Genomic DNA, 1,153,433 nt, shown 5'->3' with positions numbered 1-1,153,433 from the left:
ATCAAAAAATATATATATATCAATAAGCTCTACCTTATTTAATTTGTAAGACTTACATGGGAAGAAATTTCTTAAGGCTAAATTTAAAAGACTACAATATGTACATTATTTTCTTTATTTTTTAGTCTTTGACCAAGAGTTTTAAAACCGTAAAGAGACATCATATGAGCAACATCTGAGTAAAGCACATGTGGCTTTTGATTTTAATCTCCTTGGGAGCACTGAATATGCCACAGACATATGAAGAAAGAAGAGAGCTGTGTGCAAAGCAAATTTTCTTTCTATATGCACACCTTGAGAGTAATAAAGCAACTATCAAAAGTAAAAATTTAAGGACCTTTAGATCATTTAAAAAAATGTGACAATAACAAACATCTTTTTAATATCCCTGAGAAGTTAAAGGCATTATTTCAAAATCAACTTTATTAACATTTTAGTAGTATTGATTTTGTGTTATGTGCACACACTTTGCACTTGTTCATGATGTTGAGCAATTTTTGTGAAACTGTCTCATTTACTTGTCCACCAGTTGCTTGCAAATATGAACTGAGGAGTTTCATAAACATCTGAACTCTACATTCAGGGAAAAGAAACATCTGTTTAAAAGAAAAAGAAAAGTTTCACAAATGTTTCAAGGGACTTACGATTAGATTGTCTTATGGTATTTTGCAGACTCAGCAGTTAAAATATATGTGTATGAATGCGGAATATTATTTATACGTTCTTAATGTCATAGAAGGAGAGGGTGGGGTGGGAGAGAGAGAGGAAGAGAGAGACATAGAGAGTACTCTCATAAAAAAAAGGAAAACCACTATATTTGTTTGTTATTAATAAAGCATGATAATTGGGAAGCACTGAGACATAAAAAGAGTACTGAGATTTCTAGAATTAGCCAATTACTATAAATTATTTAGCTAAGAACTCAGATGTATGTAGAAATTTTAATGGTATTAATTCACCAAGGAACAGTCTCTCAATAATTTTGATTATGCTGAGAATTTAGGCTGCGTATATGAAACATGTACTTTTTCCAAGAAATTCTTGCCCAGGAGGATTCGACTGTAACTTCATTGCTTACTTTGGGAACTTCCTGAAAAGTGTCAATTTATCTGACTCTTCAAATAGTCACATTCTCAGAGCAACAATTTGATGGTGCAGACAGATAAAACACTGCTAGCAACAACAGGCTACTTACTGGGCAAACCATTGACTTCTCAAGAACAATTTACTTAAACAAGAGTCACGGGACTTCCCTGGTGGCACAGTTGTTAAGAATCCGCCTGCCAATGCAGGGGACATGGGTTCAAGCCCTGGTCCGGGAAGATCCCACATACCGCGGAGCAACTAAGCCCGTGCGCCACACTACTGAAGCCCGCATGCCTAGAGCCTATGTTCCACAACAAAGAGAAGCCACCACAATGAGAGGCCCGTGCACCACAATGAAGGGCAGCCGCCGCTCACCGCGACTAGAGAAAGCCCGTGCGCAGCAAGAAGACCCAATGCAGCCAAACAAAACAAAGCAAACAAACAAAATAGTCACTTTTAAGCCCTCTACATCACTGTGTCCAGCAGCCCTAAATTCTTAGGAGAGGCTGCCTCCTAGGCTATAGTCCTCAGTAAGGTCCCTGAATAAAGCTTAACTCACAACTTCTATGTTGTGTGTTTTTATTTCATTCAACAATAGCAAAGTCTTTAATCACAATCACAGCCCCATATTAAAATAACAAGACTAAAAGCACCTGTACACAGAACCTAAAACCCTGTACTGCAAACTGCTGATATTCCCCTTCAGACTCACCATACCACTCTGTCAAGTTGATGGTCTTCCATACAGCAGGAGGTAAACTCAGTTTTTCTGATCAACATGTTATTCTTCTCATCTGTCAGGGAATTAACAGTTGAGAAAGTGGAGGTGGTATTTGCACAGTAGTGTAGTATTTATACATATTTGTCTCTATGCTCTTGAAACACACTATAAGATTATCAGTTATGCATCACTGAATCATCTGTTTCTAATGGGAAAATCTGGGAATGAATTCCCCTTACTCATGATAGACTTCAAAATTGTGACAATCACTCATGCAACTGCCTTATGTTCAGGAAAAATATTACCTAAGTTTAAGCACAATTAGGACTAAGAAACTCTTACCAAAAAGTCAAATGAAAGTCTTTTGTGGATTATGACCCATTTTAGGTTATATGGGAAACTATGACCTTCCTCTGTAGTATGGGGAAACTGCAACTCACGCCTAGATTTTGGGAAACACATGGAGGTCCAGAAATCATAAAGCAAAAAGGAATAAAAAAGTGTGAATACATAGAAAATGAAGGTACCTTCAAGGAAAATACACTTTAGGGAAGCAACTTGGTATGTGTAAATGACTGTATGTAATGTTTGAATGTAGCAATTTGAACTTAAAACATGTGTTAACAAAGTCAGACTATAGAATCCTCTACTACCTCTGAGCAGGACCACAGCAACCTTAAAGTTCCTCTTAACTAAACTTTAGATAGGTTTCTTCCTGACTATCAGCCTGACTTCCTTTCCTTAGAGCACTTACTTCAAATAACTTGCAGTTGGAATTTTTTTCTTTGTGCCTTTGAGAAATAAATCTCCTTCCAGCCCCACATCCGTTTTAAAACCCTTGTCTTCCTCAGTGGTCTGGGAGTCATCCCTTTTAAGTGTAATCATCAAGGAAGGAAGCTCCCCAATCTTCTAGTTTCTATGGGAGGGTAAGACCCTAACATCCATAAGCCACAATTTGCGGATATGGATGGCTTAGTCACAGAGGAAAACATTTGCAAACTCAGGAATAATAGCAAGATTAACGGCAAGTCAGTGTTTTTATTTTGTTGAGTTGATAAAATTCTACAAGAGGAAATTTTCTAAAATAAATACAACCTGTAGAAAACCAAGGCTCTGCAAGGCATGGTAAACATTCAAAAGAAACCCAAACTAACATCCAAAATATTCTAAAAAAATTAAGATTACTCAGTCAATGCATCCCAAGGAGACAGTAGATGAAGGAGTTGGATTGTGTAACATTTCTTACAAGTTCGCTGTAAATACATTGCCATCTTTCCCATTTTCCCCTGGAAATTCTTTTTCTTAAAAACTGTCCCAATTCTCCCCTTCCTGGCTCTCTTTCCAACTCCTGTACCCTCACCCTCAGTTCATTAGAAATAATTACTTACAGAGCACAAAATGCTTTCTTATGTAAATTTAAGAATGTGCTGCTTTGCCTTTCCTTTATTCTACTGATGAGGCCAACATGGTGCAAGACTAAAACACGTTAAATATCTACCTTGGAAGACTCTGGACTCACAACACTGTGAATAATTGTTCTTAATAGTTATTACTGTATCAGATGAATAATTTCTCCTTATTGAGTGTTCACTGAAAAGGTTCTTATAAATAGCATTATTCACATTTATGGTACTAAAGTTGATTAATGGATTACAGTATTAACATCTCTTTCTTTGACAGTATAGTGAAAATAAGGAGATACCAAAATTAGGGAGAAATTCTGGCTGTAAGTAAGATTATAATTAAAAAGACTATGAGGAAATAAATATGGATAAGGCTGTATGTTACATATCTTAATCAGTTTAGATCTTCATTTACCATAACTGTGAGTAACCTAGTGATCTCAGGCACACAAATCTTTCTTCATTGCAAGACATCTCCTGGACTCCTGACAGTGATGTTTACTAAGCAACACAGATACCAAGATTTTTAATTAAAAAAAAAAAGTTATGATGCATCAAGATGACAGAATGCTATATTTTAAAATTCACATTTAACAGAATATTTATTAGCAGGAAATATGGTGCTAATATAAATCACATAACTAAAAAAAGCAAGATAACAATAGCAGATTTAGTACTATGACATTTTGCAACGTAAGAAAAGTCTATAAATATACACAAAAATAAATAGCAGTTACCTTTGTTTAGCAATATTTTGAGTGATATTTATGTTACTCTTTATTCTTAAATGGGCTTTCATTTTTTTTATAGTGATCATATCTTTTATGACCAGAAACTTCCTTTTCACAGGCAATCAAAATCTCAGTACACACTATTAAAATGAAGCAACACAAAAGCAAACCAACAACAAACCAAACCAAACCAAACAAAAATTTTGGTGACAATAAGAAAACAAATATTAAAACATCAATGCTTTTAAAAGCTTGTTAGAAATTCTCGTATTCATACAGAATGTTTACGTCTAAATTACAGGTTTTATAACCCACACATGGCATTGGATATAAATGGGGCCATATCAAAAATAGTTGTGTGTGTATATGTTGTGGAAATAAAGACAACCAAAATGAGAAAAACAAACAAGCTATGTGTATAGAATTTGCTTTAGTAAGGTAGCCAGCCATAGCCACTGTCACTTGAGCTTGGCAAAGACTCAAAGACAGGCAGGAGGTGGAACAGCTTTACAAAGAATAGATTAAAGAAGAAATAGCTTCAGATATGTTCTGATAGGAGATTGTTGGCCTGGGGAAGCCAGAGGTGGCTAACTATGTGATTAGTTTGAAGAGCCTATTTGGATTTTTCTGGTTGGTCCTGAGTTGGAAGCAGGGGCAAAATTAAGCAAGTTGGCAATCATTGACCAAATCCTCACCATTTCAGTCATTTGCTACAGAGGTAGTGGGTTAGAGTTCTATTGTCATATATCATCTGCCATTGGCTGTTTGTATATTCAATCTCTCCGTCCCCCCCCTTTAGGTCATTCACTGTCTTATGAGATGTTTCTTGAGATCCAGATCTTTGCTACTTGGGAATTGTTCAGCTGTCATCATAGTCAACTGTATTACCAATCTTATTGTTATTGTTATTATGCCACCATGACAATCATCTGATGAAAGAGTGGATGAAAGAGGCACAGAAGCATTTAAAATTCTGGACTGAATGAACAGATGAGTATCATGATCACTATGATAAAAAGAAGAACAACTAAGCCTCTGTAAGATGCCTCAAAACCAGGAACCCTATTTTCCCAACCTAGGTGTACAGAATAAATCCCATAGTCCATGAAGATCAACCTTAGAGAGCCAATTATCTTTGTCCTTAAGGTAATATATAGCCTGTTCCACCTGCCTGTTGCATTGATCCAAGTACGGAAAGAAGTATTAACAACGACACAGACACCACGACTAGCCAACAAGAAATACACAGCAATGTGATCGTCCTTTACTACTCATGCCAATGAATTAAGACTGATTTGTGTTCCATCTATGGCAGAAATGGTATTGTTAATAAATTCATCTAAAATTAGTGATAAGTTTCTTACAGTCTTTTCTATTTATATTATTCCCACTAATGGGAACATCCTTCTTACTGTTACCAGTAATTCCTCTGGTAGAGTGCATGAATAAGGGTAGCTTCATCTGGGACTTGTGTCTGAATTGGACGTTCTAGCTTTGGTGATTTATAAACTTAGGGCTACTGTGTAAAGAAAAGTCTTTAAATACTATCTGCAAACTGCACGATGTATCCATCTGAGGCAAACAGGACCATGCATCCTGGCCACAAAGAAAACAGTACTGGTAGAGGTAAATGGAAATTCAGGGGAAAAAGGAATTGTTCAGGACACAAGGTGGAAATCAAGGCCTTGAATTAGCTAGGTTACATATTGGGATCTATATTTGTAGTTTTTACATTGCAAATGTTTGACCCATCATCCTGTGAAGGTTGTTGAATGAAAATTTAGAATTATTTAGGGTTTGATTAATAGATTGTAATGATTGGTTCTTTCTCTGATAGAGAACACAGGCTTATTTGTTTGAGGTCATTTGCCCATGCAGGTGCAAATGGAAACTCCACTGCTTATAATTCCCTATAGTCTCATTTGATGAAATTAGACTTACCCAGAGGTTTTTATCAGAGGATCTAGCGATGGATGGCATATCCAGCCATCAGTAAAAATAGAGCAGCGGCTACTGTTTGGGATAATCTAAGAATGTGTTAGAATGAGAATGTTCTGAAATAACAATTATGAGAAGGAGTAAAAAGGGCCATTTATAGATGGACAAAAACAAGGAGTTTATAGGAAATGAAAATTATTATTATAACAAGCAGTTAAAAAACAAAATGAGTATTAGGCAGGAGTCTTGGTTCTACATCTTGGGCAGAAGCCGTCTCCTTAGGCCATCCACCTGTTCCAAAGATCCTAAGGCAGTTGCCTGCTTCTATGAATCGGCTGCTTCTAGAGGAATTCTGAGAATTCTCAATTTAAGGTTCTCCACTGGAGTAACCTTTTAATTGTGCAGAATTCTAAGTTACTTCTTTAGTTCCAAAACAAGGACCCAAGGGGTGGCTCCCTGAAATTTCACTGCTAAATTAGCTGTCATCAGTACCTGATAAAGTCCCTTACAGTGAATTTCAAGAGCAGATTTTTTTTTGTTTTTTTAGTGTCACTTTAATAGACAGAATTTTGCTATTTAGGAATATGTTTTGAGAAGAAAGCTTTATTCTGTTTGTGGTTAGACTGAGTATATGAGTCCCTTGCGATATTTTGCCACATCTGCATGAATGCAGGGTCTAGTATTGGAGATGAAACCTATAAGCACGTGGACTTCTACTTAACAAAATTTCACGGAGGGGCAACCAATGTTTCCCTGAGGGAGCAGACCATGTGGCCATAAGTCCTAGTGGAAGAACCTTTGGCCAAGGGAGTTGATGGGTTTCTGAACATGTTGATAATTTTAATTTTATGATGACATCGATTCTTTCATCCTTTTTAGAAGACTGGGGTGGCAAGAACAGTGTAGTTTTTAAGTGGTGAAGCCTTACAGAATTCTTTATAATGGTTCCTGGCCATTTCCCACCTTTACAGTTTTTCCAGGATTGTGTTGTTGACAAGGGACACATGACCCTAAAATAACTTCAGATGTCTTTTTAAAAGTTCCCTCACCAATGTTGATTTAAGACAATAATCAATTTGTATATACTACAATAAGTAGTGTCATGAAGAAAGTTAGATAACATACATTTGAAATCTACTGGTGCCACCAAAAAGCCATCTTGGGAGTGCCAGAAGTTACCTGAATGAAGGGTTCAACTAGATCTTTTCCATTCTTCCTTCTCAAAATCTGGGGATAAGCATTGATATTTTTTAATGATACCTTTGAATTCTTTCAAAGGTTATCCTTTTAGGGCTTAAATAGGATCATAATGTTGGTTTAAGTTACTTGTTTGGCATAATTATCTTCTAGAACCTTTTTGTTTTTGGCATGGCTCTCAATCTTCATAATAGCTACCTTTTGGTGTTATGTTTAGTATTGCATCTGAAAGTTTCTTAGCTTGTCCAATATTGATGGGGGTTCCTGCAGAGGTGAGAAACCTCCTGTGTTTCCAAAGCATTCCAAAGTTCTGTAATCCTCCAAAAGTGTACCTGACATCTGTATATATTGGTCTTCTAGGGCTACCGTAACAAAATACCATGGACTGGGTGATTTAAACAACAGAAATTAATTTTCTCATAGGTTTAGCGGCTGGGAATCCCTTCAAGGTGTCAGCATGGTTGGTTTCTCCTAAGACTTCTGTCTTTGGCTTGTAGATGGCTGTCTTCTCACTGTGTCCTCATATGATCTCTCTTCCCTGTGCTGTATTCCCTGCTGGAAGAACTGGTGTGTCTTCCCCATCATATAAGAACACCAGTTCTATTAGGTTAGGGCTCCACTCTTATAACCTTAGCTAACCTTAATTAACTCCGACGTAGCCCTGTCGCCCAACACAGTTACACTGAAGGTTAGTTTTAGCATAGCAATGGAGGGGGGCACATTTCAGTCTGTAACACTGTATTTATGATTACTCTGTAGTCTTCAGCTGGTTGACAATCTCTGGTAAATGCAATAAATTCTTCCATCTGGGCTGACCTTCCCTCAGATAGAAGACTATATTCTAAGGGAGAGCTGGAATGAGCCTGTCCTGCTTGATAACCTCCAGTTTCAGTTTTAAGGAAGGATGCATCAATAAATAACACTAGATCAAGTTTCTCATGAGAGTCTCTAGTAAAACTGAGCGCAGTGCAGAAAAATCCCTGAGGTCAGAGAATCATAAAGTTCCCCCTCTCCTGGTGGGGGAGGGTAGTGGCAAGATTTAGGGTGTTATGATTGCGAATGGTAGTGAGAGGGAGGAAGCAGCAATCTCATAAGAGGTTAATTAGCTGGCTGAAAATTGTTAAAGCTTCTCGTCAGTAGTAATGTCTGTACTAAAGAGAAACCATGAGGTCAAGCAGGGAACCTAGAACTAGTTCACCAGAAGTATCAATAATTTCTACAGCAGCACTTCTTGCCCGAAGACAAGGGGGCTAAGCCTTTGAACCCAGGTGAGGTTGAGGCTATAGCAAGTGAAGGATATTTTATGGTTTAGTTGAAATTGAGTTAAAACTCCAAGGCTTGCCAAGATTTCTCATGCACGAATATACAAAAGGACTTTTTGTCATGTGGACAGGGTACTAAAGGAGGCTATATAACATTTTTCTTTGGGTTATAGAAGCTCTGGTCCTGTTTGGGCTCCCAGAGGAGAGAGAGTCTTCCTGAGGACTAGTCAAATCATAAAGTAGTGATGCTGTCTCAGAAAAACTTGACATCTATTGTCTGTAATATTCAGTTAAACCCAGAAATCGTACTGATTGGTGTGTTGTAAGGGATCTGGGATAAATTTGGATGGGCTTTAGTCTTTCAGGAGAGAGGGTTTTTCTTTCCTTGGATAAGTCACACACTAAATAATGGACTGTCTTGGAAAAATTGTCATTTTTCTTTTGAGATTTATGTCCTTTTTCTGCTAAGGCTGAGAAGCAAGTAAACAGATTCCTTTTTATAGGCTTCCTTGTTCTTTGAACAAAGTAGGAGATGGTGTACATGTTATATCAGAACTGAATTCCCCCACAATTTAGATTTTTCATTTTTGATATGGGACCTAGGAAAAATAAGAGGATATTTCAGTGAACCCTTGGGTCCTGACTGTCCAGGTGTATTGCTGTCCTTCCCAGGTGAAGACAACAAAGTATTGGCTGTCCTGTTCTAGAGGCACACTGAAAAATCCTGAGCAAAAATTCATGAGTGAAGCAAATAGCTTCAGGTAGAATGGACATTAGGATGGTGCTTGGGTTAAGTAGTACAAGTGAGCAAGAGATTATGGGTTTTTTGATGGCCCTGAGGTCTTGAAAAATAATTAACATCCTTGTGTGTTTGGTTTCTTTCCTAGAAGGACAGGAGTGTAACAAATCCTAACACTAGATATGAGAATATCTTTGAATATAATGCCTTCAGCTGTAGGTTTGATCCCTTCCTTTGCTTCTGACTTCAAGAGATATTAGGAAGGTTTGGATAATTGCTTGGTAGGATTCATCTGACCTTTAATAAATTCTGCTTAAATTATTTTTCCCATGTCAATGACTTTTAAACAATAATTTATTTTCTTAGAGCACCTTCAGGTTTACAACAAAACTGAGAGGAAGGGACAGATTTTCCGATATCCCCCTGCTTCCACACACGTATGGCTTGCCCCCTTATCAACATTACTCACCAGAATGGTACAATTTACCAACAATGAACTATATTGACATCTTAAACACCTAAAGTGCATAGTCAACCTTAGGGTTTCACCTTTCTGTTGTATATTCTATATGGGTTTGGACAAAAGTATAATGACATATACCCACCATTATAACATAGAGTGTTTTCACTACCCTAAAAATTCTCTGTGTTCTGCCTATCCATGTCCCCCACACCCCAAACCTTGGCGTGTGGGTGATCTTTCTACTGTCTCCATAGTTTTACCTTTTCATAAAGGTAATGTCATATAGTTGGAATCATACAATATGTAACCTTTTCAGATTGGCTTCTTTCACTTAGCAATATGCATTTCAGTTTTCTCCATGTCTTTTCATGGCTTGATAAATAATTTATTTTTATGATTGAATAATATTCAATTGTCTGGGTGTACCACAGTTTATTTATCAATTCACCATTTTGACATTTTGAAAGACATCTTTGTTGCTTCTGAGTTTTGACAATTAAAAATGAAGCTGCTATAAACATCTATGTGCAGCTTTTTGTGTGGAAATAAGTTTCTAATTCCTTTGGGTAAATATCAAGGAGCAAGATGGCTGAATCATATGACAAGAGTATGTTTCATTGTGTAAGAATCCATCAAATTGTTTTCCAACTGAACTGTCTTCCATTTTGCATTTCAGCAAGCATTGTAAGAGACTTCCTGTTGGTCTACAACCTCACCAGCATTTGGTGTTGTCAGTGTTCCAGGCTCTGGACATTCCAATAGGTATGTAGAGGTATGTTATTGTTGTTTCAATTTGCATTTCCCTGATAACATGTGATATGGAGCATCTTTTCATATGCTTATTTGACAATTGTATGTCTTCTTTGGTGAGGTATCTGTTAAGATCTTTAGCCCATTTTTTAAACAATTTTGCTTATTTTCTTATAGTTGAGTTTTAAGAGTTCTTTGTGTATTTTGGATAACAGTCCTTTATCAGATGAGTATTTCTCTCAGTCTGTGGCTTATCTTCCAATCTTTTTGACATTGTCTTTTGCATAGCAGACCTTTTTAATTGTAATGAAGTCCAGTTTATCAATTATTTCTTTCATAGATCATGTCTTTTGTGTTGTATCTAAAAAGGCATCACCACATGCAAGGTCATCTGGGTTTTCTCCATGTTATCTTCTAGGAGTTTTACAGTTTTGTGCATTTCATTTTCATGATCCATTTTGAGTTAATTTTTGTAAAAGGTGTAAGGTCAGGATCTAGTTTTTTCCTTCTTTCCTTCCTTCCTTTCTTTTTTTTTTTTTCTGCATGTGGATGTCTAGTTGCTCAAGCACCATTTGTTGAAGACACATATTTATTGCATTGTATTGCTTTTGTACTTTATCAAAGATCAGTTGACTATATTTAGAAGGGTCTATATCTGGGCTTTCTTTTCTGTTCCATTGATCTATTTGTCTATTATTTCACCAAAACTACACTGTTTTGACTATTGTGCCTTTACAGTAAATCTTAAAGTCAGGCAGCACCAGTCCTCAAACTTTGTTCTTCTCTTTCAACATTGTGTTGGCTATTCTGAGTTTTTGTCAGTAGTTTTTTTAGTCCATAGAATGTCAGGTACATTGTCAACTTTATCTAGACTGTGCATCAATTATAATGGAGAAGGCAGTGATGTATCCAAGGGAGACACAACTGGGTTAGGAAGAGAGGAATTACTTGGAATCTCAAAAAATTGTTCCACTGCTGTGCATTTAATATTACAATTCCACTTGCAAAGTAAGTCTCCCTCTATTAAATTTTCAGCGGTGATAACACAAGCAGGAAGAAATGTATTTTTGCCAAGACCTCAAGCATTTCAATTAAGGGCTGTGAGAGAGGGAAACTCTGAGCTATTTAAAATACCTAAGACCTGTAGGGTATGTTTACTCTGAGTACAAGGTTAAGCAAAGGTGGCACTGTAAAGTATGGCCAGTAGCACCCATATCTACTGATAAGTGATGAGGTTGCCTTTCTACATTTATAGCTAATTTACCTTGTGTGTTTAAAAGTTAGGCAGGGTATTGGGCTTTTATTTTCCCTTCCTTGCATCACCCTCATTGATTTTAATTGAGGCATTTTTCTTTGTTTCTTTTTTTTTTTTAAGATGGGCAATATTTTTTGAAGTGCCCCTTCTCCTTACAATGTCTCTGAGAGTCTTTGCCAATAGGTGGTTGTTAAGAAGTGCAACACCTGGCTATTGGATCAGCAGGACCACAGTCTGTTTAGAGCCATGTTTGATTTTCTTTTAAAGTTCTTTTAAAATGTCATGCCAATTGATGTGGTTCAGGTAAAGAGCTATTTCTCATTCTAATTCTGTTTGTGAATTAGGGAAACTATTGAGAAAATAAGATGAAAGTACTACTGTTACAGTAGTACTTCCTTTAACTTCCAAATATCATTGGAAAGTATTTTCCAGTCTATCTTGAAAATCTTTAATTTTGACTTTTCTGTTTGCATAATTGAATTAATTGGTTCAATCTACTGTCAGTGAAAATCAATTAACTTGAGATGTCTATGGAATTATAGACTGGGACTCTAATAAGAGCTACACTTATATCCTTAAATATTATGTACTACATGTGGGTTTTCAGGAGTTAGTTTTCGAGTTGTAACTCCAGAATCAATTTATGTTTCTGTTGAGAAATCACACAAAGATGTACATGTCTATTATATCTCCCATGAAACTTCTCCCTTAAATAAAGACCTTCTGGATTTGACGCCAAAACATAAAATTCTCTCCTCTGTTAGACTGAAAACTAAGTTTTGATTTATAAAGACAGAAATAAGAAATTCCTTGGAGATGTCTCTTGAATAAGTTAATTTTAGTGAATTTCTCCTATCAAGGATACAGGGAAATAAAAGCTACACAATCCTGATCATACTTTTTATGCTTAATCGATCTAATATGAAATGAAATAATGGTCTGGTAAAATTTTACAAATTGGAAAAAAAAGTCGGCAGGGGTGCTAGAATCTTGCAATAGACTGTTTCACTAAGGAAAGGAAGAATGAACAACCACTTTTTTGTAGGAATTACTAATCAGATATGGATACCCTCCAAAAAGGGTTTATAGCTACTCCTTTTTCTTTCAGTATGCTGTTTGGGGTCAGGAGGATGTATGTCATTTTCCCTTTCCATCTTTCTGCTCTCGAGTTTAAAGAATACTCTTCTCCATGTTTGACGCAAAAAATTCAAACTCTTCTTTACAGGTTCCATAAGACTGATATGTAGGCATAATATATGACAACACTGAAAATAGCAAGGAGGAATGGGAAAGAGGAGAGATTAAAATGAGTCCTTTTCGTGATCCCCCAACCCCACATCCATCACATGCTTCAGTCTCTTGACAACATTTTTTGCTCAGTGACTTACATTTGTTACTACGCAGGTATTTACAAAGAATTCATTGATACACTCTAGCTACTCTCTAAAATGTAGATGAATTGTGCCTTTTTAAGTATACCCAAATGCACTATGATTACCATTTAGACATTTCCCTTTAGAGTCCAAAATAAATAAAAGAGAAGCAAAGAGGAATATGAGAGTGAACAGATTTGCTGTCTGTGCATCATATCCACAGCCCTGATCTCTTTCATAAGTTTCAGTGGCCCGTGTGCAACTACTCTATCTGACATCTTCATCCCATTGGCTAAAAGGTTTCTCAAAATCTACATGCCTCAAATCTAAATCTTTATTTTCCTAAAGGAATACTTAGTTCAATTTTTCCCTTCCCACGAAATGCCTGGACACAGTACACAAGCTAAAAGTTGAAAATCATAATTGGCTTCTCCTTTTGTTTCCTCCTCTCTATGCAGAGATGTTTAGTACAAATGGCAAGGACACCTTAGAGAAAGGATGCTGGACTTTCTGATGATTAAGACACTAATGCTTCCTTGATGAAATATAGAGACATCTGGAGCGTTCTGGAGGAGAGAGTATGAGCGGAGGCACTTAGGAAGCTAAAGACGGTGATTATATACGAGCTGGTATAGATGTACTTTACTGTTTAAAAAAAGCAACATAATTCTGGTGATAAGTAAGGGGTGAATGCATGTTATTGCTAAGTGTCATTTATCTAAAGCCCTTCTGCCCTTACCTGTACAGTACATTGTGAATCTCTACTGCTCTCCACCATTATGGACACCACCCTGGCCAACCCCATTCTTCTCTGTCACTGCTGCAATCCTTGTCTACCACATGGATAGTTACTACAGAGTACCAAGAAGAGTCTCCTCAATGAACAAATCGGATCACGCCGTTCTCCTGATCAAAACCTTACTATGGCTTTCCTTTGAAATCAAAGTGAAATGCAAACTTTCACCTTTGCCAACAAATTCCTACATTATTTCAACATTGTTATGTTCCACACTTCACATTCTACCACCCCCGCTGCCTTGTTCATTATTACTTAATCACACTAACCTTATTTCTCTTTCTAGACCAAACCAAATCCACTCTTACTTCATGACCTTCTACACTTCCTCAGGCCCTTTAATGAGCCAGCTGTTCTCTACTTTGTAGTCTTACCTAAAATGTCGCTGCCCTAAAGGACATATTTCTGACCAACTCATGAGGTATTTTCTATCACATTAAGCTGTTTATTTCATTCTTGGCATTTATCAAAATTTGATTTCTTTTTTAGTTTTGTATTTTCATTTTTATTGTCTGTGTTTTTCAAGAACACATAGACAAATTTATGTGAGGGAACTTGCTTTATTTTCATAGCTGGTGACTGGTCATACTGGTGACTACTCCCAGTATCAACACACAGTAGAACCTCAATAAACTCTTGCTTAATAATAAAATAATCACTGCTGCCAACAGTATGACAAACAAATCTTCTCACAATCAAATGATATAATAATGACATATTACCAGACAGTAAAAATTGCTATCTTCATTATTTTTATTTTTGTTAGAAATTCTAGCAAGTTTCTCTTTGTAATAAAGTTAACTTTTGAGAAACAAATGAATATTCGCAGGAAGAAGTGAGATGAAAATTAGGACCCCTGAAATCTATACACAACATTGATTTTTAAATGGTGCCTAAACTACAGCAATTCTCCTTCACAGGATAATTATTCAGACTGAGTGATTGTCATTGAATCAAAGTCTTTTCACCTGTTCTGAACTCACTGACTTTAGAAATGAGTTTGAATGTAGTTACTGAGAGTTATGGGGAGAAAGAAAGATTTCTCTCATAATGTTCAAAGCACTTGTAGCTCTACCTTTGCCCTGCCCCTGCCTGTGCTGGATTTAAAAGGAAAAGAAAAAGGATTCACCAGGTTAGAAATAAACATTTTCATTACTCTACAGCAACCAACTGAAACATTTAAAAATCAATTTTGGTTGATTTTTTTCTGCATAAAAGAAGTTGATAAATTTTATAGATTGATTTTTGTATTGCTTTTGAATAATTTGCAAACGCAACATGTGGTAGAGCTACCATATATTTAGGACTTACTTTGGACCACTATATTTTCTCATTTAATCCTAACAATTATTTAATGACATTGATTAGAATAATCAGTTTTACAAATGAGACCCTTAAGTATAAAAAATTTAGGCAACTCATTCAAGTTTATATAGCTCTGAGTAATAGTGATGGAACTTATTCCTAGGTTTGTCTGACTATAAAGCCTCTGACTTATCCATAAGCAGCTGTCTCATATTTTTCCATCTACAGATACAGGGTAACAAAAAGACCCTTTAGGACTTATTTATCGACTCCTTTTCTCTTTTTAATATTAAGCATTACTATCATATTCTATTATTTTGAGAGGTTATTATAGTTGTTTCTCAAGTATTTATTTTAGAATAAAAAATGTTAGAGTTGAAAATGGACCTTCAAAATAGTCTCATTACAGTCTATTGATGGGAGTATACATTGGTAGGATCTATCTGGAGAACAATATATTTTAAAAGACATCACAATATATCTACTTCTAGAAATGTAATCTTAAAGAAAAAACCTTAGGGAAAATTAAATCTAATTTTATTATCTCTCTCTTTATGAAAGAATTATGAAAACCTAAGTACAATCAAGTAATTAATAGAAGATAAGTTAAGTAAATGATGGAACATTATGTAGCCATGAAAACTGTGCTATGAAGAGTAACATTTACATGGAAAAAAAGTTAACCTAATATTTGATTAAATAGGAATACAAAAATTGAACATAGGTTAAAGTCCCAATTTCAGCACTATATATGGAACTATGCATTAGAATGGAGAGAAATAAACAACATATGTCTGTTAAAGATGAATTTTTTTAATCCAAAAGAAGAGTCTAAAGTGGTGGGTATTTTTTGTGTTTGTTTCCCAGATGAATGAACCTTTATACAGAATCACAGATTGATGGAATTTGAAAAAAAAAAACACAAAGAAACAAATATAGGTAGGCTCTAATGTTGCCTTGAGTATACTGAGATAAAGTGAGAAAGACTTGGGGCAGGCCCTCAGCCAAAGAGAAGAGTTGAGTTACTAATTCTATACTAAGCAGATTCTAGTACTTTCTAACGGCTGAGACAGAGGATGGGGTATTGTTGCTATTTGAGTAACATGGGCATGTTTAGAATGATAAATTCTCTCTCTCTGGTTAAATCAAGGACAGGTACTCCACTGGAAGTATCAGTAGCAAAGTCTGCTCTAGATAAAAGGGAAAGGTATTGTGTCCTCATCTCATTCTCACTCTTTCCCAAACACAGAAAAAACAAACTAAATGGGCAAACTGAGTGTACTCTTATCCTTTCCACAATATCAAGGAATTTGGCAGTAGACATCTTAATCTTATAGAGGGTGACCATTTCCACACACACACACATACACACATGACAGGGGCTGTGTCATTATCTCAGTGTTTGTTGGGTTCTGATGATGACAGGACATAACACAATGATCCCAAGATAGATGAAAGGCAGAATTTTTTATTATCGAATACTTACAGGTTTGGAGGGGGAGAAGGCTGCCACACAGGGCCAGGCAGTGGGTAATCCCAAAGAAAGGATTAACAGCAAGCTGTAACTGTAGGAGTTAGTTTATCTATGGCAAGCTGGCTTCCATGTATGGCAAGCTGGCTTCCATGTATGGCAAGCTGCACTGGTTATTTTGAATATTTCCATAGGTTTAAGAAAGAAGTACCTACCCCTAGATTTTTGGCATCTGGCATTTCTGGCAGCTGGGGGTGCATGCTATAATTTAGGAGTTAGTGTCCAGTAAGGGAAGTGGTCGGAGTTCAGGTTTAGCAAACCTGCTAAGCAGAATGAGAGTTTTAGCTATGATCTCAAAACTGTGTCAAGACAGCACCTGTGAAATGTGACATTACAACCTCTCCAGGAGAACATATATTTTAAAACACAGTCTATAATATATTAAACATAGCTTAGATTCCTAAGTTCAAATTGAAACTGTAGCACTGCAAGAAAGTTGATCTGTAGATCTGCAGATGTGTGTGTCTGTGTGTGAGATCCTTCAGTGTTTAACTGCTTTAGAGGCAGTTACCAAAAGGAAGCACTTTGTTTTCCAAAGAAGCTATTGGGAAGAAATAGGCAATGCCCCCCAAAATGGATTATCTCAAAGCCTCTTTAAGAAGACATTCACTGATATTGTAAAAATGTTACTATTGGCTATCTTGAATGGTTTTTGTTTCCTTTTTTATACATACTTATTTTTATGAAGTTTCCTGTAATGTACATGTTTATTTTTTATAATATGCCAAAATAATCATTGTAGCTAATATCAGCCAATTTAAAACATTATGATATTCAGATATACTCTAGATAAAGAATGTACTAAATATTAGCTTCCTATCACATTAAAATGTTAATGTTTTTGTCCTCAATGGTGAAAAACTGAAACCATTTCCACTAAGATCAGGAACAAGACAAGGCTGCCCACTCTCACCACTCTTATTCAACATAGTTTTGGAAGTTTTAGCCACAGCAATCAGAGAAGAAAAGGAAATAAAAGGAATCCAAATTGGAAAAGAAGAAGTAAAGCTGTCACCGTTTGCAGATGACATGATACTATACATAGAGAATCCTAAAGATGCTACCGAAAAACTACTAGAGCTAATCAATGAATTTGGTAAAGTAGCAGGATACAAAATTAATGTACAGAAATCTCTGGCATTCCTGTACACTAGTGATGAAAAATCTGAAAATGAAATCAAGAAAACACTCCCATTTACCATTGCAACAAAAAGAATAAAATATCTAGGAATAAACCTACCTAAGGAGACAAAAGACCTGTATGCAGAAAATTATAAGACACTGATGAAAGAAATTAAAGATGATACAAATAGATGGAGAGATATACCATGCTCCTGGATTGGAAGAATCAATATTGTGAAAATGACTCTACTACCCAAAGCAATCTACAGATTCAATGCAATCCCTATCAAACTACCACTGGCATTTTTCACAGAACTAGAACAAAAAATTGCAAAATTTGTTTGGAAAAACAAAAGACCCCTAATAGCCAAAGCAATCTTGAGAACGAAAAACGGAGCTGGAGAAATCAGGCTCCCTGACTTCAGACTATACTACAAAGCTACAGTAATTAAGACAGTGTGGTACTGGCATAAAAACAGAAAGATAGATCAGTGGATCAGGATAGAAAGCCCAGAGATAAACCCACGCACATATGGCCAACTTATCTTTGATAAAGGAGGCGGGAATGTACAGTGGAGAAAGGACAGCCTCTTCAATAAGTGGTGCTGGGAAAACTGGACAGGGACATGTAGAAGTTTGAGATTAGATCATTCCCTAACACCATACACAAAAATAAGCTCAAAATGGATTAAAGACCTAAATGTAAGGCCAGAAAGTATCAAACTCTTAGAGGAAAACATAGGTAGAACACTCTATGACATAAATCACAGCAAGATCCTTTTGGACCCACCTCCTAGAGAAATGGAAATAAAAACAAAGATAAACAAATGGGACCTAATGAAACTTCAAAGCTTTTGCACAGCAAAGGAAACCATAAACAAGACCAAAAGACAACCCTCAGAATGGGAGAAAATATTTGCAAATGAAGCAACTGACAAAGGATTAATCTCCAAAATTTATAAGCAGCTCATGCAGCTCAATAGCAAAAAAACAAACAACCCAATCCAAAAATGGGCAGAAGACTTAAATAGGCATTTCTCCAAAGAAGATATACAGACTGCCAACAAACACATGAAAGAATGCTCAACATCATTAATCATTAGAGAAATGCAAATCAAAACTACAATGAGATATCATCTCACACCAGTCAGAATGGCCATCATCAAGAAATCTAGAAACAATAAATGCTGGAGAGGGTGTGGAGAAAAGGGAACACTCTTGCACTGCTGGTGGGAATGTGAATTGGTACAGCCACTATGGAGAACAGTATGGAGGTTCCTTAAAAAACTACAAATAGAACTACCATATGACCCAGCAATCCCACTACTGGGCATATACCCTGAGAAAACCATAATTCAAAAAGAGACATGTACCAAAATGTTCATTGCAGCTCTATTCACAATAGCCCGGAGCTGGAAACAACCTAAGTGTCCATCATCGGATGAATGGATAAAGAAGATGTGGCACATATATACAATGGAATATTACTCAGCCATAAAAAGAAACGAAACTGAGCTATTTATAATGAGGTGGATAGACCTAGAGTCTGTCATACAGAGTGAAGTAAGTCAGAAAGAGAAAGACAAATACCGTATGCTAACACATATATATGGAATTAAAAAAAAAAAAATGTCAGGAAGAACCTAGGGGTAAAACGGGAATAAAGACACAGACCTACTTGAGAATGGACTTGAGGATATGGGGAGGGGGAAGGGTAAGCTGTGACAAAGCGAAAGAGAGGCATGGACATATATACACTACGAAACGTAAGGTAGATAGATAGTGGGAAGTAGCCGCAGAGCACAGGGGGATCAGCTCAGTGCTTTGTGACCACCTGGAGGGGTGGGATGGGGAGGGTGGGAGGGAGGGAGATGCATGAGGGAGGGGATGTGGGAACAGATGTATATGTATGACTGATTCACTTTGTTATAAAGCAGAAACTAATAAAAAAAGAAAAGCAAGAAAAAAAAAAAGACCTTCCTCAACCCAAAATTTACTTGAATGCCAAAGTTAAAGAATATGTTTCTAGTATAAGTAATCCAGCAAGTTTCCATATTCAGCTTGCCAAGACTGAAAATGTAATCGTGAGCCTAGCGGATGCTCTAAATGCAAGAAGAGCCAATACAGTGAAAGAGAGAAAATCAGTCAAACCTGTGGTGGGAGATCTTGTAGTTGCAGAATACTCTGGTGACAATGCCATTTACAGAGAAAATTTTAAGAAAATTTTACCAGGAAATTCTTTTGAAGTGGAATTTATTGACTATGGTAACATTGTAGTAGTAAACACATCAAAAATTTATGAAATTAAGAAGGAATTCTTAACTATTCCTCAGCTAGGAGTTCATTCTTTCTTTAGTGGAGTAAAGTGGAACGAGCCTGATGAAATATGGTACAGCAAAACTGTGGATTATTTTGCTTCAAGAGTAAGTAATAAAACAGTTTCTTGTGAGTTTTTGAAAAAGCATGAACAGAAATGGGAAATAAATATAATTTGTGATGAAAAAAAAATGTTAATGTTTTCTGAAAGACTGTGCTCATTTTTATAGATTTGACATTTCAATCACCCTCATTATCATATGCTTTATTAAATATTTTCTACTGTCATAAACCCTGTTCATGTGGACAGAAAGTAAAAAAAACTTTTTGGAGCTCACTTTCAAAGAGCTTTGACCTTCCTTTTTTATGAAAGTTTTTATTTATCATTTGGACTTTTCATGTGTTACTTTTCAGTTGATCTGAATGTGTGATGACCTTTAAGATTTTGTTGATTATAAATCCTAGCTCCTAACTGTTTTTTATGTTTCATTTCCTTGGAGAAGCACAGATATAAGTAAGGCAATAGGATATAGGGAGAATAGTGGGGTTTTACCACTCCTCAGTAAATAGGGAAGAATATATAAAATCAGTAGGTTGTTTTTTGTCAAAATTAGGCAACTTTAGGTTCAGCATAAAAAAAATGCTGACAATTTGAAAATCTGAAACAGAATGGATTGACTTGCAAAGTGTTAAGTTCTTCCATACACACACACAAAAAAGTGGAAGTTGGATGATTATCTTTCAGGTATATTTCATAAGAAATTCTTATATTGAGAGAGAAGAATCAGATGATTTTTAAAATTCCAATTATGCAATTTTATAATTTTAAGAGTTTAGAAAGTTAAAATGTTTATCCTTTGAAAATAGTGACTTTCACCAAGACATAAGCAATGATTTAGCTAATTAGGCCTTTAGTTTTTAAATGTTTCTACGCTGATGATAATGGCAATGATTTGATCTATGCAAAGATCCAATCCCTCTGTGGGCACTGTGGGGCAGCTCAGACTCTGACCTGGCCCAACTCCTGCGTGTATTTGTCCCCAAAGTCCAAAGTTGCTAGAGCTAGACCACTTTCAGTTCTGGGAACACTCATCGTCCATTCAGATATTCCATAAATGCAGGGTTTACCAAGCCAATTGTCCTCTTCAATAAGTGGTGCTGGGACAACTCGACAGCTACATGTAAAAGGATGAAATTAGAACATTCTCTAACACCAAACACAAAAATAAACTCAAAATGGATGAAAGACCTAAATGTAAGGCCAGACCCTATAAAACTCTTAGAGGAGGGCTTCCCTGGTGGCGCAGTGGTTGAGAGTCCACCTGCCGATGCAGGGGACACGGGTTCATCTCCGGTCCAGGAAGATCCCACATGCCGCGGAGCGGCTAGGACCGAGAGCCATGGCCGCTGAGCCTGTGTGTCCGGAGCCTGTGCTCCGCAACGGGAGAGGCCACAAGAGTGAAAAAACAAAACAAAACAAAAAACAACCTCTTAGAGGAAAACACAGGCAGAACACTCCTTAACATAAATCGCAGCAAGATCTTTTTTGACCCACCTCCTAGAGTAATGATAATAAAGACAAAAATAAACAAATGGAACCTAATTATACTTAAAAGCTTTTGCACAGCAAAAGAAACCATAAACAAGGCCAAAAGACAACCCTCAGAATGGGAGAAAATATTTGCAAATGAAGCAACTGACAAAGGATTGATCTCCAAAATATATAAACAGTCCATGCAGCTCAGTAACAAAAAAACAAACAACCTAATCAAAAAATGGGCCGAAGACCTAAATAGACATTTTTCTGAAGAAGACATACAGATGGTCAACACACACACGAAAAAATGCTCAACATCACTAATTATTAGAGAAATGCAAATCAAAACTACAGTGAGGTATCACCTCACAACGGTCAGAATGGCCATAATCATAAAATCTACAAACAATAAATGCTGGAGAGGGTGTGGATAAAGGGAACCCTTTTACACTGTCGGTGGGAATGTAACTTGATACAGCCCCCTATGGAGAACAGTTTGGAGATTCCTTATAAAACTAAAAATAGAACTACTATGTGACCCAGGAATCTCACTACTGGACATATATCCAGAGAAAACCATAAATCAAAAAGACACATGCACCCCAATGTTCACTGCAGCACTATTTACAATAGCCAGGACATGGAAGCAACCTAAATGTCCATCAACAGAAGAATGGATAAAGAAGATGTGGTACATATATACAATGGAATATTACTCAGCCATAAAAAGGAATGAAATTGGGTCATCTGTAGAGACATGGATGGACCTGGAGACTGTCATATAGAGTAAAATAGGTCAGAAAGAGAAAAATAAACATCATATATTAGCGCATATATATGGAACCTGAAAAAATTGGTATAGATGATCTTACTTATAAAGCAGAAATAAAGACACAGATGTCGAGAACAAAGGTATGGATACCAAGGGGGAAATGGGAGGGTGGGATGAATTGGGAGATTGGGATTGACATATATACACTATTGACATTATGTATAAAATCGATAACAAATGACAACCTACTGTATAGCACGGGGAACTCTGCTCAATGCTTTGTGGTGACCTAAATGGGAAGGAAATCCAAAAAAGAGAGGATATTGTATACGTATAGCTGATTCACTTTGCTGTACAGTAAAAACTAACACAACAATGTAAAGCAACTATAGTCCAATAAAAATTAAAAAAAAAAATATATATATATATATATATTTAGGCTTCCTGGAATCTTGTCCTTTCCCTGTAGGGAATTCCTCATTCCCTGAATTTTATTGGTGGCAACGTTGAGCTATACTTATAAGAGCTAAAATACTGCTTTGTGGGCTCTTGTGATGCAAGTGAATCAGTACACATTGTACACTCCTTTTGTCAGGTGGGCTTTGGCTCTTGATCAAGTGACTCGAGGGAAAGGATAGGAAGTTCTCTTTTTCTCCAGCTCAACCAGCACTGGCTGTGGTTACAAGGTCAAGATGTGTTTACAAGGTGCAACCACTGTTGTGGCAATGATAAAATTTAAATCAAGTTCAACTGAGCAAACTGTCCTTTACAATTCTTTATAATGGCATTATAAGTTTCCACCTCATACCAGGCTATGAAAGATAGAGGAAGTTGTTTATGAGGAGACCCTGATGTACTGAAGAAGGACTTGGAATGCATATTCTCCCACCAAGGCCAATTTCAAGCTGCCATAGTGATGTCACTGAACACGGAGTTGGCAAGGTATACTAACGTTTGGCTCTCAAAAGTGAAGGCATCTCCAACATACACACACACAGTAGAATCTGGGTTACCTTTTACATTAATTCTTGCTTGCATTTTAAAATTATTATGTCTATGGGGGGTAGAGAGGTGTATATCTTTCTTATTCTTATTGCTTTTTTCTGGCTATTAATCACTTGTTAATTATGTGTTTCCACATTTTTTTCTTTCTCAGTCTGTGACTATTACAGTGTCTTCTGGCTCACAAAAGTGTTTTTTTTTTAATTCACATTTTTCTTAAGATGTGTTTTATGCCATGTTTAAGAAAGTTTTTTCTGCTCCAAAAGTCATAAAGATACTCTCTAATATATTCTAAAACTTTTTTTAAAACTATTTTTTGCATCTAGGGCTTTGAACCAAGTAGAATTGACCTCTGGATGTGAAGGAAAAGGACATTTATTTTTCAATATGGATAACCAGTTGTATTATTTATTGAGTTGTCTATCCATGTACTCTTACCTGCAATGACATGTCTATAGTATATCAGGTTTCCATAAGAGCATATGCTAATTTCTGAGTTCCCATTTTGTTCTATTAGACCATTTATTACATCTATTCTAATACGAGACTGTGTTATTTTTCATAATAAATGTTGAAATCTGATAAGACAGTTTGCTCACTTTTTATTTTTCAAAAATAAAAGTGACTATATTTGTCTCTATGCTTTTTCATGTAAAGTTTACACTATTTTCTCAAGTCCTACAAAAAAGCCTTCTAGAATTTGTCCAAAATTACAAGAAGTTTCAGATCAATTTGAAAAGAATGAACATTTTTATGTGTCATGGTATCCATAGCCATTATATTTCTTCTCATTTTGAGGAGTCCTCTTTAATGCCTTAATAAGATATGTTTTTTCTCTATAAAGGTAATGTAGATATATTCCTCAGAAAATTATAGGCTTTGCTGCTATTTCCATTTTTTTCCCATTTATCTTCTGATGGACACTTAGGTTGCTTCCATATCTTGGCAATTATAAATAATGCTGCTATGAACATTAGGGTTCATATATCTTTTCAAATTAGTGTTTTGTTTTTTTAGGATATATACCAAAGAGTGGAATAGCTGGTTATATGTCAGTACTGTTAAAACGACCACACTACCCAAGGCACTTCCAATATCTATCAAAATACCAATGGCATTTTTCACAGAACTAGAACAAATAATTTAAAAATTTATATGGAAATACAAAAGAAACCAAACAGCCAAAATATTGAGGAAGAAGAACAGAGCTGGAGGAATCATGCTCCCTGACTTCAGTCTATACTACAAAGCTATTGTAATCAAAACAGTATGATACTGGCACACACACACACACACACACACACACATACACACACATGATACACAGGTCAACAGAACAGGAAAGAGAGCCCAGAAATAAACACATGCACTTATAGTCAATTAATTTATGACCAAGGGGGCAAGAATGTACAATGGAGAAAAGACAGTCTCTTCAATAAGCGGTGCTGAGAAAACTGGACAATTACATGTAAAAGAATGCAATCAGAACATTCTCTAACACCATTTATAAAAATAAACTCAAAATGGATTAAAGGCCTAAATGCAAGACCAGAAACCATAAAACTCCTAGAGGAAAACATAGGCAGAACACACTGACATAAGTTACAGCAATAACTTTTAGGATCCGTCTCCTAAAGTTAAGGAAATAAAAGCAAAAATGATCAAATGGGACCTAATTAAACTTAAAAGCTTTTGCACAGCAAAGGATACCATCGGCAAAACAAAAAGACAACTTACTGAATGGTAGAAAATATTTGCAAATGACATGACCAATAAGGGATTAATCTCCAACATATGTAAACAGCTCATATAACTCAACATCAGAAAAACAAACAACCCAATTTAAAAATGGGCAGAAGACTGAATAGACATTTTTCCAAAGGAAATGCAGATAGCCAACAGGCACATGAAAATTTGCTCAACACTGATAATCATCAGCGGAATGTAAATCAAAACCGCAAAGAAATATCACCTCACATCTGTCAGAATGGCTATCAACAAGAACACAAATTACAAATGTTGGTAAGGATGTAGAGAATGTATATTGTTGGTGGGAATGTATATTGGTGTTGCCACTGTGAAAAACAGTATGGAGGTTTCTCAAAAAACTAAAAATAGAGCTACTGTATCTTTCTCTTTATTCTTTTGTGAATGCAAAATTGCTCTAAAAAAATTTTTTTTTAAATAGGGGCTTATACACGGTGTGTACAGTGGGGGGCAGGAGTCTGGGAGCCTTTTTAGAATTCTTTTATCATATTATTTTTTCCCAAATTAGTATCATCCTTTTCAATCTTTGGTTTACTAAGACACTGCATTTTAAATATATTTATCCTTATACCTATTCCAAAAGAATTAAGACTCAGTCTCAAAGTAAATCTTAAAATCCGGTAGCATAAGCTCTTTCCAATCTGAATGCCTTTTTTTTTTTTTTTTTCATTTTCCCACCTAATATACTGTTTAGGTTTTCCAAATGTTGAATAGGAGAAGTCAGAGCAAAAACCTTTATCTCTTTCACAATCCCAGAGGAAAAATAAAATTCGACCTTTCACTGTTGAAGAAGTTACCTGTAGGTTTTTCACAGATTCTCTTCACTGGAATTTCCCTTCTGTTCCTAGCTTATGAGAGTTTTTAACATGTATGGTGTAGGTAGGAATTATTGCATTATTGCATCTATTTGGGGGAGGAATATTTGACTGTAGTTGGCTCATAATTTCCTGTCTGGTCATGTAATACTGTCATCAGATGACTAGGAAGTATTCATTCCTCTTACATTTACTGAAAGAGTTTGTATTGAATGGTTATTATTTCCTTTTTAAATATTTGTTAAAAATTTCCAGTGCAGTCATCTAGGCTTGATGATTTATTTAGAGGAACATGACACCAAACTTGGAATGTAGAAAAGAATTTAGTTCAGTTTTACTGTGGATATTGACATATTCGTTGCAAGGTAGTAATCATTTACTGAGGATTCTAATGGCTACATGGCACTTGGCAGAGTGCCAGGCTAATGAAAGAAGCAGTCCTTTTTCTTCAGGTTTGATAGAGGCATAAAGAAGATAAAAGTCAGATGAACAGTGATAATAGAGGGTGAGGATTATTGGGAGAGGAATAACCAATGTTTTAAGTAAGAAAGCACGGAGAATACATAGAAGATGGAAAGGAAATAGTCTCTAGGAGTGATGAGTTCTTAAAGACAGTAATTACTACATATAGTCAAATATTTGAGTATCATGTTAAATAAATTGCCATATTTTCATAACAACTGTATCAAAAATCTATAGTTTTCATTAATCAGCCAATTTTTACTTACATAAATTACATATACCATACACATATATAGTTTCTTTATGTGTATATATATGTATATGTGTGTATAAAAATGTTTATCGGATCATCACCTTGTGACACGCACCACCAGTGACACTACCAATGTCATCTTTATGACACATTGTGAAATGCTAATGATGGTTATTAGTGAGAAAAAAATCTGAACTCATTACAATTATAATATAGGCAACTTTAAGTATCATACTAAAGAATTTGTTCTTATTTCTGAAACCCATGTAGGTTCACAGAACTTTCTCAACTGGAAATTGCCATAATCAGAAGTTTGTTTTAAAAGGGGTGATCTTGAAAGAATACATCAGAAGAATAACTGGATGGTGAGAACACAGTCGTCCCTCAGTATTCAAGGATTGGTTTTAGGACCCCCTATCCAGGGATGATCAAGTCTCTTATTTTAAAAATCAGTAGTGTTTGCATAAACAAGCATATCTTGAGATATTTCAGGTTCAGTTTCAGACCATCACCATAAAGTGAATATCGCAATAAAGTGAGTCACAATTTTTTTGGTTTCCCAGTGCATTTAAAAGTTATGTTTACTTTAATAAACATAAATAATAACAGTAGTCTATTAACATAGTTAATAGACTACTATAATGTGGTCTATTACCTTTGCAATAGCATTTAACTAAAAAAATACATATCTCAATTAAAAATATTTTATTGCTAAAAAGTGCTGACCATCATCTAACAATGCAGGGTTGCTACAAACCATCAATTTGTTAAAAAAAGAAAATGCAGTATCTTTGAAGCACAGTAAAGCAAAGCTCAATAAAACAAGGTCTGCCTGTAACCCATGCACCTCCTACTGTGTACCTTAAATCATCTCTAGATTATTTATAATGCCTAATACGATGTAAATGCTAATAAATTAAAAATGATGATTTTCCCTTCCTTCTTTCTCTTGGAAAATTCCTCATTTTCCAACCACATGGGCTACCCAGCAATGTATTCAGAATTTGCACATAGACAAAGCTATTGACAGGCTCTCATTTAGAAAGGACTTAAAGAGTATGTTCAGAGTCTCAAACACATTAATCAGAAATATCCTGATGTATTCTAGGAATGAAATAAAATAAAGTTGGCCAAAATATATCACTTGTTTCTCTAAATGATTATCATATAGCAAGACAATTAATGATGCCACTTTTAAAATGCATAATTATGGAATATTTTAAATGATCACTGTATACATTTTCAAAGCAGAAAATTGGATGCCCATAGATAATTTGCTAAGTTAGTAACAGAATGAGTCTCTGAAAGCAAGGCATTGCTTCAAAGAGTGCTCCTGGAGAATATGTAAAATATGTTTTCATTTGGGAAAGGAGAAGAGATGTTAAATTTTCAAAATAATGGTAGTAAAGTGAAGCACAAAAATTTAAACAGTTGCTCAAAGAAATAATATAAAGAACCTCATATGTATCAAACAAAGGGAAGTTTAGATACTTTAATTTAGCATGAAATATAATGGGTTTTTTTAAAGGCATAACTTTCTTTTCTCATAAGCATCTCTACTCAGTTTATACAACTCCATGGAGCTCAAATCACTCATAAAATCTTAATTAAGCCTATTCATTTTATCAAAAAGGAGATAAATATGTAGGAGAAAACATTGACAGAGCTAATTTTTTTTTACAATTATTAGTGCCTCATAGTCCAATTACAAGACTGACCAAAAAATCTCAGTTCAATTTATTTAAAGAAATAGTTGGAGTCCAGACATTTTGAATAAATGCTAGTTTTTGTAAACCTGTTTTATACAAAAGTCCTTGACCCCATTTATTTAGCTATAGCTAGTGAAGAATTTAGTTGCTCAGACCAATAACTTATGAGTGAAAATACCAGTAATGTGTTTTGGTTGAGCAAAATTTGGGCTGCAAACTAATACAAGGCTTGACAAGATATCTCAGAGAGTTTAACCACATTTTCTGTACATTTTCTCTACTGAAGGATTTTTCTCTTTTCTGCCCTTATGATATTTGACTTTTCAATCCTTCTCATATGGTGGATTATATTATTTATTTTGTATCAATTAATTATAAATTACAGGTCAGTAAATTATAGGTCAGATGTACATGTCCCTACCCTTCTGCTACCAGATTTTTAGCAGTGAAAAAATAGTGAGGGTTATCAACATATTATTCAAACATATATAACTCAGTGCTTGTTGAATTCTTAGTTTTGACCCATGGTGAAAAGGTCAGTCCTAATACATACTAATGATATGTGCTCTTGCCATTAAAAGTATTATAACCAAATGAGCCATATCCATGGAGATCAATATTATTTTGACATGTTAAACAACTTCGTTCTAGAAATTGTGGACCTAAAACAAATAGTCTGCCAGTTATTTCTCCAGAAAAAATAATTTAAAAATTTTATTCAGGATCAGCAGAGAATTGCAACTTGGGGTCTGAAATCATGGCAAGCCACATGCAGGTCTCTCCATGGTAAGGGAAGGAGAATGCTTTTATAGAGGGTAAAAGGAAGGCTATATGAACAAAGAGTCCATGCCTTTTCATTGGCCGAGTCCTTGCCAAGAGAGAGGAGGAGTCTTTCTTCTTCCTGTTGGGCTCCGCTGTCATCACAGGGTGTGAGAGTTCTCCCCTTCTGGTCACCCAACTCTATTTGAGCTTTCTGATTATTATTATTATTATTTTTTATAAACTGGTTATATTGAGTTTCCTATATGAAAAGCATCTCAATTGCAAATCAAAACTTGCATGTTCAAGAATCTGTATAAGCTACATTCAATCTCAGACTCATCACTATTCTTGCTCCACACTTTCTTAGTACATATGGCATGAATTTCTCATTTGGAAGTCAAGCAGATCTTGCACTCCTGTGGTGCTGCACTGAAACTGTTTAGAGAATGATTCTCTGTTTTTTCAAGTGCCCCCAGGGTGTCCAGAAGGAATTTTTGCAAGTCACTTAATCTATTCTAATTTATATTTAAACCAAATTAATACAAATATTCACAAATATTGTGCTACCATTTTCCTGCATTCTCAACCTCTCTTAAAGAGAATTCTGTATTTTTGAGATGTTCCCACAAACTATGCAATGAATATATATAATTTATATGATATAAAATATTGAAAGTCACACCAATTCAAATATATACTACTATCCTGAAAATACTTCCTTAATTTCACCTTCCTGGAGAATGAGTACCTATTTCTAAGAGATATTTTCCAAGAGACCCAAAGTGAATTTTGTAACTATCACATGGCCTATATTTTAAGAAAAATATTCCTAAAACTTAACCTTCGAGATGGTTTAAAATGCATCCAGTTATTTGCATGTAATGTGGACAGAAAGTTAATTTTATTCATCTAACAATAAGTTTTATTTTAGATAATTGTTTAAATTGGGAGATTAATTTTAAAAGGAGTAGAGGGACTTCCCCGGTGGCGCAATGGTTGAGAGTCTGCCTGCCGATGCAGGGGACACGGGTTCGTGCCCCGGTCCAGGATGGTCCCACATGCAGCGGAGCAGCTGGGTCCGTGAGCCATGGCCGCTGAGCCTGCGCATCCGGAGCCTGTGCTCCGCAACGGGAGAGGCCACAACAGTGAGAGGCCTCTGTATTGCAAAAAAATAAAAAATAAAAAATAAAAAAATAAAAGGAATAGAAACTCCTCACATTACCTAAGGAGATGAGGTTACATTATAAGAACACACAGGACTTCCTTATTTTTAAAGGCTGAATAATATTCCACATATATAGCACATTTTCTTTACACATTCAGTCTATGGACATTTGGGTTGTCTTAGTATCTTGGCTATTGTGAATAACACTTCAATGAACATATAAATGCAGATATCTCTTTGCGATCTAGATTATCCTGTCATTTGAGACAACATTGATGATCCCAGAGTACATTATGCTAAGGGAAATAAACCAGTCACAGAAGGATAAATATTGCATGAGATATCCACTTATATGAGATATCTAAAATAGTCAAACTCATATAAGAAAAAAATAGAATAGTGGTTACCAGGGGCTGGGAGGAGGTAAAAATAGAGAGTTGTTAAATTGGTAAAAAGTTTCAGTTATGCAAGATGAGTAAGTTCTAGGGATCTGTACAGCATCGTGCCTATTATTTACTTTCTTTTATAATGTTTTTTTCAGAATGTCATATAGTTAGAATCATACAGGATGTAGCCTTTTCAGATTGGCTTCACTCACTTAACAATATGTCCTTAAACATCCTCCATGCCTTTTTATGTTTTGATAGCTCACTTATTTTTATTGCTCAATAATATTTCATTTTATGAATATGCCACAGTCTGTTTATCCATCATCTATTGAAATACATCTTGGTTTCTTCCAAATTTTGGCAATTATGAATAAAGGTACCAAAATATTTGTGTACAGGTTTTTGTGAGGATGTAAATTTTCAACTCATTTGTAACCTAATACCTAGGAGCATAATTGCTGAATTGCATGGTAGGCGTATGTTTAGCTTTGTAAGAAACTGTCAAACTGTCTTCCAAATAGATATATCAATTTGCATTCTAATCAGCAATGATTGAGAGTTCATGTCGCTCCACACCCATGTCAGAATTTGTTGCTTGTCAGTGTTTTGGATTTTAGTCTTTGTAATAGGTGGATAGCATTATTTCATTGTGTTAATTTTCAATCCCCTATATTATATACGATAATGAGCATATTATCAGTAGAGCAGTCTTATTTTCTATCGGCATGTCTTTTTTGATGAGATATGTTATCTTTTACCTATTTTAAATTTGATTTTTTTATTGTTGAATTTTAAGATTTCTTTGTCTATTCTGGATACCAGTTCTTTATCAAATATGTGTTTTACAAAGGATTTCTATCAGTCTGTCTTTGATTTTATTCTCTTAACAGTGATCTTTGCAGAGTAAAAGTTTTTCATTTTAATAGATTCCAACTTATCAGTTCTTTCTTTCATGGATCATGCTTTTGGAGTTTTATCAAAAAAGTCATCATCAAATCCAAAGTCCCCTAAACCTTCTCCTATGTTATCTTCCAGACATTTTATAATTTTACATTTAGGTCTGTGATCCTGTTTAAAAATATTTGTGCTAAAACATATATAACATTTTTTTTTGAGATTTTAGTCATTGTAAGAGTACTTTTCAGTGTCATTGATTACATTCACAATGTTGTTCAGCCATCACCAGTACTTCCAAAAACACTTTTACTCTCAACATTCCAAATGGAAACTCTGTACTCATTAAGGAATAACTCCCTATTTCCCCTGCTCCCAGTCCTAGACACTCTCTAATCTACTTCACGTCTCTATCTATACTAGATATTTCACATATGTGGAATCATAAAATATTTGTCCTTTTGTGTCTAGCTTATTTCACTTAGCATAATATTTTCAAGGTCCATCAATGTTGTCACATGTATCAGAATGAACTTCATTCCTTTTTGAAACTGAATAATATCCCATTGCATGTTTATATCACATTATGTTTATCCCTTCATCTAATGGAGACTTGGGTTGCATCCACCAAAAGTTGAATAATGCTTCAATAAACATTTTTATATAAGTTTAAGTGCCTGTTTTCAATTTTTGGGGGTATATACCTAGGAGTGGAATTACTGGTAATTCCATTTTAGCTTTTTGAGGAAGCAACAAACTGTTTTCAGTAATGGCTACACTATTTTAAATTTTCACCAGCAATTTAAGAGTGTTCTAATTTCTCTACATTCTTATTAATATTTGGTATTTTCCATCTCTTGATTATAACCATCCTATTATCTCAGGATGTTGATTCACATTTACCTGTTAGCTAATAACTGTTCAGCATTTTTAATATACATATTGACCATTTGTATATTGTCTTCAGAGACATGTCTATTTAACTCCTTTGTCCATTTTTAATTGGAGTTTAGTTTTTGTACTTTATAAGTTCTTTATATATATCATCAGATATATGACTGGCAAATACTTTCTCTCATTGTATAGGTTGTCTTTTCATTTTCTTGTTAATGTCAAGAAATACACAATTTAATTTTAATAAAGTCAAATTTATATATTTTTATTCTTGTTGTTCCTGGTTATATGTTTTATCTAAGAATTCTTTGCCACATCTAAAGTCATGAAGATTCATTCCAATATTTTCTTCTGAGAGTTTTATGGTATTTAGCTCTCATACTTAGATCACTGATCCATGTTAAGTTGATTTCTATGTATGATGTGAAGTAGCACTCCATCGTCATTTTTTTCCAGGTGAATATCCAATCATCCCACATTCTTTCCTAAAGAGACTATCCTTTCACCCTTGAATGGACTTGGTACATTTGTCAAAAATCAATTGACTAGAGCTGTGTGGGTTTATTTCTGGACTCTCAATTTTTTACTATTGGCCCATATATCTATTGCTTTGCTATTACTACACTGTTTTGATCACTGCAGCTTTGTGGTAAATTTTGAACTGAGGAAGTGTGAGTTTTCTGCTTGTTCTTATTCTTCAATATTCTTTTGGTTATTCAAAGCCCCTTAAATTCCATATGAATTTAAGGGTCAACTTTTTTATTCCTGGAAATCGTTGTTGGAGTTTTAATATAAACTGTGTTGAAGATGCAGAATGCTTTGAATAGTGCTGTCATTTTAATAATACTAAGTATTCTTATCCATGAATATGAATAATTTTTCCATTTATTTAGGGCTTCTTAAATTAGTTTTAGAATTGTTTTGTAGTTTTCAGTATGACTTTCACATCCTTGGTTAAATTTATCTCTAAATATTTTACTCTTTTTGCTGCTATTGTAAATGGGAGTTCTTTCTTATCTTTCTTGTCAATGAGTTCAATGCTAGTGTATAGAAACTCAACTGATTTCCCGATATGAATCTTGTACCCTGCAATTTTTCTGAATTTTTTTATTAGCTCTAGTACCTTTCTTGTGGATTCTTTGGACTTATCTCTGTATAGGATATTTTTCGTCTTCAAATAGAGATAGTTTACTTCTTACTTTCCAATTTGGATACCTTTTATTTCTTTTTCTTGTCTAATTCCTATGACTAGAACTTCTAGTACAATGTTGAATCACTATGGTAAAAGTAGGCATCCTGTACCTGATGTTAGGGGATGACTTTCAGTCTTTCACCATTGAGTATGATGTTAGCTGTGGGCTTTTTATAAATGCTCTTTATCATACTAAGGAAGCTCCCTTCTATTCCTAGTTGTCTGAGTGTTTTTTTTATCATAAGCAGATGTTGGATTTTTTAAATGCTTATTCTGTGTCAATTGTTGCAGAGATAATCATGTGCACTGCCACTCCCCACCATTCATTCTATTAATGTGGTGTCTTACACTGATTGATTTTCTTATGTTGATCTATCCTTACTTTCCTGGGATAAATCATTTGGTCATGGTGTATAATCATTCCTCATGTTTCTTTGAGGATCATTTCACCTATAGTCATAAGGGATACTGGTCTGTAATTTTCTTTCCTTGTGATGTCTTCAATTGCCTTTGGCTTCAGGGTAATAATGGCCTGATAAAATGAATTAGGAATGTCCTGTTTCTTGAAAGCTTTAGTGTTGATTTTTTAATTTTTTCATACATTTCACCAGCAAAGCAATCTGGTCCTAGACTTTTCTTTCTTGGAAGTTTTTGACTACTGATGTAATCTTTTTACTTGTTATAGATCTGTTAAGATTTTCTATTTACTTGAATTGGTTTAGATCATTTTTGTGTGTTTCTAGAAATTTGTTTATTTCATCTAAGTTATCTAATTTGTTGGTATACAATTCTTCATCAAATTTATTAATAATTGGGCTTCCTTGGTGGCGCAGTGGTTGAGAGTCCACCTGCCGATGCAGGGGACATGGGTTTGTGCCCCGGTCCAGGAAGATCCCACATGCCGCAGAGCGGCTGGGCCCGTGAGCCATGGCTGCTGAGCCTGCGCATCCGGAGCCTGTGCTCTGCAACGGGAGAGGCCACAACAGTGAGAGGCCCGCGTACACCAAAAAAAAAATTACTAATAATCTTTTATTATTTCTGTATGGTTGCTAATAATGTTTTCACTTTTCATTTCTGATTGTAGTTGTTTGTGTCTTCACTTTTTGCTTTGTCAGTCCAGCTAAAGGTTTGATCATTTTGTTCACCTTTTCAAAGAATCAACTTCTGGTTTGATTGAGTCTCTCTATTGTTTTTCTATTCATTATTGTATTTATCTACATTCTATGCTTTATTATTTCTTTCCTTCTGCTAGCTTTGAGATTATTTTGCTTTTTTCCCCTACTTCCTGAAGGTTATGGATTTGAGATATTTCTTCTTTTTTGACCTAAGTGTTTATGGCTATAAATTTTCCTTTAAGCACTACCTTTAATTCATAGTTATAATATGTTGTGCTGTAATTTTCATTTGTCTCTAAATGTGCTTTAATGTCCTTGTGATTTCTTTGGCTCACTGGTTGTATAAGAGTACGTTGTTCAATTTCCACGTATTTGTGGATTTTTTTTTTTTACTTTTCTTTCTATTATTATCTCCAGCTTCATTCCACTGTGATTAGAAAGATACCTGATATGATTTCAATCTTTTAAAAATTATTGAGAGCTGTTTTCTGATCTACCATATGGTCTAACCTGGAGAATCTTCCATGTGCACTTGAGAAGAAGGTATTTTCTACCTTGGGGTGTTGAGTGTTCTATATTTGTCTATTATATCTACTTGATTTATACTGTTGTTCACTGTTTCCTTATATATTTTCTGTCTAGCTATTCTATCCATTATCAAAAGTATTTTATTGAAGTGCCCAATTATTACTGTAGAAGTGAATATTTCTCCCTTCAATTCTGTCAATGTTTTCTTCATATACTTGGGACTCTTTTTGTTGGTACATGTATGATTATAAATTTTATGTCTTCTTGATGAATTATTCCTGTATCAGTGTATAATGCCACTTTGTCTCTTGTAACGGATTCTGGCTTAAAATATATTTTGTCTGATATTAATATAGCCACTATTTCTCTCTTTTGGTTATTATTAGCATAAAATAACTTCTTTCATTCTTTCAATTTCTACTTGATTTTGTCTTTAGATTAAAAACGTGTCTCTAGTAGACAGCATATATTTGGACCATTTTTAAAAATCCATTCTGCCAATCTCTGTTTTTTGATTGAAGAAATTTTGTCTATTTATATTAATGTAATTATTGATAAGAAGGAACTTCTGCCATTTTTTTAATGTATTATACTGTTTTTGATTTTCATTTCTTCCATGGCAGTCTTCTTTCATGATCACTTGAATTATTTTTCAGTAAACTGTTTGGTTTCCCTTTTCATATCTTTTTTGTATATATTTTAAAAAATTTTTATGGCATAATGGAGACTGTATGATTATATTTAACACCCTAAATTTACAAAATCTAGTTTGAATTGGTACTGCCTTGACTTCATTAACATACAAAATCTCTGCTGCTAGACAGCTCCACACCATTTTCATGTCTATTGTGTACAGCAGAGTAACTAAAGTCTCAGGTTACTCCACGGAAGACAGTTGGGTCATCTCCAGGCCACAGGTCTTCTCAGACCATAAATTTTCAGAGTCATTGTCTATGATGACTTGTACATGAGTTCAATTATCTAGGTAGAATTTACCCTTATAACTTAGTGGATGATTAGGCTATAACCTCTTTACAGATTTCACTGACTCCAATTGTTATTTTCATTTTAGATAAGAAATCTTAATCAGCTTTCTTTATATTTATGCTTTTATATTTGATTTTCTGTTTGTTTTAACTTTGTTCTGAGGAAACAACATTTTTAAGGCTACAATATATTAATTCATGGATCTTAAAATGTCATAAATTTATTAACTAATTTTTCCTGCTATGGTGACAATCAAACCAAATAACTCAGGAAAAACAACATGCTTTGATTAAACGATGTGAATGTTGCCAGGTCTTTACCATGTAGCAAATAAAAAGTTATCTATATAGTACTTCTAGTTGCTTTAAGAAATATCTCCTAAAATCAAGAAGAGGAATGTATCAAAAGTAAAATCTATCTCTTTGGTCTTTGCAAGCAAACTAAATATTAGCATTCAATAGAACTTAAAGTTAGGATAAATATTCAGCATTTACTGCATCCAGCTCATGATGGAACTGTTAAGTATTGCTCCTGTCCATCATTGCTAGAGTAGGTGGCTAGCACTGAACATGTATGTTCCAAAATCAGTTGGCAAGAGCAGGACATTGTCAGTTAAATACATTTTTAGTGGCTTTTCTATCATGATTCAAGTCAAGCATGTCTTTTTTTCTCACTTTTTACATTTTCATGAATTTGAATGACTTGTACATATTGCATTTCTATAAAGAACTTGTATTTCTTTGATCACATTTGATTTTACATATGCTGCACACAGACACACACATACCACCACCACCACCACCTTCAAAACCAGGGAAAAAAAAAAAGAAATCCAAATAATTCTTTTTTATGTTTGAGTTTTTATAATTTGAACTTTTCTATTATTTAATAATTAAATATTTACTACTTACCTATGAAATACTTTAAATAAGTTGTATTCTTGTTCATATTCAAGGGTTTTACTCAAGCCAACTTTGAATAAAATGATTGAATCAAATCTCTTGAATACTTATAATTATAGAACAATAGTATGCTCTATCTCTTTTTGATATAGCTAGTATCTAAATATATTCCTCAAAAAGGGGATTCTTAAGTATACCTGAAAACAATTTCTATTTCATAAATTGAGGAAATGAAAGATATTGAGGAAATGAAAGGTACGTTTCAACAGTAATCTATTTCATAACTATACTAAGATGTACCTGACTCTAATATATCTAATATAAATATATTAACTCTAAACATCAGCACAAACATCCCAAATGCCATCACCTAAATCAGGCATAGATAATTCTCTGAGCATGATCTATCCCAGTGCAATTTTTTCTCCATCTGTGGAACTGATAAACTAGAACACAAGTTACCTGCTTCCAAAATACAATTGTGGGACAGGCACAGATATCCCTGTTTCTCCCAAAAGGAGAAAATGGAAGGAAGAAAAGAGTAACTGATCTCAAGTGACTTTAAACTCTAGCAGGGGAAATTTCATTAGGTTGCAAGGCCTGCAAATAATCCTCCTTGGCCTGATGTTCTGCCCTTTGGGCTCAAGGGGGATAAGAAGAGCAGGCTGTACAGAGAGCAGATCCCACTGAGGATTTGAAAGAAATCTCAAAACATATATAACCCCAAAAGAAAATTCTGGAGAACTGAAAAAATATCCTTAAAAACATACTGGATACTCTTGAATTGTCTTATCAGGGAAAATGCCAATAAAGCACACAAGGAGTAGAAAGTCTTTCAAACATAGATCTATCCAGTAATTCATACATATGGGCAATTCAGAAACTAGCCTTATATTGTGTCTTATTTTACTTACATGTTTTTGTAAATTAACAGTGCATTTGTAACAGTAAATTTAATATACACATTTAAAATTTTAAGTAAAACGTTTTAGTTTCTTGACTACTTATTCAGTCTAGAATTTTTGAATAAGACTCCTCAAAGAAAGAAAAATAAGTTTTACTATACAACTATAAAAGATCAACATTTCCTAAAATCACGACTTTCTTTAAAATTCATAACACGGTCTGTTTGAGTCTTTTGTATAACAAAAAATAGTCTTGACCCTCTATTTAAAATCCATTTTTATATATGTACTATTTAAGTGACAAGCAGAGTCTTGTGCCACGAAAAGAAGTTAAGCTACCAAACAATGTGTCAAACAATACTTTTCTTGTAACTTTGTATTTGCAAAACTGCCTGGTTAATGATTTGGAAAAAAAAAAAAATCATGTTCCACTGTCCCATTTGAGGCCAGGTGAAATGAAGCAATATTGTCATCCTTCACTGCATATAGGCCCAACAGCATATCAAATTCTTTTGAGATAAACTGCAAACCATCAACTGATCTTTTTTTTCCCCTGGAAAACCTTATTTTGGCAACAATTTCCTGATATCTCCAACTCTTCTCACAGAAGGAAGACAAAATTTTTCACAACAAAATAATTCTGGGAGCATAGATATAACACTGTGATTTTATAGCATATGTTTATTTTTATTTGTTTTGTTTATTTTTCTAGTATCTAATGATACCAAGAGCTTCAATTTATTTAGCACTACTGGGTACAAGGACCTAGGCTACATATTTGAATTTCACAATTATAAGGAAAGCAATATCTTCCTTTTTCAGATAAAGAAACTGAAGCTGAGAAAATTAATTTTCAAAGGGCCTACATGCCACTAATGGCAGAGTAAAAATGAAATATTACGTTTCTCTGTCTGCAACATCTATGATCATTCCATTGTAATCCATAGCCTTTGTGACAATAGATAAACATGAAAAGAGACTTTATTTCCATTTCCACCCCCATTTCTTGCCATGAGCAGTATAGAATTGGCCCAACAGTAAAATTCTTTGAGGGGTAAATGGAAGAGCCTTCTTTTGGATCTTTTTGCATAACTGGAAATCTAAAGCCTTTGTCTTTGAGCACAACAAGGTTATTAAAGCAGACATAATAAGTTGCAGTCTTGTGGCTCTCCTGTCCGTGAACATGAAACTAATCCAACTCCCTGAAAAGGCGCTGGTGGGAAGATGAATGAAAAATCTCCTTAAGGACTGAAAGACCTCAATCGTAGACTGATCCAGAACGTTTTTGTACTGGAACAGATGACACCGTGGCTGACTAACTTCACTGTTTCTAAACGTCATGGGCTTCCTTCCAGCTACCATTTGCAACTCCTACTACGTGGATGACCAGGGAAACTGTTCCATTGCCCTGTCCTTCTTGGACATTACACATCTTCCTAAGAGGTTAATGACATACTGTTTTATGCATGTGGGAACATACTGATTCTCTCTGGTCAGCTGGCTGAATCTGGGGTAGAGGACTTAATGCCCAATGGTTAGGTAGAACAATTTACCACATCCATCCCCAAATTAACCCAGGATATGCAGCCTTTTGGTCTCCTCACCTCCCTGAGTTAATTTCTACACTCACACATTCTAACTTTCTTCAACCCCTTGTTAGATTGCCTTTAAATTGGCTTTTTAGGCCATATATGACAAACCCACAGCTAACATAATACTCAACAGTGAAAAGCTGAGACTGTTTTCTCTAAGATCAGGAACAAGACAAGGATGTCCATGCTTGCCACTTTTATTCAACATAAATTTGGAAGTCCTAGTCACGGCAATGAGAAAAGAAAAAGAAATAAAAGGAACACAAATTGGAAAAGAAGAAGTAAAACTGTCACTGTTTGCAGATGACATGATACTATATACAGAAAATCCTAAAGATGTTACCAGAAAACTACTAGGGATAATCAGTGAATTCGTAAAGTTGCAGGATACAAAATTAATACACAGAAATTGCCTGCATTTCTATACACTAACAACAAAACATCAGAAAGAGAAATTAAGGAAGCAACCTCCTTTACCATCTCAACATAAAGAATAAAATATCTAGGAATAAACAGACCTAAGGAGGCAAAAAACCTGTACTCCAAAAACTATAAGATGTTGATGAAAGATATCGAAGATGACACAAATAGATGGAGATATACCATGTTCTTAGACTGGAAAAATCAATATTGTCAAAATGACTATACTACCCAAGGTAATCTACAGATTCAATGCAATTCCTATCAAATTACCAATGACATTTTTTACAGATCTAGGACAAAAATTCTTACAATCTGTACGGAGACACAAAAGACCCAAAATAGCCAAAACAATTTTGAGAAAGAAACACAGAGCTGGAGGAATCAGGCTCCTTGATGTCAGACTATACTATAAAGCTACAGTAATCAAAACAGTATGATACTGGCACAAAGACAGACTTATAGATCAATGGAACAGGATAGAAAGCCCAGAAATAAGCCCATGCTCCTATGGTCAGTTAATCTACAACAAAGGAAGTAAGAATATACAATGGAGAAAAGACAGCCTCTTCAATAAGTGGTGCTGGGAAAAACTGGACAGCTACATGTAAAAGAATGAAATTAGAAAATTGTCTAACAGCATACACAAAAATAAACTGAAATGGATTAAAGGCCTAATAAGACCAGAAACCAAAAAACTCCTAGAGGCAAACATAGGCAGAACCCTCTCGGACATAAATCACAGCAATTTTCTGGATCTGTCTCCTAAAGTAAAGGAAATAAAAGCAAAAATAAACAAATGGAACCTAATAAAACTTATAAGCTTTTCACAGCAAAGAAAACCATCGAGGAAACAAAAAGACAATCTATTGAATGGGAGAAAATATTTGCAAATGATGTGACCAACAAGGAATTAATCTGCAAAGTAAACAAATAACTCCTGCAGCTCAATATCAAAAAAACAAGCAACCCAGTCAAAAAATGGGTGGAAGATCTAAATAGACATTTCTCCAAAGAAGACATACAGATGGCCAAAAAGCACATTAAAAGATGCTCAACATTGCTAATTATTAGAGAAATGCAAATCAAAACTACAATGAGGTATCACTTCACACCAGTCAGAATGGCTATCATCAAGAAGTCTACAAAAGATAAATGCTGGAGAGAGTGTGGCAAAAGGGGAACCCTCCTACACTGTTGGTGGGAATGTAAATTGGTGCAGCCTATGGAGAAAAGTATGGAGTTTCCTTTAAAAACTAAAAAGAGAGCTAACATATGATCCAGGATTCCCACTTCTGAGCATATATCTGGAGAAAACCATAATTTGAAAAGATACATGCACTCCAATGTTCATTGCAGCACTATTGACCAGAGCCAAAACATGGAAATATCCTAAATGTCCATCAACAGATGAATGGATTAGGGAGATGTGGTACATATAAATATATACAATGGAGTATTACTCAGCCATAGAAAAGAACCATATAATGTCATGTGCAGCAACACGGATTGACCTTGAGATTGTCATACTGAGTGAAGTCAGACAGAGAAAGGTAATATAATATGATACCACTTATACGTGGAATCTAAAAAAATGATACAAATGAACTTTTTTACAAAACAGAAACAGACTTATAGACTTAGAAAACAAACTTATGGTTACCAAAGGGGAAAGGTGGGGGAGAGGGATAAATTAGGAGCTTGGGATTAACATATACACACTACTATATATAAAATAGATAATCAACAAGGACCTACTATATAGGATAGGGAACTCTACTCAATACTCTGTAATAAATTATAGGGGAAAAGTATCTGAAAAATAATAGATATATGTATATGTGAAACTAAATCACTTTGCTGGACACCTGAAACTAACAACACTGTAAATCAACTATACTCCAATATAAAATAAAATTTTTTTTTTAAATTCAGGAAAAATATATAATTAAAAAATGTTTTTGAAACAATTGAAAATAAATAAATAAATAGGCTTTTTAAAATTAGTCATTTCTCATTGTTTTGTGGCTTGCCCCATGTATGAAACAAATCTAATATGCTAGTTTTACATAAAAGATAGACATAGAACAAGGAAAAGAGCCTGTTGGAAATATAGTTGACTGGTCAAATTTTATAAAGAAATATTCAGTATAATAAAATTTTGACAACAAAGGGGGGTTTTGTTGGGTTTTTTGTTTTTATTTTTTGATTTCTTTGTGTGTGTGTGTGTGTGTGTGCATTTTAACTATATGCAAGAATAGTATTTATTTCACTGGGTTATTTGAAATTTAAATGATACAATTTTTAAAAATCCCCATATTTAAAATAAGACACTAAAATAGATATCATCATTATATACAGATTATGTTAATAACTATGTCAGCATTATGGAAGTTAAAACCACATATAGATATTCTTTTGGCAAGAAATAAGTCTTCACGTAGATAATGACAGCCTCTCAAGAAACTCATTAATCTATTCCATAACTTTTATTTTGGTTCACAGAAATCAGTAGCAACATCTGTAAAGCTTTTCAACATGTACTTATGTTTTCCAGATCAAGATATTTCATTCTTGAAGTTCTTGTCTTCAACTTCCATTTTATGAATCTATTGGCAGCAAAACAACTTGGAGATCTGCCGATTGCATTATCATCTGTTCTGTGGAAATATTTCCTATTTTACATTATTTTACATCAAATCATTCAGTCAGTTGCTGCCAAACACAGCAGTTACCTCATTCCAATCAAGGGAGGTAGTTTCTCTTATTCCAGTGACCAAGCACATATGCTTTATTCAAATCTGCTATTATTGAAACAGTTGGAGGGATAAAAAAAAAAACTATCAAAATTTTTCTGACTTTAAAAATAACACAATAGCCTGGTTGAAAAATTTAGAAAATCATACATGTACAAAATAAATAATCTGTAATCATGATAGCCAGTTTTCACATTTTTATGTATTTCTTCCTGGGTATATTTTCATGCATACTTAAACAATTTTTTTCTGTCATCAAACTCTAACTATGGTAATTCAAAATGGTTTACTAAGTATAAGTCTAACTTTTTAAAGAATAGGTGTATTTTTAAGGATGATTATCCATCTCCACTGAAAAGAAATGGTTTCATAGGCTACTGAAAGAATAAAAAAGTAAAATATGACAAATTTGGCAACATTTTTAATGTTCAATTTTGAATCTTCAAGCTGTTGATTATTGAGAAACTTCACCCAAATAACTTAGAGTATCTATAAATGGAGAAGTGAGCCAACATAAATAGTGAAAGTATACGAAAATAAAAGCATTCTATATAATATAGTTGGTAGAATTATGAGCTCGTAAAGCTGAGCTGCAAATTTCAGTTCCACCTGTCACTTGCTTAATTATCATGGCTAAACTGCTTTGCTTCTTTGAGCATCCGTTTCCCTACTGTGAAACAGGTGCAATAATAGTATCTAACTAAATGGAATTTTATAAGGCTTGTGAGATAATCTATGCATATACTCAGTAAATGTTAATTTTGTTATTATTATTATTATATTTGGATGCTATAGGATGATTTACTTATTTAAAATAAATAAACTGAACAGTTTTTCTGTAGGCTACAAGTTCAAATTAACTAGAAAGTTTGAAGCTAAAAAAACTGAAACAAAAATACAGAACAAATAAACAAAAAAACCCTGCCATTAGCCATGATATAGATTTATTGTTTAATATTTTTCATATTTTCAGGTGGGGACTTTTATTTCCATATAATATGAATTTCATTTGCTTCATATTTTATGTCAAATCAGCAAGTTAAATGTGTTGAGTATTATGTGCTCAGAAAGTATTTGCATGTTATTAAATGTTTTGAAACAGCTGTATGTTTTGAAATACTTGAGTGTGCCCCAGCTATTTCTCAACATAGAAATATTTTGTTCAATATACTGAATATAATAAATTTTAAAACAAAAGAATCAAACTCTTTGGAGCATAACAATTTTATATGCGATCTTAAATTTTCATCTTGAAGAAAATATTTTAAATATTCTCAGATCAGTTGTCATATATATTTGCAAAAAAAAAGAATTTTTTCTTCATGGAAATAATCCTCTATTTTATTGAGAAATAATTACATTCATCAGAATATATCAGGATGTTTTAAATGTTGTAATTAACCTACTTTTGGCACCATACAAAAATAAAGGGTTCCTGAAGACCACCTAGTAGTAAAAGCTACCAAGTGTTTTATTTAACATTAAAAAGCCAACAAATTTGGCTTAGGTGTCAGCCAATATACAAAGCAACCCAGAAATTTTATCAGTTGTTTCAAAGGTTCCTTCTAGAATCAGAGATCTTAAAAATACCATTATGATAAACTAAGGAGGAAGCCCTGAGGAATAGAAGTGGGGCTGCAACATTATTTAGGTTCCAGAATCTCTACCAAGTTGACCTTCTGAAGCTCTGTTTGTTCAGTCTACCACTATAGTTGGAGTTATCATCACCTTATCTACAGAGAAACTGAAAATTAATCCTGTTCTTTAGGTATCTCCTAAGACTACACTAATGTGGGGGGAAACAACCTCTTCTGAAATGAAAAACTTCATCTATACAACGAGAAGGTCTCGAATTTCAAGCAACTTTATGTATACCATAAAAATGAATACTAGATAAGACCAAAAGATAAATGCAGTTCTTTTCTAGGCATATGCAGTTTCAAAACCAACACACACACACACACACATACGCACACATCCCAAAGCAAAACAAAATAACAAAAATCTCTGCCTTAAAGTGATTGGAGAGTTGAGTTATACCTAAAACAAAATTGGTTATTTTAGTTCCAGAGTTGTAAGCAAGGTCATATAGGTGACAAGAGACAATTTAGGCGACAACAACAATAAAAACAACAAAGTGATTCTGTTTTCAAATAAACAGGAAAACTTAAATGTATTAGATTTTTTTAAAAAATTATATCATCAGAACAAGGTATTTTTTAATAATGTTTATTTGATATAGACTGAAACTAGTTTGGCATAATATTCTTGTTTCTTTTATTCTATTTCCAAAATTAGAAACATCATCAATCACCTTGTCAGTTTCCTTTCTATAAATGAAACAGTCATCATTGTACTTATTCTCTGTTTTGTCAATTTTAATGATATCCATCTTAAATCTACTTTAAACTAAAAATGAATAAATTTCCTATTAGCTCTTTATAGGATCTCTTTGACCACTACACTGCTTCAAATAGAATGTAATTTACTGTGGCTCTGCTGAACAATTCAATCCAATAGATTCATGAATATGTCAGTTATTTAGTGCTTGCTTAGAAGGTAGAAAATTCATATGTGTGTGTGTGTGTGTGTGTGTGTGTTTATATATTGGTTTGCAAACTTGAAGTCCATGTCTTATTACATTTTTCAGATAATCCCATTTCTATTCACATAACACAGTTCTAGTTTCAAAATTTGGTCATTTATTTTGGTTGTATATGATCAAATCACATGCTTCTGAAGGGAAATTATTCATCTGCTTCAATTTGTTTTCTTTTCATGATACAAAATGAAGTATCAGATTGATTATTATGGTCAGCATTATAGCTGCAGTATGAATCCCAGGCCTGTCCAATCAACAGCTGCTTTCATAACTCAGCAAAATGTGATGATATTATTATTGTTATTATTATTAATGGATGTGCAGATCTCTTTGCTAAGTATGGTGTATTTTCAGCAGAATATGTTATTGGTTCATTTATTTCTCTTAGTTTGCAACTTGTTTTCTCCTCATATCTGTTTCCTATTTTTGCTTACATCTTATTTACTATATTATCTCTGGGCACTGCATTTTTAAAAAGTCTATCAATTATTTTCTAGTGAAAATACTGGATAAGTGAGTTTCTATTTGTATTTCAAAAGGAACAAAATATAAGATACAAACCCATTTCATATGGATGTTTAATTTCTTTTTCATTTATTAAAAGGACCTCTTTTCCTAATATCTCAAAAAGCTTTGGTGCTTGATAGTAAAAACTACATGCTTTACTTTTAGAGTAGACACTGTCATTTCTTACCCTCATGAAAGTCTAAGAAAAACAAAAGATCATGTCTTCTTTTAATTTTAGAGTCAAAATAAAATTGATATCCTGATTGAAAACAAATTAAGACAATGAGACAAACTATGGTTGGTTTTCAAGCCACATTTTAATTTATCTAGACTTTAATATTATTGAAAATGATTTTGAGGTACTTGTGTTATTTTTATAAGTTAAAGACATGAACTAAATTGAGGTTTCAAACTCTACTACTGTAGTCTAAGATAGGAGAACAAACACAAGCCAGCTTTATACAGCTTACCCTCACTCACAGCACAAAATCCAGTGTCCTAAATATGGTAGATGCTTCAGTAATAAACTTTAAATTTAATAGATTACAACTTCATCATAGCATTAAACTACCAAATTAAAAGATGCCTCCCTGGAAGTTTGTAGTTGAAAGGAACATATTTATATTAATATTTCAGAAAGCTAATTATTGTATTTATTTTTCATCCCCACATGCAAATCACACTAAAGAAATAGTTTAATGTCTCTGCTGTTCCCTTAGTGTTTTGTAAATCTTTACTAATTTTAAGAATTACATAATCAAGTAGTCATAATAGTCTCTGATATAAATATTATTCTGACAAATGTGAAAAAATATCTAAACAATAATATGTAAAGGATTTTTTATGTTCAAGTGAAGAGCACCTTCTTAGGGAGAAAAACAAGACACCAATTCCTTACTAGCTAAGAAGCAATATACGGGATTAGAGAGGAAATAAATTAGCCTGGGAGTCAAAAGTCTGGGTTCTGGGAATCTCTAACAACTTAGGAATGCATTTAAGAGCTGTAGATAATATATCCTAAGCTATGAAATGATTAGATTATGATTGCCTAAACTCAGTCAAAGTCTCAATATCTACAGGTCTAAATACAAGACAGGTGAGACTGTTTTGACAAGTGCCTAACCCCATGAGAAGAGAGCTAATAATTGACCTGTTTACAAAGTGTCTGACATATGGTAAGTACTCAACGAGCAAATAAGTCCACTGAATATGAGTTAGCAACCGAATACGACTGCAAAAGAAAGTTTAATAGTACTGAGATGATATAAAACTACATCATAAGAGAGGATTCTTCTACTCTGCATTCTCCATTCTCCTATAACCGTGTGTCCATTTGGACTGATGCCCTTTAAAAGGATCTAGGGAAAATAGATACCAAAGGTGGCAATCAGACAAATCCGAGTTTGTTTCAAACCACACATTTTAATTATTTGTTTTTATGTTATTGGAGATCAAAGTGATGACAGACAGAACATATATCTCATTTAACATTTAGAGATAAAATTTAGAATTGCATGCACGTGGGTTAAAACTCACCAGCTATGTCATCATGGGCCAGAAGACAAGTTATCAACAAGCTTGTTGGTCGATTATTTATGCTTAATAAGTAAATCCCCTATCTCTAAAATGAAAATATAATACCTATTTCATAGATATATTTTAATAATTAATGATGTAAAACATAAATGCTTAGCACTATATCTACCAGATAGAAGGTTCTCAATAAATGCACATTTCAGTCACGCTTTAATTACTTTCTTAAAACACATGAGACTTTTGATACAGAGGACAATTGTGAAGCATAAATTAATCTATTTGATTCTAGAAATTCCTATCAAAGAATAGGAAACATCATGTATTTGGTTAAAGTTAAGTTATGCATTATTTCAATTCTTCCTCATCTTTTGTCTTAACCTTTTATCTATCAATATTGTAATCTAGGAATAGGATTCTAATACATTTTCTGTCTCAGCCCACAATGTAATCTATTCAACTAATCTGAATTTTTCATAGATTTCAAATTGTCCTGCCATTTCCTACCTCTCTTCTTTCATGCCTGCTTTTTGTCCTGATGAGATTGCACCATCACTGCCAGACTTCCAAGTTTGCATTTGCCACTTAAAACTAAGTTCTAATACCACCTCTTTATTGACTCTTGACTTCACTAAGAGAGCTGGTAATTGTGAACTAAACATCCCTCTTGATCACAAATTTAAAATATCTATTTTAGCAATTATTGCCTCCTAATTACTTACTTTCTTATCTATTTCTCTTACTAAGCTGAGAGATTATTAACAAAATTGCTGAACATTACTTCTTATAACAATGAATTTTTCAGCAAGGTTGACACAGTCAAAACTATTTATTGGAGATATTAAAAAAATGAATGAATGATAGTTTATTAGCATTTGGTTTTATTGCTTTCTCATATAAATAGCTACATATTGATGACAACATTTATATTCAAAACACTCTTATTTGACAACTTCCACACACACACACACACAAAGTTAAAATGACATTACATACCAGGCAACCTTGAGCTTTGGAATAGAATAGTCAGTAATGGTTTTTAAGGGTTTGGTTTACCCATTGAGGTGTCCTAATATTTGCTTAACTTACATGAGTAATTGCAGATATTTAGTTGGCACAAAAGCCGCTGTCACTACATATTAAGAAACTATGTATAGATGAGACAATATTAACATGTAGAACCATGGATTTTTGCTAAGGTGATAGATAAAACTGATCATTGATCTGACAGGGGATTTAATAAGGTAAAACTTCGTGATCAAGTTATTATTTGCATAGACTAGATGCATTCCAACTTGGATGTGCATATTTTGTAAAATAGAATACATATTACTTACTAAAGCAGAACAAATATAGAATATGTAACGAAATGTTTTTGAGACTATATTTCAGGTTAAAATTAACTCTAAAATTTATTTGATTTTCTTAGTTCACAAAAATGTATAGCTGCATAAATCCTAATTTAGATAATAATTTTTAGAATATTAAGGCATGGAACTCTGAAGATAATATATTAACAATGTTTTTAATGTAAAGCATTCTATTTTTATGATAGATAAATAAATGATAGATGTATGGATTCATTCTCTTCTTGTCCTATAATAATAAGTTATCTTGAGGAAGCTAGACTTTTGTAATTCAAGTTTACAGTCTATACCTTAAACTGAAAAGCCACTGTGGAAATTAAGTAGTTTCAAATAATATTACAAATAATAATTTATAAGTTGAAAAATATTAATGTGTGAAGATAACGCAAAACATTGTTGAGAAAGCAGCTTGTCCTACTTTTCAAATGTTGCTTTAAATCTTTAATTTTGGAATGTTTCAATTAACAATGGGAACACAGATAGTTCAATGTCTTTTTAGCTAAAAGATGATACATCATACTTGATTTAGTTGTAGCGATAATAGTCAACCTTTTGGTAATGAGTACTGTATATCTTGGGATGAGTACGGTATACATATCTTGTTTGTTAATAACATGACAATTAGTTCATATAAAGTTTGATAAATTAAGGTATTCTATATTTATTCAAACAATATAAAAAGCCACATGGTATCGTTCATAGTATATTAAAATTTTGAAAAAGTATTTCCATATTTTAATATAAATCTCCCTCGGAGCATGGTCTTAGAACACGCAGATCTTACAGGTTGTTTAGGTATCCTCATCTCTAGCACGGCTATGTGAATATAGCCCTTTAAAGAGCAGCCCGTGCTCTTTGTAGACCTTCCTTGTTCACTTTATTGGAACTAATCTCACCTATATTTGCTGCAACCTTTACAGAGAAAAGTCTGAAAAATTAATAAAATAAAAAAATCCTTACTGAAAATGTTATTGAATCAGGAGACCTCTTCAGTGGAAGGAGAGAGAAAAATATGAAGAATAAAATGAAAAACTGCTATTGAAAAATACCTTAAGTAATATTTCAGTAGGAAAATTCAATAAACCATAATGTTTTGACTAAAACTTCAGGTTGCAAATAGTCTTGATATTCTGAGATAATGTGTCCTTGTTTAGGATCAAACTGAAGGATTACTTTGCTGTAGGGTTCAAAGATGCCCCAGAGCACAGCATTTTTGGCAGAAGGAAATGAATAATTTTCTTTTAGACTCAGGATTTAAACTTTTGTTTTTCCCTTCCTACAAGGCCTTTGTAAAATATGCATAGTATCTTAAGTGATTACTTTATATACATTTATTATGTATGCATAATTCTTAGAAATTGGAATATTCCTTTGTACTTCAATGCATTTAAATACAAAAATATACACTAAAATGCATAGAGCATGAAATGATTTTCTACATTTAGAGTGTTGGTAACATTCCATTGTTCAATATAATAAAAGTCTTTTCTATCAGAAAAAGGGAATATTAAAGCAATTATTGTTTGACACTCAAGTATGAACTGACTGTTGCAGTTAGTGTCAGGAGTTTAAGAAAATCAATACACTAAACCTTTAATTTTTTAACACTGACTTTCATAGTGACCCATATACTCCTCCTTGTTCTTTTCCCCTCCTCCTCTTTCCTCTCCCTCCTCCTCCTACTCCTTTCTTATCAACTTAATCTAGATGCAATTTGCATATGAAATAATGAATTTTAATATTTAATAGTACAGTTTAGTACATTTTACAAAGTGAATACATCTGTGTAACTGACACCAAAATCTAGATATAAAATACTTTCATTAGCCCCCGAAGTTCCCTCATGTCCTTTTGGTGCCATATCCACAAAATTGGTCCAATAGATTTATTTGCATATTTTAGAATTTTATAGGGATGAAATCATATAGTGTGTACAATTTTGTGACTTTCACTTAATACAATGGTTTTGAAATTTATCCATGGTTTAGTGTGTATTATTCTTATTGCTAAGTAATATTTCATTAAATGGATATACCTCAGTGTGTATCTATCCACTTGTTGATGGACATTTGGGTTGTTCCTTTTTGCATTTTTTGAAAAAGCTCCTAAGAACTTGTGAGTGGATAAGAAACTGCCACACTGTCTTACAAAAGTGGTGTTATCATAGTACATTTCCTATAGCAGTGGATATGTGTTCTGATTTCCCCCCTCATCCTTGTAAAATTTGGTGTTTTCACCATTCCATTTAACCATTCTAGTTGATGTATAATAGTATCACATTGTGGTTTGAATTTAAGTTTCCTGATAATTAATTATATGGAGTTTCCTTTCATGTGTTTATTTGCCATTCATATATCTTATACATGTTTTTTTGTGAACTATTTTAGTCTACTTTAACTATTTTTAATTGAGTTGTTACCTTATTATTATTTCCTCAATATATTCACATACTTAGGAGGAATGCTGAATTTACAACTAGAATAGTTCATTTGTCTACTCATAATTTCAGTTCAATTAGAATGGGCCTCAAGTGTTTTGATGATCTGTTACAGGTGGAAACATATTGACAGTTTCCACCACTTTTGAAAAGTTGACCCTTTATCATTATGAAATGCTCCCTGTCATGAGTTGAATTGTGTACTTCCAAGAAGATATATTGAAGTTGTAATTCCCAGAACCTCAGAATGTACCCTTATTTGGAAACAGGGTCTTTACAGGAGTTATCACATTAAAAGGAGGTAATTAGGGCAGGTCTTAATCCAATAGGACTAATCATCCTTACAAAAAGGTGAAATTTGTACATAGAAAGAGACACATACAGAGGAAGATGATATGGAGGCATTGAGAGAATGTCATTTGAAGACGAGCATTATGCTATCACAAGTCAAGGGGTGCCAAAAATTGGCAGCGAACTGCCAGAAACTAGGAGAGAGTCATGGAACACATTTTCCCTCACATCCCTCCAAAGGAACCAATTCTGCTGAAACCTGGATTTCAGACTTCTAGATTCCCAAACTGTGAAACAACAGATGTCTGTTGGGCTTCCCTGGTGATGCAGTGGTTCAGAGTCCACCTGCCGATGCAGGCGACACGGGTTCGTGCCCCGGTCCGGGAAGATCCCACATGCCGCGGAGTGGCTGGGCCCGTGAGCCATGGCTGCTGAGCCTGTGTTTCCAGAGCCTGTGCTCCGCAACGGGAGAGCCCACAACAGTGAGAGGCCCACGTACCGCAAAAAGAAAAAAAAAAAAATAGATGTCTGTTGTTTAAGCCATCTAGTGTGCGGTATTTTGTTAGGAACTCTTAGGAAACTAACAAACCTTCTATATATCTGGCAGCATTCTTTGTTCTGAATTCTCTTTTGTCTTATATTAATATAATAACTCTAGTGTGAGATTATTTTTGCATAGAATATCTTTGCCCATCCGTTTACTTTAAGATCTGTTTCCCTATATTTATTTATTTTTCTTATGGATAACATAGAGATATGTTTTACTTATTTGAGCAGACTGCAATTTTCTGCCTTTGAGTGTTGAAATAATTTACATTTAATACAATTTCGATATGGTTTCAGTTAAGCCTGCCACATTGCTTTTTTGTTTTCTATTTGTCCTATCCTTTGTCTCTCTTTTTCATTTCTTTTCATATCTTATTTTGGACTCATTTTATTTGTATTTCACTTTATCTCCATTATTTGATTATTAACTCACTCAATTTTGACTACGGTCATGTATATACATTTTTTTATTTATCACACCCAATCTTCATACAATATTATAGCACCCTGTATAGAATGCAATGAATGTAAAACTTATCATGTCCTGGACTCCTTTTATCCTCTGTTCTCCAACCACACTGAACTTGTTGAGTCCCTTTAATGTACAGGGCTTCTTCCCACATAAGTGCATTCATGTGTGTTGTACTCTTTGCCTGCATACATCTCTCCTGCACACATATATAGTTAACGCTTGAATTAATTTATGTTTACTGATACTGTTACCCAGAATATTTCAGTTAGAGGTGATGATGATACATGTGTATTTGTTGTTGTTATTGTTTTTTTCATTCCTTGGAATTATATTAACATGCCAAAAGAAAAACCAGTAACTGTTTTATTGAAGGACATATCTAAACTTTTCTTCTTTCTACTGAATAAGAACATGTTTTTAAATATTAGAGTGGATTTAACTAACCCACCAAAATTTTGAGAGCAATTTAAATTAATAGCTCTTAGATAGGATCCCTGTAAATATCTATCAACTATCTTCCAAGAATGTGTGTGTGTGTGTGTGTGTGTGTGTGTGTGTGTGTTTCAGGTAGCCTCTAAATTACATTTATTCCCAACCTAGGTGACCACATCCTGGAGTATCTATGTTTTTTTTCTTTTCATTTTCATAAAGACTGTGTAAGCGAGTGGTTTCTTCTTCATGACCTACCATTTCTTTTCCTGAGGTAAAGGTTTAAGAGAAGAGGAAAAAATACCTAAAGAAACTCTATTTTCCAAAGTATATTATTTTCCTTTAATTTTCATAAATACTGGACCATAAGAAACTGATACATACTGAGGATATTTAGTATTTTACTATGTGATTGGAATTTTGTGATATATAATTATTGCTCTTAATTGTTTATAATGGATAAATGTGTGACGTATTCTAACATGTGCCAAAAATGTTTCTCTATATAAATATCTTTAAAACATTGAATTTTTAAATTAAAAAAAGGAGTTTGACAGAGACTCCTACTAATCTTTCATCCTTCATTCTTCCCTGCACTTGCTCATTTTACAATACAACCCCCTTCAAAATTAATTAGGTTACATGGACACCAAAATTGAGACTACATTTCACTAGCAGGTAAATAAGGCCAAATGACTAATTTATGGCCAATGGATTGTGAAAGGATTTGAAGAATGTAATTTCTCAATCATGCCCTTAAAATGATTTGATGTCTGCTTCTTTCACTTTCTTTATGCTTCCCATGGGCTGGAATACAGCAATAGAATGTCAAAATTTGTGGTGCAAAGGAAAACTATAACTTAGTGGCTGCCAGTACAAAAATATACGGGCCCATGGATGATGTCGTGGAACTAAGCCACCAACCTCCCTGAGCTCCTGATCTTCATCTAGTTCATTACATAAGAGAGCAAGATTTGTGATTTCACCATGTAATGGTGGTTACCTTTATTACTACAGATGTGCCTATTCTATTACTTATCTCATATTCGACTTTTCATTTGTAAAAAGCTGGAAATCAAAATGCCAACTACTCAATATTTCAAACACCAGATGAACATATCTTTCATACAGACAAATCACTTCTTTTCATTCCTTAGTTTGCTATTTTAGTATATATTTTGTCAAACCCTTCTTGCTGCAACTGCTAAAAAGTATAGGTAAAACATAATAGTATAGTTCAGTATTCATTTTTACATTAAAATAATTATTATAGTAAATATTTTACTCTTCTGAGATTTTTTTCTTAGTGAGAAGTGAGGTGTACTTTTTGTTATTTTTGTTATTTTATTTCTGTACTTCTGACTATAATTATAAACTAAAACTGTCAGGATGAATTATGAATTAGATTTGGTTGCTCCAAAAGCTATTTTTTAAAAAGAAAAGTTAAATAATTGTACTTTATTTGTGGGCAGAGAATTTATAATTAAATTTAATTTATACATTTAAGAGTCACCACCAATATGATTTAAGCATTTTGCAAGTATATTTTATTACAAATATAAATTTATATTTTGTTTTGTCAAAAGATAAAATTACATATAGTCATACACATATCTAAATTTTTCCTCTGTATATATTGATCAATGTTAATATTTTATAAAAATAAAAGTTTAAAATATGATATATTTTCCATTTAAGCACACTGCTCTTAAAAATATGTCATAGAGTTGAAGGAACCTGAGATTTGTAAGTAGTCCCAGCGTATTGTTTTCTATTATTTTGTCAATCAGTAAAAACTTTTATTGTAAAATGGTAATATCATGATATAAATTTATTTGTGAAATAAAGTACCTATTTCATTATCTCTTTTACCTTTCCTTTCTTGCCACGGTCATATAGCATGCCTCTGAAGACAGCTACATCCACAGAAGCTGTAATTCAAGTAATTTAATGCTGGTTTTATCAGCCCCTACCTCACATATTTTCACAAGGATTAATAAAAGCATGCTCATTCCTCAAAGGGTGATAAAATCTGCGTCTCTTATAATGATTTATATTTTCATGGAGAACACAAACGTAGCTTTAGAAAAACATAGCGATCAATGTAGAAGTTGGTTTTTAATAAGATAATAAGTATAAATGTCACCAGTTCATCTGGCTTGATTGAGCAACTGCATAAAACACATCTAGCCATTTTTCTTTTCATGTTTATTCAGTTAAAAAATATTGTCTGCATGTTTTATCAACTGGGAAACTAAATGACCATATAAAGCATGGAAGTTGCAGTCCTTCTATTGTCCTCAATAATGTGGAGTTTTCTTGTATTTTTTTTCTAATATTCATATAAATAAACTTTTCAAGTTAAAAATTGAATTAATTAACGTGAGAACATTTAATAAGCTGTAAAGCATGTAATACATAATTTTGTGATGACTGATACAAATTATCTCCCTTCTAATTTCTGTACATTATACTGCAGCTCTATAATGTATAACTGAAATATTAAACATGGAGTATAATACATATTTTCCCAAGCTACTCAAACTTAAGAGATATAAAGTTCTAATAAAGGTAAAAATACTATTTTTAACTCAACCTTCTCCAGTGTAGTTTTAGAAATCTAATTCCCACCTCAAGTTCTTTTCATGTTGCTAACAAAATCCTTTCTGTCTCTTAAAAAGAGAGTTTATTTTATTAGGTCTATCAGTTTTATTAAAATGAATTTACAGGCAGTCTTTTCTGTATGTAATTCAGACATCTTGCATGTATTTACATTTTTTATGTGTTGAAATCTCAGAACCCCATTCCAAAACACTAATACATGAAAAATTGACTCTGACATTTTCTTGAATGTACACAAAAATAAGCAGAGCCAAATTCTTAATTTTCCACCTTAGTAAATAAGGCTTTTCTCACAGTCTAACAAGTCTCAGTAAATAGCAACTTATTTCTTCTCTGTTACCCCCAAAAGAAACAACAACTAACACAAATCCCACAAAGTTGGACTCATTCTTGTTTCCTCTCTATGTTTCATTCAAAGGATCAACAACTACTCCTAGCCGCACCTCTTTCAAAATATCTCCTCTGACTCATTTCCACTTTGCAATGTCTACCCTGGAATAGTTACTGCAAGAGTTTTCTGACAGGTCTCTCCTTTTCCAACTTTGCCCCACCAGTTTCTCTTTAATGTGGAAGCAAGGATAGATCTTTGTCTAAATGTTGAAAGCCATCACTCCTGATCAAAACATACAGTAGTCTGAGCCTCTACAATGGCTTTGCATCTCTTTCAGAGTAAAACCTAAAGTTCCTAAAAGCCTTAAAAATCTAGGCTTTTCATTACTCCAGGGACTTTCCTTTCCCTCTCACAGCAAACATGCTTTCACCCGAGGGCCTTAGCATTTTGCTCTTTTTAGAATTCTTTTCCTCTAAAGATCTTTATAACTCATGCCTCAACTTTCTTCAGGTCCTGCTCAAATATAAGCTTTCCAGATAATTTTCTCATAAAACTCATAAGCAATATTCCACTCCTTATATCCCCTTATCCTACTTTACCTATTTTCATAGCACATCTCATCACCTCATTTTATACAGATATAATACATATGATTTAATATTATATAATTATATATTACCATTTGTCTCCCAGATACCAGAATGCAATCTTTACAAGAATTAGGACTTTGTTCACATAGATTTTATTTCTTATGAATTCCTAGAGCCTTGAATGCTGCTTAGAACAAACAGGAATTTGATAAACATCAGTTGAATATATTAACTACAGAAAAATAGTCTTTACTTGAACCGTCTTCAAAATTATCACCTTATCTCTCTTCTGAGGATGTATATACAGCACACTTTTGAGAATAGGTACATGTGTGACTGAGTCAAAATTAACACAGTAGCTAAAACCTGTATCTCTCCTCTTTTAAACATATTTCTACTTTCCATTTGCTTCCTCTATTCCTGTGACTCCCAGTAACTCATTAACTTACAATTGCAGTTCAAAAAAAAATCCTCTTCAACACACATCAACTGCTGTTGCCAAGATTGCAAATATTTCATTCTTGCTAAATTCAATAAATATTTCAGTTCTTACTTGACTTGCTGGTGACATTCAATGCTATTAACCACAACATTCACATAACACCAAACTCTCTTTTTCCCCCTTCTGCCCTTTTTTGGCTTATACTTGTCAGTACCCTTTGAAAGTTCTCCTTCTGTTCTCTGGCTTTATATTTTATTCTGAAGTAGATAATGCGCTGTATATTTATATTTCAAAATAAATTTTTGAATAGTTTGAATGTTGAAGAAAAAAAGTAGCATGTATTTTTCTTTGAATCACTATTTGCTATAGAAGAGAATATTATTTATAAATGTCAAATACTATTTTATTAGAAAATATGAAGAATGTAATATTTTTGAAGAACCTTTAACTGTATATATATATATATAAACACATATATATATATATATATTGCTATAACTGGAAGAATGTATAGAATCTAATCAGAAGTATTGGGTTGGCCAAAAAGTGCCTTTGGTTTTTAAGTAAAAATAAAGGACACGTTTTTCATTTTCACCAAGAACTTTATTGAACAACATATTCACCCTTTTGTTCCACGACCTTTTGCTCCACGACCTTTTGCCATTTTTCAGGCAACTTCATAATTCTATCTTCCCAAAACTTTTAATCTTTTTGAGCAAAGAACTGTTCTAGGTGCCTTTTACAGTCCTCCAGGGAATTGAAATTTTTTTCCATTAAGAGAATTTTGTAAAGACCGAAATCAATGGAAATCCAAAGGTGTAATGTCTGGTGAATACAGTGGATGAATCAGAACTTCCCAGCCTAGTTGTAAGTTATATGCAGTCCTGCGTTATCCTGATGGAAGATTAATGTGTTTTCTGTTGACATATTCCAGATGCTTTTCATCAAGTGCTGCTTTCAGTTGGTCTAATTGGAGCAGTACTTGTTGGAATTGTTTGGTTTTCCAGAAGGAGCTCATAATAGAGGACTCCCTTCCAATCCCACCATATACACAACATCACCTGCTTTGGATGAAGACCAGCCTTTGGTGTGGTTGGTGGTGGCTCATTTCACTTGCCCCACGATCTATTCCATTCCACATTATTGTACAGTATTCACTTTTCATCACCCATCACAATTTGTTTTAAAAATGGAATGTTTTCAGTGCGTTTCAGTAGAGAATCACACGTGGAAATATGGTCAAGAAGGTTTTCTTCGCTTAACTTATGTGGAACCCAAACATCAAAAAGATTCACATAGCCAAGCTGGTGCAAATGATTTTCAATGCTTGATTTGGATATTTTGAGTGTGTTGGCTATCTCCTGCGTGGTATAATGTTGGCTGTTCTCAATGAAGGTCTCGATTTGATTGCTATCAACTTCAACTGGTCTACCTGACCATGGAGCATTGTCCAGAGAGAAATTTCCAGCACGAAACTTCGCAAACCACTTTTGACACGTTCAATCAGTCACAACACCTTCTCCATACACCTCACAAATCTGTTTTTTGCGTTTCAGTTGCGTTTTTACCTTTCTTGAAACAATAAAGAATAGGCTGAAAATGTTGCTTTTTTTCTTCTATCTTCAATATTAAGATGGCTACACAAATCATCACCAATTCTGATAAGTCTTTTTTCAAATGCATGCTGATATGACAGCTACCACATACAATCTAACGAAATTGTTTTGAATGAAGTTAAAGACAATTAAGTGCTACTAGAGCCATCTTACAGAAAAAAACAAACGAACCTTTTGGCCAACCCAATACATAACAGTATTATTTACCAAAATAACAACATAATTTCATATGAAAACTGTCAGTGGTTAAAAATAATGTTAAATCTAACATAAGGATGTTGGTTTAATGAAATCAAATGTAAGTTCCATAATCATGTAAAACATGAGCAATTAAAAATATCTGGTAGCAAAATATGTTATTGCTACATTAATAAAGAAAAACAATCATAACTTTCTAAAATTTGATATTTGAAAAATCTTGAAAAACATATTTTTTTTACCAAAATGCAAATGATGAACAGCATAAATGTAAGTCTTTCTGTGGAGTAAATATTTGGGGCCTCGATTGTTTTTTCATATTATAATCTAATTATTTGATACTTTATATTAATATTTGCTCCCCATATATAAGGATATCTGGGATGGTAGTTGGAAGAATAAATTGCATGAAAAATGGATGCCTTCTAAAAATAGAAATCTACACATTTTTGTGCATGAAAACATGTCAGTTTCATTCTTTGAAGGATAACTATTTGACCACTTACCTCCAATAAAATGTCAAAATTAACTAAAGTTTGGCTTTTCCTGAATAAACACCCATAATAGAAAATCTTTATAGGAGGTTCTCCCCTTCATTTCTCTTGTACAAAACTCCAAATTCTGGCATCACTTTCAGTTCATTATGAGTCCCAGAATTCTTACTTCATGAACAAAAACTTTCCTATATCTGAAACAACTTACTGAATATTCCCCATATTTTCATGTCTTAATTAAAAATGTGGCCCAGCTATAACGTGACATTATCTTTTGCAGTTCGTTTAGATATAAAATATTTATTCTTACTGATCCTCTATATGAAGGGAAGTAAACTTAGCATCTTTTTAATGCATCAATTTTACCTCCAGACAATAATTATCTCACTATTTAAAACATTACTCGTCATTTTAGTTCATTTTTTCTATAGTGCTCTCTACCACTCCTCATTGCTATATTCTATAAATTGACCAAACACACATTTTCATTCATTGATATCTGGCTCTTGACTCACAGTCTCTCTATGCTGACCAGTCATATAACAATCTGTCCTCTCAGCTCTCTAGTCAAGATTCCGTGATTAAGATTCAAAGAGTCAAAAGTCCTCTTCTGCACTCTTTATTTGTTGCCATCCCCATGGTCACACCCCAGAATTTACCACTGATCAATACTAAGCTCTGATATCTTTAAGGCAGCTGTCACACTGTCTGAGCAGAACCTGCCATCCCTCCTGCTTCCATACTTAACTATCCCCATGTGAACTGAACTTCCAAGTTAATGCATTGTTCCTCTGATCTCATTCAGCTAAGGATCCACAGTCAGCCTGAACGTATCCTTTGATGACCTACTAAATGTCCTTAGCCCTATATCTTTTTACTACTCCTACAAAGCAAAACTCTAATCCTAGATCAGTATTCCTGGTTTTCCTGATTCTTTTTTTTTTTAATTGAAGTATAGTTGATTTACAATGTTGTGTTAGTTTCAGGTGTACAGCAAAGTGATTCGGTTATACATATATATCTATATTCTTTTTTAGATTCTTTTCCCTTATAGATTATTACAAGATATTGAGTATAGTTCCCTGTGCTATACAGTAGGTCCTTGTTGGTTATCTATTTTACATATAGTAGTGTGCATATGTTAACCCCAAACTCCTAATTTATCCTTCCCCCAGCCCTTTGCCCTTTGGTAACCAAAAGCTTGTTTTCTATGTCTGTGAGCCTCTGTTTTGTAAACGAGTTCATTATTTCCCTATTCTATTTTGAACTTCCTACACTCCTAACCAAACATTTGACATCCTTATTTTCTCTCCAATCTCAGCTGATGATCTCCTTATCTAGTTAATATTAAGGAAAATAAAGTCAGGAAGAAGGCATTAGGACAGAACCCCTTTAACTTTCTACCACCAAGTAAACAAACTACAAGTAATTGCACTGATCTTTTCTTACTTCTCCTTTAAGTCAATTCTACTGGGTAAGATTACAATAGAGTTTCCTGAATTTCTTCATCATCTTGGGTAATGCCCTTTAATTTTTCTCTGCAGGCTTCCTTTTCTATCCAGCCATTATTCGTTTGAGTTCTTCAGTAATCTCTTATGTGTATATTCTCTTCTCACTTTATATGTCATCTTCAGGTGACTGTTTTGACTCCTGTGACCCCAGTTGTCTCTAGCCTTGACCACCCTTTTCACCCTCAGATTTATATACGTGACTTGCACCCAGATATCTCAACTTGGGTCACCATTGAGCATCTCATATTTACCAGATTCATAAATGATATAAACGTCTCTTTCCCAAATTTGCTCATTTCTTAGTCTTCCCTATCTCAGTGCACAGTACAACTAACCATCTTTATTCCAAAAAGCAAAGAAAAAAAAAAGCAGCCACATTTTTCAAAATCTAATTCTTTCTAAATCCAAGTAGTCAATCAGTCTCTAAACTTGATCCGTCCAACTCTACATATATGTCACTTGCTTCTCTCATTCTCTCTATTCCCACTGTCACTACTGCAGTCCGTGTCAGAACCGTCCTTTTTACCTATAGACTATTGAAGTAAGTTTCTTTCCGGTCTCTCGACTCAATTATTTACCAATGTCAACAGTTTTACACTAAAACTAGAGGGACATCATTTTAAAAGTCAAATTATATCATTGCACTCTATTACTTAAATGTGTTTTGTTTCATGTGATTCTTAGGATGGTGTTCAGACTCTTTACAACAATCCATAATACCCTGCATGATTTTGTACATTTGTTGATGCCCGGTCTTATCTGTAGCCGCAATTCCTCAAGCTGTTTTCACTTTAGCAATATGAAACTACGTTTGGTTTTTGAAGATTATTCCCTGTCCTGCTTTAGAACCCTCACGACACTACTTTTGCTCTCTTTCTTCTCCTTCATTATGTTACCTAATTCCTATTAGTCTTTTATGTCTCATCTAAATGCTGCTGCTCCAGACCAGGCTCATTCGCTCATTTAGTTGCTGCACGTCTCTCTGCATCTCTCTTTTTTTTATGCTTATTGTGCTTAAGTTATTTGTTTTTCTTACAGATGGCAAATACCTTTCTGGGCAGGAATGTGCTTGCCTTATTCATATCACTATCTCTGGCATCGGTTACAGTATAATATTGTTGTCTATTGTGTCTCTTGAAATAATGCCTAATTTTGCTTGTCTGCTTGCATTTTATATTTTTGTGGGATGTGTGTGTGTGTGTGTGTGTGTAGTTTAGTTGTATGTGGATATTATTTCATTTTCCTTTTTCCCTTGTACTGGAATTTTAGCAAATGGTGGTCTATTTAGCTCCCTGGGTAAGGCCATGTATATCCTCTTGTTTCTAATAATTTTCCTATGATTTACATTCATGGGGAAAGCATTTAAACCACCCATTTGAAATGTATATTGTTTGAAGTAAATTCTTAGTAAGAACTTCATCCTCATCTTTCTTTGTGTTGACTTAAACATACCAGGTGCTAAATAAATTTAATTTGTAAATAATTCAGTAATTAGGATATTATCTTGACTGGTTTGCTAAACTATATTTCCTCTGCCTCTGTAGGCCTACAGATAAATATACATATACACTGATATTAAGAAAATGAAATGTTGACATAAATTCTGTGGCACTAAAACCGAGCAGGACCCTGCGGGGCTCCAGCGCATGGAAGCTTTTGGGTCTCCAGTTTCTTCTTTTTTTTTTTTTTTTTTTTTTTTTTGACAGGGAGTTATGACTTTATTTTGTTTCTAGATTCATCAAAATACTACACAAGTAATCATGGAAGCCAACATCACACAGTAACGAAGTTTCTGGTCTTTGGAGCTAGACAATGAAAGTTCAAATCTCTGCCTCCTTACTTACTATATGTATCTTTTTCTTTTTAACATCTTTATTGGAGTATAATTGCTTTACAATGGTGTGTTAGTTTCTGCTTTATAACAAAGTGAATCAGTTATACATATACATATGTTCCCATATCTCTTCCCTCTTGCGTCTCCCTCCCTCCCACCCCTCCAGGCGGTCACAAAGCACCGAGCTGATCTCCCTGTGCTATGTGGCTGCTTCCCACTAGCTATCTACCTAGTGTATATATGTCCATGCCTCTCTCTCGCTTTGTCACAGCTTACCCTTCCCCCTCCCCATATCCTCAAGTCCATTCTCTAGTAGGTCTGTGTCTTTATTCCTGTCTTACCCCCAGGCTCTTCATGACATTTTTTTTATTCTTAAATTCCATATATATGTGTTAGCATATGGTATTTGTTTTTCTCTTTTGGACTTACTTCACTCTGTATGACAGACTCTAGGTCTATCCACCTCATTACAAATAGCTCAATTTCGTTTCTTTTTATGGCTGAGTAATATTCCATTGTATATATGTGTCACATCTTCTTTATCCATTCATCCGATGATGGACACTTAGGCTGTTTCCATCTCCGGGCTACTATAAATAGAGCTGCAATGAACATTTTGGTACATGACTCTTTTTGAATTACGGTTTTCTCAGGGTATATGCCCAGTAGTGGGATTGCTGGGTCATACAGTTTCTTGTTTGTAGGGAAAAGACTCCAGCCTCCTGACCTTCCCTGAGTTCAAAGGGCCTATTCAAACAGTTACTAATCAGGGAAGGGATAGGTGCAGAAACAAGGGAGGAGCAGCCAGGAAACAACAGTGAAGCCTTGGGGCAGAGTCCTGGTTTCACCTGAAGGGACACATGTAACAATATTTTTGAGCTCTTTATAGAATTAAACCCCCAACAAATGGAAGATGTTAGCATTCTTCATTCCAGAGAAGATCACAGTTTGATGACCTCCAGAAGCTCATCAGGAGACCACCTGATGCCAGATTAAAGGAGTGCTGGCCCTGCACACACCCTGATCCTTATCAGCAACCCCACCCTTGACCTATTGCTATAAAACTCCTCACCAAATCCTCCTGTGTTGGGACACACCGTTTTGAGAGGCATGAGCCTGCTGTGTCCCCCTTTGCCTGGAAAAGCAATAAAACTAGTCTTTTCTACTTCACCCAAAACTCTATCTCCAAAATTCAATTTGGCACTGAGGCTGAGTTTTCAGCATCAATTTGCACAGAGGCTGAGTTTTCAGCATCAACATGATCTGCACTAAATTGCACGTAACAGCAAAATTTGGTGATCTTTAATTCACCTGTAGTTTGTCCTGATAATATGTGTGTGGCCAGGACAATACATTTGACCTCATGTTAGGTGGAACAGCTACATTAATAAGCTCCTATGAAGCAAATGGACCAACTATTTCCCACTTATTTAAGTCATCTTTAAATAGATATAACTATGTTGTTCCTTTATGTTGTTCCTTTAGATATTGTTGTTCCTTTAGATATTATGAATTCTTTTAAGGGTGACCTACAGAACCATTTAAACTATTATATATTTTCTTATACAAAGAATAATAATTTGTATTCTTACAGCATTGCTAATTCCTTAAACTTTAAATTATTAAATTAATTAAATAGCAAATCCAAAACAAATGATTGGTTTTAATTCTCCTCATTTTATATGTGAAAATGACTGAGCCTAAAAATTATTATTTACATACTTTTCTAACCAAGTTTTTAATTAAAATAAGTTTTATGAATTTACAGTATGAAGTTAAGTATATTAAAATGTGATATTTTAATGTAAAATTTAACTATAACCTGTGCTCATAAGACAAATGCAAGATATTTAGAACAAAATATAATTTGAGTTTAGCTACTGAGCTACCAATGAATAAAACGTGAATTTCATTGCTGGTGTGCTGTCCTAACTGGATAAGTTAATGCATCTTTTAAGTCAGCAGAATGCTAGTACCTGTTATGCTGTAGCAGAACATCTGACCTTGCTCAGCTGCAGGCAACAAGACACTTTCAGATTCAGAGTCAGTCCTGCCCAGTCACTGAATATTCTGTTTCAAGCACTCACTAGTTAGTGGAATATGACATTTTTGTTATTCACTGAAGCCCAATATCTGATGTGAGATAAGAACTGAGAACTCCTTGCCATGAAGCCAAATTCTTGTTCACACTTCTGCATTATTTTCCTAATCCACAGGAATAGGTTTCAGTCTTTGTTTCTTGATTTTTAATTTTTTTCTTAAGGTAATCCACTTACGGTATCTCCTCTGAATCACTTTTTAGCTGGCTATAACCTTTCTACCTACGACCTGTACATTCTTCTCTTTGTGAATATATTCCAAAGTATTAGGACCATCTGGAATGAAGATAGTGCTTCTGGATTAATTCTGAATATAAGTGCTTCCTAAAGCCCTTCTGGCCAAGAGTGGCAAACTCCACACCATTTCCCTTTCCTTCTGAATCTATAGCTAATTGATATTTCCCAGCCTTACTATGGCAGGTAATATAGTTCTAGTCAATGGATATGGGTGTATGTGATATACATCTTTGTAGTCTGGGTACAGAAAAATTCCTATGTAGTGACCACTCTCTTCCACATGCACTGGCTAGATGTCAACACACACAGTAACCTTGGATTTTACGTAAGAAATATCAAGCCTGTCATTTTATGTTATTGTGATTTCAGTTCTAGGTATTTTCGCCGTAAGATTCTTTGCCACAAGCAGTTTCTCTGCAAGCAGTTTTGCCACACAACTAATTGTAAGATAATTTTGCCCTAAAAGATAAAATAATGAAAATAAAAGAGGTACATTGGAAAGGACATACAGAAACAAGAAAGATTTAAAATTTTTAAAGATTTTTATTGTGGAAAATGAAAATGCACGAAGTATTTGAACACATTTAAAATGTGTGTAGAATTTGTGCCAAATCGAATCTTGGAGACAGAGTTTTGGGTGAAGTAGAAAAGAATAGCTCTATTGCTTTGCCAGGCAAAGAGGGACACACTGGGCTCCTGCCCTCAAAAACTATATGTCCCAACCCCGGAGGATGTGATGAGGAGTTTTACAGCAATAGTTCAAGGGTGAGGTTGCTGACAAGATTAGGATGTGTGCAGGGTCTCCTAATTTTGATGAGCTTCTCTGGTCCATTTAATCTTGCCTCAGGTGGTTTTTTGGCTGCTCCTCCCTTGATTAGCTACTGTTCACATCTGCCCTTTGGAACTCAGGAAAGGTCATGGAGGCTGGAGTCTTGGGTACAAGAAATGGGGGACAAAAAGGCTTCAATGCCCAGGAGCCCCACAGTGTCCTTCATGGCAATAATTCCCAAATAACTGATTTTATTCTGTGGATTGTACCTAAGCACTATCTTTAGAGACTTTACTTCATAATATTATACTTTTTTTTTTTTTGCTTTTTGTTTCCTCTCCTCATTCGGTGTTGCACTTTTTCCTTTGTGCTAAAATTCCTTTCTTCATTAAGGCAAGTATCAGTTTCCAAACACTAGGATGCATATCCGTACCTGAGCTTTGTATTGTGCAGTGAAAGTCTTCTACACTGCTGTGTGTTCTAGGCATACTGTCACATGTCCACTGACAGCTGTTCCAAAGCTGTGTGGGGAGTGTGGGTTCAACTCTCTGGACAGAGCCCTTGGTTTTTTCTCCTCCAATGTAGTGTGTTTCAAAGTGAGAAACTAACACTTGGGGCAAATCATCCTCATCTGTCAGATGGATAAAGCCATCAATAAAGTTGCTGACTGGAAGAAACGCTAAAACATTTCTTGTAATGCATTTAATTTTTGTGTTTGATAGCCCAACTTCTGTCCAGTATCAATGATTTTGTGGTAAATATTTTTTGCCATATGAAACAAACAGCCAGTTAGAGTTGTATTTGGATATAGCTTAGAGAAAGTGATGATACTCTTTTTCTCAAAGTTGATCATTGAGGATTCAGATCTCATGCTGGACATAAGTTCTTTATTTAAAAAAACCCCACAAATCTGGGGTAAATCTCTTCACATTTCCCTGGAAGCAAAACAAACTAACGAGGGATGCTGCTATTTCTTATCAATATATGTAACATATATAACTGGTAGAACATATCTGGACTACCTTTTAAATGTTCCATCACATGCCCAGTCTTTATATGTCACCAAATCATCTAAGCCAGATTCTGTGCCAAATACCAAAATTCTGTCTACATCACGTTCTCCAGTATCAAACAGCAAAAGATTTTCATCATTTTCAAGAAACTTATACTCTTCAGGAATCACTGAACTGTTTCTTTGTTGGGAATAGAAGGAGCTTAATTCTTCTTTTGCCTCCAGCTGCTAATATTGAGTGATAGATTAGGTAAAGACAGCACTGGAGAGAAAACTGTTGTTATCGAAATTTGCTAAGGAATTAATAATGAATGCTCTCAAAGACTGTTGTGAATTTTATATTTGCCATAGCTTGGTCAGCTTTGGGTTTTGATGGGTGGAAGGGAATGACTGTAATCACCAGAGGATTTGCAAACTGATATGTTATCATTTCCTAGTACAGTGTGCACTCTGGCTTTACACTCCCTAATTTCATACTTCCAGTAAGTTTTCTTATCACCTTACCTTCTAACAAATTGATATACATAGTTGTTATCATGCACTATTTCAAGAATGCATGTCTACTCATCACTGTATAGACCACTAAGATTTATATAATGCAAAAATGGGAATATTTCATCAACAAAGAAATGAAGCCAGTGTCAACCAATTGAAACCAAACTGTCAAGCCAAACTCTCAATTACTTATTTTATTTTTAAGGCAATATTGCCTGGTGGCTGACTAGTTGTGCAGCAAACTGTTTGTGGTGAAAACAGTTTCCAATGGAAAACATTGTGACAAAATGTTTCCTGTGAAAACACTAGACCCCGTGATGTTAAGGTGCTGTCTGTTACAGCAACTAGGGTTATCTTAAGGAATACATCCATCCACCATTTAGTTTTCTTCATTGGAAATTTTTTGCTTGAGCTCATCTTTTTTTTTTTTTTTTTTTTTTTTTGCGGTACGTGGGCCTCTCACTGTTGTGGCCGCTCCCGTTGCGGAGCGCAGGCTCCAGACGCGCAGGCTCAGCAGCCATGGCTCACAGGCCCAGCCGCTCCGCGGCATGTGGGATCCTCCCGGACCGGGTCACGAACCCGCATCCCCTGCATCGGCAGGCGGACCCTCAACCACTGTGCCACCAGGGAAGCCCTGAGCTCATCTTTTTGTTTGGTGATGGTATGCTGCTAAACATTGCTTGCATCAGCTTTGTCTGGACCATGCTCAGGTCCAGATTAATGCCCTTTGCTTTACCAGCAAGCAGGTCAATTCTCAGCATACCTTGAAGCTGAGCCTATTCAAGATATGATGAAATGTAATTTAACATATTTCCTTTCAGAAAATCTTAATAATTAATCACTGACATAAAATTATTTGCACTGAGATTTAAGAATTGAACAAAGCAGGTGAGTTTTACTTTATGATTACTAATGACTAACATCTGTTTGGTAGTTACCATGTGCTAGGCATTGTTTTAGAACACTTATTTTACGATGATTTCATATTATATAAAACTAAGACTGTGAAGAAAATTGAAAAGTGAAATTTCCTTCATTATAAGCCAACTATTGTAGTGTATCTCCAGATACTCTAATTTTTCATTTTTTTCCTTTGTTTCTAAAAACCCTATTATGATTCTCTCTCATATATTTCTCATTCACTCAATTTTGGTGCCCATGGATTCGCTAGACATTCCAATTCTAATCCTGCAGTGCAAGATGAATAAATCAACTTATTGACAGTCAGCTCCCACAGCCAATGTGGTTGTAACTTGCACTTGAAAATAACTGTCATTATTTTGTACCAGAGGAATATATGCTAGTACTTTGAAACACAGCTGTCATTTGAATTGGAAAATTCAGTTCACAAATGTAAATTGCCACAAGCCCTTAGATTTAGAACTAGTATAATCAGATACATTGTGTGAGATAATTTTCACACATTGGAAGACTGTCATTACACATTGAGGTAACCATTCTAAATAACAGAAGAATATGATGAATGCATTAAGCAAAAGTGAAATAAAACATTTACCAGAACATAAGTATTGACATGCCTAAGAAATATACCAAAACAAACTTTAAATTAGTTATAGCATAGTTTTTATATGCAATCAGATTTTTCATACACAAAAACACAGTCATATAACTGAATAAATCTGAGCAAAGAATTGGAAAAATAGGGAGAGGTTTACCTTTTACTGATAAGAAGCCAAGAGATAGACCTCATGGAGTCATGGGGTCATGAGGTATCCCCAGTATTGAATCCTGTGAACCCATCAGATTATATGTGAAGGAAAAATTATTTATGCAACCACAGAAATAAATTCAGAAATTTTCTTTCCTAGAACTACCTTTATTAAATCTCTCTCCCTCCCTTCCTTACTTTTTTTTCCCTCCTTTCTATCCTTTCTTCCTTTGTCTATTTTTCCCTACCTTTCCTACAGAAGATTTTATGAGTACCTATATGAAAAGGCAAAGTCCAAATATTGACATACAAATTCACATAAATACATGCTACTAAAAAATAAATTTATCTTACACAAACTGATATGGAAGAAAAAAACATGCTTAGGTGCAGGCTTGTACCTGGGAAGGAAGCACCATGATTTATAGATAGCTATAACCACATAGATTATAATATAAATTGCCCAAAGAAGGGCTTCCCTGGTGGCGCAGTGGTTGAGAGTCCGCCTGCCGATGCAGGGGACACGGGTTTGTGCCCCGGTCCGGGAAGATCCCACATGCCGCGGAGCAGCTGGGCCCGTGAGCCATGGCCGCTGAGTCTGCGTGTCCAGAGCCTGTGCTCCGCAACGGGAGAGACCACAACAGTGAGAGGCCCATGTACCGCAAAAAAAAAAAAAAAAAAAAAAAATTGCCCAAAGGAAAGGGAAGACATACATTACAAGAAGAATCAAAAGTGAAAGTTCACTTGAATATATAAAAAAAAAAACTAAATATACCTGCTGAATTTATTTTACTCTCTTACTGTGCAATATGTATTCATCCCATTTCACATGTAAGTTCTATTCAATTGCAATAATGTTTACTTCTAATCTAATACAATGTTTGTACCTGCAATGGAAATTATATCTAACCTTTCCCAAAGAATGGCAGGCACATTTTTACAAGGCACCAAGTTCTTTAACACAGTCTTTCTGTTTTGATGCAAGTTGTGATTTCTGATTGGCATGTCACCCTGAGGATGAATGATAACTTCACCTTACCCAAAGCACCCAAACATAATGGCAGAGTGAAACAAAATACCCCTCCTTTGGAAAAAGAATGAAGTTGGGGGGAAAATAATTTATAGCATAATCTCTATTGAAGTCTGGAGAAAAAGAACAACAACAAAACAAAACATTCCCTGCCCAATAGAATAGTATGTGCTTAGGTCAGTGAATTTAGCTGTCTCCAGATTTGTTTACTGGGATTATATCTCTTGAATGTTTACCTTTGATGAGGAAGAGATATTAGAGACTATCTTAGTCTGCTCTGGCTGCTGCAACAAAATCCTGGTAGCTCATAAACAACATACACTTATTTTTCATAGTTCTGCAGACTGGGAAATACAAGAGCAAGTTGCCAGCATGATCATGTTCCAGTGAAGACCCTCTTCCGTGTTTGTAGCTGGCGCCCTCTTCCTGCATTCTTACTGGGTAGAAGGGGGAGGGATCTCTATGCAGTCTAATAAGAGCAATAAGCCTATTCTCAAGGCTCCACACTCATGATCCAAGTATTCCCCAAAGATTCCACTTCCTAATACTATCACCCTGGGCATTAGGATTTCAACATGTAAATTTTGAGAGGATGCAAACATTCAGACTATAGCAGGGGCAGATTTTTGATGGTTTTGAGGTTTCTCCCACAAGGCACCTCCTTTAGAATCTCAACTAGATCTCTTTTAAGTACTAGGAATTATTTTTTAGTAACCAACACCAGAAACCTAATGATGGACTTTGTGGTTTTCATCTTTAATTATCAGACTTCATAGCTCTTTTGTCCTTTCAATCCTTGGCTTATTGGCTTCTGTTTAGGTCCAGAACTAAAGTGAATTGACATATGTCCTTAGAGACCATGATATAACCCACTTGATCGTAATTTAAAATGGAACCAATGTTTAGTGATTTTAGAGATTTTCAGCGGAAGATATGAAATTCCATATTGTTCAATCTGATATTTAGGAAAATCTAGAGTAGTGCTGTAAAGGAGAAATATAATGTCAACCACAAACATGAGCCATATATATATATATATATATATATAAGTTTAAGTATTCTAGTAGCATAGTTTCAAAAAAGTAAAAAAATAATGGTGATATTAAATATCTTTTATTTAAACCAATATATCTAAAAGTCCAAAATATTATCATTTCAAAATGTAACTAATGCAAAACATATTTTACTTTGTTTACACAAAGTTTTTAAACTCTAGTGTGTTTTATACACTTAGAGCACATTTCAAGTGCTCAATAGCTCCGGCAGTATGGTATTTCACGGTGCAGAGACATCAAATTTTCCATTTCTTTGGATCCTATTTTTTCCCCTCACTCTCATTCATGATACACACTCTGTTTTGCTGTCACTAACTTTATCGTGGAGCAGAAAGATCAATTCTATTTCACATAATTATTTGGCACCCATTCCAGATTTTTGGCTTATAAACAAAAAAAAAGGGATGCTATTGTGTGTTTTGATGTGTTTTCAAAAAGACCAATTTATATTGCAACTGCAAGAAGTATTCAACCAACTACAACATTTTCACATATTTCTCCAGTGTTCTAAATCTCAGTCCTCAGTCACCACTATACCCCAAATTAAATCCATAATATGTTTTAAGTCTGTCACTTGTCACATTCTGTGCTCATGTACCTATTTTCTATATTACATATGGTGTTTTCTGTTCAAAGTGAAAAATCCACCCCTGACTCTGGTCAGTAAAGGATGTGCTATGGAACTAATAACCAGAGTGCCCAAACATAGGGTGAGCTGAGCTAAGACTAGATTCCAGAACACAAAATGACTAAAGTCCGGCCTTTCTCTCTACCTCTTGGGTCTGCGTATCTCTGTCAGTATTCTTTGTAGAAATGCTCTGTGTCAGGACAAATAAAATGTTGAGACCTGTGCTTCACAGCTTCCCTGATGCTATGAAATAGAGTTTGTCTTCCGAGCATCCAAATATCAGTCTGATCCTATCCCTACTTAGTTGCTTGTGCACCAAGTCATACGCATTGAATGTGGCATCTCCAAAGTGGTCCGACAAGTATAGGAAACAAACAGACACGAAAACCAAAAACTATTATAGTCTGATAAAAAGAGGTTTTCTCCTTGCGATTTAGGCTTCTACATTATCTACTTGACTTAATCAGTCAAGACAAAGTATCTCGGGAGAATCCTTTTCTATTATACCAACTCAGAACAATCCTAATGAACTATTTTTTTCCTACCTGCAATACATATGGTAAGATTATATTTTTAATATTTAATATTAACCAATGTGTTCTTTCTGAGTGTTTTATTAATTTTTGTTAACTTACCCTTGCCCTGAGCCTTGAGCCAGCTATATGAATATATGCCACATATTATGTTAGGCAAAGATTATCAGACTAGAGCTAGAGGTCAAAAAGCATACATTTTTTTGTCTTTTTTTTGGTTTCCAAATTTCAAAGCTGTGGTCCAAGTACAAAATGGACAATAGTTTACAATAGATCCAGGTCATCTTTCTCTGCCTTGAGGCTAGATGAAGATTCCATGGGCTTCAAAATGGCCTCAAAGGAAGTACTAGGCTGTGTGGTGTGATAATCATGAAGGAAGTCAGAGCTCCACGTTAGCAAGCATTGATTTTCACCAGGGAGCATCGTAGAAGCCAATATCTAAAAACCACCAGTCTCCATCCTTGAGCTCAGGGTAGCTTACCTTTGCCAAAGGTTTCTTAGTTCTAGATGTTCCTGCCTTGTGTATGACTTTTCTCAACAGAAGTTTGTATGTCACTCATTAGTGAAGCCTGTCCTTGTCCTGAGATCTGTCTCAGCCAATGTTTCTGTTTTCCTGTGTTGACTAAATATTTTTCAGTGACCCAGGAGAACATGTATAAGATGCCCAGAACAGAGGGTGAAACTTTGAACCCCTAGGAATTTAGTCATAGTGGAATAATGGGAAAAGAGGAGGCCTCCCCGTAACAAAGAGTGAAACTTCTTCACTATTTCCCATCCAACCTGAACAGTAATGAATCAGAGCCTCCATCACACATATATGTAGTGAAGGACCCTGAGAGATTTGGAGGTAAAGTGGCATGAATCTCAAGCAGGACAACTTTCAGGTAGATCTAAAACCAACTTCTTTTTTAACAGGGCTGCTGATGTAACCATCAGGCTTAAAATACAATGTTAATATAACAAGAGCCTGGGATTAAATTATTTTTGTTATTAAAAAAGTTCATATCATCCTGAGAATTTCAGTATCCATGGTGATTACATAACAAAAGTCACACAACTCAATAGCAAAACAAACAAACAAAAAAAAAACAATTCAGTTTAAAAAATGGGCAAAAGATTTGAATAACATTCTTCCAAAGAAGACATACAGATGGCCAACAGGTACATGAAAAGATGTTCAGCATCACTCATCATTAGGGAAATGCAAACCAAAACTACAATGAAATATCACTTCACACCTATCGGAATGGCTATTATCAAAAAGACAATACATAACAAATACTGGTGAGGATGTGGAGAAAAGGGAACTCTTGTGAACTGTTGGTGGGAATGTAAATTGGTACAGCCACTATGGAAAACAGTATGGAGATTCTTCAAGAAATTTAAAAAAGAACTACCAGATGATACAGCAATTCCACTTATGGGTATTTATTCAAAGAAAACAAAAACACTATCTCAAAAAGATATATGCACCCCCATGTTCTTTGCAGCGTTATTTGTAATAGCCAAGATATGGAAACACCTAAGTGGCCATCTATAGTTGAACGGTTAAGGAAAATCTAATACACACACAAACACACACCCACACGCACACACACACATACACATATATATGAATATTATTCAGCCATAAAAAAGAATGAAATCTTTCCATTTGCAACAACATGGATGGACCTTGAGGGAATTACGCTAAGTGAAAAAAACAAACAAATAACTTAGATACAGGGAACAGACTGGTGGCTGCCAAAGGGAAGGGGGGTGAGTAAAATAGGTGAGGTGGGTCAGAAGGTACAGAATTCCAGGTATAAAATTAATCCTGGGGATGTAATGTGCAGCATGGTGACTACAGTTAATAATACTGTATTGCATAGTTGAAAGTTGCTAGGAGAGTAGATCTTAAAAGTTCACGAGAAAAAAAGAATTGTAACTATGTATGGTGATGGATATGAACTAGACTTAACTGTGGTGACCATATCATAATGTATATAAATATCCAATCATAACGTTATACACCTGAAACTAGTATAATGTTATATGTCAATTATATCTCAATTAAAAATAAAAAGACCACTCAGTGGTCATCCCTACCTATCGGAGGCCTGAACAGTGGAAGCTGTGGACCCGTCTTCAGGGCCGGCTGAGGGCTCCAGTCTCAGAAAGGAACCGCTGAAAAGGCACAGAGGGCCCCTGCCGACTTCAGACCAGTCCCGACCTCAGGTTAGGTAGCGGCAAACTCAGGAGCTGTAGCAGGAGCTTCGTAACGGCAGCCAGCTCTTCCTTTACAACCTCCGCAGCGCCTTCACAGGAGGAGCGCTGAGGCGTGACCTCCAGCGGGTGCTCATGGGAGAGGGGGGTCACGCATGCGCAGAACTCCTAGGCACGCCCCCTCGGCCGAGAGAGAGCTCCGTCGTGCTAACCCTGGTGGCAGTGTCCACACAGCCCAAAGGAGAGACTGTGTTACCAGAGTACTATAGGCAGGTTCACAGAAAATGCCTCGCATGCTGGTGGTCAGCCTCGGGATCCATCACCACCGGAATTCACGGCTCCTGAAAGACTGCCCGGCTCTGCTGAGTGAGGTTCCAGGAGCGAGGTGACCAGTAGTAGGAGTGGTGCCCGTTGCAGCAGCAGACTTAAGCACAGCTCGCTGGATGGTCTTCCTAGAGGATTTCCAATGGTAAAGTAACAACGGGGCGACCTGCCAGCAGAAGTTTCCCCCAGGTTCTCTTCAGATTTTTTTTTTTTTTTTTTTTTTTTTTGCGGTACGCGGGCCTCTCACTGTTGTGGCCTCTTCCGTTGAGGAGCACAGGCTCCAGACGCGCAGGCTCAGCGGCCATGGCTCACAGGCCTAGCTGCTCCGCGGCATGTGGGATCTTCCCGGACCAGGGCATGAACCCGCGTCCCCTGCCTCGGCAGGCGGACTCCCAACCACTGCGCCACCAGGGAAGCCCTCTCTTCAGATTTAAAGGTACCACCATCACTTTTCCTTCTGTAGATGTTCTGTTCTATTTGGAAGTCCAGGCTGATGCCAGCAAAGCGGGTTCCTGCTACAAGGAAGTTGAGGACATCCTCCTTCACTTGCATGACATCAAGGGCTCGGGACATTATGAAAGTTTCCCTTTTAGTCTTGATGGGAACCCAGAACAATGATATATGACCCCTCTCCGGGCAGCAAAGAAAGGCTTGCTTCGTGGCATTGATCTTGAGAGGCTTGGTTGTGGCCGTTATTGTAATTGTTTATCAATAGTCACTTGTCTTCTTCTGAAACAGAAGAGGATTGTATTTATTCAGCATCTTAGTGTTAGATGTAGCCTATACAAAAAGATAGTAAAATTAAATAGCTTAAAATAAGGGTAAAATCTTTTTTTTCTTGAGTCTTTATTTTTCTTTCTATTCCTTTAGAGACTTTAATGTTTGTCATATTTATTCTGAAAACTTAACAATATTCCAATTTCTGAATACAAGGACAATGATTTTCTAACTTCCTTATTCTCATAGTTTGTCATCATCAGTATCTCCAAATCTTGTCACCTCTTTTTCTCCTAATGTCTCTCCTTAACCTTTTTCTTTCCCAAAGTAGCCTAGATCACACTTTTCAACCCTCCCTCTGTATTATCATTAGCTCTTTTGCTCTCTATTCAGTAAACATATCTCCCCAAACAAACCCCAAGCCTCCTAAAGATCTACCACATGGAAATTAACTTCTATGGGAAATCCTACTGAAGAAATACATAAACACACCCATACACCCACACTTATACCTACTAAAATTCACCTCCACCACCCGCTCCCAAACACAGGCACAGTCCAATGAAGTGATACATTGAATTCATTTTTCCTAACCTGCATCATCACTTAGCACTTCTTAATATAACACTCCTCAGTTATCCATACCATGTTCCAAAAAGTCATTCCAAGTATTTAATACTCTCTCCTCAATTCTTCTATCATACCATCACTCCATCATTCTCAAATGCATCACCACTTCATCAAAAACAAACAAAAAACAAGCAAACAAACCAGTCAATTAATTGGAGCTTCACTTAAGTTATTCTCTTCCACCTACCAAACAAATTTCTATTCTCTCTGATCCTTCTCACCTGCCCTCCAATTTTATCAGTGGTTAATACTTCCATCTTCCTTCTAAATTACATGATGTCCTGCATATATTCTTAAATTTCTCCAATTTAAAACAAAACAAAAAATACTCAGCTCTATGTCCCCCTTTAGAAAGGACATTCCAGTTGGACTGCTGCAATTAAATTTAAGATACAACTGGAAATAGTTATCTCCAAAGTCTAGTGGGTAACCTGGAGGAACTTCGAGTAGTTTGGATAAGCCGGGCTAGGTGCCTTTAGCAATAAATCATTTTACTTGGGTTTCATAAGACTCCTCAGGTTCTGTAAACATGCTCTATGGTGTGCATGATGACATCCAGGAGAAATCGTGCCAAAGTGATCAAGGAAAGACTATGAAGTTTGGAAACTTAACCTTTGCAGCCAGCTGCAAAGAGCACTACTATTGATGATAGACAAGAGCCCCAGCCATGGAGCTGCTAGAAAATTTATATTCCAGCTGTCAATAAAAATCTGTGGTCCAAGGTAGCAGCAGGTCTGTGTGGAAAGGCAAGGTAAATAATTTCAAGTTCATGATCTACATTTCTTGATCAGGAATTGAATTTACTCATTTAAGAAGAAAATACAGTGCTAAAAATATGTTTGTGTAAGCAATCTCACATTTTTCACTTCCTAAAATTAAATACTGAAATGATTTCATTGGCACATTTGACCCAAGTACAATTTTCAATACTTTTCCTAATAAGTTATATTTCATTGTTCTGAAGATAATTGTGTGATGTAAAGAAAACATGATTGATATTTTTTAACAAGCTCCCTACATATGTCCCTAAATTCCCACATTTAGAGGATGTGTTCTTAAATTCCCCCACAGTTTTCTGCAGTGTGCCATGCAAATAGTATCACTTTTATTGAATGCTGTGATGCGAAAAAGTTGGGAAACATTACTCCAGTACCTCATCTCTCACCTTCCCTTCTTAGCTGAGCTTTTCAGAAGAGAATCTTGACAGTCAATACATTTACTTCATCACCTGCAATTCGATACTAAGCCCACATAACTATTCATTAATAACCATTACTTCATTACAAAACAATTTGGGGTTATCAATAATCTCCTGGTGGCCAATGCAGCAGACAATTCTTTGAATTAATATATGCACTCTCCCCTGAATTTTTGGCACCATTTACAACTCACATCTGTTTCAAAAATTGTAGTCTTGACTTTTGTGACACCGTTTTTAACCCCTAAACTATTTGCTGTTCCTTATGCCACTCCATTGTGAACCTATTTTCCTTCATTTGACATTAGAATGATGGGATTCACCAGGGTTTCCCTTCAGTCATCTTGTTATGTGCTACGTGCTCATATCTAAATATCACCTATGTGCTCATGATTATATAATCTCTCTCTCCAACCCAAACTTCTTTCTTAAGTTTCAGACCTGTGAAAACTGCTTCCTCTTTGACATAGTAACCTGTGTAGGTACCACCAGCTCAAAGTATGGGAATGAGAATTTGTCATATTTTATTTCTGATTACATGTTCTCCTATTTTGCATCCTCTGGCAGTCAAACCACAACCTTGGATTCCTCCTTGACTCCTTATTTCCTTTACCTTTAATATTCAAATTCAACCAAGTTACCAATTCTACTACCTTACTGTTTCCAAATCCCTTTGGTCTCCTATAAAATAATCATTTTTCAATAATTTCCTCTTATTAATCTCAAAGCCTCAGAATCTATTTGTCATATTGCTGCTCAAATGTTCTTTATACAACTCAAACTGTGTTGTGTAACTCTTCTCATATTTCTTCATGAAATCTTTATTCTCTAATTTATCTAACCTCCTAAACATAGTATATAAGATCACTTATAGACTAATGAGCAAACTCTTTGATCTCCAATATGAATGATTTATCCTCAGAATTCATGTTGTCACCATGCGAAACTAATTGATGGAAAGCAAATGCATGCGTAAACCTCTCATGTCTCTGGGCTGTCACTCCTCCTGGACCGACCTTAGTGATTTACCTCACTCTTTGCTTTATCTAGTTATCGCCTCTGCTATAAAACTTCAGTTTAGAAGTCACCTCTTGTGACTTGTGGAAATTAAGCCTTCACTATTCACACAACCTTTCTTCTTTGTATGCTTGATGCTTTCCTAATCATTCTGCATTATATGACTTTATTTTCATTAGTTTCTTGAAGTCAATCATTTTTGGATTTCATCTAGATATTTTCAGCAAAAGCATATGACATAAAGTAAAATAATAAAGTATTATTTATTGGAGAAAAATGAAAGAGGATATCCTGTTCCAGCTAGAGTCTGGTACATCACTTAATCAGGTGATCTTCCTTCGGCAGAGTTTTGCTGATGTTCTCATTGTTTTACTTTTGTTATCATTATTTTATGTCATCATAATAAGAAATATACATTTGAAAGAGCAATGAACCATAAATATATTAGAAAATGTATAGATAAAACATCACCAATTAAGATAAAATACCTTTTGACATGTAGAATTCTAGATTTTGTTCATTTTAATATATTATTTATTTTTACATTTTATCCAGTGACAAACCTTGGATTTTTTTTTAATTGGCTTAAATTTGGTACTTAGATAACACAGCTTAAATTTTATAGCTATAAGGAAATGAAAAAATTTAAAACTTGTAATGGTTATTTATTTAACATTACTCAATTTAATAACACACACTTAAAAACGGTCATTACATAAGAGGGAGACAAGCTGCTTGCTTTGCTAAAGGGAATTGGCAAAAAAACTAACCACATAATTCTCATCCTTCTTTGTACATATTATGCCAGGAGAAAATGCTTATAAGGCTATTTCACTTACTTGAATATTTTAATGTGCAATCAATTATGAATGGTAATGTAGCCATGGCTTCCTTATAATAATGACTATAATAATAACAATTAATAACGTTTACAGTTAACAAAACAGATTCAGTTCCTCATTAGATTATTTTAGTTAAATACGTAGAAGTTAAATAACAACAGTTATGTTATATAGTAAATGCACTACGACATTTTCAGTAACATTTATAGTTGTTCATAATAATGAAGAAAAATTAATGCTTTCTAGTGAAATTTGATATGAGTCATAAAGTGAAAACAACAAAAAAATACATGTAATTAAAATGCCTTATACATTGGTAAGTATTTCAGAGAAAAGTATATCAGTTCCAAATCTTCACCCTGACTTCCTTAATAGGACAAAGAAGTTTTAAAGTCTACACTAGGTTAATTAATATTGAAATACTCATTTGATCTTTGGAGCTCTCTGAAGTAAAAACCAGAGGAGAAAATAAATTTCTAAATATTTCTAATATTGATCAAGCTCACATGTCTAATGTATAAAAGCAGAGAATCAATTGTTCTTTGGTTACAGTGCAATGGGTTCTTACTCCTTCTTTTCCACTTGTAATCAAATGACTTTTTCTATCTTGCTACAAGGACAATTTCTTGTAAATTCATGTTCGTGTTTCTACAGAATTGACTTTGGATGGCATTTGTGGCCGTGATAAGGAAAAGGATACAGGTAGGAACAACACTTAGGTAGGATCTAATGGCAGAGGGTTCCTGGAACTTTAGGGTTATATCTCCTGCTTTGGAGACTGAGGAAAGTGGATATGAAATCAGAAAGAAGAATGAAATATGTGTAGAGTTCTGACTTGTTTTTTTCATATTTTAATGATACAATAGAGAGCAATTGTGTCCTTAGACGTGACTGTGCTCTATAATCACCTTTTCTTGATTTGCTCATCAAAACTGATCTTTTGCACATGAACTGCTCTTTCTTGTGCTTGTCACTGCCTAATATGGAAGTTTGTTTTCTGGTTAGCACATCTAGGGTATTGTGCACAGGAGAGTTTGTTTTCTTTTGCATATTGACCTATGATGGACAGAACCTGTGGGTGAAAACTCTCATGGGCCCTTGAAACTTGAGACCAAGTTCTTCTAGAAAGGGTGAGGTGGTGGATGTGAGGGGAGGAAGAGTAGAAATGGGTGGAGATTGTAATAGGGGCGGGGCAGGCGTGAACCTACCCCCGTCCCTGCCTCGGCGACCTAATGGCAGCAGCAGTCCCCATGGGTCGTGGTGCACAGAGGCCTCAGCACCTGCAGTACACGGACACTGTCGTCCAGGTAAGAGCTTCAAGCGGCTTCAGACTCTCTGCTCAAGTTTCAAAACTTGGTCCAGCTTTGATCAGTTGTCCACCCCAGGAAGAGGCCAGAGGTCAAGGTTCAGCTGCGAGGACTTTGCACATCATTACTTCAGGTCCGCCTCTGCGGTTGGGCTGTTCTCGTCAAAGGGCAGTTGTTGGCAGCTGGGAATTCACCTGACTGGTATTTGCTACAAATGATTCTCTCCAGTTTAAAGGAAAAGCCTGAGGGCCGGCAGGGTCCTGGGCGCCTGGCTCCCTCAGTGATGAAGGCTGGGCAGGGTCTGGGGACCTGGCCTGGAGGGCACCGCCACCTGAGATCTGCTTCTTCAAGCAGGCCTGGGCACTGGTGGGAGAACCCAGACTGGTTGATGGACGGACACTCCCGGGCAGGGTAACCAGCCTGCACACAGACCCCCTCCTCTTGGCCAGGACCTGGACTCTGGAGAGCAAGAGTTGAGCCTTGGGACCTTGCCCTTTCTTGTCAGTGCAGAGAGTAACATTTGTTTTGGTGGAGGCTTACAGGAACATCGTGACCTGACCATGACCTGACCTCAAGAAAAAAGGATCTGACCTTAGAAGTTTGAAGCAACTAACCACACCTCTCTCTTACCTTTCCCATGAAAGGGCTTTGCTGAAAGCTTTTGGGGAGTTCAGGGTTTTCTAAGGCATGAGCCGCCCATCTCCTCACATGGCCCTGCAGTAAACCTTTCTCTGCTCCAATGCTCCAAACTCGACATGTTGGTATTGTTTGGCCTCACTGTTTGTCAGGCACATGGACTTGCGTTCAGCAACAGGATGATATTTCAGTGAAGAATAGAACCTCTTTTTATTCTCAACGTGTTACCTTTGTCCATCTTCACCCTGAAATGTGCACTATCAACTGTATTTGGGGGGGCAGATCATTTTCTCCCATATAAATTATTTTCTTAATGAGAAAGTAAATTGTGTGCCTGAGATTCAACTTCGGAAATAAAATGTTTACTCTGAAGAGCCAAACTTGTCCTTGGAAACACACTTTCTAGACAACAGCAGTTGGACCCATCCTGTGCAGAGTCCAGTTCATTCTGAAAGTTCTGTTGTGACCTGTCACTATGGTAATATGATAATGCACATCTTGGCATTCCATTCCAACTGCCAGTCTGTGAACTGAGAGGTTCACATACGGTGACAGATGAGAAGCTCTCACTTTCACCCCTTGAGACTTTGAAAATGGACAGCCTGAATTGTTCTGGAGGTAGGTTCATATTCATCCTCTGAAGGCTGTTCCTTCAAATGTGCTGGTTAACTTTTACTGATATATGTTCCTCATCTTTTTTGTTTTCTTTTTTGATTTCTACCACATTTATCTACAGTTATAAATATATTTTATAGTTTGTTATATTACTTAAGTTATATTTTTGATTCTTCTATCAAGCCAGCTGCCTTAAATATTTTCCTAAATTTAGAAGAACATACTATCTCCAAATGCCAATTTTGTACACACTCTACCAGAGAACAGATAAAGGGAACTCACTCATTATGCTTTTACTGAAGCAGGAGAATCTTCATATCTCCTCAGCAATGGTCATTATAGGAGGAAAGGGGAATTACAGCTCAGCTCTTCTAAATGTAGCTGTCAATCTGAAACCAAATATTCAAGGTCTAAATCCAGAGAGTTTTATAAAGGAAAGAACCTGGGATTCACTGGTTGGATTTCCATGGGTTGCTGTGGACAAGATCACTGGCTGTTTGGCGGCTGCCAGGGAGTTTGGTGAGAAGGGCCAGTGCCATCACATTAGTGGAATGAACATTTGGTCACTGAGGGAAGGAGGGTCTGTCTGGTGATTCTCAAGGAGAATCCTGGGGTGGGGTCTCCAGCCTCTGAGTATGGAGATGACTTTCAAAAAGAATGTGGGATTCTATTGCCTTCCACTACAGGGTCTAGAAAATGATGAGTTTATAGAGCCGAAATATTAGTGAGGAAAGACTTGAACGCTTGCCCATTCTTAGCAAGCCCTTGGTCCAGGCTGCTCGAATGGGTGCTCAGATCAATTGTCAGTGAGACTTTGAGCATCACAGACTTAACTAAGCCACCAAAGCCCAGCAGAGATGGCCACCTCCCCAGTTAATTCATGATAACTATTCATCCAAACTTGGTCAATTGAAGGGAAGTTGATTCTTGGTAGAGCCATCATGTGGCCTTTTGCTTAGAGGTTTTGAGCTCTGAGGCAACCTAGGAATGTAACAGACCACTGGTCACTCAGCATGGTGAGCTGGTCATTGTGAAGGATGCTTGTGAGATAGTTGATGGTATGAAGAGGCTGGGGAGAACGGACACAGTTGGAATTCCTGTGGTCCTTCGGGAGAGCTTTGTTCGTAAGAAACTGATGTATTTTGAATGAGGGATAGAAATATAGAGACGAAAAGTAGGGTAAGGATTTGGGTTCTTTTCTAGGCTCAGGCAGCTCCTCCAGGGCATCAGCTCTCACCCACAGAAAACTTGGGGCAGGAGAATTTGAGAGAGAGAGTGAGGGGAACTCCTGGCTCAGGGGTCCAGGGGTCTGTCCTGTCCCAGATCCATCATTCATCATGGTTGTGACTCTTGGACAGTCACTTATCTCTAAATTTCCACACCCTCCACCATAACATATGGGTTACAGCCCCCACTTTGCCCTCCCCTTCACCCCCAACAGGGCTGGGTGTCAGACATGATAATGGATATTCTCCATGAGCTGTAAAGCATTGTTCCCATGAAAAAGCTGAAGAGTAAGCTTGAATCCCCCCTTTACTTGGAGCCGTCAAATCCCTTCTCTGCTTTCCACAGCTACGAAATGTCCAGCTTCTTCTTGCCATCATTCAGGATTGAACACTTATAGCGCATTTGTGAAGCACCGGTCCTTTATTTTTCAAACATTTTACCTATATTCAATCATTTTTGGACACATGACATAATGCTAAACTTAGGCCATATTAACATTCCTACATCTCAGAACAGGGAACTGAGGCAAAGAGGGATCTACATATCTTTCCCAAGTACATGCTTCTAAACGGGATTTGAATCCAGTCCATCAGTCATGGTCCCAATGGTTTGCTGAGTTTCTAGACATTCTCAGTTGAATAAAGATATTTGCCCACAAAACCTGTCTGTTGGGTGTTTTCACTGCATACCAAGCTGCGAGATCTTCCTAAGTCCAACTTTGATTCAGGAGGCTCTGCTGGGCAGCTGGTGAGGAAAGGGACCAAAGGATTGAACTGTGAATAAATTATTGCTAATTTCCCCATGGTCTTCTGCCAGCAAGATGTCAATAGTTGTCTCTATTGTAATGCATTTCCCAGGATGCTGCTCCCAGAATGCGAGAAGAAGAAACACTCATCAGAGGTCAAGAATATCAACTCCAGGCTGGCTGAAAAAGATCCGCATCCGGCCACGTTTTAGGGTGCACCCTATAAATGACCCAGCTGAAGGTACTGTGGAAAATGTCTCATTAGGTTCACTCAAGAATAATTATTCTAGTTGATTCGGTGCCTCATATTTAAGAAAAAGCTATGAAATATTAAGCAGTATTCTTCTTTTTTTCCATGTGTTCAAATTGAAACTTACTAAGCCAGCTGGTACTGTTTTAACCATGGAAGTAAACATGCATTTAAAATTCAACATTTGGTTCATGTTTAAGAGGGAAGATGGTCTCTAGTTATGGTTTAGACATTAGCTGATTTTTGAACGTTAGCAACAACGAATCCCTCCTTGAAACCATGTTTTGAGATTTCTTTAAATTATTAGACATTATTTAGAACAGGATTATATTGACATAAAAGTTGTACATGCAATACAGAAAATTCCTGTATCCTATCACTCCAGTTTCAGCTATTAATAATATATAGCATAGGTGAAGTACATTTGTTACAATTAGTGAAACAATGTAAGTATATTTTTACTAATGAAAAGTCCATAGTTCACCTAAGAGTCACACCTTGTGTTGTTATATTCAATGATATTTGAAATATGTACAATATTATTTGTCACCATTATGGTGCCATACAGAAATGTGTACAGTAATGTTCATAGTAGCATTATTCTTAGTAGCCAAAAGATAGAAACAATCCAAAGTCCATGAGGTGGTGAATGGATAAATAAAATGTGATATATACACAGAATGGAATAATTTTCAACCATAAAAAGGAATTAAAGATTGACTTATGCTACAAAATGAATGATGCAAATAATATAAAAAATATATTATTGTTAGTGAAATAAGGCAGGCTCAGAAAGACAAATATTATATGATTCCACTTGTTTGAGGTACCTAGTGTAGGCAAACTCACAGACACCGGAAGTAGAAATTACCAAGGTCAGGAGGCAGGAGTCAGGTGGATTATGATTTAATGGGTACAGAGGTTACGTTGAAATGATGAAAAAGATTAAGATGTAGATTGTGTTGATGGGTACACAGCATTGTGAAAGTAAGAAATGCTAGTGAACTGTATACTTAAAAATTATGAAAAGCATAAATATGTATATTTCATCACAATAAAATAAGTCAAAAATGCAACAGAATGGACGATGAATGAAGGAGCAACATATTTGATTAGAAGGAAGCTGAAATAGTCTTGTAACATTTCAAGAAGAAGGGGGATTTGGAGGGACTTTCAAATGGGCAGAGGGGCCGTGGGACTCTATACTGAAACATAGTGCAATGTTAGTGTTTAAGCTTTTTCAGACTGACACTTTCAAATTGATTAGGTTCCCTACAGCTAGAAAGCTAAAGGCTGTCTTCCTCATTTCTGAAATGTTCCTCCCCTTTGCCTTCCTCCACCCACCTGGGAGCTTTGTCCAACAGAACCTCAGTCCACACACATTAACCACCTGCATCCATACACTCCCACCCTGTGTCCACATTAACGAGGGGCTCTCTGAGTAATTCCTGAGCAGCATCACCAGTGTCCTGACACTTACTCTGTGTCCTCCTAGAGCCCCCTGAGGACCGGTTGGAGGAACTGCCCTATGTGAGGGCAGTTGAAGAGGCTCCTTCTACCTGCAGGGTAAGCTCCTCTTATTTATCAGAGATTGAAAGTTTGCTTCATTCCTTTCTTTTCCAATTGATTTCAGATCTGAAGATCTACAATGTTCAAGACAGCTGATGTATACCATTTTGCTTGGTTGGATGAATGCTGATTGAAGGTCTTTCCCAACAGATAACTCATTCAAAAGGCCACTTAAAAAATGGCAACATCAGTTAGAAACTGTATAGTCAGACACACTTTCCTGAGCAGAAAATTTCCCTCCTTGAAATAGACTTTTGTATTTGCTTCTCAAAGTGGACCTGAGAGTTCTTCCAGGCAAAGCTCCAGCCTTTCCCACAGCTGTCTTCTCTGGTTTCTTTTGGGGCCATTGACTCAACAACAGTTTCCCATTTGGTTTTCTGAGGACAAAAAAAAGAGATGAAACACCTGTGTCCACAGAGCACAGGATGCTGAGATCCTTACACTGTTTTCTCTTCTCTAATCACAGGTGGATTGGACAGCAAACAAAAACGGTATGTATTCAGAGTTCACCCCTGTGCTGAGGAACAATCTAGATGATGAAGAAGGTGGGACTCTCTTGCTGGCTTTGCTTGGAGAGACACCCTGATTCAGGGTCCCTACAGGGATGAGGGCTGGGGGTGTAGAGCTAGAGAGTGATTTCCCAGTAAAGAGCCATGCCCAAGTTCCATGGTCCTGGAAGTAACTGCATCATTTAGATGATGTGGGTTTGTGTGTATCAGGGTTGCGGTGGGGTCCATGTGTGAGCCTATGTGGTGTGATTGTGAACCTGCATGCGTGAGCATGTGTGTGTTTCCTGAGGAGATATTTCCCTCTTACACAGCACAATTCACCTGTCAACAAAGCTCATCACCACTGCACACTGTACACTACCTTGTTCTTCCCTCAACACAGCTGTTGCCCAGATTTGGTTAATATTCCTTTTTCTCAGAAGGAGATGGTGCAGAGATAAATGTTCTAAGCTCTTGACCTCCTAAGTGGAAAAGCCAAACTGAGAACCCAGGGGTGGGTCCCAATGTGGGTGCTCTGGATCCCTGACCTGCACTTACCACTCAGCCAAGGGATCCTCAGTCATGGAGCAAGGGAGTCCCTGCATCCGTATCCTTGGCTGGAAGTCCTAGCATCTCCAAAGGTCCAGACCTTGCCCATCAGGTGGCCTTAGTGGTCACAGAATCCAGGGCAGCTATGGGTGGACTTATCAGTTGACTTTGGCACAGTCATTAATGTGAAATTCACCTCAGGACCTGCATTCTCCTGGTCAGCTCACAGATTCTGAGAGGTGTGAGACCCCATGTATACAGTACAGGTCATATCTGTCAGTGCTGGTGTCATTGCTTAAACAAGGCCAAAAGCAGATAAGAATCAGGGAGCTATTTTATTGTATTGGATAACATTACCATAAGCCTTAGAATTGGTCAATTCCTGTAGCCCACACCCAAGGACTCAAAGTGGAACCTGACTGTTAGACTGTACACTTCTCCTGCACAGCTGGGTTAGAGACAGGCTGTGCTCAGTCTGGGCTCCCTCTTCATAACGAAGTGTCCCACTTATGGAACAGCTCCCTAGAGTATGGGCAGACCATGACTCAGTGGGCATACGTACATTGTATAGAAAACAAAGACTGGGAGAAAAATATGATACGATTGATAGTGGCTGTATCTAAATGGTAGGATTTCAGTTTTGTCAAATCTTGTGTATTTGATTTTCTTTAAGACAAGTGATTAGTGAATAAATATAGCATATTTTGTCTAGGATTGAATTCACTCCTTTCATAGAGGTTGCTGTTAATCAAGTATAATATATTATATAATAGAAGACATGACAAATGCAGTAGCTGGCATTGAGGATGCTGGGGAAAGAGTGATCTGGGAAAAATCAAGAGACAGTGGCAATTTAGCAGAAGCTCAAAAGAGGCAGGATGGGTCATGGGTCTGTGTCATTGAAACAGAGCATGCATTTTAGTGTTTACCATTTTTTAGATCGACCCTTCCCTTCTGATTAGGCTCCCCTTAGCTAGAAAGCCAAAGCTCTGTTTTCATTTCCTTCCTCTTGTCCTTTGCCTTCCTTCATCCCCCAAAGAGGATGGCCCAACACCAGCTCAGCCCACACTTACTAACCTCCCACATCCATACACACCACCCCATGTCCTCATCGAGAAGAAAGCCCTTGAGTAATTCCTGAGCAGCATCACCAGTGTCCTGACAGTTACTCTGTTTCCCTCCAGCGCTCCCTGAGGATGTGGCGGATGACCTGCACGGTGATAGGACAGAAGAAAAGCCTCCGTGGAGCCCCAAGGTAAGCTGGATTTTTTCTGGTCTGAGATAGAAATATTGCTTTATTTCTCTTTCAATAGAATTAAGTTATGAATATTTGAGGGTATTCCTTCTAGATACATAAAATTCCCTTGGTTGGGAGAATGTGGAGTGAGAGTCTATTAGCAACTGATGGTGCCTGATTCCACAGGACATTACAATTGACAGCATCCATTACAGCCTGTAGAGTATGGAGCTCTCTCTCCTGCAGCGATTTTTCCTCTAGGAAAAGAATTCTGTAATTTCCAACCTAAATGGACTTGGAAGTTCCATCCTCCCCGCAAAGTTCTTGCCTTTCAGCCTGAGTAGGTTTGCTCTGATAACCCTTGCTGGGTTCCCTGGACCACTGTTTCTTATGAGGTTTTCTACTGTCAGCAAATGAACAAAAGACCTGAGCATCACTGTGATCTTATCCTCATAGTGTTTTCTCTTCTGTAATTGCAGGTGGCCTTCCCAGAACGTGAAAATGGTATGTATTCTGGAATCAGTCACTTGGGGAGGAAGAACTTTAAAGATGAGAAAGTGGGACATTCTTGCTGGTTTTAGTGCAGAGGGCAAACTGATTCCAAATTTGTGCTGGGAATGAGAGTAGGGGTCCTTGTGATAGAAAGTGATTTACAAGTAATGTGACCAATTACTATAGTCCCAGGAAGAAGCTGTATTACGGTTAGGTGGTGTAGGTTTGTGTGCATGAGACTGGGTGTGTCTGTATGTGAAATCAGTGGTGTGATTCTGTGTGTGTATGTGAACTTTTTGTGTTGTGTTTCCCTTGATGTATGTTCCCCTAAACAACACTGTTACTGGTGCCAACTTTCTAGAAAATATTTTCATCACCACTGCATCATGAATGGGTATGGATATAAAAGTAAATAAACTGTACACTTTCAGTGTGTGCATTGATTTTATACCAAGTGAGCCTCAATTACCCTGGAAAACAAATCCTATCACCACCCAGGCAAATGTTTACTGGATTCTTTTTTTTTTCTTTTGGCTGTGTTGGGTCTTCGTTGCACTGCGCGGGCTTCTCATTTCGGTGGCTTCTGTTGTTCCAGAGCACGGGCTCTAGGTGCATGGGCTTCAATAGTTGTGGCATGTGGGCTTAGTAGTTGTGACTAGCGGGCTCTAGAGCACAGGCTTAGTAGTTGTGGTGCACGGACGTAGTTGCTCCATGGCTGGATTCTTAGTGAACAAAACTGGGTTTCAGAATCCCTACTACTGGTTCAATTACAACTTCATTTAATAAGAAATCTCATCTCTTAGTACGTCTCATAGCATTCTGAATGGTTATGATACACCTCTCTGCCACGTCCCTCATTCTAAGTGTTTCCTATTAGAGCCTCGGGATGAGTCCTTCCCCCTTACCTGAAGCACCTAGTGCTAGGCAGACCTCCTTCTTTTTGCAGGGAGCCCATGCTTGTACCCACATGCCACAGCCAGTTCTGGAGGAGCCCGAGAAAGGAGGGGCGTCCAGGAGTAGATGGAGGAAATTCACTCCACCTTTCTCCTTTGAGGGTAATATTCACTATCGGATTCTGTGCTAAGGAAACGAAATGTCCTTCTCCTGTGGAAAGTCTGTCTTCCATCACTTGTGCCGGCCCTGTTTCTGTGAGCTGGGCAAGAAACACTGCATACAGTGAAGACAGAACCAAGAGATCTACCCCAGGGATTGAGCTCAGGGTGGGCACTCGCTCCCTTCCCAGGAGGGCGGAGAGGAGGTTGTGCTTTGCCAGGTGGGATAGAGAAACCAAGCAGTGTGACAAGAGCATCTCCACTCATGTTGCTGTGCAAACTGCCCGATGAAGTAGGTTCTTGGTATTTTCTGAAGGCTTTTGCAAGCAAACCAGTCTGGGAGTAAAGTCAATTAAAACATGGAAAGTTATATTTAAAAATTTTTTTCGATAGTGAGTCCTTTGAGAAATACATACTTTAATAGAATATGATTGCCTTATATGTGTCAATATTTTCCCCACCAAAGAAAAAACTGAAAATGCTTGATTGTAAAATGTCACTTGTTTACCCAAGAGACTGTGTATGAGTAAAGTTGTTCTAGATATCCTGAATCCCTAGGTCGTAGTTTCCTGATGGTGCTGAGGGGAACCCTGGTGTGCGATTCAGTGCCTGCTACTCACAGGCAGGCTGTTAAGAACTCAGAGACCGGCGCAGTGGACCCCACGTGTGAGGACAGGATTGGAGCCTCGGGCTAGACTTGAAGAGGGAAATGCTTTAGAGAAGTGGAAGCAGATACAGGAAGGGCACCTGAGCCATGGGGAGTCATGGGTGATTCGTTTAGGGATCAAGGAAATGTGTACACCTGATCACAGCCTGGGCCACACTTAGGATGCTATTGGCACTTCTGGTTGAATGGGGAAGAGAAAGGACATCCCCCTCTTGCTGGAGTGAACTCTGCAGAAATGTCTTCTTTAAAGCCTGGGGAGAGGAGCTTCTCTCTCATTATCTCCTGATACGTGTGTACATTCAAGACCCTTCCTGCTTTCTTCTTTCCCTCTGTTGACTCCCTTTCCTTATTTTTCTTCTTTTTTCCCCTTTTTCCACTTTGTATTTATTTTACATATGTACATTTTATTGTTGTAAAAGTACACATACAATGAAATCCAACGTCTTAACAAGTTTTGAAATGTCCAGTCAGTCCTGTTGACTACATGCACCTTGTTGTACAGCATGTGTCTAGAACTGTTCCATTTTGCAAATAACACATGCTAACAATTGAACAGAGACTTCCCTTATCAACCTCCTGCCAGCTCTTGGAACCACCCTTCTACTCTCTGCTTCTCGGAGTTTTCTTTCAGTTTTTGACCTTCTGTGACTGGCTTATTTCACTCTTACAAATGTCCTCCAAGTTCTTTTGTGTTGCTGCAAATGGCCGGATTTCCTTCTTTTTCAAAGACTGAATGACATTCCACTGTATGTATATACCACATTTTCTTTATTTAATTCATCTTCCCATGGACATTAGGCAGTTTTCCTATGTTGTGTATTGTGTATAATGCTGCAATGGACATGAGATTGTAGATATCTCTTGGACATTCTTGTTTTATCTCCTTTGTATATAAACCTAAATGAGTGATTGCTGGATTTTATTATAGTTGTCTTAATAATTTTGAGGGGACCTCCATTCTATTTTCCATAATGGCTACACCATTTTACATTACTCCAGGGTACAAAACAGGGTACAGATGTTCCACTTCTTCACATCTTTGCCAGCATCCATTAATTTTCTTTCTTTTTCTTTTTTTTTTTTTTTTTTTGCGGTACACGGGCCTCTCATTGTTGTGGGCTCTCCCGTTGCGGAGCACAGGCTCCAAACGCACAGGCTCAGCGGCCATGGCTCATGGGCCCAGCCACTCAGTGGCATGTGGGATCCTCCCAGACCGGGGCACGAACACGTGTCCCCTGCATCGGCAGGCGGACTCTCAACCACTGTGCCACCAGGGAAGCCCTAATTGTCTTTTTATAATACACATCCTAACAGGTGTGAGTGATATCTCCTTGTGGCTTGATATCCATTTCCCTGATGCTTAGCGATGTTGAGCAAATTTTCATATGTAGATTGACCACTTGCATGTCTTTATGGAGAAATGTCTAGTGAAGCTTTTTACCCATTTTTAAACTCAGTTATTTGCCCGCTGTTTTTCTGAAATTGACTTGTAGTAGTTTCTTATATATTCTGGATATTGGTCCCTTATTCAGATACAAGGTTTACACATATTTCCTCCCATCCTATAGGTTGCCTTTTCATTCTGTTGATTATTGAAGAGATTATCATTTCTTCACTTGGTAATCTTAGAAGCTTGGCCAAGATCTGTTGGCCATATATATGTGTGTTTATTTGGGGTCTCTCTATTATATTTCATTGGTCTATCTCACTGTCTTGATGCCAGTAGCAGACTGTTTTGACTACTGTGGCATTGTTATGTGTTTTGAGTTCAGGAAGTGTTAATCTCCATCATTGCTCTTTGCTCTCAAGATTGTTTTATCTACTTGTGGGGGTTCCATATGTATTTTAGGATTCTGTCCACTTTTATAATAATGACATGGAATTTTGTGGGTTGTTGCGATATATGTGTACATCACTTTATGTAGTATAGAAATGCCAACAGTATTTAATAATCCAGTCTATGAACATGGTATGTCATTCCCTTTACTTCTCTCTTCTTTAATTTCTTTCCGCAATATCCTGTAGTTTTCAGTATACAAATTTTTCACCTCCTACGGGGCCTTTTCCACTGCCTTCCTCAGGTCTTCTAGAGTCAGGGGTGAGAAGGATGGACTCATGGAGAGAGTGAAATCCCTCCCTCCCCTCTGCACCTACTCTCTGATTATGTCTAATACAGGTGTACTGGGCCATGCCCTTCACCTCTGTCTACAAGTGGGGCCCTTGCTGGGAATTCCTCTTGGATCTGAGTGTTGACTGTACTATTTCAGTGTCCACAAGGACTCTCCCAATGCCTGGCGTGGGTCCAAGAGCCCAAGATATACCTACATACTAATGATCAGATCAGGCCATCAAATTTTCTGCAGTAAAGAACAACCAGGGGAAGGGTGGCTGGTTCCCTCTTTCTCATCTTTGGATTTCTTAGAGCTGCGCTTTCCAGTGTGGTAGCCACTAACCAAATGTGTATATTTATAATTCATTTAGTTCAAACAATAATTAACTCATTCTTTTAAAAAATGCAAAAAACACACAATTGCTTGGTCACACTAGCCATGTTTCAAGTGTGTCTGGAACATCTGGAATTTCAGGTTGGTAAGGTTGACCGTGAAAGCTATAAATGGGTCTATAGAAGTGAGGGGTCGAAAGGTGATTTTCTCAGCATCTCTCCCTCATTTGAAATTTTCAACTGTGATCAAGATCTTATTGAAGGACTCTGTCTGCACAGAGCACAGGGGAGGTCTGAGAACCTGGAGGGAAGACCAGGGTGATGCTGTGTGAGCCAGCAAGTCGAGTAGGAGAAATGGGTGGGTCAACTTGTATAATAACTTTATGCTCATGGTTGTGTTTGTACCGAATGGATTGTGGAGAGCATACATAACAGGGATGCTGATGACGATTCACGTAGGGAACAACTCTCAGGTAGGATCTAAAGCGAGACAATTCCTAGAACACTTGGGTTCCACCCGGTTCTTTAGAAACTAAGGAAGGTGAATATGAAATCAGGAAGAAGAAGGAAATATGTGTAGAATTCTGATTTGTTCTTTCCAAATTAATGATATAATAGAGTTATTGTGTCCATGTCCTTTGACTGTACTGTGCTTATAGTCATCTTTTCTTGCTTTGCCATTCAGAAATTTTCTTTCTCACAAGGCTACTCTTTCATTGCTTTTTCACTGCCAAACATGAAAGGTTCGTTTCTGTTTGGTATCTGGAGGGTATTTTGCACCAGGGATTTTGGTTTCCTTTTTACATTCACGTATGATGGCCATATCCTAGTGGGAACAAACCTCCCATAATCACTTGACACTGGAGAACAAGTTCTTATAGTGAGTGTCAGGTGGTGGATGAGACTTGAACTCTCTCCCTCTATACTTTCAGGACTTGTAGCTTCATCTTACTTTTGTCCTCACTGTTGATTCCTCATGGAAAATGCGCTCCCTGAGGTGGATGAGTCACAGAACACATGCTTTGGGATCACTGCATGTGCTCAGTCTCCTCATTTCAGCCTCAGCACCTCCCAATTCTGATGTGCTGAGATGCTTCCAACTGAGAGGGCTCCACGTCCAACTGCCCCTTAATACCCTTCATGGCCGGAAGGAATTCTAGGGGACTGTGTGAAGGGGCTGCTAGGCTTCTTCACACACTGGCTCTCACAGCCCTGCTAACCTGGTCTCCTGGAATTGACCAGGCCCAGGACAGAGACTCAGGGCAGCAGGACCCAGGGTCACTCCTCTTCTTACAGCCCACTGCTCCATCCGGCCAGCCCTGCCCCTGCTCCCCACACTCCAGTCCTGCCTACCCTCTGACCTTTCCTTAAGCCTGCCTTGGTCTTATCCTTCCCAATTCTTCCAATGCTGGGGTAAACCCTGGCAGGTGCTGTGTGTTTATGAGGCTTCCTCTGCTGTAGAGTTTTGTTTCAGTATTCCAGACTAAGGGAATTGGGACAAGTTACTTTTAACTCTAATATTGCTTTCATCCACTCTAAGGGGCTAAGAGACTTACGGAGTTGTTTTGAAGTACCTAAGGTTAGCTCAGGCACAGGACACTTACTTGTTTTGTGAAGTTGGTTGCATATCTAGGCTATTTTGGAGAATGCTGCAATGAATCTAAGTTCATCTCATTGTGATAATGATTTAATTTCCTTTGGATATATACCCAGAACTGTGATTGCTGAATCATATGATATTTCTGTTTATAATTTTATAAGGAAGCCCCATACTCTTTTTCATAATAGCTGCACCATTTTACATTCCCACCAGCAGTGTACAATGTTTCCAATTCCCCACATCTTGGCATTGACCTGCGGGCTCTAGAGCACAGGCTTAGTAGTTGTGGTGCACGGACTTAGTTGCTCCATGGCTAGATTCTTAATGAACAAAACTGCATTTCAGAATCCCTACTACTGGGTCAATTACAAGTTCATTTAATAAGAAATCTCATCTCTTAGTAGGTCTCATAGCATTCTGAATGGTTATGATACATCTCTCTGCCACTTCCCTCATTCTAACTGTTTCCAATTAGAGCATCGGGATGAGACTTCCCCCCTTACCTGAAGCACCTAGTGCTTGCAGGCCTCCTTCTTTTTGCAGGGAGCCCATGCTTGTACCCACATGCCACACCCAGTTCTGAAGGAGTCCGAGAAAGAAGGAGCCTCCAGGAGTAGATGGAGGAAATTCACTCCACCTTTCTCCTTTGAGGCTAATATTCACTATCAGATTCTGTGCTAAGGAAACGAAATGTCCTTCTCCTGTGGAAAGTCTGTCTTCCATCACTTGTGCCGGCCCTGTTTCTGTGAGCTGGGCAAGAAACACTGCATACAGTGAAGACAGAACCAAGAGATCTACCCCAGGGATTGAGCTCAGGGTGGGCACTCGCTCCCTTCACAGGAGGGCAGAGAGGAGTTTGTGCTTTGCAAGGTGGGACAGAGAAACCAAGCAGTGTGACAAGAGGATCTCCACTCATGTTGCTGTGCAAACTGCCCGATGAAGTAGGTTCTTGGTATTTTCTGAAGGCTTTTGCAAGCAAACAAGTCTGGGAGTAAAGTCAATTAAAACATGGAAAGTTATACTTAAAAAATTTTTTTCGATAGTGAGTCCTTTGAGAAATACATACTTTAATAGAATATGATTGCCTTATATGTGTCAATATTTTCCCCACCAAAGAAAAAACTGAAAATGCTTGATTGTAAAATGTCACTTGTTTACCCAAGAGACTGTGTATGAGTAAAGTTGTTCTAGAAATCCTGAATCCCTAGGTCGTAGTTTCCTGATGGTGCTGAGGGGAACCATGGTGTGCGATTCAGTGCCTGCTACTCACAGGGAGGCTCTTAAGAACTCAGAGACCCACCCAGTGGACCCCACGTGTGAGGACAGGATTGGAGCTTCGGGCTGGACTTGAAGAGGGAAATGCTTTAGAGAAGTGGAAGGAGATAGAGGAAGGACACCAGAGCCATGGGGAGTCAGGGGTGGTTGGTTTAGAGATCAAGGAAAAGTGTACACCTGAGCACAGCCTGGGCCACACTTAGGATGCTATTGGCACTTCTGGTTGAATGGGGAAGAGAAAGGACATCCCCCTCTTGCTGGAGTGAACTCTGCAGAGATGTCTTCTTTAAAGCCTGGGGAAGGAGCTTCTCTCCCATTATCTCCTGATATCTGTGTACATTCGAGACCCTTCCTGCTTTCTTCTTCCCCTCTGTTGACTCCCTTTCCTTATTTTTCCTCTTTTTTCCCCTTTTTCCACTTTGTATTTATTTTACATATGTATATTTTATTGTTGTAAAAGTACACATACGATGAAATCCAGCGTCTTAACAAGTTTTGAAATGTCCAGTCAGTCCTGTTGACTACATGCACCTTGTTGTACAGCATGTGTCTAGAACTGTTCCATTTTGAAATAACACATTCTAACCATTGAACAGAGACTTCCCATGTCAACCTCCTGCCAGCTCTTGGAACAACCCTTCTACTCTCTGCTTCTCGGAGTTTTCTTTCAGTTTTTGACCTTCGGTGACTGGCTTATTTCACTCTTACAAATGTCCTCCAAGTTCTTTTGTGTTGCTGCAAATGGCAGGATTTCCTTCTTTTTCAAAGACTGAATGACATTCCACTGTATGTATACACCACATTTTCTTTATTAATTCATCTTCCCATGGACACTAGGCAGTTTTCCTATGTTGTGTATTGTGTATAATGTTGCCATGGACATGAGATTGTAGATATCTCTTGGACATTCTTGTTTTATCTCCTTTGTATATAAATCTAAATGAGTGACTGCTGGATTTTATGATAGTTCTCTTAATAAATTTTGAGGGACATCCATTCTGTTTTCCATAATGGCTACACCATTTTACATTACTACAGGGTACAAAACAGGGTACAGATGTTCCACTTCTTCACATCTTTGCCAGCATCCATTAATTTTCTTTCTTTCTTTTTCTTTTTTTTTTTTTTTGCAGTACAGAGGCCTCTCATTGTTGTGAGCTCTCCCGTTGTGAAGCACAGGCTCCAAACGCACAGGCTCAGCGGCCATGGCTCATGGGCCCAGCCCCTCAGCGGCATATGGGACCCTCCCAGACCGGGGCACGAACACGTGTCCCCTGCATCGGCAGGCGGACTCTCAACCACTGTGCCACCAGGGAAGCCCTAATTGTCTTTTTATAATACACATCCTAACAGGTGTGAGTGATATCTCCTTGTGGCTTGATTTCCATTTCCCTGATGCTTAGCGATGTTGAGCAAATTTTCATATGTAGATTGACCACTTGTATGTCTTTATGGAGAAATGTCTAGTGAAGCTTTTTACCCATTTTTAAACTCAGTTATTTGCCCGCTGTTTTTCTGAAATTGACTTGTAGTAGTTTCTTATATATTCTGGATATTGGTCCCTTATTCAGATACAAGGTTTACACATATTTCCTCCCATCCTATAGGTTGCCTTTTCATTCTGTTGATTGTTGAAGAGACTATCCTTTCTTCACTTGGTAATCTTAGAACCTTGGCAAAGATCAGTTGGCCATATATATGTGCGTTTATTTGAGGTCTCTCTATTAATTTCATTGGTCTATCTCACTGTCTTGATTCCAGTTGCAGACTGTTTTGACTACTGTGGCATTGTTATGTGTTTTGAGTTCAGGAAGTGTTAATCTCCATCATTGCTCTTTGCTCTCAAGATTGTTTTATCTACTTGTGGGGGTTCCATATGTATTTTAGGATTCTGTCCACTTCTATAATAATGACATGGAATTTTGTGGGTTGTTGCGATATATGTGTACATCACTTTATGTAGTATAGAAATGCCAACAGTATTTCATAATCCAGTCTATGAACATGGTATGTCATTCCAATTACTTGTCTCTTCTGTAATTTCTTTCCGCAATATCCTGTAGTTTTCAGTATACAAATTTTTCACCTCCTACGGGGCCTTATCCACTGCCTAGAGTCAGGGGTGAGAAGGATGGACTCATGGAGAGAGTGAAATCCCTCCCTCCCCTCTGCACCTACTCTCTGATTATGTCTAATACAGGTGTACTGGGCCATGCCCTTCACCTCTGTCTACAAGTGGGCCCCTTGCTGGGAATTCCTCTTGGATCTGAGTGTTGACTGTACTATTTCAGTGTCCACAAGGACTCTCCCAATGCCTGGCGTGGGTCCAAGAGACCAAGATATACCTATATTCGAATGATCAGATCAGACCATCAAATTTTCTGCAGTAAGGAACAACCATGGGAGGGGTGGCTGGTTGCCTCTTTCTCATTTTTCGATTTCTTGTAGTTGAGCTTTCCAGGGTCGTTGCCACTAACCAAATGTGTCTATTTATAACTCATTTATTTCAAACAGTAATTAACTCATTCTATTAAAAAATGCAAAAAACACACAATTGCTTGGTCACACTAGCCATGTTTCAAGTGTGTCTGGAACATCTGGAATTTCAGGTTGGTAAGGTTGACAGTGAAAGCTATAAATGGGTCTATAGAAGTGAGGGGTCGAAAGGTGATTTTCTCAGCATCTCTCTCTCATTTGAAATTTTCAACTGTGATCAAGATCTTATTGAAGGACTCTGTCTGCACAGAGCACAGGGGAGGTCTGAGAACCTGGAGGGAAGACCAGGGTGATGCTGTGTGAGCCAGCAAGTCGAGTAGGAGAAATGGGTGGGTCAACTTGTATAATAACTTAATGCTCATGGTTGTGTTTGTACAGAATGCATTTTGGAGAGCATATATAGCAGTTATGCTGATGACAATTCACGTAGGGAACAACTCTCAGGTAGGATCTAAAGCAAGACAATTCCTAGAAAACTTGGGTTTCACCCGGTTCTTTAAAAACTAAGGAAGGTGAATATGAAATCAGGAAGAAGAAGGAAATATGTCTAGAATTCTGATTTGCTCTTTCCAAATTTTAATGATATATTAGACTTATTGTGTCCATGTCCTTTGTCTGTACTGTGCTTATAGTCATCTTTTCTTGCTTTGCCATTCAGAAATTTTCTTTCTCACAAGACTACTCTTTCATTGCTTTTTCACTGCCAAATATGAAAGGTTCGTTTCCGTTTGGTACCTGGAGGGTATTTTGCACCAAGGATTTTGGTTTCCTTTTTACATTCACGTATGATGGCCATATCCTATTGGGAACAAAACTCTCATAGTCATTTGACACTGGAGAACAAGTTCTTATAGTGAGTGTCAGGTGGTGGATGAGACTTGAACTCTCTCCCTCTACACTTTCAGGACTTGTAGCTTCACCTTACTTTTGTCCTCACTGTTTATTCCTCAAGGAAACTGCGCTCCCAGAGGTGGATGAGTCACAGAACACATGCTTTGGGATCACTGCATGTGCTCAGTCTCCTCATTTCAGCCTCAGCACCTCCCAAGGCTGATGTGCTGACATGCTTCCATTTGAGAGGGCTCCACGTCCTGCTGCCCCTAAAGACCCTTCATGGCCTGCAGGAATTCTAGAGGACTGTGTGAAGGGGCTGCTGGGCTCACTTCACACACTGGCTCTCACAGCCCTGCTAACCTGGTCTCCTGGAATTGACCAGGCCCAGGACAGAGACTCAGGGCAGCAGGACCCAGGGTCACTGCTCTTCTTACAACCCTCTGCTCCTTCCAGAAAGCCCTGCCCCTGCTCCCCACACTCCAGTCCTGCCTACCCTCTGACCTTTCCTCAGGTCTGCCTTGGTCTTATCCTTCCCAGTTTTTCCAAGGCTGGGGTAAACCCATGGCAGGTGCTGTGTGTTTATGAGGATTCCTCTGCTGTAGAATTTTGTTTCAGTATTCCAGATAACGGAATTGGGACAAATTACTTTTAACTCTAATATTTCTTTCATCCTCTCTAAGGGGCTAAGAGACTTATGGAGTTGTTTTGAAGTACCTAAGTTTAGCTCAGGCATAGGACACTTACTTGTTTTGTGAAGTTGGTTGCATATCTAGGCTATTGTGGAAAATGCTGCAATGAACCTAAGTTCATCTCATTGTGATACTGATTTAATTTCCTTTGGATATATACCCAGAACTGTGATTGTTGAATCATATGATAATTCTGTTTATAATTTTATAAGGAACCCCCATACTCTTTTTCCTAATAGGTGTACCATTTTACATTCCCACCAGCAGTGTACAAAGTTTCAAATTCCCCACATCTTTGACTTAAACTGTTAATGTTTTTCTTCATAATACACAGCCTAACAGGTATGAGGTGTTGATTTGCATTGCCCTGATGATTAGTGAGGTTGAGAACATTTTCCTATATTTGTTAGCCATTTGTATGTCTTTTTCAGGAAATGTCTTATTTAAGTCTTTGCACATTTCTGAACCCAGTTATTTATCCTTTTTAATTTCTTACCTTATTTTGCATTTGAGTTCTAGTGTTTTTCTTAGATGTTTTGGACATTAGCTCCTTTTCTGATATATGTTTGTAATCTTTCTGTAATTATATTTTCATGCTATTGACTGTTGAAAAATCTATACTTTCCCTATTTGTTGTCTTAGAAGGTTGGTGAATTTCATTTGGCCATGTATCTATGAGTTCTCTTGGGGTTTATTTATTCTGGTGTTTAGGCCTATGTATCTGTTTTTATGTCAGTACCATACAGTTTTGAGTCCTGTGGCTTTGTAATGTGTTTTGAAGTCAGGAAGTGAGAAGCCTCCATCTATGTTCTTTGTTCTCAGGATTGTTTTGTCTGTTTGGAGTCCTTAGTGGTTCCATATGTATTTTAGGATCTTTTTTTTTTTCTATTTATTTGAAAATGACATTGGGATTTTGATAGGTATTACAATGAATTTATACTTACCTTTGGGTAGTGTAGAAATGTCAACAATAATAAGTCTCCAGTCTATGAATATGATATGTCATTTCAATTCTTCGTTCCTTGTTAAATTCTTTCAGCAGCGGTTTGTAGTTTACGGTGTACAGGCCATTTACCTTCTGAGGGCATATTGTCTCTTCCTTCCCTGGATTTTTCAGAGGCAGTGGTGAGAAGGATGGCCTCATGAAGTGAGTGAATGTCCCTCCCTCCCTTCTGCACCTGCTCACTGATTATGCCTAGCACAGGTGCACTGGGCCATGCTCATTACCACTCCCCTCAAGTGGAACACCTGTCGGGAATTCCTCTAGGATCTGGGTGTTGACATTACTGTTTCAGTGTCCCCAAGGTCTCATGAGTGCCTGGCAAGTGTGCATGAGTCTAGTAAACCGCTACAAATGAATCATCAAATCTGGCCAGCAAACTGCCCTGCAGATGGTGTTGGGCTGCACCTCTCACGCCTGTAAGCCCTGTACTTCCTCAGCCTCAGGGCTAAAGAAAGAGCCCGGAGTCAGGGACAGAGACATTCATGGTTTAATAGATGGGAGATCTTTCACGTCAGAAGCAAAGTGGTCCTGGAGAGACATCCCACTCTAGATAGCCGATGGCAGGCAGAAGGCAGCAGCAGCAGTAGCAGCATTCTTCACTCTGGGCGGAATAGGGAGGCTACCAGTTAAAGGGGGAATTGACAGCAGATGGGCTCATCAGTTACCAGGGAAACCAGCAGAGGGACACATACCTCTTACCACCTTGGGCTAAGTACCTTCACGGGGCAGAGGTTTTCCTTTGGTAAACCATAACCAAACAGCCATCTTGAATGGGTAGACCATACAGAAGGGAATAACCAGGGGAGTGGTGGTAACATCCTCCATATACTTTATATATATATACATATATATATATATATATATATATATATATATATATATGGAGAGAGAGAGAGAGAGAGAGGGATGTGTATTACAGTGTGGTAGCCACTAGCTAGATGTGCCTGTTATAATTTATTTAATTCAATCAATGATTAACTCAATGTATTAAAATAAAACAAAATAAAATATCCAATTACTCAGTCACATTAGTCACATTTTAAGTGTATCCATAAGTCTTGTAAATTCATTTTCGTGTTTCTACAGAATCGACTTTGGATAGCATTTTTGGCCATGATGAGGAAGAGGATACAGGTAGGAACAACACTTAGGTAGGATCTAATGGCAGAGGGTTCCTGGAACTTTAGGGTTATATCTCCTGCTTTGGAGACTGAGGAAGTTGGATATGAAATCAGAAAGAAGAATAAAATATGTGTAGAGTTCTGACTTGTTTTTTTCATATTTTAATGATATAATAGAGAGAAACTGTGTCCTTAGACATGACTGTGCTCTATAATCACCTTTTCTTGATTTGCTCATCAAAAATGATCTTTTCCCCATGAGCTGATCTTTCTTGTGCTTGTCACTGCCTAATATGGAAGTTTGTTTTCTGGTTAGCAAATCTAAGGTATTGTGCACAGGAGAGTTTGTTTTCTTTTGCATATTGACCTATGATGGACAGAACCTGTGGGTGAAAACTCTCATGGGCCCTTGAAACTTGAGACCAAGTTCTTCTAGAAAGGGTGAGGTGGTGGATGAGAAGTGAACTGTCTCCGTCTGCACTTTCAGGACTTGTGGCTTCACCTCATGTTTTGTGCTCAGTGTTTGTTCCTCTTGTAAAGGACAGTCCCAGAGATGGATGAGTCACAGAACACGTGCTCTGGGATCACTGCATGTTCTCAGTCTCCTTGAGCTCATCTCAGCCTCTGCAGTTCCCCAAGGCTGATGTGCTGACATGCTTCCATTTGAGAGGGGTCCACGTTCAGCTGCCCCTAGAGACCCTCCATGGGCGGCAGAAATTCTAGAGGGCTGTGTGAAGGGGCTGCTGGGCTTCTTCACACACTTGCTTTCACAGCCCTGCTGACCTGGTCTCCTGGGGTTGACCAGGCCCAGGACAGAGACTCAGGGCAGCAGGACCCAGGGTCACTGCTCTTCTTACAACCCACTGCTCCATCCGGACAGCCCTGCCCCTGCTCCCCACACCCCAGTCCTGCCTACCCTCTGACCTTTCCTCAGGCCTGCCTTGGTCTTATCCTTCCCAGTTCTTCCAAGGCTGGGGTAAACCCTGGCAGGTACTGTGTGTTTAGGCGGCTTCCTCTGCTGTAGAATTTTGTTTCAGTATTCCAGACTAAGGGAATTGGGACAAGTTACTTTTAACTCTAATATTGCTTTCATCCTCTCTAAGGGGCTAAGAGACTTATGGAGTTGTTTTGAAGTACCTAAGATAGCTCTGGCACGTGACCCTTACTTGTTTTGTGAAGTTGGTTGCATATCTCTGCTATTGTGGAAAATGCTAAAATGAACCTAAGTTCATCTCATTGTGATACTTATTTAATTTCCTTTGGATATATACCCAGAACTGTGATTGCTGAGTCATATGATATTTCTGTTTATAATTTTATAAGGAACCCCTATACTCTTTTTCATAATAGCTGCACCATTTTACATTCCCACCAGCAGTGTACAAAGTTTCCAATTCCCCACATCTTGGCCTTAAACTGTTATTTTTTTTTTCTTTAAAATACACAGCCTAACAGGTATGAGGTGTTGATTTGCATTGCCCTGATGATTAGTGAGGTTGAGAACCTTTTCCTATATTTGTTCGCCAGTTGTATGTCTTTTTCAGGAAATGTCTTATTTAAGTCTGTGCACATTTCTGAACCCAGTTATTTACCCTTTTTACTTTTTTAACTTATTTCGCATTTGAGTTGTAGTGTTTTTCTTATATATTTTGGACATTAGCTGCTTTTCTGATATATGTTTGTAATCTTTCTGTAAGTTATATTTTCATCCTATTGACTTTTGAAAAAACTATACTTTCTGGGCTTCCCTGTTGGCGCAGTGGTTGAGAGTCCGCCTGCCGATGCAGGGGACGCAGGTTCGTGCCCCGGTCTGGGAAGATCCCAATGCCGCGGAGCGGCTGGAACTATGTGCCATGGCGGCTGAGCCTGCACGTCCAGAGCCTGTGCTCCGCAGCGGGAGAGGCCACAACAGTGAGAGGCCCGCATACCGCAGAAACAAACAAACAAACAAAAAAATAACTCTACTTTCCCTATTTGTTGTCTTAGAAGCTTGGTGAATTTCATTTGGCTATGTGTGTATGAGTTTTCTTGGGTGTTATTTATTCTGGTCTTTAGGGCTATGTATCTGTTTCTATGTCAGTACCATACAGTTTTGATTCCTGTGGCTTTGTAATGTGTTTTGAAGTCAGGAAGTGAGAAGCCTCCATCTATGTTCTTTGTTCTCAGGATTGTTTTGTCTGTTTGGAGTCCTTAGTGGTTCCCTATGTATTTTAGGATCTTTTTTTTTTTTCTATTTATTTGAAAATGACATTGGGATTTTGATAGGTATTACAATGAATTTATACTTACCTTTGGGTAGTGTAGAAATGTCAACAATAATAAGTCTGCATTCTAAGAATATGATATGTCATTTCAATTGTTTGTTCCTTGTTTAATTCTTTCAGCAGTGTTTTGTAGTTTTCAGTGTACAGGCCATTTACCTTCTAAGGGCATATTGTCCCTTCCTTCCCTGGATTTTTCAGAGGCAGTGGTGAGAAGGATGGCCTCATGAAGTGAGTGAATGTCCCTCCCTCCCTTCTGCACCTGCTCGCTGATTATGTCTAGCACAGGTGCACTGGGCCATACTCATTACCTCTCCCCTCAAGTGGAACACCTTTTGGGAATTCCTCTAGGATCTGGGTGTTGACATTACTGTTTCAGTGTCCCCAAGGTCTCATGAGTGCCTGGCAAGTGTGAATGAGCCTAGGAAACCCCTACAAATGAATCATCAAATCTGGCCAGCAAACTGCCCTGCAGAAGGTGTTGGGCTACTGCTCTCACGCCAGCAAGCCCCGCCTTGCTCAGCCTCAGGGCTAAAGAAAGAGCCCGGAGTCAGGGACAGAGACATTAATGGTTTAATAGATGGGAGATCTTTCACGTCAGAAGCAAAGCAGTCCTGGAGAGACATCCCCCTGTAGATAGCCGATGGCAGGCAGAACGCAGCAGCTGCAATAGCAGCATTCTTCACTCTGGGTGGAATAGGGAGGCTACCAGTTAAAGGGGAAATTGACAGCAGATGGGCTCATCAGTTACCAGGGAAACCAGCAGAGGGTCACATCCCTCTTATCCCCTTGGGCTAAGTACCTTCACGGGGCAGAGGTTTTCCTTTGGTAAACCATCAACAAACAGCCATCTTGAATGTGTAGACCATACAGAAGGGAATAACCAGGGGAGCCGTGGTAACATCCTCCATATATTTTATATATATATATATATACATATATATGGAGAGAGAGAAAGAGAGAGAGAGAGTGATGTGTATTACAGTGTGGTAGCCACTAGATAGATGTGCCTGTTATAATTTATTTAATTCAATCAATGATTAACTCAATGTATTAAAATAAAACAAAATAAAATATCCAATTACTCAGTCACATTAGTCACATTTTAAGTGTATCCATAAGTCTTGTAATTTCATGTTCGTGTTTCTACATATTCGATTTTGGATATCATTTTTGGCTGTGTTTTCGAAGAGGGTACAGGTAGGAACAACACTTAGGTAGGATCTAATGGCAGAGGTTTCCTGGAACTTTAGGGTTATATCTCCTGCTTTGGATACTGAGGAAGGTGAATATGAAATCAGAAAGAAGAATAAAATATGTGTAGATTTCTGAATTGTTTTTTTCATATTTTAATGATACAATAGAGAGAAATTGTGTCCTTAGACGTGACTGTGCTCTATAATCACCTTTTCTTGATTTGCTCATCAAAAGTTATCTTTTCCACATGAGCTGCTCTTTCTTGCACTTGTCACTGCCTAATGTGGAAGTTTATTTTATTGTTAGCACATCTAGGGTATTGTGCACAGGGGAGTAGGAAAGTTGAGGGCGGCAACCTTATGTTGGAGGTCAGAGACCCACTTCTTCATTGCAGAGGTGGTGCCATTGAGGCCCTGGGAGGTCGTGGAGATGAGAACACAGGCATCTCAAGGTCACATCCCAACTCTGAATCTTCTCTTTCCTTTCCCATGGCCACCCCAACATGGCTGCTGCCCTTGGACACCACAATTCTACATGACAGATGACGACGTTTCTGACAAAGAGAGCAACATGCAGATGGTAATTTATTTCCTCTTGCAAGTCTTTTTCTAAATTTTCTTTTTCAGATCCATAGACTCTTCCTTGTAACCCTACCCCGTCTCCTCTTTCCCTCTTTTTATCATTGTCATTCTGGAGGACCTGGTCTCATCCAGGCTCCGGGAGTCCTGGGATCTTATATTAGATCTGTGAACTCTCTCTGCAGGCCTCCTCCCACACTTTCTTAGCATGTCCCTGGCTCCTGACCAGAGGTATGCACCATTGAATCTCTCTTTGTCACCATGAGTGGCCTGAGCAGGAGATGGGGCTCGAGTCAGCAGGTCTGGGCCCCCCCCCAGCCTTAGGGGCCCACGGTGGAGTCCGGCTCTGCTGTGAGCTACCCCATATGGTTGTTTTCCTGCCCTGGGTGGCCGTGGACCTGGCTGACTGTTCTCTTCCTTCCAGATGTCAAGATATTCTCTGTTCCCCTTCTTGAGAGAAGTTTTTGAGGAATTCCTTTCTGATGAAGAGGAAGACCAGGAAGAGGAAGCATGAACGTGGAGGGCTGGTGGTGAAAAGGTGGGGCAGACAAGTGCACGTGTTCTCCATCCGTAAGTCCCCAGCTTACATTTTGGTGCTTCAGAAACACCAGCCAAAACAGTGGGGACTGTTGTTGAGTGTGACCACAAAGGTGGTGACAAGAGGATGGTAATAAACCCTGCAGACAAGTGGAGGATGCCAGGAGCACATCTCCCCAGGGCACATGTACCCATCCACACAAGCCCCCATGTTTGCTGGGCTGCGTCCTCCGGCAGCTGTTACATCTACAGGGGAGGCTGTAGGGCACTGCTGGGCCACCATGTGCATCACTCTAGGAGGTGCTGTTCCAGCGTGTTCCCTTTGAAGAGCCCCACTGGAAAGTTCATCACCTCTCTCTGCGAGACCGAGCCCTGCCCTCCCAACCGCCCTAAAGGCAGCAGGGAGCATCCCCAGTTAATCGCTAGCTGTGGTGAGAGGTTGGGGGGTCCTCGACCTCCCCAGTCCCAGCACTCCTGGGAAAAGTGTGAAGAAGACACAGGCGCCCAGTGCTCTTGCAAGCAGAGAGCTCACCTGGCCCAGCTCTGCATCCCTGTGGGTGCTTCACAGTCCTGGCATCAGGTAGGGCCACTGCAGGATTCCAGCCTGCCTGGAGGTGCCCAAGCCCTGGGGGTCCCTCACCCTCTGTGGGGCCCCTGGGGGGCCTGGGTCACTTCACGGCACCATTTCTCAACCTGAGGTTGGAGGTTCTGTAGATTCTTTTGTGTATGTGTTCAAGTTAAGGAAAACCAGAAAGCAGTTCAGTGCAATGCTTATTTGGGATGAGTTAAAGGGGCAGGATTCAAGTTACTCATGTTCTTTTTATTTGTTTTTCCAACTCTGTCATTAAATAACATAAATATAACTTGTCTTATTACAGTTTGAAAAGCAGTGTCTTCTGTCCACTTTTAAAGTTGCAATATGCTAAACAGATAAAACGTGTGTTTTCATTACAGCAGCATAATAACATTTTAAAATTATAAACCTCAGGAGAGTTTGGCTGGGGGTTAGAAAGAATTATAAGGGAAAATAGAAACTCCAGGTGTCTCCATTTCCAGTGTGCAGGTCTTATGAGCAGTTACACTGAGTGTAGGGTGGAGGGGCATGTTCACCCACCCCCTGTGTCATCAGACCTCCGGCTCCTCACAGGGCCCAGGGTGGTTGGGAATCAGCCTTTTCGTCCCGGATCCCTGAGCCCCCCTGCTTTCCTCTGCCTCAGTCTCACTGTCCAGGGACCCGTCAGTTGAAGGCTGCCCGGCCAAAAGCCCAGGTATAATCGGTCCTGTAGGACATTTCTAGACACTCCCTGCTAGCAGACCACACGTTCAGCAAAGAGCAGCAAACAGACCCCAGTGCCCTGTGGATCTGACCCCTGGGGACATGAGGGCCCAAGGCCAAGTCCAGGGCCCGAGGAGCCTTCCAGATCCTGCTCACCCTCCCCAGGGAGCCCTCTTCCATCTGACTGTACACCTCCTCAGTGACTCCATTGCCTATGTTTGTGCTGCAGGTTCTGGTCTCACTCCTGTAAAGGCCTGGACCTGGAGCCCAGGAGCGTCATCTGAACCAAGATCGGGAGCGACGTCACTTCTAGTCTCCTGAGGCCTCTTCATTTAATACAAGCTCGGTTGTTTCATTGTGCAGATTTAGTATTAGTTTTAGCTACAGTTTTATCTATTATTTATATATCTATGTTCTATATGTTCAATATGTATCTATATATTTGATATTTATATGTTTTTTAATTAAATTATATTATCTATCTAGTTGCTTTTAAAATAATTTTCTATACAATAAAACACGTGTATAGAAAAGCACCCTCAACAGAGGTAGAACTTAATGAATTGTTGTAAGGTAGTCACCCTGGTATCTACCACCAAGATTGCGCTCTCTCTCTCACACAATCCTTATTCAGTCTAAGTTGAGTAAGGAACTGCAAATTTTCTATTTACCATCTGTCCTTATGTCACTTTCTAAGGATTCTGTTTTCTGAAGTCTGTTCATTCCATTGTTCATGGGAACAATATTACCCTAGATCTTTCATGATTTGATGTCAGGACTTTCGATATTCAGTCTGCTTGGCTGGTAAAAATTTCATGATTCATCATTTCTCTCCTTGCCTATCTTAAATATGTTTCTCTATTATCTTCTGACACAGAGAATTTCTCTCCGAAAAGGCTCTTAAAATTCTAATTTTTATTCCCTTCTCTTTTTCCTGTGCTTTTATTCTAGCTGCCCAAAGTATTTTTATTTTTAAAGCCTAGTAATTTTTCCATAGTATTATTTGCTATTGGTCATTGCAATTGAATGCTCATTGTTCATTTTAATAAACAATTTCAAAGCCTTTTTTGTTTCAGAAAACTTTGTATCAGAATGTTTAATATTTGCTTTGTATCTTTGCTTTGATTTTACTCTTTCAGGGACCTCAACATTCATATATCAGATCTCTTATGATGATCTTCCACTTTTAACACATTGATCAAATATTTTACAATTTCTTGCTTAATTCATTTTTGCCAGGAGTGTTTTTTTTTAATCTAATTGAAGTATATTTTTAATTTAGTTGAACTACAACACAGAGTTCCAGGTGCACAATAGAGTGATTTGATATTTCTATACATTACAAAATGATCACCACGATAACTCTAAATACCATCTGTAACCAAATTATTATAATATCATTGACTATATTCTCCATGGTGCCCATTTTGTCCCCAGGATGCATTTATTTTGTAACTGGAAGTTTGTAAGTCTTGCTCCGCAGCATGTGGGATCTTCCCGGACCGGGGCACGAACCCATGTCCCCTGCATCGGCAGGCGGACTCTCAACCACTGCACCACCAGGGAAGCCCAGTTTGTAAGTCTTAATCTCTCTCAGCTATTTCTCTCAACACAGCACCCTTCTCCCCTCTGGCAACCACTTCATTGTTCTCTGTATCTATGACTGCCTTACTATTTTGTTACGTTGGTTAACTTTTTTGTTGCCATGAATAAGTGACATCATACTGTAATTGTCTTTGTCTGACTTATTTCACTTAGCATTAATACCCTCTAGGTCCATCCTTGTTGTCACAAATGATAAGATTTCATTCTTCTTTATGCCTGAGTAATATCTCATATATATGGAATATTATCCATATGTATATGCATATATATATACATACACACACACACACACACACACACCCCACATCTTCTTATCCATTCATCACTTGATAAGATGCTTTGAAAAACCCATAAGTGGAATTGCTGGATCATATGGTATTTCTATATTTTTAGGGAAAACTCCATACTTAATGTGTACTGCTTAAGATATTACCTAGTAATGCATCTTACTACATTTTACCTAATGCTGCAGAATTAAAAATTTATAATAAAAATAGTCCTGGGCTTCCCTGGTGGAACAGTGGTTGAGAGTCCGCCTGCCAATGCAGGGGACATGGGTTCGTGCCCCGGTCCGGGAAGATCCCACATGCCAGGGAGCGGCTTGGCCCGTGAGCCATGGCTGCTGAGCCTGCGCGTCCGGAGCCTGTGCTCCGCAACAGGAGAGGCCACAACAGTGAGAGGCCCGCGTACCACAAAAAAAAAAAAAAAAAATAGTCCTTTTACATCAGAATTGAAAAACTTAGAATTTAAGTTTCATAGCAATCTATTTTAGGAGTCTGAAAACTAACCTGTGGGTCAAATCTGGTCTGTCACCTGCTTATTGTTTAATAAAGTTTTATTGTAACACAGACTTGCACATTTGTTTCCATATGTCTACATATCATCTGTGGCTGCTTTTGTGCTACAAATGCTGAGTTTAGTAGTTGTCACAAAGACTGTACCATCTACAAAGCCAAAACTATTTACTATTTGACCCTATAAACAAAGTTTGTTGACTTCTGCATTTATTTGAAAAGTACATATCATTCTATCTTCAGTTTGAATACAGTATCTTCTAAGATTTTTTCACGCAATTTCTCCTGCCTACACTGTTCTTCCCTTCTGTAGATTGTTGTTAAAATTATAGATATATCCATACGATTCACTGCTTGCTTTTTCTGTTTTTCTTACAAGTATCTTCCTAGCACTATAAAGTTGAAACTATACTTATTTGATATTCTTTATTACAGAGCCCATTTTAAATACCATTTCACTGAAATATATTTTTCTCTATACATTAGTATCCACTTATACAAGCAAGCATATGACAAATCAGACAACATCATCAATTCATAAAAAGTGTCATTAGATGAAAGCATCATTTTTAATTTTTCCATATATTCTCCAATAATAGTGTTTGTCATTTGTTTCCATTAACTGACATCAAAAGACATAATGGCTATAAACATAAACTCTGCATTATTACTGATACATTAACCAACTAATGTCTTGACAACTTCTCCATTAGAGATACTAAAACTCCCATTCTTGAAAAACTGAATTAATGCACAACAGTCTGCAAGCAAAGAGTTAACATCTTGATTTTATTGATAAACTTGAAGAAAAACAATGTTATAAACTATGAAAAGGATAATATATAGTTTTTGAGAAGGTAATGCATGCTCAATAGTAAAATTCAAACAATAAATAAAGTACAAGCAGAAAGAAATTCCACAAACTTGGTAATTAAGTAACCATTGTCAATATTTGATGAGACTCATTCAATCAGAAAACTACATAATCCAAAATATTACAGCATGTTGAAGTTTCACAAAATCAACCCATCTTTGCATCAACACCACTCAGATGCAGAAACGAACATCACCACACCTCAAAAGACCCTTAATGTCTCCTACCAGTCAATATGTCCCAAGCACAACCACAATCCTGAATTCTCCCAACATAGACTTGTTTTGTCTATATTGGAACTTTGTGTAATGGGATCATAAAGAATATAGTTTTTTGTCTTTGGCTTCTTTCACTCAACACTGTGTTTTTGAGATTTATCCATATGGTTGCTAATATACTAAGTGTATAAAATCTCCTTGCTGTATAGTGTTCCATTATTCAAATAAACTATAACTGGTTTATTTTTCTACTCATGAGAAGCATTTAGATAGTTTCCAGTCACTAACTGTTACAGATAATGCTCCTATAGGCATATACACATATTTATTCTAGATAATTATATTACAGATGTGCATATGTTTAATATGGTAGATAATACCAAACTTTTCCAAAGGTGTTCTACCAGTTTACACTCCAAACAGTAATATATATGAACTCCAGTTGTTAAACACATTCATCACATTTTGGTATTTTTTCTTTTACATTTTAGCCATCCTGTTGAGTATGTAATGAATCCTAACTTTGCTTTAATATACATTTTTCCTGATGACTAATAATGGTATGCATATAAGTTTTGGGTCATCCCTTTCTTTTGCCAACTCTTGTGGGGTTATTTGCCTTTTATTATTAATACATTGGAATTCCTTATATTTGGGGATATGAGTCTTTTCTTAGAAAAATATATATTTTAAATAACTTTATCCATACTTTGGCCTGTGTATTTACTCTTATAAAATGCCTTTTATGAGCAGAAGTTCTTATTCTTAATATAGTCCAATCTCTTATCTTTTCCTGTATGGTTATTGCTTTTCAAGGCCGGGTTAAGAAATAATTCCTACTCCAAGATTTTGAAGATATTTCCCTATGTTTTATCTTGTAAGAGAGAACTATTTTTACTCACATTTAAATCTATAACCTACCTGGAATATATTTTGGTGTTTAGTGTGAGGTAGGGGTCACATTTTTGTTTTCCTGTGTACCTATTTAAATGAAACCGCAGTATTTCTAAAAAATACTACATTTCACTGCAGTGGAAGATTTGTCACACATGAGCTAACCATGTAAAGTATATGTCTGTCTGGCTTCTCTTTTATTCTATTTTACTGGCCTTTTTTTTCTTTTTTCTATTATTACACTAATGCTTCACTGTCTTATTTACCAATGCTTTATAAGAGCTTTGCTACCTGGTGGTAAATGATGATGATACCAGCAATTGTGATACAAAACATCTTTGCTTTATGCAATTTTTCTTATGTTGTTCAGTGGAAGAAATACTTTATCTTCCCACTGAACATTTTGTCATTAAATCGGGGCTCTCTACCTCACTAGTAAACTTTTTGCTGTAAAGCTAATTTTACCTTTGCTGATTCTGTTTCCCAGTCTGATACCAATAACTAATAGATCTCAACTTGAGGGTAAGAGAGTTATTTGAGTGCAGACTTTACTGAAAATACAGTGCCATGGGCCACAATACGAAAACAGTTCATATGCAGGCGTGGTGACCGAGCATCCCAGATCTGTCCACTTACATTTGCCATCTTGTGATGCTATCTTCAGAACATTACCTATGGGATTTCTGTAATATCTAGATCTATAAGAGAAAAACTCAATGCTACTGTTGTACTGCTTGGTAACAAAGGCATCAATATGTCTTTTGTTTCCCATCTTTGAGAAATTTTTCCCATACTTGGGGAGTAAGGTAAAAGAAAGCTCTGGGTTGTTTCTTTACTTATAGTTGTAAAGGATACTAGATATCTTGATTACATCAGGAATTCTTTAAATGTATGCTGAAAACTTGTTCAATATGTCATAATTAGTGTACATGCATATTTTATTGGGTTAAAATATCAACATTACTATAGACAAGGAGACATTACATTAAGATTAAATGAGAGACTGTGTCTATATCACTTTTAGAGTTAAACATTGACAATAAGAGTATATAACAATAATTTCAAGGTTCTCACCTTTTTCATATTAGTCACCAAGTTCTGTCAATTTTGCATGTAATTACACATTTTCCATTCATATAACTTAGCTCACTCTAACATTTCATCCTCACTTTCACCACATTTTTTTACATATTGTAAACACAAGTTACTTGTACTGCATAGCAAATAATGACTAAGTCATCATTATCCAAGACCTGTGTATGAGTTGATTTTTGGTTTGCAATGTCTATCACACCACCTTCACATGAAATTCTTTGTTACACTTCAAGAATCAGCTTGTGCTTCACTCTTATTATCCTCACATTTACCTTCCACCTCGTCCTCCATGGCACTAAAAGTAATTTCAACATAAACCAAGTGTCCCTTTCCATGGAATTTTGGATTCTGTTGTCAGATTGTGGGATTGGTCTTAGTCTTTATGTTCTACTACTACTAATGGGAAAATAATTTAACTTCTCAATTTTCAACTGTGTAACAGGGATGGTAAATGCATTGTGATGATTAAATTAGGTAATGATTAAGCTTAGGAACATTAGAAGGTCTGATGACTACTGTTAATAGTGTTATACATCTATTTAGTTTATTGTAATATGATTATTGATTTTTCCTGTCTTCCACTTCTGAGACATTGTGAGCTCATTAAGGAAGATTCTGAGTTGTTCATGACTTGTTAGGGTCAGGCCAGTTTTCACGTAGTCTAAACCTAAGGCAATGCCTAGTGCTAAAATTGTGTTTACTAATCTTTATAATAAATAGACTCTACCTAATCAGATGGTTATACTGAAGGCTCAGATAGTGTTAATATTTTAGCAGAATACAAAATGTTATACAAATGTGTATATATACATATAATACCAAAATTTACTTTGCAGTTTTCCTCTCCAATCTCTAAAAAGAAGGAAAAAAAATGATATTTTTCTTTCTTCATGAAAATTGGATGAGTAATGCTGGCAAATTTAAGACAAATTCTGAAGAACTTTAGAAATGAGCTCTCTGGAGAAAATGTGCAAAAACCACCGTATGTTCTGCTGTTTTTACCTTTCATGCTTCATGAGTCCAGAGGTAGTCGTTACAGACATAAACTCCGTATGAAACTAGACAGATTATTTATTTTCAATAAGAAAAATGGTTAGTGCCTCACGTTAGCAGCTTTTAGGGCATTGAGGAAATGTTTCCTGAACTCTATTCTCCCCAGTACGTATACTCACCTGTGATATTATAAGAAAAACATTTTAGGGCTTCTCTGGTGGCGCAGTGGTTGAGAGTCCGCCTGCCGATGCAGGGGACACGGGTTTGTGACCCGGTCCGGGAAGATCCCACATGCCGCGGAGCGGCTGGGCCCGTGAGCCATGGCCGCTGAGCCTGCGCGTCCGGAGCCTGTGCTCCGCAACGGGAGAGGCCACAGCAGTGAGAGGCCCGCGTACTGAAAAAAAAAAAAATTAATAATACCATACTAAATACTCACAAATATTTGATAATTATAAAAGTCACATACATATTTAAGTATCCTAATAATATAGTCACAATTTTCAAACAGATTGAAGGTACTTACATATAACTGCTTATAAGCATTAAATATACTTTTATGTACCAAGAAAATTATATGAGTAAAAAATGTAATGACTATATTTGACTAATATATTTGAAGATATCCAGGGTGGCACAGCTGCCTAGAATATATAAAGTAGAGTTTTGTGCCAAATTCTTAATATTCTAAGGAACTACTGCTCAAAAAAGAGAAAGAAATTGTGAGCAGGTGGTATTTTTACTGTTTATTATATTATTCTCTGGTTTCTTCCCTTTGGCTACCATTTCCTACCAGATGTGCTTTTGATCTTTACTTTTAATTTAACATACACTTTAATGTGATCTATATCTTTACTTGGCTTCATACCCCAGAAGAAAATGTAAGCTTATATACTATTTAATAACCATGATAAGAAAATATTGTAGAGTTAAAGGAAATAATAATAAGTTAGTGAAACATGTAGAAAATAATTCTTCAATAAAGATTGGATACATTGGATATTGTTTTAAAAAGAAAAAAATTGGAACCACAAAACCACTTTTAAATTTCAGGTTACAACATATTTAATAGTCAACATATTTCTAATAGTCAATAAAATACAATTATGTCACAGTATATCAGCCTTCCGATGGTAGATGGAATACATTTTCAACATTAAAATGGTCTCAGTATCTGTACATGATATGCCTCTAAAATATGTAGACTTAGTAATTTTATTCTCTTTTGGAATTAGTTTCATGACAGAATCATAAATTAATTATTTCTCTTAAATAGGGGAAGATTGAGGAAAAATCTTCTTAAAGAAGTCACAGCCCTTAACAGGGTTTATTTTCTATTTAGATTAAATGTAGATAAGTTAGCCATTATTTTAATCATACTTTTTAATGCAAATATTCATAAATTAGAAAGCCAAATATAAAAGCATATAGTGAATGTAACAGTGGCCAACTGTGTTAGATCCCATAACTATCCAGAAATAAACAACCATTCCTTGGCCACAGGGGACATGGAGCAGAGGTAAATAGAAGGAAGGATTCCATATCTAAAGCTTGAATAGAATGATGACAAATGTAGTGTCTGAGTGTTACTGAGCCCTAAATAAAAATGTGACCCAAACTAAAGGAATAAAGGAAAATATCCCATAGAAAATAAGAATGGTTTTTATCTTGAAACTTGAGAAATATTTTTTCAATATAAATTAATGGAAGGGAGTGATTTATGAGGGAGTTCTGGGACGGGGCATTCCTAGAAGTTGAAGGATCTCTTATTGTTTAAAGGTGTGGCAAGAATAGGAAACACAGAAGCTGCTAAAATTACAATATGTTTTCTAACTCCTACACACACACAGAGACACACATACACACATATACACATACACACACACACTCCCGTTTTTTATACTGTGACCAAAATAAATGAACAATTGAATAGAGATAAGGAAGAAAATCTTTTTGTCATTTAGACATGGGGCTATATAACGAGATGAACACCATGATTAGATGCTTATCTATTTCCGTGTAACAGGTGCGATTTTAGACTAAACACACACGCACATGTCCTTCAAAACAATAAAAAGCATAGTTCTCCTTGCACTGGAGATGCAATATTGGTTCCTAAAATGCTCAAAGAGCATGAAAATCAGGGTGAAAAACCACTTCTATCATAGCACAATACTTTTGCAGAGCCTGCAATCCTGTCTTGTTGCACAGTCTCAACTTCTCCTTCTATATCCACCCACTCCTTTAAATTTAGAAACACCGACTGCCTAGAGCTGTCCTGACATTGCAGTGAGGGTGCATGGACCCATGCATCCCATATAGTGCATTTATGAGGGAGTTCTGGGACAGGGCATTCCTAGAAGTTGAAGGATCTCAGTATGGAGGTTCCTGAAAAAACTAAAAATAGAACTACCATATGACCCAGCAATCCCACTACTGGGCATATACCCAGAGAAAAACATAATTCAAAAAGAAACGTGCACCTCAGTGTTCACTGCAGCACTATTTACAATAGCCAAGACATGGAAACAACCTAAATGCCCATCAATAGAGGAATGCATAAAGAAGATGTGGTACATATATGCAATGGAATATTACTCAGACATAAAAATGAACAAAATTGGGTCATTTGTAGAGACGTGGGTGGATCTAGAGACTGTCATACAGAGTGAAGTAAGTCAGAAAGAGAAAAACAAATATCATATATTAACGCATGTATGTGGAACCTAGAAAAATGGTACAGATGAACCGGTTTGCAGGGCAGAAGTTGAGACACAGATGTAGAGAACAAACGTATGGACACCAAGGGGGGAAAGCCGTGGAGGGGTGGTGGTGGGATGAATTGGGAGATTGGGATTGACGCATATACACTATTGATACTATGCATAAAATAGATAACTAATGAAAACCTGTATAGCACAGGGAACTCTACTCAGTGCTCTGTGATGATCTAAATGGGAAGGAAATCCAAAACAGAGGGGATATATGAATACGTATAGCTGATTCACTTTGCTGTACAGTAGAAACTAATGCAACATTGTAAAGCAACTATACTCCAATAAAAATTAATTTTAAAAAAACAGGCATTCTTGGGAAAGACCCTACTTAAGCTTTCAGCTATCATTAGTGTTCACCTGATAATTGTATTCAAGTATCCATGAATTCTGATCTGTTTGTTTAACAGTAAGTACTACCTAGTCAAATTTTACCTTATCTTAGAACTAAGAAAAACAAGGAGCAGACTTGTGACATTTGTTTATAAAGTCTCACAGCAAATTGGAATGCATTATTGAGACAATAAAAATTTATAAGTAAATTGATACAATTTTTTAACATTAAGCATTGTAGATAAACTGAAAAACTCCTACATTAACAGTTAAAACTTATATTCAAATTTAAGTAACTGTGTTATAATTTTTTAACCTGATTATTTCTTACCTAGTACTGTACCCTGTGATTGGATTACTCCCATCAGATAAGTCAGTTTTAAGAAAACATAATTTGATAACAAACTGGAGTATGTAATGGCTGCTTCTATGTATTGATACTATTTTACTAAGACCTTTAAATATCTCTGGGAGGAAAATCTACTTTATCAAAATAATAGCTCGATGGTGCATAAATTTCGTTTACTCTTTGTCTGCAACGTCAGTTATGCTGACTTTGCTATTAACATAAATCTCCATTACTTACAACAGTGCTCAGTCTACGCAAAACAAATTACATATTCTGCTACCTCATTATCCTAAACGAATGTCAGCCTTGAATACTCCTGAATAACAACCTTTAACTGTGTTAGGCAAATTAGGTAAGATAGCAAGCAATAAATAATAGCCTGTTTTATTTGGTTGGGCTATGTGATTTAAAAAAGAAAAGGTTTAGAAACACCCCATAAAGCAGTTATTTTCTGCATTATACTGATGTTCTGAAATAAAGGTTTAGTCAGTACGTTTTCAGAAGAGGGAATATAAGCAAGACTTCCACTTAAAGGTGACAGATTAAATACATTAATTTGGCTCCACTTACCCCCAAATTCAAATGTAATGAACATAATGTAATTTTTTAATGCATAAACTTATAAGAACAAAAAGCACGGAAGGGATAAAAATAACCAAAGGAGCAACAGCAAAAATGATCCCAGGTGGAAAGCAGGACTAGTGACAGTTACTAGCTCATTATGTGTTTTCTAAGTGGGAATGAGCATTCTCCAATTCTTATGTTTCTTTCTATGAAAATGAGATATCTTGTTTTAAAATCTGCTCTTTGATACATGCCTTACTCCTTTTCAGAGATCTAAAGTGCTTTGCATCATTTCTCAATCAGGGCCCTTGGTGTCTCTTTCTCTCACCTGGACAAGTGTGAGTCCTGACCTTTTACAAGGTCTATATAGACACAGGAATCTTACAGAAAAATATACTCTAGCTTTGTAGAGAGGCACAAGTGATACTCTGTTCTTCTACTTGGTCACACTTTTGTCTTATTTCAGAACTTGGTTCAGATCCTGAGTGATCAACAGAAGTGCTATTTTATTTTGCCTTTTCAGTTACTTTATTTTTCATCATAAAAATGAATTTAATTATACTTGTAAAGTTAATTCTGTATTATTTCTTCTTTATATTTTCTCTTGTGTACAGGAATAATAATAACTACTTTTACAGCTGTTAGATGTACCAGCGGTTTTAAGCACACACACATAATTTACTCTTCACAACTCTGTGAAATAGATGTTATTATTTCCCAGATTAGGAAGATAACATCTAAAAAGTATAACTAACCATTCCTAGGTTACAGACCAAATAAATGATAAAATAGGGATTCACACTCAAGCAGCCTAATTTCAGAGTTCATGTTTTTAAATTTACTTTATATATCACATAAAGTTTTTACTAAAGTCTTCATTAAAATTGTATACAATATAAAATAAAACAAAATAATTTTTTTCAAACTACTGATGTTGTACTTACTTTTTATTAAAAGCCAAGAGTCAAAGTTAAGTGATTTTTCACAATATAAAGCAAGTTCAGAAAAGGACATTAAGTATGTAATAATATATAGGAAGTATTTTGTTTTGTATTTTATTAACTGTATTTTATGTGCACATAATAACTACCTTTATACAAATATATTAAAAAAGTAAAATAAATATATTAAAAACCTGTCAACAAATCACATGATTAACAATAAAGTCCCCTGAAGTACTGAACTACTTATTAATTATAACTGCAAGAGAGAAAGAGTGGGGGAATTGATTTCTGAATTAATATACTAATTAAATTTATGAACTAGACTTCTGCTTCTGGCAATATCAAATAAAATAGCCAGACTTAACCTCCACCACAAACAAGTGGAGAATAGGGAAAAAAACACAAACAAAAACAAACAAACAAAAATAGACCTTGGACAATTGACAGCACAGGCCTGGGATTCCCCAAAGTGAGAAAAGAAGTAGTGTGAGAAATAAAATTGTCTAGAGACACATTATGAACCACAAGGCAGAGAAAGAGATCCCAAGTAGAGCACAGTAATATCACTGAGCTAAGCATAAAGAGATTGAAGTTCAGGAGCACTGAGGTAGTTATAAGTTGTAAGGCATAGTTCGACATAGGAGGAACCTATATAGAAAAAGAGCACCAAAACCCTGAAGAGCAATTGCACTGAGTCTTTGCAGAATACTAAACTGCATATGTGGACAATGCAATGAAAGTTTATGAGATTAGGAAAAATGACAGGATGATGGTAAACACTAGAAAATTCTCAGAGATTACATGGGGTGCAGAGATATGAAAGATCCAACCAACATCACTGGAGAATCAATTGTCATAACCTAGGACATTTTGTAAAGTTCCCAGAAGGTTAATATTTTAGTAGTAAAATAATTACAGTAGTAAGCCTAATATTTCTAGCCTAGAAATAAGACTACTAGTAGTAATAAGCCTAAATTTGCTCCAGCGTAAAACCTATTTTACCCTCAAATTAGCAATGCTTCAAAATAAGTCTTGAGAAAAACCAACCTGATATGTGAATAATTTAATTGCCTTCTAGAAAAAAAGTCAGCACTCTTTAAAGGAGGAAAACTAATTTTAGACATTCAGCAATGTAGTAGTTATACTGTCCTGCATCCAATTAAGAAAATTCCTAGACATGCCAAGAATCAGGAAAATGTGACTTATAAGCAGGAGAATAATAGTCAATAGAAGAACTAGAATTGGAAGAAATGATGAAAGTACCAAAGAAGGACTTTGTGTATTTGTGTGTTGTAGGACTCAAGAAACTAAAGGCAAATTAGAATGATGACAAGTAGCTATAAGGGAGATATTATCGAAAAGAAGTTATAAGATGATATGAAAAGATTAACACACTTGAAGAATATCAGTAGGGTTTATCCAAAATAGAGTATAGAGACAAAAAATAGATTAGTGGTTACCAGTAGGGAGGAGAGGGAATAGTGGGAAGAGACTGCTAAAGGGTACTAAGTTGCTTTTGGTGTTGAAGAAAATGTTTTGAAATTAAGTAGTGGTAATATTTGCACAACTTTGTAGATACAGATGACCCTTGAATAACACAGGTTGGAAATGTACAGGTTCATTTATATATGGATCTTTTTTCAATAGTAAATACTACAGTACCACACGGTCCATGGTTGGTGGGATCCGTGGATGCAGAGGAACCCTGGATACAGAGGACTGACTATAAATTATACGCAGATCAACCCCTCGTTGTTCAAGGGTCAACTGTATGCTAAAAACCGCTGGATTGTACATTTAAAAAGGGTGAATTTTATGGTATGTCAAATTATCTCAATATAAAAGTAACCAAAAAAGACATTAAAAAATACTACCTAACAAAACTCTTCTTGAACTTAGCCACAAAAATCCTTAACGACATATTAGAAAATTAAATCCAGCAATACATAAATGTATTAATTCCCCATGAAAAGATAAGTTTATTTCCAAGAATGCAAGGTTGGTTTCACTTTTGAAAATCAATCAATGCGATTTTCATAGTAATCAGACTAAAAGCGCCAATCATACTGTCATCTCTGTGGAAACAGATAAGGCATCTGACAAGATGTAACACAAATTTGTCATAAAAATCTTCAGCAAATTAGGAATAGATGATGGAGTTGCATATTGTCCCTCCAAAATCATGTCTACCCTAAGCCTCAGAATGTGACCATATCTGGAAATAGGGTCTATATTGATATAATTAGTTGAGATATGGTCATACTAGATTAGGGAGGGCCCTAAATCCAAGTACTCATGTCTTTATAAGAAGAGAAGGGGATGCACAGTGACAACACACACGCAGGGGACAGCATTGTGTGAAGACGGAGGTAGACATAAAAGAGATGCATGAACCAGCCAAGGAAGAGCAAGAATTGTCTACAAGGGGCTTCCCTGGTGGTGCAGTGGTTAAGCATCTGCCTGCCAATGCAAGGGACATGGGTTCGAGCTCTGGTCTGGAAGATCACACATGCCACGGAGCAACTAAGCCCTTGCGCCACAATTACTGAGTCTGTGCTCTAGAGACCGCGGGCCACAACGAATGAAGCCCAAGTGCCTAGAGCCTGTGCTCTGCAACAAGAGAAGCCACCGCAATGAGAAGCCTGCGCACCGCCATGAAGACTAGCTCCCGCTCGCTGCAACTAGAGAAAAGCCCGCACGCAGCAACGAAGACCCAATGCAGCCAAAAATAAATATATTAAATAAATAAATTTTTTTAAAAATAAAAAAAAAGAATTGTCTACAACCACCAGAAGGCAGGAAAGAGTCAGCCATGAGATGATTTCTCCCTCAGCACCACACAGGGAGCCAACCTTATATTCATCTTGATTTTTGACTTAGCCTCCAGAACTGTGAGGGAATACATTTCTGTTGTTTTAAGATACCCAGTTTGTGCTACTTTGCAAGAGCGCCTCTAATAAACTAATACAGAAGGAACTTCCTCAGCTTAATAAAGCACATCTTCATCAAGACATCCAAGTATATCATTTTGGAATTCCAACAAGGATAGAGACAAAATCCTAAAAGTTTTCTGAGAAATTAAATAAAATCGATCACACACTAAATCAGAAATTATAAATACAGCATTATCAACCGAATCCATGGAACTAGAATACAGTGTAACAATGCTTTCAATTTTCTGGAAAAAAATATTGAATTACAGAGTAGAATTCTGTATAAGATAAAATATCTTTCAAGTGTTAAAGTAGAAAAAAAAATTTTAATTATATAAAGTCTCAAATATTGTACTTCCTTGCAGTTTTTCCTCAGGGCAACTACTTTAGACTATGCTCTCACAAAACAGGTGAGTAAAGTATGGAAAAAGAAGACATAGGATGTTGTTAACAGTGTACCGGCCTCAGGAGAAAATGCTGAAAAGAATTGAAAGTGCTATCTTTTGAGCAGAAAGATGTGCGAATGCTGCTTGTCATTAAAATTCTGTAGTAAAATTTGACTCTTATAAGGGTCTGGACACATTGTGTTTTACAAAAATTTATATAAAGTTAGAAATAAAATCAAGGATCGCAGATTTGAAGATAAAATTGTGTTTTATTATAGATTCCAATGTTATTTATTTTAATGTCTAGTAAATAGCTTCCACATTTAAAGCATTGTTTTAGTATGTATGGAAGAAATAAAATTTAAAAGAGATAATATATACAAGCTCATGATATATTACTGGATTCAAAGGTATATTACTAGGTTTTATTTGGGATAAGTAGTAGCTGGATTTGGATACCAAAGTGAGAAGGGAGAATTTAGAACCTATAGGTACAGTGGAATTGAAGCAAAGAACTCCATATATAGTTCTCAGGTTAAGAGTCAATAGAGATAAAGAGAGAATTGATGTGAAACTGACACACTATGACAAAACTGTCTAAATATTATGTCATTGGTCAATAGGCAAAACTTGTTGTGGTTTAACGAAACAAAGTTGTACAAGATATCGGAGATAAAGAAGTTGTAAAAGAAAAGAAAACCATATTTCAGTAATGCTAACAAACATGGTTGAAGAGAGTATTGGAAAGTAGAAAATGCACTCTAAATCTCTGTGCTTGATGAAAAGTTTGAGTAGTGTATGATTATCTATCTATCTGGAAAATAATGTGTGATGGGCAAAATTAAGTCTTGGGTGATAATAATGTCTATGAGAAGGGCAAGTTACCAAGGTACTAATGAAAATTCTACCAAACATGCCACTGGACTACTAATGATTACTTCTATATTGAAGAGACATTATTATGGCATCAAATTAAAATATGTTTCTGATAAAAAAACAGTGTATGATTATAACTGATCAATACTTTCTGCAGTTAAATGCATAACTCACACAATTTATATAAGTTGCCATGAGGATGTATTTTTAGAATAGGTACACATTTAGTTAGGTTTCAAGTAACAGGAGTGAATAAAAATCTCTGTTACTCACAACAAGGTGAATGAGCTCTGATCATACACTAGCTTTTGCATTATAATTAGCTTACACTTTAATAGTTTTCATTTACTGCCTGAGCTGAGTGTATGCATCAGTGGATTTATCACAGTAAATGACCTTAATGTCAAGGAGACTTCCGTATATAATATAGCTACATTTTTAAAGATTTAATTAAATGTAAATACAGCATAGGTAGCTTTACTCTGTGGAATAGAAACAGTACCAGAGATTATACACATATATTACTATTAATTATCATTTTATTATTTTGATTTCATTACACAGACATGCAAATAACTTTAAAAACAGTCTTTATTTATTATGGTACCTATACATAGAAGGAGGTAAAAATGAAGATTTGGAGGAAGTCAACATTATTTGTCAAAAACAAAGGAAGTTTTGTCATAAATTCTCCAGGGAATCACCAGATGACAGAGAACTAAAATTATTGTTTAATTGCATGCATTTTTATACAGTATTTCTAGATTTCCCAGAATTACTCACTTATATCATAGAGACAGTCTTACAGAAGGCTTCTAATAGCATTAGCCTATGTGCAAATAAATGGAAAATTTTGATAATTTTCATAAGCACCACAAAATATATATTGTGTATATTAAAACCAAAAGAATCAAATACTCAGGAGAGATAAAAACCCATTAAAATAATGCAATTATTGAAATTGATAGGCTAAGCTTCAGCCCTTTTCCCAGGTACTTTGCCAAAAGCTTGGGTATTAATCAAACCAAGGATAAAAGGTGTGTGGAGATCAGCCAGATAATTTATTAGCTCTTCAATTGAGACATCAGTCTGTTCAAAGGCTAATTAGACCAATCTGTGAATGTATCAATCCCATAACTACTCAAGACTAATTATATTAATCACCTAAAATATGTTCATGAGAAACTGCTAATGTCTAACCTTGTGGTTTTGCAATGACCTTAGTTCAACAAGGAAATGGAATCCATGTATGTTGCAGGGAGAATAGGTTATGATAAGTAGACAGAATAGGATTTTTTAAAGCAGATGTATAGATAAGCAGACATGATATTGGTGAGATAAAGTGATTTTTTAAATATTTAATTATCAGGGATTGGCCCAAAGAAAGAGTATTAGACACAGCTTCATATGGAGATAATGAATGAAGAGGGTATTACTTGGCGATTTCTTTCTTCAGGGCTCTGTGTACATGAATGTTCTCATGTGTGCACGTGTGTGTGTATATGTGTGTGTGCACGTGTGCATATGGGAAGTCTGCATATGTACATGGATAATTACTATTACCAGAAATATATATTAAATTCAGATGAATTCAATACATTTATTTAAAATGCCTGTTGTACACCAGGCATTAACGTTAGATGATGGTAAACTACGGGTAAAAATGTAGCATCCTTTTCACTAAAGGAGTGTCTGCTTGAGAACAGGAACAGGACAATAGGTAATAATAATAGTAAAATGCAAAATAATTTAAATATCATATTTCTACTCACATATAAAAGCAATATTCATTGAGATCCAGAGAATGTTCATCACCGGGCTGAAACTTAATGTCTACAGGCAATGGTCAGAATGGGAAGACCATAGCAGACTGGAAGCCAAGGGGCACCAGCTGAAACTGCTCTGCTGCTTAAGCCATATCAGCCAACAGATCTAATGGTGCTTGAAACATCATTGGCATATAGAGATGTTGTTGAGTGCCATTGGCAGGTCCCTATAGGTGAATCACATCTCCCACCCTTAGGGTTTTGGAACAAAGCCCAGACATCATCTGTGGATAACTAGTGTCTTTCTAAACAACGGCTTTTGTCTTGCTACTGGGTCTCAGCAAAGACTAAAGCTTAATCATAGACCATTGAGTTACCATGCACCCTGAGCTGTCCATCATGAAGCAGGATTTTCTGACCTACCAAGGCACAAAGGTAGGCATGTATGACTGTGCTCCATTATCAAATGGAAGTGCTATGGATGAGACGGGGCTTGAGCAGGTACTGAAGGAAAAAGTGGATTGCATGAAAAAGCAGCTCCAATGCCCATAGCTCGTACTCTTCATATATTTCAGTCTTAAGCCCAGTAAAGACAGTACTGCATGATATAAAGAGACCACCCAAAAGCTGACAGCTGTGGCAACATAGTTTCTTTGTGGGGGCATCTCTAAAGGACAGGGTGAAGGGTGATTCTCCCAGTAGGCAGAACTTCAACCAGTGAAACTGTTTATTTTTGCCTTGAAGGAGAGATGCCAAATGACCAAATCTATGTCAATTAATGAAATGTGGCCAATGGTTTGGTTGAATATCAGGGACACCATTGTAAAATTCATGAAAATAGAGTCTTGAGGAAGGTATGTGGATAGACCTCTTTGGAAACAGGTATGAAGACATTTGTGTCCCATGTGAATTATTAAAAAAAAGGGGGGGGATTTTAATAATCAAGTAACTAAGATGACCTATTTAATGAATGTCTGTCAGCATCTTCCCCAACCATCTCTGTCATTGCCCAGTGACTCATGAACAAAGTAGCCATGGTGACAAGGATGGGAGTTCAGCATGAACTTAGCAACACTGAATTCTGTTCACAAAGGCTGGCCTGGCTACAGCCACTGTTGAATGTCCAGTAAGCCAACAATAGAGACTGACTCTGATGTGAGAATCAGGGTTCAGTTCTGATGTGGTACCATTCTCTGAGGTGATCAGCCAGCTACTCGGTGGCAGGTTGACTACCTTAAAGCACTTTCTTTATGGAATTGGATGACATCTTGTTTATACTGGAATATAACACTTACTCAGGAAATGGTTTTGCCTTCCTTGCCCACAATGCTTCCACCCAGACTACCATGACTGCCATATCCACTGTCATGGTATCCCACACAGCATTACTTCTGAACTAAATATTCCAGAATTCCCTTTCTAGTATGCTTCTACACAGGGTAGGCTACAAGAGCTACACTCCTGTGAAAATTCAAGGAGGCCATAAAAGAGTTATTTTACAGTGCACACACACCTCCCAAAGACTCAGTTACACGTTCATCTATGTATTTCAGTGTAGGAATTTTGCAGCTGTAATTAAAGTTCCTAATCAGTTGACTTTATTAAGAGATATATCATCCTGGGTGGGCCTGATTTAATTAATCAAAAGGCCTTTAAAAGAGGGTAGGCCCTATCTATGCCCAGAGAGTCCAAGCTTCAGTTCATGATAGTGAGTTTCCAGTCATGATTCTTTCTTCCTGACTATATGCCTTGCCAGCTTCCTCTTGTTTAACCAGCTACCACAAATGTGTGAACAAATCCCTTGTAATAAATATTGAATTTCTTTTATCGAAATTTTGTGCACAAAAGTAACACATGATATTAGAGATTATCTCTGACACCACAGAAAGCATTTTTTATTAATTACATTTTTATTTTTTATTAATTACAATTTTTACAATCGATGAACCAATGTTGTCACATGATTATTAAGTAAGCACCATAATTTATGTTAGGGTTCACTCTTTGTGTTGTACAGTTCTATGGGTTTTGACAAATGCATAATGCCATGTGTCCACCAGTATAATATTGTGTGGATAGTTGCATCACCCTAAAGACTCCCTGTGTCCCACTTATTTATCCCTGTTTCCCCTCCCCTTCCAACAAACTTCTGGCAATCCCTGATCATTTTAACATCTGTAGAGCTTTGTCTTTTCCAGAAGGTCATATAGGTGAAAGCATATATTTATCCAGGCTTTTGAGAACGACTTCTTTCACTTTGCAATATCTATTTAAAGCTTCTCCATGTCTTTTCAAGGCTCAATAACTCGTTTCTTTTTATTGCTGAATAATAGCCTACGGTATGGATGTATCACAGTTTACTCACCTATTGAAGGACATCTTGATTACTTCAAATTTTTGGCAATTATGAATAAAGCTGCTCTAAAAATCTGTGTATAGGCTTTCATGTTTTGCATTTGGATAATTAACTAGGAGTGTGACTGCTGGATTGTATGATAGGTAAGCCTATATTTAGCTTCATAAGAAATTTACAAAGTGCTTGTACCATTTTGCATTCCAACAGCAATTAACGAGCCTTCCTGTTGCTCTATATCTTCACCAATATTTGGTGTTTTCCATGTTTTGGAGTTTAGCCATTCTGATAAGTGCTTAGTGGTTTTTCGTGAAATGAAGTTTTCTTTTTTTAAATAAATTTATTTTATTTTTGGCTGCGGTGGGTCTTTGTTGCTGCGCACGGGCTTTAGTTGCGGTGAGCTCGGGCTACTCTTCATTGCGGTGCACGGGCTTCTCGTCGCGGTGGCTTCTCTTGTTGCGGAGCTCGGGCTCTAGGCGCGCGGGCTTCAGTAGCTGTGGCACGTGGGCTCAGTAGGTGAGGCTCACAGGCCCTAGAGCGCAGGCTCAGTAGTTTTGGCGCACGAGCTTAGTTGCTCTGTGGCATGTGAGATCTTCCCAGACCAGGGCTCGAACCCATGTCCCCTGCATTGGCAGGTGGATTCTTAACCACTGCGCCACCAGGGAAGCCCAGAAATGGAATTGTATTAATTCTTTTTTACTTTAATTTGGATGCAGACCCTATTTATTTATTTAGTAATGTAGCTATAGTCTAGTACCTGAAAACGTTTATCCTAGAACCAGATTGTCTAGATTCAAATTCTAACACTACATTTTGCTCCTTGTGAGACATAGGCTAACTACTTAGCATGTGCTTCAGTAGCCTTATAGATAAGATGGAGATAATAATACCATCTACCTCACAGAATTGTTAAAATTCAGTTAGATTATCATGGAACATATAAATAACAATAAGAGTATCTGGCCTATAGTAAACTCTTTTACCTTTAATTGTATATAATAATTTCATTCTTTTATTTTATCAAGGGGAAGGAATTTAGAATGTAATTCCAAATATTGATAGAACTAGGGTAATTATTTTAATTTTAAATTAATTTAAAAAACTCAGTTACATAAAGATAGAATTCCTCTATTTCTGCATCATTACCATATTTAGCTTTCAGCACAGTATTTAAATTTCAATTCAGTAACTTCACAGTTGTACATCTTTTTACAAACTTTCAATATTGAGAACAGTGGCCTGAAGAATTTTTAAGCTGGTTTTTTTTTTTTTTTTTTTTTTTGGTGGGAGGGAGAAGAAGGATAAGTTTTAACCCCACTATTTTGTAATTTAGTTTGGTCATGACTCTGATTTGATGAAACTGAGATCAGTATGATAAATGAAATTGCAAAGTTCAAGACTTTGCTCCACTGTTTATTGTTAACTATTCAAATCAACTGAATTCTTAAAATTTCAGTTGTTTCCAGAACATGCCGCTTCTGAAGCATCTTAATCTCAATGTGTAAGCAGATTGTTATTGTTCATCTAATCCATCAACCATAACTGCATTGCCATGGTCTGGCCCTAGGAGGGCACAAAGTTCATAGACTTAATTATTACAAACAGTATGTCTTCTATTTTACTTTTCTAGTGGAGGGTAACTCTGGGTCAGTCATGCAAGGAACTGACTTAAGTTCCATGTCTTTGAAAAATGTTGCCACCTCAGTTTAAATTAATGGTCCAACAGCTTTGACCATTTGGGGAGCACTCTCAGTAGTCATATGTCCTAAATTTGACTAGTTTCATATTAGCATTGTTAAGACATTATGGGAATTCCCTGGCAGTCCAGTGGTTAGGACTCCACGCTTTCACTACTGAGGACCTGCGTTCAATCCCTGGTTGGGGAACTAAGATCCCACAAGCCATGCAGTGTGCCAAAAGAAAAAAAAAAGACTTAATTAAACCCCAGAACACAGTCGTGCTTGTCATGGGCATCATGCTTAAGAGTTCTTCTGTCACATCAAGATTTTCTTTGACACCACCAAATGATAGATCTAATTGGATGGTAATATATATACATATATGTAGCTGAGCTCTCTTCCACTGCAATAGAAACGCCATAAATGATTTAACTTTTTCATAGAATTTGTCCTGTGAATTCTCAGCCTTATCTTCATTACACTGAATAATGGTGTTTGCCTTTGATAATGCTATTTTTGGTTATGGAGTGTGGGGCATGATTTTTCTCCTGCATTCAAGAGATAATCCTTTATAAACTCTCCATTCCTAAAAAAAGTTTTAATGGAGAAAGGGTATTTTTCAATTCCTATGTGATTGGATTTTGCAGCATAATCATTTATTATACATTTAATATTAATGTTTTATAAATCTGGGGAATTTCCAACTCTGCTGAGAAATTCCACTGGAAAAAAGAAAAGAAAAAGAATAATAAAATAAAATGTCCCTGTACTACTCAGTGCTCCTTTCTTGGTAGTGGAAAACACATTTCTAAGAAAAGTGGAAACTTTAACAACTCAAATATCTTCAAGATAAATATTGCCCTAAAACTTGCCTTATCATAAAACCATACAAAAATTAGACAGATTTTAAAAAAGGGAGTCAGAATTGTTTATCTAATTGATCAGAGCCAAAGGGCCAGTGATTCTTTTTTAATATTGAACTAATATAAAAAATAAGGTGAAACATACCTTGTGGTCCATAAGTCAAAGGGATTCCTTAAAAGATATTGTATTTATCATAACTAAATTTAAAAACTCTAGTTTGCAAACAATATTGAAAGCAGAGAGATTAAGAAAAATTACCAATTTTTGAAACCTTTTGGACATTTTTTAAAAAATGATAACAAATGGTATTTTATTAAATTTTAATAAACTGTGTACAACATAGAAATACTTGCCATATACACCATTCTTGGGCATTTTTTTACAATTGTAAATATTCAGAGCGCTTTACTATATTCCACAACGGCATTTTTTAAGGTTTATATTTCATAAAGGAACAACTGTGTAAAAGATCAAGCAGCATCAATTTTCTGTTTCATTGCCCTCCAAGGCAATCTGTGGAATTAAATAATTGCAATTTTGACCTCTACTGCAAATGATCGATCAGCTGAGGCTTCTACTAAAAGTCCTTAATATGACAAAGACAAAAGAAGAAGATACAATTGTCAGATGAAGTGGCCAGAGATTTACTGATCTTATTTTTTAAAGTCTTTATTTGCACAGTAACAAATATACATATTTGATTATTTCATTAAGTTTATCCAGTGAGTATTTATTTATCAGCTAAGAGGCCCTAGGCACTAATCTAGTCATTTGGGATCTAGAAGTAAATAAAACATAAAGAGACCCCTTTACCTTATGGTACAAGAATTCTTTTGAGAAGACAGATATTTATGGGGGAAAAAAAGTAAACATATTGTGTGTTAGATTGTGATGAAAGTTAGAGGGACAAACATAAGTTAGGGTAACAGTCCCTGTGGTGAGATGTGGTGAGCTATTTTAATAGACTAATGTAGGGTGACTTCTCTAATAAAGCTACCTTTGAAAAGGCATTGGAAGAAATTAAATGAACAAACCAAGCCTCCAGGATAAACTTGGCAGGCAGAGCGGATACCTAAAGCAAAGGTCCTGAACCTTCCTGCTGGTCCTGTGGTAAAGAATCTGCCTTCCAATGCAGGGGACACACGTTCGATCCCTGGTCGAGGAGCTAAGATCCCACACGCTGCGGGGCAACTAAGCCCGCGCACCTCAAATACTGAGCTTGCGTGCTTCAACTAGAGAGCCTGAGGGCCGCAAACTACAGACCCCATGAACCCTGGTGCCCGTGAGCCACAACTAGAGAGAAGCCCACACTCCACAACGAAAAGATCATGCGTGCTGCAACTAGGACCTGACGCAGCCAAAAAAAAAATACGGGAACTAAATAAATAAATAAGTAAATAGACAAATAAATAAAGAGAAGACCTAAGATAGATAAATAAATAAATGAATAGAAGGCCTAAGATAGATAAATAAAGAGAAGGCCTTAGATAGATAAATAAATAAGTAAATAAGTAAAGAGAAGGCGTAAGATAGATAGGTAAATAAAGAGAAGGCCTAAGATAGATAGATAAATAAACAAATAAATAAATAGATTAAATCAATCAATCAATCAATAAAGTAAAGGCCCCAAGGGGCATTGTGTGTGCCTGGAAGTGTGAGGAAGTCAATGTAGTGGATGAAGACAAAGTAAGGTGGTAGGCAGTGAAGTTGGAGGGGTCACCAAAAGGACAACTGGCAGTGACTTAATTTGCTGTGTGTATATGTATTTACCTTGAACCAGGAACTCTGCGTTCAGGCCACACACCTCAACTCTCCATCCCTAAGTGATATTTTAGAATTTTTTTTTAATGAGAGAGAGGGAAGAGAAATAACAAGTGTGTATCTATTTGCGTGTGTGTGTTTATTCTTTCCTAAAAACAGTACTAAATTCTTTGATTTTATTATTTAAAAGAACTGTTAGGAATTTTTATTTCTATTTTACAGTTGAAGAAATGGTCCACAAATTCTGTTTTTTTCTGCTTCCTAAACATATCCTCTTGCTACCTGCCCAAACAGTCATTCTGGGATCCCAGGGTGGCCAACAAAAAGTGCTAATGTATGCCTTCAAAGAAACACAAGGTAGAAATGACTTGGAAGTTGGCCCCAGATTTATCTGGGTTTGAATTCTAGTACTGCTACTCCTTGGCTAGGTTAACACTTGTTAACATAGTCATGCAAATATCCCAGGCACTTATTAGTTTCATTTGCCTGTAAAATGAGTATAATAATATCATGTATGTAAAGATTAACATATATAAGGAAGCTAGCCTAGAATCCCCAGATGAAAATAATAAATATTAGTTCCCGTCTTCTCCCTTCCTTCAATTAGGAGATGGAGATCAAGTGGGGATTCAACCTGGTTTGGGGAAATTGATGGACAGAAAGAAAGCATGCGCAGGACCTGCCTTGTGAGGCAAAGCTCACTTCCCAGTGGAGAGTGGAGGTGTGTGGTCTGATCCCTTGAAGAGTTCCTGGTTCAAGGCCTGAAAAGAACTGAGGTAAGGAAAGGGTGAGAAAGAGGGAAAGGGAAGTAGCAGCTGTGTATCTATTAAAATAATTAACAGCTAACGCTATTAAAATAATTCAGGGGAGGGCTTCCCTGGTGGCACAGTGGTTGAGAGTCCGCCTGCCGATGCAGGGGACACGGGTTCGTGCCCCGGTCCGGGATCCCACATGCTGCGGTGCGGCTGGGCCCATGAGCTATGGCCGCTGAGCCTGCGCGTCCGGAGCCTGTGCTCCGCAACGGGAGAGGCCACAGCAGTGAGAGGCCCGCGTACCGCAAAATAAATAAATAAATAAAAATAATTCAGGGGAGATTTGAATTTAGAATTGGTAGAGGTGGAGGTGGAGATGGTGGTGATATTCTGATGGTTGAACTAGCAGATGTGAAATAGGAAGTGAAAGAAAGTGAGGGGTTAATCATGATTATCAGCTTTTTGCCAAAAAAACCCCCCAAAAACTGTAAGGCGTCTGTGGGACTATGGAGTGAAGCAAATTGGGGCAGAGAAAGATCCCTTCTGTTGAGTAGACAACACAATTGAATATGACTCAAAAGTTTGAAGGAGAAGATTCAGGAACACAAACAAATTGGTATGTAAATCTGTGAGACCAAAAAAAAAAAAAAGAAACAAACAAAAAAAAACGCATTAATTGCTTATACAATAAGATGAAATCATTTTTCATTTTATATTTACTCACTCAAATATTGTCCGAATTTAAGAAATGCTAAGGGTTTATCCATTTTGAAATTTTCCATTTAAAGAAAAAAATAATATTCTCACAGACATATTCATCAAGAACAAGATGACCAGAACTTGAGGAAAGTAAAAATAATAATAATGTTTTGTGAATTTTATGCAAGTGAACTTTCTCGAGATGCTTTTGACTATTAATTTATCTTCCTATTTTCTCTGCCCTTAGATTTGTTTCATGAACCACTGCTGAGAATGAGCTTAATGAGTAGTTTATTGGAGTTGGAAGTCACAAGAAAAACATACCAGGAGAAAATAAGATTTATGAATATGTACATCATTGCACTCTAGATTATTTCACTTATTAGTCAATACAATCTATTATAATTATAAACTATAATAATAACTAAGGAAATTTAGATTCAAAGAGGTCATGTAAAATGTTTTAAGGTCTTGTCTTAGTTTGCTAGGGCTGCCATCACAAAATACCACAGACTAAGCTGTTCAAAAGACAGAACTCTTATTTTCTCTGGAGGCTGAAGTACAAGATTGAGTTGGTTTCTCCTGAGCCCTCTGTCCTTGGCTTGGAGAGGGCTGCCTTCTCACTGGGTTCTCTAATGGCTTTTTCTCTGTGCAGGTACATCCCTAGTGACTCTTCTTCTTCTTATAAGGACACCAGTCACATTGCATTAGGGCCCACCCATATAACCTCATTGAATCTTAATTTTCTCTTTAAAGGCCCTATCGAGAAATACAGTCACATTGTAAGCTATTAGGAATTAAGACTTCAACAAAAAAATTTAGGAGGACAATATTAAGTTCATAACACTCACATGGCTATTAAAAAAATAAAACTGAGATTTTCATACTCTCAGACTCCAAAATCCACCCTCTTTCCAATATACTGTGCACTGTTTGACATTAGACCTAAGCCTGAGACTAAAGATAGAGGTAGGAACACAGAGCTGATAGGGAGCAGAGATCATTCGAAGAGGCTTATGTAGTGGAGTTATATAAATTTTGATACTTCAGTTATTGCTCACTCTACCTGGAGTCAAATTACCTGTATGCCATTTAGAGCTTTTTGGTTTATTTTTTAATTAATTAATTAATTTTTATTGAAGTATAGTTGATTTACAATGTTGTGTTAGTTTTAGGTATACAGCAAAGTGATTCAGTTATACATACATATATACCTATTTTTTTTCAGATTCTTTTCCCTTATAAGTTATTAAAAATTATTGAGTATAGTTCTCTGTGGTATATAGTAGGGCCTTGTTAGTTGTATAATTTATATATGGTGGTGTGTATATTTTAATCCCCAACTCCTAATTTATTCCCTCCTTCTTTCCCCTTTTGTAACCATAAGTTTGTTTTCCATGTCTGTGGGTCTGTTTCTGTTTCATATATAAGTTCATTTGTATCTTCTTTTTTTTGATTCCACATATAAGCAATATCTTATACTTGTCTTTCTCTGTCTGGCTTCACTTAGTATGACAACCTCTAGGTCCATCCATGTTGCTCCAAAATACAGCTGGATTAAAATCTCAACAAGGCTATTTGTTAATCGCTTACCAAAGGTAGTCTCCTTGACTTTTAATTTACAGTTCTTCATCTCTAACTGGGAAAATCCTGTTTACTTTTCAGAGCTATTGTGATGTGTAAATGAAGTGGTAGGCTGCAGCAGGGTAGCTTTTCAGTAAATGCTACCTTATCCTGTCACTAGAGATTCTAGAAATGTTTAACCCTTGGGTCAAGCGTCTCAGTGTCTTTCATGACTACAAATATACTTTGAGTGGCCCCAACACAAACTATCAAATAATAAGGTATCTTAAACATGTTACAAGTTTGTTTAATATAGTGTTTGAGATTGGAACAAAAGAACAGTTTCAATATGGAACCATCTGTAGAAGTGAAAGGAAGTTTGTGCCAAAAATATTTCCTCTGGCTAAGTGATGAATGCTTTGATCTAGAAGTTGACTTAATATAAAATTGCCTAATTTGTTTGCTGAGAGAGAGAGAGGAGGTACAGAGCACTGTTAGAGAAGTGTTAGATTTTCCTGAGTTTAGTGTTTTATCAATTGATGCAATTAATTGCTTCTAGTCTATGTGTGTATATATATGTATTTTATGTATATATATATATATGTTTCTAGTCTATGTATATATACACATGTACATCATAGGACTATATATAAATACATATTTTGTAGTATATATAAAATATATAAAAATATATATAAGGAAATATAACATTTTCTTATTGAAAAGGGGGAAATTAGTAAAGACAATTATTGTATAGTTAAACTTATGTAATATATGAGTATGCCCTAGAAAAAAGATAAATTCATATTTGTCTGATATATACATATGTATAAGACAGTTATTACTTGTCCTATATAGAAAGAAAACTTACTACATTTGAGATAGTATTTAACATGTTTGGAATGACTCCAAAAATGATTTGAAATAACGTGGATATTAGATGAAAATTGCCCTTTGAACATATTACCTACTGTGTGTAATTGTTACTACTGTAAGAAACTTATCACTAGTATTATAAGCATCCTTAATTGTAAATTATTGTTTTAAACCCAATTTTACATAACGCATTGCAGTGCATGTTGGTGTCAGTCCTAATGATTTCAGACAGATCTTGAGTGCAGATGGGGACTGAGGAATGAGTTGAGGAGACAGAGCTGAGAATTCAGAGAAACCAAGACTAGAATTCATAGGTCAGAGGAACAGTGACAGGGCTGCACAGAGAGAGAATTCCAGATGGCAGCAGAGTGCTCCCCTCCAGCATTTGGCTAAGTGCTGATCAGGGTATGTGTCTGAGGTTAGGGAAAACCACCTCAAGGATTGGGTGTAACAAGGCATGGCATTCACACAAAGACAGTCATAGTGCATGTTCTCACCCCACCTTCCCGACTGGAAAACCTCAAAGTTTACAGGGTGCTGTACACAGAAGGGTTTTGCCTCAGTAGTGGGAAAAAATTAGCCTAAAACAAAACTGCAAAAGTTCCAAATAACAAATCTTATAAACCAGATCCAGAGGATCAAAACATTCCTAAGGAATTTTAATAAATCTCAAAATTAAGCAAAGGAATGTTTATAGAAATAAATATATCTAACACTCACTATGTAAAATTCACAGTGTTAGAAAACCAATGAAAAGTTACCAAGGAAGTGTTAGAAGTAGTAAGCACTGATATTAAAACAATTATTATACCTGTACTGCCTATGTCCAAAAGGAAGTAGAAACAAAGAAGATAAAAAGTAATGCAAAACAGACTTTCAAATTTCTAGAGATGAAAATTACAATGTCCAAGATGAAAATAAATTGGATGTAATTAAAGACAAACTAAATATGGTCAAAAAAAGTTTAATGAACAATAAGCAAAGGGGTAAATAAACTGTACTATATTCATAAAAAGTAATAAAATGACAAAAAGGAATGAATTATTGACATACACACCATGAATAAATCTCACATATGCTGACAGAAAGAAGACAGACAAAAAGGGTATATATGGTGGAATTGAACATATACGAAATGCTAGAAAAATGCAAATTATTGCATGGTGACAACAGATTAGTTGTTGCCCGGGATTAGAGGGGTAGGTAGAGTTGGAAAGAATACATTAAAAAGACCACGAGGAAACTTTTTTGTCAACAGATCTGTTTATTATTTTGATTGTGGTGATAGTTTCATGGTTTTATACATACATCAAAACTCATCAAATTGCATACTATAATATGTGCATTTTATTATATACACAACTTAATAAGGCTGTTTTAATATTAATTTACATGAAAGTATGAAAGAGCATGTAATGGATTTTCCTATCTCTTCAAACTTGTGTTTTAAAGACTTGAAATTACCACTGTAATGTTCAAAGGAGCAGTTTTACAGGGTTCACCACTGTAAAAATTTATATAACCTCATTTTTCTTCAAATTAAAAAAATAACATTGATTTAATGGCAAGAATGAGATTTCATTTTTTATTATCTATAAAATTGCAACCACGTGTGGTAAAAAAAATCTCTCTGGGTCTCTTACGTATTTTCTGACCTTGAGAGTAGAGGCAGTGACTTCTAATTTTCCAGATTATCTTTTCAAAGACTCACCATTCAGTCTAAGAACTGAACATGACTCTTACCTTGATATCACTTGCATGACTCTGGTGACCTTTCCTCTTTTCTGATCCCCTCAGAGGTAACCACTATCTTCAGTTTTGCATTTAAAATTTGTTTGCTATGAATTTAAGCTTTACCAAATAAATTGAGAGAATTTATGGGTTATTTTTCTGTTTTTTGGACATATCTCCTAGTGTTAAATATGCAAGAACAGTTAGGCAAACAACTAATAACAATGTCTGCATCATAGTGTGATATTTTCAGTTTTTAAAAATTCGATTGTGCCAAATTATTTTCTTGGGGCTTCCCTGGTGGCGCAGTGGTTGAGAGTCCGCCTGCCGATGCAGGGGACACGGGTTCGTGCCCCGGTCCGGGAAGATCGCGCGTGCCGCAGAGCGGCTGGGCCCGTCCGGAGCCTGTGCTCCGCAATGGGAGAGGCCACAACAGTGAGAGGCCCGCGTACTGCAATAAATAAATAAATAAATAAATAAATAAATAAATAAATAAATAAATAAAATAAAAAAGGCTCTGCTTTCCCCCATTTAAAAAAAAAAAAATTATTTTCTTAATCTCTTGGATCACCATATTCACCCAACAGAACACTAATATGCGTAACAGTTGCGCTACTTCCCTGCCATCTCTTAGTGATATCTCTCTGTGCTTTCAATTTGTACGTTCCTTATCATTAGTGACACTAATCACTTTTTCATATGGTAATGATTCTTTAAATTTTTCCCCCTAAATCCCTGATTTTTTCCCCATATTTTTCTATTTTTAATTAAAAAAAATTTAATGGAATATAGTTGCTTTACACTCTTGTGTTAGTTTCAGGTGTACAGCAAAGTGAATCAGCTATACCTATACATATATCCCCTCTATTTTGGATTTCCTTCCCATTTAGGTCACCACAGAGAACTGAGTAGAGTTCCCTGTGCTATACAGTAGGTCCTCATTAGTTATCTATTTTATACATAGTATCAATAGTATATGTATGTCAATCCCAATCTCCCAATTCGTCTCACTCCCTGCTTCTGCCTTGGTATCCATATATTTTTTCTCTATGTCTGTGTTTCTATTTCTCCTTTGCAAATAAGATCATCTATATCATTTTTTTAGATTCCACATACATGTGTTAGTATACAATATTTGTTTTTCTCTTTCTCACTTACTTCACTCTGTATGACACACTCTAGGTCCATCCATGTCTCTACAAATGACCCATTTTCGTTCCATTTTATGGGTGAGTAATATTCTATTGTATATATGTACCACTTCTTCTTTATCCATTCCTCTGTTGATGGACACTTAGTTTGCTTCCGTGTCCTGGCTATTGTAAGTAGTGCTGCAGTGAACATTGGGGTGCATGCATCTTTTTGAATTATGGTTTTCTCTGGGTATATGCCCAATAGTGGGATTGTTGGGTAATATAGTAGTTCTATTTTTAGTTTTTTAGGAACCTCCATACTGTTCTCCATAGCGGCTGTATCAATTTACATTCCCACCAACAGTGCAAGAGGGATCCCTTTTCTCCACACCCTCTCCAGTATTTATTGTTTGTACATTTTGTGATGATGACCATTCTGACTAATGTGAGGTGATACCTCATTGTAGTTTTGATTTGCATTTCTCTAATGGGAAAATGAAATGTTTTATCTGGGCATTTTTTTTTTTTTTCTTTTTTTTGCGGTACGCGGGCCTCTCACTGTTGTGGCCTCTCCTGTTGCAGAGCACAGGCTCCGGACGTGCAGGCTCAGTGGCCATGGCTCACGGGACCAGCCGCTCCGCGGCATGTGGGATCTTCCCAGACCAGGGCATGAACCCGTGTCCCCTGCATCGGCAGGCGGACTCTCAACCACTGCGCCACCAGGGAAGCCCGCGGAAAAGCTTTGATGACTAAAAATGTCTTCTCATCTACTAACTGATGGTTGGCACTCAACTCTCATTCTTTTATCTCGGAATCTCATCCCTTTAGCTTAAATCTTTTTTTCCCATTAAAATTCAAATACTGGTTGTGCTTTAAGATCGTAGTCATTTTTACCTCAGCCTGAATGATCCAAAAGCAAGTTTTGATGATGTGCAAGGGGGAAGAGAACTTGAGGGCATAAGTGTTCTGCAGAGGGTATTAGGGAATAGAGAAGACAGAGCAATAAATAGACTCACAGGGGAAACTCAGAAAGTGGAGCTTGATGAAACAAGCAAACATCACGGTTTTGCTAAGGTCTATTCTAATTAGTTGTTATTCGTGTGTAAAAGTTTGCCTAAAAAGCATAACTTTTGAGTGATTTGTGCCCCTGCATATTACGGATGTATAATAAAATTCAAACAGTGCAAGGAACACACAGATGACCACATGGCCTCAGCCATGCTCCATTTTGTAGTCTGCCCACTTTGAGCATCAGAAAATGGATTGTAGAAATCTGGTTCATCTTATTTTAAACTTCTCATTCCCCAAATTTGAAATAGTATTTATTTAAAAACCAGGCTCTTTATAAAGATCGCAAAAACACTATAAAGTATTCATTGAAAAGAATCTAACATTTACTACTGTAGTACATTATATACAATTTATTGACTATTTCTACTGAATATACATTTATGTATTACATAATCTAACATTTATATTAAGTATAACTATAATATGATTTTTTTTTAATTTATTTTATTTATTTTTGGCTGTGTTGGGTCTTCGTTGTTGCGTGCGGGCTTCCTCTAGTTGTAGCGAGCAAGGGCTACTCTTCGTTGCAGTGCGCGGGCCTCTCACTGCGGTGGCTTCTCCTGTTGCGGAGCACGGGCTCTAGGCACACGGGCTTCAGCAGTTGTGGCACGTGGGCTCAGTAGTTGTGGCTTGCGGGCTCTAGGGCGCAGGCTCAGCAGTTGTGGCGCACGGGCTTAGTTGCTCCGCGGCATGTGGGATCTTCCCGGACCAGGGCTCGAACCCGTGTCCCCTGCATCGGCAGGCGGACTCTCAACCACTGCGCCACCAGGGAAGCCCCTATAATATGATTCTTGTGTCAACCCTGACAAAGCTGGTGAAATCCTTTGCTACAAAAATATGCCTCTGCCTTATAGTTTTGTTTCAGTATTAGTTTCCACATTTGCCAGCAAGATACTTTTCATCCTACTAAACTAATAGGCCACTTAGTTGAATACTGGATAAAATACAAATGGCAGAGAATTCTCCATTTCTGTTTATAATTTTAAAAATTTCAACTAAAAGGGCAAAGCTTTTATCAATTTCTGTAGCTTGCTCTCTTCCTAAACCTACTTGCTTCCGCCATCAATATTTAAGTTTCTGGTTTTAAATAACTGTGACTCTCCTTTAATGTGTTCTCTGTTAAAGGCTTTCTCTCCCTTTAGAATTGTTAGTAGGAGAAGTGGTATTTTTGTGGGAAGAAAACTGCATCTTCTCTACTACCCAGCTGTCAGGACTATAGAGCTACATCCTCAGTTGTATAATCAGAAACCTGGCCTGGCATCAACTAGTGGGATTAATAACCACTTTTTCAATTCCTTGCAATTAAAATATTTACATCAACTTCTCTTTGTTTTAACAATAGCATATAGAACCCAGTGTGGGTGTGGCTCATGATTCTGCTTCTCTGACTCATGATCTTAGACTTCTTGCTTCCAACTTCCTAATGAATGTGCCCTTTAGCAATTGCTGGGGGCCAGGTTTGTTTACTGCTACTCCTTTCCAACAGTTCAAGGCCACGAGGCATCTCTTGAATGTATTTCTTTGCTACAAAGTATTTCTCTCCCCTGCCCTCACCCCACTCTCAGGTTCTGTTGCTTATTTAAGATTTGCATCTGTAAAGAGTCCTTTGGGTTTGTTTCCTTGGTGGACTGGCTGTCTTCCAAGATTTTGTTGTTAATCTTGTCTGACATTTTAAAGATGACCTTTTGGTGTTTTTATAAAACTTCTCAAGAAAAGGAAAACAGAAGTGCTCATCTAACCCTCTTCTAAAGACTATGCAAAAAAGCCAGTTGTTTTAAAACATTATGGCTGGTGATATAAATGGCTGCAGCATATTATATCCACACCTGCATGTTTTTAACTTCCAGAAACTAAAAATCAGCTCTGCAACATGCAATCAGCCATGAAGAAAGAAACAAACAAAAACCCAGTATTGAAAATTTTCTGCCTGATACCTGAATGTATTGGTGAACAAGCCTGCTACTTCTAGTATTTACATAAAGACAGTAGTCAAATAACCAATGCACTAAAACAAACAATTCTTCTGTGAGAAAAAAGAATGATGCTACTTAGAGTTGACGGACATGAACTTTAGGAATTTTAGAGCTGAAAATAATCTTGGAGGCCTCCTTTTATAGATGAGGAATATGAGGTCTATGGTGGTTAAGTGAATTGTCCAAGCCAGAGATGGGACTAGGGTCAAAGTTGAGGTCTTCTGCCAGGATGTTGAGCTTACTCTTTGAACTTGCTGGGTGTTTACATATTGCATCAACAGAGCCCATATGTACTGGATTTTCTTCCATTTACTAATAGAAGCAAGTTAGTGCCTTTACAGGTATTGTAGTATAAAATCAGCCCATTCAGTCAAACTAGTCAAAAATTAGTCCATCTAGGAGTCCCAAAGAGACAATGCTTTGCAGGCTTTTTCTTTTCTTTTCTTTTTTTTTTCCACTGGAAATGGGAATTAGATAGATAATGCATGTTTGTGTCTATGTATGTATACATATATATATATATATATATATATATATATACTTATATCTTGTTCAAATTTAAAAGAATACAATTTTTTATAGTCTATGTATGACATAAAAATAGAACGTCGTTAATCAAATACATTTGCAGTATTTATTTTTGTAAGTAACTTCCTTTCTTTATGTATCTATACAGTTTTAAAGATAATGGGACAACACAGAAATATTATTCATTTTCAAGCTAACACTGATAAATAATGTTTTGTAAGTGCCCTAAATTATGTAAAGACTAAAAGTTCCATTGTTCTATCTATTCTATGGAAAGTGGTTGATGTTTAGCTATGAAATAATGTATCAATCTCAGGAAACAATTCTTAGGTTAAAAAACTCATTTTCCCCGTGATGTCTTTTCACAAAGATTTAATTCAAAGAATTTGCCTTTGTAAGATCTCCATCACTTTTCACCATTGTTCCCATGCATGTTCCTGTTAAGAGTGCCTGATTCTGTTGCTAAGCAACCTTGCAGTCTTGTTGGGTCATGATGATGAACTAATAATTATTTAAAATGTGTCTGTTTGGATAGGGTCTTTTAAAGAATAGCGTGATACTTTTGTGTAAGAGGCTGGGTAAGAGGGTTCTTCATTTCAACTTACAGTTCGACAGGAATATAAGTGATAGAATGATGTTTTCCAGAAGAGTTGGAAGAATGCCAAGAGTACACTAAAAAGCACTAGGTCTTACTTCCGCCCGGTATGCTTTTTTTCTAGAAAAGGGTAAAAGTCAGTCAGATGACAAGTCAAGAAATTTACCAAAGGACTTCAAAGAAATATGAGGAACATCAATATTCCTTTTATTGACTAGATTAAATTATTATGTTTTTCCTTCTCATCCCAAATTCTTAAGAAAAATTGTCAAGCCATATTATGTTGAAAAATAAGTCCCACGTAAGCGAGAAATGGGTATTTGAATTTTATCAGGCTTCCAGAGAAAACTAAATTGTTGATTAAATCCTCATCCTGCTTGCTCTTGTCCCAGACATCCCTCTCCAGTTCAGGAATATCCTCCTTTAAATAGCTTATTTAACCATATGGGACTGATGCCAGTAGCCTTAATATTTTCTGTACGGTATACTGTGATATATAAGGGGACTACCATCATATCTCTAGCATGTAGTGAGAGTTAGTAAATAGCATTCCCAGTGTGTATCTGGAAAAACAAAAAGGTTGTTCCTTTAAACCATCTTTTTTGGTGATAAAGCAAAGAATCAAAGGTATTTCATTACTAAAGAATCCGAGAATGTCCTAACTCTAAGAGAAGAGCACTTCTAATGTCATCTCAAAATCCATCCAATCCAGAAGCAGAGCTGATGGTGCTACCAAGAGACAGAGTCTCCTTGTGGTGACACCACCTTCAAAAGTTTTGGAACATTTGGAACATTTGGAACATTTGGAACAAAAAACATCACCAGTTTTCTTTACAACCTTGCTTGTCTCTAGTATTTAAAGACACATCTGATACTTATTGATTCTATTTATATTTTGAGGGTGATCCCTTCTTAGGGATATCATCTCATATGCAAAGTTGAAAGTATTGATCATTTTTCTCTCCTAAACTTAAACTATTATAATTTATGTTTAAGGCAGCCAAATTTAACAGCTTTGGGGCCATAAAGGTGAGTGTTTAAATCTTGGTTCACTGTTCTGTAGGTGGTATATGGCCACTCCAGGTATCAGTTTTCTTACTTATAAAATAGGGTTTGCAGTGCTTTCTTCGCAGATAAAGGATTAAATTTGATATGCTAACATAGTGTCTACCATATAGTGTACATTAAATGTGAGCCCTCTTTCCTATCTCCACTGGGTGTGGCCAACTTCTAGTTTTCTAGGATTTACTAGAAAATTTCATACCTTCTAGGAATATATGGCTTCTGATCATATTCCCCTACCATCTTCATTTTACTAAACTAAAGGCTCTTAATTTTTTTGTAATTCCCACATTCTTATTTCCTATCTCAGCTACTTTTCTGTTAATTTTTTAGAATTCAGTTTATTTTAGCAGGCATTAATTGAGGTAAGGGGAATTACAGTAGGTCCTGTGGTTACAAATGTAAACAGGATCCCTGTTCTCAGGTACCTTACAGTCTAGTGTCAAGAGTAGTAAACAGACAAAAAATTGCAATTTGACCTGATAAATTCTGTGATATTGGTAAGCCTGTGACAACACAAGGGAAATATCTAAATCAGATTAGGGAGGATGGGAGATTAAAGGTAAAGGAGCTTGCCGTACTTGTAGGCTTTTCTCTAGAGTTGGCAAACATCTTTACCTGTGTTCAAGGTTTAGATTGACCAAGACAGCCTTAACATTCCTTTCAGCTTAATAAAACTTTAGACAGGTTTCTTCCTGACTTATAGGTCCTTGACCTCCCCTTATTTAGAACATTTACTCTAAAAAACATGCAAATTCTTTTTTCACCCCTTTGACACGTAAATCTTCTTCTAGTAATCTTGCCAGATTTACAACCCAGGAATGTCTTTCTCAGGGACATGGGAGCCATTTTTCGAAATGTAATCATCAAGAAAGATAGCACCGCATTCTCTGTGGGAGGGCAAGAGTCTAACTTCAATAAGTGCTGATTAGCAAACACAGATGGCCTAATCACATTAACCAGTCTCCTCCTAATGTCCTCCAGTACCAGTCCACTAGCTCACTCCAGAATTGATAAACTGTCCCACCTTTTGTTTCAGCAGAGTTTAGTCCGATCTCTCTCTCCAATTGCAATCGTTTTCAATAAACTTTCCCTTGCCTGTTTAAGTCTGTCCTTGGACAGGATGCATCCAGGTTTTGTACAAGGGGGAAAAACTGATTTTTGCCCAATAATCTACTCACTGATGCCTGGCACTTGGTCAACTTTTGTAATTGCTGATTAAAATAAGTCCATCATGTCAATGTCTAGGGGGAAATGTTTTCAATGGCTCTAAACACTTTGAGCAGTGATAAATGAAATCTCTGAGTTCACCATCTTCTAACTGGAACTAGAATTATTTTTCCAAAAATATATTTCTTTACACTTATGCACAAAATGAGCCTCTGCCTCAAAGAGACTGTGAGTAGGCTCAAGTAGCCACTCGTCCTAATAGCTTTATACTCGTTCTTTTGGTATTTCAATTATCTCAAGTGTTCAGAATCATGAATAAAGTTGGGAGCAATTCATGATGATGTTAATCAACTATAAATTACTCAACAAGGGCTCCCCTTATTATACTCTCCATGAAGCTCCCTAGAGGATCAGCTCAGGTACTGGCCTCATGCACAGTCTACATTGAGAGGATTTCCAATAATTGATGGTTTTAGCCAAAATTTTGAATTCTAAAAATGGATGGAAATTTGGAAATTCTAAATCAATCATAGCAAATTACAAATTATCATCAAGAAAGACTGCATAATAAAAATTTCTAAAGGTTACTGTAGAAATTAAGCTTAAATTCAAATTTAATTCTAAGGTAAATAAAAATATGTACTCCATTTTCTTTTTTTCATTATAAAATTTATAAAACCAGAATTTTCCTTCTAATGTGCACATTTGGTGTACTTGCTTTCTCTTTCCAAAAAAAGTTTCACTAACTTAAGGACATATACAACATATGGCACCTTAGAATTAAGGAAATATGGGAGAATGATTTTGATTACCTCCTCATGCTACATGAAAATTCATTACTTCAAACTTTCTTGAACAGTTTTTTAAAAGATGCCAGTTATCTAACTCATACAAACACCCATATACATATGTACATCTTTCTTGTTGGGGAACAGACTTATATTAGTGTAAATAAGTGGTCATTAAAGTTAATGTGTTCATTTTATATAGTTATAATTTAAGATATAGTAGAAATTGGTTTGAACATGATATATACCTTTTTAAAATATATTAGAGACTTATAGAACCACCTCACAGTGACTGTATTTGTCCAGTATGAGGTTTAGAATATACTTTACTACTTAAATGAGTTGAGTATGATATTTTATCATTATACCTTTGCTTTTATCATATATTGTGGATGTAGAGTCTTTGGTCAGAAACACCCTCTATATTATAAAAACATCATTATAGAAAAATGCAGTATTCTTTTAATATATAATTTAACATGAAACTAGGACAGATTTTCAGCAAAAGAAGGGAGCTGCATATATTTGGCTTTTACTGGCAGGCCTGTTTCTGCCCAGTAATTACCCAGTCTTTACATACATGTTACAGTTCAGTACTTTTAAGGAAATCCAGCTTTCTTTGCTCTCTGATCTTTTCTTCTCACAAAATACTTAGCAAACACATAGCTATTAGCTCCATAGGAAGTGGTTGTATATATCAGGTATTTTTCACAAGCCCACTTAACCAAGGTACCAAGTAATTTGACTAGAATCCAAACCAAATCAGTTGAAGAGCTAAGTGTGCAAAAAATCCTGTAACACACTAGATTCCAATGAGCCACAGTTTTATTAACACTGCATCACTTAGCAAACTCAGATGGGGTCTTTGGGTCTTTATGTTGAGTTTCTTTAATTGGCAAATGCTTAAGAGCACACTTTATTTATTGATTGATTGATTTATTAAAGAATCATCTTTTTTTTAATTTATTTATTTTTGGCTGTGTTGGGTCTTCGTTGCTGCACGTGGACTTTCTCTAGTTGCGGGGAGTGGGGGCTACTGTTCGTTGTGGTGCGCGGGCTTCTCATTGCGGTGCCTTCTCTTGTTGCAGAGCACGGGCTCTAGGCACGTGGGCTTCAAGTTGTGGCACACGGGCTCAGCAGTTGTGGTGCATGGGCTTAGTTGCTCCGCGGCATGTGGGATCCTCCCGGACCAGGGCTCGAACCTGTGTCCCCCGCATTGACAGGTGGATTCTTTTTTTTTTTTTTTTTTTTTTTGCTGTACGTGGGCCTCTCACTGCTGTGGCCTCTCCCGTTGTGGAGCACAGGCTCCGGACGCGCAGGCTCAGCAGCCATGGCTCACGGGCCCAGCCGCTCCCCGGCATGTGGGATCTTCCCAGACCGGGGCACGAACCCGTGTCCCCTGCATAGGCAGGCGGACTCTCAACCACTGTGCCACCAGGGAAGCCCCGACAGGTGGATTCTTAACCACTGCGCAACCAGGGAAGTCCCTAAGAGCCCACTTTAAATGCAGTTACACAATGACATCATGATAAGAAATGCTATAGGAATATAGGCATAGAAAAAAAAATTATCATCACTCACATATGCCCTGAGCATTTTCTGCTGAAGAGAGAATCTGAACTCCATAATGAGGGCACTAATATATTACATGCTTCTGATAGTAAGTTCTTATCACTTGAGAAATATCATTAAACATTATATCTCTGCAGCTTAATCCTTCTTAACCTGAAATATACCTTTAGAAATAATATTTTAACAGTTTGAGAAAATTCAGCTATTACATAGCTATTTATCTAAATATTTACGTGAGATAATTATGAAGGCATTCTATTAATAATTTTGTGAAGACATTGTAATAACAATTTAGTCTTAGAATTTTAGAAAAAAAAATAAACCAATAAAAAGGTACTTCTTCTGGTTCAAACTGTACAAATGAAAATTCTGAAGCTAAGTAAATTGGGCAAAGTATGTTGCTGTTTCATAAGTTAATGAAAGTAAATTTATTTATTAAATTTTTATTTATTTATAGTTTCATGGGTTTATAACACATAAGGTTCCTGTGTATAATATTATATTTTGACATTTATATAAACTACAGTGTGCTCACCACCAAAAGGTTAGTTGTCAACTGTCATCATATTGTTGACCCCCTTTACCCATCTTGCCCTCCCTCCACCCCCTTCTCCTCTGCTAAACACTACTCTGTTCTCTGTATCTATTTGTTTCAGTTTGGTTTCTTCATTCATTTTGTTTTGCTTGTTTTTATATGCCACATATGAGTTAAATCATATGGTATTGGTCTTTCTCCATCTGGTTTATTTCACTTAACATAATACCCACAAGGTCCATCCATGTTGTCCCAAATGCCAAGATTTCATCTTTTTATGGCTATTATTCCATTGTAAGTGTGTGTGTATCTTCTTTATCCATTCATCCATCAGTGAACACTTAGGTTGTCTCCACATCTTGTCTATTCTAAATAATGCTGTGATGAACACAGGGGTGCATATATCTTTTCAGATTAGTGTTTTTGTATTCCTTGGATAAACACCCACAAGTGGAATAGCTACATCATATGATAGTTCTAGTCTTAATTTTTTGAGGAATCTCCATGTGATTTACCATAGTGGCTGCACTAATTTACATTCCCACCAAAAGTGCACAAGGGTTCCCTTTTCTTCACTTCCTCTCCAGCACTTATTTCTTGTCTTTTTGATAATAGCCATTCTAATGGGTGTGAAGTGATATCTCCCTGTGGTTTTGATTTACATTTCCCTGATAATTAGTGATGTTGAACATTTTTCACATGCTTGTGGGCCATCTATATACCTTCTTTGGAAAAATATCTATTCAGTTTCTCTGCTCGTTTTTTAATTGGATTGTTAGCTTTTTTGTTGTTGAGTTGCTTGAATTCTTTATCTATTTTGGATATTAGATACATGATTTGCAAATATCTTCTCCCATTTGGTAGGTTTTCATTTTGTTGATGTTTCCTTTGTTGTACAGAAGCTTTTTAGTTTGATAATAGTCCCATTTGTTTAGTTACGCTTTTGTCTCCTTGCCTGAGGAGGCATATGCAGAAAGATATTGCTAAAACCAAAGTCAAAGCGAATACTGCCTATGTTTTCTTCTAGGAGTTTTATTGTTTCAGATCTTACATTGGAGTCTCTAATCCATTTTGAGTTGATATCTATGTATGGTATAAGATAGTGGTCTAGTCTCATTCTTTTGCATGTGGCTATCCAGAAAAACTAAATTTAGATGCTCTCCATCCTTTCATCAAATTTTCAACCCATTCAGATTAATCTGCAAAACTTCATCAAGAGGTTTGAAGGTAGAGAACTCTTTACTGTCTAGCTGATTTCTAAGAGTGATTACGGCAGAGTTATAAATCAAATTACTGCAAAAAACGTTCTGGCTAGTCCATGTCAGTCACTTTCCTAAATTTCAAGGTTATTGACTGCTCAACTTATCTTATGACTTTAAATTTGAAAGCCTCAAATTAGCAACAAGTTCTCATAGGATTCAAAGCAGTAGGGGTTTTACAGAATGATTCTGTTAAATTAATCTTTTCCTCATTTGAAACATAGATGATTAAGATACATATTAATTTATTCAGAAAAGTCATACATTTTTTCAATGGAAAAAGTCTTCCCTTCTGTGCTCCCTAGGGCTATTTGTGTGCAAAATTTAACAAATATTGGTTCAACTCTTTTTTTTTTTCTGATTCAAAACTTCAGCATGAGTGATGATTAGTTGGATGGCTAACGAGACAGTAATCTCCTCAAACATCTTTTAACCCACTTGTACATTCTACATGAAGCAGCAGCTCAGTAAATGTTGAATGAACGAGTGGACAGATCCCACTTACCCAGAAGACTGAATTCTTCTTTAAGAATCTGAGGTTTAATTTTGTGGTCAAATGTTTAGAAATGGAAACAGAACTCAAAGTTCCACTTGACTTATAACGTGACTTCTGTCCTCAGCAGATGGTTAAAAAGGTTAGTTCTACCAGTGGCTTCAGAAAACATACAAAAGGTGTTAGCAGAACCATGATATTCACGGTATATATTTGATTGTTTCAAGAACTGAGTGAACAGGTATTACTTGTAAGGGCAATCAGGTGCCAGTTTCAATGATAAGGCCTGAACTGCAGGGGTCTCACACTCAGCCCTGCTACTTGTTAATTCTGGCTTAACTCATTATGCTTCCTGATGCTGTCACACAGCTCCTTATTTTGAGGTAATAGGTGATTTGACTATGCTTTTTTGTTTGTTTGTTTTTCTAACGCTACACAGAAAGCTAGAGTCAAAAATTTGTGTGTAGTCTGAGAATGATACTTTGGATATATTGCTGTTTATGATAAGCCCAGATTTACATGTTTACCTCGAACTGGAAAAAAATTGCTAACTAGAATTTCCCCCGTAAAAGTAATTACTGACAATGTCTCCTCCTTAACCACATGGACCTATATCAAGGCTGCTTATCTGTGCAAGATACCAAAGTTGTTACCACAGGACTATGCTATCACAAGCAGATTTTCTGCCAGTGGGCTGGGCCAGCTTTTGCAAACTACAGGAAACCTGGGTTCCTAAAATAACCTAAGGGACACTCCTGATCTAAACTCAAACAGAATGGGGTTAATACATAAATCCTTGCAGGAAGTTTGGACACTGAAAAGATCTGCCACTGAGGATGGCAATTCAGCTTAACAAATGAGGCAATGAGACTGATGGAATACGCCCTTTCCAAAGAAGTTACAATGATTTCCGTTGATACTATCAGTATTTCCACAGTCCTGTTTCCAGGAGGTTATATATAGTATCACAGAAGAACCCTGAGAACAGATAATCAAGCCTTTATAAAGAATCAGAGAAATATATTAAATGTCTCTTAACAAGGAGAATTGAACTTTTTTACTAACAATAACCATTATTATCATTATAGAATTATTATATTGTTCTTAATATTTTATTATTAAATAAATATTATCTGCAGGGAAGGCAGATTGGCATCACATAAGTGTTACGTCACTGAAAACTAATCAATACACACACAAAATAATGTGCTAAGGCTACACTAGGGAGTCTCACTTCTGATCTCAAGGTTATGCCAGTTTATCCCAATTTCTCAACAAAACTCTTTATCAAACTTATTGTATCTTATCCCGCACTACATCGGAACTGTTTTAAAAGGGATCTTGTTAGTCATTTTCCTTAAAAAAAAAAAAAAGAGAAATCCAAGTCATGCCCTTTCTATGAAATCTTTGGAGGTTGCTATGACAATGTTATTTGTAGCTCAGCCCACAATTCATATTCTTCAGCTTTTACCCAAAGTAACCTGGTTCTGCTTGCTAGGTATCATCTTCTAAGACTCCAAGAGATATTGCCAAAGCTTTCTCCAGAGACTAGGATTGGAAAAATGATGGCATTATTAAATGCTGAACTTTACAAAAATCATTTCTATTTTGAGCACCCTAACATAGTTATCTTCATTTTGCATAATCCTTTTTTTTTTAAACAAGGATGTACATTTTTACATGGTTGCAATTACAGCAAACACAGGGTTTTGTGTTATTCTTTCACCATTTCCAATAACAAAAGCATTTTTCATATATTACAATTGGGGGATTATTTTAATGTTAAAGAATACATGATATTTAATGGATACAATCTATATTTAATTTAATCAGATTCCTATTACTAGCTATTTGTCTTCATTTTTTTCCTTATTACAGATAGATTCACAAATAATATTATTATGAATATTTTTTTCCTCTACAGAATTGTTTCTTTGAATGAGACAGGGGTTATGGTTTGTTTGGCTTGTATCGACAGTATTTATAAAAGTGTAAATCTGAATGTGTTTAGGTGAGGCAAGTACAGTAACCTGTATTCCCATTGCCTTCCCCCAGGCCAACATTGTACATTTAGATGACCTGCTTGACCCTGAAAGCATTTGAATTTTTGACTCCTGGATTACTGGGTCAAAGGCGTAAGTATCTTTATGACTTTCAATAACAATGATCATTTAACTCTTCTAAACCAGTTATACATGTATTTCAATGTCACCAACTTTCATTTATTTGAGTACTTTCCAAACATTAGGTGCTGTATACGCATTGGGGACACAATGAGCAAGTAAGACAATGAACAGGGAGTTACAATGCAGTCTGAATTAATAGAACTTAGAATAGGGTACTAAGGGAACCCATAAGAGAAGCAGAAACAAGTCTTCTCCAAATCGGGTCATTACATGGGGAAGTGGTAGCAAGTAGAAGAACGGAGGAAGGAGAGAAGTCCAGGCAAAGAGAGCACCACATGCAATGGCCTGGAAAACATAAAGCAAGCATATTTTAAGTATTATGAGAATGGAGAGGGTGAGGTTAGTGTTGAAAGACATGAATATATATGAAAAAGCATATATATATGATTTTATAATGTAGTCATCATTAGGTATCATTTAATAATTTTTTGTCAAATTTACTAACTATATAAGCATGTTATACATGTAAAGTAGATTTAATATGCATCACATCTAAGAAAATCCAATTCCTGACATAATCAGCAGAATGAAAAGTGACACAGAGATTAGAAAACTCCCCAGCACTTGAGAGAAGAGAGGTTTGTGCAGTTTGATGGCAGCACAGGCCCATGTGTAGGAGAAGGGGAGGTGATGGAGCAGCAGGGATAGGTTAGAACAGTTGGAGTGCCTGGAGGGCCAGGCCAAGGAGTTCACTTTGTATTAACTCAATGGTCAATGAAATTACATAGCCATTTTAGAGGAAACAAAATTATAATTAAAACTGTAGAGGAAACACTCATTCCTTTCACTAAAGCAAAATTCAGAACATCCTGGTGTCAGCACTGGAAAACAATCTCCAGGTAATTGAAGCAGGAAAACCACATCCATTTAGGGGTTCTCTCATTTTCATTATGACTGCTACCACCATAGCAGCCTCTAGGCTTCCATTCTAACACTTTTGTCCAGCTATGGAGCAATCAAAAACATCTTGCTTTGTTTCACTTTAGTACAAATGATATAGAAAAGACATCAAAAGAATTTATTAAGTGATAAGAGAGAATAACTGGGAAACAAAGCGTGTGTATGAAATATATAAACAGTCTAGTTTACAAAGAACTACTTTATTCTTTAGAGAACATTGTTAGCCCATAGTCCATGTTATTCTACATTGGACACCAAGTATCTGTTAACCCTATGAAATAATATGTAAGACATTATGTGCATTTATATAGTCTTTGTATACAGGATGTGATGGAAGAGGACCTCTACCAATAGATAGAAAAGAAATTCTTGTAACTGTGTGTTATGCAAGCCAAAAGCGGATGGGGTAATTTGCCAGAAATACTACTATAAGGGATATAAGTAATTTGGTCCAAGTACACCACTCTCTGGGTTGCATTATTCAAGAGTAAATTTTAGAATGTCTGGAAGCAGAGGTCTTACCCAGTGTTCGAGACATATGAGGTCTCTGAGCATTTCTCTGAAATCACACTGAACATCTTGTGTACATGTATGTGTGTGTGTATATCTCCTGGGAAGTCTTTAAAAGGCTCATAAGCTCTTTTATGGCACTTCTTCAATTCACTTCTGTGCTGGACCTCCCCATTTATGAAAGCAGAAGTTTCAGCCTCTGAGACTTTGGGCACAAGTCAGCAGGTGGTGACAGCTTTCTCTTCCAACACTGCATCTTTTAAGCATTCTTAAGAAAGCAAGCAGCCATCAGTTATGAACATCATTCAGGTGATGTTCTGTATGTATGAACTGTATTTGAGATTAAAAGACGGGGAAGAGATGGGAAGTGAGTAGACATGAGACTATTATAGGGCTCAGGAGAAAAGTGGCAGAGTCTAATTACGATGGGATGAGTGGGAATACAGAAATGAGGATGGGCAGAGGATGCACATCTTGGTATTTGGTATATACCGCAGGGTTTTTTTCACCAAGTTGTCATTCTGTGTTTGGAAAACAAAACTGGGGGGAAAATGAAATCAAAGAGTAAGTCAGTGCTTGGCATATAATAGGAATGTAATAAATTTTGGAAAGACTCACACTACCATGGTGAAACTTTTAGTATTAAACATATATTTAGTATTAAACATATATTCATTTGCAGAACAGACAGAAGTTGGACTTTTATATTACTAATGCTTACAATATTTCAACTTCTGGTTATCTTATACAAGTTCATTAGACCACTGATCGTTGTTGCAATGGAGTTCTGAAAGTTTAATTTTGAGATGTGAATGAGAAATGAGGTCATGGCATAGGTGAAGACAGGCAATGAAACTATAAAATTGGTAAGCTTGGTCTATGAGAACCTATATGAGCAAAGAATCTGAAAAAGAATAGATATATGGATATGTATAACTGAATCACTTTGCTGTACACCTAAAACTAACACACTGTAAATCAACTATACTTCAATAAAGTTAATTTTTAAAAAATTAATTAGTTAAAATTAAAAAACATTAAGCTTGGTGAAGTGTAGTTGACCTCATTCAGGAAAGTAGAAGTAGGCACTGGTTCTGGAGGATACAGGAGTGGTTTGAATAGAGAGAGGGCCAACTTTACTTCCTAACAGTAAGTTAAAATTAGGGGAACACAGAGATTATAGAATAATAATCAGAAAGTGGCCTAAATGTAAGAAGCGGGCTGGCTCTTCTTATACTAGAGAAAGAGAAAGCTAAATTTGTGGTGGAGATGGTAGGGGAATCATTTGAAACAATCCAGATTTCAATTGAAGTGAAGAGGTCAGAAAATATTAAGGATAAATAAAGCTTAGTTTATTCATTAGGAACATGGAAATTAGGAACATGGAAGTTAGAGTTAGTAAAAACCAGTCTCAAAATGATAATTCTCTAATTTGATAATTCTGAACTAATCAGAAAAAAATATGAACTATAGTGCACATTAAGTCAATGTTGAGGAAAATGATGTATTTATCTGAGTACAATTCAGTTGTTATTTTACAATGCTTTAACAAAAGTACACACTAAATACATAGAATTTATATATACTATAGTATAAGTATACTTTTTAGCATAGAAAATTACAAAATTATCTAATCACTTAAAAGAAAATAGCATTATCCTTCTCACAAAGTTCTGAAATTAAAGAAAAAAATTATGAAGATATAAACTATTCACTGAAGTTTCTGAAATAATCAGAAAGCTTGAATCAAAGAGAGATTGCATTTAAGGAGGATGTGTTATTGTTTAATTCAATGGTTAAAGAAACAGAAAAATTAAATGGGAACACTTTTCTGTTAAACTTTCCCCTCGGGCAGCTGGTATAAATAAGGGAGCTAGTATGGACCCTCCATTTCCCTTGAACAGGTGTTAACTTCTTCCTGTTTAGAGGGTTTCACTTCATGGTTAAGAGCATGGCCTCTGGGCTCAAATCTTTTGTGCCTGAATCCTAGACATGTCACTTGTTAAGTGTGCAACTTTTGGCAAGTTTCTTACTTTCTCTAAGCCTCAATATTTAACTGTGTAATGTGGATAATATTTGTGAGGGTTAAATGCCACTGACAAACGGTAACTGGTATACATTTAAACGCTCAATAATTTTGTCTATCAGGAGGAGTTTGGACATAGAGGGAGATGGTAGATAGATTCAGAAGGGAAATGTGAGAATTCGTTTAGAGTGAACAGTTTCGAGGAAGATAACAACTGAAAGGGGGGTCCTCCTTCCCATTCAGCTGCTAGAAAAAGAGGTGTGTTTAACAGAACAGAGAAAACAGGCTGAAAACTGGTGGCCCTGTGGGCATTGGAGGAGGGGAAGCATGTTAGAAGTGTTTCACACACAGACCGAAGAAGCTAAATACTACACATCCAACAGAGCTGCGGATATCTATTTAAGTATGTCTGTGGGTCTATCTGTACAATGTTTCTCTTGAAAAGTCAGCAAGTGCTGTGAAGATAGAGCTCCAATCCTCTCTGACACTTGTTTAGGGGAGGGGCAGCAGCAGAGAAATCTCAGGGTGGAAGACAATCTACAAATACCTGCAGGGACATACATGACTACTTTCCACTTTCCTCCTGGTATCAGAAGGCAAACATGCTAGCACCTCTGTCTTGGACTTCCCAGCCTCCAGAACTGTGAGCAATAATTGCTGTTGTTATAATCTACCCAGTTGGTGGTATTTTGTTATAGCAACATGATTGGAGTAAGATAGCATCTTTCTACCTTAGAGGAATAATTCCTAGACTAATTACCTAGTAAAATTTGTGCATTACCTCAACATACACCAAGTGATGCTGGATGAGGTAAAATCCAGAAACAAGGTTGCTGAAGAGTTCTGTCATGATCTACTCTCACATACTATCACATACCTCAGAGATACTACATATTTACTTGTGTTAGGAGCTTCACATGGCAGTGTGAACACCAGCATCACTGCTACTTGCTACTCCTAAAGGAGCCTGAATGCCTCACTCCTCTTCCTTGAGAGCTATTCCAGTTTTCACTTGGCTAATCTTCAAGCTACTTATCATAAGTGTCCATTCTCTTGATTTTCAGGAACACTCATTACTATTATATCCCTCAGGGCAATTTTAGAAGTTTAAAGCAATGAAGAGTAGCTTCTTACGATAAGAAAAAAGAATAAGGTGGGTTGTTGTTCATTTATTGATCATTTATGAGTAGCTGTCATATGCCAGGCATTGGGGCATTGTGCTTTTGACGTCAGAAGCAGTCCCTGCTTTCAAGTGGTCTCTGGTAAAGCTGGGAGGAGTTTCAACTGGACAGAATAGTATAACATAATGAGTAGATAAGTGCCAGGAGAGGGTGCCAGGGTGGGAAGGAGGACACAGAGAAAGAATGAGTTCATCATGAAATATTTTTGAAGAACAGGACACCTGATTTGTGTTTTGAAGGAAATGTAGAAGTGTGAAAGACAACAAAAAAGTTTCAGAAGTGAACATTCTAGGCAGAGGCTACAGCAAGATTTAAAAAGCAAGAGGGCACAAACCACAGAGCTGATCTCCCTGTGCTACGTGGCTGCTTCCCACTAGCTATCTATTTCACATTTGGTAGTGAGTGGATATATGTCCTGTGACCACCTAGAGGCGTGGGATAGGGAGGGTGGGAGGGAGACGCAAGAGGGACGAGATATGGGGATATATGTACATGTATAGCTGATTCACTTTGTTATAAAGCAGAAACTAACACACCATTGTAAAGCAATTATACTCCAATAAAGATGTTAAAAATTAAATTTTAAAAAAGACACGAGGGCATACAGAGCAATGGTGGTCCTAAAGAACTGCCAGTAGGTACGTATGACTGGAGTGTAAGATCATTTGAGCAAGTAATGCAAAGGATACCAAAATGTGCAGTGGATAATCTAAGGTAAGGATATATCACCTTTCTTTTTTTCACCCTAGAAATATTTACTGAGTGACTCTTATGTGCCAATGATTGTTGTAGGTTCTGCAGTGAAAAAATCATGACGCTACCTGCACGGAATTTGCATTCTACCTAGGGAAGAGACCGAAAATAAACCAATACCAAAATATTGATATATTGTTTGGCAGACGGGAACAAACATATGGAGAAAACTATATCAGAGATGGAATGGAGCATGTGTAGGTTAATGTGTGCACCTGCGTGGGGATGCATAACAGCTGTTTTTTATAGGATGATCAAGGTCTCACTGATGTGGTGACATTTGACCAGAGACTTGAAGGTAGTCATATCCTATCTATTATCATAACCTCTAGTATCATATTCTATTTATATGTGTATGGATTACTTTTCTAGAACATTTCCAGAAGATGAAATCGTAAATGCAATGGCCTTTGGATGGGAGAACGTTGAGTGTTGAAAGTACAAACTAAGAGGTTGGTGTTCCTGGTGTGGAAAGAGTGAGAAGAGCAGTGGATAAACTGGAGAGCTGGTGGTGGCGAAGGGGGTGCAGAAAAGATAGGGCTTTTTAGAGTCTCTTTAAGTACTTGTTCCCTTGTGGCTCCCCACCTCTTAGACAGAATCAAGGAACTGTCTAGCCACAGGCAGTGGAGAATAGGCATTTGATAGTTTTTGCTAAAGAGTTAAGCTTAAAAGCCTAAAATCTTTATGGACAAAGAGAAATTTTGCTAAATTTCTTCTTTACTACATCAGAGTAATAGATGGATAAATCCAAAGAATTTTCCACAAAGGGAAAGCACCATCAGGATTTGCGTATTTTTTGTTTTGTCTTGTTTTTTAACAAGAGGGAAGGGAAATTACCGTTACTATTTTTAATCTAGAAAGACTGGGGTAAAGAGAGGTTAAATGGCTCATTCACTGCAAACCTGGGCTTAAGAGGACAGTCAAGAGTGTTCAACATGATGCCCTCGGGCAATCACTTACTCAGAGGAGGGCCAATTACTTTTTAAATTAAATTAAATTAATTTATTTATTTATACAGCAAGTTCTTATTAGTTATCTATTTTATACATATTAGTGTATACATGTCAATCCCAATCTCCCAATTCATCCCACCACCACCACCCTTGCCCCGCTTTCCCCCCGTGGTGTCCATACGTTTCTTCTCTACATCTACGTCTCTATTTCTGCCTTGCAAACCGGTTCATCTGTACCATTTTTCTAGATTCTACATATATGTGTTAATATACGATATTTGTTTTTCTCTTTCTGACTTACTTCACTCTGTATGACAAGTCTCTAGGTCCATCCACGTCTCTACAAATGACCCAAGTTCATTCCATTTTATGTACGTACTACGTCTTTTTTATCCATTTGTCTGTCAATGGGCATTTAGGTTGCTTCCATGACCTGGCTATTGTAAATAGTGATGCAATGAACATTGGGGTGCATGTGTCTTTTTGAATTATGGTTTTCTCTGGGTATGTGCCGGTAGTGGGATTGCTGGGTCATATGGTAATTCTATTTTTAGTTTTCTAAGGAACCTCCATACTGTTCTCCATAGTGGTTGTATCAATTTACATTCCCACCAACAGTGCAAGAGGGTTCCCTTTTCTCCACACCCTCTCCAGCATTTGTTGCTTGTAGATTTTCTGATGATGCCCATTCTAATCGGTGTGACTTTCAATACGCTTCCCTGGGGCAGTAGTGATTATCTTCCCAATAGCTTGGGCAGCTTGGTGAAGAAGATCAGAAGCTGACTCCAGCTTTTCATAGCTCTCCATCTTTCTACTTCCTAAATTCCCATTCCTTTTACTTGAGCAGTGGTTCATCAAATATGTAACAGCAGCAGAAGCTTCTCCTAGAAACTTGTTAGAAATGCAAATTCCCAGCTGAGGCTCCGGAAATCATTGTTTTGACAAGCCTTCTGATTCTAGCGAAAGCTTGAGACCCATTGCTCTTCTTCTGATCTGAGAGAGAGGGGGCGGGGCGGGGGGAGAAAGCCCAGGAAAGAATGCTGGAAAGTCAATTCAGAGAGCTTGTGATATGGGGCTTGTACTGTGGTAACTTACAAATGGTTGAAAAACACCCACAAATTGAAACATGTAGCTACTTTAAGGACTCTTTAGCAGAAATCAATCTTATTCCCGATCTATTACTTAATAGGTCATTTCCTCATACGGATGACTAACAGCAATTCAACAGAAAATGCTTTTTATATTTAAATAACACTTTCTGTTCCAAGATGTCAAAATGTTTGACAAGTGGTCAAAATGCAGCTCACTAATATTCTCAACCCCATGGTAGTAAATAACCCACATCTACCATCACTGCTGTTTACTGGTGATTGCTTTTCTGGGAAAGTTGAAGCGCCTTTGCTATCTCTGTAGAAAGTCAATGACGAAAGGAGGAAACGTCCTTCATCTTGGTTCCCATAGGAAACCAAATTGATAAATCACTCACTGACTTCTATTATTGCATCTCAAGGATAGTTAACAATGCTCATCAAGGAAAAATCCCAAAGAACACTCTTGCCCTATCTCTGATTAAACCTGATTTTGGAAAATCATCTGGCTCAATCTACATTTAATTACAATATGAATGCTACTTAATTCCCTATTACTTCTGGTTACACAGGATCAATGCCACTTCAAGAGTAAGAAGCAAAGGTTCACTACATTGGGGTCTCCTTGACAGCCAAGCCTGTGCCTTAGTCATTTTGACTCCCTAGTGACCAGCTTGGTATCTGGAATAGTATATGCGATCAGTAATTATTTCTTGAATGTATGATGTATGAATGAGTCAAGATATTTTGAGAGTTGGAGTCATGGGTCAAGAGGAGAAAATGTGGTTTAAAAAAAACCACTGAATTCTCAGAAGCCGGTGCTGCAATGAATGCTAATAACAACTTGACAATGTCCTCTGTCATTACAAATAATGTGATACCAACATCTACTAATCAATCAAAAAAAGACTTTCAGAATTCAAATTTGGATAGGATTTTGAGCTGGGGATTCCTCTCACCCACCTTTTCTTAGGATAAAACTTGGAACTGTAGTGTCAATAGATAATATGCCAGGTTTTCACTTAAAATTGGAAAATTTAATCTAATTTCGGAGGCATGAAATAAAACTGATGGGCAAATATTAGAATTTCCATCAATAAAAAGCTTAATTTCTAAAATGCTGAAGGTTAGTTTATCAAAATACTGAAACTGCCTCATATCATAAGTCAAAGCACCCTCTCCTTACTAAATAAGGAGCTACAATGTTGTACAATTACTGTCAATAATTTTTTTACTTGGTTTGAAAAAAGGTTGCTTGTTTTAAATAAAACAAAGTTCAACTGAAGTGACTATAATATCATCAGTCTTGTAAAACTCCTTGTGTTAGATTTCTTCTATCCCCAAGATGCCAACCATGCATATTAAACGGACTCTTGTTTTTTGCGTATGATTTCTGTACATCTTTCCTATATGCATTTTCATGTTAAGTACCCTTTCTTAGAGTGTGGATTGTAACCACTCTGTTTAAAACTCTATCACCAGTACCTAGAACAGTGCCTGCCACATAAGAAACACTTAATAAAATTTCTAAATCATCTTGATTAAAATCCATACTCATCCTAGCTTTAAGCACATGAAGACAGAAATAGGTTCCAACTGCATAAGAACACGTGACTAATCCAGAGTAAATGTTAACTATAAGTACAAATTATCTGTTGATTAAAATACAGAACATGTCTGAGATTTGGAATTCCTTCCTAATAACCCTGAGTCAGAGCTGTGGTAAAGGCTTACTGGGGGCATGTTACCATTTTCTGAGTACACACTCAGAAGAGGAAGAAGTTGATGAGACAGCATGCAAGATTTTCCAGGCTCAAAATGGAACTTGACTCATCTGCATGGAACCATCCAGCGAAACACAGAAGAGCTCACTCTTCTGCTGGATTAAGCTCACCCTGGTGGAACGGAATGGAACAGAAACAAGAGACTGAGGTCTAGGTTTTGAGGATCTTCACTCCACTTACCTGCTTTCACAGGACCAGGCAACGGACAAGAAGAAATGTGGAACTGTTGCTGTGTACCTCTAAACAAATACAGTCACCCTATGTAATAGAATGTGTCATAAATCTGACCAATTAGAATAATTCCTCCATTCTTGGTGGAGTAGCTCTGATAGAAATGGACAGAGCTGGGCTCGGGGTGGGAAGGGGGTGGTTTCCTTCTGTTACAAGCTCTAAACTTTCTTCAAGTTTCCTATGATTTAAGCCTAACTAAAATTTATGGACTTTTGAAAAAGAGTAGGTACTAAAATTAAATAAGCTGAGAGTGTTGAGGGTGAAAAAAATGATAACAAATTTAAGGAAATGTAGAATTATTACTATGAGAATTAACAGAACTGTGTTTGTTCCAAATATGAGCCTGCTATAGCATTTTAATTATGAATAGAATTAAACAGAAATTCACTTGCTGTCACCATCTGATAATATTACCAGAGACTTCCCTTAAGGAAATTTAAAATTATTTATTCTACGTAAATCTCTACAAGTCCTTAATTTCAACCTTATTATAAGAAATAACACACAGTAGCAACAAGCTGGCAGAATTTTGACAATTCTCCTGCCTCCCTCCATTCCGCCTTCTTTTCCTCTTTCCCTCCCTCCCTTTCCCTCCTCTTCCCTCACTCCCTTTCTTTCCACAAAGCGAGTAAATGGGTACATAGAAAATAGTAGGGGTCACACGCTTTCATTACAGGGGTTGGGAATGTGGACTCTCACAAAAACAGACTTGATTTTAAATACTGTATCTGTGCCTTACTAGCTGTGTGACCATGAATAATTTAATCATTCTGTGCCTCAGTTTGTCCGGCTGTAAAATAGGTGCAAACAGTACCTACCTCTTAGGATTGTTGTCAGGGGGGATTCCAACTGGTTTTAAAATAGTATTTAGCACAGAGGAAGCATAATAATTATGATTTTTCACTTCTCTGAATATATAAAACATTTACTATTGGGATTCATAGTCTCAAAATCTAACACTCACTGATGTGAATATCTGATTGGCTAAATGGAGAAAAACATTGTTATAGTAATTATTTCTTTAGTTTCTCATTTTGTTTTTTTAACTGAAAACCAGAATCACAATTTCTTGGTATTATCTGTTATCAATGAACAGTATAAGACTATAATATTATTTTTGACAAGGCACTGAATATTTGAAATGAAGAAAACTAAGAAATAGTAGTAAATAAAACTTTTCTTGTACTAATCCCAAGTGAAAGATGAAATTAATGATGATATATATGTGAAAACACTGGAGAAGTCATACAGAAAGAACCTCAAGTACTTGAGGCACACTTGAAATTCAAATGACATTAAATGACTAATTCTTAAATCAAGGACCCTTCACTAAAATTAAAAACACAAATGCTTTCTTTTTCTTGATTTCTTGTAGGAAGTGAAAGAGTACTCGGTAGGTGTCAGACTATTTTAAAAAGCAGGTCATAGAGATGATATTTCAGGAGCATAAAAATACTAAGGCGGATCTCATAAATGAATGGTATATTATTTAATTCAGGTTAGCATCAGAATTGTCAATGTTTGTTTCCTAAGCAATGCAATCCCTTAGGTAGGAAGCATGGTTCTTTGGAGAAGTTGAGAGACACAAGATACACAAACTGGAATATGGTGAAAAAAGACAGTATCGATTTTTTAAAATTAAACCTAGGAATTATTTAACATGGCCATTTCTTTGGGTTGAAGAAAGAAATTCATATAGATTTTCCTGGTTCAGGCTCCAGTGAGGTCTATAGGCAAATTTGCAACTAGAGCAAGATTCAGACCTATTTCCATTTTTGTGCTTACCTCTTAAATATGTCCAGTTCCTACAGCATAGAGGAAAGCACTAGATTGGCCATGGCATGAATGGCCAGGTTAGGATTCTGGCCCTGCCACTTAATAACTGTGTACGGCTTAAATAGGCAATTTGCTAAACTTCATGAATTTCAATTCCCACTCTCCAACCCCCACCCTGGGCAAAATGAGTAGAATCCTTTTTCTACCAACTCTAGAGAGTTAGGATGGTCTGAGGAGAAAATGTACATAAAAATGCTTTGAAAATTATTTAATGCTTTAAAAATATTATTTATCATTATTATTTCAAGATGAGGGAAAACTCCCCCTCCGCTAATATATTCAGCTTTTTATGGCCACCTAGATCTTCCAGAAAGCTACATAAAAACTGAACATTCTAACAATACTCGGCAATGTTTAGATGTTAAAAAAAAAATTATCCAAACTGGCACATTTCTTCTTAAACAGTTCTAAAAGTAATACATACATAGTGCAATGAATTTGGAAATACAGAATGAGAACGGGAGGAAGTAAAGGTCACCCTGACTCTCTTATTTCTTGAGTTAACCATTGATAAATAATTTTTACATTTTCTTTGGGTCTTTTTTCTCTATGTGTGTGATATTCAAAACCAAGTGGTGAATATGCTGTATTTATTATTTAACATTCTTCTCTTCTCACTCACTTGACATTTTACAAAAAACAATTTTAATTTGTTAACTTCTGTATTGTTTCCGATTCTAAGCATCATAAAATACTTAATAGTGAAGGTTACCTATGAGCTATTATGTAAAAAAAAGTTCAGCATATATAACCTAAATAAATATATTAGAAATTCATATGCTTTAAAGCAGTGATCCCCAACTGTTTTGGAGCTAGGGACCGGTTTCGTGGAAGACAATTTTTCCACCAACAGGGTGGGTGGGGGGAGGATAGTTGGTTCAGGCTGTAATGCGAGCGATGGCGAGCCATGGGGAGCAGCAGATGAAACTTCCTCGCTCGCTCGCTGGCCGCCCACCTCCTGCTGGGCGGCCCATTTCCTCACACAGCCAGGGGGTTGGGGACCCCTGCTTTAAAGGATATCCCTATGTTTTTATGTGATTGACCATTTCAAAAGTTTCATAGACAATTCCACTATTTATATTTAATTAAAGACCATGAAACTTGTTTTTAGTATTTTTAAATAAAAGATAGTTAAAGATGACTTCATTTAAAAGCTGATAACAAACCTCTAGAACACTTCCTTCTACTTAACTGAGGTGTTAGATAAAAAAAGCACTATAGAAATATAGATTATACTTGACTTTAAATAAAAATCTGAATAAATACTATAGAATTGTTATCTCCCCTTTATTCTGTTAATAATTGCTAATAGGAATATTATGGAGAATGGTTGAAGCTTAATAGTCATATGTCAATTGCCAAGATCACATTTGTGTGGTACAATGAATTTGCAAAGGTAGACTATCAAATATATTTTATTGTCAAAGGTGGTCTGCCAACCGGCAAGTCATTTCGTAAGTTATGCTCTAAAATATATCATTTACCGATACCCAAGAGACATCTCGGTATGTCATTAATAGTGCAGAAACTCTAAGCCAGGGATATTTTTGTCTTTATAATTAATTTGAGACAGCAGCTAATAAAAACCAGAATAATAACACTAATAACCTTCAAATTAATTTTGACCCTAAGCTATAGCAATTTCAACAGAAGTTAGTATATTTACATACCAAATTAAGATTCCTAAACTTGTATTACAATTGATGCAATGTTTTTATGAAATACTACCTATATAATATTTCATTAAAATAATAAAATGAGAACAATATAGAAATGTCATAAATGTTTGTGTCCTAGAAAGGATTTAGAGGGAATTTCTGGTAGTATAAATTAATACATGATTAATCATATTACTTTTATTTATAAAGCATCCAAACATACACATCTGTAATCTTATATGTCTTTACCATCAAGAGAAATATATTCCAGAATTAATTTTAAAAACACTGCTTTTACTGTGCTTATGTTTTCTAGTTGAGAAGTCTGGACTTTAAGCATTTTTAAATTATAGAACTCATCAGAAAGCAGGAGGAAACCAACAATACAACTGATGGCATTTGTTAATATAAACCTTTGTGTAAAAATGTTATGAAACTAAGAATGGAAAAAGAATAGAATTATTAAGCAACAAATGGCTGTTTAAAAAAATCTAGCTAATAGTATATACTACCTGGGTTATTCTTTTACTTGAAAAAATTACAGTATATTAGGTTGTCCTAATTTGGAACTATGTAACTGCCCCTCTCATGTTTCTAGTTTTACTAGAAGAGTGCATTTTTTTGGTATAAGCGTAAGAAAAAAAAAAAAAAACTGGAACGTTCCATACTGCAGTTTTCTTCCTCCCTTTCCCCAACAGAAAAAATAAGAAATACTGTACCTAACCAACAGATCTGATGATTCCAAAAGGGACAAGTCTCTATTCTGAAACACTATTCAAGTCAGAACATTCCAAATTATGATTTTGTGAGACACTGGAAAATTATGGCATGAAAAATAGAAGAATATTTCTAATGCACTATAAAATGTATTCCTCAAAGCAAAAGAGCTAATGGAAGGCCAGAGCACTTAATGGATAAAATATAATCAAATGAAACAGAAGCATGTTCCAAGCTGAAAGGCAACAATCTCACTATTCTCACATAATTGGATAGTAGACATAACCCAGTAAGATCAGGTTTAAAAACATTTAAATATATATAAATACACATATGTATAAATAACATATATAGCACCTGAATTAAATACATATTCATATTCATATATTAAAGAATCACTTTAAAATTTAAAAATATTTTTTTAACTATTGAAAAATAAACAGCTAGTGAAAAAATAAGTGTTCTTTGCAAAACTTGACTCTGGAAACAAAGATTCTTCAAATGCTTCTCCAAGAACTTGTCTGTTTATTTTAAATATAACCAAATAAAAAAAAATAAAAAGTAAATAAATATAATCAAATATTTGAAATAGAAGGCAAATGTTCATGAAGGCAGACATATATACATGCATATATACGCATATATACACATAATTGGATAATATAATGAATATATATAATACACATAAAATACAGATCTTCCTTAACTTACTATGGCATTGCATCCTGATAAACCCATCATCAATTGAAAATATCATAAATTGTAAATGCTTATACTACACCCAATCTACCAACCGTCATAGTTTAGCCTAGTCTACCTTAAATGTGCTCAGAACACTCACATTAGCCTAAAGTTGGGCAAAATCATCTAACACAAAGCCTATTTTATAATAATCTGTTGAATATCTCATTTGTTTTATTGAATACTGTACTGAAGGTGAAAACCAGAACGGTTGTGTGTCAGTTGTGATCGAGTCGCTGAGTGGGAGGAGTGGCTTGCTGCTGCTGCCCAGCATCACAAGAGAGCATCATGCTGCATATCAGGAGTCTGGGAAAAGTATAGTTTCTACTCTAAATTCAAAGTATACTTTGAAAAAGTGAAAAAATTCAAACTATAGTTTCTACTAAACGAGTATCACTTTCGCACCATGGTAAAGTTGAAAAATCGGTAAGTCGAACCATTGTAATTCGGGGAATGTCTGTATATAAATTTTTGTATAATATATGTGTATATGTGTTTGCACGTGTATATTTAAAACTGGAATTTAGACTGTTTGCTACATCTCATCTTAGAAGCAGACTATGCCCAAAATCTATGCCTCAAGCCTTTGGTGAATAGCTAATGAATTCAGTATTCAAACAGGGATTAAAAATATTGACTTGGAAATTCAGGACAAACTTACTACTAAAAATGTTTTACACTTTTTACTTAAAAGAACATAGTTAGGTACACATGATTAGACTCTACCAACTAAAATAAATTATTGCCCATTTGGCTAGAGTTGTTGATCACCACAAAATTCTCTCTTGCGGACAACTATGGCTTACATATTAAATGGAAGGCTTTAGGCAGTTTTTGTACTTGTTTCCTTAGACCTAAATGGTCCACATAATGATAAAAAGTCAAATAAGAAAAAAATGTAAAATGATGTGCTTTTCAAGCCCAACAAAATTGTTATCATACTAAAGCTCGCCTGTGTACTAACAGTGCAGTTTTTATAGGCAGGTGTTTCTGCTACTAAAGTTTTCACGTTAATTGAGGCTCTATTTTTGATTTCAGTTTAAAGGTGTTGCTAGTGATTGAATCTACTCAGTAGTGCACTTTTATGAATAAGACTCTGAATATTAAAATTCTTACATGTACTCTCTAAATTCATTGAGATTCAGTCAAATAGAAAGCTATCATATACCAAGAAGATTCCTTTGTATATGATGTACAATCGAGTAACAGATTAATTTTCCTTTTTGGACAACTTAATGATATTGATTAACATTAAAAAACTTCAACAGTTACATATTAAAAAAAAAGACTGGGGTACAAGGCAGATAATTAGTAGTATTACCTTTAAAGGCTTTTGTTAGAGGAAGTGAATGTTAACAGCTCTTTATAAATTAAAGTTGCCCTCTCCCAGGAACTTCAATACTGTATCAGAAAAAAATAAAATAAAATTGTCAACTATTGCTTTTAAGAAAGGGAACAATTCCCATTTTCTATAACATTACTTCTGAAATCAACACCCTTGATATCATTTCTGATAATGAGTCAGTGAAAAGAGTGATTAGACAAATGGTACAATTCAGAAAGAAAATAAGATGCAGAAAGAAATTCAGAAAGAAAATAAGATGCCAACTGAGTTTTCCCAGGTCATCCAATCAACTCCTTGCAGAGTTAAAAATAGAAGCTAAGACTAATTCCCACAGCTACTGCCAGATCAGAGCCTGACAACTTTGCATTGTGGTAGCTTCAACCTCTCCTGCTACTGGGATTCCCTGCATTGAGACATCTTCCTATGAGGTTCAGTCATTTCAAGGTTTGCTTTAAAATGGAGAGGGGTAGGAAAAGGTTCATAATTTTAGGGAAAATCTGTGGTAATGAGATCTCATTGTAAACTGCTCACGAGAATTAGAAAGATAAAAACTGGAAATATTTACTAACCCTTACTATGTCTCAAACACTGCAGTAAGTTCCCTTTTATGTTATCTTCTCTAATCTTCACAACAACCCTGTGATTTTCCTGTTTTAAATATCCAGAAACAATTCACAGTGGTTAAGTAACTTACCCTAAGTCATAGAGATAGAAAACAATAGAGGTAGGATTCAAACTAGGTGAGGTTCAAAGTTCAAATTCACTTCCTGAAAAACATGATTAGAACATAAATGGTAGCCAAAACTCCCCAAAATAAATTTAAAAATTAAAAGAAAGAGAGAAAGGAGGGGAGGAGGGCCTAGTGATCTGCATACCTTAAAAATAATGTTTAGAACTTTTTGATTGATCTTAAAAATGACCAAAAGCTAGCTGCCTGAGAGCTCTAAGAATAAAATTATTAACAAACTAAACAAAAAATATTGATTTTTATACTCACTCACTTTGAGATCACCCAATTGCTTTCCTTTCATAACACTCTACTGCCATTTTATTTCATTTTCTATTATATTTATTAAGGGATAATTTAAAGACAAGTATTTTGCCTAACAGGTTAATGATTTTTTTTTCTTCTAAACGATGACCAAGATGCCAATCCTCCTCCCCTTATTCAATGGACTAATTAGTGTCAGATCATTTTAGTGTCAGATTTAATTTCTGTGGTGAAATAGTGATTTCACAAACCCTGTGAAGATGTTACACATCCACTATAACATGCATGCAGGTGGAAAAAATTTTCAACTGATGTAGATTTTGCTTTCTCTATGATTGTATTCTTCACAATCAATGAGATAGAAAAAGACACAGAGATAAGAGAACTGTTGACTAATATTTTCTTATTAAAATGTGTATCTTGGGCTTCCCTGGTGGTGCAGCAGTTAAGAATCCGCCTGCCAATGCAGGAGACACGGGTTCGAATCCTAGTCTGGGAAGATCCCACATGCCGCAAAGCAACTAAGCCCATGCGCCACAACAACTGAGCCTGCGCTCTAGAGCCCGCGAGCCACAACTACTGAGCCCATGCGCTGCAACTACTGAAGCCGGCGTGCCCTAGAGCTCGTGCTCTGCAACAAGAGAAGCCACCGCAATCAGAGGCCCGTGCGCCACAACGAAGAGTAGTCCCCACTCCCCGCAACTAGACAAAGCCCAGGCACGGCAACAAAGAACCAACGCTGCCAGAAATAAATAAATTACTTAAGAAAATAAATAAAATCTGTATCTTGCATTTTCAATTTTCTAAAAGTTCAAATCCATGGTGGTTGAAAAAAGAAGACTAATGTCATATGTTTTCTTGTCCTGGGTAAATGGATTGTGCTTGGTTGAGTGTCTTTTTTTTTGGTTTTGCCAAAATTTCTTTTTTATTATTTTTATATCTACTATTACTTATTTGAATTCTACTCATTGTTTTTTGTTTTCTCATCTTTATTGGAATACAATTGCTTTACAATGGTGTGTTAGTTTCTGCTTTATAACAAAGTCAATCAGTTATACATATACATATGTTCCTATATCTCTTCCCTCTTGCGTCTCCCTCCCTCCCACCCTCCTTTTCCCACCCTTCTAGGTGGTCACAAAGCACCGAGCTGATCTCCCTGTGCTATGTGGCTGCTTCCCACTAGCTATCTATTTTACGTTTGGTAGTGTATATATGTCCATGCCACTCTCTCACTTTGTCACAGCTTACCCTTCCCCCTCCCCATATCCTCAAGCCCATTCTCTAGTAGGTCTGTGTCTTTATTCCCATCTTACCCCTAGGTTCTTCATGACCTTTTTTTTTTCTTAGATTCCATGTATATGTGTTAGCATACGGTATTTGTCTTTCTCTTTCTGACTTACTGGTTGAGTGTCTTGAACTGCTCAAACTTTAAGGTCCATCATCTCTAATTTCCACCTTACCAAAACCTCAGACAAGAAACAGGAAAAAGGGTAGTGCCATCCATAATTCATTCCCACCACACCTACAAAAATAATCACAAGGAACTTGTGTAGAATACCAATTCTTTTGTATTAGGAAGGCAGTTTTCAAAATTAAATGGTATTGGTTCATTTGGTTGTTTAATAAATATCTTGCAGATGCCTATAATAAAACCAAATACCAAACTGACCATTTAAGTTGCAGAAATTTTTACGGTCTTGATATTTTACTATTTTAAAGTAACAGTTTACATTTGAGTGCTTACCACAATATATAATACCAATAAGCTCCCTAGAAATCTAAACATTTATAAAATACACCAAATGCTACTGTCTCATGCCTTGCTTTGCAATCCTGGATTGCTTTCTACTATGGAGATGATGTAAGAAATATAAGCTAGATATCTCTTCTATGGGATCACCAGCCATGTCTCAACTAACTTTTATCAGTGGAGACTCTCAGTACATACATATTTATTTATTATAAAACTCTTCGGTACTGATCATTAGGTAATTCTGGTAAATGTGGGCGCGTAATAATAGTTAAGAATGTCAGCCACATTTCATTTCAGCTTGATCCACTGCAGGAAAGCACAAATTAGATGAAAGCAATTTCCCCAAGAACAACTCACTTCCTTGAGATGAGACATAAACTTGGGTGAACAATGATTTGTCACAATTTATTTTTGAGGGTAGTGGTTTAAAAAAAGTGCTAATGTAATCTTTTCAGAATGAATCCTTTTAAAAATGCATTAATTCTCCAGTGAATACAGCTTATAATTAAAAACCTATACATGTAATTTTACTTTTCTAAATTTTTACATATGACCATATATAATAAATATTGAAATCTTAAAATCTTCATTATCTTTAAAATTTGATGGCCTTTAAATCTGAATTTGGATTTGGTGAGTCTGACGGATTATTCTTAGTGACTCTATTGGGTACCACCAATTCAGATTCAACATTATTTCTGCAAGTCTCAGAAGCATTAAGTTTTGTGAATGGATAGAGGGTATTAACATCCTGGTTGTTTTTCACTACATTGAGATGACCAGAGAACCTGAGTGTGAAAGATCATGGAGAGGAGTGTAAGAAATGGCACTAAAGGTATCACTGACTTCTCTCTATTTACTCAGATTCTGCAGTATACAACAGAAGGAACAAAGCAGGTTGTGTTGCTGCTACTGTTGCAATGACCAAGGATCCTCAGTCTCATAGCCATTGCAGTCCATTGTTTAAGATGTGAGCTTGTTGTTGCTTATTCAGGCAAAAGTCAGAATGCTTATTTGTTTTATGTCTGTTTTTTAATGAGGGTTTGATTCGACAGCAATAAAGACAAAAGTAAATAGGAGAAATGTTTATTAATAGGTCCCTCCATCCCTATCAACCAAAGAAAAGGCATACCTTAAAATACTGTAGTGAAATGTCTAGGGTGTGTCTGTCTGTGTTCTTGCCACCCTTCACCTTTAAGTAGCTTTTCAAAAATATGTTATAAACATGTTGCTTCATCCTTGCCCTTTTAGCCTGTTAATGTCTAACTTAAGTAAAGCAGGATGCAATCCCCAGCAAGTTATCTGTTTCTCCTTTCTTGGACCATGCAAATCAAAACAGTCTTCTTCTAAGGAGGGTGGTGAAAAGTTGTGCCAATTGTGTTCATACTTCAGCTATTCCAACGTTCTTTAGTTTATCTTAAATGAGACATTCTCATCTTTGGGCTTTAATTATTCCGTTTAAAAATAAATTTTAAAAGATACTCTGAAGAGAAACTAAGAAAAAAAACAACAAAATAAAAGATTTACTGTAATGCAGGTACATAAATATGAACTAAAAATACTTTTAAATTAAAAATTAATCTTTTTTTATTTTAAAAATTAATCTAATTAAAATTACAGATTAGGCTGGATAGAATTGATCCATTGCTGAAGCTTAAAAACAAACTAGCTATAAATGTTACTAGTTTTCTACACTGTTGTTACAAGACTTGACTGACATCCGTGATGTACTCTGTAATATTTTTGAAATGATGAAATGTGTGATCCAGAGACTTGAAATATTTCGATACTTGTGTATAGGAATTTTCTTCCATGAACTAGAAATGAAAAAAGTGAGAATGTTTCCTTGCTCAAATCACATTAAGTGGATTCCCTTACATTACTTGCATTCATTTTTAAGATAGTCATAAATGGTTACATAAAATACAGGAATATTATCTGTTGAAGAAGTTGATGGTTTTTATAGTCAATGTATGTATTCAAATGATAAATGTTTCTGCATAACCTCTGACCCAACAATACCATTCCATGCCACTCCAAGAATTCTTCCATCAAAAGTAAAAGCTCCAGGACATAAAGACATGAACCTCTATGTCCATTACCACATTTCTTGAAATCATAAAACTGTCTGGAACTTAATAAATGTTTATCAATGGGTTTTGACTGAATGAAATTATGGCTCACTCATAGTACACATTACTGGGCATCTACTAAAGGTAATATGGTAGTGATATATGCTAGATATCATTAATATAATAGAAACACAATGTACTAAAAGTGTTTTGCAACTAAAAATCACTATACATTGTATGGCTTTAAAAAGGAATGAAATGCTGCTACATGCTATAACATGGATAAACTTTGAAAACGTTATGTTAAGTGAAAGAAGCCAGACACAAAAGGACAACTATTATATGATTCCACTTATATGAGGTAGTTAGAATAGGCAAATTATAAACCCAGAAAATAGAATAGAGTTAACCAGAGGCTAAGGGGAGGGGAGAAATAAGGGGTTATTGTTTAGTGAGTACAGTTTCTGTTGGGGATAACAAGAAAGGTCTTAAAATGGATAATGGTAATGGTTGCTCAACATTGTGAATGTACTTAATACCAATAAATGATACACTTAAAAATGGTTAAAATGGTAAATTTTACATTATGGGACATTTTACCAAAATAAAAAATTAAAATATACTATAAAATAAAGTAAAAATTTACCTCATACTAGGCATACTATGAAGTTTGCATAAAATTGCACTTATTTTAGGAGCTGATATGGTTATTATCATATTTGGGGACATGTAAAGAAAGCAACAGCTTAAGTAGTCCTCTTGAGTTCTTTCTCTCCATCTTTCCAACCTGGTGTTTTCTAGATTAATGGTTTTGTCACGCCTCTCTTTGAATACTAGCATCAGTAGGAATGCTAGCTAGTACTGGTTTCCTTAAGTATCAGCTAAAAGGTTTAATGTATTTTTATGCTGGTAATTGTTTTAGAGCCTGGGAGGGATGTCATTGTTTTCTTAACTTGCCAAAAGCAAATATAGTACTGTAGACAGCATTACTAGAAAGAAATAGTAACTTTGAAGTAGTCCATCCTAAGCAAACTGAATATATTTCAAAGTAGACCACACCACTCAACTGCTGGCAATGTTCTTCCACATACTTGGCAGTATAGTACTCGAAGTCTGAGAACTGTTTCTTTTTTGTAAAAATGATTTTGATTGGAAAACCCTGAATAAATCCTTTGGAATGTGTAACGTTTAGAGCTCCTTCTGGGATTCCTTTTCCATGAATCAAGGTTCTTTGATTCACTATCCTCCTTGGCACTTGCTTCCTAGTCATCTCAGCAGCCTTTGTGCCAGTGCTAATGAAGAGCTCCCAGTTTAGGTCCTAAAGCAGGGAGAACAATAAAAGGAGAACCTCATTTCAAGTACCAGAAATGTCTGGGCTATAAAGGACCCTCATATTGTCAAAGTAAGCCCAGAGTGGGGTGACATCACCAAGGTCATTCCTGGCTCCACGTTCCCCACAGGAGGAACAACTAACGATTATTTGGAAACAGGACACTATTTGAGAGAATCCTAGAACATGGAGGTGAGGCTGAAGCACCCCCCGTGCACCACAGAGACCAAGACACACTGCATTAGAAGGGTGAGAAAAGGAGCTACACGTTGACCACACTGCCCCTCCCCCAAGCCAGTGGAGCACCATGGGTGAGGTCTCCCCTGAACCTCTGGTTCCTCCAGTAGGAGAAGAGAACTGGGGGACAGCAAGCACCACCACTAGCATTGGGGTTGCTTTGTGGGAGCCACTGCTCTAATCTGCTCCACTGGGATTGCAGGGGAATCTGCAGGGTTTGACCACTAAAAGTTGGACTGTGATGAAGGGGGAAGGGGCATGCAACAGCCAGCACATGGATTGTGACCGATGGAATTCATACCTGCAGTGCCCAAGTAGTGATCACAACTGGCACCTTTGCTTATCTACAGAGCCAGGTTGGTGGGACACTACAACCGGGGAACTCAGCAGGGTACAGATCCACCTGATACGCATCTGGCCCTTGAACCTGGTTTGCCCATACCCAGGGAAAGAGCAGAGTCACAGCCCACCCACTGTGGAGAGTGTCTTCTGGCCATCTGACCAAAAGGGCTGGCAATAAATCCTGGAAGCTATTTGGCCCAGTCGTGCTCCAGCCAAGAGGCAGGCAGCCAGAGCTCATCACTGGCTCTGGTACAAAGCACAGCCAGTATCAGATGTGGAGGGATCCTGTACCATGCACAGGCAGGGAGATTAATTCATATCCAAGGCTGAGAGGAGCTCCCAGCTCCTCCCAACTGGGGAGCCTGTTTGAGAAATTAAGAGTCGCCTGGAGTGGTCCCTCCTCATCCCACCCAGGCAAAGGAACTGGGACTAGCCCCATCCCATCTGCTGTGGAGAGTGTCTTCCTGGCCCATCTGACTAGAAGGATTGGTGACAACTCCTAGAAACTGTGCGGCCCAGCAGTGCTCAAGCCTAGAGAAGGGTAGACAGAGCTGATAGTCTGCAAAGCAAAGCCAGTGGCCTTGTTCAGCCACAGAACGTGGAGTGTGGATCAGCTTGAGTTAAGACAACAAAGAGCTTTACTGGCTTTAGAGCTGCTTCTCCTGCTGCACCCAGGCAGGAAATCTAATTCATAGCCCTACTCATCACTGAATACAGCCTTCAGCATGTCCAACTGGGGAACCTAACCAGAGAACATGGGAAGCTGTACAGCCCATTAAACAGCCCTAGATACAGTGGCACTTGAACAGACAGCACAGCCTGTGGCCTCCCCCTTCTGCAGGACAAAACCAGTGCCCTCACCTGACCAGAGAATTAAGTGCACACTCTGGCCTGATTTGGGTTCCCAAACAATGAACTATACAGGCTCTGGGTCCTGTCCAGAGCCAGGTCCTATACAAGCTCTGATTCTCTGCCAGGAAACTAATTCATAGCCCCATGTACTACTACTACTGAATATAATACCCAGTTAAGTCTGGAGGAAGAGCCCAATTATTCAGATATGCAGATACCAATGTAAGGAATCAAGGATCACAAAAATTAGGCAAATAGGACACCACCAAAGGAAAGTAATAAAACTCCAATAACTGACCTTAAAAAAATGAAGATCTGGGCTTCCCTGGTGGCGCAGTGGTTGAGAGTCCGCCTGCCGATGCAGGGGATGCGGGTTCGTGCCCCGGTCCGGGAGGATCCCACATGCCGCAGAGCAGGCAGGGCCCATGAGGCATGGCTGCTGAGCCTGCACGTCCGGAGCCTGTGCTCCGCAACGGGAGAGGCCACAACAGTGAGAGGCCCACACACCGCAAAAAAAAAAGAATATCTACGAACTGTCGAAGAATTCAGAATAATCCTCCTACGGAAGTTTAGTGAACTACAAGAAAGCACAGACAGCTAAGTGAAATTAGGAAAACAATGCATGAACAAGACAAGAAGTTTGACAAGGAAATAGCAACATCAAAGAAACAGGAACACTAGATTTTAAAAATACAATAACTGAACTGAAGAATTCAATAGAAAGTTTCAAAGGTAGATTCGACCATGCAGAAGAAAGAATCAGCAAACTGGAGGACAGGACTTTAGAAATTACCCAGTGAAAGGAACAAAAAGGAAAAGAATAAAAAGAGTGAAGAAAGCCTATGGAAATTATAGGACACAATAAAGTAAACAATGTTCATGTATGGGAATTCCAGAAGAAGAAAAGAGAGAGAGAAAGGGAAAAAAAGTATATTTAAAGCAATAATGGATGAAACCTTCCCAAACCTAGGATGAGAAATGGACATCCATATCCATGAAGTCCAAACAAGCCCAGATAGGTTGAACTCAAATAGGGCTACTCTGAGACACATTGCAATTAAATCATCAAAAGTCAAAAACAAAGAAAGAATTTTAAGACCAGCAAGAGAAAAGAGAGAAGTTACATACAAGGGAACCCTGGGATAATTGGATATTCACATGTAAAAGAATGAAATTGGACCAATATCTTATACCACTCACAAAACTAACTTGAATTGGATTAAAGACTCAAATGTAAGACCTGAAACTATGCAACTGCCAGAAGAAAACATAGGAATAAAGCTCATTACATGGGTTTGATAATGACTTTTTGGATATGACACTGAAAACACAAATGACAAAATAAAAAATAAACAAATGGAACTACATCAAACTAAAAAGCTTCTGCACAGCAAACAAAAACAAATCAACAAAGTGATTGAAAAGACAACCTATAGAATGCGAAAAACATATTTGTAAACCATATATCTGATAAGGGTTAATATCCAAAATAAATTAAAAATTCATACAAATCAATAGCAAAAAAAAAAAAAAAAAATTACCCAATTAAAAAAATGAGCAAAGGACCCGAATAGACATTCCTCCAAAGAAGACACACGAAAAGCCAACAGGTACATGAAAAGATGCTCAATACCACTAGTCATTAGGGAAATGCACATTAAAACCACATTGAGATATTACCTCACACCTGTTAGAACAGTCATCCTCAAAAATGTCAAGAGATAACAAATGCTCGTGAGGATGTGGAGAAAAGGGAAGCCTTGTGCTGTTGGTGGGATTGTAAATTGGCAAAGCCAGTATGGAAAACAGTATGGAGGATCCTCAAAAATTAAGACTAGAACTACATATATCTAGCAACTCCACTTCTGGGAATATATCCAAAGAAAATGAAAACACTAACTCAAAAAGATATCTGCACCCCCATGTTCATAGCAGCATTATTTATAATAGCCAAGACATGGAAACAATCTAAGTGCCCATTGATGGACAAATGGGTAAAGAGGTTGTTTTATATATTTATAGATATATACATATTTTATGTATACACACACACTCACACTGAAATATCATTCATCTGTAAGAAAACAAAGGAATGCTACCATTTGAGACAACAGAAATGGACCTTGAAGGCTTTATGCTAAGTTAAATAAGTCAGAGAAAGAAAGGCAAACACTATATGATCTCACTTATATGTGGAACCTAAAAAAAAAGAAAACAATCATAGAAAAAGAGATCAGACCTGTGGTTACAGGAGACAGAGGGTCAGGGGAGGGGAAATTGGAGGAAGATGGTCAAAGGTACAAGCTTCCAATTGTAAGATAAATACATACTATGGACATAATGTACAACATGATGACTACAGCTAACACTGACGTGTGATATATAGAAAAATCGTTAAGAATAAATTCTAAGCATTCTCTTCACAGAAAAGTATTATTTGATCTCATTTATATAAATTTGTGTGTTTGTGTGAGAGAGAAGGACAGAACGCAAAAAGAAAAGTTGTAAAGTACGAAGCTGCTTAGGTTTATATCTCAACTATAACAGATAACAATTTGTTTAATTTTAATAGGTACAAAAATAAATATTAAGCATAGAACAAGCAAAAAGAAAAACTGAGCCCAGCGTAGATGTCCTTAAAGCATTTGCAAAGGAGGGTTTTATTAGGTCCACGAACACCTGCAATTACAGGCAAAATTCTATGTGTGTGTGTTGTGTATGTACTTGGGGAGTGGACGCATAGCCTTTATTGAATTATTAAAGGGGATGTTAAGACCCAAAAGTTTAAAAAGCACTGGAAAGCCTGACCACAAAACCATTTTAAACTACTCTGATTATGTTTTTATAGTTTTCCTTCACTCGTTAACACTTCAAAGAACAGCACGTGAATGTGGAAAGAATCTCTGCCATTTAGGTAAGATCTCTGAGTCTCAGTGTAAAATTAGCATATAGTAGAAGGATGAAATTATACACCATAGATGAAAGTACCTAGCAGAGCGCTTTAAGACTAGTACTTATTTATGCAAGACATCTTCCCCTGCTTACTTCTTTTCAGTAGAATGAAAGCATACTGAAAGCTGGTACAATGTCTTCTTTAAAGTTTTCTTTTGTAATGCTTACTATGCTTTTTGATACGGATGAGCCAATATCCACTTAAGGGCATGTAAGCTCACAATAACTTTTGTTGAATATAACTGTTTGAATGTACTTTCACTATATTATTATATAGGGATTTTAAACTAAAATGTACCTGCACACACTATTTAGAGCCTAACTTGGATATTAGAGTAGGTGGATATACACCCCTGGAAAATAATAGCTACTTTCTTCACTAAAATCAAATTGCTGAACATCTACTTTGCATATACATAGCTAGGCACTGTATTATGAGTTTCAGGTAAGAAAAAGTTGTTAGTCAAAGACTCTGCTCCCTAGGGTTATTTTACAACAGCAAATCATGTTCAAACTAAAGGATAGACCAAAATAGAAAGTGCCACAGGCATTTAGACAAGGGAGAAACACATCTGAAATGAGAAGGAAGGTGGGTATGGGGAAGGGTTCATGGAAGAGGCAGTGTATGCTGTGAGCAAGGTTTCAACGTGTAGCAGGGTGAGTGAAAGGAACAAATGAAGACATAGTCGTGATATCATGAGGCACAAACTAGAAATAAACAGCACTTGTTCTAGGCTGGTCATGAGGTAATTTAAGGGGATTAGTGAGAAACTAGATAAAGAGATATCTCTTTATGTATTACTTATTAATAATACTTTTGAACACAAGTATTTAATTTTTAAAAAAGGAACAATATAGGGATAGGAGACTAGGAGGTACAAACTATTATTATAAAATGAGCTATAAGGATATACTGCATAGCACAGAAAATATAGCCAATATTTTATAACTATAAATGGAGTATAACCTTTAAGAATTGTGAGTCACTAAATTTTACACCTGTAACTTACATAATATTACACATCAACTATACTTCAATTAAAAATGCTATTTTAGTGAATAAAACACTAAGCAGTAAAATTTTTAAAAAAGAACTTAGAAGAGAACTTAAAAATAAAGACATAAAGAGCAGGTTAAAACAGCGCAGAAATCTGGCAATTAAGAGGCCATTGATAACTTTCAAAATAGCACTTTTTCTACCCATTCTCAGTGGAGGCAAAGCCTTATTAATCCTACTATTTCTTTTTCTGGTTTTCAAAATCTCAGGATAAGTCTATTTCAGTTGTAGCTAATGGCAGTAATGCGGCACCAGAAAATGCCTTTTGTAAAGAGAGGGCAACTTTGTGAATCCTAAGTGGGTACTCAAGTCTTAAATTACTGATAACACTGACCACCCACCAGACTACATGGTTTTTTTTACGTGATTGGAAAGCAACAGATTGATTTCAATTCTATCTTGTCACATCTACAAAAAAGTTCCTACAGTTCATTTAGCAACTAATAGAATACATCCTTCTATTTGGTATTACTCCTCCTTAACACGGGGCAATTAATTTTTCCTTTCTCTGGGAAACGTTTTTAACAAAGGAAATAGAGTCATAAATTAGTTTCGGTTAGGAAATCATACAACTATTGCTACCTAGGGCTTTGAATTTAGAAACTTTCCTCAGAAATTGTTTAAATATAACGAAGTCCAAATTCAGAAATACCTTAAATTTAATTATCTTAGTTGCACTAAAATAACAAATTCTATTTTCTATCTTGTTTTCTTTCTTCCCCAGAAGGCTTCTCCAACCCTAATCCATAACTTAATGCATTCATCTCACCTATACAATCACTGGCAGGTATGATGCCGGCTTTGGCGGCTCCAGTCCCCTAATCCTGACCCATTTCTTGCCAAAGAACTCAGTTTCTTCAGAAACCAAGTAACAGACATTTCAATTTCTAACCATCATTAGCATATTTTCATGTACTAATACTCAACATAAAAACACCTTTCAAAATTACAGAAATTTTTACTGTACTTAAGATCAATTGCACTAACCTGTATTTCATAAACCTTGGGCTACTTTCTAAAAAATGAATTATTATTTTAATATGTTTTTCACTTATTATTCAGAATAATTATTCATATAATTAAATATTTTACAATTAGGTAAGAAAGGTGGAAAATAGTTTTGCTATTCTTGTTCTTTGTTCTCTCTTCTAGTTGGTGTGCCTGAGTCAAAATTTTAGAATATTGAAAATTTAATATTTCAAACCCAAACCACATTTAAAGATAATAATAACAACCAGCCAAAACAATATCGGTCCAGAGGTTTGCATGGTCCGGGGAACAGTTCTCTGAGGGGGCCATTTGGAGTGGGATTTGCCCACCCCCCTCCACTCCTTCTGCCTCATATACTGAAGATAGAGACAAAGAAACCAACTCAAATCTTTCCAAAGTGTATTTATAAATAGAGAATTTGTAATCAGAAAAACAACAACAATATATAATAGAAGTAACATGATTTTTCAGAACCAGTATCTTGTTCTAAAGCAATATTTAAAAAAGAAGGTAAGAAGGTTAGCTATAAACCCTGGACCTCTTTTTCATTGATCTCCTATTTTAATTTGTTAAAATAAAATCCATGGCCTTTTGAGTCAAACTGTCTCTTTAATTTCAGATTTAAAGATAACAAATCTCTTTTTAAATGGAATATTGGCACACAGACACCACACAGTCTGGCTTATTGCAACTGTTCTCTGTTGGTGAAGTGGCACGTTTGTAATCCCCACCATAGCAATCTTCACCATTTCACAGAATATCATTCAATTGTACATCCCTAGGTGGGCAACAAGAATGGGCACTTGAGCTCAGCAGCAAAGCGTTTGTGGGGAAATCCTAGGTCAGAACCCCTAAAAGGGGAGACTAACTTGAGGATGCCCAAATAACCTGAGGTTTACCTTGGCCACCTCCCCTGGCTTTCTGACTGCCTGTGGGAAAAGCCTCTCTGGAAACTCTTTTGAGGTTACTGGGGGAATCCTAGGACAAACACACTGCTTGCTTTTGCAGGAGGACTTGCCCCATACCCTACCCAGCTAGGTGTCTCACAACCTAGCTGGACTAAAAAAGCTTCAAGAAAAACGGGACAGACTGACATTTGCATTTCTACTTCCACCTATTCTTATGCACGTGGAGCAAAATATGTAGGTATAGCCCTCTTTCTCACACCCCAACAGATTCTGCTGTCCTTGAAACCCATCTGGTAGCTGCAGGGACTACAATGAAGGGAGTTATCTGAAACCATGTTGGTACTGGGTGTAAAGGATTTTTCATGCCATGCATTTTGGGGAAGGACACAGATAATAGTCCAAACATGGTATAAGGCAATGCCCTTTCTGGGTCCTTGAAAAATCAGTCACGGAACAGAGGTGGTGGACAGGAGCTGACAAGGGCTGGCTTGTTAATGAGCACAGCATCCCCGGGGTGGGGGGTGGGGGGATCAATGCAATGATTGACCAGAGAAGATGGTAAATGAAGGGAGAAGTGGGGACAAGTGCTGCTCAACCCAAGCTGAACTCCAGGAGGTAAGTTTCTCCTCTAATTTGAGATTCTTTCTAAAGGTTCAGTATTGAAGTGGGTGTTTGACGTTGAAATGTGCAGACCCATTCTAATAACTGGAAAGGGAGAAGACTGAGGAAGGCAAAAGGAGAGGGAAGATTTCCGATTACTTCTCCAGGCTGCTGACAAGAACCTGCTGCTCGCAAACCAAAAATTAACCAAGCGAAGGTTGAAGGTAGCAACGTAAAAGTGCAACTCAAATTATTTTACATTCTGAATCCTCTTCAATATCGAAGCGAGTGTGGCACAGCAATAGTTGATTATCTTAAGATTACAGAGGCTGACCGCCTTCTTTGTTTGCCCAGTAACACCGCTCCTCCAATAATCTCAAGCACTTGGCTGATTAATATTTCAATTCCAGTTGCTGCTCCTTTTCCCATTGCAGAAGGCGGCAGGGATATTCCCCTTCTTCCCTCTGTATTACAAACCCCATTACTAACCAAGCAGAAAGCACCGCGCAGTGTGGCCGAGGCTAATAATAGCCGGGCTGCTTACCTTCTCCGGAGGGATCGAATCAGCGCATGTCCCCGCGCCGGCTGCCCCGGGGCCGCAGTGCCGCCGCGCCGGCTCTGTGCTTGGTCAGTTCGGCCGGCCCCCCACCCCACCTGCCAGCTGCAGCAGCTGCTCCCGCCGCTCCCGCCGCCGAGCTCCGGCCGCAGGAAGTCATCCCCCGCGCCGGGCCGGATCGCCACATTCCGCGCCAGCCGCGGGGGGAGAGGGGCCTCTCCCTGCTGCGGGGACCGGCTCCTGGAAACTGCGCTCAAAGATCGCTACCCTTCCCGGTTGTAGGGTTATTTTCTAGGAATGCTTTTACAGAAGAAGCGTCGCCGGCTGGTGGACCGAGAGAGAAGAGCCAGAGTGACTTTCTCTGCAGAGCGCCTTACCTCTGAGCGCTCCCCTGTCACTCCCGCGGCATGGACAGCTCCATTCCGCTGTGTGGGTTTTCCACCCTCTTCATCTTCCTTATCTGTATTGTTCATTTCGCTGAATTTGAGAGTGGGATTAGCTTTGAAGATATCATTCAAACACTCCGAAAATATTTTAAATTGGCGACTAGTTTTTCTAAGCCCCTGTAGCAAGCTCCACTTTCCCTCAACACACACACACACACACACAGTTACTCGCACGTACACACCCAGCCAAACCACTCACAATTAGGAAAGCTGGGACCTCTCGCCCTCTTGCCTACGTAATGGAACAGGAAACTCCCACAGGAGTGGGGAAGTAGGACCGGCTAGCGAAAGCACTCGAGGAAAGAGAGAGGGGTCGCCCCAAGATTTTGTTGCTGTTTAGTAGTGTCCTTAGTGGACAGATGTTCCCCCTCTAACCCCCTGGCCCCGCCCCAAGTGGAATGGCTGGTCTGGTGACCGCTGTAACATTTGGAAACAAAGAAGCTGAAGCCACATTAACAGGTGGCTGCATCTCTTTCTTTCCCGAAGGATTTATCAGAATTGGCTTTAGGAATAATATTAGCATATACGTATATAATAAACCCTTTCCTTCTCTCTTTAAATTGGCACCAGCTATTAACAGGTTTCTCTCTCTCTCTCATTTTCCTCCCTCCCTCCTTCCCTCCCTCCCTCTCCTAAGCTGACCAGATCATCAGTTTCCGGACTTAAGGGGGAAAAAAGGCCAAGGATGTGCTCTCTTTACAGCTGAACCAGGGCTTATTTTCCCGGTGTTGAGCCATTCCCAAGTAGAGAGGCTCTTTGACACTAGGGTTCTCTGTGAGTGAACTTCTCACATTCAGCTTGCTTTTGGAATTGCCCATCACTAGGTCCAGGCCAGTTTTATCCTTGGATTTGTCCAGCAACCTAAACAGTATAATTGCACAAGGCCAAGGCAGTACTTTTAATCTAGGAAGAGTTCCCAACTCTCTGTTTAGCAGTTCCAAAATTAGGAGGTAGTGTAGCAAACAGTTTCAACAAGGCTCAGTAAGAATTCTTGACCCTAGAATGTGGGCTTTTTAAAAGCTGGAACAACCTAATTCATCTCTCTGAGTTTCACTTTCATAAAATTAGACCTCACCAAAGAGCAGGGGATTCTTAATATGTATCAAAGTGTATGTGGAATCTGGATGGGAATATTACATCTTTAATTTCACTAACCTCTAGCTGCAATTTAGTATTTAGCATGTCCTTTAAATCTAAATGCAGACAACAAACCACAGTAATATTAGGAGTACCTGTGACTATATCCCCAGCAGATACCACAGACAATTTCCTAAGGCAGTTTTTATAGATATCTCAAAGTATCACTAGTCTGATGTTACAATCAAATCATCATTACCTTTTTTGTTTTATCTAATAGACTATATCTATTTTAGGATGGTTTTAGATATACAGAAACATTAAGGGGATAATACAGAGTTCTTATATATCTCATTCCCAATTTTGTCGATTATTGACACCGTACACTAGTGTGGTACCTTTTTTACAATTAATGAGCCAATATTAATACAATAATATTAACCAGAGTCTGTACTTTATTCAGATTTCCTTGGCTTTTGCCTAGTGTCCTTAATTCCATTTCAGGCTTCCATCCAGGACACCACATTACATTTAGTTATCAAGCCCCCTTAGGCTCCTCTGGGCTGTGGTAGTTTCTCAGGCTTTTCTTGTTTTTGATAACCTTGACAGTTTCTTTTTTAAATTTATTTATTTTATTTATTTATTTTTGGCTGTGTTGGGTGTTCGTTGCTACGCGCGGGCGTTCTCTAGTTGCGGAGAGCGGGGGTTACTCTTCGTTGCAGTGCGCCAGCCTCTCATTGCAGTGGCCTCTCTCGTTGTGGAGCGCGGGCTGTAGGCGCGTGGGCCTCCGTAGTTGCAGCATATGGACTCAGTATTTGTGGCTCACGGGCTTAGTTGCTCCCTGGCATGTGGGATCTTCCCAGGCCAGGGCTCAAACCCGTGTCCCCTGCATTGGCAGGCGGACTCTCAACCACTGTGCCACCAGGGAAGCCCCAACCTTGACGGTTTTGAGGAGCAGTGATCAATTGTTTTGTAGCATACCTCACTAATGTAAACTGTCCAATGCTTTTCTCATGGTAAGACTGGGATTATGGTTTATTGGGAGGACAACCAGAAAAAGTGCCTTTTTTATAACATCTTATCAAGGGTACATGCTATCAACGTGATTTGCCTGTTGATGTTGACATTTGCCTGTTGATGTTGACCTTGATAACCTGGCTGAGGTAGTGTCTCAGATTTCTCCACTGTAAAGTTACTCCTCCACCCCTTCCACACTACACTTGTTGGAAGGAAGTCACTATGTGAAGCACAAACCCAAAGAGTGGAGAGTTATGATCCACCTCCTTGAGGACAGAGTATGTACATAAAGTATTTGGAATTCTTCCACACAGATTTGTCTATTTTCCCCTAAACATTAATTTATTCAATTATTGATATTTATTTATATCAGTATAGACTCATGGATATCTATTTTATCCTTTGGGTTATAATCCAATACCACTTTATTTTGTTGTTTGAATTGTTCCAGCTTTGGCCATTGGGAGCTTTTGCTTTTGGTGCCTGTGCTGCTTTGACATACTCCCTTTGGGGTGTGTGAGTTTGTGTGTGTCTGTGTATCTGTGTTTAGCATGCATGTTTGTGTGTGTGTTTAACACTTCCTGACTTTCTGGTACCACAAGATGCTCCAGGCTCATTTTGTGTATTTCCTGCCCCAGTCCTAGAATCAGTCATTTCTCTGAGGAGCCCTGATTCCTTTTATTGGAGAGTAGTAACAGAAACCAAGATCTGGGCTCTAGATGTGCTGTTGCTAATGGGCTATTATTTGATTAGGCTCTCTTAACTGAGAGAACAAAGAAATATATATGTATACTAACCCATGTATATACACATATCAGTAAATATTTCTATATATAACTATCTATATCTATATTGAGCTGAGTGTATACTGATGTCTGCAACTATAATCCATTAACTCTGAGATTAGTTTAGCCTTCTCCTCTTGTTTATCTGTAAATTCATACTTCAATATTGAGAAATGTGGCTACCACCATCCACCATCTATTTATTTAATTGTTCAATTTCAGTACACATGTATCAGAGTTGTGAACCCATCTCCCCAACATCACTATTTTTAAGTATAGTAGTTAATAGAGTCTCTGTTATATCTTGTTATTTAATGAGTTTAAATACCCATTCGTTTCTATGTCACAAATTTGGTTTTTAAAATATTCTAATGACTGCATTTAAAACATAGTAACTAGTTTCTTTTGAGATTCTATGTATTATATTTTATGAATTTAAAAGTGTTATTTTAAGACTATTTAAATGGGCTACTGCATATTGTCAAAGGGATCCACAGTAAAAAGAAGGTTAGGACCCCAACCTCACAAAGATTATTGTCAGTTTATAATGAGATGATGTGAAATTGTGTGGTGCAAATGTTGGGAGCTCATGCTTGGTAAGTGTTAGCTTTGTCCACTTGGGCAGGCTTCTTTCTCCTTTAAAGTTCTAAATACCTTGGAAGAGAGAACATGCTAAACCTTATGGTTAATAATTTATAATGTAGTGGAAGGATTTGCTAGGTATCAGTGTTGGAGGTAAAGGTCCATATAAGGTTGACAGAGGATGAGTGATTCCACTGCAGAAGTTTGTACTTGATATCAATTAATATAAGTGCAAGCAATGTATTTTAAGTTCATTCTAGAGGAGTAGTTCAGAATAGCTTCATAGAGGAGAAGACCTGAGCTATCTTGGGAGATGTTTAAACAGATGAGGAGTGGAGCCGGAGTTGGGAAGGCAAAGGCAGTGTAGCCTTAGAATGCAAATGTTCACAGACATGATCTTGTGGCTTATTCACCATCCTTACCAACCTAATAAGGACACCTGCTGGTAGCTTCATCATCATCATCATCACCATCAACATCATCACCATCATGTTAATAAAGAATGGATATATTTGCCAGGTAGTCAGACAAGCTCTTTGCATGTAGCACCTAGATGTTTTCTACGATCCGCCTTATGAGTTCAATCACTGTAATTATTCTCATTTTTCACATACAAAAATGAAGACTTAGAGAGATTAAGTAATTTGTTCAAATCTTGGTGTGTGCCCTCTCAACTCCATGCTCTTTACCTCTGTGCTTAACAGGCTAGGATGATTTGCCCATATTAAGGGCTCAAATATTGGTTGATAAGTATAATAATCTCATAAAAGGAAAAGTGAAGTAATCTACTTTGATGTTTATGATGCAGTTTGGTGAATGCACTTAAGTGCCAATAGATGAATAATAAAAGTTAGAAACACACAAAAATAGAGAATAAAAATTCATATGTGTATGTCAGCTGGGAACAAAAAATCCTCCTGAATGTCTAACTTCTTAATAAATATCAGGATATCACATACACATCATTAGGCAGCATCAATGGAGGATCCTCTGTACCCTGCAAGAGGGCACTGTTATAGATGCACAGAAAGAAAATTCATATTTCCTGTACATTATAAATAAGGACATACTATGATCACTCTTTAAGAATGAAGTAATTTGAGTTTTTAAATTTGCCTTATCAATTGGTGTATATGAATCATGTTAGGTGAAGAATTATTGGTTGATTGGACATTTTATGTTTTAATTCTTTACAGAAAACAGTAAACAAATCCTTTTAGGCTTAAAATATCACATTCAGCAAATGAGTTATTATACTGAAGAAAGTGATGAATTCAGTAAAGTGTCTGGAATCTAAAATAAGAAGTAATTGAAGGAACTGGGAATAGATGACATGAAGCAAGACCAGGAGAGAAGTAGGTGGTCGCTCTAAACTATTTTAGGAGTTGTCCTATGAAAAAGGGTTTAGACTGTCCCACACTGAAGATTTTAGACCAAGTAGACAGGTTTAGGTTGATAAAAGGATGAATATTTTGACAAGTAGAACCTTTCAACTAGAAAATGGACCGACTGCATTTTAAACTCAAGAACTCCCTGTTACTGAAGTGCTTTAACAGAGGTTGAAGTTAAGCAGTTGGAAAAGTAAGAGCCTTTACAGTGAGAAAATTCTATGATTCTATGGTTTTCAACTCATAAATTTGTGTAGTTCATCCATTTTACTCCTTGTATACACTTAAGTATATTGTTCCTTGAAATGGCCATTCAAAGTTGTTTCCTGTGCCACACACTATGACTGTTAGGGTTGGTCCTGTGTAAATCTTACCCCCATTGAATTAGTATTAACCCTAAACAAGCAGCTTTCTTACATAAGGAAACAAAAAAAGAGGTTCAGAAATGTCCAAACTAAGTTTTTATAAAACTGTGTTATCAAATCTAATTTATCAAAAAACTTCAAACAGGGGCTTCCCTGGTGGCGCAGTGGTTGAGAGTCCACCTGCCGATGCAGGGGACACGGGTTCGTGCCCCAGTCCGGGAACATCCCACATGCCGTGGAGCGGCTGGGCCCGTGAGCCACGGCCGCTGAGCCTGCGCCTCTGGAGCCTGTGCTCCACAACGGGAGAGGCCACAACGGTGAGAGGCCCACGTACCGCAAAAAAATAAAAATAAAATGAAGATGCAGACCTGTATGTTTCCGGAGTTTCTCACCAAATCCCCACACAATTTCTTTACTATTCCAGCCAAGTATGGCCTAGCCCTACCCTCATCCCTGTTTTTCTTGGTTTAGTAATAAAGAAAGAGATGGAAATAAAGAAGAGATATCACGTAGAAAGATATAAAATAGTGGGGGAAATAATATAAGTGAAGTCAAGTACCATCATCATTTACTAGAAGTGAACTTTCAGCACCAGCATTAATATTTTTTCCTGTTATATCTGTAAATGATAATAACTAATATGTACATAACAATTTCCAATTTAAACAAATCTCATTTTTATAACTAACTACTTCGCAACAAGTAACATGCTAAGGCAACATCAATAGTTGAAAAACGGTAGTCCCTGGCCCCAAGGAACGTTGCCCAGGAGAACACAGATATATGTAAACAACACAATCACAATACAGTGTAGCGAGTGCAACAATCAGGCATGCAGAAGTGCAAGGGTAGCAAAAAGGAGCATGTGATCACAACACTAAAAAGAAGACTGCACAAAAGACATAATATGTAAACTGAGGTTTGAAAAGTGAAGTGGGTTTCCCAGGTGCCCCATAGGGACAAAGGAATTCTTGGAGGAGGGAAAAGCATAAATGAAGACAGTGAATTGTTCATATAATCCAGAAGTGGAGTAGGCAATGGCAGGAGAAATGATTGGACACAGGCGTCATGAATACTTGCATGTCTGCATTTTAGCAAGTCCATTCTAAAGGAAACTTTGAGGATCAACTCGGGGGTGGGGGGCCGCGGGGGGCACAGAACTAGTCATTGCTGCCAGAAACACGGGAACCACTTTCTACCAACCCACCAAAATAACGACTTCAAAGGCAACATGGTATGACAGAAAAGGTTTGTTTTTTTGTTTGTTTGTTTTTAGTTCATTAGGTCTCACTTAAAATTCTGATTCCACAATGCACTTGCTTTGGGATCTTGAACAACACTCATAACCTCTGCAAGTTTCAGTGTAGTAAGTTTATGTGATTACCTTCATCTGTAATATCCCTGCGTTGCAATCTTAATGGAAACTCAAGTTCAGGTCAAAGACAAGTTTCTCTGTGACTTCTCCTCTGAATTGATTCAAAAGCTGTCTCTCCCATCCTCATTTGGCTTCTCTTATGGAATCTCATAAAAACTTCTGTGACCTCTTTCGGGTTTTTTTGCTGTTGTTGTTGTCTGTTTGTTTGTTTTTTAATTTAAATATAGTTGATTTACAATGTTGTGTTACTTTCAGGTGTACAGCACAGTGATTCCTTTTTCACATTCTTTTCCCTTATAAGTTATTACAAAATATTGAGTAGAGTTCCCTGTGCCAATAAGGAGATCCTTGTTGCATCTATTCTATGCCTTATTTGAATGACCGTAGCACTCGTTGTCTGTATCATTTTTATGTCTCTGGTTGCTTTGTGACTGAAAATGAAAAATTTCTATTTGTTCATTTCCTGGCCCTTCCTTAAAAATGTGTTCATTTATGTATTTCATATTTATTGACTACATCTTAGACACCGTGTTAACTGCTGGTTCTAGATGTTAGTAAAATATAGACCTTCCTGCTCAAAAGGTCACAGTATTTGTGGGAAAACAAAAAAATGAACAACCTATATCTCAAAGACCTTTGTACTTCCCAAAGAGAACACACCTAGTAGGTACAATAAATACATGTATCATACATAAATGTATAAATAGTTAATGGGATTAAAAACTAGAGATAACTGCTTTTCGATTCTGAGGAAATGATGATTATATTTCACCAGGAGCTCAATACCACTCTGAGAATGAGGGCTTAACCCCCGTCCTGACTCACTGCATTGCTTTTCTGTATAAAAATACACAAGTCTGTATATACGCTCTAGAAAAAGGCTTATCTGGCATGAATTTCAGAGAGCAAGAAGAAAACTTCAAGAAGTTCAGAGAAGCATCCAGAAGCTCAGATGATTGCCACTAATACAACTTGCTTGACAGGAAAATTGAGCTGTAAATCTCACAAAATTAGATGATCTTTGAAGAATTTCAAAACCTCCTGCTATTAATTGGAAATCCTACAAGAACCGCTTCTTTTAAAGCATACTGATAGTATGCTTTACAGCTTAATATTCAGAAGCCTATGTTTTGGCTAAGTGAGCTTCAGGAAAGAAGGAAACTTGTGGTTCAGTTCCATCTACTCTGCAACCTCTGGTCAAGACATCTACTTCTGTGCTCAGCCATCTTATCATCTGTAAAATGGAGGCAACTCTAAGAAAACATAGTTACAGAGATGTTGCACAGTTTCATGTGTCATTGTCTTCATTTGTTTCAGAAAACCAATAACATCTAAGCTACTACTGCAAAGAGTGCAATGTTACTTGGGGTCATCTAGTGCAGCTCTGTCAAAGTAAAGAAAAGGAAAGGGGCCTAGAATAACTATAATTTTCCCAAGAGGACACTATTATTTTATGGTAAATCTGGGACAAGAACCCTGATCTCTTTGATGCCATTCCATTGTTCTTTCATTGGGTTCTGAACAACCCAGAGAAAGAAAGAGAAATGAAACTCCTATGTGCTGTGTCACTGGTACAGGACGTGGCAAGATTGGAATTGGAGCACTACATATTAACAGGTATTTGGGGAATTCTTCAAACTAATTAAGATATATACCAGGTCCATAAAAAACAGTATGTTTTCTGAAGATGATTCTGTGGCATGAACAGAACTGGTAACTGAAGGTGTCTGTGTGCTGCAGTTCCAAACAGGATGGATGAATGCTTGTTTTCTGGCACCTTGAAGACTCCATCCCAACACACACATTAAAATAAAATTAACATTTCAACTGGGTCATATTTAATTATGCATGCTCTTGTAAGTCAGCAAAATATTCCATATATCATTTAAGTTGTCACTCACTTTCTTTTTTTTTTTCTTTGTGGTACGCGGGCCTCTCACTGTTGTGGCCTCTCCCGTTGCGGAGCAGAGGCTCTGGACGCGCAGACTCAGCGGCCATGGCTCACGGGCCCAGCCGCTCCGCAGCATTTGGGATCTTCCCGGTCCGGGGCACGAACCCGTGTCCCCTGCATCGGCAGGCGGACTCTCAACCACTGCGCCACCAGGGAAGCCCCATATCTGCTTTTCGTATTAGGACTCTTCTAATTTTTTATATACATTGGAAAATAACTGATGTCTTTCTAAGGTGTATATCTTTGATTATGTTTTCTATTTTCATAAAGCTTCTTGTATTCTCTACTCAAAACAGGAGTAAATAATGGCTGCATATAACTAATCATAATCAGCCATTTTGTCCAGATTTTTAGATGTGTTGGTATAAAGCTACCATAGTATTCTTTTGTAATTAAAAAAAAAATTCTCTCTGTTTTATAGCTAGTCCCATCGCTATCATATTTGCCAAATATTGCTTATTTTATTGGTGTTTGTAAAGAGCAAGCTTTTGGTTTTCTTTGTCACGTTTACTGCGTTTCTTCTCTATTTTTGACTTTTCTCTTGATTAATTTTGTCCTTCCACTCTTTGGCATTTACCTTGCTCTTTTTCTATGTCTACTGTCCATTTCCTGTAGCTTCAAGAGCCATTTTCCACAACTCAATGAGCTCTGGCGGCTGTGTCATGGCCACTTCATCAAATGCCATTAAAACTTAATCTCATACACTGGGTGAAGACTCGGCAGTCTTATTTTGGTTTCAAAATTGTTCTATAAGGGCCTCCCTGGTGGCGCAGTGGTTGAGAGTCCACCTGCCGATGCAGGGGATACGGGTTCGTGCCCCGGTCCGGGAGGATCCCATATGCCACGGAGCGGCTGGGCCCGTGAGCCATGGCCGCTGAGCCTGCGCATCCGGAGCCTGTGCTCCGCAACGGGAGAGGCCACAACAGTGAGAAGCCCGCGTACCGCAAAAAAAAAAAAAAAAAAAAAAAAAAATTGTTCTATAGCCTTGGATCCTTCTTCTTCTCCTAAATTAGCACTATCATCAGGGAAAATCCTAGTGGGCCTAGAATTCTAGGCTTGCCTTTCCTGCAGTTTCATAATCAAAGAAAAAAACATTTCCACCCTTTTTTTGACGTTGATCGAAAATTTAGCAACACTTCTTTGCACTGTATTCAAATCCCAAAATATAAGCAAGCCTTCATGCACACAGGCTCACTGAAATGTCATAACTTTAAACTATGTATGACCTTGAACAATGACCTTTCCAAATACTCCACACTCTTTCTAGGTGTTCAGACTTTTTCATTCCTACAACATCTTTTACATATGGTCGATTTGTGTCATAAGTTCTTCCTCACTCCCACTTCTGAGTATATATCCAAAGGAAATATCATCATAATTTGAAGAGATATCTGTACTCCCATGTTTATTGTAGCATTATGCACAAGAGCCAAGGTATGGAAACCACCTAAGTGTCCATAGTAGATTAATGGATAAAGGAAATATGGTATATATATAGAATAGAATATTATTCAACCTTAAAAAAGAAGAAAATCCTATCATTTAAGTCAACATGGATAAAACTGGAGGCCACTATGCTAAGTGAAATAAGACAAAGACAAATAGTGCGTGATGTCACTTATATGTGGACTCTAAAAAAATAATGAAATAAATCAACTCTTCCCTCCCTGGACATTTTCCTCAGCAGAATCTAGCAGCCTCTACTATGAGTCTTATCTCTTTTCTTTTTATTGTTTGTACCAGATCACAACCCCAGGGAACCTATGTATTTACCGATGTATATCTACACTATAGTTTACCATTGTTCTTTTCCTTTGTAATTCATTCCTTCCACTTCTGGCCTCAGAACCTCATTTTTACTTTGGAGAAGTCCTTGTGATTCAGGTAGGCTGTGTGTCTCCTTCCTAGGCTGTGTGACTTGGGGCTGGCTAGACACAGTGTTTCACATATACTCTATATGTCTTAAGTACTTATTCCTCTGTTTTCCATCATTTTCCCTCCAAATTTTTGTGTAGTTATTTTTTAATTGACATTTGTATTCCTTTCTTTTGTTTGACTAAGGTACTGTTCAACCAATCTTCTGAGTGCTTCATTTCAACTTTTTTAATTCTAGAAGTTTCTTTTGGTTGCATTTCACAGATAATTTTTGCTTAAATTGTACATGTTGCCCTTCTTTTAATACATTAATCACAATTTTAAATAATAGTTTCATTGAGATATAATTTACTTTCCATATTATTTAAAGTGTACAATTTAATGTGTTATGCATCTACCACCACAATCAATTTTAGAACTTTCATCCACCCCTCAAAAGAAAAAGAATCTATTATAGGTCACTCACTCCCCCATTTCTCCAAACCCTAGGCAGCCACTAATATACTTTGTCTCTACAGATTTGTCTAGACTGGACAGTGCATGCAAATGGAATCATACAATTACTTAGCATGTTTTCAAGGTTCATCCATGTTGTAGCATGCATCAGTACTTGATGTCTTTTTATGGCTGAATAATATTCCATGGTGTGGATATTACTATGTTTCATTTATCCATTCACAGTAAATGGCCATTTGGTTATTTCCACTTTGGGGCTCTTATGAATAATGCTGCTGTGGTTGGATTTACGTGCAAGTTATGTATGCAGGTCTAGATTTGTTTTTTCAATTAACAGACTATTTCGGAGCAGTTTCTGGTTTACAGAAAAATTAAGCAGAAAGGACAGAGTTCTCATACCTCCTTAGCTCTCTACCCAGTTTCCCCTATTATTAACATCTTACATTAGCATAAGATGTTTGTTATAGTTAATGAACCCATATTGATACATTATTACTAACTAATGTCCATGGTTTACATTAGACTTCACTCTTTGTTTTGTACATTATATGATTTTTGACAAATGTGCAATAACCTGTATCCACCATTACAGAACCATACACAGGAAGTCTCTTTGCCTTTAAAATTCCGCGCTTCACCCATCCTTTTCTCCCTCCCCGCAACCTCTGGCAACCATTGATCTTTTGACTGTCTCCACACTTTTGCCTTTTCCTAAATTTCATATAGCTGCAATCATATAATATGCATGGAGCCTTTGCAGATTGGCTTTTTTTCACTTACCAATATGCATTTAAGCTTCTTCCATGTCTTTTCATGGCTTCACAGCCTTTTCTCTTTATTGCTGAATGCTATTCCTTTGTACGGATATACCATAGTTTGTTCATCCATTCACCTATTGAAAAACATCTTGGTTGATTTCAAGTTTTGGCAATTATGAAAGAAACTGTTATAAACATCCATGTGCAGGTTTTTATGTGGACATAACTTTTCAGTTCCCATGGGTAAATACCAAAGAGCATGATTACTAGATCACTGTATGGTAAAAGTATGTTTAGTTTTGTAAGAAAGTGCCAAGTACCCTGCTAGCAGCAAATGAGAATTTCAGTTGTTCTGCATCATCAACAACTTTGGTATTTCATTATTTGGATTTAACTGTTTGAATAGGTGTGTAGTGGTATCTCGTTATTCTAATTTAAAATTCCCTGATGACATGGAATGTGTAGCATCTTTTCATATGCTTATTTGCCATGTGTCTATTTTCTTTGTTTAATCATAGTTGTTTTGTTTTGTTTTTTAACCAATGCCTACTAACTCTTGTCCTCCTGTGTCTATTTATATTGTCTTTTTTCTTTCTTTCTTTCTTTCTTTTTTGAGCTTTTGATCATTTAGTTTTTTTTCCTGGTATGTCCGATTATTTTTTATATTAAAATTGGGCTTAACTTATTTTAGGAAACTATAAAGATGCCTCCATATTCTGGATGTTGTTATCGTTCTCTTGAAAAGATGTCCTTTTGCCCATGGCAGACAGTTACCATAGGGACTGGAAACCTTAGTCCATTCTCAGTTTGAGCTCATTAAAAGCCTTTTTTTCCGTCTGTGTGAAGGGTGCTCTATTTCTGTCTTGTCCTTCCTCTACAGGTGTTGCCCTTTGGGATTACCATGTGAAAGTTTGGATTCTCCCTATTCCCAACTACCCTTGTATTTGTTAGGCTTTAAATGTAATGGTTCCCTCAGCCCTGTGAGACTAAGGATACGTGTAGCTTGTCATTCCATTAGTTGTTGCTTTTAGCTTCAGCTCTTGCCGTTTAGCTTCTGTGGTTACAGTCTTTTGAACACCTTGGCTTTTCAGCTCCTAGGCTGTAACATTTGAATCAGCAAATGCCTCAAGGAGAAAAGCTGCACCAAATGTCACGCTTGCATCTGTGTTTCCCTTCTCTCCAGAACTTGGCCCACACGTCTTGGTGTCTCTCTAACATTCGGGTGCTGGCGAACACATGTTTTCTTACTGTATCCAGGTTTTCTAAAATTTCTTTAGACTTCACCTGATCTTATGTTATTATTGAAGTATCATCTCAATTAGCCCTAGGAAGAAAATTTACAATTTTATGTTTTTTTTAATTTTCTATATTAACTCAGTTTCTGTAGAGACCTTTTACCTGATTGTTCAGTCTAGTTCCTGTGTTACCAGTAAGATGGAGATAGGTGGAGTCTAAGAATATTGGGGGGAAAATCACTGATGAATGATATGGCTCGTTCTTTTTGTTTTTCCTCGCCTTATTTACTCTGGCAGCCTACATTTGCCCTTCTTGATTTGACCCAGTTGCCCAGATAAGCAACCCACTCTGGCAAAGACATGACTTTACTCTCATAAATGTCTGCATGTTAGGATAAGTTAGATGATGAACACCATGCCAAAGTTCTTTCTGTGACCAGTCAGAATGGACATCATCAAAAAATCTACAAACAATAAATGCTGGAGAGGGTGTGGAGAAAAGGGAACCCTCTTGCACTGTTGGTGGGAATGTACATTGATACAGCCACTACTGAGTACAGTATGGAGGTTCCCTAAAAAACTAAAAATAGAACTACCGTACGACCCAGCAATCCCACTACTGGGCATATACCCTAATAAAACCATAATTCGAAAACAGACATGTACCACCATGTTCATTGTGGCAGTATTTACAATCGCCAGGACATGGAAACAACCTAAGTGTCCATCGACAGATGAATGATAAAGAAGATGTGGCACATATATACAGTAGAATATTACTCAGCCATAAAAAGAAATGAAATTGAGTTATTTGCAGTGAGGTGGATGGACCTAGAGACTGTCATACAGAATGAAGTAAGTCAGAAAGAGAAAAACAAATACCGTATGCTAACACAGATATATGGAATCTGAAAAAAAAATTCTTCTGAAGAACCTAGGGGCAGGACAGGAATAAAGACGCAGACGTAGAGAATGGACTTGAGGACACGGGGAGGGGGAAGGCTAAGGTGGGATGAAGTAACAGAGTGGCTTGGACATATATACACTCCCAAATGTAAAACACAAACTAGTGGGAAGCAGCCACATAGCACAGGGAGATCAGCTCGGTGCTTTGTGACCACCTAGAGGGGTGGGGTAGGGAGGGTGGGAGGGAGACACAAGAGGGAGGAGATATGGGGATATATGCATATGTATAGCTGATTCACTTTGTTATAAAGCAGAAACTAACACAGCATTGTAAAGCAATTCTACTCCAATAAAGATGTTAAAAAAACAAAAAGTTAGAGAGTAAAAAAGTTCAAAAGAATTGGCCACACTCCTCCAATAGATTCTCTAACATTTAGCAGAACAGAATTCACACTGAATCTGGTTTATGAGTAAAAGACAAGTCAACTTTAAAGTGGATCAGAGATGACAACATTTCTTTTCCATGTGGCTGCTTTGGAGCCATATTTCTGCTGACCACTCAAAACCTTCCTCTTGAGTATTGTGTGATATATTAGAACCAGGAATAAGGGGTGTTAGTGCTGGAAGGGTCAGACAGTGGTCTGCGATTTAATTCACATATCCTTTCTGCACCAGACTCTTTAAGATCATTGAGTTATCCTAAGAATTTTGAAGCTGTAGAATTCAAGACAGTACATTACAATATGCCAATATTACTATTCTCCTGCTCTGACATTCTCCACTGATGGACAGATGAAGGAGAAGGAAGGGCAGTCAGCAGTAACTGAGAGTAAATGAAACTGGAATATTATAATTCAGTATCATTTGAGTGACTGAATTGGCTGGCAGAGTGTTCTCCAGTTAAGGGTGAGGGAAGATTAATTCTGCACATGACACCACTACGGTATTTATACAAGTCTACTGGGACAGTTGTTTGCCTTGATTTGTTTTCTTCATTCATTTCAGTCAGACAGTTGTGTTGACTGATTTGCCTTTTTGATGTATGAAATGACTGTTTGACTGAATTTACCATTTACTTTACACTAATGCACTGGAAAAATGATACATTAGTCAAATTGGATTGGCAGGTATGAAAATGTTTACCCCAGAACTAGACAGAAATATAATATTGCCTTCTACAGAAATGTAAGTCATATGCCCTGGATTTTGAGGAAATGTTCCAATTTTAACTATTTTGCCAAATTTCAAAAATGTAGGGTAACTGATCCCATAGTAAAAATAAGAAGATCTGTGAAGTCCAGATAAAAATAGTTTGGTGTGACTCTGACAATCACATAACACAAAAGAAAAAAGTATTATGAGATAAATTTTAGTGATTTTCATACTTATTAAGAGGTGTTTCTATGTTAAACTTTTGAGTCTTATTCTAGAAGTTCTGTAGGAACAAGCACTTCAAATATATTCATAGAAAACCCTCTTTATTTATAATTCCATTCTTCCAATATTTATAGTTACTATGACAGGCCATTTCTCCACATCCCATCCCATGATTCTCTGCTCCTATTGAACATTTGGAAATTGGTGGCATGAGCAGGAAAGTGAAGCAGTTTTTGAGATTACTGAATAATGCTGATTTTATAAAGACTGCTTTCTTCCATTGTTGACAAACTTATTATGGTACTGATGGTTGGATACTACTCTTAGAGATGAAAAAGGTCTTAAGGAATCTTCCATATTCCATTCACCAATCTGTGTTCTTGTTCAAAGCAAAATTAATTCCTTTCAAAATTAACATATTAGCTTAATAATAATTTTTAATCTTAAAATAATCTATCTGGGAGAATGGGAATTTTTGGTGGGAAAAAGTGACAGAAGATGGGACGAAAAGAGAATTCATAGAAAGACAAAACAGCATTTTTTAAATGGTGGGTACGAACTTCTGTTTCCAACTATATCAGTTTACCTTAGGAAAACATACTAGAAAGGCCAGATAAATCATAAGCAACATTGGACTGTGAGCGTTAGAAAGCTACTGAGGTAGCCATGACCTAGAAAAGTAAAATAGAGAAAGAAACTCACTGAAGTGAGAACAATATTCTGCACATGCTTTTCTAGCCCAGTCATTTAGAAACTACTGATGAAGAGCAAAAGGCTGAGAAACCAAATGTGGCTCCTAAGAGGTAGAAAAGCCAGTAGATCTTAGGACAATGTCATAGGACTAAGGAAACCAGAATTGGAATTGAGAAATAACAAGGCAGCTAGAATTTTAAGGACCAAAATCACAGAGAGAGTAAAGATTCAGAGAACGGAGCTGGATTCAACAACAGTGTTCCCTTGCAGTATTTTCCATGTATAATAGGTAGACAAGGCAAGATGCTAAGAAGTCAAATAAAAGCTAACTGAAGTCAAAGCAAAGACTTAGTTGGTTCATAATGCTGAAGAGACAAAATTGGGGTTCAGAACCTATGAAAGATTTGTGGCCCAATGGTAAACTAATTATATGAATTAGGACATTGAAATCTCTACATATGTGTGAGTGTGTGTCTGTGTTTGTGTGTGTGTGTGTGTGTGTGTGTGTGTTAGGAAGGTTGAGGCAACATCTACATTGAACCTTATAAAGAAGGAAAATGAGTATGAAGTTGGTCCAGTGACTGAGGTGATCTTCCCCTCTGCTCCCTACCTAAGAATAGGAAATTCTCTCCTCAAGAAAATACAGTTGACCCTTGAACAATGTAGGGGTTAGAGACACTGACTCCCTGTGCAGTCAAAAATCCACATATAACTTTATGGTCGGCCCGTCTTATCTGTGGTTCTGAATCTGAGGAGTCAACCAACCACACATCATGTAGTACTGTATTACTTATTGAAAAAAAATCCACGTATAAGTGCATCTGTGCAGTTCAAACCCAGGTTGTTCAAAGGGCAACTGTAATGTCATTCAGAGTCTATACAACTTGTCATATCCCAAGTCTGGTATTCACTGAAGAGCCACCAAGACTACCAAGAAAAGGAGAATTAGAATAAAAAACAAAACAGAATCAGAATCATAGATGACCTAAACATTAAAGTTCATACATATTTTGGTAACTATTATCAAGTTCAAGAAAATAGATGACAAGGTGGAGAACTTAACTTGACGACTAGAAACTATAAACTGATTGAAGTTGAACTGATAGAATTAAAAACTATACGAAATTTAAAACTCGGTACTGGATTGGACACAGGTAAAGAGAGGTACGTGAACTGGAAGATAGAGTAGTAACAATATTAAGACTAAAGCATGGGAAACGAAAAGAATAAAAAGTAGACAAAAGTGCATTTGAGACACATGGGCCACAGTAAATATTTTTTATCATATGTGTAAACCAGAGTCCAAGGAAAAAAGGAGAGAGAGATTGGGATGAAAACAATATTTCAGAAATATTAACAGCTGAGAGTTCTCTAAAACTAAAAAGAATATATGGAGCCATAAATTCAATAAGCACTAAAAAATGCAACAAGAACAAATCCAAAGAAAACCACACCTGAGATCACCACAGTACAACTCATGAATAGCAAAGAAAAACATGACATCTTAAAAGCTGCCCGACGAAAAAGAGAGAGATTACTTTCAAAGGAACAGTAGGATTAAGATTACAGCTTTCTTCTCAACGAAACTGACTGGATACTAGAAAATAATGGAATAACATTTTAAAGTGCTAAAGAAAAGAGCTGCCCATTGGGAATTCTAGAGGCAGAGAAAATGTTGTTTGGAAGGAAAGATGAAATAAGGAAATTTGCAGACAAACAAAATTTAGAAAATACGTTCTCATCAGAACTGACTGAATTAAATTATAAAGGGAGACCCGCAGGCTGAAGGAAGATTATCATAGACGAAAATAAGGACTTTATAAAGAATTATGTAGAGAAATACAGCTACACGTGGGACAACTCCTACAGAACACCTACTGAATGCTGGCAGAAGACCCCAGACCTCCCAAAAGGCAAGAAACTCCCCACATACTTGGGTAGGGCAAAGCGGAGAGATTCCCGCACAGAGGATCGGTGCCGAGCGGCACTCACCAGCCCGAGAGGCTTGTCTGCTCGCCCGCCGGGGCGGGCGGCGCTGGAAGCTGAGGCTCGGGCTTCGGTCAGAGCGCAGGGAGAGGACTGGGGCTGGCGGCGAGAACTCAGCCTGAAGGGGCCTAATGTGCCACAGCTAGCCGGGAGGGAGTCCGGGAAAACTCTGGAGCTGCCGAAGAGGCAAGAGACTTTTTCTTCCCTCTTGGTTTCCTGGTGCGCGAGGAGAGGGGATTAAGAGCGCTGCTTAAAGGGGTTCCACAGACGGGCGCGAGTCGCGGCTGAAAGCGCGGAGCCCAGTGACGGGCGTGGGACGCTGGGGCTGCTGCTGCCGCCGCCAAGAGGCCTGTGTGCGAGCACAGGTCACTGTCCACACCGCCCTTCCGGGAGCCTGTGCAGCCCGCCACTGCCGGGGTCCCGGGATCCAGGGGCGGCTTCCCTGGGAGAACGCACGGCGCGCCTCGGGCTGGTGCAACGTCACGCCGACCTCTGCCGCTGCAGGCTCGCCCCGCACTCCGTGCCCCTCCCTCCCGCCCGGCCTGAGTGAGCCAGAGTTCCCGAAGAGGCTGCTCCTTTAACCCTGTCCTGTCTGAGCGAAGAACAGACGCCCTCCGGCGACCTACACGCAGAGGCGGGGCCAAATCCAAAGCTGAGACCCAGGAGCTGTGAGAACAAAGAAGAGAAAGGGAAACCTCTCCCAGCAGCCTCAGAAGCAGCGGATTAAAGCTCCACAATCAACTTGATGTACCCTGCATCTGTGGAATACATGAATAGGCAACAAATCATCCCAAATTGAGGAGCCAGGAGTCAGTGCTGTGCCTCTGAGGTGGGAGAGCCAACTTCAGGACACTGGTCCACAAGAGACCTCCCAGCTCCACATAATATCAAACGGCGAAAATCTTCCAGAGATCTCCATCTCAACTCCAGCACCCAGCTTCACTCAACGACCAGCAAGCTACAGTGCTGGTCACCCTATGCCAAGCAACTAGCAAGGCAGGAACACAACCCCACCCATTAGCAGAGAGGTGGCCTAAAATCATAAAAAGTCCACAGACACCCCAAAACACACCACCAGACGTGGACCTGCCCACCAGAAAGACAAGATCCAGCCTCATCCACCAGAACACAGGCACTAGTCCCCTCCACCAGGAAGCCTACACAACCCACTAAACCAACATTAGCCACTAGGGACAGACAACAAAAACAACGGGAACTACGAACCTGCAGCCTGCAAAAAGGAGACCCCAAACACAGTAACATAAGCACAATGAGAAGACAGAAAAACACACAGCAGGAGAAGGAGCAAGATAAAAACCCACCAGACCTAACAAATGAAGAGGGAATAGGCAGTCTACCTGAAAAAGAATTCAGAATAATGATGGTAAAGATGATCCAAGATTCTATTTCCCAGATCCAAAATCTTGGAAATAGAATAGACAAAATGCAAGAAACAGTTAACAAGGACCTAGAAGAACTAAAGATGAATCAAGCATCGATTAAAAACACAATAAATGAAATAAAAAATACTCTAGATGGGATCAATAGCAGAATAACTGAGGCAGAAGAACGGATAAGTGAGGTGGAAGATAAAATAGTGGAAATAACTGATGCAGAGCAAAATAAAGAAAAAAGAATGAAAAGAACAGAGGACAGTCTCAGAGACCTCTGGGACAACATTAAACGCACCAACATTCGAATTATAGGGGTTCCAGAAGAAGAAGAGAAAAAGAAAGGGACTGAGAAAATATTTGAAGAGATTATAGTTGAAAACTTCCCTAATATGGGAAAGGAAATAGTTAATCAAGTCCAGGAGGCACAGAGAGTCCCATACAGAATAAATCCAAGGAGAGACACGCCAAGACACATATTAATCAAACTGTCAAAAATTAAACACAAAGAAATCATATTAAAAGCAGCAAGGCAAAAACAACAAATAACACACAAGGGAATCCCCATCAGGATAACAGTTGATCTCTCAGCAGAAACTCTACAAGCCAGAAGGGAGTGGCAGGACATAATTAAAGTGGTGAAGGACAAAAACCTGCAACCAAGATTACTCTACCCAGCAAGGATCTCATTCAGATTTGATGGAGAAATTAAAACATTTACAGACAAGCAAAAGCTGAGAGAGTTCAGCACCACCAAACCAGCTTTACAACAAATGCTAAAGGAACTTCTCTAGGCAAGAAACACAACAGAAGGAAAAGACCTACAATAACGAACCCAAAACAATTAAGAAAATGGGAATAGGAACGTACATATCGATAATTACCTTAAATGTAAATGGACTAAATGCTCCCACCAAAAGACACAGATTGGCTGAATGCATACAAAAACAAGACCCATATATATGCTGTCTACAAGAGACCCACTTCAGACCTAGAGACACATAGAGACTGAAAATAAGGGGATGGAAAAAGATATTCCATGCAAATGGAAATCAAAAGAAAGCTGGAGTAGCAATTCTCATATCAGACAAAATAGACATGAAAATAAAGACTACTAGAAGAGACAAAGAAGGACACTACATAATGATCAAGGAATCAATCCAAGAAGAAGAAATAACAATTGTAAATATTTATGCACCCAACATAGGAGCACATCAATACATAAGGCAAGTACTAACAGCCATAAAAGGAGAAATCGACAGTAACACAATCATAGTAGGGGACTTTAACATCCCACTTTCACCAATGGACAGATCATCCAAAATGAAAATAAATAAGGAAACACAAGCTTTAAATGATACATTAAACAAGATGGACTTAATTGATATTTATAGGACATTCCATCAAAAACAACAGAATACACATTTTTCTCAAGTGCTCATGGAACATTCTCCAGGATAGATCATATCTTGGGGCACAAATCAAGCCTTGATAAATTTAAGAAAATTGAAATTGTATCAAGTATCTTTTCCGACCACAATGCTATGAGACTAGATATCAATTACAGGAAAAGATCTGTAAAAAATACAAACACATGGAGGCTAAACAATGCACTACTTAATAACGAAGTGATCACTGAAGAAAGCAAAGAGGAAATTAAAAAATACCTAGAAACAAATGACAATGTAGACACGAGGACCCAAAACCTATGGGATGCAGCAAAAGCAGTTCTAAGTGGGAAGTTTATAGCAATACAATCCCACCTTAAGAAACAGGAAACATCTAGAATAAAAAACCTAACCTTGCACCTAAAGCAATTAGAGAAAGAAGAACAAAAACATCCCAAAGTTAGCAGAAGGAAAGAAATCATAAAAATCAGATCAGAAATAAATGAAAAAGAAATGAAGGAAATGATAGCAAAGATCAATAAAACTAAAAGCTGGTTCTTTGAGAAGATAAACAAAATTGACAAACCATTAGCCAGACTCATCAAGAAAAAAACGGAGAAGACTCAAATCAATAGAATTAGAAATGAAAAAGGAGAAGTAACAACTGACACTGCAGAAATACAAAAGATCATGAGAGATTACTATAAGCAACTCTATGCCAATAAAATGGACAACCTGGAAGAAATGGACAAATTCTTAGAAATGCACAACCTGCCAAGACTGAATCAGGGAGAAATAGAAAATATGAACAGACCAATCACAAGCACTGAAATTGAAACTGTGATAAAAAATCTTCGAACAAACAAAAGCCCAGGACCAGATGGCTTCACAGGCGAATTCTGTCAAGCATTTAGAGAAGAGCTAACACCTATCCTTCTCAAACTCTTCCAAAATATAGCAGAGGGAGGAACACTCCCAAACTCATTCTACGAGGCCACCATCACCTTGATACCAAAACTAGGCAAGGATGTCACAAAGAAAGAAAACTACAGACCAATATCACTGATGAACATAGATGCAAAAATCCTCAACAAAATACTAGCAAACAGAATCCAACAGCACATTAAAAGGATCATACACCATGATCAAGTGGGGTTTATTCCAGGAATGCAAGGATTCTTCAATATACGCAAATCAATCAACGTGATACACCATATTAACAAGTTGAAGGAGAAAAACCATATGATCATCTCAATAGATGCAGAGAAAGCTTTCGACAAAATTCAACACCCATTTATGATAAAAACCCTGCAGAAAGTAGGCATAGAGGGAACTTTCCTCAACATAATAAAGGCCATATATGAAAAACCCACAGCCAACATTGTCCTCAATGGTGAAAAATTGAAACCATTTCCACTAAGATCAGGAACAAGACAAGGCTGCCCACTCTCACCACTCTTATTCAACCTAGTTTTGGAAGTTCTAGCCACAGCAATCAGAGGAGAAAAGGAAATAAAAGGAATCCAAATTGGAAAAGAAGAAGTAAAGCTGTCACTGTTTGCAGATGACATGATACTATTCATAGAGAATCCTAAAGATGCTACCGAAAAACTACTAGAGCTAATCAATGAATTTGGTAAAGTAGCAGGATACAAAATTAATGCACAGAAATCTCTGGCAATCCTGTACACTAATGATGAAAAATCTGAAAATGAAATCAAGAAAACACTCCCATTTACCATTGCAACAAAAAGAATAAAATATCTAGGAATAAACCTACCTAAGGAGACAAAAGACCTGTATGCAGAAAATTATAAGACACTGATGAAAGAAATTAAAGATGATACAAATAGATGGAGAGATATACCATGCTCCTGGATTGGAAGAATCAATATTGTGAAAACGACTCTGCTACCCAAAGCAATCTACAGATTCAATGCAATCCCTATCAAACTACCACTGGCATTTTTCACAGAACTAGAACAAAAAATTGCAAAATTTGTTTGGAAAAACAAAAGACTCCGAATAGCCAAAGCAATCTTGAGCACGAAAAACGGAGCTGGAGGAATCAGGCTCCCTGACTTCAGACTATACTACAAAGCTACAGTAATGAAGACAGTGTGGTACTGGCATAAAAACAGAAAGATAGATCAATGGAACAGGATAGAAAGCCCAGAGATAAACCCACGCACATATGGTCAACTTATCTTTGATAAAGGAGGCAGGAATGTACAGTGGAGAAAGGACAGCCTCTTCAATAAGTGGTGCTGGGAAAACTGGACAGGGACATGTAAAAGTATGAGATTCGATCATTCCCTAACACCATACACAAAAATAAGCTCAAAGTGGATTAAAGACCTAAATGTAAGGCCAGAATCTATCAAACTCTTAGAGGAAAACATAGGTAGAACACTCTATGACATCAATCACAGCAAGATCCTTTTGGACCCACCTCCTAGAGAAATGGAAATACAAACAAAGATAAACAAATGGGACCTAATGAAACTTCAAAGCTTTTGCACAGCAAAGGAAACCATAAACAAGACCAAAAGAGAACCCTCAGAATGGGAGAAAATATTTGCAAATGAAGCCACTGACAAAGGATTAATCTCCAAAATTTATAAACAGCTCATGCAGCTCAATAGCAAAAAAACAAACAACCCAATCCAAAAATGGGCAGAAGACTTAAATAGGCATTTCTCCAAAGAAGATATACAGACTGCCAACAAACACATGAAAGAATGCTCAACATCATTAATCATTAGAGAAATGCAAAGCAAAACTACAATGAGATATCATCTCACACCAGTCAGAATGGCCATCATCAAGAAATCTAGAAACAATAAATGCTGGAGAGGGTGTGGAGAAAAGGGAACACTCTTGCACTGCTGGTGGGAATGTGAACTGGTACAGCCACTATGGAGAACAGTATGGAGGTTCCTTAAAAAACTACAAATAGAACTACCATATGATCCAGCAATCCCACTACTAGGCATATACCCTGAGAAAACCATAATTCAAAAAGAGACATGTACCAAAATGTTCATTGCAGCTCTATTCACAATAGCCCGGAGCTGAAAACAACCTAAGTGTCCATCATCGGATGAATGGATAAAGAAGATGTGGCACATATATACAATGGAATATTACTCAGCCATAAAAAGAAACGAAACTGAGCTATTTGTAATGAGGTGGATAGACCTAGAGTCTGTCATACAGAGTGAAGTAAGTCAGAAAGAGAAAGATAAATACCGTATGCTAACACATATATATGGAATTAAAAAAAAAATGTCATGAAGTACCTAGGGGTAAAACGGGAATAAAGACACAGACCTACTTGAGAATGGACTTGAGGATATGCGGAGGGGGAAGTGTAAGCTGTGACAAAGCGAAAGAGAGGCATGGACATGTATACACTACCAAACGTGAGGTAGATAGATAGTGGGAAGCAGCCGCAGAGCACAGGGAGATCAGCTCGGTACTTTGTGACCGCCTGGAGGGGTGGGATGGGGAGGGTGGGAGGGAGGGAGATGCATGAGGGAAGGGATGTGGGAACGGATGTATATGTATGACTGATTCACGTTGTTATAAAGCAGAAACTAATAAAAAAATAAAATAAAAATAAAAATAAAAATAAAAACTATTACAGGGGTCCTACAGGAGCCAGGCTATATATTTATACTTAAGTATTTCTGAAATGAATTTAACCTTTTGACTGACAGCAGCAGCAGGTTCCAAGGGATCCCACCACACACCTGAGGCAAAAGCAGCCTAATACAAAGCAGTGACAGTAGCAGGTCACTGCCCCACACTTGGGGTAGAGGGGGACTTGATCTACTGTAGCAGCAGCATAGCCTGAATGGGAACCCATCCTCCTGTGGCACTAGTCCCATCAACATTAGTCTAATCTGCTAGCACCTGCTGCGCCAACAGGCCCAACATATACAAACCCTCCAACTCAGCAGCATTAAGTGAGCCAGACTCAGTGTTTCCTGAAACTCATATCCAATGGCACTGGAAAGCTCAGATATCACCTAATGTTATGAAAACATAAAAAAAACAATAACAGAAGACTGGGAACTTCAGAAAGGAAAGGGGAACAATGGAATGGGTGAAAACAAATGGGGTAAATATAAGAGACGATCATTAGCCTCATGAGTTTCTTAAATACTATCTGATGGTCAAAGCAAATATTATGACACCATCTGATGTGGTTCTCAATGTAGAGAAAGGAAATACTACAGAAAATCATACTTTAAAACTGGGGAATATTAAGAGACTAAATGGAAGTAAAATTTTGAAACTTCACTTGAAGTAATAAAACATTGATTCCAGTAGGCTATGGTAAGTTACATATGTATACTGTGATGCCAAAAGCAACCACTAAGAAAACTATACAAACAGTATACACAAATGATTATAAATAAATTAAATTAAAATGGACTTATTAAAAAATGTTTAAGTAACCCACAAGAAGGCAAAATAACAGAAACACAAGATTGAGAAACTAAGGTAAAAGACAAAACAAAAAATAAAATGGTAGACCTAATCTTTAACATAGCAATAATTACATTAACTGTAAATGATCTAAATAACCAAGTCAAAGACAGAGATTGGAAGAGTAGATTAAAAATTCACAAGCATGATCCAACTATATACTGTCTATAAGAAGTTTACTTTAAACATCATGATATAGGTAGTTCAAAGTAAAAGGAAGATAATGATATATCATGTGAACGTTAATCAGAAAAAGTAGGAATGGCTATATTAATATCAGATAAAGTAGCCTTCAGAGAAAAGGAAATTATTAGGGGCAAACAGGGTCATTACATAAAGATAACAGGAATAATCCACCTAGATGACCTAATGATACTAAACGTGTATGCACCAAACAACAGAATTTCAAAATACATGAAGCAAACACTGAAAAAAGTAGTAAAAGGAGAAAATTTTAAATCCACAATTATTATTTGAGACTTCAGCACAGCAATTTATAGAACTACCAGAGAGAAAAATCAGCAAGAATATGGAAGAAATGAAAACATCATCAATCAATAGGATATAACTGACATTTAAAGAACACACTCAGTAACAGCAGAATACATATTCAAGTGTCCATGGAATATTCACTCATATACTATATACTGGGCAATAAAAAGAACCTTAGCAGATTTAAATTGTAATGTGCCTAAGTGTTGGATGCTAAGACTCAGAGGTTTTCTTATTTCTTTCATTTATATATTCATAAAAAAATTAGCAGATTTAAAAGAATTAAAATCATAGGGCCTCCCTGGTGGCGCAGTGGTTGAGAGTCCGCCTGCCGATGCAGGGGATACGGGTTCGTGCCCCGGTCTGGGAGGATCCCATGTGCCGCGGAGCGGCTGGGCCCGTGAGCCATGGCTGCTGAGCCTGCGCGTCCGGAGCCTGTGCTCCGCAGCGGGAGAGGCCACAACAGTGAGAGGCCCGCATACCACAAAAAAAAAAAAAAAAAAAAAAAAAAAAAAAAGAATTAAAATCATAGAGTATGTTCTCTAGCCATAATGGAATCAGACTAGAAATCAATAACAGAAAGACAACAGGAAAGTCTTCAATCACGTGAAAACTAAACATCACAATTCCAAATAACTCATGGGTAAAAAAGACAGCATCAAGGAAATATTTTTTAATGCATAGAATAAAAGAAAATGGAGATATAACAGATCAAAGTTTGCAGAATGAAGTGAAAGCAATGCTGAAAGGGAAGTTTATAGCACTAAATTGGGAAAGAAAGTATTTCAAAGCAATAATCTAATTTTCTATATTACAACAGTAAAAAAGGAAGAGGAAAAAACACTAAACAAGCAGAAAGAAGGAAATAATAAAGATGAAATAGAAATCCATGAAACTGAAAACAGGAAAATAGGGGGGAAAAATCAATGAAACAAAAGGCTGGTTTTTGGAAATAAACAACCTAATCAATAAAGATCTAGCAAGACTGATAAAGATAAAAAGATGGATGGCACAAATCACAGATATCAGAAATGCAACCAGGGATACCATGACATATCCTGCAGGTTAATAAGGGACAAGTTGTTATGAACAAGTCTACACTATAAATTCAAAAATGTAGATGAAATGGGCCAATGCTTCTACACTCAAAACTACCAAAACTCAGCCAAGATGAAATAGATAATCTCAATTTTCCTGTAACCATTAGAAACACTGATTTTTCATTTAAAAACTCCCAAAAGGAATATTCAGGCTTAGATGTTTCACTTTTACCCAAGACATAAAGAATTAACACCAATTTTACATGATTTGATAAGAAAGAGAAGTAGAAGGAACAGTTCCTAATTAAATTTATGAAGCCAGTATTACCTTGATACCAAAACCGGACAGGGATAGGATAGAAAGAAGAAAACTACAGACCAATATTTTTTATGAAATGGGCTGTAAAAATCCTCTGCCAAATGTTAGCAAATTAAATCCAGAAATATATAAAAAGAATAATATACCATGACCAAGTGGCATTTATTCTAGTTATGCAAAGTTGGTTAAATATTTGAAAATCAAACAATGTTATCCACCATATCCAATAGATTAAAGGGAAAAGTCATGTGATCCTATCCAATAATGCAGAGAAAGCACTTGACAAAATCCAATCCCATTCATGATTGTAAAAAAAGAAGAAAAAAGAACTCCAAGCAAACTAGGAATACAAAAGGAACATACTGAAACTCATAAAGATGATCTATAAACAACCTATACCCACATTATATTTAACTGTGAAAGACTGAATGCTTTCTCTGTAAGATCAGAAACAAGGCACGGATATCTACTCTCACCACTTTTATTAAATATATTACTGGAGGTTCTAGTAAGAAAATAAAGCAAAAATAAATAAATACATAAATTTAAAAGTTAAATTTTTAAAAAGTTCATTTAAAAGATAAAAGGACTATTCCTACTATGTTGAATAGGAAGGAATATATCCTACTGAATGTTGAATAGTAATATATCCTATTATATTGCCTAAGGAAAAGTAAAACTGTCTGTGTCTGAAGATGAGATGATAATCTAAATGGAGAAAATACCAAGGAATCCACAAAAAGCTTGAGAAATAATATTAGTTTGTAAATGTTTTAGAGTACAAGATCAACACAATTTTATCACATTATATATTAATAACAAATGTGTAGAAGCTTAAATTAAAATATGTGATGCCATTTACAACTGACCTAAATAAATACTTAAATACAAGCCCACTAAGACATTTATAGGACCTCTATACTGAAAATTACAAAATGCTGATGAAGAAAAATTTTAAAGTCCCAAACAAATAGGGAGACATACCTTGTTCATGGATTAGAAAACACAACATAATAAAGATGTCAATTCTCCCCAAGAGGCTTAACACAATTACTCTTAAAATGCCCTCAAGGTTTTTGCGGATATAGACAAGCTTTTTCTAAGATTTATATGGTAAGAAGAGGCTGAAGAATAGCTAAAACAATTTGTAAAGGAAGATTAAAATGGGAGGAATTAATCCACCCAATTTCAAGACTTTGCAGTAATTTTGGACGGTAGATACATAGATCAATGGAATGGAATAGAGAACCCAGAAATAGACTGACATAAATACATTTAACCTGTTTTTGACAGCAGTGCAAAAGCTATCAAGGAAGAATAGACATTTCAAAAAATGGTACTGAAACAGTTGGACATCCCTCGACAAAAACAAACAAAAAATGAACCTTAACCTAAACCTCCACACCTTACACAAAAATTAAATCAAAGTGGATCATAATCTGAAATGTAAAAGCAGGACATTTTTAGAAAAAGAAATAGGAGAAAATCTTTGGCATCTAGAACTAGGTGAATAATTCTTAGACTTGACACCGAAAGTATGATCAATAAAAGCAAAAACTGATCAATTGGATCTCATCAAAATGAGTTAAAAATGCTTCATAGAAGATCCTTTTAAGTGGATGAAAACTCAAATTACACAGTGGGAAAACATATTTGAAAATCCCATATGAGACAGATGACTTGTATCTATAATATACAAAGAACTCTCCAAACAACTTAAAAAAATCCAACTAGAAAATAGGCAGAAGACAGGAACAGACATTTCATGGAAGAGAATATACACATGGCAAAGAAGCACATGAAAAGATGCTCAACATCATTAGCATTAGGGAAATGCAAATTAAGACCATAATGAGATATCAGAGAATAACTAAAATTATAGTGACAACATCAAATGCTGGCGAGTACGTAGAAAAGTTATATCACCTCACTGGTGGGAAAATAAAATGGTTTAGCCACTCTGAGAAACAGCTTGACAGTCTCTTTTAATCCTAAAAGTAGATTCACCCTACAATGCAGTACTTGTACTCTTGAGCATTTATCCAAAAGAAACAAAAACTTAATTAAGTTCCCACAGAAACTTACACATAAATGTTCATAGCAGTTTTATTTATAATAGCCAAAAACTGGCAACTACCCAAATGTCTTTCAATGGATGAATGTTGAAACAAATTGTGATAAAATCTTATGATAGAATACTACAGAGCAACGAAAAGGAACAAATTATTAATATATGCAAAAATTAAAATGAACTTCAAGGGAATGATGCTGAAGAAAAAATTTTTAAAAGCCAATCTCCGAAGATTAAGTAATTCATGATTATGTTTACATATTATTCTTAAAATAACAAAACTGTGGAGATGGAGAACAGATTAGAAGTTGCCAAGGGTTAGAGATGGGGGTAGAAGGTACAGTGGGGAAACTTTGTGAGGTTTTTGTGGTCCCAGTACAAATAATACAGCACTCTTGGTTTTAATCCCTAAAGATGTTTAAAAACAATTCCTAATAAGAGTTGTCCAGATATTTAGCAATGGCAGCAGATTACAGGTATAGCTCCCCAACATGACAACTTCAAAAGAGATTGTACTAATTCAATGCATATGTTAATTTTAAAAAGGCCAGTCACAGTACTTAAATGGTATATATCTTAACGATATTATTCTAAGTGTCTAGCTATACCAGATGGACTAGCAGGATTTTCTGTACATTCAATCTTATTTAAGACAGTAAATCTTATAATAAGAGAGTTAAAAAAAGAAAAAGAAAAAACAACAAACCTCAACTACAGTTGGATATTCTCATAGGAAGATGAGGTGAAAATATGTAGCAGTGGTTCAAAAGCTTAAGCAGTGGCACCTAAATTTGGCTGCATATTAGAATCATCTGAAGCACTTTTTAAAAACCCTCACACTGACTGTTGGTCATCCTAGACCAATGAAATAATTTTAAATCTCCTCAGATGATGCCAGTGTCTAGCCAGAACTGAGAACCAGCGGACTAAGCAGCAGGGGATATTTCTACAAAGATTTCTTAACAATAAGTCCTTTCACCCAATCAGATTTACCTTCCCACAAAGGGGTAAAGAAGGCTAGATGCTGTCCATACTTGCTTAGCTTTAATTAGCACTTGTGACTTGCCCAAATCCTAGATCATGTTTCCCCTAAATTTCATGTTATTCCCTAAGTTTTTCAAATCCAGGGCTAAGGGGTTTGCCAGGATGAGATTTTAAGTGTTCACACAGGGGAAGTCCCTGGCAAACCAGGACAGCGGTCACTACATTGAAATGTAAAGCATCCTAAATAACCCTGCCACTGCTCCCAGATACTAGTCTGTGCCAACCAGTGGAGAAAAGGCATTCTCCATTACTACCACGGCAAATGCTGCTGTACTTGCCTTGGCTACTCCCTATCTTTTCCAGGCGTCACTCCCCTTCACCTGCTGGTGGACGCTTTGGCCAGCTGACAATGCAGATATTTTCAAACTTTAAGGTGAATAAAAATCATATGGAGGGCCTCTGTTATAACAGAGATCACTGAGCCCTACTAGAGTTGCTGATTCCATAGGGCTGGGATAGGGCCCTAAAACTTGAATATCTGACACATTATCAGGGGACGCTGGTAAAGCTGGTCAGCTTGTTACCGAATGCAGGTTCGTGTGTCTGAAGCACAGTGAGGCCAAACAAACCTAAAGGTTGGAGTCTGGAGAAGAGAAAGGTTTATTGCAGGATCGAGCAAGGAGAGGGGTGGTCCGTGTTCCAAAACCCCTGAAATCTCCAAAGGATTTCAGCAAAGCATTTTTAAAGGCCAGGTGAGGGAGGGACATCCCAGGGCATGTGATCAGCTCGTGCACAATCCTCTGATTGGCTGATGTTGAGGCCACAAGGCAGGTAACATTATCCATCCTTAGGTGCCAGAAGGTCTGGGGGCTACGTGCTCATGATCATCAAGGAGTTCATTTCTTCCATTGGGTGGTGGTTTTTAGCATCTGAAAACTCAAGAAATATGCCTGAGATACTATTATCTGAGTACTTCAGAGAGAAACTACAGTAGAGGATATGGGGGATGGGTCTGTCCTAGGAAGGCCCCATAGGGTACTGCTTGGTTACAAGGTGACCATACTTTGAGAACCACTGCTCTAGTGGCTTGGAATGTTAAGAAAGTAATGGAAGAATCCCTTCCCAGACCTAGATTCTAGTATCACCAGCTATTTTGGTGGGAGGAAGGGTAAGTTTTGTCCTTGCTTGGACTTCTTGTTCATTTATATCAAAGCCTATTTGAGGCAGTGCGTTCGGCAGTCCTGCAGATCTGTCTTTTGCTTCAACAGTGTTTGGAATGAACAGACCCAGGGACGCTCCTTGCTCCAGCCCCCGACCACCCTCCAACCTTTCTTCCTTTCACAACCTTTGGAATCAGACACTCAGCTATCCTCAGCCTCCAGGACAGGCCAACACCATTTTTTGAGCTTAGCTCCTTATCACTGATCAACCACGAGTTCCCAGGTTCATCAGAATTATTCCACCGAGGTGGAGGCCACCGTCCACCGCCTGTTCAACATGCATCTGTGGGCACTTACCTCTCTCTGAGCATCTATTTCGACAGCAACAATAGGACTCTGGACAGTATGGGCCACATTTTTCGCCAACTGGCTGAGGAGAAGTGTGAGGGCGCCCAGCGCCTCTTGAAAATGCAAAACCAGTGCTGCGGCCGCGCCCTCTTCCAGGATGCGCGGAAGCCTTCTCAGGATGAGTGGGGTAAAACCCAGGATGCTGTGGAAGCCGCCATTCTTAGGGAGAAGAATCGGAACCAGGCACTATCGGATCTGCGCGCCCTGGGTCCTGCCCGTGCAGACTCCCAGCTCTGTGACTTCCTGGAGAGCCGCTTCCTGGAGGAGCAGGTGAAACTCATCCAGAAGATGGGCGACCACCTGACCAACCTCCGCAGGCTGGCTGGTCCGCAGGCTGTGCTGGGCGAGTATCTCTTTGAAAGGCTCACCCTCGAGCCAAACAGGAGTCTCTGAAGTCCAGCCGCGTCTGAGGAGACCCTCTGGCGTCAGAGCTTCTGCCTGAAGCCCCGCTCTGCAGCCACTAGGCAGCTTTGTAACCGCCCTGGAGCCCTCTCCCAAGCCTTGGACCAAATGGAAACAATAACGCTTTGTGCAGAAGGAAAAAAAAAAGCCTATTTGAAATACAAACAGAATAAAGCGAAAAAAAGAAATATATACATATATTCACGTTCTTTTAACATATGAATTGCCCCACTTTATCTGTGTGAAGTAAGTTTGTTCCCATTATTGGGCTGGTTCTCAAGCTTTGCTGCTCGTTTGAATTACCTAAAGAGCTTTGAAGAAAAACATTGGTGTCTGGGTCCCAGCCCCAGAGATTTTGATTCAGTAGGTCTAGGCAGGAGCCTGGGCACAGGGAGGTCTCAGAGTTCCCCAGGTGATTCTAATGTGCAGCAACTTTGTGAACCACCTCTTGGCTTCAATGCAGCTAGTCATCAGATATTAAATCTAAGACACATGGACTACTAGTGCGTGAGCTCTGTCGCTAGGTGTATTCCATTTTCTTCCTCCTGGAAGATTCGTGCCAGGGAAAATGATTGATAGTTGTGTTACTTCTCTGAAATGGATGGAAATTTCCAATTAGCGTGAACAGGGGAGGGTGAATGGGTGAATGCAATAAGGTGTATCATTTACGTATTGCCCTATGTGTATGGCTAGAAGCTTTTGCAACTGAGGTCTGCCCTACTTTTCATGCTAATGGTAATGCTTGTCCTCCTAATGCAGCTGTAAACTTTATAAGCCCATAGGTAGACAGCATCACAAAATATTTACCCCTCCCCACTGGCCCGCTCTCAAGCTTCACTCCCCTTCCGCAATACACAAATGTACATCAATGCACTTGAGACCAATATCAACATACTGACCTTCAATTCTTCTACTTTGCAGCTTCCCTCTTATCAGGAGATGTCAGCATTTAGTGCAAGGACAAATGCTTGCCTCTTGAGGAGTAATGTAGACAAAGCCTCCAAGAGACAAATAGCCCTCAGGGAGGGGGAAAAAGTCTTTCAAAAAGGTTGATGCCCACAGGAGGCATTTTCAGTCATCTCAGCTTAGAGGTCAAATATCCAAAATTAAAAAGGTTAAAAAAAAGAAGAAGAAAGCAAGGAAGAAAAGAAGGAAACAATTTTCTTATCTCATAGTAATAAGGCAGTTTTCCTTAAAAAAAAAAAAAAGACTTAAGCCTTAAATTCTCTTTCCTAATCAAAATGTGCTTTTCCATCTTTAGACTATTCCTCTTATATCCTGTATTATTCATGATGTTTAATTCTTGAAATGGCACATGGCTGAAAACAGAAGCTAACCTCTTGTTCACTATGAATTAAATCTTCTTTTCCTAGGACCCGTCTACAATGCACAATTTGGGGTTGGCCAACATAATTATTTTCTCTGAAATACGTTACAGCATTTTGCCTTTTCAATATATAGTTATACAATACATTGTTAACACAACATATTTTATATACTCAATATAGTAAATACAACTATAACACACATGATATGATGCCACTTTGGTGATTTTCTTCATCCATGTAAGTCTGAAATTTGACAGTATAGTTTTCATATTCTAATGAGCTGAGTATTACCTTTGCAAGGATAGAAAAATAAAATAAATTCATAATATTCTTGTGTGGTTTGCCCCTGGGGTGGATTACCATAATGGGGGGATATTTGAGCCTTTCCCCAAGTCATTAAAAATCCTCCAGCGAGCAGCTCCTTGTCCTCTCCAGGGAGTGGGGGGAAAGGATCTTTAATCATAATAATCTTGGGGGGAGAAATCTCGGAAATAAGACATCTGCTTCTGTGCCTTGTTGTTTTGCAGAATAGCAATGATTGCCTTAGCAGCTTCTATTGCCGTATGTATACAATAAGTAAATGAACATAAAATTGAATGAACGCATAAAAGAAGGATAAACCCACCCAGCTTAACAAACCCACTCTCTCACCTGCTGTGCCCCGATACATGAAAAAAAGAATCACGGGATCATAAGGATTAATAAAATAACAGTCTCTGTTAACAATATTGACAGGAGGTATAAGGATAATTTGTCTGATGTGGGACCAACAGCTTAACTAACTGCTTAATTCTTTTTTTTTTAAAGGGTAATTCATTCATTTATTGTTTAAAGATTGCAAAACAACATCTGAATTTTTGTAGCACAATTTAAATGTTTTTTTTTTTTGTTTTTTTTTTTTAGTTTCTGCTTTATAACAAAGTGAATCAGTCATACATATACATCTGTTCCCACATCCCCTCCCTCATGCATCTCCCTCCCTCCCACCCTCCCCATCCCACCCCTCCAGGCGGTCACAAAGCACCGAGCTGATCTCCCTGTGCTCTGCGGCTGCTTCCCACTATCTATCTACCTTACGTTTGGTAGTGTATATATGTCCATGCCTCTCTTTCCCTTTGTCACAGCTTACCCTTCCCCTTCCCCATATCCTCAAGTCCATTCTCAAGTAGGTCTGTGTCTTTATTCCCGTTTTACCCCTAGGTTCTTCATGACATTTTTTTTTTTTAATTCCATATATATGTGTTAGCATACGGTATTTATCTTTCTCTTTCTGACTTACTTCACTCTGTATGACAGACTCTAGGTCTATCCACCTCATTACAAATAGCTCAGTTTCGTTTCTTTTTATGGCTGAGTAATATTCCATTGTATATATGTGCCACATCTTCTTTATCCATTCATCCGATGATGGACACTTAGGTTGTTTCCAGCTCCGGGCTATTGTGAATAGAGCTGCAATGAACATTTTGGTACATGTCTCTTTTTGAATTATGGTTTTCTCAGGGTATATGCCTAGTAGTGGGATTGCTGGGTCATATGGTAGTTCTATTTGTAGTTTTTTAAGGAACCTCCATACTGTTCTCCATAGTGGCTCTACCAATTCACATTCCCACCAGCAGTGCAAGAGTGTTCCCTTTTCTCCACACCCTCTCCAGCATTTATTGTTTCTAGATTTCTTGATGATGGCCATTCTGACTGGTGTGAGATGATATCTCATTGTAGTTTTGATTTGCATTTCTCTAATGATTAATGATGTTGAGCATTCTTTCATGTGTTTGTTGGCAGTCTGTATATCTTCTTTGGAGAAATGCCTATTTAAGTCTTCTGCCCATTTTTGGATTGGGTTGTTTGTTTTTTCGCTATTGAGCTGCATGAGCTGTTTATAAATTTTGGAGATTAATCCTTTGTCAGTTGCTTCATTTGCAAATATTTTCTCCCATTCTGAGGGTTGTCTTTTGGTCTTCTTTATGGTTTCCTTTGCTGTGCAAAAGCTTTGAAGTTTCATTAGGTCCCATTTGTTTATCTTTGTTTTCAGTTCCATTTCTCTAGGAGGTGGGTCCAAAAGGATCTTGCTGTGATTTATGTCATAGAGTGTTCTACCTATGTTTTCCTCTAAGAGTTTGATAGTTTCTGGCCTTACATTTAGGTCTTTAATCCATTTTGAGCTTATTTTTGTGTATGGTGTTAGGGAATGATCTAATCTCATACTTTTACATGTCCCTGTCCAGTTTTCCCAGCACCACTTATTGAAGAGGCTGTCCTTTCTCCACTGTACATTCCTGCCTCCTTTATCAAAGATAAGTTGGCCATATGTGCGTGGGTTTATCTCTGGGCTTTCTATCCTGATCCACTGATCTATCTTTCTGTTTTTATGCCAGTACCACACTGTGTTAATTACTGTAGCTTTGTAGTATAGTCTGAAGTCAGGCAGGCTGATTCCTCCAGCTCCGTTTTTCGTTCTCAAGATTGCTTTGGCTATTCGGGGTCTTTTGTTTTTCCAAACAAATTTTGAAATTTTTTGTTCTACTTCTGTGAAAAATGCCAGTGGTAGTTTGATAGGGATTGCATTGAATCTGTAGATTGCTTTGGGTAGTAGAGTCATTTTCACAATATTGATTCTTCCAATCCAGGAGCATGGTATATCTCTCCATCTATTTATATCATCTTTAATTTCTTTCATCAGTGTCTTATAATTTTCTGCATACAGGTCTTTTGTCTCCTTAGGTAGGTTTATTCCTAGATATTTTATTCTTTTTGTTGCAATGGTAAATGGGAGTGTTTTCTTGATTTCATTTTCAGATTTTTCATCATTAGTGTACAGGAATGCCAGAGATTTCTGTGCATTAATTTTGTATCCTGCTACTTTACCAAATTCATTGATTAGCTCTAGTAGTTTTTCGGTAGCATCTTTAGGATTCTCTATGTATAGTATCATGTCATCTGCAAACAGTGACAGCTTTACTTCTTCTTTTCCAATTTGGATTCCTTTTATTTCCTTTTCTTCTCTGATTGCTGTGGCTAGAACTTCCAAAACTATGTTGAATAAGAGTGGTGAGAGTGGGCAGCCTTGTCTTGTTCCTGATCTTAGTGGAAATGGTTTCAGTTTTTCACCATTGAGGACAATGTTGGCTGTGGGTTTGTCATATATGGCCTTTATTATGTTGAGGAAAGTTCCCTCTATGCCTACTTTCTGCAGGGTTTTTATCATAAATGGGTGTTGAATTTTGTCAAAAGCTTTCTCTGCATCTATTGAGATGATCATATGGTTTTTCTCCTTCAACTTGTTAATATGGTGTATCACATTGATTGATTTGCGTATATTGAAGAATCCTTGCATTCCTGGAATAAACCCCACTTGATCATGGTGTATGATCCTTTTAATGTGCTGTTGGATTCTGTTTGCTAGTATTTTGTTGAGGATTTTTGCATCTATGTTCATCAGTGATATTGGCCTGTAGTTTTCTTTCTTTGTGACATCCTTGCCTGGTTTTGGTATCAAGGTGATGGTGGCCTCGTAGAATGAGTTTGGGAGTGTTCCTTCCTCTGATATTGTTTGGAAGAGTTTGAGAAGGATGGGTGTTAGCTCTTCTCTAAATGTTTGATAGAATTTGCCTGTGAAGCCATCTGGTCCTGGGCTTTTGTTTGATGGAAGATTTTTAATCACAGTTTCAATTTCAGTGCTTGTGATTGGTCTATTCATATTTTCTATTTCTTCCTGAGTCAGTCTTGGTAGGTTGTGCATTTCTAAGAATTTGTCCATTTCTTCCAGGTTGTCCATTTTATTGGCATAGAGTTGCTTATAGTAATCTCTCATGATCTTTTGTATTTCTGCAGTGTCAGTTGTTACTTCTCCTTTTTCATTTCTAATTCTACTGATTTGAGTCTTCTCCCTTCTTTTCTTGATGAGTCTGGCTAATGGTTTGTCAATTTTGTTTATCTTCTCAAAGAACCAGCTTTTAGTTTGGTTGATCTTTGCTATCGTTTCCTTCATTTCTTTTTCATTTATTTCTGATCTGATCTTTATGATTTCTTTCCTTCTGCTAACTTTGGGGGTTTTTTGTTCTTCTTTCTCTAATTGCTTTAGGTGCAGGGTCAGGTTGTTTACTCGAAATGTTTCCTGTTTCTTAAGGTGGGATTGTATTGCTATAAACTTCCCCCTTAGAACTGCTTTTGCTGCGTCCCATAGGTTTTGGGTCGTCGTGTCTCCATTGTCATTTGTTTCTAAGTATTTCTTAATTTCCTCTTTGATTTCTTCAGTGATCACTTCATTATTGAGTAGTGTATTGTTTAGCCTCCATGTGTTTGTATTTTTTACAGATCTTTTCCTGTAATTGATGTCTAGTCTCATAGCATTGTGGTCGGAAAAGATACTTGATACAATTTCAATTTTCTTAAATTTACCAAGGCTTGATTTGTGACCCAAGATATGATCTATCCTGGAGAATGTTCCATGAGCACTTGAGAAAAATGTGTATTCTGTTGTTTTTGGGTGGAATGTCCTATAAATATCAATTAAGTCCATCTTGTTTAATGTATCATTTAAAGCTTGTGTTTCCTTATTTATTTTCATTTTGGATGATCTGTCCATTGGTGAAAGTGGGGTGTTAAAGTCCCCTACTATGATTGTGTTACTGTCGATTTCTCCTTTTATGGCTGTTAGTATCTGCCTTATGTATTGAGGTGCTCCTATGTTGGGTGCATAAATATTTACAATTGTTATATCTTCTTCTTGGATGGATCCCTTTATCGTTATGTAGTGTCCTTCTTTGTCTCTTCTAATAGTCTTTATTTTAAAGTCTATTTTGTCTGATATAAGAATTGCTACTCCAGCTTTCTTTTGATTTCCATTTGCATGGAATATCTTTTTCCATCCCCTTACTTTCAATCTGTATGTGTCTCTAGGTCTGAAGTGGGTCTCTTGTAGACAGCATATATATGGGTCTTGTTTTTGTATCCATTCAGCCACTCTGTGTCTTTTGGTGGGAGCATTTAGTCCATTTACATTTAAGGTAATTATTGATATGTATGTTCCTATTCCCATTTCCTTAATGGCTTTGGGTTCGTTATTGTAGGTATAGTCCTTCTGTTGTGTTTCTTGCCTAGAGAAGTTCCTTTAGCATTTGTTGTAAAGCTGGTTTGGTGGTGCTGAACTCTCTCAGCTTTTGCTTGTCTGTAAACGTTTTAATTTCTCCATCAAATCTGAATGAGATCCTTGCTGGGTAGAGTAATCTTGGTTGCAGGTTTCTCTCCTTCATCACTTTAATTATGTCCTGCCACTCCCTTCTGGCTTGTAGAGTTTCTGCTGAGAGATCAGCTGTTAACCTGATGGGGATTCCCTTGTGTGTTATTTGTTGTTTTTCCCTTGCTGCTTTTAATAGGATTTCTTTGTGTTTAATTTTTGACAGTTTGATTAATATGTGTCTTGGCGTATTTCTTCTTGGATTTATTCTGTATGGGACTCTCTGTGCCTCCTGGACTTGATTAACTATTTCCTTTCCCATATTAGGGAAGTTTTCAACTATAATCTCTTCAAATATTTTCTCAGTCCCTTTCTTTTTCTCTTCTTCTTCTGGAACCCCTATAATTCGAATGTTGGTGCGTTTAATGTTGTCCCAGAGGTCTCTGAGACTGTCCTCTGTTCTTTTCATTCTTTTTTCTTTATTTTGCTCTGCAGCAGTTATTTCCACTATTTTATCTTCCACCTCACTTATCCGTTCTTCTGCCTCAGTTATTCTGCTATTGATCCCATCTAGAGTATTTTTCATTTCATTTATTGTGTTTTTAATCGATGCTTGATTCATCTTTAGTTCTTCTAGGTCCTTGTTAACTGTTTCTTGCATATTGTCTATTCTATTTCCAAGATTTTGGATCTGGGAAATAGAATCTTGGATCAGCTTTACTATCATTATTCTGAATTCTTTTTCAGGTAGACTGCCTATTACCTCTTCATTTGTTAGGTCTGGTAGGTTTTTATCTTGCTCCTTCACCTGCTGTGTGTTTTTCTGCTTTCTCATTTTGCTTATGTTACTGTGTTTGGGGTCTCCTTTTTGCAGGCTGCAGATTCGTAGTTCCCGTTGTTTTTGGTGTCTGTCCCCCGTGGCTAAGGTTGTTTCAGTAGGTTGTGTAGGCTTCCTGGTGGGGGGGACTAATGCCTGTGTTCTGGTGGTTGAAGCTCGATCTTGTCTTTCTGGTGGACAGGTCCACGTCTGGTGGTGTGTTTTGGGGTGCCTGTGGCCTTATTATGTTTTTAGGTATCCTCTCTGCTAATGGGTGGGGTTGTGTTCCTGCCTTGCTAGTTGCTTGGCATAGGGTGACCAGCACTGTATCTTGCTGGTCGTTGACTGAAGCTGGGTGCTGGTGTTGAGATGGAGATCCCTGGGAGATTTTCGCTGCTTGATATTATGTGGAGCTGGGAGGTCTCTTGTGGACCCGTGTCCTGAAGTTGGCTCTCCCACTTCAGAGGCACAGCACTAACTCCTGGCTGCAGCACCAAGAGCCTTTCATCCACCCGGCTCAGAATAACAGTGAGAAAAAGTAGAAAGAAATAATTAGTAGAAGAAAGAAAGAGAGATTGAAAGAAAGGAAGAAGGGAAGGAAGGAAGGAAGAAAGAAAGAAAGGAGGGAGGGAGGAAGGATGGAAAGAAAGGAAAGAAAGGAGGGAGGGAGGGAGGAATGAAAGCAAAAGGAAGAGTGAATGGAAGAAGAGAGGGAGGGAGGGAGGAAGGAAAGAAAGAAAGAAAGACAGGAGGGAGGGAGGGAGGGAGGAAGGAAAGAAAAAGAAAGTGGAAAGAAGAAGGGTGGGAGGGAGGGAGGTATGGAGGAAAGAAAAAGAAAGAAGGAAAGGAGGAGCGGAGGGAGGGAGGGAGGAAGGGAAGGGAGGAAAAAAAGAAAGAGCAGGTAAAGTAAAATAGAATAAAGTATGAAATATAGTAGCGTTATTAAAATTAAAAAGTAATTATTGAAAAAAAACACGGACCGAAAGAACCCTGGGACATATGGTGGAAGCAAAGCTATACAGAGAGAATCTTACACAGAAGATTACACATACACATTCACAAAAAGAGAGCAGGGGGAAAAATCAAAAATCTTGCTCTCCAAGTCCACCTCCTCGATTTGGGATAATTCGTTGTAAAAAGAGGAAAAGGGCGAAAAGTCTGAAATCTTGCTAAGTCCACCTCCTTAATTTGAGATAATTCGTTGCAAAAAGAGGAAAAAAAAAGGGGGGGGGGAAAGTCTTAAATCTTGTCCTCAAGGTCCACTTCCTCAATTTGGGATGATTCGCTGTCCATTCATGCACTCCACAGACGCAGGGCACATCAAATGGACCGTGGAGCTTTAATCCGCTGCCTCGGAGGCTGCACAGAGAGATTTCCCTGTCTCTGCTCTCACAGCTCCCGGGTCTCAGCCTTGGACCTGGCCCCGCCTCTGCGCGTAGGTCGCCGGAGGGCGTCCGTTCTTCGCTCAGACAGGACGGGTTCAAAGGAGCCGCTGATTCTGGGGCTCTGGCTCACTCAGGCAGAGGGGAGGGAGGGGAATGCCCTCTCCTCGCGCACCAGGCAACAAAAGGGAAAAAAGTCTCTTGCCCCTCCGGTAGCTCCAGACCCTTTCCCCGGACTCCCTCCGGGCTAGCACTAACCCCTTCAGGCTCTCTTCCTGCCGCCAGCCCCAGACCTCTCCCTGCGCTCCGACTGAAAGCCGATACCCGAGCCTCAGCTCCCAGCCCCGCCCGCCCTGGCGGCCGAGCAGACAAGTCTCTCGGGCTGGTGTGTGCCTGAGGGCACCGATCCTCTGTGCCAAAATCTCTCTGCTTTGCCCTCCACACCCCTGTTGCTGTGCTCTCCTCCGCTACTCCGAAGCTTTCCCCCTCCGCCACCTGCAGTCTCCGCCCTCGAAGGGGCTTGTAGTGTGTAGAAACCTTCCCTCCTTCACGGCTCCCTCCCACTGGTGCAGGTCCCGTCCATATCCTATTGTCTCTGTTTATTCTTTTTTTCTTTTGACCTACCCAGGTATGTGGGGAGTTTCTTGCCTTTTGGGGGGTCTGAGGTCTTCTGTCAGCGTTCAGTAGGTGTTCTGTTGGAGTTGTTCCACGTGTAGATGAATTTCTGATGTATCTGTGGGGAGGAAGGTGATCTCCGCGTCTTACTCTTCCGCCATCTTCCTCCGGCTCTCAAATGTTTTACTTTTTTTGATAAAGCAGAGTATAATAGCAAAAACAATTAGTTTCCAGTAATATCTATATCTCTATTCAGAATTAAGTCTTCCACAGACATGTAACCTGGAAACAAAAGCCTGTTACAATAAGCAAAGCTTCAACGGAGTGGCTACTTTTCGGGCCAGGGAAAGGTTCATCCCTATAGGAGGATGATGTGCTATGTAAAATGGCTGCAAGGTCACAGCCTTGAGGGCGTTGGAAGTCTAGTATCCTATTCCACATTAAGTAGTTCGGGGAACTTCAAACGTCCGTTCATCTGCAACCAAGCTGGCAACCTTTAACTGATATTTCAAGCAGGTAAGAAATAAATGAAAAGAAATCCCTACATTGATGTTCCTTGATTTACACTGTTAAATGGTTCATTAACATGTAATTCTGGCTAAGAATTACATTTGACACTCCTTGCTCAGATTTTGGTTAACAGTACACATCTTTCAGAAATTCATGTTTTTATTAATCAATAATTTGTCAGCTAGGATACGTTCAGCCATCAGCTGCAACTTCAAAATAGGTGCACTGCCTCAGCGCTTTGGAAAGACATAATCTAAAACACTAATAGCAGACAAGATATCTGTTACTAGACAGCATATGTGCAGTACAGCAAGACAAAAACATATTCATATGTGCCACGGACCAGCCTCAGAAAGAGGATTTCACCGCCCAGGGTCAGAAGGGACGGGGTAAGGAACTGAAGTAGCACCGTCGAATGGGGTCAGAAGGACCAAGACAACTGATGGTTGCAAGGCAAGTTTTATTATGCTACAGTTGCAGATTATATAGACTAGAAAAGGGAAGGTTGCCAGACGGTGGTTTACATTATCTAATGACTGTCTCGGCTCAAGGTTAACTTCCCTGGGAGAAAACCCATAAACCCAGAATCATCCAAAATAACCTGCACGTGCAGGGTGGAGACAGATTGGCTTGTCTCATTTTACATTCTTTCTGATTTCTGGGCCCTGGTGATTTATCTCCCATGGAATGGAACAAGGAGGGGAACAAGTAGGGACAGTCCCTTCGAGCAGCGGCGGCATGCCTGGCATGTCTGTAGCCTGCTCTCAAGGCTGACTGCTTCCCACAGGTCCCCCTTTTTTATTTTTTAATTTTTGCTGCAAAACAATTCCATGAAGCTTAGTGCCGAGAGTAGTATACTGTTGCATGAGGATATGAAACAGACATGAGAAGATTATTATCAATAATAGGCAAATTATGGCCAGGGTAATAAATCCTGACAACCCTCTAGTAATCCACGACTAAGGGTTTAACCACTTTAAATGATCCAGTAAAGTTTGAATTACATCTTCTGGTGAAATATCATCAAGATGTGCATTTTGTATATCCTGAATTTCAGCATTTAATTTCTTAAGATCAAGACTAATATTATTATCTGACCAAACACTCAGCAGATGCATTTTTACTTTTTCCCATTCCCAAAATACAGTCATTGTACTTGTAAGGAATAACACAAATCCACGTATACTTTGCATGACAAGCTAAACGCATCCTCAATTTTAATGCTGCCATCTGATCTCCAATCCTCAAAATTGCGTTTTTAAATTCATCTAACTTGTTATTCATCTGTAAATCTGTGTGACTTTGTAAAGACTAAGCAAGACTGGTATTTTGAGATAATTGATTAGCAAAGTGAGCATGATTAATACTCTGTGAAAGAGCAAGACGGGCAGTAGCCGCGGTAGCAGACAGAGCAGCCAAGGCAAGTAAACTTACTATTAGCCACCCAATAAAGCGTCTCCTTCTCTGCAAGGCTTTAGAGAGTTCCACCCATGCCTGTACTCCAGTATCTTCATACCAAGGTTCTCTCAGATGTACAGGCACCATAACATATAGGGGTTGCCTTAGTATAAGCACAGATTGTGTTCCTGCAGAAGGGAACATACAACTGCTAAAAATACAATGAACACAGCTAATATTATATCCTCCTTTGGAAGAATTACCAATGTTAATAGAACCAATCAAAAGTGTATATGGAGGAGCAACACAAGTTATAACAGGTGTATTGTAATAAGTTAGAGCTAGTTTCCATATATCCCAGTTCTTTTGAAATGTGATAAACCTATCTATGATGGGAATAGAAGAGATAAGAATTGACCCCTTGGTATGATCTGTAGTACACCATATTTGGTTATTATTCCAAGATGCATTGCAACATTCAAAATTGGATCCAGCAAAGTTAATGGTCATAAAAGGAGGAAATTGAGTTTTTGATTTTCTATTAAGAATAGTAACCTTATGTCCAACTATAAGTATCCCTTGTCCTCCAAGTAAATGCTTCATACAGAAATAATTTCCTGAATCTTCACCTGGAACCTTGGCTATAGTAATAGCGGAATCCCAAAGTGGTGAGGCATATGAGATTCGACCTCTAATATTAATAGCTTGCCCATTTTTATACCAAATGATGGTATCCTTAAGATCCTCTCGTCGGCTGGTAGCCGGGCCTGTAAGAGTAATGTTGGTTCCTGTAAAATGAAGGTTCATGAAAGTAAAACAGTGTAATAAATGAGTGATAACACGTTTAGTAGCTTCTCGGGTCTGTGCTGTAGCACAGAGGAAACCAGAATAAGTATCAATAGTGACATGAACAAATTGTAATTTCCCAAAAGACGGGATATGAGTAACATCCATTTGCCATAAATGACTAGGTAATAATCCACGAGGATTAACACCATAATGTGGAACAGGAAGGTGAGGTAAGCACTGTGGGCATTGCTTAACAATTTGTCGGGCGGCTTCACGAGTAAGGGAAAATTCTTTGCGTAACGTAGCCGCCGACTGATGGTGTAAAGCATGCGATTGCTGTGCTGCTTGTGAAGCAGTTTGATCATAACTTACCATAATATGAGGGTGTCCAGGACATGGACCATGAGTATCAACAGTATGAAGATAATGAATGCAATACCTTAGCCATTCTTGACAGCATGACGAACGGAAAGGAGGAGGACGGTAATTTGGGATATGTCCTGCTTTAGGGAAAAGAGATTGAGGAGGAAGAGTAACTTTAACTTTATTTTTGGGAGGAAAACGCACAGGATAAAGATCACGTTTAGATCGAGTTAAAACATCTGCAGTCGCATTAAGTTTAGACAATGGACCAGGCAAGTTAGAATGAGCACGGATATGCAGAGCTGCAACACGACCATCGTGGGAACGAATAAGCTGTTGAAGCAAACGAAAAGAGGATGATAATTCAGCGTCATTAGTATGTCCGCTGGTCGCAGTCTCCAGAAGAAATAATAAGCTGATAAGATATTTACTATCAGAAAACAAATTAAAAGATATAGAAGGCAAATGTTTAAAAGCCATAATGACAGCATACAGTTCAACACGTTGAGCTGAAGTCAAGGAAGTTTGTTCAATGAGTTTGGTTCCGTCGTCAATGATTACAGTAGCCACTCCTGAAGAAGAACCGTCTGTAAAAACCAAAGGTACATGAGGAATGGGCTGTGGCCTAATTATAGAAGGAAAGATATAACAGTTAAGTTTGTCGAATTGGATCAATTTATCAGCAGGGTAATGGCATTCCAAGGCACCTGAAAATCCTGCAAGAGCAAGACCCCATTCATTACTATGTTGAAAAAGCCAATTTTGTTGACTAACTGAATAAGGGATAATAATTTGAGAAGTTTCTATACCCAGAAGTTGTAAGCATCTAGTTCTACCTTGCATTATTAGCTTACTAATAAGTTCAAAATAAGGGTAATAACCTTAGAGGATGTAGTTTTCATATGAATCCATTCAATAATTCCAACAGTTTGCCGTAAGATGGCAGTAGGCACATGAGGTGTTGGACAAGCAATTAAAGAAATTGGCAGGTGAGTATGCATTCGAGTTAATTGTGCAGAGCTGATAGCTCTATTAACTATTTGTAAAGCTTGAAGTGCTTCTGGAGTCATAGAGCGTGAAGTAGAAGGATCTGAGTCACCTTTAAGAATATCAAACAAAGGCTCTAATTGAGCAGTAGTAAGTTTTAAGGAAGGCCTTGGCCAATTAATATCTCCAAGTAATTTTTGAAAATCCTTTAATGTTTTTAAATTATCAACTCGAATTTGCAGTTTTTGAGGCCTAATGGTAGTGTTATCAATATATTTTCCCAAATAGAAAAATGGAGATTGTCTTTGAATTTTTTCTGAGGCAATCACCAAGCCAAATGATTGTAAGGATTGTTGTAAAAATTGAAAAGCAGTCTCTAATAAAGAAATATTATCAGTGGCTAAAAGTATATCATCCATATAATGTATGAGATATAACGTTGGAAACCTTTTTCTCACAGGAGTTAAGGCCTGAGCCACATATTTTTGGCATAATGTAGGACTATTTGCCATGCCCTGAGGCAATACTTTCCATTGAAATCTCCTCAGGGGTTCCTTAAAATTTAAGGAAGGCAAGCTAAAAGCAAAATGTTTTCTATCTTCAGGAAACAAAGGAATAGTGAAAAAAACAATCTTTTAAATCTATAACTAAAAGCTGATAATTGTGTGGTATGGCTGTTGGAGAGGGTAGGCCTGCTTGAAGAGCTCCCATTATTAGCATAGTTTTATTAACAGCTCTTAGATCCTGTAATAACCTATATTTTCCAGATTTTTTCTTGGTAATAAAAATAGGAGTATTCCAAGGACTATTGGAAATTTCTAAATGCCCTAATTGTTCCAGTACTAATTGTTCTGCAGCTTCTAATTTCTCCTTTGTGAGGGGCCATTGGTCCACCCATACAGGGTCATCACTCAGCCAAGTAATTGGATCAGCAGTGAGTGGAGGAGAATCCAAGGCCCCTAAGAAAAACCCAAACCTTGTCTATCATTTTTTATTTTCACATCAATAGGATAGACAGTTCCTTGTTGATTTGTTCCCAGCCCTTTTGTGGGAAGAAATCCTTGATCCAACATCATATTAGAGACTTGAGAATTTGGACTATAAAGTAACACTCCCATTTCTTTTAATATATCTCGGCCCCAGAGGTTTAAAGGCAGCCTAGGCAAAACATAAGGCTGGAAGTATCCTGAATGGCCCTCACTATCTTGCCATAATAATAACTGACTACTTTGCATAGGAGAAGAACTCTGTCCTATTCCTTGAAGTTCTGTAATAGTAGGACTAACGGGCCAATGTTTATGCCAGTGAATCTGTGTCATAACAGAGACATCAGCTCCAGTGTCTAACAAACCTGAAAAAACCTTTCCATTAATGGTTCATTTCATTTCTGGACGTTCTTTCCCTATCTTCTGAATCCAGTAGGCAGCATTAGATGATCCAAAAGCCTTTGTGTCTCTCTTTTGATGCTGTAAAATTTGTCCATGAGGTACAAAGGGCAAAAGTAGCAATTGTGCAATTTTATCCCCAGGAGAAATCATTATTATATTTTTAATAGTTTGTGCCATGATTTTTATTTCTCCTTCGTAGTCAGAATCTATGACTCCTGGCATAATAGTTAAACCCTTCATGGTGACACTACTTCTTCCCAATAATAGTCCCATCAAACCCTTGGGTAAAGGTCCATAGATGCCCGTAGAGAAGGCCTGAGGACCCATTTCAGGAGTTAATACATATCGGGCGGAGGTACTGTGGTCCAGTCCTGCGCTTCCTGCTGTTTCTCTGGAGAGCAAAGATATTGTATGTTTTGGTTTTTGGTTAATGTCTGATTGATAGTTTGAGGAGGATACACAGACATTGCCCCTATTATCTGTTGGGGCCGGGGAAGGCCCCGGGAGGAGTTTCCCGACAGTGGTGTTCCATCCTTGTGGGACACTGAGCGACAATCTCGTGCCCAACATTTTCCCCTATTGCATTTAGGGCATAAACCAGGGATTTTCTGACCATCTGGAGGGTTTTGAGTAGGGAAGGAAGGACCAGGGTTACAATGAAAAGATCTACATTCTCCAGCAAAATGACCTGCCTTTCCGCATTTAAAACTAGTCTTTGTTCTCTTTGGATTGTTTTTAAACCCCACTTTAGTTAATGCTGCAGCCATAGCAGCACCCTGTATATAAGCAGGCCCAATGTCTGCACAAAGGCGAATATAATCCTCCAATGTTCCCCGTTTTCTCCAAGGTCGAATCGCAGCCTGACATTCATTATTAGCGTTTCAAAAGCAAGTTGCTTAACTACAATTGTACCAGTGAGTCCATCCACAATGAGTATCCCCACCGGCTGTAACAATCTATCTACAAAATCAGCATATGGTTCATTAGGTCCCTGTCTAATTTTTGAAAGATGCTCAGTTTTGTGTGTAGAAGATAATTTCCTCCAGGCTTGTAATGCCAAATGATTTATTTGAGGATAAGCAACAAAGGGATAAGTTAATCGATCTTGTAAAGAAATAGATTGTCCTTCCCCAATCAGCATATGATAATCAACTGGAATATCATGGGTAGCATTCTTTTCTGCTTGTTCAGCAGCCCGTTCATAAAAATCAAACTTCCATATTAAATAATCTCCACCATTTAAACAAGCCCGTGCAATAGACTGCCAATCAGCAGGGGGAAGAGCTTCTCCTGTAATAGTGTCAACCATAGCAGTAGTAAAAGGAGCAGTGGGCCCATATTGAGCACAAGCAGATTTTAAATCTTTCAAAACTTTAAAAGGAAGAGCCTGATGCTCCCTAATAGCCTGTTGAGGATTATTAGGATCAGGTCTTTCCGTGACAGGACAACAGAAAATAGGATCTTCTCCTCGTTTTATTGCTGCTTGTACAGCACGTTGCAAGGGACTGAGCAGTTTTACAGATGGAGAATTTTGAGGAAGACAGTCCTTACTAATTTGAAGCTTTTTCACTGACTTATCTATTATAGCCATTAGAAAATCATCCTCAGGATATTTCTCCCTTTTATGTTTAAAAGCCTCATCTGTTAAGTCAAAATGTTCCTCTTCATCTGAAATATTTAAATTAATTAGCTCTTTCGGTTTAGGAAGTGGCGACACAGTAGCTGACAATACAGTCTTTTCTTCTGTCAGAGGCTTATGTTTTTCTGACTTTACATTCAAATCAACACTATCATGAGAAGAACCTAAACATATTTTTATCAGATTCCACAAACTAAATGTAACAACGGCAGTATGACTAGGCCCTCGAGACTCATAATAATTTTTTAAATCTTCTCCAACTTTCTGCCAGATTTCTGTGTCACAGAGCCACCATCAGGAAACCAGGGAGATACATCATGGATATGCTGCAAAAATTCAGTCAACTGTGAGGTAGAAACTTTATTACCCCGAGCTTTAAGCATCAAAAGTAAAACCAGAGCAAATAATTCACGCTCCTTTGAGCCCTTTTACCCCATCTTATTTTACTTCTGACTGTTGCCTTATGCCTCTATTAGTTTCACTTTTACTCGTGTCCACACATATTTTGCATAAGGGTTCTCTTACCTGCACTTTCTTTTTCTTTTCATTGGCTTCACGCTTCAGCTCCCTGTTCGGGCGCCACTTGCCGCGGACCAGCCTCAGAAAGAGGATTTCACCGCCCAGGGTCAGAAGGGACGGGGTAAGGAACTGAAGTAGCACCGACGAATGGGGTCAGAAGGACCAAGACAACTGATGGTTGCAAGGCAAGTTTTATTATGCTACAGTTGCAGATTATATAGACTAGAAAAGGGAAGGTTGCCAGATGGTGGTTTACATTATCTAATGACTGTCTCGGCTCAAGGTTAACTTCCCTGGGAGAAAACCCATAAACCCAGAATCATCCAAAATAACCTGCACGTGCAGGGTGGAGACAGATTGGCTTGTCTCATTTTACATTCTTTCTGATTTCTGGGCCCTGGTGATTTATCTCCCATGGAATGGAACAAGGAGGGTAACAAGTAGGGACGGTCCCTTCGAGCAGCGGCGGCATGCCTGGCATGTCCGTAGCCTGCTCTCAAGGCTGACTGCTTCCCACACATATGTTGGCTTGTTTAAGCCTCAAGCCCTCGATCCTTTGTTGAAATACAATAATCTTATTCCTGTGGTTTTCAATACCAAAAACTCAACCTCCAGGAGGGCTAAAGTCTAATTTGTACTCCAAACCAAGTAGCAGTGCAGTCCGCTACTACTGAGGCTGAATCCATAAAGACTTCAAGACCACGACCAGAAGACAAGTTATTATATATAATACCCTAGAAGGCCTGAAACATAATTATCATATACATAGCTGGTCCTTCAGAGCTTTTTACCTATAACATGTTTTTTGATGAAAGTTATTTAATGTACTGGAGATAACTGTGACTTACTGATCAAATATTTGAATACTTATACTTACCTGGGATTTCATTTCTGCTGAAAGAAAAAGGAAGAACAGGACTCACCTAAAAAAAAACAAACTTTAGAAATGAAAGTAAAAATCTTATCACACACTCTCACTTTTGGAAGCAGCATAGAGGGGCAGTCAACGGTAAAACACTGGTGAAATAGGTCAAAACTCTAGGCCAAAAATCCATTATTATTATCGTCAGTGACAGTACCACAACTGTGCCCTTCATAATTAATAAGAACTCCTAAGAATCTTCATTTGGCACCAGATGATGTGTTGAAGAGAAACACTCTGGGAGGTTTTGAATCACACTTGGTATTTAGTTAGCCACGTTACAGGAGAATTTTTAAAGTGGGGGGAAGGGAAGAAGGAAACGGACCAGAAAAAGAATTGAGGCCATCATCTACAAACCAACAAAGCACTGAGAGTTCCAAACGTTATGTCAGACACTAAAGGGACTGATATAGGCTCAAGTGGTTTATAAAACCTATAAAAAGACTACACCAGCAAAGTCCCCATTTATCTGTAGAGTTCAGAAACTAAAACAAGGAATATTTTAGCTTAAAACCTTATCTCAAGAGAAGCATATACACTTCACATGAATAAAAATACCTGAAACCAAACATTTTTAAAAGCTCCAATACCCAAAATATAAAGAAAAAAATTAATTCAGAAGACTCAGTCAATCCATGATAATCACAAAACGGCTGGGCAATCTCTATCTCCCTTGCACACTAACCATCCATCCCCCTGGAAGACCAAGGGAGATCAGACCTTCCAGACTTACCTTCCAGACTTACCTTCCAGAGCTTCCAGACACCTGGCTGTTGCAAAATTCGATGGAGACTCCTTGTGGAACAGCAGTTTCGCATCTCTTGGGTCTCTCCCTATCGTGATCATGCAGGAAGCAAGTCTGGCTGTGCTATTTCTTATCATTGTCTGTCACCCATCTGCACCATGATATTGAAAAAGTAGTTCCCTTTCCCACAGAAGGTTGAGGCTCAGCTACAGGGGTAATTCTCCTGGGCACACAGTCATTATTTAGGCCGACTCAGCGACTTCAACAGGCTTAATCATGTGATCAGGTTTGTTGCCAGCTGCATAATGCTCCCACATCTGTAGATAGAGCCGCTCTAGTTCCATTGTGTATTGTTTGGTGTTGAACAGAGGGCTAGATGTTCTCTGCTTCCAGACTTTGCCACGAATTTTCTTCAGGTAATCGAGATCAGTTCCCAGTTTCACAGCTATCTCTTCATATTCTTGCCTAGTTTTAGCAATCAGCTCAAGACAGCCTAAACAAGTGAGCTGGGAACCTGCAACTCGGGAAGCAAGAGTCTCTCCTGGCATAGTCACCATGGGGGTCCCTGCCCAAAGGACATCCATCCCTGTGGTGTGGCCATTACAGAGTGGAGTGTCCAAGCAGACATCAGCCAGCTGGCCTCTCCGAACATGTTCCTCTTTAGGAGCAACAGGTGAAAAAATGATACGGCTCGGGGGAAGGCCCATATTTTGTGTGTACTGTTGAATATTAGCTTCTCCTGCTGCTGGAAAACGCAACAGCCACAGTACACTATTGGGAACACGCTTCAGAATATTTGCCCACATCTGCAAAGTAGATGGGTCAATTTTGTATAACTGATTAAAGTTACAGTACACAATGGCATCTTCCGGTAACCCGTACTGAGAACGTGTGGTTACAATAATGGTACGGGGAACCTCCTCTCCAGTGGCAGCCTTATTGTTGATCAGGGTAGTTGCCAGTCCATTGCTAATACTGAATCCATTCATTGTAATCTGAATTTGTCCTCTGTTAATCATTTCAATAACTGCTTCTGCAACAGTATTCATAGGAATGACAGGCATATTAAGAGCTGTATTACTGCTGTCTGCGTTGTCTTCTCCATCAGGACATTTCATCTTGACTATTTGCACATCTGATAGACTATCAAGAAATGCTTGGAGGTCGATGCCATTCAGCACAATCCGATTGTCATAAAGGTGCCCATTGGACTTAAAATCGATGATGGCTTTTTTCTTCAGGTGAGGGAACATATTAGCATGATCACCAATAAAGAATGTATAGGGCATATAAGCCAGTTTCTCAGAATACTGCTCAGCAACTTCAGCAGGTGACGTTTCCTGATCAGTGATGATATAATCCATGAAAAGCGTGCCACTAGTCCCAGGGTACCCCAGCCACATTGCCTGAATAGGAGCTGGCCTGAGAGCAAAGAGTTCATTTCGAGCACCCCTGGTATAACCGTTCATATTTACAAGGATGTGTATACCATCTTGATGGATGCGATCAGCTGCTTTCCCATTGCATGGAATCTGAGAAAGATCAGTGAAATGATTGGCTTCTGCCATCACCTTCGCTCGGAAGTTTGTGCCATCATGTGGGCTCAGGGCATAACAGAATATCTCAAATTTATCAGGATTGTGCATGCCTGGAATAGACTGCATAAGGTGAGAAGTAGGATGATTCCCAAAGTCAGAACTCACGTATCCTACACGCAGTCGACCATCACTGAGCTTCAAGTCTTTTGGATGTTCATACGGTGGTTTATGAAGGACACTTACATTAGCCAAGCAGAGGTTCCCATGCCTCTCAGCAATAGCCTTCCTGAAGCCATGAGGAAGAGGATAGAGCATACTATGATGAGGCTGCACAGAAGGCAACCTATTCTTCTCCAACTGGTCAGCCACAATGCTGACCAACTTCTTAATTCGCTCATCATAGTCTGTCCAATCACAGACAACCTGCAGGCAATGAGCCAAATTACAATAAGCGTCAGGAAAATCAGGTTGAAGCTTCAGAACAGTGCGATAAGAAGCAATTGCTTCTGGAATATTCCCTGAATCCTGGTGAATGGAAGCCAGATTGCTGTGGGCATCCGCAAATGCAGGGTTGATCTGAACGGCACGAGTATAACACTGCAAGGCTCCCTGAACATCCTGCATCTCCCATAGAGTGTTTCCCATATTACAGTACGCATCAGCAAAGGTAGGACTGATTCGAATAGCCTCCGTATAATGCATCAGAGCTTCGTGCAGTTTTCCCTGCTGCTTCAATACACTTGCTAAATTTGAATGGGCATCAGCAAAGTCTGGGCAGAGCTCTAATGCTTTACGATACAAGCGAACTGCCTCTTCACTGTTTCCCTGTTCTCCTTTGATATTGGCTAGGTTATTCAGAGAGTCTGCATGGGTGGGACACAGCCGGAGAGCTGTATGATAACAATCTTCTGCTTCAGCAACACTGCCTTTCTCTTTGAGAGCGTTGGCTAGGTTGCAGTAAGCATCAGGGAAATGTGGTTGCAATTCAATAGCTCGCCTGTAGGTGTCTATTGCCAGATCCATCAGGCCTTGCTCATAGTATACACAAGCCAGGTTGCCATGTACCACTGCATGATTTGGACTCAAGCTTAGGGCACGAAGGTAAGCTGCCACAGCTCTGTCAAAAATCCGTGCCTCATTGAAGACATTTCCTAAATTGATATAAGCATCCAGAAAACTGGGGTCAAGGGTGACAGCCTTTTCAAAGTGATGAATTGCAAGCCAAATCTCCCCTTGTGCATTGAAAACACAGCCAAGATTACTCCAAGCTACTGCAAAGTTCGGTTGCATCTCAATTGCTTTCAAATAACATGCCTTGGCTTCTTCTAAGCCACCCAGGGCTTTGAGCAGGTTCCCCAGGTCACTGCGAACACAGTACAAATAAGGATTATACTGAAGAGCAGAGACGTAAGCTTGTACTGCCCCTTCCATGTCGCCTGCTGCTACCAAAGCGGCTGCCAGGTTAATATAACCATCGATGAAATCTGGTTTGAGACGCAATGCATGCCGGTAATGCTCAGTTGCTTCCTGCAACTGCCCTCTTTCCTTGTACACATTCCCCAAATTCGAATAGGCTTCTGCTAGAAGAGGGTTCTGTTTAATTGCCAGAGTACTAAAGTGGGCAGATCTGTCCAGCCTTTGACACTGGAAGTGTATAGATGAAAGTAATAAAAGTACACCAGTATTGCCTGGCTCTTGTCTCCAGAGCTGCATGCAGTGTCTCTCAGCTGTCTCAAAATCTCCTGCCTGATATTCTCGATGTGCCAGCTCAGCTAACCCTTGGAAGGAAAGCATACGTTTCGTTGGTTCTGTGCTGTCGGCCACGCTGCCCACGGAAGACGCCATCTGGAGCTTCTGGAGAGAGTGAAAAAAGGGGGTAATGGAGTCCCGCTGCCGCCACTACTGGCAAGAATGTTTCTAGTGGTAGCAAACACGAGCGCAGCAGCCGTACCACTGCTTTGGCACGCTTAAGCGGCGGCAACAGTTACAGGCACCGAACCTTAGGAACTATGGTTGGCCATCTACCTCTCATGCTCTTGAAATCTTAATTCTTAACCCTGCCCTCTTCCACCATTTTTCTCCTAATCAGGGAATAAAAATTACCTATCCATTTGCCTTAGAAGAAATCAAAAGTCAGTAGGCCAAACACTTTTTAAAATATTGTTTTCTGTCCAGTTGGAAATGAAATACATGATTGACTTTTCTTCATCATTCACATAGTCAACGTGGAAAACATTAGGGCCGTGAACTTCAATACAGTAAGATGAGAAAATTTTAAATTGGCCTTCCCAAACCACTAATAAGTAACCGATGTTGTATACAATGCTAAAATCTTAGAGACTGAGTTTGATATTTTAAAAGTTCTGCAAACATTTGCTAATTTCTCCTCATCAAATTTCTCATGCCTCAAACCTGAGTATTACTTTTTAAAAGATAAATTTATTTATTTTTATTTATTTATTTGTATCTTGGCTGCATTGGGTCTTCAGTGCTGCGTGCAGGTTTTCTCCAGTTGCGGCGAGCGGGGGCTACTCTTTGTTGCGGTGCCCGGGCTTCTCATCACAGTAGCTTCTATTGTTGTTCCACAACTCTATGGGTTCCTTTTTAGGTCCTATGAAGAACCCTAGAAATTAGTTCATGTCATTATAGGTTTTTGCAAAATTGTCAAAAGTGAGATATTTTAATTTCCATCAGGTAAGTCCAGCGTCTATTTCTTTGTCAATGTTCCTTCTATCATATTCTGCTATGTTGGATCATATTGGATTGGTCACAGGCTTTTTTGAAATCTGGCTAAGGAGATGTTTTAAGTGAGGCTATTATGTGATTTTCAGACACCACCATATGTAATGGACTATATAATATCCCATTACAGGAATAACTTCCAGTACTCTTACTGACTACTCTACTGACTTAACTAGCACAAGACACAGAAGCGTAAGGACAAAAACCACCTTACAATATAGCCATGTCTTGCACTTCACAGCTCTCAAAGCATGTGCGTTTGAAGAAGAAAAAAAGAACTGAAAAGTATAAAACCAGAAGTTATTCTGTGGAAAATTATTTCAATCATCAGGCATGTGAAAGATAAGTCAAAGATTCAGTTTTCTTCAATGCTTAGTCAAAACAGAAATTTCCTTCTGTCAAGAATATACTCCAGGGCTTCCCTGGTGGTGCAGTGGTTGAGAGTCTGCCTGCCAATGCAGGGGACACGGGTTCGTGCCCCAGTCCGGGAAGATCCCAAATGCCGCATAGCGGCTAGGCCTGTGAGCCATGGCCACTGAGCCTGCATGTCCGGAGCCTGTGCCCCACAACGGGGAGAGGCCACAACAGTGAGAGGCCAGCATACCGCAAAAAAAAAACAAAAACAACCCAATATACTCCAGGGGCTTCCCTGATGGCACAGTGGTTAGGAAGCCACCTGCCAATGCAGGGGACACGGGTTTGAGCCCTGGTCCGGGAAGATCCCACATGCCGTGGAGCAAATAAGACCGTGTGCCACGACTATGGAACCTTCGCTCTAGAGCCCGTGAGCCACAACTACTGAGCCTGCGAGCCACAACTACTGAAGCTTGTGTGCCTAGAGCCTGTGCTTTGCAACAAGAGAAGCCACCACAATAAGAAGCCTGCACACCGCAACAAAGAGTATCCCCCAGTCGCTGCAACTAGAGAAAGCCTGTGCACAGCAACGAAGACACAACACAGTCAAAAATAAATAAATAAGTAAGTAAAAGAATATACCCCATCAATAATGTGTGTAATGGAATGGTGTGAATGAGTATTTTATCAGAATTCCTGTAATGCACAAACCTATAGCAGTACTGAAATCAGTAATGCATTTAAAATAGTAAATATTTATGAGGAAGTAATCCATAGAGGTTTTCTCAAAGTTAACAATGAACATTAATGCGACATTATCAATAATAAATTGTGACGCTGAAATAAACTTTTCTAAACTATTAATAACTAAAAGCAAACTCTAATCAACCATGTGAAAAGAAATCTATGTCTATAAACTACAAAGTTTATTTCTTAAAATTTTATTTCTAAAACACATAAACTGTCATATGAGGAGGCAGTTAAAGAATATATAGCTACAAGAGTGGGGAAAATGTTTTATACAGACACATCTGGCAGTAGTTAATTTTCAAATGTCATTTTTCTAGATTTTGTGACACCTATAGTATTGATATTTGAAAGCATTTAAAAAATTGTAATTTGAAGATTCGCTACTTCCAGGTAGAGTAAAATATTTTGAAGTAAAACAACATTTCCACTGAGAAAAATTTTAAAAGCCAAATAAAATAGTCAGCATTCAATCAAAAAGTTCTAGACATACCAAGAGATAGAATCATATGACTAAAATTCTAAGAAAAGAACAGATAATACAAAAATATTTATATGAGATATTGTGTATAATTATCAGGAAAAGTCTTTATCAAGAAAAGACTTTAAAATCATCAGAATTAATATTATATTTTACTTATTTGTATATTTTATTTATATATAGATATTTATATATTTATATAAAGAACTTAAAGATAAAGCTCTAGTTAAGGCAGTGACAAAAGCAGTAGCAGTGGCAGTGAAAAGAAATGGTTATATTCAAGGATATTTTGTCAGTAAAAGTCCAAGATCAAATGTCTGACTGCATACATGGGATGGATAGACGGAGTGGGAAAGATCAAAGTTAACTATAGAGGTTCTAGTGAAGATGGGGTTGCCATCACCCAACCCAAGGGGTTGCGATCATCCCCAAGGTCTAGGAGACTCAAAGGGAAGGTCATGGTCGAGGAAAAGTTAATTGCTGGGAAAATAAGACTCCCAGTCTCTCCATCTCCTTACACTAGTTTTTTTTTAAACATCTTTATTGGAGTATAATTGCTTTACAATGGTGTGTTAGTTTCCACTTTATAACAAAGTAAATCAGTTATACATATACATATGTCCCCATATCTCTTCCCTCTTGCATCTCCCTCCCTCCCACCCTCCCTATCTCACCCCTCTAGGTGGTCACAAAGCACAGAGCTGATCTTCCTGTGCTATGCGGCTGCTTCCCACTAGCTATCTATTCCTTATAGCAGTTTTGTTTTTCTGCTCATATACGTAGCAGCATTTCATTCAAGGGGAAAGTCATTGATCTGACTGGTCAAATTAAACACCATAGTTCAAGGCACATTTACAGTGGTTAGTTCCTCCACAATTTAGAAAGTAACGTTCACAATTTCCCTCTTCCTACACCGCGGAACACATTGGCCATTCCTCCAAAGTTTCCACTCCATAGAGTGGACCAGAGATGACGTTAGCCCAGAACTGAGAGCTTGGCATGAGATGGTGTCAGCCCCACCTAGAGCTCTGGCATAAGTTATGACCCAACCCAGCTCTACAGAGAGTTCTGCATGGAATCTTGTCTCAGCCATAATAATGTGATTCTGTTTTTCATTTGGTTTTCTTCTTTGCTTAACTTTCCCTGGCCACTCTGACAAACAAAATTTCAGGAAATCCTGGGCCACTCACTAACTTTATTCCATCTAATGTTATCCAGATTCCCAAGAAAATTACTAACAATAAAGGGGGAAATTTGGAACATGGTGAGTTTTAGGTGCCTGAAATATACAGGTAACTGAATCCAGTTAAGTAGCAAATTATTTGGATCTCAAATATGCCAGTAGAAGACCAGACTAAGCTCAATTTAATGTACTCTTACTGGAGACACATGTAAATTCTGGGTCAGTTTTGAAAATGTTAAAAGCACATAGCTGAGATTAAAAGAAAGAAAGGAACACCTGCATGTTTCAGAAAGTAACACAGAAATTAAATCCAGAGAAATAAGAGCAGACTGATGTGTATGGGTTCCATTCCTTAGTATAGGCCTTACGTAAATAGGGCCTGGAGCTAGAAATCTAACATTACCTTGAGGCCAGGAATTTAGACTCAGGATGGAACAATATGGAGAAGTTAGTACAGATATCCTACAGAACTTTCATGAGGAACTGCTTAGTCCATTAAGAGGGCCAAGGGAGGTGGTGAGGAAGATTGATATCTCTTGAAAACCTTCAGGTACAGAAAACATCAACACCTCTGAAAAGTAGGCCTGTCCTTCCCAGAGTTGTGATGGCCAGGTTGTCACTAACCTGTAAGGCCCTGTATGAATCAGAAACTGCAAGGAGAGTAATTCAAAGAAAACCAGATGCAGGATGGGTGTGGCAATAAATCCTAGGACCCTATCAGAAACAAAATTAAAAACACACTAGAGGGAAATTTTAACAAACCAGGGCAGAGAGTATCCTAACCAGAATAAAATAATAATTCTGAGGAAGTTACTTTACTTATTTAAGTAAGATTCAATGCATTGCCATGGCCAGGCCCTTTTGAAGAATTCTAAAACATATACAAACAATTCATTTACATCTTATATATCCCACCATCCAGAGCAAAATTCACTTAAGAACTGTACTGGTGGAAATTGGGCAGTACTAAGGAGAAAATACAATGTGTTTACCATCAAAAAACATGAAGGTAAGAAAGATAATGTCTAATTTTTTAATTATCCTGTGGTTTCTTTAAATCTTTTGGAAACCCAAACTAGAGAAACCTAGGAGGAAATGAAGATTTAAATATTTAGAGATTTATCAACTCATCTATAAAAGCTTTATTAATCTCTTCTTTTAATAACATTCCTGAGAGGTATAAATGTGTCCAGTGATAGGGTTGAATAAGCCTGAGAGAATTTCAATTGTTTACTATTCTTGGTCAGCTCTTAAGACCTTTCAGGAGCATTTTGATTTTCATGGCCTCATCCAACAAAAGCAGGATATTTTACAAAAAGTCCTGGTCCACTTTTCGGCTTGCTTTTGTGTTTATGTTTTTGGTTTTTTCACATCGGGCGGTACTTAGGCTACCTATTGCATACTCCCTCATTCATGCATGCATTCATTCAAACAATATTGACTGAATTGAGACATTTAATTAACACTCAATAAATGATGTTTAGATGAATGAATGCACTTTCTATCAAAGTAAGTGTAAGTACTGAGAAAAATTACAGAATGTATGATCCCAGCCCCACAAAAGCTTATAACTGTGTTGAGGATATAACATATGCTGATGAAATAACTAATATATCATATTGGACAGTGTCTAAGTTCAAAAATGAGTTTTTATAAATAATCAGAGCCTAAGGAGCACAAAGAAGGGACAGTTCATTATGGGTTGAATCTATCAATAAATGTACATTTCAGATGAGATTTGAGATTGACCTCAAAGAAGAGGACTTAGATATATGAACAGAGAACAAAAAAGGCATAGTGATAGCATGTGCATAGATAGTGTGGCCAATATTTATGTTCTTCATTAAAGACAGTCAGAGATAACCCAAATGTAACTGTTTCCATGGGTCCATTCTCAGTATCCAAAGAAAACGGCAAATCCTATCTTAGTAAAACTAATGAAAAACACAGTCTTTAACAAAGAGATTGTGAAGGAAAGGGGGAGAGAAAGGCTTGCATCCCACACCACGCAACAAAACTTATTGAATTCTTTGTTTAATTGTCTCCCTCTGAAAATTTCCTCTCCCTCTCTCTGTACGTGTCTCTTCTCCCACATCTGGCCACACTCTACCAGCCATCTTTCCAGATCTTTCCAGAACTCTCCATCCTAGTTTCATTAGGCCACAATTTGAACATCTCACAGGTCTCCAGGATGCATCCCCATCACTTATTCCACAAAGACAAACAAAGGACACTTCTCAGGATCACGTTTCTTTGGAGGAAGAGGTCATGAGGAGTGATTATAAATAATAAAAGGTGGAGAGCAGTGACTTAAAATACCATTTTTCACCTTAGAATGTGAATACAGGGAACTTTGGGAAACTAGAAAATCTAGAAAGGATTCACTGATAATTATTTATGTTCAATGAATAAAATAAAATGTAATGATACGGCTAAACTCTGACAGATTCACTTTTTCAAAAGTTGCTTTCACACACCTTCACTATTGGGATGTTTGATAAACACACCTTTCCTTCTTTACTTTCTTCTTTCTTTGCAGATACTGGCACCAAACTTTCAAACAATAAGAACCTTCCCATAAGTCCCTTGCCAGGCAAGATTAAGGTATAACAATCCAAACAAAGTTTTGAAGAAGATAACTGCTTGAAAGCACAGGAAAAGAGCTGGGTTTCTCTTATTCAACAGTCACATAATGAGTAATGTGCGAATTGGTTTAAAAAGTCTCTCTGCATGAGGGGCTAAGGTTAAGATTAGAACTTCTGAGGCCAGAAGAGCAAAATGACTACAACAATCCACATATTTTCAAGAGCTGCCCTTTGGATGTGAGGGATTGATTTTTCCCACTATTTTTTCAGCAACCCAACTGGTGTCTTTATTAAACGACATAAGAGAATACAGTGTGGCCAAGAAGGCTTAGATTTCCTTAGCCCCAAGTCAGATATTCTCCAGTGACTGTCCACTCAAATGAAAAAGAGAGATTTACAAGAGGAAAAGGGATACCACTGAGTGTACTTTAATTTTACCTGAATTATTTGTTTTGTTTTCAATTCTCCGCTGAAGTGCCTCCATTAATATATTTTTAAGAACATTTCCTTAAGTTGAAGTATTCATTCAGTATATTCATTTACTATAATTTAGAAAAGCCAAATGATTTAGGCAAATTCATTTCTATATTGCCACAGCAGTGTACTGTGAACTAAATGACACCTGGCAGTTCTTTACTCAGATACTAACTCAATTAGAAGGCAGAACAAGGATACCTACCCATTCAGGGAAGGAAAGGTCACTTAGCCTCTGTAGCTCTCTTAGGTCTCTTATCATCACAGTAACAAATTGAAGACTAAAAACCATATGATCATCTCAATAGATGAAGAAAAAGCTTTTGAAAAAAATTCAATATCCATTCATGGTAAAAACTCTCCAGAAAGTGGGCATAGAGGGAACATACCTCAACATAATAAAGGCCATATACGACAAGCTCATAGCTAACATACTCAATGGTGAAAAGCTGAAAGCATTTCCCCTAAGGTCACGAACAAGACAAGGATGCCCACTCTCACCACTTTTATTGAAGGTACTTTTGGAAGTCCTAGCCACAGCAATCAGACAAGAAAAGTCAATAAATAAAAGGACTCCAAAATGGAAAGGAAAAAGTAAAACTGTCACTGTTTGCAGATGGCATGATACATAGAAAATCTGAAAGACACCATCAAAAAATTATTAGAGCTCAAAAATGAACTTGGTAAATTTGCAGGATACAAAATTTATATATAGAAATCTACTGTATTTCTATACACTAACAGTGAACTATCAGAAAGAGAAATTAAGGAAACAATCCCATTTACAATCGCGTAAAAAAGAATAAAATACAGAAGAATAAATCTGCCTAAGGAGGTAAAAGACCTGCACCCAGGGAACTATATGACACTGATACAAGAAATTAAAGATGACACAAACAGCTGGAAAGATATACCATGGTCACGGATTGGAAGAATTAATATAATTAAAGTGACCATCATACACAAGGTAATCGACGGATTCAATGCAGTCTGTATCAACATATCAAGGGCATTTTCCACAGACCTAGAACAAATAATTTTAAAGTCTGTATGGAAACACAAAAGATCCTGAATAGTTAAAACAGTCTTGAGAAAGAAGAACACAACTGGAGGAATCATGCTCCCTGGCTTCAGACTGTGCTACAAACCTACAGTAATCAAAACAGTATGGTACTGGCACAAAAACATCCATCACTGGAACAGAATAGAGAGCCCAGAAAGAAACCCATGCACTTATGGTCAATGAATCTATGACAAAGGAGGCAAGAATATACAGTGAAGAAATGTCTGGGCTTCCTTAGGGATGGTTTCATCAATTAATTTGTTTTCTTAAATGGACCATACTTTTCCATGTCTTTGTATACCTTGTGACTTTTTTGGTTGAAAATTTGTCTTTCAAATATTATAATGTGGTACCTATGGAAATCAGATTCTCCCACTTTCCCAGGGTTTCCTGGGCTTTTGATTGTTGGAGGCTGTAGTAGTCTGTTTGTTTAGGGACCTTTCCAAACTATTTTTGCAATGACTGTTTTCCTTATCGTATGTACGCACTGAAGTCTCTGTTCCTTTAGTTCATGTTTAGCTAATGTTTTGACAGAGATTTCCTTGAATTCCTGCACCTAAAACAAACAAAAATAAATACACACAAGCACATCCATATGCACACTCAAAACCACACACCTCTGCCCATTGTGCAGATTGCTGGATCACTCCTTCAACATTTAGCTGACCTGCATTGAGTTCAGGGCTCAGCCCATGGTAAAAGCTTAGAGACTCCTCTGGTGTGTTCAGAACATGCATCTTATCTCGAGTATGCATGTGGCATTCCTAAGTTCTCTGGACACATGTGTACTTTTTGTAGGTTCTAATTTTCCAAAGAATCTCCCCCAACTTTGGCTCCTGCATCTTATGTGGTCTATTGTATTTCAATGCACAGTCTTCTGCCCCAGCCATCTGTGCTTTGTTAGTTCACCTTGCACTTTTTTTGAGCAATGACCGCTGCTTTTCCAGACTGTGTTCCAAGTTAGCTAAGACAGAGATAAGCATCTTGTGTCAGTCCTTCAAGTAGCTCCCAGAACAGATAGGTTAGAACAGATACACATAATAATCTGAGAGTACGGTCTCTTCTGCTCCCTCCTGAAGCAGGATTGAGGGTCCCATACTAGGAATGGCCTGCTGCTACTTTAAGACTATCACTGCATTAAGACTCCACCACTTTAACACCATCACTACACTAACAGTGGATGGGGCAAGGGCAAGTAAAAATGCCACAAAGCTTTCCTGCCATTTTCAAATTGCCTCTTCCCTGGTTCAGTATGTGTTTGGTTGCTATAAATCTTTGGCTGATTTCAGGACTAAGAGAAACTCAAAGAACCCCACAGCAAAAAACAGTATAATCAAACTCTCAGAAGCCAAACGACACAGAAAGAATCTTTTCTCCCAAAGGAGAAAGAAAAAAGAAATTTGTTACAAAGCAGGGATCCTCAAAAAGATTAGAGCTAATTTCCTATATGAAACCACGGAAGCAAGAGGCCAGACATATTTAAAGTGCTGAAAGAAAAAAAATTGTCCACCAAGAATTCTATATTTGGCCAAACTGGTTTCAAAACTTAGGGAGAAATTAATGCACTCCCAGGTGAACAAAGGCTGAGGGCATTTATTTTACAACTTCCTACCACTGCCCTATGAGAAATGCTAAATTGAACCTTCAGGTTGAAATGAAAGGACACTAGACAGCATCTCAAAGCTGTAGAAAGAAATAGAAATCTCCAGTAAAGATAAATACATGGGCAAATACTAAAGCCAGTATTGTGTTATTGGCTTGTAGCTCTACTTTTTATTTCTTACATGATTGAAAAAACAAATGTATAAAATAATCATAAATCCATGTTATTGGGCTCACAAAGTATAAAGGTGTAATTTGTGACAATAATAATGTAAAGAGGAGGAACGGAACTGTAGAGGAACAGAGTTTCTGTGTGCTACTGAAGTTGGTTTCAATTGAAATTATATTGTTTTAACTTTAGAATGGTAAATGTCATCTTCTTGATAACCACAAAGAAAATATCAATAGACTATATGCAAAAAGAAATGAAAAGGGAATCAAGAGTTCACCACAAGAAAATCGGCTAAGCACAGAAGTCAGTAATGAAGTAAATGAGGGGCAAAAAATGCATAAGACATACAGAAAACAAGCAGGAAATAGACAGAATTAAGTTCTTCCTCATCAGTAATTTTTGAAAAAGTAAGTGGATTAAGCTCTCCAATAAAAAGATAAACATTGGCAGAATGGACTTTAAAAACAACCATAATCCAAGTATATGCTGTCTGCAAAAAACTCACTTGATTTCAAAAGACACAAGTTGCTTGAACGTTAAAGCATAGAATAAAATATCCCATGCAAATAGTAACAAAAAAGAAGGAAAGAGAGACAGAAAAAGAAAGGAAGGAAGGAAGGAAGGAAGGAAGATAGATCTGGGATGGCTATGTTACTATCACACAAAATAAACTTTAAATCAAAAACTATCACAAGAGGAAAAGGAGGCCACTATATGTTGATAACAAGTTCAATCTATCAAGAAGATAGAACAACTATAAACATATATGTACCAAACAACCCCCAAATATGTGAAGCAAACATTGACAGAATTAAAGGAAGAAATAGATAGTTCTAAAATAATAGTTGGAGATCAATACCTTGCTTTCAATAATGGAAAACACATCTAGACAGTCAGTAGGGAGGTAGGGGGACTGAATAACACATTTAGCCAACTAAACCTAACAGCCGTATATAGATCATTCCTCTCAACAACAACAGAATACACATTTTTCTCAAGTACACATGGAACACTCTCCGGGAAACACCATATGTTAGGCCACAATACAAGTACCAATACATTTTTAAGAAATTGAAATCATACAAAGTATCTTCTTTAGCCACAGTGAAATGAAGGTAGAAATCAATAACAGAACCATTGATAGCCATTTCCCATCATGCCTGCCACACATGATATAAAGCAATGAAGGGAAAAACATAATTTACCATTTAGAAAAGTGGGAAAGAGGACATACCATTGACACAGAGTGTGTGCTGTTTCCCGTTGTCAGGGATAGAAATAAATTAGCATCATTTATTCATTAGTGTGTTAATTTCTTGGTCAATCATTGGGCAGCCAGTGTTTCTGCCTGATGGGAAGATTTCCTATACTCAGTGTTGAGTGGAGCCAACCTTGAAAGGGACATTTTAAAGGATTATACGGTGATGGGCTTCGCAGTACCCTTCCTCCTATGCCAGTATTTAGGCTGGGGTATTTCCATGGAGTGTGTACAGTCGTAGGCCCCAGTTCACCAGAATTTAGTTTGACTAGTTCTGTTAATACATTCCCTCAGTACTTTGTCTTTTGTATCCTTTTGCATTTACTTCATTCTTTATTATCACTGCGAAACAACTTTGTTTCCTGTTCAGATGCCAAAAAGTGGATATCAATACCTCCTGAGTTTTACACATCACAGATCAGTTTTGGATATCAGGGACAGAGACAACAGCTATTTCCAAGGACTTTGAGACATACTTTGAACATGTGATTAACATGTTGAGTGTTGAAATGTGTGTCGAGCTCATTATACGTGCTCTAAAAGGTTTCAAACTGCAAATATTTAAAAATTTCTATCTTTGAATAGTTTTCCTGTGCTGTCCCTTTGTGTCAGACTGTTAATGTGCAGTCTGGCACCTTCAAATAATGTGGCTTTGTAACCAATTATTTACATGTTGTTTTATCCACAGAGAATCTTTTTTTTAAATAAATTTATTTATTTTTTGGCCGTGTTGGGTCTTTGTTGCTGCACACAGGCTGTCTCTGGTTGGGGCGAGTGGGGGCTACTCTTCGTTGCGGTGTGCGGGCTCCTCATTGCTGTGGCTTCTCTTGTTGCGGAGCATGGGCTCTAGGCGCTGGGGCTTCAGTAGTTGTGGCACGCGGGCTTCAGTAGTTGTGGCTCATGGGCCCTAGAGCACAGGCTCAGTAGTTGTGGCACACGGGCTTATTTGCTCCGCGGCATGTGGGATCTTCCCGGACCAGGGCTCGAACCCATGTCCCCTGCACTGGCAGGCGGATTCCCAACCACTGTGCCACCAGGGAAGTCCCCACACAGAGAATCTTAAGGTCAAAACATACAACTCGATTAACTACACTTCCTCCTGTTCACATTTCCCTCATCTTTTCTTCATCTTCTGTCTATGTTTCCTTGGCCCTGTTTATATTAAGTGCTTTTGCCATTATATTTGATTGTTTGTATTCCGGTGAGTTACCACAATGCTTTATGAGACACGCTAGGATATAAATGCATTTCAGTAATATATATATATATATATATATATATATATATATATATATATATACACACACACACACACATATATATGTAGTTTGCTTGAGTGCAGTGTTTTTTGTTTTCTGCACTGAATTCATTAGCATGGGTCGGTATAATATTTAGCATAGGTCGATATGTAATTTGTAAACTAATAAAGTCTTAAAAGTGAGGAAATAAGTCTTTCAAATTTAATTATTTATTTTAAAGAGCAGAATAGCATACATAAACAGGTGCCTAATGAAAACTTGTATTCTAATTTGGAACTCTCATGAACACCTATTCTTTTGTTCTTCTAATGGTATGATCATAGGCCATTTGATTATTTTTATTTTTATGGCTTTAACTTTAGAATAATGAAATATTCGTAAATTTTAAAAAGTATTTTTCTTTATTTGATGGGGGTGGGATACTGGAGAAATGAAAGGTCAAACACCTATTGAGGAATCCATACTTGTCTATATAGTGTGTACTTTTATTTCAATAACTGATTTAAAATTCCTAAAAGGATGCTATAATAAGTTATTATGCCATTTTACAGACTGAATTAAGTGAATTTCAGGGAGGTATGAAACTTGCCTAAGGCTATCCAGCTGCCAAGTGGTAGAAGTGAGAATTAAATCCAGGTATACCTATCGCCAAAGTTTCTGCTCATCTCTTTACATCATCCACTTTGAATAGCCAATGCTTTTCTGCTTACAAATATGACTGAGGTTTCCAGACAGTCAACATTGCTTTTTAATCAGATAGAAAAATTACTGTTGCTTCTCTAAAGACATATTCCTTTTCCATTAAGTGACTTTAGCTGTTCAGATAATACTTCCAGACAGTAGTCATCATACAGTTGGACACTAAGAACAGAACTCAGGGATGTGTCTAGCGCTCAGTAAAGACCAACTGGGCTCACTGATGGTACTTACGGTCATTTCCTCTAGACTAACATAATCTTATTAATAAGACCCTAATAATTCACAGTACTGCCCTTGCCTGATTGTTTGTTCTTCTCCCTCTATCACTCTCTCTTTCCCCATATGATTATTATTTTTCACAATTTTTGGTGAATTAAATTCAGGGATTAGTATTCAGGAGTGCTAGTCACAAAAGCAGAGAATCTTAGCTCACACCAAAGGAAGAAAATAGAGAAAAAGTATAAATTATATGAATACACACATATCACACATGTACCAACTATATGCTGCACTCCTCCAACATCTATTCGGTATCTGCACATTTATTGTATATTAGCAGTAAGACAAGAAATGAGCGTAACGCTCTGTTTACAAGATACAGAAAACAGACCCAAATATGGAAATTACTAGCGATGAGAATGGGGAAGAAAGACTACAACAAGGAATGTAGATGATATTTTTGTTTCTTAGCTATGATGCCAAATATTGAACTTTCAACTTGAGACAAGGAGGCCATAAAAAGTTGTATTAGTTTCCTAGAGCTGCCATGACAAAGTCCCAGAGACTGAGGAGGCTAAACAACAGAAATTTACTCACTCACGGGTGTAGAGGCTAGAAATCTGAGATAAGGTGTCAACAGGATTGATTTCTTCTGAGGTATCTCTTCTTGGTTTGTAGATGCCATGTTTTCCTTTGGTCTTCACATGGTCTTCTCTCTGTGCATGTCTGTGTCCTAATATTTTCTTTTTATAAGGACACCAGTCATATTGAATTAGAGTCCACCCATTTGACCTCATTTGACCTCAGTTACCTATTTAAGGGCCTTATCTCCAAATACAGTCAGATTACGAGGTATTGGGGGTTAAGACTTCCACATATTAACTTGAGCAGGACACAGGTCAGGTGATAATAGAAGATAAGAGTAATTTAAGCAAGTAAGTAACTATTGTTTACAGTGAGTTGCTTAAGGATATGTATTTACTCAAGAAAAACAAGAAGAAATTACATAACACTCTGTGTTATACAAAGATATTAAATTAATCATCATAACATCCTGTGAGATGGGCATTAAATTAGTCTAAGCAAGAGTAAGCAACTTATCCAGAATTGTATAGTTGGTACTTTCCAGAATTTAAACCAGGTATTTTCCCAGTTCCACTCTACGTTATATATTCATTTCATTATTTGAAATGAATTTTGAGTCTTCATTTTGCTTAGTTCCTGAAGTTATATGGAGATAGAAGGGACTTGGATATTTTCAGTGACATTCACACATGGGGAAGGAAATTGAGTCCAGAAGCTTCAGCAATGTTTCCATGGAGAACGCTAACAACAGAACCAGAAACACCATTATCCTTTTGGTTCAGTGATCTTTCCTATAGCACTACAAGAATCAATTTTAAGAAGCCCAATGTTTTCCAAACTTTCACCAATGGGCTCTGTAGGGTCCTCTAACAATATCTAAGAGACTAACTAGTTTCACATTCCAAGCCACTTAAGACAAGGAGTTCTGATTGTTCTCTGTGAAGAAATCAAGTGACAATCATAGCTGGTAATTTAGGATAGTTTCTTCAGGGCCCAGGCAAAACCTAATACACAAGTGATAACCATTGTTAAGTGCATCTTTGACAAGGATTCATCAAGTATCAAAGAGGTCTATAAATTGGGAGAAATTATGATCAAAGACAAACATAGACCACAGATATTTAAGTAATGCTCAATTATTTATGAGTTTAACTTTGGTTAACCTCATTTTCCTTCTTCTAGACAATTTCCAATTCATCTCCACAAAGAGACCAGAATACTTACCTTCCAAAACAAGATTTATTGTGTTCCTTTAATTCAAAGCATACAGTGACTTCTACATTCACTCCACCAAGTTTTGCTAGGAGAGAAAAGGAGACATTATATTTTGTCTTGAATTACATATGCCACCATACTTGACTTAGCTCATCCTACTGGAAGCACTTTGACGGCAGATTCTACAGTCTTGTCTTACATCCTCTATGGAATCAAGCCAAGGGAATCACACATAGTTACAGCTGGAAAAACGTTTGTTCTGGGTTGATACTTTTAGCCTTTACCACCAAGACTTTATCACCAAGATCTATCTTGACAGCCTCTAAACAGGAGAACTTCTTGCCTTCCATTTTCATATTGACAAGGAAGGTAAAGGGAAGAACTGAGAAGTACCCAAAGTCAGCTAGCAGCCAGAACAGATAAATCATCTGTGGAGATATTGTTTCTTTCAAAAGATATAAACATAAGAGGAAGTCCTAGTGTTTGAAACAATTGTGCATAATAAAATTCCATGAAAACCTAGAAATCCAGATGCAGATCAGTAACATATTGGCTAAATAAGCTGTTATGTTCATGCAATGGACAAGTGTACAGACATTAAGAAGAATGAGATACTCTTTTCTATGAGATTCTCTTTCACTGAACTCATCAGTGCTGCAAAAACAATGTTACATAATACTTTTTCTTTAACATTATATCAGGCATCCTCATCTTGTCCTGCATTTATTGCCAGTGTTACTAAAGTTTATCATTTACCTCTTTCTCTTTTAGACATATAATTTCTCCTTATTTTGGAAGCATTCATCAATCCCTATTTTACTCTTTCTTTTAAATTACAAATGAATATTGAATTTTATAAACTATCTTTTGCGGGATATTTCAAGTGATTGTATAGTATTGCTCTCCTTGGACCCTGTTATATGGTAAATTATATTTTGTTATTTTACATATGCTATTTATTATATTTCGTATTATGTTTACTAATTACATTTATTATATTATAATTACATTATAACTAAGGTAGCATTTTGTTTTAGATAGGCAAAACAACCAGTGGAATAGGAAGCATCTTAAAATTAGATGCAAGAGCATAAGGGAATTGAGTTTAAAATAAAATTCACATTTTGGATCAGTAGCAAAAATTATTCAACAAAAGGGGGAAAATATGGCTATCATTACTAAATTCTAGATACAGCAAGTAGTTAAAAGTTAAAAAATAATGAAACTGTAAAAGTATCAGAAACCTGGGAGACATGAAATAAAGTATTCATGAGGAATACCTTTCTCAGATACAAAGAAAAAAGGATACATTTAATTATATAAGAAATAAAATTTGCCTCATGGCAAAATGCACTACAAAGGTCAGAAAACAAGCAAAAGAAATTGGGAAATATATTAAGAAATGGATATGCTTTCTTTACAACTTTGGAGGAAGCACATGTTTCTTTTTCCTTTAACCTGTTATGGGGGTATTAATCTATAATGTAAGTGCATGGTTCCTTTCCTTTAACCTGTAATGTGAGACTTAATCTATATGGTAAGTGCATGGTTCCTTTCCTTTCATCTGTAATGTGAGTGTCAACATGGGGCACTGTTTCCAAGCACAGACTTTGGATGTTCCTGTACTGGTCCCATCACTGACCATCCACAAAATCTTACAAATGTTGCTTCACTTTCCTGGGGGTTAGAGTCTTAGCTAAGAAATGGAAGCAAAATAGAACTTTCCCACAGGGATGATAGAAGGTTTAAAGGAGTAAATATGTAAGTGACTTAGCACAGTGCCTAGTACAAGAGAGATCAATTATCATTTTTTAAAGAGACAGATGAAAGAAATAAAATGTGGTGTTTTCAATCTATTGATATATATCCTTGACATTAAACTACCTTTTCATTCATTGGATTACCTAACTTGCTCATGCTTTTTCTTACTCTAGTGAACTTGGGTAGCTAATATCATAGTTTAACATTTTTGCTTTTATATTTACAAGTAAATTTGACCTGTAAGTTTCTTTTTCCTTACAGTCCTAATCTATTTTCAGTATTAGGATTATATAGACTTCATAAGATGAATAAAGGAGAATTCTTCCTTCGCTATCTCTAGAAGTCTTTCTTTGTTCATATTGATGTTATCTGTTTAATAGAAGTTCCATAGAATTCACCTCCCAAATGATCTGGCTGGGTCTGGTATTTTCTTGGTGAAAGATTGTAAACTATTGACATAATTCCTTTACTGGTGAAAGAACTCCAGCTATAAATTTCCTCTTGTGTCAGTTTTGGTAAACTTTAGGAGCTAGGAAATTGTCCACTTTACAGAAATGTTCAAATTTACTGGCATTTCATATATTCTCTGCTCTAACATTGTCCTGATTCTTTCTGTATATGATTTACTTATGTTTTTGTTTTGCTTAATCAAAGTGTGTTTTTTAAATCTTTTCAAAGAATATTCTTTTGACTTACTAAATCACCTCAATTTTATACTTTTTTTCTGTTTTATTAAGTTCTGCTCACATATTTATTATCTATTTTTCTATGTTCTCAGGGTTTATTGTTTTACTCTTCTGATGTCAATTGAAACACTTGGTTATTAATTTTAGAAATCTTTTTAGTTATAGATAGTGGAACTTTTTGAAGATTCCAGCTTAGTTGTAAGTATCTAAGGGTCAGCTCGTCCACACTGTTGCTAGCCTAAGGCTTAGTTCACCCTACTGCAATGTATATATTGACATTTTTTCCCCTCGACTTTCTGTGTTTTGCTACTTCTCACTTTTCTTTGGAGAGAAGCCCTTTGAAATAACCTTAACTTATTTTACAGCCAAAAAATCTTTAAAATAACATGTATTTTTAAAAGATAAATCTACTTATATAATTAGGCAGAAAATCTGACCTGCCATATTTTTAAAAACAGCATAAATTCACACTTCTCCATGATTAATCTGCTATATTACACAACCTTCGAGTTTTTAGCTTTATCAAAGACATGTACTTGAAAAATGTTTTAAAGATCCTACCCAGTCTTTTAAAACATCCTTGTTCCTTGTTTCAGTTCTAGTTTTATGTATATTTTCTGCCTTGCACCTGATTATTCCAACATCTGATGGATGGCCTTGGGAATATAATTCTGGTATTGATTGTTTTTGGCTGATTCTCTCCACTTCTAGCTGATTTCTTCATTATTGTGTAAATTTAGATCATGAGCTCATGTTTAGCTAAACTTTATCTGTGGGAATGCTATAGGCCTGTGTTGAAGGTCTACCTCTCCAGAAAGGGTTTAGTTTTGTGTTTGGAATACCACCGATTTGGGAGCATTTTAAGTTAATTTCTTAGCTTCTGTTTGCAAGACCGCACATAAATTTGCAACCCAAACACTGGGAACACAGATCTGGGGTTCAGAATTCTCAAGATTTCCTACCTGTTTCCTACCCAGAGCAGAGGCCAAGAGAATTTGGTCTTAGTCTCCCTTTGCCAGCAGATATTTTTTCTCCTGGCACACCCTTTCATTGAAGGTGAAGCAAGGGATAGATAGGTTTAGTTCTATCTTCCCATCTAGTAGGGATGGAGTCTTACCTCCTGCCTCTCACGTGGTTATGGCCATTTATAAACAAGTCTCTATGTCAGTTGTGTCATTAAACTATGGCCTGTATTACAATTCCAGACAGATGCCTATTTCTATGGCCTGTGAGCTATGAATAATTTTCACATTTTAACTGGTAACATTTTAAATGGTTACCTAAGTACCTAAATAATATCCTCAATTTTGCTCTTTGGTCTACAAAGCCTAAAATATTTGCCACTTGGCTCCATGAAAACAGGATTTCCAGCTTCTGTTCTAAGCCATCAAGATCTTCAATCCACTCCTAATATAGCTATAACTCTCACACATGTACCACCCTTCTTTCATGGGTCCTGGAAATTTCTACTGCATACTTCAAAAATCAACCACGCACTTAAAAATAAGTTGTGTACATTTAACCTAGCATACCTAACCGTTTTCCTTCAGGAGAGTTTTTCAAGTAATCTTGCCCACCGTATTCTTTAGAGCTTCATTAATAATGGCAAAAAATTAAAACAACTTAACATTCAACAAATGGGAATTGTTCCTAACAATTATAGAAGCACATACAGTAGAAAACTATAAACTCTTATTGAAACAGTGAGACATAACTAGTTTTATTCTTAGAGAACTCTTTATTTAGGTCCCTTTTGTTTAAAGAAGTATATTTCTGGGTATGTATGTATATAGTCATGTATTTATATACACATACATTATTTGTATGATATAGTTATATAAACATATGAAATACATACCTATACACATACCTTTGATTTATATTTGTATACATACACAGGAATATAATTATATATATTATATAGTTATATACATTGAACTGAAAACTGGCAGTATACATATATATCGTGTATAAATGTGTGTCGTCTATGTGCATGTGTAGAAAAGCAGGTTGTGAGATATGGAAGCATGAGTTAGACAGGGTTCATGATTATAAAAGTAGTTATGTGTAGGTAGTGAGGTAAAGGCCCATTTGATTGAAAATATTGCATATTTTTACATCAATTGTTAGGATGAACAGATTCCTATGTAAATAAAATTATAAATAGCTATACATACTTGTATGTGTAATGTATAATTAAAATATATATAGTTTTTTAGATGTATTATATTTATATTACATAATATAATTGTCTTATACTAATACATTACGTATTGTGTTATATAGAATATATTAACTATAGTGTATTATATCAGATAATAATAATTATATATTTATAATATATATAAATATATATATTTATAATTTATATATTATGATATAATTGTTCTATAATCAATTTTACAGGATATATCATATTAATATTATGAACATATTAACCATATAAATACATTTCATTACCCATATATTTTGTATATAATATACGCTAGGCAAAAATATATATTAATATAATACATAATTGTTATACATTAATATAAATATTAGTATATTAAATTTATATATCAATATAATATTTAATATTGGTATATTTATATTATATTTAATATATACATAGCTAATGCTCTTTAAAGCCATCTGCTACAAGTAGAAAAAGACCAGGAGTATGGCCAAAGCAAATTCTAAAAATATTAGATTACTTATATTCATTTATATGTCATTTTCCTGGAATCTGCATCTGGCTATTAGAGAGGACACACAGCAAAATCAACAAAGAGTGCCCAGGAGGACATAGGATCCTTTATTTATCGGAACCTCAAAGGAAACACAGTGCTATCCAGTCCCCCATCAAAGAGCCAAGAGCAAACCTTGAAGCACCCAGTAAAAGCCCATTCAAACAAAAAAGCTTTCCCACTTAAACTGGAAAAAGTTAAGTTCCCAAGAGACCCCCTACACCAACCACCGAAGCTCATTTGGCAGTAAAAACAAAAATGTTCACCGAACAACAAGAAACCCAAAACAATAGTTGTTTTAGCACAAACAAAAAAAAAGCAGCTAATTAGTGTCTCTCCTGTTTGAAAGAAGGGGGTGGGAAGTGGGCAGAAGACCTGAAAGGAAAGATAAAAAGAAAAGGAAAAGGAAAATAAGTTTCCAGTTTGACACTCAAGCTGTCTTCTGCATCCATTTTGTCAAGACCACCAAGTCAATGTGGAGGCTTTTTCCTCTTTCCCTTTTCTTTTCATGAGACTGATCACAACCAGCACTGCAGATTCCATCGAATTAAGGAATGCTGTTGCCTACATGTGTGAATGAGCTGTGAGTAAAGTACTGAAGTAGAGGACACCTAAAGTGAAACGTCTTCATGAATGTCCATGTGGCTGAGCAGGAAGTTAACCTTTCACAGATGTGCTAAAGAAGAAGAGTTGGCTTTTATTTTATTTACTTTTCCCCGCACTGTGTTGAATGACTATCATCTACAAGTTCAGGCTACTTTTTGCTGAGGATTAATGCACTGGGAAGGCTGAGAGAAAACTGAACGGGAGAGCTGAGAGAAAACTGAACAGTAGAGCTGTCTTTTTCTTGACCAGTTCACCTTACTTTCCCAAACTCTAAGTCTTTCCCTAATTCTTTCTCCTTTTTATTGTAGTAAAATGAACAGAACACAAAATTCACCATTTTGATCATTTTACAATTCACTGTACCATTCAGTGGAATTTAGTACTGTCACAATGTTGTGCAACTATCACTGCTGTCCAGCTGAAAAACATTTTCATCACCCCAAGAGGAAACCTACATCCATTTTAAGGAGTCATTCCCTATTTCCCTCTGTTCCAAACCCCTGGCAACCACTAATGTATAATATTTGCCATGTGTATGGATCTGCCACTGCTGGACATCTCGCATAAATGGAACCATACCATATGTAGGCTTTCGTGCCTGATGAGAAGTTGTGCAGTGGTAGGAAAAACTAAAATGCGATGTACTGTATGATGTATGTTTTACTGAAGTGGCTTGGTCAGATTATAATGATTTATGATAAAATCACGTAAAGCAAGCATCACAATTCTCCAGGAATGTTCTGAAGAATGCTAATGTTAATTATGAATATGTGAATCCCAAATCTTTCATTTGTATTGACCTTATCTCATTAATTCTTCTCCCAACACTGCTATAACTAGAGTTGAGTTCTAAAATGTACCTTCCTCTTTTCCCATAGAAATTGTCCCACAATTTCAAAAAGTTCTCAAAGGTGAAAAAGTGCACACGACGTTTATCACGTTTGCAAATGCCAATGGAAATGCGAAGCTAACACTGTCCAAAATGCAATATTCTTCTGTGAGAGCACCCAACTTTAAACAAATACACATATTCTAAATACAGCTTAGATCTGTGACATGTTTTGGCCACTGAAGTATGAGCAGACATGATGGCCTTAAATGAGCAGAAGAGGCCTTAAATGGGCTTGTGCAGTTGGGCTCACCTCTTATGTTTCAGTGAACTTTTAGAGAAGACAGGACCTGGGAGCTGCGGCCTCACAGTTGGGCTCCAGACGAAGAGGTGTGTGACAGACCTCAAACTGACCCAAAACACGGAGCAAAACTAGCCATCTAGAGGTCTAAAAGAGAGCCACTGCAGCTAGCCCATAGGTCCAAGAGAAATAAATTCTTGTTTATGTAACTGACTTTGGTGTGATTTGTTCCAAAGCATTATCACAGCAAGAGCTGACTAACACAGCATCCTCCAAATCATTGTTATGTAAGTGGATGCCACCATGCCAACATTTAAGGCAACTGTGTACTCAAATTGTGAGAATTCTCGAACTCTTGGTGCCTCTCCAACACAATGTACATGGCTAAATTTCCACAAATAAGTTCACTAATATACCACAAAGATCTCTCTAAACTTTTATTAAATGTAATGCAAAGTTCTTTCTTTTCATTTTCTGCTTCTACATAGTTAAAATGCTGTTTATCAATGTAAAACGGTTCTTGCCGTTTGGCTTCTGTCGTTAGAGTCTTTTGAACTCTTTGGCTTTTCAGCTCCTAGGCTGTAACATTTGAATCAGCAAATGCCCCAAGGAGAAAAGCTGCACCAAGTGTCAAGCTTGCGTCTGTGTTTCCCTTCTCTCCACAACTTGGCCCACATGTCTTGGTGTCTCTCTAACATTCAGACGCCAGCGAACAGAAGTTTTCCTACTCTATCCAGCTTTTCTAAAATTTCTTTAGACTTCGCCTGATCTTAAGTTATTATTCAACTATCATCTCAATTATCCCTAGGAAGAAAATTTACAATTTTTAGAGAAAATGGAACCCTGGTACACTGTTGGTAGGGATGTAAACTGGTGCAACCACTGTGGACAACAGTATGGAGGGTTCTCAAAAACTAAAAATAGAACTACCATATGACCTTGCAACTCCACTCCTGGGTATAAATCCAAAAAGAACAAAAACACGTGTTTTCAAAGACATGTATTTGAAAAGATACATGCACCCCAATGTTCGGAGCATCAGTATTTACAATTACCAAGATATGGAAGCAACCTAAGTGTCATCAACTGATGAATGGATAAAGAAGATGCGGTACATATAACCAATGGCATACTACTCAGCCTTAAAAAAGAAAGAAATTTTGCCATTTGCGGCAACATAGATGGACTTGGAGGACATTGTGGTAAGTGAAATAAGTCAAACAAAAACAAACACTGTAGGATATCACCTATATATGGAATCTAAAAAAATACAGCAATCTACCGAATATAACAAAAGGAAGGGGAGACACAGATATAGAGAACAAACTAACGGTTGCCAGTGCGGAGGGGGAGGAGGGGGCAATACAGGGTGGGGAAGTGAGAGATGTAAACTACTGGGTGTACGATAGGCTCAAAGATGTATTGTACAACACAGGGGATATAGCCAATATTTTGTAATAACAGTAAATGTAAAGTGACCTTTAGAAAGTATATAAAAATGTTTTAAAACAGAAATCATACTGAAAATTGGAAACAATTTAAATGTCCATCAACAGGAAAATGCACATATAAATTATTGTACTTCCCTACATGGGAATCCTACATAGTGAGGAAAGTACATCAACTAGACAGATCTTTACGTGTCAGCATGGATGAACCTAGCAAAGATAACACTAAAAAAAGCAAGTAAGAAGAGAAAACATAGTAGAATACTATATGAGGTTGAAGAATACTTAAAAATGTAGCGTAAATAGAAAGACATCCATGCAGTGATGGAGACCAAGTTCAGAAGAGTGGTTACCCAGGGTCAGCTGGGGAGTGGCTGTGTTTGGGAAAGTGGTCACAGCAGGCTCTTCAACAGGAATGGTAATGTTTCAGTTCACACGCTGGCTGGAGGACGGAGGAGTGTCTGCGATATTATAATGTGAGCATGCTGCATGTGAAAGCCATTGCTGACCACATCTAGGGGATCCGATACGCGGGAGCTGGTAGTGGGTGGAGGCATCCAGAAGGTGGTGGTAGAAGAGGAACGTTGTATGCATAACGCCTAAGGCCTGACCAGAGGACGACCACTGTTCTAGAAACTGGACACAAATCCAACTTCTACGACCAATGTTAAAAGACAAACTGAGGCATATTGAAAATAAGACTTTACGTGAGCAAAAATAGATTCAATTCAGGCACCACCAAAGCGGAAGCGGTGAGGAGCACTCCAGCCACAGGAGCTGCAGAGATGTTTATTTTAAAAGGGCAGAAGCAAAGCAAGGAAATGACTGACTTGCTATAACTTTAAAGCCTAGGTGGTGGTTTGTGACTGGTTGTCCTCAGCAGTGTTCGCCACCCTGAGGCGTTGACAGGCTTAGATTTTTGTTGGTTTACATAGGCGGCCGCATCACTAGAGCCACCGCAGGCTAACGGCCTCCTTGCAGGGTTAATTTACTAACACCAGTTGTCTGAGTCCTTACTCTTACTCAGTCACTTCACTTCCTACGCCTCAGTTTCTCTTCTGGAAACTGGATATTCAGTAGTAAATTCTCTGTGGAGTTGTCAGTACCAAACAAAGTGATTATTAGTAACCACGATCATGTCCTGAATGCATGGAACACGTCACCATTTGCCAACTACCGTGTCAAGTTAGCAGAAACTACAGAAATTAAGGGCTCTCCACATAAATTCACACACCTGTGCACCAGGTAAGGGACCACAGGCAGACGTTCACTCAGCCTTTCGTGTGTCCCTCACGGAGTGCACGCTCTCTCCTGGGTGGGGGGAGCACAGACACTTACGGGAGTTTACTTTTAAAATGCGTTGATACAACCAGGTCTCAGTTTTGTTTGGATGAGTCAGCAAACGCTTTTTGGAAAGCCCAAAGTCTCCACACCTCGTACGTTTCGCGCTGCCTTAGTCTCAGAGCTCAAGCCCCTACTCTTCAGGACGCGTCACCGTGGGAGACAGGGCTGCGTGCGGACGCACGGCGAACGTGCAGACATCCTCGAGCCCCGCCCCAACGGTCCCGCCCGCTGACGTAAACCCCAGCCCCGCGGCGTGGAGGGCCTAGATGCCTGCGCCAACACCAGGCCACGCGGGGTCTCCGGAGCGCGGCATGGGGGGGGTTGGCGTAGCTGGGGCCCGTGGCCCTATGTCTTCTGGCTGCGACGCCGGTCCTGCGCACGCTGCGGGTCCGCAGCCGCCAGGCGGTGGGCGCCCGAGGGGCCGGGGCCCCCAGGCGGGTGTGGCCATCGTGTCCGCAGCCAGCGTCCCCGAGGCCGTGCTCGGGCCATGATCACTCGGTGAAGCTGCGCCGGGACAGCGTGGCCGACTTCTTTCCGCGCTCTGAGGACCTGTGCGCGCTGCAGGACTTGGTGCCTCTGCCCTCCGTGCGCGCTTCCCTGCGGGACGCCCCGCTGGACTTAAGGCCGACCGCCTCCGCGGGGTGCCCTGGGCGCCGCTCCTGAGCACCCGCTGCCCCTGATCTGTATCCAGAGCTTCTTCCAGCCACGGCTTGTCGAGACAGGTTTGTACTTCCCGCTTCCAGGGCCCCTCGTGTTGGCGCTGAGAAGCGGGGTTTTCGATGGTGCCAGGTGGAGGGTGGGCACTAGAACCAGTGCCCAGTGCCCGGGTGTGCGTGCACTAGACGGGGCGTGCGGCCTAGGACTCCTGCCGGCTCGGTGACCCCGGCCGAGTGCCTTAAGGCTTCTAGGTCTCAGTGTTCTCATCTGTAGCGTGGGCTTAACAGGTCCCAGTCTCTGTGGTGGTTACAAGGATGCACTGTGTTAATGCTTCTAGACTCTACAAAGTAGAACACTTAGCACAGTTTGGAGCATCATTCGTTGTTGCACAGATGTTACCTGGTCTGTTGAATGACTTTGCCTGGTACACACCAAAGCGATTAGGAAATGGATATATCCCAGCTTCATTTCCTTTCCATTCAAACAGGGTTCAGGAAAAAAAATTTTTTTTCAATACTCATATCATATAGTGCAAAGATCACCGGTGTGAAGGCAGCTTAGGGTTTGAATTCCAGGGCTTATGCTGTCTGTGGCCTGGGCAGGTTTCTTTTGGACTACAATCCCCACACTTGTAAAATGACATTAATAACCACTCTTTCTGTGGGTTCTTAGAAGTAATTAAGCAGGTTATGTGTGTAAAGTAGCCTGGCACTTGAATGAGTTGTCAGAACCAAGGGCTGCTGGAGACGATGCTTCTGCCCTAGGTAATCTCCCCTTCTACTGGGCGGCAGGTAAACACAAGCACAGTAGTCAGTGCTCTGGAAGAAGTGAGTTCTGGTGCTACAGAGCACAGAATCTTTTTTTAAAATTTAATTATTATTTTATATTGGAGGTTACTTGATGTACAATATTGTGTTAGTTTCAGGTGTACAGCAAAGTGGTTTAGTTATTCATGTATCCATTCTTTTTCAGATTCTTTTCCCGTACAGTTTGTTACAGGCTATGGAGTAGAGTTCCCTGTGCTATGCAGTAGGTCCTTGTTGATTATCTATTTGATACAGAGTCGTGTGTATATGTTAATGCCAAACTCCTAATGGATCCCTCCCCCCGATCTTTCCCCTTTGCAGAGCACAGAATCTTGGAAGGGAAAGTTCAGGGTAGGCTTCTTGGAGGAGGTGCCATCCTTTCTAAGGATATGTAGAAGGTCCTGGGGTGGCAGGAGGGAGCAGTGTGTGTCAAAGTTTGAGAACTATAAGAAAATATGGCAAAACTAAGGTATAGGACTGGAACTCAGGGTTTGGGAAAGAAATGAGAGTTGATACTGGAAACCTAGTGGGGCCCAAGAGAAGGGGGCCTTGTTTGTCCTGTCAGAAGTTTGGGTGTTTATCCTGAAGGCTGTGGGAAACACCAAAGAAGAGATGGACTTGTGGTTTAGAGACTCACTCGGACCTCCATGTGGAAGGCAGTTGATTTGGTGCAGGCTGAGTTGTAATCTGAGGGTCCCACTTAAGTTATAAAAGGTGGGACTGGATTTTGCAGATCTGAGAGAGAATGGGTGGGGCCTGGTGACCAGTTAGAAAAGGGAGGACAGCAAGCGTGGGTGACAGTTTACAGCTGCATCTTTTTGAGAGATACAGAGCACAGTAGGAAGGTATTGGGGGTGGCGAGAGGATCTTACTTCATCTTCAGTGCTTTAGAGGGGCCTGGTAGACGGGTCTGGACCCAAGGTACAGATCTGGGCTTTTTGGGAGGACAGGTGTTTGAAGGCATGGTAGAGACTTAGGTTACCCACAAGAAGATCCAAAGAATCATAGGTCTGAGAGATTTTTAAGTGGGTATATTTGAGGATGTTTATAAGCTGTGAGAAAGTAACCAGCAGAGTAAGGGTGTGAAGATGTAGGAGAGGAAATGATTGTTCATTTGTTTTCAAAAAGCTGAATACTCATCGTGTGCCTTGACCTTTTCCAGGATCTGGGGTTCACACCATCTGTTATCTCTTCTGCAAGGATAGTTCAACTCATCCCCTGGTGAAGAGAAGTCAGATTATTCTTTGCATCCCATTCAGGTACAAGAACTGTTCTGTACCTCTGAAGGGACTTTACTTAACCAGAGTAATAAGTTAGAAATCAAAAGAAATTAGAGCTGGAAGGGACCTTAAAGGCCACTGTACTTAATTTTGCCTAATATTTTACATTGAATGTAAGAAAAATTTATTGTAGAGCCCATTCTCTTCAGAGTTCCTTCACTGAACTTTCTTTATGTCTTGCATCCAGTGGGTCTATCTTGTAAATTTTGGCCTCCTCCTAAATTTGCTTCTTCATCCATATTACATTTGGCCCAGACTATGGCAGAAACTCCTGGGTGGTTCACGGCCCCTGGATTCAGTTCCTCTAAGTTCATCCGCCTGCTCGGGTTAAGTGATCTTCTAACATAAAAAGATGTGCTTAAAATAATGCTGCTAATGGCTTGCCCACACAGAGTTACTGCATACTAGCCGCCCAGCGTGTGCTCTGCACGGAGGCGTGTAGTCTGAACTGTGTTCGGCCAAGCCTCATAGGGCTCTTTGCCCTGAGGAAGGGGAGCTTTTTGTGATCACTCCCTTTATCTAGTCGGTCCTTCAGCAGCGGGGAGCCTTTTTCTAATCAGCGGAGGCACCCTTACTCAGCCAGTGGTAGCCCCAGGTCTCACCACCTGTGGGATACAAGTCATGCTTTCTCCCAGGCTTGCTTGGGCCAACATCTCTTTCATTTCTGTGTCTTCTCACACTTGGACCCCTGGCCTTTAGTCATCCCCACCTGCAGTATTTACAGTGCCCAGCAGGAGTCAGGCTTGAGTGTCTTTTCACAATGTTCCCTCTGCAGTTAATGCACCTCCTACTCCAACTCTGCATAGCCTCATCTTTCTAGATTCTGCTTCAGGGTTATCATGAAGCCATCACTTGGATATAACATTCTGCCTCCAAAGGAACCTCTGTGCATAAAGGTTATGTTTCTTTCTCTCATGTGATTGAAATTTTGAGTTTACACATGTCCCTCCTTAATGAAGGCTTTAAGGGCAGGAGTCGTTTCTAATCCTTAGCACAGAGCAGATGCTTTTTTTAATGCTTTTTAATGATGATAAAATGTGTGTTTTAAATCACTTATTTTACAATAATTTTGCTTTAGCTTCTGGCAGAAATAAAGTTTACAGAAGTCGTGTTCCTGCGAAAAGAAATAAAGATGTGACCTTCCAATTGTGTAAAGCTCTTAAACGCTGTGTAAGTGCATCGGGTGCGCTAAGGAACATGGAGCTAAGTGGGCTAGTTGTGAGAGAGAGAGGCTTAACTATGTTAACAAAGGTAAGCCTTCATTGTGTCCTGCCAACATTTGATAGTTGCTTTTGGGGCAAATTAAACCAGTAAAATTTTAAACTCTTCCTCCATATTAAAGGGATTGAATAAATTGGCCACTTTGGTGCACCTGTGTCTTGCGAATTGTCCAGTTGGAGATGGAGGTTTAGAAAGTGAGTTTCAGTCTTGTTTATGTCTCTTCCCATCAGACTGGTCTCGTGATTTCCTACACACCATGTTACTTCCTGTCTACCTTTTCTTGGTGTTGTTCATGCCTGGATTGTCTCCTGTACCTGCTCAAACCTTGGTCCATTCTCATTTGTACCATGAAATTTTGACATTCTGGATACTGTCAGAACTAATTTTACTTAACTTTGTGTTAAGCCACAAACCACACATTTTGTATATTTTCTGTGTTTTGTGTTTGTCTATATTTTTATGGTTTCTCTTCAAGAAATATTATGGGAAGGGAAATAGCAAGATGTAAAGAGCAAAAAAGTCATCATTCTCTTTAAATTGTTAGAACATCTATCTGCAATCATAATTATGATGCACTGTGGTATGTGTTAAAATAGTAAATACATGTAACGTCCCGTAGGAGCAGCAAACTCAGTTGTGTTGGTGAGGGTGTGTCATGGAAGTAATCACAAAGCAGGTGACTGTTGGTTGGGGTCCTGAAACATTAGTGTGTGTTCCCTGTGTCCAGTAGTGGTCTGAAGGGGTAAGGAAGCCTGCCTTTCAATTTGAGGGAACAGAGGGTTTGAGGTCCTCTCTCTTCTATTGCTCTGGTACACTGCATAGCAGCTAATAAAATACTGGGTTTACAGTTGACATTTAAATCGTGATTGATCATCAAGATTGGCATGTATCATTGGAAATGAAAATCGGAAGAGTCTTATGCTTTTTAGGTTTTTCTTTTTTTTTTTTTCCCTTTGTCTCAAAAGTATGTAGTACTTTACTGAGTGGTTGGGAAGAAAGTTTGCAGTATTCAGTGTATTCAGTTTTAGTACCTAAATAGAATTAAACTGTTGCTGTAAACTGGTATAACACTTTGTTACTGACAAATTTTAGAGTGCATCAGTTCATCAATCACCTGTTTGGGAAGATTGTAGTTAATGATTTTAAGAATGTGGCTGTAAACCCCCAATTGACTCAAGAAAAGCAGATAAGTCAAGATTGACAAATGTATAGGCTCTTCATCTTACTGTGTGTGTGGGTTTTTTGTTTCCTTTTAGTTACTTGTCAAGGTGTAAAGAACTCTATCACTCTTAAGACAGTAAACTTCACGGGGTATAATCTGACATGGTAGGGAGCAGAGTACATGCCCAAGATCTTAAAGGTGATTTTATGTTTAAACTTTCATAAAAACATATGTGATTGAAACACATTCATACATTGACACAGATGGCAGTTAATTTTTTCTTTTGATATCTGTGAGTGCATCTTTCGTTTTGTTGAAAGAATAAGACCAGTTTTCAGTTTGGGATTCTACCATTTAGTAAAGATAGTCCACTTAATTTTAGAAATAAGAGATTTAATATATAATACATAATAATACTTCTGTGTATTTTTAGTTACTGAAAACATTGATTTTGATGCTGTGAAGAAACTCTGCCATTATAGTCTTCAATCTTTAAATGAATCAAGTGTCTATTAGCTACTGTAGTTTGTAAACTAATAAAAATCACTACCTCGGCAACTTGTAAATAGAGTTTTTAAACCAGTGCCTTCACAACTTTACAGTGGTTATAATTACTGTATTTAGGCCTAAATTATTTAATAATTTGACATGAAGCCTTTTTAATAGTTCGATGGTGCAGACCAGGGATAGGTAAACTATGGCTGGTGGACCAGATCAAGCCCGTCGTCTGATTTTGTAAAGAAAGTTTTTTTGGAACATAGTGGCACCATTGTTTACATGGTAGCTATGGCTACTTTCAGCCTACGCCAGTGGGGTTGAGTAGTTGCAACAGAAACTGTATAGCTCACAGAGCTGGAAATGTTTAAATTTAGATTTTGGAAATTGAAAAATTCTTTGAGCCTATACAGGGCAAGTCCATTGACCCCTGGGGTAGAGAACAGTCAAGAACTTGGGTGCCGAAGCCAAATGGCTTAGGTTCAAATTCCCTTTCTCCCTTTTCATAGCTAGTGACCATGGACAAATCACTTAACGTCTATGCCTCATTGTGAGGTTTAAATGAACTCATTTGTATAAATAGTGTTTGGCACATACTAAGCACTGTGTAAGTGGTTGCTGTTATTTCTGCTTGGAGCTTTTATAAGCTATTGTTAATGGGAAAATGACACTAATGATTTTCCTTTTAGAGTGTCAAAGGCACTTTGAGTCTTTTATGTTTTCAAAAATGTAACAAGACATTTTTCATTTAAAGTCAGTGTTCCCTCTTACCAAAATTGATTTTATGAATATAAAGAATTGAATGTCTTTAAGACAAGACTTGTGGTTAAATGTCAAACCATTATCTTCCCAAGGCACATCAAACTGGCTGTGCATAGTCCAGGCCTCTAAAGTTTGTGTGCATACCCTAGGTAGCATGTGAGATCCATTTTGTAAATATAGTTTTAAAAATAATGCCTGGGACTTCCCTGGCAGTCCAGCAGTTAACACTCTGTGCCCCCAATGCAGGGGGCCTGGGTTCGATCCCTGCTCAAGGAACTAGATCCCACATGCAATAACTAAAAGATCAGGCAGGCCAAAACTAAAGACCCGGCACAGCCAAACAAACAAACAAATAAATAAATAAATATTTTAAAAAAATAAATAAAATAAAAGAATGCCTTAGAAGTTAGGAAAAGAAAATATTAGAACCTATTTAGCTTTGTATCATTTAAAAATATCTATGTATCTTATAATGTACATAAGTTATATGTATAGAACTTTGTGTATATAATTTGTGAAAAAATAAGATGCGTATTAAAAAGTTTTCTTAGCGGTTGCCCAGTCAGGTGTTTGGAGGCCATTGGAGGACAGAAGGATGAAATTTAGAGCCTCAGCAATGATAGAATTTAGAACCAATTCCCTGACTTAGAAGATAAGGAAATAATTCTTAGACTGTAATTGAGTTGTCCAACTTTACATAAGTGTTCATAAACAGGTCATCCAGTGGCTGGAATCTAATCACTGACCGACTAGAATGTGGGTCACTGGACTCGTAAAGCAGAACTGACTATTTAATTTCTCAGCTTGGCTCTCCTGGCATATATGCTTGATATGTGTGTGTGTAAATCTCTGACATAATAAGCCATACTCAGTAGGCACACCCTGTTTCCTTATTGAAACATCCTAATTTCGTCCCGTTAAATCTTTGCAGTATCAGACTATCAGAAGGCATGAAGCAACCTGGGCTGAGAGTGTTCGTTCCAGGAGACCTGATCTTGACTGTATGCCTGGTTTGAGGCGCTTCACTCTGAACTGCAACAAGCTCATTGGTGACCTGGGTGCTCGTGCTTTTGCAGAATCTCTTAGTGAGGATTTATGGCTTGGAGGTAAATTCTAAAATGGAAAATATTGAATTTTTAATATAATATATGCTTAGCTTTTGGCATGATACTGTTGTGATAGGATTTTTTTAAGGCCTCATTTTTCTGATCGTTTTTATGTTGCTTTTAAACTTTCTCTAAGAGTTACATATATACTTTACAGAAAATACAGAGTAACAAGAGAACAATTACCTATACATTTAATACCCAGACATAAATCACTGTTCATTTTGGTGTATATATTCTCAGTCTTTTTATTGTTTTCTATAAATATATTTGTACACTTAGGGATTACAAAAATAGAATTGTAGTATACTTGCTATTTCATATTCCTGCTTTTTTCACTTAATGAGGCATCATGTAGTATTCCATCCTATTGATGTCCCATAGTTTAATCAATTATTTGCAATTAGATTTAGACAGTTTGCTTTTCCCTGTCACAAACAATGTGAATACATTGTATATACGTCTCTGTGTCCATCGGGATTGCTTCTGTAGAATAAGGTACTACAAGTGGAATGACTAAGTGTGACATATTTTTAAGACTTTTGATACACATGGCCAAATTACCACCCAAAAAGTCTATGCCAATTTGTAGTCCACCCCAAGAGTAGATGTGAAGCCTGCCTCTCACAAACACTGGCTGGTAGCACTTTTAAAAAACTGTAAGACTACAAAAATGAGTACCTCTCCCTTTTTTATGCAAGTGGGATTAATCCAAATTTTATAACTTTTTTCAGTTAATTCAGTATGACCATCTTAGCAAGTCAGTAAATTTGCATCTACTGCATCATTTTATTTTCTTTTTTTTTGCGGTACGCGGGTGTCTCACTGTTGTGGCCTCTCCCGTTGCGGAGCACAGGCTTCGGACGCGCAGGCTCAGCGGCCATGGCTCACGGGCCCAGCCGCTCTGTGGCACGTGGGATCTTCCCGGACTGGGGCACGAACGTGTGTCCCCTGCATCAGCAGGCGGACTCTCAACCACTGCGCCACCAGGGAAGCCTTACTGCATCATTTTTTTGGTGACCCTTCAGTGTTCCATTATATGAATATGCCACAGTACACATAGCTTACCCAATCTTGTATAAAAGGTATGTCCAGTTTTTCAGTTACAAATAGTACTCTGATATATATCCTTACCTATATCTCTGACTATTTCTTTTGGTTAAATTCGTAGAAAGAGAGTTGTTGGATCAAAAGAGTATAGACATTTTAAAGACTTTTCGTACACAATCTTGGCTTAATCTGATAGGAGAATAACCACATTTTGTTTTGTTTTGTATTCGTTTGATTTACTGGTGAGGTTTACTGGCTGTTTGTATTAATTTGGCTAGTTGGTTAATTACACCGTGTGTCCATTCTTCTGTAGTGAGAGTTTGTAAGGGTTGTATCATATCCTGTCAGATCCATACGTCTGACTTGCTATTTCTGTATGTCATGGGGTGTTGAAAGACCCCAGTTATTTTAATGGGATGGTCCACTCAACACTTCAGTAAATGACTCATGATAGTTTCCTTTCATGTAATATTTTTTAATACCTGTGCTTTTGCGATGACCCCTTTTGTTTAAATGAGTAGGTTGTTCAGCCCCAGAACTACTAGAATTCATGATCATTTGTTCTGGTTTTTGTCTGACCTTTTACTGTGAGAGTTCTTGACCATCATAATTTCATGATAGGTTTTTAGTATGTATTCTCTATTCACACATTGTTTGAATTTGTTATTATTTGTATCCTAGAAAACGGTACTTTTCTAAAGTTGTACTTCCCTTATGGTTTTAGCAGATAATTTTCTAATTAAAGTGATTTATACCTGTAAATTTTTCTTATCTCTACTGTGAATAGAGGTGAACCTAGATACTAAGCCTGCTTCCACCAAGAGCATTATTTCCTTCTTGTGCAACCTCTGAATTCTTGAAAGGAGCACTTTATTCATTTGTCAGTTTCACAAGTAATTTTTTTAATACCTCTGTGTGCCAGATGCAGATTTAGGCACTACGGATAAAGCAGTGAACCAGACAGACAAAAGTCTTGCCCTCATGGAGCTTACATTCTAGTGAAGGAGTTCAGCTAGAAATGAGTAAACAGATAAGTAATATAATTTTAGAGAGTAGGAAGTGCAAAAATATCTTAATGTAAGGAGAGTGAGTGGGGGCAGGTAGGACTCCATTGGACAGGTATGTTAAGGGACAGCTTCACTGGAGAAGTGGCATTTGAACGGAGACCTGAATGAAGAGAGCGGCAAGCCATGGAAGAGCTGGTGTAAGCACATTCCAGGACAAGGGGGCAATGAGTATGTGGGCATGTAGATGGGTGGAGTATTTAAGGAAAAGCAAGGAGGCCAATCTGGGCAGAGTACTGAGTGAAGAAGAGTGTGGTATGACATGAGGTCAAGGAGCTAGCCAGGGGTCTGCTCTTGTAAAGTCTTGAAGGCCAGAGTAAAGATGTGGATTATTCTAAATGAGTAGAGGGTTTGAACTGGAAAAGGCATGATCTAAGTCATATCTGAATAAGGTGACCTGGTATAGAGAAGGGACTTGGGAGTATAAAGAAGAGGAACAGGGAGGCCAGTTAGGAGACTATCACAGTGCTCCAAATAAGAGATGTTTATGGCCTAGGTTAGGTTGAAGTTTGCAGCAAGTGAAAAGTGGTTGAATTCAGGTTGTGTTTTGAGGGTGTAGCTATTACACATTAGATGTGATGTGAGGTATGAAGTAAATAGTAACAAGGAGACAAGTCGTTGATGATTATGTGTGCAACTGGGTGGTATCACTTAGAAAAAGGGGGCTGATGGGAGGAGCAGCTTTTGAGAGAATATCAGGACTTTGGTTTGTTATCTTAGATGCCCTGGTTTGATATCTTAGATGCCTTTAGGTATCTAAGTGTCTGGACAGTGCTCAGACTGTACTTTCTATCCAAAGGTATCCAAAGCCACTTTAGATGCAAAATGTTTAAAGTTGACCTTGCTGCTGCCAAAATAGTAGCCACTGTGGGCAGTCTGCAAGATGGTATCTTAGGTTTCTGAGGAAGAAATTAGAATACACAAAGGGGGAAATAAGTGTATAATTACATAATGTAGATTTCATATTTAAATTTATGGGAAAAGCAATAATTATTTGGCTTTTGGTTTGAAATGGAAATAGCTACTCATTGGGAAATAATTACTCTAATTTCAATTCATTTTACTTTAGATCATTCTGTGATGAAAACAGTTACCAGAAAAGTTCTCCAGATGGAAGGAGTGCCAAGTCAGAGGTATATAACATGTTTCAGTTCTCTTGGAAGAATTTCTCTTTAATGGTTTGTTTTTCTTTCTTTCTTAAAAGAAAATTATCAAGGTACTTTCTGCCATCTTAAAACTAAGTTTTTAGTCAAATCAAATGGCTTTTCTGTTTTTGAAAATGTTGTGTGATGATTTAATTTAGGTTCCCAGATAGGCAGATTGAAAACCTTTTAACTTTTTATTTTCTGGAACATATAATCGTTAGTCACAAATAGTCTTTTTTTATTTTTGGTGATAAGAATGAATAGCAGGAGCACCATTTGTGCAACCAAATCTAATATGAAACTGTTTCTTGTGAGTAAATTTGAATTTTGAAACAGCAAAACAATAAGGTTTAATATAAAGCAAAATAAATTTTTTATGTTTATGATCTGCCAATTTCCCAGAAAGAGTTTTGTGGTGAGTTTAGTTATATACTAGATACATTAAAATCACCAACGGACAACAGATCTTTTATTCAGGTGCCCTCTGAAAGTTTTAAAAATTTGTTGACTTCATATCACTAAACGGTCCACTTTAAAATGGTTAAAATGATAAATTTTCTGTTTTGTGTAGTTTACCACAATTTAAAAAAAATGTGTTGTTTGAAGATTTGTGGGTTTTATAAAGGTATTGTATTAGCATAAAAATGAAAAATGTAAAAGACCACCTCTAATCCCATTATCCTATCAAGCAATATTTACATTTTTATTTTCTCTTCCTGCTGTCTATAAACATAATTCCACATAGCTTCAATATAATTTGCCATTCTTATCTTTTCACACTAAATTTAAATTCTATGATTCCTAGTTATACTTTTTAACATTGTATTCACAAGGTTTCATTGAGTTGGTCAATTTTTTAAATTGGTGAAAAATTGGAAATAGTGTATTAAATAAGTTGTTAAGAGTGTTTATGAAGTCAAAAAAAAGCTTATGATTGTCTGCCAATTGTTATTTCAAGAGAGTGATATTTTAAGAATCAAATAGTACATACAAAGAAGTTAAGATTTGTGATATCACACTAATTAGATATTATTATTAAAAATTTATATCATATGTAAAGCGTTCTTAAAATAGCTAAGTTGACTTTTGCTATGATATTCGAAATGGAAATATATATAAATAAAACATGTATATGTAAAACATATTAGGAATTCTGTAAAATTAGTACAGAATAATAGGGCATCATGGAATGAGAAGAAAACAGTCAAACATTTTTTTATCTTTAGCATGATTAAACAAAGTGGAAATGTAACTGAAGTATACAAGCTCATTGAGTTATTTTAAGAGTAATTTTATTTCTTGGGCTTTTTTTTTTGTGTTTGCCTCAGTTATTTGGAGACATAGAGGTAAGCCTAATCAGTATCTGGGTATATACCTAGATCCAGGTGAGTATACGGGTGAAATAATGGTGTGAATTGTGTCACATTTATATTGTAATTATGTATGCCTAAAAAGAGATGGGAACTTTTATTAGAAATTTTTTTATCTCCTAACAAGAAAAGTGTAATTAAAAAAAATTTTAATACAAATGTATTTGCATTAGTTTCTGAAAGTAAAGGAAGGGTATACACATACAAACCACATGCATACAAACATTTTTTGATGGTAATTAAGTTAAAAAACACAATGAAATAGCACAAAATGAACTGAGCTCCTATATTTTTTTAAGAGGCATGTAAATCACACAGGATCATGTGGTGATTGTCAATAAGGTACTCTCTATGAAATATTTGTCCTATATTACTGCATACACTCCATTTTACCCTGCATCCTAATGCTGCTAAAATATAGTAGAAAGCAGCAGCATAGCACAGGGAGATCAGTTTGGTGCTTTGCGGTAACCTAGAGGGGTGGGAGGGAGGCTCAAGAGGGAGGGGATATGGGGACATGTGTATGCATATGGCTGATTCGCTTTGTTGTGTAACAGAAACTAACACAGAATTGTGAAGCAATTATACTCCAATCAAGATCTATTAAAATAAATAAATAAAATAACATAAAATATAGTAGCTTTGAAGGATAAATATAACCATTTTAACCTATGATGTTTGTTTTCAGTAAATTCAAATTAAATATTTAAATGTGAATTTTAATATATGGCTTGTTCTAAGTAAAATATGAACACGTAGGTCTAGTTTTTGCAACCAAATGTTTCATATAAAGATACTTGCCTCTGTACCACTGAAATATAGGATAAGTCTCCACATTTCACTCTTTTATCCAGTGGGTTTCATTTGTTTTTTTGTGTGTTTTCTATATGAAATCAAAGGAGCAATGAAGGTTGACAGGCTTATAGGAGGGTAACATTGACTCACCTACCCCCCAGCAACTTGCAGCCTTATAACTTGTATTGTTTTTACATAGAAAAATTCATCTTAAATTTAAATTTTGGCCTACTTTTGAAGATTCTGTTTGGCAGAAGTCATGGGTGTATCTGTGTTTCTGTGTCCTTGAGATTCAGAAATGCCAAAGGTGTTCTAAGATTCAGTAAACTTGAGTGTTTCTGCATGACACATAAAAGGTATCATACTTTGGGATTTTTAAAAAAATATATTTTTCATTTCTGCACATCTCAATACTTTTTAGTTAAAATAACTTGTTACTGTAGAGAACTTATATTTTGTAAAAATGCTGGCTTATGTAAAACCTTTGTACAAAATGATCCTCTTTTTAGTGGGCTTGGCATCATTGCCAAGTGCCTGTTTGATTCCTTTCAAAGTGTACACGTGTGACAGTTGCTCTGGAGACCTTTGGTGCATCTTGATTCCTTCTTTTCATGCTTTGTCAAACACAGGCTTGGCCACAAGGCAACCTGCAAGTAATGGAAGGAAACACTCTGCTGGTAAAGAATGTTAGGGTCCTGAACCTCTACCACCTGGTGTGCCTGGTTTCCGGCCATGGCTACTGCAGAACGTGCAAAAAGCAACAGGTAACCTGCTTGCATTCCCTGTCTTTTTCAGTCATTCAGAGTTCTTTATTTTGGAACTTCTATTATGTGGGTGCTCTCTGGTGCTTTCTATAGAGGAAAAACGGTAACTCACACATGGTTTCTGCCTAATGAGCCCTCTGAGGAAGAAAAACAAAAAGTAATTGGGAGTTTCAAGTTGTTTCTCAAGTGTCACAACAGAGGTAACCCCGTGGGAGTCTTGAGGAGACTAAAATTATCACCAATTGTGCATGTGAGAAAAGTTTCATTAAAGGCAGGTGTAGTTGAGCGAAGCCCTACAGCACAGAAGTAGGCATTTCGATATGTACGAATGGGAAAAAAGACATTGTAGGCATGGGAAATAGTTTAATGCAGAATGGATGAAAAATATGCATTAGACCAATTCTAAATCAACTGGCTTATTAACTCAGTAAATCAGATTTAGTGAGTCAAACTAGCTGTACCTGATTTCTTATCCAGGGGATAGCTGTTCGTAGTAATTTTTGTCACAGAACAGTAAATAAAATGGTTGAACTATAGCTTTAGGCTTGCTAAGTGAAATAGATTGCTCTAGATGATGTTCAGGTGACTTACTTGGTAGTATTCACGAAATTGGGGATTAACAATTGCTTAAGAAAACAAAGAGAATTGATTTTAAATAGTACTTGAAGTAGTTACTGTGTAAAATATCTGTTCAGTTGCTCATGTTAAATGGATGTTTATAATCCCCATTGGACAACTGACTAATTTTTTGCAAATGATAATGTGAATTGCTGTTGCATAAACTACAGTGTTGAATCTCCAGTCTCTGCACTTGAGTTTAACAGCTCTGTGGTTTCCTATCTTCTTCCTGAGACACTTAATCACAGGTCCACCCTCGTCACACAGGGTGGTAAATTAGAGAACAATTAATATCACCATTTAAAGAAGTGAGACTGAAATCTCAACCATCCTGAACATAGGAACTGAAGGGGTCTCTCAGCAGTTCAGAGAGTTAGTACTGAGCCAGTCGGCTGAATACTGTTCTGTTTTCTCCGTAGCAGAGCCCTCCAGGTCCTTGTTTTGAGCCTATTTATTTTTATACACAATTCTGTATGGATACCGTACATAATACTAAATAGTTGTATTAACTGGGTTTAACTGGTGATGTATTTACATGAAGATCTAACTTCGTTTTGTTGATATCTTTTTAGGGGCTTTCCATTCATCAAAGCTCGTGATGTATGTAATCAGTTGCTGGTGTTTAGCTGTCATATTTATGATATATAGGGCTTGAATTGGGAAAGGTGGACGGTCATTCTTCTTGCTTTTTAAACTGACTGAGCCTTACAAGAAGCATTTTCCTCTCAGAAATAAATCCATGTAAAACACGTTTGGTCGATCTCCCAATGCAACTGTGTAGTTGTGTGGATTTGGCACACAACTGGCAGCCTTGTGGTTATGTCTGTAAACAAGGAAGCCTGTTTTCCAGTCTGCAAATCAGCTGTTACCCAGTGAAACGAACTTGACTGCCATTTCTGACCCCTCACATGGAGCTGTCATACTCAAGAATGTTCACATGTTTTCAGGAAACGTTGTTTGCAGGCTATATGTACAAATTCCTGATCTGAAAGCCAATATAAAGCAACATCTCCCAAACCTCTGCTCCCTCACCAAGGCCACACACATTCCCTCGCTTATGGCCTCATGGCAAGCTAATACTGTCAGTATCAGATTCTCCTTCCCAGTGGTACTGGGAGACTGCATAGTTGCTCTGTGAAAGGCACCACTGCTGAGGTTGAGAGAAGAGCATCTTGGGTGTCAGTCCTGCCCTCGTATGCCCAGAGAGAGGGGTATGCACCTCATTGTCCTGTTAGGGTATTCCTATGCTGCAGGGTTTGCTGCTTGTTGTCAAAATGATGTCCTAGTGACTTGTTTTCTGCGTGGTTATATAATCCCAGCACGCTTCTTTATGATCTGTAGACTTTTATGGGGTTGTGGCCAGATCCATTTAAAAATGTTTGGAAATGTCCTATTGAACAACATTGCAGTGGCAGTGAAGCTTGATGGGAGAATTGTATTACTGTTACCCTAGTTTTGGCTTAAGGGTGGTGAGAAGATGAAATTTTTGATGGGTCAGTTTTAGTTCTGTATGTGTATGTGGTTTAGTTTTTCAAATTCTAATGTCTATTATTCACAGCTTAGATATGTTGACTTTCTGATTATTCATCAGTCCCTTAACTGATGTATTTTCCTATGAAAAGCTACATTTTCTTCCAGACTGTTTTTGTCTGATGGTGAAGAATAAATTTTTCATTTGCAGTATAAAGTTGATCTGAGAAAAAATGTTTACCTTGGATCGTCACTTGGCTTCTGTGAAAGAAACTTAATAAAATAATATGGGCAATTCCCATTTCTAATCCTAACCATGTACAACAGAGGTCTGTAGAGTAACACAGCAAAAATAAGTTCCTGTACTTTTACTTAGTCATTGCCTGTTTTAGACTAAGGAGCAGTGAGAGACATTTATAAATAATGATATCTCAGATCACTTTTGTTAAATGTCCTCTAATATTTGGATATTCTGTATCTGGCTTGTGTTATCTTTTATACAATCTTGTTTTCTTTCTTTGCGCTTTAACAACTCTGTCGTCTCCTGTCTTCTTCTTGTGACACTCATGTCCATCAGAATTTCCTGTGACTTGTGACAGTAGAGAGTCCTTCCTCCTCAGAAATCAAAGAGGTCGATGATTCCTCAGAAAGTGTTCAGGAAGAGCCAGAGAAAATCCGTTTGAAACAAGAGCATTGCAGGTACAAAGTTATCACTTTAAAGCTATAGAGAAGATTACTTTTCAAATGGAAGCCTGATTGCAACACTGCACAGCTTGTGTGAGGTTTCTGTTTTCCCCTCCCATCTGCATTGTATCCCCTTGAATGGTTCCTTAAGCTTAGACCAAGGTGAATGGTGGACATTTGAACTCTAAGAAATAAAAATCAAAACATGTCGTTAGTAATATATTTTCCTTTCCCTAGAACCTTAGTGTATTAGATTTAGGGAGAACCTTAGTGATCATAAGATAAGGAAATTGAGTTCTGAATGAATATAGTCAGCTGATTCAGTGCTCTTGTTTTACAGATGAGAAAATTGACAGTTCTAGTTGAACTCTCTTTTTATAAGAGGAAAATATGGCCTTATTTTAAATAAAAGTAAAGTTGAAAAATGTTTTGATGTTGATATTCTCCTTTCCTAAAATAAAAAATATCAAGAAGCTACATTATATTACCAAATAAACCTGACCTCTAATGTCATTCCATACTTTTGTTTGTATGGACAGAAAAGAAAAATTGATTTTCATAAGAAATTTTTGCACCTCAAAAATAATATATTTATTTTATTTCAACTTTACTGCAGAGCTGAACATTTCTAGTAAATAAAGGAACACCATTTGGGGGGGACCTTGTCTTTGTGCTACAAAGTCCATGTTTAATTTTTAAAAATTATTTAATATGATTTTCTTTTCATATGAAACATGAAACTTGACAGGTTTCAGAACTAATTATCCCATTATTGTAGGACTACGGGAATTACTCTTTGATTTTCAAAAGAGAAAGTTAGATTTTTATTTTTTAATGAAAATTAATGATAATATAGAGAAATTTTAAGAAAAGAACTTAGAAAATTATGAAATGTTAGAGTAGGACAAATCTATAGTTCATGTAGTCTTACCCCCTTTTGTTTTATAAATGAGCACCTACAATTTGTAGCACGTAAGTGGTTTATTAGTAAATGGCAGAGTCTGACAAGACCCTAGAGCATCTAACCTGCATTCCTTGTCATTTTAGATGTGGTGTATTCATTTCCTTCACGAGTAGACCAGGAGATTGTATTTCTAAAGGCAATGATAGACACAGGGGAAGACCAAGAAGTTTAAACACTGGGATCACAGAATAGCAGATTCAGAATGCACTGAGAACCCTTTTAGCTCTTCTGCGTTTTGACAGGACACTACAATGATGGTATCAAAGTGTTTTAAGTATATAAGGCCACAACAATCAAGAGATTTCAACATAGTTTTGAAAGACGGAAGACAGGTGGGAGAGTGTGAAACTGAAGCAGTAGAACAGAGGAAAAGCATCACCTAGAATAGGCACAGGGACCACCTGCAACTGAGGAGGATTCTGACCCCACCTGCAGAAGTAGCCCCATGCTTAGGTGCGCATGTAGGAGAGAGGGTGGAGTTAGTTAAAAGTGTGACTGAAATAGGGGAGCTCATTGAAGGGTTGTGTTTGGAGGAGTGGACTCCCAGCCCCGCCCTCACACTCCTGAAATGAGATGATTTCATTTTGGAAACAGTGAAACTGGCGAGATCTAGGGCAGCTAGTGTGAGTTTTTACACCCTAGAAAATTGTGTTTGGGGGGGATCCTGTTACAGTTACTCCCCGCTTTTTCCTGCATAAGAAGCCAATCAATCGTTGACTTCAGGGAGCTTTCTGCACTCATTCTTAAATAGAAAATAACTGTCAGTTGCCTGATAGTTGAGTAAAGCTTACAACATTAGAGAGGGGGAAAAAGAGTGAAAACATATCCTAGTAGGACCAGGGACAATTTAGGGAACAAAATAATTTAAGAAAAAACCCTAATTAGTATCCTGAGAGAGGTTTAAAAAGAGCTAGCAACTATAAAATAAGACTAGGGTGTTAATGAAAAAGAGAATGGTCCGAAAGCAAGAGAGGTCTCCTGGAAATGGAAATATGGTTGCTGAAATAAATTCAGTAGGAATTTAAAAAATTTCGCAGTATATAACAAAGAAACACACAATGGAAAATGTGATAGAAATATGTTAGAGAGGCTGCATCTGGGAGATCCCACATGTTACTATTAGAAACTCCAGACCTAGAAAAAAAATGGAGGGAAGCTGTCAAAGGGCAACAAAATTCCCCACAGCTGAAAGTAGACATCAGGTTTCAGATTGAAAATAGTTATGCAAGATGAGCAAGAATAGACTCATACCTAGGCACCCTTCATTGTGAAACTTTAAAATACTGAAAAAATAAAATAGAATAAAATACTGAGATGATACATCCATTCCAGAGAGAAACCTACTGGTCACCTAAAAAAAAAAAACTTAAGGGCTTCCCTGGTGGCGCAGTGGTTCAGAGTCCGCCTGCCGACGCAGGGGACACGGGTTCGTGCCCTGGTCCGGGAAGATACCACATGCCGCGCTGCAGCTGGGCCCGTGAGCCATGGCCACTGAGCCTGCGCATCCGGAGCCTGTGCTCTGCAACGGGAGAGGCCACAACAGTGAGAGGCCCGCGTACCGCAAAAAAAAAAAAAAAGTTAATATCTGACTTTATCATACTTGTCAACAGCACCATGGATCCTGGAAGGCATTAGAAAGATACCTCCAAAGTTTTTCAGGCACATAATTTTCACCCTAGGGGTTTGTATCCAGCCAAACTATCAGTCGTAAGTGGAGGCTGAAGAAGATATTCTGTACACAAAGAAATTTGAAAATTTTACCTCCTGTGCTACACCTTAAGTTATTTATAAAAATAATCCAGCAAAATGAGGCAATAAACCAAGAAGGAAGGTAATAGGGGATTCAGTGCAGATTGCAGCTAGTCTAGGGTGGAGAGGCTTCTATTGATTGTCTGATTGAGAGCTTAGAAACACCTTGAGGCATATTGTACTTACTAGGTATTAGGCACTGTTGGAAGGGAGGAGGGGGAGGAAGAGGAGAAGGAACTTGAACTCCAGAGGAGAAAAGGCTATACGGACATAAACCTGAAGCAAACTAAACTATGGTTGATTTTTAACCTACTATTGGTGAGGAAGGGAAGAATCCACTTAAACTTGACACTATAGATGTCCCCCTTTTCAGTGACACACAGGGGGTAATGACCACCTATCTAATTTGTTGTCCAAACCAGAACTTGTCCAAACTCCTTACACTTCAGTAGTGTAAGGAGGCGCTCTAATGCTGTAACATCAGGACAACAGGTATAAACTGGAACAGCCCAAGGCGGCTTGGGGTATGTGGTCACCCTGCACAAGGGCAGTGACACCTGCCCAGTATGGAACGAGGTATAGTCTATACACAGAGACACAGTACATCTGCAGTGGGCAATATTAATTTAATTGTAATAATGGCAATACTGTCTTGGTTTGCAGCTTTTATTGTCAACTTGCATGTAACCACAAATAACTAAAGTAAGCTCTACTTAGTGTGTATTAGTATTAACTTGGTATGTACTGAAATGTATTGTGTACTAGTACGTATTTAGTATATATTAGGCTCTAAGTGTTTCTGCATATATTAACTCATTGAATCCTCTGAATAGCCTTATGAGGTTGGTGCTAATATCATTCCTACTTTTGAGAACAGGAAGCTAAGACAGGGAAGGAGCTTGCCTTAGGTTGTGCCTAATTTAAGGTTGGATCGAGGCTTTGAGTTTAGGCTCTCTGCCTGTTCTCTTAAACCTTACTCTGTACTGACTCTCAAATAACAGAAGACTTAACTGCACATAGAATATAAATTTCAACTTTGACAACGTAAAAGCTAGGTTTGGAAGGTAGACAGGAGGTAGAAAAAAGGGAAGATGGTATGAATGTCCTCATTTTACAAAGCGTGACATTGAGAGAGTTTCTAGTTGATCAACAATGTAGGTTTTTAAGTGTATCACTACAAGTGAAAGAGATCATGAGCAGTGGAATAACTCATGATGACATAACTTTACTGAGCAGTGTGGATGTAGGAAAGAGTGTAGAGGAACTAAACCCTTACTTGTTAGTAACTCAGAAAGTGAACAGATAATGCCTCCGATTTAGTGAGAAAATAGTCATGTGAGAGTATTACTTGGAAATGGAGAAGAATTCAAAATGACAATAGTTGGACCTCCCTGGTGGCGCAGTGGTTGAGAAACTGCCTGTCAAGGCAGTGGACACGGGTTCGAGTCCTGGTCCGGGAAGATCCCACATGCCGCGGAGCAGCGAAGCCCGTGCGCCACAACTACGGAGCCTGCGCTCTAGAGCCTGCGAACCACAACTACTGATCCCACGTGCCACAACTACTGAAGCCCACGTGCCTAGATCCTGTGCTCCGTAACAAGACAAGCCACCACAATGAAGAGTAGCCCCCGCTCGCCGCAACCAGAGAAAGCCTGCATGCAGCAACGAAGACCCAACACAGCCAAAAATAAATAAATAATAATAAATAATAATAATAAAATAACAATAGTTGACGTAAACCTCATAAAAAAGGAAATCCATACAGCCAGTAAACACAGAAAAGTGTACGACTTCATTAAGTAATAAGAGAAAAGTGAGTCAAAACCAAGGAAACTACATGCCAATCAGATTGACAAATACATAAATAAAGTCTGGTAGTATCAGGTATTGTAGACCTGAAGTACTATGGGAATCTTCTACCCTGTTTATACTGGAGTATAAATCGACACAACTACTTTGGAAAGAATTTAGCACTCTCCATCAACTGAAGGTATATAAATAGCCTGTGAGCCAGTAGCCCTCACCCCCGCCCTGTGTAAATGCACCAGAATAACGGGTACAGCAGGATCCCTGTCTATGATTTGCATTAGCACAAACTGAAAACAAACCAAATGTCCATTAAGAGTCAAAAATTAAATAAATGATGTGTATTCGTACAGTGGGAAAACTATCCAGCAATAAAATTGAATGAACTAGAGCTACAGGCAGCAATGTGGATGAATTTTTTAAACCAATGTTGAGAGGAAGAAATAAGATAGAAAAGACTTCATATACTATGATCCTCTACATAAAGTTAGATGTTGACACAACTAAACTCTTTTGTTAGGGATGCATACAGGTTAAAGGAAATGATTGTCAAGAAGTGAGGATGGTGTTTAACTGGGAAGAGGGAAGGAGCTTGTGATAAGAAAAGGATATGGGGGGGTTTTTGCGATGCTGAAAAGTATCAATAGTTTCAGATTCGAGTACTGTTTATGTAAGTATACTCTTTTTATTTGTCACATTGACAGTTTTGTTCTGTGCACTTCTCAGTACACATACCGTATTTTACAATTAAAAACCTGCGTAAAGAATCGGTCGCTTCTTGAGTGCTGGATGTGGGAGTGGGATGAGACCATTTCATTTTAAGCCCTTCACTACTGTTTGCATTTGCATGTTCATTCATTCAGCATTAATTGCACATATTCTATGTACCAAGCACTCTTCTAATTTTATATGTGTTTTAACTCATGTAATCCTCACAAGAGCTCTGTCATATGGGAGCTTATCTCCATTTTATAGATGAGGAAGTTGAGGCCTAGAGTTATAGAACTTGTCCAAGGTTATATAGCTAATGGGTAGTGCCAGGCCCATTTGCCTCAGAGAATCTGAATTTTTACAATATAATCTAAAAGAGAAATTTAATGACTAATTATAAGCAAAAAACATGCACATTAAAGAAGATGACAAGTTTTCATCTGTCCAGCTAGAGAAAAACACACAGTCTGTCTTTCACTCACGTACATCTTGTATTGGCAGGGATTTTCCTTATTAAGCAATTATTTATTGACCGTCTGCGTTGTGCTAGGTACAGGTGCTGGGGATAAACACTTAATAAAATACACCCCCTATCTTCAAATAACTTGCACTCTAAGTGAGGAAGGGAGCCAACAGTTATAGTAGAGGTTATATACCAAGTGATACATCGCTGATGGCAGTGTAAAATCTCAGAAATCTTTTGGAAAGAAGTTTGGAGATTGGTACCTCAGAGCCTTAAAAATGTTCATTTGCTTTGATCTCAAACTCATTTTTATGGATTTATTGTAAGAACGTTATTCTCAATATGGAAAAAAGCCTTCATGCATAAAAACGGTTATTTTGTCTGATAATATTGAAAAGTTGGAAAGAATTTAAACGTGTAAAATGCTTAACCAGTAAACCCACTCAGTGGAATATTTTGTAGTCCACACAAAAAAATCAAGGTTATGAATCCCCTGATTCTATGAGAAATGATTGATTTCAATGTTAAATGGAGAAAAGTTGAACATAAAATTTGATATCCAATATGATGGGAGCTTTGTCCCAGAAAAATCACCCTAGCCGGTGTACAGAAGGGAGGAAGGAGAGCAGATGACAGGAAGGAAAATTATTCCAAAGCCTTATCATTAGTCTTGTTTAAGTAATAGAATATCAAGCAATTTTACTTTCTAACTTTTTTGGTTCCATATTTCCATGTAAGGGACATGAATTCTGAATACTTTGTAGGAGGAGGGTACACTTTTTCACGAAAATTTAACACTGTGTTCTAATTCCCTCCATTAGAGGGAGAAACTATTCCATGTAATTGCACTTTGATGTGCTATTTAGAACCAGTCAGGAATTTTAGTCTACTTTCCTCTGACCGTGGTGAGGGTTTTTTGTTTGTTTGCTTATTTGTTTAGAATTTCTTTGAAATCAGTTTTAGAAGATTGATTAAACCATTATAGTAAAAGTAGAGGAATTTTGCCATTTTTTCCCCTTTTTCCCCATTGAAAACTTGACTGGCTTTAGTAATGAAACATGAAAGAATTTGAAGTTCTTAGACTCTCAATTTTTCAAACATGTTCTGAATATAAAAATATATGTTCATTGAGCAAATGTTTGAAAACAATGAACAAGTTCTTGAATGAAGTAAAAGCCACCTCTGCATGTACACACACCTAATCTGCTCTTTTGTCTTAAAAATGTATCAGAAATATTTTGCCATGTCACTAAATACTCTTCTACATCAGAGAATTTGATTAAGCTTATGCATCATCTCCCAGGAAAAACGCACAGATATATTTTGAATGTAGAACTCCTGAAGCCCATTCATTAACTCTGGTTGAGACCTCTTGTCATTCTTTTCTTAGTGGCTTCATAGCACATTCCTTCAGACGGTGAGCTGTTTTTATTTAAACCAGTCCCAATTTGGAGGCTCTTAGCTTTCTTCTAGGGTTTGGTTATAAACAATCTTATGACATCATGTTGGTAGATACATCTTTGCCCACATCTTTGATTTTCTTAGGGTAAACTCCTGATGTAGGATTGTTGTTAGGTACCAAGAGCTACTCTCCAGAAAGTGATACCAGTTGCTCTCCCAATGATGGCACATAATAGAGTTCCTCATTCTTTAAGTGATTGTTCAAAGCAGTTGAAAGGTATAAATATACCGTACTGCTTTCATAAGTATAGGAATTCTGATTGTTTATCGCTGCATAAGAAACCACCCCGAAACAGTGGCCTAAAACAATCACAGTCATTTATTTTGTTCATGAACCTGGAGGTTGAGTAGGATATTGATTCTTTTACTACACTCTTACTGACTGAGAACAATACCTATTTGACTAGCTCACAGTTCTGCAGGTCAGAAGTCCAGGCACAGCATGACTGGGTTCCTGCTCAGATACACACGGGAACATGTGAGTTCCCTCCTGAGAGTGTTAAAGCACATGAAATTTAAGTGTAAGACATTGAGCCCCAAAAGTTGGATGTTCACCATAGTTTGTGTGGGTCACAGAGCTGAAATCAAGATGTCAGTCTGGCTGTGTTAGCATCCAGAGGGTCTGGGAAAGAATGCCTCCAGGCTTCTTCGGCTTGTTGGCATAATTCAGATTCTGCAGTTGCAGGACAGAGGTCCCCATTTCCTTGCTGGCTGTCAGTCGGGGGACAGTCTCACCTCCTAAAGGCCTCTCACTTGCCTTCCCTGGCACAGCATTGGACTTCTTCAGAGCCGGCAATGGAGAGTCTCCCTCTTGTCCCTTTTGTACTTCAATTCAGGAAGAGTTCAGGTCCTTTTCATGGGGTGCCTGAGTAGGTCCCATCCACCTAGAATAATCTCCCTATCTTAAAAAAAATCAACTGATTTTGAACCTTAATTCCGTCTGCAAAATCCCTTCACTGCAGCACCTAGATTTAGAGTTTGGATAAGTGGAAGGTTTGTGTACTTCAGTAAGTAGGAGTGTTAGGGGCTCTGTTAGAATTCTGCCTATTGCAAGCAGTGTCCCCACTTCAAGGACCAAAGTGTTTTAGTTCCTAAAACTCCTAAGAGAGTTTATCAGTGTTCATTTTATTTTATTGGCCTTGGTGGATGGGAAGACTACCACCTCCGTGAGCAGGAATGGCAGCCAGCTTCGTGGCTCTGCTACTTAGTGGTGTGACCTTGGCTGTGCTGCTCTACGTACTCTACTTCTCTGCCTCTGTTTCCCTCATCTGTAAAATAACGTGGAGTTAGTGATTGTTCTTTCCTCTTACGTTTTTTTTTATAAATTTATTTTATTTATCTATCTTTGGCTGCCCTGGGTGTTTGATACTGCTCAGGGCTTTCTCTACTTGCATCGAGCGGGGGATACTCTTCGTAGTGGTGTGTGGGCTTCTCATTGCGGTGGTTTCTCTTGTTGCGGAGCACGGGTTCTAGGCGCGCAGGCTTCAGTAGTTCTGGTACGCGGGCTCAGTAGTTGTGACTCGGGGGCTCTAGAGCGTAGGCTCAGTAGTCGTGGCGCATGGGCTTAGTTGCTCCGAGGCACGTGGGATCTCTCCGGACCAAGGCTCGAACCCGTGTCCCCTGCACTGGCAGGCGGATTCTTAACCACTGCACCAACAGGGAAGCCCCCTCTTAGGGTTTTGATGATTAGATTTATTTAATGCCCAGGGAACTCCAGGAACAGTGCTTGACTGTAAATTGCTTTAAATGTGATTACTTTTGGGGCTTTCCTGGTGGCGCAGTGGTTGAGAGTCTGCCTGGCTGCCGATGCAGGGGACATGGGTTCGTGCCCCGGTCCGGGGAAGATCCCACATGCTGCGGAGTGGCTGGGCCCGTGAGCCATGGCCGCTGAGCCTGCGCATCCGGAGCCTGTGCTTCGCAACAGGAGAGGCCACAACAGTGAGAGGCCTGCGTACCGCAAAAAAAAAAAAAAAAAAAAAAAGTGATTACTTCTTAAAACACTGCTTTTGAGTCTGCAATTATGCAATTTTGGTATGTTAAGCATGTTCATTAATAGGACTTCCTACTATAAAGAGACCCACAAATAAAAATAGAACTTTTCTTTCTTGGTCTTAACTATTTATTTCTGATTTGCTATGTTATACGCATATGCCTTTTATGGTGGGCTGCCACAAATTTATGCTGGAAAAAGTGGAATTTAAATAAATCTTTACTATGCTAATTTGATAGATTTTGATAATACATTTCACTAGCATGGTATGATATCACCAGTAGCAGACTAAAATCTGAGTTCACTTCTGGCTCTGCCCCTAAAACCTGACGAGGCCTATAGCTGGAAAGGCTTTTGGATATTATACTATGAATTAGTTATAACATTTACTCTGTTTGTTTAGGAAAAACTGGAGGAGTGCCTAAAGCAGTTAAAGCAGGAAAGAGTAATAAGACTTAAAGCTGATAAATGAGTCAATGAAGTAAACAATTTCTTATACTTTCCAGAGTGTTTTGGTTTTATTTCGATTTGATTTTAAGCCATATACACATAGTTTGTAAACTTTAAAACTGTAATATGTTGCAAATTGGTTGTATCATACGGACTTTTGCATTTGCTGGTATTTAGTGATCATATGATCTATATTCCAGAAAGCATGTTTTTAAAAATGTGAAAATCTAATTTTGTGTGTGTGTGTGTGTGTGTGTGCTTTCTTATGACATTAGCTTATTTTCTGTTCATAATTCTTTGATTCAAGAATTCACTTTTTGTGCATATACTGTGTATACAGTAGCATAAAAGACACGATGAGACTCTCCCTGCAATGAATTAGGAAAGTGAATCATTTAAATAAATTTAAGATATTGGAAAACTTCTAAGAATGCAATGAAAGATAAAAATATATACTCTAAGAATTACATTAGGTAATGTGCATGAAAGCAGAGCATAATCTAAACAGGTCTATCTAAGTATACTTTATCAGAGGTTGAGCGTAGGGAGGAATTTTTCAAAGTGCATCCACTGGATTGGCGGACACTCATTCAATAAATGGTGAGCACCTGCTTATATAAGGCAAAAGGGGCATCATGAACATAACAGCCTTTCTGAGAAATACTGGAGTTGAGCTTATAGGGGGTTTTAAGTGCATAGGTGATGAGCTGAAGGGAAGAGTGCATGGGAGTGAATATTTTGAAGGAGCCAAAGAAAATATTGGTGATCGTACATTTAATAAATTGGGTTGGTTATGATTTAGGCCTTTTGTATTTCTTTTTTTTTTTTTTTTTTTTGTGGTACGCGGGCCTCTCACTTTTGTGGCCTCTCCCGTTGCAGAGCACAGGCTCCAGACGCGCAGATCCCGCGGCCATGGCTCACGGGCCCATCCACTCGGCGGCATGTGGGATCCTCCGGGACCGGGGCACGGACCCGTGTCCCCCTGCATCAGCAGGCAGACTCTCAAGCACTGCGCTACCAAGGAAGCCCGATTTAGGACTTTTTAACATAAGCATTAGATATTTTGCTCACTAAAGTTAATTGTTAACATTCAGCAGAGTTGTAATATGTTTTGTTCCAATCAGATTCTATAATTCACTTTCTAATTTAAGGGAAACTTAAAGCAGGTAATTTTCTAATGTGGAATGAGGCTCCATTATGAATTGAACCAGTTAGAAATGTGATCTTTTGTGAAAGATCATTAATAAAATGATAACTTTGGTTTATTTATATACCACCTAAGCGTTATATAGGAAACTTTGTTGGGTGCCTGGGGGTTTTGATTATTATGTGATATGGTCTCTGTCTTTACTGGTGGAGAGTTAGGTTAATTACAGATTAATTACATTTTGAGTGTTTTAGCTTTGTTCCTTGAAGCTAGACAAGACTACTTTTGACGACAATGAGAAAAAATCATGTCAGACATTTTCAGTCTTCTTTTATAGCTGGAACGTGAAAATGCCCAGTTAAGAAATACAACTTTCTCTTTGTCTGAAGCCCTTCATGCCCACTCATTGACAAGCATGATCCTGGATGATGAAGGTGTTTGGAGCAGCACTGAGAATTCTTTTCAGAAGTTCCATGCTTTCCTGGTTTTCCTTAAAGATGCTGGGTTAGTTCATTTCTCTTCATGGCATTCTTCTCTTTGCGACTCTAATGGTAGTTTGCTGAGGAACTGGAGCAATTTTCACCACTTACGTGGCCATATTTAGCCAAATTTAGTGTAATTATAGGTAATATAGTTGACGTTTTAAAATGAGGAATTAAATTTTTTAAGAAATGCAAATAGGGGAGCCTGCTTTGGTAGAGTGGGGAGCCCATTATAAAAGAGTAACCTGTAGACAGAGTAATTAGTACATACAGTTTTTTGTAAAGACTAAATTGAAGACAGTTTTTCATTGAAAATATTCGGGAATGGATAAATTTTCCTTTCATTTATTTTGCTTGTTTGATAAGTTTGAATTAAAGTTATTTTTGTCTTAGACATAAAAATTATTATTAATCTGCAGGGAAGATATAGGTCAGTGGTTCTCAACCACGAGCAATTTTGCTGAAAGAGGGAAGTGGAGATTGATAGTTGATGGAGTGGGGTTTTGTTAGTGAATGAGCTGGTGTTGGGAAGGGAGGAACAAACACATTCTTGGAAACTGGAGGAAAGGTGATAAAGAAGTGTGGGAATGGAGGTGTGACAGGCAGTGGATGGGGTGCATGGTACATGTTGAAGCTGCTAGTGAGACAGTGGGATGTCTCCTAGAGGATGAATCTGGAAAGGGCTGAGAAGTTGGGGGAGAGAGAGGCTTGTAGTCTGGAGTAGGATGTTGGCTTTTAAGATTTTAGAAGTATTTTATAATTGTAGCTCTGGGGGAATCTTAATTGCTCTTCTTTGATTATAATAACCTTTGTCTTTTCTCCTTTCCTCCTCTGGTCCAGGCTTGGGCAGCTGGCTACAATGGCTGGTATAGATCAGTCAGATTTTCATTTACTAGGTCGTCCCCAGATGAATTCTACTGTTAGTAGTCCACCTAAAGAAGAAAAGAAGGCACTTGAAGAAGAGAAATCAGAATCAAAGCAGAGTGCCCCAGGACCAATGCAAAATCTCCAAGTAAGCGGAGAGGGCAGCACTTAATGATTCTAAGAGTGATTAGCAAAAAGGAAATGACCAAGTCACAGAGAAAATAATAATGGTCAGTCTCTAATAGTTCACATGCTCGCGAGCTAGAAGACTCTGGAGTCCTCTCCAAATCTGAGATTAGTAAATGTGGGCCCATTTCATGATACTGTATTGTTGTACATAAGAAAACTGGAAGTTCTTTAGAAAATGTATGAGTTACAGCAAACTCTCCTTAATGAAGAAAGAAAACATTACAGAAAATATTCCAAATTTTAAATTGTATAAATGTCTGTTCTATTCATATTTTATCTAGGTTTCTATTTGTATGCAGTTAGCTTACAATGAAGGAACACTAATGAAGGTACACGTACTGATATAATTTTTATAATAAGTAATCTTGACATAGCTGATACGTAAGATCTTATACTGACTCACCTGGTCATGGGAATGGGAGGGGAAACCTGTGAGCTTTTCCTCCAGCCTCACTTGGTGTCCCCTTTGCCCAGCTCAGCCAATCTCAGACTGGTCTTGTGAACTGACAGCTTGAGAACACAGTCTGGTCACAAACTATATACTGTTTACTTGTGCCTGGAGGATAGCAAAGAAATTAATTTTCTTACAGAGTAGGGTTTCATTTTAGTGAGGGAAAGGAAATGGGTAATAACTACCCCAATCAGCAAAGTCTGAAAATGTAGCGGACATAGCCTTGGATATAGCTAGGTTAAGCTGAGAATCACTTGGCAAGATATAATTAGAAAAAAACTGGCTCTGAAATCTTCTGAATAATCAATTGACTGTGTTAATAATAAGATCACAGAGTAACATTGAAGTTTTGAACTCTACTTTTTAATGGTTGGCTTTGTTCATCACTGAATTTTTGTCTTGTCTTTTGTCTTTCCCTCCAGTTTCAGAAAATTACAGGTGATGCTGGGATTCCTTTGCCTGTCGACTCCTTCCATGTCCCAGTCTCTACTCAGGAGGCCTTAGAAACTTCCAAAGACAACCTGGGGGTCGTAGTCCCAGAGCAGCGGCAGGAGTCTTTTGAAGATTTCAATGCTAGAACGTGTTCTTCTTCAGCAGACGTCATTTCTGCAACTGAAAGTCAAAGAAAAGAAGAGGAATTACCTAGAAATAGCAGGTCTTCTTCAGAGAAAATGACCAAAGCATAATATACCAAAAACGACTCTGCTAAGAAACAACCTGGGAAGGACCTGCATTCCTGCTCTGACTCACCTGTAAAGCAGAAAAGCAAAGGAATTGGGCAAAATAATTCTTTGCTTACTGAACCAATTAGAAGTGAGTCTTCGAAAAAACACATTTCTGTTAAGAAATTTCTGTACAATAGTGACTGTTTCATCAAAGACAACTAAAAGTAAACTCAGTCTACTAGAACATTCTGAAAGTGAGACTCTTGGATCTGATTGTGAATTTCCAGAAAGCATCCATATTCCATCACGCCTAACATAGGTCTAAATCTTTTAAAATCTTTTAAAATTATGTTTTTGCCTTCAAATTTTAATAAATTACTTATGTTTTTATTATAGCATATGGTGTTTTAAAATACTTGACTGGAAGCCTTTAGAGAAAGATTTATCTATACTTTTTTATTATAATGAAAGTTTTGGTGTATTTTTCCTTGTGACAGTTTGCACCATTCATTCAGCTAGTGTTTACTGAGGGCTTCATATGTACAGTAGTTTTCTGGGTGCTATTGCTTTCAGCAGTGAACAAAATAAAGCCTTTACTCTCCTGGAACTAACACTCTGTAGTGGGAGAATACGTAAACAACAAAACAGGGTAAGGGGTAAAAAGAGGTGGGAATAATAAATGGAATCGTTTTACCATTTGGTTAACTGTCAAACTATTATAAATCGTATGGCCAGAAGCCATTGACATATTTTAATTCACAATAACCAGAGAGCATCAAACATTTACCAAAGCACTTAACCGTGTTTATGGATTACAGCGACACTATGAGGTAGAGAAATATTACCATCCCAATTTTATAGATGAGGAGTCTGAGGAGACATTATGTGAGTTGCCCAGAATTACACAGCTGTAACCAAGTGGGAAGCTGGGATGTGACCAGAACCCATGCTCTTTTTTTTTTCTAATGTATGGAGTTTATTATGTTTCATTTGTTTCTGATTTATGTGATTTTTTAAAAGATTTTTTTTGATGTCGACTACTTTTAAAGTCTTTATGGAATTTGTTACAGTATTGCTTCTGTTTTATGTTTTGGATTTTTGGCTGCAAGGCATGTGGGATCTTAGCTCCCTGACCAGGAATCGAACCCTCACCCCCTCCATTGGAAGGCGAAGTCATAACCACTGGACCACCAGGGAAGTCCCCCTTATGTGATGATTTTTATGGCAGTTTTTTTAAATTGTATTTTTTATTGACGTATAGTAGAATTACAGTGTTGTGTTAATTACTGCTGCACAGGAAAGTGACTCAGTTATACATTTATATACATTCTTTTTCATATTCTTTTCCATTATGGTTTATCACAGGATATTGAATATAGTTCCCTGTTCTATACAGTAGGACCTTTTGGTGTTTTTTTTAATACATCCACTTTTTTTTCATAAATGTATTTATTTATTTTATTTTTGGCTGCGTTGGGTCTTCGTTGCTACACACGGGCTTTCTGTAGTTGCGGTGAGCGGGGGCTACTCTTTGTGGTGTGCAGGCTTCTCATTGGTGGCTTCTCGTTGCAGAGCACGGGCTCTAGGTGCATGGACTTCAGTAGTTGTGGCTCACAGGCTTCAGTAGTTGTGACTCACAGGCTGTAGAGCACAGGCTCAGTAGTTGTGGCGCACGGGCTTAGCTGTTCCGCGGCATGTGGGATCTTCCTGGACCAGGGCTCGAACCCATGTCCCCTGCGTTGGCATGCATATTCTTATTCACTGCACCACCAGGGAAGTCCCGTGTGGGACCTTTTTGTTTATCCATCCTGTATATATACCACTTTGCATCTGCTAATCCTAAACTCCCAGTCCTACCCTCTCCCACCCCCTCCCCCTTGGCAACCACCAGTCTATTCTCTATTTCCTTGATTGTGCTTCAGTTTCACAGATAGGCAGAACCCAGGCTCTTAATCACTTTGTTGTTCTGTTTCCTTGTTGTTAAAAGAAGGGTTTAAGGAAGGCACTGAGAGAGAAGCCAGTGAGCACTGGCAGTGCAAAACAGTGGGGCTGTCAGAGAGCACACCTGTCTCCTTCCCCCATCTGAGCAGAATTTTTAAACAGCAGAGTATGTAAGAGTATGTGCTGACACATCTCTGGATTAAATTATGTCTCCCTGGTAAAATATGCACAGATAAGTCTTTAGTTCAGTCAGACTGAAAGGTGAGATCAGAGAAAAGCTGGAGTGTCAGATTTCTTCTCAAAGGTCCTGCCTGATTGTTACTAAGAGGACTACTAGAGTACTAGTTAGTTCATTAGTCATGGATTGTGTGTTAGAGGAGTGAAACAATGAGCAAGATGTAGCGTTGGCCCTTTAGCAGTGGAGTGAGAGGGGAAGACGCACAGCAGATGTCTCATCCTGCACGTGACATGCTATGACGGGCATATTCAGGGCGTTTAGTCATTGTTTGTGGAAGAAGAGAGGGAGCTGTGAGGCAAAGAAAAGTTATCGAAAGAGGCAATCCCTAAGCTAAGTCTTAAAGGACTCGTGAAAAACTGGTGAGTCAGCCGGTGAAAGGCAAGGATACTCAAGGTAGAGTGGACAGCGGAAGTCCAGAGCCGTGAGTGTGCGAGGGTTGTGTTACGGAGCCACAGGCATAGGCTCTGGAGGATCAGTGCAGTGTCCCCAGGCAGCGGCAAGTGCCCCTAAAGGAGGCAGCGAGGAGGAGGAGAGCGGGTCTTAACCATCCATGTGCGTGGAGCTGGTTTCCTCAGAAAATAGCTAAGAATGGAAAGGAAAAGTTCAGGTGGCATTTTAGACCACTGACATCAGTATGGATGAGGAATCTGAAGAAGCCTGGAGATAATAATGCCCCACTCTTCTGAGGAGCAGTGTTTTTTATTTTCGAGTGGGACTTTCACACTGCCACCTCCTCTCCTGTCCCTACTGAAAGGTTTATAGGTCGGCAGAAGGGAGAACCTGGCTTAAGTAAAGTTGAGGAGGTTTCTTTACTGTACAGCTTCTCGGGGCTGCTGTAGGCTAATGTTCATTCTGGATCGTCACAGCAGGCATATGGTACACAGCCATCCGCAAATCTATTTGTCTGTAGAGTCCTCTTTTAGTAGAAGTGTCTACCAACTGGTTCCACCAAACAGCAATTTGGTAACTTCTAGACCAGGTAATAGAAAGGGGTCTGAAATAAGGTATAGATGAAGGGAGGAAATAAGTTCTAATTTTATTTAGGAAATTACAAGCAAGACTTGATCTTGGGAAGTAAGGAAGAAGTAGGAGGCGGAGGCTGAACCCCCATCCGTGTGACTAAGGTTGGGTGGTGGTATCATTGACTTTGGACGTAGGGGATAAATAACTGAATTGGGGAAAAGACTTTAGTTCTGGACATGTAGAATTTGAAAGCACCTGTAGAATTCAGGAGACAAACAGGTAGGTAACTCGACATACACGTGAAGACATGGAAAGATAAAAATTTGAATGTCACCAGCACTTTGCAGTCATTACAATCATGAAAATGGATGAAATTTCAGAGAATTGTGAGTACTGACAACATTTAAGTAATAAGCAGAGAAAGAATTCTGGGAAGGAGAGAGGTGATAGAGTTTCAAGAAGGAGGAAGTAGATGACAGCATCATACTTCAGAGAATGTGAGTGTCCATTGGATTTGGGCAGTTAGGTTCCCAGTGACTTTAAAACAGTTCAGTGAAGTGATGGACAAGAAAGCCAGACTGCAATAAATTGAGGGCATAGGGCTGCCTGTGGGGGCCAGGCGGGCCTAGTGAAGACAGTGGGAATAGGCTGCTCTGAAGGAGTTTGGATGAAAAGAGAAAATAATTAGCAGAAAAGAATTGTTTAGAATGAGAAGGACTTCTATTTTATATGTTGAAATGGAGGAACTGATAAAGGAGATACTGAAGATGTAGACAATAATTTAGAGAATTGGGGAAACATGGACATATGAATAAGAAAAAAACCTTGCACAGTACATAAAAATCACTTGTATCCTTCAAGTTGGATGGATACTGGTAAGTTTGGGAGGAAATAAAGGTAAGAAGAGATAGAGGTAAATGAGTTTACACTGATAGCCCCAGTTTTCTTTGACCCAGATTTTTCAGACACATACATACACATACATAATTATAGTTTTAAAATTCTTTCGTAGTTACATGTTTTATTAATCACGTCTGAGAAAAGTCATTGATTTTCATTCTCTACAGCATTATCTTGTAAGGACAAGATACAGTGACAACTTCCAAGCTTTTTGCCTATCAGAGCTGAAACAAAGTATCTCCATAATTGAATGTTCACTTCTTATTTGTAATAAGTTTATCCTTAGGAGGATACTTCATAGTGTTTGATCACAGATGAGTTTGGGCATTGCTATCACTCAATAATGCTAAGCATCTGTCAGGTTCTCTCCTACGCTATATATTAATTTTTTCTCCATTAAGCAAATATTTATTGGCGGCCTGTGGGAATAAGATACACCTAGGTCCTCTTTCCTTGGTTTATTCACAAAAGCCTCTGAAACTAAATTTCCAAGTCAGGCCATAGTAAGGCCTGGCATAATACGTCTTCATCGTTAACAGTTTTTTTGTGTTTGTGGTTTTCTTTTCTTTCTTTCTTTCTTTTTTGAAGCAAGGATAAGATAACTCAGTAGTTGTCCATTGATTAATAAGTCAAAGAAGACATTGATGGAGCGTGGTATTTTGAATATCCTTTCCACAGAATAGGTAATGGGCCATCCTGAAACTCTGGTGAGATGCTTATCATTTTCAGATTTTGCAGTGGCAGAGAAAACCCTATTACACCTTGAATTATCACTAGGAACATGAATTCAGCCAAACAAAAACAGTGCCTCTGCCTACTGAGGTTGTCAATTTCCATCTTAACAAAAGTGAACATTTCTCCTTTAGATTAAAGTCAAGAAAATCCCCTCTGTCCAGGATGCGATAATGGGGTGCCAGAAAGAGGAAAACTGAAGGTATTCCCTCTTTACACCTGAACAGTGAATTCATTCTGATATCAAATATTTGTTAAGATTCTGCTATGACCAGGTGCTTTATTGTGTTTAGAGATCAAGTTACTGTTCATTCTTGGTAAGTAAGAAAAATCCATGTTTTAGGACTCTGAATAGTAACTTTATATATTATATATATATATATTAAAATAAATATATATATATTATATATAATATATATTCCACCTATTCAACAAAATTGTAATTTTCATCATCTCTTACAAACGATGAACTGTATTTACTCTTTGGAAAGGACTTATAGGGAATTCAAGTCTCCATGTACTTTTTTATATAAGACCATGGAAACCAAATTCTCAACTGGGAGCAAACTTAGGTTTTGCTATGAAGGTTTATGCTTGCCTGGCCTTAGAGTGGTAGGCCAGGAACTCAAGGTGGAGTTTTTTTCCTCTAAGTTACTTTCATTGATGCCACCCTGAAAAAATTTGGAGGGAGTATTTTTTGAAATAGCTTTATCTCAGTAACCCTTTAAAAATGCTTCAGGGTATGGGGAACATAACTGTCAAAATGTTCAAGCAACTCTTGTTGATTTAAGTATAATTGATCAGGAGCAATACAGGAAAGAGCTGGGTACAAAAGACAAAAGGCGCGAGGCTATTTCATGTGTTGTTTTTGGCTTATTGTACAGAACAGAGAAAGTCTCATACACTCACGCAGCCTAGGTCCCCTACTGTTCTCTCCTTTTAGTAGAAATAAAAGAGAGCTAGTTTCTCAATAGCATCATTCTATCCTTAAGTGGGTACACAGTGATATTCTAATGGTCTCTGGATCAGAGAATAATTCCGTGGCAGCTCTGACCTCCAGTCACCGGGTTCTCTGTAACTTAGTCTTTCATGGCCAAGGACTATAATCATTATTTCGATTTATATTTAGCATCTCAAAATTGAAAGTATTCCATGGACAACAAAACAGGAAGTGATTTCATGAAGTGTTTTAGTATGGATGAAATAATAAAGTATAAAAATACAAATCGTCAGTAAAGCTTTTTCTTTCCAGAGAAGTATATTCAGAAATTAATGTAAGCATCTAAGGTGCGCATGTGTGTTTTTTCACCCATGATCGTGTGTGTGTGTGTGTGTGCATTCCACTGCTACAGGAGACGTGCAAAATAATATCAGATTTGCTACTATATGAAGTACTGGTTTCTCCCAAGAACTGTGTGCTCGCAGGGTTCGTTCAGGAAGCTGAGTGCCCTACCACCACATCGCAGTCGTATCTCATCACCTTCGGCGGGAATAACTTACACTTTAACCTTACATGCAGGCGTATTAAATTAGTATTACTCATCAGAACTTGCTTATTAATAAAACAAGCTGAATTAGCCACTGCAGAATCATATTTGGAAATTCAATGACAATTTTACATTTTTAATAAAGGCTCAGAAATATTATTGCAGAGCAGGTGGTACAGAAAACTGTGGTCAAATTTGACATTCATTAATCATTGAAGTGTGGAACGTGACAGGTGAAAATTGATATTGATTTCTTTCCTCTAATATTTGGAAGAGTTCTAACAGGTAAATAAAATGAGACAACAAGACATAGCAAGTCTCACTGATTTCTCTGATCACCTCCTCCCCACATATCACTCCTTCGCCTGCCATGTTTTGAATAATTCAATGCCCATAGTCTTTCCACTTCAGTGCATTATAAAACACACTCAAGCTGGGTTTCAATCATATTAGACTGAAAGCTGAACTTTTTATGGAGAATTATTTAAAACAAAATGCGACTTGAGCCCAACAGCCTTTGAAACCAAACAATCCTGGGAGTTCAGTAAGGAAACATCAACACTGTGGAGAACTTTTGGATTCAGAAAATTCAGTAATCCTATTTGATGTATGTTAACCGTATCAAATTAACAACCTTCTGCTTGATTTCAGCACCGACTTGAGAGCTGAATTAATACTGGTCTTGTATTTTAACTAGTTATGAAAGCACTGAGAGAGTTGTTCTTGGGTTGAACTTGACCTGCCCCTGGGAATGCTCTCTGTACTATGCATCTTGAAAAGTTTATTCAAGTGCATTTCTCTGCCTTCCTTCTTCTCATCTGCACCCCTTGGGAAAACGAAAGATGCTCAAATATAGATGTGAACTCTGCAGACGCTCTGTTTGACAATGGTGTCTTTCAGCTTCCCAATAAAAAATTACATTGCTGACCACCCATTTGACTGAAAAGTGACTCACTTTACTGACAGATATCTGGCTTGAGATGCCAAAAGAAATAGGTCATTTCAAATTTCCTTTTTAATTTTGTCATAACTTTGTGTTGCCACACTACTTGTTCAAAAGTTAGCTCATGAAGATTCCTTCCTTTGACCTCCAAATAATTAATCAAAATATTCTTCAATAAGCTATATAAAAAGCAAGCAGAATATTCCAATTATCAATCTTTCTCTTGAGTCATATAGTTCTTGTAATTTCAAGGAAGAGAAACTCAAATGTAAAGCGTTACAATAGCCAAACCTATCAGCACTGTTATCTAACCATTCAGCAATTTTCTCTGCCAAGTCACTCTGAACCTTAGACTACTGAGAATGTGTTTTTAATTAATTTTTAATGTTCTCCTCTTTTGTGTTAAAAAATGATCACAATTTTTATAAGTAAAATTAAAGAAAAAACACAAAATAGAACATCTGAGATATTTCCATTAGGCATTATATATATATAAACATATATATATATATACATAATTTTAATATATATACATATATAAAGGCACTGGGATAAATCTCCATCTTCTGTGTCAGTCGGACATAGGTCCATTTTCTTAGGAATAGGGAACTCCTTTCACAATGGAAGTTGGGAAATTGGCTCGACCATCCTTCTTGAATATAATTCCATGAAGCCACTGTTTAAGGTCGTCTGGATCTTGGTTCCTTCTAGCAATCTACTACTCCAAGAGTGTGTAGTTCATCAAATTCAGGTCTTTCTGAAGCCAGGCTAGAAATACAAAGTGAGGTGGATGACTAAAGTAACTGACCAAAAAGGAGGAGGAAGAGGAGCAAAACAATTTCCCAATTTCATTTTTTTCCATATTCTCTGTGCTTGACAAGGGAAAAAATATTCGGGTCTGAGTTCCTCTCATTCTTAGCCATTGTTGTTTGAAAGTCTGAGAGGAAAAAAAAAAAAAAGGTAAAAACGAAAATATGGAGTCCAGAATTCCGTTAGCTCTCTTGCATGCAATAACACAACTTAAAAGTCCTTCCAAAATGAAGGGATAAACTTCTAAAAATATAGCCCAATCTTTTCAAACTAAACAATAAAAAGTAAAAATACATTTTAGAAATCCAACAAACACACTAACCACAGTCAAAGCAAAGGAAGGCTTATGGCTTACCAAATGACAGTGGCTGTCTACAAGAGAGAGAAAGAGAATACTCCAAAATTCTATCTGACCTAGCAGAGCTCAGCACAGCTACTATTCTTCTTTCCTAAAATCAAGGCATAAAGAAATTGAATAAAACTTGCCAAAATGTCACCCGGTGCCTCCAAAAGCAGATTAAAGAAGGAAGTGTCCAGAAATCAGGATGAAGAAAACTACTTAGAGAAGCCCCTTCTCCTATCAGTGGGTCACCAGGGTTTATTTGGGTAATAAAATGATAATAGACATTTTTGTCATCTTCTTTTCATAATTTATACATTTAAATTTCAGTTAACATTAAAAAAATATCCAATCAGAATGACAGGCATTTCCAGAAGTATCAGTTTTTTTAATCCTCACCCTTTTACAAATGTGAAAACTGAGGCTCAGTATAGCTGTCAAGGAATTTTGCTAAATCATTGAAGCTGTAAATTTGGGACTTAAGTCTAAATCATTTTCTCATTTTATCTTGGCTACCTTCTTAAAATTCTGTTTAAGGACATAGGGAGGGGGAAGGGTAATCTGGGACGAAGTGAGAGAGTGGCATAGACATATATACACTACCAAATGTAAAATAGCTAGCAAGTGGGAAGCAGCCAAATGGCACAGGGAGATCAGCTCGGGGCTTTGTGACCACCTAGACGGGTGGGATAGGGAGGGTGTGAGGGAGACACAAAAAGGAGGGGATATGGGGATGTATATACACGTATAGTTGATGCACTGTTATACAGCAGAAACTAACACAACATTGTAAAGCAATTATACTGTAATAAAGATGTTAAAAATATATATAAGAAAGCTATACTATACAATAGATACAGTGATAATATATCTGAGAGGTGAAATTATGGCTGCTTTTTAATCTATTTTTGCATTATTTGATTACATGATTTCTCTATAAAGAATATGAATGCCTTATATAATAAAACTTACTCAAAACCAAAAAAAAAATCCAATTCTGTTTAGGAAGAGAGGATAGAATGAAGGTTTGAGCATAGAAATCATCTAGAAATCACTGAAGATACTGGGCCTGTAGTGCAGTTTCATTTGTAGTGGGTTTCGCTTACATTTTTTTTTTTTTTTTTTTTAGTTTCTGCTTTATAACAAAGTGAATCAGTCATACATATACACCTGTTCCCACATCCCTTCCCTCATGCATCTCCCTCCCTCCCACCCTCCCCATCCCATCCCTCCAGGCGGTCACAAAGCACCGAGCTGATCTCCCTGTGCTCTGCGGCTGCTTCCCACTATCTATCTACCTTACGTTTGGTAGTGTATATATGTCCATGCCTCTCTTTCGCTTTCTCACAGCTTACACTTCCCCCTCCCCATATCTCAAGTCCATTCTCAAGTAGGTCTGTGTCTTCATTCCCGTTTTACCCCTAGGTTCTTCATGACATTTTTTTTTTAAATTCCATATATATGTGTTAGCATATGGTATTTGTCTTTCTCTTTCTGACTTACTTCACTCTGTATGACAGACTCTAGGTCTATCCACCTCATTACAAATAGCTCAGTTTCGTTTCTTTTTATGGCTGAGTAATATTCCATTGTATATATGTGCCATATCTTCTTTATCCATTCATCCGATGATGGACACTTAGGTTGTTTCCAGCTCCGGGCTATTGTGAATAGAGCTGCAATGAACATTTTGGTACATGTCTCTTTTTGAATTATGGTTTTCTCAGGGTATATGCCTAGTAGTGGGATTGCTGGGTCATATGGTAGTTCTATTTGTATTTTTTTAAGGAACCTCCATACTGTTCTCCATAGTGGCTGTACCAATTCACATTCCCACCAGCAGTGCAAGAGTGTTCCCTTTTCTCCACACCCTCTCCAGCATTTATTGTTTCTAGATTTCTTGATGATGGCCATTCTGACTGGTGTGAGATGATATCTCATTGTAGTTTTGATTTGCATTTCTCTAATGATTAATGATGTTGAGCATTCTTTCATGTGTTTGTTGGCAGCCTGTATATCTTCTTTGGAGAAATGCCTATTTAAGTCTTCTGCCCATTTTTGGATTGGGTTGTTTGTTTTATTGTTATTGAGCTGCATGAGCTGTTTATAAATTTTTGAGATTAATCCTTTGTCAGTTGCTTCATTTGCAAATATTTTCTCCCATTCTGAGGGTTGTCTTTTGGTCTTGTTTATGGTTTCCTTTGCTGTGCAAAAACTTTGAAGTTTCATTAGGTCCCATTTGTTTATCTTTGTTTTTATTTCCATTTCTCGAGGAGGTGCGTCCAAAAGGATCTTGCTGTGATTTATGTCATAGAGTGTTCTACCTATGTTTTCCTCTAAGAGTTTGATAGTTTCTGGCCTTACATTTAGGTCTTTAATCCATTTTGAGCTTATTTTTGTGTATGGTGTTAGGGAATGATTTAATCTCATACTTTTACATGTCCCTGTCCAGTTTTTCCAGCACCACTTATTGAAGAGGCTGTCCTTTCTCCACTGTACATTCCTGCCTCCTTTATCAAAGATAAGTTGGCCATATGTGCGTGGGTTTATCTCTGGGCTTTCTATCCTGATCCACTGATCTATCTTTCTGCTTTTATGCCAGTACCACACTGTCGTAATTACTGTAGCTTTGTAGTATAGTCTGAAGTCAGGGAGCCTGATTCCTCCAGCTCCATTTTTCGTTCTCAAGATTGCTTTGGCTATTCAGGGTCTCTTGTTTTTCCAAACAAATTTTGAAATTTTTTGTTCTAGTTCTGTGAAAAATGCCAGTGGTAGTTTGATAGGGATTGCATTGAATCTGTAGATTGCTTTGGGTAGTAGAGTCATTTTCACAATATTGATTCTTCCAATCCAGGAGCATGGTATATCTCTCCATCTATTTGTATCATCTTTAATTTCTTTCATCAGTGTCTTATAATTTTCTGCATACAGGTCTTTTGTCTCCTTAGGTAGGTTTATTCCTAGACATTTTTTTCTTTTTGTTGCAATGGTAAATGGGAGTGTTTTCTTGATTTCATTTTCAGATTTTTCATCATTAGTGTACAGGATTGCCAGAGATTTCTGTGCATTAATTTTGTATCCTGCTACTTTACCAAATTCATTGATTAGCTCTAGTAGTTTTTCGGTAGCATCTTTAGGATTCTCTATGTATAGTATCATGTAATCTGCAAACAGTGACAGCTTTACTTCTTCTTTTCCAATTTGGATTCCTTTTATTTCCTTTTCTTCTCTGATTGCTGTGGCTAGAACTTCCAAAACTAGATTGAATAAGAGTGGTGAGAGTGGGCAGCCTTGTCTTGTTCCTGATCTTAGTGGAAATGGTTTCAGTTTTTCACCATTGAGGACAATGTTGGCTGTGGGTTTGTCATATATGGCCTTTATTATGTTGAGGAAAGTTCCCTCTATGCCTACTTTCTGCAGGGTTTTTCTCATAAATGGGTGTTGAATTTTGTCGAAAGCTTTCTCTGCATCTATTGAGATGATCATATGGTTTTTCTCCTTCAACTTGTTAATATGGTGTATCACATTGATTGATTTGCGTATATTGAAGAATCCTTGCATTCCTGGAATAAACCCCGCTTGATCATGGTGTATGATCCTTTTAATGTGCTGTTGGATTCTGTTTGCTAGTATTTTGTTGAGGATTTTTGCATCTATGTTCATCAGTGATATTGGCCTGTAGTTTTCTTTCTTTGTGACATCCTTGCCTGGTTTTGGTATCAAGGTGATGGTGGCCTCGTAGAATGAGATTGGGAGTGTTTCTTCCTCTGATATTGTTTGGAAGAGTTTGAGAAGGATGGGTGTTAGCTCTTCTCTAAATGTTTGATAGAATTCGCCTGTGAAGCCATCTGGTCCTGGGCTTTTGTTTGATGGAAGATTTTTAATCACAGTTTCAATTTCAGTGCTTGTGATTGGTCTATTCATATTTTCTATTTCTTCCTGAGTCAGTCTTGGCAGGTTGTGCATTTCTAAGAATTTGTCCATTTCTTCCAGGTTGTCCATTTTATTGGCATAGAGTTGCTTATAGTAATCTCTCATGATCTTTTGTATTTCTGCAGTGTCAGTTGTTACTTCTCCTTTTTCATTTCTAATTCTATTGATTTGAGTCTTCTCCCTTCTTTTCTTGATGAGTCTGGCTAATGGTTTGTCAATTTTGTTTATCTTCTCAAAGAACCAGCTTTTAGTTTGGTTGATCTTTGCTATCGTTTCTTTCATTTCTTTTTCATTTATTTCTGATCTGATCTTTATGATTTCTTTCCTTCTGCTAACTTTGGGGATTTTTTGTTCTTCTTTCTCTAATTGCTTTAGGTGCAGGGTCAGGTTGTTTACTTGAAATGTTTCCTGTTTCTTAAGGTGGGATTGTATTGCTATAAACTTCCCCCTTAGAACTGCTTTTGCTGCGTCCCATAGGTTTTGGGTCGTCGTGTCTCCATTGTCATTTGTTTCTAGGTATTTTTTTATTTCCCCTTTGATTTCTTCAGTGATCACTTCGTTATTGAGTAGTGTATTGTTTAGCCTCCGTGTGTTTGTATTTTTTACAGATCTTTTCCTGTAATTGACGTCTAGTCTCATAGCATTGTGGTCAGAAAAGATACTTGATACAATTTCAATTTTCTTAAATTTACCAAGGCTTGATTTGTGACCCAAGATATGATCTATCCTGGAGAATGTTCCATGAGCACTTGAGAAAAATGTGTATTCTGTTGTTTTTGGATGGAATGTCCTATAAATATCAACTAAGTCCATCTTGTTTAATGTATCATTTAAAGCTTGTGTTTCCTTATTTATTTTCATTTTGGATGATCTGTCCATTGGTGAAAGTGGGGTGTTAAAGTCCCCTACTATGATTGTGTTACTGTCGATTTCCCCTTTTATGGCTGTTAGTATTTGCCTTATGTATTGAGGTGCTCCTATGTTGGGTGCATAAATATTTACAATTGTTATATCTTCTTCTTGGATGGATCCCTTTATCGTTATGTAGTGTCCTTCTTTGTCTCTTCTAATAGTCTTTATTTTAAAGTCTATTTTGTCTGATATAAGAATTGCTACTCCAGCTTTCTTTTGATTTCCATTTGCATGGAATATCTTTTTCCATCCCCTTACTTTCAATCTGTATGTGTCTCTAGGTCTGAAGTGGGTCTCTTGTAGACAGCATATATATGGGTCTTGTTTTTGTATCCATTCAGCCACTCTATGTCTTTTGGTGGGAGCATTTAGTCCATTTACATTTAAGGTAGTTATTGATATGTATGTTCCTATTCCCATTTCCTTAATTGCTTTGGGTTCGTTATTGTAGGTATATTCCTTCTGTTGTGTTTCTTGCCTAGAGAAGTTCCTTTAGCACTTGTTGTAAAGCTGGTTTGGTGGTGCTGAACTCTCTCAGCTTTTGCTTGTCTGTAAAGGTTTTAATTTCTCCATCAAATCTGAATGAGATCCTTGCTGGGTAGAGTAATCTTGGTTGCATGTTTTTGTCCTTCACCACTTTAATTATGTCCTGCCACTCCCTTCTGGCTTGTAGAGTTTCTGCTGAGAGATCAGCTGTTAACCTGATGGGGATTCCCTTGTGTGTTATTTGTTGTTTTTGCCTTGCTGCTTTTAATATGATTTCTTTGTGTTTAATTTTTGACAGTTTGATTAATATGTGTCTTGGCGTATTTCTCCTTGGATTTATTCTGTATGGGACTCTCTGTGCCTCCTGGACTTGATTAACTATTTCCTTTCCCATATTAGGGAAGTTTTCAACTATAATCTCTTCAAATATTTTCTCAGTCCCTTTCTTTTTCTCTTCTTCTTCTGGAACCCCTATAATTCGAATGTTGGTGCGTTTAATGTTGTCCCAGAGGTCTCTGAGACTGTCCTCTGTTCTTTTCATTCTTTTTTCTTTATTTTGCTCTGCATCAGTTATTTCCACTATTTTATCTTCCACCTCACTTATCCGTTCTTCTGCCTCAGTTATTCTGCTATTGATCCCATCTAGAGTATTTTTCATTTCATTTATTGTGTTTTTAATCGATGCTTGATTCATCTTTAGTTCTTCTAGGTCCTTGTTAACTGTTTCTTGCATTTTGTCTATTCTATTTCCAAGATTATGGATCTTGGAAATAGAATCTTGGATCAGCTTTACTATCATTATTCTGAATTCTTTTTCAGGTAGACTGCCTATTACCTCTTCATTTGTTAGGTCTGGTAGGTTTTTATCTTGCTCCTTCACCTGCTGTGTGTTTTTCTGTCTTCTCATTTTGCTTATGTTACTGTGTTTGGGGTCTCCTTTTTGCAGGCTGCAGATTTGTAGTTCCCGTTGTTTTTGGTGTCTGTCCCCAGTGGCTAAGGTTGTTTCAGTGGGTTGTGTAGGCTTCCTGGTGGGGGGGACTAATGCCTGTGTTCTGGTGGTTGAGGCTCGATCTTGTCTTTCTGGTGGACAGGTCCACGTCTGGTGGTGTGTTTTCGGGTGCCTATGGCTTTATTATGTTTTTAGGTAGCCTCTCTGCTAATGGGTGGGGTTGTGTTCCTGCCTTGCTAGTTGCTTGGCATAGGGTGACCAGCACTGTAGCTTGGTGGTCGTTGACTGAAGCTGGGTGCTGTTGTTGAGATGGAGATCTCTGGGAGATTTTCGCTGCTTGATATTATGTGGAGCTGGGAGGTCTCTTGTGGACCCGTGTCCTGAAGTTGGCTCTCCCACTTCAGAGGCACAGCACTGACTCCTGGCTGCAGCACCAAGAGCCTTTCATCCACCCGGCTCAGAATAACAGGGAGAAAAAGTAGAAAGAAAGAATTAGTAGAAGAAAGAAAGAGAGAGGAAAGAAAGGAAGAAGGGAAGAAAGGAAGGAAGGCAGGAAGGAAGAAAGAAAGAAAGGAGGGAGGGAGGGAGGGAGGATGGAAAGAAAGAAGGAAAGAAAGGAGGGAGGGAGGAATGAAAGCAAAAGGAAGAGTGAATGGAAGAAGGGAGGGAGGGAGGGAGGAAGGAAAGAAAGAAAGAAAGACAGGAGGGAGGGAGGAAGGAAAGAAAAAGAAAGTGGAAAGAAGAAGGGTGGGAGGGAGGGAGGGAGGAAAGAAAAAGAAAGAAGGAAAGGAGGAGTGGAGGGAGGGAGGGAGGGAGGGAAGTTAGGAAAAAAAGAAAGAGCAGGTAAAGTAAAATAGAACAAAGTATGAAATATAGTAGCGTTATTAAAATTATAAAGTAATTATTGAAAAAAAAACACGGACCGATAGAACCCTGGGACATATGGTGGAAGCAAAGCTATACAGAGAGAATCTTACACAGAAGATTACACATACACATTCACAAAAAGAGAGCAGGGGGAATAATCAAAAATCTTGCTCTCCAAGTCCACCTCCTCAATTTGGGATAATTCGTTGTAAAAATAGGAAAAGGGCGAGAAGTCTGAAATCTTGCTAAGTCCACCTCCTTAATTTGGGATAATTCGTTGTAAAAAGAGGAAAAAGGGGGGAAAGTCTTAAATCTTGTCCTCAAAGTCCACTTCCTCAATTTGGGATGATTCGCTGTCCATTCATGCACTCCACAGACGCAGGGCACATCAAATGGACCGTGGAGCTTTAATCCGCTGCCTCCGAGGCTGCACCCTGTCTCTGTTCTCACAACTCCCGGGTCTCAGCCTTGGACCTGGCCCCGCCTCTGTGCGTAGGTCGCCCGGGGGCGTCCGTTCTTCGCTCAGACAGGACAGGTTTAAAGGAGCCGCTGATTCGGGGGCTCTGGCTCACTCAGGCAGAGGGGAGGGAGGGCCGCGCAGTGTGGGGTGGGCCTGCGGCGGCAGAGGCCGGCGTGACGTTGCAGCAGCCCGTGGCGCTCCGTGCGCTTTCCCGGGAAAGCCGTCCCCGGGTCCCGGGACCCCGGCAGTGTCGGGGTGCACAGGCCCCCCGGAAGGCGGGGCGGACAGTGACCCACGCTGGCACACAGGCCCCGCGGCAGCGGCGGTGGCGGCGGTGGCGGCGGCAGCAGCAGCAGCCCCAACGTCCCACGCCCGTCTCCGAGGTCCGCACCTTACCCGCGGCTCGCGCCTGTCTCCGGCGCTTCCCCAAGCAGCCCTCTTAATGCCCTCTCCTCGCGCACCAGGAAACAAAAGGGAAAAAAGTCTCTTGCCTCTTCGGTAGCTCCAGACCCTTTCCCCGGACTCCCTCCGGGCTAGCCGTGGTGCACTAACCCCTTCAGGCTCTCTTCCTGCCGCCAGCCCCAGTCCTCTCCCTGCGATCCGACTGAAAGCCGATGCCCGAGCCTCATCTCCCAGCCCTGCCCGCCCCGGCGGCCGAGCAGACAAGCCTCTCGGGCTGGTGTGTGCCTGAGGGCACCAATCCTCTGTGCCAGAATCTCTCCGCTTTGCCCTCCGCACCCCTGTTGCTGTGCTCTCCTCCGCTACTCCGAAGCTTTCCCCCTCCGCCACCTGCAGTCTCCGCCCGCGAAGGGGCTTGTAGTGTGTAGAAACCTTCCCTCCTTCACGGCTCCCTCCCACTGGTGCAGGTCCCGTCCCTATCCTATTGTCTCTGTTTATTCTTTTTTTCTTTTGCCCTACCCAGGTATGTGGGGAGTTTCTTGCCTTTTGGGGGGTCTGAGGTCTTCTGTCAGCGTTCAGTAGGTGTTCTGTAGGAGTTGTTCCACGTGTAGATGAATTTCTGATGTATCTGTGGGGAGGAAGGTGATCTCCGCGTCTTACTCTTCCGCCATCTTCCTCCGGGTCTCCGCTTACATTCTTATATTTAGTTTTATTTCTATACAACTATCAAAGGAGGAGAAAGAAGTTGGGTAATATTTGCATTTGCAACTAATCAAAGCAGAATTGCTTTTAGCTTTAAGAAAAAGATCGTTCTGTGATCTCAGATTAACATCTTTATTCTTAAATGGAGCATAAATAACATGTATTGGCTAAGATTATTTGCAATAAACAAGACTGTTCACTGTTTACCACCTAGCAGATGACTATTTGTAAGTCTCACTGAGTATGCTAAAACCTTATACTGAGCTCTCATTTTACCAGAGTGAATTTAAATTAACTGCAGCCGCCAGAATTAATGAAACCGGGTAAATGATGCAAAGATATTCCACAGGGTATTCTGTTTTAATTAAGAGATAGAAAATGTGAGTCATTAGAGGTTTTTAAAAATGTTGCATTCTATTACTTTCTTGTATTTTAAATCTTGGAATATAGATGAAAACTAAAACATGTTAGCCACCTTAGTTCAGTTTTTAATGTATATCAGCTCTGAATTTATATTGAGTGAATAGTTAAGAGTCTGAATGAAGAACATAATCTGGAGGCATTCAGGTACAAGTCATAAATTTTATTAGAAATTGAGTATCTGTTAATTAGCAGGCAGCTATATAACTTAACTATAAAGCCACTACAATTCAAACATTGTAGCATTACTACATGAATGAACACGTATACAAATTAAACAGAAAAGAATATCAACAAATATATCTAAGTATGTCTGGGAAGTTTGATTGTGATAAAGTCAAGTTATAATCTTTAAAATTCATGCCTAGAAAACTACACACCCACTGAAAACTAAAGTCTGTACCTCACACTACATACCACAATAAATTACACCATTTGCACATGTAAAAAGCTTGCAAGTTGCCACTTTACCCTAACAAGATGCGTCTTTTACAAATGTTTTCTCCCACTCTGTGGCTTGTCTTTTCATTATCTTGATAGTGATTTTCACAGAGCAGAAATTTTCTATTTTAATGAAGTCTAGCTTATCAATTCTTTCTTTCATGGATTGTGCCTTTGGTGTTATATTTTAAAAGTCATTGCCATACCCAAGGTCATCTAGGTTTTCTCCTATGTTATCTTCTGGGAGTTTTACAGTTTTGTGTTTTACACTTAGGTCTGTGGTTCATTTTGAGTTGATTTTTATGAAAGATATAAAGTCTGTGTCTAGATTACTTTTTTTTTTTTTTTTTTTTTTTTACTATGGACATCCAGTTGTTTCAGCACTATTTGATGAAAAGACTATCTTTGCTCCATTGTATTGTCTTTGTTCTCTTGCCAAATATCAGTTGATTTTATTTATGTGGGTCTATTTTGGGGCTCTTTATTCTGTTACATTGATCTATTTCTTCTTTCACCAATACCACCCTGTCTTGATTACTGCACCTTCGTAATAAGTCTTCAAGCTGGGTAGTGTCATTCCTTCAACTGTGTCCTTCAATGAGGTGATAGCTATTCTGGGTCTCTTGCCTCTTCATATGGACTTTAGAATCAGTTTGCCAATATCCATAAAATAACTTGCTGATATTTTGATTGGGATCGCACTGAATTTCTATAGATTAAGTTGGAAAGAACTGACATTTTGATAATACTGAGTCTTCCTATTCATGAACATGCAATATCTCTCCATTTATTTAGTTATTCTTTGACTTCATTCATCATGGTTTTGTAGTTTTCCTCCTATAGATGTTGTACATATTTTATTAGATTTATACTGAAGTATTACACTTTTGGCAATGCTAATGTAAATAGTGTGTGCTTTTTTTTAACCTATTCCACTTGTTCATTATTGGTATATAGGAAAGCAATTGCCTTTTGTATATTAACCTTGGATCCTGCAACCTTGCTATAATCACTTATTAGTTACAGGAGTTTTGGGTCAACTCTTTAAGATTTTCTACATAGATGATCATGTCATCTGTGAACAAAGACAGCTTTATGTCTCCCTTCTCAATATGTACACCTTTTATTTCCTTTTCTTGCCTTATTGCATTAGCAAGGACTTGCAGCACAATATTGAAAAGTGATAATAAAGGAGGACATCCTTGCCTTCTGCTTAATCTTAGTGGGAAAACACTGAGTCTATCTCAAGTAAGTATGATGTTAGCTATTTTTTTTTTTTGTAGATCATATTTATCAAGTTAAGAAAGTCCCTCTCTATTCCTAGTTTACTGAGAGTTTTTCTCATGAGTGCACGCTGGATTTTGTCAAATGCTTCTTCCGCATGTATTTATATGTTTTTTTCCCCTTTTTTTGTCTTGGTTGGATTTTATTAATTAATTTTCAAATGTTGAACCAGCCTTACATACCTGACACAAATCCCATTTGGTCATGGTCTATAATTGTTTTTTTACTTTTTTGGCTTCAATTTGCTAACATTTTGTTGAGAATCTCTGACACAATTTTTATCACATTTCTACTATAAAAGGTTTGGGATTCTAACGAATTTAAGCTATTAATTAGTCTTATCAAATTGTGCTTTTTATTCAAAGATACACAATAGCAGAACCCTGAGGGAATGGATGGTGAATGGTAAGGCCTGAATTTACACTTCTTTTATTCTTTATACCCTGAACCCGTCTCTCAACAAGTATTTACGGTTGATGTTTATTTTTTTGGAAATTAGACATAACTCACTCCATTAATTCAACAGATTCTACAGCAGAAGGGAGGCTTCTAAGGAGGTAGGGTGTATTAGTGGGGCTGCAGGTTATTACAGGGAATCCAAGCAAGGCCTCATAATGGAGACGGTGATATTTGAGAAAAGACCTAAAAAAGTGAGTGGATGAGTACTGTAGATAATAAAGACAACAGCAATTCAGGTAAAGGGAACAGCAAGTGAAAATGTCTTCCTACTATACTTGTTGAACATCAAGGACTAAAGAGTGTAAGGTGTTTGGAAAAGAGTGAGCAAGGAGTAGAGGTGGAGGAGATGAGATTAAATATATAATGTGGAGGGTAATCATGTAGCAACTTTCCAGCATTTAAAGAACTTCAGCTTCAACTATGATGAAGGGGAAGACACTGAAGTCACATAATTCTTCTGACTTAGATTCTCAAATATTCTCCAGCCACTGTGTTAAGGACACCTTTCAGAGGGATAATAATTAAGATGACAGACAACGAAATCTTAATCCTGAGTCGTAATAGTGGGAAAATTGAGAAACTGTCAAATTCTTGTTCAATCTCAAAGATAGGGCTGACACATTTTGCTTCTGTGTTGGATGTGAAAGGAGAGAGAAAGAAAAACGTCAAAGATGAATCACATTTTGTAACTGAGCACCAGGAAGAATGGAGCTGTGCTTTTCAGTTTTGGAAAGTCTACAGGAAAAGCATGAGTGACTATGTGTGTATTTGATTGCAAGGTATATTAAGTTTGGGATGTCTATTAAATGACAAAACAGAGATATTCTGTTAGTAACCAGTCTTGTTAGGTGGACTCAGTCTGTAAAGGACGACCTATCTAATCTGCTCAATTTGAAGACCCATGAAGGATTTTGGGGCATTAGTGTGAAGAGGGCTTCCTTTTGCATTTGTATGTATGTGTGTTATTTGCTTTGACACTGTGGTTAGGCTAAATTAGCGCTATTCTGTGCTTTCATCTTTGGCAACTTTTTTCTAACCAAGAAGCTTTTTTATTGGGTTGAGGGCAAATGAGTATTTGCATGATTTTTTCAGTCCTGATTCTTTAACTATTTTCCTAGTTTGGACAGCCACAATTTGGTGAGTATTTGTTAATTTCACCCTTCAATATGGACACACTTGAAGCGAAGTGAACTCCCACTACACTGATGGTAGACTCCACCTGAGCATGTTCAAGAGAGCACAGAAGGTTGTCCATGGGGAGGGTACAATCAGATGCTGATTGACAGTATCTGTGTTGTAGACCAACTTAAGGGCAAACACACACGGTTCTTACCCTTTGCTGCTGCTGATAATAGGCAATGGCAGGCTCTGGATCACAATGTTTGAACCCAGCAGGAATAGTTTTGCACTCTATGTGGCATGACTAGCATAAGGGGTATATGTATCTTATCTAGCTTGTATCTTCTTTTCTATGCTACACAAATACAAGGCTGTCACTTTCTGAGACAATAAACTTTCTCTGACTGTGACAGATTCAAAGCAGATGCCAAGTTAGAAACATTTCTGAATTAGGTGATTTGGGTTCCTTGACCAGGTTAAAAAAACAAAACAAAACTGTTTTTTTCTTGATTTCACATTTAAACAATGTATGTTAGTCTAAACTATATGACCAAAAAATAGAACTACTAAAATTACAGGCCCTTATCATTACTATTTTGATATAATAAATAATAGAGGGATATTGTTTTACTAATAATTACCAGCATTTAGTAATGACAAGCCAAACATTAAGCCTTTAGGAAACTTGTGAACTCCTTCATTTCTTACAATAACTCTGTCAGATTGGTACCAGTATTTATCACCATTGATGAAGAAACTCAGTTTCAGAGGAAGACACTGAGGCACAGAGAGGTTAAATGTAACTTGTCTATAATTGCCCTAGCTGCTATGCTAGTCTGCTTCATCAACCACTATCACCACTATCACATTTCTTTAATTGGACTTTAGATTCAGATAAACAATTTTTCCTGGTTGCAAGGAAATCATTTTACAAGCCCAGATTGCAATGCTTGAAATGCAAGTCTGAGCCCAAATCTGAGAACCTAAACCATGTGATCATTAAAAATACTGAGTATCAATTCTGAGCCTTATGAGTTTGCATTTAAAATAACAGGTCCTATTAGGAATAAGTGTACAAATGGCATTCTAGGAGGGAATATATCCAACAGGTGTTTTCAATTCCTTTAGTGGCAGTGAGAACGTATGAAGGCATTGCCTGCAATATTAAATGAGCTGATTTGCTTTTGGTGGGTGAACACTGAACTTTGTTTACAAAACTTAACCTGAAAGCATTTTCTAAGTATCCTGCTATTACTCTACTCAAACTTAGCCTTGTTATCTCCTTTAACAAACAAGAATGGTAAGACAGAGTCTCAATTAGTATAGTATGGATAAATCATTTTCGGTGTTGGGTAAACTTGTACCTTAACGAGTGTCTTCAATTTGGGGAAGACATGAATTCAGAATTGCCGTTCTCTAAGCACATTATTGCCGTATAAACTAATTCCAGCAAGACAAAGCTATAGTTTGGTAGATCCTTTCATAAAATGATGCAGCCACTCAGGAATACTTTATAACCTAAAATGACTGGACAGTCAGTAACCAATGAATTATCCTAATGCTGATTCATCTGAGAGGTCCTTTATTCCAATGATTTTTGCTGCTATCCTTCTTTTTTCCTTTTGGGATTAAGAACTATGCATAAAGTCTTACTTACTCTAAGGTTCACCTTGTACCTCTCCTGTCATACAACTCGTCATTTTCCCCATCATATGCCACCAAATGCCAAAAAAAAATCTGAGTACTCTGCGGTCATGGCACAGGTATTTGTAAAGAGATGAACACCTGTTCAAAAATCACTAATCCGAGAATAAATATATGGGGAAATGAACTGGGGACATGTCTGGAGTCAACTGAAACTGTGAGAGACCAGCAGGGCAGATATGTGTGTCTGTATGTGCCTTAAAGAATAATGTTCTCTATGAGAAAAAATGCTTTATTGCCCCAAACCTTAATCCAATTAATATCTGGGAATATATTTCAAGACCTCTTGTATATATGTGTATGTACATAATGTTAGCATTGTATATTAGTTGGGTTATGTTCTCCCTTCTATTCATGGGAATATGTTGCCTTTAAAATTTAACCTTTCTTGTCGATTTTGTACATGGATGAAGGTTCACGCAGTAAGATAAGTTCAAGGGTTTCTTTCTCCAATACCATTGATATGAATTCCTATTACTTAATTTCTTTTTGATAGATTTGCAGATGACAGTCCAAGATAGTTCTGTCAATGGAAATCACAGGACTACCAAATATGGAAAAGACTTTGGAACACTTACAGTGTGTTTTCATGGTCTGCATCAGAATTCTACAGAAGGCTTTTGGCTGAATTGGCAGTGAAATGAGAATGGAAAGTTAGTGTATCAGTTACTTTTCAGTGTGGTATTTTTTTCTTTTCTACTATTCTACTATGTATTAGAAATCATGTAAAAATCAGAAGAGAAATTGTTAAGAAAAAATATAATCTGTCATGTTAAAGATATTCAGCACTTACCTAGACTCACAGGTACCATGAGAGAACATGAAAGCTGGGTTGTGAGAGCTAACCTTGTTCCATTTCCCTCACTGTCTTGATGAAAAGCTTTGAGGCTCAAAGAAGGAAGCGACCCTGCCAGGTGCATACCATGAATCAGTGATGAAAGGGAGACTCCTTGGCTTCTGTAGAGCCATGCCTCTGTGCACAAGGTATTAAAGAAGCATTAATTAAATGCCCCTATACCTAACAACGTGGAGCTTAATCATAGGGTTTGGGCTTCTTGTCTCTTCTTTTCTTTTGCTTTCTCTTTTACATCCTTGGGGGCTTTAGGTTTTAGTTGCTCTCTTGAACTGGATTTACAAGATATTTATTTTCACTAGCCCTTATATTTTTGGATTGTAGGCTGAATTTTTAAGAAGTTGGGGAAGGATATTGAACTGCCAAAAGTTAACAGATTATTGGCAAAGATATAAAAATAATTATAATGCCAATTTCCCTGGGTATTCCCTGTGTACTTTAGGGGTAGAAATAGTATTTGTAAAGTGATTTCAAAACGTGCAAATATTACCTGTGGGACATAACCTACTAGTTAAGAGCAATAACTCTGAAATTAATTTGCCTGGATCTTTTTTTCCCCAGTTTTACCACTTATTAGTGGTGGGACTTCAGGAGTGTTTCTTCTTTGTGTTTCACTTCCTCTTTGAAAAACAAGGGGTTAATAACCTCACCCATTTTACAGAGCTGTGGCATGGAGTTAATACGTGTTGAGTGTTTAGGAATCCATGCCACTCTTAAGTCTTTTAAAGTCAACCTTACTATTGTTGTTACTACTATTATTATTTCGATAGCTGTCCTTGAAAAAGTTTGCCAGCAGTACTCACTTGCTTTTCTTTTTGTTGTATATTCTCTACATCCCACTTAAGCATTCTACCAAACCCTAATAGTCTCTTTTCATATATTTTACACCTCTTTACTTGTTTGCCACAGCAAAAGTAAAAGGAGTGTGGCTCCCCTTGATCAAACAAACCAGAACTTTGGTTTTCTCCCATTCATACACATTGGTGAACAGATGTGAAAAAGCGACTCCATGGGGCTTTCAGTCTGGAGCCAAACATCCAGGCTCTGTGTAACTCGACAGTATTATGCACACATATTGGTCCCTTAGGGCCCAAAAGAATCTCAACTAAGCCCATCATTATTTCAGGAATATGAAGAATGCTTTTTGTGAAGTAGTTGAACATAACAGAAATAAAAGAAAAGGCAGAGGTGTTTCGTATCACAAATTTTTGAGAAATACTCAGAGCTCTAAGATGTAGCTGACAATTCCCCCATCAGCTAATGCTTTCAAAGTTACCATAAATTTCACAATAAATATATTTTTTTCAGCAATGGCAATAATGCGATGACTATACTGCTCAATTCCTCACAGTGTCAACATTAAATACATTAAAAGGGTAAGTTAAAATATCTGTCTGATTGCTTCTGACATAACCCTGAGATCTCTTTTATTTCTGTACTCCATCAATTATAATGTGGAACATTAAGACAAATTATTTCTAAACACCAACAAGCAATGTAGCAATAAGTGGCAGACAATCAAGGGGAATTTTGCCATAGCATGGTGTTTATTTTGGTACAAGCAGGAATGCAAATCCAAAGGATGTAATTTAGAGGAAACTCTGTCCTCTCTATTCTCTAGGAACTAGAACAAGGAGACTCAGAGAAGATGATTGAGGGTAAATCAAACCGTTTTCTCCTAATTATAGCTGAATAATAGCGAGCAAACTCCCATGGAAGGTTTTGATCTGCTTGAAGAAAGCTACGAGGTTGCCCTGGTTAGGGTCTTACATATACAGTTATTCAAGCTCAGACTTGATCATCTGTCTGGGACGCTACAGTAGGGAGAGTTTTGCTGTAGCTGTGAGACTCAGCAACATCACTTCCAACTCTAAAACCTACAGTTTTAATTTAATCACCAACACCAGCCATCATTAAGCACGACCTCAAAGAACTCCAAATCTGTTCATCTACTCACATATTCTTTACACAGTCAACAGACCTCGAGTGATTACTACATGCCAGACACAGTTCTAAGACACAGAATAAGGGATAAGAAAGGTAACAACCTCTGTCACTGTGGGGCTTGTGTTCTTTGGAAAGAAGTTCATCTAAATACAAAGAGACACCAAAGATAATATTTGTTTTTATTATTATTCTGTGAAAGAAGTAAGGTAATCTGATAAATTGGGACTGAGTTAGGCTCGTAAGACAATCAAGGAAAAAGTATCTTTAAGAGATGAGTGCCAAAGAATAGAAAGGAATCATTTATGGACAATTTTTCTGTAAATAATATTTCCAAGACATGGGAACAGCAAATACAAAGGCCCTGAGGCAAGATGAAGCTTAACTACAATCAAGGAATAAAAAAGAAGCTAAAAGGTTAGGTCAGGAGATAACCACACAAATTTACACCAGCTGGTCCCTAACATCAAGTCTACGTGGATATATTCTTGAGGTGAGTTAGACATATATATCATCCAAAAAACAAAAACAAGTTGACTCCAAAATTACCCTGGAAATTCTGAGTGAGCATCTTTACCAAGGCACAACCATATTAAAGATCACAGCCATCATTCTTCAAACTCCACTCTGGCCATCACTTGCAGGCATTTAACACAGGTGGTTTAATATCCTCTCTAAAACATTGGGCAGGAAGAACAAACATCCTGGCATGTCTGCACCGTGCACCTCGTGTCTCACAATTGAAAAGTAGCTGGAACTCACCCTGCTGATGGCTTTGCTCTTTTTTAACCTTTTATTAAGAGTCCCATCTCTTTTAAGAACTGGGATATATTTTTTGAGGGAAATAAACTATAGGAAAATTCAACTGACAGAGATCATACAGTAGTTGACTTTTCTGTTCTTTGCTACATTTATTTGTTGAGACAAACGTCTGTTCTTAGCCTTTTTTTAATGGCTCTGTTAAATAGAACAGACACACAGTACACTGCACATACTTAAAGACCACAATTTAAGTTCTGAAATATGCATATACCCATGGAACTGCCAACACAAATCAAGAAAAGAAACATATCCATCACTTGCAAGTGTTTCTATGCCTCATTCGTAAAGCCCCTTTTTTTCCCTCACATTCCACCCCTCCACATCCCGAAGTGACGACTGATATGGTGTCTATCGTTATAGATGTGTTTGAGTTTTTCTAGAAATTTATATAAAGGGATTCACACAGTGAGGACTCTTTTATCTGGCTTCTTTCACACAATGTAATTATTTTGAGAGTAATTCATGTTTTTGTGGGTGTCAATAGTTTATCACTTTGCTTTGCTGAGTAGTGTTTCACTGTATGAGTATACCACAGTATGTTTATTCATTCGCCTGTTGATGGGTGCTCGAGGTTGTTACAATTCTATTAAAAATAAAGATGCTATGATGATCCATGTACAAGTCTTTGTACGAACATATGCTTTCATTTTTCTTGCATAAATATCTAGGTGCAGAAACACTGGATCATACGGTAGGTGTATGTTCAACTTATAAAGAAACAGCCAAACTGTTGACTGAAGTGACTGTGCAATTTTCCTTCCCACTAGCAGTGTAAAAGACTTCCAGTTCCTACACTGCCTCACCAATACTTGGTGTGGTTGGACTTTTCTAATTTTAGCCATTCAATAGGTGTGTAGTGGTATCTCCTGGGGCTTTCATGTTCATTTAGCTAATAATTGATTACACTGAGCAACTTCCTGTGCTTATTTGCATCCGTACACCTCCTTGGCAGGATCTCTTTTTAAATATTTTTACCCATATTGTTAATTTTTAACAATTTTTCTAATTACTGAGTTTTGAGAGTTCTATACATGTTAGAGACACAAGTCTTTTCAGGTATATAATTTGTAAATACTTTCTTTCAACCTGTGGCTTTTCTTTTATTAATAATGGCTTCCAAAGATGAAACCCAATTTATCACTTCTTTTCTTTTATGGATCTTGTTTGTGGTGTCATCTCTAGGAGATCTTTGCTTAACCCAAGGTCAAAAAGATTTTGTCCAAGTTTTAGAGATTTATGTTTTGAACTACATTTAGTTAATTCTTTATATGGTGTGAAGTAGGGATCAAAGGTCATACTTTTGCATATGTCTATCTATGCACAATATCCGTGTGCTATATGCTTCCAGCACCATTTGTCAAGAAGACTATCCTTTCTCCTCAAAATTGGCTTTGCAGCTCTGTTGTAAAATCAATTGTCCTAATATGTGTGGATATGCTTCTGGGATCTACATTCTATTTGATTGACGTATTATATCTGACTCTTGGTTATAATATATTCTTTCACGGATGTCTTTTCACTTGCTCATGTAAATAGTCTCCCAGTAATATAGGCTTACCATTTTACTGGACGTACCTAGGTATACCTGAAATGCATTTGATAAATCGATGGAACTTGCACTCAAACTAGGGTTACTTTCCAAAAACTCTTAAAATGTTGAGGTGTAATAACTATGTACTCTACAGCCTTCCTGCCTCAACCAAGTGTATGTTAACACATCCTCACAAGCTATTTTGCATGTGTATGGGGCTGTAGAGTCTGGGGGGTATGAGAGTGGTATGTGCTCTCTATCCGAAAAGATCATCATAGGACGCAAAGGAAACATTAAGGAAATAGATAGGAATAGTCAAATGCCAAATGTTAAAATATTTCTCATGCGTTTTTAATATTTACATTGAGATAAATAAGCAAATTATTATAAAATAAAATACAAAAATTTAGAGAATATTTCAAAATGCTCTTTTTTGCTAGATGCACTCTGGAGGCCGTCGCAGACCCTCAGGTCCCACGTGAGGAGACAGCCCACTAGAAACACAGCAGGCGGCCCTCCTCCCAGATCTCACCTGGGTCAGCCTCCCCGGCACCCAGCCTCCTCTGCATAGCACGGGGCAGGCTCACAGAGGGAAGAGCGGCCCAAACCCAAAGGTCACACCAAACCCCACGGGAGAAGAGTAAAGCAAGGTGATGAGGGGAGAGGGGAGGGGTCTCTCAGGAAGCTGGCCACTCAGGATTTCCAGCCTCTTCCACAGGAAGCCAGCTCACGAAGCACCAAGACCCGTCCTGGGTCACACTCAGAGGACTTGACCCCGTGACCCCACAGCCCCGCTTCCCAAGCCTCCTGGATGCTGATGATGCTGACGCGGATCAGCACGGAGGAATGGGGGAGCGCATGGCTGGGGGGCTGCTGGGAACTCAGGACTGGCCCACCCCGAGGCCCCGCCCCAGCAGGCGCCACACTCACCGGATGGTCTCGATGATTTTGTGAGCAGCATCGTGGGGTTTGTCCTGAAAGACAACGGGACAGGGTTCAGAGCCGTCCCTCCCCGCTCCGGTGATGCAGGCGACCAGAGGAGGCAGGTGCTGCAGCTCCCGGGAGTCCCGGCCTCATTTCCCCACCCGCGGGTCCTACCAGAGAGCTCCACCTGCAGCGCTGGGGCCATGTCCTGCCACGGGGGACACGCTGGCTCCGGGAGCGCCTGTTCCTGCAGCGCCCTGCCGCCCAGCGGGCTGCGGGGAAGGGACCGGGACGGACTCAAAGCCCCTGACCCTCCTTCCCCAGGACTTCCCCCGGGCACTCGGGCAGCCTGGAAGCCACAGGCCTGCCTCTGAGTCCCTGAACGGCCTCAGGCCTCGGTCCCCATCTGTAAAATGGGGAAACACCACTCCTGCAACCCGGAGCGGGAGAGCAGCGGTCCTCCCTCCCGGCCACAGCGGCGCTCTCCTGACCTCACTGCGCCGGGCGGGCTGGCCTCGCCGCTTTCCCCAAGGAGCACGTCGGGAGTCGCTCTGGCCTTTCGCCGGGGTCTTGGCGGCCAAGACCCCACAGAAACCAAGTGAGGACGACGCATCGTGTGGACGGTCTGTAACTCTAGACCGCACCTCCGCCCCGCCGGTGAAGGTTCCTATCGCGGTGAGGAGGGGCCTCGAAGAGGATGCACAGCGAGAGGAGGGGCCACGAAGAGCACGGGCTGAAGCCCGAGGTGAGATGGTCAGGCCCAGAGCTGCCAGCTCTGCCCCGGGACGGCGACTGCCCTTCTCAGCCCAGGCCACCATTTCCACGCTTCACAGTGGAGGACGGCAACGCGGGCAGAGCCCCTACGGGCCAGGGCACCGATGCCCGGAAGGTCCCAGGACAGGGCCCCCCACGGCACAGCGGTCCTAACAGGTCAAACAACTCCGGAAACACCCTTTGTGTCCTAAGCCTCATCTTTGCAACAGCAGCCCTACTGAGCTATAATTCACACAGAATGGGCCCCCACTTCAAGTATACAGTTCAGTGGGTTTTAATGCATTCAGAGCTGGGCAACCATCCCCTCTATGTAGTTCCAGAACATCCCATCACCCCATTAGCAGACACGCCCCAATCCCCTCCCCAGCCCCTGACAACACTAATACACTCTCTGTTTCTGTGGATTTACCCATTCTGGACATTTGTAAATAGAATTACGATATGTGACCTTTTGCCCAGAATCTTATTTTTTAAGGCAAAGGAAAAAAAATCTTCTATCGTTAATAATATCCTCCAACTTACCAAGGACGGAGCAGTAAATATCCATTGAACTCATATTACATAGACAAGGCCGGGGGTGGGAGATGGAGCACGTGCGGTCCAGCACAGGACAGCCCTGCAGACCAGTGGTTCCCGACATGGGGGAAACGACCCGCAGCATCAGCGCCACTGCTGACCCAGAAACCCTGGGGAAGAACCACTGATGGGAACAATCGGCCCCAAGGCCTCCTGGAAAACGGCAGAAAACAGTGAGGACAGCTGGGTTTGGAAAACGGTCTGGCAGCTCCTCAAAGTTTAAACAGTTAGCAAATGACCCAGCAATTCCTCTCCTGGGTGTCTGCCCAAGAGAAATGAGAATATTCGTCCACACAAAACCCTGAACATTGGGCTTCCCTGGTGGCGCAGTGGTTAAGAATCCGCCTACCAAGGCAGGGGACACAGGTTCGAGCCCTGGTCCGGGAAGATCCCACAGGCCACGGAGCAATGAAGCCCGTGCGCCACAACTACAGAGGCCGCGTGCTGCAACTACTGAAGCCCGCATGCCTAGACCCTGTGCTCCGCAACAAGAGAAGCCACCGCAATGAGAAGCCCGCGCACTGCAACAAAGACTAGACCCCACTCACCACAACTAGAGAAAGCCCGCGCGTAGCAACGAAGACCCAATGCAGCCAAAAAAAAAAAACCACACCAAAAACCCAAACATTAATGTTCACAGAGGCGTGATTCATAACCGCCAAAAGGTGGAAACCACCCAAATGTCCATCAACAGATGAACGAATGAACAAATGCGTCCCTCCACACACTGAAATGTTATCCATCCACGAAAAAGAGTGAAGCACTGACTCTCGCTACAACGTGGATAGACCGTGAGAACACTGTGCTCAGTGAGAGAAGCCAGACGGAGAAGGACCCACAGGGTGTGATTCCATTGATGGGAAACGTCCAGAACAGGCAAGTGCACAGAGACAGAGAGTGGGTTCCTGGTTGTCAGGGGCTCGGGAGGGGGATGGGAGGGATGCTAATGGGGATGGGGTTTCCTCTCGGGATGATGGAATGTTCTAAAATTGGTAGTAGTGATGACTGCACTCAATGAATACAAAGCACGGAATGGCACACTTTAGGTGGATGTTGTGAAAAGTGTGGGAATTACACCTCAAAACAGCTATCAACAACAACAACAAGACTAAGAGGGACTTCCCTGGCGGCCCAGTGGTCAGGACTCTGCGCTTTCACTGCCGAGGGCCCGGGTTCAATCCCTGGTTGGGGAACTAAGATCCCACGAGCTGCACGGTGTGGCGAAAACAAACAAAAAACCACAACAAAATCTACAGGAGGAAATGCGAGGTATTGTTAAAAGCACCTCCACCTCAGTAGGAAAGCACTGAGCATCTAAGACACTCACGTGGCCGACGGACTCTGTTGCTGGTCCACAACATTCAGTGAGTCCAGACAGACAGTCCTGGCAGCCCTGAATTCCCTGGGCTCCTGTACCCACTGAAAGCAGAGAAGACGTCATGCTGTCCCGCAGGGTCTGCTCAGAGAAAAACGCACACAGCACAGTGTACAAGGTGCTGAGGTAGTCACAGGATGAGGAGGAGGGTCTAGAACTTTCCACCAACGCTCTCCCGCGTCACACTCCTCCTGAGGGGAGCCGGCCCCCGTGCAATGTGGAGCCTCAGCAGGCCTGTGGGCCCCACGTGCAGAGGAGCCACAGGAGGGGTCTCCTGGAAGCCAGGCATCCCGCCCGGTCCGGCCTTCGGATGGGGCAGCCCTGGCTGAAGCCCCTACTGCAGCCTCCTGAGGGACCCTTGGGCGGAATCCCCTGGACCGCCTGCTCTGAATCCCTGCCCTCAGAAACCACGGGAGGTCATCAGTGTGCGTCTTCTCAAGCTGCTAAATTCATGTCTGCGTTTAGGCCCATAGGCTACCCTGCGAGCGCGGCCCGTAAGAACAAGTCTTAGAGCCACGGGAGGACGTGACAGTACCCAGGAGAGTCTCATTCCGGTCACCACTGTGGAGTTACAAAACAGCGTGCGTGCTGTGAAAGGACCCCGTGAGCACGCGCGTATGCCTGAGCATGCGCCGCGTGGCAGCCCCGTGCCGGCTGGGACTGCGCTCCCTCCCTCGGCCCCCTCAGGAGGCTGGACGTGCCCCAGAGACGCTCCTCCTGCGTTTTCTGTGTTCTTAATAGGCTCGCATCTGGGGCCTTACTGACTGGGGAAAGACTGCCCCTCCCAGGGCTAGCCAATTCCTAGAGACAGATTGGTGGTTGCCAGAGGAGGGGGGAGATGGAGGTCAAATGGGTGAAGGGAGTCAAAAGGTATAAACTCCCAGGTATAAAATAAATAAGTTATGAAATATACTGCATGGCAACTATAGTTTATCATTATATTGTATTGCATATTTGAAAACTGCTGAGAAAGTAAATTTTTAAAGTTCTTATGACAAATAATTTGTAACTATGTATAGTGATGAATGATAACTAGACTTGTGGTAATCATTTCACAGTATGTATAAATATCAAATCATTATATTGTATACCTGAAACTAATAAAATGTTTATCAATTATACCTCATTTTTAAAAAAAAGAAAGAAAGAAATTTGCTTAGGTTGAAAGTTAAATAAAACTGCATATGTATAGCTTTACAGACATAATATGCCTAAATGAGCTAACATGAATTCTGTGAGATGAATATTTTTCTTGTCACAAAGGTAGGAAGTCTATAATCGCATAGAAATGGGGTGATTTAACCATGCCCTTATGTTTAAGATTGACATAATATTGCCTACCTCTTCAGTATCACAGCATTGCTAGACAGATCCAGTGATTAAAAGAACATGGAAAATGTTTCCTGTGGTTCATATCAAATTGCATTGTGATTCAGTATCAAATTTTTCTTCAGATTTTATTCATTTATTTACTCATTCATTTACTAATTCTTAAAATACAGCAATACTTACTAAAGGATGACCAGCTTCCAGGCTGAAGTGTTAGATGCTGAAATTTTAGCATTGAACAAGTCATGGCATCTTATAATTGGATTGGAAAGTTCTACACTGAGTGAGTTATTGTAAGAATGGTGTGTATTACTAAGAAAATAGGGCATTAAGGAAGCATAAAGCAGGTGGTCCTAACTTAACTAAGAGGGTTCAGAAACCCTGAACCCTCTTTTTGGATAAACTTTAAGGTACTCTGTTATGTTAGTAACACAATGTTTAAAATTCTTTTTTACCTCTAATCCTTGTTTTGAACTGGCTTTCATTGGTTTTCATATTCCTACCCAATTATTCTATCCTGCTAGCTTTTCTTTCATGAATCCAATTTTCACTGGCTTTATTCCATTTCCCTTAGACATAATTTCTCCTCTCACAGAGCCAGGTTTCTTTGCTGTCTTTCATTATGCCATATACATTCCTTTCCTACCTTTCTTTTGCCATAAATATTTTGTTTTTTTCATGAATTTTCCCAGGATTCTGATTTTTCTCTATTTACTTCTTTCATTATTTTCTGGGTTTTCATGTCTCCCTTTGTATCTCCTTCATATTAACTTGTTTGTTTGCTTTTACATTTTGAGCACGTATAAATATTTTCCTATTTTCTACCTCTGCCCTATGCCTTATTTTATATATTCAAATAAACTGATAGCAGTTCCACAGGAAGAGAAAACACCAAGTCTGCCATCATTTGAGCCTACTTAGAAAGCACTGAGCTTTGGTAACCAGTGATTTCCAAGTCATTTTCACATTGAACAATTTATGTTTCAATATTATATGTATTTATTCATCTATATATGTATGCATAAATAATAAACACTTTCAAACACCTATTATGTAGTAGGAAATTTATAGATTTTCTCTTATCCTTTCTCTCTGTTAATACTCACAACAGGATCTGAGGTACATAATCATTCCCCTCACAAGAATTAGAGCACAGAGGGATTAAAGAAAGTTCCCAAGAACAGCAATCTCTTAAGCGGCAAAGCCTTTATGTCCACGTATCTTTTTACCTCTGTTCCTGTTCCTTATATTGTTATTGGCATCAGGTAATATATGAGGAAAAGCTTTATATAAGTTTAAAAAATGCTAAATAAATACTAGCAATAACTTCCTGAAGGAAAATTAATTCTTATTTGACTTATAATTGATGTTATGAATGTAAAGCATGTGTGTGTGGGAGACGAACAAGCATGCAGAAGGCTGAGGGTCCCCTCTAAGCCTACATATGCCTGTATCTCCTCACTGTTCATCAAAGGGAACATGAAGAAGAAAGACAACAGTAACTTTGAGTGTAACTCATCCTTTTGTTTCTCTTTCTGAACATCTCTGTAGATGGGGGCCTCAGGCATAATGAGGCAGAAGTCATGTGTTTAGTGCACATGCGTTTTGTATCTTTTAGATACTGCACCCTCTAGTTCTGGACTAAGGTCTTTCTTCAATATACTTTTTGGCTCCCTATCCCTTAGAGTGGACATACTATCTTCGCACATGAATTTTATTTGCTGTTCCTCCTCTTCTACTACTTAAATCAACTGTACTTTCCCCCTGGAATATCTTCTAAGACTGACACACCTCCAATTCTTATCTTAGTTTGGTTCCAGGAAGTTGCCATGACAGCAAGAAATGTGGTAGAAAATAGGTGGATATTGAAGATTTTTGAGAGTATTAAGTCATAAATCACATCATCACAATCATAGTTAATTCTTTTGAGGCAGCTAATTTGTATCGGTTACCTATATTATCTTGTATCCTTCCTATACAAATGAAACATGGGTATTATTAAACAGCTGATGAATGAGAAAACTGAGTTTAAATATCATGCCCAAGTCAACCTGGTCCATGGTAGAACTGAGATTCAAACTGCTCAGGATGCAATCCATGAGTAAGATCGGTCCCCTTGTCTCCATCCAAGTGGCTCAGTCCTTCCCCATCACACCCACCAATCCCTTCTCCTTTGTTCCATCAGAAGTCCAAGACTCAGGTCATATATCATTACTTGGACACCCCACCTGTCCACACACATGTGTAATTTCCCTAATCTGACCATATCTTTCATACTTTCTAGTCTCCCAAAGTTTTCCTTGGTGCCTTATGAAACTCCCCAATATCCTCAAACTCTTCTACAAAATTTCTGTTCACTTTCTTGTACTAACCAAAACTTATTGTCCCCTGAGACAGGGTAAACAGACTTAGGATTGTCTAGTTTGAATGATAACAGTTGGCTCTAGAGGGTAGAACTGTCCCATGATGTCTGGTACCTGGCCCTATCGTGATTAGAGCCGGGGACTAGTGGCCTGGAGTATAAGAGCCAGAGTGAGGGGTGGGGGAGCAGCCCCACTGGACGTGTTGGTTTGCATAGGAAAGACACATCTCTGGGCAAGTTATTCTCTATCTCTAAGAATTGGCTAGCCCTGGGAGGGGCAGTCTTTCCCCAGTCAGTAAAGCCCCAGATGTTAGCCTATTAAGAACACAGAAAATAAGAAAATATAGTTAATACAACGCTCCCAAATATTTCAGGGTCTGGAGGTGCACTAGGCTTTCCTTGCTTCTCATTACTGTTTCTAAACCATTTCTCCTTCATTCCTCAAAACCTCCAGATGTTTTGAAACACAGGTGATCAGAAGTTTCCATCCATTACTCCTCTTAGTGTTATCATTTGTCAACCTCTTGGTTACTTGCCCTCAGTATTTGTGAGTTTCAAGATGTGACTATCTTTCTTTCCACTGCTACTATTTCTCTCATAATTCTTGTTGTCTTTAAAGTCTAAAGAGATTTATCTTTTACCCTGGTTTTTCTGTCCATATCCTCCTTTGCTCCAATAATCTTTTCTCTCACTCCACCCTAGCCACCCACTCACATTGTCACACCCTAGATGTGGTTATCATCTTGTAATGTGGCCCTGTGACTTTCTACCTACGTGACTTGAACAAGTTAATGTTTTGTTCTGCAGTTTCTTCTGCAAAATGGGCATATCTGTGATTCTTAACTCAGAAAACTGTTGTACAGTTTGAATGAGTTCATGACTATAAACCTCCTAGTATTTTGCCTGGCACAGTGTTAGTAAGCAATAACAGTTACTATTATTATTATTGTTACCACTTGTAATATCCCCACTTTAAATATCTCATATGTGAACATCACTTTCCACTCATTCTATAACAAAACTTCACCCACATTGAGTCCTTCAGTTCATTCACTCTACCATTTCCCACTGTTTATCACTCTGCACATGTCCTTCTTCCCCTCCTTACCAAGCTTAGCTTCCATGATCAGTTCAAAAACCACTTCCTCACAGACCTCATTTTTTCTGCTCATCCTCTTTCCCACAGTCACACTTGCATGGAATTTCCTAACTTCTACTTACTTCTGTTTCAGAGCAACTGAAACAGTCTGAGAAAAGTCACACACTCAGGTTAGCTGGATCCATTGCAAATTTAAGACCACAAACATGAAACAGGCACTCAGCAAAGTCATACAATCCTTCCATGCTGCCCTAGTCACTTCTCTTTTCTGTTACACTAATTTATATTTCCAACAACAGTGCACAAGAGTTCCCTTTCTCCACAACCTTGCTAATACCTGTTATTTCTTTTCTTTTTGGTGCTGGCCATTCTGACAGATGTGAGGTGATATCTCATTGTGGTTTTTGTTTGCATTTCCCTGATGATTAGTGATGTTGAGCATTTTTTCATGTAGCTATTGGGCATCTGTGTGTCCTCTTTGGAAAAATGTCTGTTCAAATCCTCTGCCCATTTTTAATTGGATTATTTGATTTTTTGCTATAGAGTTGTGGGAGTTCCTTAAATATTTTGGATATTAACCCCTTATCAGATATATGATATTTTTTCAGATATATGATTTGCAAATATTTTTTTTTCCATTCAGTAGGTTGCTTTTTCATTTGGTTGATGCTTTTCTTTGCTGTGCGGAAGCTTTTTAGTTTGATGTATTCCCACTCTAAGCAAATTTCTTATCAGCTTCTCATAATTGATTTATCACTTTCTAAATTTAGTTTGAGGTCAGGTCTGGTATGTTACCTTCCAAGCAGTGCACTAAATAAGAGAAGGCTGAACTTTCAGAAATCATGAAGAATCCTGAGGAACTTTCACATTGATACAAAGGGCCAAGTTGTAAGAGACTCAAATTTATCAACTGAAGTTTCTTTGAACAAGAATGGAGAAAAAAACATTGAAGGGATCAATAAGAGCTATTGTTACTACCCAAACTAGGCAGCCAATTTTATTGGCTATATATCTTGGCAGATGCTAGAATTTTCAGTCATAAAAATCTGCGTATCTGGTAGAAATTATCTAATGGCTCCCTCACTGCCTGTAATAAAATTCTTAGCACAGTTTACAGATCTTTTCCAGTCTCTCTAGAACCCACATTACCATTCTCATAATCAGCCAATCCCTTCAAAGTATACTGGACGCTGATCATGCCAGATCAACATAACATTCATTTATCCATTCTGGATCTTTGCAAGAGCTCTTCATTCTTCCTAGAAGTTTCTTCTTGTGACACTCTGTTTTTATTAGTTTGCTCAGTCTTCCATACAGAATATCACAGACCAAGTGGCTTTAAAACAGACATTTATTTTCTCACAATTCTGGAGGTTAGAAGCCCAAGATCGAGGTACTGTCAGGGTTGGTTTCTAGTGAGATCTCTCTTCTCAGCTTGCAGAAGGAATCTTCTCTATACCTATACCTCTATGTCTTCACATGGTTTTTCCTCTATGCATGTGCAAAGAGAGGTCTCTAGTATCTCTTCCTCTTACTTTCAAATTAGGTTCCTACCCTTTGATCTCATTTAATCTTAATCACCTCCCTAAAGACCCTATTTTTCATACAGTCACACTGAAGGTTAAGGCTTCAGCATGTGAATTGGCTAGTGGTCCGGGGTTGGGTGGAGGCAGGGAACAACACAATTCAGTTCATAATTCTGTATTCTAGAGAAACTCTTACTCATTCTTTAAGATGCACAGTGAATATTTAGGTGCTGAGAAAATAATAATTCTAGGACTGTTGGATAGGGGAAATTTTTAATTGGTTTATAAAACATGTGACATATTGTCAAGGAGAAGAGAAGGTATTTTAGAGGAATAATCAATAGAGCAATGAGACAAGAATCAGTAAGTACCATGAAGAAAAACGAAAAAGTTTATAGCAGAGGAGTAACAACAGAGCGAATGCTCAACTAAAGAGGTATTTTAGCTTAGTCTCCAGACTTCTTAACAAACAGACAAAATGAAAAAGACTAAACCCACCAGGGAAAGACATACCTTAAATATGGATCTTTCTTGGCTCTCTGAACTTTCTTAGTAAATTCTTGAGTAACTCAACAGTACCAAAGCCAGTGGACTTTCAGTGAAAAAGTCTTGCCCTTATTCCCTGGAAAGTTAATTACAACTTTCTAACATGGAGATAATGACTAGTAATACTGAATCACCAAGCACATACATATCTCTGGGTTTAAATTAAAAGATGCTAGATTATTCCTTAGAAATGCATAACAACTTCTGAGAACAGATGAGTGATGCCTTCACACACTCCTTGCTGCTCCCTGGCCAATTGCCATCCCCTTAGTGGATTCAGGAGTCAGTCCTGTGGGTTGAAAGTTTTGGCAAAAGCTTGACTGAGAAAGATTAACATTAGACATGGACTGCTAGTTGTCATATACTGAGCAGCAGATCCCCTATTTACAAGGCTAAAATGAATTAGGTTCACAAGATTAGAAAATTCTCTGAGTGAACAAGTAAAGCAATTTCCAGAAGAAAGATGGTATCTAGGAGAAAGTGTTTCTTCCTTTTTGGAAGGTTTTCTATCCTTAGGACAAACATACAAGAAAAGCTTCACTTGATGGTGTCTTGAATAAAACAAACAAAACCCAAAAATAACTTTAAAAGACAAAATTTCCATTCCATTTTTCCATACAGGTTTTTACTAAAAATATTGATCATGGAGGCACCAGCCTTGGTTTTCTAAACTTCAGAATCTAAAATAAACAACTATCTGTCTCCTCTCTGTCTCTCTTTTTATCTTTCTTACTAAAGAAAGTTAAATAGTACATTTTCCCCACTAAACCAGAAGCAATATAACACAGAAACTTACTGATAAAAAAATGAATTACTGGATACAAAAATAACAATAAGAGTCCTACAGTTTAGCCAACCAATCAAATGTCTTGCATGATTAAAATACAGCCATGACCAAATCCTATACTTAAAATAAATAATATTTAGATGCTATTAGAATTTCCATTCTGTAAAGAAATTCCAGTGAACTAGCTGTTCCTAAGAAATAGCAACTGAATCTTTTCTCTACAGCTGATTACATATCTGTGTAGGGTCAGGCTTTCATCATTTCATGCCTAAAATATTGCCTTTTTATTCCATTCTGGAGCCTTGCCTCCAACCATTCTTCACTTTCATTCTTAATCAGATAAGTCAACACTGAACAATGGCTACTTACTTTGAATTGCATCAAATCAAATGCACTCCTATGCATTATACTCACTCCTATGCTATTGGACACCTTCACTCCTCTTGCCAGTCCCTATACCATGTTCTTCCACATATCCAGGACACACCCACATGCACACTCTTGCTCATGCCTTTCCTTGAACCACCAATGCTGTAAGGTGTAGCCCTGCATTGTCTCTTCCCAGAGCCTTTTCTAAGAAACAGATCTGGTTCTGATGGCTCCTTTCCCTTACTTATTTTGCATTTGTTATTTATCCTTTTCTCTTATAATTTACTCAATGTCAATATGTTTTTCTGTGTTCTGGTAATTTTCTCTGTTCCGGTCATTTACATGTTTGTCATCCTAGTTGGGTTTTAAGAGCCCTGTTGATTTCAAAATAGTTTTTTTTTCTCCAGTTCTAAGTATATAATATACACTCTAAATGTCAATTTGTTGATTGAATCTCATTCAGCTGAGATCTATAAAAGCCCTTATTTTTCCACTATTCTCAAATTTCTCTGAGCAATAGCAAATAAAAATAGACCGTGGACAAAACAAGTCACCTGCCATATCAGTAAACAAAGGATGTTGTGACCATCAAGCCATCAACCACTGCAGCCACCCCCAGTGGTGCACCCTGAGTGGATTTGGGATGGAGAAAAACAAAATACTGGTCCTAGATAGTTAAGGTGCATATCAAAGGAGTGATTTCATTAAGCCCAGACTCTTGCATCTTCCTACATATAGAAAAGTGCTAAATGCGTTAACCTGAGATGTCTGGTTTTTCTTTAATTAGCAGTAATCTTTTGATGTTCAACTATCTGAGTTAGAGGGTTTTTTTTGCAAAAACTCTTATATGTGCTGGCTCCTCCCTTACCTCTTCAGAACAGTCCCCCAGAGCTATCTTAGAGGCTGTCTCCTGGGCTTAAGTCCACCAAATAAAACATAATTCTCAACTTTTAGGGTGTACATATTGTTTTCAGTTGATAAGACTAATCTAATTTTTTAACCTCTCTTTCCCTATAATTTTCTAAAACATCTTTAATAAGACAATTCAGCTGGAAAGAGAACATAAAAGTGCACAATAGAAATATTGAGGAGATGAACTGTATGTTCAGGATAATTCTGGGTTAAATTAATTCATGAATGCAGAGATATAGCAACAGATCTTAGTCTTTAGAACACTTTCCATGTTGTAATCTTTTGAAGTAGAAATCCCACCTCCAACAGCTCTGTGGTAGTTTCCATAATTACACACCCTCACTTCACCTTTTTTCTCTGTTTCATTCCTCCATTTGCTTTCCATCTGCACCCCTATATTATGATTGCTGATCTGTAGACATCTGCTGCACATGACACTCTTCTGTTGCTTGTTCAGGAACTCCACCTCCAGCATTCTCTAATCTCTCAGGGCTTCTAAGGAATTACAGAAATGCCTCCTCACACAGAGAGCAGGCACAAGGGCGTTTGAAGGATTATTCTCACTGTAGGATTGAAAGAAAGTCAACCATGGTGCCAACCACCAGTGTGCTAAGCAACTCTACATAGTCAACTGTGATAATTTTGATAAAGGAGAACTTACTGGATCTAGATTTTCCAATTTATCTCTGGATAACTTGGATGACATCAGAATATTGTGTCAACATCAACTTGACTTTGGCTGGAATCACAGCATTATCTTGTTTACAGAGATATTTTAATCCAATAGCGAATCTCACTGTCTTTCTTCAAATCACATCAATTCTCCTATTAATTTGCAGTCTATACTATTTAATTTATGTACAAATACCATCTTGAAGTCACCATGATTTCACACCTTCACCACTAGGTTCTTAATTCTTATGGAAAACTGAAGGAAGAGAGAACATCTTCTCGGAGAACAATCTTCTCTCACATGCTCTCCTTGGTCCTCCAAAAACCTACACTATAGGACCTATGTACAAGCCACTGTTTAACCAACTTTTATTCCAAGCTTGCTTTAGCACTTCCTTTCATCTTCCAAACAGCTTCTGAATCCAAACCTCTGGGAAATTTTCAGGCTAAATAAAAATATGTAATACTTGCTCTCATGTAATTTATTACAGACTGAATGTTTGGGTCCCCCCCCCCCAGATTCAAATGTTGAAATCCAATCCCCAATATGAAAGTATTTGGAAGTGGGGTCTTTGGGAAGTGATTAAGTCATGAGGGAGGAGCCCTCATTAGTGGAATTGTGCCATATAGAGTCCAGAAAACTCCCTTGCCCCTTCTGCCATGTGAGGACACAGTGAAAAGACAGCTGCCTGTGAACCAAGGAACAAATCCTCACCAGACACTGAATCTGCCAGCACCTTGATCTTTGAACTTCCTGCCTCCAGACCTGTGAGAAGTAACTTTCTGGTGTTCACAAGCTACCTAGTCTGTGGTATCCTGCTATAGCAGCCAAAACACAAGACACAATTTCATTCTGTCTCAATATGTTTTAGCCTTTCTTCTTTTTTCTTCCCATAAAATCTTTTGTTTAGATATAATTTAAGTGTAGGGTTTTTTATTTTGCTTGGTGATCTGTTCATAGAGATCATAGTGGTCTCATCTGTTTCCATACCAGTGCCTTGTCTTAAGTTACCATATCTCCATAGCTGGAAGAGATGATATAACATATCTTGGAAAACTAAGTGCCAGGCACTGTGCTAGGTGCTCTTCCATGCATTATTACCTTAGTTTCCACTGAATGGGATTATATTCATTTTTCTTTACACTGTGCCATATCCAGTAAATCATGGATAGATTTGTACTCAGTCATCCTGTGGAGTAGAAAGAGGATGATGTGGTTGGGATGATGAAACATTTTATTAAAGCAGAACTACCAACAACAGCGACCAAAACACAGCAAGAGATGATATATCTTCTTTGGAAATATCATGCCTCCTAGAAAGGAGAAAGCATCTTCCTAGAGGGGGAAAAATTCTTTTAAGTCACTTAAAGCTGTGAATGTCTTCAAGGCACATCATTCTCTTGTGACACAGAAAGGCTGACAGAAGTGCTGAGCCCTCACATTTTTCTGTACTCCTCACTGCCTTGAGTAAAAGACTGAAAGGAGAATGAAAAGGGCAATTGGCCTCAACTCCACAGGGGTCAGTACCCTTGGGGCCCTCTGTCTCTGTGTTTCAAGGTTAACAGAGAAATAGTTTCCCCCCAAATCCTTCTAAGCAGAGTTATTTACAGCTTTTTCACCTTCAGCATGTTTTCTTCCCCTTTGCTTCTGCCTCCTCCCCCACTACCCTATTCACTCCTCTTTCTAAAGTTGGTTTAGGGTTGGAGTCAAAACAACCCCAAACACAGCAGGCAATCTCCAAGACTGTCTATTTCCAAGGGGAAGCTGTCAGAAGCAAGGCTGCCTCTGTGTAGATACCAGTGCATGCAGGGAAGTGACATATTTCAGAACTGGAGAGGAAACAGTGCTGGTTCCTCTGTGATGGATGATGAGATTCCACAGCCCGGTAAACAACAGAGAGCCAGGTGGAGCTGCACTCTGCTGCTTGGAGATGGTACTTTGCACATTTTGGTTGGACTTTTGTTCTTCCCTTCTGTAGTTACCAAAGCCAGGGATTAACGGTGAGATCCAGGAATTAGGAATTTGAAGGTGCTCTGTGGTCTCTAAGGAAACTAGTGCCAATTCAAGTAAGGCCATTATGTGATACTGAGACTATTAGGCACTTGTAACTGAGCTAGCTTTTGGGGGGAGAAAAGACAAAAGAAGCAAGTGATGTCAACTCTAACTTTAAGGGGTGCTGTGCAGATTAGAGATAGTATATTTACATTTCATGCTATATAGCAGGCTCTCAGTAAAAGAGAGCTTTGAGAATCTGAAAAGCGTGTGTGTGTGGGTATGTGTGTGTGAACTAGGCTTATTCACTCTCTAGATATGGGTGGAAATATTACCACATGCCTTAAAAAATATATACATAGAAAAAGGAATAAAAAGATAAAAAAATAAGTTTCCTTTCCAAAGCATGGGCTGTGTGATCATATGTAACCTTTAAAAAAAAAAAAAAAACTTATTCCAGATAATCCAGTGGGTAGTGTGAATGAAAAATGTTGCCTGTCATATCAGTAAACAAAGGATGTTGCAGCCATCAAGCCACTACAGCTGCCCCCAGTGGTGAGCCCTGAGGGGACTCAGGATGGAGACAAATGGGCTGTCCCTTGCTAAATCCTCAGCCAATGCAACCACCCCCAAGGGGGAATACTGAGGGTGAAACCAAGCAGGCCCCTGTGGGGCTACTGGCCTTAAAAGCCTTTCTGTGCCCCCCATTTCTTGTTTGTATGAAATAGGCTTCATTCAGCCTCCATGACAGGCCCTGAGTTCCAAAGTGCAGGCTCAAAGTGTTGCTAATCAGGGAAGGGAGGGGATGTGGAGACAAGGGAGGAGCAGTCAAGAAACAATAGTGCAGCTTTAGGGCAAGGTCCTTGGTACCTCCTTAAGGGATATACGTAACAATATCCTTGAACTCTTTAGTTCTGCAGAACTAAACCCCCCACCAAATGGAGAATGTTAACTACTTGATGAAGCATTTTTATTTCTAGAGAGAAGGTCACAGTTCCATACCACCTGAAGCCAGATGATCTCTGGATTGAAGGAATTCAGGCCCTGTACACACCCTGATCCTTATTAGCGACCCTGACCCTTGACTATAAGACTCCTCACAAATCCCCCTGGGTTGGGACACACAGTTTTCAGGGATGGGACACAGAGTTTTCACGGCATTAGCCAGCTGTGGCTCCCTTTGCCTGGCAAAGTAATAAGGCTACTCCTTTCTAATTTAACCAAAACTCTGTCTCTGAGATTCAGTTTGGTGCTGGTGCACAGAGGTTGTGTTTCAGCACTGAGGGGACTCAGGATGGGAAAGAACGGGATGCAGGGCCTAGATAGCTAAGGTGCATATCGAAAGAATGATTTCAATGAACCCAACCTCTCGCATATTCCCACACATAGAAAAGCACTAAATTTATTAACTTGAGATATCTGGTTTTCTTTAATTAACAGTAATCTTTCGATGTTCTGACTACCTGGTCTTTGTTGCAAAAACTCCTATATATCCTGGCTCTGAGAGGCTGCTTCCTGTGCTTGATGTCCTCAGAAAGTCCGCCAAATAAAATATAATTCTCAACTTTTAGGTTTAGCATTTTTTTTTTCAGTTAACAGTAGATAACAGGCAAGTTGGGGAGGAGACATGATAGAAATGCTTGCAGCCAACTGGAATAGTCAGTATCCTCAGTTTGGGAATTAAACAGAACTGGCTTCTTGACTGTCAAGTGAAAAAAAAAAAAGCACAACCTAAAAGTTGAAATTTAATTAAAGAAAACCAGACATCTCAAGTTAATGAATTTAGCTCTTTTCTATGTATGTGAAGATACAAAATTCTGGGCTCACTGAAATCATTCCTTTGATATGCACCTCTGCTATCTAGGGCCAGTATCCTGAGTCTCCTCAGCATGCACCTTTTGGGGTGGCTGCAGTGGCTGACTGCTTGATGGCCGGTATCCTGTTTCCATCCTGAGTTCACTGAGGGCTCACCATGGCTGGCGGGGGGGCGGAGGTGGGGGGTGGGGGTGGGGCGGGGCGGGGGTTGTAATGGCTGATGGCTTTATGGCAGCAACATCCTTTACTGATATAGCAGGTAGCATTCTTAGTCCACAAGTCCCAACACTTCTTTGAGGCTCAGATTGCTCATCTGTGAAAGAAGAAATAACAGTACCTCAGAGTGCTGTGTTGAGAATTTAAATGAAAGAAAGGCTGCCAGGGTAGTGATGCTGTGATTGCTCTGGCAGTGAAACAGCTCAGGGGTGAAACAAAGTGGAGAAAAGACCAGTAGAAGACGCAATAAATAGAAAAATGAAGAGATCTGTGTTCAAGAGCTCAAAAGGACACCAGCTCATTGGGTGGTTTGTACAATTGACTTCTCTCTGGGGTCAGTTTCCCCTTCTAAAATGGTAGAATTAGCCCACATGTTAGTATCCTTTTCAGCTCCAATGTTCTGAGATTCTTCAAGTTGATGTCACATTTCCTGGAATTTTCCTCTCCAGCCAGGTGTAGATGGAGGTACTGGGGAAAATAATTTGAAAGCTTCAAATTTTCACTGAATGAATAAAATTTCACTGAATCTAATGAGAATTTTGCTCTGTTTTCCTGAGGGGAAGAAAAATCTAGAAACTTTCCTAATCTCACATTCTGCTGTGTGGCCAGGCATGTATTATTATTATTATTACTGTTATTATTATTATTATTAGTAGTAGTAGTAGTATTTCCTTTCTCTACATGTTATTAAATTGATGGCAAGTTCAACTTGGCATTTCAAAAAAAAAGTTTTATAAATGCAGACTGCTTTGGAATGTAAAATTTTTATGCAAGTAGAAAACATTAAAATATTTCAAAGCGTAGAGCACTTCAGTCACCAGGAGAGAAAGGAGCTTATTTTTAGATGCTCAATTCGTTGCTTACTTAATAAATATTTAATAGTTATGAGGCAGATTCTTTAACCTCTTACTTTCTGTATAACAGGAGGGAGGTAAGTACCAACTCTGAAACAGTCTTCCTGAGATCCAGGGGGTAAAGGAAGATAGAATTAGCTTTTCCACCACCTACTTGTGAGGTAGTTTCCACTTCATGGCTCCAAGACAAAACTAATTATGGACTGTAGTGGATGAGGCCCCTAAACTCTGTGTTCCAACCATGGTAACTGCATAAAGTCTTCTTTTCTTCTTTCCCATCAACTCTATGGAATAGCTTATTGATTTATGTTACCAAACTAACCCTCAAAAATGTAGCAATTTGCTTTCCATGGATAAGTAAAGGAAGAGTTCAGAAACCTAAAAAAAAAATTTTTTCCCCCTTCAGTTGTGTAGGAGGAATACAGCAAAAACTGTTGAGAGAAAACACCCCATCTTTGCCATATTTGGCAGGTTCCCTCTGCTGGGACTGCTGTCCCCTCCTCCCAAATGGCTCCCAAAGAGAGAGGCCAGCCCTCCACACCAGAATGCTGCAGCAATTGCAGCCCAGCCACAATAGGAGGGTGCACACAGCCCACATAGGGAACATTCCTGGAGCACCTGGCTTTGGCAACCAGAGTGGACCATGCTACTGGGCCCCACAGGACACCTTCTACATAAAGCCACTCCTTCAAGGCCAGAAGATGTAGTTGATCTACTTAATACACAGAAACAGAGAGTTAGGCAAAATGGGGAGACAAAGGAATACATTCCAAATGAAAGAACAAGACAAAACCTCAGAAAAAGAACTAAATGAAATGGAGACAGGCAAGGTTCCATATGAAGAGTTCAAATTAATGGTCATAAAGATACTCACCAAAGTCAGGAGAAGAATGGAGGAGCACAATAACATTTTCAACAAGGAGATAGAAAATATAAAAGACAATCAATCAGAGCCAAAGAATACAATAACTGAAATGAAAAATACACTAGAGGGAACCAAGAGTAGATTTGATGATGCAGAAGAACTGATCAACAATCTGAAAGAAAGGCTAGTGTAAATCACCCAATCAGAATAACAAAAAAGAAGCAAACAAACAAACAAATTAGGATAGCTTAAGGGACTTCTGAGACAGTATCAGGTATACTAACATTCACATTATAGAGGTCCCAGAAGGAGGAGAAAGAGACAGAAAACCTATTTGAAGATAATGGCTGAAAACTAACCTGGTAAAGGAAACAGACATCCAAGTCAGAAGCACAGAAAGTCCCAAAGAAGATGAACACAAAGAGACATTATAATTAAAATGTCAAAATTTAAAGATAAAGAGAGAATTGTAAAAGCAACAAGAGAAAAGCAACTAGTTACATATAAAGGAGCTCCCACAAGACTGTCAGCTGACCTTTCAGCAGAAATTTTATGGGCCAGAAGAGAGTGGCTTGATGTGTTCAAAATGCTAAAAGAAAAAAAATTACAACCAAGAATACTCTAACCAGTAGGTTAGAATTCTTTTAGAATTAAAGGAGAAAGCAAGATTTTTCATTCAGAATTAAAGGAGAGATAAAGAGTTTCCCAGACAAGAAAAGTAAGGGGTTTATCACCACTAAACCAACCCACCAGAAACGTTAGACTTCTTCAAAGAAAAGAAAATGCCATAACTAGAAATACAAAAATCCTGAAATTAAATCTCACTGGTAAAGGTAAACATACAGTAAAGGTAGTGGATCATCACCTACAAACCTAGTATGAAGGTTAAAAGAAGTAGTAAAATTGTTTATACCTACAATAATTAAGGAATGCACAAAAAAAGATGCAAAATATCATGTCAAAAACATAAAAATGGAGGCAGTTTGCTTAAGTTTAAGTTTATGATGCAGAAGAACTGATCAACAATCTGAAAGAAAGGCTAGTGTAAATCACCCAATCAGAATTACAAAAGAGAAACAAACAGACAAAAAAACTTAAGTAACCATCAAGTTAAAATAGACGTAGTTTGTTATGTAGGAATTTCATGCTCACAAACCAAAAAAATCTTTAAAAAGGAATACAAACTTAATAATAAAGTCACCAGAAAACAAGGGAAGAGAGCAAGAGAAGGACAAAGGAACACAGAAGAAAACCAGAAAACAATCAATAAAATGGCAATTAAGTACATACCTATCAATAATTACTTTAAATGTAAATGTAAATAACTGCAAGGATGTGGAGAAAAGGGAACCCTTGTGCACTGTTGGTGAAAATATAAATTGGTATAACCATTGTAGAAAATAGAATGGAGGTTCCTCAAAAAATTAAAAATAGAACTGCCATATGACCTAGCAATTCCACTACTGGCTATCTATTCAAAGAAAATGAAAACACTAATTCAAAAAGATATAAGAACCACAATGTACATTGCAGCATTATCAACAATAACCAAGATATGGAAGCAACCTAAGCGTTCATCAATAGAGGAATGGATAAAGAAAATGTGATACACACACACACAATGGAATATTACTCAGCCATAAAAAAGATTGAAATCTTACTATTTGAAACAGTGTGGTTCAGCCTAGAGTGTATTATGCTAAGTGAAATAGGTCAGAGAGAGAAAGACAAATACTGTATATTATCACTTATATGTGGGATCTAAAAAACAAAACAGACAAACAAATATAACAAAACAGAGAAGAAATGGTCTCCAGAGGGGAGGAGGGTGAGGGGTTGGGCAAAATAGGTGAAGGGCATTAAAAAGTACAAACTTCTAGTTATAAAATAAAAAAGACCCAGGATGTAATTTACAGCATAAGGAATATAGTCAATGATACTGTTACAATTTCATATGGTGATAGATATTTACTAGACTTATTGCAGAGGTCATACTATAATGTATTTAAATGTCAAATCACGGTGTCATATACTTGAAACTAACATAACATTGTAGATCAACTATACTTCAATTTTTAAGAAAGTAATCAAACAGTAAAAGAAAATTGAGGGAAAACAGGAAATTTCTTTTGCTTCTGAGACACTCCCAATACATTACATTGGCATTACTGATGTGTGTGTGTGTGTGTGTGTGTGTGTGTGTGTGTGTTTACTTGAAGGGCTCTTGAGAGGAATTTTTCTTAAACTCTGAAAATTGGGTTTGGCTTTCAGTTAAGTCCAGGTATAATGTATCTTGGAGAAACCGGTAATCAGGGACTCATGTTCTCATGTAATGTGAACAGATTATTTTAAAATAGTGTTTATTAATATATTTACTGCTTAAAATAATACATGTTCATTCTAGAGATTTTGGATAAAATATAAAAGAAAAAGACACTGAGTAATCACAACATCTTGAAACACATTGTTTGGATGGACTTCTGCCATAAAATATACATATATTTCAGATTGTAGTTAAATAATAGTTAAATAGAATATGTGTACTTAATATTTCTTTCTTTCCTTTTTTCTTTCTTTCTTTCTCTCTCTTCCTTTTTTCCTTTTTTTCTTCCTTCCTTTCTTCTTCTCTGATAGTTCATCAGTAATTTATACAATTAATTATTGAATAATACATAATTTTTCTGCTGATTAGAAATGTCACCTTGGTCATTTAACACAATATTAAATATACATAGATTTGTTTCTGAACTAACTGTGCCATTCCTTTAATTTCTGCCTATATTTGAATCAAATATTGAATATTATTTTCATAATTATGGCTTTATTATGTCTTTAAATACATACCAATCTTCCATTTTTTAAGTTGTCTTCATTATCTTCAGGAATTTTATTGTTCTAGGATTTGGGGAAAATTAACTTTAAAAAGCCAGTCAGAATATTATAGTACTAGTTGTATTAATTTATAGATTGATTAGGGAAGAACCAACGTATTTCCAATATTAATTCATCCCATCTAGTACATAGCATGTCTCTTAATTTATTAAAGTCATCTTTCAATCCCTTAGTATTGCTTTGTGCTATTTCTAAAAGTTTCATATATTTTTATTAAATTTATTCATAAGAATTTTGTATGTCTTGTTATTATTATGAATTGCATCACCTTCTCTTATACTTCCTATTTTCTTATTGTAGCAGATTTTTTAAAAGACACTGAGATTTTTGTATACTTTTTGTAATTAGTCAGGTTTCCAAACTCTCTATTATTTGTTATAATGGTATTTCAGCTGATTTTTCTTGCTTACATTTCACCTCCTTTTATATATGAATATTTTCATTTTTTCTCATTGTATTATAGACTGCTTTCAGAAAAATGTTAAAGCATAGTAGCAAAAATTATTATATTCTTCCTTATGTATTTAGATCACCTCCATTGTTTTTTACATTTAATAAGAGATTACCTATTATTTGATACAGGTAGGCTTATCTTGTTAAGAAAATATTCTTCTGTTCATGGTTTATGAAGAGATATTGTTAAATTATAAAATGATATTAAATTTTATCGAAGAATGTTTGCCATCCTTCAAAGTGAGCATGAGGTTTGTCTGTTTGACTTATTGATGTAATGAAAATTAGTAATATATTTATATTGAGCTATCATTGCATCTTTATTAAATTATACTTGCATTATTCTTTTATTATAGTATTTAATTCAGATGTTTGCATCTATGTTTATAAATAATGTATAATTCTTAAAATTGGAATAAAATTAAAATGTCTTTTTCTTCTACTATATTAGATGCAAGAAAAGCAGGTTGCAAAATTATATATATATATAGTATGACCTTATTTTCATTTTCAGTACCCTGATACATGCATATATTTACATACATATGGAAAGATGTATATTAAACCACTAGTTTTGCTTATGTGAGCGGTAAGAGAGAAGAATTAGAAAGAAAGGGGAGTCTCTTAGGTGTACTCTATATACTTCTATATTGCTTGATTTGAATATATGATATTTGAACCACATATGTAATAAATAAGTATAATATATTTAAGAAGGATAAAATTATATAAAATACTCATGACAACTTCATTTTTGCCCCCTGATCAGTTATATTCTGGCACTTTTTACCAAGGAAACATTAGAAATAGAACATCTTTTCCATTAATCCAAATATCTGAGATATGTGGTATTATCACCACTTTACAGGTGAAAAAAAATGAATTGTGTACTCTAGTTGTTGTCTCATTTTCATACAGGGTTTTCCCATTCCAAATCCACTTTCTGCCACCCCGCACCACCTAGACATTCTTGCTGTGTTTCTCTCTTTCATGCATAAGTAAGATTTTTCCAACTTTCTATGTCCTCCTATTCTATAATATATATCTCTATACAGTTGTCAAGTGGTTTTCAATCAAACAATTATACCAAGCACTACTTTATGGATAGAAGACAGAAAATTAGTCATTTTGCCTTCAGAACACATATAGAGGATATCTACTCAAATAATAATAACTAAATTATAAAGGTTTTTTATTCCTCCTTCTTTACCTATCCCGGTTCTCTGATTCAGGAGGGGTAACTCTCAAATATGAAGGATTTACGTTCTTAACCCTTTACCCCCTGCTCACTCTCTCCCCTGCCCAACAACTCCCAAACCTTTCAGTGTGGCCCTCTTTAATTGTTATAACCTCACAACAGCCCTCATTTTTTCTCCAGAGTATGGCCTTAGATCTGTAGGTCACTTTGATTACTTCTACATCTGGAATTAGTCTCGTATTTGTGTTAACCATGACCATGTGCGGAATTACCCAGCTGGATTTAGGGGATACTCAGTCAGAAAAATCATCCCTACTAAGAACAACATCTGGAGAGAATTAAGAGAAGGTATTTTCCATTGAGAATCCTTTGGAAGTATATTTAATGTGTAGAGACAGACAGTAGCACACAGGCATAAGTGGATGCTGCTCTTTTTCTCCTGAGGGCTAAGGAAGGCCCCTACCTCTTCAGAAGACTCCCAAATTAATTATGCACCATAAATGCAAATGCATGGCAACTTCCCCAGATGAACAAGGGATTTTCCCATAATGTCTTTTCTTAGAACCAGGCATTATCTCCAATAGAAATGTCTCCGTTGACCTTTCTGTTACCACGTATGTGAACAAACAAAGATTTTATGAAAAGGAGAGGGGAAGTGGGCCACATTTTCCTGAGTTGTATTGTTGAACATCTCCAACTCTTTTTCTAAAGCTTTGGGGTTGGCAAAAGCCAAAATTGACTTTGCCAAGCATTTCCCCCGTAATTTTTAAATCCATGTGCATTAAGGGAAATTTAATCGTAGGTTTCTAATTCATTTACATTTAACTCATCAAAATATTGTTTTGTAGGAGTTATTTGGTTCTTAGTAGGGCTTAGGAGCCCTCTTAGCAGCACACAAATATTCACTCACACAAGCGTGGGATCACAAGAGTACCTACACACATCCTTGGTTCCTTAGAATCGAGTCATTGTCTCTCCCTAAACCCACATCCAAATAAATGGCTTTGTCTTGGTAAATCATGGGCATTTAATTGTGTTTTTGGCTACAGAAAGATTTACTTTAGACTCTGCTGAGTATATATGGAATAAATCATTTTAGGTGTTTATTATGGCTCTGGATGAGTAGCTCCTTTAAGGAGCTGATATTAGGCAATCTTAGGCTTCCCTGTGTTCCTTTAGTACAATATATAATAAAAAGTGCATAATTTTTCAAAAGTGGATTACAATGACTTGGGAGGAGATCCATGATGATGATGAAGATTTAGGGAAATGTGGACATGAGTACCTCTATGGAGACTGGGGTTGAGGAAAGCCAGGTAACATACATGAAGTTACAGAATTTGAGGAAGCTATGCTAACATTTCCTTTTTTATCTTCCCAATGCTGGAGCAGGAAGAAGTTATTTACTTGAAGCCCCAGATCATGGTAAATACTTCAGAAAAATTCCTGATATTAGAAGCTGGAAACTATTAGAATGTATTCTTAAGAGAAGTTGTGAAATATGTGAGGCCACCTAACAATATGTGTCAAAGCGGTAGGACAAATTCCAGGACATCTGAAGGCATATGAAATCCTCATCTGATACATGTTTTTAATAAGCCTATTCTCCTATGTGGCAGATGGGGATTTGAAGTGGTAGTTAAGGAGGCAAAAGAGGGCTCAGCTGGTTTGTTAGAGGGAGAATGATTTCCATTTCTTTTCCCAAGGCAACCATTAGAGATTTGGTGAGTTCAATTGTCATGTTTTGCAAATCTACACTGGAAGAAACAGGCTATTTGGTAAAACATGTCTCTGACAAAGTGATCTGTCTTTCCTCTTGTTAAAGTGACATCATTTGTTTTCCCTCACTTCTTCACAACTAATGTTTTTCTCTTCTCGGGGAGACATCTATTGTTTAATTGTATTTTCCCAGTTTGACAACAGGTAGTCTTTCTTCCTGAAGCTCCTATTTTGCTATGGACAATTTTGTCAGACTATAATAGATTTTACCTTTTTGAATATTGAAATTTTCCAAATATTTATTTCCAAATGAAATTACGCTGGTTTAATTTTGCTTAATATTAAATACTATTTATAGTTTCCTTCCAAAACTTTGAAATAAAGTGTCACATAATGGGTTTTATAAAAAGAATATGTTTAATAGCCAATTCAATTAACTATCAAATCTGTTTCAGGGATAAAAAGAATCTGGTAATGGTTTGATTTCATCAAACCACTTTGTATATTTTTATCTTCTGAAAAAGAAATCCTATTTCCTGAAGTTTAAGCTCTTCAAGGATTTTTTCCTCACTTAATTGAAACCACAATTTTCAAGGGAAATGGAATTGAAGGAAGATGATATTTTCTCACTCAATAAAAACTTCTGTCATGTGAATGATAAATTCTCCATTGACATAATTCTACTTTTTGTTTTTTTTGAGTGTGAAAATTTTAAACTATAGCACCCCAGAAATTCTACTCTTCTTAAAGCAATTACAGTAAAAAATTTAAAACACTCAAACATTTTTCTGATCTCCCACTTTCACTCTTCTCCAAACCTGGGCAGTATTTTCCCTATTCTTGTGTACCTTATCTCTTCAAGCCATGTGGCTAGGCATCCTGAAACTGCAATGCCTTCCTCTCTTTTTCACCTGCAGGTCTCTGCTGAGCCCAGGAAACATGGTTCAAAAGGTCACACAAGGGGTTCTTTTCTCACTTTTCAGAACAGTTCACTTGTTCTCTGATCTTTTTTTTTTTTAACATCTTTATTGGAGTATACTTGCTTTACAATGGTGTGTTAGTTTCTGCTTTATAACAAAGTGAATCAGTTATACATATACATATGTTCCCATATCTCTTCCCTCTTGTGTCTCCCTCCCTCCCACCCTCCCTATCTCACCCCTCTAGGTGGTCACAAAGCACCGAGCTGACCTCCCTGTGCTATGCGGCTGCTTCCCACTAGCTATCTATTTTATATTTGGTAGTGTATATATGTCCATGCCACTCTCTCACTTTGTCACAGCTTACACTTCCCCCTCCCCATATCCTCAAGTCCATTCTCTAGTAGGTCTGGGGTAAGACGGGAATAAAGACACAGACCTACTGTTCTCTGTTCTTTTTTTTTTATTAGTTTCTGCTTTATAACAAAGTGAATCAGTTATACATATACATCTGTTCCCCCATCCCTTCCCTCTTGCATCTCCCTCCCTCCCACCCTCCCTATCCCACCCCTCCAGGCGGTCACAAAGCACCGAGCTGATCTCCCTGTGCTATGTGGCTGCTTCCCACTATCTATCTACCTTACGTTTGGTACTGTATATATGTCCATGACACTCTCTCACTTTGTCACAGTTTACACTTCCCCCTCCCCATATCCTTAAGTCCATTCTCTAGTAGGTCTGGGGTAAGATGGGAATAAAGACACAGACCTACTGTTCTCTGTTCTTAAACCATTATAATATCAGCTACATTTCACTGAGTGCTCAGCATATGCCAGCACCTTATGTCACTGACCAGGTTAATGCTCACTCCCTAATGGGCAAACACTACATGTTTGTTGAATAAATTAAAAATAGAATAGTTTGTGTCTAGATTTGTTTACCTATAAAATATTAGAGTTAGATATCAATATAAAGGTGATAACAATGAAGTTTAGACATATTTTTACAAAGTGAGAAAATTCAATCAAGGCCTTGACAGGTTGATATAACTTCACACATCTACAGTATAAGTTCTATAAACATAGTTGTTTCATTGAAGAATTTATTCATATTTTTTCATGGCTCAGTCATTCATTCAGTAAATATTAGTTGAGTACCTACTAAGTGCCAGGCACGGTTTTAGGTCTGTATCTTAAGGATACAGTAGAGAACAGAGCAGAAAAATTGAGAAGATCATGTAGAAATTAAATGAGGAGAAGAGATGAGGTTAAGTCCAAGTTCAGTGTAAGTTTATTCACTAATTTTCATGTTTTCAATGATATATTTACTTTCCTTACCAAAGCATATAAAGCTCTTAGATTAAGATTCAAAGTACCTCAATTCTACATATTTTAAATATTAGATAGCAAAAATAGGAAATTGAAAGAACTTAGAATTTATAAAAGGAATCATGAAGAATGAAACATGAAATAAAAAACAAGTGTTAAGGCCCTTTGTAGAAGAGAGGGAAAACTAGGTAAGAGAGGGAGGAACAGCAGCATATTGGCAGCAAAGATCCAGATGATTTCATTTATAGTGTACTATCATAGTAATTTTTTAAAAATTTGACTACACCACAGGGGAATATTTTACTTTATCTTAATTTTCTTCAAAGTAAGTCTTTTTAACATCTAGTCAGGGCACAGACCATGGACAGAGGCACATACTTCAAGAATAAAGGTATATTCCTGCTACTTTGAAGGAATGAAAGCCACTTTTAAAAAACACCAAGGAAGACAATACACCTAGAGAAATATATATTTTTTATTTCTGCTTCCTCTCTTTAAAAATTTTTATTAGAGTGAAAATCTTCATGCTTTGGGTTTTAATTCCTGCCACACCAATAATAGGAAGTTAAATGGTAATTAGAATTGAAAGGACCTTCTCAGTTGTAGCTCTTCTGAGTGAGAGCATGAATACATAAAGTTTGCAGAGGTGATATGTCAAAGTAATTGATTTTTAATGGGCACCTAATGGGATTCTAACTATAATCCTACTTCACCTACTTCAGGGATAAAATTAAGCTGCATCTAATTATATATTCAAAATAAATGTATCTAAGCTCCTATCCTGTTATCCTGAGAATGCCTTTCTTCCTCTTAAGAGCCCCACCTTGCCATGATCGTCAGAACAAAAGCCTTATGGATAATTCTCAGTCCAGAAAGATCAGTCCTAGATATTACCCGCTTTATCAGAGCAACGGTGGTGTTTTTTATTGTTGTAGCTGTTGCTGTCACACAGTCTTGCTGTTGAAAACATCTCTGGCAGTCTGGTGGAGTCATTGTCCCCTGGGTGAGCCTATATGTGACCTAACTGCAATGCCATCAAAATTTAGCAACCCAAAGATACAAAGGACTGAATACAGCTGGAAGCAGTGGACCTAGACCTTCACTGTTGGGTCAGCTATAATTTCTCAGCATGTAAATGATCAAGAAGCCCCTTCCTGTTTTTTTTTATTGAAAAATTAAAAAAAAAATTATTGAATGAAAGATTCTTTGTATTCTATTACTGCTTCAGAATTTTGAAAAGCTTCACATAGAGGAGAAGACCTTAAAGATGGCAGAAGAGTAAGACGTGGCGATTCCTTCCTCCCCACACATACATCAGAAATACATCTACATGTGGAACAACTCCTACAGAACACCTACAGACCGCTGGCAGAAGACCTCTGACTTCCCAAAAGAGTGAAGAACAGATGCCCTCAGGCAACCTACTGTCAGAGGTGGGGTCAAATCCAAAGCTGAACCCCAGGAGCTGTGCTAACAAAGAAGAGAAAGGGAAATCTCTCCCAGCAGCATCAGGAGCAGCAGATTAAATCTCCACAATCAACATGATGTACCCTGCATCTGTGGAATACCTGAATAGACAACGAATCATCCCCAAATTGAAGTGGTGGACTTTGGGAGCAACCATATATATATATTTTTCCTTTTTCTTGATTTGAGAGTATGTATCTGTATACTGCTTTGTGTGATATTGTCTGTACAGCTTTCCTTTTACTATTTGTCTTAGGGTTCTGCCTGTTCTTTTTTTTTTTTAAGTATATTTTAGTGCTTGTTATCATTGGTGGATTTGTTTTTTGGTTTGGTTCTCTCTTCTTTTAATTAATTACCTTTTTTAAAATTACCTTTTAATTTTAATAATTTTTGAATTTTTTATTTTAATAACTTTATTTTATTTTATTTTTTCTTTCTTTCTTTCTTCTTTTCTCCCTTTCCTTCTGAGCCATGTGGCTGACAGGCTCTTGGTGCTCCAGCCGGGTGTCAGGCCTGTGCCTCCGAGGTGGGAGAGGCGAGTTCAGGACATTGGTCCACAAAAGACCTCCTGGCTCCACATAATATCAAATGGTGAAAGCTCTCCCAGAGATCTCTATCTCAATGTTAAGACGCAGCTCAACTCAACGACCATCAAGCTACAGTGCACGACACCCTATGCCAAAGAACTAACAAGACAGGAACACAACCCCACCCATTAGCAGAGAGGTTGCCTAAAATCATAATAAAGTCACAGACACTCCAAAGCACACCACCGGATGTGGTCCTGCCCACCAGAAAGACAAGATCCAGCTTCATCCACAGAACACAGGCACTAGTCCCATCCACCAGGAAGCCTACACAACCCACTGAAACAAATTTAGCCACTAGGGGCAGACAGCAAAAACAATGGAAACTATGAACCTGCAGCCTGCCAAAAGGAGACCCCAAACACAGTAAGTTAAGCAAAATGAGAAGACAGAGAAGCACACAGCAGATAAAGGAGCAAGGTAAAAACCCAACAGACCAAACAAATGAAGAGGAAATAGGCAGTCTACCTGAAAAAGAATTCAGAGTAATGATACTAAAGATGATATAAATCTTGGAAATACAATGGAGAAAATACAGGAAAAGTTTAACAAGGACCTAGAAGAACTAAAGAACAAGCAAACAATGATGAACACAATAAATGAAATTAAAAATTCTCTAGAAGGAATCAATAGCAGAATAACTGAGGTAGAACAATGGATAAGTGACCTGGAAGGTAAAATAGTGGAAATAATGACTGCAGAGCAGAATAAAGAAAAAAGAACAAAAAGAATTGAGGACAGTCCAGAGACCTCTGGAACAACATTAAATGCACCAACATTGGAATTATAGGGCTCCCAGAAGAAGAAAAGAAAAAGAAAGAGCCGGAGAAAATATTTGAAGAGATTATAGTCAAAAACTTCCCTAATATTGGAAAGGAAATAATTAATCAAGACCAGGAAGCACAGAGAGTCCCATACAGGATAAATCTGAGGAGAAACACACCAAGACACATGTTAATCAAACTATCAAAAATTAAACACAAAGAAAAAATATTAAAAGCAGCAAGGGAAAATTAAACACAAAGAAAAAATATTAAAAGCAGCAAGGGAAAAACAACAAAAAACATACAGGGGAATCCCTAGAAGGTTAACAGCTGATCTTTCAGTAGAAGCTCTGCAAGCCAGAAGGGAGTGGCAGGACATATTGAAAGTGGTGAAAGGGAAAAACCTACAACCAAGATTACTATACCCAGCAAGGTTCTCATTCAGATTCGACAGAGAAATTAAAATCTTTAAAGAGAAGCAAAAGTTAAGAGAATTCAGCACCACCAAACCAGCTTTACAACAAATGCTAAAGGAACTTCTCTAGGCAGGAAACACAAGGGAAGGAAATGATCTACAATAGCAAAGCCAAAACAATTAAGAAAATGGTAATAGGAACATACATATTGACAATTACCTTAAATGTAAATGATTAAATTTTCCTATGAAAAGACATAGACTGGCTGAATGGATACAAAAACAAGACCCATATATATGCTGTCTACAAGAGACTCACTTCAGACCAAGGGACACATACAGACTGAAAGTGAGGGGATGGAAAAAAATATTCCATGCAAATGGAAATCAAAAGAAAGCTGGAGTAGCAATTCTCATATCAGAAAAAATAGACTTCAAAACAAAGATATTACAAGAGACAAAGAAGGACACTACATAATGATCAAGGGATCAATCCAAGAAGAAGATATAACAATTATAAATATTTATGCACCCAACACAGGAGCACCTCAATACATAAGGCAAATGCTAACAGCAATAAAAAGGGAAATCGACAGTAACACGACCATAGTAGGGGACTTTAAGAACCCACTTTCACCATGGACAGATCATCCAAAATGAAAATAAAAAAGGAAACACAAGCTTTAAATGATACATTAAACAACATGGACTTAATTGATATTTATAGGACATTCCATGCAAAAACAACAGAATACAGTTTCTTATCATGTGCTCATGGAACATTCTTCAGGATAGATCATATCTTAGGTCACAAATCAAGCCTTGGTAAATTTAAGAAAATTGACATCATATCAAGTATCTTTTCTGACCACACCTATATGAGACTAGATAACAAATACAGGAAAAAAATCTGTAAAAAATACAAACACATGGAGGCTAAATAATACACTACTAAATAACAAAGAGATCACTGTAGAAATCAAAGAGGAAATCCAAAAATACCTAGAAACAAATGACAATGAAAGCAAGACAACCAAAAACATATGGGATGCAGCAAAATTAATTCTAAGAGGGAAATTTACAATAGAATCCTACCTCAAGAAACAAGAAACATCTCAAATAAACAACCTAAGCTTACACCTAAAGCAATTAGAGAAAGAAGAACAACAACAAAAAAAAAAACCCAAAGTTAGCAAAAGGAAAGAAGTTATAAAGATCAGATCAGAAATAAAGGAAAGAGAAATGAAGGAAATGATAGCAAAGATCAATAAAACTAAAGTCTGGTTCTTTGAGAAACTAAACAAAATTGATAAACCATTAGCCAGACTCATCAAGAAAAAAAGGAACACTCGGGCTTCCCTGGTGGCACGGTGGTTGGGGGTCCGCCTGCCGATGCAGGGGACACGGGTTCATGCCCCGGTCTGGGAGGATCCCACGTGCCGTGGAGTGGCTGGGCCCATGAGCCATGGTTGCTGGGCCTGCACATCTGGAGCCTGTGCTCCACAACGGGAGAGGCCATGGCGGTGAGAGGCCCGCATATCACACACACAAAAAAATAATAAAAATAAATAAATAAATAAAATAATGGCTGGAGGAGTGGCCAAGAGGGCCACTGAGCTCAACTCCTCCCACAGGCACACCTAAATTACAACTATCTACAGAGCAACTACTGATGAGAAAGACCTGAAGACTAGCAGAAAAGATCTTATACAACTTTATAGAGAAGAAACCACAAGACTGGTAGGAGAGGCAGGGACACAGTATAGTCAAGACCTATACCCAAGTGTGGGCAACCCACAAGTCATAGGATACTTACAATTGCAGAGGTTGTCCCCAAGAAGTAAGGGATCTGTATCCCACGTTGGACTCTGCACTGGGAAGATAAGCCTCTGGAACATTTGGCTGTGAAGGCCAACAGGACTTACTTTGGGGAGAGCCAGCATGCTATAGAAAATAGAGACTCCACTCCTAAGGGTGCACGTAAAATCTCATACCCTCCAAGCCCAGGGCAGAAGCAATAATTTGAAAGGAGCCTGAGCCAGAACTGCCTGCTGGTCTTGGAGAGCCTTCCAGAGAGGCAGGAGGCAACTAGAGCTCACACTGGGGACATAGACTCTGTGTCAGCCATTTCAGGGAACTCTTCTACAAGGAGGACACTGGTGTTAGAAAGCACCATTTTGGAGTCTGCTGTCTAATTTATTAGCAATGAGACCTGACCCCACCCATTAGGCTGTGGACAATGGTACTGGGATACCCCTGACCAAGCAGCTAGTTGCTTGTGGACACAGCCCCACCACCCACAGGCTGACTGCCACTAGAGAGCCCAGGACCCAGTCCTGCCCACCAATATGGAGAACTAGCCCCTGGACACCCTGGGTCCTGCAGTCAGAGAACCAGGGACCCAGCTCCACCCACCAGTGGGTAGGCACCAGCCCTGGGACTACCTGGGCCCTAGTGACCCACACACTAGAGAGATGGCACTAGTCCCAGGACCCCTAGGACCTTGCAGCCAGAGACCCTCGGACCCTGCTCCATCCATCAGAGAGCCCAGGACCCAACCTCACCCAGCAGTGGGGAAGGCACCAGGGTCCCCAGGATCCTATAGCCAGAGACCATGGCACTAGCCTCAGGACCATCTGTGGCCATACCTCACTCACCAGTAGGCTGACATCACAAAAAAAAAAAAAAAAAAAAAAAAGGAACACTCAAATCAATAGAATTAGAAATGAAAAAGGAGAAGTAACAACTGACACTGCAGAAATACAAAGGATCATGAGAGATTACTACAAGCAACTATATGCCCATGAAATGGACAAATTCCCAGAAAAGCACAACCTTCCACGACTGAACAAGGAAGAAATAGAAAATGCACACAGACCAATCAGAGGCACTGAAATTGAAACTCTGATTAAAAATCTTCCAACAAACAAAAGCCCAGGACCAGATGGCTTCACAGGAAAATTCTATCAAACATTTAGAGAAGAGCTAACACCTATCTTTCTAAACTCTTCCAAAATATAGCAGAGGGAAGAATACACCCAAGCTCATTCTACGAGGCCACCATTACCCTGATACCCAAACCAGACAAAGATGTCATAAAAAAAAAGAAAACTACAGGCCAATATCACTGATGAACATGGATGCAATTATTCTCAACAAAATACTAGCAAACAATCCAACAGCACATTAAAAGGTTCATATAACATGATCAAGTGGGGTTTATCCCAGAAATGCAAGGATTCTTCAATATATGCAAATTAACCAATGTGATAAACCATATTAACAAATTGAAGGAGAAAAATCATATGATAATGTCAATAGATGCAGAAAACACTTTCAACAAAATTCAACACCCATTTATGATAAAAACCCTCCAGAAAATAGGCATAGAGGGAATGTACCTCAACATAATAAAGGCAATTTATGACAAACCCACGGCCAAGATCGTTCTCGATGGTGAAAAACTGAAATCATTTCCACTAAGATCAGGAACAAGACAAGGTTGCCCCCTCTCACCAGTATTATTCAACATAGTTTTGGAAGTTTTAGCCACAGCAATCAGAGAAGAAAAAAATAATAAATGGAATTCAAATCAGAAAAGAAGAAGTAAAACTGTCACTGTTTGCAGATGACATGATACTGTACATAGAGAATCCTAAAGATGCTACCAGGAAACTACTAGAGCTAATCAATGAATTTAGTAAAGTAACAGGATACAAAATTAATGCACAGAAGTCTCTTGCATTCCTATACACTAATGATGAAAAATCTTAAAGAGAAATTAAGGAAACACTCCTGTTTACCATTGTAACAAAAAGAATAAAATACCTAGGGATAAACCTACTTAAGGAGACAAAAGACCTGTATGCAGAAAATTATAAGACACTGATGAAAGAAATTAAAGATGATACAAATAGATGGAATGATATACCATGTTCTTGGGTTGGAAGAATCAACACTGTGAAAACGGCTATACTACCCAAAGCAATCTACAGATTCAATGCAATCCCTATCAAACTACCAATAGCATTTCCCACAGAACTAGAACAAAAAATTTCCCAATTTGTATGGAAACACAAAAGACCCAGAATAGCCAAAGCAATCTTGAGAAAGAAAAACGGAACTGGAGGAATCAGACTCCTGGACTTCAGACTATACTACAAAGCTACAGTAATCAAGACAGTATGGTACTGGCACAAAAACAGAAATATATGTCAATGGAAAAGGATAGAAAGCCCAGAGATAAAGTCATGTACATATAGTCACCTTATTTTTGATAAAGGAGGCAAGAATATACAATGGAGAAAAGACAGCCTCTTCAATAAGTGGTGCTGGGAAAACTGGACAGCTACATGTAAAAGAATGAAATTAGAACACTCCCTAACACCATACACAAAAATAAACTCAAAATGGATTAAAGACCTAAATATAAGGCCAGACACTATAAAAGTCTTAGAGGAAAACATAGGCAGAACACTCTATGACATAAATCACAGCCAGATCCTTTTTGACCCACCTCCTAGAGAAATGGAAATAAAAACATAAATAAACAAATGCGACCTAATGAAACTTAAAAGCTTTTGCACAGCAAAGGAAACCATAAACAAGACCAAAAGAAAACCCTCAGAATAGGAGAAAATATTTGCAAATGAAGCAACTGACAAAGGATTAATCTCCAAAATTTATAAGCAGCTTATGCAGCTCAATATGAAAAAAACAAATAAAGTAATCCAAAAATGGGCAGAAGACCTAAATAGACATTTCTCCAAAGAAGATATACAGATTGCCCACAAACACATGGAAGAATGCTCAACATCACTAATCATTAGAGAAATGCAAATCAAAACTACACAGAGGTATCACCTTACACTAGTCAGAATGGCCATCACCAAAAAGTCTACAAACAATAAATGCTGGAGAGGGTGTGGAGAAAAGGGAACACTCTTGTACTGTTGTTGGGAATGTAAACTGATACAGCCACTATGGAGATCAGTAAGGAGGTTCCTTAAAAAACCAAAAATAGAACTACCACATGACCCAGAAGTTCCACTACTGGGCATATACCTTGAGAAAACCATAATTCAAAAAGAGTTATGTACTACAATGTTCATTGCAGCTCTATTTACAATAGCCAGGACATGGAAGCAACCTAAGTATCCATCGACAGATGAATGAATAAAGAAGACGTGGCATATATATACAATGAAATATTACTCAGCCATAAAAAGAAATGAAACTGAGTTATTTGTAGTGAGGTGGATGGACCTAGAGTCTGTCATACAGTGTGAAGTAAGTCAGAAAGAGAAAGACAAATACCGTATGCCAACACATATATATGGAATCTTAAAAAAAACAAAAAAGTTATGAAGAACCTAAGGACAGAGTGGCAGGACAGGAATAAAGATGCAGATGTAGAGAATGGACTTAGGGACAGGGGGAAGGGGAAGGGGAAGTTGGGACAAAGTGAAAGAGTGGCATGGACTTATATATACGACCAAATGTAAAACCGATAGCTAGTGGGAAGCAGCCCCATAGCACAGGGAGATCAGCTCAGTGCTTTGTGACCACCTAGAGTGGTGGAATATGGAGGGTGGGAGGGAGATGCAAGAGGGACGAGATATGGGGATATATGTACATGTATAGCTGATTCACTTTGTTATAAAGCAGAAACTAACACACCATTGTAAAGCAATTATACTCCAATAAAGATGTTAAAAGAGAAGTTTCACACAGATAATTTCATATAATCCTATAATAACCCCTTTTCGTCCCCTACCCCTATATTCCCCCTCCCCCTTCCCTCTCCCCACTTGTAACCACTATTTTTTTCTCTGTATCTGTGAGTCTGCTTCATTTTTGTTGTATTCACTAGTTTGTTGGCAACAGGCTGTCTTTGACACCCATGGTTTCAGATCACACACCTCTTTGAACATACAGGCTTCACAGTCATCCACAAGGAACCACCCCAAGTCAGGTAGTTGACCAGAGCCCAGAGTCAGCCTCTCTCATGAAGAAACATCCTGGTTTGAGATGAGAGAAAATTTCTCCTTCTCCTGATCCCAGGCCTGCCAGTTTCCTGCCTTGACGTTTCTTTCCACAGCAAGCAGCCCACCATTAAACAACAAATAACTTGTGAGCAGTGGCAGTGCCACAGCTTAATGAGTCTGGGCATCCACCTCCAGCCCCTTTCTGCACATCACCACCTACCCCTCCTTTGTTACACACTTATGAACATGTTCTAAGTTATTTGCTCAGTGTCTTTTTGAATCACGTTGCCCCTAGAAGCCTCACTCTAACTCATTTAGAGTAGGGTTTTCTGACTCAGACAAGGGCTCTATGCCATGGTTAGGGTTCTTAGATGTCATGGGGATTCAGAGGAGTTCTTCTAGAAATTATGAGCTGCAAACTGAATAATGTCATAAGTCTTTTAGAATGACTAAAAAAATCAGCCTGCAAAGCAATTTAAGGCCCAACCATACTTACTGACTGGGCCTTGTAATTTTTTAATTTAAATCTTCGGGGTTCACTGAGCTTCCTGAGTGCTGGGCTTAGGTCAGAAAAATACCTAAAGTGCCGTCCTATTTGGCAATCGTATTGCATGGCAAGAAACCACCCAAGGCTTGTAAAAGGTTGAAGTGTTTGTGATACTCAAAGGCCAAGCAATCATGTCATGTTGAAAGTTGCTCTCTGCTCAGAAAACTGGAGATGTGGAGTGAGTAAGGATTTCTTTGCTTGTCTTTTCTCTTCTAACATAGTCTCCAGCTGCAAATTATGACACCCTAAAGGAAAACACGTGTGGTGATTATTTCGCTGTATATTTACATCAAAGCATCATGTCGTACAACTAAAACTAATCCAATGTTATACGTCATTCATATCTCACAAGAAATAAAACTGGGGAAAAAGGTTCAAATCTTAAAAATAATTCACACACATATGCTAATTGATTAATAAATAAAATTTAAAACTCTATTAAGGCAGAGGTTTATTTTTTTCTTTTACTTGTCTTCAATTTATGGATAATAATAAGTTTATTATTATTTATTTTAACAATATTAATTAACAGTATTATTTATATTTAGTAATAGTATGATATTATTACCCCATAATTACCCCTTAATCTTCTCTGACTGTTATGATGTGCTGGGCTATTATAGCCTAGCTGGAAATCCTAGAGATAAATCCTAGACAAAGGATTTATCTCTACTAACTTTTATTATAAGAATTTGGGCAACTCAGTAAGTCACTGAACCTCTCAATTTCATCAGCCATAAGTATCATATTACTTACTTTTCAAGGTTTCTGGGAAGACGGTGATGTTTGCAGCAGTTTGTATAAGACTTGCCATATGGTATCATGTAAAATATTATTTTTATCAATAAACACATACTATCCCATGCACATTTTCCTTTCTCTGTCCCTCTTTTCCTTGTGAAGTGATTGCCTGGACTCATGTCTCTGAGTCCATAGTCACTTAAGTTGTCTGATCATAGAAAGGTATAACAAATATTGAGTAACCTTCATAATTTTCCATTCCTTACCTTTTAACTTTATTGCACTGACTCCATCAGTCTGTAGGCTTACAATATCTGTACAACAGTTCCATCACAATTCACTTGAACAGAGCTGGCTCCTTTAGCTAGCTTAGAAATATCAATTGACCACTAGATGTCAGACTTGCTCACAAACTACATTTATTTCTTCACCTTTTTACGAAGTTTTCAGTGACTTTGACAACCGTTTCATGAAGGTCACATTTCCATCAAGGATCAATTTTATTTGAGTTTGCGAGTTTATGTTTCATGCCAGTATAATTTGTTTTCTTCAAAGATAAAACTTAAGCACAGATTCTGCTATCTTTGCACCCCACGTGATGGAGTGGCTGACACACACTTGTCCATGGACCCAAGTTACACTGAGGAATAAAGACAACTGCAAAGCCCTAAATAAATCAAATGGCGATGAAAGACCAGACTCAGAGAGCGGTCTGATGACAGTGACAGTTAGAAGCTACATCTAAAAGAAAATATCTATTATGATATGAAAGAGAAAGGTCATCAAAAAAAGTCATCAAAAGACATCAAGCCTTTTGGAATAAAATGTCTCTTCTTTTTCTTTAATTGCACTGGGATCATGAACCAGAGCAGTGGGCATGTGAGTTTGCAATCATGGAGGGGCTGTTTAAAGAACTGGCTCACAGGATAGCCTACATAAGTGCTTAGCGACTTTAGTGCTTAGTTCAAAAAGTCATCTAAATGTTGTCTGAACATAGCAATAGACATAAGCTATAACAAGACTGAGGAAAGAGAAAAAGGAGAATGAACTATAGAGGAGAGACCTCTGTGGCAAGAATAAATGTACCAAGGCACACAGAACATTATTTTTTATAAATTAAGTTCCTAGGGTCTAAAAGAGTGTATAGCAAGAAAAAAAATAAATTTGATGTGAAATTTATTCATTTTACTTCATTTTTTCCCCTACATAGTTTTATAATCTGTGAATTAAAAATATATCTTACTTTTATTTTTGGACAGTCATACCCAAATTAATAGTCCAGAGCTAACCATTATGCTATGAAACCCCTCATAGTACATTTCAAAGCATCTATAACGTTGTCTCTTAAAAGGCAATATTATTCTGATGATTCTATCTTCATATTTGACCCTTGTTCTCAAAACTCCAGAAAGTAATCCTAGGAAACACTTTTCTTGTGTTCTGATGAAAGAATCTTAAAAAGTATCTATTTCAATTACCTACATTTTCAGAAGAAAGAAATACATACTTGTAGGTAATTAACTGCTCAAGATCCTATGTCTAGTCAGGGCAAGATAATTTTGGGGGTCCCTTTATGTCTTATGAACAATTTGATCAGAGAAGACAAGCATTCTTCAATGTTTTGCAAAGCAGGCAGGAAAGGGAGACTTTCCTGGTATGATATAGCACAATATATCTTAATCACAATGGCCAAGGGGACATCCTCAGAATTTGAAAACAGTTGGCAGACTTAATTCCCCAAGACCATGCTCTCACTCAAAGGTTAGTTCCTTCACTGGTGACAAAGGAGGCTCTTAACTTTATACCTTCTCAAAGTCACTCAAGCAAAAGTTTGTAGGTTAGTGGAATAAACACAGGGCTTGGAATAGATGGCTTGGGTTAAAATCCTACCTGACTTGTCAATTAGCCTTGAGCTAATTCTCTGAGTGTCAGGCAAGTCAATTGTTAAGGTCAAAACTGCCCATTTAACCTCCTATTATAATGGTCAGAATTAAAGGTAGTTTCCTGAGAATCTGGAAGGGAAAAATAGACCTGAACACAACTCATGCAGTATAAAACGTGGCAACACAGATAATTTGGGGAATCACGTTCTGTTTTTTCAAGGACAGTCTCACATTTCAGGTAACAAAATGTATTAAATGAGTAACTTTATGTAAAGTATTATTACACCTCTGTAAGATTTCTTTTGTATGTAGATTAATTTTTATTTATACAAACCTCATTTCCTAAGGGATTTGAAATGGCTTATAGGAGCAAGTCACTAGTAAAATAAAATTAACTGTATTAGTCAGCATGTATTTGCATATAAACACATTTATATGCTGGAGAAATTTCTGGATTATGTTTTATTTCTAAAAATATACTCATTATATGTCTAAGAGTAGAAGAACAAAAATGTGCTTTAGTGTTCTGAGGAGGAAATGATTATTTCAGTGAAGGAAATCAAGAAGGGCTCCATGGAGCCAGCAGAGCTGGGCCTGCACTAAATGATGTAAATGGGTGAGGATTTCAGGGAGCCTGGAGGCGTCCTCATAAACACCTGTGGGCCACTTCCCACCACCACCCGCCCCCGCCAGATCGCTCCCTATGGAGAAGGTCTGGGAGATGCCCTATGTGGATACCATGGTGATTCTTGCTTGTCCTACTTAGATTCTTCCTTGGGGGAGCAGCAATATTAGTATTCCTACATGGCATCTTCATAATGTCAGTGATATAAATGCAGTTATATAAATCTCTCTGTTCTCCTGCCCTTCCCGCCTTTTCCTCCTCTCCCCTTTCCACTTCTCTTTCCCTCTCCTCCCCTGCTCTTTCCTTTCCTTTTCTCATTTCCTTTTCAGTTTTCAATTTTTTCTTTTCCTTCTTTTCCCCCCATACCTACCTCCCCCACACTTTGAGGTTTGATTTGTTAATGACCAATGAAAACAGCAAATACCAGGGAAAGTATAAATGGATCAAAAGTCCTCAAACTAATTATCCATTACTTGAACTAATTACCCTAATGATATATTGAAACAAAAAGTGGGTTCAACTCAGCCACTCATACCCTCTTCCCCAAATCTCTATAAAAGGCTTGTGGAAGATCTGTTTTGCCCATTGGTGGATAAAAATATCATCTCTGATGAGCTTCAAACTGATGCCAAAATGCAAGTTCTCTCCTTGTTTCTTGTTGGAATAAAGTTACACAGATTTTTATTTTTTTGTGCACTAAGCACTGTTACTGAAAATCCACTAGATTTAGATAATCATACTGGTTGAGTTGAGAGTTTTGTTTATATTTACCTCTTGGCAATCCTACAAACCTCTGCTTCACTATGCACCATTTCCTATGAGATCCTGCAATATTCAGGACAAAGATATGGTTTATCAGTGTCCCAGTCACTTTTGGCTTTTTGTTATTCTTTTATTAATTTCATAATTATTAATTTAGTTAATTTCATCGTTACTAATTTAGTTTGGAATATGCTCTTCATTAACCCTATGCATAATAATGCACATTTAGATCTACATGATTTCTGACCCTAATTGTCTAATAAATAAACTTTAAACTGGTATACATTGCAGCTCAAAGAGACACTAACCATGATATACCCAAATACTAGGTTGTTGATACAGCTAGTATTTTTAATTCCATTCCCCTACCCATTTACTTAAACAATGACATTTCAATGCTTATAGGCTGCTTATGAATTTGAGTTATATAAATAAATTTCAATATTCTGTCAAAGTAACTATAGTCAGATTACTGTATGTTTATTTATTGCTTTGCCATCTGTGATGGTTAATTTTAGGTGTCAATTTGATTGGACCATGGAGTGCCCAGATATTTGGTTAAACATTATTTGGGGTGTTTCTGAAAGGATGTTTTTGGATGAGATTAACATTTTAATTGGTAGACTAAATAAATCAGATGACCACTCCCTAATGTGGCCTCAACCAATCTGTTGAAGGCCTGAATAGAACAAAAAGTCTGACCCTTCCCCAAGTAAGAGAATTCTTTCCTGACTGAATACCAGCCACCAGCACACCATTTTTCCCCTGTCTTCAAACTTGAACTGAAACATCAACTGAAACATCTGTTCTTCTTGAGTCTTGAGCCTCCTCGCCTTTACACTGGAACTAAACCATCACCTCTCTGGGTCTCCAGCTTGCTGATGTATGCTGTAGGTCTTGGGATTAGCCACTACCCTCCACCAATTCCTTATAATCTCTCTCTCTCTCTCTTCCCATATATACATATATATATACATATATATATATATATATATATATATATGTATGTATGTATGTACATATAAGATGATAGATAGATAGATAGATAGATAGATTTCCTATTGGTTCTATTTCTCTGGAGAACTAATACACCATCCAACATTTAGTTTTCCTTCTTAACAGCATCCCAGTCTCCCTCCTTGGGAATTATTTCCCTCACAATGCATACACATTACATACACAGTGTTTCACAGTGGGACTTTAGGTGCCTGCAATTCTATTAACAAGAATAAGCTGGATACCTTATTCACTAGACAATAATAAAGATAAAAATTGACAAGATGATAAAGATAATATTGACAAGATTAATAATCATGCCTACAAAGCCCTTACTCTGTGCCAGATCCTGCTCTGATTGTATTATGTGTATAAACTCTTTTAATCACACAGCAACTCTTATGTCCATTTCACAGACAATGAAAGTGAGGTACAGAAAGTGAGATGGTGACTGGTGGAAACTGGATTTGAGCCATAGACATTCTGACTCCAGAGACTATGAAGAGCCAGATAAAAGGTTTGGATTTTTATTCAGAAGGCAACTAAAAGCCAGAAAGAGGTTTTTCTTAGTAAAGTCATATAGTCAGATCAGGTGTTTCTTGAAGTCTCCCACCCACACTTATTCAGCTATGTCAATCAGAGGAGATGACCCAGAAGCAGTATGGGGGGCCCAGCTGGGGAAGAGTTGGGGAAGCCTTGACTGATTGGTACAAGAGCTTCAACTGGGCCACTCACTCCAGGGGATTTAGCGTTTCCAAAAAACGCTAATCCAAGCCTATTACCCCAAAGAAGTACTTCTTCTCAGTAGCCCCCAAATTGTCACCCAGAAATCTTGTGACTTCCACTCAAGCAACTGGAAATTTTCCACCAGGATCATGACTCAGAGGGGCAGAGAATTGGAAAATGGTTAGAGTTCTCTCATTGTCCTGTGGGCCCAAGCTGCATGGCCAAGGTTCCCACTTCCAGGTATCTTCATTTCCAAGCCTGATGCTCCAGCTTCCCACCAGCTTGTGTAAGTCCCAACAGGCCTCCAGAATCTCCTTTTTTAGCTTGTTAACTAAACTGGGTTTCTGTTGCTTGCAAATGAAGAATCTGAACTGATGTTCTAAGTTACTTGAAATTTTAGGACCTTGTTTAAATATAACAATAAATGTAAGTTCATATTATTTCATGCACATTACTAAGTGATTCATATATATATATATATATATTACTGTGTTTTCTCTGTTTTAGACAGAAAATTACTCTGAATATCAACCTCGATTTCAGCTAGCATAATGGGGGAGGTGTTCCCTCCCAATACTCCCCAATATTCCAAAATTCCTATCTACTGAAATGAACGGAAATTAAATTTTATTGTCAAAGTATATTTAAATTGTGTTTCCTCCATCATTTTAGAAAGTAAAACTCTCAAAAGTCTGTATCATCTTATGAAGAGATATATCATTAACATGGGTAAGTAATGATAATAATATAACTACCAATTCCTTACAGCATTTTAATAAAATGTGTCCTGATATTCTAACACTAGTATAGTGTAAAAAGGGACAGAAAGAATTTCCATATTCTAACTTTTCAATATTCCATAATGGGCTGTATTTTAACATTCAAGTGGATGAGATTAAGATGTACTTTTTTTTTTTTTTTTTTTTTTTTTTTTGCGGTACGCGGGCCTCTCACTGCTGTGGCCTCTCCCGTTGCGGAGCACAGGCTCCGGACGCGCAGGCTCAGCGGCCATGGCTCACGGGCCCAGCGTTCCACGGCACCCAGGACCCTCCTGGACCAGGGCAAGAACCCGCGTCCCCCGCATCGGCAGGCGGACCCCCAACCACTGTGCCACCAGGGAAGCCCCTGAGTTTTTAAAACATTAAATAGTTGTACATATTATTTAAGAGCTTACTTGTTTATTCAACCATATTTTTGAGAGCTATCTATATTGATAAAGGCAAATATAATTCATTCTCATAACAACTAAATAATAATCCATGATATTTCATTTCACTTCATTTAATTCCCCTATTGCATCATGTGGATACTTTCTTTTACTTTTCTATAATTAAGTGGGTGCAGTACTTACCTTTGTATCTATCTCCTTGTCCATATATATTTATTTAACCCAGAGACCTGAAAGTAGAATTGTGGAGAAATTGGGTATGTACATTTTCATATTTAATAGATGCATCAAATTGCCTTCCAGAATGGTTGTAATTATTTTTACTTCCATCAGTGATGTGTCTGAGAACTTGTTTTTCATACAGTCATCAATATGCAATACTGTTAGATCCTAAAATTTTGGCCTATCTGATAGATGAAAAATAATGTCATTATTTTAATTTACACTTTCCTAATAATGGGTGATTTTTACCATCTTTTCGTATGTTTGTTGGCTGTTTGGATTCCACAAATTGTCTATTGATGCATTTTGCACACATTTTCTGTTGTCTTCTTAAATTTTGGAGTTCTCTTGGTTACATAGCTTTAAAAATAATTCTTGGTTTTATGTGTTCTTCTACTTACATGTTGTTTGTCTTATCCTTGTAAATGTTATTTCTCATTAAGAAGAAGTTTAAAATTCTGATTATAGCCACATTTGTTAATGTTTTTCTGTTCTATGTGTGTTATTGGGATAATTTAATTAATATCTTTCTAACCTAAGGTCATAAAGTTAGTCTTCTTTTTGACTCAAATAGTTCAGTTTTAAAAATATTTATGTTTCTGATCCATCTGGACTTTATTTTGTATTTCACAATTTTATTATTTACATAGAGCTATGTAATTGTTTCAGCAAGATGTGTTAAATAGTCCAAATTCTCCCCCACTGATTCATGATGCCTCCCCATCATACAATTATTCTGTGTATGCTTCTAAGGGGGCTCTTTTCTATTGCATTTATCTATAGATTTATTCCTGGGCCAATTTCACTATTCTAAAACTACTATAACTTTATAGAATTCTTGCTAAATTGTAGATTAAGTGGCCTTACCTTGTTCATTTTATTTTTTGCCTCATTTATTCTTGCTCATTTATGCTTCTGTATAAATGTATAATTAATTTAAAAAGTTCCACAAATAGTTCTATTTATATTTGATTGAGACTGCACTGAATTTCTAAATTATTTGAAAAAATCGATATGTGTGTAATATTATTGAAAATTCTCATTCTCCATTTTTTAAATGTCTTATGTTCTTCAACAAAATGTATTATTTTCTTTATGAGGTTCATCCACTTTGTTAAAATTATTCTTAACTGCTTTTTATTTAAAAATTATTTTGAATGGAGTATTTCACCTCATTTTTTCTTATTAGTCATTACTCTTATTTAGAATATGCTGTGTTTCACATGTGGATCCTTCCATCAGCAATGTATCTAACGTACATATGAGAAACTTGCTGAAATCTATTATGATAATTTGTTCATCGACATTTTTGAATGTTCTTATGCTTACAATCTTATGCTAACCCTATATTGTATTTCTACTTTCTTTTTCCTCTGAGGATAATCTACCTTCTTGTGAACTTAGTTATGCATTTAAAATAATTTTTTAAAATGTTGTCCAGTATTTTTAGGTGCTCCATTATAGGAGAGTTTGGTATTATATGACCTACCTGAATGCTCTAAATTATATTCTAGAAATTTATCCACTTCATCCAGATGTTAGAGTAAAGTTACTCAGGGTTTTCCCATATTTTTCTAAAAGTGAAATAAAACATTTATCTCTATTTGAAACAATTATCTTTAAACTTTTTCTTTTTATTTTTGAAGCAACTTCAAACTGTTGCAAATAAGTACAAAAAATTTTCCCCCCACAAGAATAATTTGATAGTAAGGTACTGACATAAGGCCCCATCACCCCCAAATCCTTATTTATTTATTTTTTATTGGAGTTAATAGTTTCTGCTGTACAACGAAGTGAATCAGCTATATGTATACCTATATCCCCTCCCTCTTGGACCTCCCTTCCATGCCCCGCCCCCATCCCATGCATCTAGGTCATCACAGAGCACCAAGCTGAGCTTCCTGTGCTTTATAACCTGTTCCCTCTAGCTATCTGTTTTATGAGTGGTAGTGTATATATGTCAGTCTTAATCTTCCAATTCGTCTGACCCTCCCCTTCCCCCACTGTGTCCACACATCCATTGTCTACATCTACATCTCTATTCCTGCCCTGCAAATAGGTTCATCTGTATCATTTTTCTAGATTCCACATATATGCATTAATATACGATATTTGTTTTTCTCTTTCTGGCTTACTTCACTCAGTGTGACAGACTCTAGGTCCACACCCACATCTCTACAAATGACCCAATTTCATTCTTTTTATGGCTGAGTAATATCCCATTGTATATATGTACCACATCTTCTTTATCCATTCATCCAATGATGGACACTTAGGTTGTTTCCATGTTCTGGCTATTGTAAAAAGTGCTGCAATGAACATTGGGGGTACATGTGTCCTTTTGAATTATGCTTTTCTCAGGGTATATGCCCAGCAGTGGGATTGCTAAGTCATATGGTAGTTCTATTTTTAGTTTTTCAAGGAACCTCCATACTGTTCTCCACAGTGGCTGTAGCAATTTACATTCCCACCAACAGTTCAAGAGGGTTTCCTTTTCTCCACACCCTCGCCAGCATTTATTGTTTGCAGATTTTTTGATGATGGCCATTCTAACCAGTGCGAGGTGATAGCTCACTGTAGTTTTGATTTGCATTTCTCTAATAATTAGTGATGTTGAGCGTCTTTTCATGGGCCTCTTGACCATCTGTATGTCTTCTTTGGTGAAATGTCTATTTAGGTCTTCTGCCCATTTTTTAATTGGGTTGTTTGTTTTTTTGATATTGAGCTCCATGAGCTGTTAGCATATTTTGGAGATTAATACTTTGTTGCTTCTTTTGCAAATATTTTCTCCCATTCTGAGGGTTGTATTTTCATCTTGTTTATGGTTTCCTTTGCTGTGTAAAAGCTTTTAAGTTTCATTAGGTGCCATTTGTTTATTTTTGTTTTTATTCTTATTACTCTAGGAAGTGGGTCAAAAAAGGTCTTGCTGTGATTTATGTTGAAAAGCGTTCTGCCCATGTTTTTCTCTAAAAGCTTTATAGTGTCTGGCCTTACATTTAGGTCTTTAATCCATTTTGACTGTATTTTTATTTATGGTGTCAGGGAGTGTTCTAATTGCATTCTTTTACATATAGCTGTACAGTTTTCCCAGCACCACATATTGAAGAGGCTGTCTTTGCTCCACTGTGTGTTCTTGCCTCCTTGTCATAAATTAGGTGACCATATGTGCATGGGTTTATCTCTGGGCTTTCTATCCTCTACCATTTATCTATATTGCTGTTTTTGTGCCAGTACCACACTGTTTTGATTACTGTAGCTTTGTAATATAGTTTGAAGTCAGGGAGCCTGATTCCACCAGCTCTATTTTTCTTTCTCATGATTTCTTTGGCTATTCAGGGCCTTTAGTGTTTCCATACAAATTGTACAATTTTTTGTTCTAATTCTGTGAAGAATGTCACTGGTAATTTGATAGGGATTGCATTGAATCTGTAGATTGCTTTGGGTAGTAGAGTCATTTTCACAATATTGATTCTTCCAGTCCAAGAACATGGGATATCTTTCCATCTGTTTTTGTCACCTTTGATTTCTTTCATCAGTATCTTATAGTTTTCTGGGTTCAGGTCTTCTGCCTCCTTGTGTAGGTTTGTTTCTAGGTATTTTATTCTTTTTGATGGGATGATAAATGGGATTGTTTCCTTAATTTCTCTTTCTGATCTTTTTTTGTTAATGAATAGGAATGCAAGAGATTTCTGTGTGTTATTTTGTATCTTGCAACTTTTCCAAATTAATTGATGAGCTCTAGTAGTTTCTGGTAACATCTTTAGGATTTTCTTTTTATAGCATCATGTCATCTACAGACACTGACAGTTTTATAACTTCTTTTCCAATTTGGATTCCATTTATTTCTTTTCTTCGCTGATTGCCTTGGCTAGGACTTCCAAACCATGTTAAATAAAACTGGTGAGAGTGGACATCCTTGTTTTGTTCCTGATCTTAGAGGAAATGCTTTCAGTTTTTCACCACTGAGAATGATGTTAGCTGTGGGTTTGTCATATATGGCCTTTATTATGTTGAAGTATGTTTCCTCTATGCTCACTTTCTGAAGAATTTTTATCATAAATTGGTGTTGAATTTTGTCAAAAGCTTTTTCTGCATCTATTGAGATGATAATATGGTTTTTATTCCTTAATTCTTTTGTTAATATGGTGTATCACATTGATTGATTTGCGTATATTGAAGAATCCTGGGACTTCCCTAGTGGTGCAGTTGTTAAGTATCCACCTGCTAATGCACAGGACACAGGTTCAAGCCCTGGTTCAGGAAGATCCCACATGCTGTGAAGCAACTACCTCATGTGCCACAACTACTGAGCCTGTACTCTAGAGCCTGTGAGCCACAACTACTGAGCCTGCATGCCACAACTACTGAAGCCCGTGCACCTAGAGCCCATGCTCCACAACAAGAGAAGCCACTGCAGTGAGAAGCCTGCGCACTGCAATGAAGAATAACTCCCTCTCGCCTCAACTAGAGAAAGCCCGTGCACAGCAACAAAGGCCCAACGCAGCCATAAATAAATAAATAAATAAATAAATAAACTTAAAATAAAGAATCCTTGCATAAATCTCACTTCATCATGGTGTATGATCCTTTCAACGTGTTATTGGATTCTGTTTGCTAGTATTTTGTTGAGGATTTTTGCTTGTATGTTCTTCAGTGATATTGGTCTGTAATTTTCTTTTCTGGTGATATATTTGTCTGGTTTCCATATCAGGGTGATGGTGGCCTTGTAGAACGAATTTGGGAGAGTTCCTCCCTCTGCAATTTTTTGGGAAGAGTTTGAGAAGGATAATTATTAGCTCTTTTCTAAATGTTTGATAGACATTTTGGAGATTAATACTTTGTTGCTTCTTTTGCAAATATTTTCTCCCATTCTGAGGGTTGTATTTTCATCTTGTTTATGGTTTCCTTTGCTGTGTAAAAGCTTTTAAGTTCCATTAGGTGCCATTTGTTTATTTTTGTTTTTATTATTATTACTCTAGGAAGTGGGTCAAAAAAGGTTTGATAGAATTCACCTGTGAAGCCATCTGGTCCTGGACTTTTGTTTGTTGGAAGATTTTTAATTACAGTTTCAACTTCAGTATTTATAATTGGTCTGTTTATTTTTTCTAATTCTTCTTGGTTCAGTCTTGGAAAGTTGTAACTTTCCAAGAATTTGTCCCTTTCTTTCAGGTTGTCCATTTTGTTGGCATATAGTTGCTTGTAGTCGTCACTTATGATCCTATGTATTTCTGTGGAGTCAGTTGTAATTTCTCCATTTTTATTCCTAATTTTAGTGATTTGAATTCTCTGCCTTTTTTCTTCATGAGTCTCTCTAAAGGTTTATCAATTTTGTTTATCTTCTCAGAGAACCAGTTTTTAGTTGTATTGATGTTTGCTACTGTTGTTTTCATTTCTATTTCATTTATTTTTGCTCTGATATTTATGATTTCTTTCCTTCTACTAAATTTGGGTTCTGTTTGTTCTTCTCTGTCTAGTTGCTTTACATGTAAGGTTAGATTGTTTGAGATTTTTCTTGTTTCTTGAGGTGAGATTGAATTGCTATAAACTTCCCTCGTGGAACTACTGTTGCTGCATCCCATAGGTTTTGTGTCATTGTGTTTTCATTGTCATTTGTTTCTATGTATTTCTTTTTCCTCTTTGATATCTTCAGTGATCTCTTGTTTATTTAGTAGCACACTGTTTAGATTCCATGTATTTGTGTTTTTTACAGTTTTTTTCCTGTAATTGCTTTCTAATCTCATAACATTGTGGTGAGAAAAGATGCTTGATATGATTTCAATTTTCTTTAATTTTCTGAGGCTTGATTTGCGACCCAAGATGTGATCTGTCCTGGAGAATGTTCCGTGTGCACTTGAGAAGGAAGTGTATTCTGCCACTTTCAGGTGGAATGTCCTATAAATATCAACTAAATACATCTGGTCTATTGTGTCATTTAAAGATTGTGTTTCCTTATTTATTTTCTGTTTGGATGATCTGTCCATTGGTGTAAGTGTGGTGTTAAAGTCCCTCACTATTATTGTGTTACTATCAATTTCCCCTTTTATGGTTGTTAGCATTTGTCTTATGTATTGAGGTGCTCCTATGTTAGATGCATAAATATTTATAATTGTTATATCTTCTTCTTGGATTGATCCCTTGATTATTATGTAGTGTCCTTCTTTGTCTCTTGTAACAGTCTTTATTTTAAAGTCTCTTTTATCTGATACAAGTATTGCTACTTCAGCTTTCTTTTGATATTCGCATGGAATATCTTTTTCCATCCCTTCACTTTCAGGTCTGAAGTGGGTCTCTTGTAAGTGGGTCTCTTGTAGACAGCACATATATGGGTCTTGTTTTTGTATCCATTCAGCCAGTCTGTGTCATTTGGTTGGAATATTTAATCCATTTACATTCAAGGTAATTATCAATATGTATGTTCCTATTACCATTTTCTTAATTGTTTTGGGTTTGTTTTTGTGTGTCTTTTTCTTCTGTGTGTTTCCTGCCTAGAGAATTCCTTTAGCATTTGTTGTAAAGTTGGTTTGGTGGTACTGAATTCTGTTAGCTTTTGCTTGTCTTTAAAGCTTTTGATTTCTCTGTTGAATATGAATGAGAACCTTGCTGGGTGGAGTAATCTCGGTTGTAGTTTTTTCCCTTTTGTCACTTTAAGTATGTCCTGCCAGAGGAATCAGCTTCCCTTGTATGTTATTTTTTGTTTTTCCCTGCTGCTTTTATTTTTTTTCTCTGAATTTAATTTTTGTTAGTTTGATTAATATGTGTCTTGGTGTGTTTCTCCTAGGGTTTATCCTGTATGGGACTTTCTGTGCTTCCTGGGCTTGGGTGGCTGTTTCCTTTCCCATGTTAGGGAAGTTTTGACTCTAATCTCTTTGAATATTTTCTCATACCCTTTCTTTTTCTCATCTTCTTCTGGGACCCCTATAATTCGAATGTTGGTGCATTTTGTGTTGTCCCAGAGGTCTCTGAAATTGTCTACAATTCTTTTCATTCTTCTTTCTTTATTCTGCTCCTTGACAGCTATTTCCACCATTCTGTCTTCTAGCTCACTTATTCATTCTTCTGCCTCAGTTATTCTGTTATTGATTCCTTCTAGTGTATTTTTCATTTCAGTTATTGTGTAGTTCATCTCTGTTTGTTTGTTCTTTACTTCTTCTAGATCTTTGTTAAACATTTCTTGTAATTTTGAAATCCATGTTTCCATTCTATTTCCAAGATTTTGTATCATCTTTACTATCATTACTCTGAGTTCCTTTTTAGGTAGTTTGCCTATTTCCTCTTCATTTATTTGGCCTTGTAGGGTTTTACCCCATATCCCTTCCCTCTTGTGCCTCCCTTCCACACTCTCTATCATACCCCTTTAGGTGGTCACAAAGCACCAAGCTGATTTCCCTGTGCTATGCAGCTGCTTCCCACTAGCTATCTATTTTACATTTAGTAGTGTATATATGTCAGTGTTATTCTCTCACTTCGTCCCAGCTTACCCTTCCCCCTCCCTGTATCCTCAAGTCCATTCTCTATGTCTGCATCTTTATTCTTGTCCTGCCCTTACTTCATCAGAACCATATTTTTTTAGATTCCATATATATGTGTTAGCATACGGTTGTGTTCCTATCTTCCTGTTTGGCCTGAGGCTTCTAGCACTGGAGTTTGTAGGCTATTAGGCAGAGCTGGTTCTTGGTGCCGAGATGAGCACTCTGGGACACCTCACACTGACGAATATTCCCTGGGGTCTGAGGTTCTCTGTTAGTCCAGTGGTTTGGTCTTGGATCTCCCATCAAAGGAACTCAGGCCTGACCTCTGGTTCATGAACCAAAATCCCACAAGCTGCATGGGGTGGCAAAAAAAAAAAAAAAAAAAAGAAAGAAAGAAAGAAAGAAAGAGAAAGGAGCAGGACAATAAGAAAGAGTAAACAGTAAAATAAGATTAGAAAACTAACAGATATATTAGAAAAAATAAAATATATGTGAAACTATGACTGTAAGGTATAACAGAACCACAATAGCAAAAAAGAGGAAAAAAAAAAAAAGCTGGAAAAGGCCTTGGCTGTGGGAGGCAGGACTTAGGCAGGGACATGGTTTAGGTGGGGTCCAGGACCTAGGCTTAGGACCCATGAAGCTGGAAAGGGCCCACTGTGGGGGTCGGGCAGGGTGGAGCTTAGGCTCAGTGCAGCTGGTGCAGCCCAGGAGTGTCTGTGGCCTTAGAGGGTGGAGGACAAGGCCTGGGACCCCAGAAGGCTCCCCAGGGCCTGAGTTGTCAGGGGAAATATTAAGTGTGTTCCCCCTGATCCCCTGATCCTGGAGGGTCCTTCCCTGTTCACCTCTCCTCTTCTTCCCCCTCACCAGGACCCTGGGACCCATATGGACAGAGGGGGCCCCAGAAAGCAGGGGACAAGGCCTGGAAGCCCAGCAGGCTTCCTGGGGCTTGAGCAGGTGGGAAACTAGCCACATCTCCCCTGATACACTGATCCCAGAGTCTCCTCCCCCCACTGTCTGTCTCTACTACTCTTCTCCCCTCCTCCTCCCCTCCTACGCCCCTAGGACCTATGCAGCCAGAGGGGGCCTTGGAGGGCAGAAGACCAGGCCTGGGAGCCCAGCAGGCTCCCTGTGGCCCAGGTGGACAGGGGAAAGGGTAGGCACATTCCCCCTGATCCTCCAATCCCAGAGGGCCCCTCACCATCCACTTCTCCTCTTCTCCCCCTCATCCCTCCCTTCTACGCCCCTAGGACCCACATGACCAGAGGAGGCCATGGAAGGTGGAGGACCTGGTCTGGAAGTCCAGCAGGCTTCTCAGGGCTCAAGTGGGTGGGGGAAATGCCAGCTGCACTTCCCCTGATCTTCCGGTCCTGGAAGGTCACCCTGTCCGCCTCTCCTCCTCTTCCTCTCTCCTTCCTATGCCCTTAGGACCCATGCAGCCATAGGGGCCCTCAGAGGGCAGAGGACCAGCCCTGGGAGCCCAGCAGACACTCCATGGCCGAGTGGGCAGGGGAAACACTAGGCATGTTCCCCCCTGATCCTCCGATCCTGGAGGACCCTTCCCCATCCACCTCTCCTCTTCTCGCCCCCCTTCCCTCCTAAGCCCCTAGGACCAGTCTGGTCAAAGGGGGCCTTGGAAGGCCGAGGATCCAGCTTGGGTCCCCAGCAGGCTCCCCAGGGCCGAGTGGGGAGGGGAAACGCTAGGCGTGTTCCCCCTTGATCCTCTAAGCCCCTGAGGGTCCCTCCAGGTGTGGAAACCCCTCCCCTCTCCCAGCCACCCCTTAGGGGCACTGGTCCTGTCTGGCCTCCACTTCTCTTCCCCTCTCACTCCCCCCCATGTCCTACCTGGTTGCTCGGGGATTCCTCCCGTCTCCTTGGGTGTCGAGGTCCCCCACCAGCATCTGGTAGGTACCCTAGTCATGGGGAGACATGAACTCCGTGTCCTCCCACTCCACCATCTTGACACCCCCCAAATCCTTAGTGTGTATTTCCTACAAACAAGAACATTCTTCTATATATCAACAATCCAACTATCAACATTAGGAAATTATCACTGACTTATTACTGCAGTCTATTCGACAAAGCCAGTTCAAGCTTTGGCAATTGCCCATAAAAATGCTTTATAGCAAAAGGATCCAGTCCAGAGCCATGCATTGCATTTAGTTGCTATGTTGCTTTAGTCTTCTTCCATTTGGAATACTTTCTAAGTCCCATCTTGACTTATTGGGTTTTTTTTTTTTTTTTTTTTTTTTGCTGTACACGGACCTCTCACTGTTGTGGCCTCTCCCGTTGTGGAGCACAGGCTCCGGACGCGCAGGCTCAGTGGCCATGGCTCATGGGCCCATCCGCTCCACGGCATGTGGGATCTTCCCAGACCGGGGCACAAACCCGTGTCCCCTGCATCAGCAGGCGGACTCTCAACCACTGTGCCACCAGGGAAGCCCCCACCTTGACTTTTTTTTTGATGTTGACAGTTTTGAACATTATGTCAGTAATTTGCAGAATGTTCCTCAATTTGAGTTTGATGTTTCCACATGATTAAAGTTGTGCATCTTTGGCAGGAATATCACTGAAATGATGCTTATTCTTCTCATTGCATCCTTGAAAGTGGGTGCTTAATTTGGATTTGTCCCATTACTGGGACTTGATTAACGTGGTGCCTTCCAGGCTTCTCCCTTGTAAAGTTACTCATTCCTCTTTTGTAATTGATATGATTTATGGGGAGCTACTCTGAAACTATGTAAATACCCCATCCTAATCAAATATTCAGTTCATTCATTCACTCATTCATTCATTTGTATTAATAATTTAGATTCAGTGATTACTATTTTATTCACTAGATTATTATTTAATCATTAGATAATCTGTTAATTTCATTACTTATTTTGATACTCAAACTGGCCAGTGAGAGCTCCTTCAAGTTGACTTCTATGTCCTTTAGATGTTTCCCCATCAGTCTCTGTGTACTTCCTTAGTTTCGGGTGTTTTATCCAGACATTTTATCCTCATATATTGCTATCCCTGCCCCAGTCCTGGAATTTTCTGTTTTCTCCAAGAAGCTACGGTTCCTTTTGCCCAGAAGCATCACTTAGAAGCTGTGATCTGGGAGCTTGGATTGTTTCTAGTCATTGAGATGCAGCTGCTCCTAGGCTCTCTCAGTGGACATAGGGAATTTGTTTGACCTATGTGTATGTATGAACACATTACATCTATTTATTTGACCTATGTGTATGTATGTATGTACACATTATATCTGTATCCATTGCTATATAATGAAAACAAGTTCACAGTGGCATCTCTAATGCTAATCAAATATCTTAGGGTTCTTTCTAGTTGTTTCCCTTTTCATATTTCTAAACCCCTTCTCCAACAGTTATAAAGCTGGCTGCCATTATTCCTCTCTTGACTGCCATTGCCTTTTTCCTCCTTACCTCCTCTCCCATACTTGGTACTGTGTAAGAATGCCTTCTTGCCTGGAGGGGTGGGATGGGGAGGGTGGGAGGGAGGGAGATGCATGAGGGAGGGGATGTGGGAACAGATGTATATGTATGACTGATTCACTTTGTTATAAAGCAGAAACTAATAAAAAAAAAAAAAAGGAAAAAAAAAAAAAAAAAGAATGCCTTCTTTACCTCTTTTGGGCTCCAACATTGCACCTACCTCTCCCCCTTCCAATTGAATGCCCTATTCATCCTCCTTGGGCTGAGTCACTCCCTGCATGGTAGCCCTCTTCTATCCTTTTGGGCCCTGACATGCTGAACCAGTCCACTCACCATGTGGATCATAATATGCTTAAGCCTCTGGATTCTGTGCTGAGCCTTCCTTCTAGATAGACACATTCTCAACTTTTTCTGGCTCTGACATCTTGTGCTGGCCTCCTGTGAACATCCTCCTTACCTTGCTCAGGTTCCAATGCCCTGCTCTTGGCTGCTGCTGCTGCCCTCTCTATGCAAGGATTCCTTCCTCAGCATATGGCAGACCTAACATCCCATGCTGCTGAGCCAACTACCCTCTACCCCACAGGTGGATGCCCTCTGGCGTCCTGTGGACCCCACTCTGGATGTCCCCCTATATAGAGGTCCTCTTCCCTCTTCTCAATCTCCAAAAACCTATACCCTCAGGCCTGGGGATGCCCCCCTCACTTTGCTTGGTTTCTGATATCCTGGTTTTCCCTGGGCTGTTGCTGTGTGTGCTTTCCTTATGAATGCTCTCTTCACCCTGCCCAGTCTTTCATAGGCCATATTAGGTTGCCTTCCCTGTGAGGACCACCTCATCTCCCTGCTTGGTCTCTGTCTCCTTATGTTGAGCCTCTATGACTCTCCCCAAGCACCCACATTGCATAGCCACTCACCTTGTTAAGCCCCACCTAATGATGTGTGCTTTGAATAGTTGGAGAAGGAAAGGAAAAAAAAGAGGGAGAAGAAAAGAATATTGAAGATGCTAATTTGAATATTATTAGTTTTGCTACATCTTTTATTTTCATGGTTAATCTGGAGATCTTATCATTTTATTTGTTTTTTTAGAATAACAGCTTTAGTTTCTTGATCAGATAGATCTATTTTCCCAGTATTATTTAGATTTCCTTTTTAATTCAAGAATATTGTAGTTTGCTATTCATATTCTACTTGTATTAAAGAAAGTTTATCTGTTTATCATTTTATTGTTGATTTCTATTTTTATTGTATCTTAGCAAATAATACAAATAATTTATTGAGCCTATTTCAATAATTTATTGAGCCTATTTTGCACATAATATCTGGTCAGTATTTCTAAATGTATTGAGAGTGTTGGAAAACAAAGTCAGTACCCTCTCTGTTGTGTGTGTTTGTCTGTGTGTGCAAATGAATGTTTGTTAGTTATATTACTCAAATATTCTATGTCTTTAATAACTGTTACACTTAGTTTTTGCAAGCAGTATTTTAGTTTCCCACTATGATTATATATTTGTCCAATTTGACAGTTTTGTTTAAATTTTGAGGCTGTATTATTAGGTGAATGTAGGTTTATGATTGTTTTAAATTCTTTATGGATTATTTATTATTTATCCATATGAATGTACCTCTTGATCTCAGTTAATGCTTTTCACATTGAATTGTTTTTTTGGATAGATACATATTCTCAAAATTTTTATGTTCCATTTTTGGGGTTAGTATTTCTTTCACTGACACATAATTGACTTATAATATATTAGTTTCGGATGTACAACATAGTGATTTGATATTTTTATACATTAGTTATCACCACAAAAAGTCTAGTAATCATACAAAGTTATTAAAATATTATTGAGTATATTCCCTATGCTACACATTACATCTCCATGACATATATTTTACAATTGGAAGTTTGCAACCCTTAATGCCCTTCACCTATTTTAACCATCCCTCCTTGGAGGGAACCATACTCCTCCCCTCTGGTGAACACTAGTTTGTTCTCTGTATCTATTGGTCTGTTTCTGTTTTGTTTGTTCATTTGTTTTGTTTTTTAGACTTCACACATATAAGTGAAATCACATGGTATTTGTCTTTCTCTGACTTACTGCACTTAGTATAATATCCTTTAGATCTATCTATGTTGTCACAGATGGCAATATTTAATTCTTTGTATGGCTGAGTAATATTCCATTATAAATATATACCACATCTTCTCTATCCATTCATATATTGATAGACAGGTTGCTTCCATTTCTTGGCTATTTTAAATAATGCTGCAATAAACACTGGGGTGCATATATCTTTTCAAATTAGTGTTTTTATTTTCTTCAGGTAAATACCCAGAGTGGAACTGCTGGATCATATAGTAGTTCTATTATTAACTTTTTGAGGAAACTCCATACTATTTTTCATAGTGGCTGTAACAATTCCCACAGCAGTGCACTGGGGTTCCCTTTTCTCTACATCCTTGTCAACACTTGATATTTGTTATCTTTTTGATATAGCCTGACAGATGTGAGGTGATATCTCACTGTGGTTTTAATTTGCATTTCCCTGTTAATTAGAGATGTTGAGCATCTTTTCATGTGCCTGTTGGCTATCTCTCTGTCTTCTTTGGAAAAATGTCTATTCAGGTTCTCTATTTTTAAAAGATCAGTTTTTTTTGTTTTTGTTTTGTTTTTGCTTTTTTCGAGACAGTTGTGTGAGCTGTTTAAATGTTTTGGATATTAACCCATTTGTTGTACCATTTGCAAATAGTTTCTGTATATATCTATTAATTCTATCTGATCTAACATGTTGTTTAAGGCCAATATTTCCTTATTGACTTTCTGTCTGGATGATCTGTCCCTTGATGTAAGTGGGTGTTAGTCCCCTCTTATTATTATATTGCTGTCAATTTCTCCCTTTATATCTGTTTATATTTGCTTTATATATTTATGTGCTTCTATTGTTGGGTGCTAAATATTTATGAATGTTATGTCTTCTTGCATTATGTAATGGCCAACTTTTTCTTTTGTTAGAGTTTTTATTTTAAAGTCTATTTTGTCTAATATACACATTGCTATCCCTGCTTTCTCTTTCCATTTGCATATAATATCTTTTTTCCATCCCTTTACTTTCAGTCTGTGTGTCTTTAGATATGTCTTTTTATTGAAGCATTTAGTCCATTTACATTTAGACCAAATATTAATAAGTATGTACTTATTGCAATTTTGTTACTTGTTTTCTGTTTTTGTTTTTTTTTTTTGTAGTTCTTTTCTGTTCCTTTCTTCTTTTCTTGATCTCTTCTCTTGTGGCTTGATGATTTTCTTTAGTGCCATGCTTGAGTCCTTTCTTTTTTTCCCCCTGTATCTAATGTAGGTTTTTGGTTTGTGATTACCATAAGGTTCATATATATTGTCCTATATGTATAGTGGCTTATTTTAAGCTGATAGTTGCTTAGGTTCCAGCACATTTTAAAAGCACTACATTTTTAATCCCTTACTGTCTACATTTTATGTTTTTGATGTTATATTTTACATTTAAAAATTTTGTGTATCCCTTAACTACTTTTTGTAGTTATAGTTATTTTTGCCTTTTAGCCTTCATACTAGCCTTTAAAGTGGCTTATCGACTGCCTTTACCAATGCGACTTTTCTTTTTTATATTTTCTTACCTCTAGTCATGGCCTTTTCTTTTCTCCTTAAAGAAGACACTTTAATGTTTATTATAAGGCTGGTTTAGTGGTGATGAAGTCCTTTAGCTTTTGCTTGTCTGAGAAACTATCTCTCCTTCAATTCTGAGTGATAACCTTACTGAGTAGAGTATTCTTGGGTGTAAGTTTTTTTATTTTTCGTACTTTAAATATATCATGCCACTCTCTTCTGGCCTGAAAAGTTTCTGCTGAAAAATTAGCTGATAGTCTTATGGAGGTTTCCTTGTATGTGACTGTTGTTCTCTTGCTTCCTTTAAGATTTTCTCTTTATCTTTCACTTTTTCCATTTTAATTATGACATGTCTTCCTGTGGCTCTCTTTGGGTTCATCTTGTGTGGGACTCTCTGTGTTTCCTGGACCTAGATATGTTTTCTTTTCCAGGTTGGGGAATTTTTCAGCTATTATTTCTTCAAATATTTTTTTCTGCCCCATTTTATCTCTCTTCTCCTTCTGGGACTGCTATAATGCAAATGTTAGTATGTTTAATGTTGTCCTAAAGATTCCTTAAACTGTTTTCATTTTTTAAATTTGTTTTTCTTTTTGCTGTTCTGATTTCATGATTTCCACTATTCTGTCCTCCAGATCACTGGTTTTCTGCTGTATCATCTAATCCACTGTTTATTCCCTCTAGTATATTTTTCATTTTAGTTTTTGTGTTCTTCAGCTCTGATTGTTCTTTCTCATATTTTCTCTTTGTTGACGTTCTCACTCTCACTGTGATTCTCCATTCTTCTGAGTTCAGTGAGCATCTTCATGACCATTACTTTTCACTCGGTATGTGGTAAATTGCTTATTTTGTTTCATTAGGTTTTTTTCTTTTTTTTCCCCCTGGGGTTTTATCTTGTTCTTTTGTTTGGAACATATTCCTCTGATCTCCTGTGTAGACTTCATGTACTGAGTGGCTTTGGCAGGCCATCTGCAGCTGAAGTGGGCATGGGCCGGGGGGTGGAGGCACTGGGGCATGCCATGCAGGAGCTGCCTTGGCGGACAACTGGAGCAGGCATGGGCCAGGGGGTGTCCTGGGGCATGCTGCACCAAGACCACTTTGGTGGGACAGCTGGAGCTGGAGTGCATACAGTCAGGGGAACCTGAGATGCAGTGCACCAGCACTGCCTTGGGGGGATGGCTTGAGATAGTGTGGACTGGGGTCTGGGGCACACTGAGCTGGCCTTGGCAGGCTGACTTAGAGCCCTGGATCATGTTCCCACCTGTGATATCAAGGTGAAAAGGGAATACAAAAAATCATGCTGTCTTGCACCTCTGACCTTGGAGAGAGTTTCAGCAGTGTCCTTCCCGTTTGGCAGAAGTTCTAGGGTTGGTAAATGAATTTCCTTCACATATAGTCTAGGTGTCCTTTAAACCAGTGTTTTTCCATTGTGCCCCAGGGCAAGCAAGTCTATGCACCTGCCCTTCAGTGATATGCTTCCCTACTGCATGTCACAGTGTTGGGGGTGGGGTTCCTATCAATACCGTGTTAGGAGGTTTGAAATGGAAGTAGACTTGTTCAGGCTTCAGAGGCAACATTAGGCCTCTAACTGATTAGTGACCTTGCCTGGACTACGTGCCTGCTTGTGAGCTGCCGCCAGCAAGTCTGGAGGCACTTAAGATAAAGAAGGGGGACTTCCCTGGTGGCACAGTGGTTGGGAATCTGCCTGCCAATGCAGGAGACACGGGTTCAATCCCTGGTTTGGGAATATCCCACATGCCTCAGAGCAACTGATCCCATGTGCCACAACTACTGAGTGCCACAACTCCTGAAGCCCGCATGCCTAGAGCCCGTGCTCTGCAACAAGAGAAGCGACCACAATGAGAAGCATGCACTCTGCAATGAAGAGTAGCCCCCACTCTCCAAAACTAGAGAAAGCCTGCACAGCAATGAAGACCCAAAGCAGCCAAAAAAAAGAAAAAGATGGGAGTGGATCATGGAATTTCTTGAGCCTCGGGGACCTGGCAAGTTCCTGGGGGTCTAGAACTTCTTATAATACACAAAATGAGATAAACAGCGTTGCTGAAGAAACCCAGAGCTGCACATTTGCACGCAAACTGATAATATCACTTTGCAGCCTGGTATTATAAGCGGGACTCCTCTAAACTGCAATTTGAAGTCTCACCTGCAGAGTGGACACACTGCCTGGGACTTTTCCCAACTGGGACTCCAGATTACTGTTCTTGGGACTTCCCAGCTCTGTTGGAGTCTGGGTGTAGGTGTTGGCCCAATTTGGTGGTGTACATGCTTTTACTTTTCTTTCCCTTTTCATTTCTATTTCTTTATTTTTAATGATTTTCTATTAAAATTAAGTTGAAATTGTCATTTATGTGACGAGTGGTGTCTTTTTGTTAACGAATCCTTCAAACCTAAAACGAAAGTAAAACTTTTGGCAAAACATACTGTGTCTCCATTTCTCTTACCCATCTCTATGGGTACCCTCCTCCTACAAACGTCTCTATCATTTTCGTTGCACAGATGCTGTTCAATTAGCTGTCAGTTCTTCTTCAGGAGGAATTTCTTTACATGCAGATGTTGATATGTTGCATCCATGCGAAAAGGTGAGTTCACAATCTTCCCACACTGCCACCTTGGATTAGAACTTTGGGTAGTATTGTTTTAGGTGTCTGTTATAAACTATGTCCAGATGCACTTTTAGTCTAATCTGAAAATTTCTAAGAGATGATTTTAAATAATCTCCTGCATTTTAATTACTAATACATTTGAATGTATTTCTTCCACGTTATTTTGTGTTTGCCATTTAATATGCTCTTACTTCCCTTCCCCTTTCATATTTCCAACTATATAGATCTAGTTTTATTTTTTCGTCATTTCCCTATCATATATTTTAGAAGTGGTATTTTTCATTTCAATGTTCATATTGTATATTGTATAAGTACATAGTTAAAATTTTAAATGTATTTTTTCTAGCGAAATATAAAGCTATTCTGTACTTCATTTCTCAAAAATAAGACAAAGTTAAAATATTTTGTTTCCTTCTACTCCCTTCTACGTTTCAACTTCCAAGTTTACTTCTTGATAGAGAATGGTCTCTATCAAGAGAAAAAAAAGAAGTTTGAAGAATATATGCAAAAAAGAAGAATTAATGGGAAGCAAATAAATTATTAAAAAATTAGTTAACTAAATGTGTATTTTCTATAAAATAATAATAACAAAACTGAATATTTTAGTTACTAAATACCCACTTCCCTGTGTTATCCCAGGAGACCTCTGGAAATTTAGAGTGTGAGAGAGGGAGAAGTTTTTATTCTTGTACTTTGGGGCCAAAGATTACTTTGAATACCCTGAACTGGGAAAGATAGGTAATTTAATCTCTGCTACATTATAATAACCATCAACCACCTCTAGCTCATACTGGCTAGGTTCCCGCAAAAGTTTCTTTTCTATACACAGGTGAGGTCATTGATGCTCTCTGAAAAGTCCCATTTCTATATTGCAGAGCTATAATTTCCAGAATCCACTTGTTTAAGACATAGTCTCCTTGACTTATCAATTTCAGTTTTTGGTCACCCATTTGGTCCTAATTCTTCATTGACTTTATCTGGTTGGTTCTCAACCCACCATCACACCTGACTGTTCTCTATACCTTTCCCTTGGTCTCTGGTATCCTGATTCAGCAGTTGGCTTTGGTCTCCTGTCCAGCTAGGAGCAATAGTCACAGGGAATAGTAAAACCATGGAATATTTCAATGTGCTCTTTCAAGTATGTATCTAAGAACACAAAAATCATATGTGAGATGATCAGTGCATGTAGCTGGACTAAATTCATGCTAGTAGCCAAGAGTTGCCTTTCCCCATAGACCAAAATTATTAATAAACCATCGTATATCTACAAAGAGAAGTGAGAACTTTACTCTTAAGTAGCAAGATCAACTCACATACTTGCAATAATGAAGAGGGAAGGTTTCTACCTTCATTTATTTTCCTGGCATCTGACAGGAGACGGCTTAGTTAAGGTTGCTGACTACTTTTCTATTACTCTGATTCAAGTAGAAATTCCTTTGGAGATCCACCAAAAACATTACTGTAACATACATGGCAAAGGAAAGAAGTCGATGCAATTTAGAGGCTATATTACATAGTTTTGCAGTGTAAGTGTAGGAACTCTGGGTCACTGCTTTGTTGAATAACTTTTTAAATTGCTTTAAGGTAGAAAAAGACTTCTTAGAAACATTTTATTCATTAGAAACTAGAGAGATTTTTATTCTATGCCTTATAGATAAAACTGTCCCAAGGTGGGGTGGGAGACAGTTGCCCCATGCTTATTTGAGTTAGGTGCAAGGAATTCCATAACTTTTCCAAGTGCTTTTCCTGAAATACCACTGTTTTGCATCCTGAGTCTTGTCTAAACCATATTAAAATGAGTCACTAGGCCACTTAAAACTTTTATGTACTTGAACCTAGAAATTGACTCACAATTTTACTGGGAGCTCCTGACTTAGGGATACTTGCCTGAGGGTTTCACTCCTTTGCCTTCTATTGTCATTCATACGTCTTTCATTTCTGTATAAATCCAATTCCATGATTTGGAATTAGTAAGAATGGCTTTTGAAAAATAGTCTCCAAAATGACCAATCATATTTGTGCAAGGCTTATTGTTTATGCATCATGTTCTTCTAAAAGGGTTATTGTTTTCTTTCAAACAATGTTTCCTTTAGGTAGGGCTTCAATTTAGCTTCAGTGCTCAAAGCTGTCCTGACTTAAGTGTTTTTAAGGGAGAACATCTATAAACATAGGTTTATTTGCATTTTATGTGTTGTTCTTAAAAAGCCATATGGGCATATAATTAAATCTTTCTTAAATTATTCGCAGTGTTCAGATTATAGCTTATATATAAGTCTCTTCCATCTTGCAGCAGTTTATAAAGTAGCCAACAAACTCCACTATTTATTTTGCATCAACATTGGTAAACTTTTTTGGAATTTAAATTTACTCACAGTAATTAATAGCCATTAATAATGCGATCTCTTTTTCTTTTTTAAATAACCAGATTCTGCAATCCTTTGGTGGATTCAAAAGCAAACAGATTAGGCCTGTCTCTTGGCTGGGTGACCTTCTGTGTCACTGATCCAACCCTTAAAGGCAGTCAGGTTTCTTACCTGGGGTCCTTGGATGAATTTCAGAGGGTATTCTATGAATGTCTTAAAATTCAGTGCAAATATTTCCTATGTGAGAGTGTGTATGGATTTTCACTTAACTTTTACCAAAAGAATTTGTGTGGTATAGTGGATCAGCGTAGTACAGTGGGCTCTAGAGTCCATCTTCTGGATTTGTTTCCCAACCCATCATTAGGCTGTGTGACTCTGAACAAGTTATTTAAACTTTCTCTGCTTCAATATTCTCAAAGTTGCAGAAACAATCTTATAGGCCTGCTGTGTGGATTAAATGTGAGGATTTTATGGGCATGTGAAGCCCATAATACAGTGGTAGGTACTTAGTAAGCGCTCACTAAATGTTAGTAATTACCATCATGTTCTCAAAGGAATTTGTAACCACCAGAGTTAAGAGCCACCGATCTAGGCATTTTAGAATTATACTTAAAGAAAAGAATCTGTTCCTGAGTTGAAAAGTCACACTAAAACATAATTCTAATAAAATATGCATTTGTAAAACATAGAGATGCATATTCATAATTAGAAAGACCTCATTAATAGCTCTGAAAATGTGGAAGGCCAATTTGTGTTGTTTTCCAGGGGAGTAAAAGCATCTACCTGATCCTGGGTGAGCTCCCAGATGAATCACTTTCAGTCTGCTCCTGGCTGCTGCACCATCCAAGCTTGTCTTGAAACCCTGAAATAAACTTCCAGGGTGAGAGCTTACATTGTGACTGCATTTGTTGATGCTTTCTCAGCATTTTCATTTTCAATTAGCACAGAAGTCAAAAGTTACAAAAGCAACGAGATTATGCATCTTTTAATGAAAGATAAAACAACAATATAAACATTCACAAATTTACAGAGAAGGGATCAACTTTAATACATTTGGAGTAAAAGGTGTTTCATTTAAATATGGTATAAAAATAAATGCGAGAAACATTAACCAAGAATATACAGACAACAGACAAAGACATAAGCTTGTTTCTGACTGTGATATATTGGTGAAATGAAACTTTCTGTGCTAATTTATTTAATAAATGTGAAGCTGTATGTATACTTATTGATATATGCTTTTTTTCCTTTTACAATCCTTCCAGTTTGTGACTGAATTTTTAGTGAACTGTGTGTCTAGAAGAAGCTTTAAGATAGAGAGAAAGGGGGGGAAAAGATTTACTTCACTTGAATTGTTAAAAAAGGAAAAGACACAGATCCAGCTTAGTACAAGGAGGAAGTTAGCAGACATTTTGAAATGGAGGCATCGAGATGGTAGAGTCCCTTGGAGATGGCAGTGCCTTAATGTACACAAAGAAAGAACAATTCAGGTCCTTTGCTCATGCAACATCTTGGTCTAATGTCCTCTGCTGCAGGTAACAACAAAGAACTACAAAGTATATTCAATGACTCCAGTTCACTTTCATGCTACAAGATGATCCTTTTAATAGGACTGAACGAGGCTTGTTAACCTCTTTGACGTGAGAGATTTCCCCTGAGGAAAAATATAAACAAGAAAAAAAAACAATATGATCACTGAAAACCTGCTTATGAGTAGCATCTATTTATTGCAGCTGATTTTGTGCAAGGGTCAAAATGGAACCCTTTAGGTGCATCTTAGTTCAAACTTCATGACCAAGTTCCCTCCCTCCCTCCACCAACACATCAAACAAAATGATCCTCCCTTCTTCCATCCTCCCACCCCTCCCACCCACTTCCTCCCCACTGCAAACAGACTGATGGGTTCACAGCACAAATCAGCAAATCATAAAACATGTCCAAAATGTTCCACTGAGGCTTAGCGATGATGCAACACCTAGGTTTGCAACTGGTTATAAACATGTTACAACAAACCTTAGGAAGCTTCTCTGCAATGTGAATGCATTCTTGTTCCACTGCTGAAATTAGTGTTGCATTTATAAATATCTAGGTATGCAGAGGGTATGATTTAATTAAATAAAATGATTTTTGAGGGGGAGATTGCTCAAGATTGAGTCTATCCCCTATACTATATTGTAATGGAAAAACAAACAACCAGTGCCAATTATACATCTAAAGTTAAAAGTTTATTTGTTCTGTACTTCAAACTGTAGACACTTTCCTTTTCCACTTGATTTCTTCCAACCCCAATCCCAGAAAAATCCCATATATTCTGATTCTACATTTTATGCTAATACCTAATATACATATTCATTTTTTGAAAACCTTGATAACCAAAACTGTCCCTGTAAATTACAAATACTCTAGAGAGGTAGGAAATTTTAAATTTCTGATCAGAATAGCAGATCATTAATTGGTTATTTCTGTTTTATCCCTCATTGTATGTTCTAGTATAAAAATAGATGGAATTTGTACTTCTCAGAGGATAAAATAATAATGGAAAATCAAAAGATTTTTTAAGAAATATAATACTTAGTAATAACTTAGTCATAGCAATAGTCTTGATTTACCACCTAATGTGGCTCAGAGTTTGATAAATGGGTGGTGTGGTTTGGGGAGAGAAATCATCATTCATGACCATATTTTGGGAAAAGAATGATATATTTAAGAAATTATTAATAATTCCATAATCAAACTTTCTTTACATACTGTACAGTAACTGACAAGGCCTTTTTGTATACTTGAACAGCAGTGATGAAAACGAAGCATCATTCTCTTTTAATTGGAGAAAGGGTTCAAAACTTAGTTTTTAGCAACTGATAGTAAAAGATCCAAAGTTTAGCAAAGATCTTTCCCACTTAGCTATGCTCTAATCACTCTATGGGAAGAAAAATATGAAAGAAAACACAGATTTTTAACAGGATACCCTACTTTACATTGGCCTTATAAACAAAATATGCTTTGTTTCTTCTTGCCATCACTTCTGTGCCTGTTTCCTCATTCATAAAATGGGGATAATAGTAGTATCTATTTTTAAAGCTTGTTGTGAAGAATAATACAAGTAAATTACTTAAAACTGTTCTCAGAACATTCTGTGTACTCAGTTTTTGTTACCTATTACCTTATTATATTATTACTATTATTATTATTATTATTCTTTCTCATTAGGACACTGAGACCCAAAGTCACAATTCTGACTCTGAGAAGAGCAGAAAATTTCTCATGAATTGGAAGCTGACATTATACTACTTTTAACACTCCATACCTGAGCAATAGGTTAATCAAATAATGTTGGAATAGAAAAACTACTTTTCTATACTTGAAGACTATATTATTTCATATATTTACTACTGTTTTATGTTATTAACATGTGTGCATATATATTCATTCTGAGGCTAACGTATTTTTAAAAAGCACTTACTGTTTCTAATGCCATTTGTGAGATGGAGAGAACCATATACTGGTTGAAGCATAAGAGTGAATTCTTATACAGTTGAGGAGGAGGATAAAGATGTTAATATAAAACTATTTATTTTAAAACTACAGATTAATGTAATTTGTTTCAAACTATTGGAAAGATGAATAGCATAGTTACATTGAAATAGGAAACCATTTGCAACTCAGAGTCATTTTTCATTTGGATGGGTGGAAACTGTGTCATCTTTGTAAATGTAACAAATAGTAACATTGTTCTCTTTCTACTTTTTTCCCCCAAATATCCTTGAAGCTATTAGTATTTGTCCTGGTATAGGCTTCATTAAAAGGGGGGGAGGTAAAAGTTTAGCTTGGTAAGCTGTTGTCCCAGGAGATAATTTAAAAACACTCATTCATGGAATGAGGCCTAAACCTCAGGTTTGTGACAATAGGAAAACAGATGAACAGAAATGGGAGAACACATGTATACATCTTAACATAGCCACACAATGAAACACTTGTGAGATATGGACTCACCAAATATGTAATAAGGGTATTTGTTTTGTGTATTGAGACAATTAAAAGGCAAATTTGGGTGTAACTAATAGTAAAAAGAACTTAAGTGCCCCACTCAGGGGTCGAAGTAAATAGCATGGACACCCAAGTGAGCCATCTAGATTTGAAGACCTAGATTACTTGGATCTATCTGTAAGCCCTGTGCAAATCTTGCCTTTTTCACATACTGGAAAGAAAAATACCTAGGTGCTCTCTAGTGCACAAAGAAATACCAGTTGCTCACTCTACTGGAAAATCTTAAAAAGAACACTAATCCTTTCTTGTGGGTAGGAAAGATATACTTGCACATCAGATATTTTGTAACAATCCTTTTCAGTGTGTTTCCTTGGAGGCTGTATGAAATCACCTTAAAAGATAATCTTGCTAATTATCTTTTCATAACTTTTCTAAGTTGAAGAATCTGGGAAATTTTCTGGTTTGTTTTTTTTTTGGAAATTTTCATAGTTAAGTTCTAAAATCTTAATTCTAGAAACTAAAAGGGCTAAAAATCCCTTACCAATAACAGTTTTTACCAAATTGCTTACAACTGAATTCCATATGAATAATAATTATTTTTAACCAAATGACTACATTTGTGTTATATGATTTATACTCTTTCTTATTAGATTCTAAAGGAAAAGAATTTGAAAAAGAATAGATACATGTAATGTATAACTGAATCACTTTGCTGTACACCTGAGACTAACAGAACATTGTTAATCAACTATACTCCAATATAAAATAAAAATTAAAAAAATAAAGGAAATAGATTATATTGTAAATGGAAATCCATAGAGAAAGACAAAGACAGAAACTCAAAACAAAACAGAATAAAAACTCAAGATCCTATGAGATTTTGTAATATCTGATTAATGGACAGTATGCTACCAAAAGAAGCACATGATCAATTTCAGGACAAAATTAACCTGACTTTAACTGGCACTTAAGTGAAGACAGAGCCTCTGGCTAATCTACAATACAGCTACCACATAAACAAAGAAGGTTTTCTAGTGTCTCAATAAAATTTCATCTCCACCAAACTAATTCCTTCCTATCTTAAATGTTGCATAGAGATTTTGTTATAATTAGGAAAATAAAACTCCCCCAAACAAAACTACCTATTGCTGGTTCTTCGCCTTCTCAAGTTAACTATCAAAAGTTATGAATTTCACCTGATTTTTTAACATCTTTCTTGGTCTTAAAGTGATAACATAAAGTTGACAAAGAGCTGTGAGCCAGTAGAAATGGACATGAAGGTCAGGCTCTTAGCTCCAGTCTGAGAACCTTGAGATGGAGGCAAATTTCCACACTCCTTTCCTTTAGACATTAATCCATAAAGGAAGTAGAGAGAAGCTATATTTGCTTGAGTGACCAACAATTTGTTTTATTACTGTCATAAAAACATACAGCAGTCTTTCTGAGTCTACAGGACACTAAACAAACCAACAATAAATGAAGGGATGGATTTTTAGAAGATAGGCATGGAAGAGCTTAAAGAGAAGAATAGGAAATTATCAGCATCTTTTTGATTAAAAAAAATGTCAACATCTTAACTCTTATAATTCCTACTTGTGTGTTTCTTATCATTGCCTCCTAGTCTTTCCCATATGTTGCTGTAGACTTAGAAGTATATTCTATAATGCCATGTAGGCTCCAGAGGACACAGTGAGAGTCTGGGACCAAGAGAGGGAAAATCTTGTCATTGACTTACTACTGGTGTATATGACCCAGTTGTCTAACCTGTGCTCAGCCCCACAGCTGTGTAATAAAAAGAGCTGACTCTTTGGTGGTAATGAGATGTTGTTGGACTACAGATAGGACATGTATGCTCTTAAAACAGGTTGAACTAAAGGATGTTTTCTGTTTACTCTTTTACTCTCATACTGAAAATTGCCCTGGTTTCACTTAAAAAATATAAATGTCTTTGCCTGGGTTTCAAAATCCTTCATAACCTGGTTTCCCTGGCCTTTCAAACTACCTACTGTCACTCCACAGAATGGTTCTTTGGCTGGCTTTTGCACCTGTTACTCTCTCAGCTCAGGTTCTACTCACTCTTCAGTTGAACTTCTTACTCAGGTTTTGGCTGAAGTCTTCTAATTGCCCCTTAAGTTCTTCTGCAGTTTCCCTCTCTGGACTCTTTGCCAGTACTTGTACATTTTTTGTACATGCTATTTTGTACAATTCTCTAAGATACCTGGCTTGGTGAAGCAATTGATACCTGTTAAACAATATTAATATTATAGAAGTCCCCAAATATGTGCTTGCTTTGCATGAGCTGAGTTCCTTGGCTGGAAATCACATTTTAAGAATAAGCTTCTAGAAACCAGGGTAATGAGATTCAAATGTATTGGGACAAGTAACTTTTACCTTGGGGAAGGAGAGGCAAGGTAGGATGAGAAATGGGAGCACTTGGTCACACCCTATTAAATAATTAACTGATGGAATTTGGGTCTTTTCAACTCTTATTTTGCCCTGGTTGTTCATATCAATGAAACTAACCGGGAATGTGTTAAGAAGGAATTGAACTAGGCTAGGGGTTTAGAAAGACCTTCCCTGCTTTAAATGAAACCAAGCCTCCTAGGTTAATCTGCAGGTGAGTTTACTGAATCACCGTGAATAATTTTAGCAAAACTGAAAAGTGTGAGTTTCTAGACAATTAAAGAAAGCTCAATTATTGAGATTTAAGAAAGAAAGGAAAAAAGAAAGAAAAAGGGAGGAAGGAAAGGAGGAAGAAAGAAAGGAAGGGGATTCTGTAGCTAGTTTGGGGGCTGGTATACTTAATGTTGAATGCTGGAAAAAATTCTGTTATTATGTACTTAAAAGAGATGGTTTATGAATACATTTATATGTAAGCACTTATTACTAGCTCCCTGTGTGGTTTGAGATAGAAAAAGTAAAGCCAAATACTTTCATTTCCTTAGTTAAGAATATTTTCCTGAAATAGAAAGTGTATATCCATTAGAGAAAATGAGGAAAACATAGAAAAATATAAAGAGAAATAAACTTTACCCAAAATACAGTTATTTACATGCTAATATATCATTTTACTTTTTATACAAAAATGTTATTTTATTTTTTTACAAAACTGATATTATACTGTGCATAGTATTATGGCTTATTATGAGCAACATGCTTATTAAAATTATCCTATTTTGATCAATTACCCATGTAACATATATTTCTTCTAAAACAATGTTTTGTTGAAATTCATGACATTAGTGGGAAAGGAAATCAATTTAGAAAGATGCTACCAACATTAAGAAAAAAATTGCATATCACAGAATAGATCAAAATATATCAGGGTGTGTTGCACATAATAAGGGAATGTATTGTTTCTGAAATGTTATTTTAGTCCTACACACATATAAATGGACACAAGTACAGTTTATATATACATACACACACAAACACTCACAAACATATATGTATTACTATGTCATATGTGGGTGGCAAAAAAGATGAAAGTCAATGCTCTGAAATCTAATTTTTAATAGCTGCATCAGGTTGATATATCTTGATGCATTTAAGGAATTCACTATTGTTGTATATACAGATTGTGTCATTTTTGGCAGTTACATGATGCAATGAATATTCTTGTTTGTGTGTAAACATCAGAGTTTTGTTAGAATTAAATTATTAGAAGTTGAATTACTGATTGAAAGCAAGAGAAGATTTTTGAAGGGTTTGACATGTTCTGTAAAGTTCTATTCGAGAAAGTGATTAGCAATTCATATTCCTATTAACAATGTATGAAATCACCAATTTTCTTATCCTAGATATGATTATTTTAAAAACTAAACTATTTGAAGGAAAAAGTGTTTTTTTGCTTTTTGAATTAAACTTGGTTATTATATGGATTTTCTTTTTGATTTCTTATGTATTTATTGACTATTTGTATTTCCTCTGTTAAAACTGTTCAAGACCTTTGCTCATTTTTCTAATGACGTACTGCTCTTCTGATTATTTTTTTTGCTAAGAACTCCCCAGATAAACCATATTAGATCTTTCTCATGTACACGCTCATTTACTCATTTTTAAAAAGAGTTTACCAGACTTGAGGACAGGAAGTTGCTTTAAACAAAGGTTTTTGGACTAAGTAAGGCATTTAGCAGTCTTTCATGGTATCTCTGTGGATGACACAGAAAAAGGTGAGGTTCATAACTAAATAAACAACTACCTTCAAGGTGTGCTAATTTTTGGAGTAGTGGAACTCTGTCTTCCTCTCTGTACTTTATGGCATTTTAATCAATAATTTGCATGATTAAACTGATGGAATTCTGCTAAAGCAAATGTATGATGTCAATTTGCTAATCTTAGTTAAAAGACAGGGTAACAAAGAGATACTCCAAAAAATTATGTAAGGCTATAACTTACAAGATAAAACTTAATGGAAAGAAGGATAAAGAACCAAACTTACATGAAAATTAATAAACAAACAATAAACCAATCTAGCAGCAAAGGAGAGGATTGGGGAGACATAATCTGAGCTCACAAGAAAAGAAATTCTAGATTAAAAAAAAAATTTAAGCCCCAAATGACCCTACAATTTGATATGGCTGCTGTGACTGGGAGCTGGGGTGGGGAAGCTGATACAATGCTCGGACTGGATTGTAAAATTTATATATGTTCTTTCTTTCCTGTTGGGCAGATGATATTTCCAATCTATGCTGGTTCTGTTACTTCTCAAGTATTGTGTTCAGTTATCAGTTTTGGAGGACTACTGATTAACTGGGGTGGATATAGGAGGTGAGCAATTAAGGTGGTGAAAGAACATGAGATTATTGAATGAGAAAACATTAGAAGCCCACTTTCCCAATGCAAGGCTCACTCAGATTTAATTTGATGGCAATTTTAAGGCAAGTTTATTGTCTTGTTAAGTGTTCAGCTTAGTTTTCATAGAAATATCTTTTTCTTTTCACACTCAAATTTCAGCAGCTTATATGACATTTAAATAAATTATGTAATTACTATAAGTTCAATTATGGTAAACAGCTATGGGAACAAACACAATTAACTCATCCATGTAATTCAAATGCTGCTTGCAAAAATGTGTGAGCACAACTGGAGAGTAGCCTCTCAGATGTGACACTAAGTATTCCCTTGGCACCTATCAGTGGGGAGAGTGGAGGGAATCTGTTAGGCTAGGGCAGTGGTTTTCAAAGTGTGGTCTCCAAACTGGTAGTATCAGTATCATTTGAGAATTATTAAAAAATTAAAATTCTTGGACCCTACCAGAAAACTACTTAATTAGCCTTTCTGAGAGGTGAGGTCTAGCTATCTGTGTCATGAGAAGTTCTCCAAATGATTCTGCTGCAGCTAAAGTGAGGAAGTGAGAACCACTGACCTTTGGTAAGAAGTCCGGCTGCTACCTAGATCATGGTTCTTAAACTGAATTCTGAAGCGCTTGTAAACAGTGAGAGAGAGAGAGAGAGAGAGAGATTCTAACCCAGTTTATCTGGGATAAGGTCAAGGAATCTGCATTTTCCAAGCCCCTAGTTATTTTGAGATATGGGATATGGATAGTTGAACCATACAGAAAAACGGTGAAGTAGATTTTAACTAATGGAAATAAAAACAAAACTTGAGAGGAGATATAATTACACCTTCAAGTAACTCAACAGATGGCTAGATCTACTGGAATGTTTGTATTATTCTGCCTAGCTCCAGGAGACAGAACTAGGATCAATACTCCGAAGTTAAAAAAAGGAGATTATTCTGAAAACAAGGAATGAAATTCTAAAAAATGGAATTGACTACCCCTGCGTTCTAAAGGTACCACATCTCTGGAACTTATAGGCCAGCAAATGCTGGATGCATACTTGTCTCTGAGTCTACAGAGGAGATTCATGCATGGCTGGGGATTGGACCTGGGGAAATTGATGCCTCTAAATCCCTTTTCAATTTTGAGACTCCAAAAATTCATCATTTTCAATGTCTCCCAAAAGTCCTTTGAAGACATTTAGAATTAGAAAAGATAAAGACTTCCCAATAGTCCTTTCTGGTGTTGGAAGTATGTTCCTCCTAGATATTAATATGTATATTTCAAGTGAACAATCTTGATAATGGGTGCTTGCTATCCCTGTTTACATCAGCCATGTCTATCGAGTAATTTTTCTATTGCTTATGAAATAGAAAGAAAAATCTTTAATACCAAAATAAGTAAATTGGAATAAATTGATGAACCAAAAAAATGACGGCTGATCTTTTATTCTCCAGAAATAATAGCCAGTGCAATTTAGAAATGGTGTTTTAAACTTCCAATAATGACCACAAGCTTATTTTAATAATGGTAACTTCTGGACGTTGGAAAACAACAGTGACAAAAACAGCAATCAAAATGTGATGCACAATGCAGAGGATATGGGATTTTGCCCAATCTGGGCTTGCCTTATGGTACCTGCCAAACACTTAAGAAAACACAGCAGGGTGTTTGTTTATAAACAAAATATATCTGAGTCTATAAACATGTATGCAATTTAGATAAAGATGTCTATTTTCTAGCTATTTTAAATCACCTATTTTAGAGTTATTGCCTCCAAGTACTAGCATAAATTATGGAAAAGTAAAATTCACACCCATGGCTGGTCATAAATATAAAAATGGCTTTCTTTTCTGAAAAGTGTTTCATAAAGGAATGCTAATGAACACATACAATGGGACATGTGGCTTTAGAATGGATAACAGCAAATGAGATGGCTTGATGATGATATGGGGCTGCTTAGTAAGTGACTTCATATCTAGATATAATTAAACATATGAATGTATTTTTAGTGGAAATTAAATTTAAACATAATCCCAATCTTTATCAATTTAAGTTCCATTTATATTTTTCCTAGATATGTAAAACACATTTATAAAAAGAATATGCAAACGTATTGTCCTCAGGCTATTGATGAAATTCTATTTAAATGTATGTAATTCTATTAAATTCTATTTAACCCAGGGAGGTCATTGAGATCAATACTGAGACTGATAGTTGACTGTCTTCAAGTACTTGACAAATATTGTAATGTACACAAGCATACACAAATATTCCCCATCATCTTGCTTTACTCAGCTACAATTTTTTGTCATAGTTGAGTAAAACTTCCATTTCATAAACTGTCAAATAAAATAGAAGTGATAATGTAAAATAATTTATTAACTATTATATAACTCTTTCAATTCCTAATTGAGACAGTCTGAAGTTTATTTTTCTACTATCAACTCTTCCAGTAAACTTAGCTCAAAAATACTGTAGCCTATATGTAAATATACTGGTGCTAAAAGTTGTACTCTTCCTCCTTTACTTCTTCTGTCTCATTGCCCAAGTTCTTGGCATTATCATCAAATATGAATTAATATAGTAGCTACTGATCCTATCATGTCCTCTTATCTCTAGGTTCTCTTAACTTGCCTTCCAACTTCATCTTCTGCATATATAAAATGGCCCATTGTTTGGATCCAGATTATGAGCTATCTTTTTGATTACCTTATTCTGTGCTATATTTCTCTAACTGGAAATCTCCATGGCAGTCTTGCCTGGAACACAACTCAATTTGTTAAGTCCTTAGACCCTCTTTCTGGTTCTACCTTTGTTCTCTCTCTCCTTCAGGGCTGCTTACCCCAACTATTTAGTAATCAGATCTCTTGCTTAAGCTTATCTCTTCTTCCTGCCTACTCTGTGTTGCTTTAAGGAAAACTTTCATGATTTACATGAAATAAGCTAATGGGAAGCTGGTAGGAAACTAGTTCTGTTCATTGAACAGTTACCTTTCATGAGAAGAATGAACCGACTAAGGTATACATGTTAGTGACTATTATTTCTTATTTTTAACTATTATTATTATTTATATTTGTCATTACTACTAGTATTAACTTATTATTATTACCTACTAGCTTCCTATTATTTTTTATTATTTATGTATTCTTAACTAGGGAGAAGGAGCCTGACCCACAATAGGAGCTCAATAAGTATTTTTTGTTGTTGTTGGATAAAAGAATCCAATAATGCTTGGACACATGGGTACTACTAGGTTATAAAATTGTTAAATAGAGCCCCCAGGGTGGTCTCCAATTATGCAGGTAGCTGGGGCCTCATGATCACTGACTTCAACCCAAGGCCTTTGGTACATCAGAGCAGTGCTTTGGGAAATACTACTGAAACTTCTGCCTCTGGCATATATAGCAGCGAAGGGGGAAGTTTACCACTGGGGGTTGTCTACTCAGCAGCCTCAAAACATTCCTTAGGAACCTCCAGAGTTGTACTGGATGCTCTTTGACCAAAAACCACTATACAATTTATAGTTTGTAGAACTTGAGTGGCAACTTAAGAACTAATGATGCCACTAGAGGAAAATAAAGATATATTGGCCAAACTAAACAGCCTACATAGTTTGATACATTTCACACCAATCAATTTACATCATGCTGCAGGGAACCTAAAACTGCTTTCTCAGGCAAGTTATCACCACAAAGCAGTTTCAATAAAAGAAGATGGATAGCCATATATGCCAACTACAAAATGATAAATGAGATGAGTTTCAGGTCCACTAGAGAAGAAAGAGGAGAATGTAGTTCATTCTTGACCAGACTCACTTTACGTGTTTAATATCTATGGTAGGGAAACCCAATGCCAAGTTTATAAATTATATTTACTTAGGGTGCTCTAGGAGTTTTCTAACATAGTTTTCTATATGAATATACTTATAACCTCAAGCAATAACTATAGCACTCAATCAGAAAAGAATATGCACAAAGTTCTCCTTTGAGTAAATTCACAGGTGCACAAATATAAAATCAAAACCTTCCCTCTCACAGCTTCTAAAGGGCTTTTATATCATGATGGATGTTTATGTGAAGCAGATCATCTGCTTCATTATGAGGGATGTTTATGTGAATCGAGGATCTCATTAACTCCATGGAGGTCTAACTATAGTGCAACTTCATTAGTATAAATACAATCTAGAGCATGCCCTTTCTGACTTCATTGTGGTAGAAATTGATATCAAGGGAAGTGAAAGTAAGAACAGGATGTCTTTCTAACCACAAAGGAGTAGCACATAACCTGTGTAGGGGAGCAAGATTTGCCACCCCAAAATGTCTCTTTGGCATGTGGATTATTTCAAACTGAAAATAACCAAGGCCCAAAACACTCAGGAAGAAATTTTGACCTTCCCCCTGACTGCCTAAAGAATGTAGATAGAGAACCTGTTCCAGGAAGGGAGCAATCACCATAGATAACTATAATATGAACTAGGCAAGGAGATAGGGAGAAACCTAGGAAAGTCTGTTAAAATTCCTCTATGTGTCCCATTGTTTCTGCATGTCCTACCAAACATTTGCTTTCCCATCTCCATGTCAGTTGCCTTCTTCTCCTTGGAGGTGCCAAACCACTACCCTCAACATCCTCTTTTGTCTTTAGCTGAAGATAGTATTTAAGTTAAAAGTCTCAGACATTTTGATGAGTTAGTTTTCCTGGGTCTCTCCCATGTATACATATTATTAAACTTTTGATTTTTCTCTTATTAATCTGTCTCATGTCAATTTAATTCTTAGACCAGCCAGAAGAACGTAGAAGGGTAGAAGAAAATTTCTTCTTCCCTGACACCTGTCATATAGTCAAAACTCAATATATGTTGAATGAATAATCTAGGAACTAGTGACATAATATATAAAAACAATGATAAAAATGTAGCATATGAGTGGAACATAGATCACCAGGTCAGTCAATTTTCTATATTGGTATTATTCATGGTGAACAAACCCAGTGACAAGTTTATAAATTTTATTTTTAGGGGCTCTAGGATCCTTTTCCAACAGCTTATCTACACTAATGTGCCCATATAGCAAAGTCTAGAGCACTCAACCAGGAATGCCATGTTTCAATCCTAAGGAGAACCAATGTCCAGCTCAACTGCACAGTTGAGGGGTCTGCATGAGTAGATTTGACATGGCATTGCACTCTTGTAGTATTGCTCCATAGCTGGTGTGAGGCTGTATTTCCAAAACCTGGAATCTGTATTATTCATAGGGTTATACTGGGTGGAGAGGGCAGTCTCAGTGTACAATCACAGTGATTGTTAGGGAAGTTTCACGCTAGATTTCACATTTAATAAAACCAAATTAAAAATCATTTGACCAGGGACTAGAAATAATCCATAGTGTTTTTGACAGCATCTTGAAAAAAAGTGTAAGGCTCCCAGAAAACACTATAATTCTTCAGAGATTGAGGACTAATTGATAAGGAAGACCATTATTAATGTGTAACACAAGTGGTTTTGGAAATCAAGAATATGACCTCTGATTTCTGTCTTCTGTGATAAGTTATTTTTCCCTCTAGTGTATCTTTTGCATTAGGACAAAAGTAAAGATAAGAGAGAGAAAAATAAATAGACATCTCTTCTTTCATAATTTTGCATTCCATTTAACCAAGCAGCTCAATTTTTTATGAGTATGAGAAAAAAATCAATATTTAACTTGAAGAATGTTTACCACACTTTGAGCTATAATGACAATGAATAAAGAAAGAAGTAAATAAGGAACAACATAAATGTCCACCAATAGAGGAATGGAAAAATGCATTATAGGTATATCCATTCAGAAGAATTTCAAGCAGTCAATAAATATAATCGTGTAGAAGAATATGAAATGAACTGGAAGATATTTCTGATGTAATTTAAGTAAATAAAGCATGTTTCAAAAGCATAATTAAAGTATTTCTCGTTTATTTTATTTATTTATTTATTTATTTATTTTGCACAAGTACTGATTAGAGCTATTTCTGGCTAGAGAAATTGTAGATGAAGAAATTAAGGTTCAGCAGTTTAACAGATTTCTAAAAATTCATACAGCAAGAAAAGTGTAAGACTGGGTTTTAAACCTAATATTAACGTCAGGCTTCCAGGTCTGGGCTTTTTTTTAAACCACATTTTGCTGCTTGTATAAAATCTGCATAAGGTGTATTAACTAGGAACTCCATGATGGGCTTAGAAAAAGAATTTACCTAGATTTAAACAAAAAGAACATTCTAAAAGAACTAAGCATATTGTATCTTTCTCACTTTTAACACTCCAAACAAGTTATAGGATTTATATTTACATTTGTTCTTATCAGTACGTATACTAATGATTTATAGTTAAATACAGATTTGATTGCAAAAAATCAACTGATTTCAGAGCCAACTCAGTCCTTTTGTTAAAATTCTCTCACACAGTTTTCAAAACTTCTGGTAATTTGTTTCAGTCTTGAGAGGGTACCTTACAAGCCCAACGCACTAGCATCAGTGCACTGGAGGAGAGGGGGTGGGAGAGCAAAGTGGTCATTATATCTTGTATGTTGATTCTTTTAAGGCTCTGCAGTAAATTGTCTTCATTGAGATAGGGTAAAATTTTTCTCCAAAAGAGGTTAGATTAGGTGAGTTCCTGGAAGTTCAACATTAACATTCTCTAGTTCTCATTTCTACTTCTGTAGCCCAAAGGCAAATTAAGGAGAAGAGGTAATAGGTAATACAGTTGGCTTTTGGCACTTGATTTGTGAATTTTGATTGAAGGTGTAGATGATCAATCCTCCTACTTTGTTTCTCCCCATATTTCCTATCTGTTCTCCCTTAAGGTTTATATAGCAGACAGATGCTTTGACAATTTAATGGTTGGAAAGAAAACAACCGTTACATGAACTTTGTCAAAAGAGAATGAAATCAACTTAATAAGAATAACATTTAAAGGCATGAGAGGACACAGCAACCCTTGAAAGACCTGAAGAAAATTCTCTGATGGCAAGGAAAATAATAAAAAAGTAAATGATAAGAAATGAGATTTCTTGGACAACAAGCCAAGGTGAAGGTATTATACAAATGTGAGATATTTTTATCCCTCCAGTGTTGGGTATAATGAGAAGAAAATGAGTAGTCTGTAAAGTAATGAATTTAAAGTCAGAAAACATTGCTTCTAGGCCTGGCCCTAACACTCAACAATTGATTAATATTGGTGAAATGACTTCACCTCACTAGTCCTCAGTTTGCTTATCTGTGAAATGATGGTAACACCTACCTGACCACCTCCCAAGATAGTGGTGTTTGTAAAGAACAACAACAAAAATACAAACAAAAAGTAATGAGTGTCCTTGGAACACTGTAAAATGCTATGCAGCTGTTAGCTGTTTACTATAATTATTCTCTAAAGTGCCTGCAAGAATTTATTAACCTCAGTAAACAATGGGATTTCCAATGGTATTAGGAAGAGCTGTCGTTTTTGGCTCTTGTGTGAAAGAAAACAGTGATGACATTTTTATAATCCAGGTTATAAAAATAGTTATGCTGAAATGTAAATAAACTTCTACAAATAAACACTAACAGAAATGGACTCAGACTCCAGAGGAGGTTATCATCAAGTGGAAAGATTTATCTGTCTTCTACCGTTGGAAGAGCAAGGTGATCAGTGTAGAAAGAAAGAATTTGGGAACAAAATAAATTTGGGGTTAGCGCTAGCTCCTTAACTAACTCTATGATTCTGGGAAAATTAAGTAACTCCTCTGAACTTTCAGCGTTCTCACCTGTAAAATGGGTAAAATAATGGGTATTATATTATCTAACTTGTAGGTTCAGATTAAATTAAATTAGATAATATAAAGTGCCTAGTACAGAGCCTGGCACATGGAAGGCACTCAGTGAATGTGAGTTATTATCATTATCTCACTTTTCCTAGTTCATTTTACAGTCTACACACTTATTTACCTGTAATTCCCCAAGTCCATTTCTTCCTTGGATAGTCTATGTTGTAGCCTCCCCGTATTTACCAGAGCAACCTGAACATAGAACTCTTTTAAAATGTTTATTTAAACTGTGTCTTTCCTCCATTGTGTCTATCTGATAATAAAATCACTCATTCTTTATCTTGTGTTAAAATCATTTTATTGATCCTATAAAGGTATTCCATAAAATGTATTATGTTAAGTACTTAGGATGGCTAACACAACTTCTGACCCTAAAAGTAATCATATTATGGAGGAACACTGAACCAAGGGGAAATAAAAAAATAAATGAAAATAGAAAGTTAAAGGGAACTTTAAATAGAAATTAACCATCATAAGACTTAATGATATACAGTATAATATTTTAAATTTTTGTATATAAATAATTTTCAGGATAGAAATTTATTTCTCATAACTAATTAAATGTTATCATTCATAATCTATTGAGGAAATCAGAGAGTCTTTCTAATTTTCTTACTCCATTTCTTTAGAGTACTACCAAAACAAAATATTCAATAAAAATATTACTTTTTATTTTCCTGGATGGAAAAGGATTAACCCTAAACAATTGTGTCTGAAGGTTATCTGAAATTTATCAGTATGTTGTGTCTATATATGTGTTATGGTATGAATGTTACTCAACTTCTCTTTCTTCAGTAATCCCAGCCTTTTTTCCCCCTTCTTCTTAAAAGGATGGTTGCCTTTCATGGCCTAATGAAATCCTATTTATCCAGTTAAATGTAACTTCTTCTGGGAATTCTCACATTACCCATGGATCCTCCCTATCCACCCTAATACAAGTTGAAATAGTTTATCTTTCTCTTGTACAACATAACATTTTGTCTATATCATTATGTACCTTAGCAGTTAAGGTCTTTTTCCTAAGACATAGCAATGTCTGCAGTATAGTTGGCACTTGGCGTATAAATTTTGGTTGAAGGTGTAAATGATTAATTCTCTCTTTCTTTATTTCCTACTGATCCTTTCTTAAAGTTTGCAATGAGTTACAATGTGGTACTACTTTAAGAATTGGGGAAGTTGGTGAGATTTGGGGATGGTGTTGGAGGAAAGACAGCCATTTTGCTTCCCCTTTCCATATTCCTTAATTTGCATTATATGTTTTTAATTATATTACAGAAATTTCCAATCCAATCTCAAAAACAATATTCTGTCAGCATTATGTTAGAAAAGAATGAATTTGAAACAATTCTTAAACAATACACAGAACACTGTGCAACATCCTGTGGTGACTTCCTCCAGCAAAATCTTGAGGCATTTCTTTAGCATTGTCTTTATCTTCCCATGGTGACTTATGAGGCATGCTTAAGAAAATTTTATATTAAAGGTTAGAGATTCCAAAAGATCCAGCCAAAATTTTGGGAGGTTTATAGTGTGATTAATTCCTGGAGTCCTTCATTCTCCAGCCCTTTAATTTGTGCAATCACATTGAGTGTTCAAAGTATACACTGTTTTTTAAAATCTTTCAAATACTATGGACACAGCCACAACTAGGAATTCATAAAAAGCACTGATTAACATTCCCCACCGAAAGGATCCTTGAAGGAAACTAAAAACAAAAAACATATTTTTGCTGAATCCAATTTGCTTACATTTCAACACACATAACTCCACTTAACTGGCCATCACAGCAAAAGCCACAATACACACCCACAGCAGCAGCAGCATGGAGCTGACCACACAACTCAACAGACAATGCAGACAAACTTGAGTATAAACCAAGATTTTTCTACCTCTTTTCATAACAGGTTAGTGCTGGCCCTCAGTGTTGGTGTACAGTTTTTATGGCATGGGAAAATAGGGATGTTTCTGCCCTATAAAAATAAATGTGTTGAAGGCTTTAGTTTGAGCTTACATAATGTTAGAAAGTTCCAAAGGCACTGGCACAATATCAAAAAAAAGAAAAAAAAAAAAAAAAGAATCCCACAAACAAATATATCACTTAAGCACAAGGAAAGATGCTAAGAAAACACTGGTAGGGAAACTACTCGTTTTCTGGATGATTTATGCAATAGTTTTCAATACCTTCCTGAAAAATAAAGAATAAGAAAGGCATGCTAGTGGGTCTTTAGTGGGGTATATATTGTCGCCGACCCCCATTCATACTGAGTCTGGCTTTAAACTGTTCAATAAGTCATTTTCTCCCTGCAAAAGTAGAAAGAACAGAACCCTCATTGTTCTTAATCTTTTAAGCCTTAGGAAGAGCTAAGGGAAAGAGTACAGAAATGCATGCACTATCTTTAATAAAGAAAGAGATACATAGAATAAAAATTAAAATATAAAGAACAGTTTCTTCATTTTATGTATCATAATACACATTTCTTTCCAAGCCTTAGTTTGATACATATAGATTTTCACGTGTGATATCTTATCTACTCCAGAAAGTGCTGGGACAGAAAGATAAGTAGGAAGCAGGAAATTCTGAATTTGAATAAAGGCAATAAATACCTTTGCTGTTACATCAAAGGATGCAAGGTGGAAGATGGGGCTTGAAACTTGGAATGTTTCCCAATTGGACTTAATGATTTGTAATTCCTTAAAAATTAAAACTTACCACATTCTGTGCAAAGTTTTCAAAAGATGTTCTGCGATCCATTGAATATTCCGACTTACATGTGTGGGGTTGGGTGGGGCAAAGGAACAAAGAAAGAGAGAGAAGAAAGAAAGAAAGAAAGAAAGAAAGAAAGAAAGAAAGAAAGGAAGAAAGGAAGGAAGAAAGAAAGGAAGAAAGGAAGGAAGGAAGGAAAAGAGAGAGAAAGGAAGAAAGAAAAGAAAGAATGAAAGAAATAGAGGAAGGAAGGAAGGAAGGAAGAAAAAGGAAGAAAGGAAGGAAGGAAGGAAAAGAGAGAGAGAAAGGAAGAAAGAAAAGAAAAAATGAAAGAAATAGAGGAAGGAAGGAAGAAAGAAAGAAAGAAAGAAAGAAAAAAGAAAAGAACAAAAGAAAGAAAGAAAGAAAGAAAGGAAAAGTCAGAAAGAAAAACAGCAGAAAAAGACAGGATGATGAAATGATGCAACACCAAATTCATGTTCTAAATCATAGGGATCAGGAAGACAGGAGAGTTGCCACAGAAGGTCTCTTGACACAGGACCTGGGCTCTGTTTGCATTAGTGCTTTTACTTTTAACACCAAAACTCTTCTTGTGCAAACAAAATAGTGTGATTTCAAGCAAAATCAAATTACACTAAAATGAAGTAGGTATGTTAAGGTTTTATGCCAACATTTTCAAAGCCTAAATGTTTGAAAATCTAGTGGCTTAACTTCAGAATTTCCTCATAATTTTCTACTGGTATTAAATTTCTGTTGATAACATCATTAATTCTGTAGAGCACTGCTGTCCAGTAGAACTTTCTGAAAGCATGGAAATTTCATTCTATACTAACTAATATTTCAGAAGTCTTTAGCTGTGGCCACTGAGCACTAGAAATTTGAGTAGAATTTTATGTAACCTTAACTAATTTAAATTTAAATTTAAACAGCTCCATGTGGCTAGTGGTTGCTGTACTGGACAGCGCAACTACAGAGTATCTATTTCCCATTGCAAAGTCAGTGGACTTTGAAAAATACCATTAACTTAAATGATGATCATGAATTACACAAAATTATAATTTCATCTCAGAATTTCAAAAAGGTACGGACTATTTTAACATTACAAAATAATGAATGATGTTGATGTTTCATCCAGATTTTCCATTCCCTGTTATACTGGTTATATAAGGTGTTATTTACAGTGAGACTTTGATTATAAACATTAATTGAATAATGTAGCCTATTGCAGCTCTTTGAAAATGTGCTTGGCTATCATCTTAGGTATGAAACCTCATTGTAGGAATACTAAATGACTCAGAATAAATGCCAGATGAAAATATGTGGAAGCAAACATTACTGCATTTTGGCAACTATCATTGAAAACAATGAGTTATGGAGCGTATGGCCCGAAACATACATTCTAGCTTACGGGACAAGGAAAACCCTCTTTAAATTTTTGATCTGATGACATTGTTCTTTTCCTTTCTTTATTGTAATTTTTTACTTCCTTAAGCTGGCATACAGAAGACTAACATGAAACATGAAAACGGTGTCTAAACAACTTTGTAAAGCATGAACATCTGCAGAAACAAACAAACAAAGAAGAAAATAAGCAATCAACAAACAGAAACCCATAAAACTTAAATGGCCCTTAAAAAATGCAAAGGTTTGGGGGAGGGTCTTGGAGTATATTCACTTACCATTTGTCCAACACTGTGGGCCCAGCAGAGGTAACTACTCCAAATAACTACAACTGAGAACTAGGTCAAAAAAGTTCACAAATAACCAATACCTTTTTCTTTGCCTGTAGAAGCTCTTGATAGGCACTGGATCTTATAAAACGTGGGTATGAATCACTTTTCATCAGTTTGTAAATGTGCTCCTAAAAAGAAATAATGGTTGAGGTGCCTCCTTATTATTTCTCAGGAAAAATCAAGTACTGTGATAAGAATACAATATTTGGTTCAAAAACAAATCTGGAAGCAGCTAAAAATAATAATGATAATGCTGATGAGAATACCTTATGTGCTTATAGAACATTTAGACTTTCAAATTTATTATTTTATTCAAGGATCAATGTTTAAACTGGTTTGGGAGCTATGGAGGAGGTAAACCATATCCAGTCCTTAAAAAAAAAAAAAGGAATTTAGTTAGCTGATTGTCATGAAGTAATTTCAAATCAAGTTGTTGATTTACATAGATCATTTAAGAATATAAATAAATCTACTGTCTCTTAAGATTACTCCAGGCCAAAAGAGAATGATGTGAAGTCAAGATTCAATAATCATTCTAGAAACGTTTGGCATTTATATGTAGTTGGAGGGTGCAGACTTCCCAAATGAATCATCTCTTTGGTGAAAACTGTCATCTACATCCACTTTAGGCCAGAGCACAAGTCCAAAAATAAATTTTGTGATATTTAATTGCTAAACCTCTCAATTTGTGTGCATGTTTTGACTTATTCAGAGATAGTTTAGGTAAATATTTGATAATCCTAATCAGTCTGCAATGTTCTGTTTTGATGATGAATATTGGTAGACAAAGAAGAAAAAAATGTATCCATCCAATTCAGTGTTGGCCCAATCTAGGGAGATTCTGCTTTGGCTTATTGCACTCTAGGGGAGCATAAATGCTTCTTGTTCATTCCAGTCTGTTAGACATAGAGTTTTGAACCATTTGAGCATAGCCAGAAAGTCCCAGTCTCTTCTTGTTTGGAGAAAATATATATTTTAAGAAATGACTCAGTTTCCCTTGTCTTAAATACACCAGCGATAATTCGTAGTTACTGTGAATCCACTTAAAGATGTTCTGGATTAAGTCTCAATATCTAGTCTAAGGTTCATCTCCAAAAGTATGGTACATTTGGAACTGTATCAGAATTTCTTGTTGGAAAAGTGAGGCAATGTCTTATTTAGAAGTCAATCATTTTGGGATTCAGATGTTATCTTGCTCAAGATCTACCACTTACAAAATGTAAATTTTGACCACCTTATTCATTTCTCTGAGTCTAAATTTTCTAATCTATAAAATAGAGTTATTGTCAGGATTAAAGGAATGATAAATGTTTAGCAAAGTATAAGGGTATGCATAGTAAGTGCTCAAATATGCTTGAGTATATGCCAGGTACACTTCTAAGTGCTTGTCTATATTAGTTAATTATATCCTCACAAAACCTCAACAAGGTTCGTAACCATTTTTATATCTATTTTAAGTATGAAGAAACTGAAGCATGAAAAGTGAATTACTTGCAATAGGTCACAGAGCAAAGCTCAGACTAAAACCCAGGCAATTTGGCTCCATAATCTGCTTTCTTATTACATTGCATCTCTTCTTAAACAGCAGCAGGAAATTCTATTATTATATTTTTGAATATATGGTTTAAAAGCCTACAAAAAACTGGAATTAAATATCTGAGGTTGATTGAAAAAAGAAGCCTATGGTCAGGTAGTAGTGTTTTCTATAGAAAATCATGCCTTTTCCTTTTATTGAAGACCCAATAAGCAAGAATATTCTTCAATGACACAGATAACAAAGAAATGTTCTTTTTAATATTAAGATTTGGGGAAGGTAATTTCAAATATTTTACACGCTGTTGGCTCCAGAAAAATGCTTGAAAGTTTATCTTGAACTGCAAGAAAGAAAAACCAGCAGAGAAACAAGCAACAGAGCCAGAATTTTCATCCTGCTCTCTCTCATGTGTCTCCATAGAATGTAATTATTTCCACATAGAAGACCATGGCAGAGCCAGGGTGAATGAATGGGTTTTTGGTTGGCTGTTTCAACTTGTGTTAGTTTTCTGCACAGTGGCTCATTTCCTTTTAAACCAAAGCCAAGGATAAATATATTTTCTACCGAGAGTAAAAATAAGAAAGGAAATTTGTGTACCTTATTCTTCATCTTCTATAGTTTGTTTTAGTAATGTAGTTATTTAAAAAACAAGATATTTCTAGAGCTAACATTCTTCTCTAAAAGAGGTTTTAAGAAATTATGAAGCATGCATGTTCTGGTTTAAAAGCCAATTTCAACACATCATTAGGAAATAATATCCTCTCATTTCATGTTTATTTTTCCTATTGAGCACAATATATTTTTAGAAAAAGTAGAAATTCAAACTGCTTCTAAGGAGGCAATTATACCCAGTTTGAGAAAAAAAGAAAAAACACATAAAAATTTGCCTTAGGATGTTAATATTAATATCAATTTCCTTTTTTCTTCTTTTTGTAGACTAAAAAATTAACTTGGAAAAATAATAAATGTCTAAATTTACTATTTCATTTTATCATCAGAGACAAAAGTGGTTTGAGTTTTACATAACTTCATGCTAATTTAGTTTAGTTCTGACTATCCATAATAATAAATTATTGAGGAATGTCAGAATCTTAGAATCTCCTCATTGGAAGACAAGTTAAAGAGTTCAAATACATGTTACTGAGGTGACAAAGTAGAAAATAAAGTAAGTTTTCAAGTATTTAAAATATTTCCCTTCAAGAAATTTTCATGTAAAAACATTCAAATTTACAAAAATTTCCAGGCTTTAAAAACTCATTTTAAAGCATCTCTGTTCTCTTATAGATCAATTGGTTATTTTACATACAGTTACCTAAATTGAAAATATTAGATATAGCCACCAATTACAATGAAAATAAAACAAAAATATCCCAACTTTCAACTTCTCAGGAGAACATTTGTGACGCAATGTGAGGCCCATCCATGTACCAACCTGAGCATCTTCGAATGTGTATCGCCCGGGCTCCTTCACATTCTGTGTGGTTTTGTCATAGCTCTTAGAATCCAAGTTAATAGCACTGGGGGCTCCTGGAGCCAGAAATTCTTGCCATATTTCCTGAACTCGAGAGGGGACTTCTCTAATAGGCCTTTTCTTCAAGTCCTCCACTGCTAGCCAGAATCTATGCAAAATGTGACACCAAGCATTTACTCCAATGCCTCATAATCTGAAAATTCTTAAAATATTGACCTATCATACAATTCACAATGAAGCATAATAATGAACTCATTTTCTCTGAGGTTTTCCAGAAACAGGCCTTTACTGATTTTTTTTTTTAATTAGTTGTATTCAAAGATATAACATTTGGGGAAGGGAAATCTTGAAAACTATCTCTTTTAGATGTTCTCTGTTAAAAACAGATCTGCCAGGGTCCTGAGTCTATACAACCTTAAATTTTACTGAAACAAAGGAGCACTGCTAAAGAACCATTTATTAGAAAGGAACAGGAGTTTGAAGGGCATTAAGGTGAGTGACGCAGATCATCTGATTGTGGGGGGATAAAGTATGCCACATACTCTATCTTTTGGATCTTTTGTCCATTTGAGCAATGAGGGTTAGTATGGAGAGGATTTTCTGCTTTACCAGGTAAGGGAATTACAGTGAAGCTTTACTGGAATTAAAAGAGGCCTGGACACAGATTAGAAAATGCCCTAGCTGGAGAAATCAGGGCAAGTAACTAATTTTAGGTGATTTAATTCAGGGAGTTATGAAATGACAGAAGCATCAAGCTTTCACATGTAATTGTTCAAAAGGCTTAAATTTGCAGAGGCATTATAACAATTCAGAAGTTCTGGAAAAAATAATACTTACTCACTGCTAAATATAAAAATATATTTTAAAAGCTTCTGTATAGAATATAGTATATTCTGAAAGGAAAGAACACCAGAACATGTTTTGCTTGATAAAAGCAAATAACAAAGTCTAATAAGAAGTCACATTCTATTAATGGGTTTCATTTTTTAAAATTTTGCTCTATATTATGTCTTTTGGGTTAGACCTAGAAATGATGACAAAATGAATATGTATATAACACATCATATAGTGTTTTTAAATTAAAAAAAGATACTTGAAAAAGGAAGTAGTAGATCTATGTTATCCTCAACAGGGGCCAGATGTGATCATGAGATGGAAAAGATGACCACAGAGGTGAAGGTCACTACAGGCTACAGAGGCTTAAGAAATGTAGAAGGGGATAAGCAGTACCTTCATAACTATTACGTTTTAACTTGTGGATTAATGAAAGTTCAAAAATAAGTAATAAAGTAGTTGAGCTACAATTAGAATATCAAATATTACTCAACCTAGTAATTTTCCAGTTTCTAGATACTATTTTCCTGTAGATAGATAACAGTAGATAATCCAACATGAACAATGCTTTAAACATGAAACTACCATGGGTTGCTTTCAGAAGGGAAAAGTCAAGACCATTTCCTTTTAAAATACAGATTCTGCCATTCTGAGGGTTTTCTTTTCATCTTGTTTATGGTTTCCCTTGCTGTGCAAAACCTTTTAAGTTTCATTAGGTCCCATTTGTTTATTTTTGTTTTTATTTCCATTTCTCTAGGAGGTTGGTCAAAAAGAATCTTGCTGTGATTTATGTCACAGAGTGTTCTGCCTATGTTTTCCTCTAAGAGTATGATAGTTTCTGGCCTTACATTTAGGTCTTTAATCCATTTTGAGCTTATTTTTGTGTATGGTGTTAGGGAGTGTTCTAATCTCATACTTTTACATGTACCTGTCCAGTTTTCCCAGCACCTCTTATTGAAGAAGCTGTCCTTTCTCCACTGTACATTCCTGCCTCCTTTATCAAAGATAAGGTGACCATATGTGCGTGGGTTTAACTCTAGGCTTTCTATCCTGTTCCATTGACCTATCTTTCTGTTTTTGTGCCAGTACCATACTGTCTTGATTAATGTAGCTTTGTAGTATAGTCTGAGGTCAGGGAACCTGATTCCTCCAGCTCCATTTTTCGTTCTCCAGATTGTTCTGGCTATTCGGGGTCTTTTGTGTTTCCATACAAATTGTGAAATTTTTTATTCTAGTTCTGGGAAAAATGCCAGTGGTAGTTTGATAGGGATTGCATTGAATCTGTAGATTGCTTTGGGTAGTAGAGTCATTTTCACAATGTTGATTCTTCCAATCCAAGAACATGGAATGAAGCAACTGACAAAGGATTAATCTCCAAAATTTATAAGCAGCTCATGCAGCTCAATAACAAAAAAACAAACAACCCAATCTAAAAATGGGCAGAAGACCTAAATGGACATTTCTCCAAAGAAGATATACAGATTGCTGACAAACACATGAAAGAATGCTCAACATCATTAATCATTAGAGAAATGCAAATCAAAACTACAGTGAGATATCATCTCACACCAGTCAGAATGGCCATTATTAAAAAATCTAGAAACAATAAATGCTGGAGAGGCTGTGGAGAAAAGGGAACCCTGTTGCACTGCTGGTGGGAATGTGAATTGGTACAGCCACTATGGAGAACAGTATGGAGGTTCCTTAAAAAACTACAAATAGAAATACCATATGACCCAGCAATCCCACTACTGGGCATATACCCTGAGAAAACCATAATTCAAAAAGAGACATGTACCAAAATGTTCATTGCAGCTCTATTCACAATAGCCCGGAGATGGAAACAACCTAAGTGTCCATCATTGGATGAATGGATAAAGAAGATGTGGCACATATATACAATGGAATATTACTCAGCCATAAAAAGAAACGAAATTGAGCTGTTTGTAGTGAGGTGGATGGACCTAGAATCTGTCATACAGAATGAAGTAAGTTGGAAAGAGAAAGACAAATACCGTATGCTAACACATATATATGGAATTTAAGAAAAAAAATGTCATGAAGAACCTAAGGGTAAGACAGGAATAAAGACACAGACCTACTAGAGAATGGACTTGAGGATATGGGGAGGGGGAAGGGTAAGCTGTGACAAAGTGAGAGAGTAGCATGGACATATATACACTACCAAATGTAAAATAGATAGCTAGTGGGAAGCAGCTGCAAAGCACAGGGAGATCAGCTCGGTGCTTTGTGACCACCTAGAGGGGTGGGATAGGGAGGATGGGAGGAAGGGAGATGCAAGAGGGAAGAGATACGGGAGCATATGTATATGTATAACTGATTCACTTTGTTATAAAGCAGAAACTAACACACCGTTGTAAAGCAATTATTCTCCAATAAAGATGTAAAAAAAATACAGATTTTGAAACTGTGCAATCTAATAGAAATGCTAGGTGTAATCTGAGGGAGCATAAGTGTTATAATTCATGCTCATTCAGGTTCATTTCAGCACTCTTTGAACACATAGATAAAAAGAATGTCTTTGTCCTTGAACTATCAAAGATACACCATTCAAATGGCCATAATACAAGGAAGCACATGAGAGATTCTCAAGAAATAGCACAAACCAGACAGTCTAGAAATGCAGAGCAGGAAGGAGCCCCTCTGCTGGGGCAAGTACTGGGTTGGAAAAGGGAGTTCTAGGAAGGCTGTACAGATGCAGTGACATCTTAAATAGACTTGAAATTACGGATGAAATATCAAAGTGTTGAGGAGGTATTACTAACAGCATCTACACGGATAAGTAAGTGCAGGCACTATTCTAAGTGATTTAGCTATATTAATTCATGCAATCCCTACAACTTTATAGAGTATGTGTTAATATTTCCCCCACTTTAGAGAAAACTGAAGATATGAAGGATAAGTCACTTATTTAAGTTACCCACTGTGAGTGCCACAGCTATGGTTTGCCCCCAGACCTGCAGCAGATGACATGCTCAAAACCACTCTCTTGAATGCCTCCTTAAAAGTATCACTGCCTTTCTTATCCTCAGCATAGTCATTGTAATAATTTAGTAGAATGTAAAGGGCACTGGCTATTTATTATAGTCCCTTATTATATGGTAGCTGGACTATGAGGAATTATCTTAATGTCTTTGAGCCTTGATTTTGTCATCAGTAAAATGGAATGTTAATGCCTATCTCACTGGGTTTCCATTAGATTAAATGAGATAAATTATGTAAAGGGCACTTTTGAAGTGCTTGACATATTTTTAGGCACTCATATAACATTCACATTGTTACATTTACTTAGTACTTACTCTGCTTTACCTGAAAAAGGAATGAGCGTAAATACACCAAGGGAGAGCAGAAGTTATATTTGAGGAATAAGTACTTATCAATAAGCAGTTTTTCTTGACTATTGTTTCTGTCTCAGTACTAGAAGAAAATGCTCATATGAGTGCCACACTTTCCTAAATAACAGATGCTAAATAAGATGCATTGAGACTTATTTAGGTGTAATTAGCCCTGCTGGCTAATTTGACTGTTTTGTCTCCCTCGGTCTGTGACACCAGATACCTAGGCAGAAGCAGGGGGTTCAGGTTGGGGGCGCAGTGGACAGTAGCTTGGTTTTGGATTATAGAGAGCCTAGGATGCCAATTATTAGTAATCTGATTCTGAAAGATGCTTAACTTCTTCCAGTCATATTTTGCTTGCCTGTAGAATGGGGCAAGAATATTTACATTTCATTTTTGAAGTTATGATTAGATGAATGGTAATCAGAAATAATAAATACAAAATACAGCATGGCATACTTATAAAAGTAGTGAATATAAAGCATATTATGGCGTATAGAAGGTATTCAAGAATTATATCTATATTTATCAATCCTTAGTATGGAAACATATAACAAGCTTATGGTATATACTCAAGAAATATATATGTGACTCTATATGAAATATACAATATTTCATTTTTAATTTTACTTTGTTTTTATTTCAACATAACATGCAGTAAAAAAAAAAAATTAACAGGATTTATTAGCATTTACAATGCTTACAAAGAAAAAGGCTCTAAAAGCAATTTAGTTCAGATTTAAGAAATTGCTCTAATTAAACACTTATCATAAATCTATTTCCAAATGATCAGTTTAGCCCAAAATTTAAGATAACATTTGGTAGATATTTATGTCTGCTGTCTATTTGCAATATTTTTATATAACCTCTGATTCTTGGGATATCCAGCCCCTCTTTTCCTAACACAGCAGGAAAGGATATATACATGTGACCATTTAAATTAAAGGAAGAAATGGAGTAAGGGAGATCCTAGACTGCAAAAATATATGCAAGCATTTACCTTTTCCAGAACTAAACGTTTCTTCCATAAAAATATTAAATATCCAAGCCCTATAGAACTAGGGCCGGGACTACTTCAAATTAACTATTCTGTATTTTTAAAATATAGGACAGAAAGCCTTTTGGATGATATTTATACATTTTCACACAATGAAATATGTAATATTTCTTATATGTAATTACTTATCAGGCAATCTAGTGTGGCATAGAATTACTGAGATAAGAAATAGTTAAGGCACGGATTAAGAAAACAGCAGTGATTCAATTTCATTCATGAAACAGAGTTTGCACACGCTATTCCTTTTACCCCAAACTTCTTCCCTCTTCCTTTTTTGCCTGGTTATCTCCTTGTCATCCAAGCCTAGAAGCTATTTCCCTTAGGATGCCTTTACTGATCTCCACCTCTGGGTTTGCCATTCCTCTGTATTTCTCAGATCTAATACCCATGATTTTGTGTTGTGATCTGTTTTCTTCTCTGTATTCACCACTAAGCTGTACTTTTAATAAGAGCAGGAAGGATGTTTATTTGATTAGGTGATACTGGTGGGGCACTGCTTATTTATTTCATCATGAAACCCATGATGTCAGCATTTTTTCAAAAACTTAGAGAATTAGAGGAAACTCCACCTCCCCATCCACTAAAAGGCTAAAAATAGACTTTATCTCTGCTTTATTTTTATGCATTCTTGTACTCAATAATTCAGAATGTGACCTCAGGATAGAAAATGTTAATTATTAGGTCCAATAAAAATCCTTAGCAACTGCAGACCTTGTGAAAGCCCTGTCAACAAGTGTTCTCATAAACTTGAAAGAGAATAGGAAGCTGCATCCCAACAATCCATGACAGGCATGCACATATAATTAAATTCCTCCAGACTCTGTATGTGGTCAACTTGCTTAATCCATGGGACATCTGTCAAAATATTATATATTTCTAAATGGTTTGGTATTGGTATCTGTTAAATCTCCTGAAAAGAATGTGACATTTCTGGAGCTGCTTAGTTCCAGTGAAAATAAATGAATGCTGATGTCTTTCTGTAAATGAATTTCACAGGACTGCATAAGTCATGGGAAAGTAAATTAGGGTGTTAAGTTTCAAAAGAATAATGAATGAAAGAGCTTGTAGAAAAACCACTTTATGTAGTGGAAAGTTATCACTCACTTCAGTGATCTTAGAGCCATTAATATCTATTCCAATGTCTCACATTTAAAAATTCAATTTCCAGGTGCCTCAAGTCAGAAAAGTTTCAAAAATATGTAAGGATGCTGTTTACAACAGATGGGAAGGATGCGTATCCCTCCAGCAGGGCTCAGTGAGGTGCTGCTCTCAACTGCCCTGAGGCTGTATTTAAGTGTACAAAGTAAATGTACTCCATAGTTTTGTTTCAAGTTTTATAGAAGCACTCAATCTCTTTTTCTAGATCTTACTTGAGATGCAATATACAAAGAAGACCAATATTGATAAATAGGTGATATTTTAATTAAACTGCATAAATATTATCAATGATCCCACACTTTGCCAAATACTAGTCTAAGTGTTACACTTCTTTATGCAGGCCCTTTCAAATGCATCAGATTTACATAGTTAAAAGATCAGGAGACAGTGTAAAATAAACCTTTATGAGGAAGTGATAATGTTGGACAAAGTGCTTTGCCTTCATTACCTTTTCTTCTTCCATTAGGAGGCAGAAAGTCAATGGGCCCATATCATCATCATGATGTTGGTGGGATAGTAACTGGTCTATCAAGTGCAAAATAACCAGACTCATCACAGGTAGGTCTCTCTTGCATATAGTATAAGATTCAAACAACATGGTTTACCTTAAGTTTTCTGAGCTGAATTCTGACTCTAGAAATTTAAGGAACTGTTCTCTCCCAACTGGATCTTTCAGTGCTTCATCCATGCCAAAACCCCATCGTTTTACCCTCTGCTGGCTTGGTTCTTTGCTATAGAAGATAAAACAAATCCAAATATATTCCTTTCATTACAAATTCTATATTCTGCTATTATATTTCCCCTCAAAATCATATATGATTTTAATTTCCCATCTTTAACATATTTTTCAGAAAAAAAAATCTCTGATTCATGGATCTGCATGAAATTATCATGAGATGAAAGTTAGGCATTAATAATAAAATCTAACATTTATTAAGCATTAGATGCAAAGAGATGGATTCTCTCTCTTAGATTTTTTTCAGCAACTTTATGAGACAGATCTTGTTATAATTCTTATTTTAGAAATGAAGAAATCGAGGCAGAAAGAGGGTTATAACTTGCCAATGTTGAACAGGTAATATTCCACACATTCTGACCCCAGAGCTCAATTTCTTAACCACTACACAATGAAGTCTCATGGTGGCAAGTTGTATTGGAGGAAAATACATTGAGACTCAAAAGACTTAAATCCTGGTTTATGACTCTGCTGTTGATTAAATGTGTCAGCTAGTCCTGGTTGAGTCACAACATCTTGGGGTTCCAACTTTCACATGTATAAAATCTAGAACTTAACGGATGAAGAGATCTGTACTTGTCAAGCATTTAAGAACCACTGGATGGAAGAGAAGGTCCATAAATGCAATCTAGAGGAGTGCTGCAGAATACTAAATCCTCACTCTGTGAAGGGGTATGCAATGATCTTTTTATGACTCCATCAAGATTGATGATATAATTCTTCCCTTATATAGCTGATGAAAGAAACCAGGGAGTCTTAAACTGTGCTTTGGTTTTCTTAAGAAGTCAGTCTCTTGTCAGTTTCTCTTAGAGTGTTTATGGTAAATTCATTTTGTTTTAAAATTGAATTTATAAAGGCATACTTGTATTGGGCTTAAGTAACTATGGGTGTAGCATTCATTTTACGTGAATAGATGGGCTTTTGTGGCTATGCAGATTTTCAAGGAAGCTAAAAACAATGAGCTAAATTTTAAGAACAAAAGACCCTAACTCTGACTAGTTTTCCTTGAAACGCTTGCACCTCTAATTTTTTGTGCCATTCTTTCTGGAAATGCAAATCTAATATAAATGCAAATATCTAACGTTCAAAAACCATTACCTTGAACAAGAGCTTTATATCATGGCTAATGTAGACACAGAGTAAAATTACTTTTACAATTAGTCAGCCATAAGATTCTTCCTATTTCACTCAAACCCTGAAATAAGTGAAATATTTGGAAGGAAGAGAAAATGTCAATTACCTTGCTTCAAGTTCCCAGAAGGTAGTATCATCAGACAACCATGGGTTAGAAGGGTCAGGTGGCACAAGAAATGGGTCATATTCTACATACTGTTCCGTGTAACTTAGCAGACTCGAGAGAAAGAAACATTTTCATTTTCCTTAGTTTTCTGGCTGAGGTTTTATCTGATCTTTGTAAGGGACACAATATAAAAACATCTGGCCAAGGAATCCTTGCTTGCTTATAGAATGAAATCCAATAGCAGTTTTCATGTTTCAATAACTTTAATGCATCAACTTATTGTGCTTCTTGGAAGACAAATATGGCTAAGGATTCCATCTCTCCCCATGCCTAAGCAATATGAATTAATATCCCACCATTAAAATGAGACAAAATGGAAGAGGTCACTGTGTAAAAGGAAGTGCTAAAGGTCAGTTCCAATCCTTGGTCAACTAGCCCACCCACAGCACAACAGAGAAGTTTAGCTCAACTTGGAGAAGGGGTTAAACGGAAATTTTTTGTCAAAAGTATTTACAGGAATTAGGTAAAGGGGGAATCACTGACTACAAGTTTTTGAAAAAAAAAATCTGTATCTAAAAAAAAACTAAAGGGAAAAAGGAGAGGAAAAAAGTTGGAGAGGTAAGATTTGGCAATGCCCCAAAGTGAAGAACATGAATGCCTTAAAAACAGATTTAAATGAAAAATAGGAAAATATATAAAATCTGAGTTTAATTCAAATTCTGAAGTCATAAAATAACTGAGTAGTGTGAATGTTAAGATGAATTTACAGAGAGCTTCTAAGTTGCCAAAAGGTAACTTAATAAATTGAAAGTTTCATTTCTCCTAGCAGGAGTGAAAAGATTCAACTCCTTGGAATTATCTTCTGTATTTGATTCTGGTTGCACAAAGACTGGACCTCTAGAGACCTAAGATAATAATGATTATTCTGTCATTTGAAGTACAACAAAAGAGCTCTTTGAAAGTTTTCCATGTTCAAAAAGGAAAAGGAAAATAATATTTCTTACAGGGCTCCAATTATTTATAACAATTCTCCTCCCACCAGTTCTCTTACCATATTGAGCACATTTAATTGTCATATGAAAATTTTTTTATTTATATGGGTGTCTTGCAATACTTACCTATCAGCAACTTTTGACATTTTTAACCGATGTCTATCTAACTGTATTTGCCAATACTTTATCTGAAAAAAGAGATAAAGAAGTAGCTACATTCTCACAATTTTCAACTCTAAATTCTGATAGACTGAGCAATTCTAAACAAGAATATGTTCTCAACCAGTAAAATTTCAAGGTCTGTAGAAAAAATCAAACATGAGGGCTTTAAAAGAGTTAACAAAAAGTTAAACTCTGTTTGAGTGTAAACATAACCCGTATTGCTTTAGAACGGCAGAAAATTTGAACATTCTGCCTGCTTTAACAAAATGTAACTTTATTTTTAAAATGTTGTAGAAATTTTAGCATTTATCCAAATCAGAATCATTTCTCCCTCAAACATTAAATTCAGAAAATAAATGTCTTTGTTATTTGTTACTATAATTTCAAAATAAACCCTACTTCCTAATACTAACCCAACAAAAGCATCAGTGATATTTGTTTTAAGAATAATTTTATCAACATTTCAGGACAAATTCTCACATGGACATAATAACACGTGGAAAATTTAAAACTCTCTGAATTACTTTTCCTTCATGGTGACTATAAATATAGCAGAAAAAGTATGTATTACACAATTGATAAACCATGTTACAATAAAATATTAGGGGAAAATAAGCAAAAGGAGAAAAAGTCCCATGACTTAACTAACCCAGGGATTTAAGTATGATTTGATATGAGACCCTTGGTGTTCGCTTTTAAATATTACTTGGAGCCAACGCTATTGATCAATGTATGAAACAAGAAACAATATATACCATGACTGTTTGTCAGGGCTAATGAGGGAAAACTTCAAGAGGCTTATAGATATCAGTACTGCAGAAACAAGATTAAGCACTCTTTTGTGAAGATCATGTCACATGACTGGGGGTGGAAAACACATGACCTAATGTCACCAACCTCTTGTCTTCTCATTCTTTAAGACAGAGTTCTAGAGTATAAAATAACTCTTAATAATGGAGACACCTATAAATCATTGTGTGTAATTTAAAAAAATTGGTTAGAGGAAAAAGGATTTGGGGAATTAAAGAGTGAAGAGTTTTGAAAACTATCTCCATATACTGATAAATTTTCAAGTGACTACATATCTTAAAATCACCTTTTCACTACAAATCTATATGAAACAGTCAATCCTAAAAATCAGTTTTTAAAATACCTACTATTAACATCAACATCTGGTCTTCATGCCTGCTACTCTGTAACCCATGTACCCTGTAAACCATTATTATAGGTTGACTCACCTGTTGTTGTAACTCATCTTCTGTTGGAGGTTTAGTTTCTGGTGTGGGTGTGTGGGTAGGACTGTGACTTCTAATATCATTTTGAAGACCATAGACAGACTATATCAAAATAAAAAACAAAATATGTTAGGACAAAGTACCATTTATAGTCACAGACTTTCTAAAAGGTAGTTTTGTGTTATATATACTGTAAGGTAACTCAAAGCTTTGCTGCATATTGGATTAAGCTTCTTATCAAAATTCAAAAGGCACTGCTATCATAAATGCTATCACAAATACGGATGTAAAATAGAAGCACAGCTTTTTGAAAAAAATACGTGGTTAGATTAACTGACAGAATAATTGATTATATGAAAAAAAACTAGCTTAGTGTGATAAAGTGTGGGAGTGGGCTGAGAGTACTAAGTTGGGGAATGACAACATAACACAACATCTAATACATATTGATTTCAGAATAAAATAGAGGTGGATATAGAATAGAATAAAAATGTAATAAGCCAAAAAAGCGTAAAAATAATCTGAGTTGTTTTACATAGGAAAGGAATGGAGTACTAAGGAGAGAAACTAAGTTAAGAATTCCATTGCTGATTTGGTCTCTGATGGTATGATAAAGACACTCCAGAGTGCTCCTACTTTCCCATCTCAGAATTGGGTTATTTACCCTACAATACTGGCCTTGTCATTTGGTTCCATTGGGTGCCATTTTCAAACATCAATGACCCCTAAGGTTTTGCACATCTTTGAAATTCTTAATGTCCCAGTGCTTCTTTACTATTTTGTCAAAAGGTCAAACCTGCTATTTAGGAACGCTCTATTTTGAGAAAGACCCATAGTATATATAAATAAAGATCTGGGGACTTAAAGGGACAAAAATTCATTCCCAACTGAAGGTGAGACATCTCACATGTCAACTCAAGGAAGAGGCCAAATTAATTTTTGTTTAAATTCAAAGTATTATTACTTTAAAATAAAGAACTTAATGTAGCTACTGAGCACTTTTTCTTTGGACATGAGGATGAAGGATGAGGACATGATAAAGTTTCATGAGCCCCACAGAATTAAAGTTACCAAACAGTGGAAAGAAACTATTGAAATCAGCAGAGGGTAGATGCTTAACCAAGCCAATTTTCAGGCCCATCACCAACCTTACCAGTAACTCTAAATTCAAATGTGCTTTGTTAACTGACCTGTTTTCACTTGGACTCCACCTCTTCTTAATGTTAACCTTTTGGCTCTATACCTGGGCCCTTTTTCCTTGTGACTCCCTGTTATTTTGCTCTTAGCCCATCTTTAACATATTTGACTTGGTTTTCAGACTATCTTTGGTAGGTCCTTCAATCTTCCCTCTTTTGCCATAGTCCCAGTCTCTTGAAACTCAATTCTTGTTACTGGGCATACATTTCAACCCAAGGAGTAGCACATATGCTGTGAATTAATTATTAACAGGACTGAACTAAATGGATTGGACTGTTTCTTTTTCTTTCCTTTTGGCATTTATTCAACGTTTATTGAACACCTACTATATGCTGGATATAATGCTAAGCATTAGGGATATAGACATAAACAAAAATAGGTATGCTTCCTCTTTCATTGGACTCACAACCTAAAGGTTACACAAGAATCACACAAATAAACATGATTAAAACTGTGATAAGTATCATGAAAGAAAAGAATGACAAAAGCATAGTGTCTAGAACAAAAGGAGACTTAATTTCCACTGAAGAAACAGAAAAGCCCTGCATGAACTACTACTACTTGCTTTTGAGACTGATTAAATAACATAACCCTCTGAACTCTGAAATAACGGCTGAGGTGGCTATTTAAAAATTAGGCAAGTGGGGCTTCCCTGGTGGCGCAGTGGTTGAGAGTCCACCTGCCGATGCAGGGGACGCGGGTTTGTGCTCCGGTCCGGGAAGATCCCACATGCCTCAGAGCGGCTGGGCCCGTGAGCCATGGCCGCTGGGCCTGTGCGTCCAGAGCCTGTGCTCCGCAACGGGAGAGACCACAGCAGTGAGAGGCCCACGTACCACAAACAAAAAAACAAACAAACAAAATTAGGCAAGTGAAAGATCACTAATAATGAAACAATCGTACTTTCCAATGTCTGCTATTTTTTCAGTTGTCTCCCGCTAATTTTTGATAAAGAAAATAAAAAAGATTCTAAGGTGTGAACTTTCCATTCTTGTTTACATTGTTTTAATTACTTAAAGTTCTTTGATAAGAATCTCTAGTTCATGTAAAAAAATGCTTTTAAGACAAGATAGCTGACAGTTCTAACAGAAAGTTTTTTGGTTAAAATTTAAAATAATTTAAAAGATTTCTAGAAAAATTCTAGAACATTTCTAGAAAATTTTCTAGAAAAAAACCCACAATTTATGGTGTCATAGAAGTAAAATGATCCTTAAATTATCTTCTAGTTCTACATTTCTATGATTATTTCCATATGCATGCATTTCATATCGTCTTCATGAAGTTCTATATAAGACCCAAGCCATTGGGCAGTGTTGTTTCAAGTAGTCTACCAGCAGCCTGGCCACTGGCTCTGAGGTTACTGGGAAGTTTCCTTTTTAGTATTACATGTAAGTAAACATCATGAATTCTACCTTTCATGATTTCAGCAACCAGTGATAGCTGGACCCAGATAGCTTCATTTTCTGGGGACCAGTGATAGCTTTTAACTTTGATTCTTGGCTAGAGTGAAAATAGCCACAAATAATGCAATTTTATGTTCAGGGCTTAATTTATGGGTAAATATTGATCCTATTTTGGCTGACAAGTTATGAGGATCATTTGCAATGTAAGAGGATTTGCATTTTTTAGAAAAATGAAATGTATTAGAAATCTTGGCACAGGGTGGGTAAGGCTAGAGAGAAAGATAAATAAAATTTTCTCAGTGTCTTAATATTTGCAGATGGGGGAAAATCAAATTAACTAATTGGGATCCAGTTTGAATTTTAATAGCAAAGATAATTACTAAACCAAGATGCTTTGACTTGATTAACACAGCCTTTTTTCCCCAGGGTCCCTGGATCAGCACTTTCCATATGTAGTATCATCCAAATGAATACTGAATACGTTATTCATTAAAGGAAACAGATTTGACTTTCTACTTAAATCTGTTCATATGTGATTTTACTTTACATTTCAGAAGAGATCTAAGAAAATTCTCTCCTACTTTTTTTTTTTTTTTTTTGGTCAAGGGGAGGGGACTTTAAAATAAGAATTAAAGAGTGCAGGAAGCTTTTATGCCTTTCTATGTGGAGTGGAATTTCTGGGATTTTTCTAACTGGTGATGAGGGAGGGAATATTTCTCTTTCCTTTGGATTCTCAGCTCAACTGGAGAATGATTGTGACCATGTCTGATGCCATGTGGAGGAAGCCAGTGCAGATGGAGGGCAGAGAAAGGAGACTAGAGAAGAATGAGAGAGAGCTTTGCCTGTGTCTGAGTCCCTGTGTCCAGTAATATCCAGGGCTAACTCTGCCCTGGTCTAATCCCAAGGTTTTAGACTATTCCACTCCTTTATCTATTTTGAGCAGAGTTTCTCTTGCCTGCAAGTTTATTGTATTTCTTACTTAAAACACTTTTGTGCTGCTCTAAGATATGAATAATTTACCCCATTTTATAACACATTAAAATTTAAATTTCCACATTTTGCATATGAAAGTAAAGAAATACCAATATTTTCATGTACAAACAGCTATAAACACTGCAAACTAATGCTTCCCAAATTTTCAAAAAGAATGATGCAATGTGTTGCACTGGTAAGATATCATCACTGAGTATAGTGCTAAAGGGAGAGTGTAAACAATTACTTTATTAATCTTTAAGTTCTATCTCATCAATCCATATGCTTTTTCTTCTGAATCAGAGCATATCTCACTTGGTGTCTGTTGGAGGAAACTTGACACAAAGTAATGTACTCTGAACTCTTCAAAATTCAGAAAGTGGAGAGAAGTGGCTTAATGTACTTTGGGAGAGCTGATAGATTTTTGAATTTGGTTCCACAAAGCTCGCCCCGGTACACTCAGGCCATGCTGTGAGCAGAGGATGAGAGGAACTGAGTAGGGCTGATCATAAGAGAGAGGGGTCAATAGGCTTGTTTTGGTCTGGCTTTGCCTCTTTTTCTCAGAGATATGCTAGGGGCAAAAGCTTTTGAGCACCTCATCTGAATGGATTTTATGGCACTTTTCCTGTGGCTTCTTTATCCTAACATCAAGATAAACTGTCTTACAAGAAAGAAAAGGTACTTGGACCGTATTGGGGCCTTTGAACATAATGGTATGTTTCTAGGGATGGAAGAAGAAGACATTAAGAAATAAAACTACAAAAAAAAAATGTTTAGTACCTGCTGCTGGGACACATATCCTGGAAACTGCTGCTTAAGTAAAAAGCTATGGAAGAGAAGGTCTTGAAGTTGTGGGATGCTTTGATCTAGTGGCACTGACCTTCGGAGTGATTGCTATAGGCCAGACATTCTTACGTGCATCAACCATTTTTTATGGAATAAATAAAAATGTCTTCTACATGTATATGTTACTTTAAAAAAATGTAGATACTTCTGCTATGTGTTTTCAAGCAGTTATATTAAATGTCATTGAATTCAGAATAGCACTTTGTTTTTGTTATATACTTCCTCACATAAGAGATCCTGAACCTATAACTGCTACTCTATAGTTGTGTCACTATAAATTAAATTCTGATGTTAAAACATGGTCCTCATACGATATCTATAATTAAACATCTTTATGATGATGTCTTTTTTTCTTTATATTTTTCTTTAACAAGGCCCTTCTCTCATGAGTACCACTTTTTCTCAGATAATCTCTACCTACTTTTGCTCATTTCCTGAGCTCTGAAAGAGATACATTTTTCTGTTAATGGCTCTTCTCTCAGCATCCTTTTCCTTTCACAGCCACCCCCCCCCCCCACTTTGGGACCTTGGTACACTTGAGAATCAGGATGGAGGCTATTTCCTGGGGACAGAGGAACTGACAGAAGTACAGGGCTTGAACTTCCAGATTTTCTTCCAGTCAAGCAACAAGGAAGAGCAGGGAAGATACTAGAAGTTACTCATGAAATGGAATAAAAATTTTTTGTGTGTGTTTGACATCCTCTAAACAGTCCAACACATTACCAAGATCAGCACAACAAACGTCAATTTTACCTTTCGTGTTTTGTGTGGATTTCTCATTCTGGATGACTTCTTAATGTCCACTTCAGTGGTATTTACGCATCCAGGCTAGAAATGGAAAACAGAAAGACAAAGGAATCTTTGGGTGTAAAGTTTTTGATCAGTTCACTCACTCTCCAGAACCTGAGCAAATGCTGTGATGACACAAGTCCCTGGCCGCCCTTTTCAAATGGCCACAGCCACTTCTCTCAGCAGTAGCCAGTGATGAAATGCTTTGCACTCTTTTACTCCTCAAGTTTAAAAGCCTTCAGATACCATTCTAGAATAACTCCCAGAGAAACAGGAAAAAGAAATACAAGAGATTTGCATGTGAAAGTGGGTGTTAGTATTATTAGTAGCTGCTAACCCAACAGATTTAAAGCAAGGGTGTCCAGAGACTAAATTGGGTGATACCCCCAGCTGATAGCTGCATTCAACTTCACTGAGAGTGTACCCTCTCTAATGACGAAGACACTGATGGTTGCTTGCTTCTCCTAAGTTAGAAATACAATGGCATTCAGTTGAACCAGCTCATATCCCAGAGTAATTTTTCTACAATGATTCATGAAATCCAGTGACTTGGAATATTTGTTTTCTATAGACAGAATGTGCAATGGAGTTAATGGTTAAAATGAGGAAGATGAAGAAAGCAAATGGGAATCAATATACCATGCTTCTCAGGAATTCCTGACTTTCTTTTTTGTTTCCCACAGGCAGGTGAACCCCTTTAAAACAGGGTGGATTGGAGGAAAAGGGTGGACAGCCTGCTCCTTGTTTTTTTGACAATCACAGAAGTGTCACTTTGCCAGATTTATCATTCTGTTGCAAAGAAAAAAAGAGCTGTAAAGCTTCTTTTTTATTTGGAGAAGAAGAGAGGAAGAGGGAGGGAGGAAGAAAAGAGAAAGAGAGAGAAAAAGGAAGAGGGAGGAGGAGAAAGGAAGAGGAATAGAAAGAGAGAGGAGGTAGGGGAGAGAAAATATGAATCAAGAAACAGAAGTAAGGAGACTTAAAAATACTTGGGATCTTAAATCTAGAAAGGTCCTCAGATATCACTTATCCTTTAGAAGTGATTGGAAGTTAGCAGTTACATGGTTGTGTTTCCTTTACTTTCAAGTTTAGATACTGGATGTAGGGATCTCCGGTACTAGTAAAATTTATTACATTGCACACCTCTGCTCAATTTCTCTATTTTTTCCCCCACAGATTGAAAGATCATTAAAACATCAGTTATCCTTGAAAGTGACTCCAGAGAAATATGAATGTGGAAAAAATCCTTTTGAGGAGTTGGGATGGGGTGGAGGGAAAGGCAAAAGGCAGCACTGATGTGATTAGGGAAATAAGTTCTCCACAAGCACTGGTAAGCAATAGGGATTAGCTCTTTGTATAATAAGGACATAGGACATTTTCCTTAAAGAACTCTCCCCTGATAGTACAACTATTGTGACAAAACTCCACCATGATGTGTAAGGGATAAAGAAGTAAATGAAGAAATCATTTTTTTCTTTGTAGGTTATATATGAAATATATAGACTATAATACACTGCCCTATAAACATTAAATAAACTATAAATTTGGTTTGCATATCTATTTAAAACTAGAAATAGCTGGTTTAGCACCGTGGTCTGCTTGGAAGTGTAGGAGGAAGGAAGAGCACCCTCCTGGGTGAGACTTATTACTAACTGACACTGAGAAATTCACTTAAACTTTATCAGGATGAGGCTGATCAATAATATATGATATTCCGATTTAATTTTCTGTGGCTGGTCTAGGCATAAGTATGTTTTAGCCTCCCCACCAACTGCTCCCCACCCGGTGATTTTAATATGCAGTCAGGAGTCATAACCATTGGTCTAGAAGTAACAAAGATAATGTTTTAAAACATGAACAATGTGTGTTCATTTCCTATTCAATTTCCATTTCCTTGCAGCCTTCCACCCCGAAGCTCATTAGGGAAGTGTGGGCAGTGAAATTCTTTAAGCTCTCATCGATATATCAAGAGCCAAGCATGGCAAGATAGATCATAGAGATTTTCTTCTATACATTAAGGAGTGGGATAAATGAGGATATGATATACAGGAGAAGGAAGGCATGTCCCTCTGTGACCAGGGGAAAAAGAGAAATAAAGGGAAGAGGCAGCACTCAACAGGTGTCCTCGTTTTCCTCCTCTAGAGAAGAAACCCCAGGGGGAAAGAAAAGAGTGATAGAAATCGTCAGACGATTATGAGGGAGCCTGTAACGTGTGGGTGGTATAGGTAGTCCCATTTATATACCTAGAAGAATCACCACATGTCATCACAGCCAACATGAATCTTTACAATTGGAGTTGGCAAGAGAGATGAGCCTGAAATAGTGTTTCCTGAGGCTTGCATACAGCAGGCAAGAGACCCAGAGTTTGCTGCATGCCTCAGTACTAAAGGAGGCAGATGTTCTGACAAGATTAACAGATGGATGGGAGCCTAAGGTTGAGACCAAGGCCGAGGTGTGCAGGGGTTTTACACTGGGAGCAAATGTCTGGAACACAAACTCCAGCAGTGAGTGCCCAGAGATGAGATGGTACCCCCATGATAGCAGTCCTAGGAATAGACTCCACTGACCTGGCTAAAGCGGATATCAGAAAGAAGCCAGAAGATCATATAAAAATAAAACATTTGTACCCCAAACTGCTATCAAAAACAACCTTGCATAGCAGCAGGGAGAGGTGGAAAAAAAAAATTAAAAGTGTGATCACTTATCCAAAAGTTTCCTAGCAGATGATTTAAATGATTGTATCATGCAGAGCACACACGTTGAAAACTATCTTTCAAATGGGTTTCTGAGAAAAATTGGCCAATTATAAAAAATACAGAAAATATATTTTCTTTATGCACATGAGGAGTCTGAACTAATAGAACTTGAAAACTCCTTCTGTTATAAGCTAGAATTCTAAATCAATCATACTTCATACCAAGTCATAACAAATGGGTATTGACAAATGGCCCCAGAAATTGTGTCAACTACTGAAGGCACGAAAAAGAAAGATATTTTTCCCTTGCATAAGAATGTATCTGACTGCAGTCTCAAAAAGAATTAGAATTTTCATTTTCAGAGTTAAAAGAGTATGGCCTTTCAAATTTAGTTAATGATACCAAGCGTAAGGTGGATGGCTGGTAGGGGGTGGCCGCGTGGCACAGGGAGATCAGCTCGGTGCTTTGTGACCACCTGGAGGGGTGGGATGGGGAGGGTGGGAGGGAGGGAGATGCAGGAGGGAAGAGATATGGGAACATGTGTATATGTATAACTGATTCACTTTGTTATGGAGCAGAGGCTAACACACTGCTGTGGAGCAATTATACTCCAGTGGAGATGTAAAAAAAAAAACTTAGTTAATGAGCCATTAGCAGACATCTAAAATTCTATTTGAACCAATTCTTAACACCATTAATCAGCAAATGAATAAGAAGGCATTGATCCTAAAAGTAAACATTATTAGAAGACTGAACTCTGAGGTAATGTCCCATAACTCTGCTCCCATTCCAGGCTAATGAAATATGCCAGTTCAGGGTTTCCCTGGTGGCGCAGTGGTTGAGAGTCCGCCTGCCGATGCAGGGGACGCGGGTTCGTACCCCGGTCTGGGAAGATCTCACATGCCGCGGAGCGTCTGGGCCCGTGGGCCATGGCCGCTGAGCCTGCGCGTCCGGAGCCTGTGCTCCGCAACGGGAGAGGCCACAACAGTGAGAGGCCCGTGTACCACAAAAAAAAAAAAAAAAAAAAGAAATATGCCAGTTCAAAATTTTTTGCTACTGGCAAAATGGTTAAAATAATAAACTGGACCTGGGATGCATGTCTCAGTGACCTTCCAGCTTCCTTTCATTTCTAAAGAGCCTCTTAGGACAGCTAATGCTTAGACAGATCTCTGGTACCTAAGTTAAATAGGGGATCCTTGAATATTAAAAAAGCTTAGATGCCCACAGTCGTCTAGTGTATTTCTGAATAATTAAGGTCATGACCTAGTGTTGATACTTGCAAAATAACTGCTTTCAGAAATCAGGCACTGTGGTGAATGAAATACAGCAATACATTTTTGGGGGGAATTTAAAAATAATTTTAAGAAAATTTATTTCTATATCTAATTGTCAGATCTCGTGATAAATGGTAAGATATAAAAATGAAGGTATGTGGCTTCCCTGGTGGCGCAGTGGTTGGGAGTCCACCTGCCGATGCAGGGGACACGGGTTTGTGCCCTGGTCCAGGAGGATCCCACATGCCACGGAGCGTCTGGGCCCGTGAGCCATGGACGCTGAGCCTGCGCGTCCGGAGCCTGTGCTCTGCAACGGGAGAGGCCACAACAGTGAGAGGCCCGCGTACCGCAAAAAATAAATAAATAAATAAATAAATAAATAAATAAAAATGAAGGTATGACCATACCTCAATATTCTGTTAATATAATAAAAATGCCAGACAGATGTATCATTGCAATGTAGGAGCATAAGGACTGGACAGAAGTTGGCAGAGGGCATTACACAACAACAGAACATTTCAGACGTCCATTCTTATGTATATTCTGTTTGTCCTCACCAATATGGCAGATAAATATTTTTTAAAATTTTGCCTTTAAGCAGTTTTAATCCCAATAAGACCTTGTTGGCCTTGGTATTTTAAAAAGGCAGTTATCTTTTTGAAGCATACATAATATATACCACTAGCTGCCAGCAGATCCGCTTGAAATGCTATGCATAAATTGTTTTTCTGAACTACAAAACATATCTTCCCAATAAGATATAAATAACGTTACCATTATCGAGTAGGCACTCAGTAAAAATGTTCAAATATGTACTATTTTACATATATAATATTAAGTACACAGTATTGTTGGATTTAAGGAATAATAAAGTTGTATTTACATTGGCCTAGAAAAGAAGCATACATTATTTCTAGTAATTCAAGGATGAATTTATTTTAAACAGAACTAAGCTGTGCTGTAACATTACTATAATACTATTTATTGAAAGTAGAATTTAATGTCTTGGAATCCAATCCTGAAGGGGCAAAATGATCATAATATTGAGAAATATTACTGCCATAGCATTCATTTAAGTGTCTTAATGAGTTGCAAAACAGAAGCTGGGATTCTTGCTTTCATTATTGATATTTTATTTAAAAGCATCTAAAAATCATTTATTTCCTCTCGACATAATGCATTTTTATTAGTTGTAGTGGAAGGCACACTTGTTTTCAGGATAACTTAGGATATCTTAAGGATCCTTGGTGAAGAGCAGCACTATTAATAGTAATGGAGAACAACTCTCTAAATTCAATCAGCTTTAGCTGATGTGTAACTGGGCAAAACAACGTCCTAAGTGGAGATTTAAGAATGAGGTGGCATATAGAGCTGACAGTAAGGGATACACATATTCCTGGAAATTTAAAAATCAGACATGACTCCGGGAAAATTAAAATTTTGAATATATTTAATTATTGGTTCATATACAATTAAATTATTGAAAATGATTTGTCCTTCTGTAACACTGTACCAGTTTTAAAAATTCAATTTGCAATGTATTGTACCTCAATTAAAATTATCCCTTACTCTCATACAAAATAATTCTAGATTTTTGAAGTGTTCAACCTCAGGATATTTTTTAAAGAGCTAATTCAAGCTTTTTTTTTCTGTTTTGGGCACTTGCCAATTGATTTAGCCTCTAATTCTTTCAGCCTTGCTGACCCACCCATTTACTAAATGCTAAACACAAACTGAAAGAAGTTGTTTGTGGCAATTACCCTGGAATTCCTTCCATTCATGTTCCTCTATAATATTTACTCATTTGATTCCTACTCAATCTTATTTGTTGGCTATAGATTCTTAATTAAGTAATCCTAATTCAATGTATTTCATGAATGAATTCCACATGTCAAGAGGCATGAGGGAGTCTGCTGTAGCAGAGGGGAGGGAAATGTACCATGACACTTTGGAGTTGTGGAAAGTGGTTAAGTTAGGTAGAAATTATAGACCATGATAAAATCTTTGGTTCAGTTCCAAACACAAGTGGAAGTCATTGGAGGGTCTTAAACATGAAAGTGCCTTGGTATGCTTTAGATTTTTAAAAGCTCACTCAAGCTTTATGTCTTTCAAAAAAATGGACCTAAATGTAAAATGCTAAACTATAAAACTCCTAGAAGATAACATAGAAGAAAATCTAGGTTATGTTTGGTTTGGTGATGACTTTATAAATATAACAGCAAAGGCACAATCCATGAAAGAAATAATAGATCAATTGAACTTTAATAAAATTAAAATTTTCTGGGGGTGCAGTTAAGATGGCAGAGTAGGAGTATGTGGAGTTTGCATCTCCTCACAACTAGGGCACCTACCAGGTACTGGTTGGGGACCTTGGACACCTAAGGGGACAAGAGGAACCTCCAAGTGACCAGGTAGGACATGAGGGAGAGCAAGGGGGAAGGAGACGTGGAGGTGGAATGAGAATGGTACCCTGAGGGGTGGCTGGGGAAGGGGAGGCGCTCCCACACTCAGAGGGGCCCACTCACCATGAGGGAATCAACAGGGATGGAGAGAAAACCTTGGGGGATCAGAGGATTGGAAGGGAATGTGGCCAGTGTTTCCCCTGCCCAATTGTGCCCCATGGAGCCTGCTTGGGTACTGGGCCTGATCCTCCACACTCTGAGGCCCCCATGGCCGAGTGAGCCTAAAATCTACCACCCAACACCCCCAGGGCATTTTCGGGGTCCTGAGTCTAGGCCTGCCGCCCCCCAGACTAAGCCCCTCCCTGCCCCAGCCCCACCCCCAGGGTACTTTCCAACTGTGAGTGTCCTGAGCCTAGGCCTCTCCCCTGCCTAAGCCCCACCCCCCACAGCCAAGGCCTTTTCTGGCTTCTTTTTTTCTATTGTGGCTCTGTTTTACCTTGTTGTTGTTTCATTTATATATTTTTTTCTAATATATTTTTTACTTTATTAGTTTTATTTTTTATTCTTTGTTACTGTTATACTCCTTTTTTTTTTGGCTGTGCCACGTGGCTTGTGGGATCATGGTTCACAAGCTGGGGGTCGAGCTGGAGCTCCTGTGGTGGGAGCACCAAGTCCAAACCACTGGACTAACAAAGAACCTCAGACCCCAGGGAATATTAATCAAAGTGAGGTCACTTGGAAATCATCATCTCAGCACCAAGACCAGTCTGTACCCAACTGCCAGTAAACTCCAGTGCTGGAAGCCTCAGGCCAAGCAACCAATAAGACAGGAACACAGCCCCGCCCATCAAAGAAAATGAAATGACAAAAACATATGTTACAGGTGAAAAAGCAAGGTAAAAACCCAAAAGACCAAATAAATGAAGAGGAAATAGACAAGCTACCTGAAAAAGAATTCAGAGTAATGATAGTAAAGATGATCCAAAAATCTCGGAAATAGAATGAAGGCACAGATCGAGAAAATATAAGAAATGTTGACAAAGATCTAGAAGAACTAAATAACAAACAAACAGAGATGAACAACACAATAACTGAGATGAAAAGTACACTAGAAGGAATCAATATTAGAATAACTGAGGCAGAAGAACGAATAAGTGAGCCAGAAGATACACTGGTGAAATAACTGCTGAGGAACAGAATAAAGAAAAAAGAAGGAAAAGAATTGAGGACAGTCTCAGAGACATGTGGGACAACATTAAACATCAACATTCAAATTATAGGGGTCCCAGAAGAAGAAGAGAAAGAGAAAGGGCATGAAAAAATATTTGAAGAAGTCATAGTTGAAAAATTCCCTAACTTGGGAAAGGAAATAGCCACCCAAGTCCAAGAAGTGCAGAGAGTCCCATACAGGATAAACCCAAGGAGAACCACACCAAGACACATAGTAATCAAACTAACAAAAATTAAATTCAAAGAAAAAAATATTAAAAGCAGCAAGGGAAAAGCAACAAATAACAAACAAGGGAAATCCCCATAAGGTTATCAGCCGATCTTTCAGCAGAAACTCTGTAGGCCAGAAGGGAGTGGCAGGGTATATTTAAAGTGTTGAAAGGGAAAAACCTACATCAAAAATTACTCTATCCAGCAAGGATCTCATTCATATACAACAGAAAGATCAAAAGATTCACAGAGAAGCAAAAGCTAAGAGAATTCAGCACCAAGAAACCAGCTCTACAACAAATGCTAAAGGAACTTCTCTAGGCAGGAAACACTAGAGAAGGAAAAGACCTACAATAACAAACCCAAAACAATTAAGAAAATGGTAATAGGAACATACATATTGATAATTACCCTGAATGTAAATGGAGTAAATGCTCCAACCAAAAGACACAGACTAGCTGAATGGATACAAAAACAAGGCCCATATATATGCTGTCTACAAGAGACCCACTTCAGACCTAGGGACACATAAGAGTGAAAGCAAAGGGATGGAAAAAGATATTTCATGAAAATGGAAATCAAAAGAAAGCTGGAGTAGCAATACTCATATCAGATAAAGTACACTTTAAAATAAAATCTGTTACAAGAGATAAGGAAGGGCACTATGTAATGATCAAGGAATCAATCCTAGAAGAAGTTATAACAGTTATAAATGTTTATGCACCCAAAATAGGAGCACCTCAATACATAAGGCAAATGCTAACAACCATAAAAGGGGAAATCAACAGTAACACAATAATAGTGGGGGACTTTAATACCACAATTACACCAATGGACAGATCATCTAGATGGTAAATAAATAAGGAAACACAAGCTTTAAGTGACACAATAGGGACTTCCCTCATGGCACAGTGGTTAAGAATCCACTGGTTTGAGCCCTGGTCTGGGAAAATCCCACATGCCACGGAGCAACTAAGCTTGTGCGCCACAACTACTGAGCCTCTGCTCTAGAGCTCATGAGCCACAACTACTGAGACCATGTGCCACAACTACTGAAGTATGTGTGCCTAGAGCCCATGCTCTGCAACAAGAGAAGCCACCTAGAGCCTGTGTACCGCAACGAAGAGTAGCCCCAACTTGCCGCAACTAGAGAAAGCCCGCACGCAGCAACGCAGCCAAAAAATAAAAAAATAAATAATTAAGTTTATTAAAACAAATAAATGATGCAATAAACCAGACAGATTTAATTGATAGTCATAGGACATATCACCAGAAGGAGGAAGAATACACTTTCTTCTCACATGCATACAGAACATTCTCCAGGACAGATCACATCTTGGGTCACAAATCAAGCTTCAGAAAATTTAAGAAATTTGAAATTATATCAAACATTTTTTCTGACCACATGCTATGGAATTAGAAATCAATTACAGGAAAAAAAATTGTAAAAAACTCAAACACATGGAGGTTAAACAGTGCACTGGTAAATAACCAAGAGATCACTGAAGAAATCAAAGAGGAAATTAAAAAATACATAGAAACAAATGATAATAAAAATATTGTGACCCAAAACCTATGGGATGCAGCAAGAGCAGGTCTAAGAGGGAAGTTAACAGCAATACAATATCACTTCAAGAAACAAGAAAAATCTCAAATAAACAATCTAACCTTACATGTAAAGCAACTAGAGAAAGAAGAAAGAAAACACAAAGTTAGTAAAACGAAAGAAACAATAAAGATCAAAGCAGAAATAAATGAGATAGAAACGAGGAAAACAATAGCAAAGATCAATAAAACTAAAAGTTGGTTCGTTGAGAAGAAAAACAAAATTGATAAACCTTTAGCCAGACTCATCAAGAAAAAAAAGGGAGAGGACTCAAATCAATAAAATTAGAAATGAAAAACGAGAAATTACAACTGACTTCACAGAAATACAAAGGATCAAAAGAGACTACTACAACAACTATATGCCAATAAAATGGACAACCTGGTAGAAATGGACAAATTCTTGGAAAGGTATAACATTCCAAGACTGAACCAGGAGAATTAGAAATATAAACAGATCAATTATAAGTAATGAAATTGAAACTGTAATTAAAAATCTTCCAACAAACAAAAGTCCAGGACCAGATGGCTTCCCAGGTGAATTCTATCAAATATTTAGAGAAGAGCTAATACCTATACTTCTCAAACTCTTCCAAAAACTTGCAGATGGAGGAATACTCCCAAATTCATTCTATGAGGCCACCATCACCCTGATATGAAAACCAAAGATATCACACACAAAAATTACAGACCAATATCCCTGATGAACATAGAAGCAAATATCCTCAACAAAATACTAGCAAACTGAATCCAACAACACATTAAAAGGACTATACAGGGCTTCCCTGGTGGCGCAGTGGTTGAGAGTCCGCCTGCCGATGCAGGGGAAACGGGTTCGTGCCCCGGTCTGGGAAGATCCCACATGCCGCGGAGCGGCTGGGCCCGTGAGCCATGGCCGCTGGGCCTGTGCGTCCGGAGCCTGTGCTCCGCAACGGGAGAGGCCACAACAGTGAGAGGCCCACATACCACAAAAAAAAAAAAAAAAAGGACTATACAACATGATCAAGTGGGATTTTGTCCCAGGAATGCAAGGATTCTTCAATATATGCAAATCAATCAATGTGATACACCATATTAACAAACTAAAGAATAAAAACCATATGATCATCTAAATAGATGCAGAAAAAGCTTTTGACAAAATTCAACACGAATTTATGAGAATAACTCTCCAGAAAGTGGGCATAGAGGGAACCTACCTCAACATAATAAAGTCTGTAAAGGACAAACCCACAGCAAAAATCATTCTCAATGGTGAAAAACTGAAAGCATTTCCTCTAAGATCAGGAACAGGACAAGGATGTCCACTCTCACCACTCTTATGCAACGTAGTTTTGGAGGTGCTAGTCATAGCAATCAGAGAAGAAACAGAAATAAAAGGAATCCAAATTGGAAAAGAAGAAGTAAAACTGTCACTATTTGCAGATGACATGATACTATACATAGAAAATACTAAAGATGCCACCAGAAAAATACTAGTGCTAATCAATGAATTTGGAAAGTTGCAGGATACAAAATTAATGCAGAGAAATCTCTTGCATTCCCATTCACTAACAACAAAAGATCAGAAACAGAAATTAAGGAAACAGTCCCATTTCCTATTGCAACAATAACAACAAAAAGACGTAGGAATAAACCTACCTAATGGAGAAAAGACAGCCTCTTCAACAAATGGTACTGGAAGAACTGGACAGCTACATGTAAAAGAATGAAATTAGAACACTTCCTAACACCATACACAAAAATAAACTGAAAATGGATTAAAGACATAAATGTAAGGCCAGACATTATAAAACTCTTAGAGGAAAACAGGCAGAATGCTCTTTGCCATAAACCACAGCAAGATCTTTCTTGACCCACTTCCTAGAGTAATGAGAATAAAAACAAAAATAATCAAATGGGACCTAATTAAACTTAAAAGCTTTTGCACAGCAAAAGAAACCATAAACAAGATGAAAAGACAACCCTCAGAATGGGAGAAAATATATGCAAATGAATCAATGGAGAAAGGATTAATCTCCAAAATATACAAACAGCTCATGCAGCTCAATATCAAAAAAACAAACAACTCAATCAAAAAAATGGGCAGAAGACTTAAATAGACATTTCTCCAAAGAAGACATACAGATGGCCCCAAAACACATGAAAAGATGCTCAACATCACTAATTATTAGAGAAATACGAATCAAAACTACAATGAGGTATCACCTTACACAGGTCAGAATGGCCATCATCACAAAATGTACAAATAATAAATGCTGGAGAGGGTGTGGAGAAAAGGGAACCCTCTTGCACTGTTGGTGGGAACTTAGATTGATACAGCCACTATGGAGAACAGTATGGAGGTTCCTTAAAGAACTAAAAGTAGAACTACCATGTGACCCAGAAATCCCACTACCTAGAGAAAAGCATAATTCAAAAATACACATGCACCCCAGTGTTCATTGCAGCAATATTTACAATAGCCAGGACACGGAAACAACCTAAATGTCCATCATCAGAGGAATGGATAAAGATGTGGTACATATATACAATGGAATATTAGTCAGCCATAAAAGGGAACGAAATTGGGTTATTTGTAGAGACGTGGATGGACCTAGAGACTGTCATACAGAGTGAAGTAAGTCAGAAAGAGAAAAACAAGTATCATATATTAATGTATATATGTGGAATCTGAAAAAAATTGGTATAGACGACCTTAGTTACAAAGCAGAAATAGAGACACAGATGTAGAGAACAAACATGTGGATACCAAGGAGGGGGGTGGCATGAATTGGGAGATTGGGACTGATACATATACACTATTGATACTATGTATAAAATAGATAACTAATGAGAACCTACTGTATAGCACAGGGAACTCTACTCAGTGCTCTGTGGTGACCTAAATGGGAAGGAAATCCAAAAAATAGGGTATATATGTATATGTATATCTGATTCACTTTGTTGTACAGTAGAAACTAACACAATATTGTAAAGCAACTATACTCCAATAAAAATTTTAAAAACAAGATGTCCTTCAGTAGCTGAATGTGGTACAGGTACGCAATGGAATATTTTTTAGCACTAAAAAGAAATGAGCTATTAAACATAAAAAGACATGAAGAAACTGATACGCATCTTACTTAGTGAAAGAAGCCAATCTGAAAAGTCTACATATTGTATGGTTCCAACTATGTGACATTCTGGAAAAGGCATAACTAAGGAGAGAGTAAAAAAATCAGTGGTTGCCAGGGGTTGGGGAGAGGGAGGGAAGAATTGGTGGAGCACAGAGGATTTTGGGGAGGAGTGAAACTACTCTGTATCATACTATAATGGTGGATACATGTCATTATACATTTATTCAAACCCATAAAATGTACAATACCAAGAGTGAACCCTAGTGTAAACTATGGATTCTGGGTGACAATGATATTTCAATGTAGGTTCATCAGTTATAACAAATGTACCACTCTGGTGATGTTGATAATGGGGGTGGCTGTGTGGGGGGGGAGCAGGGGGGGGATATGGGAAGTATCCATACTTTCTGCTCAATTTTGCTGTGGACCTAGAACTGCTCTAAGAAATAAAGTTTATTTTAAAAAAAACTCACTCAGGAGTCGTGATTACTTTGGGAATGGTTTATTGGGATGAGGTCAGGGCAAAAGTGGAAGCAAGCAGTTACAGGGTTATTGCAATAATTTAGGTAAGAGATCATGGTGATGGCATCTGCACATCTGCGTTAAAACTTGCTGATGGGTTGGGTCAGGAATCTAAGGGGAAGAGAATAGTCAGTGATGACTCCTAGATTTTGGCAACTGGGAAGAGAAAGCCTGGGAGAGATGAGGAAGCCTGGGAGAGAAATAAATGTAAGTGAAAACAGGAATCAAGCATGACTCCGGGATTGTATTTACAGACAATTTTAATATTTACTGAATTCTCCAATTGGAATGCAGCTCTTTGTGCAGTCCCAATCAAGATTCATGACTCAGATCATTTCCAGCATAAATGTTTGTACAATAATCTGTCTCTGGTCCACCCTTTTGGGTCTTTGCCTTTTTGCATCATCATTGGCAATATGAATGTGCAAGGTTATTATCTACTGGTCAATTACCAAGAGGGTGGTAGAGCAGCCTCCTATTACTCAGAGCCTCTGCTGTACTTCCCTAAATTATTCTTCACATTCTCCTAATCTGCTTTGGTTGAAATCAGACCACTTCCATTTAACATCTGTGAACTGTCTGTTCATCCTTCAGTGATATTTCTCTTTTATACACTAGCTGTTGTGGTGTAGGCACAGACTGTCACAGTTCTCAATAAGCTACCAAGAGGAGTCTGACAAGCAAGTTTGCTTTTGTGATCACTGGCATGACTCATGTTTCAGGTTCAGTTTTAAAATACTGAAAATATTCCCAGCTAGAATCATTTAGGAATAAAAAAAAATATCACAGAGTAGAGGCTGAGTTGTTATACTTACCTTGAATAAAATATGAGCTCCTTGAAGAGACAAAGGCCTGAGGCAGACGTGCATGGACCCTTCTGTTCTGTTGCACTTGGCCTGCCATGTACACAAGTGACAGATCTCCAGCACTTTCTATGATTTTTTCCTTACACAAATCTACTTGCAATTTGGGGACATGCAAAGATCTTCAAATGGGAGACTAAAAAGACCCCTCTTGGATTTAAAACACAAGCTCCAACTTGCCATAAACTGAGGAGTTCTGGATCGGCTTCTAGGGCACTTCTGTAACCATCAGTGAAGTGGCATTTTGGTTCACATTGTGTTGTTGTTTCTCTGGGATCTCATTCAAGAAGGGTGAGCAGCAACACAGAATTTTAGAATCCCTGGTCCTTAGGCTTAATATCATCAAATGAGTTAAAAAGTTTGACTTTAACTCTTAAGGTGCTTATTGAATGTAAGAATGAAGAAATGAAACCTAGGCTAGCTCTCTGATGGCAACAACAAATTTCTACACCATAAAAATTAAGAGCCCAAAAGGAGGGAAATGAATTAACTACTGAATTGGTGAAAACAATTTTTAATTTTGTAAATATTACTATTGCTAGTACTGGTGATGTAATGGTGTTATGTAGGGGGTGAAGAAGAACCAAACAAAATTTTGTTAGTATAAATAACACACAGTAAGTTCAAAAGGCTTACAATAATTGTTACAATAGATAACAATGAGACAACTAGAAAATGACAAGTAAGTTCACAGAAATCTTCATATACTGGAATATATGATGAATTACATACATTGAATGTAATAGTGCCTTGAATTACAAAAGTGGCCTTGAATTCAATAGTCTTGAATCCCAAAGGATATGAGAGTCTCCTAAGTCATATGTTCCACATGGAGAGGTGTACCTCCCTTTACAGGCAAGGCACACAGAGAAAGGCTGCATGTAACAGAAATCTCAGCTAGCAAGACCTCTGTAGAAAGGAAGATAGATTTCAGAAACACATTTTATTGCCTTAAACTTGATTTCCAAAAGTAGAAAAAGATAAGTACTTTATTTGGTTTTGTCAGAAAAGAGGGTTTCAAATAAAGTTATTTTCCAGATTACATACTTATCACTAAATACCAAAATTTTATTTTATTTTCACCTTTAGGACAAATTTTTTAAAAATAATTCCCATACGTCCCCTGAATTCTTACATAATTGCATTCAAAGCAATGCAAAATTTCTTGTTGATTCAAGGTCATTAGTGTGAACAAGACTTATTTTGCTGTCCTTAAGACAACAATGCCTATGAGGTGAGGTGGCCCTAATTCTCAATGTCTTTTGAGATTTTATCTCATTTTATGCCATTTCAGAGTGCCTCTGCCTTCTCCCTGTCAGTCATCACTTTTGCTGCTCTCAGTATCCTTGCCTCCAGCAACACCCCATCACTTAATTTGTTACTTGGGGTCTGACAGGGGTCAGGAAATCCGACAAATACTACTTTAACATAATGCCTCACATTTTAGCAAATGAACCTATCAAAGCACATGAGTTAAAGTGTGGGAGTTTTAACAAGTCTTAAAAAAAGTTAAGACTTCTAGAGTTTAATTCTTGGCTGTGTTTTGGATAGAGTTTGATTTTTGGATATGTGAGGTAGCAAGTATAACAACTGTGGCAAATGAAATGTTGATGAATTCTCATGATACCTTTTGGAAAACTTAGGACATAAATATGATACACACTGATTAAGTGGATTAGAGTAGATGACATCAAACATTTGCTTGGAGTTCTAAGACAGGGGATGACAGGAAGAACAGGAGCTGGAAATTCATTCTGTGCTCTGAGAGGTGGGAAGAAAAACAAACTGAAGTGGGTGACTGGCCAGCATTTTAAGGAAGCAGCTCTGCCAAATCCTGAAAGTGGATAATAAGGCACTCTGTTCTACACCCAGCCTTTTGTGGGAAAAGCTTTCCAGACACAGTACTAACCTTAGTTAAGTTTCCTGAAAAGGGAAAACAATGTCCAAACCAGAACTCTTAATTTCTCTGACCTCCAGCCTACTCCTTTTTAGTTCTCCTTTTAGTAGATGCCACCACCATTGATGCATCAGGATATTCAAGCCATGACCTAGGAGTCATCACTGACTCCTCTCTTTTCCTTACTTCCCACAGGTGATTCATCAAATTGTGAACTTTACCTCCAAACACATCTTGAATCTATCTGCTTCTCTCCATCTTCACTGTTCTCACCCTGGTCCAAGATGCCATTATCTCCCATCTGGACTATTGCAGAAGCCTTCTGATTTGTCTTCATCATTCCCTTCCAACTTTCTTCACTCTGTCCTCAAGCTATTCTCTGTACAGTAGCCAGAGTGACCTTTTGAAACTAATGCCATATCATCACTCTCCTCTTCTAAGCTCTTATCATCATACTTAGGATCCATGGTAAATTCTGTGCCATGTTCCTTGAGGTGCTATATAAACAGCCTCAGTTTACCTTTCCAACCCCACTTGGTACCTCTTTGCCTTTGCTAACTTCACTCCAATCTCACTGCCCTTCTTTCTGTTCTTCATATTTACCAGGTTCTTTCCTCTGTACTAGATGCTCCCTCCCCTTGCCATTTGGGTCTCAGAGAGGCCTTACTTGACTACTTGAATTAAAGTCCCCCCTCCAATCCCTTCCAATCGTGTCACCTTTTAAAATTTTTATCATAATACTTACCTCCACCTGGAACACTCTTGTATATTACATTTGTTTGTTAACTCTGTCTTTCTCCATGGAAAAGTAAGCTCCTCAAATATCGGGACTTTGCCTGTCTTAATATCTGTCATTAGAGACTGAAATTTCCTAATAACTGGTAGGTGTTAAAAGTACAAAATGGGTTTTATTTAATGTTTTTTGGTGCGTGTGAATGAGTGTGTGTGTATGCACTTAAGAACACTGGTATCTAGACTTTGGATCAATATGGCTAGTAGGAGGATATGGAACTCACCTCCCACCACAAACACAGCAAAATTATGTCTACATGTGGAACAATTCTTACTGAAAACGAACGTGAAACTGGCAGAAAGACTACTATACAACCAAGGCTGTAAGAAAGATCCACATGCAATTGGGTAGGAAGGGAACAGAAATTATCAAGTAGGGACCTGTGCCCCAAGAGGGGACTCAGAGGAAAAGGAAGAACACAAGGGTGGAGATCCACCCTGGGGAGTGAGCATTTTGAGTCACATATTGGGCATCCCAGTCCTGGGGTCTGACATAAGGAAGATGAGCCCCCTTGGCTGGTTGGAGGGCCACTGGGACTAACAAGAGGGTTGCGGGAAGCCTGGACTCTGCTCGTGAGTAGCACTTGCTTGCTTGCTTACAAGGGTAGATTAAGGACTGCTCCAGCGGCTGCCCAGTTTCCCACCACTACACTGGCCTGTTCTCCAGCCTGAACCGAGCGAACACTCAGCCCAGCTTAATTCACCAAGCAGCTCCACTCTGGAATGAGAGCAACCATGCCCAGGGACAGAGCTCAATCTTGGGATGCAGAGACTACTCGGACCTGGAGTGGCGCCTGAGTGTGGTAGGGGTGGCCATTCATGGTGCTTACTTAGGCAGGTCATCAGGAGCAGCCCCAGTCTCTGATGGCAGCAGGACTGCCACAGCCTGCACCCTGAAACACGTACCCACAAAGGTCCCACCTATGCTGTAGTGCAGCACCACAATAGGGCAGGGCTGGCGGAGGCTGGGGTAGTGGCCAGATGTGAAAGACAAAGGAGACTTAGAAATAGCAAAGGCTGTCATCACTGCCAATTGCACAGATGGCATATTAAACCTCTTTCTGTGAGAAACCTACTGAAACCTGTGCCTCATCCTGAGCTGAAAGCCCATAGGGGCCCCTTGTGATCCAGAACTGCTCTACTCTGGGGCAAGGTTGCAGGTGCTGGGAGAAGAGAGAGCACACACTTAAAGGGAATAGAGCTAGCTTGGACCTGACGCCCAGGACTTCTGCTCCATCAGCTTGGGAACTGACCCTGACCCTGATAGGGCAGTGATGGCCACTGAGAAAAGGAGAAGCTCTGCCTCACACCTAGCTCAGGCCCTACCCCCTTCATCTCCAGGCGCGCCTCCTACCAAGGTGATAGCTGCCAGCACGTAGCAGAGAAGAACAAACCTGACTCCACATTAGATCTATTCCTTTAGCTCTAACGTCTGTGCTCTGTTGCTTGTGCTTATTCATGCTGCCTCTTCACCTTTCTCTTGTCATTCGGTAAAAGGATGTTGCATATAGCCTGAAATATACACAAAAGCTCTGCTTCCCAGGCTTGACCATTAAAGCCAGAACACTTTTCATTCATATAGAGATTAAAACTTTGCAAACTAGAAAATAACATTTGTCTTATTGGAGGTTTACAGGGACATTATGACCAGGCCTACGTGGACAGCTGCAAGAACAAAAGATTATCTCATCCCCTTTGGAGTCTGGTTGTCACCAAGAAGTCTGCAACAACCAGCCAAACTCCCTCCTCTTTTAGTATAAAAGAAGCCTGAATTCTAACTCCAGTAAGATGGTTCTTTGGGAGACTACTCTGCCATCTTTTCAGTCTGCTGGCTTTCCAAATAAAGTCACTATTCCTTGCCCCAACAACTCATCTCTCAATTTATCGGCCTGTCACACAATGAGTGGTATGAGCTTGGACTTGGTAACAAGTACGCCCTGAGAAAGAGGTGACTTCTGTTTATATCAAATCCAGCTCTTGCACCAAAGGCAGTAGGCACATGCAGACTGTAGAGGGATGCTCCCACATAAGGACACCACTTCAAGACCATAATAGGTAATGGTTTCTCCTAAATTTATAGAGACAGATAAGTTAAACAAAATGAAAAGACAGAGGAACTGATATCAATTGAAAGAGCAAGGGAAAAGTCCTGAAAAAAATAATGAAACAGAAACAAACAATTTGCCAGATAAAGAATTCAAAGTTTTAGTCATAAGAATGCTAACTGAATTAGGGAAAAGCATAGATGGACACAGTGAGGATTTTTAACAAGGAACTATAAAATATAAAAAAACACCCAATCAGAAATGAAGAGTTCAATAACTGAAATGAAAACACGCTAGAAGGAATGAATAGCAGACTGGGTGATGCAGAAGAATGCACAAGTGATCTGGAAGACAGAATAATGGAAATCACACAATCAGAACAGCAAAATGAAAAACAAATAAAAAACAATGAGGACAGTTTAAGAAAGCTCTGCAGTAACATCAATAGTACCAACATTTGCATTATAGGGGTCACAGAAGGAGAAAAGAGAGAAAAGGGTCAAAATGTATTTGATGAAATCATGGCTGAAAACTTCCCAGACCTGAAGAAGGAAACAGATATTCAATAACAGGAAGCAAAGAGGGTCCCAAGCAAGATGAACACAAATAGACCCACGCCAAGATATATAATTAAAATGGTAAAAGTTAAACAGAGAATTCTAAAAGAAGCAAGAGAAAAACAGAGTCATTTAAAAAGGAACTGAGCTGAGATCCCAGTTCTGAAAGCTGAAAGCTGAAAGCCATAAGGCTATCAGCTGATTTTTCAGCAGAAACTTTGTGGGCTAGAAGGGAGTGGCATGATATTCAAAGTGCTGAAAGGGAGAAACCTGTGATCTAGGATACTCTACCCAGCAAGGTTTAGAATCAAAGGAGAGATAAATAACTTCTCAGACAAGTAAAAACTGAAAGAGTTCATCAATACTAAACCTACCTTAAATTAACTTTTAAAAGATCTCCTCTAGGTGAAAAAGAAAAGGCTATACTAAGGACTCAGAAGTTACTATTGTATAAAAAGCAGTATTAATATTCTGTCATGTTTATTATGATATCCTTTGTTTGCATCATATCTTGTAGGCTATTCTGTTGCACTTTGTTCTCAACATTGTTTCTGACTCTATTAATATAGTTATGAATTGCTCACTCTTTATTAAAAAAAAAGAAAAGGCTTTAATAGGGAAGTATATATAGGAAAGGAAAAACCCTACTAGGAATAAATAGTAAGGGCTGAGGTTCAACCAGCTAAATAAGCCATTATGAAGATAAAAAGACAAAAAATTGTCTGGTCAAATATAACTGCAATAAAAAGGGAAGGGATAAACATAAAAATGTAAAATATGATATCAAAAACACAAAGTATGGGGGGGGTAAAAAGGTAGATCTTTTAGAATAAGTTTGAACTTAAATGACTACCAGTTTAAAACAAGTATCGATACATATTGTTATAGGTCAACAAATATGAAACCTGTGTTAACCACAAATCAAATCTACACAAAAACTAGAAAGAAAGGAACATAACCATACTACTAAGGGGAAAAGGCAGGGCAGGATAAATTGGGAGATTGGGATTGACACATACACATTACTATATATAAAATAGATAACTAATAAGAACCTATTGAATAGCACAGGGAACTGTATTCAATACTCTGTAATGACCTATATGGGAAAATATATATTCCCACTCCTGGGCATATATCTGGAGAAAACCATAATTTGAAAGGATACATGCATCCCAGTGTTCATTGCAGCATTATTTACAATAGCCAGGACATGGAAGCAACCTAAATGTCCATCAAAAGAGGAATGGATAAAGAATATGTGATACATATATACAGTGGAATATTACTCAGCCATAAAAAAGAATGAAATAATGTCATTTGCAGCAACATGGATGGACCTAGGGATTATCATAATAAGTGAAGTAAGTCAGAGAGAGAGAGAAAGACAAGTATCATATGATATCACTTACATGTGGAATCTAAAAAAAAAGATACCAATGAACTTATTTACAAAACAGAAAGAAACTCACAGACGTAGAAAACAAACTTATGGTTTCCAAAGGGAAAAGGTGGGGAGGGATAAATTGGCAGTTTGGGATTAACATATACACACTACTATATATAAAATAGCTAATCAACAAGGACCTACTGTATAGCACAGGGAACTCTACTGTAATAACCTATATGGGAAAAGAATCTGAAAAAGAATGGATATATATATATATACACACACACACACACACACACACACACACATATATATATATTCAGTTATATATATATAACTGAATCACTTTGCTGTACACCTGAAGCTAACAACATTGTAAATGAACTATACTCCAATATAAAATAAAAATTAAATCAAAAAAATAAAGAAAAACATAAAACCCCCAAAATAATTGAAATCAGAAACTCAAAGAGATATTAACAATCCAATGTTCATAATTGCCAAAGTGTGGAAACAACCTAAGTATCCATTGGCAAAAGAATACATAAATAAATTGTTGTGTCCATTGACAGAAGAAGAGATAAATAAAGCATGGTATACTCATACAATGGGATATTATTCAGCTTAAAAAAAGAAGGGAATCCTGCAACATGTGACAACACAGATGAACCCTGAGAACACTATGCTATGTGAAGTAAACCTGTCACAGGAAGACAAATACTACATGATTCCACTTTTATGAGGTATCTAAAAATTGTCCAATTCACATAATCAAAAGGTTGTTTCCAGGAGCTGGGGGGAAGGAGAAATAGGGAGTTGCTAATCAATGAACATAACACTTGAGTTAAGGAAGATGAATAAGCTCTAAAAAGCTGCTGTACAACATTATACCTGTGGTCAACAATAATGTATTGTACACTTAAAATTTTTTATGAGGCTAGATCTCAGGTTAAGGTTTTTTTACTACAATAAAAAATACATAAAATGTGAGTTGTAGACCTAGAGTAAAAGAGCTAAATTTCCAAAAGACTCATTGTGGTATCATTGTTCCCCACTGCTCTTTATTAAGAAATTAAACATTAAGACCCCCAATGAAAAGAATCATTCATTGTAGAATGTAGAAAATCTTTGAATAAGTCACTTATTTAAAGGGTTATGCCACTTTTAAAAATGATACTAATATATAAAAAGAACAAAACAACACAACTACCAAAGAGTTAAGATCATGGGGTATATAGTCTCAAAAGAGTTAAGCAACCTCTCCAAGTCTTGGAGTCTCCACCTACACAGAGACAGCAATAGTAACAGCACCAAATTCAATGCTGCATGAAATAGTGTGGAATGGGTTCATCATGGCTCCTGACACAGAGCTCAGGAAGCACATTAGCTGTTATTATTATTAGCAGTATATCTTGACATAAAGAAAACAATCATATAGCAAAGGATTGAGTCTTTCTCCCATGCTTTCAGAGAGTTATTAGGATCTGAGAAAACTGCTAATTAAAAACAAACCAGTTGAACTCTACTGAAAAGCAACAAACAAACTTTAGCAAGTTAAAGGCCAGATATCATATTTAATAAATAGATGAGTAAGTACTATTGGGGGACTTATTATATGGTGGGGATGGAGACAAGGGTGTAGAACTATGTTCAGTTCAAAATTCTTCAGATACATCAAGTCAGGCACCAGATTAATACCTTTGAATTTCATTTCCTTAATGGTAGTTTCAATTTTTCATTTCTCAAGGGCTAACTGCTACATTTGAAAATATGCAATGATAGGGACCCTGGGAAGATGGCGGAAGAGTAAGACGCGGAGATCACCTTCCTCCCCACAGATACATCAGAAATTCATCTACACGTGGAACAACTCCTACAGAACACCTACTGAACGCTGACAGAAGACCTCAGACCCCCCAAAAGGCAAGAAACTCCCCACATACCTGGATAGGGCAAAAGAAAAAAGAATAAACAGAGACAATAGGATAGGGATGGGACCTGCACCAGTGGGAGGGAGCCGTGAAGGAGGAAAGGTTTCCAAACACTACAAGCCCCTTCGCGGACGGAGACTGCGGGTGGCGGAGGGGGAAAGCTTCGGAGTAGCGGAGGAGAGCACAGCAACAGGGGTGTGGAGGGCAAAGCGGAGAGATTTGGGCACAGAGGATCGGTGCCCTCAGGCACACACCAGCCCGAGAGGCTTGTCTGCTTGGCCGCGGGGCGGGCGGGGCTGGGAGCTGAGGCTCGGGTATTGGCTTTCAGTCGGAGCGCAGGGAGAGGACTGGGGCTGGTGGCAGGAAGAGAGCCTGAAGGGGTTAGTGCACCACGGCTAGCCCGGAGGGAGTCCGGGGAAAGGGTCTGGAGCTGCCGAAGAGGCAAGAGACTTTTTCTTCCCTTTTGTTTCCTGGTGCGCGAGGAGAGGGCATTAAGAGGGCTGCTTTGGGAAGCGCCGGAGACGGGCGCGAGCTGCGGCTAAAGGTGCGGACCCCGGAGACGGGTGTGGGACGCTGGGGCTGCTGCTGCTGCCGCCGCCGCGAGGCCTGTGTGCGAGCGCGGGTCACTGTCCGCCCCGCCTTCCGGGGGGCCTGTGCACCCCGCCACTGCCGGGGTCCCGGAACCCGGGGACGGCTTTCCCGGGAAAGCGCACGGAGCGCCTCGGTCTGGTGCAACGTCACGCCGGCCTCTGCCGCCGCAGGCCCGCCCCACACTGCGCGCCCCTCCCTCCCCTCTGCCTGAGTGAGCCAGAGCCCCCGCATCAGCGGCTCCTTTAAACCCGTCCTGTCTGAGCGAAGAACGGACGCCCTCCGGCGATCTACGCGCAGAGGCGGGGCCGGTCCAAGGCTGAGACCCGGGAGCTGTGAGAGCAGAGAAGAGACAGGGAAATCTCTCTGTGCAGCCTCGGAGGCAGCGGATTAAAGCTCCACAGTCCACTTGATGTGCCCTGCGTCTGTGGAGTGCATGAATAGACAGCGAATCATCCCAAATTGAGGAAGTGGACTTTGAGGACAAGATTTAAGACTTTCCCCCCTTTTCCTCTTTTTACAACGAATTATCCCAAATTAAGGAGGTGGACTTAGCAAGATTTCAGACTTCTCGCCCTTTTCCTCTTTTTACAACGAAGTAACCCAAATTGAGGAGGTGGACTTGGAGAGCAAGATTTTTGATTTTTCCCCTTGCTCTCTTTTTGTGAATGTGTATGTGTATTCTTCTGTGTAAGATTCTCTCTGTATAGCTTTGCTTCCACCATATGTCCCAGGGTTCTATCGGTCCATTTTTTTTTTAATAATTACTTTAAAATTTTAATAACGCTACTATATTTCATACTTTATTCTATTTTACTTTACATGCTCTTTCTTTTTTTCCTACCTTCCCTTCCCCCCTCCCTCCCTCCGCCCCTCCTTTCCTCCTTTCTCTCTTTCTTTCCTTCCTCCCTCCCTCCCTTCTTCCTTTCACTCATTCTTTTTCTTTCCTTCCTCCCTCCCTCCCACCCCTCTTCCTTTCACTTTCTTTTTCTTTCCTTCCTCCCTCCCTCCCTCCTGTCTTTCTTTCTTTCTTTCCTTCCTCCCTCCCTCCCTCCCTTCTTCCATTCACTCTTCCTTTTGCTTTCATTCCTCTCTCTCTCCCTCCTTTCTTTCTTTCCATCCTTCCTCCCTCCCTCCCTCCTTTCTTCCTTTCTTCCTTCCTTCCTTTCTTTCCTTCTTCCTTTCTTTCTCTCTCTCTTTCTTTCTTCTACTAATTCTTTCTTTCTACTTTTTCTCCCTTTTATTCTGAGCCGGGTAGATGAAAGGCTCTTGGTGCTGCAGCCAGGAGTCAGTGCTGTGCCTCTGAAGTGGGAGAGCCAACTTCAGGACACAGGTCCACAAGAGATCTCCCAGCTCCACATAATATCAAGCAGCGAAAATCTCCCAGAGATCTCCATCTCAACACCAGCACCCAGCTTCAGTCAACGACCAGCAAGCTACAGTGCTGGTCACCCTATGCCAAGCAACTAGCAAGGCAGGAACACAACCCCACCCATTAACAGAGAGGCTGCCTAAAAACATAAAAAGGCCACAGGCACCCCAAAACACACCACCAGACGTGGACCTGTCCACCAGAAAGACAAGATCGAGCCTCAACCACCAGAACACAAGCTCTAGTCCTCCCCGCCAGGAAGCCTACACAACCTACTGAAACAACCTTGGCCACTGGGGACAGACACCAAAAACAACAGGAACTACGAATCTGCAGCCTGCAAAAAGGAGACCCCAAACACAGTAACATAAACAAAATGAGAAGACAGAAAAACACACAGCAGGTGAAGGAGCAAGATAAAAACCTACCAGACCTAACAAATGAAGAGGTAATAGGCAGTCTACCTGAAAAAGAATTCAGAATAATGATAGTAAAGCTGATCCAAGATTCTATTTCCAAGATCCAAAATCTTGGAAATAGAATAGACAAAATGCAAGAAACAGTTAAAAGGACCTAGAAGAACTAAAGATGAATCAAGCATCGATTAGAAACACAATAAATGAAATGAAAAATACTCTAGATGGGATCAATAGCAGAATAACTGAGGCAGAAGAACGGATAAGTGAGGTGGAAGATAAAATAGTGGAAATAACCGATGCAGAGCAAATAAAGAAAAAAGAATGAAAAGAACAGAGGACAGTCTCAGAGACCTCTGGGACAACATTAAACGCACCAACATTCGAATTATAGGGGTTCCAGAAGAAGAAGAGAAAAAGAAAGGGACTGAGAAAATATTTGAAGAGATTATAGTTGAAAACTTCCCTAATATGGGAAAGGAAATAGTTAATCAAGTCCAGGAGGCACAGAGAGTCCCATACAGAATAAATCCAAGGAGAAATATGCCAAGACACATATTAATCAAACTGTCAAAAATTAAACACAAAGAAATCCTATTAAAAGCAGCAAGGGAAAAACAACAAATAACACACAAGGGAATCCCCATCAGGTTAACAGCTGATCTCTCAGCAGAAACTCTACAAGCCAGAAGGGAGTGGCAGGACATAATTAAAGTGGTGAAGGACAAAAACCTGCAACCAAGATTACTCTACCCAGCAAGGATCTCATTCAGATTTGATGGAGAAATTAAAACCTTTACAGACAAGCAAAATCTGAGAGAGTTCAGCACCACCAAACCAGCTTTACAACAAATGCTAAAGGAACTTCTCTAGGCAAGAAACACAACAGAAGGAATATACCTACAATAACGAACCCAAAGTAATTAAGGAAATGGGAATAGGAACATACATATCAATAATTACCTTAAATGTAAATGGACTAAATGCTCCCACCAAAAGACACAGAGTGGCTGAATGGATACAAAAACAAGACCCATATATATGCTGTCTACAAGAGACCCACTTCAGACCTAGAGACACATACAGATTGAAAGTAAGGGGATGGAAAAAGATATTCCATGCAAATGGAAATCAAAAGAAAGCTGGAGTAGCAATTCTTATATCAGACAAAATAGACTTTAAAATAAAGACTATTAGAAGAGACAAAGAAGGACACTACATAATGATAAGGGGATCGATCCAAGAAGAAGATATAACAATTGTAAATATTTATGCACCCAACATAGGAGCACCTCAATACATAAGGCAAATACTAACAGCCATAAAAGGGGAAATCGACAGTAACACAATCATAGTAGGGGACTTTAACACCCCACTTTCACCAATGGACAGATCATCCAAAATGAAAATAAATAAGGAAACACAAACTTTAAATGATACATTAAACAAGATGGACTTAATTGATATTTATAGGACATTCCATCCAAAAACAACAGAATACACATTTTTCTCAAGTGCTCATGGAACATTCTCCAGGATAGATCATATCTTGGGTCACAAATCAAGCCTTGGTAAATTTAAGAAAATTGAAATTGTATCAAGTATCTTTTCCGACCACAGTGGCATGAGACTAGACATCAATTACAGGAAAAGATCTGTAAAAATTACAAACACATGGAGGTTAAACAATACACTACTCAATAACGAAGTGATCACTGAAGAAATCAAAGAGGAAATTAAAAAATACCTAGAAACAAATGACAATGGAGACACGATGACCCAAAACCTATGGGATGCAGCAAAAGCAGTTCTAAGGGGGAAGTTTATAGCAATACAATCCCACCTTAAGAAACAGGAAACATCTCGAGCAAACAACTTGACCCTGCACCTAAAGAAATTAGAGAAAGAAGAACAAAAAAACCCCAAAGTTAGCAGAAGGAAAGAAATCATAAAGATCAGATCAGAAATAAATGAAAAAGAAATGAAGGAAACGATAGCAAAGATCAATAAAACTAAAAGCTGGTTCTTTGTGAAGATAAACAAAATAGACAAACCATTAGCCAGACTCATCAAGAAAAAAAGGGAGAAGACTCAAATCAATAGAATTAGAAATGAAAAAGGAGAAGTAACAACTGACACTGCAGAAATACAAAAGATCATGAGAGATTACTACAAGCAACTCTATGCCAATAAAATGGACAACCTGGAAGAAATGGACAAATTCTTAGAAATGCACAACCTGCCAAGACTGAATCAGGAATAAATAGAAAATATGAATAGACCAATCACAAGCACTGAAATTGAAACTGTGGTTAAAAATCTTCCAACAAACAAAAGCCCAGGACCAGATGGCTTCACAGGCGAATTCCATCAAACATTTAGAGAAGAGCTACCACCCATCCTTCTCAAACTCTTCCAAACAATTTCAGAGGAAGGAACACTCCCAAACTCATTCTATAAGGCCACCATCACCTTGATACCAAAACCAGGCAAGGATGTCACAAAGAAAGAAAACTACAGACCAATATCACTGATGAACATAGATGCAAAAATCCTCAACAAAATACTAGCAAACAGAATCCAACAGCACATTAAAAGGATCATACATCATGATCAAATGGGGTTTATTCCAGGAATGCAAGGATTCTTCAATATACACAAATCAATCAATGTGATACACCATATTAACAAGTTGAAGGAGAAAAACCATATGATCATCTCAATAGATGCAGAGAAAGCTTTCGACAAAATTCAACACCCATTTATGATAAAAACCCTGCAGAAAGTAGGCATAGAGGGAACTTTCCTCAACATAATAAAGGCCATATATGACAAACCCACAGCCAACACTGTCCTCAATGGGGAAAAACTGAAACCATTTCCACTAAGATCAGGAACAAGACAAGGCTGCCCACTCTCACCACTCTTATTCAACTTAGTTTTGGAAGTTTTAGCCACAGCAATCAGAGAAGAAAAGGAAATAAAAGGAATCCAAATTGGAAAAGAAGAAGTAAAGCTGTCACTGTTTGCAGATGACATGATACTATACAGAGAGAATCCTAAAGATGCTACCAGAAAACTACTAGAGCTAATCAATGAATTCGGTAAAGTAGCAGGATACAAAATTAATGCACAGAAATCTCTGGCATTCCTGTACACTAATGATGAAAAATCTGAAAATGAAATCAAGAAAACACTCCCATTTACCATTGCAACAAAAAGAATAAAATATCTAGGAATAAACCTACCTAAGGAGACAAAAGACCTGTATGCAGAAAATTATAAGACACTGATGAAAGAAATTAAAGATGATACAAATAGATGGAGAGATATACCATGCTCCTGGATTGGAAGAATCAATATTGTGAAAATGACTCTACTACCCAAAGCAATCTACAGATTCAATGCAATCCCTATCAAACTACCACTGGCATTTTTCACAGAAGTAGAACAAAAAATTTCAAAATTTGTTTGGAAAAACAGAAGACCCTGAATAGCCAAAGCAATCTTGAGAACGAAAAACGGAGCTGGAGGAATCAGGCTCCCTGACTTCAGACTATACTACAAAGCTACAGTAATCAAGACAGTGTGGTAGTGGCACAAAAACAGAAAGATAGATCAATGGAATAGGATAGAAAGCCCAGAGATAAACCCACGCACATATGGCCAACTTATCTTTGATAAAGGAGGCAGGAATGTACAGTGGAGAAAGGACAGCCTCTTCAATAAGTGGTGCTGGGAAAACTGGACAGGGACATGTAAAAGTATGAGATTAGATCATTCCCTAACACCATACACAAAAATAAGCTCAAAATGGATTAAAGACCTAAATGTAAGGCCAGAAACTATCAAACTCTTAGAGGAAAACATAGGCAGAACACTCTATGACATCAATCACAGCAAGATCCTTTTGGACCCACCTCCTAGAGAAATGGAAATAAAAACAAAGATAAACAAATGGGACCTAATGAAACTTCAAAGCTTTTGCACAGCAAAGGAAACCATAAACAAGACCAAAAGACAACCCTCAGAATGGGAGAAAATATTTGCAAATGAAGCAACTGACAAAGGATTAATCTCCAAAATTTATAAACAGCTCATGCAGCTCAATAACAATAAAACAAACAACCCAATCCAAAATTGGGCAGAAGACTTAAATAGGCATTTCTCCAAAGAAGATATACAGACTGCCAACAAACACATGAAAGAATGCTCAACATCATTAATCATTAGAGAAATGCAAATCAAAACTACAATGAGATATCCTCTCACACCAGTCAGAATGGCCATTATTAAAATATCTAGAAACAATAAATGCTGGAGAGGCTGTGGAGAAAAGGGAACCCTGTTGCACTGCTGGTGGGAATGTGAATTGGTACAGCCACTATGGAGAACAGTATGGAGGTTCCTTAAAAAACTACAAATAGAAATACCATATGACCCAGCAATCCCACTACTGGGCATATACCCTGAGAAAACCATAATTCAAAAAGAGACATGTACCAAAATGTTCATTGCAGCTCTATTCACAATAGCCCAGAGATGGAAACAACCTAAGTGTCCATCATTGGATGAATGGATAAAGAAGATGTGGCACATATATACAATGGAATATTACTCAGCCATAAAAAGAAACGAAACTGAGCTATTTGTAATGAGGTGGATAGACCTAGAGTCTGTCATACAGAGTGAAGTAAGTCAGAAAGAGAAAGACAAATACCGTATGCCAACACATATATATGGAATTTAAAAAAAAAATGTCATGAAGAACCTAGGGGTAAAACGGGAATAAAGACACAGACCTACTTGAGAATGGACTTGAGGATATGGGGAGGGGGAAGGGTAAGCTGTGACAAAGTGAAAGAGAGGCATGGACATATATAAACTACCAAATGTAAGGTTGATAGCTAGTGGGAAGCAGCCGCAGAGCACAGGGAGATCAGCTCGGTGCTTTGTGACCGCCTGGAGGGGTGGGATAGGGAGGGTGGGAGGGAGGGAGATGCATGAGGGAAGGGATGTGGGAACAGATGTATATGTATGACTGATTCACTTTGGTATAAAGCAGAAACTAATAAAAAAAAAAATCAATTACTAAAGGAGAGACAGTTCCAAGGCAATCAGCGAGAGCTCTCCCAGAGATCTCCATCACAACACTAAGACCCAGCTCCACCCAACGGCCAGCAAGCCATATGTACGTATATATATCTATACATACAGCCGATTCACTTTGTTACACGACAGAAACTAACACAACACTGTAAAGCAATTATACTCCAATAAAGATGTTTAAAAAAATAAAGTAAAAACTAAAACCTAAAAAAAAAAAAAAAAGAAAAAGAAAATATGCAATGATAAATGTCTTTATGTTGGAGTTTATGATAATGAAATTTAATTCGTTTTGAAAATCCAGTTTTTGACTGTGAGGAAACGTATACAATTGTAAAAAGGGAAAACAGCAGAGTAGGGGAGAATTTTCTAGGACTTTCTGGGTGTTAAAGAGGATTTACTCTTTTTCTTATGAATTTAGATTGTTTAAAATTTTAATTTAATTATTTGTCTCAAGAAAAAGTTCATTTGAAACAGATACTTGCTGTCAGTTTAGGAGAACACAGCCTTTCTTTTCTTTTTTTTCAGTACAATTTGTGTATCTGGGGAAAAGTAAATGAAAAGAACAAAACAGAGCCTAAATAATAAGTTCTCTCTCTGACATCAGAACTCATATTGGCGCTGTCAGGATATTGGCAGATTGAGCCCATTTGTTTGCCCAGTCATCCCCTTACAGACTCTGTACACTTGTGTGTGTGTATGTGTGTGTGTCTGTATGCACATTTTAACTTTCATATGATTTTAAACCTACTGAAAGAACTTCCAGAATGGTTCAAAGGACTATATTGACTCTTTTTTTATATTCTTCAGTTGTTAACATTTTGCCTGATTTATTCTCTTTCTCTCTATATACTTACAGGATTACTTATTGAACCTTTCCCACTGGCAAACTGAATTTTATTTCAGCTATAGTAGGAATAGTCCAAGAGGCTGGCTTCCCAGTTGCTCATTGGAGCTAGAGGTTGTCCTTCCCTCCTGACACTTGACAAGGATACATACTATCAGTACTTGAGATCAATGCTATACTCTTCCCACCTCTTTGAGAGTTGGCTGCTGGTCCTCAGGGCTTTGCTCTAAGCATCACTCCAACAATTATCCACATTCTCACCATTTCAGAGGACATAGGTCAGAAATCTAGGCACAATATTTTGAAAAGTTGTCAACCCACTGGCTATAGAAGGACTGACTTAATAATAGGGAAAGCAGTTTTTATTCTACGCTTGGCTCATGTAAAAAGCATCAGATATTACATAATGATAGGACACTGTATCTCCAAGTCTATTTCAGGATGGAAAGAGCAAACAGAGGATAAAAGATATAACTAGGGAGCAAAAAAGAATAATTTCATTCATAGAGGCTCATGATAGCCACATTGTCAAAATATTTTTCAATCCAAAGATACAGGTTAGGGTAAGAGAGAGAAACACTATTATTTTTTTCATAGCACAAAGGAAAGAGTTAAATTTGGATTTTCTAAAACAGTTAAAAGAATCAGTAACAAGATCACAGACTATTGATAGAGAAGGCAGCATCAGGAACATGGGCTGATTTGAGGATTAAGGACAGAAAATTGCATCATTCTTAATGACTTTGACATAATTTGCTTCTCATGGACACCACAAAACTGACAATGCCAAAAGTTGCAATAGGATTATCACTGATACCTTTCAAGGGAGATATTAGGAAATATATTAAAGTTCTGCTACTGTTTAAGTATCAAATGAACACATTAAATTATGCATGTAAATTATATGTGGTACAAAATTAAAAGTCATCTCCCTTACAATCTATAGAATACTACACCTGCTGGTTCCAGCCCAGAATCAGACCTGGGGGTTTCTAGGTTTTATACCTGTTGTACTTATAAGGCACATTCCATGTTGTGGCTTTTTCCCCAGCAGCCTAGTATGGCTGATAATATTTAGCTTCCTCTCAGAGGTGCTGTGACAATGGACATATACTACCCTATGCCTTCCTCAGAGAGCAAGCAGACATGCAAGACACATTAGACCACCAAACAAATGAAAAGCTCAATTAATCATTTCCTTCATATAAAATAAAAACTAGTTAATGTGCACAAAGATGACCCCCATGCAATAAAATATCCTGATATATACTATGAATTGACAAAGAAAGATTACATACTATTTAATAGTGATTACATGGAGTTTTGGAGCAAATGCCCATCTTTTAGTCATAAGTAAAGATTGAGACTTAGCTGTATGATCGTCAACAAAACTCCTCAGAGTTTTGCTTCCCTTGTTTGTAAATTAAGGACAATAATTACCCACCCTACAAGGTCCCTGTAAAGTATGAGTGACATAATGAATGCAAAAAGCTTTTGTACCCAGATGCTTCCATAAAGGTACTAATCAATATTCTTATCATCATCAACAGAAATCCACATGTATTATTATACTCTTATGTCCATGTGGTACACATTAAACATGTGTTTCAGTTGAAAAACATACATCTGAACAGAGGCACAGCTTGAACAGCTAAGTACCTTTAGTGCATGGCCAATGCCAGAAATCATTGAGGTTTGTGATAGCTGACAAAATTCTGTTGACTTGGACCTGACCATCGATGCCTTGATTGGCTCAAATAGAGCCCTGTGACAGAAAAAAACCTGTGTGCCTTTTAAACTATGCCAGTGAGTGTCATTCAAAAGATGTGTGCAGGGAAGAGAGAGAGCAGGTATTATTAATTCACTGGTGAATCCAAAATATATCTATGATACAACATTAGGTTGCTATATGTCTGGAAGTGGCTGAATATAGTTAGGGGCAAGCAGACTATATGTGTTAGGACTCTATCTTCTTATAGGGGATGATTACCACCTCATGCCTGTCACTCGACTTTCAAAGCTTGCTTTGCTCAATATTGTGAGAGAGATTATAGCTCTGCTTAGAAAATGTGGAAATTAAAATTGAGAACATATACATACCTTGCCTAAAGGTTAATATGGGTAGCAAGAGGCATTCTTTAGTTTAGGAATTACTCTTTCATGTTCTTCCTCTGGCTGTTTGGCAAGGAAATCACTTTGTTCAACTGGGAGAAGTGTGTAGGGTTAGCCCTTCTCCATTGATCCAGGGCTCTGTTGTCTCCACCTCTTGCTTAGAGGTTACCGTAAGATAGCTCCATCAGCATCTGCATGGGTCACTCACGTCAAGGAAAGGGATGTTGTTCATGTTAGGGTCTGACCTAGTTTTCTATTTTCCTCCCAGTTTTGTTCCTTTCCGTTGCCCAAATTCTACTGTGATACTCACCCTCCAAGGTGGTTCCTAATGACCTCCTCCTCCTGGTATCTACACCCTGTATAGTCCTCATGTTGTACCAGAGTTAGTCTGTGTGAACAAATAGACCATTGTGCAAGTGATGGTACGATACTTCTGAGATTAGTTCAGATGAAGTTTCTGACTTTGGGCTCTTTCTGTCTTGGGGTGTCATGGGGAAGCCATGTCTTGAGTATCCTTATGTAGAGGTCTATGTTATCAGGAACTGAAGCACCTCCTCCCACCCACCATTTGAGTGAAGCAGATTCTCCAGTCCCTTCAGATGACTGAAGCCCAGGCCAACAACTTGACTGCAATCTCATGAGAGACCTTAAGCCAGAACTACCCAGGAAAACAACTCCCAGATTCCTGACCCTCAGAACAAACAAAAAAACCAAACAATTTGTTATTTTATGCTGTGAAGTTTGGGGGCAATCTTTTATGTGACAATAGATACTAATACATTTACTCAAGCTTCAAACCTTAATTTCAGCTTTCCTGATCCCCAAAAGTCTTCCCTGATTATACCAGGTCAAAGGTATAATGCCAACTATTCTACACTCATTTACTCCTGCATTTTTTGTCTCCCTTTAAAAGCATGGTTGCTAAAAAAACTTCAACCACCAATTATTAAACAATGACTATGTGCCAGGTACATAAAAGTAATTTACACACATTATTTCAGTGTGTTCTCACTGGACCTATGAGGTAGGTATTATTATCCACATTTAACAAATGAGGAGCCTGAGACTTGAAGACATTTAGTAAAATCACACACTTAGGCAGTAAGCTGGTATTTGAGCTATGTCTTTTTTAGCTGCTGTTACTCTTTTGATGCACTACATCGAACTTTGTGGCTGCATTAGCTTCCCCCTAGTCCTTAGCATTTGAGAGAGGGGAAAATATAAATGAAGAGAAGCCACAGTGTGTAGAGCTTATGCATGGTTGGAGGATTGGAAACAGAAGTGAGCAAAATGTTTCTTTCTGTCAAGCTTTGTGTAATCCATCATTTGGGCTCCTGATAAAATGCTGCTTTACCCTACCTCGCATCATAGATATCTACATTAGAGAAATTACATAATTCTGTATTAGGCTTTCCTGAAACATGGAAATATTAATGCCAAAATTAATACCATTGTGATACTTTACAGTAAATATTTCATTACAGAAATAAAAACTAATACTAGCCAATTTTACTTTTGAATGTCCATGAAAAAGTCCTAAATAGATAAAACAAAAAAATTCAGTATCACATTAAGAAAACAACACATTAAGAAAATTCACATGTTATTAATAGATATAAGGAGAAAAAAGAATCCGCCGGCCAATGCAGGGGACACGGGTTTGAGCCCTGGCCTGGGAAGATCCCACATGCCACAGAGCACTTAAGCCCATGCACCACAACTACTGATCCAGCGTCCTAGAGGCCAGCAGCCACAGCTACTGAGCCCATGTGCCACAACTACTGAAGCCCACATGCCTAGAGCCTGTGCTCTGCAGCAAAAGAAGCCACTGCAATGAGAAGCCCACACACCGCAACAAAGAGTAGACCCCACTCACCACAAATAGAGAAAAGCTGATGCTCAGCAATGAAGACCCAACACAGCCAAAAATTTTAAAAAATAAATAAATTTATAAAAAAACAAAAACAACAACACTCTACACCAGCAGTCTTCTTTCAAGGGTGTTGCAAGGTCAAAATTATTATCATAAAAATACTATGACATTACGTGTCTTTCTCACTGTCATTCTCTCAAGAGTGTACAGTAGAGTGTTCCAGAGATTATATGACATGTGACATAGCAATGGATTGACTGAAGAAGCAGACATGAGAATACAGCTGTCTTCTATTTAGCCAAAGATGAAAATGATTTGCAAAAGTTTAAAATAGTGCCGCTCTTCTCACTAATTTTCCTGTGGTATTTAAAATATGCCAATTTTTTCATTAAAATTGTGCTAATAATTTATTATGCAATTGGCTTCTTGTTTTTTAAATGAGTCAACAAATACATATTTTAAAAATTCCTCAGTTTTAATTTTTAATGTAGTAAATACCAATAGATAAAAATCATATAAACAAATCTCTTTGGGATACACAATAGTTTTTAGGAGTGAAAAGGAGTAATAAGACAAAAATGTTTGAAAATCTCACCTATATATGATACCAGTTAATGCACACTTTCTTAATTATATACATAGTTTTTTTTTAAAAAGAACAATAGAAAAGAAAACCTCATTTATAACAACAACAAAAAGATTTTAAAAAATAAAAAGAACGTTTTGGTGATATCAGCATCATGGTGGCATGAAATGTTCCCTTTGTCTCTCCCCTTAAATCTACCACCAGCAAAACATGCATAGCACAACAAATGTTCCTCTTCCCAACATATCAAGACACCAGAGAGTTCATACATCTGTACATCAAAAGGTGGGTAGACTGGAACACATAGAGGAGGCAGAACATGAGGAACAGCAGAAGAGGTGCTGATGCAGGACCCCTGACCACAGAGGCTGACCTGCAACTCCAGAGAACCTACTAGTAGCAGGGGAGGTGGTGCACAGCTTCCTGTACAACCTAGCCACAGCTGTACAGGTAATCAAGAAGCAGCAGCAGGAGGGCCTGAGACCCCATCCCTCTAGCAGTGGAGGTGCCTGTGACTCTGACCCCCACCCTCCCTGCAGCAGCAGAGCTGACAACCCAGGCGACACTGGACATGGTGGAGGTGCCTGCCATTCGAGAGCCCCAGTAAGCAACACCAGTGACAGTAGCAACAACAGCAGCAGCAAGGTGCCAGTGACCCTGAAGGCATAAGCAGTGACAACAAGGCCACCAGGGAACATGTCTGGCAGAGACTGTATAGGGTGGAAAGTGCCTACTCCATAACCAGAGGCAGTTCAGGCAACAGAAACTTAAACCTTGTGCTATAGTGCCACCTACTGAAAAACCAAAGAAAGGCCTCCAATTACTGATCTGTTAAGTTAAAATCAAGTTAAAAAAAAAAAAAAGCTTTACCTAAAGAAGAAAGGTTTCACTAGCTCAAATATGCTAACAGAGGAACAACTCATTGAACACCATGAAGAACCATGGTAACACAATATCATAAAAAGAAAATGACAATTCTCCAGAAACCAAACTTAAAGTAACTGATAGAGAATTCAACTAACTGTCATGCTCCGTGCTCTCACTGCCGAGAGCCCAGGTTCAGTCCCTGGTCGGGAACTAAGATCCTGCAAGCTGCACAGTGTGGCCAAAAAAAATAGCTGTCATGAAGAAACTCAGTGAGCTACAAGAACACTCAGAAAGGCATTGCAATGTGGTCATGAATAAAATTAATGAACTGAAGCAACACTTTACCAAAGAGATTGAAACCCTAAAACAGAACCAAACAGAAATTCTGTAGCTGAAGAATTCAATAAATGAGATAAAAATGCATTAGAAAGCATTGGAAACAGAACAAACCATATGTAAGAGAGAATTAGTAAGGTCTAAGAAAGAAATCTACAAAAGATACAGGTAGAAAAGAAGAGAGAGCTACGATCTAAAAAAAAAATGAAGAAATTCTATGAGAGCTATCCGATTCCATTAGGAAGGGCAACATAAGGATAATGTGTACCTCAGAAGGAGAAGGGAGGAGTAGGGAATGGAGAGTTTATTTAAAGAAATAACAGCTGAGAACTTCCCAAATGTGGGAAAGGAACTGGATATACTAATCCATAAAGCAAAGAGAATACCTAAGAGAATACCTAACTACCTCACCACAAAAAGACTTTCTCCAATACTAAATTGCCAAGTCAATGACAAAAAAGAATTTTAAAGGCAACCAGGGAAAAAGGACAGTAACCTACAAAGGAACCCTGATTAGGTTATTAGGTTTCTGCAGATTTATCAGCAGAAATTCTACAGGCCAGGAGACAGTGAAATAACATACTCAAAATATTGAAAGATTAGGGCTCCCCTGGTGGCGCAGTGGTTGAGAGTCCACCTGTCAATGCAGGGGACACGGGTTTGTGCCCTGGTCTGGGAAGATCCCACATGCCATGGAGTGGCTGGGCCCGTAAGCCATGGCCGCTGAGCCTGCGCTTCCGGAGCCTGTGCTCCACAACGGGAGAGGTCACAATAGTGAGAGGTCCGCATACAGCAAAAAAAAAAAAAAAAAAAAGAAAAAAAAAGAAAAAAAAATTGAAAGATTAAAAGCTGTCATCCAAAAATCTGGCAAATTTACCCTTCAGATATGAAGTAAAACTAAAGGCTTTCCCAGATAAACAAAAGCTGAGGGAGTTCACTACCACTAGACCTGGCTTACAAGAAATGCTGAAAACAACTGCAGTCTACCTGAAATGAAAGGTAAAAGTACACAAAACATTGAGTAAGCTGAAAAATAAAATCAGAAAATTGCAACTCTATACAGGAATAGGCTGTTAAACACTTAATTAAAGCATAAATGTTAAAGGGGAAAAAAGCAGTAAAAATAACTATAGCTACTTCAATTTGGTAATGAACTTACAACATAACAAGGGATATTTTGAGACAACAAAAACATAAAAGAGGAAGATGAAAAGAATGGAACCCATATAGGCAAATGAAGATAAGATGAAAGAGAAAGGGCTATTTTATTTATGAGATGCTTTATACAAACATCATGACAACCACAAAACATAAATCCAGAGCAGAAACATGACACATAAAAAAAGAGGAAACTGAGAAAAATATCATAGAAAACTACCAAACCAAAATGACAGATAGCAACACAAGGCAAAAGAAATAATGGAGATATAGAGCAACCATAAAACAAAAGCTAAAATAGCAGTACTAAATCCTCCTATATCAATAATCACCCAAAATGTAAACAGATTGAATTTACCAATCAAAAAGTAGAGTGGCTGGAAGGATTAAAAAATAAGACTCAACTATATGCTGCCTCCAGGAGACTCATCTCAGCTCTAAAGGCAAATATAGGCTCAAAGTGAAGGATGGACAATAAGACAAGCAAATGGCAGCCAAAAGAAAGTGGGTGTAGCCATACTCATATCAGACAAAATAGGCTTCAAGTCAGAAAAGGTAACAAGAGACAAAACTGAATGGTATATAATAATAAAGGAGACAATTCATCAAGAAGACATAATAGTTATTAATATATATGAACCTATCAAAAGAGCACCAAAATATATAAAGCAATTATTAACAGACCGCAAGGGGGAAACTGACAGCAACACAATAATATTAGGGGACTTTAAAACCTCACTTATACCAGTGGATAGGTCATCCAGACAGAAAGTCAACAAAGAAACAGCAGCTTTAAATGGAACATTAGATCAAAAGATTTATACAGAGGATTCCATCCAAGTGCAGCAGAATACACATTCTTCTCAAGTGCACATGGATATTCTCAAGGATAGACCATATGTTGGGACATAAAACAAATCTCGATAAATGTAAGAAGACTGAAATCCTATCAAGCCTCTTTTCTGACCACAGTGGTATGAAACTAGAAATCAACCAAAAGAAGAAAGCTGGGAAAGTCACAAATATGTGGAGACAAAACAATATACTACTGAATAACTATTTGGGTCAAAGAAGAAATCAAAAAAGAAAATAAAAAAATATGTGAAGACAAATGAAAATGAAAATACAACATAGCAATATGTATGTGATGCAGCAAAAGCAATACTAAGAGGGAAGTGTATAGCAATACATGCCAACCTCAAGAAAAAAGAAAAATCTCAAATAAACAATCTTATTTTATATCTAAAGAAGCTATAAAAAGAAGAATAAATGAAGTCCAAATGAAGCCTCAGTAGGATGAAGGAAATAAAAAAAGGAATTGGAGTGGAAATAAATTAAAAAGAGATTAAAAAGACAATAGAAAAAGATAAATGAAACTAAGCTGGTTCTTTGAAAAGATAAACTGACCAACTTTTAGTTAGACTCACTAAAACATAAAAAAAAAAGAGAGAGAGAAAGTTCAGATGAATAAAATCAGAAATGAAAGAGGAGGGACTTCCCTGGTGCACAGTGGTTAAGAATCCACCTGCCAATGCAGGGGACACGGGTTTGATCCCTGGTCCGGGAAGATACCATGGATCTACTAATAAGCCTGCATGCCACAGTTGCTGAGCCTGCATTCTAGAGCCATGCACCACAACTACTGAGCCCACATGACACAACTACTGAGCCCACATGATGCAACTACTGAAGACCACGCACCTGGAGCCCGTGCTCTGCAACAAGAAGCCCGCGTACCACAATGAAGAGTAGCTCCCACTTGCCACAACTTGAGAAAGCCCACACACAGCAATGAAGACCCAACACAGCCCCAAAAAATAAATAAATAAATAAAAGAAATGAAAGAGGAGAATTAATAGATATCAAATAAATACACAGGATTATAAGAAAATATTAGATTGGCCAAAAAGTTCGTTCAGGTAAGATGTTACGAAAAAACCCAAATGAACTTTTTGGCCAACACAATACTATGGACAGCTATATGCCAATAAATTAGACAACCCAGAAGAAATAGAAATTTTTAACCTCATACAACCTTCCAAGACTGAATCATGAGGAAAGAGAAAATCTGAGTAAACTGATCACTAGTAAGGAGATTGAATCAGTAATCAAAGATATTCCAAGAAACAAAAGCCCAGGACCAGATGGCTTCACAGGTGAATTCTAGCAAATATTCAAAGATTTAATACTTATCCTTCTAAAATTCTTCCAGAAAAATGGAAGAGGAAGGAATACTTCATAACATTTTACAAGGCCAACATTACCCTGATACCAAACCCAGGCAAAGGACAACAAAAAGAAAGAAAATTACAGGACAATATGTCTGATGAACACAGTTGCAAAAGTCCTCAATATATTAGCAAAGAAACACAACAGTAAATTAAAAGGATCACACACCATGATCAAGTGGGATTCATCCCAGCAATGAAAGAATGAATCAATATCTCCAAATCAATCAATGTTAAATACCACGTTAACAAAATGAAAGATAAAAATCATTTGATCATCTCAATAGATGTAGAAAAAGCATTTGACAACCATTTATGATAAAAAACTCTGAATAAAATGGGGGTAGAAGGAACTTTCCTAAACATAATAAAGACCATATATGATGAACCCATAGCTAACTTTATACTCAGTGGTGAAAAACTGAAAACTATCCCTCTAAGGTCAGGAACAAGACAAGGATGCCCACTCTTACCACTCTTATTCAACACAGTAATAGAAGTCCTAGACAGAGCACTTAGGCACAAAAATAAATAAATAAATAGATGATAGATAGATAGATAGATAGATAGATAAATAAATAGCATCCAAATTGGAAAGGAAGAAGTAAACTTTCACTATTTGTGGATGACATGATTTTAGATACAGAAAACCCTAGAGAATCTACCACAAACCTAATAGAAACAATAAACAAGTATTTCTGGGTGCAAAATCAATACACAAAGTCTGCTGCACTTCTATACACTAACAACTAACAAGCAGAAAGAGAAATTAAGAAAACAATCTTATTCACAGTAGCAGCAAAAAGAACAAAATACCTAGGAATAAATTTAATCAAGGAGACCTCTACACTGAAAACTAAAAGACCATTGCTGAAAGAAATTTAAGACACAAAGAAATGGAAAAATATTCCATGCTTATGGGTTAGAAGAATTAGCATTTTTAAAATGTCCATATTACCTAAAGCAATCTACAGATTCAATGTAAATGCTATCAAAATCCCAATGACAATTCTTCACAGAAAAAGAACCAAAAAATTCTTAAAATTTACATGGAATTACAAAAACTTCCCAATAGCCAGAGCAATCCTGAGTAAAGCTATAGGTATCACACACCTTGATTTCAAATTATATTACAAAGCCATAGTAATCAAAACAGCATGGTACTGGCAGAAAAATGGACACACAAATCAATGAGACAGAATCAAGAACACAGAAATAAACCCACACATATATGAACAGTTAATTCACAACAAAGGAGCAAAGAACATACAATGGAGAAAGGCCAGTCTCTTTAATAATGGTGTTGGGAAAACTGGACAGCCACAGGCAAGAGAATGAAAGTAGACTATTCTCTTACACTATGCACAAAAATCAATTGAAAATTGATGAAATACTTGAAAGTAGGACATGAAAGTATAAAACTCCTGGAAGAAAACATTTGACTTAGAAACTTTTCTACATATGTCCCCTCAGGCAAGGTAAACAATAGCAAAAATAAAAAATGAAACTACATCAAATTAAAAAGTTTCTGTACAGCAAAGTAAACCATCAACCAAACAAGAAGACAACCTACCAAGTGGGAGATGATATTTGCAAATTATATATCCAATAAGAAGTTAATATTCAAAATATACAAAGAGCTCATACAATTCAACATCAAAAAACCCCAAAAAACCTAACAACTTGATTAAAAAATGGACAGAGGATTTGAATAGACATTTTTTCCAAAGAAGACATACAGATGGACAACAGGTTCATGAAAGGATATTCAACATCACTCATTATTAGGGAAATGCAAATCAAAACCACAATAGGATATCACCTCACACCCATTAGAATATTTATTATAGAGAAGGCAAAAAATAACAAGTGTTGAAGAGCATGTGGAGAAAATAAAACCCTCACACATTATTGGTGGGAATGTAAATTGGTGCAGCCACTATGGAAACCATCATGGAGATTCCTCAAAAAATTCAGAATAGAACTGCCATATGGTCTAGCTATTCTACCTCTGTGTATTTATCCAAAGAATATGAAAACAGTAATTCGAAAAGAAATTTGCCCCCCAGTGCTTATTGCAGCATTATTTAAAATAGCTAAGATATGGAAATAAGCCAAGTACCCATGAATGAATGAATGAAGAAGCCATAGAAAAGATTAAAAATCTTGCCGTTAGAGACAACATGGATTGATCTTGAAAGTATTATGCTAAGTGAAATAAGGCCAACAGAGAAAGACAAATACCGTACGACTTCACTCATGTAGCATCTAAAACACAAAACAACAACAACAAAAAAACAAAATAAATGAACAAACCAAACCAATTAAAAACAAACATGTAGCTACAGTGAACAGAATAGCAGGTATTAGAGGGGAAGGGGCGGGGGGAGGGCAAAATGCTGAAATATAATGTTGTACACATGAAACTTATATAATGTTACATCAATAAAACATTTAAAATTAAAAACAAAATAAAAAGAAAGAAACCTAACAAGAAATGTGTAAAAGGCCGCATGAGGAAAATTAAAGATGTTCCTGAAAGACACAAAAGTAAATATGTCAAATGGATAGGATAACTTAACTTCATAAAGAAGTCAATTCTCTCAAGTTTTACATAAATTTAGCAAATCCAATTAAAACGTCAAGAAGTTTTTTTGTTTTTCTGATGTTAGACAATTGCTTCCAAAATTCAAATGGAAAAATAACTAGGAAAAACCTAAAATGAAGAGCACTGAGTGAGAAGCACAATCGGGGTAGGGGAGATGAGACTTACTAGATATTAAAACATACTAAAATCAAAACATCCTGGTGTAGAAGGTGAGATCTCCAACCTGGATGATGCCTTTGCCCCATTTTTAAAATCTGTGTTATCTCATCATCCATTTCCTTGCTGTGCTGGAACTCTCTAGTATCCAAAGATAATACTCCTTATTTTCTCTCTTCTCCTGCACTCTAGATTTTGTCAGTATAATTGTACTCGGTGGTGTGAGGTTTCTAGACAGGCATGTCTCTTTAAAAGATTTAATCTACTTTGCCTTTAATAAAGATTGTTTCATTGAAAAAGTTATACCTTTCCTTCTCCTTGGTTTATTATAAGCCCTAACTCACCCTAATTGCTTTCCTTCAGGAACTGTCATGTTAGCCTCAGGGCCTGGCTTTGAGCTCGTGTTTTTTTTTTGTTTTTTTTTTTTTGCGGTATGCGGGCCTCTCACCGTTGTGGCCTCTCCCGTTGCGGAGGACATGGCTCAGAGGCCTAGCTGCTCTGCGGCATGTGGGATCTTCCCGGACCGGGGCACGAACCCATGTCCCCCGCATCGGCAGGCGGACTCCCAACCACTGCGCCATCAGGGAAGCCCAGGGCCTGGCTTTGAGAGGCAGCCGAGTTAGGGGAAGAAGCACTGGAATGTAACTCAGAAGACCAAGGTTCATTCCTGGCTCCTCCTAAAGGAGAACATGTCCCAGGGGAAAACAAAAGAAAACTCAGTATCTGAACTTCAGTTGTCTTATCTATGAAATGGGGCTAAAAATTAATGCCAACCTAAAGGAGTGAAGGATAGTAGGACAGGCCACCCCAAAATATGTTGCTTTGGCATATTGATTATTTTGAGCTATAGCATTTAAAGCAGCTTTCTCTCAACTCGCCTTATTTGTCTAAAGACAGATCCTCCAAAAGAAATTCAATTGCCATTAATCCTCTCCCTGGGATTCAACTGAGGAAGATTGATTCTTATGAGAGAAGAGACTAGAAGTCAACACCACACCCAGACAAACTCTGTCATACCTCCCCCATCTGTTCTTCTAAGGGACCAGTCATCTTTCCTAAAAACCATTGATTCTTGTTTCACAGGCCTACATCCCTCTCCCCTTTCCCTATTAAGATGGTATTTAATCCTGAATTCTAAGCCACCTCTATGTAACTCATGGGAGCTGCACATTTTCCCTGGGTATCTTCCATGTATATATGAGGTACACATGTTAATAGATTTCTGCTTGTTTTTTTCTCCTTGTTAATCTGTCTTTTAATAGAGGGTTCAGCTACGAACTCAGAGAGTACAGAGAAAATTATTCTTCCTCCCCTACAAGAGTAATATAAGGATTAAAAAGAAAATTTATAAGCAATCGTATTACATGCCAATACTAGCTTTGTAGAGGGGCCCTTTGTCAGGTGTAGTGATGAAGAGCATGAGCCCTGGAGCAAGATCACCTGTTCAATACTGGCTCCCCACTTACCACTTGTGGGACTTTGTGCAACTTAAGTGTTTTGTGCCTGAGAGTCCTCATTGGCAAAGAGAAAATAACAATGCTTCCTGTGGTTGTTGTGAAGGCTGGGTGAACAAATTTATATCAAGTACTGAGAACAGTGCCTGACACCCAGTGAATGCTCTCTGGGTGCTGTTATTATCTATAGCCATCTTCTTTCCCAACATTGGGAAGACTGAGGTATTGGTTCTCCCAGTGCTGCCTGTGCGTGTGTGTGTGGGTGACGGGGGCACTGCCTAAGTATGCAGGACCTCACTCTCCTTCCTCACAGTCAAAGGAAGCTAAAGAACCAACCAAGACAAAAAAGGGTATCATCAATGTAAACATCACCTTCTCCTGTCTCTAAGGCACACAAAAAATCATTCGGTCTTAGGGATCTCTGGGGGCTTTTGTTGCTTTCAGTGGCACTTTTCAGGAACTTGAGATCTGATGAAGGAAAAGAGACCAATTTTAGGTTACCTAGATTATAAGTAGTTACCCTTGTAAGTGTGGTTAAATATCAAACATTAGTGAAGTTTGCTGAGAGTAACCTCACCATCACATAAATTTTTTAGCATGATTTTAGGTATTTTAAAAAGAGATAAAATGTAAGACATCATATGAATAAATAAGATAATATAACAACTTGTATGTTTTAAGAGGTTCTAGACCAGGATTTCTCAGAAAAATGATACTAAGTATATTTTCTCTGGAGAAAATATTGTCTGCCTTGGAGAATGTATCTGTATCCAATTTGCCATCACTTCTCTTAATGTAGCAAATAAAAAATAGTCTCATCAGAAATTACTATGGTGGAATAGAGACATTTTTAGAGGATTGTTTTCCTCAAGATAGCCAAACATGAAATAATTATAACAAAAACTGTATTATTTTTATGATGAAAACACTCTCTCAAACACAAGATGCAACTTCTTGGTCCACATTATACTAAAATTATCAACATCCCCACTATCTAAGTTAATGAAGCCAATGATGGGAATTATTTGAAAATTTAACACCACTCCTCACAGCCAGAAAAACAGTATGTTTGCAAAAATCAATTCCATTTTTTTTTTTTTTTTTGCTATATGCGGGCCTCTCAGTGTTGTGGCCTCTCCTGTTGTGGAGCACGGGCTCTGGACGCGCAGGCTCAGCGGCCATGGCTCACGGGCCCAGCCGCTCCACGGCATGTGGGATCTTCCCAGACCAGGGCACGAACCCGTGTCCCCTGCATCGGCAGGCGGACTCCCAACCACTGCGCCACCAGGGAAGCCCAATCAATTCCATTTTTAAACTGATAGGAAAAGGGAGCAGTCTCTTAATGTACATCAAATTTCAAAGCACTTTATCTATTTTAGAAATGGAAAATATGTGACAATCCATGCTCATTATGGAGTATATTAAAAAATTCAATCATATTCTCTGTGGGAATGCATCTAACCTTCTTTCTGGAGTTACTTCAAAGAAACATCACATCTCCATCTTTGAGGTTAAACAGAATAGAGACAGTTTAGATGACTGCTTTCACATGGGTGAAAATCACACCCTGGTCTTAACTAAATTCCAAATCATGGGCTAAAAGAATATCAGATACTAATTTCACATGCAAAATAACAGACTTTGGTCATGGGCGAAATGTGCAATCAATGATCAATCACTGTTGATAATACAACAACAAGAATTTAAACCTCAAGCTCTTTTCCTCTCTCTTGCTCCTTTATTCTTAGTGAGCTTACTATCATATATAATCTATGTCAAATTTAAAATCTGAATTGATGAAAGAACATTATATTCTGTCTCTTTTCATTACGTTTATTGGAATGTGATGCTTTCCAATTTCAGTCTGAAGTCCTTTCATCAATAACTCTCCCATTGCACCTTCTCCTAATGAGGAGCACTGAATCTTAGGCATGGAGGCCCAAGCAGTGACCCAGGAGGGGTGACCCTTATGCCACAACCCTGGACTATTCAAAAGACAGAGACCTTTCTGCTCTGTGATGTCATCATGGGACAATTAAACAGATGGGAACATTCTTCATTCCGACAGAATCTGCCTCCTTTATCCAAATCACAGTAAGACAATGCCACACCTTTTTCTGATAACAGCTGCTCAAACACTTGAAAACAGATGAGTAATAGCATCTAGCTTCTCTGTCCTAAGCTAAAGTTCTCAGATCCTCTCACTTATTCTCATACATCTTATCACCGCGCCTTATCCCTTACCCTCATTTTTCTGCTCACCCTGCTCAAAAGATAGTCAGCATTTCTACACATTACGCTTGAGAATGCAGTGTCTGGGACGGAATACCATACTCCAGGTGTGTTTTGGCCATTTCAGAGCATGGCAGAAACATGCCTTCCTTTCACCTGGATGATAAGGGTCAGTTAACAGGGTCTAAGAATATTTTATCTTTTATAATTTTTCAGAGTATAAATGTGACACACTCCCTGTAGAAATTAAAATTTTCTATGATATCAAATATCCCAGAATAACTACAATCAATATTTGGAATATTCTTTCTCTACCTGTTTCTCTAGGTGTCTATTTTTTAACAAAATTGGGATCATATTACGTATAATTTTATATACAGAGAATTTCATTTCATATTTCAGCATAGGCTTTTTCCACATCTTTAAAACTCTTTGAAACTCTCATTGTGAACAGTTATATATCTTACCTTGTGGGCACGTCTTATTTAACCATCCCTTCTTGTTAAATATTTATTATAACATAAGTGTAATATTTATAGTTTAGATTTTTATCTATCCTTGTATGTTTAACCACTCCACTTTCTCTGCATGACTTCAGATAACTTACTTGTGCAAAATATTTTAACTTTGTATTCATATTGTTGAATTATTTTCAGAAGGTAACACCAATGCACCCATCTACCACAACTTTAGGAGCACTTATCTCCCTACTACTTTTGCCAGGATTACATATGATTTATTTTAAAATTTTTAAATGAAATGGATTGAAGACAAGTGGCACCTCTTTGTTTTAATTTGCATTTTTATGACTAGAAATGTTAAACTTAAAAAAAAATCTTTAATGGCCAGTTATATATTTTCTATTGTAAATTGTCAGGTTAAGCCTGAATTGTATAGTTATTTTATACATTGCTAATACTGATAGTTTTCAAAGATTGTCTATTTTCCTTTTAATTATATTTTTAAACATAAAAACTAATTTTTAAGTTAAATGTATTTGACACTTATCTTCATGATTTCTTCTGCTGTCTTTAGGCATGAAACATTTCCCCTATCCTAACATTAGCTAAATGTAAACCTCTATTTTTGCTCTTTCTTTTGTTTGTTTTTTGTTTTTTTGGGTTTTTTTTGGCTGTGTTGGGTCTTCATTGCTGCACACGGGCTTTCTCCCTAGTTGCGGTGAGCAGGGGCTACTCTTCATTGTGGTGCGTGGGCTTCTCATTGCGGTGGCTTCTCTTGTGGTGGAGCATGGGCTCTAGGCATGTGGGCTTCAGTAGTTGCAGCACAAGGGCTTAGTAGTTGTGGCACGTGGGCTCTAGAGCACAGGCTCAGTAGTTGTGGCACACGGGCTTAGGTGCACAGCGGTATGTGGGATCTTCCTGGACCAGGGATCGTACCGGCATCTCCTGCAGTGGCAGGCAGATTCTCAACCACTGTGCCACCAAGGAAGTCCCTAAACCTCTATTTTTGAATAGGATATTTTCTTTTTTTCTATAGATTTCTTACTTTTCTTCTTTGCCCTTTCTAAAAAAGAATTGCTTTTAAATCAATTTTCAATGTGTTTGAATGTGGAGAATAGGGCAAGAAATTGTTTTTTCCTCAGAATAACTTCTTTTGAGAGCATTTGTTGACTAATCTATCTCATCCTCACTAATGTGTGATGTTTTCTACCAAAAGCTTTTATTATATACCAAGAACATAAATATATCTCTATTCATTTCAGAGCTATCTATTCTACCACTATCATGAGGTTTTATTTATTGCATAGTTAATAAAACTGTAAATGATTTCCATTGTTTACCACCAGTCTTTTGGATCATGACTTTTACATATTTTACTTATTTATTGGATTTACCTTTCGTCAGCTGGAGGAAGTTCTCAAGTAAGATTCTTTTTTTCCCTAATAAAGTGATTTGGGTAATAGAGTAATAGTTTAATTTATACCTGAGAGTTTCTATATTTCCACTGTACATGGAAGACAAGTTGCCTAAGTACAGTCTCTACTCCCTTAAATTATATACATGCTGTTTCATTGTCTTGTGGCATAGACTAAATTTTGATTGCATGTAGCTAAGCTTTTTTTTCCCTGCCTGGATAATACACATGATATACGTTTTTGTGTATTTATAGAATATAGCTATAGTTTACTTTTTTTTTTTTTTTTTGTGGTACGTGGGCCTATCACTGTTGTGGCCTCTCCCATTGCGGAGCACAGGCTCAGCAGCCATGGCTCACGGGCCTAGCCACTCCGCGGCATGTGGGATCTTCCCGGACCAGGGCATGAACCTGTGTCCCCTGCATCGGCAGGTGGACTCTCAACCACTGCGCCACCAGGGAAGCCCTAGTTTACTTTTTTAATTTGCAGAATTAATGAAAGCAAAATTTTAACTTGATTTAAATAGATAGATATGCTCTCAGTAACTTCCAAATGTAGTAGGATTTTGAAAGTGGAAGTTTCAGCTAAGTCACATTTTATGCAAGTGATAGAAAATACAAATAGAAGGCCAAGAAGCAGACAATCCTTAACCCTCTCACTGATCTGTGAAAATCCTTCTGCCAGCATCATAGTTGATGGTAGAACAGTAAATAAACCCTTTACTCCTGAGAATAAGAATAAGGCAAGCTTGTCTGTTCTCACCAGTTCTATCAACATTGGACTGGAGGTACTAAGTAGTGCAATAGATGCTTCTTAAATCCCTTGCTGACTCTGGGGTTGAGTGGGCAGAATCAGGAGTCAGAGATGAGGAGGGAACTATAGGAGAGAAGTCTTCTGTAAGCTTTGCTCCCTCTCTGTCCAAGCCAGGAGAGAAGGGCTTTTAATGATGTGACTCCTTCACTGTGAGGGACACAGTTAATTGGTCACGGCACCATATCAAGACAAGGAACGCAAGTGGCTGATGAATGAGCCTGTAGCAGCAAAATAGAGAGCGAAGTTTGGGAAGTGAATTACTCCTAGGGCTCGCTGGGACAACGAATATAGGCTTCTAGAGGGCCAGTTGTAATCCAGATGAGAGTTAGCTGGCATGGGCCTTCTCAGGTTCCTTTCCAAGAGGGCTTCCGGGAGGGGTGAAGCGACAGCAAAGAAAAGCAATAGATATTACTGGATCCCTAGGGGATGAGGAAAAATTATGTAACTAGCCAAACCAGAGATCCATTCTCCCTAATCAAAGACAGCTTCAAGGGAGAAATTCCCAGAGATAGGGATGTGGTCAGCCAAGGGCCTACAAAAGCACCCACAAGAGAATGGTGGCTTCATGCTTCTGCCCAACCCAGGGAGCACCAAAGCTCAATTATCATAGCAGGTAAGAAGACTGCTGGTCCCAACTTCTCCAGCCCCTTCCATTCTCTGGACATATCAGAAACCATGGTTAGTGAGATGGGAACAAGGAATAAATATGCTAGATGGGAAAAGACAGAAGAAACCAACAACTGCTCACTTTTCCATGTGTGGAACCTTGGAAAAAAGAAGCCTCACTCTTAAATGAGGTATGCAGTTTGATTATGCCTTGCAACTGCATATTTAATCAATACTATGTTTGGGGGTATACTGTACTTATAGAGTGTTTCACAAGAGAGTGACCAAAGAAATCATGGGCCTATAGAGGTTTGTGACCAGGTCTGTGGGAAGAACTAGCATCACAGAGTGAATTTAAAGCAGAAAATGGGAGCCTAAAATAAAGTTACTTTATAATCACTGGCATATACCATACCGTTTTCATTCAGCATATTTAGGTCAACCCTGCCCCCTATATTTGACAGGCTTTCATATATAAGAAAAAGATTCCTGTTCCCTTAAGTCTTTTTTTCTAGGGATAATCATAACTAATTACTCCAGTCATTCCTGTACTCCAGTACTTTCCAGGCCACTGTATTCATAGCTCTATTATAAATCTCATCATAGTATCTACATGATAATTGTCCATCTAAGTCTCCATTCATTCATCCCCAGGCTAGGGTTCCTCAATCAAAGTGACAGTGTTTTATTCATCTTTGTGTTTTTAGCTTTTAGTGTAGCACACTTCTATAAATGTTAATTAAAAGATATACTAAATTAATGAGTCAATAAAGAAACATATTTTTTCAATGAAAATCAAAGAAATTTAATGTTTTTATTTTATTACATTTTTTCTTGCTAAACTACTCTCCTATTACTAGTATATTTAGAAAAATGTATTCCACAGGGGCAATGAAATCTTATGGTGTACTTGTTTGTTTAAGGTGCACACTTAATGTATGGTCATGTCTCAAAATAACATGTGAGGTGTACCTATTACAGTAGTACATCTAATCCTTGAGAAACAGAATTTTGAATTTTTCTCAGTCTCTGAAATAGTATTTTGAATGTATTTATTCCCATCCAGGAGAAACCATTGGCAGAACTTCCCAACACGATAGTATTGGGAGAAAAATATGTCTCATATGCAGCATTAGCTTGGTCCTTCAAAGAGATTTAAAAAAAAATGTCTGCAAGCCATTTTTGGGGACTCTGCTTTTTACCATTCTGTGTCAATAATGTATCTACCACAAAAAGGAAAACAAAAACAAGCACACTGAATAAAACAGAAGACCAATAAGTAGGCTTCATTATATTCTATTTCAAGGTCATGACTATAGAGTGTACAAAGACACACAATGAAAGGACCTGCAAATTTTCTGCAAGGATGGACCTGGTTGATATTATGCAAATAAAATTTATTTTTATCTGCTGATACCATATGACACTGGTGTGTCCTTGCGGTCAGAAATTTTGTTGGGCTCATTACTCTTCCTGTGATATGCTCTCTGTTTCACTTTTTTAAAAATCTAAGCTTTTTAAAAAAATAGACTTCTTTGAGCAGTTTTAAGTTTACAGAAAAATTGGACAGGAAGTACAGAGAATTGTCCCACCTCTAGTTTCCCCTATTAGTAACATCTTACATCAGTGTAGCACAGTTGTTATAACTGATGAGCCAATATTGATACATTATTATTAACTAAAGTACATAGTTAACATTAGGGTTTACTTTTTGTGTTGTAAATTCTATGAGCTTTGACATATGTATAGTGATATGTATCTACCATTACAGTATCCTATAGAATAGTTTCACTGCCCCTAAAATGTCCTATGCTCTACCTTGCCTCTCTCTCAAAATCTAAAAGCCACTGATATTTTTCCTGTCTCTATAATTTTGCCTTTTCTAGGATGTCATAGATTGGAATTGTATAGCCTTTTCAGATTGGCTTCTTTAGCTTTGCACTATGAATTTAAGGTTCTTCCATGTCTTTTTGTGGCTTGATAGCTCATTTCTTTTTATTGCTGAAAAATATTTAACTGTATAAATGTAGCACAGTTTACTATTGAAGAACATCTTGGTTGCTTCTAAGTCTTGACAATTATGAATGAAGCTTCTATAAGCAAAATGTGCAGGTTTGTGTATAGACAATAGTTTTCAACTCATTTGGGTAAATACCATGGTGTATGAATGCTGTATCACATGGTAAGAGTATGTTTAGTTTTGTAGGAAACTGCTAAACTGTCTTCCGAAGTGGCTATACCAGTTTGCATTCCCACCAGCAATGAATGAGAGTTCCTTTTTTTTTTTTTTTTTTTTTTTTGCGGTACGTGGGCCTCTCACTGTTGTGGCATTTTCCGTTGTAGAGCACAGGCTCTGGACGCGCAGGCTCAGCGGCCATGGCTCATGGGCCCAGCCGCTCTGTGGCATGTGGGATCTTCCCGGACTGGGGCACGAACCCACGTCCCCTGCATCGGCAGGCGGACTCTCAACCACTGCACCACGAGGGAAGCCCGAGAGTTCCTTTTGCTCCACATTCTCACAAGCATTTGGTGTTGTTTGTGTTTTGGATTTTGACTGTTCTAATAGGCGGGCTGTGGTATCTTCATTGTTTTACTTTGAAATGTCCTAATGATATATGATGTTGAACATCTTTTCATATACTTATTTGTCATCTGTATATCTTCTTTGGTGAGATGTCTATTTTTTTTTTTTTTTTTTTGTGGTACGCGGGCCTCTCACTGTTGTGGCCTCTCCCGTTGCAGAGCACAGGCTCAGCAGCCATGGCTCACGGGCCTAGACGCTCCGCGGCATGTGGGATCTTCTCGGACTGGGGCACAAACCCGCGTCCCCTGCATTGGCAGGCGGACTCTCAACCACTGTGCCACCAGGGAAGCACCTTTTGTCCATTCTTAATTGGTTGTTTCTCATTGTTGAGCTTTAAGAATTCCTTGTGTATTCTGGATACTAGTCCACTTTCAGTTATTTGTTTGTTTTGATATGCTCCCAGTCTGTGGTTTGCCTTCTCATTTTCCTAACAGTGTCTTTCACAGAGCCAAAAGTTTTAATTTTAATAAACTGACATCACTTTTTTCTTTCATGCCTTTGGTGTTGAATCTAAAAACATATCACCAAACCAAAGGTCATCTAGATTTTCTCCTATGTTATTTTCTAAGAATTTTGAGTTTAACATTTTACATTTAGGTGAATGATCCATTTTGAGGTAATATTTTTAAAAGGTGTAAGGTCTGTGTCTAGGTTCATTTTCTTCCCATTTTTTTGAATGTGGATCTTCAGTTGTTCCAGCACTATTTGTTGGGAAGACTATCCTTTCTCCATTGAGTTGTTTTGCTCCTTTGTCAAATATAAGTTGACTATATTTGTGTGGGTCTATTCCTGGGCTCTCTATTCAACTGATGTATTTGCCTATTTTCTTAACAGCACTATACTGTTTTGATTACAGTAGCTTTTATAGTAAGTCTTGAAGTCAGATAGTATTAGTCCTCTTACTTTGATGTTCTCTTCAGTATTGTGTTATTCTGAGCATTTGTCCTTTCCATAAACTTTAGAATTAGTTTGTCAATATCCACAAAATAATTTGCTGGGATTTTGATTTGGATTGTGTTAAATCTATAGATCTAATATTGAAGAACTAACATCTTGACAATATTAAGTCTTCCTATCTCTATTCATGGAATATCCCTCCATTTATTTTGATTTTTTAAATTTCTTTCAGCAAATATTGAAATTCTTTCAGTATTTTCCCCCATATAAATCTTGTGCATATTTTGTTAGACTTATATCTATATCTAACAGCATTTAACATTTTGTTAAACGTTAATGAAATGGTATTGTGTTTTTAAATTCAAATTCCAATTGTTCATTGCTAATATATAAGAAATCAGTTGACTTTTGTGTATTAACCTTATATCCTGCAACTTTATTATTATTACTTATTAATTCTAGGAGTTTTGTTGCTGTGGTTGTTGATTCCTTGGGATTTTCTACATAGACCATCATGTCATCTGTGAACAAAGACAGTTTTATTTCTTCCTTCCCAATCTATGTATGTTCAGTTTCCTTTTCTTGTCATTATATTAGCTAGGACCTTCAGTAAGATGTTGAATAGGAGTGGTGAGAGGGAACATCTTGCCTTGCTCCTGAACTCAGAGGGAAATCATATAGTATTTCACCATTAAGTATGATGTTAGCTGTAGGGTTTTTTATACCCTACAGTTTTATCAAGTTGAGGAAGTTCCCCTCTATTCCTAGTTTGCTGAAAATTTTTATCTTTGAATGGGTGTTGGATTTTGTCAAATTGATATGAGCATATGATTTTTAGCCTGTTGCCTATAGAATGTTGAACTAGCCTTGTATACCTGGAATAAATCTCACTTGGTTGTGGCATATACTTCTTTTCATACATTGTTGGATGTGATATACTCATACTTCACTTAAAATTTTTGCACCTATGTTCATGAGAGAAATTGTTTGCCTTTCTTGCAATGACTTTGTTAGGTTTGAGTATTAAGGTAATGCTGAATTCCTAGATTGAGTTAGGAAGTAGCCCCTCTGCTATTTTCAGGAAAAATTGTAAAGAATTGGTATAATTTCTCCTGTAAATGTTTGCTAGAGTTCATCAGTGAACTAATCTGGGCTGTTGCTTTCTATTTTGGAAGTTTATTTCTTATAGATTCAATTTCTTTAGTTGAATAGACTTATTTTTAATAATAGATACAGGCTTATTCATTTATACATGTAGGCATATTTATATTAACTGTTTTCTTGGTGAGTTTTGGTAGATTGTGCCTTTCAAAAAGTTTGTCCATTTCATGTATGTTTTCATATTTGTGGGCATAGAGTTGTTTACAATACTCCTTTCTTATTTTAATGTCCATGGGATCAGTAGTAATGGTCCCTCTTTTATTTCTGATATTAGTAATTTGTATCTGCTCTGTGACTAGAGGCTCATCAACTTTACTGATTTTTTCCAACAACCAGCTCTCTATCAGATTGTATTTCTCTATCAGTTTTCTGTTTTCAATTTCATTAATTTCTGCTCTAATTCTTATTTCTTTTCTTCTGCTTAATTGGATTTAATTTGCTGTTGTTTATCTAGTTTTCTAATGTAAAAGTTTAGATGATTGATTTTAGATTTTTCTAACATATGCATCAATGCATATATGTATAAGTTTCCAAGCACAGCTTTCACTGCATCCACAAATTTAGATAACATGTATTTTTATTTAGTTTGAAATATTTTAAAATTATTCTTGAAACTTCTTTTTGACCCATATGTTATTTAGAAGTGTGCTGCTTAACGCTAAGTATTTTGTGGTTTTCCATCTATGTTTCTGTTATTGATATCTAGTTTAATTCCACTGTGGTCTGGGAATACTTCATATAATTTCTATTAAAAACCTTTTAAATTTAGTAAGGTGTGTTTTGTGGCCCAGAATGTGGTCTCTCTTAGTGTGTTCCATGGGAATTTGAGGAGAAGGTGTATTCCGCTGTTATTGGGTGCAGTATTTTATGATATCAATTAAATCTAGTTGATTGATGGTGCTCTTCAGTTCAATTATGTCCTTACTGATTTTCTGCCTGCTAGATTGGTCAACTGCTGACAGAGGTGTGTTGAAGACTACAACTGTAATGGTGTATTCATCAATGTCTCCTTGCAGTTCTTATCAGTTTTTGTCTCATATTTTGATGTTCTGTTGTGCACACACATTACATCATAATTTGACATTATGTCTTCACGAATGATTGATCTCTTTATCATTACATAATGTTGCTCCTCATCTCTGATAATTCTCCTCACTCTAGAGCTGGCTTCATCTGAAATTAATATAGCTACTCCACCTATCTTTTGACTAGTGTTAGCATCCCTTTACTTTCTCCATTGCTTTACTTTACTTTTAGTCTGTACTTCTGTCTTTATATTTAAGGTGAGTCTCTTAATATATAATTAGGTCTTTTTTATTCACTCTGACAATCTCTGCCTTTTAACTGGTATATTTAGGCCACTGCTGTTTAAAGTGATAGTTTTTATAGCTGGATTAATATCTACCATATTTTTTATTGTTTTCTATTGATATTTGTCACCATTGCTCAGTTTCTTTTTCTTTTCTTTAATTTTCTGCCCTCTATGTTTTTGATTGAGAATTTTTACAATTCCATTTTTTTCCTCCTCTCTTAACATATCAATTCTACTTCATTTTAAACTTTTCTAAGTAGTTGCCCTTGGGTTTGCAATATACATTTACATCTAATCCAACTACTCTTTCAAATCACACAATACTACTCCATTCAAGTACCTTATAATAGATTATTCCCAATTCCTTCTCCCTTCTGTACCTTATAACACTGCTGTCATTCATTCCACTTACCCTTAATCTATAATCATAGAATACACTGTTGCTATTATCATTTGAACCATTTTTAATTAAGAATAAAAAATAGATCTGAGTTTCTGACTTATTTCTTTCTTTCTGAAGACATTCTTTCTGCATTTCTTACAAGATAAGTCTCCTGATGACAAATTCCCTCATTTTTTGTTTGTCTGAGAAAGCCTTCATTTCTCCTGCACTTATAGAGGATAATTTTGCTGGATATAGAATTCTAAGTTTTTTTTTTTTTTTCTTTCAACACAAAATATTTCACTCTTCTCTCTTGCTTGCATAATTTCTAGAGAAGTCTGATGCAATTGTTAATCTTGCTCCTCTGGCTTCTTTCAAGATTTTCACTTTGTCTTCATTTTCTGCAGTTTGAATGTGATATGCTTAGGTTTAGATTTTTTGATATTTACTCTGGTTGGTACTCTCTGAGCTTCCAGTTCTCAGTTTGGTATTAATTTTTGGAAACTATTGGTCATCACTGCTTCAGATATTTCTTCTCTTCCTTTCTCTTTCTGGTATTCCTATTACATGCATGTTACACCTTTAGTAATTATTTTACAGCTCTTGGATATTCTATCTTTTTCACTGTCTTTTTCCTCCTTGCACTTGAGTTCTGGAAATTTCTATTGACATTTCTTCAAGCTCACTGATCATCTGCTTGTCTGTGTCCAGTCTATTGATGAGCGCATCAAAGGCATTCTTCATTTATGTTATGGTATTTTTTTATTCTAACATTTCCGTTTGATTCTTTCTTAGAGTTTCTGTGCTTATGCTTATAGTGTACCTCTATTCTTTATTCTTTTATGCTTTTCACTTCCTCCATTAGCACATTCATCATACTTACTTGTTTCAAGTTCTTGGTTTGATAATTTCAGCATTTCTGCCATATTTGAGTCCAATTCTGATGTTTAATGTGTCTCTGAGCTGTTTTTATTTTCTTTTACTGTATGTGCAATTTTTTATTGAAATCAAGACATGACGTACTGGGTAAAAGAAACTGAGATAAATAGGTGTTTATTGTGTGGTTTTATGTATATCTGGCTAGGGGTAAAGTGTAATTATTGTTTTCTTTTGCTGTATCAGAGGCTAAACTTTCATCTGGTTTCCTTGTTTTTGTCTTCCCAGTTGTCTTTGGGTTTCCCTGAGGCTTCTTAAATAAGGCCTGAGATGTGCAGTTCTTTCCTTTGCAATTCCCTGTTGTTATTTAGGCTCTGTTAATGTTGTGGTAAGGTGTAGGGGGAGGGGAAGCATCCTATAGTCCTGTGATTAGGTCTCAATCTTTTAGTGAGCCTGTGCCCCAGGGCTATGACCTTTACAAATTCCTCTCAGATTTTTTCCCCCTCATTTTGGTAAGACCAGGATTGAAGTTGGGTATTTCCCTTCCCTCATGTTGTGGCTCTGGTACAACCCTGATCAGTTTCTCTTAAAGGCAGGTCTTGTTAAGAAGAAGAGAATATCCTGAGTGTATTTCAAAATAGTTTCTCTTCCCCTTCCCCTGAGAGATGTACAAAGGGATTTTTCTTCAAACTTCATTGTGAGAATCTGGTAGAGTTCCTGGAGGTAAAACTCACAAAAATGTGTGTTGTCCCCTTAAGACTCAGCTCAAGTCTGTCTAGTCTGAACTTCCAGCAATTTGTCGCTTACAGTTTAGGATTTCTTACCCCAGCATTGGTTCCTCAGAGGTTTCTGCTCTTGGGCTTCTGTTCTGGTAAGTTGTATTTGCCTGTCTGTCTCTCCAGTTTGGGGACTAACAGTATTTTGCCCAGTGACCTCATTCTGAGATGAATCTAAGAAAAATTGTTGATTTTCACTTTATTCAGCTTTTTTTCTTATTATGAGAACAGGAGTGACAACTTCTAAGTTCTTTATATGCTAGACTGGAAGTCCTGATTCACTTTTTAAAACTATTATTGATTTTTCTTGCTGTATATCTAAACATTCATTAAATTTTAATTTTAAAACAGATTAGCAAAAGAAAATCAACAGAATTTCAACACTCATAAATAACTATTGTTGATATTTGTGTATATATCTTTTCAGTCTTTTTTCTACACATGTCTGCCTGTCCCTCTATCTTTCTATCATCTATCTATCTATCTATCATCTATCTATCTACCTATCTATCTATCTATCTATCTATCTTTCATCTATCTATCTGTCATCTATCTATCTACCCATCTATCATCTATCTATCTATCCAGTTACCTACCTATCTACTTACTTATGTCTCTCTCAACAAACAAAGAATTAAAATGGGCCTTTGGACCTAAGATGGTAAGATTGTATGCAAATATATGGTTATGATATTACCTTTTAAAAATTCTTTGCAAACTTAATAGGTAAAAATATAAATGTTTTCCATTACATTTTTTACTTCTTTGACATTTTCTCATTGATGTATGAGTTCTATATATAACAAAATATTACTCTTTTATTATATATAATACCATATGATACACTATCATTCACCTTGTTTTTCTATTTTATTTTGAGGTCTGCTTTGCTTTTGAACCTAAATTAAAGAGATTGAGTTGATGGTTTTGTGTGATAAACAAAAGTCTGGAGTAACTTAAGTTGAATCATGAACATAACAAGTTAGTGAAAATAATAAATTGAATATCAAAATTATGGATAAAATAATGGAGTAGTAACACTGTGGACGTTAATTTAACATCAGTATATAATGAAATCCTCTACTCTCACATAATAGAATACTAATACAGTAATGAGAATAAACAAACTACAACTACATGCAATAATATGAAAGAATCTCAAAAGAAGAGGTTGAATATAAAAAGAGTGATATTAATAATTCCATTTATATACAGATTAAAAGTAGGCAAATTTATCTATGGTATGAGAAGTTACCATTGACCTAGGGAGTAGTGACTGGAATGGTCACTAGTGATCAAATCCTGGTGATTTGGCTGTGTTCATTTCATGAAAATTCATTGTGCACTTATGCTTTGTGTAGTTTTCTGTATGTATGTTATACTTTAAAAAATTATTGTTGAGCAGGACTTCCCTGGTGGTGCAGTGGTTAAGAATTCACCTGCCAATGCAGGGGACACGGGTTTGATCCCTGGTCCAGGAAGATCCCATATACTGCTGAGTAACTAAGCCCATGTGCCACAACTACTGAAGCCTGTGTGCCACAACTACTGAAGCCCGTGTGCTGCAACTATTGAAGCCCACGTGCCTAGAGTCTGTGCTCCGCAACAACAGAAGCCACTGCAATGAAAAGCCCATGCACTACAATGAAGAGTAGTCCCCGCTCACCACAACTAGAGAGAAAAAGCCCGTGCACAGCAACAAAGACCCAAAATAAAATCTAAAAATTAAAAAAAATTATTTTTGAGATATAATTGACATATAACATTATTTTCATTTCAGATGTACAATATAATGACTCAATACTTGTATATATTGTAAAATGATCACCACAATAAGTCTAGATAACATCCATCACGACACAGTTATAAATTTTTTTTCTTGTGATGCATATTTTTTAAATTGACTGTCTTAGCAACTGTCCAATATACACTTCGGTATTATTAACTATAGTCAACATTCTGTACATTACATCCCCAGGACTTACTTCTTTTATAACTGGAAGTCTGTACCTTTTCACCCCCTTCACACTATTTCTCCCACCCTCCCAACCCCCTGGCTCTGGCAACCACAAATCAGTTTGTATGAGTTTGTTTGTTTCTGTATCTATGAGTTTGTTTTTCAGATTCTACATATAAGTGAACTCATACGGTATTTGTCATACTCTAACTTATTTCACTTAGCATTATGTCCTCAAGTTCCACCTACGTTGTCACAGATGGCAAGATTTCATTCGTTTTATAGCTGAATAATATTCCATTATATATGTGTATATGTATGTACAAATATATACACAAACACATACATACGTACATACAGGCACACCTCATTTTATCCACTTTTCTTTATTGTGCTTTGCAGATATTGCATCATTTTACAAATTGAAGGGATTTGTGGCTACCCAAGTAAGTCGGTCAGCTCCATTCTTCCAGCAGCATTTGCTCCCTCTGTGTCTCTGAGTCACAGTTTGGTAATTCTCACAATATTTCAAACTTTTTCGTTATTATTATATTTGTTATGGTGATCTGTGATCTTTGATGTTATTACTATGACTTGCTGAAGGTTCTGATGATGGTTAGCATTTTTTAGCAACAAAGTATTTTAAAATTAAGGCATTGTTTTTTAGATGTAATGCTGCTGGACACTTAATAGACTACAGTATCATGTAAACACAACTTTTATATATACCACCAAAATTTTGTAGGTGTTCAGGAACTGAACCTACAATATTGCTGAGGTATGCCTGTGTCCCACGTTTTTTTAATTCACTCATCCATCAATGGACACTTAGGTCACATCTATGTCTTGGCTATTGTAAATAATGTTGCATTGAACATGAGGGTGCATATATCTTTTGAAGTTCGTGTTTTTATTTACTTTGGATAAATACCCAGAAGTGGAATTCTATTTTTAATTTTTTGTTCGTTTGTTTGTTTTTTGTGGTACATGGGCCTCTCACTGTTGTGGTCTCTCCCATTGCGGAGCACAGGCTCCGGACGCACAGGCTCAGCGGCCATGGCTCACGGGTCCAGCCGCTCTGCGGCATGTGGGATCTTCCCAGACCGGGGCACGAACCTGTGTCCCCTGCATCGGCAGGTGGACTCCCAACCACTGCGCCACCAGGGAAGCCCTATTTTTAATTTTTTGAGAAACCTCCATACTGTTTCCATAGTGGTTGTACCAATTTACATTCCCACCAAGAATTCCCAGTGCACAAGAATTACTTTTGCTTCACATCCTCACCAACAGTTGTTACTTCTTCTCTTTTTAGAACAGCCATTATAACCGGTGTGAGGTGCTATTTCATTGTGATTTTGGTTTGCATTTCTAGTATGTATGTTATACCTCAATAAAAATTTTAAAAAGACCTGTACCTTGACCAAATACCAGGTTCCCTCCAACCCCCAATAAAAATGTGTCAAGGTGGTGCCTGTCATAGTGTATCTGCAAGAATATTTATAATTGTGGTCTTGTGCTTTATAGTTTGTGGTATAAATAATGTACCCCCACAGTACTGTCTCAAAGTACTGTCTCAGTGATCCCACCAGGTCACTGTGGATTTCCAAGGTGAGAGGAAAGGTGATTCATTCTATATTGACTCCACCTTGCAGTGCACACATCTGAATGTGCCCAGAATTAAATTGGCCTAAATTCCCTACACTACATCTCTTTAGATCAACTCTCAGTCAGTGTTAACTCAATGGTGGGAAACCTTTCACAATGAATACGTATAAAAAATCACCATATTGTACAATTTAAATATCTTACAATTTAGTTTGTCAATTACACCTCAATAAAGCTAAAAAAAATGTAACAGACAAACAAAACAAAAACAAAGTCTGTGCAAAGGATATAAACTGGCTCCATAGTAGGGCTGTGTGGAACAAATTTGGTTGCTTTTCACCCCTCGGACCCAGAGCATCAGCACCATTCTATTTTGAAAGGCCAGTTCACTGGACTTCTTTTTTTTGCTCCATGATGATAGTATTTTAAGAATCTCATTGCTCCTTTCTATTATTGGGCTTCAGAATCACTCTGATATAACTCAATAGGTTACAAAAACTTTGAATCTTATGGAACTCCTTAAACTTCTTATGCAAATCTATAACCTCTTCTTCAGACACTTTTAAACTCCAAATTTTAATGTATTTTTGTGTGCATGTGCCCACACACACAACACACACACACACACTTCACCAGACTGCTCCAAACTAATTTATTCAAAGAAAAAAGATTTACAGAAATGTATTTAAAATTTCAGACAAACTCCTGCTCTTCAAAAGACCATGATCTGATATTATTAAAACAAGTACTAGGAAGTTAGCATCAATGAAACCCTTCAGCAGTGTGACAAACAGAATTTTTACTTCAATTTAACTAGTTGCTCAAATTCAATTAATATAGACCAAGAATCCATTAGCCCTTGAAGAGGCTTCATAAAAGTATCAAAACACTAAATACACAAGTTAACCCAAATCCCAAATTATCTTTGACATTTGCTATAATTTGGGGTATTTCCCCTACTATCATCTTGAGTAGTTAGTGTGTGGCAATTCTGTCTTGAGTCCTTGATAACTGAAGAGTCCTTTTCAGTGTTATGACCTTAATTTTTTTTTTCTGGAGTAAACACGGACATGCTTAAAGAAGCTAAATTTATTTCATAAAGGTATTAAATGCAATAAAATGAGTATACTGTGTTAAGTGACGTCATTTAAAAATACTAAATCACACTGCATATATTTTCTACATCTCTAAGTTCATGTAATATAATATTTTACATTAAATTTAAGTATACTTTAAAGATTCTGAGCTTGTTTTTGAGATTTCCTCTTCCCTACTACACTTCTGGCTAATAGTTTCCAACCTATTTTAACTAAATAAATGGCAGCATCAAGCCAGATCAAATCAAAGCAAACCAAACAAAATGCAATGTAGCACATCACCTTTACTTGAATTAGTAAAAGCTTTATAAGGATTAATTGCTCTCTGCTACATTTTTTGGAAAGGTTTAACAGTAGGGTTATGCAAGAAGAAATAAAATGAAAAAAAATTCAACGAATAGTACTGATAGGATAACTTCATTTCTGTTTTTTGAAAATAAAGATACTTTATATAGTAATAAAGCTAAAGCAGTCCAGGAAAATATAAATTGTGTTATGAATCTATTAAATCTGAGTAGAGATTTTTATTCTAATGAGAATATTAATTTCTACACTTTAAAAACTTGTAGTAGTGTGTTCATATTTTCGTAATAAGAGTTTTTCAAAACCAAAATAAAAATAAGGACACTTTTTGGAGGTATGGTTATCTTAGAAAGCTCTTCTTATCATTGCTTAGTTAACACTACAGCCAATGAATAGAGATATAGCTTATGCATTTTGCTGGGGAAATAGCCATTAAAAGCTCTCATAGCGTCTTGCTGCTAATGTCCCTGCCAGCATCATCTCTGTATTAATTCTCACTAAGGACCCAGAACTCTAAAAACCAGATACGAGGCAGGACCTGTGTGTCTGACATGGCCTCCAGACAAGTGTCATCACTTCACATGCACCTGGGACCACTGCAAAAAATTTTTTTTCTTTTTAAATGGGATACAGAGTTGTAATGTAAAAAATAAATAGTTGAAGGTAGGGTTGGATTAGGTGCATTCCATTCTCAGAGGCATACAGATAGCCCAAAGCTCTATTTTTTTCCCTCTAGAAAATAAACAATAACCAAGTATTGCATAACATGTTCATTTTAAGTGATATAAAGCCCCTCATAAGCATCCACAAATTGAATAAGGGACATGGAACTAATGGCTTCAGGGTGGTTTCTACCTCCAGGTGCTCCTTGGGATGACTTTCTAATTGAAAGCTTAATGAGGGGTACAGCAGGGGACCCCTTGGAGAGCACTCTTATGTGCTCCTTGCTCTGTGGAGACACAGAGGTCTGGAGCCTGACTTACACTGGTTAGAGCAAAAAACAACTGTGAACATGTTCTGCTTCCAACAGGGCACATAGAAGGCAAGGGACTGGCTGGGTAATTCTTGGGGGATGGAGCAGGGAAGTGTGTTGAGGTGAGATCAATCGACATGCTGGGAGAACATGAGTTTTCGCTGTAGAATGGATGCCCACATCCATTCTAGGGGAGCCGGCATGGAGTGAGTCCTCTTGGGTTGCCAGGAGGATATAGGCCATCAAAGTTAAACTAGGCTAGAGATGGGCCACCAGATGTCCAGGGGCATAAAGTGGAGAAACATGAGAACATAATGTATTAACCAGTTTCTAGAGATGGCTTAAAACAAACAAACAAGCAAGGAAAAATCCTACTTCATATCCTTGCAATACTTATGCATGTGGCCTCACAATGCATAATGTAGATCATAAGCCATGCAAAACTGCTTTGTTGCAGTCTTCTTTCTTTCAAGTGTATGAAAGTATCAAGCACCTCAAAAGCAAAGAATGAGCAAGCAAGTAATGTCATGTTAGAAAAATGTATAGTTTTAAAAAATATTATACTATTATTGAACTTTAGTCATCTTACACAAAAATTCTTAAATAATTCACCAAGACTTTGGGACAAGTGATGGAGTTACTGCATTCTGCATTCTTCCTTTACTTTCCAAAGGCTGAGATTATGAAGTTAGACAACGTTGGTGCGCTTGCTTACCACGGGTCTGTGTACGTCCCAGAATGCTCTCTCCTGACTATCAAGGATCTTTCTTTCAATCTTGTCTCTCTTCTTGTCCACTCTGTTAATATCATAACAATGAATAATAAGTAGTGTTAATTGTAGTGCCTCTCTGGACAGAAGGCCACAACTTGGACAAATCTTCCAAAAGACTCACAAGGACTCACTTTGCTTGTGCTTCTGCTTGCATAAAAATGAACTCCCACTTCCGAGCAAATGCCCTCTGCAGCCTGGCCAAGCTCTCCTGAAAAATATACCACAGTGAAGACATTCTGGTGCTCAGCTTTACTACTCCCTTCTATTTTATCTACCATATGTACTTACCAAAAAAACAAATCAGAATCTCTAAAGGAGTAAGTGTACTTGGAATGATAAGTCATGCTCACTGAATGCAGCTAATACTCATATTAACAGTCACAGAGGACACAGGAAAACCTATTATGAATATTAATATTGGAGAATATAACTAAAAATCAAAAATACTAAACTCACCTAATATAAAAAAGTGCTCAAGACTAATCCATTGGATTTTCCTGTGCTCAGTTTACTAAGGATCAGTAAAGCAATACTCTCTACTACTGATTCAATCAGTCTATCCAGTTCCTGAGAAAAATGTAAACCCTCAGCCCCCTACTACCCACTTGTAGACAGTGCTTCAAATTTAGTAAATCAGAACATAGCAAACATCTGAACAAACTACATGAGATTAATTTAATCTGCTGATGGTGACCAACATAAAGGTTTTGCAAAAACCATTTTCCCAGTGTAAATGCTCTATAATTCTCTAAGTTTGGATATCTTCATTATATACAGCATATATATACATATATATAAGTTTTTACATTTAAGTCAATTTTAGCAAATAAGATATGCTTCCTCCTTCTTCTCTGAGTTTGTGTATTTAGAATTTCACCATGCTCAGTGTGAATGATGAGAGGAAGTAAGCAAGTAAGGGATATGTTAAATCATTATGCTGCCCTTCCCTGGAAATCTGATCCCTAAGATCCATGAATGTAGAAAGTTAAGAGTGCCCAGAAATGACTGTAGGGCTTATTCTTGCTCATTTTATACCTTTCTTTGTCAGGAAGTCCTTGGTACTTACAGCTTCATAGTCGGCTAGCTCCAGCCTTGCTTTGTTTTGCATTGTTCTTTTGCAGAGGTAAACCGCTGTAAGGGAAAAAAAATCAATCATCTCTCACCTGCTTATTTACATTGAGACACTAAAAATAAAAATAGAGCATATAAACCAAGACATGTTGGTCTTTGTCATTTTTCCCCAAGTTGTAATTTTCTCTTTTTATCTTTTTTTTGGACAAAATAAATAATCTGTAACATCATTACTGAAATTCAAACATAGCGGTAATATAAACAGGTGTTATAAGAAAATAGATATGTTTAGAAACTTGGTAACCATTTCCTTTATTTCATTAAATAGTTGTCACAATTTTAGTTTCCTCAAAATATAAGGGGAAAAAATAAAGCCTTTTCAATAAAAGATCAAATGAATGTTAAAATCTGGATATACAAATAACATGATTTTTTAAAAAAGAATTGCATGAAGAGGGAATCACTATTTGCATATTCAATTATTTCTGTATTCTACTGTCAACTGAAATAATTTATTAATGTAAACTGAAGGCTTCTTAGCATCTTCTTTGTTGCATTCCACAAGGATCAATCATCAATCAGTCATTTTGTCACTAGGAGATAGGAGAGTATAACATCTGACCTAACTATAATCCAATAACCTTTTAATTCAATTTTCCTTGAGGACTCTGTTTTCTCCATTACCAGGCAAAGTCCATCTGGGAAGAAGATTTACAGGAAAAATGACAGACAGAAAGAGGACGTTGACAGCAGCTTTGCCATCAAACAGTCAAATTTCTTCAGTGATTTCAGGAATATTAGTGACTCTCATGTTAATATCAAGACACTCAGAAAGGAGGAGATGAGATGTCGAAGTAGAAGGACTGGAGCTCTCTCACAAAATACCAAAATCACAACTATCTGCAGAACAACCACTGACAATAAAGACTGTAACCTACAAAAGAAGATATTCTACATCCAAAGACAAACAGGAAGCCATGATGAGAAGGGGCGTTTTCACAATATAATCAAATCTCATACCCACCAGGTGGGCAACCCACAAACTGGAAAACAAGTATATCTCAGAAGTTCTCCCACAGTAGTGAGACTTCTGAGCCAGATATCAGGCTCTCCAGTCTGAGGGTCTGGCATCAGGAGGAGGAACCACCAGAGAATTGGGCTTTGAAGGCCAGGGGACTTGAGTGCAGGAGCTCCACAGGACTGGGGGAAACAGACACGCCACTCTTGAAGGGTGCACACAAGGTTTCATGTACCCTGGCGTCCAGGACAAAGCAGTGACTCCACAGGAGCCTGGGCCAGATCTACCTGCAAGTCTTAGAGGGTCTCCTGGGGAGGCATGGGTGGGCTGTGGCACATGGTGAGGACAAGGACACTGGTAGCAGAGGGCCAGGGAATATTCATCAGTGTGAGCTCTCAAGGAGGCTGCCATTTTGGCACTGAGACCCAACCCCACCCAACAGCCTGCTGACTCCAGTGCTGGGACGCCTCAGGCCAAACAACCAACAAGGTGAGAACACAGCCCCACCCATCAGCAGACAGGCTGCCAAAAGTCGTCCTGAGCTCACAGCCTCCTCTTAACACACCTGTTGACATGGCCCTGCCCACAAGAGGGACAACACCCAGCTCCCCCCACCAGTGGGCAGGCCCCAGTCTCTCCTACCAGGAAGCCTGCACAAGTCCCTGGAAGAACCTAACCACCAGGGGGCAAACACCAGGAGCAAGAGGAAGTACAATCCTGCAGCCTGCAGAAGAGAGACCACAAACAGAAAGTTAGGCAAAATGAGATGGCAGAGAAATATGTTCCAGATGAAGGAACAAGATAAAACCCCAGAAGAACAACTAGGTGAAGTGTAGATAGGCAATCTACCTGAAAAAGAATTTGGAGTAATGATCATAAAGATGACCCAAGATCTCAGAAAAAGAATGAAGGCACAGACCAGGAAGATAAAACAAATGTTTAAAAAAGAGGTAGATAATTCAAAGAACAAAAAACAGAGAGGAACAATAAAATAACTGAAATGAAAAATATACTAGAAGGAATAATTAGCAGAATAAATGAGGCATAAGAACAGACATGTGAGCTGGAAGACAGATTGGGGGAAATCACTGCCATGGAACAGAATAAAAAAAAAAGATTGAAAATGAATGAAGACTGTCACAGAGAGCTCTGGGACAACATTAAATGTACCAACATTTGCATTATAGGGGTCTCAGAAGGAGAAGAGAGAGAGTAAAGGACCTGGGGAAATATTTGAACAGATATTAGGAGAAAACTTCCTTAACATGGAAAAGGAAACACTCACTCAAGTCCAGGAAGCACAGAGAGTCCCATACAGGATAAAACCAAGGAGGAATATGCAGAGACACATATTAACCAAACTAACAAAAATTAAAGGCAAAGAGAAAATACTAAAAGCAACAAGGGAAAAGCAACAAATAACATGCAAGGGAATCCCAATAAGGCTATCAGCTGATTTTTCAGCAGAAACTCTACAGGCCAGAAGGGAGTGACATGATATATTTAAATGATGAAAGGAAAAAAACTATAACTAAGAATACTCTACCCAGCAAGGCTCTCATTCAGACTTGAGGAGAAATGTAAAGCTTTACTGACAAGCAAAAGTTAAGAGAATTCAGCACCACCAAACCAGCTTTACAACAAATGCTAAAGGAATTTCTCTAGGCAGAAAAGAAGAGGCAACAACTAGAAAGAAAGAAACAAACAAAATTACGAATGGGAAAGTTCACCAGTAAAGGCAAACATACAGTAAAGGTTGGAAATCATCCACATGCAAATATGATATTAAAACCAGCAATCATGAGGAGAACACAAATCCAGGATGTTGGATATGCATTTGAAGAGACCTGCAATTTGAAAAAATCATATATATATATATACACATATATACATATATATGTGTATATATATATGAATATATATATATATATAGCTAAATAAAAACCACATGGGAACCTCACTCAAAAATCTACAATAGATACACACACACAAAAGAAAAAACATAATAAAACACAACACTAAAGATACTCATCAAATCACAAGAGAAGAGAATAAAATAGGAAGGGAAGAAAAAAGACCTACCTAAAGAAATCAAAAACAATTAACAAAATACCAATAAGAACATACATATTGATAATTACCTTAAATGTAAATGGATAAAATACTACAAAGAAAGGCATAGACTGGCTGAATGGATACAAAAACAAGACCTGCATATATGCTGTGTAAAAGTGACCCATTTCAGATCTAGGGACACATATAGACTGAAAGTGAGGGGGTGGAAAAAGATATTCTATGCAAATGGAATTAAAAAAACAAAGCTGGAGTAGCAATACTCATATCAGACAAAATAGACGTAAAAATAAAGACTGTTACAAGAGGCAAAGAAGGACACTACATAATGATCAAGGGATGAATCCAAGAAGATGACAAAACAATTGCAAATTTATGTTCACCCAACATAGGAGGATCTCAACATATAAGGCAAATGCTAACAGTATTAAAGGAAAAATCAACAGTAAAAGAATAATAGTGGGGGACTTTAACACCTCACTTACATCAATGGAGAGAACACTCAGACAGAAAATCAATAAGGAAACACAATAAGGCCTTAAATGACACATTAGACTAGATGGCCTTAATTGATATTTATAAAACATTCCATCCCAAAGCAGCAGAATACACATTCTTCTTAAGTACACATGGAACATTCTCTAAGATAGAACACATGTTGGACCACAAAGCAAGCCTCTATAAATTTAAGAAAATTGAAATCATATCAAATATCTTTTCTGACCACATTGCTATGACATTAGAAATCAACCACAAGAAAAAAAACACAAACACGTGGAGGTGAAATATTATGTCACTAAACAATCAATGGATCACTGAAGAAATCAAAGAGAAAATTAAAAAATACTTAGAGACAAATGACAAGGAAAACATGACAATCCAAAACCTATGGGGTGCAGCAAAAGCAGTTCTAAAAGGGAAGTTTATAGCAATACAGTCTTACCTCAGGAAACAAGGGAAATCTTAAATAAACAACTTAAACCTACACCTAAATCAACTAGAGAAAGAAGAACAAACAAAACCCAAAGTTAGTAGAAGAAAGAAAACATAAAGATGGGAGCAGAAATAAATTAAATACAGACTAAGAAAACAATAGAAAACATCTATGAAACTAAAAGATGGTTCTTTGAAAAGATAAACAAAACTGATAAACCTTTAGCCAGACTCATCAAGAAAAAAAGGGAGAGGACTGAAATCAATAACATTAGAAATGAAAAAGGCAAAGTTACAACAGACACCACAGAAATACAAAGGACCATAAGACAGTACTACAAGCAACTATACACCAATAAAATGGACAACCTAAAAGAAAAGGACAATTTTGTAGAAAGTACAATCTCCCAAGACTGAATCAGGAAGAAATGGAAAATATGAAGAGACCCAATCACAAGCACTGAAATTGAAACTGTGAATCACAACAAACAAAAGGCCAGGAACAAATGGCTTCACAGGCAAATTCTATCAAACATTTAGAGAAGGGTTAACATCTATCCTTCTGAAACTATTCCAAAAAATTGCAGAGGAAGGAAAACACCCAAACTCATTCTATGAGGCCACCATCACCCTGATACCAACACCAGACAAAGATATCACAAAAAAAGAAAACTACAGGCCAATATCACTGATGAACATACACACAAAAATCCTCAACAAAACACTAGCCATCTGAATCCAACAATACCTTATAAGGACCATAAACCATGATCAAATAGGATTTATTTCAGATGTGCAAGGATATTTTAATATCCACAAATCAATCAGTGTGATACAGCACCTTAATAATTTGAAGAACAAACATCATATGATCATCTCAATAGATGCAGAAAAAGCTTTTGACAAAATTCAACACCCATTTATGATAAAAACTCTCCAGAAAGTGGGCACAGAGGGAACATACCTCAGCATAATAAAGGAGGTATATGACAAACTTACAGGTAACATCATATTCAATGGTGAAAAGCTGAAAGCATTTCCTCTAAGATCAGGAACAAGACAAGGATTTCCTCTCACCACTTTTAGTCAACATAGTTTTGGAAGTCCTAGCCATGGCAATCAGAGAAGAAAAAGAAATGAAAGGAATCCAAGTTGGAAAAGAATAAGGAAAATTGTCACTGTTTGCAGGTGACATGATACTATACATAGAAAATCTAAAGATGCTACCAGAAAACTGCTAGAGATAATCAATGAATTCAGTAAAGTTGCAGGATACAAAATTAATACACAGAAATCTGTTCCACTTTTATACAACAACAAAAGATCAGAAAGATAAATTAAAGAAACAATCGCATTTACCATTTCATGAAAAATAATCAAATACTTAGGAATAAACTTACCTAAGAAGACAAAATACCTGTACTCCCCGAACTATGAGATGCTGATGAAAGAAACTGAAGATGACACAAACAGATGTAAAGATATACCATGTTCTTGAATTGGAAGAATCAGTATTGTCAAAATGACTGTACTACACAAGGTAATTTACAGATTCAATCAATCCCTGTCAAATTACCAATGGCATTTTCCACAGAACTAGAACAAAAAAATCATAAAATTTGTATGGCAACACAAAAGACCCTGAATAGCCAAAGCAATCTTGAGAAAGAAAAACGGAGCTGGAGGAATCAAGATCCCTGACTTCTGACTATACTGCAAAGCTAGAGCAATCAAAACAGTATGGTACTGGCACTAAAACAGAAATATAGATCAATGAAACAGGATAGCAAGCCCAGAAATAAACCCATGCACCTATGGTCAATTAATCTATGACAAAGGAGGAAAGAACATACAATGGAGAAAAGACAGTCTCTTCAATAAGTGGTGCTGGAAAAACTAGACAGCTACATGTGAAAAGAGAAATGAGAAATTTCTTTAACACCATACAAAAAACAAACTCAAAATGGATTAAAGACCTAAATGTAAGACTGAATACTATAAAACTATTAGAGGAAAACATAGGTAGAACACTCTGACATAAATCACAGAAATATCTTTTCTGAGCCATCTCCTAGAGTAATGGCAATAAAACCAAAAATAAACAAATGATCATCTCAACAGATGCAGAAAATTATTTTGACAAAATTCAACACCCATTTATGATAAAAACTCTCAAGAAAGTGGGCATAGAGGGAACGTGCCTCAACAAAATAAAGGCCATATATGACAAACCTACAGGTAACGTCATACTCAATGGTGAAAAACTGAAAGCATTTCCTCTAAGATCAGGAACAAGACAAAGATTTCCACACTTTTATTCAACATAGTTTTGGAAGTCTGAGCCACAGCAATCAGAGAAGAAAAAGAAATAAGAGGAATCCAAGACACCAATCCATTAGAGATCTAAATGGAATACTGAATACTATAAAACTCCTAGAGGAAGTAATAGGTAGGACAATTTTTGACATAAATCGCAGCAATATCTTTTTGGATCCACCTCTTAGAGTAATGAAAATAAAAACAAAAATAAACAAAGGGGACCTAATAATCTTATAAGCTTTTGCACAGCAAAGGAAACCATAAACAAAACAAAAAGACAACCCAGAGGATGGGAAACAATATTTGCAAATGAAGTGATGGACAATGGGTTAATCTCCAAAATATACAAACAGCTCATGCAACTCAATATCAAAAAAACAAAGAACACAATCAAAAAATGGGCAGAAGACCTAAACAGACATTTCTCCAAAGAAGACATATAGATGGCCAAAAAACACATGAAAAAATGCTCAACATCACTAATTATTAGAGAAGTGCAAATCAAAACTATAACAAGGTATCACCTCACAGTATTCAGAATAGCCATCATCAAAAAATCTACAAACAGTAAATGCTGGAGATGGTGTAGAGTAAACGGAGCCCTCTTGCACTGTTGGTGGGAATGTAAATTGATACAGCCACTATGTAGAACAGTGTGGAGGTTCCTTAAAAAAACTAAAAATAGAACTACCATATGATCCAGCAATCCCACTACTGGGCATATACCCTGAGAAAACCATAATTCAAAAAGAGTCATGTACCAAAATGTTCATTGCAGCTCTATTTACAATAGCCCGGAGATGGAAACAACCTAAGTGTCCATCATCGGATGAATGGATAAAGAAGATGTGGCACATATATACAATGGAATATTACTCAGCCATAAAAAGAAATGAAATTGAGCTATTTGTAATGAGGTGGATAGACCTAGAATCTGTCATACAGAGTGAAGTAAGTCAGAAAGAGAAAGACAAATACCGTATGCTAACACATATATATGGAATTTAAGAAAAAAAAATGTCATGAAGAACCTAGGGGTAAAACAGGAATAAAGACACAGACCTACTAAAGAATGGACTTGAGGATATGGGGAGGGGGAAGGGTAAGCTGTGACAAAGCAAGAGAGAGGCATGGACATATATACACTACCAAATGTAAAATAGATAGCTAGTGGGATGCAGCCGCATAGCACAGGGAGATCAGTTCGGTGCTTTGTGACCACCTAGAGGGGTGGGATAGGGAGGGTGGGAGGGAGGGAGATGCAAGAGGGAAGAGCTATGGAAACATATGTATATGTATAACTGATTCACTTTGTTACAAAGCAGAAACTAACACACCATTGTAAAGCAATTATACTCCAATAAAGATGTAAAAAAAAAGAGATTATCATACTAAGTGAAATAAGTCATACAGAGGAAGACAAATATCACGATACCACTTATATGTGGAATCAAAAAAAATGATACAAATGAACTTATTTACAAAACAAACTCACAGACTTTGAAAACAAACTTATGGTTACCAGGGGGAAAGGTGGTGGGGAGGGATAAACTAGGAGTTTGGGATTAACATATACACACTACTATATATAAAATAGATAATCAACAAGGGCCTACTGTATAGCCAGGGAACTCTATTCAATATTCTGTAATAACCTATATGGGAAAAGAATCTGAAAAAGAATGGATATTTGTATGTGTATAACTGAATCACTTTGCTGTACACCTGAAACTAAGGCAATATTGTAAATCAACTGTACTCCAATATACAATAAAAGTTAAATTAAAATAAACAAAATATGACCAACCAAAAACAAAAAAAGTTATTCAGAGCCCTCTGGAAAATCTCATTTCCATAATATTTTTGTAATTTTCCATAACATATGGTATTTGAGTCTCATAAAATTCAAGATAAACTCTATCAATTCTATGGTACAGCCACTATGGAGAACAGTATGGAGGTTCCTTAAAAAACTACAAATAGAACTACCATATGACCCAGCAATCCCACTACTAGGCATATACCCTGAGAAAACCATAATTCAAAAAGAGACATGTACCAAAATGTTCATTGCAGCTCTATTCACAATAGCCCGGAGATGGAAACAACCTAAGTGTCCATCATCAGATGAATGGATAAAGAAGATGTGGCACATATATACAATGGAATATTACTCAGCCATAAAAAGAAATGAAACTGAGCTATTTGTAATGAGGTGGATAGACCTAGAGTGTGTCATACAGAGTGAAGTAAGTCAGAAAGAGAAAGACAAATACCGTATGCTAACACATTATATATGGAATTTAAAAAAAAATGTCATGAAGAACCTAGGGGTAAAACGGGAATAAAGACACAGACCTACTTGAGAATGGACTTGAGGATATGGGGAGGGGGAAGGGTAAGCTGTGACAAAGCGAAAGAGAGGCATGGACATATATACACTACCAAACGTAAGGTAGATAGATAGTGGGAAGCAGCCGCAGAGCACAGGGAGATCAGCTCGGTGCTTTGTGACCGCCTGGAGGGGTGGGATGGGGAGGGTGGGAGGGAGGGAGATGCATGAGGGAAGGGATGTGGGAACAGATGTATATGTATGACTGATTCACTTTGTTATAAAGAAGAAACTAATAAAAAAAAAACTATCAATTCTAGATGCCAAATAAATCCATTGGATAAAGAGTGTCAAATATCATTTTTTGTAAGGCTAGCCCTGGAGGATCTCTTATAAATACAACTTTTGCACTAATCTGTGCCACCTTCAGTTTTTGATAATGAAATCCAGCTGATATCAGTGAGGAAATAACTTATGCAAAAAATCTGAGGCCACTGAAAACACTGATGCTATTTACTCAATTTCTGGCCTCTAAGATTTCCTGTATGAAAGTCATGGCAAAGGAGAGACCAACCTTGGGATGATGCTAATATTACTACAAACACTAAAAACCTAGGATAGATTTTAGAGCACATCTTTCTATAATCTACTATGGTAATTTTATTTGTCTATTAATATTACTAATTTTCATATGTAGATTTACAAAATTACTGATTTTTAAAATTATTAATTTTCAAAATGTACAAAATTGAAAATTGAAAAACAAAATTGATATGATGTAATTTCCTAATTGGATATAATTTACACTCTCTCCTGAAGAAACTCTTAATGTACAGGCCATTGTGATTTTAACAAAATATCTAAAATGTTTTCAGCAGTTGGTGAAAGAGATTGTAATGTATGTACAACATTCCTGAGGGTATCTCTGCATGAGAGAAAGATTGAATTTTCTTAAATACCTAATTAAATAATTTCAGATTTCCTATGGAATCACTTTTAATCAAATTTCAAGCCCCATCAGTCAGCTCTCCTCTATATATATGCAGAAGGCTGAATCAGCCTCTACTTGTTTTATTGATTGTGGTCATCTAAACTTTGTTCTTTTCAAAATATGACCCCTGTTGGAAAACATATTTCTAACCTCATTAGGTAAACTAATGAATAAAGCAGGAGCAGAGTGATATTTTTAAGATGAATGTTCACTAAGAATTTACACATCCTTTATTACAGGTAAATGCAATTTTCTTTAATTGTCTAGGAAACAAAATGAAGGTATGGACAGGCACTGCCAGTTATAGAGTAGATGTTTCATATGTATTTGTTGAATGAGTGAATGAATGAATAAATGAATGTACAGGATATTTTCAGAAGGAGCTATTGAGAAGTTGAATTAATTCAAGTAATTTCTACTAGACTCTTTGGTAAAGAGAAAGAAGAGAAAAGATGAAGGCTGTATTAGCAGAGTAGGGAACACTCTGAAATTCTGTTGAAAATAGACCAAATATGGTCGTGACTGGAATGGCCCAAACCACACCAATCTAGTCTAGACACAGTACAGCATGTTGACAGGAACAGATGACACTTTTATTCTTTATCAGCAGAGAGTATCAGCATTGGGCTGATATGGATGAGGAAGGAGGATCAAGCAGATGAAAAAGAGTTTCAAATTAATTCAATTTATCAAAGATTGAAAAAATGGGAGTACTTGGGCATAGTCAAAACTATGGCTCAGTTCAATTCTTTTTGTACTGACCTCTAATTATTTAGGCACTAAAAGTGCCCTATGATGTTATGTACGGACCTAGGCCCTGGTACAACATATGAATACTTTTTAATATAATGCTTGAATTTTTCTCTGTACTGCCAAATTATTAAAAATACAATGAAAAAACCCATTTCTGCAGTTCTGTTTAAGATGTTTCCCATTATCAAGGGTTTAACTTCAATTTAAAATGTAAATATATCTCTTTGCTGTAGTTTTCTGGGAGACTATAATGAGATAATTTTGAGGATTTAAAGGGTCAACAAACAAGTAGTTTAATAGGAAGCTCTGCCACTAAGTGGAAGAAAGTTTGAGAAGTGTTACTCTGGCTAAAATAGTTGTGTAGTAAAGGCATAGAATTTGGCTTAAATACAACTTAGAATTTAGATGGAAAAGTCGAAGTTTCTGGATCACATGTCTAATTGAATAGAAAGTAAAATCTGGCATTAGTTTTTCCATTTAATTTCATAAAGCTCTAAATGTAGAGTAGCCTGTTGAGCAAACACTGATACTCATGACAAAAGGGTACAGAATTGTATCACAGAGGTCAATGAGAAAATCACTGAGATCCTAATATCTAAATATGGACAGGACATAAATATAATTCATAAAGACTAGAAATACAATTGCCAAGTAAATATTGGAAAAATATCCAACTTTCAACCAAAGTAATAAAAATGTAACACATTGTGTCATAATGCAACTCTTTTTTATCTTTTAAAGTCTACTTTGTGGTATAATAATAAAAATTCAGGCAAGTTTCACAGTCTTGCTTGTCACTCTTGGGTAATTCAAAAAGTCTCAGTTTATTAATAAGAATGTGCATCCAAGTAATAGTCGAAACTCCAAGCTTGGTTTAAGGTCTTGAAGGCTTCCCCTTTCCCCCAGCTTCTGTGAAATAAGTGTGAGTGCCTTCTTTCTCCACCTTGTTATTCTGTGTCTGCCTCAGAGCGGAAAGGAGAGTGCTGACATTCTTACCCTACTGGTACCACTGTGATGATCTAGTGTTGCCATTCTCTGGACTTGGCAGAGGTTTAAAATTTACTGTATTTCTCAGGTACTTTTGTGGATGCTTTGGAGGACCTCTCCCCTGCGAGATCTCCTGTGGGGATCTCTCACCTGCAGCACACTTTTGCTGGGGCTGGCAAATGCCATAGCCCTTGATTTGTACCTTTAGCTTCTCTTTGCAATGCTGTTTGCCCCTCCAGCCTGCCTTCTAAGACAGGACTACCTCTCACACATGGCTTAGAAACATTCATGCACTCTTTGCCCTGAAAGTAGGCCACAGAACATAGCCACCTCCTTTTCAATGCCCCATCCATAGCTAGATGGCCTGTCTCTTGCCCTTTGTAATTCTGAGGCCTGGAAGTTCATGGTCCAGTGTGTCTCCTGGGGTAGGTGACTGCTGTCAAGCACTCTCAGAAGCCCATTGAACTCTGTCACTGGGCCTGAAGTGGAGGCACTCCCCACCCACTCCTCCCACTTGGGCTGGTGGGGGCAATGACTTCCAGCACCTAACAGCCACGAAATGAGCCTCAAGCCAATGTCTTAGCCTTAAATAACCTCAGTGTGAGTTGATGGCAACTACTGTGGTACTCTGTGTGTCAGTGTTGCATGGTGCGTTCACGTCTGTTCTTGATCTACTTCACACTTAAGCTGGATTTCCCTTTTAACATCCCGTTACAAAAATCACTCTACACATCGAAACAAAGACAGATGCAGAGTGAGAATAAACTATTCTGGCAACAGAAGAGTGAAACAGCACTGTTGGTCAGCATGTAAACAGGGAAAATCTGCTTGGAAAGGTTTTTTTTTTTTTTTTTTTTTTGCGGTACGCGGGCCTCTCACTGTTGTGGCTTCTCCCGTTGCAGAGCACAGGCTCCGGACGCGCAGGCTCAGCGGCCATGGTTCATGGGCCCAGCCACTCCGCAGCATGTGAGATCTTCCCGGAGCGGAGCACAAACCCGTGTCCTCTGCATCGGCAGGCGGACTCTCAACCACTGCGCCACCAGGGAAGCCCTTGGAAAGGGTTTTGACAATGAGTAATAAAGCCTTAAAACATTCATGGCCATTGTTCCAGTACTTGCTCTTCTGAGACTATAACCCAAGGAAATAACACAAGAGGCACAGAGACTTAAGCATCCACGCTGTGGATACAGGAACGACAATGGGGAATAGGCAAAGAAAGCACGCATATTTGTTCCATGAGATATTATATTGCCTTTCAAAGTGTGTGCAAATTGTTTTACCTCAAAGTTGAAGTAGTTTAAAATTTAAAATCCTTAATCCCTCATTGTAAAAGTTCAGAAAATGTAGAAAAAATATAAATATTAAAGTAAAAAATCATTGTCAAATATAATCTCACTGCCACTATTTTGGTGTATATTCTGGGTTTTCTTCTATATACATCCACTAATATACACATGAATATGTATATTTATATAAAAATCTATCTGCATATATTTATTTACAATGTACTCAAACTGTACTACAAATGCTGTCTTAGAAACTTTTTTCTTTAATATTATATTGTGGCTAAATTTTCATATCAATAAGTGTTCCTCTTTATATTAAAAAAAATTATTTCACGACAGTCCTGTGTTGAGATGTACTATAATTTTTTTTAAAGATTTTTTTGATGTGGACCATTTTTAAAGTCTTTATTGAATTTGTTACAATAATGCTTCTGTTTTATGTTTTGGTTTTTTGGCCTTGAGGCATGTGGGATCTTAGCTCCCCAACCAGGGATCGAACCTGCACCCCCTGCATTGAAAGGCGAAGTCTTAACCACTGGACCACCAGGGAAGTCCCAAGATGTACTGTAATTTATTTAAATGATCCCTTATTGCTGGGCACTTGGGTTATATCCATAGTTTTGCTATTATATACTAATATTTCTGCATGTATGTATACATGCATGTGTTTTACTTTTTAGAAATTGTTTATTTCCTGAAAGTGTTATTGCTGATTAGGGACTATGCACCTTTCAAGCATTTTGATCCTTAAAAACAAATTCTGTAAAGTTTAGACATGAGTGTGACTCATACCCTCTCTAACTCTGGAGAGTCTATTTTCAGCAAAGCAATCAGAATTATTCTGTTAAAATAAATCAGACTGCCACTGTGTTGAAACTCTCCATTTTTCCAACTGCTTCCCATCTCATCTCACTCTAAAAGCCAAAGTCCTTGCTTCTCCATTAAGTTGTCCTCTGACCTCCTTTCCTGCTGCTCTCTAGCTGTGCTTGAGCTGCATAACAGACATTCCGCTTCTGACCTTTGCTCCTTTCCCTATTTCTGGAAAGCTTGGGCTCTGCCCTCAGGGCTGAACTGGTATTCTCTCAGCAACATCTCCCCTCCCCACCCCTTACTAGCCCCTTTCCCATTGCCTTCCTCCGCTCAACATTTTACCTCCTAATATACAATTTATGTATTCATTTATGTAGTTTGCTTATTAGCTTATTAGCTTAATTTTCCCCCCTACTGCCCTCACTAGAATGTCAGCTCCAAGAGGACAGAGATTTTTGCTTGTTTTGTTTTCCCAAGTATCCCCCTGCCTACAATAGTACTTGGCAAATAGTAGATGTTCAAAACAGATTTGTTGAGCGAAAACATCAATGAATGTTTACTGACTATTTGAGTACTTTTTCTTTTTGTGAGTTAGCTATTCATGACTTTGCTAGTTTTTCTATTGGAGGATTTGAATGTTTATTTATTAGACCTATGACCCATATATATATTATATATATATATATATTCCCCCCTGCCCCAGGCTTTTGGAGAGAAGTTTAATAAAAACTTTAATAAAAACTTCTTTTGGAGAGAAGTTTAATAATGATACAGACATATGGCATCTGTAGTACACGTTCAGAAACCTGCTTTTTTTTTTTTAACTCAGCATAACATCATTGAGATCTACTCAGGCTGTTTTCTATAGATATAGCTTGTTTCTCTTGACTGCTGTAGTCTATCCTATGACTGTAGCACATATTATTTAGCCATATCCGTATATTTAAATATTTAGATGTTTTCTAGTTTTTCTCTTTCTTTCTTTTTTCTAAAGCTATTACAGGGGACTTCCCTGGTGGTCCAGTGGTTAAGACTTTGCCTTCCAATGCAGCAGGTGAGGGTTCAATCCCTGGTTGGGGATCTAAGATCCTACATGGCTCATGGCCAAAAAACCAAAACATAAAACAGAAGCATTATAGTAACAAATTCAATACAGACTTTAAAATTGGTCCACGTCATAAAAAAATCTTAAAAAAAATAAAGCTATTATAAATAATTATCCAGTGAATTATTATAGCATATACTCCTGGAATTGGTAACAGGGGTTTGAGGGACGGGCACATTTTGAATTTTATAAGACACTGCCAAATTTCTACTCATTATACCTTTTCAGCAATATGCTAATATCCTCTCCTAAATGCCAGACTTGAATTTTTGCCATCCTGGCTTGAAAGAGGTATGTTAAGTGCAACACTTTCATCATGTTTCTCTATGTGTTTTCTTATATTTCCAACAGCTTTCATATCATAGATTTTAATATAAAAATTTTTATGGATTGTTTTCTTCACTGATTTGGCTCCATTTAATACTTTGTACCTTAAACTATTTTTCATTTCGTGTATATTGCAACCCCTAATTTCATTTTACACTGTTATTTTCACCATTTATGCTAACTGAAAGTGTCAGTTTGTTTCACTTGTGTTCCTTGTAGAAAGATATTGTTGGATTTTATTCATGACCTAACATAAAGATATTTGTTCTTTTAATAGACAAATATTTATATTCATTTGTGTAAGTTAATGTGTGTTATTCCTTTTCTTATGTCATCATCTCCCTCTCTCTCTCTCTGACTGAAATTCTGTTTTCTGCCTTTTGTTACATGGAGTGTTCTCTAACTCCTACTTTAATAATTTAGAAGTAATAAAACTTGTTACTGTTCCTTTAGTGGCACTCATATATTTAAATAAATGCTTAAATACATATTTCTTGAAAGTTAATCTCAGAAATTAAACACTAATGTTTACCTTCATAAATGATAAATAAATTAACCTATCTTCACTTCCTCCTATATTCCTAATTCTTTTAGTGACCAGAATTTATCGTATGCTCTGTTATAGTTTTTTAAAATTACTTACAGTATTCACATTCCATTTGTAAACTATTTTTAATCACAGTTATTGAATCCTGGAGGCCAGGAAGAGAAAGCTATTGTCTTGGATAATTGAAGAAAGGAAGTTTTGTTTTTGCACAACTTTTTAAAAATCTAAATTTGATGGGATGTGTATTTACCCAGGAAAGGAGAGATATCACCCGTTATGGTGACCCTTCTTATTTCTGGTTTCTTTTGGTGTTTGCTCACTCATTTTGGAGTGAAGCCACTAACGAAGGTGAGCTGGAAAAGATGTTGATAATCCTGGGTTCTCTGTGGTAGCTGTTGGCCAGCAGCAACTACCCTTCAAGGTACTTCATTGTTCTTCTCTCAGTCTCTCCCCTCTACTCTTTAGCTTGCTTCCCAAATGTCTGAGAGAACCTGAGATGCTTTATGAAATCTAGGTCAGGGACAAAACATCAGGCAATGCTGTCTTTTCCAATGCTGTGTTTAAGCCTAAGAAACCTTGATCCAAGATGGAGCAAGTCTTTCTCTGCCATCCAAGACTTACACCCCTAGCTCTCATGTATAGATACTGGAAATCATTAATGGGTTGGTCAGAATTTCATCCAATTTCATTCTGTAAAGCTGCCCTAAGTTCTTGAGAAAAGAAATGATATCACCATCTTCCTGTCTTGACTAAATTCTATTGATTTCAGAAAAGAGATACATCTTTCAAGTGAGTGATGTGTGGCATCATTCTCTAATTTTCACTGTTCTAATGATACATTCTAGTCTAGATTTGCTATCTTTGTTTTTTATTCCATTCAGGGGTGAGGGGGAGCAATATGGGAAAATTTCTGGGAAGTATGCTGTGTCAGTTAGTTCTTCTTACACCTACCCAAAGTTACAAATATATTTTGTAATTATATCTGTGCTGAATGGACATATATTTAAAACCTCAATAATTTTTGGACCTTTAAAAAACAAACTGAAATTAATCTTAATTTCACTCTGAAAAAAGAGATAATTATCTTCTTTAAAAACATAATTTCCAAAATAATTCCTTGGAAGTACTTTAAATTTGATGTTAATACAGTACTATAAAATCTAAGAATCATTTTACTATTTAGTCATTAGGAATGCACTTAGAGGAATGAAAAGGTAAGAAATAACAGTAATTAAGGTAATTTTATTTTTTTAAATTTATAATTCTACAGCAACTCAAACATTAACAGCAAGATAAATTAAATCTTAAAAGAAAACTAACTAGGAGAATATATTATACAAATTATTTTTAAATTATTTAATTTTCTGACTATGTTAATAATGAAGACTATGTTATTATAAAATAGAAGTATGAATTCGTTACTGTATGGGATCAAATGCCTTTATTAGAGAAGATTTATCAAGATAAAAACCCAGAAGAAAAACTAAGCGAAGTGAAGATAGGCAGTCTACTCGAGAAAGAGTTCAGAATAATGATCGTAAACATGATAAAAAAAACTCAGGAAAATAATGTATGCACAGAGCGAGAAGTTAGAAGTTTTTAACAAAGAGTTAGAAAATTTAAAGAACAACCAAACAGAGATGAAGAATACACTAGAAGGAATCAATAGTAGACTAAATGATTCAGAAGAAGGGATCAGTGAGCTGGAAGACAGGGTAATGGAAATCACCGCTGCTACAGAAAAAAGAAAAAATAATTAAAAGAAATGAGTGGGCTTCCCTGGTGGCGCAGTGGTTGAGAGTCTGCCTGCCGATGCAGGGGACACGGGTTCGTGCCCCGGTCCGGGAAGATCCCACATGCCGCGGAGCGGCTGGGCCCGTGAGCCATGGCTGCTGGGCCTGCGCGTCCGGAGTCTGTGCTCCGCAACGGGAGAGGCCACAACAATGAGAGGCCCACGTACCACCAAAAAAAAAAAAAAAAAAAAAAAAAAAGAAATGAGGACAGTTTAAGAGACCTCTGGGACAACATCAGTTGCACTAATACTCACATTATAGGGGTCCTAGAAGGAGATGAGAGACAGAAAGGGACCTAGAAAATATTTGAAGAATAATAGCTGAAAACCTCCCTAACTTGGGAAACGAGACAGTCACCCAAGTCCAGGAAGCCCAGAGAGTCCCATGCAGGATTACCCAAAGAGGAACACACCAAAAGACACTGTAATCAAAATGACAAAAATTAAAGATAGAGAATATTAAAAGCAGCAAGGGGAAAGCAGCAAATAACATAAAAAGTAACTCCCATAAGGCTGTCAGGTGATTTTCAGCAGAAACTCTGCAGCCCAGAAGGGAGTGGCATGATATATTTAAAGTGATGAAAGGGAAAAACTTACAACCAAAATACTCTACTCAACATGGTTCTCATTCAGATTTGATGGAAAAATCAAAAGCTTTACAAACGAGCAGAAGCTAAAATAATTCAGCAAAACCAGCTTTACAGCAATCTTAAAGGAACTTCTCTAGGCAAAAAATAAAAGGCCAGAACTAGAAACAAACAAAAAAAATATGGCATGAAAAAGCTCACTGGTAAAGGCAAACATAGATTAAAGGAATGAAATCATCCACAAACAAAGCTAGTAGGGAGGTTAAAAGACAAAAGTAATGAAATCATCCACCTCAGCAATAAGCAGTTAAGGGGTACACAAAACAATTAAATATAAAATATGCTATCAAAAACTAATTGTGGGGGGCTTCCCTGGTGGTGCAGTGGTTGAGAGTCTGCCTGCCAATGCAGGGGACATGGGTTCATGCCCCAGTCCAGAAGGATCCCACATGCCACGGAGTGGCTAGGCCCGTGAGCCATGGCCACTGAGCCTGCGTGTCCGGAGCCTGTGCTCCACAACGGGAAAGGCCACAACAGTGAGAGGCCCACATACCGCAAAAACAAACAAACAAACAAACAAAAACTAATTGTGGGGGAGAAGCAATCAAGGTGGTGGAAGAGTAGGATGTGAAGTTCACTTCCTCCCACAAATACATCAAAAATGCATCCACAGGTGGAACGATTCTCACATAGTATCTGAACTCTGGCAGAAGAACTCAGACTTCTGAAAAGTCAAGAAAATCTCCATGTAACTGGGTAGGACAAAAGAAAAAAGAAAAAAAAAAGAAAGTGAGAAAGGAATCTGCACAGGACCTGTGCCCCTGGGAGGAAGCAACCTGGGAAGTCCCCTCACTAGCAGGGAAATCAGTCAGGACAGAAGGGGGAGCTTCATAGCCTTGGAGGAGATTGCAGTAACCGGTTTGCAGCAGGTAGAACAGAGAGAGACCTGAACAGATGGTCAGTGCCACTGCCCTGCACTCCACAGACTGAGATGAGTGTCTGCTGGTGTGGGCATGGGCTGGGTGCTGAAGCTGGGCTTTGGAGATCAAACCCAGGGAGAAGACTGGTATGGGATTAGTGGAAACAGACTGAAGGGGCTGGAGTCTGGTGCAACTGCCATTGAGGGTGTATGCAGGGGAAGCCCAGCCCACCTTAGAGACCAGGTGCCATTGTTTGGGGGGTGCATGAGGGCACTGGGGAGACCCGCCATTGAAGGCTTTTCCCTTGCATGCACTCTCAGGTGGCAGGACACCACCTACACGAGGTACAGGAGTGATCACTAGCCACTGCTGAAACACCCCCTCAGGCTACAGCAGTGGTTGCAAGCCAGCACTGCCACCCTTATGGAATCCAGGAGCAGTTGCAAGCTCCCACCACCACCCCATCACCCCTCGCCCTGGGCTTAAGGAATAGTCACAAGCCCCACCCTCCACCACACCCCTGGGCTTCAGGATCAGTCAGAAGCCATCACCACTGCCCTTTAGGGCTCCGGGAATGGTCGTGAGCCACCTCTGCTCCCATCCTGTGCTCCAGGGGTGCACATGAGCTGCCACCACTGCTGAGAATCCCAGGACTGGGCTTCAGCCACTCCATTTGCACAACCCCTAACAAGGGGATAATGGCCAGCATACAGTGAGGAAAGAGGTGACAGGCATCCATTCTAAAAACATACCTTGCACCAAAAATATTAAACCCTCACCAAGCTACACAGGGATGCTCCCACATCTAAATAGCCCTCCAAGACAACAGTAGATAATTGTTTCTCCTAAACTCACAGAATAAGAGAAATATAAGTAAAATGAAGAAGCAGAGGAACCACTCCCAATTAAAAGACCAAGAGAATTATCCTGAAAGGACAAACAATGAAATAGACCTCTTCAATCTAATAGACACCAATTTCAAAAAGGAGACAATGAAAATACTGAAGGAATTAAGAAAGGCTATTGACAGAAATGCAGAGTAATATAAAACTGAATTAGAAACTATAAAGAGGAACCAAGAAAAATTAGAAAACTCATTTGCTGAGATGAAAGCTGAGCAATGAATAGCAGAATGAATAATGCAGAAGAGTGAATAAGTGATCTGGAAGATAGAATAATGGAAATCACCCAATCAAGACAGCAGACAGAAAGCCAAATGAAAAAATTGAAAGCAATATAAGAGACTATGGGATAATATAAAGCATGCCAATCTATGCATAACAGGGAGTCCAGAAGGGGAAGAAAGAGAGAAGGGGATCAAAAACGTATTTGAAGAAATTATGGCTGAAAATTTCCCAAACCTAAAGAAGTTAAAAGATATCCAGGTACAGGAAGCACAGAGAGTCCCAAACAAGATAAACCCAACAGACCTATACCAAGATGTATTATAATAAAAATGGCAAAAGTTAAAGGTAAAGAGAGGATTCTAAAGGCAGCAAGAGATAAACAAAGAGTAAATAATAAGGGAACCCCCATAAGGCTATCATCTAGTTTCTCTACAGAAATGTTCCAGCCAGAAGGGGTGGTGAGATATATTCAAAGTCCTGAAAGGGAAAAATCTGCAACCTAGGATATTCTACCCAGCAAGATCATCATTTAGAATAGAGGGAGAGGTAAAGAATACCTCAGACAAGCAAAAACTAAAAGAATACAGCAATACTAAACCTATCCTAAAGGAAATATTGAAAGGTCTTCTCTAAATAGAAAAGAGGTAAGAATCTATAGAAAAGAGAAAATCACAATTGGAAAGGAAGTCACCTAAATAAGTCAGTATGCACATTAAAAAAAATTTTTTTTTGTGATAACCACAATGAAGAGCAAAAGGATGAACATGAAGATGTAAAAGAGGACATAAAAATCATAAAATGTGGGGAACCAGAGTAAGAAAATGTAGATTTTTTTTTCATTTCCTAGAATGTGTTTGAGCTTATATGACTACCAGTCTAAGGCAAGTAGATATAGGAAGGGGTTAACATACTTGTAAAACAGGGTAACTACAGATAAAAAATATGCAATAGTTTCACCAAAAATTAAAAAAGAGAACATAAGGATAATACAAAAGAAAATCTTCAAACCACAGAAGGAAAAACAGAAAGAAAAAGAAAGGGACAAAGAAGGAATATAAAATCAAGAGGAAAACAAGGTTTAAAATGGCAATAAATACATACCTATCAATAATTACCTTAAATGTCAATGGGCTAAATGCACCAGACAAAAGACAGAGTGGTAGATTGGATAGAAAAACAAGAGCCTACAATATGCTGCCTACAAGAGACCTACTTTAGGGCAAAGGACACACATAGATTAGAAGTGAGGGGATGGAAAAAGATGTTTCATACAAATGGAAATGATAGGAAAACAGGGGTTGAAATACTCCTATCAGGCAAAACAGACTTTAGAACAAAGGCCATAAAGAAAGATAAAGGACACTATACGATGGTAAAAGTATCAATACAAGAAGAGGGTTTCACACTCATCAACATATAAGCACCTAATATACAGCACCCAAATACATAAAACAAATACTAACAGACATAAAGGGAGAAATTGACAGAAAAACAATAATAGTAGGAGACTTTAACACCCCACTCACAACAATGGACAGATCATACAAATAGAAAATCAATAAGGCAACAGTGATTTTAAATGATACAGTAGACCAGTTGGACTTAATAGATATCTAAAGGACACTCCATCCAAAAACAGCAAAATACACATTATTTTCAAATGAACAAGATTCTCCAGGATAGATCACATGTTAGGTCACAAAACAAGTCTCAACACATTTAAGAGATAGGCATTATATCAAGCATTTTTATCCAATCACAACAGTATGAAACTAGAAATTAATTACAGGAAAAAAATGGGAAAAGCAGAAAGATGTGGACACTAAACAAGATTCTACTAAAAAACCAAATGGGTCAACAATGAAATCAAAGAGGAAATTTAAAAATACCTTAAGACGAATGACAATAAAAACACAACTATACAAAATCTGTGGGATACAGTGAAAGCTGTTCTCAGGGGAAGTTCATAGCAATACAGATTTCCTCAAAAAAACAAGAAAAACCTTAAATAAACAACCTAACCTATCACCAAAAAGAATTAGGGAAAGAAGAATAAGCAAAACTTAAAGTCAGTAGAAGCAAGGAAATAATAAAGATCAGAGAGGAATTAATAAAAGAGAAATTAAAAAACAATAGAAAAGATCAATAAAACCAAGAGCTTGTTCTTTGAAAGGGTAAAGAAGATTGACAAACCTCTGGTTAGGCTTACCAAAAAGAAAAGAGAGAGAACCCAAATAAACAAAATAAGAAATGAAAAAGGAGTTGTAACAACTGATACCACAGAAATCCAAAAAAAAAAAAAAAAAAACCAAAAAAAAAAAATAAACAAGGGAATACTATGAAAAATTATATGCCAACAAGTTCAACAACCTTGAAGGAATGGACAAGTTTTTAGAAACATACAGCCCACCAAAATGAATCAAGAAGAAATAGATAATTTGAACAAACTGATCACTAAAAGTGAAATAGAATCTGTAATTTAAAAACTCCCTATGAACAAAAGTCTAGGACCACATGGCTTCACAGGCAAAACATATAAAGAAGAACTTATACTGATCCTTCTCAAGCTCTTCCAAAAAATTGAATAGGAGGCAACACTCCCAAATACATTCTATTAAGCCAATATCACTGATGAACATAGACACAAAAATCTTTAACATAATAACCAACAATATATTAAAAGGATCATACACCATGATCAAGTGGGATCTGTCCCAGGGATACAAAGATTTTTCAATATCTACAAATCAACCAGTGTGATACACCACATTACCAATCGAAGAATAAAAACCATATGATCATCTTAACAGATGCATAAATCTTTTGAAAAAATTCAACACATATTTATGATAAAACTCTCCAAAATGTGGGCTTAGAGGAAACCTACATCAACATAATAAAGGCTATATATGACAAACCTACAGCTAACATCATACTCAATGGTGAAAAGCTGAAAGCATTTCCTCTAAGATCAGGAAGAAGACAAGGAGGCCCACTCTTGCCACTTTTATTCAACATAGTTTTGGAGGTGTTAGCCACAGCAATCAGACAAGAAAAAGAAATAAAAGGAATCCAAATTGGATAGGAAGAACTAAGACTGTCACTGTTCACAGATTACATGATACTATACAGAGAAAATCCTAAAGATGTCACCAAAAAATACTAGAGCTCATCAATGAATTTGGCAAAGTTTCAGGGTACAAGATTAATATGCAGAAATCTGTTGCATTTCTATACACTAACATATCAGAAAGAGAAATTAGGGAAACAAACCCATTTACCATTGCATAAAAAAGAATAAAATACCAAGGTTAAACCTACCTAAGGAGGCAAAAGACCTGTACTCGGAAAACTTTAAGATCTGATGAAAGAAATTGAAGATGACATAAACTGATTGAAAGATATACCATGTTCTTGGATTAGAAGAATCAATATTGAAAAAATGACTATACTACCCAAGGCAAGCTACAGAATCAATGCAATCCCTATTAAATTACCCATGACATTTTTTACAGAACTAAACAAATAATCCAAAAATTTAAATGGAACCATGAAAGACCCAGAATTGCCAAAGCAATCCTGAGGAAAAAGAACAAAGCTGGAGGCATAACCCTCCCTGCCTTCACACTAAACTAAAAAGCTACAGTCATCAAAACAGTATTGTACTGGCACAAAAACAGAAATATAGATGAATGGAACATGATAGAAAACCCAGAAATAAACCCACGCACCTATGGTCAATTTATCTATGACAAAGGAGGCAAGAATATACAATGGCAAATAGACAGTTTCTTCAATAAGTGCTGCTGGGAAAACTGGAAAGTCCCATGTAAAAGAATGAAATTAGAACATTCTCTAATATCACACACAAAAATAAACTCAAAATGGATCAAAGACCTAAATGGAAGACCGGATACTATAAAAACCCTAGAGGAAAACATAGGCAGGACACTCTTTGACGTAAATTGCAATATCTTTTTGGATCCATCTCCTAGAATAATGAAATAAAAATAAATGAATGGGACCTAATTAAACTTAAAAACTTTTGCATAGCAAAGGAACCATCAACAAAACTAAAAGAAAACCCACAGAACGGGAGAAAACATTTGCAAACGAAGCGACTGACAAGGGATTAATCTCCAAAGTATACAAACAGCTCATGCAGCTCAATATCAAAAACACAAACAACCCAATTAAAAAATGGGTGGAAGCCCTAAACAGACATTTCTCCAAAGAAGACACACAGATGGCCAAGAGGCACATGAAAAGAAGCTCAACATCACTCATTATTATAGAAATGCAAATCAAAACTACAATGAGATATCACTTCTCACCAGTCAGAATGGCCATCATCAAAAAGTCCACAAGCAATAAATGCTGGAGAGGGTGTGAGGAAAAGGGAAACCTCCTACACTGTTGGTGGGAATGTAAACTGGTACGGCCACTGTGGAGAACAATATGGAGGTTCCTCAAAAAAACTGAAAATAGAGTTACCATATGATCCTGCAGTCCCACTCCTGGGCTTATATCTGGAGAAAACCATAATTCGAAAGGACACATGCACCCCAATGTTCTTTGTAGCACTATTTACAGTAGCTAGGACATGGAAGCAACCTAAATGTCCATTGTCAGGTGAGTGTATAAAAAAGATGTGGTATATATATATATATATATATATATATATACACACAATGGAATGTTAGCCATTAAAAGAATGAAAAATGTCAATAATATCAATATAAGCATGGATTAGAGATTACCATACTAAGTGAAGTAAGTCAGACAGAGAAAAACAAATATCATATGGTATCACTTATATGTGGAATCTAAAACAATGATGCAAATGAACTTATTTACAGAACAGAAACAGACTCACCGACATAGATAATAACTTATGGTTACCAAAGGGGAAAGGAGAGGGTAGATAAATTAGGGATTTGAGATTAAAAGATACACACTACCATATGTAAAATAGGTAAACAACAAGGACCTATTGTATAGCACATGTAACTATATTCAATATCTTGTAATAACCTATAATGGAAAAGAATGTGAAAAAGAATATATATATATATATATATATTTGAATCATTTTGCCATACACATGAAACACTGTAAATCAACTATACTTCTATTTAAAATAGGGAGATCTGCTATGGTAATTGAACAATTGAACTTTTAAAATCTTCAAATACTTACCTTGAAGGTCTAGTTTTAAGGAGACAGAATTCCTTTAGGACATCTCTGGAATAAAAGCCAAGAACTATAAATATGAAAATAATTAAAGCTGTGGACTTCTGTCTCCTCCTTAAGGAAAAGGAAATGTCATCTAATCATGCTTCCATGGCATTTACATGTATTATCTTATCCAGACCCTTAAATCAACTGTCTCAGAAAGGAGGTACTGATGGTAATAGTGAAACCCAAAGAGCCTAAGTCCACTCCCAGGGCCATAAAAATTATAAGTAGGTGAGTCAGAGAGTTCTTGGGCCATCTGACACTTAATAACCAGACAATATGCTCTGGTTACTCATATTGTGACACAGATTTCAGTAGGGAAGTCATCTATGTCTATGTTAACTACAGTGGCCTAAGGCATAGAAATGCTAGATGGAGACCAGGACCTCTAAGCAAATTTCTATAAAGTTCACCCAAGGCTGTGCCAGTCACTTTGGAAAGAGGCTGTGGAACTATTCACTTTGATAACTTCTCATGTAACTGTGCCCTAGACAGGCTGCCAGGTATATCATTAAAAGTCCTCTCAGGGTACTGTACCGCCTTTGGGCAGGATTTAACCTTCAAAAAGCACTCAGCAATTGCTAAGTCATGTCCCAGTGATTCCATTTTGTGAAGTCACTCTTGACACATTTTAACTCCAAGGCATTTCATTTGGTGGTTTGAATTGAATAGTCAGTCAGAAGAATTCTAGTTCCTTCCTATAAATTAAGCGGAGATATTGTTTTTCCCCAGCTGGTAAACTATAGCTAAAACAGAAATATGTTTAAGATGGCTTTGCAGTTCTTGCCCTTTGCCTCTCCCTCCAGGAAATCAGCCTGATGAATAGTACAAGAACTTGACAAATCACACGGTAATCTGGGAGTACAGTGTGTTATCACTGTTACTTTTATTATAATAGCTGGGAGCTGGCCAAACTTTACAAAGAAACCAGGAAGCAACAGTAGGAGACTGGGCAGCCTTAGGATAATATTTCTAGGCTTGCAGAGAAACTTAACAAGAACCTGACACCTCAAACTTAGCATGAAAGCATAGCCCAGGTCAGTCACAGAAAACTTATCTTGCCAAAATTTGTTCCATAACAATGATAGAAATGTAAAGGCATAGCACATTTGGTATATGTCCTTAATAGCCTGAGAAAAGTAGCAACTATTCAATAAGTTATTGAAAGTCTTTATTGAATGCTCTGTTAAGTAAGAATTCAGCAGTCTTCTACTCATCTAACTTTTAGTGTGTTCTAAACTTGGCCAATAACTTGTGACATTGGCTTGGCAAATCCTGTCACTCTCTGGAACTCAGATGCCTCCTCTTTAGCTGAGATGGTCGAATTGGATGATCTCAGGTTCCCTGCAGCTCTGAAATTCCATTACTGGGGAAAGTCATGGTTTAACCCTGACATTGACATTCTGAGGCAAGGAAGAGTTGTAGCGCATGCAATTGCTATGCCAACAGAAAATTCAGAACCTAGCCAGGTGCTCAAGTTTACTCTCTTGCTTCACTTTCTCCATGGTTCCCATGAGGACCTATTTCTAGTGTGATTTAAAACAACCTAAATCTCCCTTCTATTAAGAGAATGTAGAAACAAAATATTAAGTCCCCCTACCCTCTCCTTGCTCAAGGAAAATATGAAATCAGATATGCAAATTTCCCTTTAAGCAGGTTTTAATTAAAGAAAACAATTTTTGGGGGGAAAATCACTTGGACTTAGAAGTAGTCTTATTTCAGCTTTATGCCACAAAAATTTCTGTTACCTAACCAGAGAGTCATAGGATATAGAATATTTACCATTCAGGGTGTGAAGGTTCTATCTCTAACTTCCTAGGCTGAGAAAATTTCAAGGACCAAAAACTGAGTGAACAGTAGTCTGCATGCCCCCAGCCACTCTATATTAAAACAATGAAAAAATAATGCCTCTCTTGTTGATATGTGTATTCACTAAGACTTTTTTTCAGCTTTAATTGCTAGACTTGAGATAACTGAGTCTTCATGAAATAGTATTGCTAATTTGTAAAATGCATTGCCTATTAGTATTTATTTAAATTATAAATGATCTCACCAATGATCTTTGTTATTTTTAAATTTTCCCTTCCATTCTTTGATCTTCAAAAAAGTCTCCATAAGGAGTGTGAATTTGTTGTTTTTTTCCTCATGGTTACCATGATTAACTATTTTTCTTTAGTAAAACTTTAAATGAAATAATGTGCTTCCTGTAATTATTAAGCCTAAGCAAAATGGGAAGTTTTGCTTGTACACTGATACTGTCAAAGCCAGTTACCCCCTTTTGATTCCAACCCCACCAGGTAAAAACTCCACCTAAGCCAGAATATTTCTATCCTGATCCAGGTCCCAAATAAATCACAGTTACAATTTTTAATACATGAAATTATAATTACAAAATTGTAATTACAAAATTGTAATTACAATAACCAAATAACCAGTGAATAACAACAACTACAATTTTCTAAGTACTTCCACTGTATTGTCACTTGAAGAAAGGCACCTGATTAAGTGATTCAATTAATTCACAACAAAGTTAGAAGTCGTACTTGGTATATCCAAGGAACTGGTACTGGGAGAGCTTGTTAATCCAAACAAATCCCCAAATCCATGATTCTCAAAACTAGGCCCACAGCCCACTGCTCTAAGGCTCTTTCTGAAGGGCTGTGAAATGACCCAATGCTATAAGTGTTTCCTTCAGTCTGCATCAGGATATGACAAGCAAAAAGGTTACACTAAAATTTGAAATTCATAAACTAAAATTAGCCCGTTAATAGAATTTACTGTGGTCTCTAATTCAGATTTTCCTGGGAAGTCTTACTGTCACATGACACTTGGCAATGTCACAAAGTTTTGAACACATGTATCCATGGATCATTGGGATTCCAGTCATTTTTGAAGAGGATATTATAGCATCTGCAGTGTTGTTCTGAGTTGGTCATGATTTTCAGTGACTTTAAATTGAAAATTAATGTTTATTTTATATTATCACCACTATTTAGATTGTTATAAATTACTTAGTTAATCCCACGGTGTGTCATGATGTATATTTACATCAATGGCATTCCAAGACAATAGGTTTCCAATAATTTCACAAAAACATGCATACATTACAGTTCACATATGAGTTATCCATATTCCTTTTTCTGAAACAAACATATCTATTCCACAGTTTTTCCTATACAGTGCCATTTTATTGTTATTGAGGGTTTTTTTCCTACCTAAAACTTACTTAGGGTAAGATAATGGGGCCATAGAGTCTTTTACCCTACTAAAATGTGCCATAATCAGTTTGAAATTCAGTTCTAAATGATAGCACGGATGGATGGGAAATTATTATTCCAAAGGGTATTGCCTGTTAAGAATCAGCACACTAGAGAGAGGAAGAAGTGCTAGATTCTGGGCTGAATTAGGAATCCTCTGCTCTTTCTTACTGTATCCTGGGCAAACATCTGTAGAAGATGCATTGTTCATCCTACTTTTTCTAATCTCTATCCTTTCATTAAAACATCCCTTTATTTTCCAAATAAATCCATCTTTCTTCCATATTGAATGACATACCACTAACCCTGCATCATCATTTCCATCTACTGAGCAAGCTTGCTTTTTCCGTTTTTTTCTCTCTCATTCATTCATTCATCCATCCACCCATCCATCCTTTTCTATCTTTTCACTTCATTGCCAAATATTTGGGAAAACAGTTGGAGCTTATCAGCTTATTACTGCCTTTGTTTCCTAACTTCCCATCCCTTCACAAATCTGATCTCCACATCTCTTACTCATTCTCTTTTGCTGGTTCCTGTTCTGGTAATTTGTCTGTAAATGTTGATATAATCTAGGTTTCAACCTGGGTCCTCTATTTGACTCACTGTGCAGGTCCTTCCTGAATTATCTTGTGCATAACAATGCCTTTAACTATCATATCATTGCATAGGCAGCTGCATATTGGCCACATGTAGCTAAACACCCAGCTAGCTATAAGTCTTATAAATGCCACCATGGTATGGCGTAACTGAGAAACACCCATGCCCAGTGGATCATGAAAGAAAGGCAAGTACAGTAGAATGGGAATAGCATAAAACTCAGTCAGAAGTCCTGAGTTCCAATCCTGGCTCTGTCGTTTTTAGCAGCAGGGTAGATTCTTTACCTCTCTAGTTCTTTGTTTTTTCTTGGTTTTGTTTTTTTGTTTGTTTTGTTTTGTTTTTTTCATCTGTAGAGTATGGCTAATAATACTCTGAAGACTTCCTGAGAGGGATTAAAGCAAATAATGTATGTAAAGTTATGATATAAGCTGTTAAGTGTTATTCAAATTTCTGATATACCATTATTTAAAATGTAGTTGAACAACAGTTCCCTCTGGGATAATCACCCATTGGGGTCCTGACTGCTGTGCCATTCAGGGGTGCTGGGAGCTGCTGCCAGGAGGGGAGGGTGTGGGGTATGCACCCAGCATTGTAGCTCCCAGACACAGGCTGGACAGTGCCCTGGGGTCCCTGACAGGTACCAGTGCACTACAATAAATGCAGCTCATGAAAAAAAAAAAAAATGTAGTTGAACAAACAGGAATGATCATTCAAAATGAGAGAAAATGTAGAGACACCAGAAATACAAATATCAAGTTAATCAGACTTGGTAAACTAAATAAATAATGATTGCCCGTTTTTCAAACTATAGTGTACATCTGGAAGAGCTAATTAATAATGCTAATTCTCAGGTTGAAGTTTCGGATTCAATTGGTCATGAAAGAGACCAGGAATCTGCATTTTAAAATCATCACAGCTGATGCAGACAAATCAGGGCCACACTTCAAGAAACAGTGAGGGCTTCCCTGGTGGCGCAGTGGTTGAGAGTCCACCTGCCGATGCAGGGGACACGGGTTCGTGCCCCGGTCCGGAAAGATCCCACATGCCGCGGAGCAGCTAGGCCCGTGAGCCATGGTCGCTGAGCCTGCGCGTCTGGAGCCTGTGCTCCGCAACGGGAGAGGCTACAACAGTGAGAGGCCCACGTACCGCAAAAAAAAAAAAAAAAAAGAAAAGAAAAAAGAAACAGTGAAATATAAAGCACTTGAGAGATAGCAGGTCCTAAAAATTCCATTCTCGTGACTTGCAAAGACACAGAATTAGTTCCTTGTTGGGAATTATGTTGCTGATTTTGCTTATTTAAAATTGTAATGTATTTCAATCCTTCCAAAATTGGTCTTTCCATACAAAAAAAATCATCCCTCATCCACCTGCAATACACATACACAAACATGAACACAATATATTTACATATGTATATCATACATAGCACAGTTAATGGAAGATTTTCCCTGCTTAATATATGAATAAATAATAATGTAAAGATACAAAATAACAATGCTGACATTAGGCAGTTAAGAATTGAATACATTTTGCTATAAAATATCAAATATGTCAAATATGTTTCTCTTTTTTCATATCATTATTGGTAGCTGACAGGAAGAAAAGACTCATAAGGAAATGTAAGGATGGAGCCAAACCAGAAACCAATAAGTAGCACAACTCATGAGGTATGAATCTTCTCAATAGGCTTGTTTCACCACTTGGAGAGATAAGCAACATGATACTTCCAAGCTGGTGGCTTGGTTAACTGCAGTTATTTTCAGTACAACAGACAGCATTTCTAGAGATTGAGCTTATAAACTAGGCTGGTATTTCAAAGATATTAATATAGCCTTAATTTTATTTTGTAGATTCTATGTTTAGGACTTATTTTAATTTTCCATCTGGATAACTATATGTGTATTTTATGTAGGCATGATGCAAGTATACATTTGTAAACAAAAAGAACAAAGAGTGTCATTCATTATCCCCTTACACAAAGGGTTAAGTGGCAACCCACTGCAGTTGCCCACAGACAGTGTGCCCTGAGGGGAATTCAAGATGGAAAAATAGGATGAAGCATTCTGTGCTTTGAACATACAGGCTCCTAGATGGTTAAGATGCATGTCTAAGGAAGAATTTCAATGACCCCAGATTCTTGCATCTTCCTGTACATAGAAAAGCACTAAAATAATTAACTTGAGATATCTGCTTTTTGGGATTAGCAGTAATCATTTTATGCTTGACTACATGCATTTCCCAGCCAGAAATTCATATATATATTGGCTCCTCCCCTACCTCAGAGTAGTTTCTCAGAGCTATCTGAGAGGCTGTCTCCTGGGCTCTAGTCCTCAGTAAGGTCCATGGATAAAACTGAAACTCATTGCTCTTACATTGTGTGTTTTTTATTTCAGTTGACACATACAATACATTTAAATGTTTGTGCAGGATAGAAAGCCCAGAGATAAACCCATGAACATATGGTCACCTTATATTTGATAAAGGAGGCAAGAATATACAATTGAGAAAAGACAGCCTCTTCAATAAGTGGTGCTGGGAAAACTGGACAGCTACATGTAAAAGAATGAAATTAGAACACTTCCTAACACCATACACAAAAATAAACTCAAAATGGATTAAAGACCTAAATGTAAGACCAGACACTATAAAACTCTTAGAGGAAAACATAGGAAGAACACTCTGACATAAAACACAGCAAGATTCTTTTTGATCCACCTCCTAGAGATATGGAAATAAAAACAAACAAATGGGACCTAATGAAACTTCAAAGCTTTTGCACAGCAAAGGAAACAATAAACAATACAAAAAAACAACCTTCAGAATGGGAGAAAATATTTGCAAAAGAAGCAACTGATACAGGATTAATCTCCAAAATATACAAGCAGCTCATGCATCTCAATATCAAAAAACAAACAACCCAATCCAAAAATTAGCAGAAGATCTAAATAGACATTTCTCCAAAGAAGATATACAGATTGCCAGCAAACATATGAAAGGATGCTCAACATCACTAATCATTAGAGAAATGCAAGTCAAAACTACAATGAGTTTTGTAGTTTTGAGTTTTACTCAAGTTTTATTCAAGTTTCCTTAATTAAATTTTTAAAAATTTTCTTATATTATCCCTCATACCTGTCAGAATGGCGATCATCAAAAAATCTACAAACAATAAATGCTGGAGAGGGTGTGGAGAAAACAGAACCCTCTTGCACTGTTGGTGGGAGTGTAAATTGATACAGCCACTATGGAGAACAGTAAGGAGGTTCCTTAAAAAACTAAAAATAGAACTACCATACGACCCAAAACCTAAAAAAAAAAAAAAAAAAATCGTTCTGATGAACCCAGGGGCAGGACAGGAATAAAGATGCAGGCATAGAGAATGGACTTGAGGACACCAGGAGGGGGAAGGGTAAGCTGCGACGAAGTGAGAGAGTAGCATTGACATGTAGACACACCCATATGTAAAATAGATAGCTAGATCAGCTCTGTGCTTTGTGACCACCTAGAGGGGTGGAATAGGGAGAGTGGGAGGGCAACGCAAGAGGGAGGGGCTATGGGGATATATGTATAATATAGCTGATTCACTTTGCTATACAGCAGAAACTAACGCAACATTGTAAAGCAATTATACTCCAATGAAGATGTTAAAAAAAAAGTTCAAATTTAGAGAGGGATGTAACAAGTCATAACTAAATCACTGTAATATTTTATTTTCTAACTCACTAAAATTTGTATCATCCTTAACTAAAAATTCTAAGTTTATGTGTAAAGTCCATGGAATGATGTTAGCAAACTCTCAAACCAAAGGGCATTATTAATATGTATTTACAAATGGCATTTGAAGAAAGGACTGCTTCAATCAATCACACATAACTATGGATACTGGAACTATTTAACTATTACAGATGATCTATTTATCTTAAATAATTAAATAAATTTGTGTGCAATATTCATATACATATGTAAAAGCATATAATATTTGGGAAAAAGAGTAAATAAGGTGTCTTAATATTTGCATAAGTCAGGTAAAAACCAAACCATTTAATGGTTTATTCCTTTTGTAAGCAGCTCTTGCAGAAAATTGCCCTCAGGAGGAAGCCTCTTTTCTTGTCACTTTAGGAAAGTTATATTGTAATTAACTTTTAAACCAGGCACCCCCATGCTCTACTCATCTCTGGCACAAGCACACCTTTCAAATCTTTTTTTTTTAAATTGGAATATAGTTGATTAACAGTGTGTTAGTTTCTGCTGTATGGCAAAGTGAGTCAGTTATACATACACATATATCCACTCATTTTTTAGATTCTATTCCCATATAGGTCATTACAGAGTATTGAACATAGTTCCCTGTGCTACTCAGTAGGTACTTATTAGTTATCTATTCTATATATAGTAGTGTGTATATATCAACAACAATCTCCCAATTTATCCCTCCCTCCCCTTTCCCCCTGGTAACAACTTTCTTTCCTACATCTGTGACTAAATTTCTGTTTTATAAATAGGTTCATTTGTACCATTTCTTTAGATTCCACATACAAGTGATACCATATGACATTTGTCTTTTTCTGTCTGACTTACTTCACTTAGTATGATCATCTCTAGGTCCATCCATCCATGTTGCTGTGAATGACATTATTTCCTTCATTTTAATGGCTGAATAATATTCCATTGTATATATGTATCACATATTCTTTATCCATTCCTCTTTTGATGGCCATTTAGGTTGCTTCCTTGTCCTGGCTGTTGGAAATAGTACTGCAATGAACATTGGGGTGCATGTATCCTTTCAAATATGTTTTTCTCCAGATATATGCCCAGAAGTGGGATTGCAGGATCATATGGCAGCTCTATTTTTAGTTTTTTAAGGAATCTCCATACTGTTCTTCATAGTGGCTGTACCAATTTACATTCCCACCAACAGTATAGGAGAGTTCCCTTTTCTCCATGCCCTCTCCAGCATTTATTGCTTGTAGATTTTTTGATGATGGCCATTCTGAGCAGTGTGAGGTGATTTCTCTAATAATTAGTGATGTTGAGCATCTTTTCATGTGCCTCTTGGCCATCTGTATGTCTATTTAGAGAATGTCTATTTAGATCTTCTGCTCATTTTTTGATTGGGTTGTTTGTGTGTTTTTTTTTTTTTTTTATATTGAGCTGCATGAGCTATGTGTATATTTTGGAGATTAATCCCTTGTTGGTTGCTTTGTTTGCAAATATTTTCTCCTATTCTGTGGGTTTTCTTTTCATTTTGTTGCTGGTTTCCTTTGCTGTGCAAAAAATTTTAAGATTAATTAGGTCACATTTGTTTATTTATTTATTTCAGAGGTGGATCAAAAAGGTTCTTGATGTGATCTATGTCAGAGAGCCTATTTTTTCCTCTAAGAGTTTTATAGCATCCGACGTTACATTTAGGTCTTTAATCCATTTTGAGTTTATTTTTGTTTATGGGGTTAGGGAGTGTTCTAATTTCATTCTTTTACATGTAGCCGTCCAGTTTCCCCAGCACTACTTATTGAAGAGACTGTGTTTTCTCCATTGTACATTCTTGCCTCCTTTGTCATAGATTAGGTGACCATAAGTGTGTGGGTTTGTCTCTGCATTTTCTATCTTGTTCCATTGATCTATATGTCTGTTTTGTGCCAGTACCATACTGTTTTGATGACTGTAGCTTTGTGGTATAGATGGAAGTCAGGGATCCTGACTCCTCCAAGTCCTTTTTTCTTTTTCAAGATTGCCTTGGCTATTTGGTGTCTTCTGTGTTTCCATACAAGTTGTAAATTCTTTCGTTCTAACTCTGTGAAAAATGCTATTGGTAATTCAATAGAGATTGCATTGAATCTGTATATTACTTTGGGTAGTATAGTCATTTTGACAATATTGATTCTCCCAAAGAACATGGTATATCTCTCCATCTGTTTATGTCATTTTTGATTTCTTTCATCAGTACGTTATAGTTTTCTGACTATAGGTCTTTTGCTTCCTTAGTTAGGTTTATTCCTAGGTAATTAATTAATTAATTAATTAATTAATTTGATGTGATGGTAAATGGGATTGTTTCTTTAATTTCTCTTTCTGATCTTTTGTTGTTAGTGTATAGAAGTGAAACATATTTCTGTGTATTAATTTTGTATCCTGCAACTTTAATCACAAAATACCTTGCCTAACTTGTCAGTTCCGTAGATCAAAGAAGTAGAAGTGAAGAATACATAATTAACAGATGACCATATCTCTTCCCTGCTTCCCTTTCAGTAATCTCCTGATCTAACTCTGTGACCAAACTGTGTGAAAAGATAACATCTAGAGGAAGATCATGAGGAGTCCACAAGCCTGCACACAGTGGAGGACTGAAATGATTCTGACCCCCATCTCAATAATTACCTGAGATTACTTCTCTGTTTGCCTTTAAGAGTGTTTATGGCTGAGCAGAATTTTTGGAGGTGGTTTTTGGGGAGTGCTGAGTCCAACATCTCCCCAGATTGCTGGCACTCTCATTAAAGGCACCTTTCCTTTCTACTGACATTTGTGAGTATGTAATTGATTTTGTAAGCAGTGAGCAGCAGGACCCAATTCATTCAATAACATTTTTATCAGTACGTTTTGTGTCTTGAAATGACAAAAGCTTGGGACATTTTATAAAGGAGAACAATTTGTGCCAATATTTGTATTTTTAAGATGTCATAAATGCTTTAGCTGTAAAATTAAAAATGAATAGTCTTAGAAAATAAATTAGTTCTGTTTATTGAGTAAATGCATTTTGTTTTTAAGACATAATTTGTTGTTGTTTTTGCTAAAACTAGTTCATGGTGAATATTTAGTTTATAAAATAGATTATATTACCAATATTACCTTTTATAACTACAGTAATAAAATATTAAATATAGATTTTCATTTTTATTAAAAGAGATGTATGGGAGTCCATCATTTCCACAAATTAGATTACTGCAAAGTGGCTGGATCAGTAAAGATTTTCATTTTGTTCATTTTGTGGTTTAAACTTTTAATTATTCCAGATAATCTGTAATTTTGAATCATGATGGGACTTTTCTGGTAAGATGTGACTTTTTATTTTTCTTTCTGAATCCACCTCTGATTTTGATCCAGGGCACATCAATTTAGAAATGACCACTGATCATGATAGCTTTTGGGAAAAAATGTTGGAACATAACATGGAAATTTTGTTCTTTACAGGTTTATAGTAGAACATATATAAAACTTAAGAACATGAAAGGCTTACTAGAATTCTGCTTAAACACACTTTTATCTTGTTTCTCTGCCCTTATATCATTTTCCAATCGAGAGTGCCAGGTTTCTCTCCCTTTCCATTCTAGGCCAGCTCCAAAGCTGCCTACAGGGAAATCAAGAGGAAAACAACAACCTCAAAAGACACTAATGGTTGCTTTTCAGATACTCTCCAAAGCCCAGTGGGAAGGGAGAACACATAGAGCAGAAAGAAGCAACTTTATGTTTTCCATTTCTCTTAGATGTTGGCTCAGAGACCATCCCAGGATTAAATACTGAAGAAAAAAAAAATGAAAGAAAAGCAGATACAAAGTAAACAAAAACAACAAGCTTGGTCATGATTTGTTCATTTTTCCCCCTATAAAAATATGCTCTCTGACTGTTGGTCCATCCTATAAGTAGCTTGGAAATTGTTACTGCTGAACAAAATAAAAACCAACAATTCTTCCAGAACTGTGAGAAAAAAAAAATTTTTGTTGTTGTTTAAGCCACGTAGTCAGTGGCATTTTGTTATGGTAGCCCCAGGAAACCAATAGACATTAAAACCACAGATCCAGGAAACTCATATAACACCAAGCATGATTAATACCAAAAACACTATACCTATATATATCATATTCTAAATGCAGAAAACCAAAGACAAAGAGAAAACCTTGAACAAAGCTGGGGTGGGAGTAGGAGGGAACACCTTACATATAGAGGAGAAAGGCTAAGAATTACATCAAATTTTCATTTAAAACTCTAGAGCAATCTTAAAAATGTAAAAAGAAGTATAATTGATATACTTAGACATGAGAGAAAATTGAATCATAAAATGCTCAATTAAAATCAGGGAAGGCAGAAAAAGGGTGGAAGAAAAAAGATAAAAATAAAGGAAGACAAAGAAAAAGGGAAATGAATAGAAAACAGTTACAAATATGATATATATTAATCCAACAATAATAATAATCACTTCTTGTGGGAATGGTCTAAATATAATAATTAAAAGACAAAGACTGTCAGAGTGTACTAAAAACTGGATCTAATTATGTGCTGTCTATAAGAAACCCACTTTAAATATAAAGACACAGATTATAAATAAAGGGGAGGAAAGACATGTCATGTTAACACTAATAAAGAGAAAACAAGAGTAGCTAAATTAATTTCAGACAAAGTAGACTGCAGAAAAATATTATTAGGAATAAATAGGGGCATTACATGATAAAGGAGTTAATTCTCATGAAGACATAAAAATCCTTAATGTTTATGCTCTTAACAACAGAGCATCAAAATACTGGAGGCAAAAACTGAGAGACTTAAGGAAAAATAGACAAATAACTATTATAATTGAAGAATTCAACACACATCTATCTGTAATTGACAGATCCACTGGGCAGAAAAATCAGTGAAGACATAGTTGAACAGAATAGCACCATCAATCAACTGGATCTAGTTGACATTTATAAAATACTTCATCCAACAAAAGCTGAATATACAACCTTCTCAAGTTCCCAGGTAATGCACCAAAGTGGACCACATTCTAGGCCATAAAACACACTTTAACAAATTATTAAAAGTAGAAATCATACAAAGCATACTCTCAGACATCAATGGAATTACGCCAGAAATTAATAACAGAAACACAGTTAGAAAGCCCTCAAATGACCTCAAAAGCCACACATGTAAATAACATATAGTCAAAGAAATCCCAAGAGAAATTGAAAACTATTTTTGACTAAATGGCAATAAAAATACAACTTAACCAAAATCTGTGATGCAGTGAAAGCTGTGCTTAGAGGGAAACTTATAGCATTGAATACATATATTAGAAAAGAATAAAGATCTAAAATCAATTACCTAAGCTTCCAGCATAGAAAACAAAAAAAGAAAAAGAAAATATTAAATCCAAGGTAAGCTGAAGAAAAGAAATACTAAAATTTTAGAGCAGAAATCAATGAACTAAAAAAAAAAAAAAAAAGAAGTCATGAACTTGAAAACAGGAAACCAATAAAGTAATTCAACAAAACGAAAAGCTGGTTCTTTGAAGAGATCAATATTAATAAACCTCTAGCCAAACTAAAAGAAACAAGAGAAAACACAAATTACTGACATAAGAAATAAAAGAAGGGCTCTCACTACTGATTCCATTGATTTAAAAAAGATAATAAAGGGATATTATAAATAACTCTAGCTCACAGGTTTGATAAACAGATAAACCTGGATAAAACAGACCAGTTTTTTGAAAGACACAATCTACCAATACTGACACAAGGAGAAAAAGATAATATGAATAGGCTTACATCAATTAAAGAAATTTAATCAGTAATTGATAACCTACCAAAACAGAAAGCACAAAGCTAATATGGTTTCACTGGTGAATTCTACCAAACATTAAAATGGAAGAAATAATACCAATTCTCCACAATTGCTCCCAGAAAATAGAAGGAGAAGGAATACTTCCTAACTTACTCTATGCGGCCAGTATTATCCTAATACCAAAACCTAAAAAGGCATTACAAGAATGGAAAACCACGTATCAATGTTCTCATGAACATAAATGCAAAGATCTCCAATGGGGGGGGAGGGATAAATTAGGAATTGAGGATTAACAGGTGCACACTACTATATATAAAACAGATAAACAACAAGTGTTACTGTATAGTACTGGGAACCACATTCAATATCTTGTAAAAATGTAATATGGAAAAGAATCTGAAAAAGAATATATGTGTATATATATATATATATATATATATATATGTGTATGTAATTGAATCACTTTGCTGTACACATGAAAACACTGTAAATCATCTATACTTCAATTTTAAAAAGATCCCCAATAAAATATTAGCAAATCACATCCAACAATGTATAAAAAGAATTATACACCATAGCCAAGTGAGATTTATTCTTGTTATGAAAGACTGGCTGACTAAAAGTCAATTAAGGTAACCCATCATATCAACAGAATAAAGAAGAAAAACCATATGATCATGTCAATAAATGCAAAGAAAGTATTTGATGAAATATAGTACTGATTATAAACAAACAAAAACAAATAAGTAAATAAAACTCTCAAAAAACTAGGATTGGAGAGGAAACTTCCTCAACTTGATGAAGAACATCTACAAAAAACCTAGAGCTAACATGATAATAAATGGTTAGAAACTAGATGCATTACTGTTAAGGTGAGGAACAAAGCAAGGATGTCCCCTTGCACCACTCCTATTCAACATCTTACAAGACATTCTAGCTAATGCCATAAGACAAGAAAAAAGGAATTAAAGGTATATAGTTTGGAAAGGAAAATAGAAAACTGTCTTTGCTCACAGATGACAGATATTTGTCTGTATAGAAAATCCAAAGAAACAACTAAAAAACTCTTAGAACTAAAAAGTGATTATAGCATGTTAATGTTATAAAATTTGCTTTTCTATAAATCAGTAATGAGTAATTGGAATTTGAAATTAAAAATATGATGCCATTTACATTAGCACACAACTGTAAATAGTGTGCTAAATAAAAAGAAAAAGTACTTGGGTATAAATTTAACAAAATGAGTACTAGATCTTTATTAAAAGTCCAAATTCTGATGAAAAATATCAAAGAAGAAATAAATGGAAAGATAATCCATGTACATGGATAGGAAGACTCAATATTGTCAAGATATCAGTTATTTCTAATTTGATCTGCAATCCCAAATTCCAGCAGGTTATTTTGTGGGTATTGAAAAACTGATCCTACAGTTTTTGGAAAGCAAAATACCTAGAATATATAACATAATACTGAAGGAGAAGTACAGATTTAGAGGACTGACATTATCCAATTTCAAGACACACTATAAATCTATAGTAATCAGGAAAGTGCTGTATTAGAGAAAGAATAGATCAATGGAAATAGATCAATGGAACAGAATAGCAATAGCCCACATAAATATAGTCAACCAATATTTGACAAAGGATCAAAGGCAATTCAATGGAGAAAGGATAGTGCTTTCAACAAATGGTGCTGGAACAAATGGACATACAAGATGTTCTTCAACTTCATTCAAAGACTCAGAAGGAACTAAAGTGAATAAAGCTAATCTGAAAAGGCTCCATGCTGTGTGATTCCAACTAATAACATTCTGAAAAAGGGAAAGCTAAGGAGATAGTAAAAATAGCAGTGGTTGACAGGGGTTCAGGAGGAGAGAGGGAGAGATGAACAGGTAGAACGCTGGGAAATTTTAGGGCAATGGTAGATACATGTCATTATACATTTGTCAAAACCCACAGAATGCACAATACAAAGAGTGAACTCTCATGTAAACTATGGACTTTAGTTAATAATAATGTTTCAACATTGGATCATCAATTGTAGCAAATTTACTACACTAATGTGACATATTAATAATAGGAAAGAGTGTGGGTGGCATTGAGGTGGTTTAGGGGAATTCTCCTACTTTCTGTTCAATTTTTTGTATACTTAAATCTGCTCCAAAAATAGAAATTTAAAAAATTCTTCTCTAAAACATGGTTTTAGGAGCCACTAACACCTACTTCAAAAATAGACATAACAGGGACAGAGTCATCAAAAGTGAACAGTAAAAGTTTTAGGTGTTCTATATAGGACTATTACATAGAAATGTAGAGGCTCTATTAAAGGTCTTATGAAACAAACAACGTAAAACTTAAGTGCCAAAGAGAATGAAGTAGGAACCATACTACACCACACAATTTTATTAACGGGATGAATATTTTGGAAAGCATTTCAGTGTCTTAGGTCAAGAAACAAACTAATTTTTAGAAAAGTGAAGTTCTTCTATTTTCCCCCAAATCTTGAATTCTTAGTTTTTCAATATTATATATCATGGAATTATTAATATACAAAGATTTAAGGCATTGCTATTTTGTCAACTAAGATTTAAGACACAGACATGAAGTTATATATGCTATTAATTTGATTTTGCTCATGCAGTTATTTTAAAGTTCACTGATTTATTGTGTATTCAATCTCTCTAATTAATCATAAATTCCTTGTCATCCATCCCCAAAATGCAGTATTTGGTTATAGCAATCTTTATACCGATGTTAACTAACCAACTTAAAATCTGTCCCTGAAGGAAAAAATTACTATTTATCTCAAAGCTGCTGTAATTATTTTATGTCAGCATACAATTGCTATGATTGGTCAACCAGAACTCTAATATTATTTCAGCATGGTTTTCACAGGTGGAACTTAGTGATGTCTAGTTCTTAGGGTCAGTAAGTGGAGTCTCTCTACCTAGGCCTGAAAGACCTCACAACACCCTGGAGAAAATACAGGCCTTTGGTTGAATGTTTTCTGAGGCACAGCCATCATCCTACAAGATAATGCAAGTTCTGGACAATTTGCATTGTTAAAAGGTCCTTATGTTGAGAACACCTCTGACTTTCTGCAATTGTCATATGTTGGTCTCAGTTGGCCCTAGGATGAGATGAGTATGGCACTTGCCTAGGGGGCGAAAGTCAAGGGAGTGCCAAAAAACTCACTAATCAAGAAAAATAATACTTTAATGTAATATATGAAAAAATAAAACCGCAAAAAAATCTACAATGAACAAAATACAAAAGTATTCAATAAAGATATGCTCCAACAGGGCTAGGATTTGGGTGAAGTGAGTGACGTGAGTCATACAAGTATAGGGTCAGCTCCTGTCTTTATTGGAAATTTTGATTTCTTGGGGTTCAAGTTCTATATGAACATTGGAGATTTAACCCTCAAAAGGAGCCAGACGAAAGACATTGGTCAATGTGTGATCATCTGTAGGAACTTCAATGTGTGTGCTTAGAGATATCAGTGAACTTCCTGTCTCTCGCTTCTGTTTTAGTTTGCTACCACCACTACTGTCTCTACTTCTTATCACAGTTCTCTTAAACTTCCTCATGTCTTGGCCTCCAGCCCTCATTGCAATCCTTTTATACTAGATGATTCTTATGCAAATACACCTGAGAAGTCCATTCCCGACTCCATTTTAATTGGCTTGGATTGGAATATTTTCTTCTACTTGGGTGAAAAAATACCAGAAATCTCACACAACTTTATTTTCAAAGTACTGTGTTTTTTCATAGCCCTTTAGTCCATATTGCCTTGTCTTAGTCATTAAACATGATCAACATATTCTATTTTTCTACAAAACCAAGGTAACCATGGAAAAGTGTTTCTCCACATAAACTGACCTAAGAGGTTTATGTTCTGCAGAGGCTTCCTAGTAAGTTTGAATTGGTGATGGAAATAGACATTAGATACTAACAGAATATAAGAAACCATTCTTTAAACCTGCTTTAAGCAATAAACTCCTGTCTGCCCCAAGCTGTCTCAGAATAAACAGCCTAAGTAATCACTATTATTTCTATTGGGCCTCACATCCAACTACATCACAGTATCAACATCCTCTTTATAAGCAAGTGTTCACACTTTATAAATGTTCTTTATGTAAATGGTGGTAGAAAATTCGAAGTTGGATAATTTGAATTGCTTCTATACTTGTACCTAAAAAGAAAAATCATAGAAGACAAAGCATCATTGCCTGTAGGAGTGGAACAGTGACTGAGATCATTATCATTTCACTTCCTTTCATTTTTTCTATAACTTTTTATTGAATATATTTATTCTTCACTTGTATATAATCCAAGCAAATGAGACATAAACAGGTATATGTTTATTCAGGGGGGGAAACAAATAGAATAGTAAAGACTATGCTTATTTTTAGTTAAAAATTGCAGGCTCTCCAGGTTTCAGAAGAAAGTTTAGAAGATGATTCCCTTTGAAATGGACACCAATAAGAGCTAATGTTAAACTGAATGACATTAATAATTTTGAGATGACTGACTTTGAGGGATGTTCTGTAAATGATTTTCTGTGTAAGCCATGCCATTTTCTTGGCCTTACCACAGAAACATTAATCTACTGTGAAGTGTTGAAATATGAACTGCAATTGGGAACACTAACATATTTATGTAAAACACAAAATATGGACTGAGAGAACATTAAGAATAAGAATTTGCTTTTCTGTAAGGAAAAGAGGCAGTTTATCTGTCAGGCAATAACAACGACGACCGAAAACAATTTTGATTTATTAAGTATGAGAGGAGCAAGCTAATCTGAAAAGCGAATCCAGTTTTTTTTAGGCATATTAATTTGGGTTATTTCAACAATTTTAGAAAGTCAATATTATTATTTCTGCTTGAAAAGTGAGCAGACTGAGGCTCAGAGATGTTACATGCTTGCCCAAAGTCACACAGTTAGCATGTGGTACATCATTGTGGCAGTATCTGTGGTCAGGTCTGTCTGCCTCCAACACCTGGGTTTTTCTCCATGAGCTCCTTCTCAGGTGTCCAGGTATTTTCTCCACTAGAACTTCATACTCTTTGGTGAAATAATTCCCAGGTATCATCCCAGGTTGGACAAAATACATCACAAAGTTCTCCAACTCAGATCCACAAATCGGCAGGGTTTTTTTTTTTTTTTTTTTTTTTTTTTTTAATTAACTTCTTTCTCCAAGTGCATCAGTTTTGAAGAATGTGTACCCTGGATGAAAAAAAATCAACATTCCCACTACTGGAAAGGAATCATCTATTCTCTCTATTAATGGTTCAGTATTCTGGTTTTCAGATTGTCTTCCATAAATTATGTTAGTTTGAATCTTTGGTTGGCACCTGACCACCCTTGGATGAACTATGAAATTCAACTTTCTGAAATGACAAAAATGAGGGATGACTCCATGGGCTTTCCTATGGTTTTCTTACAAAACGTCTCTCCAGGAGCCGACAAAAGCCAGATTGCTGTGAAGTTTCTGTCTTTGAACATGCTGGCACTCTGCCTCAAATGCCTTCTCTGCCTTGTTTCCTGAAAAGTCTCCCCTCCTTTAAAATCCAACTAAGATGCCCTCAGTTCTTTTGTGAAATCACTCTGGAAATCCTCAAAGTCACTCTCTTATTCTTTTAAACTTCCATATATTTTACACATACCACTATTATATTCACTCAGCACTTCACAGCAACTCCTTCTGTATAATTCCCTTTTCTCGTCTAGCCTATGAGTTACTCAACAGTGTAGATAAAGTCAGAGTCTCCTTGTTATCCGAGCACCTACTATAACACTTTGCATTGGAACAAATCCTCAATGAATACTTGTAGAAATGACATTTAAAAACCATACATACAATATTATTTTTGAAAACTGTAGCCATCAGGAAGATGTAAGAAGATGAGCACTTATAAGGGGCCTATTTCCTTGAAGAGCTTAACTAAAATCATGGTTGTTGAACTGAGTTCATTCTAAGTTGACTGAAGTTGATTCACTATGACTAAATTTCCTATTGTATCTTTTCTTTTGCTTGCATTTGGCCTTTCATGTTTAACAAAACCTTCTGCTTATAGAATCATAGGATGCCTCAAATAATAGTGAGAAAAATGGAGTCTGGGAAAGGCAAGGGATTTACCACAAATCATAGCTAAATAGGAGAGGTGAACTAAAACTCTGGCTCTCTGAGACCCTTTGTTAGTCTTTCTAGTAGACTAAGGTGGTACAGAAAAATAATAATAATAACCATTTTAAGCTTGTTTATAGCTCTTTCATCTATTCAGAAGAAAGTAATTTTTTAGTAGTCACAGGGGGCACTATAACATGGAATAAGCTGCCACCAGGTTTGGTGACTTTCCAAAGAAGGCCATTCATAAATTCAATGTTAGAAATATTAGTCCCATACTGAAAACTGTGGTTTTCTTTTCTCAGTGACAAATAATAAAATGCAAGCATGGGTTCATCCATACACACTAGTTGTCAATAATAAAATGAGGAGATATTGCACTGACCATAGTCTGTGTTTTCTGGCTCCCAACAATTTGATGGCCAAAAATAGGGTGTCTGTGGAATGAAAAGAAGTGGAACTTAGGTTAGACACATAAAGAATTAGTGGGGTTCCTTGTTTATGAGCTGTGTTTATCTTCAGCAATTACCTAGAATAATTTGCTAACAATGTATGTTTTATTATCCAGAAAAAGTACTCAGAGAGGTATTGTAAGGTTTTTCTTTTACATTTATTTTGCTAAGCAATTGTTCAGCTTCCAAATAGGTGCAGCACCAGCAGATATTTAAAACACTGTACATTTGCTACAATTGTATGTCATCTGACAAAAAGGTAAAAGGACTGATTGTATTATTCAAATAAAAAGTGTTAATACACAAAGACTGAAAGCAAAGTATTATATTCAGGAAGACTCATGATGAGATATGTTTAAATTTAGCAAATTGTTTTTTATGATTTATGTATTTCATCATTGCCCTCAGTAGATCCAAAAGCTCAACCGTCAAAATCTTTCCTTAAGATTTGGCAATCATTTGCTTGGTTCTATTAATTATAAAATGCAGCTCTCAACATTATCTAGCTAGATTAAAACAACTTTTCCCCCTCACTTTAAAAAATATTTCTTGATAGAGACACTTATTACTCTAAATTTTTAAACTGCACAAGTCAGAGATGATTTTTTTTAAACTAATATCTTAGTTGATTGCTTAACAATAGACAGATACATGATTCTGTGAAATTCTGGAAACTGATTGATGAAACTACAAAGAAAATGTCTGATCAAGAAAACCCAATTATTATCATCAGCATGTTATATTTTCTGATAGGGCTTTTCTAGCCCTGATGGCTGGATATGCTTGGCTCTAGACCCCGAGGATACTCCATCACCACCAGTCTACTCTTTCAAACTGTTTCCTTGGATGATGATGGTTCTGGGATTCAATGGAACAGTGACTACAGACATCAGCCTTGTGGGCTTAATTATATTTATTAGTTAATTATATTAACAATCTGTGTGTAACAAGCATATTTAGGGTAATCTCTGATTACCTGTTTGATAATTCTGCCTTCTAGAGAGGGATTCTCAAGGAGGGGAAAATGGTAATTGGGAGAACTGTTTGAATCTCTGGGAGAGAGCCCTTCCAAACTGTTTAGGACTCCCAGGGGATTTGATTTACCCTCTATGCTTTCTTGGGAATTGCTCCAGTATCATAAAGAAGGCTACTAATATTAATTTTGTATATATATGAACAAAGTGACAGAATACATTTAGAGGGTAAAAAAGTTGAAGCACTAGATAAAGGGGGATATCAAGGCTTTATACAGCACCCCCTCCTTGGCAAATGAATCCACTTAACCTAGTCTGAGAGTAAAACTGGGTCACTACTCTAGGAGAACCATAGAGAAACAAAGTGGTTAAAAATTCCTTTCATGTGGGCTGCTTGCTTTTGAAATTTCTCATAGAATGCATTATTCCCTTTGGGTTGCTTCTTTATTTTGGGAGGGGTGTGTGTGTGTGTGTGTGTGTGTGTGTACGTGCACACATGTGTATGCATATCTATTTATCTAACTCTAAAAATATATACTCTAGACAGACTGGTCAGACACATACATTTTTTATCAAAACCACAAGGAATGTTTTCAATAGCATTCTTATAATTTTTCTTTATTTTTCTATCATTTACTTTAGTGAAAATTTCCTGACTGTAAAAATAAATGAATGAAGCTATTTTATCCTGTGATATTATGTGGAAAATGTACAAAACCAACACTCTTCACTAATATTGCAAGATTTTTTTTCTAGGAAAAATATTTTGATTTATAGTAAAAGAAAATTTAAAACACAAACCCTTATAGTTGGAATTTAAAAATTTACTTCCACAGTCAAACTAGGCTTTAGGACATTCTAATGTATGAGTTTCTCTGCTTTTCAGAGTTTGCTTCTTTAGCCGTGATAAAACAGATCCAAAACTGTCTAGCCATCATTCGGTAATCTTTGGCACCTATACTAATGTGATGAAAGTCATGAAAGTGACCTGGATAATCATGTCAGAACTCAATTTCAGTTAGCTAAGGAGGATAAATTAGACAATTGCAAGTTTACAGTAAATACAAAAATCATATGATTGAAAAATTGAGACACATTTACTGCGGCATACCAGTGAAATTAAAGTAAGAGTTCTGTTTGCCTCAAACTCATGCCCCAAAGCTTCTTCATATTCCTAATGATGGTTAGAATCTCAATCATTCAGTGGAGCAATTGTAAACACAATATTGCAAGTTTCCTATTTTAACCCATGATTTTTAAAATCCTTCCATGGAGTTGAATTTCAATTCAATGTAATAAAGAACTTAATGCTGCTTGGAACCAACACAAAAATGGAAGTAAACACCTTGAACAATAATGTATTTTCTGTTATTAGAGCTGTTCAAATATAAACTAATTAATGCCTTGGTAGACACTGTAGCAGGAATTAAATTATCCCTGAATTTTCTGGGGTTTCTTTTGTTTGTTTTTAAAACCTTGGGTTTTAGATTGTATGGTTATTAGATTTATAAATATGTCATGTTTCTATCCTATTTTGAATGTGGATGTGTCATTAAAATATTTAACATTTAATATTTAACATTAATTCATGTAATTTAAAAGATTATCTATCATCTATCATCCATTTAGGGATATTGAACTTGATAATCTTCTGCCTATACCTAGTAGTGTTGTAATTAGTTTATCATTTGCACTCATTCCCTTGCTTTGTTGTAAAGTTCTTTAAAAACAGTCTCTCCTTTTCTGCAGAATGCAGGGTGATCCATTCCCAGCTTTGCTCATCTTTGATCCATGAGCATGACAATAAAACCTTGTCTGCCTACTAACTTCAGTCTGGGAATGACAAAAGCAGAGTTAAAGGTTGTAAATTATACTAATTCAAGACATCACCACTAATTTTAGGCCATGTCTCAGCTAGTTTGTTTTGAGGGAAATTTTTGAATTAGATAATTGTCAACAGATAGACTATATTCAGTGCTTCCCTTATAAATATATTATTTTATACACAGATGATTTTACTTGTAATATTGATAGCGAAGATGGATAAAAGTTGGTATTTTTGTTAAAAAAATACATTTCATTTAGAATTTGTAAGAATTTTTTAGGCCTAACATTTACTTAGAGTCTGCATATGAAAAACTTGTATAAGAAAATAAAATTTTACGGAAAATGTAATACTGCAATAGCAAAGTAACTCCTTTTAAAGAATCAAAAAGTGTTAGTAACACACACATAATTTGTTTGCTAATCACTAATAATTTCTATTTATTAAAATGCTAACTTTAGGACCACAAGTTACTCTAACTTAATAATAAGCTGTTTTAAGCTACCATTACTTTAAATTTAACTCTATAAAGGATAAAGCTTCATTATTTTAAAGCCTTTTAAAATTAAGTGATTCAACTAATTTAAATTGCTTGAATACTTAGGTCAGTATCACAGTTTCAGGAGATTGCTTTATTTACTAGCTATTCAGTGCAGAAAGTCCTATGATTATTTGCCTTCGATAGATGTGCCCTAAGGAAGTGGCAGTGAGAGTTTTCTAGGAGGACAATGATCTTTGAGAACAATTTTTTTAAAACATATTCCCTCTGTTTTCAATTGCAAAGTCCAAGCAAGTCCTTAGGCATCTAAGTCACTTTATTTAGATATAGAACATCTAATCATTCAGAGCTAGTGAGAAGAATGCTCCAATGTCTAAAAGTTGGACGATGGGGAGAATCCTCTGAAAATACCTAGAGCTAGAGTTTGAACTCTGGCATTTTATGTGCCTTAATGTTTTGGGCTGGAATCTTCCAGTCAGTTACTAATGAACCATAATGTCTAATGAAATGTAGAATACACTTCAGGTAAACCACTGTAAACTCAAGTGTCAACTGAATGCTCAATAACTGAAATTAGAGTCCACAATCATTTCCTGAAAGATTATTCTTTATAGGTATCTCATTTGAAAATGACCTAGAATGACTCTTGTCAGTTTTTAAGTTATCTAAGGTGGCTTCCTGTCTCAGATGAGTATATGCACGCAAAGCATCATGCATATCGGTCTTCATAGACTTGTAGGTCTCAGACATGCAGAGGATATGTATTTATTAGCTAAATTCTATCCTGGAGCTTCAAGCGTTCCCATGACTATTTGCTTGGACTGTAGATGGCTCTGGATCATGCAGGGTCCAGAGTGTAACAAAGTTAGTTAATCTCTCAACTTTCTTCCTAGCAAATAAATGTTACTTACAGATGAACTCTCTCATCTTCCTGAATTCCATTGTCACTCTGAATTTTTCTCAAACATTTTATATAAAATATAATTTAGATCATCACACAATTTAGCTTTCACAAATCATTAGATTCTAACTAGCTTAAGTCAAAGTAAAATAAGTCATAATTTTCAAAATTTTTGTAAAAGCAATGAAAATGCAGGCTTGTTTTTACCGTTAAAGAATATTTTTATTAAACTTACTTGGAACCGGTAAAAGGTGCCATCATCCTTGAGTGTGAGGACATGATCCGAGATTGGAAAGAAGTAGCCATGGGCAGCCATTAGTGTTCCCAAATGGAGTGCCTCCACTGTTTCATGAAAATAAACAAACAAAAAAACACATATAAAAGCTCTCTTTAAAACTGTTGACTTATAGCCATGTAGAATTTTATCTTGTTCCATTTGAACACATTCTTGCATTGGAATTCTCAGCATCCTGAAAAACCTATTTTTGTACTTCTTCTTTCAGCTCTTTCACATAAGGTACTAAGATGGCTCAGCTTCCTGATAGTGACTGTGCAATGACCAACAGTGCATGGCGAACAGCCCATGAGAACATAAAGCTATGGAACATTGAAACTGAAGGTTTTTCTGAAATCACAGAATCTGGTTCCTTCATTTTATAGATGGGACATATTTTGTTATATGTTAATAATCTTCAACAAACAATTCTATTTGGCATTTATATAGCACTTTAAATTTTAAAAAGTGTTCTTGCTTGCATCACCCCCTGCCCTGTAATATGAATATCCAATACTATCAGCAATTTTTCTAATGATATGGATCATTACTAGAGGCAATGTTAACAGGCAATGTTAAGGCATCTAGAAAAATTTATGCTGCACTAAGTGAGCCTGCAGTCTGTGGTTGGCCAGAGTGTTCTAGCTTTTACTACTCTAGTAGTAGTAAAAGTACTAGTAAGTAGTAGTACTACTTACTACTACTCTACATATGGACTATGTAGAGGTTTATATGACAATGAAAACATTATATTTTCCCAGTAGTCTGGGAAATAGTTGGAACATAATACTGTAATTTATGCAGTAAATTACTCTCCTCACTCCCATGCCTATATTGGCTGATAATAAGATAACTGTTAAATTTTACCTGTGATGGGGTACTACAGTGTCCTTTTAAATTATTATCTATCATCTTGCAAATATTTTAATTGGTAACTTCTTCTACCTCCGGCCTCCACTCCACTGATCTTGTCAATAATAAAGAACAACTGCTAATCATCCTCTTTGTCATGTGTCCAGAGACTGTTATTAAGCGTCCCAGTCATCTTGTTCACACTCCCAATCAAGTCTCTCCCTGCATAGAATGTTCTTTTTCTGCAAAGGAGGATATTTTTCCATCACTTATGCATCCTTTTAGTTCAAAGTCAAGATCTTCTCAAAGTCTAAGCTGCTTATAAGTATATACCCACATATTCTGTGATTCTTATTAAAGCTCAGGAGGTAGTGTGATATTGTGGGAAGAACAAAACCTTTGGAGATACTCACTAGCTTTCGTTACTTAAATTCTCTGTAACTCTCCTATCCATTAATAAAGGTAATAAACCCACCTTGCAGAGCTGGTATGAAAATCAAATAAGAATATATGTAAAGAAGAAGATGGAATAGTACCCTGTGCATAGTAGATACTCAACAGGTGGCAGCTATTGTGCTTCTTCATTTACACACTGAATGATTTTTACTTTTCTTTAAAGTATTTTCAGGAAATCCACTTCCATAAATTTGCCTTCAACTAGGCTGAGTGGGGGAGCTGGCAGTCCTAAATAGCATCAGCCAGTTATGTCTTCTTTTTGTGGATTATTTATAAAATTAAAATGGCAAGAGGATCTGTGAAGAATGCTGGCCTATAATAATGAGCAGGTGCTTACAGCCTTGGTCATGTTCAGAATCCCTGGGTGTTCCTGTCTGGTAGCACTGGGCAGAGCAGTGTATTACATCTGTTTGGGGATTTCAAAGTGAGGTGGCCCACCTAGCTTGTTACAACCATCTTTATTCATTTTATTCCAGAAGTCTGTGGCCTAGGAAAATATTATTAGCACTACTTTCCAGAAAGGTAAATTGAATTATGGCACATGAGGAAATTTTCAGTGTATAGATACAAGAAAGGAGAACAGATGTCCAGAAAGATTAATAGTAAAGAGTTTCTAAACTCTAAGCACAGGGAAGAGTGTGACTAAAATAAAACAAAGAAACATCAAAAAACAGGTGCTAATGTGTTGATGAGGATTAGAAAAACATAGTGTAAGTAAATATAGGGAAGCTGCAGAAAAGAAAATCAGAAGCAAATGAACATAAGCAAGTTCTTACTTTTCTGTATTCAATAGATACTAATTATATGATAAATCATACATTTCTAGAGGGCAAGATGAATGTCTGCAGGTTTTCTTCACATACCACTACCATAATTAGGCCTGCATAAATGCTTGCTGGAGAGAATAATAGTGAATTAGCAAGTAATCTCGACCTCTTTTTTTTGAGGTACAATACTCCGTTTTTGTTTGCTTTAATGATATATATTCTCATTTTGCAACCCTCCAAGAGATTCTCATGCTCCATAATTTTATTAATAAGGAAAATTGGTTTTGATAGGTTTTTTAAATGCCTTGAATTCAATAGATGTACATTTGTGGCGGTATCAATAAGATCAAAATTTAGTTTCTGCATGGCCCACACATAGTTCTATGTAGAGGTCAAATCAAACTATTTAACTTAATATATAAGAAGACCCAACTTCTAACAAACCTTATAAAATGATTTCAAGGTCATTGGTCAAACAGTAACCTAGAGAGATTGAGATTAGACAAGATACATGCTCTATCACAGGACCTCCAGAGAACATGACCAAGACAGGATGAATGGTTAGATGAAAATCAGGGAATTGGGGTGAATTTTCTGTCTCATTTAAGGCTATAAACTTGACATGTAGCATAGCAGTAGCAAAAGTAGCTATTGAATCAGTATTTACTGAATGAGTGAATAAGTAAATTTATGAATAAATGACATATGGAATATGAAAAACATATACTGCACAAAAAATACTAGTTATCTTGTGTCGTGATGATGAGCAGCTTAAGATCTGCCAAGATAATTTAGATGTTCATAATATCTTTTCAAAATACTTTTAAAGCTTTTGAGGTGGGACTGTTCTAAGTGTTTTATATGGGAAAAGATAATAGTGATACAAATGGCATAAACGCCACTAAGAGATTTTAGGGTGGGCTTGGGATAGTTTTCTCAAGGTTGAATTGTTTATTGCGAGTAATAAGCTTGGAGCTACATTTCCCCATGATCCAGCTGCCCCTGAATCTCAGCATAGCCTTAATCTAATAAGAAGCTGGAGGACCACTGGCAGTCTTGGAACCAAGTGTTGAAAGAATCTAATGGGTAGTCTATCAAGATCACCCTCCCAATAATGGCACACCAGATAGCCCCACAACATTATGCTTCTTAGCAAAATAATTACTAATGAATCGTCTTGCACTTGTGTTATCCATGTCACCCACACAACTGGATAAAGTTCAACAATAAACTTACCATTAAGATTCCAGTTTATTTTTCTTTTGGATGTTCAAGCCATGAACAAACCGAGAAGTAAAAATGCATCTCTAAACAACTGTTACTATGTGAACAGCATAGTGTAGCTTTGTTAAGCCTGATGTACTGATCACATTACTCCACCTCAAACCCTTAAACAACAGAATTATCAAAATCCTTTAAAAGTAAAAGGAATTCTGCATGGCGTAATTTGCTTTTGAATCACAACTACTTCAGAAAGTTAATAGGATAAAAAGCATACTATAAAAGAGACTTGTGTGTTCAGTTCTATATTTCCATATGTAGAAATATATATTTCTATATTCACTTCTGTATTTATAACATATTTTCAGAACTCAGTAATATCTTCTTTATCCAGGGATCCCACAGCGGGTAATCTCAGCACCTCCCAAATATACCCTATAATTTCACAGTGATGGAACAATGCCTCTGAGTGAAGAAATAATACTAAAAAATTTCACTAAATCTTATATTTTTATTTCTGTCATGCATTTTTACTTTTATTTTATGTGTATATATTAGCAAATGTGATTGTTTCATTATCAACACAGCATACGTGATGTAGCAAATATGATTAGTGTTATGGGAGAAGTATTTTAGAAGGAAATCCACTCAAAATAGAAAAAAAATGACAGGGGATGATATGACATCAAGGAAAGAAAAACTAAAAAGTAGACAGAGGTAAGTTATTAAATAGTAAAATAACAGACATTTATCGTGATGATTCTGAGTCATAAAGGAAAGATTTTGTTAAACTTGTTATTCTCTAAGAAGACAGGGAAGTGGTCATTAGAGAAATATTTCAAAATATTATACTTTTTTTTAGAATAGGCATTTGCAAGGTAAGATTAATCATGTAGAAAAATCGCATACGCAGAAGATTTTTTTTCTCCAACAAGGCCAAATAAAAGTGAACTATTACTACAGTTAGGGATTCCTGAGGTAGGTCTATCTTCTCAATAGTAAGAGTTAGTGAAAGAATTAAGTATTGGGGCTTCCCCCCCCCACCTTTTTTAAAAACATCATTTCCACATAGAAAAATGAAGTGCCACTTGCCTTTTAGCAATCAAAAATCAGGATTTAGAAGTGTACAATATGGTAAAATAGATTAGATAAGATAAAATAGATTCTATTTGGGAGAAATAAAAACAGAAGCATAATTTATACCAACTTTGAAGCTTACACTAGGTAATTAATGCAAGCAAATAATATTTCCAAACAAAGGAGCACAGTGTGGGGTGAAGCAGCTAGGATGTACAAGCCAGCCACTTGGGTTCAAACTCTGACTCCCTCATGTGCTAGCTGTATGAATGGGGCAGAAGGCTCACATTCTCTGGGCCTCAGTGTCCTCATCTGTAAAACAAAGATAATAAAATGCTGATGTTAAAAGTCTGTTGTGAGGAACAATTGAGATAAATGTGCAATGCACTTAAAATAAGGCCAGCCACATAGAAGTGCTCCAAAAATGTGAGTTATTATCAGTTAGTTGATATTATGAAAGGACACGTTCAGTAGCACTTAGTCTAGTGCAAAAGGCAGTGGGGAAACTAGTAGCTGGTATTGATCCAGGCTTCCAGATCACGTTAAACACTTCTAACTGAACACTATTTAAAGTCTTCCAGGTGATCAAACTGAGATCTTTAGTGTATAGATGATGAATCTGCTCTGGAATACACTTACACTTATTCCTAGGCAGCAAAGAACACTACCCAAATCCCTAAGATTTGGTATCATAGTTATAGGAAAAGATTTCCAAAGGTAACATATTCTGCAAACCAGGTTTACAATCTGAAAGATGAAAATGCAACAGATCAGTGAGAACTCCCACAATTCAGGAGCTGGGGGCAGGGAGGAATGATATGAGGACACACCAAGAATGGCAATGCTGAAAAACAACAGTGACAGAGGAAGCACAGGAACAACAGTCAGAATGGAGAGGATTTCTTAAGGAAGCATAATATTTTCCCAGGACTCAAAAAAATTAACTCATTAAAAAATTGGTATTGAAAGTAACAGGATCAAACATCAATGGCCCTTATCACTCACATAGGGTAGAAAAGTCTAGTTGCCTAGTATCAGTAAGTATGACACCTTAAGTGATTATTTCAATATGAAGAATAATGCTGAATTTTTTAAAAAGAGAGAGAAAGACCTATGTGATATTGGTGTGGAGAATTGGTTTAAGATCTATGTTATCTGGTAACTATAGGATATCAGCATGTTCATTTCACTGATATAGTATATCCTTCTGTATAACTGGTAGTTCCATCATTGTGTAAAATGAGCTGCACTTCAACAAGATTCTATTTTATTTATATGTGTGATTAGGTGCTAGAATAGTATTCAGATGAGAGAAAACTCACAATGAGTTTATTCAAGAATAGTGTAAGCAATCTACAACAATCACAAGAGCCAAGGCAATAATAAATGACAGTGGAAAGCAACATTCCCTCTAAAATTCAGTATATATTCTGCAAAGTTTCCACCAGTTAGTCTGGCTGAATGAGTTGGAAGGAAAGTAAGACACTGAGCTAACTTTAATAGACAGGGACTACTATATATAAAAAAAATAACCAGAAAGGACCTACTGTATAGCACAGAAAACTATACTCAATACTTTGTGATAACCTATAATGGAAAAGGATCTGAAAAAGTATATATATAAAATGGAATCACCTTGATGTACACCTGAAACTAATAAAACATTGTAAATCCACTATAGTTCATTTTTTTAAAGACAGGGAGCTTCTGTAGCTTATGTTGCTTCAAATCAAAGACAGCACATGCTACTTAACAAGAATGCATGCATATCATGGAAAAACATGCTCAACTGTAAGTCATGGGATTTGAATTCCAATCATAGTCTAGTTTCTGTGACTGCGTATCTTAAGTTATCTCATTTCTCTGGACCTTAAAGTAGGCATCTGGAAACGCAGGGGTGGATCACTAAACTGTTTCCAACTCTGATTCTATGACATGGTGTGCAATCAACACTCATGCTGAAAGTTGTGGCAGAGATGCTGCCACATTTATTTTGCCTCTTTGTATCAAATTGAAATAGATATATTTCTTTCTCCTTCAGATACTCTTGCCATTGTGCCTGCACCAATAATACAAACAATAAATTTAAATGTACAATATGAAATACAATAGCAGATTTGAATTTCAGTTGCTAAAAACTCAATCCTATGGTAAATTAAGAGTGATGTGTGCACAGAGCAAATGTAACACTTATTCCAAATAGATAAAAACTCGATTGATATATGTTCTATCTATATATTTTCAAAAGCTAGTTGTAAAAATGCACACAAATACCCAGTAATTCATGCCATGTGACAAAATGTCCTAAATGCATTTGGTTTGAAAATCAAATGTCACTCCTAAAGAATAAGCCACATAGTGAGATTGCTGGGTCGTATGGTAGTTCTATTTTTAGTTTTTTAAGGAACCTCCATACTGTTCTCCATAGTGGCTATATCAATTTACATTCCCACCAACCCTGAGAAAACCATAATTCAAAAAGATCCATGTAGCACAATGTTCGTTGCAGCTCTATTTACAATAGCCAGCACACAGAAGCAACCTAAGTGTCCATCAACAGATGAATGAATAAAGAAGATGTGGCACATATATACAATGGAATATTACTCAGCCATAAAAAGAAATGAAATTGAGTTATTTGTAATGCGGTGGATGGACCTCGAGTCTGTCATACAGAGTGAAGTAAGTCAGAAAGAGAAAGACAAATACTGTATGCTAACATATCTATATGGAATCTTAAAAAAAAAAAGGTCTGAAGAACCTAAGGGCAGGAAAGGAATAAAGATGCAGACGCAGAGAATGGACTTGAGGACACAGGGAGGGGGAAGGGGAAGCTGGGACAAAGTGAGAGAGTGGAATGAACATACATATACTACCAAATGTAAAATAGGTAGCTAGTGGGAAGCAGCTGCATAGCACAGGGAGATCAGCTTGGTGCTTTGTATCCACCTAAAGGGGTGGGATAGGGAGGGTGGGAGGGAGATGCAAGAGGGAGGAGATATGGGGATATATGTATATGTATAGCCAATTCACTTTGTTATCAAGCAGAAACTAACACACACACACACAAAAAGAATAAGCCACATAGTCTTCTGATATTACCCTCTCATGGTACTACTTTTTTTAAAAATCACTATTCCTTAATGATATTTAAACCATAATGAAGTATAAAGCTAATTTCAAAGCTATACCCTTGGATCATAGAAATAGTCAGTTATTATGAAATTTCTAAGCAAAACAAGATAAAATTTCCTTTTGTCTCTATTTTGCAGAAATCATTGCTTCAACTGGGGGTGTAGTGTGGGATATCAGGACTGATGTCAGCAACTGTTTAAATAATCGTTACAACATTCAAAGCAAAAAAATTCCAGTTTGTGTAAGTACATGTATTTATCAGTTTTCTTTTCTTCTCTCTGTGTTTATATACTGGTTTATGTGTGTGTTGGAAACAAGTTAACCTGCAAACAAGTGACGTCTAGAATTCTAATACACAATATATCCCATGGATCTAATCAATAGAGATACTCTTTTGCAAAGAAAAAGTTTGGAGCTTAGAGGAAGTAAATTTATTAAAATGAGATGTATTAAAATAATTTTTCTTTTTGATGTTTTAAAATCAGCACAAACTTCCATCAACAATTTTCATTTTAAATATTGAAACTATGATTATTGCATAACACTAACAATAAGGCAGGTTCGGAAACATAAAGAAGAAATATGGATGAGCTAGTAAAAGGATTAACACCGCTCCACAAAATTATTTTCTATTTTTGCACAATAAGCCAGAATTTATAAACACCAGATATTTTTAAAGGATTAAAATCAATCAGCCTCTAAAAAGTATATGGTTTCATAAGATTCTTCTAATAAAATATATAGAGTAGAAGACTCTATTGACAGAATTCAAATCAAGAAATTCTAGAGGAGTGGCCAAGATGGTAGGAGTAGGAGGACCCTGAGGCTCACGTCCTCCCATGGACACACCCAAGTTACAACTATTTACAGAGAAACTATTGATGAGAAAAAACGAGAAGGCTAGTAGTAAACATCTTCTACAACTAAAGATATAAAGAAGGAACAACAACAGATGGGTAGGAGGGTGAGACCCAGTATAGTCAAGACCCACACCCCTGGGTGGGCTACTCACAAATGGCATGATAATTACAGTTGCAGAGGTTCTTCCAAAGGAGCTAGTGGTCTGAGTCCCACATTGGGCTCCCCAGTGCAGGGGTTCTGCACCGGGAAGACAAGCCCCTAGAGCCTTTGGCTGTGAAGGCCAGTGGGGCTTACTTTTGGGAGAGCCAGAGGACTGTGGGAAATAGGGAATCACTCTTAAAGAGTGCACACAAAATCTCACATGCTCTAGACCCAGGGCAGAAGCAGTAATTTGACAGGAGCCTGGGGCAGACCCACCTGCTGATCTTAGAGAGCCTCCCGGAGAGGAAGGAGGCAACTAGACCTCACCCTGGGGACACAGACAATGGTGGCAGCCATTGTGGGGAACTTGTTCTATCACAAGGACACTGGTGCTGGTAAGCCCCATTTTAGAATCTTCCCTCTAGCTAATTAGTACCAGCCCCAACCCCTTCCACCAGCCTGTCTGCACCAGAACTGGAACAACTCAGTCCAAGCAACTAGCTAGGTAGTGACACAGCCCCACCAAACAAGCAGGCTTGCTTCCTTAAGACCTCCTAAGTCCACAACTGCCCTGAGACCCAGCAACGTTGACCAGAGGTCCCAGGACAAGACCCCTCACACCAATGCACTAGCACTAGCCCCAGGACCCACAGGGCCCTGCAGTCAGAGACCTTGGGACCTGGCTCTGTCCACCAGTGGGCAGGCACTAGTCCTAGGACCACCATCACCCACAGTTGGTAGGCACCAGACCCAGGACCCCTGGGGCCCAGCCCCACCAACCAGTGGGCCAAAAAACTCCAGGACCCCAGCGTCCTATAGTCCAAGACCCCAGGACCCAGCTTCACCCATTAGTGGGCTAGCACTATCCCAAGGACCTGATTTTACCTACCAGTGGGAGGGCATCAGCCTTGAGACTCCTTGGGTCCTGGCCGTGCTCAAAAGCAGGCCAAGACCAGTTCCAAGACATCTTGGAACCCCAGCCATATTGGAATCCAGACCTTCTTACCAATGGGCCAACACCAGCTTTGGGACACCCTGAACCCCACAGCCAGCTGTATCAGGAACTAGCCCCACCCTCAAGCAGATCAGCACTAGATCCAGGACCCCCAGCCATGCAACTGTCAACTCTAGAACCTGGTTCCACCTACCAGTCGGCCAACACTAGCCCTGGTACAAAACTGGGGCCCCAGAGCCAGCAGCCTTGTGACCTGACCCTTCCAACCAGTGGCTGGCAGCCTGTGCACAAGGCAGGCCCTGGCAACCAACTAGACCAGTGCCAGCCATGCTCACCAGACAGCCCACAGTAGTCAGCCCATTACAACAGAAGGACCCATGCAGCCCAAATAGGAGGCACCACTAGAACATATAGAGCTGGTGATAAGAGAGGAGTGCATTGCTGGGATGCACAGGATGTCTCCTACAAAATGTGACTTCTCTGAGGTTGGGAAATGTAACCAACCTACCAAATACACAAAAATAATAAATTAGGCAAAATGAGGTGACAGAGGAATATGTTCCAAATGAAGGAACAAGATAAAACCCCAGAAGAACTAAGTGAAGTGGAAATAGGCAATCTACCAGATAAAAAGTTCAAGGTAGTGATTGTAAAGACTTTCAAAGAACTTGAGAAAAGATTAAATGAATAGAGTGAGAAGTCAAAACTTTTTAACAGAGTTAGAAAATATGAAGAAGAACCAGAGATGAAGAATACAATAACTGCAATGCAAAATACACTAGAAGGAATCAACAGTAGATAGATAATAGGGAGGAACAGATCAGCAAGCTGGAAGACAGATATTCAAGCTGAACAGAAAAAAGAAAAAAAAATAGAAATGAGGTCAGTTTAAAAGACCTCTGAGACAACATCTAGCATACTGACATTCTCATTATAGGGGTCTCAAGGGGGAGAAGAGAGAGAGAAAGGAGCAGAGAACAGATTTAAAGTCATAATAGCTGAAAACTTCCCTAACCTGTAAAAGGAAACAGACATCCATGTGCAGAAGCACAGAGACTCCCAAACAGGATCAAGCCAAAGAGGACCACACTAAGGCACATTGTAATTAAAATGGCAAAAATTAAAGATAAAGAGAGAATAATTAAAAGTAGCAAGGGAAAAGCAACAAGTTACATACAAGGGAACTCCCACAAGGGGAACTCCTGCAAGGCTATCAGCTGAATTTTTAGCAAAAATTTTGCAGGCCAGAAGGGAATGGCACCCCCAACATCAAAACAATGAACATAATGGCAATAAAAACATACATATCAATAATTACTTTAAATGTAAGTGGACTAAATGCTGCAATCAAAAGACATAGAGTGGCTGAATGAATACATGTGCATATATATGCTACCTACAAGCAAACTCACTTCAGATCTAAACTCACTTCAGATACACACAGTCAGAAAGTGAAGGGATGGAAAAAGTTACCCCATGCAAATGTGTATCAAAAGAAAGCTAGGGTAGCAATACTTATTTCAGACAAAATAGTCTTTAAAACAAAGACTGTAACGAGACAAAGAAGGATGTTACATAATGATCAAGGGAGTGATCCAAGAAGAATATGTAACAATTGGAAATATATATGTACCCAACATAGGAGAACCTAAATACATAAAACAAATATTAACAGACACAAAAGGAGAAATTAACAGGAACACAATAAAATTAGGGGACTTTAACACCCCACGCATATCAATGGACAGATAATCCAGACAGAAAATCAATAAGGCCTAAAATGACACATTAGAATAAAAGGACTTAATAGATCTATATAGAACATTCCATCCAAAAGCAGCAGAATACACACTCTTTTCAAGTGCACATGGAACATTCCAAGGTAGATAACATGCTAGGCCATCAAACAAGTCTCAGTAAATTTAAGAAAATTGAAATCATATCAAGCATCTTTTGCGACCATAACACTATGAGAGTAGAAGTCAGCTATAAGAGAAAAACTGCAAAAACACAAACATGGATGCTAAAAACTATGCTATTTAACAACCAATGGATCACTGAAGAAATCAAAGAAGAAATAAGAAAAATACCTGGAGATAAATGAAATAAAAACCACAATGATCCAAAATCTATGGAACACAGCAAAAGCAGTTATAAGAGGGAAGTGTGGGGCTTCCCTGGTGGCGTAGTGGTTGAGAGTCTGCCTGCCGATACAGGGGACATGGGTTCATGCCCCGGTCCGGGAAGATCCCACATGCCATGGAGTGGCTAGGCCCGTAAGCCATGGCCGCTGAGCCTGCATGTCCAGAGCCTGTGCTCTGCAATGGGAGAGAGGCCACAACAGTGAGAGGCCCGTGTACTTCAAAAAAAAAAAAAAAAAAAAAGAGGGAAGTGTATAGTAATACAAGCCTACCTCATGAAACAAGAAAAATCTCAAACAACCTAACCTTACACCTAAAGAACTAGAAAAAAACAAACAAAAAAGCCCCTACATTAGTAGAAGGAAATAAATCATAAAGATCAGAGCAGAAATAAATGAAATAGAGACCACAACAATAGAAAAGATTAATGATTCTTTGAAAAGATAAACAAAATTGATAAACCTTTAGCAGACTCATCAAGAAAAAAAGAGGGATCGAATCAATAAAGTCAGAAATGGTGAAAAAGAAGTTACACTCAACACCACAAAAATACAAAACATCCTCAAAATGTAAAATCTCCCAAGACTTATCAGGAAGAAACAGAACATATGAACAGACTAATTACCAGTAATGAAATTAAATCAGGAAAACAAAACAAAACAAAACGAACAAATAAAAACTTCCCCAAAACAAAAGTTCTGGACTAGACAGCTTTACAGGTGAATTCTACCAAACATGTAAAGAGTTAACCCCTATCCTTCTCAAACTATTTCCAAAAATTTCAGAGGCAGGAATGCTTCAAAACTCATCCTACAAGGCAAGCATAATCCTGATACCAAAACCAGACAAAGACGTCACAATGGAATAAAAGAACAATCTTAACAAAACATAAACAGAGTTACAGATACAGAGAACAAACAGGTGATTGCCAGAGGGCAGAGAAGGAGAGAAATAGGTGAGGGAGATTTTTCCATCTGTGTTCATCAATGATATTGGCCAGTAATTTTCAGTATTTGATACCTGTCTTTCTCCCATTCATCACATCCAGCCCATGAGAACATTCTGATGATTCTACCTGATGAGCTCAGAATCTACCTATTTAATACCCACTTCTGCCATCACCACTTCAGTCCAATCTGGTATCATCTTTTGGCTGAATCACTGAAACAACATTTCAGTGAGTTTCCATTCATGCCCTGCTCTTTTCCACAGTGATTATTTATAAATGTAAATCAGGTCATGTCACTCTTCCTAAAATCCTCCAATAATTTTTCATATTTCTCAGGATAGAGTTCAAAGTGCTTGCTTTGGCCTTAAAAAAATCCTACATGATCTAGCCACTAGTTACTTCTCTGTCTTCCTCCCTTTCACATATCCTGCTCTAGCACACAGAGCTCCTCACTCTTCCTCAAATTTACCATGCATATTCATGCCTTGAGGCTTTGCAATTGCTGCTCTCTCTGCCTGAGATGCTCAGCACTCTTCTTCCAGAGAGCTGAACATCCTCCTTTCTTCCCCCAGTTGATGTCTGGTGAAATCCACCACATCAGGGTACTATAACCTGACTACACAGAATAACATAGGATTTACTCACTACATACCATTTTACTTTGATTTAATTATATGCATATCACTCATTACCACTTACAATTTTACATGTTTATCTATTTGTTATTTAGTATTAATCTTTTCCAATAAACATTTAAGTTCTATGTGAGTTGGAACTTTTTTTTTTTGGTTTGTTTATTTTTTTGGCCTGCTCTCTTATTAGTGCCTTAACTTTCCAGAATATTACAAACAACTAAAAGGTATACTAGCAAAAACAGATAAATGAATCCTACATTATTTCATAGAACAAATTCTTAGAAATAAGTAATGAAGTCAAAAGTTACACATATTTTTAAAGTGTTTCTGTATACTACAAAATTAATTTCCAGAAATGCATACAATTTAAATTCTCACCAGGAGGTTGTAAATGTGTTGGTATCCCGCAAACTTGTGAACCACTTGGCATTACTATTTATTTCCTCATTCTTCATTTGATGGAATAAAAGGTGTCTTGCTTTAATTTGCATTAATTTGAGTTGTGCTGCATTATACTGAATTTTAGATAAAATGAATAGGCTTATTATATAGAGCATGAGTGAAAAAAATAAAGACATCCACCAGTTTCCAATGAAAGCTTTGAGAAAGCCTGGTGTAGACTAGGCATCGAAGGATATTAGACTCATGGTGAAGAGAAAGGTCCTTTAATTTATCTCCAATTTGCCTAAATGTGCTCTCCCTTCTAATTCTTTTCACTATTCATTCTGCATTTGTTTCCTAGGCTTATCTTATATAATTAATTAATAAAATTATATCTCCTTCTTATTTCCTTTAAACTTTTTCTCCATTATTGATTCATACCAGGTTTTAGCAATTTATGAGTCTTCATTTCTTCGCCCATCTATACGTCCATATATCCATCCTGTTATCCATACAATTATTCACTGTATGCTTAGTTTCATCCCATGGATACAAAAGTCAATATGATGTTGTCTCTAGGTCCATCCTCAAGAGACTCACAATGCAGTGGAATACGCTGTGCTTAAAAATTCAAACAATGACTTCTAGTTTCAGCTGAGACAAGCAAAGCACTTAGAAGTTGTTACTCTCATCCTTACAACAAGGAAAAGCTGGACAAGCTGAAAATCAACTAATTTTTTTGGACCAATCAAAGAACTGAAGTTGAAGGACAAACCTCCACCACAAAGTCTGCAGAGACAGACTCATCCAGGGACACAGCCAAGATTTACTTACTTTGAGGAGAGTTGTTAGATCCATTAGCTAGTAAAACACTAAAATAATAATTTTGACAAAGACCTTGGGGCTAAGTATGGACTAGCAGAAGAGTGAGAAACAGCAGGGACTTGTCCTGGGGAGGCACCACACTTTCATGGGCTATAATTCTAGGATCCCACTAGATCCCCATAATGAAGACCCAAGAAAGACCCCTCATGGCTTTCAAAGGAGGAGAGAAAGAATAGTCATTGTGAAATATGCTCAGAGCTTTCTCCACAACACAGAGCTATACTGCAGGGGAAAAGACTTTTCCAGATCTATTCTCACTGGAGAAAGGGCATTTCTTCCATGCCAGGCCTCCCTAGACTTCCTATCTCACCTAGGCAAGAGGAAAGAAAACATAGCTGATAGGAAAGTATTTCAAGAAAATAGTTTAGGAAAGCTACAGCCAGGGAATAAAGGTAGTTGTAAAAGATGAAAGATGTATACAACTGGAGAATATTTGTGAAGGTCACAGCTCCAAGACACAGGCATATTAACACACTGGGATTTAGTTGGATATTATAGAATTCCCCCACTCCTCAATACCTAACCATAATACCTGAAGGATCCAGTATAATATCAGGACATTACATCTCAAAGCTGTAATAAACAGATGTTCTCTGAAATGGAGCGCTTAGAGAAGCCCAGAGTCAAGCGCAGGGACAAAAATGAAAGCATTAGAGGAATTTGAAGCCTCTGTCATTGATCACTATAGCAAACATTAAACACAGCCCAACTACTTGCCAGATTACTAAAAATCAGAACATTAAAGGCCTTAGTTCCTATTACAAGGAAGAGGATGCCCAGCTTTCAATGAAATTACAAGGCGTGCAAAACACAAGACAAATACAGTGTAAAGAAACAAAACAATCATCAGAACCAAATCAGATATGACATAGAAGTTGAAATTATCAGAGAGGAAATTAAAAATAACTATGATTATTCTGGTAAGGGCTCTTAATGGAAAAAGTGGAAAACATGCAAAAATAGATGGGTAATGTAAGCAGAGAGATTCTAAGAAAGAGTCAAAAGGAAATGCTAGAAATCAAAAACATTGTAACAGAAATGAAAAATGTCTTACTGGACTCATTAGTAGACTTCACAAGACTGAGGAAAGAATCAGTGAGCTCGGAGATAGAAATCCACCAAACTGAAATTCAGAGAAAAAATAATAATAAAAAAGAACAAAACAGAGTATCCAAGAATTGTGAGACAATATAAAAAGGTTTAGTATGTGTATATGTATGTTTAGTATGTGTATATGTGTTTAGTATGTCTATATAGAATACCAGGAGAAAAGAATTCAGCAGAAGAAATATGGAAATAATAATGGTGAGGAACTTCGCAAAATTAATGGCAGACACCAGATCTAAACCCAGGAAGCTCAGAGAACACCAAAAAGAATAAATACCAAATAATCTAAACCTCTGTGGGTAAATTAGGCATATTTATTAAATTTAGGAGGCCAGTTGGGAGCTAGAAGGCATTAATAAAACTAAGGGTGCATGTTTGTAAAAAAGTGAGGTGATGGGAATTTGCCTATTGTACAGGGACAAGATGCTCTCCTTCCTTAATAGCTGTTCACTACACACCAGATTGAGTAGAAAGGTCCCAGAAGAGTAAGTAGTTCAGTAGTCGTGTGATCCAACCCGCAATATCATCTTATCTCCTGATACTTGTTGGTATAAATGTGTCATTCCAGAAACGCTGTTCTACTGATTCACTCTCCTGAACTGTATGAAAAGAAATGTGTACAACTGCTACTTTTCTAAGCTGGAAGCAAGTGGAGAGACCTTGAATCATGTTTAAAAAAGAATTCCTGCTGGGTTTCAGGATACTTTCTAATAGCTTTATATTTTTTGAAAAATTCTCAGAAAAATAATCAAAGTATAACCTAAAGCAGCTATTTCACTTAATACGATATTATTTGAGGCCTAAAGATAAACTTCCAAACTATGTTGCCTTTTAATGATTTTTATGAGACTCTCATTATGTCATTGCTATGCCTTTGCTTGGGTTTTCAGAGTGCTGCAATATTTCAACACGTAAATCATGTTTTATTTCTAACAGGAGCTACTATTTGCTCATAAAACTCATTTTCCATGCAATAAAAACAACTTCCTTAGGCTGTTTCAGAAAATTTAGAATACTTTCCTGCAGTTGGATAACATTTATCCTTGCCTTTACTTAGAGAAAAATAGATTATATGAAACCTATGGATTGATAACCCCAGGATGTTTCATTTTCTGTTCTATAACTAAACTCTTTCTGTGTGATGTAGGGTAATGGGAACCTAGGGCTTTTTACTTCGAGATAAACCTCTATCTAGAGCTTGAGCCATAAATATGAAAATGCCCTCTATATAATGTTAAGTGAAATATGAAAGATAAAAAAGTCTATTTTTTATGTTAATATTCTCTCTGTTAAAAATATTCAATTAAATAATATTTAAATGCCCAATAGGTGTGTCAGGCATAGTAAAGATGCTAGATATGAAGCAAAGAACAAAACAAAGTCCTTCTACTTACAAAGTTCCCAGTCAAGTGAATATCTGCCCCAGACTTTGGAAAATGTCCTGAAATCAGACCATCATGTGACAACGGAAGGACAACCCAGGCCTGCGAACAGGGGTGGTGTTATGTCAACAAGCCCTTGGAAGAAGTCAATCCAAAAACATATCCTTAGAAAAGGTCAGTCCTCAGATGTCCTCAGAAAAGTCCAATCCTAGAGTCATCTATGAGAATTTAGAAACTGTGGCTAAGAGTAGGATGAAGGCAAATTTCATCTTTTCTCATTGGCTAGGAGTTAATTTAGCCCAGATGCTGGGCCTGAATATGCCTGGAAGATTGTCAGTGTTGGGGATGTTGGCCACTGTCACTAGACATGAGGAGGGCAAGAGGGAATCCCCTTCTAAAGGACTCAAAGACAGATCTGGACTGTGAAGAAGTAATAGTTACGCTTCCTGATGTATTTTCCTTCTACTCTCCATAAGGCTCAAACAAATATGTGTAGAGTCAGAGTCTGGGAGATGAAAGTAGAAGTCTGGGAAGAAGCACAGGCTTCATAGCTTCCAGGAAGGAATGGTGCCTGTAGCTGGGGTCAAGCGATGGTGGCAGGGGGTCATCGTGCTGGGACACAGCAAACTTACATGGGCAATTGAAGCTGTGGCAAGGATGTGGGCATCACAAACAGATGAGGGCAAAGGGACATGAGATACTGGTTCCTGAGTGACCCAGGAAAACTCCCAGATGTGGGGAGGGAAAGACAGTGAGTGAGACAAATTCCAATAAAAAAGCTCAGGCCTTCAAAGAAGACTAAAAATATGTGCCAGAATTTTAGTGGCTGACTGCTTTTTATGAGAACGTTTTATTCTCCTCTTTATATATTTCCACATTTCCCAAATTACATATGGTGGACTTATATTGCTTTGTTTTTTTTTTTTTTTGCAGTAGGTGGGCCTTTCACTGCTGTGGCCTCTCCCGTCGTGGAGCACAGGCTCTGGACACGCAGGCTCAGCGGCCACGGCTCACGGACCCAGCCCCTCCGCAGCATGTGGAATCCTCCCGGACCGGGGCACGAACCCGTGTGCCCTGTATCGGCAGGCGGACTCTCAACCACTGCGCCACCAGGGAAGCCTTATATTGCTTTTTAATAATCCAAAATGTTTTAAGAAAAATGTGCGCATTATAAGGTACTACGTGTGACATCTGACATCTATCCCCCCAAAAGATATGTTGAACCACCTATCAAGCAGGAGGCGCACTTGAGGAAATACCCAAGGAAAACCTGGCAGATCATTAAATGAAGGCCAAGGCTTCACTGGTGAAACAGTCAGAAGAAGATTAAAGAAGTGGTATGTTTATCATTGCTTACACAGCAGCTCCCAATTACCCAAACCACAGATATTTTAATGGATGAAACTCAGCAAAGAAAGAACCAAATGTCAGGTTTGCTGAAACAGACAAGTAACCCTCCAGAGTCTGAAAATCTGACACTCCCTTTTGGCCATTCAAAAGGATCAAAGTGCTAGTGAGACCTGGAAGATCTCCTTCCAAAAATTTAGATTAAATCAAAAGAGCCATTATTTATAGAAAAATGACACAAACCATATTCTGAGTGTGTGTCTCAGGTGAAATGTAGTTAACCAGAATTCTATAGTATGTACTCTAATGGGCCTCTGTGCCCAGGTATTAGGAAGGAGGAATTCTGGATAATTCAAGAGGTCCAATCACTTAAATTTTAATATTAACTGCAAAAATTAAGAAAGCATTTTAGTTTTATTAGACCCACGACTTTCTCATTTACATGGGAATTTTCAAAATTTAAAAATCATATTATGTTACATTGAATTTCTCAGACTCATTATTTTAAAAAGCATAATCTTTTTACTGTGAAAGCAGTAATCTTTATGTATGGTTTGTGACCAAGTGATAGTGAACAGACCGGTATATTTATGCCATAGTAGGATCGTATTTAGGTTACAAAGCTTCTATCAGCACTCATCATGTTTTCTGTACTACTGTAGCTAGCATTTCCTAGCATTCTTAGTTGTAATAAAAGGAAAATCTTCACAATTATGACATAAGAATAGAGCAAGTAGTATTGCCCTCAACTCAAAATACAGAGGGGGGAAAAACCTAACTCATTCTTCAGCTAGGAGATAAAAAATACTGTTATATTTAATAAAAGATAAAGGGGCCTGATTTTTTAGATAGCTTTTACACAACTGTCTATGGCTTCTTCTGGATAACAGATATAATCACTTACATTTCCCTTATTTTTCTGAGTAGCCTACCTTGATGAATAGATATATTTTCAACATCTTATGCTCTAGGCCTTATTAGCTTTACCGATCCTTTCTACTTTTCTTTCCTTCTTTCTGTTTTTTTTCTATTTTTCCTTAATTTTTCCTACTTTCCTTCCTTTCCTTTTTTTAAAAAATGGTTGTACATGCCCTATTTCTTCTTCAAAACAAAAATATTCAACTTGGCTTATAAAAGGAACATGTGTACATAAAAAGGTTAATAATAAAGAAAGTGAAGACCTAAAAAGAAGAAGATAGCAAATAGGCCAACCGGCTCCTAGAAGAATTTAGACAACACCACAGGACAATTTGGTCTGTGGCGTAATCTTTATTTTTGGTTTTTCTAGTGGATAAGATAGAAATATCAAGCTCTGCTGAGGTAGAAAACGTTCCTAAGTGGAATTAATAACCTAGTTAAAAGTACACCGAATGATGCTATCATTATGCCTGTTCAAGTTTTACAAACAAAAAGACTGCAATTCTAATTACATTCCCAGATACTTTTAGTATATTCCTTAATAAATAGTTGGCAACTATAAATAAAATACAGAAAATCATCCACTCAGGTAAACTTGAGAGAGGTTACAAAACTCTGGGACTGACATTTATAGATGCGTGTGCTAGCCAGTACAAATCAAAAGAGGGAACTAGCATAGCCAGAGGGTACCTGCTGAATCTCTAACAAATGCATTGTTTTGACATCATGTCTGACATAGCAGGTGTGAATCCCAGCTCCACATCTCAGGTCTGTTCTGAGTCTTAGGAACCTCATCTGTAAAGTGAAATTGATATTCCTTGTCTGGACCTGAAAGAGTTCATTTTTTGATATCAAATGTATCTGGATTTGAATACTGGTTCTCTCTTAGTAGTTTCACGATCTGAGACTTCGTTTTCTGGTCTACCACCTACTTTATGAAGTTTTTCTCTCTTTATTCTTTAAGATTGAATAACATACAGTTGACCCTTGAACAGTTCCAACCCTCTACACAGTTGAAAATCTGAGTATAATTCTACAGTCAGTCCCTTCCATATCCAGGGTTCTGCATCTTCAGATCCAAAAACTTCAGATTGTGTAGCACTGTAGTATTTACAGTTGAAACAAATCTGCAAATAAGTGGACCTGTGCAGTTCAAACCTGTGTTTTTCAACGGTCAACTGTATACCAAGTTTTCAACAGGTGCTTGGCATATAGTTGGTGTTCAATACATGTGAACTTTTTTGTCTCCTTTCTATTTATAATGATTTAAATAGGAAGAAAACATACAGTATGGTACCTGGGGGACACCCAATTCATTAATGTTAATGTATTATAGTTTTTTTCTACTGTTATTGCAATATAGTAACCAAGGTGGGAGATGAAGACAGCCAGAAACCCAAACCAGAAAAAGCATCTATCAGCAGGAAAAATGGCCTGCCTGTGGCTAAAACCATGGCAGACAAGCTGGGAGTAATAGCCTCCATTCTGGCAATCAAAACTTTGATTTATGGACTTTATGAAGATTTTTCAGTACATTCTGGGTTTTGAGTTTTAATTACATACGGCAACTGCATTATTATATTAATAAAATGACAATAGCACTCACTTTTTCCATTATGAAATATGGTATTTAAATGCAAATGCAAAACATAAATAAATAAATAGAAAAATGGAGGAGAGGAGGTGAAGGAAGTGTGGCTAGGATATAAGTTAAATGAAAGAGTTGACCCCAATAGGCTAGATATGACTGGGCTTTACTTGTTGGTATGGATTACTTTGATTGGAAGATATCATAGAGTAAACATTTGCAGACTTTTTTACTTTCTGCCTTGCTAGAGTATTCCCAAGGGGCAAAGGCCACCAAAAGACAGGCTCCTGATTATATTCCATATAAAGATACCGTGATTTGTATTTTAAAGAACTGGGGTACCAATAGAATATGTGCAAAAAGGAATTACTGCTCTCTTCTCAGGAGGAGCTAATGAGTCACTAAAATTAATACATAAAGGAAACTATGGCTCTTGCTCATCTCACATGAAAATAATTAGAACAACATATAGTATTCCCTATGTACATATGAATAACTATGAAACTCTGGCTGCAGTAGCAGGGACATGGGTTGGGAGCAGGTACTCAAAGATATGAGGAATTTATTAATGTTTTCTTTAAGCATTATTTAAAACAGAAAATGCATATTTGCAAGATGTATGCTTGGGTAATATCTATCATTCTGAACAAGGTCAAAGTAATCAATCTTGTTAGAGGTGTGTGTGATGGCTCCAATCTATGATTTCTTGCATATTATCATCAGAATTTAAAATTATGCCATAGAAAGAAAGAATATTTTCCTATAATGGTTCATTAGCATTGAAACAATAAATAATAAAGGGGTCACTTTTATCTATTTCACATTGGCATGATAACTTGTAGACTGGACAATAAAATATGTTTTTTTTTTTTTTTTTTTTTTTTTGCAGTACGTGGGCCTTTCATTGTTGTGGCCTCTCCCGTTGCAGAGCACAGGCTCTGGACGTGCAGGCTCAGCGGCCATGGCTCACGGGCCCAGCCACTCCACGGCATGTGGGATCTTCCTGGACCGGGGCACGAACCTGCGTCCCCTGTATCGGCAGGCAGACTCTCAACCACTGCGCCACCAGAGAAGCCCTAAAATATGTATTTTTATAGGTTCAGAGTGTTTTAAATGCTTCTTTCTTCCCACTACCGAAGTAAGACTATTGTTTGAAACAAGAGCATACAGAAAAAAATCTCTTTTTATTTTTCCTATAATACATATGAGTTGAAATATATAGGAAATAGCTCTAACAAAGGGTAGGGCCAGGATGCAATAGGTAAGTACAACACCAAATCCGAGAAAATCAATTTCTTTATTCCAACAAACATTATATAATGAAACATCTGGTCAGGTGGATCTAGGCACGTCTCATGGTTGCCAACAATTTAAGGAAAAGTAGAATCTAGGTCTGAAATAATTGTTCAAAAAGGAGCATACACACAGGGTAGAGATTGGGAGACACGTTTCTATGTATTTAAACAGGTTTTTGTCATAATTTCCTCTCAGTTGATTCTCCAATTGTAAAATAACTATGTCTGCATGGCTACTTCTTGATATTTTTGTGGTATTCAAATGAAATGATCTATTTAAAAACTATATGGAAAAAGCATGGAATGCTTTGCAAGTAAACATTATCAAGGATAACAGAGATACTATATACTTTCTCAATTCTGATACATTCTGATTTCACTGGCAAGCTAACCAAATCCATAGAATACTAAGGACATTTGTAACAGAGTTTTATTATATTTAACAGAATTTATATCACTTTCTCTAGAGAACTTGTGGCAGGATTTAGAGGCAGATGACAGACTCTGTATAATGGTGAACATAATAGGTTGATTCAATTAATTCAGTGACAAGATATTCAATCCAGTTTGATAATATGTAAGCAAAACATCTGGTTGAATCTCAATTTTGTCTGAATCTCAATTTTCATAGGTTTTTTTTTTTTTTACAACAGATGATACTTCTAAAGGAAGAAATTTTGCAACTATTCAAAATTAAGTTTTTATTCTGGATAAATCTATATTTATCCTTAATCTTATTCTTCTATCTGCATTTTAAACCATTTCTTTTATATTGGGTTTGGTTTAGATGAAGAAAAGTTCATTTGAAATTTCTTCCTCCTCACTTCTCATCTATTTAGGAGATCACAAACTAAATCAGTAGTTACCATAAACTTGATATCACTTCAGTGGATTCCCATTAGTAAAAAAAATTCAAGTGATAATTGGGAACTGATTGATCTTGGCACTTCAGTCAATGACTGGAGGGGTTATATGTTCTCTGCCATTATGTTCTCTAGATTTGAATGAAGCGACAAGACCAACATGTAAAATAAAAAATAAAAGCTAATAAAATTAAGCAACAAATTGAGTGCTCTCAAATGTAAATATGCTCAGAAAATATTCATTGTAAAGGAAAGCCAATGGGAGCTGAATGATGATGAGAAGGAATAGGTTGCATTTGAAGCCTAGTATAAAAATTGCATACGTTTTTAAATAATTCAATTTAGTTAAATGTGCTTGCAAATGTTCAGACTTTAAAAGAATCTGGCCTTTTAAAAAATAAAATCAGGATTTTGGCACACTTGCATGTTGACTTATTTGAGCTTCACAAAACATTGTAATAAAAGCATCTTACTGAAGAAGAAGAAAAGAAAAAAAAAAGAGAGAAATTAAGTAAGTTGCCCAATGCTCCATAGACAGTAAGTACAGATAACAGATTCAAGCTCAAGCATGTCTGCAAAGCCCATTACCCATCTTCATTTCCAGGATGCCTCTCAAGGAATACTGGGATCTCAAGAAGCATGGGCTGACAAAGAGAAGGAGAAAGGTAGAGCAAGCAGGTTGCCACTCAGGGAACACAGAAATATTTAATGTTCTTTGATATCCACAGGTCAGAGTGAGATTCATGTCAAATCCTAGCTACTCATTAGTCTGAGGTACTACTCACCTTGGTCACTATCACTTCAAGAGTTTGGTAAGAGTGACCCTTCTAGGGAGAGGCAGCAAGGATCACAAATGAGCAGGGTGATATCAAGAAGTTATTGATGTCTGTCAATCATTTTGTGAAGGATGCAAACTTCACCAAAGCTTTGTCTTTGATAAATTCACTCAAATCACATCTATAATTAGTATGATATGATATTGGACATAAAGCATATTTACTAAGAAAAAATGAACAGGTTCTGGAGGATGAATTTTGCAACTCCAAGTCAAAAGCTAGTAGGACATAACATAGGAGGGCAGACCTGAAAGGCAGAAGAAATACAGATGTGGACGATTTTTGTAGTAATTGCCCCAATTTGCTTGCATGCTTCTGCATCCATGTTTTTGAATGTACCTTCCTACACTGGCTCTGTTCTTGGCCATGGCACTTGCTTGGCGAATGAAGCAGTAGAAGATGTGACAGTAGCAGAAGCCTGTGTTGTATTTGGAACCCAGAAAACACCATGGTAAAAAGCCAGTGCTAGCAGGTTGAAGGATGAGAGAATGAGATGCACCTGGCTGACAGCCTATCAAGTACCAAATATGCCAAAAATCCTAGATCATCCATCCACCAGGTAGCTACAGTCCATCAGAAAGTCCAGCAGGAATCAACCAAGTAAACTCTGGCCCAGCCAATCCACAGAATCATGAGCTAAATAAAATAGCTGTTTGTTCTAAGTCACTAAATTTTGGGGTAGTTTGATACACAGCAAAAGCTAATTGATATGATAGAATACTATTTCAAACAATGGGGAAAAGAACAAGCACAAGGTTAATACCTTTACGCAAGAGCAGAGACCACCTGTTTCTTTTCCTAAATAGAGACCTGGTGACTCAGAAGGATCATACTGCAAGGACTGTATGGTTTGTCCAGGCAGAGAGGACCTCAGACAACTCAAAGAACCCCATACTTCAGAATAGTAAGAGAGCAGCAGAATTATTCTCATGCAGCTGGCAGTAAAACAGAAATATGCCACAGGGCCTTAGGAAGCACAACACACTTTCCCAGTTTGAGGCAGGATCACTCCTTGTGATATCCCGAACTAAGCCTGGTAAAGCAAATATTGTCAAAGAAAGGAAGAGACCTTGTCAATGAGAATAAGAAACAACATGCAAGCAACTGAGTGAATCACCAACTGAAGACATTGGTAGTGTACAATATGCTTTCCAATGGATGCCAGAGAGAAAAGATGTTCACCAAGGGCTACATTCTTCCTCTCACACTCCTACCCTATCAATTTCTCTTTCTATGAAATCAAAGTACCATTTCATTTAGTCTATCAGCTAAGCTCTAACTCTAAGGCTAATGCAATTTATTCTGTGCTTTGCATTTGCATATATATTCTATGTTCTAAGAAATAGAGTTGAAAAGTATTAATAAAATCATTAACTTCCAGCACCATGGCAACATAAGCAAAGTTTATAACTATCAACTCAGCAGAAAAAATTACACAAATAGAAACCTGCATTAGCATTAAAAATTAGGGAAGGGTGGCAAAACATACACCCCCAAAGTCTAAGAATATAATATATACTGCATCAGATTGCAACACCTCCTAAGAAAGCACCACAGCACTGAGAAGACTTTGGAAGATCACTAATAAAGCCCCAAAATCTGCATGGGAAGGGCAGAACACAGAAGAGAACAGAGCACACTATTTTGGATCCTGTTCATTCAAGTAGATCAACAGCACCCAAAAGCAGCCGAAGTGGGGCTATAACAACGGTAAAATTTTTGGACTGCTTTTCTCTACCACAGTGGAGAACAACTACCACAGAAATCTGGAAAGGCCACAGCTTGCAGGCAGCTGGGCAATTGACAAAGCAGAATATAGGGAGAGAATGTCACCCAGTGAAATGGGTTCATCACACTCAGAGACAGTTATAATATCATGATGAAGTCCTGATATAAGGGTTTCCACAGTTCCAGCTGTGGAACTTCACCACATGACTCAGTCTATCAAAAGAAAGCTAATCTATTAAGGCAAATAAATATTACCAGCACTGAAGCTCCAGCTGAAAAAAGGGAAACTATGGCACTGAGTTTTCTAAGGACAGTCCATCCACCCTATCAATAACTGTCAGTCCTATGTAGAATATTTTATGTTTGAGGAGAATAAATGGGAAAACAATTCAAAAAACAAACCCACAAACATTTCTAAGACATAAAATGACAAGAAGTAAAATTATGACAGTATTTTCTATGTGCAATTATAATGTAAAAAGTGAATGGCACTGATGTAATATAAGAAGAGATAAAAGATAACTAATAAGACAGCACACTGTGATTAGAAGGGAACTTGCAAAAGGGCAGGTAAAAATAAATAAAGAACTGGAGAAAATAAGAAAAATAATAAAAATTTGAAGTACCATAATATATTTATTTTCTATTAGCAGCAATAACAGCTGAATTGCCAGTGAAGAAAATTAAAAGAAATCGTGTAATGTACAAAATAAGTTAACCTAGATGGAGAAGAAAGGTGAAAAGCTAGGAAAATAATGAAAAAAATTGCAGTATAGAATGGAGTGAAATACACCAGTAAATGTTTCAAAAGAATAAACCAGAACAAATAAACAGGAAAATAATTAGATATAACAACAACAATGTATATAAAACTAACTATAATTCTTAACATGTTCTGAGCAACTAGATACAGTATTAACTGCTTAATTTATTTATATGTATATATTTCAATTCTCAGAAAAGCACAAAATAGTCACATTTTAAAAATGAAAAATATGAAGTTTAATAACAGAAAAGGAAAAAACAATTTTCTTCATCTTTAGAAAACCTAAATCAACTTAAATGATTCAGCACATAATATAAATACACCAAAAAAAAAAAGTATAAACAACTAGGAACTGTGTACCTATGTTTTGAATTTCAAAGAGAGGTAAGACATTATGGTAAGGATACTGGCAGGGGAAAAACAGCATATTGAATGCATAACAGCAATGAATTAATATCTACAGTGTTTTAACAATGAAAGTTTATCTCATGTACTCTATATCTAGCCATGTTGTCAGCATACACACAGGCAACAAAAGTTACTGACACATATGCAAGGGCTCAGGTACTCAACCGCAACCACATATAATCCTGAAAAACTGCTGGAAGAAGTATTCTAGTTTTAAAATAAATTACAAATACAAAAATATTAACAAAAGTAAAATTTAGTAATGTAGTGATATATACAATTAGCATACATAAATTAATAATTTTCATATGTACAAACAATAATCAGTTAGTAAATATAATGGAAGAGAGAACCCACATATAATAGTTACACAAAATAAAATAACTAGGAATATGCCTAATAAGAAACATTCAGAGAAATGTGGGTTCAAGATGGCAGTATTGAAGACACTGAACTCACATCCTCCCATGGACACAACAAAGCTACAACTACATATGAAATAATTCTTTTGGAAAAGGACCTGAAAACTGAATGAACAGCACCTCCTCAACAAAAGGAAAAGGAGAGCTTCAAGACAGGAAGAAAAGGCAGAGATACTGGCTTGTCAAGGAAAAACCCACACCTCAGCCACAGCAATCCACAATTAGGAGGGATCACAAAGGTATGGAATTTCTCCCTGAGGAGAAAGGGATTCAAATTACACATCAGGCACTCTAACCCTTTGATCCTGAACAGAAGAGACACACCCCCCAAATGCTTAGCTTTGAAGACCAATGGGGAATATGCCCAGGAAAACTACATAACTGCAGAGGGCATAAAACCTGTTCTTAAACATCTTATGTACAGACTCATTCAACCCAAAACCAGCACAAAAAGAACAGAACAAAAAGGACACAGGGAGACTGGCCAAGATAGCAGACTAGAAAGACCCTGAGCTCACTCCTCTCATGAGCACAACAAAATCACAACTATCTGCAGAACAACCATCAATGAAGAACACTGGAACCTACCAGAAAAGATCTTCTACAACTAAGACATAAAGAAGGAACCACAATGATATAGGTAGGAGGGGTGGACTCATGATATAATTAAATCCCATATTCCCCAGGGAGGGGGGAGACCCACAAACTGTAGAATAATTATATTGCTGAGGCTCTCCCACAGGAGTGAGAGTACTAAACCTCACATGAGACTCCCTAGCCTGGGGTTCCAGAGCCAAGAAGAAGAGACCACACAGTATTTGGCTCTGAAGGCCAGCAGGGCTTAATTACAGAGCCCCACATGACTAGGGGAAATAGAGTCTTCACTCTTAAAAGGGAGCACACAAAATCCTACCCACACTGGGACCAAGGGCAAAAGCAGTAATTTGGTAGGAGCCTGGGCCAGACTTACCTTCTGGACTCGGAGAGTCTCTTGGAGAGGTGGGGAATCTTGGGAACAAAGACACTAGTGGCAGGCATATTGAGAAACATCCAAGTATGTGAACACTGTTGGATCATTAGCACCAAGACCTGGCCCCACCCAAACCCTGTAGGCTCCAATGCTGGGATGCCTCAGGCCAAACAACTAACCTGGTACGGACCCATCAGCAGACAGGCTGCCTAAAGACTTCCTGAGCCCAGAGTCACCTCTAGACATGCGTATAGACACAGCCCTGCCCACCAGAGGGCCAAGACTCACCTCCACACAACAGTGAGTAGGCACCAGCCCTGCCCTCCAGGAAGCTTGCACTAGCCTCTAGACCAGCCTCACTCACTAGGAGGCAGATGCCAGAACCAGGAAAACCATGATCCCACAGCCTGTGGAATAAGACTGCCAACAGCAAGCCAGACCCTACACTGTGGTCAGCTGGGTCCTGGCCCTGCCACTATTAGGCCAACACAATTTTCAGGACACCTTGAACCACATACATAACTGTGTCAGGAACTAGCCTTCCTTCACCAACAATCTAAAATGAGCTCTGGGATCCATGGGCCATGCAGCCAGGCTCCAAGAAACAACTTTGCCTGCCAGTAGTCCTGCACTAACCCCAGGATCTGGCTTCACATGCCAGTGTGTGGGCAACAGCCCCTGCATGACTTAGACTCCACCCACCAGTGAGCCAGCACTAGCCCTGGGGTGCCTTAGGGTTCTGCAACCAGCTGCTTCATGACAAGACCTCATTAAACAGCAGCCAGCAACATCCACACAAGGCAGGACCTTCCAACCAACTGGACTAGGGGCCAGTAAAGCCTACCAGACCACCCATATAAGTCAGCCCACCACAACAGAAGAACCCATGCAGCACTCTTTGGGGGAAGCCCTAGAGCATACAGCTGGGGTGACAAGAGGGAAGTGCACTGCTGGGACACATAGGACATCTCCTAGAGAAGGCCACCTCTCCAAGGTTGAGAAACAGAAATAACCTAAAATACATAAAAATACAAATAGGGACTTAGACAAAATGAGGCAGCAGAGGAATATGTTCCAGACAAAGGAACAAGATAAAACCCGAGAAGAACTAAGTGAAGTGAAGATAGGCAATCTATCTGAGAAAGAATTGAGAGTCATGATTGTAAAGATGAGCAAAAAACTAGGGAGGAGAACGGATGCACAGAGCAAGGAGTCAGAATTTTTAACAAAGAGTTATAAAATTTAAAGAATAGCCAAACAGAGATGAAGAATACAATAACTGAAATGAAAAATATGCTAGAAGGAATCAATAGTAGACTAAATGATAAAAAAGCACAGATCAGTAACCTGGAAGACAGAGTAGTTGAAATCACTGCCATTGAATAGAAAAAAAGAATTAAGAATGAAAACAAGGACAGTTTAAGAGGCCTCTGGGACAACATCAAGCACACTTATATTCACCTTATAGAGGTCTCAGAGGGAGAAGTGAGAAAGGGCACTAGAAAACATTTGAAGAGATAATAGCTGAAAACCTGCCCAACATGGGAAAGGAAACAATCACCCAAGTACAGGAAGTGAAGAGAGTCCTATACAAAATTCATCCAAAAAGGAACACACAGACACATTGTAATCAAAATGACAAAAATTAAAGATAAAGAGAGAATATTAAAGGTAACAAGAGAAAAGCAACAAATAACATAATAGGGAACTCACATAAAGCTATGTGCTGAGTTTTCAACAGAAACTCTGCAGTCCAGGAGGGAGTGGCATGATATATTTAACGTGGTGAAAGGAAAAAACCTATAACCAAGAATACTCTACCAAGCAAGGCTCTCATTCAGATTTGAAAGAGAAATCAAAGCATTACAAACAAGCAGAAGCTAAAAGAATTCAGCACCACCAAACTGGCATTACAACAAATGTTAAAGAAACTTCTCTAGGTGAAAAAGAAAAGGCCACAACTAGAAACAATAAAATTACAAAATGAAAGAGCTCACTGACAAAGGCAAACATACAGGAAAAGTAATAAATCATCCACAAACAAAACTAGTAGGGAAGTTAACAGATGAAAGTAGTAAAATCATCTGTAACCACAATAAGCAGTTAAGGGATACAGAAAACAGTTAGAGGTAAAATATGATATCAAAAACAGAAATCGTGAGGGGAAGAGAGTACAAATGCAGGCTTTAAAAAATGCATTTGAAATTAAGAGATCAGCAACTTAAAACAATAATTCATATATATATATAATATAATATATGTAAATTTATACACACGCACACACACATACATACATATATATATATATATATATATAGAGAGAGAGAGAGAGAGAGAGAGAGAGGGAGAGAGAGAGTGAGAGAGAGAGAGAGAGAGAGAGGGAGGGAGACTGTTATACAAAAACCTCACAGGAACTGCAAACCAAAAAATCTATAACAGATATATACACAAAAAAGAATAATGAATCCAAACATAACACTAAGATAATCATCACATCAAAAGAGAAGAAAAAAAGGGGGAGGGAATACCAATAATTACCATAAACATAAATGAAATAAATGTTCCAACCAAAAGACATAGAGTGGTTGAATGAATAAAAAAAGATGCATATATATGCTGCCTCCAAGAGACTTACTTCAGAACTAGAGATACATAGAGACTGAAAGTGAGGATATGGAAAAAGGTATTCCACGCAAATGGAAATGAAAAGAAAACCAGAGTAGCAATACTTATTTTGAATAAAATAGACTTTAAAATAAAGACTGTTACAAGAGACAAAGAAGGACACTATATAATGATCAAGTGATCAATGCAAGAAGGAGATATAAAAATTGTAAATATATATGCACCCAACATGGAAGCATCTCAATACATAAGGCAAAAATTAACAGACACAAAAGGATAAATCAATGGTAAAGCTTATTGTTTTAGGGGACTTTAACACCCCACTTACAGCAATGGACTGGAAATCCAGGTGGAAAATCAATAAGGAAATACAGGCTGTAAATGACACATTAGACCAAATGAACTTAATTGATATATAGAGAGATTTCCACCCAAAAGCAGAGAATACACATTATTTTCAAGTGCACATGGAACATTCTCTAGAGTAGATTAAATGCTAGGTCACAAAACAAGCCTTGGAAAATCTAAGAAAATTGAAATTATATCAATCATACTTTCTGATCAAAATGCTATGAGACTAAAAATCAACCACAAGGAAAAAAGGCAGAAAACACAAAGGTGTGGAGGCTAAACAATGTGCTACTAACCAACCAAGGAATCACTGGAAAAATCAAAGAGGAAATCAAAAAATACCTAGAGACAAATGGAAATGAAAACACGATGATCCAAAACCTATGGGACACAGCAAAGGCAGTTCCAAGAGGGAATTTTAGATCAATACAGTCTTACATCAGGTAACAAGAAAAATCTAAAACAACTTAACCTTACACCTAAAGCAAGCAGAGAAAGGAGAACAAACAAAACCCAAAGTTAGTAGAAGGAAAGAAATAAAGATCAGAGCAGAAATAAATTAAATAGAGATGAAGAAAACAATAGAAAAGATCAATGAAACTAAAAGCTGGTTCTTTAACAAGATAAACAAAATTGATAATCCTTTAGCCAGACTCACAAGAAAAAATAGAAGAGGGCGCACATCAATAAAATCGGAAATAAAAAAGAAGTTACAAGTGACACCACAGAAATACAAAGGATCATGAGACTACTATGAACAACTATATGCCAATAAAATGGACAACCAAGAAGAAATGCACAAATTCTTAAAAAGGAACAATCTCTCAAGACTGAACCAGGAAGAAATAGAAAATATTAACTGATGAATTACAAGTACTAAAATTGAATCAGTAATTTAAAAATTGTCAAGAAACAAAAGTCCAGGACCAGATGGCTTCACAGGTGAATTCTACAAAACATTTAAAGAAGGTTAACACCTATCCTTATGAAAGTATTCCAAAAAATTGCAGAGGAGAGAACACTTCCAAACTCATTCTATGAAGCCACCATAAATTTGATAGCAAAACCAGACAAAGATATTGAAAAAAAAGGAAAATTACAGGCCAATATCACTGACGAACATAGATACAAGAATCCTCAACAAAATACTAGCAAACTCAATCCAACAATACATTAAAATGGTCATACAACATGATCAAGTGGGATTTATACCAAAATGTAAGGATTTTTCAATATCTGCAAATCAGTCAATGAGATATATCACATTAACAAATTGAAGAATAAAAACAGTATGATCATCTCTATAGCTGCAGGAAAACCTTCTGACAAAATTCAACAGCATCTATGATAAAAACTCTCCAGAAAGTGGGCATAGAAGGAATGCATCTCAACATAATAAAGGCCGCATATGACAACCCACACCTAACATCATACTCAGTGGTGAAAATCTGAAAGCATTTCTTCTAAGATCAGGTACAAGACAAGGATGCCTGCTTCCAACACTTTTACTCAACATAATCTTGGAAGTCCAAATTTGAAAGGAAGAAGTTAAATTGTCACTGTTTGCAGATGACATGATACTATACATTGAAAAGACTAAAGATGCCACCAAAACTACTAGAGCTCATCAATGAATTCAATAAAGTTACAGGATACAAAATCAATATACAGAAATCTCCTCCATTTCTATACACCAACAGTGAAATATGAGAAAGAGAAATTAGGGAAACAATCCCATTTATCATCACATCCAAAAGAATAAAATACATAGGAATAAATGAATAAACCTACCTAAGGAGGAAAAAGACTTGTACTCTGAAAACTAGAAGATGCTGATGAAAGAAACTGAAGACAACACAAACAGGTGGAATGATATATGGTGGTATTCTTGGAGTGGGAGAATCGATATTGTTAAAATGACCATACTACCCAAGGCAATCTACAAATTCAAGACAATCCTTATCAAGTTACCAATGGGATTTTTCACAGAACTAGAAAAATAATTTTAAAATTTGTATGGAAACACAAAATACTCCAGATAGCCAAAACTCTTGAGAAAGCAGAATGGAAATGGAGGAATCACGTTCCCTGACTTCAGAATCTACTATAAAGTGATAGTATGGTACTGACACAAAAACAGACACACAGATCAATGGAACAGGATAGAAAGCCCAGAAATAAACCCATGCAGCTATGGTCAATTAATCTATGAAAAATGAGGCAAGAACAAACAATGGAAAAAAGTCTCTTGAATAAGTGGTGCTGGGAAAACTGGGAAGCTAGATGTAAAAGAATGAAATTAGAACATTATCTAATACCATATACAAAAATAAACTAAAAATGGATTAAAGACCTAAATGTAAGTTTGGATACTATAAAATTCCTGGAAGAAAACACAGAACACTCTTTGACATAAAGCAGCAATATTTTTTTGATCCATCTCCTCGAGTAATGGAAATAAAAGCAAAAATAAACAAAAGGAATCTAATTAAACTTAAAAGCTTTTGCACAGCAAAGAAACCATACACAAAATGAAAAGACAACCTATGGAATGGGAGAAAATATCTGTAAATGATGCAACTGGCAAGGGATTAATTTCCAAAATATACAAATAGCTCATATAGCTCAATATTAAAAAATAGAACAATCCAATCAAAAAATGGGCAGAAGAACTAAATAGATATTTCTCCAAAGAAGACATACAGATGGCCAGCAGGCACATGTAAAGATGCTCAACATCTCTAGTTATTAGAGAAATGCAAATGAAAACTACAATGATGATCAAACTACAATGATCAAAACTACCTCACATCAGTCACAATGGCCAACATCAAAAGTCTACAAACAAATGCTAGAGGGGGGTTGGAGATAAGGGAATCCTCCTACACTCTTTGGGGGAATGTAAACTGGTGCATCCACTATGGAGAACAGTATGGATGTTCCTTAAAATAACTAAAAATAGAGTTACCATATGATCCAGCAATCCAACTACTGGGGATATATCCGGAAAAGATGAAAACTCTAATTTGAAAAGATACAAGCAATGGGAGAGATCACAACAGTGAGAGGCCCGCGTACCGCAAAAAAAAAAAAAAAAAAAAAAAAAAGATACAAGCACTCTAATGTTCATAGAAGTACTATTTACAACAGCCAAGACATGGAGCAACCTAAGTGTCCATTGACAGATAAATAAATGGATAAAGAAGAGGTGGTATTTATACAATGGCATATTAGTCATAAAAATGAATAAAATAATGTCATTTGCAGTAACATGGATGGAACTAGAGATTATCCCAATAAGTCAGACAGAGAAAGACAAATATCATAGGATATCACTTATACATGGAATCTAAAAAAATAATACAAATGAACTTATTTACAAAACAGAAAAAGACTCACAGACATAGAAAATAAACCTATGGTTACCAAAGGGGAAAGGCAGGGGGAGGAAGGGATAAATTAGGTGTTTGAGATTAACAGATGCACACTACTATATATAAAATTGATAAACAACAAGGACCTACTGTATAGCACAGGGAACTATTTTTGATATCTTTTTTTTTTTTTTTTTTTTTAATTTGCGGTACGCGGGCCTTTCACTGCTGTGGCCTCTCCCGTTGCGGAGCACAGGCTCCGGACGCGCAGGCTCAGCAGCCATGGCTCACGGGCCCAGCTGCTCCGTGGCATGTGGGATCTTCCCGGACCGGGGCCCGAACCACTGTCCCCTGCATCGGCAGGAGGACTCTCAACCACTGCGCCACCAGGGAAGCCCTATATTTGATATCTTGTAATAATGTATAATGAAAACGAATCTGCAGAAGAATATATGTATTGTATATATATATATAACTGAAGCACTTTGCTGTATACCTGAAAATAACTCAACACTGTAAATCAACTATACTTCAATTAAAAAAAAAAGCACATGGATCATAGGTCACATGGATCATACCCACTTCCTAACCTTGAAGCATCTGCCAGAGAGACAGGAACCAGGTGGAATAGCCCCCCTGGAAATGAATCACTGATTTGAGCCATTTATGTGCTAGCAGGTTACCTTGCTAACACTGGCACTAGAGGGTGCCATTTTGGAATTGTCCATCTGTTAGCACCAGTGGGCATGCCTCACTAAAAGCCCTGCTGGATTAGCAATAGCCCCATCTACTAGTGCCCTTTGGCAGCTGCTCCCAGCAGCTAACCTGGGATCCAGACTCATCCACCAGTGCCACACTGCAGCCAGGATTCCACCACAAGAGTAGGGTGCATGCAGCACACATAGGGGAGACCCCTTGAACTCCTGGATCTAGTGGCCAGGCAGAATTGTGCTTCTGAGTCCCAGGAGACATCACCTAAATAAGGCCACTTCTTCAAGACTGGGAGAGATAGCTGATATACCTATTAATAGAAACAAACAAGGAGAACTAGGCAAAATAAGGAGATAGAGGAGTATGTCCCAATAGAAAGAGCAAGAAAAAACTTCAGAAAAAGAATTAAATGAAATGGAGATAAGCAATCTACCTGATAAAGACCTGAAAATAATGGTCATAAAGATGCTCACTGAACTTGGGAGCAGAATGAATAAACACAGTGAGAAGATCAACAAAGAGACAGAAAATATTAAAAAGTACCAAATAGAAGTTATGACATAACTAAAAATACACTAGATGGTTTCAACAGCAGACTGCATGATGTAGAAGAACGATTTGGTGAGCTGAAAGACAAAACAATGGAACTAACACAGACAAGAGTAGAAAAATGAAAAAAGAATTTTACAAAGTGAAGAAATCTTAATAGAACTTTGGAACAACATCAAATGAAATGCATTATAGAGGTCCTAGAATGAGAAGAGAGAAAGAGCCAGCAAAATTATTTGAAGAAACAGTAGCTGAAAACTTCCCTAATCTGGGAAAAGTAACAGACATCCAGGTCCAGGAAGCCCAGAGAGTTCCAAATAAGATGAACTCAAAGAGACACACATCAAGACACATTATAATTAAAATTGTAAAATTTAAGGATAAAAAGAGTATCCTAAAAGCAGCAAGAGAATAACAACTTGTTACATATGAAAAGAAACCACATAAGGCTATCACAGATTTTTCAGCAGAAACTACAGGCCAGAAGGGGGTAGATGACATATTCAGAGTGCTTCAGGGAAAATACTTCCAACCAAGAATATCATGCAGAATTGAAAGAGAGGTCAAGATTTTCCCAGATAGACTAAAGCAGAAGGAGTTCATCACCACTAAACCATCCCTACGAGAAATATTATAAAGACGTATTTAAGGTGAAAAGAAAAGGCACTAATTAATAATAAGAAACATATGAAAGTAAAAATTTCACCAGTAAAGATAAATATATACTACAGGAAGTTGATCAAACATTATAAAGCAAGCATAGTGATTAAAAGACAAGTAAAAATAACTAAAATTATAATAATTAATTAAAGGATGCATAAAATAAATAATGTAAAATGTGTTATCATGAGTAAAACGTTTGCCCAGGGTAGGGGGGTGGAGGAGTAAAAAGATAAACGTTTGGAATGTGTTCACATTTAAGTTGCTACCAATTTAAAACAGTCTACCATTTAAACAGGCTGTCATGTGTGAACCTCATAATAACTATAAGAAAAAGACTTGTAGTAAATACAAAAGAAAATGAGAAAAAGAATCTCAATATAATACTAAAGAAAATCAACAAAACACAAGGGAAGAGATAAAGAGGAAAAGGGAAGAACTGAGAGTAACTATAAGAACAGCCAGTAAACAATAAACAAAATGGCAAAATACATGATTATCACTACTTACTTTACATGTAAATGGACTAAATTCAATAATCAAAAGACACAGACTAGCTGAATGGATTAAAATGCAAGACCCATCTTGTTGCCTACAAGAGACTCCTTCAGAAGAAAGGACACACATAGACTTACAGTGAATGGATGGAAAAAGATATTCCATGCATATGGAAATGAAAAGAAAGCAAGAGTAGCTATACTCATATCAGACAAAATAGACTTTAAACAAAGACTATAATAAAAGACAAAGAAGAACATTACATAAGGATAAAGAGGTCAATTCAGCAAGAAGATATAACCTTTATAAATGTATATGAACCCAACAGAGGAGCACCAAGATATATAAAGCAAATATTAATGGACTTAAGTTGAAAAATTGAAAGCAATACAACAATAGTAGGGGACTTTAAAACACTACTTAAATTAATGCATAGATCATCTAGACAAAATAAGGAAACAGTGGACGTAAATGACACATTTACATCATATACTTAAGAGATATATACATTCGGATACATATGTTTCATCTCAAAGCAGCAGAATACATATTCTTCTCAAGTGCATATGGAACAATATCCAGGATAGATCACATGTTAGCTTGCAAAGCAAGTCTCAAGTAATGCAAGAAGATTGAAATTATGTCAAGTATTTTCTTTTACCATAATTGTATGAAACTAGAAAACAATCACAAGGAAATAAAGAGAAAAAACTCAAAAAATGGAGATTAAATAAAATCTATAATTAAATAATATTGATACCAAAGTATCAATGGATAATCAAAGAAATCAGAAGAAGAAAAAAATACCTAAAGATAAATGAGAACATAACTATGACATAGCAAAGTCTATGGGATGCAGAAGATCAGTTCAAAGAGAGAATTTCATAGCAATACACTCCTACCTCATAACAATAATATCTCAAATAAACAATCTGACTTTACACCTAAAGGAACTATAAAAAGAACAAAGGTAAAATTAGTAGAATACATGAAATAATAAAGATCAGAGTGGAAATAAATGAAGTAGAGATAAAAAAACATAGAAAATACCAATGAAACAAGGAGCTGTTTTTTTAAAAGATAAAATCAACAAAGTAGCTAGACTAAGCAAGAAAGAAAGAGGACTCAAACAAGTAAAATCAGAGATTAAAAAGAATTTAAAACTGATACCACAGAAAAATAAAGAATCATAAGAACTGCTACAAACAAGTATATGCAAACAAATTGGACAGTCTAGAAGAAATGGATAAATTTTTAGAAATATACAATCTTCTAAGACTGAATCAGGAAGAAATAGAAAATCTTAATAGACTGATTACTAGTAGGGAAATTAAAACAGTAATTTAAAAATCTCCCAACAAACAAAAGCCCACGACCAGTAGATTTTACTGGTGAATTCTACAAAACATTCAAAAATTTAATATTGATCCTTCTTAAATTCTTCCAAAGAACTGAAGAGAAAGGAAACCCTCCAAACACATTTCATAAAGCTGGCATTACCCCGATACCAAAATCAGACAAGGGCATTACAAGAAAGAAAGTTACAATCCAAAATCCTTGGTGAAAATAGAAAATCATATGATTGATCATCCTGATAGTTGCAGAAAAGGATTTGACAAAATTCAACATCAGTTTATGCAAAAATGCTCAAGTAAGGGGGTATTCAGGGAATGTACCTCAACATAATAAAGGTAATATATGACAAACCCACAATTAACATCATACTGAACAGAGAAAAGCTGAAAACTTTTCCTCTGAGATCAGGAACAAGACAAGGATGTCTACTCTTGCCACTTTTATTCAACATTGTATTGAAGTCCTAGCCACAGCAGTTAGGCAAGAAAAAGAAATAAAAGGCATCCAAATTGGATAGGAAGAAGTAAAACTCTCACTGTTTTCAGTTTACATGATACTATATATAGAAAATCCTAAGACTACACCAAAAAACTATTAGAACTAATAAATGAATTCTGTAAAGTTTCAGGATAAAGAATTAATATACAGAAATCTGTTGTGTTTCTATACACTACTAACAAACTATCAGAAAGATAAATGAAGAAAACAATCCCATTTTCAATTGCATGAAAAAGATTAAAATACATAGGAATAAATTTAACCAAGGAAGTGAAATACCTGTACACTGAGAACCATAAGACACTGAAGAAAGAAACTGAAGACACAAATAAATGGAAAGATATTCCATGTTCATGAATTGGAAGAATTAATATTGTTAAAATGCCCCGAATAGCAAAAGCAATCTACAGATTCAATGAAATCCCTATCAAAATTCCAAAGACATATTTTGTAGAACTAGAACAAATAATTCTAAAATTTGTATGGAACCACAAATGATCCCAAATAGTAAAAACAAGCTTGAGAACAATGAACAAAACCTGAGGTATCAAGCATCCTGATTTCAAACTATACTACAAAGCTATATTAATCAAAACAGGGGTTTCCCTGGTGGCACAGTGGTTGAGAGTCCGCCTGCCGATGCAGGGGACATGAGTTCGTGCCCCGGTCTGGGAAGATCCCACATGCCGTGGAGCGGCTGGGCCCGTGAGCCATGGCCGCTGAGCCTGTGCGTCCGGAGCCTGTGCTCCATGGCGGGAGAGGCCACAACAGTGAGAGGCCCGTGTACCTCAAAAAAAAAAAAAAAAAAGTATGGTATTGACACAAAAACAGACACACAGATCAATGGAACAGAATTGACAGTCCATAAATAAACCCACAAATATATGGTCAATTAATTTACTACCAAGGAGCCAAAAACATAAAAGAAAGAAATGACATTATCTTAGTGTCATGAAATGTCATAAATGGTGTTGGAGAAACTAGACAGCCACATGTGAAAGAGCAAAACTAGATCACTATCTTATACCATACATAAAAACTAATTCAAAATGGATTAAAGACTTGAGTGTAAGACCAGAAATCATAAAATTCCTAGAAGAAAACATAGGTGGTGAACTCACTGACATAGATCTCAGTGATGTTTAGGTGGATTTGACCCCAAAGGCAAGGGACACAAAAGCAAAAATAAACAAATGGGACTAGATCAAACTAAAAATCTTTTGCACAGTGAAGGAAACCATCATCAAAATGAAAAGGCAACCTACTAAATGGGAGAAGATATTTGCAAATCATATATCTGGTAAGTGTTAATATTCAAAATATATAAAGAATTCAATAAAAAAATCTGATTAAAAATGGGCAGATGATCTGAATAGTCATTTTTCCAAGAAGACATACAGATGTCCACAACAGGTACTTGAAAAAGATGCTCAACATCACCAATCATCAGGGAAATGTAAATCAAAAGCACAATGAGATATCACCTCACACCGGTCAGAATGGCTATTAGCAAAAAGATAATAAACAACAAATGTTGGCAAGGTTGTGGAGAAAAGGAAACCATTGTATACTGTTGGTGTTAACTGATGCAGACACTATGAAAAACATTATGGAAGTTCCTCAAAAAATTAAAATTAGAACTACCATATGATTCAGCAATTCCCCTTGTGGGAATTTATCAAAAGGAAACAAAAACACTAACTCAGAAAGATATTTGCACCCCAATGTTCATTGCAGCATCATTTACAATAGCCAGGATATGGAAGCAACCTAACTGTCCATCGTTGAATGAATGTAAAAGGAAAATTTGGTATGTATATGTAAATATATACTGGTGTTGGATTACGCAACCCCCTTCCCTCAGAAGTCCCTGACGATCATGCAACCCTCTCCCCATCTCTAAATGGATCACCAGAACCTGCTCCCATACCAAAGCATTAGTCTTTTCTTCCTACTTGCCACAAAATTCTCTTTCAACAAATTATTGATCTAGAACTTCAAATAATCCCTAGAGTTCTTCAGACAACCACTTGACCACCAAATAAGCACAACATAGAAGACTGGCATGGGTTTCTCTTTTATTTTTAAATATCTTCAGATAATTTATGAAGTTAAATTAGACCTAGCTTTATAATAACTACATATCTCTTCATGAACAGTTCTAAAATGGTATGATTAAATTAATCATGCAACCACCAAAGTAGATGTCAGCTACATTCCTGATCAGATTTAACTAGAATCATCTCCCAGATTGATTCATTTTCTGTGTGCAAAATCTGTTATATCTTCAGAACAATCATCAGTGCTTCTTAAAATCCAGCACAGAATTTTTCACTCCATACCAACCAACCAAAAACTAATTTTTCAGCCTGTCATAAATATGACCAAAAATCATGAATGTTCTTTCCCAGATATAATTGATTTTATCTTTTTATATACCTTCTAATGAAGCTTTACAACTTCCTTAAACTGTTGAACAAGCAAATAAAATCAGTTTTTCATATACATTATAGCTAAAATGATATTTCTTGTATAAATTATAAACAATGAATGTTTCTTACCAGCATATTCTACCTGTATATTTTCCCTGCTTCTCAGACTATTACTGAAGTACACTTTCAGTCTTAATTTGCAAAAGAACTACTCTTTTGTATCTACTTCACCTTTTGAGAAATGATATTCTTTGAAAATCAGTAGTTCCCTGGTTTTCTGTGACTGTGCCAGTGTTTTCTTAGCACTGGAGTCTTTTGTCTGGTGCTACAGTTTATAAAGTCAGGAATGGCACTGAGCTGAGGCTGAAAGGTAAAACTGTCAAGACCGTGGCTTCCTTTCCCAATAATTATCTCCTTTTTTCACCTAGTAATAATTTGATGCTGGCAGTAGCTGCTTCATCTTTACTTACTTGTTTTATTCCTGTTTAACTTGATAGAATAAGTATTTTAAAAGATCATATACCAAGTGATCAGGGGATGTACATAGACATTTTGTACAGAATTAGAAGTATATTTTCTGGTGGCACGGCCTTATAAAGTTAGCTCAAAATGAGTAAAAATAAAAACTTTGCATCTCCATGTACTATTATTTCTAAACCATTCTAAGGTGGTAATCACCAGAAGCAGGAGTAAATTTTTTTTTTATCAATTTTTTTTTAATTGAAGGAATAGTGTCTCTTAGTGTATTGCCATCTTTCTCTATTATGTCATTCTGTCACTGTAATCCCAATTTTTATGTTATTTACTTTTGTTTTTTTCAGCATCTTCTCTAAACAAAATAATTTCATTTTTATTTCAGTGATGTGAAATATTTACCACACATGAAGGCTCTTACACGATATTTTTTTTAAGTCATTAATTAAATTCCTCACAATTCAGAGTATGTTCTAGGCAATGAAGAAGTGCGCTGGTAGAAACTGTTCTCAAATTGTGGACATTGGTTTTGCATTGCAGAATACACAAAATGTCCACCACAGTAAATGAGTCCATGGCTGCAATAAGGGTATTAAAAACATAACATAGGCATGATAAAAAATTGGAATTACAAATAACATTGTTTTCAAACCTCACGCAAAAATGGAGTTAAGGAAAAATTATAAATTAAGGAGACTTAGTTCTATGTGTTTTCAGAAGAGAAATTTCATTATTTCATAATCACTTGCTATAAATTATATGTATAATTAATTATGGACATGTGTACTGCTCATCCATTCTAGCAGTCACTAATCACCTGAATCAAATGTTATAAAATAGGACATTATATATTGAAAAAATTTTAAAGTAAACTAAATAAAATTTAGTTAAATATACATTGACTACCGTAAAATCTGTATAAATGGGAAAAACATAGTTGAAATGTAATTATAATTTTTCAGGCTTGCTTGCTTGTCATGTTAGCCCTGAGAAAACATATTTCTTAAAACCACAAAGAAAATACTTTTATCGATGGGAAAATTATTTATTTACCTGGATCTTCTATGGTTAAGTTCTTTATTAACCATTGAACAATGTCTGACCCTGAAAAAAGAGAAAAAGAAAAACACACATATATATATATATATACGAACATCTATTTATATATGTTAACCTTAAGAACTCAACACTTAGCACTCATAAGAGTAGGAATGTTTCTAATTGTTTTAATAACAGATTAAAGATCAGCCACATATGAAGTATTGAAAACAGAGCGTGAATACATTGTTTTTCTTCAGTGAGCCAAGGTACAAACTTGTTAATTATTAAATATGAAATGTTTAAACATAATGATTTAATATACTAGTAGTGGATAAAGTGATTCATTGATTTATTCATTTAATGAATGTTTATTGAGTGCCCACTATGTTTCCAGCACAATTCTTAGCATGGCATAACCAATACTTTATAAGATGATACCTGTCTCATTTCTGGTTTTCCCCATCCAGTCCCTGTAACTACTCTCAAGCCAACCCAAATTGGTTGTCAGTTTTTGGCAACAAATTTGTGTTGTTATAGTACTGTGTCTTTATAATACTATTTTCTTTGACTGAAAGGTCTTTCCACTATTTTCAAGACACTCAAGATTCATTTACACAACAGAACTTCCCTTGACCATCACCTTTGGCAATGTGTGTGGTGAGCCATAGGCTGGTCAAAAGGAAAGCAGGGCAGCCAACATTTCTACTGGGTTGTGATCCAAGATTGAAAGGATAAGGCCCTGAGCTAGTTCAGTGTACAAGTGAATTAGAACAAAATTAGACTTGTTCTAGGACCTTGTGACTAGGTCTGGGGTTGGCAAGTGGAAAAATAAAGAGGACTCAAAGTTTACAGTCCAGGAGCATTAGGAATGAATGGAATGGTGAAAATATGAGCAGAAATGGGAGATTCAGGAAGAGGAGCTGATTTACCTTAGATGTTCATTTCTGTTTAATTTGGCTTTCAGCGTAATTCATTTCTACATAAAACTGCAAATGTAAATAGTTACATATACTTAGTAAGCTGTATCAGGGCTGCATGAATGAAATTTTGTATGAACTGAGATTCCATTTCTACCTCTCTTGGAGACTGGGTACAGTTGTAGCCTACCCACCTGAGACCTGGCAAACGAGTGATATTAACAATGGCCAAATAATTCTAGTTGCTTAAAGCCGAATAGTTCAAAATTAATTTCAAAATAAACTTGATCATCAAGCTTGACAATAATGTCCTAAAACTTATGAAAAGTTACACCCAACATCAATTTCAATATGCATGCATTTTAAAAATATTAACTTCAAGTACTGAATCTAACATGTATTCTTTTATAACTGTTCCTTTACAACTGCCGTTGATTTAAATGCATTTGAGAGGATGGATTCACCTAGATCCTAAAGGAAGCTCTGAGGGAAGGAAGGAGGGGAAACCATTCATAAGAACACAGATGTTGGAGAATGTTGTGCTTAACTTATTACTTACAGCCTAAGTTATCTTGAGGCATGGTCTTCCCTTTTATAAAAGGGGAAACTCAGTTTTTCAAATGTGTATGTAGTGTTACTTGACCAATGTAGAATTCCAGGTACCTAAATCTTATTAGCTATCACCAGGCACCCTGCTCGTTTTTCACATTTGAGCATCTATTTGGGGAAAACATATGAGCAGCCACTGGAAAATTTCCACTCTTTTGAAGAGAGGCAAATATTGGTTCCAGGACTATAATTTTTTCTTAATGTGAAAAGTGATTTTAAAATACCTTCAGAAAAGTGTTTTTTAAAAAATTTTCTTCTCTCTCCCTCTCTCTTTCTCCCTCTCCCCCCACGCTTTCCCGAACAGAAAGAAATACAAAGCAGTCTAATTTGAAATTACATTTAATTCAGGAAAAAAGAAACTTATTTTCCTGGCCTAGTTTTTGATATTTCTGTCACAGTCATGGTCTCAGTTCACTGTAAAAGAGCCAATGTGATTGCTTGTCAGTATCATTATAGTGGTTTTATTTTTGTGTGATCACCCAATATATGTATGGTTTTAACACATTATGAATTATTACTTTATTGCCAAATGTACATCCAGTTCACCATACTCATCTATTATGCATCTATGACAGCAAGACCTTAACTCCCAGTTGAGAGAGGCAGAGATAGAGAAAGGGAGAAAAAAAATTCCAGCATCTCATGGAACCAAAAGATTGAAAGAGAAATGTTATCATAGTCATGTTGAGAATTGATTCAAATGACTTTATGGCCAGGAGGGGTGTAGGAAGGAATTTCCCCTTTCTCCCAATTGCTCAGCTTTATGTTTAATAAATAAGTGGGCAGATCTGCTAAAATTTTCGTGTACAAATGTATATATCCAGAACACTTCAGAGTTCCATTTATCTTTTTTTTAACATCTTTATTGGGGTATAATTGCTTTACAACGGTAGATAGTTTCTGCTTTATAACAAAGTGACACAGTTATACATATACATATATCCCCATATCTCTTCTCTCTTGCATCTCCCTCCCTCCCACCCTCCCTATCCCACCCCTCTAGGCGGTCACAAAGCACCGAGCTGATCTCCTTGTGCTATATGGCTGCTTCCCACTAGCTATCTATTTTACATTTGGTAGTATTTATATGTTCATGCCACTCCCTCATTTTGTCCCAGCTTACCCTTCCCCCTTTCCATATCCTCAAGTCCATTCTCTAGTAAGTCTGTGTCTTTATTCCCGTCTTGCCCCTAGGTTCTTCATGACCATTATTTTTTCTTAGATTCCATATATATGTGTTAGCATATGGTATTTGTTTTTCTCTTTCTGACTTACTTCACTCTGTATGACAGACTCTAGGTCCATCCACCTCACTACAAATAACTCAATTTCATTTCTTTTTATGGCTGAGTAATATTTCATTGTATATATGTGCCACATCTTCTTTATCCATTCATCTGTTGATGGTCACTTAGGTTGCTTCCATGTCCTGGCTATTGTAAATAGAGCTGCAATGAACAATGTGGTACATGACTCTTTTTGAATTATGGTTTACTCAGGGTATATGCCCAGTAGTGGGATTGCTGGGTCATGTGGTAGTTCTATTTTTAGTATTTTAAGGAATCTCCATACTGTTCTCCATAGTGGCTGTATCAATTTACATTCCCACCAACAGTGCAAGAGGGTTCCCTTTTCTCCACACCCTCTCCAGCATTTCTTGTTTCTAGATTTTTTGATGATGGCCATTCTGACTGGTGTGAGATGATATCTCATTGTAGTTTTGATTTGCATTTCTCTAATGATTATGATGTTGAGAATTCTTTCATGTGTTTGTTGGCAATCTGTATATCTTCTTTGGAGAAATGTCTATTTAGGTCTTCTGCCCATTTTTGGATTGGGTTGTTTTGTTTTTTTTGATATTTAGCTGCATGAGCTGCTTGTAAATTTTGGAGATTAATCCTTTGTCAGTTGCTTCATTTGCAAATATTTTTTTCCCATTCTGAGGGTTGTCTTTTCGTCTTGTTTATGGTTTCCTTTACTGTGCAAAAGCTTTTAAGTTTCATTAGGTCCCATTTGCTTATTTTTGTTTTTATTTCCATTTCTCTAGGAGGTGGGTCAAAAAGGATCTTGCTGTGATTTATGTCATGTAGTTTTCTGCTTATGTTTTCCTCTAAGAGTTTAACAGTGTCTGGCTTTACATTTAAGTGTTTAATCCATTTTGAGTTTATTTTTGTGTATGGTGTTAGGGTGTGTTCTAATTTCATTTATCTTTATACTGAGGACGTCAGAGTAACAAGCAGGGTATTTTGTTTGGCTTTGGTTTTTTCTTTGAAAAAATGTGAAACTAGTTAAGAGATGCAACAGTATCTTATACCCTAAGACAGGGATCCCCAACCCCTGGGCCACAGACCGATACCGTTCCATGGCCTGTTAGGACCTGGGCCACACAGCAGGAAGTGAGCAGCAGGCGAGCAAAGCTTCATCTTTATTTACAGCTGCTTCCCATCACTCGTGTTACTGCTTGAGCTCCGCCTCCTGTCAGATCAGCGGTGGCATTAGATTCTCATAGGAGCGTGAACCCTACTGTGAACTGCATGCCAGGGATCTAGGTTGTGCTCTCCTTATGAGAATCTAATGCCTGATGATCTGAGGTAGACCTGAAGCGGTGGTGCTAGCACTGGCGAGTGGCTGCAAATACAGATTATCATTAGCAGAGAGGTTTGACTGCACAGAGACCATAATAAATCAGTTGCTTGCAGACTCATGTCAAAACCCTATCTGTGGGACTTCCCCGGTGGTGCAGTGGTTAAGAATCTGCCTGCCAATGCAGGGGACACGTGTTTGAACCCTGGTCTGGGAAGATCCCACATGCCACGGAGCAAAGAAGCCCGTGCACCACAACTACTGACCTGCGCTCTAGAGTCCATGAGCCACAACTACTGAAGCCTGCACGCCTACAGCCCATGCTCCACAACAAGATAAGCCTCCACAATGAGAAGCCCGTGCACCGCAATGAAGAGTAGCCCCTGCTCACCGCAACTAGAGAAAGCCTGCCCACAGCAACGAAGACCCAAGAAAGCCAAACAACAACAACAACAACAACAACAACAAAAACCCTATCAGTGAGTGGCAAGTGACAATTAAGCTGCATCTGGTGGCAGGCATTATAGTGGCAAGTGACTTGATGTACTTCAATTGTACAGCTGCATATGGTGGCAGGGTATAAGTCAGAATCCGACACTTACTTTAGTCTGCGTGTGGCCCTCCCATTATTTTATTTACCACTTCTCTTTGCCTCTCTTTCCCTCACTGCGCACTTGTCTCAGTCACAGTTTTGGTAAGCCCACAAGCTAACCCTAGCCAAAAAGAGTAAAAAACAAACGTCGTTAGAGAGCTTCTTTGGAAAGGGGAAAGACCCAATGGTGAAAGAGTAGAAGACTCTAAGACTGCCAACAAAAAGAAAGCTGCATTTAAAAGAAAATACCAGGAGTCCTACTTAAATTACAGGTTCATTGCAACAGGTGATTCACATTCTCCAAGCCCACTTTGTATAATATGTGGCAACTGGCTATCCAACAAAGCCATGAAACCTTGAAAACTGCTTCGCCACATGGAGACCAAGCACCCTGCATTAAAAGACAAGGCTTTGGAATTTTTCAAAAGAAAAAAACGTGAACAGGAAGAACAGAAGTAATTACTGAAGGCCACCACTTCATCTAATGTGTCTGCACTGAGAGCATCATTCTTAGTGGCTAACCGCATTGCTAAAGCTAAGAAGCCCTTTACTATTGGTGAAGAGTTGATCCTGCGTGCTGCTAAGGACATTTGTCAGGAACTTTTAGGAGAGGTTGCAGTTCAAAAGGTGGCACATGTTCCTCTTTCAGCTAGCACCATAACTAAATGAATTGATGAAACAGCAGAGAATATTGAGGCACAATTGTTAGAGAGGATTAATGAGTCACCATGGTATGCAATCTAAGTTGACAAGTCTACCAATGTTGACAACAAGGCAACAATGCTTGCTTTTGTGTGATATATTTTTCAGGAGGATGTGCATGAGGATGTTATATGCACTTTTGTTGCCAACTAACACCACAGGTGTAGAACTATTCAAGTCTTTGAATGGTTACATATCAGGAAAACTGAATTGGTCATTTTGTGTCGGTATATGCACACACGGAGCGGCTGCCATGACTGAATGGCTTTTTGGTTTCACTACTCGGGTCAAAGAGGTTGTTTCTGAATGTGAGTCTATGCACTGTGTCATCCATAGAGAAATGCTGGCTAGTCAAAAAATGTCACCTGAATTTACCAACATTTCACAGGATGTGATTAAAATTATCAACCACATTAAGGTACATGCCCTTAACTCACGTCTGTTTGTGCAGCTCTGTGAGGAGATAGACGCAGAGCAACACATCTTCTCTTACACACAGAAGTGAGATGGCTTTCTAAAGGAAGATCACTGGCCAGAGTTTTTGAGTTACAAGAGCTACTCCAGAGATTTCTTTAGAAAAACAGTCACCACTGGCAGCACATTTCAGTGACACAGAATGGGTCACAAAACTCGCTTACTTGTGTGACATATTCAACCTGCTCAACAAACTCAATATGTCACTTCAGGGGAGAACAACAACTGTGTTCAAGTCAACAGATAAAGTGGCTGCATTCAATCCAAACTGGAATTATGGGGGTGACAAGTGAATATTGGGATTTTTGACGCGTTTCAAATATTAGCAAATATTTTGAAAGAGACTGAGCCAGGGCCTTCTTTCTCCCAGCTGGTGCATGATCATCTATCTCAGCTTTCAGAAGAGTTTGAGCATTACTTCCTAACCACAAAAGACCCCCGAACTGGGAAGGAATGGATCCACAACCCATTTGTGAATAAACCAAGTGAATCAACTTTGTCTGTGCTAGAAGAGGATCAACTGCTTGAGATCACAAATGACGGTGGCCTTAAAAGTATCTTTGAGACAACTTCAAATCTCCACATGTTCTGGATTAAAGTCAAGGCAGAATATCCTGAAATTGCCACAAAAGCACTGAAAAGCCTGCTTCCATTCCCAACACCCTATCTCTGTGAAGCAGGCTTTTCTGCAGCGACAGCGACCAAAAAGAGATTGGGGAGTAGACTGAACATAAACAACACACTTTGGCTGTCACTGTCTCCCATCACCCCCAGGTGGGACTATCTAGTTGCAGGAAAACAAGCTCAGGGCTCTCACTGATTCTGCATTATGGTGAGTTGTATAATTATTTCATTATATGTTACAATGTAATAATAATAGAAATAAAGTGCACAATAAATGTAATGCTCTTGAATCATCCCGAAACCATCCCCCGCACCCTGGTCCATGGAAAAATTGTCTTCCCTGAAACCGGTCCGTGGTGCCAGAAAGGTTGGGGACCACAGCCCTAAGAGGGAAATTTGTCTCTGTGATTGCATCTTCTGGAAAGTTTAGCCCTGATCAGTGCCCATACCTTTGTCTTGAAATCTTAGAGGCATCTAACACTTTTAGAGTTACAAAATTATGTGTTCTCTCTACTTAGCAGGAGCAGTGGAAGTTTCATTATTGTATAATCCCATAATCTATGATTTGCAATGAAAACAAGCAAGACAAACAAGCAAAAATGTTCCTTACGTACTGCTCATGGTTCTCCACATGCCATATTGCTTCTTATTTCCATGACTTTGCTCACGCTATTCTGTCTCTGCCTCTTTTTCCTTTGGTTAATCTCAACTGACCTCATAAAGTTCAGTTCATATATTAACTACTCCAGGAAGCCTACTCTGCTCATCCCTATCTCACCTTGCCAGGTAAAGTCTTTCTCCGCTAAGACCTATTAATATCCTCATCATTCATTACACTTGTCAATGGTTTTATCATCTTCTGTTAATTTTTGTCTGTCTTTCCCATTGCATCATGAGTTCCTTGGAGGTAAGGGTGTGTGTTATTCATCTTTGGATCTCAAGCACCCAGACCAGTGCCTGGCATATAGAAGGTGATGAGTAAATGTTAAAAGACTAGATGAACAAACAGCAAGATTCCCCTCCTCATATGCTACTCTAAGAGAATTTACAAAACGACGGCATTGGTCATACAAAGAACATTTGACTGGCCTGTAATTTTCAGCTACCGTAATCACCCTTCACAGTGATAATTTTCCCTTTTCAAGGCTATCAATTCACCACTCCATCCATAATTAAAGCAAAGGAATCAAAGACATTTAGACATCAATATTATTTCCTCACCCATGCCATGGGCCTGAGTAGTAAAGGGGCTTCCCCAAGTCTGCTCTGATGCCGAGTGACAAGGCTTGGACTATGCTCTGTGCAGAGCCTACTATACTTCCTTGAAGGCCATATACCCTCTACAAGTTAGAGCACATCCTCACCTACAAGTGACAACTATAGCTATCCACACTCTGAACCTGAAACTGAGGTTCACCAAAAGAAAAATATTGTGAAAATTTTGCAAATATGATATATAAGGACTTTGTAAGCAACCAAAATGTTATGATTTTGATTTGTATCTTCAACAAAAAACCTTCTTTTTGTAATTTCTGTTAGAGCTTTTAATGAAGACCTTTAGCTCTTAATCACAATGGAAGGGTTCCAAATATTTCTGAGGCAAAGACATTGACCTTTGTAATATTTCTCTTTCAGGAAAATGAGTAGTAGGTTCTTTGCACTGCCTAAATACTTTGCTGAACCCTCAGAACCACATAGACATGGTCCTGGCCATATGAATGTATTTTATTTAATGAATACCATAAATAGTCCATGTTTTTTATGGGTTAAGTATTCCCAGGATCTCTCACTAAATATAACATCCTGTATATCTGGAAAATATTTTTCCAACATTATTCTTGGTTCCTTGAAATAGGAACAATAAATGTTTATCATCATAATCATTAAGTAGTATATAATGCACATTTATTGAGTTTCTATGAAAATCTTGCTGTAGACCTATAGTTTTAGGGACAAATAGGAAAGAATGTGGAGTGAAGCAGATTTACTCTTCTATGAGTCCCTTGAGGGAAGAAATGATGTCTTACTAATCACATTTCCCTCATTCTCTTCAAAGTGCACTAACACAGATCACTGTTAAACATTTACTGTAGGTATAGCTTCAATGTTTATAGACATGTACTTTATGCATAAAGGACCCCAAACCCTGAAAAATCAGCCCTAACAGTCATTCCCATCCAATATTTAATGACACCCCTGTGTATCGCTGTCATAATTTTTAAAATTCTTGGTGCAAAAAAAATTTTAATTCAGTTTAATTTTTACTGCAGTATTGCTTTAAGATTTAAAAAAAAATAAAGGTTTTTTTTTTTGTAAGCTGACATATTAGCCATTTGTAAAGCTGAAAGAATGAACTGAATCTTTCCTTAATCTTTAGAATAAGTAATTGCTAATATCTAAAAACAACGTTTTGTTTCTGATGATTACTTGTGTTCCTGTTTGCTGACGTATACTGTCCCATCTTAAATGCAACTGCACAACCATCGTCAGGTCTGAGGATCCAATAGGGCATCCAAAGTCTAAATCCTGTAATAGATTATTTCTAACACTTTGTTACTGAGACACCCTTTGGCTTCCCTAGGGTGTGTGTTCTCTCTCGCTTAAGAGTAATAAATTCAGGGGTTTCCCTGGTGGCACAGTGGTTGGGAGTCCGCCTGCCGATGCAGGGGACACGGGTTTGTGCCACGGTCCGGGAAGATCCCACATGCCGCGAAGCAGCTGGGCCCATGAACCATGGCCACTGAGCCTGCACATCCGGAGCCTGTGCTCCGCAATGGAAGAGGCCACAACAGTGAGAGGCCTGCATACTGCCAAAAAAAAAAAAAAAAAGAGTAATACATTCAACTTGTTCAATCATAGGTGTGTTCCTGGTGGTCTTTGGCTGGAGGGCATTGATTCTTTTTTTTAAATTGACATATAACATTATATTAGTTTCAGGTGTACAACATAATGATTCAGTATTTGTATATACCATGAAACGATCACCACAATAAGTCCAATTAACAACCATCACCTCATATAGCTGCAAAGTTGTTTTTTTTTTTTTCCTGTGGCAAGGACCTTTACAATCTACTCTCTTAGCAACATTTAATTATACAATACAGTATTATTAACTATATTCAATATATTGTACAGTACATCCCCTGGACTTACTTCTTTTATAACTGAAGTCTGTACCTTTCACCCCCTTCACACCATTTCTCCCACCCTCCCAAACCCCGCCTCTGGCAACCACCAATTTTTTCTCTGAATCTATGAGTTCAGGTTTTCGTTGCTGTTGTTTTAGATTCCACTTTTAAGTGACATTATCTGGCGTTTGTCTTTTTCTGTCTGACTTATTTCCCTTAGCAGAATACCCTCAAGGTCCATCCATGTTGTTGCAAATGGGAAGATTTCCTTCATTTTTATGGTTGAATAATATCTCATACCACATTTTCTCTATCCATTCATCCATCTATGGACACCTAGGTTGTTTCCATACCTTGGCTATTTTAAATAATGCTGCAGTGAACTTGAGGGTGCAGATATCTTTTCAAGTAAGTGTTTTTGTTTCCTTCAGATAAATACCCATAAGTGGAATCGCTGGATCATATGGTACTTCTATTCTCAGTTTTTTGAAGAGTCTCCATTGACACTTTCTTGCTAATATCTAAGATTAATATATCAATAACAATAAAATTTGAGTTCTTTCATTAGGACACTTATGATTACAAAGAACAATCTTTGAGGGAAGTATAAAAAATAAACAAATAAATTAAGGAATTTGCTAAAAGGTATCCTGGACCAAAGGGAAAGGATACATTTGGGCTTCAAGGAAAAAATGGAAACAGGACTCTGATGACATGAGAGTTCCTTGTGGTTCCTCTCTGGATGTATTTCTTTCTAAAAAGCAGTCTCTGCTGTTTCTCATCCACAAAGTGGGTCATAAGGGCTCATACTTCCTGGATTTACATCTCCTTCACTGAAGGCAGCATGTAGTTTGAGGCTAAAATTTTGTAGTCACAATTCCTAATTTCTGATGGAGGGCCTTAGTTTGGGGAAGGTACCCATTCCTATATCAGTCAACTGTGGCAAGAAGGGTGGGATCATAAACACAGCTGTACTGGTGGGAGGCATAGATGGAAAGAGTTTCCAGAAAGAATGATTACTTGGCAGTCAAACCAACAGGTTAAACCACAGCTTCCTCAAGTTCTTTAGCTTTTATATTTCTATCAGAAAAAAAAGCAGAAAAGAGAGGAGGTGGAGCTCAAAAGCATGTCAAATTGTGAATGAAATGAGCATGCTATTCTGCTTTGTTATAAATATAAATGTTTTGTTCTATGAAATTATTATATTCCTGAAAGACTGTGAATACATTTTTGTGTGTGTGAATAAAGCCACACTTCATGTGTAGTAAAACAGCTATGCAAAAGAACCTCATGGTGTATATGCAATTGGGTGTTTTTATATGAGTGTGTATCTTTTTAAGGAAAGAAATTATTTTCTAAAATGAATAACATCCAATTGAGTATTATTATGCCTGGATTTTTATATATCAGCTTTATTTAGAAAAGGTTATCCAGTTTTCATAAAATTAAAGTTCTGGCCACAGATTGAAACTGGGTAAAAGTTATAATGTAAAAGCATGTCTTACAATCTTCCATAGCTAATAACATCCCTGAAATCCAGAGTGATAATTAAAACAGATATTATTCCTTTTGCTAAACCTGAAACACATTTTAAGTCTTGGTCTACAACACTTTAAAGAAAAGAGGACATTTAAATGCATTTGTAGATGTGATGGCAAAAGCAAATTATGTGGTTGATTACATTTTCTTTCCAGGTTCTTACTCAGAGTGCTATGGCCCTGAACCAAAAGTAGAATCACAGAAAATACTGGCCTTTGTAAACATAACCTGAATCTGCAAATTAAAGAGACAGGAGGGACCTTCAAGATGGCAGAGGAGTAAGACGTGGAAATCACCTTCTTCCCCACAAATACATCAAAAATACACCTACATGTGGAACAACTCCTACAGAACACCTACTGAAAGCTGGTGGAAGACCAAAAAGGCAAGAAACTCCCCACATACCTGGGTAGGACAAAAGAAAAAATAAAAAAACAGAGATAAAAGAATAGGAAAGGACCTGCACCTCTGGGAGGGAGCTGTGAAGGAGGAAAAGTTTCCACACACTACGAAGCCCCTTACCTGGTGGAGACTGGGGTTGGGCGCGGGGGAAGCTTCAGAGCCATGGAGGAGAGCGCAGCACCAGGGGTGCAGAGGGCAAAGTGGAGAGATTCCCACACAGAGGATGGCTGCCGACCAGCACTCATCAGCCTGAGAGGCTTGTCTGCTCACCCGCTGGGCTGTGTGGGTGCTGGGAGCTGAGACTCGGGCTTCAGAGGTCAGATTCCAGGGAGAGGACTGGGGTTGGCTGCGTGAACACAGCCTGAAGGGGGCTAATGAGCCACAGCTAGCCAGGAGGGAGTCCGGGAAATGATCTGGACCTGCCTAAGATGTAAGAGACTATTGTTTTGGGGTGCACGAGGAGAGGGGATTCAGAGCACCACCTAAACGAGCTCCAGAGATGGGTGCAAGCCGTGGCTATCACTGTGGACACCAGAGATGGGCATGAAATGCTAAGGCTGCTGTTGCAGCCACCAAGAAGCCTGTGTGCAAGCACAGGTCACCATCTACACCTCCCCACCCGGGAGCCTGTGCGGCCCACCACTGTCAGGGTCCTGTGATCCAGGGACAACTTCCACAGGAGAATACACAGCACGCCTCAGCTGTTGCAACATCATGCCAGCCTCTGCCGCTGCAGGCTCGACCTACATTCTGTACCCCTCCCTCCCCCTGGCCTGAGTGAGCCAGAGACCCCTAATCAGCTGATACTTTAACCCTGTCCTGTCTGGGCAGGGAACAGACCACCTCTGGTGACCTACATGCAGAGGCGGGGTCAAATCCAAAGCTGAACCCCAGGAGCTGTGTGAACAAAGAAGAGAAAGGGAAATTTTTCTCAGCAGCCTCAGGAGCAGCGGATTAAAGCTCCACAATCAACTTGATGTACCCTGCATCTGTGGAATACCTGAATAGACAACGAATCATCCTGAAATTGAGGCAGTGGAGGCTGGAACTAACTGTAGACTTGGAGTTTGCTTTCTGCATCTAATTTGTTTCTGGTTTTATTTTTACCTTAGTTTAGTATTTAGAGCTTATGATCATTGGTAGATTTGTTTATTGATTTGGTGGCTCTCTTCCTTTTTTTTTTCTTATATATATATATACTTTTTCCTTTTTCTCTTTTTGTGAGTGTGTATGTGTATGCTTCTTTGTGTGATTTTCTCTGCATAGATTTGTTTTTACCATTTGTCCTAGGGTTCTGTGTGTCCTTTTTTTTCTTTTTAGTATAGTTTTTAGCCCTTGTTATCATTGGTGGATTTGTTTTATGGTTTGGTTGCTCTCTTCTTTCTTGCTTGCTTTTGGTTTTTATTACTTTCTTATTTTAATAATTTTAAAGAGTTTTTTAGTTTAATAAATTTAATTAATTAATTAATTTTTCCTTTTTCTTTCTTTTTTTTCCCCTCCCTTTTCTTCTGAGCAGTGTAGCTGACAGGGTCTTGGTGGTACAACCGGGTGTCAGGTCTAAGCCTCTGAGGTGGGAGAGCCAAGTTCAGGACACTGGTCCACCAGAGACCTCCTGGCTCAACATAATATCAAATAGCAAAAGCTCTCTCAGAGATCTCCATCTCAACGCAAAGACACAGCTCCACTCAACAACCAGCAAGCTACACTGCTGGACACCCTACGCCAAACAACTGGCAAGACAGGAACACAACCGCACCCATAAGCAGAGAGGCTGCCTAAAATCATAGAAAGTTCACAGACACCCCCAAACACACCACCGGACATGGTCCTGCCCACCAAAAAGACAAGATCGAGCCTCATCCACCAGAACACAGGCACCACTCCCCTCCACAAGGAAGCCTCCACAACCCACTGAACCAACCTTAACCACTGGGGGCAAACACCAAAAGCAATGGGAACTACAAACCTGCAGCCAGTGAAAAGGAGACGCCAAATACAGTAAGTTAAGCAAAATGAGAAGGCAGAGAAATACACAGCAGATGAAGGAGCAAGGTAAAACCCACCAGACCAAAGAAATGAAGAGGAAATAGGCAGTATGCCTGAAAAAGAATTCAGAGTACTGATAGTAAAGATGATACAAAATCATGGAACTAGAATGGGGAAGATACAAGAAACATTTAACAAGGACCTAGAAGAACTAAAGAGCAAACAAACAATGATGAACAACACAATAAATGAAATTAAAAATTCTCCAGAAGGAATCAATAGCAGAATAACTGAGGCAGAAGAAAGGATGATTGACATGGAAGATAAAATAGTGGAAATAACTACCACAGACCAGAATAAAGAAAAAATAATGAAAAGAATTGAGGACAGTCTCAGAGACCTCTTGGACAACATTAAACGTACCAACATTTGAATTATATGGGTCCCAGAAGAAGAAGAGAAAAAGAAAGGGACTGAGAAAATATTTGAAGAGATTATAGTTGAAAACTTCCCTGATATGGGAAAGGAAATAGTTAATCAAGTCCAGGAAGCACAGAGAGTCCCATACAGGATAAACCCAAGGAGAAACTTTCCAAGACACATATTAATCAAACTATAAAAATTAAATACAAACAAACAGTTTTAAAAGCAGCAAGGGAAAAGCAACAAATAACATACAAGGGAATCCTTATAAGGTTAACAGCTGAACTTTCAGCAGAAACACTACAAGCCAGAAGGGAGGGGCAGGACATATTTAAAGTGATGAAAGAGAAAAACCTACAACCAAGATTATACCCAGCAAGGATCTCATTCAGATTCGATCAGAAAAATATGTCACTAAGAAAGAAATCTACAGGCCAATATCACTGATGAACATAATGCAAAAATCCTCAACAACATACTAGCAAAGAGAATCCAACAGCACATTAAAAGGATCATACAACATGATCAAGTGGGGTTTATCCCAGGAATGCAAGGTTTCTTCAATATATGCAAATCAATCAATGTGATAAACCATATTAACAAATGGAAGGAGAAAAACCATATGATCATCTAAATAGATGCAGAAAACGCTTTTGACAAAAGTTAACACCGACTTATGATAAAAACCCTCCAGAAAGAGGCATAAAGGGAGCTTAACATAATAAAGGCCATATATGACAAACCCATAGCCAACATTGTTCTCAATGGTGAAAACATGAAACCATTTCCACTAAGATCAGAAACAAGACAAGGTTGCCCACTCTCACCACTATTATTCAACTTAGTTTTTGAAGTTTTAGCCACAGCAATCAGAGAGGAAAAAGAAATAAAAGAAATCCAAATCAGAAAGAATACGTAAAACTGTCACTGTTTGCAGATGACATGATACTATACCTAGAGAATCCTAAGATGCTACCACAAAACTACTAGAGGTAATCAATGAATTTGATACAGTAGTAGGATACAAAATTAATGCCCAGAAATCTCTTGCATTCCTATACACTAATGATGAAAAATCTGAAAGAGAAATTAAAGAAACACTCCCATTTACTACTGCAAAAAAAGAATAAAATACCTAGGAATAAACCTACCTAGGGAGACAAAAGACCTATGTGCAGAAAACTATAAGACACTGATGAAGGGAATTAAAGGTGATACAAACAAATGGGGAGATACACCATGTTCTTGGATTGGAAGAATCAACATAGTGAAAATGACTATATTACCCAAAGCAATCTACATATTCAAAACAATCCCTATCAAACTACCACTGGCATTTTCCACAGAACTAGAACAAAAAATTTCACAATTTGTATGGAAACGCAAGACAGCCCAAATAGCAAAAGCAATCTTGAGAAAGAAAAATGGAGCTTGAAGAATCAGGCTCCCTGACTTCAGAGTATACTACAAACTACAGTAAAAAAGACAGGATGGTACTGGCACAAAAACAGAAATACAGATCAATGGACAGGATAGAAAGCCCAGAGATAAACCCACAAACATATGGTCACATTTTCTTTGATAAAGGAGGCAAGAATATATAATGGAGAAAAGACAGTCTCTTCCACAGTGATGCTGGGAAAACTGGACAGCTACATGTAAAAGAATGAAATTAGAACACTCCCTAACACCATACACAAAAATAAACTCAAACTGGATTAAAGACCTAAATGTAAGGCCAGACATGATAAAACTCTTAAAGGAAAACATAGGCAGAACACTCTATGACATAAATCACAGCAAGATCCTTTTTGACTCACCTCTTAGAGAAATGGAAGTAAAAACAAAAATAAACAAATGGGACTTAATGAAACTTAAAAGCTTTTGCACAGCAAAGGAAACCATAAACAAGATGAAAAGATAACCCTCAGAAAGGGAGAATATATTTGCAAAAGAAGCAACTGATATAGGATTAATCTCCAAAATTTACAAGCAACTCATGCAGCTCAATATCAAAAAAACAAACAACCCAATCCAAAAATGGGCAGAAAACCTAAATAGACATTTATCCAAAGAAGATATACAGATTGCCAACAAACACATGAAAGGATGCTCAACATCACTAATCATTAGAGAACTGCAAATCAAAACTACAATGAGGTATCACCTCCCACTGGTCAGGCTGGCCATCATCAAAAAATCTACAAACAAAAAATGTTGGAGAGGGTGTGGAGATAAGGGAACCCTCTTGCACTGTTGCTGGGAATATAAATTGATACAGGCACTATGGAGAACAGTATGGAGGTTCTTTAAAAAACTAAAAATAGAACTACCATATGACCCACGAATTCCACTACTGGGCATATACCCTGAGAAAACCATAATGCAAAAAGAGTCATGTACCACATTGTTCATTGCAGCTCTATTTACAATAGCCAGGATATGGAAGCAACCTAAGTGTCCATCGACAGATTAATGGATAAAGAAGATGTGGCGCATATATACAATTGAATATTACTTGGCCATAAAAAGAAACAAAATTGAGTTATTTGCAGTGAGGTGGATGGACATAGATACTGTCATATAGAGTGAAGTAAGTCAGAAAGAGAAAAACAAATACCATATGCTAACACATATATATGATATCTATAAAAAAAAAGCTTCTGAAGAACCTAGGGGCAGGACAACAATAAAGATACAGACATGGAGAATGGACTTCAGGACACGGGGAGGGGAAGGGTAAACTAGGACGAAGTGAGAGAGTGGCATGGACATATATACACTACCAAATGTAAAACTGATAGCTAGTGGGAAGCAGCCACATAGCACAGGGAGGTCAGCTTGGTGCTTTGTGACAACCTAGAGGGGTGGGGTAGGGAGGGTCAGAGGGTGACACAAGAGGGAGGAGATATGGGTATATATGTATATATATAGCTGATTCACTTTGTTATAAAGCAGAAACTAACACACGAGTGTAAATCAATTATACTCCAATAAAGATGTTAATAAAGAAAGAAAGAAAGAAAGAAAGAAAGAAAGAAAGAAAGAAAGAAAGAAAGAAAGAAAGAAAGAAAAGTATCCAACAACTCAAATAAGACTAAAAAGAATGTCAATTTTTCAAGGGGACTATTATAAAAAGTCAATCTATATAAATTCCAATAATATAGAACTTAATAATATGAATGGAAAATTGGTTTTATACCTATAGTAGCTGTTTATAATGTTCACATGGAAAATTAGACATGCAAAATACCCAGAATGTTTTTTTTAATTTTAATAATATATTTCTAAAATATTATCATTTAACTTGTAATCAATATAAAACTGAGATTGTACATTCTTTTTTATTGAAGTATAGTTGATTTATGCTATTGTGTTAGGTCCAGGTATATAGCATAGTGACTCAGTATTTTTGTATATTTTATTCCACTCTAGGTTATTATAAGATAATGGGTATAATTTCCTGTGCTATACAGTATATCCTTGTTGCTTAGCTATTTTATATATAGCAACTTGTATCTGTTAATCCCATAACCCTAATTTGTCCCTTCCAACTTCCTTCTCCCCTTTGGTAACCACAAGTTTTATTTTCTATTATCTGTGGATTCTAAAAAATAATACAAATGATTGTAGATGCATTTTTTGTTGTTGTTTATTGTTTTTCTGGTTTCATTTTCATTGATTTGTGTCTTATCTTTTTTTGTATGTTTATTTTTTATTTTTTATTTTTCTTATTAGTCATCCATTTTATACACATCAGTATATACATGTCAATCACAATCTCCCAATTCATCCCACCACCACAAAACCCACCCCCGCCACTTCCTCCCCCTTGGTGTCCATACGTTTTTTCTCTACTTCTGTGTCTCAATTCCTGCTCTGAAAACCAGTTCATCTGTACCATTTTCTAGGTTCCACATATATGTGTTAATATACGATATTTCTTTTTCTCTTTCTGACTAACTTCATTCTGTAATACAGTCTCTAGATGCATCCATGTCTCTACAAATGACCCAGTTTCGGTCTTTTTTATGGCTGAGTAATATTCCATTGTATATATATGTACCACATCTTCTTTACCCATTTGACTGTCAATGGGCATTTAGGTTGCTTCCATGACCTGGCTATTGTAAATAGTGCTGCAATGAACATTGGGGTGCATATGTCTTCTGAACTATGGATTTCTCTGGGTATATGCCCAGGAGTGGGATTGCTGGGTCATATGGTAATTCTATTTTTAGGTTTTTAAGGAACCTCCATACTGTTCTCAATAGTGGCTGTATCAATTTACATTCCCACCAACAGTGCAAGAGGGTTACCTTTTCTCCTCACCCTCTCCAGCATTTGTGGTTTATAGATTTTCTGATGATGCCCATTCTAACTGCTGTGAGGTGATACCTCACTGTAGTTTTGATTTGCATTTCCCTAATAATTAGCGATATTGAGCAGCTTTTCATGTACTTCTTGGCCATCTGTATGGCTTCTTGGCCATCTGCATATCTTCTTTGGAAAAATGTCTATTTAGGTCTTCTGCCCATTTTTGGATTGGGTTGTTTGTTTCTTTAATATTGAGCTGCATGAGCTATTTATATATTTTGGATATTAATCCTTTGTCCGTTGATTCATTTGCAAATATTTTCTCCCATTCTGAGGGTTGTCTTTTCGTCTTGTTTATGGTTTCCTTTGTTGTGCAAAAGCTTTTAAGTTTCATTAGGTCCCATTTGTTTATTTTTATTTTTTATTTATTTATTTATTTATTTTTATTTTTTATTTTTTTGCTGTAGGCGGGCCTCTCACTGTTGTGGCCTCTCCCCTTGCGGAGCACAGGCTCCGGAGCACAGGCTCAGTGGCCATGGCTCACGGGCCCAGCCGCTCCGCGGCATGTGGGATCTTCCCAGACCGGGGCACGAACCCGTGTCCCCTGCATCGGCAGGCGGACTCTCAACCACTGCGCCACCAGGGAAGCCCAAATTTTTTTTTTTTTTTTTTTTGCGGTACGCGGGCCTCTCCCTGTTGTGGCCTCTCCCATTGCGGAGCACAGGCTCCGGACGCGCAGGCTCAGTGGCCATGGGTCACGGGCCCAGCTGCTCCGCGGCATGTGGGATCTTCGCAGACCGGGAGACGAACCCGTGTCCTCTGCATCGGCAGACGGACTCCCAACCACTGCGCCACCAGGGAAGCCCTTATTTTTATTTTTATTTCCATTACTCTAGGAGGTGAATCAAAAAATACCTAGCTGTGATTTATGTCAAAGATTGTTCTTCCTATGTTTTCCCCTAAGTGTTTTTACAGTGCCCGGTCTTACATTTAGGTCTCTAATCCATTTTGAGTTTATTTTTGTGTATGGTGTTAGGGAGTGTTCTAATTTCATTCTTTTACATGTAGCTGTCCAGTTTTCCCAGCACCACTTACTGAAGAGACTGCCTTTCATCCATTGTATATCCTTGCCTCCTTTGTCATAGATTAGTTGATCATAGGTGCGTGGGTTTATCTCTGGGCTTTCTATCTTGTTCCATTGGTCTATATTTCTGTTTCTGTGTCAGTACCATATTGTCTTGATTACAGTAGCTTTATATTATATTCTGAAGTTAGGGAGTCTGATTCCTCCAGCTCCCTTTTTTTTCCCTCAAGACTGATTTGGCTATTCGGAGTCTTTTTTGTCTCCATACAAATTTTAAGATTTTTTTTTCTAGTTCTGTAAAAAATGCCATTGGTAATTTGATAGGGATTGCATTGAATCTGTAGATTGCTTTGGGTAGTATTGTCATTTTCACAATATTGATTTTTTGAATCGAAGAACATGGTATATCTCTCCATCTGTTGGTATCATCTTTAATCTCTTTCATCAGTGTGTTATAGTTTTCTGCATGCAGGTCTTTGTCTCCCTAGGTAGGTTTATTCCTAGGTATTTTATTCTTTTTGTTGCAATGGTAAATGGGAGTGCTTCCTTAATTTCTCTTTCAGATTTTTGATCATTAGTGTATAGGAAGGCAAGAGATTTCTGTGCATTAATTTTGTATCCTGCAACTTTACCAAATTCATTGATTAGTTCTAGTAGTTTTCTGGTGGCATCTTTAGGATTCTCTATGTATAGTATCATGTCATCTGCAAACAATGACAGTTTTACTTTTTCTTTTCCAGTTTGGATTCGTTTTATTTCTTTTTCTTCTGTGACTGCCATGGCTGGGACTTCCAAAACTATGTTGAATAATAGTGGTGACAGTAGATATCCTTGTCTTGTTCCTGGTCTTAGAGAAAATGCTTTCAGTTTTTCACCACTGAGAATGATGTTTGCTGTGGGTTTGTTGTATATGGCATTTATTATGTTGAAGTAGGTTCCCTCTATGCCGACTTTCTGGAGAGTTTTTAATCATAAATCGGTGTTGAATTTTGTCAAAAGCTTTTTCTGCATCTATTGAGATGAACATATGGTTTTTATTCTTCAAGTTGTTAATATGGTGTATCACATTGACTGATTTGTGTATATTGAAGAATCATTGCATCTCTGGGATAAATCCCTCTTGATCATGGTGAATGATCCTTTTAATGTGTTGCTGGGTTCTGTTTGCTAGTATTTTGTTGAGGATTTTTGAATCTATATTCATCAGTGATTTGGTCTGTAATTTTCTTTTTTTGTAGTATCCTTGTCTGGTTTTGGCATCAGGGTGATTGTGGCCTCATAGAATGAGTTTGGGAGTTTTCCTTCGTCTGCAATTTTTTCAAAGAGTTTGAGAAGGACTGGTTTTCTAAATGCTTGATACAATTCACCTGTGAAGCTATCGGCTCCTGGACTTTTGTTTGTTGGAAGGTTTTTAATCACAGTTTCAATTTCATTACTTGTGATTGGTTTGTTCATATTTTCTACTTCTTCCTGGTTCAGTCTTGGAAGGTTATGCCTTTCTAAGAATTTGTCCATTTCTTCCAGGTTGTCCATTTTATTGGCACAGAGTTGCTTGTAGTAGTCTCTTAGGATGCTTTGTATTTCTGCGGTGTCTATTGTAACTTCTCTTTTTCATTTCTAATTTTCTTTTCTTTTCTTTTCTTTTTTTTTTTTTTTTTGGTGTACGTGGGCCTCTCACTGCTGTGGCCTCTCCCGTTGAGGAGCATAGGCTCTGGATGCACAGGCTCAGCAGCCATGGCTCACGGGCCCAGTCGCTCCACAGCATGTGGGATCCTCCCGGACCGGGACACGAACCTGTGTCCCCTGTATTGGCAGGCGGACTCTCAACCACTGCGCCACCAGGGTAGCCCTCTAATTTTCTTGATTTGAGTCCTCTCACTCTTTTTCTTGATGAGTCTGGCTAATGGTTTATCAATTTTTTTTATCTTCTCAAAGAACCAGCTTTTAGTTTTATTGATCTTTGCTATTGTTTTCTTTGTTTCTATTTCATTTATTTCTGCTCTGATCTTTATGACTTCTTTCCTTCTGCTAACTTTGGGTTTTGTTTGTTCTTCTTTCTCTAGTTCCTTTAGGTGTAAGGTTAGATTGTTTGTTAGAGATTTTCCTTGTTTCTTGAGGTAGGCCTGTATAGCTATAAACTTTCCTCTTGTAACTGCTTTTGCTGAATCCCATAGGTTTTGAATTGTCATGTTTTCATTGTCATTTGTCTCTAGGTAGTTTTTGATTTCCTCTTTGATTTCTTCAGTGATCTCTTGGTTATTTAGTAACGTATTGTTTATCCTCCGTGTGTTTGTGTTTTTTACGTGTTTTTCCCTGTAATTCATTTCTAATCTCATAGCGTTGTGGTTAGAAAAGGTGCTTGATATGATTCCAATTTTCTTAAATTTACTGAGGCTTGATTTGTGACCCAAGATGTGATCTATCCTGCAGAATGTTCCATGTGCACTTGGGAAGAAAGTGTAATCTGCTGTTTTTGGATGGAATATCCTATAAATATCAATTAAATCTATCTGGTGTATTGTGTCATTTAAAGCTTGTGTTTCCTTATTAATTTTCTGTTTGGACGATCTGTTTATTTGTGTAAGTGAGGTGTTAAAGTCCCCCAATATTACTGTGCTACTGTCAATTTCCTGTTTTAGAGCTGTTAGCTGTTGCCTTATGTATTGAGGCGCTCTTGTGTTGGCTGCATATATATTTATAATTGTTATATTTTCTTCTTGGATTGATCCCTTGATCATTATGTAGTGTCCTTCCTTGTCTCTTGTAACATTCTTTATTTTAAAGTCTATTTTACCTGATATGAGTATTGTTACTCCAGCTTTCTTTTGATTTCCATTTGCATGGAATATCTTTTTCCATCCCCTCACTTTCAGTCTGTATGTGTCCCTCTGTCTGAAGTGGATTTCTTGTAGACAGCATATATATGGGTCTTTTTTTTTTTTGTATTCATTCAGCAAGCCTGTGTCTTTTGGTTGGAGCATTTAATACATTCACGTTTAGGGTAATTATCAATATGTATGTTCCTATTACCATTTTCTTAATTGTTTTGGGTTTTTTTTGGAAGTCCTTTTCTTCTCTTGTGTTTCCCACTTAGAGAAGGTCCTTTAGCATTTATTGTAGAGCTGGTTTGGTGGTGCTGAAGTCTCTTAGCTTTTGGTTGTCTAAAGCTTTTGATTTCTCCATGGAATCTGAATGAGATCCTTGCAGGGTAGAGTAATCTTGGCTGTATGTTCTTCCCTTTCATCACTTTAAGTATATCATGCCACTCCCTTCTGGTTTGTAGAATTTCTGCTGAGAAATCAGCTGTTAACATTATGGGAGTTCCCTTGTATATTATTTGTTGTTTTTTCCTTGCTGCTTTCAATAATTTTTCTTTGTCTTTAATTTTTGTTAATTTGATTACTATGTGTCTCGGCATGCTTCTCCTTGGGTTTATCCTGTATGGGACTCTCTGTGCTTCCTGGACTTGGGTGGCCATTTCCTTTCCCATGTTAGGGAAGTTTTCGACTATATCTCTTCAAATATTTTCTCTGGTCCTTTCTCTCTCTCTTCTCCTTCTGGGACCCCTATAATGCGAATGTTGTTGCATTTAATGTTGTCCTAGAGGTCTCTTAGGCTGTCTTCATTTCTTTTCATTCTTTTTTCTTTATTCTGTTCCACGGCAGTGAATTCCACCATTCTGTCTTCCAAGTCACTTATCTGTTCTTCTGCCTCAGTTATTCTGCTATTATTTCCTTCTAGTGTAGTTTTCATTTCAGTTATTGTCTTGTTTATGTCTGTTTGTTCTTTAATTCTTCTAGATCTTTGTTCAACATTTCTTGCATCTTCTCGATCTTTGCCTCTATTCCTTTTCTGAGGTCCTGTATCATCTTCACTATGATTATTCTGAATTCTTTTTCTGGAAGATTGCCTATCTCCACTTCATTTAGTTGTTTTTCTGGGGTTTTATCTTGTTCCTTCATCTGGTACACAGCCCTCTGCCTTTTCATCTTGTCTATCTTTCTGTGAATGTGGGTTTTGTTCCACAGGCTGCAGGATTGTAGTCATTCTTGCTTCTGCTGTCTGCCCTCTGGTGGATGAGGCTATCTAATAGGCTTTTGTAAGTTACCTGATGGGAGGGAATGGTGGTGGGTAGAGCTGGCTGGTGCTCTGTTGTGCAGAGCTCTGTACAACTTTAATCCACTTGTCTGCTGATGGGTGGGGTTGGGCTCCCTCCCTGTTGGTTGTTTGGCCGGAGGCGACCCAACACTGGAGCCACCCCGGGCTCTTTGGTGGGGCTAATGGTGGACTCTGGGATGGCTCACGCCAAGGAGTACTTCCCAGGACTTCTGCTGCCAGCGTCCTTGTCCCTTGGTGAGCCACAGCTGCCCCCGCCTCTGCAGGAGACCCTCCAACCCTAGCAGGTAGGTCTAGTTCAGTCTCCTATGGGGTCACTGCTCCTTCCCCTGGGTCCCAATGTGCACACTACTTTGTGTGTGCCCTCCATGAGTGAAGTCTCTGTTTCCCTCAGTCCTGCTGAAGTCCTGCAATCAAATCCTGCTAGCTTTCAAAGTTTGATTCTCTAGGAATTCCTCCTCCCGTTGCCAGACCCCCAGTTTGGGAAGCCTGACGTGGGGCTCAGAACTTTCACTCCAGTGGGTGGACTTCTGTGGTATAAGTATTCTCCAGTTTGTGAGTCACCCACCTAGCAGTTATGGTATTTGATTTTATTGTGATAGCACCCCTCCTACTGTCTCATTGCGGCTTCTCTTTTGTTTTTACATGTGGGGTATCTTTTTTGGTGAGTTCCAGTGTCTTCCTGTTGATGACTGTTCAGCATTTAGTTGTGATTCTGGTGTTCTTGAAAGAGGGCGTGAGAGCATGTCCTTCTACTCCACCATGTTGAGCTAATCTCCTGGAAGTACAAGGAGGCAGGCATCTGAAGGCACTGCTTCATCCTACAGGCAAGATGGCTCAACACAGCTGCCAGTGCCCATGGTCATGTGGGGTAGAGCTCAGCAGTCTCTGTGGTTAGACCTGTTTGTCAGCATCTTGAAGTGGACTGAGCTGAGTCATGCGCCGAGGCCAAAAATCCCAGGATATTTTTGAAAGAGTAGAGAAATGAGATGTAATACTACCATATATGAAGTGTATTATGACAATATAATCATTCAAAATGTATATTAAAATGTAAAAATAAAGGTGACATCCTACCTCACCTTCTACACTAAAATAAATTACCTAAATGTAAACAAACAAAAAAAAAGAAAAAATAAAGAGACAAAAGCCCAAATATTCATAGCAATTACTACTAATGTGCACTGAAGATAGAGTAAAAATATATTTCCATACCTTCTAGTGAAGCACAGTGAAAATAAGTTAGATTTATAGGGTAGAGCTCCCTAGTTGTTTTTTAAGCAGATATTTAATGAAAACCACGGGAATTTTTATGGATTTTTAAAGTTTGCTGTGTAAATTCCATAAACCACAAAAAGATCTCTTTAGACACAAAGCAAGGATTTTGTGTCTTTTCAAAGTCTAAGAATCTTTAAAGATAGGCTGCAAAAACAAGAAGGCAGTAAAAATGACTATAATGAAGGGATAAAAGGAAATTGAGATGACCCTAAGGATTGTTTCTTACCCTCTCCCAGAGCTCAAGATGATTACTGACCAATCAGAGCAGCTTTTCCAAATCGTGTTCTGAGAAAACCATCGTGTCTCTTGTTTGGGACGGTGAGAGCAAGTGTGGGAAATGCTGCTTGATCTATCAGTTAGAAGAGTTTCAAAATCTCCAATCATAATAATGGAGTTTTCTATTTGTATTTTCAGTTCTGTCCATTTTTGGTTTGTGCATTTTGATGCTCTCTTTTTAGGTATATATGCATTTAAGTTTGTTATGTCTTCTTAGAGAATTAAACTCTCTATTTACTATCTTTCTTTATTTCTTATGTGTTTCCTTGTAAGGAAGTCTGTTTTGTGTGAAATTTATATACCTACTCCAGCTTTCCATTGATTAAAGTTTGCATAATGTATCTTTTTCTACCCTTTTACTATATACCTGCCTATATCAGTATGTTTCAAGTTAGTTTCTGGTAGAGTACGTAGTTGGGTCATGCTTTTTTGTCCACTGTGCCAACTTTTGTCTTTTAATTGGTGTGTTATCAAGTTTACATTTAATGTAACTATTGATATGTTAAGGTTTAAGCATGCCATTTATTTTTTGTTTTCTGGTTTTTCTACATGTTTTTCTTGTCTCCATGTTCTTTTTTTCTGCCATCCTATGGATGGTACTAACATTTTTTAATAATTTCATTTTGAGAGATAGAGAGAAAAAGTGGAAGTGAGAGAACTTTTGTGTGTTGGGAAAGAAGGTATATAGATTTATTTGTCCTTTCCAAAAATGATTTAATACTCACAGAAACCCATAGATAGGGATTTTCATCCTCATTGAACAAATGAGAAAACTTAAGATCTGAGAAATTGTTAATTGATGGAAATTATACAAATAGAATATAATGGAACTAAGATTGAACCCATTTCTAACAAACTCGAACTTAATTCTTGTAAGTTTAACCAAAGTATTGAATTTCAGAGAAAGTTATGTCAGTGCTGAATTCTAAAGAAAGAATTAAGCCTGTTTTATGAAGAGGTGAACGTTGGAGAAAGAATATTTTAGACACAAGGTGAGTAATCAAAATAACAGCTATCATTTACAGCATTTATTATGTGTTAGATATTTAATGCAAAAGTATATAACTAGCAAATTAACAGAACTTATATGGTTCTCATAACAATCTAATGAAGTAGGTGATATTACATTCATCTTAGAGAAGACAAGATAGAGCTCAGGAAAGTTTTGAGTAACCTACAAAATGTCTGACATGTCAGAGCCTGGTTTGAAACTAAGTCCAAAGCATCACTAAAATCTCTGTTCTTTCCAAAGTCTTAGGATCACTAGTGCAGCTGGATCCGAGTTGGGGGGGTGGGGAAGGAAAGTGGTGGGATTGAGCCTGGTGAGTTGAACAGACACAGGTCACAAAAAGCTATGTAAGCCAAAAGTTGTGTACCCCATATTCTTAGTTGACAAGAAGCCTTTGAAAGATATTAAATGAGGGAATGACATGATCATATTGGAGCTTTAAGGTCATTCTGAGTAAGGGGTAAATTGCAGAGACTCACTTAAATTGAAAAGCAGAGAGACCAGTTAGTGGGAAAAAAAACCAGAATTTCATTTTGAGTTATCTAAGTGTTTTTGAGGGTATCACTTTGTATATCATTTCATAGTTGATGCCAAAATTACAGTGTATATATATGTAACATCACAACTTACTGGTGTTACCATTTTACCAGTTTGAGTAAAGGATAGAAACCTTATTTTCCTTTATGTCCCTTTAATCTCCAGTTTGTTATATTTATTAAGTAATTATTCTATCTACATTTAGAAGTATATCAGACTTTGTTATGTTTTTTCTTCAACAATGAAACAATTTAGGAAATTAAAGAGTAGACGGAAAACCTATTGCATTTACCTACTTACTTGTTTACCATGTTTTTCTTTTTTTTTCTGTTGTTTCAAGTTTCCTTCCTTTATTGTTTCCTTTTAGTTTAGAAAACTTCCTTTAGCCATTCTGTTAGAGTAGGTCAGCTAGTGACAAATTCTCTTAGTTTTCATTCATCTGAGAATGTTTCATTTTCACTTTATTCCTCAAGGAAATGTTTGCTGGGTATAGGATTCTGTGTTGACAATTCTTTTCTTACAGCATTTGAAAAATGTCATGCCATTTTTTTTTGGTCTGTTTTCTGATGAGAAATCTGTTCTCATTTGAATTATTTTTTTATTATAGTTAAAGTGTCATTTTTTCCTTGACAGCTTTCAAAAATTCTTTTTGCTGTCTGTAGTTTAATTATGATATGTCTTAGTGTGGATTTCATTGATTTTTATGTTTCCTATTTTAGACTAAGTGTCTTGTCCTATGTTTGGGACATTTTCAGCCTATTTCTTTGAGTGCTTTTTTAATCCTCACCGTTTTTCCTCTTCTTTCAGGACTCTGATGACACAAATGTTAGATCTTTTGTTATAGTCTCACAAGTCCCAGAGGCTGTGTTTGTCAGTCTACTGTCTATCTCCTGTCCAGATTCTATTGTTCTACCTTCCATTTTACTGATTCTTTCCTCTGTTTCATCCATTCTTTAGTCAAGCCCATCCACTGAGCTTTTTCATTTGGTTATTGTATTTTTCAGTTTTAAAATTTCTACTTGGTGGTTCTTCATATCTTACACTTCTTTGCTGAGAATTTCTATTTGTTTTCTGAGTCTTTCCAGTGTTTTGTTTTAAAAATGTTCAAGATTATTCATTGAAAATTTTTTATCATAGCTGCTTCAAAATCTTTGTAAGATAATCTAACATCTCTGTCATCTCAGTGTTGGCATTACTGATTTTTTTCATTAAGCTTGAGATATTTCTGGCTCTAGGTGTAATAAGTGATTTTTAATTGAAATCTGAACCTTTTTATACTATGTTATGAGACTCTGGATTTTATTTAAACCTTCTGTTGGCTTTCTCTGACACTGCTTCTTCAAGGGAAGAGGTGTTGTTTCATTACTGCCAGGTGGAGGTAGAAATATGACACTGCAATGGGGGTGGCCTGGTTGCCAGTGGGTGATGGTCAAAGTCCTGGCCCTCCACTAGGTTTCTTCTGATACCACTCCAGTGGGGAGATGTAAGATGCCTTGTTACTACCAGGTGGGTGTGGCTAACCAGTGACATCAGGGCTGGAAGAAGGGACCTCTTTACTGGCCAGTGGGGATGAAATTCCTGGTTCCCTGCTTGGTCTTCTCTGATACCACTCCAGTGTCAGTATGAGATTACTTCATTATACATGGATAGAAATCTAGGCTTCCCACCTGGCCTTTGATGGTGTGGTTGGGATGGGGGCTATAGCTTTTTCTGTGGTGTTTGGCTGGAGTGCAGCAATTATTATATAAAAGTTATCTACTTGCTAGGCTGTCTTTTCCTAATCCTTTGGTTTGAGAGCATGAGCTTAATTGGGATTGTTCTCTTTTTTTGTCTACACCCATTAACATTTCTGGGTTGTTGGCCTTTTTTGCTTCAAGTCTGGGATATATGAAGCAAATATATAACTGCCAGGGAACTCATAACTATGCCATTCTTTGGTTTCTCAGGTCTTGTAGCTTCACTTGTTCTATCTATTTTTCAGAGTCTTACATTTTTTCATATATAGTGACAAGAGTTTTAAGTTGTATTTACCAGGAAGAATAAGTAGAAATAAATGTAATCCATCTTCCTGAAAGTAAACACTTCAACATCTATTTTTAATAGATACATGTGTTGAATGGTTACATTATGAATGGAACTTTCCTAAAATGCAGGCACTTTTAATTTTACCATTCTCACCAAAGCATTCTCTTGAGGAAAAAAACCAACTGCCAAACCTTAGCTCACCACAGTTTACTATATAGCATTCTTTATTATAGTGTTCATCTAAATTTAAGCAATAATATTAAAGCACTTTACCCCATGAAATAGTTATAAAAATAAGAATTTTTCATTATCCTTATTTTTGAACATAATATTTTGTATTTGAATCATGGGAAAATAAGCACTCCTCAACCTATCTCCTGTTTTATTATAGTTCACTTTCTCATTTCACAACTTGTGATGTAGGCTAGTAAGTTGTGATACAGGCTAGATATAAATTTTTTTAAAGACATATAATAATATAACTTAATTTTTTGGCAAGTTCATGTATTTCAATGAAAAATCTGTTCATAGATATATTAATTATACTCATCTTGAAGATCCTTTTTAACTTAGAATTTCTATTATGAGCCCTCAGATGGTCAGAGTGTTATTGGTTTTCTGCTTCATTTTCTTGACATAAAATCATATTATGAAGCAAAACAAAGGAAAGGGAAGTGATACCTAATTGGCAAATGTATCCTTGTCTACTCTTCCTATTTCAGCTTTTCACTGATACTCACTTTACCAACTTTGTCATAACAAATTTTCTACAATTCATTTAATAGATTTACTCATGATTCATTCCTTTAGAAGACTGTCTTTCACCTTTCTAAATAGGTCCATTCATCTCTTCTCTTGCAGTTTAAAATTTGGCTGCATATTATTCAAATACTGCTACTTAATTTATACATAACATGTCTACAGTCCAATTGCTTATTTCTGTTAAAAAAATAATACTTCTCTCTCAAAGTCTCAGTATGATGTAAAGAGAAAATACATTTTAAGCATCTTGCACAGTCCAGCCATGATGGCCACTCCATAAATGGTAGTTTCTGAAAGACTGTAGTGCCTACAGTGAGCTAGGTCCTGTTCTAGGAATAGGGAAAATAGCAGTGAACAACATTCCTGGCTCTTATACTCTGAAGAGAATAGACAGAAAATAAGCAAATAAACATGTAAATATGACAGGTGGTGATAACTGCAGTGGAAAAAAATAAGAGTAATGAGGCAAGAAGCCTGGAGTTGGGGGTGGGTGGCATGTTACTATCTTTTATAGAGTGGTCAGTGAAGACATCTCTGGTAAAGTAAGGTTTTAGCATAGATTTGAAGGAACTAATGGGATAAATTATGTAGATATCTGGGGCAAAATATTCCAGGCAGAGAAAACTAATTCCAAGGCCCAAAGGTAGAATCTTGCTTGGCATATAAGAGACGAAGCAAGGAGGTAAGTAGAGCTGAACAGAGTCAGTAAAGTTAAAAGCAAGAGGATATGAAGACAAAGAGGTCATGGGTTAATTTCTAGAAACATTAAATCTTCTAAGACTGAATGACAGAGAAATAAACAATCTGAACAGACTAATCAGTAGTAGTAAAATTTAATTAGTAATCAAAAAAATCCCAGCAAACAAAAGTCCGGGACTTGGGAATTCTACCAAACATATAAAGAAGTGTTAATACCCATCCTTCTCAAGCTATTCCAGAAAATTGAAGAGGAGGGACTACTCCCAAATGCACTCTACAAGGCCACCATTACCCTGATACCAAAACCAGACAAAGACCCTATAAAAAAAGAAAATTTCAGGCCAACATATCTGATGAATATACATGCGAAAATATTAGCATATCAAATACAACAATATATAAAAAGGATCATACACCATGATCAAGTGGTTTTTTTCCAGGGATGTAAGGATAGTCTAATATCCACTAATCAATCCATGTGATATAACACATTAACAAAAGAAGGGTAAAAATCACATGATAATCTCAATAGACATAGAAAGATCATTTGACAAAATTTAACATCCATTCATAATAAAAACTCTCATCAAAATTGGTATAGAGGGAACATATCTCAACATAATAAAGGCCATTTATGACAAACCCACAAGTAATATCATACTCAACAGTGAAAAGTTGAAAGCTTTTCCTCTAAAATCAGGAACAGGACAAGGATGTCCGCTCTCACCACTTCTATTTAACATAGTTTTGGAAGTCTTAGTCACAACACTCAGACAAGAAAAGGAAATAAAAGGCATCCGTATTGGAAAGGAAGAAATAAAACTGTCAGTATTTGCAGATGAAATGATACTATACATAGAAAACCCTAAAGTCTCCACCAAAAGACTATTAGAACTAATAAATGAATTCAGTAAAGTTGCAGGATACAAAATTAATATACTGAAATCTTGCTTTTCTGTACACTAATAATGAACTATCAGAAAGAGAAAGCAAGAAAACAGTCCGATTTAAAATCACATCAAAAAGAGTTAAATACCTAGGAATAAACTTAACCAAGGAGGTTAAAGACCAATACACTGAAAACTATAATACATAGATAAAGGAAATTGAAAATGACACAAAGAAATGGAAACATACTCTGTGTTCATGGGTAGGAGAATTAATATTGTTAAAATGTCCATATTACCAAAGCAAAGTACAGATTTAATGCAATACTTATCAAAATACCCATGACATTTTTCACAGAACTAGAACAAATAATCCTAAAATTTATATGAAACTAAATAAGGTCCTGAATAGCTAAAGCAATCTTGAGAAAAATGAACAAAATGGAGATAACATGGCACAGTACTACAAAGCTACAGTAATCGAAACTGGCACAAAAACAGACACGTAGAGCACTGGAACAGAATACAGAGCCCAGAAACAAACCCAGCAACACACTTATAGTCAATCAATCTGCAGCAAAGGAGGCAAGAAATTACAATGGGTAAAAAACAGTTTCTTCAATAAACGGTGCTAGAAAAACTGAACATAACAGGTGAAAGAATGAGTTAGAATATTCTTCTCATACCATATACACAAATAAGCTCAAAATGAATTAAATACCTAAATATAAGGGCTGAAACCATAAAACTCCTAGAAGAAAATATAGACAGAACTCTCTTTGACATAAATTGCAGCAATATTTTTTATGGATCTGTCTTCTAAGGCAAAAGAAACAAAAGCAAAAATAAACAAATGGGACCTGTTTGAACTTAAAAGGTTTTTTCACAGCAAAGGAAACCGTCAACAAAACAAAAAGACAACTTATTAAATGGGAGAAAATATTTCCAAATGATATGTCCAATAAGGGGTTAATATCCAAAATACATAGAAAGCACATAGAACTCAAAAAAGCAAACAACCTGATTTAAAAATTGGCAGAAGACCTGATGAGATTTTTTTCCAAAGAAGATATACAGATGGCCAACAGGCACACGAAAAGATGCAACATCACTAATCATCAGAGAAATGAAAATCAAAACCACAGTGAGATATCCCCTCACACCTGATAGAATGGCTATCATCAAAAAGAGCACAAATAAATGTTGGACAGGATGTGGAGAAAAGGGAGCCCTAGTATGCTGTAGATGGGAATGTATATTGGTGCAGCCACTTTGGAAAACAGTACGGAGGTTCCCCGAAAACTAAAAATAGAACTACAAATATGATCCAGTGATTCCACTCCTTGGTATACATCTGACGAAAACAAAAACCCTAATTCAAAAAGATACATGCACCCCAATGGTCATAGCAGCATTATTTATAATAACCAAGAAAGATATGGAAGCAACATAAATGTCCATCAACAGAGGAGTGGACAAAGAAGATATGGTATATACATACATATACAATGGAATACTACTCAGCCATAAAAAGAATAAAGTCTTGCCATTTGCATCAACATGGATGGACCTGGAGGGTATTATGCTTAGTGAAATAAGTCAGACAAAGACAAGTACTCTATGTTTTCACATACTGAATCTAAAAAACTGAAAGAAGTAAATGAACATAACAAAACAGAAACAGACTTACAGATATAGAAAACAAACTAGTGGTTACCAGTGGGGAGGGGCAAGATAGGCATAGAGATTAAGAGGTACAACTTACTAGGTATAGAATAAATAAGCTACAAGGATATATTGTACAGTACGGGGAACATAGCCAACATTTTATAATAGTTTTAAATGGAGTATAATCTGTAAAACTATTGAGTCACTATTGTACACCTGAAACTAATATATTATAAATCACTATACTTCAATAAAAAATAAAATAAAATAAAATCTCTAGAACCCCCCCCCCCAAAAAAAAAGAGTGCATGGGTGCAGATCACATAGAGGGTTGAAAGCCATTTAAGGACTTTGGAATTTACTCTGAATGAGTTGAGAAGAGGCAGTATTTGCGTACTCAATCTGACTGTGTCAAAGGTAGACTATAGGTGCCACGGGTGGTATAAAATATAAAATAATAATATGGTGATGATGAAATAGACTTTTTTTAAAAAAATTAGAATTTCTAGCTCTTTAGATCACTTCTCCCCTGACTCCTCTTTTTTTCCCCAAACTACTCTCCTCTCTGGTTGATCATAAGTTTTCTTATTAAGCCCATTGTGTTTACAGCAGAAAACGAATTGAAGAAAAATGTTAATGATACAAGCTAACCTTTGGTGTGAATTTAGGGTGCTCAAAATCACTAGGAGATGGAGTATAGGAAGTAGAGTTCTAAGGGAAGGAATAAAAGTGTAAATCTCTGTCTTCTGTTGACAGTGGTACTTTTCCTCTTTACATGGCTTTACCTGTGTGAACCATGCCTGAGGTGGGGACCCAGGCCCAGGTCCTCTGTGTGAAGAGCATGATCTCTTTGTCCTTGAGAGAGCAAAGCAGGTGATAGTATGTGGCCTGGGAAATGAAGAGCTTTCAGCTAGAGGATAAAAGGAAGTCAGACCAGTTGACCACCATAACAGATTGTGTAGTGATAGATGCCAAATCCTAGGGAGTAATAAAGTGTTCCCCTTCCTTGCCATAAGTACCCCAAGGAGACCTGCTTCTGCAGCAGATGGTGGTACATGATTCACAGATTTGGAACCTGATATAAAATGCTTCCTTGGAACCAGCACTAGAAGTTGCCATCACATAAATATTGATATTTGATAAGTATTTCTTAAATGAATGATTAACAGAATGCTTCTCCTAAGCAAAGACCTATACAATTAAGAGTATTCTAATTTACTTTTATGTATGGTATACTGATCATTCAAATGTTTGGGTATTGGAAGTTGAGTTATGCAATTATCTGCTACTGGATATGAAGTCCTAGCTCTACCCCTCAAACCCAGTTTCTTCCCTTTCAAAATGAAGAAACTCTACTGAAAGTGTCCTTGCTCTTTTTATTAAGGCTCTCTTTATCTCTCACTTGCATTTTCTCTTTCTATATGTTAATACTTTCAATTAGCAGGTATGCTTTAAGAAACAGGTTACTGGCTCACTGATTATACTGGTAAAGATAAAATGCAGAATGTGGAATTTTCTCTGTTGAATGGTCTAATCCCAATGATTCTTAACCCTTATTCCTCTTTATAATCACTTTGGGATAATTTTAAACTACGAGTGCCTAGGCACAACCCACAACAAATCTGATTCAATATGTCAGGAGAAGGTCTGTGCATACGCATTGTGAAAACTCTTCCCAAGTGAAATTAATGTGTTATCAAGTTTGAAAATGAATGTTCTAACACAAACATATTTGCTAATTTTGATTAAATGGCCTCATAGAAGCTTTTATTTTTACTAATAAGGAGACAAAGACAGCCTTACCTCAAAAAACTCATCTAGATATTTCAATAAAAAATGGTAGTGTTTTCCATCAAATAACCCAAGTGATCATAATTCAGGCTCCTACTTTGCTCTTTCTCTTTTTGGGAACTGTTTCACTAATTATGTCCACATGTTGTTAAAATCACTTTTAGAAAATTTATTTTGTTTTGTAATGGAAAAAAAGAAAAATTATTGAAATTTTAATTTCAATTATATTTTATATTTTAATGTTAGAAGGCAGACATTTTATTTATAAAATAATTATACTGAATGAAAAAAGAAAATAAGAATTCATATTGTATGATTTTATTTATATAAAATTATATGAAATGCAAATTACTCTAGATTGACAAAAACCAGAGCAGTGGTGACTGGGTCTGGGGTAGGTAGGGCTGGGGAGATAAGGAGGGCGGATTTCAAAGGGGAACAAGGAAACTTTTGGGGGTGATGGAAATGTTTACTATCTTGATTGTGGTGATGGTTTTAGGAAGGTATTCATATGTCAGATTTCATCAAATTTTATACTCTAAAACTATCCAGGTTACTATAATTATATCTCAACACATATAAAGCTCAATAAAACTGGAAAGAAAGAAAGGAAGAAAGAAAGAAAAGAAAGAAAGAGAAAGAAAGAAGAGAAAGAAAGGGGCAAGGAAGGAAGGAAGAAAGGAAAGAAGGAAGGAGGGAGGGAAGGAAGAAAGGAAGGAAGGAGAGGGAGGGCGGGAGGAAGAAAAGGAGGGAAGGGAGGGAGAAATTTTAAACGGCCCTACTCATGTCTTTAATGTGATTCAAGTGGTAAGATGAAAATATTTTCTTTTTTTTACCATCAAATGGTCCAGAAATCTGCTGTCCAGTATGCTATCCCCTAGCCACATGTAGCTATTAAAATTAAATTAAATTAAAAATTCAGCAAACAACACATTAAAAGGATCATACACCATGATCAAGTGGGGTTTATCCCTGGAATGCAAGGATTCTTCAATATATGCAAATCAATCAATGTGATTCACCACATTAACAAACTGAAGAATAAAAACCATATGATTCTCTCAACAGATGCAGAAAAAGCTTCTGACAAAATTCAACACTCATTAATGATAAAAGCTCTCCAGAAAGTGGGCACAAAGAGAACCTACCTCAACATAATAAATGCTATATACGATTAACCCACAGCTAACAATTTTCTCAATGGTGAAAAACACTTCCTCTAAGATCAGGTAAAAGAAAAAGATGTCCAATCTCACCACTTTTATTCAACATAGTTTTGGAAGTCCTAGCCATGGCAATCAGAGAAGAAGAAGAAATAAAGGAAATCCAAGTTGGAAAAGAAGAAGTAAAACTATCATTGTTTGGAGATGACATGATAATATACATAGAGAATCCTAAAGATGCTACCAGAAAACTACTAGAGTTTATCAATGAATTTGGCAAGGTTACAGGATACAAAATTAATACACAGAAATCTCTTGCATCCTTATTCACTAACAACGAAAGGTTAGAAAGAGAAATAAAGGAAACAATAGCATTTATGAACATTCAAAAAGAATAAAACACCTAGGCATAAATCTACCTAAGGAGACAAAAGACCTGTACTCAGAAAACTACATAAGGTGCTGATGAAAGAAATCAAAGATGACACAAACAGATGGGGAGATACCCCATGTTCTTGGATTGGAAGAATCAATACTGTCAAAATGACTACACTACCCAAAGCAATCTACAAATTCAATGCAATAACAATCAAATTACCAATGGCATTTTTCACAGAACTAGAACAAAAATTTTTACAATTTGTATGGAAACACAAAGGACCCTGAATAGCCAAAGCAATCTAGAGAAAGAAATATGGAGCTGGAAAATTCAGCATCCCCAAATTCATACTAAATGACAAAGCTACAGTAATCAAAACAGTTTATTACTGGCACAAAAACAGAAATATAGATCAATGGAACAGGAGAGAAAGCCCAGAGATAAACCCACACACCTATGTTCACCTAATCTATGACAAAGGAGGCAAAAATATACAGTGGAGAAAACACAGGCCCTTCAATAAGTGATGCTGGGAAAACTGGACAGCTTCATGTAAATGAATGAAATAAGAACGTTCTTTTAACACCATACACAAAAATACACTCAAAACTGGATTAAAGACCTAAATGTAAGACTATAAAACTCTTAGAGGAATACATAAGCTAAATACTCTGACAGAAATCACAGCAAGATCTTATTTGATCCACCTCCTAGAGTAATGAAAATAAAAATAAAAATAAACAAATGGGACCTAATTAAACTTAAAAGCTTTTGCACAGCAAAGGAAACCATATACAAAATGAAAAGACAACCCTCAGAATGGGAGAAAATATCTGTAAAAGAAGCGACTGACAAGGGATTAATCTCTAAAATATATGAACAGCTCATGAAATTCAATATCAAAAAGAAACAAACAACCATTCAAAAATGGGCTGAAGATCTAAATAGACATTTCTCCAAATAAGACATACAGATGGCCAAAAAGCACATGAAAGAGGGAGACCTTCAAGAGGCCGGAAGAGTAAGACGTGGAGAACACCTTCCTCCCCACAAATACATCAAAAATACATCTACATGTGGAACAACTCCTACAGAACACATACTAAATGCTAGCAGAAGACCTCAGACCTCCCAAAGGCAAGAAACTCCCCACGTACCTGGGTAGGACAAAAGAAAAAAGAAAAAAACAGAGACAAAAGAATAGTGACAGGACCTGCACCAGGGGGAGGGAGCTGTGAAGGAGGAAAAGTTTCCACACACTAGGAAGCCCCTTCACTGGCAGAGACAGGGGTGGTGGTGGGGGGGAAGCTTTGGAGCCATGGAGGAGAGAGCAGCAACATGTGCAGAGGGCAAAGTGGAGGGATTCCCGCACAGAGGATAGGTGCCAACCAGCACTCACCAGCCCGAGAGGTTTGTCTGCTCACCCTCCGGGGTGGGTGGGGGATGGGAGCTGAGGCTCAGATCCCAGGGAGAGGATGGGGGTTGGCTGAGTGAACACTGCCTGAAGGGGGCTAGTGTGCCACAGCTAGCCAGGAGGGAGTCCAGGAAAAAGTATGGAACTGCCGAAGAGACAAGAGACTTTTTCTTGCCTCTTTGTTTCGCTGTGCATGAGGAGAGGGGATTAAGAGCACCACCTAAACGAGCTCCAGAGACAGGTGTCAGTTGCAGCTATCTGTGTGGACCCGAGAGATGGGCATGAGACGCTAAGGCTGCTGCTGCCGCCAACAAGAAGCCTGTGTGCAAGCACAGGTCACTCTCCACACCTCTCTTCCCAGGAGCCTGTGCAGCCTGCCACTGCCAGGGTCCCAAGATCCAGGAACAACTTCCCCGGGAGAACACACGGCGCGCCTCAGGGTGTTGCAATGTCATGCTGGCCTCTGCTGCCGCAGGATAGCCCCATATTCCATACCTCAACCTCCCCCCAGCCTGAGTGAGCCAGAGCCACCTAATCAGCTGCTCCTTTAACCCCGTCCTGTCTGAGTGAAAAATATATGTCCTCAGGCGACATACATACAAAGGCGGGGCCAAATTCAAAGCTGAACCCCAGGAGCTGTGCGAACAAAGAAGAGAAAGAGAAATCTCTCCCAGCAACATCAGGAGCAGGGGATTAAATCTCCACAATTAACTTGATGTACCCTGCATCTGTGGAATACCTGAATAGAAAACGAGTCATCCAAAATTGAGGCAGTGGATTTTGGGAGCAACAGTATATATATATTTTTCCTTTTCCTCTTTTGTGAGTGTGTATGTGTATGCTTCTGTGAATATTTTTGCCTGTATAGCTTTGCTTTTACCATTTGCCCTACAGTTCTGTCTCCCCGGTTTTTTTTTTGTTTGTTTGTTTTTATTTTAGTATAGTTTTTAGCACTTATCATTGGTGGATTTGTTTTTTGGTTTGGTTGCTCTCTTCTTTCTTTGTTTCTTTTTTTAATTACTTTTCCATTTTTTTTTACTTGTAATAATTATTTCTTATTTTTTATTTTAATAACTATTTTATTTTATTATTATTATTTTTTCTTTCTTTCTTCTTTTTTTTCTCCCTTTTATTCTGAGCCGTGTGGATAACAGGATCTTGGTGCTTTGGCCGGGTGTCAGGCCTGTGCCTCTGAGGTGGGAGAGCCGAGTTCAGGACATTGGTACACCAGAGACCTCCCAGCTCTGCGTAATATCAAATGGCAAAAGTCACCCAGAGATCTCCAACTCAACACCTGGACCCAGCTTCACTCAATGACCAGCAAAATCCAGTGCTAGACACCCTATGCCAAACAACTAGCAAGACAGGAACACAACCTTACCCACTAGAGGAAAGGCTGCCTAAAACCATAATAAGGTCACAGATACCCCAAAAGACACCACTGGATGTGGACCTGCCCACCAGCAAGACAAGATCCAGCCTCATCCACCAGAACACAGGCACTAGTCACCTCCACTAGGAAACCTAAACAACTCACTGAACAAACATTAGACACTGAGTGCAGACACCAAAAACAATGGGAACTACGAACATGCAGTCTGCAAAAAAGGAGACCCCAAACACAGTAAGTTAAGCAAAATGAGAAGAGAGAGAAACACACAGCAGATGAAGGAGCAAGGTAAAAACCAACCAGATGAAACAAATGAAAAGGAAATAGGCAGTCTACCTGAAAAAGAATTCAGAGTAATGATCATAAAGATGGTATAAAATATTGGAAATAGAATGGAGCACATACAAGAAATATTTAACAAGGACCTAGAAGAACTAAAGAGCAAAGAAACAGTGATGAAGAACACAATTAATGAAATTAAAAATTCTCTACAAGGAATCAATAGCAGAATAACTGAGGCAGAAGAATGGATAAGTGACCTGGAAGATAAAGTAGTGGAAATAACTACCACAGAGCAGAATAAAGAAAAAATAATGAAAAGAATTGAGGACAGTCTCAGAGACCACTTGGAAAACATTAAACACACCAATATTTGAATTATATGGGTCCCAGAAAAAGAGAAAGAGAAAGGGACTGAGAAAATATTTGAAGAGATTATAGTTGAAAACTTCCCTAATATGGGAAAGGAAATAGTTAATGAAGTCCAGGAAGCACAGAGAGTCCCATACAGGATAAATCCAAGGAGAAACACGCCAAGACACATATTAATCAAACTATCAAAAATTAAATACAAAGAAACAATATTAAAAGGAGCAAGGGAAAAACAACAAATAATATACAAGGGAATCCCCATAAGGTTAGCAGCTGACCTTTCAGCAGAAACTCTGTAAGCCAGAAGGGTGTGGCAGGACATATTTAAAGTGATGAAAGGGAAAAACCTACAACCAAGATTACTCTACCCAGCAAGGATCTCATTCAGATTTGATGGTGAAATTAAAACCTTTACAAAAAAACAAAACCTAAGAGAATTTGACACCACCAAACCAGCTTTACAACAAATGCTAAAGGAACTTCTCTAGGCAGGAAACACAAGAGACGGAAAAGACCTACAAAAATAAACCCCAGGGGGCTTCCCTGGTGGCGCAGTGGTTGAGAGTCCGCCTGCCGATGCAGGGGACACGGGTTCGTGCCCCGGTCTGGGAGGATCCCACATGCCGCGGAGCGGCTGGGTCCGTGAGCCATGGCCGCTGAGCCTGCGTGTCCGGGCCTGTGCTCTGCAATGGGAGAGGCCACGACAAGAGGCCCGCGTACCGCACAAAAAAAAAAATAAAATAAATAAAAATAAACCCCAAACAATTAAGAAAATGGTAATAGGAACATACATATCAATAATTACCTTAAAAGTAAATGGATTAAATGCTCCAACCAGAAGACACAAACTGGCTGAATGGATACAAAAACAAGACCCGTACATACGTTGTCTACAAGAGACCCACTTCAGACCTAGGGACACATACAGACTGAAAGTGAGGGATGGAAAAAAATATTCCATGCAAATACAACTCAAAAGAAAGCTGGAGTAGCAATTCTTATATCAGACAAAATAGTTTTTAAAATAAAGACTATTACAAGAGACAAAGAAGGACACCACATAATAATTAAGGGATCAATCCAAGAAGAATATATAAAAATGGTAAATATTTATGCAGACAACAGAGGAGTACCTCAATACATAAGACAAATGCTAACAGCCATAAAAGGGGAAATGGACAGTAACACAATCATAGTAGGGGACTTTAGCACTCCACTTTCACCAATGGACAGATCATCCATCCAAAATGAAAATAAATAAGGAAACACAAGCTTTAAATGATACATTAAACAAGATGGACTAAAGAGATATTTATAGCACTATCCATTGAAAAACAAAAGAATACACTTTCTTCTCAAGTGCTCATGGAACAGTCTCCGCGATAGATAATATCTTGGGTCACAAAACAAGCCTGGGTAAATTTCAGAAAATTGTAATTGTATCAAGTATCTTTTCTGACAACAATGCTATGAGACTAGATATCAATTACAGGAAAAATGTGTAAAAAATACAAACACATGGAGGCTAAACAATACACTACTTCATAACCAGGCAATCACTGAAGAAATCAAAAAGGAAATCAAAAAATACCTAGAATCAAATGACAATGAAAACATGATGACAGAAAACCTATAGGATGCAGCAAAACCAGTTCTAAGAGGGAAGTTTATAGAAATACAATCCTACATTAAGAAACAAGAAACAACTCAAATAAACAACCTAACCTTACACCTAAAGCAATTGCATAAAGAAGGACAAAAATACCCCAAAGTTAGCAGAAGGAAAGAAATCATAAAGATCGGATCAGAAATAAATGAAGAAGAAATGAAGGAAACAATAGAAAAGATCAATAAATCTAAAAGCTGGTTCTTTGAGAAGATAAAATTGATAACCCATTGGCCAGACTCATCAAGAAAAAGAGGGAGAGGACTCAAATCAATAGAATTAGAAATGAAAAGAGAGAAATAACAACTGACACTGCAGAAATACAAAGGCTCATGAGAGATTACTACAAGAAATTATATGCCAATAAAATGGATAACCTGGAAGAAATGGACAAATTCTTAGAAAAGCACAACCTTCAGCGACTGAACCAGAAAGAAATAGAAAATATAAACAGACCAATCACAAGCACTGAAATTGAAACTGTGATTAAAAATCTTCCAACAAACAAAAGCCCAGGATCAGATGGCTTCACAGGTGAATTGTATCAAAAATTTAGAGAAGAACACCTATCCTTCTCAAACTCTTCCAAAATATACCAGAGGGAGGAACACTCCCAAACTCATTCTACAAGGCCACCATCACCCTGATACCAAAACCAGACAAAGATATCACAAAGAAAGAAAACTACAGGCCAATATCACTGATGAACAAAGATGCAAAAAGCCTCAACAAAATACTAGCAAACAGAATCCAACAGCACATTAAAAGCATCATACAACATGATCAAGTGGGGTTTCTCCCAGGAATACAAGGATTCTTCAATATATGGAAGTCAATCAATGTGATAAACCATATTAACAACTGAAGAATAAAAATCATATGATCATCCAATAGATACAGAAAAATCTTTTGACAAAACTCAACACCCATTTATGATAAAAACCCTCCTGAAAGTGGCATAGAGGGAACTTTCCTCAACATAATAAAGGCCATATATGACAAACCCACAGCCAACATTGTTTTCAGTGATGAAAAGCTGAAATCATTTCCACTAAGATCAAGAACAAGACAAGGTTGCTCACTCTCATCACTATTATTCTACATTGTATTCAAAGTTTTAGCCACAGCAATCAGAGAAGAAAAAAAAATAAAAGGAATCCAAATCAGATAAGAAGAAATAAAGCTGTCACTGTTTGCAGATGACATGACACTATACATAGAGAATCCTAAAGATGCTACCAGAAAACTACTAGAGCTAATCAATGAATTTGGTAAAGTTGCAAGATACAAAATTAATGCACAGAAATCTCTTGTGTCCGTATACACTAATGATAAAAAATGTGAAAGAGAAATTAAGGAAACACACCCATTTATCATTACAACAAAAGAGAATTAAATACCTGGGAATAAACTTACCTAAGGAGTCAAAAGACCTGTATGCAGAAAATTATAAGACACTGATGAAAGAAATTAAAGATGATACAAACAGATGGAGAGATATAACATGTTCTTGGATTGGAAGAATCAACACTGTGAAAATGACTATATTACCCAAAGCAATCTACAGATTCAATGCAATCCCTATCAAACTACCACTGGCATTTTTCACAGAACTAGAACAAAAAGTTTCACAATTTGAATGGAGACACAAAAGACCCTGAATAGCCAAAGCAATCTTGAGAAAGAAAATGGAGCTGGAGGAATCAGGCTCCCTGACTTCAGACTCTACTACAAAGCTACAGTAATCAAGACAGTATGGTACTGGCACAAAATCAGAAATATAGATCAATGGAACAAGATAGAAAGCCCAGAGATAAACCCTTGCACATATGGTCACCTTATTTTTGATAAAGGAGGCAAGACTATACAATGGAGAAAAGACAGCCTCTTCAATAATTAGTGCTGGGACAACTGGACAGCTACATGCAAAAGAATGAAATTAGAACACTCCCTAACACCATACACAAAAGTAAACTCAAAATGGATTAGAGACCTGAATGTAAGACCGGGCACTGTAAAAACCCTTAGAGTAAAATATAGGAAGAACACTCTTTGGCATAAATCAAAGATCCTTTTTGACCCACCTCCTAGACAAATGGGACCTAATGAAGGTTAAAAGCTTTTACACAGCAAAGAAAACCATGAACAAGACAACAAGACAACCCTCAGAATGGGAGAAAATATTTGCAAATGAAGCAACTGACAAAGGATTAATCTCCAAAATGTACAAGCAGCTCATGCAGCTCAATATCAAAAAAACAAAAAAACCCAATCTAAAAATGGGCAGAAGACCTAAATAGACATTTCTCCAAAGAAGATATACAGATTGCCAACAGACACATGAAAGGATGCTCAACATCACTAATCATGAGAGAAATGCAAATCAAAACTACAATGAGATACCATCTCACACCACTCGGAATGGCCATCATCAAAAAATCTACAAACAATAAATGCTGGAGAGGGTGTAGAGAAAAGGGAACACTCCTGCACTGTTAGTGGGAATGGAGATTGATACAGCTACTATGGAGAACAGTATGGAGGTTCCTTAAAAAACTAAAAATAGAACTACCATACGACCCAGCCATCCCACTACTGGGCATACACCCTGAGAAAACCATAATTCAAAAATAGTCATGTACCACAATGTTGACTGCAGCTCTATTTAAAACAGCCAGGACCTGGAAGCAACCTAAGTTTCCAATAACAGATGAATGGATAAAGAAGATGTGGCACATATATACAATGGAATATTACTCAGCCGTAAAAGGAAACAAAATTGAGTTATTTGTAGTGAGGTGGATGGACCTAGAGTCTGTCATACAGAGTGAAGTAAGTCAGAAAGAGAAAAACAAATACTGTATGCTAACACATATATATGGAATCTAAAAAAAATAAAAATGGTTATGAAGAACATAAGGGCATGATGGTAATAAAGACACAGACCTACTACAGAATGGACTTGAGGACATGGGGAGAGGGTAGGGGAGGCTTGGACAAAGTAAGAGAGTGGCATGGACACATATACACTACCAAATATAAAATACATAGCTAGTGGGAAGCAGCCACATAGCAGAGGGAGATCAGCTTGGTGCTTTGTGACCACCTAGAGGGGTGGGATAGGGAGGGTGGGAGGGACAGAGACGCAAGAGGGAAGATACATGGGGATATATGGATATGTATAACTGATTCACTTTGTTATAAAACAGAAACTGACACACCATTGTAAAGCAATTATACTCCAATAAAGATGTTAAAAAAAAAAGCACTTGAAAGAGGCTCCACAATGCTAATTATTACAGAAACGCAAATCAAAACTACAGTGAGGTATCACTTCATATCAGTCAGAATGGCCATCATCAAAAAGTTGCCAAACAGTAAATCCTGGAGAGGGTGTGGAGAAAAGGGAACCCTCCTACACTGTTGGTGGGAATGTAAATTGGGAGAACACTTATGAAGAACAGTATGGAGGTTCCTTAAAAAACTAAAAATAGAACTACCATATAATCCAGCAATCCCACTCCCGGGCATATATTTGGACAAAACCATAATTCAAAAAGGTACATGCACTCCAATATTCATTGCAGCAGTATTTGCAATAGCCAAAACATGTAAGCAAGCTAAATGTACATCAACAGAGGAGTGGATAAAGAAGACGTGGTACATATATACAGTGGAATATTACTCAACCATAAAAAAGAATGAAATAATGCCATTTGCAGCAACTTGGATAGACCTAGAGATTGTAATACTAAGGAAAGTAAGTCAGAGAAAGACAAATATCATATGTTATCCCTTATATATGGAATCTAAAAAAAATTGGTACAAATGAGCTTATTTACAAAACAGAAATAGAGTCACAGATGTAGCAAACAAACAAATGATTACCATGGGGAAAAATGGGGGAGAGATAAATTGGGAGATTGGGATTGCCATATACACACTACCATATATGAAATAGATAACTAATACAGACCTATTTGATAACACAGGGAGATCTACTCAATATTCTGTAATGGCCTATAGGGGAAAATAATCTAAAAAAAGAGTGGATATGTGTATATGTATAACTGATTCACTTTACTCTATACCTGAACCTAACACAACATTGTAAATCAACTATATTCCAATAAAAATTTAAAAAAAAATTCAGTTCCTCCCAGTCACACTAGCCACACTTCAAGTGATTAATACCCTCATTTGGTTAGTGGCTACTGTATTGGAACTGAAGATACAGAACATTTACATCATTGCAGAAAAGTGTAACGGACAGCACTTGTCCACATACTACAGTATTACAAGAACAATTCTCTGAATATGTATGTGTTTTCACAGGCTAATCTTTACTTTTTCAAAATGAAATTAACATGTGAAAGTAAATAGCACAGGACCTAACACAATATAGACATACAGCAACAACAAAAATGTGTTAGTATCTCTTCCACTCAAGTTGGAAGGAATATTTCCATGAAGTAAGAGTAAGAAGAAAATCAAGGGAATTTTAAAAAAGTGCTCCAAACTGAAAACAAGAGACAGAAGTTCAAATTAGCTTAGAGCAGAAGAAGAAAATTAGATAATTTTAAAGGTAGATGAGTAAGGATAAAAGCTTTCTAAACAAGATACAAAAGAAAGAAGCTAAAAAAATTAATAAATGACTGACATGAAGTTTTAAAATTAAAAAATTCTATACAAAAAAAAGGAAAGGCATATAAACAAAGTTTAAAAAAGAGAACTGTTGTGAAGTTTTTGTAATGAATTTGGAAAAGGAAGTATTTCTTCCATTTCTTCTCAGCACTCATCATCTTGATGTTACATTTTATATTTATTAACACTAGATTTTATGGGTATTTGTTTTCATCCCCCATGAAGACAAGCATGTGATCTGCCATGTTCATGACTGTATCTTCAGTGCCTCAAGTGGTTTGGGTATATGATAAGAATTCAATAAATGGTTGACAACAATTAGAGACCAGTAACCCAACAGCAAAGCAGGCAGATATATGAATAAGACATTCATTAAATATTAAATGGAAATAGGCCATATTAAATAATAAAACAATATATACATAAAATTTATACTCAATACATTGGCAAAATGAAAAAAAATGTTTCATAATACACCATTTTGAGGAAAGGATAGGGAACCAGAAGTTTTATACACTAGTTAGAGTTCAGTCCCTCTGCAGGATAATTTTGTAAAATTTACTAAATTATAGCTATCACCTTAATAGCTCAGAAAATCTGCTATTTAAAAAATGTGCCCTATTACTATACAAGGGCATAAAGATATAAATACACATAAAGATGTTCACACACAAATATACTCATTTCAGCATTGTTTTCAATTACCCCCACCCCCCCCAAATAAAGTGTCTCTACAACCTGATATTCTGGTGTCTTGAGCGAGTCCACTTTCCTGAGTGTCAACCTCACTCTTAAAAAAGCACTTTAGTGACGAGGATAACAGAATCCCATAAAGTGTTTTAACAAGGGATTCTGAGTTTGCATCAAAACATAATCACTACAAAAACCCAATTCTAATTCATGAAGGTGTTCTCCCTCCTACTCCTGCACCTGTCTCCATCAAAGCATCACAAGAATCCACACACCTGGTCATTAAGCCAAATTCACTTAGCACTCTCTTGGGAACTGAAAGAAAACACAAGGGAAGCATGACTTCTACCTAGAGGAACTTACTGCCTAGTCAGGGAAGGTAGTTGCATAAAGAGGAGAAAGTTGGACCCTTCTGACCCTGTGCCCTTACTCCAATACCAAGACTGAAAATCCTGAAGAATCTGCACAACTCATAGACATCCATTAGGAACTTAGTCTCCTACCTCAGCCTTTCTCACTGGTACTCAGTAATTTATTTCCCACCCATTCACACCACAGTCATGAATACATGTTGTGTAATTATGGGGACATTGGCACACTGGAGAGGAAAGGTAAAAAGAGTATGATGCTCTTTCTCAAAGAACTCACTGAATGGCAGCTGAAGCAAGGAAGCAGATGTGGTAAGTGCTAGGACAGACCTAAGAACAGTCCACTATGGGAGCAAGTACACAGGGTCCCTAACATAGAGTGAGAGAAGGAAGGAGACGGGACATCAGGAACTGGCATTCATAGTTAGCTTCCTCTCCTGTTCTTTACGGTGACTGTTCCAATCTTCCACTACTGGCTCAAATTTCTCAACTGCTATGAGGTTGCTAAAATGAATGTAAAACAGAGAAGCTTAAGTTAACTAAAACTTATGGCCCTACTTTACTGAGGTACAATTTATATACACCAAAATGCAAATATTTCAAGTATAAAATTTGCTAAGTCCTGACAGATGTCTGTACTACTTCAATTAAGATACAGAACACTTTCATCATCATAGTAATTGAAATGCCCTCACGATCACTTTTGGACAAGATAACCCCTTCCCCAGAGAAAACTAGGATTCTCATTTCTATCACGATGTTTTAGTTTTGCCTGTCCCAGAACTTTATAAAACAAAATTTTACAATATGCACTTACTTGTGCCTGGCTTCTTTTGCTCAACATACTGTTTTGATAATCATTCATATTATTGCATGTATCAGTGTTCCTTCTAACTGCTGAGTTCTTTTCATTGTATGAATATACTACAGTTTGTTTATAGACCTTTGGGTTGTTTCTAGTTTATGGTCATTATAAAAAAAGTTGCTATGAATATTCCTGTCATTTCTTATTATGGACTTATGTTTTCATTTTTTTATGTAAATACTTTCCACCTGCTTTTGACAAACAGAATGTAGTATTTCTGAATCTTAAAAGTTAGAAGGTGGGGATAAAAAAAAAACAGTGGTATCAGTGGGTCAATAAATCTCAACCTAATATTCAAATGAACCCCCTTGCCTCTCACTTCAATTTAAAAATGGAGGTTAACAAAGATTAACTCCATCAACTTACTACATCCACATGTATAAATTTGTTTGTCTTTATATCTCCTCCTTATTTTCCCCAGTTTCTGAAGAAGAGGGTTCTATTTTCCTGTCCAGAGCAAATCCCTTTTTATCTCATTTTATTCCATCTCCTCAAGGGCTTAACTGTACTTTACCCTCAAGTTTTTTTTAATATTAAGGGAAAAAATGAAGCTTCATAGACAACAGTATGGCACTCAGACTCTAGCAAGTGAGAAAATACTGTACATATAATCCCAAATTAAATATATAACTAGAGTGGCAAATATTGTGACCGAAACTAAAGGGAACAATGAAAGATTAAAACAAACGATCCTGGTTTAGTTTGGAAGCTTGAGAGATTTCTCTAAACACTTGGATGGAAAAGATTGAACCTATGTATGAGAGAGAATTATAGAAAAGGAAGGTCCTAGAAGAGATAAGATAGAATTAAAATCAAAGTACAGGACAAAGTACATGCAGGATATGAATCAAAACCCTTTTTCTGAGATGGAAAGAAAGATGGGACTAGAAATTGAAAGTACTCTCAAAGTATGGAAATTGGTATGTTTATATCTCAAATTTTCCTATGAATCAGGAGCATGGCAATCTTTTGAGTCATTTGTGGTTATTATTTAAGAATTTGAAGGAAGGAGTGAGGAAGTGTAAGTGCTGCTATGAGAAGTGGGAGAGGCTGTTGACAAAGGTTTGACAAGAGGCCCTAAGGGTCCAGGTGAGGTTGGGAAGCATGGTGTTCTGGGCAGAGAGGCTTCCACCAGCAGCACTCAGCTGTACAGGTACAAGCTCACAGAGGAAGCAGGGGGTTTTCAAGGTGTGTCTAGCACAAGGATAGGCCCTGGAGGACATTCAATGATCTAGGGGGGTTAGAAAAATTATTGAAAGAGTTAGAAAATATTCGAGAGTCTTAAAGTGACAATAAAGTTTAAAAATCTATCTTTTCTCCTGCCCCACATCAAACACATGGATATGTGGTGCATGTTCAACCACTGCTATTCATGGCTGCAAAGAAAGCAGTGTCTTTCAGGAAAGACCAAGTTTCTATTAAGGTCAGGAGTCTAAAATAATCTCTATAAACAGACCTATAAGGGAGTTTCTATATATAAGTAAGACTTAGTAACTGAAATAAAACTCTTTAGTTTTTCTCCTCTTGAATGACAGAGATGCCAGAAAGACCAGCATTTCTCAAATATTAATATGCATATGAACCACATTGTTTAAATCTTGTTAAAATGCAGACTGTGATTCAGTAAAACTGGATTGGGGCCTGATAGTCTCCATTTCTAACAAGCTCCCAGGTGATGTTGCTGCTGCCGGCCCTGGGGAGTGTAAATCAATTCTGAGTGACTTAGTGTTGGAGAATATAGGAAAAGAAGTTGCCAGACCTCAGAGAAAGAGCAAAAGAAACACAGAAGGACCCTTGGGTCTCTATGGTGAAGAAGTCTACACTGATCTGAATTCCAAGACTACTCAATAGCTTTGGAGGTTATAGTTCCAATAGGAGGTGCCATTCACATATTTCCCCAGTCACTGAGTTGAGAACTGGCAGCATCATTTGGCATCCTGGGGACAGACTGACATCTAACGGTATATCCAGAAATGGAAGTGAATACCTCTGTCACCTTTATCATTGAATAGCGATGTTGGAAAGCATACTGTAAACTGTTGAAAGGAGAGCCAGCAATGAGGTACAAACTGTAAAGCAGAAGGATTAAGTCAGGTGAAAGTGTAACACTGTAGAGTTAAGTGAATGTTATAGGCTGAGTTGTGTCCCCCAAATTCCTATCTTGAATTCCCAACTCCCAGTATCCTAGAATGTGACTATATTTGGACACAGAGTATTTTAAAATGTAATTAAGGTTAAATAAGGTTAAATTAGACTGGGCCCTAATCCAATATGACAGGTGTACTTATAAGAAGAGAAAACTAGGACACAGATACACAGAGGGAAGACCATATGAAGATATGGAGAAGACGGCTATCTATAAGCTAAGGAGAGAGGCCTCACCTGAAACCAACCTTGCTGTTACCTTGATCTCAGACGCACATCTCCAGGACAGTGAGACAATAAATTTCTATTGTTTAAACCAGCCAGTCTGTGATACTTTGTTATGGCAGCCCTAGCCAAGTAGTAGATTAAATGAGATGGCATTTGGGTAGTGCCTAGAATAAAAAGATAAGAGACTTGGTATGACTATCTGGGTTTGAGTATCTGAAGGGCACTTTTCTCTAAAGTGATTACCCTGTTGGTGCTGTGAATGAATATCTAATGATGTTAATAGCTCAAAGTCTGGGTGCTTGTTGTAAAGCCAAAGAAATTGGATCCCTCTATGGATTAACATTAGAAACAGAATATACATAGATGTAAACACTTAAGGTGAAACATTTGGCAACATGTGCTTTCCTGTTCCTAACCAAACACAGCAGGAGAAAGTCCCAAAAGGATTAAGAATCGTGCTCTGTAATGATCTCTCACTGGCAGGTTCAACACCCGGAAAGGAACAACTGCTGATCATTTGTAATATGCCAAGAATGAAACTGCATTTTTGGATATTTTATTCTGCTCTCCAACCTAGCAGAGAAGGCCAAGAGGAAGAAATTAAATTAAAACTCATAGATCGAAAGCTTAACTTCTCTTCTAGAAATGCATTTACACATTACTTAACATTCATAACTAATTTTGTGGTTCTGTGACTTTCAAGTTAACATCTTTCATGGCCAATGTTCCAATTTCTTGCAGATCCTATCAACGGGTCTCATCTGAGAATATCAGCATCTAGGATGGCATAATGGGGAGAATATGCTGACTGGCTCCTGTGCAAGAGGTGATGAACTCCATCAGATGTTTGATCCTCTCATCAGAAATGCTGCACACAGACTGTTTTGGTATGTAACAAGAACTATATGTATTTTATTTTAACTAAAACTAAATATATAACTCTGGTGATATAAAAGGAAATTTTATTTTGTCTCAAGCAGAGAAAAGCCTATAAAAGAGGTCTGGGGGAGTATACTCCCTGGGAGTGCTAATCCTTTTGCATTAGTCTAAGAAGCATACAAAGATTTTGTTTTTTCATTTATATGTTTTGAGTTCTTTTAATGCAACATTCAGCAGAAAGTACTGGTTGACTGCCACAGAAGGACAGGACCTATCAGTCTATAATAATCCAGATAGGTTTGGTGATCCAAAGGCAGAATGATACATGTGCCACTTCCTTCCTAGCCCCATGGAGGGGCCAGCCTCATTGAAAGGCTGACAGCCAAGTGGAGAAGACTCAGGAGAGAAACAGTGGAATCTGGCCCTGTTTGCTCAAGAAGGACCTGTGAGAGGTAGAAGAGATCCAAAAATTCCTGAGGCCCTTGAGTGCTGGGCATGGAAGCCAGATGAGAATTAAGAAATATGTTGCCTACTGAGGTTCTCTACAGTGTGGAATGAGGGACCTGTAGATAAGGGTAGCCAGTTATAGACAACAGTGATGATGGTCGTGGCGGGGAAGGGAGTCTCTAACATTGACAAGAGCAGACCATGGGCTGCACCAATGCTGGAAAATTGAACATTGGATACAGCCAGGCCAGAGGGCAAGACTCAAAGACATTAGTACAGCAAGACACCTCAGTGAAGGTCAGTGAGAGCCCAAGGAGCAAATAAGGACCTGAAGCCAGCAAGTGGTTCAAGGCTCCTCTTGAAAAACACGAGGTCATATTAACCTACCCCTCTGCACTGGAATGCTGTCCAAGAAAAGGAAAGGAGAAGGTAAGGGGACTTGGGAAGAAACTTTACCTAAATGACAGGAAGTCACTGGGAAGTGACAGGATAAACAGAAAGTGATTCGGTTATATGTAATAGGAAAAATTAAGCCATATTTCAAGAAATTGGAAATGAATGAATAGAAATAGGGCTCATGAGGAAGTTCAGGTCAGTTATTGAGAAATAAAAAGATGTATATATATGTATGTATATGTATGTGCCTATTGATGTCGTGTTGTGGTGGTTAATTTTAAAAAGCTGAACTAGGGGTTTGAAAGGGAAATTCCTTTCCATTTCATAGCTCAGAAGGCTTGACTATTGCTTTCTCCCTGATGGTGAGAAATCCAGCTCAATAAATGTGCATCTTTCCACTCATGCAGAGCAAAAGGAAATGAACCTAGTCAATGGCTTTAAGAACTATACCTTAAAATGGAAAATAGAGATGTTACCTGGTGCTACAGTGCATAATTAAAGTGTCTCTACCATATCATATTAGTGAAAGACATAGCGCAGGAGAGGACAAAGAGAGGTGATGCCACTCTTGAGAGTCAGCATATTAATGGGAACTTTCAGCCTAATAACGTGAATGAATCTTGTTAAATCCTACTCTCAGTAAAATTCCAGGGAATGAGAGCTACAAAGAGAACGCCCTTCTCAGGGAACATCACTAGCCTTAGGATGGTAACTTGAGAAATGATGGCGATGATCTATTTTAGATGAAAGACTTAAAAACACTATTTCTAAAAAGGTCTTAGCTGTCAAATATGAGATTCACATCACCAAGCCTACATCTCCTTGCTTCCTTTTTTTGTGAAATGAGATCTCTTTTTTCCCCACAATCTTCTATTTTCTACATTTATTGAGATTTTTGTTTCAAAATGCAAAAACTAGATGGCATGACAGTACCTAACATAGAAAATCAAAATTATTTCACTCTGTGCATACCCTCTATTTACATCCACCCCTCAGTATAAAATTTGAATCTATCCAATAATCAGATAGCATTGTCTAGATAGTATTTATATATGTTTATATTAGCCTTTTATGCAATCTTACATAAAGATAAATTTTTAAACATTAATGGGTCACACAGCACTTTAATTTTAAATCCACTGGACAGATGCACTCTATATTACTTGTCTACAGGTATCTTCAGAATTAAACTTTTACAGGCTCTCTCCAGTTGTTTTTGGCTATAGCCCAAAGGATATCATAGGACTGTTAAGATAGCAGAAATTACTGGGCCAACCATGTAACTGTATCATCATTTCCTAAACATGGAGACTGCTCAACTCATTTGTTTATTCATTAATATCTTTGAATATTTATCATATTCCAGGAAGCACCATGATACTATGATGCTTAAAATCATATGAAGGAAGCAAAACATTCCCACAAATAACTACAGTATGAAAGTTTCCATATGAGTGATAGAAATAACTGAAAATCTTGGAAAGAAATAAGTCATTCCAGGCTCTAGTGAGTAGAAAAGGCATTTCAGCCGGCACGTTGAAGAATACAATGAAGAGTGGGTAAGTCTTCACCAGACTGAAAGATGAGATCCTCACATGGAGATAAACAAGCTCCACAGCTTATACAAAAAGCAGGAATTTTAATGGAAACAACATTGCAGTCTAGTTCAGATGGGACATAGGTAAATACAGTAAGATATAACTAAAAGAGTCGCCAGATTTCAGAAGACCCCTTCAGTCTTCTGCATGCTTATGAGCACTGAAGCATGAACTGAAAAATTCTCCGATGTTCATAATTCATGATTAAGATACCTCTAAATTTAAAGAACCACAGTTTCAAAAAGCTTTGCATTTTTCATCTCCAGGCTCTCAGAGAAAGTGCAAGATCTTCTAAATCAATCTCTTGGGAACTGAGGAAAAGTCATGACTTTTAACGTTACATTTTCATTTTATCTAAAATTTTAAGTTTCATTATGTTCATCTGCCCCATACTTTCTAGGCTCATTGTTCTGCTACAGGTTAGAAGACAAAATATGATGCAAAAACCATCCAATAAAACTTCTCATTTTCAGAGTTAGGATTTTCACCACTTTTTCTTGGTTGCTAATGAAGTAAACTATATTCGATTAGCTTAATGTTAACTCGAACAATTAAAAAATCCAATGTACAAGACTTTAACAAATTGACCATTATGGCTTGATTTCATAGAGATATTTCAAACCAAAGCACATGCTTTGAGATGAATGTGCCTCCCAGAAGGTTATTATGGCCTTGTAAATTATAGATTAATTGATTAATCTTACACTGATTGACAGTACTAAGTAAAGTCAACCTCTATTCTTTTCATGTTAGTGTCCTCAAATTTTTGGTAGATTACCATCACCATCAACTGAATTTATTTCAATTAATTTAATTAAATAAATGGCAATTACATATTTGGGATAATTTCACTTAGATCTTTCATCCTTTTAAAAACAAGCATTTTCTTTCTTTCCAATCTGTTATAAGTATCAAGTCAGATCAGAATAAGACATTGACGTGTCCTGATTCTTCATGTTTTACTTGTCTCTTCAAGTTAAAAAATAACCGAGTTCTGTGGCTTGTACTATACTAATTCCCATATAAACAAATTCACAAAATTTTAAAACCCAGTATGCAATTTTGTCAAGCTGTTTGTTCAGTCCATAACTGGGTCTGAATTTATTCTTTAATTTAGAAGGTCACTAGAAAAATGTTCATCTAAAAATGATTAACCTGGAATTTGGCAGACCTACCTCATAAGACTATAGCAGAAATCACTTACAGGGTACAAGGCAGGACAGGATAACATGGTGCATAGAAAATGATGAAAAGTTGGAGCCTATATCATACCAAAGGTTTAAACTCCTTAGCAAAAATTTTACATGAAAACTCATAACAACACGAAAACAAATACAGATAAGGAAATGAGGTCCAGAAAGTTTAAGTGACTTTGTAATACATATCAATTTAGGGAGAGGATTGAGACTAGAATCTCCTTTTTCCATCTATGTAGCATTTATCTGAGTCTTTATATTCAAAGTGGGCTTTTTATACACAGCATATTGTTGGGTATTTTTTTTTTAATCCAATCTGACGATCTCTGTCTTTACCTGGTACTTTTATACTATTCACATTTAAAGTGATTATTTATATATTTGGATTAAAATCTACCATCTTTGTACCTGTTTTCTACCCACTGCATGTGTTCTTTTTTCTTTTCACCTCTTTTACTGCTTTCTCTTACTGAGTATTTTATATCATTCTATTTTATCTCCCTTTTTTATGCTTATTTTTTAATTAAAACATTTCTATTTAAATAATCTAAAAACTATTTAAAAGTTGTCCTGGGATAAACACTATATATCTTAAAATAAATTAAACCCACTTTCAAATAACACTACACTACTTCATCAGAAGTGCAGGTACCTTATAACAGAGAATTCCTAATTCCTCTCATCCCTGATGACATTGCTATCATTTAGATAATTTATCCATGTGCTCTAATTCCCTAATGTTATTATTATTATTGCTTTAAAAAGTTGTATTTTAGATCAGTTAAGAATAAGAAAATAAAAGATTTTGTTTTACCTTCATTTACTTCTTCTCTGATGCTCCCTCTTTCATTGTCTACATGAAAGTTTCTGACTCATATCATTCTACTTCTGCCTGAAGAATTTCTTGCAGGGAAAGTCTGCTGGTGGTGAGCTCTTTCAGTTTTTATTTGTCTGAGAAAGGCTTTATTTCTATGTCACCTTTCAAGAACAAGTTAGTTAACACAGAATTCTAGGAAGGCAGATTTTCTTTCAATATTACAAGGAGTTCACTCCTTTCTCTTCCTGATTGCATAGTTTCTGATGAGAAGTATGCTCTGATCCTTGTGCATTTTCCTACAGATGATTTTTATCCTTGTCTGTCTTCTGTCAAGATTTTCTCTTTGTCTTTAGTTTTCTACAGTTTGAGTATAATATGTTAGGTTCTGTTCATTTTCCTTTAAAAAAATCCTACTTCACCTTCTTTTATGTTTTCTGTATTTTCCTATTAGGGTCCTTTACATTTTAATTACTGCTATGCTTAATTCTCTGTCTGATAATTCCAGTATCTGTGTTATGTCTTAGTCTGGTTCTGATGATTACTTTGTCTGTCCTGATGATTACTGCATTTTTTTCTTGCCTTTTTGTATGCCTTGTAATTTTTGTTGAAAGCTAGAAATGTTGTATCAGGTAATAGAGACTAAGGTAAATTAGGCTTTAATGTGAGAATTTCTATTAATATATCTAGGAGTCCAGCTGTGTTTAATGTTAGTTGCAGCTATAGGATCAGAGGCTTCCAATTCCTCTAGGGTTCATTTTGTTTGTTTGTTTTTGCTTTTGTTTTTTGTCTTCTCTCTTGATTTGAGGGTTACTCTTGGTACTAGTTTCAAGAAGATCTGTGCCTTACTGGTCTTCAAACTGTAATACAGTGTTATTATACTGGAGGCTTATTGGTGTGGTGGTAGGGAATAGCAGATAGGAACATTCTATAATTTTCTGATTACTTCTCAGTCATTTAGTGGGGCTGTGGCCTTCATGTGTGTTTCTGTCCCACCCTCCTCAAGGGATATAGATTTGTGGGTTTTTTCCCACTTTCCGTGCTCCCTTCTCTGGGTGTTTCTATTTCCTTGTAGGGCTGCCCCCTGATGACCATGGTTTTTCTTTTTTCCTCAGGGTAGATAGTGCTGGAGTGGGGCAGAATTTCCTTATCCTAGCTATGATAAAGTTCCAGAATTGCCTCTGAAAAATACCTTTTCCCTGGAGAGAACACCTTTGTTGCAGAAAAGAGACTGGGACAGTTACCCTTCCATTCCCCCTGCCAAGGCTCTAAGGAGATCTTTCTCAGAACCTAACCCTGAGAACCTGGTGTGCTTTCTGAAGGGAAAGCCCACAATGTATGAGGGCCTTACTATGACTACGAGTCTCTCACTCTCATGCTACTCTGCCCTCAGTCTCCAGTAATTCATCACTGTTACTATTTAAGAGTTCCTACTAATTGACAAAAGCTAGCATCTTCTGTTCTCCATAAGCAATTCTGCCCACCCCTTCCTGCTCTCATGTGGTATGTCCCTGGATGAATCTATCTCTATAGGTTTCAGGGTGGCAGGTAGACCTATGACCTCAGTTCTCTGATGGGTCTAAGAAAGGTCATTGATTTTCAGTTTGTCCAGGCTTTTCTTATTGTAAGGATGGGAGTGATGAATCGCAAGCTCTTTGTATATTGGAGGTGAAAGTGGAAGTCACATTTCTTATTATCTGTAAGAATCTTACCAAATTACTAAATCTATTTTTGAGGATTTTTTTTATCTGGTGCTCTGTCAATGCTGATACCATCTCTCATATGCCAAGTGACAAGTCTGACTCAATTAAAAGGAATGAATACTTGATTTGCTCACTTGATATAGAGTTATATAAACATGGCATATTTTTATAGTTAGGTGGGTTTTATTTTATAATAGTTCATCTACTAGTTGTCTCACAAGCTGTATCTAAACAAAACAAAATAATCCAGTGAATTGCTCATTCCATGGACGTGGCCTCTCTAGTCAAGAAAATATGCTTGTATACTTTCCTAGAGCTGCCATCGAAATTACCACAATCCTGGTGGCTTAAGTAAACAGGAATTTATTCTTATAGTTCTGGAAGCCATAAGCACAAAATCAGGGTGTTGGTATGGCCATGCTCCCTCTGAAGGGCGTTGGGAAAAATCCTTCTTTGCTTCTTACTGCTTCTGGTGGCTCCAGGCATTCCTTGTAGTGGCATTACTCCAGTCTCTGCCTCCATCTTCACTTGGCCTTCTCCTCTATTTCTTCTCCTTTCTTGTCTCTTATGAGGACACTCATCATTGGATTTATGGCCCACCTAGATAAACCAGGGTGACCTAATCTCAAGATCTTTAACTTCAGCACATCTGCAAAGGCCTTTCTTTTTTCCAAATAAGTTGACATTCACAGGTTCCGGAAGTTAGGGTGTGGACATATTTTTGAGGGGTCACCATTCAACCCACTAAAATGCATTAGCTAAACTGGCCATTGCACTGAAACAATCCATCAGATTGGTCAAAGGATCAATCTTAAATTTTTGTGTAAATTTCTATATTTCCCTAGAAAAACATAGTGGAATATTTTTATTTCCTTGTCCAATATAATAGATTCCACGATACAATCATCAGGGTTAAATACTCAAGGAAACATGATCAACCATATCAAATTATAGTTTTTTCCCCAAAGTGGATCACAATATTTTATCTTCAAAAGCAATTTTGGATCATTCCTTTGAATAGAGAAAAAGCAAATAATATGGTTCTTATGTTGTAAATGGGAAATTTAGACAGAAGGGTAATTCAGTTAATGTTTACAGTTTAATTAGAAATGCTGACAGAAAGACTTGCAGTGTTGGTAGACCTCCTTATTAGTACTGTGAAATAGCTGCATTGCCTCATCTTATTTTCTTTCTCAAATTTCAATCTGAGCTCCAGAACCAAAGAAGTTCTATTTTGCATGCATCAGTAGCAATAAACAATTTACACTTATCTATCCTCCTCTGTAACACTACAGCAGCTGCTTGGATGTCCTCATTCTACTGTGATAAGCAGGTTTGCTATTTTATTTCTCATTGGTTCAGTGCACATGCCAGGGGTGAGGCACAGAGCTGAGTAAATAGGAGAGCAAAGACACAATAACATTCAATTTCTAAATAAACAAAAAAAGGTTATTTCAAAATACAGCGTACTATCTTAATTTTCAAGGTCTGCAATTTGTTTTCAAAATGTTTAAATATACTCTTGGATATAATGCTTTAGCCTCACTTCTGAGCATATACATATCATTTGGACAGCAAACATAGCTCTGACTGGTGCAGAGCAATGCGAAATTGCACAGCTTACTGGCAGGATGGATTTCAAGACCACTTACCCAATTTCAAAATAAGAACTAGGTATTAGCTGACTCAGTGATGTGTGGACAGTTTTAGATTCTCTATCTGTAAATTTTAAAATTATACAGAGAAAAAAGGAGATGGAAGGTAGATTATTAACTGGGATTGAATGTCTTTTTCTTTACTGTTAAAAATCTATGTGGAAACATTCCTAATGGATATGATAATATTTCAGTTTTGTGTCTTAGAAAAATCTAATTAGTTTCCATTATCAAATAATCATTAACCGCTTGGTGCCCCACCTCCATCACCCTAGTTTACTTTTCGATACACAAGCATATGCTCTGTTCAACCTGAGAAAAATAGTGGGAAAGGATAAGCAACTGCACACCTGACATTCCTAAGGTAGGTATGGGTCACAGTCAGTGATGATAAATGTGGCCAGTTACCTCTTGGGTTCTCTCTGAACACTGAGTGTTACACTGTGCTGTTTAAGACAGCAGTTTTTGATTCAGAACAGGGACCTAAGAGAACTATATTAGCTATCATTTATTGAGAACTGACTATATGCAAGGCTTGTAATACTCAACCTCATTAATCCTCACAATAGCCCTATTAGATACATGTTTTCAACCTCATACAATATATGGTAAAAGTGAGGTTTAAAAGGTTAAGTAACTTGCCCATGCCCTCATTAAGTAGGAATTTATGGGCAGGTCTGTTTGACTCCAAATCCTATTCTCTAAACCATGGATGTTCTACCTATCGTGAATAATAACTAATACTCTTTGAGCATTTATGGCATTGTTTTTACTACTTTACATTTTACTCATATGGTTTTCCTTAGCTAATGATTGTAACAACATAAAAGGATGTAGGTGATGACCAAGATGGCCATAACATTCTCCTCAGCTTGAATAAACTGTAGACAGGCTTTTTCCTGACACTTGGCCCCTGACCTCCCTTTTCTTAAAGCATTTACTTTAGAAAATTGGTAATTGAAATTCCATTTCTGCTCCTCTGAGGTGCATTTTTAAAACACCTCTTGCCTGTTTTACAACCTAGGACTCTTTTTCAAGGAGCTGGGAGCCATCCCCTTGAAATGAAATCATCATGAAGGATAGCACCCCTAAATCCCAGTATCTATAGGAGGAGAGGAGCCTAACCTCAGTGGGTACCTTGCTACAAGTTGTAAAATTACCTCCTGTCACAAAGATATGGGAAAGATTACTTTCTCTTTGAGTAAGCCCAACTGGAAAACACAGATGGCCTATGATCTCCCCCACTCACGTCTCAAAAAAATTCTCCCACCCTTTGTTTCAGTGAAGTTGAGTTCAGATTGCTTTCTGGTTTCTCTCCCCTACTGCAATAGACTTGAAAAATGTCTTCCTTGCCTGTTTGAGTTTGTCCAGTGCAATTTTTGCTTTGACAATGCTTTCTATCTCCATTTTAAATATAAGAATACTAATGTACAAACATGAAGTGATTTACCCAAGGCTACACTACTGGTGGACAGGATTAGAACCCTGGGTTTCTCGTTTTAGAGGCCATGTCTGAATCATTATACTACAAAGGGAAACAGAATATTCACAGGGCTATGGGGAAGTTTGTGAACACCGGCACCTGTACATAATAGATGCTCAAAAGCTGAAAGCTGTGCTTATAGAGGGGAAGAAGGAAAATATGGCTCAAGTCAAGCAAATCTGGTTCGGATCCAGGAAGTACCTCTTAGCAACCTTGCAGACTTGGGTGAGCACAGTAATAGTTTCAGAGTTTTGTGCTTATTCTGATGCCTTATGGCTGAATACCACAGTGCTCTCATTGCTTAAACTGGTTTTACTGCCACTCTTGACCATCCAGTGGGAAGCACAAACACCACTGAGGAATGATGGGCTAGGGTGTCTGTGACATTTTTCAGTGATATCTCACTATATTACTACTAAGGTCAAGAAAGAAATGCAAATTGACCATTTTAAAGACAATCTAATCAAACCTCAGTGTCAATCTAATCAAATCTCAATGTCATTTGATAGAATGAACAATGCCACATGGAAGCCTAAATTATGAAGTGCAAGGTCAAATTTGGTCAAGAAACTAACACATGTACACAGAGAACAAAATAAATTGTGGAGAGAGATGTGTATTTATTATTCTCAAAGAGGGCAGGGAGCAATCAAGATGGTGGAGGAGTAGGACGTGGAGCCCACCTCCTCCCACAAATACATCAAAAATACATCTACAAGTAGAACGATTCATAAAGAACATCTACTAAATGCTGGCAGAAGACCTCAGATTTCTGAAAGGGCAAGAAAACCTCCACGTAGCTGGGTAGGACAAAAGAAAAATGAAAAAAAAAAAAGAGAGAGAGAGAGAAAAGAATCAGGATGGGACTTGTGCCCCAGGGAGGGAGCTGTGAATGAGGAAATATTCCTGCACCAGCAGGGCAATCAGCCTGGACAGAGGGGGAGCATTGGAGCCTCGGAGGAGAGTGCAGCACCTGGTTTGCAGTAGGCAAGTGGAAGGTGATGTGCACAGTCAGTACTGACGCCATGTGCTCCCTAGCCTGAGACATTTATCCACTGGTGTGGGCAGCAGCTGGATGCCAGCTTTGGAGGTCAGACCAAGGGAAAGGACCAGGGTTGGCTGTGTGGAGACAGCCTGAAGAGGCTGGAGTGTAGCAACTGAGGGTATACTTGGAAGAAGCCTGGGCCTGCCAGACAGGCAAGGTGCCATCATTGGTGGGGGCGGGGTGCACGAGGAGAGGAGTGGAGTCGCCATTAAAGGTTTTTTACCTGTGCATGCTCACAGGCAATAGGACACCACCTACATGAGTTCTGGGGGTGGGTGTGAGCCGTTGTCACCATACTGGGCTCCAGAGGTGGACATGGGCCACTGCCACCATTAACAGATAATGAGCAAGTGCCAATAACTGCCCCTGCTATCCTGGGACTGTGCAGGCTGCTGCCGTCAGTACGAGACCCAGGAGCAGGTGCCAATCACTGCCTCCGCTGTCCTGGGGATATGCGAGCCACCATTGCCACTGTGAGATGCACGAATGGGCACTGATTGCTGCTCTCACTGTCCCGGGAGTGCACACAGGCTGCCGCATCTGCACACTCCATATCAAGGGGATAACAGGCAACACACACTAAGAAATGAGGCTGGAAACATCCAAACTAAAAACATCCCCTCAATTCCAGACAAGATGGCAGAGTAGAAGGACTTGAGTTCTCCTCCTGTCGTGAAAACACCAAAATCACAATTATCTGCAGAACGATCATCAATGAAGAAGACTGGAACCCACCAGAAAAGATATTCTACATCCAAAGACAAAGAAGAAGCCACAAGAAGATGGGAGGAGGGGTGTTTTTGCGATATAATGAATTCCAATACATGCAAACTTAAAAATAATTATGTCACAGAGGTTCTCCCACAGGAGTGAGAGTTCTGAGCTCCATGTTAGTCTCCCCATCCTGAGGGTCTGGCATCAAGAAGAGAAGCCAACAGAGCATTTGGCTATGAAGACCAGCTGGGCTAGAGTGCAGGAACTCCAGAGGACTGGGAGAAACAGAGACTTCACTCTTGGAGGGCACAAACAAGGTTTCACATTCACTGGAACCAAACACAAAGCAGTGACTCCATAGGAGCCTGTGCTAGACCTACTGGTGGGTTTGGAGGGTCTCCTAGGGAGATGGGGCTCAGTGGTGGCTCACTGTGGGGGCAAGGGCACTGGTGGCAGAGGCTCCAGGAAATATTGACCAGTGTGAGCTCTCCTTGAGGTTGCCCTTGGCATTGAGATGTGGCCAGACCCAACAGCCTGCAGGCTCTAGTGCTGGGACGCCTCAGACCAAACAACAGGCAAGGTGGGAACACAGCTCCACCCATGCGCAAACAGGCTGCCTAAAGTTGTACTGAGCTCACAGCCACCACTAAACACACCCCTTGACACAGCCCTGTCCACCAGAGGGAAAAGACCTAGCTCCATCCACAAGTGGGCAGGCACCAGTCTCTCCCACAAGGAAGCCTACATAAGTCCCTGTACCAACCTCACCCACCAGGGGCAAGACATCAGAAGCAAGAGGAACTATGACCCAGCAGCCTGAAGAAAGTAGACCACAACCAAGACAAATGAGATGGTGAAGAAATATGTTCAAGACGAACAAACAAGATAAAAACCCAGAAAAACAACTAAGTGGAGTGGAGATAGGCAATCTTCCTGAAAAAGAATTCAGAATAATGATAGTAAAGATGATCCAAGATCTTGGGAAAAGGATGGAGGCACAGATCCAGAAGACACAAAAAAAGTTTAACAAGGAGCTAGAAGAACTAAAGAACAGAGATGAACAAAACAATAACTGCAAGAGAAGACATCAATAGCAGAATAAATGAGGCAGAAGAACGAATAAGTGAGCAGGAAGACAGAGTGATGTAAATCACTGCTGTGAAACAGATAAAGAAAAAGGCATGAAGGAAATAAGGATGGTCTCAGAGACTTCTGGGAGAACATCAAATGCATCAAAATTCTCATTATACGGGTCCCAGAAGGAGAAGAGAGAGAGAAAGGGACTGAGAAAATATTTGAAGAGATTATAGTCAAAAACATCCCTAATGGGAAAGGAAACACTCACTCAAGTCCAGGAAGCAAAGAGAATGCTATATAGGACAAACACAAGGAGGAATACGCCAAGACACATACTAATCAAACTGACAAAAATTAAAGGGAAAAAGAGAAAATATTAAAAGCAACAAAGGAAAAGCAACAAATAACATACAAGTGAATCTCTATAAGGATGTCAGCTGATTTTTCAGCACAAACTCTGCAGGCCAGAAGGGAGTGGCATGATATACTTAAAGTGATGAAAGGTGTCTCGCAAGATAGCAGAGGAATAGGAGGATGTGGAGTTATATCTCTCTAAAAACACATCAAGAATACCCTTAAAGGGCTTCCCTGGTGGCGCAGTGGTTGAGAGTCCGCCTGCCGATGCAGGGGACACCGGTTCATGCCCCGGTCCAGGAAGATCCCACATGCTGCAGAGTGGCTGGGGGCCCGTGAGCCATGGCTGCTGAGCCTGCACGTCTGGAGTCTGTGCTCCACAACAGGAGTGGCCACAACAGTGAGAGGCCCACATACCGCAAAAAAAAAAAGAAAAAAAAAGAATACCCTTAAAAATGGAACAATTCTCACAGAGCACCTGCTGAACTATCAGAGGACCCTGAACACCTAAAAGGACAAAAAGATCCCCACATAACTGGGTAGGATGAAACAAAGAAAGGGAAAAGAAAGAGGAGAGGAAGCAAGATGGGACCCGTGACCCTAGGCGGCGAGCTGAAGGTGAGAAAAGGTCCCTGCATCTGGGGAAACCCCTCACCACAGCGAGATCAGGTGGGACAGAAGGGGAGATTCAGAGGCTCAGAGGAGAGTGCAGCAACCAGTCTGTGGCATGCAGGACAGAGTGAGAACTCCAAAGATGGTTTGTGCCATGGCCCTGTATGCACCATCCTGAGACACAGTGCACACAGGGACTGGGTGCTGGAACATGGAACTTGGAGAGCAGACCCAGGGAGGACACTACTGTTGGCTGAGAGGAGACAGCCTGAGGGGACAGGAGTGAGGAGGTCCACAACCAGGAATGGTTGTGGAGGAAGCCCAGACCACCACAGAAGCAAAGTGCCATTTTGAGTGACAAGCAAATGGCAGGGCTGCCATTGCAGCATCTCTCCTCACCTACCATTCCCTGCCTCCATGGGCACTAGGGAGGGCTTCTGCCAGAGCTGGTTCATGCACCCATGGCAATCGCTTCCTCCACCCCCTCCCTGTCTGGGTGGTATGCTCGCCCTGATCAACTGTTTCCTCAGCACCCTCCAACCTGGGCCACCTGCTTTCCCTGATCGTCACCTTGGCTCCCGCCCACCTCATGGGCTCATGTGCTCCAGCAGCCTCAGGAGCAGACATGCAGAGGTGGGGTGTTGCATGTGAGAGGAACACATGTAGAGGTGGGGCTGAAACTACAGCTGAGCCCCAGGGGCCATGTGACTAAGGAAGAAGAGCTGAAATCTCTCCTCGTGGCTTCATGAACAGTGGAGTTACACCTCTGTTGATGGTTTCCTAAGTTCAGCACCTGCAGAACATCCAAACGGACAATAAGTGCTCCTGCAGCTGAGACGGGTCTGGCTTTAGGAGCTGTGGGCTTTCTGGGCACATACATGTGGGGGTTGGGCCAGGTCAGAGTCTGAGCTGCCTCCATAACTCTCACAGCAGGTCCAAGTACACGATTACTGCAGTCCTGGGACCTGAACTCAGTGGATCTGCACCAGTGGCCTGGTGAAAACAATGCCTGAGGGACACCAGGGCTAACTGCCAGCATACCCATGATTAAGGTGGGACTGAGATCAGTGCAACCAACAGTGTACTTTGTGATCCAGCACAGTGGGCAAAAGGGGATACAACAGAGCACATTCACAGGTGAACAGCTAGAGGGGAGGAACAGTGGTTTCTCCCAGTAGAAGTGCTCCAATACTGCCTCCCTCACAACTCAGATCAGAAACACAGCTAAGAAACAGATCTGGGGCCTCTACTCCAACAACTATGGAGCAGATCCCACCTCTGATAGGGAAGTGACAAGCACAGATCAAAGGGGAGGCCCCACTCAATATCCAGGGCAGGCTCTGGTCACCACAAAACCAGTCAAACCCACTATCAAGGGGAAAACAGCCAGCATACACTGAAGAAAGAGGTGGCAGTCATTCATAGTATAAACAGTCCTTGCACCAAAAAAAAAAAAAAAAAAATTAAAACCACTCAGGCTACAAAGGGATGTTCTCACATAAAAAAAAGCCCTCCAAGAAATTCTGAGGGTCTGACGTTGAGAGGAAGAACACCAGAGCACTTAGCCTTGAAGGCAAGTGGAGCTTAAGTGCAGGAGCTCCACAAGGCTGGGGGAAACAGAGACTCCACTCTTGGAGGTAGCACACAAGGTCTCTCATGCACAAAACAAAAGGGGCAGACACAAGAAGCAATAGAATCTATGATCCTGCAGACTACAGAAAGGAAAACACAAACACAGTAAGGTAGACAAATGAGATGACAAAGAAATATGTTGCAGACAAAGGAGAAAGATAAAAGCCTACAAGATCAAGTAAATGAAGAGGAGATAGGCAATCTACCTGAAAAAGAATTCAGAGCAATCACAGGAAAGATGATCCAAGATCCCAGAAAAAGAATGGAGGCGTGGATCAAGAAGATACAAGAAATGTTTAACAAAGACCTAGAAGAACTAAAGGACAAACAAACAGATGAACAATATAATAACTAAAACGAAAAATACACTAGAAGGAAGCAATATCAGAATAACTGAGGCAGGAGAATGGATAAGTGAGCTGGAAGACAGAATGGTGGAAATCACTGCCATGGAACAGAATAAACAACAAAGAATTAAAAGAAATGAGGACAATCTTAAAGACCTCTGGGACAACATTAAATGCATGAACATTTGAATTATAGGGGTCCCAGAAAAAGAAGAGGAAGAGAAAGGGCCTGAGAAAATATTTGAAGAGATCATAATTGAAAACTTCCCTAACATGGGAAAGGAAATAGTCACCCAAGTCCAAGAAGTGAAGAATCTCATACAGGATAAACCCAAGGAGGAAAACACTGATATACATATTAATCAAACTAAAAAAATTAAATACAAAAAAATAATAAAAGCAACAAGGAAAAAGCAACAAATAACATACAAAGGAATCCCCATAAGGTTATCAGCTGATTTTTTCAGCAGAAACTCTGAAGGCCAGAAGGGAGTGGCATGATATATTTAAAGTGATGAAAGGAAAAAATTACAACCAAGAATACTCTACCTGGCAAGGCTCTCATCAGATTCAATGGAGAAATAAAACGCTTTACAGACAAACAAAAGCTAAGACAATTCAGCACCAACAAACCAGCTTTACAACAAATACTAAAGAAACTTATTTAGGCAGGGGAAAAAAGGAGGTCACCACGAGAAACAAGAAAATCACAAATGGAAAAGCTTGGTGGTAAAGGCAGACAGTACAATCAGGAACTCATCAATACACAAATATGATATCAAAACCAGCAACCATGAGAAGAAAAGAGTACAAATGCAGGAAATGGGAATTGCATTTGAAATTAAGAGACCAGCAACTTAAAAAAAAACATTATATATATACACACACACAGACACACACACACACACACACACTGCTATATCAAAACTTCATGGGAAATGCAAACCAAAAAACTACAACAGATGTACACAAAAAAGAAAAAGCTTCCTAGACAGAACACTAAAGATGGTCATCAAACCACAAGAGAAGAGAACAAAAGAGGAAGGAAAGAAAAAAGACCTACAAAAACAAACCCAAAATAATTAAGAAAATGACAGTAGGAACACACATATGGTAATTATATTAAACATAAATGAATTAAATGCTTCAACTAAAAGACTAAGACTGTCTGAATGGATACAAAAATAAGACCCATATATATGCTGCCTACAAGGACCAACTTCAGACCTAGGGACACATACAGACTGAAAGTGAGGGGATGGAAAAAGATACTATATGGAAATGAAAGTCAAAAGAAAGAAGGAGTAGTAATACTCATATCAGACAAAATAGACTTTAAAATAAAGAATGTTACAAAAGACATGGAAGGACACTACATAATGATCAAGGGATCAATCCAAGAAGAAGATATAACATATGTAAATATATATGCACCCAACACAGGAGCACCTCAATATATAAGGCAAATGATATCAGCCATAAAAGGGGAAATCAACAGTAACACAATAATAGTGGGGGACTTTAATACCCTACTTACACCAATGGACAGATCATCCAGACAGAAAATGAATAAGGAAACACAAGCCTTAAATGACACATTAGACCAGATAGACTTTATTGATATTTATAGGACATTCCATCCAAAAGCAGCAGAATACACTTTCTTCTCAAGTGCACACGGAACATTCTCTAGGATAGATCACATCTGGGGTCACAAATCAAGCCTCAGAAAATTTGAGAAAATTGAAATTGTATCAAGCATCTGTTCCAACCACAATGCTATGAAATTAGAAATCAATTACAGGAAAAAGAATGTAAAAACCACAGACATACGGAGGCTAAACAGTGTGCTGCTAAATAACCAAGAGATCACTAAAGAAATCAAAGGGGAAATAAAATAATACATAGAAACGAATGACAATGAAAACATGATGACCCAAAATCTGTGAGATGCAGCAATAGCAGTTCCAAGAGGGAAGTTTATAGCAATTTGATCTCACCTCAAGAAACAAGAAAAATCTCAAATAAAAAATCTAACCTTACACCTAAAACAATGAAAAAATAAAGTTAGTAAAAAAGTTAGTAAAAGTTAGTAAAATGAAAATCATAAGGATCAGAGCAGAAATAAATGAAACAGAAATGAAGAAAACAATAGCAACGATCAATAAAACTAAAGTTTGTTCTTTGAGAAGATAAACAAAATTCATAAACCCTTAGCCAGACTCATCAAGAAAAAAAGGGAGAGGACTCAAATCAATAAAATTAGAAATGAAAAAGAGGTTACAATTCAAAACATAGAAATTCAGGGGATCATAAGAGACTACTATAAGCAACTATATGTCAATAAAATGGACAACCTAGAAGAAGTGGACAAATTTTTAGAGAGGTACAACCTTCCAAGACTGAACCAGGAAGAAATAGAAAATATGAACAGACCAATTACAAGTACTGAAATTGAAACTGTGATGAAAAATCTTCCAATAAACAGAAGTCCAGGACTAGATGGCTGCACAGGCAATTTCTATCAAACATTTAGAACAGCTAGCGCATATCCTTCTCAAACTCTCCCAAACAACTGCAGAAGGAGGAACACTCCCAAAAGTGTTCTATGAGGCCACCATCACCCTGATACCAAAACCAGACAAAGATATCACAGAAAAAGAAAATTATAGGCCAATATCACTGATGAACTAGACACAAAAATCCTCAACAAAATACTAGCAAACTGAATCCAACAACACATTAAAAGGATCATACACCATGATCAAGTGGGATTTATCCCAGGGCTGTAAGGATTTTTCAATATCTGCAAATCAATCAGTGTGATACACCACATCAACAAACCAAAGAATGAAAACCATATGATTATCTCAATAGATGCAGAAAAAGCTTTTGACAAAATTCAGCAGCCATTTATGATAAAAACTCTCCAGAAAGTGGGCATAGAGGGAACATACTTCAATATAATAAAGGCCATATATGACAAACCCACAGCTAACATCATTCTCAAAGGTGAAAAACTGAAAGCATTTCCTCTAAGATCAGGAACAAGACAAGGATGTTCACTCTCACCACTTTTATTGAACAAAGTTTTGGAAGTCCTAGCCATGGCAATCAGAGAAGAAAAAGAAATAAACGGAATCCAAACTGGTAAAGAAGAAATAAAGCTGTCACTGTTTGCAGATGACATGATACTATACATAGAAAATGCTACCAGAAACTACTAGAGCTCATCAATGAATTTGGTAAAGTTGCAGCATACAAAATTAACACCCAGAAATCTCTTGAGTTCCTATTCACTAACAATGGAACATCAGAAAGAAAAATTAAGGAAACAATCCCATTTATCATCACATCAAAATGAATAAAATACCTAGTAATAAACCTACCCAAGGAAGCAAAAGACCTGAAGCCAGAAAACTATAAGATACTGATGAAACAAATCAAAGATGACACAAACAGATGGAGAGATATCACATGTTCTTGGGTTGGAAGAGTTAGTATTTTCAAATTGACAATACTACCCAAAGCAATCTACAAATTGAATGCAATTCCTATTAAATTACCAGTGCCATTTTTCACAGAATTAGAACAAAATATTTTACAATTTGTATGGAAACACCAAGGACCCTGAATAGTCAAAGCAATCTTGAGAAAGAAAAACGGAGCTGGAGGAATAAGGCTCCCTGACTTCAGACTATACTACAAAACTACAGTCATCAAAACACTATGGTACTGGCACAAAAACAGAAATATAGATCAATGGAACAGGATAGAAAGTCCAGAGGTAATCCCACACATCTGTGGTCACCTAATCTATGACAAAGGAGGAAAGAATATACAATGGAGAAAACACAGTCTCTTCAGTAAGTGGTGCTCGGAAAACTGGATAGTTACATGTAAAAAAAAATTGAATTAGATCACTCTCTAACACCATACAAAAAAATAAATTCATAATGGATTAAAGACCTAAATGTAAGACTGCACACTATAAAACTCTTAGAGGAAAACATAGGCTGGACACTCTTTTACATAAATCACAGCAAGATCTTTTTTGATCCACTTTCCAGAGTAATGAAAATAAAAACAAAAATAAACAAATGGATCCAATTAAACTTAAAAGCTTTTGCACAGCAAAAGAAACAATAAGCAAAACAAAAAGACAACCCTCAGAATAAGAGAAAATATTTGCAAATGAAACAACCAACAAGGGATTAATCTCCAAAATATACAAATAGCTCATGCGGCTCACTATCAAAAAACAAACAACCCAATCAAAAAATGGGCAGAAGATCTAAATAGACATTTCTCCAATGAAGACATACAGATGGCCAACAGGCACATGAAAAGATGATCAACATCACTATTTATTAGAGAAATTTAAATCAAAACTACAATGAGGTATCACCTCACACCAGTCAGAATGGCCATCATCAAAAAATCTAAGGGGCTTCCCTGGTGGCGCAGTGGTTGAGAGTCCGCCTGCCGATGCAGGGGACACGGGTTCGTGCCCCGCTCCGGGAAGATCCCACATGCCGCGGAGTGGCTGGACCCGTGAGCCATGGCCGCTGAGCCTGCGCGTCCAGAGCCTGTGCTCCGCAAGAGGAGAGGCCACAACAGTGAGAGGCCCACGTACCGCAAAAAAAAAAAAAAAAAAAAAAAAAAAATCTAGAAACAATAAATCCTGGTGCGGGTGTGGAGAAAATGGAACCCTCCCACACTGTTGATGGGAATGTAAATAAGTACAGCCACTATGGAGAACAGTATGGAGGTTCTTTAAAAAAACTAAGAATAAAGTTACAATATGATCCAGCATTCCCAATCCTTGTCATATATCTGGAGAAAACCATACATCTAAAAGATACATGCACCCCAACGTTCATTGCAGCAGTATTTACAATAGCCTCAACATGGAAGCAACCTAAATGTCTATCAACAGAGGAATGGATAAAGAAGATGTGGTACATATATGCAATGGAATATTAGCCAGAAAAAAAGAATGAAATAATGCCATTTGCAGCAACATGGATGGACCTAGAGATTGTCACATTGAGTGAAGTAAGTCAGACACCAAAAGACAAATATGACATCACTTATATGTGGAATCTAAAAAACGGTATAAGTAAACTTATTTACAAAACAGAAATAGAGTCACAGATGTAGCAAACAAACTTATGGTTACAGGGGGCAAAGCGGAGGGGGGATAAATTGGGAGATTGGGATTGACATATACACACTACTATATATAAAATAGATAAATAATAAGGACCTATTTTATAGCACATGGAACTCTACTCAATACTCTGTAATTGCCTCTATGGGAAAAAACGAGTGGATATTTGTATACGTATAAATGATTCACTTTACTCTACAGCTGAAACTAACACAACATTATAAATCAACTATATTCCAATAAAAACTTTTTTTTAATTAAAAGAAAATAAAGTGATTAAAGGGAAAATCCTACAAAAAAAGAGAATACTTAGTGAGGCTCCCATTTAAATTCTACAGCAAAATCGAAAGATTTACAGAAAAGCAAAAGCTAAGGGAATTCATCACCACCAAATCAGCTTATAACAAATCCTAAAGGAACTTCTCTGGGTGGAAAAGAAAAGGACACAATTAGAAACATGAAAATTATGGATGGGAATGCTCACCAGTAAAGTCAAACATACAGTAAAGGTAGGAAATCATTCACACAGAAATATATCAAAACCAGCAATCATGATAAGAGAAGTGAACATCACTTATATGTGGAATCTCAAACAGTGATGCGGGGATATATTAGGACTTTGGGATTAACCTATACACACTATTATATATAAAATAGATATTCAACAAGGCCCTACTGTATATCACAGGGAACTCTACTCAATATTCTGTAATATCCTATATGGGAGAAGAATATGAAAAAGAATGGATATATGTATATGTATAACTGAATCACTTTGTTGTATACCTGCAAGTAAAACAAAATTGTAACTCAACTATACTCCAATATAAAATAAAATTGCAATTAAAAAAAAACTCTTGTAGTTCACTAATTTGAAAAGATTATGTGTTAATTAGGTGGGTAATTTAGGCCAGCTTTCTATTGTGCTCATATTAAAAAAGGAAATGTGATGCTGTCATCCCTATATCAAGAATAGAGTAGGTCAAAGCAACTGCTGATTGCAAATTAAAATGTTACTTTCTACCCATGTTACTTTTTGATAAATTCCTATTGAGAGCTACTGATGATTTTAGAAAATTTGAAGGGCTGCAATAGCTTTCATTCTATTGAGTACCCAGGAATCAGCCTCAGGGGGCAACTTGTTTCAGGCTCTATTGTGAGGAAGTGTAAAGTATTCTTGGGAAGAGTGAATGCCATCTCTTGGTATGAGAGAAAAAATATTTCAACCCATGAAATGCAAAGTATTTGGAGGCAAGTGATGTACTCGCAAATGCACACAAATAGTTGAGGATATGGGCTTTCAAGGAAAGTTAAAATACACAATATTTGAAGAAAACAAGTCAGTGGTTAATAGGTAGTAGTGCTATCTATGCTTTATTGAACACTTACAAAGTACCTATGACTGATTCAAAGCCCTTCTATGTATTAGGCACTTTAATCCTCAAAACAACCCTTTAGATGCTATCCTTATCCAGGTTCACAGCTAATAAAAGTAAAACAGAGAAGTTCAGATATTTTCCCAAGGTTACACAGCTAGTAAGCTGAGGTTCAAACCCTCAGTCCAATACCAGGTTCATGCTCTTAACCACTTAGAGTGCCCAGGGCTCTTGAGGCTGTGGCAGGGAGATTTTCATATTCTGCATTGCTGAAAATCACTAAAACCAAACTTCTCCGAGGGAGTATTGTCTTTTTCCTTTATCTGTGCCTGGAGAACCAGAGAGATGAAGCATGTATAAAAAAGGGAAATTATAATAAAAAAGCTTTTCTTTGAATGGAGGCTACTACACTTCATAATAAGAACACAACTATCACAGGGATCATTTTCAATGAATTCAGTTACCTGATGGAGCTACTAAAATACAGAACCCGGGGCTTCCCTGGTGGTGCAGTGGTTGGGAGTCCGCCTGCTGATGCAGGGGAAACGGGTTCGTGCCCCGGTCTGGGAAGATCCCACATGCCACGGAGTGACTGGGCCTGTGAGCCATGGCCACTGAGCCTGCGCATCCGGAGCCTGTGCTCCACAGTGGGAGAGGCCACAACAGTGAGAGACCCGCGTACAGAAAAAAAAAAAAAAATACAGAACCCAAATGCCCAGATGTCTACCAGATAATTAACAAAATCAATACTATAATCAATAGCACACTACCTTCTAGAAGTGAGGGCATGCTAGCATGAAAACTGAATCACAATGGGATGATAAATTCCTCAGGTGAAATACAGTCTAAATTCTTTATGCTCTTTATTCAGTACATAGTATAAATGGCATATGGCGATGTAGGCATATATTCTAAATGTAGCAGTACTGGATAGATACTGTCAAGTTGTCTCTTTAATATATTTTTAAACTTCTTTGTAGTACATAAAAATTGGTAAACATAATTAAATGAGCAATCATTTGGTTAGTATCTGCTTCCACCACCTGGATGTTAAGCTCTGGATGGGCAGTAGCCACCTTCCTAACAGTGAATCAGATAGGCAAGGTCACGGGCTGGCTATACTTACATTGTAGTGAAGGAGACAGACAATTGTAGTATGGCATAAATGAAATTATTTCAGATACAAAGCACTGTGAAGAAAATAAAAAAGATCATGTGAATGAGAGGCACTACTAAATGACAGGGACACGTTAACAATCTTCCCTTTGACCAAGAAAACACCTTATTGAATTGAAAGTGTCTACATTAAGTTGTCTTCCAGGAGAGAGTTTGGAACTCATACTCAGTTTGTAGAAATAAGTACAATTATACTGTGTGCATATCCAAAGCTTTAATGTTTTAATATTATACTTGTTATACAGCTACAGATGATGTGCAGTTAGAGAATAGAAAAAGCTAGCATGGTACACAGACCGTGCCATTGGACTCACTTCTGTATTAGATTTTTGAGCCAGGAATAGAGACTGAGGATGAGATGGAGGAGAGCCCAGAGAGCATAGCACCGCAAAAGCCAACTAAAGGAAGTGTTCCAGCTAAGAGATGCTGCTTAAGAGTCAAGTAAGATGAAAGCAAAGAAGGTGGAGACCAGTGAGAACGTACAGAGGCATTGTTAGTTCTGTTGAGGGTATAGATACATTTGGATAGGTAAAAAGGGAGAGAACAAGTAAAGAGACAGAAATCAGACATGAAGAAGTCAAGAACAATATTCAACAATTTTATCTTTGAGGGGCTTACCATCTGGGTAGTGAGGACAAATTCATAACAAGCTTCGAAGGATACAAGACTTGATCTATATTTTAAAGAAACTAGGAATTAGATGCATGGAGAGAGGGAGAAAGGACATTCTAGACACGGGTTTGACCAATGTCAGTAGGTAGGAGAAATCAGTTGCTCTGTTGGGCTGCAACATCATCCTCAGGATAATGGAGGGTAAAATTGAACAGGTAGAAGTCAAGAGGATAAGAAGAGTTTTGGAGATGGCTAAGTAGGGTTGTAGGGTGAGGTTTTTTGGGTTTTGTTGTTTTTTGTGTGTTATTTATTTATTTTTTTTTTTGTGGTACACAGGCCTCTCACTGTTGTGGCCTCTCCCGTTGCGGAGCACAGGCTCCGGACACACAGGCTCAGTGGCCGTGGGTCATGGGCCCAGCTGCTCCACGGCATGTGGGGTCTTCCCGGACTGGGGCACAAACCCATGTCCCCTGCATTGGCAGGCAGACTCTCAACAACTGCGCCACCAGGGAAGCCCGTAGGGTGAGGTTTTTGAAGTGAAAAAAAAATGGAAATTAGAGGAAGATGTTCTATCAGGTGGCACAAATCCAACAATTTTTTCCACTGACAAAATTACTAAGAAAAAAAGAGTAACACTCCAGTAAAATAGACAGCACCCAATTTTTTTTTAGCTTCAGGCACAGACATGAATACTTAAAGTGCTTTTTTATGAAATTAAAAAATGCATGTAATTATGTTCATCCATTCTAAACATAACCCCTCCCCAAATCTACCTTTTTAATAAATTTTTTTTGAAAAAGACTGACATGGTGCTTGGAATTGTGGTTTAAAATGATTTGAGTGTCAAGTCAAATATTTTGTAAATGAGCTTCTGCCCATCTGCTATAGAGCCTTTTGTTGCCACTTGACCAGAATATTCCAAGTGTAGTGGCATGTGAAAATTAAGAAATTTAATATTTTAAGCCTTTAAGATGAATGTTACAATATCTGAACAAGAATAAACTTCATGATTATTCAATTACCTTGCATCCGAGGGTCTTATTTGCCATCAGTTTTCCAGCATACTGATCTATTTACTGCTGAATAGAATAATTCCCCCTAAAGGGGATAACATACTCTTACTGACAGCTTGTCTCTAAATTGTTTGATTTCACAGTATTGATAGACAATTGTATTATACAGATATGGTTGCCTGTGTGCATCAATTATGATGTAGACAGCAGCTGCCCAAAATACTGTATTAGCCTAAACGTATTTCATTTCTCTTTGTTGGTGTTCACCTTCTTTTTTTTTTTTTTTTTTTTTGCGGTACACGGGCCTCTCACTGTTGTGGCCTCTCCCATTGCAGAGCACAGGCTCCAGACGCGCAGGCTCAGTGGCCATGGCTCACGGGCCCAGCCGCTCCGCAGCATGTGGGATCTCCCCGGACTGGGGCACAAACCCGTGTCCCCTGCATCGGCAGGCGGACTCTCAACCACTGCACAACCAGGGAAGCCCTCACCTTCTTAAATATAGTTGGCTGTGACAATCTGTGAAATGAAGAGGCACAAATATCAGACACCTCCATTCTACTGATGATGGTTCTACAGCTTTCTTCTGATGGCTTCCTTGAATGATGCGCATCACAACATACAGCTTCCATGTTTGTCCAAGAGCCTTTGATTAAGCTCTTACACTGAGCATAAAAATTACTCTTCTTAGATTGCCACTTTCTCACTAATGTTTGGCAATTTATTTAAAGGAATAGCCAGGTGTAGTTTCCCTCCTACTCCATCCAGGCAATGACAAAACTGGATTGACTGGGAGGCTTAAAGGTGGTTTCCTTTTTTCTTTTACATCAGCCATGATCTGTTGAGACAACAGGTGCATCTGATACTGACTGAAAGATTTGAGTTTATTTTCTCCCCCAGAGCATTGGAATAAATTTAAGTTGGTCTGTTTTTACCACAATTTATGTAATTTTCTAAAAAAATATAAACATACACACACACACACACACACCCCTCAGTAGATGGCTCCACCTCCCATCCAGCTGTGCAAATCCAAACCTAGAGTCTCCCTGATCTTTCTTTTCCTCAGCCCCCATCATCAGCAAATCCTATCGGCTCTGTCAGCAAAAGGATTTCAAAACCTGACTCTTTCTCATCTCCACTGTCACTACCCTAGTGTAAGCAACCATCATCTTTTCCCTGGACTATGCCACGGGATTTTTATTGGGTCTCCTAGTTTCCATTCCTCCTCCTAAAGCCAGTTTCCACATAACATGCGCCTCTTTAGAAAATCCTCTCCACATAGTACCAAAGATGGAAGCTGACAGTCCAAGGTTGTGATCAGGGCATGGGGAGGGCTCAGTTGGGCCAGCCCAAGTCACACCTGCACCTTTGACAGGGAACACACTAGGTCCACTCACACCACCCCCAAACAAACCACACTGAATGAAATCTTTGTTATTGAAAAGTGGAGGTTCTGATATTTAAAAAAAGGGGGAAGGAATGCTCCATAGACAAAAACAATTCAATTGTATTACATACTTATGGTGAAATTCTCATTGGCTCAAAATGGAATGAGAGAAAAAAATGAAATGAGAAAAATAAAAATGATATATTGAAATTTTTATGAAGCTAAATGTATTTAATTTTTAAAAGTTTACTTTTTACTGCACTTTCTAAATTTTGGGGTGATAAAATACCCTTCCTTTTAATAAATTATAGTGATAACAAATTACATTTTTTCTTTTTATGTCTTTACTTGGCAAAATAAGGCTAGCAACTCTATGACAGCCCCCTAAACCTTTAGGAATGTTTAATTTAGAGCATACATTTCCAAAGTACATTCTAAACTGAAATTGAAGTTGCCTGCAAAAAAAAAAAAAGATGGAGGAAGTTTACTGTCAAATATGCTCAGAAGTGCTGGGTTAAGAAATATTTTTTAAAAAGTATCCTTATTGGGGCTTCCCTGGTGGCACAGTGGTTGAGAGTCCGCCTACCAATGCAGGGGACACGGGTTCATGCCCTGGTCTGGGAGGATCCCACATGCTGCGGAGCGGCTGGGCCCGTGAGCCATGGCCGCTGAGCCCGCGCGTACGGAGCCTGTGCTCTGCAGCAGGAGAGGCCACAACAGTGAGAGGCCCGCGTACTGCAAAAAAAACAAACAAAAAAGTATCCTTATTATATTTCAGAACCTTAAAAATGTTAATGTACATTGCATAGCTCCACAAAGAAGTTATAGTATATAGCACATCTCACAATTATTTGATCAAGTACTTCTCTCATAAAGAATCATCTTGAGAGACTTATCCTGGGAACTGCTAGTCTAGAAACTCATGAAACACTTCACCATATATGTGATGTTGGCTGGCAAATATAAATGCATCATTACACTTTTCATAGAAAGAGGAAACCAAGGGACTGAAGATGTAAATTCAAACATTGTGTCATGTCATTCTTGACTACAATCTCTTTATTTATTTATTTTTAAACTTTATTTATTTATTTATTTTTGCGGTATGCGGGCCTCTCACTGTAGTGGCCTCTCCCGTTGCACAGCACAGGCTCCAGATGCGCAGGCTCAGCAGCCATGGCCCACAGGTCCAGCCACTCCATGGCATGTGGGATCTTCCTGGACCGGGGCACGAACCCGTGTCCCCTGCATCGGCAGGCGGACTCTCAACCACTGCGCCACTAGGGAAGCCCCAATCTCATTATTTTAAAAATATTATTCTTTTAGCTTGGTCTGCACGTCTATGAAAAATAATCCCCATTTACATACTTATACTTTCCCAAATGACTTTCCAAAATGAAATGTCAAGCCATTGTGTGATTTGAAATGCATCTTTAGACCTTTACTAAAGTTGTATTACTGTTGCCAGAATAACTATCAAATACCACCAGGCATGGGATGACAGAAAAATATCTCTTCAGGTATCAAGCACTGAATAAAGCAAGAGGCTTTGAAACATGATGAAACTGGATGTTACAAAGCTATTGCTCATGTACCTGTATATTAGTGCTAACAAGGTCCAACTGGTGACAGAAAGTCATGATAAAGTCACACAGTTCCTCTCCAAAAGGAAACAATAAATACTTTTTAAAATACCAAGTAACATTATGCTTCTTGCTGTAAAATTATGCTGGTTGCATAACAGAAAGCAAGCAGTTTTATAATTAACATTTGTTTATAGATGTCTTATTCTGTGTCATGCAAGGGTTGGTAAAAGGGATTCTTATTTATTCATTCAGATAGAATTTATTGAGGCTATATGGAGAGGGAGCCAATAAACTAATGTTAAATATATTGAACAAGGGGCAAAGAACTAAAACCAGCACAATGATGGATCAGTTAATAGACATTAATACTATCAATAGAAAATATTTTAGAGTATGGTACAATACACTTTTAGGAGGTTAGGGATATCCATCCTATTTCCTTCTTCTAGCCCTCCAGTTCTTCTCATGCTTAATATTAATAGATACTCAGGGTAGAATGGACCCTCTTTTTAGAGGAATTGGGGGATATGCAGTGGACTAAGGATGCTAGAGTTGCTGAAGATCTGAAGATAAAAGGAGGAAAGGCATCATTTCTTTGGGGCACAGTGATTGGTGGCAGGGAGCTAGAACATCAAGACTAGGTCACAGCACACAGTTATCAGGTAATGTGCAGCTCAGTACTTGCTCTCAAATCAAGTGAGGTGATGGAAAGGAAATGTCTAACTTCACCCCTAGAATTTCCAAGCCAGACAGTCCTTTGAAATATTTCTACAGAAATCATATAGAGGATATTTAAAAACAAAACTGTAAGATCATTTCAAAGAAGCATCCAAAGAAATTTAAAGTACATCATTTAGGTACATTTAGTTACCTCATTTCTGGTAGGAATGATTAGGAAAAACTTCAGAACTGGGACACAGTTCAATATACACTCAAAATAATTTTTTAGTCTGCTTTCTCAATGACATGTATCAGTGACTGAAAGTTCTAAGGATTAGTAACATTTTTTTTTTACCAAAAGCTATAACCAAATTAACTCATACAACCACATATAGCAACATCACCACCACCACCACCGCCAGCACTATCAGCACCAGCATCAATATAACCATCAGCATTTTCACCATATTACCACCACCATCACCATCATCATCATTATAGCTATATTTATAGACTACTTACTGTGTACTTATCATTATTCTAAACCTTTAACATAAATTAATTCTTTAAATGTAATCTTTCTTCAAAATTCCAGCTGAAATGCCATTTCCCCCTGAGTATGACCTTTTTCTCTTCCTCTGTAAACTCAGTTATTTACTGGAAAAGAATATTATTCTGCATTGTAATATAGATGTAAGAGGTCAATTAATTACCTTCATGCATCTATATCAAACTGTATGTCTCTAAAATTCCCAGAAAATAAAGGACAAGTTACATACAAAGTTTAATTTAATGGTAATACCAAAGTATGAGCTGATTATTGGCACACTGAATGAAACACAAGTATGGAGAAGTGAGTATAGGTACATAGAACATCAAAAGAAACACAGGATAATTGTGCTATTGGATATTTATATGATATATTCTTGATTTGCAACAATTTTTTATACATAAGTTATGCCATTGAAGGTGTAAAGGGCAGAGAAATGTCATATAGAAGATAGTTTTGCTGTAGTTGTTTGGTGGTTGCTGTGTGGTGGTTGTTGCATTTAGCAACATTTATTACATCGAAAATCTGTCTTACTCTAAAACCCATACTTACAAAGTTAGTACACTTTCATTCCAAAAATGCCTTTGCTCAGTGCAATATGAGCAATCAACAGAGTTTCCCTAAGAAGGTTGTTAAGTTACTTGGTAAGTTATTTACTGCTTCCATTTAAAAAAATATGAATATTTGGGAACAAGATCAAATAATTTGCACCCAAGTACATTGTAGTAGAGACTAGCTAACCAAATCATCCTGGACACATAGCACACATGCCCAGCTTCTCTTGTAGTTCTGGCCATGTGTAAGGTGAGCAGAAATTTCCAGGTCTGGCCCATAAAAACCTTCCATGTATGAATCTCCAGACATTTTCCTGTTTCAAGCCACTGACAGGCATGGTGATCATGAGGAGGTGGGCCTGAAATCTGAGCAGTGTCCCAGTGGCTGTGTGATCCACAGATTTATGCCACCACCAGAAGCTTTGTAAGCTCAGTGCCTGCAGGACATCCGAGCAAATTACTCATGGCTCAGCACCTCCAGCGTTAATGGCTGTAGACTTTGCCAGCGTGCGCACATGGAGGAGTCCCTGTGGTCTGAGCTGCTACTGTAGCTCCTACAGCAGGTCCAGGTGTGCAACTATGGCAGTGCTGGTGCCTGACTTCAGCAGATCTGCACCAAAGGATCTGTGCTGGTGGCTTTCTGAGCACAGTGCCTGAGGGACACCCAGGCCAATTGCCCGCATTTCCACAAGTATGGTGGTGCAGAGGGCAATGTCAACAGTATACTTTGTGAGACACACAATGGGTGACAGGCGACACCATAGAGTGCACTTTCCAGTGGACAGCTCCCATGGAGGAATACTCAGTGGCTCCTCTCCCAGTGGAGGTGCTCCACACTCACCTACCTCACACTGCAGCTTGGAAACGGATCTGGGGGTTTCTACTCCAACAACTGAGGAACAAACCCTGCCTCTGACAGGCCTGTGACAACTGCAGAGCAAAGAGGGAGGCCCTGCTCAACATCCAGGGTAGGCTCTGTTAACCACAACACCAATCACACCTCTTATCAAGAGGTTAACAGCCAGCACACACTAAGGAAAGATATGGCAGGCACCCACACACTAAAAACAGCCCTTGCACCAAAAATATCAGAGTCACACAAGCTACACAGGGACACTCCCACATAAAAATAGCCCTTCAAGCACACAGTAGATAACTTTCTCTTAAACTCAAAGACTCAGAGAAATATAAGTAAAATGAAGAAGCAGAGGAACCACTCCCAATTAAAAGATGAAGAGAATTGCCCTGAAAGAATAAACAATGAAACAGACCCCTCCAAACTACTAGACCCTGAGTTCAAAAAGGAGGTAATAAAAATCCTGAAGTAATTAAGAAAGCTTATCAATAAAAATGCAGATTACTATAAAAAAGAACTAGAAACTGTAAAAAGGAGCAAAATAAAATTAGAAAACTTATTTACTGAGACAAAAGCTGAGCTAAAGGTAATAAACAGCAAACTAAATAATGCAGAAGAATGAATAAATAAGTGATCTGGACTGGAAGAAAATATTTGTAATTGATGTGACCAACAAGGGCTTAATTTCCAAAATATACAAACAGCTCATACAACTCAATAACATAAAAACATACAACTCAATAAAAAAATGGGCAGAAGACCTAAATAGACATTTCTCCAAAGAAGACATACAGATGGCCATTAGGCACATGAAAAGATAATCAACTTCGCTTATTGTTAAGAGAAATGCAAATCAAAACTACAATGAGGTATCACCTCACAACACTAAGAATGGCCATATTAAACAGTATAAAAATAACAAATGCTGTAGACAGTTTGGAGAAAAGAGGCCCCTCCTACACTTGGTGGGAATGTAAATTGGTTCAGTCACTATGGAAAACAGTAGGGAGGTTCCTTAAAAAACTAAAAATAGCCTTACCATATGATCCAGCAATCCCACTCCTAGGCGTATATCAGGAGAAAACTCTAATTCAAAAAGATACACGCACCCTGATGTTCATAGCAGCACTATTTACAATAGCCAAGACATGGAAGCAACATAAATGTCTATTGACAGATGAATGGGTAAAGAAGATGTGCTGTGTGTGTATACACACACACACACACACACACACAATGGAATATCACTCAGCCATAAAAAAGTATGAAATAATACCATTTGCAGAAACATAGATGGACCTAGAGATTATCATACTAAGTGAACTAAGTCAGAAAGAGAATCTGATACGATATCATATCTCTTATGATATGATATCCCATATACAGAATCTAAAATATGATACAAATGAACTTGTTTACAAAACAGACAGACACAGAAAACAAATTCATGGCAAAGGTAAAGAGGGTGGGGGAGGGATAAATTAGGAGTTTGGGATTAGCAGATACAACAAGGTCCTACGGTATAGCACAGGGAATTATGTTCAATATCCTGTAATAAACCGAAATGGAAAAGAACATGGAAAAGAATATATATAACTGAATCACTTTGTTGTACAGCAGAAACTAACATAATATTGTAAATCAACTCTACCTCAATAAAAGGTTTTAAAAAGAGATTTTTGTTGAGATTCAGATTAAGATGGTGGAAGTAGGAAGGTGTGGATATCCCCAAAGAACATATCAAAAACACATCTACATGTATCTATTCTTTTTCAAATTCTTTTTCCCGTTTAGGTTATTACAGAATATTGAGCAGAGTTCCCTGTGCTATACAGTAGGTCATTGTTGCTTATCTATTTTAATATAGCAGTGTGTACATGTCAATCCCAAACTCCCAATCTTTCTCCCCCTCCACACTTGCCCCTGGTAACCATAAGTTCATTCTCTAAGTCTGTGAGTCTGTTTCTCTTTCATAAATAAGTTCATTTATAGATACATGTGTATATATATATATATATATATATATATATATATATATATACTGAATCATTTTGCTGTAATCTGAAACTAACACATTTTTAATCAACTATACTCCAATATAAAATAAATTTTAAAAAAAATAAATAAATAAAAGGGAGAAAAACACATCTACATGTGGTGCAATTACCACTGAAAACTAACAGGAGACTGGCAGAAAGACTCTTGTACAACCAAGGCTTTAAGAAACATCCACACATACTCAGGTAGGAAGGGAAGTGAGGTGCTCAAATTGGGACCTGTGCCCCTGGGAGAGGACATAAAAAAGAAGGGGAATTACACAGGCAAAGATCCTAACTGTAGAGTGAGTGGTTTGAGCCACATATTGGGCACCACACCCTGGAGTTGGACACTGAGGAGATGACTCCCCTTAGCTAGTTAGAAAACCAGTGGGACTAACAGAAGGGCTATAAGAAACCCAGACTCCACTCTCTTGAAACAAGGTGGAGAAAGCAGAAAAAAACTGCATGAGACTCTGGCCAGTTTCCTGCCACCACTCTTACATACATCCCAACCTGAGATATGTGCCAGCTGTGGCTGGGTATGCCTCATGCCTGTAGCTCCACAATAGCACCCTATTGCTTCCATGGCCAAAGGGGTTCTCATCTGTGAGGGACAGAGCAAGCCCAGCCCAGAAGGGTATCTGAATGAGGTGGGGATGCCGTTACTGGTGTTTATGAAACCAATGCATCAGAAGTGGTGCGGGATGCTAACTGGGGCTGGGATCATCACCACAACCTGTATCTAGACTCATGCCGAGTGTCTGCTCCAGCACTGCTCCAATGGGGGGCAAAGGTGCTAGAGTGGACAGAGCATACTTAGACAGAAAGGAGCCAGCTTGCACCCAAATCTCGAGGCTTCTACTTCAGCAATTTGAGTTTGAACCCTAATGCCAATAGGGTAATATTGGCCACTCAGCACGGAAGTCTGGCTCACACCTGGCTCTGGCTCAAGGACTTCCATATCCAGCCTCAACACCTACTAGGTGATAGCTGAAAGCACACACAGGGGGAAGATGTGACCCATGCTCATGTCAGATCAAGCTCTCCTACAAAAGACACTGGGCACATGCAGACTGTATAGGGATGCTCCCACAAAAGGACACCCCTTCAAGATTGGAATAGGTAATGGTTTCACTTAATTTCAAAGAGACAGAGAAAGATAATCAAAATGAGAAAACAGATGAATTTGTTTCAGTTGAAAAAACAAGAGAAACCAACTACTGAAACAGAAATAAATAATCTACCAGATAAAGAGTTCAAAGCATTAGTAATAAGAATGCTAACTGAATTATGGAAAAGAATAGAGGAACACAGTGAGAATTTTCACAAGGAACTAGAAAATATAAAAGAGACCCAGTTGGAAATAAAGAATACAGTAACTGAAATGGAAAACATACTAAAGGGAATGAACAGCAGACTAGGTGGTGCAAAAAAAACAAATAAGTGAAATGGAAGAAAGAATAATGGGAATCATCCAATCAGAACAGCAAACAGGAAAACATATTTTTAAAAAATATGAACAATGTAAGGTCCTCTGGGACAACATAAAGCATATCAACATTCACATTATAGGGGTCTCAGAATTAGAAGAGAGAGACAAAAGGGTCGATAATGGATGTAATGAACTTATGGCCAAAAAATTCCAGAACGTTAAGAAGGAAACAGATATCCAGGTACAGGAAGCACAGAGATGAACTGAAACAGGCCAAAACCAAGACACATCATAATTAAAATGGCAAAAATTAAAGATAAAGAGAGAATTCTAAGGGAAGCAAAAAATGAACAAACAAAGAGTGATATTCAAGGTTACCCCCATAAGGCTATCAACTGATTTTTCTACAGAAAATTTGCAGGCCAGAAGGGAGTGGCATTATATATTTAAAGTTCTCAAAGGGAAATATGTGCAGCCTAGGATACTCTACACAGTAAGATTATCATTCCGAATTGAAGGAGAGATAAAGAACTTTTCAGACAAGCAACAACTAAGTGTTGATCAATACTAAACCTACATTAAAAGAACTTTTAAAGGGTCTTCTCTATGCGGAAAAAAAAAGCTACAACAAGAAGTATCTATAGGAAAAGAAAAGTCCCACTAGAAAGACAAACATATAGATAAAGCCTGAGGATCCACCACTTAAATAAGTTAGTATGAAGATTAAAAGACAAAAATTGTAAGGTCAAATATAACTACAATAAACAGTGAAGGGATAAACATGGAGATATAAAATATGACATCAAAAACATAAAATATGGGGAAGGGTGTTAAAATGTAGATATTTTAGAATGTGTTTGAATTTAAATGACTACTAGTTTCAAAGAAATAGATATAGTTATAAGTCAACACATATGAGCCCCATGGAAACCACAAATCGAAAACTTACACAAAACTAGAGAGAAAGGAAAACAAGCATACCACTACAGAAAACCACAAAGGAAGAAACTAAAAGAAGAAGAAAAGAACAGGGAAGAACTACAAAAATGATAAGAAAATAAGTAGCAAAATGAGAGTAAGTACATACCTATCAGTAATCACTTTAAAGGTCAATGGACTAAATGCTCCAATCAAAAGACAAAGTGTGGCTCATTGGGTAAAAAACAAGACCCATCTATATGCTCCTTATGAGAGACTCACTTCAGAGCAAAAGACACACACAGACTGAAAGTGAGGGTAGAGAAAAAGATATTCACTGCAAATGGAAATGAAAAGAAAGCCAGTGTAGCAATAATCATGTCAGACAACACAGTCTTTAAAACAAAGTCTATAACAAAAGACAAAGAAAGGTGAGAAATAATGATAAAATGGTCAATACAAGAAGGGCATATAACACTCATTAACATATATGCACCTAATGTAGGAGCACATAAATATATAAATCAAATATTAACAGACATAAAATGAGAAATTGACAATGATGCAATTACAGTAGGCAATTTTAATACCCACTTACACCAATGGACAGATCATGCAAACAGAAAATCAATAAGGAAACTGTGGTCTTAAATGAAACATTAGACCTATTGATCTTAATAGATATATACAGGATATTCCATCAAAAAACAGCAGAATAAACATTCTTTCCTAGTGCACTTGAAGTATTCTCCAGGATAGATCACATGCTAGGCTACCAAACAAGTGTCAACAACCTTAATATGATAGAAATTATCTGAAGCGTTTTTTCCAACCAGAATGATGTGAAACTAGAACTCAATTATAGGCAGAAAAATGGGAAAATCACAAACATGCAGAGACTAAACAACATGCTACTAAAAAACCAATGAGTCAGTGAAGAAATCCAAGAGGAAATCAGAAAATACCTCAAGACAAATGAAAATGGAAACACAACTTTCCAAAATCTATGGAATGCAGCAAAAGCAGTTCTAAGTGGGAAGTTAGAGGTATAAACACCTACCTCGGAAACAAGAAAAATCTCCAGTAAGCACCCTAAACTATAATCTAAAGGAATTAGAAACAGAAGAACAAACAAAACCCAAAGTCAGCAGAAGGAAGTTAATAATAAAGAATGGAAAGGACATCAATAAAATAGACATTCTCCCTCAAAAAATTAATAAAAAACATAAGTGAAACCAAAAACTGTTTTTTGAAAAGATAAACAAAATTGATAAGCCAGGTTCATTAAGAAAAAAAGAGAAAGGACCCAAATAAACCAAATAAGAAATGAAACAGGAGAAACAACAACCAATATCATAGAGACACACACAAAAAAATACTACAAACAGTTATAGGCCAACAAATTGGACAACTTAGAAGGAATGGACAAAGTTTTAGAAACATATGACCTTCCAAGACTGAATCAAGGAAGAAACAGACCATCTGAACAAACTGATCACTAATAGTGCAATAGAATTTGTAATTTTAAAACTCCCAGCAAACTAAAGGCCAGGACCAGAGAGCTTCACAGGGGAAATCTACCAAACATATAAAGAAGAGCTAATACTAATCCTACTGAAACTATTCCAAAAAATTGAAGAGGAAGAAATACTCCCAAATTCATTCTACAAGGCCACAATTACCCTGATACCAAAATGAGAGAAACACCCTACTAAAAAAAAAAAAAAAAGAAGAAGAAGAAGAAAGAAAATTACAGGGCAATATATCTCATGAATATATTGCAGTAGATGCAAAAATCCTCAAGAAAAGATTAGTAAACTGAATTCCACGATATATAAAAATGATCATACACCATGATCAAGTTGGATTTACTCCAGGAATCCAAGGAAGTTTCAATATCCACAAATCAATCAATGCGATATACCACATTAAAGGAAGAGTAAAAATCACATGATCATCTCAATAAATGCAGAAAGTGCATTAGACAAAATTCAACATCCATTCATGATAAAAACTCTTTTCAAAGTTTGTATAGAGGGAACATATATCAACATAATAAAGACCACTTATGACAAACCCACAGCTAACATCACATTCAACAGTGAAAAACTCTTCCTCTAAAATTAGGAACAAGAAAAGGTTGGCCATTCTCAGCAGTTCTATTTAACATAGTATTGGAAGGCATAGCCATGGCACTCAGACAAGAAAAATAAATAAAAGGCATCCACACTGGAAAGGAAGAAGTAAAATTCTGAGTATTTGTAGATGACATGAAACCATATATAGAAAATCCTAAAGTCTCCACCAAAAAACCAGGAGCACTAATAAATGAATTCATAAAGTTGTAGGATACAAGATTAATATCTAGAAATCTGCTGCTTTTCTGTACATTCTTAAAGAACTATCAGAAAGAGAAAGCAAGAAAATAGTCCCTTTTAAAATCACATCAAAAAGAATAAAATACCTAGGAATAAACTTAAATTGAGAAGGTGAAAGACCTATTTTCCGAAAACTGTAATACATAGATGAAGGAAATTAAAGATGATACAAAGAAGTGGAATGGTATCCTGTGTTCATGGATTAGAAGAATTAATTTTGTTAATATGTCTATACTACCAAAAGCAATCTACAGATTTAATGCAATCCCTATGAAAATACCCTCGACATTTTCACAGAACTAGAACAAATAATCCTAAAATTTCTACAGATCTACAAAATTCCCCCAATTGTCAAAGCAATCTTGAGAAAAAAGAATGAAGCTGGAGGTATCACACTCCCTGACTTCAGACTACATAACAAAGCTACTGTAATCATAAAGGCATGGTACAGGCACAGAAACAAAAACAAAAAAACCAACAAGACAAACAAACACACAAAAAAGTGGAACAAAATAGAGAGCCCAGAAATTAACCCATGCACTTATGGTCATTAATTTATGACAGGAAGCAAGACTGTACATGGTGAAAAAGTCTCTTCAATAAGTGGTGCTGGAAAAACTGGATAGCTACATGTAAAATAATGAAATTAGAACACTTTCTCACATCATATACAAAAGTAAGCTCAAAATGGATTAAAGACCTAAATGTAAGAGCTGAAACTATACTCCCAGAAGAAAACATAGGCAGAACACACTTTGACATAAACCACAGCAATATTTTTTATGGATCTCTCTCCTAAGACAAAAGAAACAAAAGCAAAAATAAACAAATGGGACCTATTTGAACTTAAAAGCTTTTGCAAGGCAAAGGAAACCATTGACAAAAGAAAAAGACAACCTATTAAATGGAAGAAAATATTTCCAAATGGTATTACAGATCAGGAGTTAATATCCAATGTATTTAGACAGCTCATGGAACGCAATATCAAAACAAAAAGACAAAAACCAAACAACCCAATTAAAAAGTAGGCAGAAGACCTGAATAGACATTTTTTCCAAAGAAGGTATATAGATAGCTAACAGGCACATGAAAAGATGTTCACCATCACTAACAATCAGAGAAATGAAAATCAAAACCATAATGAGATATTTCCTCACACCTGTCAAAATGGTTATCATCAAAAAGTCTACAAAAAAAAATGTTGGTGAAAGTGTGGAGAAAAGGGAACCCTAGTACACTGTTGGTAGAAATGTAAATTGGTACAACACTATGGAAAACTGTATGGAGGTTCTGCAAAATACTAAAAATAGAACTACCATATGGTCCAGCAATTCCACTCCTGGTATATATCAAAAGAAAATGAAAACACTAATTCATTAAAAAGATACATGCACCTCAATGTTCATTATTTACAATAGCCAATATATGGAAGCAACCTGTGTCCATCAACACATAAATGGATAAAGAAGATGTGATATACATATATATCTCCATACACAAAATGGAATATTACTCAGCCATCAAAAACAAAATTCTGCCATTTGCAACAACATGGATAGACCTAGAGAGAATTATGCTTAGTGAAATAAGTCAGAAAAAGACAAATACTCTATGTTACATTTGGAATCTAAAAAATAAAAAGAAAAATGAATGAATACAACAAAACAGAAACAGACTCACAGATATAGAGAACAAACTAGTGTTTACCATTGGTGTGGAGAAAGGGAGGAGGGACTAGATAGGAGTAGGGGATTAAGAGATACAAACTACTATGTATAAAATAAGTAAGCAGCAATGATATATTGTACAGCACAGGGAAATATAGCCATTATTTTTTAACAATTTAAATTGAGTATAATCTATAAAAATATGGAATTACTATGATTTACACCTGAAACTAATATAAATCAACTCTACTTCAATTAAAAAATGATAATCTATAAAAATATGGAATTACTATGATGTACACCTGAAACTATTATAAATCAACTCTACTTCAATTAAAAAAATGATTTTTTCAGTTCTTATATAATCTTCAGGGATTCCAAAAATTCATGGGTTTGGTATTCATTTGGTATTTGATATTCATTTCTTGCCTCCATATCTATAATCCTCTCTCTAAATAAGTTAACACAAGTAAAGAATTTAGAGCAGTTTCTTTCACAGAGTAAATGCTCAAAATATTAATTATTAATATAATTAATTGTTTTAACCTCTTATTTTTCTCTAAATTCAGGTAGCTTTATCACTGACTCAGCTTTGAAGTGTTGATTCTTTGAGTTTTAATGAGTTTTTAATTTCTGCAATGGCAATTACTTTCTCTTTAGTTTCGTTCCTTAACGTGGCTAGTTCCCTTTACATCAAATTCTCTTGTGTGTTCATCTCATCTTTGATTTTTTTTATTCAGAACATTAGATGATATGTTTTAAATTTTATTAAATTCCTTCATGTTGTAAAATACTTGTCTAAATTTTCTTCTACTTCCTTGAGTGTGCTTTCTTCTCAAATGTGTTCTTAAATCAATATTTTGCATGGTAGATTCCTTTCTTTTACTTTTTGGCCACATTTTGCATACATTTAGAACAGGTAAGTTATGTTTTTCTAGGTAGGTTTGAATAATAAGGGTATTCCATGCAGGCCTGCTTTGCCCAAAACTAGAAATGGGTGCCTTCCCCTTGAAACTCATCCTTGTTTTCCTGTTTATTGTTCAAAAAATATCTTTGGAACATGATCAAGAAGGCTAGAATCCATGTTTCTACTTTTTAAAAAGTCTTTCAAGAGGGAGATAGTCAAAGAAGAAAAAGGGACCCTTGGGAGTCAAGGGCTTCTGTATTTCCTATCTCCTCCAACAATTCATCTGAATACCCAGCAACCTGGGCCAGCTCTACAAAATTGAAAATGTGCTCTGGTGTGTAAAAGGTACCTTTGGGATTTTAACTTGTTTCATTACTTGGGGAAGGGCAGGCAAACTTTTTATGAGATCCTTGTGGTTTATGAGTTTAGAATTTTTCAGTTTCCCTCAACATTTCATTTTCTGTTGTTATTTTGGGCAGAGCCATTTGATCCTTAAATATTTGTCTCTTTCCTTAACTGGCCAAAGGAAGGAATCATCAATTTTGTGGTGTCATTCAAATAAAAACCTTGAAAAACCATGTATCTTTAATGGAGAGAAAGAACTTCAAGTAAATTACTTCATGTCTTCCGTGAACTGCCTACACCCATATTCTTGATCTGTCAAAATCTGAGACTACCCGTGACACCATTTTTAGAATTCTTTCCTGAAAGATCTCACTGCAGTGATCTCTCACAATGGAAACTACCTCTCAAATGCTTAGGCCTTTCTTTTAGTTTGATACAAAGTGTTCTATAGCTTAGGATAATGAAAGCATGTGATATGTTATTGAGAACTTTCTTTAGGAGGAATATGCATTAAAAAAAATGTATTGCATTACTTCTTTCTATCCTTTCTCATGTCATATTAAGAGAGGGACAACATGAGGTCAGGTATAAAATCATAATTTTTTTCTGGAAGCTTTTCTTAGGTTCCTTAATACTCAGAAAGTTTTACAAATGAGAGGGAGACAATTAGGTATATCAGATAAGGATAAGCTTCATTGAAGCCTAAAGTTTTCAAGAGTGGTTCTCCAAGTTGTTGTAAGAAGTTGAACTACTTCTAGCATATTCTATCCCCAACCCCCAGTAAGTCTATTTATGGACTTACTACCCTTCCTCTCCTGAACTGTCTCATCAGACTTCAACTGTCCATGCTGATAGGCCTTTTCGTAAACTTGGTATCATTCTTAAAGCGAGTAGCCTACAAGCCACAGCACTTCCTCTGGCAAATTCTTTCTTCCAGACCCTAAGTTCGCCACACCCTGACAAGCACCAATATCCACGGGGTCACAGTTAGAGCCTGATGATTGTGGAATAATGACTAATCAGGGTTCTTAGTGCCACATTTAAGCTACCTTATATCACTTTGTGGACTGGCTTAAAAAATAAAATTTTGTTAATAACACTGTCATTATAGGAAAATGCATTATATCCAAAAGACTGATTTTAAAAATCCTTTTGAAATAAAATATATTCACAATTGGACACTTTTGTGTATTATGCTCGTTTTCTTTATGTTCTTTTATCTCTTACAAATTGCAGGCCTTATGGATGGAGACAGCATCTTGTTTTATTATCCACACATACTTTGCAGGAAATTTGCTTCTCTAAAGAGCAGCAGCTATCTTTTAAAATACTCATCTCACCATTCTCAGTTTATTAATTTAATAATAATTTTACCATCACAGGAAAGGTCAGGTCATGTAAGGGCCATGTAGTGGTTTCCAATCTCCAAAATAGACTTGTAACATATTTTAGTGAATATTTAAAATTCACTGCAGGAAGATGCTTAAGGAGCTTTGGGCTTTAAAAAGGGAAAGATGTACAAATATTTTCCAGAAACAGTAATTACTGAGTAAATAAGAAGAAGAAGGAGGAGGAGAGTGGGAGGAGGAAGAAGAAAAAGTAGTAGTAGTAGTAGTAGTAGTAGTAGTAGTAGTAGTAGTAGTAGTAGTAGTAGCAGCAGCAGTAGCAGCAGCAGCAGTAGCAGTACTAAAATACTGAGTAAAAATATAAAATACTAAGCTCCTTGAAGACTTAGCTAAGAGGTCATTTCCTATAAGAAACTTTTCCTGAGCCTTCAGGCACCCATAGCATCCTCAGCATAATTTGTCTCAGCACTCACTAATTATTTGAAATTATCTGAATATATGTCTGTCTGTCACTAAACTGTAACTCTTACTCATGATAGGACCACACTCTACTGATTTTCCAGGTGCTATGTGTGAAGATTAATTCTCCCTTGCTGAGTAACTCGAATGAGCTCTTCCCCAAATCTGTAGACAAAAGGTTTTCATGCTTCTTAGCCACTAGCCTTGTCACTTCCTCTTTATCCTCCTCAATCTAGCAATTACCTATAAAATGGATGAGCAGTAGCCAGCAGTATGATTGAAACTCACACAAGTTTAAATTTTACTGCCCCCAGATTCCCACACATGCTCAGAAGGAACAGGATGAAAGGAAACGCTAGTGTTCCTCCAATGGCTTGTTCCAGCAGCAGCAATTTTCTGAGTAGCCAATGGGCCCACGTCTGAGGGTCAGCCTCAGATCTGCCAAGTTGCAGAGGACTGCAGGAACTTAAAGCCGTATTTATGGTCTTGATTACCTTTAGGTCAGGGCAAAGAGAAATGTTACAGAGAGAACAAGTCACTTTGAGGTTTGCACCAAGGCCACACCTCTCCCAGGTTGCTACCAATCAATGATTGAGCACAATAAGTTTACTAAAATGGCCCATTCCTGAGGGACACAGGACAGTGCTTGTGATTTTAGCTTGAGAACTTCCAAATGGCATTGCTGAACTTTTCCTAGAACTGGACTGGAGACTAAGACACTTTCAGTCAACCTTCTTTCTCTTGCCCATCTTTTTACTTTCTTTCCCTTCCTTCCTTTCCTTCCTTCCCTTCCTTTCCCTCCTTCCCTTCCCTTTCCTTCCTTCCTCCCTCCACCTCTCTCTTCCCTTCTCTTTCTTTCTTCTCTTCCTTCCTCTGGCAAACATATTTTTACAACAATAGAATTCAAATCGGTCAAATGTTTAAATTATTTCCTTTTTTAAAATTAATTAATTTTTGGCTGCGTTGGGTCTTTGTTGCTGTGCGTGGTCTTTCTCTAGTTGCACTGAGTGGAGGCTACTCTTCGTTGCAGTGCACAGGCTTCTCATTGCAGTGGCTTCTCTTGCTGTGGAACACGGGCTCTAGGCGTGCAGGCTTCAGTAGTTGTGGTGCGTGGGCTCAGTAGTTGTGGCTCATGGGCTTAGTTGCTCCTCAGCATGTGGGATCTTCCCGGACCAGGGCTCGAACCCATGTTCCCTGCGTTGGAAGGCGGATTCTTAACCACTGCACCACCAGGGAAGCCCTAAATTATTTCCTTTATTACACTTTTTAATGTACTTCAAACAGGGAACTCTATACTCAAACATCACTATTAGTACTTACCACTTAGAAGACAAGAAACACTTTCAAACGAGCAAATTAACTCATTACACTTGAATATTCAGGCAAATTAGAAATACACACCATTCAAATCTTCTCAGTGAAATAATTGTTCACAATTATCAATGGTCTGCTAATGGCCTCTGTAAACCATCATGGTATATGTGTGTGCATGTGGGGGAGTCACTACCAAACGTGAGGAGAAAGAGTCTAAGGGCATTCCCTTGTCTCAGGACAAAGTGTTCCCATGGTATTACCATGTCTCTGCTTTAGATCCATCTCTGTTCATAACCCCGGGACAGGGTCAGTAATCTGGAAACCTGGCTTAGCCGCCTTAAAACAAAACATAAAGTTGTGACAGTATTATTATTAATACCACGTGGTACCTTTTCCGATTTAAACTCTCTGGAAGATATTAAATAAATGTGCTGAAATTTTATTTTCTAAATTTGCCAAATAATGATACATTGTGCATAACATCTTGGATGCAGATAGAAAGTTTGCTACTAAATATATGCCTAATTTCATTGGGAAAAAAATCACATCCATGTCAAATAACATTTGTCAAATCTCTGCACCTGCATAACTCCATACTTGTCACTCAGGATTATTTAATAACATTAAGTGGAGAGGCCACCTGTCCAAGTGTAAAAGTACACAGCAGTTGTGGGTCAGGACACCTGAATTCCAGCATTCTGTCTGATACATTGAGCTCATCACCTGGATGAGCCACCTACTCTCTTGGGGCTACAGTGTCCTCACAAATCAATCAAGAAGTCTGGGGAAATTATTGCTACTCTCCCTCTGATATAATGTCTTATGCCTCTAAGAGACTTGCATGTACAAAATGCTCTGTTTCTCTGGTCTTTTCACCCAATTCTTAGGCACTGTGTCTGCTTTATAGGGCTGCCATAAAAAAGGACCACAAACCTGGTGGCTTCCAACAAGAGAAATGTATTGTCTCACAGTTCAGAGACTAAAAGTTTGAAATCAAAATGTCAGAAGGGCCAAGCTCCCTCTGAAATGTGTAGGAGAATCCTATTACCCTTTCCATTGACATTGTTCTGACTTTGGGGAGAATTACATGGGATTCTTTCTCCTCGTTGCGTTCACATTGTCTCCTCAACTTCACGGTACTCTTAGTCATTGTTTATATTAGAAAACAGCGCTGTTAATAGTATTCACATATCTAGTGTCCCTTTCATAATAAGTTTTATTAAATTACTTTGGAAAAATGATTGTCACTTCCATTTATCTTAACCACACAATTCACACAAACCAGTCGCACTGCCACAGAGCTCCAACTATTCCCTTTTCACTGACAGTGTTCTGACTTTTGAGGGAAGTCCTGACAGGACCATCCAGAGACACCCCCACCCCACCATGCCTCTCAAGCTGCCATGAGACAAGGACTTCCACAGATGCCTCTGTCCCAGAGCAGCTGCACCCTCTAAGGGCAGTGTGTGCTTTAGATACCTACTTTTTTACTGGAGCCTTTGCTTTGAATTTGAATTGGTTGGGATCATGAAGAAAACAGGCATTTTAAGAAAGACAAAACTTGGTTTTTCTTATCTGTTTGCTTGCATTGAATCCCTTTTTTCTCTTTTTCCTATTTTTGTTTTGATGATGCTTTTTTTGTACTAGTGACAGATTAAGACTGAGAGATTAAATGTTATAAGATCCAAATTTATCTAGATAGAGTGATGCCCTTTCATGTTGAGGTAATTTAAATACCCCCAGCCAACATTCACTAACATTTGTACAAATGTGACATTAATGGAACATACAAAAAAGAAAGAAAATTTCAAAAAGTATTTTTAGAGTCTAGAAAGCACTGTTAGATTTTGAAACATTGGGGAAAATACAGTAAACCTAAGAAATATATTCATATATTGAATCTCCTTTTTTGTCTATTACCAGAAACTTGGAAATGTTTTGCCAAAGAGGTTTTGGAATTAATCTAGCTAACATATTTTCAAATAAAGCTGTTAGTCCTCAAAAACTAGGATTTTTAAATTATTATTATTCATTAGGAAATGTGGCCCCTCTACTAAAAAAAAGGCTGGTATTGACAAATCAGCCACACTTGAGTGGGAGAGAAGAAAAAAATGCAACTACTATGTGTAGAACAGGAAGGAGAGGATACTCTTTTTTAGTTGGAAAGTTTACTTAGCCCCAATTTTCACTGAGTTCTGGTGAACCACCTCATTGTATGACATCAATCTTCATTTTATTCTTGAGAGTATAAGTATTTTTCAAGAGGTATTTTCAGTGTTATTGCTTTATGATAATGAATTTCTCTTCCAAATAAACATGCCTTTAGGAAGAAAGAGTATATGTTTTGGAGACACCTGGAATTTAGTCAAATATATGCAGGTATCTTTCAAGAGATCAGATTTTCACCCTAATTAGTGAGAATTTGGGTGAAAAAATTATCTTGTTCTGGCAGACTAGTGACATGATTAGGCTATGTTTAAGCTCAGCTGTATAGATGCTTTCTACTTATTTTCAGAAATCAGTGTTCTATCAAAAAAAAGAAATCCACACTATGCACACCCCACAGAACAGGCAGACTCCTGCTCAGTGACCTGCAGGACACTTCCCATCATGGCTTTGTAGATCTCTGCTTAATTTGCTTTACTGAATATTGCCCACACTGACCCTAAAAGTTGGAGACGTTTCCTAGGGTTTCCCCTGGGAAGTAGAAAAGTTATAGTTAATTTTGGGAATTTAAAAACAAAATTTCCATCACTATTTGTCAACAAAGAATACAGCAAATTCCAATGATATTCCAATGTACTCTTTGATCACCTATTATTTCTAGATTGACTGTGAATACATTTAAATAATTCTGCATTTGGGGATTCTCTCGAACAATAAGATTCTCGATGCTCACTCACTATTGTCATCATGAGTTTTTTTTTTGCATGCAAAAAGCATCTACTCTTCTGTGCTCAGAAATGTTCTATGACCTATGGCTGTCATGCTCAATAAATATGCATTGAATTAATGGATTTGACAGACATAAAAGAGGTATAAGAGAGTCCTTGATCTTATTAGACCTACAATAAAGTTAGGAAGAGAACATATAAAACTAAAGATTAATAAATAAATAGTCCAGAACAATATCAAATGCAACTAAGTGCTAAACTGTGATTTGATGATGTAGTCCAGCAATGGGAGACCAGTGCACAGCAGAAGAATCAGTGAGAGCTACACAAAGGAATAAGTTTGTTTAAAATGCACAAAGCTGCCAAACTCCTGGGCAACTCCTTCCTTTAAATACTGGTGTTTCTCTGGGTTTAGTCTTTATCCTTCTTTTCACCTCCATCTGTGTTGTTTCCCTAGATGAAAACATCCAATTCCATGGAGCACATACCAGTGAGTCCCACTCAATATCTCTGACACCAACCTCCCCTTTGAACACCTGATTTGAAGATCCAACCATCTACTTGACAGCTCCACTTCCATGTCTAATAGGCAGTCCAAATGTACAATGTGTTTAAAACAGAACTTTTAAATTACACTTCCTGACCTGCTACTTCCCAAATAGCCCAAAAATTCATTAAGAATCCCAACATCCTGCCAGTTACTTGGACCAAAACCTAGAAATCATCCTTGATTGTTCTCTTTTCTTTACTGCCCATATCCAATTCATCAGCAGATTCATTAGCACCCATATCAAATTCATCCAACACTCTCACCCTCTTTACCATCCCTTCATCCAAGCCATCATCCAATCTTTCGTTTAACTGGTCTCCACTTTTGCATGTCTACTGTTCAACAAGTAGAGTTGTTTTTTAATTCCTAATTAGTACTCTACTTAAAACACTCCAATGGTTTTCAATTACTAATGAAATTAGTAATTTCATTACAACTTTTCTTACTATGCTTTACAAGATCCCACGCCAGTAAATCATGAACCATTAATCATATCAGTTTGGCAGATTATGACCTACATTAAAAAAAAATACAGTGGAATAAATACCATAGTGAATCAGATGTAGTGGGGTCTTTTTTGTTTTTCAGTTTTATCTATATAGGCTGTGTATTTGTTTGCAATGCAAAACATATGTCTTAATACAAGTTATGCTTTTAAAAAATGTTTGCAAACCCCTGTTCTACAGATCGTGTAGGTCACCTCTCCAATCTCTTCTCACACCATACTCTACCTTGTTTACTGTGCTGCAGCCTTACTGACCTTTATTCTAGCTCTCAATCAGGAAAGCCATCCCTGCTTCAGGATCTTTGCACATAGTATTCAATATTACCTCTGCTTGGAATGATTTATCTTTAGATTTTTAAGTGGCTGATTCTTTCTTATTATTGATCTCAATTCAAGTGTCACCTCCTAACAGGCATTGTATGTAAAGCAGTATCTTCCTTCCTGTGTTGCCTCCTATGGCTATCCCATCACCCTATTTAACCTTCCTCTTAACACTGTAGCCATCTCATCTCATTCATTTACTTGTTTGTCTTTATTTTTTTATTTTTATTATTATTATTTTTTTTGCAGTACACAGGCCTCTCACTATTGTGGCCTCTCCCATTGCGGAGCACAGGCTCCGGACGCGCAGGCTCAGCAGCCATGGCTCACGGGCCCAGCCACTCTGTGGCATGTGGGATCTTCCTGGACCAGGGCATGAACCCATGTCCCCTGCATCAGCAGGCAGACTCTCAACCACTGCGCCACTAGGGAAGCCCGTTTGTCTTTATTTTCTGCATCTCTTTTTTAGAATGTAAGCCTCTATGAGTTCAGGGATCACATCTGTCCGATTTACTACTTTAACAATGCAAAGAATACTGTTTATCACATAATAGTTTTTCAATACATACTTGTTGAACAAATAAAGGAACGTGAAGACAATTATCCTGTGGAGGCATAGCTGGGGAGATCTGTGGTCTCTCTTGGGCTCCTCAGGGCTCCATTTAGAGAAGATGATGCAGTGGGATTAGTATTCAAAACTCCTCCCTTTGGCTTTGTATTCAGTCCAAGAACTATTTAATATTCATTTCAGCATATTACTGTTAATTGTGGGGTCTGGCTTCTCCTTTCTTTATGTGTACAGGATAAATAGTTATTATTAGTCATTTAACAGGTTGAGATTTCTTTCAGGGCAATCATTATTACAATTGTACAAATACATACATAAAGACATTTATTTAAAATTAAGACAGACTGACTTAATAGTTTCCATTTATCTTCTATTCACTATCATGTGTACTGCTTCTTGGAATAAGAAGAGTCCTTTTTTGCTCTTCCTCCCAATTGATTTCCTAGCCCATGCAAACATGCGCACCATTGCTATGATCAAAGTAACTTTAATCTATTTATAGAAATTCACTTTCAAGACAGTGAATTTCACTGGCATTACTGATTTAGTTAATATTATTTTAGACACTACATAATTTTTAAATAATTGTGGAGATTTAACCAAATTGATAATCTTGTATAATATGTACTCTGTAAGAATTGTTTTCTCTGAATTTTCATTGCAAGTAGATGGAACAGGGTTTATTAACAACATAGAAACCTAGACGAGACTTCAGTTATTTGGTGTCTTGGTTCCAGCTCTAACCTTAACTAGCTGATATATTTAGATCAGTCATTTAAATTCCTTGAGCCTCAGTATTCTCATTTGTACAATAAGAGGGCTAGTTTCGGTAAAAATCCCCACTATTTATTGGGATTTATTATATTAAAGCCATATTTTAAATTAATCATCAGTTAATCCTCACAAAAACCTTATGAAATAGTTATATTATTTATCCCATTTTTACATATGAGGAGGAGGCAGAGAGAGAGAGAGAAAAAAAGACAGTTAAATGGTGTAGATGGTCTGAGTTTAGTTAGACTGACTTCAAAATTCACACACTTATTCACCTATCTTACTATAGGATCAGTGTTCTTGTCCCTCTCTAAGAATTAAATTTACAAGTTTTGAATCCTTGGATCTTATGTTAGCTTATCTGTATACTTAGTCTCATTCTTCTAGCAGATTGTAAACTATTTAGGACAATTAGCTTAGTGTCTTGCATGTAGTAGTTATTCAATATTTACTTTTAAAATGGGTGGGAGTCAAGATGGATTCATGTGACAGTTCTTTGATAAACAAGATGAAATCTAAGGTCCACTCTAGAGTCTATGATTCAGGTATTAAACATTCTTCTTGAAGGACTTGGCTGTGTCTGCATGAATTCACATCTGACTCATTCCTCAACCTACTGCAATCTGGTTTTCACCCCATCATGCCATTGAAACTGCTCTTGCCAAAGTCAGCAGCAAACTTCAAAAGACATCTGAGAACATCTGATACTGTTGCTACTTCCTCACCTCCCTTGAATTGAGTGACAAATCATTATCCTCACTTCTCTCCCAACTCTCAGGGTGCTATCTTTATTTCAGGATCTGCATGCTTGGCCTATACCTACAATGTTGCTATCTCACAAAGCTGGCAGAGACCCTTCTCTTATCATTTTACACACTATCCTCTGAATATCACATTTGCTCCCTTGGCTTTGCTCTACCATCTACATGCTGATGATTTTTAAATCCATACCTCTAGCCCCTATCTCTCTCATGAGCTTCAGATCTGGTAAAATGGTCAAAAGTCATAATTCATTTTAAAATTATTTCAATATGAATAGTGTTATGTATGTGTGGAGTAGGTTAGTTAGCATTTGAAGCAGCCAAATAAGGAATCCACACTCCAGGGATGGACAGCTAACATTTGGAGCTGATCAGGGATCTACACTCCAGAGGCGGCTTCAAAACTGCTTCATATAATGTTATCACAGTGTCTCCCAGAGGATTTAATTAAATAATAGTGTTAGAAATAAATTTTTATTTGTGAAATGAGTGATGTATACAAAGAAGGGGTCAAGATCCAGTAAGCCGAGCAGACCATTCCTTTGAAGCATCACTAAGGGAGACTAGCCTTGATGGATCTATACCTTCTCAGTTTACAAAGAACTCTGTTGTCATCTAACTAACTCGACCCTATAAGCTGACTGTTTCCCACATTCAATCAGTTACCAAGCTCCCTTAACTCTATCACCTAAATAATTTTCAAATCCATCAGTTTCTCTCCATCTCCACTGGCACATCCAAAATCTAGGCTGCCAGCACCCTCCCACCTTTCCTAGGTCACTATGATGACTTTCTCACTGTTTTTCTGTCTCTAGTCTTGACCCTTCTACTTTATTCTCTACCCATCAGCCAAAGTAACTCTTATAAAATGGAAATCTGTATTCTAATTACATTGTAGCTACTTACTGTAAAAAAAGGGTGATATTCAAAATATATAACTGTTAATAGTATATGCAACAACCAGTCAGAGCAAATACCAAGCTATTTACAATGAGAAACTATTATAAACACCATTTTGGACAAGCTAGGTTATTCATGCAGTTATAACCCCTGCTAGTCTGCAAACTCTGTTATGCTGTAGATTAGGTATGTCAGTGTTAACCCTGGTATCCTTAGCACCTAACTTGACATACAGTAGCCTGTTGCTGAACAAATGAAAAAAATATCAATGAAGAGATACTTCAATAAATCAAATAAGGCAATAGTTTCAACATGGTTTCCAGCATCTTGGTTTCTAGAACCAATTCTTAACCTACACTGAGGGTGGGAAGTAGCGTGGATTTAAGAAATAGTAATCTAAGACTTTAAGTGCACTAAAATTAAGTCACTCTTGCTGCTTTTCTAGCCCTGATATTGAATCCCACATTCACATCTTACTCTCTCATTCTCTTGTCTCTTTAGGAAAGGGAGTGACTCCCTTTCCTCCCCTCCCTCTTCACTTCCATCCTCCAGGTTTGCTTCTTAAGGACTGGAGTATGCCCCAAACCTAGAGACTGAGAAGTTTCATTAACGCATGTTGACTGATATCCTGGACTTAGTACAACCAAATTCTCTATTGTCTACCAAGGTTCAGTTAAGTCCAGTTCAACAAATATTTATTGACAAACTCTTATAATACAATAATAAATGAATCACACTTTCTTTCCCTTTAAGAGCTCACTGTATATTGGTGAAAATAAACACAAAAATGAGTCAATTAAAAAAATTATCCAACAGAAAGATTAACTCATCCTTAGGATACTAGCATAACAGGGAACAAAGGATGTTGAGAAAAAATTTAGAGGAGTTTGATATAGTTGGTATAAAAAAGAAACAGAACAAGCACCAGTGGACAAATTCAAAGCTTTGTGGACTTCATTCACCTTATATTATCATTTAATATTACCTTAATTTTTATTACATTGTTGGGTTACACAATAGTTTTGTCTTCTCAGTACAAGGGTCTCTAAAATTCTTAATCCATTCCTAATCAGTGCTAAGATAGAGACATAAACAGGATGTTATGGGAGCATACAGAAAGACAGTTAAATCAGTTAATAAAGGGGAGGGTAGCAGACAGGACTTTAGAAGAAGTGATGCTTGAACTAGGTATTGAGAGACAAACTCACCAGGTGAAGGCTTGGGAAGGAAGGTGAAACATACAATCCCTTTGGTGGGATTCTTTCATCACCCCGAGTTACAGCTTTCAATATTTCCTGCGGGCCTAGATCATCATCTGTTTCTCTCTGTAACCTATTAAATCTGCCACACTGAATCTTCGCTATCTACCACCTAAAAGGTATATCTAGCTTTAAGACCCATGCTTGGCTGCATCCCAACAGTCAAGAATCATAGATCATTTATTCCATCCCAGTAAGGCTAGTTTGCTCACAGTTTCTATTTTTGTTTTTCCTTCAGTGATCACCTGCACTTCTTAATCATTAAAAAAATGTCAGTTAGTATAATCACTACCCTTCAAAGCCTTATTAGAAATTATCTTCTATAGGAAGTCTTTCACAGTGAATAGAGAAGTATGCATATAAAGGTCTACCTTCTAATGAAAAGTGACCAATTGTTTGGAATTCAGTATTTATACATATATATCCAAAGTACAGAAATCTGTATGGCTAAGCATAACTAATAACATTTGGCCAAGACTGTAAGTTTTTCAGCTGAATGTATCCAATCTCTCCTTGCTTCACATTGTCCTGTCATCATCTCAAATGCCTAGTGGAACAACACCAACACTGTAGAGTCACAACGGTTCACTGAATCCTCACCTAGATTTTTTCTTTTTTTTTTTTTAAGCATCTTTATTGGAGAATAATTGCTTTACAATGTTGTGTTAGTTTTTGCTTTCTAACAAAGTGAATCAGCTATATGTATACCTATATCCCAATATCCCCTCCCTCTGGTGTCTCCCTCCCACCCTCCCTATCCCACCCCTCTAGGTGGTCACAAAGCACTGAGTTGATCTCCCTGTGCTATGTGGCTGTTTCCCACTAGCTATCTATTTTACATTTGGTAGTGTATATATGTCCATGCCACTCTCACACTTTGTCCCAGCTTACCCTTCCCCTTACCCGTGTCCTCAAGTCCATTCTATACGTTTTATTCTTTATTCCTGTCCTGCCCCTAGGTTCATCAGAACCATTTTTTTTTCTAGATTCCAGATATATGCATTAGCAGACAGTATTTGCTTTTCTCTTTCTGACTTACTTCACTCTGTAGAACAGACTCTAGGTCCATCCACCTCAGTACAAATAATTCAATTTTGTTTCTTTTTATGGCTGAGTAATATTCCATTGTATATATGTGCCACATCTTCTTTATCCATTCATCTGTTGACGAATGAACACTTATGTTGCTTCCATGTCCTGGCTATTGTAAATAGTGCAGCAATGAATATTGTGGTACATGTGTCCTTTTGAATTCTGGTTTTCTCAGGGTATATACCCAGTAGTGGGATTATTGGGTCATATGGTAGCTCTATTCGTAGTTTTTTAAGGAACCTCCATACTGTTCTCCATAGTGGCTATACCAATTTACATTCCCAACAACAGTGCAAGAGGGTTCCCTTTTCTCCACACCCTCTCCAGCATTTACTGTTTGTAGATTTTTTGATGATGGCCATTCTAACTGGTGTGAGTTGATACCTCATTGTAGTTTTGATTTGCATTTCTCTAATGATTAGTGATGTTGAGCATCCTTTCATGTGTTTGTTGGAAATCTGTATATCTTCTTTGGAGAAATGTCTATTTAGGTCTTCTGCCCATTTTTGGATTGGATTGTTTGTTTTTTTGATATTGAGCTGTATGACCTGCTTGTATATTTTGGAGATTGATCCTTTGTCAGTTGCTTCGTTTGAAAATATTTTCTCCCATTCTGAGGGTTGTCTTTTCATCTTGTTTATGGTTTCATTTGCTGTGCAAAAGCTTTTAAGTTTCATTAGGTCCCATTTGTTTACTTTGGTTTTTATTTCCATTACTCTAGGAGGTGGGTCAAAAAGGATCTTGCTGTGATTTATGTCATAGAGTGTTCTCCCTATGTTTTCCTCTAACAGTTTGATAGTATCTGCCTTACATTTAGGTCTTTAATCCATTTTGAGCTTATTTTTGTATACAGAGTTAGGGAGTGTTCTAATTTCATTCTTTTACATGTAGCTGTCCAGTTTTCCCAGAACCACTTATTGAAGAGGCTGTCTTTTCTCCATTGTATATTCTTGCCTCCTTTATCAAAGATAAGGTGAACATGTGTGCGTGGGTTTATCTAGGGGATTTCTAACCTGTTCCACTGATCAATATTTCTACTTCTGAGCCAGTACCATACTTTCTTGATTACTGTAGCTTTGTAGTATAGTCTGAAGTCAGGGAGCCTGATTCCTCCAGCTCTGTTTTTGTTTCTCAAGATCGCTTTGGCTATTCGGGGTCTTTTATGTTTCCATACAAATTTTGAAATTTTTTGTTCTAGTTCTGTGAAAAATGCCATTGGTAGTTTGATAGGGATTGCAATGAATCTGTAGATTGCTTTGGGTAGTATAGTCATTTTCACGATGTTGATTCTTCCAATCCAAGAACATGGCATATCTCTCCATCTGTCTCTATTGTCTATAATTTCTTTCATTAGTGTCTTATGCTTTTCTACATACAGGTCTTTTGTCTCCTTAGGTAGATTTTTTCCTAGGTATTTTATTCTTTTTGTTGCAATGGTAAATGGGAGTGTTTCCTTAATTTCTCTTTCTGATTTTTCATCATTAGTATATAGGAATGCAAGAGATTTCTGTGCATTAATTTTGTATCCTGCTACTTTACCAAATTCATTGATTAGCTCTAGTAGGTTTCTGGTAGCATCTTTGTGATTCTCTATGTATGGTATCATGTTATCTGCAAACAGTGATAGCTTACTTCTTCTTTTCCAATTTGGTTTCCTTTTATTTCAAGATTTCTTCTCTGATTGTTGTGCCTAGAACTTCCAAAACTATGTTGAATAATAGTGGTGAAAGTTGTCAACCTTGTCTTGTTCTTGATATTAGAGGAAAAGGTTTCAGCTTTTCACCATTGAGAACGTTGTTGACTGTGGGTTTGCCATATATGGCCTTTATTATGTTGAGGTAGGTTCTCTCTATGCCTACTTTCTCAAGAGTTTTCTTCATAAATGGGTGTTGAATTTTGTTGAAAGCTTTTTCTGTATCTATTCAGATTATCAAATGGATTTTATCCCTCAATTTGTTAATATGGTGTTTCACATTGACTCATTTGTGTATATTGTAGAATCCTTGCATTCCTATGATTAACCCCACTTAATCATGGTGTATGACGCTTTTAATGTGCTGTTGGATTCTGTTTGCTAGTATTTTGCTGAGGATATTTGCCTCTATGTTCATCAGTGATGTTGGCCTGTAGTTTTCTTTTTCTGTGACACCTTTTTCTGGTTTTGGAATCAGGGTGATGATGGCCTCGTAGAATGAGTTTGGGAGTGTTCCTACCTCTGCTATATTTTGGAAGAGTTTGAGAAGGATAGGTGTTAGCTCTTCTCTAAATGTTTGATAAAATTCGCCTGTGAAGCCATCTGGTCCTGGGCTTTTGTTTGTTGGAAGATTTTTTTTTTTTTTTTTTTTTGCGGTACGTGGGCCTCTCACTGTTGTGGCCTCTCCCGTTGCGGAGCACAGGCTCCGGACGGGCAGGCTAAGCGGCCATGGCTCACGAGCCCAGCCGCTCCATGGCACGTGGGATCTTTCCAGACCAGGGCACAAACCCGTGTCCCCTGCATTGGCAGGCAGACTCTCAACCATTGCACTACCAGGGAAGCCCTGTTGGAAGATTTTAAATCACAGTTTCAATTTCAGTGCTTGTGATTGGTCTATTTACATTTTCTATTTCTTCCTGGTTCAGTTGCAGAAGGTTGTGCTTTTCTAAGAATTTGTCGATTTCTTCCAGGTTGTCCATTTTATTGGCATCTAGTTGCTTGTAGTAATCTATCATGATCCTTTGTATTTCTGCAGTGGCAGTTGTTACTCCTTTTTCTTTTCTTATTCTGTTGATTTGAGTCTTTTCCTGCTTTTCTTGAGGAGTCTGGCTAATGGTTTATCAATTTTGTTTACCTTCTTAAAGAACCAGCTTTTAGTTTTATTGATGTTTGTTATTTCCTTCATTTCTTTTTTATTTATTTCTGATCTGATCATTATGATTTCTTTCCTTTTGCTACCTTTGTTTTTTTTTTTTTTTTTTGTGGTCTTCTTTCTCTAATTGCTTTAGGTGTAAGGTTGGTTGTTTATTTGAGATGTTTCTTGTTTCTTGAGGTAGGATTGTATCGCTATAAATTTCCCTCTTAGAACTGCTTTTGCTGCATCCCATCATGTTTTCATTGTCATTTGTTTCTAGGAATTTTTTGATTTCCTCTGATTTCTTCAGTGATCTCTTGGTTATTTAGTAGCATACAGTTTAGCCTCTATATGTTTGTATTGTTTACAGTTTTTTCCTTGTAATTGATATCTAGTCTCATAGCATTGTGGAAAAGATACATGATACGATTTCAATTTTCTTAAATTTACCAAGGCTTGATTTGTGACCCAACATAAGATCTATCCTGGAGAATGTTCCATGAGCACTAGAGAAGAAAATGTACCCTGTTCTTTTTGGATGAAATGTCCTATAAATATCAATTAAGTCCATCTTGTTTAATGTATCATTTAAAGCTTGTGTTTCCTTATTTATTTTTATTTTAGATGATCTGTCCATTGGTGAATGTGGGGTGTTAAATTCCTCTACTATGATTGTGTTACTGTCAATTTCCCCTTTTATGGCTGTTAGCATTTGACTTATGTATTGAGGTGCTCCTATGTTGGGTGCATAAATACTCACAATTGTTATATCTTCTTCTTGAATTGATTCTTCAATCATTATGTAGTGTCCTTCTTCTCTCTTGTAATAGTCTTTATTTTAAAGTCAATTTTGTCTGATATGAGAATTGCTATGTCAGCTTTCTTTTGAGTTCCATTTGCATGGAATATCTTTTTCCATCCCCTTACTCTCAGTCTGTATGTGTCCTTAGGTCTGAAGTGGGTCTCTTTTATACAGCATATATATGGGTCTTATTTTTTTTTTATCAATTCAGCCAGTCTATGTCTTTTGGTTGGAGCATTTAATCCATTTACATTTAAGGTACTTATCGATATGCATGTCCTTATTACCATTTTCTTAACTGTTTTGGGTTTGTTATTGTAGGTCTTTCCTTCTCTTGTGTTTCCTGCCTAGAGAAGTTCCTTTAGCATTTGTTGTAAAGCTGGTGTGGTGGTGCTGAATTCTCTTAACTTTTGCTTGTCTGTAAAGTTTTTAATTTCTCTGTCAAATCTGAATGAGATCCTTGCTGGGTAGAGTATTCTTGGTTGTAGGTTTTCCCCTTTCATCACTTTAAATATGTCATGCCACTCCCTTCTGGCTTACAGAGTTTCTGCTGAAAGATAAGCTGTTAACCTTATGGGGATTCCCTTGTATGTTATTTGTTGCTTTTACTTTTCTGCCTTTAATATCTTTTCTTTGTATTTTACTTTTGATAGTTTGATTAATAGGTGTCTTGGCTTGTTTCTCCTTGGATTTATCCTGTTTGGGACTCTGCACTTCCTGGACTTGATTGTCTATTTCTTTTCCCATGTTAAGGAAGTTTTCAACTATAATCTTTTCAAATATTTTCTCAGACCCTTTCTTTTTCTCTTCTTCTTCTGGGACCCGTATAATTCGAATGTTTGTGCATTTAATGTTGTCCCAGAGGTCTCTGAGACTGTCCTCAATTCTTTTTTCGTTTTTCTGCTCTGTGTTAGTTATTTCCACTATTTTATCTTCCAGGTCACTTATCCACTCTTCTGCCTCAGTTATTCTGGTACTGATTCCTTCTAGAGAAATTTTAGTTTCATTTATTGTGTTGCTCATCACTGTTTGCTTTTTAGTTCTTCTAGGTCCTTGTTAAAGTTTCTTGTATTTTCTTCATTCTATGTCCTAGATTTTGGATATCTTTACTATAATTACTCTGAATTATTTTTCATGTAGATTGCCTATCTCCTCTTCATTTGTTTGGTCTGGTGGGATTTTACCTTGCTACCTCATCTGCTGCATATTTCTCTGTCTTCCCATTTTGTTTAACTTACTGTGTTTGAGTTCTCCTTTTCACAGGCTGCAGGTTTGTAGTTCCCTTTGTTTTTGGTGTCTGCCACCAGTTGCTAAGGTTGGTTTGGTGGCTTGTGTCGGCTTCCTGATAGAGGGGACTGGTGCCTGTGTGCTGGTGGGTGGGGCTGGGTCTTGTCTTTCTGGTGGGCAGGGCCATATCCAGTGGTGTGTTTTGGGGTGTTTGTGAACTTAGTATGATTTTAGGCAGCATCTCTGCTAATGGGTGAGGGTGTGTTCCTGTCTTGCTAGCTGTTTGGCGTGGGGCGTCCAGCACTGGTGGTTGCTGGCCATTGGGTGGAGCTGGGTCTTAGCGTTGAGATAGATTTCTGGGAGAGCTCTTGCCGATTGATATTACATGGGGTCGGGAGGTCTCTGGTGGTCCAATGTCCTGAACTCGGCTCTCCCACCTCAGAGGCTCAGGCCTGACACTGGGCCGGAGCCCCAAAACCCTGTCAGCCACATGGCTCAGAAGAAAAGGGAGAAAAAAAGAAAGAAAAAAAATTATTAAAATAAAAAAATAATAATAATAAATGAAGAAGAGAGCAACCATACCAATAAACAAATGCACCAATGATAACACGCACTAACAACTATACTAAGATAAACTTAAAAACCAGAAACAAATCAGTTCCAGACAGCAGATGCCAAGTCTAGACCTGCTCCCAAAGTCCACCGCCTGAATTTTGTGATGATTCATTGTCTATTCAGGCATTCCACAGATGCAGGGTTCATCAAGTTGATTGTGAGGATTTAATCTGTTGCTCCTGAGGCTGCACAGAGAAATTTCCCTTTCTCTTCTTTGTTCGCACAGCTCCTGGGGTTCAGCTTTGGTTTTGGCCCCACCTCTGTGTGTAGGTCGCCCTCAGGCATCTGTTCCCACCCAGACAGGAGGGAGGTTAAAGCAGCTGCTGATTAGGGGGCTCTGGCTCACTCATGCCAGAGGGAGGGAGGGGTACGTTAGTTATATTTGGAATGCTGGACAAGCCTGCAGCGGCAGAGGCCAGTGTGACTTGCAATAGCCTGAGGCACACCATGTGTTCTCCTGGGGAACTTGTCCCTGGATCACAGGACCCTGGCAGTGGCGGGCTGCACAGGCTCCCAGGGGGATAGTGTGTGGATAGTGACCTGTGCTTGCACACAGGATTCTTGGTGGCTGCAGCAGCAGTGTTAGCATTTCATGCCCATCTCTGGGGTCCGAGCTGATAGCTGTGGTTCGCACCCATCTCTGGAGCTTGTTTTGGTGGTCCTCTGCCTTCTGTGGGCAGACAGGGAAGGAATCCCCTCTCCTCGTGCACCCCAAAACAATGGTCTCTTGCCTCTTCTGCAGGTCCAGAATTTTTCCCGTACTCCCTCCTGGCTTGCTGTGGTGCACTAGCCCCCTTCAGGCTGTGTTCACACAGCCAACCCCAGTTCTCTCCCTGAGGTCTGGCCTCCGAAGCCTGAGCCTTAGCTCTCAGCCCCCACCTGCCCCAGTGGGTGAGTAGACAAGCCTCTCAGGCTGGTGAGTGCTGGTTGGCAGCGATCCTCTTTGCGGGAATCTCTCCGCTTTGCCCTCTGCACCCCTGTTGCCGTGCTCTCCTCTGTGGCTCCAAAATTCCCCCCTGTCCACCCCCAAACTCCACCAGTGAAGGGGCTTCCTAGTGTGTGGAAACTTTTCCTCCTTCACAGCTCCCTCCCAGAGATGCAGGTCCCATCCCTATTCTTTTGTCTCTGTTTTTCCTTTTCTCTTTTGCCCTACCCAGGTACGTGGGGAGTTTCTTGCCTTTTGGGAGGTCTGGGGTCTTCTGCCAGCGTTCAGTAGGTGTTCTGTAGGAGTTGTTCCACATGTAGATGTATTTTTGATGTATTTGTGGAGAGGAAGGTGATCTCCAAGTCTTACTCCTCTGCCATCTTGAAGGTTTCCCCTACCTCACCTAGTTTTTATTTAGCCTTATTCCTTCACAATTCCTCACTAACATTAGATTATTGGTGAAAATCTGATCAGAGTGAGTGATGTAGGAAAGCCACAGATTACTAAATCTTTTGGTGGACGTTAATAGTTTTGAAGAATTCGAGTATTTCATATGGGGATCACTCCATATTCTCCTCTTAAAAAAGGCAGTAAGAGTTTTGTTTCTGGCTTGGATTAGGGCCTGATCAACTGCCAAAGAACTGCAGGCTCTCACACAGAGATTCAGAGCAGAATTACAGCTTCTCACCATGGAAATCTCAGAAAGCAAGTAATTTAGGCCCCCAAACAGACATTTTAAACAGAGGACCTGTTCTCTTTAAAAGTATGGGATTTATTTAATTGATAGCCATTTAAAACTTTCTGCTGTCACCTGCCTTTCTTTCTTTAGATGCCATCCTCTATTACCAGAAGATGCTCTGAAGTAACAAATGTGTAGAGAATTAATAGGATTCGAATTTAGTGCCTTACTGGGTTTCTGTAAAGCTGGTTAATTTTTCTGTAAATTAATGCAAATTATTCAAAATAGAAAAACAATCACTAAGAAGAAATCATTGGCATAAAAACTCAGATGTTGATCCATGACACCATTATTTTTCATAACAATTATTTTACTCAACTCAATTATCTTTTTGCACTGGACCGATATACTGTGTCTCTTCCTACTTCTCAACTTGGAGCAATTCTTGAAATTAAATTATTCATTCATTCATCTATTTATTAATTTGGCAAATATTATTGACAGCCCATTGTGTATCAGGCACTGATCTTTTTAATTACATTTACAAATGATGGTATTATTATAATAAATGAAATCAGCATTTACTTTTACAATCCAAGTAAATTTACCAAATTTAAGCATCTTAGAGATCTTGTCCAAAAACCTAGGCATGTGATACTTTAGAGAAATCAGATAAAGGGCAGGCTGTGCATTTTGCAGGTCAATGTTTTTCTAAGACATCTGTATTAGAAACACCTGAAGTGCTTATTTAAAATGCAGATTCATAGCCTCAAATCAGATTATCTGGGGCCATGGCCCAGGAATCTGCATTTTTAAACCAGTGCTCCAGGTATTCCTTGTGCACCTAAAGTGCCATAGGAATCTTACGGAAGAGGGAGTAGAAAAGAGCTCTGCACACAGTCCCTTCAACAGGAATGTCTTCACTTTTAAGTTTTTTTTTTTTTTTTTTTTTTTTTGCGGTACGCAGGCCTCTCACTGTTGTGGCCTCTCCCGTTACGGCGCACAGGCTCCGGACGTGCAGGCTCAGCGGCCATGGCTCACGGGCCCCGCCGCTCTGCAGCATGTGGGATCTTCCCGGACGGGGCACGAACCCGTGTCCTCTGCATCGGCAGGCGGACTCTCAACCACTGCGCCACCAGGGAAGCCCCACTTTTAAGTTTTTAATTTACTGGGATCCCTGTGTGGTGTATCCAGAAAAAAAAAAATGGATTCCAGTGCTAGAGTTTCTTTGAAAATCACTTCTTTTAAGTGTAACTTCACTATAAAGTCATATATATGAGACTCTAGCTTGAACCATCATTATATTTTAAACACGGTGTAGTGAAGAAAGCATGGATTTTGGAATTAGAAAGATAAACCTTCACCACTTCTAGTTGCATAAGCTTGACAAGCTAATTAATCTGTGTGAGTCTTGCTTTTTTCTTCTATAAAACTGGGACAATAGCAAGGAATAATGACAAGGTAGTTGTTCAGATTGAAAGATTCACAGATAAAACACCTGGCAAAAGAGTTGGCTCAGATGGGTGCTCTCCAAGTTTTAAACATCCTCACCACTCCCCAATTTTGTCAGTTTTTATAGAGTAGCCATACAAAAACTCTTTGCTGAAATGCTGTTCCTGAAGACATTAACCTTTCTGTTGTACAAGATGTCAGATGTTAAATTCCCTTTAGAATGTGGCACCAGGATCAAGTTCACAGTTTTTTGGTTAAAATATTATGTTTCTATTTAATATCAATGGGAATTATACACACCACCATAGTTTAGTTTAAGTTACTGGGAATGTTATTAATGTTCAATAACAGAAAACATTTATTACTCTCTATATATTGCTTATGTTTATTTTTTAAAGTATCTCTTTCTTATTTATTCACCAATTTTTCTTATCCACCCAATTGATTTATTGGGAGCATATACTGTCAAGTGGAAGATCTGACTACCTGGGTATAAATAAACTTTATTTACTAATTAGCTGAGTGATGTTAGATGAACTATTTCTTAGCCTCAAACTTCCCAGGTGTTAAACTAGGCTAATACTTCTTTCATAGAATTGTTGTGGGAGTTAAATAAGATAAATCGTATGTAGCTCTTAGAACAATATCTGGCATTTGGTATGCACTCTAATGATGCTATTTTGTATTATTTACCACACAGAGAGTAGTTACTGACAATACATGGTAAAAACAGCATGTAAGTGCATACAAAGCATACATTATAAATTAATAATGTAGTAAATGATATTCTCATTTATCTCATGCAAGAAAAAGCAACTACCACCTTTATGAAATTTTGATCTTTATTTCACTCCTAACTCTAACCTATTACCCATAAAGGCATTCCTTATTTACCCTCAAGATTATCTATATGAGTGAATGGATGAGCAATCAGAAATGTACATGCATTGATCCAAGTTCCATTGATCCGTGTTATGAAGAGCAGTATAACATTGAAGCACCTAGTCCCTTCTAGGATGGTCCACTCAAACAATCATGCTGACAATAAAAGATACTTTCAGCTCTGCTTTGCTCTGGTCTCCTTAAGTATAAACACTGCAAATGAAGAAACTACACTCGCAGGACTCCTGCGAGTTGAACAAAGCACTTCTCATTCCTTCTCTCTACCCATGCACCAAATTCATTACTATTAAAAATAAAACTGTGAGATCTTGTTTAAATATTTACAGTGGGCAACACTGTGACCTCAACACATAGTTCTTACAGCCTTCTTTCTTTATTTCCTAAGAGCCTCATCTCTTTAGATGAGCCCAATTGTCTACCTCTCATCTCTAGCTCCTCAAATAATAATTACCATCACTTCTAAGACCCACTCAGAGACACTCACTGAAGCTTTTAAATTAAGGTACTTGATTGACTTAGGAACAAGAACAGCGAAACTGAAATCTATCAGAGGCATTATGTGGACCATTATTGTAAGACTTCTTGGTGTTAAGGTGAAACTGAACTGCTTGCCCTTTACCTTGCTGTAGGAAGAAATAAGAAAGAATCTTCAGGCAAACTTGGTTGTTACGGAGCTTCTGAGATCATTGGCACAAATAATCAACTAATGTGTTGATTTGGTGGAAAGACAAGAAATGTTTCCTTCCTGCACTAAAATACAGTGTGTCCTACTTTACATCGTTTAGCATCAGGAGGTTTGAATTTCCCAAAGGGCTTAACTGCTAATTAGCTTGTGAAGTTGCCAGATGAATGCTGTTAAGCCTTAATGTATCCATTCTGGTGAAATACCACAACAGTTAAATGAAGCTAAAGTAATGATCTCTATTACCTGTTGTAGCTTGACTTAGCTGTGCCCTCTGTTCTATTATAATATTTACAACATGGTGTTATGAAGATCATTGTGTATCTATCTTCCTCTCCCACTAGGCTGGAAACTCCTTAAGTATAAGGATTGTCCCTGATTTAACTCTGTATTCCATGATACTAGCTTGATACTTAGCAGATACTTATCAATGTTAAGTAAGCAGGGACTGGGTGAGGACCACTGAGAACTATCTTTCCAGGACTTTGGATACCTATACATACAGTTAGTAAACATTCATGAAAAACCAGAAACCTACTCAGAAATTAGAACTTTTTCTAAGTATAAGATCTGCAAATATATTAATAATTACAGAAATTATTATAATCAGAACAATAAATTATTATGTTTCCTATGGTTGGTTTCTTACCTAATAGTTAAGATGCATAGGTAACTGCTCCCATCTAAATGATCTGGACAGAGAGTAGAGTTGATGGGCTGAGTCCAAAATGGAATATAAAGTAAATCCATACATTTAGGTTTTTAAAAAAGCAACAATATAGAATGGAGCAGAATTGACAGCAACTTATGAGATTTGTTGTTGTTGACCATAAGCTTCCCCACCAGCCAACAGTGGGATGAAGCTAATAAAGAAGCTATACAGAATGCACTGCATTAATTCAATGGGTAGGTATTTAGACCAGAGAAAATAAAGTTTACTTTCAGCTTTTGGGCTCTTTACCTTCCTTCCTCCCTCCTCCCCTTCTCTCCCTCCTTCTTTCTTTCTTTCTTTCTTTCTTTCTTTCTTCCTCTCTCCCTCCCTTTTTTCCTTTCCTTCCTTCCTTCCTCCCTCCCTCCTTCCTCCCTCCCTTCTTTCCTTCCTTCCTCCCTCCCTTCATTTCTTTCTTTCTATCCATCTATCTAAAATACTATTGGTAAATCTAATTTTGTAAAGACCCATACTGTAACCAAAGCTAAAGATATATGGACACTCTGGATTTCCTTTAGCTTTTCTTCCTTATTCTGCTCTATGACAGCTAACAACCATAGCTAAAAACTTCCTGAGCATTTACCAGCACCCAACTACTATAGTAATATATTACATATATTAACTCATTTAATTTTCACAACAACCACTATCACTCTTTTTCCACAGATGAAGAAACAGAAGCACAATAGAGTCTAAGGTCACAAAGTTCATGAATGGAAGGGCTGGTTTTAACTGGGGAGTGTGGCTTCCGGGTCATTCATAATCATTTACCTCACAGTGCCTCTCCTCTGAGGATGTTGTAAATGGAAGGTGCAGGAAAGCAGTATAGTTGTGACATCAGGGAGAAAGATGTTTAAAACACAAGAAGCACAATAGGAGTAGATATTTTTCAACTTTGTTCAATATCACAATCTTTATATTACCAGATATAGATATTTTAAAATTAGTAGTGTACTTTTGTATAGTTAATACAATGATAACTCTGATTCCTCCATATTCCGTTTCTCCAGAGAAATTTGACTATGCCTAATTTAAAAGCTTCAGCACCTAGTAGTAAAATTCCAATACCTCAGAGCAATAAAGAATAAAAGGTACAAATTTGCTAACACAATTTCTACATAAGTCAGTAAGAGAAAAATTTAAACATTGCGTGAATGACAATCCTAATGAGGAGAAGAAATTATGCAATGATATCAGACTGCTTTGGGGAGGAAGGGATAGTATAACACCTTTCGCCTTTATTCAAGTTTTCATATATGGCTTTTTGTACTACTGAAATGGTGAGAGATTCATGAAAATGTAAAAGAAACACAGTTTACTTTATTGCTGACTTATTTCTGACCCATATGAAAAGGTACTAATGTAATAATCAAAAGTGCCCTTGATAGCAACATGCTATTGGAAAAAATTACATTGAAACAAAATTAAATGACAGAAGGAAAAAATAAACAGAACCTGTACTAGGAGGAATTCATATATCATAAATGCCTTATATTTACTGGGTGTGTGCATATATGCATGTATAGATATGAGATATATATGCATATAAATTACATTTAATGTTCCAACACTCTTAAGAAAAAGGAAGGCATGGTTTTACTCATTTTACTGAGAAAATGGAGTCTCAAATACACTACACTAAGTACTTTGCCCAGTGGTACATAGAAGTTAGGCAGGTTCAAAGAGGATCAGATGACAAAGCCTCCGTCTATGATAATACAGGGCCATCCAAAGAAAGGCAGCATTCTTTCTCCTAACAAGAAGACTATATGCACATCTGCTCCCTGACCCAAGGTGAGGGAGCAAGTGAACAGGTGTGGAAAGGACACATGAAGAGGAACTGTAAATGTAACATCTGGAAAGGTAAGCAGGGGAAGAAAGGAGCAGCTGAACTGGTCACTTTTATGACACATAAGTTGATCAGTTCATTGATAATTTGCCATTCTATTCCATACAGCTCAGTAATCCAAATAAACTTGTGGGATTCTCCACAGCTTGGTAGAAAGTAAAGAAGCCTCCAGCCAAGAAGTCATTAGGGTAGGCTAAAGAAAATCAATTTATTTATGATCTGTCACTTTTATAAGCTGGGGAATTAGAGGTTTTCCAGTGTTAGTCAAGCAACTGTTTTCTAGCCTCTTTGTAAAACTATTTTTAAAGTTCACCTTGACCGAAAGATGACCTTATAAAAAGCTTTACCAAGATGAGAAAATGTTTTCCACACAGCCATCTGTGAGTGCCATAAGGAGATGCCTCTTCAGGGCTTGATTAGGGACAAAGCAAGCCTCCATAGGAGGATGGCCACATGGTGAGCAGAGCTGCCCCACTGCGAAGCAGGCACAAGGACAAACCCAGAGGATGTGCAGGCATGCCTGGAATGGGTAATAATTTTCTTAGGCATGGAATTTAGCAAGCCATTACAAGAAAATATTGTGAAAACAAACCAACAGGAGACCATGTTTGTGTAACCAGCTATCGGGTACAATGTGGGATGTTCCCTATTTAGAAGAGAAAATGAGACAAAATTCATTATATTCACATAACTCAGAGGGATGAATGATGGGGATAAAAAAAATGCCCATTTCTCCTCAAAAAGCTGGACAAGAACATTGGGTTTCTATTATGTGCACATTTTGTAAAAACTGAATCAAAAAAGGTTGATTGTCTTCCTTTTTCTGATATTTACTAAACATGTATTCTCTAGTTATCTTGGTGGCATGTGACATTTTCTATAAAAACTTTGTATTTCATGACTACTTTAATTTTTTCCTATTTCTGTAGGTATTTCACTTTAGTTTATAGCTGGAGGAGCATACTCTGCAATTTTAGTTTTCTAACTCACTTTCTAGGTAGGAGGTTTTGGACTGGACTGATTAAATCTTAGGTAATAGGGTATTTCCCAGAGCCAGCATGCCTTGCCAGATATTTTAAACATCACCAAATAAAAAGATATCCATTCACCTTTCACAGCACTAGTTTAGTAGACATTCCATGGTTTCTGCTAAGAACTGCTCCTGAACAGAAGGCTGGTTTGGTTTAAGAATGTGGTTTAATTAATGAATTCCTCAGTTTCTATTTTGTCCCTATGCTAGTTTGCTAGGGCTGCCATAACAAAATACTATAGACTGGATGGCTTAAACAACAGAAGTTGCTTTTCTCACAGCTCTGGAGGCTGGAAGGCCAAGATCAAGGTGTCAGCAGGTTTGTTTTTTCCTGAGGCCTCTGTCTTTAGCTTATAGATGGCCGCCTTTCTCACTGTGTCCTCATGTGGCTTTTTCTCTGTATACACCCATCCATGGTGTCTCTCTGTGTGCCCTAATCTCCTCTTTTTATAAGGATACCAGTCAGATTAGATTGGGACCCACCCCAAGGGCCTCATTTTAACTTAACTGCTGCTTTAAAGGCCCTATACCTCAAAACAGTCACATTCTGAAATACAAAGGGTTAGGGCTTTAACATATGAATTTGGAGGGGACAAAATTCAGGACATAACAGTGCCTTAGAGAACATGCATGAGATTAAAGACAGTTATAACTATGTAAAAGTATGCCAGGCCTGGGTTCAAATCTTAGTTCGATATTTATTAGCAGTGATTCTGGTCAAGACATTTTTGCTCTCTGATCTTCAGTTACTTTGCTATAAATGGTGAAAAAGCAGTTGTGCTTACCTCACAGGGTACTGAGAGGCTCAAATAAAATGTCCTGTAAAAGCTTTGCTAATCCTTAGATGTTAAATTACTTTTAAGGTAAATTTTTACTAAGAATATTATATATGAAGGTATGCTGTGCTAAAGTTTTATACATTCCTTAATTATATGAGTAATCTCACTAGAGAAATACAAAGAACAATTAACAATCAAAGGTCCAATCAAGAAATCTGGATGAATGTTCAGGTCTACATCCTGACTTTCACTCACTCTCTAATATTAATTAAATCATATTTCTTATCACCTCCATCCATAGATGAACATGGGACTACACTACCTACCCCAATTAAGGCAAAGATGAAAGAGGGAGGGAAGAATAGAAAGGAGAAAGAAAAGGGGAAGAAAAGAGGATCTTCACTTTAAACATGAAGTGCTACGTGACACTTAGTCTTTTCCTTTTACTGAAAGATGTTTTACCACTTTCAAATTACACAAAAAGTGTAGAAGTTGAAATAATTAAAGAAATGGATAGAACTAGATGGGAATATTTCTGACATCTCTCAGAATAGATCCACAATCTAATAATCTAAGTAGTAAAGATATTTTGAAAGACATCTGATAAACATACAGCACATCTGATAAGTTAAGCTGGGTAGACTTTCATTAAACTTTCATTAAACTATCACAGTGCTAGAAATACCAGAAGACCTTGAGAAGTGACAAATATAGGGGACAGTTCTGCCAGAGTGCCCTGTGACCTTGCATATGCCCACATAGACCATGCAGGCAAGGCTCAACTGCAGTCTGACCATGTCTGTGCAGAATGTTCTCTGCCATCCTTCCTGGAGCATGGCAAGACAGATGTTCTGTGAGGAGCTGTTGCACCGACTGTCTTTCAGGAGGCTCTCCGTTTTGCAAAAGGCTGCCATGAGGCTGTTTCCCATCCACCTCCCTGGTTCCAGTGAAGCATGGAATTTTCCACTTTGTCCTTCTTTGGGCATAGCTGCAGACCATAATGCCACTTAACTGCAGTGTGGAATTGACTTCTCAGCTACAGAATGACCCACCACTTGTGTCATGTGTCATCTGGTCCCTTTTGGTTTGGTGGTGTCTTGTGCGAACAGGGACATGGCGAACTAACACCATGCTGATGTTGCTTTTGTTCTCTGTGTAAGTGAAAACACTGAATACATTTGGGCACAGCAATGTTTCCTTACCAGCCAAGTCTATGAATAAGTCAACTGTTTTAAAATGTATCTGGGATTTTTCTTAATCAGGTATGGTAAGACATGCAGACACCAAAATGATAGTCATGAAGGAAGAAGTTTTATTCACAGTTCTGTATAGCAGAAGGAATGGCATGACATGTGGGGTCACATGGGGAAGCACCAGGGTCAGTCAGGAGGCAGAGAGAGATGGGGAAAAGCATGGGCAAGAGCCTCATTGTCACTTTCATGGGAAAGGCAATGTAAGACAGGGTAAGCAGAATTAGGATTGCCTAGTTTGAATAATTTCAGAGGGCTCTGAGGAATAGGGGCTGTCCTGAGTTGTCTGGTACCTAGCCATGGAGTGAGTAAGATGGGAGCAGTGGTCCAGAAGCATAAGAATCCTGTGACAGCCAGAGAGAGGAGGTGGTGGGGATGTGGGCTTTGGATTTTTTGGTTTGCATATGAAAGGCACACTTGCATGCCAATCCTTTACTTTCTCTAGAAATTGGCAGGCCCTGGAAGTGGCAGTATCTCATGGGTTAGCAAGGACCCAAGATGTCAAAGTGTCAGAAAATATATAAAATAAAATTATGACTGATACATTGTTCAAGGAGATGACACTGCGCTGTTGCTTAAGGACTGCTGTACTACTCAACAATAGACACACAAAAAAGATAACAAGCATTTATTTAGCATCTCTGTGTGTGGGGATATAGAAGTGGGTGAGAGAGTCCTGACCTCAAGGAACTTACAGACCAAAACTAATGAAATAGAAATGAGGCACCAGACTAAAAAAAAAAAAAAAAAATCTTAGAAAAGAGGATCATTAATGTAAGAAACTGACCATGATTTCCAAAACAATTAAGAAAAATATAATGCATAAAAAACATTTTAGAGACAGGAAAAAGTATACAAATCTTAAGTTACCTTTGAATTATGTTAACACAGAACCTTTTCTTTCAATGAAAACTTTAGTGCTTATAAATTAAAAGCCCAGAATAAAAATTTTAAGTTTAAAATTACTGGGAATACACAGGTAAACAGATTTTAAGTTCCATCATTTGCTCTCTAAATTCAGAAAGAGTATAGCCCTCTCACTAGCCAGTCTTGGAAACTCTCTTACCTACTGATACCCTTGATTGCACAGGGCCTTGGCTGTTGTCAACTTGAAGAAATATTTGCTGAATTAATGAAGCTGAATCAACGCCTTTCTCCAGGTGTGTGTATGTTTGCACCTGTCTTCCTGTATAATGTCATTACTTTATACTTCAAAAGAAATTTAGGATGGAAACAAATGTCAGTACATGATGGCCATTCTCTGGGACCAGTGACCTCCTCCAGAGGGGAATTCCCTAAGCTCCCAGCTAAGCAGTATGTTGGTACCCTGCAGGCAGACTGGGGAAAGAAGAACAAAGTCAGTAATTCAGATTTTCACTTATTTACCTTTTCCACCCCAGCTCTCCCTACTGCATTTGGGATTCTCAAATTAGGAGCTACACAATATTTCCAGAAAATAAAACTCTGTGACTTTTCTGGAAGGTTGCATGGAGTGGGGGAGGGTCCTGAGGATCTAGCTGCTCTAGATCTATTGTTTCAATAAATCTCTTTCCAGCCTTGTTTCTCAACTAAGTCTTTCACAGAACTGAGTTCTGTGGGGCAAACTGGCTCATTTCTCACTGGGTTGGAAGTTGGGTTATATAGTTCTGTCCATTCTGCTAAGTGTGAACACTTACTTCTCCTTCATCACTTTCCTTATTAAAATTTAAAAAAAATTGCATCCTTCATCCGTTGCTTCATTCTCTCATTGTCCCTGGGGTTAATACCTTTCAAACAGTCCTTTATTGTCACTTCTGTGGGTTTGGGGAAGAATAGGAGATGATAAACTCTGTTGGTCATTCTTCCACGTTGATGAAAAACCCCCAGTGGAATTGGGTAGAATATGCCTTCCCATTTTTGTATCATCAATGTATTTCACAAAATCTGACTGTAGAAGATACTCAATGAGAAAACATTACTGAAGAGGTGACTATGTAGAATTAATATACACTTGGACTACAAAGGTAGATAAACTAGTTGGTTGAGCAAATATTTTCTGATCATGTATTCCATACCAGGACCATTGACACATGATCTGAGAGTAAATAAAACACAGCTTTTACTTCTTGTGGTCCATATTGTGGTAAAACTCCCTCAGAAAGGGGTGAGTCTGAAAAATTGCAGTGGGAACAAGAGTATGCATTACCAGGCTTCTTTCTAGTGTTAAGCATCTAGGAGGAAGAAGAAGCCACAGAAACTTGATTATAGTAATATAATTAAGAAGTTAATGGGCAATACCTGGTAAAATTAATTCATCCTTTAACATCATTTATAAATGCCATCTTCTTTCTTTGAATCTCTGTAACTATGGCACGTCAAGTCTAGGCCACAGACCTCAGTGATAAAAGCAGACAAAAATTAACTGTCCTTGGTCTTAGACTGCTCTGTCTTTAAGCAGGAAAAATGATGCATTATTTTAGTTTTGCAACTAAAAGCAATAAAAATAGGCAACTTTAAAATTACCCACCCCCCCAAAAAAAAATCAAAATAACTAAGTTTGGTGTCAGATACAAAGAATCCCTTGGGAAAAAAATGAGGATTGAAGATAATTAAGAGGAATGTATAATTCAGAACTCATTACCAGAAGACAAGGTTAAGCTAACTTAAGTAAAATGGAAATTTATTGGCTCACTAGCTGAAAAGCTTCAAGTATAGCTGGATACAGGTGCTCAAAAGTTGTTCTCAAGACCAAATTTCATTCTAATCTATGGCTCTGCTCTCCTCTGTACTAGTTTTACTTTCAGACAAATTTTACCTTAGGTTTACACCTACTAGCTTAACAACATGCAGAAAGAAAGGGTCTCTTTCCTCAACTGTTCCAGCAAAAGTACTGGCCATGATTATCTGATTTGCCAAGGCTGAGTCACATTCCTTCCCCTCGCCTTGATCCAGAGATTGGGTGGCCCCACTCAAACCACTTGGACTGAGAGTGGGATGAGATCGTTACCCAAAGGAAATCCAAGGAGATAGTGCCAGGAAAAGGGAGGATGGCTTTGAAGCCATCAAATACAATAGCTACAAATTGGTGTAATCTAATACTGGCCTTGGAGTTTTGGCTGTATCACCATTTTCCAAAACTATTTAAGTTGTGAAACAAGCCTGACTGCTTGGCACTGAAGGGTGGTTTTGAGTGCAGTTATCTTTTCTTTTTTTTTTTTTTTGCGGTACATGGGCCTCTCACTGTCGTGGCCTCTACCGTTGTGGAGCACAGGCTCCGGACGCGCAGGCTCAGCGGCCATGGCTCACGGGCCCAGCCGCTCCGCGGCACGTGGGATCTTCCTGGACCGGGGCACGAACCCGTTTCCCCTGCATCAGCAGGCAAACTCTCAGCCACTGCGCCACCAGGGAAGCCCTTGAGTGCAGTTATCTTGAATTATTTACTGATCTTCCACCACATTTGCCCCCAGCAACCATTAAAATCCATCTCTTGGCACCTGACCAGAAAGGTTAAGAGAAATATTCAGTAACCTCTAGAGAAAGGGTAGAATACTTATTTTTAGCTTTCTGGTATTTGATCATAAATGCTTTCAGCCTGGAATGACTTCAGTGAGATTTGTACATGTGAAGGCTGCCAAAAAAGAGAAGGGGGAAAAAGTCAAATATTAAAAGAAACCTCCTTGCTCTCATCCGAAAGAGGAAGATCCTTAAATTTTTAAAGAAAATGTTAGTTCTATTTTGAACTTCCTTTTTGCGTTCTCTAAGGCTTAGTCTAACAAAGAGGTCAGGTAGCAAAACGCTTTAAAAACCAAAGATTTTATACGTAGAACTCATTAACCCTTTATTAACATGTCTTTGATAAGGGAGAGAAAGAGAGAAAGCAGGTCTTCCCAGGCAATCCAGTCCTCTATATTCTCAGTATCTTCCACAGATGGGCCCTGGAAGATTTCTAACCTGAAATTTGTTCTGAGGAAGAAAGATCACTAAAAAGCACATGATCTCATGAAGATGTATGGGTCCCAAAAACTGTCCTTCTGAAGAGAACTACCAAATTAGTTTGTCAACTTAAGATACCACTATTTGTGGGGTGAGAATGACCAAGTGACCAATGATTTTTCACATGAAGTTTACATCAGGCTTTGCTTTCCAAACATTTTAAATCATCAGTGCAACTCCGTTGATTGTATCTTCTAGATTGACTCTTGGAATGATGCATCCATCATCAAACTCTGCACCAAAATCATTTGAAATCGGCAGTTTTCAGGTATCAACTTGCAATGGCTTAACACTCAAAGCCATCCTAAGGTTACACTGAGCAGCCCACCTGGAGGACCCCACAGAGGGTGATCCATATCTGCCACGATGTGTGGAAAAGATGACGCTATTTGATTCGAGTGCCATGTTTCTCAGACTGAGCCTCTTCTACAATGTTCTACATTTGCCTCCATATCCCTCTCCCTTTAACTGATGAGCTTTCCCTGACCAACCCCCAGACCTCCTGATGGCTTCCTTCCACTAGGAACCCCCACAGACATGGAACACTCAGCACACAGCAGTAAAAAAATGGGGGAAATTTTGCTCAGTGAAGAACTCCAATGCTGCAAAAGAAAGGGTGTAGTTTCCAAAATTGTCATTTTGTTCACATGTGAAATTTGACCGTGTGTAAATAATTCCCCAAATCTCCAGCTAATGACAGAAATCACACTATAAATTAATTCCACATCACAGGCTAGAGACAAACCTAAAAGTCTAACCTCACAACTTTTCTGACTCTCCCTGCTCCAAACAAACCCTCTTAAGTCAACCTTCTCCTTTCTCAATAGAGTCCTGCATATAGCAAAAGGGATAAGTAATTTTGTACATGATTTCCACAAGAAATTGTTTCAAAGAGTAATTTAAGAGTAAACAACTACCCAAAATGTCTCTTTGTAACAAAATGTGACAGAGGGGAGTTAGGACAAATATCTTATATTTACACGGAAAGTAAAACCGTTTCCCTGGAAACAGATCTGAGCAGTTATGCAGATGACATGAGTTAGTAGACATCTAACCCAAAGATTAAATGAAAGGGACAAAATGGCTAACTGGGACACAAGTCTGTCTGTGGTCATCAAAAATAAGAACAAATGTGAAAATTATGTAATGTGACAGTCCTGGTATTTGGATAAAAGTGATGGACATAGTGCTGTGGAATTCTGGATGTGCCCCAGTTCTGGGAATATTCATGGTTTGTTCCTGTGTCTGCTGCTCAGTCAGTGGAAAGGAAGGAAGGGAAAAGGGTCCAGTGTGTTTGGTGCAGTGATGAGTCCCCAGGGAAGTTTACATAAGCATGGTCCCTTGTTTAGCCCTCCAGCTATTGTTCTGTTTGTTTTTGCTCTGCTTTGTTCTGTTTCTTTCCACTACACATTCTCAGCATGTTGTTTTCTTCTTCTTCATTGATTGTGTATATCTCCTAAATAAACATGGCACTTTTTCACTGGATAAGATACCCAAGTACTATGGTGAATGGACTGATGCTTGTAAAGTAATCAAGTCTCAAAAGAAAAGCCCCTTGATTACTACCCATGTCAGCTTACCCTGAGAAGTCTCTTACTTGACTGATTTCTTTGTAAAAGAGAAAAGGATATTTCCAAGCTGAATGCAGAATGAAACAGGAAGGATTCAAATTATTTAATGGGATCAGATTATTATATATATATATATATTATAAAATTTATCACACTATATGATAATGTATTATCATAATTTGTATATATGTACACACATGCACACACACACACACACTAGATTATCCTAGATTTAAATGTCAGTTCTACAGCTTACCTAACATGTGTCCACTGTGTTCCTATAAATACTTTCCCTGCAAGCAGTTTCACCTACAACTAACTGGCCGTGAGGCCATTTTGCTGTAAAAGATAAAATATATGGTTGACATCACACTAGAAAATGATAACATATCAGTTTTTGCAAATCCTTTGGTGAGCTAACCTAAGCCATATTCTGTTAAAATTTTCAACGTTTTCAAGAAACTTATACTCATCAGGAATCATGTAACCATTTGGGGGCCAGGAGGATAGGAGGAGCTTGATTCTCCTTTTGCCTCCAACTTCTAGTATTATGTCATAAATTTGGAAAACACAGCAAGAGAGAACAAGCCGTTGTAACTAAATTAGCTAAAGAATCGATCATTAATGCCTTCAAAAGCTGTTGGGAATCACTAGCCGCCTCTTATATTTGCTTAACTCGGAAAACTTCTGATTCTGACAGGTGGGGGGGATGACTGCTCACCAAAGGGTTTGCAGAAACTGGTATTTTATTATTTTCTACTGTAATCAAAACAAAACTGTCAATCAACCAGTTATTTTTTTCTTTTATAGCAAAATGGCTTTACAACCAGTTAGTTGTGCTGTGAAACTACTTGTGGCAAAGGTGTTTATGATGAAAATACCTAGAACCTTTCTAACAGTCTATCCTTAGCCAAGTTATTTAACTTTTCTGAACTTTACTTATCTTTGTAAGGACAATAATATATAAAAGAATACACCTAAAATGTAAATATTTACTGAATATCAAGTATATTGTAAGCACTCAATAAATGCCGGTAGTTCCTTTGATAGTGGTTATGACCAAAACATTGATATTCTTATAAGCATTGGAACTGGAGCTGTCACTTAACACATAATGTTCTCCTTTGCAACATGAGATATAGGACTAAAATCCAGGTATTTTTACTACCAGAATATATATACTTTTTGCACTATTCTAGACAGGGTTGAAGAATATTTACATTTAAATATGGGAATGTCTGATGTTGTAAACATTCACTTTAAGCCAAATAAAATTTAAATTGAGAGTGTTTTGGACTCTGGAATCCATGCTGAGTCTCCATCCTGAAACCCATCTAAGCTAGTAAATGACAGCAAAGCAGAGATGCCATCTTTCTAGTGCTCCCTGCTGAGATAGAAGTATCATACAGTGCTAGATGCCAACAGAGCAAATAATTACACTGAGTGTTCTTTCCACTGCCAATGAATCGAAAAGTGGAATTTGTTGTGGATGTACCTGAATGCCTGGGACATCAGCTGTCCTATGATAAGTCATTATATTTGCTGAGTATCTACTATCTGCCAGACACTGAATCTACAGAGGATTCAAATTGAAATAAGAAATTATTGTTCTCCAGGTGCTTACAGCCACTAGTAAGAATCATAGCACATGCTCACTGAGGACAAAATGTCAGGTAAAATAAACTCCATGAAGACGAACATAGTGCTAGAAAAACCCAAAGAAAGGAATGATTAGTACAGGCTGGCTTGGGGATGCCCATAGGGTAGGATGAGGGTAAGGACAGGACAGTTCTCTATCTTAGAATTTCTAGGATATGAAAAATGGAAGCCCTTCAAAATATGTTCAGAGAGAGAGGGAAATGAAGAAAAACCCAGATGGTATCATCAGGATAAAAAGGCAGAGCAAAATGGTATACCTCAAACATTGTGCAGATTCATCATTTCACAAAACACATACAGACCAGCAATTCAGTCATCAAGATTTATTCATTCTTGGAGATAATGAAGGCTTTAGTATCATCCCAAATAAACGTCTATCTCTACAGTCAACTTTGATCTCCTCCCAAAAGAAAGCAATGCTAATGCATTAATTTAAAGAAGTAAAGCTCCACTTTGATAGGCTTTTCTTTAGCAACCTATCATTTCTATGATTTTAGAAAAAAACTCACCAATGAACAAAATTAAGCTTTTCAGGTCTGTTGCTTTAAAGAAAAGTCAATATTTGTGAAAATTTTCAGAGTAGGTAACTAAAAAATGAAAAGTTAACATGTCTGCATCATTTAAGTCTCCCAAGACAAATTTGCAAGATTGCCTCTATCACTATTTTATTCATTCACTAAGAGTCCAGATGACACAATTTGCTGGGTATTGACATTATGATAATAAAGAAGTTAGTAAAGAAAGTCAAAATGTGATTTATTTAAGGAAAAAAAACAATATCAATGTGTAATGATCTTAAGTTCCAATGATATTATATGAAAAGAGCAATTAACATGCATTCATCACCCTAGAAGATTTCAATTTCATATGTTTAGTTACTTGTGCGGAATGAAAGATAGGACACATTAAAGAGTGTTAAAATCTATAAGGCACCTTGAGAATGTGGGAAATGATCATCAATTAATGAAAGTAATAGGTATTTAACAAATACCTTTTAAGGAGATACTAAAAAAACCTTGTGCCAGATGCTACAGAGCCTCCAGCACAGGTAATTACTCCTGGTCTTGCAACAGATTAACTATCTAGGAGGAAAGAGGACGTATAAACCGGGGCCTAATCCAGTCCTCTGAAGGTGGTAATAAAAGTAATAATATTATTGGTATTAACTACAGTAATTTTTCCATTTATTGCTAATTTCCTGTGTGCCACACACAGATATATTGAATTTACCAGTAACATCAACATCAAAAAATAAGAATAAACCCCAAGTATCCCATTTTTTCTTGTTCATCTCTTGTGCATGCATTATCTATATTTATCTAACCCTTTCGAACTGTTTACATTTTTAACACATGACCAGTAACAACTTCTACTTTCATTACCTAGGTTTCCTTTTCAATCAATCAAATTTTCAATCGAATTTTTTCAAACTGTTAAATCTGCCTTGAAGTTAGATTTAAAAATGGCATGAAATATCTCTAATTCTGAGGAGCTCATATTCATACGGTTCTAAATATGGGTAGGATAGTTTCCTATTTCTGTCCAATTTCCTCCTATGTTATACTCAACACCTTATTCAAGACCTCAGTGGGGTCTTGATCACAGGAGCACAACGGAGCAGCAACTTTAGGGACTAGGCTATTGGTGACCCTCTAGTTCCTTTCATGGGTCTTAAATATTAGTGCTGAACCTGCCCCAGACTTGTCTTTGCATTATTTTTTATAAATGTATTATTTTCTATTTGGCTAATTTTTCTCTCTCTTGATAACTTTCCAGAAAGTTCTTCACATATCCTGGTGTTCTCATCTTTGATTTTTTTTTTCTTTTATGGTTTGGGTTTTTACTTTTTGGAACAATTTGGCATCATCTGTAAATCTGAAGAGTCCAGACGCCTAAAGATAATATTTAAATTCTAAGATAAAATTCAACACCAGATGGGATTCCCCAGACTTACAGACAGTTGTTTATGACTGCACTCTGTTTTCTGCCTTTTATCAATATATTGTTCCTTAACAATGCCATCAACACTGCCATGTACAGTTCTTCTTTGTAAAAATGTAGTAGTGGTTTTTGGAAATTCTAAAAAAAGTACATCAATTGCCCCTTTTCCCCAAGTCCAAAAAATAAGCTACAATATTAGTGAGCCTCAGTATTTCTCTATAGAACCTTGGCTACATGTTTGTGCATTCACCCTGTGTTTATCTATGAACCCTGTCAGATTCCCAGGTAGGAATGAGAGAACTAGAAGTTCATCATAGTTCTTAGAGTCTTTTCCAGAGAGTTCCTTAAGGATAGAAATCTGCTATTCTGTAGGCACAATGATTTTTGTCAAGTAAATTACATATTTTGGCTACTGATAATGATTTACTCTTGAGCTGTGTTCATAATCTTAAGTAAAAAGGTCCATCTCCAGAGATTTAGTTACAGCTGTTGTTCATACAACAATAAAATGATTCAGCTGTGTTGGAAAGAGTTTTTGCTCTAGCAAGCACATATAGGGAGAAGCCATGTTCTGAGTAAAAGATAAGGTAAAAGAACTACTCCAGAAAACCAACACAGTTGGTAGTCAGAGAGGATTCTTATCTGTAGAATTTTGACAGACATATTTATGTATTTGAACAGACCTTCCCTCTCTGGAATGAAGTTATTTGGAGGACAAAATCCAATCCAATCCCAATAATATTCACTTAAAATACAAAATAGCAAATTCAGATGTCCAAAAAGCACTCCAGAGAAACAGCACCACCATCTACAGTTACCCTGAAAGAGAAAAATAGTTCCTGGGTCTAATTTGTGTGGCTACAAAGAAAACTAAAGGTGAAATCAAAGCATTAAGGTATTCCTGAATTTTTACCATTTCTTCTAATATTCTGGTGAAAACAAGAGCTTGCTTTTTATCTTGGTCAAATCAAATTGATTCAGCCACATTTTAAAATAAGTCATTTATCTACAAATACAGTGAAAGCCCAATACATAGCTAACCTTATAATTTTCCCAGTAGTATTTAGCTATAGAAAAAGAATTATCTAGAACAAATGTCAGAGAGTCCAAGTAGCTGAGATTAGAATTCTTTACTATTTCTAATCACTTCATGGTGCTATTTTACAATAAGAGTGACAACCAAGATGGGGTGAAGAATCTTTCACAGCAAAGATAATTTGAATACCTGTTTGATTATGTGACAGTTCAGCTTCCCCTCTGTTCCTCAGTTTGGCTGATTGTGTAGTTACCATGTGCCAGTTGTTTTGTGACTTTGTCAGAGAGGTATGTCAAGAAGATGACAAAGAAAGGACTGGCGTTTTGCAAATGTTTATGTTTCTTGCAAATCTAGTTAACATTTTTTGTTTTCTCCAAGAATTTATTTTTTCAGAATTGAACTTTAAGAACTTCCAATATTTTTAGATATTTTTTCTTTCTTATTTATTGCTTATAAATTTCCTCTTTGGATTCTTGAATTACCAATGGGATATCCTAAAAGCAAAATATTACAAGCATGATTCATGCCAAAATATTTTACAATTGTTTTAAAAGCAATCTATTTCTCTCTGAATTTCTGTAGAACCCATGCTAGCCATTCCAATGACAGATGAAAAATATTTCACAGTAAGATGTCAGTTTCAGAAAAGAGCATCTTAGACTCTTAGAAATATCTTAGAATTTCTTAAACAGTCTTACGGTCTCCAGAGAAAAATATTCCATAATATTTATTTCTATTTTTATTGTCCTTAATTTAACTCCAGATGTAATCAGGTTTAAGTCATAAGGCACCCTGAAAGCTGTTCTCAAAAACTTTTAGATGCAAAATATGTACTTATTAAACTTGCATTCAGCCAGTCCATATCACCAAGCTTTCTCCTTTTCTTTCTTACTGGTGCAGCTACCCACAAGATAAGTTTAAGCCTATACAGATCATTTCTCCATGACACTAATAAACATTCATACAACCTTTGGAAGAATAAAAGATAAGAGGCATGACATATTCAAATTATTTCATTTAAAAGCAACTTAATTTTTAAGCTCATACATACTACTCAGTTTCATATACATGCCTGAAAAGAACAAGGCATCACAGAGAACTGTATACCCTGTTAGAGGACCAAAATAATAATAAAATGTGAATAATGATTCCTTATCCAGTAATATGAAATATAATAATTCCTATTTCCATGCAATTGGAGTAGCTCAGCATGTTACTGGTTAGGGCTTCCTTTGTTATTAAACTTGCTGAGAGTAAGAATAGAACACAGAGGGAAAAAATGGCCTGAGTGGATTCTAGAGAATTAAAGGTGCTTTCTTGAGCCTAAGACTTGAGGCTAAAGTCTCAATAGAGTACTATTTAGCCTTAAAAAAGAAGGAAGTCCTGCCTTTTGTGACAACATGGGTGAATCTGGAGGACATTATGCCAACTAAAATAGGCCAGACACAGAAGGACAAATACTGCATGACACCACATATATGAGGAATATAAAACAGTCAAAGTCATAAAAGCAGAGAGTAGAATAGTGGTTGCCAAGGGCTGGGAGATGGGGAAGTGGGGATATATTAGTCAAAGGGTACAACTTTCAGTTACACAAGATGTAAAAGTTATAGAGATCTCCTGTACAGCATAGTGCCTATAGTTAACAAACTGTATTGTATACTTTAAAATCTGCTAAAATGGTAGCTCTTATGTTAAATGTTCTTACCCAAAATTAATTAATTAAGGCAGAAGCAAATTTTATGGGATGATGGGTATGCTTATGGCATGGATAGTGGTGATGGTTTCACCTGTTCATACTAATCTCCAAACTCGTCAAGTTGAATACATTAAATGTAAATAGGTTTTTATTTTAATCATACCTCAATAAAGTAGTTAGAAAAAAAGACTTGAGGCTAGCCAAACCCACACATCATAAGGACCCTTAAATAACTCTTCTGACTATAAATTTTGCTCTTGCCAATTGGTGGCAAGCCATTTTTATGACAGCATGTTAAAAGTGATCAATTCAGATGAAGAATGGAAATAAGTTGCAAAAGAACAGTAACAAAAAGATGCAACTCCTTAAGTATCGATGTGCTTGTGATGGAGAATGTCCTCAAGCTATTAAGACAAAAGACAGAAATATATGAAATGCAGGAATGGCTGACTTACAACCCCCAATTTATTTCTGACCATTTTAATGAAAATCTACACCATTTATAAAGAACTGAGAAGAGTGTTCAGTTTTATTTCCTGCGGTGGCTTATCTGGAAACACAGTAACTTCCCAGTCAATACACTGAAGAAAATTAAACTCATACAATGGGTAAAGGCTTATTTCACCATGATCTAGAATAAGTGAAATACTGAATGTCCAGAATATGAAAACATTCAAATGCCCACCACTGATTTCATTTCTTGAACTTGAGGGGGTCCAGTCATATAACACCAATGGAACTGCCTAAGCTATCTCACAAGTTGAGAAGGCAATTCTGGGGAAAAACAATGTTGTGATTGGACATTGTCCTACCCAAGGACATCTCCTATCCCATAGTTCAAGAGATCAACATGGAGTGCTCATCCAAAGATTTTTCATCTGATGTTGGGACCATGGAAACCAGGAGGCTGAAATTCAATTCCAAAACCAAAATAATTAGAGAAGTCTTGGATGTTTAGCTGGAAGAAAGCATTTATCAGGAGGTGGGGAAAAATAAACAAACAAAAAATCTCCAAAGCCCAAACCACTGTTAGTTATATTATCTATGTAATAGCCATGATTCTGGGTTTGGATCTCAGATGTTGTGAGAGGATGGACTTGCATCATCATGTTCTCAATACAGCTGTTTTCCCCTGAGGTAGATGTGAACATTACTTGGCCACCATGACATGTGTATTATATACGGGTGCTGCCTGGTAGAGCTGGAGAGTTTCTATCCCTCCACGTAACTGTTAACATCCCACAATCTTAGAGGTTGAAGAGGCTCTTGGCTTGGAGTAAAGGAACTAGAAGGAACTAGATTCTTCTTTATAATCCCTTCTCCCTCCCACAAGTAAAACAAACAAATCAAAACAAAACCAAAACAAGAAAAAAACATTAGACAAACTGGGGTGGGCTTGACTGAGTCCAGATTGCAGAAAAAATAATCAGGGCCTTTGAAGGGAAACAGAAAGCTCTGCACAAACACGTTGGCCACTGCATCCAGTAGAAAATGAGTGCTGGCCTGGAACCCAGTCTGGCCCTGCTGCCCTACTTAAGGCAGTACCTCTTAAACTTTAGAGTTAAAATTGTGATTCAGATTTAGTAGGTCTGGAGTGGGCCCAGATGCTGTATTTCTAATAAATTCCCAGGTGATGCCGATATTATTGGTTCATGGACCATGCTTTGTTCGTCAAGGCTTTAGGGAGCATAAATGTGTAACCTGAATGAGCTAGATCAACAGTATTTGAGACAGTTTTTCCTTTGTGGAATGGTCCATAACAAAATAGACTCCTTTCCCCAATAATCACACTACCTTCCTCTCACATATTACATCACTCATCACAGTTGGTTTCTGATTGAAGTAAGGGCCTAAAGTTAGTAGATCCCTTGTTTCATTATCAGCTCTGAAGTAGAACATGAAAAAGAGAAAGAAGAAGCAGAAAGAGGCAGGAAAGTAAGCAGTGGGTAGCAAGTCAGGCCACAAAAGAACACAGGGATTAATCCCAAATCACCATAAGAAATAGCAGGAGAAGAAAATTACTAAAAAAGACCAAAAACTGCTAGTAAAGTAGATGGAGATTCAGACCATTATAATTTGGGGATATTAATACAAAGAGGTTGGTAAAATACTAGACATAATACTAGACATACAAATTAAATCTACAGCAAAGCATCTAATTGAACCTGTGAGGCAGAGAGCTCCTAAAAGTTTCTAGGAAACACTGAATGATAATTAGAAACTACAGTAATATGAAAATTGTCACTGATATTCTCTTTATTTCACAGCTAACAGTGTTGGTTTATGTTAATGAACATTAAAATAACAGGCACTTCATGGTTCAATCTCATTCTTACTTTTTAATTAAGACCTTAATATTGTCAATCAAGAGTTCTTCCAATACAATGCTATATTGGAATTGTATTGGAGGTGTTATTACTTGAAGAACTCAACCAAAATTTTAGATTTACCATTAGAGCAGGTAACTCTAACTTGAAGCTCAGCTTAAACTGATGGGCAATCCTTTTGCGTTCAGCCATTAAATTACTGAATTAAAATGCCTCTGGATGGGCTATGCACTATTTAATTGACCACAGCTCCCAGTTCAGATGGGCAACTTAGTGAATTTATTTGCCTGGATTGTGAATGCATTTCAGTTTACAACCCCAGTATTGAAGTATTTTAAAGAGATAAGTTCTCTTTTTCATTGGTTGACAAAATACAAGTAGTTTTCATACTTGTGTTTAGAGGTAAAGTTAACTCTCTGAGTTATTGATGGCAAGGAACTTAATACTTACTCAAGGATATAGGACATATAAAAAAATAACTATAAGGCAAGGTGGGGCATAATAACTACTAACAGGGAGGCAAAACAACAATAACAACAAGTCTTTTGAGAGGACATAGAACAAAACTCAGGATAGTTTTCTCCAAAGAGCTCTCTGAGCTAGCTGCTGACGAATGGACAGAATTTAATGGTCAGAATGACCTCGAAGTCTGGAAGTAGAATAGTGAGGAAGGAAGAGATAAAGGCCCAGATATGGGAAAATATAGGGCATCATCAAGGAAGAACAAGAAACTGGAACAAAGTGGGACTGAAAGGCAGTAACAGGAAAAAGAGAATACATTTTATTAGAGTAAAATGTCATGCTACTGCAGCTCTTATCTGCTCCATTGCTTTCTCTCTTTCATCTGAGAACAATCCAGCTATTAAACATCAATATCTGGGCCTACTTATTTGTGTTCTGGTCCTAATTATTACCATCGTACCAAGGCTGAAGGATTCCTGATCACTGGTCTTCTTTTGATCCTTGTTCACAAGAAAGCATCACACAACTCTTGTTCATGAATTCCATCAAGCACCCTCCCCTCCACATGCTCAGCACCAGCCTCCTTACTCTCCTTACTGGCTGCGAAGGCTTTGGTCTTTCTGATTCTGTCTCTTCTCTAAGCCATGCCATCCAAGGACAGAGCACACCCGAGTCCCCAGAGCTTGGCCATTCACTGTCTCATGGAGCCAGAGCACCTATTTCTAACTTATTATTATCCATTTTCTCTAGGGCTTCTCTAGTTACTTTCAACCAAATCTGTGGGGTTTCCCTATTTCTAATAATAATTCCTATATCTCACAATCACCCAATTAAAAAACAGAAACCGGGCTTCCCTGGTGGCGCAGAGGTTGAGAGTCTGCCTGCTGATGCAGGGGACATGGGTTCATGCCCTGGTCTGGGAAGATCCCACATGTTGCGGAGCAGCTGGGCCCGTGAGCCATGGCCGCTGAGCCTGCGCGTCCAGAGCCTGTGCTCTGCAACGGTAGAGGCCACAACAGTGAGAGGCCCACGTACCACAAAAAAAAAAACAAAAACAGAAACCATTGGGTCATGTCATCTTATATCCTATATACCTAGTTATTCACCAAATCCTCATGCTTTTTCCTCTTTATTCCTCCACTCCCTGGCTATCAGATCCTTAGCATTCAAACTATTCCTACAAGAGCCTTATACCTATCACAGTGACAAGGACCCTTACTGAATACCAATTCAGCCAAGCACTTTCATAATAACATTCTCTGCAAAAATTGTAGGTGTCTCCATATTTTGTTATATCAGAATTAGATTTTTTGGTTGGCTTTCAAAGACCCTAGACCCTCATTATTTGACCCAACTCTATTCGTTCCCGTCTATCCACCCTGTTCTCAGCAGTTTGGTCACTCCCAGTTTTGCATGCAGAATTGGTTGAGGTAGTGGTCTTGAGGCTGATATAATTCCTCATTTTTCAAACTCTGCTTATCATTGCTCTTCAGGAACCCTTTCTTGCCTCTTCATTTATTTTTGTCACTTTCCTAACTTTTGTATATAATCTACAGCACACTGTTTCATACATCTATATTTTAATATTTTCTTTTTTTTCTGTTATTTCACGTTTGTTCATTATGTCTTTGCAACTACTTTTGGGTAAGGTCATGATTTTTTCTTTTTTTTGCTGTTTTGATTTGTTTTACTATCAAGTCAAGTATCCAACATGATGTTGAACATGACATGAATTTTTATAAGTAATTATTGAATAATGAGTTAGAGAGAGCGTCAATAGTAAATGGCTAGAATAGATTTTAAATAGTTATATGAAAAGTGCTGGAGAAAATAGTGTTACACTGAATGCAAACTTACCAGAGAAGACACTAGGTATCTTGGAAAGAAAGCTTTTGACGGTACGAATAGGAATTCCATTTTTTTCATCTTGCATGCGTGCTATGACGTCTTCCATCTAAATAACAATAATAAAATAATTAAAACGTTTTAAAAGTTGAACTTTTTGAGAAAAATCAGTCCTCATAAGAATTTTGTATACCTGTTTTTCATAACTAAGAATAATGCCATATTCTTGTCTTTCTATACTTTGTCACATTAATATTTTCAGTTTGGTTAAAAGACGATTGAGAAAACAGAAAGAAAGGTGGCTATTTCAGAGTTCATTAAGCTTAAGAAGAATTTTGTGCTTGGAATATTGCCTCTCTCCTGGTTTCACATTCTTTGGTTATAAATGATCAGAAAACATTGTGATAACACGATCCACATTTCATTAATGCTATCTCTACTGAAGTCAGTGCAAAAGAAAATAGAAGACTTAAAAGCATCAGTTTGGATTTCCTCTTCAAACAAGAGAGTTTATATGATTTGGTTTAACATAAACTTCCACAACCTGACAAGAAATACAGGACTGGCTGCCAGCAACTTCTTCTTCTCTTGCCCAGGCATTTACTAAACTGACATATGAAATCTACATGCATGCACACACATGTACAAAAGTAATAAAATGAATGTCACACCATAGCCTTTTGCTAGTTTAGTATCTTCCAATGTATGTATCTTTCTTTCAATCTGATTAGTACATTCTCTTTTGTTTTTGAAAATTTTTCAGTTTTAAATGGCTTTGCTTTACCAAGTCTAATGTGGAACTTAGCTTTGAATAATATTCATTCAAATCACAGCTTCAGACTTTTGTTGTGCTTCTAAGCCTGTGGCACATATATACACACAAATATACACAAGTTGTATTGATAGTATGAAACTCAAAGTCTATCATTTACTCATCTCACAAGCAGTTACTTATGACTGATTCTAGACCAGACTTACAGAGGGCACTATGGATGTGAATATGAATATAATACACTTGCTGCCTTCAAAAATTCAGTCAATATTGAAAACAATGGGTGAGTAGTGAAATTTGAGTAAGGTTTGTAGTTTAGTTAATAGTGTAGTACCAATATCAATTTCCCATTTTTGAAAATTATGTTATCATTATATAAGATGATGAAATTAGAGGAAGCTGAATAAAGGGCATACAGACACTTCTCTGTACGATTGTTGTATCTTTTCTGTAAATCTGAAATTATTTCAAAATAAAAAGTTAAAAAAAATCACAGTCTAAATGTTGCATAAAGTAATCATCAATCAACACAGCTTCAGAACAGTTTTCAATGAAGAGATCTTATTTGCCTGGATAAGTATTTTCAGATTTATTAACATGAGAAACTAAGATGTGGGAAAATGGGTTTCAGATCTTCTCATTATCATTCATGACACTTTGAGCAAGCTAAGCAACTTCTCTAAGGTTTCATTTCCTCAAGTGTAAAATGTATATAATAATATTTATAACAACTATTCCACAACCTTTTTAGGGTAGGGTTGGGGTGGGAGGAGTACAGTATTTTATTAAATAATACAGCATATATAAAACACCACACACAGACAATAAATATTGGACTTCAGATGTCTACACACACTACACCCCTGATACTTTGAGCTGCATATTCTCCACTCCTCATGTTCCTTTTTCATGTGGAGGGAGCACCATTAGCCTAATTCTCCTGCCTCTCTCTGTTCCCTAACTCACTCCACTCTGGGGAGCTGGGCTGACTTATCAGGTAAAAGAGTTGGGAATGAGAAATTGGCCTACAGAGCCTATCCCTTTCCTGTAGGGAAGCCCATACCCAAATCTGCTGATGTGGAGAGGCCTATCCCCAGTGGGTGAGTAGTCTGTTAAGGACTGGGTTTTAGGATTGTCTCCTGTGTTCACAAACACTCTTCAATATAATAGCTTTGTCAGCGATCAAGGTGATACCATGACCTCTAACTGCTTTACTCTTTGGTTGTGATATTCAGTGGGTTCAGAATTCAGCTAGGAAAGGAAGTCTGTTTTTTTTAATCAGACCCCCCAAAGACCGCAACAATATTCAGTTCTTTACATGTAATAAAATATTTCATCCAATTATAGAAACATGAAAAAATATACACTTTTATGGCTTTATTTTGTTGTTGTTTGTCCTTCATTTACCTGATACAATGCTGAGAAATGAGGAATAAGCTGCTTTGCCTTGCCTAGTATCAGCCTGTAAACCCTTTTATCATCAGCTTAATGGTTTAAACTAGGCCAGCTTAGATGGACATGGAAACCTCTCTGACTCCCACTTTAATCACCTAAGCTCCCTGGATGTGACAATCATCACTTCTGGTTGGGTGCTGAATTAAGGTCCATCTCTCAGTTCGCTGGATCCCAAAGTAGCAAGGTTAGGAATCTGGGAATTAAAAGTGACCTCTGTGGTTGTATTTTAAAATCTTCAATGTTTCTGAGCCATAAGTTCCACAGAAGAAAACAATTTTAAACTCCATGTAAAAATAGGATTTGTGTTCTAGATTGAAAATGTGATCATCAAAATGTATTCAGCTGTTTTTATCTTAATTCAGATATGATTTACACATGAACCTTATCATGACATAGAATAAGCAAACAAACAAAACAACAAAACAAAACAAAAACAAAGACCCAATACAATCTAGTTTTTAAAAGCTAAAATCAGTCACAAAGGCCACATATAAAAAACACATTATTCTAAGCTCATTTAAGCATTCACTCAGAGACTATTTTTATAATAAGCAGGTTTTAACATGCGTGATCATCTGCTTTCTGACTATAAGCAATAGAAAATGGATGAGGAGAATGCTAAAAGCAGACAAACTAGAAAGCAAGCTACACAGCAAGATACTAAAAAAGTAACTCTAATAAATATTAAAACTCTTTAGGACGATTTAATTTAAGGCCAAAAGACTCAGATATCACGAGCATCCCAAAAGAAGATTACCTATCTATCTATCTATCTTCATAAGGATGATATTGAGTTATACAGGGTCAGAATGTGTTTTCACACTCATGAGCGTGTTTCTGAAGGTGAGGAGATTTGAGCGTGGGATAACATAACAGTGGACTATGGGCAGTAAAACGGGGCATGTCTTTGGTCACGGAGGCTCTCTCTCGGTCTTATTTAATTAACCCTTAAAATAAAAAGTTAGAAGCAGGTGATTTGTAAGATTTCTTCTAGCTACAAAATTACTTAAGTCTGGAAATAATCATCAGTGTTCGGAACTGGGTAAGTTTTCTTACTTAAGTCAAAGAGTCAAATCTCAATCAAAAACCGATGAGCTGATTAAATTGACCAGACCTTTTACAAATGCATTTGCTTCCAGATGTCAACACATTTCAGTTTCAATCCAAACAGCAGAGTGATTATGAACATGCACTTAGGACTGTCAGATCTAAGTTTGATCCTGGCTGTGCTACCTGCAAGCTGTATGAACAGGTAAGTTACATTGTTACTCTAAGACTTAGTTTTCTCATTTTTTAATGGAAAAAAAGATAATAGTATACATATTATCAGGGGTGAAGATTAATGAAACAATACTACTTAAACGTTTATCATAATGCTGCCATGAGACACCATGGAGGCTTGCTAATGCTCAAACATCCATTTCTTATTTTTTAGAGATTTACAGTTTGGAGGTCTACAAATCACCATTTCACAAGCCAGCCATGAATACTATAGGATGGCAGGCAATACGTAGGAGAACTAGTTACTCAATCAAAAGGCAGTACTGACTGCCTAAAAAGTGTGGCCAAGATGGAGGAGTAGGAAGACCCTGAGCCCACCTCTTCCAATGGGCACACCAAAATTACAACTATTTACAGAGCAGCTATTGATGAGAACAATCTGAAGACTAGCAGAAAAGATCTTCCACAACTATAGATATAAAGAAGGAATCACAGTGAGAATGGTAGGAGAGGCGGAGATGTAGTATAGTAAAGACCCATACTCTCAGGTAAGCAACAAAAACTCCCAAGGAAGAGAACCTCAAATGAGAGGATACTTAAAATTGCACAGGTTCTCCTCAAGAAGCTAGGGGTCCAAGCCCCACATCAGGCTCCCTGGCCGGGGGTCCTGCACCAGGAAGATGAGATCCCAGAATTCATCTTTGAAGGCCACTGGGGCTTATTTTCAGGAGAGCCAAAGGGCTGTGGGAAATACAGACTCCACTCTTAAAGGTCACACACAAAATCTCACATGCTCTGAGACCCAGAGCAGAAGCAGTAATTTGAAAGTAGCCTGGGTCAGACCAACTTGCTGATCTTAGAGAGCCTCCCAGAGAGGCAGGAGGAAAGTAGGACTCATCCTGGGGAAACAGACACCAGCGGCAGCTATTTTGGGGAACTTGTTCTACCACAAGGACACTGGAGCTGGCAAGTGCCATTTTGTGGAGTCCTCCCTCTAGCTTATTAGCACCAGGACCAGACCCTCCAGCCAGCTGGTCGGCATTAGTCCTGGGACTGCCCCAGCCCAGCAGGGGACACAGCATCACCCACAAGAAGGCAGGCAGCAGCCATAGGCCCCCATGAACAACCCCTGCAGACCCAGGAACTGGCCTCACTCCTGAGGAGGCTCAATACTTGGCCCTGCCCACCAGTAGACTGGGCACTAGCCCCAGGAGCTGACCTTACCCACCAGTGAGACAGCACCAGTCTCTAGACACCCTGGGCCCCAGCCCAGCCCCAAGTGAACACCAACTCCAAGACACAATGGGCCATGCAGCCAGCAGTCCAGGGACCTGGCCCCAACCCCAGGGGCCAACAGCAACCTCTGACTCCCAGGACCACAAAGTCAGACACCTCATAACCTGGCCCCACCCAGGAGCAGTTGACAGTCTCTGGGCTATGCAGGGCCTGGCAACCAACTAGCCTGGAGCCAGTCACGCTTACAAGTATGCCCACACTAGTTGGCCCTGCCACAACAGAAGGGCCCATGAAGCCCACATACAGGCACTTCTAGAGCATACAGTTCTGGTGAACAAAGTAGAGTGTGCTGCTGGACCCCATATGACATCTCAAGCATAAGGCCACATTTCCAAGATTGAGAAATGTAACTGACCTTCCTAATACACAGAAATAAAAACTGGGGGTCAGGCAAAATGAAATGACAGAAGAATATTTTTGAAACAAAAAAACAACATAAAGCCCAGAAAGAGAGTTAAGCAAAGTGGAGATAAGTAATCTACCCAATAAACAGTTCATGATAACAATCATAAAGATGCTCAGAGAACTTGGGAGAAAAATGGGTAAACACAGTGAAAAGTTTAACAAAGATTTAGAAAATATAAAGAAGAACAAAACAAAGCTAAAGAATACAATAACTAAAGTAAAAAATACACTAGAAGGAATCAAAAGTAGACCAGATGACACAGAGGAATGGGTCAGTGAACTGGAAGAGAGTAGTGCAAATCACCTAAGCTGAAAGGGAAAAAAAAAAAAATTAGGACAGCTTAAGAAACCACTGGCAAAAATCAGGCATACTGATATTAGCATTATAGGGATCACAGAAGAAGGAAAGAGAGAAAGGAGCAGAGAACATATTTGAAGACATGATAGCTGAAAATTCACTAACCTGGGAAAGAAAACAGAAATCTATTATCAGGAAACACAGAGTCCAAAACAAAATCAACCCAAAGAGGACCATACCAAGACACACAGTAATTAAAAGAGCAAAAATTTAAAATAAAGAGAGAATATTAAAAACAGCAAGGAAAAAACAACCAGTTACATACAAGGGAACTGCCATAAGACAATCAGCTGACTTTGCAGTGGAAACTCTGCAGGCCAGAAATGATGGCATGATATATTTAAAGTGACGAAAGGAAAAGACCTATAACAGAATCATCTACCCAGAAAGGCTATCATTCTGATTTTAGGGTGAAATAAAGAGTTTTACAGACAAGCATAAGCTAAATGAGTTTAGCCCCACTAAACCGACTCTAAAAGAAATGTTAACGGAATACATCTAAGCAGGAAATAAAAGACTATAACTAAAAGCATGAAAATTATGAAAAGAAAAATCTCATTGGTAAAAGCAAATATTCAATAAAGATGGTAGATCAACCATTATAAAGCCAGCAGGAAGGTGAAAAGACAAAAGCAGTAAGATCATCTATGCCCACAATAAGTAGTTAAAGGATACATAAAACAAAAATAATGTAAAATAGGATGTCAAAAATCATTAAATATGTAAAAACTTAAGGTTGGTAAAATGTGTTTGACCTTAAGAGATCATCAACTCAATCACATATATGAACAGATTGCTATATACAAATGATCTGGTAAAGACAAACCAAAAATCTATAATAGATACACACGTACAATAAGAGAAAGGAATCCAAACATAACACTAAACATAGTAATTAAATCAGAAGGAAAGACAGCAAAAGAAGAAAGGGAAAAAAAGACTACAAAAACAACCTAATAATAATTGACAAAATGCCAATAAGTACACACCTAAAAATAATTACTTTAAATGTAAATGAACTAAATACTCCATTCAAAAGACATAGAGTGGCTGAATGGATACAAAACAAGACCCATATACATAGGTACATATACACTGCCTATAAGAAACTCACATCAGATCTAAAGACATAGGCAGAGTGAAAGTGGGAGGATGGAAAAAGGTATTCCACGAAAACTGAAAGGTAAAGAAAGTTGGGGTATCAGTGCTTATATTAGACAAAATAGACTTTAAAGCAAACACTGTAACAAGAGACAAAGAAGGACACTGCTTAATGATAAAGGCATCAATCCAAGAAGATATAACAACTGTAAATGTGTATGTTCCCAACATAGGACCTCCTAAATACATAAAACAAATAGTAACAGACATAAAGGAAAAAATTCACAGTAACACAATAATATTAGGGGACTTTAAACCTCACTTACATCAATGGACAGTTTATCCAGACAGAAAATCAAGAAGGAAACACTGGCCTTAAATGGTACCTTAGAGAAAATAGAGTTAATAGATAAATACAGAAAATTCCATCCAGAGGCAGCATAATGCACAATTTTGCAAGTGTATATGAAACATTCTCCAGGACAGATCACATGCTGGGCCACAGAACAAGTCTCAGTAAGTTTAAGAATATTAAAATCATATCAAGCATTTTTTTTGACTACACCATTATGATACTAGATATCAACTACAAAAAACCAATCAAATAAAAAAGTTAAGACTGCAAAAAAAAAATGAATACATAGAGGCTAAACAATATGCTACTGAACAACCAATGAGTCACTTAAGAAATCAAAGGGGGAACTTAAAAAATACCTGGAGACAAAAAAATAAAATAAAAATAAAAACACAATGATCCAAAATCTATGGTTTGGAGAAAGAAGTTCTAAGAGGGAAATTTATGGTAATAAAAGCTTACCTCAGGAAACAAGAAAACTCTGAAATAAACAACATAACCTTATACCTAAAGGAACTGGAAAAAGAAGAAAACAAAACCCAAAGTTAAGAAAAGAAAAGAAATAATAAAATTCAGAGTGGAAATAAATGAAATAGAGACTAAGAAAATAAAAGGTAGAGAAAAGATGGATGAAACTAATCACTGGTCCTTTGAAAAGTGAAACAAAATCAATAAAACTTTAGCCAGACTCATGAGAAAAGAAAAGAGGGCCCAAATAAATAAAATCATAAATGAAAAAGAAGTTATTATAACTGACACCACAGGGAAATAAAATGATCATAAGAGAAAACTATGAAAAATTATATGCCAATAAATGGACAACCTAGAAGGAATGGACAAATTCCTAGAAGTGTGCAATCTCACAAGACCAAGTCTAGAATAAATAGAAAATATAAGCTGACCAAATACTAGTAATGAAATTGAATCAGTAATCTAAAATATCCCAAAAAACAAAAGATTCAGGACAAGATGGCTTCAAAAGTGAATTCTACCAAACATTTAAAGAAGAGTTAACACCTATCCTTCTCCAACTACTCCAAAAAACTGCATAGGAAGAAATGCTTCAAAAATCATTCTCTGAGACCAGCATCGCTCTGATAACAAAACCAGAAAAAGATACCACAAAAAATAAAATTACAGGCCAATATCACTGATAAAACACAGATGCAAAAATCCACAATATATTAAGAAACAGAATTCAATTCAATAATACATTAACAACATCGTAAATCATGATCAAGTGAAATATATCCCACGGTATCAAGAATGGTACAAAATCTGCAAATTAATCAATGTGATACACCACATTAACAAATTAAAGAATAAAAATTATATGATTGTCTCAACAGATGCAGAAAAAGCTTTTGACAAAATTCAATATTCCTTTATGATAAAAAAAAAACACTCAACAAAGTGGGTATAGAGGGAACAAACCTCAACATAATAAAAACCATATATGACAAACCCACAGTTAACATCATACTCAAGGGTGAAAACATGAACTTCTTTCCTGTAAGATCACAAAAAAGAAAAGAATGCGAACTCTCACCAATTTTATTCACCGTAGTATTGGAAGTCCTAGCCACAGCAGTCAGACAAGAAAAAAGAGGAATTCTAATTGGAAAAGAAGTAAAACTGTTATTGTTTTCAGAGAACAGGATACTATGTATAGAAAATCCTAAGGATGCCACCAAAAAACAATTAGAACTCATCAATGAATTTAGTAAAATTACAGAATTTAAAATAAAATATAGAAATCTATTGTATTTCTATAAATTTACAACAAACTATCAGAGAGAGAAATTAAGAAAACTATCCCATTTACAATTGCAGCAGAATAAAAAAATACCTCGGAATAAATCTAAGAAGGTATAAGACCTGTAATCGTAAAACTGTAAGATGCTGTGAAAGAAAATAAAACACAAACAGATGGAAAGATATACCATAGTCTTAGATTGGAAGAACTAATATTGCTAAAATGACTATACTATACAAATCAATCTACAGCTTCAATGCAACCCTTATCAAAATACATATTGCATTTTTTCCCCAAGATCTTTGTTCTGATGCTGTCTCTGCCCAGTGGTCTGAATGTTTTCATCTGCTTTTCTTTTTTTTCTTTGCATCAATTTTATACACATCAGTGTATACATGTCAATCCCTAACTCCCAATTCATCCCACACCCACACCCACCCCCGCCACTTTCACCCCTTGGTGTCCATAAGTTTGTTCTCTACATCTGTGAATCGATTTCTGCCCTGAAAACTGGTTCATCTCTACCATTTTTCTAGGTTCCACATATATGCGTTAATACACGATATTTGTTTTTCTCTTTCTGACTTACTTCACTCTGTATGACAGTCTCTCGATCCATCCACTTGTCTCAGCAAATGACCCAATTTCGTTCCTATTTATGGCTGAGTAATATTCCATTGTATATATGTACCACATCTTCTTTATCCATTCATCTGTCGATGGGCATTTAGGTTGTTTCCATGACCTGGCTATTGTAAATAGTGCTGCAATGAACACTGGGGTGCATGTGTCTTTTTGAATTATGGTTTTCTCTGGGTATATGCCCAGTAGTGGGATTGCTGGGTCATATGGAAATACTATTTTTAGTTTTTTAAGGATCTTCCACATGGTTCTCCATAGTGGCTGTATCAATTTACATTCCCACCAACAGTGCAAGAGGGTTCCCTTTTCTCCACACCCTCTCCAGCATTTGATGTTTATAGATTTTCTGATGATGGCCATTCTAATGGGTGTGAGGTGATATCTCATTGTAGTTTTGATTTGCATTTCTCTAATAATTAGTGATGTTGAGCAGCTTTCCATATGCTTCTTGGCCATTTGTATGTCTTCTTTGGAGAAACATCTATTTAGGTCTTCTGCCCATTTTTGGATTGGATTGTTTGTTTTTTTAATATTGAGCAGCATGAGCTGTTTATATACTTTGGAGATTAATCCTTTGTCCATTGACTCGTTTGTAAATATTTTCTCCCATTCTGAGTGATGTCTTTTCATCTTGTTTATGGTTTCCTTTGCTGTGTAAAAGCTTTTAAGTTTCATTAGGCACCATTTGTTTATTTTTGTTTTTATTTCCATTACTCTAGGAGGTGGATCAGAAAAGATCTTGCTGTAATTTATGTCAATGAGTGTTCTTCCTATGTTTTCCTCTAATAGTTTTATAGTGTCCGGTCTTACATTTAGGTCTTTAATCCATTTTGAGTTTATTTTTGTGTATGGTGTTAGGGAGTGTTCTAATTTCATTCTTTTACATGTCGCTGTCCAGTTTTCCCAGCACCACTTACTGAAGAGACTGTCTTTTCTCCATTGTATAACCCTGCCTCCTTTGTCATAGATTAGTTGACCATAGGTGTGTGGGTTTATCTCCGGGCTTCCTATCTTGTTCCATTGATCTGTATTTCTGTTTTTGTGCCAGTACCATATTGTCTTGATGACTGTAGCTTTGTAGCATAGTCTGAAGTCACGGAGGCTGATTCCTCCAGCTCCGCTTTTTTCCCTCCAGACTGCTTTGGCTATTTGGGGTCTTTTGTGTCTCCATACAAATTTTAAGATTTTTTGTTCTAGTTCTGTAAAAAATGCCATTGGTAATTTGATAGGCATTGCATAGAATCTGTAGATTGCTTTGGGTAGTATAGTCATTTTCACAGTATTGATTCGTTCAATCCAAGACCATGGTATATCTCTCCATCTGTTGGTATCATCTTGAATTTCTTTCATCAGTGTCTTATAGTTTTCTGCATACAGATCTTTTGTCTTCCTAGGCAGGTTTATTCCTAGGTATTTTATTCTCTTTTTTGCCATGGTAAATGTGAGTGTTTCCTTAATTTCTCTTTCAGATTTTTCACCATTAGTATATAGGAATGCAAGAGATTCCTCTCCATTAATTTTGTATCTTGCAACTGTACCAAATTCATTGATTACCTCTAGTAGTTTTCTGGTGGCATCTTTAGGATTCTCTAAGTATAGTATCATGTCATCTGCAAACAATGACAGTTTTACTTCTTTTCCAATTTGTATTTCTTTTTCTTCTCTGATTGCCATGGCTAGGACTTCCAAAACTCTGTTGAATAATAGTGGTGACAGTGGATATCCTTGTCTTGTTCCTGATGTTAGAGGAAATGTTTTCAGGTTTTCACCATTGAGAATGATGTTTGCTGTGGGATTGTCATATATGGCCTTTATTATGTTGAGGTAGGTTCACTCTATCCCCACTTTCTGGAGAGTTTTTATCATAAATGGGTGTTGAATTTTTGTCAGAGGCTTTTTCTGCATCTATTGAGATGATCATATGGTTTTTATTCTTCAATTTCTTAATATGGTGTATCACATTTATTGATTTGCATATATTGAAGAATCCTTGCATCCTTGGGATAAATCCCACTTGATCATGGTGTATGATCCATTTAATGTGTTGTTGAATTCTGTTTGCTAGTATTTTGTTGAGGATTTTTGCATCTACATTCATCAGAGAGTAATTTTCTTTTTTTGTAGTATCTTTGTCTGGTTTTGGTATCAGGGTGAAGGTGGCCTCATAGAATGAGTTTGGGAGTGTTCCTTCCTCCACAATTTTTTGGAAGTGTTTGCGAAGGATGGGTGTCAGGTCTTCTCTAAATGTTTGATAGAATTCACCTGTGAAATCATCTGGTCCTGGACTTTTGTTTGTTGGAAGATTTTTAATCACAGTTTCAATTTCATTACCTGTGATTGGTCTGTTCATGTTTTTTATTTCTTCCTGGTTCAGTCTTGGACAGTTATACCTTTCTAAGAATTTGTCTGTTTCTTCCAGGTTGTCCATTTTATTGGCATAGAGTTGCTTGTAGTAGTTTCTTAGGATGCTTTGTATTTCTGCAGTGTCTGTTTAACTTCTCCTTTTTCATTTCTAATTCTATTGATTTGAGTCCTCTCCCCCTTTTTCTTCATGAATCTGGCTAATGGTTTATCAGTTCTGTTTATCTTCTCAAAGAACCAGCTTTTAGTATTATTGATCTGCTATTGTTTCCTTTGTTTCTAGTTCATTTATTGCTGCTCTGATCTGATTTCTTTCCTTCTGCTAACTTTGGGTTTTGTTTGTTCTTCTTTCTCTAGTTCCTTTAGGTGTAAGGTTAGATTGTTTACTCGGGATTTTTCTTGTTTCTTGAGGCAGGCTTGTATAGCTATAAACTTCCCTCTTAGAACTGCTTTTGCTGCATCCCGTAGGTTTTGGATCATCGTGTTTTCATTGTCATTTGTCTCTAGGTATTTTTTGATTTCCTCTTTGATTTCTTCAGTGATCTCTTGGTTATTTGGTAACGTATTGTTTAGCCTCCATGTGTTTTTGTTTTTTACGTTTATTTCCCTGTAATTCATTTCTAATCTCACAGCATTGTGGTCAGAAAAGATGCTTGATATGATTTCAATTTTCTTAAATTTACTAAGCTTTGATTTGTGACCCAAGATGTGATCTAACCTGGAGAACGTTCCATGCACACTTGAGAAGAAAGTGTAATCTGCTGTTTTTGGATGGAATGTCCTATAAATATCAATTAAATCTAACTGGTCTATTGTGTCATTTAAAGCTTGTGTTTCCTTATTAATTTTCTGTTTGGATGATCTGTCCATTGGTGTAAGTGAGGTGTTAAAGTCCCCCACTATTATTGTGTTACTGTCGATTTCCTGTTTTAGAGCTGTTGGCAGTTGCCTTATGTATTGAGGTGCTCCTATGTTGGGTGTATATACATTTATAATTGTTATATCTTTTTCTTGTATTGATCACTTGATCATTATGTAGTGTCCTTCCTCATCTCTTGTAACATTCTTTAAAGTCTATTTTACCTGATATGAGTATTGTTACTCCAGCTTTCTTTTGATTTCCATTTGCACGGAATACATTTTTCCATCCCCTCACTTTCAGTCTGTATGTGTCCCTAGGTCTGAAGTGGGTCTCCTCTAAGCAGCATATATATGGGTCTTGTTTTTGTATTCATTCAGGAAGTCTGTGTCTTTTGGTTGGAGGATTTAATCCATTCACATTTAAGGTAATTATCAATATGTATATTCCTATTACCATTTTCTTAATTGTTTTGGGTTTGTTTTTGTAGGTCCTTTTCTTCTCTTGTGTTTCCCACTTAGAGAAGTTCCTTTAGCATTTGTTGTACAGCTGGTTTGGTGGTGCTGAATTCTCTTAGCTTTTGCTTCTCTGTAAAGCTTTTGATTTCTCCATGGAATCTGAATGAGATCCTTGCTGGGTTGAGTAATCTTGGTTGTAGCTTGTTCCCTTTCATCGCTTTAAGTATATCATGCCACAACCTTCTGGCTTGTGGAGTTTCTGCTGAGACATCAGCTGTTAACCTTATGGAGTTCCCTTGTATGTTACTTGTTGTTTTTTCCCTTGCTGCTTTCAATAATTTTTCTCTGTCTTTAATTTTTGCCAATATGATTACTATGTGTCTCGGCATGTTTCTCCTTGGGTTTATCCTGTATGGGACTCTCTGCACTTCCTGGACTTGGGTGGCCATTTCCTTTCCCAAGTTAGGGAAGTTTTCGACTATTATCTCCTCAAATATTTTCCTGAGTCTTTTCTCTCTCTCCTCTCCTTCTGGGACCCCTATAATGTGAATGTTGTGTTTAATGTTGTCCCAGAGTTCTCTTAGGCTGTCTTCATTTCTTTTCATTCTTTTTTCTTTATTCTGTTCCACAAGAGTGAATTCCACCATTCTATCTTCCAGGTCAATTATCTGTTCTTCTGACTCAGTTATTCTGCTATTGATTCCTTCTAGTGTAATTTTCATTTCAGTTATTGTATTGTTCATCTCTGTTTGTTTGTTCTTTAATTCTACTAGGTCTTTGTTAAACATTTCTTGCATCTTCTCGATCTTTGCCTCCATTCTTTTTCCGAGGTCCTGGATCATCTTCACTATCATTATTCTGAATTCTTTTTCTGGAAGGTTGTGTATCTCCACTTCATTTAGTTGTTTTTCTGGGGTTTTATATTGTTCCTGCATCTGGTACATTGCCCTCTGCCTTTTCATCTTGTGTATCCTTCTGTGAATGTGGTTTCTGTTCCACAGGCTGCAGGACTGTAGTTCTTCTTGCTTCTGCTGTCTGCCCTCTGGTGGACAGATTGCATTTTTCACAGAACTAGAACAAATAATTCTAACATTTGTATGGAAACACAAAAGATCCCCAAAAGCCAAAACAAGCTTTAGAAAGGAGAACAAAGCTGAAGGTAGCACATTTCCTGATTTCAAACTATACTACATAATTACAGGCATCGAAACAGTACAGTGCTGGCACAAAACCTGTCACATAGATCACTAGAACAGAATAGAGAGCATAGAAACGAACCCTCACTTATATGGGCAATTAATCTACGGAAAAGAATCCAAGAATATACAGTGGGGAAAAGACAGCCTCTTTAACAAATGGTGTTGGGAAAACCGGACAGTTAAATGCAAAAGAATCAAACTGGATTACTCTCTCACATGAAGCCCAAAAATAAATTCAAAATGGATTAAAAATTTAAATGAAACACCTAAAACCATAGTATTTCTAGAGGAAAACACAGGCAATAAGCTCTTTGCCATCAGTCTTAGTTATATTTTTATTAAATATGTCTTATCTGGCAAGGGAAACAAAAGCAAAAATAAACAATTGGGACTACATCAAAGTAAACAGCTTTTGCAGAGCAAAGAAATTATTAACAAAACAAAAAGTCCACCTACTTAATGGGAGAATACATTTGAAGTGATATATCTGATAAGGAGTTAATATAAAAAATATAAAAAGAACTCATATAGTTCAACATCAAAAAAATAAACAACCCACTTTGGACTTCCCTGGCAGCACAGTGGATAAGACTCTGTGCTGCCAAGGCAGGGGTCCTGGATCCCTGGTCAGGGAACTGGGTCCCACATGCATGGTGCAACTAAAAGTTCATGTCCCACAACTAAGGAGCCCAAGTGCCGCAACTAAGGAGCTGGCAAGCTGCAACTAAGGAGCCCTGGAGCCGCAACTAAGGAGCCCATATGCTGTAACTAAGGAGCTGGAGAGTTGCAACTGAGGAGCCTGTAAACTGCAATTAAAGAGACTGCCTGCTGCAACTAAGACCTGGTGCTAACTAATTAATTAATTAATTAATAAAAATAAAATAAACAATCCATTTAAAAAAATGGGTAGAGAACCTGAATAGAAATTTTTCCAAAGCAGACATACAGATGGCATATGAAAAGATGCTCAACATTGTTAATCATCAGAGAAATGCAAATTAAAACCATGATGATAATATCACCTCACACTTTTAGAATGGATATCATCAAAAAGACCACAAATAACAAATGTTGGCCAGGATGTAAAGAAAAGGGAATCCTTGTACACTGTTGGTGGGATTGTAAATGAGGCAGTCACTATGTATAAAAGTCTGGAGGTGCTTCAAAACACTAAAAATAGAGCTACCATATGATACAGCATACCCACTCCTGGGTGTATATCCAAAAAACACAAAAACACTAATTTAAAAAGATACATGCACTGCAATATACATAGCAGCCTTATTTATAAAACCAAGAAACTGAAGCAACCTAAGAGTCCATGAAAAAATGAATAATTAAAGAAGATGAGAGGTACACACACCAAAAAAAAAAAAAATCAACACAATAGAATACTACTCAGGAATAAAAAAGAATGAAATTCCGCCATTTGCAACAACATGGATAGACCTGGAAGGTCTTATGCTTAGTGAAATGATTCAGAGAGACAGGGACAAATACTGTTATATTATCACTTATATGTGGAATCTACATATTAAAACAAATCAATGAATATACTAAAACAGAAACAGGCTCACTGGTATAGAAAAAAGACTGTTGGTTACTATTTGGGAGAGGTAGGAGGGAAGAGGCAGGTTGGGGTAGGGGACCAGGAAGTAAAAACTACTATGTTTAAAATGGATAGTGTACAAGGAAATATAACCATTATTTTGTGGTGAATTTAAATAGAGTAAAATCTATAAAAATTCTTAAGTGCCATGTTGTGCACCTGAAACTAATATGATGTAAATGAACTACACTTCCATTAAAAAAAGATCTGGATGAATTTATGAATGACAGAGATAAAAATAGCTACAGAGGGAAGATGGAATATAATTCAGGAGACATCAGATTCATTTTGGAGTGCATGTTAAAACATAAATGTTATTTAAGTTATAATTTACTTTCACCACAAATTTACTTACAAACTATAAAATGCACTTAAGTCTATCCATCCACATCTCATAAACAGCTGTGTTTGTGACCAAGAATGTCATTAATATATTGTACTGAAGTTTAACATTCATGCTTAAATAATTAAAAAAGACAATAAAATCCTGAATTTATTTTACTCTTTCCTTTCTTCCTTTCAACCTAATTAAAATTTTCTTATATCATCAAGCATAGATAAGTCATACCTTTGACTAGGGATTAAGGTGGGTAGCAGTACAGAAATCCACCTAATAAAAGTAAACACAGGAAAACTGATGCCATGTTTTATCATTTAATGAAAGATATCATCATGCATTCATTATTTCTACTTTAAGAACTTACAGAGATTCTTAAAGAATGTCCTAAAAGTTCTTAAAAGGTCTCATCATTACAAAATTTCCATAACAACGTCTGGCATAATGTGGAAACAATGTCACGAATAGTGGAACTGAACAAAGGAGGCAAAAAGTCAGGCAACACTATCACAATTAATTTGAACATATAAAGATCCAGAGTTAGCAAAGTGTCTAGAGGTAAGAGAGGATGCTATTCAGTCTGGATCAAGTGTGAAATAACAAAATGGGGCTAAGTTTAATACTCAGCTAGGTGGCATATTAGGTAAATAATCCTGAGCAAGTCACCTATTTTTAAGCCTTTGTGTCCTTATTCATTAAATGGAGATAATGTTACTTACCTCTCATATTCAATGAGATACATATGTAAAACAATGTTTCTAAAACTGTGAAGTACTATTATGAATATTGCCCTTAAGTCATACTTCCCAGGGTCTTCTTAAGTGAAGTTGAATCCTGATTTCAGAATATTAAGTATTATGTGGTAAAGTAACAAGTAGTTAAGCTAACAAGAGCTGGTCCTTTTGATCAATCTCACACTAACTTTCTTTGTTCTTTCTGTCCCCTTAGCCTGGCTAGAGCTATAAATATAAGGTTAAGTTCTCTGAGTCCCATCACTATCAGGAAGGCTTCAGATACAGAAAACAGTCAAGAGATTTAAGACCAGATGGGAAGGTGCACTGAGTAAGAAATTTAAGAGACAAGTGTCCTTGCAGCATTGATCAAGGTAGAAAAACTTTCTGAGTTAGGGAGACAAGAAAAGATCTGTGTTCACCCTGTGTTGCACTGTTTCCCAACCTGGAAGCACCAGGCAGCTCTTTGCCAATCTGTATGCTTGAAGACCTAGAATTTGAACATTCTTGCCAGGGCCCAGGAGTCAGAGGTGTGAGATCCTTTCCAAGGACTAGAAAAAGAGGTTTGTCCAGTGGTTTCATTGATGTATAGGTTCCCCTAGTTTGGACTATTCTTTCATAAAAATGCAAAGGGCAACGCCAAATGAAGTAATACCCTGCCCAGCCTCCTTTCCCATAAGGGATTCCATAAGAGAATTAAGCCCTTCAGAATATGGTGTTAGTGATTATCTCTCAATTCTTTCAAAGTTGGTAGTGGACTAGTGGTATTCTGAAGTTAATTTACCACATAAAATGAAACCCTCAGGCAATTAGGGTTTAATATTCTCAGAAAATCCTGGTTGAGAGTGCTGGTCCAGACAGGACCTAATTGTCAGTGCATGGACGGTTATTTTGGGGGCCACAAGCAATAGCTGTATTCTGCTTCCACTGAGAGGAAACATGAAGGCTTTGGATTAAGTGTGGGCAGAAGGGCTAAAAACACCTATTTTAATGATGTGATATCAATATATATTTCTTAAGTAATTTACTTTATGACAACTTCTTCAGTAAAATGGATGCTCAGAGATATCTCTGGAGTGATTTCAATATTGTTTTAACAAGTGTAATCAAAATAATGACCTGTGGTCATCACCACCGTATATATGATTACTGCTTAGCCTAAGTTAATCCAGCCTGCTTAGTGTAAGAAGTAATACCCTGTCTCTGGCTCCCATTCAAAACAATTTTTTAAAGGATTATAACCTGAAGACAAGGCAAAAGCACTTTAAAAGGACAAAAGTATAATCATGCCAATGATGAAGGTTTACCTACTTCAGATACACACACTAAAAATAAAGATACAACGACTTGGCTATCTGCCTTATGTTTCATGTTTTTCAGAGTTATAAATTGGTTTTTGCTGCTGCTGATCCTGACTTTTTTCTCTATGGGAAATTCCTTGGTTTCCTTATTTCACAGCTTGATTTTTTTTTTTTTTTTTTTTTTTTTTTGCGGTACACGGGCCTCTCACTGTTGTGGCCTCTTCTGTTGCGGAGCACAGGCTCTGGATGTGCAGACTCAGCGGCCATGGCTCACGGGCCCAGCCACTCCGTGGCATGTGGGATCTTCCCGGACCGTGGCATGAACCCGTGTCCCCTGCATCAGCAGGCAGACTCCCAACCACTGCCCCACCAGGGAAGCCCCACAGCTTGATTTTTAAATTTCAATTTCTTAGAATTCTTTTGAGATCAATGAATAAATTGTAGAAGGCAAAAGGGAAAAAAAAAAAACTCCTCCTTTAACTCTACCTTTCCTGGTGCTGAAAATTCAAGGCACTACAAAGCTAATATCTATTTTATTTTTTCAGAAGAATTTGAACAGCCATATTGATCTTTCCAACCTACTGAACAGTTAGCTCTAAATAAGGAAAAATTCATCGTGACTTTTCTGATTCACCCTTTACATGTAGAAGGCTGGAGATGGGGATTTGGCAAAAATCAGCTCCCTCTTACTGATCTGTCTACAAAAAAGTTCTCTGCAGCAAGTTTAGTGCAACTATTCACTCATTCTACTCTACTCTTAAAAGATAAATTAGGGGCTTCCCTGGTGGCGCAGTGGTTGAGAGTCCGCCTGCCAATGCAGGGGACACGGGTTCATGCCACGGTCTGGGAAGATCCCACATGCCGCGGAGCAGCTGGGCCCGTGAGCCATGGCCGCTGAGCCTGCACGTTTGGAGCCTGTGCTCCGCAACGGGAGAGGCCACAACAGTGAGAGGCCCGCGTACCGCAAAAAAAAAAAAAGATAAATTAGGATGCATAATGATTGAGTTTATACAAAATCCCTAAGCAAAGTATGTCCAAACCTAGACATACAAATGTATAACGTCTCATCCAATAACTGTGCCTTTTATCTCCCCCACAATATTTTTTTCCTCATGAAAACAAAATTTTCATGCCAAGGAAATCAGAACCCTTGGCTGCCTTCTTCTTGACAACAATACTCAATAATTTTATGAGAAAAAATAAAGTCAAATAAGGAGTTTGCCTTACTTACTGCTAGAACACCTATATCTATTATTTTACAGTTAAAACATGGATGTCAGGTATAATTTCACTTATATGTGGAATTTAAAAAACAAAACAAATCAACAAACATAACAAAACAGAAATAGAATTGTAGATACAGAGAACAAATAGGTGGTTGCTAGAGTGGAGGGAGGTAGAGGGAAAAAAGAAATAGGTGAGGGGATAAAGACTTAAAAACTTCCAGTTGAAAAACAAATGAGTCACAGGTATGAAATGTACAGTGTGGGACATATAGTCAATAACTATATAATATTTTTGCACAGTGACATATCATAACTAGGCTTACCATGGTGATCATTTTGAAATGTATAGTAATATTGAATCAATATGTTGTGTAACAGGAATTAAAAGTGTTCTAAGGCAATTTTATTTCAAAAACAAACAGAAAAACTCATAGAAACAGAGATCAGATTTGTGGTTACCAAAGCGGGGTAGGGAGAGGGGGTACTGAATGGAGGCAGTCAAAAGGCACAAACTTCCTTCCAGTTATAAGAAAAATAAGAGCTACGAATGTGATGTACAACACAATAAATATAATTAAAACTCCTGTAATGAAGTGAGTAAATCCTAAGAGCTTTCATCAAGAAGAAAATTTTTTGTCTTTAATTTTATATCTATATGAGATGATAGATGTTTACTAAACTGATTGTGACAATCGTTTCATATGTATATATGTCAAAAAAATGATGTTGTAGGAGATCAACCAAGATGGCCGAGTAAGAGGACATGGAGCTTTCTCCCCCAAAATATATCAAAAATACACCTACATGTGGAACAATTTTCACTAACCAGAAAAGTAGCAGAATGACTCCACTACAACCAAGGCTGTAAGAAAGATACATAATCAGGCAGAAAGGGAAGAAAAGTGATCAGGTTGGGACCTGTGCCCCTGGGAGGGGGCTCAGAGAAAAGGGAGGATACACAGACAGACATTCACCTTGGGGAGTGAGCAGTGAGAGCTACAGATTAGACACCCTAGTCCTGGGGTCCTATATGGGGGAGATGAGCCCCACTGGCTGTATGGAGGACTATGGAGGACTGCTGGGACAATGGGGCATTAGGAAGCCTGGACTCTGCTCATAAAGAGCATGCAATATTTTTCAGGGTCTGCTTTAGCAACTGCCAAAGTATCCTGCCACTGTCTCGGTTTGCAGCTCAGCCCCAGGCAATTAAACACTCCTGCCTTACTTACTCTATCTTACAACGTGGCCCTGAATCTGGAGATGAGAAGACTCAACCCCAGGATGCACAAACAACCCAGTCCAGGAGCAGAGACTGGGCAGGGCTGTGGCACCCATTTGGGGCGCTTACTCAAGCAGCACATCAGAAGCAGCCCAGATCTCTGACAGCACTGCTCAACCACAGCTCACATCCCGATGCACGCCAAAAGTCCAGGCTGACCCCGCCAGCTCTGTGGTGTGACCCCAAAAGCTGGGAGAGGCAGAGGCTGGGGGAGCAGTGATCAGTTGTGAGGGATAAAGGAGAGTTGCACCCAAGGCTGCATCTGAGTGGAGTGAGGGATACAAATATGGATGCCTGCACAGGCAGAGCATTGGAAACAGCTCAAATCTCTGTCTACAGCCAACCACAAGCTGAGAGCCTGCATGGCCCCTCTTGCTTTGGTACTACCCTCTCTGGGGCAAGGGTCCCAGTGCAGGAAGAGGGGAAAATACACTTAAAGGGAACAAAGCCAGCTCAGTCCCAATCCTCAGGACTCCTGCTCCAGCAACGTGGGATCAGACCCCACACTGGATATAGCAGTGACAGCCACTGAGCAGAGGACAATTTCCACCTCACAAATGACGCCAGCTCTATCCCTCCCATCTCCAGCCCCACCTCCTACCAAAGTGATAGTTGCCAGTACACCCTGAGGAAAGACATAACTTGTGTCCACATCAAATCCAGCTCTCCCACAAAGGCAATGGTTACAGTCTATATAGGAATGCTCCCACATAAGAACACCCCTCCAAAACTGCAATAGGCAACTGTTTTACCTAAATTCATAGAATCAGAGACAGTTAAGCAAAATGTAAAAGCAGAGGAAGTGCTCTCAACTGCTCTCTTCTCAAGAGAAAGAGAAAACCACTGAAAAAATAATGAAATAGAAATAAGCAATTTACCAGATAAACAATTCAAAGCATTGGTTATAAAAATGTTAACTGGGGCTTCCCTGGTGGCGCAGTGGTTGAGAGTCCGCCTGCCGATGCAGGGGACACAGGTTCGTGCCCCGGTCTGGGAGGATCCCACGTGCCGTGGAGCGGCTGGGCCCATGAGCCATGGCCGCTGGGCCTGTGCGTCCGGAGCCTGTGCTCCACAACGGGAGAGGCCACAGCAGTGAGAGGCCCACGTACCGCAAAAAAAAAAAAAAAAAAATGTTAACTGAATTAGGTAAAATAATAGATCTACACGGTGATAACATTAACAAGGAAGGAGAAAATATAAAAAAGACCCATCAGAAATGAAGAATTCAATAGCTGAAATAAAACAAACAAACAAATAAACCAAAACACTAGAAGGAATGAACAGCAGACTAAGTGACATAAAAGAACACATAAGTGATCTGGAAGATAGAATTACGGAAATCATCCAAACAGAACAGCAAAGAGAAAAGCAAATTTTAAAAAATTAAAACAGTTTAAGAGATCTCCAAGATAACATTAAGCATACCAACATTCATTTTATAGGGCTCTGAGAAGGAGAAGAGAGAGAGAATGGGATAGAAATTATACTTGAGAAAATTATGGCTGAAAACTTCCCAAATGTGAAGAAGGAACCAGATATCCAACCACAGGAAGTACAAAGGGTACCAACAAGATGAACTCAAACAGACCCACACCAAAACATACCATAATTTAAAAGGCAGAAGTTAAAGACAGAATCTAAAAGGAGCAAGAGAAAAACAAAGAATCACATACAAGGGAATCCTTATAAGGCTATCAGCTGATTTCTCACAAAAACTTCTTGCAGACAAGAAGGGAGTGGCATTATATATATATATACATATATACCTAAACATGTTCATCAATACTAAGCCTACCCTAAAATAAATGTTAAAAGGTCTTCTCTAAGTGGAAAAGATAGAAGTTATAGGAAAGGGAAAATCCAACTATGAAAGACAAATATATAGCAAGGGCTAAGGACCAACCACTTAAATAAGCCAGTAGGAAGACTAACAGAAAAAAATTGTAAAAGCAACTATAACTACAATAAATAGTTAAGGGATAGATAAACATGAAGATGTAAAATATGACATTAAAAACACAAAATGTGGGCTTCCCTGGTGGCGCAGTGGTTGAGAGTCCGCCTGCCGATGCAGGGGACATGGGTTCGTGCCCTGGTCCGGGAAGATCCCACATGCTGCGGAGTGGCTAGGCCCATGAGCCATGGCCGCTGAGCCTGTGCGTCCGGAGCCTGTGCTCCGCAACAGGAGAGGCCACAACAGTGAGAGGCCCGCGTACCGCAAAAAAAAAAAAAAAAAAAAAAACCCACGAAATGTTGGGGGGGAAATGTAGATCTTTTAGAATGTGTCTGAACTTAAAAGACTATCAGTTTAAAACTAGTAGATTTAGGTGTAAGTCAACACATATGAACCTCATGGTAATCACAAACCAAAAACCTACAATAGATACACAAAAACTAAAAAGAAAATACACAAAAATACTATTAGAGAAAAATCATCAAATCAAAGGGAAGAAACAAAAAGAAAAAGAACAGAACAGAACTATAAAAACAAACAGAAATCAAGTAAGAAAATGGCAATAAGTACATACTTATCAATAATTACTTAAAATGTCAATGAATGAAATGTTGCAATCAAAAGACATAAGGTGCTGACTGGATAATAAAACAAGATCCAACTATATACTGCATACAGAAGACTCACTTCAGAGCTAGAGACACAAACTGAAAGTAAGGGGATGGAAAAAGGTATTGCATGCAAACAGAAAAAACAAACAAGCAGAGGTAGCATTCTCATATTAGACTTGACTTTAAAACAAAGGCTATAAACAAAAGACAAAGAGGGGCATTATACATAATGATAAAAGGATCAATACAAAAAGAGGATATTATGCTCATTAACATATAAGCACCCCATACAGGAGTACTCAAATATATTAAAAACAAATATTAACAGACAGTAGTACAATAATAGTAGGGGACTTTAACACCCCACTTACATCAGTGGACAGAAAATCACAAGTCAACTGTGATCTTAAATGACACAATATAACAGTTGGACTTAACAGCTATCTATACGACCCTGATCCAAAAAACAGCATACTACACATTATTTTAGAGTGCACATGTAAAAATTCTGCAAGATAGATCACATGCTAGGCCACAAAACAGGCATCAACAAATTTAAGAGATTAGAAATTACATCAAGCATTTTTTCCAACCACAATAGTATGAAACTAGAAATCAATCACAGGAAGAAAAATGGGGAAAACACAAACACATGGAGACTAAACAACATGCTACTAAAACCCAATGGGTCAATGGAGAAATCAAAGAGGAAATCAGAAAACACCTTGAGACTAACTAAAATAGAAACACAACACACCAAAATCTATGAGACGCAGCAAAAGCAGTTCTAAGAGGGAAGTCTGTAGCAACACAGGCCTTACTCAAGAAACAAGAAAAATCTCATGTAAACAACCTAAACTATCACCTCAAGGAATTAGAATAAGGATAAACAAAGCCCAAAGTCAGCAGAAGAAAGGAAATAACCGAGATAAGACAGGAAATAAATACAATAAAGACGAAAAAAGCACTAGAAAAGATCAGTGAAACCAAGAGTTGGTTTTTTGAATAGATAAATGAAACCTATAAGCCTTTAGCCAGGTTTATCAGGAAAAAAAAAAAAAGGACCCAAATAAACCAAATAGGAAATGAAAGAGGAGAAATAACAACGAATATCACAGAGATACAAAAAAAATCACAGGAGAATACTACAAACAATTATATACCAACTGGGACATCCCTGGTGGCACAGTGGTTAAGAATCCACCTGCCAATGCAGGGGACATGGGCCCGAGCCCTGGTCTGGGAAAATCCCACATGCCACAGAAAAACTAAGCCCGTGTGCCACAACTACTGATCCTGTACTCTAGAGCCTGTGAGCCACAATTCCTGAGCCCATGTGCCACAGCTACTGAAGCCCGCACACCTAGAGCCCGTGCTCTGCAACGAGAAGCCACCACAATGAGAAGCCTACACACCGCAATGAAGAGTAGCCCCCGCTCACCGCAACTAGAGAAAGCCTGCGTACCGCAACTAAAGCCCGCATGCAGCAATGAAGAGCCAATGCAGCCAAATATAAATAAATAAATAAATAAAATTTAAAAAAAGTTATATACCAACAAATTGGACACCCTAAAAGAAAGGGAGAGAGTTTTAGAAACATAGAAACTTCCAAGACTGAATCAGAAGGAAACACAATTTGAGCAGACCAATCACTAGTAGTGAAACTGAATCTGTAATTTTAAAAAACTACCAGCAAACAAAAGTCCGGAACTGATGGCTTCACAGGGGAATTCTACCAAAGAAGAGATAATACCTATCCTTCTCAAACTATTCCAAAGAATTAAAGAGGATGGAACACTACCAGACTCATTCTTTGAGGCCCCCATTACCCTAATACCAAAACCAGACAAAGACTACAAAAAAAGAAAATTGCAGGCCCATATCTCTGATGAAAATAGATGCAAAAATCCACAACAAAATATTAGCAAAGTGAATCCAACAGTATATAAAAAAGGATCATACACCAGGATCAAGTTGGATTTATTCCAGGATCACAAGAATATTTCAATATTTGCAAATCAATCAATGTGATACACCACATTAACAAAAGGAAAAATAAAAATTACATGATCATCTCAGTAGACATAGAAAAAACCCTTGACAAAATTCAACATCCAGTCATGATAAAAACTCTTATCACAGCTGGTATAGAGAGAACATATCTCAACGTAATAAATGCCATTTATGACAAACCCATAGTTAACATCATACACAACTGTGAAAAACTGAAAGCCTTTCCTCTAAAATCAGGAATAGACAAGGATGTCCATTTTTGCCATTTCTATTTAACACAGTGTTAGAAGTATGCCAATTATATCTCAATAAAACTGGAAGAAAAAAAATAAAACCATGGACATGAGAAGGTCATGGGAGACTCAGCACCATAATCAACATTGGCTTGGGCTAGCCACTGCCCTAGCTAGAAATAGTAATCTGAAATCCTAATTTTGTTCTGCTATTGCACAAAGCTCAGGCACCGCCCTAGAAATAGTGCAAATATAGTAATGTTATAACAATATATTATTATGTTATATTTATGTGTCTGTGTGTGTGCATCTAACATAATTATGAGATGTAATCACTTTTTAATACTGGTTTGAAGGAATAGTCCTTACATCAACTATATTTCCCCTCCAGGTTCTATAAGAGTCATGAGTTTTACAACTATTAGGTCTCAGAGGTCTAACTGGACCTGCCAAATGTGCACTTATGTGCAAAAAGGAATCACATTATAATAGTGTCTCAAAAGCAAAAACTGTCTGTATTCTATAATCTATAAAGTGCTTCCTTGAATGTTATGCAAATACGTAATGTAACACTGTGTGATGCAAAAACCTAAGTTGTATCCCTAGGGAAACATGATTGATTGAATGTAACATGATTTATTGAATATATAATTTGTAATTAAATCATTCTTTTTTTCCATTCACGTCTACTAACTTATTCGGTTTCTAAATGTACTCCATTTCTTCCAGTGAGTGTGCTAAAGTGTAGACAGAAAATACTGAGGAAACAGACATAAATGCTAAAAGCATCGATTCACCTAAAAGGCTGGGATAGATCTCAGCATCATTTATGCATGTTTAAACCCTTGCCAGGATACATCTTCCATTAAACAGCACTTTTCTCCTGTAGGCTAAATTTCCTTATTACAAAGTATAGTATCACATGCTATATAATACATGTTATCAAGGCAACAACAGAGATATACACCAAGCATTAAAAATAGAGATTAACCACAGACAATTATCTAGTATTACAAAGAAGGAAGGTAAAATATAACACAGCATAACTTATCTAACACACAGTGGCTGAATGGAAAAAAGAATCCAGGTGAAGAGAATCATAGTGAAGGTGTCATTAAGCATAGAGAGAGGTAGCTAGGATGAACTGGGAAATACAGTTATGCTGGAGAGAAAGATCTTACTCCACATTTTATATATATAGGAATTTGTATGAATCCCTCTGCAGGGGGAGGGATTAATGGAATATGCAGTATGTTTGTAAAGCATAAGTGCAAAATAATAGAAAATGTATATATATTGGTCTCTGCTCCTGATTCCTGGTGTAGAACTCTTAAAATCCTTGTAATTTCCTAAGTGATAAGGGTACCAGGACCATCTTTCGTTCTAATATTTGATCTTTGATCCTGGTTCCTGACAGAGTTTCTAAATCCCTTGGAATTTCTTGGGTGATAAGAGTGTCTTTTGTTCTAATGAGGTAACTCTTAATAGGCTCCTTGATGGGGGCTGGTCACCAGAAAAACCAAGCCATGTTTAGAAGCTTGGGATTGTCAGCCCCCCCACCCCGACCCCAATTTACCAGAAAGGGGAGAGGAGCTAGAAATGGAGTTAATTTTCAATCTTTCATAGTTGATGAAGCCTCCATTAAAAAATCTCAGTAATATGGGGTTCAGGGAGCTTCTAGATTGGTGAACAGATCAACATGCAGGGAGTCTGACACATCCCAACTTCATGGGGACAGAAGCTCCTGCTCTTAGTACCCTCCCAGGCCTCATCCTATGTATTTCTTCATCCGGATGTCCATCTGTAGCCTTTACCACATAATATAATTTATCATAAAAGTAAGCCAGTAAACATAAGTGTTTCCCTGTTCTAGCAAATAGTCAAATTCTCTTAGTCTGTGAGTATAGGAGAAATAATTATCTATTGTAGACTTGGAGGGCTATTTATAAGTGGGATTGTCCCTGCGTGGCTTGTGTGGGTTTAATATTTTTTTGGCGTGAGAGCAGTTTTTGGTTTGGATGCTTTCCATCTCTTTTCTCAGCGTGTGCTGGCTATTATCCCCTTGATACGGGGTGTGCAGGTATGCAGGTGCATGGCTTGCACAGGCTCCCAGGATGGCATGGGCAGAGGTTGGCTCCTGGTTGCAGGTCCCTCCACAACAGAGCTGGCAGGTCACGTGCCCCTAGGAAAGTTGGCCCCGGATCGTGGGACCCTAGGTGGCAGTGGGTCATGCACCCCCATGGAGGTGGGGGCAGTGGTTGGCACCGGGTCACAGGACCCTCAGCAGAGGCAGACCTCACATGCTCCCGGGGAAGTTTGCCCCAGATAGCAGGGCCCTTAGCAGTGGCCGTGGTGGGTTGTGCGCACTGGGGGGGGTGGGGGAACTGGTCGGCACCAGGTTGCAGAGTCCTCGGCAGTGGTGGCAGGCCACACGTGCCCCCGGGAAGTGGGCCCCAGATCGCAGGACCCTCAGCAGTGGCAGGCCATGCAGGCTCCTGGGAAGGTGGGGGCAATGACCTGCACCCGCTGACAGGACCCGCAGCAGTGGCAGCTGCACTCCACGCCTACCTCTGGAGTCCAAGATGTTAGCCGAGGCTTGCACCTGCCCCTGGAGCTCATGGAGGTGGTGCCTTGTCACCTGCGAGTGCACAGAGAAAGAAGCTCCTATGGCAGGCCCACCTCCTCCTCTCATGCCCCACCAACAGTGGTCCCTTGCCTTTCTGGCAGGCCCAGGCTTCTTCCTGGACTCCCTCCAGGAAGTTGTGGCGCACTACACCCTAGCCCCCTCAGGCTGTCTTCACACAGCCAATCCCAGTCGTCTCCTCGGCGTCTGACCTCTGAAGCCCGAGCCTTGGTACCCAGCCCCCACCTCCCCCAGCGGGCGAGTGAACAAGCGTCTCCGGCTAGGTAGTCCCAGTTGGCACCAGCCCTCTGTGCAGGTCTCTCTCTGCTTTGCCCTCTGCACACCTGTTGCTGTGCTCTCCTCTGAGGCTCTGAAGCTCCCCCTCTGTCCCTGCCAGTGAGAGGACTTCCCAGTATGTGGAAGCCTTTCCTCTTTCACAGCTCCCTCACAGAGGTGCAGGTCCCATCCACATTCCTTCCTCTCTCATTTTTTTTATTTTGTTTTTTCTTTTTTCTTTTGCCCTACACAGTTACTTGGAGATTTTCCTGCCCTTCTGGGAGTCTGAGTTCTACTGCCAGTGTTCGGTAGATGTTTTGTGAGAGTCATTCTATAGGTAGATTTATTTTTGATGTATCTGTGGAGAGAAGGTGAGCTCCACGTCCTACTCTTCTGTCTTCTTGATCTGATCTCTAAATTTGCACAGAGAGAGAGGAATGAATGTGGATGGGACCTGCACCTCTGTGAGGGAGCTGTGAAAGAGGAAAGACTTCCGCACACTGGGAAGTCCTCTCACTGGCAGGGACAGAGGGGGCGCTTCAGAGCCTCAGAGGAGAGCACAACAACAGGTGTGCAGAGGGCAAAGCAGAAAGAGACCTGCACAGAGGGCTGGTGCCAACTGGGACTACCTAGCCGGAGACGCTTGTTCACTCGCCTGCTGGGGGAGGTGGGGGCTGGGTACTGAGGCTCGGGCTTCAGAAGTCAGACGCTGGGGAGAAGACTGGGGTTGGCTGTGTGAAGACAGCCTGAGGGGGCTAGGGTGTAGTGCGCCACAACTTCCTGGAGGGAGTCCAGGAAGAAGCCTGGGCCTGCAGAGGCAATGGACCACTGTTGGGGGGGCGTGAGAGGAGGAGGTGGGCCTGCCATAGGAGTTTCTTTCTCTGTGCACTCGCAGGTAACAAGGCACCACCTCCAAGAGCTCCAGGGGCAGGTGCAAACCTCGGCTAACATCTTGGACTCCAGAGGTAGGCGTGGACTGCTGCCGCCACTGCTGCGGGTCCTGTCAGCAGGTGCAGGTCATTGCCCCCACCTTCCCAGGAGCCTGCATGGCCTGCCACTGCTGAGGGTCCTGCGATCTGGGGCCCACTTCCCGGGGGCATGTGTGGCCTGCCACCACTGCCGAGGACCCTGCAACCTGGTGCCGACCAGATTCCCCACCACCCCCAGTGTGCACAACCCACCCTGGCCACTGCTGAGGGCCCCATGATCCGGGGCAAACTTCCCCAGGAGCACGTGAGGCCCACCTCTGCTGAGGGTCCTGTGACCCGGTGCCAACCACTGCCCCCACCTCATGGGGGTACACGACTCACTGCCACCTAGGGTCCCACGATCTGGGGCCAACTTCCCTAGGGACACGTGACCTGCCAGCTCTGTTGTGGAGGGACCTGCAACCAGGAGCCAACCTCTGCCCATGCCATCCTGGGAGCCTGTGCAAGCCATGCACCTGCACACCTGCACACCCCGTATCAAGGGGATAATAGCCAGCACAAGCTGAGAAAAGAGATGGAAAGCATCCAAACCAAAAACTGCTCTCACGCCAAAAAAATATTAAACCCACACAAGCCACGCAGGGACAATCCCACTTATAAATAGCCCTCCAAGTCTACAGTAGATAATTAGTTCTCCTAAACTCACAGACAAAGAGAAATATAAGTAAAATGGAGAAGCATAGGAACCACTCTCAGTTTAAAAAACCAACAAAATTCCCCTGAAAGAACAATCAATGAAACAGACCTCTTCTGTCTAACAGACACCAAGTGCAAAAAGGAGGTCATGAGAATACTGAGGGAATTAAGAAAGGCTATTGGCAGAAATGTGGATTACTGTTAAAGGAACTAGAAACTATAAGGATGAGCCAAGAAAAATTAGAAAATTCATTTGCTGAGATGAAAGCTGAGCTCAAGGCAATGAATAGTGCAGAAGAAAGAATAAGTGACCTGGAAGATAGACTAATGAAATGACCCAATCAAAACAGAAGAGAGGGCTTCCCTGGTGGCGCAGTGGTTGGGAACCTGCCTGCCAATGCAGGGGACACGGGTTCGAGCCCTGGTCCGGGAGGATTCCACATGCCACGGAGCAACTAAGCCCATGAGCCACAACTACTGAGCCTGTGCTCTAGAGCCCGTAAGCCACAACTACTGAAGCCTGTGTGCCTGGAACCCGTGCTCCGCAATGGGAGAGGCCACCACAATGAGAAGCCCACACACCGCAAAGAAGAGTAGCCCATGCTCGCCGCAGCTGGAGAAAGCCCATGCACAGCAACTGACCCAATGCAACCAAAAATGAATAATAAATAAATTAAAAAAAAAAAAACAGAAGAGAGAAAGCCAAATAAAAAAATAATGAAAGCAATATGAGACCTATGGAATAATATATAGTGAGACAATCTATGCATAATAGTATCCCAGAAGAAGAAGAAAGAGAAAAGGGGAATAAAAACGTATTTTAAGAAATTATGGCTGAAAACTTCCCAAACCTAAAGAAGGAAACAGATATTCAGATACAGAAAGCACAGAGGGTCCCAAACAAGATGAACCCAAACAGACCTACACCAAGACATATTATAATAAAAATGGCAAAAGTCAAAGATAAAGAGAGGATTCTAAAGGCAGCAAGAGAAAAACAAAGATTTCTTTACAAGGGAACCCCCACAAGAGTATCAGCTGATTTCTCTACAGAAACACTGCAGGCCAGAAGGGAGTGGCAAAATATACTCAAAGTCTTGAAAGAGAAAAATCTGCAACCTAGAATACTCTACCCAGCAAGATTATCATTTAGAATAAGAGCAGAAATAATTTCTCAGACCAGCAAAAATTAAGAGAATACAGTAATATGAATCCTATCCTAAAAGAAATATTGAAAGGTCATCTCTAAAGAAAAAAAGCAAGACAAAACAGGAAGGAGGAAATCACTATTGGAAAATAAATCACTTAAATTAGCCAGTATACAAATCAAAAAGAAAATAAAAACCTATTTCTGAAAGCAATGATAAACATAAGGAACAGCAAAATGATAAAGATAAAGATGTAAAAAGGGACATCAAAATCATAAAATGTGGGGAAGGTGAGTAAGAAAATGCAGATTCTTTTTCTTTTTTTAAGCATGTGTTTGAGTCTATATGACGATCAGTCTAAAGCAAGAAGATATAGAAAGGGGTTAACGTAACTGAAAAACAGGGCAACAACAAATCAAAAACATACAGTAGATTCACAAAAACCTAAAAGAAGAGAACACAAGGATAAAATAAGAGGAAATCATCAAATCACAAAAAAAAAGAAAGAAAAAGAAAGGAACAAAGAACAAAGAACCAACTGGAAAACAAGGTTTGAAATGGCAATAAATACATATGTTTCAATAATTACCTTAAATGTCAATGGACTAAATGCTCCAATCAAAAGACACAGAGTGGCAGACTGGATATAAAAAACAAGAGCCTACAATATGCTGCCTACAAGAGACCCACCTTAGGGCAAAGGACACACATAGATTAAAAGTGAGGGGATGGAAAAAGATATTTCATGCAAACAGAAATGACAAGAAAGAGTGGGAGTTGTAGTACTCATATCAAGAAAATAGAATTTAAAGCAAAGTCTATAAAGAAAGATAAAGAAGGACACTATATAATGATAAAAGGATCAATACAAGAAGAGGATTTTACACTCATCAACATATATGCACCTAATACAGGAGCATCCAAATACATAAAACAAATACTAACAGACATAAAGGGAGAAATTGATAGGAATATAATAATAGTAGGAGACTTTAACACCCCACTCACATAAATGGACAGATCTTCCACACAGAGAATCAATAAGGCAACAGAGGTCCTAAATGGTACAACAGAACAGGTGGACTCAGTTGATATTTTCAGGATACTACGTCCAAAAAAAACCAGAATATACATTCTTTTTAAGCTCACACAAAACATTCTCAAGGATTGACCACACCCTAGGGCAAAAAATTAACCTCAACAAATTTAAGAGTATAGAAATTATTTCAAGCATCTTCACTGACCACAATGGCATGAAATTAGAAACCAGCAACAGGAAAAGAAATGAGAAAAAAACGATTACATGGAGACTAAATAACATGCTACTAAGAAACGAATGGGTCAACACAGAAATCAAAAATGAAATTAAAAAACACCTTGAGACAAACAACAATTAAAAACACAACCATACAAAATCTATGGGATGCATCAAATGCAGTTCTTAGAGGGAAGTTCACAGCGATACAGGCTTTCATCAAAAAACAAGAATATCTCAAGTAAACAACCTAACCTATCACTTAAAAGAATTAGAAAAAGAAGAAAAAACAAAACCTGAAGTCAGCAGAAGGAAGGAAATAAAAAAGAGACTAAAAACATAGAAAAAAACCAACAAAACCAAGAGTTGGTTCTTTGAAAGGGTAAACAAAATTGACAAACCTCTGGCCAGGCTCACCAAGAAGAAAAGAAAACCAAAAAAAAAAAAAAAAAGAGAGAAAGAAATGTAAAAGGGGAAATTTCAACTGACACAGCAGAATTACAAAAAACCATAAGAGAATACTAGAACAATTATATGCCAACAAATTTGACAACCTAGAAGAAATGGACAACTTTCTAGAAACATAGTATTGGAAGTCCTAGCCACAGCAATCAGACAAGAAAAAGAAATACAAGGTATCCAAACTGGAAGGGAAGAGGTGAAACTGTCACTATATGCAGATGACATGATACAAAATATAGAAAACCCTAAGGACTCCACACATAAGCTACTAGATCTAATAAGTGAATTCAGCAAAGTAGCAGGATACAAGATTAACATTCAGAAATCGGTTGGATTCCTTTACACTAACAATGAAATATCAGAAAGGGAATGTAAAAAGACAATACCTTTTAAAATCATACCAAAAAAACCCAAAAAACAAACAAACGAAAAACACCTAGGAATAAACCCAACCAAGGAGGTGAAAGACTTATACACTGAGAACTACAAAACATTAATAAAGGAAATAAAAGAGGATTAAAAGAAATGGAGAGATATTCCATGCTCTTGGATTGGAAGAATTAATACTGTTAAAATGGCAATACTACCCAAAGCTAGATTTAATGCAATCCCTATCAAATTACCCATGACATTTTTCACAGAACTAGAACAAATAATCCAAAACTTTATATGGAACCACAAAAGACCCAGAATTGCCAGAGCAATCTTGAGGGAAAAAAAACAAAAACAAAGCAGGAGGCATAACTCTCCCAGCCTTCAGATAATACTACAAACCTACAGTAATCAAAACAATGTGGTATTGGAACAAAAACAGACATGGATCAATGGAAGAGAATAGAGAGGCCAGAGGTAAACCCACACACCTATGGTCAATTAATCTTCGACAAAGGAGGCAAGAATATAAAATGGGAAAAAGACAGTCTCTTCAGCAAGTGGTGCTGGGAAAGTTGGACAGCTGCATGTAAATCAAGCAAGTTAGCACACACCTTCACACCATGCACAAAAATAAACTCAAAATGGCCTAAAGACTTAAACATAAGACACGTCACCACAAAACTCCTAGAAGAGAGCATAGGCAAAACATTCTCTGAATGTTTTCTTAGGTCAGTCTTCCAAGGCAATAGAAATAAAAACAAAAATAAATAAATGGGACCTAATCAAACTTACAAGCTTTTGCACTGCAAAGGAAACCATAAAAAAAAAAAAAAAATGAAAAGACAACCTACGGAATGGGAGAAAACATTTGCAAATGATGCAACAGACAAGGGCTTAATCTCCAAAATATACAAAGAGCTCATACAACTCAACAATGACAAAACAAACAAAAAACCCAATCGAAAAATGGGCAGAAGACCTTAATAGACATTTCTCCAAAGAAGACATACAGATAGCCAGGAGGCACTTGAAAAGATGCTCAACATCAATAATTATTAGAGAAATGCAAATCAAAACTATAATGAGGTATCACCTCACACCAGTCAGAATGGCCATCATTCGAAAGTCTACAAATAACAAATGGAGAGGGTGTGAAGAAAAGGGAACCTCCTACACTGTTGGTGGGAACGTAAGTCGGTACAGCCACTGTGGAAAACATTATAGAGGTTCCTCAGAAAACTAAAAATAGAATTACCATATGATCCAGCAATCCCATTCCTGGGAATATACCCGGACAAAACTATAATTCAAAAAGATACATGCACCCCTATGTTCATAGCAGTGCTGTTCACAGTAGCTGAAATATGGAAACAACCTAAATGTCCATTGACAGATGAATGGATAAAGAAGATATGGTACATATATACAATGAAATACTACTCAGCCATAAAAAAGAACAAAATAATGACATTTGCAGCAACATGGATGTAACTAGAGATTATCATACTAAGTGAAGTAAGTCAGAAAGAGGAAGACAAATACCATATGATATCATTTATATGTGGAATCTAAAATATGGCACAAATGAACCTACAAATAAGAAACAGATTCATAGACACAGAGAACAGACTTGTGGTTGCCAAGGGGGATGGGGGGAAGGGAGGGAAGGATTGGGAGTTTGGAGTTAGTAGATGCAAACTATTACATTTAGAATGGATAAACAACAAGGTCCTAATGTATAGCGCAGGGAACTATATTCAATATCCTGTGATAAACCATAATGGAAAAGAATATAAAAAAGAATGTATGTGTATAACTGAGTCACTTTGCTGTACAGCAGAGACTGACACAACATTGTAAATCAACTATACTTCAACAAAAAAATGTGATAAGTAAAAAAAAAATTCAAATTTAGTTCTACATAATTACACTAAAGTGCAGTGATGTTTAATCACTAAAACTATTTCCCCTTTGACAAGTGCAATCCACAGACTCCTAGACAATTTGAAACACCTCCATTGACAGTCATCAATTTCTGCAGGTCTCCACCAGTCAAGAGAAACTTGTGGAGATTTATTTTCTGTAGCTCAAATAATGAAAACAATAGCTTTGTTTTTTATGGTCTTAAAGAAAAAATTAAAATATTAAATATATTTTTATAACTGCATCTGCTCCCTTAACATTTTGATACCCTCATAAGTATGCACTTTTGGGAACTAGAAGTGAGAAATAAATGACCTTTCTTGTTCAAGAGAACCAGGTGGAAATCTCAGCTCTGTCATTTGCTGAATGATTTTAGGAAAGTAATTTAACATCTCTGAAGCTTAGTCTTTTTCTCTATAAAACGAGAATGCTACTTCTTTGATGGAACATGTGCTTGTCAACATTTGTTCTCCTTCCCAGACCCTGGGATGATAGTGTTTCCAAAAGTGCACTACTATGAAGTGAAACTGTCCTATTTTCAGAGAGACTATTACGACTTTCTTTATTCCCTTCTTAATGACACACTCTGTATTACTATAATCATCTATGTACAATATTTTTTCTGCCCTCTTTTACTGCAAGTTTCTTGAGAATAAATACTGGTTTAATTACACCTGTATGTATATCCTGAACAATACCCTTTGAGAGGCTGAATACACAAAGAGACAACAGCCAGACCACAAATGACAAGAGAACTCTGACCCACAAACTCTGCAACGAGCCCAAGAAGCCAAATCACAAGCTCTGCAGCAATGAGCCTAGAACAGTCAGGACCTGGGCAATGAATAGTAGCTTCCCTAATTTTTGCCCCTGCTTCCAACTCAGGACCAACCAGAGAAAGCTAAATATGGTCCCCAAGCCAATAAGATATCCACCTCCAACTTCCCCATGCCAACAACATGCAATCAGGGCCGATCTGAAGCCTTCTCTTTTTCAGTATAAAGCTTTCCCATTCCCTTGCCTGCTTTTGAATATCTGCCAAATGCTAGTGATGGTGGCTGACTCTGTAGCTATTCAAGCTCTGAATATCTTTTGTTCTCACTTGGGTGGTCTATATTTCAACACTTTTAAACATATACAATTATATGTAGTAGAATTCCAGAGAAGAATTTGGAGTAAATCCTTGTCCAAACAATGTCTTTTATAGAACCAAAATCCCTCTCCAGTTCTAACATTCTATGACTAATAGAGAGGTGTTGAGGTCAAATAAAACACTGATTTAGTAGGTAGTTGAGCAACTGATCAGAAATAGATTATTCCTATGTGAAAGAATGATTTGCTCTGAATCTTTGGACAGTTGTTGGTTTAAATGTTTATACATTAAAAGTTCTAAAAGACCAAAGTAAATCCCAACCACTCCAACCCCAGCAATGCTGTACTGCTCAGTTAAGAGCCATGGGTATAAACCTAAATGGTTTCTTCCAGGAGACATTTATTCTTCTATTAAATACTTATCAATTAACTTTTTCAAAATTCTGCTTATATACCCTTGAGGGTCATGCATACTAAGAATTCTCAAATGGAGAATCACTGGATTCAGGCCCTAGTGGGGAACCATCTTTCCTCAGTGCATTTGTGAAATGTGGCAGGCTGGCTTCACCTTTCTTCTTGCCAGCCCTCATCATTTGGATTAGTTTCCTTTTGGGGAGTATAAACGTTCTTTACCCTGCTTTCTAAAGGGCCACGCTGTGTCCTTCCATTGGTGCTAGGTATTGACTGACATGGAAGACAATGAATATATCCAGCCTAGGAAATCTGTGCTCTAGAAAGGGGGGAGTGATGTGAAACCAAATCTTATGTGATCTATAATTAGACCTCTCTAAAATTTGCATTATATGTGTAATTTTTAAACTTTTATTGTAGAAAAATTTAAATAGACACAGATAAACAGAATACATTGGGCCCCTATGTACTCATCACTCAGCTATAAAAATCATCAAGTTATTATGCCAACTTACTTTTTAAAAGGAATATAAATTCCCTCTACAAAAGGTATTATTTTAAGAAAACATATATTAATTTTTCAATTAGTGTGAATTTCTCACATAAAAAGTGACTGGGCTCATCTAGTAGGCTTTGGGTGCTAGCCTCCTGCCACTATGGATACTTTTGGCACTAGATCTGACCTTTTTTAATGAGCAAAATAGTTCATATACTAAAAATTTGCACTGTACTTTTATATACGTTTTTTAGTTTGCTCCTAATAACCATGTAATATAGATAATGTTATTACTATTAACATCTTTTTACAGATGACAGAACTAAGGGTCTGAATATTAAAGTGATAGATTCAAGGTTACACAGTTGGTAAGACGTGAACACTCTAGTGAGCCCACTTGCAGAGCATGGCAATGGAGAATAATATTAAAAAAAACATACTGCCATAAAAAAAAGAACATCAATTTTCCTCTTAAAATACAATATAAATGTCCCTAGAACACAGTCTAGTCTCCTATTAGGGGAAATTTGAGGAAAAGACTTATACCACCTTGAAAATTTTCCATTTGATTGCATACAGTACTAACAATCCTTTGAATTTCAACCAAGACTTTGAAATACTCTCACTTCAAGTTCTGCTTGTCTTCATGCATTCCCTGGGAATAGCTGCTAAGATTTATAGAATTTTTGAAACTATACAGAAACTATGTCGTTCAGTCCATATGTCAGTGGTTGAACCAACTGTTTAATAATTCTCTCTAAATGCTTCAGTAAAGTTGCTAGTATTATAGTTACTGTGAAATCTATAATGTAGAAATGTCAAATGCCTACACTGTAGTCTGGGGTTTGTGACAGGAAAGGAGGAGAGGAATGACTTCCCAGAGGAGAGATCTTTTGGGCTGTGCTTTGAACACTGAGTACAAATCAGATAAACTGAGTGGAGGGATGTAAGCAAAACCAAGGCAGTAAGAAAGCTTTGGATTAATCTGACTAGAACAGATAGTTTGTGGAGCAGGTATTTGTAAGAGAAAGTGAAAGAGTTGTTATGCACAGGCCTGAGTAGAAATAGGACAGGGGCAACAAAGAGGAAATAATCGGAGGAAAAAGAAAAGCTGCAATATAATTCAATCCTAAGGTTGTTATGGGGAAGCCAACAAAGACAAAAATGACCTTGGGTAAGAAATCAAGGAATGGCTTTGGGAACCAGAGCCAGTGCTGCAAAGAATCAAAACAGCATGAGCTCCAAGCTGATCTCCCTCTGCTCTGTGGCTGCTTCCCACCAGCTGGGTGCTTTGTATCCACCTAGAGGGGTGGGATTGGGAGGGTGGGAGGGAGATGCAAGAGGGAGGGGATATGGGGATATATGCATATGTATAGCTGATTCATTTTGTTATACAGCAGAAACTAACACACCATTGTAAAGCAATTATACTCCAATAAAGATGTTAAAAAAAAACAGCATGAGGTCAACCAAAGCAGAGGCTGGGTTAATATAACCACTTGTAAGAGCGTTGTAAGATCTCTTCTGCAAAGGCTTTCAGACTTTTTATATCAATGTACAGTGACATAAACATTTTCCATTATGACCCAGTTCAAACATGCATACTCCTATATACATATATAGATTTAATTGAAAAAAATAGTTTTATGAAACAATAGTTGCACTTAGTCTGGGTAGTGAAGTCTGGCATTTTCCATTATATTCCCATTATATTATAATAAAAAACACTAGTTACAACCTTCTCAATTGCTTCCAGAACCTAATAGAACATAATTAACTAGAGTTTGTAAAATACTACTCTATTGGGTGCATTCCATGAGGAAATAAATGTAAGCAAGTAGTTCCCATACTTAAGATCCACACAAACAATTAAACAAACAACAAAAAAAAACACCTTATTTCATTTAAAGCCAAAGCTCTGGTCTCTAGAAAGAGACATCTAACCCAGCTCCTCAAATTTTTTGATCTCAGAACCCCTTCACATTGTTAAAAGTTATTGGGAATCCTAAAGAGTTTCTGATCAAATGGGTTATACCTATTAATATTTACCATTTTTGAAATCAAAACTAAGCAATATAAATATACATATACACATTTCATTAAAATTATAATAAATCCATTACATGTTAACAATTTTTATCACAAAATAACTATATTTCCCAAGTCATACTTAGTAAGAAGTGTCATTATTGTACATTTTTGCAAATCCCTTCAATGTTTGGCTTAGGAGAAGACAGCTGGATTCTTATATCTATTGTGCATTCAATCTGTTGCAGTATGTTCTTTGGTTGAAAAGGAAGAGGTATTTTAATAGCTATTTCAGACAGCTGAGGATATTCCTCTTTGATACTACACTAAAACACTATAGGTTATCAATGGTTAGTTGAGCTGTAGAATCTGACACCTTATCAATGAACTTTTCATCTTCTGTTACATTCAAATCTATTGGTCTCTATTGCACTTTGAATGAATCTTCTACCCAGGGATATTGTGCATTGGTCATCTGAAAACTGAGTCACTGAGTTATGTAGATCTCTCAAATCCTGACACATTTCATTATATAAGAGTAAACATGACATTTGTTAATATCACCACCAATCTAATGATAAACATCTTTAATTATTAGGAAGCTGCCAGGTCCACTATGACAATTACAAGTTTTCCAAAATTCTAACTTTTACTCCAAAGACAGAACTTTGTTATTGGCAATTAATACTGTCAGTTTTTTTTTTCCTTGAAGTGACAGGATCATTTTGTTCAAACAAATAAATAAGTCTGCCAAACACCCATGGCTGAAACAACAGTTTAGTCATTCTTTCAACTAACAATGGTGTTCCATGAAAAGGAAGACTAGCTCTGCTTGCAGCTCAGAGGATCGCACAGGACCTATCCTGGAGACAACCATTGCACTCTGTATGTAGTCCTGATCTCTAAAGGCTACCCTCCACCCTGTGGTCAGAGTAGTGTGTTGTGAGTCAATCTAATTATTTTGCTCTCTTGTTGAAGATACTTTGGTGTTTCTTTTTTTTTTTTTTGCAGTACGCGGGCCTCTCACTGTTGTGGCCTCTCCCGTTGCGGAGCACAGGCTCCGGACACGCAGGCTCAGCAGCCATGGCTCACGGGCCCAGCCGCTCCACGGCATGTGGGATCCTCCCGGACCGGGGCACGAACCCGCGTCCCCTGCATCGGCAGGCAGACTCTCAACCACTGCGCCACCAGGGGAGCCCTCAATAAATGATTTTTAAGTGAGTGAATAAAGAAAGGAAAGTTCTTGCCTTTGTGTGATCATGGAGGCCTCTGGAACTCAGTGTGAGCTACTCTCAGGAGTGCCCATGAACCTTAGAGGACATAAAATGGTGGCCTCAGTCAAGCCTCTGTTATGACTTACCCCCATGGCCTGTCCTGTTGTATCAGGCCTACTTAAACTCAGCAATGCCCTTGGCTCTGGAACCTTACATCCAGTCTGGCTAAACGGCTCCCTCTTCCTTACTGTTTGTTTCTTTATTATCCAATCAGATTCCAAATTCTACTGATTTTACCTCATCAATGCCTCTCAAAACCAGTTGCTCCATTCTGTCTATAAAACAACTGCTTTAGTCCAGAGAGTTGTGGCTGAACTAAGCAAAGTCAGTGCCTCCTTCCCTCCACTAATAATCTCCCACAGTCTGGCAAGTGTATTCTTCCTAAAAAACAATCAACCAAAGGCTTAGGGGCCAGATAAGAGAACATAGCTTTAGGTTTGATACCAAATAGGCTTGATAATACTGCACCTCAGACTGATGCAGATTTATCCACCCAGTCATGGCAGCACTGGACTGGGCAACCCCCAGGAACGCCTCTACCCTCACCCTAAGAGAGGCCTGCCCCTGGGGAAGCAGGGGAGCTCATGCACCTTATAGGAAGAAGCCTGAATCCAAGAAGAAGAATAAAGATGCAGCTGGACCTAGGATGCTCAGTTATTCTTCCAAAACTTACTGATCAAGTTAAACACTTGATTAGTTAAGTCAATTTTCCAGGCCACGAGTTAATCAATTTTCCAGGCCAAGAGTCAATATAGGGGTGGGGATAAGAGAGCGGTGTACTTAAGAATATGCCTCTTGGGGGCATCCCTGGTGGCGCAGTGGTTGAGAGTCTGCCTGCCGATGCAGGGGATGCAGGTTGTGCCCCGGTCCGGGAAGATCCCACATGCCGTGGAGTGGCTGGGCCCGTGAGCCATGGCCGCTGAGCCTGCACGTCTGGGGCCTGCGCTCCACAACGGAAGAGGCCACAGCAGTGAAAGGCCCGCGTACCGCAAAAAAAAAAAAAGAATATGCCTCTTAATAAGAGCCAAAAGGTGCCTTCTACCACCAAGCTTTATAAAATCATTAGTTAGCAGATGGGGAGACAGGTTTTGAGGACATCTGTTTTTCTCTTTAGATTTTTGTCTCATTACTATTGAAGGCAGAGGTAGGGGGTTAGGAGTAGCACTCAAAGAAAAACAAAATAATAAAAAGCTGTTCCATTAAAAGAGTAACACTAGGTGGGAATCAGTACTAATGCTTTGGAACCAATCTCAGCTTCCTGCAATGAAGTGTCCAAAACTGTGGGAGCTAGACTGTGCCTAGTGGACAGGGCAGAGCCATGTGACCCCCAACTAAACCATCAATGGTCCCTGGGAGCTGACCTGATCATGTGGACATATGAAACACACTTTGGGCCCTCCTAGGGGTGCTTGGGGAAAATTGATGGGAAACAGCAAGGAGCTGCAGATAGAGGCAAGAACCAGTGAAACTGGATTGCTACTGATCAATTGATTCTCTCTGTACCATCATACTGGTAAGGCCTGAAGAAACTTGATTATATAAAGATGTGGGAGGCCTTCTTCAGAGACTAAAGCATTTGTCTTCTCCCAAGACATTAGGCAGAAAATGCTTCTTGGTATCTTAAATATTTTGGCATTGTCTTGCCTTTTTGCTTCATGAACCACAACCTAGATATCAGCTGGAATTCTATGCCCTTGGAGTTTATGTAGAATTTCTTTGACCCTCCAATGAACAATATGAGGAAATCTTAAGCCGTCCTGAGGTTTCTGCTAATACCTTTCCTGGCTCAGCTTTATCCAGACACAAGGTCATTATTCTGTGCCTGCATATAGTGAGCTCAAACTCAGCTCTTACATAGCTCTCCACAAGAATGCTACTCACTTCAATTCAAGGTTTTCTAGAATTCACTCAATATTTGAGGGGATAACAAGGAGAGGGCTACATCCCACTGCAATGTTCGAATTTCTCTAGGTCTCTGTCCTCCCTTCTCCCTCATCCAGATACTTCCGATGCACACACACATACACTGACTTCAGCCTCCCCTTCCTCTGCAGAAAAGCCACGGGTTCCTCCTCTGCTCTCCTGCACATCAGCTTCCTCACCCACACTCAGCCTTCAGCTTCTATTCCAAGTATGCTTTCCCAACAAAGCCAGTTCTCTATTTAAGAAAAGTTCTCATGCCAGCTGTTAAAAGGATAAAGCAATCTTCCTACTTTTCAGAATTAATTTAGACACATAGTAGGTGGGTTTAGAATGTAATAAGTACATACATATTTATTGCTCTGAGTAGGGAGGTCCTCTTCACTGTGACCTGGCATGGAAATAGCCTGAGCTGATGGAGAGTTTTACATTCCCCATCTAATTTATGGCATATATTAACTCCCCTTTACTACATAGATCTTACTCCCTCTTAGGAATGTGCATTTCAGACATTATCTCACAGCTGCCCTCTTACAAAGGAAAAATGCTCTTATTTCCAATGTGCAGAGGGAACAGAGGGAGATGTAAGCGGTTTAAATGACTCTAGAACTGACCCTCAGGCAGCAGAGGGCAGAACCACAGCTGGGACCTGGAGTTTGGAAAGCCCATTCAAGGGTCAGAAGACAACTCCATTCAAGAGGACCCCCACAAAAAAAGTTTTCAAATTTTGCTCCTTCTTCTCTCAAAATTGCTAAAATCTGAGGTTCTTCCCATTTGTACTTATTAAGGTAGTATGTATAGCATGAGATTCAAACCACAGGCTCTAGAGCAATAATGCTTGGATAAAAATCACAGTTCTGCTATTCTCCATCTTCTGATCTTGGGAAAGTTAGTCAACATTTTAGTGCCTCAATCTCAGCATCTGAAAAATAGAATTGATAAGTAATAGCATCCACCTCACAGAGCTGTTGTGAGGATTAAATGAGTTTACACCCTCCTACCCCCAGCCCCCATACACCTACTGCAGAGCTTAGGAAAGTGTCTGGTACAGAAAAACACCACGTAAGTGTTGGCTATAATTACGTCTTCTCTTCAAATTGCTCATTCTTTATTTAGCAACCCTGAGTTGATTTTTTTTTTTTTTTTGGTCTTGGTGACAGCATTATCTAAATACAGAAACCAACCTTGCAGAATCCTAAGCATATTATTAAGTTCAACATATTACCATTCTATTGTTCACTTCCCTCCTTTCTTTCTTTCTTTCCTCCCTTCCTTCCTTCTTTATTTCCTTCCTTCCTTCCTTTCTTCCTTCCCTCCAGAAATATTTCCTGAGTGCCTACTATGTGTACTATGGTACAGTATTAAATTAGGTACAGTAGTAAAGATCAGTTAGAAGTTTCTTTTCACCTAGGATCTTATGGTCTAAGGTGGATATGCACATAAATGTACAGATTTCAATGTCAAAGTAATATTATTGGGGGAAACCAGATGAAGGATCTGCCTGAAGCAATCAGAAGAGCCTCCCTGAGGAGGTGACACTATATTGGAATCTTTGAAGGATAATTAGGGATTTATCAAATAAATAATATTTGGGAAACATATTTTCAAAATACTTAATAGTTTTTTAAACTTACATGTGACAGTTATAAAAAAATGACCATATACTAGATCATAAAGTATGTCTCAACATATTTCAAGGACTGAATCATACACAGTGCACAATTCTATTAAGCTAGAAAAAAAAATAAATTTCCATACTATTTTATCAATTAAAATTAAAATAGAGGTAAATATTTATACAGGGTAGACTACAAACAGTGGTACTAACATGTATCTAGGTGTATATACTTAGATGTAAAAACATAGTTTTAGAGATTGTTCTCTGCAAAAAGTTTAACATATTTCATAAATATATAAGGATAAACAAATTTTAACTGAAAATAACAAAACTGAACTTTCAAAAATGTAGCTAAATAGAGTTAAAGGGGAAATAGAGAGAGATATGTTACATAAAAGTTCAGAAAATATTTCACAATATCAAAAAGTTTAAACTATAGAATACATGTATATATGTAAGTATACATGAATGATCGATAACTCTACGAAATATTTCAAAATTATTTTGCAGGGCTTCCCTGGTGGTGCAGTGGTTGAGAGTCCGCCTACCGATGCAGGGGACACGGGTCTGTGCCCTGGTCCGGGAAGATCCCACATGCCGTGGAGTGGCTGGGCCCGTGAGCCATGGCCGCTGAGCCTGTGCGTCCGGAGCCTGTGCTCCGCAACGGGAGAGGCCACAGAAGTGAGAGGCCCGTGTACCGCAAAAAAAAAAAAAAAAAAAAAATTATTTTGCGAAGGAATTGCTGAGAAACTGGTCACTTAAATGCTATTTGAACATACAAAATAATAAGCAAAAAAAGCAGCTCATGAGAGGAGTAGGTAGGGAATCTTATGGAAAGGGGTGAGAACTCTTTTAAGATTTTTCAGCCTTGGATACAGTTCACATTTTCCTCCTCTATGCTATATCCTGTCTTAAGCCCAGAAAGAAGGCAAATTAAATAATAGTTAAACAGCTAAATAATTATAATTGATGTTCCTACCCAGAAATATTGACAGAAGGACAGCTTCTATTTATACACCAATTAGCATTGTAGAGAAGGGGGAAACATAACTTTAAAAAAATTCTCAAAATTATACTTTTCTAACATTTTGAAAAAGGATTTTCAAAGCAGAAGTGATATAAAAAGAGGTGAGTTTTTCACCCTCAGTCTTAACACTCAAATCAACGATAAGATTTATTTGCAAAATGCCATAAATGGCCTGTGTGCTCAAGTGTACTTGGCTATTGGCCACCAGAAACAAACAAGCAAATAAAGAAACAAAAAACTGAACTAAAATGCTTTAAGCAGTAATAGGTTTTTTGTTTATTTTAAAATCTCACAAAATGAGAAGTCCTGAGGTAGAGTGACTTAAGATTTGGTTACATCTTTGTGACATTCATAATCATAAGATGGCTGCAACAGTCCCAGGCAACACATTTCACATACCAATGTTTAAATACAAACATAATGGGTCTACCACTTACTTTTGCTTCCTTCAAATAGCAAAAAAAGTATTCCTGGCAGCCCCATAGAAGAAATCTCTTTAGGTCAAGTCAGCCAGAATTTGGTTAAGTGTGCTTGATAAGCCAATCACTGGCAAAGAGAATGGGATACATATAATCAACCCCCAAAAAAGCGGTGGTTTTCAAACTTGAGTGTGCACTGGAGTTTTCTGGAGAGCTTATTAAAATACAGATTTCTGGGATCCACATAAAAGTCAGTAGTTCTAAGGTAGGGCCCATGAGTTTGCATTTCCAACAAGCTCCCAGGTGATGCTAGTCCTTCTAAGCATTGGTCTAAAGCATGTGGAAGTATGAATGCCTATATAAAATTGGGGGTGTGGGCTTCCTTGGTGGTGCAGTGGTTGGGAGTCCGCCTGCCGATGCAGGGGACATGGGTTCGTGCCCCGATCCGGGAAGATCCCACATGCCGCGGAGCGGCTGGGCCCGTGAGCCATGGCCGCTGAGCCTGCGCGTCCGGAGCCTGTGCTCCGCAACGGGAGAGGCCACAACAGTGAGAGGCACACGTACCGCAAAAAAAAAAAAACCAAAAAAACCCCCCAAAAAACTGGAGGTGTGCCAAGGGTAGGGGGAATGACTTTTACACAATCAACCTAAGTTCATCTCAGATCTCTTATATTATTAAAACTGTTTTTCAAGTAATTACTTTTATATCAAATTAATGATGTAACTGAATTTCTTCCGGGTGTTTTAGAATTGCAAGCTTTTTATTAGTATAATCGCTGATCCATCTCTTTGAAGCTAGGGCAAGAATATAAGTCAGAAAGTTGCTATCACTGCTCAGCAAACAGTCTTCGAATTGTCAGTGTTACTACAGACTATAGATGGAGCTATTACTTCTATTGAGAATGAGCATTGTTTGGCTGACTTTCAAAAGGAGAAAAAAAACAGGTTAAGGTTACAATTTTTCTAGCCCAGCAAGCACTCACTTGGTAACCACTTCTTTGTAAAATAATCCAAAATAATGCAATTCACCAGATGTTCCTTTAATTTTCCAGGGATTAATTTGAGAATTAATTGCCCATTTTAAGCGATTAACAACAACAAAGAAAATAAAAAGAACTAAGCTCTGTATTTATGCTTTTAATTGTACTATGGACCATTGTTCATTCTCATTTTTAAAAACTAGAATAATTTTGACACACAAAAAAAGTCCTGGAATGAATCTCCTGTTTGCTTGGCAACATTTGAGCAAGTAATTACTTCTATAAATCCTGCAGGAATCTTTCAAGTATTCATGTCTATTAATAAGAAGGGAGACAATAAGAAAAAGGCAAAGATGAAATCAGTAATGACTTCATGCCAAAAAATACATATTTCTTTGTAAGTCTAAAATCTTTTTCCTAACTATGCTGAATTGCTAACAACAAACAGTGATAAACATTCTCTGCTAAAGCAACAGAGATCCTAAATTTGCAAGCCACTTAACTTTCTTGAACACCATTTCCTTTCCTGAACCATTAAGGGTTTGGATTGAGTGTTTTTGCTTTTTAATATTCCTTTCAGATGTAAGCTAAATGTGACAACTCCTTACTCTGTCCCATTCATCTTTGGAGATAGGTGTTAATAGCAATTAAATGCAAATTAATAGGAAAAAAGATTTAATTACAAAGTGAAAGAAAACAAGAGGCCAGGATAATTCTGCTCTGAAAGGAGAGGTGGTTTTAACCTGATATTGATGGCAGCAATTTAGGAAGTAATATTAACTGAATTAATGTCAGTCTGAAGAATGATGTGTTTATGCCGATGACATGATTCACTTTTTAAAAATAGTTGAGCAATATATGTCTTTCTCCTTTAGACTTTACTCTCTGTACCTTAAAAATAAAAACACCTTTCCAGAGTCATGCATGAATCATACTCATTCTTGAATTAAACTAAACACTCAGCACACAGGGAAAGAAACCAAATGCTTATTTGGAAAAGTAAAGGAATTTAGATCTCTGCTCATTCGCAAGAATCTAATCACCAAAATAAAGACATTATTTCACTCTTTCTAGAATAGAAGTTCTCAAACTTGAGCCTGCATCAGAATCAAAGTGAAGGCTTACAGAGATTTCTGGGTCCCACCCCTGGAGTTTATTAGTCAGTAGATCTGCAGTAGGGCCTGAACATTTGCATTTTAAACATTTTTCCTGGATAAGCTGGCTGGTGTTGATGATATCGGGACCACTGTTCGGAATTACTGTTCTAGAAGATGGGTTAAAGTTGGTGAGAGTGAGGAAGAGACTGTCTCTCTAGACATATGTGTGGGAATTGGGCAAAGAATAGGAATATATTTTAAAAGAAAAGAAGACACCTAAACTGTTAAGGATCTACCAGAATTTCTCTCATAACATCACAGATCTCATTTTTCTGTATCTTACTTATGATTCCAAATCTAAGCAGTACAAATATACAAGCTGGAGCTGATTACACCCAACATCCAATGCTACTTCACTGATGTTTTTTCTTTTAAAGAAACAAAAAACTTTGGCTTCTTTGCTAGCTATCCCATAATAAAATGCAGAATAAGTATTTATTAACCAAGCAGAGAATGAAGGACATTTGTTTTTACTTGTCTGGCTCATTATACCAGCTTGAATCACATTACCTACCCTGTTAATAGATGATGCTTTAAAATACAGCAAACTAAATGCAGTAGCATCATCCATCCTAACTGGAAAATATGATGTATTAGGTTTAATAAAAGGAAAGAAAGAAGTGGCAGTCTATTAGTGATGGACCTCTTGAAGTACTGTCAGTCTTCACAAGCTAGGGATTCTGCTCCTTTTTTCACTAATAAGAAACTCCCATGAATACAATGTAAACCTTTTTGAAAGCGTGAAGACAATGGGAAATATTCTACTTGTTATGTGTCATACACAAAAATAATTAAAAAGTAGGATAATTTGGGGGGACTAATATTTTTCAGACAGAAATCCATAAATACTTTGTTACAATATCACAAGAATTTCGTTGAATGGTTCCCACAGCTCCACATGTAGAGTGAAGCCCAGAGACGTGTTCATTATGTATCTGTTCAATAGTCATTTATGGAAAACACAGGGTCAAGCCTGTGCCTTGGGTAGGGAAAAAGATCCCTGTCTTCATTAACTTTGACAGCCTATCAGCTATGAAGAAAAATATAACACCTAGCAAAGAGAAAAGTCTCAAGCAGTGTTATTTTTAATCAAAGTAAAAAATAATCAAGCAACTAAATAATAAGTATAACTGTCATGAGTATAGGACTATGGGATCCATTGACACAAATTTATATGAGATACTTGCATTTCTTGGGGGGGGTACATTAGCTCAAAATTTTACAGAATACAAGCAATCTCAAAGTTAAAAATCAGATTTATTGTTAAAATTTTTCAATAACTCAACTTATAAGAATGGATCTTTTATTAAAAAAGGGGCTCTGAAAAATGTAAGTGAAACACTGTAAATGCATTGTAATACACTGCAGAAATGTAATAGATTGTAAAAATTGCAATACAAAGGAGGAGTGGTCAAGATGGTGGAGTAGGGAGACCCTGAGCTCACCTCCTCCCACAGGCCCACCAAAATTGCAACTACTTACACAGCAACTATTGATAAGCACAACATGAAGATTAACAGAACAGAATTTCCACAACTAAAGGTGCAATGAAGGAACCACAATAGGATAGGTAGGAGAGGTGAAGATGCAGTATAGTCAAGACTCATACACCCTGAATAGGCAACCGACAAACAGGAGGATAATCACAATTGCAGAGGTTCTCCCCAAGGAGTGAGGAGTCCAAGTCCCATGTCAGGCTCTACAGCCTGGGGTCCTGCACCAAGAAGACAAGCCACCAGAATACCCAGCTCTGAAGGTCAGTGGGGCTTGCATACAGGAGAATGGGAGGGTTACAGGAAACAGATTGCTCTAAAAGGATGCACACAAAAATCACAGATACGTTGAATCCCAGCACAGAGGCAGTAAATTAAAAGGAGCCTCTGTCAGACCCATGTGAGGCTCTTAGAGGGCCTCCTTGAGAGGCAGGAGGCAACTGGGAATCCCCCTGAGGATATAGGTGCTGGTAGCAGCCATTTTGGGGAGCTCCTACTACCACGAGGACACTGGTGCTGGCAAGCACCATTAGGGGTCCTCCCACTAATCTATTAGTGCCAGGGGGGGTTACCCGCCCACCAGTGGGCCAGCATAAGCTCCACGATCCCTCAGGCCATGCAGCCAGCTGCCCCAGGACCAGCCTCCTCCACTAGCAGGCCAGCAACAGACCTGGCCCCCAGTCTCTGCATCCAACTGCCCTGGGACCTGGACCTGCCCACCAGCAGGTCAAAAGCAGCCCTGGGCCCCTGCATGCACCACAGCCAGCCACCCCAGGATCCAACCCCACCCACTAGCAGGCTAACAGCCACCACTAGAGGCAGGGGCTGGCAGCCAACCAGGCTGGGGGCAAGCACCACCTACCAGTGTGCACAAAGTAGTTCACCATGCCACAACAGAAGGGCTCACACACTCACATACTGGGCAACCCTAGAGCATATAGCTCTGGTGACCAGAGGACAGTGTGCTGCTGAGCCCTATAGGAGGCTTCCTATGTAAGGCCACTTCTCCAAGTACAGGAAATGTAACCACTCTATATAATATGTAGAAACAATCACAGAGAATTAGGCAAAATGAGGAGACAGGGGAATACATTCCAAATAAAGAAGACAAAACCTCAGAGGAAAAACTAAACAAAGTGGAGATAAGGAATCTACCCAATAAAGAGTTCAAATGATGATCATAAAGATGCTCAAAGAACATCAGAGAAGAATACATGAAAACAGTGAAGTTTAATGAACAGCTAGAAAATATAAAGAAGAAAAAAGGATCTGAAGAATAAAATAAGTGAAATAAAAAAGCCATTATAAGGAATGAACAGTAGATTAGATGATACAGAGGAATGAATCAGTGAACTGAAAAACAGAGTAGTGGAAATAGCCCAAACTGAAGGGAATAAAAGTAAAAATAATATTAAAAAATTAGGATAGTTTAAGAGGCCTCTGGAACAACATGAAGTGTACTACATTTGCACTATAAGTGTCCCATAAGGAGAAGAAAGAGAGCAAGGGGCAGGGCACTTATTTGAAGAAATAAGAGCTGAAAACGTCCCTAACCTGGGAAAGGAAATAGGCATCCAGATACAGGAAGCACAGGGTCTGGAACAACACAAAGAATTCCACTTCAAGAGACATTATAATTAAAATGTAAGAAATAAAGGATAAAGACAGAATTTTAAAAGCAGCAAGAAAAAAGCAACTAGTTACATACACAGGAACTCCCATAAGACCATCAGCTGACTTTTCAGCAGAAACTTTGCAGGCCAAGAAGGGAGTGGCACAATATATTAAAGGGGAAGAAAGAAAAAACCTACAACCAAGAATACTTTACTTGGAGGGCTACTATTCAGATTTGAAGGAGAGATAGACTTTTACAGGCAAGCAAAAGCTACAAGAGTAAAAGGACTACTAAACTGGTTCTACAAGAAATCTTAAAGGGAGTTTTCTAAGAGGAAAAGAAAAGACAACAACTAGAAATGTGAAAATTATGAAAGGAAAGATCTCATTGGTAAAGTCAAACATTCAGTAAAGGTAGGAGATGTACCATTTATAAAGCTAGTAGAAAGGTTAAAAGACAAAAGTACTAAAATCATCTATATCAACAATAAGTTGCTAAGGGATACATGAAAAAAAGACATGTAAAAGATGATGTCAAAACCACTGAATGGCAGTGGTGTGATGGGGGGAAGTACAGGGTTGTTAGAATGCATTTGAACTTAAGTGATGAGCAATGTAAAAATGTATGTTTTTTAATATACTCCTGTCATAAATGCAAAAAATATGTATAATAGATACAGCCCAAAAAAGAGAAAGAACAGACTTCCCTGGTGGTTCAGTAGTTAAGACCCCACACTTCCACTGCACGGGCTGTGGGTTAGACCCCTGGTTGGGGAAACTAAGACCCCATATGCCGCGTGGCTTGGCTTAAAAAAAAAAAGAAAGATATCAAAACATTACACTAAAGATAAAGTCATCAAATCAAAATGGAAGAGAGCAAAAGAAGAAGAGAAGAACAAAAAAGAACTACAAAAACAATTAAGAAAATGGCAATAAGTGCAAACCTATTGGTAATTATTTAAATGTAAATGGACTAAATGCTCCAATAGAAAAGAGACAGGGTGGCTGACTGGATTAAAAACAAGACCCATAGATATGCTGCCTACATTTCAGATCTAATGACACACACAGACAAAAAGTGAAGGGACAGAAAAAGGTATTCCATGCAAATGGAAAAAAAAAGAAAGTTGGGCTAGTAAAACATATATAAGAGAAAACAAACATTAAAACAAAGACTGTAACAATAGACAAAGAAGGACATTACATAATGATAAAGGAATCAATCCAAGAAGACATAAAATTGTAAATATATATGCACCTACCACAGAAGCACCTAAATACATAAAGCAAATATTAACAGGCAAAAAGGGAGAAATTTACAGTAATAAAATAATAGTAGAGGATCTTAACACCCCCCGCTTACATCAATGGACAGTTTACCCAGACAGAAAAATCAATAAGGATATAATGGCCTTAAATGACACCTTAGATGAGATAGAGTTAATAGAAAAATAAAGAATATTTCATCCAAAAGCAGTAGAATACACATTCTTTTCAAGTACATATGGAACATTCTTCAGGATAGATCACATGTTAGGCCACAAAACAATTCTCAATAAATTTAAGAAGGTTGAGGGCTTCCCTGGTGGTGCAGTGGTTGAGAGTCCTCCTGCCGATGCAGGGGACATGGGTTCGTGCCCCGGTCCGGGAAGATCCCACATGTCGCGGAGTGACTGGGCCTGTGAGCCATGGCTGCTGGGCCTGTGCGTCCGGAGCCTGTGCTCCGCAACGGGAGAGGCCACAACAGTGAGAGGCCCACGTACCAAAAAAAAAAAAAATTTAAGAAGGTTGAAATCATATCAAGCACCTTTTCTGAACACAATGCTGTGAGAGCAAAAATCAACTACAAGATAAAAATGTGAAAAGCAATAATATACTACTAAACAAAACATGGGTCATTGGGGATGTCAAAGAGGAAATCAAAAATACCTGAAGACAGTGAAAATGAAAACATGATGATCCAAAATCTATGGGATGCACCAAAAGCAGTTCTAGGAGTGAAGTTGATACTGATACAAGTCTACCACACGAAATAAGAAAAATCTCAAATAAACCATCTAACTTGTACCTAAAGGAACTAGTAAAAGAACAACCAAAACTCAAAGTCAGTAGAAGAAAAGGAATAGTAATTGTCAGAGGAGAAATAAATAAAATAGTCTAAAAAATAATAAAAAAGAACAATGAAAATAAGAATTGCTTCATTGAAAAGATAAACAAAATTGACTAATATTTAGCTAGATTTATCAAAAAAAGATAGTGTCCAGATAAAACCAGAAGTGAAAGAGGACACAACAACTGACATCACACAAATACACTGAATCATAAATGATTACTATGAACAATGACATGTACATAAAATGGACAACCTAGAAAAAAATGAATTATTTCCTAGAAATGTACAATCTCCCAACATTGAACCAGGAAGAAACAGAATATTTGAACAGATCTACAACAAATAATGAAAGTTAATCAGTCATTTAAAAAAATCCCAAAAAACAAACGTCCTGGACCATATGGCTTCATAGGTAAATTCAACTAAATATTTAAAGAAAAGTTAACACTTTTCCTTCTCAAGGAATTCCAAAAAATTGCAGAGGAGGGAACACTTCCAAACTCATTTCATGAGGCTAGCCATCATCCTGATAACAACACCAGACAAAGATATCACAAACAAGAAAATTATAGGTCAATATCACTAATGAACATAGCTGCAAAATCCTCACCAAAATTTTAATAAACTGAATTCAACAATACATTAAAAGGATTATGCGTCATGATCAAGTGGATTTATCCTGGGGATACAAGCATGGTTAAATACCCTTCAATCAATTACTGTGACACACCATATTAACGAATTGAATAATAAAACTCATATGATCATCTCAATACAGAAAAAGTTTTTGACAAAATTCCACACCCATTTATGATAAAGAAAAATCTATCACTGTCACTGTTTGAAGATGACATGATACTATACATAGAGAATCCTACAAATGCCACCAGAAAACTACAAGACCTAATCAATGAATATGGTACAGTTGCAGGATACAAAATTAATGCACAGAAATCTCTTGCATTCCTATATGCTAATGATGAAAAATCTGAAAGAGAAATTAAGGAAACACTCCCACTTACCATAGCAACAAAAAGAATAAAATACCTAGGAATAAACCTACCTAGGGAAACAAAAGACCTGTATGCAGAAAACTATAAGACACTGATAAAAGAAATTCAAGATGATACCAACAGATGGAGAGATATACCATGTTCTTGGATTGGACGAATCAATATTGTGAAAATGACTCTACTACCCAAAGCAATCTACAGATTCAATGCAATCCCTATCAAATTACCAATGACATTTTTTACGGAACTAGAACAAACAATCTTAAAATTTGTATGGAGATAAAAAAGACCCCGAAGAGCCAAAGCAGTCTTGAGGTAAAAAAATGGAGCTGGAGGAATCAGACTCCCTGACTTCAGACTATACTACAAAGCTACAGTCATCAAGAGAATATGGTACGGGCACAAAAACAGAACCACAGATCAATGGAACAAGATAGAAAGCCCAGAGATAAACCCACACACCTATGGTCAACTAATCTATGACAAAGGAGGCAAGGATATACAATGGAGAAAAGACAGTCTCTTCAATAAGTGGTGCTGAAAACACTGGACAGCTACATGTAAAAGAATGAAATTAGAACACTCCCTAACACCATACACAAAAATAAACTCAAAATGGATTCAAGACCTAAATGCAAGACCGGACACTATAAAACTCTTAGAGGGGGCCTCCCTGGTGGCGCAGTGGTTGAGAGTCCGCCTGCCGATGCAGGGGATACGGGTTCGTGCCCCGGTCTGGGAGGATCCCATATGCCGCGGAGCGGCTGGGCCCGTGAGCCATGGCTGCTGAGCCTGCGCATCCGGAGCCTGTGCTCCGCAACGGGAGAGGCCACAACAGTGAGAGGCCCGCGTACCACCAAAAAAAAAAAAAAAAAAAAAAAAAAAAAAAAAAAAAAAAAACTCTTAGAGGAAAACATAGGAAGAACACTCTTTGACATAAATCACAGCAAGGTCTTTTTTGATCCACGTCCTAGAGTAATGGAAATAAAAACAAAAATAAACAAATGTGACCTAATGAAACTTAAAAGCTTTTGCACAGCAAAGGAAACCCTAAACAAGATTAAAAAGCAATCCTTAGAATGGGAGAAAATATTTGGAAACAAATCAACAGACAAAGGATTAATCTCCAAAATATATAAACAGTTCATGCAGCTCAATATTAAAGAAACAAACAACCCAATCCAAAAATGGGCAGAAGACCTAAATAGACATTTCTCCAAAGAAGACATACAGATGGCCAGGAAGCACACGAAAAGCTGCTCAACATCACTAATTATTAGAGAAATGCAAATCAAAACTACAATGAGGTATCCGCTCACACCAGTTAGAATGGGCATCATCAGAAAATCTACAGACAACAAATGCTGGAGAGGGTGTGGAGAAAAGGGAACCCTCTTGTACTGTTGGTGGGAATATAAATTGATACAGACACTATGGAGAACAGTATGGAGGTTCCTTTAAAAACTAAATATAGAATTACCATATGATCCAGCAATCCTACTATTGGGCATATACCCAGAGAAAACCATAATTCAAAAAGACACATGCACCCCAATGTGCATTGCAGCACTATTTACAATAGCCAGGTCATGGAAGCAACCTAAATGCCCATTGACAGACAAATGGATAAAGAAGATATGGTACATATATACAATGGAATATTACTCAGCCATAAAAAGGAATGAAATTGAGGCATTTGTTGAGACGTGGATGGATCTAGAGACTGTCATATGGAGTGAAGTAAGTCAGAAAGAGAAAAACAAATATAGTATATTAACGCTTGTATGTGGAACCTAGAAAAATGGTACAGATGAACCAGTTTTCAGGGCAGATGTTGAGACACAGATGTAGAGAACAAACGTATGGACACCAAAGGGGGAAAGCCGTGGTTGGGGGGATGGTGGTGTGCTGAATTGGGTGATTGGGATTGACACATAGAAACTGATGTGTATTAAATTGATAACTAATAAGAACCTGTTGTATAAAAAAATAAATAAAATAAAATTCAAAAAAAATAGCTATCAAAACAAAGTGGTTACAGAGGGAACTTACCTTAACATATGAAAACCATATATGACAAACCTACAGCTAGCATCATATTCAACAGGGAAACCCTGAAAGCACTTGTTCTAAGATCAAGGACAAGAAAAGGATGCCCATTCTCGACAATTTTTACTCATCATAGTACTAGACATCCTATCCTCAGCAATCAGACAAGAAAAAAAAAAATACATGGAAGCCAAATGGGAAAGGAACAACTGAAACTGTCACTGTTTGCAGGTGACCTGATACCATATATAGAAAGGCCTAAAGAAGCCACAAAACAAAAACTATTAGAAACAATAAATGAATTCAATAAGTTACAGGATACAAAATTAATATACAGAAATCTGTATGTTTCTATACACTAAAAGTAAACTATCAGAAAGAGAAATTAAAAAAACAATCTAATTGCAGGAAAAATAATAGAAATAAATTTAATCAAGGAGATAAAAGTCCTGTACTTGGAAAACTATAAGACATTTATGAAAGAAACAGAAGATGTCACAAGAAAATGGAAAAATATGCCTTGCTAATGGATTATAAGAATTAATATTGCACAATGACTATATTCCACAAGGCAATCTATAGAATCAATGCAATCCCTATCAAAATACCAGTCATATTTTTCACAGGACTAGAACAACTAAGTCTAAAATTTGTTTGGACACAAAAGAGGCCCCACACATCCAAAACAATCTTCAGGAAGAAAAACAATGCTTTAGGCATCATGCTCCCTGACTCCAAACTATACTACAAAGCTACAGTAATCGGGCCTCCCTGGTGGCGCAGTGGTTGAGAGTCCGCCTGCCGATGCAGGGGATACGGGTTCGTGCCCCGGTCTGGGAGGATCCCATATGCCACGGAGCGGCTGGGCCCGTGAGCCATGGCTGCTGAGCCTGCGCATCCGGAGCCTGTGCTCCGCAACGGGAGAGGCCACAACAGTGAGAGGCCCGCGTACCACAAAAAAAAAAAAAAAAAAAAAAAAGCTACAGTAATCAAAACCATATATTACTCACAAAAACAGACACAAAGATCAATGGAACAGAATAGAAAACCCAGAAATAAACCAATGATTATATGGGCAATTAATCTATGATAAAGGAGACAAGAATATAAAATGGGGAAAAAACAGCCTCTTCAATAATTTGTGCTAGGAAAACTGGACACCTACATGCAAAAGAATCAAACTGAACTATACTTTCTCACACCATATCCAAAAGTAAACTCAGAATGGATTGCAGCCTTAAATGTAAGACCTGAAACCATAAAATTTCTAGAGGAAAACACAGGCAGTATGCTCTTTGGCCTCAGTTTTAGCAATGATTATTTGAATATGTCTCCTCAGGCAAAGGCAAACCAAAGCAAGAATAAACAAATGGGATTTCATAAACTAAAAAGGGTTTGTACAGTAAAGGAAATTATCAGCTAAACTAAAGACAGCTTATGGAATAAGATATTTGCAAATGACATACTCAAAAAGGGGTTAATATCTAAAATTTACAAAGAACTCATACTACTCAAATTTTTTTTTGTAAATCTGATTAAAAAATGGGCAGAAGACTTGAAAAGACATTTTTCCAGAGAAGATAGATGGCCAACAGGAACATGAAAGGACACTAAACATCACTAATTATCAGGGAAATGCAAATCAAAACAACAATGAGATTTCACCTCATAACTGTGAGAATGTCTGTTAATAAAAAGATAACAAACAAAAAGTGTTGGCAAGTATGTGGAGAAAAAGGAACACTTGGGCACTATTGGTAGGACTGTAAATTAGTCCTGCCACTATGGAAAACAGTATGGAGTTTCCCCCCAAAATTAAGAATAGAACTGCCATATGATCCAAGATTCCACTTCTGGGTATTTTTTTGAAGAAAACAAAAACACTCATTCAAAAAGATATACACACCCACATGTTCATTGCAGTGTTATTTGTAACAGCAAAAATATGGAAGCAACCTAAGTGTCCATCGATGGATGGATAGAGAAGATGTAGTGTGTGTGTGTGTGTGTGTGTGTATATCTATATCTATCTATCTATCTATCTATCTATATATATACTCAGCCATGAAAAAGAATGAAATCTTGCCTTTGTGACAAAATGGGTGGACCTAGAGGGTATTATGTTAAGTGAAATAAGTCTGTCAAAGAAAGACAAATACTGTATGATTTCACCTATATGGGGAATCTAAAAAAAATGAACAAATATTGATGTAACAAAAGGGAAACAGACTTATAGACACACATAACAAAATAATGGTTGCCATAAGGGAGGTAAGTCAGGGAATGAGTGACATGGGTAAGGGAGATTAAGAGGCATAAACTTTCAGTTATAAAATAAATAAGTCACAGGATGTAATATACAGCATATGGAATATAGTCAATAATATTATAATAACAGCATGGTGGCAGATGGTAACTACACTTACCATGGTCATCATTTTGTAATGTATAAAATTATCAAATTACTATGTTGTACACCTGAAACTAATATAATATTGTAAGTCAGTTATACTTCAATAAAACAATGGTAATACAAATGGAAATACTGTTTATTTACATTGGTAAAGTGAAGAAATACAGTTATGAAAGTAATTATAAAAGAAAAAAGAAAAAAAAGAAAACCTCTTTTTATATAAAACTAAATAGAAAGATAAATAAATAAGATTAAGTGTATTTCAAATTGATAATCACATAGATTAAAATTATTTCAGATAACTTTCGTAATTGGCTGTCCAGTTTTAGTGATATATGAGTTTAAGAGCAAAAAAAAAAAGTCTGAAAACATATCCTATATTTTACTATATTTACTGTTTGTAGTAGTGTTGGTATTCTAGTTTTGAGACTGTTTGGTGCATTTTATTGTATAATAGAGAAAATAAGTAGATGTATTGATGATATTAGGAACCATGATGTTTACTTTAAGGGAGAAGAGATACAAATATAAAAGAAAAGTAGAAGTAGAACATCTTTTCATGTGCCTATTGGCCATCTTTTCTTCACCAAGAAGAAAAGAGAGAGGATCCAAATAAACAAAACAAGAAATGAAAGAGGAAAAATAACAACCAGTACCACAGAAATACAAAAGAAAACCATAAAAGAAAACCATGAACAATTCTATGCTAACAAATTCGACAACCTACAAGAAATGGACAAGTTTCTCAAAACATACAGCCTGTCAAAACTGAATCAAGAAGAAACAGATAATTTGGACAGACTTATCACTAGAAGTGAAATGGAATCTGTAATTTAAAAACTCCCTACAAACAAAAGTCCAGGACCAGATGGCTTCACAGGCGAATTATACCTAACATATAAAGAATTATACTGATCCTTCTCAAACTCTTCCAAAAAACTGAAGAGGAGGGAACACTCCCAAGACATTCTTTGAAGCCTTCATCAACCTGATACCAAAACCAGACAAAGACACCACCAGAAAAGAAAATTACAGGCCAATATCTTTGATGAATATGGATGCAAAATGTCTCAACAAAATATTAGCAAACCAAATCCAACAACACATAAAAAAGATCATACATCATGACCAAGTGGGGTTCATCCCAAGTTCACAAGGATGGTTCAACATACACAAATCAATCAATGTGATATAGCACATCAACAAAAGAAAAGACAAAAAACACATGATCATCTCAATAGATGCAGAAAAAGCATTTAATGAAATTCAATATCCATTCATGATAAAAACTCTTACCAAAGTGGGTATAAAGGGAAAACATCTCTACATAATAAAAGCTACTTATTACAAACCTACAGCCAACATAATACTCAATGATAAAAATCTGAAAGCCTTCCTGCTAAAGTCTGGAATAAGACAAGGATGCCCACTCTCACCACTTCTATTCAACATAGTATGGGAAGTGCTAGCCACAGCAATCAGACAGGATAAAAGAAATAAAAGGTATCCAAATTGGAAGGGAAGAGGTAAAACTGTCATTATATGAAGATGACATGGTATTATACAGAAAATTGTAAAGACTCTACACAAAAATTACTAGAACTGATAAAAGAATTCAGCAAGGTAGCAGGATCCAAGATTAACATAGAGAAAATAGTTTCATTTCTTTACAGTAGCAATAAAATCTCAGAAAGGGAAAGTAAAAAAAAATCCCATTTAAAATCACATCATAAAGAATAAAACACTTAAGAATAAACCTGACCAAGGAAGTGAAAGATATACATGTTGAGAACTATAAAACACTGATAAAGGAAACTAAAGATGATTTAAAGATATGAAAATATATCCCATGCTCTTAGATAGGAAGAATTAATATTGTTAAAATGGCCATACTGCCCAAAGCAATCTACAGATTTAATGTGATCCCCATCAAATTACCCATGACATTTTTCACAGAAACAGGACAAATAATCCTAAAATGTACATGGAACAATAAATGACCCAGAATTGCCACAGAAATCCTGAGAGAAAAGGACAAAGCTGGAATCATAACTCTCCCACACTTCAGACAATACTACAAAGCTACAGTAACCAAAACAGCATGGTATTGGCAGAAACACAGATATATGGATCAATGGAACAGAATAGAGAGCCCCAAAACAAAGCCACACACATATGTTCAATTAATCGATGACAAAGAAGGTAAGAATATACAATGGAGAAAAGACAGTATCTTTGGCAAGTGGTGTTGGGAAAGCTGGACAGTTGCATGTAAATCAATAAAGTTAGAACACTCCCTCACACCATATCCAAAACTACTGTAAACTCAAAATGGGTTAAAGACTTAAATATAAAATGGACACCATAAAACTTCTAGAAGAGGACATTCTCTGACATAAATCATAGCAATGTTTTTTTAGGTCAGTCTCCAAAGGCAAAAGAAATAAAAGCAAAAATAAACAAATGGGACCTAATCAAACTTAAAAGCTTTTGTATGGTAAAGGAAACCATAAAAAAAATGAAAAGACAACGAACAGAATGGGAGGAAATATTTGCAAATGATGCAACCAACAGGGCTTAATTTCCAAAATACACAAACAGCTCATACAACTCAATAATACAAAACACAAACAAGCCAGTCAAAAAATGAACAGAAGCCCTAAATAGACATTTCTCCAAAGAACATACAGATGAACAATAGGAACATGAAAAGCTGCACAACATCACCAACTATTAGAGAAATGTAAATCAAAACAACAATGAGGTACCACCACACACTGGTCAGAAAGGCCATCATAAAAAGTGTACAAATAGTTAATGTTTGAGAGGGTGTGGAGAAAAGGGAACACTCCTACACTATTGGTGGGAATGTAAGTTACTGCAGCCACTATGGAAAACAGTATGGACATTCTGCAAAAAACTAAAAGTAGAGTTGCCATATGATCCAGCAATCGCACTCCTGGGTATATATCCAGAGAAACCCATAGTTCAAAAAGATACATGCACCCTAATATTCATTGCAGCACTATTTACATTAACTAAGACATGAAATCAACCACTATGTCCATCGTCAGATGAATGCATAAAAAATATGTGGTATATATATATATACAATGGAACGCTAATTAGCCATAAAGAGAATGAAAGAATGCCACTTGCAGCAGTGTGGATGGACCTAGAGATTATCATACTAAGTGAAGTACGTCAGAGGGAGAAAGACAAACATCATATGATATCACTTACATATGGAGTCTAAAATATGATACAAATGAACTTATTTACAAAACAGAAACAAACTCACAGACACAGCAAACAAACTTATGGTTACCAAAGGGGAAAAGGGTGGGGAGGGATAAATTAGGAGTTAGGGATTAGCGGATACAAGCTACTATATAGAAAATAGATAAACAGGACAAACTTTCAAGATGGTAGAGGAGTAAGACGTGGAGATCACCTTCCTCCCCACAAATACATCAGAAATACATCTACATGTGGAACAACTCCTACAGAACATCTACTGAATGCTGGCAGAAGACCTCAGACTTCCCAAACGGCAAGAAATTCCCCACGTACCTGGGTAGGGCAAAAGAAAAAAGAAAAAAACAGAGACAAAAGAATAGGGACAGGACCTGCACCTCTGGGCGGAAGCTGTGAAGGAGGAAAAGTTTCCACACACTAGGAAACCCCTCCACTGGAGGAGATGGGTGTGGTGGGGGGGAAGCTTCAGAGCCACAGAGGAGAGTGCAGTAATAGGGGTGGCAGAGGGCAAAGAGGAGAGATTTCCACACAGAGGATCAGTGCCGACCAGCACTCACCAGCCTGAGAGGTTTGTCTGCTCACCCGCTGGGGTGGGTGGGGGCTGGGAGCTGAGGCTCTGGCTTTGGAGGTCAGATCCCAGAGAGACGACTAGGGTTAGCTGAATGAACACAGCCTGAAGGGGGCTAGTGCACCACAGCTAGCTGGGAGGAAGTCCGGGAAAAAGTCTGGAACTGCTGAAGAGGCAAGAGACCACTGTTTCGGGGTGCACGAGAAGGGATTCAGAACACCACCTAAACGAGCTCCAGAGATGGGTGTGAGCTGTGGCTATCAGCGTGGACACCAGAGATGGGCATAAAATGCTAAGGCTGCTGCTACAGCCACCAAGAAGCCTGTGTGCAAGTACAGGTCACTATCCATTACCTCCATTCCCAGGGAGCCTGTGCAGCCCACCACTGCCAGGGTCCTGTGATCCAGGGAAAACTTCCCCAGGAGAACACACGGCGCGCCTCAGGCTGTTGCAACATCACATTGGCCTCTGCTGCCCCAGGATTGCCCCGCATTCTGTACCCCTCCCATCACCCAGCCTCAATGAGCCAGAGCACCCTAAGCAGCCGCCCCTTTAACCCCCTCCTGTCTGACCAAAGAACACATGTACTCAGGTGACCTATACACAGAGGCTGGGCCAAATCTAAAGCTGACCCCCAGGAGCTGTGTGAACAAAGAAGAGAAAGGGAAATTTCTCCCAGAAGCCTCAGGAGCAGTGGATTAAATCGCCACAACCAACTTGATGCACCCTGCATCTCTGGAATACCTGAATAGACAACAAATCATCCCAAAATTGAGGCGGTGGACTTTGGGAGCAACGATAGACTTGGGGATTGCTTTCTGCTTCTAATTTGCTTTTGATTTTAGGTTTATTTAGTTTAGTATTTAGAGTTCATTATCGTAGGTAGATTTGTTTATTGATTTTGTTGCTCACCTCCTTTTCTAATATATATATAGATATAGATATATAGAAATATAGATATTTTTCTCTTTTTGTGAGTGTCTATGTGCCTGCTTCTCTGTGTGATTTTGTCTGTATAGCTTTGCTTTTACCATATATCCTAGGGTTCTGTCTGTCCGTTTTTCTTTTCTTTCTTTTTTTTTTTTAGTATAGTTTTTAGCACTGGTTATCATTGGTGGGTTAGTCTGTTCATTTGGTTGCTCTCTTCTTTCTTTCCTTTTTCTTTTTTTAATTACTTTTTAATTTTTTTCATTTTAATAACTTTATTTTCTTTTATTTTTTAATTTCTTTCTTTCTTTTTTTCTCCCTTTCCTTCTGAGCCATGTGGCTGACAGGGTCTTGGTACTCCAGCTGGGTGTGAGGCCTGTGCCTGTGAGGTGGGAGAGCCAAGTTCAGAAGATTGGTCCACCAGAGACCTCCTGGTTTCATGTAATATCAAACAGCAAAAGCTCTCCCAGAGACCTTCATCTCAATGCTAAGACCCACCTCAACTAAACGACCAGCAAGCTACAGTGCTTGACACCCTATGCCAAACAACTAGCTAGACAGGAAGACAACCTCATCCATTAGCACAGAGGCTGCCTAAAATCATAATAAGGTCACAGAGACCTCAAAACACACCACCAGATGTGGTCCTGCCCACCAGAAACACAAGATCCAGCCTCAGTCACCAGAAAACAGACACCAGTCCCTTCCACCAGGAAGCCTACAAAACCCATTGGACCAACTACAGTCACTGGGGTCACACACCAAAAACAAGGGAACTATGAACTTGCAGCCTGCGAAAAGGAGATGTCAAACACACTAAGTTAAGCAAAATGAGAAGACAAAGAAACACACAGCAGAAGAAGGAGCAAGGTAAAAACCAACCAGACTAAACAAATGAAGAGGAAATTGGCAGTCTACCTGAAAAAAAATTCAGAGTAATGATAACAAAGATGATCCAAATTCTTCAAAATGGAATGGAAAAAATACAAGAAACGTTTAACAAGTACCTAGAAGAACTAAACAGCAAACAAACAATGATGAACAACACAATAAATTAAATTAAAAATTCTCTAGAAGGAATCAATAGCAGAATAACTGAGGCAGAAGAACGGATAAGTGACTTGGAAAATAAAACAGTAGAAATAACTACCGCAGAGCAGAATAAAGAAAAAAGAATGAAAAGAATTGAGGACAGTCTCAGAGACCTCTGGAAAATATTAAATACACCAACATTCAAATTATAGGGGTCCCAGAAGAAGAGAAAAAGAAAGAGACTAAGAAAATATTTGAAGAGATTATAGTTGAAAACTTCCTTAATATGGGAAAGGAAATAGTAAATCCAGTCTAGGAAGAGTAGAGAGTCCCATACAGGATAAATCAAAGGAGAATCACGCCAAGACACATATTAATCAAACAATCAAAAATTAAATAAACAGAAAAAATATTAAAAGCAGCAAGGGAAAAACAACAAATAACATACAAGGGAACCCCCATAAAGTTAACAGCTGATCTTTCAGCAGGAACTCTGCAAGCCAGAAGGGTGTACCAGGACATACCGAAAGTGATGCAAGGGAAAAATGTACAATCAAGATTGCTCTACCCAGGAAGGATTTCATTCAGATTTGATGGAGAAATTAAAACCTTTATAGACAAGCAAAAGCAAAGAGAATTTAGCACCAACAAACCAGCTTTACAACAAATGCTAAAGGAAATTCTCTAGGCAGGAAACACAAGAGAAGGAAAAGACCTACAATAACAAACCCAAAACAATTAAGAAAAGGGTAATAGGAATATAAATATTGATAACTACCTTAAATGTAAATAGATTCAATGCTCCAACCAAAAGACAGAGACTGGGTGAATGGATACAAAACAAGACCCATATATATGCTGTCTACAAGACACCCACTTCAGACCTAGGGACATGTACACACTGCAAGTGAGGGGACAAAAAAAGGTATTCCATGCAAATGGAAAACAAAAGAAAGCTGGAGTAGCAATTTTCATATCAGACAATATAGACTTTAAAATAAAGACTATTACAAGAGACAAAGAAAAACACTTCATAATGATCAAGGGATCAATCCAAGAAGAAGATATAACAATTGTAAATATTTATGCACCCAACATAGGAGCACCTCAATACATAAGGCAAATACTAACAGCCATAAAAGGGGAGATCAACAGGAACATAATCATAGTAGGGGACTTTAACACCTCACTTACACCAATGAACAGATCACCCAAAATGAAAATAAATAAGGAAACACAAGCTTTAAATGATACATTAAACAAGATGGAATTAATTGATATTTATGGGACATTCCATCCAAAAACAACAGAATACACTTTCTTCTCAAGTGCTCATGGATCATTCGACAGGATAGAGCATATCTTGGGTCAAAAATCAAGCCTTGGTAAATTTAGGAAATTGAAATCATATCAAATATCTTTTCCGACCACAACACTATGAGACTAGATATCAATTACAGGAAAAAACCTATAAAAAATACCAACACATTGAGGATAAGCAATACACGACTAAATAACCAAGAGATGACTGAAGAAGTCAAAGAGGAAATCAAAAAATACGTAGAAACAAATTACAATGTAAACAAGATGACCCAAAACCTATGGGATGCAGCAAAAGCAGTTCTAAGAGGGACGTTTATAGCAATACAATCATAACTCAAGAAACATGAAACATCTCAAGTAAACAACTTAACCTTACACCTAAAGCAATTAGAGAAGGAAAAACCCCAAGTTAGCAGAAGGAAAGAAATCATAAAGATCAGATCAGAAATAAATGAAAAAGAAATGAAGGAAACAATAGCAAAGATCAATAAAAGTAAAAACTGGTTCTTTGAGAAGATAAACAAAATTGATAAACCATTAGCCAGACTCATCAAGATAAAAAGGGAGAAGATGCAAATCAATAATATTAGAAAAGAAAAAGGAGAAGTAACAACTGACACTGCAGAAATACAAAGGATCATGAGAGATTACTACAAGAAATTATATGCCAATAAAATGGACAACCTGGAAGAAATGAACAAATTCTTAGAGAAGCACAACCTTCTGAGACTGAACCAGGAAGAAATAGGAAATATAAAAAGACCACTCACAAGCACTAAAATTGAAACTGTGATTAAAAATCTTCCAACAAACAAAAGCCCAGGACCAGATGGCTTCACAGGTGAATTCTATCAGACATTTAGAGAAGAACACCTATCCTTCTCAAACTCTTCCAAAATATAGCAGGGGAAGGAACACTCCCAAACTCATTCTATGAGGCCATCATCACCATGATAACAAAACCAGACAAAGATCTCACAAAGAAAGAAAACTACAAGCCAATATCACTGATGAACATACATGAAAAAATCCTCAACCAAATACTAGCAAACATAATCCAACAACACATTAAAAGGATCATACACCATGATCAAGTGGGGGTTATCCCAGGAGTGCAAAGATTCTTCAATACACGCAAATCATTCAATGTGATAAACCATATTGACAAACTGGAGAAAAACCATATGATCATCTCAATAGATGCAGAAAAAGCTTTCAACAAAATTCAACACCAATTATAATAAAAACCCTCTAGAATGTAGGCATTGAGGGAACTTACCTCAACATAATAAAGGCCATATATGACAAACCCACAGCCAACATCGTTCTCAATGGTGAAAAACTGAAACCATTTCCTCTAAGATTAGGAACAAGAGAAGGTTGTCCACTCTCACCACTATTATTCAACATAGTTTTGGAAGTTTCAGCCACAGTAATCAGAGAAGAAAAAGAAATAAAAGGAATCCTAATTGGAAAAGAAGAAGTAAAGCTGTCACTGTTTGTAGATGACATGATACTATACATAGAGAATCTTAAAGGTGCTACTAGAAAACTATTAGAACAAATCAATTAATTTGGTAAAGTAGCAGGATGCAAAATTAATGCACAGAAATCTCTTGCATTCCTATACACTGATGATGAAAAATATGAAAATTAAGGAAACACTCCCATTTACCATTGCAACAAAAAGAATAAAATAACTAGGAATAAACCTACCTACGGTGACAAAGTCCTGTATGCAGAAAAATATAAGACATGATGAAAGAAGTTAAAGATGATACAAACAGATGGAGAGAGATTTCATGTTCTTGGATTGGAAGAATCAACACTGTGAAAATGACTATATTACCAAAAGCCAACTACAGGTTCAATGCAATCCCTATCAAACTACCAGTGGCATTTTTCACAGAACTAGAACAAAAAATTTCACAATTTGTATGGAAACACGAAAGACCCTGAATAGCCAAAGCAATCTAGAGAAAGAAAAATGGAACTGGAAGAATCAGGCTCCCTGACTTCAGAGTATACTACAAAGCTACAGTAATCAAGACAGTAAGGTACTGGCACAAAAACAGACATACAGATCAATGGAACAGGATAGAAGGCCCAGAGATAAACCCACAAACATATGGTCACATTATCTTTGATAAAGGAGGCAAGAATATACAATGGAGGAAAGACAGCCTCTTCAACAGTGGTGCCGGGAAAACTGGACAGCTACATGTAAAAGAATGAAATTAGAGCACTCCCTAACACAATACAGAAAAATAAACTCAAAATGGATTAAAGACCTAAATGTAAGGCCAGACACTATAAAATTCTCAGAGGAAAACATAGGCAGAACTCTCTATGACATAAATCACAGCAAGATCCTTTTTGACCCACCTCCTAGACTAATGGAAATAAAAACAAAAATAAACAAATGGGACCTAATGAAACTTATAGCTTTTGCACAGCAAAGGAAACCATAAAAAAGACGAAAAGACAGTCCTCAGAATGGGAGAAAATATTTGCAAATGAAGCAACTGACAAACGATTAATCTGCAAAATTGACAAGCAGCTCATATGGCTCAATATCAAAAAACAAAGAACCCAATCCAAAAATGGGCAGAAGACCTAAATAGACATTTCTGTAAAGAAGATATACAGATTGCCAACAAACACATGAAAGGATGTTCAACACCACTAATCATTAGAGAAATGCAAATCAAAACTACAATGAGGTTATTACCTCACACCAGTCAGAATGGCCATCATCAAAAAATCTACAAAGAATAAATGCTGGAGAGGCTGTGGCGAAAAGTGAACCCTCTTGCACTATTGGTGGGAATGTAAACTGATACAGCCACTATGGAGAACAGTATGGAGGTTCTTTAAAAAACTAAAAAGAGAACTACCATACGACCCAGCAATCCCACTGCTGGGCATATACACTGAGAAAACCATCATTCAAAAAAGGTCATGTACCACAATGTTCATTGCAGCTCTATTTACTATAGCTAGGACATGGAAGCAACCTAAGTGTCCATTGATAGATGAATGAATAAAGATGATGTCGCACATATATATAATGGTATAGTACTCAGCCATAAAAAGAAACGAAATTGAGTTATTTGTAATGAGGTGGATGGACCTAGAATCTGTCATACAGAGTGAAGTCAGAAAGAGAAAAACAAATACCATATGCTAACACATATATATGGAATCTAAAAAAAAAAAGAAAGAAAAATGCTTCTGAAAATCCTAGGGCCAGGACAAGAATAAAGACACAGACGTAGAGAATGGACTTGTGGACACGGGGATGGGGGAGGGTAAGCTGCGACGAACTGAGAGTGGCATGGACATATATAGAGTATCAAGTGTAAAATAGATAGCTAGTGGGAAGCAGCCACATAGCACAGGGAGATCAGCCCGGTGCTTGGTGACCACCTAGAGGGGTGGGATAGAGGGTGGGAGGGAGGGAGACGCAAGAGGGAAGAGATATGGGGATATATGTATATATATAGCTGACTCACTTTGTTGTAAAGCAGAAACTAACACACCATTGTAAAGCAATTATACTCCAATAAAGATGTTAACAAAGAAAAGAAATCAGAAAAAAAATAGATAGACAAGGTACTACTGTATAGCACAGGAAACTATATTGAGTATCTTGTAATAACGTATAATGGAAAAGAATATGGAAAATAATATACACATGTATATATGTGTATATATATACATATATATGTATGTATATGTGTGTACATATATATATATATATATATATATATATATATATATATATATATATATATATATGTGAATCACTTTGCTCTACACGGGAAACTAACAAAACATTGTAAATCAACTATATTTCAATAAAAAAAAAAGAATGAGCAGAAAAATTCAAAAAAAAAAAAGTAAACACAAGTTTCCACTGTCTCCACAGGTAGTCATGATGGAGATTTTTCTTGGATAGCACCTTGTGAAACCTTTCCTAGTGGTTTAGAGGTGAGTGGAGACATCCACAGTATAAAGGTGTGTGTCACCCCAGAGTTCTCTCCTGCTCACACAGCTGCCATGAAATCACACAGTGAGTGGCCATGCGGAGCATTGGGCATCTGGTAAGGAGCTCCAGGCACAAAGCCCCTAGGCAGCAACTGGGAAAGTTGGGGTGAAGAAGGAACAAAACTACCTGACTATCTGAAAATGTTTATACTCTTTATTTTTAAAGAGCACCCAAAAATAGCTAATTTGTTCTACCTTGTTTTCATTTTCAATTGGTTTGGGGACTGCTTATGGTCTCAGCTCAAGTGCATTTGTAAATTCATCAGTTTAAAAATTACAAATGGGAATTATACTTTTCTTATTTTGTTTTCACAATGATTTGTCATCTATTTTCTCTTCCTTTGTATTAAAAATGTGTAATTTTCATATATTAGAGTTAGGAGGGGCCCAAAGAAGCCATGAAGAGGTGCCTTCTGTTAATCTGTTAGTTGCCTAGATCATCTTGATGTACATTTAAGCAAATGTAAAATTATATTATAAACTTCATTATTAAAACAATGTTTATCATATTTAATTGCTTGCCAGTATAGTTGAGGAGGATAGTTTCTCAGGGGTATATCGTCCCTGAGGGCTCTGTTCAGACATCATTCCTTTAGGAAGTTTTTCCTAATCCTAGACACTCCTCCCTTCAAGTCTGGTATAGATGTTCCTTGACTTCCACCAGCAAAAACTATATTTTATATGCATCTCTTTTTACTTTTCCCCCTTTCCTACTGTGAACTCCTTGAGGGGAGTAGTTATGTTCCTTTGGTCTTCACGTATCTGGGGCTTAAGTCAGAGAGTGGCACAGAGTCTATGTCAAATAAGTAACTTCAATGAATTTTATCTGAATTAAAAACACTGAGCCTTTTTAATATATGTATGTTATTGGTATCTGTTTTTACTGTTTTTTTCTTTCTTGTTGTTTTAGGGAGTATGAATATACAAGGGCTTACAAAGGGGTCTTTTATGACTTTGAGCTCCCAAATTTAATATTCATTATAAGATCCTAAAAATTCAACTTCCATTGTGAGCCAATTGAGACTGTCCAAGCAGGCTGCTGGACATCATTAGTCTCTACACTAGTTGCAGTGTGGGCTGGAATTTTCACACACCTGTTTGCAGGACCCAGTGGTTAAATTTTCAGGAATTGTGTGAGAGATTGTTAAAAAATAGCTAGTTTGAAATTGGCCATGGCAAGAATGTTTAAACCACAGAATTTAGCAAATGTTACAAATCAGGGCCTTTTTTTTCCCAGAGAGCTGGTTTACCAGTACATCACTATTTTTACGGAATAACAAAGTGTATTTATATGCTAACCTAAGAGGAACTTGAATGCTATCATTTGAGAAGATGATATGAATCAATACAAAGCTATTAGAGAATAACAAAATAAAATATATAAACAATTCCTAAATTTAATTTAATCAAGAGCCAAAATTTGTAACACTAGTAACAAATGCTATGGGCAACCAAAAAGGGAGGTATCATAGTGAACCAAAATTAAGAGAGAGGCATTAGAGAACAAGTGGAGAGAGAGGAGGAGAGAGTAGAAAGAGGAGAGATTTAAGGATACTGAACAGGCTGAGCACAATTGTGCAACTGGAGCTAAATACCCCACATGTGAATAGGCCAACAAGAAGCACAGCATGCCGCTGTGAGAGACGGCCCCCATCAGGCACACCTGGCTTCTGCAGAATTTGGTTGTTAAAAGTATCTCATCTGGGCTTCCCTGGTGGCACGTAGGGGACACAGGTTCATGCCCCGATCCGGGAAGATCCCACATGCCGCGGAGCAGCTGGGCCCGTGAGCCATGGCCGCTGAGCCTGCGCGTCCAGAGCCTGTGCTCCGCAATGGGAGAGGCCACAACAGTGAGAGGCCCGCACACCACACACACAAAAAAAGTATCTCATCTATTGTCTTGATCCAGTGATAGTCACAGATGCGTAGAATTTGATAATTAATATAATTTCATACCCTCTGCCTCCTCTTTATTTCACTTACTTCACTTATCCATATCCAACATTTTAAAAGATCATGTCCAAAAAAACTCATCTCCATCCTTTCCACTTGCTACTTGAAGTTCTCTGCATAAATATTTCTTTTATATTTCTTCAAAAGCTTTGAGGATTATTTCCATTTCTCTTAAACATCTTAGTTGAGGTTTTCCCCCCATAATATGCTTTTAAAAAAATAACATATCTTCATAATCCAGATTAGGGCTGAACGAATGCACCTGACATTAAGCTAAGTACCAACTCTAGGCCTTTTTGTAATATTTTATACAAAATCATCAATCAATAACACTCAGCTCCAGGAATGAAGAGAAGTAAAATATCAGCAAAGATTAAAAATGAAAACTCTTGTCTCCACAGATTCATCTTTGCTGGATACTTCATATAAATGGAATCATACAAAATATGTCTGACTTCTTTAGCAAAATGTTTTTTTGTTTGTTTGTTATCGCGGTACGCGGGCCTCTCACTGTTGTTGCCTCTCCCGTTGCGGAGCACAGGCTCCGGACGCGCAGGCTCAGCAGCCGTGGCTCACGGGCCCAGCCGCCCCACGGCATGTGGGATCGTCCCAGACCGGGGCACGAACCCGTGTGCCCTGCATCGGCAGGCGGACTCTCAACCACGGTGCCACCAGGGAAGTCCAGCAAAATATTTTTTTAGGTTCATCCATGATGCTTCATTTATTAGTAGATAGTGTCCTTCCTTCTTTCCTTCTTACCTTCCTTTCTTCCTTTTTTTTTTTTCCAGATAGCATTCCACTGTATGAGTGTACTACATTTTGTTTATCCATTCACCAGTTGTGATGACCATTTGGGTTGCTTCCACTTTGGGTCTATTACGAATAATGCTGAAATTAATGTTAATGTACTACTATCTTTGGATGAAAATACATTTTTCTTTCCCTTGGGTAGGTAATGGACACTTAGGAGGGGAATTGCTGGGTTAGATGATAAGCTTATGTTTAAGCTTTTTAAGGGAATGTCAAACTGTTTCCCAAAGTGGCTGCACCATTTTGCATTCTCACCAACAAGTCTGAAGGCTCCCATTTCTCCACATCGTAACCAGCATATTATTGTCTGTCTTTTTTGATGACAGCCACTGTACTGGGTGTGTAGTTGTACCTCATAGTGCTCTTAATTTACATTTCCCTAATGACTATTCATGTTCAGCATCTTTTCATGTGCTTGTGCCATGCTTTCTTATAAAGTGTTCATTTCAAAATACTTTCATTTGACTATTCTCAACTAATCTTTTTCTTGTCATTATAATTCCCCAATTTAGAAGTAACTCTCCTTAAAAGCTTTGCCTCAACTAATATTTACAGTCATAATCTTGATTCTACACCAAGATCACGACTGTAATTTACTTCTAGCCCACGTAGATTCTTTTAGAGAACCATACCCAATAACCATCCTGTGTCTGAGTACTGCTCCTTACATGAACTACCCTGCAGAGAGAGACCCTGCTGGATATTCTTGTTGGTTCTCCACATCTGCCCTGCTCTTTTCCCTCCTCTACTCTCTGCCCTGCAGGCTGTCCTCCACACCAAGCTGCTTATGTCTGGCTTATGACTGGGACACAGGCAGGAGGAGAGCAGGATTGGAGAACATTCTTCCCCTGCCCTCTCCCTGCGGGCTGCAGTTTGGCAGTGGATAATGCCTTTCCTTTCCTATTGAATAGTCCTGCCAGGCAGGCCCTTTTCTGTGGCTGGATACTCTTGACAACTCCCACCAAGACCCCCCCTCCCCTTGTACCATCAGCCCAGAGGTGTGAAGGGCTCCTGGCCATGACTGGTCCCTTATTTTTCTCCATTCTCTGATGGTTTCCTTAACCTTGCCCACCCTCTAGAAAGAGTATCTTTCATTCTCTTCAAATAGCTCCTTTCAAGTGTTTATCCTCCTTCCCATTGGCTCACTGACTGACACAGAGAATAAGCAAAACTCCTCATTTAAAATCAAGACCAATATTTATATGCATAAAACAAAAGTATAATACTAATAGTTATCTTGAAGTCATTGATTCAGACATATTTTGACACAATTTACCCATTAGTGTCCATTCCCCTCTGATTTCACAGCATTTGGGTTTCTTGTGAGCACTGTCACCTCCCTATCTTGCTTTGTAGCCACTCACAGTAGAAGACATTCCCACCACCTCCACCCTACTCAGCATAAAAATAGGAAAGGCATACTTCTTCAGTTTCCCTAAAGTTACCAGAGCAGCTTTCTCCAACCCAAAGGTAGGTAATTACTCTAAGAGCCAGTGTGCTTTTATAATAGATGTTCTCTACCCAAATTGGAGATATGGATTGCTGACTATTGAACTTCTCTATTGATGGGGAGTGAGGGCAAGAGAAGAGCAAAGCCCCAGCCAAAGCCCCCAGCAGGAGCAGCCCAGGAAGGAGCAGCTATGAGGCCTGGTCAAGGGGCTGAGAATCCCCAGTGCCTCAAATGCCGGTCCCTGGCCTCCCAGATACACTGAGCCGGACTCTCTGTGGGCAGGACTGGAAATCTGCATTCTTGACAGCCCTCAGGGAGATGGCTATTCCCTCTCGAGGTAAGAACCACTGCTATACGCAGGCAGTTCTGAATGGAATATTTAAGGCAAGCAAGGGAGGGATGTATTTTCCAAAGAATTAAACCACTTACTTAGCTGAAATAATAATGTACAGATTTTACTGACTTTCCAAATTTGTTCCAGTAATACATAGAAAAATAAAAGCATGTTTCAGATGGACTGCTTCAAGAAGATAGACCAAATTCTTATTCAAACTGATACCCATGTGCCGGGGCATATGCTATTTATTTCACTGGTCTTTATACCAAACATTTCTTGTAAATGCATCTACCACACGCACTTGCGCACGTGTGCACACAGATACACACACAGTAAATATGGCCCAATACCCTCTGTGGGGCTCACAGGATGTTTGGCAAAAGGTCTTATCGGTAAGAACTTCTAGACACTATTATCATTGACTGAGGCACAGAGGATTAATCACAGAAGCAGGTTTGTAAACCTTCAAAATACCCCACCTTCCTTGGGAAGCCATAAATGTAATCTTTCACTGATCTGCACTGAGGCAGAATATTAACCCGACAGGCAAGTGCTTTCAAAGTGCTGGCACTCCTCAGCAGAAACCTAATCATCTCTGTCATTGTGCTGTCCTGGGACTGCCTAGATAAGTGCTGTGTTATCTGGCTGCATTTGCAAGACAGAAGCGGAGGGATGCTAAACCTGGTATTTGGAATCTTCCATCCCCCATAGCAGCAACAAGCCTGCAGCACAGGGTTGACATCCAGCCAGTCAACCCCAGAGCTGCCAGTGGGGCAGGAAACCCTTGAACTAGCCAATGTTGCAGGAGAGCATGAGAAGCACTATCATTTTTCCTCTTCTGTTAGCTCACCTGCCTCTTCTTCTTCCTTAAAATCTCACCCTCCCAAGAAGGGCCAGCTTAGTGAGTCGGGAGGAGTTGGCCCTTTCTTCCTTTCTGCTCCTGCTTCCCCACCTCAGGCTTTGGTGTCATTTATAAAATGTTTTAGATGCCTGCTTGCTCCAGGCAGAATCTCACACCAATTAGAGCTCTATAAAAAGGGAGTATGTTGTCCTGAGAGAAAGCATCCCTACTACCACTGGAAGTATTAAAGCAGGATTTTTGACAAGAGATTTGTACTTTGGATTCAAGGTTGAATTAGACTTCAAGGTCCTCTGCTATTTTTAAATTCTATATTCCATGGTCTTATCCCCAGTTTAATTAGCAGTTCTAGTGATGATAATTAGAGTGAAATTTGCATTTTCTTTGAGTGTTTTTCAACCTTGCAAATTTCCTGATATTTCTCACTGTTTTGCGGAAGATGCAGTTATACGATTTTTATCACTTAAGTTTACCTTTAAAGGGAAAAGTCACAGTTTGGAAAGGGTAAGGTGTTTTTGTCTGTTGGCTGAGGACAAAGAGGTAACCACAGCTCTGCTCTGTTGTGGGTGCGGTTGGCAGATAAAGAAGGTTGAGGAAGGGAAGACAAGTATGCTCTGGGCTGAAGCACTTCCAGAAGCCACTGATGCAGCAAAAGAGTCACACAATTGCTCCCTTATCCTTACTCAGTAAAATGTCAGCATCAGAAGAAACAACTGGAAAACCTGATCTTATCACAATAGCTGAGCTCTGAACATAAATAATTTAGCGACAAGATTCCCAACCTAAACTACATACCAAAGCAAGAAAATAAGATATTCTCTTCTTTCTCCCCAGAGGTCACTCATTGCCTTTCCCAAGAAGGCTGGTTTTCTTGTTTGTTTGTTTGTTTTGCTTCATTGATAGCTAAGTTTTGTGACTCTACTTGCACAACTATTTCATACTTGAAGCATCCCTTGGGTTGACAATCACCACCTCTATCCAGTCTGCCTCATGGAACTAATAACACATGCACACAAGATTCCATTTTCCAGCAAAGTCAACCTCCAGAAAGAAATTACTCTCTGGCTAGTCAGAGAAAGGTGCAGAGATTATTATAAAAAATAGGGAGACACACTGACTAATGCAAAGAAATTCAATGTCCCGGGTTCTTTTCCTTCCCCACTCATTTGCACCCAATATGATCATTCCCTATATGCCAAAAGTGCAAAATCTAAGTTAATTTCAGTCTGTTGTAAGGTTACACCACCATTACTGTTTGCTCTGGTTAGCAAAACTTAACCTAGAGCCTTAACCTAGAAGTAGGATTCTTTCCTCAGTTTTGGATGAATTTACTTGCTATATGACCTTGGGTAAGCCACATTACCTGTCTTGGTCTTCTACTGTCTGTAAAATATAAAATATAATGAATTTTACTTCTCCATATTTTATGATTAAGGAAAAAACAGAAAAAAAAGATTCAGTAATGACAGGCATAAATGACTCAGACAATAATCCCAATACTACCAGTAAATCACATAGTTTTAACATGTAATTTCTATGTGGAGTACCAGTAAAAGGCATCTTTAAAGCATTTCGAGAATCAGTCCACAAAGTAATTAAATTTTTTTAAATTTATTTTATTTATTTATTATTTATTTTTTTGCGGTACGCGGGCCTCTCACTGTTGTGGCCTCTCCCGCTGCGGAGCACAGGGTTCGGACGCGCAGGCTCAGCGGCCATGGCTCACGGGCCTAGCCGCTCCGCGGCATGTGGGATCTTCCTGGACCAGGGCACGAACCCGTGTCCCCTGCATCAGCAGGCAGACTCTCAACCACTGCGCCACCAGGGAAGCCCTAAATTTTTATTTTTAAAATTTTTTTGACAGATTAAATATTCCATCTAGATTAAGTATTACATATGTAAGCAATCAACACAATACCATAAAGGGACTCAAAAAATATGCTCTTTTCTTATTTCTTTACTTTCTTCTCATTCATTTGTTTGTTCAACAAATATTCATTGAATGACTACTATTTTCCAGGAAGTAAGTTAAGCCTCAGAGGCTGGAACTGCATCTATATGCCCAGTGACAAGACAACTTTACTGGTACTATGTGGTAGTTTCAAATGTTCTATTCACTTCACTTCATTTAGCCAGATGGTAATGAATAGGGTCTGCTGGTAATATTGGTCAGTATAAGTTAGAAACCCTTTTGTTTTCTATGTATGTCTTAGCTTCTCATGGACTATGTCTCACTACTTTATTCCCAGCACTTAGCCCAGTACAACTATGAGTGTCAGTTGAAATATAATAATCATAATACTAAATGACAACACTCCTTCCACTATGTGTGGCCTAAAGCAGGTCACTTCACCTGATGTTTTCCTCACCCAAAAAATAATACAGATAGATATAGATAGGTGGTTCCCAACCAGTTGGGTCAAGTCGGGAGTTACTATAACGATCTGAAAACCCACATATAGTCTAAGGCTACGTAAAGACTGAACACACATGCATACACACACAATAACAAAATAACAGTTTCACATATATGTAGTTTTTATGCCTAAGAAAACCAGTATCATTCAAAAGTATTACTGAAATTATAGTAGCTTTGGTCCGTAATTTTTTTTTTTTTTTTCGGTATGCGGGCCTCTCACTGTTGTGGCCTCTCCCGTTGAGGAGCACAGGCTCCGGGCGTACAGGCTCAGCGGCCATGGCTCACGGGCCTAGCCGCTCCGTGGCATGTGGGATCTTCCCGGACAGGGGCACGAACCCATGTCCCCTGCATCAGCAGGCGGACTCTCAACCACTGCGCCACCAGGGAAGCCCCGTAAATATTAAAAAAAAAAAAAAAGACTTTAAATTTTATCTTTATACCTTTCTTAAGGTTGTCCTAGTTTAAAAAAATTTTTTTAAATGATTCTTTTTGTGTGATAGGAATACAACCTCAGCAACTTAAGTATACAATAAAGTTTTGTTAATTATGGGCTCTACACTGTTCAACAGATTTCTCTAGGACTTACACTTCTTGTATAACTAAAACTTCGTGCCCTCTGGAAAAGAATCTAAAAAAAAGAAAAAAAGAAAAAAGAGTGGATATATGTATAACTGATTCACTTTGCTGTACACCTGAAACTAACACAACACTGTAAATCAACTATTTACATTGTAAATCAACTCCAATAAAAAATTTTTAAAAATAAATAAAATTCAAGTATGACATATAAAAGTAAATAAATAAATAAAATAATAAAATAAAACTTTGTGCCCTCTGACTAATACCTTCCCATTTCCCCCTTCCCACAGTCCCTCACAACCATCATTCTACTCTCCGCTTCCGTGAGCTTGACTATTTTAGATCCCTCGTGTAAGTGGTACCATGTAGTATTTGACCATGGCCAGGTACCATGATCTTCTGTGTCTGGCTTATTTCATTTAGCATAATATCCTTCCAGCTTCATCCTTGTTGTCACAAATGGCAGAAATTCCTTCTTTTTTAAGGCTGATTAATATTTCTTTGTATACATATATGTGTGTATGTATATATGTGTGTGTGTGTGTGTGTGTGTGCATATATATATATATTCACACACACTACATTTTCTTTATCTATTCATCTGTTGATGGACATTTAGATTGTTTCCATGTCTTGGCTATTGTGAATAATGATGCAGTGAACATGGGAGTTCAGATATCTCTGCAAGATCTTGATTTCAATTTTTCAGATATATACTCAAAAGTGGGATTGCTGGATCATATGGTATCTCTATTTTTAGTTTTTTTGAGAAACCTCCATACTGTTTCCCATAGTGACTGTACCATTTACATTCCCATCTAGATTGCACTAGGGTGCTCTTTTCTCCACATCCTCACCAACATTGATCTTATTTGTTGTTAAATAGCCATCCCTTGGAGCCATTCTTTGGAGAAATGTTTATTCAGCTCCTTTGCCCATTTTAAAATCAGTTTATTTGGTTTTTGTTATTTATTTGTAGGAGTTCCTTATATATTTTGGATATTAACTCTTTATCAGATATATGGTTTGCAAATATTTTCTCCCATTCTGTAGGTTACCTTTTCAATCTGTTGATTGTTTCCTTTGCTGTGCAGTAGCTTTTTAGTTTGATGCAATCCTAATTGTTTATTTTTTATTTTGTTGCACATACAAAAAATACAGTAGCAAGTATGTTGACATTTTAAAAGGTCTTCATGTTTCAACAGGGCATCACTGGATTGATGAACTTTAGTGTACAGTCTAGCACAAATATCTGCGGTTCTAACTGAACAAAAAGCAGAAAATATTCCTCAGGTGCTTACTTTGGCTATACACACAGCAAACAAATAGCAAACAACCAAGTGAAAAGTGGAAAATGTAACCAATTAACTTCATAAGTAGCTAATGTGAGCATTTTCTTTTTTACAAAACTACTGACATGACTTGCTGTTTTGTTGTATCATCCTACTGGTACTATACTCACATGGCCCTGTTCTCCAGAATAAGTTCTATAGACAAACAGACTGGCTAGGCCTTATCTTATTAACCAGCAGTAGTTGTTAACTCTCAGTTAACCATACCCATACCTATATCCATACCATAGTATAATAGCAATAAATGTGTTGGGGGATGAACAAAAAGACCAGTGTGGACATCTGCTGCATGTCCAATGGAGATTGACAGTGGGGGAGGGAATGATGGACATTTCTTCTAAACCACTCTACTCGTCTTCCCTGCACATGGGGAATGTACAGACCAAGGGTACAATGCTCATGTGCTAAAGGGAGGCTGCCATCCCTTGTCACTGAATTACATATATATCAGTATGGATGAGCAAAAAAAAAATTATGTGGATCATAAAATGAAGACAGGTGGTAACATGATTGCAACTTGTTTGGGAATATGAGCAACTGTAGTAACCAATAAAATTACACTTAGTGCAATATGTAACCCATTTATAGAGATGCATGTTTTCACTCTATGTTCACTTGTAGACAGATTTGAGAATAAATGTAAGCACAGTAAAGATATCAAAATGTAATTATTTCAGTCTCAGTTTTGCCTGAGGCCTTAATTCCTTACCTTCCAGGATAAGAAAAGAAGACCATGGGGAAAAATGATGACTTGGTCCCTCAGTCATACTGAAGATATAAAATTGATTCCCATACTGAGGTTCAAAATGGTAGGTTTGGAGATTAACAAAGGGGTTTTTGGATAAACTGTGCCATATGCCCCACTCCATAGGGAATGCTGAAGAGTTTGCCCCTCACCTCCATCCTAGAAAAAGGATTTAGAAGCTTGATCTATATCCCCTGGAGCTTGGCCCTTGATGTCATGCCTGAAAATCTGTAGGAAGAGAGATGGTGCTGGCAAGCATTTGTGCCTGTGCCCTGAAGAGCAGGTAATACAACTTGTGCCCCCAAAGTGTCAGAGCAAAGGAAGCCTGAGCTCCTTAGACCATGTCCATGAAGGCAGCCCAGATATGTGTAGAGACTCCAGCAGAAGGAAACTGAAGCATTCACTTCGCATGTGGGATTGAGGAAGGGATTGTAAACAATGACCAGAGGAGAAACACCCAGTTCTGTCACAGGCAGTACAGATGGGAGCTATCAAGTGAATAGAGGGAATAGTGGACTAGGAACTCTTTTAGGTCTGGACTCCAGGCTGAAAAAAACACTTGAGTTACATCTAATAAGATGACTCCATTTCCACTGGCTTGCTATTATGGTAAGAAAATGCACTATAACATAACATGTTTGTTAGAAGAACCAGAAAAATATCAAGTAGAATTTCTCTTAAAATATATTAAAGAACTTTATCTCAGAGGGAGAGACACATATTCATGTTAGCATCTTTAGGCATTGTGAATGTGATACCAACTCTTGTTGCCATGTGGTTGTCTATAAAAACATTTACTCTACCTTGGGCTGTGAAGTGATCCATCTTTGCAAACTATGCTCATGGTACATTCACTTTATCAACAAAGCTAGTCTAGAATATTCCACTTACTTCTTATTTGCCTTCATAACCTAACGTTTGTCCCTGTAAGTAGCATTCTAATTGATTCAAATGAGAAATTTAATGAGTGACTTAATGGAAAATGAGGAAGAAAGATGACTCTGTCTCACTGAGATTCAAGAAAATGGAATTTTAGGACACGCTTAAGTCCTAAGTAGTCCTAAGGAGAATGGAAAATGTAGAGCTGGATATCAGTGCCATATATGTTTTGATAGTTTTCTTGACAATTTAACTCTAACTCTGGAACAAAAAACCTCCCAGTTTAAAAATATCAATAGGGCTTCCCTGTTGGTGCAGTGGTTGAGAGTCCTCCTGCCAATGCAGGGGACGCGGGTTCGTGCCCCGGTCCGGGAAGACCCCACATGCTGTGGAGCGGCTGGGCCCATGAGCCATGGCCGCTGAGCCTGCGCATCCAGAGCCTGTGCTCCACAGTGGGAGAGGCCACAGAAGTGAGAGGCCCGCGTACCACAAAAAAAAATATATATATAAATATATATCAATAAAATATGCCCTAATTGCAGAATGTATGTTACTTAAAAATAGGTAAATACAGGTCCCAGGTAGTGTTTTTTTGCATCATTATTGAAAATATTATTATTCATTGAAGATAGAGCAGTGGTTCCCTAGTAAAAGCTCTTTTAAGTTATTCAGACATATTGAGAACTTTACCCAATAGCAATTGCTATTTTTTTTGTCATTGAATGAAACTCTTTCATTAAGCTTGGTGAACGCTCCAGACGCTTTTAGCCACAATATAGTCTGCTTTAGTCTCTGACTCAATGTAGCCATATGCTTCACATGCTACATATGCTATAATCCTGATGTAGTCCCTAATGCCCTTTACCAAGTATTTCTGGCTGTCCACTACCTGGGGACATGTTAGGAGGATGCGAGTTGGACCCCTGTGTTGAGTAGAGCTATGTGGCTACCTCTGGCACTGTGCTGTGAGTGGGAGATATGACAAGCATTTTGCACGTTTGCTGCTAGGAGATCACTTTCTTCCTCCTATCACAGGAGCCAGCAGTGTTTCAGTGGGTGAGGACAAAAGTGAGAAAGAAAACTTTGTTTTAAGTCACTGAGATTTGGAGGTTATTAGTTTCCATACCCTAACTGATTCTGACTGAAACAAATGTCTTATTGCCTATCTCTTTACTGATATTTGCTAATCAGATCACTTACTAAATATGCCTGGACTGCAAATCAGTGCATATTTTTATTTATAAACACCTATGAGTTGTATAATTGGAACTCAGAGTAATTTAGGTAATACATTCCCCATCTGTGTCACTCAGAATAAATATCAACTGATAATGAGTAGTCATTGTGGACTTACACATAAATAAACCCACAAACGGATTCTGTTCATTTTGTAAGAAAAAAATGAGATATATTCGTCGGGCTGATAACAGAGTGGTAGTATTGTAAAGAATAGTATCAGAACTGCTGACAACTTCAATGACAGCATAGCATTCCTGCAGGTACCATGAGACCCAACCATTGCCTTCAAGCCGTATGCAATTCAGCTCAATCCACTTTAAAAGTAAAAATATGGGCTTATATGGAAAAATATGTTAAGGGAAATATTCTCCACTGTGCCGCCAAGGTAAGCTGTTCACAACAGAGGAGGGGTCTGGCCCAATCAAGTGTTGCCTATGGCCACGCAGGTGAGCGTGTCTACTTTGAGTGCTCTGCACTGGGTAGCACATTTGCCTGCAGATCTAAACCCCATCTTCCAGCATATCCTTCACCAGTAATAATGGTGGTAATGTGGTCTCAGCAGTCTGACTGATGTTTTGTGTCTCTACCTGCCCAGAATATGGGCAGGGAAGCAGGCACTATTTATTGGGCTCCTCAAATACAGCAACAGAAAGGTCTAATGGAGAACAGCCTAGCCTTAGGCTGAGCTTGGAAGGAAGGAAGATACATGGCTTGGAAGTGAGGAGGGTGAGAAGTATTCCAGGGTACAGTACTACTGCACAAAATCAAGGACTAATATTCTTATTTGGGTATACTTTAAATGCTCTAAAGTGCTTTGACATACATGATTAAAATGTTTAACTTTATGCAAATCAAAACTACAGTGGGGTAACACCTCACACTGGTCAGAATGGCCAATATTAAAAAGTCTGCAAATAACAAATGCTGGAGAGGGTGTGGAGAAAAGGGAACCCTCCTACACTGTTGGTGGGAATGTAAATTGCTGCAGCCACTATGAAAAATAGTACGGGGTTCCTAAAAAACTGAAAACAGAGTTGCCATATGATCCAGCAATCCCACTCCTGGGCATATACCCAGAGAACACTATAATTTTAAAAGATACATGCACCCCAATGTTCATAGCAACACTATTTACACAATAGCCAAACATGGAAGCAACCCAAATGTCCATCATCACAGGAATGGGTAAAGAAGATGTGGTACATATATACAATGGAATATTATTCAGCCATAAAAAAGAATGAAATAATGCCATTTGCAGCAACATGGATGGACCTAGACATTATCACACTAAGTGAAGTAAGTCACAGAGAGAAAGACAAATACCATATGATATCACTTATATGTGGAATCTAAAATATGACACAAATGAACTTATTTACAAAACAGAACAGACTCACAGACATAGAAAACAAACATGATTACCAAAGGGGAAGGAGCTGGGGGAGGGATAAGTTAGGGGTCTGTGATTAGCAGATACAATCTTACTATACATAAAAAGACAACAAGGTCCTACTGTATAGCACAAGGAACTATATTCAATATCTTGTAATAAACCATAAGGCAAAAGAATATGAAAAAGAATATATATATATATATATAAAACCAAATCATTTTGCTGTACACCAGAAACTAACACTGTAAATCAAATATACTTCAATAAAAAAGATTTTTTAATGTATAATTTTATCAAAATGTATAATTTCCTAGATGGTCAGTGTAAGGATCTTTGTCCCTTTGATCTTTGACCTTTATCAGTGCAAGGACACAGGATAAACAGCGAAGGAGATAGACAAAGGTCCTGTTTTTATGGGTGACACTGTAATGGGGGAAGATGAAAAAAACCAAGTGATAAGTATATAAAATATTTTTAGATACTAATAAGTACCATGGAGAAAAATAAGGAAGGGTAAGAGGATAGAGAAGAATGGGTCTGGGCTTCCCTGGTGGCGCAGTGGTTGAGAATCTGCCTGCCAATGCAGGGGACATGGGTTCGAGCCCTCGTCTGGGAAGATCCCACATGGCGCGGAGCAACTAAGCCCGTGCCCCACAACTACTGAGCCTGCGTGTCTGGAGCCTGTGCTCTGCAACAAGAGAGGCCACGACAGTGAGAGGCCCGCACACCACGATGAAGAGTGGCCCCCGCTCACCACAACTAGAGAGAGCCCTCGCACAGAAACGAAGACCCAACACAGCCAAAAATAAATAAAATAAATAAATTAAAAAAAAAAAAAAGAATGGGTCTGGCTTCTTTGGGCAGATGGTTAACTCTGGTCTGTGAAAATGGAATTTTATCAGAGTCCTAAGTGCAGGGAGGGAAAGAGCCCCGCGGAGATACAGGGAGAGCAGAATCTCAAACTGAGCGAACAGCAACTGTACAGAACTCAAGGGAAAACCAGTGTGTCTTCCTAGGAGGCCAGTGTGGCTCTAGCTGAAGAGAAGGGGTGAGCCCAGGACATAAGAATAACAGGCAGCAGTGACAGGATGGGGACCTTAAGAAAAGGCCAGTGAGAGCCAGGGCAGCATCCAGAGAAAGTAAAGCTATTAGAACCTCTTGAAAATAAATCTGTTGTTGGATGTAAGGTGTCTCCACAAATGCCAAGAAAACAAGCCAGAGGCCATTAAAATATTTTAAATGTAAGATAAGTAGAAGCTAGCCTTAGGCAGATATTGCAGATGCCAAAATCTGAAAACCCATACTAAGGTGAAGTTGGCAGAGCCTGGAGACATATTGGATGACAAGGGCAAAGAGGAGAGAGAAATAATAGACAATTTAGGGTCAGCTACCTGATTTCATTGTCAGTGATAGCAGAGATGGGACATGAGGGCATCTAATAAATGATCACTCCAAGCGAAGATGTAGTCAACAATGACAGTAACTTGTAAACAAACAAAAAAAATTGTCAAAACAGCCATGTTCTTTTCAGAAAAAGAGTGCAGTCCAAATATGAAAAAGAAAATCAATAAAGGCAATGAAAAAGAACTTTATCACAAACTCACTAATCTCAAGATAAACTACCAAAAGATAAATTTCATGCTAAGTAATAAAAACAAAACAAATGCTTATAACCAGCTATGATGCCTCGCCAGACATTAATTATAGTTAATTCTTCCAGCAAATTATTTCAAGAGCTAGGCACTATGCTAGGATCTATAATTTTAGAATTCCTAAATTTACACACATCTGTACACACACACACACGCACACAGTAGACTGACTGATACATAGATAAATGAATGGATGGATTGATGGACAGATGGACAGAGAGTTAAGGGATAGAGAAACAGAATTCTTCATTAAAGGCCTTGTAGCCTAGTCTGTGAGTGCAGTCAGTAGAGAGCCTTCAGCTGTCAGCCAACTGCAGAGAATGGCCTCACATAAGGTCATACCCCTTCCTGGGTGGCTCTCAATCTAATGACATAATTAGTGTGAGAGCATAAAGACATGCCTATCCTGGCCCAACCTGGGACAACTCTGATGGACAATTCTAATTACAGAGCTCCCCACAGGGTCTTTGTCTTTGGGCCTGCACAGCAGCTGAACTTCTCCCTCTACTCCCTATTTCCTATCTACTCCTTTTTCCTCCCTTCCAGATACTGGTCCCAAGGATACTGCTTAATTATCATTTTATATCCCAGACTCTGACTACAGCCTGCCTCCTGTACATGAGTACATGTATACATACTTATGTGTGAATGTACATATATATTTTTAAAATCTCTACCAAAGGTAAGCATGCTGTTGGTCACTCAGCTGCTAGGACTGGCATTTCCATCAGTGCAACTTGCATTCCTAGCTTACTGGCAGTTCTTGGGAAAAAAAGGAAAACATCTATTCCAAGATATAACCTGGAAACAAGGGTCACCCTGTTCCTGCTAAATGTTACTTTCCATTGCTTCTACCTACTTCCAGGAGCCCTGGCTGGCATCAGCTCCTGAAAAGTCTGATGCTCTAACATGAGTTAGTGAAGAGGGAAGGGAAGGAGTTGAGGCTAGGAAGGCTTTGAAAATAAGGAATGGGATTTCCCACACCACCTTCCCTCCGTGATTCACAATGCATTCCTTGGTTTGCACCACATGGAAAACCACCTGCTGTAAAAGGTAATTAGTAGTTGGTGTGAGAATCATTCTCATCAATACTTAAGTAAAAACTGGTTTCCAAGGAAGGGATGCTTCTCATCCAGGCAACTTGGAAGCAGATCCATCAGGCAGATCCAGAAAATGATTCTAGATGCAAAAATGATCATCATTGTCTGGAATCAGCAAACATTGGCTCATGGGCCAAATCTGGCTTGCCACCTGTTTTTGTATGGCTCATGAGCTGATAATGTTTTTTAGGTCTTTTATTAATAGTTGAAAAGAATAAAAAGCATAATATTTCATGATATGTGAAAATCATACAAAGTTCAAATTTCAGTATCCATAAATAAAGCTTTATTAGAACACAGCCATGCTTATTCATTTACATGTTGTACATGGCTGCTTACCCTGGAATGACAGAAGTGAGAAGTTGTAACAGGTATCGTATAGCCCACAAAGCCCAATATGTACACCATCTGGCCCTTTTTAGAAAAATTGCCAACTCTTGAGCTATATGATTTATGGTTCGATGGGCAAAATATCATACATTTGATTATTGATGAATACCCCAATTTGGGTATTCACATAGATAGACTTGCTACATATACAACTGTCTATAATTATCTCGCCTCTCACAAAACACTAAACACCTTACACAGAAATGCATAATGACTTATAGACCCCAATTCAGACTCAATCCCTTCTTCACATAATTTTAGGTCAAAATATCTGCATTAAATATGGAGCTGGAAAAATAGTATTTGTCAAATAAATGGGAGCCATTTTAATGTTGCCTAGATAAATGAATGGATACATCTTCAAACATGTAAGCAATAGGGAAATGTACTAGCAATGATGATACCTGTTTAAGTGTAAAGAACATTTATGATCTGCCTCCCAAACTAAGGTAGAAAATGGTTTCCCTGGACTATTCCTAAAAGTTCCAGAATTTTAATTTATCCCTGGGAGTCAGTGGCTTTGATACAATAGCACTTAGTCTCCAGATGCCTGAAACTTTATTGTCAAATATATCAGAAGATTAGAAATAAAAATTTTAATCCCAAAGGGCACATTAATGGCCAATTAAATACTAACATGTCTGGGGTTCCCATATGCACATGCAAATCGTAACAATTTTGCTACAAATCTACCCATGAGCCTTCTATCTTTCTCTCCATCCATCAATTTATTCATGCAATATTTCTCAAAAGAGTACCCAAGAGCTTATGTCTATTCTTACTTTTCAAAGTATACTGAGCTTTATGGAGCCAGAGTTCACAAAGAAATGATACATGTGTTTATCTTTTCTATTGTTTGTAAACACATAGTCCATTTCAATTACATCTGTTGCTTACCTAAGAAGTAACAATGCTTTCTTTTCTGCTTACACCAGCTTCAAAAGCCTTTCATAATTTAATCTCACCTGACCTGTCCAACACTGTTCTATTACCCACCTGATTCCACTTTATCTCATCCACTTGTCTCACTATACAGCAAAACATTAACTCCTCCCTCTACTCGCCAAGTGTTTTCATTTCTTGTCCTTGTCATGCACAGTTCTTTCTACCTAGAATCCCCTTTTTTGTTCCTTTATTGACAAACACCTACCCATCCTTCTAGACAATCCAAATGTAGGAACTTTCCAACTGCCCCAGGCAAAAATAAACATTTCTTCCATTCATCCCTTCATTTATTCCTTATTAAACTAACATATAGGGTGTCTACTATACGCTAAAAAAATGGACAAGAAAATGAGTTATTTCTACTTAGTTAATAAGAGCACTGAGGTATGAGCAGAATGCTATGGTATCAAAGAAGAATACAGAAGAACAACACCTAAGTCAGAGTGGAAGGAGGCCAGTGTAGACAGCATCTTTAAGAGGAGGTGATGCTGAGTTAAGTCCATGCAGGACAAGCAGCATGAAGCCAGATGGATGAAGGGTGGGAAGGGCAGGTTCTGGGCCAAAGGCAAAGCAGGTGATGAGAAACTGGAGCACCGCTGGAAAAGGTTAAGTCAATATGGCAGGAAGAAAACCTTTTCCTAGGGCCATTTTGTCATATTTTTGATAGAACACTTAGAACTTCTTATTATCATTAAGTAATATGGACCTGAGATTCCTATGTTAGCTCTTCCTTTTACAACATGTCAGATGTATGATTTCAATGTGGAAAAACTGGGGGCTAGTCATTATCATGGAAGGGAATTTGAAAAAGCAATGTTCCATCATCCTGGACTTCTTATCTTATGATACAGACAATGACTCAGCCCTCAAGATCAAGAGAGGGTATTCCTTTCTTCTGTACAGTGCAAAGAGTTCTGGGTAAGATCTCATCCTCTTTATAAAATTCAAGACAGACGTTAAAATGAAAGATATTACTTTGTTCCTCTTCCAAGTAAGAAAGACTGAGTGACTCATCACCTGAATGATATGTGGAGAGGTGAGATAAGTAGCAATGAAGAACTGGGATGTGGAATGTATATTTGAATTTAAAATAGAGCATTGTTATAGCTTTCATGCTCACAAAATTCAATGTGAGTTTTATGTATTGGCTCTTTATTTGTATTATCAATTATACCTGCAAAATAAGAGCTGTTTCATAATAATAACAAATCAACTCAGAATTAAAATGGTGATGAGTCAATTTGATATTCAAACTGTCCTGGAATTATGGAGGAGTTGCATATTTTGTTGCACCATTCCAGCTTATTAAATATTTTAATTGAAATTTGATTTCTCTTTTCCTGACCATCAAACCATCCAGGCCATGTTATCTATAGCAGGGCTTTTCAAAGTGTATTCATTTTGTCTACCACATTTTGCTGGTTTGAAATCAGAAGGAATATGGTAGCCAATGCATTGTGAATTTGGTTAGATATCCAAATAATCTGTAGAAATGACTAAGAAATCTTCATAAAACAACCTCTTTGAGAAGTTCCAAAATAGAAACTACATCATTCCCAGGTTGTATCTGCATATGCAGAGGTACTGGAATAACTGAAATATAATTTTTGATGGGATTTAGTCATGAGAAGTGACTATAGCTTTCAGTGTATCCAAAAGTAGCAGTTAGAAGGATCTTGGAAGTTTTGCCATTGACACAGAGAACTCATTGCACCAAGAGAATCAAAATCTCCATTCAAACCTGATCAGCCCACTTCACCTGACTGGTGGTTTTAAGGCATGATTAAAAAGAGCATGTATTATAATACTATAAATAGTAATAACTAACATTCAACTTAATGCTTACTTCAATAAATGCCTGGAAACTTGCTTAACCTTATGTATATATCATGTCATTTAATCCTAACTATTCTATGAAGCAGGCAATATTATTATTCCCATCTTACAGATGGGAAAACTGAGACTTAAGGTTGTAAGTTTCTTTGCCAAGTCTACATAGCCAGTAAATAGCAGAGCGCTTATTAGAATTAAGGCAGTCTGCAACTGTTTTTAAACCATAGTTTCCAGTCCTTTGAAAATCGTTGCCTTCATTAAGCCTGTTATACCTTTAGAATGTAGACCTAGGTATTTCCCTGGTGATCCATGGTAAAGAATCCACCTTCCAATGCAGGGGACATGGGTTCAAGCCCTGGTCAGTGGACCTAAGGTCCCACATGCCATGGGCAAGTAAGCCACGCGCCACAACTACTGAGCTTGCGCGCCTCAACTAGAGAGCCCACGTGTCACAACTACAGAGCCCAAGTGCTCTGAAAGCCCGCATGCCACAACCATAGAGGAGTCCATGCGCCCGCAACGAGCGCCACAATGAAGACCCCACATGCCACAAGGAAGACCCAACACAGCCAAATAAATATTTTTTTTTTAAAGTGTAGAATGTAGACCTATAGTTAGTATATTGGAAATGACAGCATTATGTTCCAAGAAATTGGAACATAAAAGATGTAAGTTAAGTTGCCCTGGCTTTGAAAACTATATGATAGGAATAGTTATATACAACGTCTCCTTAAAGAAAGACTAGCTCCATGGGTAGGAAAGCATGATCACTTCTGGCTGAACTCAGCCAATGGGATGAATAGGGGCTTAATCAGAATCCAGGAAAAGAAGGTGCCTGAAGCAAGCAACTGTAGTGACCTTCCAATCCTTTCAGTGAAAACAGGGTGATTTAGCTCAACTCGTTCAGTACTAGGGCTAAATGTGGCTTTGCGGAGATAACGGTGTAACACCCCTCTTTTCAAATAAATGTTCACAACTAGCTTTCCATTTTTAATTTGGCTTCTTAGGTATTTTGATTGTAGAGAGCATTTGGGTTGACTAGAGGACACAAGATTTCAGCACTCTTGCCAATTTTACTGGAAATTAATAAATTCTGCTCTGCTTTATGTCCAACTATATGAACGGGGATGATATGTAACTGCATGCTGAGGGACAGGTTGACTTCAATTGTGTTAACCAGTCAGATCTCTGAGTCTGTAGGTCCAAGCCAACCTCTGGATCACAGTGGGTTGACCTTATCAAAACCATGCTCAGGGACTTCTTGGGAACAGGACAAAGGAAGGCCTGGGCAGCACCAAAGGCTTCCCTCTTGCCTCCTATTCACAACTCCTAAAGACAAATCAAATCAAATTGTAACCTTTATTCCAACACACTAGAATAGTTACCTTGAGGGTCAATGATTTTCACTAACTACTTTCTATTATCTTTCTAGAGTTTGCCTGAGGCTTTCCACTCTATAAATAAAATGTCAGTTTGGTCAGGAACAAGTAACACAAGGACTGGCCAGCAGAAAATCAGAGAAAACTGGCTCAGTTGGAAATTTAAACATGGTGGTCAATTCTAGTCATAACAATGTGCTGACCCTCAAGAAAGGACCAAGGAAAGGTAAAAAAATGAAAAGCACAGCAGGGTTTTTAACAACACACTCAGTAGGATATCATAATCAGACTGACACAACTCCAAGTTCTCAGTGCAGCCAGACACACCAGATGACACTAACTTTAAAAGAAATCTTTCACACCATATGAATTCACACTGTTCTAAACATGTTAAGCACAAAACAATGCTCAGTACTCTTCATGTTTCAGGAGCTAGACTCTCAAGAAATACTTGCCATACTTCAGTGAAATTTTAAGGATGATTTTTATTTGGTTGCAACAACCTGATAACAATATATATTTAATTCTTTCCTAGATTTTATCAGGTTAATTCTTATTACATTTTAACATAAGAGACAAAAATATTTATTTTTATATTAAAAAGAAGAGACATAAAGCAAAGATAACTTAACATCCGTGGCCAAGACAATACACTGGAAGAAAGTAGAAGTACTAAGTAGGACTGTAGGGAAAGAGAGAGAGAGTAGAAGAGAGGCATTAGTATAGGGGGGATGGAACACATGTAATAAAAAAATAAGACTCATAGAAAGTCAAATGATTTGCACTGACTGTCACATTAAGAACACTTTGAAATTCTTAATGGATCTAGTATTACACTTAATATCTCACTTTCATTTTGGCAAAAATTCTTTGTTGGTAGACCTTATTATATTGTTCAAGATAATCTCATGTACAAAAATCTTTAGACTTTAAGCCTGAGAACCTCTTTTCTCTAGGTGATCCTGGTGCTTCATTCCTTTTCCACCAGTAATTAACACAGATAATCAGGTGGATATTCCTGGGAGTAATAAAAATTCTTTTAGGCAGAGGTCACGAGCAGAAACAAGCATGATGCCATTACAAATTATAAGGAGGAATTTCTCCAAGTGTTCCTATGCTAAATCCTACATGAAATCATATTGGGTTGGCCAAAAAGTTCATTCGGGTTTTTCTGCAACATTGTACAGAAAAACTGGAACAAATTTTTTGTCCAACCCTATACTTCTGTCATAATTACCCAGGCAATTATCATGCTTCATACATCCAGGTTAAAAATGATGATTCTGATGAAAAGTAAAACAAGTCATTGATGAAAAGTGTCTTATACGCCAGAGTTAGCTAAAACCAAAACACTATTGGCCAAATACAAAATATATTGGTGGCGGTGGTTGGTAGTACTTTGTTTACTTAATTATTTTTATTATCATTTGTTTCTGGTGACACGGAAAATGCAGTAATCTGAAATGAAATATTTTATCATGTGCATGACAGCATGAAGAGAGAAAAAGACAAAATCAATAAACTTGTTACCATATCCCTATCTTCAGTGGCAAAGATAAGAGGAGCACAAACTAAATGTTTTCAATAAACAAAATAGTTACATATAAAAAGGGAAAAAAGCAAAGGATAAGCCCAGTAGAAATCATGCACTTTGCCAAGAATCATTCTGCATTTAAAAAAAATCTTCCCCACATCAATGGCATTTCATCTGAGAAAGAACAAAAAACTGTTGGATCTTTTTTTTCCTTTCTCTCGCTTCTTTGCAATAATTAGTAGTAATTCCTCTAATACTTTATGCAAACCTCCATTCTAGATACCACTTTAACCATTATAATTATTTGCTTCAGTGCCTATCTCTCCCAATAGACCATGTGTGCTTGGAGGCCGAGGGCTGTCTTAATCATCTCTTCACATCCAATTTCAGTTCCTGATACACAGCACATGTTCACTAATGTTTGTTATATAACACGACAGGTTGAAAACTCATGTGTCTACAGGAAGGCCAAGGAAGTAACGGAATGAAAGTCAGGTGTAAGATAAGCAGTGGAGTACTGTCTCTCTGAGGAGCCCCTGACCCATCTAAACGTGGTTGCTTCTAATTAGATCTGGCAGACTGTTGCTTTAAGGGCTTTTATCAAGAAGGTAGATATCTAAATATGTATGTGAAGTTTCCCACATTTAAAAAATACTGTGCAAACCAAACAAAACACATCAACTAGGCAGATTTTGCCCATGGACCACCAGTTTGCAACCGACATATGCTAATATGTACTTGGGCTCAATAAATCCCAATATTGAGGAAACGTTTTTCCTCAGTAGTCTGAATGCAAGGAACTATTCTCAGAGTTGCCAATAAGGTTTTATATAATCTGAACATCACTGGAAAAAATTTAACTCAAAGGTCTATAACCATAACCACAGTACTGAACAGTAATATTCACATGAAATCATATAGGTCAAATTTCCATTCCATTGTATTCAAATCCTCAGCTGCCTCCGTGTAAAGGGTTCATTCCTTCTGTATATGAAGTCTCACTATTTGATGGACTTATTTTGGTGAACAGCCAGGATACTTAGCTATTAACACCACAGAAGGAGGTAGGTACTAAATTTGTATACAACTTTATTTTTGGGCACAGCAGTTTATATTTGTAACCAGCATTCATGCTAGGACTAGAATATGTTGAATGAGTAACCTACACAAATATGAGTTTCTTAACCTACCAACTTAATAATTCACTTAACAAATATGTAATGATCGCACGCCATGTGTCAGACTCCATGCCAGGGCTCTAGTGTACAATGTTGAAAATGGCAAATCTGGTCCCAAACCTCAGAAGTTTATGCCTGAGAGCAGTGGTCCTCAAGGTTTGACCCCACAGTCCAGAAGCATCATCATGAGCTGAAAAACTGTTAGGAATGTAAATTCTTAGGCCTCATCTTAGAACCTCAGACCTACTGAATCTGAAATGTTGGGGCTGGAGCCCAGCAAGTCTGTTTTAAGAATCCTTCATGGTGACTCTGATGCAGATTCATATCTGAGAAGCAGCATTCTACAGAACAGTCAGGAAAAAATCAAATAAAAATAAAAGTATATTAGTTTCCTAGGGTTGTCATAACAAATTATCACAAACTGCATAGCATAAAACAAAACAAAAAAAATTATTCTCTCTCATTTCCAGAGTCCAGAAGTCTGAAATCAAGGTATTAACAGGGCCATGCTCCCTCCAAAGGCTCAAAAGGACAATTCTTTGCCTATTCCACTCCTGGTGGCCTCTCACATTCCTTGGCTTGTGACAATATCACTCCCATTTCTGTCTCCTTCTTCACATGGCATTCTTCCCCATGTGTCTTTCTGTGTCCTCTCCTCTTCTTGCAAAGACACCAGTCATTGGGTCTGGGGCCCACCCTAAATCCAGGATAATTCTATCTCAAGATCCTTAACTGATATATCTGCAAAGATTCAATTTCCAAACAAGGTCATATTATGAGATTCTAGGTGGACATTAATTGGGGGGGGGGCGGGTAACACTACTCAACCCATTACAGAAAGCAAATTTTAAAATCATCCATTGGGTAAGCATCATGAAGGAAACATGAAACCAAAATAGAGAATAAAAATGGGGGAATTTATGTACATATAGTGGTCAGAAAAGTCTCTCTTAATAGGTGACATTTGAACTCGGGAACTGGGCATGCGATGGAGTTAGTCACTGAAGGATAGGAGGAAGAACAAGAGGCTATGAGGGGAAAAACATTTCAAGGAGAAGCAGCAATGGCAATGGCCCTGAGCAGGAAAAAAAGTTCAGCTATCTGAAGAACTGAAAGAAGACACTGTAGTTGGAGCCTAACGAATGGGAAGACATAGAATATAAAATGAGATTAAATCAGCTAGTCTAGAATAGCTCCAAGGTGCAGCCACAAAGGAATGAAATGATAATCCTGTCTTACAAAAGCCCTGAAACTGAGGACAGGGAAAAGCTTAAGCTTTTTAGAAGATCGCAAGGAAGTCACCCTGTAGTTGACATAGGCTGCGATGAGTAGAGCCAGAGATTTTGTATTGAAAAATTTCCTAGACAGTGCCTTTGGCTATAGTTATTTGCAGATGAGACTATTATGAATAAATAGGTCAGAAGCCTTTTAAGTTTTTGAAAGACTATTGCCAAATAATCCACACTCCCAGCCTGAAAAAGCCCATCAATGTTCAGATTCCATGAGAACCCTGGCCCCAAAACTAACACCAACTGAGCAACCTCAAGTATGGCATGCTTCCCAATACCCTCCCATAGAAAGGTCATGTATGATAATGCACTAAGAACAATCTTTTGGAAGGCTGAGCCAGAGGGCACAAAGACAGTGAACAATGGAGGGCAGAACCAGGGCCTGCAGGACAAGTTCAGTAAGAAGAATGCTCTACTACCAGGGAAGGAAATCTTTGCTATTCCTAACCAGTCAGATTGGTAATTATTGGGTTGGCCAAAAAGTTCGTTCAGCTTTTTTCCATAAGATGGCTCTAGTATGGCTTAGTTGTCTTCAACTTCATTTGAAACAATTTTGTTAGATTGTATTGTGACAGCTGCCATATCAGCATGCATTAAAAAAAAAACTTAACAAAATAGGTGAATTTTTCTGTAGCCATTTTAATATTGAAGATGGAAGAAAAGAAGCAACATTTTCAGCATATTATGCTTTATTATTTCAAGAAAGGTAAAAATGTAACTGAAAAGCAAAAAGATTTGTGCAGTGTATGCAGAAGGTGCTGTAAGTGATCAAACGTCAAGAGTGGTTTGTGAAGGTTCGTGCTGGAGATTTCTCACTGGAGTATGCTCCGTGGTTGGGTAGACCAGTTGAGGTTGATAGTGATCAAGTCAAGACATTAACTGAGAAAAGCAACATTATACCATGCGAGAGATAGCTGACATACTCAAAATATCCAAATCAAACATTGAAAATCATTTGCACCAGCTTGGGTATGTGAATCGCTTTGATGTTTGGGTTCTACATAAGTTAAGTGAAAAAAAACTTCTTGATCATATTTCCGCATGTGATTCTCTACTTAACATAATGAAAACGTTCCATTTTTAAAACAAATTGTGATGGGAAATGAAAAGTGGATACTGTACAATAATGTGGAATGGAAGAGATCGTGGGGCAAGCAAAATGAACCACCACCAACCACACCAAAGGCCGGTCTTCATCCAAAGAAGGTGATGTTGTGTATATGGTGGGACTGGAAGGGAGTCCTCTATTATGAGCTCCTCCAGAAAACCAAATGATTAATTCGAACAAAGCACTGCTCCCAATTAGACCAACAGAAAGCAGCACTCAACGAAAAGTGTCCAGAATTAGTCAATAGAAAATGCATAATCTTCCATCAGGATAATGCAAAACCGCATGGTTTTTGATGACCAGGCAAAAACTGTTACGGCTTGGCTGGGAAGCTCTGATTCATCCGCTGTATTCACCAGACATTGCACCCTTGGATTTCCATTTATTTCGGTCTTTACAAAATTCTCTTAATGGAAAAAATTTCATTTCCCTAGAAGACTGTAAAATGCACCTGGAACAGTTCTTTGCTCAAAAAGATTTAAAGTTTTGGGAATATGGAATTATGAAGTTGCCTGGAAAATGGCAGAAGGTAGTGGAACAAAACAATGATTATGTTGTTGTGTTGTTATATTGTTCAATAAAGTTCTTGATGAAAATGAAAAATGTTTCTTTTTACTGAAAAACCAAAGGAACTTTTTGGCCAACCCAATGTTATGGAACAGTGCCTATGTCCCCCATTCTCCTCTTGTCTGAGTGAGAGTTTCTATTAGTGTTTCTTATGCCATTGGTCCACTGAAATGGGATAAGCTGGGAGGGGCAAATAACATGTCATTTAGTTTATAGGTCACCAAAATAAGAAAAATACTACCCATACATGGGAGAAAGCAGGAGACTGAAGCAGATATCTTGGACTTTGGTTCAGATACAGTAAGTGGTTAGAACATTGGGCTTGCCTCCTTTGGGAAGGAGGAACTGTGTCAGAGGTGTGGAGTAAAGAACACACACAAATAGTTGGGTGGCTAGAGGCACACTAAAGCAAAGATGGTAAGATTTCCTCCAGTGTCTGTTCTCCCTGTCTTTCAATGTAATAAAGACACCAACCTTGGTAATAAGACCATATAACTGGATTCTATCCAATATGACATAAATAAATGCTGTGTGACAGCAGCAAATGCTCTCTCTCCATTTCTCCATTGTTAACTTGGAAGAAGAAAACCACAATGAATTCTACAGCCAAAAGGAAATGAATTGTGCAAATAACCTGAGGAAACACAGAAGTGGATTCCTCCCTAGTTGAACCCTCGGATAAGAATGTAGCCTCGTTGACATCTTGATTTCAGTCTTTTGAGCCCCTGAATAGAGGACCCAGTTAGGCAGTCTCCAGACTCCTGGCCTTTGATCCACAGAAACTCTGCATTCATAAATGGGTGCTGTTTTAAGTCACTAGGAAGTTTATGGTATTTTTCTGCAGCTATAAGAAACTATAAATATATACACACATATATATGTTCTGTATGGTTATATATAAATAGATATAGAAAAGCATATATATATATATGTATATATATGAATATGCTCAAGTTTATGGTCCTTAAGAAAATCAAGGGCTTCCCTGGTGGCGCAGTGGTTGGGAGTCTGCCTGCCGATGCAGGGGACACAGGTTCGTGCCCCAGTCCGGGAGGATCCCACATGCCACGGAGCGGCTGGGCCCGTGAGCCATGGCTGCTGGGCCTGCGCATCCGGAGCCTGTGCTCCGCGACGGGAGAGGCCACAGCAGTGAGAGGCCCGTGTAGCGCAAAAAAAAAAAAAAAAAAAAAAGAAAGAAAATCAAGAGTCGTCTTCATCCGAATGTGTATGTGACTGTGACAATGTGTGTATGCATATATGTATGTGAGCTTCTTTAGCCGTTAGTTGAAAACAACATATTGTTAACTTGAGTCCAGTATATACACTTTACTGATGGCTAATGCAAGATGACTTGATCACTTTTTAGTTAGTAAATGAGGAATTTACATATTAAACAGAAGCAAATTTGAGTGAAATTCTTATATGTAGTTTATAAGAAATTGGTTTGGTTTTTTTCTTATATATGTTCATATGCATGTGTGTTAGTGTGTTTACAATTGATATCCTCAATGGTTAGGATGGTTCTCAACCAGCCTATTTCCCACATTAACTCAGCTGAGAATAGGTAGTTGCAACACTAAAGAACATATCCAAATCTCAACTGATCTCCTAGTGACATCCCTAATGGAATCCTAAAATGCCTCTGTTAGACAGTTACCATGTGGCTCTCCTTTCAGTTACTATCAGCATGGTGGGTAACCACTATGGCAGCTGAGTCATGCAGATAATAGTAGTATTCTCATATACAAGTGTGCTGGAATTTCCTTGACATGCCAATTGTTTATCACAAAGTGTGTTGGGGCACCATTTAGATTTTCTACGCAAGGCATTCCAGTAACCATATAGGTTTTTGCTTTCAATTAATCTCCAAAGATTTGAAATAATGAATAAACATAATTTTCATTTATATTCTTTCCTTCACACCTCCCTCACTTTTATTTATCAAGTGGATAATATCTTTTTAATATTTATTTATTTATTTATTTATTTATTTATTTATTTTTTGTGGTATGCGGGCCTCTCGCTGCTGTGGCCTCTCCCACTGCGGAGCACAGGCTCCAGATGCGCAGGCTCGGCGGCCACCGCTCACAGACCCAGCTGCTCTGCAGCATGTGGGATCCTCCCGGACTGGGGCACGAACCTGTGTCCCCTGTATCAGCAGGCAGACTCTCAACCACTGCGCAACCAGGGAAGACTGATAATATGTTTTTTAAAATGTCATTTAAAAAATTTTTAAATGCCATAGACATAAATCACTGCAATCAGCTAGGTAAACCCCACATCTATGGAATATCTGAATGGACAACAAGTGTTCCCACAAATGAAACTGCTCTAGCTCTAGAAGTTGTGGACATTGGGGACTAGTACACACAAGAGTTTGGCCAAGTCAGAGTCTAAGCTGCCGCCACAGTGCCCACAGGGGGACCAAAGACCTACCTAGAGGTTTTGGAGGGCCTCCTGGGGAGGCAGAGGTTGGCTGTGACTCACAGTGGGGGCAAGGACACTGAGAGATGAGACCCCAGGAAAATACAATTTTTACTATTTTTTTAAGTTTTGTCTTTTCTGTTGTCTTCTTACTTGCTTTATTTTTATTATACTTTAGCTTTTTTTTTTTTTTTTTTTTTTTTTTTTTTTTTTGTGGTACGCGGGCCTCTCACTGTTGTGGCCTCTCCCGTTGCGGAGCACAGGCTCCGGATGCACAGGCTCAGCAGCCATGGCTCACGGGCCCAGCCGCTCCGCGGCATATGGGATCATCCCAGACCGGGGCACGAACCCGTATCCCCTGCATCGGCAGGCGGACTCTCAACCACTGCGCCACCAGGGAGGCCCTACTTTAGCTTTTTATACATATTTTTATTGTGTTTTATATTCCTATTTCTACATTACTTTTTTGTTCTGTTTTTTTCTTGTTTTTCTTTTTTCTTTCCTTTGTTCTATTTTGTTTACATATTTTTTCCTTTGTTCTTTGTTATCTTTTTTATCTTTTGAAAATCATTTTTGTGTGTTTGTTTTGTTCTATTTGCTTTTTCATTCAGTTTGCATTCTGCTTTTATTTTGTTTTTTATTTTTTGTTTTTGTCAATTTTGTTTTAATTGTTTGATAACGTTTTGGGGTTCTTTTCTTTGTCTGGTTGTTCTCTTGTTTTTTATTTTCCCCGTTTTTCTTTTTCTCCTCTTTTTGTATGTGTGTATGTTCTTAGTTTTTTGTTTTGTTTTGTTTTGTTTTTGTTTGGTTCTGCTTTAACCACCCACCTAGGGTTTTGTCTGTCTGTTCATTTATTTGTTTGTTTGTTCTTAACTGTTGTTGTTGCTGTTTGCTTGTTTTTGTCTTTGTTATCTGTCTTGGGTCTTTTTGCCTCTTTGTTTTCATCTGTTTTCTACCTGCTCTTTTTTTTTTTTTTCTTTCCTTTTTCCTTTTATTGCCAAGCTGTGTGGCTTGCAGGGTCTTGGTTCCCAAGCTGGGGGGTCGGGCCTGAGCCTCTGGAGTGCGAGTGCCAAGCCCAGGATGCTGGAACGCCAGAGAATTCCCAGTCCCTGGGAATATTAAACAGCAAGAACTCTCACGGAGGTCTCCATCTCAATTCAAAGACCTGGCTGTACCCAACTGACCACATGCTCCAGTGCTGAATGTCCCACACCAAACAGCAAGCAAGACAGGAACACAAACCCACACATCAGCAGACAGGCTGCCTAAAATCATACTAAGCCCACAGACACCCCAAAACACACCACCTGATGCAGCACAACCCATCAGAGGGACTAAATCCAGCTCCAAACCCCAGAATGCAGGCACCAGTCCCTCCCATCAGGAAGCATACATAAGCCACTGGACCAACCTCGCCCACGGGGGGCAGACACCAGAAACAAGAGAAACTACAACCCTTCAGCCAGCCTGCAGGAAGGAGACCTCAAACACAGAAAGTTAGACAAAATGAGAAGACCAAGAAATATGTTGCAGACAAAGGAGAAAGATAAAAATCCATAAAACCAAGTAAATAAAGAGGAAATAGGCAATCTACCTGAAAAAGAATTCAGAGTAATGATAGTAAAGACATCCAAAATCTCGGAAATACAATGGACAAAATACAAGAAACGTTTAACAAGGACGTAGAAGAACTGAAGAGTAAACAAACAATGATGAACAACACAATAACTGAAATTAAAAATACAGTAGAAAGAATCAATAGCAGAATAACTGAGGCAGAAGAATAAATAAGTGAGCTGGAAGACAGAATGGTGGAAATAACTGCCGTGGACCAGAATAAAGAAAAAAGAATGAAAAGAATTGAGGACGTTCTCAGAGACCTCTGGGACAACATTAAACACTCCAACATTTGAATTATAGGGGTACCAGGAGAAGAAGAGAAAGAGAAAGGGTCTGAAAAAATATTTGAAAAGAATATAGGTGTAAACTTCCCTAACATGGGAAAGGAAATAGTCAATCAAGTCCAGGAAGTGCTGAGATTCCCATAAAGGATAAACACACCAAGACATGTATTAATCATACTAACAAAAATTAAATACAAAGAAAATATATTAAAAGCAGCAAGGGAAAAGTAACAAATAATATACAAGGGAATCCCCATAAGGTTATCAGCCAATCTTTCAGCAGAAAATCTGCAGGCCAGAAGGGAGTGGCATAATATATTTAAAGTGATGAAAGGGAAGAACCTACAACCAAGAATACTCTACCCAGCAAGGATCTCATTCAGATTCAACAGAGAAGTCAAAAGCTTTACAGACAAGCAAAAGCTAAGAGAATTCAGCACCACCAGACCAGATTTACAACAAATTCTAAAAGACCTTCTCTAGGCAGGAAGCACAAGAGAAGAAAAAGACCTATAAAAACAAACCCAACACAATTAAAAAAATGGTAATAGAAATATACATATTGATAATTACCTTAAATGTAAATGGATTAAACGCTCCGACCAAAAGACAGAGACTGGCTGAATGGATACAAAAACAAGACCAATATATATGTTGTCTACAAGAGACCCACTTCAGACCCAGGGACATATACGGACTAAAAGTGAGGGGAAGGAAAAAGATATCCCATGCAAATGGAAATCAAAAGAAAGAGGGAGTAGCAATACTCATAACAGACAAAATAGACTTTAACATAAGACTGTCACAAGAGACAAGGAAGGACACTATATAATGATCAAGGGATCAATCCAAGAAGAAGCTATAACAACTGTAAACATTTATGCACCCAACATAAGAGCACTTCAATTCATAAGGCAAATGCTAACAGCCATAAAAGGGGAAATCAACAGTAACACAGTAAGAGTGGTGGACTTTAACATTCCACTTACACCAATGGATAGATCATCCAGACATAAAATTAATAAGGAAACAGAAGCCTTAAATGACACATTAGACTAGATAAACTTAATTGATATTTATAGGACATTCCATCCAAAAGTAGCAGAATATACCATGGAGCAAAGATAACCTCTTCAAAAGTGGTGCTTGGAAAATTGGACAGCTACATGTAAAAGAATGAAATTAGAACACTCCCTAACACCATACACAAAAATAAACTCAGAATGGATTAAAGACCTAAATGTAAGGCCAGACACTATAAAACTCTTAGAGGAAAATATAGGCAGAACACTCTATGACATAAATCACAGAAAGATCCTTTTTGACCCACCTCCTAGACAAATGGAAATAAAAATAAACAAATGGGACCTAATGAAACCTAAAAGCTTTTGTATGGCAAAGGAAACCATAAACAAGTCGAAAAGACAACCCTCAGAATGGGACAAAATATTTGCAAATGAAGCAACTGACAAAGGATTAATCTCCAAAATTTACAAGCAGTTCATGCAGCTCAATATCAAAAAAACAAAAAACCCAATCCAAAAATGGGCAGAAGACCTAAATAGACATTTCTCCAAAGAAGATATACAGATTGCCAACAAACACATGAAAGGATGCTCAACATAACTAATCATTAGAGAAATGCAAATCAAAACTACAATGAGGTATCACCTCACACTGGTCAGAATGGCCATCATCAAAAAATCTACAAACAAAAAATGCTTGGAGAGGGTGTGGAGAAAGGGGAACCCACATGCATTGTTGGTGGGAATGTAAACTGATACTGCCACTATGGAGAACAGTATGGATATTCCTTAAAAAACTAAAAATAGAACTACCGTATGACCCAGCAATCCCACTACTGGGAATATACCCAGAGAAAACCATAATTCAAAAAAAACACATGTACCCCAATGTTCACTGCAGCACTATTTACAATAGCCAGGACATGGAAGCAACCTAAATGTCCATCAACAGATGAATGGATAAAGAAGATGTTTGTACATATATACAATGGAATATTACTCAGCCATAAAAGGGAACAAAATTGGGTCATTTGTAGAGACATGGATGGACCTAGAGACTGTCATACAGATGAAGTAAGTCTGAAGATGAAGAAAGAGAAAAACAAATATTGTATATTAACGTATATATGTGGAATCTGAAAAAAATTGGTATAGACGATCTTATTTACAAAGCAGAAATAGAGACACAAACACAGAGAACAAACGTAAGGATACCAAGGGAGAAGGGGGGTGGTGGTGGGATGAATTAGGAGATTGGGATTGCCATATATACACTATTGATACTATGTATAAAATAGATAACTAATGAGAACCTACTGTATAGCACAGGGACCTGTACTCAATGCTCTGTGGTGACCTAAATGAAAAGGAAATCCAAAAAAGAGGGGATATATATATAAGTATAGCTCATTCACTTTGCTATACAGTATAAACTAACAGAATATTGTAAAGCAACTATACTCCAATAAAAAAAATTAAAATTAAAAAAATTTTAAAAAGAAGTGAAAACAATGAATTATCCCTGGATATTATAATCAGAAACAATTATCCTTTAATATGTTTTGATTATTTTGATTCTTTGCCAGCAGCCTGAAAAGACACACAACAGCACTATTTGGAGAGACAGAGAGCCAAAGAGAGCTTGTAAATCTCTTATGCGTTTATTTCTACAAATATTTATTATAAACTTACTATGTATGTCAGGTATAATGATAGGAGGTATACAATTGATGATTTCTGCCCAAGTTTACCATGCTGTCAAGGAAGCGGTAGGCTGGCAGAGCAATTTGCAATTACAAATATGGGTCAATGTGCAAAGGGTAGATGGAAATCAGAGCAGAGAGCAGAAAGTGACTTTGCCTGTGCAACAGGGAAGATTTCACTCAGCTACTGTAGCACAGAAAGAGAATCCAGTTCCAGGGTGAAAATTACTTGCTTTGCATTAGATCCCCATTTTCTCCTGTCAATCCTACCTTATCCAGGCCTACAGAGAACTAAAGACTAGAAGGAATAAAGTCATCTTCTTAGGATAGTCAGAAGTGACAGGTGATAGGAATAAGCTTAGACAAGCAAAGCAGTCAGGGGCCATTTGATGTAGGAGCCATCAGTCCTACAAACTTAATAATCAAGAAAAAATTATTACTTTGCAGCCCACTTTGTAACGATGAGTATGAGTCATTAGAGCAAGGTTAAATTATGTTCATTATGTTCTGTTTAATAAAGGAAAGAAATATATACCATATTTTAGAAAATTTCTGTCAAACTGGTTATTTTAATACTACCTAAATTGGTGAATGCCTAGAAATTTCATTCATCAAACATGTCATTTTCTCATAATGTTGGAAAAATTAAATGTTACCATACTAAATAAAGCATCATATTACATTTAAATAGTTATTAGTGGTTTCCAAAGTTTTCTTTTTTTCATTTCTCACTATAATCCCATAAATCAGACAGCAGTCCCATTGTGCTGATGATTCAGCTGAGACATAGACACACAATCTTAGTCAACAACTCAGTTCTTTTAACTCCTATAAATGTTCTTTCACTTATCCATTTATTCATTCATTTAACACATACTTATAGATCATTTATATGACCCACAGTTCCATGAAATAAAATGTCAGAAATTTAAACATAAATTTAACTCTACTCTTACATAGTATTGTATTATACAAAAATCTTCTGAAGTTCAATTTTATAATCATAAGTGAGTTCTAGAGGTTTTTAAATCACTTTATAGTACCTGTCATTGAGTTAACACATGGGAATATCTTAGGTATTTTGAGAAACGGATTATTTCTGTACCTAATCCATGAGTAACATAGGTACATTAAATGGAAAGGATTCCAGCTTTCTCTACATTCATCAGATAATTTGTTAATTTAAACAACTTTGTAATGTTTTTTTAATCATTCAGTTCAGTTGATTGAAAAAAAAATCAAAGTTAATGCATCTGTAGCAAATGGATTGACTAGATGGTTTTTTTTTCAGTTGATTTCTTTTGATATTGTGTAAATTTAGTGTTTGTGCTACTCTTGAAATATCCCATTTATCAACCCAGAAAAAACTGCATTATCTTCACAATTTAACAAGTGGAAAATTGTGAGATAGAAAGTTTAACTGAACTCATTATGCTCAGATCAACCTTTAGCAAACTAGGATTTCTCTACCGGGACTCAGCATGTTCTAAAAACTGCTTTTCCACTGATCCTATTGTTTATACAATCACTCTGTGCTGCCAAGATACTTGTTGGTTATGTCTTCTGCTTTCTGATTCTGCTAAGTTATTTTTTAAGAAGCACAGCTTACGTGGCAATCTGGATACCAAGGTCTTTCCTGGCATCACTGGCTATGATTTTGGGTGAATGAGCACACTGACTTTGATAAGGAAACTGCAAAATGTAAAGTTAAAATGGTAAAATAAAACAGGTATTACATCCAGGATTTGAAATAATTACATTCACTCACAGGAAAAAAAAAAAAAAAAGCAGGGCTTCCCTGATGGTGCAGTGGTTAAGAATCCACCTGCCAATGCAGGAGGCATGGGTTCGAGCCCTGGTCCAGGAAGGTCCCACATGCTGCGGAGCAACTAAGCCCATGTGCCACAACTACTGAAGCCTCCGCGCCCTAGAGCCCATGCTCTGCAACAAGAGAAGCCACCGCAATGAGAAGCCTGCGCACTGCAATGAAGAGTAGCCCCCACTCACCACAACTAGAGAAAGCCCGCGCACAGCAATGAAGACCCAATGCAGCCAAAAATAAATTTAATTAATTAATTAATTTTAAAAAAGCAGTATCTTAAAATCCAATACTTAATCAGAAGAATAGGGCAAAGAATAGGACATGGTTGCTGGACTTTGTACGTTTATAAATCACTGACTAAAATTAAGGTACTATCCATAGTTTAATGCTTTGTGGTCAGCAAGTTGGACTCACATTAGACAGAATTCACCAGAATTTGAACTGACAACCCAAGGACAAAATAAATCTGGTTTTGGGCTTCCCTGGTGGCGCAGTGGTTGAGAGTCTGCCTGCTAATGCAGGGGACACGGGTTCGAGCCCTGGTCTGGGAGGATCCCACATGCCCCGGAGCGATTGGGCCTGTGAGCCACAACTACTGAGCCTGCGCGTCTGGAGCCTGTGCTCCACAGCGGGGGAGGCCACGATAGTGAGAGGCCCGCGCACCACGATGAAGAGTGGCCCCCGCTTGCCACAACTAGAGAAAGCCTTCGCACAGAAACGAAGACCCAACACAGCAAAAATAAATAAATTAATTAATAAAATCCTACCCACAACATCTTAAAAAAAAAAAATCTGGTTTTGTGTCTAAACTCAGCCTGAAGTCAGTTGGTGACTTTGAAAACTTTACACCGTTGCCATCTTCAAACCTTGAGAAATGAGTCATCTGTTTCTGTCAAGTGGAAATGAACAAAATGAGCAGGAAAGGAAATTTTATTTTCAAAGTTCAGAAAGAATGCAATAAACAGTGAAGATTATTTACCCGTAACTGCATTACTTTTTTTTCAAGAATTCGCAATGTTCTTTTAAAGAGCAAAAGGCAAGCAACTTTAAGTATACATGTTGATCGGGCCTTCTTTCTGTCAAATTTTTGCAGTAAAAAGGAGTCAAGAAATTTTCTTGGCATAACTTTTTGGTCCTAGAAAGAGAAGCATAAATAGGCCATTGCAAAAAATTTCCTTAGAGATTATTAGACCATCTTCATATCTTACATACAGCTTCAAAATTATGTCCCGTGTAATAAATCCTACATAATAACTATTACAATCTTCATTTTTCAGATTCATAAGCTGAGGCTCAGAGGTTTTAAATCCCTTGGCAAAGTCACCATTATATGGGGCAGGTCTAGGATTTGAACCACAGCCTCTGGCCTCCACAATTGGGCCTCTATTCTAGCTTACTTCTTCCAGTGGATTTTTATACTTTGATTGCCTGACTCTTCTTTTCCTTTTTTGTATAGATAAATAAAGATGCCTGAGTTACCTAGGTCACAGGGTTGTTATGAATATCAAATATCATAATGTATATAAACATATTTTAGGAATTTAATAGCCAGAAGTTTTTATTTCAAAGCATATAGAAAGTATGGTTGATTAGTCTGAGAGAAAAGTGGTTATCTGGCTTTAGGTTAGCTACTTTATGGTAATCTGATAATTACCAGTTTTTGCCTCCCAACCCCGCATCCACCCAACCACCATCACTGCTCTCCTACTGGTCAAGCCAGATGATACCGCAGTTATACAGTAAGCCATGCAGCTTGAGGCAGTACTGAGAAACAGGGGTCCACAGTCCCATACTTCCAGGTTACTCAGAACACACTTATTCATACTTACCCTGGAGGAAGGACAAGTGAGGAAATATTGTTCATGTTTCTGAATCAGTTTACCCTAACACCACGGTACACAGAGAGTTAAACCGTTTAAAGATACAAATTATTTCCAAGTGCACTGACTTCATATGTTCACTTGCTACCCACCCTGAGGTCTGTTGAAGGGAAAGCAAAAAAAAAAAATTGGAGCTCACAACCCTTTTTCATTAATCCTGAGGATTTTAGGATCCGAACAATTTTAGTGATCCTAAGAAATTAATACGACACGACCCAATTTTTAAATAAAATGGTTAACTTGGGGCATTGTTTGAAGTACCATGTTGAGAAAATTGAAAATCTGACATGGAAGCATTCCACCACTTTAATTATAGTCCACAAAAGCAGTTTCTATGTATTAAAACCAGAGTCAGAAAGGACGAAGCAACTTTAGAAATCTAAATCTTTACTTTGCCCGACAAATTTGTAAGAGGTTAATTCTTCTGTTCCCAATACCAGATAAGAAATGTATTTGTTCAGATCCACAGAATTAGAGTGAGCCATTAATGCTAATGAAAATTCAATGTATTGCATGGCACACCCAAGGGAAACTTTTATTTTTAAGATCCCAATCATCCTCTTCACCAGGCACTGGGCTGAGAGATTTATATGAAGTATTTTAATTAATCCTTAAAACTTTATTGGGTGAGGCTCTTCTTTTTTTATATACATATATCCCCATATCTCCTCCCTCTTTTTTTTCTTCACACACACACACTGTATTTTATTTTTACAAGAGATAAATAGACTGACACCAAGCATTGTAAATGGATGACCACAACAAAAGCAACAATGATGGCAATTACCAAATGTGAAACACACTCATACTGTGTCATAATATTGACATTCAGTCCAGTAATGGGTGAGGCTATTACTAATTCCCATTTTACACATCAGGAAACAGCTAGTTAGTGGTGGACCCAAAGCCAGAACATATTACAATCTTGAGCTATTTTCAAAAATTAAGTGAAAAAGTGGTTATACTGGGACAACTCCCTCCTTCTCCTCCATACTTTGTGGTTAGTAGGAAGAGCACTCCTGTCTGTGGTAGTTCTGTGAACACTGAAAAGCAAATAATGGAGTTCTTTTTTAGTGTATTTGAAAGGGAAAATGTCTCCCATGTGTTTCTAGACTCCAATTCACAGAAAATATCAGAAGATACATGAGAAAAAGAAGGCATCCTTGTCTCCTGTTACACATGAGGGGCATGTAAGATTCTTTTATACCATCACTACATTTATACCATCACTATAAGCAGGAGAGAGAAGAGAGGAGTGGGAGATTAGTTGTCACAGCAGTCACTTCAGTCATCACCAGTTTGGTGGGGACTCCTCTAGCTCTCTGAGTGTCACTTTCTCACTCACTGCTCCATGAATAACCCCCAGGATGCCACATGTGTGGAAGAAGTCTTCTCCAGAGGGAAGACCAGGCTTTGGCCCAAGGTTTACAAGTTTTCACAGACCTGCAAGACTGCAAGGTGCTTGTAGACTAGGAAAGGACGTGGATGTCTGCATCAATGCCAGAACGCTAGCCAGAATGTGGTACGTATAATACCGCAAGAGGGCAGTTGAGAAATATGAGAATTCAAAGAGAGAAGTGGGTCAGGCTGTATGGTGGGAGGAATCCATGCCAGAGGAGGAAAAGAGGATTGAGCTGTCAATAAATTTAAACAAGGAAAGATCAGAGGCCTAATCACTAGAAAGTAACAAGAGCTGAGGCAAAGCAGAAACCCAGGCAGCCTTACTCCAGCTCCCCTTTGTTATTCTGCCATCCTTTGAAGTAAAGACATGAGAGATAAGGTTGTGAAGGGGAGCCATAGGCTGAAATCAGGAGCCCTTGAGCATTATCCTAAAATAGGATATGTAAGCAATAGAAAGCTTTGAAAGATTTTTATCAGGGTTAGTTCAGAGTTGAGCTTTGGAAAGACCAAAGCTGCCCGGGATACTGTTTTAAAATCTGGGTTATTAGTTTGTTTACTTGTTTGCACACTCATCCAAAGGACGGAGGAAAAAGTGCTTAGCTATCTCTGAGTCGGTATCTTTCAAGTGCTCATTTTACCCTCTACCACCTCCAGGAGAACATCAGTTACCTAGAAGTCAGATGAACTTTTCTAATTGGCTAAACCCAGGAGTAGTAAATGAGGGTCTGAGATTTATACTCAACCAATGGGACAGAAAACAAGGGACTGGGGCTTATATTTTAGATAAAGGCACAAAGCAGCTGCATTTTGGGTAATCAAGAGTCACACACTCTGCAGTCTCCCTATTATAGGGCATTGTGAGCTTTGGATATGACTAACAATAATATTAACCTTATGAGGAAAAACAGGCTCTACTCTGAAGACTTAGTACTTGAGGGAAACCCAAGAGAGTGAAGTCCCATGGCAGGATCCTCTGGTAGTCTACTGTGCTAATTCCCTCCTCTGAGAAATGCTGAATTAGGTATGAGGCACTCTCCAGCAATAGGATTCTATGCAACTCGGCCTTTCAAGTTCTAAAATGGCGATGTGTAAAGTTGACACGGTACCGTCTCACCAAACTGAAAAGGATTTCGAGGCTATGCACAGAGCTAAGTGATTTATGCAAGCAGTATTTCCTGAGTGCCTGATAGGTACCCTGTTTGGCTGACTAGGAGAGAACAATGAACAATATGGAAAAGCACATGCCTTCAAGGAGCTTACATTCTTGTGTAGGGATAAAGATGCCTGTAACAGTCAATAAAGAGATAATGAAAAAGGCTGTGAAAGAAATAAAATCAGATCATGTCACAAAGTGAGTGAAAAGCTACTTCATAGAGCTGGCCAAGGAAGACCTGTCTGAAGAAGCAGACACCAGAGTGGTAAGAAGTCAGGGGCCAGACAAGGGCATCCAACGCAGAGGGAATAGCAGATATGATGGTCTTCAGACAGGAACACATTTGGCATGTTCAAAACAAAGAATGCCAGTAATCCTACAGCACAGAAAGGGATGGGGAACACACTGGAAAATGGGGTCAGAGAGGTTCATACTGGCCATATTTATGAATTTGAGCTTTATTGTAAATACAGGAAGCCACTGAAAAGGTTTAAACAGGACTTTATGCAATCTGAATGCTGAGTGTAGAATGGACTGCAGGAAAGCAAACTTTGAGACAGAATAGTTAAGAGGTTACTGCAGAAGTTCAGGTGAAACTTAATAATAGCTTGGACAGAGGGTGGCAGTGGGGAGGTAGAGGAATGAGCAGAGTTAAGATATATTTTGGAGATAGAGGCAACAGGACTTCCTGTGGGAATGGGGTAGGAATGGAGAGAAAAAGAGAGTAATCAAAGCCAACTCCTAGGTCTTATTCTTAAGAGCCTAAGCAACTGACTGGATGGATGTGTCATTTACTGAGACTGGGAAAACTGGGGAGGAAGGGAAAGGTGGGGGAAACCCAGAGGTTCAATTTAGTTGCAGTATGCTTGAGATACCTACTGGTAATAAGATGGAGATGTGAAAAAGTAGTTGTATACGTAAGTCAGGAGTCTAGGATATTGAGAGTAAGAGATATAAATTTGGGAATCATCAGCATTTGGATGGATTTAAAGCCATAAGACTAGCTGTGATCACTTAGGGAGAGACTAAGCATAGAGACAAGAAGAGTGCCCAAGATCAAACCCTGGGAGTTGACCATTTGGAGGTTGGTAGAAGGTGAATAGCCATCAAGGGCCACTTCAATAGGAGGAAAACCAAGAGAGAGAAAAACCAAAAGAAGCCAACAGAGGAGAGTGTTCCAAGGAGGATGTGGTCAACAGTGTATAATGAGGTTGATATGTTGCGTAAGATTCAAACCCCTCCAAACATATTATTTTCCTTGTGGATATAGTTTCTAAGTACTACATCCTAGGTTTTACTGATATGATACCAGAATCCAGTTAAAATTTAATCCATTTATTCATATCAGATGTTTGGAATAAAGAAATAAACTTTTTATTCATTATCATTTCCATCTATCTCTTGTGCAGTAGTTTTAGATTCTACTGTAAGATTTATATATATCAATCTGTGCTATATACCAAGATATATACCAAACTGTGCTATATATCTTTAGTGCTCACTGTGTAGAATTCTAAAGATGCCTATGACGTTGTAGCTCAGCCTAAAGACACATGATAATTACCTACCATCATGGTACATCACTGGCTACATTTCTACTGAACGGTAAGCTCTGTTGAGGGTGGGAACAGGCCTGATATGTTGACAGCTGAAGTCTTAGAATTTAACAAGTGTCTAATATTTGGTAGATTCTCAAAAACTCTGGTTGATGGGGTACGTTAATCATCAATCAATTATCATTCTGAGTCACTGCAGCACCAAATCAGAGCAACTAAAAGACAGTTAGCACTCCCATTTGACATACTGGAACGAGGAAGCCACAACTAAGCAAAGTCCTGTAGGCAGGTAAATCCCAATCTAGCTCTAAAGGCCTTTCATTATTCATAATATTGGTGCATAAATAAATCTCCACAAGCACGATTCATTGCCACACAGATTCAGATGGACAACATGTGACCCACAGTTTCCCTCAACACAATAATTACAGAAAGAAAGTCTAATGATTTACAGTTGTTCTAAAAAGCATGTTAGTCCAATTCTGCACCAAATTCCAGAAGAATATAACATCACAGTCTATGGACACCCAAGAAAAAATTCACCAAGAGTTTCTGTTAATATGGTGTGATTACCAGAGTTTGGTTTTAGTGACAGGTTAATTGGCAAATCAATATTGAATCATACTTACATGAGGCACTCTGATAGGCACTATGAGGGACACAAAGGAATACAGAATATACTTCCTGCCCTTTAGGGGTCCTAAAATCTAGTTGGGTAGATGCCTTTCCCTTTATGAAATGTTAAATTAAAATCTAATATTGCAATAATAGAAAAAATTTTTAAATGTTGTGATGTCCTATATAATTAACAGTCATCCATCCATCGGTGTGATTCAGATATAAGGTGGACAAGAATCCTTAGTGGAATTTTTGGTAAACAGAGGGACACAGTAATATAAGGGGTGAGTGTGTGTGTGTGTGTTGTTCTCCCTTAAGATAAAAATTATCAGTCTAGAGCATCATATATAAGAAACACACCTTGACACATATTTCTTGTTGCATGGCAGCCAACAACCATAAGTGTAATGCTGAGAAACAGATCTCTAGGACATGGCTTACATGTGGGACAATGTTTCCAAGCAGAGAATAAGATTTCCGTCCCTATAATTACTCATCTATTATAGCAGCACCTTATTTGAGCAGCAAAATGGCATTGTAGAAAGAGCAACAGATCAGGAGTCAAGGGGCTTGAAGGTTCCTGACTCTGCTACCAACAAAGGTGAGCGGGACGAGCGGAGTCTGGAGCTCTCTCCAGCTCTGAAGTCAGACACATCTGCCACTCACTCTTTCTTTTTTTTCTTTTTTTTTTTTTTTTTTTGTGGTACTCGGGCCTCTCACTGTTGTGGCCCCTCCCGTTGCGGAGCACAGGCTCCGGATGCGCAGGCTCAGCGGCCATGGCTCACGGGCCCAGCCGCTCCGTGGCATGTGGGATCCTCCTGGACCGGGGCACGAACCCATGTCCCCTGCATTGGCAGGCGGACTCTCAACCACTGTGTCACCAGGGAAGCCCTGCCATTCACTATTTGTGTGATCCTAGGCAAGTCATTCAGCTTCCACAGACTGTATTTTTCTCATCTATATATTGGGAAGACTAGTACCTCTGGAACCTTAAATGCTTGTTACTAAATGAAAGAAGCCAATCTGAAAAGGATACATACAGTATGATTCCAACTCTATGACATTCTGGAAAAGGGAAAACTATGGAAAGAGGAAAATGATCAGTGGTTTCCAGAGGTTAGAGGGGAGAGGGAAGAATAAGCAGAGCACAGAGGATGTTTCAGGGCAATGAAATTATTCTATATGATGCTATAATGGTAGATACATGTCATCATACATTTGTCCAAACTCATGGAACGTAGAGCACCAAGAGTGAACTCTACTGTAAACTATGGACTTTGGGTGATAATGATATGTGAGTGTAGGTTTATCAGCTATAACAGATGTACCATTCTAGTGGGGGATGTCGATAGTGGGGGAGGCTATGCATGTGTAGGGGCAGGGAATATATGAGAAATCTCTGTACTTCCTCTAAATTTGGCTGTGGCATTTACAACTGCTCTAAAACTAGTCTATTTAAAACAAAGCATAGTATTTCTACTGTACAGTAGTAAGAATTAAATGAGATAAAACTTGTAAAGGACTTAGCACAGAACATGTCAGACAGCCAAGGTTCAATAAATGGCAGGTATTTACACAACTCCCAGCATATAATAGGTGCTACATCAATATTAGTACGGTTGTGAATGCTTTCTAAGTGATAGCTCACACTTTCAGGTGTCAACAGAGCTACATCTACTATTATTTGGGACCTTGGTATTGTGTCTCTGTTCTGAAATTTGAGTTTCCCATTCCTGAGCCTTAGTTTCTCCAGGTCTTATTTGTTTCTTAGCCTACAAAAGATCAAAAACTGCTGATTGGAATGAAAAGCCAGAACTGTGAGAAGAAGCCCTACTGATGGTGGCAAGATGTATAGGGGAATACAGAAGAAAAATAGGAAGGAAGCATAAGAATTCTGAAAGAGTTTTGTTCTGAGACCATACAGTGGGGGAACAAATAATGTTCTGTATCTTAACAGGCCAGAAAGATTAGTATATTACAGTATTACAATCGATGGCACTGTGATGCAAGAAAAGCAGGGTTGGAAATTCTGACTCTCCTTCAGTCCCATAATTTTGGTACCTTGCCTAAGTCATTTCATTTTCCTGAATTGGGTCTCTACCATCAGCACCTGCAACAGATTCAGCTCAGCTACTGTCTGCTCCATCTCAGCAGACAGGATTAGGACCTTACTGGCCTGGGCCATCGTGTTGTAAATAACTAAGCAGGCCCCACAGAAACCCAAAGAACAATAAATCATACTCCATTTGTCACAGCTGTGATTAATGATCAATTTCTTCACCTCTAAAAATGGAGATAATGTGTACCTTACAAGGTAGTTGAGAGAACTAAATGAAATTATGCAAATAAAGCATTTAGCACACACAACTCTCAGCATATAATAGGTGCTACATCAATGTTAGTATGGCTATGAATGCTTTCTAAATGATAGCTCATACTTTCAGGTGTCAGCACAGAGCAACATTTGCTGCTCTTCTGACCTTTGTATTGTATCTCTGTTCTGAAAATTGAGTTTGCATCCCATTCCTGAGCTTTAGTTTCTCTAGGTCTTATGAACAAGCTTCTTTCTAACATAGCACCAGGCACATTTAGGTTTCCATAAATGTCTTTTAAAAGAAGGAATGAATAAATGCATTCATACATGCTCTGATCCCCATTTATTTGCTTCATTTTGATAACCCTCTCTTGGCACTGGGTCCCTGCCATGTACTCACTAATCCCTTATCTAAAACCTGAAGCCTAGACTCAGAACTGAGTCTGATGGCTGGGCCCTTCTCCCTATTAGGGATCACGCAAATACCACTTGCCTTCCTGCTTGGACATAGAAGTAGACCACGTCTCAGCTTCTCAGTCCTTGGACTTCATACATGTGCCTATTACACTACCTTTTCTGGAAACCTCTATTGCTAATTGTTTCTCTGCAACAATGATTACAGTATGATTTGGGTGTGTGCCTATCTGTGGTACTTGATTTCTACTATTAGGACATGCAAAGAGGCTCAGCTCAGCCAACAGCTATCTGCTCCATCTCACCAGACAGGTGTAGGACCTTTCTAGTCTGGCCCATCCTGTTGTAAATAGCTAAACAGGCCCTGTAGATACTCAAAGCACAATAAATCATCCTTCATTTATCACAACTGTGATGACACCTGGAATTAAGCAATGTAGGTATGTGTGGTAGATAGGTGGGTCAGGCTTGTAGGCAGTCTATCTACCTAAGGTACTGAAAAGTTTCCTGGGGAAAAAATTCACTCTCAGGAAGAAGTCAAGCTGGGTCAAGTGCAAAGATAATTTGTAAAGAAGAAGAATAATTCTACAAGTTCAAATCTGTCCTCCAGCCCAGTCTTCCCATATATTCCTGTCTGAATTCTAGTAAGGGATTGGGAAAGAGAGGTTTTATATATAGAAAAACATTTGCGAACCATATGGGAACCATGTGGAAAAAATGGAACAGTAATGAGAGAGGAGCATTCTCCCTACTTCTATATGGCCTTGGCACAAGAAGGATATCAGAGAACCTGACATCCCTTAGGCATCTTCAGACCAAAACACATCTGTGACATCATTGTCAGGAAAAAGCAGTAGCTAAAAGAAGTGATAATGTTACCTGGTAGAAGCAAGATGGACAGAGCAGAAGAGGGTGGGAATAGAGAGCTACAAATTGACAGCAGCTCACCTCTGGGTATTACAAGTAAGGATGAGGCACCTCCATGCAACTTTGCATCAATCAACAGACAAAGAGGGTTACATTAGAAAAAGCAAAGTCACTTATTAGCTAACTAGATTATTTGTGCACTCCATGATCATAAACAGCTCTGGTTAGTTAATAAAAAAATGTATTGAGTAAAAAAAAAAAAAAAATGTATTGAGTGAAGTAGTCTACTAAGGATCATGAGTCCACAATTATTAAGTGAGGTCAGGAGCCAAGAAAATTACCTAGCTACTTTGTTGAAGATGACAGAAAATTTACACTCATTTTTATACCTATTTTTTTATTTTTTTATTTTTTTATTTTTTTGCGGTACGCGGGCCTCTCACTGCTGTGGCCTCTCCTGTTGCGGAGCACGGGCTCCAGACGCGCAGGCTCAGCGGCCATGGCTCACGGGCCCAGCCGCTCTGCGGCATGTGGGATCTTCCCAGACCAGGGCACAAACCCGTGTCCCCTGCATCGGCAGGCGGACTCCCAACCACTGCGCCACCAGGGAAGCCCTATACCTATTTATTTTAAAATAACCCCTAATGACCTAAGCATATGTCAGGTTGCTATGACAAGCACTGGATAAACAGATGGCTAAGTTATTCTTGGAAGGCAGCTCATAGATATATCAAATATAATGGAATTTCAACTGCCATGATACAGACATAATTGAAGAGATATGGAAGCTCAAATTAATCTACTAAGGAAAAAAGTAGTTCATAGAATTTAGCTGAGACAGTAACCTTTGATTTGAACATTCTCAAGTAGAATAAAGGAGAAAAAATATTGTGGAGGTGCATTTTTATAGGAAGTTGTGCTCTAAAGTAAGTACATTAGGAAAAATCAGATAAAGTTAAATTTATCCCTGTACATTCCTGAAATTATCCATGAAGTACACATGGATTTTGGTCTACAATCATGTAGGGTTTTTAACTTTAAAGTCTGAGAACCACTAAGTAGTCTAAGGGACAGAACAAAAGAAACTGTGCCTACACGGTCTATGCATGAAGATGATTCTCCTTTTAAATTAACTTCTTAAAGAGAAATACAGAATTCTATTGTTTCTACTTGTCTATCCTATTTTAATATGAAATCCCTATGATCACTTAAAAACAGACCTTCACAACATCACTAATCATTAAAGAAATGCAAATCAAAACTACAATGAGGTATCACCTCACACCGGTCAGAATGGCCATAGTCAAAAAATCTACAACCAATAAATGCTGGAAAGGGTGTGGAGAAAAGTGAACCTTCTTGTACTGTTAGTGGAAATGTAAATTGATACAGCCACTATGGAGAACAGTATGGAGATTCTTTGAAAAACTACAAATAGAACTACCATATGACCCAGCAATCCCACTACTGGGCATATACCCTGAGAAAACCATAATTCAAAAAGAGTCATGTACTACAATGTTCACTGCAGCTCTATTTACAATAGCCAGGACATGGAAGCAACCTAAGTGTCCATCGACAGATGAATGGATAAAGAAGATGTGGCATATAGATACAATGGAATATTACTCAGCCATAAAAAGAAACGAAATTGAGTTATTTGTAGTGAGGTGGATGAACCTAAAGACTGTCATACAGAGTGAAGTAAGTCAGAAAGAGAAAAACATACTGTAACTAACACATATATATTGAATCTAAAAAAATAAATGGTTCTGGAGAATTTAGGGGCAGGACAGGGATAAAGACGCAGACATAGAGAATGGATTTGAGGACACAGGGAGGGGGAGGGGTAAGCTGGGACAAAGTGAGAGAGTGGCATGGACATATATACACTATCAAATGTAAGATAGCTAGCTAGTGGGAAGCAGCCACATAGCACAAGGAGATCAGCTGTGTGCTTTTTGTCCTCCTCTAGGTGGGGTAGGGAGGGCAGGAGGGAAATGCAAGAGGGAGGAGATATGGGGATATATGTATACATATAGCTGATTCACTTTGTTATACACCAGAAACTAACACACCATTGTAAAGCAATTATACTCCAATAAAGATGTTAAAAAAATAAAATACAATAAAATATGGATTAATCACACAAAAAATAAATAAATAAAGTAAAAACAGAGCTTCAAAATCCATGAAGCAAAAACTGATAGAACTGAACGAAGAAAAATTCACAATTATAGCTGAATATTTCAGTACTTGTCTCTTTGTAATCAATAGAACAAATAGAAAATAGGTAAAGATACAGAAGACCTGAGAATGGTACCAACCAACTTTACCAACTGACATTTATAGGATATTCCACCCAACAGCAGAATACACATTCTTTTAAAGTGCATTTGGGACATCCACCAAGATGAACCATAATCTGAGCCATAAAATAAACCTTAAGAAATCAAAAAAATTAAAATCATATAAATTCTCTGATCATAAAAGAATTAAACTAGAGATTAACAACAAACAAAAAGATAACTGGAAAATCCCTAAATGTTTTGAAATTTAAAAACATGCCTCTAAATAACCATGAACCAAAAAAAGAAGTCACAAGGAAAATTAGAAAATATTTTGAATTGAATGAAAATGAAAACACAACATATCAAACATGGTGGGATGCATTCAAGACTGCTTAGAGGAAAATTCATAGCATTAAACACTAAAATTTAAACAGAATAACTAAGTTTCCATCTTAAAAAATTAGGGAAAGAAGAGCAAACTAAACCCAAAATAAACAGAGGAAGAAAACAGCAGTTATGAAAAGAAATCAATGGAATTGAAAGCAGAAAAACATAGACAAAATCAAAGGCTGTTCATGAAAAAAAATCTAAAAAATTGTCAACTTTAGCCAGTTTGATTAAGAGAAAAAGAGAGAAGATTACCAGTATCAGGGATAAAAAAGCAACATCATTATTAACCTTACAAATATTGAAAAGATAATAAAAACTGTTACAAACCAGATATTAAACCACTCCTACCTACCCCTCAAATTTTTACGCTCACCCAAAAACCTGTTCATGAAGTTCATAGAGGATTTATTAATAATTTCAACCCAAATACCCTTCATCTGGTGAATAGATAAACAATGATGCATCCATGAAATAGAATATGACTTGGCAATAAAAATGGACAGAATACTGATACCTGGCAACACCACAGCTGAATTTCAAATGTTATATTAAGTGTAATAAGCCAGATTCAAAAGGCTTCATACTATATTATTCTATGTATAAAACATTATGGAAAAGGTAAAAATATAGGGACAGAAAACAGTAAAAGGTCTCCAGGGATTGGAAGCAGGGAAAAGTATTGACTATAACATGATAGCATGAGGGAATCTGGGGGAGGGAAGGGTAGTGATGGAACAGTTCTTGATTGGTGGTTATATGACTGTAAATGTTAGACAAAACTCATAGGATTGTAATGCAAAAAAAAGTGAATATTACTGTTTATTTTTAAAAAGAATAAAACAATTTCTATGACCTTAATGTATGTTTTATGATTTGTCTCTGCTTTGAGATTAAATAAAATGATGGAGTTGCATCGTAGCAAAGGTCAGGTTCCAAAGTCAGTCATAAGTTCAATGCAGGTGGTAGGCAATTCTACGATGTAAGGGAAAGGGAAGATGATCAACAGAAATAATTGCATGCATTTCAGACAGACATTAAAAACTGTTAAATTTTAAAAAGTTGGCAGTATATTTTAAAACATTTTAGTGTTGAAATGTAATTTAAAATTCATCTCATAAAAATGTACAATTCAATTATTTTAAGAAAATATATAGTGTGTTAGTAACCGTCACCACAATCTACTTTTAGAGCATTTCCATCACCCCAAAAGATTGCCTTGTGCTTATTTGCAATCAATCACTGCTCCTCACACATTCCCTGGCCACTGCTGATGTGCCTTCTGTGTCTATAAAATTTGCCTTTTATAGATGTTTCATACAAATGAAATCATACATTATATGATCTGCTATATCTGATTTCTTCCATTTGGCATAACTTTTCTGAGGTTTACCCATGTTGTAACAAATATCAGTAGACTGTTTCCTTTTTCTTTTCTTTTTTTTTTTTTTTCAAATAGCATGCTTTTGCATCAATATACCACATTTTGTTTATCCATTACCAACTGATGGACATTCAAATGGTTTCCAAATTTTGACTCTCTCATGAATAATGCTGCTGTGAATATTCACATACAATCTTTGTGTAAGTATAGTTTCTTCATTTCTCTTCTATTGAGTAAATACTTAGGAGGAGAATTACTGCACCACATGGCTAGTTATTGTGAACTTGTAAAGTGCCAAACTGTTCTCCACAGTGTCTATATATTTTACATTTCCACCCAGCAAAGAATGAAAGTTACAGCTTCTCCGCATTCTCATCAACATTTACTATTGTCATTATTTTTCGTTATAGCCAAAAATATGCAAAAATTCTAGTGCGTGTACAGGGGTATCTCACTATACTTTTAATTCAATCTCCCTAATGACTAATCACTTTAAACATCCTTTCAGGAGCTTATTTGCCATTTGTATATCTTCCCTGTGAAAATGTCTACTCAAAGCTTTTGTACATTTTATGGGGCTGTTTTTCTTTCATTTATTAAGTTGTAAGAATTTTAAAAATATTCTAGATACAAGTCATTTATCAGATATATATGTTTTGTATGCATTTTCTCCCAATCTTCAGCTTGACTTTTAATTTTCTTAACAATTTCTTTTGAAATGGAAAAGGTTTCAACTTTGATTATGTCTAATTTATCAACTGATGCAAAAGATCACAAGATCCCTCATTTAAGATGGTTTTCCCTAGCATTTTTATCTGACTCTTACAGCTCTTCTCAAACCTCTTTTCCCTGAAATTCCATTTCCTGATCATGCTTCTTATCTAACATTAGCATATCTCTATGACAAGGAACTCCACACTGAATGAAAAAGAAATGTAGACAGGTGAAGACCCTGTAGTCTTTTGTGTCAACTCATTTGCCAAGAATGATACAGGCATATTATCCTCATATAAACTTAAGTTCCTTTAATACTGAACACCACAGACTTCTCCAGCATGCTGAAGGAGAAGAGACTGCCTATTGTAGATGAGAAAAGTGTGACAAACTTGTTTTTCAAGTATGGAAAGGTTATAGCAGTGGGGAAAGGATCCAATACAAACCTCTGTGATTATTTTTTAATAAAGAAAAAAAGAAAAGGTAGATGTGAAGGAGTGATGGAAAAATAAAGAATAAACAGGGGAGTTTATAGTATTACATAAGATCTCAATTTAGGTTCAGCATCTACTAAGATCCTACTGGACAGCAGTCACAGTACTGTCACCTCATTTCATCCTCCTGACAATCCTGTGAGGTAGATAACAGTTCCCTATGCATAGATGAAGAGAACTAAGTTTGGAGTGATAAATGAATTGTCCAAGGCTATACTGTTAGTAAGTGAAGTAGCTAAGATTTGAACTCAAATTCGAGATTTATTTCAAGTGTCACTTTCAGGAGGAAAAAATCATTAAATACCAATATGAAATTATTATTTCAGGGAGAAAAGATTTTTAGAGAAGGTAATTCTATTGTTTGGAATACTAACTGAAGGCTCTTTTCATCATCAGTTCTCTATGTCATACAGCTCAATAAAACTGGAATGCCAAAGATCAAATTTTTAGGCTCATAGGTTTGCCCCACTTCAAGGACTGAGAATCTTTTTATAAAGAAATTAACATTAACCTACTGCATACTGCCATTTATCTTACTTCATTTCTAAAAAAAGCAAACTATAAGTTATTCCCTATAGCCATCTTCACCTTTAAGTATCTGTTTGTTTCTCTTCATCTAGCAAGGGGATTGCTTATTTCAATTCCATTATTCAATTTGGTGTTCGATCAAATGATATGAACTAACAAACATCCACTACACTGACTGCATTACAACATTACCTAAAGGTAAAAGGGGAATTAGACTCTTCTCTAGCTTCCATTATAGTCCTTTCATTCCACTCTCCCAAAAGCACAGGCAGGCCTTGAGCAATCATGCAGAAAGTTTTTCACAAGTGAATATGTTAATTACTTATATAACCAATCTACTTTTTAAATAATTGAGTAGGTCTTCAGAAAAAAAAGAACTTTATAATAAATACGAAATACATATAAGAATCAAAAGAGAACCTCAATTATAAGATATTTTTCTTTATAGCAAACTGTTATAATGTGGTAACAAAAAATATGGTCTTCATCTTTCAATCCATGGAAATTTTATTTGAGGAGTTTTATGGTTATAGGCTCTTAATCCTCCTCACAAGTTTTACAAAGAAACCATACTTAAAATTACAAATCAGTAACAGAAATAGTAAGAATCACCTTGGAAAACCAAGGAAAAGCCTTAGGACTAATATTGACTGCCTTCTATGTTTCTGTGACATTATTTTGTGATCTTGGGTAGTAAATTAACCCCTCCATAAATTTGCTTACTTATTTAGAAAGAGAAGTACTAAGAAACCCTTCCTATCACTACCTCAAAGAAATGTTTTAAAAGTATATGAGGAAATACAAAAATACTTCTAATGTTTAGCAATTCATCAGAAATTCAAACTATCAAACAAAAAATACAAAATGTACCTGCTATACAAATCTTATGCTTATCTATTTTATATGTCTTCTTGAGGGTAAAGAAACAAAACAAAAATACCATATTTTTCTTCATTTTACATTTCCAACTCAATGAAGTAACAGGGTTCTGTGATAACACCACTTATCTCAGTTATTTACCCAACTGCCAAACACATTAAGTGAGGTTCACTTCCACATGCTCAGTATTGGTGCAGGAATTGTGGAGCATGTGGAAAAGGGGCATATGAAAGACATCTCTCTGTGCCCAAGTGGCCCACAGTCTACCTGACGAGGCTAAAACAACACACGTAAAGAAAAAGAAATGGTCTGTGATAATGAAACAGGAATCAGATAAAATCAAGGAATTAGGTCAGCAAGTGGTAGTCTCAGTCAAGGTATTCGTGGGTTTAATTTTTTTCCTCCTATGATTATTACATTTTAATAAGAATTTTTACCAAAGATATACAGATGGCAAATAAGCACATGAAAATATGTATGTTATTATCCATTAGGTTAAAACCACAATTAAACACATCTATCAGAATGGTAAAATAAAAAATAGTGCCAACACTAATTGCTGGTGAGAATGTGGAGGAACTGAAATGTTCGTATATTGCTTGTGGTTATTTAAAATGATTTAGCCATTTCAGAAAGCAGTTTGGCAGTTTCTTAAAAACTAAACATGCAACTACCATACTACACAGTACTTGCACTCCTGGACATTTATCGCAGAGAAATGATAACTTATGTTCACATAAAAACCTATATACAAATATTTAGAAGCTTTATTTGTAATAGCCCCAAATGGGAACGGTTCAGATGTTCTTCAATGGGTGACTGGGCAAACGTAAGTAATATTACATGGTATGGTATATCCATACCATGGAACACTACTCAGCAATAAAATGAAACAAATGATTGATACATGCAACAACATGTATGACTCTCCAGAAAATTATGTGAAGAAAGCCAACTCCAAAAGGTTATATACTATATGACTGCATTTACATAACATTCTTAAAATGACAAAATTACACAGTTGGAGAACAAATCAATGGTTGCCAGAAGTTAAGGAGGGCATGTGGTGGAAGGGGAAGTAAGTTTGGCTGTAAAAGGACAGCATGTGGGATCCTTGTGGTGATGAAGATGTCAATGTCAATATTCTGGTTATGAGATATCAATGTCAATATTCTGGTTATGAATATCAATATATGATTATGAGATATCAATGTCAATATTCTGGTTATGAGATTATAGTATAGTTTTGCAAGATGTTACCATTGGGGGAAACTGAGTAAAGGGCACATGGGATCTTTCTGTATCATTTCTTACAGCTGCATATGATTCTATAATTATTTCAAAATAAAAATTCTTATGAAAATTTAATAATCATAGGAGGAAAAAAATTAAACCCACGAATACCTTGATTGAGACTACCACTTGCTGACCTATCTTTGCCCATGTTCTAATTGTATTGTTTGCTTGTTTCACTGTTGAATTTTGAAAATTCCTTCTAGATACTAGGCCTTTGTCAGATATAGGATTTGCAATTATTTTCTCCCAGTCTATAGCTTGTCTTTTTATCCTCTTAACAAGGTCTTTCACAGAACAAAAGTTTTTAACTTTGATAAAGTCGAATTTATCAATTTTTTGTTTTATAAATCATGCTTTTGGTATCAAGTCTTAGAGCTATTTGCCCTGGCATAGATACTGCAAAGTTTCTTCTCTTATCTCTTAACTTATATGCTTTTACATTTTATATTTAAGTCTGTGATCCATTCTGTGTTAATATATGTGGTAGTTTTGTATAAGCTGTGAGACTGATTGAGGTTCAGTTTTTTGCCCTCTGGACATCCTACTGTATCAACACTATTTATTGAAAAGGCTAAAGTCTATCTATTCTCCACTGACTTGCTTTTGAAGCTTTATCAAAATGCAATTGGTGATATTTGTGCAGGTATATTTCCAATTTTCTATTCTGTTCCATTGATCTATGCATTTATTCCACTGTTAATTCCACAGTCTTCATAGCAAAATCAGGTAGACTGATTCTTCCCACTTTATTCTTCTTTTTCAAATTGTTTTAGCTCCTCTAGTTCCTCTGAATTCCATGTGAATTTTAGAATAATCTTCTCTATATCTACAAAAATCTTGCTGGAATTTTGCTAGAAATTGTGTTGAATCAGTAAGTCGGTTTTGAAGGGAATTGACATCTTTACTACATTGAGTCTTCCAATCCACAAAAATATAATTTAAAATAAGGCATATTGCTATAGGGTGAATTGTGCCCCTCAAAAAATATATATTGAGGCCCAACCCTGGGACCTGTGAATGTGACTTATTTGGAAATAGGGTCTTTGCAGATATAAATAATCAAGTTAAAATGAGGTCATAGTGGATTAGGAAGAGTGGGTCCTAACCCAGTGACTGGTCTGGTGTCTTTACAAAATAAATAAAATTTGGATACAGGAATGCCATGTGAAGATAGAGAAACACAAGTAGAATGCCATGTGACAACAGAAGCATAGACTGGAGTACTAAGTCTACAAGCCAAACATTCCAAGGATTGCCGGTAAGGATCAGAAACTAGGAAGAGGAAAAGGAATAGATTCTCCCTCAGAACCAACAAAAAGGAATCAACAGTGTTGACATGTTGATCTCAGATTCAAGCGTCTGAAACAGCGTGAGAATAAAGTTCTATTGCTTTGAGTAATAAAAAAGATATTTCTCTCCATTTCTTTAGATTTTCTTTGATCAGCATTGTGTAGTTTTTAGCATAAGAAGTCCTGTACATTTTGTCCTGTACTTACTTTTTATTTTGAATGATTATAAATGGTAATAGTTTTTAGTTTTGATATCCATGTGTTCACTACTCTGATAGAGAAATACAATAGGTTTTTGTATGTTTATCTTAGATCGTGTGACTTTGCTGAACTCACTAATTAGTTCTAGGAATTTTTTTGTAGATGCGTTAGGATTTTCTATGTAGACAGTCATTCCATCTGACAATAGTGCCAGTTTTATTTCTTTCTTCTTTGTCTGTATACTTTTTATATCCTTTTTCTTGACATACTGCATCTGTAAGGACTTCAAGCATGATGTTAAATGAAGGTGTTGAGAGCAGCCATCCTTGTCTTGTTTTTAATTGTAGAGACACAAATGTTTGTATTGGGAACCACAAGTTTTTCTTTTTCTATGTATTTCGCATTCCTTATAGCCAAATCTATCACTTACAAAATCAGACTTAAGTCAGTTCTTAAGCCAATTCTGACTGAGGCTGGAAGTATACCAAATGAGAAATAATTCATCCATTTTAAGCCCCAAATCAGATAGCTAATCCAATAATGCTAGCCACTTCCCTCAGAACCTCCTTCATCCCTTGCTGCCCCAGAGGATGGTCCTGGGTAGCCCTGTGGATCTGAGTCTCAGACACTCTCTACCACCCTCCTATACTGGAAGAAGGGCTTGGCTCCTGCCGTCTTTAGTCAGGTCTCCTACGATGATAACTCCTAACATCCTGGACCCTGAAAATTAACTAATGTGATTTCTAACCATCATGTCTCTCTAGCTGGTGAGTTTCAGAAAATGGGTAGTCTAATAAAACTTCAAAGACAAGGTTTTTGTTCTTCAAAAATGAAGTGGACTTCTGCTCTGGCAATGGAAGTCATTTTGTTTCTCACCAATTTCCTGCAGAAAATAATATAAAAGCTGAAAAAATTTTATAAAACCTTTATGTTTGAACTCATCAGACAGTCATGAAGATAAAGAGGATTTTCAAAGCCAAGATTCTGAGATATGGGAAGCCACAAGACAGTATACCTTCAAAGCAGGTGCTGAAAGGCTTAGAGACTGAATGAGGTATTTAAAAGTTCCACAAGGAAGGGCAAAAAAAAAAATTTGACTTCACAACCGTTAAGGGATGAATAGCCTTGGGTGAAGATATAAGATGCCATTAGGGACCACAGAGGGCTTCAGACTGAAATTAAGTGTAAAGAGAAAACAGATCAGCCCTCATAAAAACTTAAGAAAAGTTTCAGTTCAGCTCAACCCCTTAAAGGGTTAAGGGGATTGCCATTTCACCAAGCTGCTTTCAAGAAATAAATTTAAAAAAAGAAAGAAAGAAATCTAACTCCTACCTGGAAAAAGAACATTCATTCAAGCTTCAAAATATCTTACAAGTTTTCATCTACAACATATGAGATTCAATTAAAAATAACCATATTAAAAGATGTGGCTAGAGCTTCCCTGGTGGCGCAGTGGTTAAGAATCCACCTGCCAATGCAAGGGACACGGGTTCAAGCCCTGGTCCGGGAAGTTCCCACACACCACGGAGCAATGAAGCCCGTGCACCACAACTACTTAGTCTGCGCTCTAGAGCCCAAAAGCCACAACTACTGAGTCCTCGTGCCCCAACTACTGAAGCCCGCACGCCTAGGGCCTGTGCTCCACAACAAGAGAAATCACCACAATGAGAAGCCCACACACCGCAACGAAGAGTAGCCCCTGCTCACCACAACTTGAGAAAGCACGCACACAGCAAGGAAGACTCAATGCAGCCAAAAATAAATAATTTAAATAAATTAAAAGAAAAAAGATGTGGCCAAATAGCAAGGGAAAAAAAAAAACAGTACTCAAAGACCCATGAGAAATCCAGTTATTTTATTCATCTGATAGGAACTTCAAAATAACTGCGATTAAAGAATAAAATAAGGTGAAAAAACTTAGCAAAGAGTCAAAAACTCTGAAAACAAAGAAAATTTAAATTCTAGAACTGAAATTTAAAACTTTGTGGATAGATGGAACAGTAGGCTATAGAGAACCAAAGAAAAGAAATCAGTGAATTGGAAGATGAGCCAGAAGAAAAAATTAAGGCCAGAAGAATAAGAAAATAATGATAGAAAATTAAGAAAAGACCATGAAGAGAGCAGCCAAGATGGTGAAGTAGAATGAGCCTGAACTCACCTCCTCTCACTAGCACACTAAACTCACAACTATCTGCAGAAAAACCATCAATGAAAAAGACTAGAACCTACCAGGAAAGACCTTCTACAAATAAAGGCATAAAGAAGGAACCATGAGACTGATAGTAGGGGCAGACTCTTGATACAATCAAACCCTGTACTCCCCTGGGTAGGTGACCCACTAAATGGAGAATATTTATATTGCAGAGGTTCTCCCACAGAAGTGAGAGTTCTGAGCCCCACATCAGGCACTCCAGCCTGGGGGTCCAGTACCAGGAAGACAAGCCCCTAGACAGTTGGCTTTGAAGGCCAGTGGGACATACTTACAAGTGCCCCATAGGACTGCAGAAGGGCCAAGAACCAGCTCCACCCACCAGTGAGTGGTCACCAGCTCTTCCCAACAGGAAGCCTCTAGACTAGCCTAACCCACCAGGGGCAGTCATCAGAAGGAGGAAAACTATGATCCCTAACCAGCAGACCAAATTCATGAACAGGATGACAGAACATACCCTAGGAACAACTGGGCCCTAGTCCTGTCCACTTGCAGGCCAACACAACCTTCAGGACACCCTGGACCCCATATTCAACTGTGTCAGGAACAAGTACCCCCTCCATGATCTGAAACAACCTCTGGGAACCCCAGGTCCTGCAGCCAGACTCTAGGAAACAGCTGTGCCTTTCAGTAGTCTGGAACTAACCCCAGGATCTGGCTTCACATGCCAGTGGTGGGCAACAGCCCCAGAGTTTTGGGACCCTGACTCCACCCACTAGTGAGCCAGCACTACTCCTGGGGCCCCCTAGGGTTCTGCAACTAGGCCTTGTGACCAGGCCCTGCTAAACAGCAGCTAGCAGCATCCATACAAGGCAGGGTCTGGCAACCAACAGGACTAGGGGCCAATCAAGCCTACCAGACCACCCACATAATCAGGCTTCTACAACAGAAGGACCCATACAGCCATCTTAAGGGGAAACCCTAAAGCATAAAGCTTGGGTGATGAGAAGGGAGTGCACTACTGGAACACATAGGATGTCTTCTATAGAAGGCCACTTCTCCAAGCTCAAGAAACACAACTAACTTACCACATACATAAAAATACAAATAGCAACTTAGACAAACTGAGGAGGCAGAAGAATATGTTCCAGACGAAGGAAAAAAGATAAAACCCCACAAGTAGAACTAACTGAAGTGGAGATTGGCAAGCTACCTGAGAAAGTGTTCAGAGTAATGATCCTAAAGATGTTCAAAGAACTCAGGAGGAGAATGGATGCACAGAGTGAGAAGTTAGAAGTTTTTAACACAGTTAGAAAATTTAAAGAACAACCAAACAGAGATAAAGAACACAACAACTGAAATGAAAAATATACTAGAAGGAATCAATAGTAGACTCAGTGATACAGAAGAGCGAATCACTAAGCTGGAAGACAGAGTAGTGGAAATCACTGCCACTAGACAGAAAAAAGAATGAAAAAGAAATGAGGATAATATAAGAGACCTCTGAAACAACATCATGCACACTAATATTCACATTACAGTGGTCCCAAAAAGAGAAGAGAGAGAGAGAGAAAGGGCCTGAAAAAATATTTGAAGATATAATAGCAGAAAACTTCCCTAAACTGGGAAAGAAAACAGTCACCCAGGTCCAGGAAGCATAGAGAGTCCAACACAGGATTAACCCAAAGAGGAACACATCAATACAGATTGTAACCAAATCACAAAAATTAAATATAAAGATAAAATATTAAAAGCAGCAAGGGAAAAGCAACAAATAAAATAAAAGGGAACTCCCATAAGGATATCAGCTGATTTTTCAGCAGAAACTCTGCAGGCCAGAAGGGAGTGGCATGATATAAAGTGACGAATGGGAAAAACCTACAACCTAGAATACTCTACCCATCAAGGCTGTCATTCAGATTTGATGGAGAAAGCAAAAGCTTTACAGACAAGCAGAATCTAAAAGAATTCAGTATCACCAAACCAGTTTTACAACAAATGTAAAAGGAACTTAGAAAAAGAAAAACAACACAAAAAGGCGGTAACTAGAAACAAGAAATTACAAAGTAAAAACTCACTGCTAAAGGCAAACAAAGAGTAAATGTAGGCTATCATTCCCACACAAAGGTAGTAGAGAAATTAAAAGATAAAAGTAGTAAAATCATGAATCTGCCTGGGGGAGAGGGATCTGGAATCTACATGGTTGTGGGGGCCCCCCTTGATTTTGGATATTCTTTTGACCCTACACCAATCAAAAGATAAAGTGAGCTGAACCATTTGCAGCATGCAACAGCTATTAGAGGTTACTATTGATAGATTCTTCACACGGGTTTGTGTGAGTGTGAATGTGTGCCTGCTTTTGCGAGAAAGAGAAAGTGCGTGTCCACAAGTGTGTTTCTTTGTATGACAACCAAAGCGGGTATATAGTACTGTAGATTTCAACAGCATGAAAATATTCTCTGGCTACTTGGGCTCCCAGTCCAAAGACTCCCAGCTTTCACCGTCCCCTTCCTTCTCCACTCCTCACTTCTTCATTTTACCTTTGATGAGTTTTTGGCTTACTTTTTGGCAGAATCACTTGGACACATTTTTGCTGGTGCAGGGAGATCAGATCAATGGAACTTTGAAAACTGATTATTTTTCTCCTGTGTGACTTTAAAAATAGAAGAAGAGAAAATAGAGTAGTGCAAGATAAGCTAGAGGATTTTTAAATTTTTTGATGAACTTTGAGGATCCATAAAGAAGAAACCAAATGAAGTGTTTACTGTCATTATCCCTGTTTGATGAAGAGAATACTGAGGCTCACAGAGAATTAATAACTTGTCCAAGATCATCTAATGTCAAGTAATCAAGAGTGAATGACCTGAAAGCACACACACCAACTGGGACCAGCCGTTGATTGAGGGGAAAACTTACAGAGACAGAGCAGTAGCAGGCCTGGGGACAGGCTCTGTCCCTGTAGGAGAGAAAATCTTAAACAAACTTATGAGAAGAAGACAAGGGCCATGTCCTTTTTAATAATCACTTCATCAGTACTGCAAGAAAAAGCTTCTCAGCCTCCATGTTAAGTCAGCCAACTACTTGGCTGTAGTTTCGAGTTGCTGGCGGTAATGCAAACTAGCAGCTGTGTGGTTAATGAGGGGCCTTTCCATTTGTACCAACCATTTGCTGAGTGTCCTCCTGCCTGTCACCCTCAGCCCCAGAAGCTACCTCTGGAGGAAAAAAAGATGGCAGAATAGAAGCACCATGGGCTCACCTCCTCCCACGAATACACCAAAAACACAACCAACTGCTGAACAGCCATTAATAAAAAAAGACTGGAACCTGCAAAAAAAGATATTCTATATCCAAGAATATAAAGAAGAAACCACGGCAAGACAGTAGGAGGGGTGCACTAGCAATATAATCAAATACCACACCCCACAGGTGGGCCATCTATAAACTGGAGAATAATTATACTGCAGAAGTTCTCCCACAGGCATGACAGTTCTGAGCCCCACATCAGGCTCCCCAGCCTGAGTATCTGGCACCAGGGGGAGGAGCTCCCAAAGCATTTAGTTTTGAAAGCCAGCAGGGCTTGATTGCAGGAGCTCACAGGACTGGGAGAAACAGAGACTTCACTCTTTGAGGAGACACACAAGGTCTCACACATACCAGAGCCCAGATCAAAGGCAGTGTCTTCACAGGAGCCTAGGCCAAAACTACCCACTGGTCTTGGAGGGGTTCGTGGGGAGGTGAGGTATGGCTGTGGTTCTCCCTGGAAACGTAGACACTGGTGGTGGAAATTTCGGGTACTGTTCAGACACATGAACCCTTGAGGAGGCAGACATCTTGCTTGGGTCATCAGCACCAAAATAGGGCCCCACCCAACAGCCTGTAGGCTTCAGTACTGAGACGCCTCAGGCCAAAGAACAAACAGGGCATAAGCACAACCCCACTGATCAACAGACAGGCAGCCTGAAGAGCTCCTGAGCCCACAACTACCTCCACACACAACCCTTGACATGGCACTGCCCACCAGAGGGCCAAGACCAAGCTCCACTCAGCAGTGGGCAGGAACCGACCCCTCGCATCAAGAAGACTGCACAAGCCTCTAGACCAGCTTCACCTACTAGGGGGCAGACAACAGAAGCAAGAAAACTATGTATGATCCAGCAGCCTGTGGAACCAACTGGGAAAACACAGAAATTTAAATAAAATAAGACATCAGAGGAATATGTTCCAGACTAAGAAAAAAGATAAAACCCCAAAAGAACAACTATGTGAAGTGGAGATTGGCAATCTAACAGAGAAAGACTTCAGAGTAATGATCATAAAGATGATCCAAGATTTCAGAAAGAGAATGAATGCACAGTGCAAGAAGTTAAAACAAAATTTTAACAAAGAATTAGAAAATATAAAGAACAACCAGAGTTGAAGAATACAATAACTGAAATGAAAAACATACTAGAAGAAATCAATGGCAGAATACATGAGGTGTAAGAACAGATAAGTGAGAAGGAAGACAGAATAGGGGAAATCACTTCTGTGGATTAGAATAAAGAAAAAAGAATGTAAACAAATGAGGACAGTTTAAGAGACCTATGGGACAATATTAAATGCACCAGCATTCACATTTATATGTGTATATGATACACATATAAATTGAATTGAAAAAAACTGAAGACATACAGAAAATATTAAAAGCAACAAGGGAAAAGCAACAAATAACATAAAAGAGAATGCCCCTGAGATTACTGGGTGATTTTTCAGCCGAAACTCTGCAGGCCAGAAGGGAGTGGCATGATATATTTAAAGTGATGAAAGGGTAAAATCTACAACCAAGAATACTCCACCCAGCAAGGCTCTCATTCAAATTTGACAGAGAAATAAAAAGCTTTACAGACAAGCAAAGGCTAAGAGAATTCAGCACCACCAAATCAGCTTTACAACAAAAGCTAAAGGAACTTCTCTAGGCATAAAAGAAAAAGCCACCACCAGAAACAAAAAAATTACAAAACGGGAAAGCTCACCAGTAAAGGCAAACATACAGTAAAGGTAAGAACTCATGCACACACAAATATAATATCAAAACCGGTAATCTTGAGAGGAAGAGAGTACAAATGCAAGATATTTGACATGAATTTTAAATTATGAGAACAGCAACTTAAAACAATCTTGTACATATATAGACTGCTATATCAAAACCTAATGGGAAAATCTACAATACACATACACACAAAAAAGGAAAAGGAATCCAAACACAGCAGTAAAGACAGTCATCACATAGCAAGCGAAGAGAACAAAACAGGAAGGGAAGAGAAAACACCTACAAAAATAAATCCAAAACAATTAACAAAATGGCAATAAGAACATACATACAGACAATTACCTTAAATGTAAATGGATTAAATGCTCCAACCAAAAGGCATAGAGTGGCTGAATGGATACAAAAACAAGACTCATATATATGCTGTCTACAAGAGACCCACTTAGGATCTAGGGACACATACAAAATGAAAGTGAAGGGATGGAAAGAAGTATTCCATGCAAATGAAATCAAAAGAACACTGGATTACCAATACTCATATCAGACAAAATAGACTTTAAAATGAAGACTGTTACAAGAGACAAAGAAGGATACTACATAATGATCAAGGGATCAATCCAAGAAGAAGACATAACAATTGTAAATATATATGCACCCAACAGAGGAGCACCTCTATATATATGGCAAATGCTAACAGCCATAAAAGGGGAAATCAACAGTAACAAAATAATACTGGGGGACTTAAACACCCCACTTACATCAATGGACAGATCATCCAGAAAGAAAATCAACACAGAAACACAGGCCTTAAATAAAACATTAGAACAAAGGGACTTAATTGATAGTTACAGAACATTCCATCCAAAAGCAGTAAAATATACATTTTCTTCAAGTGCACGTGGGACATTCTCCAGGATAGATCACATGCTGGGCCACAAAGCAAGCCTTGGTAAATTAAAGAAAATTGAAATCATATCAAGCATCTTCTCCGAGCACAATGTTATGAGATTAGAAATCAACTACAAGTAAAAAAAACTATGAAAAGCACAGACACGTGTAGGTTAAGCAATATGCTGCTAAATAACCAATGGCTCACTGATGAAATCAAAGAAAAAATCCAAAAATACCTAGAGACAAATGACAATGGAAACACGACGATCCAAAGCCTATGGGATGCAGCAAAAGCAGTTCTAAGAAGGAAGTTTATAGCAACACAAGCTTACCTCAGGAAACACCACAAAACCATCTCAAATAAACAACCTAAACTTACACCTAAAGGAAATAGAGAAAGAAGAAAAACAAAACCAAATTTAGTAGAAGGAAAGAAGTCATAAAGATCAGAGCAGACATAAATGAGATAGAGACAAAGAAAACAATAGAAAAGATCTATGAAACTAAAAGCTGGTTCTATAAACAAAATTGATAAACCTTTAGCCAGACTCATCAAGAAAAAAAGGGAGAGGGTTGAAATCAATTAAATTAGAAATTAAAAAGGAGAAGTTACAACTGACATTACAGTAATACAAGGGATCATAAGAGACTACTACAAGAAACTATATGCCAATAAAATGGATAACCTAGAAGAAACAGACAAATTCTTAGAAGGTACAATCTCCCAAGACTGAACCAGGAAGAGATGAAAAATATGAACAGACCAATCACATGTACTGAAATTGAAACTGTGGGTAAAAAACTCCCAACAAACAAAAGTCCAGGAACAAATGGCTTCACAGGCAAATTCTATCAAACATTTAGAGAAGAGTTGACACCTATCTTTCTAAAACTATTCCAAAAAATTGCAGAGGAAGAAATACTCCCAAAATTATTCTATGAGGCCACCATCACCCCAATACCAAAACCAGACAAGATACTACAAAAAAGAAAACTACAGGCCAACATCACTGCAAAAGCCCTCAACAAATACTAGCAAACTGAATTTCAAAATACATTACAAAGATCATAAACCATGATCAAATGGGAATTATCCCAGGGATGCAACGATTTTTCAATATCTGCAGATCAATCAGTGTGATATTCCACATTAACAAACTGAAGAAGAAAAAACATATGATCATTTCAATAGATGCAGAAAAGCTTTTGACAAAATTCAATATCCATTTATTATAAAAACTCTCCAGAAATTGTGTAATGAGGGAACATACGTCAACATAATAAAGGCCATCTATGACAAACCCACATCTAACACCATATTCAATGGTGAAAAGCTGAGAGCATTTCCTCTAAGATCAGGAACAAAACAAGGATGTCCCCTATAGCCACTTTTATTCAACGTACTGTTGAAGTCCTAACCACAGCAATCAGACAAGAAAAAGAAAAGGAATCCAAACTGGAAAAGAAGGAGTAAAACTGTCACTGTTTGCAGATGACATGATACTATACATAGAAATTCCTAAAGATACTCCCAGAAAACTACTAGAGCTCATCAATGAATTTGGTAAAGTTGCAGTATACAAAATTGATACATAGAAGTCTCTTCCATTCATAAATAGTAATAATGAAAGATCAGAAAGAGAAATTAAGGACACAATCCCATTTATCATCACATCAAAAAGAATGAAATATCTAGGAATAAACCTACCACAGGAGCCAAAAGATCTGTACTCCAAAGACTATAAGAAGCTGATGAAAGAAACAGAAGATGACACAAAAAGATGGGAAGATATGCCATGTTCCTGGATTGGAAGAATCAATATTGTCAAAATGACTATACTACCCAAGGCAATCTACAGATTCAATGCAATCCCTATCAAATTACCAATGGCATTTTTTACAGATCTAGAACCAAAAAAAAATCTTAAAATTTGTATGGAAACACAAAAGACTGTGAATAGCTAAAGCAATCTTGAGCAAGAAAAATGTAGCTGGAGGAATCAGGTTCCCTGACTTCAGACTATACTATAAAGCTACAGTAATCAAAATAATATGGTACTGGCACAAATACAGACTTACAAATCAATGGAACATGATAGAAAGCCCAGAGATAAATCCATGCACCTATGGTCAATCTACGACAAAGGAAGCAAAAATATATAATGGAGAAAAGATAGTCACTTCAATATGTGGTGCTGGGGAAACTGGACAGCTACATGTAAAAGAATGAAATTAGAACATTCTCTGACATCATACACAAAAATAAACTCAAAATGGATTAAAGATCTAAATGTAAGACCGGATACTATAAATCTTAGAGGAAAACATAGGCAGAAAACTCTATGACATAAATCGCAGCAAGATCTTTTCTGATCCACCTCTGAGAGTAATGAAAATAAAAACAAAAGTAAACAAATGGGACATAACTAAAATTAAAAGCTTTTGCACAGCAAAGGAAACCATCAACAAAACTAAAAGAAAACCCACAGAATGGGAGAAAATATTTGCAAATGAAGCGACCAACATGGGCTTAATTTCCAAAATATATAAACAGCTCATGCTGCTCAATATCAAAAAACAAACAATCCAATCAAAAGATGGGTGGAAGATCTAAATAGATATTTCTCCAAAGAAGACATACAGATGGCCAAGAGGCAAATGAAAAGATGCTCAACATCATTAATTATTAGAGAAAATCAAATCAAAACTACAATGAGGTATCACTTCACAACAGTTAGAATGGCCATCATCAACCAAATCTACAAACAATAAATGCTGGAGAGGGTGTGGAGAAAAGGGAAACCTTCTGCACTGTTGATGGGAATGTAAATTGATACAGCCACTGTGGAGAACAGTATGGAGGTTCCTGTTGTATAGGCACTATGGAGAACAGTATGGAGATTCCTTAAAAAAACTAAAAATTGAGCTACCATATGATGCAGCAATCCTACTGCTGGGTGTATATCTGGAGAAAACCATAATTCAAAAGGATACATGCACCCCAATGTACATTGCAGCATTATTTACAATAGCCAGGACCGGAAGCAACCTAAATGTCCATCAATGGAGGAAAAGATAAAGAAGATGTGGTACATATATACAATGGAACAATACTCAGCCATAAAAAAAGAATGAAATAATGCCATCTGCAGCAACATGGATGGACCTAGAGACTGTCATACTGAGTGAAGTAAGTCAGACAGAAAGACAAATATCATATGATACTGCTTATATGTGGAATCTAAAGAAATGGTACAAATGAACTTATTTACAAAACAGAAGTTGAGTCACAGATGTAGAAAACAAAGTTGTAGTTACCAGGGGGTAATGGGGAGGGGGGGTTAAACTGGAAGATGAGGATTGACACATGCACGCTACTATATATAGAATAGGTAACTAATAAGAACCTACTGAATAGCACAGGGAACTCTATTCAACACTCTGTAATGACCTATGTGGGACTAGAATCTAAAAAAGAGTGGATAAAAATTTAAAATTAAAAAAAATAAAACAGATTAAGAGGAGGCTACTTTGAACAACTGTGTGCCAATGCATTTAAAAATTTAGATAAAATGCACAAATTCCTAAAAAACAAAAAGCTAACCAAACTAACATAAAGAAACATTTAAAAAACATTAAAATTTTAGGTAATCCCATAATTATAACTTTCATAGTAGCTCTCTCTCTCCCCTTTTTCTGTTTCTATGTCTTTACATGGTTCTCTTCCACCATTATGGACACTCATCCTATAGGTGAGGGCAGGAGAAGTCTGGCCATGGCTATAGAGATTTTCGGATTACATCATCCCAGCTAGTGAGGCTCCCAAAATGACAGAACTTGTCTCTTTTGGCATCAGAATAGGAAACCCCAAAGGGATAGGTGTTAAAACCGCAAAATTCACATCCTACATTATCAAGATTCATTCATAAATATCTACTCAGTTCTTATGATAGATATTCATGTTATCTGTTTCCCCATACCTGTGGAACTTACAAACATAGTAAACAACAATAAAATATCATCAGCTGGCATAGTTTATTAGTCTAGAAGTAGCTCACCTATGAGGCAAACATACTTTTAATATTTTCCTTTTCCTGTAATAAGAAAATAGGCCTCTTTATAAGAATAATAAGGACAATTAATTTGGGCCACAGTACCAAAACTGGAAGGAATCTAGCAAAGAGAGGGATACATCCTGAAGCTTTGTCCTCAACACTTAGCATGTAATCTTGTTGCTAGGCAGATCCTGGGCAGATTCTGTACCTTTCAGCTGTGACTTTTCTCATTCAAACCCAGGCCATGTATCCATTCTGCTTTACTTTCCTGTCTTTAGAAGGCATCTGCATTTCTGGCTGCCATGGCCACCTAGAGGTATCTTGGTCCCTGCTCCTTTTCAAGCTGGGTCCTCCAGTTTCTCATTGACTCTGTGAGCACTGAATACCCCAAACAATATCCTTTCACCAAATTTCTTTCTGCTTAAACCAGTCAAAGGAAGGTTCTATGACTTGAAAGCAACAATCCGGCCTGATATAATCCCAATCTCTTGATTGACACATAGACGGCAATCACAAAACAAGTACACTAACACCTCCAATGCTATTTTTTTCTGTTAAAATATAATAAATTCCCTTTGTTTTTATTTTTCATTCATTCATGGCAGGTACATTTCTAAACAATTAAGGTACAGTAGTGGCAGGGTAAAAATAGTACTAACCTTCATGAAATTTACAATTCCTTTGATATTTTTGCTGTTGGCAACCAGAAGATATGACACATGCAGTCCAGATGATGACATTATTTGAAAACAGAATTTATCTTCCTGAAGCCATCATCTGAGGGTCAAACCTAATAGGAACTCTACTGCCCTTTCAAATGGCCAACAATCTAGATACATAGACTAAATGTCAAATATTACCAAATTTGTAGTTTTTGGGAAAAAAATGCCTCTTTGCCACTAAGCTACTAGCTCTTTACTTACTGATGCTTGCTATGATTTATTTTATTTTTTTAATAAGTGGGGGAGTGGGAATAATGGGTGAAGGGAGTATAAATTTACCAAAAGTAAATTAAGGGGGAAAGTTCAGTTGACCAAAGTTCAAGAAAAACTTTAGAAAGAATGAGCCTAAAATGACGAAAAGAACTTAGATATGTGTGAAGGGGGAGGGACAGAACCATATGTGGTGAAATACTCTTAGAAACCACACAAAAAAGGGAGCTCAAGAATCAGTCAACACACAACAAAGAGGATAATTGGTTGAAATGAAAAGGATCTCAGAGGAACAGCAAGTGGAAGAACAAAAGGTCAAGCATTGTGACTGCCTGCCAAGCTCCAGAGTTGTTCTCTATCCTGTAGGACATGGAGAGGGGTCGGGATGGGTGAGGTGTGATGTGCAAGGTCTTAAAACACATAGCACACATAATAAATTTGAGGTGAGTGCTGTACAATTTTCTTAGTGAATAAAGTAGAAATTCATTTGGCAAAAAAAATAAAATTAAGGTAGTTATAGCACTCTTTTTCTTTCTCTGTAAAAAGCTAATAATCGTGGTGTCTTCCAATTTAGCACAGAAATATTTAAAAATGAAAGAATCCAATTTAGAGCACTCACTTTAAAAGTCTGCTAGATTGGGCTTCCCTGGTGGCGCAGTGGTTGAGAGTCCGCCTGCCAAGGCAGGGGACACGGGTTCGTGCCCCAGTTCGGGAAGATCCCACATGCCACGGAGCGGCTGGGCCCGTGAGCCATGGCCGCTGAGCCTGCGCGTCTGGAGCCTGTGCTCCACAATGGGAGAGGCCACAACAGTGAGAGGCCCGCGTACCGCAAAAAAAAAAAAAAAAAAAAAAAAGTCAGCTAGATTTATCAACAAGAGAAAAGACTATTGTCTCAACTACCTTTTTGTTTTGTTTTTGTTCTTCCTACCCCTACAAAAAACAAACAAAAAAAGAATGAGTATATTAAAAGAAATGTTAATGGTGGAAAACTCTGGAGTTTTCATTAATGTTTTAAACTGGCTTTTCACAGAGTGACAATACATAAGCTATAATATAGATAATATAGTTAAATTGTATCAATAATGAAATACTCCATTTGAGGGCTTTTAAGTGCCTTATACTAAAAATTCATATTTGAACATCTTGCTATCAGAACTGTTGAGTATAAAATAATATTCACATACATATATATGTAAACAGTATGTATACATATAGATACACAAAAGTAAAATTATTTATTAATAGATTTATCTCTTTTTATCCATGGTCATGAAATTCAAGAATCAATAACAGAATCCACAGATAGGCCACTAAATTTATGTTAATCACTGTTTTTGAACTTTTTTGCTAATTCATGAAATAATTAACTAATGGAGAAAAAAATCAATTAGTATTCATAGAATCTCCTATCTTGAATATTTCCTGACCCTAACTTAGAAGAAACTCCTTAAAAAAGCATTATAAGGTACCAGTAATGATTGCAAGAGGTAATGGGTCTTGATAATTCATAGCCTGGATGAATAGAACTGCAAAGGAATTTATCAAGACACCTGACTTTTCTCACAGCTTTGAAGCTCTTTGCTCAAGCCAAAAATCTATGCAGTAACGTCCCTTTTTTGCATTTAAGCCCCATGTCTATCTATTAGCAAATTCAGTTGACTCACCCTTCAAAAGGCATCTGTTATACATCTATTTCTCCCCATCCTCATTACAACCACCTTGGTCCCACACATCATTATTAGTTATGAACTAATACAATAGCTTCTAAACTGGTCTCCTGATGCCACTCTTACCGAGTTACAATCCATTTGCCTCATGACCAAAAGAGTGAACTTTAAAATACCTAATCAGATTGTTTCACTCCTCTTCTAAAAATTTCTCATTGGCTTCCCATACTCTCAGCATAAATTAGAACTTCTTAACCATGACTTACAAATCTTTGTTTTATGGAGCTCCCATCAATGTGACTAACCTTATTCCTCGTCACCATCTTGTCACCTACCATGCTCACCCCACTGGTATTCAGTTCTTCAAACACCGTGAGCCATTTCTTCCTCGGAACCAGTGGACTACCTACCACTCTGCTTGGAACTCTCTTCTTGCTCACCTTTACATATCAATCTTAAATAAATGTCACCTCTTTAAAGAGGCCATGTGACCACCCAATTTAACATAATTCTCCAGTCACATTACATGGCTCAGTCTTATTTTTCTCCATAGCACTTAATGCTTTCTCAACTTACCTCTTTCCTTCCTTCCTTCATATTCTCTCTCCCCTTCCTCCTTTCTTTCTTTCCTTCCTTCCTTTGTGAGCTGAACGCATCCCCCACCCCCAATTTATATGTTGCAGCCCAAACCCCTAATATGATGGTACTTGGAAATAAGACTTTTGAGAGGTAATTAAGGTTATATAAGGTCAAAAGGGTGCGGTCCCTATGATGGGATTAGTGTGTTTATAAGAAAAGGAAGAGTGAGAGAGACAGACAGAGATCGCCATGTACACACTGCAAGAAAAGGCAATGTAAGAACTCGGAGAAGGAAGCCATTTGCAAGCCAGGAAGAAAGATCTCACCAGAAAACAAATTGGCTGGCATCTTGATCTTGCACTTCCAAGCCTCCAGAACTGTCACAGTCATTCCTTTCTTCCTTCCTTCCCTCCTTCTTCCTTCTTATTTTCTTTTTTTTTTTTTCGGTACGCGGGCCTCTCACTGTCGTGGCCTCTCCCGTTGCGGAGCACAGGCTCCGGACGTGCAGGCTCAGCGGCCATGGCTCACGGGCCCAGCCGCTCCGCGGCATGTGGGATCTTCCCGGACTGGGGCACGAACCCGTGTCCCCTGCATCGGCAGATGGACTCTCAACCACTGCGCCACCAGGGAAGCCCTTCCTTCTTATTTTCTTTCTTTTTTTTCCTCTCCTTTCCCTTTTTTTCCTCTCCTTTCCCTTTTTTTCCTTCATCCTTCCTCCCTCCCTCTGTCTTTCCATCTTTCCATCTCTCTCTCTCTCTTCCTTCCTTCGTTCCCTTTCCTTCCTTCCTTTTCTGCTTTTCCCTTCTAAAAATTAAAAATCACATAGGACTATTTTGTTTACCACTATGCCAGGAATAGAGAATGCACTTAAAAAATGTGTTTGCATAGTTTACATGTTGATGTAATAGAGATGGCTAGAAAATCTGATTGTTCATTCAGTGAATATTTATTAAGCAACTACCTATTCCAGGCATTGGAGTATGAGACAGACAATACCATTGTCTTCATGCAGCCCACATTTAGCTGGAGGAGACAGAGAACAAACAAGCAAGAAAATTTCAGACTGTGATAACTGCTGGGGATGAAATAAAAGGTACTAGCAAAGAGAATTACAATGGGCTTGTTCAAAAGGGTTCATTAACCAAACCCACCAAAAAAATCAAGTGAAGTGTTCAAGTAAAAATGTTTTGCAAATTTTTTATATTTCTTTCCCCTAGATCAATTAACAGAAGCAGTTAATTTTCCAAAAAAACTACACTCAAATGGAAGGTTCACTGAATTGCTGCCACTGGAAAAGAAAATAATGGCTCAATACTCAAGATTAAAGAGTAGACTTGGGCCTCCCTGGTGGCGCAGTGGTTGAGAGTCCGCCTGCTGATGCAGGGGATACGGGTTCGTGCCCCGGTCTGGGAGGATCCCATATGCCGCGGAGCGGCTGGGCCCGTGAGCCATGGCCGCTGAGCCTGCGCATCCAGAGCCTGTGCTCCGCAACGGGAGAGGCCACAACAGTGAGAGGCCCGCGTACCGCAAAAAAAAAAAAAAAAAAAAAAAGAGTAGACTGATTCTTTCTGCTTTACTTGTTGTGGGATTTTGAGTAGAAACACTGATATCTTTGCCATCTGTTTTTTCTCCAAAATAAAAATAGTAGTAATTCTTACATTTGTTTAGGACACAATTCTTCTCACTTGGTCTTTGTCCCACACTATGCATCTCATACTCATGTCTGAGCCAATCACTGATCACAGGAATGGGGTTAATGTGACAGGCTTAGTGATGTCCACAGACCAGGAGGCATTTCCAGAACCACATCAGCATTCTCTTTTTGGAAGATGGAGGAAAGGCAGTGATAATGAGGACCTCAATGAACTGATCTAATTTCAATCCTTAGCCCTTTCCAGTTAGCCCTGCCCCTATGCAATTTCCTCTGCCATAGCAAAGAGGAACATCCCAGGCGAAAAGTATGCTATAGTTTCCCTATTTCACCCATCTGTCCCACCGCAGCCCTACACCACAATGAGAAACAAGATCCCAAACATGCTCACAACACTGCAGAAGCTGTGTGTTCAAGCAATAGTTTTGTTCTTTCCAATCTGCCTATGTGGTCTGGGAAACGGGGGAAGAAACCCTGAGAGATTTAAAAACACAATTAACAGAGAAATATTCAGGTGAGGTAAGAGGATCTTTGTTGTTCTAACTACATTATCAGGTACTGAAAGAACTTGCCAAAGAGCTCACAGAGCCACAGTTGAAAATCTGTGAGCACTCAGGCAGAAGTGGAGCTCCTCTGAAGGCAGGGGCTCTGCCTTCATCAACACCATGTCCCTGGATGAAGGATCTATTGTGCATGGAATACAGGCTGAATAGTATAAATTCCAGTCAGCTTTTTACTGATTGGGCATCTATCTGCAAAGAAAACTAATTATTAAATCAGTGTCGACCTGGAGCAATGTCTCTAGTGGTCCACTGCAGGGACCAATCTGACACTTTTAACAATGATTTAACAGCCTGGGACACACAGATGATGAACTTATCACATGTGAAATAATGCACAGCCTAGAAGAACACAGCATGAATTGGATAAGAGTATCCTGATTTAGATAACATGGCATAACGGATTTTTAACAAGATTATATTTAGTAAATCCAAATCTTTCCCTTAAAGATAAAAACAAAAACCCCATTAGAATGGATGAGAAGAATGTGATTGAACATCGATATGATTAAGACTTAGGAATTTTAACTGACCATTAATAAGAATAATAATAAAAATCATAAAATAATAGCAGCTAATGTATATGAAGGGTTTATCATGTACTGGGCACTGCTCTAATCATTTAAAGTGTCTAATCATTTAAAAGCATTAACTCATTCACTCTGGACAAAACCCTTAAAGTAAATTTATTGGCATTCCTATTCTACAGGTGAAGAAACTGAGGCACAAAGATATACAGTAACAAAATAAATCAATAATGTAATGTGTTTGTCAAAAATATTAATGTGATCTTAGGTGCTGTTAAAGAATAGTGCCCAGAATGAGAGAATTAATAATGCTTCTATAGTTTGTCCATATCAGACTGCACTGAAAATACTGTATTCTGTTCTAGGAAAAATGGAGCCTTGAAGAGAGAGGCTATGCAACCACCTTAAAAAAAGAAGAATGGAAAAGATTGGTGAATTTACACCTAAATAACAGAAAGAGGAGAAGAACATGACAGCTTGCAGGGGTCTTCAAGCCTCTCTGTCCGCCTGCTGTCTGCACTGCTGCAGAGGGTAGTCATGGAAATCATAGCAGGCACGTTCCACAGTGTTTAAGTTTCCCAAATCACAAACAACAAGGATTAGATGTGAAGGAGAGTAAGCATGGACTCAATAAATAGATTTCTAGTGGGAATCAAACCTTGCTGAGGATGAACAAGCTTTGGACATGAGATGACACAGAACCAAGTGATTGCCAAGGATCTTTACCCTGTGATTCTAAAAGTAATAAATTATAGACACTATTTTGGTAACATAGCAACATAAGTAAATTCAAGGCTAACAGTATATTATGGTCACCAAACCAAAAGTCCTCTGAGAAGGCCTCTACCTGTACCTCTACATGTTTCAATTAAATTCAATAAATATTTATTGACTTTTATATGCCTGATTACCCAGAGGCAGGGATCATACCTTATTCATAAGCTTATAGCTTACTTTCTCCTGAACTAAACAACTATTTTAAGAGAATTGTCATCTACTCTTTTGCAACATGCTACAAATAGATATTTTAAGAGTGCACTGACATAAAGCAAAACTGTAACCATATAAATTTGAACTTGGCTACAAATTACCTTAACCTTAATTGTTTTCAACAGTTCCTAAACCCATTTTACATTAGTTTTAATCTGCCTTTCAGTATAATGCATATTCTGTGTAAATAAAGTAATTGAATTAAAGGTTGTATTTTTTATTTTCTTATATAATCTGATTTGGCTAATTTTACTTTTCTGAAGCTTAGTTCAGATATTTTTTGTTTTGACTGAGCTTTTTGTTTTTGTGTGCTTGTTGTTTCTTGTTAGTTCCCTTACTATTAACATTTTCCCCTAAATTCTGTTTTTGTCATTTTCATTCCATTTTTGCCATCTCACTATATCCCCATTTTCCATACTGTTCCTGGAGTGTGTCACCAAGTTGCTAATAAAATCACTCATAAAACACTGTTCTGTCAACTCTTTATTTTACTTCCTAAAATAATAAATTGTTATTATCTAATTTTTATGGAGCAAACTATGTGGCTTATGTTTCTTTTACTCACACAATAATCCTTTTTTGTTGGTACAAATATTTTCCAGTATTTTAGTGACACAGGATGATTACGTAAGTTGCCAAAGATCACACAGTTAGCAAGTAGGGAGCTAGAATTTGAACTCCCAACCCCGTGTATTAATTCATCAGTCTATCCTCCTCTACCTATCCCAAACCCCAACATAAAATGAGAGACAGGCAGAGTATAGTATCAAGCAGATAACAGTTTCAATATTATTTGGGGACAATGCATCTTATTCTTGAAACAGCAACTTTATTGTAAGGTTTAGAAACCCCTGTCTTTCATAACTAAAGACCCCATTACTCTAGTTCAATAGCAAGAAATGCAAAGTGTGGGGATAAAAGCCATTCGCAGCAGAGGTAAGTGTCCTCTGTACTCAACAAAAGAAAAAAAAAATCACAAAAGACCTTGCAGCCAAGGCTATTCTAGCATATGGTTGGTATTCATAAAGGTTCTTTTGAATGGTGTCTGCTGTACCAGTTCTATTTATACAAAACAGCCAAATCAATCTTCCATAAGGAATTGCACCTAGAGCAGTTTGAACTTTCTAAATAAAAGTGTCTTTGTGTTCCATCAAGTTTTATTTCAGGGAGATGATGTAGTGGGGTATCATGGTCTCAAAGAAAGAAAACTGGACCAAGAGTAAAAAGAGATGGCTCTGAATCATTGTTCTGTCTCAGTGTGCCTCATTTTCTTAACCTGGAAAATAACTGTATTTTTCATTGGATTCTAAGAATCCAATATAATTGTGTTAAGTGAGAAGCACTGTGTGTATGGTGACAAGTTACACAGGTTAAAAAAAAGCCAGTATCACTATAAAACTCCTAGAAGAAAAAACAGGAGAAAATCTAGGTGACCTTCAGTCTGTCAATGACACTTTTTAGACACAAGACCAAAGGCACAATCCATGAACAAAAGAATTGATAAGCTGAACTTCATTAAAATTAAAATTTTCTGCTCTGCAAGAAACAACTCAAGAGAATTAGAAGACAAGCCACAGACTGGGAGAAAATATTTGGAAAACAAAAATCTCATAAAGGATTGTTACCCAAAATATACAAATAACTCTTAAAACTCAACAATAAGAAAATAACCTGATTTTTTAAATGGGCCAAAGAGTTGAACAAACACCTCATCAAAGAATATAGGCAAATAGCAAATAAGCATTTGAAAAGATGCTCCATATGATGATACTTAACCAGGAAAATGAAAATTAAAACAATGAAGTACCACTACACCCCTTTTAAAATGACCGAAGTTCAGAAAACTGACAGCTTCTAATGTTGGTGAGGATGTGGAGCAGGAACTCTCATTCATTGCCAGTGAGAATAAAAAATGGTACAGCCACTTTGGAAGACAGTTTGGCAGTTTCTTACAAAATTAAACATACTCTTACTATACAAGCCAGCAACTGTACACCTGGGAATTTATACAAAAGAATTTAAAACTATGTTCATACAAAACTTACACACTGATGTATACAGCAGCTTTATTCATAATTGCCAAAACTTGGAAGCAACCATGATGCCCTTCAGTAGGTGAATGGATAAATAAACTGTGGTGCATCCAGACAATGGAGTATTATTCAGCACTAAAAAGAAATGAGCTATCAAGTCATAAAAAGACCTGGAGAAAATTAAATGCATATTACTAAATGAAAGAAGCCAATCTGAAAAGGTTGCATATTGTATGATTCTAACTATATGACATTCTGGAAAAGGCAAAACTATGAGACAGTAGAAAGATCAGTAGTTGCCAGGGGTTAAGGGGAAGGGAATGACAAATACGTGGAAGCACAAAGAATTTTTAGGTCAATGAAACTACTCTATATGACACATGTCATTAAATTTGTCTAAACCCATAAAATATACGACACCAAGAGTGAACCCTAATGTACACTGTGGACTTTGGGTGACAATGATATGTTAATGTAGGCTCATCAGTTGTAACAAATGTACCACTCTGGTAAGTGATGTTGATAATAGAGGAGGCTATGCATGTGTGTGGTGGTGGGTGAGTGGTATATAGGATACATATAATACATATACCATATATATATATATATATATCTGTACTTTCCACTCAGTTTCACTTCGCATCTAAAACAGCTCTAAAAAATAAGGTCTATTAGAAAATCAATATCATTACTAGTAATTAAATTAACTCAGTAAAATTATGGTTAACCATTATCACCATTTCTCTACCATGTCAGATATCAAATTTGTACTATGAGGAGGCAGGTTTATACAATTACGGTTTATAAATATTCCACCATCAATATGTAATATTTGCATATTTTTCATTTGGGATAATCTGTGTCACTACTAAGTTTCCATATTCAAAGTCCAGGGAGCAGAGGTGGCTTCATAGACATGTGACCAGGGCAGTCACACAGGGTACCACATTTAGAAGGCCCTGTGCTTCTAAGACATGCTCTGCTCTCTCCATCCTGAATTCTAATTAGTATCTGAACAAGGTGCCTTGCATTTTCATTTTGCACTAGACCTCACAAATTATGTAGCTGGTCCTTCCAGTGAGGATAAAAGATGAATCTGAAGGTACCAGGGTTGGGGGAGTAGGAGAAGGAGGGCTTAGTGGAGGATGCTCTTGGTTGTGCAGGAAGGGGCCTCAGTTGTATCTGACTGCAGCACTGAATCAGAATCTTAGGGACCTGAGATATCATTTAGTCCCACCCTCTCATTTCAGTTGAAAAAATTGAGGCCTCCAGAATTTTGGTGACTTTCCCAAGGTCCCCAGTTCATCAGTGGTATGCTCTCTGCATTCTGTCTAATGAATGACTTGCCCAGGAACATAAGCAGATGTTGGAGGACCAGCTTTGTGTCCCAGGTCACAGATGTCACTTCCATAATCAACACCTCTCCTACTGCTCCTTGGTCAGAGCTCCATTTATTTGGAAACTCTCTCACATTTTCCCAAAGCTCCTGAAATCAGTTCCTGAGAAAATGGGCCAATCCTTATATTAATCCAAGTGTTTTTTTTCTTTTTCCTATTTACCCTCAACTGTTGTCAGCCTCCTGGTGAAATATACCTGAGGATGACCTTCAGCCACATACTGTGGGCTCTGCTTTGATGCTGCTGACTTGGAACGCTTTCGGGATTCTGGGTTATATACCTTTTAATTAAACTGCTTCTGAAGGATGAGGACTCATTGATAGATAATGTCTTCTTTGTAAGCATGTCCTTGGGTATCAGACACTGCACTTTCATTACCGACCGTAAATCTCACTTGCAGTGGCAAAGCACTGAAATATCTCTGCTCCAATCATTACTTTATGTTCATCGCATACAAATCAGAATGAATCCTGAATGCAAATCAAGTTATCTGACTGAGGCTGTCACAACTCATGTGAAAATGGACCATATATGACAGGAGGTGAAAGTTAGCCATAGTAATGGAAACAGGAAAACTTACTTTAAGTCTGTATAAAGACTAGTCAAGGGCTTCCCTGGTGGCACAGTGGTTGAGAATCTGCCTGCTAATGCAGGGGACACGGGTTCGAGCCCTCATCTGGGAAGATCCCACATGCCGCGGAGCAACTAGGCCCATGAGCCACAGCTACTGAGCCTGCACTTCTGGAGCCTGTGCTCCGCAAAAAGAGAGGCTGCGATAGTGAGAGGCCCATGCACCGCGATGAAGAGTGGCCCCCTCTTGCCGCAACTGGAGAAAGCCCTCACACAGAAAGGAAGACCCGGAAGACCCAACACAGCCATAAATAAATAAATAAATAAATAAATAAATAAATAAATAAATATCACATTACAGAAGAGTATTAAAAAAAAAAAAGACTAGTCAACATCCACCTCCCTCCTCATGGTCACACTCAACATCATTACTGAATTTTTCGGTACTCCTCTTTGTAGTAGTCTTTTAGTTGCTACCATCATGATTAGGACATGTATTCTGAACTTAGCACAGTTTACCTTGAATATTAATAATATTAATATAGTATTAATATTATACCACTTGATACATAATGTAAGTATAAATCCATTACAGACCTCCCAATCCTTTTGCTGTTGTTTAAAGTACCCTTACCCATGTTATAAACTCAATAAATGCACCATCATTAGTTTAGGTATAAACATTCAGTTGACTTTAAATAACTTTAGAAAGAAACTAAAATATTCATTATATTTATCTACATATCAATAATGTCCTTTGCTTTTCTTTCCTGTATTTCTAAGTTTCCATCTTGGATCATTTTCCTTCAGCCTGAAGAACTCTATTTTAGCATATCTAGGACTGCAGACCTGCCAGCAACAATTTCTCTCAGGTGTTATTTACCTGAAAATGTCTTTATTGTGCCTTCATTTAAAAATATATGATTTTGTTTTAATACAGAATTCTAGGTTAACAAGTTTTTTTCCCAGAACTTAAAAGATATCATTCCATTTTTGTCTGGCCTCAATTATTTCCAATGACGTGTCAGCTATCTTTAAAAATTCTTAGCATTTTTATCCAATATATAATGTTTCTTTTTTCTCTGGTTGACCTTAAGATTTTTTTTTTTTTTTTAATCTTAAGACCTCAGCAGATGTGCCTAGGTACAGTTTTCTTTATATTCATTGACTGAGATGCTTGGATCTGTGAATTACTGTTTTAGACCAAATTTAGAAATTTTTTAGCCAAAGTTTCTTCAACTATTTTTCCTTCTTCATTTTCTCTCTTCTCTCTGCCAAGGACTACAATTAAAAGCATATTGTACCATTTGATACTGTCCCTCAGATCATTGTGAGTTTGTTCATTTTTAAAATCTTTTCATTTTGTGCCTCCTTTTAGATGACTTCTATTGATTTATCACCAAATATATTGCTTCTTCTGTTGTGTCTAGTCTGCTATTAATCTCATCTCATTTCAACTTTCATATTTTTCAGTTCTTGCATTTCTATTCAGTTTTTGTTTTACATTTTTCTTATTTTTCCTCAAATTCCTCATGCCTTTTTAAATATACCTATTTTTCCTGTAGACTATATATTTATGATAAAGTACTTGTCTGCTAATTCTATATAAGTATTCTTCGTGGGTCTATTTCTATAACATTATTTTTTCCAGTGATTTTTTATTGTATAGTGATATTGTGGATATTTCATTGTAAAATTTTAGAATCTGTTGTCTTCCTTTGAAGAGTATTGACATTTGTACTAGCAGGCAGTTAAATCACTGGTGAATCGCCTTGACCAAGTTGAGATTTAATGTCATGTTTCATGAGGTTATGCCCTATATTGGCTATGCTTTTAGTCTCCAAGCAGATATCTCAGTCTGGATACATAGTATTTATTCCTAAACAGTGACCCTTCTAGGTTTTCAATGAAAAGTCCAACAACATGTTTACCAGCAATCTCTTAACTTGACCGGACTCAAATTTCAAACTCTATCTCTTATTAATAGGTAGTGGCTGACATCCCTGCTAAGCTCTTTCAAGCCTCCAGCTGCTATTTTTCTCCTTAGATCCTTTGGAGATTTTCCAAGCACATGTGTAACACGTGTGCAGTTCACGGGTCAAGCAAGGATTTGAGGAGAGTTTACATTATATTTTGCAGCTCCTTCTATCTCTCTCTCTTTTCTGGTATTACTTCCCTCAATTTCCAGCTACTCTGGCTATTCCAAACTCTTTCTTTTTATGACTCCTCAGGCTGATAGGACTTCAACTTTCTGCCTCAGTTCTAGCTCCCCATAAGATGTGATTTAGGAGGTGTTCTTGGGGGAAAAGACTTACAAATGTGAATCTTAACCAGTGTAGTTTTCTTGTTGGAGGGCTGGATGCCCTCTAACTTCTGTCTGCTTTTGATTGCTTTCCAATGACTTGAGAATTTTAAAATCTTTTTCCGCAAAATTTATCATTCTTATAAGCAGAAGGGTTAGTTTTACACAACTTATTCTGATACTACCAAGACCAGAGTGTTTCCCTCAGTTGAATTTCCAACTATGTGTTATAGTATGTTCAACAACATTATTTTTAAATAAACAGATAAAAACAGGCCATGTACCTGTACTTACTCTCTACCCAGTTTCTTTTATAAATGTTTAACATATATTAACTTTCTAAATTCTCCTAACAGCCCTGTGAGATAGAGTCTATTACATTTAGTTTACAAATGGGAAAACTAAGGCCCAGAAATTTTAGGTAACTTGTGTAAGTTCACAGAGCTAATAATTAATGGAATTACTTCAGGCTTCATGATTTCAGCACTAGCCTCCCCTTTTTTTCCAGAAAATTTAGATGGCTTTGCATTTCTGTGAGTGGACTGTCTCCCAGATTGGACTGTAAACTCCTTCATGGGGATACCTTACTTATGTCTTTTATTCACCAGCATACATAGTACAGTCATAACCACGGTTATGCCTTTCATATCAGCTGGCAAACATCCAATACCTAAGCCTTTTATAACTCATATGAGTGAGGAAGATAATGTCTTTAAAATCCCCAACAGAAAAAAGTACATTCCAAAAATTGGCATTATTAAATACCTCATCTTTCAGCTCATCTACCTGCAAGGATAAATCACTATATAATTTATAAATTAACTGAAGATAATACAAGGAAAATAAAATTCATAAAATAACTGAACTTCACTTCTATCTAAAATTACTCGATAGGAAAAACACTGCTGTTTATACATCATATACACATAGAAATTTTGAATAGAATATTAGAAAATTATACTAATTAAAAGTAGCAGTGACCCATGTCATTTGAAGAGCAGGAACTTCACTGAGCTTTTAAAAAGGAGAAAGAAAGGACTTTCCTGGCGTCCAGTGGTTAAGACTTCACCTTCCACTGCAGGGGGTGTGGGTTCAATCCCTGGTCGGGGAGCTAAGATCACACACGCCTTGGGGCCAAAAAACCAAAATATAAAAAAAACAAGCAATACTGTAACAAATTCAATAAAGACTTTAAAAATGGTCCACATCAAAAAAAAGAAGAAAGAAAAAAAGCATGGCCAGCTTAATTCTATATATTTAAAATATACCTGGTTAGATTATGACTTTTTACACTTAAACCTTCAAATGGTGTTCATGAAGTCACTCTAAATCCAGCTCACTCTTAGAAAAAATGTATACCAACTAAGACAGGATCCTATCAATACCAGCCAAATTTGTAGGAAGATAAATGCAGTTTTCTGAAGGAAGGTCCACTCTGCTTAGGAAGTATGGTGCCTATGTTACTTCTGCCTGCCAAGAATGGGTTCTCCTTTCATCAACAGCATTTATAGCTTCCTTTGTGTAACTTCTCCTCCTTTATTCCTGATCCATATTTTTGGACATGTCTGCCCCAATCCTTGATCTGGACACATAACCCAGGTCTGACCAACTGGCCTCCTGATCAATGTAATTGATTTAGGAATGAATTTGTGGCTCAAATAAACTAAAAGAGGTACAATCATAGCAATCCGAACAAAACAGTTGGTAAAGTGAAGCTTTCTTTCACTGAGTTAGATGACAGAATATAAACTTGGAATTTGGTAGTGGTCATCTTGCCATCTCTTGGAGAGAGTCTGGCCAAGAATAAAAATCAATGCTAAGAAATATAGAAGAACAGAGTCCCAACAACTTCATTTAAGCCTGCATCCAGCAACTTTGAGAGATAATCTGAACTTTCAGTTATATGAACATTTGAATTGCCCTTAAGACATTTTCAGTTAAGTTGGTGTTATAGACTGAATGCTTGTGTCATTCCAAAACTTATATGTTGAAGGCTTAATCCCCCAGTGTGACTGTATTTGGAAATGGAGCCTCTAAGGAAGTAATCTAGGTTAAATGAGGTCATAAGGGTGGAACCCTGATCCAACAGGATTAGTATCCTTATAAGAAGAAACATCAGAAAGCTCTTTCTCCTTCTCCTACTCATCCAATCCCATGAGCACACTGGGGAGAAGCCATGTGAGGACACAGTGAGAAGATGGCTGTGTACCAGCCAGGAAGGGAGTTCCTCACCAGAAACCAAATCTGCTGGAACCTTAATAATGGACTACCAGCCTCCAGAACTGTGAGAAAATAAATGTCTGTTGTTTAAGCCACCCAGTCTGTGGTATTTTGTCATGGTAGCCTGAGTAGACTAATACAGTTGGAGTCACTTAAAACCATGAGTACTGTGTAATACAGCAAGTAAGGGTTCCATAGGCGATTTGTGTTACAACCTATCATGCCCATTTACTCCACCGATGAAACTTCCCTTCAGGTAAAACCCATACTGCAATCAACAAGAGACCCCCACTAAAACTAAAAATCCACTCTACCAACAAAAGCCTTTTAAATACACTTTAAAAATTTTTCTTTTACCTTCCCAAGTGGTTCACTGGCAAAGATCAATGTTCCACTTAAACTAAAAGAGCTTTCCAATAACAAGATTGCCACCAATTATTCACTTAACTATGTATGTGTTAAGCCTAGACTAATTACATTTTCCTCAAACCAGAGCCATTTCACATAAGCCATTCAGGATTATCTCAACTTGACACAAGAGGATAATACTGAAAATGGTAATAAAGAATTCTCTACTACAGGATATGCTTTCAGATGGTTTTTAATCAATTTTGAAAGTTCCAAAACTCAAAAGAACAAAGCTAACCATTTAACTGGTATATTCCTTTCCATCTTTTGAGGCATTAATAAAAAGAAAGATTTAAAAGAGAATTAAATAGTTGGTGAAAAAAGAAAAAAATTTTAAAATGAAGAAGGAGGAAGGAAAGGGAAGGGAAGGAAAAGGGGAAGGAAGGAGGGAAGAGGAGGGGAGGGAAGGGAAGGGAAGGGAAGGGAAGGGATGGGAAGGGAAGAAAAACAGGGAGGGAAATTTGTGTGTCTGTGTGTACATGTGTGTGGGTGTGTATATGTGTCCTTGAATGACATGTTTCTTTGCCCTCAAATTCTGTTAGCTCTAATGAGGAAGGGCACAAATGTGTTTCTTGCAAAAGACTCAAATATCCTTTCACCTTCCCTCCCTATCCCTTGTTCAGGTGAGAACTTTTGCTTTAGGGGAAATGGAATTTAATAGGTGAAATTGACTCTTGGTGAGTTTCACCACAAATAGGAATTTTATCTTATGTTATGATCCACAAAATATATGTCAAACTATCCTCATTAAATGCTAAAACCAATTCTAACCCATTGGGGAAACACGTGCATTTCCCTGACACTTTTTTTTTTTTTTGCGGTACGTGGGCCTCTCACTGCTGTGGCCTCTCCCGTTGTGGAGCACAGGCTCCGGATGCGCAGGCTCAGTGGCCACGACTCACGGGCCCAGCCTCTCCACGGCATGCGGGATCCTCCCAGACCGGGGCACGAACCTGTGTCCCCTGCATTGGCAGGCGGACTCTCAAGCACTGGGCCACCAGGGAAGCCCTCCCTGACACATTTTTGAACATAGTTAATGCACAATGCACACCAGAGAAGATCACTGTCATAGGTTCAATTAAACACTCAGACACACAAGACTACCATAGGCCACACTTGGCATCAAGATCACTCAGAGCAATGGTTCTCAATCTTGAGTATGTGTCAGAATCGCCTCAAGGGACTGTTAAGACAGAATGCTGCTCCCTAACCCTCCCCTTCCACCTGGGTTTCTGATTCAGTGGTCCTGAGATGAGGCCCCAGAATCTGAACTTTCAAGAAGCTTCCTGGAGATAATGATGATGCTGGACTGAAGAACCACCCTTTGAGAACCACTAATAAGATGCTATAGGACAGTAGATACAGCATGCCAGCAGGAAAGCACCAAGTGTTCCTCTTTCTGGAGGAGTCCTTGTAGTAGCTTACACAGTTGTCAGGAGCTACCAGATTCACATCTGGCAGGTATGAGGGGTATCTTGGTTTAGAAAACACATGTCTCACATCTTTTTTGAATAACTCCATAGACATACCTTTCAGGAACCCCAAAAGGGACATGTTGATTATTCAAGTCACAGTCTGGGACCAAAATTATGGCTTCCTATCAGGCATTTATAGGTCTCCCAGTCCAGGTACAGTACCAATCAAGGGTCAATTTCACAATGCAGCCTCGTAACGAAGTTGACCCAAGCCATCTTTATATGGTTACAGGAAAACAGAACTAGGAAGGTAAGTGAAAGTCAAAGAGGAAAGGATTATTTTGTTCACTCTTTGCACACTACATACATATCTTAATTCATATTATACTCCTATGTTAAAAGGTGAATAAAAATAAAAACTAAATTATGTCCAAAATTTCCTCATTTTTTCATCCTTGGTTTAACTGAATCTCAAAACCTAGAGTTGGAATGATCATGCCAACAGAAGAAGAGGTGGTTTGCTTTGGGCTTCCTCATAAAAATCATCTGGATTCTAAATTGCCATTCATATGACAATGCACATTTTTTTAATCTGTTGTATGTGATATCACAAAACTTCCACATAAAGGCAGTCTTTAAATTCCATACCAAGAATACTTGCTAATCTCTAATCTGATTTATAAATAAGAAGTAAATTTCTACTTTTGGCTCTTCTGTCATATATTTGATGTCATATATATTTAATATGATTGCTATTATGGTCTGCTTCATTCTGTTATGTTGCCTGCTTGAAAAAGTTTTATTCATAAAACTTTATACATGTATATATACACACACATACATACATATATATATAACTTTATATTATTTAGTATTTAAATAAATATCTAATTTTGCAATTCTAGATTTTAACACTGCCAATAAAAGTAATTTTGGAAGTAATTCTTACCCCTGGTCATATTCACCAAGGAATCTCCTTAGAAATATCAATGCCTGTGCCATACTGCAGACCAATTAATTTAAAATGTCTGGAGACAGGGTCCAACACAGAATATACTTGAAACTCTCCAGGTATTTCTAATGTGTAGCCAGGGTTAAGAACCTTTGAAAATAGAGTCTATTCCTGAGAGAAAATTATTTTTCTTTCCTCTCGTACTCCCTTCTCCTCCCCCCCCCCTTTTTTTTAAAGTAGGAAAGGGGGCAAATTCCTCTCAAATAAGGGAGAGAAAGTACTAGGAGACAGGTGTTCAAATTATGTGGGGTGGTTATAGTTTTTCATGAACCCTATTGGGTCCTCACAAAGATCATTCTAATCTTAGGGCAGGAAGACTCTTCCTGTAGTGACAGTGTAAGTGTTAATATTATTAATATTGTTAATACTCTACAAGTATATTAAGGATTTAGATTCTACTGAAATAAAAAGAAGGAATGAAGCAAAGCTTAAAAATAGAGGGAGACAAAAATAAGGTTCTTCACTTCGGTTAAATAAGAAGAAACAAGAACAAAACCCTCTATTAGTTGATAAGAGCTAATATTTATTTATCTGCTTTTTAAATGCAGATGTGGCATATACTGGCTAGATGTTCACCCATTTCCTCTCTTCTTGAGTGCACATCTAAACTATATTTTCCAGCTTCTCTTGTCCTTGGTTGTAGTGATGTGACTGAGTTCTAACCAGTGAAACATGAACAGATGTAATAAATGCCACATCCAGACCTGGTTAATGAAAACTATTCAGGCTTAACTGTGATGGCTAATTTTATGTGTTAACTTGGCTGGACCATGGGGTGCCCAGATAGATGGTCAAACATTATTCTGGACGTTTCTATGAGGATGTTTTGGGAATAACTTCACATTTAGTGCACTCTGCGTAAAGCAGATTGCCCTCCATAATGTGGTGGGTCTCATCCAATCAGTTGAAAGTCTGACTAGAACAAAGGGTGATGTCGCCTGAGCAGGAGAGAATTCTGCAGTAGAGGGCCTTCGGATTTGCACTACTGCATCAGATCCTCTCAGGGTCAGCCTACTAGCCCAACCTGCAGATTTTAGACTTGACACCCTTCATTATTGTGTAAGAAAATTCCTTAAAACAAATTTTTAAATAAATATAGACATAGTTATATTCATGTATATACATGAATATGTACATATATATGTGTATGTGTGTATGCGTGTGTGTGTACATATCCTATTGGTTCTGTTTCTCTGGAGAGCCCTGATCAAGACAATGACTTTTTAGGAAAAACTCTAAGAATTAGAGGAGATCAGAGACAAAATGGACGGAGTTCAGGTTTCTGCATCAGAAGTCCATATGGATGACTAGGATCATCCATATTGGACATAGTGTAAGTGAGAAATGAACTTTCATGGTGCTCAGCTACCAAGATTTGTGGATTTATTATACCTGTTAGCATTACTTAATCTGAATAACATGGTAAATGTGGAATTAGATAGTATTTAAGCTATCTTTATTCTCAGCATTCTACAGCAGGGGTTCTCAAAGTTAGCTGCGTATGCAAAATTGTAAGACCTTAAAAAATACTGGTGCTTGGTCTTTACTCCCAGAAAGTATTATTTAATTGGTTTCTGAAGTACAGCCTGGGCACTGGAATTTCTAAATGCTCTCCAGGTGATAAGTTGGAGAACCACAGGTCTACAGGATGACAGAAACCAGATTTTAAAAGTAATGTGTAAGAGAAACCAAGAGTCTGTTGATGAAAAGCTTAATATAAATGAACAGGGTGATGCACTTGCCTCACATCCAAGTTTTGAGCTATATTATTATTGTTATTAATAGTAACAAGAAGATTACACACATATCTTACAACAAAACTGCTTTGTAAATATTACGCTTTGCATGTTTTAGCTGAGGAAACCAAAGCTCAAACTGAGAGGCTAGGTAAACTGTTCAAGGTCTTACAGCCACAGGCAGACAGCCACAATTTAACCAGTGGTCTTGCTGACTCCAAGTCCACACTCTGAACTCTACGCTATGACACCTCCCATTCACCTGAAGAAAATGCCTTGATCAAGATAAGTAAGAATCTCACTGTGCCACACACAGTCAGGTACCTACATTCTATCCCCAGCACCCCAGTTTAAAGATGATAGTAAATTTGTGCCCAGAGAGGGGTGACCAGGTTGTTGGAGAGTCTGCAAGCAATTTCCACAAGGAATAGGTTAAAATAATATGGAAGAGTTTGACCCAAAAAAAGGCAAAATTAAGTTGATGAGTGGAGAGAAAAGATGATTGGAAAAAGAGAACATCGGTAGTACCTTCAAATATTGTTAAAGTTGTCATTTAAAAGAGGTTATTATGTTCACCCAGATAAAATAAGCATGTTCTACTTAACTCTAGAAAGTTAAATCAGGATCATAAGTTAGATTTTGCAAAAAAGAAAGTTCTGGTTGATATAAAGAAGACTTTCCAAAAATTAGTGCTGTTCTAAAAATAACAAGCAAGGTTGCTAGGAGAATTTAATAAGAAAATAAGTTTTGTAAAAGCATATAAAACACTGGATATTTTTGTTTCTATTATCACATTGTGAGGTCCCATCCATTGAAATGTTCAAGTTGATACTAAAATTGTCACTCTGCACTAGAAGGGAACAAGACAGGGCCCATGACAGTCCTAAGACTCTACCTTTACATATCGTGGGTTTCCAAGAAAAGATGTTTTGTGAAATGCCTTGTCTAATGACTGGTAAACAAAATACACACTCTATATTTATATAGTATATCGATTGCAAATTCATTTATTAGAATACGCAGTCTCTTTCTTCCCATCACTAAAATTAGACAAAAATTCATGACAATAATTTGGTCAGATGTAGCTTGATGAAGACTTAATAGGAGGCTAACTGTGAAATGTTCACTGTATTTAAATATAAACACTGCCAAATACATCAGTGGATAAAATACTTCCTGAGAAAGAATGGAGGCCCAGGTTTCTCCTCTTTAGCAACAACCATGGGCAATCATTCCATTTAGTTTCTTGAGTCTGTGCCTTGTCTCATCTTCTCCACAGCAAGCTTTTCTAAACAGGCCCACTACAATTTTGGTTCCCCAACAGTGTATAGCAGAGTGATTGCAGCATAGAATGTTTTCAACAAAAGTTTGATTTGGAAATGACCTAGACCAAAAAATAAAAAAAAACGTTGTTTGTGGTGCTGCACTCCGAGCACAGTGGAGAACTGAGGAAAATGTGCTATTTAGGAAATATGCATTTTAGACAGGTCCCTATAATTCAAGGAAAAGTAAAAGAATTGGGCTTAAATTACCTAAATAATTCATGCAATTCTCCAAGAAAGACATATATAGTAAATATACTGTCTTAAGGTATAATATACCTGACTTCATTGCTGATACCATAAGAACTGCAATAAATCTTCAAATTCTATGCTCAGCTTCCTCTCTTATAAAATGGGGTAGGACACCTGAAGGCAGGAAGGATTCTTCTCACATTCACTGCTGTATCCCCAGCACCTGGCACATAGTGTCTGCTCCACAAATATTGGCTGAATGAATGAACGAGCAGGCTTTGGATGTGAAATGTTTAATGTGCCTTTTAGAGAGATATTACAAGGCCTTTGAGTGACTGTGATATTTCCACCAAGCTTCTCTTTGAGCATATGACTTATTTAGCATCTTAAAGTTCATGTTGACGGAGAGGGTGAAAGTATGAATACTTTCTTGAGCTCAGTTATTTCTGACTTGTTAGGTACAGAAATCAACAGTGATAACAGTCCAGCCTGAGCGAAACATAAACAGGAGCTGTATGCCAACTTCCCAATTGCAGTTTTCATGTTAAGTCGCCTTTCTTTTTGCTGCCACTGAGAAAAGAATGCCATTTAGCAGTGGTAGGAGTGAGGAAAAATTGATTTATTGGACTAAATATTTGAAACCTCTTCAAGGGTGCTGACGTTTGCAACACCACTCGAATCTTGGGCTAGAAGCCAGGAGAAATTCATGTGATCAAGAGGGTACTGTTTCATCCACAAGGGCAGTTCAGCAGCTACATCTCAAACCAAGAGTGTCGGAGGTGAGAGCACCCCAAGTCCCTTAAAATTCCCTAACACACTCATCCGTTAAAGAAGACAATGGCATTAGCCAAATAAAGACGCTCCCTGAGTAAAGAAGAGAGAACGAGAAAATCTATTTTACCCTCTAGGTGAGGAAAAAAAATGTTTTATTAAATATTAAATGCTCCTACAAAATGTAAGGAACAACAAGCTGGTTACCATCACAGTAGGCAAGTACCCTTGAGAGGGGGCTGGAGGAAGGCTAGCATCCTTTTCTGTGACCACTTGCTCCAGTCATGTTCAGGATAAGGCAAGTCGCACAGCGTCTGCTGGTTAAGATGATTAGATGATCTCTTTCAATATACAGGATTGAGAGTATATCCTATTCTTCATTCCTGCATACAGTGAAACTCTGCTGAGCACCTATTAATGACCAAGTAGTGGGGGAAATAATGAGTTAGGCCACCATGGAGCTTATACAAAAGTGGAGGCAAAAAATAACAGATTCTAAATGTAAACACAGTCTAAAGAACTGACACAAATCAACTTATTTACAAAACAGAAACAGAATCACAGACTTTGAAAACAAAGGGGAAAGGTAAGGGGAGGAATAAATTGGGAGTCTGGGATTAACATATACACACTGCTATGTATAAAGTAGATAACCAACAAGGACCTACTGTACAGCACAGGGAACTCTACTCAATAGTCTGTAATAACCTATATAGGAAAAGAATCTGAAAAACAATAGATATATGTATATGTATAACTGAATCACTTTGCTGTACACCTGAAACTAACACAACATTGTAAATCAACTATACTCCAATATAAAATATAAAAAAAGAATAAAGACAATGGGAAAAAACAATATATTATTCATTGCATAATAATTATTCAATTACATAACACTTGTGACAAGTGTTATGAAGGAGATAAATAAGATATTAGGCATTTATATAATAGGGAAAATTGACCGATTACTTCCAGATGACATTTCAGCTGAACACTGAAGGATAAGCAGGAATTGATCAGAGAAAGCCACCATCACACTTGATAAGAATAGCAAATAATTATTTTTCAAAACTCAATATATTAACAATTTATTCTGCATTTAGTTTTTGTTTTGTTTTCTTTGCTTTTTTAAATTCTGAAATTTCAAAAGTTTGTATACAGTGTATACACTGTAATACAAAATAGGTTTTACTTTCCCAGATGACTTCATGAAAAATGGTCATGATCTTCTTAGGTAAAACATTCAAATGTATAAGAACGTGTGTCACTTTTGCTTTCAGAAGGCAAGCTGGGATCTGATGCAGTAAAGACTGTGAACTGCCAGTACAAAGGTCAGCCATGGTGAGGAATTCCAAGGTCGTTAAAATTCACTTATGTCAGCTAGGGAAAAGTTTTCTAAGGTGGGATCTACTTTAGAAAAATAAAACCCATGTATAAGGCTATATCCATGTGCACACATGCAATGAGAGAATATGAAAGCTGTAGGGGAACGTAGGAACCATATATCCTGAACTCCTCACACTTCAAATTAGGGGCTCATAGAGATGAAAGAAACTGCTCAGGTTGCCCAGCCAGCAAGTGACAATGGCTGAGGATGCATTTGACTGTGATGAAATCCAACTGAGGGCAAAATAAACTCTGTGGCAAAAATTGTTCATAGAGGGAAAAGGTAAGGTGTATCAGGTAGCAGGTAACTGGTATGGAGCCTGAAAGCTCAGGACAGAGTTTTATTTGGTTTCAGTATGCAAAAGGCCAGATTTCAGGGTCAATAAAAGACATTTGTCAAATTAAAGATACTCAGAGCTTTAACAAGCAATAGTGATTTGATTAACTAGGTACCCTGAGGGTACTTCTACTTAGCATAGAACTCTTTATTATCATTACTTTATTTAATGCAGTGGCATACTGTGTTTTCCAAAGATGTTCCCCACAATATCTCTCAGCCCACGTGTTCTTCTCCAATATGACCTTGTCATTTCTCTATTAAGGGGTGATATCTAGAATAAATGCTGGAGAGGGTGTGGAGAAAAGGGAACCCTCTTGCACTGTTGGTGGGAATGTAAATTGATACAATCACTATGGAGAACAGTCTGGAGGTTCCTTAAAAAACTAAAAATAGAATTACCATATGACCCAGCAATCCCACTACTGGGCATACACTCAGAGAAAAATGCCATTCTTGGTAATTAGAAAGTATTCAATTTCCGTTTGCTACCCCCATCACAACTTGCTAATAAAGCAAGAACAGATGGTCTACTGACTCGCAGTTCAGGCCTTGCTTTCCGAGGCAGTATCCTAATATACTGTAGCTATACTCAAGCACATTGCAGCCAAAGCATTTTTGAAAAAATTAACTTAGGAAGTAGATGATAGGAAACTTCCCACAGTAGTGAAATCTTTAAACCTCTTCTCTGGTCTTTGAATTCTTGGCAGCCACACACTCTGTTCTAGCCAAGAGTCATCATGCCTGCAGCTTCCACTTCTACTTGCCCTCATTTACAGGTGAGACATCCTCCGCACTAGTCATTTGATGCCATCTGTCTGTGGCCAAGAGCTAGCTGAAAGCTCTCTGAAACTGCCTTCCAAAGCTAACTGAGCTGCTCTAAATATATGAAGAGACAGAAATGCGGTTGCACCAAAGAAGGCTGAGTAAAATATTTAAAGAGCTTTTTACAAATGGTGTAGTAGGCCACTTCCTTCTTTCCTTCTCCTCAAGAAAACATTCACTTTATCAGTTTACATTCAGAATTGAACTTGACTGGCCTGGGAACCCTGCCAAACGATAAAGGGGAGAGTGAAAGATACATTTGGAGGAAATTATCAGAATCATTTAAAAATAATTTTGCCAACACTGACCTTCAAATCCTGGGAACATTCATAAAATTTATCAATGAACATAAAGATACCAAACAGAATAGCAATGGGCTTGGCCTCCTATCTCAAAACCAAAGGAATTGATTGTTCTAAAACATATGGTTGTAGATCTATAACAGAAAACAGATAACCTCTATAGTTCAGCTAAAGGGCTACTGCCCAACGTTCAGAATTTTGGTTACAGGATGATAAATCTTCACCAGTTCCTAAAACCAATAACCTCCATCATCCATATTCAAGGTTCTTTTTACTGTACTATACTGTCTCTCTAACATCAGGCTGACTTTCTACCTGAAGTCCTTGCCTTATCATTCTTGGAAATTCCTACTCAATGTGTGTCAATGGAGTAAGAAAACACATTTAATTTGGGGGCACACAGACTCATTTTTCTAGGAAGAATTGCGGAGCATGTCACAGAGACAAACTATGGGCCATCTTTGATTCTTACAGTCTGGTACTCATTTAGTGAGCAATAATATTGACCCCAAAGCCTGTACAATGCCTGAGAGCATTTTCTGAATCATTAAATAAAGTTAAATTATGCTTAATAAAGCCATAGGGTCAAATATGGTTTGTTTCATTATTATGCACTGTTCTCCAACCAGACTAGATAAAGTAAAGTAGCTCTATACAAACATTATCTATTCCTGCTCATTTTCACTTCTTTATATTCAGGGAGAAATTACTTCTCTTTCTTCCTTCTTCAATTACTTCACTATTTATGAAATTAGATCACATCTTATTATCTCCATAAGATGTCAAATAACTCATAGAAGCCATAGTTCTTGATCTGTACTACAAACAGTCACTTGATCAGGCTGCTTTGTTCTCATCCCCAACTCTCTCCCAGAGTTAGTATGAAGCAAAATGTGATTCTACCACTGGAGTGCTAGGAAATCATTAAGAGGAAGACATTTCATAGCTATATGATATTATGGTAACAAAGGAATTTTTATTAGAATTAAAGAGGGTACTATTAATTTTCATCAAATAGCCTGTTATGTTTTACATCTTCAAAAGGGATAAATAAATAGATGCTCTTTGGCTTTGTAAAATGCAAAAATATTGGCAGAATCTTCCTTGTCTGGCCTCAAAGGGCATTTATGTCACCCTCCTGCCCATACATTTATTTTATGAACAAAGCAATAAAACAGAAGCCATTTCAGACCTAGTTTCATCAAAGCCAACATAAGAAAGTTTTGACCTAAGGATAAAGACAACAGTGTAGCGAACTTAAGGAGCAGAGACTCCTAGAAGGTTTACTGAGGGAAACAGGAGAGGGTACTAAGAACTAGTAAAAGTATTAATGCTCAGAGGTAAAATTTGATAAAATGAGGAAACAAGAATGTATTGGGCACTATGTTGCTTCTCCAGGTCCACAACTATGGCCCTCTCAGCCGACAAACTTGCTTTCTTCTTCCAAGAGCACAGCGAGGTGTCAGCCCCAATGTAGGGAGAACTAAAGTGCCTGTTTCCAAGCTCAGCTCACCATCTCCTCCCCACTTGCAAGTGCCCCTACCATCACATCCATGCTCGTGTTCCCCCTGTCACAGAGGGTGAGGTCTACCCAGTCCCAACCCCTGCTTGCCCACTTCTCTCCTGTGTCGTCTTGATTCCTTGTCCTGTTGAATTTTCCTTCTCTTATAGAGTCCGTATTACCATGTTCACCTGATCATCCAAATCTACATTCCTGATTCTTCGACATGTCCCAAGCTGCTGCTAGTGATAATAATCATAATAGTAATTGCAAATATTCATATAATGCTCTGTGCCAGGAGCTGTTCTAAGCACATTACACATATAAACTCATTTAATCCTCACAACTCTATGAAGTAAGGTCTAATAAAATGAGTCTATTATCCCCATTTTATAGATAAGGAAACAGTTGTTTTAGCTTACCTCAATTTGGGTCCTTATCATTTTTTCCCTGAACAAGTACAATAAGCTCCTAACATATCTCTGCCTTACAGTCAAATTATCTTCAAACCCACCCTCCTCTAAACTGTCATTGTTCTATATCTAATGGATAAATGTAACCCTAGGCCTCTCCTGATTACAAGCCTTTGAGTGTCTCCCTCTTACAGTATCATCTAAAGGTACACATCAAAACCACCTGGGATCATTTCCATAAAATAAATGCCTAAGCCCACTCCAAACCTAGAGGATCAGAACAGCCTTGGGGCGGGAGGGTGGGGGGACTCTGAATATGTATATACTTATAAGTCTTCTCAGGATTTCTGCCATGTCTCTAATTCAGAACATAGACCACTCTAATTCAGATCATTGTTTTGTTTTGAGAGTGTTATCGAGGTATAACTTACATACTACAAAATTCACCCATTTTTAAGTGTATAATTCAATGATTTTTAGTAAATTTACTAAGTTTGGCAACCCTAACCACAAGTCAGTTTTTGAACATTTCTATAACCCCTAAAAGATTTTTTCTCCATGTGCAGCAAAGCCTGCTTCCAACCCAGCCCCAAGGAAACCACTGTCTGCTTTTTGTATCTATAGATTTGCCTGTACTGCCCATTTCACATAAATGTAATCTGTTAAGTCTGGGTTCTTTCACTTGGCATAATGTTTTGGAGGTTCCTACATGTTACATCTTGTATCAATAGTTCATTCCTTTTAATTGCTATAAATATTCTACTATATGCATATACTCAATTTTTTAGTCATTCACCATTTGATGTATATTTGGATTGTGTGCATCTTTGGCTACTATGACTAGTTCTGCTATGAACATGTGGGTACATATTATTGTGTGGACATATATTTTCAATTCCCTTGGGTAAATAGCAAAGTGTAAAATTGTTGAGTTGTATTGTAAGTTCATATTTAACTTTTCAAAAAAATGCCGAACTGTTTTCCAAAGTGGTTGAATTACTTGACATTCCCATTAGTAATGCATGAGAGTTTCATTTTCTCCACATCCTCACCAACACTGGTAATTGCCTTTTAGATAATAGACATTTTCTACTGGGTGAGAAGTGGTACTCCATTGTGGTTTTAATTTGTAATTCCTTAATGACAAAAGCTGTTGAGCATCTTTTCATGTGCTTAAGGGCTATTAATATGATATATCTTCTTTGACGAAATAGCTATTCAGCTTTTTTCCCATTTTTAAATGAATTGTCTTATTATTGATTTGTAAGATTTCTCTATATATTCTATAGCACATATCTTTATCAAAGAAATTACTTGCAAATATTTTCTCTCAGGCTAAGGCTTGTCTTTTCAGTTTCTTAATGGTGTTTTTTGAAGAACAAAAGGTTTTAATTTTGACAAAATCCAATTTATTAATTTTTCTTTCATGATTGTACTGTTGGTGTCATATCTAAAAACATGTTGGGCTTCCCTGGTGGCGCAGTGCTTGAGAGTCTGCCTGCCAATGCAGGGGACACGGGTTCGAGCCCTGGTCTGGGAAGATCCCACATGCCGCAGAGCAACTGGGCCCATGAGCCACAACTACTGAGCCTGTGCGTCTGGAGCCTGTGCTCCGCAGCAAGAGAGGCCGCGATAGTGAGAGGCCCTCGCACGGCGATGAAGAGTGGCCCCCGCTTGCCGCAACTACAGAAAGCCCTCGCATAGAAACGAAGACCCAACACAGCCAAAAGTAAATATAAATAAATAAATAAATAAATATTTTTTTTAAAAAAATAAATAAAATAAAAAATAAAAATAAAAACATGTTGACTAACTCATGATCACAAAGATTTTCTACTATGTTTTTTCTTTTAGAAGTTTTATAATTTTAGCTCATATTTAGGTCTATGATATATCTTAGGTTGATTTTGTGTGTGATAGAAGGTAAGGATCTAAATTCACCACTTTACCTGTGGATATCTAACTGTCCCACTACTACTGTACAAAAAAACTATCCTTATCCCCTTTTAATCATCTTGACACCTTGGTTGAAAATTAGTTGTCCATAAATACAGGATTTATTTTTGGATCTCATAATTCTGTTCCACTGATCTATATGTGTATTCTTAAACCAATACCACACTGTCTAACTTACGTAAGCTCATAATAAGTTTTGAATTGAGTGGTCTAATTAGTGGTCTAATTTCTTCTTTCAATTGCTTTGGATATTCTGAGTCTTTTACATTTCCATTTAAATTTTAGAACTATCTCACCAGTTTCTAGATAAAACAAAAGCCTATGGGGCCTTAGCGATTGTGTTGAATATACAGATCAACTAGAGAATTACCATCTAGACTATATTAAGTCTTCCAATCCATGAACATGTAATTTCTCTCACCCACGTTTTGTAATTTTCAATGTCCATGCACTTCTTTTGTTACATGTAATCCTAAGTGCTTTGGCCTTTTTGATGCTATTATGAATGAAATTGTGCTTTTATTTTCATTGTTAAATTGGTCACTGCCAGTATACATAAAATTAGTTTTGTAGACCACTGGTTTTTATAAAATAAAATCTTATAATCTTTTGACAGAATTCATATGATGGTATGAGAAGATTGCCATGACACAGTCTCTGCCTGCTACTTAACATCATTTTCCATCATCCATAACTCAGAGTGTTTGTTTCCTTAGCACTAAACTTTTGGTAGCACCCTGCAATACTATGATGTTTCCTGCTTAAATTTTAATTTATATCTCATGTCTAGTTTATACATTACCCTATCCTAGGAACCTCTCTTGATTTCTCTCCACCTGCCTTATCTTCCACTGTGAAATGCACGTACACAGTGCACACACACACATACACACATACACATGGAGCTCCTCTTACGTGCTTCCAAATTGCTAAAATTGGAGGTCTATCATTGTTTTTTCTATATTGCATTTTAACTAAATACTTATATACTTATCTCGAAAAACTGAATCACCATGTATAAGAAAGTCTGCTAGTTGTTCATCAATATTCATCTTCTCCCTCCAAAGTAATAGAGCCCCTAAGTTTTCAGTAAGCACAGCAAAAAATTAAAGACTATATCTCCCAGCCTCCCACCAGTTAGATGTAGCAGCATGAGTATGTTGTGGTCAGTGAGCAGGAGTTCATGAGGCAGCTTCCAGAAATCTTCCCCCCAAAACAGCCAGTGTATATCTTTTCCTTCTTTATATTTATATATATTTATATTCAGTCTTTAAATATAATTTTTTCTCCTTCTTGATAGCTAGAATCTGACCTGACCAGCAGGTCAGGAGCAGCCATCCTGACCATGAGGTGATCTTAGGAATGGGGGATCACACATAGCAAAGCAACAGTATGAGAAGAGCCTGCATCTCCATAGACCACTCTGGTCACCTACTTCTGGGCTTTCCATGAGAAAGAAATACAGTGCTCCCTGATTTAAGCTGTTGTGTCTCTAGGTTTCTGTTCCCTATTGTCAAACTTAATCCAAACATATACACCACACTTTACTGCATCCTCAGTAACTGGAGTACTGTCAACACATTGTAGGTGCTTAGTTGATATTAGCTAGTTTCCTGCAAAGGAGGAGCAAAAGTAGAAAAAAAAAAACTTCATGGAATATCAACTTTGAATTCCATGATATTTCCAGGGTACTAAATTCCTAATATTTTAGGTATACAATTTGGCCTTCAGAAGCCTCTCAGATTTTTAAATCTAATTTTTATTTTAATGTATTCATCATGATACTAATAAGCTCTTTGTTTTTTTGATGTAGCAGAAAAAAAGCAAATTTATTCAACCATTCTGGGAATATTCAAGAGAGAGAAGGCCTGTAATTGAATATAATAATAGATCTTACAAAATCATAGATGTTAGTGACAATAACATGCAAAGCCATTAAACAATTCGATTCCATAGATGAGAAGCTGAAGTTCAGAGAGGTAGCATGATTAATTTAAGAAGGTCACACAAACATTGAATGGCGGAGCTGATGTCAGAACCCAGATTAATCTGGCTTCTAACTTAGTCTCTGAAAAAGTTAGGGTTCCTTTGGTAAAGAGCAAACTGGCAACATAAGCAAAAAGGGAAATATTTTTTAAATCTGGGGATGTATAAGATCAAAACTTGGAACAAACAGAAATCAGGCAGCTCTATAAGATTTCCATCGCAATATTAGCTCCATGGCTCATGCTGATGTGGCCAATGGAATGAATTTATAAACTCCAGCAATACTTACTGTTTGGTTTTTCATCCTGATTGTGGGAGTTTTTTTGTTTGTTTTGTTTTTGTGCCCATTCCTCCCTTCCTTTCTTCCCTGCTGACTGAAACCTGCTTCCCAGGTATCCATTTTCCCTGTTTCCCTTAACTAGGCATAGGGAAATGAAACATAAGAGGAAGTCTCTTGAAGGTGACCTGGGAAGTGTTTGTTTTCTGAGAGAAAGAGAGTGTGTGTGTTTTCTGGCTTCCTGACTACCCCTCAGTTCTGTTTTCATTTGCTCCTGTGTGCCTGTGTGAATATATAACATCTGTAGTTTGGGACCATGATATGACAGACGTGAGACTGAAAAACCAGCCCTCTGAGGAAAGGGAAGCTGTTGAGTCTTCTATGCTGTTTCTGAGCTGATGAACTCTCGTGCTACCAAATGTTTCCCTCCAGATCTCTTGCTATATGAGATCATACATTTATTGCTTAAGCCACTGTAAGCTGGCTCATCTCATGCTTTCAGCCACAAAGCATTCCAACTCATCTGTCACTCGGGATTTTAAGTATATGGACAAAGGGTCTGACTTGTCAACTTTGGATTTTGTGTCTGCCTCTGAGTGGAAATGCAGCAGTGAGAGGACAATCCAGTGGAAGGAACCTCTGGGACCCTCCAGTTTTATTGGTATGAAGCCAAGCACCTTGATTTGCTTCCCACCGAGATACTGTCGGAAAGAGGAAGAGGAGGCAGAACGCCCAAGGTGACAAATGTCCCTAATATATATATTCTATATCGCTAGCATTTTAAAAACATAACTGAATGCATGACTAGCACAAAGCAAACTGTCTAGTGCATGAATGTACATATTTAAACACTTAGAAAGGAACCACTCACCTGTTTTTTTAATCTGGAAACTAATAAAAAGTGAAATGTATTCAGGATATTATATTGTGTAACATGCAATTTTGGAGTTCAAGGTTTTTATTTTTCCTCAGTGTATACAGTTAGTCATGAAGCAAATTTACAGACACCAAATGACCCAGTTAAACCTCCCACAGATGCTAATTTCTCTTGTTAACACCTTGTCATTTGACCCAAAATAAGGACTTCTGAACATCCATCACATATAGAAAATGGTGTTAATTTTTTGATATTATGCTTCTAGTTAACACATTATTTACAGATAAGGAAGACCTATGTTATTAAACTGTGCACATTATCTGCCACTAAGCCACAACCTCAGTCAGACTTAGGCTGAGCTTGTTTAGATTTGAGAGAATATGAACAATACAGGACAAAGAAAATTCAAGTGGAAGGTCCCAGCATTATTATCATGCCCACGTTACATTCACTAAAGAAGCAATATGATTTTGGTCTGAATTTGAAGTTGACATAGGTTAAAAATTGAACACAGAGCTGAGCAAAAAACCTACAGGAACAAAATTTTCCATAGATCAAGGGCTCAACGTAACTCATAAAATCCATCTTATCTTCAATGTACATAAATTTCAGGGGCAAAACCTATGCTCTATTAAATGCTACAAAGAATAAATCTTTTCTGCCTTCCCAAAACCTCTGCTTTGCCCACTTTAGTTCATTATGCAGCATTTCCCATGGAGACCAAGCCAAGGTAAATGCACATCAAGCACTTGTTTTTGGTCTTTTGAGAAAGCGATTTAAGTACACAGAAAAGGGCTGGGTCAAATCTGATTGTATAAACCAGAAGGAAAGAAAAAAAATGGAAAAAAAGCAATAAGCAATAACCCAACTATAAGTACAACAATAAGCAATAACCCAACTATAAATACAACAAAACTGAGTACAACAGATTTTTGCCACATTCCTAAAATATTCAAGAATTAGCATTATTAACAAAAAAAACAATTAAAAAATGGGCAGAATATCTAAACAGATATTTCTCCAAAGAAGACATATAGATGGCCAGCAAGCACATGAAAAGATGCTCAACATTGCTAATTATTAGAGAAATACAAATCAAAACTACAATGAGGTATTACTTCACATCAGTCAGAATGTCCATCATCAAAAAGTCCACAAATAATAAATGTTGGAGAGGGTGTGGAGAAAAAGGAACCCCCCTACACTGCTGGTGGCAATGTGAATTGGTGTAGCCACTATGGAAAACAGTATGGAGGTTCCTTAAAAAAACTAAAAATAGACTTACCACGTGATCCAGTAATCCCACTCCTCAGCATACATCCAGAAAAGAAAAAAAACCCTAATTTGAAAACACACATGCACACCAATGTTCATTGCAGCATTATCTACAAAGTCCAAGACATGCAAGCAAACTAAATGTCCAGCGACAGAGGAATGGATAAAGAAGATGTGGTACATATAAACAATGGAATACTACTCAGCCATAAAAAAGAATGAAATAATGCCATTTGAAGCAACATGGATGGACCTAGAGATTATCATACTAAGTGAAGTAAGACAGAGAAAGATAAATATCATATGATACCACTTATATGTGGAATCTAAATAAAATGATACAAATGAACCTTTTTGCAAAACACAAACAGACTCACAGACATAGCAAACAAACTCATGGTTACCAAAGGGGAAAGGATGGGAGGGATAAATTAGGAGTTGGGATTAAAATATACACACTATTATACATAAAATAAGCAACAAGGACCTACTGCATAGCACAGGGAATTCTACTCAATATTTCGTAATAACCTATAATGGAGAAGAATGTTAATATATATATACATATATATATATATATTTGAAAAACTTTACTGTATAACTGAAGCTAACAAACATCTTAATCAACTATACTTCAACAAAATTTTTTTAAAAAGAATTAGCATTACTTCTGTACCATAGAATTCTTAATCCCACGTCAGAATATTTAATTTAAAACTAATTTATATTCAGAGAATATAATTTAGAAAAAAAATAAAGTTTAGGGTCTCAACTCACCCCCACCCTTGTCCAGATTATAATGAAATTATAATGAAAGTTACACTAATCAGACAAACAGTACACAATTTTGCCTGTTTGAGGGGCTTGTGCACATGACCATGTATCAGTACGTTTCAAACTCCACCCACAGAGATTGTGTTTCCTTAGGAAGCGCCACCAGAATCTCTATTTCAGAATATCTATCATCAGAAGCATATTTTATATACTTATAAACCACAGAATGAGATTCCACCAAGCCTTCTTTTCAGGACTGAATATACAGAATATAAATTAAGAAAGCTTTATTCACAGACTTAAAATATTTTTCTTTAATGTTAAGAAATGCTCTCTTCCACACTGGATGGAGGTTCCATCAGGAAAGGCAAGGGGAGCATGACCACCTAATCAGAGCAGCTCCACTTATGTCTGCTTTACATATTGTTTCTAAATATTTTGTCTCACGAAAGGATAGTACAAAACAAAGCCCCCAAATATCAGTGCTCAAGTATAATTTAGACCACAAAAGATGGCAGTTCAGGTTTCTACTCTGTTCTAGAACGTAGGAAAGAAAGGTTTTCTGGGCTCGTCTGAGAATTCTGACCAGCTTGGAGAAGATCAGATGTAACAAGGGCTTTGCAGATATCTTAAAAAAAAAAAACAACAACAACAGTCTCTCTGACTAAGCCTAAACTCCCATCCACCAACTTAGTCCCTGAGACTAAGCCTGGTAAAAGCTGAGGGATAAATCACTAACTCTGCTCCTCTCTCATAACATCTCATTCCCTCAAGGTCCTCCCATGTGCAAGGAGAAAACAAAAGTGGAGTATAGAAAGTGCTGAGAGGAGGACCTTCAAGATGGCGGAAGAGTGAGACACGGAGATCACCTTCCTCCTAACAAATACATCAGAAATACATCTACATGTGGAACAACTCCTACAAAACACTTACTGAACGCTGGCAGAAGACCTCAGACCTCCCAAAAGGCAAGAAACTCCACACGTACCTGGGTAGGGCAAAAGAAAAAAGAAAAAACAGAGACAAAAGAATAGGGACGGGACCTGGACCAGTGGGCGGAAGCTGTGAAGGAGGAAAGGTTTCCACAGAGTAGGAAGCCCCTTCGGGGGTGGAGACTGTGGGTGGCCGGGTGGGGGGAAGCTTCGGAGCCACAGAGGAGAGCGAAGCAACAGGGGTGCAGAGAGCAAAGTGGAGGGATTCCCGAACAGAGGATCGGTGCTGACCAGCACTCACCAGCCCAAGAGGCTTCTCTACTCAACCACTGGGGCAGGTGGGGGCTGGGAGCTGAGGCTCGGGTTTCACAGGTCAGTTCCCAGGGAGAGGACTGGGGTTGGCTGTATGAACGCAGCCAGAAGGGGGTTAGTGTGCCACAGCTAGCCAGGAGCGTGTCCAGGAAAAAGTCTGGAACTGCCGAAGAGGCAAGAGATTTTTTCTTGCCACTTTGTTTCATGGTGCGCAAAAGAGGGGATTCAGAGCACCGCCTAAACGAGCTCCAGAGATGGGTGTGAGCCGCAGCTATCAATGCGGACCCCAGAGACTGGCATGAGATGCTAAGGCTGCTGCTGCAGCCACCAAGAAGCCTGTATGCAAGTACAGGTCACTATCCACACCTCCCCTCCCGGGAGCCTGTGCAGCCCGCCACTGCCGGGGTCCCGTGATCCAGGGACAACTTTCCCGGGAGAACGCACGGCGCGCCTCAGGCTGGTGCAACGTCACGCCAGCCTCTGCCGCCCCAGCCTCGCCCCACATTCTGTACGCCTCCCTATGCCAGGCTTGAGTGAGCCAGAGCCCTCTAATCAGCTGCTCCTTTAACCCCGTCTTGTCTGAGCGAAGACCAGACACCCTCAGGTGACCTATATGCAAAAGCGGGGCCAGTCCAAAGCTAAATGCCAGGAGCTGTGCGAACAAAGAAGAGAAAGGGAAATCTCTCCCAGCAGACTCAGGAGCAGCAGATTAAATCTCCACAATCAAGTTGATGTACCCTCCATCTGTGGAATACCTGGATAGACAACGAATCATCCCAAATTAAGGCAGTGGACTTTGGGAACAACAATATATACAACTTTTTCCTTTTTCTCTTTTTGTGAGTGTGTATGTGCATGCTTCTGTATGTGATTTTGTCTGTATAGCTTTGTTTTTACCATTTGCCCTACGGTTCTGACTGTCGGGGTGTTTATTTTTTTTTAATATACTTTTTAGTGCTTGTTATCAGGGGATTTGTTTTTTAATTTGATTGCTCTCTTCATTCCTTAATTACTTTTTAATTTTTTGATTTTTAATAGTTATATTTAAATTTTTATTTTAATAACTCTTTTTTACTTATTTACTTTTCCCTTTCTTTCTTTTTTTTCTCCCTTTTATTCAGAGCCATGTGGATGACAAGGTCTTGGTGCACCAGTGGGGTGTCACGCCTGTGCCTGTGAGGTGGGAGAGCCGACTTCAGAACATTGGTTCACCAGAGACCAACCGGCTCCACGTAATATCAAATGGCGAAAACCTCCAAGAGATCTCCATCTCAACGCCAAGACCCAGCTCCACTCAAGGACCAGCAAGCTACGGTGCTGGACACCCTATGCCAAACAACTAGCAAGACAGGAACACAACCCCACCGGCTAGCAGAAAGGCTGCCTAAAATCATAATAAGGTCACAGACACCCGAAAACACAGCACCAGATGTGGACTTACTCACCACAAAGACAAGATCCAGGCTCATCCACCAGAACACAGGCACTAGTCTCCTCCACCAGGAAGCCTAAACAACCCACTGAACCAACCTTAGCCAGTGGGGGCAGACACCAAAGACAATGGAAACTACGAACTTGCAGCCTGCAAAAAGGAGACCCCAAACACAGTGAGTTAAGCAAAATGAGAACACAGAGAAGCACACAACACATGGAGGAGCAAGGTAAAAACCCACCAGACCAAACAAATGAAGAGGAAATAGGCAGTTTACCTGAAAAAGAATTGAGAGTAATGATAGCAAAGATGATCGAAAATATTGGAAACAGAATGAAGAACATACAAGAAACGTTTAACGAGGACCTAGAAGAACTAAATAGCAAACAACGATGAATAACACAATAAATGAACTTCCAAATTCTCTAGAAGGAATCAATAGCAGGACAACTGAGGCAGAAGTGCAAATAAGTGACCTGGAATATAAAATAGTGGAAATAACTACTGCAGAGAAGAAAAAAGGAATGAAAAGAATTGAGGAGAGCCTCAGAGACTTCTGGGACAACATTAAACAAACCAACATTCGAATTATAGGGGTCCCAGAAGAAGAAGAGAAAAAGAAAGGGACAGAGAATATATTTGAAGAGATTATGGTTGAAAACCTCCTTAATATGGGAAAGGAAATAGTTTGTTAAGTACAGGAAGCACAGAGAGCCCACTACAGGATAAATCCAAGGAGAAACATGCCAAGACACATATTAATCAAACTATATAAAATTAAATACAAAGAAAAAATATTAAAAGCAACATGGGAAAAACAATAAATAACATACAAGGGAATCCCCATAAAGTTAACAGCTCATCTTTCAGCAGAAACTCTGCAAGCCAGAAGGGAGTGGCAGGACAGGTTTTTGTTTTTGCTTTTGGGTTGTTTTTTTTTGTGTGTGTGCTAGGCGGGCCTCTCCCTGCTGTGGCCTCTCCCGTTGTGGAGCACAGGCTCCGGAGGCACAGGACCAGCGGCCATGGCTCACAGGCCCAGCCACTCCACGGCACACGGGATCCTCCCGGACCGGGGAACGAACCCTCATCCCCTGCATCGGCAGGCAGATTCCCAACCACTGCACCGCCAGAGAAGCCCCAGCAGGACATAGTTAAAGCCAAGAAAGGTAAAAACCTACAACTGAGATTACTCTGCACAGCAAGGATCTCATTCAGAATCGACAAAGAAATTAAAACCTTTACAGACAAGCAAAATCTAACAGAATTCAGCAACCACAAAGTCAGCCTTACAACAAATGCTAAAGGAACTTCTCTAGGCAGGAAACACAAGAGAAGGAAAAGACCTACAGTAACAAACACAAAACAATTAAGAATATGGTAATAGGAACTTACATATTGATAATCACCTTAAATATAAGTGGATTAAAAGCTCCAACCAAAAGACATACACTGGCTGAATGGATACAAAAACAAGCCCCGTATATATGCAGTCTACAAGAGACCCACTTCAGACCTACAGACACAGACAGACTGAAAGTGAGGGGATGGAAAAAGATACTCCATGCAAATGGAAATCAAAAGAAAGCTGGAGTAGCAATTCTCATATGAGACAAAATACACTTTAAAATGAAGACTATAACAAAAGACAAGGACACTACATAATGATCGAGGGGTCAATCCAAGAAGATATAACAACTGTAAATATTTATGCACCCAACATAGGAGCACCTCAATACATAAGGCAAATCCTAACAGCCATAAAAGGGGAAATCAAGAGTAACACAATAATAGCAGGGGACGTTAACACCCTACTTTCACCAATGGACAGATGATCCACAATGGAAATAAATAAGGAAACATAAGCTTTAAATAATACATTAAACAAGATGGACTTAATTGATATTTATAGAACATTCTATCCAAAAACAACAGAATACACTTTCTTCTCAAGTGCTCATGGAACATTCTCCAGGATAGATCATATCTTTGGTCACAATTCAAGCCTTAGTAAACTTAAGAAAACTTAAATTGTATCAAGTATCTTTTCTAAGCACAAGGCTGTGAGACTAGATATCAATTACAGGAAAAAATCTGTAAACAATACAAACACATGGAGGCTAAAAAATACACTACTTAATAACCAAGACATCACTGAAGAAATCAAAGAGGAAATCAAAAAATACCTAGAAAAAAATGACAATGAAAACACGACGACCCAAAACCTATGGGATGCAGCAAAAGCAGTTCTAAGAGGGAAGTTTATAGCAATACAATCCTACTTTAAGAAACAAGAAACATCTCAAATAAACAACCTAACCTTACACCTAAAGCAATTACAGAAAGAAGAACAAAAAATCCCCAAAGTTAGCAGAAGGAAAGAAATCATACAGATCAGATTAGAAATAAATGAAAAAGAAATGAAGGAAATAATAGCAAAGATCAATAAAACTAAAAGCTGTTTCTTTGAGAAGATAATCGAAATTGATAAACCATTAGCCAGACTCATCAAGAAAAAAAGGGAGAAGATTCAAATCAACAGAACTATAAATGAAAAAGAAGTAACAACTGACACTACAGAAATACAAAGGATCATGAGAGATTACTACAAGCAACTCTATGCCAATAAAATGGACAACCTGGAAGAAATGGACACATTCTTAGAAAAGCACAACCTTCCGAGACTGAACCAGGAAGAAACAGAAAATATAAACAGACCAATCACAAGCACTGAAATTGAGTCTGTGATTAAAAATCTTCCAACAAACAAAAGCCCAGGACCAGATGGCTTCACAGGCGAATTCTATGAAACATTACAGAAGAGCTAACACCTATCCTTCTCAAAGTCTTCCAAAACATAGCAGAGAGAGGAACACTTCCAAACTCATTCTACAAGGCCACCATCGCCATCATACCAAAACCTGACAAAGATGTCACAAAGAAAGAAAACTACAGGCCAATATCACTGATGAACATATACCCAAAACTTCTCAACAAAATACTAGCAAACAGAATCCAACAGCACATTAAAAGGATCATACACCATGATCAAGTGGGGTTTATCCCAGGAATGCAAGGATTCTTCAGTATACACAAATCAATCAATGTGATTTACCATACTAACAAATTGAAGAATAAAAACCATATGATGATCTCAATACATGCAGAAAAAGCTTTTGACAAAATTCAACACCCATTTATGATAAAAACCCTGCAGAAAGTAGGCATAGAGTTAACTTCCCTTAACATAATAAAGGCCATATATGTCAAACCCACAACCAACATCATCCTCAATGGTAAAAAGCTGAAACCATTTCCACTAAGATCAGGAACAAGACAAGGTTGCCCACTCTCACCACTATTATTCAACATAGTTTTGGAAGTTTTAGCCACAGCAATCAGAGAAGAAAAAGAAATAAAAGGAATACAAATCGGAAAAGAAGAAGTAAATCTGTCACTGTTTGCAGATGACATGATATTATACATAGAGAATCCTAAAGATGCCACCAGAAAACTACTAGAGCTAATGAATGAATTTGGTAAAGTTGCAGGATACAAAATTAATGCACAGAAATCTCTTGCATTCCTAAACACTAATGATGAAAAATCTGAAAGAGAAATTAAGGAAGCACTCGCATTTACCACTGCAACAAAAAGAATTAAATATCTAGGAATAAACCTACCTTGAGAGACAAAAGACCTGTATGCAGAAAACTATAAGACACTGATGAAAGAAATTAAAGATGATACAAACAAATGGAGAAATATACCATGTTCTTGGACTGAAAGAATCAGCATTGTGAAAATCGCTATACTACCCAAAGCAATCTATAGATTCAACGCAATCCCTATCAAACTATCACTGCCATTTTTCACAGAACTAGAACAAAAAATTTCACAATTTGCATGGAAACACAAAAGACCCCGAAGAGCCAAAGAAATATTGAGAAAGAAAAACGGAGCTGGAGGAATCAGGCTCCCTGATTTCAGACTCTACTACAAAGCTACAGTAATCAAGACAGTATGGTACTGGCACAAAAACAGAAATATAGATCAACAGAACAGGATAGAAAGACCAGAGATAAACCCACGAACATATGGTCAGCTTATTTCTGATAAAGGAGGAAAGAATATACAATGGAGAAAAGACAGGCATTTCAATAAGTGGTGCTGGGAAAACTGGACAGCTACATGTAAAAGAATGAAATTAGAACATTCCCTAACACCATACACAAAAATAAACTCAGAATGAATTAAAGACCTAAACGTAAGGCCAGAAACTATAAATCTCTTAGAGGAAAACATAGGCAGAACACTCTATGACATAAATCACAGCAAGATCCTTTTGACCCACCTTCTAGACAAATGGAAATAAAAACAAAAATAAACAACTGGGACCTAATGAAACTCATAAGCTTTTTCACAGCAAGGGAAACCATAAAAAAGACGAAAAGACAGCCCTCAGAATGGGAGAAAATATTTGCAAATGAAGCAACTGACAAAGGATTAATCTCCAAAATTTACAAGCAGCTCATGCAGCTCAATATCAAAAACACAAACAACCCAATCCAAAAATGGGCAGAAGACCTAAATAGACATTTCTCCAAAGAAGATACACAGATTGCCAACAAACACATAAAACAATGCTCAACATCATTAATCATTAGAGAAATTCAAATCAAAACTACAATGAGGGGCTTCCCTGGTGGCGCAGTGGTTGAGAGTCTGCCTGCCGATGCAGGGGACATGGGTTCATGCCACGGTCCGGAAAGATCCCACATGCCGCAGAGCGGCTAAGCCCGTGAGCCATGGCCACTGAGCCTGCACATCCGGAGCCTGTGCTCTGCAATGGGAGAGGCCACAACAGTGAGAGGCCCACGTACCGAAAAAAAAAAAAAAAAAAAAAAATGACAATGAGGTATCACCTCATACCAGTCAGAATGGCCATCATCAAAAAATCTACAAACAATAAATGCTGGAGAGGATGTGGAGAAAAGCGAACCCTCTTGCCCTGTTGGTGGGAATGTAAATTGATACAGCCACTATGGAGAACAGTATGGAGGTTCTTTGAAAAACTAAAAATAGAACTACCATACGACCCACCAATCCCTCTGCTGGGCATATACCCTGAGAAAACCATCATTCAAAAATAGTCATGTACCACAATGTTCATTGCAGCTCTATTTACAACAGCCAGGACACGGAAGCAACCTAAGTGTCCATCGACAGATGAATGGATAAAGAATATGTGGCACATATATATAATGGAATATTACTCAGCCATAAAAAGAAACAAAATTGAGCTATTTGTAGTGAGGTGGATGGACCTAGAGTCTGTCATACAGAGTGAAGCAAGTGAGAAAGAGAAGAACAAATACCGTATGCTAACACATATATATGGAATCTAAGAAAAAAAAAATGAATGGTGATGAGGAACCTAGGGGCAGGATGGGAATAAAGATGCAGACCTACTAGAGAATGGACTTGAGGATACAGGGAGGGGGAAGGGTAAGCTGGGACAAAGTGAGAGTGACATGGACATATATACACTACCAAATGTAAAATCAATAGCTAGTGGGAAGCAGCCGCATAGCACAGGGAGATCAGCTCCGTGCTTTGTGACCACCTAGAGGGGTGGGATAGGGAGGGTGGGAGGGAGGGAGACGCAAGAGGGGAGAGATATGGGGATATATGTATATGTATAGCTGACTCACTTTGTTATAAAGCAGAAACTAGCACACCATTGTAAAGCAATTATACTCCAATAAAGATGTTAAAAAAAAAAAAAAAGTGCTGGGACAGAAATGTGGTGCAGGGTGCCATGGAAGCCAGGAGAGGGAGCAACCAGGGGCTGGTCCACCTGGATGGTTTATACTGTGTGTGTGTTGTGTGCCCACATGTGTGCACGCATTTAGATGTCTGGAGAGGGCAGGAAGAAAAGTAAGCAATAGTGGCTACAACTTCTTCCTGAAGATACTACAATGTTGTACAGGTAGGTTTTTGTGGATATCACATGGCTTTGCCTACAACACACCATTTAGGATTCGCTGCATTGGGGCCCGTGACTTTGTACCATCAAAACAGATTTCACCAGCTTTATTACACATACAGTTGCCCTAAGAACTTTAATAAACACTATTTTCCCTTATGGAACTTTACTAACCCTCACTATAACCCATTCCACTAAATCTATTGAACATTCCAGGCAGAAACAATATGAGAAAAGAAAATTGCAATTTTTATTAAGTGAATATATGTATAATGTCTACATATATTAAAAGTGGTAGAAGGTGGTATCTTCTCACCTTTCAGGATAAAGTCCAAATGTTTTAGTCTATTTTTAAGGCCCTCCATAACACTGTTGACTCTTCTTGTTACTTGCTCATCTATGACTTATGCTCCAGACAAATAAACTATCTTCAATACCCCAAACATACTGTGATCTTGTGTCACTCTATCCCCTTTTACTGGCCACTCCTCTTGCCAAGGATGAACTGCCCCTGTTCCTAGTCTAGATCATTGATTCTCAAGGGTTATCAGCAGTATCAACAAGGGGAACTTGTAAGAAATGCAAAATATCAGGCTTCATACAGACTTTCTGAATCAGAATATAGGAATGTAAATTGGTACAAGCACTATGGAGAACAGTATGGAGAATAGCCAGGACATGGAAGCAACCTAAGTGTCCATCGACAGATGAATGGATAAAGAAGATGTGGCACATATATACAATGGAATATTAGCCATAAAAAACAAAATTGAGTTATTTGTAGTGAGGTGGATGGACCTAAAGACTGTCATACAGAGTGAAGTAAGTCAGAAAGAGAAAAATAAATACCGTATGCTGACACATATATATAGAATCTAAAAAAAGAAAAAATGGTTCTGAAGAACCGAGGGGCAGGACAGGAATAAAGACGCAGACGTAGAGAATGGACTTGAGGATACGGCACGGGGGAAGGATAAGCTGGGACGAAGTGAGAGAGTGCCATGGACTTATATATACAACCAAATGTAAAATAGCTAGCTAGTGGAAAGCAGCTGCATAGCACAGGGAGATCAGCTTGGTGCTTTGTGACCACCTAGAGGGGTGGGATAGGGAGGATGGGAGGGAGACGCAAGAGGGAGGAGATATGGGGATATATCTATTTGTATAGCTGATTCACTTTGTTATAAAGCAGAAATTAACACACCATTGTAAAGCAATTAGACTCCAATAAAGATGTTAAAAAAATTTTTTTAATTAAAAACTAAAAGTAGAGCTGCCATATGATCCAGCAATCCCACTCCTGGGCATATATCTAGAGAAAACCATAATCCTAAAGGATACATGCACCCCAATATTCATTGCAGCACTATTTACAGTAGCCAAGTCACCACAGAGCAAAACAGTCAAGACATGCAAGCAATCTTAACGTCCATTAACAGAGGAATGAATAAAGAAGATGTGGTACATATCGATATATACAATTGAATATTAGCCATAAAAAAGAATAAAATAATGCCATTTACAGCAACATGGATGGACCTAGAGATTATGATACTAAGTGAATTAAGTCAGACAAAGAAACACAAATATATGATATCACTCATGTGTGGAATTTAATTAAAAATGGAAACAAATGAACTTATTTACAAAACAGAAAGAGACTCACAGATATCGAAAACAAACTTATGGTTACCCAAGGGGAAATGTGGAGGGAGGGATGAAGCTTGGAATGAACACACACACATCACTATATATGAGATAGAGAATCAACAAGGACCTACTGTATACTACAGGGAACTCCACTCAATATTCTGTGATAACCTATATAAGAAAAGAATCTAAAAAAGAATGAATATATGTATATATATATAACTGATCACTTTGCTGTACACCTGAAATTAACACAACATTGTAAATCAACTATACTCCAATAAAATTTAAAAAATAAAAATTTATAATAAATTTACAAAAGAAAACAACTGGTTAGATGGTAGATTTTAATTCAACCATGTCAATAATCACATTAAATGTAAGCCACACTAATTCAAATATAGACTGTTAGATTAGATAAAAAGCAAGACCCCACTATATACTGCCTATAAGAATACCACTTTAAATATAAAGGGATAAATGGATTAAAAGTAAAAGATTGAAAAAAGATATTCCATTCAGATACTACTCAAAAGAAAGCTAAAGTAGTTTTATTAATCTCAAAGTAGGCTTCAGACAAGAAATATTACTAGTGATAGACAGGCTTTTTACATTATGAAAAGGGATTCAATTCTCCAAGAAGACAAAAACATTAACGATTTTATGCCTATAACTTCAACAGCTTAGAGCAAGTGGAAGAATTCCTTGAAAAGCACATCTTACCAAAATTAGCACAAGAAGAAACAGAAAAATTCAAAGAGCTTTATATCCATTTTCAAAATTGAATTCATAATTTAAAACTTTTTAACAAAGAAAACCCCAGACCCATATATCTTTGCTCATAAATTCTATCAAAGGTTTAAGGACAAAACGAATACCAGTGTTATACAAACTCTTTGAGAAAATAGAAGGAAATACTTTTCAAGTAGTTTAATGAGGCCAGCATAACCCTGTTACCAAAACCTCACAAAGACATTATAAAAAAAGAAAATTATAGACCAATATCCTACATGAATACACAAAGTCCTCAATAAAATATTAACAAATCAAATTCAGCACTATACAAAAAGGATAAATTGCATTAATACATGGAGCTTATGCCAGAATTAAAGGTTGGTTTTACATTATGAAATCAATGGTGGTAATTCATCACATTAACAGAATCAAAGAGAAATAAAAATTTCAATTGATTCAAAAACATTTTTGACAGATGTCACACCCGTTCATGAAAAAAAAAAAAAAAACCTCTCAAAACACTAGGAAAAGAAAGGAATTTCATCAGCCTGATAGTGGGCATATATGAAGAAACAAACAGTTAATGTCATACTTAATGGTGAATATTGAACGCTTCTTAGTTCAGGAACATGATTTCCACTGTCTCCACATCTATTCAAAAATATACTGGAAGTTCTATGTAATACAACAACGTAAGAAAAAAATAAAGGCATAAAAATTAAAAAGAAAGAAGCAAAACAGTCTTTTTTGAGGTTGACATGATTGTACATACAAAACATTCTAAGGAATCTATCCCCCCAAAACTACTGGAACTGAAAAGTGAATTTAGCAAAGTCACAGGAATTAAGATCAATATGCAAAATTTAATTATATTTCAATATTTTATCAGTGAACTATTAGATAATGAAACTAAAAAGCAATTCATTTACAATTGTAGGAAAAACATAAAATACTCAAAAATGAATTTAAGATAGGTAAGACTTGTATTCTGAAAACTATTACATATTGTAGAAAGTTATTAAATAAAAAGTTAAACCATATAACATGCTTAGGAATGGGAAACATTAATATTGCTAAAGTGTCAGTTCTCCCCCAATTGATCTATAAATTTAGTGCAACCCAATCAAAATTCCATGAGGCTTGTAGTAGAAATTAACAAGCTGATTGTATATGTGTATGAAAATGCAAAAGATGAATAATAGTAAAAATAACCTTAAAAAGAGGAACAATTTTGGAAGACTTATACTACCTGCTTTTTAGACTTACCATAAAACCACAATCATTAAAACACTTGCATAAAGGTAGACAAACAAGTCAGTGAAACAGACTGAAATACACACACACACACACACACAGAACCAATAGGGAAAGGAAAGTTTTTGCAACAAATGATGCTAGATCAATTGTATATCCATATTGAAAAAAAAAGAACCTCGACCCCTACCTCACACAATACACAAGAATTAGATTTAGATAGGAAGCCTTCATGCAAAATTTGAAATTAGAAAGCTTCAACACAGGAGAATGATCTTGTGGTTGGCAAAGAGTTCTTTGACAGGATACAAAAAGCACTAGGCATAAAAAAAAATCATAAAATGATCATAATCAAAATTTTAAATTTCTGCTCATCAAATAACACCATTAAGAAGATGAAAAGATAAAACACAGACTGGGAGAGATATCTGCAAAACCAACTTCTGGCAAAGAACTTTTTATCTAGAATATATAAAACTTCTATGAATCAATAATAAATAGACAACCCAATAATCCCAAAATGGAAACAACTGAGCATCAACGAGTAAATATATAAACAGTAGTATCTTCATACAGTGGAACACTACTTGGTACTTGAAAGGAATAAATTTCTTCATGAATCTCAAAGACATTTTAAGCAAGTCAGGAACAAAAACAGTACCTACTGCATGATGCCATATAGAAAGTTCTAGAGCAGGTAGATATGACCTATGATGAAAGAAGTAAGAAAAGAGATTGTTTCATGGAAAGGGACTGATTGCAAAGGTGTACAAGTGAACTTTCCAGGGTGATGGAAATGTTTGACAGTTTGGCGCACAGTTACGTGGGTATATTCATTTGTTAAAATTTATTGAACTGTACATTGAAAATCTGTGCATTTGTTGTATATAAATTATACCTTGGTTTTAAAAAAGAGTAATTAAAGGAAAATCCACTTTCATGGTAAGTGGGGAAAAAAAAAAGAAATTCTGGGAATGGGGCCAGAAATCTGTAAATAAATACAGTATATCTTACACCTGCATCTGTTGTGCTTTTATCAGAGAAGACAGAAAATACACAAGCAACCAGCATGTCATCAATTACTACACTGTCTGCAATTTAGCACACATATGGCAGGAGTGAAGCCCACCAAGGCCACTTATTGAAGCTAAAACAGAAGTGGCTCAAGTAAAGTAAATGAATAATGATCCAGGGCCCCATGGCTTGAGGAGTCAGATAAACATTATAGAAACAGAGACTTTCTATACTTCAGACTTTCAGACTTTCCTCCTGCAACACTTTCAACACTGAAGTGAAAGTGTTGCAGGGGGAAAAGGCTGCATGGCAAAACAGTTGAGTCATCTAATTGCCACTGACACAGGCAAATGCCTGAGTGAACAACCCAGCAGAACGAGAAGAGTGACATGTGCTACTCTTAATGATTGAGTGCACTGATTCTGCAGTTTAGACACCTGCCACCACAGAAGTGATGCCCCATCAGGCTTACATGATTCTGACTAATATCAAACTCAAGGAATAAACCTGATGGAGCTAGAGAATTTGCTCTTTAAACATGGTCACAAATACTACACACGTGTGTGTGTAAACATTGCTTGTAAGAAAACAAAACGTATTAAATTCAAACTGGGTTGCCACTTTTAAGGTAGTAACCATACAAAAGAGTAGATCTCATTGAAACATGGGTCTGCTAAACGTATGTTTATATAAATAAATACATATAAATAATAAGTATAAATATATAATATACATATATGAGAAATATATAAATATAACCATAAATAAGTCTGTAACTATATATTTTAGATATAGTTAAGTTATATATATAGTTTTATATATAGCTTCACATACACATTATATTCCTATTATATATAGTTAAGAATTTTATATATTAATGGTTAGGAATTATATATATATATAATTAGGAATATAATTATTCAAAATATGAAATTATGATGTTAATTATAACATTAAAACATTAAATTATAATGCTTTAATAACATAATTTTAAATTATAACATGAAAAACACAGATAAATACTATATTATTGGGGGACATAGATTAAGGTAAACAAATCACTGCCCTGCTCCCTGAGCCACTTCTGTTCATATTAAGCACTCTTCTGACAACTCATGCTGGCCTACTGGGCTTCAGGAAAACATGCCATCCAAATGCCTTTAAGTTCCTTCCATCAGATGCCATCACTTCTTCATCTTCATCACATGTAGTCCATCTGCCCTCCTGAGGAGGTCAGCAATAGTTAGAAGGATAACCTCAGCTCACCTTCCAGCATTCCTAATCAGCTGCAACAGTCTGTTTGCTTCCCTCTTGGTCCTCTCCAGGAAGAGCCCTCTGCTTCTCTCCAGTGAGAGAGAAAGTAGGAGACTTGGGACCTCAAGACAGCCTTATTGGCCTCACAGAGGAAACGCCTTCCACTTGACAATTCAAGTAAAGGAAACAGTCCTCTGACACCTTGCCCCACATCTGCTTCTGAGTCATTTTACTTTTCTATAAAACCGATTAGCAATGCCTTAGCAAATAAATTTGGCTCAATATTTCTTGAGGCATAAATTTTCCAGAGCTGTTTTCTATTTTCATCTCAATATTCCATGGGCTTAAAGGCCACAGAGAAGGGGGAGCACATGTCTGTGGAAATGCTTGCTTCTAAAGGGGGCTACTTTGACCTTCACCCCTCTGCCTCTTAGAAGTGACTGGCAACTTCATGGAAAAGCAGCCAAAATAATGCAACACTTAGAAAAATACCTTTGAGAGCCTGGTGAGCTTAAAGAACCCTCTTCACCTTTCAGGGTGCATGAGATACGTAAGACCCCTACAGCCCCTACTCTGCTAACAGTGACTCAGATACCAGAGCAAACGCAAACGCGTCTGTGAACCTAAACAGACCCCTACTGTCCATGTTTCTCAGAAGCCTATTCTTTCACGTTTATCACCTGAGAAGCAGCAACCTAGAGTGAAGCTATTTTCCTTTTTCACAGGTAACAAACAACATGTTTGCTTTTTGAAATTTATTTTTTAAACATTTGTAATATCTTTTGTCACTTTCATTCTCCTTTGTGTCTTCTGTGTCTCCCACTCCCATTCTCCAACCCAATCCTGTTTTCTCTCTTTATCCTAGAGAAGGTGATTTAATCAGAAACCTATGCCAAGCATTTGCACTGAAGAAGCAAAGCTGATATCACTCCCACTGCCTTCATAGCCAATAAGCCACCAAGAATCAAGGATTCTTACTTCATCACATAGGATTTCATAAGTCATGGAAATAAATCTGAATATTAATTTAAGTGCAGTAGGAAAATAGTTGAGTCTTTTAGCAGGAAAGTAGCATTTGGTTTTCACTTTATTTTTTTTGAGGTTGCAAAATTATATTCTTTATTTTTTTAATTGAAGTATAGTTGATTTACAGTATTATATTAGTTTCAGGTATACAGCATAGTGATTCAATATTTTTATAGGTTATACTCCATTTAAAGCTATTACAAAATAATGGCTATATTCTGTGTTGTAAAAAAAATCCTTGTTTCTTATGTATTTTATAAAGAGTAATTTTTATCTCTTAATCCTTTACCCCATCTTGTCCCTTCCCCCTTCCCTCTCCCCGCTGGTAACCACTAGTTTGTTTCCTATATCTGTGAGCCTGTTTCTGTTTTGCTACATACATTCATTCGCTTTATTTTTCAGATTCCACATATAAGTGATAACATGGAGTATTTGTCTTTGTCTCATTTATTTCACTAAGCATAATACCTTCTAGGTCCATCCACGTTGTTTCAAATAATAGAGTTTCATTCTGTTTTTATGGCTGAGTAATATTCCACTGTATAAATACCACAACTTTTTTTTTTAACATCTTTATTGGAGTATAATTGCTTTACAATGGTATGTTAGTTCCTGCTGTATAACAAAGTGAATCAGCTATACATAAACAAATATCCCCATTATCTCCTCCCTCTTGCATCTCCCTCCCACCCTCCATATCCCACCCTTCTAGGTGGACACAAAGCACCAAGCTGATCTCCCTGTGCTATGTGGCTGCTTTCCACTAGCTATCCATTTTACATTTGGTAGTGTATATATGTCCATGTCACTCTTTCACTTCTTCCCAGCTTACACTTCCCCTTTCCCATTTCCTCAAGCCCATTCTCTACATCTGCATTTTTATTCCTGTCCTGCCCCTAGGTTCTTCAGAACCCTTTTTTTTTTTTTAGATTCCATATATATGTGTTAGCATACGGTATTTATTTTTCTCTTTCTAACTTACTTCACTCTATATGACAGCCTCTAGGTCCATCCACCTCGCTACAAAAAAACTCAATTTCATTTCTTTTTATGCCTGAGTAATATTCCATTGTATATATGTGCCACATCTTCTTTATCCATTCATCTGTCGATGGACACTTAGGTTGCTTCCATGTCCTGGCTATTGTAAATAGAGCTGCAATGAACATTGTGGTACATGACTCTTTTTAAATTATGGTTTTCTCAGGGTATATGCCCAGTAGTGGGATTGCTGGGTCATATGGTAGTTCTATATTTAGTTTTTTAAGTAACCTCCATACTGTTCTCTGCAGTGGCTGTATCAATTTACATTCCCACCAGCAGTGCAAGAGGGTTCCCTTTTCTCCACACCCTCTCCAGCATTTATTGTTTTATACCACATCTTCTTTATCCATTCATCTGTTGATGGACATTTAGGTTACTTCCATATCTTGGTTCCTGCAACTAATGCTGCTATGAATATGGAGGTGCTTGTATCTTTTCAAATTAGTGTTTTCATTTCTTTTCAGATATATACCCAGGAATGGAGTGGTCAAATCCTATGGTAGTTCTATTCTTAGTATGTGAGGAATTTCCATACTGTTTCTCATAATGTCTGCACCAATTTACTTTCCCACAAACTGTGTACAAGGGTTCCCTTTTCTCCACATCCTTGCCAACATTTGCTATTTGTGTTCTTTTTGATGATAGCCATTCTGACAGACGCAAGGTGGTATCTCATTGAGGTTTTAATTTGCATTTTGCTAGTAATTTGCGATGTTGAGCATCTTTTCATGTGTCTATCAGCAATTTCTATGTCTTCTTTGGAAAAATGTCTATTCAGGTCTTTTGCCAATTTTTTGACTGGGTTGTTTGATTTTTTGATATTTGTATGAGCTATTTATATATCTTGGAAATTAATCTCATCAGTCATATCGTTTGCAAATATTTTCTCTCCCACTTGGTTTTCACTTCAAGGAAATCACTAGCTCCTAGAATATATAAGAATAGAAGAAGAAAGACCAGTTGTTACTACAATAATCACAGGGTCACTTGACTAGAGGGGAGAGAAATAGATGAATCTGGAATATATTTTATGCGGTGCCAACAAGACTATAGTTAACAGCTTGGAAGAAAGAGAGAATGGGGAAGATGAGGGAAAGGGATGAATCAAAAAAAAAATGTAGGTTTTTGCTTCAGCAACCAAATTGCTGGAGCTGACCTTTATGAAATGGGGTACAGAGGGATAGGAGAAATTTGGGGGCAGAAGAAATCAAGAGTTCTGTTTTCGCTACATCATGTTCCAGGTGCCTATTAAACATGCAAAGAGAAATGAAGAAAGTCACCTGTTTCATTGGAAAGGCAAAAACCTAAAAACACCATGCTATTGGAGCATCCAGCAAAGACATTTTCTATGACAAGAGGTAAACAGTTGACTTTGTTTTGGAGGCAGTGATCTCATCATTCAGAGAACATTTTTTTTCAGAAGGACCATGAGATATACAAATGTACAGCAGAGATTTTTCTGGATACAGAGTGTTAGAAGCCAAAAATAATACAGCATAATGATGTAAAAGTGCCCCTTTGTGGTAGGCAGAGTTGAATGTCTCCAGATTATTTCCTTTAGAGCAAATTCCTTTCCCAAGTATGGATTAAGACTGACCTATGCAATTGTACATTATTATTTTCTTTAAAAATGTTTGAATGTCTTTGGTGATTGGGTATGGATTAAGACTTGGGTGGCTATCTCAGAGATCAGAAATGAATACCCCCAAAATTAGCAGGAATGATATGCAGGCCACAGGGTCTGCTTGAAAGTGAGACATGACTATAAAAAGGAATGGAACCTGGCTCACTTAAATTTGACTATATTTTTCAACTTGTATATTTCTAGACAATAATTCAAACTTAGGGAAATATACTGATTCTTCACTACTGTGATCTATCATGACAGTGTGCTTTTAACTCTAGGAACAGACTATGTCCCTACAGAAGTAGAAGGTGAAACTTCTTTTGAAGGAAGTAGATATTTTCACTGTCCATGTTCCAATGCAGAGATTAATTCCAGTACCAATACAAGGTTTAGGAAGGCATGTCTTAAACTGAAAGGAATGGATATGAGGAGAACAAATCTCCCTCTTGCTCAGACTTGAAGGATGCATGGCTCTGGGTTTTGAGCAGTCCTTTACGGGTAGGTAAATTGGCTTCTGCAACATCATACTAGGCTAGAATCTGAGGGGTCTGGGCCTGTGAACTTTAAAATGGCCTTTCTAGTAGCCATTCTTAATTGTTCTCTTTGTTGTTATTTTCTTCTGTTATTCCTGAACATATTGTAAATCTCATAAAATTAAGCACCCATGCTTGGATGAAGCAATACAAAGGAGAGCAGCAGTGGCCCAAATGGAGCCATTTCCAGGAAGTAGGGGCACAGAAGGAAACCAGCAGTGGCCCTAGGGCAGAACTGACATGACTGGCTGACTGGTGAAAACACAGCAACAACCAGAATTCATTTATTAGTAACCATCCCCTTGGGACTCCCAGAAATACATGAAAAGAGACATGGCAAAAGACCAGAATTACTGCACTAAAGCAGGAGGGAGGCTGAAGTAATCATACATCTGGTTTTTAAAAGAGAATATATCCTCATTTTGTCTACAAAATGAGACACACTTGGAACATTTCACTGTATCCTTTTCTAAGTTGTAAGCTCTCTCAAAACAAGGCCCATCTTGTAAGAAAGATTCAATAATTATTTCTGAATGAAAGAATAAAGCTATACTTGAATTAAATCTTTTAATTCAAATAGTTCAGTTTATTTTAAAGTACCACCAAGTCATATTTCTTCAATTTAGTTATCATGAATTCCATTGTTATTAATATTACAAGGTAAGTACTTTTGCATGAACCTGAAATTGCAATATAGGAAGAAAGAGAATCTATGTGCATAAATCATTTAGTTGAAAGAAAAATCCACATGCTATAGTTCTTTACCAATAGTGCCAGGGACAGCCAGCCTAGGAGGCCCAGAGGGCAAGGCTTTGTGATAGCTTTCTTAAATAATACAATCATGTAATTGGTTTGTGTGGCCACCAAGAGCAAGAATCAAAATGGATTTAATTAGAGTAAGCTGGGAGTAAATGAGCTTCCTTTTCCCAACTGAAAAAAATAGGGATCGTGATGTTAGATTAATAAAATAATTTTAAAATATTTGTCTTTTGGAAGAAATAGAGACAGAATTAATGTCTTGTATCAATACATTTGTTTTATGACCCAAAATACAATTTCTTCATAAATATTACATGTACAGTTGTAATGAATGTGTAGCCTACATTAACTGGATTATTATGGTATAACTTTCAATATGGTCAAGTTGATGGATAGTGTTGATCAAATCTTCTGTATCCTCACTGATTTTCCAACTCCTTTTTCTGTCAATTAAAGAGAGAGGAATGTTAACATGTCTAAATATATTTCTCTCTTTATTTCTGACAGTTTTTGCTTTATATTTATTGAAGTTATATTTTTAGGTACATGAACATTTAGAATTGGTATGAATGTTTTATGAATTGACCTTTTAATCCTTATTTTACCTTATCTATGGTATTATTCCTTACCTTGAAATTTACTTTGATAGTAATAAAACCAACCAAGTCTTATAATATGTTTGCAATGGTATATGTTTTTCTATACATCTACTTTCAATTGATGTGTGTCTTTCTATTTAAAGTATATACAGGTAGACATCATATACTTAGGTCCTGGTTTTTTTTCAATATTCAAAAAATCTGTCTTTTAGATAAAGAGTTTATCCCATCTAAATTTAATGTAAATAATGACATGGTTGTGTTTCAGTCTCCCAACTTACTGTGTTTGTTGCTTTGTCCCTCATTTCCTGCACATTCCATGTATTCTTTTGGGGTAAGTGCTATTTTTTGAAATGTGTTCCTAGAGCTGGAGACAACGTGGTGGCTTAGGAGGACTTGAGCTCACCTCCTCTCATGAAAACACCAAAATCATGACTAACTGCTGAACAACCACTGACAAAAAAAACCAGAAGCTACTAAAAAAGATATTCTACATCTGATGACAAAGAAGAAACAATGAGATGGTAGGAGAGGCACATTTGTGATAAAATCAAACCCTATACCCACTGGGTGGGTAACCCACAAAAAGGAAAATTGTATCACAGACGTTCCCCCACAGGAGTGAGAGTTCTGAGCCCCATGTCAGGTTCCTCAGTCCACGGGTCTTACATCAGGAGGAGGAGCCCCAGAGCATTTGGCCAGGGCTTGATTGCAGGAACTCCACACGACTGGGAGAACCAGAAACTCCACTCTTGGAGGTTGCACACAAGTTCTCCTGCACACCAGGAACCAGGAAAAAAGCAGTGAGTTCATAGGAGCCTGGGCCAGACATATCTGCTAGTTTGAGAGGTCTTCTGGGGATGCAGGGGAAATGTGCCTCATGGCAGGGACAAGAACACTGGTGGTGGAGGTACCAGACAGTAATCACTGGCTTAAGCTCTCCTGGAGACTGCCCTTTAGACACTAAGACCTGGTCCCACCCAACAGCGTGTAGGCTCCAGTGCTGTAATGCCTCAGACCAAACAACCAACAGGGCAGGAACACAGCACCAACCATTAGGAAATAGGCTGCCTAAAATCTTCCTGAGCCCAGAGCCACCTCTAAACACACCCCTTGACATGGTCCTGCCCACCAGAGGGAAAAGGCCCAGATCCACCCAACAGTGAGCAGGCACCAGTCCCTCCCACCAGAAAGCCTACACAAGTATCTAGACCAGTGTCACCTACCAGGGGGCAGATATCAGTAGCAAAACAAACTATAATCCTGCAGCCTACAGAACGGAAACCACAACACAGAAAGTTAGGCAAAATGAGACAGCAGAGGAATATGTTCCAGAGGAAGGAACAAGATAAAACCCCAGAAGAACAACTACGTGAAGTAGAGATTAAGCAATGTACTTGAAAAAGAATTCAGAGGAACAACAGCATAGATGATACAAGATATAGGAAAAGGAATGGAGGCACAGACTGAGAAGTAACAAAAAAGGTTTAACAAAAAGCTAGAAGATATAAAGAACAAACAGAGATGAGAAATACAGATGAAAAATACATTGGAAGGAATCAAGAGCAGAATAAATCAGGCAGAACAAATAAGTGAGCAGGAAGAGAGAATGGTGGAAATCACTGCTGCAGAACAGAATAAAGATAAAAGAATGAAAAGAAATGAGGACAGTCTAAAAGACCTATAGGACAATATTAAATGCACCACCATTCACATTATAGGGGTCCAAGAAGGAGAAGAGAGAGAGAAAGGGCCTGAGAAAATACATGAAGAGATAATAGCTGAAAACTTTCTTAACATTAGAAAGGAACAAGTCACCCAAGTCCACAAAGGGCAGAGTCCCACACAGGATAAACCCAAGGATAAACACACCAAGACACATGTTAATCAAATTGACAAAAATTAAAGACAAAGGGGAAATACTGAAAGTAACAAGAGAAAAGCAACAAATAACATACAAGGGAATCCCCATAAGATTATCAGCTGATTTTTCAGCAGAAACTTTGCAGGCCAAAAGGGAGTGGCATGATATATTTAAAGTGATGAAAGGGAAAAACCTACAACCAAGAATACAGTAAGTCCCCGAAGTATGAACAAGTTCCATCCCAAGAGTGGGTGTGTAAGTCCAATTTGTCTGTATGTCCAACAAAGTTGGATACCTAGTCTAGGTATCCAACGAACAAAATAGGCTATATAGTACTGTACTGTAATAGGTTTATAATACTTTTCATACAAATAATACATAAAAACAAACACACAAAAATTAAAAAAACATTTTAAATCTTACAATACAGTACCTTGAAAAGTACAGCAGTACAGTACAACAGCTGTCATACAGGGGCTAGCATCGAGTGAACAGGCAAGAATAGTTACTGACTGGAGAAGGAAGAGGAGGTGGGAGATGATAAAGCTGAAGGATCCTCAGCAACAGAAGACAAAGGGAAAGCTGCAATTTCACTCACGCCTGACGTTGATAGAACAAACGTTCGCATCTATGAATGTTCACAACTTGAAGGTTCGTATGTAGGGGACTTACTGTTCTCTACCTATCAAGGCTCTCATCCAGATTTGACGGAGAAATCTAAAGCTTTACAGACATGCAGAAGCTAAGAGAGTTCAATACCACCAAACCAGCTTTACAAGATAAGCTAAAGAAAATTTTCTATGCAGAAAAGAAAAGGCCTCCACCAGAAACAAGAAAATTATAAAATGTGAAAGTTCACTGGTAAAGGCAAACATACAGTAAAGGTAGAAACACATACAAACACAAATATAATATCAAAACCAGTAACCTTGAGAGGAGGACAGTACGAATGCAGGATATTTGAAATGAATTTTAAATTAAGAAACCAGCAACTTAAAACAATCTTGTACATATATAAACTGCTCGATCAAAACCTTACGGGAACCACAAACTGAAAATCAACAATAGATACACACAAAGAAAAGAAATCCAAACACAACACTAAAGTTAGTTATCAAATAACAAGAGAAGAAAACAAAAGATGAAGGAAAGAAAAAACCCTACAAAAACTAATCCAAAACAATAAACAAAATGGCAATAAAAACATACCCATCAAAAATTACATTAAATGTAAACAGATGAAATAGTCCAATCAAAAGGCACAGACTGCCTGAATGGATACAAAAACAAGACCCGTATATATGCTGTCTACAAGAGACCCACTTCAGATCTAGGGACACATACAGACTGAAAGTGAGGGTACAGAAAAAAGTATTCCATGCTAATGGAAATGAAAAGAAAGCTGGAGTAGCAGTACTCATATCAGACAAAATATACTTTAAAATAAAGACTGTTATAACAGATAAAGAAGGACTCTACATTATGATCAAGGGATCTATTCAAGAAGAAGATATAACATTGTAAATATATATGCACCCAAAATAGGTGCACTGGAATATATAAGGCAAATATTAACAGCCATAAAAGGAGATATTGACAGTAACACCGTGATAGTGGGAGACAATAACACCCCACTTACATTAAAGGACAGATCATCCACACAGAAAATCAATAAGGAAACACAGGCCTTAAATGACACATTTCAAGAGCACATGGAACATTCTTCAGGATAGATCACACCTTGGGTCACAAATCAAGCCTCAGTAAATTTAAGAAAACTGAAATCATATCAAGTATCTTTGCTGACCAAAATGCTATGAGATTATAAATCAACAACAACAACAAAAAAAAACTGTAAAAAACACAAATACGAGGAGGCTAAACGATATGCTACTACACAACCAATGGACCACTGAAGAAATCAAAGAAGAAATCAAAAAAAATCTAGAGAAAAATAAAATGAAACATAAAAATCCAAAGCCTATGGGATGCAGCAAAAGAAGTTCTAAGAGGGAAGTTTATAGTAATACAAGCTTCCCTCAAAAAATGTGAAACATCTCAAATAAACAACCTAACCTTACACCTAAAGGAACTAGAGAAACAAGAACAAACAAAACCCAAAGTTAGTAAAAGGAGACAAATCATAAAGATTGGAGGAGAAATAACTGATATAGAGATGAAGAAAACAATAGAAAAGATCAATGAAACTGAAAGCTGAATCTTTGAAAACATAAACAAAATTGATAAACCTTTTGCCAGACTCATCAAGAAAAAAAGGGAGAGGGTTCAAATCAATTAAATTAGAAATGAAAAAGAAGTTACAGTTGATACCACAGAACTACAAATAATCATAAGAGATTACTACAAGCAACTATATGCCAATAAAGAGGACAACCTAGAAAAAATGAACAAATTCACAGAAAGGTACAATCTCCTAAGACTGAACCAGGAAGAAATAAAAAAAATATGAAAAGATCACTCACAAATACTGAAATTGAAACTGTGATTAAAGAAAAGCTCCCAACAAAGTTCAGAACCAGGTGGCTTCACAGGAGAATTCTATCAACCACTTAGAGAAGAGTCGACACCTACCCTTCTGAAACTATTCCAAAAAATTGCAGAGGAAGGAACACTCCCAAACTCATTCTATAAGGCCACAATCACTCTGATACCAAAACCAGAGAATATACCACAAAAAAAGAAAACTACAGCCCAATATCACTGATGAACACAGACACAAAAATACAAGTAAACCAAATCCAACAAAACATTAAAAGGATCAAACACCATGATGAAGTGGGACTTATCCCAGGAATGCAAGGATTTTTCAATATCTGCAAATTAATCAGTGTGATATACCAAATTAACAAATTGAAGAATAAAAACCATATGATTATCTCAATGGATGCAGAAAGAGCTTTTGACAAAATTCAACACCCATTTATGATAAAAACTCTCCAGAAAGTAGGCATAGAGGAAACATACCTCAACATACTAAAGTCCATATGTGACAAACCCACAGTTAACATCACACTCAACGGTGAAAAGCTGAAAGCATTTCCTCTAAGAACAGAAATAAGACAAGAATGTCCACTCCTGCCACTTTTATTCAACATAGTTTTGGAAGACCTAGCCATAGAAATCAGAGAAGAAAAAGTAATAAAAGGAATCCAAATTGGAAAAGAAGTAAAATTGTCATTGTTTGCAGATGGCATGATACTATACATAGAAAATCCTAAAGATGCCACCAGAAAACTACTAGAGCTCATCAATGAATTCGGTAAAGCTGAAGAATACAAAATTAACACACAGAAACCTGTTGTGTTTCTATACACTAACAATGGAAGATCAAAAAGAGAAATTAAGGAAACAATCCCATTTACCATCACATCAAAAAAATAAAATACCTAGGAATAAACCTACCTAAGGAGGTGAAAGAACTGTATTCCAAAAACTGTCAGATGCTGTTGAAAGAAATCAAAATTGACACAAACAGATGGAAAGATATACCATGTTCTTGGATTGGCAGAAACAATATTGTCAAAATGACTATACTACCCAAGGCAATCTACAGATTCAATGCAATCCCTATCAAATTACCAATGCATTTTTCACAGAACTCAAACAAAAAAATTTTCAATTTGTATGGAAACACAAAAGACCCTGAATAGCCAAAGGAATCTTGAGAAAGAATAACGGCACTGGTGGAATAAGGCTCCACAACTTCAGACTATACTACAAAGCAACAATAATCAAAACAGTATGGTTTTGGCACAAAAATAGAAATATAGACCAATGGAACAGGATAGAAAGCCAGAAATAAACCCATGCATCTACAGTCAATCTATGAAAAAGGAAGCAAGAATATACAATGCAGAAAACGGTCTATACAATAAGTGGGGCTGGGAAAACTGGATAGCTACATGTAAAAGAATGTAATTATAACATTTTCTAGCACCATACACAAAAATAAACCTAAACGTAATATCGGATACTATAAAACTCTTAGAGGAAAACACAGGGAGAACATTCTTTGACATAAACTGCAGCAATGTCTTTTTGGATACGCCTCTGAGAGTAATGAAAATAAACACAAAAATTAACAAATGGAACCTAATTAAACTTAAATCCTTTGCACAGCAAAGGAAACTATAAACAAAATGAAAGGACAACCAACAGAATGGGAGAAAATATTTACAAATGATGCAACCAACGAGAGATTAATCTCCAAAATGTACAAACATCACATGCAGCTCAATTTGAAAAAAATAAACATGCCTATCAAAAAATGGGCAGAAGATCTAAACAGACATTTCTCCAAAGAAGACACACAGACAGCCAAAAAGCACATGAAAACATGCTCAACATTGCTAATTATTTAAGAAATAAAAATCAAAACTATAATGAGGTATCACTTCTCACCAGTCAGAATGGCCATCATCAAAAAGTCTACAAACAATAAATGCTGGAGAGAGTGTGGAGACAAGGGAACCCTTCCACACTGTTGGTGGGAATCTAAATTGGTACAGCTACTGTGGAGAACAGTTTGGAGGTTCCTTAAAAACCTAAAAATAGAGCTACCGTATAATCCAGTAATCCCACTCCTGGGCATACATCCGCAGATGTACCATAATTCAAAAAGATACATGCACCCCAAGTTTCGCTACAGAACTATTTACAATAGCCAAGACATGCAAGCAACCTAAATGTCCATTAAAAGAGGAATGGATAAAGATGTGGTACATATATACAAGGGAATATTACTCAGCCATAAAAAGAATGAAATAATGCCATTTGCAGCAACATGGATGTACCTGGAGATTATCATACTAAGTGAAGAAAGTCAGACAGAGAAATATCATATGATATCACTTATATGTGGAATCTAAAAAAATGATACAAATGAACTTAATTACAAAACAGAAACAGAATCGCAGACTTAGAAAACAAACTTAGGATTACCAAAGGGGAAATGTGAGGGGGGGAGGGATAAATGAGGTGTTTGGGATTAACATATACACACGACTACATGTAAAACAGATAATCGGACTTCCCTGGTGGCACAATGGTTAAGAATCCACCTGCCACTGCAGGGGACATGGATTCAATCCCTGGTCTGGGAAGATCCTACACACTGCATAGTAACTAAGCCCATGTGCCACAACTACTGAGCCTGCGTTCTAGAGCCCGCAAGCCACAACTACTGAGCCCACGCACCACAACTACTGAAGCCCGCATGCTCTAGGGCCCACATGCTGCAACTACTGAAACCCACATGCCTACAACCCGTGCTCCACAACAAGAGAAGCCACTGCAATGAGAAGCCTATGCACCACAACAGAGTAATCCCTGCCTGCCACAACTAGAGAAAGCCCGCACACAGCAATGAAGACCCAATGTGGCCAAAAAATAAATTTAAAAAAAAATTTTTTTAATAGATAATCAACAAGGTCCTACTGTATAGCACAGGGGACTCTTCAATATTCTGTAGTAACCTAAATGGGAAAAGAATCTGAAAAAGATTAGATGTATGTATACATGTAACTTAATCACTTTGCTGTACACCTGAAATTAACACAACATTGTAAATCAACTATATCCCATATAAATTTAAAAATTTTTAATGTATTTCTATCTCCTGTATTACCTTTTCCAGCTTTATTAAGATAAAATTAACTAACCCTATTGTGATAATCATTTTGCAATTATATATGTGTATCAAATCACCAGACTGTACTACTTAAACTTACACAATATTTCTTATAGAAACAAGTGTATTTTACAAAGGTAACAACTTAATTTGGTAGCACACAAAAACTCTACCCTTTTACTCTCCCTCTTTTATGGTTCTGATGTCAGTTTACCACTTTTTATATTGTGTATTCATTACCAAATAATTGTAGCTATAGTTATTTTTAATATTTTTTCCTTTAACCTTTAGAGTTAAGTTTATATGCCACTATACTACAGTATTAGAGTATTGTTAACTTAACTACATACTTATCTTTACCAGTGTATTGTATACTTTCATGTTTCTGGGTTACTAATTAGTGTCCTTTCATTTCAGCATGAAGAATTCCTTTCAGAATTTCTTGTAAGGCAAGTCTAGTGGTGATGAACAACCTCAGGTTTGTTTGTGAAAGTTTTTTATCCACTTCATTTCTGAAGGAAAATTTTATTGGATAAAGTATTCAGTTTTTCTCATATAGCACCATGAATATATCATCCCACGCTCTCCTGGCCTGTAAGGTTTCTGCTGAAAAATCTACTGATAACCTTATGGGGATTCCCTTTCAAGTACAAACGTTTTTTCTCTTGTTTCTTTTTAGATTCTCTCTGTTTTAGATTTTTGACAGTTTTATTATAATGTGTCTTGCAGAAGATCTCTTTTGATTAAATTTGTTTCAGGAACTATATGCTTCATGAATTTGGATGTCCAAATTTCTCCCCAGATTAGGGAAGTTTTAGTTATTATTTCTTTAAATAAGCTTTCTGTCCCCTTCTCCCTCTCTTCTTCTGTAATCCAATAATTTGAAGATTGTTTCTCTTCATGATATCCCATAGTTAACACAGGCTCTCTTCACTCTTTATTTTCATTCTTCTCTGACTGGACAATTACAAAAGTCCTGTCTTCTACTTCACAAATTCTTTCTTTTGCTTGATCTGTTCTACTATTGATGCTCTTTATTGCATTTTTCATTTCATTAACTCTATTCTTTAACTCTAGAATTTCTGTTTGGTTCTTTGTAATGATTTTACCTCTTTGTTAACTTTTCATTTTACTCATGTATGTTTTTCCTAGTTTCATTCAATTGTCTTTCTGTGTTTTCTTGTAGCTCATTAGGCTTCCTTGAAGCAACTATTTTGAATTTTTAACAGGTAAATTGTAGACCTCCATGTATTAGGGATCTGTTACTGAAAAAAATATTTTATTTCTTCGTTGATGTTATGTTTCCTTGATTTTTCATGTTCCTTCATGTCTTGCACTGCTGTCTTCACATCTGAAGTAGCAGTCACCTCCACCATCTTTTAGTGACTGATTTCAGGAGAGAAATGCCTTCTGTTAGCCCTACTAGGGATCCTAAGGCTCACTCAGACTTTCTACGGATTTGCCTGCTCCACATTTCTTGCTCTCTCATGGCAGAATTCTTAAGCCTGTATGCCTTCTCTCCATCCTGCCAAGCCAGGCTGGATGCTGACAGCTTCCCTTTCGCTTTCACAAGGACAGTGCTAAATGCTCAAGTTTGTGGTCTCTCCCAGGCCTGCAGATCCTGGTTGGCTTTCTGCATGTACTCACTCGCCATCTACAATAGCTTGCTCTCGCTGCCATCAGGAGCATACCGATAAGCCAGGCATGGAGTGGGGGATATGTGAGTGAGGCCCATGGAGCACTAGGGGTGCCCATGGGCCAACTGGAGTTATCTGCAGGCAAGGCATCCCCAGCAGCTCATGGGCAGGCCTCCCAGTAGAGTCCATGACATGGTTAGTAGAATCCATGTTCTGATACATTCCATTCTGAGCTCTGGCTGCTCTTCTCCAAGCCACTCACTGCCACCACCACCACCCCCGCCAAATCATGCCTCTCACAATCAGTACTCTAGATGGCGAAAGAGAGAAATGGGCCTCATTGACAGTGTCCAGCATAGCTAGGGAAGTGCTCACTAACATAGTTTCACTTTCCTCCACAGCAGAAATTATGGCCCAAGATGTGTCCTCTTGGCACTGAGCTGAGGGAAGGGTGACAGGGGAAAAAGTCGAAATATTCTTCTTACCCTCTCCAGTGTATCCAACAGTGTGCTAAAATTTCTTTGCTGGACATTTGGACTTCCACAAAGGCTTCGCTGAATATAGAATTCTAGGTTGACAGGGTTTTTTCCTTTAGCACTAAAAAATGCTGTTCCTTTTTTTTTTTTTTTTTTTGTCTATGGTTGTTATTAGGGAGTAGTTAGCTGCCATTCTTATCAACATTCCCATTTACTTAATGAGTCTCTTTTTGGTCTCTGTGTTTAGATTTCTGTTTTTCTTTACTTTTGTTTTCCAGAAGTTTTATAATGATGTTCATAGGTGTGCTTTTCTTTTCTTCATTATTAATCTGGCTTGGGATTTTCTCAGATTCCTGAATCTTTGGCTTGTTTTTAATCATAAATACACTCACTTTCACAGCCAAAATGATGGACCTGGGCTGCTAGTAAAAAGTGAATTTAGCTAAGACACTCTGATTGGCCTAGATCACAGAGTAATTAATTGGCCTGGAAGAAACAAAGTTTCTGATTGGCCAAAAATGCCTGTAATAGGCCAAATAGTGCATGCAAAAATGGTAGAAGAAAAAAAATAAAATATAAAGAAAAAATAACAAGAAAAAAATACTTCTGAAGCTCTGAGGGGAAGAGATATGTGGGGGCTAAAAATCAACCTGAACTTCAGCATTGCAGTGTCTGAAGAAAATGAAGTAGAAAAAAATTGCTATATATATTTGTTGTGAGATAGGTAACAATTTCTGCAGGAAACTCTGGCCAAAAGCTACTAGCAATCCAGTAGTACTTTGCGCCTCAGTGTTTGATGCTACAAGGGTTACAACCTCTAAAGTCCATCACAGGATGTGGGTAGGGTGGGGTATGTGGGATATGTGCATCTGTTGTGTAGAGTAGTAAACATTTTTATGTACCACAACTGCATTTATATTTACAGCTGTATTTTGGCATAGGAAATGCAAGAATATCCACAATGACTTCCTTAAATTATGTGTATATAATATACATAGAAAATAAAAACCTAGATGATAATCCAGTGTATTCTATTTATATTAAGGAAGAATCTGATACATTAGTCATCTATACTCATAGGCCACTCTAATGCATGAAATTTTTTCATATATTATTTCATGTGACTCTCATACTAATCTTATTAAATACAGCAAGTCCTACTCTTACATCCATTTAATAAATGGAAACCTCAAGGCCCAGGGTGTGTGTGGATTACCTAGTTGCTCCAATATTATAGGGCAATGCTGAAGTGCAAATCTAACCAGGTGTCATACACCATATCTTCTTCAATTTTTAATCTGAAACAATTGGAGTGCTAGCATCTAATCCATCCCTACCTACTTTAAATCCCCAGCAATTAATGACTACTAATTCCCTGTGAGTTCAGGATAAGTAAATCTTATTCTAATGCTGTCTACAATTTTAGAATACTTACCAAAGAAGTCAATAAGGTCAGTTTTATTGATATTTTACAGATGACCAAATGGAAATAGGAAAATTTAAATGACTGGTTTAAGAATACACGGTGAGTTTTAGAAAATTAAAAGTTGAGCTCTAGAAAACATACCTCATCTTAGGAGTATTATATTCTGATGAGTTTAAGACTGTAGCATCAGAGAAACCTATTCTGATTTATTTTGTGTTAGATAACAAATACTTACAAAGACTTCTCACAATAACTAATCACAGTATTACAAAAACTTAAGTCAACTTAATGGGAAGATTATGTTCCCCGAAACAGAGGCCCACACAGTCATAGCCTAAGCTCTCTGAGGCCAGGAAGTTGATCTTATTCTTCTTTGACTTTCCTCTACTTATAACAAGGAGCCCCCTTACTGGATGTCAGACCAGGAGAATAATTTATTAAGGCAGTGTTTTCAAACTATACTATATCTGAGATATAATTATATATATAATATATTGGGTTGGCCAAAAAGTGCCTTCAGTTTTTAAGTAGAAATGAAAGACACATTTTTCATTTTCACCAAGAACTTTATTGAACAATGTATTCACCCTTTTGTTCCACTACCTTCTGCCATTTTTCAGGCAACTTCATAATTCCACCGTCCTAAAACTTTTCATCTTTTTGAGCAAAGGACTGTTCCAGGTGCTTTTTGCAGTCTTCCAGGAAATTGAAACTTTTTCCATTAAGAGAATTTTGTAAAGACCAAAATCAATGGAAATGGAAGGTGCAATGTCTGGTGAATACAGTGGATGAATCAGAACTTCCCAGCCAAGCCATAACAGTTTTTGCCTGGTCATCAAAGAAACATGAGGTCTAACGTTATCCTGATGGAAGATTATGTGTTTTCTGTTGACTAATTCCAGACACTTTTCACCGAGGGCTGCTTTCAGTTGGTCTAACTGGGAGCAGCACTTGGAATTTATCATTTGGTCTTCCGGAAGGAGCTCATAATACAGGGCTCCCTTCCAATCCCACCATATACACATCACCTTCTTTGGATGAAGACCGGCCTTCGGTGTGGTTGGTGGTGGTTCATTTTGCTTGCCCCACGACCTCTTCTGTTCCATGTTGTTGTACACTATCCACTTTTCATTGTCCATCACAATTTGTTTTAAAAATGGAACGTTTTCGTTACGTTTAAGTAGAGAATCACATGCGGAAATACGGTCAAGAAGGTTTTTTTCACTTAACTTATATGGAACCCAAACATCAAAGTGATTCACATAACCAAGCTGGTGCAAACGATTTTCAATGCTTGATTTGGATATTTTGAGTATGTTGGCTATCTCCCACGTGGTATAACATTGATTGTTCTCAAATAACGTCTCGATTTGATCGCTATCAACTTCAACTGGTCTACCCGACCGTGGAGCATTGTCCAGTGAGAAATCTCCAGCATGAAACTTCACAAATTACTTTTGAAACATTTAATCAGTCACAGCACCTTCTTCATACACTGCACAACTCTTTTTTTTTTTTTTTGCGTTTCAGTTGCGTTACCTTTCTTGAAATAATCAAGAATATGCCGAAAATGTTGCTTTTTTCTTCCATCTTCAATATTAAAATACACAAAAATTCAGCCTTTTTTTTAAAGTTAACCATTTTATTCATTTATTTTTGCCACGTTGGGTCTTTGTTGTGCGTGGGCTTCTCATTGCGGTGGCTTCTCTTGTGGAGCATGGGCTCTAGACACACGGGCTTCAGTAGTTGTGGCTCATGGGCTCAGTAGTTGTGCTTCACGGGCTTAGTTGCTCCGCGACATGGTATCTTCCTGGACCAGGGATCGAACCCATGTCCCCTGCATTGGCAGGCGGATTCTTAACCACTGAACCACCAGGAAAGTCCCCAAAATTCACCAATTTTGATAAGTATTTTTTTAAATGCATGCTGATATGACAGCTATCACATACAACCTATTAAAATTGTTTAGAATGAAGCTAAAGACAACTAAGTTTGCTAGAGCCATCTTATGGAAAAAAATGAACGAATCTTTTGGCCAGCCCAATATATACATATGTATATATTATGAGAAGTACTTTAAATTGTTTGCCAGAGTGTGCGTTATTATATGGACTCTACTACAAAAGTTATTTCAAGATAATTTTTAAGTAGATTAAAAACTACTGTTTGGCCATATCTGCTCTAATCTCTGAGCTCATAAGAGGAATTTTTATAAAACACACACCACCTTCAGAAATCCTGGTAACTCTGCTGAACTTACTTATGACAGTCTCTTAGAGAGGTGAAAATTAAATAGAAAAGGCATAAGAACAAAAGAGGGACTCTTGAAAATATACAGGTTATCTTCAAAATTATAACATTCCTAGGTCATAGAAAGAAGAATTTTCTTTACAGAGTTCAATGTTTTAATTTTTACAGGAAGTTTGTACAGGAGTATCTGTAGGTAGATGAAAACATTTTCAAAGTTCAAAAACTAATTAAACATATTTAAAAGCAGTCAGCTTCATTTCCCTAATGAAATGATCACATGCAAAATTTAATGGCCTTTTATTAAAATAATCTTTTGGATTTTGTAAAAATAATACTTGGTTGTTTGGGAAAAGATCAAACAACATAAAAAAGTTAAAAGAAGAAAGTTATAGTCAGTAGAAATCTCACTACCCAAAGATGAGCACCATAAGCTTCTAAGTGACTGTATTCAAGACATCTCTTCTTATAAGCATACACTAATGTACAATAATAGGTGTGTTTTGCTTCAGCAGTTAGGGAATTAAATGATATTACATTTCTTTTAATATTCAAGTTAGGTATTAACTCTGAATCTGAATCTCATCCTGCATAAAAAGCTTTCTTCTCTCCCTAAGTTCTTTCCCTGGGGATAATAACATCATTGGAGGGAGGCTCATTCAGTCCATGGGGCAAATGTAGACATTACCACAAGGAGTATAGTCTTCTTGAGCCATGCAAAATATTCTATCATGATTTAGAGCCAGCATCTCATTATTTTCACTTGTCCATATGTATTTTCTCAGCTTTTCCTAGACCCATCCCTCTCTCCTAAACCCCCTACCACCTCAAGCAGGGGAAGCACTTTTATCTCCGACTGAAAAACTCTCATTTTCTGCCTCAGAACATGGAACATTTAATTTAGGAGTAACTTCACCTAGTTACATACACACATATGCACACACACACACACACGAAGAGATAAATATGTGGATGGATAAAAGGATGGATGGAAATGGGAAAAACTGGCCAATCATCACTTTTTATAACTACATATTGCATACTATGCATATATTATAATTTATGTAACTACTCCTCTGCTAATAAGCATTTAGGTTGTTTCTATAATTTTACTAATATAAATAGTGCTACAGTAAATATATATTTAAAGATATACAATTATTTTCTAAGTGTGCGATTGCCCAGTCCACAAGAATGAAGTTGGGATACTCAGACACATTTAGCACAATACCCTCCACCCAATTTCTGTGAATATACACCATCAGAAGTACTTGAAATTGCCTGTTTTGCTTTACACCTGATTTGCTTAGATTTTTTTAAATTTCTGAAATCTTGGTAAATGAAAAATATTGAGTTACTTTTATTTGCATATTTAATTATTAATGAGGTTAAATTAGTATTTTTTGTTGTTTTGTTTACTGTCTATTCACATACCATCCACATTTTTCTATCACGGTATACTTTTTCTTATTGAAAAGCATTTTCTTATTATAAGCACTCCTTCTTTTAGGGATATTAACATTGGATATATTAACATTTCTCCCTGTTTTTAGTTGGACTATACTGAGTTGTAAGAGTTCTTAATATAGCCTAGGTACAAGTGCTTTACTGAACATGTGCTTTGTCTGTAGCTTGTCTATTCATCCCTGTTTTTAACTTTCATTAAGTCTAACTTACTGACTTTCCTTTTATAGTTCTGTATCGCACATAAGAAAACTCTGTCAAATTTAAGGACACTAAGATTTTCTTCTAGAAGTTTTAGATTTTTATATTTTAGTATATGATTCATTTCGAGTCAACTTTTGCACACGGTACAAGGTAAAAGTCAAGGTTCATTTTTTTTCTCATATGACTACATAATTGTTATTGCACAGTTTGTTGCAGAGATTATTTTACCCATAGAATTGTCCTAGCATTTTTATCAAAACTCTTCGACCATATGTGTGTGGTCTATTTCTAGACTACTATTCTGTTCTGTTGTTCTAATTGTCTATCTTTACACAAATAGGATGATTATTTTGCTTACTTTCCTATAGTAAGTCCTGAAATCAGTAGTGTAAAATTTTCAGTTTTGACCTCCTTTTCCCAATTGTTTTGGCAGTTCTAGGTTTTTGGCATTTCCATATAAATTTGGAATCAACTTGTCAGTTTCTACCTAAAACGCTTGCTGGGATTTTGACTGACATTGCATTAAATCTATAAATTTTTTGTGGGAGAACTGACATACTAATAACATTGTGTCTTCTGAACATATGCAGACCTTATGACCCAGCAATCTCTTCCTAGGTATACATCTTAGAAACTCTTAGACAATTTGCCAGGAGACATATGCAAGGATGCCTCTAGTACCACTGCTTGTAACACAGAAAGATACTGAAAATTTCCTTCAGCAGTTTAAAGGATAAATAAATGGTAGTGTATTTGTACATAAATAAATTATGCGATATTATATGGCAGTTAACAATGAATTGACTCATAATGGTTAAATTTTTAAAGAATATATACAATATGATTCTATTAATATTACATTAAGAATATGAAAAGCCAGAGATGTTGTTTCAGAATGCAAACATATACGGGAAAACTGTAAAGAATTAGAGAATGATAAATAGAAGAATCAGGATAAGGGTAATTTTTTCATGGAAGGAAAATGATGAGTACATTACACACTTAAGTGTTATTCTCTATGGCATACATTATATTTTACACTACCTTTTTATATTTCATATTTAATAAAAATTCATTTTTTAAAAGAAAGAGCAAACAATTTTGTTGGAGAAGGGAATAAGGGTAAATTAAATCTTAAGTTAGTGAAACAGGTCAAAAGCACCATCTTAGTTTGTTCAGGCTGCTATAACAGATTACCATACACTGGTGGACTTATAAACAATGGAAACTTATTTCTCATAGTTCTGGAAGATGGGAGTCCAAGATCAAGGCACTGGGATATTCATATGAGCCCACTTCCTAGTACACTGATGTCACACTGCATCCTCACATGACAAAAGGGGGGAGGGAACTCTCTGGGATCTCTTTTACAAGGGTACTAATACCATTCATGAGAGCTCTAGCTTTATGACCTAATCACCTCCCAAAGTTCTAGCCTCCAAATACTATCACATTGAGGGTTAGGATTTCAACATATAAATTTGGTGGGTACACAAACATTCAGTCCATAACAAGCACTTATGGTTATTTTTCTTTTAAAATTGTGTAATTGATTATCCCTACCTTTCTACTTTTGACCTATGAACTACAAAATGATGCTCTAAATAATATCTGGAGTCACCATTGTAAACATTTTAGTGCTGTGGTTTTTGACATTCACCTCCTACAAAGTAACTTAAAGCACTTTAAAATGCGAGAATTAATGTTTGGATAAAAACACCAAACACCACAGAAGATAAAGCAGGCAATGCCTTTCTCTCTGCCTCTCTGTTGTCTTTCAGATCCCTCTAGTGCACAAACCGTCTGTACTTAGGGGTAAGCACTGTGCCTTTAAAGCACTAGTCACTTTGATAAATGGCTGTTACAGGAGTGTTTGGACATTTGTCAGATGATGTCTGTCATTTGTCAAGTAACAAATATAAAACTCTATAATTCAAGAGGAAATAATAACTCATTCAAACCAAGAAATATTGGTAGCATCAGGAAGTTCAATAACCAAGGAGGCTGAGCCCAGTGGATTTCTGAAAGGCCCTTTGAATAATGAGTTGTTCTGCTGTATTTGTTATTTTCATGTCTGCCTCCTCTGCTCAGCTCAAAAGCAGGGCTCAGCCTTGCTCATCTTTGAATCCCTTATACTTAGTATTGGCTTTCAATAAGTGTCCTTGATTGATACTCTAACATTTGCCTATTGATCACTCTTTAAAATAATAACATGCTAGGGCTTCCCTGGTGGCGCAGTGGTTGAGAGACCGCCTGCCGATGCAGGGGACACGGGTTCGTGTCCCGGCCCGGGAGGATCCCACATGCCGCGGAGCGGCTGGGCCCGTGAGCCACGGCCGCTGAGCCTGCGCGTCCGGAGCCTGTGCTCCGCAACGGGAGAGGCCACAACAGTGAGAGGCCCGCGTAATGCAAAAAATAATAATAATAATAATAATAATAATAACATGCTAAAGCCTCTTTCATTGTATATTTTCAAATCTTGGTTTCTGCACCAAATACTGAATCCTCTGAAAATTTAAACACACTTTTACAACATTTTGGAGACATTATTCAAGTAACTATTTGATACTGAGAAGATACTACCAGTGACACAGATTTAAAATTAATCCCTGGCTACTTTTAATTAATTTTTGTGTTTGGTGCTAATAAAAAAGTACCTGAAGCCTTCAACAACCACCTTGGGCTTCAAAGACACTAATTATTACTCAGATATCTTACCTTTATCATTGTAGCTTAGCAAGACAAGAACCTCTGCTGAAATGTTTTACTATTATTCTCTCACTGTAGAGAGTATATGACTGTGAGGAAGAAAGAAAAGAAAGTAAATAGTCTAAGGAATAAAGCACATGAAGTTTGACTGGAGTGAAGGTCTTTCCAGTCAAAAGGCTCTCCAATTCACAGGAGGCCCTGAATTTTTCAAGAATGTATATTCAGGTTCCAAATACTAAGCTAAACATTTAAATCATAGTAAGGCAATCCTTTTGCCACCTGAAGAAGCAAATTATTTGGGAGCTCTGTTAAGAGCAAAAGAACCCTCACCAGCCACACCCAGATTTACATGACAAGGCTGCAGAGAATGGCACTGCAGGCGTGATGTAGTCCTTCATAAGCATAGGTCAAGAAAAGGTTAGCTCTTGTCCTTCTTTCTTGATGACTCTGAAAGCAAATGGAACTGAAAGGTGAGCTTATTACCAGGAGGTGAAGACCAAGTTCTCATCATGGCCCCAAGCAGACACCCACCCTGAACAATGCACTGTGGTTTTCTTTCTTTGGGAAACATCACAAAGTCAAGTCTCAATACTTGAGGAACATGTTACACACAGTTCAGTGTTTTCTCAGTTCATTTAGTAGCTATTTCCCAAGATATCTTATAGAGAAATTCTGTAATATGATGCCCCTTTTCCATGAGGATCAAAGAATTTAGAGGGACAGGAGGCCTTGAGACCATACTTGGTCGTCTCTCACCTGAGTTCTGCTAAGCCTCACAACTCCCCCCACCCACACACATCCACTTAGTTCTACAAATTATTAGTTCTACAAATAAATTTTAAATCCTTCAAGGGTAGATGTTAACAGCATTTTCACCTTCTCTAGCAGATGTTTGACATTGTGCATTCCTTTTTTCTTTTTTTTTTAGCATCTTAGAACAACATATATTTAATACCTCACAGTTTCCATAAGTCATGAATCTGGGCACAACTTACATCAGCCCTCTGCTCAGGGTCTAACAAGGCTGCAGTCAAGGCGCTGGCTAAATCTGCATCCTGTTTGAGGCTCAGGGTCTTCTTCCAACCTCACCGTTTGTTGACAAAATTTATTTCTTGTGGTTGTAGGAGCAAGGCCCTCGGCCTCTAGAGTGTGCCTATCATTTCCTGCACATAGCTATCTCCACAACACGGTCTCCAGACTAACAAGAGCCCATCTGCCGCTACTTCTTTTCTCCTACCTCTACACCAACATGGTGCATTCTCAAGGAAGATAAAGGTTATTCTGCATGGGCCTTGAGGCAGAACATCAAGTCCACTATGCCTTGCCCTAAGCACACTGTCTTTTGTTCCTCAGGATTCACTGTCTTTGTGAGAAATAAGCAGTATTCATTCTCTGAAATTCCAGAGTTTCACAGAAACTTGAGGAAAACCTGTGTCATGTGTAGTAACCTAAGTCAGAAATAAGCCTTCACACAGAATTCTATAGTGGTTACTTATTTTCTTCCTAATCTGAGTTAGTTTTTGACCTATTCTCATCTCTATGGTAACTCAATTTAACTCCCAAATTTATGAAGACAAACAATATTGTTGCTAAAAACTCTGGATGAGAACTATTATCATTTGCTAGGTATATCTACATGTAACACACTATTAGTAAGAAATAAACAGTAGATTCTGGTGTTATTCTCTTTAAATTTCTTCTCACTAGGAGACAAATTAAGAAATGCAAGCGTGAAAGTTAGAAGAGTGGTTTTGGTCTGGCTTGGATCTCCATGTTCTGAGGTTTTATTCTGTATAGTTTAATGTGACATGTTCACTTCTTCATTCTTGAGGGCTTCCTGGTGGCTGCAGATTTCTATGACATGAACATCTGTTGGGCATTCTTGTGATAGGAGGGAGGCTTTAAACCCCATTTGACAAGAAGAATCACCTTCTGCTTGGAATAGAAATGAAAGCGGATCCCTAATTGTGCAAGAGGCAAAGATGAAATACCACTCCCTGTGATGCTCCAGCAATAGCGCCTGGCAATAGAATTACTACTTGATTGCTTTATGCCAACTTTTGTTTGGGCTGTAAAAAAAGGGCTAAAGTACACTTCTCTCTCCCTCCACAATTCTGACTCAAAGATGCATGAGGTTAAGAACAATGTGGGGCATGTGGATGTTGAAAAGTTCCCCAGGGTCTCTGATTCTGTGGTCCTCCTTCTTCCCCAGTAAAAAAAAAAAAAAAAAAAGCTAATAAATTAGAGACTAGAAGTAGAGGAGGGAAGAGACAGAAAAGAAGCAATAAGAGATAGACCTAAGAATCACAGTTTCAGCATCAAGGATGACAACGTACCATGTGGTTAAGAAGCGAACTAAGCAGAGGCCATGAGGCCATGAATGGTTAGTGGATACTGTTAAGAAATGAATGCTAAAGTTGTGCTGTAAAGGGGTAAGAAGGACACGGGAGTCATTCAAGGAGGTAATAAAATCATGTTTGTAGGAAATGAAATCCAAAGAGAGGGAGCCTTGATTTTTTTTTTTTTGAGATGTGTCTTAGTCTGTTCAAGCTGCTATTAACAGAATTCCATAGCGTAGGTAGTTTAAACAACAAAAATTTATTTCTCACAGTTCTGAAGGCTGGGAAGGCTGAAATCAGGGTGCCACCATGACTGGGTTCTGGTGAGGGCCCTCTTCTTCTTCCTGGTTTACAGAGAGCCTTTTTACTGTGCCCTCACATGGTAGAGAGAGAATAACTCCAGCCTGTTCATCCTCTCATAAGGGTACCAATTCCATCTTGAACCCTCCACCGTCAACCAAACCCAATTACTTCCCCAAATCTTCACCTCCAGATACCATCACATTACAAATTAAGGACTTCAACATAGGTATCTGGGGAACACAAACATTTAGTCCATAGGATGCTGGGTTTTGAGGATTTAGTTGTATATAAATTTTGTTTATAAATTAGTTGTAAGATGCTGACTATTCTCAAAATAATATTGACTAATCTCAGAATGTTCTCAGAAAAATAACTGAATAAATTGCAAAGCAATAATTATATACTAAGAATTATATTGCCTGGCACTTTAACACCTGGAGAGTACCAGCAACCAACATTTCTGATATTCCCCCCAAGATGTTCAGTTTATTCCTGAGACTGATCCTGATTCACCAACTCAAGTGCTGAAATACCCACAACATAGCATCACAGAATTTCACAGCTGGTAGATCATCTTGTCTAATTACTCTGTCTTCATTCCTTTTGAAGATGAAGAAGCTAGGCCACACAGAGGACTGAAGGTGACTGTTGAGATCTTTTCTAACCCTGAGGATATATAATCTTAGGAACTAGTTTGCTAAAGTTCTCACAATTCTTCTAAATAAGTGAACAATACCTTACACTGATCCTGTTTATATAATTATTAGTTAGCAACTACTGATTTTCAATTTATTTGGGTGATAAACATGAAACACAGCAAGCAGAGATCACTAGTTCTGAATCAGTCATGTCCAATTTTATGAGGCATAAATAAAGGTATTCTAAGCTTCTACTGGGAATGAGAAATAACTCTATTATTTTACTCCTGAAGCCAGGTTTTGTAGAGAGACTGGCATTAATCACCACCTAAAAACCTTCTTTCCACCATGTCATTGACAGATGCAGTTAGTAATGCCCATAACTTGAACAGAGTGTCATTCAACCTGAATCAAAGAAATTCCAGGAACTAACTGCCTATGACAGGAAACACTAACACAAAAAGCACTCTAAGAACAGACAGAAAAATGAGCAGACACTGAATCTGAGGGAACAACAACAAAAATATTCCCTGTGTTTAAACTGGATGAGGGAGGTGAAGAGTAACTGCCAACAGCATTTAGGGGGCCTACTGTCCAAATGTAAGTAGACAGGGCTCGATTCCTGGAGGATTTGCAATGTGCTTCTTTCTTCAGATAGATATGGAGCAGAAAGGGCTCTGAATTGGGGTTTGACTGGAAGGAAGGCATTCCCTAGCTTTATGCCCTTCACTAAAACTCTCAAGTGGGTGCTTAATGACATAAACACTCACTGAAAAACAGAATGTGGGAAATTCCATTAATGAGAGAAACCAGAAGTTATGGCTGGAATTCAAAAATATTTTTATGAAAATAATCTACTTTATATTTCTTGAAATTTTGAGATACCAGAGGTGGAAAAAGAAATAGACTGAGAAGTCCCTGAACAACAACAGAAACTAAAAGAGGAGAAGCTGGAAACAACACTATTGAATACAAGTAGACATGGATCAGGTAAAGTTTTTTTTTTTTAATTTATTTTTGGCTGCATTGGGTCTTCGTTGCTGCACGCGGGCTTTTTCTAGTTGTGTCGAGCGGGGGCTACTCTTTTTTGCGGTGCATGGGCTTCTCATCGTAGTGGCTTCTCTTGTTGTGGAGCACAGGCTCTAGGCACACGGGCTTCAGTAGTTGTGGCACATAGGCTCAGTAGTTGTGGCTCGCAGGCTCTAGAGTGCAGGCTCAGTAGTTGTGGCACACGGGTTTAGTTGCTCTGCGGCATGTGGGATCTTCCTGGACTAGGGATCAAACCCGTGTCCCCTGCATTGGCAGGTGGGTTCTTAACCACTGCACCACCAGAGAAGTCCCAGGTAAAGTTTAAAGATCTTTAAAGATCTTCACCAGTTGGTAACCCCTGTTCTGTAATCCTATAGCCCACCCCCAAAAAATTTACTGCTGCAAGCCTGAACCATCACTCCATGTGGTTTGTGTAAGATGATTTAGGAAATTAGGGTGTCAAGATCTTAAAAGTTATACATCTCTAGAATGGCTCTAGGTGTTTGGAAAAATTTAGATTCATTCTCCAGAGACAGAAATTATTAAAAATGACTTTATGCTCTAAACAAAATGTCTGTCCAACACCTGACATAATTTCAAAAAGTCTTCCGGCACAGAGAAGTATCAAACAACTGGTATCTGCTGAAACACATAATGGTCAACAGTTGAGGATGAGGATCCATTGTAATTGTGAGGTAGTCTTGCTGTCACTTATTTACATTTTGCACTATTTCCTCAAAGGACTATCTTAGCTCAGGCTGCTATAACAAAAATACCATAGACTGGGTGGCTTATACAACAGAAATTTACTTTTCACAGTTACAGAGGCTGGAAGTCCAAGATCAAGGTTCTGGCATATTCAGTGTCTGATGAAAGCCTGCTTCTTGGTTTGTAGATGAACATCTTCTTGTTGTATCTTCATATGGCAGAGAGCAGAAAGTGGTAGAGCAAGCTCTCTCGTCTCTCCTTACAATCTCAATCATGAACTATAAACTGATGACCTAATATAAGACCTCCCAAAGCCCCACCATCAAATACCATCACTTTGGGGGTTAAGATTTCAACATGTGACTTTGGGGAATAGAAGCATTCAGTCCACAGCAAGGACTTTCTCAAACTTCTCCCACAGGCCAAGATGCTGATTATTTTTAAACTGCCATTAGAATAATATATGTATACATTACTGTACTGAAAACTTTGGAAGGCTTTGCAAAAAAAAAAAGTTAAAACAACCAAGATTGTGCCTAAAGGCACAAACCTATGAAATAAAAATCTGCAATATTTGGGTCTGCCTTGTACAGTCTAAATTTATATGGAGAAGGCACAAGTTCCTGTCTTCAAAATGCTTATATTCTAATTTAAGAGAAAACAATACATTTCCCTCTGGGAATTAAAATTCTGTCTAAAGTGTGAGGAAAACATCATTTTTAATTCAGTAGGACAACAGTAATGAGACTTTCCCCACTTGCTTTCTCCCCACCTCTCATTCTCTAACTCCCCTTGCAGGCACACACAAAGGAAAGAAAAGAAAAACTATGTGCCTTGCCTCACAGATAAGGAACCAGAGATGCAGAGAATTGAAATGGCTTGCCAAATTTCACACAGAAAGTGTTTGCTAGAATTAGAATCAGCTTTTACTCTATTAGACCAATCATTAAATAAGTAGAGAGAAAATTAATTAAATTATTTTCATCATTGAAAATTAACAATCTATAACAATCTATACGCAGGTAAGAGGACTTAAACAGTGAATTAAAGACATATATCATGGCCTCTTAAAAACTTAGATCTGGAATCGTTGGATACAATTAATCTAATGAGATCTCATATACTGGGTTGGCAAGAGGTTTAATCCTTTTTTTCATTTCATCCTATTCATTTTGATTTATGGAAGGGAGAAAGACTTCCCCTTTCTTCCAGAAAAGGAATTAACTGTAGCACTTCAATAATCACAGTGAACCCCATTTCCCCTGCAAGAAGGAGAAAAGCCTGAACTCAAAGTAGAGAAAACAAATTGACAGGGAATGTGGGTGGGAAAGAAATGAGAAAACTATTCTAGACTAAAAGTCTTATATGTTTCAGACACAAGAAGTAATAGAAGAATTTGAGTGGCAGAATTTAGTTTCATTGAATCACATATTTTATAACATCTAAAGATTTTGATGACCTTTTCCAAGGCAATTAATTTACTTAAATATTTAGTGAGAGCTACAGCAGCCTTTCAGCACTCATTCATGCATGCCATGTCTTTTAAGGAACAGAATTAAGTAGATGAAATGAGGAAATCATAAAACGCCATGTTTTTATTTTCCCCAGCAACCACAGGTTCTTCTCAGTCCATGCCTACATTAGGAAAGGTCAAGGTCATGCAAGTCAAACAACTTATAGTCTTAACAAGGAACAGACAACCCTAGGGAGGCTCTAATTGAACTGATTTAGGCTAGAAATTCTGTGAACATCACCAAAGTCTGAATTTTAACAAGCAAAAATTCAGAGGGGAAGTAAGGAGAGGATTACTCAAATGATCTATGAGAGGCAAGATACACAGAAAATTTTCTACACCAATTAACTTTGCCTAGCAACATGATAATTCACATTTCCATACTACTATCCTACAGTACCTCAAAGAAAACAATTAGTCTAAATCTAAACCATCATTCTTTTATTTCTACATCTAACTAGAAATGATAATTCTCCAATAATATAGGCAATGTCACTTGCATCAGGGGACCAGGCTCCACAGCAGGAAATTATACAAAGATAGAGATATTAGCCCCAATTCCATTTTTTTTGGCCCACATAACCAAGGCTGCTTCTCCCTTCTTTTTGCACTCTCCCTCATCTCAGTTTCTAGCACAATTCTAAGGACCAATGAAACTTCTCTCATGTTACAAAAAGTTGAAAAGCACTTTAAATGTTCTATTTAACTCTATCTGGCAAGTATTTAGCAGCAAATATGTGGCATACATTGTACTAGGCAAGTATTAATTAGGCATGCTGTGCTCTAGAACCTGCAAGCCAAAACTACTGAGCCCACACGCCCTAGAGCCCACATGCCGCAACTACTAAGCCCACGTGCAGCAACTACTGAAGCCTGCACACTCTAGGATCCGTGTGCCGCAACTACTAGGCCCATGTGCTGCAACTACTGAAGCCTGCGCACCTAGAGCCTGTGCTCCACAAGAGAAGCCACCACAATGAGAAGGCTGCACACCACAACGAAGAGTAGCCCCCGCTCTAGAGAACTAGAGAAACCCCATGCACAGCAATGAAGACCCAACGCAGCCAAAAAAAAAAAAAATTAGGTATGGCCCTGTTTTCAAGGAGCTTATCACAATATACTCACTGGGATGACATATAAAGGTATTATAAGTATAAAGACTAAAAAGAAACCACAAAGAATGAAGTCAGGAACAAATTATATACCACTAAAATACTAATCTAATAGCAACAACAATTGTTTATGAGGCCCAAGAATGAAAGGTTCTAGGACAAAGCAGGCAGGACACTTTTGCCATCCTCACTTGTAGGCATCATTGGGCCTCATGACATAGTACTCAAACCTCAACTAATACCACTCTATTTAATGTGCACCATTTAAAATTATAAAATATTAGCACTAGAAGGGACCTTAGAGATCATGTAGTCTTATTCCCTCATTTTAAGACTTAGTCTAGAGATTAAAATCATAATCATAATCCCATAATCAATTTGTTGAATAGCAAAGACCAAAATGAATGCAAAGTCATCTGACTCCCCTATGTTTGTTCAGCTGCACCATACTGCCTCCTATTCATATAAGATTTGTCCTATATCCGCCCAAATTCTCACTGCTTGTCCACTAAAAGCTCCACCTTCACTGTGGAGCTCCTCTAACCACCGTCGCTCTACTAGCCTCAGTCTTCTTTGAGCACCTACAACTCTAGCAGGCTAAGTCACACAGCTGTCCTAACAGACATTCAATAGTTTCTCCTAGGAAACTCTTACAAGCACGCTACAGATGACTGGAGGGTAGGCACTGGTTACTTGGTACTGCTCTTCTGTTCCTGTCTTCTACTGAGCACAGATAAAGCGGCTCTAAATACCTGTTCAGAGGTTGATCATCATTAAATGTAACCTAATTGTTTCTGTCCACCTATGTTGAGTATATCAATTACCTATATTGCCTGAAAAAGCCAGACTTCAAAGTAACACCTGATTTTTCACAGGGTAACCAATCCAAGCATTCATGCTTCTGAAGTCAAAAGACATTCAACTTGGGTTTAGATAACGCAAAAGAATAAAGTGTTATATCATTTATTTTGGGAGGATTTGTTTTTGTTCCATAGGTAGACCTAAAACACTTAACATCTCTGAATCTTGGGCTCCTCATCTCTAATATGGGGATAATATTATCTACCTTATATGTAGACAATATTGTCATGAAATTCAGTAACAAAGCATTGGAATGCCCTTTCCCTCCATATCCCACTGTTCCCTGTCCCCTAACTCCAGATCAATGCTGTGTCTCACTCTGCTAATTCCTTGTAGTGTTCCAGCAAATATCCAAAGGTTTGGCTAACATGGGCTTAACGTGGGACTCTTCCCTAAGACATCTGGTTTCAACAGAGGACTTCTAATGTAAAACTTCTTCAAGCCTCAATGGCTCCAGTGTCCTCTTGGATGACAGACAGTAGAGCAGGCATTTAGCAAGGGAGCCCTGCTGGCACTCCTCAAGCCGTGCCACACAAGCAGCAGCCTCAAACTGTCTGGTTTCTCATGCACTATACTCCAGTTCCAGCTCTACCCGGGTTTCAAGTTACTCATCTCAAAAATGAGGGCAACAGCAGGTGTCCACTCCTCTGGTGAGACGGGGCTGGGAGACGCTCTCCTCAGCTCCTTGCCTGGGTGGGCAAGTCAGGCACTAGGGGCGGCAGAAATCCTCATTTGAGGGTCCCACCAAGTTCCCCGGTAAGAGTGTTGCAGCTGAGCAGAGCGGCTGCTTGGGACTACAGCTCAGGTGCTGGAGAAAGTGTTCTTGGAATCTGACATGCTATCACTTTGGGACCATTGGCCAGCTGCTCCTGACTTGGCCACATGAAGGCTCAGACTGTTCCAGTCTCTGAACAAAAGAGAACCAACACTATTAGCATATCTCTCACTACCATGAATGAAAGGTATTTCAATGAAGAGTATTAGGAGGACACCTAAAAATCTTAAACTGCCATGTGCAAGTTCTGAGGAATGGTGGAATAACCTAATGTGTCTGGGTGACCTTTGGAGACAGCTGAGACAGAGCTACAACAGGGCAGTAGCTGACACACAACTCATAGCCGATCTTCTCCAGCCGTGGGGCTGACAGGGTCTTGGTGCTCCGGCCGGCTCTCAGTCCTGAGCTTCTGAGGTGGAAGGGCCAAATTAAGGACTTTGGTACACCAGAGACCTCTCGGCCCCACATAATATCAATCAGTGAGAGCTCTCCCAGAGATAGCCATCTCAATGCAAAGACCCAGCTCCACTCAACGACCAGCAAGATCCAGGGATGAACACCCCATGCCAAACAACTAGCAAGACAGGAACACAACCCCACCCATTAGCAGAGAGGCTGCCTAAAATCATACTAAGGTCACAGACAGCCCAAAACACACCACCAGACACAGTCTTGCCCACAAGAAAGACAAGATCCAGCCTCATCAACCAGAACAAAGGCACTAGTCCCCTCTACCAGGAAGCCTACACAACCCACTAAACCAACCTTACCCACTGGGGGAAGACACCAAAAACAATGGGAACTACGAACCTGCAGCCTGAGACAAGGAGACCGCAAACACAGTAAGTTAAGCAAAATGAGAAGACAGAGAAATACACAGCAGATGAAGGAGCAAGGTAAAAACCAACCAGACGAAACAAAGGAAGAGGAAATAGGTAGTCTACCTGAAAATGAATTCAGAGTAATGATAGTAAAGATGATCCAAAACCTTGGAAACAGAATGGAGAAAATATAAGAAACGTTTAACAAGGACCTACAAGAACAAGAGCAAACAAACAATGATGAACAACACAATAAACTATATTAAAATTTCTCTAGAAGGAATCAGTAGTGGAATAACACAAGAACGGGTAAGTGACCTGGAAGATAAAACAGTGGAAGTAACTACCGCAGACCAGAATATAGAAAAAAGAATAAAAAGAATTGAGGGCAGACTCAGAGACATCTGGGACAAAATTAAACGCACCAACATTCGAATTATAGGGGTTCCAGAAGAAGAGAAAAAGAAAGGGACTGAGAAAATATTTGAAGAGATTATAGTTGAAAACTTCCCTAATATGGGAAAGGAAATGGTTAATCAAGTTCAGGAGGCACAGAGAGTCCCATACAGGATAAATCCAAGGAGAAACATGCCAAGACACATATTAATCAAACTATCAAAAATTAAATACAAAGAAAAAATATTAAAAGCAGCAAGGGAAAAACAACAAATAACATACAAGGGAATCCCCATAAGGTTAACAGCTGATCTTTCAGCAGAAACTCTACAAGCCAGAAGGGTGTGGCAGGACATATTTAAAGTGATGAAAGGGAAAAACCTAAAACAAAGATTACTTTACCCAGCAAGGATCTCATTCAGATTCAACGGAGAAATTAAAACCTTTACAGACAAGCAAAAGTTAAGAGAATTCAGCACCACAAAACCAGCTTTACAACAAATGCTAAAGAAACTTCTCTAGGCAGGAAACACAAGAGAAGGAAAAGACCTACAAAACCAAACCCAAAACAATTAAGAAAATGGTAATAGGAACATACAGATCGATAATTACCTTACAGGCAAATGGATTAAATACTACAACCAAAAGACGTAGACTGACTGAATGGACACAAAAACAAGACCCGTACATATGCTGCCTACAAAAGACCCACTTCAGACCTAGGGACACATACAAACTGAAAGTGAGGAGATAGAAAAAGATATTCCCTGCAAATGGATATCAAAAGAAAGCTGGAGTAGCAATTTTCATATCAGACAATATAGACTTTAAAATAAAGACTATTACAAGAGACAAAGAAGGACACTACCTGATGATCAAGGGATCAATCCAAGAAGAAGATATAACAATTGTAAATATTTATGCACCCAACATAGGAGCACCTCAAAATATAAGGCAAATGCTAACAGCCATAAAAGGGGAAATCAAAAGTAACACAATCATAATAGGGGAATTTAAAACCCCACTTTCACCAATGGACAGATCATCCAAAATGAAAATAAATAAGGAAACACAAGCTTTAAATGACACATTAAACAAGATGGACTTGACTGATGTTTATAGGACATTCCATCCAAAAACAACAAAAAACACTTCCTTCTTAAGTGCTCATGGAATATTCTCCCGGAGAGATCATATCTTGGGTCACAAATCAAGCCTTGGTAAATTTAAGAAAACTGTAACCGTATCAAGGATCTTTTCCAAAAACAACGCTATAAGACTAGATATCAATTACAGGGAAAAAACTGTAAAGAATACAAACACACAGAGGCTAAACAATATGTTACTAAATAACGAAGAGATCACTAAAGAAATCAAAGAGGAAATCAAAAAATACCTAGAAACAAATGACAATGAAAACACGACTACCCAAAACCTATGGGATGCAGCAAAAGCAATTCTAGGAGGGAAGTTTAGAGCAAAACAATCCTACCTCAAGAAACAGGAAAAATCTCAAATAAACAACCTAACCTTAAACCTAAAGCAATTAGAGAAAGACGAACAAAGGAAACCCGAAGTTAGCATAAGGAAAGAAATCATGAAGATCAGATCAGAAATAAATGAAAAAGAAATGAAGGAAACAAGAGCAAAGATCAATAAAACTAAAAGCTGGTTCTTTGAGAAGATAAACAAATTTGATAAACGATTAGCCAGACTCACCAAGAAAAACAGGGAGAAGACTCAAATCAATAGAATTAGAAATAAAAAAGAAAAGTAACAACTGACACTACAAAAATACCAAGGATCATTAGAGATTACTACAAGCAACTATATGCCAATAAAATGGACAACCTGGAAGAAATGGACAAATTCTTAGAAAAGCACAACCTCCCGAGAATGAAGCAGGAAGAAATAGAAAATATAAACAGACCAATCACAAGTACTGACATTGAGACTGTGATTAAAAATCTTCCAACAAACAAAAGCGGAGGACCAGATGACTTCACAGACGAATTCTATCTAACATTTACAGAAGAGCTAACACCTATCCTTCTCAAACTCTTCCAAAATATAGCAGAGGGAGGAAGACTCCCAAGATCATTCTACAAGGCCACCATCACCCTGATACCAAAACCAGACAAAGATGTAACAAAAAATTAAAACTACAGGCCAATATCAATGATGAACATAGAAGCAAAAACCCTCAACAAAATGCTAGCAAACAGAATCCAAGAGCAGGTTAAAAGGATCACACACCCTGATCAAGTGGGGTTTATCCTAGGAATGCAAGGATTCTTCAATATATGCAAATCAATGTGATAAGCCATATTAACAAACTGAAGGAGAAAAACAATATGATCACCTCAATAGATGCAGAAAAAACTTTCGAAAAAATTCAACACCCATTTACAATAAAAACCCTCCAGAAAGTAGGCATAGAGGGAACTTCCCTCAACATAATAAAGGCCATATATGACAAACCCACAGCCAACATTGTTCTCAATGGTGAAAAACTGAAACCATTTCTACTAAGATCAGGGATAAGACAATGTGGCCCGCTCCCACCACTATTATTCAACATAGTTTTGGAAGTTTTAGCCACAGCAATCAGAAAAGAAAAATAAATAAAAGGAATCCAAATTGGAAAAGAAGAAGTAAAACTGTCACTGTTTGCAGATGACACGATACTATACATAGATTCCTAAATACGCTACCAGAAAACTACTAGAGCTAAGCAATGAATGTGGTAAAGTAGCAGGATACTACTTTAGTGCACAGAAATCTCTTGCATTCTTATACACTAATGATGAAAAATCTGAAAGAGAAATTAAGGAAACACTCCCATTTACCACTGCAACAAAAAAATTGAATACCTAGGAATAAACCTATCTAAGGAGACAGAAGACCTGTATGCAGAAAACTATAAGACACTGATGAAAGAAATTAAAGATGATACAAACAGATGGAGAGATATACCATGTTCTTGGACTGAAAGAATCAACATTGTGAAAATCACTATACTACCCAAGGTAATCTATAGATTCAAAGCAACCCCTATCAAGCTACCAATGGCTTCTTTCACAGAACTAGAACAAAAAATTTCACAATTTGTATGGAAACACAATATACCCCGAATAGCCAAAGCAATCTTGAGAAAGAAAAATGGATCTGGAGGAATCAGGCTCCTGGACTTCATACTATACTACAAAGCTACAGTCATCAAGACAGTATGGTCCTGGGACAAAAACAGAAATATAGATCAACAGAACAGGATAGAAAGCCCAGAGGTAAACCCATGCACTATTGGTCACCTTATCTTTGATAAAGGAGGCAAGAATATACAATGGAGAAAAGACAGACTCTTCAATAAGTGGTGGTGGGAAAACTAGACAGCTACATCTAAAAGAATGAAATTAGACCACTTCCTAACACCATACACAAAAATAAACTCAAAATGGATTAAAGACCTAAATGTAAGATCAGATACTATAAAACTCTTAGAGGAAAACATAGGCAGAACACTCTGACATAAATCACAGCAAGATCCTTTTTGAACCACCTCCTAGAGAAATGGAAATAAAAACAAAAATAAACAAATGGGACCTAATGAAACTTAAAAGCTTTTGCACAGCAAAGGAAACCGTAAACAAGACGAAGAGACAATTCTCAGAATGGGAGAAAATATTTGCAAATGAAGCAATTGACAAAGGATTAATCTCCAAAATATACAAGCAGTTCATGAAACTCAATATCAAAAAAACAAACAACCCAATCCAAAAATGGGCAGAAGACCTAAATAGACATTTCTCCATAGAAGATATACAGATTGCCAACAAACATATGAAAGGATGCTCAACACCACTAATCATTAGAGAAATGCAAATCAAAACTACAATGAGGTATCACCTCACACCGGTCAGCATGGCCTCATCAAAAAATCTACAAACAGTAAATGCTGGAGAGGGTGTGGAGAAAAGGGAACCCTTCTACACTGTTGGTGGGAATGTAAATTGATACAGCCACTATGGAGAACAGTATGGAGGTTCCTTAAAAAGCTAAAAAGAGAACTACCATATGACCCAGCAATCCCACTACCGGGCATATACCCTGAGAAAACCATAATTCAAAAAAAGTCAGGTACCACAATGTTCACTGCAGTTCTATTTACAATAGCAAGGACATGGAAGCAACCTAAGTGTCCATCAACAGATGAATGGATAAAAAAGATTTGGCACATATATACAATGGAATATTACTCAGCCATAAAAAGAAACAAAGTTGAGTTATTTGTAGTGAGGTGGATGGACCTAGAGTCTGTCATACAGAGTGAAGTCAGAAAGATAAAAATAAATACCATATGCTAACACATATATATGGAATCTAAAAAAAAAAAAAAAAGGGTTCTGAAGAACCTAGGGGCAGGACAGGAATAAAGATGCAGACGTGGAGAGTGGACTTGAGGACATGGGGAGGGGAAGGGGTGGGCTGGGACGAGGTGAGAGAGTGGCATGGACATATATACACTACCAAATATAGAATGGATGGCTAGTGGGAAGCAGCTGCATAGCACAGGGAGATCAGCTCGGTGTTTTGCGACCACCTAGAGAGGTTGGATAGGGAGGGTGGAAGGGAGCCGCAAGAGGGAAGGGATATGGGGATATGTGTATACATATGGCTGATTCACTTTGTTATACACCAGAAGCTAACACACCATTGTAGAGCAATTATACTCCAGTAAAGATGTTGGGAAAAAAAATAAGAAAATAAGGGCAACAATTGAGGAGGTCACAAAAATCCTTTCCAGCTCTAGAATTCTATTCTACTCTTTATACTGGGAAGGCAGCTGCTAAATAAGAACCAGCAGTCATGATGTTAATTGTAACCAAGGAGAGAAAAATAACCATTTAGTAATACTAGACCTATAGAAAAGTATGATGGTTAAGAAAGCAGGAAACAAAAAATGCTATTTTCCCTGATTTTTACAGTGTGTTTGCACACTAAAAAAGAAAAAAATGTTAAAAAAATGAAAGTAATTTTCAGATTGAAATAAAAATAATACATATTGCATATATACTATGTGGATGGGCCAGGGAAAATAACAGTTATTTTCAAAAGACAAGTGGAAAAAAGGAATTTTCAAGTGAGATAGAATTATTTAGCAACACTAGGGCACATTTATATATCCTCAAAGTCTGAATTTCAGCCCTTCATATACAGGGTTACAGCCCACTTCCCTACTCCATTCATCATTCCACCTTGCAATGCCTTGGTCATTCACACTATGCTAGGGAAGAAAAAGAGAAGGAAGCCTCCCTGGATGGATCCCAAGTACTGTAGAGGCCACAGGAGAGATGTGTGTGTCTATGGCTAATGACCCATTGCTATAATTCTTAAAATATTTAAGGTCCCTGTTCAGCTGATGAGGACCCAGGCATTCTATGGCTCCTGGATGGAAACTCCAAAGTATCTCACTGTCAATCAAATAAATGAATATTTTATCTTAATAACTTCATGCCCTGGCAGCAATACTAACTGTGGGATTATGATCAAGGCATGCCATAGCCTCCATTCCCTCAGCTAAGAAATGAAGTTATCCAGGCAGACAATCTTGAGGTTTCCACCAAGCTACTTTATCTCATAATACTAAGTAGATCAATGCAGTGGGTGTGGAATGACTTTCTCCCATGATGTCACAGGAGATGGAAAGGTAAATGCAGTGTTTGGGGCAGGAAAGGATTAAGTAGACATAAACACACAAATAGGGCAGGAGATAAAGGAAAGACCCTAAGGTTATCAAGGCCTAATATTATATGTGTCTTGACAGTCTGCAGCAAACCAGGAGGGGCCTGGAATGGCCCAACTGCAAGTTCCCACAGGTAACGTCCCCTAGCTAAACAAACAGCCCTCCTTATCAAGGAGAGCAGACACAGTACCTGCTTATCCATGAATAGTGTGCTTCAGTTCCTTGCCAGCCCCTGGAATTATTCAAACAAGCCAATCACATCCTCCCATAGGAACCAGAGATCACCCCAACCTCTTATTACTACAAAGGCTACCAACCACATTGCCTTCTTGTTCACTCTGTTCCAAAGTGCAGCCTTCACATGTTCTGTGTGGTAGTCTGTTCTCTGCCAGGCTGTGAGTGTATATGCTTAATAAACTGCTTTTGATCTCATCTGTCCAGTTTCAGGTGCCATGTGTTCGGCCATCCCATAATCTTAGGATGGTAATCCCTCCCTCACCAATAGGTGAAGAGAAGGTAATCAAAACAGACCCATGGGCAAAGTTAAAGCATACAGTTGATTCTGAGTACCCAGAAGGTGGTTTTCTATAGGGTATCCAGGAAGCCAGCAGAGGCCAAGAAGATGCAGAGAAATTTTCCATAGGCAGGTGGAGAACAGCCATGGGTGGTGTTCCCAGAGGCAGTCCTACAAGGTCCATATCTATCCTCAGGATGCAGAGTCAGGGCAAGAGGGTGGGGTAGGGGGCAGGGCTCCAAGATGAGCCTGAATGGGTTGGACAAGCGAAAGAAAGGAAGGATTTGGATGAGTTACAAGGACCGAAGCATAGGGTAACAAATATAAAAGAGTCAACAGCACACATGAGATGGACATTTAGTCTCAGGAAAAAAAACAGAACTGTGACTACTCAGATTGAATCATGGGGTAAAATGATTCAACATTCAATTAATGTGTGACATTAGCATCCAGGTCACACAAATCCTGAGTCATCTGAGTACTAGACAAGAGCAATTTATATTCACCTCCCTCTTGATCCTCCCTGCCTTTCAATGTACAAGACAGCCTGGTTTCCAGGGGCTGGAATAGAGGTTATCTGTAGAGGGTGTCTGTGGAGAGCTCAAGGTTTTGTGAACCACAAAATTCAGAATTCTCTACCTAGGATTCCAGAGCCTCAGAGCCGCTTGCCATTCTTCTGCCTTTATCTCATTTAAATCATTGTTGTTCTGAGGATTAACACCAAATTTTTAAGACTGTTGTTCTGAGGATTAACACCAAATTTTTAAAACTGTTATTCACCTATTTTAGAAACTATTATGCAGCTTCTATGCAAAGACCTGGTTTCATGCCACGTCTCCATGATTTCAGAACAATTGAAAGTGCCTCATTAAATTTGTTAGCTAAACCCCAAGGACTGGGGAATTGCATGTTGTCAAGATCACAAACTGACTCCATTATCTGATTTTTGAGAGTGGTTTTTATCGGGATTATCTTGGCTCCATAATTGGTGAAATCTCTCCATTCCTTTTCCTTTATTTAAAAACTCTCTCCAGTTCTTAGTCACTGATGAACACCCCATTTCTCGAGCCTTCTCATTTGGAGTCAGGCCTCTTTCACCTGAATGTTACCTTCCCTCAAGACAGAATTGAGAACTTCTGTGCAGTCTTCTGTACTCTTCCACAATTTGTGGAACCAAGGTCCATATCTGAAACATTCATTCAACTAATATTTATTTGTGGAACACCTAATATTTTTAAACATTGGATAGAAACTTCAGGGACATAGTGAAAAATAGAGTTTTATTTTAAGGAGTGTAAGCAAGCCTTTTGGATATATTGGGTTGGCTAAAAAGTTTATTCGGGTTTTTGGTACCACCTTATAGAAAAACCCAAGCAAACTTTTTGGCCAATCCAATAAAATGTGACAACAAAATCAGACAAATTCTTTCTTCCTTTTCCTCAAACCTCCTCAGATCTCAGATATAGCATTGTATTTATGAGAACAGCACAATAATTCAGATCTCTGCTCTCTGTATGTGCCATGATTAAGTCAAGTCTGTGCTCCACTAATCCAACAAAACAGGAAATCATTGTTTCATTTTTCTTTACCTGGAGACTCTGCCCAAGAGCTTCTGCCTGTCTCCAGGCTAGACTGGGTGCTCACCAGACCACCTGCACAGCTGTTCTGCACCTGTCTTCAGACACTCTCTGAGGTTGGGACCTTGCTTCCAGAATCCCAGTTTCACCCCTCGTACCTTCACCCGTTTCCAGTATCTTCCTCAAAAAAGGATGCATAAGAGGTAGATTTGGGGCCTCTTGCCTGTCTGAAAATGCCTTTATTCCTTCCTCACCCTTCACGGAGGGTGTGACTGGGTTTAGAATTCTAGTTAGATGACTGTGACCAGGTCACACCATTGTTCTTCATAACTCTGAAGGGATCGTTCCATTAACTTCTAGTGGATCAGCTTGCTGCTAAGAAGACTGATCCAATTCCTATTCCCAGTCCTTTGTTTGGACCTATTTTTTCTCTTTGGTGTTCTACAAATTCACAATGATTTGCCTTGATTTTTCTCTTTCAATTTCTGGTGCTGGCTGCTTGGCAGTTCTTCCCCTCTGGAGACTCATATTCCTTGGTTTGGGGAATTATTCTCACATTTCTTTGCCTATTATTCTCTCTCTATAGAACTTCCAGTAGACACATGTCAAAGCCCCAGCTTTCATATCTTTTCTCTCCAATTGTCAATTTGCTTCTTATTTTACTTCCTAGCAAAGTTCAACTTTCATTTAACTCTTCTATTTTTTTAGCCCCACATATTTTTAATTTCAAAAAGCTCTTTCCTGCTCTCTGATTTCTCTTTTTAGTATAGAATACATTGAAACTTCTATTATCTCTCTGAGGATATTACGAGATTTTTTTGAAGTGTTCTTTTTCTACACTTTTTTTTTTTTTTTGGTTTTCTCTGTTTACACTTTTTACAATTTTAATTTCAGTTTAAGTGTGTGCTTTTTTTTTCTGAGTCTGAAATATTTCTAAGATTATTTCCTGTCATTCATATTTAAAGATAAAATGTTAACACGTTGATTGTGTATTGGTGGTCTTGTCAGTTGGTGGTTGGACAATCTGGCAGTGAGAGGCATTTTTATTGGCACCTCCCCTCCCCAAAAGTCACTGCCTGGTGGCCTTTTCTTCTCTCTTGCAGAAGAGACTCATCAGAGTTCCTGCCTGCCATTTGGCATTCCAAGACCAGAGTAAGGAAAGGAGCCGGGGTTCCCAATGTTCAATGTGCAGACTCTGGCTTAATTCCCATCAAGCCCTGTGCCTCTCCTTACCCCAGAGCAGGGTTTCTCAACCTCAGCACTGAGGACATCTGAGGCTAGACAATCCTTTGCTATGGGAGGCCATGCTGTGCATTGCTAGACTGTTTAGCCTCTAACCACTAGATGCCAGAAGCCTCCCCAAGCTGTGACAACTAAAAATGTCTCTTGATATTGACAAACATCCCCCAGAGGGTGGGGAGCAAAACAGTCCCTGCTTCAGAACACAGGCCTGCAATGTGCCTGAGCTCCCTGAGGTAACAGTTTCTCCAGTCTGTTTTTCCAGCTGTAGACTTCTAGACTCCTATAGAAGCAAGGGTAGGGGTGGTTGCCTGGCACTATGGGGTATGGGAGGGAAAGTGGAGATTTAAATGCTATGTGTGGATTGATTTTCCTATAGTCTTGCCTTGTACTTTATCCTTGCTGTCTGTGGTACCTGAAGTCTCCAATCATGTTGCCTTTCTGGGAATCTGTGGTGTTGCTTGATGACATCTACAGGCATAAGTTACAGTTTTATCTCACTGCTAAATCAGTCTCCACTCCTCCAACTTCTTTACATATTCCAAAAATGTGTGGACACCTCTAGCCCACTCCTGATTTCTCTCCTTCCTCTTCACTGTTGAACTTGATTTTTATGCCTTACACTAGCATTTAAGTGGACTTTTAAAAGGGAGCTGAGGTAAAACAGGTGTTCAAAGTTCCATGCTCAACTAGAAACCTGTACTATTATTTTAAAACTTTAATTCTTTGTTTAGATAAATATATAAGAAATTTCTTCAGTAGTTATTCTAGAGATTATATAGACTAATTATATAGAGTGATACTTATTTCTGCCATTTTTTTTTCTAACTCAAATCAACGATCTCATGTTTCCAGGAGATTAGCTTTAATACTTTAAGGAAAATGGAAGAGTTGACAGAATCTCGGGCCTTTTTTTAAAAAATTCTCTTTTGTAACCAGCCTAAAAGCCTCAGCTGAACATGGTAGGAGAATTATGGAGGTGACACTCTAGTCCAGTGATGCTTTTTGTGGAAACATGGGTAGACACCTCCTAGTGGACAAACACAATGACTGAGGATGCCAGCAAGTAAAAATAAACCTGAAAGAAGACTGGGTTCAACCACACATTTCATTCCCAGGGGTCCTCAAGCAAGGGCTCCGGCCGATTCATGTATTTTTATCTTGATAGATTCTACTAGGTGGGAATGGTAATACAACAGTCACATAATTTTCCAAAGTTTTTTCCAAGAATAATTGCCAGAAATATGTATTCAGCTTGTCTGTTTATATGCCTCTGGTCAGATTTAGAAAGCAAGGAAAAGGGAAGAGAAAAGACTGAGTGAGAGTAATTGAAAAAGAAAGAAAAATAAAAGGGAAAGAAATTTAAAAAGAACAAAAAGTGATTCTAACAAAGGGGAGATCTACTATTCTTTGAACCATAAGTACATTTCCTCTATCTAAATGCATCATAGGTATCCCAAATGAGACCTGTCACGTTTTCAACACTTAATCTATGGATTTTCCAGTAGAAATTTACACTACTGTCTGAACAATACAAGAACAAATCCTGCATTGTACATCATTCTAGCCATTTAGGGCTATGGACTCAAAAGTAGTTGGCAAACTTAGGTCGTTATGAAGCTGGATTAAAAACAGCTCATTCTTTCTGAACACCGTTACTTTCGGCAGTGCATTTATCAGCAAGCGAAATGACTTGGATAGCACATAGGAATAGATTTTTTTTTTTTAAATAAACTCGAAGACCTTGAATATTAAGAAATCTTAGTTAATTCATCTCAATTCCTTCAGAACTAGTTTACGCCTCACCCTCTCTGGGAGGCCTACTGTGCCAGCCCTGCCTGACTCCACTGATGAATGCCTGCCCCTGTCTCCTTGAGTACTCTCAAGGGTCCTAGCTTTAAAATGGCAGTCCCTCTCCCACAGGGCCAATTCCCATTGAAATTCTCCATTTCGGTGGGCACAGTAGAATAAGGCTAAGGACGCTCCTATGACACAAGCAAATCCGTGCCCTTGGCCTAACTAGCACCATATTTAAAACTGGACACATGGAACAACAGAAGTGCATTCCTTCCATCTATCTCAGGGTGCAGAAATATTCCTCTTTTAATGATCTTGGGGTCATTTGTTTTTTGTATTGCAAGTCTTACAAGGATAAAACTTAATCCTAAATCTACTTAAACTTCTTTATTTTAACAGACAAAACTTAAGCCATATTCCCAAGGCTTACATGAAAACTAAAGCAATTTTTTCCAATCTGGTGGCCTTGGAAAGTGTACTGATAGCTCGAAGATCAAGTACCTGTCTGAGTAAAGAAAATTTTCAAGATTTAACGTAGTTTAAAGAAACTTTAACGTAGTTTAAAGAAAACTCCAATTGAAGCTCTAGTGAATCTGCTTTTCACTCGTCAGGTAGGTTACTATCCTAGGTCATGACATTCAGGATGACTATGAAGTAACATTCATAGAAATAAAACTCCCTGTTCAGACATTTAACGTCCTTTTTGAATTGTGCATGGCTCCTATTTTAAATATCACCACCGTGGCTGAAACATTCATCATTTCACTTCTGACCTATGTGGAAAATTAACCTGTATCTTTTCTGCTGGTGGAAACTAACCTGGCTAAAACGTTTCTTTTAAAATGTAAATTTAAAAGTCCAAAATTGTAAACAGATTTTTATAACCTTTAAAATTATTTTGATCCTTACCCAAAGATGACCTCAGAGCTTCCTGATGAGCTTGATTAAAGAGACAAGTAAAGAATCTTCCCTGAATTAACATTTTTGTATCTCAAGATGTTAAAAAAAAAAAAAAAAAAAAAAAAGGAAATCAGATGTGGAAATCTGTTCAGGTATTCCCATAGTCCAAACACTTCCCATCAAATGCATTAAGACTTGCCAATATCTTCCCATAGCAGAATTGGCCCATCACCTCTTGCAATGGCCTACTCAAGGTCATGTGATCTCACTCCTGCTGACCTCTACACATTATTTCCCACAGCTTTCCCCTCACTGGCTTCCTGCCACCCTCAAACACACGAGGATTACTACCAATTTAGGGCTTTTGTTTGTTTTTTCACCCTAGAATGCTCTCAACTATATTTTACCATGGCTAACGATTTCTGCTCAAATTATGCTAATCTCATATAAGCATTCCTTGAATACCCAATCTGAAAAGAAGTTCCTAACCCCATACATATAACCAGTCTTTCTCCAGATCTTTCGTCAAGGTTGAGGCCTTTAATCAATTTTGAAAAATTCTCAGCTACTCTCTCTTCAGATATTTCTTTTCTCTCTGCTCCTCTCCTCTTTTCCCATAGGTTCTAATTACCTATGACTAGACCACTTTGAAAATTTCCCCATGGTCCAAGTAGCTTGTTTCATTTTTTTCCTCTTTTTTTCTCTTTATTTTACACTTTGGATCATTTGTTCACTTTTCACGTGTTCATGTTTACTGATCCTTTCCTCTATTAAGTTCATCAAGTATTTTTTTTTATTTTTTATTTTTGTAGTTTTCATTTCTAGCATATTCTTTGACTCTTTTTTTTATAGTTTCTATCTCTCTGCTGAAATTTCTTGTATGTTTACATATTTTGTCCACTTTTCCACTGATCCTTTAACATACATATCATGGGCTTTTTAAATTCTGCCTGATAATTCCATCATCCAGTCCAACCCTTAGTCCACTTTTATTGACTATATCCTCTCTTGACTTCGAGCCATATTCCTTACATCTTTGCTTATTTCATGTATTTTTATTGTAGTTGAGACATTGTAAGTAAAGTAATAATAGAGACTAAAGTAAATAATAGTACTTCCTAAGAAAGAATACACTCCTTCTTCTGTCAGTGCTAAGTTAGGATAATCTGTAGTTGAGATGTGTCTGGGCTAAAGTTTTGCTTTAGTCAGATTTAGTTATGCACCGGCTTCAAAAGTTCAAAGACATGATCAGGACTTTCCCTTCAGCAAGACTGGGCCATTGGCAAGTCTCAAGAAATACTGTTCTGCTTTGGCACTCAGCCACCAAATTTTCAAGCTCTGAGAAATCTCTACCTACTTTTCAGTACATCTTCCAGTTTGTTTGTTTTGTTTTTTTTTTTTGGTCTCTAGGGAGTTATCTTTCTTCTCCAGTCCCACTTATAGCTTTCTGTACCTCAAGATATCCCTCTTAGCACTAATACCTGACCCCTAGCTTTCATAAGGCTTTTACAGTACATTCTGTGAAGTCCCTAATTACTCTAGTGAGATGATCTCAGCTTTCCTGCCCCACTCCCTGCCTTTAGGGAGCTACTATAGTATACTTGACAACAGTCTAAAATGCCTGAGAGAAATTTGTCTTATCTCCTGCCCTATCCCTAGCCTTCAACAGTCTTCCACCTTGTATTTAAGAAAGACCTCTCATATCTCAGGGATGAATCAGTTCAGCAAACTTGTTCTGATGCCACTATTTGGCACTGTACCTCTGCACATTTGGTGAAGGTCCCTGGAAAAGAGTTGGCAGATGACAGCAGATATGCTGTGTCTGGAGCTCTTTGGAATTCTAATCCTTCATGCCAACTCACATGCAACTGTCAAAAGTTAAGCTGGCTTCTCTTTATCCTTGTGTCTATGGTAGATTTTTCCTCTCCTACTAATCAACCAAGAATGAAAGCAACTATGGGTCTCCCCTCTCACAGAAACAGCTTGTCACTTTCTGAAATTTAGTTAATTTGGCTTTCTCTTCATACTCAGCTCTGATGAATTTGGAAGGCTATAATACTATAGAGTATGAACTTTGACTTGATGTCAAAGTTAGTGTGGGAGTGATAATGTCAAAGTTAGTGTGGAAGTGATAGTCTCTTGTAACTTCCTACATGCATCCAGAAATCTCCTTCATCTTTATATTTTCAGCATCTGGACTGGTGCTGATACTTGGTAGCCGCTCAAACTTTTACTGAATGTGTAAAATGAGGAGAGTGGTATTAGACACCAAACTGGTTGTATTAACCAGACACCTAACTGGACAAAGATTAATTAAACTAAACTTCCCCTGAATTTTTTGAAGAGGCAAAGACTACACAAATAACAGAACTATTTAAATAATTTTTAGTACTGATGCCATTCTAAGGCAACTTTGTACCCAGAACTAATATTATTTATTATGATTTTGTAACATGGATATCTGAAGAAATTTTACAGATGAAGAAATATCAGTGTAATCTATGCAGATATGATTATGACATTAACTGAGACGGCTCAAGAAACTCTAATGTATTTAAGTGGAAAATATAGAAATTAAGTTAGAAAATTTTTAATGGATGGTTTGAACTTATTACTCATGACTTTTCCAGGTTTAAAATGAATACAATTATATTACTAATAAAACCTCATTACTGCCCATGGAAATGCCCTGTGGTTACATTCAGTATTTCCTCCCAATCTCATGACTGACAATGGAAAATTGCAAGCCTAGGTTTCCCCTGGTTTATATTAAGCTGAGAAATTATACTAAATTATCTGTATCATTGACCTTCTAAATATGTTCTTTCAGATCATATCACAACCAGAGCACTGAGAAGACCTTACCTTATACAGGATGGATTGATTATTCAAGTTAACTCTGGCAAAGTAGATGTGCTCCTATTTTATCTGGATAGCCACTTCATTTTACTGACAGAAGTGAGAAGTAAGGGTAAGAACAGTGTACTATGAGTGTACTTATGGTACTTGATTACAATAGGCAAGGCAGGGCTGGCTCAGCAGAACAGTTTTATAGACCTCCCTCACCATAAAGACTGAGTATAGCTGAAAATTCAGCTCTGGTTGAAGAAACAGAATGGATTATTAGAAAGACACTTCAGAAGTGGCCACAGTCATAAATTAAAGCCACAGTCCTGGACTGTGCTTTGACCCAAGACAGACAAAATTTTGCTCAGTACCTACTAATTCATATGATGACCCAAGGAAGTTGTCTATTTTTTCAGTTTGAGGAAAGGTGATATTCAGTAGGAAGAGTTTATGCAATTAGTTATTTGCTTCCTTAAAAACACGTTATAACAAACCCCTAACAGGATACTTGTTTATACATTCTTAGGCTTGGTCACCTTGCGAGTATGCTAGCTTCCTATTTGCAACTTAATTTTTTGAGGATAATTTTTTAAATTTTTATTTTACATTGGAGTATAGTTGATTAACAATGTTGTGTTAGTCTCAGGTGGACAACAAAGTGATTCAGTTATACATTACATGTATCTGTTCTTTTTCAAATTCTTTTCCCAATGTAGGCTATTACAGAATATTGAGCAGAGTTCCCTGTGCTATACAATAGGCCCTTGTTGGTTTTCTATTTTAAATACAACAGTGCATACATGTCAATCCCAAATACCCAATCTATCCCTCCCTGCCACCCTTACACCCTGCTAACCAGAAGTTTATTCTCTAGGTCTGTGAGTCTGTTTCTGTTTTGTATATAAGTTCATTTATATCATTTTTTTAGATTCTGCATATAGGCAATATCATATATTTGCCTTTCTCTGTCTGACTTACTTCACTTAGTATGATAATATCCCGGTACATCCATGTGGCTGCAAATGGTATTACTTCATTCTCTTAAAGGCTAAGTAATATTCCATTGTATGTGTACATCTTCTTTACCCATTCATCTGTCAATGAACATTTAGGTTGCTTCCACGTCTCAACTATCGTAACAGTGCTTCAATAAACCCTGGGGTGAAAGTATACTTTCAAAGCAAGTTTTTCTCTGGATATATGCCCAGGACTGGGACTGCTGTATCATATGGTAGCTCTATTTTTAGTTTTTTAAGGAACCTCCGTTACAATTCTCCACAGTGGCTGTTACCAACTTGCATTGCCACCAACCGTGTAGGAGAGTTCCCTTTCTCCACATCCTCTCCAGCATTTGTTTATAGATTTTTTGACCATGGTCATCCTGCCTGGTGTGAGGTGATATCTCATTGTAGTTTTGATTTGCATTTCTAATAATTAGTGATGTTGAACATCTTTTCATGTGCCTCTTGCCCATCTGTATGTCTTCTTTGGAGAAATGTCAGTTTAGTTCTTCTGCCCATTTTTTGATTGGGTTGTTTGTTTTTAAGGTATTGAGCCACATGAGCTGTTTGTAAATTTTGGAGACTACTCCTTTGTCAGTCACATCATTTGCAAATGTTTTCTCCCATTCTCTGGGTTGTCTTTTCATTTTGTTTATGGTTTCCTTTACTGTGCAAAAGCTTTTGAGTTTAATTAGGTCTCATTTGTTTACTTTTGTTTTTATTTCCATTACTCTGACTCATCAAAAAAGATATTGCTGTGATTTATGTCAGTGTTCTGCCTATGTTTTCCTCTAAGACTTTTATAGTATCTGATCTTACATTTAGGTCTTTAGTCCATTTTGAGTTTATTTTTGTCTGTGGTATTGAAGAGTGTTCTAATTTCACTTTTTGACATGTAGCTGTCCAGTTTTCCCAGAACCATTTATTGAAGAGACTGTCTTTTCCCCATTGTATAGTCTTGCCTCCTTTGTTGTAGATAAATTGACCATAGGTGAGTGAGTTCATTTCTGGGCTTTCTATCCTGTTTCACTGATCTATATTACTGTTTTTGTGCCAGTACTCTATTGTTTTGATTACTGTTGCTTTGAAGTATATTCTGAAGTCAGGGAGCCTGATTCCTCCAGCTCCAATTTTCTTTCTCAAGATTGCCTTGGGACTTCCCTGGCAATACAGTGGTTAAGACTTCACCTTCCAATGCAGGGGGTGTGGGTTTGATCCCTGGTCAGGGAGTTAATATCCCACATGCCTCATGGCCAAAAACCAAAACACAAAACAGAAGCAATACTTTATGAAATTCAATAAAGACTTTAAAAATGGTCCATATCAAAAAATCTAAAAAAAAATTTTTAAAAAGGTTCCTTTGGCTACTCGGGGTCTTTTGTGTCTCCATACAAATTATAAGATTTTTTGGTTCTAGTTCTATGAAAAATGCCATTGGTGATTTGATAGGGATCGCATTGAATCTGTAGATTGTCTTGGGTAGTACAGTCAATTTGACAATACTGATTCTGCCAACCCAAGAACATGGTATATCTTTCCATCTTTTTGTGTCGTCTGTGACTTCTTTCATCAGCATCTTATAGTATTCAGAGTACAGGTCTTTTGTATTCTTAGGTAGGTTTATTCCTAGGTATTTTATTCTTTTTGATGCAGCAGTAAATGAGGTTGTTTCTTTAATTTCTCTTTCTAATCTTTTGTTGTTAGTGTATAGCAATGAAACAGATTTCTGTATATTAATTTTGTATCCCACCAATTTACCGAATTCACTGGTGAGCTCTAACAGTTTTCCGGTAGCATCTTCAGGATTTTCTATGTATAGTATCATGTTGTCTACAAACAGTGACAGTTTTACTTCTTCCTTTCCAATTTGGACTATTTTTATTTCTTTTTCTTCTCTGATTGCCATGGCTAGGACTTCTAAAACTATGTTGAATAAAAGTGGTGAGAGTAGACATCCTTGTCTTGTTCCTGACCTTAGAGGAAATGCTTTCCGCTTTTCACTGTTAAGAATGATGTTAGCTGTAGGTTTGTCATATATGGCCTTTATTATGTTGAGGTAGGTTCCCTCTATGCCCACTTTCTGGAGAGTTTTTATCATAAATGGTGTTGAATTTTGTCAAAAGTTTTTTCTGCATCTATTGAGACGATCATATGGTTTTTATTCTTCAGTTTGTTGATGGGGTGTTTTCACAGTGATTGATTTGCGGATACTGAAAAATCCTTGCATCCCTGGGATAAAGCCCCCTTGATCACTGTGTAAGATCCTTTCAATGTATTGTTGGGTATGGTTTGCTAGTATTTTGTTGAGAATTTTTACATCTGTGTTCATCAGTGATATTGGCCTGTAATTTTCTCTTTTGTGGTATCTTTGTCTGGTTTTGGTATCAGGGTAATGGTGGCCTCATAGAATGAGTTTGGGAGTATTCCTGTGCAATTTTTTGGAATAGTTTCAGAAGGATAGGTGTTAACCCTTCTCTAAATGTTTGATAGAATTTGCCTGTGAAGCCACCTGGTCCTGGACTTTTGTTTGTTGGAAGTTTTTCAATCACACTTTCAATTTCAGTACTTGTGATTGGTCTGTTCATATTTTCCATTTCTTCCTGGTTGAGTCTTGGGAGATTGTACCTTTGTAAGAATTTGTCCATTTCTTCTAGGTTGTCCATTTTATTGGCATATAGTTCATTGTAGTAGTCTCTTATGATTCTTTGTATTTCTGTGGTGTCCACTGTAACTTCTTTTTCATTTCTAATTTTACTGATTTGAGCCCTCTCCCTTTTTTTCTTGATGAGTCTGGTTAAAGGTTTGTGAATTTTGTTTATTTTTTCAAAGAACCAGCTTTTAGTTTCCTTGATCTTTTCTATTGTTTTCTTTGTTTCTATTTCATTTATTTCTGCTCTGATCTTTATGATTCCTTTCTTTCTGCTAATTTTGGGTTTTGTTTGTTATTCTTTCTCTAGTTGCTTTAGGCGTAAAGTTAGGTCATTTATTTGTGATTTTTTGTTTGTTTGTTTCCTGAGGTAAGACTGTATTGCTATAAAAGTCCTTCTTAGAACTGCTTTTCCTGTATCCCATAGGTTTTGGATCGTTGTGCTCTCATTTTCATTTGTCTCTAGGTATTTCTTGATTTCCTCTTTCATTTCTTCAGTGATCCATTGGTTATTTAGTAGCATATTGTTTAGCCTCCACATGTTTGTGGTTTTTTACAGTTTTTTTCCCTGTAATTTATTTCTAATCTCACAGCATTGTGGTCCAAAAAGATGCTTGATATGATTTTAATTTTCTTAAATTTACTGAGGCTTGATTTGTGGCCCAGCACGAATCCTGGAGAATGTTCCATGTGCACTTGAGGAGAATGTGTATTCTGATGCTTTTGGATGGAATGCTCTATAAATATCAGTTAAGTCCATCTGGTCTAATGTGACATTTAAGGCCTAAGTTTCCTTATTGATTTTCTGTCTGGATGATCTGTCCATTGATGCAAGTGGGGTGTTAAAGTCCCCCACTATGTCGATTTCTCCCTTTATGACTGTTAGTATTTGCCTTATATATTGAGGTGCTCCTATTTTGGGTCCATATATATTTACAATGTTATATCTTCTTCTTTGATTGACCCCTTGATTATTACGTAGTGTCCTTCTTTGTGTCTTGTCTTTATTTTAAAGTATATCTTGCCCGATTTGAGTATTGCTACTCCAGCTTTCTTCTGATTTCCATTTGCATGGAATACCTTTTTCCATCCTTTCACTTTCAGTCTATATGTGTCCCTAGGTCTGAAGTTGCGTCTCTTGTAGACAGTGTATATTCAGGTTTTGTTTTTGTATCCATTGAGCCAGTCTGTGTCTTTTGGTTGGATCATTTAATCCATTTATGTTTAAGGTAATTATCGACATAGTATGTTCTTATTACCATTTTGTTAATTGTTTTGGATTTGTTTTTGTAGGTCTTTTTTCTTCCCTTTGTCTTTTGTTCTCTTCTCTTATGATTTGATGACTAACTTTAGTGTTGTGTTTTGATTCCTTTTTCTTTTTTGTGTGTGTACCCATTGTAGATTTTCAGTTTGCAGTTACCATGAGGTTTTGATATAGCAGTCTATATACAAACAAGATTGTTTTAAGTTGCCGGTGTTTTAATTAAAAATGCATTTCCAATATCCTGCCTTGTGTTCTCCCCTTCTCACAATTGCTGGTTTTGATATCATATTTGTGTGTGGATGATTTTGTACCTTTACTGTGTGTTTACCTTTACCGGTGATCTTGTTTCTAGCTGTGGCCTTTTCTTTTCCACTTAGAGAAGTTCCTTTAGCATTTGCTCAAAGATGGTCTGGTAGTGCCGAATTCTCTTAGCTTTTGCTTGCCTGTAAAGCTTTTGATTTCTGTGTCAAATCTGAATTAGAGCCTTGCTGGGTAGAGTATTCTTGGATGTAGATTCCTCCCTTTCATCACTTTAAATATACTGTGCCACTCCCTTCAGGCCTGCAGAGTTTCTGCTGAGAAATCAGCTGATAACCTTATGGGGGTTCTCTTATATGCTATTGTTGTTTTTCCCTTCTTTTTAATATTATTTCTTTGTTTTTAATTTTTGTCAATTTGATTACTATGTGTCTCAGCATTTTCTTCCTTGGGTTTATCCTGCCTGGAACTCTCTGTGCTTCCTGGGCTTGGGTGACTGGTTCCTTTCTAATGTTAGGGAAGTTTTCAGCTATTATCTCTTCATGTATTTTCTCAGGACCTTTCTCTCTCTTTTCTCCTTCTGGGACCCTTATAATACAAATGTTGGTGCATTTAATGTTGTCCCAGAGGTCTCTTAGACTGTCTTCATTTCCCTTCATTCTTTTTTCTTTATTCTGTTCTGCCGCAGCGATTACCATCATTCTGTCTTCCATATAACTTATCCATTCTTCTGCCTCAGTTATTCTACTATTGATTCCTTCTAGTGTATTTTTCACTTTAGATATTGTACTGTTCATCTTTGTTTGTTTATTGTTTAGTTCTTCTAGGTCTTTTTTAAACATTTCTTGCATCTTCTTGATCATTTTTACCTCCATTCTTTTTCCAACATCCTGGATCATCTTCACTATCATTATTCTGAATTCTTTTTCCAGAAGGTTGCCTATCTCCACTTCATGTAGTTGTTCTGGGCTTTTATCTTGTTCCTTCTTCTGGGACATATTCTGCCATTTCATTTTGTCCAACTTTCTGTGATTGTGGTTTCCATTCCACAGGCTGCAGGACTGTAGTTCCTCTTGCTTTTGCTGTCTTCCCTCTGGTGGATGAAGGCTATCTAAGAGGCTTATGCTGGCTTCCTGATGGGTGGGATTGGTGGTGCGTGGAGCTGGGTCTTGTTCCTCTGGTGGGCAGGGCCATGTTCAGGAAGGTTGTGCTTTTCTGCTGACCAGTGGGGCTGTGTTCCCACCCTGTTGGTTGTTTGGCCTGAGGCTTCCCAGCACTGGAGCCTATAGGCTGTTGGGTGGGGCTAATGGCGGCCTCCAGGAGGGCTCACGCTAATGAGTATTCCCAGAATTCTGCTGCCAGTGTCTTTGTCCCTGCATGAGTCACAGTCACCCCCACCTCTGCAGGAGACACTTCAATACCAGCAGATAGGTTTGGACCAGTCTCTTACAGCTTACAGGGTCACTGCTTTTTTCCCCTGGGTCTTGCTGCACATGGGTCCTTGTGCGTGGCCTCCAAGGGTGGAGTTGCTGTTTCCCCCAGTCCTGTGTAATTCCTGTGATCAAACCCCACTGGCATTCAAAGCCAGATTCTTTGGTGGCTCTTCCTCCCATTGCCAGACCCCCAGGTTGGGAAGCCTGACATGGGTCTCAAAACTTTCATTCCAGTGGGAGAACTTCTGTGGTATAATTGTTTTCCAGTTTATAGGTTGCCTACCTGGTAGGTATGGGATTTGATTTTATCATGATTGCACCGCTCCTGCCGTCTTGTTGTGGCTTCTTCTTTGTCTTTGGATGCAGGGTATCTTTTTTGGTAGGTTCCAGTGTTTTCTTTGTCAGTGGTTGTTCAGCAGTTAGTTGTGATTTTGTTGTTCTCATAAGATGGACTGCACTTCCTATTCCACCATCTTGAGTTTTGTGTTTCCCTATTTGCATCTTACGGTAGCTTAAGGCATTGTCTTGATTCTTTAAAACCCTCTGTGGTAGGAAATGTTAGCCACCATTGAGAGCATCTTTCTCTCCCTTGTAGCAGTTAAGATCAGCTGGTATATTTTTAATAATGGCCCAGATGGAAAAACAGAGTTAAGAGTAGGCAGGGTATTCATCTATAAAAGCTTTCCAGGGACTTCCTTCTTCCGGGGATCTCATAGAGCCCTACTTGAGGACAAAAGGGAAAGAATCAAGTTTGTATGCTTTAAACCAGCCAGGGCCCAAGCACTGCCATTCCAGATAGCATTTCAGCTACTTTTCACTGTTACTTTTCACTCAGCTCTTTTCACTCAGTTCTGTCAGTTGAATATACATTTCGCAAAAAGTTACAGTAGGAAACAAAATCAAATCAGTAAAAGAAAAACCTATTTGTTTAGTAGGGGTAGCAACAACTCAAATGGAGACTTAATCATTTGAAGCTTTTAATGAATCTAGATAGGTGCCTTATACAGGCTTGTGTGGGTTAAATCATGATCAAAATGAGCCATGCTAATGGCTGAGAAATATTGATGTGGTTGTATGTGAGATACGGAGATAATCCAATTATTTTATCACCTTCCCCCATTTAAAGCCTTTGTCTGTCATAACTCTTATGTCAGTAGTGGGAACCACAGGGGTTACAGTGAGGTTTGTCCTACAGAACTTGGAAATAAAGTAGGTGACTTTAAGATCAGCTCAGAATGGATCAGAGCACAGAATACTCTAGGGACTTCAAAAATATTCTATAAACAGTTTAGACTAAACACAATTAACTTGGGGCAACTCTTGCCGTTAGTACATTTAGCTCTTGATAAAGCCTGAAAGGTAATATGATTCTACTGACAGGTCAAAAAGGAAAAATACAGTTCTTAAAGCAGAGTAAAAAATGGCTTCAAAGTGCTAATTTTATTTCTAATTCTCAATTCCATGTTTCATTTGGCTAAATGGGTTTAAGGAGCAATGCTGACAACCTGGTAATACTTTCATACTCAAGCAACAATATGAATCATCTTAAGGATCCTATTTTGTTGCTTCATTTTAGCTTAGTGAATGTCCAGACGATCAGTGTTTGTTGAGCATCTTCTCTGATAAAAGTGTTCGGAAGAAAAACAAAGGAATTGTAATGGTCCATTTCTCCCAAGGGAATCACAATGTACTATCTGACCTATGAATATCTGCAACTTAAAATGGAAATCAATGAATAAAACTGAAAGGTGACTCTAATGGTGAATTTTCAGGCTCTAGTAGAGAAGATATTTTGAATAAACAAGTCCATTTCTTTTTGTTTCAGTTCTTTATCTTAATAGTATGTGCACAGAGGAAGAAAAAAGGGACAGAGAAAGAGAAAGGTATTCTCTTACCTCTCTCTGCTCAATGACAATCTCTATTATCATTTTTTAAAAATATATCTTAAAATAATATTGAGTACCATGTCACTGGGTTTTCTGCTTAAAATATACCTTGGAAATCATTCTAAATATTATTGTTAGAGATGCTATATTCTTTTAATAGCTATATAATCTTCCATTGCATGCATATACTATAATTTAATATTATAATTCATTTAAATAGTTCTCTAATGATTGATATTTACAGATTGCTTTGATTCTTTTGCTGTTAAAAACACTGCTTCAATTTGTGGGGGGTGTACAGAACAGTGCAGGGCATTGCTCCAATTTCCTCTATTTCTGCTCTAGATAATTTTGTGGAAAGGTCTAAAGCTGGGCTCAGTTTTTTCAACTTATTATACCCAAATTATTTTTACAGTTCTGAGGTCTAGTAAAGTTACTAGGATATATATCTATTTTGAATATTATGTGTCAAAATTTCTTGGCCCTTGAATCCTGGCCTCCAGGCTTCTTTGGTTATGAAAAGTTTTCTTAAATTGCATCTCTAGATTCTTTTTCCATTTCATTAATTGATTCTTTTCTTCAGGAATAGTAAATATATGTTGATTCACTTTCTCTTCCATATTTATCATTTTTAAAAAACATTTTACCCTTTGCTCATGTAATCATTTTGCTTGCTTTCCTCAATGCTGTCACACTCATATTTGTAACCATAGTTTTCAAATGACATTATTGATGTATGACTGACATACAAAAGTTGTACACATTTAAGTATTCAACTCATGAGTTTGGAGATAAGTATACACTCATGGAACTATCACCACAATCTATGCCATTCATCACCTCCAAAAGTCTTTTACTGCCCTCTCTATTTATTATTTTTTATGATAAAAATACTTAAAATCTACCCTCTTAATAAAATTTGAAGTATACAATAGAGTATTGTTAACTATAGATACTATGCTGTACAATGGATCTCCAGGACTTATTCATCTTGTATAATGAGAATTTGCATCCTTTGCCTAATACCTCCCCATTTCGCCTGCCTTATTTTCAATAATCTCTAATTTTCTTTGTGTTGCTTCCAAGCAGGACTTCATATTTGATGATTTTTTTCTTTCATGTTATTTCTTGAGCTCAAGCAGCTCATGTTTCACATTCTTCTATTGCCTCACCACATCTTCCATGACCTCATATGCATGGTTGAAATGTTTATTCTATGGAACTTATTGCTTTCTTTAATTTTTTAAAAACACAAATATCATTCTGTTCAGAGAACATTGTTGGAGTGCACATTCTCCATCTGCCATTTGTATTTGTTTTTTCTAATCTTTTCTACATTACTTTTGTACAAAACTTGTTCTTGGCTCTTCTCCTTACCCACCCCCCTTATAATTTATCACTTGTTTTTGAACAATGTGAGCTCTTCCTGGAGCAGGTATGTACAGGTTGTTGGAGAGGCTCTCTCTGACACAGGGTGGGTGAGGGTTCTTCAGTAGCTGTAGGCTGCCCAGTGCAGACCCTCCATTGCTGCCCACAGCTCACAACTATAGCACGTCAGTGTCATTTCTCATTCACCCACAACTACTCATCCTTCCCTTACCAGCCCATGCACCTCATTCTCACTGTTCCCAACAGTGGATGGTTGTCTTGCCCCTCAGGTTGTTCCACCCACTTTGAAGACCTGTATTCTGTTGGCTTTGTCTATAAACTGTCATTTTGAGCATGCTGACTCAATGTCTCCGCACACTTCTCCTTGACCTTTAGTGTATTTGTCCACCCTTCCTCATACATTGTGGTTTAGGGTAGCAGATGCCTTCTAAATCCATTGAAAATGGATTGTATGTTTCCTGTTTCCATTCTCCATTCTCATTTTCTGAGAGAAAGTGGGAGAAGCACTCTCTTCATTCCATCACAAAAGGAACACATATGAACAGCTATTCACATGGGGGCCTCCATCAACATACACATCTTCCCCATAGTGGGACACAATCAGTACATGTTCTGGTTGGTTTCTTCCCCAATGAAGACCACAAGAAATCATGGGCAATGTGGAAGGCAGCAATATCTCAGAACTTCTTTATAATATAGCTGAACAAAGAAATACACTGGAGTACATGGAAGATAATTAGGACAAAGATGTTACTTCCTTCAGGACTCAGTACCCAAGAAAGCTCAGAGAGCTCCATTTAGGACTCAAGAGGAAGGACAGAGTCCAGTTACTGTGAAGAATGGGTGTTGTTACCTACTGATTTTCTTATTATTTCTACATTTGTTCTTTGAGGGAAGGTAAAAGCCAAATGTATTATGTGTAGACACACTCAGTGCTGAAGTTATGTGAAGAAACTGGTCTTTTATCAAAGATAATAATAACAGCATTTAGTGCTAATTTATTCATTTACTGAGTCAAATTCTCATTTACTGAACAATTAGCTATGTACCACACACTTACATCTTAGCTATTTTTGGTATTACAAATTCATTTCGAGATAACTGCAGATTGACATGCAGTGGCAGGAAATAATACAGAGAGACCACTTGAAACCTTTAGTCAATATCTGCCAATGGTAACATCTTGCAAAAATATAGTACAGTATCATAACCAGGATATTGATATCAGTACAAAACACAGACCCTGTCCATTACCACAGGAATCTCTCATATTGCCTGTCACACCCACACCCCTCTACTCCACCCCCTCCATTACTCCTGGCAACCACTAATCAGTTATTTATTTCTATACTTTGTCATTTCAGGAATATTATATAAATGGAATTATACCACATGTAAACTTTGGGGATTGGCTTTCTTCACTCATTATAATTTTCTAGAGATTCATCCAGGTTATTGCATGTATCAACAGTTTGTCCCTCTTTTATTGCTGGGTAGTATTCTACAGTATATGTTACAGTTGACCCATTCACCTGTTGAAAGATTTCTAGGTTGTTTCCAGTTTGGGGCTTGTTGATTCATATGTTGAGGCCCTAACCCCCAGTATCTCAGAATATGATCTTATTTGGAAACAGCGTTCTTGCAGATAAATAATAAGATGATGTCATACTGGAGTAGGGTGGGCCCCTAATCCATGTGACTTATGTCAGCATTAAAAGAGGAAATTTGTACCCAGGCATAAACACAGGGAGAACTCTGTGTGAACATGAAGGCAGAGATCAGACCAAGGAACACCAGTGACTGCCAGAAAACCACCAGAAGATAGGAGAGAGGCTTAGAACAGATTCTCCCTCAGAGCCCTTAGAAAGACCCAACCCTGACCATACCTTGATCTCAGATGTCTAGTCTCCAGAAATGTGAGACAACAATTATCTGTTGCTTAAGCCACCAAAGTTTCAGTGCTTTGTTATGACAGCCCTAGCAAATGAAGTCAGGGCTACTATCAATAAAACTGCTGCAATCATTCATATACAGGTTTTTGTGTGAATATAAATCTTCAATTATCTGGGATAAAAATGTCCAGGATTGCAAACTCTGGGAAAATAGTAGTTGCAGGTTTACTTTTTTAAGAAGTGCCAAATTATTTTCCAGAGTGCCTATTGCACTTTACATTACTACCAGCAATGCATGAGTGATCCAGTTTCTTTGCATTTTCCCCAGTTTTTGCTGTGGTCACTATTTTCTTATTTTAGCCATTCTGATAGCTGTGTAGTTATTTCTTATTGTTGGTTTTAAATTTCCCTTATGGGTAATGATGTTGAACATATTTTTACATACTTGTCATCTGTCCTCTTTTGTGAAATGTCTCTTCATTTCTTTTGCCATTTTTTAATTGGATTGTTTGGTTTTTTACAGATGGGTCATGAGAGCTCTTTATACACTCTCAGTACTAGCCCTTTGTCAAATACATGGTTTTCAAATATTCTTTCCCAGTCTATAGCTTGTCTTTTCATTCTCTTAACAGGGTATTTCAGAGAGCAAAAGTTTTTAATTTTGATGATGTCCATTTTATTGATTTTTTTCCTTTTATGGATTATGCTTTTAATATCATATATTCAAACTCTTTCCCTAACTCTTCATTTCAAAGGTTTTCTCCTGTGTTTTTCATCAAAGCTTTATCAGTTTGACTTTATATTTAAGTCCATAATCTAGTTTCAGTTAATTTTAGTATAAAATGTGAAACATAAGAGGTTGAGGTTCACTCTTCCCCATGAGTGTCCAATTACCCCATTACCTTTTGTTGAAAATGCTACCTTTCCTCCTTCAAACTGTGCAACTGTGACAAAAATCAGTTGGTCATATTTGTGTGGATCTGTTTCTGGTTACTCTATTCTGTTCCTTTAATCTATGTATATGTCCCTCTTACCAATACCACACAGTCTTGATTACTGTAGCTACATAATAAGTCTTGAAAATTGAGAAGACTGATTCTTCCAACTTTATTCTTCTTTTCCAAGATTGTTTTACCTAATCTAGTTCTTCTGCTTTTCATTATAAATTTTAGAGTATTCTTGCCTATATTTACAAAAAAATCTTGCTGGAATTTTGACAGGAATTGTGTTAGACCTATATATCAATTTGGGGAGAATTGACATCATTAATATTTTGAGTTTTCTAATCCATGAACATGGTATGTCTCTCCATTTATTTAAATCTTTTGATTTATTAGATCAGCATTGCACAGTTTTCAGCATATGTCTTGTTTCATAAGGTTTACACATAATATTTCAATTTTATCTTTAGCAATTGTAAATGGTATTATATTTTTAATTTTGGTGCCAAAATTTTCATTGCTATGATATAGAAATACAATTGATTTTAAGATGTGTACCATGTATCCTATGATCTTACTGAACTCACTTAATAGTTCTAGGAGTTTTTTCATAGATTCCTTGGAATTTTCTACATAGTCAGTCATGTCATCTGCAAAGAGAGACCTCTTCCTTTCTAATCTGAATGTCCTTTTCTTTTCATGAGTTACTGTACTGGCTAAAACTTTAAGCACTGTGTTGAATGAGAGTGACGAGGGTAAATATCCCCGCATTATTCACAGTTTTAGGGAGAAAGCACTCAGTTTTTCACCATTAAGAATAACACTGGCTGTAGGTTTTTTGTAGATGTTCTTTATTAAGTTGAAGAAGTTCTCTTCTATTCCTAGGTTCCCAAGAGTTTTTACTATAAAAGGGTGTTTTGTCAAATGGTTTTTCTGCACTGATTGATATGATCATGAGAATTTTCTTCTTTAGCCTTCTAATATGGTGATTTATGATTGATTTTCAACTACTATATCAGCCTTGGATCACTGAAATCAACTCCAAGTAGGCATAGTGTATAATTCTTTTTATCCTACTAAATTCTACTTGTGATTGTTTTAAGAATTTTTGCACTATATTAATGAGATACTGATGTGAGCTTTTCTCTTTTTGTACAGTCTTTGGTTATGGTATAAGGGTAATATGAGGCTCCAAAAATGATTGGGAAAGTGTTGTCTCCTACTCTATTTTCTGGAAGGAATTGTGTAGAATTGGTGTCAACTCTTTAAACGTTTGTTATAGGGCTATTCAAATTATCTACTTTATATTGAGTAGATTGTAGTAATTTGTTTTTTGAGAAAGTGGTCCTTTCATCTAAGTTATCGAATTTATGTGTGTAGAGTATTTCCTTATTATCCTTATTATCTGCAGTCTATAGTGATAGCTCCTGCTACATTCTTGAGATTGGTAATATATGTCTTCTTTCTTTGTTTGTTGGTCTTGCCAGAGGTTTGCTACTTTATTTGATCTTTTCAAAGAACCAGGCTGTTGCTTCATTGCTTTCTCTATTTTTTTATTTTCAATTTCATTTCTATATGTTCTTATTTTTATTATTTCCTTATTTCTTCCTGCTTTGCTCCTCTTATTGATTTGATGCTTTTCTTATTTTCTAATATATGTTTTTAATCTTCTAAATTTCTCAGTTCTACTTAATTAGACCCCACAAATTATGATATATTCTATTTTAATTTTCATTCAGTTCAATATTTTTAAACTATTTCCTGCTTGTCTTCCCCTTTGACTCACGATTTATTTGGAAATGTGTTGTTTAGTGGCCAAGTGTTTGGAGATTTTCCTGTTACCTTTCTGTTATTAATTTCTAATTTGTTTCCACTGTGGTCAAAAAACATATTTATGGGTTCGATTCTTTTAAGTTTACTGAGGTGAGTTTTATGTCCCAGGATGTGCTCTATCTGGCATGTGTTCCATAACCATTTGGGGGGGGGGGAATATATATATATATATTACTTCTAGAGTGTTCTTTAAATATTGATTAGATCCTGGTGGTTGAAGATGTTGCTGAGTTCTTCTATATCCTTGCTGTCTTTCTGTCCAGTTGTTCTAATCCATTTTTGAGAGAGGAGTGCTGAAGTCTCCAGCTAAACTGTCGATTTGTCTACTTCTTTCAATTCCATGAGCTGTGCTTCAAATATTTTACAACTATTTTTTGATGTATACACATTTCAGACTTCTATGTCTTTTTGCTGGATTGACATTTTTAGCATTATATAATGTCCCTCTTTGTTTCTAGTAATTTTTTTTGACCTTGAAGCCTAATATATGTGGTATTAATATAGTCACTCATTGTTTCCTTTAACTAATATTTGTATAAATTTATTTTTCTATCTTTCACTTTCTGTTAATTATTATGTTTGAAGTCAGTTCCTTATAGACAGCATACATGTTTTTAAATCCACTCTGCCAAGCTCTCTAATTTTATTGGTGTACTATGCCATTTATTTTTAATGTAATGATTGATATGTTAGGTCTTAAGTCTGCCTTTGTATTTTTTTCTATTCCCTCTGTTTTTCATATGTTTTCTTTTTCCTGCCTTCCTGTGGATTATTTGAACATTTTATAGAATTTCATTTTGATATCTTTTTAAGTGAATTTCCATGTATAACTTTTTTATTTGTTGCTTTAAGGTTTTACGTTATAGATACATAAATTATCAAAACCTACTTGGGTGGTTGTTGACACTTGGGTGTCATTATTTTACCAATTGAGTGATATATAGAAAACTTAACTCCCTTTATGTACCTTTACCCTCTTTTCTTTATAATTGCCTTAAATACTTCATTCACATACATTTAAAGTCACATCAGACAGTGTTGTAGTTTTCACTTCAACTGTCAAACATAACATAGAAAGCTCAAAAGGAGAAGAAAAAACTACATATTTACCCATACTTTCATTTACCATGTTCTTTGGTCCTTCCTGATGTTCCAAGGTTCCTTCTTTTATAATTTATTTTCTGTTTAGAGATCTTCCTTTAGCAATTCTTTTAGGGTAGGTCTGCTGGCAATAAATTCTATCTGTTTTCCTTCATCTGAGAATGACTTGACTTCCCCTTCATTCCTGAAGGATATTTTTGCTGGATAGAGGGTTCTGGGTTGACAATTATTTTCTTTCAGCACTTGAAAAAATAATATGTCACTTCCTTCTAGCTTCCAATGTTTCTGATGAAAATTTTAATTTTTTTTTTTTTTGCCCTATAGATTAAAATGACATTTTTACTGGAAGCTTTTAAGATTTTTTTCTTTTAGTTTAATTTTCAGAAGTTTAATTATGGTGTGTCCCTGCATGAATTTCTTTGGGTTTATTCTGGGTGGAATACATTCAGTTTCTTGAATCTATAGGTGTATATCTTTTGCCAAATTTGGGAAGTTTTCATCTAGCATTTCTTTGATCACCTTTTCAGCCCACCCTCGTTCTCCTCTCCTTTCAGGACTTTGATGACCCAAATATTAAATCTTTTGTTATAATCCTACAGGTCCGGAGTCCGTTCATTTTGTTTTAGTCTATTTTCTGTTTTTCAGATTGTGTCATTTCTGTTGTTCTATCTTCCAGTTCATTGACTCTTTCATCTGTCACCTGCATTCTGCTGTTGAGCCCATTCACTGAGCTTTCTATTTTAGTTATTACATTTTTCAATTCTAAATTTTTCAGTTAGATTTATCTTTAATATCTTCTATTTCTCGCTGAGGCTTTTCATTTTTTCTTTTGTTTCAAGTGTGCTCATATTGCTCACAGAAGTATTCTTATCATTCTTATGTCTACTTTAAAATCTTTGTCAGATAATTCTAACATTTCTGTCATCTTGATGATGGTAGCTATTGATTTTTTTTTCATTTAATTTGGGATCTTCCTGGTCCTCAGTATGATTCGTGATTTTCAACTGAAACACAGGCATTTTTGTCACATGTTAGGAGACTCTGGATCTTATGTTTTCTGACACTGCTCTGGCAGGATACTGGGGAGGGTGCTACCTCATTATTGCCAGATGAAGTTCAGTTTTTCCACTTGGATTCCACTGACAACTGGGAGTGGACGGCGCTCCCTGTCACTCTTTGTCATGGGTGGTATTTCCAGCTCTGACACCACAATGGGAATATTCTCATTACCCCTGGGCAATGGTGAACGTCCTGACTCTCCATTAAGCCTTCTCTGACACCACCTCAGAGGAAAAGAAAGGGTTTACCTCGTTACTGTCCAGGCTACCCATATTGTTTCCACTGACCATGGTGTGGGATGGGGGAGAGTCTTGATACTAACAACAAGGAATGAAAGTCCCGACCCCTACTTGGTCTTCTCTGGCACCACCGTGATGAAGGTGTTGGGTACCTCATTACAGCTTTGTGAGAGAAAATGTCTAGTCTCCCCACAGAGCCTTTGCTGGTATGGGTGCTGGTGGGGCCACAGTTTTTTCCATGATGTTTGGCTAGAGTGGAGCTGTTATTATCTAAAAGTATCAGTCTTTCTGAGGTGCCCTTTTCCTGGTCCCTCAACTAGAGAGATCAGGTTTTTGTGGCATTTTATTCTGGTCTGTGCCCATTGGAATTTCTGGGTTGCTGCTTTCCTCTACCCCAAGTCTGGGATATGAAGCAAAAAGATTACCCAGAGAACTCATTAGCGGTATCATTCCTCATGTTCCAAAGTCCCTAGCTAGTCTAACTTCTTATCTCCTCCTTTCATAGTCTTCTTACATTTGTTTGTATATAGTGTCCAGGGCTTTTCATTGTACTTAGAGGATCCAGTAGGGAAAAGTATGTCTACTTCACCTTCTTGGAGACAGAAGTCTGTCCTAGGTATTTTACATCTAATCTTCTTAATAACCTCTAAAGTAATTATCATCTCCATTTTACACACAAAGAAACTGATTCAAAAAGATATTAAGTAGCCTGTCTAAGGTCACACAGCTAAAAGTGGCAGAGCCTGGTTTCAAACCCAAGAAGTGTGTCTCCAGAGTCAGTGCTTTCAAACAGTGTACTAAAACTCCTTTCAGGTAATAAATGTTCTTACCAATAAGGAAGCTCCTTATTGGTCTTGGTTGACCTCTTCCTGCGGGGCTGGACTCCTGACTATTTCACAGTAGCTAGGAGTGCCCTCTGTGGAACGCGGTCCTCAAGGTTACATGCCCCAACCTTTCCCCAGCCCTCACCCACAAACATACACCAAATCTAAAAGGTTCAAGCCTCTTAGAATATAAGATTATCAATCATATTCCTTATTTTTGAAACTCTATCATAAGAGTTAATAATAACCTGAAAATGATAATTGTAAATGTAATCATAATCCTTTTGTTCATTGATCATATCCTTTTGAATTCAAAACTTTTTGTTTCTACCAACTTTTTGCTGCATTATCTTCAAGGAAATCATTCTTTCCAAGTCCCTTTTTGAGGTCACTTCCATTCTCTCTACCTTCATCTCCAGTCATACCCATTCCATCCCAGAAAACCTCAACAATTCTATTACCTTCTCCCATACCTAAGGTCATGGCAGTGCTGAGATAGAAAGAGCCTTAGGGGTCTTTTCATAGGTGATAAGGCAATGAAGTGGCTTGGACAATTTTATGCTACTTCTTAGTGGTAAAACTAAGATCAGAATACAGATTCTCCATTCAGTCCAGTTTGTTTTACACTGACTCCCTTCATCAGCTCTAATAAAGGAGAATGAAATTGTTTCTTATTATTTTATATATGAGACGCTTCCTTTCCTTCCATCCAAACCTAATTCTGAAACACCATCAGGAAGAATTCCCACTGTAATTTTAAATGGGGGGATGAACAGATGATGGTATTATCCTATTAGCAAGCCTGAATATACAGACTATCTGCTGGTTCAACTGCATAGAGAGTATATCAGTCTGATTCAACCTCTGAGTTTCTTCTCCTTCTCTCCATCTAGTCCAAACAGAGATCCTTCTATCAGGTCTTTTCAGCTTCCTGAATAAAAGCCAGCCCCCTGCGGCTTGCTGCTACCAGACTGACTATTGCTATCTTCCAGAAGTCTCTAGTTATGCCACGTTGTTCAAGGAAGAGTAATATCATTAAAGTGACTTCACAGTCCCATAAACATGCCACTTGCAGCCCTCTTCTTCTGTTTGGTAACCTATACACCACCCACAATTGACAAATGGCATCTAGATTTCAGTGGTTAATTCCCGCAAAGACTCCAATCATTGGAGAGCCTTCAAAATATAGATTCCTGTATGTCATGATAAAATAACCTGACCTTAAAGCTCAAAATACATCTGACTACAGTATTTTTTAAAAGCCACTGGACAGTGACACATGTAGACATCACTAAGTTATTCTAAACAAAATTATTCTGATCAATGCTAAGAGAAGTCATGATGTGTCCAGGGTCTTTGCACAAAAGGAGTGGTTTCCGCCCATTAACATAAAGATTACAGTGAAGATAGAACACTTTCTCTCTGGGTACAAAGGATACATGGCAATGATGTCACTAGTACAGTGTATGACCTGTAAGTTGCTGGCTCTAGTTTTTCCAGTTCTATTTTTCTGTTATACAGAAATGTTCTGCATCATATAATGATCTTAGGCAAAGGAAGATCCTTCTGGTTCTCCTCATTTCTAAAGATACCTATAAATATCTACTATACATATGACAGATGAACTTCTCCCGTATAAACATCACATGCACTGCCAGAAATCAGGTTTCTGCCCTGTTCTAAAGGAAGTAACAGTCAGGCTTGGACATCTGTGGTGGCCAGATTTTCTGATTGAAAAAAAAATCAAGATACATGACACAGGACAAGTCATTTGAAAGTCAAACTCTTCTAGAAAACTAGGGGCACCTCATTGCAGATCAATTAACATTTTACTTGATGTAGAAACTTATGAGAAATAATGAAAATTTCCACAGCACAGAAATTGTGAAGTTTTGGCAATGAGAAAAAATGAACATCAACAAATCATATAGTTTATGTGACCAAGCACCTGATATTTTATTATCCGTGAAGTTTTCACACATGTGAAAACCGAGCTAAGAGAGGTAAAGCAACATGCTTGAGATCACATGGCTAGAGATGAGAAGATTCAGGATTTGAGTCTTTGTTCTTCTCCAAAGCTCCTGTTCTTTTTCATGTATCTAGTTCAGGCTTCATCTCTGAGCAGGTAAGGAGACCAGCATGCCAGTTACTTGTCCTCTGAGAAGGCTTCTCAGGAAGCCTTATGAAGTGTACAGTGGATCCTCCTTCCAACTCCATCTGAATCTGTTATGAATGTGCTGAAGTGCCTGTGGGGCAGAAATGTAAAGGAAGGGAACCTTCTCTCTGATCTGTAGACTCCTATGATGGGAAACTGCATTGCTGCAGACATCAAGGTTATCTGCCATCAAGAGGGGTAAGATAAGTAAAAAGGCCTACTTCCATTTTCAAACTGAGGGCTCCTAACAACTGCAACAACCTGTAAAGGAATAAATCCATTTCTGGAAAGTCCTGAAAATTCTCCTCATGGCACCCTGCCCAAAGCCTCTCGCAAGAAATTGAGGACCTACAGGATAGGAGTCCTCCCCAACCTCTGGAACTCAGGTTCCACGTCTGATTGGTGGTTCTGGCCCCTGTAGCCTCTCCATCCTAACCTCTAGCTACTCAGCAGGAAATACACCTTTCTGGAGCACAATTACCACTACCACGAGGATGCCTTCCAGTGACTGCATTGTTCTGACATTAGATGCCAGCCAAAACCAAAGCAACCTGCCTGCTTAGTAACTGTATAAATCCACTCAACTTCTGCAAATGCCCAGACCATTCTTTGTTGTTGTTCTTGTTGTATAAGGCTTAATATGCAAGGCAAGTAATGACACCAATTCTTCCTTCAGTAAGGGGTGCTGGTCTCAGAGAAGCCCCATACCCAAGACAATGCAAGTCAAACTTTCCATGAGATACTAAGCACATAAGCCCTTCATGGTCTGGCTCCTGCCCCTCTATCAGCCTCAGCATCTAAGTCTCCTTCTCCAGTCAATTCAAACTAATTGCAGGTCCCTAAATACATCATCCTTTCCTTAACTCTGCACTTTTCTTTGCATAATTTTTTTCCTCTTTCTGCCCTGTGGATCTTCTCCATCTAGTAAATGCCCACTCATACTTCAAAATTTAGTCCCATTGTCCAGTTGTCAGGAAATACTCCTGATTTACAAGCTTGATTTATTTGTCCTCTATATTCCCTTAATAGCCCTTCCAGGCTTCCATCATAATACTCACCATGTTGTATAGTAACATCTAGTAACCCTCCTCAAAAATTAGATTCTATGCAACAACTCATTCAATTTTTCTCATTCAATTTTATAGTTCCAGATTCCATGATACAGTAGTTGTTAAGTGCCTAGTAAAAGGTGCACTTATCTCACTCATTGACTGAACAAATATTTATGGAGTAACCACAAAGCATATTTAGAAAGCACCTGGGTTCCTGAGCACTTATTCTAAATTAAGGAAGCTTTCATCACACTTCACTGTCTCAGGTGCATCAGAGATCAAACAGACTCTCAAACAATCTGCCTGGGGGGAGATGGGGAATGGTTCGGGGGAGGAGGACAGAGTTGTGTCATGACTGTGCCTGCTGCTACTGAAGTGAGAAGAGGAGCAATGGAGGCAAGGTAAAGCACAGGGGCGCTCTCCACGGCTCTGCCCAGTGCACTCACATTGAAAGTAGGTGGTGCTATCACTTATTCAAGCTCAGCAGGAACCCTTTGTTGAGAAATTTCTTATCTCACCAAGGGAGATATCATTAGAATATATGCAAAAGTTAAAGCAGCCCTGCATTTTCCATCTCAGTATTTTTATGCTCTAGTTAGTTGCATACACATGTGAAAATCTCCCTTTAAAATCAAATGCCACAGTAGAAAGTAGGGTTCACATGTACAAGTGTTTGTAAATGAGAAGTATGTATTTTAGGGAGTGCGTATGTAATAATGTCTCACCCAGAGATGCTATAGGCAAGATGATCATCAAAAGGAAAATAGCACTAGCTGATGCCAAATGTGCAATTTACATGATTTGAAAATAAAGTGGCATTCCAAAGAACGTGTGCAAATTTCCCTCAGACACAATCCACTAGCCAACAGATTAAATTTTTAAGATACATGAATAACTTCTCTAACAAAAGCTTACTAAAATGTAGCACTGACTTAGAAAATTAGCATGGTTATGTGAACTCCAAATATCCAAATATCTCTCTAACCATCCACTATCTCAGGGTGCAAAATAAAAACCCTTTGTTTCATTTTTTTATTTATGCAAAGTAGAAAGGAAATTTTGGCCTATTCTCATTTCAAGTTAGGTTAATTGATTGATAAAAAAAAAAAGAGAGAATGAACTCTGTACTCAATTGCACATTAACTAAACACCTCAGCATACGTTTATAAAAAGTAGGGGGTGTGGAAGGGTGACAACGAGGCTTTACAATTGATTTGATCTGGATTTGGATACCAGTTTTGTCGCTTTATAGTTGTGTGAGTCTGGATAAATTATATAAATTCTCCAAAGCTCAGTTTTCTCAACTGTCAGTGGAGAATGAGTGTAGACATTTCATGGATTGACTAGATGGATTATAAACTTATTTACAAACACATGTATATGTGAACACTACTTTCTAATGTGACATTGGCACTTAAAGGATATCTGCATGTATGCATGCAATTAATCAGTATAATGGAAGTATAAAATGGCACAGGTAAAGTATCATGCACCTGACTTGTGTGCCACAAGCACTCATGTTTTGTTTCCACTCACCCCACCTCCTTCCCAGATTTCTATTGAGAACATGGCAAAGTAAATAAAGCGCCTCTCTGTCCTTAACGAATTTAGACTGGTAAAGGGGATAAAATGTACAGATTATGCCAAGTGAGATATACACTTTGAGAGCAGAATAATCCAAGTATTATGAGAACACAAGAGAGGAAGACGGTGAGCCAAGTTCCCCTGGACATCAGGATCAGTTCATGTAAAGGCCATTTTAGATGGGCCTCGTAGAATTGTGGGTGCTTTTGATGTGTGGCTTATAGTTCGTAAATCTAGCAACTGAAATAACATGTTAACACAGAAAAAGAAGCTAAAGCAGATGGTTGTCTGATAAAGAACCCTGAGGAATTTCCACTGGTCACTAACTTGTAGAGCTGACCTGAGGATTGCTACTGGCCAGAAAACGGTTTACCACCTAAAATGGGACAGTGCTACCAGCCTAAGGGGAGATCAGACATTCCTTATTCTTCTAATTCCAGCCCAGAGAATACTCAGTGTCCCAACCAAAGCACTAGGAGCACTCCTTCTATAGTGCAATCAGTGAGAGAAATTATGTCTTGGCCTCTACTTTAATCCATACTATTTTTTCCACAGCTTTCTATACAAACTAATTCCTTAAAACAAGAAGAGAGGGTGTAAAAGGGATCATTTAAGAAATAAAGCACTCCCTGGAAACGGGTATGACCCCAAAAAGTAAAATGCTACAGGATGGTGAAGTGCTACTTCACCATCCTGGTAAAATGTTACCTGTATAGTGAAGTTTGAAGAGCCCTAGTAGCAAAGGGACATCAGGGCTGTGGATTTTCATGTACTTTGTCCATTTATTAGTCCATCAGAGAGACAAATAGTGAGGATAGAAGAGGATCCCATTAATCCAATGGAACAGTACAGGACTTAGAAACTGCTCATAGCACAACCAGTCCAGGTTATGGGTCTGAGAAGACACTATAAGCACTCAAGCCAAGAGTGGGTGGATTAGGTACAAGCCATCGCCCCTGCTTTCAGCCAAATGCTTAATCTACACTGAACACTGCTCATCCCAGGAAAAATAAAGGGCAACAGAGAGAAGAAAGGGAGGGCAGAAGGAAATAAACCATGTGTCCTAAAGAAACAGTATAGGGATAATCATCTTAAAAATTCAACAGAAAACTATACCTCTTTAAAATTATTTACTACACAAACCAGTAGATTTTGAATGTTACAGTACATCCATATGATAAAATATTTTGCAGACATTACACGTTCTCAAATAACATTTAATGCACCAGAAAATGCTTACAATGTAATTCGAAGTAAAAAGAACTGATGTAAAACCTGTACATACAGTGTTTATCAATATCACTAAACTAAATGTGTGGTAAATATGTATCAATGAAAATAAAGTTAACTAATATAATAGTTCTTACATCTGAGTGATGTGACTACACAAGAAGTTTAATTCCTTTCTAATATTTTCCTATTGTCTTCCAAAATTTCTGTGAGGTTACTTTCATGATTTAAAATTTGTTATATAATAAGAAAAATAGTTACATTTACAAATGTAAAGGTAACAAACGTTGAGGGAAAGAGTCTTCAAAGCGAAGGGGAAATGTCAGCAAGGACAAGTCAGTAAGAAAACATAACCCATTTCCTACGCAGCCAGAGCAGTGGTGTGTGAGTGCAAACAGCCGTGCTGAGGCAGAAAACAGGGAATAGGGTCAGACCACCACACTTACGAACAGAGATTTTCTTCTGTCCACAGGGCATATTTTGAATATCAGGAAAGGCTAACTTGGAGCTGTGTTTGTGGAGCTCCAGCAAGTAACATCCTGAATCAATCAGAGGTGAAAAACCATGCTAGGAGTCCAAGTGTCAGGCAGTGACAGCTGTGGCCTCAGTGACAAAGGTGAGGATGAGGTAGATCCAAGTGTCGGGTTATAAGACTACTCAACCAATGCTTGGATACAAATGACCTGGGAGAGGGGAGGATTGAAGATAGCCTCAAAGACTCAATTCTGGGTGGTTAGTTAGAGATCCATATTATTCACAAAAATTGAGGTAAGAGTATGAGTTTATTTTGAACAAGTTGAGTTTAAAGTGTCCACAGAGTATCTTGAGAAGATTCTAACTGGGAGTTAGAAATGTGAATTTGCAACTGGAGACAGAATCCTGGGCTGGTAATGAGGGTTCAGGAATCATCTGTATAGACATGAGAGGTGGCCAGATAATAGAGGAGGAGACAGGGAGATGAAGAGCAGGAGGAGAGAGAGGAGAAGGGAGAAGGGACACAGAAAGAGTCAGACAGAGGAGATAGGCAACAACGTCGGAGAATCACACTTCGGAAACTAAGAGGAAAAGGAGGCACTGACAGAGCCAGGAAAAACAAACAGAAAGGTGATCCCTTATTTCAGTACCACGGAAAAGGAGCTGAGAATGCTGAGTCACCCTCAATGGTAAGCGCTGTACAAAGTTCCATCAGACTGAGCTCTGAGAAATGGCTGCTGGAAATGGTGATTAGGGGGTCAAGTGACATAAAAATGTTTTCAAGTGAAAAATTAAAGTCAACTTGTCTCAGAATAGACATTTCTCCACAGTAACTGTCATGTTAAAAACACACCTGGAGTGCCATACCCTAAGCATCACATCATTTCTGCCTCATCCAAATGAGCTGGAGACGTTCATCTCTGAAGTGCTACCAGCTTGAGGCCATCACCACAGCAACCAACAGAATAATGGTTGTTTTTTAACTCTGCCCATCACTAACTACATACCAGCTTTTGAAATGCATAGAAATGAAGTTGTTCTTTCAGACACTGTTGCATGGGACTTAGCCTGGTTGCAGGTGTCTGTGAACACTGCCTGACTTAGGATATTTTCTTTAATAACTGTAATGATAAAATCTGCCATGCAGTTTGGTAGCAGCCAGGAGAGAGAAATTAACTCCTAAATTTGTAGACTAAAATATATATATATTTATCAATTCAAATTGGATTTATTTTAATTAGTTGTTTTTTAAGACACAGTTTTAGCAGTTCCTTAATCAAACTGACACTTTTCCTTAATATCAAAGAGGAAATTTTTTACACCTAATACATCCCTGCAAAAGCAAACCAAAAGCTGGGGCTTGCTTATGTCTCTCCTTGCCCTCAAGGGCCAGCTTGGGAAAAGGACAAGAATCAGCTGTTCAGTCTATTCTCTTTTTCACATAAATTGATTCTTCTTTTATTCATTTCTATGAGCCAAAGTAGATAATATTTAAAATTATTTGAATCTATGTTACCTATCTAATTATTGTTAATAATAGTACTAAAATAACAACAAAAAAAAACATGCTTGAGAAGCAGCCCAGGGTAACTGAGAGTTGAAGATCCATGTACTATATTTCTTACAATTATTAGATGGAATCAGAAGAAAAGTACCATTAATGCAGTGGAGAATTTCCATAAATCCCAATTGTCTGAATATGACCTAAGGCATGCAAAATCTCCAGTCTTCAACATACACAATGATAGGCTGAATGGCCACTGAGCAGAGCTATGGAAGAATACTTCCAAGTATCAACCGGTTGTTTAGATTAGACCTGTGTTTCCCAAGCTTATATTTACATCCCAACCTTCACAATTTTTGCTACAACTATGACCCTCTTGTACTATTACTTAAGTTTTCCTTAAATCAACACTTTTTAGGTGACCCTCTTTCAAAGTAATAACACAATTGGCCTTATAGTGTAAACATGTAAACACTACCAGATAAAATAGTTTACCAAAAAACTGACATGCTAATACCTCTGAGAATTCTGAATCTCAAAGATTTATTCCATTTTCAGCTTTAAAATTTTGTAGCACATTATTTCTTTGCTATCATTCAAATAGCTTATGTACCCATATCTCAATGAACCCCTTCCCAATGAAGCCCAATCTCAATGTGAAACACTTATGTAAAGGAAAACCAATTACAAATAATAGGATGATCTGTTATAACCAGAGAGCTTTTTACGGCACAAGTCACATCATACAGCTGAACGCCATTCATTCAACAAATTCAGCTGTGAAGAAACAAATATGGGCCCTACCCAACAGGCTGGGAGTAAGACCTAAAACCAGGCAGGAGGGGCTCAGGAGGTAAAGGATGGCATGAGGGAATCAAAAAATGTGAATCCCAGAGGAATGGCTTCTAGCTTGAGGTCTCAACTCTTGACATGAAAGAGGAAAATACATACCAGCATATCAGAACAGCTACAACCAAAGTTCTTTATTTCACTCCTTGTGAGATTATGTTACTTTAAAATGAAACATGAATTCTAGTATAATTTGTATTTTTCTTCAAGTCCCTGGCCCTCCAGGACTCCATCCAAAATTCAGATGTTAAAAAGGCAACTCTGTCTCTACACATATCCTCTCCCCTCCCTCAGCCCCTTTGTTCAGCACTAAATGAGACTCTAGCTCCCAAGAACCTGTCAACCACCTTCAGTGGGGAATGAGTGAGTGTGTATGTGTCAGGACTGAGGAAGGCCTGAGAATAGCCATGGGTCTTGAGAAAGGGAGGAATGAGGAGGCCTTGTCTCAAACTTCCCATCTTCTACCAAACCTACGCTCCTCCAGTCTTCCCCATCTTTTTTTTTTGTTTGTTTGTTTTTTTGCGGTACGCGGGCCTCTCACTGTTGCGGCCTCTCCCGTTGCAGAGCACAGGCTCTGGACGCGCAGGCTCAGCGGCCATGGCTCACGGGCCCAGCCACTCCGCGGCATGTGGGATCTTCCCAGACCGGGGCACAAACCCGTGTCCCCTGCATCGGCAAGCGGACTCTCAACCACTGCGCCACCAGGGAAGCCCCCCCATCTCTCTTAATAGCAAATACACACCTCCAGTTGCTTGGGCCAAAAAACTCTGAGTCATCCTTGACTTGTTGCTTTCCTTCACATGCCCATCTATCAACAAACTCTCTTAGATCTACCTTACAAATATAGCCAGAATCCTTCTCCTTCTCACCACCTCCACAGCCACCACTATGATCCAAACCACCTTTACCTCCTGCATGGATTATTGCAACAACCTCCTAACTGGTCTCCCTGCTTCCAACTGTATCCCTTTCAGCCTATTACACAACAGCCAGAGTAAATTTGCTTATGTGTAAATCAGATCATGTCATTCCTCTCCTCAAAACTCCAGGGGCTTTCCATCTCCCTCACAGTAGCTAAGCCACAATGTCCTTGAGGTAACCCACACAGCCCCACATGGCCTGATCCCTGCCACATATTTGACCTTATCTTCTTTCCTCTCCCTATTGGTCCTACCCCTCTGGTCTACTCATCGTTCCCTGACCATTCCAGGCATCTTTTATCTCTAGAATCTTCCCTCTTGCTGCTCTTCCTGTTTGGACATTCTTTCCCCAATAGAGCCATCTCATTTCCTTTACATCTGTTCTCAAAGGTTAGCTTCTCAGCTAGGTTTTCCCCTGGCCACCTGATTTAAATTTTCAATTTGCCCACCAACACTCTATCTCTCTCCCTTATTTCTTCTACAGCACTCATCACCAACTAAAATGCTATATTTTACTTATTTCTCTTACTCATAGTCTCATGCCTTTACAATGTGAACTCCATTAAGAATGTGATTTTTGTGTCTTTAATTGACTGCAGTAGCCCCAGATCCTAGAAAACTGTCTGGCCCATAGAATGTGTTCAATGAATATTTATGGAATGAATTTGTAAAGGGAAGGATTGAAAGGACAGATAAATTATGAGAATCAATCCTTAGAAGGATAGCAGCACCATTTTAGAACCAGATTAAGATGAGTGGATTAAATTCAGAAAGAATACAACAAGAATGCCTTACCAATATAAAGAGAAGATGTGAATTTTTGTAATGAGGTATAGGAATAGATAGTCAGCTTTCTTCATGTCTGGTTTGAATGTGGCTTTGATTATTCAGCTCTACTAGGAGAAAAGTCAGTAACAAACTCTGTGATCCTAAAAACCTCATTTCAGAAATTTAGGAATTCATTAGCAAGTAAGAATGATCCTGTCACCAGGGGCATCACCACCAGGTGAAAATTCAACAGTATAATTGGCCAATACTAGGAAGAACTACATGGTAAAGCTTGAGCTGCTGTGAAGTCTATAAAAGGCATGGCTGAATTCTTGACATGTAAATAATTACAGGACTAAGCCACAGACAGCTTTTGACCTCATAAATCCTTAAATCCGCCATTAATCTGGACTTCAATAATGGGTTGATTTAAGGAGTTGCAGATTTTCAGTGTCCTAATCCTGAGATATAAGTGCACAAGGTAATGAGAATCCTTTTCTTTTTTTATAATTTTATATATATATATATATATATTATTTATTTATTTATTTATTTATTGGCTGCATCGGGTCTTAGTTGCGGCACGCAGGATGTTCGTTGCAGCGTGCGGGATCTTTTCATTGTGGCACGTGGGCTTCTCTCCAGTTGTGGCGCAGGATCCAGGGCTCATGGGCTCTATAGTTGTTGCACGCAGGCTCCAGAGCATTCTCTGTAGTTTGTGGCATGCAGGCTCTCCAGTTGAGGTGCGCGGGCTCTGTTGTCTGTGGCACGTGGGATCTCTAGTTGAGGCACGCAAGCTCAGTAGTTATGGCGTGCAGGCTTAGTTGCCCTGTGGCACGTGGGACCTTAGTTCCCTGACCAGGGATCTAACCCACATTCCCTGCATTGGAAGGCAGATTCTTTACCACTGGACCACCAGGGAAGTCCCCAAGAATCCTCTTCTAATGAACAGTATCAGAGAAAGTAAAATCAAAGTGACTCAAAGTAGCATCTACTTCAGTCTGAAGGTGTCCAATGAAATGGTGAAGGAACAACTGTAATATGTTGCAAAGTTTAAGTACTACAAGACCTATATCAAACACTGAAACACAAGTGTGCTATTACTATAAATGGTAAAGCAATATATTAAAGATAGTCAACCAGAAAACCACCAAAATTATTTTATTAAAGGGAACTTGGGCAGCACAGAAAAATATTCAAGCTAAATCTCATTCATTTGCCATTGGATCTGCTACCAGTACATTAACTCACTCCCTTCAAAGGAGATGTTGGGTGGATAGTGACTAATGGGACAGAGAAGAGGAATCACAAAGTAATTCAATATTACTCAAATCCAGATGATAAAGAAAGAAATATAACTCCTGACTGTGAATTACTAGGGAAGACTAATATTAAATGGATAATTACAAAAATAATCACAAACCAGGAGAGGACCAGCATTTCAAGCCAATGTTAAGTAGCCTGTGTGAATACCCTGATCAGGGAGCTTGCATTATGTCTGAAAAGTTGAAATAAGGTCAGTTAATCCAAGTAGAGTTGTTTGCCTTACTGACACCAACTCGTTCTTTTGGTCCCAGCTTAAATGTTACCACTTCAGGAAGATCTTGGCTCATCTCACCCCTCCGACTATATCAGGTTTTTCCATATTCCCTAATGGCACCTTCTATCGTTTCTTCCTAGCACTCAGCACAGTCATCTACACCCTTGTGTATTATTATGCTTAGGCTAAGTGGAAACCAAGACCCAACTTTAGAGAAAATTCTGGTAGACCAGAAGAAGTATCTCACAAATAGTTTTCCCCAAATAAGGCTTGTTCTCTTCTATGTATGTTAAACACTAAGCAAATACTTGGTAGCACCAGTCAACAGGGAAACCATGTTAATTGGTAGTAGCAATACTGGTAAAGGTCAGTTCTCTCAAGTCTCCAGGACTCCCATCATCTAATCTTCCTAGGAGATCCCAGAGCCATGGAGAAAGAATTTAGTGTCCATTGTTTTGATTCCGTTCACAACATTCTGGTGACCTTACGATAACTTTTAGAAAAGATAAACAAATGTAGTAAGGTCAACTGAGCTGTGCCTAAGGCTGGGGCATGTTTACCATCACATAAATCAGCAGATAAAGAACAAGAGGCTACAAAATTGCATCTCCAGGGGAGTCCAGAGCTGGTTCAGTGATCTCTGCAGACATGACAAGTACTTCTCACCCTTTAATTTTAATTCTAGTGTGTACAACCTTTTTTTTTTTTTTGGCTGCATTGGGTCTTCGTTGCTGTGTGCGCGCTTTCTCTAGTTGTGGCGAGCGGGGGCTCCTCTTCATTGTGGTGTGCGGGCTTCTCATTGCAGTGGCTACTCCTGTTGCAGAGCCCAGGCTCTAGGAGCACAGGCTTCAGTAGTTGTAGCACAGGGGCTCAGTAATGTGGCTCACGGGCTCTAGAGCACAGGCTCAGTAGCTGTGGCACACGGGCTTAGCTGCTCCACGGCATGTGGGATCTTCCCAGACCAGGGCTCGAACCCGTGTCCCCTGCATTGGCAGGCGGATTCTTAACCACTGCACCACCAGGGAAGTCCCTAGTGTGTACAACCTTAAATCTAGGATTAGTCCCCAAGAAATGATAATATGTTTAAAGAGAAAGAAGGGCTAACTAACCTGAGCTAATACAGTTCTGAAGGCTCTTGGAGCTTCCATTTCTAACCTCTGACACTCCTAGTCTTGTTAATAGTCTCCATATTTTCCAGGAAAGTCAGTGTTTCAATTATTCTGTCTAGTTACTACACTGACCATTTCATGTATGTCACTTATTAGATGATAGGTACATATTTTTAGCTCAAAAAAAAAAAATACTACTATCTTAAGTTGCTAGAATAAATGCTGAAAACTTATAAGCAAAGAAATGTTTTGAAGATGAGATATGAAAAAGCCAACTATCTTGAGCAACTCCAAAGACTTTTTTGGCAAATCTCTTTTCTGAGGGTTTTTTATATAAATTCCATCATCAGCTCTGGCTGCTATGGCAACTGGAATATTTAGGAAATGATCTGAAACCAGCATCACTACACATACAGCATCTTTTGCAGGAAACAGAAAAGACTATGAGATCTAATCCACTCTAATTTCGAAACACAGCTTTGATTTTCATTCCTAAAATCTATTTATGCTCATATTTGCAAAGCAATAAATAACAACCTAGTTCATTATGGAGCAGCCTTTCATTTTATTCCTTACCTAGTCACATTAAGGCATCACTTATGTACTCTCCTCTCAGTTTTATTAGGCCTGCCTATCTTTTTTTTAAACAGACTTTATTTTTTACAGCAAAACTGAGCTGCAAATATAGACTTCTCATATCCTGCTGCCCCCGCAACACACACAGAGCCTCCCCTATTATCAATCCCCCACCAGAGTGGTACATTTGTTACAATCCAATAAACTACACGGACACATCATAATCACCCAAAGTCCATAGTTTACATTAGGGGTACACTTTTGATATTGTATATTCTATGAGTCCTGACAAATGTATAGTGACATGTAAATACCATTATAGGATCATATAGAGTAATTTCACTGCCCTAAGTATCCACTGTGCTCCACCTATTTATCCCTTCCTCGCTGCTAATCCCCGCCAACCACTTGTCTTTTTACTGTTTCCTTAGTTTTGCTTTTCCCAGAATGTCATATAGTTGAAATCATACAGTACGTAGCCTTTGCAGATTCACTTCCTTCACTTAATAACATGCTTTTAAGGTTCTTCCATGTCTTTTGACATCTCATTTCTTTTTAGTGCTAAATAATACTGCACTGTCTGGTTATACCACAGTTTATTTATCTATTCGCCTACTGGAGGACACTGTGGTTGCCTCCAACTTTTGACAATTTTGAATAAAGTTGCTATAAATATCCATGCATAAGTTTTTGTGTGGACACAGTTCCAATGTGTTTGGATTAATAACAAAGAAAGTGATTGCTGGATTGTAGGAAAGAGTATGTTTAATTTCTTGAGAAACTGCCAAACTGTCTTCCAAAGTGACCACACCATTTTGCATTCCCACCAGCAATGAATGAGAGTTCCTATTACTCCACATCCCCACCACCATTTGGTGCTGTCAGTGTTCTGGATTTCAATCATTCTGATAGGCGTGTAGTAGTATCTCATTGTGGTTTTAATTTGCATTTCCCCGTCTTTTCATATGCTTATTTTCTAAGCCTTTCTCCTTTTACTCAAGACCTGAGTGTCCCACTGAATGCTGTGCAACAGAATGAAAACCAAGCCCTTTAGTCATTAGTTGGCTGTGATTTAAGCAAAAAACCAACCATGGTTCTTACATTCTATACTGGAGTGTTCCTATTCCTGGGTCACTGAAATAGCTACTTTTGTTTGCTAGAGAGCAAAGAAATCGGTACAGAAATGAAGAGTAATAAAAGGACTACACAATTCAATGTAGCATTTAGGTCCATGTACCCTAACTACACGTATGAAAAAAACATCAGACAAGTTTTTGAGCTCTCTGTTTGGGCCATGGCATTAGGAAGTTCATCTAGAATTAACAGTGTTTGCTTGAAAGTCCAAAAAGTGGGGAGATTTGTTCTTCCTTGAAGTTCTTACAAGATGTTCCCCTGAATATTTGGGGATGATGGTTAAGGAGTGTCAAAGTTAATCTACCTAGATGAACAAGTACTGAAAAAAGCATATATCTCAGTATATGCTGTAAGATAATGGGGGAATAGTGGAGGTGGGGGAATTCTGATTCAAGCAAATATTCTAGAATCTAAAAGATTCTAACTAAAAATTGTTTCAGCTCCTAACTAAAAATTGTAAACTCCCTAAAACAATGGCCAAGACATTTTGGAAGTAAACTAATCAAACTGTCATTCTTTTTCCTCTCGAAGCTTACTGATTCTGTTTTTAAGATACTTATTATAGTCTCTTAAAAGGTTTCTACCGCTGCATTTCTGGTGTAGAAACAAATTTATATTGACCTTTTGAAGAGAATCTAAGATAATTTGTACTATTTTTATCAATATTAAAAAGTGTTTCCAGCAGCACCATCTTCCAAAAATATAATTTAAATGTTGTAGTCAGTGCAGGTAATATAATCAGAAGTGTCAAACAAGAGAAGAAAAATTCTGTGACATTCACAGATGTCACCTGCATCCACTCGTTTTGTTCAATAAAAAATTATTTGGAGTAACCACTACATTCCAGGCATTATTCTAACTACTTAAATAAGTAGTTTATATTGATTTAAATATGTAAATAATATTATGTGTTAGAAGATGATAAGTACTAGGCATCTCAAGTACTAGGCTGGGGCTGTGGGCAGAATGGAGCATTCAATGGGGCCCTTATTAGGAAGATGGCATCTAAGCAAAGGCTTGAAGAAAGTGAAGGTGTGAGTTCTGTGGTCATCTGGGGGAAAGTTTTCTGGGCAGAGACAGCAGCCAGTACAAAGGCCCAAAGGAGAAAGCAGGCTTAGCATACTGAAAGGCCAGCAGGGAGGTCAACACCAGTGGAGCAGAGGGAAAGGAGAAGGTCAAGTGTAGGCCTCTCAAGTTATAGTCAGGACTTTGGCATCTACTCAGAAAGGTAGTCCCTGGAGGATTTTCAGTAGAAGATATGACTTACTTCTTAAAATCTTTCTATTTTAGAAAATGTAAGTCATATGTAAAGTAGAGAAAATGTATAAGAAACCTCAGTATATTTATGACTAAAGTACTTTTTCATTTATACTCCCTACTCACCCCCACCCCAGATCATTTTGAGGAAAACCTCAGACATCATGTCATTTCAACTATACGTATTTTAGTAGGCACCTCCAAAATATAGGCACCTTTTTTTTTTTTTAATAACACCACTGCAATATAATTATCACCCCCAGTGTGGGCTGGAGCAGTTCATATTGGCTTAGCCTGAAAGCACCCGTGTGTGCATCTCTTCTCATTCAGGGATCTCTGACCTCAAGTAGGTAACTTGCAATTGGCCACAGGGGGAGTATATACTTCACGGAAATCAACAAACATGAAAATCAGGGCTTTTATTTCTGGAGATCCAATTGTTAAATATTTACCATCACACCTCTGATTCAAACTTGAAAAATTAACAATGCTTTATTAATATCATCAGATGTCCAGTGAGTGGTCATAGTTCCTTGGTAAACTTACAATTTTTTTCAGTTTGTGTGTTTGAATAAGAATCAAAATAAGATCCACACTTTGTAATTGTTGCTATCTCTTGTCTCTTTTAATCTATAGGGTCTCCAACATCTCTTTCTTTTCTTGCATTTATTTTTGCTGTTATTGAAAAAACTGGGTTGTTTATTCTGCAGAATTTGCCACAGTCTGGATTTTGTTGATTTCAGGCCTATGGCTTCATGTAACATGTTCCTCTGTCTCCTATAAATTGGCAGTAAGATCAAGTGGCTTGTTCAGACTCAGGTTCTATTTTTTGTACAAAACTCCTTCATAGGTGAAGGAAGAATACTTTTATCAGGAGGAACAGTAATGCAGGTTAAATTTTATTTTGTGGTGCTAACAGCCTATTGATAATCCTTTCAAAACAGTTTGCATTCTGTCACTTATCCTTCATTTACTATTTGAATATATCTATAAGAGAAATTTCGATTTGTCAACCATTTGGTGAATTTACATTTTAACAAGGTCACTCTGATTGCTGTGCAGAGAAAAGACCATAGAGGCAAGTGTGGAAGCAGAGATATGAGTTAGGTGTTTCACCCATCCAGAAGAGCCACAGTCATGGTTAAGGCCAGGGTGTAACCCTGGAAGTGATGAAAAGCATCAGATCCTAGATCTGTCTTGAAGTACATCCAACAAAAGTTCTCAACTGATTGGAGTTGTTGTTTTTGCTATTTGCAAGTGGCCCAGGAGATGCCTGATGATTAAAAGTTTGTAATGTGGCTGAGGCAGGAATTTGAGTTCTAGGTGCTACAAGCTGGATAGAAAAGCAAATGACTCAGCAAGGGGCTGAGAGGGGATTGGGAGAAGTGCACATGGAGAAGAGAACTGGCCATTCAGTTTTCCTATATTAACAAAGTTTGGGTTGTATACATACTGCTAAATAAGCAGTTTTAAAAATATAGTTATTTACTTTTGAAAGATGGTAGGGGACAATCAAAGATAGTTACGGTGCTGGCTTGAAAATAAAGTAAGAAATCATGTATCTGCCATGTGTGAGGTTTGAGAAGGTCCTGGGAATATAGTGTCAAAGATTTATTTAACTTCACACTGTTATTGGTATCTTTTATTATTACCTGTATTTAGCTATGTCATGAATTAAAACACAGTGACTAATTGTAGTAATTGTAATTGTAGTTGTAACCCTCTTGATCTGTCAAAAAAAAGTTGTCCCAATATCTAACAACCAAACTTTAAAATAAACCTGATCTACTATATTATTTAAAGGTTTAAATTTTTCAGATCCTCTGTTTATGAGTGGTACAACTGCCTAATTTCTCTAAAGGTATTCTGTGTTTTCTCCAGTAGATTCTTTTTAGGAATTTTAAACTATTTTCACTGGCTCATACCCTTTTCCAAGTTTTAATGAAGTAATTTACAAACATTTTTTTTTCCCAGCATTTCTACCCCAGTGGCTAGCTTTCTCTTATTCAAAAATAAATAAATAAATAAGTAAATAAATAGAGAAACAGGCATTAATATGAAGCTGATGCTCAATCCCACAACATTTTCAATCTCAGTTTTTCTAGATCGAGTTCCACCAAAGTGATTGCCATGCTCTTACAGGCTCAGATAACGGTCATTCTTGCTAATGAGTGTGTCAGGATATTAGAGGATGTGTTCAAAGAACCCAGAGTGGTCACTGTCCTCAGAGACATTTATTAAAAGAATAGAATAGGGCTTCCCTGGTGGCGCAGTGGTTGAGAGCCCGCCTGCCGATGCAGGGGACGTGGGTTCGTGCCCCAGTCCGGGAAGATCCCACATGCCGCGGAGCGGCTGGGCCCGTGAGCCGTGGCCGCTGAGCCTGCGCGTCCGGAGCCTGTGCTCCGCAACGGGAGAGGCCACAACAGTGAGAGGCCCACGTACAGCAAAAATAAATAAATAAATAAATAAATAAGAACAGAATAATCTTATAACTGGATGGACTTCAAAGGCCTTCTCAAAAACTTCAGTCTCCCCACTCTCTTCTTTATAGAAGGAAAAAGATGTAAAAAGGTGAAGTAACTTCCTCCAAGGTCTAACTAACCTATAACTAACCAGCAGAAATGAAGTTGGAATAGTTTATGGTCTTGGAGCATGGAATTCAGATCAGAATAAAGAAAAGATATATTAATATATTTTCTAAGTAACTACAAGAAGACCTCCTACTCATTCTCTCTCTCTCTCTCTCTCTCTCTCTCTCTCTCTCTCTCTCTCTCACACACACACACACACACACACACACACACCTACCTCTAGAAGCCTACTTTGGAACAGAAGAGGCTAACTGGCAAAATAGTGTCATATGACTGATTATCCAGTGTTTCCTTTCATAGCACACTAACAACAAGTTAAGAAGGTAATGAGATGGCTTGTAAGGGAGAAAGGCTTTAAAAATGAAATCAAAGCCCTTGGCAGGCAAATCAGTATTTGGTCACCTGTTGAGTGTTTTTTGCTAAAACAGATTTTTATTGAAAGATTCTACTGTGTTTCTTGTGGTTTAGGTATTATTTTTTCATCTTTACTATAAATGTGACCATAAAAAATTGCTCTTCTTCCTGTCCAATCTCTATATGCAATCTATTGGATGAGTGACTTATAGGAACATTTTGAGAACATCCCAAACACTATGAGTGGACCCTGGAAGTGCATACTCTCCACTCCATCCTAATGAATTTAAAAGTGGTTAAAAGAAAACTTACTAAATTCACTGACCTGCTACTAAGGCCACACTGAGAAAGATTCTAATGGAAACTGGCGTAACCAACTGCCAAAAGAGATAAATAACAAACGCACATTATATAAAAATAAACAACAGACTTTTGAGTGCATCAATTATCTTGGTACTTCCCACTGAGCAAAGGCAGTGATCAGGGCTTTCAAATACATTTCTATTAACTCACCAATAGATCTCAACAAACTGCTAAGAGATTTAGTTATTCATTCAAACCAAATGAAAGAAATAGGTTTCCTTTAGAAAAGTAAAATTCAGGTAAGGAGAAGATAAGAAGAGGATGCTGTTCATTGATTACTCATAATATGGCAGGCCTTTTTCCAGGACCTTTTCATAAATCATATCAAGACATGAATGAATGTACACTGGAATAGAAATTCCCTAAGAGCAGGAGTCTTACTTGTTTTGTGTTTCTGTTGTGTCTCCCAGCATCTGCAGTGTCTGACACACACAGATGCTCAGTTAGTATTCTTGAATGAATGACTGAATGAATGCGACGTCTTACCAAAGAAGTTGCTGACCCAAAGCACCAGAGCATTCAGCGGGTGTCCTTGATGAAACTCTTTATCTTCCCTTGACCTCAGGGTACAGATACAGATGGCAATAAGAATATGTGTTCAATGAGAATTCCAGCTGTATGCTGATACTCAGCTTTTCACCTCAATCCAGTAATTTTCACTCTTGTGATTTTACGCTTAAAATGTGCAGATGGATGCACACACATCCTTACCTCTGCAAAATTAGGAATAACTTTGGACACAATGATCTTTATTCTTTTTCAAGGTCTGTTTCAGGCACTGATGCTATTGCAGTTGCTAGGGAGATGAGAATAATGAGGTGGGGAGGCACTGAGTGCTTTCTTTAGCCTGCAGCCCAGGGCACACTGACCAGAATGGAAAAACAATTCCAGTCCAGCCTCCCAATCAAATCCCTTACAGTCTACTGAATATAGAAGGAGCTGTGATCCCATTTTGGTATTTAATACAGGACCATCAAAATAACAGCATAAAACGCAGCTATATTCTAATATTCCAGTTCTGTTTAACCAAAAACAAATCAACTTTATATTTTTACACTGATGTGGATCAAGCAACTGGATAAAGTATCACACTTTAAACATTTGCCCTGTAAGATGACAGCGACAAGCCTGTTAGGCAGTCAGAGCAAATTATTTTTATCAGCTGGTCTATTTCCTGAGAGACCTAGAAAGGATTGTGATCATCTGTGTAAGTACTTCTAAGGGCTTGGGCTAGACAGTTGCTAAGTATTTTTAAAGTTTCTAACATATCCTGGATATAAGTATCCGTAATCTAGTAGATTTGACCATGACTCTTGGCTGCTTTTTACAGCATGCTCTCCAGACTTATACATTGGTTCACACCACGGATACTTACAATGAGCACACTGTGTGGGTGTCCTCCGAGCTTAATGCACAAGGATATAGTCAGCAAAAGAAAGAAAGCAGGATTTATTAAAAGAAAGCTAGCTAATGCAGATTTTTAAACTAAAAACGTTTGGAATTACTTATGTACTGGTTCTTATAACATCAGGTCTCCTTTGTTTTACTCTCCATCATCCTCTCTAAGCTGAGGACAGCCATCACCTATGTCAGAGTGGCATTAATGAGTGAGTACATGGACAAACAATGGGCTCAAAACTGTTCATTTTATTTCACTTGCTTATCTTTCAATAATCTCTCCTATAAAATTCAAGGCATGCAAGCACCGAAATGAAAATGACAAGAATAAACAACCCAAGGAGTCCATAAGGAACAGGAACCACCCAATCATCTTGGTCATATTGCAGGCTGTTGTAAACAAAGTTTATTATTGGGCTTCCCTGGTGGCGCAGTGGTTGAGAGTCCACCTGCCGATGCAGGGGACACGGGTTCGTGAGCCATGGCCGCTGAGCCTGCGCGTCCGGAGCCCGTGCTCCGCAACAGGAGAGGCCACAACAGTGAGAAGCCCGCGTACCGCAAAAAAAAAAAAGAAAGTTCATTATCAAAAGAAATTATTCAAAAGTCACGGCATCTGGCATTAAAATTATAGACATCTGACATTTGCAACTGGGAACAGAAGATTTCAGCAATAAACTCATACTTAGAAGCATTACTAGAATGCAAAAGTGACAAGGTCAGTATAATACCAAAGATCTGAGAAACACTGTGTTACAATGTTATACATTACAGTGTCTTTTCCTATAGAAGATTCCTGATTCACTGAAAACTTAGGAAAACAATACAGATTGTGACATTTGATTCTCTGGCATAGGAGGCGAGGCAAAATGCAAATGTTAGAATCAATCTCAAATTACAATATTGTGCTTAATGTAATAATTAAAATAGCACATGATTCATGAGTCTCCATGATTGCATCAGTCTGACACCTCACCATACAGTGCTCAGATTCTTATTAATTAATTTATTTATTTTTTATTTTAAACATCTTTATTGGAGTATAATTGCTTTACAATGGTGTGTTAGTTTCTGCTTTATAACAAAGTGAATCAGTTATACATATACATATGTTCCCATATCTCTTCCCTCTTGCGTCTCCCTCCCTCCCACCCTCCCTATCCCACCCCTCTAGGTGGTCACAAACCACTGAGCTGATCTCCCTGTGCAATGCGGCTGCTTCCCACTAGCTATCTATTTTATGTTTGGTAGTGTATAAAATAATCCATTAGTCACACTGGCACAAGTATCCTTGAGAACCCTAGTGAGAGGGGTTTTAATGCCACAGTCTCTTCTACTCACAAAAATATGCTAGCATTCCAGAGCAAGATAAGAGATGCATCAGCCCAAAAATGCCATTAATGCTGTCTTGTAATTCCATTACAAGTTAATAAGTCATATTTCCAAGGCACACAACATGTCTGCTTCTTCCTGAAGGTGGATTTTTTCAAAGAACTTTCATCTTAAGGGAACAAGAAACCAATACTTGCAGTCATTCTTTTATGAAAAAAAGTCAAGAACTTGAGAAATTGACTCATGGCAGCAAATACGTCTTCTAATTTAGTCAAGTCAACCATTTTCCATTAAGTATATCTATCTTAAGAAACAGTGTAAATTAAGACCTGGATGAAGAAGCCGTGTGTGTGTGTGTATGTGTGTGTGTGTTGAAAGACAAAGAGACAGTCAACACAGGAAGACAGGAATATGTTCTTTTTACCGATATACCATCCCCTACAGTCAAGGAAACCCAGGACAAAATCATGGCATCATAAAATTCCCAGGGAGCTAATGACTATCCATGAAAAGGAGCTTATAGGAGCAAATGATGGGTGAATCATCCTCCCTTAGCCTTTAAATGCCTCCCTCACTCAATTCAGAATTGCTCTCTTTCCTATTCTGCTGTTATGTGAAATTTTAAAATTCTTAACTTAATATTCTTGTATTGCTTTTTAAAATTCACTGCTCAATCAAAGGTATTCATTTGACTATCAGAAATATTTTTCCCACAGAGGGATATGGAATGCATATCTCCAAGACAGTGATCAAAGAAATGAGCCAGTATCCTCTCATTTTGGTCCTTGTATTTGCTGAGGCAGAGAACTGCACTTATAGACAGAGGCTTGGATTTGACTAGAGTTTTGACATTGATTTTTGACCCCTGACAATGTTCTCAACCCTCTCTCATGTTTTGATTCTTCATTTATAAAGTATCTTACTCAAAGAATCATTATTAAAATTAAAAAATTGGATAACAAAAATGGAACCTATAGATTGCAAAGTGTAACACAATTGTAAGGTATTATTATTACTAGACATTTTGCTAGTCCCCTTTGAAAACACAGCTAGTTCAGCTATAACACAACATAGGTGTTCCTAAAAATTATGCACTACAAAAACTTGGGCAATAGGGACTTCCCTGGTGGTGCAGTGGTTAAGAATCCACCTGCCAATGCAGGGGATACGGGTTCAAGCCCTGGTCTGGGAATATCCCACATGCCATGGACCAACTAAGCCCATGCGCCACAACTACTGAGCCTGCGCTCTAGAGCCCACGAGCTGCAACTACTGAAGCCCACATGCCTACAGCCCATGCTCCGCAACAAGAGAAGCCCGAGCACTGCAGCGAAGAGTAGCCCCCGCTCACTGCAACTAAAGAAAGCCCACGCGCAGCAACGAAGACCCAACGCAGCCAAAAATAAAATTAATTTAAAAATTAAATTAAATTAAATAAATAAATAATAAATAACAGAGCTTATGAGGGGAAAATGTAGTTAGAGGCACAACACTCAAAACTTCATCTGTGGGAATGTAAATTGATATAGCCACTATGGAGAAAAGTATGTAGGTTCTGTAAAAAACTAAAAAGAGAACTACCATATGACCCAGCAATCCCACTACTGGGCATATACCCAGAGAAAACCATAATTCAAAAAGATACATGCCTCCCAATGTTCACTGCAGCACTATTTACAATAGCTAGGACATGGAAACAACCTAAATGTCCATCAGCAGAAGAATGGATAAAGAAGATGTGGTACATATATACAATGGAATAATGCTCAGCCATAAAAAGGAATGAAATTGTGCAATTTTCAGAGACGTGGATGGACCAAGAGTCTGTCATACAGAGTGAAGTCAGAAAGAGTAAAACAAATATAGTATAGTATCACTTATATGTGGAATCTAGAAAAATGATACAAATGAACTTATCTGCAAAGCAGAAACAGAGACACAGATGAAGAGAATGGATTTATAGATACCGGGGGTGAAGGGGGGTGGGATGAACTGGGAGATTGGGATTGATATATATACACTATTGACACTATGTATAAAATAGATAACTAATGAGAACCTACTGTATAGCACAGGGAACTCTACTCAGTGCTCTGTGGTGACCTAAATGGGAAGGAAATCCAAAAAAGAGGGGATATATTTATACATATAGCTGATTTACTTTGCTGTACAGCAGAAACTAACACAACATTGTAAAGCAACTATACTCCAATAAAAATTAATTTTTTTAAAAAACTTCATCTCTGACACATGAAAAAAAGACGCAAACCTATTAAAAAGGGCAGCAGTTTTTCACATGTTAATTGGTTAATAAATACACAACTTCTACAGTATTTAAGTATTTTCAAGATAATACATAATCTCCATCTTGAAAAGACCTGATGCTGGCTAACAGATGTGGGCATGGCAAGGGTTACAACTTGTGTTACTGTGAAGTGATAGAAAAAGGGTTGTCTGAAATTGCAAAGTGGTAACACCATATGAAGGTGGGTGTGGCTCATAGCAGAGGTCTAAACTGTGAGGTAGTTGGTAGATGTTTGAGAAATGTGCGTTTTGTGTATTTCTATTGTATATGGCTCAATTCAGCTGGGTGCAGTTTTCTTCATTCACTCACAAGTGAATTTGCATTATATGCAAATTGCTCCCCAATATATCAATTGTGTTGGAACAAATTTGTGATTTCAAATGAGTGTTATAGCAGAACTGACTGTGTCGTGGAATGTGTTCCCCAAATGAAAAAATAAAGCCCCAAAATAATTTAAGCTGATTCTCTCTGCCCCTGATACTTAAGAGACGGGTACATACACAGCAAGAGCAACAGGGCATTGCTCTGAGCCTCTTTTTCATCAGCAAATAGATGAACATTTGATACTTTGAAAAATTAAAGCTTTCAAAAGTGAACTTCACCACAACTGGGATTTTCTTAGCATATTACTAACTTTGAGCCTCCCAAAGGACATTTGATTAGGGAATTAATATCACTAGGTTACAAACCATAGGGAGCTTTTCCTCACTTTTTCCAATCACTCAACAAATTTTTCATTCCTCATCTTTATTCATTCAGTTACTATCTATTGAGCACCTACTATTCTAGGCACTGGGGATGCACCAGTGAACAAAACCTACAAAGGTACCTACTCTCATGGAGCCTACATTCTAGTGAGGGAAATACACTAGGAACAATAGCATAATATTACATACAATGTTAGAAAGTGATAAATGCAATGTATAAGTATAGCAGAGGGTAAAGGGAATTAGGAATATCAGGGAAACAGACTGAGCATTATTAAATTATGTGGTCAAGGAAGTCCTCATTGAAAAGCAGACAATAAACACTAAAAATCATATGTAATATAATATCATGTAATGATTAATGTTAAGAAGAATAAAGCAGGGTGAAAACAAAGAGAGTAATGCAGGGAGCTCAAGAAAGTTGATGTATAAGCTAAGAGAAATCGTGACTCGTGAATATCTGAGGAAGGAGAATTTCAGACAGAAGAAGAGCAGCTGTAAACTGCTTGAGGTAGGATGAGCTTGGTGCCTTCAGAACCCATCCAGAGACCAAAGCAGTTGTAGCAAAGGGCCAGAGACAGACCCTTGCGGGAGATTTGGTGAGAGAAGCAGTCAGAGCAATGGCCAGGCCCAAGCCCCATAGGGATTTGTAGACTAAGGCAAGGACCTACAGTGCACTGAGTTTTGAGTATGCTGTGGCATAAGCTAATTGAAATGTTTAATAGACCATTTTGTCTGTACTGTGGAGAAAACAATAGCAGTAGTCTATGTAAGAGATGATAGTGGTAACTATGAAATGATTTAAGGTGGATGAAGTCATGATGTGTTTTAAAGGTAGAGCCAAGGAAACTTGTTGATGGATAGAATACAACGTGAGAAAAAGGACAGAATCAAGAATAGCTTCTAAATTTCTTTACTTAAATAATGGAATGAATGGTAGTACCATTTTTTGAGGTGCAGATGATGGCAGAAATAAGTTTGGTCCCGGGGAGTGGAGGAGTGCCAGAAATGAAGATCTACTTAACAGTAGCGAGTTCAACCTAAGAAAAAGAGAAGCCTCATACAGAATTATTTAAAATTGAATAGTGATCAATCTCACAATCAACCACTTCATTTTGTTTACCAGGGGTATTTTAATGTTTTGACTTCATATTTTTTTAATAATTAACTTAAGGGCTTCCCTGGTGGCGCAGTGGTTGAGAGTCCGCCTGCCGATGCAAGGGACGTGGGTTCGTGCCCCAGTCTGGGAAGATCCCACATGCCGCGGAGTGGCTGGGCCCGTGAGCCATGGACGCTGGGCCTGCGCATCCAAAGCCTGTGCTCCGCAACGGGGGAGGCCACGGCAGTGGGAGGCCCATGTACAGCAAAAAAAAATTTTTTTTTAAATAATAAATCATTAACTTAAAGTGTTTCTCCTGAGTCCTGTATTTCCTCCAGCATAGTTATCCTGTTAACTCTCTATTCTGAAAATTGCTATGCCTTATTGCCTTAAAATTTCAGACTAAGAGAAAATAAATTTCAGGAATTTAATGGCTTAAAAAATGTATCAATAACCGAGTCACTTTCTGGTTGTACCAAAGATTTGAATGCATTCTCTAATATGATTTCTTTTTGATAATTTCGACTAAATTAAGTTTTGAACAATACCAACAATTCTCCCTTATTAACTTTCCTGCCCCTGAGCTATGGAATGTCACATAGCACCAGCTGACCAGAAAAGACCCTGATAAAAGAAGCGAACTATTTAAACCCCACAACGGATGTTAAACTCTCCTGTGACCAATATTCATAAATAATTCTAATTCTAAATTCCTTGCTGCCACTGAACAAAATAACGAAGTGTGTAAAATTCCTCTTTGATTTCTGACTCTCCATTCTGAGCTTTTTCACTTCCACAATATCCCTGGCTCTCTAATCAATGAATCAATATAACAATTTCAAGCATATTATAATGCAAATGATTAATAAAGAATAATGTGCCACTTCTCCCAAGAATGTTAACATTTTAAACAAACAGGAAGCCTTGAGTCTATGAAATAAATTTCTACTCATCAAAGGAAGGAGGAGAAAGGGCTCTTCCACAGCCTCATAATCATAGCCCTATAAACAGGCCCAAACTTTTAAGGTTAAGGGGTAGGTGGTATTGCTGTCAGCTTCTAGTTTGGCAGCACTATGCTAATTAATGACAGCACCTGGCCCTCCAAAAATGTAAGTATAAACATAAGTTTATTATAAATTATACTGATAGAATGAGTACCACACAGTTTACCAAGAATATACATACTTCTTATTGTAAATTCTACACAGCCAATTGATTCTCACAGGATGCTTTCATTGGTTTCTACCCAACTGTTGTATCCATAGCCAACTGTGGTTGCAATTCAACCATGATTTGACAAATGGAGTTGCATCTCAATCCATAACTCCTTTCCAAATAGTTTTTGTTATAATTTTATATGTGGCATGAATGCTGGTTGATATTTTTATTTTAATGAGTAAAACAGTGAAGATGAATGTCAAAACTTTTCTTGTTTATCGATGATGTGAGCAACTTTGTTGATTCAGATAACAGTTTTCAAATATCAGGAGAACATTTCCTCTTTTTTTTTTTTTCTTGGCTGTTCACAATGTAACAGCTCTAAACACAATGTATTTTAAGTTTATATCTGCATTGTCAATGTTTTTGCCATCACTTTCTCAGATCTAGAATTCAATAAAACAATCAAGTAAGCAATTCATTTGTACTGCTAGCTGATTTCTGTGGTGTAACTATCCTAATGTGGCTGATTTCAAGCTTCCAATGTATGATATGGAACCTAGAGTTGGGAAGAGATAAGCAGTTTATTTACAAGATGTAAACAGTTTTAAAAGCACAGAAAATAATAAAATTTGGAAAAAATAATTAGGAAGTGATGAGTTTTGAGTATTTATTACCTCCTTTTAATATAATTTACTGAATTGTAAGTTTATGTTACTTAATACTAAATAATGGCTGTGTTTAAAAACCAACACAGAGACTTGCTAGAATTTAACAATTGACTCCTTTTTTTAACTTATTTTATTGAAGTATAGTTGATTTACAATATTGTGTTAATTTCTGCTGTACAGCAAAGTGATTCAGTTATACATACACAAATTATTTTTCATATTCTTTTCCATTACGGTTTATTACAGGATATTGAATACCGTTCCCTGTGCTATACAGTAGAACCTTGTTCTTTATCCATTCTACATATAATAGTTTACATCTGCTAATCCCAAACTCCCAATCCATCCCTCCCCCTCCCCCTCCCCCTTGGCAACCACAAGTCTGTTCTCTATGTCTGTGAGTCTGTTTCTGTTTTGTAGATAAGTTCATTTGTGTCATATTTTAGATTCCACATATATGTGATATCATATGGCATTTGTCTTTGTCTTCTGACTTACTTCACTTAGTATGGTAATCTCTAGGTCCATCGATGTTACTACAAAAGGCATTATTTCATCCTTTTTTATGGCTGAGTAATATTCCACTGGGAATATATAACATATCTTCTTTATCCATTCATCTGTCAATGGACATTTAGGTTGCTTCCATGTCTTGGTTATTGTAAATAGTGCTGCTATCAACATAGGGGTGCATGTATCTTTTCAACTTAGAGTTTTGTCTGGATATATGCTCAGGAGTGAGACTGCTGGATGGCAATTCTATTTTTAGTTTTGTGAAGAGCCTCCATACTGTTCTCCATAGTGGTTGCACCAATTTACATTCGCACCAACAGTGTAGGCAGGTTCCCTTTTCTCCATACCCTCTCCATCCAGCATTTGTTAGTTGTAGACTTTTTGATGACGGCCATTCTGATCTGTGTGAGGTGGTACCTCACTGTAGTTTTGATTTTCGTTTCTCTAATAATTAGCGATGTTCAGCATCTTTTCATGTGCCTATTGGTCATCTGTATGTTTATTTTGTGAAACAACACAAGTCAGCTCTAGAACTTCAGCTTGGTCTCCAGTAAGCAAGCTGTTAAGATGACCTGGAGCCAAATATGGGGAAAAGACCTTTGTCTTGCTTTCTGCATTTATCTTTTCATGGGTCTCTCAATGTGCCTGAGAGAAGCTGCTATCAACCCTTCAGCTGAATCAAACCCTGAACCTCGAGCCAGGCTTTTTTAGACCTCACCCAAGAACCCACTATACTAAGGACCACACGCCCAGCCACCCAGGATTCTGATGACGAGTTTTGAGAGGAGAGACCAATGTGGTCCCCACATACCAAAGTATGTGCCCTTTACAAAACATCATGGAATAAACATCTCAATTGTTTTCATTATAGATGTATCTCTTTGGATTATCGAGATTTCATACATCTGCTTCGAAGCCGCTCCTCAGCTGCTGTTGTTGGATATATTTTGGGTTCTGAATATATCTTCCAAGGACAATAATATCATCATCTCCTTTGCCAAAGCAGAAGATAACATTGGGCAGTAAACAGTGATTCATATGCCATACAAGTTATTCTGAGATTCCTTTTCAAGGCCTTGGCTTCCTTACATAAACTAAATCCTTTCTTGTGTATTCCATATGAAAGCCATCTCCTGCCATATTGATGCTCCTGACCCACTTCACCTTCTCAATGGAGAGTTTGAGCACAATATTTATCCCTTGTTTAATACATTTGTCTATGTATTACAGACATATCCCCTGCTACTCAGGAGTTTATAACCAAAGAGTAAACATTCTGATAGAAAAGGGAAAATAATAAATACATATATATGGACAGTAATTTACAGTTATTAAGTCAATATGGGAATCCAAACATCAAACACTAATGGAAGTATCTCAGTTTTAATAATAAAATAACAGTAAAATTGTACACATCTACAATATTTCACATTAACTATAAAGTAAGACTTGGCTGAAATGTAGCAAGTAGGTGGTCTCAAAGAGCTCACCACTTTTAAAAGTCAGTTCTTATATGTGATAGTATTTTAAAGTATTCTTAGGTACATGTATGCAATTGCCAGCATTTAAGTGCTTCTACTGTGAGGACTTTCAACATAGGAGTGTTGTTTTACAAGTAAAACTAGTCAACATTCATGCTATTTTTAATCATTATAAAGCAATAAAAAATTATTCAATTTTTATTATTGAATAAAATAATTCAATTCTCTGCTTCATTTAGAAAAGGCTGCATAGACTTAACCCTTTAAATATGCATGGCATTTAACTTTTTTTAAAAAACAGAGGGTAGAAAGAGATGATCAAATGAAGGGCGCTGATCCATAAATTACTCCTCAAGTAAGACATTTGGGTTATCTGTGATTTTTCAAGTGATACATCAGACTGTTTAAATGATTAAGTGAACAACCAGAACTGTAGCAGGAAATCCATGTAGACATGGTAGCATCCCATAGGCACTTCTTATCTTCTAGAGATTAGAGTCTGAATTCCTCTGGCAACGTTAACTTGGTTGACTGATAATATTTAACATGAAAAACCTAACATTTTGCCTATAAATGTTAACTTTCTTCTCCCTTTCTAAAATAAAGGCCATTTAATGATCTATTGCTTGACTTTCATTTTTCCCATGTTCTACATCTATGGAATCAGATATGGAATACTGATATAAAAGAAAAAACCTACAAAAACACATCAATTATTACTGTTAATGGTATCTGTTAAATGTTGATATTTTAAAAATCAGTAAGAAAATACACCAAAATATTAATGGCAGTAGTATCTCTGAATGGAGGGATTAAAGGAGGAGTTTTATTTTATTCTACTTTTTCCATGTAGTCCAATTTACCATAATAATCATGTATTACTATTGGGTTGAAGAAAGTTTTATTTATTTATTTTTATTATTTTTTTTTTTTGCAGTACGCGGGCCTCTCACTGCTGTGGCCTCTCCCGTTGCGGAGCACAGGCTCCAGACGCGCAGGCTCAGCGGCCATGGCTCACGGGCCCAGCCGCTCCGTGGCATGTGGGATCTTCCCGGACCAGGGCACGAACCCGTGTCCCCTGCATCAGCAGGCAGACTCTCAACCACTGCGCCACCAGGGAAGTCCCGAAAGTTTTATTTTTAATAAGGATAAATGAAAAGAAAGAGAACATTACCAGCTCATTCCACTTATTAAATATCTTTAAGAAAATATTTTATAATTTGTTTTAAAGTTTTAAAATGTCCAAAAGAAGCTAACTACTCTCCCAGGCTTTTTCCCAGCCATGCTGAAGTACTTGTAGTTCACTGAAGCATCATGCTGACTCCAAGTCTGCGCCCTTATAGATGCTCTTCCTGATATCATAAGTACCGTTCCCTGTGTTCTTAAAGTAATTAACTCCTGGTTTTCCTTCAAAACTCAGCATCACCTTCTCCAGGAAGCCTTTTCAGGCTCTCTAGTGCAATATAAATGTTTATCCTTTGGTCAGAACCCTCCATGCATTCATCAACAGTAAGCACTTATCACACTGAAATAACTGCAGAAAGTGTGTTATTCCCAAATGACATAGCACAGCACCTACTGAATAAAGAGATGAGTGAATTGATAACTTTGACATTTCCATAAGTTAAACAAATGGTTGACCTTTGTTCTTTCTCTCACTTAAGCGATTGGCCCTTTGACTGGAGTAGTTAAACCAAACTAGGTGATTTGATGCCTTAGAAAAAGTTACAATTATTTATGTAAACAATCCATTAATTTAATTAATTAGCATTTATTGACTAAACATTAATTGATGGCACTGTGTTAGGCACTGGAACATAGAAAGGAGAGACACTGCCTCTTCTCTCAACACACAGAGACTAGTGGAGATACAAGGTAAATCTACAGTTACGGTAGAGGGTGCTGAGTGTTGTAGTGAGGCAAGCACTTTCTGTAGCAGTAGCAAAAAAGGGGTGGTTGGGATGTGGGCACAAGCCTTCTCTGTTCCAATAACATATAAAATTAAAATGCAGCTGCGTCTACAATACAAGGCAAAATAGAAATCGGACTGGACAATTACCTAATATATCAGTGTAAACACTCAATGTTATATATATAACTTGAATGGACAGAGGAAACAGCAAAACCCACTGTTATAAGCACTGGCCCACAGTGAATGACTGCAAGACATGCAGACTGCCACTCAGTACAGGAAGTCTAGATCTGAAAAAGGAAGTTTCATAAAGATTTTATAAATATTTAAACCTGGTGTCAATTTATTCTTTCCCAAATCCAATTCCTAGGTCCAAACTTGGACAGCGTGGTGGGGAGGAGATAATAAATTTCTCCTTAAACTGTACCACCACAGGGAGAAATTCTTTCAGATCAAATTGTTGCAGAATAACAGAGTCACTTTTGGCCATCTCATCTTTGAGCATTATTGCTCTATCTCCCAAAGAAATGAAGCGGTTTCTATATTAAAAACATAGTAAGCATGAGTAGTCTTTTTCTCTCCAAAGCTTTCTGCTTCTAAGCAATTCAGAGTCTCCAGCTGGATGTGAACCCTATCTCCCCTTCAGCTCAGCCAACATGCTTCCATGACATTCCAAATATGAAGTTGGGTGGACACATCAGATTCACTTTCCAAAAGCACAGTGAAAAATATTCCACTTGATTCAGAATCACAAGTCAGATTTTTAACTACTTCAATGTCAGACTCTTCCAAACTTCTTCCTAAAATTATTACTTCAAACCAAAGAATATTGTCATTTATACCTAACAACATGAAGATAAGACGTGTGGTTGCTTCAGTTCTGTCAGAATTACCACATATATCAGATATTTACTGCCCAACTTAAAGAATAAAATATACCTAGAACTAATAACCATAATCCTAAATAATCTTCTCTAGTATATCCCACACATAGTAGACAGATTAGACTTCTTAAAACACAGCTCAAAAATGTGTATATGTGTATGTGTATGTGTCCTGATTTAAACTGTATAATTCTTCCTTGTTATTTGTAGAATAAAGTCCAAACCTCTGGTCTGGAATTCAAGCTCTTCACACGCTGGCTCCAACCTGCCTCCTTCACTGGTAAGCCACATATCCTTTGTAAAATCTATACGTCATCTCCAAAAGACCTTGTGCTATTCTCCTAGTATTCAGAGAACTCACCCCCGCTCCATGTGTGTTCTCTCCTCTCTTTTTCAACTGGACTAACATACCTCCCATTCCACGTATTCAAACCCAACTCATCCAAACCCCTCCTCTATTAATCTACCCAAATTATGCCATATGAGGGTAACATCTCTGTCCTCGACACTCTCAGTCTTCTGGTTTACATCTCTCTTGCCACCTCTAACACATCTTATTCATTTTCATAGCCTCCCACAGCAGTGAGGACATAGTAGGTATACAACTGCAGAACTATAAGTGAATGACTGGATCTTTTAAAATAATTATTCAGAAGACATTCCAGGATTATTTTATTTCTCCACATAATCCACACATATCTGCTACCATTATTTAATAGGATCAGGTGTTGTAAGATATTAATGACTCTATGTTCACCCTATAACTGACATCAGAAGTTGTTTTAACAAAAATATATATAGCAGCTTATCTGTCACTTGTTTATTTCTCATATAAAGAAAGTTAATGAAAAAAATCTGATGGTTGAATAACCTACATGTAAAAAGTTCAAGTTAAAAAACGGTTTACCCTGAATTGAATTATCAGCTGCATGAATTGCCCTTTAAGGGTGAACTAAGCCTTGACGCTAGGCAGCCCCTCAGGTGTTCTTTAAGTTCCAACCTCAGAAAACCCGAAGGCCTTTATGGCATTAAATAATAAATACCAACATGATTACTACTGAAGGTGCTAGTTTCAGAAATCCTATTAGGCTGTAGAGTAGCAAGTATCAGTTCCATACAGTCACAGTGTCAATGGCCCTACCTTTTCCTAGCAAATAGTCTATGAGATGTAAGATAAAGATATCATAATTCATGAATTCCTACATGAGGAACAAATGAAAACAGAATCACACAAATATTGCCCAGATCTTGAATTTTATGCTGCAGTCTTAGAATACTCCAAAGGACAGAAATCAATTTGATAGAGCTGGGAAATAAAATGATTTCTAAATTCTTCTGACAGTAAGAAACAAACATGTAAATTTTATCAGAGTAGAAAACAAAAGCCAAGGGATTTTGATTATCTGATTTAATCATTTAAATATTATAGTTATTCTCATACACTACAAACTACTGTGATATTTTTATTTGGAAATTTAAAAAAAATAAAAAGTGAAGTGTTTGATTCTGTGATAATATAAAATTTCCTGATAATATGTTTCTGTGTCTATATTAAGTGCCAATGAACACACCAAGTTCTGGCTGATACGCAGTGTTTACCAATACCAATTGATGTGACAATTTATTTTACTTCAATAGCGATGCATTTGTAACATATACCATCTACTTCTTCTAAACCAAAGAGGTACCTCTTGGAGCCTGTGTCACCCACCACTCTCGTTGAAGGGGCAGGCCTAGGGGAGTACAGTCTTCTCCTTCCCCCAAATCCAGTTTTAAGAAGAGAAACTGGGTTCTCATTGAAGGACAGCCAATGCACACACTAGGCAGCGGCAAACCTATGCCCAAGTATCAGAAGATAAACCAGGCAATCAGATTCTAATCTCAAAATTTTGTAATTAGAAATCAGAAGAGTGAGCCAACATAATTTAATGTTATGAGGGAGGACAAAAGGTGAAGTATAGGATGAAGGCTAACTAGTAGAAAAAAGGACAAATGAAAATGCCAGACAGAAGCAGTTCCCATTAGAGAACAAGCCTGAGAGCTGTCTGAGGTCCTGACACCCTGAGAATCTGATTCCAGTCAACCCGCTGGGTTACAGCTATTCTGAAATATACCCCAAACCCCAATATGACAGATTTGTAATATACCCAAATAAATAGGATAAATTCTGGAAGTTCAAAGTAAAAGAATTTAATCTTTTCTTGATATACTGCTGTAGCAAAGCGGCATAGGCAAACAGTGTCATTTTTTAAAGCCCAGGCTGCCTGATCCCAAAGCCCAGCTCTGCCATTTACTACCTATGTGGCCCTAGGCAAGCTATTTAATCTCTCTAAGCCTCACCTATCTCATGTGTAAAATGGGTATAGTAAGAGGGCCTCAAGGGGCTATTATGAGCAATAAGTGAGATTATGAACAATAGCAGTTAGCACAGATAGCCTTCAGTGTTGTTAGATGATGGTCCTGATCGTGATGATAATAATGATGATGATTTTCTTTTCTACTCAATAGAGGAAGGAATAAATGAGCTTTAAATTTAAACTAACTCTCTAGCTACTTATCACTAGCTTGTTCACTTAAAACAGTTAGACTATTATAGTGAATATTTTAAACATAGGATGCAGTGCCCTGGAGACAATTTGTAATGGAAAAGAATAGATATGGAAGCAGAAACCCAGAACATTTTTTGCCTTATGACACAGATGATGGTTGCTTTTCTGTTACCACCTAGTGATGCTAGTCTCACATATAACCAATGCCCTTTTTTCCATTTTCTCTGCAAATAGTATAACTTACGCCCTCACTACCTCCTGGGGATTTTATGAGGGCCTTATCATTGAGCCTTCTGCCTTCTCACATGTGCAATCTTTGTATTGCTTCAGAAGACCTCCTAATTCATAGTCATCCCCAATTAAAAACTCTTCTATAGAGCACCACTGTCTGCTGAATAAAGGCTAAATTCTTTTATCATGATCATCACAACCTTTCAGAATCTGATCTCACTTCTTGGCATCATTCCCTACTGTTGCCCACCAACTTTCCATGGCTTATTCTCGTATCTATTAATTTTCTCTGGCTATTTTTCCCCAGCTAGACGCCTCTTCTAACTTATATGTTTAAGTCAAAATGTGACCTATTTCATAAGGCTCAGCTCATTGCTCTTTCTTTAATAAATATATTTAATACTTATATTCAGAATTAAAAATTTTCTGTGGTCAGAGTAACCTATAACACTTCACATTCTACTAAAAAGTTATGACTTTATAGTCATAGCTACATTTTAAATGAAGAGGAATGAAAAAAGTGAATGTAAAGTTCATAAACAAGGTTATCTTGATATGAGAAAAATATTGGTAAACACATCTGAAACTAGTCAACGTCATATATATTTCAATGTCCACTCATCCCCATCAACAACCTGACTCTAAGGAGATTTAAAGGATTCTAGTAACTAAGAAAAAACAATTATTTACACAACAAAGATTTTCTCTATTTCAATGTGACAAACTTTTTACTGACTACAATGGCAGGCCTTCCTGGTGCTGTTAAGCACAACAATGTGAAACTAGATGCAAGGGACCTATGCAGCCCTTTTCAATCAATTCTTAGTGAGTGATCACTGTGATCCAAACTAGCAGGGGATCCTTGTACCTACTAGTTACACAGAAGCCATACAATACTGAATGGATCTTTTTCCAAAGAAGATATTCAGGTGTCCAGCAAGTGTATGGAATCATTAAGAAGGTCAGAGCAGGGCTATGGTGAGGTGTCACCTCACAACTGTTGGAATGGCTGTTATCAGGGGGATGGGGGATGGCTAGTGCTGGCAGGGATGAGGGTGGGCCTCATTCACTGTTGGTGAGAGTATGGACTGATGCAGCCACTGAGGAGAACAGAACAGAGGTTCCTCAAAAAACTAGGAATGGATCTGCCATATGGTCAAGCGGTTCCACTTCTGGATGTGTCTGAAGGAAACAGGATCACTATCCCCAGAGGATGTCTGCACCTCCACGTTCATTGTGGTGTGTGTTGTATATGGTGCCAAGGACATAGAGGCAGCCTGGGTATCCATCAGCAGATGGATGGATGGAGAGGATGTGGTGTGTGTATGTGGTGGAATACTGTTTAGTCATAAAGGGAGGAAGGGGCTTCCCTGGTGGCACAGTGGTTGAGAGTCCGCCTGCCGATGCAGGGGACACGGGTTCGTGCCCCGGTCTGGGAAGATCCCACATGCCGCGGAGTGGCTGGGCCCGTGAGCCATGGCCGCTGAGCCTGCGCGTCCGGAGCCTGTGCTCCGCAACGGGAGAGGCCACAGCAGTGAGAGGCCCGCGTACCGCAAAAAAACAAACAAAAAAAACAAACAAATAAAGGGAGGAAGGTCCTGCTATTTGCAATGACGTTGGTGGACCATGAGGGCATTGTGCTAGGTGAAGCGGGTCAGACAGAGAAAGACAAATACTGTATGATCTCACTTATATGTGGAATCTAAAAGAAAAAAACTCAGAAACAGAAATCACATTTACAGTTTCCAGGGGCTAGAGAGGCAGATGGAGTAGGTGAAGGTGTTCAAAATGTACAAACTTCTAGTTATAAGATAAGTAAGTTCTGGGGATATAATATACAGCATGATAATTAAAGTTAACAATATTGGATATTTGAGAGTTGCCAAAAAGTACATCTTAAAACTTCTCATCAAAAGGAAAAAAATGTGTAACTATGTGATGTGATGCATGTTAACTCGACTTACTGCGGTGATCATCTCACAATATATAGAAATACCAAATCACTATGTTGTATACTTGAAACAATATAATATGTCAATTATAGCTCAATAAAACTGGAAAAAATAAAAGGGGAAAAAGTCATACAATAAGTACTACCGTTCTTGTCACTCTCCAGTTACACACACAAAGCTGTAAATACAAAATTGCAAAATGACCACACAACAGTAAAACGGGTATTTATGTTGTTAACATGAGTGTTGGAAGTAGGAGAAAATTAAAGGATCTGAACAGCTTCAAGGCATGTTTCATGTATGCATAATCCACTGTCAGACACAGGTGCACATACTTACTTGCCTCCCAAATAAATCTTTTTTGACATTCACTTCGTTACTATAGGAAAGTAACAGGATATGCCTATTGACAAGAGAAATGGTGATCCATTTGGGTCACTCCAACCTTTATGTAGAGACCATTTTTCAAACTCCAAGGCATCAAGCACAGATTTTAGATCTGATATCTGCTGTGCACGTGTCTGTTGTGTTGTAGCATAACATTATGCTCAGAAGTTATTAACATTTTTTTCTTAAATCCAAATCAAGTATTGAGACACAGAGAGGGAGAGGGAGGGAAAGAAAGAGGGAGAAAGGTGGGGGGACAGAGAGAGAGAAAGAGAGACTATCTGTAAGCTGATTAAAGGAAAATGTAATTTTTCTCACTTTTCCAGGTAAACAGGATGACTTTGAACAACCATTAGTTTTTTATTCTTTTTTTACTATGTCACAAGTAGCCTCTACTCTAGAGACTACACTGTTAAATAAACTTAAGTACATGGTAACAGGATCTACCCATGAAACAGTGTAATCCCTTTGCCAAATCCCCCAGCAAAGGTCAGCTTCCCCAGGGCTATTAGCTTCCTTAGGAAAGTCATAAGCTGTTCAAGTACCACCGGTAACTTCAGTTTTCCTCACTAGGATTCCTATGCAGACAGAGGTACCTCCAGGAGCTTCATCTCCAGTCACCTCTAATGGGAAAAGACTGAGGGAAAGAAGCAATCCCTCAACATCCAACTTATGGGACCCCAGCCGTGTTACTACATCAACTTCTGAGTGAGGGGCAAAAAAACACCACTCTTAGTTTGTCTTTCTCTCAGGACACTCCAGGAAGTAAGGCTTATCTCCATAGACTGTCTGCTGGGCATATCTGGCCTCCTCACTTGCACCTTCGCTTATTAAACGTAGAGAATCCTTCTGCTATCACCTCCCCTTCTTCACTTCCCTATGAGAGTATTTCGCTACGTATATGTTGGAAGACGGCATGGAAAGGATGTGACCGCAGGTTAACCCTTGAGCTGCACCTGGGCAGTCAGAGGCTCCTCACCCCTCTCCAGTCCTTGGAATACACATTTCAGGCAAGGTTCTCCCAGCAGAATCCATTCTGAAGAATGCAGAATTCCGAGAGCAACGTGGTGTTGAGACCGTCTGAACTGAATATGTGACTGAACCCGGTTAAAGGCCTCTAGATAAACTTTTTTTTTCCCCAGGGTTTCTCAACCTTAGCACTATTACTATTTTTCATTGACGTATAGTTGATGTAACTGGATAACCTTTTAAGTTTCTGGCGGGCAGATGTGGAGACCTATTTTAGCTGTCCAAGGAAAGTCTCATACATGAGTTTCCTGCTTATTCCACCTGCCACCTACCAATCTGGAGTGTCTGCCTCTTCCATCTCCCCTTGCCTTCCATGTATGGAGCAGGTTTCAGGTTTCACCCAGGAAGCACCTGAGGTTTCGAACCCACAGTATCAATAGGCCTGCCCGCAACAGCTCTTACCAAATTTTGCATATGTTTATTGTTTGTACTTCATCTTCTTCTTTAAAAAATGTATTTGAAGTTTATCTATATTATTATTTATGTCATACCTATTTTTAAAATATATTTAAGGTCAATTATAAAGATACATTAAATTTCAATGATTAGAAATTAGAATTGAAAATGATGTTTTCAAATTATATTTTACAGAAAATACTGGTTAATAAGTCAATGAAAATTTGGTGGCAAGTTTTTAACTAAAGTGAGGCCTCATGTCTCTCTCTCCTGATGCGATCAGCTTTAAGTGGCCCATATCACACATCTGAGAGTGAAATGGAATAGAACGTATAATCTGACAAAAAAAACCAACATGATGAAAAACTGAATGAAATTTAATAAAATGTAATTAGAAAGATTTCAACATAAAGCCAGTGTTTAGGTTTAAATAATCAATCACGAAAGTATCAACAGAACTTGAAGAGGGCCTTGCTATACAGTAGCTTCTCTGAAAACTACTTCCTTTGATTGTAAGCTCAATGTGATCTGAAGTGTAAGAGGGGTGATAAAACAAAAAGCTATTGAGGGCTTCCCTGAGCGTGCAGTGGTTGAGAGTCCGCCTGCCAATGCAGGGAACACGGGTTCGTGCCCCGGTCTGGGAAGATCCCACATGCCGTGGAGCGGCTGGGCCCGTGAGCCATGGCCGCTGAGCCTGCGCGTCCGGAGCCTGTGCTCCGCAACGGGAGAGGCCACAACAGTGAGAGGCCCACGTACCGCAGAAAAAAAAAAAAAAAAAAAGCTATTGAAACCATTTATGCAAAAACAGAATTATAATGTCCAGAAAATAGGTGGTAGAAGTTCCACTATACTAACCAAGACACTCTGTGGTTGAATTTTCTTATGGAAACTATTTATACACCCTAGAATCTAAAGGCATAATCTTCCACACTACAAAGCAAAATAAAACCCTGTTTCTATTTGGATGCAACAAATGTTTTCATCAGTCATCATTTCATCTCTATTTAGTACAGCTTTTTCATAATTCCTATATTAAATGCATTCTTCTTCAGTGGATTTTTCCTTCTATTTTTTTAAACTGTTTGCTCTAGCAGATGTCAAAAAACAACTAAAGAGACATTTAAAATATACATACTATTGTACTGCCAACTCCTAATCCTGTCTATCAAAAATGAGAGAAACAGTCTAATTTTAGAAAGAGGGTATTATCACTTACCCATTGTGCTGTTGTTTATTGAACTGAAAGTCACCACTAAGATTGCAAAACCTCTTAGCTTCACTTTGAGGGTGAAAAACTGTTAATGAAACCCGATTGAGAATCTATTGCATTATAAATATAATGGTGAAGAGAACAAGCTTTAAAAAAAAATCTGGGTTTGAATCCTGGCTCTGTCAATGCAGCTTAGCCTTGGCATCTTCCTTAAGTTCTCCAAATCTGTAACTAGTTTAAGGATTAAATTATATAGCATATGTAAAGTGCTTAGCACAATGCCTCACATACAGTAAAGAAATAATATATTTTAACTATTATACTGTTGTTTTTGATATTCTTATTAGAGTCACTATTATTACTATTACTTATTCACTTTTACATACTGTGAGACTGTTTTACACCTGGAATGTAGCAATCATTTTTGCTATTTTATTTCTGCATTTACTTACTAGTTTCACTCAATCCATTGACTCTCTAAAACAGCAGAGATTTAAATCTACTCATGGGTAGAACTCTGGGCAATTTTACTAGCCAGCTAGTAGTTTGCCCAGGAATGTTTTATAGAAATACGAAATGAGAAATACAGCTTATATTCAGATATTCCCAGTTAGAGGGTCACAAGGTAATTATTCATTCATACACACACAATACAAAGACATATGGTAAGGCAGAGATGAAAAGTGATTCATATCATAAAAGAAACATCAATCAAATGTTGGGAGAGTTCGACAGACAGAGGATGAATTTTGTTGGTCCAGGAAGTTTAAAATTGTAATAGACTGAGAGCACAGTCTAGTTTCCAAAATTGTTCTTGGGATACTTTCACACTGAATCTCCCTCTCACCCACTGTACCCTCAGCCTCCACTCCAGTCCTTTCATTTAAACATTTATTCCAAAGAGTACCATTCAATTTTATTATTTTTATTTATTTTTTTATTTTTTTTTATTTTATTTTTTGCAGTACGCGGGCCTCTCACTGTTGTGGCCTCTCCCGTTGCAGAGCACAGGCTCCGGATGCGCAGGCTCAGCGGCCATGGCTCACGGGCCCAGCCACTCCCCGGCATGTGGGATCTTCCCAGACCGGGGCACGAACCCGTGTCCCCTGCATCGGCAGGTGGACTCTCAACCATTGCGCCACCAGGGAAGCCCTACCATTCAGTTTTAAAAAGTAATTTTTTACTTCATACACTGCCAATGAAATATCAAAAACAACGAAACACTTCCCTTTTAGATAAAGCCTAATTAATTGTGCAAACTGTTTTGAAAACTTGACTGTGGTGTATCTCCTAGTTACATACCTGTAAACAAATGAGAAACAGAAACTTATTGGCAGCTTGACCTTCCCTGGAGAATTTAGTTGGAATACTGATAAAATAAAGCCTCTGAATCCTCCCCACAAATTGACATGAACAGGAGGAAGAAAAAAATTAAAATTTCAACTTCTGAACCATATAATACGGGTTCTGACATTATAGGAATTCAATAGACAGTCCTATTTCCCCACCAGCCTTTGGTTTCACTGCCTCCTGCAAGGGATGGAGAGTTTTCTTCCAAAATGGTGAATAGTCATAACTGAGTTGGTCTCAATTCACTGTCTCCTGGGGGGGAGAAGGATAACAAATACAAGGTTTTATTTTGTTTTGAAGAGTCTGTCACAGAGAGGAAATTCAGTAGGTGGAGTTTAGAAAAAATCTCCAAACAGACCAACGGAGAGGCAGACCTAGGCACTCCTTAAAGGCATCAACCACTACAATATTGTCATTTGCCTCGCCTAGCTTTCTCCACCACTTACTTCTCAAGGCGTGCTGGACTACTGATATTGATAGAAAAACACTCAGTTGGTGAGATGAGGTTACTGAGGTGACAGCAACTTCACAAAGTTTGTTTAGTCACATGTGAGAATTTGCCATGAGTAATCTAGTAGTGACTGGATATATCTCAACTGGATCATTCCAGTCTTTACTTTGAGGCCATTATAACAGATGTATTCAAAATGGTACCTAGACGACTAAGGAAAGACTTAGGTTGGACGAATGAGAACTACTTTGTGAGTTAGAAAACCTGGGTTCGTGTCCTCAGATCTATAATCTTGGCTAAGTCTACGACTGAGGTTTCTCATCTGCCATACTCAATAAAGATAATAACTCCCACAGGATGATTATGAGGGCTAAAAAGAAATAGCATCTCTAAAAGCACTCTGTAAAGGTCAAAATACTGCTTAAATGTTAGGCTATGGCAGTCTTTTACTGAGCCTGACAGTCATGATTTGACTCCATAAATCTCAATAATTTAACAATGATTTAAAGGAATACACTGTATTTTCTTATTTTTTATAAGAATATCAAAACTATTTGTATAGGCATTATGATCTATTAGCAAGATCAAAAGGCCATTTTGAGTTTTATTAGCTCTCTTTATTAATACAAAAATGTTCTATTTATTTTGCATCTTAGTTTTCTCATCTTTTTCGTAGAAAAAATAGTCCTTTGTATTTCTCTGTTTTAATAAGTTTCTGTGAAAGTTCTACATAAATAGCAAGTATAATATTATAGTTTCATGAATACTGTTTGGTTCTATAATGTTTAAGTAAAACAAAACCATAACCACAAAGGAACTTGCTCAGAAATCTATTAGTAGAATAAGTCAATGTAATATATATCAAAAAGTGTTTTATTCCCCTCTAAAAAAAAAAGGTAAACCAGAAATAAAATCATCTAGAATAAGCAGATGATGGATGAGAAAAGTAAAAGCTTTTCAGAATTCTCAGCTTCTAGACTGACATTATGAAGATGGTGGATAATTGGTGGTTTAAAGTCTTTTTCCCTTTAAAGAATAATTAAGGTTTCCACTAAAAACAAGGGCAATGGTTGAAATAGCAGAATCCGTTCTCAGTCAGAGGTTGTATGGGTCATATAGATCATTAAGATCATTCTAGGCCATGGAATGCTTTAATAAGCTCAATGACACTCAGTCTCACTGAACTGATGCACCTCTTAAAAAAGAAACTTCCTATCCTGAAGGGACTCATTCTACAGCTGAATGGCTGCTAGAAAGTTCTTTTGTATATCATAGGGCAATACAGTGAGGAGGGGCAAACAGAGCATTCCTCCCAAACAGCAATAGCCACTCAACTGATAAAAGTTTCCTTCTCTAATGTAGTTTTTTAAAAGTAGCATTAAGAAAGTCCATGGATTTTTCAGTTTCCTTTGAATACTATGACCATTTTTTATTTTTATAAAAAGAGGGAACTGCAATGAAAAAGGCCACGTCTTGGCAAAAATCCGTATCAGTAGTTCTAGCTATAAAATCACTTCTAGAATCATCAGCTTATTTATGCAAAGGCTCTAATATATGCAAATACAAAAGAAAGCAAACATGTATTTCCACAAGCATTATTAAATTATGACATATTAGGAGTCATTAACAATTAGCAGGAAGGGGTACTGGGTTTTGCCAGTCAAATGTTCCAAACAATCAAAAATAATATCCATGAGACAATTTATTTCCTGCACATTGATTATTCCAATCTGCACACTAATAAGAAGGGTTAAACCAAATAAAATGAAACAGCACAGCAAGAAACTAAAGGCTGAGCCCACTTGTAATGGGGTGGTCTATAACCTTGAGAGATGGATTATATCTCTCAGATTACTGGGAGAGTATGGGAAGTTATTCCAGCACCTTGAATCATACCTTGAAACCTTAGCACTGCTTGGAAAGCATCTTTACATCAGCTATGCCCTTCCCACATGCACAAACACACACACGTTTCACAAAGCAAAGAATTAAGACCCAGACAGATTGTCCAAACCAACCAGCTAGTAATGATAAGCAAAGTCGGAACCGGGGACTTCGGATTAGTCCAATGTACTTTTTACTCTGTAAGGGCTTAAGTGGCTATTTAAACACTCTTGAGATTGCAGCAAATGCCACTGCTATTAACAACTTACAAAGCAAACTGAGAAAGTGCCATTTTTGTCTTAGTTTGTGGAACTACTTTTTAATAAAATAGTAGAAACAAGTATTTTGAAGCTGTTGTAAAAATTTTAACCACAATTCTCTTTCTTCCTTCACACAGTCCTAAATCTGTCAGGCAGTTATTAAATATCCACTAAATCTGCCAGGTGATACATTAGTTTCTCTAGGGACACAAGGGAAACCAGAACCAGATCCTCTTCTTAAAGAGCCAAAGATAAAAAAAAATAAGCACACATGCAAGCAGTATCTGCAGCTGGAATCAATGGTTCCCTCCTTCAGTTTACTTAACATATAGAAGCGTTTTGCTTTGGAACCAAACTTCCCAGGGACTTTCCTCTTTCTGCTTTTTAACTTGTGACTATATAAACTACTAAGCCTGTAATCTTAAAAAAACATTTATAAACATTTGTAATGTAAAGAGCTGGAAGTTTCATGGAGAGAAAATAAGATGCTTTATTGCTTGCATAATGTTTACACATTTGCAAAACACTTCTACGTGTGTAATCATATATAATTGTCACAATAATCCTCTGCAGTGGCTATTCTTAGCACCTCCATATGTGAGGAAAAAGATTCCCTAAGTTCACAAAGCCACAGAAGTGTGGCCCACTGCCTTCAAGACACAGGCTACAGGGCCCATATTCCAACCCAGTAGGGAAGTCACCTGCTATAGTTTGTAAAACACAGGATTTGGGGTTACACAGACTTGATTTCAAATCCTGACACCACCATTTTCTATCTGTGCGATCTTGGGCCAAGTCTTTACCCTCTCTGGGGCTCATTCCCCTAACATGCAGAACGAGGGAACAGTACCCCCTCATAAGACTGTTACGAAAATCAAATAAAATCACACATGGGAAACAGTGTGTTCTCAAAGTATTCACCTTCCCTTGTCTGCCTTTATCTACCCATTGTTCACCTCCTCTGCCTCCTTTCCTTGTGCCACCCTTAGTTCAAACACACTTGCTTTTTTTCTTGCCTGGACTGGGCAGGTCTCCCTTGCTCAACAGTGAGGAGTTTAACAATCATTTGATGTAGTGTGTTTCACACAGAGTGTATTTCCATAGCAAGAATTAGCCCATTGGTAAACCAGGGAATTATGTCAGACCAACAGAGAAGCCCCATAAGTTCATGCACAATATTTCTTAGCACACTACGTTTTGTGCCACCACAATACAACAGCCAAACACAAAGTATACACATAGTGGGTGCAGCAAGCACTGGAGGAATGTAGCACTGCTCACATGACCCATTCTTCCTCTTGGCTCAGTCTGGCTGAATTCTAGGTTTCAAAAGGGTTTATTGCACATTTCTCTCATATATTTGTACAAAACAAACAAGCAAACACTAGAAAAGGAGCCAGAACCATTTTATGGTAAGCCTATCACTGCTCCTCTACCTGCATATTCTGCTGCTAATGTCCCTCTGTCCTTGCTTTCATAATTCAGCAAGCAATACTTCCTTATATACTCGTCCATCAAGCCACCCTCTCCTGCAGTTTCTAAAGGTAAAGGCTTGTATTACTGTGTTATTTCTTTACTTACAGGGAAGTTAGCATGTTTTTATAGACATGATAGAATTTTTAATAAGATTGTTTTGGTTATTGCTTAATTATAACATTAAATGTTTTGGTGGTTAAAACATTTTGAGTGATCTATTCTATTTCCTTCAAAATGCCAGTTATTTTTAGTGTGTGATTTTGCAGAGTGTGGGGCTTTTTTAGTGGAACTTATTATGCCACAGCAGAAATGTCTATATTTTGCTTTGTTGTGTGGGTATTTCTGATATACTCGGGCACCACAGATTGATGGAATAGATGGTGTAAATAAATTGTTTTCATTGCACTTACTTGACTCTCTTTGTTAAAATTCAACTCGGCACCTCATCTGCATGGTTAAGAATGCACAATTTCCCACGAAGACGCTACCAAGAAGGGTAATTCTTTTTCATAAATATGCTCAACAAAATGCTTATAAAATGTTTTATAAGCATAAAATAAGGCTCATATATAGTGTTCAAATAAATTTAGGCAGTACTGGCCTAGCTCCACAACTTTAAGTAGCTTGTGCTTTAGCATGTAAAATGATTCCATTTTCAAATCAGCTAAAAAGACATTGCAAGAAGAGCATCTTCAGCTATAAAATCTGTCATATGAGTAATTTCTAAGGTAAAGAAATAAATTCAAAATTTTTTAAAGTGTTTCCTCTTATACCTAGCATATTTAATTGGCAATAAAATGAAACATATGGTTTTTGTTTGTTTTTTTTAAATTTTATTTTATTTATTTATTTTTGGCTGCGTTGGGTCTTCGTTGCTGCGCGTGGGCTTTCTCTAGTTGCTGCGAGCGGGGACTGCTCTTCATTGTGGTGCAGGGGCTTCTCACTGTGGTGGCTTCTCTTGTTGCGGAGCACAGGTTCTAGGCGCGCAGGCTTCAGTAGTTGCGGCTCGCGGGCTTGTTGTTCCACAGCATGTGGGATCTTCCCGGACCAGGGATCGAACCCGTGTCCCCTGCATTGGCAGGCAAATTCTTAACCACTGCACCACCAGGGGAGCCCAAACATATGGTTTTAATGTGCATTTATTTTTTGACATGGGAAAATAACCTTTCCAGGCCTTGGTTTCCTCATAGGAAAACAAGAATTTTTTTTAAAAATTGAGTAAGGGACCTCCTTGGTGATCCAGTGGTAAAGAATCCACCTTACAATGCAGGGGGTGTGGGTTCGATCCCTGGTCAGGGAACTAAGATCCCACATGCCACAGGGCAACTAAGCCTGCACACCACAACTACTGAGCTAGAGAGCCTGAGTGCTGCAAGCTACAGAGCCCACACGCTCTGGAACCTGCGCGCCTCAACGACAGAGCCCATGTGCCCTGGAGCCTGCATGCCACAACTAGAGAGGAGAAAACCCACACGCCACAACTAGAGAAGAGAAAAACCTGCACACCACAACTAAGGAGAAGCTCGTCCACCACAACGAAAGATTCTGCATGCCTCAATGAAGATCCCGTGTGCCCCAACTAAGATACAACGCGACCCAAAATAAATTAAATAAATAAATAAATAATAAACAAATCTTTAAAAATAATAAATAAATAATAAATAATTTAATAAGTGCACCATCAATTATATGAGGTTTTACACATACACATATATATACAAGAAATTAACTGTAAAACTGTTGATCCTCCAATCTTGGGATTGTAAAGTGCTCTGATAAAGAATATATGATTGTCATCACTGATTCTTTACCCCCCTGACACTTCTAGCAAAATTACCTAGCACAAAACAATTGTTCAATAAATATTTACTAAATTAAATTGATTTACATAATTAATGCAGCAGAATTTCTCAATTATATTATTTAAAAGAAACTAGATTTATTCCTAGAAAGCAAATAGGCTGCTTTTAAAATAAAACAAGAAACGTATATTTCAACAAAAAAAAAACCTTTTTCTCTATTACTGTCTTACAGATTAAAAATAAAAGGTTTTGGATGTGGTTGTTGAGTTGGTTAGAATTTGATTTGGTTGCAAGTAAGAGAAAATCCAAATCATGGTATCTTAAAGAAGACATAAAGATGGCAATAAAACTACTCTGTATGATATTATAATGACGGATACATGTCATTATATATTTGTTCAAACCACAGAAGGTACAACGTCAATAGTGAACCCTAAGGTAACCTATGAACTTTGGGTGATTATGATGCATCAGTATAGGTTGGTAAAAATCTACCACGCTGCTGAGTAATGCTGATAATAAGGTTGGTTAAGTAGGGTAGGGATTATATGGGAAATCTCTGTACCTTCCTCTCAATTTTGTTGTAAACCTAAAACCTAAAACTGCTCTAAAAAAATCTTTTAAAGACATAGAAGAAGAATTCTTAATTTTTAATTTTCCTCTAACATAGAATTATGTAGGCAGGTCAGGTTTGTATGCTGACTCTATAATCATCAGGGACCCAGGTTCATTCCCTTTTGTTGTTCTGCCATCCATAACTCTCAGCTTCTACCTCCTGGCCAAGATGACTGCATTCTAGCCAGGAAGAGTAAGAAAAGGAAAAAAGAAAGGTATACACCCTTTCTTTAAGGGCACTTCCCAGATACTATATACACCTCTTCTGTTTACATCTCATTGGCCAGAATATATCAAATGGTCATGCCTAGCTGCCTGGGAGCCTGAGAAATGCAATCTTTATTCTAGTGGCCATGTGCCTAGATGAAAATGCAGAGTGCTATTACTACAGAAGAAGAGGAAAGAAATATCAAGGACAGAGGGGTTTACCACAGTTTTATAAAGTGATAATGAGCTTTGAGTCAAACAAATCAGTAGGGTACAAGTCAAACAAATCATAGTGTACAAGTAAATTAATTAGTTTCTAGTAAACTTTCAGAGTAAGACAGCAATGGGGAATGCTAGAACACATTTCCAACAGATAAAGTCCTTTTGATTGAAGCCACTGAAAGTCTCATCCCAAATGACCTATACTAAGACATCTTCAAATCACTTAATCAGTTCAAATCAGTTAAATGTTATGAAAAGAATATACAACTGCATAAAAACAAGATTTAAGATGAAAAGAGAAAATCATTTGAAATTATCTTTCTATACTAATCTAAATGAATAGTAACTTTTCTGGTTAAAATCAATTATATCTCTATTCTTACCTTAAGAATAGAGTGAGTGCTCTATATTCACTAACATTTTCCAAACATAAATGTACTAAAAATAAAAGGATGGAAAGACTAAATAAAAGTCAAAGAAAGACAATAAATATTCTAATTTGAGAGAGTCTGGAATATTCTTTAAAACATTTACACGATTCTATAAGAGATGTGGACTGCCTGTCCCATCCCAATAGCCCCAAAAGCAGTTACTTCATAGATTCAAAACAAATAAAACTGAATTCATTTTTAAATGTGCTATCATTTTTAAATTTTTTATTCATTAAGCTTCATCACTACCATCACCCAAAAGAGTCAATTATGGAGGTTTCACTTTAACTGTAAACTTGGAAGCTAAGGATAGAAAGGACTTTAAAGACCTCCCCATTATTAAAAAGGTAGCTCAGAAATACAAACAAAAATAAAAGAATTTTGGTTAGACATAAATCTAAGTGGTCATGTAGTTCATAGGTCAAACCATTCCTAACTGCAGACAATCAAATCTCTTTAAAAGTTCACAAACTCTCCAAAGATATGAAAATAGCCAATAAGCAAAAGATGCTCAATCATTTGGGAAATCAAATCAAAACCACAAAGAGATGGCACTTCATACCCATTAGTATAACTACTATCAAAAATAACAAGTGTTGGTGAGAATGTGAAGAAGCTGTAACCTTTGTGCACTGCTGTACGAATGTAAAATAATAGTGTAGCCACTATGAAAAACAATATGGTGGTTCCTCAAAAAATTAGAAATACGATAACCATATGATCCAGCAACTCCGATTCTGGGAATTAAAAGCATGGACTCGAACAGCTATTTATACACCAATGTTCATTGCAGCATTAGCACAATAGTCAAAGGTGGAAGTAACACAAATGCCCATCCATGTATGAAAGGATAAACAAAATGTGGTATATACATACAATGGAATATTTTTCAGCCTTAAAAAGGAAGAAAATTCTGACACATGCTATAACATGGATGCACCTTGAGGAAATTATACTATGTGAAATAAGCCAATCACAAAAGAACAAATACTGTATAATTCCACTTACATGAGGTACAAAGAGTAGTGAAATTCATAGAGACAGAGAGTAGAAGGGTGATTGTCAGGGGTTGAGGGAAAGGAGAATGGGGAACTGCTGTTTAATGGGTACAGAGTTTCAGCTTGGGAAGATGAAAAAAGTTCTGGAGATGGATGGTGGTGATAGTTGCAGAACATTGTGAATGTACTTTATGCCACTGAACTATACATGTAAAAATATTTAAAATGGTAAATTTTATGTTAGATGTATTTTACCACAAAGAAAAAAGAAAAAGAAAGAATGATAGACCCATTTGAGCAATATGAAAAAAATGATAAAGCTCATGGAGTAAAATATGCCATTATTTTAAGGATCTAGGACAAATTATCATTTTATTTACCTTTATTTACCTTTATCTTCCTTAAAAGTACTTATACACACTAAAGAATTTATATCTTAAATGATATATTTTCTGAGATTTGCTTCAAAATAACCAACTGAGAGAAATCCAAAGTGAGGAAGCATAAATGAAACAAGATCTACCAGCAGTTAAGAATCGTTGACACGATGTGATGGGTACATGAAGATTCTTTATATTATTTTTCTCTACTTTTGTATTTGTTTGAATTGTGTATGATGAAAAATTTTTAATATTTATTGTACATTTACCACATGAAACAGCTTTAAACAAAATCACCAAGAGCCAATGAAGAGCAGCAAATTCTAAATTCTAAAATATGTATAAGAAAGACAAATTTTAAAGGGAAATCCTCCTTATATGTCATCACTTCCACTTATAGAGAAATCCTTTTGGGGCAGCATTTATAAGTAATAGTTAACATATATTAAATGTTTCCTACTTATCCAAGCTTTACATGCACTATTTATAATAACTTATCATTATTATTTTACTATCTCCGTTTTTCAGAGGAGGAAACTGGGACTCAAAGAGGCAAAGTAATTTCATTCAAGTTCACAAGTATTAAGTAAATTTTAAGTCTATGGAAGGAGACATTTGGTTTTCTAAGAGATAAGATCAACACTCTTGCCTCCTCTGTCTCCATAAATCTCTGAAGACTTTCAACATTAGCTTAGCTCAGTTTAGTTCATTTATTGAGCACTTACTAAGTTTCAGAAGCTGGGCACTTTGGGCACTGTGCTAAGCACTCAGAACTGCAAACAGAAGATACATATCAACATAATATTTATTTCAGAAACCAGATGACCCAATATAAATAAATTTTCCTAACACCCAGTTCTTCCCTTTTCACAGCAGTAATCACTCTATGATAAGTTGTCTGACATCTGTCCTCACCACTGTAAAATAAGCTCAGTGAGGGCTCAAACCCTATCTATCTAGACCACAACTCTATCCCCAATGCCCACACAAGGCTCAATCAGAGCTGAGGCTCAATGCATGTATGGTGTACAGAACTGAATTTTGAGTGCGCTGTCCATTCACTAACTTAAATGGAAGCAACACAGTGAAGAGGCAAGAATAAGGTCTTTGGATCAAGCATTCATTCAGTTATTCACTCACTGATTCATGTGCTTAGGCACTCAATATTCAGAAACAACTATTATGTGCCATTTTTCTAGGTGCTGGGAACACCACACTTAAAAATAGGAGTCTCCACCCTCGTGGAGCTCACCAGCTCTGTTACTTATTCCTGAGCAATCTTGGGCAGTCACTTAGTCTGCATAAGTCAGTTTCAGCTTTCTTTTTTTTTGGCTGTACGTGGGCCTCTCACCGCTGCAGCCTCTCCCACTGTGGAGCACAGGCTCCGGACGTGCAGGCTCAGCGGCCATGGCTCACGGGCCCAGCCACTCCGCGGCATGTGGGATCTTCCCAGACCGGGGCACGAACCCGTGTCCCCTGCATCGGCAGGCGGACTCTCAACCACTGTGCCACCAGGGAAGCCCCAGCTTTCTTATTAGAAAAACAGGATGCTAATAATCAACGTGCAACATATTTTAAGGAAATCAGGTAATACAGATAAAAGCCTTGACATTCAATAAATAACAACTATTCTAATTAACAATAAACCAAAAGTTAAAACCCAAAATACTAAATACAAAACAGAGCAAGTGACAAATGGCATCAATTTCCAGAGGAAATGCAACTAAAAAAAGTTCAGCAAGAGAAATATTATTAACAATATGTTCTATGTGTACTTAATTTTCTTCAAAATGCTTTGGTATACATCATTTTAAATATTAAAGGTGAAAAATTTCCCTAGATTTCTGTACTAGAGAAAAACTTTCTACTGAACCAGTTTGCCTAATGTTCAAAAGCTTCTGTGTGGCCAAAGATTGTTATGTAGATTTATATTGGTCTTGACATCTTCCAGCAATGATCAAATGGGGGAAAGCATGTTAGCTGGACTTCTAAATGACCTACAGACATGAGGACACTCAGCAAGCAGGGAAGACTTGTCAAGGAGAGTTTTGCAAAGTTTTTTCTTGCAAGGAACCTCAGTAACTTCCACAATTCCCAAAAAGAGTCTGTATGTCAATCACTCTCAGTCACACATTCTCACTTATACTTCATCTTTTCAATGATTCTGTAAAGTAGTCTCTAGAAGAAGTTAACACACTTGCCCAAACTTACACAGCCAGTCGGGGGCAGAGCAGGAATTCACATCTAGCCCTTCTGACTTGGAGACTCTGTCACTCCGTCATGAATTACTACTTTCCCTAGACTACTGCCTTCCTTTCAACATTCTGAGACATATGAAAGAGAAGTGAGCTTAAAAACAATGGATTTCTTTATAACCCAATTTTAAATTCTGAACAAGGATTCCAAACACTTTAAATCCCTTTTACCCAGGGCTTCTGGTTTTCCCTCAGTCTTATTAGGAATTGGAATGGCTATGATGCATGTCTGAGACACCATAATATAGAAATTAATTGGAATACTTTCAACATCAGCAAATCATCTGAGATGCTGCGAGTGCACTTCCTGGAATATTCATGGCATATGCAGACTTTAGTCTTACTGAAAGACAGCCCCTATCATCTGACCTCTGGAGGGCCAGCCTCTGCAGACAACTTAAAGTCTCCACAGGATGAAAAATAACAAAACATCAACCCTTGGTGTCATTTATTATAATATCTCCTAATATCTCCTTAGCAGACCATGGTCCTCCTTTAAAACCTTACATCTGTATTATTATTTTAAAAAATTATTTGTTGGGCCCTACTTTGTTGCAAGCACTGCATGCCAAGTCTCAAGCTAAGTATAGCATTTTCTTTTATCTCTTCTCTTGCGTTTGATGCTGTTTTTCCAAAGGTCTTTATTCCATAATCACTATGCTATCAAATATAATAGCCACTAGCCACAGGGGGCTATTTAAATTTAAATTATAATTAATTAAAATTAAATATAATTTATAATTCAAGTCCTTGGTCACATTAGCCACATTTCAAGCGTTCAACTACCCTCTGTGGCTAGTAGCTACTATACTGGACAGTACACAGAATACTTCCATCATGATAGAAAGCTCTATTGGACAGTGTTGCCACAGAGCATCAAATTCTGGGTTTTCATCAGCCTAGAACTTCCAGTCAGGATCAAATCAAGAACAGAACTACTACCAGCATAGGTCAGTCAGTCTAGTTCCCAATCTTATCATTCCTGGGGCTCCAGATGCTAAACTATAGTTGAAGGGAAAAGGGAATCTAGTAATCTATTTATAATGGGTGATTAAATATACTGAAATAATCCATAGATGCCACAGAGTAACCAAGATGCTGATTTCTTACTGAAACTGAACTACAAACACAAGACTTACTGCATTTACTTTCAGAGAGAGACACACACACACCACAGAAAGACAAAGACCTGAATTCAACCTGTGTGACCTTAGACAAATCATGTTACTTCTCTGATCTTAAATTTCATAATCTGCAAAATTAAAAAGTAGATAAATTCTTAGTTTCCTTTTACCTCTGAAATTCCAGAATGCAAAGGCTTTATTGAGTGTACATAATATCTAAGTAAACTATTGAGTTTACATAATATCTAAGTAACTTCAAAGATACATTAGATAATAATTCAAAGGGCTTATTAAAAATAGATGAAGCTAGCTATATTGAACTAATAACATAAGACAGGACACTCACTGTGTCATAAAAATGGTATTACCAAAGCATCTTACAGAATCTGCCTTTTTAACTACCAGAAAGACATGAATGGAAGTGGTTAAAATGTTCACATTTTCACCTTTATCAAAAAGTATAGCAACATATTGGACCCCATGGAACATACAAGGTGTTTCATTAAATAAATAGTAATAAGAAAAGAATAGTTATTAGAATTATAATATATAATGTAACTATTATATATTATAAATTATGTTATAATTATATTTGTATAATTATATTATTATTATAGCATTTTTGAGACATTCATTGAGGGTCTAACATAGGCTACCTCATTTTATCATCAAACAGCTCTATAAAGGAAATATTTCCTTATTTTTTGTCATTTTATACATAAGGAAACTGAAATCAAAGGAGTTAGGTTGCTAAACCGCAACTGCAGAGCTAAACAATGGCAGAGCCATGATTTAAAACCAAAACCGCCCAACTGCAATGCACATGCTTCCACTTCAGCACACTGACTCCTTAAGAAAATTTTACTTGCTAATCACCAGAAAGGACCTAACATAAGAAGCCTTCTAGACTATTCTTAAGAACCCAGCTAGAACAAAGCTGCCATTTTCCTACATATTTTTCCGGAAGACAGAACAACTTATCTCCGTGGATAGGCCCCTCAGTCAAAATTTTTTCTAGCCTAGGCCAGGTGGCAATTTTAATGGAGCTGAAATAACCTTCATGATTGTCTATTAGAGTTCCAATGTCCTGAGACCTTTGTTAATTGAATTAGACACAAGACAAAGGGAATTAAAAAGAGGGAAAGTTAAATTTTCATATTGCCTTGGGCAAATGGCAGAGAAGTGGGGTTTTTTTTCCCTAAGGAACCGCATACCCACACTCACATTTACAATTATTTTATAATTAGATTGATATTTTGTAAGATAGAAGCCTCTGTAACTCTGACATTCAAATGCCTCCTTTTCACAGCTATGAAAGGGGGAGCAAGGGCCAATTACTTGTGTTGCTTGTTTTCCACAATATCGTTTTCAAGGAGACTTAATATTTATTAAGTCTCTAAACTATCCAAATCTAAAATATTTTCATATTCTCTGCAGTGATCACATTCCATCAACCATACTACAGAAATATACCCTGCTTTCCATCACTCAACAGAGCCACAAAGGCTATTATAAGGCAATAAAATCCCTTCATAGCTTCTCCTTTCTACATCTGCACTTTCCTCTGATGGATTAGATTTGGGGAGGTTGGAGGTGAGAAACGGAAATAAAATTCAGGCCACAAATTCTTATCTTAATCCCACAAATAGTACTGATAAGCAACAACTGGTGAGGAAAAAGCTCCACCATGAAAGGCTTTCTTGCTCTGAACTCAAGTTAATTATTACCCAAAATTCAACATTAAATTATTACTCATAAAATGTCTCTGTCTACTTCTCAGAAGTATCATAGATGGTGGTCCTATCCTATCTCAGGACGCATTTGTGTCACTGAGGGAAAAACAGGTCTGCATTTGATTCAAACAGATTAAATTCATATTTATAGTAGACAACATCCTTTAGTCTAGGAAGGTGCTTTCAAATAATGCATATAGAAGACACTCCATTTTGGAATTTTTTAGAAATGGAATCTTTCTGATGCCCGCCTCTCATCTGAGCCCCTAATTTAGAAATCTGAGGGGCCTAAATGCCTTTTGTGATTATCCATTTGCAAACATTCCTTCCTTTTCTAACAGGCCTTTCTCTGGTTATCACTTAGAAATATTCTTTACTGTACTAACATGTAGCTGCACCCTATACCCAGACAGATCAAGATAACTAAGGTTCAAAAATGTCAAAGGCTATTTTTCATAATGGAGTTCGAGGAGGGAGGAATGTAACACCTTCAAGGTTGACCAGACTGGACAATCCTGAAGTGACAAATGCATTGAGTTAGTGTCAAAAATGTCAGCTAACTCACCCCTAAGGAACTAGTGATGTCTGTGACTAAATCTTTTCCAAAAAAGAAAGCTAGTCACTCGCCTCTCTTGCAGATATATCTGTTTTCACAGAACAGACTGACTTCAGAAAAAGCTTTCAAAGGCAATGCCTAGGTCAAGCCAATCAGCAGAGGTCATCTTCCTACTGGGCTGATAGCTCCCATTACACCTTTATGTAAGAAAGGCTAGTGGTCCCATCTTACTCTGCAAAAAATAGAGCAGTCTTAATCTTTCAAGACTAACCTTTTGCCACTACCACAATATAATACCGAGTTTAAAAGCACCTGAATGTCTGTGTATAACAGGTACTCAAACAAGCTGGTACCTGCTCTCATCTCCAAAAGACATCATTTTCTCTTTCACAACTAAAATGAGCAGCATCTCAGGGAAAATTACATCTTCACCCTAGGTCTTTTTTTAAAATATTTATTTATTTATTTGGCTGCATGGGGTCTCGGTTGTGGCACACGGGATCATTAGTTGGGGCATGCGGTACCTAGTTCTCTGACCAGGGATCAAACCTGGGCCCTCTGCATTGGGAGTGCAGAGTCTTAACCGCTGGGCCACCAGGGAAGTCCCAGCTTAAGTCGTTTTTGAAAAGTGAAAAGGAAGAAGCAAACGGAATGAGAGTGACTAGATGGAAAATGAAGAGAGAGGAGGGGAAGAGAGAATGGTTAAGGGAAAAGGTGGGGGGAGGGGAGAGGCACAGTGAACTTTATAGGTTTGCTATTTCCAAAATATGTGTTCATTCCACTAAAACAGTGAATGAGGAAAATATTTTCATTTTCTTTTCTGATAACCGGAGGATAAACTGTTGCTGTAATAATAACAGAAATTATTGGTCATTTTGAGCATTCTTGCTAGTAAGAAGCCAGCATTCCAGCCAATATGAAATATTGGCCCCAAGGTGCCCTAGAAATTTTGTTTTTCAAATGCAGGAATGTCAGCTTCTGGACAAAAAGTGATGTATACTGTCTAGTGGGCAGCATGCTGGCCAGACACCAAATTTAGAATGTGTCTCCTTGTAACCCTGGGTTCTAGCTCAGCGATCCTTTACAGCCAGTACCACCCCCAGGAATGAGAGTTTTACCCAAAGCAGATCAAGAATGAGAGTAGTGTTTGAGTTCTGAGTTTTCACCTCTACATACATTTCAAGAAGCTAGTCTGAACCCAAGGTGAGTTGGAGCTAGGTGGGTCTCTTCTTAAAGAAGTTGATTATTTCTATTCCATTCTAGTTAAGGTCTATCTGAAGGGAGCATAGGAAGCCCCAGAAATAAAAGTGGTTAAGCTTCACATTTTATAAACTTTTGAATGTTTTCAAATACATAAAATGACATAACCACTCTAACTTAATCACTTGCTTATAAAAAAAAAGCAGCATTATAAATTGTAAAATTAGTAAGGAAAATATTTTGTCCATATGGATTTTTTTAATGTACCTCTGATATCAAATGAAGCCTACAGAGAGCCCTCACATTAAGCCAAAAAGGTACTGGCAAATATTCGAGACTGATTTGCAGGTACCAACCCTGACTGTGAGGCAGTGGAGAGACAGGCTGGGACCTGGGACCCTTTGCTGCAGTGCTTGCACCTGGATGAACGTCTCCTGGAGCAACAGAATACAAAGAAACTATAAGGGACTAAAAATAACTGTGTGCATGTGCAGCTGGGGCAAATTATGAACAAGATACAAAAAGACCAAAAACCCAACTGCCACTTATGAGGCATTCAGAGCAAAAGCAGGGTGCTGTGCATGATCCCTGCACCCAGCACCACCAAGGGAGTGGGCAGACCACCCAAGCCATACCTCCAGTCCAGCCCCATGGACCCACCCCTACCCTCACCCCATTTAAGAGAACAGCTCACCCTCCATTCAGGCAGCAAGCAAGGGGAACTGTTCCTTGTTTTCACCCCCCTGTGCTGCAGTGGGCATCCCAATAAACCCTTGCCTGAATTCCTCATCTGGCCTCTTATCAATTTCTATTGATTAAGGAGTCCAAGAACCCTGGTCGGTAACAGTGTTACTAATGCCTGTAGCCCTCACTATGGCAGCACTCACTCTGCCTGGAGGATCATAGTTCTACCCACTGAAAATACATTTTTCCTGAACATCGCTAAGGAATTCTCCATGGAAAAAAGATCCCTGGAACTTTCCCATTATTTGGAGGAATTCCAATAATCCATATGAGGATAATCATAATGGAGAGACATCAGACGAACACAAGAAATTCACAAATCCCAGCTCTTTTCTGTGCATTACACTTCGACAACCATTCACTGTTTTCTATCCCACACAAGAATATTCCTAAACCTCATTCATAACCTACCGAGAAAAAATGGAAACAGCACATGCATATCTTTAGTAGGTATAAACCATCAGAATCCTGGGCAGTAAACAAGAGGTGGCTTGCAGGGAGGGGAAGTGGTGAGAACACAGAACCCACTTTAAGAATTGTGTTTCAACAGTGACCTAGAAGTGGAAAATTGGCATGAATCGATAAAACAGCAATTTCTCTAACTATTCTCTTCACTGATACTAAGCAATGCACCATGAGGCTGAAGCTCTTTCCTAACCTTTGACTGACTTCATGATTAATAAGCATTTGTAACAAGTCGTTTATTCTTTCATGCAGGTTGAGCAGTTGACATATGGAGTCAACCTACTCCTTTCCTTTTTACCCCTCTCCAACTATTCTGCTGTTCTTCACATTAAAATCTGGCCTCTAGTGAGAAGATATTAAATGTCAAAGCCCACATAAGATACAAAAAACAGAGGTAAAATGGTCACATGACATCATGTTGTATGTCTGCCTACAGACATGGACCATTTGACTTGGTAACCAGCAAATGCTAACCAAGAACAACTGTGTTTCTTTATACAAATTATCTGGTATTTCTTTATATATTATTATTTATATCACAAACAAAAAGATATATGTTCAGAGAATAAAAGGATAGACAGGCAATGCATAAGTAAGCATTATGAGTAAAATTTACTGGTGTTAACTTTTTTCCAACAATGATTTATCAGGGAAATCTTTTCTAGAAATAAATTGTATGTGTCATTACCCTAAACAAAAAGCTAGGAAAAGGAGGGCAAAGAAGTAGCACAAGCAGTTCCAACCTTACCCAACAGAATAACAATGCTTAAAAGAAATGAGGCATTACATTCTCTCCCTGAAGTTATCATAACCTGTTAATTTATAAGTAGCCCTAACGGCAATTTGATGCTAAACAACAATTTATAGAGTGTTTCAAAATTAGCAATATGAAGCTTCGGTACACTAAATAATCCAATAACTATCTATAAAACTCCTAGCCTCATTTTTCACATATTCTCATGATAACTGACTAAATGAGACACAGACTGATGTCATATTAAGTTTATTTCTAATCAAGATTAACTGTTAGGTATCCAATCAATTCAGCCCCTGATCTTTTAATAGGGACACAGAGAATATAGTGTTTGACCTAACAAAAATAGCTAACTACTGATAATTTTACAGAAGTCCAACTCTCAACATTGCACAAACCTATAAGATAGAATTTACAATTCTCACATCTTGCATATTACAATATTCAGTCATACAAAACAATAAAGAATACTATAACTTCTTTAAAAAACACATAACTGCCCCCAAATAGTTCTTCTCAGAATCAAATCTAAACAGAATGGGCAAATACCCAGTAATTTCAATCAATGTAGGAAAATAATAGTAATAACTTAGGCTCAAGTGGATTATTTTCTTGATTTATCCAGTTGGGATGCTTTAAGACTAAAATAGGCAATTTTTTTTCCCTGTGGGAAAAAAGTTTTACTGTGCTATCCCAGACCCACAAAAGTGCATTCACAGGTACACAATACACTACGGTCTACAAGGCTAGCATTGACAGGATGCCCATGCATATTCACATCAAAGCAATAACAAGATTTCCTCAAACACATATCATCACCACCCCTTAATCATCCTGGCCCACATAGAAGGAGAGTTTTCATTTAGTATAGGTCAAGGTGGAAAGCTTTTCATCTTTATTCATAACCAGTTCTGATCTTCTAGCAAACTCATCCTAGACTCCTCAATGGGCTCACACTAATCAAAATCTTTAAAAATTTCCTTCATTTCGAGGTCTGATTTCCTTTTTACCATTGCTAGTGTTAACTAAAGAAATCTTGCCCCATAAGCACTACAGATAATATGCTAAAGAAAAATAATCCCAGCATAAAAAGCAATAGAAACAAATGGTTAAGAAGTTAAATAAAAAATACTGCTTCCTTAATTTTAGGAAGATTGTTGACTATAACCAGAATGAACTTACCTAAGCAACCACTCTGAAGCACATACAATATTCAAATACACCTTTATTATGGTGGCTTTAAAGCTAAGATTTAACCAAAAAAAAAAAACTGGAATTGTTTAGTAAAAAGTAAAATTATTAAACCACCCATACATTCACAGCCACATTCACTCTTGCCCCAGAATTGTAAAGTAGTCTATTTTCATTTCTAAAATGTTATACATTTATATAATCATTATAACCTAAATGCTTAGAAGGAGTATAAGAAAAAGCTTCTAAAATCTATTACAGATGATATAAAATCATGTATGTAACAAACAAAATATGTGGGATGTCCAAACTTGCTGCTATTGCTGACTGCAGATTAAGATCACCAGGGAAAGTGTGAGAACACAGTATGAGTAGCCTCATTTACTTCACTGTGTCTCTACACATCTGCATTACTTGAGAATGTCAGATCATCCTCAAGTATAATGTGCAGTCACTGGGGATTTGGAGAATCCATAAGACCACAAAATTGATATATACTCTGATCTGAAGGAAAAAAAATTCAAGGAAGCCAGAAGTTTCCCTTTTTCCACGAAAGTGAAGAAATCCTTACCTTTCTGTACACCAGCATGTTGGGTGATTCATCTGCCACCCCATTGCTGGTCTGTCCATAATTATTCCCCTGGGCCATGTCACCACACACGTGGTCCACTCTTAGATACAAGAATTATCAGTCCTCCCTGCAAGAGTCAGAGAGATATCAGTGAGATCCTAATGGTAGTACTTAAGAAGGTTGACTCTTTTTTTTTTTTTTTTTTTTTTTTTTTTTGCGATACGTTGCAGAGCACAGACTCCGGACGCGCAGGCTCAGCGGCCATGGCTCACGGACCCAGCCGCTCCGCGGCATCTGGGATCTTCCCGGACCGGAGCACGAACCCGTGTCCCCTGTATCAGCAGGCGGACTCTCAAACACTGCGCCACCAGGGAAGCCCTTAAGAAGGTTGACTCTTGATTCATCTTCCCCATCCACAGCACCCATCCCACAATGGAGCATGCTTAAATAAATGCTGGGGCTGGCTTGCAAGAAATTGCACAGAAATAGATTTAAAAAAAAAAAAAAAAAAAACCTGAATTTACACCTACAGTACTCCCAGGGAATTATAAGTAAGAAATGACAATCTTTTAGTTAAAATAGTCATTTGACTATGGTTTTAATTGACTTGATTTTCTGGGTACTCATTTTTTAAAGTGTTTAAGGCTCACTGAAAAAAAAACAAAAAACAAAAAACCACGGTTACCATTTCCATCCTATGAGTTCTCTTCTCTCCCAATACTGCATCTCCACAGTATCTTCGGTGTTTTCCCCGAATGGGCAGAAAGGCAACACCCTGTGGCAGCACACTTTCTCCCAGGTGTCTGTCTAGTTTCCCGCATGCAGGCGCATCAGAGAGGCCCATTCCCCGAGCCATTCTCCAGTCATGTGTTGCGTCTTCATTCCCCTAGGTCTCCCGCACAGAGTCAGGGCAGCTTCTCCGACTTTCACCTGCCTGCACTGCCGGCCACTGGTTCCTCTCCCCTCGGCCCACTCGGCTTCGGAAGTCACGGCGTAACCCTGCCCAACCTTTGCAAGAAGGCATCAGAAGGTGTCCCGGAAACAAGACCAGGCGGGAGGTCGGCCCTTTAGGCAATTACCTGGGTCACCGTGAGCAGCACCTAACTGCGGAAGCCTCAGAGTGACCAGGCACTGAGGGGAAAACAAGCAAGCCCAGCTCGCCTGCTTGGCTCTCACAGCGGCAGCAAATGGCAGGCGAGCCAGAGCCGCGCGCGGGAGCCGGGCCAGCGGCAGTGTCAGCCCCGAAGACCGGGTCGCGGGGCTCCGGGGCGCCGCCTCCCCCCAACCCCCACCCACAGCCACGTACCTTCTCCTGAAGGTCGTGGCCCGAGGCGCCTTCTTCCGGGCGGCTGGGTGCGGCGGTGTCAGCGCGCGGCCAGCTTCATCACCTCCGCGCGGGCACAGGGCTCTGACGGCCCGCGCTCCGCCGCTCCCTCCTTCGCTTCGCTTTGCTCCCGAGCTCTCGGACCACGAGCGCGCGCGGGACCGAGACGCCCGGCCCGTGCGCGCGACTGGGGAGGGAGGAGGGGATTGTCACGTGGGACCCGGCGTCCGTAGGTGCTGGCTAGGGGGCGGGGCTCGGCTCCGCACTGCCTCGCGGCCCCTCCGGCCCCGCCGCCCCACAGTCTCCGTCGTGAGAAGCTGCCGCCCTCACCCCAGCGCGCGCAGCCCGGGCCCTGGCACACCCGGCCCGGCGGTGTGCGCGCCGCTGAAGGCCTGGCGATGGGAGTGTAAGCGGGAGAACAGGAAGGGCGATGGGTAGGTGGGTGGATGGATGGAGGCATGCAGGAATGGATGGAGCCCCTTGCAGCCGGCAGTTTCGTCACGTGCCTGATGACTTCGCTGACTGTGCGAGCGAAGCAGATGATTGTTCATCGTTATGCTTAAATAACGAGAGTAGAGAGATATTGAGACATCCTAGGAGTGAAGGAAATGTCCAGGATCAAATGAGTCATTCAGCCCGTTTGCCTGCGACTTTCACAGCTTCCTCCTAAGTTTGAGAAACGGGAAATGATCTGGAGGCTGCCAACTCTAGGTGAACATCTTGCCACCTGTTAAAATGAAGGCACATCCCCAATATCTGGTTTCTCTCTCTGACAGATGGTGCTCAGAGGAACTTTCACCCACTTACTCTCAACCTCCAGCAGTTTTCAAAGAAGGTATGGGGTGCTGATCCCGCATAATTATTGTTCAAGTTGCTGTCACTAATTCTTCGTAAGGATTAGAGCCACATTAAGAAGAAAAATCACTTGTGTCCCAGTTATAGTAAAGAAACTTGTGTGTCTGACTTTCAGGGGCAGGATTGTGAAGTTATAAATATCTGAAGTTTTCCTTCCACAGCTGGGCCAGGTGTGGTGGAGAGACAGAAAATAATCAAGCCAGCCCCTCCTAACATCCTAGGTAAGAATAGAACTTACCCCTGGTCAGGACAACTGTTCAAAGCAAACCCAGGGGCCATGTGCACCAGTGCATTTCCCCAGTCCCACCCAGGTCCTGTCAGGTTTCACTCAGGGAACAAATATTTATTCAACCTATCCTCTGTTCTAAATACTACAGGGCAAAGATTACTAGCCCAAACTACATTTACACACACCCTAGTCTGACCCATCTCCCACTCTTCCCCAATTCCCAAACTCTTTCCATGGTGTGCTCTGGAGATTGTGATCTTTTTCAGCAAAATTGCCATTTTTTCAAATTCTCTATATATGTGCTTAACCTTCTTACCATAGCCAAAAACTACCTCTTCCCCTTCGGCCCCTTTCTCTTCCCCTTCACTCAGTCAACTCCGGGAAGTTGTCATGAACTGGATTAATAAGTTTGGAAAGAATAACTGGGCATACTCACTCAGTATGAACATTTTTCTCTTAAGGAGGAACTGCCTGAAACAAGCAGTCTTTCCCCTTCACATCTCAAGGTAGAGGTTCTGTCCCTATAGGGGGGTCTCACCCAAGCTCAGCACTGATGGAACATTCCCATCAATCAACAAACTAACAGAATAGAGCTAACATTTCATATTTTATGAATGAGGTGTAAAACATAGCCCAACCATCTATCCACCCATCATATAGATATGATATCTATATCTATGTGTAGATTATCTTAGGTAAGATATGTACGTAACATATCTATATGTAGGTAGTTATAGATACGTGTAAAATCTCCCTTGACACACTTCCCACTTACTCCTGTCCTATTTTTCTGCTTCCTTTTACACCAAAAACTTCCTCACCCTAATTCTGTCTTGAACCCATTCTATTCTGACAATGACCTCCTTGTTACTAAATCAATGGTCAGTTCTCAACTATCATGTGAATCAACTTTTCAGCAGAAGTTAAAGTTGATCCCTCCCAAAAACTTTCTACATTTGGTTATCAGGACACCGCTGTTATTTCTTTTTTTTTCTTCTAGTTTTATTGAGACATAATTGACATACAGCACTATATAGGTTAAGGGTGTACACCATAATGATTTGACTTACATACATCATAAAATGATTACCACAATAAATTTAGTGAATGAAGATCCACCATCTCATATAGATACAAAAGAAAAGAAAAACATGTGTTTTTTCCTTGTGATGAGAACTCTTAGGATTTCCTCTTAACAACTTTCATATGTAACATGCCACAGTGTTAATTATATTTAATTATACTTATCATGTTGTACAGTACATTCCCTAGTACTTATTTATCTTATTTATCTTGTGACTGGAAGTTTGTACCTTTTGGCTACCTTCATCCAATTCTACCCCCCCACCCCCCACCCCTACTTCTGGTAACCGCAAATCTGATCAGTTTTTCTTTGAGTTTCTTTGTTTGTTTGTTTTTGAGGTTTAATTGACCTATGAGGCTATGTTAGTTCCTGTTGCGCAGCATAGTGATTCAATATTTCTATACATTTCAAAATGATCACCACAGTCAGTCTAGTTACTATCTGTCACTATACGAAAATAGTACATAATTATTGACTATACGCCCCACACTGTACATCTCATACCTGTGACTCATATATTTTGTATCTGTAAGTATGTACCTCTTAATCTCCCTCACCTATTTCTCTCATCCCCTCACCTCTTTTATTTCTTTTCTACATTTCTGGCTGCTGTTTCTCAGCCTCATTGCTTGTTCCTCTTTATCTTTTTCACTTCTAAATTTTGGTATGCCTCATATCTCAGTCATTGGGCTTCTACTTCTCTCAATTTACGAGCACTCCCTAGGTGAGCTAAGTCAGACTCAGACCTTCAAATGCTTCCTAAATACTAATAACTCCCAAATATATACCTTTAATGTAGACCCATGCTCTGAAATCCAGTCTTTCATCTGCTTGCTTAACACCTCTATTTGAATATCTAATTGGTGTTTGATCAGCTTCATGATAACAGGGATAATGTCTGTTTATCTCACTGCTATATAACATCTCAGGCATAGTACAGTTTCTGGCACACAGTAGATGCACATTAGCTAAATGAATAGATGTATCTAATAATAATAATATGATAAGTAATTTTTATATTTAGTAATACATTCTTTACATTATTATCTCATTTAATCCTCACTAAAACCCTGCAGAGGTAGTTATAATTGTCATGTCTTTTACACTGATACACCAATGGGAAAGGGGAAGATTAGAAAGCTTACATAAACTTTCCAGATACAGCCCACATAACCAATAAGTGGCTGTGCTGGTTGTTACTGTGTCAACTTGGTTAGCCAAAACTACATTTCCCAAGATCCCCTTCCCTGTGTGCATGTGAGCAGAGTTTGCCAAAGGAGGAATTTGTGCAAAATAAGGAAAATAAAGTGAGATAGCACGTATTCCTCTCTGAAGGATTTTGTAGTTTGACACCGTGACACACACAGAGTCCCAGAGCATTCTAGCATGTCCTTGCTCTCCCTCACTTCACATTCAGACATTCCTAATTCCCAACCCTTATGAGCAACAGTCGCCCCACACAGATACCAAGAGTTTGAATGTGGACCTAAAGGAGGAGTAGCCATGCAAAGACCGTAGCTTTCCACTGACTTTCTACCAGCTTCCTGTAATGGTCCCCTCCAGCACCCGGCTATGTCTGGCTTCCGAGATATCCCTGTAAGCTTCAACTTGCCCACTGACACAAAGGCCTCAGAGTGTCTGGTAGTGACTTTTCTCAGATATTTCAATTGTGTAAACTCTTGTTCCTAAAATACACCTCTTATTCCATTATACTCATAGTGGTTCTACTTCCCTGACTGAGTGGCTGGCAGAGTTCATACCCAAGTCTTCCTGGTGCTTTTCACTATTCTACAAGAAATCCAAGTTAGAGAGCTAAAACCTTGAAACCAATAACTACATGAAAATGCAAAACTGAATGATAGAAAGTATGTGAACTGACTGAAGGGAAGGGGTTGACATTCAAACTGGACTCTTCAAGGACTGATAGGATATCTCCATGTAGAGATGATGACCAAAAGGGTTTTCAGGAAGACACAAAGGCAAGAAATTCTGAAACGCATTAGGAAATTAATAAGACCACCATTTACAGGATTCCTACCATATATATATTTATATATAGACATAATTTATATCTATATTCGTCCTATACATTTTTTTTAATTCTCACAATTTCTGACAAAATTTATCCCAAAAACTATGTAAAGTAACTGAGGTTCAAGTTAGGAAACTTGACCATGGTCATATACCTTCTAACTGTCAGAGCCTGGATTCAAACATGCCTCTGTGTGTCTCCAAAGCCCTATGAAAAAAAATGTGCAAAAGTGCCTCTAGCAACAGCATGAGTTTAAAAAAATCCAGGGGTCTCCCACCAAGATGCCTTTCATTCTATTGTCTGTCTCACCTCTCATCCCACTGTCATCCCTCCACATACCTAACTTACACCTTTCTCTCTGTGCATTTATGACTCAAGAATGCTTCTGACTACTTACCCTTGCAAGGCAAATATCAAGGAGGAAGATTCAAGGAATAGCACATTTCACCATTTCTTCTATTGTCATTATTAAGCCTCATTAAACAATTTATAATTAGTGTTACAGTATATTGGAAACAAAATTATGTCCATCACGTTAACATTTCTAGGACTCAAATTTTTCATATATAAACTGTGGAAATTAGACTAGATCACCTCTCAAAGCCTGTCTGGATCTTAGAGCATAAAGCTTTAATATGTTCTTTTTTGTATTTTTGGCCTATGTAATGACTTTTTATGTTGCAAACAGCAAAACAACATGGATATTCTGGGATGTTTTTCTGTTTCTTTCCAAAACCATGTAAATATGTGATTCTCAGATATCATCGCTCAAAATCACGTATCATTTTCCTCATGGACCCTATATTTTGAGATATTTTTGTCAAACAAATTAAATTGTAAAATGTAATAATGCATCCATTTTTTCATGCTATATAGAACTCCTGACCATCAGGTAAAAGTCCTGTTACTTCACCCAATAAATGTAATACCACCTCAAACAATGACATTTAAGGTTTTTGTTGTTGTTGTCTTTGTCTTTAGCTTCAGTCTTACCTTGGAAAAAAATAGAATTTGATTAATATTTTTGAAATATTGGAAATAGTTTATTAGTTTGCTAACTTTTGTAACAAAGCATCACAAACTGAGTGGCTTAAACAACAGAAATGTATTCTTTCACAGCTCTGGAGGTTCTAAGTCCAAAATCAGGGTGTCGGCCAGGGTTGGTTTCTTCTGAAAGGCTCTGAAGGAAGGATCTGTCTGAGGCCTCTCTCCTTGGCTTGTAGATGGCTTTCTGTGTCTCTTCACATCATATTCTGTGTTTTTCTCTGTGTCCAAATTTCCCCCTTTGTATAAGGACACCAGTCATACTGGATTTGGGCCCACCCTAGTGACCTCATTCTGACACCATTCGAGCTGACACCATGTTACCTCTTCTGGCCTCAATTTGTGCTACTCCCCTTATTCACTCTGTTCCAACCACACTGCCCTCCTTGATTCCTGAAACATTCCAGGAGTGCTGCCACCACAGGACGTTTGTAGCAGCTGATCCCCCTGCCCTGACAGCTCTTCCCTCAGATATTGCTGAGGCACCCTCTCAGTGAAGCCTACTCTAAATAACTTATTTAAAGTTATGCCCCCTCCTGTCACTCCCCTTCCTTTTTACACTGATTTGTTTTCTTTTTCAGAGCATTTATCACCTTCAAACATACAATACAATTTACTTATTGACTATGTTTGTTGTCTGTCTCCCTCTGAAAGAATTTAAGTTCTGCGAGGTCAAGCATTTTTCCTCTCCTCTTCACTGCTATATCCCCAGGGTCTAGAACAGGACCTGACATATAGAGAGCACCCAGTAATTATTTGCTGATTTATTGAGTGAATAAATCCATGAACATGATTCTGTTTGAAAAGAACATGGTCTATGACTTTGAACAAAACTGAATTAACATCACGTTCCACAATAGATGGAAATGATATGCTCTTCAAACCTGTTTCCTATGTGTCATAAAGGGAAAAAATAATTCCTTTTCCTACTACATGCCCACTCCACAGAGAAATGCTTTGAGAATTAATTAAACATTAACATGGAGAAAGAATTTTGAATTTCTAGAAGAAAGCACTTTACTAATTTGAGGCTTTTATTGTGTGAAAGAACTGCAAGTGACACAGGGGCAAGTACAAAGATGAGGACATGTTAAATGGATAATGTTGGTCACAATATTACATTGGCATTTTATGGGATAATTGATTTGAGATTGATATAGGCAGTGTGAAAAAAGCAAAGTGGTTTAAGAAATCTTATCCCAAATGACAGACTTTTAAGAAATACTTCCTTCTTTGTAGTCAACTCTCAATTATTTATGGCACAATACTCACATTAATGAATTATTCTCCACTTTTACCATACTTTTCTCTATTTTATGGCCATTTTCTTGCTAATTAGAACTCCCATACCAATGTCAGGGGGCTGGCAAAAAGGAAAAAAATAAAAATAAAAACTAAACTTTGTCCTTATCAGGAGTTTATTCCTCTCTCCTTGTTTGTCAGGACCCAGCGGTGAGGCCAGGTTAAAAATCACAGAATTAGAGAGACCTTCAATATGGCAGAGGAGTAAGACATACAGATCACCTTCCTCCCCAACAAATACATCAGAAACACACCCACATGTGGAACAATTCCTACAGAACACCTGCTGAACACTGGCAGAAGACCTCAGATATCCCAAAAGGCAAGAAACTCCCCACGTACCTGGGTAGGGCAAAAGAAAAAAGAATAGGGACAGGACCTACCTGCATCTCTGGGAGGGAGCTGTGAAGGAGGAAGTTTCCACACACTAGGAAGTCCCTTCACTGGCAGAGATGGGTGTGGCGGGGGAGAAGCTTCAGAGCCACAGAGGAGAGCACAGCAACAGGGGTGTGGAGGGCAAAGCGGAGAGGTTCCCGCACAGAGGATCGGTGCCGACCAGCACTCACCAGCCTGAGAGGCTTGTCTGCTCACCCGCCGGGATGGGTGGAGGCTGGGAACTGAGGCTCGGGCTTCAGAGGTCAGATCCCAGGGAAAGGACTGGGGTTGGCTGTGTGAACACAGCCTGAAAGGGGCTAGTGTGCCACAGCTAGCCGGGAGGGAGTCCAGGAAAACGTCTGGAACTACCTAAAAGGCAAGAGACCATTATTTCTGGGTGCGCAAGGAGAGGGGATTCAGAGCACCACCTAAACGAGCTCCAGAGACAGGCGCGAGCCGCAGCTACCAGTGCGGACACCAGAGATGGGCATGAAACACTAAGGCTGCTGCTGCTGCCACCAAAAAGCCTGTGTGCAAGCACAGGTCGTTATCCACACCTCCCCTCCCTGGAGCCTGTGCAGCCCGCCACTGCCAGGGTCCTGTGATCAAGGGACAACTTCCTCAGTAGAACACACAGCGTGCCTCAGGCTGTTGCAATGTCATGCCAGCCTCTGCCGCTGCAGTCTCGCCCTGTATTCCGTACCCTTCCCTCCCCCAAGTCTGAGTGAGCCAGAGCCCCCTAATCAGCCGCTACTTTAACCTCGTCCTGTCTGAGGGAAGAACAGACACCCTCAGGTGACCTACATGCAGAGGAGGGGCCAAATCCAAAGCTGAACCCCGGGAGCTGTGCGAACAAAGAGAAAGGGAAATTTCTCCCAGCAGCCTCAGAAGCAGCGGATTAAATCCTCACAATCAACGTGATGTACCCTGCATCTCTGGAATACCTGAATAGACAACAAATCATCCCAAAATTGAGGCAGTGGACTTTTGGAGCAACTGTAGACTTGGGGTTTGCTTTCTGCATCTAATTTGTTTTTGGTTTTATGTTCATCATAGTTTAGAATTTAGAGTTTATTATCATTGGTAGATTTGTTTATTGATTTGGATGCACTCTTATATATTTTTTTCTTTTTCTCTTTTTGTGAGTGTGTATGTGTATGCTTTGTGTGATTTTGTCTGCATAGCTTTGCTTTTACCATTTGTCCTAGCATTCTGGCTGTCTGGTTTTTTGTTTTGTTTTAGTATAATTTTTAGTGCTGGTTATCACTAGTGGATTTGCTGTTTTGCTAGGTTGCTCTCTTCTTTCTTTCTTTCTCTTTTATTACTTTTTAATTTTTTTATTTTTAATAATTTTTATTATTTTTATTTTAATAACTTTATTTTATTTAGTTTTCATTCTTTCTTTTGTTCTCCTTTTTCTCTGAGCTGTGTGGCTGAGAGGGTCTTCATGCTCCAGCCAGGTATCAGGCCTGTGCCTCTGAGATGGGAGAACTGAGTTCAGGACATTGGTCCACCAGAGACCTCCCAGCTCCAAGTAATATCAAATGGCAAAAGCTCTCCCAGAGATCTCCATCTCAATGCTAAGACACAGCTCCACTAAACGACCAGCAAGCTACAGTGCTGGACACCCTGTGCCAAACAACTAGCAAGACAGAAACACAGCCCCACGCATTAACAGAGAGGCTGCCTAAAATCATAATAAGGTCAGAGACATCCCCAAACACACCAACGGATACAGTCCTTCCCATCAGAAAGATAAGATCCAGCCTCATCAACCAGAACACAGACACCAGTCCCCTCGTACAGGAAGCCTACAAAATCCATTGAACGAACCTTAGCCACTGGGGACAGACACTGAAAACAATGGGAATTATGAACCTGCAGCCTGAAAAAAGGAGATCCCAAACACAGTGAGTTAAGTAAAATGAGAAGACAGAGAAACACACAGCAGATGAAGGAGCAAGGTAAAAACCCAACAGACCAAACAAATGAAAAGGAAATACGCATGAAGAGGAAATATCATTACTCTGAATTCTCTTCTCCCTGAAAAAGAATTCAGAGTAATGATAGTAAAGATGGTCTAAAATCTTGGATATAGAATGGAGAAAATACAAGAAACGTTTAAAAAGGACGAAGAAGAACTAAAGAGCAAACAAACAATGATGAACAATGCAATAAATGAAATTAAAAATTATTTAGAAAGAATCAATAGCAGATTAACTGGGGGAGAAGAGTGGATAAGTGATGTGGAAGATAAAATAGTGGAAAAAACTACCACAGTGCAGAATAAAGAAAAAAGAAAGAAAGAATTGAGGACAGTCTCAAAGACCTCTGGGACAACACTAAACAAACCAACATTCGAATTATAGGGGTCCCAGAAGAAGAGGAGAAAAAGAAAGGGACTGAGAAAATATTTCAAGAGATTATAGTTGAAAACTACACTAATATGGGAAAGGAAATACGCAATCAAGTCCAGCAAGTGCAGAGATTCCCATACAGGACAAATCCAAGGAGAAACATGCAAAGACACATATTAATCGCACTATATAAAATTGAATACAAAGAAAAAAATTAAAAGCAGGAAGTAAAAAACAACAAAGAACATACAAGGGAATCCCCATAAGGTAAACAGCTGATCTCTCAGCAGAAACTCTGAAAGCCAGAAGGGTGTGGTAGGACATAGTTAAAGTGATGAAAGGGAAAAACCTAAAACCAAGATTACTCTACCAAGCAAGGATCTCATTCAGATTCGACGGAGAAATTAAAACCTTTACAGACAAGCAAAACCTAAGAGAATTTAGCACCACCAAAATAGCTTTACAACAAATGCTAAAGGAACTTCTCTAGGCAGGAAACACAAGGGAAGGAAAAGACATACAATAACAAACCCAAAACAATTAAGAAAATGGTCATAGGAACATACATATCGATAACTACCTTAAACGTAAATGGATTAAATATTCCAACCAAAAGATACAGACTGGCTGAATGGATACAAAAACAAGACCTGTATATATATCCTGTCCACAAGAGACCCACTTCAGACCTAGGGACACATACAGACTGAAAGTAAGGGGACAGAAAAAGATATTCCATGCAAACGGAAATCAAAAGAAAGCCGGAGTAGCAATTCTCATATCAAACAAAATAGACTTTAAAATAAAGACTATTACAAGAGACAAAGAAGGACACTATATAATTATCAAGGGATAAATCCAAGAAGAAGATATAACAATTGTAAATCTTTATGCACCCTACATAAGAGCACCTCAATACGTAAGGCAAATGCTAACAGCCATAAAAGGGAAATCGACAGGAACAAGATCATAATAGGGGACTTTAACCCCCCACTTTCACCAATGGACATATCATCCAAAATGAAAATACATGAGGAAACAGAAGCCTTAAATGATACATTAAACAAGATGGACTTAATTGATATTTATATGACATTCCATCTAAAAACAACAGAATACACTTTCTTCTCAAGTGTTCATGGAACATTCTCCCAGATAGATCATATCTTGGGTCACAAATCAAGACTTTGTAAATTTAAGAAAATTGAAATCATATCAAGTATCTTTTCTGACCACAATACTATAAGACTAGATATCAATTACAGGAAAAAATCTATAAAAAATACAAACACATTGAGGTTAAGCAATAAAATGTTAAATAACCAACAGATCACTGAAGAAATCAAAGGGGAAATCAAAAAATACCTAGAAACAAATGACAATGAAAACACGACTACCCGAAACCTATGGGATGCAGCAAGAACAGTTCTAAGAGGGAAGTTTATAGAAATACAATCCTACCTCAAGAAACAAGAAACATCTCGTAAACAACCTAAACTTACACCTAAAGCAATAAGAGAAAGAAGAACAGAAAAACGCCAAAGTTAGCAGAAGGAAACAAATCATAAAGATCAGATTAGAAATAAGTGAAAAAGAAATGAAGGAAACAATAGCAAAGATGATTAAAACTGAAAACTGGTTCCTTGAGAAGATAAACAAAACTGATAAACCATTAGCCACACTCATCAAGAAAAAAAGGGAGAAGACAAATCAATAGAATTAGAAATGAAAAAGGAGAAGTAACAACTGACACTGCAGAAATACAAAGGATTATGAGAGATTACTACAAGCAACTATATGCCAATAAAATGGACAACCTGGAAGAAATGGACACATTCTTAGAAAAGCACAACCTTCCGAGACTGAACCAGGAAGAAATGGAAAATATAAACAGACCAATCACAAGCACTGAAATTGTAATTGTGATTAAAAGTCTTCCAACAAAAAAAGCCCAGGACCAGATGGCTTCACAGACAAAATCTGTCAAACATTTAGAGAAGAGATAACACCTATCCTTCTCAAACTCTTCCAAAATATAGAAGAGGGAGGAACATTCCCAAATACATTCTACAAGGCCACCATCACCCTGATACCAAAACTAGACAAAGATGTCACAAAAAAAGAAAACTACAGGCCAATATCACTGATGAACATAGATGCAAAAATCCTCAACAAAATACTAGCAAACAGACTCAAACAGCACATTAAATGGACCATACAGCATGATCAAGTAGGGTTTATCCCAGGAATGCAAGGATTCTTCAGTGTATGCAAATCAATCGATGTGATAAACCATATGAACAAACTGAAGGAGAAAAACCGTGTGGTCATCTCAATACGTGCAGAAAAAGCTTTTGATAAAATTCAGCACCCATTTATGACAAAAACCCTCCAGAATGTAGGCATAGAAGGAACTTACCGCAACATAAAAAAGACCATGTATGACAAACCCACAGCCAAGGTCATGCTCCATGGTGAAAAACTGAAACCATTTCCTGTAAGATCAGGAACAAGACAAGGTTGTCCACTCTCACCACTATTATTCAACAGAGTTTTGGAAGTTTTAGCCACCTCAATCAGAGAAGAAAAAGAAATAAATGGAATCAAATCAGAAAAGAAGAAGTAAAGCTGTCACTGTTTGCAAATGACATGATAGTATACCTAGATAATCCTAAAGATGCTACCAGAAAACTACTAGAGCTAATCAATGAAGTTGGTAAAGTAGCTGGATACAAAATTAATGCACAGAAATCTCTTGTATTCCTGTACACTAATCATGAAAAATCTGAAAGAGAAATTAAGGAAACACTCTCATTTGCCATTGCAACAAAAAGAATAAAATACCTAGGAATAAACCTACCTAAGGAGACAAAAGACCTGTATGCAGAAAACTAAAAGACACTGATGAAAGAAATTAAAGATGATACAAACAGATGGAGAGATATGCCATGTTCTTGGATTGGAAGAATCAACACTCTGCAAATGACTATACTACCTAAAGCAATCTACAGATTCAATGCAATCCCTGTCAAACTACCAAGGGCATTTTTCACAGAACTAGAACAAAAAATTTCACAATTTGTATGGAAACACAAAAGACCCCGAATAGCCAAAGCAATCTTGAGAAAGAAACATGGAGTGGGAGTAATCAGGCTCCCAGACTTCAGACTATACTACAAATCTACAGTAATCAAGATAGTGTGGTACTGTCACAAAAACAGAAATATAGATCAATGGAACAGGATAGAAAGCAAGAGATAAACCCACACACCTATGGTCACCTTATCTTTGATAAAGGAGGCAAGAATATACAATGAAGAAAAGACAGACTCTTCAATAAGTGGTGCTGGGAAAACTGGACAGCTACATGTAAAAGAATGAAATTAGAACACTCCCTAACACCATACACAAAAATAAACTCAAAATTGATTAAAGACCTAAATGTAAGGCCAGACACTATAAAACTCTCAGAGGAAAACCTAAGCAGAACACTCTATGACATAAATCACAGCAAGATCCTTTTTGATGCACCTCCTAGAGAAATGGAAATAAAAACAAAAATAAACAAATGGGACCAATGCAACTCAAAAGCTTTTGCACAGCAAAGGAAACCATAAACAAGACGAAAAGACAACCCTCAGAATGGGAGAAAATATTTGCAAATGAAGCAACTGACAAAGGATTAATCTCCAAAATTTACAAGCAGCTCATGCAGTTCAATATCAAAACAACAAAAACCCAATCCAAAAATGGGTGGAAAACCTAAATAGACATTTCTCCATAGAGGATATACAGATGGCTAAGAAAACACATAAAAGAATGCTCAACATCACTAATCAAATGCAAATCAAAACTACAATGAGGTATCACTTCACACCTGTCAGAATGGCCATCATCAAAAAATCTACAAACAATAAATGCTGGAGAGGCTGTGGAGAAAAGGGAACCCTCTTGCACTCTTGTTGGGAATGTAAGTTGATACAGCCAGTATGGAGAACAGTATGGAGATTCCTTAAAAAACTAAAAATATAACTACCGTACAACCCAGCAATCCCACTACTGGGCATATACCTTGAGAAAACCATAATTCAAAAAGAGTCATTTCCACAATGTTCATTTCAGCTCTATTTACAATAACTAGGACATGGAAGCAACCTAACTGTCCATCGACAGATGAATGGATAAAGAATATGTGGCACATATATACAGTGGAATATTACTCAGCCATAAAAAGAAATGAAATTGAGTTATTTGTAGTGAGGTGGATGGACATAGAGACTGTCATACAGCGTGAAGTAAGTCAGAAAGAGAAAAACAAATACTATACGCTGATGCATATATATGGAATCTAAAACAAACAAACAAAAAAGGTTCTGAAAAACCTAGGCACAGGACAGGAATAATGATGCAGACGTAGAGAATGGACTTGAGGACATGAGGAAGGGGAAGGGTAACCTGGGATGAAGTGAGAGAGTGTCATGGACATATATACACTACCAAATGTAAGATAGATAGCTAGTGAGAGGCAGCTACATAACACAGGGAGATATGCTCCATGCTTTGTGACCACCTGGAGGGGAGGGATGGGGAGGGCAGGAGGGAGATGCAAGAGGGAGCAGATATGGGTATATATGTATATGTATAGCTGATTTACTTTGTTATAAAGCAGAAACTAACACAACATAGTAAAGAAATTATACTCCAATAAAGTTTAAAAAAAAAGAAAAGAATCACAGAATTATAGACTTATAAAATGCAGCCAATTCAATTCACAAATCACTAGGTACATTGCACACAATTAGCACACAACATGAATTAGTCAAAGTGGGGAAATAACAAGGGGGTAACAAGACGCTCCAAGGAAAAGCATGGGAAGGAGGCATCTCAGGTCCAGCAGCAGGGCTCATGACAAGCGACAAGTATGTGTGGGAAGACATCTGTTGTTCTGAGGGAGCCCCCAGCAGTTTCCTGGAATAGCTCTCAGCAGCTCAGAGTTGGCTCCTCCAGCAAAGATCCTTCCAGTCATGCAGCTCAGTGGTCTCATTTTAAGAAGTCTGTCTGTCAGTAGGAGCAACAGTTATACCCCAGGGGATCTTGTCTCTATCAGTTACTCCTTCAGTTCCAGTCACATAAATCCTAATTTGCCTAATAAATCCCTAATCGAAATTACCACTCTTAGTTTTTTACTCAAAGACACTTGCAATCCTACAGCAGATGTTTCAAAACAACTAATATGAAAGTTCACATTGACCACTGTGACCCCATTTGAACTACTTAGCATAGATTAACATAACATAAATCCTATAACTTTCACACTAGATGACTAGATATCATAACACAAAAGAAGTCACATCATAACACTCCTTCCTGTTAAAATGTTTAACTTCTGATATAGATTACTTCCAAAATGACACAATTTTTAAATATTATATACACTTTTCAAGTAGTTGGCAAATTAGTTGAACACATATTATGAGTGAGATGCTGTATAATGTTTGGGAAGGAATACAGAAAGTGTTGCCACCTTGTTCCTGCCCTTTTGGCATGTTGGAGTAGGACTAGAGAGGGCATCAGAACATCTGAGTTTTAGCTGACTTCACTGCTTAAAATCTAGGTCACAGTGGGCAAGTGACTTGACCATTCTAAGCTTCAGTGTCCTTAACAATAAAACAAAACTCATATTATCTGCTTTGTTCTGTGTGAAAATCTTTTTATTGCAAGGCAAGTAAAGTATTTAGAAAGGTAGTCTGATAGCAGTCATATTGATTAGATCAGAAGCTGTGGCCTAGAAATAGACCATCATTTCTGTTGGTCAGACACCAGGGGCAACTGTAGCTACAGTAATTGAAAACAGTCCATCCAACAGGCAGTGTATGGTGTCTAAAATGTAGTGAAAACCAGGTGACAGCATCAGAATGGTATAATGAGAGCTAGAAGGTAGAGCCCCTGCAGTAGGGCTAAGCATGGCAAGAACAGGCCATGTTTGGAGTTTTCAACGGGGCTCATATTGGGATGCATGGGTGCAGAGTCCAGCAGCTGGACAGGGGTAAGTGGGGTCATGACCCCAGAAGATAGGAAAACACAGAAGAACTCATTTCCTATTTAGTTTCCAAATTCTTAGCCAAGAACAGTCTTCAAATTAGAAATGATAGAAGACATGATTAGAATATTAAAATAATAAAAATGGAAGCAATAACCTTCAAATAACAAATAAAGAAACTGGGCTTCAATAAAATGAACTTACTTTCTCAAGGTCACACAAGTTGGCAGAATTAGGGTCAGGACTTAAACCCCAGTCTTAAGATTCCAAATCTAATGATTCTTACATTATGTGATAACACCTCTAAGAGGCAACTGAGGCTCAGGATAAGAGAACAAAAAAAAAGGGGCACTCAGGGACTTCCTTGGTGGTCCAGTGGTTAAGACGCCGTGCTTCCAATGCAGGGGGGGTTGTGGGTTCGATCCCCGGTCAGGGAACTAAGATCCTGCATGCCGCACGGCACAGCCAAAAAAAAAAAAAAAAAAAATGCACTGAATCGTCTTAATGAATTTATCTCCAAAGTCAGAGAATTTCCAGTCATTGACAATGAGAGAATTTGGAAATGAAATTCTCAGGAACTTTTAAAGCATGGTAGAGAAAAGGTGATAGGAAAATTCAGCCAGTTTGCCGCAAATAAGGGAGAAGATGCACATACTGGATTGGTACCTAGAGCCTGCCCATAGGAAAGTTCTACAATAGAATTCAACACAGGTCTATTAAGTCCTTTACAACATACCAGACATTATGCTAGTCTCTGATGATGAATAGACCTTTCCCAAGACAGAGTTCAGTAGAAAGATGGGTAAATCACTATGGTGTGATGTATTCAGTGCAGGTGTGGACAGTGTTAGGAAAGCACAGAAATGAAAGTCAAGGACATTTTATCAGACTCTCTAAAATTGATAGGAATCTTCCAGATGGACAAAGGGGAAGAAGAGCACAGCAGCATCTCAGGTGGGTGGAATAACATATGCTGAATTACAGAAACATAAATAAGAGACAAATATTTAATGAACAGCAAGAAGTTTGATGTGGATGGTTTCAAAGAGAAGGAATGACTTTGATGGAGATGAAGATAGTATATAAATCGGGGCCAGATTGCAAAGAACCTACAGCCCATGCTGGGAAGTCTGGGATTTAAGCAACCAGAAAGTGGATGGGCTTTGAACATTTGAAGAGAAGAATGGGGATCACAATGAGCCAAATGAGGATGCACCTACCACAACATTGTGCAGACCAGCCGCATTTCCTCTGTAGGTATGGTCTCTAGACTGGCAAATGAGGACTATATGAAGGCAATATGTACTATTCAACAAGGCATTTGATAGTTTCTTTTGTGAGAGCTTTGTAAACATGAAGATAAAGTGAGGGCTTGAAGAACGGTTCATTGGATTCATAGCAGACTGAATAAAGTCAGAAAAAAGAGCTGCTTAATTGACCAGGACACACCAGAAAAGAGGACTTCATGGGGAGGATTCAGAGTTCTGACCTTAGAATTTCCCTGTTCTAACTGGGCTTGTGCAATGGCTCAAGTAAGGGTGTAAGTAGTCCACTTATCAAATTTATGAATGCCACAAAGCTATGAAGAATAGCTAATGCACCGGTTAATGGTGGCAGAAACCAGGGAGATCAAGGCAGGCTGGAAAGATGAACTTGTAACCAAATAAGATGAAATTTAGGAAGGATTAATATTAAACCTTATACCTAGATGGGAGGGAGTTAGATTAACACTAAGTACAGGATGGACAAAATATGACTGAACATCAGTTCAAATGAAAAAAATACTTGGGTTTTGTTTGTTTTGTTTGTAATTGAAAGCAAACTCAATATTGTTCAAAAAGAGTGCACGTCTGCCCCCCCCAAAATAATGTAATCTCAGACTGCATTGCTAGAAATACAGTGATGGAGAAGTATAGACCAAATGAATGGAGTTATGAGAAACTGGGCCTGGCACAGCACTGCTCTTTGCAGACACATCTAGAATGTTCTGGATTCCACATACCAAAGACATAGACCTCCACATTCAATCGTTTGTTAAAACTCTGCCTCTACCTCTGCTATTTAAGATTCATGAGCACAGAGATTTTGTTCTGTTTTCACTACTTATTGCACCCTATTGTACACCCAGTGCCTACAACAGTGCCAGGCACAAGCAGGGCACAACAGGTTGAAGGAGTGATGAAATGAATCTGGAGGAAAGCAATAAGGATGTGAAGGTGCTCAAAGTCACTCTGATGATAGGAAGAAATAGAGATACTTTGTCAGTAAAAGAAAAGGCTTGGGTGATTTGTGATGATTATCTTAAAACATTAAAGGATTCTCTTGAGGAAAAAGAATCACACATAATCTTTCAAGCCCCAGAGGACAAATTTAAGTTTAAAAGGTAGAAGTTTCAGGCAGATGGATTTCAGTTCAATGCAAGGAAGTAATTTCTAACAATTAGGGCTGTTCAGAATGGCCTTACTGAGGAAGTGATTTGCATGACCCTGGAGGTGTCCGAGGGCATGATGAATGGTCATTAGGGATTATTGTTACATTGAGGATGCTGGACTAGGTGACTACAATGGTTACTTCTAATCCATATTGTCTAACTACAAAATGAGATGGCATAGGAGGAAATGATTTGAAACTGGACACTGAAAACTGAATACCATTTTCCTATGAAGACTTAAAATCATTTTCATCTAAATTGAGACAAGATTGACCTGAAATATTAAAAATGACAGATGAAGGATACCAATAATAAAATATCTGTTTGATTTCATTTAGGGCTTTCTTGGTGTCAGGGAAGACCTCATGCAGGAGAGGGGACTTAATTTTAAACATTGCATACAGAAGGGGTGGGCTGGTTGCTGCTGAAGTGTGACTGTGAGAGAAGCTGCACACCTAGAAACATTTGCTATCTGATATCATGAAGTTGGTCTTCACCACACGGTTGTCTTATATGTGTCTTCCTGCCAGCAGCTTGTATTTTCTCAGAAGTTGCTAATTTTATCATGTTCAGGGCAAAGGGTAACTGCTCACCCCAAGTCAGAACCTCACTTGTAATTCTCTTATTATCCTTTTCTTTGATTCTCCATTATCTCTACTTATAAATATTTCCTAGTTCTTCCATCTAGCCAAGCATTAGCACTACTGAATTTCTACAAACCTAACTTGTTTTTAAGAAGAAACAGCAAAAGGAAACCAAAAAAGAGTGAACTGAAGACTTACTTAAATTACTTAATACACTTCTGTAATTTATAGAAAAACATTTAGAAAGTAGACCCTAAATTAGTTTATGTTTACCAGCTTCAAATACTATACAAAGAATAATGCTGTAATTGAAAGATGGCAAAGCAGTCTACAGCAAAGAGCTTAGCACCAGGATTAAGATTCTCCCTATGCTGTGTAACTTTTTCTCTTATGGTACTTAAACCATCGAATCTGCAGCTTTCAATCTACTTGACACAGGGTGGTATTTTCCAATTCTCCTTAAATATTAGACCCCTAGAAAGAATTACTGTTCTTTCTTACCATTGGTTACTCCAGGAATAATTTTTCAAGGTACGAAAATCAATGTTATATGCCCTTGACTAATAGAGCCCATATTTGGAAAACAAGGTTTTTCCAAGTTTCCCAGTGTAGTGTATGGCCACCTGGGAGAGAAACTCTCCCTGAACAGCAGATTAAGGCCCTGAAGCCATCTCTTTTGGTCCTCTTGAGCTACTAAACACATGTTCTTGGGCTCTCCAAATACTATAGCTCTTAAATCGAGCATCTGTCTATTTCTTGACTGGCAATGAAGCTTTTGCTTTCATTTTTGTTTAGATGCCTTGAGCTCTGCATGTTGAGAAAGAGGTCATCATTCGTGGGATCAGGAGAAAGAATGCCATGACTGATTAAAAATCCTGCCTTGGGCCAAGGGTGTGACATTCCAGGCCTTCAGCAGTGATCCTGGTTTAAAGCTCTCCCTCCCTTCTGAGACCCATTGGTGAAATGTGCCAGATTCAATTCAACTCTCTGGTTGACACAATTCTATGCTGACTGAAAGCAGAACATTTATGCTAGAAGATCTTTGAGGGAGAACCTGAAGTTCTCTATCAAGACACTACAGGTGGAGGGAGGCCCGGGAAGCCACTGCAAGAACTCCTGTGGATTCCCAAGCATCTCGCCCACAAATAACTATCTTTTCTGAATCATTAAATCTTTATTCATTAAGCACCTACACAGTGGCTGACAAGTTTCTAAATGAATATCGCAGCCCAAGTAGATGGAGAATCATCCAGACCCAAATTAGAAATACAAAGAGAGCTACTAAAGTACCCTGGAGGATGTCTCTTCCTGGCCCACCTTCTTTGCCTTCCCCCAAATACTCTCTCTTCTGGTGACCTCAACCAGCTCAGTGGCTTTAAATGCTATCATTATGCTGATGATATCCTAATTAACATCCCCTATTCTGATTTCTACCCCATCACCCAGAACTCCAAACTCACATTTCCAACTGTTTACATCTTCACTGGGATACATAATAGGTTTTTCTATTTAAAGAGATCCAAGACAGAAATTATATTTTCCCAACCTACATCCCAAGTTATTCCTTTCCCAGAATTCCCCATGTGAGTATGTAGAACACTCTTTTCCCAATTACACAAACAAAAATCTAAGAATCATTCAAAGAAGCCATAATCCTTCCCTTTTCCTCATTCCTTTATACAATCCATTAATGTCTTGTCAATATATATCAAAATAAATACCACATCAAGATAATTCTATTCTCCCACTTCATCTGCATCCTCCTAGACTAAGCCATCGTTATGTCTTACACAGACTACTTAAGTAGCCTCCTACTACTTTCTGCTTCCATGCTTAGCCACATTAATATATTCTCCAAATAAAGCCAGAGTAATATATTTAAAATACGTGATAGATCATGATGATATTTGAGAGCTTAAATCCTTCAATAGCTTCCCAATTCCCTTAGAATAAAATTCAAGCTTCTTACAAAGATTTTGTGGCCTACAAAATCTTAAATCATCTGACCCCTTATCACCTCTCCAAGTTCATCTGATGCTACATTCCCTCTTGCTCAAAACTCAAGAGACGATCATCTTTATCTTACACAAGCTATTTCAGGGAATAGAAAAAGAGGAAAAGTCAGCCAATGTATGAATCTAGTGAAACCTAACGTCAAAACTGGACAAGGATAAGGTAAGAACACATGATAGACCCATCTCACTTGTGATCCTAGAGCCAAGAAATAAATAAAATAATTTTATTAAATGTAGTATATATCAAATAGGCCATGTCAACATACTATATCATAATCTAGGAATTACCTCAAGAATGCAAGGATAAGTCAACATCAAAAAATCTTTTAATGTAACATTTCAATAAATATATTAAGGGAGAAAAAAGTATGATCAACTCAATACAGGAATATATTATTCAGGACAGGCAGGCTATGCTGTGGTAACAGACAAGCCCCCAAATCTCTATGGCTTAAAATTAGAGGGGGTTATTTCTTTCTCAAGAAAAGTATAGCTTAGTAAATTAAATGTACTCTATATAAAACATAAATATCAGATTAACTATAGAAAAATTATAAGCCATGTATTATTTCACGGCTTTCAAGTAATTGTGGTGTCATGGGATGGGTATTGGACTAGATGTTGAGACTGGAAAAGTTTAACGTTGGGCAAGTCATTTAATATCCATGTGGCTCAATATTTTTTTAAACATATTTATTGGATTATAATTGCTTTACAATGGTGTGTTAGTTTCTGCTGTATAACAAAGTGAACCAGCTATATGTGTACATATATCCCCATATCCCCTCCCTCTTGTGTCTCCCTCCCACCCTCCCTATCCCACCCCTCTAGGTGGTCACAAAGCACCGAGCTGATCTCCCTGTGCTATGTGGCTGCTTCCCAATATATACTTTACATTTGGTAGTATATATATGTCCATGTTTCTCTCTCACTTGCTCCCAGCTTACCCTTCCCACTCCCTGTATCCTCAAGTTCATTCTCTACGTCTGTGCCTTTATTCTTCTCTTGTCCATAGGTTCTTCAGAACCTTTTTTTTTTTTTAGATTCCATATATATGTGTTAGCATACGGTATTTGTTTTTCTCTTTCTGACTTACTTCACCCTGTATGACAGACTCTAGGTTCACCCACCTCACTAAAAATAACTCAATTTCATTGCTTTTTATGGCTGAGTAATATTCCATTGTATATATGTACCACATCTTCTTTATCCATTCATCTGTCAATGGACACTTAGGTTGCTTCCATGTCCTGCCTATTGTAAATAGAGCTGCAATGAACATTATGGTAAATGACTCTTTTTGAATTATGGTTTTCTCAGGGTATATGCCCAGTAGTGGGATTGCTGAGTCATATGGTAATTCTATTTTTAGCTTTTTAAGGAACCTCCACACTGTTCTCCACAGTGGCTCTATCAATTTACATTACCACCAACAGTACAAGAGGCTTCCCTTTTTGCCACACTCTCTACAGCATTTATTGTTTGTAGATTTTTTGATGATGGCCATCCAGACTGGTGTGAGGTGATACTTCATTGTAGTTTTGATTTGCATTTCTCTAATGATTAATGATGTTGAGCATTCATTCATGTGTTTGTTGACAATCTGTATATCTTCTTTGGAGAAATGTCTACTTAAGTTTTCTGCCCATTTTTGCATTGCGTTGTTTGTTTTTTTGATACTGACCTGCATGAGCTACTTGTAAATTTTGGAGATTAATCCTTTGTCAGTTGCTTCATTTGAAAATATTTTCTCCCATTCTGAGGGTTGTCTTTGTCTTCTTTATGGTTTCCTTTGCTGTGCAAAAGCTTTTAAGTTTCATTAGGTCCCATTTGTTTATTTTTGTTTTTTTCCATTTCTCTAGGAGGTGGGTCAAAAAGGATCTTGCTGTGATTTATGTCAGAGTGTTCTGCCTATATTTTCCTCTAAGAGATTTATAGTATCTGATCTTACATTTAGGTCTTTAATCCATTTTGAGTTTATTTTTGTGTATGGTCTTAAGGAGTGTTCTAATTTCATTCTTTTACATGTAACTGTCCAGTTTTCCCAGCACCACTTATTGAAGAGGCTGTCTTTTCTCCATTGTATATTCTTGCCTCCTTTAGCAAAACTAAAGTGACCCTATGTGCATTGGTTTATCTCTGTGCTTTCTATCCTGTTCCATTGATCTATATTTCTGTTTCTGTGACAGCACCATATTGTCTTGATTACTGTAGCTTTGTACTATTGTCTGAAGTCTGGTAGCCTGATTACTCCCACTCCGTTTTTCTACCTCAAGATTGCTTTGGCTATTTGGGGTCTTTTGTGTTTCCATACAAATTGTGAAATTTTTTGTTCTAGTTCTGTGAAAAATGCCAGTGGTAGTTTGATAGGGATTGCATTGAATCTGTGGATTGCTTTAGGTAGTATAGTCATTTGCACAGTGTTGATTCTTCCAATCCAAGAACATGGTATATCTCTCCATCTGTTTGTATCATCTTTAATTTCTTTCATCAGTGTCTTTTAGTTTTCTACATACAGGTCTTTTGACTCCTTAGGTAAGTTTATTCCTAGGTATTTTATTCTTTTTGTTGCAATGGCAAATGGGAGTGTTTCCTTAATTTCTCTTTCAGAATTTTCATCATTAGTGTATAGGAATGCAAGAGATTTCTGTGCATTAATTTTGTATCCTACTACCATATCAAATTCATTGATTAGCTCTGGTAGTTTTCTGGTAGCATCTTTAGGATTATCTAGGTATACTAACTATCATGTCATTTGCAAACAGTGACAGCTTTACTTCTTCTTTTCCGATTTGGATTCCTTTTGTTTGTTTTTCTTCTCTGATTGAGGTGGCTAAAACTTCCAAAACTATGTTGAATAATAGTGGTGAGAGTGGACAACTTTGTTGTGTTCCTGATCTTACAGGAAATGGTTTCAGTTTTTCACTATGGAGAATGATGTTGGCTGTGGGTTTGTCATATATGGCCGTTATTATGTTGAGGTAAGTACCCTCTATGCCTACTTTCTGGGGGGTATTTTTTAATCATAAATGGCTGTTGAATTTTGTCAAAAGCTTTCTCTGCATGTATTGAGATGACTGTATGGTTTTTCTCCTTCAATTTGTTAATATGGTTTATCACATTGAGTGATTTGCGAATATTGAAGAATCTTTGGATTCCTGGGATAAACCCCACTTGATCATGGTGTATGATGCTTTTGATGTGCTGTTGGATTCTGTTTGCTAGTATTTTGTTCAGGATTTTTACATCTATGTTCATCAGTGATATTGGCCTGTAGTTTTCTTTTTCTGTGACACCTTTGTCTGGTTTTGGTATCAGGGTGATGGTGGCCTCATAGAATGAATTTGGGAGTGTTCCTCCCTCTGCTATGTTTTGTAAGAGTTTGAGAGGTTAGGTGTTAGTTCTTCCCTAAATGTTTGATAGTATTCACCTGTGAAGCCATCTGGACCTGGGAATTTTTTTGTTGGAAGATTTTTAATCACAGTTTCAATGTCAGTGCTTGTGATTGATCTGTTTTTATTTTCCATTTCTTCCTGGTTCAGTCTCAGAAGGTTGTGCTTTTCTAAGAATGTGTCCATTTCTTCCTGGTTCAGTCTCAGAAGGTTGTGCTTTTCTAAGAATGTGTCCATTTCTTCCAGGTTGTCCATTTTATTGGCATATAGTTGCTTGTAGTAATCTCTCATGATCCTTTGTATTTCTGCAGTGTCAGTTGTTCCTTCTCCATTTTCATTTCTAATTCTATCGATTTGAGTCTTTTCCTTTTTTTTCTTGATGAATCTGGCTAATGCTTTATCAATTATGTTTATCTTCTCAAAGAACCAGCTTTTAGTTTTACTGATCTTTGCTATATTTTCCTTCATTTCTTTTTCATTTATCTCTGATCTGATCCTTATGATTTCTTTCCTTCTGCTAACTTTGGTGTTTTTTTTTTCTCTTCTTTCTCTAATTGCTTTAGGTGTAAGGTTAGGTTGTTTATTTGAGATGTTTCTTGTTTCTTGGGGTAGGGTTTTATTTCTATAAACTTCCCTGTTAAAACTGCTTTTGTTGCATCACATAGTTTTGGGTAGTCATGTTTTCATTGTCATTTGTTTCTAAGTATTTTTTGATATCCTCTTTGATTCCTTCAGTGATCTCTTGGTTATTTAGTAGTGTATTGTTTAGCCTTCATATATTTGCATTTGTTACAGTTTTTTTCCAGTAATTGATATTATAGCATTGTGGTCGGAAAAGATGCTTGATATGATTTCAATTTTCTGGGCAATTTAGCAAGGCTTGATTTGTGACCCAAGATGTGATCTATCCTGGAGAATGTTCCATGAGAGGTTGGGAAGAAAGTGGATTCTGTTTTCTTGGATGGAATGTCATACAAATGTCGATTAAATCCGACTTCTTTAATGTGTTTAACATGTGTGTCATTTAAAGCTGGTGTTTCCTTATTTATTTTCATTTTGTATGATATGTCCATTGGTGAAAGTGGGGTGTTAAAGTCCCCTACTATGATTGTGTTACTGTCAATTTCCCCTATTATGGCTGTTAACATTTGCCTTATGTATTGAGATGCTCCTATGTTGGGTGCATAAATATTTACGATTGTTATATCTTCTTCTTGGATTGATCCCTGAGCATTATGTAGTGGCCTTCTTTGTCTCTTTTAATAGTCTTTATTTTAAAGTCTATTTTGTCTGATATGAGAATTGCTGCTCCAGCTTTCTTTTGATTTCCGTTTGCATGGAATATCTTTTTCCAACCCCTCACTTTCAGTCTGTATGTGTCCCTAGGTCTGAAGTGGGTCTCTTGTAGGCAGCATATATACAGGTCTTGTTTTTGTATCCATTCATCCAGTCCATATCTTTTGGTTGGAGCATTAATCCATTTACATTTAAGGTAACTGTCAATATGTATGTTCCTATTACCATTTTCTTAATTGTTTTGGGTTTGTTATTGTAGATCTTTTCCTTCTGTTGTGATTCCTGCTTAGAGAAGTTCCTTTAGCATTTGTTGTAAAGCTATTTTGGTGATGCTAAATTCTCTTAGGTTTTGCTTGTCTGTAAAGGTTTTAATTTCTCCATCGAATCTGAATGAGATCCTTGCTTGGTAGAGCAAACTTGGTTTTAGGTTTTTCCCTTTCATCACTTTAACTATGTCCTGCCACACCCTTCTGGCTTTCAGAGTTTCTGCTGAGAGATCACCTGTTAACGTTATGGGGATTCCCTTGTATGTTATTTGTTGTTTTTCCCTTGTTGCTTTTAATATTGTTTCTTTGTATTTAATTTTTGATAGTTTGAGTAATAGATATCTTGGCATGTTTCTCCTTGGATTTATCCTGTATGGGACTCTCTGTGCTTCCTGGACTTGAATGACTCTTTCCTTTCCCATATTAGGGAGGTTTTCTACTATAATCTCTTGAAATATTTTCTCAGTCCCTTTCTTTTTCTCTTCTTCTTCTGGGACCCCTATTATTCACATGTTGGTGCATTTAATGTTGTCCCAGTGGTCTCTGAGACTGTCCTCATTTCTTTTCATTCTTCTCTTCTTTATTCTGCTCTGTGGTAGTTATTTCCATTATTTTATCTTCCAGGTCACTTATCCATTCTTCTGCCTCAGTTATTCCACTATTGATTCCTTCTGGAGAATTTTTAATTTCATGATTGTGTTGCTCATCATTTTTTGTTTGCTCTTTCATTCTTCTAGGCCCTTGTTAAACGTTTCTTGTATTTTCTCCATCTATTTCCACAATTTTGGATCATCTTTGCTATCGTTACTCTGAATTCTTTTTCCAGTAAACTCCTTATTTCTTCCTCATTTGTCTGTTCTGGTGGGTTTTTACTTTGCTCCTTCATCTGCTGTGCATTTCTCTGTCTTCTAATTTTGCTTAACTTACTGTGTTTGGGGTCTCCTTTTCACAGGCTGCAGGTTTGTAGTTCTGTTGTTTTTGGTGTGTGCCCCCCACTGAGTAAGGTTGCTTCAGTGGGCAGTGTAGGCTTCCCAGTGGAGGGGACTGGTACCTGTCTTCTGGTGGAGGCTGCATCTTGTTTTCTGGTGAGCAGAACCACGTACGGTGGTGTATTTTGAGGTGTCTGTGACCTTATGATTATAGGTAGCCTCTCTGCTTATGGGTGGGGTTGTGTTCCTGTCTTGTTAGTTGTTTGGCATGGGGTGTCCAGCACTGGTCGTTGAGTGGAGCTGGGTCTTAGCATTGAAATGGAGATCTCTGGGCGAGCTCTCACCGATTGATATTATGAGGGGCCAGGCGGTCTGTGGTGGACCAATGTCCTGAACTTGGCTGTAAGACCCTAGAGGCTCAGGCCCGACACCCGGCCAGAGCACAAAGACCAGACATATAACATCTTGATGCTGCAATGCTAAGTTTAGTTCCAGGGGAAGGAGCTTGGTGGTGGTACTCTTGCTGCTCTGGTTGACCACTGCCTCTGCAGGAGCTCCACTAATTCTGAGGGTCTACAAGCTGCAGGAAGATGAGGCCACCCAGGGCAGCCTGCAAGCCATGACTCTTGCCATGAACCTGCTGCTGCAGTTGTGGAATCCATCTTCCCCTGCCACTGCCACATGTGTCTCAATGTTTTCATCTGAAAAAAATGGGCCGATTAGACTTTATGATCTTTGAGCTTTCTTACAGCTCTGACACCTCTGAGAGATCAGCCTTAGCACCAACAGTGGAGCTGACATGATATGGCCATGTATTTCCAGGCACACTTAGTTTATTTATTTTTTCTATTTTGATCTAATCTACTTCCATATTCCTTTTCTTCCCATTTTCTGTCCACACGTACATAGCAGCAGAAAGCACAGCTTCTCCACAAGTGAAACTTCTTCTTTTTTTTTAATTGAAGTATAGTTGATTTACTATATTATATTAGTTTCAGGTGTATAACATAGTCATTCAATATTTTTATAGGTTATACTACATTTAAAGTTATTACAAAATAATGGTTATATTTCTGTGTACCATACAGTACATACTTGTTGCTTCTATAAATGAGGATTCTGATTTTGAATTCATTTGTAAAGAGTGACGTGACCCAAAAATGCCATTCATAAATGACCCTTGATAAAGCTGACTTGCAATAAGCTTCTGTCATGCTTAGCTTCTTCTGACAAAAGTCCCATTTTCAGTGAACTTGGCTGGAAGCGTGAGTTATACACCTTATCCTAGAAAAAAATCAAGGAATTGAAAACATTTTCTAAAACTTTATAGGATAAAACATACACTTTGGAATTTAACGGAAATGTAATTGTAGGCCAGGGAAACCCAAGTCTACTTCTTTTGCATCCTGAGCACAGGACTCTCATGCAATCTCCTTAGGGTGGGATAGTGACTATGGAAGAGGAAGTTCAGGCTTTGGAGTTAGACTAGGATTCAGAGCTCTCTTCTGCAGTGTGAGAACCCTCAGTTTCCTTATCTGAAATAGGTGGAGATAATAAAAGCTACCTCATAAGCCTGCCGTAGGATCAAATGTGATAACATCTTTGGTCTTTGGCCTCTGGCACATGAAGACCTACATAGAAGTTAGTTCCTTTCTTTCAACAATTTCTTGATAAAATAGCTTTAGCCATACCTGAAGAAAATCTTGTCCTCTGAAACAACTAAAGTGAAAAAACCTAGAGAACATGGTTAACTGAAACTGGCAAATATCAGTGTTTTCTGTTAATACTAGTGCCATGAAAAATCCTGTGAATTTGGCACCACTTGCAAGTAATGCAAAGATGATTCACAGTCACATTTATAAAGTTCTTTGACCTCCTTAGGAGAAAGATGTTAAATAAATACAAGCAAAATTCTGTTCATATCATTCTTCAGTGGAAATGCCACACTTAACCACATTCAAACTCTATAACATATTCTTTTTCTTTCTATGCTATGTACCCAAGTCAATATTTCAAAAATCTGTGTCTGTCACCAAGAAGAATGATGAAATAGCATACAGGACAATTTAAAATAAAGAAGTGAGAGAGACTGGACAGATAGAGAACATTAGCTGCTCCCAGAAAGAAATTTGAAAAGATACAGCACTGAGCCCTTAGAGAAAACTTGCTTAAAATGCATGGTCATCTTACTTTGCTCATGATTTGAAATTAAATATGTTATAATTTCACTACCTTATTCGTTTCTCTAATGTGTTATCAAGAACAGGCAGAGCCATTTAGGTATTCACACAGCCCTTCAGTGATCTAGAATTGATTAATACCCATTGGCACTGACAGTCTGTTTGGAGTGAATGAAAATGCACACTTTCAGTACTCCAGGGGAATAGAATAAGAAGTCTTCATATTTGAAACAAAAGCTGTCAAACACCTGTACTTATAAGTTAATTCTTAGCATAGTGGAGAGAACAGCAAAACTACCCATCACAGACCCTTGATCAGTATGGAGGTTGATGCTCCCTATTCCTCTGTCATTGTGCACCTCATGGTGACACTGGTTATCTGGCCTTGACACATCTGGGAGTTATTTTTCTCACTGACCAAGACGTAGCTATATACCTAAGCCTTTTTCTTCCAAGGAGCATGGCTGGGCTAAATTTAAGACCTATAAATTGTAGTTAGAAAACTGAAAAATACAAGAGAAGCATAAATAATTGTTAGCCCATACCAGGTAAGGGAAGGATAAGAGAGAAGTAACATAACTAAGGGGAAATTCCTTCAAAACAGAAAGAGGGCAAGAATTCTATAAATTCTCCCCATGGAGAACAAAGAAAAAAAATGTGAAGAAAAAGATACTGATTTTAAAAATTAATAATAAATTGATGTGTATTGTGAAACAACTTTCTTCCAAGTATGAGTTGTCTGGCTATTTTGATGAAAGTCATTTTGGAATTTTCAATCCATGGACATAATAATAAATATACTTTGTCTTCTGAGGAAAGAGGAAAAAAGAACAGGTTTTTCCCTTGTTGAATTTAAATGTGGGTCTGGTTATTTTAATCAGAAATATCCTGTACCACAATACAAGTGGAGCATGAAGAGTATATATGAGTCTATATTCTAGTGTAACTACGAAACATGTCCATCCCTCTAGTCTTGTTCTCAAACATAATTTGAGTGTTATAAGAATAGAACTGGAACGGATACCCAAACAAGAAAAGAGTCAAAGATATGATTTCTTATTTCAGAAAAAGAAACACAAACAGGCTTTAAAATACGAAAAATATGTTCTTCTGATTCATAAGATAAATGTAATTTTAAACTATACTGACAGTGCATTCAATGCAAACCCTATTGAAATATCTGCCTTTTTTTGAGAAATGTATAAGCTGATCTTAAAAATCATATAAAAATTCAAGATATCCAGAATATCCAAAACAATCTTGAAAAAGGAGAATAAAATTGGAGAATCACACTTCCCTGCTTCCAAACTTACTACAAAGCTATGGAAATCAAGACAGTTTGGCACTGGCATAAAGATAGACACATAGGTCAAAGAAATATAATTATGAGTCCAAAATAAAATCCATATATCTATGGCCAATTGATCTTTGTTAAGGGTGCCAAGGTCATTCAACGGGGAAAGTATAACTTCTCCACAAATGTGCTGGGACAACTAGCACCCACACACAAAAGAATGAAAGTGGATCTCTACTCACACCATTTACCCAGAATAACTCAAAATGGATCATAGACCTAAATGTCAGAACTCTAAAACTTTAAGAAAAACTTACGAGTATATCTTCATGCCCTTGGCTTAGGGAACAATTTCAGGTATGACAGCAAAAGTACAAAAAACAAAAGGAAAAAATGATATAATAGACTTCATTAAAGTTAAAAACCTTTGTGCTTCAAAGGAAACCATCAAGAAAGTGAAAAGATAACCTATAGAAGGGAAGAAAGTATTTTGCTATCATATATCTGATAAGAAGCTTGTATCCAGAATTTATAAACAACCCTTAAAATTCAATAATAAAAAGACAAAAACCCAGTTTAAAAGTGGACAAAAGATTTTTGCCAGAGAAGATATATCTATGACTGATAAGCACATGAAAAATGCTCAACATCATTAGGCATCAGGGAAATGTAACTTGAAACCACAATGGTAGCTACTTTGTGACTGAAGGCAATTATCAATTCCAGTTCCAAGGCAAGAGGCTGATAATTTGGGCTTTTCCCAGGCAGGGGGCCATAGCTGGAGGACAGAAACCAGAAGAGACTATGTAAACATCACAAGGCTAGAGAGACAACATTGGAAGTGAGGAGGCAACATTCCAGTGAGTAGAGAAGAATGAAACTGAATTTGGTGGGGAACGATTTTGCCCTCTAGGAATTTGCTTATTTCTATAGCTGAATGCCTTTGGAAGATATAAACCTGAGCCGAAATCTCCTGAAATTCAGAGCAGTGCTTTTTGCAGTCTCACTGTGATATTGACATAAAAATTAGAGTTCAGGATTTGCTAGGGGAAGGGTTCCCAGTGAACATATCAGGCTATCAGAAATGTGAAAAATTAATAGAGCTCGGAGACCAGAAAGGGGAGCTCCCATGTCCTGGGACAAAGGCAGAGCTCAACAGGAAAATATTCTTCTTCTTCCCTGGCAAGGACTAAGCCAATGAAAAGCCATGTACTCTTTGCTTACTGTAGCCCTTCCAACTTCTTTATTGTCTCCATAAAAGCATTCCCATTCCCTTGCCACGTGGGGACCTGCACATGGTTTGCCATTGTTGCAGATCCCAAATTGCAATTCTTTGCTGATCCTGAATAAACCCACCTTGGCTGGAGAAATATCTAGCAGTCTATTGTTTCAGATCAATATTTTGGTGGTATGTATGGGGACCAGAGAAGACCCCCGCAGCTCTGTGGCTGGTGAGCAAATAGGTGTGACATACACAGTGGAGGCCATTGTCACTCACTGCTTTTCTGCCTGACCCTGGCGTTTGAAGGTACATCTTTCTCCTGGATCCAGGTTCACACCCTCTTTGCATTTGAAGCTCTCTAGTTTTTACCTGGGATCTATGTAAAGGTTTCATCCTCGTGGTTAAGGCCATGTTCTGTATGAAGTACTTGTTTGGCACTTTGATCTGATCTTGCGATCAGACTGTTTCAACTGAAGCTGGCTAAGAATGCCTTCAGCCCAGTTCTATTGGGAAGAGGCTGCTTTAAATGAAACTGTAAGGTTTTTATCATAAATGGGTGTTGAAATTTGTCAAAAGCTTTTTCTGTATCTATTGAGATGATCATATGGTTTCATCCTTAAATTTGTTAATATGGTGTATCACATTGATTGATTTGCGTATATTGAAGAATCCTTGCATTTCTGGGGTAACACCCACTTTATCATGGTATATGATCCTTTTAATGTGCTGTTGGATTCTGGTTGCTAGTATTTTGTTGAGGATTTTTGCATCTATATTCATCAGTGATATGGCCCTGTAATTTTCTATTTTTGTGACATCTTTTTCAGGTTTTGGTATTAGGGTGATGGTGGTCTTGTAGAATGAGTTTGGGAGTGTTCCTCCCTCTGCTATATTTTGGAAGAGTTTAGAAGGATATGTGTTAGCTCTTCTCTAAATGTTTGATAGAATTCGTCTGTGAGACCATCTGGTCCTGGGCTTTTGTTTGTTGGAAGATTTTTAATCACAGTTTCGATTTCAGTGCTTGTATTTGGTCTGTTCATATTTTCTATTTTTTCCTGGTTCAGTCTTAGAAGGTTGTACTTTTCTAACACTTTGTCCATTTCTTCCAGGTTGTCCATTTTATTGGCATAGAGTTGCTTGTAGTAGTCTCTTATGTTGCTTTGTATTTCTGCAGTGTCAGTTGTTACTTCTTTTTCATTTCTAATTCTATTGATTTGAGTCTTCTCCCTTTATTTGTTGATGAGTCTGGTTAGTGCTTTATCAATTATGTTTATCTTCTCAAAGAACCAGCTTTTAGTTTTACTGATCTTTGCTATATTTTCCTTCATTTCTTTTTCATTTATTTCTGATCTGATCTTTTGGATTTCTTTCCTTCTGCTAACTTTGGGGGTTTTTTGTTCTTCTTTCTCTAATTGCTTTAGATGTAATACTAGGTTGTTGATTTGAGACTTTTCTTGTTTCTTGATAGAGGATTGTATTGCTAGAAACTTCCCTCTTAATGGAGGCATAGAGGGAACTTACCTCAACATAATAAAGGCCATATATGACAAACCCACAACCAACATTCTTCTCAGTGGTGAAAAACTGAAACCATTTCCACTAAGATCAGGAACAAGACAAGGTTGCCCACTCTCACCATTATTATTCAACATAGTTTTGGAAGTTTTAGCCACAGCAATCAGGGAAGAAAATGAAATAAAAGGTATCCAAATTGGAAAAGAAGAATTAAGGTGTCACTGTTTGCAGATGATATGATACTAGACATAGAGAATCCTAAATATGCTACCAGAAAACTACTAGAACTAATCAATGAAGTTGGTAAAGCAGCAGGATACAAGATTAATGCACAGAAATCTCTTACATTCCTATACACTAATGATGGAAAATCTGAAAGAGAAATTAAGGAAACACTCTCATTTACCATTGCAACAAAAACAAATAAAATACCTAGGAATAAACCTACCTAAGGAGACAAAAGACCTGTATGCAGAAAACTATAAGGCACTGATGAAAGAAATTAAAGATGATACAAAGAGGTGGAGAGATATACCATGTTCTTGGATTGGAAGAATCAACACTCTGCAAATGACTATACTACCCAAAGCAATCTACAGATTCAATGCAATCCTTATCAAACTACCACTGGCATCTTTCACAGAACTAGAACAAAAAATTTCACAATTTGTATGGAAACACAAAAGACCCCGAATAACCAAAGCAATCTTGAGAAAGAAAAACAAAGCTGGAGGAATCAGGCTCCTGGACTTCAGACTACACTACAAAGCTACAGTCATCAAGACAGTACGGTACTGGCACAAAAACAGAAATATAGATAAATGGAACAGGATAGAAAGCACAGAGATAAACCCACACACATATGGTCACCTTATCCTTGATAAAGGAGGCAAGAATATACAATGGAGAAAAGACAGTCTCCTCAATAAGTGGTGCTGAGAAAACTGGACAGCTACATGTAAAAGAATGAAATTAGAACACTCCTTAACCCCATACACAAAATAAGCTCAAAATGGATTAAAGACCTAAATGTAAGGCTAGACAGGATAAAACTCTTAGAGGAAAACATAGGCAGAACACTCTATGACATAAATCACAGCAAGATCCTTTTTGACGCACCTCCTAGAGAAATGGAAATAAAAACAAAAATAAACAAATGGGACCTAATGAAACTTAAAAGCTTTTGCACAGCAAAGGAAACCATAAATAAGATGAAAAGACAACCCTCAGAATGGGGGGAACTATTTGCAAATGAAGCAACTGACCAGGGATTAATCTCCAAAATTTACCAGCAGCTCACATAGTTCAATATCAAGAAAACAAACAACCCAATCCAAAAATGGGCAGAACACGTAAATAGACATTTCTCCAAAGCAGATATACAGATTGCCAAGAAAAACGTGAAAGAGTGCTCATCACTAATCACTAGAGAAATGCAAATCAAAACTACAATGAGGTATCACCTTACACCAGTCAGAATGTCCATCATCAAAAAATCTACAAACAGTAAATGCTGGAGAGGGTGTGGAAAAAAGGAAACCCTCTTGCACTGTTGGTAGGAATGTAAATTGATACAGCTACTATGGAGAACAGTATGGAGCTTCCTTAAAAAACTAAAAATATAACTACTGTACAACCCAGCAATCCCACTACTGGACATAAAGAAGACATGGCACATATATACAATGGAATATTACTCAGCAATAAAAAGAAATGAAATTGAGTTATTTGTTGTGAGGTGGATGGATCTAGAGACTGTCATACAGAGTGAAGTAAGTCAGAGAGAGAAACACAAGTACCGTATGCTAACACATATATATGTAATCCAAAAAAAAAAAAAGATTCTGAAAAAACTAGGGGCAGGACAGGAATAAAGACGCAGATGTAAAGAATAGACTTGAGGACACGGGGAGGGGGAAGGGTAAGCTGGGATGAAGTGAGAGAGTGGCATGGACATATATACACCACCAAATGTAAAACCGATAGCTAGTGGGAAGCCACAGCATAGCACAGGGAAGTCAGCTCCGTGCTTTGTGACCACCTAGAAAGGTGGGATAGGGAGAGTGGGAGGGGTACGCAAGAGGGAGAACATATGGTTATATATGTATATGTATAGCTGATTCACTTTGTTACACAGCAGAAACGAACACACCATTTTAAAGCAATTATACTCCAATAAAGATGATTAAGAAAAAATAAATGAAACTGTGCTGGTTTTTCAGCCTGTAGCCCATTCCTTTAGAAGAGCTGTCTTCTGGAGACCTGGCTCCTCCCAGACAAAGTTATCTTTTTAGTATTGGCTGGGATTAGCTTGCAAGCTGTTCGAATTGAGCCATTTGTTCTGTAAGCTGTTTAAGTTGTTTGAAAATTGTTCTTTATTCTAGAGGATAAAAAACCTGTAGGAAATGGGATCCCAGTTATCTAAGTATTTGAGGGTGCCACCCTTACAGGAACTCCAGCTGATTTTATGTTTAAAAATCATAACCTGGGAATTCCTTGGCAGTCCAGTGATTAAGATGTGGTGCTTACGCTGCCGTGGCCCTCGTTCAGTCCTTGGTGAAGGAAATAAGATCCCACAAGCTGAGCAGCACAGCAAAAAAACACAGTCCTTCCTCCTGTGAGTTCCTAATTAAAGAGACTGACCTGACCAAAGGCAATTTAGGAGACCAATGGCCTTTATGGGGAATTTTGGAATCCCCAAACTTAATTCCCTTAAAACAGAATTGGACTACAATAGCTCAGAATTTTTCAGAACTGTGTGGAATGCTTATTCAGATTGGTATTTTGAAGCTTCCCAATGCTGTTAGGAATCTAAAATTGCCTCACTAAAGAATAAGATTTTAAGATTAACTGAGGCAAACAAATTAACAAAGAGAGATAAAATGGCTCCCGGTACCTCAGGCTCTTCTTTCTTGGCTTCTCTGTCTCTGGCTCTGCCTCCAGCAGAGCCTTGTCTTTTCTCCCTCAACTCCTTGTGGTCAGACTTTTCCTCCTTGCCTTCTGTGCTGCCTATGCCTCCACTACAGCCTCAGTTCCCACAAGCCTCTCGCCAAACTTCTCCCTTTCTCTGAAAATCTTTTCACTCTCTTTTCCTCTGAACTCACCAGAACTTGTCCCTTTAAAATTAAGCCATCTGAGGATCCAGAGGTTAAACCCTTAATTTCTTATACTACCTGGACTAAAGCTGAACTGCAAGGCATAGTCAAAAAGTTTCCCAAAGTAACTGAATTCCTCAGATTTGCTAAGGAATTTAATAAAGTCGTTCAGACTTATCAACCTAAGAGTTCCTAGGACTTTTCTGAAGACTGTTGATTGAAACAAAATTCAGTCTTGCACACAAAAATCTGAACAACCTGTTCATGATTATTACAACCAACTTCAGATTGTCTTTAAAGAAAATTCTAGTCTTCAGATATTGATTCCACCTGGGTAGCTTTTAATTCTATGTTTATTAATTTGCTGAACTGGGACCTTTTCCTTCTAGTAAGAAAGACCAGGATGGAATGGAAGCTATGTCCACTCCTGACTTCGTTAATCTGGCAATCAGCTCTTAGTCTTCAACTCCATCAAATGAAGGTTCCTAAACAAAACCAAAACCTTCCTGATTTCTGCTGTTATTGCAAAGAGCCAGGACATTGGAAAAGAGATCATTATAAATTGAAGTGCTTTAGGTGCCTACAGCCCTCTGACCAGCCTTTCCAACTTTCTCCCAATTCTCAATGATGGGGCTCCAAGGAACTGCAGGGGCTCTTCCCACTCTTCCCTTTCAATTGGCTTTCAGAAACATTTCTCCAGGCTGTGGATGACTTGCTTCCAATCCTAACTGACACCAGAGCCACACTCTTGGTGCTCAACCCCATTACTATAAAGCAGTCCCTACCTCGGAGTACTAAAACAGTTCAAATAGTGGACATCTCTAAAAACCTCAAAAGGTTCCTCTCTCTAAACTTATTCTCTTTTGTTTAGGCTCTTTGGGAGATACTGACACTTTTCTCCGTAGTTCCTCCACCCCCGTCTATTTATTAGGTTGAGACTTCTTCTTAGAGAAGTATCATGCCAGTATGTCTTTCTCCCCAAAGACAGAAATGATTCTAAAAATTAACAGTAGTAATCAAAGGAACCCACCAAGTGAATTAAATGACCCTTGACACCTTTTATTTGTTCCATCTCTGATGGTACTAGAGATGATTCTGGAAACACTAATACTTCATCCCTATTGAATCAGCTACCACTTTCCTTATGGGCAAAATCTCCAACTGATGTTGGCAAAATTCACAACACAACTCATATCAAGAAGCAAATAGACCTCTCAAAACGTCTTCTCAGAATTAATCAATACCCTATAAGAAGCCCTCCAAAGATAAAGCCCATAATAGAAGATTACAATGCTCAAGGTGTCATTATTCTTTGTACTAACCCTTGTAACACTCCCATTTTATTGGTGAGAAAACCTAAAGCCTAAGGGTGGAGGTTTGTCCCGGACCTCTGAGCAATAAACAGCATTGTTATCCTTCAACGCCTGTTGTTTCTAACTCCCATACACTACTAACATCCATTCCCATTGGAAGTAAATTCTTTACTGTAATTGATTTATGCAGTGCATTTTTTAGTATTCCATTTAATGAAGCTTTTTGCCTTAACCTTTTTGCCTTCACTTGGGAAGAATAATTCACCTGGACAGCAATGTCTCAGGGTAATAGTAAGAGTCCTTCTTATTTCTCTCAAATCCTAAAGGCTGGTCTGGATGTCATAAAGTTCCCTAGAGGTTCTACTTTGTTGGAATATGTGGACCACTTGCTTCTTTGCTCTACTTCTGAAACCTCCTCATGGGAAGACAGCATCTAAAAACTTTTAGCCTTAAAGGGACACAAGGTCATCAAAGAAAAATTACTGTTTTCCCAAATCCAGATTCGGTATTTAGAGCTTCTGATATTAGAACAAGGGTTACATCTAGATCCAGATAGACTTCATGGTGTCCTATGTTTCCCAAAACCCAAAACTAAGCACCAACTGTGAGGTTTTCTTGGGCTACTTGGTTATTGATGAAATAGAATTTCAAATTTCTCTTATGCCCAAACCACTATAGGTTTTACTCAACATTAACAACCCCAGTCCAATTTTATGGGACAATGTAGCCTTAAAAGACTTAAAGGAGAAGTTGATGAATTCATCTCCCCTTGGGCTCCCTAATTATCATATCCCCCCCTTATATATATGAAAAGAGAATGCCCTTGGAATACTCACCCAAAAACACAGGGACTACCATGGACCTATGGGGAATTATAGTCAGCAACTGGACCCTGTGGCATGGGGATACCACTCCGGTCTTAGTGCCATTATGGCCACTGCCCTTTTGGCTAAGGCCAAAGAGAAAATTATTGTGGAATCCCCTTTAACTATTTTTATACTTCATGCAGTAGAAGCTCTCCTGAATTGTCATCACACTCAGTATTTCTCAGCCAGCTGCCTCACCTCCTATGAAGTCCTTTTGTTAACTGCCATGCACATAACTTTTTATATTGTAATAAACTTAACCCAGCTACTCTTCTTCCCTCCATCACTGACAAAGTCCCTCATGCCTGCTTAACACTGATGGACCACCTCTTGACTCCTCATGATGATCTACAGAAAATCCCATCGGATAATATTTACTTCTCATGGTTCACTGATGGTTCTTTTTTTAAAGGTGACAATGGCAAATATTGTGCTGAGTATGCATTATAACTACTTTTGATGTCGAGGCAGCATTTTTACCCATGGCTACTTTGGCCCAACAGACTGAATTATATGCTGTTACACAGGCTTGAACTTTAGCCGAGGACAAAACTGCCAATATTTATACTGATAGTAGATATGCTTTTGGTAGTTCATGATTTTGGAATGTTGTGGAAGGAATGTTGGTTTCCTTACTTCCAGTGGAAATAAAAATTTAAATGGTCGCTATATTTAAGAATTATTTGATGCAATATTTTTACCTGTCACTTTAGCTATTATTAAGATTCCAGGGCTTTTTAAACTTGACTCTCTGGAAGTTAGGGGAAATCACCTTGCTGATAATCCTTCAAAGAATGGTGCCTTTAAGGGGAACAACATCAACTAAACATTTGTCATGGTCCAAAGAGATGTTTTCCCAAATGATAATTTTTAAAAACTAGCAAATGGATTTCATACAACTTCCTTTGTCTAATGAACATAAATATGTTTAGTCATGATCCGTACATTTTCAGACTGGACTGAAGCCTTCCCTTGCAGACAGTCTACTACCTGTTTTGTGGCTAAAGTCCTTTTGAGAAAGATTATTCAAACTTCATAGTGACCAAGGAACCTGTTTTTTTGGCCAGGTGTTTTAACAAGTCTGTGCTGTGTGTCTGGTTTTACAACACTTTCACTGTGCTCAATCTTCTAATGCACTAACAGCATTATTAACACTCAATTGACAAAATTTGTAGAGGCCCTCCAAATACCTTGGTCAAAAGCATTGCTGTTGGTCCTTCTAAATCTCAGACCCACCCCCCGTGGAGCTCATAAACTCTCACCCTTTGAAATGGTCACAGGACATTCAATACAATTGGCACCTTCTTCTTTTGATCCACAACTGATAGAAGGAGAGATACTCTAATATTGCAAAGGCCTAATTGCTTCTATTAAAATAACCATGTTTTGGTAGAGCCACCTTTTCACAGTGTACTCTCTAGAGATGAAGACCTTAAGCATCACATTTTGCAACCTGGAAATTTTATCTATTGGAAAAGACACCACCACAAGAACTCTCTTCAACCTTGCTGGAAAAGCCCCTATCAAGTACTGCTAACAAACCCTTGTGCACCAAACTCTAAGGAATAGACTTTTGGATTCATGTTATACACCTAAAGAAAACACTGAACCCTGACTGAACATACACTTCATCTGGTGACTTGAAAGTAAAGATTTCCCAGAATTGAAGCAGATGACATCTGATGAGACAGCTTTCCTAAGATATCTGGACCAGGTCTATTGGAAGTTTATTGCCAAACCTTTGATGATGTAAAGTTTCACATGATCTCCAATGTCTATGAACTTGATAACATATGGACTTTAGATAAAAAGTGCCTGACAGGGCTTCCCTGGTGGCGCAGTGGTTGAGAGTCCGTCTGCCGATGCAGGGGACATGGGTTCGTGCCCTGGTCCGGGAAGATCCCACATGCCGCCGAGCAGCTGGTCCCGTGAGCCATGGCCGCTGAGCCTGTGCTCCACAACGGGAGAGGCCACAACAGTGAGAGGCCTGCATACCGCAAAAAAAAAAAAAAAAAAAAAAAAAAAATGTGCCTGACAGTTCTCCCTCCTACCCTTAACTTGTTACTTCACTGTGACTTTAATAGGTTTTCAATCTGTGAACTTTCCCATTGATAAGACACATGACACCCAGGAAAGGTCCTTCCTAATGTTGAGGGACAAAAAGCTGCTGAAACTAGAAAACCTGATACTTGATCAGAGATGCTTTCAGAGAATGGTCTTGATCAAAAGGAGGAAATGTAAAAAAATTAATTAACAGAAACCTCAATTAAGTAGAGTGGGAGACCAGAATGGGGAGTTCTCACACCCTATAATGATAACAGTCCAACAGGAAAAAGGAAGACTCCTTTTCTTTTCTGGCAAGGACTCAACAAATGAAAAGCCATGGACTCTCTAATGTAACCCTCCCTACTTCCTTTTCCTCTCCTTCCCTTGCCACATGGGAAGTTGTCTGGGACTCACCATGGTTGCAGACCCCAAATTTCAATTCTCAGCAGGTCCTGAATAAACCCATCTTTGCTGGAGGAATATTTGGCAGTCTACTTGTTTAGGTCAACACAAAAAGGCACTGAAAATTTACAACCTAGGATTTAAATTAACCAGAACTAGACAAAGCCTTTCCAAAAACAAAATATAGTCTTGACTCAACACAGTCTCTGACTGAAATAAAGTTATAAGCCTTTCTCTATATGCCCAGCAGAGGAAAAGGTAAAATCTCTATGGAGAAATATAAACTGGAGACTCTATAATTTTTTTCTATTCAATATCTACCTTTCAATTAAAAATTACTAATCATGCCAAGACACAAGAACATATGATTGTAAGCCAAGAGGGAAGAAGACAAGAAACAAACTCAAAGGTAATCAAGATAAATAGTTGAAAATTAAGAATTTTAAAGTAAGTATGATTGGCATGTTCAAGAACATAGAGGCAAAGATGGAGAAAATAGATGAAAAGATAAAGACCTTCACCAAAGTGTTGTAATTCATTTAATATTTAAATTCTATAACATAAAAATATAGTAACCAAAATTAAGAATAAAACAGGTCTTTGGCAGCAGTTTTGACACAGCTGAAGACAGGATTAGTGAACTGGAAGAAATGTTAACAGAAAATAATCAAACAGCAGCACTGAGATTAAAAAACAGAACCATTGAGAATAGGATATACAGAAAAAAAGTGGAAGATATTGTGGGGTAAAATGAAGAGTTGTAATGTACAGATGAAAGAAAGAAAAGAGTAAAAACAATATTTGGAGAAAAACTATATGAGAAATTTTCAAAACTAATCAAAGCCATCAATCCACAGATCAACCACCAACCTAGAATTCTGATCCACAAAAATTATCCTACAAAACTGAAGGAGAAATATATTTTGAGATAAATGATAATTGGGGAAATTTCTCACCAATAGAACTGACTTGCAAGAAATGTTGAAATAAATTCTTTAGAGAGAAGCAAAATGATATAGAAGAAGCACTGCAAACCACAAGCTAAATAAGTCAAGTAAGATGTAAGCAAATAATAGTAAAGCCTTTCATCACCAATATAATGAAAAACTTTAAAATGAATAAAAGAGAAAAATGACACATGACCTTAAAATGACAACTGAATTCTCAACAAAAATGATGGAGGCCAAGAGATAACAGAATGATATTTTTAAGGTGTTAAAAGAAAATAACTGCCAACTTAGAATTCTTTAACCAGTGAAAATATCCATACCAAAAAAAAAAAAAAAAAAAAAAAATCACAGAAGTCATTTCCAGAAAGAAAGAAAGAAAAAAACAAACTAAGAAATTTGTTGCCAGGAAAGATAGAAATGAATGAAGAAATAAAGTGCACTAGAAAGGGCAAATATGTGTGTAAAAATAAATAAATATTGACTTTAATAAAAACACAATATAAGTAAAATTCATGGCAAGAGTAACAAATATTGAAAGGGAACTAAAATATCCCTAACTTCTAACATTATTGGGAAGTAATAAAAATAATAGTTATTATTGAACTATAATAAGTCAAGGGTACATATTGTAATCTCTGGGGTAACCATTAAAAGAATAGTAAAAGAATAAATATATGTCAAATAAATAGAGAGGGTAATGGAACAAGAAAAATATTTCACTAAGATATTAATGGTATTAATTTATTTATAATTAATAAAAGACACCAGAAAGGGATAAAAACAAAGAGAAGTGCTGAATAGGAAAAATATAATATAAAGATATAATTAAGTCTATATACATTAGTAATAACAAAAACATAGATGTGTTAAATACTAAGACTATGGATGAGTTAAAAAGAAAATATAACTACATGTTATTTATTAGAGACACACTTTAAATATAAACACACAAAGGTTGAAAATAAAGGGGAAGAAAAGTATATCTCAGTAACCCTCCCCCCCCAAAAAAGGTGGAATATCTATATTAACTCCAAAAATGTACACTTTAAGCAAAAGGCAGTTCTAGAGATAAAGATGTACATTTCATAATAAATATTAATAATATAAAAATTAACTAAATAAAATAATTATGTTAGACTTCTTTTAGAAGCCATGCAAGGAAAAAGAGAATGGAGTGAAATATTTAAAGTGTTGAAAGAACAAAAACAAACAAACCAATCAATGTAGAATTCCGTACCCAGCAAAATTATTCTTCAAATGTGAAAGAGAAACAAAGACTTTCTCAGGTAAACAACAATGAAGGAACTGCTCACCAATAAATCTCGCTAGCAAGAAATGCTAAAAGGAAGTGCTTCAGAGAGAAGGAAAATGATATAGGTCAGAAAATCAGATTTATATGAATAAAGGAATATTAGAGAAAGAGCAAATGAACTTAAAATAACATCTTTTACTTTTCTTCTTTTTAACTGATCTAACAAATAGTGATTTGTTAAAAAAATAGTAACAATGATGAGTATAGCTTACAGATAAGTGAAATATATGACATTAATGTTATAAAGTAGGGGAGGGAGAAATTGGTAATACTCTGTTATGTTACCTGCACTACCCATAAAGCAGTATAGTATTATTTGAAAGTGGACTGAGATAGTGGAAAAATCTAGGTCTGCCACTTAAACATATTTTTAAAGAATTATAATTGATATGCTAAGAGAGAAGAGGAAATGGAATCCTATAAAATGTTCATTTAAAACCAAAAGGCAGAAAAAGATGTGGAAGACAAATAAAAGGGAAAAAGATAAGGGCAATGAATAGGCCCCAGTTACAGAGGTGGTGGATACTAATCCAGCAATATAAACAATTGCTTTAAATTAGAATGGTCTAAATACAACAATTAAAAGACTATCAGAATGGGTTGGAAAAAACCACCACCAACAACAAGACCCAACATTATGTTTTCTATAGGAAACCCATTTTAAATATAAAAACACAAATAGATTAAAAGTAAAGGAATACTGCATGTTAAGATGGTGGCGGGGGAGGACACAGAGTTCATGTCTTCCCACCACGAGAGTGCCTGCTGGATGCTGGTGGGGAACTTCGAGGCCCAAGGAGACAGGAGGAACCCCCGAGCAACCAGGTAGGATGAGGGGGGAGTGAGGGGGGAAGAGTAGTGGAGGCCAGACAGGACCAGCACCCTTAGGGGGTATCTGGGAAGGGGGAGGTTTTCCCATGCCAGGAGGGACCCTTGGGGGCTTGGAGGATCGGGAGGAGTGCACTTAGCATCTCCCCTGCCCAGTTGGGGCCAAGGAAGCCTGCAGGGCACCTGGGCCAGGTCCTCTGCCCTCCGAGGTCCCTTCCAGGCTGCTTTAGTCCTAGGGGCATAGGAGGGAGATGGGGAGAGAAGAGGAGAGGTGGGAAAGAGGGGCCCTCCAGGACCGGAGGATGAGGGGAGGTTCAGCAGGCGTTTCCCCCACCCATTCAGGCCCTGGGAAGCCTGCTGGACTCCTGGTCCTGGTTCTCTGCCCTCTGAGGCTCCTCTGGCTGCAGGGGTCCTAGGGAAGTAGGAGGGAGGGAGGAGGTGGGAAGAGGAGGAGAGGGAGGTGGGAAGAGGAGGAGAGGCAGATGGGAGGAATATCCAGGGCTGGGGGATCAGAGGAGGCACTGCAGGTGTTTCCCACTTGTTCTAGGCCCTGGGGAGCCTGTTGGGTTTCTGGGTCTTGTCCCTTGCCTTCCAGGGTCCCCGCTGGCTGCATGGGTCTGAGGGTCATAGGAGGGAGGGGGCAGAAGAAAAAGAAAGACCATGGGGAGGGGATCTCTGGGATTGGAAGATCAGGGAGGAACACGCCTAACATTTCCCCTGCCCATTTGGACCCAGTGAGCCTGTTGGGGTCCTGGACCTGGTCCTCCACCCTCCAAGGCCAGAGGCATGCCTGGGCCCCTCCTGCTGCGTTGAGCCTAAGCGGCCCCCCAGCCCCCTGAGGGCCTTTACTGGCCCTCTGGGGCCTAAACATAGACGCTGCCCACCACCTAAACCCCACCCCAGCCTAAGTGCCATCCCCCACAACCAAGAACTTTTCCAGCTTTTTTTGTTTTCCTTTTCTTCTCTTTTTTACTATTGTGGTTCTGTTTTACCTTCTGGTTGTTGTTTCATCTATATTTTTATTTTTTTTATTCTTTCTAACATATCTTTTAGTTTTCTAGTCTAATTTTATTTTTTACCTTTCTTATTGTTCTGCTCCTCTTTTTTGTTTTATGTTTTTTATTTTTTTTGGCTCCATTGGGTCTTCGTTGCTGTGTGTGGACTTTCTCTAGTTGCAGCAAGTGGGCGCTACTCTTTGTTTCACTGCGTGGGCTTCTCATTGCAGTGGTTGCTCTTGTTGCAGAACACGGGCTCTAAGCATACGGGCTTCAGTAGTTGTAGCACACAGGCTCAGCAGTTGTGGCTTTGCAGGCTCTAGAGAGCAGGGTCAGTCATTGTGGTCCATGGGCTTAGTTGCTCTGTGGCATGTGGGATCTTCCTGGACCATGGCTCGAACCCATGTCCCTGGCATTGGCAGGCTGATTCTTAACCACTGGGCCAACGGGGAAGTCCCTCTTTTTTTTCTTTTCTTCTTTTTGCCACCCCATGCTGCTTACAGGATCTTGGTTCATGAGCTGGGAGTTGGGCCAGAGCTCCTGCGATGGGAGCTCTGATTCTGAACCACTGGACAAACAGAGAACCTCAGACCCCAGGGAATATTCATTGGAGTGAGGTCTCCCAGAAGTTGTCATCTCAGCAGAAAGACCCAGCTCTACCCAACAATCTACAAACTCCAGTGCAGGAATCCTCAGGCCAAACAACCAGTAAGACAGGAACACAATCCCACACACCAAAAAAAAAAAAAAAAAAAAAGAAAGAAAAAAAGAGACAACAAAAAAATATGTCACAGATGAAGGAGCAAAGTAAAAACCTACAAGACCAAATAAATAGAGAGTAAATAGGCATTTTACCTGAAAAAGTATTAAGGGTAATGATAGTAAAGATGATCCAGAATCTCAGAAATAGAATGGAGGCATGGATTGAGAAAATACAAGAAATGTTTGACAAAGATCTAGAAGAACTGAAGAACAAACAGAGGTGAACAACACAATAACTGAAATGAAAAATACACTAGAAGGAATCAATAACAGAATAACTGAAGCAGAAGAACGAATAAATGAGGTGAAAGACAGAATGTTGGAAACAACTGCCGAGGAGCAGAATAAAGAAAAAAGAATGAAAAGAATTGAAGACAATCTCAGAGACCTCTGGGACAACACTAAATGTACCAACATTTGAATTACAGGGGTCCCAGAAGAAGAAGAGAAAAAGAAAGTTTCTGAGAAAATATCCAAAGAGATTATAGTGGAAAACTTCTCAAACATGGAAAAGGAGAGTCATGCAAGTCCAAGAAGCACTGAGAGTCACATACAGGATAAACCCTAGGAGAAACACACCAAGACACATATTAATTGAACTAACAAAAATTTAATTCAAAGAAAAAATATTAAAAGCAGCAAGGGAAAAGCAAAAAATAACATAAAAAGGAATCCCCATAAGGTTATCAGCTGATTTTTCAGCAGAAACTCTGCAGGACAGAAGGAAGTGGCAAGATATACTTAAAGTGATAAAAGAGAAAAACCTACAAGCAATACTGCTCTACCCAGCAAGGATCTCATTCAGATTCAATAGAGAAATCAAAAGCTTTACAGACAAGCAAAAGCTAAGAGAATTCAGTACCACCAAACCAGTTTTACCTTTATGCTAAAGGAACTTCTCTACATGGGAAACACAAAAGAAGAAAAAGACCCACAAAAACAAACCCAAAACAATTAAGAAAATGGTAATAGGAACATACATATCGATAATAACCTTGAATTTAAATGGATTAAATGCTCCAACCAAAAGATACAGACTGGCTAAATGGATACAAAAAAAAGACCCATATATATGTTCTCTACAAGAGACCCACTTCAGACCTAGGGACACATAAGACTGAAAGTAAAGGGATGGAAAAAGATACTCCATGCAAATGGAAATCAAAGGAAATCTGGAGTAACAGTACTCATATCAGACAAAATAGACTTTAAAATAAAGACTTTTACAAGAGATAAGGAAGGAGACTATGTAATGATCAAGGGATCCCTCCAAGAAGAAGATATAACAGGGATAAATATTTATGCACCCAACATAGGAGTACCTCAATACATCAGGCAAATGCCAATAGCCATAAAAGGGGAAATTGACAGCAATACAATACTAGCAGGGGACTCCAACACCCTACTTACATCAATGGACAGATCCTCCAAACAGAAAATAAATAAGGAAACACAAACTTTAAATGACACAATAGACCAGATAGATTTAATTGATAATTATAGGGCATTCCATCTGAAAGTGGCAGAATACACTTTCTTCTCAAGTGCACATGGAGCTTTCTCCAGGATAGATCACATCTTTGGTCACAAATCAAGCCTTGGTAAATTTAAGAAAATTGAAATCGAATCAAGTATCTTTTCCGGCAACAATGCTGTGAGACTACATATCAATTACAGGAAAAAAACTAAAAAATACAAAACAAGGAGGCTAAACAATACACTACTAAGTAACCAAGATATCACTGAAGAAATCAAAGAGCAAATCACAAAATACCTAGAAATAAATGACAATGAAAACATGATGACCCAAAGCCTACAGGATGCTGCAAAAACAGTTCCAAGAGGGCAGTTTATAGCAATAAAATCCTACCTCAGGAACAAGAAACATCTCAAATAAACAACCTAAACCTACACCTAAAGCAATTAGAGAAAGAAGAACAAAACCCACCAAAGTTAGCAGAAGGAAAGAAATCCAAAAGATCAGATCAGAAATAAATGAAAAAGAAATAAAGGAAATAATAGCAAAGATCAATAAAACTAAAAGGTGGTTCTTAGAGAAGATAAACAAAATTGATAAACCATTAACCAGACTCATCAAGAAAAAAAGGGAGAAGACTCAAATCAACAGAATTAGAAATGAAAAAGAAGTAACAACTGACACTGCAGAAATACAAAGCAACATAAGAGACTACTACAAGCAACTCTATGCCAATAAAATGGACAACCTGGAAGAAATGGACAAAGTGTTAGAAAAGTACAACCTTCTAAGACTGAACCAGGAAAAAATAGAAAATATGAACAGACCAAATACAAGCACTGAAATCGAAACTGTGATTAAAAATCTTCCAACAAACAAAAGCCCAGGACCAGATGGTCTCACAGACGAATTCTATCAAACATTTAGAGAAGAGCTAACACATATCCTTCTCAAACTCTTCCAAAATATAGCAGAGGGAGGAACACTCCCAAACTCATTCTACGAGACCACCATCACCCTGATACCAAAACCTGAAAAAGACGTCACAAAAAAAGAAAACTACAGGCCAATATCACTGATGAAAATAGATGCAAAAACCCTCAACAAAATACTAGTAAGCAGAATCCAACAGCACATGAAAAGGATCATACACCATGATCAAGTGGGGTTTCTCCCAGGAATGCAAGGATTCTTCAATATATGCAGATCAATCAATGTGATAAACCATATTAAGAAATTGAAGGATGAAAACCATATGATCATCTCAGTAGATGCAGAGAAAGCTTTTGACAAAATTCAACACCCGTTTATGCTAAAAATTCTCCAGAAAGTGGGCAAAGAGTGATCCTACCTCATCCTAATAAAGGCCATATATGACAAATCCACAGCCAACATCATTCTCAATGGTGAAAAACTGAAACCATTTCCTCTAAGATCAGGAACAAGACAAGGTTGCCCACTCTCACCACTATTATTCAACATAGTTTTGGAGATTTAGCACTGGCAATCAGAGAAGAAAAACAAATAAAAGGAACCCAAATCGGAAAAGAAGAAGTAAAACTGTCACTATTTACAGATAACATGATGATATTATACATAAAGAATCCTAAAGATGCTACCAGAAAACTACTAGAGTTAATCAATGAATTTGGCAAAGTAACAGGATACAAAATTAATGCACAGAAATATCTTGCATTCCTATACACTAATGAAGAAAAATCTGAAAGAGAAACTAAGGAAACCCTCCCATTTACTACTGTAACAAAAAGAATAAAATACCTAGGAATAAACCTACCTAAGGAGAAAAAAGACCTGTATGCAGAAAAGTATAAGACACTAATGAAAGAAATCAAAGATGATACAAACAGATGGAGAGATACACCATGTTCTTGGATTGGAAGAATAAACACTGTGAAGATGACTGTACTACACAAAGCAATCTACAGGTTCAGTGCAATCCCTATCAAATTACCAACGGCATTTTTCACAGAACTAGAACAAAATATTTTATAATTTATGTGGAAACACACAAGACTCCCAAGAGCCAAAGCAATTTTGAAAAATAAAACGGAGCTGGAGGAATAAGGCTACTTGACTTCAAACTATACTGTAAAGCTACAATATTCAAGACAGTATGGTATTGGCAGAAAAACAGAAATATAGAACAATGGTAAAGGATAGAAAAGCAGAGATAAACCCATTCACATATGGTCACCAATTTATGACAAGGGAGGCAAGAACATACAATGGAGAAAAGATAATCTCTTCCATAAGTGGTCCTAGGAAAACTGGACAGATACATGTAAAAGAAAGAAGTTAGAACACTGCCTAACACCATACACAAAAATAAACTCAAAATGGATTGAAGACCTAAATGTAAGACCAGACACTATAAAACTCTTAGAGGAAAACATAGGAAAACACTCTTTGACATAAACCACAGCAAGAGCCTTTTTGACCCACCTCCTAGAGTAATGAAAATAAAAACAAAAATAAGTGGTACCTAATGAAACTTCAAAGGTTTTGCACAGCAAAGGAAACCATAAACAAGACAAAAACAGAACCCTCAGAATGGGAGAAATTATTTGCAAATGAAGCAACTGACAAAGGGTTAATCTCCAAAATATACAAACAGCTCATGGAGCTCAATATCAAAAAAACAAACAAACCAATTAAAAAATGGTTGGAACACCTAAATAGACATTTCACCAAAGAAGACTTACAGGTGGCCAAGAGGCACATGAAAGATGCTCAACAACACTAATTATTAGAGAAATACAAATCAAAAGGACAATGAGGTATCACCTCACACTGGTCAGAATGGCCACCATCAAAAAATCTACAAACAATAAATGCTGGAGAGAGTGTGGAGAAAAGGGGGCCCTCTTGCACTGTTGGTGGGAATGTAAATTGATACAGCCACTGTGGAGAACAGTATGGAGGTTCCTTAAAAAACTAAAAATAGAACTACCATATGACCCAGCAATCCCACTACTGGGCATATACCCTGAGAAAACCATCATTCAAAAGGACACATGCACTCCAATGTTCATTTTAGCACTATTTACAATAGCCAGGATATGGAAACACCCTAAATGTCCATCAACAGAGGCATGGATTAAGAAGATGTGGTACATATATACAATGGAATATTACTCTACCATAAAAAGGAACAAAATTGGGTCATTTGTAGAGATGTGGATGGACACAGAGTCTGTCATACAGAGTGAAGTAAGCCAGAATGAGAAAAACAAATATCGTATATTATCGCATATATGTGGACTCTAGAAAAATGGTACAAATTAACCTATTTGTAGGGCAGGAATAGACATGTAGACGTAGAGAATGGACATGTGGACCCCAGGGTGTGGAGGATGGGGTGGGTGGGACGAACTGGGAGATTAGGTTTGACATAAATACACTACCATGTGTAAAATAGATAGGTAGTGGGAACATGCTATAGAACAGAGGGAGCTCAGCTCGGTGCTGTGTGATGACCTAGATGGGTTGGATGGGGGGTGGGGGGTGGGAGGGAGCTCCAGGAGGAAGGGGATATAAGTATGCATATAACTGATTCACTTCATTGTACAGCAGAAACTAACACAACTTTGTAAAGCAATTTTACTCCAATAAAATAAATAAAAGAAAAGAAAAGGATGGTGAAAGATATACTACACCAACGCACGCAAAAAGAAAAGAGAATGGCTGTATTAATTGCAGACCAGTAGAATCGAGAGCAAGGAAAATTATCCGTGATTAAGAGGATATTGTGTAATATTAAAGAGGTCATGTCTCCAAGAAATTATAACAATTCTTAACATGCATAAACCTAGCAAGACATCATCAAGACACATGAAAGAAAAATTGGCAGAATTGCAAGGAGAAATAGAAAATTCCACTATTATAGTTGGAGACCTCAGCACCCCTCTATCAGTACTTAATAGGTCCAGCAGGCAAAAAGAATCAATAAGGATATAGTTGAATCAAACAACACCATAAATCAACTGGATCTGACTGACATTTATAGAATATTTCATCCAACAATAATAAAATACACATACTTCTCATGCCCATGTGGAACATTCACCAAGATAGACTGCATCCTGGGGCAGAAAACACACCTCAGCAAATTTTTAAAAGTAGAAATCATACAAAGTATGCTTTCAGACTACAGTAGAATCAAATTGGAAATCAATGACAGAAAGAGAGCTAGAAAATACAAAAATATTTGAAGACTAAACAACACAATTCTAAATAACACATGGTCAAATAATGTCTCAAGAGAAGCTAAAAATATTTTGGACTAAATGAAAATGAAAATACAACTTATCAAAATATGTAGAATGCAGTAAAAAACATGCTATAAATATTAATTTATAATATTAAATGCATACATTAGAAAAGAAGATCTAAAATAAATTATTTAAACTTCCATTCTAAGAAACAAGAAAACAAAGGAGAAAATTAAATCCAAAGTAAAGAAGAGGAGATGAAGATGGTGGACTAGAAGGACATGGAGCTCACCTCCTCCCACAAATACATCAAAAATACATCTACAGGTGGAAAAATTCTTACAGAATACCTACAGAACACTGGCAAAATATCTCATATAACCAAAGTTGCAAGAAAGATCACTAGATAACCAGGTAGGACAAAAGAAAAAAAAAAACAAAAAAAAGGAATCTGGTTGGGATTGGTGCCCATGGGATGGAGCTGTGAAAGAGGAATGGGACTCTCAGCCTGGGAAAGCTTTTTACTGATGGGAGATCAACCAGGACACAAAGGGAGCTTCAGAGGCTCAGAGGAGCATGCAGCAGCTGGATTCTGTCAGGCAGAACAGAAAGAAACCAGCACAGACAGTCCTGGCCACCTCCCTGCACTTCCCAGACCAAGACACACAACTGTTGGTGCTTACAAGGGCTGAAAGCAGAAACTCAGGCTTCAGTAGACAGACCTGGCGAGGGGACTGGGGTGGGCTGCAGGGAGACAGTCTGAAGGGGCTGGAGTGTGGTCTGAGGTGCAACTGGGTGTGTGCAGAGGATGGAGCCCATGTCCACCATAGAAGACCCATTGTAAACAAAGGGAGGGGCAAGATGCAGCCATAGCAGCTTCATTCTTGGTATGCTCACAGCAGGTCCAGCTCCACCTCTATGAACTCTGGGAGTATGCAAGCATGAGCAGGTTGCCCACACAAAGAGGCTGGGCTGAAATCTGAGCTGATCCCCAGGGTGCCATGTGACTTCATAACCACGGCTGAAATCTGAGCAGTGTTCCAGGGCTGTTGATCCATGGATTTACTCCATGAGCAGCACCAGCTGGACATATGAGTAGATTACTGTTGCTCTCACTGCTGGGGTGGGTCCAGTGTTAGTGGCTGTGGGCTTTGCTGGTGAACACACCTAGAGGCAGGCCAGGTTCTGTGTTGACTCCAAACCTCCCTTGGTGGACCCAGGTGCATGGCTACTGTGGTCCCAGTGCCAGACTTCAGCAGATCTGCACCAAGAGACCTGTGCTGATGGCTTTGTGAGCACAGAGCCTGGGACACCCAGGCCAATTGCCTGAATCCCCACACTTGAGCTGGGGCCAAGGGCATGCCATCAACAGTGTACTTTGGGAACCTGCACGATAGGTGAAAAGCAACACCACAGAGCACAATTCCCAATGGACAGCTCCTATGGAGGAATACTCAGTGGCTCCTCTCCCAGAAGAAGCGCTCCAGTCCCACCCACCTCACACCACAGCTCAGAAATGGATCTGGGGGCTTCTACTACAACAACTGGGGAAGACTCCTGACCTGACGGGACTGTGACAATGATAGAGCATACTCATTTGCCAAGACAAAAGGTGAGCTAAAGGCAATAAATAGCAAACTGAATATTCAGAAGAATGAATAAGTGATCTGCAAGATAGGATAATGGAAATCACCCAATCTGAATAGCAGACAGAAAAACAAAAACAAAAAAATTAAAGCAATATATGAGACCTATGGGATAATATACATCATCCATATCTACACATAATAGGGATCCCAGAAGGAGAAGAAAGAGAAAAGGGGATTGAAAATGCATTTGAATAAATTATGGCTGAAAATTTCCCAAACTTAGAGAAGGAACAAGACATCCAGGTACACGAAGCACAGAGAATCCCAAAGAAGATGAACCCAAACTGACATACACCAAGACATATTATAAATAAAATGACAAAAGTTAAAGGTAAAGAGAGGATTCTAAAGGTAGCAAGAGAAAAACAAAAAGTTAATTACAAGGGAATCCCCCCCCCCACCATACAGCTATCAGCTTACTTCTCTACAGAAAGGTTGCAGGCCACAGGGGAGTAACAAGATATATTCAAAGTCCTGCAAGGGAAAAAACTCCAAACTAGAATTCTCTATGCAGCAAGATTATCATTTAGAATAGAAGGAGAGAGAAAGAATTTCACAGAAAAGCAAAAACTCAAAGAATACAGCAATACTAAACATATCCTCAAAGAAATATTGAAAGGTCTTCTCCAAATAGAAATGAAGCAAGAAACTATAGGAAAGAGAACACCACAATTGGGAAGTAAATCACTTACTCCAGTACACAGATTAAAAACAACAACAAAAGCAAAAAAAAAAAAAATATTGTGAAAGCAATGATACCTAGAATGAACAGCAATAGGATAAGCATGAAGATGTAAAAGAGGACATCAAAATCATAAAATGTGGGGGAGTGGAGTAAGAAAATGTAGGGTTTTTTTTTTTAGAATGTGTTTGCACTTATATGACTACCAGTCTAAAGCAAGTAGGTATAGTAATGGGATAAAATACATGAAAAGCAGGGTAACCACAAATGAAAAACATACAGTAGATTTACAAACACCAAAAAGAAGAGAACACAAGAATAATACAAAGAAAACCATCAAAAGGAAAACCGTCGCAAAAGGAAAACAAAAGGAAAAAGAAAGGAAAATGAAAAAATACAAAATCAAATAGAAAACAAGATTTAAAATAAATCTTTTTATTTAAATTTAAAATAAATTTAAAATTTAAAAAATATAAAATAAATTTAAAATAAATTTAAAATAAATACATATCAATAATTACCTTAAAATGTCAATGGACTAAATGTGCCAATCAAAAGACATAGAGCAGCGTATTGGATAATAAAGAACCTACAATACACTGCCTACAAGAGACCCAATTTAGGATGAATGACACACAATGATTAAAATGGAGGGGATGGAAAAAGATATTTCATGTGAAAGTAAATGACAAGAAAGAGGAGGTAGCAATACTTATATCAGAAAAAGTATACTTTAAAACAAAGGCCATAAAGAAAGATAAAGAACAACACTTTAATTCAATATCCCATGATAAACCATAAGGGAAATGCATATGAAAAAGAATATATATATATGTATAACTGAAACACTTTGCTGTACAGCAGAAATTAACACAACAGTGTAAGTCAACTATACTTCAATAAATAAATTTTTAAAAAACTACCCATAAAACGGACAATATATAATGATAAAAAGATCAATACAAGAAGAGTTTATTTCACCTGTTAACATATGTAAATCCAATATAGGAGCACCTAAATACATAAAACAAATCCTAACAGACAGAAAAAGAGAAATTGATGGAAATACAATAATAATAGGAGACTTTAACACCTCACTGATAACAATGGACAGATCTTTCTGGGAAAAAATCAGTAAGGCAACAGAAATCCTAAATGATAAAATAGAGCAGTTAGACTTTTGATATTTTCAGGATGTTATATCCAAAAAAACAGAATACACATTCTTTTCAAGTGCACATTCTCTAGGATAGACCACATACTAGGACATAAAATAAGCCTCAACCAATTTAAGAGGATAGAAATTATTTCAGGCACCATTTCTGACCACAACAAGAAACTAGAAATCAACCACAGAAAGAGAAATGAGAAAAAAAAAAAGAAATAAAAAACAATTACATGGAGACTAAACAACATGTTACTAAAAAACCAATGGTTCAATGATAAAATCAAAGAGGAAATTAAAAAATACCTTGAGACAAGTGACAATGAAAACACAACCATACAAAATCTATTGGATGTACCAAAAGAAGTCCTTAGAGGGAAGATTACAGTGATACAGCCTTTCTTCAAAAAACAAGAAAAATCTCAAATAAACAACCCAACCTACCACCTAAATGAATTATAAAGAGAAGAAACAAAAACCTAAATTCAGCAGAAGGAAGGAAATAATAAAAATCAGAGAGGACATAAATAAAATAGAGATAAAAATCAATAGAAAAAAAACAATAAATCCAAGAGCTGGTTCCTTGAAAGGGTTAATGAAGTAGACAACCTCTGGCCAGGCTCAACAAGAAGAAAAGAGATGACCCAACTAAACAAAATAAGAAATGAAAGAGGAGAAATAACAACTGATACCACAGAAATCCAAAAAAAAAAGTGAATACTATGAACAATTATATGCCAACAAATTTTACAACCTAGAAGAAATGGACAAGTTTCTAGAAACATACAGCCCACCAAAACTGAATCAAGAGGAAACAGATAATTTGAACAGACTGATCACTACAAGTGAAATAGAATATGTAATTTAAAAAACTCCCTGCAAACAAAAGTCCAGGACCATACAGTTTCACTGGAGAATTCTACCAAACATACAAAGAAGAACTTAAACCAATTCTTCTCAAACTCTTCCCAAAGACTGAAGAGGAGGAAACACTCCCAAAGTCATTCTATGAAGCCATCATCACCCTGGTACTAAAACCAGACAAGACACTACCAAAAAAGAAAATTACAGGCCAATAACTTTGATGAATATAGGTACAAAAGTCCTCAACAAAATATTAGCAAACTGAATCCAACAACACATGAAAAAGATCATACACCATGATCAAGTTGGGTTCATCCTAGGGTCACAAGGATGAATATGCAAATCAATCAACATGATATACCACATCAACAAAAGAAAAGACAAAAAGCACATGATGTCTTAATAGATGCAGGAAAAGCATTTAATAAAATTCAACATCCATTAATGATTAAAAACTCTTGCCAAAGTGGGATTAGAGGGAAAATATCTCAACATAATAAAAACTATTTATGACAAACCCACAGCCAACAAATACTCAACAAGGAAAAGCTGAAAGCCTTCCCACTAAAATCTGGAACAAGACAAGAATGCTCACTCTCACCACTTCTACTCAACATTGTTTTGGAAGTCTTAGACACAGCAATCAGACAAGAAAAAGAAAGAAAGTGTATCCAAATTGGAAGGGAAGAGGTAAAACTGTCATTATATGCAGATGACATGATACTATATATAGAAAATCTTAAAGACTCCTTATAAAAACTACTAGACTGACAAAATTATTAAGTAAGGTAGCAAGGTACAAAATTAACATACAGATATCCATTGTATTTCTTTATACTAACAATGAAACATCAGAAAGAGAAGGTTAAAAAAAAAAAACCTTTTAAAATCACATCAAGGGAGACTTCCCTGGTGGTGCAGTGATTAAGAATCCACCTGCCAATGCAGGGGACATGGGTTTGATCCCTGCTCCAGGAAGATCCCACATGCTATGAAGCGACTAAGCCCAAGTGCCACAAATACTGAACCTGTGCTCTAGAGCCCATAAGCCACAACTACTGAGCCTGCGCACCACTTGTAAAGTACTGAAGCCCGCACACTCTAGGGCCCACGTGCCACAACAAGAGAAGCCACCATAATGAGAAGCCTGTGTACTGCAATGAAGAGTAGCCCCAGCTCACCACAGCTAGAGAAAGCCCACATGCAGCAACGAAGACCCAACGTAGCCAAAAAAAGAATTAAGGAAATTCCCTGGTGGTCCAGTGCTTAAGACACAGTGATTTCACTCCCAGGGCCTGGATTAAATCCCTGATCAGGGAACTAAGATCCCACAAGCCATGCAGAATGGCCAAAAATAAATACATAAATAAATAAAGATTTAAAAATCACATAAAAAATACTTAGGAATAAACCTGATCAAGGAGTTGAAAGACTTATATACTGATAACTATAAAACATTGATAAAGAAAACTGAAGATGATTCAAAGTAATTTAAATATATCCCATGCTCTTGGATTGCAAGAATTAATATTGTTAAAATGGTCATACTATCCAAAGCAATCTACAGGTTTAATGGACCCCAATCAAATTACCCATGACATTTTTCACAGAACTAGAACAAATAATCCTAAATTTTATATGGAACCATAAAAGGCCCAGAATTGCCAAAGAAATCCTGAAGAAAAAGAACAAAGCTGAAAGAATAACCCTCTCAGACTTCAGACAATACTACAAAGCTACAGTAAACAAAACAGCATCATAGTGGCACAAAAACAGACATATAGGACAATGCAACAGAATAGAGAGCCCCCAAATAAACCCACACATCTACAGTCAATTAATCTATGATAGAGGAGGCAAGAATATACAATGGAGAAAAGACCATGACATTAACAAGTGGTGCTGGGAAACCTGGGCAGCTGCATGTAAATCAATGAAGTTAGAACACTACCTCACACCATACCCATAAAACTCCTAGAAGAGAATATAGGCAAAACATTCTCTGACACACATTGTAGCAATGTTTTTTTTGGTTGTTGTCCTAAGGCAACAGAAATAAAAGCAAAAATAAACAAACAGGACCAAATCAAACTTAAAAGACTGCACAGCAAGGGAAATCATCAACAAAATGAAAAGACAACCTATGGAATATGAGAAAAGTATTTGCAAATGATGCAACTGACAAGGGCTTAAAATCCAAAATACACAAACAGCTCATGCAACTCAATAACAACAAAAACAACAACAACAAAACAATCCAATCAAAAAATGGACAGAAGACCTAAATAGACATTTATCCAAAGAAAACATACATATGGCCAATAGGCACATGAAAAATGCCCAACATTGCTAACTTTCAGAGAAATGCAAATCAAACCTACAATGAGATATCACCTCACACTGCTCAGAATGACCATTATTAAAACGTCTATAAATAATAAATGCTGGAGAGGGTGTAGAGTAAAGGGGACCTGCCTATACTATTAATGGGATTGTAAATTGGTATAACCGCTATGGAGAACAGTATGGTTGGTTGTTTCCCAAAGGGGAAAGGGTGTGGGAGAAAGGATAAATTAGTGATTTGAGATTAACAGATACACACTAATATGTATAAATTAGATACATATAACAAGATTCTACTGTATAGCACAGGGAACTATATTCAATATTCTGTAATAAACCATAATGGAAAAAATATCCATAAGAAAAAATATATATATATAAACTGAATCACTATGCTGTAAATCGGAAACTAACACAACATTGTAAATCAACTATACTTCAATATAAATAAATAAATAAATTGAAAGTAGAAAGAAGAAAAGAAATTGTGAAAATCAGAGCAGAAATAAATGCAATCAAAACCAAGATATTAATAGAGAAAATCAACAAATCCAAAAGCTAATTCTTTGAAAAGATCAATAAAATTGTTATATCTCTAGCCACTATAATCAAGATAACAAAGGAGACGCAAAGGACTGTGAAAATTAATAAATGAAACCTCAATTAGAGTTGGTCAGGAAAGTCTGTTGAAGGAGTTCTCTTGTTCTACCTCTTTTGTTTGGTGTCAATTTCCTCAAACAGGAAGAGATGCACCTTGCACCTCTAACATGAAGGTGCTTCTACTTTACTTCTCTAGGAAGAGGAAGAAAGATTTTCATCTTGCCCAGCAACAAGTTCAGCCAATGAAAAATGACACAGCTCAGCCAATGGGAAGCCATTGCCACCCTGAATTCTTACATTCCTCTAATGAACTTTCATTTTGAACAGCCCTTCCCATCTCCTTCTTTTCCCTATAAAAGTAAGCTCCCCTCCTTTTTTCTTTGTATTTGCCCATGGCTTGCCATAGCTAGTGCTTCACAAACTGCAATTTCTCTGGCTGTTCCTGAATAAACTAACTTTGTTGGTGAGATAACTGGATGTTTTATTTTAAAGTAGACAATATTAATATTTGAAATGAAAGGGGTCATCACTACTGATGCCATAGACATTGAAAGGGAAAAGAATAATAAACAAATATTATGAACATCTTCAAATATATGAAATCTTATATCCACAAATTTAATAACTTAAAAGAAGAACCAATTCCTTGAATCTACCAAACTCACACAAGAAGAAATAGATAATTTGAATTGGCTGATGTTTATTAATAAAATTGAATCTACAATTAATAATCTTCCAAAATAGAAAGTAACAGGCACAGATGGTTCCACTAGTGAATTCTACCTAACATTTAAGGAAGAAATTATACCAATTTTCTACAATCTCTTCCAAAAATAAAAACAGAGGGAACACTTCATAACTCATTTTATGAGACTAGCATTATCTTAATACCAAAACCAGACAAAGAGATTATGAGAAAGGAAGAATAAAATAAATACATAGATCTTAAGCAATTTGGGGGATTTTAACACGTATCTTACAAAATGTGCTAGAACCAAGAGATAGAATAATAGTAACAATATATAAAATGTAAACATTACATACTTTGCCTAAAAGTAACACTATGGTCAAGAATTACAGAATGCATAAGAGCATTTGCCAAAACTCTTCATATGTTGCATTAGAAAGCAAGCCTCAATACATATCCAAGAATTAAAATAACTGAGAGTGCATTCTTAAATTGTAGTGCAATTAAGCTTAAATTCATCAAGAAAAATACAACCAGAAAATTTACAAACTTTAGGAATATTAATCAGTAAGCTTTTAAATAACAAATAATTCAAAAGAGGAATTGAAATAAATATTTTAAAGTATTTTTAATTTAATTTCAATGAAAATATATCAGGCCAAAATATGGCATAAAGCAGAAACAGTGTTTAGAAATGAAGAATTTATAGATGTAAATACATATATTAGTGAAGAAAAAAGGCAGAAAATAAATGAGCCAACATTTCATCAAAATAAATAGAAAGATAATATCAAATCAAAGAAAAATAAATAATAAATATACGTCAAAATCAATTAAGTGAAATAAAATGTTCAACAGAAAAAATTCAAAATCAGGGTCTACAAAATGAATAATGCAATTAAACAGACTTGAACAAGACTGATCAAGAAAAAAAAGAGAATGCATGAACTACCAATTTCAGGAATAAAAAGGAGAAATCACTACAGTCCCCACAGACAATAAAAAATAATAATATATTATCAAGAACTTAATGCTAAAACATTTCACTATGAATTGGAAATATCCATTGAAAAAGACCTAGCCACAGTCATAAAACAATGATCAAAACTGAACCCACTATTAGAGTTTTTGTCATGAAGAAATATCCAGATCTAGATGGTCTCATTGATGAATTGTTCCAAATATTTAAAGAGGAAGTAATACCAATGTCACACAAACTTTTTCAGAGATTAGAAAGGGAAAGAGTTTGCTTCTTTTTGGTGTTTTTTTTTTTTTTGCCATTGATTATTTTTTAAATTGAAGTATAGTTGATTCAGGCATACAACACAATGTTTCAGCTGTACAGCAAAGTGATTCAGTTACACATATACATATATATATAGAGACAATATATGTAAAAGAATATATATTCTTATGCATATTTTTCCATTATGGTTTATTACAGGATATTGTATATAGTTCTCTGTGCTATACAGTGAACCTTGTTTTTTATCTATTTTATATATAGTAGTGTGTATCTGTTAATATCAAATCCCTAATTTATCCCTCCCCCTTTTCCCCTTTGGAAACCTTAAGTTTGTTTTCTATGTCTGTGAGTCTTTTCTGTTTTATAAATAAGTTCATTTGCATCATTATTTTAGACTCCACATGTAATATATTATATTACTTATATGTAATATATTACTTATATTATAAGTAATAAATTACTTATATTACATATAAGTAATATATGTGGAGTCTAAAATAATGTCTTTCTCTGACTCACTTCACTTAGTATGATAATCTCTAGGTCCATCCATGTTGCCGCAAAAGGCATTATTTCATTCTTTCTATGGCTGAGAAATAGTTCATTGCATATATATATACCACATCTTCTTTATCCATTCATCTGTCGATGAACATTTAGTTTGCTTCCATGTCTTGGCTACTGTAAATAGTGCTGCCGTGAACATTGGGGTGCCTGTATCTTTCCAAATTAGAGTTTTTTTCTTTTCCAGGTATATGCCCTAGAGTGGGATTGCTGAATCATATGGCAACTCTATTTTTAGTTTATTAAGGAACCTTCATACTGTTCTCCATAGTGGCTGCACAAATTTACAAGCCCATTAATAGAATAGTCAGGTTCCTTTTTCTCTACACCCTCTCCAGCATTTATTATTTATAGATGTTTTAATGATGGCCATTCTGAGCAGTGTGAGGTGATACCTCATTGTAGGTTTGATTTGCATTTCTCTGAAAGTTAGCAATGTTGAGCATCTTTTCATGTGTCTATTGGCCATGTGTGTGTTTTCTTTGGATAAATGTCTATTTAGGTCTTCTGTCCATTTTTTGATTCAATTTTTTTTTTATTGAGCTGTATAAGCTGTTCATATATTTTAGAAATTAATCTCTTGGTTGTATCATTTGCAGATATTTTCTCCCATTCCATAGGTTGTCTTTTCATTTTGTTGATGGTTTCCTTTGCTGTGCAAAACTTTTAAGTTTAATTAGGTCTCCCTTTTTTTTTTTTTTTTTTTTTTTTGCTTTTGCTTCCATTACTCTAGGAGATGGATTAAAAAAAAAGTTGCTGTGATTTTTTTCAAAGAGTGTTCTGCCTATATTTTCCTCTGGAATTTTTCTAGTATCTTGTCTTACATTTAGGTCTTTAATCTATTTTGAGTTTATTTTTGTATATGGTGTTAGAGAATGTTCTAATTTCATTATTTTACAGGTAGCTGTCCAGTTTTCCCAGCACCACTTTTTTCCTCACCACTTTTTGAAGAGTCTGTATTTTCTCCATTGTATATTTTTGCTTCTTTTGTTGATCGTAAGAATGTAGTTTTATTTCTGGGCCTTCTATTCTGTTCCATTAATCTACATGTCTGTTTTTGTGCCAGAACCATACTGGTTTGATGGCTGTAGCTTTGTAGTATAGTCTGGAGTCAAGGAGCATGATTCCTCCAGCTCCGTTCTTCTTTCTGAAGACTGTTTTGGCTATTTGGGGTCTTTTGTGTTTCTATACAAATTAAAATTTTTTTTGTTCCAGTTCTGTGAAAAATGCCATTGGTAATTTGATAGGGATTGCATTGAATCTGTAGATTGCCTTGGGTAGTATGGTCATTTTAACAATATTGATTCTTCCACCCTATTTGTTTAGAGGCCAGTATTAACACAATACCAAACTGTGACAAAGACAGTACTAGAAAGGAAAGTTAAGGTCAGTGTTTCTCATGGAAAGATGTCAAATCTTAAACTAAAAAAGCAAATAAAACCCAGAGATACAAAACAGAAATACATCACAAAAATACTGATTTTAACCCAAGAATGTAAAGATATTTTAACATTTAAGAACAATGAAGGTAATTCACCACATTAACAGAAGGTGAAAAATCATTTTGATAAATTCAGAAAAAAAGATTTAAAATTTAACATTGATTACTAATAATGATAATAATAAGAAGAAAAATTCTTAGCAAACTTGGGAGACAAGGGAACTTTCTTAGCCTAGACATAGATATCTACAAAAAATCAACAGCAAACATCACATTTAATTGTGAAACATTGAAATATTTTCCCCTATGCTCAAGGATGAGATAAAGGTGTTAGCATTGTAAGAAAGGTAAAGTTTCAAGCCTAAGCAATAGGGCAACAAAAGGAAATAAAAGATAATGAGGACTGGAAAGGAAGTAATATGACTCATTTTATACATAAAAGATTATTTTATATATAGAATGTGAAGATAAACTGTTAGAATTAATAAATGCACTTAGCAATATATAAATAACACATATGTCTACTTGCCTTCTGAGATTTAATATTACTTCTGGCCTCTGACTTTCCAGAAACCCATCATACTCATTGTTAAAAGGAAGTCCAGTTCCATGGCAGAATTACCCTTTTGTCAACCCTCACTAAGAGAAGAGAATGCTACCAAGCCTTTTAAAGATTCCGGTCCTTCCTTCATTTTTAAAAAATATTAATTAATTAATTAATTAATTAATTAATTAAGTTAGTTAGTTGTTATTTGGCTATGCTGGGTCTTAGTTGCAGCATGTGGGGTCTTCATTGCAGCATGTGGGATCTTTTTTAGTTGTGGCATCCTGGATCTTTTAGTTGCAGCCTGCACCCTCTTTGTTGTGGTATGCAGGATCTAGTTCCCTGACCAGGGATCGAACCCAGGCCCCCTGTATTGGGAGTGTGGAGTCTTAACCACTGGACCACCAGGGAAGTCCTATGATTCTGGTCCTTCTTGATTGCCTTGGTGAAGTAACCATTTTCTGACTACTCCTGTGGCAACACTGTCAAGTGATGGATTTGGAGTTTTACATGCAAACCCATACTCATACTCTATACCCCTGAGCGTTCTGACTCCTTCCTCAATCTTGGTTCAAGGAGATTCTGTCATCTCTATTTCATCTATTGAAGGTCATTGTCATACCTAGCTTCAAGGAGTCATCCCAACAAAATATAAGAACCAGCTTTAAGCAAATGTCTTTGCTTGAAAACTTCACCAACATGTCAGCCCCATGAAATTGGCACACTTGGCACACATATGTCTTTCCAGGAAAGAATATTAAATCCCAAGTCATGAGAGAATTCTCCCCATGTCAATAAATTCTTTTCTATTCATCCTGCTCCAGCTTTCTCCATACCACAATATAATACCCTAAATATCTCCTTTCAGAAATATTCTCCCCTTTCCTACTGGTGCATAGTAGTCATGCCACTTGATTATTTTGACATGTTTTGGCTATCTTTCCTGAAACAGAGGCTATGTTTCCCTGCTCAGGCTGTGCTGACATATGGCCCTGTTTATTGGCCTGAAGCCAAAGAGGACTGGAGAGGTGAAACTTGGAAGCTAACATTACATTACAGGTAACCTCATTCAGATGGTGTTTTCCAGACAAGTAAAATTTATTTTTCTCTGGCAAGGGAAGGAAAGCTGTATTCCTTGCTAGAAGGATCTTGGGGAATTTACAAGTATAAGATGCTCAGATTAGTCCAACCCAAATATCTTCATCCCAGGTCTGAAGGTCTACTGTTTCCCTGTGAGCGCCTTGACTTTGATGTAGAAAACCTGTCAATCTATGCATTAAGCCTTGTTTGTAACACAGTCAAACTTATAATTTGATCCTAGACTTGATATTTCAGCAGAGCATGCCCTGAGGCTTCAGTTGACAGGAATCCCCTTTAAAATTGCCACAAATGTACCCTAACATTCACAGTATTCCTTAAGATGGCAATTAACTACTCTGGACTTATTGTTTATATTTTTTGCAAGATCTTCAGTGCTCTCAGAAGTACTTATTTCAAAGTCAGAAAGAGAAAAACAAGTACTGTATGCTAACACATAAATATGGAATTAAAATAAAAGGTTCTGAGAAACCTAGGGACAGGACAGAAATAAAGATGCAGACATAGAGAATGGACTTGAGGACACGGAGAGGGGGAAGGGTAAGCTGGGATGAAGTGAGAGAGTGGCATGGACTTATATATACTACCAAATGTAAAATAGATAGCTAGTGGGAAGAAGCCACATAGCACAGGGAGATCAGCTCAGTGCTTTGTGACCACCTAGAGGGATGGGATAAGGAGGGTGGGAGGGAGATGCGAGAGGGAGGAGATATGGGGATATATGTATATGTATAGCTGATTCACTTTGTTATACAGCAGAAACTAACATACCATTATAAAGCAATTATACTCCAATTAAGATGTTAAAATAAAATTCAAAAAAAATACATAAAATAAAGCTCCGGAAGTTAGGGGGAAAAAAGTACTTACTTCACAGCACCACTTGTAATTATTCTTGCCCTTATACCAACCTAGCGTTGCATGTACTTGATCTCTTTTCTCCTTCCCTTCCACCTGCATCTTGTCCCAATTAAATACATGTGAAATCTTTAGTATTTGTTATGTTCTACATGCCAGAGGAGTTCTGCCATCACACTTACTCCAGCAGTAACTCCTTACTGACTTTATAGAGGTGGGAAGAACATTGTCAAAACCTCATGCTAAGTGTCTGCTTTCCAGAGCCACTTCTTGTACCAATTGTTTATAACCAAAGCTCCCTGGAAAACAGAGGCAGAGACAAAGCTTACAAGCCCATACTTTATTCAGGGAGGATGTACAATCCAGGAAATCAAGAATGAGGGGAAAAGAAAAAAAGGGAAAACAAATACAATTTGTAACATTGCCAGGTTGGTACAGCCTCCAAAAAAGCACTGTTCTTTTGCTTGTTCTCCAGGGGATGTCTCCAGATAAGATGTTGGAACAATTGTGCCATGAAACAGTTGTCATGGGAAAGCAGGAAGAATAAGGTATCTGCTGGCTCTCTCCATTTTTTGTCTTTTATTAGTCAAATTTCACCACCTGGACCATTTACTTCCTATACTTCCAGGTTATGGGAAGCTGTTGCAGAAGCCAATCTCTCAGGGTAGTACATCATCTGAGTCCAGAGTGGTAGAGAAACCAACACCTCCAGATGCACTCAGGCCAGGTTTGGAGGCCAGAGCTGCAGTGGCTCCCACTGTTCTGGGGACAATGGAGACTGCCAGAGCCTGGCCTTCCCTAACAGTGACTGGAACTGCCAGCAGTGTTGAGAGACAAGGTGGCAAGCAGTTCAGGTTCTCCACTGAGCAAGTGGCCAAGTGCTTGGGAAGCAGGAGAAGCCAAGAAAATCTAGAGACATGTAAAAATTGGGAGTAAGATATATACCATTTAGACATCTACTGAACATCTCCACAGGAATGGGGATACAATTGGTGTGTCCAAAACTGAACACATTATCTGTACTCAAGCTTATCTCTTCTCCTCTTGTGCTCCCTACCTAAATGAATAACACCACCATTTATTCACTTACCAAGAGGCAAACCAGGATGTCATATATCTCAACCCTCTCTCTCCTGCAAATCAGTCTATTTAACTTCTACCTCCTTAATGTTGCAATCTACTCCCTCTACAGTATTACTTCTATTTTAATTCAAGTGTGTATCGCTTCTTGCCTGGAAAATTACATCAGTCTCTTAACTGGTCTCATTTTCTTCATTCTTGATTCCATCAAATCCATTCTCCAAATCATAGTATGGGGATGTTGTGGAAGTACAGTAGGGATTAAGAGCACACACTCTGGAGTCAGACTGTCTTAACTTTGAATCTGGTTCCTTTGCTTATTGACTGGGTGACCTTAGACAAGTTAACTTTTCTTCAGCTCCCTGTTGCTTTTAGCATTCAGCCAGTGGCATGTAAACAGGATCTCTAAAGTGAAGGGGTATGATCCATATCTAGATTTAGCTGTGGGGCCACTGAGAAACAAAGTGTTTTAGGGGTAGAAATCTACTTTTGCATTGTTTTAGTTTTGCTGCCCCCATAATGAGGAGGTGTTGGTCACAGTCTTATCTTGCAGAAGTTTAAGTAAGGAAGAACATTTACATGGGTGGGCATTATCTGTACTGTGAAAAGTCCTGCATTTCATAGCCTTCAGCCTTTTGTAGGTTATTGGTGTGATTATCTACTTCTGAGAGTCAATTTCTCTCTAGAATCTAATCAATACTGACATAGCCCATTGAAAAGCGACAAACTCAGACAAATTCAAATGCTTGCATTAAGTTTTGATGCTGTCATCTGTGCTATAAGTGCCTGTATTAGGAAGTGAAGAGATGGCAAGAGCAAATGAAGAGTATTTTCAAAACTGAAGTCATTTTAGATTACATTTTACTTAAGAGATTTGTAGAAGAAACGCCATTTTAAAAGGTGTATTGAAGGATCTGAGTAACTGTGATATTAAATGGCTGGTGCAAAGATTATTTTGGGGAAGGGCATGATTTAGGATCATAAACTGACAAAGGTGAGGGGGATTTTACAAGTCATTTAAACCAAACTCCTCATTTTACAGAAGAACAAGAATGGTTTCAAGTTTAGGTCTGTTTCTATTATACCACGTATCAGTTTCCTAGGGCTGGCATAACAAATTACATAAATTTGCTGGTTGAAGACCACAGTAATTTATTCTTGCACAGTTCTGGGGCACAGACATCTGAAATCAAAGTATCAGAAGAGCCATGTTTTCTCTGGAGACTTTAGGGAAGAATCCTTCCTTGCCTCTTCTGGTTTCTGGTGGCCCCAAGCATTCCTTGGCTTGTGATCACATCAATCCAATCTCTGTCTCTGTTTTCACATGGACTTTCCTTCTGTGTGTCTCTCTGTGTCCTCTGCTCATCTTCTAATGACACCAGTCATTGGATTTGGGACCCACCTTAAATCCAGGATTATTTTATCTTAGATCCTTAGCTAATTTTAACCCTGTTTCCAAATAAGATTACATTCTGAAGTTTTGGCTAGACTTGAATTTTGATGGGGACACTATCCAACCCACTATATACCATGTGTTCCTCCTTGACACAAAGAGATCATTCCTGGATCTAAGGGAGCAGGTACTGGACTCTGCATCTCTCCTATTGTTTTAGGCCATAATTCCCACATACATGTTAAGAGTCAGACTACCTAGATTCAAATCTCATTGACCCTAGAAAAGTAAATTCATTCTAAGCCTCAATTTCCTAAGGTATAAAATGGAGAAACTAGTACTCCCCTCCTCACAGGAACCCCACCGAGTTACAGTGAGGAAAAAATGAGATAACCCACATGACCCATGGGAAGGGCTTGATAAATATTAGCTGTCACTAATCAAACCAGCACTGATACTTTGGAAGGGTTCACATAATATACAAAATAAGACTCATTCAGCCCTGGGGCCATGTGAGAAGTGTGCCATCTGTCAGCTAGCTAGCTGTTCCCAACCAGGTCACTTATTCTTCTGACTCTATTATGGGAAATGGCCTGACCTCCGTGCAAATACATTCAGTGGGGCTTGTTTTGTTGATTTTTACCTGATTTTCTGACTAGTGTCTGGCTATTGGCAGTTTTTTTGTGCTGTCTGACTTGTGCCAGGTTCATGTTTGGAAATTGCACTCTAGTATCTGAAGTAAAGAAGAGATGAGCAGAAATGTGCAAAGACTCTCAAGATAAACAGCTCCAGGATGTAGGCTTTAAAAGGTGGTAGCTCTAAGGAACTTCTCAAAGATAGTCTCTGAATTGAGTGACTGGGTCTTGCCTAAAAGTCATGCTGTCACCTCAGGAAAGGAAGCTGGGAATGGGGCCAGGAAGACAGATGATCCCTAGGGTAGACGCCAATGGTGGCAGCTCAAATTTCAATTATAGTGTCTTAAGGAAAAACACAGTGAGACTCTGAGAAGGAGAGTTAGGGTGAAGAGGCATCTACTGAGTCATGGGATTGGGGCTTTACCTACTCTAGTGGATACTGTGGGCCACTACTTAGGCCCCCCTTCACAACGGAAGCACTCATTCTGCCATCCCTTGAGAGTGTCAGCTCTTGGATAATCTGCTTAAGCTAAAGAGAGCCGCTTAGCCCAAGGTCAGAAACTCCCCACTGGACACAACCCACATCCAGTCATCTGGTCCACAGGGAGAGGTGGGGTATAAAAACCTGGCCCTTTGCCTCAGGCAGGACAACTCTTAAGGATCATCTCAGCTCTAGAGCTCCTACAGGATTAGCTGAGGTTTCTATTGCAAATGCCCAGGCCATCAGCTTCTTGCTCAGCCCAAACTTGTTTCCCTTGTTCCCCCACAGGTGGGGGAACACCTGAAAACAGCCCAATAAAACTCTTGCATGCAAATTATCATTTCATTATGTTTGCCAAAGAAACAATTCCAGACACCTACCTCCGCAAAATCCCAGAAAGGCCAAGCTTTTATTAGTTTCATTTTTCAGATGAGAAAATTGAGCCATAGAGACATCAAGCAGCTTCCGCAAAGACATACAGCTGGAAGTGGCCAAGTCCTGGTATTAAACCCAAGTATGTGCAGCCCCAAAGTCTTTGGTCCTTTCACTCCAACCTCTGTCTTCAGTGAGCCAACAGTAGTAAAATAGAGATTAAACATTCGAAGGATGGACAGATGGGAAACTAACCATGTTGCTATACAAATAAGATTACCTTTATGCTCTCCCTGGCTTGCCCAAAGCCCTGTGATTATGGCTGCAGTTCTTTTTCTTATTATCTCATTCAACACTGGTTAGTAAATGTTTGTTTTCTTTATTAGCCCACTGTATGCTTAGAAAAGGCTCCAGTTTCCTAGTTGTGTTTGCGTAGCTCCTTGTAATCTTGAGCCATCTGTTCCTCCTGAGGTGAATGACATTTTCCCCCAGAGATTTCCCTACTTTTTCTTTTATAAAGGATATCAGACTAAGTGATTCATTGTCATCATCCTCATCTTTATCCTCCTTTTTCTCCTCATTAACATATGAAAATAATGAGAAGAAGCCTTAGGGAACACACTGAAAATTATGTTATGTGATATCAGCAGCAAATTTATCATGTTTGGATTTAGAACTACAATCAAAGCAAAGCAGCAGAACATTGTAATTAATCAAACAGGATTTTTTTTCAAAAGCTTTATTTTTAAAAAATATTTACTTATTTGTTTATTTGGGTACATCGGGTCCCAGACACAGCATGCAAAATTTTTTGTTGCAGCCCACAGGCCTCTCTCCAGTTGTAGCACTCGGGCTGCCTCGTGGCATGTGGGATCCTAGTTCCCCGACCAGGGATCGAAACTGCATCCCCTGCATTGGAAGGTGGGCTGTCAACCACTGGACTACCAGAGAAGTCCCTCAAACAGGATTTTTGGAAAAAGATCTGAGTTTGGTTTCCTGTTTCAGTTCATACTAGCTACACAACCTTGAGTAAGTTACTAAACTGCTACGTACAAAGTTCTAATCTGTAAAATAGAGCTAATAACAGTAATTATTTTGTGTGTGTGTGAGAATTTGCTGATATACATATAAAGGGCTGAGCACAGTGCTGTAAATATAGCAAATGCATTTTCAAACATATCTATTGCTGTGTGGAATTTAAGGGTGAATAAATTTGAACTGTTCATTAAAAAAATACTGTGTGATATTTAAAGAAATTCAACAAAGTGATAAATTGTCTGAGAGGAGGCAGCTCTTAAAAAAGTCTTGGAAGAATGCTTTTGATATTGGAGTTTAAGGGTAAATTATTGACTTGGCCTCTGATGCAGACAACTGGTGTCTCAATTCCATGGGACTGACTAAGACTATATACATCATGCTTTCAGGACGTTTGTCTAAGTAAGATAAAAAGTGAACACATTAACCCATCAACTCTTCCCCTGCTGGTCAAATTTTTACCCTAAAAGGTGGTATAACTCCCTGTACATCCAGGATGCTTATGTATGGACTCATTGTGGTACTGAGAGAGATGTCCTGGGTCTGCATGCAAATACAAAATGTATAGAGAACTCCTACAAATGAGTAAGTAAACATCAAACAACCCAGAAACATCAAACTAGCCCAGAAAATTGGAGGAGATGCCTGAGCATGTACTTCACAAAAGAGGATATTTAAGGGCTGGTAAGAATATGAAAACATATTTATAATCTTTAGTCATCATGAAAATGGAAATCAAAAACACAAAGAGATATGACTACACAACCACCAGAATGGCCAAAATTAAAAAGACTGAAAAAAACATGTTCATGTGGATGTAAAGCAACTGGAGCTCTCCTACACTGGTGATGGGAATATAAATTGGTAAATCCCTTTGGATAAATTGTAAATAAAATAAATTATAAATCCCTTCAGAAAACTGGTCATACATTCTAAAACTGAACATGTGCCTACCCTATTAGCCAAGATTTCATTTTCCAAGTGTTTACCCAAGAGGAATGCAATGTAAATTTACCAAAAACCCCACACAATAGAGTTCATTGTTGTGCTACTGTGATAATCCTATGAGCTCTCTGGGCTCCTTTCATATGAAGGTACTAATCCCATTCATGAGGGCTCCACTGTCATGACCTAATTACCTCCCAAAGGTCCCACATCCTAGGACCATCCCTTCAGGCATTAGGTTTCAGGGGGACACAGACATCCAGTCTATAACTTATTGATTTTTTCTTTTTTTCAAGTGGTTCAATACTTGGGCAGGGGGAAAAATAGATGTGTACAACATCTATTGGATTGGGCCAGAAATCTGAGAACCAGACCAAAATAAGACATGGTGAGTCTTTAGCTGAGGCCAAGGCATGGGAATTTAGGTGTGGGCTTCAGTAAGTACACAACTTGGACCCTGACAACCTAGAGAGGCCATTCAGAGCCAAGTGGCTGTGTCTTAACAACTGCGCCTTTATTTAGTTTTTAACTGTCATCACCAAGGTACGCAGCTTTGGGTGTGAGGCTCAGCCATGTTGGATTTTTCACCTTAGTGGTTCACATGAGTTTATGGCAACTTTGCCACAGTAAACTGCTGTTTCTATGGAGACAAAGCTGTAGGTACCAGAGTTCTGGAAAACAGTGCAAAGTATCAGCATGCAGTATCTCCACAGCCTGACCTTGGACTAGAAGGCATAATTTCTCTAAGTACTTGTAGCTGAGGTAAGGATTCAACTTTAAGACAAAGAGAATTTCTCCATATACAGGCCTTTTAGGCATTGTTGAGCAGAAATTTTTGCTTTTAAATTTCAAGACAACGAACAACATTCCAGGTATTGGAATGTTGACACTAGGGAGAATTTACCTTTAAATTATTAATTTAAAGCTTAGGTGGGAAGTGCTAGAGTCACTGCCCAAATTCCATTCTCTTCTCAAGGTGAAGGAGCAAACTGTGAATGGATAGCCTTGAATAGAGGTAGCTTATCCAAAGGCTGAATTTTGGCATGTGGGACCTTCCTGGACCGGGGCACGAACCCGTGTCCCCTGCATCTGCAGGCAGACTCTCAACCACTGCGCCACCAGGGAAGCCCAGGCTGAATGTTTTTAAACACTTGAAGAGTAGCTGAATGAACTTCAGGGACATGTAGGTATCTCAGCCTGTGCCTGGGGGGTCCTGCAGTTTTAGAGAAATAAAGGAATGAATAAAATCAGCAAATTAAACACAACTTAGAAGTTCTAAAAAGAAAAGTGTAATGGCAGAGCTGTATCCCACACCTGCAGAAAAGGTGAAGCAGAAGGAATTGTGCTTAGAGTCTAAAAGATTGAGGCAACATGAGAAAAATTCAGTCCTCACTGGGCTCCAAAGCTTCAAAAACATCCACAGAAGCTGCTGAGTGACTCTCAGCTGAGACAAAAGTGGGGAAGAGAAAAAGCTGTTCCACAGGAGGTGGGTTTCACAGGCTTAAATAGTTCCATAGAAAGAGGAGTGGCAGTAGCCATGTGACGTGATGAAAAGACACCCCAAAGTGACAATGGAGGCCACTGGGCAGAGCCCACCCTCAGGTTAGCATTCTGTCCAGAACCAAGGACTTCCAAGATTAAATTAAAATGAAGACATATGGAGTATGCTGAAGAGTTAAAAGCAACTCAGATAAGATCTGTCACTTGGCAGTCACCCTGACAAACTGCTCAACTTTGCATAAATGTAGCAATGCCCTCAAATGCTACTCTCTCTGAAAGAAAAACATGGCATTCATGAGGGACTTCTTGCCACAATCCCACCAGAGTATATGCATTGTGCCCAAATTAACCACTTGGTAGGTAATTTGTCTAATAAATTGATAGGTATAAAAAAGCCTGCCAGCTAAAAATTGTTGCTTGCCATTTGGTTATGGAAGAAAGAAGTCACTAGCCACTGCAGTCGCTGACCTTCAACACACCCTGAAAGTAGTTCAAGGCTGAGATCAGGAATGAGACACTCTGTGCTCCGGGAAAACCAGCTGAATAGGCCTTCAGATAGGTATTTTCAGAAGACAATTTTATGACCCCAGTTTCTTACATCTCCTCATATCTAGAAAAGCACTAAAATCATTAATGGTGACGTCTGCTCCTCATGACTAGCAGCAACCTTCTGCCAAAATGGGTGCTTGCTTACACTTAACCCCCTTCACCAAAAGCACGTATATACTGACCTCCCTGCTACCTTTTTTTTTTTTTTTTTTTTTTTTTTTTGCGGTACGCAGGCCTCTCACTGTTGTGGCCTCTCCTGTTGTGGAGCACAGGCTCCGGATGCGCAGGCTCAGTGGCCACGGCTCACGGGCCCAGCCGCTCCGCGGCATGTGGGATCTTCCCGGACCAGGGCACGAACCCATGTCCCCTGCATCGGCAGGTGGACTCTCAACCACTGTGCCACCAGGGAAACCCCCCGCTACCTTTTCAGAGCAGTTTCCTCAGAGCCATCTGAGAGGCTATCTCCCAGACTATAGTCCTCATTAGGCCCCAAATAAACTTAACTCACAACTCTCATGTTGTGCATGTTTTTCAGTCGACGAGGCTAAATCCAAAATTACTTCTTCCGTATACCTTCCTTCCCCTAAAAACCATTGAGTTTTTTCCCTTGGTCTTTGACACAACTGAGAATGAAGTTCTCAGAAAATATCTACCCGGATTTACTATTCTCAAAGGTGAAAATATGTTTCTTTCCAAATTTGATAGATGTAAGACAGAATAGTGAACTTTTGGACAACTTGGGATGTGGCCACCAGCAGGAACCATTCCTTCTTCTGTGTGTTCCACCAGAAAGTGAAAGGGAACGCTCTGGCAGTTCACCATTGCCTATGATTAAATGAGGAATTGCGTTGGGGTTCCAGCCATGACACTACATTACAGGCAGGCCCTTGGGGGCTGGAGAGGGTAGAAAAGAGGGGACAAGAAAGGCATGTGCCAGCTACATCCTAAGGAACATTCCTAAAACCCCACAACTTCCCTGTTGTCTTATTATTATTATTTTTTTTGCAGTACGCGGGCCTCTCACTGTTGCGGCCTCTCCCGCTGTGGAGCACAGGCTCCGGATGCACAGGCTCAGTGGCCATGGCTCACGGGCCCAGCCGCTCGGCGGCATGTGGGATCTTCCCGGACTAGGGCATGAACCCGTGTCCCCTGCATCGGCAGGCGGACTCTCAACCACTGCACCACCAGGGAAGCCCCCCTGTTGTCTTATTGACTAGCCCTAGCTGCAAGGAAAGCTGGGACATATAGTCTTTTAGCTGAGCACAGTGACACCCAAAATAAAATTGGGTTCTGTTATTGAGGACTATGGGAGGACAAATGTTGGATAAGCAGCTAGCATTCTCTGCCAGGGAGCAGAAGTCCCTGAGGGAGATTTTGCTTTTCTGACAAAATAGAAAAGTCACAGCCTGCATAACCTCCTGCCCTTCCTTTCTTTCCTAGCCTTGAACGTGTGTTGGTGCCAAGAAGAGGAGTGCTTATCTTACAACATAAGGTGTTGAGCGTGGGATGAAAAAACAAAAGGCAAGGCAAATGAATCATGAGGTTTCTTATTATCAAGTCATTGAACCAACACTAACAGCTACTTTGATGGTCATATTACATAAGCAATTCCTATTTGCTAAGTCAGTGAAGTCATATTTTCTGCTGCCTATAGACAAACATATTCATAACTAATAAAAATCCCAAATATTGTTTTTTTGTTTTAGGTTTAGCTCCCTTTCTCCATGTGTGTGTGTGTGTGTGTGTGTGTGTGTGTGTTGAGGGAATGTTTTGGAGTTAGAGCTCTGTCTTATTGTTTCCTTTCAGAAATGACAGGAACTTTATGGGACTTATTCAATATAAAAGTTTTCCCAAGGATCAAAAAGATCCCTAGAATTCATTTACTCCCTTTCTATATCTATTTTGTCTATATTTTCTAAAAAAAAATCCTCTTCAAACATGTTTTTCATCATCTCAAAGCCATTCATATGACCAGAGAAATTCCTTGACACCCCTGGGCCCTGGAGGACAAGTACTTCAACTTTGTTATTCTTTTGTGCTTCTCTGGACCCCTTTCATGGCCTCCATATCTTATTTCTGTAACTTGTCAGATGCCAGAAAAAAAAATAAAGTCCTGATTAGTGCCTAGAATTGAGAGAGGATCATCTCAAACTCCCTTCATGATGTTCTAGCCTTGGAAATATTCCTCACCCTTTAACACTCTGACGAGTTTGGATACATCTTATTTGTTTTAGGAAATGCTGACTATATGTTGAAGTTATCTGCAAAGCTATTAAAAAGTATCCATTCACTGGCCCCAGTCTCAGAAATTCAGAACAGGGTCTCAGCATTGGCATTGCATTCGAGCTTTCCAGGTGAACTTAATGCACAGACAAGTTTGAAAGCCAGTGAGCTAATCCCTCTGGCTGTTCTTTAAATTTCATCATCTCCTGCCTCCAGTTTGTTCTTGCTCCATGAATCCTCTCACAACCCTGTAGGAACTTATTCTCCATGGCTGTACCTTGTCTATAAGTAAATATACTCAATTCTTCCCCACCTAGAATAAAATAAACAATAATTAAGCAAACAAACAAACAAAAGTTAACCTCTGCTCTGAGAATTCCTCTAGCTATCACCCTTTTCTCCTTAATAGCCTAACTTTTGGAAGAAGCAACATACATCCACTATTTCTTCATCTTCCATTCTTTCCTCCACCCTACTGGCTTTTTATACTTACCTCCTCACCTATATCCAAAACTATTACAGACATCAAGGTGCCAAATCCAAAATCTACTCCTCATTTTTATTTTACTTCACTTCTGCAACAGTTGGCATTATTGTCTACACTTTCCTTTCAGAAATACTTTCTTTCCTTTCTTTAAAAAAATCACACTCTTTTTACCTGTCACTCTGCTTCCATGGGTTCTCTTTGCTCAACTACATTCCAAATTTGCCCAGGCACCAACCTAGTCTACCTCTAAAATTTCTAAACATTCTCCCTGATTAATCCTAACTTCTTGTCTTCGATTTGCTGGTTGATGTGTTCTAAATAAATCTATATATCTTAGTTCCTGTTTCCTGAGTTGCAGACCCACTCATTCAATTGCTTTCTGGCGTTTATAACATCAGGCCACCACTTCAAGTTTAATATCTTCAAAGTGGAATTCGTTATCTTTCCCTCCTCACACCATCCACCAATCTTTTGCTCCTTCCCTTGCCTTTGTTAATATCACCACTAATCACCAAGATGCCTAAGGCAAAAGCCCAAGAGTCATCTTCAGCCTTCATTTGTGGACTTTTCCCATATTTTGGACACAAAATCTCATTAATTCTACTTCTAGATTATCTCTTAAAATTTCCCTCCACTGCACATCCTTTAGTCCAAATCCTCAGCTCAAAAGTTAACATATATCTCTAATTGGTCTCCTTCCTCCTCTCTCAGCTTTTTCTAATCCAGCGGTCTCCAACCCCCGGGCTGCGGACCCATACCGGTCTGCGGCCTGTTAGGAAATGGACGGCACAGCAGGAGGTGAGTGGCGGCCGAGTGAGAGAAGCTTCATCTGCCCCTCCCTATTGCTCCCCATCACTCACATTGCCACCTGAACCATCCCTGCCCCCCACCCCACCCTGTACATGGAAAAATTGTCTTCCATGAAACCAGTCCCTGGTGCCAAAAAGGTTGGGGACCACTGCTTTAATCCATTTCCACACCAATGCTAGAATTATCTTCATAAGATAGGAATTTGATTACATTACGACCCCAATGAAAAGCCTTCAAATGCTCCTCATTTTTACAATATACAATTCATTCATTCAGGGTTTTTTGTGATTTCATTTTTCTTTCTCTTCATTTTGACTTTCTGCCCCTCTCCAAGGCACATTGAACTTCTTGGAGTTCTCTAAACAAGTTATGTCTTAGCACTAATTATTTATTATTCCATTAATGAGAAATTAAGGCTATTATCATTAAACTGATTAAGGAGGAGCAGGCTTGTGAGGCTAATTAGCAGGCTATGGGCTGTAGCATTAATTCAAATTATATTACTTTTTGATAGCCAAGTCAGGGGTATTAATATAATCATAGGAACAATAAATTTTAGCATTGGAGGAGGTTAAGATTTTGTACGTAGTCGGTGCCATATATGTTTGATACTGTCACTAGTAAGAGTAGTCTGAGTGCGGCCTCTCAGGCTGTGAGCACTAATAGGATGATTGGTATTATGCTGGCCAAGATGAAGTGTGAATTTAGGATCACTAGGGTTGCCAATAATGAAATTAAGAGCAGGACTATGGTGAGTATTGTTTTTAGTTTATTTGAGTTGCTCAGGGGAGGGGCAGTAGAAGGACAATTTCTAGGTCAAAGAGAATGTCACTAACATTGTTAGGAATGTCACTAACAATCTTCCATCTGACAAATTCCTCCTCCTCTTTTAAGGATGGTAAGACCTGTGAGGGCTTTCTTATCTCCATTGTAACCCCATCCTTCAGCATAGTATCTGAACCTGGTAAGTGATCAAGGGGGTATTTATTGTATGCAACCTTCCCTGACCACCCACTCCTTACTCAGGCAGAGTTGGATCTGATAGCTATGGTCTCTTAACACCATGTACATACAGGTATAATAGCATTCATACCATTAGATTGTGATTATTTGCCCATTTGTCTGAATCCCCTAACGAACTATGAGCTCTTTGAACGAAGGAAATGTGTTATGTTTGCCTTTGCATTCCTATCACTCAGCAGTGTCTGGCATAGAGCATACAGTGCTGATTTTTTTTTAAAATTAAGTTTGTTAATTTATTCACCGAAGGGATGAAATGGAATAATCGAATTGAGAACTTAAAAAAAATGAATGTGCAGCTTTCAAAAAGAGAAGAGAGTCAAACATTAAACTATATTTGTATAGTTTAATATATATTTGCCATTTTCACGCAGAGCTTGAGAAGGAAGCCAACAAAAGAAGATCAGATGAGAAATGGAAAAGACTCTAAAAAGATGTAAATAGATGGCTCTATTTACGTGCCTAGATCAAGCAGTATGGACAAATATTCCCCGTGCCTTTTTAGTTATGTGAGTCAATAAATTAGTTTTGTTTAAGCCACTCTGAGTGAGATTATTCTGTCACTTGTGTTCAAGAGTCCTACTGATGGACAAATTACAAATCCTATGGGATTTACCTTGAAAGATGTGTTCTAGCTTACTACCTTTAAAATTCAACATAAATCAGCTGAGTCATTTAGAGACTGATCAATCAGTTGAAATGTGATATATGCTTTGAGGATTTCATTTTATTTTCCTAAAATAATATAGAGCAAAATTTAATGCATAGAGATTTAGTTAAATGATGGTAAATACTTTCATTTTAATAACTGTGAAGAAAGTTTGAGAATTAAGCATTTTCAATAACTGAAAAGACCTAGGCCATTGTAAAACAGAGGTTAGCTAATTATCTAGACCAGAGGTTTAAAATGCACATGTCTATAAAGGTCAGGAAAATAACATGAAAGAATAAAGTATGCCTGTTATCAAACAATAAGTGGGTGGAGACTGTGGCAAACTGGAGATAAAATAGCCAATTAGTGTCATCTGGAAATAAAAGCCCAGCATTGTCCAATATTTCCATTTTTTTCCCCCAAACAGACAAATTCAGATTAGGTGAAAATCTCTTGAGTTTTAAAATGTTGATAATGAGAAAGTAAACAAGTGGCCCTATTGACAACCAGACCACAATGTTACCCCCAAATTATAATACTCAAAGCAAGACAAATAAGGTTACTCCATGACCATGTTCAGAACAAGACATAGATGAGGTCACCCCATGACACAAAAATGGCTAAAACTCCTCTTCTGGCTAACATCTCTTATTTCTGAGTGGATACTGCTTCTTTAACAATCGCATATCTAGACTCATATAATGCTCCCACCTTGTAGGTACAAATTATTAAGATACTCAATGTCTGAATTTTCCTAGTTTCTTGGTAGTCTGAAATCCAGAACTGGTATCTGCTTCCCAATTCCTCCTCAAAATCGAACACAAGCCCAACCTCTAAAAGAAGACCCTTTCAACAACCCTTTACCAGAAACTTCCCCAGAGTGAGATCACCCTTGTAGCGACAATATAAAGAAACCGAATGTCCTTAACTACAGATGTGTTCTTAATAGTCTCTGATCCATTGGCTTAACAACAAGTACTTAGAAAATCTCTTAAAACACTGGGCCAAACATAGCTGGCCTATGAGCCAGGTCTGGTCTGGCGGGCAAACCACTATGACCTTATAATCTCTGTTAAAACTAATAATGGAAGCAAAAGCAGGGATGGACAGATTTCCTCATTGTTTCATTTCATTTCTTGTTTTCTTTATCAGTATGTTAAAAGGAGAGGCATAATCATGACATCTATGTAGTACATGCTACTTGAAGATTATGATTGTTTTTATTCATGCCAGGAGGGAGGACTTTATTCTGTTTGATTTGAGCAAATCCATTACCAGTGCTTTCAATTTCAGGCCTTCCAAGTTGAGGTCTGCTTGAAGCTTGGAAGACTGCCGTATCTTAGAGGGCCTTTTCCTTTGTATTTTCTTGAAATACAAGATCAGAAGTCAGGAAAGATCAGAGAGACCAATGAAATTATTCAGATGTTTATTATACAGGTAACTAAGATGTAATTACTTTTCTTGTCTAGAATTCTGTTATATATTCATTAGACAAGGAGACTCTATGCCTAATATCACATCTCATGGAATTAGTAGGTAAAAAATATGTTAAAGGCAAATAAATGTCTTCCCAGGCTATTACGAGTCAAACAGGATTAACTGAGGGTGATTTGAAGGCCTAAATGATAGCTCGCCTTGCCTATCTCTCCCCAGCTTCCCTCAGACATATCAGATGCTAGAAAGTGGCATACCCAGACAACTCCCCTGAACATCCAGCACAAAACCTAAACCCAGCCTTTTTAGTCCCCTGAATGACTGTCCTCATTCAGAAGAAAATGACAGAAGAGCAGAAGACCCATGTTACAACCCAAACATGACTCTTCATAGAATGTCCAGAAGATGGGGAAATCATTCTGCTGATTCTTCCACCTCTGAGTCCCAACATGTACTAGCGAAGCTTGCTACTATGTACCTGGGCCCAGGCAGGGTAACCCTGTTTGACACAGGCCTTCATCTGTCCCAAGGTCTTTTACCTAAGAGAGTACTGCTGCCCCCTCTTGGCCTCACCTCTCCTTTTGGCCTCTGGCACAGTCACACTCTTCTGCCTCCTCAACTTCCTTAGGTACCATCACCCTCACTATATAAACCTCACAGTTGCCTCCTTCACAACCCCATTGCCATTTACATCATTTCAGGTATTGCTTCTATGGACTTCCCAAAACTAAGAATGTTTGACCTTCCTCTCTTTTCCATGACCTCTTATTTCTCTTGGCAACCAAGCCACAGTTTATTAAAATGTGGCCGTATACATGTATTTACACAAAAACTCAACTGCTGGGATTTAAACAAGTAAGGGACTTTTTAACATAAGAAGGAATCTAGAAATTGACAGTCAATCCATAGATGGTGCAACTGCTCAAGGAAGTCACCAGGAGCTAGCTTTCTGTTAGCTACCTGCTCCACCATTCTCAGCATGCAGCTTCTGTCTTAATGGTCTCAAGGTGACTCCTCCACCTTCAGGCTCTGAGTCTTAATTCCAGCCAAAAGTAAAAGAAGAGAGGAAGATGAGGGGCAAATAGTAAATGCTAAACAGCTTTATTCTTTTTTAATCGGGAAAATAAAAGCTCTGGAGGCCTAGCCAATAGATTTCTGCTTGTATCTCATTACTCCAAGTGGGTCAGATGACTATTAAAGGAAGTCTGGGGAGGTTATAGGTAAGTGGAAGGTGATTGGTAAGTGGGTAATCGGTAAGTGGGATTGTTTGTTTGCCACTTCAAATAAAATTAGAGTTTCTTTAGTAAGTAAGGGGAGAATGGCTATTGAGACAATTAGCTATATCTGTCATAGTCAACTCCTTCGGCTACCCAACATTCACACACACCCTTCCTTCCAAGGCAGAATATGTTAGCATTGCTCGTCAAAGGCATCAGCCTCAAAACCTAATTTATTTGCTTCATTTAGCTCTTCAAAGTCTCTGGGTGCAACCTTTCCATCACATCTATATGGGACTTCACATAGTCTAATGACTGGTAAACTGAAAGACAAGCTATGTTTCCCCAGAACACTCAATATTTAATGGTTAAAAAAAGGAACAGGTTAAGGGCAATATTAACTCTTATTTGGGAAAGAGAACCATGGAAAGCACACAGAAGAGATATTACCAGAGTAAATACCAAACATTGCCAGGCAGGAAAGCTCAGAACTTCTGTGCTCTATCACTAGGATACATTCCTGGGTTTACTCAATCCAACAGCCTCACATTCTACTCCTTGGGAGAGCATCTCTTGACCATTGTCATCCAAGACTACATATGAAGCAGGCTTTGTAGAGGATAACTTCCCTTAGGGGGCCACAGATTTTTGGGGCCCACTTCTTTTGGTTTGAATTTGGGATACAGGAATGGACTTAGAGGTTTAATAATTATGGCCTTTGGCAATATACTTCCATCAAAAATTTAGATTTCCAATCTTTTTGCTCTTGGTCAGTTAATTCCATGTGTGAATAACCACAGACAAATATTTCATCTAGACATGATATTTAGCTTGAAGATTCAGCCCAGCTGGTCTCTGTGCTCTTCCAAGTCCTCTATTCCATAGCTTAAAGGCCATGTTTTGAGGTGGTTTAAAATATAATAGGCATTAGTGGGGAGATATCAAACATAATATGATCTTAGTTAATTGGTATTTGTCTAAAGAACACTTAGGAGACTGTGTATAAGAAAAGTCCTCAGGTACTGAGTTTGGTAAGAATACATTTATTTTTAAAATTCTGCATGTATGCAAAATATAGGCTTCGCAGTGAATTTAGAATGCAGGCCACAGGTAAAGAATACCTCTCCCATCCCTGCTTACAGATTAGCAAACTCTAGGCTGAGTACAGAGCTCTCCTTCAGAAAAAAAAAAAATCTATAACCTCATGCCAGGGTTCTGGATTTTTCCTACTACTTATGCTAATAGCAAAGCTGCCATGGCACATGGTCTGTATTCCAAAGAACAGCAGGTGGCAATCTGACCAAATGTTTTTCCATCACATAATAAGGGTCACCAGATTTGTAGCCTGAAATATCTGAGTCCTAACTGTCCAAAGTCCCACCTTTTTCACTCAGCTAATTCCAGATTTTAGAATCTTACTTGCAGCATCCCCTTCCAGATAGAAAATTCTATTTCAGGTGGACTGAATTCAGCTGCAGCTACTAAATAAATCAGCAGGAAAACGGTCGCCTACCACCCAGTTCACAGAAGCAGCTTTGGAGACAGATTTGCCGATAGTAATAAATAGTGTTTCTTACACTCTAGTCATGCCAATTTCCTTGAAGAGCCGCTTAAATACATCATCTAATTTATTCCTCAAAGTAAGGCAGTGAGTGGTATGCTAATATCCCCATTTCACTGATGAGTAAATTGAGCCTCAGAGCCTAGATGACTTACTCAGTTTCACCCATTTGCTAACTAGTGGAAAGAGGATTTGAATCCAGATTTGAGTGATGAAAAATCTGGTGCTTCTTATCATTTGATCATTTTAATCACTGAATCTGTGTTTATGGTAAAAATGCATCACAGAAGAAGAGGAGAACTACAGTGCAAGTCAGTGTGCCTGTAACCGCATGAGGCTGTAGCTCAGCAGGTACTTTGTGAAAGCTCAGAACAGTGCCTTCACTCTTGTGCTGAGCTGTAGTCACACACGGACATCACCGCACAATGGACAGTATTTTTAATCTGAGGACACTGATCAGGATGTAAACATTATCAGAAAATAATGAGTCATGCTCTGCCAAGCATACGCTTCATTCCTGAGCCAAGTGTATGTAATCGCTGCCAAAACTCCTTCAGGCCACTAAATCACCAAGATAAGACCCCAGCTTCAGAGTACAGTACTCAGGCACATGAATCACACGCTTGCCTGAGGCAGTCTCCAGGAGTAGACCCTGTGTGTTTGTTCACTTTCTCCACCACCTTTGGGGTCCATCCGGCAATGCTTTCTGTGGGGTCCCCTCAAGCTGTGACTCTTTCTCCCTTGGGAAATGGGACATATTTTCTTGGTTTGAATTGTTGTTGCTGCTTCTCTCCTACAGCTCCCTTTGATCAAAGGGTAGTGTATGGCAGCCCCTTCCTTCCCGGCCTCCAGGAGCAGTTGTGAGCCGCACTCAAGGGCTACAGGGGAGCTCAAAACCTGCCATTGCTGCCAAGAACCAGCAGCTGCATCTACATAGCCCCTACCAAGGGGATAATGGCCAGTGAATGCTGAGGAAAGAGGCAGCAGGCATCCATACTAAAAACAGCCCTTGCACCAAAAATATTAAACCCACACAAGCTACACTGGGACAGTCCCACCTCAAATAGCCCCCTAAGACCACAGTCAATAATTGTTTCTCCTAAACTCACAGAGTAAGAGAAATATAAATAAAATGAAGAAGCAGAGGAACCACTCCCAGTTAAAAGACCAAGAGAATTATCCTGAAAGGACAAACAATGAAACAAACCTCGCCAGTCTATTAGATCCCGAGTTCAAAAAGGAGGTAATAAAAATACTGAAGGAATTAAGAAAGGCTATTGACTGAAATGCAAAGCTATTGTAAAAAGGATCTAGAAACTATAAAGAAGAGCCAAGAAAAATTAGAAAACACATTTGCAGAGAGAAAGCTGAGCTAAAGGCAATGAATTGCAGAATGAATAATGCAGAACAATGCATAAGCGATCTGGAAGATAGAATAACAGAAATCACCCAATCAGGACAGCAACAAAAAGTCAAATGAAAAAAAATAAAAGCAATATAAGAGACCTATGGGATAATATAAAACATGCCAATCTATGCATAATAGCGATCCCAGAAGGGGAAGAAAGAGAAAAGGGGATCAAAAATGTATCTGAAGAAATTATGGCTGAAAACTTCCCAAACCTAAAGAAAGAAACCGAAATCCAGGTACAGGAAGCACATATACAATGGAATACTACTCAGCCATAAAAAATAATGAAATAATGCCATTTGTAACAACATAGATGCAACTAGAGATTATAGTACTAAGTGAAGTAAGTCAGAAAGAGTAAGACAAACACTGTATCACTTATATGTGAAATCTAAAATATGACACAAATGAACCTATCTATGATGCAGAAACAGACTCACAGACATAGAGAACAGACTTGTGGTTGCCAAGGGGGAGGGAGGGTGGGAGAGAGATGGATTGAGAGTTTGGGGTTAGTAGATGCAAACTATTATACATAAGATGCATAAAAAACAAGGTCCTACTGTACAGCACAGGGAATTATATTCAATATCCTGTGATAAACCATAATGGAAAAGAATATTTTAAAAAAGTGTATATATATGTTTAACTGAATCACTTTGCTGTACAGCAGAAATTAACAGAACAATGTAAATCAACTGTACTTCAATTTTTTAAAAAAGGTAGTGTATAGCACACATTGGATAAATTCCATTGACATACTGTGAGCATTTCATGGCCTCCCACAACCTGGCAATGGGAAGGACATTTGGTCATGAGCTATACTGGTTACCAGTGGCCTGGAGCCAAGTGTGCTAAAGAGCCAGACTGTGAAGGGCACAAGTCCCCTGTAAACTGGGTCTGCCCACAGCTCTTTCAAAAGAGAACTAGGCAGGGCTGTTTTCCTCAAAATGAAGTAAAAACATGAAAAAGAGTGAGGAATGTTCACATCTTGACTCTACTGAATAAATGATTTTGGGGGGTGCTCCTCAGCTTGCATGTAAGGGATGCAGAATCTTCTAGGCACAAACTCCCCTGCCTGCCCTGGGTGCTCTGTTGCTGGTAGCAGAAGCTGATTTTCAGTGGTTGGATCACATGTTGGGTTTCTGTCTCTTTAGTAGTTGATAAACTCTAAGAAGACAGGGGTATGTGTGTGCATGTGTGTGGTTATTCTCCATATCTTCTAAGGTAGCAATGACTACTTTGTCATTTGATTTGTTGAATGCCCTGAAATGTGATATATTAAAGAGAGGAAAAGTCTCACAATAAGCTTTCCCTCTTGAAACTATTTTTTATCACTCTAGATTCCAGAGTGGGCTAGAATTAGAAATGGAAAGATTTTCTTGTAAAATGTAGTTATCTTGAACAGAGATTTTTATGCTGGATGAGTAGAAGGATAGATGGCTATATAAATAGGTGATAGATAGGTAGGTAGATGATAGAGATAGATAGATGATAGATAGATCTGGTAAATGTGATAGATAGAATATAGTAGTACAATATATATTACATAGTGATATTTACCAAAACTATGAGTTTTTAAAATATACATACACAACATGAACACAAACAGAAAATATAAAAGCCATTTAAAAAATAAAATATCATCTAAAAGCTTTCCCTTTGTTAGTAGGGAACTGGAAAAGTACATCTCCTTTTTCTTCTACTTGGTCTGTCCTTGAGGAAATGACAAATGAATTCCTCCCTCCCTCCTTCCTTCCCTTTTTCCCTTTGGTGTAAGTAACTGCCTTAAGTTTCTGTGATACAGATTTTTGTCTTCAGGGAATCTCCAGTTCCCATACTGTTATCTTTTCACTTCACAGAATTAATAGGAGTTATTACTGCTGCCAAGGTACAACTATACTTCTCTCTATATTTAATACTTGTACCCCTAAAGAGTAATATGTCAACTGTGAATATTTAATGGATTTTATCAAAGTTTTAAATACATAAGAGGAGCTTGCCTCTTAAAGGAATTAGTTATGAATCTTTTGGTAAAATGAATAATCAGTAATTGACTTATTGTTTAAATCTAGATCTGTGCATACTGGATTTATTTACAAATCTTTCAAATATATAAGGTACTCCTGCAACTCTGAATCCCAATAGTGATTTTACAAGACCAGAATGAGCAGAGAAAGTCACCAAGAGTGTAAGTTGACTGGGCTATAATGTGGCTAGCAAGAATTTCTAACATCTCATGTGACCCATTTCTTAATAATAGTTCAGGCAGGAGTGTTGTTCTTGGCCTCAGTCACAATCATTTAATTCTGCATGGCCATGCAGAAATATTAGATGATGCTTTTAATAATGGTCCCATAACAAAGTTCCCACTGGAATGAAAGCCACTAGCTTTTGAGCTCCTTCAGCTCAGAGTGTTTGCCTGTCCATGTTCATATTTCAATTTCCAGCCTGGTACTTTGAATTTTTCTTCTTTTTTGTATACCTTTCCATTATGGTTTACCCCAGGACATTGAATATAGTTCCCTGTGCTATAGAGTAGGACCTTGTTGTCCATCCATTCTATATGTAATAGTTTGCATCTATTAACTCCAAACTCTCAATCCATCTCTCCCCCACCCTCCCTCCCTCCCCCTTGGCAACCACAAGTCTGTTCTCTATGTCTGTGAGTCTGTTTCTGCATCATAGATAGGTTCATTTGTGCCATATTTTAGATTCCATATATAAGTGATGTCATATGGTATTTGTCTTTTTCTCTTTCTGACTTACTTCACTTAGTATACTCTCTAGTTGCCTCCATGTTGCTGCAAATGTCATTATTTCATTCTTTTTTATGGCTGAGTAGTATTCCATTATATATATGCACCACATCTTCTTTATCCATCTGTCTGTTAATGGACAGTTAGGTTGCTTCCATGTCTTGGTTATTGTGAATAGTGCTGCTATGAACATAGGTGTGCATGTATCTTTTTGAATTATAGTTTTGTCTGGATATATGCCCAGGAGTGAATTGCTGGATCATATCATAATTTGATTTTTAGTTTTCTAAGGAACCTCCATACTGTTTTCCATACTGGCTGCACCAATTTACATTCCCATCAACAGCGTAGGAGGGTTCCATTTCTCCACACCTTCTCCAGCATTTGTTACTTGTAGACTTTTTAATGATGGCCATTCTGACTGGTGTGAAGTGGTACCTCATTGTAGTTTTGATTTGTATTTCTCTAATAATTAGTGATGTTGAGCATCTTTTCATGTGCCTATTTTCCATCGGTATGTTTTCTTTGGAGAAATGTCTATTTAGGCCTTCTGACCATGTTTTGATTGGGTTGTTTGTTTTTTGTTGTTGAGTTGTATGAGCTGTTTGTATATTTTGGAAATTAAGCCCTTGTTGGTTGCATCATTGGCAAATATTTTCTCTCATTCTGTAGGTTGTCTTTTCATTTTGCTTAAGGTTTCCTTTGCTGTGTAAAAGGCTGTAGTTTGATTAGGTCCCATTTATTTTTAAATTTTATTTCTATTGCCTTTGGAGACTGACCTAAGAAAACACTGGTACCATTTATGTCTGAGAATGTTTTGCCTATGTTATCTTCTAGGAATTTTATGTTGTCATGTCTTATATTTAAGTCTTTAAGCCATTTTGAGTTTATTTTTGTCTATAGTGTGAGGGTGTGTTCCAACTTCATTGATTTATATGCAGCTGTCCAACTTTCCCAATACCACTTGCTGAAGAGACTGTCTTTCTCCCATTGTATATTCTTGCCTCCTTTGTCAAAGAATAATTGACCATAGTTGCATGAGTTTATTTCTAGAATCTCTATTCTTTGCTTGATCCACATGTTTGTTTTTGTGCCAGTACCATGCTGTTTTGATTACTATAGTTTTGTAGTATTTCCTGAAGTCTTGGAGGTTTACTGGTGCTTTGAATTTAAATGGTGCTTGGTAAATGTTTTTTAACTTATATTTAATACATATAAATATGATTCATGTTTCAGACGAGGGGGAAAAGAGTATCAAAGAAATACAAATTGCCATTTGAGAGTAGAAACATTTGTTTCACATTCTAAATTCTAAGTTGGGGAAGAAAGAACTCATAAAAACAAAAGAGGATGAGAGAGAAGATTCTCACATTTATTTGGAAAGCTCTTCTATTCATCTTGTCTTGGATTCTTTTTTAATTAATTAATTTTTGGCTGTGTTGGGTCTTCATTGCTGCGTGCAGGTTTTTCTGTAGGTGAGGCAAGCGGGGGCTATTCTTCAGTGTGGTGTGAAGGATTCTCATTGTGGTGGCTTCTCTTGTTGAAGAGCACAGGCTCTAGGCATGCGGGCTTCAGTAGTTGTGGCATGCAGGCTCAGTAGTTGTGGCTCGTGGGCTCTAGAGCAGGCTCAGTAGTTGTGGCACATGGGCTTAGTTTCTCCGCGGCATGTGGGATATTCCCACACCCGGGCTCAAACCCGTGTCCCCTGCATTGGCAGGTGTATTCTTAACCCCTGTGCCACCAAGGAAGTCCCTTGTCTTGGATTCTTTATGGGAACTATGTAGGTAAAAAAGGAGGAAAAACAGAGAATATAAAAGAATCAATTAACAGGTATTAAAAGAATTTCATGTAGCTACTGGCATGTGCTCAAAAAATACAAGAAAAAAAAAGAATTATGCCCAAAGTCTTGTGTTTTCTTTGTCACATACATTGAAATTTAAAGTTTTATGTATAACTGAAAATAGGATCTTTCAGGGAAAATTCAATTTATGAAACTGAAATCTTTTCACAAAATGGAGGAAAGAAAGATGAACATCAAAGAGATCCAACCTGGAAGTAAGCCTGGGGTTATAAATCGAAATTCTTAAATCAGAGACCACACTTTCCTTTTCTGGTTATTACTTGCCCCCATGTTTCCTACACTCCATTACAGTTAACATTCTAGGCTTGACTACAGCCACCTCTTCTCAGCTGCTTATCTTAGTCTAATGAAATGAACATTTGCCATGATTTTGATCTTGTTAAGATCCAGTCTTAACCTACATGAGACATAGTAAATGCACAATGATAAATTAGACATTTAAGCTATCTCAGTCTATTCTCAACACAGCACTCTTTTAAACTTAATCAATCACTTTTTTACTCAAACACCCTTAATGGGTCCCTATTTCAAAAAAGTTAAAAGAAAAGACCTTCCAAAATCCTTTGTGTGCAAGTGTCTCTGTATTCTTCTCCTTCCTTCCCCTCTCCCTGACTCCCAATACTGCTCACTCTGCTTCAGTCACATCAGAGCCTTTGGAAAGTCTTCTACCACCCAGTTGCTCTCTTGACTCCTTCAAGTCTTAGCTCAAATGTCATCTTCTCAATCACCACTCCATTTCAAAATGTAAACCTCCCTCTAAACCACATACTGTGATTCCCCTTATCTTGTTCTATTTCTTTTCTCCTGTTTATTTACACTTTTGAATATACTACATAATTTACTTATTTATTATTGTGCTTATTGCTTATTTTCTATCCCTGACCCTCTAGAATGTGAATTGTACAAGAAGCAAGAATTTTTGTCATTTTATTTCATTGATGTATCCCAAATGCTTAAAACAGTGCCTGATATGGAACTTATTCAATAAATGTTGTTTGAATAAATGGAGGAATATGTTCAATATTCCTCCATTTATTAAGTGATATTGGAAAAATAATGTGAAACTCAAATTTCATTATATCTGATTCTTTAGAAATTGGGCTATATGTCCATAAATAGATGTTCAAGTGAGGCACTGATATGGAGAGGAAAGAAAAAGGCATAGGGACCAAATCATAACTCTGCCCTTTACCAGCTATGGAAAAGTTAAGTAAATTTCTGTGAACTTTAGTTATCCCCTTTGTGAAATGGCAGTGATGTACATATTAAGTGAACAATTAGCACAGTTCCTGGTGCAGGAGGCACATGGTAAATGTGAGTTTCTCCATTTCTCTCCCTCTAACTTCAGAGGAGAACCCACATGGTAGGGGGCAAAAAGAAAAATCTAAGGCAATTGCAGAGATACAGTGTGTCCCCAAACCTCCCATCATAAGCAATTGTGCAGGAGATTGGGAGAATGGTGAAAAGTCAGCTTTCAGATCTTTTCTAGTCCTTCTTTAATGGAGGGCCTGGCCAATGGGGATACTGAGAATGAAGATAGACAAGATCACATCTTACCTGTGACTGTGGTGGAAGGAACTGGAGACCAAATGTGGACAAAATTGTAGTTGAAAGTGCTGGCCATGCAGAGCCAAAAAACCTGACCAAACATATAATCAAAGCAAAACAGTCACAGACCATGTGCTAAGCCAAGGGATGAGAGAGGTAAAGAGACCAAGAATACGAAAGTTGAATAGACGTTTCTCCAAAAAAGACATACAGATAGCCAATAGGCCCATGAAAAGATTCTCATCATTGCTAATTGTTAGGGAAATGCAAATCAAAACTACAATGAGGTATCACCTCACACCAGTCATCATTAAAATGTTTACAAATAACAAATGCTGGAGATGGTGTGGAGAAAACGGAACCCTCCTACACTGTTGATGGGAATGTAAGTTGGTGCAGCCAGTATGGAAAACATTATGGAGGTTCCTCAAAAAACTAAAAATAGAGTTGTCATACGATCCAGCAATCGCACTCCTAGGCATATACCCAGACAAAACTATAATTCAGAAAAACTATAATTCAAAAAATTCAAAACTATAATTCAAGTATAATTCAAAACTATAATTCAAGTATATTTCAAAAACTATAATTCAAAACTGCTATACAGCACTATTCACAATAGCCAAGACATGGAAGCAATCTAAATGTCCATCGACAGATGAATGGATAGAGAAGATGTGGTACATGTGTACATCGGAATACTACTCAACCATTAAAAAGAATAAGATAATGCTGTTTGCAGCAACATGGATAAGCTTAGAGATTATCATACTAAGTGAAGTAAGTCAGAAAGAGAAAGACAAATACAATATGATATCACATATATGTGGAATCTAAAATATGACACAAATAAACATATCTAGAAACAAAAACAGACTTACAGAGATAGAGAACAGACTTGTGGTTGCCAAGGGTGGGGGGTGGGTGAGGGAAGGAGTGCAAATTTGGGATTAGCAGATGCAAACTATTATATATGTTAACAGGATGGATAAACAACAAGATCCTACTGTATAGCACAGGGAACTATATTCAATGTCCTGTGATAAACCATAATGGAGAAGAATATGAAAAAGAGTATATATATGTGTAACTGAGTCACTTTGCTGTACAGCAGAAATTAAACACAACATGTCAAATCAACTATACTTCAATTAAAAAAATAAATAAGAAAGTTGAAAATGTCTGTAGGGAATATGGACTCAGTGAAGTCATTGCAAATGGCCATGTCCTGCAGCTAGATTGAGAGACCTGGATGTATAAGGATGTGTGATGCCACAAATTCTTTAGAAAGTCCTGCACAGAATGGATAGCAATGTTTTTTGACAGTCTGGGGATCTGTCTTCACTGATACTCATCTGACATTTCTAAAGAAGGCTTTCACCTTCAGGAAATTGGAGAAAGAGGCAGTACTGGGGAATACCATTCCCCTTCCTCAGGTCAGAGGGAGTAGTACTTCATACTCTGAAGTCAGAAGGAAAATTAAAGTGAAAATATGTTTAAAAAAATAGAATACATTTTAACCAATTCTCATCGACTCAATGAACAATAAATGGCAAGTCAATAAATGAGGATGTCCAGTTGTTCTAGCAGATTGAGCACTTTTCTAGGAGTTCCATTCTGAGGGAGACAATTGGGGAAATGCTCACCTAATCTCATGTTATATTGTATAAGTGAAGAAACTGAAACCCAGAAAGGTAAATTGATTTCTGAAGGTCACACAATTAATACTAGCTACATTAAGACTAAACACTGATTTACAAAACAAAATTCCAGTTTCCACTGGAAGCTATTTTTTCAAGGGCCAAGATACTTGTATTTGCTGCCTGATGCCTTTCAAGTTGGAAAGTGTTTCCAGACAGAGTAAATAATCAGATGGCTGAAACAGTAAAAACATTTCCTTTAGATTGTGGTGTAATCTGAACATTTTTTCCTATTTTATTTTGTAGTCACCTTTTGTAGTGACAGAAATTCTTGTATCTCTCAGAGATGGTGTCTTTTTTTTCTTAGTCACAATATATACATGTTAAAAAAATTAAAATTAAAAGAGTATATATATATGTGTTCATACTTTATATATGATTATATATATAATGTTATAGAGTATACATATATCTTTAATTTTCTTTGTCCTTGAGTATATATACTACAATACATATATATTGTTACCACTTGAGGCATAACATCATTAATAGTTTTACAATTTATCTTACATTAGTCATTGTCAATGCTGATAAATAACATTCAGTTCAGTTCTTTTTTACTGAGCTCCTGCTTTTTACAGGCCCAATAACAGGTGTGGAGATTTCAGAAAACCTGAGATTTTTTTTTGATAAATGTTTTAGACATTCTTCCATGTCTTTGATGAGCTTTTGAAACCTTCCATAATCTTATCTCTTATGTGTGCTACACAAAGTTACCTCTATGCAGAGTTAGTCTGTTTAATTTGTGTTGACTTTCCTGACATTGTACCCAAATTCTAGAAGTTAAGACAGTTCAGGGCCTGATCATACCTAGGGACATCAATCTTCCTTTGGCTCTAACAATTGCCCCCAAATAAATATCTTAATAAGGTTTGTGAATGCAATATCTCAAATGTCCCATTATAGGTGATTCTGTTTTAAGGGGAAGCAGGGAATGAAAAACATTCTAAAACTGTTCTTCATTCTCTTTCTTCCTTCCGAGATTTTTCAATAAATATATTTTTCAAATAGGTAAAGGTAGAATTATGGACTGGCTACTTCAGTTGAGTACATTACCCTTTGATGGGAGGAATTCACCTATTTCATCTCTATATGAAGTAAATCAGTTTTACAAAGTGAGACCTTGTTGTCACTTGGAGCATGGCATTGAATTACTGTCTCTGCTGGACGTCATCTGAGGGGGTAAATTACTTTTTCCAAAACCTAATTATCTTACCACATTGCAAAGTGTTTTGCTTCAACGATTACATGTTTTGAATTGTGAGGGTAAAAACTCCATTATCTATAAGAAACCTCTATTATCTATAGATAAAATATGGGAAAGGAAGGCGATCTAGGGAGAGATATAGAACAGAATGTTTCTAAGTTCATACTCTTGACAATAATAAAAATTCAGTGAAAAGGAACAGAAAATACCAAATTTAAAAACAATGACATGACTATCTGCTTCAATCAATCAGGAACTGGCGGGGAGAAAAAAAAAATAATGCCGTAAGCATCAACACGAAATCCTGCATATAACTGATGTACAATCAAAATTTGTTAAATTGAATTGGCTTAAGTTAATTTGTGGTTTAATTCTCTGGTGAGACACTTGAAGATTGACACTGTTCTTTATATATATATATATATATATATATATATATATATATATATATATATATATATTTATTTATTTATTTATTTGGCTGCGTTGGGTCTTAGTTGCAGCATATGGGATCTTTCATTGTGGTGCAGGCTCTTCATTGTGGTGCATGGGTTTCTCTCTAGTTGTGCATGCGGATTTTCTCTCTCTAGTTGTGGCGCATGGACTCCAGAGTTCATGGGCTCTGTAGTTGCAGCACACTGGCTCTCTCCTTGAGGCATGCTAGCTCAGTAGTTGTGGCACATGGGCTTAGTTGCTCTGTGGCATGTGGGATCTTAGTTCCCTGACCAGGGATCAAACCTGTGTCCCCTGCATTGGAAGGTGGATTCTTTACCACTGGACCACCAGGGAAGTCCCGGATTGATACTGTTTAAAAGAGACAGATATACTTTAGGCAACAGAGGAGTGGGAAACCAAGTGTTTGTTTTGTTAATTTTGATTTAATATTAACTTTCAAAATACTTTTTATTTAAAAATATACAGGCATATATAAAAGTAGAAGAAATAGTATAATGAGCCCCCATTATGAATCAACTAGCTTCATCAATTGTAAACACATTGCCAATCTTCTTTCATCTCTACTTGTCCAACAATTACTCCTTGCTGCTTATGATTTTTCACAGTTTCATTGAGATATAATTTACATAGCATAAATTCACCCATCATACTGCACACTACAATGATTTTTAGTAAATTTATAAACTTGTGCACTGTTACACAAAACTAGTTTGAGAACATTTCTCTCACCTCCCAAAAGTTCCCTTGTGTTCATTTGGAGTCAATCTCCCTTCCAACTCAGACCTAAGCAAACACTGATCTGGTTTCTTCTTTGTAGATTTGCCTTTTCTAGACATTTTATATAGATGGAATCATATAATATGTAGTATGTGACATCTGGCTTTTCTCACTTAGCATAATATTTTTGAGGTTCATCTATTATGTACATTTGATTTGTTTCCAGTTTGGAACTATTATGAATAGTGGCTGTATAAAAATTCATGTATAAGTCTTTTTATGGGCATATGCTTTTATTTCTCTTCTAAACACCTAGAGTGAATTGCTCGGTCATATGGTAAGATTACATTTAACTTTTTAAGACATGACCAAACTGTTTTCCAAAGTAGTTGTACCATTTTATGGCCACTCATGGCCATAAATGTTTACATTCAGTTTAAATATTTCATAACTACCCTTGTGAATTTTTCTTCAACCAATGGGTTATTTAAAAGTGTGTTTTTTTAATATCCAAATATTTGAGGATTTCCCAAATTTCATCCTACTGTTAATTTCTAATTTACATACTTTACATGATTCTAATCCTTTAAAATCAATTGAAGTTTGTTTTATGACCTGGCATATGATCTATTCTGAATAATGTTGCATGTGCTTCTGAAAAACCTGTATATTCTGCTATCATTTGAAGTATTCTATAAATATTGATTAGTACAAGTTGGTTGACAGTTTTGTTCAAGTTTAGTGACTCTTTGCTGTTTTTCTGCACTCTTTCAATTATTGAGAGTGGAATATTCAAGTCTCCAGCTATTATTGTTAAATTGTATGCTTCTCCTTTTAATCTTTAAAATTTTTGCTTCATGGATTTTTGAATTCTATTGTTATTTGCATATATGTTTTTGAAGCTTACACTTGTACATATATCCAGACAGGGCCAGCTCACTACTTGCATGTACTTGGGTACTTGTTAACTTCCTCTTACAAATATATAACAATAAATGCTTTGACTGTTCTCTTGTAATTTCTGTGCCTCAGTTTTCACATCTTTCAATGAGAGTTGGGAGCTAATAAATGTGAAACATCACAGAGTTTTTGCAAGGATTAAATGAAATAATTTCAATGTTCTAATAAAAGTTTTTGTTGCATTTAAAAGAAAGGAGCTGCCATGAAAATATCTATTTTTTTATGATTTGACATGGGTTAAAATGAAATACAATGCTTCAACAAATTCCCAAAATGTTAAGAGGATATTTTCTTCCGGGATCAATCAAGATATGTCTGCCACATAGAAAACTAATCATCAATTGTCATTCATACATTAGAAGTTGCTGATGAAGTTCTTGGCTCCAAAATGAGAGAAGCCATAGGAAGTGTTCACTATCACATTCTCCTCCAAGTGTCAAAATACGACTCAGCACTAACCCAAACTTAAAATACATCAAAGATTCTTCCCATGTTAGCATTTGTTTCTATAGTCCCTCAACTCTCACCTTTACAGTAGAGGAAATGTACAGTTGTAGAATTGGTATTTGGGATTAAACATTTTCTTTTATAGGGCTTGTATCTTCTGTTTATTCTATTTTATCAAGAGCCTGATCTATGATCAACCAAATTCATATTCTGACTGAAGTCAGATATCTGATACCCCAAAACTAGTCACCTCAGTGACTAAAAGTTAGTGAAATTCATCATTTAGATTATTATATACCAAAGTCTACTCTTCTTATTTTTTAGAAAATCAGTTGTATTGGTCTCCTGTAGGAATTTAGAAATTAACTTTAAGATCCTTCAACTTAGTGAATGACAGTGATTTGCCCTCATAACTTTAAAGATAGTAGAGCCAAGGATCTGTATTCCCTGACACTATGAGTCTATGAAAATTCTGTCCGAGCTTTTAATAAAGAGGCAGGATATTTTCTTCAAATCACTTATTCTGTCTAGTATTATTTTCAAAATAACTTTATTGAGGAATGATTGTCAAATATAATTGTATATATTTAAAGTGCACAACTTGTGATATACATATACATTGTAGAATGTTTACCAAGATCGAAATAATTAGCACATCTATCACCTCACATACTTAAGTCTTTTTCTTCTTGTGCTAAGATTGTTCAAGATCTGTTCTCAACAACTTTGTTATACAACACCATATTATTAACTATAGTTATCATGTTGTACATTAGATCCTCACTACTTATTCTCATAACTAGAAATTTGTGCCTTTGGCTTACATCACCATTATGGAAAACTGTATAGGGGTTCCTCAAAAATTTAAAAATTGAACTACCTTATGATCCAGCAATCCTACTTCTGGGTATATATCCAAAGAAATTGAAATCAGTATCTCGAAGAGATATCTGCATGCACATGTTCATTACAACATTTTTCATAATAACCAAGATATGGAAAAAACCTAAATGTCCTTCCATGGATGGATAGATTTTAAACAATGGAATATTTATCTAAACAATGGAATATTATATAAATAAACAATAGAATATTGTTCAACCATAAAAAACCAAAGGAAGTTCTGCCATCTACAATAACATGGATAAATCTAGAGAGCATTATTCTAAGTGAAAGTAGTCAGATAAAGAAAGGCAAATACTTACATGTGGAATCTAAAAAACCCCTACGTCTAGTAGTAGTATTAATTTAAGTTTAGCCCAAACCCATTTCACACAGTATGCAGTTGTTCACTAATCTAAAAGCTCTAAGGTAGTTTTCCTCCATCTCAATACACCTCCCGAGCTAAAAATAATAGGAACAGAAAGGTCTTCTGGTTCATTTTATCTGGCTTTAGGTATTTTTTAAAATGCAAAGCAGAAAGTACTTACCCATAAGCAACAATATGTGAGGCCTACTTGTTGGATTATTTTAATAATTGTTTATAACTTTTATAGCTCAAGTGGCATTTTCAAAATTTTTTATCATAAAAAAACTTTGATGTCAGATGATAAAACATTTTTATCTTCACTTTAAACATCAGCAACTGAATGAAGTTCAAAATGGTTAAGAGAGATGTCCAATGTCAGGTAGCTAGTAAGTGGCAGAATGGTAATTCAGATTCAGGCCTCTGAATCAGCACATAACTTTGAAATGAAGTGTTATTTTAATAAATGAATGATTCTGGATGTTTGCCATTACTTATACTTGTTCTTAAAATATAGCTTTACTTTCTAATCCTAATGAAATATATACTTTATAGACTATTCATTAAGGACCTTTCAGGGCCACCTCAACAGAATCCTGGATTTGATTATGACCTAAAAACAAGTTCAAGGAAGAATAATCTAAGAGTAACGTAAAGCCAAAGATTAAAGACATTAATAGATCTTATTGCTTTTGCCTAATAGGTCTGCAGAAGGCAGGTTGGCTTTCTTGACAGAGCAATTGCAGTTTTCCCATGATCTTCAGACTGACCATTTTAGGTTCTTAGGTATCAGTTTTCAGGGAACTAGATCCATTTCTGTCTACACAGGGTACTGGTTTTCTTCCTTGTAAATATTAAAGGAAATAAATTTCATTTAGATGACTTTTCATGATTGACACCAATAATTTGGCTCATGTAGTTAATAAAACAAAATCATAAAAATAGAAGTCAAACAACCAGTTGGAAGAGTAAGAAAGGGCTGGAGTTGGTGAGGTCATCAGCTGGAAATTAGAAAATCTGGTAAAATGCACACAATGTAGATGTTGGTGATAGGACCAGAACTGAGAATGTTCCATATTCTTCTTGACATTTTTTTTGAAATTGAAAACATAAACAACCATTTAGCTGATATCTCAACAAGACACAATATTTTATGTCCTTATTGCCTCATTACTGAAATTTTCTTCATGAAGAAGAAATGTGGTGAGGATCTTTGATTCTTCCTCTAATGACATTAACTTGGCATTAAGCCTGCTGCCCTTGGGAATTATCAGTGTGCCATGTAACATTTGTAACAGAGTATGAATCCCTGGGGCTACAAAGTCATCATATTCCTCAAGCTACTGAGGAACCTCATGATCCATTTAATATAAGGTGTTTGAGAACTTGGAGCTTGACTTGATGTACTGGCTGATAAATGTCTCACTGGGAAGCAGTGTTTTTTAAAGCTAATTCTCCTGATTGCATAAAAAATCACTAACTTCTGCTGGTTAGGGTGTCCTCCAAACTCAACTGCATCTGTGGGAATAGCTATTTATATGCATTTTAGTTAACTTACTTCTTAAAGAGGGTAAAAACTGTCCTTCTGACATGTGTAATTCTAATCCGTGGGCCTGGCAACCAGAAGATTCTTCATTGGAAGAATCACTTTCAGGCACATATGTATGGCAAGAACGTTCTCTTGGGAGACATCAGATGTTTAACATGAAAATTATGGCTTTGACAGTAGAAGGTTTTCACCCAGTCATCTTTTCTCCACTTTCCTCTCACTAGAACTAGGAAGTGGGAGATGGCATCTGAATGTTAGGTGTACCAGAGTCTCCAGATAGGGAAAAGGTAAAGCTGATATCCTAGAACCATCTAGATGATAGGAGGTATTCTAGAACCAGCCCCTCCCTGGCCTCAGAGAACAGGGAAGGAAGCAGTTCTATAAATGGTTCTAATGTGGTGCTTGTCACTATTTTCCTCGTATTCTTGTTCTTGGTGATGTGTCTGGGCTTCTTTTGCAAAGCAAAAGTATGTCTAATAAATCTCTGTATTCTCCCAAGCATATGGGACAGCAGCACTGTGGAATATGCTCATGCCTGTGGAAATGGAAGAAAGGGAGAGAAGGAGGGAAGAAGGAAAGGAAAAAAATCTCCAGCTAAGAGAGAGTCTGACTAGAGAGATATGGTACCTCGTTGATGCCCAACGAACAAATATTTCCTAGAATTTTGCCAACTTGTCACAGCACTTAGGTTCATTACTGAGAAGTCCACATACTCTGATGTCTTAAGTTTTTCACTACATTTTGACTATGTTTAATTTAGGGAAAACAGGAGGATGGAAAACTGCATTTTATTTCTACAAATATACATGAAATGGCACTGTGTGCTGGATGCTATAAAGAAAGATTCATTCAATCACAAAAAAATCCAAGAATTATTGTTGTGCCTTTAATATGTGTTAGGGACTGCTCCCAGTGCAGGGAACACAGCAGTTAACAAAACAAAGTACTGGTCCTTTTGGCTGGGCCATGTGACTAGTCCATGAATGTAGATCAATGTAGTATTTATAGAACTGAAGTATATTGAAGTGGATAAGATGCAGAAGTGCCTTCTACACCCTGTCTTTTCTCTCTTATGGATGCCAATGAGATATCAGAGGTTGTGTGTTGAAAATGTCAGAGCCTCTCAACCTCGATCCCTGAATGACTTTAGGGACTGAGCCCCATCCACATCCACACCCACACCCACCCCCAACAGGAACATCTGCATTAGACCGAAACATGAATAAGAAACTAACCTTTATTGTATTAGGCTACTGAAATTTGGGGGTTTATTCATTCCAGCAGTTACTATCCCCTTAACTAATAATGTGCCTACCCACTCCCACTCCTAGCCATGTGGACTCCTCTGAGACTTAGATAAAGAAATTCACCTTTAAGAAATTCACCCTGACCACTCCACCTCTCCAGCCCCCAGACTCACTTATGTGTGCAATGTAGCACTCCTGAATTTCATTTACTAGATTGTTTTGTAATTATGTGTGTATTTTTTGCCTTCACTAGAATTTGAGCTTCTTGAGAGAATGGATTATGTTTTACTCTTTCTTGCCTCTCCAGAGCCTAGGGCAAAGACTGACACATAAAAGTGCATAATAAATATTTGTATTGAATATAAAATATATATTATGCCTGAGGAGATGTTTTAGATGACAGATGACTGGAAGGGTTTATTTTTAAATTTAGAGGTGTATCTCCTACTCTGAAAATTGGGGAATTCTGTTCTAAACTGAAACATGGAAATAACAATTGCTTGAAAATTTCTTGCAAATCTGAGCTATATATAAGCCATGGAGGCCAACATTGAAAGGGTGGTAAATAGGGTCCACAGATTCATCCAGTTATACTTACACTGTTATGAAAGATACATATTGCAATGAGAAGCCCTGCATTTCCTATTCCAAATAACCACTTAAAGAAAATTCCCAGGCTTGCAGGAGGTACCTGATTATAGCATCTTTTTTTTTTTTTTTTGGCTGAACCACATGGCTTGCGAGATCTTAGCTGCCTGGCCAGGGATCAAATCTGGGCCCTCGGCAGAGAAAGTGTGAAGTCCTAACCACTGGACCCTCAGGGAATTCCCTGATTATAGCATCTTTGAAGTCAGGAAAACTAATCTTCAAATCCATCTGCTAACCAAGTCACCATGGGCAAGTTACTTTCCCTCTCTGAGCATTAGGGGTTTTTTTCTCTTGTAAAAATAAATACAGTGCATTAACCATGTAATTGTGAGGATTAATGAGATATAAAATATGAAAGGTCCCAACACATGGAAGGCACTCAATAAATGTTAAGAATCTTTTCCTTCATAATACTGTATAAATTGCCTACCCAAAATGTAAATTACTGATAACTACAACATTTACCTGTCTAAATTTCAAGAAAGTCATTAATTTAAAAAGATATTTTTGCAACATATATATTTGTGTCTTTATATTTTTATATGCATATATCATGCCATATGCATTTGTAGGGCTGCGATTTGAGCCTAAAACAGCAAAAATGTATAAATAAATATGAGCCATCATAGTTTATGACACTGTATCAGTTAGTATTTGCCATAAAATAAACAAACTTTAGTGGTTTAAAATAATAAACATTTATTTAGTTTATGATACTGTGGGTCAGCAATTTGGGTTGTGTAGTTCTACTGCTGATCTCAGCTGGGCTCACTCATGTATCTAAGGTACAATTCTGGTTAGGTAGGCAGCTTTGCTTCTGGGAAAATGTGGGTAACTGAGACACAGGCATTTCATCACCAAGCAGGTTAGTCTGGGCTCACTCACATAGTAGTCCAGGGATCCAAGAACAGCAAACTAACAAGCCCAATGTGCATATACTTTTCTAGTCTCTGCATCATGTTTGCTAATATCCTGTTAACCAAAACAAACCACATGGCCAAACAGATTCAAGGATTAGGCAAAGAGATTTCACTGCTTGAAGTGAGAGGGGAAAGTGGTGGTCATTTTTGTAATCTATCACATATAGCTATTAAGATGATGATGAAACCACAGCTACACAGAGGCTTGGATGTTGTGATATCACTGACTAGCCATGAACTGCCCAGCAGACCACTCCATCACCTTACTTACACCATGGCAAATGTCTTATTTGGGTCTCCCAGAAGTCTCAGAAGGTGAGTCTTGCACAGTGATTTTTTGTGGGAGTGCTCTCAAAAGGAGCCTGTAAAAAGAAAGAAAGAAAGAAAGAAAGAGCCTGTTAAAAAAAAAATGAAGGTGGGGGGGAAGCTTCAAGATAGCAGAGGAGTAAGACATGGAGATCACCTTCCTCCCCACAAATACATCAAAAATACATCTACATGTGGAACAACTCCTACAGAACACCTACTAAATGCTGGCAGAAGACGTCAGACTGCCCAAAAGGCAAGAAAATCCCCACGTTCCTGAGTAGGGCAAAACAAAAAAGAAAAAACAGAGACAAAAGAACAGAGACAAAAGAACAGGGACAAGACCTGCACTTCTGGGAGGGAGCTGTGAAGGAGGAAAAGTTTCCACACACTAGGAAGCCCATTAAGTGGCAGAGACGGGGGTGGGTGGGGGGAAATCTTCAGAGCCACACAGGACAGCGCAGCAACAGGGATGCAGAGGGCAAAGTGGAGAGTTTCCCGCACAGAGGATCAGTGCCCACTGGCACTCACCAGCCTGAGAGGCTTGTCTGCTCACCTGCCAGGGCGGGTGGGGCCTGGGAGTTGAGGTTTGGGCTTTGGAGGTCAGACCACAGGGAGAGGACAGGGGTTGGCAGTGTGAAGACAACCTGAGGGGGCTAGTGCACCACAGCTAGCCAGGAAGGAGTCCAGGAAAATGTCTGAACCTGCAGGAGAGGCAAGGGACCATTGTTTCGGGTGTGCAAGGAGAGGGGATTTCTTCCCCATGTGCCCACAGAAGGCAGAGCACTGCCTAAGCAAGCTCCAGAGATGGGCATGAGCTGTGGCTATCAGCTCAGACCCCAGAGATGGGCATGAAATTCTAACGCTGCTGCTGCCACCAAGAATCCTGTGTGCAAGCACAGATCACTATCCACACCCCCACCCCCGGGAGCCTGTTCATCCCACCACTACAATGGTCCTGTGATCCAGGGACAACTTCCCTGGGAGAAGACACGGCACTCCTAAGGCTGTTGCAATGTCATAGCGGCCTCTGCCACTGCAAGCTTCCCTCACATTCCAATTATGACAATGGTACCCCTCCCTCCCCCCTACCTGAGTGAGCCAAAGCACCCTAATCAGCCGCTGCTTTAACCCTCTCCTGTCTCAGCAGGAACAGATGCCTGAGGGCGACCTACACATAGAGGTGGGACCAAAACCAAAGCTGAACCCAGGAGGTGTGTGAACTAAGAAGAGAAAGGGAAATTTCTCTGTGCGGCCGCAGGAGCAGTGGATTAAATCCCCACAACCAAAGTGATGTAACCTGCATCTGTGGAATACCTGAATAGACAATGAAGCATCCGAAAATTGAGGCAGTGGACTTTGGGAGCAATGGTAGACGTGGGGTTTGTTTGTCTGTGACCGATTTGTTTCTGATTTTTATATTTGTCTAGTTGAGTTTTTAGTGCTAGTTACCATTAGTAGATTTGTTTATTGGTTTGGTTGCTCTCTTATTTTATTTATTTTTATATTTTAATAATGATTTTTAAAAATTAATTAATTAACTTTTTCTTTCCTTTTTCTCTTTTCTTCAGAGCCATGAGACTGACAGGGTCTTGGTGCTTTGGCCTGGTGTCAGGCCTGACCTCCAAAGTGGGAGAGCCGAGTTCAGGACATTGAACTACCAGAGACCTCCCAGCCCCATGTAATATCAGTCAGCGAGAGCTCTCTCAGAGATCTCTGTCTTAACGCTAAGACCCAGCAAGCTCCAGTGCTGGACACCCCATCCCAAACAACTAGCAAGACAGGAACACAACCCCACCCATTAGCAGAGAGGCTGCTTAAAATCATAATAAGGTCACAGACACCTCAAAACCATCAATGGACATGGTCCTTCCACCAGAAAGACAAGATCCAGCCTCATTCTCCAGAACACAGGCACCAGTCCCCTCCACAAGGAAGCCTACAAAACCCACTGAACCAAGCTTACCCATTTGGGGCAGACACCAAAAACAATGGGAAATACGAACCTGCAGCCTGGGAAAAGGAGACCCCAAACACAGTAATTTAACAAAATAAGACAGAAAAATATGCAGCAGATGAAGGAGAAATGTAAAAACCCACTAAACCAAACAAATGAAGAGGAAATAGGCAGTCTACCTGAAAAAGAATTCAGAGTAATGAGAGTAAAGATGATCCAAAATCTTGGAAATAGAATAGAGAAAATAAAAGAAACGTTTAACGAGGAACTAGAAGAACTAAAGAGCAAACAAACAATGATGAACAACACAATAAATGAAATTAAAAATTCTCTAGAAGCAATCAATAGCAGAAAAACTGAGGCAGGAGAATGGATAAGTGACCTGGACAATAAAACAGTGGAAAAACTACTGCAGAGCAGAATAAAGGAAAAAGAATGAAAAGAATTGGGGACAGTCTCAGAGGTTTCTGGGACAACATTAAATGCACCAATATTTGAATTATAGAGGTCTCAGAAGAAGAGAAAAAGACAGGGACTGAGAAAATACTTGAAGAAATTATAGTTGAAAATTTCCTTAATATAGGAAAGGAAATAGTCAATCAAATCCAGGAAGTGCAGAGAGTTCCATAATGGATAAATCCAAGGAGAAACATGACAAGATACATATTAATCAAACTATCAAAAAATAAATACAAAGAAAAAATATTAAAAGCAGCAAGGGAAAAGCAACGAATAACATACAAAGGAATCCCCATAAGGTTAACAGCTGATCTTTCAGCAGAAACTCTGCAAGCCAGAAGTGGGTGGCAGAACGTATTTAAAGTCATGAAAGGGAAAAACCTACAGCCAAGATTACTCTATTCAGCAAGGATCTCATTCAGATTCTATGGAGAAATTAAAACCTCTACAGACAAGCAAAAGTTAAGAGAATTCACCACCAAATTAGCTTTACAACAAATGCTAAAGGGCTTCTCTAGGCAGGAAACACAAGAGAAGGAAAAGACCTACAAAAACAAACACAAAACAATTAAGAAAATGGTAATAGGAACATACATATCGATAATTACCTTAAATGTAAATGCTCCAACCAAAAGACACAGACTGGCTGAATGGATACAAAAAGAAGACGCATATACATGTTGTCTACAAGACACCCAGTTCAGGCTCAGTGACACATACAGACTGAAAGTAAAGGAATGGAAGAAGATATTCCATGTAAATGGAAATCAAAAGAAAGCTGGAGTAGCAATACTCACATCAGAAAAATAGACTTTAAAATAAAGGCTATTACAAGAGACAAAGAGGGACAATACCTAATGATCAAGGGATTAATACAGAAGATATTACAATTGTAAATATATATGCATCCAACATAGGAGCAACTCGATACATAAGGCAAATGCTAACAGCCATAAAAGGGGAAATCGACAGTAATACAATAATAGTAGGGGATTTTAACACCTCATTTTCACCAATGGACAGTTCATCCAAAATGAAAATAAATAAGGAAAAACAAGCTTTAAATGATATATTAGACAAGATGGACTTAATTGATATTTATAGGACATTCCATCCAAAAACAACAAAATACACTTGTTTCTCAAGTGCTCATGAGAAATTCTCCTGGATAGACCATATCTTGGGTCAGAAATCAAGCCTTGGTAAATTTAAGAAAATTCAAGTCATATCAAGTATCTTATCAGACCACAACATTATGAGACTAGATATCAATTACCGGAAAAAATTGTAAAAAACACAAACATATGGAGGCTAAAAAATACGTTACTAAATAAACAAGATAACACTGAAGAAATCAGAGGAAATCAAAAAATACCTAAAAACAAATGACAATGAAAACATGATGACCTAAAACCTATGGAATGAAGCAAAAGGAGTTCTAAGAGGGAAGTTTATAGCAATACAATCCTAACTCAAGAAACAAGAAACATCTCAAATAAACAAACTAACCTTGCACCTAAAACAATTACAGAAAGAAGAACAAAAAAATCCCTTAAGTTAACAGAAGGAAAGAAATCATGAAGATCAGATCAGAAATAATGAAAAAGAAATGAAGGAAACAATAGCAAAGATCAATAAAACTAAAAGCTGTTTCTTTGAGAAGATAAACAAAATTGATAAACCATTAGCCAGACTTATCAAGAAAAAAAGGGAGAAGACTCAAATCAATAGAATTAGAAATGAAAAAGGTGAAGTAACAACTGACACTGCAGAAATACAAACGATCATGAGAGATTACTACAAGCAACTCTATGCCAGTAAAATGGACAACCACAAAGAAATGGACAAATTCTTAGAAAAGCACAACCTTCCAAGACTGAACCAGGAAGAAATAGAAAATATAAACAGACCAATCACAAGCACTGAAATTGAGACTGTGATTAAAAATCTTCAAACAAACAAAAGCCCAAGACCAATTGGACTGGCAGGAGAATTCTATCAAACATTTAGAGAAGAGGTAACACTTATTCTTCTCAAACTCTTCCAAAATATAGCAGAGGGAGGGACACTCCCAAACTCATTCTACAAGACCACCATCACCCTAATACCAAAACCAGAGAAAGATTTCGGGAAAATAAAAACCAAAAAAACAACTACAGACCAGTATCACTGATGAACATGGATTCAAAAATGCTCAACAAAATAGTAGCAAACAGAATACAACGGCACATTAAAAGGATCATACACCATGATCAAATCAGGTTTATCCCAGGAATGCAAGGATTCTTCAATATATGCAAACTAATCAATGTGATACACCATATTAACAAATTGAGGAGAAAAACCATATGATAATCTCAATAGATGCAGAAAATAACTTTCGACAAAATTCATATATTCATTTATGATAAAAACTCTCCAGAAAGTAGACATAGAGGGAACCTACCTCAACCTAATAAGGGTCATATATGACAAACCCACAGTGAACATCATTCTCAATGGTGAAATATTGAAATCATTTCCTCTAAGATCAGGAACAAGACAAGGTTGCCGAATCTCACCACTATTATTCAACGTAGTTTTGGAAGTTTTAGCCAGAGCAATCAGAGAAGAAAAAGAAATAAAAGGAATCCAAACTGGAAAAGAAGAACAAAAACTGTCGCTGTTTGCAGGTGACAAGATACTATGCACAGAGAATGCTAAAGATGCTACCAGAAAACTACTAGAGCTAATTAATGAATTTGGTAAACTAGCAGGATACAAAATTAATACACCAAAATCTCTTGCATTCCTATACACTACTGATGAAAAATCTGAAAGAGAAATTAAGGAAACACTCCCATTTACCATTGCAACAAAAAGAATAAAACACCTAGGAATAAACCTACCTAAGGAGACAAAAGACCTGTATGCAGAAAATTATAAGATGGTGATGAAAAAATTAAAGGTGATACAAACAGATGTTGAGATATACTATGATCTTGGATTGGAAGAATCAACATTGTGAAAATGACTATACTATGCAAAGCAATCTACAGATTCAATGCAATCCCTATCAAACTACCAATGGCATTTTTCACAGAACAAGAACAAAAATTTCACAATTTGTATGGAAACACAAAAGACCCTGAATAACCAAAGCAATCTTGAGAAAGAAAAACGGAGCTGGAGGACTAAGGCTCCCTGACTTCAGACTATACTACAAAGCTACAGTCATCAAGACAGTATGGTACTGGCACAAAAACAGAATATAGATCAATGGAACAGGATAGAAAGCACAGAGATAAACCCACGCACATACGTTCACCTTATTTTTGATAAAGAAGGCAAGACTATACAATGGAGAAAAGACAGCCTCTTCAATAAGTGGTGCTGGGAAAACTGGACAGCTCCATGTAAAAGAATGAAATTAGAACATTCCCTAACACCATACACAAAAATAAACTCAAAATGCATTAAAGACCTAAATGTAAGGCCAGACGCTATAAAACTCTCAGAGGAAAACATAGACAGAACACTCTATGACATAAATCACAGCAAGATCCTTTTTGACCCACCTCCTAGAGAAATGGAAATAAAAAAGAAAGAAACAAATGACACCGAATTAAACTTAAGACCTTTTGTGCAGCAAAGGAAACCATAAACAAGATGAAAAGACAACTCAGAATGGGAGAAAATATTTTCAAATGAAGCAACTTACAAAGGATTAATCTTCAAAATATACAAGCAGCTCATGCAGCTCAATATCAAAACAACAAACAACCTACCCAAAAATGGGTGGATGACCTAAAAAGACATTTCTCCAAAGAAGTTATACAGATTGCCAACAAACACATGAAAGGATGCTCAACATCACTAATCATTAGAGAAATGAAAATCAAAACTGCAATGAGGTATCACCTCACACCAGTCAGAATGGCCATCACTAAAATATCTATAAACAATAAATGCTGGAGAGGGTGTGGAGAAAACAGAACCCTCCTACACTGTTGTTGGGAATGTAAACTGATACAACCACTATGGAGAACAATATGGAGGTACCTTAAAAAACTAAAAATAGAACTACCATATGACCCAGCAATCCCACTACTGGGCATATACCCTGAGAAAACCATAATTCAAATAGAGTCATGTACCACAATGTTCAGCACTATTTACAATAGCCAGGACTTGGAAGCAACCTAAGTGTCCATCAACAGATGAATTGATAAAGAAGATGTGGCACATATACACAATGGAATATTATTCAGCCATTAAAAGAAATGAAATTGAGTTATTTTTAGTGATGTGGATGGACATAGAGTCTGTCATACAGAGTGAAGTAATTGAGAAAGAAAAAACAAATACTGTATGCTAACACATATATATGGAATCTAAAAAAAAAAAAAAAGAGAGAGAAATGGTTCTTAAAAACCTAGGGGCAGGACAGGAATAAAGACACAGACGTAGAGCATGGACTTGAGGACACCAGGAGGGGGAAGGGTAAATTGCAAGGAAGTGAAGGAGTAGCATTGACATATATACACTACCTAATGTAAAATAGATAACTAGTGGGAAGCAGCTGCATAGCACAGGGAGATAAGCTCAGTGCTTTGTGACCATCTAGAGGGGTGGGATAGGGAGGGTTGGAGGGAGACGCAAGTGGGCAGGGATATTGGGATATACGTATACATATAGCTGATTCACTTTGTTATACACCAGAAAATAACACAACATTGTAAAGCAATTATACTCCAATAAGGATGTTTAAAAATAAGTTAGAGACACCGGAGTGGGCAGAGGAAGAAGCTAAGCAAAGACACAGCTTCATCTGGTCCCTCAGGGAGCTCAGGAGCATGAATGGCAGCAGTGGTGTCCTGAGTTGAAGCAGCATTGCCAATCTTCTATTCCCCAACATCTCTGTCTCAGTCAGTGACTGCAGGCTTTCCCTAGGTGGGGGTGGGGCATAAGCTTTTAGGTATCTCCAGGTAAGGCTGCCATCTCCAGGCTTGGCACCTCTCCCATGTTGAAGAAAATGCTCTGGAGAAATAACAAATGTGACACTTTTGCATCTCAGTCTTTGTTATGGACTAAATGTTTGTGTCCCTCCAAAACTCATCTGTGAAACCCTACCTCCAACGTGATGGTATGAGGAAGTGGGGCCTTTGGAAAGTGATTAGGATTAGAAGAAGTAATGGGGACTCCACTCTAATCAATGCTATTAGTGCCCTTACAAGTATCTCAAAAGAGCTTGCTTCTCCTCTCTGCTGTCCTCCCTGTGAGGTCACAGAGAGAAGCTGGCAGTCTGCAGCCTGGAAGAGTGCTCTCTCCAGAACCAGACCATGTTATCACCCTGATCTCAGACTTCCAGCCTCCAGAGCTGTAAGAAGTAAATTTCTGTTGTTTATAAGCCACCCAGTCTGTGGTACTTTGTTAGAGGAGCCCCAGCTGACTAAGACAGTCTTGGAAGTTAAAAAGGTATGCGTGCCTTAGCCTTAGGTTTAGGCTTCTCCTCACTTGGATAGTTTCATCCCAAGACCCAGCCCTAGAAATCTTCAGCTCTGATCCTTCACTGAGAAATGGTCCCTTTACAGAACTGCATTTGTCACTCAGAAGAGCTTTGATTTTTCCAAGAATTTTTCTAAAGTAAACAATAGACTTTTCCAGACTTTTATACTGGTTTGGATTTTTTTCATAGCTGCCTATTTTCTCCTTTTAAATTTAATTATGATTAATTACCAAAAAAGTTTACATAAATATTATAAATACAAAATAGAAAATACACTTGATAGGATAAGCTAAGGCAGGCTAGAGGTCTTCTTTTGTAGACCGATACATCATTTGGGGAATTTGAAGTAGAGGAGAGGAAAAATTGTGTGGAGTTGATGGTCTATAGTGACTAAGTGGGAAGTTAATAGTAAGACAAGGGAATGATCAAAAGAGAGAGATGTGGCCACTGCCATATGGAGAGCAACTTTAGGTAAAGCCAGAAGTGAAATATTTTGTTCAGTATCCTTCTTCATGTTCCTCCATCAAACTTCAATAAAGCATGTCCAATACCTTGACCACATTGAGAATTAGGGAGTGGGCTTGAGAGGTGGGCAGTCAAGATGGGACAACTGTTAAAACTTCGTGTAAGTCAGGTACTGGAAAGGACAAGGGCAAGTATAAATGCAAGGAGAGCCAGGCATATTCGGGTTATATACACACAGGAGGAATCCCCAAATCACCATTTCTCATAGACTCAGAGCTCTACACCCCCATTCTGATTTATATGCTTCCCAATATCTTTCACTTTAAACAGGAAATAAGAAGTGGTAGCACAAAGGATCCTGATAAGGGAGTAACATACATTCTCACAAAAGGAGTGCCATCCCTCTTTTCTCCCCATTAGTGTTGCCAGCACCTACAGAACCCCAAAACCAGATTCCCTGGGCTGACATCTGTAAAGCCCTTCGTTCGAACTTAATAGGTAGGACAGTCTGGCAAAGCCATAGGTAAGTTGGTTAGGAAAGCCACAAATCAAGTCATCCTCACAGAAAGGTACAAAGCAAACTACTCCAAAAGAAAATGAGGTTTGGGGGTTTTTAGGGGACAGGCGTTGTTTCTGTTTGGTTTTCTAGACCACCAAGTCAGTTAACAGGAGGTGCTTAAAAAGGGCTCTCATCCAGAGTACTCAGACCCTCATGAAGAGATGCATAAACTACCACACATGCTTCCACATGATTCTGAGCCACCATGTCCAGAGCATATTTCTCATTTCCAGTCACTTCTTAGTAGCCATCTTCTCAGGGAAACCTCCAGAGCAAATCAGATTGGTCCTTGCGTTTAGACTTTAAAATTGACAGGTACCAACCACATGACAGGCACAATGTTGGGCATCTGACAAACATTCTTCTTTAATTCTCACAGCACCTTAAATCCCCTAAATTTATACTCACCCCTTATACAGATGAGTTTGCCCAAAGGCACTGGGGAGTAAGTGACCAGGGAGGACCCAACGTCAGATCTGTCTGAGCCCTAAGGCCACACTTTCACTACACATCCTGAGCTAAGGAGAAGATTGTCTTGCCAGCGCCCCTGACTCCACCCCCTGGCCTGCCTTTTCATCTCCACTGTCCAGCCTTACCCAAACACCTTAGGCCCAGGTGTTCATTTTTTAGCTTTTGAATTAAGTTTCCACACAACAGTGTCTTTCCTTGGTCTGCCCTTTCATCAGAGACTTACCTGTGGAACATGGTCCCATGATATCAGTTTCTCTGGGTCCTTGTAGGTCTCTTCAGGTCATTGAGATGAGCCACAATAACCTAATTCATACCAAGGTGTGGAAGGTTAGCATGGCTGGACATGAAATGTCTCCTAGACAGTCCCTTTGTATTTTGAGAGGAGCCACTAACAATCCAAGGAATGGGTTTTGGAAGCATAGCATTGTCCGGAATTAATACGATTACAAACAAGGGATGTACTACCAATGCAGACTTTTCTACTTTCTGTAATTTTTCTCATCCAAATCTGGAGGCTCTGTCCCAACTGATGGCAGATAATGAGAAAAACCTGGAACTTGCCAGGACAGGATAACTATTATTTTATGGTAAAAACTATTTCTTGTCTAACAACTATTTCAATTTCTTATCCATGATGCCTCTTTCCTCCAAAACATCTTACTTTCCCAGTCTTTTCCCACAGGCATAAGCGCACATAGGATTTTATGGAAAACCCTCAGCTTTGTCAAAATGGCCCCATTCCTTTTTTCTGGCTCCTACCATCATCAGTTTGGGGTATAATTCCTGAGGACTGGAGGTTCTGGGTTACTGAGGGATCGTAACCCTTGAATCATCTCCTCTGAATCCCCTTTTCTCCTGCCCTATAACCCAGGAAGAGCTTCTACTTTTTCCTGCCTGGGAAGAACACCCCAGTCACCACCTTCCTCTTTCCTACATTATGGACTTGGGCTATATGTGTTGCCTTTCACTAGGGCAATAAATCTCATGAATTTGCTTTAGTAATAGAAAAGGCTGCAGAGGGGAGAAGAAAGAAAGAAAGATAGAAAGAAAGAAGAAAGAAAGAAAGAAAGAAAGAAAGAAAGAGAAAGAAAGAAAGAAAAAAGAAAGAAGGAAAGAAAGGAGAAAAGAGAAAGAGAGGGAGGGAGGGAGGGAGGAAGGAAGGAAGAAAGAAAGGGAAGAAAAAGAAGAGAAAAAGAAGGAAGGAAGGAAAGAAGAAAGGAAGAGGAGATGGAGGAAGGAAAGAAAGAAAAGAAAGAAGGAAAGAAAGAAAGAAAAAAGAAAGAGGAGGGAGGGAAAAAATAAAGAAGGAAGGAAAATTGAGAGACAAAACACATCCAGGGGAATTTTAAAAAGTAGTGTCTCCAATAGAGGAGCAAAATTAGAGCTGAGGGTCTTGTACTAGGTAAGGGGAAGAGCTTTGTAAGATTTGTATCAGTCTGTGTACATGGCAAAGGCGTGGTTCAATTGCATTAATCTCCCGAATTTAGCATCATTTCAGCCTTGTTTTTAGCCCAGGCCTAATCGGAGCTAATGAGTACTAAGTAGCTATACTACAAAGAGCAAACATTTGGAGTCAGAGCTGGACTAAAATCCATGTCCCAGCACTTCATGTACAGTAGTCCTTGGGCAAATTACTCAGTCTCTTTGAGAGTCACGTAACTTTTCTGAAACGTTATCTATATCATAAGAATGTTACTGGTACACAACGAAGTCATATCATATAATGCACCTCACATAGAGCAAGGAACATAGTAAGTCTCAATATGTGTTTTCTTTCTCCACCGTTTTTCTTCATAACGATGAAGTAAGAAATGCTATGCCCTGGGAAACTGCAGTCTGCAAAGCCTGGAGTTGTTTCACTTTCTGGATATACTGCCTTACTCCTGGCAAACATGTACTGATTAAAAGTTCCACAGAGGAGGAAAAAATCTAATTTGGAAGGAGTAATCAAGACTTTCCATACTCCAAAAAGGATACTTTCCCAACTGTGTGGAGAACCACTAAATCTCCATCCTGAAGACAAAAGTAATTTTATGAAACTGCATGATGTTTTGCAGAGGGAAAGGGAGATTTCACAGAGCCCAGTGGTCATAGCTGTGCAATGGAGACAAACAACCCCGAATTTGTGTCATCAAAGGAAAGAATAGCAGGATTTTCTGCTAAAGAAACATGATCCTATTTAAAGTCTTATCGGCATCCATAGTACTTAAAATCACTGCAGGTGATCTGACTTTGGCAAAAGCTCCTTCCTCCCACTGCACTGTGGAAAGTGTAGGAACCTCTCTTCTGCTCTTGCTCCATTTCTCATCTGAGCTCAGGTCTTCATGTTTTGTCTCCATATTGTACGTGGTGCCTCCTCCCACTTTCTATTCTTTTCTCTACCTTAATCCACTTCTTTTCTTTCCTTGTGAATATTATACTCAATGTTCCTCTTTCCTGTGGAAATTGTTACTCTCACCACCAGAACAATATGCTTGCTGAATAACTTTTCCAAATAGGCTTATATTCGGCCCCCCATTCCCCACAGTCTCTTTCTGTCTCCAGTGCCTTAAGTTACAAGATGACTTCCCAAGGTTATGAGTAGACTCTGGTGTTCTAGAGCTGAATTGGACTTTTCTCTGTGTGAGAAACTGGGTAACTGTCTGAGGTTTAACTTCCAATTGCCAATTTGAAAGTTTCAGGTGATAAGACAGTAAGCAGTGTACATGTCAAAAATATTTGCTGGCACATAGCCACTAAGAGAAGATACTCCCAAGCACAACCTCTACCATGGAGCAGACCTCAGCACATACATAGGAGAGAGGATTCAGCTTCACCCCTGGCCTTACAGATTGGACCAGGGGTAGGCACTTTACTCTTTGGCAGCCAGTTCATAGGTTGACCACCGTGCTCCAAAAGGAGACCTGACAAATAATAGTCATTCTTCAAAGAATTTGAGTAAGGAAAAGGAAAATCAGTGAAGTAGCCATAGGAGATAAAAGCAAAAGTTGTTGGGGAAATATAAGTAAAAACAGAATCTTCTCCCAACCCAGAAAGCTTCACAAAGTGGTAGCAAAAGAAAACACTTTAGTTTCTTAAACAAAGAGACTCTTTGTTTCTTGGCTTTAAAATGTTTGCTTAAATTAGATAACTAATAAGCACCTACCGTATAGCCCAGGGAACTCTACTCAATACTCTGTAATGGCCTATATGGGAAAAGAATCTCAAAAAGAGTGGATATATGTATATGAATAACTGATTCACTTTGCTGTATACCTGAAACTAACACAACATTGTAAATCAACTATACCCCAATAAAAATTTTAAAAAAAACATGATGGAAAGACATTTTCCTGAGGGACTGTTAGGGAAACGTGGGACTCTAGGGTGCAGAACACCCTATCATCTGGATAAAATTCACTCCCCTTAGGAAGCCTTGACATCTGAAACATGTGAAGGTCATTCTATGAATTCGATCAGACAACTCTAGCAAAGGGTCCACATGGCTTTGTGGATATGCAAATTAACATCCTCAAGTGAATGGAGGATCACAAATACAGGAGCTCTGGTTTGTGAAAGGCAATCTTTGGTTTCCTTTAATATAACAGCTCTTCCTTGGTAAGAATCTAATAGAATTAGCCTCTGCGCAAGATATTTACAGAGCAATATATACACCTGTTTGTTCATTCTTCTGTTTATTCATTAAATCAGCTAACAGTTAATGGTCCAAGAAGGGTTCTGTGAACTGGGGACACGATAGCAGATGAGCCAGACCAGGGCACTGTGTCAAGGCTGTTGCATTCCAGCTGGGGACCACAGAGCACAGAAGCATAAGAAGATATAATATCGGGGGCACAGTTGAAGGACAAATAAAGCACAGAGGATGGGTACTAGTTTAGATAGGTGGTTGGGGGGACATTTTATTATCACTCTGATATTTCTGTTACATCTGCCTTGTGCTATAATTTGGTGAGAGTGGACTGTTTTTAAAAAACAAACAGCTAGAGCTGGGAAGTTCTTAAGTGACTCTTAGAGGTAGAGGATTGGAGTCCTTGGAATGAGAAGCTTGATAAAGCAATTGCACTCCTCAGTGGCTTTCCAGAGTCCTGACCTTCAGAATTCATAGTCCTGCTTCTGTGTTTGTGCAGTGGTCCCTGGAGACTCTTGTCCAGGATACTTGTTCACAAGGCATAGCTTATTTAGGCTCATATGCCCTCTGGGAAAGAAATGACCCCAGGCTTCTCACTCCGTCTCATCCCACATCCAGGGACTGATCCACTCTGGCCATCTGGCACTGAGGGCTCTGACAAAACAAATCTTGTGTACTGAGGACCCCTGCAAAGTTAGCACAGTTACATTGTTTTGGATGTGTAAATGGCTAGAGCAACAGTGTGTATTGTTCATATTAAAATGAACTCACAGAATCATTGGAAGTTAGCAAAAAGCACTCAAGTAAAGTGACGAATACTAAACTGGGGAGTGGTCAGCCTCCAGATAAGAGTACAGTCAGTCAAATACAAGCTCCACTCCCCATCACCCGCCCCCCCAAATAAATCTCTGTTGAAGCATGCTAAACAGGTAGCCCTCCATGGCATCTAAGTAGTGGGGAGAGGTTAGCAATTATTCAGTGAAAGCAGATGTTCTCCATCAAGAGAAGCTGGGCTTGAAGTGGACTTGGGCCTGATTCATTCAAGCAACTACAATAGTTAGAGTATTAATGTCTCTCATTCTTTGTAGAGTCTAAGCAGGATGTCCCTCTCAGACAGGTAGGTCTTTGTGTCTATGGGGGTGGGGGGCAACCATAGGCTTCCAGCTGAGCACACAGCACAGAATACCATGGTCAGAGGCAGACGAAGAGGCAGTGGATGGCTGGGAGAGGATGTGGAGTTTGAAGATCGGAGTTGAGACTCTAATAAATCTTTTACTGATTGTGTGATGGGCGACTTACCAAGACACAATGGGCCTTAGTTACCTCATCCACACAGTCCATATAGAGTAATTATCTAGAAGAGTGGACTAATCAAGATTTGGCTCATGAGGTGTACAAGATATTCTATGAGGGTGTGAGGAGAAACTATTAGAACTTCTATTTGCATGTATTTTTATCACAGTCTCTCTTTTTTTTTTTTTTTTTGATACGTGGGCCTCTCACTGTTGTGGCCTCTTGCGTTGCGGAGCACAGGCTCCGGACGTGCAGGCTCAGCGGCCATGTCTCAAGGGCCCAGCCGCTCCACGGCATGTGGGATCTTCTCGGACCAGGGCACGAACCCGTGTCTCCTGCATCGGCAGGCGGACTCTCAACCACTGCGCCACCAGGGAAGCCCCACAGTCTCTCTCTTTTTTTTTTTTTTTGCGGTACGTGGGCCTCTCACTGTTGTGGCCTCTCCCGTTGCGGAGCACAGGCTCCGGATGCGCAGGCTCAGCGGCCATGTCTCAAGGACCCAGCCGCTCCACGGCATGTGGGATCTTCCCGGACTGGGGCACGAACCCGTGTCCCCTGCATCGGCAGGCGGACTCTCAACCACTGTGCCACCAGGGGAGCCCCCCACAGTCTCTTTTTAAATGGCTATTTTGGGTGTGTTTTTAATGCACATTGTAGTACATTAGTACCTACTTTTAAAGTTATGTGGCCAAAATAGCATGAAGGCCACTGGTTTAGAGTACAGTGAGTCAGGAAAAATGGGAGTTCAAAAGGGGAGTTTTCAAATATGGAGTTTCAAAAAGGGAAAATCTCCATTCTGCCACTTATTAGTTGCCTGACCGTAGCCAATTTCCTTAATTTTTTTGAGCCTAACTTTCAATCTGTGTATTATGAGGATAATAATAGCACTCATGTCATAAGATTGTTGTGAGGATTAAATGAGCACTTAGCATGGTGCCTGGCAAGAAATGAATGTGAAATAGATAATAGCTCTTATTACTCATCAACAAAATGGAGATAATTTCTTTCTTGCCAAATTGTTGTGAAATTTAATGGTATGGTATATTTAAAAGCACTTTGTAAAGTATAAATTCCAGACAAATGTAAGGTACTATTTTTTACTGCTTGTTGAAAAACAGTACTTTTCAAGTGCTGGAGTCTGAGACCATATCAATTTAATCGTTCTTTTATGGGACATCTGACTTTTCTTCATATCTTGGAATTATCACAGGGAAGCCTGGGAGAAGTTGCTCATAGGACTCGTACCGTGAGATTTTTCTCTATAAACAGAGAATTTGGGCATTAATTAGGTGACTGGGTGTGGCCTCTCTAAAGCCATTCTGCTATGTCCATCCTTCAAATGTTAGCATTTTCCAGCTAAGACCAATAAGGCCCTAGTATTCCTCAAAGTTCTTATCCTTTAAAAATTAGGGTAAGAACTTGAGGTGCTTTGTTCATATAAAACAGTGCTTTAGAAAACACAAATTTGTGTATTTAATAAGATCTACAGAATCCTGGGAGTCAGTGCCAAAATAGGTTTAGGAAACAGGGCTGGCTCCATGAGCAAGCTGTTTAAAAGGAAGGAAACATAAGCAACTTAATTCCACCTTTTTTGGGGGGATAGTTAACAGTTTATAACTGAAATCATTGCTGTTTTAGCTCTAGTAATACCATATCACGTTGGTTGGCAGAGCAATGAATAAAATAAGATATATATTCTGACTTTCCCCATTGAATCACCTTTTAATTTCTTTCAATTACCCAAAGGAAAGGTGGCAAAGTGAGATTCAAGAGTCAGTGAGCTGGATGGCAGATGGAGACCAATCACCTCTCTAAGTCCTGCACCACATTGTGGTAGAAGAGGGGTGGCTGAGTGATGGCACCACAGCTGCCATTCTACAGTCATGAAGTTAGTGCACCAAACTCCTATGGGTTAACGATATGGAACTTTACCTGAGCTCAGTGCTCCTGGAAAACAGTGACGTGCAAGAAATCCTCCACCTTTTGTGTTTCAGGAGATGGTTGGCTGCGGAGGGCCCCCTGTCCCCATTGACTCAGACGAGGCAGACAAAAGTCCTCCATGTTCTGATTCTCTGTCTCATGAATGCTTAGCTGAATGGTTGGTCCCCACTGACCAATCTGGAAAATTGTTCACTAACTTAACTCATTTAAACTTTATCAGGCTTCTTTCCTTCCCCCACGTGGCTGAACCTTGGCTCCCCCATAAGCTTAAGTAAGCTTAAGCAAGCACTAAAATGCAGACTATCTTCCCCTTAAAGGCCCTTTCCTGCTCAAAGTGTCTGTTCACATCACCTACTCATCCCATTCCTGCATACCCAATTCTCTCTAAACTTCATTACTCCTCCCTATAAGAGAAAAAACCTTTTCTTCCTGACCTTTGAGACACTTGTAGATGTTATGCTTTCTCCCTAATGCAACAGACATCCTCCCACTGTTGTCCCCCAGCTCCATTGCAATTGTCTCTCTACCCCTATTGCAATGATCCTTATAAATAGTTTTTCCAGATCTATTTTTTATTTGACAGGAGAAAGCTACACTTTCTGTTCTACCCCTAGTCTTTTCTTTTAAATATGTCTTTTCTTGTATTCATCAGTAAACAAATATATATATATATATATATATATATATAGAGAGAGAGAGAGAGAGAGAGAGAGATCTATAAATCTCTCTCTCTCTCTCTCTCTCTATATATATATATATATATATATTTACATATATAGCTCATTCTGGTGCTACAGATAAAATAAAGGCAACAAACTTCTCTTGTGTCATAAAGCTTTTGGGGGAGTGGTTGAGAGACAGATAAGAAAAAACAAACATCAACTGATATGCAGTGTTTTGGAGATAAAGCTAGGTAAGTGAGAGGATGTCCTGGCTTGGGGATAACTTGAAATTGTATCTATGGTAGTCAGATAAAATTTCATAGATACAAATAGACCTAAGAGAAATGACAAAAAGGGCTAACAAGCAAAGACCCTGAGATGATTTCACTAATATTTTAAAAGAACTACTCTGGATTCTAAGTGGAGAATAGGCTGGAAAGAGGGCAATGATAGAAGCATAGAGGGCATCTAGAAATCTATTACAAATATGTCTGCATTAGAAGATGGTGGATTGAACCAAGGTGGTGATGACTACGGTTTGAGAAGGCAAGATAAGAGGGACTGGAATCGGGACTTGAGTTTGGAGCATGCTGTGTTTTAATGCTTATTACACATAAAATGAATAGTCCTAGTTGAAAATTTTATATGTTGATACAAATTGTGAGTTCAAGAGAGAGATCTTTACAGATCTTGGATGTTGATATCTATGAAAGGAATATTATTAATTTAAATAATTAAGACAGGGCTTCCCTGGTGGCGCAGCGGTTGAGAGTCCGCCTGCCGATGCAGGGGACATGGGTTCGTGCCCCAGTCCGGGAAGATCCCACATGCCGCGGAGTGGCTGGGCCCTTGAGCCATGGCCTGTGAGCATGCACATCCGGAGCCTGTGCTCCACAGCGGGAGAGGCCACAACAGTGAGAGGCCCGCGTAACGCAAAAATAATAATAATAATAATAATAATAATAATAATAATAATAATAATAATAATAATAATTAAGACAACCATTTAAGTCAAATAATTATTTAACTATTTAGTGTATTTATGCTAAATATACTTATTTAGCTGTGTCTACTCAATCTGTCTACTTGGCCTAATGTGCTAATTATCTTTTTGCCTCGGGCCTTTGTCCTTTGTTCCCTCTGTCTAGCAGGGTTACTCAAAGTGCAAGAAGATAAAAAGCCAGAGATAATGAGCCAGAGTGCAAATTGACAAACTGCTTTCTTCATCAAGAATGTCTTGCAATATGAAAGAAAAATAGCAGGACTGAACAGTGTTCCATGATGTAGTTGGTTTACATTCTGGGGTATTCTCCTTATCTTGCTGTCAACCGGAAACAAACATTTCATGGACCATGCTGTTCTACATCACTGAAGTATCCCCAAATAACTACTACATGGCTCTTCTTCATTTCATTCAGATCCTGGAACAAATGTCATTTCCTCAGAGAAGCCTTCCCTTCTAAAATGCTGCTTCCCTCACTGTCTCCTTTTACCTTGCTTTAGTTCCTGTATAGCATTTACCATTATTTGACTTTATATTATGTAATTATTTGTTTAGTTTTTGTCCCCCCTACAAAGCAAGCTCAAGTATGACATGAACTTTATTTTACTCAGTTATATGCTCAGTGCCTAGGAAATTGCCTAGCTGGCACATACAAGGTACGTAAAAAGGAAAATGAGTGAATAAGAATATAATGAATTGAACACATGCTTATTAATATCAATGCACTTGCTTTCCTATATTTTGTGTTTATCTAATAAATCTTTGCACCTCTTTATTTTTAACAGTTCATTTTCCTTATTTTAGGTATATTCCTTGTAAACTATACTGTTGGGGAGGGGGAAGTTTCCCCCTCTACCCCTCTTGAGTTCTTGTGGCTGGACTAACCATACAATTGACACAAGACAGATTAACAGGAGGAAAAGATAAATTTTTTAATTTTATTTTTTAAATTAATTTTTATTGGAGTATAGTTGCTTTACAATGTTGCATTAGTTTCTTGCTGTACAGCAGAGTGAGTCAGTCATACATATACATATATCCACTCTTTGATAGATTTCCTTCCCATTTAGTCACCACAGAGCATGGAGTAGAGTTCTCTGTGCTATACAGTAGGTTCTCATTAGTTATCTATTTTATACATAGTAGTATATATATGTCAGTCCCAATCTCCCCATTTCCCTTTTCCCCCCTTGGTAACCATAAGTTTGTTCTCTACATCTGTGACTCTATTTCTGCTTTGCAAATAAGTTCACCTCTACCATTTTTCTGGATTCCACACATAAATGATATACAACATTTGTTTTTCTCTTTCTGACTTACTTCACTCTGTATGACAATCTCTAGGTCCATCCACATCTCTGCAAATGGCAGTATTTCCTTCCTCTTTATGGCTGAGTAATATTCCACTGTATATATGTACCATCTTCTTTATCCATTCCTCTGTTGATGGACATTTAGGATGCTTCCATGTCCTGGTTATTGTAAATAGTGCTGCAGTGAACATCGGGGTGCATAGATCCTTTCGAATTATGGTTTTCTCCAGATATATGCCTTGGAGTGGGATTGCTGGGTCATATGGTAGCTCTATTTTTAGTTTTTTAAGGAACCTCCATACTGTTCTCCATAATGGCTGTACCAATTTACATTCCCACCAAGAGCGAAAAAGGGTTCTCTTTTCTCCACACCCTCTCTAGCATTTATTGTTTGTAGATTTTTTGATGATGGCCATTCTGACTGGTGTGAAGTGATACCTCATTGTAGTTTTGATTTGCATTTCTCTAATAATTAGTGACGTTGAACATCTTTTCATGTGTTTGTTGGTCATCTGTATGTCTTCTTTGGAGAAATGTCTATTTAGGTCTTCCCATTTTTTGATGAGGTTGTTTGTTATTTTGATATTGAGCTGCATGAGCTGTTTGTATATTTTGGAGATTAATCCTTTGTCAGTTGCTTCATTTGCAAATATTTTCTCCCATTCCGAGGGTTGTCTTTTTGTTTTGTTTATGGTTTCCTTTGCTGTGCAAAGGCTTTTAAGTTTAATTAGGTCCCATTTGTTTATTTTTGTTTTTATTTTCATTAATGTAGGTGGTGGGCTGAAAAAGATTTTGCTGTGATTTATGTCAATGTGTTCTGCCTGTGTTTTCCTGTAAGAGTTTTATAGTATCCAGCCTTACATTTAGGCCTTTAATCCATTTTGAGTTTATTTTTATATATGGTGTTAAGGAGTGTTCTGATTTCATTCTTTTACATGTAGCTGTCCAGTTTTCTCTCCATTGTATATTCTTGCCTCCTTTGTCATAGATTAGGTGACCATATGTGCAAGGGTTTCTCTCTGAACTTCCTATCTTGTTCCATTGATCTATATTCTTGTTTTTCTGCCAGTAACATCCTGTTTTCATTGCTGTAGCTTTGTAGTATAGTCTGAAGTCAGGGAGTCTGATTCCTCCAGCTCTGTTCTTCTTTCTCAAGATTGCTTTAATTATCCAGGGTCTTTTTTGTTTCCATATGAATTGTAAAATTCTTTTGTTCTAGTTCTGTGAAAATGCTCTTGGTAATTTGATAGGGATTGCATTGAATCTGTAGATTGCTTTGAGTAGTATAGTTATTTTCACAATATTGATTCTTCCAATCCAAGAACATGGTATATCTCTCTATCTGTTTGTGTCATTTTTGATTTCTTTCATCAGTATCTTATAGTTTTCTGAGTACAGGTCTTTTGCCTCCTTAGGTAGGTTTATTCCTAGGTATTTTATTCTTTTTGATGTGATGGTAAATGGGATTGTTTCCTTAATCTCTCTTTCCAGTCTTTCATTGTTAGTGTATAGGCATGCAAGGGATTTCTGTGTATTAATTTTGTTTCCTGCAACTTTACCAAATTCACTGATGAGTTCTACTAGTCTTCCGGTAGCATGTTTAGGATTTTTTAGGTATAGTATCATGTCATTTGCAAACAGTGACAGTTTTACTTCTTCTTTTCCAATTTGTATTCCTTTTATTTCTTTTTCTTCTCTGACTGCCATGGCTAGGACTTCAAAAACTATGTTTAATAAAAGTGGAGAGAGTGGACATCCTTGTTTTGTCCTGATCTTAGAGGAAATCCTTTCAGGTTTTCACCATTGAGTATGGTGTTAGTTGTAGGTTTGTCATATATGGCCTTTATTATGTTGAGGTAGGTATGCTCTAAGCCTACTTTCTGGAGACTTTTTATCATAAATGGGTGTTGAACTTTGTCAAAAGCTTTTTCTGCATCTATTGAGATGATCAGACGGTTTTTATTCTTCAGTTTGTTAATGTGGTGTATCACATTGATTTGCACATATTGAAGAATCCTTGCATCCCTGGGATAAATCCCACTTGGTCAAGGTGTATGATCCTTTTAATGTGTTGTTGATTTGGTTTGTGAGTATTTTGTTGAGGATTTTTCTGTCTATGTCCATCAGTGATATTGGCCTGTAATTTTCTTTTTTTGTGATATCTTTGTCTGGTTTTGGTATCAGGGTGATGGAGGCCTCATAGAATGAGCTTGGGAGTGTTCCTTCCTCTGAAATTTTTTGGAAGAGTTTGAGAAGGATAGGTATTAACTCTTCTCTAAATTTTTGATAGAATTCACCTGTGAAGCCATCTGGTCCTGGACTTTTGTTTGTTGGAAGATTTTTAATCACAGTTTTAATTTCAGTACTTGTGATTGGTCAGTTCATATTTTCTATTTCTTCCTGGTTCAGTCTCGGAAGGTTTTATCTTTATAAGAATTTGTCCATTTCTCCTAGGTCATCCAATTTATTGGCTTATAGTTGCTTATAGTAATCTCTTATAGTCCTTTGTATTTCTCCTTTTTCATTTCTAATTTTATTGATTTGAGTCCTCTCCCTTTTTTACTTGATGAATCTGGCTAAATGTTTAACAATTTTGTTTTTCTCAGAGAATCAGGATTTAGTTTCATTGATCTTTCCTATTTTTTTGTCTCTATTTCATTTATTTCTGCTCTGACGTTGATGATTTCTTTCCTTCCACTAACTTTGGGTTTTGTTTGTTTTTCTTTCCCTAGTTGCTTTAGGTATAAGAATAGGTTGTTTATTTGAGATTTTTCTTTTTTCTTGATTTTAGGATTTTATTGCTATAAACTTCCCTCTCAGAACTGCTTTTGCTGTGACCCATACATTTTGGACTGTTGTGTTTTCATTGTCATTTATCTCTAGGAATTTTCTGATTTCCTCTTTGATTTCTTCAGTGATCCTTGATAATTTAGTAATGCATTGTTTAGCCTCCATGTGTTTGTGTTTTTACAGGTTTTTTTCCCCCTGTAATTGTTTTCTAATCTCATAACATTGTGGTTGGAAAAGATGCTTGTTATGATATCAATTTTCTTAAATTTACCAAGGCTGGATTTTTGACCCAAGATGTGATCTGTCCTGGAGAATGTTCTGTCTGCACTTGAGAAGAAAATGTATTCTGCTGCTTTTGGGTTGTATTTCCAATAAATATCAATTAAGTCTATTGGTCTAATGTGCTATTTAAGGCTTGTGTTTCCTTATTAATTTTCTGTCTGGATGATCTCTCCATTGGTATAAGTGGGGTGTTAAAATCCCCCACTACTCTTGTGTTATTGTCAATTTCCCATTTTATGGCTGTT

General features: G+C 37.6%; 2 protein-coding genes and 2 pseudogenes across 5 annotated transcripts; 2 read left to right on the top strand and 2 right to left on the bottom strand.

The window, feature by feature from the left end:
* The first annotated feature begins 211,565 nt into the window (after positions 1–211,565).
* LOC307065462 (ferritin light chain-like) lies at positions 211,566–214,051 on the top strand (annotated as a pseudogene). Its single transcript has 2 exons — positions 211,566–211,582; positions 213,527–214,051. The product of its transcript is annotated as a ferritin light chain-like (transcript).
* An 18,832-nt stretch (positions 214,052–232,883) lies between these two features.
* Positions 232,884–236,024, bottom strand: LOC307065455 (UDP-N-acetylglucosamine--peptide N-acetylglucosaminyltransferase 110 kDa subunit-like; the record flags this gene model as incomplete). Its single annotated transcript, XM_079722279.1, has 1 exon — positions 232,884–236,024. One exon carries the CDS (start codon positions 236,022–236,024, stop codon positions 232,884–232,886), a length of 3,141 nt encoding a protein of 1,046 aa, XP_079578405.1.
* A 4,091-nt stretch (positions 236,025–240,115) lies between these two features.
* On the top strand, positions 240,116–290,681 carry LOC307065446 (centrosomal protein of 78 kDa-like; annotated as a pseudogene). Its single transcript has 15 exons — positions 240,116–240,202; positions 260,635–260,754; positions 260,852–261,243; positions 264,343–264,515; positions 264,607–264,679; positions 265,742–265,845; positions 267,836–268,010; positions 273,944–274,198; positions 275,389–275,444; positions 276,864–276,985; positions 286,518–286,595; positions 288,049–288,215; positions 289,034–289,205; positions 289,528–289,575; positions 290,120–290,681. The product of its transcript is annotated as a centrosomal protein of 78 kDa-like (transcript).
* Positions 290,682–383,526: 92,845 nt separating this feature from the next.
* Positions 383,527–1,030,204, bottom strand: RGS7 (regulator of G protein signaling 7; the record flags this gene model as incomplete). Of its 2 annotated transcripts, XM_079698482.1 has the most annotated exons (18): positions 383,527–383,577; positions 401,233–401,286; positions 402,998–403,087; positions 405,926–406,112; positions 412,975–413,100; positions 414,346–414,456; positions 415,464–415,525; positions 416,738–416,836; positions 421,903–421,977; positions 486,338–486,419; positions 486,526–486,602; positions 487,461–487,525; positions 532,520–532,571; positions 537,021–537,127; positions 579,727–579,777; positions 715,324–715,420; positions 1,028,716–1,028,842; positions 1,030,022–1,030,204. In XM_079698482.1, the coding sequence occupies 17 exons, from the start codon at positions 1,028,791–1,028,793 to the stop codon at positions 383,527–383,529; spliced, it is 1,464 nt and encodes a 487-aa protein (XP_079554608.1). The 2 variants fall into 2 exon arrangements, with proteins under 2 accessions (XP_079554608.1, XP_079554609.1); XM_079698483.1 differs by lacking the exons at positions 401,233–401,286; positions 486,338–486,419; positions 486,526–486,602; ... (3 more) ...; positions 1,028,716–1,028,842; positions 1,030,022–1,030,204 and having other exon boundaries at positions 537,021–537,064.
* Between the last annotated feature and the right edge of the window lie 123,229 nt (positions 1,030,205–1,153,433).

The sequence above is a fragment of the Hyperoodon ampullatus genome, assembly GCF_949752795.1.
Source record: "Hyperoodon ampullatus genome assembly, chromosome: 2".
Classification (NCBI taxonomy): domain Eukaryota; kingdom Metazoa; phylum Chordata; class Mammalia; order Artiodactyla; family Ziphiidae; genus Hyperoodon; species Hyperoodon ampullatus.
This window is presented reverse-complemented; position numbering and strand designations above follow the sequence as displayed.